The sequence below is a fragment of the Antechinus flavipes genome, chromosome 4, assembly GCF_016432865.1.
Source record: "Antechinus flavipes isolate AdamAnt ecotype Samford, QLD, Australia chromosome 4, AdamAnt_v2, whole genome shotgun sequence".
NCBI classification, from domain to species: domain Eukaryota; kingdom Metazoa; phylum Chordata; class Mammalia; order Dasyuromorphia; family Dasyuridae; genus Antechinus; species Antechinus flavipes.
Window position 1 is genome coordinate 339602489 of NC_067401.1, and position 955800 is coordinate 340558288.

The 955800-nt window shown below is 33.9% G+C and overlaps 7 protein-coding genes and 1 long non-coding RNA gene across 19 annotated transcripts; 6 read left to right on the forward strand and 2 right to left on the reverse strand.

Moving 5' to 3' along the window:
* Window positions 1-3246: 3246 nt before the first annotated feature.
* Window positions 3247-29838, reverse strand: ZBTB2 (zinc finger and BTB domain containing 2). The gene is made up of 3 exons (XM_051997941.1): window positions 29564-29838; window positions 12040-12221; window positions 3247-6124 (listed from the first exon to the last, which is right to left on the reverse strand). Exons 2-3 carry the CDS (start codon window positions 12210-12212, stop codon window positions 4753-4755), a joined length of 1545 nt encoding a protein of 514 aa, XP_051853901.1. The 5' UTR covers window positions 12213-12221; window positions 29564-29838; the 3' UTR covers window positions 3247-4752.
* Window positions 29839-43023: 13185 nt separating this feature from the next.
* Window positions 43024-161909, reverse strand: RMND1 (required for meiotic nuclear division 1 homolog). 8 transcript variants are annotated; one of them, XM_051997945.1, is made up of 13 exons: window positions 161718-161909; window positions 86605-87119; window positions 84976-85017; window positions 71842-71950; window positions 70181-70256; window positions 68971-69010; window positions 67868-67968; window positions 61919-62025; window positions 53031-53095; window positions 52181-52257; window positions 49913-50033; window positions 44438-44554; window positions 43024-43263 (listed from the first exon to the last, which is right to left on the reverse strand). In XM_051997945.1, the coding sequence occupies exons 2-13, from the start codon at window positions 87103-87105 to the stop codon at window positions 43231-43233; spliced, it is 1389 nt and encodes a 462-aa protein (XP_051853905.1). In that variant the 5' UTR covers window positions 87106-87119; window positions 161718-161909; the 3' UTR covers window positions 43024-43230. The 8 variants fall into 8 exon arrangements, with proteins under 8 accessions (XP_051853905.1, XP_051853904.1, XP_051853903.1 ...); XM_051997944.1 differs by lacking the exon at window positions 161718-161909 and adding an exon at window positions 94128-94327; XM_051997943.1 differs by lacking the exon at window positions 161718-161909 and adding an exon at window positions 93973-94327.
* Window positions 94490-113257, forward strand: LOC127562333 (damage-control phosphatase ARMT1-like). Its single transcript, XM_051997953.1, has 5 exons — window positions 94490-94660; window positions 98151-98256; window positions 102097-102341; window positions 105422-105587; window positions 111525-113257. Exons 1-5 carry the CDS (start codon window positions 94620-94622, stop codon window positions 112293-112295), a joined length of 1329 nt encoding a protein of 442 aa, XP_051853913.1. The 5' UTR covers window positions 94490-94619; the 3' UTR covers window positions 112296-113257.
* LOC127562335 (uncharacterized) lies at window positions 113834-184711 on the forward strand. The gene is made up of 2 exons (XR_007953655.1): window positions 113834-114693; window positions 183632-184711. It is a non-coding gene; the product is annotated as an uncharacterized LOC127562335 (long non-coding RNA).
* LOC127562334 (STING ER exit protein) lies at window positions 126858-128014 on the forward strand. Its single transcript, XM_051997954.1, has one exon. It carries the CDS (start codon window positions 126957-126959, stop codon window positions 127623-127625), a length of 669 nt encoding a protein of 222 aa, XP_051853914.1. The 5' UTR covers window positions 126858-126956; the 3' UTR covers window positions 127626-128014.
* Window positions 162032-183404, forward strand: LOC127562332 (damage-control phosphatase ARMT1-like). Of its 2 annotated transcripts, XM_051997951.1 has the most exons (5): window positions 162032-162221; window positions 167564-167669; window positions 172271-172515; window positions 176237-176402; window positions 180754-183404. In XM_051997951.1, the coding sequence occupies exons 1-5, from the start codon at window positions 162136-162138 to the stop codon at window positions 181519-181521; spliced, it is 1371 nt and encodes a 456-aa protein (XP_051853911.1). In that variant the 5' UTR covers window positions 162032-162135; the 3' UTR covers window positions 181522-183404. The 2 variants fall into 2 exon arrangements, with proteins under 2 accessions (XP_051853911.1, XP_051853912.1); XM_051997952.1 differs by lacking the exon at window positions 167564-167669 and having other exon boundaries at window positions 162038-162221.
* A 45353-nt stretch (window positions 184712-230064) lies between the features above and the next one.
* On the forward strand, window positions 230065-351567 carry CCDC170 (coiled-coil domain containing 170). 2 transcript variants are annotated; one of them, XM_051997956.1, is made up of 11 exons: window positions 230065-230291; window positions 252300-252434; window positions 254570-254826; window positions 261578-261722; window positions 263575-263760; window positions 293550-293867; window positions 304004-304204; window positions 311820-311993; window positions 319928-320170; window positions 335373-335609; window positions 347560-351567. In XM_051997956.1, exons 1-11 carry the CDS (start codon window positions 230160-230162, stop codon window positions 347758-347760), a joined length of 2229 nt encoding a protein of 742 aa, XP_051853916.1. In that variant the 5' UTR covers window positions 230065-230159; the 3' UTR covers window positions 347761-351567. The 2 variants fall into 2 exon arrangements, with proteins under 2 accessions (XP_051853916.1, XP_051853915.1); XM_051997955.1 differs by lacking the exons at window positions 335373-335609; window positions 347560-351567 and adding an exon at window positions 322526-322623 and having other exon boundaries at window positions 230068-230291.
* A 68019-nt stretch (window positions 351568-419586) lies between these two features.
* On the forward strand, window positions 419587-952103 carry ESR1 (estrogen receptor 1). 3 transcript variants are annotated; one of them, XM_051997959.1, is made up of 10 exons: window positions 419587-419729; window positions 435047-435127; window positions 575906-576413; window positions 599924-600114; window positions 659700-659816; window positions 707806-708141; window positions 825556-825694; window positions 895455-895588; window positions 940964-941147; window positions 947126-952103. In XM_051997959.1, the coding sequence occupies exons 3-10, from the start codon at window positions 575977-575979 to the stop codon at window positions 947355-947357; spliced, it is 1770 nt and encodes a 589-aa protein (XP_051853919.1). In that variant the 5' UTR covers window positions 419587-419729; window positions 435047-435127; window positions 575906-575976; the 3' UTR covers window positions 947358-952103. The 3 variants fall into 3 exon arrangements, with proteins under 3 accessions (XP_051853919.1, XP_051853918.1, XP_051853917.1); XM_051997958.1 differs by lacking the exons at window positions 419587-419729; window positions 435047-435127 and adding an exon at window positions 573659-573872; XM_051997957.1 differs by lacking the exons at window positions 419587-419729; window positions 435047-435127 and adding an exon at window positions 574341-575762.
* The last annotated feature ends 3697 nt before the right edge of the window (window positions 952104-955800 follow it).

Here is a 955800-nt window from a genome sequence, read left to right on the forward strand (position 1 = left end):
CAGAAATTGTATACCCATATCCACTAAGCCAGACTGTTAACAACTGCAGCAGGTAAAAATGAACATCAGTAGCATGATGTGCAATTTTGATAGAATTTTTAAAGGTGTTCTTAATGTATAAAATAAATCCTGTTTAGATCTCCAGGTCTATCTCCTGGAGATACCTCCATCTGCAGCTAATGTAAATTGTTTGAAGGAGTTGGGGAGCAAGTAAGATATATGTCAGCATTATCATGATATCTTGTACTCTAGAAAGTACAACTGTTGTAAACTGTTTTTGAGGATTATGACAGTATCCTGAGATTATTTTATCAATGGTACAAAATACACATCTGTAATAGATAGTTTCAATATTTTGCTTTGATCTCTGGAACTCCAGATATTCAGCTGAGGGCTGTTGATTTTAACTTGGGTTTAAGCTTTAAGCTTTGTAAATTCCCAAGGCATTGGGTTACAAGATATTTGATGGAGTTTTGTTTTTTAGGGCAAATTTTCATTTATCTAAATAAAATATAATCAAATGCTATATCTAATGGGTTTTCTTATTCACAATTCAACTTTCAATGCTTTTCCTTTCACATAATTACTGATGATATTTAACAATTCCCCCCCCCCCCCCATTTTTTCCCCTCCAATTCAATTTGACTTCAATATTGTCTTCTAAGTATATTTGGTCCATCTGGGGATATTTTGAGAGAAAATAATTGATGGTTCTTAAATCACATAGGAACATTTTATATATAGGAGGAATTTTACTGGTCATTCCCACTCTACAAGTGATGAAACTTAAGGGAGTTTGTCCAAAGTGACATAATTTGTACTTTTAATATTTATGTTCACCAAACTCAAAACATTTTACTGCAGATAACTAGCTTTATGTCTTCTGCTACAGTTGAGAGTTGATGGAAAAGACTTTTAAATGTGATAGCTTTTATGTTCTTATTTCTGAGCACAATGAACCGCAGAACTGAATCACTGATGCATATTTCACAAGATTTGAGAACTTGTAGCTTTATAGCTAGAAGCAACATTAAATATTGTGTCAAATGTGTAAACGCAAAGCCCAACAAGAATGAATTTGCCAGTGTTTAGATTATTGAGTTCATATAGTATAACCCTGCGAAAAACCAGGTTTGAGTCCCAAACCAGTGCTCGTAACACATTGTACTTATTTTAAAAATACTATTTTGCACTTTATAGCACTTTCCCACTCATTCTATAAGAAAGAGCCACCTGGATTAGTTAGGCTAGTTACTTAACCCCCAATTTTAAAAGGAAACCTGCAGAGCAGGATTTATGACACCCAAAAATCATGTAGGAAGAAGATATTGATAGAAGATAGACTTTTATTCCCCCTACCTCACTGCTCTGGCTGTTTGTAAAGTAATAGGTCCTAGTAAAGGTGAAGAAAATTCAAAATTCTGTTTTATATAGATTCCTCTTGTTTTGAAAAATTTAAGCCCAAGTTTGACTTGCATAAAACACTGATGTCCTCAAACTACGGCCTGTGGGCCAGATAGGGCAACTGAGGATGTTTATCCCTCTCACCCAGGGTTATGAAGTTTATTTAAAGGCCCACAAAACAAAAGTTTTTATTTGTACTATAGTCCAGCTCTCCAACAGTCTGAGGGACAGTAAACTGGCCCCCTATTTAAAAAGTTTGAGGACCTCTGCTAAAGGATCAGTCAATACTTGGGACTTAAGTGCATCCAAAGTGGATATTTCTCTAGTGTTTGCTAATATTTTCCATTTCTAAGATTGTTTCTTGAGAGTAAAATAAATATACTGTCCCTGTAACATCAAGTTTAAGATGTCCAAGTATATATTAACTACCTCAGATTTTTGTTCACAAATACTCTGTAGAAATCATTCAAATGTTAGAAATTGAGAGGTCACCCTTTCTAGATGGTGAAGTATGTTGTCAAAGAAGAGCTATATTTGACGTTTAATTGCATGCCAACTTTATCCCACAAGATAAAAGCACATATATAGGTGCACCTCATTTCATCAGTTAGTAGCAAGTTAGATGTGTTTTTTTTTTCCTTTTTAAATGAATCTTGACTTAATTTGAGATATGTCTTATAATTTTTAGTTGCTTTTTAACTGACAAATCCTAAGACCAGGTGAGTTAATTTTTCCCCTAAATGGTAAGGGTAGCAGGGAAAGATTAGTGATCTATAAAGTAAAGTGATCGATAAAGTCTGCCAGAACTGGACAGATCTTTTATAGAGGATGTTTTTATTGAATCCTCTTCAAAAGCAATTTTTTAGGGGATGGCAATTTATCACCAGTGAAGTCAAGCTTCAGTATTTCTACATAAAAAAACTGATTGTGTTTATATTGTACTTTTCTATTTTTCAAAACACTTTTGACAAAACTTGAGTTAGGTCACACATTTTAGGGTTGAAGGGATCTTAGATCATCTTCTGGTACAACTATATTTTACAGATGTAATGAAATTGAGGTTCAAGGAGACTGACAACTGTTTTTACATAAAAATAGCATAGGTGATATCTACCTTAAGGGCCTGGAGAAAATGTTAATAAAATTTATAAGACTCTACCTCAAAAAAATTTGCCAAATTTTTCAGCTTCTTCCTTCCCTTTATTATCTACAGCAGAGGTGTTAAAAAAGTGAAATTGCCCAGAGTACAAAATGGGAATTCTTTCTTTCACAGATAAACTGTTTTCATCACATTCCAAAATTTTAAAACCAGGTAATTGTGCAATGACTTATCTGAGACATTATCAAATACTCAAAACATCTCTCAGATTTTCTCAGGCTAAATGGTTTTTTTTTTTGACCACTCAACTTAAATTTTTTTTAAAAGGTCCAGGGCAAATGTATCTGATTTAGTCAAATTTCACTTAATCTACATGGACGAAGTGGGACTAAATGGAAGGGAACAATAAGGACTTAGACTTTTTTATCCCCACTGAAAGAATTCCATTTGCTATAACAGAGGTACTGGTCTTGGTAACCTGTGAAACTGGTCATTAAAATTACAAGTTAAGTGTACTCCTTTCTGATGTGCTCTCCATTTGCACAGCAGTTTGACACTTAAAGGGCTTTACCGTAATATTTATCTTATTTGGTCCTCACAACAACCCTGTGAGGTAGGCAGAGCAGGTACTGTCTCCACTTTTTACATGAAAAAAAAAAAAAAAAAAAGCTTTAAGCTCTGATGTTCTCATGTTCGGTTTTTTCTCCTATTAAGTGTCTTTAAAGAACTAGCTATACATAACATTTCATTTAATTAAATCTTTATTCAATGAAATGATGTATAAAAACTTACAAATCTGAGAACTCAACTATACATGAAGGATGATGGGATATTCAGTTTTAAACATATACACAGAGCAGAGCTATTAGATGTTATTTCCTTTCCCCCTCGATACTTTACTCCTGTCATTTTTGGTTCCTACTTTTTTCCTTGAGCCATTCCTATTATTGGCCTAAGGAAATGATGAATGTTACTATTTTCAAGCCAATGAGAATTTCAGGCACAAAACAAAAAAACAAAACAAAACAAAAAAACACAACTTGATAATGAACATCAAAGCCAAATGCTTATCCCAAAAAGCAGGTACAGCTATTTACCCATTTTTCTGTATTCCATTTTGATGTTTAAATCTGACATTGATAAGATCTTCACTGTGGAGTAATTGTACTATGGTTATCACATTCTATTTATATCATCTTCAGGAAAGGTGAGTATTACTGAATACAAAGTCTTTTTTTTCCCCTTTTGCGTTTCTAGTACTATAAAGGAATGTTAATAGTACAAATGAATTCAGCATGGGAGCACGGGTAATTGTTGGAACAGCACTGGAACAAGATATGATAACATGACATTTTCTCTACTTCCATATCATTTGCTGTTCAGAAAGATAATAAAATTCTGGGATACTACTTTTAATTTGATTTTTTAAAAACATAACTAATTTATTTTTAAAAAGTACTCTTAGATTTTTATCTCATTGTTTTTTTTTTTTTTTTTTGGCTCAATTTGGAAAGAGTTAGATACAATTTGATAAGGCGTGTGCATTTATTTACCTGTTTATATTAAACATACATACACATCTCTCTCAGAAACACACATACTCACGAACTTTCCACATTTTATCCAATATTTTAAAAAAGATTGCCATCACATTATTATTTTCTCTTTCAATTTTGTTGTTGTTGAAGGAGATGCTGTAAATAATGATTTTCTTGAATGGACATAATCTCACTGATGCAACCTGAAATAAGACACCTTGAGGAAAATTAAGTACTATAAAAAATGTCTTGGGTCTGAAGTTTTCCCACACCACTTAGATTTTAAATAGTACACAGCTGTCTTGGTATGTTTGCAACTGCTATTTTCAAAAAGGAAGCCTTACTACTCGGAGAAAGTCATAATTGTATAATTTTAGCTTACCAAATTGAATTTTTATGTACCCTTCATTAGATCCAAGTATTCTTTTAAAATAATCTAACATTTCTCAAAATCTATTTCTTGAATTTGTAAACACTACTAACCATTATCTGTCCAATTTTTCTTTGTTTTAAAATCGACGTATTCCAGGTTCTAATGCACAAAGCCTTTTTTTCAGAGGGAGCGAGGATTGAGAAAGTGAATGTGAGGAAAAGGAGAAAGGGGAGAGGAACTGTTTCTATCATGCCTTGGTGAACTTTATTTGTAGTTTTGGTTTGGGAAGGGAAAGGATAGTCTTTGTAAAAAAAAATGAAAAACGTGAAGTAACACATTCAGTCTAATAACACTGTTTCTTGCTCTTTTTTGATGGAAGCTAACACTGAGTGATCAGGCTCTGTAACTTCGGAGTCCCCACTGCCCAGGAGGATAGATCTCCCTTCATCAAGGGCAAAAACATCAGAGTTTTGATTTTGGCATGAATGCTTAACCACCTCATTAGGTGTTGAAAAAGTTTTGTCACACAAATTGCATTTATAGGGCTTGTTGGCATGTACTAACATGTTGTCCATCTGACTACCTTCTTCAAAAGTACAGAGTTCCAGAGTTTGTTTGTCCACCATTGTGTAAGTGTCTATGCTCTGGTTCAGGCATACATGCCTGGCGGCCTGATTGGCTCTGCAGAAGCTTTTGTCACAAGTGCTGCATTTGAAAGGCTTGCCAGTATGTATGTACATATGCTCTCTCCAGTGACTTTTCTGAATAAATTTACGCCCACATATTGTGCATTCATATTTCCGTCTTTTTACTTCCCTTTCTTGGTCTGCTTGCTCCAAGTTGTCAATGTCTGCAATGTCTGAGGGTGGTGGAGTTTCTGATTGCTGTTGCCCATCAATGATTGGAGAATCAGAAATATGCTGAAGCTCACTGTCACTTATCATGCCTGCTTCTGGCACTTCCATGGCATCTTTTCCTAGTTCAACTGCATTGCTGCACAGAGAGAGGGAAACATTACTTTCTCCAGGCTGATTTGATGTAAATGGTACCCCTGTATGAATTTGGAGGTGCTCACGTAAGCTATTACGAAGAGTAAACCGACGCCCACATAGATGGCAGGCATAGTATTTTGGAAAGCTTCCATTCCTTTTCATGATGCTTGGTTTGACATGGGCTATTGTAAGGGATGCAGGTTGCTCATCTGAAGAAGATGCTTCCATGTTTGTTTCCTCCCCTGGGGGAGGAGGAGGAACAGGTGTGGAAACAAGTTCTGGAGACAGTGAAGACTGTAGTGGGTCAGAGGGGGTCATGTTTGTCCGACTGACTTGTGTCAGATTTGAATTTAACTGAGAAAGTTGTGATCCCTCGGATATCTGTTCTTGGCTCATTCTGGAAGCCTGTGGTCTTGGTTCCCGCCCAAGTTTGTCAGTTGCTGAGGTAATTTTGTTGGCTTGCCTTACTTGATGATCTGCGATTTGGATCCCATATAATGAAGAAGCTAATGGAAAAACTTGGTCCGGATGTGAAAAGGCTCCTTGGCTTGCAAGGCTGGCCTCTTGAATTAGTGGGTAGGCATGAAGAAACTTTATCCCCTGTTCTAGTCGAACTGGATCAATAAGCTGAGGTGCCATCTTCCCAGTATACATCAAATGCAAAAGATAGCTGAAAATATCAGGTTGTATGTCAGTTGGTTTCAAACGGACACACTCACTGAAAGAGAAAAGTAAAAAATATTTCATTGGACAAGGTGAGATAAATACAGGTGGCCTATAAGTCTTAGTGCAACTTTAAATTATTAAAAAGCTTATAAAACACTAAGACTTCTGGACCAATCTGTGTAAGGAGTCATTTTTATAATTCTATATATTTTAATATTTTCAAAGTCATGTATATAATGTATATACACATACATACTATAATTCTGTGCCTCACAATATTGTGAATTAGGTAGACTAAGAATTACTATTCTCATTTAAGATGAAAATGATATAGTGGAAAGAATATTGGACTCTAGGTTAGGAAATCTGAGTTCTGTTCCCAATTTTGTCACCAACTAAAATATGTAACTCTAAGCTAGCTATCATCTCTCTGGGGTCCACATTTCTACGACTTTAGGTAAGGAAGCTGAGGTCCAGAGAGGTTAAATTACTTGTCCAAAGTTGTTATTACCTAAGTAGGGAGCAGCAGTTGGGCCCATGATAGTTTTCTTCCAGTACGTGGAGGATTAGATTTGTTCTGCTTGACACCAGAGGACAGAACTAGGAGTAAAGGTGGACATTGCTAAGAGGTGGATTTAAGATATTTGAGATAAGAAAAAAAAGCTTCCAAATAAAGAAAGCTACCAAGAATAAAATGGGAAGCTAGATGACCACTTTTGGTAATTGCAGGATCAGAATTTTAACGCTGAAAAGATACTTTGAGATAAGTAGTTCCTACTCAAATATACATAGGAATAGATAACCTCCATCATTCCTTTTAATTCATATTCTGGTCTTTTTTTTTTCTGATGGCTGATCTATATTTACTATATATCAGAAATATACTAAGCTGAAAGCAGTAACTGAGTCCTAAGAACCCATAGCTTTGCTACCTTTAGTTTTTATACCAATTTTATAGGAAAATATGTGTTTTTTAAATAGACAAAGTTATCACACATGTGTATGTACATATGTATATACGTATATCTCAATAGAGAGTATATCCCATATAAATGGGATGTAGAGCATCTTTAACATAAAACATTTTATTTTCAATGAATCAAAATTCTTTTTATTGGATGCCTCTACTTGGAACTTTGTAAGTCTTAAAGTACTCTCTATGTATTACCTGTTATTATTAATTTATATGCACTTTGTAATCACAAAGAATAACATAATAAACACAGATTACAAAGTGCATGTAATCTCTGCTTTTGGAATTTTATTTGTAGAGGGCTCTTAGAAGTCATCTAGTTCAACACTTTTATTTTACAAATGAGAAAAATAATATTTGAAGTGGTGAAATAATTTCCCCAAGGTCACATGGTCAGTTCTTTGAAACTAGAGACCAAGACTCCCAACTTACAATCTAGTATTCTTTCCATTATACTATTCTTTATATTTTTGCTACAGTAATTCCTTCATTTATAGACATTTAAAAACATTATTAATGTTCAAAGATACTAATTTATATGATTATATTTTAAACAATATCATTTGACCAGACCAGAAGATAAAAATGTCGAGTTACGCTAGACATAAGTCTGTGATATGGAATTTATTGAAGTTATCTTAAAATGAAATATGAAGGAAAACATGTGAATGTAAAAAGTTAATCTGACAAGAAAAACAGTAACATTTTAAATAACTTTCTACTAATTTTTCTTTTAAGAGGATAGTATAACTGTAATGTCATAAGATGTTTCTATATTGCTATTTTGTCACTTTAAAAATGAGATGTGATATATATAGACTCATACATTTTAGAGCTGGAAGGGACTTTGGAGGCTCCTAAATCTATCTACCTTTAGAAAGCATGTGAAGTGGATTTGAATTCACTAAAATTAACTCCTTTAACTACTATCATGATGCCCTATATGTTCTTAGAAAAATATATGAAGTAAGACTATTTTAAATGTACCAGAGGAGGCTACTGCTTCAAAGAACTCATATACTGTAAAGGCTATTTTTCAGAATGGAAATTATCAATCTCAAACATATCATTTGTAAATAGAGATTTTATGTTCTTCTCAAAGTTGGGGCAACAGAATTAAGAAACAAAGCCTGTGCCTAATCTTCCTACTACAATATATCTTCATACTCTATACCTTTCATTCCTAATGAAAGTTATTTTAAGTATCTACTATACAGTAGTACAGTATGGCAGATTTTGGTGGCGTACAACTGTATCTTAAGATACTCTCCCTAGAAGAGTCAAAATGCCCAAAGGCAGACTTCGTCTATAGTTTGTTTATAAACGTTATGCTTTGGCTTTGACTTCAGTGTCTCATATGAATCCACTGGCTAGAATAAAAACGAATATAATTTTGAAATTACAGATAAAAATTCTATCATGAAATTTTCAAAATCACTTCTGGTTTTACCTCAGTTCCTTCCTTGATCATTAAAAACAAAGAATGATTTTAAAGAAATATAAAAGTATAACTGCTAAATATTAGATTTTATCAAAAGAGGGTATTTAATACACAGATTCCTTTTCTTCCTGACTTCTTGACAGTCCCCAAATAAAAGTGGCATTCACTGGACCAGTTAACCTTAACATTTACACAGGACCAGAGACATCTAGTGGTAGAATTAAGACATAGGCCTACCAAGTAAATTTGAAACAAGTGCTATTTTCAGTCTCTGTGGTTTTCACAAATGATCAGCTACAATTAGTGGATTATTCCCATTTATCGGGGTAAACTAACTTTTCTGAGGTGTGGTGCTGGTGGTTTGTTTTTAAAGTAGCCTTGGGGCCTTACATTTTTATCACTCTTGATTATCACTGATTTCTAATACAGTTTTAGAGAAATGGGAACGGCATTAGCTACTACTCTTGATGTGTGTTCAAATTAAGTTTTTTGGCTAACTGTGATATATGACCCATGACTACAGAAATAAGCTGATACGATGCTTAGTAATATTTATATAGTACCCTATAGTCTAAATGCTTTACCATCAATCAATCCTTAGGTATTGCTTAGGCTTGTCACTAATTAGAGGCCACTCTTATACTGTTACTAAAAATTCAAAATAAAAATCCATGTTGTTTATAGCAACATCTTAATTTAGTACATTAATTCTTATTAATTAAAATCTTTAAAGCATACAGATAATAGAATAAACATTTTAAATATTTCTAATTAAAATAAACCATATTCAGTGCTATTAATCCTATCATTCATTAATTCACAAAGTGCCAACTATCTGCAAAGTACTATTCTTGGAAACGTGGGTGATGAAAAGAGGTATAAGAAATCACTCCTAATTTCATGGGGCCTAAGGTCTAGTAGAGAACAAAAATTGTATGTGAAGAAATACTAAAAAAAAGTCAAATGTGATTAAGTACCATAAGAATGGTATAAACTATTTTAGGAAATTAGAGTAGGGAGAATATAATTTTTTGTTGAGGTGACAGAAAAAGGTCATTATGGAAAAGATATATTATTTAAGATGGGCTTGGTAGGGCATGCAAAATTTTGCCATGAGATATATTATTTAAGATGGGCTTGGTAGGGCATGCAAAATTTTGCCATGAGATATATGTGGATAGTATAGACAATACAGGTTATGGTAACAGCAGGAATAAAACCAGAGATGAGAAAATGAAGAATTGTTCAGAGATTAGGGAGTACTGAATAGCATGTATATGTCTAATAATAAGGTAGGCTGGTGTTAAATCATGGGGGGCTTTGAATGCTAGGCTAAAGAGTATCAATTTCATTCAGTAAGCAAGTGAAAGCACAGTAGGTTTTGAGAGAACACTGAGCTGATCAAAACACTTTAGAAGATTAATTTGGTAGGGGTATGTAGGATGGCTTGAAGAAAAACATATTAAAGTAAAGAAGATGCAACAAGAAGTCCTTAACAGCAATTCATTTATGACATAATAAGGGTACATGCTTTATGATGTTATTAGGAATGGAAATGATTTTGACAGTATTTGACATGAAATGTAGAATGCTAGGGAGAGACAATTCAGAAGTTCTGAGCCTGCCTAATTAGGAGCATGATAAAACTAACAAAAATATAGAAATTAAAAAGAGAAACTACAGTTTAAGGGGTTAAAATAATGAGTTTAGTTTTAGACATATTGAGTCTTGGTCAGTATTTTTTGAATATAGTTAAGTATTATTTTAAATAATAATATATGGTGGGACTGAGGTATTTGACATGAAGTGGTTTGGTGACAGTGAGATATCCAAATAGAAATGTGTGACAATTGGAACTATAGAATCAGTTTTAAAGAAAGAACGGCATTGGAAAGAGATTTTGAGAATCATCAGCATGGTGGCTTTAGTTATCAGACATAAAGCAACAGAGTAAGATTAACAAGGAATAAAATATAGAGAAGACTAAAGAAGGCTGAGTACAGAATCTTAAGGGATGCTTACATTTTATTCCAGGAATAAAGAAAAGCCATCAAAGGAGACACAAAGAAAACATTTGGAAAGGTAGGACAACCCATGATAGTGCAAAGTCACAAAAAGAAAGACGGGAGGTTCAAGAAAGAGGATTTTATTAGCAATGTCAAATATTTTCAGAAAGGTTTAAGACTGAAAAAAAAAAGCCTCTATTAAGCCTGACAAGGGGATACACCAAGGACTTTGTAGATGAGACCTGATAATCATGTAGGCTGGCTTAAGGAGCTGAAATGATTTGCCCAGGGTTACCACGCTTGACTGGTGGTAAAGAACCAATGTATTCAGTTTTCCTAACTCAATCATCAGGCACTCCTTCTATTATACCAATACAGCTGTAATATTCAAAGAAGCTGTTTCAGCATAGTGGTCAGAACAAAAATTAAATTGTAAGAGAAGGGTGGAGAATTGTCTTCTCTTCTGTCTCCAACTATGACAATGAAAGGAAAGTGAAGACAAAAGAACAAAGAGTTAGAAATGTCAAGGAGAACTTTTAGGACAGGTGAGATCTAAATATGACTTAATATTAGGAGCCAGTAGAATGGTATTAAAGAAAAGAGAAGAGAAAGAAATAACTGCTTAAGCAAGATCCCAGAAGAAACCCTGTAAGTAATTTAAGTAAGAAAAAATATTTCTCTGTCCTAAAAGCTCTTCCAAACTTGCTTTTTTTCTCATCCTCCTCTTCCTTCCCCTAGCACCCCTTATTTTCCCCCAAAATTGGTTGAGGATAAAAGTCCTTCTTCAGGAAAGAGAATAGAGATAGAAACTAAAGTTGCAACATATAACTCAGGTGAAGATTCTTGTCCATCCTGTAGCCTGAAGGATTGTGATACTGATCATTGGAAAGATACCATTGAGGAGAGTGATCAAGGAAGAAAGTGAGTATTGATTATTGTCCTGGAATGTTAACCATAAACATTATTGTCTTTTCCTAGTTTAAGATTTCTATATGTTACCTCAAATCTTGAAGACAGAGACATTTAATGGCTTAAGTGAACTATGCCACTTTCAACATTTCTCTCTCTAAATTAGAAATGCTTGGATATTGAATAATGTTAAATTGAATTAAACTGTATTTAGCAAGATTGCCCCTAAAATATAGAATATGTAAAATTAGCACTCTTTGACAAAAGGCCTAGTAAATGTCCAGTTGAGATAAAATAGCATGAAACTAATAGGATGTTAACAATTAAAGAATTGCTATACATGAAGTTTTTATGTATATAAAAAGTACTCCAGAAGTGCTGTGTAAACTAAGGATGAAAGCAGAGAAAGCATATTCTAGGAGCTATTCAAAAGTGGAAAATGGCACAATGGTCACTACTGAAGATGGTCAAGATGTTGAAGCAGCATAAAGTAATTGTTTCATTGAAATGGCTGACTATAAGATCCAGGATGAATTAGAGACACAAGTTAAGAACGTAACTTATGAACTAGAAGAACAGAGTGGGGTAGTAGATGTTAGAAAGTTATAATCATATTTATTATCAACCATTTTATTTACCTGGTCTGATGGACAAACAACATCTTAAAGTAATTGGAGAATGAAGCAAGGACTGATTTGTGTGCCTTGAAGTAAACATCACCAATAGCAACCGTGCAGTCACACAGGAAACCAAACTCCCGCTGAGCGTTTAATTGTTGCAGCAGAATAAGTCCATGGTTGGCCAAATCCATTTTTTAAATCTGCAAAGCAAATGATTTTCCTTAAGAGAGGCGATTTCCAAATTAGCATGTACCATCAGATTCAGGAATCATTTTGGATTTATAACAGTAACAATATTGTGAATATCTACTTTTCATTTATATATTTTATATGCAAATACTACAACATCCCACCACTGGGACGGTACAACTGACTCTGTGTGTGTGTGTGTGTGTGTGTGTGTGTGTGTGTGTGTGTTGTGCGCAGGTGCATGCAGCACTTCTTAAATGTCTCGCTAATATGTCCATGGCAAAGCAAGGTTTTTTTTCCCCCAAATTCCAGCTCTTGCTTGTTCCCTACTTGTGAACTACTACTACTATTAACACTACTACCACTACCACTACCACCACTAGCACTACTACTACTACTCTACTACTACTACTACTAGAAAGATTTTTCCTCAAAACTTACTCTCATGAATCCCTATCTTTCTTAAATCAGAAATCAAGGGCACATTAACTCCTAATTTTAATCTATTGATAGTTGTTATGCTGCCATTTTTGCTAGTTTCATTTTCTTCTCTTTTCTCTCTTTGCATATAATAGTCCTTTATACATATCAATTCTTACTCAATGGACATGAATCTCCCAGTCAATGTTTTGTTCCAAGTTCACTTTGGCAAATTTAGAAATAAACAATATGACTTACAATTGGGTTAGAAAAGAATGTTTTAAGTGACTGAAAAAGTCACAGGGCACAAAAGAAATAGTAGCTGATGTTTTCTATGAAAATTTTTCCAGAGATTACATCCATCAACATAAGAAACAATACTAGTGGAGGTAAAAGGCAGAGAGGCTTATAGAAACAATCTTAGGGCAGGGAGAAGCAAAAGGAAAATGGGGAATGATTGCAAAGGCTTTGCTAGGAATCATATGCTCTTGATCACAATTTAGGAAAAAAACTGCTTTAATCTTTGCTCAACAATTAGGTAAGAGTTTACTTTTAACAGATATAATCTATAGATTCACAAAGTACTTTATGGTACTAGTTAAATCCTTCCTCTACAAATAATAGACAAGACTGAAAAAGAGGATTTTATGCTTTAATAACTTCAAAACACATAAAGGCACACTTGCAAAACATCTGAAAGTTGAATTACTTCAATTCTTTTATGCTTATTTAGTTTTGTGAATTTTGAATATTTAAAACTTTTTAAATTTAATTTTCTGGATGACACTTTCTCAAACTGGTTTCTTGATTGGCCACTGTGGTCAACTAATGTACTTCCATTAATTTAATTTTTTCTTGTGGAGTCACATTGAAATTGTCATATATGCCTCAAAACCTGGTTCTTTGGATGATCTCAAAGCTAAGATTACAAATGAATACTTTTAGTCATTGAACAGGTGCTGATGAAAAATTTTATAAAGTTCAAATACTGACTAGAATGTTGTATGACAAAAGATGGTGTTTATGTTGAATTTTAATAACCTTAAAAATATTTTACAATTGTAAATAACTGCTATATTTTTAATAGGTTTTACAACATTTATACTTCTGTAATTATTAAAGCTTAAACCTACACTGTTTCCACAACCTGTATTACATATATATTTTCAATAATCCCAGTATTTATTACCTACATGTAGAGCTAACTTTAGCTCCCACAGTATTATCACAAACTAGTCCATTTGCATTAAAGACATCAGGAAGTAATAAAATATGTTCAAATATGTTAAATATATGTTTATCTCTAGATCTGATCTTACAAAACCCACAATTCTAGGTATCATCCTCCCAAAGTAGACTCAAGTAAACAACTATAGTAGAAAAATGAGAATGCAAGAAGGCAATCAAGGATATAGTTATTAATTGCTTTTCTTTAAAAGGGCCAAACAAGTATTTTAAGTGTGAAATCTAAGAGGGCAGGAAATAAAATGGGGGAAAAAATATAAACAGAAATATGGGAAGGCAAGTAACAGAAGTATAAAAGCCAAGTGAGAGGAAGAAATGAAAAACAGGAACAGCAATAAATTCTCATGAGTAACAGCATGGAAAGTAGGAATGAATAATTGATTTTATTTTTTAATAAAGAAAAAGCTTAGTCATTACTTGACTTGCTCAATATAAAGAAAAAAAAATTTATGTGGGCAGAATTGTTATGGCACAACCAAATGGGGGCACTGTCATTTCAATGTTCAAGAACTAGGCTTTATCTAGAGTTGTAAGAAAGCAACATATAGCAATAACTAGTTGATACATCTTTATTAAGGTACATGTATGTATGTTTCCTGTCTTCTAGAGGTATCTTTTCTTTCTTATTCTTCCCTTGATATTCATTGTCATGAGTTTTCTTTTATATTTTTTTATTTTTGAAGGAGAAACAGGTCCTGGTGACTATCTTGGCTTACTCTGATATCTGCACTGACAGCTAAAAAAATGAGTCTAAGGAATAAACTTACTTTACTGAATATATGCAAGGGATGGTTGAAATATCACTGAAGGCAATGGAACTCAGAACAAATTTATTGATAAATGATAGCTGTCTAGATGTCTGATACGGGAACACACTACCTTCTTCTTGATAAAGAGGTGATGGATTACAGGTGCTGAATATTTTCAAAATCAGGGTGCTGTATTAGACAGTTTTGTTTAACAGTTGTTTTTTTTTTTTCTTTTTAAAAGAGGGTTCTATGGAGAGAAGGAGTTAACATTTTGTAAGTAGCAAAATATTTGATAATTATTTATCATAAATATTTGATGAATTAAACCACCTCCTCTCCCCCATTAAATTAGGATTCAAGATATCTGGATTTTATCACTGACCTGGTTATTATTATAATCTGGTTATAGTGAGTGAATCTCTTAATTTGTTATATTTTCTTCACCAAAAAAATGAAAAAAAAATTAAAAATATTTGCTATGCACCCATTATGTGCAAGGCATTGTAGAAGGTAATAGAGCTACAAAGATGAAAAAATGAAACATTTCATTACCATCAAGTTTACAATTCAACAGAGTAATGCAATATACACAAAGAACTTGAAAAATAATTAACTGTCTATAAAAGGTTAGAACGACCAGACAGATTAAGGGAAGTAAGATTATTTATAGATTATTTATTAGTAGTAATAATATTTCCTAATTATAGATAGCTTTACAGTTTTAAAAGCACTTTACATACATGCTCTACCAATTCTAACGGAATTATCAAGGGCTACATGGATGTTGAGAAGGATCTTGAAATAGAAGGATTCTTCTTTTTTCAAAGACATCAATAGGGAGATGGGGAATATGGAGACAGTCCTTCCAAACATAAGGAATGTAAAGACAGGACAAAACTGAGGAAGAATATAATCCAATTTGACTCCCCTGTGAAGTGTGTGAAAGGGAGAACTATGGAACAAACCTATAAAGATTATAAAATATTGTGAACAGTTTCAGGCAGTAAGTTAAGGAAACTTTTATTCACAGGTTGATGAGTATAAAGACTAATAAGATTACTCGGTTTTAAAATTAACATCTTACCAATTCTAGTCTTAATGTTCTAGCCAGTATAAGTTTTTGAGTAAGGAGCAACCTGATCATATTAGGAAAATTATTTTGTCAATGAAGTGAAGATGGATTAGAAGTAAAAAAAATGGAGGCAAGGGAAACTGGTGGAGAAATGATTAAGACCTGACTAAACTGGTAGCAGTAAGGGTAGGAATGAGGAGAAGGAGGGCATAGGATGGAAGAAAATGTCAGAGATACAACTGAAAGGACTTGTAAACTAACTGGAGGTAGGAGGTGAGGAAAATTGGTGAATTCAAAAATGAAGGAGGTATATCTGAGTGACTAAGACAATGATATAGTATCATGTACAAAAGCAGAGAAGTTAGGAAAAATAGATTTTAAAGAAAGAATAATGAATTCAGCTTCTTATATACTGTTTTAGGCATTACTATTACAACTAGTGTTTGGAAATTAGAATTAGAACTCAGAACAAATGAGTTAGCAGGAGTTGGAGTTTTGGGTATTATCTGCATGGTATGATAACTGAAGCAATGGTAATTGATAAGACTGCTAAAGGAGAGAGACCAAGAACAAACCTGGAGGGATGACTATAAATAAGGTATTAGAGGGCAGAGAAAAAATAGGTAAAGAGATTTAAGAGGTTTCAGAGATAGGAAGAGAATTAGGAGAGAGCAGTATTAAGGAAGTAAAGGGAAGGAAGAATCTCAATTAAGAAAAATGTGGTTATAATGGTGCTTTAGATGTTGCAGAGATCAGGGGAGCATGAGGATTGATATGTTGCTACTATACATGTTTTTTTAGAAGATAACTGTTAAGGTTGAAGGGAGCATAATTCTTATTAAGAAGTAGTGACAAAGGCCAGTCTACATTGACACTGGGAGTGAATGAGGGCATGAAAAAAGTGTAAAGGATAGACTTTAAAATCTATAAAGTTCCTTCTTGATCTAATATCCTATGATGATTCTAAAGTACTTTCCTCTCCCCTCCCCACCATAACCTAACCTGGAAAGTCCAAATCACCAAATCTCAATTTTGTTAGGGACCCTAATGGGCTAGTCTTGATCTGAATTTTGGTATGCACCATATCCAAACAGCAGTAATTCAGCTTTTGCTCAAAGATCTGTGGTAGAAAAAATTGGAAACAAAGTAGGTGTTGAACAACTGAGGAACAACTGAGCCCTAAATAAACAGAGGCATCATGGTACAGTGGAAAGGAGTACTGCTGTCAGAACTTGTAGACCTGAGTTTACAATTCCTGCTGCTGTTGAGTGCTACCTGTGTCACCGTGAGCAAGTCACTTAATTTCTCTGAGCCCAGTTTCTTAATCTATAAAATGAAGGAATTGGCCAAGATGATCTCTAAATTCTCTTCTGGCTCTAAATGTAATTAAATACTATTATGCCATAAAAAACAACAAATAGAAATTAAGAGAAATACAGGAAAATTTGTAGGAATCAATGCATGTGGAAATAAAACAAAATGAAGACAACAATATAGACCAGTGGGTTCCACAGTGAAGGAGATGGCCCATGTTCAAGCAATTAAGAGGAATGGGCTATAGCTCTTCTTGAAAATACCCAATCTTTACCATCTCCAACTATTGTCTAACACTGCTACTCTGTCCTCTCCCATCATTGTACAAGATTTCACCTTCTGTAAGTACCAGGTGCTAGTGTTAATCTGAGATTCAGGAATTTATGTTAGTTGCACAAAAGCTCTTGATAAAATCCCATCCCTACTCTCATCCTCCCTCTTTCAACTGCCTCTTGGCTGTAGGCCAGAGAAACAGAGTGTGACCCTTTTGTTTTCTGTTAGACAAAGTTTCCTAGTCAGCAGGCGTGGATTGGGTTGTCAACTGAATTGCAAATCTCTTGTTCAAATCTACCCCTCTTCCAAACTTCTCTTTCTTTGTAGGGTACTATCGTTTCTATCATCAAGGTTTGTAAACTTGGTGTCATTCGCAATTCCTCACTTATGCTATCCCATATGCCTTTAAAACATTTTCTACTTCTATTTCTTTCCCTCTATTAACAAGGCCACTACCTTAGTTCAGACTCTTAGTACTATTTTAGGTTGACCTACACTATTATTAGCCTAATTGCTCTCTCTGCCTCAAGTCTCTTCCTTCTCTGATCTATTCTCCAAATAACCAAAGTGATTTTTTGCCTAAAGCATAGGCCTGATCATGTCACTCCCCTACTTCATAAATTCTACTGGCTTTCAATTATCATTAGGATCAAATATAAACACCTTCAAAGCTCTTCACAACCTGGTTCCAATATACTTTTCCACATTTATAAACCATCATGCTCCTTCTTTTAGTCTACATATAGTTTCAGCCAAATTGGCTTTTCTGTTGTATCTTACAAATAAGATTCTGTCTCCATCTACAAACACATGAAATACAAATTAATGAAACAAGGCAAAGAAAAAGAAATATATATATATATATATATATATATATATATTATATATATATTTCGGGGAAAAATACGAGGAGGTGCTTCTGTAGTCAGATATTGGAAACAATGCTAATATTTTACTATGAAGTGTTTGCAAATGTTACCAAGGCAAGCAAAAAACCTTCAAAAGTCTTTCCCACCAAAATGAATACACATGACATTTTCTCCACTCAGAGGTCTTCTGGATTATTTCCTGTCAAAATATTTAAAAGTTATATGCAACTTAAAAGACATTAAACAGTTTTCCTTTTATAAAAAAGGATCCCAAATTTGCTCACCTTTTCTGTGATAGTAAGTAGTGGTCAGGAGTATGTTACATTAATCTATCAGAGAAGAAATTTGATTTTTTTTTTCTTTTTATGGGGTTTTTACAGGAATTTATTGTAAAATTTGCATTAAATATTTGGGTTTAGATTCTGTCCCATCTACTGGCCTTCGTGTATTATCTGTGGTTTCCATAAAACTCCCAATAAAGTTCCAATTTAATTTCTTATGCCAACCCATGATTTTTATCAAAACTTCAGTAGACAAAGTTGAAACATACACACATAAATAAAACACAATCTTTACTTTCAAGATAAGATGACCTCTTAAAATTTTTATTCACATTTTTTTATGCCAACTTCATTTCCCAAAATTTTCCTCCAATCTCTGCTACCTAGAGGGCTATCCTTTATAACAAAGAATTTAAGAAAGATAGAAAAAAAGCATTTAAGCAAAATTAACTAATGGATCAAGTTCAAAGGTATATACAGTATATATACTCAGTCTCCCAACTTTAGTCATTATATAGAGCATCGTTTTTATTTTGCTGTCATTGCTCTTTCCATTTACTTTGTCAGAATCATTGTGTTAACTGTTTTATTGGTTTTGGTTACATCACTTTGTGTCAGGCTGTATGTTTTCCTATGTTTCCCTGTCCTTTCTAGTCTCTTCTTATCACACACATAGCAATATTCCATTACATTCACATACCATACAATCTGTCTAGCCACTGCACAAATCAAATCTGGTTTTTGTTTTTTTAATAGGTATTTTGGTGAATATTTGAATCCCTTCCTAGTTCATTTTTGACTCTGTTGAGGTATATACTAATGATAACATCTCTGGATCAAAAGATATAATCATTTTAGTCACTGTCTTGGCATAATTCCAAATTGCTTTCTACAATGGTTATACCAATTCCCAAAAGTATGAACTTATCTTTTAACATTCATTCCAACCATCCATGGTTAGGAATCTTTTTTCATCTTTCCCATACTTTGCTGAGCATAAGGTAAAACATATTTTGATTTTATTATTAGTGATTTGGAACATTATTCTATATGTATGTTAATAGATTGCAGTTCTTTGAAAACTATTTATATTCTTTGACCACTAATCAATTAGGGAATAATTTTTGTTTTTATATATTTCTATTTACTCTTCATATACCATGGATTCAGACAAAAGTAATGTTTTAACAAGGAGAAAGTGATTTTTTTTTAAAAGAAACATGTCATCAAGAGAGCATTTTGAAAATAATGATTGGAAATATTTCCATGATTATTTTGCTAAAAATGACATAAGCATGTCACCTGTAAAAACTCTCACCTACACAATTTTAAAAATTGGAAATAGAATTTTAAAGCTTATTTAAATTTTCCAACATAGTTTTGCTGAGTTTGAATTCATGTGTTAAAAATGTAACATATTGAAAATCTTTTAATTTTGAGAACTGAAATTATATTACAGAAGGTGGAAAATTACCAGTCAAATCACAATAAAAAACAATGCATAATTGGGATTGAACAATGGACATCATGACAGTAAAGCCAAAGACATACTTTTTCTTATTTGGAGTTGTATATCTTTGTAAGATATTTTTTTCAGTTATGATAGCCATTAAAACTAAGTATTGAAACAAATTAAATTTTATGCCAAAAAACTTGTTTATGTGTATTATTTATTCTAGAAGATGTATACTGGGAAAGTATGCTCAAAACTTTTTAAAAAACAAAAAATTTTGAAGACCATTCACATGATGACTACAGTAACAAAAATAAAAATAATGCTAGAATTTAGTTTAAGATGGCACTAGTTTTTTGGGGTTATCATTGAGCTGATCTATCTATAGCCTATAGTTTCCTAAAAACCACCAGATCCTTTTCAGCTGAACTGCTTATCTAACTGTACCTATATTATATTTGTGAAGTTGATTTGTAAAACACAAGCGTAAAGTTAATTTTTTTATCTTATTATTTTTAGCCCCAACTTTATCCTGTTAGATTCTTTTGGATCCTGACATCCATTTGTGTTATCTGTAAATATAAAAAATATTTTCCTCCAAACAATTTATTGTTAAAAATGTCAGACAGCATAGGATCAAACAGAGATCCTTAGAATATTCCCCTAGAAATTAAATTCCATGTTGATTAAATTCTACATTTAATGAAGAATTCACTCTTTAAGGTTGGCTATTAAATCACATCTGGAACCACCTAAGTTCTTTTGCATAGTGAAAAACTATTTTTTTTTCATAAGAATAACAACATGAGAGTTTGTCAAATGCTTTGTTAAAATATAAATCACATTTCCACCATTCCTCTAGTTGGAATTATTTAACACCATGATCAAGACAAAATTTCACTGATGCAAATAAAAACCTACCTATAATAGTTCTTAGAAAGTTGTCCAGGGCTCACATGTGATAGTGACTTGCTCATGCCCAAATAACAAATGTCAGAGAAATTAGTGGGACCTAGGCTCATATATGAAGTGATGAAACATGTATTAAACAGAACCAATAAAACAATACAATGACAATATAAATGGAAAGATTAACAAGAAAACAATTGAAATCAAATGCAATGAAATTCTAATGACTACATCTGGCTCCCAAGAACAGATATGTAATGAGATAAATAGTATTCACATATGACGTCCAGCATTTATATGAGATTTTCAAGTTTTAAAAACACTTTTTATGTTACCTTGGCTGATCCCCACCAAAATCTTGAGAAGCAGGTTCTACTATTATGCCCTTTTTACAGAAGAGGAAACTGAGGCTAAGACAAGCTAACTGATTTTGTCCAGGGTCATGAAAATAAGCAAGCTAGGATTTGTATTAGGGTGTCTCCGACAAGTCCAATGCTCTATCCATTTTGCTACTTAGCAGCAGCCTCCCTTCTTTGCTGGACTATGGGTGTGGAACACCACATGTAATGTTAAACCTTTTATAGAACAGATTACTTTTACTGAACTTTCTTTTTAAAAAACTCTTTAAGGGATAGATATCCATGGGAGAAGGTAGGAGAGGAATATTAGAAAATGTAAGTAGAAGATGTAAAAACAAAAAGCATTAATCAACAAAACTTTATTAGCAAATATTTTCTAAAGATAAAGATTACATGATTTAAGTTATCTGTTTTGCATTTTATCACATCATACCACTGTTCTACTTTCACATAAAAGAATAACTGAGGACTGACTACTTTGTTAAATTATTTCTATTTTTATTAGTGTAGCACTTTTTATTATAAATGTAGTAGGCTTGATCCTTAGTAAGTTAGTTACTCATTAGTTGTAGGTATGCTTGAATGAAGTTACATTCTATGTAAATGTAAAAACAAGGGACCCAACTGCTCAGGAAACTTATGGGTCTTGTATTGGAAGCTTTAAAAAATTAGGATTCCCCTCCCCATTATGTATTTGAAGGATACCTTAAATTAAAAATTTTAAGCTCTAGTAAATTTCACTGTTAAAATTTCATACATGAAAAAAAAAATCTCATGGGACATACACAGGATACAGGGAAGCCTATATCTGACCCTCAACACTGCCTAAATATCATTCTTTTTCCATAAAACCACAAATTTAGAAATGAGAAATCCATAATCTAATCCTCATTTTCACAAATGAAAAGGTTAAATGATTTACCCAATGTTATATTTCATGTGGCTGAGGTAACTTTTGAACCCAAGTCTTTCTGACCTTTAAATCTACTGCTTTATAAGCTATACCATGTTGTCTTAGGACTTAAAAGAAATCTGTGCCTTCATTAGTGTGATCATTCCTTCACTAACAAATTCTAGTCATTTCAGCCTTAGCCAGACAGAATTATTGTGGACAAAAATTCATCAACTTTTTGGCCGATTTTGTAGTGATGGGTCTCTATGAATTGAACACTGTTAGTCTTTATATAATAGTCTTAGACACAAATCTGAGGTCTTTCTAGATTGATAAAATCAGTCAGAAGCCTGTGTTCTGTTGGTATAATCTCTGAGAATTCAGAGTTAGATTATTCAATGGGATTAAATATTGCTTTGTCCACTAACAAATCAGTAACTAATAGTTGAATGCTCATGATTTAAAAGAATGGAGATGGCAATTTTAAAATAAAAACATCTTAAAATTCAAACCTTACTTAAATTTGTAACAGCTTTATAGACTTTCCTTAAGATTTTCCTCTTTTTACTTATATTTAATGTAGAGGTGGGGTATTGAGAAAAATAGGTGATTTTTTAAAATGAGCAAAAAAAAAAATCATCTTTTTCTTACCCACATTAATGAATAGAAACAATGATGTAGTCTGATTTGGGAAACAAAATATTAACCTGTTTTGGTAGCAGATTTGTTTTATCCTATTTTAAATGTTTTTTTTTTTTTTAAGACAATACCAGTTAATATTTCTAGACAACAAAATGACATTAACAGTACTTAACTTTCTCAAGGAAAAGACCAAGAGCACAGAAAGCATCTTGACTTATTAACCAAATGGAAAGAGAGAGCGCTTTCAAAGTCAACAGAAGGCAAAAATATAAACTTGCTTATAAAATCTAATGAAGGATAATAGCTGATTATGATAATCATCTCATAATACAAAAAATCAATGGATACTATAACCAGATTAAAGAAAGCTTGGCAAAATATCGAGCTAAATGAAGCCACCTCAGGATATTAAAAGATAAAAATAAAAGAAAGCCCATAAATAGAAGAAAAATAGGAAATATTTGTAATAATCATTTTTTGCCAGTTTTGTCCATGAGGGATACTGAGCACCACATTTGGATCCTCGCATTTCAGATAAGTTACTTCTAGAAGAGATACCAAGACGGGAAAAGAAGCCAGATTTTTTTTTTTTTTTTTTTTTTTTTTGCTGAGGCAATTGGGGTTAAGTGACTTGCCCAGGGTAACGCAGGTAGGACGTGTTAAGTGTCTGAGTCAAATTTGAACTCTTGTCCTTCTGACTTCAGGGCTGGTGCTCTATCCAGTGCACCATCTAGCTGCCCTGGAGCATGTATTTAGAGAACTCTATGATGCAGCTGACACAATTCTAAGGGCATTAAAAGACTGGTATACAAGATATATGAAGAAGAGGAAAACATCAAAGTGAAAAAATCCAAACCTTAAAATACTGAAAAGGATGTTTAAGAGAATATCAAAACTATCAAACTATATCTATCTACTCTCCCATTTATACAAAATCTTTATAATAATCTATAAAGATAAATCAAGAGAATTGTTAACAATTCTCCTCATTAATGAGGAGTATCAGTAGGAAATAAATAGGCTTTTGCAAGCAGTATTCAACAATGGACCATATATTTGCAATTTCACAAGTAACTGAAAGATAAAGTATAAGATCCTGTCAAGTTTAAAGAATACCGATTAAGACAAAGTATTTGATTTAGTAGAACAGAACACTTTATAGGCTTTTTTACAAGGTTTCTTTTCTACAAACATCAAAATCATCTCATACTCACTAGATGACACAATAATTGAAATAACACTAATTGGCAACCTTCTAACAACATGTCAGAGAGGCATAAAATAGAGATATGTATGCTTATCAAAGGTTATTTGATACTGTCATGGAGATCTATCAGAGTCCCTTTTGAAGTGGAAGGCCCTATAGATGATGAAACACTTTAGATGCTCCTGTTTCTGGACACTGTACGGATTATGTCAGGCCTCAGAAACTTTCAAGCTTCCCAGAAGAGTTTTGTAGTTACTGATTTTGGCCTCATGGTGAAGACCAAATGAAAGAATATTTATTGCTCAGATGTTAATATGCCTTTGGATGGACACTTTACAGAACCTACCTATCATTATGTATGGTGAGCCCAAAGTTGGGGTTAAGGGGAAGGTAAGAGATGGCTATATACTGTTTTCAGGAAACAGCAAAATTCCTCTAATTAAAACTCTCCACTCTCCCCTCCAAGTTTTCCAAGAAGCAAAGATGCTATTTTTTCTTATTTAAATTCCAGCATCATCCTATTATTGCATCAAGACACAGAATACAATTGCTCTACTGGTAACTTTCTAAAGCACAGTTGGCTATCTTTTCTGGCAAAATTATGAGAGAATGGGCATATGCTCATGTTGTGCTTATGTTATTGAAAGAAACTTCTAAAATTAGATCATGGATCCATGAGTATTTTAAACATGTCAGGAAAAGCTTGATGTATAAAAGAACCTTGTAAAGACCTTTATAAATGGAAAATTTTGCTTGAATAATTTTTAATTTATTTGAAAAATTATCTTTTATATATTTATACATTTTAAAATTATTTTCTAAAAATTCATTTTTTTGGGTAAATTTTATTTTTTAAAGTAGATTCCAAAGTCAAATATAACATTCATATATTCACAGAAGATTAGAGTTTGAAGGGATTTCAGTGATTATCTAATTTAATCTCTTCAGATGAAGAAATGGAAACTCTGGAGAAGCACATGGTATGAAAACAGCAATGTGGTATAAAATTTTTTTCTTTCTGAAAAAATTTACTGGCTTTGGAATTAAATTGGGTTCCAATCCTGAATCAGTTATCTACAATCCATGGAATCATCAGCAAAACTTTCTCTGAGCTTCAGTTTCTTTATCTGTAAAATGAAAATGTTAAGACTAGATAATCTCTAAATTCCTTTTCTATTTCTAAAATGTGTCTAGGATCCTAATTGCCTTGGTAAAGTGATAAAGCCAAGCCTAGAATTCAGGTCTTCTTCCCACTCTGGGATTATTTCTAAAATCTTCATTAGTAAAAATCATGACATATCTTAACACTAGGAATCAGTAATGTTATATATTAGGTTTTTTTTTTTTTTGTTTTTTTTTTTTTAAAGAGATAATGGTTAGTGATTATATCAGCCTTTCCTTATGGGAGATATAGTGAGACTCTTGTGAGTCTGACAGCAGAAATATGGCAAAGAATGCTGGGAAAAAAATCTCCTGAACCCAGAAATTTTGGGTAAGAACTGTTAGGAAACATAGGGTAGAGGTATTTCATGGGGGTAATAAATTCTTTTCAACCACCTGTCCTATAAGCTGCTATGCCATAAAAAAAATCATTTCTAGTATCATTAGTTATCAACCCTGATATATAAAAGGTTGAATCTTGTGCATTATCTATAAGAATTTTACCCCTTAATATACGTATATACTTGTAAAGATTCTATTAAAAACGTATAGCTAATGGAAGTAGTATAGTCTAATGGGTACATCTAAAGGTTCAAAATTTCAAAGTATCATAGTATTTTCTTGAAGAAGCACCATTACTGATGAAGAAATATGAAATTGTGATACAAGTTTTGACAGCAGAAAACAGGTAGATGATTCTAAGTTAGCACAAAACAGCACTATTTCATGGGAATTCCAATGCCTAACTCTTCCATTTTTTTTTTCCACTTCTATATTTACATCTTCCTTCTCTAGAAGAGAAGTAATCTGGTGAAAGCAACTGGTTGGATCAGCAAATATTTTGGGCTGATTTTGCCAACCAACGTAACTAAGAATAGTGTAAATTTTTTTTAAAAAGTGGAATACTGGGCAGTGAGGAAAACTTTATAACAGTTTTGAAGTACTTCAAAGATAGGATTATGATGTTTGTAGCAACCCTTTTTGTAGCAGCAAGGAACTGGAAACTGAATAGATGACCATTAGTTAGGAAATGGCTGAATAAGTTATCATATATGAATATAATGGAATATTACTGTTTTATAAGAAATGATGAACAAGTAGATTTCCAAAAAACATGGAAAGATACATGAACTGATATGAGTGAAGTGAACAGAACCAAAAGAACACTGAACACAGTAACAAGATTATGCAGTTCATGAACTATGGAGACTGTGAATGGAAGCAGAATATTTTTCACTTTTTTCATGTTGTATGTTTATTTTCTTTCTAGTGGTTTATCCCTTTTTGATTTTTATTGCACAACATGACAAATAAGTTAATAAGTTGAAAAGAACTGCACATATTTAACCTATATCGGATTGCTTGTTGTCTTGGAGAGAGGAGAAGTAGAAAAATTTGGAACACAAAGTTTTACAGAAATGAAAGTTGAAAGCTATCGTTACAAGTACTTGGAAAAAAAATTAAAAATAGGTTTTTAATAAGTGTCTGATTTAATCTATCACCTCCCAGGCCTAATAAGAGTTTTATATAGAATAGGTACTTAATATACGATTGCACTTTTATTTCATGATGATAAAATCATTTGACCAGAGAAAATTAATTTTAGATTAAATCTGACCATGCCACTTCCTCATTCAAGAAGCTTCAGTGGCTAGAAATTTAGATACCTCTGTTTGCAATTTAAAGTCCTTCACTCCCTGGTTCCAACCTACCTTTACAGGCTGATTTCAAATTACTTTCCTTTAAGGACATAGAACTTTCTACATCCATGGTGGGTTTTTTTCTCCAGTAGAATTTAAGCTCCAGAAAGGCATGAATGTTTTTTGTATGGTTTATAGTCTCAAAATCTACCAGAGAAACGTACTCTTTGGTGGTGCGGTAGGAAATCCGGGTTTACACATATATTTAACATATTTTGGTCTACCTGCCCTCTGGAGGAGGGGGTGGGGGAAAGGAGGGGAAAAATTGGAACAAAACGTTTTGCAAGGGTCAATGCTGAAAAATTACCCATGCATATATCTTGTAAATAAAAAGCTATAATAAAAAATAAAATAAAATAAAAATCCGGGTTTACATATGTGATTTCACTAGCGTGGAGAAACCGTTCTACTAATTAAGAACAACTGCCCTGCAACTTGAGTGTGTAAATGTACTAAATTGCTGTTTGGATTCAGTAAAAAGGAACATCACTTTAGTAAATCACTAAAGGGCTACTTTTTTTTACAAAATCATTGTAGACTTAAAATTATATTTTAACAGCCTATTACCACGTTGTAGGAGAATGGGAATTCATCATCAAAAGTAAATTCCACTATTAAAATTCAATTTATGACAAGTAGCAGAAATAAGTATTAGAAACATCTCCATTAATATCCAACTCATTTCAATTAAACCAAATTCATACTTCCCAAACTGAAATTTTAATCACAGGCCACTTGTTCCTAAAGCTCTATGAGGAGCAAAATGATTATTCTAATAGAGAAAAAACAATATTATGGGTAATTTTCCAAAATCTTGTTTTTTACTTTGTCATCATCTACTTTACTGATAAAGCAAAGATTTAATTTTCAACCTAAGCCAAGTTCATTCTTTGATAGATGTGATTTAGCCATCAAAATGATCAACAGCCAAATGGCAGAAGAAAATTGTAATTTACAATAGAATTACTCCTTTATGCTATTACTGAGAACTTAAAATATCATGACTTTAAAGATACAACCAAATAAAATTCTTGGGAAATGATTAGAAGAGACCACTTGTTTCAGAGTCACTTCTAATTAATTACTAGTAGAAAACCCCAATTACACATCACTGTACAGTAATGTTTTGTATCCCTTTTCCCCGATGTCTATTCAATAACATAACACTGGACTCCAAGGGATGTTAAAGGAGAGTTCCCTCGTTCTTGAAAGAGTAACACCACCGTTCCCTCTTCCCCTAGGCTCCCTTAAAGGTAGTGATTTTGCCCCTTGGTACTCCCCCTCTTCCAAGGAGCCTAAAAATGACAATTCCGGTTTAACCCCAGGAGCGAGGCTAAATTATCGCCTCACACCCGGAGGTAAAACTGTCTGAAAACCCGAGCAAGCGCGAGGCGTTCCAATCTTTTATCGGAGGCACAGATCTGGGGTCGGCGGAAGCTCGGGGGCCTCGACCGAGAAACCGCCGCCTGCACGGATCCGGAGGACGCCGAAGCAGCCGGTTAAACGCCCCGCCAGCTGTCGGCGGCGAGCGCCCATCAGACTAGCCAGGCCCCAGGAAGCGTTAACGGTCATTTCCCGAGGGCGGGAGAAAAGCATTTTCTCAAGCATCTCGGTCCGAGACTAGCCCCGAGCCAGGGGCTGGGAGAGGCGGAATAGAGGCGGGGCCGGCGAAGACATCCCTGGGGCTGGGGAGGGGCAAGGGCGGGGGCGGAGGAAAAACATGCGACACTCCCAGCCTGCGCCGCTCGCTCCCGCGCGCGTTCTCTCAAGTCCCGCGGAGTTTAACACAATGCCGACGCCAACGCCACGCGCACCGCCCCAGAAAGCTCGATTAACCCGGCGCATGAGAAAGGGGGAGGGGAGAAACGAGAGAGTGGGGGTAGGGGGGGAAGAATGTGAGCCAGAAGTGGGTAGGCCGGAAGCGCGCGCGAGAGCCGGAGACAGCGCGAGACCCGGGTAGGCCGGAAGCGCGCGTGCGCGCCCCCGCCCGCGAGCTGGGAGGAGGAGGCGGAGCCGCAGCACTAGCGGCAGGAGCTGGAGGAGTCGCTGCAGCTGGGAGAAGCGCCAGAGAGGCCGGGCCTGCTCCGGTCTGACCGGATCCCTCCCCTCCCCCTCCCTTCCAGTTCCCCTCCCCCCAAACCCACTTCCGCAGCTCGCGGCCTTGTCGCTGAAGCAGCAGCAGCAGCAGCAGCCGCCGCAGCGGGAGGAGGCGGAGGCTGCGAAATATCTGAGGGGGTAACGCACCAGACGGGCCCGTCTCTCCAGGCTCCAGCGCGGGACTCTCACCGGCCGCCGCCGATCGTGACAGACCTCGCGGTTGCGGCGGGAGGGGAGTGGAGAGAAGGGGAGGGGCCGGGGAAGGGGAACGGAACGCGGATTGCCCCCCCTCCCCAGCTCCGCCGCCCGCCCTCTCGGCTTCCGTCCCCTCCCCCTCCCGAAAAGCCCCGGATGAGGCCGCCGCCGACTCGCCGCCGCCGCCTGGCTCCGGGGGATGGTTTTGTCAGGCGGCCAGAGTCCCGGCGCCAGGCGCAGCCGCCACCACCCCCACGGGGCGCACCCTTCTCCCGTTTTCCTGAACCGGGCCTCTTGGCTGCCCGGGTTCAACCTCCTGATCATCACCTGGAGCCGGGCAGGGAGTAAAGGGGAGCAGGACACGACTTGTTCGTCGTCTCCTTTGTTAACGCCGCCGGGATCTTTGACGAGCCCCGGCCCCTGCATTCCCCATGCCTCCTCGTTTTTCCGGGGGCTGTGGGACAGGGGTGGCACGTGGAAACCGGGGCCCTGGGACCATGTCGGTACCTGCTTACCTGGTGTTGCCGCCGCCGCTGCTGGGAGGAGGAGTGCTGGGGGGCGCCGCTGTGCAGCCCCAGCCGCTCTCCCGCTGCCGCCACCGCCGCCGCCTTCTCTGGCTCTAGCTGCTGCTGCTGCCGCGGTCGGTGTCTCCGGCGCGGCGGCGGCGGCGGCGGCGGGGCTTTTCCTGTCCGGTTACGTTAAGGTCACATGACCGAGAGCGGAGCGACTTGTGCAAAGAGGCTGAGAGCGGCTCCCGCCGGGGAGGGGGGGGGGGAGAGGCGACGAGAGCTGTGGCGGCAAGAGCCCCCCCCCCTCCCGCCTCCCTCCCCCGCCCGCCTCCGCCTCCGCCTCCTGCTACTCTCTGCCGCCGGCACGGCGGCCGCCACTACCAGCAACTGCAGCAGCAGCAGCAGCAACTACTGGGCTACTCCCACCCTATCCCCCGCTCCAGCCAAACTTCTGCAAGCCATGTGGGGCCAAAGCATGGAAAGTTAGAACATGTGAAGGCGTATGGTTTTAGTGGCAACTCCTTGGTGGTTTATATAAGGTGTTTTGGAGGGGCACATTTCTGATAACTGGGAGTGAGTGTGGAGGGTACCCAGCTTTCAGCCTCTATAGCCATCTGGTTTAATGCGTGTTTTTGCTTTTGACGCCTCTTGACCAGCACCTTTTTATCTTGGCTTGTCAGTTTCTCATACTTTTTTTTTTTTTTTTGAACTAGTAAGGGAATGCGATTTAAAACCACAGAGTACCTAGAAGACTTTCTGGATAGTTCATGTAAGCGATTTAAAAATTCTGAAATTTGTGTTAAAGAAAAAATAGGCTAAATGCTTAGTTAGCATTGTTTGCTTAGGAGGTCAGATTAATGGCTTGTCTCTTCAAATGCCTAAAAATTGTGACATACTAACTCGGTAACTTTGGTCGTAAAAGTATTATGGCTGTGAAGCAATTTGCAATTCAAAATGCATCTGTTTTCCTGTTACAAGATTGGTATTTTAGTTATTCATAGTCTCCAGGTTTATTCTAAGTCTAGAAAGTCAAAAACTTTTTAGACATGGACTGAAACATTGTATCCACAGAAGTTTTAAAAAGTAATTCGATACCTTGATGATTAACATTTATAACCAACTAATCTTTTCCTTAGCTATTTTTTGAAACCATAGTAGTATTCTTTGATGAAAAGTTAAGTTTTAGTAGGGCCTTTTGCCCATTTAAAGAGTAGATTTGGAGTTCTGAGTTTCAGAAACGAAAATTTACCTCATAACTGAGGAAGCAGTTAAGAATCTTCTTGCCAGTATTCACTGTTGACTTCTTTTCACTTTATATTTTGGCAATTTTATACTTGTGCCCAATCCCAAGAGGGAAAAAGCTGATTTCAATCCAGGAAGGTATAAGAGCAGAAATTCTCCTGAAATATAGATTTAGTGTAGTGACTCACTATTTTGTTCCTGTGCTTCCATGAACTGAAAGTAACAATACAGGGAGCTTTAGCAACCTAAAAGTAAATAATATTTCTAGTATATAGACCTGCCCCAAACTTTCTTTTCCTTTGGTAAACTGCTGAAATGACTGTATTGAAGGTCAAATGTGCTGACTTCAAAACAAAATTTAGTTTCAGGTAATGACAATCATCATACTTCAATTTTATCTTGAAACTGATAGAGACATTTTAGATTTTGTTAAGTTTTAATTTCATTCTGACGAATCAAAAGTTCCTAATGAATTGTTTTGTTATTTTATTTTTCTCTTTTAAAAAGTTCACATCATTAGGATCTTTACTTCTCTTAACTTTATGCCCTGCTCTTCAAGTGATAAACACGGGATTTATTTTGAGGTTTGGGTTGGGCTCCTGACTGATGCTTATCAGTCAATTCACTTGAGTCTTATTTCTTCATCTGTAAAATTAGGGAATTGAATCAGATTTTTAGAAAAGGTCCTTTCAGATCTACTTTTTTTGAGCCTAGTTATTCTTAAGGTCTATGAAGATTGTTAAGCATTTTGGAATGCATTGAAGACACAGTAGGGCATAGTGTTTTGGACACTAGACCTCTCGGGAATGTTAAGATTCAAATCTCAATTCAGTGATACCAGGTCACTTAATCTTTTAGCCTCAGTGTTCTCATTTTGCAAATGAGAATCTGGTCTGAATAGATCTCATCTAAGGTGATTTTCAGGTGTAAGATGTATAAGTCTTTAAAGAAGGAAATCTACCTTATAGTACCAAATGAAAAGTAGACTTTCAGGAGTAGCTTTTGAAAACTGAATCCCATGGGGCAAAGAAGGATGAAACTTGTTTCATATAGAGAGGATCATCTCATTCATCCTCAGTAGCCACTTGTACAGAATTAAAGGTTAATGTTCTAGATTTTGAATCCACTCTATAAGCCCCAAGTGACTGGAATGGATTGAAGTGTCGTACTGTGGGGAAAAAAAATGCTTGGAATCAGAAGACCCAGGTTCTGATCCTGACTGATGCTTATTACCTACGGCAAGTCATTTAATCTCCCATGGCTTCAGTTTGCTTATTTGTAAAATGGTACTGGACTAGATGGTGTTTAGAGATTCTTTCCATTTATACTTGTCATCCTATGCCTTTGTGATAATCATCAAAGTGCACTTATTATATTCAGATGTACTATAATTTGTGCTTTACTGAGGGTTATCCTGATAATTAGACCTGCTTCTTAGAGTTTAGAACATTTTAGTGGAAAAACATTAGTTTAGTTAACATTATTTAGTTTAAGTTAGCTGATGACTAGTTGTTGTGGGAATTCCACATGAAGAGAACAACCAAAGAGGATGTTTGTTCTTTGAGTGCTAAGGCTGTGTGAGTATCAGATACTATTTTAAAAGTTGAATATCCTGGTCAGTGTATGTGTGTATCAGTTTTTTGGGAGGAGGAAGATGAATTAATAATTGTAATATATTTTATAGTCAAATAATAACAAAATTTGTATGCCAGTGGAATAAAGTGGACTTCAAATGAAAAGAGGAATAAATGTTAACTGAAGTTTAATGTAAAATTTATATTCAAGCATATTTTGCTGCTCCAATGATCTCATTGATATACTGGTACATATCGACTTTTTATCCTATGTTGTTCTTATATATAGTAATGTGATAATAGCTCTGTTATTATTAACATGGTAGGTCTATAGGAAATCTACCAAATGTGCTAGAAAAGGGAAATACACTGACATGCACGCATACACATGAAGCACCTGAAGCATAACCATGAAGGTATATAACTGATCTGTATTGATGCAATTTTCCAAAAGCATGGAACTCTTAAGAATCAGAGATTAACACTAGTCCTGAAGTCAGGAGGATGCAAGTTCAAATCTTATCTCAGACACTTAACACTGTTAATTTGTGTTAACAGCTGTGTGACTCTAGGCAAGTCACTTAACCCCAATTTTCTCAGCCCCCCCCCCCCAAAAAAAAATCAGATTTAAGTATTTGTAAAAGCTGAATGTATAGCAGTTTCCTTTAAAAATCTTGATTTGATTTTGCTGCTATTTTTTGGTGTAACTTAGGCATTTTCAGTTTGACCCTTGAATTTACTGATGTGGAAAGCACTTGGAAATGGAAATGGTAAAAGTAAAAAATATCTTATATGTATTCAATTGTTTAGGTTAAATTACTGTATTTATTAATAGGTAGTTCTATGGTAATTGCTCTGTTAAGTAGAAGTTACCATTTTACCAACTTAATAAGTTTCATTGTGGGCTTTCTGAGCAGAATCAGCCTATAAATTTCTTTTATAAAAAATCTAGCATTTAATCTGTCAGATATTTAATTTGAAGTCTATACCATTTCTGAAAATGCAGTGACTTGTTGAATCATTAAAATGTTTCAGTTTACATTCACAAAGCCAACTCTGTGACTGTATTTTCCTCCCAAGGAGCCCTTATAGAAGAACACTATTTGAAAACTATTGATCTACACTGTATTTTTCCAGTTTACTGATGTTAAAAATAGAATATTAATAAAAACTAATATTAGATTTATATCCACTGAGTCTTCCAATAACTTATAGGATGCTGGATTAGAATTTTAGAATTTTGAAAAGAAAATAGTTGTTATAGTTTAGCTTCACTGAGATTGAAAGAATTCATCACTTATCTATAATTTTAAGATTCAGGAGTAGAATCCATTCCCATTGACCTGGGAAATTATTTTGAAAGAACTTTTTCATGTTTAGATTCATGATGTAAATTCAAACATTTCCAAAATCACCTCTATGATAAAAAGAAATAACTTGCAACATAGCATCTTATACCTCAGTAGCAAAGTATATACAGTAAAATTAGAAATTAGGTAGATGTATTTTCTAAAGAAATAGACCAGAGACTGTCCCCAAAATTTGTGTTGTCTTAAAATCAGGGTAGCATATAATCAGGTAAGCTGGTTCTTATTAACAGTAACTGACCTTTAATGTTAAAGAAACTTTTATATACATTTTCATTTAATCCTCACAACAACCCTCTGAAATTGGACAACAAAGAAAAACAAAATAAAATTGTTTGTATCCTTCTGTCAGTTATGCACTAAAATCTGGTTATAGGAAAAGGTATTTATTGCACACCACCTAGTTTAACCTAGTGGTAATGTGAGTAGTTAATTCATATTCAATATAACAGATTTATTTTGGTAATCTCTTCTAGTACTTTTTATGAAATTTCTGTTATTTTAAGAGTGAGATTCCACAAAGTTAGTTACATTACATTCGAATGGAATATTGTTTACTTCAGTGTTGAGCTAGTATTCATCTTTTACCATTTTTGTTTATAATTTTTAAAATATTTTTCATTCACTACCTCTTACTCAGCTTAAAATCTGAGAGGTTCATGAAACGTACTATTGTATTCTGAATTGTTCCATTTAATTATGTATTGTCTTTCATTGTTGTTATTCTATTGATGGCTTTATTCCCAAATTGGGTAGTAAGCTCTTTGAGAGCAGCCTCCCCTCTCCCCCCTTCTTTTCTTTTTTTAAAATATTTGTAAAATACTGTGCAGTACTACATTCACAAGAGACTCAAATCACTTAATGAATTGAGAGTAGAACCAATTCTTTGGAATAAACTAGCCAAGAAAATTTTCATAATGCTTGATAACAGCATGTATCTGGCTATGAAATTTAAAGTGCCTGTCACTTTTAATCATCTTTGCCTTCAAGGAGGTTACACTTCATTTTGAGAAACAATGTAGATACAAAGTACTTACTGGACAGAAGAAGTTGGATACTAGCAACTACTGAGACCAGGATAGCATTCCTATAGGTAGAAACACTTGAACTGAGCTTTGAGGAAGTTGAAGGTTCTTGGAGACAAAGTCAGAGAATAGGTACATTTCAAGCATAGGGCATGGAGTTTGCGAAAGCATGACAAGATGGAATGCCCTAAGAGAGGAAATAGCAAATAGGCTAGCCAGTTTGGAACAGGATGTGAAAAGAGAGTAGGTAAAATAAGTCTTTGGTATATTTCATTCTGGAGGCAAGAGAGCCATGAAGCTTTTTGAAGTGGGGAATAATGTGGTCAGATCTATACTTTGAGAATTTTGCAGCTGTATGGAGAATAGATGTGACTTTAGATAGGGATTCAAATTAGAAGATCACTGCCATAGTCCAAGAAGGAGGTAATGGGGGCCTGAATTAGTGATAGCTGTATAAGGGAAGAGAAAGGGGTCAGATGAGAATCTTCTGACTTCATCCTTTAACCATATTCCTCCCTGCAAAATTGATTTTCTTTTTTAAAGTGCTTTTTCAACCTTTCTGCAACATTGGAGATAAAATTGAAAAAGGACCTCAATACTATCTTGTCCAATCTTATCAGTGAAAAGAATCCCTACTATAACATGTTTGACAAGTACTCAATTTCTGCTTAAAAAACTTCAGAGATGGCTATTCTTTTACATAGTAACATACTTCTACTTTTGGACAGTTCTAATTATTGGAAGTTTTTCCAACATTAAACCTCAAATTGTATCTTTGTAACTTCTTCAACTACCTCTTATCTGCTTCTGCTTTCTAGGACCAAATTGAGCACATCAAATCTCTTCTTCCACATAGCAGACCTTCAGATCTCTTGGTTAAGTAACCATAGTCTCTTCATCTAGTTCTCCCATGATAGTGGATTCAAAATCCCTCCCAGCAGTATTATATGGAAATTTCATGAGTATGATTTGTGCCTTTAAATATTAGGCAGTTTTCAAGGATGGAAGAGCATTTAAGTCAAAGGGAAAGGTGGTCTATATTCAGGAGAAGGGGAGAGGGAAAGGTAGAGAGATAAGGGTAGGGAGAAGTGACAAGATAAGTTACCATACCATCCCAAATTCCTTGCCCAGGTGTTCCATAGTATATTTCAATGATGAAAACTTTTCTTAGATTCTTTATTGTATGTTCTAGCTTTCCTCTTCTGATACTTAAATGTATTTTGACTCCCTTTTTCTTTGGAAACATATCTTTCTGGGTTTTCATGACATTACACTCTTGGTTTTCCTCTAACCTGTCTAAGCATCTTCTGTATCCTTTGCTGGAACATTCATGTCAAAATTCCTAAATTTGGGTGAAGAACAAAGTTCTGTCCTGGTTCCCTGTCTTTTTCCTCCCTAGACTTTCCTAGACTGCATTAGTTCCCATGTATTTAATCATCTCTAGTTATGGGATACCAATTCCAAAATTCATATTTACGGAGCCCTAGTCATCAAGGCCTACTGGACATTTTGAAGTGAAGATACTGCAGACATTCCTAATTCATACATGTTTTAAAGACAGAACTCATTTTCTAAAAACCTTTTCCTCTTCCAGACTAATTCTTTTTATGTTTGAGGGCATCACTATTTTTTCCAATCATCCATGAATGCAGCATCATTTTTTTTTTTTAACATGTATTTAGTCATCTGTCAAATTTGGTTTTTACTTAACATTTTCATTCAAAAAGAGAAATTCTATTCAAAATAACTAGAGCATACAAAATATTTGGGAACCTACAAGGCACTACTGGGATCTATTTGAAACAATTTAAAAAAATACCTTTTGCAGACATAATTGGAGAAATAGTAATTGTTCATGGGTAGGGGTAATTAATTTATTTAACAGTATGCTAATCAAACTCAATTTCTCTTTTCTAATCTCTTCCCTTAAATGTAGTCAGCAACTTTTCCAGGTCCTTAATGACCTCTTATGTAGATTAATGCTTCCTAAATTTTTTTCTGCTCTTGATCCCTTTTCCCCCCTGAGAAATTTTTACATGACCCTAGATATATATATATATATATATATATAGTTGTATAAATATACATGTCAAACATTTATTGATAATCATAATTTTGTGACCCTCCATGTTCACGTTATGAGACTGCATATGGGATCGTGACCCACAGTTTAAGAAACTGGGAGCTGGATTATTATAGGCTCCTGAATATCCTTGCCTCAGGTTTTTCCTCATTTTAAATCTGTTACTTAACCTCCAAAATGATTTTCCTTTTGTATAGGTCTAAGCATGTCACCCCATTACTCTATCTCCAATGGTTTCATGTAACTTGATATTTAAAGTGTTTCTCAACGGGGCTCTAGCCTACTTTTCCACATATTTATGTGACTTCATGATTACTCTCTGCTGTTGTCCCACTTTGTTACATTGTATCTATTGTGTGTGTGTGTGGGGGGGGAATTGGTGCAATTTAATGGCAGGAACTTAGTGTGTACCAGTGCTAGAAGTGTATAATTTCTTGTTGATTGATCAACAATAGATTATGGATTGCTCTGATCACTTAGAATCAGAACCGTTGAATGTTCCTCTACCCTTTGGTTTTTTTTAATTGCTATCCAGTCAGTTACTATATACTGTAGATTCTTCCTTCACATCTCTCATCTTTCTCATTCACATAGCCACCATGATAGTTGAGTCCCTTGTTACCTTTCATGTAGATTATTATAGTAGCCTACTATAGTATTTGAGATGTTTTATGATGATGTTTTTAGGGCTTAGACTTTTTCCATTTGTGCCCCCTTTTAGCCTAAGAAACTTACACAACCCTGGATATATGTAAAATAGATTTATAAATCAAATATTTACTAAAAGTAAATCATTATTTTGCCACTCCTCCACATGGGCTCTTGACCCAAAGTTTAAGAAACTTTGCTGTATTTGACATTTTGTATGATCCTAGGTAAGTAACTTTTGAGCTCCAATGAAATGGGGACAATATTCATAGTCATATTAAATATGCTTGTTTTAAAAACAAAATGAAATATTTATATAAGGTTTATGAAGAAATAAACAGTCTTCTACTAGAACTTTCCAACAACCTTGTGAAATGGGTACTATAGATATCTAGATATCATTGCTGTTTTACAAATAGGCTTCAATTAAGTGATTTGTCTAGGGTCACATAGTAATTGTAAGAAGGAAAGTTTGAATATAGATGTTTTGTGCTTAGGTACAGAACTTTGTCCATTATTCCAAGCTACTTCTAAAAGCTGATACTAGTAACAACCTAAGGTTTTCATAAGGCTTTTCTACACTCCCTTCCCCTGCCTCCACTTGCTTTCTCCCCACTAGTTCTTTGAGGGTAGATTAAAGTATTAGTATCCTCATTTTAGAGCTAAGAAAATAGATGTTCATAAAAACTCAATTTTATCAATAAACATTAAGTGATGACTATATGCTAGGCCCTGTGCTAAGTGCTGGGAATAAAAAAAGACACAAAATATTAGTCTTTACTCTAAAGGAACCTAAAATATGAGGGAAAGATAAGTAAACGAATATTTATAAACTATACAAAGTAGGAACTAAAAACAGAAGTGGCACCAGAATTAAGATGATTGGAAAAGCCTTCTTATGGCAAGATCAAGAGGAAGACCATCTGTGTATGACTGAGATAGGAAGTGAGGAACTGAGTGGTTAGGGTGTTTGTGGGAAAGTTAATATATATGTTGAAGCTACTTAATGTGAGGTTAGGAGTTTGGAAAGAAAAATTGTGAGTTTTGCTAAATTCATTGAGGACAGAATAGTAGGAATGTTGGGAACATCTTACCAGGGTTTTGATTGAGTGGTAGTGTTGAATAGTATGAATCTCAAAAGAGGAGAGATTATAGGGAGTGAACTAATAAGTGGCAATGGGGAACAAGGATTATTCCAACATAACCTGGAGCAGTAAGTGGAAATCAATGAAAGTGCAGCCAATATTGGAAAGAGTGGCTAGGGATTTGTATCATCAGTGGGAAATTAGATTTTTGCAATAACTGAAAGATTTAGTAGTGGGAGAGGAAAAGATTTAAGATTAAGGGAAGTTTGTTGCCCATGGAATATGAATTTCAGTTGAAGTGGGAGGGTGTTATTTGGTTGAAACTTGGGGGAGGAAGATTGAGGGGGTAGCAATTGGAGATAGGGTTTAGATGATGATCTACAAGCATTCATAATTACTAGGGTATACAGGATATGTTTAGATGTGAAGCTTTCATTGAATGGAAAGAGTTATTCCTTTTCCTATAGGAGACTGGAGATTGGACTGGAGACAAATTCAGGAGATGGAAGACAGAAGGCATAGGATGTATTTATTTCTCTCCAAAGGCAGTGCATCTGTGAGCACATAACTAAAAAGTGATAGAAGTAGGATTTAGACACTCTGGGCATCCTGATTATAAGATAGTATCCACTGTCATATTGTTTGTGCTAAGAAAAGTGGTAATATTGCTATCATTACTACTTTAGATTAAAAAAAAATCATGCATGTAAAAGATAGCTGAAGTAGGAAAGGATTCTAAGCATTGTATATTCTACTGTAGCTTGGTACATATGTTATTAAATGTCTTCATTTATAAATATGCATTTGAGCTATCATGAGTAAAGTGTAGTAGTATTAAAAAATTTATAAAATTTTAAATTCTTCACAAAGATAGCAATTTCATTTTTGTCATTATTGACAAACACCAACAATTCCGAAGAAAAATAGAGCTTCTGGTTGTCAAGTTTCAAATTAGGAAATCTATAATACAGTTGTGTTTACAGATCTTAATTGCTATTAGGTTGTTTGGAAAAAGAAAAGCTCCAGGGTAACTAGGACCCAAACCACATAGGGCTTCTAGATTAAGATCAACATTTTGAACTCTGAGGACTTCTAACTAGTGTGGGTCAGATCTGACTAGTTTGAGTTGATCTCTTGATTTGGTTTCTTGACCTCCACAAATCTGTACTTCTTGGTTGTGGAAACACCATAGTTTATTGGACTGCAAGATGAAGATAATTGGCTATTTTTGTAATAAAATACAGGATAAATTTCTTAACTTTACTTTAAAGTTGGAAGGATGGATTTTATCTCTGACATTTTGGAAATTTCCTTTCCAGCTGAGTGGATGCCCATCAGCTAGAGAATGGATAAATAAGTTGTGGTATATGAATGTTATGGAATATTTGTTCTTTAAGAAATGATTTTGCAAGACGGTTTTACAGAGGCCTGGAGAGACTTACATGTTGTACTGAAGCTAAGTGAAGTGAGTAGAACCAGGAAAACATTCTTCACAACAGCAAGATTATGTGATAATCAATTCTGATGGATGTGGCTCTTTTCATCAATGAGGTGTGAATCAGGCTAAACCAATGGTCTTGTGATGGAAGGGAGCTATTTGCATTCACAGAGAGGACTCGGGATTGAGGGTGGATCACAACATAGTATTTTCACTTTTTTTAAATTGTTGTTTGCTTTTTGTTTTCTTTCTCATATATTTTTCTTTTTGATTTTTCTTGTGCAGCATAACAATTGTGGAAATATGTATAGAAGACTTGCATATTTAACATATATTGGATTATATGTTGAGAGAAAAGGGATGGGGGGAAGGCAGGGGAAAATTTTGGAACACAAGGTTTTCCAAGGGTGAATGTTGAAAACTTATCTATGCATGTTTTGAAAATAAAAAGCTTTAATAAGTTAATTAAAATTTTCCCTTCTATAGGCTTAAGTCTATTTTGTTTTTTCGCACACAGCTTCAAGCTAATATTCAGGGAAAAACTTGTTTTTATATGTTGATATATACTGTGTGCATTTATATTTCTAGAAAATAGGAGAATCATGTTATTTTTATATTATGTGTATAGCTAGCTTATTGAAAATTTTAAAATACAGAACAACTCTATTCCTTAGCTTATTTTTAACCATGTCCATAATTTGTTTATAATTTGTTTTTCCCCTTAATGTTTTAAATAACCTAGTTAAAGAATAGCAACTTTAAATGTTTACCTACATTTTAAGTTATATTTACTTCAGAAAGGGATTGTGCATATGACATCTAATCCCTATTTAACTATAAAACTGGACTTGAAATACCAAAATTTTAGAATACTGGTTTCCAATCTTCTGAGTATGAACTGAAGCGTCTTTGAATTAATACTTTTGGATGAATCTAAACAGTATCTACTATTATGAAAAACTAATACTTAATGTATGAGACAGATCTAAGTCTATAGAAGTTATATGTCTTTATGGATTCCCAGGTCTCTTCCAATAATTCCTGTTAAGTTTACAGGTTAGAGACTAATGCTTCCGAATATATTCAATTTCTATTAGCTTTTCAAGTTCTGAGAAAATCTTGGATATGTTCATTTGAACGCTAGAATTTGAAGGAGAGTAGCTGTTATTGCCATCTAAATCCTTTAAGTTGAAGGCCACACTTCTGGATCTCAAACACATCAGTAGGAAATAAAACTTTGCTGCAATACCTTTCTTAAATATGTAGTTTTATGGTCTAGCTGGAGCACTTTTAGCAGGAAAGAAATGGAAAAAATGCAAATGTAAAAAACTTGGATCTCACCTTAGAATAGTAATTTGTATCCTCAAAAGATAACTGGAAGGGTTGAAACAAAAAAATTCTCAGTAAAAGTCAGGCTAGGATAGTTGAGATTATTTTTCATTTCTTATGAAGATAATTGACATAAACAACACAGGAGAAGCACATAGTAACTAATCGCATAAGTGGACATAAGTAAGTGAAAATATTGGACAAACCAAAGAATCTTGATGAGGACTTAAAACATGCATTAAAGGATTTGAATGTAAACAGTTGGTTATGTTGATGTTTAAAATACATATGAAATTGTACATTTAATCATCTCAAAGCCTATGAGTTTTATTAGTTGCTACTACCTATGTGTTCAGTATTGTTTAGATCTTTGGTGATGGAAATAAACACTCCATTTTATTTTATGTTTTGTTGTTCAGTTTGTATCTTAACTCTCTGTGACCCCATTTGGGGTTTTCTTGGCAAAAAGAGAATGTAGAAAGTAGAATTGTTTGCCATTTCTTTCTCTAGCTTATTTTACAGTTGAAGAAATTGAGGCAAACAGGATTAAATGACAACCAAGGTCACACAGCTAGTGTCTGAGGACAGATTTGAAGTCAGAAAAACCAAGTCTTCCTGACTGCAGGCCTGGCACTCTATCCACTGAGAAGTGATTTTTGATAACTGGTTGGTTATCTATTTAATAGTGATTGATAAAAATTTTCAGTTTGCTTTTTGAAACTGTAAAACAAAACTTCAAATAGAACTGATAAAGTTTTCTAAAAGAAATATAAAGATTCTCACTATTTAGTTTTCCTCTAGCATCAAGAAAATGAAACTAAAATGTATAACTTTATTTGCCCCATATGGAATTGATAATTTGTAAATTTAAAACACTTTTGAGGAAATTGTTTTTAGAAAATTTTAGAAGAGATTCTTTGTGGAACATTTTAATGAAATTATTTTGATAAGTTAAAAAGTAGAAGATGGGGGGAAAACCCACCAAGTCAGAACTTTATTCTGTGCCATTATTAATAAAACAAGGATCTATAGTAAGAAGTATACTTACAAAAGTATCTCAAGTGATATATTAAGTTAAATTATTTTTAAGAACTGAATATAATTTTTTAATAAAATCTGGAAGAAAATTATTTTTATATATGTCTCTTTTAAGAAGTACTAAACTTAGATTTCCAAAATTATCAGTATCAAGTAGCCATTATTAGAGTCAAGGACTGATTCATTCCTTACCAAAGCAGCTTACTTAAAAAATGTGCCTTAATTTTACTTACACACACACACACACACACACACACACACACAATTTCAGAGGCTTTTAACTGAACAATTACAGAAATTTCTACCAAGGTATTTCCATCTTTGATAGCCATAAAGAAACAAGTTAGACTCCTACCTTAATTAGATATTTAGAAGGATAGAGTGTATACTTTGTAATAGAAGTTAAACTGAAAAATATTAGAAAATACAGAAATTATTGGTTAAAAAATTCATTGAAAAGGACAGGCTAAAATATCTTTTAAGACCTATAGACAGATGAATTATGATGAAAAATCACACAGGACAAAAATAGGTATCTTTTATTATAACTTGTGTGTAGGAAAACCAATACTTGAATTTCTTAGTGATTTTTAAAAGTCAAAGAACTGTGGGCATAGGGACAGACATGCAACTTGAGTATAGTAATAATTTTTATTTGATCAAAAAATATATATATACACATATATATATTTACACACACACACACATACACCAAAGATTTAGAATCATTCTAAAAAATCAGGCAAATTCAGGAGTACTTGCTTTCTATTATTTACATGTTATTGGGACTTTTCAGTATATTTTATATAACAATTTTTCAGTTATCCACATCTTTTTCACATAATTAGAACAATAGTCTGCCAAGTTCAAACATTACCTGTTGAAATAAAGAAAATGATTACAAATTTAAAATCCTGTTCATTGATTACAAAGCTTTATTGCAAATCAAGTTCTAAAAATGAAAAGGATATGATCAATGGAACTTTTTTCTCCAGATGAGCTTAAATTAATAGAAAGCCTCTATAAGATAGGTTCTGAGCTGGAGGCACAGGTATTTTCTGTTTGTTACTTTAGCAAACTTGCACTGTTTTATTAATGTTTTTTAAAATGTTCGGGGCGTTTGATGTTTCTCTAAAAACATATCTATCTGCCTCTATACTCCAAGAATTCTAAGCATTGGAAATCAAGGTAAAAACAGTTCCTAATACAGGAGACAACATGTAAATGACTATACTTGATTTATGGAGGGCAATTTCAGAGGGGAAGGCACTAGCATTTGGAACCTAGGAGTGGCTACAGAAGAAACTTTGGAAAAAAGAAAAAACTAAGATGCCAAGAGACAAGGAAGAAAACAGTACAGGCATGGAGAACAGTCAATGCAAAAGCATGGAGATAGGAGATGAAGTACTATGTATAAGGCACATTCAAAAGGACAGTACTATTGGACTATAGAATGCAAGGGAAAAAAAAATTGCTGGGAAATAGTGGCCAGGTCCTGATGAACTTCAAATGTCAAAAAAGGAGGTTTTATTTGACCCTGGAGGAAGACCTTTTTGAGTAGGCAGTGGCAATATATAGTCAGATTTGGGCTCAACAGCTTAGATAAGAAGTGATGAGGTCCTGAACTAGGGTGGTGTCTCTACAGTAGAAGACATGACAGATACTGTGAAGGGAGAAAGATCTGTCACTGGATTGGATATATGAAGTGAGTGAGCCTGGCTGACTGGGAAAGTGGTAACGTCTTCTACACTAAAAAGGAAATTCAGAAAAGATATTTTGGGGAGTTATGGGGATAAGGTTCTCTAACCAATTTGAAGATGCTTATCAGTTAAACAATTCAAAATGTCCCAAAGACAGCTGTTGATGCAGACTGAAGATAGAGTTCCAGAACTTTTCAAAAAACTGGTAATTTTATGGAAAATATGGATAACACTTGAGAAGATGTCATGGATGAACTATAATATGCATCAACAGAGAAATGTCCAATGAAATTAAAGATCCTTCAGATTAAATTAAGATGGTGAAAAAGGTCATCAAAATTTCCTGTTTACCTCTATGGTGATAAGAATAACAATCATCCATTCTAGGCGGAGTGCCCGCTTTTCATTCAGGTGATTTCGCATTAGGTCTGTTAGTTCCATGCAATGTTGAAGCTTCTCATTCATCACCTACGAAAGGAAAAAAAAATTGGTCTAAAGCTCAGACTTTAAAAAATACAGTAGGTCACATACTGAAGTGCTTATATTTTTGAAATCTTACCAAAGTTAATGTGGAAATATGTTTAGAAGAATTAACACATTTTTAACCTATATTGTTTTACTTACTGTAGGGAAAGGAGGTGGGGGAAGAGAGGAAAAAAATAAAAGAGTTTGAAACGGTGAATATTGAAAACTATGCGGGTGTTATTTTTTGCTGAGGCAATTGTGGCTAAGTGACTTGTCCAGAGTCACACAACTAGGATGTGTTAAATGTTTAAGGCCAGATTTGAACTCGGGTTCTCCTGACTTCAGGACTGATGCTCTATTCACTGTGCCACCTAGCTGCCCCTTTTGTGTGTATTTTAAAAAATAAAAGGCTTTTATTAAAAAAAAATATATATATATATATATATATATATATATATAAAATCAAAGGTCTAAAAATGAGGTTGAAGGGCTTAAAACAGTGATTTGCTAATATAAAGAACTCAAAAGACTAAAAAAAAAATTCCCTGTACCAATGTAGATCAACACTTTGAATGCAGTTTAGTGTGCTGTCTTAAAAGAAGTTAAGTGACCTGCTTTGGATCACACGGCCAATGTAGGTCATTGATAGGACTTAAACCTAGGTTTTCCTAGCTTTGAGGTGAACTCTTACACCTTGCTGTGCCACTCACTAGCCTTCATAATTTATATGTATGCAGTTCTTTATTAGCCATTTTTCTCAACTTTACAAATGAAAAAAACAAGCTCTGACCTGAATTTAAACGCAATTTAGACCACTTTTCAAATATTTTCCCTTTTGATAATTCTGTTGTTCATCAAATACCTTAATAAACATGAAACAAACGTTTCCTCTAGTCATTTCTTCTGTTAAAAAAGGAAATTAAAGAATAAAGGAGGAAATCCTCTGCGCCCTCCCCCCCATCATTGTGAAGTCTGTCTTGAAAATCTGAACTTCTATAAATTCAACACTAAATGACACTACTTAAAAATTCTAAATTAGGAGCCTATTGAGTCCAAAATAGTGGCTTCCAAGAATTAAGGATTTGTGAATAAATTCATAAAGGATGAATATTATAGATTTCTTTAAGTTTTAAGTATTCTAGGAAGGTCATATCTAAATTGTTACTTTTATTCTTCAAGATGTTACATATTACTATAAAATGTCATTTTCTCTTTTTAATTCTTTCAAATCACTGGTGTGGTACATCTTTATTAAGCATGTAAAGATGCAGACAAACCACTCCCCTGAAAAAACTCCTACACCATTTAAAACCAAACAAAAATAGCATATTAAAAATTAAAGCCACATGACTCTATTCATATTTTATTGCATTAATGTTGAGGTTACAGAGATTAGTGACAAACTTGTCCAGAAGGCATGTTTAAGCCTTCCTAAACCCTTTACTCTAGCTGCTTTCACTGCAGGATACCCAAATACATGTAAGGGAATTAACAAAATTTTTCACACCTGCTAAAACCTCATTTCCCCTAATATTAAGCCACCCTGAAAACTGATATGTTGACTTCAGCATTTTTTGGGCAATAATACTATAACATGCAATTCAAACATGAATTTGTAGAGCTCTCTCCCACTTTTAACACTATTACCAGATGTTAAAACCAAAGCAAGGTTAAGTTACTTCTTTAAGATAAAACTGTCTATAAATACCAATTTAGGATTTTAGCACAGGAAGAGAAGAAAAAGCAAAGGACCAACAAACAGCAGAGAAGTGAAGAGGAAAATGTCACAGGGAGTGATCAATGTTTGCTTCGATGCCAATATAAAGCCACAGGTTTTATATATATATAGCTTTAAATAACATGTATGTGTACAACATGTAAATGGTTATTTTTGCCGACTGAAAAAACAAACTAAAAAAAGATGTGTTTACGAGTGTTTAATAAAAATAGTATTAAAAAACAGGCAGGTGGTAAATAAAAATACAGAGAATAGAAAATATTAGAAAAATTCTACAGTAAAAAGAAAAAGTTTGAGGGGATACTGGGTGACAAAACACTATGTAAACCATTGTTTCTTGCAGATTCCATTGATGAGAGTGGGTGAAATAAATTCCAAATGCATATAAAATCAAAATTCACAATTAAGTGGCTATTAGATCTAAGGCATATCTTTAGTCCTCATAGATGAATATCTTTTGCTATGGCCATAAGCCTTATCTGTTATTTTTTCTCTTCTGGTACATGGTTTGCTTTTTTGTTTTGGAAAAAAAAAAATCAACTTTAGATTTAATTTTAAGGGAAAATGGATATCTCTTCTAGTTTATGTTTGAGTCCTTCAAACATTCCCATTTCTTGTTTAGTTGTCCTTCTCAATTCTTATCACAGAAATGAGTGAATACCTGGGAGGATTAATAATTTTATTATTTGTAAATGATAATTTAAATGACTCTTGAGTATGTTAAATAAAAATCAAAATAGATTTTGAAGAACTTAAATATTTCTACTGCTTATATTTCAGGATTGTTGCAAATATAAAATGAGATGTTTGTAAAATTCTTTTCAAACCTTAAAGTGCTATATAAATGCTATTATTGTTACTGTTATATTTATGGATTTTCAACATATACAGTTTGATCAACCTAAATAACTTCTTGTGACAAGACAAATGTTTTTCTTTTTTAAAAAGAGATGAACACTTAGAGTATATAATCTTTTAAAGATATAAAAATATATCTATTAAAATTTGGGAAGTATGATAAACTTTTTGGACTGAATGATCTTTCATTGGGAAATTCCTCTGAATCATGTCTAGAATCTGTCTCTTATCTTTTTAATATGGACTCTTAATTAACTTAGAAATGTTTTACTGAAATAGACACTTAACTGATCTCCTTATGTCTATCCAACACATTATGTAGCATGCTACTGTAAGATTTACAGGTTTAATCATACAGCAAGATGGCACATTGGGTAGATCCACTGGACTTGGAGTTAAAAAGACCTGCATTTGAATCCAGGCTCAGATCCTGAGCAAGTCTATGTTTGCTATGAAATTAACAGCATCTAACCTTATAGGGGCTGTGCTAAGGAAAACATGCGGTATTTGTAAAGCGCTTTGCAAAACTTAAAGCACTATATAAATACTAGCTATTAGTTTATAAAAATCAATATTAAGTGCCTAAAAATCAATAAATATTAAATGTCAGGCACTGGGCTGAGATATGTAGATAGATACAAAAAGAAGCAAAAGACAGTTGCTGCTCTCAAAGAACTTGCACTCTAATGGGGGAGACAAACATACACAAACTATATGACAGTAGTGAAAGAGATAAGGTGAGATCTTTCCAGACAGTTGTGAAAATCGAGTAAGGCTTCATTTATTTCAAAGTTTGAGTAGGCCTGAAGGATTTTAAGTCAAGGGCATACTTAAAAGCTATTCTCCTAAGGGCGTACTTAGTCTCCTCCCAGCCATCCTCTTAAGTACATACATAAAAGCCCCTTCCCTGTTATCCCCCAAGGGCATACTTAAGTCTCCTTCTTGTTATCCTCCCTATTTCAGCCAAATATGGGCAACTGTGTATTTATTGGTCAAGTTCAATTTCTTGGGTAGTTCGAGCGTTTAGAATGTAAGATCCTTAGCCAATAAGGATGAGGGTCAGTGGTGGGAGGGGGAATTCGACCCTGCCCTTCCTCCCTTCAATGGGTTGCTCGATGGGTGGGACACCCGATTCTCGAGAGAACGTACAATAAACTTTGCTTTGCTTCTAGAGATCTATCCAGTTTTTTTTATTAATGGTTTCTGACCCACACAGTAGGAATAAATTAAAAAGAGAAGCCTGTATTATTCAGATGGGTGAAAAAGTCTTCCTCTAGAAGGTGGAATTAAAGTTGTGACTTGAAGGAAACCAAGGATATCAGTAGGCAGAGATGAAGTAGAATTTCAGACAAGGGAATAGCCAAAGAGAATGCTTAAAGATGGAGTGCCTTGCTCATAAAACAGCCATGAGGCCAATCACTGGATCAAAGAGTACATGGTGGGAGTATGGCCTAAGAAGTCTGGAATGCCTGGAATCTGAGCAGTGATGAGAGTGATAAAGTTGGACCTATGCTTTAGGGAAATTGCTTCACTGGCTACATGAAAGAAGAATTCGAATGAAGAGATATTTGTAGGAGACAGGCAACCAGCAAATTACTGCAGTAATTCAGGTGATGAGGACTAGCACCAGAGTGGTGCGGCATTAAAGGAGAGAAGGGTAATATCAGAGATGCTACAAGGATTAACAAGACAGATCGTGGCAAGAGATTAAACATGGGGGTGAGAGATAGTAAGGAGTGGAGAATGATACCTGGGATGGTAATAATGAAAATATGGGAGGAGGCACCATGAGTTTGGTTTTAGGAATGCTGAATTCGAATTACCTACTAGGTGTCCAATTTAAGATGTCTGAAAGGCAGTTGGAGATTTGAGATTGGAAGTCAGTAAGGTTATGGCAGCTTGAAAATCATCTACATAGAAATGGTAATTAAATCTAAGAGAGCTGATAAGATCACCAAATGAATAGAGAGGAGAACAGTACAGAATCCTGTGGTACATCTATGTTTAAAGACATGTTTTTGAAGACTGGGCAAAGGAGAACAAAAAAGAACTATCAGATATGTAGGAGGAAAACCAGGATACTGGTGTAATGAAAAACTAAAGAGAACACAGTATAAGGGAAGAGAAATTGTTCAGTATTGTCCAAAAGCTGTAGAGAAGGAGAATGAGGATTGAGAAAAGGCTAATGGATTATGCAAATAAGAGAGCATTGATAACTCTGATGAGTGTAGTTTCAGTTGAATGATGAAACTGAAAACTAAAATGTAAGATATTAAGAGCAGAGTGAAAGGGAAAAAAAGGAAGGCACCTATTATGGACAAGAATGGAATGATTATTTCTTCTAAACACTGCTCTTTTCATGTCAGTCATATTGCTATTCCATCTTAATTGGTATGTAGAAGTTAATATGGGATAAGGAAGATTAGGCAGAAGCTAAGAAAAACATTTTTTAGACTGAACCCATGACTTCACCGATGTCAGGAACTTCTGGTAAGAAATTTTCTTCTATTAATGCTAACTGGTAATTGTTCTGTGACTTACTGTTGTAAAGAATTGCTTGAGGGAAACAAGGTCAATTGATTTGTCTTGGGTCATAATAACCAATGTATCAAAAATGAGACTAGAATACAAGTCTTTTTGATTCTGAGGCCATCTATCTAATGTATCATACTGTCTTTAAGAAATAACAATAATCATGCCAAATGGAATTGCCTCTTTCATACTGCTATAAGTAATTTTTTTTTGGGAAAGAACAGAAGACCTACCTTAACTCTACGAGTAATGCTAAGGAATTGACATGTTTTGTCATAAAGTGCCTCCAAGTTTTCTCTATCCCAGTAGAAATCAGGGGTCATCAGGAAATCCGAACTCAAATTTATACGGTGTCTGAAAGAAAGCAAAAGTATAAATGTTTTGGCTTAAATTAAGCTTAAAATTTTAACTAGATAATAATTATACCAGGATTTAAGTGTTTTAGTAATTGAATTAAAATCAATGTGTTTAAGCTATATTGGATTGCTTATTGTCATAGGAAGGAACAAGAGGAGGGAGGAAGAAAAATTTGGAACACAAGGTTTTGCAAAGATGAATGTTGAAAATTTGCATGTATTTGGAAAAATAAATTACAACTACTAAGGAAAAAAGAAAACTTATACAATGTAAATATGAATCTGAACTGTAATTATAATATAGACTTGAGCTAATGCTTTATCTATATAAAGTAATACCAGGAAGCAATTGTCTTTTCCTGTCATAGTCTGATAGTCATTCAATCTACTCTGGACTAACCCTAATTCAACAAATAGTTCTCATGATTTGCTATTTTAAAAAAGGTCAATGTAAAGATCTCTCTGCTTGTGCCATTATGCTAATGTATTTTACAACTACATTTTTATTAAAAAAAATTTAATTTGTTTTGGTCTTTTATTTTTAAGTCATTTTCATTTCCATATGCATTTCTTCCATTTTTCCCTATACTAAACCAAAGCAGTTCAGGAAAATGAACATATCAACCAAGCGTGACAGCACGTATAATGTAGGAAGAAGGAATGTTGGAAAGCTTAGTTTTTTTTTTTTGTTTGTTTGTTTTGCTGAGGCAATTGGAGTTAAATGGCTTGCCCAGGGTCACATAGCTAAGCAGTGTTAAGTGTCTGAGGCCACATTTGAACTCAGGTCCTCCTGATTTAAGAGCTGGTGCTCTATACACTGCGCCATCTATCTGCCCCAGAAAGCATAGTTTTAAAACCTAAATTACTTGGTGAATTTTCTGATTTTTTAACACTGGTTTCTTCTGACAATTGACAGTTTCCTCACTCACTGAAATTGTTTTCTTTTGTGTATTTTCAAGAATGAAATGAAGCCCCATACTGGGCTTATTTGTAGAAAGCTGAGTTCATGAGATCCTATCCTCCCTCTGAATGCTTTGAAATTTATTCTCCCAAACTTTCTTCTCTATTACAATTCTAACAGAGGTCACATAATTTCTAACCTATCAATTAACTCCTCTCTTTCAGTGAGAACTAGATCTAGAATAAAATATTCTCCTATTGTTTTCTCCACCTTTTATAGAGTGAAATCACTAAAGTAAACCAAGAAATTATTGGCTGTTCTGCTATTGAAAAAGGTTCAGGTGATATCTAGATAACTTAAGTTCCCCATAAGAATTGTATCATGTCTATGTACTAAATTCATGATGTTTCCTGAATTCATGTATATCATTTGTATGTTCAGGTGGTCTGTAGTATATATTGACAACAAAATTACATTTTTCTCCCTATCCTGTACTGACCTTCACACAAAGATCTCTATCATATTCTAACCTTCCTTCCATCATCCTGCTCATCTCTCTGGTTTCTTGATTGCTTTCATATGAATGCTTACACGCATAAATACACACTTTATCTCTGTATCTCTCTGTCTTTCTCTTCCTTCTTTCTTTCTTTCCTCCCTCCCTCCTTTTCTACCTATCCCTCCCTCTCCATAACATGAAATGCAGATGTCTCCAAGGAATTAAAAGGGGAACAGGGAGGAATACAACAGGACATAGTTTCATATAACACTAATGAGCAATGCTGCTGATGAACAGGTGTAAAATGTATCAATGAAGACCTAGAAGATGGTCTAGTCACATTTTAGGGGTGAAATATGACACTGTGACAGTCAGTGAACTCCATTTGCTGATGTCAGGGGAAAGAGAAGTACTTAGTGAATTGAGTGAATTTCCTGTGGAAAACTTATAGAAACAGATGGACAGTATTTCCAAAGGAAATTTATTAAGTTACAATATGTTTCCTAATCAATGAGATCAGAGATCCATTTGAGAAGTATGTTTTACAAAATTAGATTTCTTCCCCCATAGCATGAAAACTGACTTAACTATCTTGACATATTTCTGTTTCTATGTTTATTTGTAGTTTATTTATAGTTATTATTAAAATAGCTACAATTAACATAAATGTGGCATTAGAAAACCCTTTAATGTATTTTAGGAATTTTTTCAATGTTGAGATGTTTTATTCAATAGAAATCTTTACCTTAATGAGAAAAGTTCTCCCATTTTCTGCATAACCTCTTCATGAGAAAGTTTCACCTTTTTTCCAGATTTTAAAGCCTAGAGAAAAACAGCAATTAGACATATGATTTGGATTGTAATTTTTATTTCTAAATTGAGCCTTACGGGACTATAAAGAAGCTGCAAAGTTCTGATTTACTATCATTGAGATGTTTCATACGTAACTATCTTTAGTTGTGCATTACTATCTCTTAAGGCTTTAAAAACCTTATCATGAAAGCATTTCTATGTTCATCTTTACCAAATCATTTCCTCTGAAACACAAACATTATCTCTTCCTAAATAGACTATGGCTTCTTCATTTATTTCATAAGAATGACTAAAAAATTCTTTTTCAATAGAAATAAGGAAGTCAATAAGTAAAAATGAAGTATTAATGAAATTAAAATATTATTTTGTGAAATTAAAATACATACCTACTATTTAACTTTAATCATAATTTGGTAAAATATTTATATAGTAGCAAAATAATTTCTAGCATTTTCAATTCAAGGCTAGGGATGTGGAGACAAGAAATATTTGGTCAAATTTTGAAATCTTCATTACATGAAAATCTCAATAAAAGTACTTTCATTTTATAGAAAAACTAAAAAAAAACATTATGCTGCCTATTCTCTCTTTTACATCCTGTTGTACCTGAAATGAGAGAGAGAGCAGATTGGAATTTCTGTGTGTATAATTTTCCTGATATTTATCATTATTTTGTTTTACTATTAAATTGAGTGTTCATTTAAAATTTTTTATTATCCACTCAAATAAGATTGATTCTTTTTCACTTTAAAAATATATATAGAGTTGACATAAATTATTACCTCTGGAATTGATTGAATAGACTCGACAAAATCATCCAGTGATGCTTCCCAAATAGCCAGTTTCACTAAGGAAGAAATTTTTTATAAGATTAATTTTTATAACTTTAAAATTCAAATACTACAAACATTTAAGTTGTTATTATTAAGAATACTTCCAACTGCTTAGAAATTTACAGTCTTAATAGTGAGCTCTGGTAGGAAGGAAGAATGAGGTGCAGTTATTGCCTTTGTCCTCATGAAAGTCACAATCATTTAGGAGGACATAATTTTTTTTTTGTATAATAAAAATAATACATAAGTTTATGAGAAGTATAAGAAGGGTACTCTTTTCAGGGAAAACATCATTATGGAAAGATTTCTTGATCTGGCAGAAATTTAACAGAGGGGAAGGACGTCTCAAGCAGAGTACAAAGTGAACTAAATCAGAGACAGAAAAACATTGGACATATATGGAGTTTAATTAATACAGTTTATTTGGAACATATAGCATATGCAAGAGGCTAGCAGGGAGGAAATGATAAGGGGTACCAGGGGTTTGGCTAGTATATACTTTTATAGTATATATACTATATATATAGCATATACATATGCTTTTAAAAATATTTAGATATCTAACTAACTAGATATAGTGTCTAATACTGTCTATTAATATAGGCATTAGAAGATAAATGTTATCAACTTGAAGCTCTAATATTTGGATTCCAAGAAAGACATTCTTTTTTTGGTGAACATCATAAAGAAGCATACTTCTACTTGTTTTGTGTTCCATTTGCTTTTAGTAATCAGTTGATGGAACCACAATATGGAATAGTAATTAGAATGACTGATTTGGAATCAGGAAGAATGTGTTTACATCTTGCTTCTGACACTGTGTAACCATGGGAAAGTTATCTCCTTGAAACTTAATTTGCTGATCTATATATAAAATAGGAATAATACTTGTAGTATGTATCTCAAAGGATTGTTGTGAGGTTTGGTAATATCTGTAAAACACTCTATAAACTTTAAAAACACTACATAAATGCCAGTTATTAGTGCTATCATAAAGTTAGTTTTACAGTCAAAGCTGGAATAGAATTTCGTATTCTGACATCTGTATATGCAATACTTTGTTGGAGAAGAGTCTTTAAAGCTGTCTTGTTCAGCCAGGTCCTACACTTAAAGAAAAAAAAAAAAGACTTCCACAATAGGTTTTTATATTCCTTATATCTTTTAGTCAGCTGAATGATTGCAAAGATATGGTTTGTTGTAGTAAATCACTTGTGAAAGCCTGTCTATTTTATTGCCATATTTTCATCAAGAATAGTCTCAAGTAGAGCATTTTGTTCCAGGGAAGAAGATGGAAATTCAATGAAATAGGTAAATTCCATATATTTCTGATGAAAAACCAGAGCTAAAACAAAAAGTATGATATCCAAACATAAAACTCAAGAGAAGCATAAAAAGATAAAAAAGAACTCTTGAGAAGTATATTTCTGTTACGGATATACATAAAGAGTACATGTATAATTGGGTTTACTGTTATTATATAAAAAAGAATTTAGAGGTGGAAAGGAAATTGTACCAGAAAAAGGGAAAAGTAGAGATAAAAAGAGGGAAACATCTCATGAAGAGGCAAAGGAAATTATATCTGAGGAAAAGAAGGGGGAGGGGGGGATGATCATAGTGTGAATCTTAACTCTCATCAGAATTGGCTCAAAGAGAAATTATTAGACACATTTACAGAGAAATTTCTCTCACCTCATTGGAAAGTGGGAGGGGAAAAGCAAAAAGGGAAGGGGTTGGATAAATAGAAGGGAATACAGAAATTGAAAGGGAAAGGTTTAAGAAAAGGGGAGGGACTCTAAAGGGGAGGAAGGGATACTAAAGAGAGAGGGCTACATGGGGCAAGTGGTGCTCCTAAGTTTAATATTGGGGAATGGGGTAAGGAGAAAAGGAAAGAAAAAAGCATAATCTGGGGTTAACAAAATGGCAGGAAATACAAAATTAGTGATCTTAACCATAAATGTGCATGGGGTAAACTCCCTCATAAAGAGGAGAGATAGCAGACTGGATTAAAAGCCAGAATCTTACAATATGTTGTTTTCAGGAAACACACTTGAAGCAGGGAGATACATACAGAGTTAAGGTAAAAGTTTGGAGCAGAATCTACTATGCTTCAGGTGAAATAAAAAAAGCAGGGGTAGTCATCCTGATCTCAGATCAAGCAAAAGCAAAAATTGATCTAATTAAAAGAAATAAGGGCACTATATCTTGCTAAAGGACAGCATAGATAACGAAGCAATATCAGTACTAAACATATATGCGCCAAGTGATACAGCATCTAAATTCCTAAAGGAGAAATTAAGAGAGCTGCAAGAAGAAATACGTCAAAACTATAATAGTGGGAGATCTCAATCTTGCACTCTCAGAACTACATAAATCAAACCACAAAATAAAGTTAAAGAGGTAAATAGAACACTAGAAAAGTTAGATATGATAGATCTTTGGAGAAAACTAAATGGAGACAGAAAGGAATATACTTTCTTCTCAGCAGTTCATGGAACCTATACAAAAACTGACCATAAAGGGAATTAATGAAAAAAAAAATCAAATGAAGGTGGCCTAGCTGTACCTGATCTAAAATTATATTATAAAGCAGCAGTCACCAAAACCATTTGGTATTGGCTAAGAAATAGATTAGTGGATCAGTGGAAAAGGTTAGGTTCACAAGACAGAATAGTCAATTATAGCAATCTAGTGTTTGACAAACCCAAAGCCCCTAACTTCTGGGAAAAGAATTCATTATTTGATAAAAACTGCTGGGATAATTGGAAATTAGTATGGCAGAAATTAGGCATGGACCCACACTTAACACCATATACCAAGATAAGATCAAAATGGGTCCATGACCTAGGCATAAAGAACGAGATTATAAATAAATTAGAGGAACATAGAATAGTTTATCTCTCAGACTTGTGGTGGAGAAAGAAATTTGTGACCAAAGATGAACTAGAGACCATTACTGATCACAAAATAGAAAATTTTGATTACATCAAATTAAAAAGCCTTTGTACAAACAAAACTAATGCAAACAAGATTAGAAGGGAAGCAACAAACTGGGAAAACATCTTCACAGTTAAAGGTTCTGATAAAGGCCTCATTTCTAAAATATATAGAGAACTGACTCAAATTTATAAGAAATCAAGCCATTCTCCAATTGATAAATGGTCAAAGGATATGAACAGACAATTTTCAGAGGATGAAATTGAAACTATTACCACTCATATGAAAGATTGTTCCAAATCATTACTGATCAGAGAAATGCAAATTAAGACAACTCTGAGATACCACTATACACCTGTCAGATTGGCTAAGATGACAGGAAAAAATAATGATGAATGTTGGAGGGGATGCGGGAAAACTGGGACACTAATGCATTGTTGGTGGAGTTGTGAACGAATCCAACCATTCTGGAGAGCAATCTGGAATTATGCCCAAAAAGTTATCAAACTGTGCATACCCTTTGATCCAGCAGTGTTTCTATTGGGCTTATATAAGAAATACTAAAGAAGGGAAAGGGACCTGTATGTGCCAAAATGTTTGTAGCAGCCCTATTTGTAGTGGCTAGAAACTGGAAAATGAATGGATGCCCATCAATTGGAGAATGGCTGGGTAAATTGTGGTATATGAATGTTATGGAATATTATTGTTCTGTAAGAAATGACCAGCAGGATGAATACAGAGAGGACCGGCGAGACTTACATGAACTGATGCTAAGTGAAATGAGCAGAACCAGGAGATCATTATACACTTCGACAACGATATTGTATGAGGATGTATTCTGATGGAAGTGGATTTCTTTGACAAAGAGACCTAACTGAGTTTCAATTGATAAATGACGGACAAAAGCAGCTACACCCAAAGAAAAAACACTGGGAAACGAATGTGAACTATCTGCACTTTTGTTTTTCTTCCCGGGTTATTTATACCTTCTGAATCCAATTCTCCCTATGCAACAAGAGAACTGTTCGGTTCTGCAAACATAGATTGTATCTAGGATATACTGCAACATATCCAACATATAAAGGACTGCTTGCCATCTAGGGGAGGAGGTGGAGGGAGGGGAAAAAAATCGGAACAGAAACAAGTGCAAGGGATAATGTTGTAAAAAAAATTACCCTGGCATGGATTCTGTCAATATAAAGTAATTATTAAATAAAAATTAAAAAAAAAAACTGACCATATATTAGGACATAAAGATCTCAAATTCAGAGGCAAAAAGGCAGAAATAGTAAATGCATTCTTTTCATATCACAATGCAATAAAAAATTACATTTAATAAAAAGCCAGGGGAAAATAGACTAAAGTAACAGGGAACTAAATCTCATCTTAAAGAATGAATGGGTGAAATAGCAAATTATAGACACAATTTCACCCAAGAGAATGACAATAATGAGATGACATACTAAAATGTGTGGGATGCAGCCAAAGCGGTATTAAGGGGAAATTTAAGGCCTCTCTAGAAGGCTACTTGCATAAAATAGAGAAAGAGAAAATCAATGAATTAGGCTTGCAACTAAAAAAGCTAGAAAAAGAGCAAATTAAAAACTCCCAATCAAAAACTAAACTTGAAATTCTAAAAATAAAAGTAGAGTTTAATAAAATTGAAAGTAAAAAAAAACTACTGAATTAATAAATAAAACAGAGCTGGTTCTATGTAAAAACAAAATAGATAAACTCTTGATAAACTTGATTAGAAAAAAGAAAATCAAATTGTTAGTCTTAAAAATGAAAAGGGAGACGTGCTCACTAATGAAGAGGAAATTAGAGCAATAATTAGGAGTTACTTTGCCCAACTTTATGCCAATAAATTTGATAGCTTAATGAAATGAATACCTTCAAAAAATTTTCCAGATTAACGGAGGAAGAAGTAAATTGGTTAAATAATCCCATTTTATGAAAAGAAATAGAACAATTTATTAATCAACTCCTTAAGAAAAAATCCTCAGGACCAGATGGATTTACATGTGAATTCTACCAAACATTTAAAGAACAATTAATTCTAATGCTATATAAACTATTTGAAAAAATAGGGAATGAAGGAGTCCTACCAAATTCCTTTTATGACACAGACATGGTACTGATACCTAAACCAGATAGGATGAAAACAGAGCAAGAAAATTATAGACCAATCTCTCTAATGAACATTGATGCAAAAATCTTAAAATATTAGTAAAAAGATTACAAAAAATCATCCCCAAGATAATACACCATGACCAAGTACAATTTATACCAGAATTCAGGGCTGGTTCAATATTAGGAAAACTGTTAACATAATTAACTATATCAATAACCAAATTAACAAAAACCATATGATCATCTCAATAGATGTAGAAAGAGCATTTGATAAAATCCAATACCCATTCTTATTAAAAACACTAGAGAGTACAGGAATAAATGGACTTTTCCTTAAAATAGTAGCATCTATTTAAAACCATCAATAAGCATCATAGGTAATGGTGATAAACTAGAACTCCATTAAAGATAATCTGATTATTACATAATTGGTGATGGATTCTTAAAGAAAAAGTTTCTAAGGTTCCTCTTAAAGGACCAACTATCTTTACAGATGTATCCAAACATAACATTTGTGCTGTATACTCTTGTGACTTAACTACAAAGAGAGTAGTCAAAACTTCTTTTCAGTCCACTTAGCAGGATGAATTATATGCAATCATGCTAGCTCTTATTATCCTAGAGATGTAACTATACTATCTGATTCGGCCTATTCAGTAGGTGTGGTACAAAGAATTGCCACAGCCCAAATAAAATTTGTATCTTCTAATGTATATCAGCTCTTTAAGGAACTTTAAAGTTCCTTTTAAAGGATCCAGGGAAGATTTATATCTTGCATATCCACTCACATAGTGTATTTCCAGGTCCTATTTTTGATGGAAAATCAAAGGCAGATAGCCTTCTAACTATGTTAGTAAATACTCCTTTGTTTCAGGCAGCCCAAGAATCTCATTCTAAATATCATCAGGCTGCTCAAGCTTTACATTTACAATTTGGGATAACAAAAGAGGAAGCTAGGAGCATAGTAAAAGCTGTATAGCTTGTCTTTCTTTCCATGCTCCTACACTGCCTCCAGAGAAGAGCCCTCGTGGTTTGAGACCCAATGAAATTTGGCAAAGGGATGTGACCATTATAAATCTTTTGGTCATCTATCTTTTATCCATGTTGTGATAGACACCTTTTCAGGATTTACTTTTGCAATACCAGCAGCAAAAGAGACAGCCCAAGGGGTCACTGAATTCCTTACATAAGCTTTTGCAATGATGGGTGTGCCACAAGCAACAAAAACAGATAATGGATCTGCATACACTTCCAAACATTTTGCACACTTTTGTGCACAGTATCCCATTTTACACACCACTGGTATACCCTTTAATCCTCAAGGACAGGCAATAGTAGAGAGGGGAAACAGACATCAAGATGCTCCTCCAAAAACAAAAGAAAGGGGGAGCCACAGGTAACCCTAGAAAACTTTTAAATTTTGCTCTTTATACAATTCTTGATTTTTGATAAAGATGCACTAGCTCTGGTAGACAGGTTTTATAACCCCAGAAGGGCAGCGTCCAGTGCAAGCAGCTTCACTATCTTTAGATAATCGCCAGATCATGTAGAGAGATCCAGAAAGTGGTGAATGGAAGGGACCAGAGAGGTTAACTGCTTGGGGGAGAGGGTTTGCTTGTATCTCTACAGATGGAAAAGGAATCAGATGGGTGCCAAAGAGCCATATTCACCTTGTCCATCGGAGAGAAATGGAGCAGACCCTTGAAATGAAGGAGAAGACCCTAGAAACATTGGGTGGTTCCATCACTGACTGTGCCCACCACTGAAAAGAGCATGGCAGTTATGACGTTTGACTCATGGACATCAAAAATTGTTAATGAGATTGATGCAGGACTTGAAAAACTTGTAGGAATCATTGGATTCCCTGATACATGATGAAACTATTGCAGGACTTCAAAACTTGCAGGAATCATTGGATTCCCTGACACATGAAGTAATGGACAATAGGCTGGTTTTAGACTACCGGCTGCTGAAGGAGGCATATATGTGATCGTTATTTATACACTCTCCTAGGACTTCTGGAAATCTTTTACAACACCATGTTGATTCATATTGTTTGTTATGTCACTACTTGCATGTACAATTCATGTTTGTTACACCACATTGAGCCTGCACTGGTTGTGGGGAGAGTTATCACTGTTAGCCTGTGCTTGTGTAGTACATCCCATGCTGATGGGTTTGTGCATACCTGTTTCTAGTAAGACCCTTCAGCCCAGAAACCCGCTAACAATATCTGGTTTGATTCCCCACTTCCCTGTGGTGTTTTTCACCTCCCTTCCTGAGAAGTCAAGGAGGGCATGATCACCTCCTTTTTGGTGTTTTCAACCCCTTTCCTGGGAAGTCATGAAGGGTGTGACCATCTGTGTTTTAAAACAAAAGAAAGCAGGAGATGTAGAGGGCTGATAAGATGTATTTGAATCTAAGACAGCAGAGCACTTAAGGCTAATTACCTACTCAAGGTGTGATAATGGTTCTATAAACATATTGTCATGTGATGACTCTCCTCACAACTGGAGCTTGCTGAATGTGTTGTGATGAGGTAATCAGAGGCAAAAATTGGAGTGCTGAGGGAAAGAGTCAGAGCCTCTCTGACACAGCATGCTGAGGAGAGAGAACTTCAGGCTCCAGAGTCCAGGATTCATCTTTGGCAAGCTGTGTAGCAGCTTCTCTGCCTCCTTCACTTCTCCTCCTAAAGAGCAAGGACTTTGACTAATTCTGACTCTGACTGATCCTGAGGCCCTCCAGAGAGACATTATACACCACCTATGTCAGTAAAAGCTGCTTTGCAACTCCTTCAGATGTTATGATTCACAATTATGAAGTTCTCAGAGAATTGACCTGTCCCTTCACCTAGACATGGTCCTTAACAGAAATATACTATTTTTCATTTAATATTTTTTGTGTTTTTTGGGGGGGGATAGAGAGAGGGTGTGTCTGTGTCTTCTTTCACAATATAATTAATCTGGAGATATGTGATGCATGATTGTACATTTATATCAAACTGCTTCTTGCTTTAAGGTGAGGAAAAGATAGAGAAAATATGGAACTCAAAATTTAAAAAAATGAATGCTAAAAAGTGTCTTTCCATGTAATTGGGAAAAAAATATTACTGAAAAATAGGAATATTATTAATTTTTTGGTAAGATAGTAGCCTGGTACAGGCATTTTATAAAGCAATAGTATTAGTCATAAAACTGATCATATTTTTCCAATCAAAGCTTCAAGTCCAGATTTCTACCTTCCTTTCAAAAAATAAAGGAAAATATTACTTAGCTGTATAAAAAGTATTAAAAGTATTCTCTTTGCAATAATAACAAAATATTAGAAAGCCTCCATGTCTAATAATCATAGAAAGTCTGTTAAATGGTATATTAATGCAATGAAATATGATGGTATTGTAAAAAGCAATAAATATGAAATAAAAGACCTATAGGAAATCTAGATTATGAGTTAGAAACATCTACTGATAACAATTAAATTCTAAAACATTTTAAAAACATTTTCTAAAGAATAAAAAAGGTAGTATAATAGATAGATCTAGAAGAGAGTATAGAACAAAAGTCTTTGTTGATTATTAAAATTCATTCTAAATTATAAAAAGCTAAAAGTTTTAGCTAAGATTTTTGTGCCTTATTCAGGAAGTTTACGTATTATTTGTTTTTATAGCTAGGTAAATTAATCTATGAAAATATGTCAAACTTCCATTAATTTACAAACTCTCAATAACTACTAAAAAAGTTGTGAAACTAAATTCTGAAATAACAACTTACCTGAAAGGCATAGGGCATTTGAAAAGGCAAATTTCTCCAGTATGATTTCATCTAGATCCAAATCTGAATTTAACCTGATTTCCCCCCTATGAAGCTTCGACTGACCCCTATGAAAAAGTACATAAAAAGATAAACAGAGCCTATATTAAAAATCACTTTACAAATCTTTATTAAAAACTATTTATATAGAGATGTAAAGTACATAATTCAGTAGCCCTTTAAGGAGGCAACTAATAGCACAACAGAGAGAACCTTGCCATGAATGCAGACATTTTGAACCAGTGTGATTCTGGGTAAGTTAATTAACTTTTGTCAGCTTCAAATTTCTTCATTTGTATAAATGGTATAAGTAACACCTACCAAAGTTGTTGGGAGGATAAAATAAGATAACATTTACTTGTAATATATTTGGTAAATCATAAAGCACTATATAAATGTGTGCTTTTGTTTGACTTCTTAATCCCATTTAGGGCTTTTTTGGGGAGAGGATGGAACAGATACTGTAGTGTTTTGCCATCTCCTTCAGCTCATTTTACAGATGAGAAAATTGAGGCAAAGAGGTTTGTCTAGCCAGTGTCTGAAATAGAATTTGAATTCAGGTCTTCTGACTTCAATTCACTACATCACCTAGCTGCCCTTACAAAAATGTTACTTATTATTATTATTTCAATAAAAAATAATTTACTTATCCAAGTACTAAATAGTGCAATTGTGAATTAAAATATTTAACATGTCTATAGTTTTTGAAATCAACTAGAAAACCTGAAACATAACATTAACTTTAAGAAATCTCTATTAGTTTATTAAATGTCCAATTCTCTTGATTAATATTATTTATATAGTCATTTTTAATTAAATGTACTTTATTAATAACTAAGAACATTCTACCTATTCAAATCATTTTAAAAAGTTGTCAAAGGATATAACAGTTCTCAAAAGAATTGTCAATTGTTAATTATAGGAACAATTGTTCCAAATCACTAGTAAGAAAAAATATAGAAATGAAAATAGCTCTGAGATTTCATGAGCTATCCAGGAAACTGGCAAAAATATCAAAAGATAGGAATAGTCAGTGTTGAAGGGTCTAAAGAAGCACAACAAGTTAAAGCATTATTGATGGAAATGCAGATTAACCATTCTGGATGAAATTTGACATTTAGCTAATAAAGTGGCTAAAATGCCCCAAGGAAGAAAAAAGAAGCAAATAAAAAAACATAGTTCATTTGTTGAAAACAATATGCTTCGATCCACATTCAGTCTCCATAGTTTTCTTTCTGAAGATGGATGGCATTATCTATCCCAAGTCTATTAGAATTTTCTAGCATCACCTCATTGTTGAAAAGAACTAAGTCTCTCACAGTTTATCATATAATCTTGTTACTGTGTACAATGTTCTCTTGGTTCTGTTCACTTCACTCACCATTAGTGCATGTAAATCTTTCCAGGCTCTTCTGAAATCATCCTGCTCATTTCTTATATAACAATAATACTCCATAACATTCATGTACCTTAACTTATTCAGCCATTCCCCAACTGATGGGCATCCACTCAGTTTCCAGTTCCTTGTCACTACAAAAAAGAGCTACTACAAACATTTTTGCACATGTGGGTCCTTTTCTCTCTCTTTTATTTTGTGATCTCTTTGGGATACAGGCCCAGTAGAAACACTGCTGGATCAAAGAGTACATCCGATTTTACAGCCCTTTAGGCATAGGTCCAAATTGCTCTCTAATTAGCTGGATCAGTTCACAACTCAACCAACAATGTATTAGTGTCCCAGTTTTCCCACATCCCTTTCAACACTTATCATTATCTTTTCCTGTCATTTTAGCCAATCTGAAAGATATGAAGTAGTACCTCAGTCTTAATTTGCATTTTTCTAATCAATAGTGATTTTGAACACTTTTTCATGACTAGAAATAGCTTTAATTTCTTCATCTAAAAATTGTTTATATCCTTTGATATAAGGATTTTTAGCAAATGAAATAATCCTATTTTAGGAAAAAAAAAATTGAACAAGCCATCAATAAGTTCCTTGAGAAAAAATCCCTAGGACCAGATAGATTCACAAGTGAATTGTACCAAACATTTAAAACTTCTTAATTCCAACACTATATAAACTATTTGGAAAGCAGGAAAAGGAGTCCTATAAAATTCCTTTTATGACATAGAGCACTAATAACTAAACCAGGAAGAGCAAAACAGAAAAAGAAAACTCCAGGCCACTTGCTCTAATGAATATTGATGCAAAAGTTTTAAATAAAATACTAGCAAGGAGATTACAACAATGTTAAAAAAATCACATAGTATCTTCAGTGAGATTTATACCAGGAATGCAGGGCCAGTTCAATGTTAGGGAACTATAACTGACACCATCATTAACAATAGCAGCAAAAATCATTTGATTATTTTAATAGATACAGAAAAAGCTTTTTAACAAAATACAACATTCATTCCTATTAAAAACACTAGATAATTTTGTTAACATAATTTTTTTTTTGTACAAACAAAATCACTGCTGCCAACATCAGCAGGAAGGGAGAAAAATGGGAAACATTTTTTTACAGCAAGTTTCTCTGATAAAAGTCTTCATTTCTCAAATACCCAGAGAACTGATTAAAATTGCTAAGAATTCTAAGAATAAAGTCATTGATAAATATGGTTAAAAGCTATAAATAGGCAGTTTTCAGACAAATGAAAGCTAACTCCAGTTCATATAGAAAAATGCTCTAAATTACTATTGAAATCACCTTACACCTCTCAGATTGACCACTATGACAGAAAAGGAAAATGACAAATATTGAAGGGGATATGGGAAAATTGATACATTAATGAATTTTTTGTGGAGCTGTGAACTGATATATTCTGGAGAACAATTTGGAACTATGCCTAAAAGGTATAAAATTGTGCATACCCTTTGACCTAGTGTATTCTAAAGAGACAAAAAAATGAAAAGAACATCTATACCTACATCTATCTATCTACAAACAAAAATATTTATAACAGCTCTTTTTTGTGGTGGCAACAAAACAGAAATTGAAGGGATGCTTACCAAATGGGGAATGGTTGAACAAATTATGATTTATTGCTGGGATAGAATACTATTGTGCTATAGAAAATGATGAACAGAATGCTTTCAGAAAAACCTGGAAAGATTTACATGAACTCCTGCAAACTGAAATGAGCAAAACTAGAAAAACATTGTAAACTGTAATGGACTGTGAAAGGGTGTACTTGAATCAAAGAAAGCAGAGTGCTTGTAGTTAAGTACCTACTGGGTGGGAGATGGTGCTTCTCGAAGCACATACTTGAGATAATGTAATGATGTGGTCAATCTAGTTGGTGTATACTTAGGGTAATGTGGAGATATGATGTTCTACCACTGCGCATGCCCAGTGTGGTGTCGTAATATAGTTGTGCTGGGGTATTTTAAGGGAGTCCCAGAGGCAGAGGGCTCTCATGGCCGTGGCGATCTCAGTCACAGAGAAGACTTCAGGCTCCAGACTCCAGAGTCCAGACTGCCATCTTTGACCAGCCACATGTCTGCTCTCCTGCCTCCTTCACTTCACTCCCCGACTAAGCCCAAAGTTGCTGATCCCAGGCCTACTAGAGAGCTAACCCTTTACATTACAATAAACAATATCAGTAATGCTGTATGATGATCAATTGTAAATGACTTAACTATTATCAGCAATTATTGCTATTATTAGCAACACAATGATCCAAGAGAATTATGAAAGACTTATGATAAAAAATGCTTTCCTCTTTCAGAGAAAGAATTAATGGAGTCTGAATGCAGATCAGAGAATGTTTTCCTTATTTTCCTCATTTTTTTTTCCTTTTACCACATTAATATGGTAATGTTTTACATGATGACACATGTAAAATCTATATCAAAGTGCTTTCAGTTTCAGGAAAGGGAAAGGAAGGTGGAAAAGAATTTGAAACTCAAGATTTAAAAAAAATCCAAATATTAAAAATAGTTTTTACTTGTATTTGAAAAAAAAATATTAAAAAGTAAAATGCCCAATCCATTAATTCAGCAATTTCAATGGATTTCAACACATCTGCAATAGAAATTTACAATATAGCTCAAGGAAGTCAAAGACAGAAAACAAAGGTCCAATATAAACCAAAATATTCAGAGTGGTACTTTTTTATGGTGTAAGAAACAAAGAAACAAAGTGGGTACCCATCAATTGGGTACTGAACAAAGTATGATATATTCATGTAATAGAATATTAATTAGGTATAAGAAATGACTGTTATGAAGAATTCAGGGAAACATTGGAAGGCTTTTATAAATTTATGGAGAGTACAGAGTATCAAGAGGACCATATATATAACAACTACAAATGCAAAAATGACTAAAAAAAGGCAAATATTTAGTAACTGAAAAATTAATAAAAGATCTGGAAAATATATAATGAAGTATAGGCTCAGAAAGTTGCAACAAAATGAAATATTTGGGAATCTTCCATTGAGTGGTCTGGTAAATATTTGCAAAAAAGATGACCAAGAAAGTAAAAGTAATTCATGTCCCAACTTCTGCTATAGAAGATGTTAAAAACATTCCATGAAGAATTTGTTAAATTTAAATTAAATCAACAGATATTTTAAAAGTTGGTACACTGGGCAAGATGCTTAACCTCTTGGTGGCTTAGGCAACCCTCTGTAAGTGACAACTTGCATAGGTGGAGCAAGTTTCTCACTAGAGAGGTTCTGATGAAATCACAGGTCTGGTAAAGAAAAAAAATTTACAGTTATCTTTATGTCACATTCATTTTTCAAATATATTCTTCCTTCTGCCCTACCCAGAGATTAATCCATGCAATACAACATAAAAGAAAAAGGGAGCCAGTAGTTCAGCAAAAGAGCCACTTTTCTAGGCTTCTCTATCAAGGTGTTTCCTTTACATATGCCAACATTTTATGTGATTTCTTGAAAAATAGAAGAGAGAATCTTTTTAATGATTCTCTAGATCATTATTATCCTGCAACCCACACAAAACAGGTAAATAAATGCACATTCACCAAAGGGTTTCTCCATTACCATGGAGTGCAAATTAAAGAACATTTCTTTAAAAATGATGAAGTCCTTCAGATGTTCTTTTCTGCAGATGACACTGCACAGATTTTACCAAGTTCTGGAACACAATAAAGCTGCCAAATGAGATTCTCAAGAATTTGGCCCAACTATTCATAAAGAAAAAAACTAGTGGATAAAGAATACTTATCGTTCAGAATTATAGTATACTGTAAAATGGACAATCTAAAGAGCTCATCCATATATATGTTTATGTATAGTCTATTGCAAAACAACATATAACTCAATTCTGAGGGATGTGTATGTAATATTTCCGACAATACAGGACAATTTTTGCAAATGAATTAAGACCCAGAATTGGAGAAGGAATGTTAGGATTGCCTTTGGGAAATAGCAAAGTTCTTTTAATGAGCTCTGACTTCTCCCTAAACAAAGGCCCATATTTTTCATGCCAATGTTATTCCATGTTATTCCAGTGATCTCATACTAATGTGAGTCATGGATTATTGCAGTCTCTCTATAATTCAATTTGAATATAATGTGAAAGTTAATGCAAGGGTGCATGATGAGCATAAATAGGTTGCAATATAACCACAAGTAAGAAATCATATGGGGAAATAGTAAAAAGGATGTCAAAGAAATCTATGATTAAAAAAGATGGACTGGTTTTTTGATGAGAAAAAGGAATATAATCAATGGACAGCCCTTTTCTGCACTACTATTTTTGACATGTCAAAGGTACTCAGGAAGGTCCCATACCATGTATGGTATGGATTCCTTGTGTTGAACTTAGGAAAAAAACAGAAAAGATGGGATGAGCAGGTTTGAATGAGCTGTAATCTGTACTGCTGGAGGAAATGCCCACATGAATGAGATCACAGAGATACTCAACAAATTACTTACTCTACTTTTATGTAGTTAAGTTCTTCATTCTCCCAGTGAACCAGTGCCATTTCATAAGGCTGAACTTCATGTTTTTCTAAAATTTGCATCACATGTTTCATCTAGAGGAAAATAAAAAGATCAATTCCAAATAAGAGATGATTTAAACCACATGAATATTCTATGATGTTAATATCAGTATTTTTCCATAATACTTGTTAACGTTTGGGGGGATTGCTTAAATTTATTTTTAAAGTTAAAGTTCAATTATTATAATAATAAATTAATCCTGGTCTTGATGTTGGCAGGGTATAGTTTGCAATGTTTACATTTAAAAAAAAAATCTTTTGTATACTAAGGTTTAGTTTGGCCCATTCTCAATGAACAAGGCATAAATTATCTAATTTGCAGATTATGCCCTGCAAATATTTAATCATAAGCAGGCTTCTGCTTGTAACCTACTTTCCCATCAATCACTAGAATAACTATATATATTATCTCAATTGAATCTTGAAACAGCTATCTGCGGTAGGAACCATTGATATTTTAATACCCATGCTATACAGGAAATTGAGGCTTAAAGAGTTTGTGACTTAAACCACAAATAAGTTATACAGCTAATTAAATCAGTAATAGATGTCAGAGACACATTAGAACCCAAGGTCTTTTCTAACTTCAAGTCCAGCTCTTTCTACTACAATAAGCTGCTTCATAAAACAAATAAAATCAAAGATTTAAAGCCAGAAGGGACCATTCAAGCCCAATTCCCTCATTTTATAATTAAGGAAACCAAGGCACAGAGAGATAAAATAATTTATGTAGGATCATACAGCCAATAAATGTCTGAAGAAGAATTTTGAACTCATCTTTCTAAATATAGTATTCTCCCTAACATACCATGTTGCTCTGGTTTCATATAAGACAAAAGAAAACATTAGAAAGATAAATATGCTTAGCAAAGTAAGTAATAAAGAACAAATAGAAATACTGCTTAGATTTATCTGCTGCTTTTAGATTATTTGCATCATTGCTTTCATCCATTATGACAATTAAGAGCTATGTACAAACTTTTAAAACACGTTTTTAGAAACTTCCAACTTTTCAAGTTTTTTTTTCATACTTACAGTTTTATTTTCCACATTCCAAAATACAACAGCTCCTTCCCTGTATAAAATAAATGAAAGAATCCATTTAGTTTAAGAGTTACACTTTTATTTAATACAGAAAAACATGTTTCTACATTCTGGAGTATTCCTAAATTTAAGTATTATTAAAGTAAATAAACTTAAAAAAAAAAAAAACTCTTGTGAAACTTTGGTTTCTATATGGACTAGTTAAAATAAAGTGTTTTTTAAATTAAAGTGTTTTTCAACTCTGTCAAGGTAAGATGATGGATGTTTTTGACCAAAATAAACCAAAGGGACAAAATTAAACTAAATTCAAATCAAAATTAAATAACTTTTTATGTTTAAACAAAGGTTTTTTTTTTTTTTCTTCCTAAGCTCACTATTATTTTTGCCCAAGTAATTGCTATTCTTCAAACACTCAGAGTAATTCAGAGGAGCTATAATCAAGTTTTACAATCATCTAGATAGTCCAGAGATATATTTTAGCCTCCTTTTCCAGCACTAATCAAACTTTCTCCAGTTCCTAAGCAACAAGAAAGGAACTCCATGACAATACATGCTAAAAGCATGCATTGCAAAATGACTGACATAAGCAGAGCTTTGGACAGGTAAGGGGATGGATGAGGTTGTGCCACACTGATAAAGAATTGTAACGATGCCTTAAACTATTCAAAGTTCCTTAAGACTGCCAGAATGTAAAACCTATATATAGCCATGGATGAACTTGCCTAATTTGATGCTTATGAAAGGAATCAACTAGTCTAGAAGTTGCTGAATGAAATTTCTTGGATGGAATCCAATTCATCAAGCCTCTAAAGAGCTGGAAAGTAAGAAGTCAAGAGACCAGAGGAAATGGTCCATGAAATTACAAGAGAAATAGTGAGAGTAGGGAAAAGACAATTAGTCAATAACCACTATGGAGAAGCTGGCCTACAATTAGAACTATAATGCTACAGTTAGAACATAAAGCTTTAATAGATGTATCATATTAAATATACCTAATATAGGAAAAATTTAGATCAAAAAAAGGCAAATTGGAGACCAATTATTCACTTCTTGAAAGGAATCTTACAAAAGGATGCTTTTAAATAAGCTTCAGAGCACAAATGAAATAGAATTAATTGTCCCATTTACTATATAAGATTAAGAAATTCATTTTCTAGACTATAGACGGATTATCTTGAATAGATTTTGGTTTGTGTATTACCTGAAGAAAAAGATTGTTCCAGGATCATGTTCTTTTTCAGAATTTTCTACACCAATCACCAAAATATTTGCCGCATCTATAATTCAAAGTAAATGGAAAAGCTTAACATAAAAAGATAATTTCCTTCCTCTCAATCAATTGTTTTGAAAACTAATTTTGAAATTCTTAAGTCTACTACTCCAAAAATGATACAAGTGCCTACCAACATTTACCAAAAAAGTGATATCAGAAATGAGAAAAAAATAAGAAAAAATTTACCATGTTAATAGCAATTCTTGGCACTGTTTAAAATTGTCCAGTTACAACTAATTTTGATTCTACAATTTGCTTCATTTACTAATGACTGAAATTGGACTAGTTGCTATGATTCAGTACTAAAAAAATCTTAAAAGAATACTTTTTTGTTCCTTAATATATTTTGCTAACATAGTTGATGATGATGGCAGCTGCCATTTATATAGCATTTACTGTGCTAAGTACTTTACAATTATTATCTTTTTTTGATCTCATTAACAACCTTGGGATATAGGTACTATTATTATCCCCATTTTCAGGTGAAGAAATTGAGACAGGCAGAGGTTAAGTGACTTGCCCAGATTCATATAGGTAGGGATGTCTGAAGTGACATTTCAACTCAGGTTTTCTCTGACTCTAGGCTCAGCACTCTCCTGTACCACCTAACTATGATGTTTTAAAATATAAGATCTAAAGGGGAAATACATAAAGGTTAGGAAACAAGGATGTTGACAATTTTGGAATGAGTATTACTTTAAAAGTTCTCCATGAGAATAAACATAAACAAAGCAGAACAAGACCTTCTAATTTAAAAAATTCTCCCCTCTAACTTTCCACCAAATTGTCTTGGGAGAAACCAAATCCTAAACTTCCCTTCTTTGTGAACAACAACCTACTTAAAAATCTGTAGAAGTGGGCAACTTAACAGGGGCAAGATGATTTCGATTCAAAGCTCCCCAGAGAATTGAGATAAGAGTTTTGTCTAGATTTCAGGAACTAAAGACATACAATACCTCTAAAACACACTATCAGGCTAATGGTTAGTATTATAGCTTTCAAGTGAAAAGTGTTCTTGATATAGTTTTATCACTCCAGATGAGCTACGTCTGCTTTGGCAATCAAGCAGCAATAGACATTCTCATTCATAAGGTTGTCAAAATACAATAGTGTGGTGCTCGCTATCTTGGGGTTAAGAGATAGCCCAGCACAATTGCTTTGTAAAGTTTCCTCTAATTATAGTCTTCTAGTTCATTATGTTTTTATTCAAATAATGTTATTCATTGAGATGATCCTACCTGGAATCATTCTAAAAATTGTGATTAAAATGTGACCACCACTACCACCACTTCCTCTTTTTTTTAGGAATCTTCCCTCTTATTTTAGACTTTTAAAGGAAATGAATTTTTACTTTCAAAATACTTAATAATATAAAAAATTGCTATTTTTGTCTATTACAACTGACTTGTGCACAAATACATTAGATTTCTCTCATATAAATTTTATTTATGTAAAGTGACTGACTGTGGGTACTAAATGTGGATATGACAATTCTTCAAATAAATAAGATAAAGATAACTGTTTCATTAAAACAAATTCTATTTCTAATACATTTTTAAACATATATGGCTTTCATATTACAAATATACCTCTAGGCAAATTGGTTATTTCTATGTATCCATGAGATCCAAGTTCTTGAGTCAGATTACCAAGATGATATTCATCTGCTGTTGCAAAGGCTGTACAGTGCATCAGGTCCTGTACCAATCAGATCAATACAACATAAGTTACTATGTTCAAGTCCCTTCAATTTATCACTTTATAAATTTGGATTTGCAAAACTAGAATTCTATATATACACAAAATTTAAAAAAAATTAAGTAACAATTGATCTAAAAATAACGCTATTCTTTGAAGGTATTTGATAGTTGTAATTATATTTGTTACAGGATATTTCTACTTTGAAGCAGTAAAAGTCAGCCCAAGATTCCAGTTTGACTAATATGAAATTGACAACTCCTTGGCCTGGAAATTGACATGCTTTTTGTCTTCTTGATCGATTCTTCTTTTAGAAGGTAGGAAGTTTTCTTTCCAGCAACTCTTCAACCTGCTGTTCGAAGTTCTGCCTTCTGGAACCAGGTGGAAGGATCCTCTCTAGATACCTGAAGAGCTCTCCCATATTGCCAGTAAGTCATTTCTTCTCCAATATAAATATCCAAAGTTCCTTCAATCAACCCTTATATGTTATGATCTCAGCACCCTTCACCTTCACTTTTCACCCTTGCTAATGGCATTTTAATGATGACTTATTTAAAAACTCAAAGTATGTCTCACTTTGGCAGAGTATAGCAGGATTATCATTTCTCATAATTTGTATATTACACTTTTCTTAATGCAACACTTAACTAGTTAAATTTAACTAGTGTTAGTAGCTATTATGTTGAGTCATAATGTGTTTATAGTCCATTAAAACCAGCAAATATTTTTAGCAAGATCTGTTGTTTAGTCATGTTCTTCTAATCCTATGAGGTGATTTTAAAACCAAGTGTAAGGTGGATGCCCATCAATTGGAGAATAGTTGGGTAAATTGTGTTATGTGAATGTTATGGAATATTATTGTTCTGTAAGAAATGACCAGCAGGATGAATACAGAGAGGCTTGGAGAGACTTACACGAACTGATGCTAAGTGAAATGAGCAGAACCAAGAGATCATTACATACTTCAACAACAATACTGTATGAGGATGTATTCTGATGGAAGTGGATTTCTTTGACAAAGAGAAGATCTAACTCAGTTTCAAATGATCAATGATGGACAGAAGCAGCTACACCCAAAGAAAGAACACTGGGAAATGAATGTAAACTGTTTGCATTTTTGTTTTTCTTCCCGAGTTATTTTTACCTTCTGAATCCAATTCTTCCTGTGCAACAAGAGAACTGTTCGGTTCTGCACACATATATTGTATCTAGGATATACTGTGACATATTTAACATGTATAGGACTGCTTGCCATCTGGGGGAAGCGGGGGAAAGAGGGAGGGGAAAAATCGGAACAGAGGTAAGTGCAAGGGATAATGTTGTGAAAAATTACCCAGGCATGGGTTCTGTCAATAAAAAGTTATAATTATTAAAAAAAAAAACCAAAACAAGTGTAAGGTTAAGAAAAAAGCATTATTAAATTTCTTTTTAGATTTGGCCTACCATTTTGGTTTGAAAGCCAATGAACTGGGGTAATCCTAGTTAAACTCCTTTTTCACGAATTTAGCCCATTTTATGGTGTGGAGTGTTCCTTAAGATTTTGCCACATTTAATGGCATCCTGTTCTACTCCTTTAATTGGAATTCAGATAGGAAACTTAGTTCTTGTCTGTCTTCTTGTTAAATGCTAAAACATATAGATTTGGCCTGTTTTCATTGTAATAAAATCTTTGTCTCTTGATTTGGAGATGGCCTAAGCCTGCAAATTTTTTTTATGATACCAGCATGTAACTCCAACAAATTTTTGGTAGAAAAACAAAAACACAAGAGTTAAGTGTTCCTACCTTTTCTCCACCATCTGTTCCCCAAGAAGTGGTCTTAGAACTTTTCTAGTCATCCTTTCACAAAACACAACCTAAAATACTAGTTTGCCATTTAAGACCCTCTCCTTTGGCTCTGATCTCATCCTCCAATTTTAATTTACGTTTACTTCCTTCAAGCATTCTAGGTTGCTATTAACTATTCCCCAAAGATGCCAGGCCACTTCATATTTCTGTGACTCATATAGGTTTTCTTTTATTCCTGGGAAGCATTTTCATTTTGTTATTTCAGAATCTTTATCCTTCTTCAGAAGGCTCATCATAAGTGCTAATTCTTTCATGAAGCTCTCTCAATTTCCTAAACTTTCAGTGCTTTTTTCTTCCCCAAATTGCTATTGCAATCATAGCTATTTTAATCAAGGCTTTGAGGTTTACAAAGAATTTTACAAGCATCTCATTTTATCCTCACAACCTTGGGAAGGTGCTTACAGATAATGAGGCAGAGAGAGCTAAGTGACTTGTCCATGGCCACACAGCTAGTGTCTGAGGCCAAATTTGAACTCTGGTCTTCTAGATTCCAATTAGCTTCTTTTTTTTTTTTAACTTTTTTTTCTTTTTTGTGCACAGCAACAACTGTTGCCGTAACAGAGGTTAAGTGATCTGCTTAGGATTATCCAACTAGTAAGAACTAAGTGTCTGAGGCCAAATTTGAACTCAGGCCCCCCTGACTTCAGGGCTGGTGTTCTATCTATTGCGCCATCTAACTGCCCTACCCCCAAAATTAGCTTCTATAAAAACATCATTAGATCTCTGCTTTACTCCTTTCATTTCTTATGCTAACTTATCTAAATCATGCTGTGTTCTCCCAATTAGATACAAACTTCTTGAGAGTCACGCTAATTTTAATTTTTACAATTCTAGCAAATACCTTGAATGTAGTATGCATTTAATAATGGGATCAGAGTAGAAACTCCTAGTTTGAAATATAAGATACATGTGATGAATTCACAATTCTCTTTGCCAAAAAGTATCTTTATTTATGAGAAGAGGTTACACATAAAATGAAGAAGTAAAATAGGCACAAGGAGTGGTAAATAGAAATAGATTTGGGAAAGCAACAGAATTGGCAAGGAAAGGGATTTGGAAGAAGTCATTAAAAAAATATGCTATGAGGTATAAGTATGCATTGACTGGCAGGCTAAATCAACAGAGGAGTCTATCAGATCAACCAGAGTTATCTATATCAGGAGAAAAGATGCCATTAAAGAGAAGAGCCAACAAAGAGGGAGAGAATACCTCATTGTGGGCTTGGTCCAGAAAAGGACTTAGCAAAAATCTTCATCATAAGAACATCTTTTATAGGGGAACTATAACCTGGGAGGGGGAAGGGGGGGAAGTCTCTCAGGGGAAGAGGGGAAGTATCAGGGAAAAGGTGGGGAGATAAAAGATATATATGTTGATATTAAGATGATCTTAAAAATACTCTGGGAAATCTTGGTTCCTATCTGAGCTTAACAAAACAGTCTGGGAAGGTATCTTAAAGGTACCTTAAAGTTGCTAATCAAGGTAGTCTGGGCACACTGTGGTTGCCCTAAACTATGGCAATAAGACAGTTTGGAAAACTAAGTTTCCGGGATGAGCATTTTAGGATTTCCTGACAAAGGGAGAATGTTTTAGAATTCATAACATTTAATATTTGTTGAGCTGAATTAAGGCAAGACAAAAATGTATCAGCAACTTGATTTTTAAAATCACTGTTTTGTTTTTCTGACCAACTATTTCTCTTTAATCCTGTTCCCACCCACCTACCTCCCAATCCCCTAAAACAAAGAGAAATATTTGAGAAAAGACAACTCAACTTGGTTCATTCTGAATTTATAATGCCCATTCTTCATCTGCTGTTCTATTAGGAAGGAAGAGTATTTCCTCGTCAAGTTTCTGAATCAAGATTTGTCATTACAATTAACCAGACTACATTAGCTATACTTATGGTAGACATAGAATCCAAAAGGAAATGTCAATTTTTGAGATCCCTTATCAAGTTATTCAGCCAATAAATATTTAGGTGCCTGACTACTCTGAACTAGGCACTGTGCTAAGAGCTTCACATATATTATCTCATTTGATCCTTGCAACTGTGAGAAATTAACATTTCTCTCTTATATGTAACTAATTATTGTATTAGTACCAAGGTTTTTCCTCTTTTCTATTTCCTCATCCAGAAATCAACCAGTGTGAGAAATCTCTCTTATAGATTTACCCAGGCAGAGAGATCTAATCAGATAGTAAAAGAAATTCTAAGTTTGGGCTAATGGGTGTATTCCTACTCATTGTGTTAGCTCAGACAGGTTCAGAGAAATGTTGATTCTCTTTATTTTCAAGACAGGTGATATGAAATTGATGTGTTTTTGATGAAGATTACCTAAGTCAGATATCCTAACACAATACACTTCCCATTTGATTAATGAATTGAGTAGCCACCCCACCTCCTCTTCAAAGGACATATAAACTATGCCCATTAGGAATATTTGCTCTAAGAGAAAGAGCCAAAGAAAGAGCCAGCCCTGTTAGCCTCATTAGTAAAATGATTAAATTACCCAGAAACTATGTCTCCTGAATCTTTTTAAATGTTATACTACAATTCTGAACAGTTAAGTACTATTATTATCCCCATTTTAAGGTCAAGGAAACTGAGGCAGAAAGCAGTTAAGTGACTTGCTCCAGATCACTCAGCTGGACTTGACCTCAGGTCTTCCTGACCCTAGTCTCGGCACTCAGTTCACTGGGATATAGCTGTCATATCCCAGTCATAAAGCTTAATTTATAAATTCAAGTGTACATGAGGCTTACATTTGCCTCCCTGCGTTAAAGTTACTACCTTCCAGAAAACATATTTCAGGCCCTTTTTAGATATTCTCTAAACCTAATGAAGAAATTGACATGACTTTATATTAAAGTATGGTCCAAAAGTAAAGATACTTCTTTTTATCTAACTGTTCATTTCCTAAATCCAACTATTTTGTGAAGTCCTTACATTTAAATACTAACAGTAATAATAATAAGAATAATCTATATATCTCATCAATTTCTTTTGACAGTATCACCAAGAATAGTGGTTATCAGGTTTAATTAGTCTCAGGGAGCTTTTTGGGGATCATATCCCAAGTGCATAAAATAGGAAAATAACTGAGGCTTCTACGATGTATATCTAGCTGAAATAATTACATTGGTATACCTGAGGCAGAGATTCCCCTTCCTCACTCCCCCCCAACATCTCATTTTGTTCACTGATCCAAATCTTTATGCAGAACTATTATTTAGCATTGGCAGAACTGCAACTTCTAAAGAGTTAAACCATACAAGGTCATAGATATAATACAGGGATGTCCAAAGAACAGACAAATAAAAAGGATGGGGGAGTGAAGTACAAAGGGCTTTACTGAGAGAATGAGGTAAAATTTGTAAAGCACTCAGCATATAGTAGGTTCTTAATAAAGGCTTTATTCCTTCTCCTTTCGGGGTGGACCTGGGAGTGTCCTATATTTACTATCTTTTCCTTGATAATCTTGATGAAAAGAGCAGGCCTGGGTAAGGCTGGGATATCTAGGCTCTCATTTTTGATAGTAAGCAGATTTGAGGAAGGACCCTTTGGGTCCTTGAGTCAATTAATGATGAAGACTTGAAATGATAGGCTTGGTTCAACTTTCCCAATCAAAAGTGATGAGGCCTAGATTTAAACAATATGGTCCATGTTATGGGTAATTCCAACATTTTACAGCTAATAGTGACATAAAGAAATGACATTAAGAAGAACTGGCAGCAATCAGGGCTACAATAAAGAGGATAACACCTGCTCAGTCACTAGGTATGAGTAGAGATGATCTGTTGTCATTAAGGTCTGAAATTCATGAACTTGTTTTGTTTTGTTTTTAATGTTTAGAAAACTGTTTAAGATAATTCTTTTCTTTGTATACCTATATGCTTAATTTTATGCATTTAAAAATATAATATTGAAACTGGGTTCAAGATACATGCAAAAAAGGTTAAGATTAAGAATTCCTGGACTAGAGAATCCTTAATGATAGCAGGAAACACTTCTGAAAAATTCATATTTTCCTATTTTTATAGCTTGCAAAACAATTACCAGATCACTGAACAGTCATTTATCAAATAATTTTGTATGATAGTAGTATATACATGAGATATTCCTAGTTGAGGGAAAGCCTAGAAATTGATACTTTGCTTTTTGAATCAAGTGTTCCCTCCTCCCCTTTTGTGATTGATTAACAAGAATTCAACTTATCAGTATTAGTCACCTTTTTATTCAGTTATATAACTTTAGAGATGTCTTCTGTTGCATAAAACTATTTGTGAATATTGTCTATTCCCTTCTCATATTTTCATTAAATATATCATCGATATGTCTAAAAATCATTCTCCAAGAGATGAGCAAATCACAATTGCTTTATATCACACATTTTTATGGGAAATCATGAAAACCAAAGTTAGTTTCTTTTGCCACTTCCTATTTTGATGGCTTGTTTGAATAGAGCAAGTTGAAGTTATTGAAAGCATTTGCAATTGTCTTATCCTTCCTACTAATTTCAAGTTGATTTTGGCCACTGCTAAAACTAGTTAATGTGCTGACTATACAAACATAGCTCATTCTGGAAGAAGAGCTTAAAAGCAGCAACATTTCTTAAAAGTAGGAAGTAATCCCACAACATTCCAACAAAAGTGTCCAATACAAGTTCTTAACATTTTAACTTATACCTGCTTTTCCAAATGCTTTTAGGCAATATAAAACAATAATTCTCATTCTATATTATGGTTTTTCTATCATGTATTAACAAAGGATAAGTACTGGCAGGGTGGACCACATTGGAAAAGCATAGGAAAGCAGCAAGTACAATATAAGGCATAAGCCTGCTATCTAAGGACCAGCCTAGCTAAGTAAAGAGAAGGAACTAAAAGAAGGCTGACCAACAGATGATGAATTCTTGGATCTTGAAAAACTACAAAACAAAGAAAAATAAAAAGATGATCCAAGTCTTTGCATGGTTTTTTCTCACTACAATAATCAGAGGGATGAGTGCTAAAAAAAAAAAAAATTGACTGACAGAGGATATTAAAATAACCTGTTTTTTAAAAAAAATAATACCAATGAGTCTTTTCCAATCATTAACAAATTCACATGTTACTGAAGTTACTGACCTATAACACTCCTGACATTTTCATTTTAAATATAACCAAAAGACATAAGAAGGCTGCCTATATACGAATGGATAGCTCACAGATTCTCCTTCAAACATCCATAAATTGGTTTTATCAAATGCCCCAAAGTAACACAAAACACTTCACAGGACATTTGGTCATTTCATCTTTCAGTGCTGATGATGAACTTAAACAAAATAAAGTGCCATTAGGGTAATTACAGCCACTGTATTTAAAGGGAAAATGGGTTGTTACAAAAACTCAAAAGTAGGTAACTGCTATGGCTTCTGAAGTACCCTTACCACAGTGGAAAAAGGAAAGAGAACATGTTACAGTCAGTGGGAATGAAAGGGTGAAGGAACATGTATTGAAAGTTAGTCTAACCAGTGGTAAGCAATTTTACTCCTTAAATCTGATTCACTCTCTATCCTGGCAAAAATGGCCTACTTTCTGCTTAAAGAATGGAACACTTTTCTTCTTGTTTTTTTAAATGTTTAAAATCATATGAGTACAGAATGTTAGAGCTAGAAGGAAGCACTTTCTCTTTTGTTTTACTAAAGAATGAGATAGAACACATCCTCTTTATAACATAACCTTTATTTACTACTTTTTAAAGACTGATTTGGATTAATTTGAATTAAATTACTTGGTGAATTCCTTGAGAGCAGTTACTAGTTTTTGTCTTTGTATCTCTAATGTTAAATACAGTACCTGGCACATAGTAGGTACTGAAAAAATGCTTTCCTATTTGATTGAGTGCTCTCAATGAGGAACAAGGTGATTTGATGAGGTATGAGCTGGGGGTGAAACAAGCACATAGCAACAGAGCAGATGTCTAGTCTTTGGTCCTATCTGACAGTTAAGAGAAAGTTATATAAAATGGAGACTAAGGTACTCACTCTAAGTTAGGTCAACTCTACTTCAAGACTTAACTCCAGTGGTAGAGTACTCACCAGATAAGTTTTCACAGATAATTCTTAAATTAGACTTAAAAAGTGTTCTATTACATGAAAAGGCTTTTTTTTTTTTTTTTTTTTTTTTTTTTTTTTGCGGGATGGGGTGTGGAAAAGAATATAGGGGTAGGGTGGGGAAAGGTGAGTATGTAACAGCATATTATAAGAGATTTTTTTCAATATTGGTTAGTTTTCTAACTGTTTTTGTCACTCTTCATTTATTTACTGCAGGCAATTGAGGTCACATGACTTGCTACACAAAAGTGGTGTGTCTGAGACAAGATTGTAACTTGGGCCCTCCCGACTTGAGGACTGGTGCTCTACCCATGCCATCTAGGTGCACCCTTTATAATTACAAAGGTTTCTCTCCGTGAGAAGGAGAGAGAGAGATTGGGAAATATAAGTTTTGCCAATATAATACCTTTATCAATATTAAGTAATTTAAAAATTTCTACTTACAATAAAAAGTAATTTTTAAAAATCTCTAATTTTACTCAGAGTTTTTAATCTTTGAACTTTTTTTACTTTGTGTAGTATTAAATATATGAATCCCCTATAGTTTCACATAAGCTTTTAACTATAAATTTTTATGATGATTGACTTTTATTAAAAATAAAGGCAGAAAATGTTTGTAGCAGCCCTGTTTGTAGTGGCTAGAAACTGGAAAATGAATGGATGCCCATCAATTGGAGAATGGCTGGGTAAATTGTGGTATATGAATGTTATGGAATATTATTGCTCTGTAAGGAATGACCAGCAGGATGAATACAGAGAGGCTTGGAGAGACCTACATGGACTGATGCTAAGTGAGATGAGCAGAACCAGGAGATCATTATACACTTCGACAACGATATTGTATGAGGATGTATTCTGATGGAAGTGGATTTCTCTGACAAAGAGACTTAACTGAGTTTCATTGGATAAATGATGGACAGAAACAGCTACACCCAAAGAAGGAATACTGGGAAATGAATGTGAACTATTTGATTTTTTATTTTCTTCCCGAGTTATTTTTACCTTCTGAATCCAATTCTCCCTGTGCAGCGGGAGAACTATTCGGTTCTGCAAATATGTATTGTATCTAGGATATACTGCAACATATTTAACATATATAGGACTGCTTGCCATCTTGGGGGGGGGGGGAGGAGAGAGGGAGGGGAAAAAAACGAAACATAAGTGATTGCAAGGGATAATGCTGTGTAAAAATTATCCTGGCATGGATTCTGTCAATACAAAGTTATTATTAAATAAAATTAAATTTAAAAAAAATAAATAAATAAAGGCAGGAGTTAGGCATAATAGTAATAGTTAGGACTATTATAGATCACTACCTAGCTGCAAAATAGGCCAAACCCATTAAGGAATGGTGCTGGATAAGTCAAACAAGGTCCATCAGTAATATTTCCTGTAAGACGTATAATCCACATAATATTCTGGCTAAAGAAAACATACTCCAGTAGGTGGTGCAAGATAGCTATGGAAAAAGGAAAGTGTTAGAAATACACTTTTAAGTCCACAGGAATTTTTTTTTTTGGGGGGGTAATAATAGAAGAATTACCCAAATGAAAACACTAAACTCTAAGAAGCAATGTAATATTATTGGGAAAAATAGAGCGGAATGTACTTCATTCCCCCATTACAAACATCACATCAGAATTTTTCCTTTATTTTCTGCAATCTATTACTAAAAAAATTCATGCATTATACTTTGAGGATATTAACTTTATTTAGTATTCTACTACTTACTAAACTCTATTCCCTACCCACCCTACCCCAAAGCTAGTGATTTTAAAAAAAAGATGATAAGACATATCCAGCATAGTACTGTCTCCTTTTTTCTACCCCGTGGTTTTCATGAAGTCTTAGTTAAAATCCCATCTTCAACAGTCTTTCTCAATTCCCCTGAATTCTAATACCTTCCTTCTGTTGATTATGTCCAATGAACCTGAATATAGAATTTATTTGTACATAGTTATTAGTATGTTGTTTCCTTCATTAGATAGTGAGCTCCTCATTATCACAACAACAGGGGCTATCTCTTAATTACTAACGCTAGTACATGACAAATATCAGGCACAATATTTATTGATTGACCACTTTCACAATAATTTCATTAATACAAAATAAACAAAAGCCACCAAAGCACAGCAAAATCTTGTAGCAAGATTGCTTGGTCCATTATCCCTTTTTCACACTTCCTATTTCACTAACTTTTTCCTGTGATATTTCATCTAACACTGGAGTTTTTTCCCTTTACTTTCTTTTCAGACACAAGAAAGCCTGTTTTTCATCCTACATAAAATGCACAATGGTCATAAAGGACTTAAGGGTATTCTATAACAATTGATAGAGGTTCCCTACCCTATTTCTTTTCTGTGAATAAGCTTTCCCTGGGGGATTTACATGGTACTCTGGATTCAGTTCCCCAACAATCCAGTAATACGGCGTTCCAAAGAACTAAATTAATAATGGTAAGTAGGGTGGACCTGCAATTCAATCCACAGGTCCATGAGTGTTTATCATAAATGAGAAGTATGGGTGTCTTTCATACTGCAGACTCATAATGGGCTCATGAACATTAGAAAACCTACATCTTTTTCACATTACCTTTTCTATCATTCCCCCAACCCTGAAGAAATCTTAAACAACAGCTAAACATAAGATTTAAGTAAATCTGACCTAGCAGTGTCAGAGTTGCGATATAAAGAAGCAAAGAGTATGAGAACAGGAATCTGATTTTACATCTCTTTAAAACTCTCTTCCCCCCGCAACTCAAACCTCCCTCAAAGATTATTTCCAATTTATCCAGTACATATCTTGTTTATACAAAATTGTATGCATGTTTTCTCCCTTATTAGATTATGGGTTTATGAGAATGTTTTTTGCCTCTCCATCCTCAGCACTTAATACAATCCCTGGCATATAACAGGTACTTAATAAATGCTTGTTGATGAGATTTCTTTAAATTTTCTATTTCTGTCAATGGCACTAGCACCTTACCCACCAAGTTCAAAACCTCCGTATTTTCTTTGACTTTCCTCCTTTCCTCACTTAGCACCCACATACAATTATTCTATCAAAGTCTTTTAAATTCTACCTTTATAACAATGCTTACAACCGTCCCTTCCTTTCCAAAGACAAAGGCACTGATTCTAATTCAGAACCCTCATCTGCTCTGAACTACTGTAATAATTTTTAAACTGTTTTTCTTGACTTCTTTTTTCAGTATTCTCACTGTCTAGAATTCTCCTCACTGAGTTGGGTCCTGGCCGCCCTACTCATCTCCTTTTATCACTTGGTGATCTTATTAACTCCCATAGATTTAATTACCATTCTTATCCTGTTGATTTTCAAACCTATCTAACCTGCCTTAAATTCTCTGCTGGTTTTCAAACTCCATCTGCCTTTCATACAACTTGAAATAGCCAGCAGACATCTGAAACGCGACATATGCCCAAATCCAAATCCATTGTCTTTCCCCCAAACCCTCTTCCCATTCTGCTTTCTATTACTTTAAAGAACCCCTCGATGCTTTTACTTCATCCGCTCACAAGCTAGGAGTCATTCTCCATTCTACATTATTTCTTACCTTCCCACACCTAATATCTTACCAAGGCCTGTCCGATTCACCATTGCAGTATCTCTTCTCCCTTCCAGCACTGCTATCATTCTGGTCCAGGCCTCATCATCTCATGCTTGGTCTCTTGCAATAACTTGTTGGGGTTTGCCTACTACGAGTCTTTTTCCACTCTGACTCATCCTCCAATCAGCCACCAAAGTAATTTTCCTAAACCATGGGTCCAATCATGTCATTCACCCCTTCTCTGCCTAATGGCTTCTGGTAGGTCTCAACTAAAATTCTATCTTTTTAAAAAAATCATTCCTATTTATTCTGTATGTAGTTAGGTATTACAGTGGGCAAACTGCCAGTTCTGTAGTCAGGCAGACCTGAGTTTAGATCTGATCTCACACTGTAGCTATGTAACTCTGGGCAAGTCACTTAACCCTGTTTGACTCAGTTTCCTCATCTGAAAAATAAGCTGGAGAAGGAAATGGCAAATACTTTTAATTTCTTTGCAATGAAAACCCAAAATCGTCAAACACCATTGAAGTGAGTGAACAACAGGCCTATGAGTATAGGCTTGTTTGTATATGTTTGCTTGTTGTCTTTCCTCTTAGATAGGCTCCTTCTTGAGGACAAGAATGGTCTTTTGCCTCTTTTTATATTCCCACTGCTTGGCACAGAGTAGGTACTTAATAAGTTTTCTGTCTGGATGAATACAGAGAGGTTTGGAGAGACTTACATGAATGCTAAGTGATGCTAAGTGAAATGAGCAGAACCAGGAGATCATTATATACTTCAACAACAACATTGTATGAGGATGTATTCTGATGGAAGTGGCTTTCTTTGACAAAGAGAAGATCTAATTCAGTTCCAGTTGATCAATGATGGACAGAAGCAGCTACACCCAAAGAAAGAACACTGGGAAATGAATGTAAACTGTTTGCATTTTTGTTTTTCTTCCCGGGTTATTTTTACCTTCTGAATCCAATTCTCCCTGTGCAACAAGAGAACTGTTCGGTTCTGCACACATATATTGTATCTAGGATATACTATAACATATTTAACATGTATAAACTGCTTGCCATCTATGGGAGGGGGTGGAGGGAAGGAAGGGAAAAGTCAGAACAGAAGTGAGTGCAAGGGATAATGTAAAAAATTATCCAGGCATATGTTCTGTCAATAAAAAGTTACAATTAAAAAAAAATTTCTGTCTGATTAATGGAGGGCCAAATAGCAGATACTTAATGTTTGATTTAATTTATTGAATAGAGAGCTATTTATTTAAGGTAGATACTTTTAAGAAGATGATAGTGGTCAAAATTTTTCATATCAGCAAAAATATGTGGACTGGAAGCTAAGAAAGGTTATATGTAGAATTCTACACCATTATTGCAAGGTTAAAAAAAAACCCTTTTATTATGGTATTTTGAGGGATGATGTGTAAATCTAAATAAAGTAATTTAGATTTAATTTTAATTTAATTACTTAGCAATCTTGAGTAAGTCACAATCTGTCTGTCATCCTGTTTTCTTACCTTTAAAATGAAGATAAGCCCCATTCCATCGACCTCACAAGTCTATGAAAATCAAATATGTAATCAAAAATGTATGGAACTATGTTCTAAAAGCTGTAAAACACTATGCAATTGTAAATTATTACTATGGAACTCTATGCAATCAATAAGCTTGTATAAATTATATTAAATTATTAAAAACAATTTGACTCTGTGGTGTTTAACTGCCACAAACCTGCAAGAAAATAATTATTTAATAATAATTACCACTAGAATGCAAGCAAAGAAAATGGAATGACTATAGGAATTCCTAAGAAATTAAAATAAAGCTCTTAAAGAAAAATCCAAAAGCAGAGCTGAGAACCCAGAAAAACTTAGCAACATAGATAAGCTGACATAAAATGGAAGCAAAAAAGAATTCAATAACACAATAATATCAAAAGATGCAACAAAATCAAAATACCTGAAATATATTCAATTTTTAAAAAATGACTTGAAAAACAGAGTTTAGAGAGAATCTGAGAATCATTTACTGGCTTCCCAGAAAAACAAAATGGAGCCAAAAAACCTGAATATTATATTTCAAGAAATGAACAGTACAGACCTACCTTATTACTTAGGGTAGTTTGCTCTCACAGGGTACAGAGTACCAAGCCTAAAGCCGAGAAACTTCATCTTTCTGAGTTAAAATTTAATCTCAGAAACTTACCAGTTATGTGACCTGGGCAAGTCTATATCATTAGCATCCTAATCTGAATATGAACTACAAAAGGAAATGATAAATCATTCCAATGTCTGAGCTAAGAAAATCCTAAATGAGGTCACAGAGAGTTGGGCACAACTGAAAAAACAAATGAACATCACCCATTTCTTTCCCAACTTGGATTACTAGATTTTTCACCTACTTTATACAGATAAGGGAGCAATTATGTATAAGCATGTATGAAGATAAAATAAAAAAGATACATTTTGACAGTAAAACTCTAAAGTCAGATAAGTTGTTTTCATAAGCCTCCTGGCAATTTTGTCATACAAATAATATTCTCTTTTAAAAGATACTGTATGATATAGTCTACGGCAGCCATTTCTTGAAACTGTGTTCTATAAAATCCTCATGTTCTACCTGACCAAAAAGGGGTTTCATGTGAATATTTTGAGGTTATTAAATATTTTGCTATCCAAAATATCAAATATGAAGACATATTCAAAAAGCTTACATGTAACAACATATTAGTAAGTAAATGATCTTCATTTCCCATTTTCAGAATTTCTTTGAATTCTGCCTTTAAATCCTGAGGGAACAGAATACACATACACCAGGATCCCAGAGTTAAAGAACTATAGATTAAGAACTGGAAGAAGCCTTCTTCAGGACATCAATTAAGGGTCCTTTCAGGATGTCTGAAGCCCTGAGATGTTCTATGGCTACTATATAAGAAATTATTTATTCATGGTAATTATTGTATTCTTATCTGTATTATTAACAATTAAAACATTAGGAATTGATTTCCTTTAGTCATGTCAAAGGTCTTAATAATGAAAACCAGTTAAGTCACTTTAACTTGCTGATTCTCAAATAGCATTATATTCATAGCTAACTAGCATACATGCTTATCAATAAATAGAATTCAGTAACAATATAAACTTTACCTCATTTACAGATGAGAGTGGAAGGTTAGCTCTGGATGGTTGCTTGGTCCTTGAAGCTTTTAGTGGTCTCTTGATTTGCTGAACTTCTAGTTTTCCAGTTGGTGTAGATGAATAATGTCTCTTCAGTATTTTCATAGGCCAGTTAGTATATAAAACTCTTAGTTTGTGATTTATTTTCCTACAAGTCCCAAAAGATTTCTGGGATAGAACATTCATTTCTTCAACTCTGAAGAACACAGTCTTCAGCTGAGATACTATGTTTGCAGCTGACACTTTCCAAATAATGTGTCCAGGAAATGAACATTTCAAATCATCAACTGCTGTTTCAGAAAAGCATAAACCCAAGTTTCGATTTATTGTCAGGGTTCTGCATGTTGTCTTTTCAAATAACTTTAGTGGTTTTAGTGCTGGACGAAGAACTCTAGGAAGACTTTGGCAGTGGTATAGTTTTGCTAAAATGTAGGGAGATTTGGCCAGATCTTGGAGCAGTTGAACTTGCATCACAGCACTCAAAACTAAATAAAACAAAATTTCAGAGTTTAACATTTAACAGTCAACAAGTACTTATTAATAAATAAAGGCAAATTCCAGCTATATATGAGGTGATTGTCCATCCCTCTGCATTCTGCCCTCCTGGCTTGGCTTCTGAATCTCCCAGACTTTGCCCCCATTGTTTAGCTGCTTTCTGAAGCGTCAAGGCACTCTGAGGAAGAGACATGAAGAAATACATACCAAGTAGGTCAAACTATTGTCATCTTGGCTACCACTAATGTCCCTCTACCCTCAATCTTCCAGCCCTGTTTGCAGCCTAGTATCCTCAGCTCCAATTCTGAGAAGCAGCTCCAGTAGAAGTGCAGCCTGAGAGAACTGAATGATCCTGCAGGAACTATATAGCCACAGCTACTGGAGACCCAGGAAAGAATTTGTTACTCAAGTCCTTTGCATTGTCATAGGGATCAATGGTAGAAATCTATCATCTTCTCAGTGAAAATGACATCAACAAGAGGCTTGACCAAGTGCACTGCTTCTGGGCCCTAAGACCAAGAGTTTTTCTTTGCGACTTGGGGAAACCTTCTGTATGCTTTATCTCCTCCAACCTGAATGAGAACTCCTAGAGATTGAAGCTGTCTGACTTCTTTATTTGGCCCCAGTTTAACACAGAGCTTTGCACATAGTAATTGCTTAATAAATAATTAAATTATTTTTTAAAAAAGGCAAAATACTTTCCCAGTACTAGAGAAATGCATATTCCAGTTGGGGAGACAATTTATCTAGTGACATACAAATTATATACAGTGTAACAAACTCCAATGGAAATGTTCTATTTTTGAGATGTGTAAAATTCTGAAGCTATAACAGAACACTTTAGGAAAATCCAAAAGCTACATCTATGAGCTCAGATTTGTTACTTTAAGTGTTCAAATAAGCAAGCAACAAACATTTATTAAATCAAAACCAATTTTACAACCGAAACTGTGATAGGAACTGCAGATACAAGGACAAAATGAAACAGTTTCTGCACTCAATGAACTTATTCTATTTTCATTTACAATTGTAGGCCAAGCCTCAATTAGGTTCCAGGTTCAAAAAGCAACAAATATTTTTTGAACATAAGACATGATTAAAACAAAATTCAAATTAAAAACATCAATTAAAAAGGACACAAGGAAAAGAGGACATTACTTGACCTTTCTTGAACAATCAATACTGCAAACAAGTCTTGGAAAGCTTTTGTCTAAATGACAAGCAAGTAGAGTAAGGAAGGAAAATGACCTCAATGGACCAAAGATACATCCCAAGAAGAGATAATTCCCATTCTACAATACCAAACAGATACTTCTTATCTCGTCCTTTTCCCTGGTGGTAGGGTCTTTAAAATTTCTTAGGTAAACTAATATTCTTAAAATCACCACAACATAAGCAGTATTGGAGTAGCACAAACCAAAAAATAAGTTTTGTCACAACAGTGGGGAAGTGAAATCTACAAATAAAACATGTGTGATGACCAGAAACATTTAGATCCACAGAACAGATGATCCTTTTGATATAGTCTCTGATACCTAGAATAAGTTTGGATCATCTGAATTAAAATAGCTGAGATCATAGCCTCTTACATGCAACTTCTCCTGGGATCTAAAGTGACACCAGGAGTCACTTTGTATTGCTATACTTGTATTTCAAGATTCCCTGATCCATTAATCAAAAATAGATGATATAACAGGGAAAAGCCAGAAAGAGTCAAGTAGGACCATATCAGTGGTCTTGTTCAGCTAAGTTCTTCTGAAAATAGATCCAAGAAACTGCTAGAATGGAGAGCCTTCCCTGATTTCTTATGAATAGCATTGATTTATTAAAGACAAAGTCTCTGCAAAGTAGCACAGCTAACTTCAATCATCTGAGGTGTTGTGATAAAATGTTGTTTTAGAAGTAATTTGAGTATTTCATGTATCATCCCAGCTGAGTGAAAATGGTATGGAAGATGAGAAACACAGCAAATGTGAAGGCAATGTGCTTGATCCTGACACTGTTCATAGTAAAATGAGTATATCCCGAAACAGAGGTAATGGCAGAAGGAAGCCCCAGGGAGAGAGGGAATAAGTATGTATATGGCCTACTACATGCCAGAGAGTGCTACATCCCATGCAAAATACTTTACAAACATTACTTCCTTTGCTGCTTTGCAAGGTAGATGCTCATTTTACAGCTGAGGAAATTGAGGCTAAGAAACAGAAGTTAAGTGCTTTGCCTAAGAACACACAATCTAGATCAGATCTTCCTATATGTAAGTCCAGAGGTTTATCCAATTTAACACCTAGATGTCATACTGAAGAAGAATGTATTCTTAAAGGGCCTTGATTGGGTCAGGAAGAGACTTACCTAGCATTACAAGTTTATATCTTGAATAAGTATTAACTGTAATCCTGTCCTGCTGTGGGGGAGGAAAACCAGTAAAATAAATGTGTCAATTACAGATACATAGAAAACCAAAGGGATCAGGTCAGAGGGATCTTTAGAGTTATATACTCGAGAACAAGAAACATGTTTCTATCAACTCCTGTTTCTGATGAGTAGTCAGAAGTTACTTGGGTTTTAAAACATTATCATGAGTTTTGTTCACAATGTACTAAAATATTGCTGTGAAAGATGTCTGATGTTATGCAAGATGTACACATTGGGCCTTATCTACAAGCATGAAAACCTCGGGCTTCTTCATTAACCTTTCTAAAATATAGAAACTTAAATGTAACTTTAAAAAGCTATAGAAAGGTAGCAAGACTAAATTTGCCTCTAAGACTTAACATTTCCACATACAGTTCTCAAGGTCACAACCATTCTCTACTAGGGAAGTTTACCACATTATCTGAGCAGCTATTAACTTGTTTAGAAAGTCTGTTCAAGCAACTAGCCAGTTTTCTATTATTTCTCTTCTGACCTGTCTTTTTAGAATATCATAACTCATTCTTCTGTCCATCTTCAGAACTTGCAGTGATTTTGTCACTCATGCAATCACAAACAAAAGTTTGAGAGCCAGAAGGTCCTTAAATAAACTAAAGAATGCCTTATCAAGAATTACAAAACATTCTTGGTTTTATTACAGGTCAGAATGTCTTCAGCAAACAGGAAAATTTAAAAGCACAAACAAAATGATCAAATAACAACTCCAGTCCTAAGGCTCTGTCTTTTATCTCTGCTCCTTTCTTTATACTTTTTTCCTTTAGTGATCTCATTAACATAAGAGTTCAAAAGTCTCTATTTAGATGATTCCCAAGACTATATATATATGTATGTGTGTGTGTATAAATATTTGTATATATGTGTGTGTATACATATACACAAGCATAAACACATGCACATATATATATATAAGATTTCCCAAAAGTCTTAGTGCATTTTTTTTTAAGGAATTAATGTTAAACTGAACTAAAACTTTTTTGGGGGACATCTTATATGTATACTTAACACACACTTCTGTTTTACTTACTCATATGATCTTTTCTCTTGAGGATAATGGTTTCTCAAATTCTGAGATCTTATTTTCTTAATTTTGAAATGCAGTCTTGAATTCCTAACTGTCTGCTGGACATTTTAGAGAATATCCTAGCCCACTGACACATCCAGCTACATAGTAGAGTGGAGAATGTGCTAAAGTTTAGGGACCTGAGTGTGAATCTTGGCTCTCCCATTTAATACCTTAAGAGACCTCTGGAAAGTCATATAAACTCTCTTGGAATGAATTCCACAAATATACAAAGAGGGAAATGGAGTAAATGGCCTTTAAGTCCCTGTTAATTCTAATTCTATATGTCTAAAGTTAAAATCAGTATTTTTTTCTTTAAACTCACATCTCTTCCAAATTTGGTTGTTTCTGTGACGGCAACATTATACTTCCAATCACTCAAGTTTGAAATCTGAATTTATATTTTACTCTTCCTTTTCTCTTAGTCCTTTCCCCACATCTAATTAGTTGGTAAATCTTGATTTCAACTCTATATAACCTTAAATAAGTTCCCTGTGCTTACATACCACTACCCTGAGGTCCTCCCTCATCCTTGATCAAATGGATTACTGCAAATTCTCTTGGCCCTCTCTTTACTCTCCAATCTATTCTCTATAGCTGTCAAATTAATATCCTTAAAATATAGGCCTTATCCTTTCAGTAACTAGAAAACCTCAGTGAAGTTTTCTCTCTCTCATTACAGGGGTCCTCAAATTATGGCCCGAGGGCCAGATGGGGCAGCTGAGGACGTTTATCCCCCTCACTCAGGGCTATGAAGTTTCTTTATTTAAAGGCCCACAAAACGAAGTTTTTGTTTTTATTATAGTCCGGCCCTCCAACAATCTGAGGGACAGTAAACTGGCCCCCTATTTAAAAAGTTTGAGGACCCCTAGGATTAAGAAAAATCCAAACTTTTAGCATGAAAAGTTTGGATTTTTCTTAATCCTAGGGGTCCTCAAACTTTTTAAATTTAAAATTTAAATTTAAAAGTCTTCCACAGGCTAATTCTCATCTCCATTTCCAACTATATTTTCCATTACTCAATTTCATTCAGTCTGTCTTTCAGCCTAATAGTAGAGTTGTTCCCTAGATTTAACATTCTGTGCATTTGCTGTCCCCCTTTGCTGGGAGTGACTCCTTTTTTCTTCACCTCTTAACTCTTAAAATTTTGGCTTCTTTCAATTTTAGCTCTTGTGCCACCTTCAACAGTATTTCTTTTTTGATTCCAGCCTTCCCCCTTGCCTCTCCTCTTCCTTCCCCTCTCCTCCCCCCACCCTTCCTTCTTTCATACCAGAGGGCTCCCCTCCCCCAATCTGGGATTTACTTATCTGTGCCTAAATGATAACATATATCAGTAGAAACACAAATTTCTTAAGGGTGAGGACTATTTGATTTTTTTCTTCCTTCAGGTCCTTTTACATAAATTGAATATTTGACAGCTTAAAATTTAGTGTACTTGCTAAGGGAGAGATTTTAGACTGTTTGCTAAATAAATTTAATTAAAATTCTTTTTCTGAATGTCTGATTTGTTTTCATGATTTTCAATTTTTTTAAAAATTAGAAACATGGGCTTAGGGGCAGCTGGTGAAGCGGAAAGAGTACCATTCCTGAAGTCAGGAGGACTTGAGTTCAAATCTTACCTCCAACTTAAGTCACTTAACCCCAATCCTCAGGAAAAAAAAAAAGAAGAAGAAATTATGGGCTTCAAAAGCTGAGAGTGACTAAAGCTCCAGGCTGCTGCTTTTACTTAGGATATTATAAGCTTTATTCTTTAAGGTGACACCACTTAAGCTCATTGTATTATGTATCTATTTTTATTATACATATTGTATTATGCCTACTCACAGTGAAAAATGATGGATTTGGCAGTATAAAAAGATCATAAAACCTGGAAGACCTTTGAGTTCAAATTTTTGTTACTTGTTTAACCTGTATAATCTTGGGTTAGAATTTAGCACTACTCTTTAGGTTAAAGTTTTCTTGTGTGTAAATATGGAGTTCAAGCTAGATGATCTCTAAGGCAGGGGTCCTTAACAGGTGGTGGGGCCATGGACAGATTTCAAGAGACTTGTGAATCTTGGTTAAAAAAAAAAAAGACATCTATTTTTACTAACATTTAAATGGGGGCTGAGTAATTTCTCCAATTACAAATTGAAAAACAATTAATCTGAGGAGTCTGAAGGCTTCACGGTCCATGCTATAATAACTATAGTATTGTCATGTTATGCTACAGTTCTCTTTTAATTATCCTGACTCAGTTTCCCTAATTATCCTAACTCAGTTTCCCTAAATTGTTCTGCCTCAGTTTATAATTGTTCTGCTCAAGCCTGTAAAACCACCCCTCCCTCTTAAATCAGATCAGAATGCCTCTCACCATCCCAAGCTATTAGAATATCAGATACTGTCTTATCAAGATGCCTCTCCCCAACTACGTGGTTCACCCCTCCCTGTGCAGTTCCCGCACTCCGCCCCTGCCTCGATCTACTCCCAGAGTCTGAGCCACGAGTACATATGTCATTGAAAACTCACATTGTTTGCAGGATTCTTGGAGACTATAAATCTCATTCAGCCTTGGGACCAAACCATGGATCCACTTGGTCCCAATAAATCTCTCCCTTTAAAATAAATTATTAAATACTCTCCAATTCTCTATTTTGTCTCAGTTTCTCCGTCACTACAGTAAGTTTGCAAAGTACTTTACAAATATTTCACTTTGTCCCTACAACAACTTTCAAAGATAGTATTAATCTTTTTACACAGGAGGAAGCTGAAGCAGAGAAAAATTAAATGACTCGCTCGGGACCATTTAAGTATCAGATAAATAATTTTGAACTTTGGGTTCAAGGCTTTACCCACTTCCATACCTAGCTGAATGTGTAACAAACAAGATGCTACTCTACCGTGAGGGGCAGCTAGGTGGCAATGTTGCGGCCCCATGTTAAGAAGACATCTTTCTGATTCAAAATCTGGCTTCAGACACTTCCTGGCTGTGTGACCGCCTGCCTCAGCTTTTTCATCTGTAAGATGAGCTAGAGAAGGAAATGGCAAACTACTTCAAAATATCTCTGTCAAAAAGACCCAAGCCCACCTAAAGGATCACGAAGTGATCTCAGGTCTGAAGATGACGTTCCTATGGCGCGAGTTTGAACCCCAGCTCTTGCATTCTCTGGATGACCCTGGGCAAGTCACTTAACGTCTCCGAACCTTAGTTCGGTGAAGGGTGAAGGTGGATTTGGACGAGATGACCTTCAGGTTCTCCCCCAAACCCTTACTTCTTACCTCCCCAGCAGATCATTCAATTCCGCGGGTAGGGGAAGGGGTTTTATTTATCTTTTTATCTCCGGGGCTTCAGGGACTAAAGAAGCACTCACTTGTCTGCAGAATCTCGGAGTCAGCAGAGAAGGGAAGTCTAAATGACCCAGGAGGCGGGGAGGGGAGGCTAACCTCCCCCACCTGCGGTCAGGGAGAAAAGACTCCTCCCAGCTAGGAGAAGGGCGGGGCCACCCGGGGCTCGGATGTTACAGACCTCCACCGATGGAGAGAAGACCGCTATGCCGGCAGCTAGAAGCTTCCCCTAGTTGTTACGCCAAAATTAACCCGGAACCTCCTACGCCAAAAGCAGTGCCCCGACCCATCATAACTCCATAGCCAGCTGGGTCCTCTGACCTCCATACCCGCGCAGCACGTACAGTGCGTATTGCTCCACGTGACAGCTTTTCCCCTCATCCCAGGTTCCCCCCACTCCCTCCACGGTCGCAGTTGGGGATCGGGAGCCTGCGCCTTGCAGGTGTTTGACTTTCCCATACAGCGAGGTCGAATAAAGTTTGTTTATTCAAAACAAGGCGTGCTGTATCTTTGTATGGACCGTGAGAAGGCGGAGTTTGATGGCACGGCTGTGGTGACGTATTTCCTTGTCACTGACTTTTCCTCCTCCCCTGTTTTCCCCGTGCTCACTTTACTTCCTGTGGCTTCGGGTTAAGTTGGGGCTCTTGAGGCTGTTGGCCTTGTAGGATTCGTGATGGATGAGCTTCCACCTCAGATGTCGGCTCAAGACCACGGGTACATTTCATATTTCCTTTCTCATATTTAGTCCCCCTGCACTCCTCCCCGGGCCCATAAATAGTCTCGGGGCCTTGAACCCAAGCAGCCGTGCCAGTAACGGAGCTAAGGAGAAGGAAGAATGCCTCATCTGGCTCCCAAGCAAAAAGTCAGCTGTGTAAACCGGCTCCTTCACATCACTGGGTTCCTTGTGTGACTTCGGGCAAGTTACTTCTTCTTTGGACCTGAATTTGAAGCGCCTCTTTCGAAAGCTTCTCTTTTTCATTCCCTTTTCCCCTGAGGGTTCTTAGGTGATAGTGTGGTAGAACTCTTGTTATTCTAGGGGACCACTTTTCTGAAGTTATCCATAACCCTTAATGGACCTTTCTAAAGTAAAAGTACAATATGGGGAAAAGAAAATGTAAGGAGACCATCACCCACATTGCTAAGTGACATAGGACAAATCGCAATATCAATTCAATTTTGGATTATTGCAGTAGCCTGCTAATGGGTCTGCTTGTCTCAATTCTTTTCCCTAGTCCAGAGTGACTTTTTAGAATCACTGATCTCAGTCATCTCCCTATTCAACAAAATCTAACTGCTCCCTATGTCTGTGGGAGCAAATATAAAATACTCTGGCATTCAAAGCCCCTCAAAACCTCGTACTCCCGGTTCCCCAGTTTCCAATCTAACTGCAGACATTTTCTTCCAGACATTATCATCTCTCTGGATTGGACATTTTCTCTCTGCTAGAATGGTCTCACTCCTCATTTCTACTGACAAGAGTAAAATCTCTTGCTCTCAGTTTGAAAATGGGGAGATTAGGTTAAATAATTTATGAAGTTCCTTGTTGCTATGCAGTTATATGTTCCTGTAAAAAATAATAATGGTGGGGACAGCCAGATGACCCAGTGGATAGAAAACTCACTCCTAGAATCAGGAGGACTTGGTTCAAATCTGGTCTCACACACTTACTAGCTATTTCATTTGAGCAAGGGACTTAACCCCAATTGCCTTTCCAAAAGAAAAAAAATTTGTGTAGTGGCTTAAGCTTTTGCAAAGAATCTAAAATATATAATTTGATTCTAGTGTCTCTGAAAAGTTGTATCATATGTGTCTATGGTATTCATAACTTTTAGCTTTTAAAAATGTTTTTAAAATTTATTTTCATAGGTAATTTAAACTCAGTTGCCAAAATTAATCTAAAATCATTTTCAAAATCATAGTCATTTACACAGTATTATAGCCTCCCAGTTTTATCCACATTTTCCTTAGGAAATATTTAGTTGAAGGGTATCTCAGGCCGTCTTGTCAGGGAGATCATTATCACCATTTGTTCCAACCAATGATTTATTTTACAGATTAAAGTGAGACACGGCCTCTCCTTGTCTGACTCCTTGTTGGCAGGAAGACGCCCTTTCTCATGAGATTGTAATAAAATTCCTTTCTGCTTTTATCTTGAGAAATCACATTGATTTATTTGAGCCGGAGGTCTTTGTCCCACACATATCTAACTGTCCATTTGGATTTTGATGCAAAAGAAAGAAAGTTGAATTTAGGGAGAAATACATGGGAAACGATGGCACAGAAAGAAGTAACAAAAGAGGTCAAAGATTTGTACATTATTCAGAAGACTCATGATTTTTTGAGGAAACCATTTTAAGGAGCAATCTGGAATTGTGCCTAAAGAGTTTTAAAACTATATAAACTTTTTGATCCAGCATTACTATGCTTAGGTCTGTTTCCCAGAGTACTCAGGGAAAAAGGAAGAGTCCATTTAAAAATATTTATATCAAATGTTTATATAAAATTTGCTCTTTGTGTTGGCAAAGAACTAAAAATTGAGGGGATGACCATTAATTGTGGAATAACTAAGCAAATGATTGTGATGGAATACTATTATGCTATAAGAAATGATGAGCAGGAAGATTTTAATGATGAAGAATGAAATGTGCAGAGCCATGAGAATGTTGATTATAGTAACAACTATATTGTTTAAAGAATAATTGTAAGTGATCTGGATGTTCTAAGTTAACTTGTCTAAGTTAAATAGACAAATAAACCACAAAGAACTAGGAAAGAAGATACTATCCATCTTTAGGGAAAGAAGTGATAAATAGAAGTATGTAGAGTATGGCTTTCCTCTATGTGTGTAAGTATGTATATATTTGTGTCAAATTGTTGTCTTTAGTTAAGGGTGGGGGTAGATAGCTTGGAACTTAAAATGCAATCCCCCAAATTAAATAATAAATGAAGGAAAAAAATTGTAGGTATGGGAAATAAAAGTGGTAGGTGTAGGAAATAGTGGTTAGCAAATAATGCCATCAAGAATGGAATAGGGAAAAAAATTTCATTTGCCCTTTCTTCCTGAGTACTCTTTGTACAGTCCTGTCTTTGATTCATCAGACCTAAATTCAGAATTAGTAAAAAAAAAAAAAAAAAAAAAAAGAGAAAATGATGTGTACAGTTGAAGCAGATCTGAACCTTTTATATGAGTTATTGAAAAAAATGGGAAAGGAAAAAAATAAAAGATTGTAAGTCAAATGCCAGACTCTCAGAGAAAGAGTCTGCAACGCAGGCAGCTAAATGGCACATCAGGGAGGATAGTATAGCCAGAACAAATTTCTACTGAAGAAAGTTTCATAGAATCTTGAATTGTTCAAGACTTGAGTGAGAATTGTAGAATAAAGGTTTAGAACTTGTAATGAAGAGTAAGAAGTTTGACAATTCTACCTGAAGTGAAGGATGGAGATGTGGAAGATGGAGCAGCCAGAATTTGGAGAATACCAGTGATTCAGAATCCTTGGAAAAATCAGGTTTCAGTTAATGCAAAGATTGTAAAAGAAAGAGATTGAACATAAAGGGGAATTTAATAGTGGAATAGATGAACCAAAGGGCATAAAGGAAAGAGCAAGGAGGGAAAAATAGGGATGTGTAGTGTTTTGGAGTAGGGAATTAGGACTAGGTGAATAGAAATGAAAGTCCTAAAAGGAAATTGTTTTTTGGTTAATATCTCAGGATGATAGGGACTGTGTTTGCAAGGTATAAATGTTACCTATAAAGAAAGAGACGTATCAAACAGACAGATCATTGGAGATTTACATCTCCTATATATTTACACAGTTCACCAAAATAGTAGTAAGAGAATGACTAACTTTCCTATTAGATTTTAATACATAAAGCAGAGGCTTTTTTTAATTTAAATTTTTATATCCTCAGTACCTTTTATAGACATTTGCTTGGAATAAATTGAATAGCATATCACTTAGTCTTATCGTTTATCTCAAAATAGTATACATTGACATACTAATAATAACTTAGCAAATATGTGAAAAGTAATTGTGAGGTGTACATATGTTCCAGATCTATTACTATTATTTTATTGATTTTATTATTTTATTATTATTATTATTTATATTTATATATAATATAATATATATTATATATATATATTTATTCCATTTTATTATTATTAAATAACATACTAGTATCTGTTACCTCTCTCTTTTAGATCTTTTGCATATTTTACAATGAAAAACCGAGCACCACAGATCCTAGCAAAGGTTATTGATACATTGGACCAACATAAAGATGAATTCTTTGAGAAGTATGGAGAGGTAAGGGTTATATATTTAATAATTGAACCTGGTAAATGAAGTTCTCATTCATTTGTGGTTTCTTTTAGGAGGTGATTAGTGGATTTTTTTTTTTTCTATTTTTACTTTGCTCTCTTACTCTAATAATTGTGGGCAGTTTGATTTTTTGATTTCTTGATTTCTTGAAATACAATATTCTGGCCCTTTTTTTGTTCGTTCTTGAATTATCTCTCCTTGATACTTTCCACTTTGGTGGTGATAGTGTTTTTTCAAAGATACCTTACATTTTCTTTTATTTTTCAATCCTAACTTTTTAGAATATATTTTGTCTCATGGAGATAATTGACTTCTCTTTGGTCCATTCTAATTTTCAAGGCATCTTTTAATTAGATAAGGTTTTGTAACTTTAATGCTAAGCTATTCTCTCTTCTCCCCCTTCTCTTTCCCCCCCTCTCCCTTGCAATTGGGGTTAAGTGACTTGCCTAGAGTCACACAGCTAGGAAGTATTAAGTGTCTGAGGTCCAATTTGAACCCAGGTCCTCCTGATTTCAGGTTAAACTATTCTTTTTATGAAGCTTTTCCTTTAAAGTTATCATTTTTCTAGTTCTTTCCTTTATCACTCTTAATTTATTTGTCATTTTTAAACCTTTGCTTTATTTCTTCTAAGAATACTAATTGATCTTGTAGTGCTTATAGGGATTTTGTAGATATTTTGGAGTTATTCTCTTCTGAGTTTGGGTCTTGAATATCCATAATACCATAATAGCACTTTATTATGGCAATTTTAACAAATTTATTCATTTTTCATCCTTACTTCCCAGATTGGAACTTTGAGTTAGGACCAAGTTCTGCATACTTCTGACAAGACTGTCATGAACTTGTTTGTCTCTGCCTTGGATTATCTGAGGACCTACCACTTTTCTGGGACTTGAATGCTGTGTTTTTCAGATTTTATAAGAGGTGATTTGATATAGGAACTACCAACTTTCATTGTGTTTTATGCAATCTTGATTTAAAACATGTTTTAATCACATCCTTTCTTGACCCTGATCTTTGGTTTGGTTCTAGGCAATATAGCTACAGAGCTGCCTCTTGGAGTTCTGAGAGGTGGTTCCTCCTCTCTGGCACTGTTCCCTCTTCTTTCTCCATCAATTAACTAGCTAGAAAGGTCTCCAGATTCAGAGCAACCCTACTTACTGTCTGCTCATTATGCTGGGAGCTTGTGATTTTTTTCCAGGTTCTAATCCTGACTTGAACCTGAATCTTCACTCCTATGCAGGAGTTAGAGAATCAAGAATGCCAGTGTAGGCCTTTCCCAGTTTTGATCCTGTATGTACTATGGCACTTTTTCCACTCTGGTCATCTCCTAGTGGGCCTAATTTGTGATCTAGGGTTAGAAGTACAACTTTCTGTGGTTTCACCTCATATTTCCAAGCCACTACTTGCTTTAGTGATCTTAGATCTTTGCTGGAGTAGTTGTTAAGAGGAACTTGGAACTGGTCTGTGCTTCATTCTGCTCCACCATCTTTTCTGATTGATACCTAATTTCAAGAGAAATTTTGCTTCTCCCCCTGTCATTGAGTTTTTCAGATCTACTTCTTTCATGTTGTTTTTCACAAAGTCTTTCTTCTACTTAACTTTAAAAAAAATTTTGGTTGAAAGTCATATTATGAATTGTTCACATTCTTAAAATATGCAAGCATTTAGTTATCTTTTATTCCTTATTTGCATACTATTGTAGTTTACTTATGTTTCAGTTGCTTGGTCACTTTATATATCCAGTGCCCATCAATTGGAGAATGGCTGGGTAAATTGTGGTATATGAATGTTATGGAATATTATTGTTCTGTAAGAAATGACCAGCAGGATGAATACAGAGAGGACTGGCGAGACTTAACATGAACTGATGCTAAGTGAAATGAGCAGAACCAGGAGATCATTATACACTTCAACAACGATATTGTATGAGGACATATTTTGATGGAAGTGGATTTTTGACAAAGAGACCTGAGTTTCAATTGATAAATGACGGACAAAAGCAGCTACATCCAAAGAAAGAACACTGGGAAACGAATGTGAACTATCTGCATTTTTGTTTTTCTTCCCGGGTTATTTATACCTTCTGAATCCAATTCTCCCTATGCAACAAGAGAACTGTTCGGTTCTGCAAACATATATTGTATCTAGGATATACTGCAACATATCCAACATATAAAGGACTGCTTGCCATCTAGGGGAGGGAGTGGAGGGAGGGAGGGAAAAAAAAAATCGGAACAGAAACGAGTGTCAATATAAAGTAATTATTAAATAAAAATTAAAAAAAATTTATATATCCAGTTCTATATTTCTCATTAAGAAAGAATTAAGTTTTTTTCCAGTTCATGGATGAAGCATCTTTTTGATTGATAGACAGTTTGGGGAAACAGAGGCCAATTTTTCTTGTCTTTTTTTTTTTTTTTTTTTTTTTTTAGCATATTGTACTTTAGCTCCTAATTCCTGTCCTTATTGAATAGTTTTTTCACAATTTGAATTGATTTTTACTGATAATGTAAAATTATGTCCTCTAAGCTGCTTATGGATTCTTTCTTTGACATGCTAGCTCTAGAATTTAAGTTCATTTCTAAATTAGTTAAATTAGGATTCTCTTTTCTTTTTGTCCTTTAAAGGCTCTCAATTTGGCTTTATGTTTGTGTTACTTGTGTGTAATTTTCTTGCATGATTTCATGGAATGTGATTATCAGATTCTTTGTTCTCTTTTTTTTTTCCCTTCAAGGAGAACTGTAATCCTTTGTCTTGCTAAGTTTTGCCATCTAATTCTCTTGCTTATAAAGGTCTTTCCTCAATTTTACCATTTAAAAAATTTTTTCTTCATCTGTCTTAGCATTTTAAAATTCTGTTGAATCACTGCTCCTCAGAGAATCTATTACTTCTTTGAGATTTTCCCCTGTCCTTTCAACATTCTCAATTCTTATTTTCATACTTTTTCATTCTTCCTTTAGTAACTTTATTAACATTCTTAAGAGGTACCAGATATTTTTTAATAGGGACAATGCAGCATAGTGGACAACGTTGGCATTTGAGTCAGAAAAACCTGAGTGAAAATTTTGCCCTAGGCAAGTCACTTAATGACTATGAGCTTTGTTTTCCTTATCTGTAGAATGTGGATAATATCTATTATTTCCTGTTCATCAATTTATTTTGGAACCAAAATGAGATAATTTATGTGGAATGTTTATAGACTTCAAAGTCCTATATAAATGTAAGTTAGTGAGATTCCAAATCTCTCTGGAAGTTTCTAACATGTTTCATCCTATGGGGCATTCATTCTAGGGGCATGGTGATATTTTTTTACAGTTATTTCTCTTTGCTTTTAAAAAAAAATTCTATAGTTCTGTTCATTAGATTTGGTTTTCTGCCTTACTTATATTGTCTTTCTCTTAATCTTATAATGATTTATTTCTTTTTTGTTGTTTTCATATCTTATTTGTCACATATGTTATTGTTTGGAACTGAGTTGCCCCAAACACACAATTCACCAACTTGGTTACTACTATTGGATTTTCCTGGAGAGAGAGAGAGAGAGAAGAGAGAGAGAGAGAGAGAGAGAGAGAGAAAATGAATGAATGAATGAATGTGTGTGTGTATATTTATGTTGACACCTACATGGATAGGAAGTGATTTGGAACTTCAGAATTTTGAATTGGAATATGGTTCATTCTAAACAGCTTTTGGCAACTGTAATACCCAGAACTCTCAAAAAAAAAAAAAAAAAGCAATTTTGTTTTTTGAGCTCCAAATATTTAAAAATATGACTTATGATGACTATAGTTTGTGAAAGATATTTTTAATTCTCTTTTCCAGGTAGGCGCTGAAGCAGGAAAGAAAGCTTTCTCTCTTCTTTCTAAGTTACATAATGATCTAAAAACTGATGAGCCATTACTGCCTTTGAGTGATACCTGGGTTGATGCTGATGTATGGAACAAATACCTGGAATATCATCATAGTCTTTTAAATGAAAATGATAAAAAAATAAGTTGGTTTCAGTCTCCTTGGTTATATGTAGAGTGTTATATGTACCGTAGAATTCATGAAGCATTACTTCTAAGGTAAATTAATATCTTGTAGAATTCTATGTTATTTAATGTATTCTAGGACATTGTTTTTTGTCAAAAGGTTAGAGCATATGACATCAGATACTGGACACTTGCTAGCTCTGTGACCCTGGACAAGTCACGTAACTCCAATTGCCTCTCCCCAAACAAAAGCTATCCTGAAAGCCAGGGAGTCCTGGATTCAAATCTTATCTCTTAGCAGTTAACTGTGTGACTATAGATAATTTAACTTCTTTGTATTCTCAGTAAATTTCTAGAGACTTAAGTTGGAAAGAAAGTGTTGACTCCCACTAGTAAAAGAATTTCCTTATCATAACAATGAACTCATAGGTGCACTAGTAAAAGAATTTCCTTATCATAACAATGAACTCATAGATTCAGTCATAAACCTTATCTTTTTAAAACTGCTTAGAGCCAAAAAAGCTAGCTGGCTACTAGTAGAAACATAAGTGAGTTTCAGGAAGTTTACAGATGCATATTTCTTAAAAGTCATGTTATAAATGTGATTAGGCAAGGTTTCACTAAAATACACATACTTCTTTGAGATTGTATCTGCCATTCCATTTTAAAATTCTTTAAAAATTTGATTACTTAGCTTATTTTATATTAAAGGTTTATTTTCTCATGAAGTCCAAATTCATAGTTTTTGGCCAAATGTAAGACTTGAGCGTTTATACTGTATCTGACTTTTGAATAGTCTATTAAAATAATTTATAACTATAAAAGCAAAACCAAGTAAATTTTCTAATGGTAAAAAAATAGGTAACATTTCAGCATTCACTTTATAAAGGAAAACATCAGACCTGTACAACACAGTGCCATGTTCATTGTATTGTTTAAAATCTAGCCAGTCCAAAAAAATGCTGGAAGCCATGACATCTTTCATATTTGTTCATTTTTCCTATTCCCAGCACCCTTTTCAAATATATTTCCTGTTTCCATTATCTCTATCCTTTTAATCCAGGTTTATTCTTTCCCAGAAAAAATATTCTCATGGAGATTCTGCCTAATCACTTTTGCCTTCTGGATAAAATTTTTATGCTTCATATCTTTTCCCAAAATTTCACAACACTTGTTCCTTTTGAGTCTTAGCTGAAAAGACTTTCTTGTACCTTGTACTGTAACCAAAATGGACTCCTTGCGGAGCTCCTTTCTGTGACTTTGCCTCAGGCTGTTGCTGTGCCTTGGAATGTCCATCTTCCTCAATGTTGCCTGCTCTCTGTATTGTAAAGAGCAACTTGTTTTTTGGGGGTTTTTTAAACTTTTTATTTTTCAAACCATATGTTTGGACAATTCTTCAACATTAGCCCTTGCAAAACTTTGTATTCCAGTTTCCCCCCCTTCCCAGATGGCAAGTATTCCAGTATATGTTAAATCCAATATATGCATATATATTTATACAGTTATCATGCTATATAATGTTCTCCTGGTTCTGCTCACTTCATTTGGCATCAGTTCATGTAGGTGTCTCCAGACCTCTTTGAAATCATCCTGCTGGTCATTTCTTACAGAACATTAATATTCCATAACATTCATATACCACAATTTGTTCAGTCATTCTCCAACTGATTGGCATCCACTCTGTTTCCACTTTCTGAGCAACTTGTTTTTGATTTCCTTTATTCTCTATATTTAGACATTGAAAGTTATTTCATAACTACTTTACTTATATAATATCGTTTGTTTTTGCTATGTTGATGTATTGTTTCTATTAGAATACAAGTTAATTGAAAGTTGGAAATGTAAATTATTTATATGGTGAATCTCCTCCATTGGGAAGCATAGTACTCTATACATAGTAGGCCTATAATAAGTAAACGAATACAGCATTTATATGATACTTTATGACTTACAAACTGATTTACATGTTATTTCATTTGCTCATAACAATTCTTTGTGAGATGTGTCAATTTTACAGATGAGAAAACTGAGGCAGAGAGCATTTAAGTGACTTGCCCAGGATAATAAGTGTCTGAAGCAGAATTTGAACTCATGTCTATTATTATACCACCATTAAAAATATCCAAAAGACTGCCATAGGCTCTGAAGACAGTTCCAAAAGAGTAAGCCAAAAATATTTTGAATGATGATAATACCATTGGAATAAGTATATTTTGACTAATACTTTGATTGCTATGAAGGGGAAAATACTCATTTAGATATATAAATTCTGAAAGGTTGTTTTTAAAAATCAGCATACTTCCTTGTCACAACTCATATACCATAAACTTTAAATTTTTTACCTGAATATAAAAGGGGATCCATGGTATGGATAATTTAGAATAGAATATAAACCCCCAATTTTTTGTACTTGTCTTTGCAATAAGTCATCTTTTTTTTTTCCCTTTCAGATTTAAATCCCTTTTTGTTTCCTTTGCTTAACAATCTTATTTCTCTATGCTCTGTTATGAGATGGCCCAGGAAAATAATTGATTGTCAAGCATGGGGATGAGGAGATGGGAGTACCTAATTTGGAATTTTAGATTTTTCAGAGGTAATCTGCACATAGGTAATTAAAATTTGATCATATAATGAAGTTAAGGTAGGTGAGTGGCCAATAGGTAGAGTGTGGGATTTGGACTCAAGGGAATCAGAATTTGAATTTTTGCTGGAAAATTTAGTTTCCTATCTCTGAGCAAATTGATTGTTTTCTGCCTCAGTTTTCTCATTTGGAAAATTGGAATAACAATAGCACCTATTCATAGCATTGTTGTGAGGATAAATTCAAGAACTTTAAAGTGATTTATAAAAATGTTTGTTGTTTTTGTCATCATTTTAAGACTGTAGCTTTTCCTGCTCTCTTATGCTTCCTAATTGTTGAAGTTTTCATCAGAAGAACTTGACAACCAAGAAGAATATGCCAAATTTTTAAATATTGTGTATTGGGAAAGGGCTATGATTTGATAAAATAAGTTTTTATGATTATCTTATAAGATTTCAGTTTTCAAAAAACTTTCTTAGCCTTTACTACAGTATAAGAATTGACTATTGAATTACTAAGATAATATTAACAACTATTTAAAGTATAGCATCATGCTTATTTTTGCATTTTGTTTCTTTTGCCTCCATTTCAGTTCACCAATCAGTGACTTTGATGTGTTTAAAGAATCAAAACAACAGAATTTCTTGGAATCACAGGATGCTATCATAACTTTATGTATTTACCTACAAGAGTTAAGTAGTGGGATTGAAAACCTAAATGAAAATCAACTGAAAAATGAGTTTTTTAAACTCTTGCAGGTAAAATATTATTTTATTCTCTTTCCCTTCCTCTTCTCCTCCCTTTCTTCTCTCATGTGTATGTATAGATGTGTACATATGTATATTTATACACATATGTATGTGTATTTTATTTATAGTTTTATATATATATTAAAATTTGCCAAGTCATTTAAGGTCAGGCAATCATACTTATAATGGATGTTTTTTAAGAAAATGTTATTCAGTAAATAAAATTCATTTTAATACTTGGAAATCGATTTTGAGGTCAACTTAGAATTTTTTTCTTTAGCTAGGATCCTTATTAGTTGCAGAGTAACTTTTTGCCTTAATATTTAAAAATTATTCATATATACACATATACATATATATATATAATATAAAGCTTGAGCAGTCATTTAACTCAGTAGATATTTCTGCTGTGGAACACTGAACTTTTTATAGTTCTTTGTCATCTTTTTTTCCCTTTTCTTATTTAAAACACTCTTTTATGGAAGGAATTTATTTAGCATTTTATTTTTCCCCAGGTACATATAAAAACAATTTTTAACATTCATTTTTAAAAATTTTGAGTTCTAAATTCTCTCCTTTTTTCCCATTCCCTATTGAGAAGACAAACAATTCTATATAGGTTACACCTGTGTAGTCATGTGAAATATTTCTATATTATGTCATGTTATGAAAAATGTGATGACCGCGATAGCACCCCAGACACCCCAGAATCAGCTGGAGTCAGAATAAGCAAAAGTCCTTAGTCTTTATTCTTGGTCTTTAGACACGGGATTGAACAGGATGGAAGAAGAATCTCCACCACTGCCTTCTTCCTCATCTACTGCAAAAAGTGACTCTGGCTCATCTTATTCCACCCTCTGGTTCCTCCTAAAATCCTCTATATACCCCAATCATTGAGCCAGCACAGGATAGTAGGAAGGACCATTTTCCAAGCATATGCCCCTAGAGTATTGTCCAATCAGTAATTAGCTCTAAGTGCTTGAACCAACCTCAGGGCAACGACTCAAGAGTTTCAGCCTTCTACAAAAAGAAACAGACCAAAAGGGGAAAAAATCAAAAAAATTTTTTTAAAAAGTGTGCTTCAATCTTTATTCAAACACCATCGGTCTCTGGGATGGATAACATTCTTCATCATTATACCTTCAGAGTTGTCTTAGATCATTGTATTGCCAAAACTAGCTAAGTCATTCATAGTTTATCATCTTACAATATTGCTGTTACCTTGTGTATGGTATATTTTATTTTGCATCAATTTGTTTAAGTCTTTCTGAGATCATCCTGGTCATTTCTTACAGAACAAAAGTATTCCATCATGATCACAAACCACAATTTGTTCAGCCATTCCCCCATTTATGGGCATCCCCTCAGTTTCTAGTTCTTTGCTAACAGAAAAGAGCTGCTATAAATATTTTTTTTTTCTTTGAGATATAGATTTAATAGTGGCATTGTTAGGTCAAGGAGTATGCATGGTTTAAAGCCCTTAGAGCAAGTGTCCTCAAACTTTTTAAATAGGGGGCCAGTTCACTGTCCCTCAGACTGTTGGAGGGCCGGACTATAGTAAAAACAAAAACTTTGTTTTGTGGGCCTTTAAATAAAGAAACTTTAGCCCTGGGTGAGGGGGATAAACGTCCTCAGCTGCTGTACCCTTGCTAGAGTATAATTCCAAATTGCTCTATTAGAATAGTTGAATTACTTAACAGTACTACCAACAATATGGTAATGTCCCATGTTCCCCACATCCCTTCTGATGCATGTTATTTTTCTTTTCTGCCCTATTGGCTAGCCATTCTAATAGGTATCTCAGAATTGTTTTAATTTGCATTTCTGCTATCAGTAGTGAATTAGAATATTTTTCTATAGATAATTTTGAATACTTCATCTGAAAACCTCATCTTTTGATCTAAGAAATGAGGCCTTTAACAGAAAAACTTGCTTCAAATTTTTTTTATAATTACTATATTGCTGACTATTTCTCTCTGTCCTATTTCTGTTTATTCTAGTTCTCTCTTTTTGCCCTTTCCCTCCCTTCCCTCCTCAAAAAATTTTGCTTCTATCACCTCTTCACATTTACTCTCCTTTGTATCTCATTCCCTTCCCTATCTACTTTCCTATAGGGTAAGATAGATTTCTCTACTCAACTGAGTGTTCATGTTATTCCTTCCCCTCACCTCCCTTCTTCCCCTTCACTGTAAAAGCTTGTTCTTGTCGCTTTTATGTGAGATAATTTACTCCATTCAATCTTTACCTTTTCCCTTTATTTTTTAGATATCCTTTATTTTCATCTCACCTGTGGCCTCTGTTTATATATACTTCTTCTAATTGCCCAAATAATAAGAAAATTTTTATGAGTTATAAGTATTGTCTTCCCATATAGGAATGTGAATACTTTAACCTTATTAAATGATTTTTAATTTCCTTTTCCTGTTTACCTTTTTATGCTTCTCTTGAGTCTTGTATTTGAAAGTCAGACTTTTCAATTCAGCTCTGGTCTTTTCATGTTTGAAAGTCCTTTATTTCCTTGACTGTCTTTTTTTTTTTTCCCCCTGAAGAGTTATACTCAGTTTTACTACGTAGGTGATTCTTGATTTCTCCTGTGAACTCTAGAATAATCTTTTTTTTCCTCTTTTCCTTTCTTTTCCTTCCTTCCTTTGGGAGAGAAAAATCAGAATAAAGGAAAAACAATGGGAGAGGGGGAAAAAAGTAAACATAGCATGTATTGATTTACATTCAGTCTCCATACTTCTTTTTCTGGATGCAGATGACAATTTTCTGTCCAAAGTCTATTGGGATTGCTTTTTAAATCATGGCTTTCAGGGAGTTTCCCTCCTCCCCCAAGGCAATTAGTGTTAAGTGACTTGTCCTGGGTCATACAGCTAGGAAGTATTAAATGTCTGATGTTGGATTTGAATTCAGGTCACTCTATTCACCACTCCCTCTAGCTGCCCCAGTTGTATAATTTTAAAATTATCTATCCTAGCTCTATTTTCCAGGTCATTTGTTAGTTTTTCCAATGAGGTATTTCATTAAAACACTCTTAAATGCTAATATTGTTGTTCAGAATAATTCTTGGAAGTAGACTCATCGATTTGGCTAAAGTGTATTCAGGAGCCAAGAAGCAAAAAAACTGAAAGCATAAAATATTTGTTTTGTTTTTTTTGCTGAGGCAATTGGCGTTAAGTGACTTGCCCAGGGTCACACAGCTAGGAAGTATTAAGTGTCTGAGATCAGATTTGAACTCGGGTCTTCCTGACTTCAGGGCTAGTGCTCTATTCACTGCGCCACCCAGCTGCCCAAGCATAGAATATTTGAAAAAGGAAGCAGAGAACTTTTTTCAAGTCAAAATTTATTGACCATCTTCCTTGTCCAAGGCATTAAAATAAACATTCTAAGAACTGTTGAACTTCTCAATTTTATTCCCATATCACGGAGTTTATAATCTAGTTAGAGATGGGGGAAGGAGGTGGGAAGAATGAAGGAAGACATTTCTTAAAAGAAATAAAATAAAATAAAGAATTAAGTAATATTTCAAGATGCTTATAGGAAAGATTTTGAGGTACTAATATTGATAAATGAATTTTGTAGGTAGTAATTGACTTAAGAATATCAATCTTGGCAGAATGCATTTTACATTTATCCTGGAGTTCATTTTCCATTTTTACTTTCTCAGACTAATAATGTATCTGTATGTACATGTGAATATAATTTTTTACACAAATTCTTTAGTAGATCTTTGGTCTCATCATTGTGAGTACTCTTCGTATCAGTGCAAAATATAATCTGGCTATATATTATTATCACATATCATTATTACTCATATCTTCCAAAAAACCCTCTAGAGCAGGGATCCTCAAACTACGACTCGTGGGCCAGATGTGGCAGCTGAGGACGTTTATCTCCCTTACCCAGGGCTATGAAGTTTCTTTATTTAAAGACCCACAAAACAAAGCTTTTGTTTTTACTGTAGTTCAGCTCTCCAAAAGTCTGAGGGACAGTGAACTGGCCCCCTATTTAAAAAGTTTGACGACCCCTGCCTCCAGAGGATCCTTCTACCCCTTCTCTGATCCTTACTATATTTTATGTATACTAGTACAATATTTGGGTTTGTTCTTCTTTAATCAATCATTTTTGTTACATCATTATTTATATGTTCTAGAAGTTCAGCCTTTTAAATTGCTTGTCCAGTCTTGCTTCCAACAAAAAATGTTTCACCTATGCAGCTTAACCTAGGCAAGTTTTGCTTTGGAGTTAGAAAGTTAAAATTCTACACATTGCAGACCTCTATTTCGAACCATGGCCTATAATTATAGAACTCTCTTCAGCTATTATGTTTTGCATACTACTAAATTCTAAAGAGTATCTATGAAAGCACGATAATCCAGCAGTAATATGGATCATTCTGGTGCTCACTGTGTGAAGCTTCCAATAAGAAATACTGAAAGAATATTTTAGTGGAATCTTCTGACTTTAAAAAACTGATTTCAAACTTTATTTGCCTAGAGTAAAATTCTTTTTTATTTATTCAGTTTAGCTGAATAAAATTAATTAAAAGAGATGTAAGGGAATCATTAAAGTTGGCTATAATACTCCACAGTTTGTATAAAATCATATAACTTATCCCCAATCCCCAGCTGCAGTTTTAAATTAAGTATGGAATTTTAAAACAGAAAAGGTCACCCTTTATGCTTAATCTTTATCTCTACAACTGTCTGCCCAGCTTGATATAATTTCTAAATCAGAAGGGAATATGGGATATATGGTAGAATGCCTTGTATTTTTTGCTTAGTGCTCCCAAACCACCACACTAGTTTCCACACATGGAACTTTTAATTTTTAATGTCTATTATTACCTTGAAAAACTAGTATAATTTGCATTGAATATTGAGAGGCAGGTACATAGTATGTGAATAGAGAACCGGTGGTGGAGCTAGGCGTTCAAATCCTATCTCAAAACTAACTACCTTTGTGACCCTGAGCAAGTCATTTAACCCCAATTACCTCCAAAATCCAAAACAAATAGATAGAATTTTGAAAATTAGCTGGGTCTTTTTTTTAAATAACAAAACAGAAATGAAAAAAAAAACTTCAATTCTAATCAAAATGCTCTATAGTGGTTAAGTATTAATACTATTATGTGTGACTATTTTTGTTGGAGGTAGGGTTAGAAATAGAAATATTTCTAAAATAATATTTTAAAATTATTTGAGTGTTTTAAAAACTTTTAATCAGGGCAGCTAGGTGGTACAGTGAGTGGGTAGAACACCAGCCTTGAAGTCAGAAGTACCTGAGTTCAAATCCTGCCTTAGACACTTAAACACTAGCTGTGTGACCCTGGGCAAGTCAACCCCAATTGCCTCAACAAAAAGAAAAAACAAAAAAATCCTTTTAATCAATTTCATTTATTTCTTAAGAATAAAGTTTTTTTGTTGAAAACATGTTTAATATAAGTTCATTAAAGGTACTAGTTAAAAATGTGTTGCTGAAGTTTAGTTATGCCTTTCAAAAATAAGCTTAAAAACTTTTTAAAAGTCATTAATGTATTAATAAAATATTAGTTTCACTTTTAGACTATAAAAATAGAAAATTCACATTTTTGTATTAAATGTTGAATTAAGTTGTATCATTTGAAGTCTTGTCTTTTAACAAAATCTTACCTACCTTTTATTTCTATTCATTATCTTAACAATTACTCAAACACATAAATGGGGACATTTGCAGTGTATTGACTGATTGAATTTTTCTTTCTTGAGTTTGTTGTTTTTCTAATTAAAAAACATTTAGTTTTAAAGTGAAAAATGCCATCAATCTGCTTTTTCATGTAAAGATTAGTAATATAATCTTTGAAAGTTTTTTGGGGGGCCAACAACTATCATGCCACTAAAGATATAGACAGTGAAATATTTCAGTTGTTTATAGGTAATGAATAATGCTTTTTTTTTTTTCTTCCAGATTTCGTTATGGGGAAATAAGTGTGATCTGTCACTTTCAGGTGGTCAGAGCAGCTCTCAGATAGCTAGTCCATTGGCTGTTTTGGATGAACTGAAGCCTTTCATTTTAGTGAATAATTTGGAAACGCTTTGGTCACTTCTTATAAACAGAAAGAAAACTAGTCAGGAGAAATTTTCTACTACTAGAGTGGACTTTATCCTGGATAATGCAGGATTTGAACTTGTTACAGATTTGATAATGGCAGACTTCCTGTTAACATCTAAGCTGGCTACTGAGATCCATCTTCATGGAAAAAGTATTCCCTGGTATGTTTCAGATACTAATAAAAAAGATCTAAATTGGATGATTGAAGAATTAAAAGCCTCCAATACTAAGTGTTTGTTTGAGTGTGGAGCTAATTGGGAGCATTATCTTAAAAAGCATTCATGGGTTTACCAAGATCATGGGTTTTGGACTCTGCCTTATGAATATTGTGCTATGTCTCATTTTGCTCCTGATTTATATGCTGAACTAGAGAAGTCAAATTTAATTCTTTTCAAAGGCGATTTAAACTATAGGAAATTAGTAGGAGACAGAAAGTGGAAGTTTACAGTTCCATTTCATCGGGCTTTGAATGGCTTCCATCCTGCACCTCTCTGCAGCATAAGAACTATAAAAGCTGAAGTTCAGGTTGGTTTGGCACCTGGGCAAGGAGAAGAGATTACAGATACTGATCCTCAGTGGATGACCACTGGAAAATATGGTGTATTTCAGTTTGATGGGGCCCTTTGATTTGGCTTAAGGGATTTTTAAACCTTTAAAGAGAAGCTCTAACTTAGCATATTTACTTCCCAGAAAAGTAATTTTAAAACTTAATTACTTTGAAGGAATGGGGTTACCTTTTGAAAGCTTAACCTAATTTCAACATCAGTTGCTCTTTTGTACTGATATTGCTGATTAAGGTTCTTTAAGTTCAGCTGCTTTAAGAGTCTTAAAGACATTTCATTTCTTATTTTTCATTGAAGTTTTATGTCTTGTCCAAAATTTCAGGAAGTTACTGAGAAATGTAAAAAGTGTATTTTGCTTTTATAGTTAAATACACTTAGACTTATTTATTTTTACCATTTAAAAGTAAAGTACCTACATGGTATTTAAAATTTGGGGAAATATTAAAATATTTTAACTTAATTTTATACTGCATGGATATTAATTTATCTACCTTTAGGATGAATGTCTTAAAACTAATGTTTGAAATACAGGGAAGTAGAAAATTAATTTGATAGTATTGATAATACAAAGGAATTAAGTAGCTTTGGTACTTAAATTTCTTGATGATAGTAACCTTCATTCATATGCATTCTATGTTCTTGTCCCATTTAATTTTTTAAATAAAATTGTCTGAATTACAAAAAAAAAATGAAAAAAAAAAAAAACAACAGACTGAGAGGAAATATATTGAAGAATGTTACATCTTTTTCATCTTTATTAATTATATCCATGAAATAAAAGATATTTTGATCAAATTGTCTTTAGAAATGGAGATTCCTTTTTTGCTAATTGGTTGTAATAGACTTTGTCCCTGATTGAATAACATGTATTCTCATGTTTTGAATTTGGAAGGATGTCTTTCCACCACAAATCAGTTTTGGACCTGAGTTGTTTTAGAACATATAACCATTTTACCACCTTGGTTTGAAAAAATATAACTGAATATGATTTCTGGGGCTTTGCCAATAAAATACATTAAAATTCCATTTGGTTTTGTTTTTCTTTCCAGAGACTTAAAAAATAGACAATTAAAAGACCAGGTCAATACAGCTACTTAATAATGCATCATAACACAAAAGCTGACTTTATGCAAGGTAATTTGCATATGAGATTGGTTTAACTTCCTTCTTAGTTGGTAAAAAATTCTTTATTGACATTACATATATGAAATTACTGCTAATTTATGTACTTCTCTGTACATTTTCCTTTTTGGATGGTTCTTTTCAAAGATAAGTTGTGCAGCATTATTAAATTTTGTTAGTGAACAAATAGAACAGCAACTATTAAACTATTCGGTTAAATGAAATACAATACTCAGAATGAACTCTGAAATTATTTTACTTTACAAATTTTTCAAGTTCTTTTGAATCTGCCAATTTTTAAACAATATAAATTACTATAATAAAATTTGCATTTGAAAAAAAAATTGTTTTCCAGGTTCTGTTCCTAAATTATGTGGAATGTGAATATGACCTTTGTTCTTTGTTTTTTTATAATTTTATTGATGTTCTTCCTCCTCCTCCCCCCCCCCCCCCCCCCCCCCCCCCCCGCTTTTTTTTTTTAACAACACTGTCTTTTGCCATTCTTCCACTCTATTTCAATTGGTATTCATTTTAGTCAGTGTAGCCTAAGAAAACAAATCAATACTTTGCATTTATTTGAATATGTATGCCTCTGTTCTCCACCTCTATTTTATCAGACAGGCGGCTTGTTACACTATCAGTATGCTGAAGTCATGATTTGATTCTTATTTTTATGAATATTTAAAAAACATAACACCAACAAACAAATTTTTTACCTATAAAAAGAAAAGTTTACATATGAATTGGTGGCTCTATTAATTTTGGGTTGTAGCAACACTGTCTTGCTTGTTTCCTGTTCTGAATTTCTTTGTTTTACTGACAACCTTTTAAATCACCATAGCTATCACTATCCCCATGTTTTCCCTGAAACATTGTCTCCCATACCCCTAAAAATCCATCTCATAACAAATGAGTTTAATGAAGAAAACTTGGCCAGCTCTGAAAATAGATATTTTATTCTATACTTCTAGTGCAGTGAAATGTAAAATATTTGAGCATGTACTCCTGATGGGATTTGTATATTAGTATAATGATTGTGTACATTTAAAAATGGAAATAAAGAGAATTATGTAGAAATTAAGAAAATGAGATGATTAAAAAATAGATTATATTGACATAGGTAGTGGTAAATTTATTGAATAGGGAATGTACTTAAGGAAATTCACTGGCAGCTATGTGGGAAATATATTAGAATGGGAAAAAGTAGGAGACTTGAATAGTCCAGATGAGAAGTTATGAGCTAAACTGGAGTGGTGGCCATGTGAGTGGGGAGTGGCAGATGTGACATGTCACCTGGCTGGTGTGAATGTGAAGGGAAAGTATGAGGTCAAAGATGACAGGTTATGAGAACCTGAGTGCTGGATGGTGGTGATTTCAGCAGCAATGGAGATATTTGGAAGACAGGAAGAATTGGTAACTAGTGGGCAAAGGAATAATGTAATGTTGTTTGTGATCCAATTCACAATCCGTAATGGACAATCATCTTTTATGAGTCACTTTACCTTGAAAATAAAAAGAGTCCAGGTCTCTTATTAATATCTGTCTTGTCTGCAAAAGCAAAACACCTCCCAAGAAGGTGTCTGATGGAGCCAGGAGGTGATCTATGGTGGTGTGATTAGTTAGACTATAACCATCCTGCAGGATCTGACATCCATCTAGAATAAGCAACGTTGGGAGTTTGCACAGCAGAGAAAAAGAACAGGGTAAGGGAATGGTGTGAGACAAGATCAATGTGACTGTTAAAAGACAAAAGCCACAATTGTTGGGAAGGTGGTGATGGTATCTTTTTCTGAAAATCTAATTGATCACATCTCTTGGGATTGGGGAGGGGGGCCCTAGCTTTGGATAGCATTGTTTTAGTTCATCACTTCTCTGCCAAGAAGTGGTAAGCATACTTCATTAGTGCTCTGAAGTTACAACTGATAATTTTACTAAGCAGAATCCTTGTCTTTTAGTTATTTTCCTTTATAATATCGTGGTCATTGTCTAAATTGTTCTAATTATGCTCACTTCATTTTTCATTAATTCATACAAATCTCATGTTTTTCTGAAATCATCCCTATGTGATAATGATTAATTGGAACCCTCTTTTATTCATATCAGTATTTGTAAAGCTTATAAGTGCTGTATAATTTCATTTTCATAAAGCTTATAAGTTCTGTATAATTAGGCTCTGGAACTGTGAACTGCAAATTGTAAGTTGGCTTGCTTACTCATAGGAAACTAGAGGACCTCCACCCTTTGTTTTCTTTTTTGTGGTAACCAAGCCCAGTATAGCAGAGATGATAAAATGACAAAAAGTTTCCCAGTTAATTTTTATGCCCCTCTGTCCGTTGTCACCCCTTTGTTGCCCAATATAGGGAGATGGCATAAGCACCAGATCAACTAGTGAGTTACCTGCCTGTGTATTGGACAGTTGGTCCAGATAGATGTTTTGACATCTATCTTATCAGCCCAGCCAAGTCTTTTCATCAGCTCAGTGTAGCTTCCTAAAAGGTTAAGTTAAGCAAGGTCTGTCAAAGACTGTTCATTGGTTGATTTGTAAAGGGATGGTATTCTGTGTTCTGTGTAAAGTCTTCTGGAGAAACAAGGTCAAGATCTATCAGCCAATGAGGCTCTGTATTTTATGGTGCCACTTCTGTATCTGGGTTTTAAGCACTTTAAAACTAAGGTCCTGGAAGAAGGGGGAATCTCAGATTGTGAGGAAAATCTCAGATCCACTCTATTATAAGGAGTTGTGGACCCTTTAATAAATGCTTTTGGCTCAATGCTGTGCCTCAGTTTCTTTTTTTTGTGAGTCGGACAATTTTGAATCCCACACTTGTCATCATTTTTATAGTATTATAGTGTTAAATTTTATTATACCATAATTTGTAAAACCATTTCCTAATCAATGAGCAATTCCTCTTTGTTTCCTTTTCTTTGTTACTGTGTTTTGTATGTAGATGAATCCTTTTTGTGTTTAATTTCTGACTTAAGTGACTAGTAATGGGATTGATGAGTCAATAGGGAATATTATATTTAGCAGTTTTGGAGTTATATTTCCAAATTGCATTTTGGAATGATTGAATTAATTCATAGTTCTACCAATAGTATATCAGTATGCCTAAATCCCCATAACTACTCCAACAGTTGTCATTTATGTTTTTAAAAATTTATTTTTTTAAAACTTAAATACAAAATAGGAAAAAAGCACCACATGTCTTGGCAAAACATAAAAGGATTCAAAATATAAAACAATAAATTTCCATTTCAGGCAAGTGTACATAATAAATACTACATGTTGTATTCATAACTATCTATCTTTGCTTCCTTGTTCCTTGTTCTCTGCTGTATACTTTTTATTTAATCACTTTTACATTTATATGTGTGTGTGTGTGTGTGTGTGTGTGTGTGTGTGTGTGTGTGTTTTTATTCCCTATTTTATAGGTTTGGCTCCTACTTGACTCATACTTCAATGAAAAAATTGAGAATTTTCACCCAGAGATTCTCCGTTAACTCCTCATTTCACACTACTCAGACATTTTTCTCCATTATTCTTCCCTCTTGTCTTAGATATGGAGTTGGCCTTTTTTTCTTGCCAAGGCAATCCCCTCTATAAACATGTTTGATCCCATTCCTTTCTGACTTCTCCAGCAAATTTCCCTTTCTGGATATCTGTCTTTCCTAGTCTTAAAAAAATCTTTCTGTATCTCCTTTCCTTTATGGTTAACTTGAAAATGCTATCTACACCCAATGCTTCAATACACCTTTTTTTTGTGGACCCTCTTCAGTCTGGTTTCTTATCCTATCATTCAGCTGAATCTGCCCTCTCCAAAGTTTCCAACTCCTGTTCTATAATATCTCACTTGATGATCTCATCAATTCTTATTATCATTTCTATGAAAATGATTCTTAGCTCTCTACATCCAGAATTCTCAAACCAGATGTCTCATAGTGGTCTCAGACTTAATATATCCAAATCAGAGCAGTGGCAGAAATGGCACCAGTAAAAATCCCCACCCAAAGAACAACACTCTTGTCTGGAGTTACATGTCAGCAGTAATCACAAGGGCAAGAACCTCTTGAATTCTTAGTCTAATGGCAACATGGAAAAGATCCTTCTGGGTGTCCACCATTAAGCTGGAAGGAGCAGCTCCCAGAGTTTGTAATGCAACAACCTTTCTCATTCACAGAGATCCCAAGGTAGTAACAGAATTTCTGAAATAGATTCCCAAAGCATGGAAAAAAACAATAGCTCAGTCTGAAGATTATATGGAAAGCAAAAAGCAAATATATCTTGAAGAAAACCTGACTGAATCTGGGACTGCCTGAAAATAGCTTCCCCTTCCCTAAATGAGGTTTTTTTTTATATTAAGCATTCAAAAAGTCCAATTAAACTCCAGAGAAACATGTCATGAAAATAGTAATTTTGCCAAAATTTTTTTTAAAGTCCCCCCCTCATCCTTGCTGCTGTCTATTTCTTCAACAGTGGAGATTTAACTGGAAAATGTTTTACCACCCCCATCATCAACTTCTAGGAAGTAGAACTGAGAATCTCATCAAATAGACTATTGGAGGAAAGTCCTGGATCCCGTGATGTCTCATGTGACATGTATTTGTCTTGTAAATGCTGTGTTCAAGTTCAGCAGAAGTATAGATAACTACATTCATATCCTGGGGATCAGTTTAGAGGGCATGTCAGACCCGTTTACATATTCTCTCTCTAGCTGTTAACTAGCCAGTTTCCTAATAATGTATTTAGCACAGCACTTAGTATGTCTAATATTTGATTGATTTGTTGATTATTGATTGATGACCAATTCATATCACCTTTCTTATTCCAATCATGAGGACTTTAATGAAAATTTCCTCTGAACAGTGGCTTTTATAAGGGAGCCATTGGTTGGTGGTTGTCCTTCATTCTCAAAGAGGACCAAAATGATAAAGCTATGTTAGTCAAGCTGAAATGTATCCAACTTGTGGCTCTCCTCAACAGTGAAGTGATGAAGGCCACTTCCGATGGTCTTGTGATGAAGAGAGAGCCATCTGTATCCAGAGAGAGGATAGTGGAGCTGAGTGTGGATCACAACATAGTATTTTCACTCTTTTTGTTGTTTTTTTGCTTGCATTTTCTTTCTTCGAGTTCTTTTTGGCAAACATATATGGCCAGCCCAATGGAGTTACATTCTCTGCAGTAGAGTTTGAATGGCAGTTTAGTTCAAAAAAGGATTTAAATGTCTGATATTTTATCCTGCCTGATGATCTTCAGAATCTTTCTAATATAATTCAAATGGAATCAATTTAGTTTCCTGTCAACGATGCTGTTTTACCTTGCAGGTTTCAGAGGCATGCAGGGACGAAGTCAGCACAATGGCTCTTTGATTTGGTAGTTAGTCAAATACCTCTTTTCTCCTGCATTTTCTTTCAGAGCTTCCCAAACACTGAATTAGTTTGGCAATGTGTGTCAACCTCATTATCTATGTATACATGCCTGGAAAGTTTACAGCTAACTTATCCACAGCATTCAAAACTTCTCCATCTGTTATAACTGATGGCTCTACATAGGGATGATGTGGTATTGGCTGACGGAGTATCCTTGTTTTCTGAGTGTTAATTCTTAGCCCAAAATTAGCACAAGTAGCAGAGAACTGATCCATACTTTGTTGTATTTCTGCTTCAGACACTGCATTGAGTGCACATTACCTGCGAACAAAAAAATCAACACCAACACTTCCTCCACTTAGTTTTGGATTTTGTAAATAAATCATGACAATATTAAAAGCATGACATTTAGGGACTTGTCAAAAAACAATGAGAACTTGTGGTAACAAATGTCAGAAAATCTCCAGCACTATTGTGTGTTGCTTGAAGTGGCCTATTTGTGAAGACTTCCCTTTAACCCTGTACAAAAAGGTAGCCAGCAAATTATAAATGCAGATTCTCATGGAAATAATCTGCTAAACTTTGATTTTTTTTCTTACGCCATGACAATCTGGCATTTTAAGTCTTCCTCATTTCCTTCAGCACCTCCTAACTCCCTTCCCCTAGTTCTTGGAGGATCAATTTCCTCTTCACAGCCTATGGTCAGTGTGTGCTAAACAGCAGACCTTGCTCACATTGGTCACTTGACTTTGCTTCATGCTAGGCTGATACTGGGTTCCCTTGCTTGAGCTTTCCAAACCAGTTTCACTATGACAAGCCCCATATCTGCTTTATTTTTTTTAAATTTATTTAAAATAAATAGAAAATAGAAAAAGAAAAGAAAAAGCATCATTGTCATATGCATGGTAGAATATGAGAAGATTCAAAATTATGAGACAATAAATTTCCATTTCATGAAAGCCTATGAAAATAAAAAGTATACATTATGTTCAGAACTGTTCATCTTTCCTTCCTATGTGTGATATGGCAAATCCAATTTACAAATACTCAGACATATCTCAAATGAAGAGTAGAAGTGTTTATTTTAGAGTCTTGCAAGAAGTGAACATCTTTCCACTGGAGTTCTACCAGTAGAGAGAGAGGTTAATTTCCACAGAAATTAGAGTTATATAGAATCCATGATACCCTTCCTTTCCCTTATTCCATGGATTCTCACTATCTCACTTAATACTTGGAAGTAACATTAACTTGTTAAATTTTGACTTGAATTTTATAATGGTCAGTTTTACAAGATTTACAACTGTTTGCATGTATGTTTTATGTGGTCAGTTTTGCAACTGCTTACAACTGTTTATTTTAGCCAATATGAGCACCCTATTTCCCAGATTCCCCAGATAAACTGAATCTAAATTATAAATTCAATCTACCTTAGTTAATGATTTTATTAGAAACCATATAATCCTCCACAAAGAGGAAATTTGTTTAGGGGTAAGTAGTCTATAAAACTAGAATAACCAAGGAGACTTAGTTTACCTCAAGCTTTTTCAATCAACAAATAGAGATTAGCCAGTTTACAAATCTCTCAGAATATCTCTAAACTATTAAATAGTTAGATTCTTCTCTAAGCAGTTAAGTAAAGGTCCAGGGGATCACTTCATATATTTCTACTAGAAGAGCAAGCCTTTTGTTCTCCTTCCCAAAGCCTTAATGATTAACAGACCTTTGAAATTAGGTCTAGAATTATCAAGTGACTTATTTTGAGAAGTCCTCAGTTTCCCGTTACACTCACTTGTACATTTTCTTTTGTTTTCTATTGTGCACATTTTACTTTTTTCTTTATTCTCTATTTCCTCCTTCCCACATTCCCAAGATGGTTACAATTAAGCATGGATATATTTATATATTCATATATGTATATACATATGCATGCACACATATATACCCATGCACAGACACAAATAGGCATAGATTCCATACATATATACATATACATTCATGTATACACACACACACACACACACACACACACACACACAGTCTTTGCTTGCCTTCTTTCTCTAAAGGTGGATAGCATCTTTCATATGTCCAAGTCTTTCCATATTTTTCTAAATCCAGTAATTAATCATTTCCTACACCCAGCAATATTCCAACCTTATACTATTGGTTAATTCAAATAGTCTAAAACAATACTGATTAATATAGATGATATGATGTAGTTTCCCATTTCCTTTTTAATTAAATCTATTTTAGTTTTAACTTTGTCTGAGACCAATGATTACTACTCTTTTTTTTCTAAATAAATTTTACTCCTGATCATTTATTACTCCTTGTGTGTATCTTTTATTTCCTATCTCTGCTAACTCTTCTGTATTACTTCTACCTGCTACCTTGCCTTATTATTTCCTGCCTCCAAAGTTTCTTCCCTTATCCTCTCCCCCAACCTTTTCCCTCCCTCTTTATCCCATTTACCTGCACACTCTTATATTTCCACTTTATCCCATTCTTGTCCTCTCATTTCTTTATAAATTTAGAAGACTTTTGTGCATATATATATATTTCCCTTTTTAATACATTCCTGATGTGAGTCAGATTCCAGGAATGTCAGCCTTCTTCCTCCTTCTAATTCCTTTGTGTCAGTTTTTTGTTCTTTATATTTTGTTTTATTATTTTTTGGTCTCATATCTTCTTTGGCTTTCTTTTGCTCAATTCTAGTTTTGAAGCTTCCTTAAGATTCTGGATCTCCTTTTTTCTAGTTGTGTGGAGGTAAAAATCATCCCAAATGACCAAAAGAGAGACTGAGCCAGAGCTCTGAGCCAAAAACTCTTTTTTCAGAAGGATTTGACTTTCCTCTAGTGAAATGGTCCCAGACCTTTCTTTTGATCTGAGGTGTCACTTCCTTCTAGGGTTCTACTTTTATAAGGCTAAATATCTAGATACTCAAGAACAATTATGCCAAATACTGAACAATTTTATTGGTTGCCATATGATACATAAGCTAAAATAAGAAAACCAGAAGGGTAACGAGATTGGTAGCAAGTTGGAATAGGCAGGGAATATTTCTACTGATCTATCATACATTTTGTAAGTGAGTTCATCTTGTTTACAATTAGAATAGTTAATTGTATATATATTTTTACTTTTTTTCCTCTTTTAGTCTTCTCTCCAAAGGAAATAGTGAAAGAGAAGAAAGGAGGTTAACATTAATAACTTATAATTGAAATGACCTTTCTCTGACCTTTCTCAGCTCCCTCAATCATTAGTTCTTATACTTTCATTCTCTCCTTTGGTCCACCTTCCAAAGTTGAAGTTTATTTTGCTTATGGAAGTTATCTTTACAGCTCTTTCCTCTCTCTTTTAAACCACACTTTATTTCTGCCTGTTTCTTTGTTGAGTTTAATATTTCTACACCAAACTTCATGTGTACTACTCTTCCCTATTCAGTTGTGATGAGTAAAGTTTATAAGATACCTGCTCCCACCAGTATTCTTCAATGTTTGCATTTTTCTCACACATCCCAATTATGAAATGTTGAAAGTAACTCCCCTTTCTTACTCATTTCTTCCCTAGTCTATTCCTTTTTGTTTCAATTCTTATTTCTTCTCTTAAACCAACCAAATAGAACAAATTCCACTTGAACCTAGTTTGACTTTTTAATTTCCTTTGTGACTTATGAAGTAGGATCTTGAAAAGAACAGTTGTCTCTTCTTTTCCAGTGTAAGCAATGGAATACTATTTAACTCCTTTCAACAGTTTAAATTAATTTAACCTTCTAGGGTTTTCTGGCCTCCAGTATTTGCCTTTCAAAGGTTCTGCTAGGTTGGTACTTTCATTTGAGATAGTTCAAAATTCTTTATTTTCTTAAAATGTCAACTTTTTTATCCATTAGATTATATTCAGATTTGCCCAACAAGTTATTCTTGGTTGTAAACTTTTATATTTTGCCTTTTGAATTATCATTTACCAAGATTTTCTCTCATTATTTGCAATATAGTCTTGAGTGATCTTGATTCTAGTTTCTTGGCAATTGAATTCTTTCTTTTTGAATGCTTGGAGTATTTCTTTTTTTTTTTTTAAACCTGTCTCTGGTTGCAACATTACTGGGTGTTTTCAATTTGAGATTTCTTTGAGGAGGCAACTTGTGGCTTCTTCCAATTTTGTACTTTGTCTTCCAGTTCTTTTTTCTGGTTCTTTAATTTCTTTTATGATTTCTTGAAATATTTTATTTAGGGTTTCTTTGTTTGACTATGATTTTTCAAAGAATCAGATGATTCTTAAATTATTTTTTCTTGTCCTGTTTTCTTGGTCAATTATTTTTGCTATTAGATATGTTACATATATAGATACTTGTATTTTTTAGAGAGATATTTCTGTTGAAATAGTAGATACCTCTATTTTTTTCAGTGTTTTCACTTCTTACACAAGGTAGGTGGCACAGTGTTTAGAATACTGGATCTGCGTTCAGGAATATTTGAATTTAAATGTGGCTTCAGACAACCTCTTAGTGACCATGGATAAGTTACTTAGTCTCACTTTACTCAGTTGCTAACTAGGGTGATTGTGAGAATAAAATGAGATAATATTTGCAAAGTACTTTATAAACCTAAAAGTATTATACAAATGGTATCTATTATTAGTAATAATTTACCTTCAAGTGGTTGTATTATTAATATTTAGCAATGATACCCAACTGGGAGTTATTTTCTTCCTGCTATGTCCCAAATAGCTTCCAATAAAAATGGTGATTTTGCTTGTGTTAAGCTTCCCCTTACTGCATATGCTCAGCTGTTATGGGCCAGAACTCTGAACTTGAAACAAAGGATTCTTATAAGGTGCTTAGTCAGTGGAATTGATAGAGACAATAGTTATCTACTTTAGCATGGTTCAGTATGATTGATTTAATCTTACAACAAATAATGGTTTCCTAGTGATATAATGATATAAACTAATGATTAATTTATACTCAGTGTAGATCATATAAACTGGGACTCAGAAAGCCCTCAGAGGAGAGGCAGAGAAGACAAAGGACTAGGGTGGGAAGGAGCTTAAGCTCTCAGAAACAAGGGGAGAAAGTCAATTTGATCTTAGATCTTCCTGGTGGCTGGCCTGGCCTCCTGCACTTTCCCCACTAAGACCAAGGTCAGTCTGAAAGGCTCTCCAGAAAACTGCCCAGCATCAGGCAAAGAGATAATAAAGGATTTGGACTTTAACCTCTGACTACTCTTCTGGTAATTACTGAACTGAAATGAAAGTCTGCTCCCAAAGACCCCAAAAAACCGAACAAGAGAACATTACACTCAGTGATTAAAATAGGCCCAGTTTTTTGCTGAGTGCTCTTAGGCTTGTAATACCTGATCCTGTATCTTCCTGCACAATGACCTACAGGGGATCATTCTCTCCCCTGATGTACTCTGTCAGACCAGGGCCAAGATACCACTGACTTCAGGCCACAATTCTCAGAGATCTGCTTAATTTCGCACGTACCTTCTTAAAAGCTGCATCTTCCACATCGTCACCTGTGTCTCAGGCCCTTTGAGATCAGAGGCTTTGGCTCTGTGAGTCCAGGTGGGGTCAGGGCTCCTGACAAATCTCTGCTTTGGGTAGCTGCAGGTTTCCAGCAAGTGGCTGGGGCTCATGTCACCTTTTGCTTCCCCTGCCACCTTTGTTCTCCAAGGCCTCTCAGCCTTCCAGCAATCTTCCTTTGAATTTAGACTAGCTGGAGAAGTTACTGACTGTTTCTCTTTGGTCTTCTTGGTCATGTGTTCATTTTTAGATATTTAATGAAGGACTGGGGGTTCTTTACAACTTCTCACATCACTACCTTAAGCAGAAGTCCCCAATCCTTGGTTTTTTTGGCTATATCTACAGATTATAAATGCTGGCAGATTTTGCTGAGCTGGAAAGATTTTGAATAATAATCTTGATATCTTTTTCAACTCTTCACTTTTGCTCATCCCATGCATCCAATCAGATGCAATCACATCGGGTTGTTTCTGCCTCCCCAGAATCCTTCACACACATTCTCTGCTCTCCACTCACAGTTACCATTCTAGACCTCATCAGTTCTCATCTAGTTGTTTTCAGCAGCTTCGCAATTGGCCTTTCTGCTGCACGTGTCTCTCCACTCTAATCCCTTCTCCACCAACCTGTCAAAGTGATTTTCTTAAAGTGTGAATCTGACAATTTCATTCCCCTTATTTGACAAACTCCAGAGGGTTCCTATTACATCTTTTCATCTCGAATCAAATGTAAATTTTTCTTTTTTAAATGTAAATGTAAAGGTCTTAAAACCTTTAAAAAAAAAGGGGGGGGGGGTTTGAAGACCAGGCTAATTAAAGGCAGAGAGATTGGCCCCAAAGCTTTATTTTGGTTACCCTGCAATTAAATATTTCTGTCTATTAATGTACATCCACAAGGAGTTTCTTGATTTCATTTCTTATAATGGATACTGTTGACAGATTTGGTATCATACATTTTTGTAAGATGGAGTAAAACAATTCTCTGTGCAGAAAGAAAGGGGGAGTGGCTCATAAAATCATAGTTTTAGGGGTAGAAGAGACCTTATGAGTCATGAAATACAGCCTCTTCATTTTACTGATAAGGAAAGCAAGACCCAGGAAAACAACTTATACAAGGTTATCTAGAAAGTAAGTATTTGAGGCCAGATTTGATACCAAGTCTTTGTGATCCCGAGTCCAGCATTCTGTCTACAAAATCATGTTCCCTTTTAAAGACAAAAGGAAGAGATTATGGGAAGATAGATGCTTAGACATGGTGGTAGTGATGTTAACTAGCTCACATTGAAGAAACAGTACTGAATAGATAAGGTTAATTGAATTTCAGTTTTTCCCTAGATTTTTAATCAGTTATTTGTGCCAGATAAAATGACTTTGGAAATATTGATTTCAGCAGCTTTTGTTTTTGCTTTACTTATCATGCCTATTCCCTAACTTCTTCTTCTTCTTTTTTTTATTATTATTCTTCAAATATGCATGTTCTTTGCTTCTTTTTTCCATTTTCATTGAAAGTAGAAAACAAAACTTAAAGGGGTGTCCATATACTAGAGAAATGTTAAATGATGCATTTAGTATTTTTTACATATTTCCATGCGAGTCATGCTTGGAAAGAAAAAATCTGAAGAAAAAGGAAAAATGATGAAAAAGAAAAAACAAAACAAAACAAAGCTGAAAATAATATGTGTTGATCCACAGTCAGTCTTCACAGTTCTTTTTCTGGATGCAGATGGCATTTTCCATTTAAAGTCTACTGGAATTTGTTAGGATTCTTACAAGGTGCTAAGTAAGTGAAATTGAGGAGATTTAGATTTAAATCTAGTTTAGCATTGATTTAATCCTACAACAAATAATGGTTTCCTAGTGATATAATGATTGATGTATACTCAGTGTGGGGCATAGAAGGAGGAGCTTTCGGGGTCAGAGAGGACAAGCCCACAAGTAGCTCTCAGAGCCTCAGCCAGGATTCAGTCGAGGAGATTCACAAGCCAGAGAAGAACCAAAACTACAGAAGGCCTCTAAGAAAAACTAGCCGAGCGCCAAGTGAAGGAGATAAGACTTGGAAAGAGACAATAAAGGATTTGGACTTTAACTCCTGGCTGCATTTGTGGTGATTTCTGGCTGCCTCCAGAAGCCGCCCAAGAAACCTACTCCCAGAGAACATTATATTTAGAGAAGAACATTACAGGAATTGTCTTGGATCATTGTATTTCTGAGAAGAGCTACGTCTATCACAGTTGATCATCTTTCTGTTACTGTGTAGAGTGTTCTCCTGCCTCTGTTCACTTCACTCATCATCAATTCATGTAAGTCTTTACAAGTTTTCCTGAAATCAGCCTATAGAACTCTAGTTCAATAGTATTCCATTATATTCATATACCATAATTTATGCAGCCATTCTGCAATTGATGAACATCTACTCAATTTCCAATTCCTTGTCACTTCAAAAACAGCTGCTACAAACATTTTTGATGCATTGAGTATTAAAGGGAATCATTGTAAAACATAAGAAAGTGACTGATTATATTTGTTAAATTCTATGTTTTATCGTTTATTATTAGAAGAGAATATTAGAAGCTCATTAGAAGAGAAAGTGCTTTAGGCAAAACCTATTTGACAAATACCTAAAGTTAAAATGAGTGCTATATGATGTTAATTATCAGATCATGGTGATAGCTTGAAGGCTAGAAAGTCTTTTAGAAGGATTGAGTAGCGGTATTACCAGAGCAATGCCGAAGGTGGTCTCGCGCTCCGTGGTGTGCTCGGACACCCGAGACCGAGAAGAGTATGACGACGGCGAGAAACCTCTTCATGTCTACTACTGTCTGTGCGGTCAGATGGTGCTGGTCCTAGACTGCCAGTTAGAGAAATTACCCATGAGACCTCGGGACCGAGCCCGGGTAATTGATGCAGCCAAACATGCTCACAAGTTCTGTAACACGGAAGAAGAGGAGAGTGTCCATCTCCGGAGGTCTGAAGGAATAGAACGGCAATTCCGGAAGAAGTGTGCAAAGTGCGGCTTGCGGCTCTTTTACCAGCACCAGCAGAAAAATGCTCCAGTGACCTTTATCGTGGATGGAGCAGTTGTCAAGTTTGGACAAGGCTTTGGGAAAACCAACATATACAGTCAAAAACAAGAGCCTCCTAAGAAGGTAATGATGACTAAGCGTACCAAGGACATGGGCAAATTCAGTTCTGTCACTGTCTCGACCATTGATGAAGAGGAGGAGGAGATTGAGGCTAGAGAAATTGCTGATTCATACGCACAGAACGCCAAAGTGATTGAAAAACAGCTGGAGCGGAAAGGCATGAGCAAGAGACGGCTTCAGGAGCTGGCTGAGCTAGAAGCAAAGAAAGCCAAGATGAAAGGGACCTTGATTGACAACCAATTTAAATGATGGCAGACCTCGCTTGGGGCCAGTCACAAACATCCTGGACGTGGTCCCCACCATGACCCTCCAAAAAAAAAAATGGATCCTGGTCTCTAAAATTTAGAGTTCTCTCTGCCTTTCTGTGCTCTCCTAGGTAATCTAAAGATACTAATCCTATCCTAGAGAAGAACTTTTAACATCTTGTTCTGCTTGTTTTTCTAGACTTTGTTGTTATTGTTGTTGTTGTTGTTATTCAGTGGGTGTTTTACTTACATTTCTCTTCTGGTATTATGGGAATAGAGAACAATATCTGAATTTTTTTTTTCTTTGAACATAATCATTTTTCTTTTCTTCCTTTGAACTTAATTCAAAATAAAAGTCTTTGGAAAAACTAAAAAAAAAAAAAAAAAAAAGAAGGCTTTTAGAGGTCATCTACTTAACTTTCACTTTACAAATAATGAAATTGAGTCCCAGACAATAAATGATTAATGCTACCTACAGAATAGCAGAATAAAATTTGTATGCAAATTCTTTATTTCTCAGTCTAATATTATTTCTACCATGCTGTTGCTGCCTCTCTCAATTGTGGCAGAAGAAAAAACAAAAATTATAACTTTTAGGAGCTCTGGATTATTTTAATTCTAATTTTACAAACTCTTATTCTAGTCATCTAGTCAGTACTTACTGAAACATGTATTTGGCAAAGCAATATGGTTAATACACTTGCATTTTTATTTTTGCTTTTCGTTCTCTTACTAGCTATGTGATCTTAAGTCAATTTTTCTTAATTTTACTGCAAATCAGAAAGTTTTTTTTAAAAATATACTTGAAATATATTTAATCCCTACATTGAAAATGCTTGGGAGAGTGGGTTTATTTCAAAAAAAAATTTAACATTCCAGCATCCCCTAAGGGACACCAGAATATCCTAGTATTTGTCCAAATTGTTTAATGATGGGAAAGTATTGAGCTGCTTGTATATATGTCTGTCTGGGAATGTGGATTTGAACTCAGTAGGTTTAGGGAAATTGTTCTGGTTTGGATCTAATTTGAGTATTTTTCCAGAGAGATGTTCAAAGGAGCCACATGAAATACCCCTTCTTGAAGTCCTGTAATGTATTGATTCAGTCTTTTTGTCTCTTTTTAACTGGGATCTTTGACCAGGTTCTTTGTCCCCATTTTGGAGTGGGACTCCTACATTCCAAATTGTTTTAGCTACTATATTTTCTATAAGTGAACTAGAGCAAGAATTCTTTTTTTTTTAAATATGCAATTGACTTTATTTTTTTTATTATAGCTTTTTATTTACAAATATATGCATAGGTAATTTTTCAGTACTGACAGTTGCAAATCTTTTTGTTCCAACTTTTTCCCTCCTTTCCCTCACCCCTTCCCCCAGAAGGCAGGTTGACCAATACATGTTAAATATGTTAAAGTATAAGTTAAATACATATATGTATACATGCCCAAACAGTAATTTTGCTGTATAAAAAGTCAGACTTTGAAATAGTGTACAATTAGCCTGTGAAGGAAATCAAAAATGCAGGCAGATAAAAATAGAGGGATTGGGAATTCTATATAGTAGTTCATAGTCATCTCCCAGAGTTCTTTCCCTGGGTGTAGCTGGTTCAATTCATTACTACTCTATTGGAATTGATTTGGTTCATCTCATTGTTGAAGTGGGCCATGTCCATCAGAATTGATCATCATATAGTATTGTTGTTGAAGTAAATAGTGATCTTCTGGTCCTGCTCATTTCACTCAGCATCAGTTCATGTAAGTCTCTCAGGCTTTTCTGAAATCATCCTGTTGGTCATTTCTTACTGAACAATAATATTCCATAATATTCATATACCACAATGTATTCAGCCATTCTCCAATCGATGGGCATCCACTCAGTTTCCAGTTTCTGTCCACTATAAAGAGGGCTGCCATGAACATTCTTGCACATACAGGTCCCTTTCCCTTTTTAAAAATCTCTTTGGGATATAAGCCCAGTAGTAACATTTCTGGGTCAAAGGCTATGCAGTTTGATAACTTTTTGAGCATAATTCCAAATTGTAGAGCAGGAATTCTTAAAACTTTTTCCATTTGTAATTCCTTTTTGCCTCCTCTCCCCCAATTTTTATATGACTCTAGGTATGTGAAATAGGCATAATAAATAAAACATTTACTGATAATAAATCATAATTTTGGATTGTGACCCATAGTTTAAGAAACTAGAGTCTAGAAGACTCCAAAGCTACTTGTGATTTGAGGAAAATATAATCTACTGCTACCAATTACCATTGTTACCTAGATAAAATGAAACCATCATTCAGTGCTTTTTTCCATTTGGTTTTTGACCATTTGAGGGAAAATGAAATAGTTTTATCAGGGATTTTTCAACATAATGTTTGTATTCTTCTGGGCTGTGAGAATACTTTTTTGGGTTGATTTAATATGACTTCATTCTATTTTCACCTAGGGAAATAATAATAAAAAAAAAGAACTGGTTGATGTGAGGGAAATATGTGCAGGTTTTTATCCCATTATTTGTAATGTTATTTTTTATTTTATATGTTTAAGACATTATTCGAAGATTTCACAGAATTTCTAGAGAAGAGTATATAGTGAATTAGAGGATGGTGCAAAAATACTGTAAATTTTTTTTATTACTTATATTGAACTTTGTATTTACAGAGCCCTTTACACTTAGAGGTTGCCTGTAAAAGAGAGCAATGCTCTTCAAAATGACCAATCATAAGTCTTGTCTTTAATATACCTTACCTTTACCTATTATTACTAATACTCCTCCCTTCCACACCTCTGATCTTTTCAGATGTAGGCCCTTCAAGGAAGTTATAACCTTACTCTGATCTGGGCATCCTCAGAAGCATTTGCCTCAGAAGGCAAATATGCCCAATTTGCCTCCTTTCCATCCAGATTATCTTGTGGCTTAAGCAGGTTCCCCTTAAAAAGTGAGCTCTATGGTCCAGGAAAGAAATGGTGAGCAAGAATCTTACTTATCCTTTTTCATTTTGGTTGGGACAGAGTGAATCACATAGGTTGAGCAGGTCGATGGATTGTAATCTACACCAGATCATTTAAATCCTCTTTTTTTACCAAACCCACTCCTTTTCCAAACTTCCTCCTTCTTGTTAAGAATGCCATCATCCTTCCAGTCATTCAGTTTTATACTCTCCATATCATTCTAGGCTCCTCACTTTACCTTACCCACAGATCTAAGCTGTTCCCAAATCCCAAGTCATTTTTATCTCCACCAAATTTCTTACTTGCTTCCTATTTTTTCCATACAACCACCACTTTGGTTCAGGCCATTTATCATGTCTTGCCTGGTCTAATGTAGTGATCTCTTAATGACATCTGAAAAGCTATGCTTACTAACTCTCATGACCCAATATTGTTGTATTGTGCTTCAAAAATGCAAGATGTATCTAAAATAAGAAATTTACCTGCTTGGCTAAATATGTTACTCAAATTAATTGAATAATTATAATTTACAAATTCATTTTATCTCTCAGAATCTACAAAAGGATTTTTCTCATATTGGTCTCAGAAGCTAAAAGTTTTTTGTTTCATTCCAAATTAAAAGTTTAAAAATATTGTTCATGAACCAGCCCTGAAGTCAGGAGGACCTGAATTCAAATCTGGTCTCAGATACTTAACACTTGCCAGTTGTGTGACCCTGGGCAAGTCACTTAACCCCAATTGCCTCAGCCCCCCCCCCCCAAAAAAAAATATATATATATACATATATACATATTACATATAATATTACATCAATTACATACTGTTTATAGCTATCTATCTATCTTGAACTAGCTTTCTGGAGGATCTGTGGGTGGGCCTTGGTCTTAGGTGGAGAAGTGATGAAGGCAGGAGACCCACTACAAGAATGGTCAAGGATGGAGTCTAGAGTTTGAGATTGAGCTCGAGCACACTTGCACTTGAGTCTCACTTGAGTCTGCTTATTTCAAGTCCTCTCAGCCCTTATATACCTTAGTACAATTATATCACTACAGCACACTGAGCATGTGCCAATTGTTAAACCATTATATCACCATACTAAACCATCATCTCATCAATTACACTGAGTTAACACCCTGCTGTAAGTATCTTTGCTTCAAATATACTTTTCTCAGAGTTCCCCAGTATCTGTGGTCCTCTACATTGTTCATTTCTTTTTTATCTCATTTTTTGAATTTTTGTGTCTAAAACACAAAAGTAAATAGAGTAGTATATGTTTATACACATGGATATATATACATTCATAATTTATAAATCAATATATACATGTATTGGGGTTAAAACTAGCTTAAATTTTTTTATTGATAAGGTTGATTGATTAAAAAATAATTGGAGCTTAACTAGTAGCATTTTAAATTTGAAATGATGGAAGCAGTGTAAGCAGCTGGGCTGAACTTTTTTTTTAATATATTAATAGCTTTTTATTTTTCAAAATACATGCAAAGATAGTTTTCATCATTCACCCTTGCAAATCCTTGTGTTTCAAATTTTTCTTTCTCCCTTCCCCTAGACAGCAAATAATCTAATACAGGTTAAACATGTGCAATTCTTCTCATCATATTTCCCTAGACAGCAAATAATCCAATACAGGTTAAACATGTGCAATTCTTCTCACCATATTTCCACATTTATCATGCTGCATAAGAAAAATCAGATCAAAAAGGAAAAAATGAGAAAGAAAAAAAACAAGCAAGTAAACAAGAACAACAATAAAGATGAAAATACTGTTATGATGCACATCTAGTCCCCATGGTCCTCTCTCTGTCTATTGGAATTGGCCTGAATCACCTACTTGTTGAAAAGAGTCAAGTCCATCCCAGTTGATCATCACATAATCCTATTGTTGTGTACAATGTTTTCTTAGATTTATTCACTTCACTTAGTGTCAGTTCATGTAAATCTCTCCAGGCCTTTCTGAAATCATCCTGCTCATCATTTCTTACAAAACAATAATATTCCATTATATTCATATAACACAGCTTATTCAGCCATTCCACTTAGTTTCTAGTTCCTTGTCTCTACAAAAAGGGCTGTTATAAACTTTTTTTTTTTTGCTCATGGAAATCACAAATCACATAATACTTGGGTATTATGACATATGTAGAGACCCAAAGACAGTTAAGAAATTCAACTTTTCAAATACTGATGATAATGATAATAAGGAATGGAGACTTTGCTAGCCTAAAGTCTCCTGAATTATCATCTGTGTATTATAGTCATTGATTTTCCAGAGATATGGGCTTAGTTTTCTCAGTAGTATAGGGGAAACAAACTTGTTCTTTTTATTTTTCTCTTTTTCACCTTTCATTCCATTAAAAACAAAACAAAACAAAACGAAATGCAACATTGCTATCCTACTTGGGTTTAATGTTTTGCATTTTGTTGTTTTTTTAGAGTTATGAAGTTATTAGCTGTGATGGGAAAGGGTATAATTATACTTACTGAGTGGGGACAGTAATTAATGCAATGGAGAACTAACTAATAGAATTTTGAAAGTTAGGGAAGAAAAACCAATATGATAAAATTTTCTTGTTTGGCTGCAAAGAAATTTGTGGCTTAAATTGTTATAATGATTCTTCTGGAGTTGGAGCTCTAAAGAACTTCCACAGAGGAATAAATAAGTTTAGTTTGTAAAAAGTCTGCCTAAGTGACACAATGGATAAAACACTAAACTGGAATCAGGAAGATTTGAATCCAAATTTGGTTTTAGATACTACCTGTGTGACTGGTAAGTCACTTACCTTGGTGTGCCTCATTTTCCTCATCTGTAAAAGGGAGCTATAACACTTACCTTATTATAACTTTAGCCCTGGAGCTCCAAAGACAAATGATTTAAAGTTTAGATTTAGATTCAAAGCTAAGATTTCCCTAAAAGAGAGATTAAAAAAAATACTCAAATGTGTAATATGAATCAGATATTTAATTCCTATTGAAAGAAAAAAGGAATGTACTTAAAAAACCCCAAAACCAAATTGAAAAAAATCAAAACCTTAAGTGCTGCTATCAAATGAACAAGAAAGAATTTGTTAGCATTTTATATTTCCCTTTGGCTTGACAACATCCCAACATCTCTTAATAATGTCTCATAGTAAAATGGTCCAAATTTTTGGGTGGTCACCTATATTGAAGAAATTTCCCTTGATATCAGACAGCTTATTCCAATTGACAAAGGAATGTTGGATTTTTTAAACACATAAATTAGACTCCAAAGTGTTCATATTTATCTCTGAATAGATACTTTCCAGCTTGAAATTAGGGAAAAAAATATAAAAAAGCAGAAAAAAGATAGCCAGGAATCCTAGTTGCAAGCTTGCCAAGTTAGTTGGATTAGTCATAATAATGTCACAGTAAAGAAGGGCCAATTCTTCCTTCACTTGAAATCTCAGGGTTATAATACTACTCTGGAATGCTGAAGGAAGAGAGTGATCTTTTTAAATAATACAGTTCTTCCACTATGGGGCAAGAGAGGACCAAGAGATCACTCAGGGTTTGCTATTTGGGACCAAATCAAGGCCTTTTTTGTACTAAATCATTATGTAGCTGGATACATCTAGGGAAAAGTCTATCATCTTTGAAATGCACAAATATGCACGCACCAGGCCCTGGACTCCTTACAAGTTTGCTCAGGAGTTCTATTCATGAATTATCTGGGATAGCCCTTATAAGTTAATTGAGCACCCATACCCCTATCCACAATGAAGAATTTTCTAAAATACTGAGTATATAGGACTAGGCAAAAACTATGACAATGAGGAGCAAATAGGTAGGTTGTCACTGCAGTACAATTATTTTGTGAACAGTGAATTTTAAAAGAAATTTCTTTTGAGGAAAAAAGAGGAAGTGGTTTAGTGAACATATAATTAGTGAACTCCCAAAGGGAAATGTTTCTTCCCTTTGGAAGGGAAGCACTGCTCTGAAGGGAGAAATACTGAATTTTTAAAAAATCTTACTAAAATCCCAAATCTTGTCAGGAAAAAAATTCAAATCATACTCTGGGTATTGATAATATTTCTGTTAATTTACCCTAGAAACCATAAAAATTAGAGCACTGTGTGATATAGATTCTTGTTATATTGGCCTATCAAAGTTGATCCTTTTGTTAATTTAAAAAGATAATTAGATCTTTCATTTGTTTCCTATCCTAATTTGTTCTTACATGGAATGCAAATTGCACTATTTAGATTATTAATTATGTTTGAGGGTTTGTTGTGGCACTTGGCAATAAGTAAGAGTTAGGAGAACAGGGCTCTGCTTCAGTTTGTCATGTTTTTGACAAAGTCGTACACTAGCTTCATTTTCTTTACCTAAAAAACTGAGAAAGTTATTTGAAGTTGCACCTGATACTCTCCAGTCAGGTGCTCTGGAGCAAACCTTCATGTTTCTCTTTCTCTTGTCCCACTACAGAAGAGCCATGTGAGGGTATAGAGGTCCTAGTGATGCAGATATGACTTGTCATCAGGAAAATTTTTATTTTTTGTTGACACTTTCACATTACAGATTTTCTTCTATCGTTTAAAAGAACTCTCACAAAAGGCAGCTATGGCAGAGTCAGAAAAAAGGTAGTTTTCTGAGATGAGGAGAAAAATCCACATATTTTCCCTATCTCTTGAGCAATTGAAATGCTAAGTTTTCTACACAAGTGTGGTTATAAGTAAGCTTCTAGATTTTCTTTATTTTGTTTATTAGAAATTGATATGCTTGCCTGACACCTGCTTCATAAAAACTTTTCACACTGAGCAAAAAATCCTTTACAATTTTTTATTATGGAATCCTTTGGCAATCTGTTGGAGCCTATGAAACCTTTCTAAGAATGCTGTTTTTAAATACAAAGAACAAAATACATAAGATTAAAAAGGAAACCAATTATATTGAAATAGAGTTATCAAAATATTTTGCTATCCAAATTTAGGCACTTTCTGGGATTCAGGAGGAGAGGGAGGTCTGTGGACCCCAAGAAAAGAACTCCTGTAAGCAATTCTTGCTCTAAAATGACAATCTATGACCCTTATTTCTTGCTGTACTGCAAAGAAAAAAAAAAAACAATAACAGTGGCTAGTATTTATATACCACTTTAAGATTTGCCAAGCATGGGGTAGGTAGGGGGTGCAATGGATAGAGCACCACTTAAAAGTCAGGAGGACCTGAGTTCAAATCTGACTTCAGACACTTATTAATGCTTCCTAGCTGTGTGACCCTGGACCCTGTGTGACACTTATCCCCTAATTGTCTTAGGGAAAAAAAAATTTGTTAAGAACTCATATATACATTATCTCATTTGATCCTCACAAATAAGTATTTGAAACTTCTGCCATGAGAAGGCCCAGATACATTGCTCTCACTCTTCACTTTTGACTGACATACTACTCCTCTCTCTCCACTACCTTTCCAGCCCCTCTTTATTTTTTGTCTTTTCTTATTAGCATGAATGCTCTTGAGAGTAAAAAATGTCTTCTTGTTTTTGAATTTTCAACTTATAATACCTTGGGGCATAATAAGGCTTAATGAATGTGATCTATTTATCAATCTATCTATTTATCTGTGATCTAGTATACCTATCATCTATCATATTATCAGTTTGTTGTATTTGTATCACTTATTTCTCTAATCTATTCTATCTATATTCTATTATTTGTCTAAACAATCTATTCATTTATCTATCTATTTAATCTATTCTATCCATACTCTATCCTTTGTCTGATTAATCTATTTATCTATCTAGCTATATATATATATACATCCATTTATCTATGTATTCATCCATCCGTCATCTATCTATCCATCCATCCATCATCTATCCATCCATCTATCATCTATCTATTTATCTATTTATCCATCCATTTATCTATCTATTCATCCATCATCTATCTATCCATTCATTATCTATGTCTGTCTGTCTGTCTGTCTATCTATCTATCTATCTATCTATCTAACCTGTGTTTTTCTAACATAACTCCAGCACTCTGTCCATAATGTTATGGTGCCTATTAAATACAATTCTTTTTCCTTATTTGCAGGAGTAAGCTGATAAATGATAAATGATAAATGATAAATAGATAGATTGATAACTGGTTCTGGAGGAAAATACACATAGGGACATATATAAAGAAGTTTGATCTTCATTATTAGCATTTTCTCCATTTTTAAGTCTTTAAAATCAGTAAAACACTAAATCAAGCCTCAGTCTGTAGTGTTTGCTGATTTCTGAGGTGTAAATGCTCACACGGAGAATTTAACAGCTGGCTCTAGGGAGCCAGTCTGAAATGACTGCAGTGTACTCCCACTCATATTTGAATTTTTTTCAATCCAGAACTCCCAATGGAATACTCTTCCTTCCTCCTCCCCCCCCCCCCATTTCTTACTGTACTAATGGAGGTTGAATATTGCATTTTAATCCAACAGGTTATTTGCCTAGCATGGGTCTTCCCTTTTATTAAAAATATTTATCTTCCTATTAATAGAGAACTTACTGACAATATGGATTTTTGAAAAGTAACAAAAGAAAGGACAATTAAGCATTTGGAAAAAAGTGAATCAATTAACATTATTTATGTTTTCAAAAGGACTTTAAAAAGATTGCACACGTGAAGTTTTTATTTTGTTATTTTTTTAATAGTTCATTTTTGAGATCAAGTAGAGTGCTTTAAAAACATTAGAGACACATTTTATTTTCTTTTTGATCTGATTTTTCTTGTGTAGCAAGATAATTGAATAAATACATAAATACATATATTGGATTTACATATATTTTACCATGTTTAAACATATATTGGATTACTTGCCATCTAAGAGAGGGAGTGAGGGGAAAGGAAGGAAATTAGAACACAAGTTTTTGCAAGGGTCAATGCTGAAAAATTATCCTTGCATATGTTTTGAAAATAAAAAAGCTTCAGTAAAAAAAAAAATTAAAAAAAAGAACAGACAGGAAACAAAGGTAGGAAAAAAATAGGTAATTCTAAAGCCTAAAACATTGGAATCAAGGACAGGTGTTGAGACAATAAGTAATCTAAGTTACATGGTGCAGCATAGAGAGAATGGAGGCAGGAACACTAGTAAGGAGGTTATATCAAGCTAGATATGAAGTGATAATACAGTAATAGAAAGGCAGAACAGCTATGAAAGACATTACAAAATAGCTTAATGATGAAGAAAGTGGAGGAAAGCACATATGCAAAGATAGGGAGATGAGAAAATACAAGACATATTCAGAGAATTGTGAGTAGTTCAATTTGTGTGGAGTAGTGGGAACTAAGATAGGAAGATAAGGTATAGATTACGAAAAAACGTGAATACCAAGTTGGGGGGTTTGTACTTTATTCAGCAGACCCTGAGATACTAATAAGTTTTGAGAAAAGAAGTACTACATTTAAAGAATATCTTGGGTAGTGTAAGATCAAATTGGGGCTCAGGAGAGAGAAACTGGAGGTAAAGAAACTAGGTTATTGCAAGAATTCAGACAAAATTGCTAAGAGTTGGTTACAGTAAAAATAAAAAGGGACAGATATATTGAGATATTAAAGAACCCTGGAACCCACCAAATAAAAAGATGATAAAGCTGAAAATGTGTTTAAATCAAATTGTAAATTCTAGATCATAAATCATTGGTGGAAGCTAAAAATGTTTGAGAGCATATTTCCAAGATTTTGAAATTGTTGTCCACTAATACACTGGACATTGAAATGTGTTTTAAATGTGTTATGGGGGAGGAATGAAAGAGTGAATAAATGAATGAATAAGAACAGTTATGAGCTTCCACATTATGACTTTTGGATCTATTATCAAAAACAGAATATTGGCCTGGATGGACTAAAGATCTGACCTGATACCACAATTTTGTTGTTTCATCCTTGAGGTTCTGACCTTAAAAATTCTATTTAGGATTTACCTCTTTCAAGACATTTTCAAGGACTAATTAAACCCATTTGACTTTAATCACCCTATCCATTCTGGTCATCTTTGATCACATTTTATATATTTTTATTTTGTTGTAACAAAATAGTTCCTATGTTCATTTATATTAATCCAATTTTCTTCCATAGATTGTAAGCCCTTTGAAGATAAAAATAATGTGTATTGCCATCTTTTTTTTAAAAACAGGAATAATTTGAGCAAAAATTCTTCCCAAATTTTCCATGTTCAAAATTGTGTGAACTATAGTTTACTTTGAGTCCATCACTCCTCTGTCAAAAAACAGAGAATATACCTAATCAAAAATGATGATGCTTAGAAGAGACTAGAAGTCATCTAGTCCTTCACCTCCTCACTTGACAATTGGGAACTGAGGCAATAAGAAGTCAAGGACCTATCCAAGGCCACATAAAGTTGGGGCTTTTGATTCTCATGCCAACTTTCTCTTCGTACCTCTTACAGCACTTTACCTAACAAGAATTTAAAATAAATGTAGATAGTTAAAATAACTATAAAACCATTCTACAAAGCTAAATTATTCATATACTATACCATTTCAAAACTTTCAGGAAGAATATCCTGAAACAGTTTTCACCATAGAAACAAGGATAAAGTGAGCTATTTATTGCTCTGCTCTCTGTTTATTTCTTCTTTAAAAAAAAAAAAATAGAAACGGGGAAAAGAGAGAAACTGTCACTGAATTGGTTTTTTTTAGCCATTAATACAGACTTATAAATAGTGTATTTTAGCTGAGGCCAAATTTGTGAATCACCAGAAGATAAAAATCTCTTTCCCAAAAAGACTAATAAAATTAATTTATTTTTATGATGTTGCTAGAAGAATTATATGGGGATCATTCCTTATATAGTAGTGGATGCACCTCAATTTGTAATAAAATCTAACTTGGTCTGAAGTTGAAAAATCATCAAAAATGTTCTAATTTACCCCAAAACCTCAGCAGGATGTTACAATCAACATTGAGAAGCCAGAAGAGTACATAGGAGGAACAAAGACTTTGCCCTCAACTCCGCTTTTAATTTTTTATTAACAAGAATTATTGCTGCCCTTTGAAAGGAAGCTGGCATGCTTTTAAAAGAAGCCCAAGGCATGTCTAAAAGAGGGTCAGGCAAATCCCACACTCCACCCCTCTTCCCTTTGTCTCCCCCGCCCCCAACTTCGAAGGATTAAAAGAACATTTAGAATAAGTATCTGTTCACTCAAATGGAGTTGATTTCCTCCTTATTTTGAAAAAAGAAATTGCTTTTGAACTTGACAGTAAATCATAATTTTCAAGTGAAGATTTTGGCAAATTGTCCTATTTTTTTATTTTTTTGAGAAGTTTTAGCATTGGTCCCTAAAGACCTGGAAAACAATTACTGATGAAATAATCTGAAAGCAGCATTAATTTTTTACAGCTGTTCTTAAAATTAAATTTGTTTTGGGTTGGAATGGCTGAGAAATTGGGCTCTTCAATTCTGTACTTCCTTTTCTTCCTAGTTCTTTCTGAAATTTACTTTTGAATAGTTAAAGAAATAAATGATGTTCTCCTTTTAGTAATTTAAAATTATTTGATGCTTACAATATTTCCAAGTTCAGGGCAAATTAAAGCTAAAAACAAAAATGACATTGGCTTTTCAGTATTTTTTTTAAGAGTGTTGATTGATGCTTTGTATTTGATTTTAAATCAGTTTTAAAATTTATATATAAAGGAAGTACTTGAGTTTTCTTAGAAGGATTTAAATAAATTACTTGACCACAAGGTAGGAAATTCCTCAATCAAAAAAGACCCATATGTACAAAAATATATATAGATCTTGTAGTGGCAAACTAAAAATTAAGGGGATATCAATTAATTGGGGTATAGCTAAACAGATTAAGATGTATATATACATACATGCATATTTATGTATATAGATATATATGAAAAGGAACACTCCATGTTGTAAGAAATAATGAAAGAGATGGTTTCAGAAAATTCTGAAAAGACTTGTATGAAGTAATACATAGTCAAAGAGCCAAAAGAATAATATATATGACAAAATATTATAAAAGACAAACAACTTTGAAAGATTGAAGAACTCTATGTCCAGTCATGATTCCAAAGGATGATGATGAATCAACTGACAATGAAGTGATGATTTCAGATGCAGAATGAGACATACATTTGTGAACATGACAAACGTAGGAATTTGTTTTGATTATGCATATTTGTTACAAGAACATTTTTTTCTTTTAGTCAGGGAGTAGGAAGGGGAAGATAAATATTTATAAATAAAAAATAAAAGGAATAAAAAAAGATAAGAAAAAAAAGTTCCTCATCAACATCAAATTATAGGGCCTTGGCCACTAGATGAATGAAATTAGCTGAAGAACATAGAAAATTTTCAATTATTAACTGAGAATATCAGTCATGCTATTTGTGGCTTACTGAAAATGCAAGTTTAACCCCACTGTAAAGTGAAATTTAAGGAAATAATTAATTCTTCACCTTTTCATTTGTGTCCATTGTAGAGAATAGTTATGAAGGGAAGAAATATCTTTCATTCCCTCTTTCGAAAATAGTATTTTATAGCAGCCTCTAATTAGTCTCCAGAGGGTCCTTCTCATCCAAGTAGCATCTCTGCAGCACAGCTGGGCCTGGTATTCCTGATCAGGTGAGGTTCCCTCTGTCTTCCCAGACTCACACCCCTGACTCATCCCACTATCTGGGGTTGAAAGTTTCTGTGGTTCCTGCTGAGGCTTCAGCCCAACCCAGCTTCCCATTTGGTGTTTCTGTGGAGCTAGCCCTGAGGTGGGTGAACTTCTTCAGTTTTTCTTGGGTTCTACCAGGAAGACCTCTCTTCTGCCCCAACTCTTCTTTTTTCAGTAGTCTATCTTTGCCCTGAGGCCTGAATCAGTCCTGTTTGTAGGGAAAATATGGAGAGTTTGAAATTTACTGACATACTCCACCATCTTCCCAGAATCCTCCTCCAAGAATTATTTTCTTGAGTAAGGATCCATGATGGTGGAGAAAATGCAGGGATTTGCCTGAGTGCTAAAAAGTTACCCTCCAAATAACTTTAAATAATGCCTCAAAAAACTTCTGGAGCCACAAAAAATACCTCTTCAGATACTGTTTTTTCATCATTTCTATCTACTCATTGTGAATGCAGAACTCAGAGCTGGCAGAATCACAACTTCTAAAGAATTAAACACACAAAGTCAGGGGTGTAATACAAGGATGTCCAAAGAACAGACAAATAAAAGAGATGCAGGAGTGAAGTACAAAGGCCTTTCCTGGGAATATGAGGTAATATTTGTAAAGCACTCAGAACTGCAGACTAGTATATAATAGGAGTTTAATGTTTTATCCCCTTCTTTCTTTCCCCCTTCAGTGGTGGACCTGGGAATGTCCTACTTTTATTATCTTTCCCCTTATAACCTTGCAGAAAAGAGAGGGGCTGGGTAAGGCTACGATATGTAGGCTCTAATTTTTTTGTGCTAAATAGATTTGAGGAAGGCGTCCTGTATCTGTTATATGACCAGTGTTTGATTTGTTCTGTACCTATAATGAATCACTGGCCAGAAGGGTCATTTCAGAGCAAGACCTTAACACAGCTGGTCTGTCATCAATGGAAGATAAGGTGATTTCCAAAGTTTAAGTCTTAAGTTCACAGGACAATTAAATTTGAGAAATATTTGCTAAATCATTACTACAGGGTGTTACAACAAAGATCAATATTAAAGTCTCTGCCCTAAAGGAGCTTATATTTGTCTGGGGCAATAGATAACTATTGTACTGGAAAGAGAATGAGGGTGGCAAAAAAGAGATCAGGTTCAGTAGTCATCATTATTAGAACTAAATCAACCATCCAATAATTAAGAAATAGATTTATTTGGATCCAGCAGGCAAAGGATACTCAATCAGAATAGTTAGTAAGGACATCGAGTTGATTCAGCAGAGTGCCTGACATGACCATGGTGGTCTTGCCAATGAATCATCAGGAAGAAGATAAATCTCTTCATGTACCCAGACAATGAAGAAGTAATGTTAACGGCCTGGACATTTGGGCCCTTGAATCAATTACATTTTGAGCATGGTTTCAATATCTTTTAAGAAAAAGAATTAACCCAGCTCCTATAAAAAGGGAATGCTGGTAGGAATATCCTCTTATTACACCCCTTGCTGGCCAGGTCCTAAGTACTTTCTAGTGAATCTTCAGGGCTGCAATTGGACAGTGTTGAACCTTAAGGAAGTGAGAAACCTGACATGAAACACTAGAGGGGAAAAAATAAACCTCAAAGAGAACAAAAACAGAACAAAAAACAACAAGCAAGGTCAAACCCTCCTGAGGGACCAAATGTGGGAGAATGAATTCTTGAAGTAATGGGCTTGTTCAACTCTCCCATTCAGAAGCAATGAAGCCTAGATTTCACCAATATGATCCATGATGGCAATACCCAGTGACATAAAGAAATGACATTAAAAAAAGCAGCAGCAGCTATTAGGGTTACAATGAAGAATACAATACCTGCTCAGTCACTGGTTCTTATGAACCAGGATTTTCTGTCTTCATTGAAGCTTGGAGTTCAGAAACTTTTACTTTTTAAAAAAATTTATGATAACTTTCAATATAATTGTTTTCCTTGTTGTAATCTATATGTTTTATTTTACGCATTTAAAATATCATTCTGAAATTGATTTCATGACACATGTTAAAAAATTTAACATGTATTGGATTGCTTGCTGTTTAGGGGAGGAGGTGGGGGAAGGGAATGAAAAAATTTTTTGCAAGGGTGAATGCTGAAAACTATCTTTTGCATGTATTTTGAAAATAAAAATCTATTATTTTAAAAAGTTTAAGATTATGAATCTCTTCTAGGAAATTTTCAATGATAAGCAGCAAAACTTATGAAAATACAACACATGTTTTCCTATTTTTATACTTTATGTGATTATCATAAGATCACTTTACAGTAATTTATCAGATATCAGTTTCCCATCTAGGGATATAAACAGTTTAACCTTTAAATATATATTTTCCCCTTGTTTACCTTTCTATGCTTCTGTTGAGTCCTGTGTTTGAAGATCAAATTTTAGTTGTTTAGTTTTTTTTTTTTTTTCCCAATAGCCAGGCACTCTGATCCTTTATTGTGAAAGCTGTCAAATACTGGGTAATCCTGACTGTTGCTCCTTGATACTTCAATTGTTTTTGTCTGGTAGCTTGGGGTATTTTTTCCTTGAGATTATAATACTGGAGTTTTGCAACATTGTTTCTTGGGGTTTTCCTTGTAGGATTTCTCTCTGGATGAGAAAAATCTATGGATTCTTTCAATGACTATTTCTCCTTCTGGTCCTAGTATATCAGGGTAGCTTTTCTTGATGATCTCTTGATCAGTCTATCCAGGCTCTTTTTTTTAGTCGTGCCCTTTCAGGTAGATCAATAATTTTAAAATTGTCTTTCCTAGATCTATTTTTCAGGTGGATTGTTTTTCTAATGAGGTATTTTACATTTTCTTCCATTTTTTTTCATTTTTAAAAAAATTTGACTGATTCTCAATGTCTGAGTCATTAGCTTCCATTTGCCCTTTGCTAATTTTTAGTGTGATTTTCTTCAGCTAGTTTTTGCAAATCTTTTTTCCATTTGATTAATTCTACTTCTCAGAGTGTTTTCTTCAATGGAATTTTTTGCATTTGGCCAATTGTATTTTTTAAGGAACTGTTTTCTTCAGTCAGTTTTTTCCCCCTTCCTTTTCCAAGCTGTTGACTCTCTTTTGCATACCTTATTTCTTTTCTCATTTTTTTCTTCTACCTCATTTTTTCTTCTTTGATTTGCCTTTTAAAATATCTTATGAGCACTTCCAAGAAGCCTCTTCAGACTTGAGACCAATTCATATCACTCTTTGAGAGTTCCCCTGTGGACATTTTGTCCTTGTCTGAGTTGATATTTTGGTGTTCCCTGTCACCCTAATAGCTTTCTATGGTTAGGGTTCTTTTTGTTTTTTTGCTTATTTTCTTAACTTCTCTCTCCCCCTTTTGTTCTTTTTATGGTCAAACTCTGCTCCTGGAGGTGCTGTTCCAAGCTTCCCATGAAGTTTTGAGCATGGGGGCTCCTTGTGTTTGGTATCTTGCTCACAATGGGGCATAGTCCTACCTGCTCTCTGCAGGAAACAACTTGGTTTGCTAATCTGGCAATTTGCCTTCTGAACTGAGGCTGCTCCAATGGTCTGTTCTGCTCAAAGACTGAGGATTTCAGTTCTTGATCTGTTGTGATTATGACCCTCTCACTGGCTTTCCCAAATGCCATCTGGGCTGGGTTGCACACCCCTTTCATCCCAGTGAGACGAAATTTCTTGAAGTCCTTCTAATTTATCTTGAGCTGGAGAATAGTTTCATTCATCAGACTCTGTTCAGAGGCTAGATTTCATTGAAGAGTCATTTATCAAGAAATTGTATATGACCTTAATATATACTTGAGACATTCCCTGTCAACAAACAGCTATAAATTGCTTTATTGAGAAAAATGCCTCAGCTTTTTTGATGGCTAATGAACGATAATCCAACACATTAGGGTTAGATATTCATTATGCCTTTCAGTCAGTTATATAACTGTTAGTTAGTTATATAAAGATGTGCCCTATTCCAGAAAACTCTGAACACTCCCTATTCCTTTCTCATATTTTTATCAAATATGCCCTTAATATAATCTACAGAAGATTCATTATATCTTTCAGCTGAAACTGAAATGACAGCTACATCTACATCTTACAAGTGACCTTTAGTCCTACTTAAAATCTCAATAAAAGTGTCCCATCACTTTCTCAACATCTTAATTTAAACCTGTTTTTCCAAATACCTGTAGGCAAGATATAATCTATTTTATGCTATTCTGTTGTACATTAGCAAAGCATAAGGCAGGTTGTACCACATTAATAAAGCAGCAAGTATAGTATTAGGCATAGGCTACTGATGACCAGCTAAGTATAGAGATGCTGAAAGGTTAGCTACCAAATGATATATTCTAGGATCTTGCAAAGCCACAAGAAGAAGAAAAAAATGATCCAAGTCTTTGTGTGGCTTTTTTTCTACTTCTATAACTATAGGGGTAAGTGCTAGAAAAGTAGACAAAGGGTTTTAAAAATCACCTAGTTTTTTAAAGAATTCCTATAAGGATATATTCCTGTAATGATGTATGTTAAGAAATATGCATGTTTCTTTAAAAAAAAAATTTACAAAGTAGTTTAAAGTTTCTTATTCTTAATAATTAAATCCCCCCCCCCAAAAAAAAGAATAATAATTTAAAGGAAGAGATTAAAATTTATTTTCATTAAAATGTACTTTTATAAATAGAATCTTCAAAGAAATAAGTCTAATTGCATTGATCTAATTCCCTTAAAAACATGAAGTGTCTTTTTATTCATGTTGAAATTATATTACTATTTTTGTTTTTTCAATATATTTCCAGATTTTATATATATATTATATATATACATATGTGTGTGTGTGTAATTTAAACATTTTTGTTATTTTTTCATAATACCTTAATATTTATGAAAATGTACTTCCTCAGCAACAAAGAATAAAAAAAGAAAAAGGGCAGTTTAATAAAATTAATCAACATCATGTGAATATAACATTATATATACTATTCCCTATCCCACTGTCTCTTATCTCTGCAAAGAAAAGGGTGAAATGCATTTTGGCCTTTCTTTTCTAGGGCCTATGCTTAGTCATTATAACCACATCGTATTCAGTCTTGAGTTGTTGCTGTCATTATTTTATGTTTTATATTACAATGTTTTATGAGTTCTGCTTATTTCACTGTCTGTCAGTTTACAAATTTTCCCATGCTTCTCTGAATTCTTGTTCATGTCTTCTTCTGGTGTACATTTCTTATATTCATATATCATAATTTATTTAGTTGTTCCCCAATCAATGGAAATCTACTGTGTTTCACGTTCTTTTCTGCCACAAAAAATGTTGCTATGAATATTTACATTGAAAGTAATTATTTTTTCATTGTCTTTGACCTCAATGGAACATATACCAACTAGTGGGATCTCTGGATCAAACAATTACCACAATATTTTTTCCATATTAATAAATGAGAATGCCATAGTGTCACCATTCTTACTAACCCATAGTCATGAAAATTCTTGAAAAATAAAAGTTAAAAAAAAAAAAAGTAAATCATATTAGATCCCAGAAACACAGAATGACACCAATCAGGTCTAAAAAACTGCCACAGACTTAAGGCAGGAATGAGGAAATACAGGGAGTAAAGAAGTCTTTCCAACTTCTCACAATTGACTTTGGGCAGTTAGGTAACACAGAGACCAGAGTGCTGGGCCTGGAGTGAGGAAGAACTGAATTCAAATAAGTCCTGAGACACTAATTAACTGTGTGATCCTGGGCAAATAACTTAATCCTATTTGCTTCAGTTTCCTCATCTGTAAAATGAGCTGGAGAAGGAAATGGTGAAATCCAAAGCAGGGAGATCATGAGCAATTGGATATGACTAAAATGAATGAACAACATAAGAATTAATTTTTCTGTTATTCTCAAATGTGGTATTATCTGGTATTCTCAATGTGAGATTCTTTTCCAACTGCCAAGAAGTTCACATCGGTGGAAGAACTGACCAATGACACTTAATATTCTCAATATAAACAATCAAAAAACATGAGAAAAATATATTTACATGTAAATATAATGCGTATTATAGATAGCTCACAGATTCTTTTTGGTGTGCCAAGTAAAGGAAGTGGTTTTTATCAAATACCCAAAAGTAACAAGAAACATTTCACAGGACATTTGATTATCTTACCTTGCAGGGCTTGTGATCAACAGAAGCAAAAACAACAACAAACCATTAAGTTAACTACACCTGTTGGAGATAAAAGAGAAAATTAGTTATGTTATAAAAACCCAAAGTAGCCTATTACAGAGAGTGTGAATAATTTCGAGTTTTCGAGTTCTGATGTGTTCTTAAGGTAATAATAACTTAGCATCCTTACCATAGTGGAGAAAGGAAAGAGATGCTGGAGATAAAAGGGTAAAGGAATATGTACTGATGGTCACTTTAACCAGTGGCAAATAATGAATTCTACTCCTTAAATTTGACCGTCTGTCTATACTGGCAAGAATGTACTTTTTGCTTAAAGATGGAAAATATTTTTTCTCTTTTCTTTTTAAAATCACATGAATACACAATAAAGCTAGAAGGAAGCATTTCTACTTCTTGTTTGCTAAAGAATGTGATGAACACACCTTTGCAACATAATCTTTTACTTACACTTTTTTTAGATTGCACTTATTTCATTATGTAAATGAAATTAGTCTATGATTTCCTTGAAAAATTACTGGTTTCTGCCTTTCTTGCTATCTCCAGCGTTTAGCACTGTGCCTGGCATATAGCAGGTCCTTAATAAATGCTAGCTCACTTGACTCATGGGCTCCCAATTAGGAACAAGATGATGTTGATTTAATTTTCAATTTCAAAGAAAGAAGACTGAAATACCGGGGGTAGTGGTGAAGTAAGCACACAGACAGATGTCCAGTCCCTGTTATTGCCTGACAATTAAGGGAAAATTACATAAAAATGAAAAATGTTGCTGTACTTACTGCCAGCCAGGCCATCTCTGCCTCATGACTTATTTTAGTGGTAAGAGCATTATCTCACCAAATAAGTACTCCTAAGTTAGGCTTAAACATGTCTTATCTCATGAAAAGTCACTTCCTTCTTTTCTTTTTTTGAGGGGGCATGGAGGTGGGGTGGATATGGATATGGAACACTGCAGATAATAACAGATTTTTTTTTTCTTTCTTTTTTTTTCCTGAGGCACTTGGGGTTAAGTGACTTGCCCAGGGTCACACAGCTAGAAAGTGTTAACTGTCTGAGAACAGATTTGAACTCAGGTCCTCCTGACTTTAGAGCTGGTGCTCTATACACTGTGCCACATAGCTGCCCCCAGATTTTTTCAATATTGGTTAGTATTGCAGCATTTTTTCCTTCTTCTTTTTTTTTTTTAAATTACAAAGGCTATCTTTCTGGAAGAAGAGGGAGAAATAAAATAGAAAATGCAGATGTTGGAAAATATAAATAAAAAGTAATTTGATAAAACAACATGGGGGAGAGCTTGAAGGTACAGAGGGTAGAGCAATGTCCCTGGATGTGAGGAGAGCCTGAGTTCAAATCTAACTTCAACATTCTGTTACTATATGACCCTGGGCAAGTCACTTAATCTCTAAATTGCCTTCAAAAAACAAAACAAAAAAAATCTCTAGTTTTATTTTAGTAGGATATTTATCTTTGAACTGTTTCTTCTATGTGTAGCATTAAATTTATGAATTTCCCGGTTTCATTCAAGGCTTTTACTGGAAATTTTTATGATGATTGATTTTTGTTGAAAATTGATTGCAGATATTGGATATAAGGATGACTATTACTCATCACTATCTTGCTTCAGAATGAATGTGCCAAGCCCATCAAGAAATGGATAAATCAAGATCTATCAGTAATATTTTTTGCAAAAGGCAAATTCTGTATGAATTTCTGGCCAAAAACAACATGTTCCAGAAGGTGGCGCTAGACAGTTATGAAAAAGTAAAGTTACAGTACACTTTAAAGCCACATTAAAAAAAAAAATACATATATATATATATTATATATATATATATATATTATATATATATATATATATATATATAAAAGCATTACCTAAATGAAAACAGAAATCTCGAAGTATCAATGTTCTATCATCAAAGAAAACATGTTCTTCTTTATCCCATTATAAAATATTACCTGAATTTTTCCTCTTTTTTCTACAATATATTATTGAAAATTTATTTCATTTGCAAACTTACGACTTACTAAACTTTATTTTTTCCTCTCATTTTATGGTATTCAGAAAACAGAGAAAGCTAGTGATTTAGGTTAAAAAGGATGATAAGACATATCCAGCATAGCATTGCTTCCTCTTTTCCACCCATGATTTCCATGAAATCCCAGCTAAAATCTCACTTTCAACAGTAAGTCTTTCCCAATTCCCCTAAATTCTAATATCTTTTTTCTGTTGATTATTTCCATTGATCCTGTATATAAAGTTTGTTTGTTCATAGTTATTCGCATGTTGTTTCCCCCATTAGATAGTGAACTCCTCATTACCATAAGGGCAGGGTCTATCTTTTACCTTTAAAAAAAAAAAAATCCCTAGAGCCAGTACATGGCAAATAGCAGGCACAATGTTTACTGACTATTTCCACATTAATCTTGTTAATAGAAAATAAAATTTATTTTAGCACAGCAAAATCTTGTAGAAAAATTGTTTGATCCATTATCATTTCCTGTGGCACTAATGTCTTCCTGTGATATTTCACATGATATTGTGGATTTTTTCCTTTACTTTTTTTTCACATACAAGAAAGTCTGTCTTTTATCCCACATAAAATGGAGAATAATCTTATCGGATTTATTCTATAAACAATTGACAGACCATCCCTCCCCATCTCCCCATCCTACAACCTTTTTTGTGAGTAGTCGTTCTCTCTGGGATATTTATATTCATACTCCCTGCAAAAACAAATCTGTTTCACTGCATTCCAAAGAACCAAATTAACAATGGCAAATAGAGTAAGTCTGCAGATCAGTTCATATGTTCACAAGTGTTTATCAATGAGAAGCATGGGTTCCTGCCATACTACAGATTTATAATGGGCTTGTGAACTATTAGAATGCCTACATCTTTTTCACTTTTCTTTTTATATCTCTGCCTCTTAATAATCAGCAGAACTTAAGCTTTAAGTAAATCTGGCCTGGTAATGACAGAGTTGCAATTAAGGAGGCAGAGTATATGAGAACAGGAATCTGATCTTACATCTCTCCAACTGCCTGCAATTGAAGTTTCACTCTTCCCTCTCTATCCCACTCCAAAACTCCTTCTAAGCCTATGTCCAATTTCTCCAATATACACATGTTGTTTATACCTAATTGTTTGCATGTTGTCTCTCCTATTAGATTATGAATTCATGACAGCAGGGGTATTTTTACCTTTCTTTTTATCCTCAGCAAGTACTTAATATTGAATTCCATTTAATTTATTGAGCAGAAGGTAGTTTTTTTAAGTCAATTACTTTTTAAAATGGATAATAGTAGTCAGAATTTTGCAGAGGAATAATAATGTGCAGATTAGAGGTGGGAAAATTAAAAAAAAACAACATTGATCATGGTATCCTAAGGGATAGGGGCAAATCTAAATTTTTTACTTAGCAGCACTGAATAAGTCATAATGTCTCTAAGTTTGTTTTCTTATAAAATGAAGATAAGCTCTGTCCCACTGGTCTCACAGTCTCTAAGAATCAAATATTAAATGTACGGGACAATGCTATATAAGCTATAAAGCACTATGCAATTGTAAGTTATTAATACAGAATTCCATGTGATTAATAACCTTAAATAATTTTTATCTGACTGCACTTGTCATTTGTTATTAAAACAAGAATAAATAACTTGACTCTATGATAATCTCAGAATAAGACCCAGGAAAAAAGAATAATAATAAATATTTCTTTAACTCTGGAAAAGAAAATGAAATGGCTACAGGAACTTCCAAGGCTTGAAAAGTCTAAGAATTGAAAAAATTAAAAAAATTACAGTAGAGCTTGTAATAAAAAATTCCAAAGGAGAGATGAAAAACCATAGCAAACAATAGATACACTGCAAAAAAAAAAAAAAAAATACAAGGAAAAAAAGCTCAATAATTTAGTGATACAATAAGTACTATTAAAATATACAGAAAATTTCAAATGCCTGAAACCTGTTCAATAAAAAACAACTGACCTGCATAACAGAGTTTGGAGAGAATCTGAGAATCATTTATTGGCCTCCCAAAAATCAAAATGAAAAAAAGCCCTGAATATCGTAATTCAAGAAATGATTGGTATTCCTATTACTTTCCCACTTTATATGGCCAGATCTTGCTCCTGTTTCTAGTATGGATGAATCTAAAATACAAAATATACATTTTGACAGTGAAACTCTAAATTCAGATGAGTTTTTTCCTATAAACCTTTTGGCTGACTGGATTTTGTCATATAAGTAATATTATTGTCTTTTAAAGGATACTGTATAATATAGTGTAAGGCAGCCATTTCCTGAAACTGTCTTCCATAAAATCCTTATGTCCTACCTGACCAAAAAGGTTTTTTTGTGAGAACATTTTGATGTTATTAAATATTTTTCTATCTAAAATATTAATTATGAAATCATTAAGTATAGAAAGATGACATGTAACAATGTATTAGTAGGTAAATGGTCTTCAATTCCCCTGTTTTTTTAGAATTTCTTTGAATTCTGTATTCATATCTCTGGGGATATGGAATACACATACACCAGGGATCACAGACTTAAAGAACTTTAGATTTAGAGCTGGAAGGAGCCTTCTTGAGGCCATCAATTAAGGGTCCTTTCAGAATGTTTCAAGCTCTGAAGTGTTCTATGGCTAATATATAAAATTTTTTTTATCCATGGTACACTTACTTAGATTGCATTCTTACCTGTATTATTAACAGTTAAAACATTAGGAATTGATTTCCTTTAGTCATGTCAAAGGTCTTAAATCATTTTAACTTGCTGATTCTCAAATACCAGGGTAGAGATACAGTATTATATTCACAGCTAACTAGAATGCATGCTTATCATTAAACAAAATTCAGTGACAATATGAACTTTACCTCATTTACAGATGAGAGTAGGTTAACCTTGGATAGTTATTTGGTCCTTGATGCTTTTAGTGATCTCTTGATTTGCTGAACTTCTAATTTTTCAGTTGGTGTAGATGAATAATGCCTCTTCAATATTTTCATAGGCCACTTAGTATACAGTAGTCTTAGTTTGTGATTCATTTCCCTAGAAATACCAGAAGATTTCAGGGATGGAACATTCATTTCTTCAACTCTGAGGAACACAGTTTTCAACTGAGATATGTTTGCAGCTGACACTTTCCAGTTGATGTGTCCAGGAAGTGAACATTTCAAATCACCAGTTGTTGTTTCAGAAAAGCATAAACCCAAGTTTCGATTTATTGTCAGAGTCCTGCATATTGTCTTTTCAAATAACTTTAGTGGTTTAGTGCTGGACGAAGAACTCTAGGGAGACTTTGGCACTAACATATTTTTGCTAAAATGCAGGGAGATTTGCCCAGATCTTGGAGTAGTTTAACTTGAATAACAGCATACAAAACTAAACAAACAAAATTTCAGAGTTTTAACAGTCAACAAGCACTTATTAGTAAGAAAGGCAAAACCATTCTCCCTACACTTGAGAAACTCATATTATAATTGAGGAGACATCTGGTGACATATACAGTATAACAAAAATTGTTCTTTTTTAGAGATGTGTAAAATTCTGAAGGCAGAACAGAGCACTCAAGTGGAATCCAAAAGATTACATATATGAGTTCAAATTTATTACTTTAAGTGTTCAAACAAGGAAACAATATTATTAAATCAAAACTAGTTATATACCAGGAACTGAAAACACATGGACAAAAATAAAAGTTCCTGCCTTCAATAAGCTTAGATTCCATCTTCATTTACAATTATATGCCAAAGTTTAAATAGATTCCAGGTTCAAAATACAACAAATATTTTTTTGAATATAAAACATGATTAAGACTAGCTTTTTATTTTATTTTTAAAAATATTTTTCTTTTTTTAAAATTATTTTAGCTTTTTATTTACAAGATATATGCATAGGTAATTTTTCAGCATTGACAGTTAAAATCCTTTTGTTCCAACTTTTTCCTTCTTTCCCCCCACCCCTTCCCCCAGATGGCAAGTTGACTAATACATGTTAAATATCTTAAAGTATAAGTTAAATACCATATATATATATATATATATGTATATATATATATATATATATATATATGCACACACACACACACACACACACACACATACATATACATGTTCAAACAGTTATTTTGCTGTATAAAAAGAATTGGACTTTGAAATAGAGGAAATCAAAAATGCAGGTGGACAAAAATAGAGGGCTTGGGAATTCTATGTAGTGGTTCATAGTCATCTCCCAGAGTTCTTTCCCTTGGTATAGCTGGTTCAGTTCATTATTGCTCTATTGGAATTGATTTGGTTCATCTCATTGTTGAAGAGGGCCACGTCCATCAGAATTGATCATCATATAGTATTGTTGTTGAAGTAAATAGTGATCTTCTGGTCCTGCTCATTTCACTCAGCATCAATTCATGTAAGTCCCTCCAGGCCTCTCTGAAATCATCCTGCTGTTATTTCTTACAGAACAATAATATTCCATAATATTCATATACCACAATTTATTCAGCCATTCTCCAATTGATGGGCATGCACTCAGTTTCCAAAAACTAGCTTTTTAAAAGTACAAATCAAAAGTAGCAAATAAAAGAGAAGATATTTTTTGACTTTTCTTGAACAATCAAAACTGCAAACAATTCTTGAAAAGCTTTTGTATAAAGGGCAGCTATACAGAAAAGTGAAGCACCTGGCTTTAACTTTTTAATGCAATGGGATTCACATTACAGAGGATGAGAAAGAAAAATCGCCTCAATGAACCAAAGGAACTGCCCAAGAAGAGATGATTCCTATTCCACAATACCAAACAGATACTAATTTTTTATGTTGCCCTTCCTCCGGGTGGTGGGATTTTTAAAATTTCCTGGGGAACTTCCACTACTAAAATATTCTTAAAACTACCCAAGCACTGGAGCAGCACAATCCAAAGTATCAAAGTCTTCTTACAACAGTGGGAGAATGATGTCTTCTATAAAACATTTGTGATGACCAGAAACATCCTGGTCCACAGAACAGATGATCTTCCTAATGCTGTCTCTAAAACCTTTAGTAGGTCTGGATCATCTGAATGAAAATAGCTAAAAGTTCATAGCTCTTACATGCAATTTCACTTGGGATCTAAGGTGACATCATGAATCATCTTGTGCTGCTATACTTGTTTTTCAGGGTTCTTTGATCCATTATTCAAAATAGGAGATACTATAGGGAAGAGTCAGAAAGAGACAAGTAATGTGCATTACAACATGGTATTTTTCACCTTTTTTTGTTGTTTTCCTTTCTCATTTTCCCCCCTTTGATCTGATTGATTCTTATGCATAATAAAAGTGAAAATATATTTAGAAGAATTCCAGATAATATCTATTGGATTACTTGCTGTTTGGAGGAGGGGGAGGTGGGAAGGAAGGAAGGAAGAAAAATTTGGGCACAAAGTTTTGCAAGGATGAATGTTGAAAACTATCTCTGAATGTATTTTGAAAAATAAAAAGCTATAATAAATAAATGAATGAATTAACAAATAAAAAAGAGTCAAGTAGAACCATATGCAACAATGGTTGCATATGGGTAAGATCTCCTGAAAACTAGATCCAAGTGTTGTGCCATAGTTCTCTTTTATTGTCCTGACTCAGTTTCCCTCAATTGTTCTGCCTCAGTTTCCCTAATTGGTCCTGCCAATTGGTCCCTAAATTGTTATACCTAAATCCCCTTAGTTGCAAACCCCTTTCTGGTTCATGAAGACTGATATAAATCAGAGTTATTTGCTCTAAAGTTATAAATTGTAATGTGTAAACTCAAAAAGGGGAAATCTAGACTTTCTGTCTGTAACCAGACACTTTAACTCCCAGTTAGTAAGAATTTATGGTCTTACCCCCCAACCTGTCAGAACCAAATTGATGTTTCCTGTCTGGAGATTCCCACTCACCAGAGTTTGGACTCTACCTCCTTGCCTTTGTTTAGCTATTGTGTATAAATATGTCATTGAGAACTCGAATTGCTGCTGGATGCTGGCTGGATGCTGGCTGGATGCTGGATTCTTGGAAACGACAGTTTCATTCAGCCCTGGGACCAAATCATGGATCCATTTGGTCCCAGTAAATCTCTCCCTTTCAAATCAAATATTAAAAACTCTTTAATCTCTATCTTGCCTTGGTTTTTCCAGCATTACACAAGAAACTTCTGGAATGGAGGGGCTGCTCCTTTTCTTGGGAATAGCACTTTTATTAAAGACAAAAGTCTCTGCAAAGTAGCACAGCCAACTTCAATCATCTGGGATGCTATGATGAAATGCTGTTGTTGTAAAAGTTTCATCCATGATCCCATCTAAGTGGAAATGGTATGGAAGATGAGAAACACAGCACATGTGAAGGCTTAATCCTCTCACTATTCAGAGTAAAATTGGTATCCTGAGCAGAGGCAATGGCAGAAGGGAGCCCATAGGGAGAGAAGGACTAAGTATGTGATGCCTGTTACAAGCCAGGGAGTGTACTAGATGCTTTACAGACATCTCATTTACTACTTTGCTGTTATTTATCCTCATTTTACAGCTGAAAAAATTTGCAGCTGAAACCAAGTTTAAGTGTTTTGCCCCCGGACACAGAGTATCTCAGACTAGCTCTGAATTCAGGTCTTCTTGTATCTCAGTCCAGAGCTCTGTCAAATGCAACACTTGGATATCATATTGAAGAAGGATGTATTCTTAAAGTGCCTTGATTGGTTCCGTAAGAGACTTAACTAGCACTACAAGCTCATATCCCGAGTATTAACTGCAATCCTGTCCTGTTGTAGGGAAGGAAAACCAGTAAAATCAATTTGTCAGTTTTATAGGCATGTAGCTAAGTATACTGATCAGGCCAAAGTGATCCTTCAGAATCATATTGAGTTATTTCTTCTATATGATGGGGGTCATGGGTACAGTTCCCCCCTGATTTGGAAAATCTGCATAAAAATTTTTAGTCCTCTTTGTACCAGAGAAGAACTCTGAATTAATATGGTATTAAAAGATAAAATAACTGACATATAATATTAAACATATATTTTATACATTTCTGAGTTTCTAAACTTTTTTGTGTCATCTGCTAGCTTTTGTATGTCATCTGTGGCTTCCATAAAATTTCTTATGCCAACCTGTGATATATTGAAACTATGATAGGAAAACTTGCGATGTGGAAATGATAGTTGTATTCTGGAACAAGGGGCATATTTCCACTATATATTAATCTGCTGCCTCTCACAACTTCTCTCTCTAGTAACTGGTTGGAAGCTAGTTGAGTTTTAAAATGTTAAGGTGAACTTTGATTGTGATGCACTTAGTTCTGAAAGTGAAAGATATCTTATGTTCTGCAACATTATGCAGGGTATATATATATATATGACCACATATATTACAATTACATGAAATGAATGAAAAACCTGAGAGAGTTTCTGGATAATAATCAATTTATTGATCAGGTTTAAAATTGGTAAATTGGTGGTCAGAGGTTTCTCTCAGTACTCAAGAAATATGAAAGGGAAGGCCTCTGATAGAAGAAATCAATACTAATTCATGAACATTTAATGAGGAAAAGGGCTAGTCTTCAGCTACCCCTCCTGAGAACATGGCTTGATAATGAGATTCAGCCACCTCCAGGAATCTGGACAAATGAATCCATTTCTACCCAAACTTCTCTGGTTGTTTTTTTTTTTTTTTTTTTATGAATTGGGTTACCCTAAATTCTAATGGAAAATTACAAAGTCAGGGTTGTTCTCCTTGAGGGTAAGAACTTGCCTAAACCTGATTCTGTTTCCACTTCCCTGTATCCCATTTGAGCGATGCCTAGTCCAAGATTAAGGATGATGTTCCCAAAGAGTTAGCTGTAATCTCACCATCTTTCATAGACTGATTAACTGACTGACCTTCTACAGAGGCAAGGCCCTAAAAGAAGAAAAAAAAGTTTTGATCTTAATTTAAGAATTGGCCAGTGATGTATGTGCAAAATAATATTTTCTCTCATTCTTTCCCTGCTACACTTTGAGAGATGCACTCTCTTCAATAAATCACTAACTGATATGACAAACATTTCATCAAAGGTTTTTTAATATGGAGCTTATAATGGGAAACAATGAAGGGAGAGAGATTCTGATTGATGCATTGACAAGAGCGATTTAGGGAACTCCTGTTTAGCAGGCAGGCTTTACAGAGGATGATGGCACAATCCCTATCTTAGTAATCTATTTTCACTGTCCATTTCATCAGTTCATCATATTTTAAGGCTCAGATTTCTCTGGTTCAAGTCACTTGCAGAGATTCCCCTTTGTAATGTTCAGGCTAGCTTTCTGGAGATCCTCTGGAAGGACTTTAGTCTCAGTAGGATAAACACCACAAGAATGGACAAAAATGGAGTCCAAAGTCTTTATTGTCTCTTACACATTTTTTGTCTGTCACTGCAACATGCTATCATTGCATTTGCTACCACCAGTCTCTCCTAATTCCCAGGGTGTCAGAGAAATCTCTGGTAAATATTAATATCAATTTTATCTCTTCCTGAGGTCTTCAGAAATCCTCTGGCTGCTATCTCATATGGATGCACTTTGAGCACAACAGAGCATCCGAGAATTCTAGCAGACAAGCTTAGACTTTATTCACGTGGTTTACACCTCACTCTATGACCTCCTGCATTCTCTTAGTATCTCTCCCCAAAGCCCAGCTCCAAATGAAAAAGGGTGAAAAAGAGCTCCTCCTCCACTGAGTTTATATTGGGTCCATGAGGTCACAGGCATAAGCCAATCAGAGATGGAGATAACTTCCCCTTCCTGACTAGATTTCAGAGTATTTAGGATTCCTGCCCTCACTAGAAGTCCCGCCCATGAAGGAAGTCCCCATGTACTCATAACTAGTCACATCCTGGGGCCTCTAGGCCATGAGCCTGTTTTATATCCTAATTGCGTTTGCCTGGCCTCTCTAATGGACCCTTACATGTCACAGTCTGACCCAGTCTCATCTAGCAGTCGGACAATCTGATAGTCTGACAGTCTGACAGTCTCAGCCAGTCTCCCTCTCCTAGTGTAGTAGGCAGGAGAGCTACCACGAGGATGGTCAAAGACAGAATATCCATCTTCCAGTCCTTCTTAGACCTTATATACTTTATTGTAATTACATCATTATAGCATACTGATTATGTGTGAATTAGAGACCATTGCATCACTTTAGTACTAAGTACAAAATATATATGTGAACTAGAGAACCATTATCTCATCAATTCCATTGAGTTAACACCTTGTTTCAAGTATCTCTCTTTCAAGTATACTTCTCCAAAGTTCGGCCCTCTATACGCCTTTCCATTAAAATTCTTGTAAAATAGGTCTTAATACAATTTTAAGTTTGCTTTGTCAATAATCAGATCAAACAGTGAGAGCTAGCTCAATCCTTATAGCTTCTAATAAGAATACCAAATTAAAAACCTTTTAGACCAGCAAATTTACATTTTTAGGTTAACAAATTTTCACATTGATATATTTAATAAATTCAAATAACTAAAAAATTAGAAAATTCTATATCCTAATTTTTATTTTTGGAATGTATAATTATACTTATATTTATTATTTTTAGACAAAATTTTAAACTCTTGCTACTTTATTACATTTATTCTATTTTCTTTTAGCTGTTCACATACAATCTTCTGGCTTCTTTGTGAACCTTTCCATAATATAAAAACTTAAAAATAATTTGAAAAAATCCCTACATTATGGCTTATTTGACAGATGGCAAGACTAAAAATTTGCCACCAGGACTTAATTTTCCACATACAATCCTCAAGGTATATAAGTCACAACCATTCTCTTCTAGGGAAGTCTGCTACATTATCTGAACAGCTACTAACTTGCTCAAGCAACTGGCCTGTTTTCTACAATTCTTCTTTTGGCTTGCTTTTTTAGACTGTCAAGATTCACTCTTCTGAAGATGGACAGAAGATAACTTCTAAAGATGATTTTGTCCCACATGCAGGCACATAGAAAAATTTGAGAGCAAAAAGGCCCTTAAAAGATAATCTAGAGCTATAAAACATACTTGGTTTTATCAAAAGTCAGAATGTCTTCAGTAAAGAGGAAAATTTAAAAGCACAAACAGAAAATGATTAAATAAGAGCAACAACTCTAAGACTGTTTTTAATCTCTGCTCCTCTCATACTTTGTACCCCCCTTTTTTCCCTCATTAACATCAGACTTAAAATGTCTCTCTGATTCCTAACTCTATCAAATGTACAGACACAAAAACACACAAACACACATATAAGATTAATTGCATTAATACTTTTCTGAGATATTTTATATGTACACTTAGATAAATGTACACACACACACACACACACACACACACTCTTAAATGCATACGCACTTATCCCAGCCCTAATCTAGTTTCCTTTCTTGTATGATCTTTTCTTTCTAGGAAGGTTTCCTTTAGCTCTAAATTTTGTGATCCTATTCTTTTGATTTTGAATTCCAGTGTTAAATCTTCAGTAATCTCCTAGACATTTCACAGGATATCCCACTACATCTCCAGCAACATAGTACAGTGAAAAAGGTGCTAAATAAAATTTAAAGACTTGAGTGTGAATCTTGACTCTCCCATTTAATACCCAAGTGACCTCGGGAATGTCATTTAAACTCTTTTGGACTGAATTCCACAACTATACAAAACAGGGAATGGAGTAAACATCCTCTGACATGCCTGTTAGCTCTAAATCTATGGTTATATGTCTAACGCTAAACTTATTATCTTTGTTCTTTAAATCCACATTTCTTCCAAATCTGGCTGTTTCTGAGATGGCAACATTATACTTCCAATCACTCAAGTTTGAAATCTGAATTTATCTTTCATTCTTCCTTTTCTTAGTCCTTTCTACACATTTAATAACCTTTAATAAGTTTCCTGGATTAAGAAAAATCCAAACTTTTCATGCTAATATTTAAAAGCCTTCCACAGTCTAGTTCTCTACCTTTCATGCTATAAAACCTAGGTTTAATTTTTTATATTTTTATATATTTTTATAATTTTATATTACTCAATTTTATTTAGCCTGTCAGCTTAATAGTAGAACTACAGATTCTGTGCATTTTAATAATAGAACTTAATAGAATAGTAGAACTGCACATTCTGTGCATTTGCTAAGGAGTCCCCTTTGCTGGGAGTGACTCTTTTCTTCACCTCTTAGGATCTTGGCTTCTTTCACTTTTGTCACCAACAGTACCTCTTTTCTGATTCCAGTCTCCCCTCAATGCCTCCTACACCCCATAGGGCTCCTCTTCCCCAATCTGGGGTTTACTTATCTGTGCCTAAATTATAATATATCCATCAGTAGAAACACAAATTCCTTAAAGGCAGGAACTTGATTTTTTATCTTCAGGCCCTTTCACATAAACTGAATGTTTGAAGAGCTGAAAATTTAATGCCCTTGTTAAGGGTGAGATCCTAGAATAATGATTGTTAAAATAAATTTAATTAATGTTCTTCTTTTTTTTTTTTGGATGTCTGGTTTGTTTTCATGATTTTTAACTTTTTTATTAGAAATATGGGCTTCAAAAGTTGAAAGTGACTAAAGCACCAGGCTGCTGCTTTTACATAAAGAATATTATAAGCTTTATTCTTCAAGGTGATACCACTTGAGCTCATTGGATTATGTATCTATTTTTATTATGCCTATTTTTTCATAAAACGGAGTGAGGACTTTTGAGTTCAAATCTTTCTGCTCCGTGTTTAATCTGTATAATTTTGGGCTAGCACCTAATACCATTCTTTGAGTCTCAAAATTCCTTGTCTGTAAATGATAGGGTCAGGCTTCAGACACTTTCTAGCTGTGTGACCTGCGTGCCTCAGCTTCCTCATCTGTAAGATGAGCTGGAGAAAGAAGCGGCAAATCATTTCAATACCTCTCAAAAAGACCCAAATCCACCTAAAGGATCACGAAGGTGATCAGGGTCAGGTCTGAAGATGACGTTCCTACGGCGTGAGTTTGAACCCAAGCTCTTCCATTCTCTGGATGACTCTGGGCAAGTCGCTTAACGTCTCCGAACCTTAGTTCGGTGAAGGGTGAAGGTGGGTTTGGACGAGATGACTTTCAGGTTCTCCCCCGAACCCTTACCTGTTACCTCCCCAGCAGATCATTCAATTCCGGGGGCAGGGAAAAGGGTTTTATTTATCTTGGGCTTCAGGGACTCAAGAAGCACTCACTTCTTTACTGAATCCCGGAGGTCAGCAGAGGAGGGGAAATCTAAGTGACCCAGGAGGCGGAGAGAGAAGTCCAACCTCCTCCACCTGCGGTGTAGGAGAAGAGACTCCTCCCAGCCAGGAGAAGGGCGGGGCCGCCCGGGGCTCGGATGTTACAGACCTCCACCGATGGAGAGAAGACCGCTATGGCGGCAACTAGAAGCTTCCCTTCTAGGCAAAGCTAGGGCTCCCCTGCAATTTCCTAAACCTCATTCCCAAAGACCCGACCCATCCCATCTTTCGATTTAGCCCTGCCAATTTTATAAGCCCTCACGCGCGCACTCCCTTATCTAGAGTTCTGCTCACGTGACAGCTTTTCCCCTTACCCCTCATTCCCTCCGCCCTCAGGTTCCGACTCGGAGCCTGCGCCTTGCAGGTGTTTGATTTCCCATAAAGCTGAATAAAGTTTCTTTATTCAAAACAAAGCGTGCTCTATATACGTAGCGAGGAGGAGGCGGAGTTTGATGACACGGTAGTAGTGACGTATTTCCTAGTTATTCCTTCTATCTTCCCTAGTGTTTACATTACTTCCTGTAGCTATGGAAGAAGAGGAAGGAGCTGTGGCTGGTCCTCTAGCAATTGTGACGGATGTGCTTCCTCCTCGGATGACACCCAAAGAAGAAGGGTTTGTTCAGCTTTCCTCTCTCTTTTTAAGCCCCCCATCCCTTCTCGCTCCCCCACAGCAAATAGGGTAGGGGTCTTGGACCCTAAGCAGAGCCGGGTAGTAACTGAGCGAAGGCAGCGCGAAGTGTGCAGTGAGCCCGAGAAGCGGCTTCGTACCGAGGCCTCTCTCCTCTGGGAAAGGGAAGAGAAGGGGAGGGGGCGTCCTCTTCTGGGCCCCAGGGTTTACGGCGTGTGGGATCTTGGATCGGCTGCTCCGTCTCCTGGGAATGAGACCGGGAGTTGTCTCTTCCCAGGGAAGATGCTTGTAAGCTTGACTAGATTTTACTATTGCTCAGCGTTGCCTTTCCCTTCCCCTCTACTCTATTTTCAAGTAATTTTTTTTAACCGCCCTGAAATAATTAAATGGAAATGTACCAATTAAGCAAATTAAGAAACCTTTTTTTTTTAAAAGGCTCTTCTAAAAAAAGTTGTCATTTTCTTTCACATTGTTTCTAAGCCTAATCTCACCACCCACTCAATATGCTGTTATGTTATAGTGCAGATTGCTTGAGAACTCTATTTTATCCTTTTTAAACTTTTATCTTTTTATCCTTTTAACTTGCTTATCAGAAGTTATTCACTCTAGGTGGACTTTTCATAGCTGTAATGAGCTGGTCCTGGAGACCTACGATCCAGTCCTATGTCTGCCACATAAGGAGTGGGCTGATAAATGTTTAACAACCAGCCCAACGAAAGAAAAAAGGACCCAGGACAGGTTTTTTCACTTTAGTTTTCATTGCTAATATTTTTTTCCTTAATCCTAGATAAGAAACAAAACAGTAATCCAAACACTGATCTTGTATCTTTTGCCAGCGAGCTCACCCCGAAAATTTAACAAAATTTGACTTCAACATACCAGCGTCACTTCTTTTGTGACTTTGGGCAAATCACAACGTTTCTGGACTTTAAATTGAAGTGCCTTTTTTGTAAAATTTTATTTTTCTTCCTCTCTTCCTCATAGACTTCTCATGGTGTTTTGGAACTCTTCTATTATTATAGGAGACCACTTTTCTAAAGTTATTCCCCTTAGTTAAAATTTCTAAGATAAAAGTGCTATGTAGGGGGAAGAAAATTAGAGAGAAATTAAGGAGACCTGAGTTTTACCCCTATTCCCCATAGAGCTATGTGACCTATGGCAAGTAACTACCTAACCCAAGCTTGGATTATTGCTATAGCCGGTGATGGGTATGCTTGCCTCACATCTCTTCCCTGCCCCAGTCCATTTTTTGTAGAGCCACCTAAGTGATTTTCTTAAATTACAGATCCACCATGTCATCCCCAATTGCCTCACACTCAAAAACTCCAGGGGGTCCGAATGCCTGTGGGATTGGCCATGAAAACCCTTCATAACCACCTACCTCCCTAGTTTTCAGTCTGACTACAGATCTTTCTCCCAGACATTCCCTTTGCTCTCACTGTCCTTTGCAAGAAAGCTCTCCCCATTCATTCTGCCTAGTTTTCCCTAGTTTCCCAAGTAAGATCTCATCTACAAGAAACTTCTCAGCTCCTCTTAATTCTAGTGCCTTCTCTCTTTTAATTATTTCTATTTACCCTCTATATATCTTGTTTATACATGTTTACTTGTTTTCTTCCTCTTTAGATTTTGAGTTTGATGACAAGGTTGAGTTTTTTGGTTCTTCTATCCCCAGCACAGCATAGTTTGCACTTAGTGAATATTGATTGACTGAAAATCTTTTTGGACCTCCATTTGAAAATGAGGTTAAATAATTTATGGTTCACCTTGTGGGTACACAGTTATGTATCTGTATAAATAATAATGGTGAATGTTTATATAAATGTCTTAAACTTTGCAAAAGATTTAAAATATATGCTTGGATCCTATTTTCTCTTGAAAAGTTAGATCATGATTTCTCTTGTGCAGCAAGAGAATTGTGTAAATATGTTTATACATATTGGATTTAGCATATATTTTAACATGTTTAACATACATTGAATTGCTTGCCATCTAGAGGATGGGGGAAACAAGAGAAAATCTGAAACACAAGGGTATGCAAGGGTCAGTGTTGCCAAATTATCCATACATATGTTTTTGAAAATAAAAAGCTTCATAAAAATAAAATAAAATATTAAAAAAATTAAGAAGTAAAAACTCAACAAAGCTTGAAAAAAATTTAGATCAATTATATGTATTTATTGTATTCATAATGCTTATTTTTAAATTTTTTTTTCAGAACTGTGAAAGGTAAAGATAATTCAATGGGTATTTATTTAAATTTAATGGTCAAAATTATCTGAAATTTATTTTTGAAACGGCAGTTATTTACATAGTACTTTAGTTTCCCTAATTTTAATCACAACAGCCTTATGAGATATTATTGTAGCTTAGAGGTAGAAGGGGCTCTTAGCATGTTGTCAGGGAAGCCATTATCAATATTTGTTTGAAATAGAGACTTATTTTACAGATGAAAAAAGTGAGGCATAGAAAGGTTTGGTGACATGACCAAAGTCTTACAGATAGTTCATGTCTTGTTTTCTTTCTCCAATTAAATAAGTGAAAAGAGGTTAGAGTTAAGTGACTGGGTCTTCAAAGTCCACATCTAGTGTTCTCTTCATTTTACTTAGCTATTCCCTGTTCTCCAGCATGGCCCCAGAGTTAGGCACAAATAAATGTTCTTGAAGAAAGGATCTTTTCCTAGAAATGTGACTCCTTTAGAGAAATTATACTGTTATTGTCAGCATTAATCACACTCAAATCTCAAGAGAACTGTCTATTTTATCATCAAAAATTTCATCAGAGACTGATGTCTTAACACTTGAAATTATTCCATCCTCTCAAAAAACACAAAAGTTTATGATCTAATCTAAATAATAAAACTAATGAAAATTTCTTAATATTTAAGAATAATGATCCACATTTATAGCTCTTTAAGAGGTTGGTAAAGCCTTTTCTTGAGCAAAATCCTGTGAGGTAGTATTTGTAATTATTTCCTTTTTATATAGACTGGGGTGGGGTGTGTGTGTGCAGTTATTAGTCACAAGCTTAATAACTATCAGATCCTAGATTTGAACCCAAATTTTTTGACTGTATTTCAACTTTTTTTTTTTTTTTTTTTGGCTATACCTCACTGTGTCTTGTATGTAGTTTTTACTATACTATACTTATAAGGCATTCAGATCATTAAAGAATCAGAATTTTCCTTAACCAGTACTATTTGAGGACACATTAATTTTTAAAATAATTATATATAAAAATACATTGACTAGATTTTAAAAAAGAATCAGTTGATTCAAATAGTATTAGACTTGATATTTTAGTTGAGGAAAAACTGATTTATTGCCCCTACTTTCCGCCCCAGATTATTTTTTAGTTTTTTTCTTTGTTCTTCTATCAGTTACTTTTTATTGAAAATTTATTTCAGTCAACAGTCAATTTATTAATGGCCTACTATATATTAAAATTGGAGATGCATCATGGTTACAAAGACAAGAATGAAACAATCTCTGCCCATAACTTAAATTTTATCAGCGGAAAAAAGCATTTACACTCTTCTTAAGATCAAACAAATATGAACTTCTCTGTTTGATACTTAACATCCATCACAACTTAGCCCCAACCTAACTTTTACAGCCATATATAACTCTGTGTCCCATGTTTAAGCCAAACTGGCCTTTTTGATGTTCCTTTCATGCCTTTGCATTGCCTTTTTCCACATAGGTCCAATATATATCTTGGTCTTAGAAAACAGTTTTCCTTCAAGAATCGGCTCAAACCTTCTTAATGAAGTCTTGCTTGATTGTCCTCTCTTATTTCCTATTTATTGTCATATAATCCGCTTGAGGATAGTAACTCATTTTTTCTCTATATCCCCACCATTTCACATTGTTTTATCTTTAGTAAATGCTTGTTGATTGATTGAAATAACATATACAAATGAATTAAAATTAATGCAAAGGGAGGAAAGTTAAATTTGGAGAGAAATATATGGGAAAATATGGTTCAGGAAGAAGGAATGGAAAAGGTCAAATATTTGAAATTACTCAGTTGATTCATGCCTCGTATTGTAACTTTATTTTTTATTTTTTTGATGAGGCATTTGGGATTAAGTGACTTGTCCAAGATCACACAGCTAATAAATGTTAGAAGGCCACATTTCAACTCGGGTTTTCCTGACCTTAAGCCTTGTGTTTTCTTCACTATCTAGCTGCCTCTTATAACTGAGAAAAGAAGTGGTAGGGCTAAAAAATGATGATCAGCAAAAACACTATAAAGAATGGAGTAGATTATATGTATCAACAGAAAGAGTAATTGATGTGGGAATTATTCCTGAGTAAGGTTTCTGTATAGTCAGGTTTTTGACTTATCAGACCCAAGTTTAAAATTAGTAAAGAACAGCATGAAAAGATAATGAGATGTATACAATTAAAGCAGTCCTGAACTGTTTAAATGAGTTCTTGGGAAAAAAATGGGAAAGGAACAACTTAAAGGACTGTAAGTCAAGTGCCAGAGTTTTATTGAAAGGGAAGATCATCTCCAAAATGGGTAAATGAATGGCAGATTAGGGAGGATAGTATAGCTAGAATAAATTTCTGCTGAAGAGAATTTCATAGATTCTTGGAATTGTAGAATATCTTGAGTGATGGTCAATGAATAAAGGTTTAGAAATTTTTCAGGGAGGAGTAATTGAAGTTAGGGATGGAGAAAAAGAAGCTGACGCAACTAGTATTGGAGAAGAACATCAAGTTTCAGCCGATGCTAGGAAATGGAAGGAATGTAAAAGGAAGAGAGTAAGCATAAAGAAAAGTTTTATAATGGAATGGGTGAGCCTAATGGGCCTAAAGGAAAAGCAGAGAAAAATAGGGAAGTGTTGTTTTTTGAGGATAGGGCATTAGGGTTAGTTGAATAGAGTGAAAGTACTGGGGACCATTACTTATAAGAATGAATTTGATTTTAGGTCAGTATTTCTAAGTGATAAGAATTAAGTTTGGAAAGTATACATGTTACCCCTAAAGAAATGGAAGTACCAAGCAGTTCATTGGAAATTGATTTCTCCTATGCACTTACACAATTAGATAAAAGATCATCCTTCTAGATTCTAAACCCTTAAAGCAGGGACATTGATAAATGTTTGCTAGAATAAATTGAATAGCATTCCAGTATAGGTCTTATATTTCTCTACTGAATCTCAAAATAGTATACATTGACATGCTAATGTCATAGCAAATATGTGGAAAGTAATTGTGAAAAGATGTATTTTGTAAGTGAAGGGATGCCAAATCTATTACTGTTAATATTTTATTATCACTAAATAACATACTAGTATGTATCACCTCTCTCTTTTTTAGATCTTTACCATATCTTAGAATTAAAGACCAAACACCACTGATCCTAACTAAGGCTATCGATGCATTGCATCGACATAAAAGTGAGTTCTTTGAGAAGCATGGAGAGGTAAGGGTTGTATGTTTAATAATTATCTTTTGATTAGTCATTAAATAGGAACCTGGTAAATGTTACTAATTAAGTCTTTTGACTTCAGTTTTCTATTTTAATAATAGTTGGATATAATGATACTGGTCTGTTTATGAATATCTTACAAATGATGGTTAGTTTCTAAGATTGTGTCACAAAAACTATTTTTCCCATAATTTAATTGGATAATAACTTTTAATATTGACTTGAGTTTTGAGTGATAGGAACATCTCTCTACCTCCTTTTTAATATTCTCTCATTTCCCAGCATCTCTCTTCTCAGGCTCCAACTGCTTTCATGATTCATTTAATATGCTTAAGATCATTGAGTTAGAACTGGAAGGACCTTAGAAGCTTCTAGTTCAACACTCCACTTTTTCAGATGAAGAAATCATCTCCAGGATCATCCAATTAGTAGATGCTTAAGAGATCATCTTCCCATCCCTTCTAATATACTCAATAAAAATCCTAAGTTGGAATTCTGAACATAATATTTTCCATGTAGGAACTACATGTTTTATGTGGTGAGTTATTATATATTGCTTTGGTAATATGTAATATAATATAATATACAATGATTCTGCCCTGTGTTCTCATCTCTCTTTCATGAGTATTTTTGGTAAACTTGTCAACTTCCATGAACTTAATTATCATCTCTATGTGGATGACTCCTAAATTTAAAAATCCAGCCCCTATCTCTTCTCAGGCTCTAGTTTTAGATATGTAATGTCATTTCATATCAGATGTCTTAGAGGCCTCTTTAAACTCAACATATCTAAAACTGAATTAATCTTTTCCAATCCGGCCTCTTCCAAACTTCCTTATTTTTGTTGAACATAGTACCATTCTTCTGGTGTCTCAGACATGTTAACATAGCATTGTCCTGAATTCCTCTCCCCTTATCCACATGCTCACTTAATTTCCAAATTTTCCTATTTTCCCTGTAAGCAATAACTCATATCTCATCTTTCTCTGTACTTATAGCTGTCACCTTAGTTCAGGTTCTAATAATCTCTCAGAATATTTCAACAAACTCCTCATTGGTCTTTCTGCCTCAGGTCTCCCCTCACTCCAATCCATCATACATATATCTTGCTATGAAGTCATTACTCTTTCCCTAAGTGTGATAAGTCATCAAAACATTAGGTACAGCAGTTTTCAAAGGAAGAAAGCCACAATATGAATAATCCTGGCCACTTACTTGATACTTAGACTTATTTGTTTCTGGATGCTTACAATATTTATTTTTTATTTTTTAGTCTTTTAAGCTTTCAGTTTAAGATTTTTTTCAAGAGGTAATTGGTGAAATTTTTTCCATTTTTTACTTTGCTTTATTGTTCTAATAATTTTGGGTGGTTTCCTTTTATGATTTCTTGAACTACAGTATTGTGACTCTTTTTGGTCATGTGTTTCAGGTCATCCAGGGGTTCTTAAATTATCTCTAATATTTTCGAAATGAGTTGTTTTTTAGGAAATAACATATTTTCTTTTAAACTTTTTCAATTTTTAAAAAAGAATTTTGTCTCATGAAGATAACTTATGTTTAACCCATTATAATTTTCAAAGATACTCTTACTTGGGTAAGATCTTGTAACCTTTATGCTAATCTTTTAATTTTCTTTCTGAACTTCTCCTGTAAAGTTATAATTCCTTTTCCAGTTCTTGTTTCTAATACTCTCATTTCATTCATTATATACATTTTAAACTCTTGGTTCATTTCTTCTAAGAATTGCTGTTATTTAGTTGTTTTGGCCATAACTGATTCTTTTCTAACCTCATTTGATTGATCATTATGCAATATTGTTGTATATGTGTTCTCTTGGTTTTTCTCACTTCACTTTACAATAGTTCATGTAAGTCTTTCCAGGTTTTCCTGAAAGCAACCTTCTCATCATTTTTTATAGCATAATAGTATTTCATTACGATCATAAATTCACTTCATTCAACCATACCTCAATTGATGGACATCCCTTCAAATTATTATTCTTTGCCATCACAAAAAGCTACTATAAATATTTTTGTAAACATATGTCCCATTCTTTCTTATTTATTTATTTTTTTTGTAATATAGACTTAATAAATAGTCTTAAAGGGTATGCACAGTTTTATAGTTCTTTGGACATAGGTCCCAATTGCTCTCCACATTGGTTAGATCAGTTCACAACTGCACCAATGGTGCATTAATGTCTCAATTTTCCCACATCCCTTCCAACATTAATCATTTTCCTATTTTGTCATATTATTCAGCCTGATCATCATCAAGGTGAGGTGATATTTCAAAGTTTTAATTTGCTTTTTCCTAATGAATAGTGATTTAGGGAATTTTTTCATATGACTGTAGATAGCTTTGCTTTTTAAAACATTTTTTTTGGGGTCTAAAAACTGCCTCTTCAAATTCTTTGACCATTTGTTGTTTGGGAAATGACTTGTATTCTGAAAATTTGACTGAGTTCTCTATATATTTGAGAAATGAGGCCTTTTAACAAGGAAACTTCCTGTAATTTTTTTTTCCACAAGTGTGATTGCTTTCTATTTTCCTCCATTCTACTTTCCCACATTCTGTCTTTCCTTTCACCCTGTCCCTCTTCAAAAGTGTTTTTCTTTCTGACCACTGCCTCCCCCAGTCTGTTCTCCCTTCTGTCAATCCTACTCTCCACTTCTTTTTTCCCTCCTACTTCTTTATAGGGGAGCAGATTTTTATACTCAACTGAGTGTGTATTATTCCCTCTTTGAGCCAATTAGGATAGAGTTCTCTCCACTGTAAAAGCTTTTTTATGTAAAATAATTTGTCCCTTTCTGCATCCCTCTTTCTTACCCTTTAATTTTTTTTAGATAGCATTTCATCAGAGTCAATCCATATTCATTCCCTCTTTGTATATTCTTTCCAACTACCCTAATATTGATAAAGTTAGGTACAGATACCATCTTCCTGTATGGGATATAGAAATGTAAACAGTTTTATCTTTTTGAATCACTTATTTCCTCTTTACTTTATGCTTCTCCTGAGCCTTGTATTGAAAGTCAAATTTTCTATTCAGCTTTAGTCTTCAGGAATGCTTGAAATTCTTCAGGAATGCTTTATTTCATTAAATATCAATTTTTCTTTGAAGGATTATACTCGGGTTTTCTTGGTAGGTGATTATTGGTTATAATCCTTGTTCTTTTGCCTTCTGGGATTTTTCATATTGTAAGCCTCTATAAAGCTGCCAAATCTTGCTTTTAATCCTAACTGTTGGCTTCACAATAGCTGAATTACTCCTTTTTGGCTTTTTTGCATTATTTTCTCCTTGACTTGAGAGCTCTGGAATTTGGCTATAATATTCCTAGGAATTTTCATCTTTCAGGAGGTGAAAAATAGATTCTTTATATTTTAGCCTCTGGTTCTCTGAGATATCAGAGTAATGGTTTTTTTTTTTTTTTGGATAATTTCTTGAAAGAAGATGTCTAGGCCCCCTTTTTTTTTGATCATGGCTTTTAGATAGTACAGTAATTCTTAATTATCTTTCCTGGATCTGTTTTGAAAGTCAGTTGTTTTTACAATGAGATATTTCACATTTTCTTCTCTATTTTTTTTCTTTTTGACTTGTGTTATTGTTTCTTACTATAGTGTAGAGTCATTAGCTTCCACTTGGCCAAAATTTACCATTTACACTATTAAATTTTTTTATCTGCCTTTTTTTTTTTTTTTTTTTTTTTTTTTTTAAATTCTGTTGGAACCACTTTGCTACTCAGGAAATCAACTACTTCTTAGATATCTTCCACTGTTCTTTCAACATTGTCAATTTTTATTTTCACATTCTTGAAAAGACCTACAAGATCTTTATATCCCTTAGAGACAATATAACATAGTGAACAATGTTGATCTTGGTGTCAGGAGTACCTGGGTTCAAATCCTCTCCCAAGACAAGTCTCTTAATAACTATGTTTTTCTCATCTGTACTTTGTGGATAATACCCGTATTTCCTATTTCAAGTTGTTTCGAAGACAAATGAGATAATTTATGTAAAGTGCTCGGAAGACTTTTAAGATTTTTTATATGTGTGGGTGTAAATTATTATTGTGATTCTAAATCTCTCTGGAAGTTTCTAGTATATTTTGTTCTTGCTTCTAGGGATATAGTTGCTCATAATGTAGTTTTTTTCCCTTTTTCAGTGATTTCTTTTATCACAATATTCATTGAATTTCCTTCTCTTTTCTGCTTATTTGTACAATCTTTCTTTTAATCGTCTAGTGATTTATTTCCTTTTATCATTATCTTATTTGTCACATACATCACTATTTTGAGGTAGAGCCGGAAGGCCGGATTTCATCCCAAACACAATTTACAATTGTTTACTACTATTGTGTATTGGGTTTTTTAGAGTATATATATATATATATGAGACTTGTATGGATTGGAAGGGATTTGGAATTGTGGAATTCTAGATTGGAACGTGATTCATTCTAAACAGCTTTTGGCAGCTGTAATACCCAAGACTTTAAAAGCAATTTTGGGTTTTTTTTCCTTGAACTTCAGATGCCTAAAAATACTATTTATGATGAATGCAATTTGTGAAAGATATTTTTTATTTTCTTTTCCAGGTAGGCACTGAAGCAGAAAAGAAAGCTATCTCTCTTCTTTCTAAATTACGAAATGAACTACAAACTGATAAGCCATTTCTGCCTTTGACTGATAACTGTCTTGATACTGATATATGGAATAAATATCTGGAATATCACCATACTCTTTTAAATGAAAATAATAAAAAAATAAGCTGGTTTCAGTCTCCTTGGTTGTATGTAGAGTGTTATATGTATCGTAGAATTCATGAAGCATTAGTGCTAAGGTAAGTTAATATTTTGTCAGACTGTTACCTAATGTATTTAAAGATGCTCTATGTTTTTTTGTCAAAAAGTATGGCAGAAACTCCTTAGTTCAAATCCTGCTTTTTAATACATCTTGTTGTTATGATCTTGGGCAATTTAATTTTTCTGTATTTTTGGTAAATCTCTAAGACTTATAAATTGCAGAGAAAGTACTGACCTAAACTGGTAGAAGATTTCTTCATCATAACTGTGAAATCACAGGTGTAGTACCAAACCTTATTTCTTTTGCTTTTTGTAACTTCTTAGAGTTGTAAAAGCTAGCTGCCTAGATTGTATTAATGGGAATATAAGTGAGTTTCAGGAAGTTTTCACATTCACGTTTTTTAAAAATTATGTTACCAATATGTTATACTTGTGCTGGATTTCACTGAAGTGCATGTACTTCTTTGAGATAGTGCCTGACATTCCATTTTAAGATTCTTTTTAAAATTGAACACTTTGCTTATTTTATAATAAAGCTTTATTTTCTTATAAAATCTGAATTCATAGCTTTTCGGCAAATCTTTTTGTAAGACTTCACACATAAGACAGATTCACAATCTGACTTTAAAAAAATAAAAAGCAAAATAGAGTACATTTTCTAATGGTAAAAACTAGGTTACATTTTAGCATTTGTTTCATAAACGTAAATATCAGACCAGTATACCACTGTTATGCTATGAAAATGTTATTTTCATTATTCTGTCTAAAATCCAGCAGTCCTCTCTCCAAAATGCTAAAAGTCATGACATTTTTCACATTTGTTCCTTTTTCACATTAGACTCTTTTCCTGATTCCAGTGTCTTAACCCTTATAATCCATCTGTATACTTTTCCAGAAAAATATCTGAAGATTCTGGCTAATTGCTCTTTTGGTCACATGTCTTTAGTGATAGCTGTTGCCTTCTGAATAAAATTCTTTTGCTTATCCCTTACATTTCTTCCTACAACATACCACTCTAGTCAAACTGGACACCTTGCTGAACTGTTCTCTGTGCCTTTGGCTCAGCTTATTGCTATGATTTAGAATGTCCTCCTTTGTCAATGTTGCTTACTTCCCATATCATAAAGAGAACTTTGGTTTTGATGCCTTTAGCCTTTGATTATTTAATTAACTTTACATGTTGTTTCATAACTGTTGTACTTATATCAACTTGTTTATATTAGCAATGTTGATAAATTATCCTACTATACTACTAGAATACGAGTTACTTGAAAGCTGGGAATTAAATTATGTTGTTTCTCCCCCACTGCCAAGCAGTGTGGGTCCATAATATATGTAATTTACTTCTCATAAGAACTAAGGTAATTCATTTTTATAGATGAAGAAACTGAAGAAAGATTTGAACTCTTGATTTTTAGCCCAAAACTATCCACTATATCAGGGCTTCTTAAACTTTCTCCACTTGTAACCCTTTTTTGTTTGAGAATTTTTTACATTACCTCACATATATAGTGTGTGAAATAGGTATACATACAAATCAAACATTTACTGATAATAAATCATAAATTCACAACCCCCACATTCAGTTGTGTGACCCCATAGGCTTGCAACCCATAGTTTTAATAAGCTTGGTATGCCACCGTGTTGATTTCTGAAACTTAAAATTTCCTATAGAAAATTTTCCCCCCACATTTAATCCTACTTCCTGTTTTTGATATTTGAATTTCTTTCTATTGTTGAAATGCTTTTATTCACGGATTTCAAAGAATGTAAATGTTGAATGGAATCTCTAATGGGAGAGAGAGAAAGGAGAGATTCCATTCAACATTTACATTCTTTGAAATCCATGTTATTCATCAAATCTTTCTATAATTAGATCCATGTGTTTATAATTGACATGATTATCTACAATGCTTAACAAACATGTAAAAACATTTTTAAAGGAATTTTTGTCATTGATTTAGAGCTCTTTGAAGGAATGAAACTAAAGGATCTATCTTTGTATTTCAGCATAATGTTTGGACATTATACAGATATTATATTATGGCAATATGACATAGGGTAATTCTCAAAGTTGGGTTCAGACTAAGATATTTTGTAGGAAAGAGCCACAAGGACAGTTATCAGGGAGATTGAATATTAATATGAGATACCCTTTCCTGTTAGGATAGTTACTTAAGTCAGAAGAAAGAATTGAACATGTCTTAGTCATTTGTGACATTTAGTGTAAGAATTATCCTTTTCAGACACTGAAAAGTGAAGTGAAATTCTTTTGACTTAAATAGGCATTATAAAGATTGTTGATTTATTAATTTTTATATAAAAATTTTTAATATGAGGTGTGACTATAAACTAAAGAGGCTGATTTTTAAAGAAATAGAGTGGAAGTTAGACATGTAAATAGATGTTTTTCTTCAAAGTTAAATTGGGAATTAATAAAATTATTCCAATCGTACCGTCATCACAAAAAACACTGGAATTCCTTTTTTGGAATTGCCTTCAAAACCAGGTTATGAGCCATATAGGAAAAGTCTCAGTTTTTTTATGGTTGTACCTAATTTTTGAATCAAGATGGTATTGCCTAGTTCAGTCCAACCCACCTTATTTACCAGACTTGACTCCAAAAGATTTTGTTTCCAAAAATTAAATCTACTTTCAAAAGATGAAAATTTGTCACCATTGAAAACATTCAAAAGATTGTGTCATGGGCTCTGAAGAAAGTATCGAAAGAGGAAGTGCAAAACTATTTTGAGCAATGATCTTATCATTGGAATAAGTATATTTTCTCCTAGTTTGACTCCTTGGAAGGAGAAAATACTCATAAATACTCATTTTGATGTGCAAACTTTGGTAGGTGTGTTTTTAAAAAATTCATCTTATTTTCTTGTCACAATTTACTCTATAAACTTTGAATTTTTTAACCTGAATATAAGATGGGGGTAGGAAATGGATTTGGATAATCTAGAATAGAATATAATCCCCCAGTTTTTTGTACTTAACTTTGAAATATGTCATATTTTTTCTTCAGATCTAGCTTTCTGGTTTTTTTTTTTTTTCTTAGTTAACACTTTTATTTCCCCATATTCCTATTTTTATTTCTCCATATTCTTTTATTACATACTGGCTAAGAAACAAAAGGAGAAATCACAGGAAAATAATTGATGTTAAGTATAAGGGTAAGGAAAAGGGAGAATGAGGTGGGAATTTAAAATTTTTCCAAGATAACTTGCACATAGGTAATCAGAACTTGACTGTATAATGAAGTCAAGGCAGCTGGTGACCAAGTAAATCGAGCTGCATTTGGTCTCAGGAAGACTTGAATTTGAATCTTCCTGGAAGACTTAGTTTTCTGACTCCAGGCAATTCTTTATGCTTCGGTTTCTTTAATTGTAAAATGGTGATAATAATTACACCTAATTTATAGGGTTGTTGTGAGAATAAATATGAAAATATTAAAATGTATATTGTTGTTTTTAAGATGGTAGCTTTTTCTACTCTCTTGTGTTTCTTGACTTGAAATTTCCATCAGAAGAACATGGCAAATAGGAGAAAATGTCACATCAGTTAATATTTTAAAATATTGTATATTGGAAAAGGGCTATGATTTCTCAGTAAGTTTTTACGATTGTAGAAGATTTCAATTTTTAAGAAGCTTTATTCTTTGCCAGTTTGAGATTTGACTAATTGCTAAGATGATATTAACTATAATATAGTATCATGATTATTTTTACACTCCTGTTTCTTTTGTTCTATAATTAGTTCACCAATAAGTTACTTTGATGTATTTAAAGAATCAAAAGAACGGAATTTCTTTGAATCACAGGAAGCTATTAAGACTTTATGCAGCTATCTACAAGACTTAAAAAAAAGGATTGAAAATCTAGATGAAAAGCAACTGAAAGATGAGTTTTTTAAACTCTTTCAGGTAAATATTAAAGTGTTTTCTTTCTCTTCTCTGTGAATCTTTGTGTGTATATAAAATAAATTTAGAAAAAGTTAATTTTTTTTCTTTTTACATATTCTTTATCTGCCAAGTCATTTAAGGCCAATCTTACATATTTGCAGTGGATTTAAAAAAAAAATATATATATATATATAAAATACTGTGGGGCAGCTGGGTGGTGCAGTGGATAGAGTGCCAGCTCTGAAGTCAGGAGGACCTGAGTTCAAATGTGGCCTCAGACACTTAACACTTTCTAGCTGTGTGACCCTGGGCAAGTCATTTAACCCCAATTGTCTCAACAAAAAATTAAAATATATATATATATATATATATATTATATATATATATATATATATATATATATATATATATACACACATATATATTCAAATTATTCAAGAAATAAAATTCGTTTTAATTCTTGGAAATGAGTTTTTAGGTTAACTTAGAATTTTTTCCTTTAACTTAGGTTTTCTTGCTTTTTTTTTTGATTATAGCTTTTTATTTACAAGATATATACATAGGCAATTTTTTAGCATTGACAATTACAAAACCTTCTGTTCCAATTTTTCCCCTCCTCCCCACCCCCCTCCCCCAGATGGCCGATATACTTTAACATCCAATACATGTTAAATATGTTAAAGTATATGTTAAATACAATATATGTATACATGTCCATACAGTTATTTTGCTGCACAAGAAGAATTGGACTTTGAAATAGTGTACAATTAACCTGTGAAGAAAATCAAAAATGCAGGTGGACAAAAATAGAAGGATTGGGAATTCTATATAATGGTTCATAGTCATCTCTCAGAGTTCTTTCGCTGGGTGTAGCTGTTTCAGTTCATTACTGTTCTATTGGAACTGATTTGTTTCATCTCATTCTTGAAGAAGGCCACGTTCATCAGAATTGATCATCATATAGTATTGAAGTATATAATGATCTCCTGGCCCTGCTTATTTCACTCAACATCAGTTCATGTAAGTCTCTCCAGGCCTTTCTGAAATCATCCTGCTGGTCATTTCTTACTGAACAATAATATTTCATAATATTCATATACCACAATTTATTCAGCCATTCTCCAATTGATGGGCATCCACTCAGTTTCCAGTTTCTGGCCACTACAAAGAGATCTGCCACAAACATTTGTGCACATACAGGTCCCTTTCCCTTCTTTAAGATCTCTTTGGGATATAAGCCCAGTAGTAACACTGCTGGATCAAAGCGTATGCACAGTTAGACAACTTTTTGAGCATAGTTCCAAATTACTCTCCAGAATGGCTGGATGTGTTCACGATTCCACAAACAATGTATCAGTGTCCCAGTTTTCCCACATCCCCTCCAACATTCCACATTATCTTTCCCTGTCATTCTAGCCAATCTGACAGGTATGTAGTGGTATCTTAGAGTTGTCTTAATTTGCATTTCTCTAATAATGACTTAGAGCATCTTTTCATATGACTAAAAATAGAAACAATATATTTTTTATATTTCTTTGCTTATCATCCTCTTTTCCCTTTTCTCACTTAAAACATCCTTAAATATTATTAATATTCTTCTGAGAACTTCTTAGAAGTGTGTTCTGGTCCATTTGGATAGAAAATGGGTTCAGGGGTTGAGCCAAAAAATCAAAAGTACAAAATATTTGAAGGAGGAACCAAAAAAACAGCAGGAAAAATATAAAAGAAGTGAATTTGAAGCAGAGGACTTTTTTCAAGTCAAAATTTATTATCTTTCTTGTCCAAGCCATTGAAATAGTTTAAGAACACACAGAACTGTTGGTCTTATCTCGGTCTTCAAACAGTCTAGTTTGAAAGAAAACATTAACATGTGAGAAGTAAAATAAGAGGTTAAAATAATAGTTCAAAATGATAATAAATAATTTGAGTTACTGTCATATTAATAAATGCATTTTATAGATATTAGTTGACATAGGAATATCAGTCTTGCATCAAAAAAAAAGCAAAAAGATCTACTTGTACAAAAATATGTATAGTAGCTCTTTTTGTCAAGGCTAAGAATTGGAAATTGAAGGAATACTCATCAATTGAGAAATGTGTAAACAACTTGTAGTATATGATTATAATGGAATATTAATGTGCTATAAGAAATGATAAGATATTTCAGAAAAACCTGGAAAGACTCACATGAACTGATGCAAAAGGAAGTGAACAGAACCAAGATATGTGCACATTAACAGTAATATTGTTAGATGGAAGAATGATTTAGCAATTCTTAGCAATACAATGATCCAAGACAGTCCCAAGGGACTAATGATGAAGCATATTATCTCAAGAGAAAGAACTCTTGTTTGAATTATTGTTTGAATACAGACTGAAGCATGTTATTTTTTTGCTTAAATTTTTTAAAATTATTCATTTCTTGTACAAAATGACTAGAAATATTTTACATGGTTGCATATGTATAATGTATAACCCATGTCTTATTGCTTACTGTCTCAGGGCAGGGGAAGAGAGGGAAAGGGAAGGAGGGAATAGAATTTGGACTTCAAAACTAAAAAAAAGAATGTTTAAAAATTGTTGTAGCATTAATTGGGGATGAAAATTTTATATATATATATGTCAGTCTTGGCAGAATACATTTTACATTTATCCTGGATCATTTTCCATTTTTACCTTCTCATATTAATGTGCATGAATATGTATATGCAGATACAGTTTCTTCAATAAATCTGTGGTTTCATCAGTGTGGGTATTTTTCTGCAGTGTAGATTATAACTTAGCTAATATTGTTATCACATGTCATTCATACCTTTCTATAAATTCTCTGTAGAAGAGGCTAAAAGCCCTTCTCTTGTAGTATTTTATCCATGCATCTCTTTTATCTTTCACTTTTGTTATATGGCTTTTTTCACTTTTGAGTTATTTATTTTTCCTGTTTCAAAAAAATTGGTTCAAAAGTGAAAAATTCCATTAAATTTAAATATCTATGGACATTTCCTTGATTCAGTGAAACAATACTTTAAAAAAATATTTCTTTGCTTATCTTTTTTCCTTTTCTCATGTAAAATATTCTTAAATATTATTAATATTATTCTTCTGAGAACTTTTGGGAGGTGTGTTCTGGTCCATTTAGATAGAAAATGGGTTCAGGGGCATCTAATTAGTGTAATGGATAGAGCACCAGCCCTGAGTCAGGAGGACCTGAGTTCAGGCCTCAGACACTTAGCACTTCCTAACTATGTGACCATGTAGAAGTCACCTAACCCCAATTGCCTCAGGAAAAAAAAAATGAATTAAAAAGAAAAAAAAAATGTGTTCAGGGGTCAAGGAGTCAAGCAAAATGATTTTTCATGTAAAGTTTATTTAATATCGCCTTTAAATTGTACAGGGAAACAGTTTTATTTTTATTTTATTTTATTTTTTTTCGTTTTACATTTTTATTTTTTTTAATTTTCTTTTTTATAATAACTTTTTATTGACAGAACCCATAGCAGGGTAATTTTTTACAACATAATCCCTTGCACTCACTTTTGTTCTGATTTTCCCCTCCTTCCCTCCCTCCACCCCCTCCCCAGATGGCATGCAGTCCTATATATGTTAAATATGTCCCAGTATTTCCTAGATACAATATTTGTGTGCAGAACCAAACAATTCTCTTGTTGCACAGGAAGAATTAGATTCAGAAGGTATAAATAACCCAGGAAGAAAAACAAAAATGCAAACTGTTTACATTCATTTCCCAGTGTTCTTTCTTTGGGTGTAGCTGCTTCTGTCCCATCATTGATCATTTGGAACTGAGTTAGATCTCTTTGTCAAAGAAATCCACTTCCATCAGAATACATCTTCATACAGTATTGTTGTTGAGGTATATAATGATCTCCTGGTTCTGCTCATTTCACTTAGCATCAGTTCATGTAAGTCTTTCAAAGCCTCTCTGTATTCATCTTGCTGGTCATTTCTTACAGAACAATAATATTCCATAACATTCATATATCACAATTTACCCAACCATTCTCCAATTGATGGGCATCCATTCATTTTCCAGTTTCTAGCCATTACAAACAGGGCTGCCACAAACATTTTGGCACATACAGGTCCCTTTCCCTTCTTTAGTATCTCTTTGGGATATAAGCCCAGTAGTAGCACTGCTGGATCAAAGGGTATGCACAGTTTGATGACTTTTTGGGCATAATTCCAGATTGCTCTCCAGAATGGTTGGATTCGTTCACAACTCCACCAACAATGCATCAGTGAGGGAAACAGTTTTAAATGGAAATTTTATTTGACTTTTGCTACTAGAGATGTAATCTTCAAAGTATTTCACGTGTTTATAGGTACTAAACAATGATTATTTTGTACTTTCTTTCAGATTGTGTTATGGGGAAATAAGTGTGATTTGGCACTTTCACCTAATCAGAGCATCCCTCAGACATCTAGTCCACTAGCTGTTTTGGAAGACTTGAAACCTTTCATTTTAGTGAATAATTTGGACTACCTTTGGTCACTACTTATGAGTAGAAAGAAAATGCGTCAGGAGACATTTTCTGTTACAAGAGTGGATTTTATCATGGATAATGCAGGATTTGAACTTGTTACAGATTTGGTAATGGCAGATTTCCTGTTAGCATCTAAGCTGGCTACTGAGATCCACTTTCATGGAAAAAGTATTCCCTGGTTTGTTTCAGATACTAATAAAAATGACATATATTGGTTGATTGAACAGTTAAAAGCTGCTAATGCCAAGTGCATGTCTAAGTGTGGGATTAATTGGGAATATTATCTTAAACATTCATGGATTTACCAAGATCATATGTTTTGGACTCTGCCTCATGAATATTGTACTATGTCTCAGGTTGCTACTGATTTGTATGCTGAACTAGGGAAGTCAAATTTAATTCTTTTCAAAGGTGATTTAAATTATAGGAAATTAGTAGGAGACAGAAAATGGGACTTTACAGTTCCATTTCATCAGGCTTTGAATGGCTTCCACCCTGCACCTCTCTGCAGCATAAGAACACTAAAAACTGAAGTTCAAGTTGGTCTGGAACCTGGGCAGGGGGAAGAGATTACAGATACTGATCCTCAGTGGATGACCACTGGAAAATATGGTATTTTTCAATTTGATGGGGCACTTTAATTTGGCTTAGGGGCTTCTAAAAACTTCTAAAAAAGAGAAGCTTTAGCATGCACATTTCCTCCCTAAAAAGTAATTCTGAAAATTTAATTATTTTAAGGGTTTTGAGTTACCTTTTTAAAGCTTACTCTTTCAGTATCAGCTGTCTTTGTATTGAGCTGCTTTGGGAATCTTATAGACATTTCATTATTATTTATTGAAATTTTGTGTTTTATCATCCCATCGTTACAAGTGGATCAAAGAGATTACTGAGATAAATGTAAAAAATGTATAATTTTACTTATGTTTCTGTTTAATTTTTGTCATTTTAAGTTATAGTAAGATATATAATATAATATTTTGGGAAATATTAAAATTATTCTAACTTAATTTTATACTGCTGCAACACAAATCTCATGGTGGCATAAATTCTAATATATTTACACTTTGGACAAATTTCTTAAAACTGTGAAGTTTGAACCAGAGGGAAGTAGAAAATTAACTTGATGTTGTTAATAATTCAGAGGAATTGCCTTTTGTATTTGAACTTCTTAATGATAGTAGTTGAATAAATGCATTCCTGTATATACATTTACTTTTTTGAATGGTTTGTTAAATTACAAAAAAACAAACAAAAAAAGCCAGATTGCCAAGTATATGTATTATTGAAGAATATGATATCTTTTTCATACTTATGAATTATGTCCATAGAAAGAAAAAGATATTTTGATCAAATTGTCTTTAGAAATGAACAAATTACTTTTCTGGAATTTGGAAGGTATCTTTCCACCATGGATTGGCTTTGAACCTGAGTTGTTTAGAAAGTATAAGTACTTTGCCATCTTGATTTGGAAAAAATATAATTGCATTTATTTTCTGGATTTTCGCTAATAAAGTAAATTAATATTCCATTTGGTTTTGTTTTCCCTATGAGTTAAAAATAGACAAAAGACCAGCAATACAATTAACTAATGCATTTATAATATAAAAGCAGACCTTAAAAAAAAGCAGTTTACATATGGAATTGTGTTAGTTTCCTTTCTTCCTATTTAGGTGAAAAAAAGGTTGGTAATGACAAGATATATGTAAAATAATAGCATATATTTATGTATGATTTTTAAAGATGTTATTCTGCATATAGAAAGTTGAACTATAAAAGCAAATATGAGATTATTCACAACATAGCGAGATAAAAGCATTTGTATGGACTGCTCAAGCATAGTGCAGGTTCTTATGTAGATACTACTTTTTGATACAGAATAAACAAAACAGTAGGTATTAGCATTTCTGTTAAATAAATACAACACTCATTTATGAACTTGAAACTATGAAGTTATTTTGTACTTCACAAATTTCAAGTTTTTGAAGTTTCCTAATTTTTAAATAATAGTTAAGTTGTATAAAATGTGCATTTGAAAAAAAAAATGAATAGTTTCTTGTTCCTAAATTATGTAGCATGTGACTTTTTTAAAAAAAAGTTTTAAAAATTTGACAAATGTGAATTTTTATATTAAAAAAAGCCCGAAAAAAAGGATTGTATGTGAATTTGTGATTCTGTTAATAGAGTTTTGGGTTGTATCAACACTGATTTTTTTTTTTTTTGAATTTCTTGCTGCTTTGTATGTTTTATTGACATCACTATCACCAATTCCCCATATTCTATCTATAGCATTCTTTTGTCCCTTAAAAAAGGCATCTCATAACAAATGTGATGAAACAAAACAAGTACATATCTTGGCCAGGTGTGAACATAGATATTTTATTTTATATTTCTAGGCCATTGAAATATAAAATTTTGGGGAATATTTTCTTTACATGTCCATATTTGCTTAAAAATTATACATGTACTACTACAATAATTGTGTACATTTAAAAATGAAATAAAGATGAAAAAATTATATCGCTTATATAGTAGCGATAAGTTTATTGAATAGGGATTATATTTTATGAAATTCACTGATAGCTGTGTGGATAGTATATTAGAATGGAGAAGAGTAACAGACTTGTGTAATCTACATGAGAAGTTATGAGCTAAACTGGAGTGGTGGCCATGTGAGTGGGGAGTGGCAGATGTGACATGTCACCTGGCTGGATATGTGAATGTGGAGGGAAAGTATGAAGTCAAAGATGACAGGTTATGAGAACCTGAGTGCTGGATGGTGGTGATTTCAGCAGCAATGGAGAGATTTGGAAGACAGGAAGAATTGGTGACTGGTGGGCAAAGGAATAATGTAATGTTGTTTGTGATCCAATTCACAATCCGTAATGGACAATCATCTTTTATGAGTCACTTTACCATGAAAATAAAAAGAGTACAGGTCTCTTATTAATATCTGTCTTGTCTGCAAAAGCAGAACACCTCCCAACAAGGTGTCTGATGGAGCCAGGAGGTGATCTATGGTGGTGTGATTAGTTAGACTATAACCACCCTGCAGGATCTGACACCCATCTAGGATAAGCAACGTTGGTAATTTGCACAGCAGAGAAAAAGAACAGGGTAGGGGAATGGTGTGAGACAAGATCAGTGTGACTGCTAAAAGACAAAAGCCACAATTGTTGGAAAGGTGGTGATGGTATCTTTTCTGAAAATCTAATTGATCACACCTCTTGGGATTGGGGAGGGGGGCCCTAGCTTTGGATAGCATTGTTTTAGTTCATCACTTCTCTGCCAAGAAGTGGTAAGCATACTTCATTAGTGCTCTGAAGTTACAACTGATAATTTTACTAAGCAGAATCCTTGACTTTTAAAGTTGTTTTCCTCAATTCTGATGAACATGACTTTCTAGCAATGAGATGATTGATGCCAGTTCCGATGATCTTGCAATGAAGAGAGCCATCTATACCCAAAAAAGGAAAGGTAGAAAGTGAATGTGGATCACAACATAACTTTTTGTTATTCGCTTGCATTTTGTTTTCTTACCCATTTACTTTCTTTTTTTGATCTGATTTCTCTTGTGTAGCAAGAGAATTGTATAAATGTTTATACATATTGGATTTAACATTTTAATATGTTTATATTGACTTGCTTGCCATCTAGGGAAGGGGGTGGGGAGAGGGAGGAGAAAATCTGAAACAAGGCTATGCAAGGGTCAGTGTTGTCAATATGTTTTGAAAATAAAAAGCTTTATTATAAAAAAAGAGAGAAAGGTGAATGTTGAAAACTATCCTTGTATGTATTGGAAAAATAAAATACTATTTAAAAAATAATAAAAAATTTGTAGTAAGAAAAAAAAGTTGTTTTCCTTTATGGTATTGTAGTCTATATGGTTCTAATTCTGCTCACTTCACTTTAAATTGGTCCATACAAATCTTCCTTTTTTCTGAATATCCCTATCATTTTTATGGTATATTTCATTGTATTAATATAATCATAATTTGTAAAACCATTTCCCAATCCATGGGATTTTTTTCCCTTTGTCTTTGTTACACAAAATACTGCCTTTTGTATGGCTGGATCATTTCTGTCTTTGATCTCTGGATTTTGTGATTTGTGAAGGGGTTGATGGGTCAATGGGTAATATGTTTAGCAAATTTTGGGGTACATTTCCAAATTAAGTTTTGGAATAGTTAATTCATAGTTCTACCAATTGTACATTAGTATGACTAGCTTTCCATATCCTCTCCAAGAATTGTCATTTATATTTTTTATCATCTTTTCCAATTTGAGAGGTCTGAGGTGGACCTTGACCTCAACTTCACTGAAAAAATTGAGAATATTCCTCTTACAGCCTTCATTTCCCACTACTCAGACATTTTCCTCCTTTATCTTCACTTTTGTCTTAGCATTTCTTGCCAATGCAAATCCCTCTCCCCTCCTGACTTCTCCAAATTTCCCTTTCTTATCAATCACATTAATCATCAATCTCTATTTCCTGGCTCCTTTATTGTCTTCAAGGATGCATGTTTCTTCCCTTTTCTTAAAAAATGGCTTCCTCTATCTCCTCATGTTTATGGTTAAATTTGAAAATGTTACTTACATTCATTACCTCTACTTCCTCTCTGTTGTAAACCTTCTGCAGTCTGGTTTCTTAACCCGTCATTCAACTGAAACAGATTTTGAATGTGATTTGGCTTCTCTTGTGTGACAAAGCTTTGAAGGAGGCGTGGGAGAGAAGAAGATATTAGACTGCTTACCACACTGATGGTCTACAGAGCCATGGTGCTGACCTCATTGTAGTATGTCTGTGAAACTGGGACAGTATACCAGCGCCCTGCTGAGAAATTGAATTGCTTCCATCTGAATTGTCTTGGGAAGATTCTGAAGATTACCTGACAAGATAAGGTACTGAATGCTGAGATCCTTTCTTGAGCGGAATTGCCACGTTTTCAAATACTACGGCAGAGAGTGCAACTCTGATGAACTGTGCCCATTGTTTGAATGACAAAAGTATGTTTATCTAAAAGACTGTTTTACAGAGAACTCATAACAAGCAAGTGCTCATAGAAGAAGTGAGAAAAGGACACTAAATCTTTCTGAAGAATTTTGTAGACAACTTATGAGACAAGGGAGACACTGGCATGGGACTTCCCAGCTTGGGGTGCCTCTTTTGAAAAAGATGCTGTGCTCTATGAATAAAGCAGAAGTTCATAAGAAGTGTGACATACAGATTTAGAGACATCTCCACTTCACACATTCATGCAGACTATTTGTGCCCAACTGGTGGTAAAGCTTTCCCAGATCCTTTTGTTCTCATTAGCCAGAGGTGGATAAAAGGTACTTTGACACCAACATAGTGATGTCATTTCTGTCCCCTTCAAGCTTGAAGGACAGCAATCTCAAAGGATGATAAACAGATTTATGATGTCAGGGCCTTCCTGCACACTGACTCTCCCCTGATGTACTCTGTTAGACCAGGGCCAAGATACCACTAACTTCAGGCCACAGTTCTCAGAGCTCTGCTTAATTTCTACCTCCTGTGGTATGTACCCCCTTAAAAGGTGCATCTTCCTTCCACATCCTCACCTGTGTCTCAGGCCCTCTGAAATCAGAGAGGCTTTGGCTCTGTGAGTCCAGGTGGGGTCAGGGCTCCTTACAAATCTCTGCTTTGGGCAACTGCAGCTTCCAGCAAGTGGCTGGAGCTCATGCCACCTTTTGCTTCCCCTGCCACCTTTGTTCTCCAAGGCCTCTCAGCCTTCCAGCAATCTTCCTTTGAATTTAGACTAGCTGGAAAAGTTTCTGTTTCTCTTTGGTCTTCTTGGTCATGTCATGTTCATTTAGATATTTAGTGAAGGACTGGGGCTCCTTTACAACCTCTCACATCACTATCTTAAGCAGAAGTCCCCAATCCTTGGTTTTTCTGGCTCTACCCACAGATTATAAATGTTGGCAGATTTTGCTGAGCTGGAAAGATTTTGAATAATAGTCTTAATATCTTTTTAAACTTTTCACTTTTGCTCATCCTCATGCATCCATCCAATCAGATGCAATCACATCGGGTTGTTTCTGCCTCCCCAGTATCCTTCACACACATTCTCTGCTCTCCATTCACAGTTACCATTCTAGACCTCATCAGTTCTCATCTAGTGGTTTTCAACAGCTTTGCAATTGGCCTTTCTGCTGCAAATCTCTCCACTCTAATCCCTTCTCCACCAACCTGTCAAAGTGATTTTCTTAAAGTGTGCATCTGACAATTTCATTCCCCCTAATCTTCAAGTGTTCTTTATTACATCTAGCATCAAACCTGTCTTAAATACAAAAATCTTTAAAACCTACAAATGCTGTCTGAGAATTAGGCTAGTTAAAGGACAGAGAGACTGGCTAGAAGGTTTGATTTTGTTTACTCATGCAATTAAAAATCATTATTCCTGCCTATTAATATATATCCACAAGGGGTTTCTTAATTTCATTTCTTATAATGAATATTATTGACAGATTTGGTATTATACATTTTTGTAGAAGGGATTGAAACAATTCTCTATGCAGAAAGAAGGCGGAATAACTTATAGATCATAGATTTAGGAACAGAAGAGACCTTAGTAATCATCAAATCCAACCTCCTCATTTTACAGGTAAGGAAAGCAAGACCCAGACATGGCAAATAACTTACATAAGGTTACCTAAATAATAAGTGCCTGAGGCTGGATTTGATACCAAGTCTTCCTGATCCTAAGTCCACCATTCCGTCTACAAAAACATGTTCTTTTTTAAAGATAAAAAGAAGAGAATATGGGAAGAATAGACATGGTGGCAGTGATGTTAACTAGCTTACATTGAAGAAACAGTACTAAATAAATGAGGTTAATTGAATTTCAATTTTTCCCTAGAGTTTTGAATCACTTATTTGTGCCAGATAAAATGTCTTTGGAAATAATGATTTCAGTAGCCTTTGTTTTGATCTTACATATTATGCCTATTCCTTTACTTTTTAAAAAAACTAACTTTATACTCTCATAATCATTTTCCAAATATTGTCCAAAAATGTACTTTCTTCTGGGAAAGAATTTTTATATCTAGTATTTCTGATAAAGGTCTAATTTTAATAATTATGTATAAAGAGAATTGACTCAAATTTATAAGAATACAAGCCATTCCCCATTTGATAAGTGGTGAAAGGATGTGAATAGATAATTTTCAGATAAAGAAATTAAAACTATTTCTAGTCAAAAGAAAAATGCTATAAATCACTTTTGACTAGAGAAATGCAAATTAAGACAACTCTGAGATACCACTTCACCCCTCTCAGATTGACTAAGATGACAGAAAAAGATAATAATAAATGTTGGAGGGAATATGGGAAAACTGGGAAACTGATGCATTCTTGATGGAGTTGTGAACTGATCCAACCATACTGGAGAGCAATTTGGAACTATACCCAAAGTACTATAAAACAATGTGTACACTTGGATCCAGTAGTATCTTTACTGTGTCTGTATCCCAAGGAGATCATTAAAAAAAAAAAAGTAAAAGACCCACATGTGCAAAAATATTTGTAACAGTCCTTTTTGTGGTGATAGGGAACTGGACACTGAGGGGGGGATGGCCATTTATTAGGCTGACAATAAGTTATGGTATACAAATATAATGTATTATTGTTCTAATAAGAAATGATGAACAGGCTGATTTCAGAAAAGCCTGGAAAGACTTACATGAAATAATGCTGGGTGAAGTGAGGCAGAACCAAGAGAACCCTATATACAGTAACAAGATTATATGATGATCAACTGTGATGGACTTGGCTCTTTTCAACAATGGGATGATCCAAGGCAATTACAATAGATTTGTGATGGAAAGAGCCATCATAGAATTATGGAGCTGAATGTGGATCATAGCATAGTATTTTCACCTTTTTTTTTTTTAATCTCTTGTGTTTTCTTTTTCCCCTTTTGATCTGATTTTTTTTGTGCAGCATGATGAGTATGGAAATGTGTTTAGATGAATTGCACATGTTTAACCTATATTGGATTGCTTGCTGTCTAGGCGAATGGGGGAAGTAGAAGGAAGGAGAAAAATTTGGACACAAGGTTTTGCAAAAGCGAATGTTGAAAACTATTTTCCCACATATTTGGAATGATAAGGTATTATAAAAATATGTATTTTCTTTGCCCTTTTTTGAAAAACTTTTTTTTACTAAAAGAAGAAAACAAAAATTGGGATATTTTATATACTAGAGAAATGATGTATTAAATGATGTGTTCACTACTAAAGGGCATTGTAATAATAAAAAGAATACAATATTATTGTAATAATATAAAGATTATATTTGTTAACATTTAGGCATATGGGAAAAGAAAAAGCTTTAGGAGAAATCTACTTGGTGATTTCCTAAAATTAAAATGAGTGTATATGATGCTAATTATTAAATAACACTATAATAACTTTAGAGCTGGAAAAGATGTTAGAGGCCATCTAGTTACCTTCACTTTACAAATGAAGAAATTGAGACTCAGACCAATTAAATGCCACACAATAGCAACAGAATAAGAGTTGTACCCAAATTCTTTGATTCTATCTAGTATGCTTTCTATCATGTTATACTGTTTCTCTCAATTATAGCGGAAGAATAAACAAAAGAAAAGTTACACCTTGAATTAGGACCTCTGAATTGCTTTTCATTTTCATTTTGTAAATCTTTATTCTAGCCTTCTAGTTAATACCTACTGAAATATATATTTGGATATGATTGGTTTTTGTTGTTGAATCATCTCCAATTCTTTGTGACCCCATTTGGATTTTCTTGATAAAGATATTAAAATAGTCTTCCATACAAATGAGGAGAGTGAATTAGAATTAAGTGTCTTGAGTAGGGTCACACAACTATAAGTATAAGACAATATTGAATTTAAGTCTTCCTGACTTTAGACCTGGTGCTTGATCCCCTGCACCAACCAACTGCCTTGCATGCTTATTTCTGATTCCAATTGTCTTATTAATATATGACTTTAAGTTTCTTTTCCTAATTTAACTGGAAATCAGAAAGTTATTTCTGATATCTTTGAAATATATTTGATCCTTGGTCTTGAAAACCCTTGGGAGTCTGGGTTTGTTCCAAAAAGTGTTTGACATTCCAGCATGCCCTAGGGGCTACCAGAATATCCTAGTATTTGTCCAAATTGTTTAATGATGGGAACATATTAAGCTGTTTATACAAGTCTTTGTAGTATTTGAACTGAGTAAATTTAGGGATCCAAAGAGATATTCAAAGAGCCACATGAGATCCAAAATGAACTATGTGAAACTACTTCTTGAAGTTCTGTTGAGAAAGTAGTCTCAGAAGAACCAACATTATTGATTCAGTCTCTTTTTAGCTCTCTTTTTAACTGGAATCTTTGATCTGGTTCTTTGTTCCCATTTTAAAGTAAGACTTCTAGACCTCAAATTGCTTTATATATATTTCCTAGAAGTAAACCATAGGACTTCAAAGCTATTTATGATTTGAGGGAAATATAATCTACTACTACCAGTTACCATTCCTACCTTCCAGTGAAAGTAGACCATCATCCATTGCATTTTTCATTTGATTTGGCCATTTTTTGGGGAAAACAGAGCAGTTTTATCAGGGGTTTCTCTACATATAACCTGCATTCCTCTGAACTGTTGAGTTTATTCTTTTTGGTTGATTTAATATTGTTTCATCCTATTTTCAGGTACTTGAGGAAGCAGCAAAAAAAAAAAAAAAGTTGATGTGAAGGAAATGTATTCAGGTTTGAATCCCATTATTTGCAATGTTACTTTTTATTTAATATGTTTAAGGCATTCATTATCTGATTTCACAGAATATCTACAGAAGAGTACATAATGAATTAGAGAATGGTGCAAAAATGCTATAAATTTTTTATTATTTATATTGAACTTTGTGTTTATGGAGTCCTTTGCAATTAGCAATTACCCATGAAAGAGATCAATGATTACTATTGGTACTCCGCCCTTTCACACCTCTGATCTTTAGCTTTTTACTCTGAGTGTTGGATACTCAAAGCAATTATACCTCAGCAGCAGTTTATATATATATACACACACACACCCTCAGCAGCAGTTTTATATATGTACCCAATTTGTTCCTTCTCCATCCAGATCTTGTTGTTTAAACAGATTCCTGATTTGCACCCTATCCAGCCAGATCATGTTATTGCTTAAGCAGATTCCTCTTTAAAAAGTGAGCTCTGTGCTCTAGGAAAGTAATAGGGAGTAAGAATCTTACTTATCCCTTTTCAAGAATGCTATCATCCGGTCATCCTGCTTTACACCCTTCTTGACAAAAAATGAGAAGGTTTGGAAAAGAAGTATGTGGGTGGGGGAGAAGATTTAAAATATCTGGTTTAGATTGCAACCTACTGAGACCTGCTCAGCCTATTTGATTCTCTCTGTTCCATCCAAAATGAAAAGGGATAAGTACGATGTTGCATACATTATGAGAAGAAATGAAGGAGCAAATAAATGAGTGAATAAGAATAGTTAGACCCTTCCTCAAAATGACTTTTGGATCTACTGTCAAAGACATAATATTGGCTTGGCTAGGCAGCAGATCTGACCTAATATGGCATTTTTTGTTATTTAATCCTTGAGTTTCTGTCCTTAAAAGTTCTGTTTAGGATGCACCTCCTCCAAGAAATTTTCAGGGAGTAATCTCATTTGACTTTAATCATCCTGTCCATTCTGATAATTTTTTATTAATTTTTGTACATTTTTATCTTATTGTAACTGGTTTTATATATCTTATGTTGTGATTCCTATGTTCGTTTATATTTGTCCAATTTTCCTCCATAAATTGTAAGCCTTTTGAAGAAACAGATCATGTCTTTTGCCAGTCATCTTCCTTTTTTTAAACAAATAAGCATAATTTAAGTAAAAACCTTCCCAAATTTTCCATGTCCAAAAATGTCTTAGTGTACGTCTTTAATCTGTCATTACTCTGTCAAGAGATGAGGGGCATATTTATTCATCAGTTCTCTGAAGTTATGTTTTACCTAATATCCCTTTTACTCAGAGTCATAGAATGGTGGAGTTTAGAAGAGACTTTAGAATCACGTTAGTATTTCACCTCCTCATTTGACATTCAAGGAAATTGAGGGACAGAAAAGTTAAATAACCTGTCCCAGGTCATGTAACAGGCTAGTGAAAAACCTTGTACTTGACCCTTGCTAGCTGTCTTATTGTAACTAATACAAGTTCATAATAAAGTCAGCTAGATAAAATAATTAGTAAATTAATCTACAAAGCTTATTTATTCCTATATTACCCCATTTCAAAATTTTCAGGAAGGATATTTTGAAACTCTGTTTTCACCACAGAGTCAAGGAAAAGAATAAATTGTGCTTGCTCTGCCTTCTATCTATACCCTTCTTTAAAAAAAAAAAATGGTAGAGAGGAGGGAACGAGGGAAACTGTCACTGAAATGGTTTTTGGCCATTAATACAGGCTTATAAACAGTGTATTTGAATTGAAGCCAACTCTGTGAATCACCAGAAGATAAAAATCTTTTTCCCAAAAAGCTAAGATTTATTTATTTTTATGATGTTGCTGGAAAAATTAGATGGGTATCGTTCCATATATAGTGTTGGATGCACCTCAATTTGTAATAAAATCTAGCCTGTTCTGAATTTGAAAAATTGTCAAAAGAATACTCGTGTTTCCTCTCCCCCCCAAACCTCAGCAAGATGTTATAATTAACAGTAAGATGTCAAAAGATTGCATAGGAGGAACAAAGACTTTTCCCTCAACACCTCTTTTAATTTTTATTAACAAGAATTATTGGTCCCATTTGAAAGGAAGTTGGCATGCTTTTAAAAGAAGCTCAAAGTATGTCTAAAAGAGGGTCAAGCATATCCCACACTCCTTACCCATCTTTCCCTGGCCCCCCTTCAACAATGAAGGATTAAAAATAAATTAAGAGAATTGGTATCTGTTCATTCAAATGGAGTGGATTACCTCCCTATTTTAAAAACAGATATTGCTTTTTGAACATGAGAGTAAATTATAATTTTCAAATAAAGGTTTTGGCAAAACTTTTGGTTTTTTTAGAAGTTTTTAACATTGATCTTTCAAGATCTGGAACACAATTACTGATGAAATAATTTGGAAGCAGTATTAATTTCTTACAGCTGTCCTTAAAATTAAACTGCTTTGGTTTGGGATGGCTGAGAAATTGGGCTCTTCCATTCTATACTTTCTTTTCTTGGTTCTTCTTTTTGAAATTTTCTTTTGAATGGTTAAAAAAATGGCCTTCTCTTTTTAGTAATTTAATATTGATTTGAGACCTATAATACTTTAAATTTCAGGGCAATTACAGTTAGCTTTTCTAATACTTTTCTCAAGAATATTGACTAATGCTTTGTTCTCAGTTTTGTTAATATGACTTCTTCATTTTATACATAAAGAATGCATTTAAGAAAACTTGATAATGGATGTAAATAAACAACTTGACCACAACATAAAAAGTTCTTTTATCAAAATGACCTATATATATACAAATATATATGTACATATAGATATACACATTGTAACTCTTATAATGTCAAGGAACTAAAAAATCAAGGGAATGCCCATCAATTGGGGAATGGCTAAACAACTTATGGAATATAAATGTAATGGAATACTACTATGGTGTATGAAATGATGTAAGAGATGGTTTCAGAAAATCCTGGGGAAATTTTTATGAAATGAGACAGAGTCAAGTTAGTGGAGTCAGGAGAACAATTTATCACGTAAAATATTGTAAAGCCATACAACTTTGAAAGCCCAAAATACTATGATTAATATATGTCCATTCATGATTCCAAAGGCATAATGATGAACCTACTTCCTGACAAAGAAGTGATGATTCAAGATATAAACTGAGACATATATTTATGTACATGTTCAGTGTGAGAATTTGCTTTGTCTGATTATACATATTTGTTGCAAAGACATTCCCCCTTCCCCCCCCTTTAAATTAGCAAAGAGAAGGAAGGAGAAAAAAATATTTATAACTGAAAAATAAAAGGAAAGGGGGAAAAGAATGATAAAAAAAACCGAGTTCCTCATCCACATAATGAAATTGTAAGACCTTGGCCACTGGGTCAGTTGAACAACACAGAGAACCTCCTTTGATTAATTGAATGCATCAGTCACAATCTTTGTGGTCTAGTTAATTCATCATAAAGTAAGCTCTAAGGAAATAGTTCATTCTTTATCTTTTCATTTGTGTCTATTGCAAAGTATAATTATGAAGGGAAAGGATTTCCTCTTTTATTCTTCTTCCCCTTATCCCCCCCATTTTGGGGTATTTTAGAGCAGCCACATCTGTTAGCATCTAGTGGTGAATTCAGTTGTGGAGCTAAGTCAGGGTGATTAGAGGAGATAGAGTTCAATGCTCAGAACTAGAATCCTGTTTAATAGATGGTAGTAGACCCTAGAGCAGATATTTTTAAGACTCTTAGGATATAAGCTCTAATTCTTTTCACAATTGTGTAGCACTGCCATTAAGAGAGAATGTCAGCTGAGCCCCGGACTAGAAACAGTGCTGACTAAAGTAATGATTATAAGCAGTGAGGCAGAAACTATCAACTAGTTAAGCAGGATGTGGGAAAGACTTAGAGCCAAATTCAGTAGAAACTATAAAGACTTCAATGTCCACCTATAGGCCTGCAGCATTGGAAGCATATGCTTCCTCTCCTTTTATTTAACTTAGCCATGTGCATTCCCTACATGATTTTTGAACTCTGTGTCTACTCTTCTCACTGATATTTTGTGTATTTATGGAAAAATCTACTTCAAGCTTATCATGGAGATGATTTTTTTAAAAACTTCTTTTGTTTTTGTTTTTTAAATCATGCATAATGTTTCAGTAAATGCCTTTACTTTGAGCTAATTATATCTTCTGGCTGAGTATAGATAGATTAAACATACCATGGGGGTCTATAATTATAATTTTGGGTATTCATCCTTATAGAGTATCATTTAACCTAGACTAATCTTCTCTAAGGTGACATAGCCTGTATATTTTATATTGGAGGGGAGCACCCCAGAAGGAGTTCTATGGATAATGTATAATAGTTTCAAGATGAAGAATGTCATAATATTATATCCAAGATATAATATCCATTTCTCCATCCTGTAGGATTGTAGTTAGTATTGCTGGATAGTCTCTTCTTGACTATCATTCTACCTGTTTTGCTTCCCAGAAGATTGCATTCCAAGTCCTCTACTCCTTTCAAATATTAGCACTAAATCTTGTATAATCCTGACTGGCTCCACAGAACTGAAAAAAATATTCTCTGTTCTCTCTCTACCAGCCTGAAAGCAAGACCTTGTAAACTTTTATGAATAAATCCCCTACAAACTCCGCAAAGTCTTTTGCTATGAGGGACTCTACTTCTTGAGGTGTTCCCTAACATTACATCTGATATTTTCTGCATCTTTCTGTATGCACCCTAGAACATGTGAACTTGTTGGGATCTGCTTCTTTTTGAGAGAATGCCCACATATATGCGTTCATAGCTCCTTTGAAAAATGAGTATTCAATACTCAGAAAATTAAAAAAAAATTAGCATTGCATGAAACAAAATAAGATTATTTATAATCTTTTTGAGACAATCTAAGTGACGGTAGTTAGGTAGGATGAATAGAGCAGGGGACCTGGAGTTAGGAAGATCTAAGTTAAAATGTGGCCTTATCAACTTGCTAGCTATGTGACCCTGGACATATTATTAATCCTGTCTGCCTTAATCCACTGAAGAAGGAGATGGCAAATCACTCCCTTATCTTTGCCAAAAAAAAAAAAATCTCATTGACAAGTATTGCTGTACTATGGTTCACAAGGTCATGAAGAATGGGACACAACTGAAAGAATGAACAACATGAGACATTCCTCAAAAAATAGACAACAGAAGATATCCAGTTGAATATCCCATTGTGTTATATTAGTTGACTTATTAGCCAAATCTTATAAACTTTCCCTTGCCTACCAAAAGATGGTTAAATAAATCAAGTTGTTAGTTCATCAAATCTAATACTATTCTTTTTTTTAAACCAGATTTTCTATCCACCCAGTCACTTCCTGACAGTATAAAATATATTTTCACAGATCACACTTGCAACAAATAGAAACTCAATGACTTGAAAGAATTACATATCATTTCTTTGAGAGTTTGTTGTGATACTTATATGTTATAGTATCTTATATATTGTAGCAAACCTGCTACATTTACATTATAGGTTGGAGAGTTAGACCAAGGTATTACTTTTTTTTTTTTAACCTTCACAGAAAGTAATAGATCAATGTTGAAAGTATCATTATTGTATTTCATCACTTGTAGCTTTACAATATCATACTCTCTCTCCTCCACCTCCCATATCAGGAAGAAAAAGAAAAGTTGGGATCAACAACTTTTTCTCCTCCCCAAAACACTATGTAAAGATAAATAGACCTTTTCTGTATTGTAACCCAAAAGGATGAATGTATAAAGTAACTTACTACATATTCATAATTGCAGGCTGGAACACTGGAGAACATTCTCTTGACTTATTATACTTGATGATGAATGAACATTGACAACTAAGAATGCCATTTTAAAATGGCTCAGAATGTTGGGGTCTAGTTTATTGCTCCAAGAAATTTGGTAGGTTGATTCAATCATTGGACAATGTTGAAGGCATTTTCATGAGGTTTGCTGTCTTGATCATTTAAGTCCCAGAAATGTAATTTCTCCTGTGTATGTAGCTGAGTGACTGAGAAAGTAGAACCTGACTCAATATTCCTTATAGATTTCAACCTTGTAAATACATAATTTAAAAAATGCACATCAAAAAGGACTTTCTTTGACTTAGTCTTCTCTGTTTTCAAGCTTGTTGTTACCACTGTGGTAAGACCCCATGGAAAATTATCTTTTCTTTAATCCTTCCAAATGGGAACATGGGAATATGCAACTCAGACTGCATCTTAGTACCTTGAACCATCTATTTCTTTCTTTTTGTAATTTAATCTTAAAGAGTTGAGGTTAAATGACATGTTGTTCAACACTGTGTTCCATGGGAAGATCTTGAGCCTCATCTTTCTGACTTCAAGAGTAGCTCTCTAACTACCATAAAATGTCATAGGGACAGGAATTCCATTTCTCAATTCCTTATTGTGTGGAGTTCCCAGTGAGGGACCTACATTTTCTGCAACTTTTAATCTTATAGAGTTGACTTTAAGTATTAGGAAAGTAAGTGAATTGCCCAAGATCACCTAGCTAGTATGTGTCAGAGATGGCACTTGAACTCAGGTTGACTAACTCCAAAGCCAATTAATCTATTTTCATATAGAAAGGAAAAGTTAAATCCTGCCTCCAATATAGTGGCTAGATCCTACGTCAGTTCACTACTGTGGTAGGTACTGGGTATTAGATGGGAACAAGAAACACTAATGCCTGATGAATGGATATGATCAAAAAATTGTTTTTCTCTTTAAATCAATACTCTGGTTTACATGTTCATAGGAGAGCTTTAGTGATCAGGGACCAAATTATATTGCTTGAATTTTAAGGAGTAGAAGATATTTCAGCTAGGTAGTGCAGTAGAGTGCCAGGCCTGAAATTAGGAAGACTCATTTTCATGAGTCAAAATCTGGTCTCATACTTTCTAATTGTGTGACCCTAAACCTAGCCTGTCTCAATTTACTCATCTGTAAAATGAGAAGGAAATGGCAAACCACTCTAGTATCTTGGCCAAGAAAACTGTAAATGGGGTTAGGAAGAACTGGGCATGTTTAAAAACAATTGAACAACAACAAAAGAAGATAAAGTCCTTGCTCTTAAGGCAAAGGTCTTGTCTTATCTATATTTAAGTCTTCTAACATCTTTTTCTAGAAAATGTTCTTGCTACATTATCTATTTTTGAAACTTAGCTGATTTGATTTTGGACTGAACAATATAGATAAAAGCAATAAATCTAATACAGCATTCTATGTTTTCAGATGATATAAATAACAGCTGTTTAGTCACTGGGATCCTTTCAAAGCTCAAAACTATTTATATAATGCTAAAGTGTACAGTCATCATATTTATTATTTAAAGCACTGTCACCCATTTTTAATAGTTAAATACTATCTGGACAATAAATTATAAAAAATATCCTAGGAAAGATAATTTTATAGTCATACTGAAAAATTTATATTTTAAGGTTGAAACAATGTCCTTAATCCTCTCTCCAATGAGTGGAAACTAAACCATATGGATGCGAATACAATAGTTTAATGTAAGCTGATAATTTGGATAAAGATTTAGGCCAATATTAATTGGTTTCATAAGTGATATAAGAGAAAAGAAGCCAAAGATAGGATGTGGCTATCACACTGTAATGGAAGGAAGAAGAGGCCCATGGAAGCAGAATGAGTCTTGAGAAGTAGCTACAGATACAGTTTTAGACTCTTTAATAGGCATTTGGAAAATATCCAGTACCTTTGAATGAGTAACTATTGTTATCCATTCAATTCTTTTCACATGATCTTTGTAAACTTCTATAACCCACCTCAAATCAATCATCTCCTAATAACTTTTTCATGAGTCTTACCAGCATACTAGTATAGAGAACTTCACAGTGAGGAAGGTACCAATACAGATGTAACTTGTATGTAATTTATGGTTCTAGAGCAGTGGTTCTCAAAGTGTACGGAGAACTCTGGTGGATCCCCAAGAGACCATTTCAGAAAGCCTTTAAAGACAAAAACTATTTTCCTAATAATACTAAGATGACTCAATTTCTATATATGGCAAAACTGATAGATATAACCAACTGTGTGCTGGTAAATGTTTAACAACCCTTTCTGAAAAAAAATTATACAGGACACACTTTTAAGTTTAATCTACATTATTAACATTTTTCTTCTTCACTTTTTAAAATCAACAAAATGTCAAATCAAACCCTGATTTGTGATTTGCTAATTTCTGAGGTATATTTACAATGAAAATTTAATAGCTGGTTAGTATGTTTGACCTGGCTCCAATATACCCCTGGATATAATCTATATAAGAAAAAGCTCTTTGCAGGGGAGGAGTCCTTAATTTTTTTGAATATAAAGAGTCCTGACACCCAAAAATAATCAAACATTAGATGATGGATAGTTATTCAGTGGATAGACAGTGTATAGGGTCTGGATCCAGGAACGCTTCAGTTTAAATCCAGCCTCAGATATTGTGTAATTCTGGGCAAGTCACCTAATCTACCAGCCTCAATTTCTTCATATGTAAAATGGGGATAATAATAGCATTTACCTTTCAGGACTGTTGTGAGCATCAAATGAGATGATAAGTGTAAATTGCTTAGCATGTGCCTGGCATATAATATGTATTGTATAAATGTTAACTATTATTATTAACCAGAATGTAGCAAAGTCAAAACTTTAACCTCCTGACTGAGGGCTTCTCCCAACCCATCATTCCAAATTGTTTTTTAACTATATCCTTAAGGATAATTGTTTTTTATCTTTAGGCATTTCTAAAATCCATGAAGACAACTATTCAGGCAAGCTCTTCCTCTCATTACCCCTGGTCATCTTCTCTACAGTCTTGCCAGCTACTTTGCTACTACTTGGCTATATCTTCCCTACTCCATTCCCACTCTCTTGTTTTCCAGATCTTGTATCTTCTAACAAATAAATTCTGACATTATTTTTGGAATTAATATGTCAGTCTATTTCTTTATAGCCCCACTCTCTAGTTCCATAACTTTTGAAGCAAAAGTATCCTTTCCTATTGACATTCCTTTATGTGTACTACTTCCCCTATGAGAATGTAAGCTTTTTGAGGGTTAGGACTGTGTTTGATTTTTGCAGTTCTCTCTCAAAAAAGTAACATTTGTTCACTGATTTTAGGTTATGAGGTAGCCTCTTTTCTAGGTAATTTTGTGCCTCCCCCCCATATAAACTTATATTTTCATACTAATGGCATGGCATGCTTTGGATTGAAATTTTAATTTAGTTTAATTTAATTTATTGCTGATCTAATATGATGTAGAACAGTGGCTAAGTGGCACAGTGGATAGTGTGTCAGACCTGGAGTCAAGAAGACCAGAATTCAAATCTTTTTTTTTTTTTAATTTTTAAATCTTTTTTTTCTTTAGTTTTTCACATCATTCATGATGTGAAAGAAAAATCAGAACAAAAGGGAAAAAAACCACACAAAGAAAAAAAAAGTGAGAATAGCGTGTTTCAGTCTGTATTCAAATTCCATAATTCTTTCTCTGGATGTGGATAACATTTCCATCATGAATCTTTTGGAATTGTCTTGAATTACTGGGAAGAACTAAATCTATCAAAGGTGATCATCATATAATGTTGTTGTTACTGTGTATAATGTTTTCATTCTGCTCACTTCACTAAATATCAGTTCATGTAAATCTTTCTAGGTTTTTATGTAATCCTTGTGCTCATCCTTTCTTATAGCACAATGGTATGCCATTATATTCATATATTCCAACTTGTTCAATCATTCTCCAATTGATGGGCATCCCCTCAATTTCTAATTCCTTGTCACCACAAAAAGAGTTGCCATAAATATTTGTCTATAGGTGAGTCCTTTTCCATTTTTAATGATCTTTTTTTGGGATACAGATGGGATACATATCACTGGATCAAAGGGTATTCATAGTTTAAAGCCTTTTGGGCATATTTCCAAATTACTCTTCAAAATGGCTGTTCATAACTACTAATAATGCATTGGTGTCCAATTTTCCCACATCCTCTCCAACATTTATCATTTTCCTTTTATGTCATCTTAGCCGATCTGATAGGTGTGAGGTAATATCTCAAAGTTGTTTTAATTTGCGTTTCTCTAATGAATAGTGACTTAGAGCATTTTTTCATATGACCATACTTAGCTCTAATTTCTTCATCTGAAAACTTCCTGTTTATATCTTTTGGACACTTATCTTTTGGGGAATGACTTATATTTTTACAAAATTGACTCAGTTCTCTGTATAATTTAGAAATGAGGCTTTTATCAGAAACACTGGCTGTAAAAATTATTTTCCAGTTTTCTGCTCCCCTTCTAATCTTGGTTGCATTGGCTATGTTTATGCAAAAACTTTTAAAATTTAATGCTATCAAAATTATCCATTTTGCATTTCATAATGTATTCCATCTACTGTTTGGTCATAAATTCTTCTCTTCTTCATAGATTTGACAGTTAAACTATTTCGTGCTTTCTAAATTTGCTTATGGTATCTCCCTTTATTTTTCAGTCATATATCCATTTTGACTTTATCTAGGTATATACATGATGTGAGATGTTAGTCATATCTAGTTTCTGCCATAACATTTCCTAATTTTCCCAGCAGTTTTTGTCAAATAGTGAGTTCTTATCCTAGAAGATGGAGTCTTTAGTTTATCAAAGTGTGTCTTATGTAACTAACTTTTTTCACTGATTCATCATTCTATTTCTTAGCCAGTACCAAATAGTTTTGATGATTGCTACTTTACAAAATAGTTTTAGATCTGGTATGATTAAGCCACATTCCTTTGCATTCTCCTCCCCACTCCCATGATTTCCTTGATATTCTTGACCTTTTGTTCTTCCAGATGAGTTTTGTTATTATTCTTTCTGGCTTTATAAAATATTTTTGGTAGTTTGGTATGAAAATGTATAAGTAATTTAGATAGAATTGTCATTTTTATTACATTGGCTCAGTCCACCCACGAACACTTGTTATTTTTTACAATTATTTAGATCTGATTTTATTTGTGTGAAGTGTTTTATAATTGTGTTTATATAGTTCCTAGGTTTGTCTTGGTAGGTAGACTCCCAAATACTTTATATTATCTACAGTTATTTTAAATGGAATTTCTCTTTCTATCTCTTGTTCTGGAGCTGAATTAAAATCTTGCCTCAGTTACCTTTTATTTGAGTAACCCTGGGCAACTCACTTAGCCCTATTTGCTTTAATTTCCTCATCTATAAAATGTGCTGAAGAAGAAAATGGAAAACCACTGTAGAATTTTTGCCAAGAAAATCTCAAATAGGGTCACGAAGAAACAATTGAACAATAGCAGAACTTGGATTAGTTTGGCTTGTAAAAACATATTGCCTAGCTTACTATCACTCACTGACTGTTTCAGTTTAGATTTGTGTCACTATTATCTTCACTTACTTTGTCTTTTGTATGTTTGAATTCTAATAGGTAGTTTTTTTTTTTAATCATGAAATGTCCATTTGTTAAGATGGTTGTTGTTCCTCAGCTGAAAAATATTAAACAATATAGGAAAACATTAATATTGACTATAAATATCACTAAAATAATTTTCTAAAAGATTGAAATAATTTTAAAATCATGATTCTCTAACTGCATTAGGTTAATTTAAGTTAGGACTGAGCGATACTGTCTTGGTGTATTTATTGGCATATCCTAACTGTACATTGTAACATTATAAAACACCCATAATAGTTTAAGTCTAGGAACATTGTGATATCACCTAATATATATATGGTTTCCCACCACCTCTCTCCCCATTGTGGTTTTAGGAAGTTTATTTCAGAAGAGAAGTTCTGTAAGTTCAAGTATAATTGTGAAGCCCCCAATTAGGAAAGTTTCTAACATATATATATATATATATATATATATATATATATATATATATATATATATATATATATATATATGCAGAGGTTGCAGAGGTTGGACCATCTGTCTTAATTTATAGTTACATGTTATCCTAGTTAATCCCTGATCTCTTCATGGCTGGAGCAAAATTTAGATTCCTGAGTACATTTGGTTAACAAGATAATAGGAGGGTGAATGGGGGAGTCTTGAAATTTTGTTCTGTTCTTTCTTAGTAGGATTTTCTGTGCTGAGATATCTGTAGAGCTTATGGCCCTTCTTGATCTTTCCCTTCTCTGCAACAACTCAGTCCCACTTTGTCTTTCTCCTTTCATTGGTTATTCTAAATATGCTGTTCTTGGTTCAGTTCTAAATGATACCTCCCATACCTTTCCCCTTATTCCTCTGTGCTTCCAACCCACAGAATCTCTATGTAGTTCCAATATAGCTCCTCCTTTTTTATGTAGTGTTGTACTTTGTCAAAGGCTTTTATTCTGCGTCTTTTGAGATAATCATGTGATTTTGGATGTTTAGGCTTTTAATATGATTAATTGTATTGATTATTTTCTGAAAGTTGGATCATTCTTGTTTTTCTGGCATTAATCTCACTTAGTCATAATGAATGATTTCTTGGATAAATTGTTGTAGTCTTTTTGATACTAGTTTGTTTAAAATTTTTTATATATTTTGCTTAAATATTTTGTTTAAAATTTTAAAAATATTCATTCATGAAATTGGCTTATAAGTTTCCTTCCATGTTTTATCTTCTGATTTAGGTATTAGAACTATATTTATCTCATAAAAGAATTCTAGTAGGTTATTTTGTTTCTCAATTTTTGAGAATAATTTGTGAAGTGTGATCACCAATCATACTCTAAAAGTTTGACAGAATTTTCCCGTGACTATCAGGATCAATGGTGTTTTCCCCCACTTTGATTATTTCTTTATAATTAGATCTATTTCCTTTTCTGAGATTGGGTTATATAAGATCTCTATCTGGTCTTCTGATAAATTGGGTATTTTGTATTTTTGAAGATATTCTTCTTTGAGTTCTCAGATTTATTAGTATATAATTGGGCATAATATGTTCAGATTATTTTTCTTTCTTCTGATTTTGCTGTGATTTCACCTGCTAGAGTCTGTTTGTTTCTCAAACACTCAAGACAACAGAAATGCATGAAGGATGAATAAATGCTACATTGACTCAGATGCTACGGTCAGCAACAGCAACATAACGGTAAGCAGAGAAACCAGTGAAAATTTCTTTTCTAAAATGTAAACAAAGAGACAAGGGTGAAGGAGAAAATCCAGTGAATATAAGAGTGAAGAGGAGCAAGGAAGAAAAGGGAATAAGCAAAACTCCAAAGGCAAAGGAGTAACAAATGGAAATGGCTTGAGGAAAGGGGAAGACAGCTAATGGGAACAGAGCCACCTTTAAAAGTTAAACTAAAATAAAGAAAAGAACATAGTAATGTGTTTGTAGCAGAAAGAATAATAACTTGAAAAATCCCAGCAGAGACAAATGAAGAAAAATATAAACCTCGTTCTCATCACATTGAATGTTAATGAATTAACCAATGCAATAAAACAAGTTACAGATTTGGTAAGAAAATAAATACCCTATAATCTGTTGCTCACAAGAAACATATTTACAAAACCAAGACATACACAAAATTAAACTGTGAGAATGACGGGAAAAAAATTTACTATATATCAAGTGACTCCAAAGAAGCAGAAATTGAAGTTATACTATCTGACAAAGCAACAACAAACATTCAGAAATAAAAAGAGTTAAACAAGGAAACTATCAGGCAGAAAGAAAGCATAGACAACAAACTAACATCAGTAATAAATGTGTTTGCTTCTTAGTATCTAAATTTACAAAGGAAACATTAACTGAGCTATAAGAAAATATAGAGAATAATGATACTAACAAGAAACTTCACTATCTATCTATTTTGGATAAATAATAGAAAGATTTAAAAGAATATGTGGAACTGTACAAATTTTCAGGGTAGGTTACCCTGGGCTGCATCCTGAGCTCCATTGCTTTTCAAAACACATTATTCTATTTCCTTTTGCATTTTCTGGTGAGTGCAGAATAGCCCTATGTTATTTGAATCACATTTTCTTTTTCTTTGAAAGTCTTTCTCTTCATCAATTGTAGAATTTGTTTCTTATATTGAATAGTTTATATATTTACTACATTCTTGGAATTTACAGCTTTGGATTTTTCTCAGGAGGTGATCTATAAATTCATTTAATTGATATTTCATTTTCTATGTCCAAAAGTTCTGGAGTAGAGAAGAGATTTGAGGCAGAAACACCAAATTGGACACTGTCAAAATAAACCAGGATCTGAACTTGATTGTATATTACTAATAGTAAAAATACCATAAGTCAAAACAATTGCAAAGTTTTATTTTGTAAACAGAAAATTGACAAAGATCACAAAATATAGGAATAGTTAATTTTAGAAGGATTATAGAAAGATAGGTACACTAAAGTACTATTGGTAGAGCTATGGATTAGTCTGTGTGGGATGGGGTATTACACCCCCTTCCCTCCTTATCCAAATTGATTACTTGGAGGTATTTCCAGGTACAACAGAAAGCCTTTTATTTGGTTCTTGCAAGAAGAAGGCCAGCACACTCGCTAGGCAGTCGAGAAAGCACAATTCAGAAGCTGTGTTATATAGCTGAAAAGCTATAGGTTCCCCCTTATCCTATTGACTTTAAAATTCATTGAATGGTTTGAATTCTTCAGGAAAGGGCTGTTGACCAACAATACCTCCTGATTTGGCATTGTAATGCTGGAGAAACTGAGGCAAGATAGAGCTTAGGTTTTCAATATTTTAATAGGGAGAATTTGGACTAGTGATCGAACAGGACTCATATCCAAAAGATGTTTGACCCTGAATGGGACTGAATGGGATTCTTGTTTCAAAACATTCATCCTCCGGCAAGTAATTCCAGAGACTTTTATAGAGCTCCAGCTATCAGGGAAACAAAGGCAAGAGGGGCAGAACACTGGGTGAGTGGAAGTTCCAAGAAAGGATCATAACTTAGTCCTGACAGATTAGGGGCCAAGATAAGGAGACTGAGAAGGAGACAGAAGTCTGAGACAGGAGATACCCAAGCATTTGAGATAAGTCATCTGGAGTTTTATGACTCTTTTGAATGTGAGAGTGGCTAGAGCTTTGAAGCCCCAATTCTCCCAGTCAATGGGGCAAGGAAGGGGAGGTGTCTACAACAATTTCACTCAGGGCATAATAATTCAGGGAAACTGAGGCAGGGAAACTGAGGCATTACAGCATGAGTAGTGCTGGTGTGGCAGGGCAGATTTTGCTTCATTAGGGTCACTGTGACTTCCTGAAATCTAGGTCTAATGTCTATTTTACCCTAATAATTTACTGAGAAATTTTCATTTATTCCATTCATAACCATTCTGGAAATCAGTTTGGAATTATACAAAGAAAGTAACAAAACTATCTATACCATTTCACCTAGATATTCACCTGCTAGGATATAACTTAAGGACATCACTAACAAAAAGAAATGCACAATATAAACCAACATATTTATAAGATCACTTTTTGTAGTAGTAAAGACAATGAAAGAAAATAAAATAGATTGCCATCAATGGGTCAATGGCTTATCAAGTTGTGGTTCATGCATATAATGGGATGTTACTGTTTTTGAGAAACAGTGAATATAATGAATAAGAGAAGCATGGAAAGACATATAAGCAAATACACAGTAAAGTAGGAAAAAGAAAACAATATGCACAACGATTATAGCTATGTTAATGGAAAGAATGATAATAAAATTTAATGCTACAAGAACATGATGACAAAACTTGACCCCAAAGAAAAGTTATGAGATGTCAACTCTAGGAGGTAAAACACAATGCCAATGCCAGACCTTTTTTTTGATATATTGATCAGTTTTATTGAACTGCTTTACCCCCTCTTTTTTATTCTTATAAGAGATTGCTCTTGTACCTTGGGAAGTAATAATGACAACTGAGGCACCTAGGTGGCACAGTGGATAGACCACCAGCCCTGAAGTCAGAAGGACCTGAATTCAAATCTGGTCTCAGACACTTAACACTGCTTAGCTGTGAGACCCTGGGCAAGTGACTTAACTCTAATTGCCTTAGCAAAAAAAAAAAAAAAAGAAAGAAAGAAAAGAAAAGAAAAGAAAAGAAAAAAAATAATGACAACAAATATTTACCTAGTATTTTCAGGTTTACAGAGTACTTTACATATTAGCTCATTTATTCATTATAACAACCTTTGAGATAAGTGCCATTATCCTTATCTTACAATTTTATTACTAAATCCAGATGCTAGTGGATTTTATCTATTGATTCTCAGAATTTTGGCTCACAGTTTTCCCACCAAAACATCTGTTCATATAGAGACATTTACTTGGTGCAGTGAATAGAGAGCTGGATTTGATGTCAGAATGATTTGAGGTCAAATCCTGCCTCAGCAAATAATTTAACCTCTGTCAGTTTTCTCCTCTGTAAAATGCATATATTAATAGCATTTACTTTATAGAACTTTTGTGACTATCAATTGGGGTGACATGTTAAATTCTAAATGTTAACATATCATGAGAGATTAAAATATGCATATTATTCTCTCAAATACCCTAACCTCCCAGTTCTTCAGTCTACACAGTTCTTATGGTATACTGATGATGAGGCATTCAATGCTGGGTGTAGTTAGAAGAGGAATTGATAAAAATTGATCCCTTAGGCAAGCATGAAGAAGGCACTGATAGAGATCAATTTAACTTCATAGTCCCACTCTCTGCAGAAGTCATCTAATCTGAAATCCAAGTTATGTCAAATCCCTAACATAAATAAGTCCCTGACCCTCTGTAGGGGTCTTGAGCAAGCTCATCTTGCCATGCCCTGTCAGAAATCCCAGTCCTGTCCCTGATATTTTTCCTATAAAAGAAATAATGACATCATGGTGATTAAGTTTAAAACAATTTTATATTATATTATCTCAATTGGGTTCTCACTGAATTTAGATATTAGAGAGTATTTAATAATTTATTAAATGGGAGAGATTTACTGGAACCAAATGGATCCATGGTTTGGTCCCAGGGCTGAATGAGACTATCGTCTCCAAGAATGTAGTAGTGAATGTCAGATACAAGATTCAGGGAACTGTGGCACAGCTGATTCATCTTTAATCAAGACTTCCAAAGAGACAACTAAGTGATATAATATATAGAGTTCTGGATGTAGTTAGTGACTGCAGAGAGTTGTGGGAATCTCCTTTGGTCACTGCAGGTCTAACGTGAAAGAATTCATGAACCTGAAAAGTCTGAATGGCAAAAGGGAAGTTTATTGTTGGCACTGAGAAGCCAGCTTTGCTAGGAAGACAGCCTTCTTAGTGGCAAGGTCCTGTCAGAGAAATAGAAGTTATCACTGAAAAGAGGGTATCTTCACAGAGAGCAAGAGTCGTGGTAGGCAGCTGTGTCAGGAGAGGTCCCTTGGCAAAGCATAATTCCTACTTCAGACTTCTGCAAAGATTTGAAGTTCAAAATGGTCTTTTTATAGGCAGTCAGAGGGATAGAGTTTCCATTGAATGAAATTCTTTTAATATTGTCACTACCCCCAGGCCTAAATTTCCAGTTGAATGAGACCACTTAAAGTCTGAGCTATTGGGAGTGGTCCTGGGTTAATCTTAATGAAACCATTTAATTGCCCTGAAAAGGGGGTCTCTGTCAGGAAAGTTTCAGAGCTCAGCCCCATGGCTTCCTTCCTAAAAGTCAGGGGGACAGTTTCAGGATTCACCCCCATCAATCTGAATTCAAATCTAGCTTTAGATAGTTACTAATTATTTGACCCTAGGTGAGTCACTTAACTTACATTCACCTCACTTTTTTCAACTGTAAAATGAGAATAATAATAGCACCTATTTCCAGAGTTGTGAGGATCAAGTATGGTAATACTTGTAAAGCACTTAGCACATAACCTGGAACATAGCAGACATTTGATAAATGCTTGTTTTTTAAATTTTCTTTACCCTAGGCTACCATGTATTTAGACCTCTATTTCTGCTTTCCTTATTGTGTTCATTGTTGGGGTTTGGTTTGTTTGTTTGTAGGTTTTTTTTTTTTTATTTGTTTTAGATGAATGAATTTTGAAAAGAAATGGACATGGATATGACTTTTGGAAAAAGTGATTATTAATAACCAATATCTTGGGAAAAATTCAGAGGTCTCCCCTTCTTCTAAATTCCTCTCTTTAAATGCTCTGCATTAAAAAAGTTCAATTTTCTTGAAGGACATTACTGATAATGAGATTTCATTGACTCTCCTCACCTTGATCTTGCCTCCTAGCAAGAAATTTGATCCAATGTGGGGAAGTCCATTGTATTCTATTCAAGCATGGGTGGATACAAAACTTTTTATCTAGGTAGCCCAAGGGAATAGGTAGTCTGAGCAAAAAAATTTCTTGTGATGACTGCTTTAGCACCCAGGGTATTTTAAAATCAGCTGGAGTCAGGATAAGCGAAAGTCCTTGATCTTTATTCTTTGTGGAGGTGAAGGGGAATGGCAATAGGAAGTGAGAGCAATTGAGACATGAATCCGGCCAGCAGTGCCTCTGGCTCTCACACTTTACCCACCAAATCTTCTAGGCAATCTCCTATGCAACACATCAAACTTGCACAGAGAGTGGGTGGGACCATTCTTTCTCCAAGCATATATTAATAAAGTATTGTCCAATTGGTAATTAGCTGTAAGTGCTCAGACCTCAGTGCATCTGCTCAGCTTTAGCCCATTACATCTCCTGCTTTCTTTTGTTTTAGAACACAGGTGATCATGCCATCCCTGACCGATCAGGGAGGTGAGAGCCCCCAAGGGGAGGTGATCACACACCCTCCCTGACTTCTCAGGAAAGGAGGTGAAAGCATCAAAAAGGAGATGATCATGCGCCCCCTGACTTCTCAGGAAGGGAGGTGAAAAACACCAAAAGGAAGTGGGGATTGCTAGTGGGTTTCTGGGCTGAAGGTCTTATTAGAAACAGGTATGCACAAATCCATCAGCATGGGAGGTATTACACAAGCACATAACAATAACGCAGAGGCTATTAGTGATGACTCTCCCCACAGTCAGTGCAGGCTTGATGTGGTGCAACAAACATGAATTGAACATGCAAGTAACGGTATAACAAACAATATAAATCAACATGGTATTGTAAAAGATTTCCAGAAGTCCTAGAAGGAGGGTATGTAAACAACAGTCACACATACGCCTTCTTCAGCAGCCAAGAGATAGTCCAAAACCAATCTATTGTTCATTGCTTCATGTGTCAGGGAATCCAATGATCCCCCCAAGTTTTTGAAGTCCTGCAACAGTCTTTTTATGTGTTAGGGAATCCAATGATTCCAGCAGATTTTGAAGTCCTGCAACAGTCTTATCATTTCTCAGAAAATTCAATGATTCCTGAGGGTTTTCAAGTCCTACAACAATCTTATCATGTCTCAGAGAATCCAGTGATTCCTGAGGGTTTTGAAGTTCAACAATTTTCGATGTCCATGAGTCAAACACCATAACTGCCATGCTCTTTTTTTTTTTTTTTTTTTAAATAACTTTTTATTGCTAGAACGCATGCCAGGGTAATTTTTTACAGCATTATCCCTTGCATTCACTTCTGTTCCGATTTTTCCCCTCCCTCCCTCCACCCCTTCCCCCAGATGGCAAGCAGTCCTTTACATGTTGAATGGGTTGCAGTATATCCTAGATACAATATATGTGTGCAGAACCAAACAGTTTTCTTGTTGCACAGGGAGAATTGAATTCAGAAGGTATAAATAACCCAGGAAGAAAAACAAAAATGCAAGCAGTTTATATTCATTTCCCAGTGTTCTTTCTCTGGGTGTAGCTGCTTCTGTCCATCTTTGATCAATTAAGGCTCTCTTTATCAAAGAGATCCACTTCTATCAGAATACATCCTCAAACAGTATCGTTGTTGAGGTATATAATGATCTCCTGGTTCTGCTCATTTCACTCAGCATCAGTTCATGTAAGTCTCACCAGTCCTCTCTGTATTCATCCTGCTGGTCATTCCTTACAGAACAATAATATTCCATAACATTCATATACCACAATTTACTCAACCATTCTCCAATTGATGGACATCCTTTCATTTTCCAGCTTCTAGCCACTACAAACAGGGCTGCCACAAACATTTTGGCACATACAGGTCCCTTTCCTTTCTTTAGTATCTCTTTGGGGTATAAGCCCAGTAGAAACACTGCTGGATCAAAGGGTATGCACAGTTTGATAACTTTTTGAGCATAGTTCCAAATTGCTCTCCAGAATGGCTGGATGTGTTCACAATTCCACCAACAATGTATCAGTGTCCCTGTTTTCCCATATCCCCTCCAACATTCCCCATTATCTTTCCCTGTCATTTTAGCCAATCTGACAGGTGTGTAGTGTTATCTCAGAGTTGTCTTAATTTGCATTTCTCTGATTAATAATGATTTGGAGCATATTTTCATATGTCTATAAATAGTTTCAATTTCTTCATCTGAGAATTGTCTGTTCATAAACTTTGACCATTTATCAATTGGAGAATGGTTTGATTTCTTATAGATTAGAGTCAATTCTTTATATATTTTGGAAATGAGGCCTTTATCAGAACCTTTGATTGTAAAAATGTTTTCCCAGTTTATTGTTTCCCTTCTAATCTTGTTTGCATTTGTTTTGTTTGTACAAAAACTTTTCAATTTGATATAATCAAAATTTTCTTTTTTGTGGTCAATAGTGATCTCTAGTTCTTCTTTGGTCATAAATTCCTCCCTCTTCCACAGGTCTGAGAGGTAAACTATCCTATGCTCTTCCAATTTATTTATAATCTCATTCTTTATGTCTAGGTCATGAACCCATTTTGACCTTATCTTGGTGTACGGTGTTAAGTGTGGGTCAATGTCTAGTTTCTGCCATACTAATTTCCAATTTTCCCAGCAATTTTTGTCAAATAATGCATTCTTATCCCAGAAACTGGTGTCTTTGGGTTTGTCAAACACTATATTATTAAAGTTATTGGCTGTTTTGTCCTTTGAACCTAACCTATTCCATTGATCAACTAGTCTATTTCTTAGCCAATACCAGATGGTTTTAGTAACTGCTGCTTTATAATATAATTTTAGATCTGGTACAGCTAGGCCACCTTCATTTGATTTTTTTTCCATTAATTCGCTTGAAATTCTTGACCTTTTGTTTTTCCATATGAACTTTGTTGTTATTTTTTCTAATTCATCAAAGTAGTTTTTTGGGAGTCTGATTGGTATAGCGCTAAATAAGTAGATTAATTTAGGTAGTATTGTCATCTTTATTATATTTGCTCACCCAATCCAAGAGCATTTAATATTTTTCCAGTTGGTTAGATCAGACTTAATTTGTGTGGAAAGTGTTTTGTAGTTTTGTTCATAAAGTTTCTGATTTTCCCTTGGCAGATATCTGATTTTCCCGTGGCAGATACTGCCATGCTCTTTCAATGGTGAGCACAATCAACAACAGAAACACCCAATATTTCTTGAGTCTTCTCCTTTGTTTCAAGAGTCTGCTCTGTCTCTCTGTGATGGACAAGGCGAACATGACTCATTGGCACCCATCTGATTCCTTCTCCACTTGTAGAGATACAAGCAAACCCTGTCCCCCAAGCAGTTCACCTGGTTCCTTCCATTCACCACTTTCTGGGTCTTTTCACATCACCTGGCGATTATCTAAAGATAGTGGAGCTGCTTGCACTGGACACTGCCCTTCCTGTGGGTTATAAAACCTGTCTGCTGGAACCAGTGCATATTTGTCAAAAATCAAGAAGTTAATAGTATTAAGGGCTAGATTTAGTAGTTCTCTAGGGTTACCTGTGGCTCCCCCTTTCTTTTGTTTTTGGAGGAGCATCTTAATGTCTCTGTTTCTCTTCTCTACGATCGTCTGTCCTTGAGGATTAAAAAGGTATGCCAGTGGTGTGTAAAATCTTATACTGTGCACAAAAGTGTGCAAAATGTTTACTGTGTTTCCCCAATAATAAGACCTAGCCCGAAAATAAGCCCTCCTCTTACTGTGTAAGATTCCTCTAAAATAAACCCTCCCCCCAAAATAAGCCCTATTGAGATTGCTACTGTAGTGAAGGTGATCCCCTGCACTACACGCTACATTACGGTACCCTCTGCATGCACTGTCTCCACCCTTCCCCCTCCCCCCCCACTCTGGGTGAAACGCACGCTGCACTCCAAGCTGCATCCAATCAGAACTGCAGCAGTGAGCGCGTCATCCTGTTCTTCCCCCAGTGATTTGTTTGCTGGCACCATTGAGAGCAGTGCCGCGGAGGAGAGCTGAGGCAGGACAACATAAAAACCCGGTATGTAAGCGGGAGTAAGGAGGCATGATGGAGGATAAAAGGGGCATGATGGAGGATAAAAGAAGAACTCAGCCAGCACTCACCATGCTAAAGAAATGAAGAACTTCCTTGCAGAAAGAAGAACAGATCAAGTAATGATTCCTGCAGGAATGACTGCCTATCTCCAGACCCTTGATATTGCAATAAACAAGCCATTCAAGGACCATTTGCGCATGGAAGTCAATGACTACATTGAAAATAGAACGGAAAGAAATCAGCGTGGAAACTTTGTGAAGCCCTGTCTGCAAGAAGTCGTGACTTGGGTGAAGAAGTCATGGGACAAAATTACTGACAGCTGTATCGCTAAGGCACTACGAACAGGTTACCTGGTCAAGACATGTTCATTTAAAGAGAGCTATAGTGCTGGACATGACAGATTGGGTCCACTTCTTCTGAAGGAAATAGAGGCGCAAGACATCCAGGATGGAATTCAGGGTATGGACACTTATGACGATGTTGTTGAAGAAGATGACATGATCATTATTGAATAAAGGTACTTTTTTTTGTCCATATTTACCTGTTTATTAAAATTGCTGTCAATGTTCATTAAAATAAGCCCTCCCCTGAAAATAAGCCCTCTGGTGGTTTTCTGTCCCAAAAAAAATATAAGACAGTGTCTTATTATCAGGGAAACACGGTAGAAGTACATGCGGGTCCATTATCTGTTTTTATTGCTTGTGGCACACACCCATAATGGCAAATGCTTGTGTGAGGAATTCAATGATCACTTGGTCTGCCTTTTTTGCTGCTGGTATTGCAAAAGTGAATCTTGAAAAGGTGTCTACCACAAGATGGATAAAAGACAGGTGACCAAAAGATTTATAATTTGCCACATTTCATTGGGTCTCAAACCATGAGGATTCTTGCCTGGAGGCAGTGTAGGAGCATAGAAAGGAAGGCAAGCTGTACAGGCTTTTACCATGCTCCTAGCTTCCTTTCTTGTTATTCCAAATTGTAAATATAAAGCTCAAGCAGCCTGATGATATTTAGAATGAGATTCCTGGGCTCCTTGAAATAAAGAAGCATTGACAAACATAGTTAGAAGGCTATCTGTCTTTAAATTGCCATCAAAAATAGGATCTGGAAATCTACTATGAGAGTGGACATGCAAAATATAAATCTTACCTGGATGCTTTCTCATTTGCTCTTGAAGTTTCTTAAAGAGCTGATATATATTAGAAGCTACAAATTTTATTTAGGCTGTGCAATTCTTTGTACCACACCTACTCAACAGGCCGAATCAGATATTATATTTATATCTCCTGGATAATAAGTAAGAGCTAGAATGATTGCATACAATTCATTCTGCTGAGTAGATTGAAAAGGAGTTCTGACTACTCTCTTTATTAAGTCATGAGAGTATACAGTGCAAATATTATGTTTGGATGCATCTGTAAAGATAGTTGGTCCTTTAAGAGGAACTTTAGAAACCTTTTCTTCAAGAATCCATCGCCAATTATGTAAAAGTCTGGTTATCTTTAATGGAGACCCATATGTAAAATTTGGAGCCATGGCTAATAAAATTTGCCACTCTGGGATGGTCTCACAACACACATTGATTTGTGTATTGGTGTAAAAGGTGTATATCTTATCAGGTCTTGCCCCAGATAATTGTACTGCTTGCTTAATGGCCTTTAACAAAATTCTAGCCACAAGCACTGGGTAAGGAGTAAGGCTTTGTTCTGATTGTGCCAAGAGGTTCACCCACTCTATCACACTGTCTCCCTGATGAAGGACTGCTGTGGGTGCCTCTTGTGTAGGAAAAACTGATATTCCCAAGGGTTTTTGAGTGACTCTTTCAATCACATTGGATAAAGCCAATGCAACTTCTCTCAAAGCCTCTTGAGCTTTTTTTTTGTAAGCTGGTATGGTGAGTTTAAAGCACTGTCTCCCCTCAAAATGTCATATAACAGTTGCAATTGATAGGTAATCAAGCCTAACACTGGTCACATCCATTGGATATCTTCTATCAATTTCTGAAAGTCATTTAAGGTGTTTAGCCTTTCTGTTCTTAAGGACAGGTTTTGTACTGTAAGCACCTTAGGGTATACTTCATATCCTAAATATTGAAAAGGAGCATGTCTTTTGTAATGGGCTGAAGCTCAAATTGATGCACTGAGGTCCCAAGCACATGAGGCTAAATAGTAATTGGATCATACTCTATTAATATATATATGCTTGAGAAAGAATGGCCCCCGCCCACTCTTTGTGCAAGTCCTGATGTGTTGTATAGGAAATGATGATTTTGGTGGGTGGAGGCTGAGGGGCAGGAAGAGAGGCAGAAAGGGACTACTGGATGGCTTCTTGTCGCAGCTGCTCACATTGCTATCGTGATCTCCCTTCACCTCTGCTGGCTGGGTCCTGTTGCAGCTGCTCACATTGCTAAAACCCCTTCACCTCAAAAATAATAAAGATTGAAGATTTTCCTTTAACTTGAATTCCTGACTCCGGCTGATTTTAAAATACGCGGTCATCACGGTCTTTGAATTTTTTTCTGGAGCTATGTACAATTTGTAGTTCCCTAGTGTTTCTATGGTCTTTTGTAGATATGGTTCTAACATTTGTTCCTCAAGTGCCCATTACATCCCATTATATCATCCATATAATGTAATAACATTACTTTTGGAAGTGCTTTTCTTACTGGAGTAAGAGCAGCAGCAACATACATTTGACACATAGTAGGGCTGTTTTTCATTCCCTGTGGCAAAACTGTCCATTCATATCTTTTATAAGGCTCAGCTAAGTTAATGCTGGGCACTGAAAAGGCAAATCTTTTCATATCCTCCTTAGCCAGAGGGATAGAATAGAAACAATCCTTAATGTCTATAACCCAAAGAGGCTACTCTCTAGGCAAGTAAGTAGGAGATGGAAGTCCAGGCTGAAGAGTTCCCATAGTTTCCTGTAATAACCGCATATTAAAAATCAGCCGGAGTCAGGAATTCAGGTTAAGGGAAAAATCTTCAATCTTTATTGAAGTGAAGAGGTGAATAAGGATTGCGATAGCAATATGGGCAGCTGCGACAGGAAGCCAGCGAACAGAGGGAGATCTGAGCTGAAAAAGCCATCGCAATTGCAATGCAAACAGTCTCTCCTTCCCCTTCCTTTTCCACCCCCCTGCCTCCACCCACCAAAATCGTCATTTCCTATACAACACATCAGGACTTGCACAAAGAGTGGGCGGGGGCCATTCTTTCTCCAAGCTTATATATTAATAGAGTATGGTCCAATTACTATTTAGCCTCATGTGCTTGGGACCTCAGTGCATCAACTCAAGCCTCAGCCCATTACAGTTTCCATCTGTTCATTTACCTTTCTTAAATCAGTCAACATCCTCCATTTTCCAGATTTCTTTTTTTACAACGAACACTGGGGAATTCCAAGGACTTAGAGAAGGTTGTAAGTGTCCCTGATCAAGTTGCTCCTGTATTATATTTAATAAGGCCTGAATTTTATCGTTACCTAAGGGCCACTGTTCTATCCACACTGGTGTATCAGTTTTCCATTGTATAGGAACAGGTGAAAGTATTGACAAGCCTTCAACAGCAGCCCTGCCTAAAAAACCAAAGTACTCATTTTTAACCCTAATTGTTGTAAAACATCCCTTCCCCACAGATTGATGGGGATTTTTTCAACTATAAAAGGAGTAAAAACTCTTGTTTTGCCTTCAAAATTCCATCTCATAGGGGCAGCACTAACTTCAGCTGCTATTGATCCTCCTATGCCAGACATGTAGGTGTCTGCTTTAATCTTTGGCCAGTGACTGGGCCAATTGGCATCTCTAATGACTGTACGATCTGCACCTGTGTCTACCAATCCTTCCAATGGTAGGCCATTTATATAGATAGTGAGCATAGGTTGGTCAGCTGTTACAGCTGCTGTCTAGTATATTCCTGGATTCTGTGGTCTGGAGTCAGAACCTGGGTGACTATCACGAGGCTGCTTATTAGGATCCTGTATGAGTAAACCTGATGCTACTACTTCTCCTGGGTGATAATTCACACATTGTCTACCTGTATTAGTGACTGAGATATTATCTACACATTCCTCAGTTTCCCACATCAAGTGTGTGGATGGACACTGTTTTGTACATACAAGGAGGTGAAATGGTCAAGCCTACTGTGCCTGGAGGTAGGGGATCCATAGGATGGAGAGGAACAGATTTCATCTCTCCAGGGGATATCTCGATTGTCCCAGCTGCATACAGCTCTATTCTCCCTAATTGTAATTCCTTTCTCCCATCAGATTGCTTCCTGGATGGTTGACTGTGTAATCCCCTTCTCCCATCATATGGCTTTCTGGCTGATTGGTCATGTCTGGGTACTGGACTTCTAGGCACTCTCTGGGTGCACCATTGGCTGCCATCATGCCCCAAGTATTTTTTTGCCTTGGGCCCCTCATCCATTTACCTGAATCAGTCTACATTCTGAGGCCCAGTGGAAGCCTCTGTTGCATTTTGGACATGTGTATTGGGTCTTGTTCTCCTATCCTGTTTTCCCATTCTGTCTCTATACCAACACTGAGCTTTCAGATGTCCTACTTTACCACATTGAAAGCACTGACAAGTATCTCTGGAAATCCCTTGCCAGAAGGGACCTTGTCTTCCCATGTTGGGATCTTGGGAAGTCTGCATCATAGCCTGGCTATAAAAGGCACCTGTGCCCACTGAGGCACAGTGTCTTATGATCTCTTCTAAAGGAGCATCCTTGCGCAGTCCTAGTATAATTCTTCTACAAACCTCATTAGCATTTTCCTTAGCAAGTTGCCTTATCAAAATGCCTGTTACTGTATTTTCACCATTAGTTCGTATAATAGCTGTCTGCAAATATCCCACAAAATCAGCAAAGGGTTCATTTGGACTTTGTGTTATTTTTGTGAAGGCCTCACTCTTGTCGTTTTTATTGTGGAAAGAAGCCCACACTTTGATTGCAGCACCAGCCATTTGCTCATATGCTGCTATGGAGTACTTAATCTATATTGAGATGTCTGCATAAGGACCTACACCTACATAAGTACACCTAGTTGGTCATAGGTGATTGCAGCATGAACTCCACTTTGACTATTTTGTTGGGCTTGTATCCTACAAAGCTCACTATATTCAGAAAGCCACAACAAGTTTTGAACAGGTTCTAAGCATTACCCTTGCTATAGATTTCCAGTCACTAGGGGTTAAGACTTCATAAGCCAAATTCTGTGGTTAAGACTTCATAAGCCAAATTCTGTAATAACATTTTAACATAAGCTGATGTAACCCCATAAAGAGAGCAGGCCCTTTTCAGGTCTTTGAGGATTTCTATATCAAAAGGAACATATTTTCTACTTTCTTGACCTGAAGTGTGATGATCGTGTTTAGCACCCAGGGTATTTTAAAATCAGCCAGAGTCAGGATAAGCAAAAGTCCTTGATTTTTATTCTTTGTGGAGGTGAAGGGTAATGGCAATACGAAGTGAGAGATCTTCTACACAATCTCCTATATAACACATCAAACTTGCACAAAGAGTGGGTGGGGCCGTTTTTTCTCCAAGTATATATTAATAGAATATTGTCCAATTGGTAATTAGCCTTAAGTGCTTAGACCTCAGTGCATCTGCTCAGCTTCAGCCCATTACAATTTCTCTGTCCTAGGGTGATGTGATGTCACTAGTAGCCCCTCATTGCTTCAAAGAGAATATTAACTGTGAGCCTGCTGCCATGATTGTCTTTAATCAAAGAGAGATGATCATCCTTTTATTAATAGTCTGCTGGCCTTATAAATGATTAAACTATTCAGAAATTATGTTTCTCAAACTTTTTAAATGATGAATGAACTGTGAAAGCTCAGAAGATGGAGACTGTGTTCTAAGTACTGAGTCAAGGTCGAAGATTCAAAGGTCCATTGTGTTCCAGGACCAAGTCTCTTTCTCCAGAGATCAGAATGCATTTTGCAAAGAATGGGACCATATCGCCCTTTTTTTTTGTGAGACTAAGTTGGAGGGCATCTTGGTACTGAAACTCCCATATAAGGTAATTTAACAATCCTAAAGATGTGGTTGGGTTAGAAGTTTCTCCTCATTTATGATTTAGGATGGAAGGTCATTTGTCCTGACTGATCAAAGCAAAGGTCCAGCCTATAGGGAATATTAGCCTAGATAATCCTGGTCTGTTAACTGTGCCCTGCCTTTCTTTGTCTGCCTAATTGTTGGGAGAAGATACCCTTCTCCTGATATTGCAATAAAGTTCTTTTCTGCTTTTACCTTGATTTATTTGAGCTGGTGGTCTTGTCCCACACAATTTATGGGGCTTGTCCAGGATCATGTGACCTGGTGAGTGTGCAGGGTCTCCAGGATTAGCAGGATGGCACTGTGCCTTGCTTTAGGCAGCCGGTAAACTCCCAGGACCTTCCCTGCTTGTGACGTCAAGTTTCCCCAAAAGGAGAGACTCAAGTCAGAATGAAATTCAGTAAATTTGCAGCAAATCTTGAGTGGTTGGGATTGGATAGCAAATAATCAAGTGGCCATTATGCATGGGTTGTCAAAGGGTAAGTGACCTGTGAGACCCTTGGGCTGACCCTGGAGTTGAGGGTTACAGACTCTGAAGGGATGCTCTGGACAGGATAGATCTTTTGGGGTGATTGAGGGCTGGAGGTAACTCCTCCTAATTGGATGTCAGAGACTATAAAAGTCTTGTCAAATATTCAAAATGGGAGGACTCAGTCAAAAAGATAAAAGAGCAAAGAGTAAAATGGTTAAATATTGTTTCTGTATGGGGAAGATGCTCCCAGGACTAATTGGGTATGTCTGACTTAAATCTGTATGTAAAATAGATTTCTGGTCTGTGTGATTTCTGTGTGTGTGTCTGCTTTTCATTCTGTGTTTTGTGTTAAAAGTTAGCAAGCTGAATGAGCTTTAAGGAGCCAGCCTCTGTTGTTGGTTTGGAAAAGATCAGGCTGAATTGGAAAGATAAGATCTTTAACTGGAGTATATAGAAAGGTTAGTGAGGAGGTTTAAGTATGTATGAATGAGAAGAACATAGACTGAAAGGGATTAGAGAGTTTGAGAACTTTTGGGAAAATGGAAAAGCAGTGTGCTACCACTTTTTAAAAAAATGAATGAAATGAAAAATGACATTTTTGTGGACCCAGAACTGGACAATTTGAGTCTGCAGAAATAAGTAAGTTACAGAACTGTTAAAAAACATTTTAGCAGATTCTGGGGTTTTTGAGAATAAGTTTTAAGTTGCTTGGCACTATTAGTTAAATTTAGTTGGTCTGCTGTGTTTTACCAAGCTTTCCAGGTTTGTGGAATCTATCTTGGCTGGGGAGGTGTTCCTGGCTAACCTGAATTTTTTTGGGGTTTGCACTGGTGCCCCAACATCTTTGACATGGGTCCCCTCGCCAGCATTTCTGGCATAGAGAGTGAGACAGCCACTGGGCCACAGATCTATAGCTGGACACCAAGGTCCAAATTTCTGCGCCCTCTTCCCCCAGGATCTTAGAGTCTGTCAGTTTCTTAAAGCCCTGTATTTAGACTTGAAAGGGCAGTTTTCTGCTACCTTAAGTTTTGAAATTGTGTGGGTTTACTTTGGAATTCTGATTCTGAAATTGTAGGGGATAATTACTATTAACTTGAGTGCTAAAATTGTGAACTTGTTTATTCTGGCATAAGAGTTTAGAAATGTGTGCATTGATATTGAAGTATTGTTACTAGAAGTTTATATCTGTATTTGGTTTGATTTTAAGTTAAAAATTTTGGTTCTTTGATAACTTACCTTAAGAGGTCATATGTTTGTATCTCCTGATTAGATGAAATATATTTAAGCTACTATGTTGCTTGCTACATTGTATAATGGATAATTTGTAAAAATTGTATGAGTTGTGCTTTAACATTTTGTCAGTCCACCTGGATATATGGCATACATTTTGTGAAATCTGATCCAAGGCTATTTGGAATATTAATCTTAAAGTTTTGTCTTACTTTCTTCCTTTAATAAAAAAGTAAAAGCAGGAAAATTTGGCAGAACAATTTGTATCTGAAAGGTGTATAATATGTCTAAAGATAAATAAGAGAGAGGGAGCCTGGCTCCAGAATATTTAGGTTAGGTTTTAATGAAATGACACCAGTGGAAAACTGAGATATAGGGAGATGGACGGAAGCTTGATTGTATTGAATCATCTCAAAGTTATACTCATTATTTAAAGGGACTCTGAGAATAATAGTTTTTGCCTTTGTCCCTTTGAACATGTTTCTATTATGGACAATATGCAATTTAGAATTTTTCTGTATATTGAGCATTTTAAAAACAAAATGATTCATGTAATATTTAACTTAAAACCTCTACTTAGATATGAAAGATAAGCTGTGAATTTTCTAGGATGAACCTCTTACTGATATCAATGTAAGGTCATAGTCAATGCCTATTTAGGATATGTAATCCTTGAGAGCTAAATTCATTTGAAGCTTTGATTGATGAGATTTGCTATTGGAGATAAAATCTCTTGGGACTGCAGCTGATATTATTTGGAGTTTTACATTCAGGTATGACTGTCTGATGCATCATCAAGCCAGTGATCCACTATCTGAAAGAAATATTCCACAAGCTACTCAGAAAAATGTAATCCTGAATTGTTAACAGGTGGAAGTTAATATCTGGGCATGAGTTGTAAGGACAATCTTGGCTTCTGCTTAAATTGGGATCCTTGTGACTCACTTTTTCAGTGATGTTTTTTTTGAATAAGAAGCCACCTAATTATTCCTGAGTCTAGCTTAAGGTGGAATTATTACTATCATGTAAGTGGTCTCAGGCCAAGGCCTGAGGGACCTGTCTTGATGCTATTAGAATCATGTCCCTGCTTTTATTTTTCTCTCGTATGGCAAATTTCTATAATCAGATCCTGGGTAAAATAGAAACACACTGGAGAAGGAAATGGCACCTCACTCCTTTGCTAAATAAACCTTATGGACAAAGCCCATGGGATCACATAAAGTCAGACATGACTGAACAACAACAGAACCCTGAGAGAAAGAAGTATCCCTGTTCTGGAGCTTGACTTGTAAATGGAGCTGGGGCTGAAAGATGTGAGCTCAGTGCTTGTAACATACTATATTAGTATACTAGTTACATACTAGTTAGTATACTAGTTACATACTATACTATATTAGTGTTATTGCAATCCAAATGCTTTATGGGGAGGAAGCTGAAATATAAGTAACAAACAAAAGTTTCTAAAAAACAGATTACATTTGCTTCTAGTTTTGGCAAATTGAACTCTCCTCAAGCATAGCCTTTGTACATAAACCATAATCAAATACTTTAAGAAGCTTAACATTTCCCTCGGGAACTATTTGTTAATATCTTGTAGCATCCAGCTACACAATGGTAAGGATAGGATTTATAAGTATTGTACTCTCTCAACTGTTTCATCCTTAGACTCATAGGACATTTCTTATTCAGTGTCCAATCTTCATGATTTTTATCTTTAGCTAGAACATTTTCTCTGACTGGCTATTTTAGATTAAAAAAAAAAAAAGCCCAGGTGGTATTAAAAGATTAAGGGATTATAGTAGATCACTAAGTGGTAAATTTTACATTTCTCAAGTGCAAACAAGCCTTGATAGAAATCAGTATGCAAAACAGGCCCCTTTCTTTGATTAGAAGCAGATGCCACTGGATTTGCTAAACTATTAGATCGGTATCTGTGCAATTCCTGTGTCAGAATCCAGATTGTCTTTTATTTTGTTTTTTTGTAGCTGGAACTACAAAAGTTTCTCTGAGTGATTTTATACTTGTGATCAGAGACGGTGTTTTTTTAGCTTCTCATAATCTAGTGTCCAACAGAGTATCTTTTATATGACAAGAACATAATATGCTTGTGTTAAATTTGATAATGTTTCTGGAGCAACATTAATATAAACAGCTCTAGATTTATACAGTCAGTGGACTAGGGTTCAGATCCTGGGTTTCTACCTATCTTACCTAGGATAAGTCACCTAATATTTCTGGGTCATCTTTCTCATTTATAAAATGAGGGAGCTGGAGGTGACTAGGTGGCGCGGTGGATATTACAACAGCCCTGAAGTCAGTAGGACCTGAGTTCAAATCTGGTCTCAGACACTTAACACTACCTAGCTGTGTGACCCTGGGCAAGTCACTTAACTTAACTTTTCAAGTTCTTTTAGCTTCAAATGTATGAGCAAATGATGTTAGAAAAGATAAATTTTTGATTGAGTCTTAATCCAATTCATATTCAAATCAAGATGTCATCCCATGATATCACCGCCCCCCTTCAAAATATGAAGGATAAAAATAACCGTTATCACCACTATCTTGTAACTTTTAGTTCCTTTTTTGCACTATTTAAAAAAAGAGAGAGCTAAAGTTAGACAGCACAGGTAAAACAACATATTGATATTGATTTGTTATTTTTTTTGACAACTAATGTGATAAAATTGTCTGAAACATTGGCTATTTTCACATTTAGAATTTTGCTAAATTTGTTTTGCTTTTAATCATTCCTGTTACATTCAGGATTTGTAATAAACACAGCAGATTTGCAACTCTTAACATTTATTTGAGCATCCATTTATTGCAAAACATTATGTTGCCATAATCTATACTCTCAAGACACTTAGGCTATATAAAGCCTGAAAAACATTAAAACAAAACAAAACAAAACAAAACCCTTATCATTCAGCTTAGCTCAAGTGTGTCTTGCCATGGCCCTTAGTTAAGAGAAATAAAAAATTGACCTTATGAAATGCAGCAACTTCAGGATTCATGTGAGGATGGCTAAATAAAGTTGAAAAAGGAAGAAGTCATCTAACTCCATTCCCCTCATTTAATAGCTGAGGAAATGGAAGTCCTGAGAAGTTATATACATTTCTTAAAGTTACACAGCTAATAAGTATTAGAGTTGGACTTACCCCAAGCTTTCTGACTTTAAATCCAATAGGTTCATGAGTGTAGTTGAGGCAATCATTGAATTCTTAGTATGAATATTTATACCTGTGAAATTGACAAATGGTATTTATCAGACATTCATTTATTGTTTGATTCTTTAGACTCAAGTAATGGAGAGCATATTAATAAAGTAGATTAAACTTAAAAGAGTATATTGAATACATTTTCCCCAGAGAACCAGCCATTGTTTAACTCTTATTTTGCTTGAATTTTTTGTTTGTTCCATCACTATTTTACACTAGCCTAATATCAAATTTATTTTAAATAGTATTTTATTTGAGCAGCTAGATGGCACAGTAGGTAGTGCACAGTAGATGATGCTGAAGTCAGGGGGACCTCAGTTGAAATCGATCTCAGAACTTTAATATTCACTAGCTGTGTAGCCCTGGACCCAACTGCCTCAACAAAAAAATAGTATTTTATTTTTTCCAATTACATGTTTGTTATGGGCCAGAACTCTGAATTTGAAACAAGGTACTAAGTGGAATTGATGAGACAATGGTGATATAGTTTAGCATGATGTTTAATAGTTCTCTAAGTTCAATATGATTCATTTAATCTTACAACAAATAAATGATTTCCTAGTGATGTAATGATTGGTTTATACTCAGTGTAGAGCATATAAGCTAGGAGTCTCAGCTAGGTTCAGATTCAGAGAGCTAGAGAAGACAAGCGCACTGGAAGCTCTCAGAGCCAAGGAGACAGAAATTCTTTTCCACCTTTGGTCAGGTTCCTGGTAGCAGGCTCTCCTGCATTTCTCAACTGAAAACAAGATTCTGGAAGGCCTCTAAGAAAGCTGCCCAGCCCCAAGCAAGGAGACAATAAAGGATTTGGACTTTAACACCTGGCTGTTCTTGTGATTACTTGACTGAAACAAAGGCTGCTCCCAAGAGACCCCAAGAAAACCGAACCAGAGAACATTACACATGTTAAAACGATCTTTAACATTCTTTCTTAAAATAAAATTTTGAGTTCCAAATTTTCTCCCTCCCTTCTTTCTCCCTTTCCTCCCTAAGACAGTAAGCAATTCGATGTTATCATGTAAATGTGCAATCATGTAAAATCTATTTTCATATTAATCATGTTGTAAAAGAAATTGTTAGCAAAAAAAAAATATTTTGCAGAAGAAATTCCCCCCGCTCCCCCTCACAAAAACGTGAAACTAGTATGCTTCAATCTGTATTAGACTCCATTAGTTTTTTCTCTGGAAAATACCACATTTATGATATTGAGATTCCAGGTCATGGAAAACAAAGAACTAGGGTCCCTACAATCTTTTAAAAAAGTTTTCTCCCCAGAAATCTAGTTGTTAAGCATTTACCACTGTACCCCTGAATATGTTCCCTCTAGCCTATAGTAGCTATGATTATACTATAATTTTAGCACAACCAGTGTTATCCAAAGTAAATGTTAAGAAAGAAAGACATACGTATTTGAGCAGAGAAATAATTAATACTGCTTCTTTTTTTTTTTATAGTAGACTGATTTTCTCAACCTTTGTGAATCATGTTTCCCTTCCCTGAACTCTTACAGAATTTATAGATTATGTCAAGCAAATTTACACTCCCCACCCCCTAATATTTTGTTTTAGTCAGGAGGACCTGAGTTCAAATGTGACCTCAGACACTTACTAGCTGTGTGAACCCTGGGCAAGTCACTTCACTCTGCTTATCTCAGTTTCTTCATCTCTAAAATGAATTGGAGAAGGAAACCACTTCTGTATTTTTGCCAAAAAAAAAAAAAAAAAAAAAAAAAAAACTCAAAAAGGGTGATGAAGAGTTGGACATAACTGAAATGACTCAACAATATATTTGTTTCATCTGTGAAATCCTGTTCACTACAAACTTGTACCATTTTACTTCAATCAGAACTTTGTTAACAGCTCTCTCATAACTTTTATTTTCTGCTGATTCTCTAGAATATTCTGTTGAGCAGATGGGTCGTAACTTTACTCTTAAAATCCTCAACCCTAATTTTGTTACATTTACTACCAAATGATCTCATTTCTTCTTTAATGAGATGATTGAAACCATCCAAATCAGTGTCCCTCATGTACTTTTCATTCTAATTTTTCTATAACTATTCTTTCATCTTTCCAACTTCAGAAAAATATCCCTTCTTTTTTTCTAAAATTAATTGTTTTACCCGTCTCTTTTAAAAAATAATGCTTTTTATTTTTCCAAATTTATGTAAAAAGTTTTCAACATTCACCTTTGCAAAACCTTCCTCCCCTAGACTGCACATAATCCAATATATTAAACATGTGCAGTTCTTCTAAACATATTTCTGTATTTGTTAAGCTGCGCAAGAAAAATCAAATCAAAAGGGAAAAAATTATAAAGAAAAAACAAGCAAACAAACAAGAGGTAAAAATACTATGCTTTGATCCATATTCCGTCTCCATCATTCTCTCTCTCTCTCTCTCTCTCTCTCTCTCTCTCTCTCTCTCTCTCTCTCTCTCTTTTATATATATATTTTATTTTATTTTATAATAACTTTATATTGATGGAATCCATGCCAGGGTAATTTTTTTTTTACAACATTATCCCTTGCACTCACTTCTGTTCTAATTTTTCCCTTCCCTCTCTCCACCCCCTCCCCTAGATGGCAAGCAGTCCTATATATGTAAGATATGTTGCAGTGTATCCTAGATAGAACATATGTTTGCAGAACCGAACAGTTCTCTTGTTGCACAGGGAGAATTGGATTCAGAAGGTAAACATAACCCAGGAAGAAAAACAAAAATGCAAATAGTTCACATTCATTTCCCAGTGTTCTTTCTTTGGATGTAGCTGCTTCTGTCCATCATTTATCAATTGAAACTGAGTTAGGTCTCTTTGTCAAAGAAATCCACTTCCATCAGAATACATCCTCATACAATATCGTTGTTGAAGTGTATAATGATCTCCTGGTTCTGCTCATTTCACTTAGCATCAGTTCATGTAAGTCTCTCCAAGCCTCTCTATATTCATCCTGCTGGTCATTTCTTACAGAATAATAATATACAATAACATTCATATACCACAATTTACCCAGCCATTCTCCAATTGATGGGTATCCATTCAATTTCCAGTTTCTAGCCACTACAAACAGGGCTGCCACAAACATTTTGGCACATACAGGTCCCTTTCCCTTCTTTAGTATTTCTTTGGGATATAAGCCCAGAAGTAACACTGCTGGATCAAAGTGTATGCACAGTTTGATAACTTTTTGGGCATAATTCCAGATTGTTCTCCAGAATGGTTGGATTTGTTCACAACTCCACCAACAATGCATCAGTGTCCCAGTTTTCCCACATCCCCTCCAACATTCACCATTATTTTTTCCTGTCATCTTAGCCAATCTGACAGGTGTGTAGTGGTATCTCAGAGTTGTCTTAATTTGCATTTCTCTGATCAATAGTGATTTGGAACACTCTTTCATATGAGTGGTAATAGTTTCAATTTCATCATCTGAAAATTGTCTGTTCATATCCTTTGACCATTTATCAATTGGAGAATGGCTTGATTTCTTATAAATTTGAGTCTCCATCATTCTCTCTCTGAACATGGATGGCTCTTTTATAACAAGTCTGTTGGAGTTGCCTTGAATCACCCCAATGTTGAAAGGAGCCAAGTCCATCCCAGTTGATCATAATCTTACTGTTGCTGTTTTATTTGTTCTCTAAATCCTATATCCTGCCTCCTTCAGAGCCTTACTCCCCATCAGGTGGGTTTTTCCACCCTCACTACCATCTTTAATCTCTTATTCTTCTTTTGCTCTTTCTCCTTAAACATCAAGGATTCTTCTCTCATATTATGAATAAATTTTCACTGTTTTAGAAGATTTGACTATATAAATGCTAAATATATTTATTTAATCAGAATTCTTCTCTGAATTTGACTTTTTTGTTTGTTTACATGCAATTATTTGTTCCCTGGAATAATTGTCTCTTTTTTTCATCTTCAATGTTTACTACAATTCTGGAAAATTCATGTTTTATTTTTTAAATGAAATAAAGATCTTAAAATATATAGATTTTAAATGAAACTCTGGAATAATATTTCATCTCTACTTTTTCTCTGGTCCAACTTATTACAGACTAGGTTCTCTGTTCTCCCTGTCTCCCTCCCTTCCAGAAGCATTTTTCCATTGGAGTTATCTTTAAGGAGCACATCCACTTTATAGTCTAATTTCCTATCTTGTATGGTCAGTTTTGATGTCTTATGGCAAATGGCCTTGATGCATTAAAACTCTTAGGCATCCATAAGGCTGAAAGTGATGCTCCATAGAACCAGCCATAGAACACACATTTCACTGTGTGTATGTAGGCATTGTCTCCTAGGATAGTTCTCTACTAGTTGTCTTAGCAACTGTTTTTTCCCCAGTTGTGTTGATTCATTAAAAATTCTCCTTTTAATATTATATTTGCAATGAGAAAATAACATAAAAGTTATTTACAATACTATAAAAACTAATGTTTTCAAGAAACCTCCAGAGGATTTTCAGAGATAGGGACCAGTTTTGAAAGATAAAGTGATTAGGGAGATATTATAATTTTGTCTTTTTATGTCACATAAATCCTCCAGATCTAATTTATAAAGTTCTCAAGAAAGTAGTGATTCTACAGAATTTAGAAGGGATCTCTAAAAAAACTCTAAAAAAAATTTTTGGAGGATAATGAACATATGATGAGTATATGTTCAATAGTTTTTTTAATGATACATTTATTAAGCACTTACTCAGGGATCTATGGGGCAAAAGCAGGTTGTCTGGATTGGAAGCCAAAGGACATAGATTGAAGTCCCAGATGTACTACTTGGCAAGTCGTGTTTCCTTATATATGAAATGAGACAGGTGTGCTAGATGGCTTTTTAAGGTTCCTTCTCTGTATGAATTAGAGCTGGAAGGCACCAGAGAGATCAATCTAGTCTTAACTCTTTTACTTCACGGATGAAGATAGAGAACATCAGATATGATAGCCTTTCTAGGGTCATAAGTAAATAGCAAGGTTAAACTTTAAACCTGGCTCCTTTAATTCTAAAAAGCATGGTGCTAAAGAATACTCTATGCAAAAATAAATAAAGATATAGCTTTTAGTCCCAAGCATTTTACAAACCAAGAGGAAAGAGAAGGTAAGGACATAAATAATTACAATACAAATTAGAATTTGAGAAGTACATGGAGGTATAAAGTGCTATGAAACACTGAAGAGTTTATTTCTAACTAGGGTAAAAAAACAGGAAGCTTATGAAATTGTTACTATTGTGTATTAGACTTTTTAGGACAGCAAGGATTTCAAAAGATTAATTTGTGAAATCAGAGGGAAGGCATTCCAATCTAGGAACTAGATCTGTGATTTTCCTTGTATTGGTTATTTCCTGGTGAAAAAACTGCTTATGATAAGGCAGATTTGGGAAAGAGCTGAATGACTTCTGAATCAACAATTCACCTAGGTTAGATTTTAAGAATACTTGTTGGGAGCAGTGAGAAATTACCTTGAAGCCAGTTTGGGAAGGCTTTGAATGCCAGCAAAAGGATTTGTGATGATTAGAAATTTGATGAAGGAAAAAAAAAGGATGTTGACGAACAGAAAGGAGAGGGATGAGTAAATTGAACTGTACTTTAGGAAGATTAATCTGGGGTTTAGGTTAGTTTCTACCAAGAAGACGGATTAAGAGGTGAAAAAAACTTTGCCTAGAATTTGAAGGATAGTTTGATGTGGAAAGGGAGAAGTCAGTCAATGGCTGAGGTGAGAGGGGTTGGGTTCTACTCAAAATTTCATTACACTTTCTAGAAAACATGATTGGAGGATACACGATTACTTTTTAATTACTATGGGTGGCCATACGAAGACATCGAGAGCTCTTCTTCAAAACCGGGAGCAAGAGTCCAATTCCCCTTTTCTAAGTAGTTAGCCTCTTAAGCCTCCCAATCTCCAAGCCAGTCCCCTTGCCACTGTTGTGGTCACTGTCGCTAGACCGCCTTAAGACCCTCTTTGGAGAAATTCAAGGATTTAGCTTTTCTCCCCCGTGGCCATAAATTCAACGCTGTTGGCCTGTAAGATGTTTCCCCGCGAGAATTTCCTCCCGGGGATACAGGAAAGTTCACTTTTCCCGCGAGAATTGACAAGTTCGCACTACTCCACCTCTTCTTCGCATGTTTACTCGTTGCTAAGGGAGACGGCTCTCAGGTGATAGAATCTTTACCCTCAGATTCCCAGGTCAGTGCAGACTTTTTGCTGAGCAACGAACTGAGCAGGAGGTCGAGTTCGGAACAAGGGCCCGGATACCTGTAGAGGCGGCGCGCACTCGCTTCCTGGCCGAGCATGAGCCGAGGTAGCAGTAGTGGCGGCGACAGCAGCGGAGCTAGCTCACCGCCAGCCTCTACTTGCTCTAAGCTCTTTGAGATGACTAGCAACACAGCCCTCTGTGCCTTCTCTCCGGGAGCTGCGGCCGAGGTATCAATGATTTCAATAGGCACTACTGGATGCAGGTGTTGGTGGAAAATTCAGAAGGAGGGAATGGATACATGAATCTCTCTCTCTGTCTCTCTGTCTCTGTCTCTCTCTTTCTCTGTCTCTCTGTCTCTCTCTCTGTCTCTCTTGTCTCTCTCTGTCTCTCTCTGTCCCTCTCTCCCTCCTTCCTCCTCTCTCTCTCTCTCTCTCTCTCTCTCTCTCTCTTTTTCCTTCTCTCTCTCTCTCTCTCTCTCTCTCTCTCTCTCTCTCTCCCCTCCCCCCCATTTCTTCTTCTCTCCCCTCTTATCTTTCCTTTTCTCCCCCCTTCTCTCTTTCTCTTCTCTCTGTTTCTTGTCTTTCTGTCTCTTGGGTGTGTCTTTCTTTCCCCGTTCTCCCTCCAGCCCCCTCTCCCTCCTTCTTTTCTTCGTCACCTCTCCCCCTTCCTTTTTTTTCCTTTTTCAATAAACAACAACATGACAAAAAAATTCTTATTGGGTTGAGAATGGTGCAAGGGGAAATGACTAGAGAGTCCAGAAAATCTTAATTCAAGCTTCCTTTTTAACCTACACTGATTTTGTGACTAACACACTTTACCTCAAAGTGTTCTGTGCAATTCCCTAAATTGCTTAAAAGGATCCCAACCTGCATTTTTTAAAATAACTTTTTATTGATAGAACCCATACCAGGGTAATTTTTTACAGCATTATCCCTTGCATTCACTTCTGTTCTGATTTTTCCCCTCCCTCCCTCTACCCCCTCCCCCAGATAGCAAGCAGTCCTTTACATGTTGAATGGGTTGCAGTATATCCTAGATACAATATATGTGTGCAGAACCAAACAGTTCTCTTGTTGTTGCACAGGGAGAATTGGATTCAGAAGGTATAAATAACCCGGGAAGAAAAACAAAAATGCAGTTAATATTCATTTCCCAGTGTTCTTTCTTTGGGTGTAGCTGCTTCTGTCCATCTTTGATCAATTAAGGCTCTCTTTATTGAAGAGATCCACTTCCATCAGAATACATCCTCAAACAGTATTGTTGTTGAGGTATACAATGATCTCCTGGTTCTGCTCATTTCACTCAGCATCAGATCATGTAAGTCTCACTAGTCCTCTCTGTATTCATCCTGCTGGTCATTCCTTACAGAACAATAATATTCCATAACATTCATATACCACAATTTACTCAATCATTCTCCAATTGATGGGCATCCATTCATTTTCCAGCTTCTAGCCATTACAAACAGGGCTGCCACAAACATTTTGGCACATACAGGTCCCTTACCCTTCTTTAGTATCTCTTTGGGGTATAAGCCCAGTAGAAACACTGCTGGATCAAAGTGTATGCACAGTTTGATAACTTTTTGAGAATAGTTCCAAATTGATCTCCAGAATGGCTGGATGTGTTCACAATTCCACCAACAATGTATCAGTGTCCCTGTTTTCCCACATCCCCTCCAACATTTGACATTATCTTTCCCTGTCCCTGTCTAGCCAATCTGACAGGTGTGTAGTGGTATCTCAGAGTTGTCTTAATTTGCATATCTCTGATTAATAATGATTTGGAGCATATTCTCATATGTCTATAAATAGTTTCAATTTCTTCGTCTGAGAATTATCTGTTCATATCCTTTGACCATTTATCAATTGGAGAATGGTTTGATTTCTTATAAATTAGAGTCAATTCTCTATATATTTTGGACATGAGGCCTTTATCAGAATCTTTGATTGTAAAAATGTTTTCCCAGTTTATTGTTTCCCTTCTAATCTTGTCTGCATTTGTTTTGTTTGTGCAAAAACTTTTCAATTTGATATAATCAAAATTTTCTATTTTGTGGTCAATAGTGATCTCTAGTTCTTCTTTGGTCATAAATTCCTCCCTCTTCCACAGGTCTGAGAGGTAAACTATCCTATGCTCTTCCAATTTATTTATAATCTCATTCTTTATGTCTAGGTCATGAACCCATTTTGACCTTATCTTGGTGTACGGTGTTAAGTGTGGGTCAATGCCTAGTTTCTGCCATACTGATTTCCAATTTTCCCAGCAATTTTTGTCAAATAATGCATTCTTATCCCAGGAACTGTGGGCTTTGGGTTTGTCAAACACTAGATTATTAAAGTTATAGGCTGTTTTGTATTTGAACCTAACTTATTCCATTGATCAACTAGTCTATTTCTTAGCCAATACCAGATGGTTTTAGTAACTGCTGCTTTATAATATAATTTTAGATCTGTTACATCTAGGCCACTTTCATTTGATTTTTTTTCATTAATTCCCTTGAAATTCTTGACTTTTTGTTTTTCCACATGAACTTTGTTGTTATTTTTTCTAGTTCATCAAAGTAGTTTTTTGGGAGTCTGATTGATATAGCGCTAAATAAATAGATTAATTTAGGTAATATTGTCATCTTGATTATATTTGCTCGCCCAATCCAAGAGCATTTAATATTTTTCCAGTTGGTTAGATCAGACTTAATTTGTGTGGAAAGTATTTTGTAGTTTTGTTCATAAAGTTTCTGATTTTTCCTTGGCAGATAGATTCCTAAATATTTTATACAATCAGTAGTTACTTTAAATGGAATTTCTTTTTGTAACTCTAACTGCTGGATTTTGTTAGTGATATATAATAATGCTGATGACTTATATGGGTTCCAATCTGCATTCTTAAAGGAAGTTCCCTCATCAAGAGACTTCCTGATACTAGGAAAATCAAAGATTCAGTCTTTATTCATTTTGGAACTAAAAGGATATTGCTGTCTGTTTCAATTTGAGACTAAAAAGATAGGAAGAAATTCTAAAGAAAATGAGCTATGAGATGGATAAAAGAGTGGGTCCCTCAGTAGTCTGCAAATAATAAATAAATAGATATTGAAATAAAATAAAAAGAAAATAAAAATAAATCAAAAGAAAAAAATGGAGCTTGAAATTTAGCAGAGCTAACTTCAATACTAACCAGCTTTTTTGGTTACAATTGTAGTTTATATCTTCTAGTAGATAATAGTAGGTATTGGAGTAGTTACCATTTCCCTCTCCAGCTCATTTTACAAATGAGAAAACTGAGGCAAACAGGGTTAAGTGACTTGCCCAAGGTCATATGACTGTGCTGAGTGTTTGAGATCAATTTTGCTCTCAGAATTATGACTCTTTCTGACTCTAGGCCTAGCAAGCACTCTATTTATTGTAAGACCTAGCTGCTCAATAGGGTACCTATAAATTAGCTCTAAGATCCCTTCCAGCTCCGAATATATGACCCTGTGATCCTCTGTGAATGCTCCTCAGCTGAGGGGATTCATTTCCACAGTATTCTACTGCAATTATGATAATAACCTGATTTTTTCCCCCAAACTCCTTCCTCCCTTTCCAGAGGGCATATAGGGCAATGTAGGGTTAAGGATTTGAGAACAATATTGTTAAATCCTTAGACCTTAATGAAGGATGCCACAAATTAGAGACAAGAATAGGATGGTGAGGGGAATAACATCCTAGAGAAAAAAAGCTGTGGTCTATTAGGATTGAGGGATTAAGCTGAAATCTAAATTTAGCTCCAATGTTTGAAACACACAGTTCAAAAACACTTGGCAGTATCTATTTAAATATATACATATATATCTATCTATATGTAGAGAGAGAAAGAGAGCATGAGAGAGAGAGAGAGAGAGAGAGAGAGAGAGAGAGAGAGAGATTAAATGAAAGGTAATTTCAGAGGAAATTCACTAGTGTGGGATGAGGTGAAAGAACTGGTCAAGACCTTCTTTAGAAGGTGAGATTTGAGGTTGGTCTTGAAGCAAACTAGGGAAGCTAAGAGGCAGAGATGATGTGATAGAGCATGTAGGCAGGCGGGATAACAATTACAAAGATTAGGATTGGGGAGCCAGATTATCCTTTTTAAGGAATAGCAAATAGGCCAGTGTAAATGGATAGAGGAGCATAAAGTATATTGGAGTAGGACAGGGTCAATTGGTGAAGGGCTTTATATGCCAAAGGAATTTATAATTGATTTTGGAGGTAATAGGGAGCCATGGGAGTTTCTTAATGTATGATGTGTGGTGTGTGGGGTTGTACTGTTTTTGTTTTGCCTATGTTCGCTATTTCTGTCAACATGGGTCTGTCTAGATGTGACTCACAGTTGTTGTTTTCCCCTCCTCCAGTTTTTTTCAAGAGCAACTTTGATTCCTTTTAGGAGGGAAAAAGGAGACTTGGGCCAGAGACTGGCTGTGTTTCTCAGAAAAAATGGGGCTTCTCTGGCTAGAATCATATTTATCTATTCCCTTAGGTGCTATCCTTTTGTTGTTCAGTCATATTTGACTCTTTGTAGGTTCATGGTTTTCATGGCAAAGACATTGGAGTGATTTGCCATTTCCTTCTCTAATGGATTAAGAGAAATTGAGGTTGTGATTAATTCAACATCTAGTGACTATCTGAGGATATATTTGAACTCAGGTCTTCCTGACTCTAGCCCCAGTACTCTCTAGTAAGCCACCTAGCTGCCTTAAATATTGTTAGTCTAGGGTAAATAATTTTTAGGTTCAAGCTGTGCTACTAATTGTTATCCTTTAACAAAGAAGTGTCCCAAATTTCAAATTTTAGGCTTGACCTCTTTCCTACCAGATGGGATTCCATAGTGAATACGCATAACAAATCAACCTATTTACCCAACAGAGAATGAACAGAAATAAAAGAAAGTAAATATATGAGAATATATGCCAGACAAATATACAGAATAAATAAGCTCTCTCATTGGAGTAGCATAGTTTAGCTCAATCAAGAGAATTTCAGATCTCACCAATTAAGAAATTCCCCGGTCTTTATTGTAGTAAGCTGGGAAAAGGGACATGATTGGAGTGCTGGCTCTTCTACATATCATTTTCTCCTCTAAGTGCTTCTTTCCTTTCAGCTTTAAAGGGAGGTTGAAGTTGAATCTTTTCTTTCAAAGATGGAAACCAGAAGCCAAAGAAATTTCTTCCATTTAAAATTAACCCTACTCTATATAGAAAGTTGAATAATTAAATAATCTCTATCCATAGGAAGGTTATGTAAATAGCCTTTGAGATGTAGGGTTACATTGAGTTGGAAATGATATTCTTAGGAAAATATACTTTAGGAAAATTACTTTGGAAGCTGAATGGAGAATGGAGTAGAGTAGGCAGAGAGTTGAATCAGAAGCTTTTCTCTTTCTCCAGGAGAAGTGGGGATTGAATACATAGATATTGTATTACTCTGACTGTGTGATTTTCTTAATAAGTGCTTAGGATGTGCCAGAGATTGTGCTAAGCCCTGAGAATACAAATGCAAGCAAATAAGATAATTTCTGCTCTTAAATGAGTTTATATTCTAATGGGGAAAGACCACAGATTGGTCACAGATTGTTGGCTAATGTTTTGGTTAGGGAAGTTCCTGGGATAGTGATTGGTGTCATGAGACCATTGACTGAGTGTCTCAGAAATGTTTGTGTTGATTTAATTACACTTCTGAGAGCTAGAATTGGAAGGTAGCAGTATAGGGAGGAAGAAATATACTTGAAGGGTAGTATGTCATAAAGGTAACCAGAAAACAACATGGTAAGCTAGGGTGCAGGCTAAATCTAATGAATAGCCAGCAATCAGAAGCCCAAGGTCCTAGAATAAGAGCTTGAATTCTATAAGTGGAGGATGGAGTATAGATTATGACAGTTAGAAGGTGACTGGGCACTAAATGCTTAATGACAGGGAAATAATTTAAAATAGTAATAGTATTACTATTATTATTATTATTACTATAATAATTACTATTATTAATAGTATTAAAATAGTAAAAAAAAAAGGGGGGGGAGATTTAGATAACATGATATAAAATATAGTCAGAATGGAACCAGGAAACATTTTTGTTGATCAATCCTGTCTGATTCTTCCCAACTCCATTTGGGGTTTTCTTGGTTGAGATGTTGGAGTGGTTTATTTCTTTCTCCAGCTCCAGATGAGGAAATTGAGGACTTGATTGGAGACATACAGGTACTAAGTGTCTGAGTCAAATTTGAACTCAGGAAGATAAGTCTTCCTGTCCCCTGGTCAGGTACTCTATTCACTGCACCAGCTAGCTCCCCTGGAAAACAATGTACTCAATGACTATGACATCATAAATAGAAAGAACAACAAATCTACTATTGTTCCTTGCAGAAGTGGATTACCATAGGTGTAGAGAATTGACCATGTTGTCAAACTTAGGTGATGTGTAGTTAGTTTTGCTGAAGTAGGTTCCATCTCTTTTCTTTAAAATTTTTTCTTAAAAAGGATAATTTTATGGGTAGGGGATAGTAGAGGGATATATTTGGAAATGAGAGTAATATAAAAAACAAAATATACCTAAATTTTTTTTTTGGCATGGGAGCAATTATGGTTAAGTGACTTTCCCAGGGTCACACAGATAGTGTCAAGTACTTAAGGATGTGAATACATTTTTAAAGTATTAAAAATGAGGCAGCTAGATGGTATAGTGAATGGAGTACTGGCCCTGAAATCAGAAGGACCTGAGTACAAATCTAGCCTCAGATACTTAAAACTTACTAACTGTGATCTAGATAAATCACTTAACCCTAATTGCTTCATTAAAAAAAGAGTGATTTAATAGGGGAATAATTTGTGAGGTCATAAAGAATTCTCTGTAGCTTGAAGTGTTCACATCCTCCTCTTCTTCCCTCCCACCTTTCACAATAAACTCCAGTGACTCCTTATCATCTTTTGGATCAAATATGAAATCCTGGTTGCTTTTTAAGGTCCTCCACAATCTGTCCTCTTTCCAGTGATATACTAGTAAATGTTTAACAACTGGCTTTTGGAGGGAAAAAAGAGACATGCTTAAGCTTAATCGGCACAATTAATGTCCTTTCTTATGTCTAGACTATCAACAAAACAATAATACAAGCTTTGATTTGTATCATTTGCCAATATCTGGGGTGTAAATGTTCATGCTGAAATTTAATGATTAATTGTCCAATTCAAATTGGCTCTAGCACATCCTTGCCCCTCCCTGCTTTTCTAGCCTTCTTATTCCTTTCCATGTACCCTATGATCCAGTGACAATAGCAGCCTTCTTGCTATCTTTTACAAGATATTCTGTCTCAAGCCTTTTCATTGGCTGGTAACTGGACTGGGAATTTTCTCTGTTATTTCTGTTTCCAAACATCCCTGGCTTCCTTCAAGACTTAGCTCAAATGTCAACTTATGGCAATAATGCCAGATGTTCACTTGTAGGCAAAGGCTAGCATCACCTCACAGGTTGAGATGTTATGAGCATCAAATAAAGTAACATGTATAGATCTTTGTAAATCTTAAAGCACTATATAAATGCTACTAATAGCATATATATTATTATAGATCATCATTATTAGTAATAATAATAACTCATGTATCTTAAAATTAATTGATAAGAAAATAAATAATACATATGATTTGAAAAGGCAAGGGAGTAATACGTTCTATAAGTCTTATATTACTGAAATTTGAAATATTTAAATTTTGAGTCATAGAAAGTTTGTATTTTAGTTAACAATTTAGCCAACAATTTAAAGTATTTATCACTTTCTGGTTAGTTAGGTGCTATTTTCCTGGACACTAAAAGTTCCAATTCAATTCCCTACTTGTTCTCTTTCCTATATTTTTGGCCTTCCAGTTGAGCAGATTTTTCCAGTAGAGGAGAAGAATTATAACTCAGTGCTGTGCTGACCCAGACTGAGATGGCATTTGACATTCTGCCCTCATGTATTGCCTGTGCCTTGTCCAAGGTCAAATGCTAACTCCATCCATTAATCCCAGGAGAGATATTTTGTCAATGATCCCTGGGACCAGGATTCTGGTGTGGAACCTCATTAGTCCTGTAGGTTGTGTGGTCACTGGGGGACACTGTTTCCTCAGTAGAACTAACTAGCTCAGATCAGGGATCTAGGATGAGAACTGACTTTCATACAGAGACAGAGCTAAGTTGAGACATTACTTTTTACAGGAACACAGTGGATGGTAACCATAGCTGACACTTATTCAGGGCCAGTAAATGTCACAGCCGCTTAGAAATTCATGGCATAATTTCAGACAAACCCATAGCAGACAGCTTGAAAATGTGGACAGACTGATGGAGTAGGAGTCCAGAAACCTGGGTTCTTATTCTTGCATTTATTCCTTCTAGTATTTCTGTGATTTTGGGGAATCTCACTTAATCTCACTGGCCCTCAGTTTTTTGATCTCTTAGAGGAGGTTGTTTGAATAGGGCTCATCTAAATCCAGATTTTTTATAGTTCTATCCTTCTGCAAAACATTCATGATGATAATTAAGTTCAAAGATGTGATCCTGGTTTCTGCTTGTTAAATAGCAGCAGTTAGTGTAAACCTTTTCCGCAGATACAGACTTTTTTTTTTTTTTTTTTTTTTGGTAAAAATTGTGCTATAATCTTAATAACTGATAAAACATCCAAGATTTTGTCAGTGAGATTATTTACCACTGAATTAAATGGTGAACTTCCTGTCCTAGATAGGAAAGTTATATTGTTGAAAAACAAACACAACCAAGATATTTTGTTTGAAATTTAATGATACCTTCTTCTTTCTCTTTCTTTTTGCTGTCCAAGGTTGAAGGTCAGGTTTCTTAGTCATTGCTGCAGCTGTTGTTGTTGTTGTTTGTCCCTCATTCTCGAAGAGTACCGTGACATCAGGGAGGTGATGCCATGACATGCAAGTGAATTGGACTTTGGTGAGGGAAGGTTGTGCAAAGTCATCAGCTTCACTTTCTCCTCCAGGGCCATCTAGGTCAAGTGGCCAGATATAGTTCAGGATGACTGGAGATGGTCCTGGATGCTGTGGAGACTCCGGCCTTTTTAAGCTAAGTTCTTTTAACAGGTCTTTTAACAGGCCTGAGGCAATGTCTAATCAGGGATTAAGGCTAGGTAAGAAATGAGTTGGTGCAGTAGATAGAATACCAACCTTGTAGTCAGGAGGACATGAGTTCAAATGTGATCTCAGACTCTTACTAGCTGAGGGAACCTGGACAAGTCACTTAACCTCAATTGCTGTGGCCGTCAAGGATGTTAACAGAAAAAGAACAGTGTGTGGAAAATGAAAACCGCAAAATTTGCTCTGCAATTGTAACCCCATTTGGGGTTTTCTTGGCAAAGATATCAAGTGGTTTGCCATTTCCTTCTTCAGTCATTTTACAGATGAGGAAACTGAGACAAAGTTAAATGACTTGCCTAGGATCACACAGATATTAAGTATCTGAGGCTGGATATTAACTCAGAAAGATGAATCTTCCTGACCATAGGTCTAGCACTCTATATTATATATGTATGTTATTTTGATTCTGGTCTGGGTCTGATGAGACATTGGAACAAAATAAGACACTTGAAGATCATCTAATTGTTAAAAAAAAGAAATTTATTTAGCCAAAGAGGATAAACATCAATAAAGATGAGCATTGAGTATTCCTAGAATTGCTTTAGCTGAGGGATGCTCCCTTGCCTGAACTTCTTGTTTTTCATCAGTCAAGCATCAGAATGAAGTGCTGGAGCTCTTGTGGCATATTTTTTACCTAGGTGATCATAGCCTAAGCCTTTAGTTCCCTGATCCAATCAAGTTTTGAGGATGATTTTAATATACATATACATATATATATATATATATATATATATTTTTTTTTTTTTTTTTTTTTGCTGAGACAATTGGAATTAAGTGACTTGCCCAGGGTCACACAGCTAGGACATGTTAAATGTCTGAGGTCAGATTTGCACTCAGGTCCTCCTGACTTCAGGGCTGGTGCTCTATCCATTGCTACAACTAGCTGCCCCTTTAATGCCTTTTAATGGAAAAACTAGCTTAACTTACATAGGAGAAGAAGTTAGGACATAAGTAGGAAGTATCTAAGGTCGGGTTTGAACTCAGGTCTTCCTGACTTTAGACCCAATGCTCCATCATCTTTGTTCCCTAGTTGCCCTTATAAGATACAAAGAAGATAGATATAAATGGAAAGGTGTGGTGAGCTTTTTCTTCTCAAAAAGGAGCCAGGTGATAAAAGTTCAGATCTTTTATTATCTCCAACATAGCCCGGTTAGCTTAGAGAGCCTATCTCTCTGCTTGGTTCCAAGAGCTCTTGCCGCTTTGTCCTTTGCTTCTGCCTCTGCTTTCTTCAGCCTCCAGAGCCAGCACCACTCTTCATGTCATTCTGCTGAAATCTCGACTTGTAGCTTCTTCACTCTGAAGAACTTCTTTGACTGGCCCATTGAAGCTCTATTTATGCTCCAAAGAGCTTCAAGGGAGGTGTGAACTCATTGAACTCCAATGAGTAAAGGTGTGAACACAAGTGAACACTATTAATTAGTTCTACTTAGTACCTTGTTTCAGGTTCTGGCCAAAATCTTCTTGTAAGATTAGATCAACTCTAATTAGTTAGCAGTTAGTAAGGATTCCAACAGAAAGGACTAGCAACTGAAGGGACCAGAAAAAGCTTCTTGCAGAAGGTAATGCTTGAGCTATTCTAAAAGAAGTCAGAAATTCCAGGTGACCAATATAAGGAAGGAGAACATTATAGGTATGGAGAATAGACAATGTAGTATAATGGCTAGGGTAGTGAACTTGGATTTAGGAAGGACAGTGTTCAAATTTTGCCTTTAGACACTTATTAGATATGGGAATCACTTAACCAGGACAAGTCACTTAATATCTATACTTTATCTGAAAAAAAGATCTGGCTATAGAAATGAGTCTTTTTCAGCTCTAAATCAATGACCTTAAAATCTAAAGCACAGACATGGGAGAAAGAACATGGGAAGTATGGAAAATAAGCTATTATGACCATAATATAGAATGCCTAGAAGGGAGTAAAATGTAAGATGACTGGAAAAGTAGGAAGAGGCCGGATGGTGAATAGCATTAAATGTCAAACAGAAGAGTTTATACATGATCTGAGATATAATAGGGAGGCACTGGAATTTATAGAGTAAGGAGCACTCGAGCATCACCACACTTGTGCTTTTTGAAAATTACTTTGGTTGCTATTTGGAGGATGTATTGAAGTGGGAAAGAGACTTGAGTTTGAGAGGCCAATTAGGAGACCATTTGAACAGTCTGTTAACTCTATAGTATTGACTCTACTGTATAAAGGAGATTAGGGCCTGAACCAGAGTGCTGGCTGTGCAGGTGGAGAGAAGGGGTTATTTATATGACACATTGTAGACATAAAAATGACAAAATTTAGTAACTGATTAGATATGTGGGGGTCACTGAGAGTGAGGAGTCTATTTTAAACAAAATTGTTAGATAAGATAAGCTATAATAAAGTTATTACTTTTTAGAATTATGTTAAGAGATGTAGATCAGAAAAAAAGTAATAGAAACTTAAAAAAAAATCCCAGGAAGAAGTATGATTTCTAAAGATTTCAGCCAACTCTGCGTATGTGTATTTTTCATTTTTCTGATTTCAATTTGGTAAAATTTAGTTCAAAGGGAGTTTATTGTTTGTGAAAGGTTTTATATTTATGCTAAACTGTTAATTCCTTTTCCATTACTTTTTTCCATAGCTCTCATATCTTTTTAAGTTTTTTCCCTTTTGTTCTTTTATTTTATCTGAAAAATATTTTGTTGTTTTTTAGTTGTAGCTGATTCTTCATGAGTCAGATACAACTATCCATATCCTTTTCTTGGCAAAGATACTGGAATGGTTTGCTATTTTCTTCTCCAGTTTTATGAATGTAGGAGTTAAATGATCAGATTTGAACGCTGGTCCTCCAGGACCAGGATTCAATCTACTGCCCTACCTAGCTGCCCCATCAAAGTATTGTACAACTCTTCAAAATATTTTTGTGCTTCATCCCTTTCAGGAATTCTAGTTGGATTTGGATCCACATTTTATTTTTAATCGGAAGGTTTGCTTGTTTTGGAGCCATTCTCTTCTCTTAAATTTGTATCTTGAGCATCCCTATATAGTTACAGTTTTTTATTATGGGAATTTTTTTTTCATACTTTTTTTCATACTTCTGGCCTACTTCCTTATTTTAGACTTTATGTTAGGACTGGGCTTTGTGTGTTTCTGGAGGGATTGTCTTAGAGTGGTCCTGCTGCTATCTTTCATTTATTTATTTTTTTGTTTAGTATTTTACTTTTCCTAATTACATAACAATTTTAAACATTTGTTTTTAAAACTTTGAATTCCAGATTTTCTCTCCTTTCCCCTTCTCACCCCACCCCCACTAGGAATGCAAACAATTTAGTACAGGTTATCTATGTGTAGTGATGCAAGATATTTCCATTATAGTCATGTTGTGAAAGAAAACATAGACCAAAAAACTCAAGAAAAATAGAGTTAAAAAAAAAGTATGCTGCAATCTGTATTCAAACACCATCAGTTCTCTGGGGATGGATAGCATTCTTTTTTTCTCAACAGTATTTCACTTTTCCACATACACACAAAGATGGTTTTCAACATTGACTTCTGTAAAATTCAGTGTTCCAAATTTTTCTCCATCTTTCCTCCCCCTTTAAAAATCAGAACTAATTAATTTGTAAACAGAATTATAGAAGGTCAAACTTAGAAGGGACCTCAAATATGATAGAGTCTAAATAATAAGATGAAAACTAATCCCTTTTATTACATATTTAATGAATAATCAATCCTGAGATCTTCTTATCTGCTCAGATAGTATATTCTCTTTTTGAATAGCTTTAACTATCAGGAAATTTTTCCTTACATCAAGCTTAAATCATCCTTTGGAAATTTCTTCCATTGTTCTTACAATAGTTCTGTCTCCTGAGATCTTTTCAAATATTTAAAAATAGTTTTCATGTCCTCCCTAAATTTTCTTTTCACCATGCTAGTATGTTCCTTTCCTTATCAAGCAAGTCCTCATTATTTCATGATCTTGAGGGATCTTCACCTTTCTGGACATCCTCCTCTGGTTATTTCCTGGTTTATCAATGTCATTGCTAAAGTGTGACACCTTACATTGAATCAATTACTTCACTTGAGTTCTCTCTAGGATAGAGTATATTTCTTCCTAATTTTAGCTACTTTTTGTGTGGCCTAAAATTGTGTTAGCCTTAAAATAATGAAGAATGAGTGAATTCTATAGGTTAAAATTTAGGTTGGAGAAAAACCACACTTGGGACAAGGAAGATATGTAAAAGTTTTAGAATATAATGGGACTATTTAGGTGAGACAAGAAATTTGAATTTGGAGGGGAAAAACAGATTAGAGAGCTGGAGAGAGGGAATCAGAAAGAATTGGTAATTGTAGCAAGACCAGAATTTTGAATAGATCAAAGGAGAAAGGAAAAAAAAAAGAGGGAAATTCCATAAAAAAGGCTGGCTGTACAGTTGAACCCTGAATAATGCCAAAAGAAAAAGAGCTTAGTTATGGGAAAATGGAGATATGAAGTAGAATTTAAGATCTTTTGTATTGAAGAGGCAGACATTCATTTTCTAATTTTCTATTCATGGGATAATAAGACAACTAGATATCATAGAAGCAGAGCTGGTCCAAGGCATTGTGGGCCTGGGGGCATTGTGGGCTCAGGGGCATTGTGCACTCAATTGTGAGCAAGTTTATCTATATTTCTAAGCTTTCAAGCTATCTTTTTCTTATAGAAGGTTTCGACTGAGCCACCCTATGCAGCAATTTCCATAGTATCTATAATCAGCCACAGACTGAAACCTATGTTGCAGTCTTGTAAATTAACATTAGATTGCTTCGAGGTAGCTGTGAAGTTTAGCAAAGATTTGAGTTCTCTCTGGTAGTAAGAAAGGAAACGTGAGTTTTCTGATAAGGCCTTCTGCATGGAGTTAAACTCTTAAAAAAAAAAAAAAACTTAGGATGGCTCCAAATCTCATAAAGGAAAAGTTAGGGAAATTTAGGGGCATTTGCTCCCCACAGATGGACTTAATCAAATCTTGGTACCTGCTCTCACTTGAGGGAAGTCTAAATTCTTAGAGTATGTCATAATTAATACCTGAATGATGTTCTCTTATTGTCCACCCTGGGCTAAATTAATTCTTTAGTTTAAACTAAAAAATTTTTTTTCTCACATTGTCCTTAGTTAATATGCTGCTTAGGAGTATGGATGATTTTAAGTAGTCCCCAAGCTTCTTTAAAGAATGAATTGCAATTTAGCAATCCTCCTCTTACTTTTTTTCCTCCTCCTCTTCCTCCTCCTTCTTTTTCTCCTCCTTTTCCTTCTCTTCTTCCTCTTCCTCTTCTCCCTTCCCTTCTCCTACTCTTTCTCCTCTCTTTTTAAAAAAATATTCGTAAGAAGATCGACAAAAGGTGTCTGGATATTTTTTGTTCTGTCGTACTGCACTGAAACCAAGAATTAAGTCATAAAGGGATATTCTTCAAATGTAATATTTTAGGTCTCCTTTAAAAAATTTGTATTTAAGACTCATTTGATTAGGAACAGATGATCATTGATTTCTACCTAGAAAAATCCATTGTCTTCATTTTACAGATAAGGTAATTGAGCTCTGAAATGATTAAATGACTTTCTCATGGATGCACAAGGAGGAAAATGCAAAGCTGTGATTTAAACTCAGTCTTTGGACCATCACACATCTTTTCCACTCCCCATCACTGCTTTTTACTAAGCTCCAACTAGGAAACAACTTAAGACTTGAAAACAATTTCAAGTATAGATAAGATGAATTATTCTCAGGAAAATGTTAACAGCATTAAATTTTGTTAAAGAATGGAGGCTGAATTTCTTTAAGGTAATTGAGAGCCTTTTCATATTCTGCACCCAGCTGGTTTCTTTTTTGTAAAACTGGCCAAATTGGTTTTATTCTTCTCTACTAAACTACAGGAAGCTGTCCTGTAGGATAACTCTGATCTGTCAGCTTTTCTATTCTAAAAAAAAATCAAGGTGGTCACAAAATACACTTCAATAATTCTTCCACTGATCCAATAACTAATGGATGACATCATCACCGATTAACAATGCTCCTCTTGTTGGCAAAATACAAAGAAGAAATTTTTGAATGGAAATTTCTGTGGTTATTGTATGAGTGCTTTATTCGTGGGCAAAGACCTAGTCTGTTTAACTTATTTTGTGTAGGTTTGATGCCCATGCATCAGACGTATGAGGTCAGTGAATAGTATTTGATGACATATAGTCATTTAATCAAATAATGTTTTAAGATATATTAACTAACAGTGTAATCCATTTCTGCTAGAAAGTTTCTGGAAGAAATTAAATTAAATTCTTCATCTTTTCTACTTTCTCACTTGATGACCTCATCAACTTGTATAGGCTTGATTATTCAGGAAGAGAATAAATATTTATTAAATCCTATGAAGCCAGGCACTGTGCTAAGTACTTTACATAGTATCTCATTTGATCCTTATAATTATCACCTAAATTCAGATGATAACTGGTGAGATGACTCAATAAACCATTTATTAAACACTTATGGGATAGGAATTGGCTGAACTCTGGAATATAAATACAAACAAATGAAAGTTTTTATCTTCAAGAAACTTACATTCTAGTGGGAAAAGAGGAATTAGAAAGGGGATAAGGATAGAAAGGGTAACAACCCCGCTAGCACCCCAGATACTTCAGAATCAGCCGGAGTCAAGATTAGCAAAAGTCCTTAGTCTTTATTCTTGGTCTTAGATGCAGGATTGAACAGGATGGAAGCAGAATCTTCGCAACTGCCTTCTCCCTCGTCTACTGCCAAAGAGTGACTCTGGCTATTCTTACTCCACCTCCTAGTCCACCTACAATCCTCTGTATACACTAATCATTGAGCCAGCATGAATAGTGGAAAGGACAATTTTCTAAGCATATCCCCAGAGAGTATTGTCCAATTGGTAGTTAGCCTCAAGTGCTCGGCAGTCCTGACCTCAGTGCTTCAACTCAATAGTTTCAGCCCTCTACAATAAGGGAAATATGTTTTGGAAATAGGTGGGAGGTGGCTTGGAGACCTACTTCTAAGAAAGATAAGCTCATTTATTAGAGCCCATGGTTCTAGGAGCAGAGTCTTTCCTGTGGAGGAGGAAGAGAGTAGAGATAGCATGTCTGTATATCCCACCTTAGTTTGTCTCCTGAATTCCAGTAATCTATCTCCAGCTGCTAGACATTACAAACTGGGTGTTCCTTAGACTTCTCAAATTCCACATGTCTAAAACAGAACTTATAGTCTTTCTCTCCAAACTTGCCACTTTTACAAACTTGCCTATTTCTATTAAAATTATTGTAATTCTTCTAGTCACTCAAGTTTTCAACCATGACATTTTCCTTGACTGCTTATTCTCAAGCTCCACAGATTTCTAATTAGCCATCAAATCTTGTTTCTAGCTCTATAACATAATATCTCTTATATCTATTCTCTTTTCTCTACTCAGAAGGCCACTACACAATTAGATCATATTATCTCTTGTCTAGACTGTTCCAATAGCCTCTTCATTGATCTGAAACTTGCTTAATTGCAATCCATCCTTAACACAGTTTCAACTTTTCCCAAAGTGTGAATCTAACCAAATTATTCCTACTCAATAAACTCAAACAGCTCCCTGCTCTCTTTAGTTTCAAATATAAAGTAAATTTGGTTTGTTAAGGCTCTTCTCATGACCAAATATAAACTCTCTTTGGCATTTAAAGAAATGTGTCCTTACTCTACCTTTCTCACCTTGTACTCTCCTTATACTCTTGGTCTAACTTGTGACACTTCTTTCTTTCCTCATACATTCTATTTCCCGCTTCTGTGACTAGACAGTGGCTGTCTTCCCAAGCTGGAAGGTACTTTTTTTTTAAATACCTCACTAACTTTTAGATTCCTGTTTCCTTAAAAACTTAAAAAATTCCCAAATAAACTCTGACTTCAGGTCTGGCTCTCTGGACTTTCTGTTTGGCCATTGAAGTCTCCTCACCCTGGAAGTTCACTTTATCCTGGAATTTCTCTCATTGAAAATAATTATCATGCTCTATGTGGCCATTTCCTTTTGTTAGGGAGGTTTTTCTCAGAACTTCCATTTTAAGGAGAGCACCTAGACCAGTCATAGTGACATTTTTATTCCTCACCAGTTTCTACTCCCAGCTCTCAGACTTTCAATTCTGTCATGCCCTCAAGATCCCACGTTTCAATTTCCTTTTATATATTGTTTTCCTCTATTAAAATGTAAGTCCTTTGAAGATAGTGACTATTTTTCCTTTCTGATTGTATTTGTATTCCTAGTGCTCAGTATGATGCTTGGTTACTACAAGTGCTTAATAAATGTTTGATTTGATTTGAAAAAAAATCAGCCCATATGCCAGTTCTCCATGATGCGTTCCCTCCAGGTTTCTAGTGAGAGCTGCCCATACATCTTACATTCATTTTATATGTACTTATATAGGAACAAATTCTACCCATTATTAAAGAGCTTACTTTCTACTCATATGGAAAGAAGGGGTTACTTCTGATTTGTATTGCACAATTTGTACTACTGCTCATTTAGATGCTGAATTAATAACTTTAACTAATGATGATGATGAAATTTAAGATAGTAGGAAAATGGTTACTCTTTTTTATCTCTAAGAAGTTAAGCTTCTAAGGAAATATTTGTGGTCTTAAAGAAAAAAAATTTCCCAATGGATTTTGGGAAAAACAAATTATGCAAAAAATTCCAACAACCTACTGTTTTGAATCACTCACAAGAGATCTGCAAATGTGGGACCCATTTTGGAAAATGTAGCCATAGAAGTTAGGATAGGAATAAAAAAAAATTCCTTTTTGCCATTGAGAGAGATACTGGGAAGGAGGAAGGATGTGATTATTTTGCTGAAGTCGGTTAAATGTTATGTATTTTTTGTGCAAGGTTACATACTTACTGCCCTCTTTGAATGTCTTCTGAATGACAAAGGTAAATAACTACAAAGCTCATTGAAAGATTTGTTTTGGGGGCTTTGTATATTGAAACATAGTGGCCATAACAACTGTCACTGGTAAGTTTGAGGGCTGTCAAGTGACTTTTATTTTAATTACTCCCAGGTAGAAGTTTCAGCAGCTGAATGACCATGCTATTGCAAAGTGGATTTTACTGCTATTTACTCTAAATATTTTGTGGATGATTTAAGAAATCACACCTTATCAGACTACTTTCAGATCCAGAAAAAATAAATTATCTTCTGATGGAGCATCTTTTTTTTTTTTTTTAAATTGGATAGTATTTTATTTTTCCAAATACATGCAAAGATAGTTTTCAACATTCATCTTTTCAAAACTTTGTCTTCCAAACTTTTTTCCTTCCTTCTTCCCTCTCCCTTTCCAAAAGACAGCAAGCAATCTAATATAGGTTAAAAATGTGCAATTCTTCCAAACATATTTCCATATTTGTCATACTGCACAAAACACATCAAAAGGGGGAAAACATGAAAAAAAAAAAAGCAAACAAACAACAGCAGGAAAAGGTAAAAATACTATGCTTTAATCCACATTCAGTCTTTATAGTTCTTTCTCTGAATGTGTATGGTACTTTCCATTGTAAGTCTATTGGAATTGCCTTGAATCACCTCCTTGAAAAGAGCCATATCCTGATAGAACATCTTTCATAAAAGATCCACTATACAGAAAACTTGATGGATATAGTTTTAAGTGCCTAGACAGAGATTCTTGATAAAAGCAAGAGTTAGAGGAGACCTAATCCAGAATGCTTTGTACTTTATAGGGACTTAATAAATACCAATTCAATAGAATAGCAGTGAATAGGTTATATAATAGGATAGTAAAAGATGACAGGTAATTCATTGTTCTTGAGACAACCTTTGATTCTAAGTCAGCCACTTGGTCACTTTGATGATAGGAAAAATATTTTATGCAGTAGTCAGAAAAATGAGTATGTGACTTTTTTTTTAGTTTTTACATTATAAAAATTAAATTTCCTATAACAATACTATAGCTCCTTTGGCTTCCACTTTCCTATTCCCTCCTTTCTTCCCCACTCCAAGCTGTTTTCAGCCTAGGCTGAGATTATATTAAACATTTTAAGTCCAGTGGAGTGAGACTCTTAATGTATTATGCATACCACAAGGTTTTGTGCTATTAATCTTATGGCAATATTCTATACTGAACCTTATTGTTTATGGACAACATTGTTATCCTACAAAGAAGTAGTGTTTTTACATGTATACTTTTTTTTCCTGTCCTATCATTTCATTTTATGTTGAACATAGCATAATTTTAATGATATTAACAATAATATTTTTTGATTAGCAATCATGGTTAAAGTGATGGGTTCAAATACCAATTTTCACATAATACTTACCTGTATGACTTTGGTAAAGTCTCTTAGGTTATCTGGGCCTCAGTTTACTTATCTGGAAAATGGGGAAGTAAGACTAGATGGTTTCTGAGATCCCTTTTAGCTCTGCACTATCAATTCTTAATCTTTTTTCATGTCATCGACCCTTTTGCAGTTTGGTGAAGTCTACAGATACCTTCTTAGAATAATATTTTGAAATATTTGGAGAAAATGCTAATACATTTTTTTTTTTCCCTGATCAAGGTTCACAGATCCTTTGAAATATATCTGTGCGGACACAAGCTTAGAGTTATGATCCTATTATGTAGATAGTGTGGTGAGTTACAAAGGAAGAGTAGGATTGATCCTTGTCTTGTAGTAATTAGTCAAATACTAGAAGCTTCATTTCCTGACTTCTGGCATTTTCACTTGCTACCCACCATGTTTGGAACTCTCTCCCCTGTCATATTCACATACTAACTTTCCTGATATTCTTTGTCTCAAGATAAAATCCTACCTTCTACAAGAAGCCTTTCATTATCCTTCTTAATGCAAGTATCTTCTGTTGATTTTCTCCAATTAACTTGTATATGCATATTATCTTCCTCTTTAGCTCCTTTAAAAAAGGGATGTCTTTCCTTTTCTTGTATCCCTTATGCTTAGCACATTGCCTGACACATAGTATATGCTTAATAAATGCTTGTTCCTTGACTTGTGGGGGAGCTGGACCCTGTGGGAAGAAGTAGTTACTTCCCTTTTCTACCATGAATTGTGATATGGATCAGAAAAGATAATAAAATAACGGCATTATTTGTTAATCAATGAGGAATGAGTTTAGATAAGTTATCAATATCCTTTGAGATTTGGTCTCAGGCCAAATCCTCTTTGAAAAGGGAATTAGGAATGGAAACTAATGGAATGTCACTTCACTTCTTCTATTGCAGTCAAGAGACCTGCTCCATGTGAAATGGCATTTCTCTTTTTATTTTCCCTAACACATTTGGGAAACCTGTCCTAATGAATTGATATTTCTCTGCTTCCCCAGAAGGCATTGGAAGGGAGTAGACCATGCAAGAGAATGTTTTGTAGTTGTATTCATATAGTGCTCAAATGTTGGTCAGTAGGTGAACTCCTGGATATTTTATATATTCTGTTAATTGTTTTGGATGGAATTTCATTTTTCTCTCTCTTAATTCATTTTGTTTAAGACTTGAACATTTCATGTCCCTGTTACCTGTCCTCTTCTTTTTGTAATTTCATGAATTGGACTAGGAAGAAGTCAATTGATTAGAGGGATAAAATTGTACACTTAGGTTAAAAAATTAACTTTGTAAGTACAAGACAGGAGAGGCATAGTTCATGTTTAAAAAATCAGGTATTTTAGTTGGTCAAAAGCTCAACATAAGTTAACAGTGAGATGTGGCAACTAGTGATAATAATTAGCATTCTCTTAGGCTTTATTGAAAGGTAGAGTGAGTGAGTTGATAGATCCATTGTGCTTTATCCTATTCATTTTGATCAGTGTGCATTTCAGGGACTGGACTACCACATTTTAGCAAGGACCTTGAGAAAGCTAGCAAATTTCCAGAAAAGGGTAAATAGGATAGTGAGGAACTAAAAATTATGGCATAGGGGCATTGGTTGATTCAAATGGGGATAATTAGCTTGGAGAAGACTCAGGGGCTACATTCCTGACTTCTGGTATTTGAAAAGTTGTTTCATAAAAGAGGAAATAGACTGTTCTGTTTGATCCAACTGGTTAGACCCATGAATAATAGGCAGAGAGATACTTAGGCTTTTTATAGGGGGGAAAAATATAACAAAGTAACAGAACTCCCAAAATGAAATGCTTTAAGAATGCTTGTTTGGTAGGGATATCATAAATGGGATTCTTCAAGTATAAGTTAAATTGAATCAATTTTTAGGTTCCCTTTTACTCAATAATTCTGCAGCCAACATAAGAGCAGATGACTTTTGGCTGATCTATTCTGGAAATCTTTAGCAATGTTTTAAAGGACATAAGCAGCATGGTTAGGAAGAGTGAAGTCAAGTTTAGGGGAATGATCTATATGAAGCTTATTTATTGGTAGCAGATAAGAATGTGAACAGATTTAATAATAATAATAGTTCACATTTATCTCAAAACAATAAGCATTGATTGCACTATGTGCCATGAATTGTGCTAAAATACAGGAAATTCAAATATAAGCAACTAATTTTGGGAGTAGCATTCCTGTCCTATAGGGGACTCCCTAGTAAGGAATTTAGATTGGCTCCTCTGCAATTGATAATTTTAAAGATCTATTTAGATCACTAAGAGGTTAACTGTCTTGCTCAGGATCATCCTGCCAATATATGTGGAGGTAAGTTTTAAATCCATGTTTTTTTGACTCCAAGACTGACTATCAGTTTTACCATTCTATCTCTCAATGTTTGCTCTTTTTTCGAAGCATTTTACATTCTTTATCTAGTTTTTTGATTTGCTTGACTAATATAAAAAGCATGAGACATAATAATAATGAAATAAGATTTTGTTTGGCAGTGAGGGAATCAAAAAAGGATGTAAGAAATTATGTTGAAACAATGCCCTAAAAGATATAGCTAAACATTTTCATTTGATTTGAAAAGCCATTAAGATCTATTTTAGCTTTTATAAAATGGGAATGACAGAATTTGAACAGCATATGACTTAACATATTTGGGATATAAAGAATATTTGAATTTTTATTTGGCATTGACTTCCTGAGGAGGAAAATATTGTCTGGCACACACTTCTTTGTTTTATTTTTTTAGGCCGAGACTTTGCAGGATCATCTTTTGGATGTCCCTGTTACCCGTGAGCAATTAAACCACTATCGTAAAGCTGCAGAAAATGCCCGCAGTGAACTTGCTGCATCTCTGGTCAAATTCGAATGTGTTCAGTCTGAGGTAAGGTTTCTCTTTTTCATTTTTCATTTAATTGTGCTGACTCAATTCTTGATAATAGCAATTAACTCTACATGCTTTTTTGGAAGTATCCTCTTCTTTCCTCTATTGCAAAAGAGAAATAAAGAATAACAGGACAGTAGGCAGCAGATACTATTATTTATGACTTGGTGAGAGAAAATGCCATAGTGCCATTTCCTACCACATAGCTAAAGCCAGCCTGCCTACCAGCCTGCCTACTCCCAACATTGTGATCGCAATGAAGCATTCTTTAGGAACTAGATGATCTGTGTATCTCAAAGCATAAAACTTTTGCCTAATAACACAAGTCCTGGCTCAACTCTAGAGAGAATTAAGGGTACTATTTGGGCATTAGTTAGTCCTCTCTTCTTATGTCATTGCGAGACAGAGTTCAGAAGATAGAAAAAGAATCCACAGCATTTGCCACATCCAAAATGAGAATAGAAATAATGGCTAATGCTTCGAGAATTTCAGTCTTTCTACAGATATCTTCTTTTGGTCTGAGCTGACCTGTAATCTTAGAAGTTCACTCCTGATTTCTTTTACTTAAGGATTCCAAATCAATTGGGCTCTTGAAAAAATTCTGGAGAGGGACCCTTCTTAAATGCCTAGAATCCATGATTACATGTTGGAATCCACTTATCCCCTGGAAATTCAGGCCTCCTGACTCAAGTTTGAAGTGAGTCATAGCATAGAAATAATGTATCAGAGATTAGGAGCTGGAAGAAATCTTTTGATTCCCTAATTTATTCAGATGAGGAAACAAAGGTCTGAAAAAATTAAAAGTAAATTGTCTAATCTTATATAACTAATGAGGTGGCAGTCCCAGGATTTTAACCCAAATCCCATTTCCAAATCCTGTAGTTTTTCTCTTGTTATCATACTTCACAAATTCTAAAAGAGTTTCAGTTTTTTCTGAAACTATTTCTCTATATAAGCACCAGGAACACTTTCAATACTACTACTACTACTACTACCTAACATTTATATAGTGTTTACCATGTTCTAAGTGTGCTAAATGTTCCACAGTTATTATCTCATTTAATCCTCACAACAACCATGCTATTATTTCCCCCATTTTATAGCTGATATGTTGTTGTTGGATCACTTTCAAACCTTATTTGGGGTTTTCTTAGTAAAGATAATAGAGTAGATAACCATTACTATCACCAGTGACTTGGCCAGGGTCACACAGCTAGTAAGGTTGTGATATCAGATTTGAATTTGATTAACCTCATTTCAGGCCCAATATTCTATCCACAGTATTACCTAGCTAACCTTCCAGTTCATATGAATGATCTCAGGATAATTTATTGTGACTACGAGGTTGCTAGGTGATTAAATTAATGGGAATATGGCTAATGAAGTTGTAGCTCAGGTAGTTGAAAAGAGACAAACTAGAGAGGTTCAAAAAGCCCTTTATATATATGGATGTGTATGTGTGTATGTGTGTGTGTGTGTGTGTGTGTGTGTGTGTGTATGTATAGTGGAATCAAGGCTTCACTAGGACATTGTGTTCAGAATCCTATTGGATTAGATTTTCATAGTATTGTAAAATTTATTCTTAATATACACTTTATAGAGACTTTCCTTTGATTCTGTTTTTTAGAGCCTGTGTTATTTTCTCTTTCTTATTTACACTTTAAAAAAACCCCAGAAGATAAACAAGGAGATGGTATTTACATGGTGAACAGTTGATTGATTGTGTGTATGTGTGTGTAGATATTTATATTTAAGAAATCACTAACAATGTGAATTCTTCATTTCCCATTTCTTTTTAAAAAGCAATATGTAGCAATTTTAACCATGCAACACAGATTTTGAAAATGGATACATAATTGCAAAATATGTCTGTTTTTTGAGAGAGAATAAAATCTAGTCAAAGAAATTGCTTAAATGCTCTTAGGAGTAGCTGAATAAATAACATTGTTTGGATATCATTTTTCCCCTTGGTATTTCATATTCAGATAAAGAAGATGATTTAGTGCAAAAGGGCAATCAGTGATAGGAGAGAATAATGTAAACATGGGTAAAATGATGATACTCCAATACTTGTTTCTTACATTCGGTTGGCTAAGTTCCTCAATTTCTTCTGTTTCACTTTGTTTCTTGGTTAGCTTCTGGATCTCCGGTCTAAGATGTTTTCTAAAGAAGTCTCATGTCAAGAGTTGAAGGCTGAAATGGAGAGTTATAAAGAAAACAATGCAAGACAGTCCTCTCTTCTCATGTCATTGCGAGACAGAGTTCAGGAGATAGAGAAAGAATCCACAGCACTTGCCACGTCCAAAATCAGAACAGAAAAAACGGCTAATGCTGCAACCCAGGAGAACCAGGAACTGAAGAAGAAAATCACAGACTTAGAAACTAAATTAAAGTAAGCAAGTGAAAATAAAATGTCATGTCATTTGATATTGTCACCAGACTATAGGCTAAAGGGACAAAAGCAATTTGATAGACATCTCATCTTTTTTATGATCTTGTAATTCAATTTTCAAAAGTCTTTTGAATTTTAATATTTTTATAATCCTGTAAAAATGTTTACAAATCCTTTCTTTCTACATGCCAACAATAATCTCAATAAATACAATATTCTTCAGTATTCATTCAGAATGAACACTGAATTAAATATCAGATCTACATTTTGGAACTTCTGCTTGGACCAATTATTTAAATTGTTGGGTCAAATATATGGGTAGAAGACAATTCATTTATGAACCCTTTCAGAGAGATGTGTCATGACTCAGGATTCTCTGGTATACTTCTTAAAGCTTCCTGATATCTCAGAGAAAGAAGACTGGATTTAGAGTAAAGAGAATTAGGTTATGGACATATTTTTGTCACTAAAACAATCTTAGTCAAATCAAGTAATTCCCCAAATGCCTTAGTTTCTTTCCCAATAAAACTTGTCTTTTTATTTCTAGTGCCTAACAGTGTGTGGCATAAAGGAGGCAATTAATAAATGTTTGTTGGTTGATATATAGGGATAATAATTCTTGGACTACACACCTTCTAAACATTAAAAGTATAGAATAATTGTCAGTTATAATTACCATTTTCCTTTTTTTTTCTTTCTTTTTTCTTTTCTTTTTTTCCCCCTGAGGCAATTGAGATTAAGTGACTTGCTTAGGGTCATAGAGCTAGAACTACCATTTTTCTAATAATGGGGTGCACTCATAATTTTGAATCTGTTTGAATGAGCAGGTCTCATTCAACCCCATTGAATTCTGGCAAAAGCTAGAAACTGATCTTGAATGGAATTTGTGATTGTCCTGTAAAGCAGGTGAGGTAGCTAAATGAGGATTGAAACATTAAAAAAAAAAACCCCAAACCAAAACATTCTCTCCCCTAAATTGTAATAAAGACTTTTTGAGGTCAGTAGGTGGTAAAGTAGGTAGAGATCTGCACTTGGAGTTAGGAAGACAGGAGTTTAAATTTGGTCTGAGACCCTCCAAATATAACTTTGTGCAAATCACTTAATCTCTGTTTCCTCATTTATAAAATGGGAGTAGTGATAGCACCTGCCTTTAGGGTTGTGAGAATGAAGTAAGATTGGTATGTGTAAAATAGTTTTAAAACCCAAAGTGCTAGCCAGTATTATTTTCAGTAAATTAACAATAGTGTTTGTAAAATCCCTTTTTTGGGAGATGAAAGTAAAACTGAGGTCATAAGATGCCAAGTATAGGGAGGGGATCAAAGCCTGAAAAAGGTTGAGGCTGGCCACTTAGATAATTTCCCATGCAAAAAGTAGAAGGGGAAAGGCAAAGAATTAAATCTTCTAGGAGTAATTACTTGAGAAATGGCTCTCTATCTTAATCAGCTTTGTTTCAGATCCTTCCTTTTATTAAAAATATGCAGATGGCTCAATCCTTTTCTAGGCTCTCATCCTCACCCTGTGTAGTTCTTAGGTACTTTTCTGAGAGTTGAACATAGAGTGTTTTGGGGGGTCTATCTTGAGGCCCAAAGAATGTAGTCCCCCCCGAAAAAAACAAAGTCCAAACAAAAAACCCAATCAAACAAACCAAAACCCCAAAACAGCTGGATGAGTCATAGCAAAACTGATCTTTTATTGTTCTACATTTTTCTAAATAGGAATATGATATGCTTTTGAGGGCATGTAATTATATGCTTTTTTCATATAGAGCATAGTAAAAGAGTTTGTAAGAAAAATAAACACGGTAAGGAGGGAAAGCAATTGTAATGAGTTCATCTTACTATTAAATTCTTCTCAATAACCTTTTTAGAGTATTAGAAATGGCTTTGCTATTTCAGAAAGCTCATCTGAAATTCTGAAATGAAAACTCAATATTGGAATGTAAGTTTATGTGAACTTGAAGGATTTTGTTTGGCTAGCCCATCTTTATGCTTCTTGAATACTAGAAGTCGATTGAAACTGGTCTATGTCCTCCCATTTCCAAGGATTAAACTTGATTGTTCTCTTTGTAACCAGAAGGAAACATTCCTTTCAGTAAGGAAGTGACCCAAGATGACTTTTCTTCTCAAGACATGGGATTATTGAGCTCTTCTTTTCATTGGCCCCATGCCTGGAATGTTCTCCACTCTCATCTCTCCTTCTTCTGTCTTCCTTGAATCAGCTCCAATCCCACTTTCTACAAGAGACCTTTCCTAGCTCCTCACTTTGGCATTTATACTTCCATTTTTTACTGTATGGCTCTTGTGTATATAACTAGTTGTTGCCTGTTGTCACCCTCCCATTGTAATGTGAGCTCCTTGAGGGCCAAGGGACAATATTTTTTTTCCTTTTTCTGTGTCATTGGCAACTAATAGAGTGTCTGGTACATAGTGTTTTGTAAGTACTTATTAATTGATTCAATGATGAAGCATTTATTATGCACTTATTAGGTACCAACTATTCAGCTAAGCATGATACAACCCCAAATACAATCAAGAAACACAGTCTTTGCAGTTAAGGAGCTTGCATTATGATTGGGAAAAATATATAAAGGGTACTGGAAGGGAGAGTAGGTTGGCTCCATGGTATATAGCCAGGCAAAAAAAAGGACAATTATTTGAACTGGGCCCCAGCAAGATTAAAGACTATAGATTTCAGCACCTGAAAATGGTTTTTAAATGAACACAAAATGATTTACAAGTCAAAACATTTCCCCTTTTGGTTGTTGTCTTAAAACCTTGCTTTCCATGTATTTAATGGGAAAGAGGTATGATTTTTCTGTAAAGAAAATTCTTTCTCCTAATGTTGATCTATAACTGTCCTGAAATTTATACTCTTAGAGTCTGTCTCTAGTGTTTTGAATTTAAATGACTTACCTAGATCATATAGCCATAGCTTGTTTAAAATTTTTTTTGATAACTATTTTTTAAATTTTGAACTTAAATTCAAAAAGAAAAAAATAAATCTAGCCATATTTCAATATCACTGGTTTCCTTTTAAATCCTTTGTAGCTTTTTATAATATTGTATCATTTTATTCATTTAAGAATATTATTCTGAGAAGGGGTTCATGGGCCTCCATAGGCCCTAGACTGCCCAAGAAAGTACATGACACAAAAAAGATAAAAGAATCTCTGGGTTAGAACAAAGAGAAGTTCTTAAACTGTGGTTCCTGAACTTCTCATGTAAAAATTTATCAGATGAAAAGAGGTCTCCAGTGAAAAAAGCAGAAGCTCTGCTCTAAGATCTCCCTACTTACTGATGAGTTTTCCATTTCAATTGGGAATGCTGGGCAATAAATCAGGGATTAGTTAGTTGTCCTCAAACTAACAGAGAGCTCAGGAGTTTCCCAGTTTTCAAACTCTACGTCTATAACAGTTTCTTGTGCAGATGAGAGATGGGGAAAGCACAGAGACAATGTCAAGCACAGTAGGTGAGCTAATTTGTAGATCTACTCAGTTCTATTCCTGATGCTTTTATATTTATATTATTCACATGGGAGATATATTCTCCATAGGCTATATCATGCCATTAGTGGGCACACACAAGCACATATATAGAACACAAGTGAATAGATAACATACATTGAGGGCATATATCCAGGGAACATACATGAAGGGATACATGGACGGCACAGACTTATGGAACTGTCTAGGATAACTAACCTATTTGATGCTGCAGAGATGCTGACATCCTCTGGTGATCACACTGTTCTGTTATCTGATGGCTATTAAGTCTCCTTCTGTCAGCTAGACATCTCCTCTAGTCTTATAGTTATTAGTCTTTTTTCTGTTACTATCTGCTGTGCTATTTCTCTGGGCCATTGTGAAGAACAGATTTGTTGTAAAGCTCTCTGATCACCTTAAAGTGCTATATGTTATGATTAGGATTATTATTCAGTTCATCAGTGCCATCTCTTAGGGGTTTGGCACCCATCAAATAAAGAGTAGTGACTAGAAAAGTCTCTCCCTGACAAAAACAAGCTAATACAGATCTTTAGTCCATAATTGAAGTTATGCACTGGTGAATTTAGCTAAGGGCAGCCAAAAAAAAAAAAAAATCGGCCAACAAATTCTTGGTTAAAATAGTGTGTTTAAATTATCTGTGTTTAGGTCTGATTCAAAATCTATAGTCCCAGACAATTATATAATTTAGGGTTAGAAATTTATTGCAACTTCCTTTAAGTCCCTTATTGTGATCCAGTTTTCCACAATCCAGATCAGGGATTATGCTTCCTTGTTTCCCCACATGCAACATTCCATAGGGTTAGATACAGATTGGAGGTACTTGGAAGCCCACTTTGCACTTGTGGTCTTCTTGTATATGAATATAAATGAAGTTGAGCAAGAACAAAAATTAAATGTCTTCCATGCTATAATCTTATACTTTTATCTTTACTATATATTTCTCTTAGCTTGTTTGTTGTTTAGTTGTTTCAGTCAGTTGGGAGAAATAACTCCATTGGACTTGGGAGGAGTGAAGTTAAGTCTTTAATTATACAACTGCAGAGGTAGGTATCCTATTGAATAGGACCCCTTTGAATCAATACTTGTGCTTTTTTTATACTTGAAACGAATGTCCCTTCCTTGATGTTCCATTGGTTGAATACTATCCTATTTGAAGAGTCTAATTCCCCCACATGAGTCATTACATCTGACCCCTTCTCCATCTCTAATTATATCTCAAATAGAATATTTCTTATTCTAAATCGCCACCCTTGATTACATTTTTCTTTTTCAAATTGAAATTCCTCATCCCTGATTACATTTTCCTTTTATTATTCATTTATTTCCTAGTTCCATGTCTTAGTTTTCATTTCTTGGGTTTCAATTTTATTTTTCTAATTTGTTTCTTCCATATTTCTCTAATTCATTTTTCATAACTGTGGAAATTAAACCCCCCTACCCAATTTTCAGTGTCCAACTCTTTGTGATTCATTTGAAGTTTTCTTAGCAAAGGTGTTGGAATGCTTTGCCATTTCTTTTTCCAATTCATTTTACTCCTAAGGAACTGAGGGTAGATTTGCCTCCAGACTTAAGTAACTTCCCTAAGATCATATCACTAAAAAGTGTTTGAGGCTAAATCTAACTCATGAAGATGGGTCTTTCTTACTCCAGGGACTCTATCACTGAGTCACTTTAGTTGCCCTTTATCCTAGTCACAAAGGTCTTAATTTTATATTTTATTCCTATCAGTATAAAATTATCTTCCTATACAAAAAAGCAGCTTCCCTGTTTTCTCCCCAAAATATTTGTTGCTACTTCAACAAAAACAAGAAGTAAAAAAAAAATGAGCATGCAATATTTTAAAATTTTAAATAAATTTAACTCTCTTAAGGGGAGAGGGACCTTACCTTGGTTCTTGTCTTAGTTCTATATAATCATGGACAAGTCACTTTATTTGTTGATATTTTTACTTTCTTATTTGTAGAATGAGGAGGTTGGATTATGATTTCTAAGGTATAAGAATTACTTTTTCAATTTAATAATAAAATAAACATTTCTTAAGTACTTTACTATATGCCAAGGACCATGTTAAGTACTGGAGATGTAATTAAGAAAAAGAAGGAAAGCTCTTCAAGGAGCTTACAATATAATGGGGAAACATTGAACAAAAAAAAAAAGCTGAAGAGGTGGAGGACATGATAATGGTAGAGTGAAGGCAAACAGGACAACTGGTGGAAAATGAAGAGTTGGCTGAATTTCTTGGCTCTCTTTGCTTTATTTATTTTACAGAACAATAAAATATTTCTTTTTTTATAAAGTTTTTTATTTTCAAAACACATGCATAGAGTTTTCGACATTAACTCATGCAAAATCTTGTGTTCCAAATTTTTTTCTTCCTCCTCTCCCTCCTGCCCCCTTAGATGGCAAGTAATCTATGTTAGACATGTGCAGTTCTTCTATATATATTTCCACAATTATCATGCTACACACAAAAAATCAGATCAAAAAGGAAAAAATGAGAAAGAAAACAAAATGCAAACAAACAACAACAACAACAACAAAAAGTGAAAATACTATGTTATGATTCATGCTTGTCTCCACAGTCCTCTCTCTGGATGTAGATGGCTATTTTCATCTACCATTAGATGATTCTTTTAGAATCATTAGATTCTAATCTAATTTAGATTAGATCATTAGAACTGATTCTTGGTCCTCTTTAAAGAGAAACTTTATGAGGAGTTTTATGCTCTTTACCCTTTCAGGCAGGAAAACAGAGGCAAATTCTAGGCTGCTAAAATAAGAAAACATACATTATTTTAGGATCTATGATGTTATAACTGCTCAATAATGGGTATTTTATTTTAAACACATTTTAAATCTATAATACATATCATTGAATTTAAATTTACTACTGATTTTATGCTAGATTATGACTGAAAGGAATTCGTGATTGAGGAAAGTAACTGTGAGAAACATTTTGTAACTAGGCCTAGGGAAGGAGAATTCTTGTCTAGAATTATTTTTGTTCCTCCTGTTTCATTTTGGATTGTAGCTTCTAGTCAAAACATGCAATTTGCTAGCTTAAGGAAAAAAAAGGCTGGCTTCTAACTGTAGCCAACTTATTTTTTTTAAGCAAATAGCATTCTGGTTGAAGCCTCCATGAAAACAATAAACTGGCATATACAGAAATGTTTACAATTCTCAATTATGCTTGTAAAATATTGCATTCCACTATTGTTAATCTTGATATATTGGTTATTTGTTGATTAGAAAGTGTTTAAAAGAAAATGAAGAAAACAAGAACCAAACAGCTAAGAACAGCAAAAACCTTGAGGAATTTCTAATCCAACTTTCTGGCTGCTTAGAAATGGACCTGAAGAATGAAGAGGAATCTCAGGAACATTTAATTTCAAAGGTGTTTATTGCAAATTTGACAAAATTATTTTTTATAGAAATGGCAAGAAAAAATTATGTGGGAAGGAAATTACACTCAAATCAGGAGACCTGTCACTAACCATCTGACTGACTTGATTGAAGTCACTTTATATTTTATGGTCTCATTTTCCTTTTATGTTAAATGATAAGAGTTAGATAACATGACTTTGAAGGCCTTTTCCAATTTCATCTTAATGGAATTATACGATTGCTTTAAGCATAGATTAGTAATTCTAAAAAAAGAGTAAGCACTCTTGATACAAATAAAAATAATAATAGGTTCTTGTCCTCAAGGATTTTACATTCCAGTGCAGATGATAACAAATGAATAGATAGATGTAATATATATACAACATATATATTTACGTGTATATGTTTGTATGTATTTGGCTGACCATGTGTTTTAAAGTAACATGACCTGCCTTTCTAGTTAGAAACAAAACAAAAGGAAAAATTGATCTCAATAACATAACATTTCACTTTGGATCTTTATAAAAACAGGAGTTTAGATAGCTTAAAGTTAGCCATATATATAAATTTATATATACTTAAATCTTAATATTAGGTTGCAGCTGTTAAACAAAATATGGTTATTAAAATTAAAATTATTTGCTTCAAATAAATAAAACACATGGCTCTTTATTTAGAACGTTTAAAATTACCTACTATGTACAAGTATACAACATTCCCTGGTAAAAAACTAATATTCACTGGGTCTTGGAGAAGTGGGGTCTTGTCTCTTTTAAACTTTCTTTGTCCTTGCTGTTTCAGGAATCTAGGCATTCTGTATATCCCAAGTAGAATCTCCCACTTGTCCATTAACCAGCACCAGGCTGTTTCCACATTCTGTAGTCTATTACTTCCACAAAGAAATGACATGCATTTTCTCATTGAGCCAAGCTTAGTAGTTGTAACTTCAATGTCCTGAATCTTAAAAACTCAATGCTTTGAACCATAGTCAAGCAAAACCAATTCCCACATTGGTCGCATTCAAAAGTATGTCTCTATTTCTGTATTTTGAGTCAATCGATTGTCAAGAAATTGGAAGCATTGTTTATCAAATCAGAGATTAGCAGAATTGAATGAAAAAAGGAAAAAAAATCTTCAATTAATAAATAAAATTGTTTGAAAAAAAGATTTTAAAAAAGTATCTCTTGCTGAATTAAGTTAACAAAGTACATTTTATATGAACAGGATTAACATGTTAGCACAGTATACAGAAGTCTGAACTTGGAGTCAGAAAGTGCTTAGTTCAAATCTGACTTCATATGATTCTGAGGAAATAATTTAATTTCTTTGTGCCTCAGTGTTCTCTTGTGTAAAATGCAAATGGAAATAGCTGCTACCTCTCAGGACTGTTTTTAGGATAAAATGAGACAATACTTGTAAAGAATTTTGCAAACTACAAGTGCTATATAAAATTTTAGTGTTGTCTATAACTACTATAACTACTGCTGCTACTGCTATTGCTACTACTGTTATTACCACCATTACATAATGCTTGTCATCTTCTCTTACCTCACTGTGTTAAGAGAAATTCTATACCTGTCATACTGTTGCCAGAGACTACCTATGCTTTATTTTATAATTGGGAAAATGTCACAGTTGACTTGCCACTATTTCCCCAAGACTATTTTTGGATTAATATTAACTTGATTGCGTAGTAGACTCACTCATCTGCAGGATTTAGAAGTTGCCCTTGAAAATGTGATCTTTCAAGCCAATGTAGCATTTGTCATTTTTGCTCTTTGGATCAGTTGGCCCATTGAATTGTGTAGAGATCAGCACTTGCTTATAGAAAGTAGTGTAAGAAGTTGTTCATTTTTATTTAGGTTAGGGAGCTGCTTAAAGAAAACACACATAAGAAAGAACAGATTGTTACTCTTGAAGAGACTATAAATGTCCATGAGATGGAGGCAAAAGCAAGCAGACAGACCATAATGCGACTGGTTTCAGAAGTAAACAAAGAGCAGAAAAAAACTGCCTCCTGTATTGAAGAGAAAGAAAAGATGAACAAGGTATTTTGTGTGTGTGTGTGTGTGTGTGTGTGTGTGTGTGTGTGTGTGTGTGTGCGTGCATGCATGTGCATGCATGTGCATAATAAGCACTTGTGGGGCTCACAATTGTAAAGTTGAATTAGTCAATGGAAGCAGACTCATTGTTCTGACTAACTTCAATGAAAGAAAAAAAAGGGCAAACATTTCCTTAGAAGTAAGTTTGGTGTGCTATAAGGTTCCAAATATACTATTTATTTCTTCCAAATATGTATCATTGAAAAGCAATTTTTTTCTGATAAAATATGCCTTTTTAGTGACATTGTAGAGAAAGAATATTTGTTTTAAATATTATATAGGCAAAATAAATCATCTCAGCTTACCTGTCTTCTATTTTGCCTGATTTATTTGAAAACAAGAATTAAATATGTATGTGGATTATATAGATATGTATATGTAGATATATATATGTAGATATGTAGATATATAGATTATATAGATATGGATTGCATTTTACCTCTTTATTTATCTTCAGCCTTGAATTTTAAAATCCTAAGAATAATAATCTAATAATTATCTATTAATTATTAATCTAATCTATCTAATTATTAATCTAAATTAATAATAATCTAATAATTAATAAAATCTAAAATTTTAAAATCCTGGGATAGCAAATGATTAATTTCTAAAAAACAAGAAATAGACTGAGTTGAACTCTTGAAGCAATGAAACTATGGAAAGAAAATTAAATTGTTGTTAAAGAAGGCCATTTTTAAATATAAAAAATTTTAGAAAATGAGAATGAGAGGCACTTCTACTTTATGAGAGAAGGCATATTTCAAAAAGCATATCTATAGACAAAATGGGCTATACATTAAGGATATTTCCTTTGGTTGTCTTTACTCAGAGACTCAATATTCAGTTGAGAGAGGATGATCATTGGTGACCAGAGATTTAGCTATAATAGTTCATTGAAAGTTGAATAGAAGAAGCATTGATTAAGAGCTCACTATATTCCAGATATTTGTATTAAGTTGAATAGAAATACAAATTATATACTATAGTTTCTGCCATCAAGGAACTTATATTCTAAAAGGGAAGACAAAATCTTAGGGGAACTAGAAGGAGGAAGAGGTAGGTTATTCATCAGTTGGTGTGGTATGAAGCTAGATAGGAAATGACAAGGAAGCTGGGAATCTGGAATGATAAAATAAATGCTTATCTCTCATAGCTGAGGGACCCAGGGGCAAAGCCCAAATTAGCAGGGGTAGTGTGCAGTAGGCCAAAGCACAATAGTTTTACAGCACATTAGCACTCTGGCTGAGAATTGTTGATATACATGATAACCTTTGAATTGATTAGGTATACCTTTTCTATTCCTTGAACTAGTTTCCACAGACTAATGAATGTGTATATCAGCAAATCCCACAAACACAATACTAATTATTTGTACTTATTAATACATTTTTCTGGTTTTAAGTGTGTTTGTGAATTTCAAAAGAATCAGGTTTGAGTGTGACCCCAAAGTCAATGTGAGGATTCCTCTTTCTTACCTCTAATTTTCCCCTTTCAGTTGAAAAGCTTGCTTCATACTTCACTAAAGTATTCGTTATCATTCACCAAAAGTTTACTCTTCTCCATTCCTTTTATACTACACAGATATATTTTCCCCACTACTTCCTCTATCATCCCTGTATTTCCTGCAGAGGTAGCTCTTGTTCTTGCCAAAGTAAATGCCATCCTTGATTCCATACCACATTTCTATCTTTTTCAGAAGATTTTCCTTTTTATCCTTTTTATCACTCTAATTCTAATTTCTTCTCATCTACTGGCTTCTTCCTTGCTGCCTACAAACAAGTCTATGTCCTCCTCAACCTTAAAAAGCCCTCACTTGATCTAATTGTTTCTGTTAGCTCTTGTCCCATCCCTTTTCTCCCTTTCTGAGTTAAGCTTCTTGAGAAAGCCATCTACAATAGTATTTCCTCCTTTTTTCCTTTCACTAGCATCTGAAGCCTCTGTGGTCCTAATTCTTAATTCATCATTTACTTGGAACTGCCTACTCCAAAGTTATCAATGACCAAGTGTAGAGGGCAGAACTTTGGAGAAGTATACTAGAAACAAGGTGTTAACTCAGTGGAATTGATGAGATAATGGTTCTCTAATTCACATACATACTTAGTACTTAATATGGTGATGTAATAGTTCTCACACATAATCAGTATGCTGTAATGATATAATTACAATAAGGTATATAAGGGCTAACAAGGATCGAAAGAGAGACATTCTATCTTTGACCAGCCTCATGGTGGTTCTCCTGCCTCCTGCACTCCTGCACAAAGATCAAGGCTGGTCTGGAGGAGCTAGCCAGGACATTACAACATTACAACTTAATTGCCAAACCTAATAATCTTTCCTCAGACATTGTTTTTGACCTCTTTGTAGCCTACAAATCACCTGGTTACTCTTTTTAACAAAGGTCCTTTTATGCAAGTTATTGTTATTATTACAAATCTTCTGTAGGATTTTTGTTTTTTAGAATAAAAGTGTTGGCATCTATTGAGATGTACATTGTTTTGAATATTTTGATTTTTAATATGATTGATTATGTTGATGGTATTTCTAATATTCAACTATCTTTGAATCTCTGGTATAAATCCTACTTGGTTTTAATGAATAGTTTCTTGGATAAATCATTATAATGTTTGACAATGGATATTGTTTAAAATTTTTGTGTCAATATTCATTAATGATATTGACCTATTGTTTTCTTTCTGTATTTTATTTTCCTCTGATTTAGGTAGTAGGTCTACATTGTCTCATAAAAGAATTCTGGTAGGTTACTTTCTCAATTTTTGAGAATAATTTGTGAAGGAGAGGTAATAACTGTTCTTTATAAGTTTGATAGAATTCTCCTGTAAATCTATCAGGACCAGTAGTTTTCCCCTTTGATAGTTCCTTTATAGCTAGCTGTATTTGATTTTCTGAGATTGTGGTTATTTAAGATCTCTACCTGGTCTTCTGATATTTTGGGTATTTTATATATTGGAAGGCCTTCATTTATTTCTTTTGTGTTTCTAGTTTTGTTAGCATATAATTGTATATAATGTGTTTATTCTTTTTATTTCTTCTAGTTTTGCTGTGATTTTTGCCTTTCTCATTTGCTATTTTATTGATCTGATTTTCTTTTGCCTTCTTTTTTAAGAAGATAAATAAAATCTTTTCAATTTTATTAGTTTTCTAAAAAAACCCAGCTTTTGATTTTATCAATTTCAAGACTTTTTTGTTCTAATTGATCTATTTCCTCTTTATTTTCAAATGTTTTTTCTTTTGTGTTTCATTTAGGTTTGTGTATTTGTTGGTTTTCTAATTTTTAAAAATATGTACTCAATTAATGAATCTTCTCTTTTTGTAGTTTTGTATTTTCTTTAGGTATATTATTAGTAAATGTATAATCCCCCCCCCCCAAGATGTTAACAGTATCCCAGAAATTTTGGTATGTTTCATCCTAATTATTTTCTTTTATATAGTCATTATTTTTATGATTTATTCTCTGGCCCATTCATTATTTATAATTTTTTAAAGTCTCCATTTGGGTCGATGTCTTTTGTTTGTAATCCTGAATCAATTACTATTTTTATTGTTTTATGGTCTGTAAGGGACTATTTCTGACTTTTTACACTTGTTGACAATATATTTGTGCCCCAGTACATGGTCAGTTTTTGTAAAAGTTTCATGTAACACTAAGAAACATTTATATATATGATGTATATTCTTTTGCTATCCCATTTATATGACTCCATAAGTCTTTTAATTGTAGTTTCTTCAGTGATTTGTTCAGTTCCACATTTTTATTTTATTTATCTTTCTATTAGACTTTACCAAAAAGGGATATTGAAGTTTCATCTCACTATTGTGTTGCTGTCTATGTCTTCTTGAAGTTCAGATAATGTTTCTTTAATGAATTTGGAAGCTAAAGCATTTATAGCATGTAAACTTATTCTTGATATTGTTTTATTTTCTATGGTTCCTTTCAGCATAATATGGTTTCCTTATTTAACTCTTTTTATTTTTTAAATGTTTATTTTTGCTTTGTCATATAGTATGATTTCAACTTTTGCTTTTTTGCATCTACTTGATGCATAATAAATATTTTCCCATCCCCTCATCCTTTTTCTCTCTGTATATGTGTATATACAAACATATTTTAAAAACATGTTTCTTATAAACAACAGATTGTAGGATTTTGTTTTCTTATCCAGTCTGTAACTGCTTTTAATTTTATTTGATCCATTCAAATTTAAAATTATGAATATTAGGGGCTTATATTTTCCTTTATCTGTCTCTAATCCATTTTTTTCCCCCTAAAAGCTGTGATTTTTTTTCTTGTTTTCTGCTATAAATATAATATTATGTTCCTTCAGTTACTTTACTTTAATCTTATTAAAACTATGGTTGTTTCCAAACTCTTCTCTCTTCCATTCCCTCTTTTGTTATTCCTTTCCTTTGGGGGTTTTACTTATTGTTCCTTGTCTCCTTCTGCTTTTATTTGGTTATATAAATAGTTTTTCTCTTCCTTTCCTCCTGTTCAACTAATCCTATTTACAATTTTTAGAAAGTTCATTTTTTTACTCCTTTTCAAAAAGAATTCCCTCACTCTTTATATAATCCATCCTTTTTTTCCTATCTACTTTGGAACTACATTCACCGATTTATGGCCTCTATCTGATTTCTCTTTTCTCTGTATTCCTCATATAAACAGAACTTTCAAGATATCCATTCTAGGCTCTCCCTTCTAGGTAGTATGGATGTTTCATGGATTCCCATGTTTCACTGTGCCTTAATCCCAAAGCAATGCCAATTATTCAAGTGTTAGAGAGGACACTGACTCTCAATAGGGTTCCTTTCCCACAAAGTCTCTGATTAGACAGCCGCTCACTGATTTATTCCTTCCTTGGGTTACTTCAGTCTGCCCCTCCCTCTCATTTGCTTCAAACTTTCTTTCTGGAGTTCAGCAGTCACTCCCTCAAGTTCCAGTTGCCCCAGGAAGTCCTAGTAGACTTTTCAAACACAAAATCCCTTAGGCCACACCCAGGACAAGATTCTAATTTTCCTTCACAGATCATCTCTTTTTGACCATAGGAGCATTCATCAATGAAACCTTGCCTTTTCTCCTATCAAAGCATTTTCTTTCCTCCTTCTCCCTGCCTTTAATATCCTTTCTGTCTCTTCTTCACTCATTTATTCTTTCCTTTTTGAAATCATAGTTAAAACTCTCCCCTTATTGCCATTCCTTGATGGAATGAATGGTTTGCCATAATTATATGGTTGCTCATCCTAAACTGCATGCTGAGTTTTGTGCCACAGTTCTCTTTAATTGTCCTGACTCAGTTTCCCTATTGATCTGCCTCAGTTTCTTTAACTGTTCTGCCTCAATCCCCTTAGTTGCAACACCCCCTCCCCCCCCCCCCCCCCCTCCATTTCATTAAGACTGAAGGCTACAGCTCTAAGGTTATAAATTGCTAATGTAAGACTCAAGATAAGGGGGAGTTCAGACTTCTTTCTGTCCTCAAGAATTTATGGCACTACTCCCTCTAAATATTCCAAAAGATAAGACTATCTTGGATACCTCATTGACATCTTTACTTCTGTTTATTCAGACATCCTGACTCTGGCTCCCTAGTTTTCCCACCATCCTGTCAGAACCAGATTGATAATCTATTCTTACTCTCAATGTTCTGACTCCGCCCCTGCCTTGGTCTATCCCTGTTGCTGAGCCAAATTTGTATATATGTCATTGAGAACTCACATTCACCACTGGATACTTTGAGACAAGAGTCCTGTCCAGTCAATTAATTAAACTCTCCAATTAATAAAATATTAAAAAAACTCTCTAATCTGTATCTTGCCTCAGTTTCTCCAGCATTACAGAGTAACATTGCTCTGTAGAATACATTATTCTAATTCCTACTTGCATTTTCTGGTGGGTGCAGAATTTGAATTATTTGAATTTTTTTCCCTTGGTACTTGATGATCTTTCTTCTGATTGCTTATATAACTTGTTTCTGAATTGAATTACTCAATTTAACACTATTTTCTTGGAGTTTACAACCTTGGGTTTTTTTTTTTCCCTTTCTGGAAATGATCTATAATTTTTTTTTCAATTGGTATTTCATTTTCTGTGTCCAGAAGTTCTGAACAATCTTCTTATATTATTTCCTGCGTTATGATATTAAGGTTTTTTGTCCTGTCCTGTTCTTCTAAGAGACCCATGATCCTTCTATTGTCTCCATGCATTCTGTCTTTGAGAAGAGCATATTTTGCTTGCATAGTGAACATAGTTTTTCACATTTTTTTTACGTTTTTCTTTTAGATTGTCCTTTATTTCTGTATATTTTAATTCCCAATTTATTGTTTTTTTCCCTCCTTTGGTGAGACTTGCTATTGCTGATTTCTCTTTTTCTATTCTGCTTATTATTTTGGCTGTGCAGATCATAAATTCTGCTCTCATATTTTCCATTTCTCTTGTGAATCACTTAGTAATAGAGTACTGTGGTCCTGTGTTCTTACATTCCACAGAATTATCTGTCTCATCAAATAGTGGATTGTTTTCCTTTGTTTTGTAACATTTCTTCATAGGTACCTGAATTTACTTACTAAATCTGGAGGGCATATATTCTTCTCTTGTTAATTTTTTTTCTTGATTATTTTTCTTTTAAATGTTCAATTTCTTTTTGAGTTTTCTTCTTGAAATCTTTGATGATTTTAGTCTTTTTTTCTCTTTAGTAATCCATGATTCACTTTATGATTTTGTTTCCTGTAATGGTGGTTTCCCACCTCAGCTGTTCACATTCTGTATAATTCACTGTTCTGCCCCAGGTAATTTTTGGGTGGTTAGAAATGACCTCAGCTAGATATCGTGCCTTTCTCTCAGGTTCAGTGCAGTACTTACTGGCTTACTACTAGAAGTTGAAAGCTTTGTAGCATGGATGATAGAGTTGTTTCCCTTCAACCCTACCTGTCCCAGAAGTTCAGCGCTTTGTGGCACTGGTGCCACAGGGTTGTCTGCTGCGGCACTGGCTTTTTGCCATAGCTTAAGAAAACTTCTCCACCTTGGAAATGGGTTCTGTGTAGCACTAAAAAGAGGAAGGGAAGTACAAGGTAGGGGAATTGATGGATTTTGTTGCAAGCCTGTGGGTGAGGCTTGTCTGCTAATATGGCTTCATTGCTAGTAGTGTGGAAGGTGGAGGAGGAAGGGTGATGAATGAGGGATGGGGGCTAGACCCTTACCCAAACTTACTACTCAGAGGCATCTTCAGATACAAACAGGAAGCATTTATTCGGTTCTTGCAAGGAGAGACCCAAGCACACCTGAGCAGGCCCAGAACCTCTCAGCTCCCATCTCCCAGCATGTGCCTGGCTTTGAGAGCCAGAAATAGTGATTAGTTAAATAGCAAAGACTTGAGTTCATTGGATGGATTGAAAAGGAAGTAATCCTTGACCAATGGTCAGCAATGCTGTCTACTTCCTGTGGGTCATGTAACTTCCTGAAGCACAGACCTACGGGATGACCTTTTCTGTTCTATAGACCCCTGAGAATAGGGATCATGTGACTTCCTGAAGTGCAGGCCTAGGATCTGATCCACTCCATCTCTTAGACTTTTTGAGAAAACTTCACCTGGTCCCATTTAGTCCCTCCTCTTTTTCACACGTTTGAAGATTTCTCACACCATTCCTGATACATTTCTTCCCCCAGGACATCCTTGTTACCCAGGCCTTCAGGCCGGTAGCTCTCTTCAGTATTAACTGTAACCCACCTTCTACCATTTAGAACCAACACCTGCACATCAGTGGAAGCTTTCAGGAGCGATTTTAGCTAAGAAATCCTGAACTAATCTAATGATTAAGCGCATAAGCAAGTGGATGACAAGATATTGCTGCTTAAAGCAATGAGCAGGAATCAGAGACCCCACTTCTCCCAATTCCCACTATCTGTCTTGGAAACCCAGTCATCCCAGACTGACAGATTGTCATCTAGCAGCCAGTTATGGAAGCCTGGGGCCTCAGAGTCATTGGCCCATTGATGTAAACTGTGTCACCCTGATCTTTGGTGGGAAGGTAGACCTGGGTTAGAGAAACCCCAAAATCTCAACTCCTCTAGTCCTTTGGGAGGGTCCCCACCCTGCTGTTCCTAGGGGAAAGTCCCATGGAGATCTCTATCTACAAATTCAATTGGAGATTTTGCCCTGGGGCATAATCACCACCCACCCTTTATTGAATTGAAAATTAGTCCTTAATCTCCCTAGCCTCAAACCTCAAAAGGCTAATAAAAAATGACTGTACCCCAAACCTTTGCTAAAAATCTTTTCAGGATTTGGCCCACTGGAAAGTTGTTTTTCAGTGTAAACCCATCTTTGCTAAAAACCTACCTTTGCTAAATTCCTTTGGAACTAGCCCTCTGGGAAATTGTTTCTCAGTGTAATAAACCTTTTTTTTTTTTTTTTTTTTTTTTTTGCCAAAACCTCACCTGCAGTTCAGGATTGCAAATTCTTTCGCAAAACCCTGGGATACCAGCCCGAGAATCTCTAACCCCTCATTTCTCACACCTCAACACCATCATTCCCACCTCAATCAGTCCAGCCTCAGATTCATTTGGGACAAATGGATGGACCTTTCATCTTCAGGAGCTGCTTCAGACTGACAAGGGTATAAAGCTAGCCCTGTCCAGTGGGTTACAGATTGAGAGGGGAGATGTAACTTGTAGGCAGCATCAGGTGCTGAATGTCAGAATCAGGTGTCAGGTGACTTCAGGTTGACCAAGTAGTTGGAAATTCATGATTTGGAGTCTGGAAGAAGCAACTCTTAAGCAAGTATATTAAAAATACAAGGACCAAATATGAGCAAAAGAATAAACAAAAGTGGAGTTAATATGAAGGTTACTGGGGACAGTAACCAGGAACCCCCCCCCCCCCCCAGAGGAAGACTGGAGGGGAGATGAGGCTATCATGAATGCCTCTCATCCAGACAGTTTTTCCTAGGATAAATACCAAAGAATGTTTCCCCCAAATTCCTGCTTTTCTTTCCTCAAAGACAATGGGTGGAACATTGTGGCCTTAAGTGATTATGATCTTCTTTAGCAAAAAACTCTGGAGCCTTTTCAATCTTATAAGGGAAGGCTTTTACCCAATAAGTACAGGTGTTAACAAAACCAAAAGCAGTTTGAAGCCTCTGCCAGGGGGCATGTATGCAAAATCCATCTGCTAATCCTCTCTAAGTATGTACCCCTCTTCTAGTTAGGCTCCAGGATAGGAGGGTTTAACAGCCCTTTCAGAATTTACTTGCCTGGGAACTATATGAAAGAATGCAGGAGTCAAGAGTTGGGAAATTAAAGGTGCCATGGTCAGGGCAAACAGGCCAACGGCTGGGCAGCTGAATCTGCAAGCCTGTTTCCCTTGGCCTGAAGTGAATCCTCCTTCCTTTACGAAACATAAATGAAACCTCTCTTGTTCCCCTGTGTACTTAATGGTTCCGTGTTTGGCTGTCAAAAATCCCCTTTCTTTTCATATAGCTCCCATGAGTATAAAAAACATAAAATACATATTTGAAGTCAATTTAGATATTCATTCTCATTTCTTTCCCCCATTCTAAAGCTCTGCTATAGGCAAAAATGCTCCAAACCTGGTGGGGCATCAGAATCTCCAATGATTGGCTTAGGATTAATTTAGGGGCTTCCTCAATTAGAAAGGTTGCGGCAGCTGGCTCTAAGGCAGGAGGGTCACCCCAAGACACCAAGTTTCTTTGAGAAGTAAGCAAGGGGTCTAGGATAGGGTTCCAGAGATTGAGTCAAGATCCCTAGGACTGGCCCTGCCTTCTGTCAACGTACAATGTACAAAGTAGGGCTAAGGCAGGAAAGAGGTCAATTTAGCTTTCAAGGTGTTAAAAACCTTGTCCTGATAAGGCATGATAAGACTGTCTGCTTCCTCATCCAGTGAGCAAAAGGGATGTGGGAGGTGGACCAAATACTTGAACAAAGTAGACCTTCAGACAAAGAAATTCTCACTTCAGGAAGCAGAAAGTTAAGGGTTTTATGGCAGTAGCCAGCAAAGCCTCCAGGGCTGGGCTGCAGATCAAGATATCATTTATATACTTGTATTGTGCTCATGTTTTCTATTGACCACTTGCTCTGATTACAGAAATTTGCTATAAGAGGAAAAAACAGGCATACGATATAACATAATCAGTCAAAACTGATTCTTCAGGGCTTCAGGCAGAGAGCACATACGTGACAGGAAAAAATATCCTTAGCTCTGATAACCAATCATGTGGTAACAATTCCACCTTATAGCCGCACTCAGGTGTAATATTCTTCTCTAAAATGTAATGTTCTCTGGGAGCAGGTTTCTTGGGGGTTTCTGGAGGCAGCCTTAGTTTCAGTTCAATAATCACAAGTGCAGCCAGGGATTAAAGTCCAAATCCTTTATTGTCTCCTTCAAGTCTTATCTCCTTCACTTGGGGCTCTGCTAGTTTTTCTGGAGGCCTATCTCTCTCCTAGGTTCTAAGAGTTTCTGCTCCTGTCTACCTTCTCTGGCTTCTGAATGTCCCTGACTGAATTCTGGCTGAGGCTCTGAGAGCTTCTAGTGGGCTTGTCCTTTCTGGCCCTGAGAGCTCCTCCTTATATGTTTCACACTGAATATACACCAATCTATATCACTAGGAAACCATTATTTTTTGTAGGATTAAATCAATGCTAAACTAGATTTAACCACTGTCTCTTCAATTTCACTTAGCATCTTGTAAGAATCCTAACACTCAGGTATAATTAGGAAACAACAACAACAACAACAACAAAACAGAACTGGGAAACTGAGTCAGAAGAATCCCATCTAAGATGGTCCTCTTAGCTCTTGCCCAGATAAGACATTCACCTGTTATAGTTTAGGAAGGCATCCCTCTGAATAATTTATGACATTTCTCTGGAATGGTGGGTACTGATTTAATAATCCATCAGGCAATTACATTTAAATTCAAAATTCTAAACAATATTAGTTACAGTCCCAAGAGATTTCATCTCAATAAATTTCACCAGTCAGGACTTCAGGTCTATATAAAAACAAACAACAAAAAATCTTACAAACCATTGTGCACAACCTATCAAATGTGCATGCAAGACAGTCAAAACTATGTAACCCTTTTATTTATTTATTTATTTTAACATTTTTAGGTTTCAAATTATACTATTAAGCCCAAATAATTTAATTAGTAATTTCACAATTTTTATATCACAAAAATGGATAGGAATCTCATGTAATTTACAGTTGTTTCCAATTTTAACATACACATCAATTAAAAAGTTATTTTAAAAATCAACACTTTACCTTGTGATATTCTAACTAGATGCTCCTTTCAAACTATCAATTGCTTTGCAAATCAGTCTTTCTTCTTCCTTTTTTGTTTTAATCACTTTTTTTTTAAACTTTAAGATTCATAATATAGCTAACATATACATAACTTTGGACAAAATTTCATAACACTTATGTTATGTCCAGCAGACATATTTTAAAGCATAGCTCATAATTTTTACAAATTGCCCAATATGTATTTTAGAAAGCAACATACTTCATCTCATTAGGGGATACAAACATGTGACCCTTAAGGTAAGCTACCACAACTTTGTTTTAATAACCCATTTTTTAAAACTTAAAATCAAATCAAATACAGATTTAAATTTCCAGTAGTAATGTTTCAATATATGCACACAAATTTCTAAGATCTTGTGCTTAAAGTAAACAAACACAATTCTAGCACATACCATGTAATAGTGATTGTGTTATATAATTGTAATAGTAAGAAATTCATCATATAATACTTATAACTCATCTTGATATATGAGAAGGTAGCCTTATGCTCATAATTCCTGATGTAAAAGCTACTTAATAAAGTTTTAGATTGTCAGTAAACTCATTCCTTCATTGGGACTTATGTAACTCAAACAAATTATTTCTCAGGGATGATAACCTTAATTACAAGACAATTTTTAAGAAGCTTAACAAATTTACAATTTACTTTCTTTCTTTGACATCAGCTTTCTTTGTTCTCTTTTATCTTCCCTCATTCAGAATTGTATACTCTCAGGTCTCTAGGCTTTTAAAATGCAAACCTGATCCAGATAAGGTTTTATTCTTTCTCTTTTTTTCCCCAAAGCAAAGAGATTACAATTTATGTAAAACTGCTTTTACTATCATATCTCAAATAACAAATTTCACCAAACTGATTGAGCACATTTTCTTTTTCTCTCTCACTCATCCCTCTACCCATGTGTCCCTTTATCCTATGTACTATCTTCCTTGTGGAGGCGTTAATTTAGTTGAATTTGCTTTTAAATTATTTTATTCATACACAAAATTCATTTATCTCAACATTGGTATTGTATGTTGATCACATATAAACTTTCCAAATATGAAGCAATTGAATCCAATAAAGTAGCTAACACTCATATAGCATTTGTTTTATGCTAAGCACTTTTGCAATCTCGAAATGACCAATCATAGCTCTCATAAATTAGCTAACTTTTTCTGTTGCCCCCAGCTTGGATGGAGCTGAAGTCCCCAAGAAAAAGTCAGTTTTTTTTTTTTTAAACAAAATCTAGCTCACATCACAGACATGACATAAACATTCTGTACAAAGACACAAACACAAACACAGACAAGAATTATGTGGAAGAAGATTGTCCCTTTCCTACACTCAAAATAGCAATATCTCATCAAGTGCACTTTTGCTCCGAAGATTTAGTTTGGACTGCTCCTTCCTCTCTCTCTGGGGAGAGCAGCTCCAATCTCATGGCTTGAGATCCTGTAATATACAGACATGACCTCTTGGCTCGGATCCCCAAGCCTGGAGGGGTCACCCCCTTCTAGCTGTCATCTAGAGCGCCCCTGCTCTATGCTGTTTATCAGGACTTTCCTCTGGCTTACTAGGCAGAACCTTGGATCACCAAGCCTGAGCCTAGGATCTCTTTCTGCCTAATGACAACCCAAGAACACAGGCAGTGCTCTGGGGAGAGCTGCTCCTATCTGGACTACTCCTCCCCCTCTTACCCCTGGATTAGGTTCACATAAGTTATCTGATTGGTCACTTGCCCTCGGGCTTCTTCTTCTTCTTCTTTAGAAACTTGCACTCTTGTTTGTATTTGGACACCTCTCTTTAAGCCCACACTCCACAGACAGGGAGGCTGAGGGTGTGATCTCAAGTATGATCAGAGAAAACCCAGCCATCTCTCTAGGAAGTTACTGATCCCGGGCGAGCCCCTATAAACTGTGTGGGAGGGGTGCTAGAGCGTTTTACCCAAATTAGCTAATTAGAGACATATTCAAGTACATTTTGGGCCTCACAAAGAGAGACCCAAGCACAACTGAACAGACCCAGAGCCTTTCAGCTCTCTTCTCCCAGCATGCACCTGGCCTGGCAAGCCGGAAATAGTGAATTTGGTTAAATAGCAAAAGACTTGGGTTCATTGGATGGACTGAAAAGGAAGTAACGCTTGACCAATAGTTAGCAATATTGTCTACTTCCTGTGGGTCATGTAACTTCCTGAAGTTTAGACTTAAGGTCTGACCTTTCCTGCCCTATAGCCCTCTGAGAATAGGGATCACATGACTTTCTGAAACTTAAACCTAGAGTCTGACCTATTCCATCTCAGACTGTTTGAGAAATCTTCACTTCCCATTCAGAATCAATGAGCACCAGATCATTTTTTTTTAAACTTTCTTTTGGGTTTTGAGTGTCCCAAACCATGAAGACAGCTGAAGTTGCTTTATCTTTGGCATATGATTTATGTTTTAGAGAGACAAGAGGCTGTAGGGATCAGAGAAAATGTCTACTCCTCCATCTTGTTGCTCATGCGACCTAGAATTCCTATGATATATAATTCTTTTAATTGGTCTCAAGTCTCTTCTTACTTCAGTCCATCCTCTACTCAGTTGCTGAAATGATATTCCTGAAGCATAAGTATAACATTATCCTTGTACTTCCTTAGTAAATGCCAGAGCTTCCCTATTACTTTCAGGACCAAATATAAATTTATTATATTTCATGTTTAAAGTCGATCACCATATGTCTCTTTCCCATCTTTCTAGTCTTTTTATATTTTACTCTCTGATCTGGTTATACTGACTTTTCTTCATGTATGATTCTTCATGTTCTGACTGCCTTTTATTGACTGTCCTTCATAATTTAGAACTCTTTCCCTCTTCACCTCTTCTTTTCTGCTTCCCTGGCTTCCTTCAATACTTAACTCAAACTTTACTTTCTGAAGGAGGCTGTTCCTTCCACTCCTTCCTTCCCACCAGGGCCTTTGCTCTGAAATTATCTTCCATCTACTCTGTATATATTTGCACATCCTATTATTCACATTTTATCTTTCCCATTAGAATGTGAACTCCTTAGAGGTAGGAATTATGGTTTTGCCTTTCTTTACTTTGTGCCTGACACATAATAAACAATAAACACTTGTTGACTGATTGTTCTGATAACCACTAAGTATGAAAATACCTAGAGGAAGGGCTCCAGAACAATGGATCTTTGGGAGAACATGAAAGAAATCCCGTAGGATGAGAAGATTTGGATGGGATTTGATCTACATCCATGGAAGGAATACATATGTTGATGAGATCATAGGTCCATTAAATAAAAGAATGAATGAATGTGTGTATTATGAAAAAAACATTAAGTTCTAAGCCCGTTGTTATACACTGAAAATGTGTATTTAAAAATCTGATAGTTCCTGCCCTCAAGGGGTTTACATTCTAATAAAGTAGGACAGCAAATATAAGAGGGTATTGAATGGTGTGGGATAGCAAAAGAAGAGTCTTTGTTTTTGGAAGAAGCTGACACAATCACTGTACAATTTCCCTACAATGATCCAGTTAGTTTTCTTCTTCCCAACTCATCTGGGCCCAACTCATCATCTAATTTCAGTGCCTGTCCAAGATACGTGTATTAATGGACTAGTATGATGAGCTTTTCATCCAGTTACTTATTGTAGTCGATATGTCTCATCCACCTGATTTTTCCTGTGTGGATAGTTAGGGTCAGTTCTTTTGAATGATTATAGATTTCATTTAGGAAGTTCTGAAATGTCAGTAATCACTAGATATTTAATCAACTTTGTATTTGCATAGCCATTAGAGGACAGAAATCTGGTATTGACCTTTAAAAAAAAACCCAAACAACTTGTTCAGTTCAACAAACACAGTAAATAGCCCCCCAGTCAGTAAATACCTTATTTGGTTATTCATTTATTTTTATTTATAAAGTTATTTCCATTGCCCAATTTGGAAATATTCCATACTGCACAACAAGTATGCAATTTTGGAGACTAATCTGCATGAGGTAAGTACTAAAGGTGTTGCAATAACTCACTTTGCAAAAAAAGCAGAACTTTATCCCTCTTCCTTTCAGTACATTACTTATAAATGAGTGATGCAATTTTTCCCAGAGTTTGCAAATACATTTGACGTCAGGATAAGTCCAAGCAGATGAATTTTTCTGCCAAAGTATATATTGAAAAGATTTTTTTTTTAACAAGCAGCTAGAAACTTGCATTTTATAATAAAATACTTATTTTCATTCACAGAATTGAGGTAGTAACAAAAAGTACAACTAAAGAGTTTTGCTGACCTATAAATGTTCATAGGGACAGTGTGCAGAAGTCTTTCTAAATGTTTTTAATATAGAAAAAGTTTCTTTTTTTCTGCTAAGGCAATTGGGGTTAAGTGACTTGCCTAGGGTCACACAGCTAGGAAGTGTTAAGTGTCTGAGGCCACATTTGAACTCAGGTCCTCCTGACTTCAGTGTTGGTGCTCTGTCCACTGCACCACCTAGCTGCCTCTAGAAAAAGTTTCTTTATGAGCCAAGTGTGATTGCAGCAGCAAAAGCAATCATAGAAATCTCAGCACTCTTGTTTTATTATTTTTTAAGCTCATTTCTTTGACATTTCTAATTATTAAATTCGATACTTTATTTGAAATACATTAAAGATGGTGAAAACTGTTCTTTGAAAAAAAGCCTATCTTCATTGAAGATGGAAGAAGAGATTGTGGATGTGAGCTACATACTAAAAGACTAAATAAGGCATATGGAAGAATTTTCTGACAATGTTATTTAGGTTAGGTAATGGGACTGGTTTGCAAAGGAGGCTTAAGAATTTCTTTCTTTGCTGGCAGTATTTCCTGTCACTTCAAAGTTTTCAAGATTATTACTCTAGAAACTATTTCTACATAAGGATTTTGCCTGCTATTAAGATTTACTTGCTTTAGGTAAATAGTACTATCTGCATTATGGTTTTCTATTTAATTATTATTATTATTATTTTTAATGGAACTTAGTAAAACACATAAGCTCTATAGCTTTTTTCACCATCATATGTCCTACCTTTCTGCCTCCCATTCTCCTGGTCCCCCCTTTACCCCCCCCCCCAAAGTGCTCAGGGCTCCATTCTATAGAAGGTGCATTCTCTGCCAGAACTTATCTTTTAACAATTTGCCTACAACATGTTTCTCTCAAGGACCTACAGAGGACATCTAGACCTGCAGATTACCTTGGGAACTTTTGAGTGTACAAACAGTCCTATTTGTTGATCTTAACTATGGGAAATGATGTGGTCAACTGATAGATTAGTTTAGAAAATGTTCCAAAGGCCAAATTCCATCTAACCTTGCTGTATATAGTCATCATATTTTGAAGGTTTAATTTGATTCCGCAGTATATCCAAATGTGTAATATTGATTCGTATTGTATTTCTAGTGATCCATATTGATTTTTAAAATACTTAAAATGTAATGGACTTATAAATGAACTCTTCATTTCAACACTTCCTTTTGATATGAAGATAACCTAGAGCAGTGGACTTAGAAATAGGAGCTGTGACTTTACACTAAGGGTAACATGCTCTGACCCCAAAGAGTGCATAATTTTCGTCATGGTCATCATTTACATAGCACTTTAAGGTTTACAAAGAGAATCACACATTAGTTCATTTGATTTTCACAACAATCCTATGAAATAGGTGCTTATTATTGTATCATTTGTAGAATAGAAAATGCATTTCATATCACTATCCCCATAATATCCACTTGTGGGCTCATCTCTAGCATAACTATCCTACCTTCTTCATCCATTATGATTTAATAGTCTATCTACTGCTGCTGACCTCTCCTGCTAGAGACATAGATCCCTCAGGAGAGTGGTTTTGACCTACTTATGGCCCAGGGCTATATCTTTATTTATATATGTATGTAATACATATTCACATACATAATACATACATACACATGTATGATAGTTTATTAAGTTCCTACTATATGTCAGGTACTGCCAAAGAAGGTAAGATAAGTCTTTCTCTTAAGGAACTTTCATTCTAATTAGGGTAACTTAATAATACTTAAAACTTAAGTAATACTTAAATCATAATGCTGACACTGTCATTTCTCACAGGGAAAAATTGGATGTTGAGGCATAATGAAGAACTTAAAAATGTTAAAAAACAAATTGAGGCTATTTCTTTAATATTCTGAGTCATTTGTATTGTGAAGATCTGGCATGGAGAGGCTAGCTCTTAGTTAACTATTATTTCTTTTCCTATGAGAAAAGAGAGATCCACTGGGAGAGGAAGTGTCATTTGACTGAGTAACTCTGAATTCAGAGTAGTGCTACAAGCTGGAAAGTCTTTAAAGATTTCTTTGGGAAAGAGGGAAGAATTTTTTTTTTATTAAAATTTTTTATCTACAAAGCATATGCATGGATAATTTTTCCAACATTGACCCTTGCATAACCTTTTGTTCCAAATTTTCCCCTTCTTCCCCTCACCTTCTCCCCTACCTAGCAGGTAGTCCAATACATGTTAAATATGTTGAAATACACGTTAGATCCAATATATGTTTACATATTTATACAATTATTTTGTTGCACTAGAAAAATCAGATCAAGAAGGAAGAAAAAGAAAAACTGAGAAAGGAAACAAAATCCAAGCAAATAACAACAGAGAGTGAGAATGCTATGTTGTATTCCATACTCTGTTCCCATGGTTCTCTCTCTGGGTATAGATGGTTCTCTTTATCACTGCATAAGTAGAACTGGTTTTAATCATCTTATTATTGAAGAGAGCCATGTCCATCAGAATTGATTGTTGTATAGTCTTCTTGTTGTCGTGTATAATAATCTCCTGGTTCTGCTCACTTTACTTAGCATCAGTTCATGTAAGTCTTTCCAGGCCTCTCTGAAATCATCCTGCTGGTTGTTTCTTACAGAACAATAATATTCCATAGCATTCATATACCATAATTTATTCAGTAATTCTCCAATTGATGGGCATCCACTCAGTTTCCAATTTCCTGCCACTACGAAAAGGACTGCCACAAACATTTTTTGCACATGTGGGTCCTTTTCCCTTTAAAATCTCTTTGGAATATAAATTCAGTAGAAAAACTGCTGGGTCAAAGGGTATGCACAGTTTGATAACTTTTTGAACATAGCTCCAAACTGTTCTCCAGAATGGTTGGATCTGTTCACAGTTCTATTAACAATGTATTAGTGTCCCAGTTTTCCCACATCCCCTCCAACATTCATTATTATCTTTTCCTGTCATTTTAGTCAATCTGAGAGGTGTGTAGTGGTATCTCAGAGTTGTCTTAATTTGCATTTCTCTGATTCAATAGTGATTTGGAGCACCTTTTCATGTGGTTACAAATACTTTCAATTTCTTCATCTGAAAATTATCTATTCATATCCTTTGACCATTTATCAATTGGAGAATGGCTTGAACTATTATAAATTCGAATCAATTCTCTATGTATTTTAGAAATGAGGCCTTTATCAGATCCTTTGGATGAAAAATGTTTTTCAGTTTATTGCTTTCCTTATAATCTTGTCTGCATTTGTTATGTTTGTACAAAATTTCAAAAACTTAATATATTCAAAATTATCTATTTTATAATCAATAATGATCTCTAGTTCTTCTTTGGTCACAAATTCCTTTCTCTTCCACAAATCTGAAAGATAAACTATCCTATGTTCTTCTAATTTGTTTATAGTATCATTCTTTATGTCTAGATCATGAACCCATTTTGACCTTATCTTCTTGTTATACAGTGTTATCTTCTTGTTATACAGGTGTGGGTCTATGCGTATTTTCTGCCATACTAGTTTCCAATTTTCCTAGCAGTTTTTGTCAAATAATGAATTCTTATCTCAAAAGGTGGGGCCTTTGGTTTTGTCAAATACTAGATTGTTATAGTCATTGGCTATTTTGTTCTGTGAACCTAGCCTATTCCTCTATTTCTTAGCCAGTACTAAATGATTTTGGTGACTGCTGCTTTGTAATATGGTTTTAAATATGGTACAGCTAGGCTACCTTCATTTGCTTTTTTCTTCATTAATTCCTTTGAAATTCTTGACCTTTTGTTCTTCCAGATGAATTTTGTTGTTATTTTTTCTAGGTCAGTAAAATAGTTTCTTGGGAGTTTGATTGGTATAGCACTAAATAAATAGATTAGTTTAGGGAGTATTGTCATTTTTATTATATTCACTTGACCTATCCACAAGCACATGATATTTTTCCGATTACTTAGATCTGACTTTATTTGTTTGGAAAGTGTTTTGTAGTTTTCCTTATATAGTTCCTGACTCTCCCTTGGCAGATAAATCCCCAAATATTTTATATTATCAACAGTTATTTTAAATGGAATTTCTCTTTGTATCTCTTGGTGATGGATTTTGTTAGTGATGTATAAGAATGCTGATGATTTATGTAGATTTATTTTGTATCCTGCAACTTTGCTAAAATTGTGGATTTTTTCTAATAGTTTTTAAGTTGATTCTCTAGGGTTCTCTAAGTATACCATTATATCATCTGCAAAGAGTGATAATTTGGTTTCCTCATTACCTACTCTAATTCCTTTAATCTCTTTTTCTTCTCTTATTGCTAAGGCTAGCATTTCTAATACAATATTAAATAGCAATGATGATAGTGGGCAACCTTGTTTCACCACTGATCTTATTGGAAATGGTTCTAATTTATTCCCATTACATATGATGCTTGCTGATGGTTTTAAATGGATGTACTGACTATTTTAAGAAAAAGTCCATTTATTCCTATACTCTCTAGTGCTTTTAATAGGAATGGGTGTTGGATTTTATCAAATGCCTTTTCTGCATCTATTCAGATAATCATATGATTTTTGTTAATTTGGTTATTAATATAGTCAGTTATGCTAATACTTTTCCTAATATTGAACCAGCCCTACATTCCTGGTATAAATTCTACTTGGTTGTGATGTATTATCCTGGGGATGATTATCTATAATCTCTTTGCTAATATTTTATTTAAGATTTTTGTATCAATATTCATTAGAGAGATTGGTCTATAATTTTCTTGCTCTGTTTTTATTCTACTTGATTTAGGTATCAGTACCATGTCTGTGTCATAAAAGCAATTTGGTAGGAGTCCTTCATTCCCTATTTTTTCAAATAGTTTATATAGTATTTGAGTTAATTGTTCTTTAAATGTTTGGTAGAATTCACATATAAATCCATATGGTCCTGCGGATTTTTTCTTAGGGAGTTGATTAATAGCTTGTTCTATTTCTTTTTTCTAAAATGGAACTATTTAAGTAATTTATTTCCTCTTCTGTTAATCTGGTCAATCTATATTTTTGTAGGTATTCCTCCATTTCACTTAGGTTGTCAAATTTATTGGCATAAAGTTGGGCAAAGTAACTCCTGATAATTGCCCTAGTTTATTCTTCATTGGTGGATAGTTCTCCCTTTTCATTTTTGAGACTAACAATTTGATTTTCCCCTTTCCTTTTTCTAATCAAATTAAAGGTTTATCTATTTTGTTGCTTTTTTCATAAAATCAACTCTTAGTTTTATTTATTAATTCAATAGTTTTTTTAGTTTCAATTTTATTGATCTCTCATTTTATTTTTAGAATTTCAAGTTTGGTATTTGATTGAGAGTTTTTAATTTGTTCTTTTTCTAGCTTTTTTAGTTGCAAGTCCAATTTATTGATCTTCTCTTTCTCTATTTTATGCAAGTAAGCATCTAGAGATATAAAATTTCCCCTTATTACTGCTTTGGCTGCATTCCACAGATTTTAGTATGTTGTTTCATTATTGTCATTCTCTTGAATGAAATTATTGATTGTGTCTATAATTTGCTGTTATTCTTTATGATGAGCTTATTTAGTTTCCAATTTCTTTTTGGTCTATTTTCCCCTGGCCCTTTATTGAATATAATTTTTATTGCATCGTGATCTGAAAAACATGTATTTACTATTTCTGCTTTTTTGCATTTAATTTTGAAGTCTTTATGTCCTAATATAGTCAATTTTTGTATAGGTTCCATGAATTGTACTCCTTTCTGTCTCCATTCAGTTTTCTCCAAAGATTTATCATGTCTAGTTTTTCTAGTATTCTATTTACCTCTTTAACTTCTTTCTTATTTATTTTGTGGTTTGATTTATCTAGTTCTGAGAGAGCAAGGCTGAGATCTCCCACTATTATAATTTTGCTGTCTATTTCTTCTTGCAACTCTCAACTTCTCCTTTAGGAATTTAGATGCTACACCACTTGGTGCATATCGTTTAATATTGATATTGATTCATTATCTATGGTACCCTTTAGCAAGCTATAGTTTCCTTCCTTTTCTCTTTTAATTAGATCAATTTTTGCTTTTGCTTGATCTGAGATCAGGATGGCTACCCCTGCTTTTTTTACTTCACCTGAAGCATAATAGATTCTGCTCCAGCCTTTTACCTTTACTCTGTATGTATCACTCTGCTTTAAATGTGTTTCTTGTAAACAACACATTGTAGCATCCTGGCTTTTAATCAGTCTTCAATCCGCTTATGTTTAGGGGATAGTGTTATGGGCCAGAACTCTGAACTTGAAACAAGGATTCTTACAAAGTACTAAGTGGAATTGATGAGACAATAGTTATCTAGTTAAGCTTGATGATTAATAGTACTCTAAGTTGAGAATGATTGAATAAATCTTACAATAAATAATGGTTTCTTAGTGATATAATGATTGGTTTATACTCAATGTTGAGCACATAAGCAGGAACTGAGAACCACAGAAGACAAGCACACTGGAAGCTCTCTGAGCCAAGGAGACAGATTCATTTCCACCTTCAGTCAGGCTCCTGGTGGCAGGCTCTCCTCCTGCATTTCTCCAATGAGACCAAGGCCAGTCTGAAAGATTCTCCAGAAAGCTGCCTAGCCCCAGGAAGGAGATAATAAAGAATCTGGACTTTAACACCTGGCTGTTCTTGTGGTGATTACTGAATTAAAAAAAGGCTGCTCAGAGACCTCCAAGAAAACCGAACAAGAGAACATTACAGGAGAGTTCACCTCATTCACATTTATAGTTAAAACTCCCAATTCTATACTTCCTGCCATCTTATTAACCCTAAATTATACTTTATTTCCTTTCCCCCTTTCTCTCCTCCCCTATATTTTACTTATGAGCACTACTTGCCTCAAGTAGTCCTTCCTCTTTAGAGACTCTCCCCCTTTCTTATATCTTTCCCCTACTATTTTTCTTTTCCCTTTTGTTTAGCCTACTTCTTCCCTTTTCCCCTTTCCCTTCCCACTTTTCTATAAGATGAGAGATGTTTTTCAGTGAAATCAAATATATCTAATAATCTTTCTTTGGGACAAATCTGATGAGAGTAAGATTCACACAATATTCCTCACCCTCCCTTCTTTCCCTCAATTATAATATGTTTTCTTTGCCTCTTCCTGAGATGTAATTTTCCTCATTTTACCTCCACTTTATCCTTTTTTTTTCTATTACAGTCCCCTTTCCATTTTTAGTTTCCCTTTTATATTATAAAAGTAAAATCAGATTATACAAGTACTCTCAATGTATACTCATAACAGAAATAGAGTTTTCAAGATTTTTTTTTTTCTTTTTACCTTTTTATGCTTCTTTTGAGTTCTATATTTGGAGGTCAGATTTTTTGTTTAGCTCTGGTCTTTTCATCAAAAATAAATGGAATTCACAGTTTCATTGAATGTCCATCTTCTGCTCTGAAAGAAAATGCTAGTTTAGCAGGGTAATTTATTCTTCACTGCATTCCAAGTTACTTCACCTTTTGGAATATCAGATTCCAGGCCCTATGAGCTTTTAAAGTAGAAGCTGCCAGATCCTGAGTAATCCTAATTGTGCCTCCTTGGTATTTGAATTGTTTCTTTCTGGCTGCTTGTAATATTTTTTCCATAGTCTGATAGTTCTCAAATTTAGTCATGATATTCCTTGGGGTTTTAATTTTGGGGTCTCTTTCAAGATGCATTTGATGAATTCTTTCAATGGTCATTTAACCTTCTGTTTCTATAATATCTATGCAATTCTTGTTGATGATTTCCTGAAAGATAGTGTCTAGGCTCTTTTCTTCATCATGTATTTCAGAGACTCCAATAATCTTAGATTGTCTCCCCTAGATCTATTTCTCATGTTGGTTGTTTTCCCAATTAGCTATTTTACATTTTTTGGATTTTGCTTGACTGATTTTTCTTGTCTCATGGAGTCATTCATTTCCATTTGTTCAATTCTGATTTTTAGTGAATTATTTTCTTCATTTAATTTTTTTTTAACTTTTTTGTTTTGTTTTGTATTTGTCCAATTGAAGTTTTAAAGGAGTTGTTTTGTTCTATGGATTTTTTTTTTTATTTCACAAATTCTGTTTTTTAAGGAGTTATTTTCTTTTTCTTTTTCACATATTCTGTTTTTCTGGGATTTGCTTTCTTTTTCCATTTTATCAAATGTATCTTTTAATGAATTTTTCCATTTAACTAAATCTATTTTATAATGAATTTTGTTCAGATAGTTTCTGTGTTGCCTTTTCCAAAGCCTCTTGCAAATTTATCATTTCCTTTCCCCATTTTTCTTCTAGCTCTTTTTAAAGATCCTTTTAAATTTCTTCTAGAGAGCCTTGTGTGAAGGGGACTAAGCTATATCGCCTTTTGGGGCTTATTTGCAGACAATTTGCTTTTAGTCTCCTCAGGGTTTGAAATCGGTTCTTCTCTTTCACCATAAAAGTTGTCAATTGTTAGAGTCCTCTTTACTTTTTTACTCAAATTTTTTTTTTTTTTAAGTTAAGGTCTGCCTTTAGGCCAAGCAATCACTGCTGCACTGGGTTAGTGCTGATTCATTCTGGGTGCTGGGTGGGCGTGGCCAGGTCCCATGAGTGTTTTGGGGCTCACTATTTACTTTTTGTGTTTGTATTGATATTTTATAACTTCTCTGCTGATCTACTGGCTTGCAACCAGGGCAGAGTGGCCAACAGTGCTGTACACTCCGGTAGATTCCTCCCTGTACATTCTCTGCTACAGGAGTCTGCACCACCACACAGAGATTGTACCACCTTGTGACTCTGCTTTGTCTGCACTCGCATTTGTACTCAGCTGCTTGTGCTGGCTGCCTCCCTCCCATTTCCAATTGAAACAGACCTTTTCTAGTGATCTTTGAAATTATCTTCTGCTGATAATTTGTTGCACTCCCAATATTTGTGGGTTCTGCCTGGCCAGGGCTAATTCAGAGGTTGGATTTTGTAATTATTGTGAAGGTTGTAGAGAAGGTAAGAGAGAAATGGGTGTCATCTCTGCCATCTTGGCTCCACCCCTGGAAGTCAGGAGGGAAGAATTTTACACTATCCTAGTGTAGATCTAGTCTGAATGTTTTCTTGCATTGAATAAAATTTGTCCTATACTCATTATAAGTGTTTAATGGAGAACTAAGAGCTATTTTGGTGGGAGCAAAATAATCCAGACAGTGACATTTCCAGAATTAATCTAATTAGGGGCAAGAACTTGAGAAATTTTGTGAATGGGCTTTCAAATTGTATCTGAGTCTACTCTAGAGCCAACTATGGGATGGGTTACAGTAACTCATTTCTCTCTGTCTCTCAGACTCTCTCTTTCTTTCTCTCTCTTTCTCTCTCTCTCTTTCTGTGTGTCTGTTTATTTCTGTCTCTCTGCCTTGATACTAATGGGGGCTAAGTGACTTGTCAAGGTCACACACATAATAAATGTCTGAGTATCTGAGACAGGATTTGAACGTAAACCCTCCTGATTCTTGGGCTAGTCCTTTAACCACTGAGTACCTCGATACTCCAATATTTTGAAATTTACATGGTATTTCTCACAGAAACCTTGTACTTATATCATTGGATTCATATCTTTTCATGTACCAAGCTAAGTGCAGGATTTGATGGAATTACTTAGGTCTTTGTCATTAAGGCAGTCAAATAACAACATACTGTCTCAATTGGGGTTTGAATCTTTTTTCTATGTATATTATTTTATCATTGAAGGTTGTTAGCTGAATGAATTTCTGAGTCTAAAATTTATAACATTAAACTGGACTCACTGAGAATTTTGCAACAGCACAAAGTTATTCTAATGAAAAGCAGTGAGGTATTGAGTGGAAATTTAGAGTCAGAGGACCTAGATTTGAGCTATGTTTTCATCATTTACTAGCTATATGACCTCACACAATTCATTTATCCTGTCTGAACCTCAATTTCCACATTTATAAAATGATGGTATTCCTCGTATTCCCTACCTTATACAATTGTTGTGATTAAATTTCTTTGAAAAATATACAGTACTAACATAGCACGTCTAACATATAGTATATATACTTAGCATATGTTTATTATGCTTATTCAGATATTGAGTGGGTCACTTGACTGACCATACAAACTGCCCCTTTTTGTATCCCAGTTGATTTTTTTTTCTTTTCCTTATAAAAGTCCCTTATTATGTATTCATATTGTATTTGAAATGCTAGGGTGATTGGATGTGAATTTGTTTTCTTAAGCAATCTCATTGGTACTTTCAATATTCTGATCAATTCTCTCCCCACCCCATCCCAATTTTATTTTAGTATAGTTCAGTAAATTTGTTACTGCTGAGGCTGGGGACTATAATTAACCATTCATCATGTTTCTTGATGAAAGTAAGTCTGCAAACTGTTGAAATATTGTAATTGTGAGAAAGTGTCCTTGATTTTTTACTTTACTAACCCATAATTTAATTAGTAGTCACAGTGGGGCTTCTCTAAGAGGACTGTTTTAGAATGGCAAAGGGGAAATGAAGTCAACTATTGCCAGCAACTTGAAAGGTGAAGCATTTTTAGAAATGACTTCTATAATTAGCTCAGTTATTACTCCTGAGATACAGGCACTTTAACTACTCATCCATGTTTTGAATTTCCTTTTATATCGGTACATTGAATTTAGTTGATTTAAAAATCAGTTTGTGTGTTTGAGTATGTTTATGCCTATCTCTGTGTGGTGTTTGTGTGAGAGAAAGACAGAGAGATGGAGAAAGACAGAGACACAGAGGGACAGGAAAGGATAGAGAGAGAATGGAAAAGAGGATGAGAAAGAGAGAGAAATTGATCAATCCAGTAAATTATTTGATTGTCTTCCATAATATTCTGGACAAATTTTTATACTCTCCCTCACTTTGAACTTATTTATTTCACATATAATTTCTACTATGGGCTCTATCAATGTAGTGGAATAATGCTAGATGTGAAGTGAAGACGACTTAGATTTAAAGTGCCTCTGACTTTTGTGGCTGTATGGCTATGAATAGATTCTCTAACCAAAGAAGTATAGATATAACCTGTAGCAGCTACCCCAAAGGGAATATTCTGAGGTACAAAGAAACTAGTATAGGTAGAATACCAGGCAAACTCTAAAATACTATGCAAATATCAGTTGTCATTAAATCTTCCAGTGATAGCCAACTTTCATAATGTAGGAGGGCAAATGATGAAAATTGTAGGCCATCATCTGGAAGGCCTTCATAATCTAATCATGGGTATTATAGGTTTCTATTCATGAAATTCCATTTTGCTTTTTGAACTTGGTTTCCCTAAACCTAATCTATCTAACTGGTAGACTTTTGCATGTTCATTGATCAAGCAATGATTTTTATATACATGTGCTTTTATAAAAAAAAAATGTTTTTCTAAAATATTGCTTTTTAAAAAACATCTTTTGGATCTTTCTTTTATATTCATGTAGCAGGGTAAACAGAAGGACTCAGTTGACTTTTCTCACAATAGATGTTATTTTAATATTAATCTCCTCCCCGCCCTCACCCCCCTTCTCCCCTCCTTGCCCAACCAATAACAAAAAAAGGCCTATTATTTCATTGGCATCCAAACTTTCTGTGCAACTTATAGTCTGGGACCATTTTCTGGGGGCATTGAGAGAAAGGATAAGTGTTTTCCCCAGGGTCATAATCATTATGCATTAGAGGCAGAACCTGAACCCAGGTCTTCTTGAATTCAAGATCGGGTCGCTATTCTAAAAGGCATGCTGCTTCTCATTATACTTATTAAATTCTTTAAATTATTTTTCTGTATATCAATTTTTTAAATTCAATTTCTCTCTCCTTCCTTCCTTCCTTCCTTCCTTCCTTCCTTCCTTCCTTCCTTCCTTCCTTCCTTCCTTCCTTCCTTCCTTCCTTCCTTCCTTCTTTCCTTCCTTCTTCCTTCCTTCCTTCCTTCTTTCTTTCCTTCCTTCCTTCCTTCCTTCCTTCCTTCCTTCCTTCCTTCCTTCCTTCCTTCCTTCCTTCCTTCCTTCCTTCCTTCCTTCCTTCCTTCTTTCCTTCCTTCCTTCTTTTTTTCCTTTCTTCCTTTACCTTCTGTCTACAAAATGGCACAAATTTTAGTCCTATTTCAATCCTTTTACAGAAAAGAAATTGAGATTGGTTTAGTAAACTGCCCAGAATCATGTAGCTAAGTCCTTAGGCTGCATTATGACTCAAGTATTTTTGTCTCTAAGTCCAGTACTATAGGCTAACCTTTGTTCATATAATGCCATCTTTAAAAAAAAAAACAACAGTAAGTTATTTTTTTCCTCTGATAATAATTCATAGATTTTATTTGTTTTGCTTGCTCCTGCTGTGCATTGTTTATATGGTCCTATAAAAAGAAGTCTTCATTGCAGCATCTCAGATATCCTGCTGCGTGTAGATCAGAAAAGAGCAGTACCCAGTGTGGATTGGGGATGGAAAACTAAGACTAGTTTCACCTATACCTGGGAGCCAATAATGATCTGAGTCAAAGGGATGCTGCAGTTATATATGCTCTCAACCCTGTGGTCTGAGAAGAGAGTTCTTGAGCCCTGAATTAGTCATCAGCAATGGTGAGGCCTGGTATAATCTCTTAGTCTAATAAATGGTGACTATGAAGAAGGGAAATATAAAGCCAAGTAGCAGGAGTTTCTGAAGCCTGGGATTTCAGAAGAGTATGGGGAGTATTATAGTATTCAAGGTCATTGAGTTCTTTTCATTCCAAAGATAATTTTTCCTTGGCAAAGATTGTTGAAGTAACATAGCTGATTAATAATTCTATCTTATCTAATACAAGTTAGTTGAGTATGTGTTGTTTAAAGTTCTTTATTTCCTCTTCATGCTATTCCTTTAGAATCACCCTTGGTTCCATTGTTTCTGTCTTCTGTATATGCCTTAAAAAAAAAAATCTAAATACATCTACATTAGTCTCCTTAGATGACTCACTCTTTTCCTACTGATCACTTTGTGTTTTCAAAAATGGTTCTTAACAATTGTGTGTGTGTGTGTGTGTGTGTGTGTGTGTGTGTGTATGCGCCATACAGTCACTTGACAGTCTGTTAAAACTTATGGATCCCTTCTTATAATATTATAAGATACATAAAATATAATGCAAAAGAAAAAATTATATTGAAATACAGCTCTCAAAATATTAAAAACCAAACCAAACCCTGTTTCTGGACTCTAGGTGGAAACCCCTGTTTTAGAGCTTCCAAACATCATGGGTTGACTTTTCCTATAGAATTTTAGGTATTTTACCTCACCCATTCTTTCTCTGAATCATTTGTAATCTGTTCTCTCAAAATCCATCTCTACCTAGTACATTTTGTTTTCTACTTAAATATCTCTGCGGTTTGTAACTGTTGCTGGGTTTCTCCAAGCTACTTTCTTTTCCCATACTTTAGTATTTCTCCTATCTCTCTTCATTGTTTTTTGTTTGTTGGTTCTTCTCTCTTTTTCTAATTCATACAAGCACTGGTATTTTGGTAATGACTGTCTTCCCACTACAAAGCATTTCTTTTGTAAACTCCTTAATTCAATTATCATGTAAAATTGTAGTCTCTTTTATGTGTGGGGATGGGTTATCTTATCTCTTTATGAGGGTAGGGATCATTTTCTATTTAAAACTTTGTTTCTTCCCCATTGCATATCACAGTGCGTAGTACTCTCAGTAGTAATAAATGTTGATTTTGATGTGATTCTGGCATATTATTTTCATCTGGAATTTTAACTGGGGCTTTTGGAAGTAAAGGTAGAATAATTAAGATAAGATAGAAAAGAAAACTCTTACCCTAAATTTTTTAGCATTAGTTATCAAAGTAAATGAATTTGTTTACCCAATACATGCACATTGTACTTGTAATCCCTAGTTGTTTGCAGAAAACCACAAGTTCAGATGAAACAACATTCTAGAGGGCAGTGAGAAATAATGAGGAATCCAGGATAAAGACACTCGAATGAATAATATGTTACATCTCAATTTTTATTTTATATGGGATTAAGATACAATACATTAAGATAGTTAATAAGAATGACATTGTTCAGGGCAGTTTTATGTGGGGACATGCACCTAAAATATTACCTAGTAAAGACTGGCTTTGTTTTTCTGATTCAAAAACACTAGTTTTTACCAGTCCAACCCCATTTTATTTATTTATTTATTTTAAAGGACTTGACTAGTGCTGTAGAAGCAAAACAGAGTTTTGAGAAGGAAATTAAAATCTTACAAGAAAGACTAGCTGTTGGCCAGAGGGCCTGGGATGCCTCTAAGAAGGAGCTGAGCTGTCTGAAGAAAAAATCATATGAAACAGAGAAGAGTTTGAAGAACTGCATGGAGGAAGCAAAGACCTCTCAGAGCCGTTTCTGTTCATTCATGGAGCAACTTGCAGAACTTCTAAGTAGAAACTCAGTGATGGATAAGCCTTCAAAGGAAGATATATTGAACAGAATACAGGAAATGAACAAACAGGAAGAAAACAAGAAGCAAGTAAGTGGGGAGTTGTTTTTATTTAGTACTTTAGTATAATTTAATAAATATTTACTAATTTGCTAACAAAACTTTGCGAATAATAATTGGTATAATTAATAAAACTAATTCAATATGGATTAGAGACAGACTGGGCAAAAACTTGTTCAAATTGGTAAAAGAAAATCTGTTTGAGAGGATATTTAAGTATGTAACTTTGTCTTTTTAAAATACATCTGGTAGCTTTAGCTAGGATAACATTAACTAAAATATTCTTTATCAGGTCCATTTAATACATTGGAGAAGAAAGTTTTATAATGGTCATTTTAATGATATATAAAATGTACCATTTCAAAATGTTTCAAGAAAGCTTAAAGGCATTTGAAAATTATTTTTGCATATTTTCATGGTTTTTTTTTTGCATATTTTAACAATAACCATTTATAAATTTAGGACAAATAGAGATTGATTCTAGGAAAAATAGCACTCAGGGTTCCCTGGGCATATCAGATTTTATTTTGTACCCAGCTTTTGTCTGTGTCTTCAGTTCCTTTGCCAGCATCAAACTAAGAAGACATGACATATAGAACAAGTTTGTCACATCTACAGAATCCAAAGTAAATGCATACCAAAATTCATAATCAAGAAAATTTTTCTTCTGTTAAGTCTTACATTCCCTAAGCATCTAATGTAGTGAATTTAGCCTTAGCAGTACTTTGGGTTTGAAGTTTCTTGCAAGAAATGATTTCTGAAGTATAAATCCTGGTTTTGAAAATTTAACATTTGGTTCTCAACACTCCTGGAAAGTATTTATATTTAAAGTATCAGTAGCACTTAGCCAAGTACTTTGCACATAGTAAGTATTGAATAATTACTTTTTAATTCAATCATTTATTTATTCTCTTCTTTGGATATACTACCTGTCTTAATACCATTTAAGATTGTGTTAGCTTTTTGCAGAGCACTATGTTGTATTGTCTCATATCAAGGTTGAAGTACACTAAAACCCCTAAATCTTTTCAAATGTGCTTTTGTCTATAATACATTACCATCCTATGCTTTTGTAGTTAATTCTTTGAATTCATGTTGTATTTTACAATTATATTTTTGATTAAATTTCATCTAGATTTAGCCCATTGTTTCAGTCTGGGTTATATTTGTATGCAGATTTTGTCATCTAATGTATTAGTCCTCAAACTCTATAGTTTCAAAACTTCTTTGAACTCTTTTTCTTTAAAATAGTATTTTATATTTTCCAATAACACATATAGAAAATTTTAAACATTCATTTTTAATAGGTTTTTATTTTTCCAAATATGTGCAAAGATAGTTTTCAAGCTTTACTTTTGCAAAGCTTTGTGTTCTAAATTTTTCCTATGCCTTCTTCCCATCTCTTCCATATAGCTAATGATTTAACATAGGTTAGATATCCAACATAGGTGCAATTTTTCTAGACATATTTCTATATTTGTCATGCTGCACAAGAAAAATCAAAGATTTGGAATTTTAACTGGGGCTTTTGGAAGTAAAGGTAGAATAATTAAAATAAGATAGAAAAGAAAATTCTTACCCTAAATTTTTTAGCATTAGTAATCAAAGTAAATGAATTTGTTTACCCAATACATGCACATTGTACTTGTGATTAAAAGAAAGATCAAAAGATAAGGAAAAAACACTACAAGAAAAAAGCAAGCAAGCAAGCAAATAAAGATCAATAAAAAGTGAAAATACTATGCTTTCATCTAATTCATTCTTCATACTTCTCTCTCTGGATGTAGATGTCTCTTTTGATCACAAGTCTATTGGAATTCCCTTGAATCTCCTCATTGTTGAAAAGAACCAAATGCATTACATTTGATCATTACATAATGTTGTTGCTGTTTAAAAGAAAACAATGTTTTCTTGGTTCTGCTCACTTCACTTTATAGCAGATCATATAAGTTTTTTCAGATTTTTCTGGAATCCTCCTGCTTGTCATTTCTTGTCACAATAGTATTCCATTACATTTATATATCACAACTTGTTGGCTATTCCCCATTTGATGGTCATCCCCTCCATTTCCAATTCTTTACTACCACAAAAAGAACTGCTATTTTTTTTTGTTTGTATTATGTATTTTTGTATATGTTGGTTATTGTCTCTTTTTATGATCTCTCTGGGATGCAGACCTAATACTGATGTTGCTGGATCAAAAGGTGTGCATGGTTTGGTTGTCCTTTGTCCATAGTTCCAAATTTCTTTCCAAAATGGTTGGATCAGCTCACAGCAGTTATTAGTAAGACTCCTTTAAACTCTTAAAACTTTCCTCTCTCTCAAAGAGCTTTTGTTTATGAGAGTATTTGATGTATTAGAGAGTAAACATCTTAGTATTAGTATGAAAATAGTTTTGACTTTGCTGATCCCATGAAAGGGTCTTGTAGACCCCCCAGGGATCCTTGAATTATACTTTGAGAACTGTTGATCTAATATCTTAACTATTCTTATAAGTTTCATAACATCCACAAATTTTATAAATATATTACCTCTCCCTTCATCCAAGTCCTCAATAAAAAAGTTAAAAAGAATTTGGCCAACAATAGATCCTGGTAGTACTTTATTAGATACTACCCTCCAAATACAACTGAAGAAACATTTGCTAAGCTTCTGTTATATTTAAGGAGATTCTGAGGATTCAAAAACAAAAATATAATAATCTCTATCTTCAAAGAGCTTACATTTAGCTTGGAGGATAGACCACAAAAAAAAAAAGTAGGCAACTGTAAGATAATATGAAGAGGAAGAGAGCTGTAATAATTTGGAAAGGAAATGTGATCAAGGACATAGAGATTTAGCGTTGGAAAAAAGAAGCACCTCTTCTTCCTCAGAGGTTAGGGCCAATGAAGTGAAGATGGATGAAGAACCAGAGGAGTTTTGATTTGTAGAGTAGAGATGGAAACGAGATTGTGATGGCTAAATTCAGTTTTGTCACTAAGAGAAAAGATGAGGTCATTTGCTTAGAGAAAAGGTGAGATCATTTGCTTAGAGAAGAGAAGGATGGCCTAGAAGACTTGAGAATAGACCTGAGCTTCCACAAATTTGTCACTGAGGTCCCACTGAAGGCATTAGAAAGTCCTCCCCACTTTCTCCTGATATCACAAAATTACTGGTGGAGTACTTAAGCTTTTTATCTCTTACTTTTTGCTAGCTGCTGCTTCTTCTTTTTTTTGCCATTATATTTTTTGATGATGTCCTTTACTACTATTCTTTGGAGTTCCTGACTCAGCATACATTGCAGCCTACTTACACCCATGATGTCTCTCCATTTTCTTATGTGGACTATTTCTCCTTAGAAAGGTTTTTGGAAGTAATAGGACTCTCTATCTCATTATTAACAGCAAAATGTTAAGATTAAATGAATGGATTTTTGCTTTCATGATAACATCAGTAAAAGAGTTTTATGATTTTCTGAAGGAAATTTAGCTCATCTTCTTACTTTCAACTTCTGACGCAGGAGCTGGATAAGCCTTATAGGATAGCCATCGAAATGTATGTCAAAATCTGAGCAGTAGACATTTTCGGGATTGTAAGATCATATATTTAGAGGTGGAAGGGATTGGTTGAAGTCATTCCCCTAGTTTTACAGATTAGGAAACTGAATTTCAGGGAAGTTAAATGACTTTTCAGAAGCACACAGCCTGTAAATTTCTGAGAGAGGATTTGAACTGAGGTCTCCGGATTCCAAGTTCAGAATTTTATCTAGTGCATAACCTATTCACATCTTTATCCACTTTGTCTTTCTTATGTGATTGGATAGCTCAAATTCCTTTGAGTAATTACAGATATATTCCTGCAAGCTCTGAAATGTCCTGGAGCTTGCTGCAATCAGTGCAATTCAATTCACAAATAGGAGTGTCTGGAGGACTTCATCAGGAACAGGGAATCCCTTCTTGACTGACACTTCACTGAAGTGTCAAATATCTTTGGCAAGCACATATCCCCCTGTTTTATGTCTTACTTGTCTTTAGCATCAAAATACTATAGCATAGCATTATTCTTTTTATTATACCTTCCAAGATCTTGATATGTAGGAGACAGTGAAGGCAGTATTCTGTTCTGCTGAATCAAATACTTACCTTTCTTTCTTTCTTCTTTCCTTCCTTCCTTCCTTCCTTCCTTCCTTCCTTCCTTCCTTCCTTCCTTCCTTCCTTCCTTCCTTCCTTCCTTCCTTCCTTCCTTCCTTCCTTCCTTCCTTCCTTCCTTCCTTTCTTTCTTTCTTTCTTTCTTTCTTTCTTTCTTTCTTTCTTTCTTTCTTTCTTTCTTCTTTCTTTCTTCCTTCCTTCCTTCCTTCCTTCCTTCCTTCCTTCCTTCCTTCCTTCTTCCTTCCTTCCTTCCTTCCTTCCTTCCTTTCTTTCTTTCTTTCTTTCTTTCTTTCTTTCTTTCTTTCTTTCTTTCTTTCTTTCTTTCTTTCTTTCTTTCTTTCTTTCTTTCTTTTTTCTTTCTGTAATTAACACATAATAAGCACAATAAGACTTCATAGGCCCTGTAATTTTCAACTATCTATAAGATTTAAAAAATGTGATCCATATGGTATATAATTTTCAAAAGCCTATTTATCCTCTTTTAATATTTTCATTGACATTGCTCTTAATTTGTGTGTGACTTTCATAAAAATTTTGTAATAGGTTGGTAATTATTTATATTTTGTCAGTCATCTTTTTTTGGAGGAAAGTTTTAATAAGGTCACCAGTTTTTTTCATGCCTTAGTATTATCTCCTTCAGACACCTTGCATATAGGTTCTCTCAAGGCCCTCATAATTTCCATTATCTCTAATAATGATATCCTTTATATAACTGGTCCAGTTTGGTTGCTTTTTTTTCTATCTTTGTTCTCACTAGTGCCATTTCTATCTTCCATGTAAGTATCTTAGGGTCTAAGGTATTAGGGTTCCAGTACTTGATACTACTAAACTTGATGGAAGAAACATTTTGATAAAATGTTTTTTTGAACATCTTTTTTCCTTTTTCTCTTTTGAGGCTATTCTTTCCATTTTCCTCTTTTGAATACCCTTGTGATGGCTTTGTTTCGCTGGATATTTTGCTAATTGTCTGGACAGTGATTTTACCTGTTATAACTTCTCTTGACTTTATGAAATAATACTACTCATACTTATTGATCATCCTTTCTTATAAGATTTTATACATTAATTTATATTCTAAATTGGTTGTTTTTGGCACCCACTTATTTTTAGCAATTAAGTCTGATGTTTGGTGACTAATATGCTTTCTGGTTCTTTGGAGAAAAAAAAGGAAAAAATCCCAAGTTGTTATTTTGCCTTGCTTACACCTGTTTTTGCTTTTATTTTCTGTGCATAACTTATTAAAATCTGATTTTAATCTGAGATATCACATCACAGGCATCAAATTGGCTGAGATGACATGAAAGGAAAATGATAAATGATGACGAGGCTGAGGGAAAACAGTATATTTTCACAGTGTGAATGTCCAACTTTTTTGGAAACAAATTTGGAAATATAACTTCAAATTTATTAAAGTGTACATACTCACTGACTCGGTGATACCATTTCTAGGTCTATATCCCCAAAGTTCAAAGATGGAGGAAAATGTAGAAAAATATTGATAGCAGCTCTTTTTATGGTAGCAAAGAAATGGAAACTGAGGGAATGCCAATCAATTGGTGAATAGCTGAATAAATTGTGGTATATGAATGCCATGGAATATTGTTGTGTTGTAAGAAATGATGAAGAGGATGATTTGAGAAAAACCTGGGAGACTTGTATGAATTGAGGCAAAATGAAATAAAACATAACCAGGAGATCAATTTATACACTAACAGTAAAGTTGTAAAAATAATCAATTTAAAAAAAATTAGTAATTCTGGTCAATAACAGGAATCAATCACAATTCCAAAAGACTCCTATATACTAGACACTTCTAGCTAGAGAAACTTTGGACTCAAATAGTAGATTGAAGCATATTTTCTTCTCTGTCTTTTATTTCTTCCCTCCTTCCCTCTCTCCTTCCCTTTCTCCCTTCTTCCTTCTCTTCCTCCCTTCCTCCCTCCCTCCCTCCTTTCCTCCTTCCTTCTTTCCTTCTTTCCTTCCTTCCTTCCTTTCTTCCTCTTTCTCTTTTTCTTTTTCTTTCATGATCGAACATCCTATGTCTCTTTAAAAAAAAAAAACAACATAAAAACTCTGAAGAACATAAAACATCAAATTTTCATATAAATGGAAAAGAATAATATACACAAACACATGAAATTTTAATATAGTTTGTTTTTTAAGAGTGCATATTAAATTTAACATGCTACCCACGTTGTTTTGTTTCTCTGAGGTTTCTTCCTTTTGCTCTCTCCTCTACATTTTAAAAATGATACTCTTTTCTTCTTTTTTTGATATCATTTCTCCTTCCTCTAATCTTTCTCCCACCAAAAAAACCTAAAGGGCCCCCTTATAATAAATGGGCATAAAATAGTGCACAATAAAGTCACACATTGATTGCTTGTGAAAATCTAAGTTTCATTGCACTGATTATCTCTAAGAGATTGGGAGAATCTGGGGTTGATTGCTTATTGCCTCAGTCAAAGTTCTTAAATCTTTCAATGTTTTTTCCTTGTACAATGTTGTAGTTATATTAAACTGACAAGTAGTAGGTCAGTACTTCTGATGTGGCAAAATGTTGGGTTACAAAATGTGACATTATATGATACATCACTGAGCTTACAGTATTGTATGCATTTTGGTAATTTGCTTATAGAATGATTTAACATAGTTACTTTGTTGAATAAAGGAACTTACTTCAAGAAAGGTTTATGCTAATAACCTTTATTTTAAAATGTGTCTTTATCAAGAAAAATAATTTAATTCAAGTGGAAGTAGATGACCTTCACTAGCTAATGGCTTGCTCCTACACCCATGTTATTATTTTCCTTCCCCATTTCCATTCAAAATGCTTTGCCTGAAATGGTTTTAATTCTAGCATGTGAAATAACATAAAATTGTCAGCATGATATATTTGTTTATTTTCTAAAGAAAATGATGTAAATTGTTTAAGCTGGTTCCACCCTCTCTACACCCATAAAAGTGATAATGACTCAGTCTTTTTCATGCCTTAATCTGACTTTCCTACCCAGTAATCTTTTTTCAATAGCTCCTTTTCCTTTTTAAAAACCCAAATCAAGCATATAGTTACTGCTGTCTTATATGACTCATGCTCAGGCAGCATTGGAAGAAAATAGGGCTCCCATATTATTTTAAAAGTATTTCTGGAGAATTGATATTTTTTACAACTTGATAAATCTGTTTATGGAAGAGGCAATGTGCTGACTTCTAGCTGATGTGGCAAAACATACTGTAAATAGTTGAGAAATATCAATTTGAAGGCCAAAAAGGCAAAGTCAGACTTGGCTTGGCTTAATCAACTTAGGTGTGCTTCCATTTGCAGAACAGTCATCCTTCTAAAAATCCTACCTTTATAATTCATGATAGAACCTAGGGAAGCCTTACTTTTCCTGTAAATTATTTCTGCACATTCATTATCTTTCTACCATGACAATTTTCTTTTTTTTTCTTTTTTAAAGGTTATTTTATAACGTCACCACTATATTATCATGAATTTGAATTGGGTTCTTAGTGTTTGTTTAACCTTGAAAATTCAGGACACTTGTAGCAGGTGGATTTTGAAATTATGATTTTTTTTGTACAATGAGACATGAGGCATTAAGGTGCAACACCTTCAGAAATAAGTGTAGATTATCTAGAGAAAATATTTTCTTCCTTTTTGGTTGTTTTTTAAATAGTCAATCAACCAGGCTGAAAATGGTTTACACAATTGAGAAGCCACAGATAATGATTTCTCTGTGATTTCTGAAGTTAAAAACAAATCTATAAAACTTGCACTGAATGATGTTTTGATAGAGTTGTTTTCATGAAGTTGCTTTGTTTTTTCCCATCCAATATTGAATAGGTGGTCTGAATTCTAACCCTTATTTTTTCTTCTTTTTCTTTGTTTTTTCTCCTCCTTCCTCCTCCTCCTTCTCTTCTTCTTCCTTCTTTTTCCTTTCCTTCTTCTCCTTTTCTCTTTTCTTTTTCTTTCTTCTCTAAAGTTTTATTCATGCTAATTTCCAAACATATATCTGCCTATCCCTCCTTTAACCACTCACTTGTAATAATGAAAGGAGTTAAGAGTATCATTTTGTTCATCTTCAGCTGGGACTGTGAATGCCCTCTTTTTTTTTTTTTTTTGCCACTCTACTTATGTTCCTCAATGATTGTAAAAGTTCCTTGAGTATTAATTTTGGGGTTACCAATAAAATTTAATGAGGCCAGTTGAAAAATATGGAATCTGTGAATAATGAAAATTGACTATAAGTCTAACAGATGGGAGAAAAGTCAAGGCTAGAAATGTAGATTTGGTAGCTATTAAATAGTAATATTGGCTCTCTAAAAATGTATACACAAAATATTTAAGTTTAATCTTATAGTATAGTATTAACATTTTCATCACTTTATTTTTCACAATTAACAAAGCAATCAATCAAGCCCTGATTTCCTATATTTGCCACTTTGTGGGTAAAAATGCTCACATTGAAAATTTGACAAATGACTCTCTCAACCCAGTTTGAGCTGACTCTAGTACAATTTCTTTAGCCTTCTTTTTAGTTCCTAAATAAGTTATCTCCAAGGCTGCAATAGCTTGGCTAACTAGTAATCATATGGGAAAGTATTTAGACATAGGGACAAAGATTGGATCTATGATTTCATTGTTCTGTAGCAGAGATATCTATTATGTGGTCCCAGGCTATGCATTCCTTGATTAAAATGTAATACAATAGAACACTGATAATGTTTTATTATTTAAAAAAAAAACCACATCATTTATTTATTTATTTATGAAGAATAACCCTTTATTTTCAAAATACATGCAAAAACAGTTCTCACCATTCAATCCCCCCAAAAAACTGTCCCCCGAACTTCTCTCCATACCTTCACCCCACCTCCTTCCCTAGAGAGCAAGCAATCCAATAATATGTTAAATATGGAACACAGATAATGTTAACATGTTTTTCTAAATTAATAGGTGTTTGGCATAGATGTTTATATATAGTCTGATGTCCCCATTTCTTTTTGAATTTGACACTATTATTCTATAGAACTCTTTAATAAAACAAACTCCTTATCAATAAATTCAGTCTGTCACTTTCTGCACAGATTAAAGTCTTGATTTACCTAGAATACTGAGACATTAAGTGATTTACTGAGGTTCTCACAAGTACATATCAGAGGAAGGATCTGGATCCTGGTCTCGTTGGCTTCAAAGTTAGCTAGCTCTCTGTCCCTTTGCTATGCCATGTGAAATTACGTAGAGTACACTGAAAACAAAAAAACAACCCTTGGCATTGATTATTTCATTCTCAACATTTTATTTCCTTAATATTTAAAGACTGAACATTCTTTATTTAAAAGTATTGTCCCCAGAGGGGTCCTGGATTCCTGTTCTGAACTTGTCATTGAATCAAATGAATATGTGTAGAAAAATGGAGCACTATGTTTCTAGTGTGCAAAATAAAGATGGCAATATGGCATTTATTAAATTAATATTCTTTGAGTGACTGCATAAATACAGAGAAACATAAGATATGGTTCATGTGAGAGCTTTCTGCCATGAGACAAAGTATATAGGGTTATCTCCAAAGCAATAATTATCATGTTGGTGCCAGATTAGTATAGACAACCAGTTGATCAACTTTAGCTCTTGTAATTCAGAATTCCTAAACTCAAGTGCTTAAATTCCATCAGTCTCCCTTAGAGGATTATAGGCAAGAGCTACTATATGGGCCTGATTCACTGATTATTAGTTGTGTGACCCTAATGAAGTCATTTAACCAACTCAGTATTTTAGGCAGAATTCAGGCTATATTAGATAATGTAAATAGATTTTGTTAAATAGTGAAAATAGTTTATCTTTGCATTAGAGGTAAATATGATTAGTGTTTTGTTTTAGATTTTATATGAAAAAAAATTTTAATTTAAAGAAATCAACTGATTTGAATCTGTAAGGTGATAATATAAATAGTTTTGCTGGAGCAATTGAGCACTCATTTTTAAATACTTTCTTGCTTTTCAATGAAGCTTAGTCCTATACTGTTTCTTTCTTAACAGATGGTTTCCCAGCTTGAAGCCCAGATAGCTAAACTGACTGAACAATTGGAGAATGAGACTGAACTTCACCAGAAAGCTCTGCAAAGGGCCCAGAATGCAGAAAATCATTTTGAGAGTCTTCAGAGACAATTGACACGCTTGGAGGGGGAGCTGGTATCTGGAGATGTTCTGCTAGACAGTTTGAGCCTTGAAAAACAAAAAGTAATAATCTAGTGGTATTTTACTTAATGGGAACATCTATTATAAGATAAAAAATATCTTAAAAAGTCATCCAGTATATACTGTAATTAGACATTTATTCCTAAATCCTAATTCACCTAAAAAAAAAAAATCTCAAGCAGCAGGTGGCTTTATTGGAGAAGAGGGCAGCCCTGGGTTTTTGGGACTCCTTGGATTATAATAAAGTTGAATATTAATTTCTAGTAAAAATGGAACAAGAAAAAAATTATTATTCCCAACACAAAGTACTAATTTGAACCTTGTCTTGTAGAAATATGAAAATTCCCCTCTAGATGGTTATTTCACTTCTAAAAGGTCAAGTAAATTATTGAAAAAGTGTATTGTTATTGTTGACTAAATGAAAAGGAAACAGCATTTTATTATTTTCTTCTGTATTGCTGGGTTAGGGGTAAAGAAGATTCAGTTAGAAAAGTCAGAACGTAATGGAATGGGGCTGGAGAGGAGATTTCAGAGGACTTTCAGATTTAATTGTATTTTTGTAGTTGGACCAACCATAACATTTTATAGATAGGAAACTGAGAGATTTTAATGGGAAGTAACTTGTTCAATGTCATTCATATTATAAGTAATAAAAGCTGAGATTTGAACCCCTCTGATTCCCAATTCTTTTGATGGTACCAGGTTGTCTTTACAATGATTTTGGAAGAGGCAGAAATGGAAAATTTGCTAGTTTTCTTTTTGAAACTTTCTTTATTAATTAACTACTGAATAATCAGTGCACAGAATGATTTCTGATTCTCTGCACAACTTATATAGCCACTAGGTATAGAATCACTTTACCATACTTTTCTCTCTGGATATCTGAGAGCAGAACAGACATTAATGAGATTGACAGAAACAAGATAGCATTCCAGTTTTGCATCTTTGTTTCAGTCCCCCTATAACTTCTTTCTTTTCTTTTCTTTTTTTTTAGAAAAAAAATCAAGCAGAATTTTATTCTCCTTTTCCTTTGTTTTTTTCATCTCTGTTCTCTTTTAGTATGAAAGAAAAGCAATATCATTGTGATTTTAGTCCTATACCTTGAAAAATAACCTCAAGAGTGGCAAAAATTTAGCTACCTGTAGAATTTCCATTCAGCATCTGAGGAGAGGGGTAGTTAGGTGACACAGTGAACAGACTGCTAGAGTCAAGAAGGCTTGTCATCCTGAGTTCAAATCTGGCCTCAGACTTAGTAGCTGTGTGACTCTGAGCATTTACCTCTATTTTCCACAGTTTTCTCATCTGTACAAATGAGCTGGAGAAGGAAATGATAAAGGACTCCAGTATCTTTGCCAAGAAAACCCCAAATAGGGTCACAAAGAGTTGGACATGAACAACTTCTGAGGAGATATGTTATTTGTGCCATCCTGAAATTATAAAAGAGAAATGAGTTCAGTTCTTAACAGGATAAAGTAATTTAGGAAGACTTAGCATGCAACTTTACTAAAATTATTAGTTATTTCATTTAGTTTTTTTAGTTGATTTTCTATGGTTTTCTAAGTATAAAATCATATCATTTGCAAAAAATAATAATTTTATTTCTTCTTTGATTATTATCCTCGTAATATTTTGGTGGTCTTATTGATATTTTATGCATATATAAATATTAATGTATAACAGTATAATTTTATATATAATAAATATATATATATGTATACATAAATATATGCTTTTCAGTTGTTGTTTAGTCATGTCTGATTCTTCATGATCCCTTTCGGGGTTTCTTGACAGTATTGGAGTGACTTGCTATTTCCTTCTTCAACTCATTTTACAAATGAGAAAAGTGAGATAAATGGTTAAGTGACTTACCAAGGATCACACAGCTACTAAGTGTCTGAGGTCAGATTTGAACTCATGGAGATGAGTTTTCCCTAACTTCTGGCCTGGTATTCTATCCACTGTGCCATCCAGCCGCCCATATAATATATTTATTCATATATAACCATAGAATGTATATATGTATGTATATATATGATATACATACACACACACACACACACACACACACACACACACACACACATATATATATATATATATATATATATATATATATATTGCATTTATAAGACTCTGTCAAATATAAGACTATGTCAAATAGTAGTGGTAATAATAGGCATATTTTACCCCTGATATTACTGGAAAGACCAATAGTTTATCCCTATTACACATAATACTGATTCTTGGTTCTAGATTTATTTATTTATACTGTTTACTATTAACAAGATAAAGTAGGAAAAAAAAGCTTTAAAGACAAGAATTTCATAAAGGCTTGTTTTAATTTTTCATATTGGGTATTGTGATAGAGCAAATTAAAAACCATTTTTAAAAGTTAATACTCTATCCCAGTGGTTCTCAGAAATTATATGTATTCTCAATATATAGTGAGAAGAGTAGTGAAATTGGAGTTACTATACGTGGGTTTAAATCCATATTCAGTTACTTAGTCACATTATATCTGGGTCTCAGTTTCCTCATCAATAAAATGAATAGGTTGGACCAAATGTCTTCTAAAATTCCTTCTAGTTCTAGATCTATAATTCTAGGCTACCTATGAAATCTATGATCTAAAGAGCATAAAAGTACACACGAAAATATGAATAAAAATTATATATTATTTTGGTGCAAAACATTTGTTTTAATGCCTATGATTCCTCTAAAATGTAAATAAACATTTTAGTTAAATTTTAAGCTTAATTTTCTTTCCTTCTCCAAAAAATAACCGATTGGAATTTTCTAGAATTATGCTCCATTCTCTAGTATTGAAGACAGCAATTTATTTTCTTTGGATGCATAAGAAGTCCCCAGATTGTATATCTAAATAGAATTACTGCCAATGAACTATTTTCCAAAAAAAATTGTTGGTCATGTAATGAAATAGCAAAGTTCTGTGGAAAGAATGTCTTACAGTATTAGGGTTCAGTTATCAATTCTGCTGTTTAATGTCTTTGTGATTTTGGATAAATCACTCACTCACTTTGGGCCTCAGTTTCTTTCTTTCTCTCTTTAAAAATTTTTGCAGATATTTTTTCTCTCTATTTTTAAGAATCATTTTTCTTTGAGTTCCAAATTCTATCTCTTCCTTCTTCCTTGAGACAATAAGCTATCAAAAATTGGTTATACAGAGTTATGTAAAACATTACCATATTAGTCATTTTGTACAAGAAAACTCTAATAAGAAAAACAATGGAAGAAAGTGAAAAATAGCATGCTTCAGTCTGTATTAAATCAATATGAGTTCTTTCTCTGGAGACCAGTAGTATGCTTCATCATTAGTCCTTTGGAATTGTCTTGGATCATTATTTGCAGAGAATAGGTAAGTTCTTCACTGAATAATATTGCTGTTACTGTGTACAATCCTCTCCTGGTTCTGTTTACTTCATTATACATCAGTTTATGTAAATCTTTCCAGATTTTTCTGAAATTATTGTGCTTGTGATTTCTTACAGCATAATAGTATTCCATCAAATCATATACCACAGAATGTTTGACTATTTCCCAATTGATGGACATCCCTTTGATTTCCAATTCTTAGTCATCACAAAAAAGAGCTGCTACAAATATTTTTGTACAAATGGATCTTTTCCCCATTTTTTGGATGTCTTTGGGATATAGACCTAAGAGTTGTATTGTATCAAAGTGTATGAACAATTTTATTGCCCTTTGAGCATAGTTCCAAATTACTCTCCAGAATGGTTGGTTTATTTTACAACTCCACCAATAATACATGTGTCCCATATTCTTTTTAACATCTAAAATCCCCCCCCCCACTTTTTTTTATTAGCCTCTCTGATAGGTATGAGGTGATACCTCAGAATTGTTTTAATTTACCTTTGTCTGATCAATAGTGATTTAGAACATTTTTCCTATGACTATAGATAATTTTGATTTCTTTGTCTGAAAACTGCCTACTCATATCCTTTGACCATTTATCAAGTGGGAAATGAATTGTATTTTTATAAAACTGATTCAGCTCTCTGTATATTTGAGAACTGAGGCCTTTATCAGAGATATTTGTTGCAAAAAATTTCCTCAGTTTTCTGCTTTTCTTTTAATTTTGGTCATATTGATTTTGTTTGTGCAAATCCCTTTTAATTTATGTAATCAAAATTATCTATTTTATATTTTTTAATGCTCTCTATTTTCTTTGGTTCTAAATTCTTCCCTTATTCATTAATCTGACAGCTAAACTATTCCAGGTTCTCTTAATTTGCTTATGGTATCACTCTATCCGTTTTGACCTTATCTTGGTATATAGTGTGAGAAGTTGGTCTATATCTAGTTTTTGCCATACTGTTTTCCAGTTTTCTGAGCAGTTTGTGTCAAGTTTAGATCTTTGGATTTATCATGTAGGTTACCATGGTCTTTTCTTATGATGTGTTTTGTACCTAATATATTCCATTGATCCAACACTTTTTCTTAACCATAAGATTTGGTTTTGATTATTTTGATACCAGATTGTTGTGATAATTTCCACTTTATTATACAGTTTGAGATATGGTATGGCTAGATGACCTTCTTTCATGGTTTTTAAAAATATTGATTCCTTTGATATTTTTGAGCTTTTGTTTTTTCCTATGAATTTTGCACTTATTTTTCTAGCTCTATCAAATAATTTTTTGATAGTTTGATTGGTATGGCACTGAGTAAATAGATTGATCAGGTTAAATTGACATTATTTTATTATTGACTCAGCCTATCCACAAGCAATTAATATTTTCTAATTGTTTAGATCTGACATTATTTGTATAAAAAGTTTTTATAGGTATGCTTATATAGTTCCTGGATTTGCCTTGGCAGGTAGACTTGTATATAGTTACTACTATTTGTCTACAGTTTTTTAAATGGAATTTCTTTCTATCTCTTGCTGCTGGACTTTGTTACTAATATATAGAAACGCTAATGTTTTATGTAGAGTTATTTTGTATACTGCAACTTTGCTAAAGTTGTTAATAATTTTAAGCAGTTTTTTTTTAGTTGATTCTCTAGGACTTTCTAAATATGCCATCACCACAGAGAGTGATAGTTTTGTTTTCTCATTGACTATTCTAATTCCCTTAATTTCATTTTTCTTCTGTTATTAGTTTAACTAACATTTCTAGTACAGCATTAAATAAAGGAGGTGATAATGGACATCCTTGCTTCCCACTCTGATTGTATTAAAAAGACTTCTAGCTTATCCCCATTACACATAATATTTGCTGATGGTTTTAGATAAATATTATTTACTTTATCTTATGGTCTCTAGTGTTTATTATAAGAATGAGTGCTATATCTTGTCAAAGGCTTTTTCTGTATTTATTGAGAAGATTATGATTCTGTTGGTTTTGTTATTGATATGATCAATTATGCTAATTGTTTTCCTAATATTGAACCACCCCTGCATTCTTCATATAAATTCTACCTTGTCATAGTGTGTGATTCTTGTCATATGTTGCTGTAATCTCTTTGCTAGCATTTTATTTAACATTTTTGCATCCATATTTATTAGGCAAATAGGTCTATTATTTTCTTTCTCTGTTTTTTCTTTTCCTGGTTTAGATATCAGCACCATATTTTTGTCATAAAAGGAATTTGGTAGGGACTCCACCTATTTTTTCAAATAATTTATACAGTATCAGGATTAATTGCTCTTTAAATGTTTGTGAATCCATCTGGTCCTGGGGATTCTTTTTTAGGAAATTAATTGATGGATTATTCAATTTCTTTTTCTAAGATTGGGTTATTCAAGTATTTTGTTTCTTCTTTTGTTATTCTGGGTAATTTATAGTTTTATAGATATTCATTAAGTTCATTTAGATTGTCAAATTCATTGGCATATAATGGGGCAAAATAACTTTTAACAATTCTCTAAATTTCTTCTTCATTGGTGGTAAGTTCACGCCTTTCATTTTTGATGCTTGTAATTTGCTTTTATTCTTTTCTTTTTAAAATCAAATTAATTAATGGTTAATTTTATTTATTTATTTTTTAAAACTAGCATCCATTTTATTTATTGGCTTAATGGTTTTCTTTTAATTTTATTATTCTCTCCTTTGATTGTCAGGACTTCGAATTTTGTGCTTAATTTGGGAATTAAAATTTGTCGTTTTTCTAGTTTTTTAAAGTTGCATACTCAAGTCATTGATCTGCTTATTCCTCTATTTTATTGATGTAAGCACTATAAATTTTTTCTTTAAGTACTGCTTTGGATGCATCCCATAAATTTCAGAGAGTCCTTCTCATAATAAAAAAATAAAAGAGAGGAAAAGCACCAATTCAGCTAAATTAGCCAACATGTTGAAAAAGTGCAACATTTATCATATTGTTTCATAACCCTACTGCCCCTACTTCTGCAAAGAGGAAAGGAAGTGGCTTCTCCTATCCTTTCTTTGGGGGTGCACTTAGTCATCATAATTTCATACTATTTATTTTTAATTGTTGCTGTTCTTTTCATATATATTGTCATAGTCATTATTTATATTGATAATTTGATGACTGCCAATGTTCTGTCCAAGTGCTATGTCTGTTGATTTTCTGAGCCATATGTTAGATTTTATGATCCAACATGTAAACAAAGTAGTTTATACAGTAATGTACCATTTATTCAGAGGTGAGGTTTCCATCAACAGCAATTTTAGAATAACATGACTTAGAAATAAGTATTAAAGGACACAAATGATTGAAAAAACTATCACAAAATCTCCTTAAGGAGATTCATTTAAGGACTATTGACTCTCTTTTACATATTTATTTATGCATTTGGTTTAGATCTATTATTTCATTAATATAAGGAATTTCTATTTGGAAATTTCCTCGAGACTCTTTAGTTGATACTGATTTGGCTACTGCTTTTTAAAGTCAGAACCTTAGAAACTAGAATTGATGGAGAACAATGAAAGGCTAAACGAGTTATTCTGATTACATGGCAGGTGACTGTATTAAGTCCCAGGTCTCTTTGATTTCAACTTTGCCCCTACTAGCTACTATTTCAGTCACCTGTTTGTTATTCTCTCTTTCTCTATCTTTTTTCCCCCTCCCTCATCCCTCCCTTTCTCCTTCCTTTCTTCTTCATTCCTTTTTTCTTCTTTTTCTTCCTCCCTTTCTCCTCCCTCTCTTCCTCCTTTCTCTTTCCCTTCCTCTCTCTGTCTCTGTCTCTCTGTCCCTCTCTCTCCCTGACTTCTTCTTTCTTTTTCTTTTCTCTCTCTCATTTTCCCTCCTTTCTCTATCCTTTCTTTCTCCCTTCCTCTGTTTATATATATGTGTATTCACACATACATATACATGATATAACACATATATATGTATGCACTATAGACTATTCATATGTTCATGTTTTCCTCCATTCTCATTACAGAGCTGGTATTTGATATTACTAAAAGAAAAATGTAACTATGTACTGTAATTTCTTTTTTAAAACAAAGCTATATATGTTTATTATTTGTTTTCATTCAGTTGGTTCCTTATTGAAAATAATCACATTGCAGTGTTCTGCTTAGTCTATGCTTTGAAAAGTAATCAGTCATTAGTACTCTGCTTTAAAGAAAGAGAAAAATCTGACAAATTCATCTCTTAACTGTGTTTTCTATATCAATTTCATTTTTGTTTTGGGATTTAGTATCTAAAATTTGTGGATCAGCTTTCAGAGAAGATGAAGCTAGACCAGATGGCTGCTGAACTTGGCTTTGACATGCGGCTGGATGCAGTTTTAGCTCGTGCAGAGCAACTAGTTCGACTTGAGAGCAATGCAGTTATTGAAAACAAGACCATGGCCCATAGCTTACAGAGAAAGGTACGAAGGTGGTCTGCTTTAACCTTGTTGGAAAAAAAAAACCCAAAACAATTTCTGGGGGAATCCCAAATATTGTAAGAAATAATGTTAAGTCCATATTAATCAATAATTATTGCTAGTTTGGGCTGAGATATACTTCTTTGATATTTCTATGTATCTATGGTATCATCTATATAAGTACTACCTTCATTGATAGATTGGAAATCCTACATATTTGAGTAAAAGTGGTACATTCTGACTCTTGAAGCTTTAATGGACTTCATTTGTAGTAAAAAGGAATGATTGGAATATAGAAGATGAATGTAAAGTTCACAAATCTCCTATATCTAGCTGGATTAAGGTCATGCTTTATGTCCCATCCATTCATCCATCCATCCATCCATCCATCCATTCACCCATTCATTTATCCAAGTATTCATCTATTCACATCTGGCATTTTACCATCTTCTGATCTACCCCACTACATTGATAGGCCTTTTCTGTTCTACTAATTTTTCTTGGGAGAACAGTATCAAATTCATATTACCATTTTTCTAGAAAAGGTAAAATATTTATGGCTCTACTTACCATTTTTTGTGACCTCCTAGACCAAAATTCCCTTTCTTGTCCACTACTCTTTTAGATGTTTTGTTTTTTCCATTAGAATATAGGCTTGTAGATAATAAGAAATGCCTCACTTTAGCATTTTTATAACCCCAGTACTCTGCACAATGCCTGGCAAATGGGCACTTAAATAAATGTTTTTTCATTCATTCAATTAAATCTGGCTTCATACTTTGATGTAAAATCATTCTTTTACACTTTTATACTTTGTGGCTTGTTAGGCAAAGGTCTGTTGGTCAAGAACCCATCAGTCCTTATTTTCCCTTTGAGAAGCCAGGCTTCCCATACCATGATGAAATATTAGAGTAGAAATTTAGTGGGATTGCTAGTTTTGTTTTAAGAATAATTCTAAAATAAAATTTCTTATTTTAAATTCAGAAAGATGGTGATTATGTAAGTACAGAATGACGAAAATCTGCCCTCTCATTCAGGCATGAAAAGAAGAAATGGAGAAAAAACATGGTAGTTATTTTTTTTTTTTTTTAAGGAAGGAATAGGGAAAGCACCAGCCCTAAACTCAGGAGGCCCTGAATTCAAATTTGATCTCAGTCACTTAACACTTTCTGTCTGTGTGACCCTGGGCAAGTCACTTAACCCCAACTGCCTCAGGAAAAAACAGAAAGGAATAGGGAAATATGAATGAAACTACTATATAGTAGTTCCTTTTCTATACCACAATCACTGTAACTTTAAGGATATTTTATATAACAATATCACTGCCATCAAGAAAGAAAATTTGGATTACATTTCCTTCCCAGGTTCTACCCAGATAATCAATCTTTCTATATACTCAGCAGTCATTCCTTTCTACTTGGATCCTAGTAAAGGAAATGAAGACTATTAACTATAACAACAACAACAATAATAATAAATTTATAATATGTACTACATATAATGTATGATAGTAATAATAATGAAAATATAGAGAACACTTTAAGATTTACAAAGCACTTTCCTTATACTAACTCATTTGATCTTCTTGACAACCCTGTGAAGAAATTAGTCTAGGTTTCGTTAGTCCCATATTTTAAGGGCACAAGATACTTGTATTACTACTTAAATTTGTTGTATAATGGAATGCCAAGTGAAAAAGATCATGCAGACAAATTTAGTTAGGGAAATATTAAAAGGATCCTGATGGTCATCACTTCCTTTTACCATCTAGTAAAATATTAAGATGATCTTGCTATGAATGTTTCCCTTATGAGGCAAGTTCCTGGCATAGATCCTGAATCACAATGAACCCCTCCTCATTGCAAAGTATAATATAAAGTATATTAGCTTCTGTAAGATACTTAGAAGAAATAAGGAAAACAGTTGAAACTCCCATGTTAGTGAATTTGTCATGACTTTGGCTATTTTTAAGAACAACTATAGGAGGATAGAATTATAAAATATGATTGTCTCCAACTGATAATTTTGAATGCCACTATCTTCAGTACATTAGTATTTTTATGTTGAATAGAATAGAGTTGAATGGAGTTAAGCTTGCAGTATCATTTATTATGCAATGTCATATAAACTTTCAGCATAACTATATTTTATAATGATACTAGTTATTAGATTTGAGTAATTTAAAACTGGAATATTTTTTTTTCAATATGTCAATAAACATTTTAAAATTAGTGACATGATGCTAAATGCTGGGAATATAAAGAAAGGCAAAAAACAATTTTTTTGCCCACATTCTGAGGAAATGCAAATAATGAGAAAATTGTACAAAAAACTATATACATACAAGTTATATACAGGGTAAGTTAGAGATAATCTCAAGATGAAGGCAATAATATTAAAGGGAATCTGGAAAGCCTCTTTTTTCTTAATTATTATACTTTCTTTAGAAGTACCCCAAATTTCATTAATTCAAATTAATGAATTAAGAATTCATTAATTTTAATTGCAAATGATGAATATTATCTAATAATTTTTTTAAATGGGAGAAGCAGAGAGCACAGTCTATAGATATTGTAAGCAAAACATACTATATTCCCTTGGACCCCCTTCTAGCTCCTTAAGTAGTGTTCTCATAAACCTTTAAGAATAATGTCAGGAGATAAAATTCAGAATGAATTGAGAATAGTTGGAAAAAAAAAACATGATAGAGAAAATAAAAAGGACTTTTATAGCTATTTTTAGATTGAGAAGAGGAAGAAAAATGTTGGGTGGGGTTGATGTTACAGAAAGAGGAACTAACTAAATGCTATTTTTTTTTTAATTAAGGAGAATGATCTTCAGATTAGAAAGGATAGAAGAAAATAAGTTTTAGAGCCAAAGATAGGTGAGGAAGTAGTAAGTGTTTGATTTTTTGACTCTAAGTAAGTTCTGATTTCTTTACCTGGATGAATTCTGTACATGGAGTACTGAAAAAATTTGGAGGTGTTATTGTCAGTGGTTCCTCACAGAAAGGAAAAGACATACAATGCAAACCACAGACTAGTGAGCTTTATGTTGATCATAGCAAAATCCTTATATAAATTGTTAATTGAGTGGATCATGAGCTTTTAGGAAAGGAAGTGATGACTGGGAGTTATCATTTTTTTATGCCAAATCCACCTTCCTTCCCAACTTCCCCATTCCTATAGTAGGCACCATTATTAATCAAATTCACAAACTCACTGACTCGTCACAGTTAGGTGGAATAAGAGATAGAGCTCCAAGTCAGGAAAAAACCTGAGTTTAAATCTGGTCTCAGACACTTGGTAGCTATGTGACTGGGAAGTCATTTAACCATTGTTTCAGCTTTCTTGTAGGTAAAATGGGAATAACAATAGTATCTATCTCAGGGTGTTGTGAGGATCAATTAAAATAAAAAATTGTCAAGTGCTTAGTACAGTGCTTGGGATATAGTAAGCACTATCTAAATGTCAGCTATTATTAGTTATTTATATACTAAATGATACTCTTACAGATTTTTACCATCATACTATGGAAGTGTATGCATATGTCTCTGTCTTTCTACTCATAGGTCCAATATCCTAATTCAGGACATCATCTCTTGTCTGGACTATTGCATTGGCTTCCTAATTGGGCACCTTGCCTTGTCACTCATTTTACTACTCAACTGTCAAAGTGATTTTTTTTTCTATTTTAAAAATAGTAAATTTTCTCAAATACATGTAAAGATAGTTTATCTTTTATAAAGATTTTTATAAAACTTTTTGTTCCAAATTTTTCTCCCTTCTCCCTCCCCAAAATGGAAAGCAATCTGATATAGATTAATTATGTGCAATTCTTTTAAACATATTTCCATATTTGCCATTTGTACAAGAAAAATCAGATCAAAAGGGAAAAAAAAACAATGAAAAAGGAAAAAAAAACCAAGCAATAACAACATAAAAAAGTGAAAATATTATGTTTTGGTCCACTTTCAGTCTCTCTCTGGATGCTGATGGCATTTTCCATCTCAAGTCTATTGAAATTCTCTTGAATTCCTGCAGTGTTGAAAAGAGCCAAGTCCATCACAATTGTTCTTTACATAATCTTCTTATTACAGTGTTCAATGTTCTTTTGAGTCTACTCATTGCATTCAGCATTAGTTCGTGTAAGTCTTTCCAGGATTTTCTGAAATCAGCCTATTAATCATTTCTTATAGTACAATAATATTATATTATATTCTTGTATCATAACTTATTTAGCCATTCCCGAACTGATGGGACAATTTCCAGTTCCTTGCCACTACAAAAAGGGCTGCTATAAACATTTTTGCACATATGAGTCTTTTTCTATTCTTTTATGATCTCTTTGAAATTCAGATCCAATAGAGACACTGTTGATATCAAAGAGTATGTAGTTTTATAGCCCATTGGATGGATTTCTAACTTGATCTTCAGAATGGTGGGATTATTTCATAACTCCACTCCACCAATAATGTATTAATGTACCATTTTCCCCACATCTCCTCCAACATTTATCATTATCTTTTCCTGCAAGATGTTTTTTCAAAGCATAGCTCTGACTATGTCACTTTCTTGCTCAAAAAGCTTTAATGTCTCTCTATTGCCTCTAGAATAAAATATATAATATTTGACTTTTAAAGTCCTTTGCCACCTGGTTCCTGCCTACATTTCCAGAATTTTTATATGATACTCCCTGTTCATATCTCTAATGGTCCAATCAAACTGATCTTGCTGTTTTTTATATACAGCACTCTATCTTTCATATCTCTGCATTTCCACAGACTGTCCTTATGCCCCAGAAGGTATTCTTTGCTTCCCTTTGGGGACTTCTTTGATATCTCTTGTTATTAGTGCTTTTTCCTCAATACTATCTTATATTTATTTTTAAATGTATTTAGTATATAGATATTTATATATACACAACCCACATGCTCACACATGCATATAGATCCACATGCACATGCATAAAAAACATGTACCAACACAATGCCCAACAAGCACATATATATGGATATACATGTACAATGTATACACAATAAAAACACACAAATACACAATGTACATATATAAAAAATACAACAAAATAGGTATGTACACCTATGGATACATGTGTATTATACATGTTCACAAGAAACACATATAGCCACAGAGATGCACTATATGCATGCATATTTATGTGTATGTATGTGACAGCCACAATGTGGGTATATATGTGTGTGTGTGTGTATGTATGTGTGTGTGTATACACACACACACACACACATCTATATCTATACATACACACACTATTTGTATACACATGTGGTCTCCCTGATAGAGGGAAAGTATTATATAATTTCTGTTTTATTATATAATTTCTGTTTTATTATATAATTTCTGTTTTAATATCTTCTTTCTCTTTCTCCCTTTTTTTTTCTTTCTCTTTTTTTTTGGTGAGACACTCAGAATTAAGTGACATATCCAGGATCACACAGCATTAAGTGTCAAGTGTCTGAGGTCAGATATGAATTCAGATTTTCCTGATTCCAGGACTGGTGCTCTATCCACTGTACCACCTAGCTCCTCCTGTTTCAGTAGTCTTATTCCTTAGTATGGTGTTTGGTATATGGTAGGTATTTAATAAATACTTCCTCATTATTCCATTCTGTTCTCTTGATTTTATTTATACCACAGTCTCTTGGTTCTCTTCTTATGTCTCCAATCATTCCTAAGTGGAATGATTTTTTTGGTTCCTCATCTTCTTCTCTAAACCACAAGTTAGTTGTTACCCAAGATTCTGTCCTTGGCTTTTTATATGACTCTCTTTACTCTTTGTTCTTTTATTTCTGAACACTAAGCAAAGTGCCTTGCTCATAGGAGACAAGCAGTAAATACATGTTGATTGATTGACTTCTGTGAGCAAGCTTATCAATTTTTAAGACTTCAGCTGACATCTCTATTCAGATGATGCTCATATTCTCACCTCTCTCAAATTTCAGGCCCTTTGTTCCACTGTTATTTCAAATTCAACATATCCAAAATTGCGTTATTGTTTTTCCTCTTAAACACTCTGTCTCCCCTTGTGCCCCTTTGACTTGATTTTTTTGGCAGTGGTACTATCATTCATCTGTTTCAAAATTATGAATTTTTTTTGCCTCTTCCATCTTCCTCACCTTCTATATCTAATCAGTCATCAAGTCTTGGCTGATTCCCTCACAAAACTTGTCTAGGATGATTTTCTCCCTTTTATTTACATGACCAACATGACCAACTTTGTGTGGGTCTTCCCCCCTCATTAGGACTATTATAGTAGCTTTCTTTTTAATGAGTTTTCTCATACCTACCTTGCCAATCTTTCTTAATGTATATAGATCTGGCCATATCATTTCCCAAAATTTTTTCTATGGTTCCTTAGAAGTTTAAGTTCAGGCTGTTTTGCCCATTGCTCAATGTCTTTCATAATTTGGCACCACCTTCTATTTCCCGCATTATCTTGATTCTTCATGCATTATATATTATAGACAAACTGGACTACTTCTTAATCTGCTGAACAATCCTTGAACTTTTCAACCTTTGTGCTTTTGTTCACATTATTGCCTATACCTAAAGTGTCCTCCTACCATTCTTGTTGAATTCCATTCATCCTTCAAAGCTCAATTCAAATTTTATTTCCCCTATGAAGTCTTCCTTGATCATTTATTTGTTATAACATTCCCTCTCAGATATTGTTAACATCATAGAATCTCAGTGTTGAAAAAGATGATAATGGCCATCTAGTTCATCTAGTTCCTGACTGAATAAGAGAGCATCCACTCTTCAACATAAAGACTTATTTTGCAGAGTTCTAATTCTTGAGAAATCTTTTTCCTTATAGTAAGGCTAATATATCTCTTTGCAATTCCCATCCATTTCATTTAAGACCACACTGGTCAAATCTCAATCTTTTCCCAAGTGAGAGAATGGTTAGAGATATGAACCTGACCTGTGATTTCATGGAGAGTGTTCTGATTTTCACCTTACAGTTATTGCCATTACAACTTGCTAGATGTTTATCTTAAAGAAGAAAGGATTTAGAGTAAACTGATAACTTTTTCAAACATTTCAAGGCCTGCCTTGGGGGAGAAGGCTTAGAATTATTCTTTATGGCTTCATACAGAGCTAAATCAGGCTAAACAGAAATTAGAAGGAGCCAATTTCAGCTAAACACACACACACACACACACACACACACACACACTCTCTTCCTGATATTTAGACTTGCTTGGAAATGGAATAGGTTGCCTATGAAATTAATGAGTGAGCCTTCTGTTGCTTTTCAAGGAGAAGGAGGATGATCCCTTTGTAGAGGGATTCACCTATCTGGTGGGAGTGGGATTAAATGATTCCTTGGCTTCTTTTCAATTTTTAGGATTGATTCTTTGATTAAATGGGACCCAAGGCTTCTTAAAATAATTTTCCTGGCATTTCAAGTAAGAATAAGGTGATTTTTAAAAAGTAATTTGAAAACATAATAACTCTAATTTTTTTTTTCTAGCCAACTAAACCCAACACTTTGTGATTGAGATTAATCAGTGCAGGGTTGCTGCCATTGGGTTTGTGGAGGATTGAATCTCTCAGTGTCTTGTTATAGTCTGGCCTTGATGAATCCATTTTCGTGGTCTTAAATGCAATTTCACATTTTTATTATGATGCATCTAATGCTAGGGAGAATCAGAGTGGAAAGCCTGCCTTCTCTGCACATTTTCTGTGGTTCTTTTGTCTAGGACTTCGTAGTTCATGAAATTAATTCCTGGAAAAAATGAATAAAAAATGCAATCAGAGAAAAGAAGTCCAATAATCTTTTTGGTTGGTACAAATGAGTCTTATTGAAATATAAAGATCAATGTGATAGCAGTAATTCACTTATATTTCCTGAGTGTTCAGTTATAAAGAAAATTCCCTGTTCTCTTAAACCAGCTAAAGGCTCAGAAAGAAAGGCTGGAGAGCCGAGAGCTACACATGAACCTTCTACGTCAGAAAATAATTCAGCTGGAAGAGGACAGGCAGGTTCGTACAGCTTTGGCTATAGAGAAGGATGAAGCCAATCTTACCATCCGGAAACTGCAGAAGATGGTGGAGAGGTTACAGAAGGATTTGAGAGTGTCCCGACAATCTAACATGGAGCTCAAAGCTAAACTCTCAGATACTAATGAGCTCAAGGCAAGTGCCAGGCTTATGTCTCTTTGTTGATATTTTGCTAAACATGGGAAAAGTGTGTCTGCCCAAAGCTCATAAAGTGGCCAACTGGATAATCATCATCATTCTCATCCTCATCCTCATCATCTTCATCTCAATAACTGTCATTTATATATCACTTTAGAGTTTGAAGAGCTTTACAAATATTGTCTGAATCTCACAACAACCCTGGGAAGTAGGTGTTATTATTATTCTCATTTTATAGATAAGAATACTGAAGAGAAGTTAAATGGCTAATTCTTAGTTACACACCTAAAAAAAATTTGAACTCAGATCTGCCTAACTCCTTAGCTAGCCTTCTGTTCATCATAGCAGTATAATTTATAGTCTTAGAGAGTTGAATAGGCACTTGAGATAATATTTGAGAGGCAGGACTTCCTGGCTTAGAAGCTGATTTTTTATCCACCACTATTCCATCTCTCACGCAACATACATGTAGACAATATACAATAAGGCAAAAGCCGAAGTGCTATAATTTAGAAAAAAATTTGGAGGAAAAAAAGATCACTTCTGATTAGATAAAACAGTGAAGGCAAGTTTGAGAAAATGGACATACTTCTTCACTGAGAAAGGTTACATTTACTGAAATCCCTTTGTGTTTATGGAATTATTCAAGTATACTGCTTCATATCCTCACCATTGTTAATGAGTTCTACTAAAAATGGCATTGGGTGAAACAGTATTACAGAGGGATGATAGTTCAATAGGAATAGAGTTGAGGGAAGTTATATGCTAGTCCTCCAGGTAGGGCTAGCTGTAGGGTGGGAGGTGGGGCTGAGCTGGCCCGATGTCACATGGTTTCCCTAATGATGTCATAGTATGACTTGGAAAATAGAGGGACTCTATTATAAAAATTTAATGATGTTCTTACCTGGAGGATTAGCATATAACTTCCCTCAACTCTATTCCTATTGAACTATCACCCCTCTGTAATACTGTTTCACCCAATGCCATTTTTAATGGAACTAATTAACAATTATGTCTTAATGATGTGTCTATAATGGGCATAGTTAGGAATCTGAAGGGAATGTGTTTACTATATTAAAGGTCCTTACAATGTAAAAGAAAAAAACCCAAAATTTATGTGGACATAACCAAAATATTTAAAATATCATATATATCTGTGCCACTGTGATTGGTATATGTCATAGCATACATATACAACTCAAATATATATATATATGTATGTGTGTATAAATTATATATATATAAAATAATTATATGTAAATAAATATAATAAATATATAAAATATATAACTATGTTTATAAATGTAAATTATATATATAAATGTATTTATATATATTAATCAGCTGTATAAAGCATCAAGTACTTACTATGTGCTAGACAATGTGCTAAGCATTAGAGAGATGAAAAACAAGCAAGACAATCCCTATCTTCAAGAAGCTTACATTTTACTATGGGAAGACTATCATATAAATGGGAACTGGGGAGCTGGAAAGGGGGGAGGTTAGAATTATATATGAAGTAGTATAACTAGTGATGTGTAAGAAATGTTTGTAGTATAGTCCTAGAACCAAGCAAAATGAAGTCAAAGCTAGACTATCAGAGCCCTGATTGGTTTTATGGAAAGATTCTATTTTCAGGTGGGAAAGAAGTGAAGAAATTGCCTCTAGCAGAGTTGAGTGCAATAGATGGAGATGTTCTGATAGTATTATTTACATATAATATAAAATATGCCATAGTTATAAAGAGATCAGTTTTCAGGAACTCTGAACATCTTAGACTACCTATGAACCTGGAAATTTCCCCAAATTAAAAATGATCTTTGACAACAAGATCAAAATAAAAGTAATTAAGCAAATACAATTAAGCAACAAGCAAACAAAAAGAAAACTTCCTGAGGATACAGAAAGATTAAACATAACCAAACCTTAAGACATGATGGTTATAACTACTACATTATGATGGATTGGTAAACCCTTTTAAAGGAAAAGAATATTTTAGTTGTAAGCAGTGTTTTTAATAGGTGGCTTGGTAGAGTGTGGTTCAATGAAATTACCATTAAAAAGTATAGGTATTAGATGTTTTGTGTGTGTGTGTGTATGTGTGTGTGTGTGTGTGTGTGTGTGTGTGTACAAACTAATACATGAAAACTATGTAGCTTATGTTCATTGATTTTACAGTCCAAATGTGGGAGTTATAAACTCTTATCATTGATGAAAATAGATTGTTGTAGAATTTCTTGCAAATCAATAACCTTTTATTCTTGATTTCTTTGTCCTTTCAGTTCCATTTAAACTCCTGATTTGTAAAAGAACTTTTATGTTAAACTAACTCTTTGCTTTTTTATCTCCTAGATGGTAGAGCAGGTGATGAGGAACTGAGAACAACAAGAATAAATATTGGCTGAGGCATTTTAGAATCTTTATTCCCCAATAAATGATGATAATAAAAATTAATGTCTTTGCTGTTATTTTTCATTTCAGAGTTAATAGCTTATTTGAATAGGTGGGATTAGTGTTATCCTATCTTTTATTTGTTGGTCACTTTTAGATTATTTTTTACTCTCCTGCCCATAACTTGTTGCATGTAATATCTCCTTATTTTTATTGTTGTTGAATTGCTTCAGTTGTGTCTGACTCTTTGTGAACCCATTTGGAGTTTTCTTGGCCAAAGATGCTGGAGGGGTTTGCTTTTCCGTCTTCAGTTCATTTGACAGATGAGGGACTGAGGCAAACCGAGTTAAGTGACTTCCTAGGGTCCCATAGCTAGTAAGTGTCTGAGACCAGATATAACCTCAGGAGATTGAGTCTCCTTACTAGCCCTAGCATTTCATCCACTGCATTACCTAGCTGTCTCCATCTTTTCATCTATTTCATTCTAATTTGGTGCTGATTTTTAACTCATGTTTTAATTGATAAATGCTCTGATTGCATAAAGGCAGCCAATTCAGAAAACATTCCCCCACAAAAATCAGTCACTTTTTGTCTATTAATATATAGTCAATTTCCCTTTTTGTGATGCTCATTGCTCATCACATTTAGCTCCTTCTGGTCTGAAGAAAGTATTTACAATATATAGGTCTAGGACTTTTGAATGGTCTACAATCCTTTGGATATATTTTTCAAAAAAAAAATTTTTGATCATGTCCCCTTGTGGACAACTTCTTACTAAAGTTCCTGAATATGCATATGTGTTACTAGGTTTGCATGATTTCATCAAATTCTTTATAGAATTCATCTCTTGTGATAGTTATGTTTAAGCCTTAGTTTTTCATGTTCATCATAAGCATTGCAAGATTAGATGATTAGATGTACATGGAGATGATATTTATATGGTAGCTAAGTGGCTCAGTGGATAGGGTGAGAGATCTGGAGTCAAGAAAAATCTGAATTCAAATCTTCCTTTAGATACTGATTAGTTATATATTCCATGGCAAATCATTTAACTTCCTTCAACTTCAGGTTCCTGATTTGAAAAATGAGAATAATACCACCTAGCTCCCAAAGTTATCAGGAAGATAAAATGAGATAATTTTTGTCAAATAATTTGCAGTCCTTAAAACATTATATACTAGCTATTATGTTTCTTAATGCTTTGTATACATTTTGGAGCTCATTTCATACTTTTTATATTTGTTTTTCTGAAGAGAACCTGTGAGTTGTTTTTTTATTTCGCTACATATGAATAGAGTTAGAGTCAAAGGAGTAAAGGGAAATAGATTTCTCATTTTGCCCACAAAAATAACAAGTGGAAACTTCAAAGAGATGAAAAATGGCTAAAGAACAAAAAGGAAAAAAATAACCCTTTAGTTTCATGGTTTCATTTTTTAATGAGACTATTATTATTGTTACCATTCAATAATAGTAACACTATTTAAACTAAAATTTGTACATTGCCTAAAATGTACATGAACCTTAGCATTCTCTTCATTTCCATTCTGTCCCCATAATTGCAGAAGTAGAAAAGAGCCCTTGAGGATTGAGACCACTTTTATATTGTTCTTTCATTGTTGTCATGGCCATAAAATTGCCTCTGGCTAGGATACCTTTAATAAGTTTCTATATTTGGCTTGCTAGGTTCATCCTCAAGGCCCCAGGCAATGTCAAAAAGACAATATTTGAAATCTTTTCAATGCAGCAGAATCTTACCAGACTGTATACTCTTCTGCCATATTATTCAAGAACCCATGGTGGCCTCCATGCCACAATAAGGCATTGGGATAGTAGTGTGGAGAATACTTGTTTTGTTATTTGATAAAGTAGAAATGTTATTGAAGGAGAAATCTGGAAGAGCAACTGGATCTTTTCAAGAACACATAGAAGAAATCTTGGAACTAACACAGTCTTGAAGGCATTCTAGGATTTATTTTTAAGATATTTCAAAGGAGAAAGATATCCAGAAAAAGGGGAAAAAAACCAACTTGATGAATGGGATTATTAACAAAAGAGGGAAACTGAGAAATCAACACGTGCTAGTTTATATGTCTACCTTCACATTTCAATAAAATATAAAGTGTAGTCCATTTTGCAGGGAGGGGAGGATAATGGGGTGAAGGGAGAGAAGGCAATCAGGGTTAATTGACTTGTCCAGGGCCACACAATTAGTAAATGTTAAGTATTTGATGTCTCCTGCCTCCAGAGTTGGTGCTCTATCTACTCTGCCACCTAACTGCCACTCCACCTGTTTTTTAACGTATGACTGATAAAAATTACATGAAGGGAACAGGTAGTTTTTCAGAGGTGATTCACTGAAAAGAAGTCAATTGTCTAAAAAGTTTAGTGAATCCAAGTTTCCACTTGTTGACTAAATTAAAAAGTCTCACAACTTCTGCAAGAACTTCACTCTGATGATTTATGGTATAGAAGATAGCTAGAAAGTTACAACAGTAATGCATAAGGTCTGATAGTTAATTTCATTCTGATGATTGTGCAATAAACTAAATTATTTTGGGGGAGGGATATAAACTAAGCACACAGAGAAAGGATCAAGAGATTGACTACTAGGTGATGAATTGTTTGGCTATGGCAACACCCTTTTCTACCACCATCACTATAGCCTCTGCTTCTAGTTTTTGCTCATTTATTCTTTTCCATTATTGTTCTTTTTTTTTTTTAAAGTACAATTTTTTTTGCTAATTATTGCTTTATAATGTAGTTTAAGACCTGGTAATGCTAGGTCCTTTTTATTCATACATTCTTTATTATTTCTCTTCATATTCTTAACCTTTTGTTCCATCATATGACTTTTGTTATTATTTTATCTATTTTTATAAAGTATTTCTTTGGTGATTTGATAATTTTAGTGCTAAATATGCAGATTAATTTAGACAGAATAATTTTTATTATTTTGCATGATCTAATTATAAATGTGTAATATCTTTTCAATTATTTAGGTCAATTTTTCTTTAAACATTGTTTTGTAGTTTTGTAGCATTTAATATAAACTCTTATATGTGTCTTGGTAAAATAACTCCAAGATTTTATATAGTTTCTTGTTATATTAAATAGGATTTCTCTTTGCTTTTTGCCTAGGAGTTTGTTAGTATATATAAATGTTGTTGCTTTTTGTGTCCTAATACTTTTCTGAAGTTATAGTCTTAATTATTTTCATTAATTCTCTAAGGTTTTCTAAAGAAATTATCATCATTTCTACAAAGAAGGATAATTTTGCCTACTTTTCACTAATACAATTTTTTTCTCTTCCTTCCTTCCTTCCTTCCTTCTTCCTTCCTTCCTTCCTTCCTTCCTTCCTTCCTTCCTTCCTTCCTTCCTTCCTTCCTTCCTTCCTTCCTTCCTTCCTTCCTTCCTTCCTTCCTTCCTTCCTTCTTCCTTCCTTCTTCCCTCCCCCTTCATCCCTCCCTCTTTCCTTCCTCCCTCACTCCTTCCTCCCTTCCTCCTTTCTCCCTCCCTCCCTCCTTCCCTCACTCCTCTCTCTCTCTCTCTCTCTCCTTCCCCCTGCCCTCTTTCTTTCTTTCTTTCTTTTTTGCTCTTGCTACCAGTTCTAGGACAGGCTAAATAATAGTTTAAACTAGGCCAGTTTTGCTTCTTATTGGACCCCAAAGCCTCCCAGGTTTCTACATTGACAGTAACATTAACTCTTGGTTTTTCATGTTGAGAAAAAGTCCTTTCATTAATACAGTTTTTAAGGATATCTAACATACAAGGATGCTATATTTTTTCAACATTTTTTTCAGCATTTATTGATAAGTGATTTTTGTTCTTTGGTTTATCAGTGTGATTAAGTAGATCAATAATTTCCTTAACACATTTTAATAATGAATCATTTTGGATGTATTGTTGTAGACTCTTGACCAATATTTCATTTAAAATTTCTGTACCAATATTTCTTAGTAATATTGAGATGTAGTTCTTTATTTACCTTTCCACATCAATCTGATAAAAGGAATTTTGATAAAAGTGCTTTTATCTATGTATTTGAGAATCTTATGTAACATAGGGATAAACTGAACTTTAAAGGACCATGCTTAAAGAGAAATGGCAGAATATATGTAGATAGAGAAAGCTCATAGTTTTGGAGTATAGGAGGATATGAACTCAAGGGTACAAGCACAAGGCTTGTCAAACTTGACAAAGAGAAGAGGTATTTCTTGCTTGCTGATTGGTGCAAAGGAAAAAGTGGAGAATGATTTTAAGGATTTTTGAGATGTAGCGTTAAGGGAGAAGAGGATATTTATAAAGGGGAATGCTGCTGTTTTCTTGGTAAAATTAGAAGAAAGGTCCTCTGCTACAAAAGATAGAGGATAGAAGGAAGGAAGGAAAGAAGCAGGTGTTATTGGAAGATGTAGAGGGCAGAAAAGATTTGTGACAGCCACAGTGAGATTAGCTAATATAAATTTGTAGAACAACCTGGAGCTACATGTCACAGTTATGAAATTTCCTCTACTAGCGGGCAATGCCATGTAGCTACAATGGAAAAGGCAGATGGTGGGTATAATCTAATATTGAGGTCTGGCAAAGATAAAAAAGCAAGGAATTACAATCTTATACCTTTCCAGCCTGTACACCAGACCTCTTCTACCCCTAGCTCTTCATCCTGAGCCCTTATTCTAACCCTCTGACTTATTCTAAGTCTCTCCCTTTGGTTGATTGGATGGTTCCTTTTAGAATCTTTACTTGGAAAGGGCATTTAGTTCAGCTATATCTAATTCTTTTGCAGGCTATACTCCAAACTGGTTGAGGACAATGTATAATTAAACTGGTTGACTATAGATAGGATCAAAGTTGTGAAAGGAGGAAAGTGAATCCCAAGTTAGGAAGACTGTAAATAACTAGAAGTCATAGTGAGCATGAAGAATAGATTTGGTAGGAGTTGGGTAGAGTGGGGAGAAGGTTGTAGTCAGATATAATTTTTATTTCTCCCTTAATTTTAAAATTTTCTTCTTTTATTTCTTTTGGGCATTAGTAGTTGATTTTTAAAATAATTTTAAAAATTCTATTCCTAGATTATTAATCTTTTCTTTCTCTTTTGTGAATGTATGTTTTTAGAGAAATACATTTTTTTCTCCTAAGGACAGATGTACCTTTGTACATAAATTTTGGTACTTATATCATGCTTATTCTTTTTTTAGTGCAATTATTTTTCAGTTCTATGATAATTCTGTGAACAATTCTTAATTTAGGGAAGTCTGTCAACCAGTCAGTAAATATTTATCAAATGCCTATATGTGTCAGGCACTTTATTAAGCAATGATGATACAAAGAAAGACAATGACAATCACTCTTTCTAAGAAGCTTAATTTCTAATAGGGAAACAGGTCAGTGCTTTTGCTTGCTTTCTACTCTGAGAATCAACAAGAATGCAGAAGACACCCACAGGTCTTTGTCAAAGTAAAGGGCCATTATTATTGTGTTTCCTGGTACAGTGAAAACTTTGGGGGGAGGCCGACTGGGCTTTCCAAATCCCACACCCTTCCCCCATGGCATCCATTCAAGGCCTGGAGTTACTGTTACAGTTACTACCACTACTGTTACTACTGTTAACTGCAATTAAGAATTGCTACTACCATTATTTATTTTAGTATTTATGTATTTCTTAGTCTTTTAACATGTACAAAATTGGGGATGGAGATTCCTATCTTCTTTTTTTTTTTTTTAGAGTGTTATTGATAAAGTTTTAACTCTATTACCCCTAACTCCACTTTCCCCACAAGCTCTATGGTTTTTATTTTGTGATTTTGCATAGTACAGTTCTTTGAGTGAATAAGGAAGAACACCTTACCAGAAAACCCCAGAATACAAAAAAGCCTAAATTAACAAGTAAAGAAAAACAGACTAATAATATAACCAACCTCAAAAATTGCCTCCCCCCCTCCTCTCCTGCATTCTTGCAGGAAGTCTTCCTACTACTGTCAACTATTAGAGCATTCTCCTCTAAGAAATTTTCTAGACAGGGATTATTTTTGCCTTTTTTAATGAATCACTGAACAAATAATTGTTAAGCACCTCCTAGATCACAGGAACTATGCTAAGTTGGAGATAAAAAGAGAGGCAAAAACCAAAATGATAACCCACTTTTTACTCTCAAGGAGCTCATATTCTATCAGAAAAAATATCTATGCATTTAAATAAAAGCAAAATAGGTGTAAAATTATTTGGTTGATTCAAAAGGAATAATCAAAAACAATGTCTCCCTCATCACAGAGAGGTGGACTAATATTCAGATTAAGAAAAGTATAAACAATGTGGGAATTTGTACTGCTTGATTTTGCCTCTATAAAATAAATGTTCTCTATTCTTATTTTCTTGTCAATATAAGAGAAGGTAGGAGGAACAGAAAAATGTTTATTAATTGAAAAAAAAAGACCATAGAAGAAGTTTGATAGAATATTTTTATTTTTATAAACATTTTATGTAATACTGGAATTGATTGTTCTTTGAATGTTGTAAATCCATCTGGTTCTTTTTTTTTCTTCTTCTTCCTTTTAGAGTTTATTTATGGCTTGTTTGATTTATTTTTCTAATTTATTGTTTTATCAATTTAGGTAATATAGATTTTTAAAATATTTACTTCACCTAAGTTATTTAATTTTGGCATATATTTGGAGAAAAAGTTTTTAATGGTTTCATTTATTTTCAATAGTTAACCTTCCTTTTTCAGTTTTGATACAACTATGTTTTCCTCTCTTTCTTTAAAAGCCACACATTAATACTTTATTCTATTTACTCAAAAATAGCTTTTTAAATTTATCAATTCAATGGGCTTTTTTTGATTTTCAATTTAGTTACTTTTTTTTAAGAATCACTAATTTGGTCTTTAGTTTTAAAAAAATGTACTTAAATTTTTTTTTTAGTTGCACACACAGTTCATTGAGTTTTACTTTCTTTTGTTGATGAAAGTGTTTAGAAATATGCTTTCTACTCCTGGAGAAATTTAACTTTGTTCCACAAGTTTTGGTATGTTGTCTTGTCATATTCTTTGATGAAAACTTTTATTGCTTCTATCTTTTTTTCTTTTGTCCATTGATCACTAGAATTATTATTAATTTTAATTCTTTTTCTCAAAGACCATTTTTTGGTTATAATTTCTTATTATATTGTGGTTCAAAAAAGTTTATTATTTCTTCTTTTCTGCATTTATTTGTGAAATTTTTTTATTCTTTAACATTGAGATGGTTAGTTTTTATACAGCTGCCATATACATTTGAGAAATGCTTCTTTCCATTTCCATCCAACAATTGTCATATATAACTTTTCTAAAATTCTATGCATATCTTTAGGCTTTTTGTTTTTCAGTTAGATTTGTCTTTATTTGAAAGACATATCTTTAATTCTTCCATTATTAAAATTTTACTGTCAATTTTCCCCTGCAATATGGTAAACTTTTCCCTTTAAATACTGAAGTGCTATGCCATTCAATGTTCATGCTTGCAACTTGTATATGGGTGTACTATCTGGCCCCAAACTTTGTGTGTGTATATATGTGTGTGTGTGTGTGTGTGTGTGTGTGTGTGTGTGTGTGTGTGTATTTATGTGTATGCAATTCTTTGATGGCTTTTATTCCTTTTCTAACATTGATCTACTTAAGATACTCAGATAGAAAATTCTCTGTACTAAATAATCCCCGTCTAGAAAATTCCTTAGAGGAGAAGGTTCTAAGAGTTGACAGTAGCAGGAAGACTTCCTGCAAGAATGCAGGGGAGGAGGGGGGAGACAATTTTTGAGGTTGGTTATATTATTAGTCTGTTTTTATTTACTTGTTAATTTAGGTTTTTTTTATATTCTGGGGTTTTCTGGTAAGGTATTCTTCCTTATTCACTTAAAGAATTGCACTATGCAAAATCACAAAATAAAATTGTTATCTACAGTGCTTTTAAACAAGCATAATGTAGTTTTCTTATTTATTTCCTTTGTCTAATTTTTTTTTTTACTGTTATATTGTCTGAGATCAGAATTACTACTCTCGTAGTAGTTTTTAATTTAGATCCTCATTTTAAATCTGTGAATCTGTTTGTTTCAACTATATTTCTTAACAACATTGTTGGGTTCTGATTTCTAGTCCAATTTGCTATCTTCCTCTTTTTTAGATGATTTAATCTCATTCACCTTCCTAGTAATGATTGTTAATTGTATATTTATGTACACTAAATCCTGATGTACCTTAACTTCTTTTTGTCACCCACCCTAATACTTTAATTTACAAAGAAGATGGTGAAAGAGGAGTGTGCTTTAAATAGTGGATGTTTCCAATGAAGGGATTATTGGTTCCAAGTATAATTATTTTTAAAATCTTTATTGCGCACTATAAGATTGTGCTACAGAAAGGTTCTACAAGTTTGTGATTTCAACTGTTATTACTGAATATACTTCTTTTGCCACAATTGTACAAGCACCAAATTTCATTCTTCATTATTTTTGTCAATTTGGTGGATATGAGGTAAAATTGCAATTTGTTTTGTTCAACACAAAATTTCATAAGAGCTATTAGATAATATCCTAAATATTTCTAAATATTCTAAATATTTCTAAAATTCTAAATTTCTCTGTATTAATCTATATGCCATGGAGATTATTTTGTTCTTGGAAAACCTGAGTTTAGATCTTCCTAACTCTGCCTTCAGACATAGCTGTGTGACATTGGATAAGTCACTTAATTTCTGTTACCTCATTTTTCTCATCTCTAAAATGAAGCTAATAATAGCACCAATCTCCAAGCATTGTTGTGGGGATAAAATGAAATAATATTGGTAAAAAGTTCTTAGCACAGTGTTTGGCACATAATAGATGCTAATTATTATGATCATGGCCTTAAATATTATTGTGATGAAACTGGCCCCAAACTTTATGTGTGTATGTGTGTGTGTGTGTGTGTGTGTGTGTGTGTGTGTGTGTGTGTGTGTATGTAATTCTTTGATGGCTTTTATTCCTTTTCTAACATTGATCTATTTAAGATATTCAGATATAAAATTCTCTGACCATAATATAATTGTATGCAATATTCCTTAATAATAAAGATTTTTAATTTCTTTTGTTTTTAATGTGATACCCCTTTTTTCTATTTGTGGCTTTTTAAAAATTTTTCTCTGTCTCTTAAAATGAAATTTGTTAATGTTCCATCAGTTTTATTAGCTTTTTAAAAGAGCCAACTTTTGGTTTTATTTAACAATTGAATTGTCAAACATTATTTTCTTTTATATTTATTTTGGCTTATAGATTAATAATGTCTTTTTCTCCCTTCTAAACTTTCTTTTGGATTCCTGATTTGTTCCATCATGGAATTTTAGAGTTGGAAGGAACTTCAGCATTATCTAACAAGTCCAACTCATATCAAAAATTCATCCCTATCATATTCCCAACAAGTAGTCATCTAGTCTCTGAAAATCATTTCTAGGTTGTTTTATTTTATTTTTTTTTAGGTCTAATCATAATTTATTTATTTTCTCTTTTTTTTCTTTTAATTAATGTAATTGCCAAGTAATATAAATTTGCTTGTAAAAACTGCTTTGGCTATAATATAGAGATGTGGCTATGTGGCATTATTGTTGCCAATGACTTTTAAATAATATATCATTTTCTGATTTCTACTATCCAACCATTATTGCAGAAGCTTTTTAATTATTCATGTAGTTTTATAATTGTTCCTGAGATTATTTAATTCTGTTCATTACATTATGATCTGAAAATAGAATATTGATATATTCTGACCTTTTGAATTTATATAGTATTTCTTTTTTTCCCAAAATTTTAAATTATATTTTTAAATTTATCAAATTGAGCATTTCCATAAAATTATAGAATTTTAAAAAAATAATTGCATATGAAACTGTGAATCTATTAAGTAGAACTTGCTATTCCTTTAAAATATATAATAAATTATCCTGTAAATCATTTTATACATAATTTTATTCATTAGTTCTTTCTCTAGATGCAGAAAGTGCCTTCATTTATATGTCCTTTGTAGTTAATTTAGGTATTTATGATAGTAAAAAAATGACTCAGTTGTTCAAAATTGTTCTTAAAACAATTTAGTTATTATTGTATACAATTATCTTTTTGACCTATATTACATGATAGATTTTTGCAAGCATTCTATGTATACTTGAAAAGACTGTATTTTCTACTTCTCCCATTTAGTTCTCTGTATATGATTGATTCTAATTTATTAAGTAGTTAAATTAGATATTTCTTTATTATGAATTTTTAAATTCATTCTGTCACATTCTGAAATGTTTGGATTTATACTATTATTACATTTTAAAAATTATCGCTTCTTAAAGAGCTAATAGTCTTTTAAAATTTTAACTGTCAAATTGTTTTATAAATGGAAATTGAGAATTTTACATATTTGTATTATTTATCTATGTATTATGATTCTTTCCTTTCACCATTATGTAATGCCTTTTTCTCTTTTAGTTTTTTCTTTTTAATTGCATTCCTCTTTCTCAGGTATCATTATTATCACCCTTATTTTTTGGAATTTGCAATCACTTATTTTATTTTAGGCTAACCTTTTATTTTAATTTAGATACAGTTTTTATTTTATATTGCATTAGCAACTTAATGCTGAGTTTTGTAACCCGATCCATTCTATACTTTTTTTTTTTAATAGGAGAATTTATGCCATTCGCATATCATGTTACAAATAATAAATGTCTTTTGTCACTTTCTTCTTGGCATGGTCTGGAAGTGTGAGATCTATTTTAATCTCATTATTACAACTATAAAGACTAGTAAATAAAACAAATTATATTTGTGGGTTTAAAAATCATGAAAATATATACTTCAGGATGATTAAATATATTTTTAGATCTGTGAGAGCAGAATTAGTTTCCTTAACTTTTTTACTTTGCCATCTCCCAGGAAGTCTCCCAAGAAATCCTTTAGAAAGATAATTCTTCAAGACTGTTCTTAGAGTACTTTAGAATGATGGAGCTGAATAGTATTGATATTCCACTAGGCTGTTCTACATCCTAGTCATGTTAATGAATAACTTCTAGACCTAGAGATGTTCTTTTCATTCCTTAGATATGAGGATCTCTCCAAAATCTAGCCTCTCAGGCTTTCTCAATGATGTTAATAGCTTAGGTTGTAAACCTGGAGTACTGGCTTGGAGAAAAAATCTGAATATCCTTCCAAGAGTGTCTTCATCGCCTTTTAAGATATTTAATAATATCTCAACATTTAAAATCCTGAACAATTTGATTGCTTTCCAGTCTTATTTCATTCTATTTCATTCCACACATATCCTGTTCCAACCAGACTGCTCTTTTAGCTGTCTTTTGTACATGCCATTTTATGTGTCTTTTCAGAAGTGGTTCTCCCTTTCTTGAATTCCCTTCCTTCTCCCTCTCTGCTTTTTAAAACACCTAGTTTTCTTCAAGGCTTAGCCTTAATGCTACCTTCTTCACAAGGCTTGATAACTCCATTTGTTAGTGCTGTCTCCCAAGGTGGCAAATGGATAGAAGGCTGGGCTTGGAGTCAGTTTCCTCATCTGTGAAATGGGGATAATAATATCTACTTTGTAGGATTGTTGTAGGGATCAAATGAGATATAGTAAACTCTATGTAGATATTAACTATTATTGAAATTACTTTGCAAATATTTTATAGTTATTCAGCATTGTGCAGATTATAATTTTCTCAGTAGATTATAAACTCCATTATAAAGGGAGTGTTTCAGTTTTGACTTTGTATTTTCAGTTTCTCTTTTATGATGAAGTCACAAAGGACTAGTCTTCTCAGAGAGTATAAACTCAAAGTTCTCTGAAAGAATGACTCAAAAGTGAAAATAATCACTTGAGAGCCACTATTATATACAACTAAAGAATGTGTCCTCTCAGTTTTTAACATCATTTTGGCTTGTGATCCTATGAGGTCTGGAGAAATGGGTCCAAGAAAAATCATTGACCAAATGGTTAATTTTGAAATTTTGAAAGAGTAGGTAAAGTATAAAACCATATTAAACTCTAACGGCACAATGCACAATATATTATCACATCATTCATCTTAAATTAGCTATTGATGTGTTACTGCTTCTTGCTGAAAGAAAATGATATTGGCAGAGAGTGTGAGACATTTCTAATATAATATAAAAGACAATTTATAATTGTACTTGTCAAGGCACTTATCACTCCTTATTTCACATTTGGTTTTAACCTCAAGTCTGAGACATAAAATGAGTCACTTGTATCATTTTCTTGATCTGTGTAGATTATTTTCTAGTATGCCTCATGAAGTCCAACCACTGGTAAAGGCAACAACAACAACAACACTGTATACATATTTTGTAAAATGAATGTGACTGTTCTTGGTACCATAGGTACCTTGGAAGTTTACAGATGAGGAAGTATGTGTATATTGATTTTTCACTGACATCTAAAATTTTACAGGAAGGCATTGGCAGAATTTTCACTTTGTTACCCAATCTCTGAACCAAGCTGTCTCCTACCTTATCTTATTGAATCTGTAATTAATAATATTCTAACATGCTTTTTAAAAAAATGAGATATCATTGGATATTTACTAAAATGAGGTACTTCAGCAGATATATTTTGCAAATTTTGTATAAGAAAATTTGGGAATTTTATTTTTGTTTCTTATTATTATATGTTTTGGCCTCTTAAAACATTTTACTACATGGACTTTGATGACTCCTACTTTGGATGCAGTTTTGGATGCAGTCCTGTTTATGCAGTTTTAATGACTTAAATGCTCTATTATCCTGACTAAATTCTTTGATTTTGTAGATTAAAACCCTGGAACAGACCAAAACCATAGAAAACCTAAACAAATCCAGGGGTAAACTGGAGAAGATGAAGGAGAAGGTGGAGAAGCAGTTGATATCTGTTAAGTCAGAGCTGGATATAACTGAACATGAAGCAAAAGAGGATAAAGAGAGGGCTAGAAACATGTTAGATGTTGTTACCAGTGAAATGAAGACACTAAAGAGCACCTTGGAAGAAACAACCAAAAGAGAGAAACAGGTATATATGCATTTGTTGGTCATGTGATCCACAGAGAATGCCTTCAAGAAAGCAAAAGCTTCATAATGTTAATTAGCTCTTTAATATGTAGTATTTCTCATTTTCTGTTTTTTTTTTTTTTTTTTGCATTAAAATGTTTACTTTACTAAAATTTTTGAATCAAATTTTCATGAGGTGGGGTTGAAATTTAAAAATTTAAAAATGCATTTCTCTGGCATTTTAAGATTACAAATGCTTGAGACAATTCTATGATATAGGAAATAAAACTTGTACTTAAAACTTTAGGGATAATAAAGTGTTTTCTAAAGGGCAAAGAAAGCCTTGTGAAAGTTAAATAGAGCCTTTGACCAAACTTCAATATTGTCTACAACTATGTCTACCATTTGTGCCATTCTTGAGATGGATTTTAAAAAGTCAACCAATACCCAAGTGGTGGAATTTATCTCTGACGGGAATCTGTTGAAGAAAATTGACCACAAAATCTCAAACAGTGGCACAGAAAATTGATGGAAGACCAAACACATATGTAAACTATAAAAAAAGGATTCATTGACTTGTTAGTCACAAATAGGAGAGTTTATCTGGCAGCTACATCAGAAGGTCAATCTCATAAAGAAACATGTACTGGGCAACCTGACCCCCATCATTTTTGGCTTTCATCTCTCTGTCTTTCTAAAGTTCCAAAGGGCATAAACTGGACAGTGGGCTGAGTGCCGTTTTTCCCTCTTAGCTGGCTCTGCTCGTACTCATGTGTCAGTGTGGGGAGGGATTTTTTGGAGGTGGGGTTGAAGTGGGGTGGTTATGGCTTGTTCAGTTTATTTTTCTGATATCAAGTACTCAGAGTCTCTGTTCTGAGAGGAAAGGAAAGAACAGAAACAGAGCCATATCCTCATTAAGAAGAAAAAATAAGAATCTCAGGGAAGATTTTTTTTTCCTCCTAGAGACTGAGTACTAAGAGAGACACTATATTTCTGAAACTTCAGGTTCAGCACATGAGAAAAAGTTATAGGAAGGATGATATTATTGTATACAAGCTTCCTTACCAAATGAATGTTTAATCTGTTGGATAAAAATTATCCCAGAAAAGTTTGATTATATTGCAAAGTGAAAATAAATGTATCTGAGTTCAGTTCTTGAGCCTTCTGCTACTGAAGACTCCCTTTGACTATTTGGAATTCAGTTATTCCACCTGTAAAATGAATAATTAGGAAAGATAATCTCTTAATTCTAAAGTCTATTATGTAATTTTTTTTCAGAAATTTAGACATAATTGTCACACTGCTGTGTTCTCATGTATTTCTGGCTTCTTTGCTTCTGCCTTGTTTTGTACAAGAGCAGGCCCAGCATAGGCAGAGTAGATGGTAGCATATGTGATATAAATGTTCTTGCTTTTAAAATGTCTCCCTCTCTTAAATTCCCTTAATTGTTATTTTGATGTGGAAAAAAATTGACCATCAAGTTTAATAGAACCAATTCATGTATGCTCTAACAATACAATCCTACATGTGGTTCTTAGAGAGGTGAAAATGGCAATGGAGAAAACATAAGTGGGAAAAGCAGCCCAACAAAACCAAGTTTATAACAAGGAAGTGTAACAAGTTTGAGGTTATTGAGGAAGTAAATTTCAAGATATTTGAAAGAGAAAAAGGTACAAAAATATGAAAAAGAATCTGTTTTTAAATCATAAATTAAGAGAACAATAATTATTAATCCATATGCTTACTTTCCTTCATATGAAAATTTTTTATTAGAAGAATCAATACATGCATTGAGGATATCCTAAGTAATATTTGAAATGAAGAGGCAGGATTTTATAAGTGATATTGATGAGGTCTAGATATGGGGTACCTAAATGAAATTAGGGTTTAATTGAGGTCTACTGTCAGGTTCAGGGTATGGGGAGTTAAATAGAGCTCCCCTGCAACCCTTTTGGATTCAGTGCAAGAGTAGAGAGTTAAATGAGGTCTAGTAACACGTGAGAGTCCCCTGTAAAGGAATTATAGGCCCAAAAAGCTAGATTGATAAAAGAGGCTTATTATGGGGTTTGGAAGTAAGGTTAAAAAGTCTACTTAAGGAAATTGGTGAAGGTAGAGAGAGGAAGGCACTGGAAACAGGGTTCCAGTGGACAGAAGGTCCTTGGGGTGCCAGGCATGGTGCCAGCGTGTTTCGACCCTCTGCAAAGAGAGGGCTCCAGTTTTATTCTTTTATAAGGAGAGATTTAGCTAAAGGGGCCTGTGGGTGTAGTCCCAAGTTGGTTCCTCCCTGGATTTCAGTGGGGGCTTGAGTTCGCTTGGTGGGGATTGGGAAACCTGAGCAGATCATTAGAATGGGGGCTGAGACAGTTCCGGATCTTCTATTGGGATTCAAAGGAGTGCTTTTGACCAGGATTTGTGACTCAAAGGTCCTAGCTTCCTGGATTGATAATGCATCAGCTAGGAGGGGCTGGGAATCAGAAAGAAAGGAATAAATCAATTCTTAAAGGGACCACAACCCACATCAGTATAATACAACAGATACAACTTTACTGTTGTATGAGTCACTGAATACAAGATTCCACTGTGCTTATTGTTTGATCATTAAAAACAACCTGCTATGGTAGAATAAAACATTTTTCAAAGGCTTTTGTCCAACAAGCATGTCCCAAACACATGGCAAATTAACTGGAATTCTTAAAAAAAATAACAGAAAATGGCTTTGTTCTGATTATGAATGTCAAGCAACATAGAAAATGAGGAGATGCATATTTGCTAAAGACTGGAGAAGTTCTAAGAGGATCCAAGTATAGAGATCCTGTATAGTTGTGTTTCTCCAGAAACTCCTACTATGGGGTAACATTGTAATGATTAAATTAAGCCCAGGAAGATTATAGATCCTCTTAAATGAGATCCATAGTCATCTAAAAATCTAACAACTACCCCGACAAACCAAGAGATTGAAGATTGTGTATAATATCGCATTGGATTTTAAGTTTTATTAAAATCTGATAAAAATATTGAGTGCTAAAGCTTTGGGCACCATCACTAGTTATCGCTTTCTTTCCAGATTGCATCTATAAATTAAATTAATTAAAGAAGAATTAATCATTCTTCTTTATAATCCATACAATCAGTTTTGAATATACTTATATGGACTATTGATCATGAAGTCCATATCTCTTCATTGTCTACAAGATATCATGAGAAATTTTGTCAAATGTTTTGGTGAAATTTAGGTATGCTGCATCTATGACATTTTCATCAGCATAATAATCCAGTCAAAAATGGAAATGAAATAAGTCTGGCATGAGCTGTTATTGATGAAAACATATTGGCAATTAGTTATCACGGTTTCTCTTTGAAAATACTCACTAATTATCCCTTCAATAATACCTATTATGTGTTTTTCAAGAGTCAAAACTGAATTCTAATGCTTATGGTTTGAAGTGATCCTTGTTTTCTCCTTTTGGAAAAAAAAAGATCAACATTTTCAATCTTGTGTGCTTCTTTCAGCAATTATTTTAATTGATTCTCTCAGATATAATTTATTTAGATCTGATTATTTGAAGGTAATTAGTTACTGTTTTACATGTCTCTTGACTTATCTGGGCTTTAATTGTTTTTGTTATTCTCCCAGTCTCAGTATTATTTTCTTTTATATAGAAAATAGCAGCAAAATACATGGATAGTTCAGCTTTCTTTCCCTTGTTTGTTATAACATTCTATTTATTTACCTCAGTAATTATTCTAATCATTTCTTCAATTTTCATCTTGAAAATCAAACATAGATATAAAAATTCCCTTTTCTTATTTTCAATATTCTTTTTTTAAATAAAGCTTTTTATTTTCAAAATACATGCATAGATATTTTTCAACATTCACCCTTGCAAAAAACCTTGTGTTTCAAATTTTTTTCTCCTTCCCTTCCCTCCACCCCCCCACATGGCAAACAATCCAATATATATTAAACATATGCAATTCTTCTATACATATTTCCACAGTTATCATGCTGCACAAGAAAAATCAGATCACACAGGGAAAAAATGAGAAAAAAATGCTAGCAAACAACAACCAAAAAAGTGAAAATACTATGTTGTGATCCACACTCAGTCCCCACAATCCTTTCTCTGGGTGCAGATGGCTCTCTCTATCACAAAACCAGTGAACCTGGTCTGAATCACCTCGCTGTTGAAAAAAGTCATGTCCATCGGAATTGATCATCATATAATCTTCTTGTTGCTATGTACTATGTTCTCCTGGTTCTACTCATTTCACTTAGCCTTAGTTCATGTAAGTCTCTCCAGGCTTCTCTGATCATCCTGCTGATCATTTCTTATAGAACAATAATACTCCATAACATTCATATATCATAACTTATTGATCCATTCTCCAACTGATGGGCATCTACTTAGTTTCCAGTTCTTTGCCACTACAGAAAGGTCTTTAACATTCTTCAATAGCCACAAATCATTGTGAGCCTTATTTCCCTTGATGTGATTCTTATGATGCTAGTGTTTTGTGTTTATCCGTAGCTACATGCCCTATTTCTATGTTTTGTATGTATTTTAAAATATATTCTAAATTTGTTGATATATCCCATATATATTCCCATTAATCTCTTTAGGCAAGTTCCTTTTTTGTTCCTCATCAGATTTAGTTGTATCAGCAAATATGTAACTTTCTATATTGTCTGGGACCAAAGCAAACACACTTAATTTCTTTTCTGAATAACAACCCTTAAGGTATTTGAACAGGGAACTATCATGGCTCATACAGATCTTCTATTCTAGCTAAATATCCCCAGTTTCTTTAACCAATTTTTTTCTCAGAGTTTTTGAATCCTTTTATTAGCTTGGTTTTAGCAATGTGGACTTGCTGCATGTTGTTCATCTCTTTAAATGTGGCACTCATAAACAAAAACGATCTTCCAAATGAGGATCGACCAGAATTGGGATACAGTAGAACTATCACCTCTTTTGCTAGAGATACTACAATACTAAGAATGCAATTTAAGATTGTATTCTGTTTGGCTCCTCAGCCTATTGGGGATATGCCTTTTCTGTAGTCACCTGGATTGACCCTTAGACACCAGATACAGATTGTTATAACATCTACAATGGAAACCTTTCCACTTTGGTAGAATCTACTATAGTTTATGTTTCATTCATATAGCTTTTGGGGATCCAGGGTTATCTCCATCCCACAATGAAACATTGGCTTGGAACTTTTTCCTATTAACTGGGATAGGCTTCTCCTTTATTTAGTGTTTCATTTAGAATTTTCAGTGTGGTAAAACCTTAGGTTATTTTTTTTACATGAACTATTTTCTAGCTTTATTTTCCCTACAAAATAGTCTAACAGTTGAATAATGAATCCAATTGCAGAACTTTACATTTTTTCTAATTAAATTTTACTTTCTTAGTTTTGTCATTCTGTTATAACTTGTAACCACCTTTTTGGGTCCTTATTCTGTCATCCTGTGTATCTCTAACAGATTCATCTTATCATCCCTTATTCCAGTTTTAAATTAATGATTATTCTTATATGATTTTTATCATCTATCATTTTGTCCACAATCATGCCCAGATCACCCTATCTTTAAAAACAAACCCCAACTTTTTGCTTATATCATCTCATCAAACTACTGTCATATATCTCTCCTCCCTTTCACAAAAAGTGTTTTTTTTTTTTAGAAAAAAGTTATGTTCATTTCTTCCACTTATAGCCTGACTTTTGACTTCATCATTCCACTAAAACTGTTCTTTCCAAAGCTACTGATATCTCTAAAGCAAAATCCTAAAACCTTAACTCAGTTCTCATTTTTCTTAACTACTCTGCATCATTTGACATTGTTGACCATCCTCTCCTCCTGGATATTTTCTCTCCATGAATTTTTCTTAAATTTCTCTTTCCTGGTTTTCTTGCCTGTTAATCTACTTTGTTTCTTGTACTAGATCAGCATTCTTGCTCCACTCCCTTTGCCTAAGTATACTCCACAGCTCTGCCATGGGTTATCTTCTCATCATGCAACACTCATTTTCTTGGTTATCTCATCAGTTCTCATGGGTGCTACTGTTGTTTCTATATATATGACTCTTAGATGTATAGATCCAGCTCCACTTGCTATCTTGCATCTACTTGTTATCTTGCATCACCAATTGTCCACTGTACAATACTAATTGTATTTCTCTTAGGCATGTCAAACAATATATCCATAAGAGAACTCCTTATATTTCCTTCCCAATTCTCCCAGTTTCTCAACATTCCTATAACTTTTGAGGGCCCCACCATTGTTCTAATCATTCAGATTCTAAACTCATATATGCATACATGCGTTCATTCATGCATGTAGATCTATATGATACAGAGTATGTCCAAATTATTAAGTTAATAAGTAGCTGTAGAAATAACCACTTTTTCTCAGAAACTTGTGTAAGTTGGGTAGTGAGTGTGGGGGAAGGGAGAATTTGCAAAAATTCTCAAAAAAGGCTTTCCTGAAGCCACATCTGGCTCATAGTAATTTTTAGGTAGACAAAGGAAGTCTTCCAACTTGACTTTGGCAGTGCTGCTGGAAGATACTGTGGCAGTTAACAGCAACATGGTGGGAGCAAGTAGAGGGTTGGTTTGTAGACTCTGTAGGTGTGGAAAGTTGGGGAGCTGGAGATGGTGACTGTGTTTGGGATGGTGTTAAACAATAGCAGAAGAGGTTATAGAGATGCTTGGTGATCAAGGGCAAAGACAGTTGTCTGCTCTGAAGGATGGTTGTTCCTGTCCACAGGGGAAAGTTTTTCTCATATCACTTTGTTTTTCATGGCTCTTGGAACAAGAGAGCAGGCTTGTTTTCTTTCTCAATGATTGGCTAAGCCATACATTTTTGGCCATTTTTCTTGGCACTCAGAAGGAATACAGGCAAAGGATTACAAAGGAACAAAGGCATATAATAAGATCTGAATCCCAATCAATAGTACATAACTCTAGGTCTCTGCTATTCTGTCTAGTTATGATTTTTGGATTGATTCTCTGGCACCTAAGAAGGAGGGGGCTTTGGAAAACAGTCAATCAGTAGGAAGCCTGAATTGCAATCCTCCTTTCCCTTATTGATCACAAGGGCATTGTGAAGTAAGACACAACAAATTTTTCATGCGTTGATTAGGTAAAGTTTGCTAAACTGATAACCAAGAGAGCCCAATATTCCTTGTCTGAATGAAGCTGACTAAACTGGTTAATGAGTGGACAAACACAGAGCCTCTTTTATCTGCAAAGATGTAGCAATAGTCCAATTTTCACAGCTAGCTTTAATCTTTATATTATTAAAATATTGATGAACTGTTAAGCTGTGTGTACTAGTGCTTTGGATAGAGGATTGAGAGGATAAATTGGAAAAAAATCCACATAGAAAAGAGATTTAAGACTGTAATATTTTCCATAGTAAGGTTTCTGGAGGAGGCCTCATATTTAAAGAAGGAACGTTATCAACTTATTTGAACAACTTCCCAGAGAAGAGAGAATGGATCCTTTAGGATTTCTTTGAGCATCAGAATGAGCTAATAACAATGTGGGAGTAGTAATTGGATAAGCTGTTACCTCTATGCCTCATGGCTAACTTAAAAAGAAACTGAAAAAGAAAGAATTAAGGAAAGGTTATGAAAGAAATCATACCTTAATAAGGAAGGAAAGTGTCCTGGAGAACCAAATTACATATACAGACATATATACATAATATACATTATAGATACATACATAATATATAAGGGGAAGTTAGATAGGCACAGTGGATAGAGTGCTGTGCCTGGAGTCATAAAGACTCATCTCCTTAAGGTCAAATTTGACTTCAGATACTTACTAGCTATGTGATCCTGGGTAAGTCATTTAACTCTTTTTGCCTTAATTCCTTATTTAAAATGTGCTGAGAAAGAAATAGGAAACTACTCCAGTATCTCTGACAAGAAAACTCCAAATGGGGTCATTACACATGACTAAAAAACAACAATATTCATAACATATACATTATATACGTACTCAATGCACACATTTATAATGTATATATACAATATTCCAATACATAATAGAGAATATCAGATATTTATCCTTTGTTTTTTATAGCATTAACAATTCATGATAATAATCAGAAAATATACATTTTTGAAATGACAGTCAAAAGAAAAGAATAATTACATATAATACAGATTATAGAACTGTGATTTATATTTAAGCAAAGCAGCACGAAAAAGCTGTTTTCCTGTATTCACAATTAGTGAACATGGCATTTTCTGTGTAAAGCAGCAACAACTGAAATATTCTAATCAAGTACCTTACAATAAAAAAAAAGAGGGATATGAGAAATTATATTTCAGACGGATACCATGTTTGGTTGTAAACCTATTTTAAAATCTTTCCCCTTTCCCTATTCATATATATAGATATATTTATAACATGTATATATTTTATTGCCATTATATCTCTGCTGGTTTAACATAATATACTAAATAGTTATCTGCATTTATTTTGGTTTCTAAAAATATATAAAATGCATTAAAACAGCTACCGCAGCTTTCAAGAAATCACTGTATTAGCATTGAAAGCTTCATTCTGAAAACATAAAGCAGTAATACTGAATAAATAGTGATTGTTTTTGTCTTCTCCATACAGCTGATGGCCTTTATCCAAAATGTTAAAATACTGTAGCAAATAGTATAAACATGCAATGTTTTTTTTTTTTTTTTAATGGACATAATATAAAAGTAACACTTCTTTGCTATTTTAATACAATATAGGTTATAACAACTTGGGGAGAGGATATGAAAACCATTTTATTTACATAGGTAATTAAGGCCCAATTATGTAAAGGTAAGGAACACTAGAATTTGCCCATTGTCTCACTTCCTTCTGCACCCTCTGAAATCAAAAGTTTTAGATTCAGATCGATCATAGTTCTAAACCTGGAATGATATACACATCACTTTATCTAAAGACCATTTGTTCCTTTTCACAAAGAAAATTTTTTAAAGCAGGTACCATAGTTAGTTGTGAAATGGTCCCAGTTTTTGCTCCTTCTTAAATACGTTTCTAATTTGATCCTATTTTCCTTTTGTTAGTCTCTTTTCTCTTTAGATTAAACAATGACCTACTGATTCTTAGTACTGATGAACAAGGGATTTGTATATGCAACTTCCATTAATGCTAATTGATGTATAGATATATAATTATGTATAGATACATAAACATATGTATATATATACACAATATTCACAATACAGATATATGCATGTAATTTTTTTTAGGAGAGGGCATTAACAACTGGATAAGTAGAGGAATCAAATGGTTTCATGTTGAAGGTGAGACTCAAAATTAGATTTGACAAAAACAAGGGATTCTGTGAAGAAGAGGGAAGGAAGGAATTTGTTTCAGGCATGGGAGGCAGCCAATATAAAAGCTTAGAAATGGAATATGGAAAGTCATTCATGAAAAATAGCAAGACAATCACGTTAGCTGTGTTGTAGAGTGTGTGAAAGGAAATAATGCATGATAATTGGTCTGAAAGGGCAGGCTGGAGGAGTTTGTACTTGATCTTCTAGGTAATAGAGAGTCATTTTGACTTTATTGTGGAGAGTGCTCTGTGGTTCAACCCATGCTTTAGAAAAGAAAAATGCCACTCTAGTAGCTGAGTAAAAGATGAACTAAAGATGGAAGAAAATTGAAGCAGGAAGTCATATTAGGAAATTAGTCCAAAAGTCCAGATGAGTGATGCTTAGGGTTTGAATGAGAGTGGTGGTAATAGAGTGAAGAGACTGATGCAAGAGATGTGGAAGAAGAATCTACAAGACTTGGTAACTTGGAAGCCTCTTATGATCTCCTTGGTTGTAATAACCTACTCCTAGAAACCCAGAAAAATTAGGGTGTAGGGGAGTTTGAGGAGGACTGGCATCTTTGGCATGTGGGCTTGCCAAGAGCCTTTTTAGGGCTATTTATTCATCTTTGGTGTCTACCTAGCACTTAACTTTCACCTGTGACTACATGGAGATGTAGCATGTGTAGTGGATATACTCTCCTGGTAAACTAAGTAAACCATACTTTACATGCTAAACCTCACTAGTCAGGATAAAGCAGGATGAGGATAACCAATGGAGCATAAACCAGTCAGTGAAGTAGAAGGGTGTCTACTAAGTTCCCTTAGATTATTGGAAGATGGCTAAAGTTCTGTTTAGAGCTTATCAGACATCCACTGCATCCTGTACCATCTCCATTCATCCTGACTTGTACCTTGCCACTGGACTTCAGTGACTTGGGAAAAGAGAGGCTAATGAGGCTTAATGATTGTGTAACCCTGCTTCACTTAAATCCAATTCATGTATGAGTCAAGACATCACCTGTGATTTCATTGGCCCTTTTCATAAAAACAAAACAAAACAAAACAAAAAAACAATTCCTGGAAACCACTTTGTATCTATATTTTACATTTTTTTGGTACATGTTTTTTTTTTTTTAAACATTTTATTTTTTGGTATATGTTTATTTTTTACATTTTTTATTTTTTGGTACATTTTTTTTTAACATTTTATTTTTTGGTACATGTTTTTCCCCCAACAGAATCAAGTTGAAATCAAACATTAAATGCTCAGTAAATGTCAGTCACTGTTTTTGTCTTTGTAGTCCCAGTGTCTATAATGGTAGGCATTTAATAAATGCTTATTGAATAGATAAGTATTGAACAGAATCAAACTGTGATAGAGCTCTAAGGTATTGTGATAGAGATCTTTAAGTTGATATCAATCCATTATTCACTACTTTTTGAATTAGCACAATAACCCTCTTAAGAAAAAGAAAATGAGGTTGGTTTAGCATTACTCGCTCTTAATGAATCTGTCTATGCTTTCTTGTAGCAATTATCTCTGGATTTGAAACTATTTACTTACTATGTAATCTTTGGAAAATCACTTAGCTAATCCATAACCCAACTTCCTCATCTATAAAATAAGGATACTAGAATTTTAAGGTTCCTTCTAGTCCTAATTCCATAACCACTTACCTTTCCAAGAGCTGAGATATTTTTCCTTTAATTTTTTTATTTATAAAAATTTTATTTTGTTTTATTTAGCAATATCTTAACAATCAGTATGATTTAGTCAACAGAGAGTCTCAGTTGAGAATACTTGGGTTCACATTTTACTTATGATCTATACTGGCAATGTGTCCTATCATTTAATCACTCACTGTCTGAGGCAACTAAAACAAAGATGAAGATAGACAGTTTCATCAGAATTGATCCTCATATAGTATAGTTGTTGAAGTGTATAATGGTCTCCTGGTTCTCCTCATTTCACTTAACATCAGTTCATGTAAGTTCCTCCAGGGCTTTCTGAAATCATCCTGCTGATCATTTCTTACAGAACAATAATATTCCATAACATTCATATGTCATACTTTATTCAGCCATTCTCCAATTGATGGGCATCCATTCAGTTTCCAGTTTCTTGTCCCTACAAAAAGGGCTGCCACAAACATTTTTGCGCATGTGGGTCCCTTTCTCTCCTTTAAAATCTCTTTGGGATATAAGCTCAGTAGTAACACAGCTGGATCAAAGGGTTTGATAACTTTTTGAGCATAGTTCCAAATTACTCTCCAGAATGGTTGAATCTGCTCACAGTTCCACCAACAATGTTTCAGTGTCCCAGTTTTGGGGGATTTGTTTTGCTTGACTATGCATCTTTGTTTTTGTTTTTCATTTGGTGCTGTGGTGTGATAGTTGGGAGGGAAAATTGGGCTACTGATGAATTTATAAAAAAAAAGGAAAATAGGTAAAAGGAAAAAAATTCTAAGAACAAATGAATTGATGAATCTTCATCAATTTTTTAAAAGATAAATGTGTGCAATGAATTTATTTTGTTCATTTTGCATGATCCTATAGAGTTTATTATTCTCTTTGGCTGGGGTTCTCTTTTATCACTATGATATTTTGATTCTTTTTGTTATTTCAGCTGGTGGACTTCAGGGAGGTGGTTTCACGGATGTTGGGCCTAAATATTACTAGCCTTGCTGTTCCTGATTATGAAATCATCAAATGCCTTGAAAGACTCATCCATTCTCATCAGCATCATTTTGTTCCCTGTGCTTGCCTTAAAGACCTGACTACTGGACAAGATATATCCTCACAAGAACATTTAAAACTTTTATACTGACCTCTGCCTCATTTGAGGGAAGTAGCACTAAGAGATGAGGGAGGCAGTGCTGAGAGAGAAATTTTCACTTCTTCATTTGTTTGAATAGAATCAGTGTCTGGATCCCTTTGGAAGATCTTACATTGAAATAGGAGATTGAATGGTTTATAGACCAAGATTCAAATTTTAGTTATGGAAACCACCCACTATTATTTTGTACCTTTGTGCCACTATATGGAGATACAGCCAAATGGAGGCAGATCTCTTTCATCCATGTTCCATGGTTTAAATTGTGTAATTTTTCTACCAATGCTGATTTGGATTTAATGAAGGCAGGTTCTTTGATCACATATCATAAACAATGAGATGCAAATACAGTGGTACTTGGGCACTCTTCTTCTTTGAAACTCTGCATTTTGAGAAGAAAAAAAAAAGCTTCAACATTTGACACTTGTTCAGCACTTGGCTGTTGCCTTAGTTGAGCAGGAGGGACTAGAGGTTGACCAGGTAGATTGCTCAGTTTTTGATGTTGCTGATATTTATTACCTTTGGTGATGAGCAGCTCCTCCCCAGCAAGGGCAGCAGCGTGCAGGACTGTTAGAGTGGAGCCCATGATGCTGAGGTTATGTGGTCTGGGGTGAGTTGAGGGGCAGTTCCTGCAGGACAATGTGGCCGCATTGCATAGTCTTCCTGCTTCAAAATCAGTAATACTGGAAGGGGCACAGAGTGGCAGACATGCTCAGTAGAAGGAAAAGCAGCAGGAGCAGGAGCTGCAGAGGTGGGAACCCAGAAGTAGGTGATGGGCATGGAGGACCCAGGACTGCTGAAAGCTCTGAGCCCCAGATGGGTGAGAGCTCAGGGTGAGAGAAGCTTAGCTTCCCGCTTCCACATAAGGCTTCCCCTCCCCAAGAAACCTAGGAGGCATTCGGTGGGGGGAGAGTATAAAGGTCTTGGTTCCTCTCAGAAAGAGAGTTGGGTCAAGAAAGGAGGAACCTGGCTCATCTGGGCTGGCTTGTTTCTTCCCAGCTGGAAGCCCCATTTGCACTTTTGGGGAATTGGGTAGGGAAGGAGAGTTAAGCTGTGATCTGGAGATGTGCTTTTTATGAGAAAAATTTATTAGATACTTGTCATTTTTGCCACTTGTCCTGCCTTCTGGAACCAATTGCTAACAAATATTGAGGTGTTACTGTATTCCTTTCTCTTTAAATTGAATCTATGGAATCTCTTATAAACAAGTGCTTCTACTTGGGAATGAATGAATACAAGACATTTATTAAGTACTTACTATGTGCCAGGCACTGTACAAAGGGAAAAACAGTAAAGGCTCATAGCTAAGGACTTTAAGTTTCATTTCTGATTCCTTTAAAAAGTAATCAAGTCAATTTGCTAAGAAACAAATTTTTCCCCTTTCCCCTCCTTCCTTCATTTGTCTAAGACAAAAATTCATATTTAATTCTAAACACTTTTCATCTTCCTTTTTTCTTGGGTCTTTTCCTGTTTGCTTGCATATTTTTCCAGGGAATCAGCTTTTTATCATTACTGAGAAAAATGTATTGAAATTTTCTTTAACATCAAATTTATCTGCCTATAGATAGAAATTTCTCTAGAGCACCAGCCCTGAAATCAGGAGGACCTCTGTTCAAATCTAGCCTCAGACATTTAACACTTCCTAGCTGTGTGACCCTAGGCAGGCCACTTAATCCCAATTACCTCAGGAAAAAAAAAAGTTTCTCCTAGCTTCCCTGTAATGTTTTGGTGAAGCATCAAAGTACCTTAAGGGAGAAATAGGAAGTGCCCAATGTCAGGCAAGTTAAACCACTACCACTTAGATAGCGACAACCCAGATCTTTCCATCCAGTAGCAGCACTCTGTCTTATACTCCTGGTCCTTCTTCAATTTGGGCCTTTCAGCCATCATTGAGGTGAGCAATTACTATGGAGAAGGGGCCCACTTTTTTCAGTATCACTATATCAAATGCTTACTCTTACCAGCTGTCATAAATTGGCAGGTAAGCTCAAGAGTCTTGGAAGTGACAGCATTTTCTTCACACTTCTGCTATCATCCTGCTCCTGTAGCTACCATTTTCATAAAGCACCCTTTGGGAAGATACAGTTTGGCAATTGCTTCTGTGAATCCTGCAGTCATAACTATTGAAGACCTAGGGAGAAAAGAAAAAAAAATTAAATTTAATTCAGGAGCAGCTAGGTAGCCAGTGGATCGAGCTCCTGAAGTCAGGAGAACCTGATCAAATCTGGCTTCAGACACTTAACACTTCCTAAATGTGTGATCTTAGGCAAGTCACTTAACCCTGATGTCTCAGCAAACCCCCCCCCCCAAAAAAAAAAACCCAAAAATTAATCCCTCAGCTTTGTCAAAGGGACCAACATCTGAAAGTGATAGGATTTTTCAGCAGAAATGACATTAAAAAGGATGCATTATCATCTATTTTGCTATGGTACTCTAAGGATCATGGAACTTTTTTATCAGACTTATAGCTGAAACCTCTTCACTATGGTGCCCTCCATCATTAGAATGTGAGCTCTTTTCAGAGCAGGAGCATATTTTACTTTTCTATTTATATTCACAATTCCCAAATGCACAGATTTCATTGAGGATGTTCCTCAGCATGTGGTGTAATGTGGGATGTGTGTGTATGTATATGGGTGTATATATGTGTGTGTGTGTGGCAAGGAAAGGAGATCTGGTAGCCTTAGCCAATTCTTGTCCCAGGTTCCCAGCTGCAGCCTCTGGATACATCCTCACACTCTTCCTTGTACAATTTTTAGTTGTTTCAAAACCCATGTTATCTGGGGGAGATATGGATGGCAAAGAAGTCCAGGAAACAACTCAGCTTAAATGAGACACCGGAATGGAATTCAATAATTCTTTTTTTGAACACACATTGTTCTTTACTCTCTGCATTCCTCCTAATTCCAATCTTTAACATGGGACATAATGAAATGTTAGCAAATATTTGCTAAATGAAAGAATGAAATTTACAATATCCTCTCAGTTTGAACTTTCTGTCTTCTTTTGAAATTTAGTGAAATGAATTACCTTTGATTTGTCTTAATTATTTTCTAAAAATAACTTTAGCATGGTTTCAATTAATGTTTTCATTTAAAAAAAACAAAAAAAATTAGTTTTTTCTTTTCTGTTTAGAGACTTAAGATAACTAAATATATATTCAAGGTCATGTAAGAGATTGAAATGGACAAATCATAATACCCATTTAAAATATTTCTATTATATCTCAAAATGTATATATCACATATGTGTTATATGTCTGTCTAGATAATGTCTATAAAACATTTTATAAAGACATAGAAAATTTTAAAATAAAAAAAAATTCAAAATTTCTAATAGAAAAGGAATATGAGATAAAATGATCATGTCTACTGCACTTATTTCATCTGACATATACTTCTATCCCACACAATACATACACATGCATCTCTTCCCCCATATACAATCTCATATGGACATTACTTGGTTTTTTAATTTTGCTAATGTAAAATTGGAAATGTTTTAATAAAATTTCTTTTTTGAGTGAAAAATTTCTGATTTGACAATTTGACAATTGAATGCCACAGAGTGTGTTTATAATTAATTTACAATTTTAATAAGGAAATGATTATATTCCACAGTAAAGTTCATTCATATTTTATATTTCATAATAAAATACATTAGATTGCACCAATGTTCTTATCTCTTTCTCTTCTCCTGAACTTCCTGTATTAGATTATAAGTTCCTTGAGAGCATGCATAATTATTCTTTTCTTTTTATTCTGAGTGTTTAGCACTTAATAAATCTTTGTTGAAAATGAATTTGTTGACTCCTATCAATTGTGGTTCTAGAAAAGATATATAGACTGGCTCATTTTCACTTTCAGGAATGTAATTTTTGGTCAGAAAGATCTGCCATTATGGAACTATGGAGGAGTTGTCTTAATCACTTTGGAAACACACACACACATATGAGAGCATGTATGTGCATATGCATATATATTTATACATACGTATCTATTTCTCATATAGGAATACAATATGAATACTAAGACACTAAGATGTATTGTTTTTTTGAATGTATCAGAATTTTCAAATGTATCTAGAATTGAATGGATTTCCAGTGCATAGTAATAAGATGCAGATTCATCTTATTGACTTGATGGGGGGCTTATAAAATTGCATGCCAATTTAAAAATGCCTTCATGTGCATCATTTCAATTTATCAGCAGCTTTGGGGGTGGGTATGTATATTCCTAGCAAATTGATCACAAAAAAGATAATTTGTTTATTATTTATAAAACTAGAAAAGTTTAACAAGGTATCTTGGCTTCTAGTTCAGTGATACTTGCGTTATACTAACTTTTTGTCCATACATAATTTTGTCGTGGACTTATTGAGCAAAGAAGCACTATAAAAGAGAGCATTGTCTATGTGGAAAAGATGGAGGGTTTGAACAACTCAAGTTCAAGTTTTGAACTACTACTCTTAATTTTCCAGGGAAGAGATTGCATCCAGTGGTTTTCTGGTAATAAGAAAAGTTTATACCTTTAGAGAATGAGGATGAAGATGCTTTGTCCTAAAATACTGTTTAACTGAAAGTTTTTTCATTCCATTGGCAGCTGTCAATATCTTGGCAGCAACATTTCTTTTTGGTTGTTGCCAAAAAATCCTGCCTAATTTTTGTGGAAAGTCAGCCAACTATCTGGGTGGTGTTTTTTTTTTTTTTTTTTGGACTGCAGCTTTTCTTAATGGCATAAAATCTCCTTTAAATATTTTAAGTCAGAGATGAAGAGAGATTTTTAATTGATGTCTTTTTCTTTGCGAATCCTTTTAAAATTTGAGCAGAAAAGAGAAATTACCCCTCTCCTCTTAGGAATATTACATAATCCTAATTTGTCATTAATTTATCTATTTCTTCATTCAATGAATATTTATTGAACAAGAAACAGATCAAAGACTGCAAGGAATTCAAAGAAGATATAGGGCAGACTCCTGCCTTCATGGAGCTTACTTCTTTTTTAGTTTATTTATTTTTAATACACATTGAGTTAAATAACACACATGAATTATCTTGGGAGAGAAAAACAGAGGAAAAGGAATAAACCATGGGAGAGAGAAAAAACAGAAAAAGAAGTGAACATAATATGTATTGATATATATTCAGTCTCCTTAGTTCTTTTTCTGGTTGAAGATGGAATTTTCTGTCCAAAGTCTATTGGTATTGCTTTAGATCACTGCCTTTCATAGTTGATCATTGCACATTCTTGCTATTATTGTGTACAATGTATATGGAGCTTACATTGAATAGATTATTATCTGTACAAGGTAAAACATCAAAGGGCAACAAAAGAGGGACAAAGAGCTATGGTGATTCAAAGGAGCTGTGAGATTACTGATATCTGAAAGATGAAGGAAAGTTTTATGGAACATGTGGAAATTGATTTGGGATATCTAGGATCAGTGAACTATTTACTAGGTGCCAAGTCTAACAATAGGTTGAGCTGGGGATGTCCTAGGTAGTCTTTTTCATTAGTCATTTGTCTTATATTTATGGCTGTGCCTCGTCATGGTTCAAGATTCTATTGATGTAGGAAATTCTGTCTATAGAATTGAGGCTGTGATATATCAAATTATTATTATAACTTATTATAGACTGAAGTTTCAAATGCAGTTCCCATTTTGAGAGACTCCTTTCCTAAATCTGATATATTGTATTTCTCCTCCCTTTTTAGTGTCTTAGGAATTAACAGTTTTCTTTGAAAGCCTAGTTACATGTAACACCATAAGTTTGCATACCAAAAGCTGTACAGGTTTTTTCTTTTCTAATTTTTACAAAAAGTTTTGTTTCCCACCCCCATTTCACTCACATATACACAGACTCCATATCTCAGAAAATAGCAGAAGTTTCTATCGTGGTCATTCTCAGGACACTTGTTAGTTGAGAAGATTATATATCCTAGAATAATTACCACTTCCCAAATGTATTCCTTATGTATCATTCTTAGATTAGTGATGAAAACTAGCCTATTGTAGTTTCTCCCTTAGTCAGGAAGTACCTGAAGTTGAAGCTATGGATGATCTTGAAGACCAAATTACCTCAAAGACCAGGCTTGAATGGAGAAAATACTATCCATGAGCATAGGAATGGGTATCCTGACCACTCAGTGATCTGAAAATTTTAAGAACACTTGAAAAGTAGGATATTAATTTAAAAATTAAGTCAGAAACAGAACTTTTTCTTGAGTATGAAGAACAATCTGGCCTCTGATTGCATTGCTGTCAAAACTCTATCCTGAAATGTACACAAAGATACTGGTATACATATTGACACAAAAAAAAGAGGTGGAAAACTGAGATTTCTATAAGATGAGAGGAGAATTCTCTTCATGTGGGAGTACCCATTGGTATCTTGGTGGCTTTCTCACATTCTTATTTTACTATTCATTTGGGTTCAGTCAGCTGTAGCTTATAGCTTATAATAGCACTGCTGGAATATTTATGAATTAAGTTGTCCCATACATAGTGACATTCAATGAACATTTATAACATAAACCATCTCTTTAAAGAAAATTTGCTGCTAAATGATAGGGAATGGGCAGGTGAGGCTGATTAATTTTCCAAGTAGTTCCACAAACATTAGGAGAGAGAATGATACAAAGGAAAAGAAAAGACAATAGCTACAATACACTCCATTGAGTTCTTTCATCTGCCTCACCTTGTGCTAGTTATTATCATAGGTTTAAAATAACTATAATTTTTAGTTTCTGTTTTTTTCCCCCTGAGAATTTTCTGTGAAACTTCTGTACAATACTACTCAGAGCAGGGACTTTATATATAGTAGAAGGAGTTGGAATAAGGACACCTGACACCTGAATTCAAATCTGCCTTTGACATTGTTTTGTTGCATGACTTTGGACTTTATCTCCTTGTCCCTCTTTTTCCTTATCTATAAATTTGAAAGCCTTGGACTGGGTGGATAGTCTTTAATGTGCCTTCAAAGTCTTTGATCCTGTGCCTTTGGGAGAGAGTGAGTAAGTATGTAATGCCTTAGAATTCTTCACAGGAGAATGGTTTAAAGTTGAAAAATAAAATCTGAATATAAATGGTGACTGGGAAAAATGGAACATAAAATACTTTGTTAGTAGCATTGTGAACTGATTCAGCCATTCTATAAGAGCAATTTGGAACTATGTCCAAAGGACTATAAAACCACAAATACCCTTTAACCCAGCAATACCACTAGTAGGTCTGCATCCCAAAAAAGATAAAAAACAAAAACAAAAAGGAAAAGGACTTATACGAACAAAAATATTTATAGCAGCTCTTTTTTGAGGGCAAAGAATTGGAAATTGAGGGAATGTCCATCAATTGGGGAATAGCTGAATAAATTGTGATGGAATACTATTGGGCTATAAGAAATGATGTGCAGAAAAACTTGGAAAGACTTCCATGAACTAATTCAAACAAAACGAAATGTACTATATACAAAGTAACAGCAATATTATAAGATGATCAGCTGCAAATGATATAATTGTTCTCTTGGATACAATGATCCAAGACAACTCTGAAGGACTTATGATGACAAAAGATATTCATACCCAGGAAACTTTGTTTTCCTTGAGTTTTTTTTTTTGGGGGGGAGGGGTCAGTGTTTTCTTTCACAACATGACTATTATGGAAATGTTTTGCATGACTACACATGTATAACCTGTATAGAATTACTTGCACTTTCAATATGAAGGGGAAGGGTTGGGGAGGAAAGAAACTTCTGCTTAAAGCTTTAAAAACAAATGTTAAAAATTAGGAAACTGGGGAAAAACAAAATGCTATATAAAATAAAAAAGTCTGTAATCAGCTCCACAACCTCCCATTTTAGTGACAATTTATCATTTAAAAGTTAAGATTGGCAAGAGAATTAATGCCTTTATGTAAAGCTTTCTGTAGCTGGTTGTATTTTTGGAGTGATGCTTCAGGTGTAGACTATTTGGTTGTATGGATATAGACCTTGAAGAGTACTGGAATACAAGCAAATCCTCCTTTTTAATGCCTTTATAATAAGGTTGACATATTTAACTTAATTTAGAAGGCCTATACATTCATGTTATAGTCATATTTTATATATATACACACATATATAAAATTCTCATTCCCACTTAATGTATATATTACATTTCATTAAAATGCTTCTTATTCACAGTACAAAGAACAATAAAAAACAAAGTAGCTGGTGGTATAGTAGTTAGAGTCATGGGCCTGGAGTCAAGAAGAATTGAGTTTGAATCCAACCTCAGACACTTACTATCTGTGTCATTTAACCACTGTTTGCCTCATTTTCCTCAATTGTAATAGCACTTACATACTGGATTTGTTGTGATGACCAAATGAGATAATATTTATAAGAAGTGCTTGTCACAATACCTGGTACATAGTTGTTTTTGTCTTTTCTTTTTGAGGAGAACCAATAGCATCACAGAATGATATTTTAACTTGTGCATGAATTGGATTTAAGTGAGGCAGAATTGCACAAAATTATGAGTCTCATTCTTTTGAGTTATCAACGTTCAGTGGCAAGATAAAAGTCAGGACAACTGGTGATGGTCTGGGATGCAGTGGATGAACTACTGGTGTCTTTGATGTCTGACCTAGCTCTAAGGTCTCCACAGTATCTGTTTCAGCCACTTTCATGGCCTTTGGAATGAATTATTCTCATCCACCCACTCTGTTGGAGAAAGACTTTATATGCTTGAGGGTAGACATCCCCATACCTCACCAACAGGTCTGAAGCCTGTTGGCTACCTTCAACCTAGTTTAGTCTGTCTGCCAGGATAGTTTACCAGAGTGTGGCAATTGCATATACTATAGCTTCTTAGAGCCATGGGTGAGAGAGAGTTAGGTGAATCAGGTAGACACCAAAGATAGAGGAATCCCTGAAAAGGACTCGGCAAGCTTTCACACTGGAAGCTCTAGCCCTCCTATGCACCCCATAAATTCCATGGGACACAGTGAGTACTATGTAAATACTTAAAAAACTCCAAGGATATTGAATTTTGGACTTTATTATAAAGGGGGTCATATAATTTAGAGTTCTGATCTCTAAATAGCCTCAATTCATGTTCCCTTCTAAGAAAACTGGAATAACTTGTGAGCCAATTCTTTTACTGTTATAGGCTTGCTCACTGTGTCAACAGAATACAATGGTCTGTCAAGGGCAGGCCTTTATTTATACATACTAAGATATTAAATAGTTTTAAAATGTGTAAAGCAGTGCTTTTTTTTTTTAAACAAAAGTTGGCTATTAATATAACATTTATTTTCAACTTTTCCTCATGCAGCTAAAGTAAATAAAAATAAATGAAATATGGAATCAAGAAAACAAAGTTTAGAGTTTCTTTTCCCTACTGTTCTTTGATTTTATTAACCCCATATCAAAGATTGAGCTGATATGCAAACTTTCAGGTAATACAAAATATGACTTTTAGGGTTTTGTTTCAAGAGGGTAGACTGGTTTTTTTATGCTGAGATGATTTAAGTCCTTTGATTTTTGTGATGTGTAGAAAAATCTATACTTTATTCAGCTTGCAGTTCTCAATCAGTGAACCTTCATAAAACAGAAGAGAGACCCTGTATCTCTTCTATCAGAGTTGCTCAGATATAAGTACTAGTTTTCTAAGTGGAGGCTAGGCCTTTCTAAAAAGTGTTTAGTGACTTTATTGTAGCATGGATGCATGGCCTGGAGTTTGTAGAGATTTGTGTACTTGGCTCTCTGATTCTGCAATTGGATTCAGAAAATTAATATCCAAGGTGTGCTTCCATCACTCACTGAGCTGTACAACCTTGAACTTCACTTGGGCCTTGGTTTTTTCTTTTTTTTCAAGCCTTGGCTTCTTTATTTGCACAATGGACAGATTGTATAATTGGATTGTACCTCATATTGTAAGGATTAAATGTGATAATGAGATTAAATGAAAGAATGAGATGAAATGAGACTCTTTCTCTGTTCCTTAGCATCCTCATCTGTAAAATCCCAGGCTTAATTTGGATGCCTTCTAAAGTTCATTTTGGTTCCGGATCCTACAATCCTACAGCATTTATACAAAACTTATGGTAAGTACAATATGAGTGTAAATTGCTATTTTCTCTCTTATTGTTTGGTCCCTTTGCCTCCCCTACTACTTTGGGGAGGTAGTATTACAATTGTTCAAACCACTTTGTTCAGGCTCCTGGGAAGATGAATACAGAGGAAAAGAATCTTCCTCTGCAAAAACTGAGAACTTCTAGGAGCTTGCTTTCTGGTCAATGGATCAGGGCACCAGGCTCATTGAAGTTTAAAGGTAAATGTATTAAAAATATTCTTCCCTTTAGTATATAAAAAAGATGCCCTCCACAAGGTTTTTCCCTACTTCATTACTGCAAATTTTGAATTCTGATCAGGTTCATCAATTGCACAACACTGAAACTAATTCAACAATGAGTCAATTCAATCAAAATATTGTTTTTCTTCTCTTTGCCCAAAGAGATAAATCTTACATTTATGGTATATCTAAAGACTACAATCTTAGATGAAAGTGGTGTTAAAAAAAATAAATGGCTCATTTATTTAGAGCTGAATGAAAACTTTTAGGTCATCTAGTCTAACATCCTCAAGGATTGAACCCAGATCTCTGAATCCAAATCTACAATCATTTCAATCAATGCTCTAATTATGTTGAAAATGAATTCTTGTAAGGAGGCCCAAGAATTTTTTTAAATTTTAGGGATAGTGCTGGACTTTTTTTTTTTTTTTTTAAGATCTCCCTCAGTGATAGAATGGCCAACAACTGGGATATAAGAAGCAGTTGGTCTGTGGAAATATTTTAAAACCCATGGGCATTTTAACTGCCCCACCACAGTCACTGAAGCTTCCATTTTCATTTGACATGAAAACCAATGTTTACAAGCAAAACATGGGAAAATGTATGCTTACTGAAACAAATATTTTATTTGGAAAGTGCTTAGCAATATAATCTAACAGTGCTTTTAAAAAACATGGTTGCTTTGGGCAGAATATGACAATTATTTTAAGAAATCTGGAAGATTCTGACTTAGTAAGATCTAGAGTCATTTCAATGAAAGATATGCTCTTTTTCTGCTGGCAGATGAAATAATATGACTTGGCATACAATATACTTTTTATCGTTTCTCCCCCAAGGACCAATGATTGTATTTTAATAATTTAAGGTCCTTACTTAATTACCAAAAAATATCATTTGTAGTAAATGAATTGCCAAAAACTATCTGAACATTTTTATACTTTGTTACTTGAAAATTACTTTCATTTTCATGCAAACTTTAATGTAGTTTATGCCTGTCCTGTACTCCTTCAGGTCATTCTCCATTCTTTATTAAAGTGTTCTCTAAATGAATCACACCCTTTTTTTCTCACCAAAATTCACTCCCTCATGTGCAGGAGCCTCAACATGTTTATTGATGCCCTCTCAGATCCTAATTACAATTAATTAACTTCCTCAAACCTCATGATCTACTTCAGCCACCCACAGAAATTGTCATACCTTAAAATTCCCCATCACCCACAGCTGTACTAATTCTAAATCCTATATCTGAGATTTCTCCTGCTGCAATTTTTTTTTCTTAGAATGGGAATAAGATACTGAAATTGGAATCAGGAAAAACTCAGTTTAAATCTTGCTTCAGATACTGACTAGCTGTGTGACATTATCTCTTAGATTTAATTTTCTGAAGTATAAAATGGTGTTAATAATAGTATCTATCTTTGATGGTAGTTTTGAGGATCAAGTGAGAGAACAGTTGAGAAAGTACTTAGCACAATGCTTGGCACATTGTGGATGATTAATAAACGATTATTTATTTTTCTTCCTTTCTCATCTGTAAAATGGGAATAATAAATGTGCCCCTTCATAGATTGTTATGATGATGAAGGGAGATAGCATACATAAATCATTTTGCAAATCTTGTAGTGATTTATAAATGCTATCTTTTATTATTCTAACTCATCTTTTGTTATATTTTTCTTAAATCTAATTTTTTTGTTACCCTCATCTGTTCTTTTTTATGCTTGCTTTGGTCTTATTCCATTTAGTTTTGACCTTGAACACTCCTTACAAGGGGGATTCTAAATCTTCTCAAAGTTGCTATGTTACTCTTTCTTGTTCCTCTCTCAGCAGATGACCTTGTCTCTTGTCTTCCTGACTTCAGGACTATCCACTGTGCCTTCTAGTTGGCTTGCTTTGTATCTTGCTAAGAAATTTGAAATTATATTTTGTGTCATTTTCTCTATTACTCTCTTCATCAAAACCCAACATTCCCTCATCATCTCCTTTATTCTATTATTTGAGATATTCCTTTATCTTGACAAAGCTAATTTTTTGATTTATTCCCTTGATGCCATCCCCTCCCATTTCTTATGAGAGCTTTTTTCTTTCACTAATATATCTATCTGTCTGTTTCAGTTTGTTTGTGTCTCTCCTCTGTCTCTTGCTGTGTCCCTGTCTCTGTCTGCCTTGCTCTGTTTCCCTCTGTCTCTATGAAAACACATTTTTTTTTCCTTTTCTTACCGTGTCACCCTATTGACTACTGGGGCTTGCTGTTCACTAAAACATCACTCTTTGAAACTAGTCATTCAACTAGAATTGAATCCAGTTGATGGTAAAGTAGTCCAGCCCACATTTCTATCTTTCCCATAAAAATGTCATGAGATACTTTATCAAATACTTTGCTATAAGCCATTGCTATAGGCTTCTGTTTCCTTACTCCCTACTTGTTTACTAACATTCTTGACCTTTTCTACAATAATTCATGTTCAGCATAGTTAGAACATCGCCATCTGATTTCATACCCCACCACTTGTTTGAAATTAATTTCTCCAAGATTACCAATTATTTCTTAAATACTAAAACTTTCTTCCATTCTCAATCTACTCGGTATCTCTATAGCTTTTGACCCTTGTCCTTCCACTATAATCCCATGGCTTTACACACCATTTCTATGCAGATAATTTTCAATTCTATGAACATAGGCCAATTCTCTCCCTTAAACAGACTTGCAGCACCAATTATTTGTTAAATATCTCTGCCTGTATGGCATTTCAAATGCAATATATTTAAAAAAGAATTCATTATTTTCTTCCCTAAACCTGTCCCTCTTTAAAACTTTCCCATTTCTCTTGAGGTCATCATCAACATTCTAATTGCCCTGATTTACAACCTTGGATTCATCCTTTACTTTTTTTTTATCCTTACCTCACTCCTCAAAATTTGAGCAATAATCAGATTTTGTTGATTTTACATATAAAATATTTTTCTTATCTGTACCCTTCTTCCCACTCAATAATAACAATAGCTGGCATTTATATAGCACTTGGCAAATATTATCTCATTCATTTTCACAATAACTTGGGAAGTAGATACTATTATTATTATCCTATTTAGTTTTTTCACACTAGAAGCTCACTTCACTTTTGAAACCTCATCTTTTGACTGGCTGATTCCTCCTAGAATTTCTAACTTTAAGGGAGAGGCTGGGTTGAGGTTGTCTTTATCTCTTCCCAAGATGCTCTGCTGACTTTTATTTATAGAACTTTTCCTATCAGATTTCCACCTGGTACCTTTTTCTCCACCTCCTTTCCAGCTTCCTTTTATAATTCTGTTTTCCTCCATTAGAGTATAAGCTTTTTGAGGGAAGGGTCTCACTTTCTGTTTCTATTTGTATTCCTAGAGTTTAGTATAGTACCCAGCACATAGTAAGTGCTATATAAATGCTTGTTGACTGACTGACTCCATCCTCCTGACTTCAGGTCCAGGGCTCTATTCACTGTATCACTGGCTGCTTGGGTGCTCAAATGACTGACACTCTAGTTCAGGTCACCATCTCTTGCTTGGATCATTATAATTGCTTCCTACTTCATCCTGCCTGTGTTTCTAATCTGTTCTATTTTGTCTCATTAGAACTTCTAATATAACCTTAAGTAACATATCTTTACCGCATCATTCCCTCATTCAAAAATTTTCAATAGCTCCTTATTTCCTGTAGGATAATTTACAAATTCCTTAGCCTGGCTAATTATAATCTGGATACAACATGCTTTTTTGGATTTATTTCCTATTCTTTCCTTTCACATACTCTTGGTCGGGTCAAGATGGCTTCTTAGGTAATCCATATTTTGATAATACATTTCCTTCTTGCATGATGTAGCCCAGGCTGGTATCCCATGTCTGGAATGCACTACCTCCTTGAATTTGCCTTTTAGAATCCTTAGTTTTCTTCAGGGTTTAGTGAGGTGCTCCCTTCTATATTTAAGCCTTTATTGATCTCCTTAGTTATAGATTTGTATTTTTCCCTTCCTTAAATTAGCTTTATTTACTTATCTGTTTACATGTTGTAGCCTTCTTTCCCCACCAAACTGTAGAAGTTAAGCTCTTTGAAGTCAGCAAGTCATTGGATTTTGATCTATGTATCATCAGTGTCCTAGTGCAGTGCCTTTCAGTCAGTCAATCAATCAATCAATCAATCAATCATTTAATAAGCATTTAAACCCCTTTTAGGTATCAGACTGAGCTAAGTGCAAGGGATGTAAAAACAAAAGTAAAACAATTTCTGCCTCCAAGGAGTTTATATTTTAATAACGAGTCAAATGTACATTCATATACATACATAGATACAAAGGATGTACACACAAATGTATACACATGCATCCATGTTGATACATACATGTATATATACACATATATGAATATACATATTGATTCTTCTATTAGAATATGTATTACAAATATATTATATATGTAATATATTTGTAACACACACACAGATAGACACACACACACAAATGAACACAAGGTACTTTTGGGAAGGAGGGATATAGAAACTGGCATGTGTGTGTACAGGAATAAGAAAGGTCATTTTTGAAGATGGTGTTTGATTGAAGTTTGAAAGAAATTGGAGATGGCAAAGAAGGTGAAGGTGAGGAGGGAGAATATTCTAGGCATGGGGGAAAGCCAAGAAGAAGGAGATAAAATGTCATGCATGAGGAACAGTGTAGCTGGATTATAAAGTGTGAGAAAGGCTAGAAAGGTAAAAAGGAACCATGTTTTATTGGAAAGAGCTATAAATGCCAATTTAATGCTAGAGGTAATAGGAAACATCAAGTAGTTAGCTATTTCATAAATGCTTGTTAAATTGAACTGAATCAAAATGCAATATTAATCTTTACAATGCGAATACCATTAGTATTCTCTGGATTTCCCTTAGAATACAAAATACATATTTAGATATTTATCTAAGTATCAAAAGAACAAATGTTTCTGTTGTACTCTTCATTAAAAATATCCAACTTTCCTTAGCTGATTTTCCCCAGAAGTTATTCCATTAAAAAAAAAATCCTGTACTTTGGCTAGGTCCATAAAATAGTTTCACTAATACTAGATGGAATAGATTGATGGTAATTATAATTGCATCCCAGATGATACATAAAATTATTATTTTTAAATGAATTCTTTATTTTGAGGTCTATTAATATTATACAGTGTACTTTGCATATGCTACTGTATGCACATTCTTCTTTTTTTTTTTAGCTGCCACTAATTTTGCTTATAATAGACTATGATAACTTATAGAAACATCACTCTTATGTGGTCTTTGAATAATAGAATTTCATAGTGGGAAGAGACTGAAGTTCTTTCATTTTCTATAAGAGGAAATTTAGGGACAGGAAGGTGAACTGCCTTTCCTAAGGTCCTCTAGAGTTAGTGTGCGACAAAATCAATATTAGATCCTAGAGCCTACTATACTGCCTTGTATGTAACTTATAGGTCAATTTTGAATCAATAACTTTGCATTCTGGTAAAAAGAAAAGATATTGATGAAATTTAAATCAAGCTTGTTACAGAGTGGAATCCAAATACCAACTGGTTCCCTCCTTCTCCCTTTTTAAAAACACCAATGTCATGGAAGTAAGAAACTTGCTAATAATGATATTCTAATTTCAGAAAAATCATTTAAAATTTTTGCTATTTCTTTAAGAAATTAGATTAATTCTGTGAAAGAGAAGCATCTAACGAAATTTCCTTATGGGTTTCCTTAAAAATATTATTGGTGGTTAGGAAATAGATTAAAAAGTAGGCAATAGGCCTATCAGTAATATCAGCACTGTTAATACAGCTTCATGATGGGCTAATGGGGAAAAACTGTTATAAATTAAAATGGAATTTAGATGAACAAGTTATAAAAGATAACAGGTTCATATGACTTAAATATTTTTAAAATGATTGTGTTAACATATTTTTAAGTGAAGAATTAAAAAAAAAATGCAACCAGGTAGTGTGGGCCCAAATTGCTTTATGCAAGTGATGTGGAAAATGCTCTCTATCTTTCTTTTCACTTTATATGTGTAGAAATATGATATAATTAGCAAAATAGAATGCTGCAATATATGCATCTTGATTGACAAGAAGAAAGATAATAGTCCTGACAATTCCTGTTACATTGAGATCTTTTGGATCCTCATAGAGATGTATAAGGAAAGGATTGAGTGTGTGATCCCAATACAGGTGATATAAACTCAGGCTTTAATCACAGAAAACGAAGTATTACTTTAAAAATACTAAACTAACTGGAGTAAAATTGAGAAATATTAGGTGATTTTCTATTATGATGTGTGAAACCTTTTTTTCCAGATGGAATTAAAAGGCGTAATCTCACTGGATGAGCAAAACTTTGATATGCCTTTTCAGGGTAATAAATAGCTAAACCCTAAAGGGAAGTGCATTTTTTGGGGGCACTTTTAGGAGATGAACCCTAGAATGAGACTGAGAGTGGAAGGAAAAAAAAGATATTTCTCTATCCTCTCTCCTCCTCTCACTCTCACCAGTCCTGGTATCTAATAGAAACTTGCTCAGAGACAGACATCCAATAGTTCAAGTATTGAGGTTGAGGTATAATAGATGGACTGCTCATGAACTTTAGACAGACATAAATACAGAGAGGCAGTCAGTCATTCAAGGAAAAAAGCAACTTTGAGAAGTGAAGTATTGAGAAGAGAACCAAATATGCACTTATCAGAGAGCCCTAGCAATCCACAGATGAACTATAGATAGACCTTAGGGAGCCATCTGAGTAACTCGCTTAGAGGAAATGTTGCTTTGAAGCAGAACCATGTAAAGATTCTATAAATACCAGGAATTGTGAGTTGCCTTTGCTACATGTTACATGTTACACATACATTTTACTGCCACTGTACTCTGAATTCCACTTCTTCCATAGATGCTGTCTGCATTTGTAGGAGAATGAACCCCAAATTTATAGGGAAAGTGTTTTGTAGCTACTCTATTTTAAATGTCACATTAGAGTTGGGGTTTACAATTTACAATACAAGTAAATTGGAGCAAGATAGAGACTAGCAACATAAGAGTTGCAAGGTAGAATGATGTGGTAGGAAGAGTGTTGGATATGAGTCAGGGGACACCTGGGTTCAAACACAGCTTCTAATGCTTATAAACTTTGTGATTTAATCTCTCGACTTTTTTTTTCAAATCTGTAAAATGAGGAAGCAAAGAATTCTAGACAGATCAGAGAGCCAGTAAAAACGTGCAGATTTAGGGGATTGTGTGAGTTCTTGAGGAATGACCTCTTTTTTTTTTCTCACAGTGAAATATGAGGTAGATTCTTTTCTGGAGGGAGAGAGAGGTTTGAGAAAGGATGAAAGGATTTTAAAAAGCTACTATGATGAATGAGATAGTAAGAAAATTAGAGAGGTAATGAAAGATTACCTCTCCCTAGTGAAGAACTAGTTGAGAGGATATAACATAGTTTTGTAGTGGATGTAGTCAGCATAGTTTTATTTTTTTCTTACTTTGTTCAACAATACGCTTTTATTCAGTGATGAGAAAAAGTAAAGATGGCAGATGGTGGGAGTAATCCAAGACTGAACTTCAGTAGTACAAGATCAGCAGTAGAATTAAGGGATAAAGTATTTAAGAGGAGAGAACAGTATAGAGTGCTACATTTTCACAAAACAGTCAAAATGAGAAAAGGAGTAAGTATAGGAATGGAGGTCATGATAAGAATTAACAAGGGTTTATGGGCTTCCAAGCAGTGGGAGAAGATAAATAACAATGATTAGTTATCAGAAAAAGGAATTTCAGAGTTCATAAAAAGGAAATGAGGCATTTATGGATGATCAAGAGTATGGTCATATCTATGTATGGCTGAAGAAGGGAAGAGAAGGTGGTTATGGGAAATGAGTAAGTGAAGTTAAGATATTTGAGGAAATATTCATAGTACAAGGGAAAGAGTTGTGAAAAAAGAAAGACTGTGAGCCAGGCACTAAACTTATTGAAGTAAGAACATGAGCATCCTAGAGATCTGTAGACCACAGTTACCATAATTTTGATAAGGTGACAGATATGGATTGCATGAATCTCAAAGAAATAGAATTTACTGAATGATATTGGTACAAGAAGAATTTGGAAAAGGTAATAGGGATCAAGGAGTATTCCAATGCCTCTAATTTGATCAGAGATAACAAGTGAAATTGCAGCTGATACTAGAAAGGATAGCCAGGGAAGCTGGGTCATATGGAGAGAGTTAGGTCCAAATGATGGAAAGATCAAGGAAAAGATTTAAGATGAAAGTAGCTTTGTCACCAATGGAACAGGCATTTTAGAGAGCACAGTGGAAGGTGTGAGAGGTTGTAGATTGAGACATAAAGCAAAAGGAATAATGGGCCTGGCACTGGGGGGATAGAAAATGAAGTTAGATCAATAATAGTTCAGAGTTCACAATCAGTGAGACAGGAAAAGCATGATAGGATGGGAGTTTGTTAATCATTGAGGAATGACTTTGTTATTAACTTCCCTAAGGGTACAGCCTTAGGGTACAATCCTCTCAGAGTGTTAGGCAACAGTGGATAGTTGGCAATAGAGGGGAAAATGTACCTTTGTGAAGGTAGGTCAGGTCAGGTGACAAATGAGGAAAACTCAAGACTTTTTGTCAGCAGTCAGGCCCAGTTAGGCCTAGGAAGTCAAGCATGGAGGAAGTATTATGAACTCAGATTGGTCTGATCAACCACAATCAGACACACTAACTTTGTAACATAGTGATATTATTTTGGTCTTTTTTGAGAACTAAGAACAATAACCCACCATGATGCAATAGTAATTATTTCCTTTCCAGTTTGGCAGACTGGGCCAGATGGATTTTGGATAGTGATAGAATGATATTTCACCTGGTGGAGAAAGTTTTCTTTGCATATCATAATAGTGAATACATGTCTCAATGCCTTTTTGTCCAATTAAATGCTTAGGCACTTTTGCTGATTCATACTCAGAGAAACTTTGGCAAATATGTTATTTTGTAAAGGGAAATTGTTAAAAAAGAGAGATCAATAACTATTCCTTTTACCAATCACAAATTTCATCTCATTAAATAAAGTAGATGTAAACCTCTTTTCTCTAAAGTAACTCACAATTTACTCAGTTGCATTCAAGCAATAGCACACTTTTAAAAATGGCATTGATAAGTAGTTTTATCACATCTGCTAAAAACATTTTTAAAATAAAAAATATAATTGCCTCATAACTTTCTCTATCCTCCATGCTAAACGCATCCCTTGCCAAAGGGAATCATAGAGAGAAAGAAAGGAAGGAGAGAAAAAAAATAATCAATTTTGGTTCTTGTTCAGAATAAATTTCAGCAGTATAGGATCTACTTCTATTTATTTGACTTGTGTATACTTTGTTAACATTGTCTCAGCTTCAAAGATCCTGCATTTATAGTTCTAACTGATATTGTCATCTCTATCATTTCTAACTCTCCAAATCCAAGTGTGGAGGGGACAGAGGTTATAAATTAAAGTCAATCTTTGTCAATCTTAAGGTCAAGGCAAAATGAGGAGAAAACTGGGAAATATCTTCCTGAAACATTAGAAGGATCTATCTGTTGCATTCTGCTCTTGGTGACTCCGAGTGCTAAAAATATTTAGCACCTTCTATTTCTTAATTCTTTCTTCTTTAGCTTGCATATAGCTTGTTTTTATTTGTTTGTTTACTTGCTATCTCTTTCATTAGATTGTGAGGTCATTGAGGGCAGTAACTCTTTTCCCTCCTTTTGTTTCTCTAGTGCTTAGCACAGTGTCTAGTACATAGTAGCCACTTAATAAATGTCTATTGACTGGCTTATATATTTAAAACAAACAGGTTTTTAAACAAGATGAACCAAAGCAAATTGTTAATTTTTTTTTATAACTACAATGTTAATTCCTCAAATAATTACAAAAAACCCCAAAACATGAATCTTATTTTTTGTGGTTATCATTTTGTCCTTTCCTCTCAAAGATAATCATATCAGGAAGGTGATGCAATGCCATGCAAGTAAATTGAATTTAAGTGAGGAATAGTTGTGCAAAGTTACACTCCTTACTTTTTCTGCTAGAGCCATCTGAATCCAGTGGCCAGATGTATAATAGGAATCTGATGTATCATTAAATAACTTTAAACATTTTATAAAAGAAAAATTTGTTTCCAGAAGAAATTGAATTTTTTAATAATAGGTTATTAGTTATTCATATTTTTATTTACCAAGTGAAGTACCTGAACTCTGTGACTTGTCTATTATCAGTCATATAACTAGTAAGTAAGGCATACTTTTCTTTTGACTTCACACCTACTATATCACTTAAATTTTCTCCCAGTGTCTAGCTTCTCAGGGAAGGGGAAAACCTGCTGATTCAGATAGTATGGCATAAAGGAAAAAATCAGTCCTGATCTTTCACAGTAATTCATCTCTAGATCATATTCTTTAGAGGGAATTTACATTTCCATAGAAATTATCTGAGCAGTAGAATTAATCCCCATGGAGTTCTTGTTCTTCTTTAAAATATAATATGATAATGGTTCTCTCTGGGAGAGAGCAAGTTTCTCGCAGAGGTTTTCTGGAGGCAGTCTTAGTATCAGTTAAAAGTAAATAATCACCCAAAATGCAGCCAGCTGGTAAAAATGCAAACGTTTATTTTCTCCTTCCAAAATAGCCCGGTTAGTTGAGGCCTATCTCTCTGCTTGGTTCTAAGAGCTCCCTCCAAATGTTTCCAGATACAAAGTTTGTCTTTCAGCCTCTTGGCTCCAAGAGCTCCCTCTGAATGTCTCCAAATCCAAAGGTTTGTCCTTCAGTCTTCCAGCCAGCCGAATGGAAAATGGAATGGATCTCTCTTGCCTCTGAGAGAGGGCTTCTGGAATCTCCCAGAGTGCTCTGTGTCTGTCCCAGCGTGTTCCTCTCCAATCTAATTCAGCTGAACTCTCTTGACTGGGTTTATATATGACTATTCTGAGAGAATGGGATTATGGGTTTTCCCCCAGAGTGCTCTCTGGCCCTAAGAGCTTCAAGGGAGGTGTGAATTCACAAAGTTACAAAGTTTAGTTTGTGAATCTCCCATACTTGTGAACTCCAATGAGTACTTAAATACTTCTTCCTTATATGAGCTCTCTAAAGGTGTGAACACAAGTATTGCATCAATTAGTTCTACTTAGTACTTTGTTTCAGGTTCTGGCCCAAAACATCTCCTTGTAAAATCAGATCAATACTCTAATGAGTTAGCAGTTGTAAAGATTCCAACAAACCCCTATCACTCATTATTGTCAGTTAACTAGTACATAAGATAGTACATGGGCTTTTCAATGTCAGGATGCAAATAGAATTCCACTTGCTTGTTTATATATACATACATATATATAGATAGTGTATGTGTGTGTATTACCTTCAATAATTTTATAAATAGATCCTGAGAAGTTCTTGGTAGTCGGGGATAGAGCAAGCAGAAAAAAGAAGACTAAAGCAAAGAGAAATCAATCCAAGGAACATGTCAAAGGTCTGGGCACCAGGAGGTCAAGGAAAAAGTGTGGAAGTATAATTAAGTCTTAGTAGTCAAGGAAAGCAAGATATGTGACAGAGGAGGTTGGGCAGCTCAAGACAACTGTTCCAGAACATGTAATATAGACATGAGTCTGGTTTTGCTGCAAATGTGATTTGCCCTCAGATCACTTTCATATTTTTATATTTCCTGTTGAGTGTGGATGGCTTTGTGATAGGGGTAATTACAGCTGGCTGAAAATGGGAGCATTAAAACTGATTGTGGCTCAGACAGGCAATAGGAGACATGAAACTGTGGTCAGAAACCCTGCATCACTAGCTATAAGTTCTGCTCTTTGCAACATAAGGAACATCCTTACCAAAGAGAGCATAGGCTGGTGATTAGATGAAGACATAGAAGTCAAGATTTTTAGGCAACATATAACTTAATCTGTGGTTTTGTCACCAGAAATCATATTACAAAAGAAATCAAGGAAGAAACCATTGTTGTGACTGGTCAGCTGGTATAACTATTCCTTTTGGTTTCATTTTTGTAAAAGATGCTGAAATACATGCTGGTTTCTACAAAGAATTGCTTATATGACTCAAAGTGTTTGAACTTTTTATTGTAGATATTAAAATCAGATGGCTATTATGTCATGAGTAAATAAATAATGGTATTGCTTAATTATTTTCAGTGATGGCCTCATTCTGGTAAATTATGTGCTTGACAGTAAGAGCATTTGAATGAAAAAAACATTGACATATGGCTTGAATAAAATTCTTTTGTTCTAGATTGTCCCTTTATAATGTTTTACCTTGATATAGATACTATATATAAGTAGTTTATGGGGGTTTTGAGACTGATTTTAAAGGCCACAAGAGCAGGGCCATACATACCACTTAAGAGTGAAAACAGTGGAGACAATTAGTTTGTAGAAGAGGCATGCCAGTTACAAGAAAATTGGGATAGTATGTAGTCATGTCTCACATCCTTCTCTTTCTTGGATCTTTTGAAGTAGAGGAGTTAGCCTACTTGGGTATCACTAAGGGTAACAAGAAGCGATTTCTACAGAAAGGAGAAAAGACATCTCTCTGCAAGCATTTGAAGAACTTTCATATGGAAGAAAAACTTTTTTAAAAAGAACATTTTATTTTTTCCAAATACATGTAAAGACAATTTTGAAGATTCATTTTTAAAATAAAATTTTGAGTTCCAAATTTTCTCCATTCCTTCTTTTCCTCTCTTTATTTCTTCCCTCCTTCCTAAGGAAAATAAAATATATTTTGTCATGTAAAATATATTTCCAAACTAATCACACTGTGAAAGAACAATCAGAATTAAAAAAAAAGGCAACAGAAACATCATCAAATCATTTCTTTTGATCTGCAACCAGTTTCCATCAGTTCTTTTTCTGGATGTGGATAGCATTTGCCATCATAAGCCTCTTGGAATTGTCCTGGATCCTTGTGTTGAGAAGATAGTTGATCATTGTATATTGCTACTGTTACTATATACAATGGCCTCCTGGTTCTGCTCACTTTACATTGTATCAATTCATACAGGTCCTTTTAGGCTTTTTTGAATTCATCCTGCTCATCATTTCTTATAACACAACAATATTCCAGTAAATTTATATATCACAACTTGTTCAGCCATTCTCCAATTGATAACTATTCCCTTAATTTCCAATTCTTTGTCACCACAATAAGAATTGCTATGAATATTTTTGCACATATAGATCCTTTCTCCCCTTTTTAATGATTTCTTTGGTATATAGACTTAGTAGTGGAATCGCTGAATCAAAGGGTATGCACGATTTGATTGCTCTTTGGGCTTAGTTCCAAATTGCTCTCCAGAATGGTTGGATCAGTTCACAACTCTTCAAATAGTGCATTAATGTCCCAATTTCCCCACATCATCTTCAACATTAATCACTTGTTTTTGGTCATATTGGCCACTTTGATAGGTGTAAAATGGTACCTCAGAGTTGTTATAATTTGCATTTCTCTAATCAATAGTGATTTAGAGCATTTTCTTTTTTCATGACTATAGAAAGTTAGTTTTGATTTGGAAGAAAAACTTTCTATCAGAATCATTCCAAAGTAGAATAGTTTGCCTCGGGAAATGAAATAATACATGTTTGCATTACAATTTCAAGATTGTGAAGCATTTTGTACATAGTAGACCTGTGATGCAAGTAATGCAAACATAACTAATAATGCTTTTATAGATGATGAAATGGAGTCCCAGAAAAGTTCAGTGATAAGATCTTACAGCTAGTTTCAGATCACAACATTTAACTAAGGTCATTTTGTCTTCAGGTTAAGTACCCTTTCTACTATATCTTGATGCCTCCCAAGTAGTATAGTCTCTACTTGGGAATTTCAAAAAGAGGCTAAAGTATTTTGTCAAGATTTTTGTAGAAAGGTCCACATTTTTTTTTAATTTTAATTTTATTTTATTTAATAATAACTTTGTATTGACAGAATCCATGCCAGGGTAATTTTTTACAACATTATCCCTTGCACTCGCTTATGTTTCGTTTTTTCCCCTCCCTCTCTCCACCCCCCCCCCCCCCCCCGGCCCAAGATGGCAAGCAGTCCTATATATGTTAAATATGTTGCAATATATCCTAGATACAATACATATTTGCAGAACCGAACAGTTCTCCTGTTGCACAGGGAGAATTGGATTCAGAAGGTAAAAATAACTCGGAAAGAAAATCAAAAATGCAAATAGTTCACATTCGTTTCCCAGTGTTCCTTCTTTGGGTGTAGCTGTTTCTGTCCATCATTTATCCATTGAAACTCAGGCCTCTTTGTCATAGAAATCCACTTCCATCAGAATACATCCTCATACAATATCGTTGTTGAAGTGTATAATGATCTCCTAGTTCTGCTCATCTCACTTAGCATCAGTCCATGTAGGTCTCTCCAAGCCTCTCTGTATTCATCCTGCTGGTCATTCCTTACAGAGCAATAATATTCCATAACATTCATATACCACAATTTACCCAGCCATTCTCCAATTGATGGGCATCCATTCATTTTCCAGTTTCTAGCCACTACAAACAGGGCTGCCACAAACATTTTGGCACATACAGGTCCCTTTCTCTTCTTTTGTATCTCTTTGGTATATAAGCCCAATAGAAACACTGCTGGATCAAAAGGTATGCACAGTTTGATAACTTTTTGGGCATAATTCCAGATTGCTCTCCAGAATGGTTGGATTAGTTCACAACTCCACCAACAATGCATCAGTGTCCCCGTTTCCCCGCATCCCCTCCAACATTCATGAAAGGTCCACATTTAGGTGAAGATTGGGTGTGGCTCTTTCAGAAAGTCTCAGAGAGAAAGTCTTTCCAGTTGAAGTCTCTGGGTTCCATTGAAAGATGCTCCTTTGGTTCTCAGAATTTGGCAAGTGTTCAGTTGATGAAAGTTATCTGAGACCCCAAGAGATGTAAGTCTTTACACCCAACATTCAAAGCAGTCTTTACAAAACTTGACCAGTAGGTGTTAGTGAGTGAGTGTTAGAGAATTAGAGGGAAAAGCATTGAACTTAAAATAGCAAGTATTATAAGAAGCTTCATCCCTTAATTTTCCTCTGCTCACATTTTAATTTCAGATATTCATAAATAAAAATACAATACTCACTCTCTATATACTATTTAATAATCACCTCTTCTGAGTCAGTACAAGAAAAATCCTTGATTTTTAGCATCTTTGCCAAGATCATAGGTTACAGGTGTACAACTGGAAAGTGGGAAAGGAAGGGAACAAATATTTAGTAAGTGCCTACTGTATGCCAGACATTATGATGAGCACTTCACAAATATTATTTGATCTGTGATCATAAGGACATGAGAGATCCTCTGGTCCAATTCATTCATTTTCAAATTAGGAATTTAAGAAGCTTGGGAATTTATGTAACTTGTCCAAAGTCACAAGAATTTGAACTGTCATCTGACTCATATTAATCTGAAAATAATTTGGGAATATGATTGCCAAGACTTCAGCAGTATGAAATTATCTTTTATATGTGTTTTACAAACTTTATTTATTTACAAACATTTGCCATGTTTATTATTCAGTGTATAAAGCCAATGATTCACTTTTCTTGAGTTATATTTCATCAGGGAGAGAATTCTGGGCTAGACAAGCTGATGGACCATCTATAAATGTTCATCACAATTTGGTATGAGCAAGCATGGCTTGAGGACAAGTATACAAATTAGGAGCCAGTAGATCCGAATTCTTATCCTAATCAGTTATGATTTCAGGCAAATCATATATATTTCATGGTTCAACAACACTAGCCTTCTTGCTGTGTTACACAAAACACTCCATTTCTTAACTATTTGACTCTTCACTGGTTGGATGTTTTTTCCCTTTGCCTTTTTTCCTGGTTTCTTTGAGAGACTTTGCCTAATCCCTTCCTCTTCCTATCTATTAGTGCTTTCCCTCTGAAATTACCTCCTGTTCTTAAAGGCACATTCTTAAATTTGAGTGTTGTCTCCTTGACTGGAATGTAAACTTCTTATGGCAAAGGCTATTTTTTTTGCCCTTCTTTTATATACTTATGTGTTTTATATATATATATACTTATATACAAGTAGTAAGTGCTTAGTAAATGGTTGATTAAGCCTCAGTTTTTTCCTATGTCAAATGGAAAAATATTCACACAATAATAATAATTATATAATAATTCACATAGTAATAATAATATTCACACAAAGAGGCAATGTGGCACAATTTGTAAGAGAACCCACCCCTGAGTAAGAAAGACATGTTTAAATCTCATTTATTGGCTGGGCAACTCTTAGCAAAGCATTTCATCTCAGTGCCCATTTAAAACTATAGTTGCTGGTCATTTGCTGATCTTCATTGATAGAGGGAATTTCCCATATTCTTGAAATCATTAGTCTAGATTCCAATTCTCCCTCCTACAAAATCTACTCAACTTACCTTACAAGGTTCTTTTGAAGATTAAGTATGATGGAACACTTGAAATAATTTGACTTAATACATATATTTCTCTATATAGTAGAGAGCTATATCATTTATACACTTATATACACACAGAGGAAAGAAAAGGGTTTTAGATCTGGTACAACTAAGAACAGGCCCCTTTCTATTGCTAGTCTGATTAAAAATGGATAGAGTCATCTTTTCTGAGTTTATTTATTTTCTTTTTTGTGAGCTTAGGGAACTACAATTTGTGCTTCTTCAGCTTGTACATTTGCATTAATAACCCAGAGCTAAGTTTATTTCTGGCAAGTTAATATCATCTCCATTTACTGCCATATAAATGTCACTTCAAACCATCTTATGAAAAAATGCTTTTGGATAGCTTTTGGAAAATGTCCTGTGCTTTCTCTCAACAAACAGTAGCTATCAGAATAAAGAAATGCTTTCTGAAAGCATGCTACCAGTGAACAGTAAACAAAGTACCTAAGTTTTGTCCAGAAAAAATATTTGGTTAATTGATTTTATTGTAGTAGGTTCTAAACCTATGAGATAAATAAAACTGCAACTTATAATAAATACCCTCAAAATTTGATACCTTCCATAGCACATTAGGGATTTCTTTATCTTTTCTTCTGAAGCGGTAAGTTCTATTTTATTTTTTACTATCCTATTTGTCTTTCATTGAACATAATTCTATTTTATAATTAATTTAGCCAGGCTTTACCTTATTAACCAGAGCATCACAAAAGGACAAATGACAAATCAGAGAGGATTCAGTTTAATTTTCAAAGTGATACCAACATGCAAAACATTGAAGAGTGGTGGATAAGACTACTTGATTCTTTCAAAGTTTTGCTATATGAAATATAAACTTTGAATTTCCAAATTTAATTTCACTATCAGTATATTTTTCTGATCAGTATATTTTTCTGATGGGGGAACTTTCAGACAATGACATTATGGTAACAAAAGTTCTTGAATAATTAAGAGCAGAATTGGTGGAGACAATAAATGAGGCCATTCCAATTCTACCTCAGCTGTGTCAAGTGATTTTTCATATTTCAGGCAGAACTGCATGAATCTATTACATTCTACAAAGGATGATGCTGTCCTGTTAGGTTTCTTTGAGCCTAACTAGGCTGCCCTATGTTTCTCTTTTCACAAAACTTTGATTTTTACTCTCATGATGGGAAAGTTCCTAATAATTTAATTCTATCATGGAGATTTAAAATTGGTTTGAAAAAACACCTTTTAACCCATTCATCTATCCATCCATTCATCCATTTAAAAGAGAATTAAAGAAGAACTACTCACCCTGTTCTGAGCTCAGAAGGTCATTGTTTTCAGTGAACACATGAATCATTACTTTAAAGAATCATTGTTCTATTGAAAAGGTGTCATTTACCAAGTCAAACAATTTTAACTACACCTGTTCCTTAAAAAGAAAATGTCAACCCTGCTATTTCACAGCAGATATTTTGAACCCCTGAGGCATATATAAGGAGTAACTGGTAATTATTAAATATATTTGGTTCCAATTCTATTTTATAGATCTATACTCCTATTAATTTTGCAAACATCCTTAGTTTTATCACTTAGCTTTTATATAAAATTAATCTGAACCAGTGAATCTGAAATTTCACTATTAGGTAAATTATTCCATGCAGACTCTTTAAAAATCTCAAACTATACTTGTTTTATTTTATTTTATTTTATTTTTAAATAACTTTTTATTGACAGAACCCATGCCAGGGTAATTTTTTACAACATTATCCCTTGCACTCACTTCTGTTCCAATTTTTCCCCTCCCTCCCTCCACTCCCTCCCCCAGATGGCAAGCAGTCCTATACATGTTAAATAGGTTACAGTATATCCTAGATACAATATATGTGTGCAGAACTGAACAGTTCTCTTGTTGCACAGGGAGAATTGGATTCAGAAGGTATAAATAACCCGGGAAGAAAAACAAAAATGCAAGTAGTTTATATTCATTTCCCAGTGTTCTTTCTTTGGGTGTAGATGCTTCTGTCCATCCTTGATCAATTGAAACTGAATTAGATCTCTTTATTGAAGAGATCCACTTCCATCAGAATATATCCCCATACAGTATCGTTGTTGAGGTATATAATGATCTCCTGGTCCTGCTCATTCCACTTAGCATCACTTCATGTAAGTCTCTCCAGGCTTTTCTGAAATTCTCCTGCTGGTCATTTCTTACAGAACAATAATATTCCATAATGTTCATATACCACAATTTACCCAACCATTCTCCAATTGATGGGCATCCATTCATTTTCTAGGTTCTAGCCACTACAAACAGGGCTGCCACAAACATTTTGGCACATACAGGTCCCTTTCCCTTCTTTAGTATCTCTTTGGGGTATAAGCCCAGTAGAAACACTGCTGGATCAAAGGGTATGCACAGTTTGATAACTTTTTGAGCATAGTTCCAAATTGCTCTCCAGAATGGCTGGATGTGTTCACAATTCCACCAACAATTATACTTGTTTTAAAATAATCAAAACAAGTTAAGTGATATTTTTTCTTCCATTTTTTTTTTTGGTAATGACTTATGAGAAAACTCAATCTACTAATACTGATTAGCAGTTGTTCTTCAATGTAATCTTAGAGAATTAGTTAGCAGTCACTGAGACATTAAATGACTTCTCCAAGGTCATCCAGTCACCATGTGTCAGAGAAGGTACTTGAATATTGATTTTCCTGGCTCACATTATCTCTGGATCTTTATTTAGGATGCTGTGCTGCCTCTCCATTTTTTATTATTCTGATTCAGAATTCTTATAACTGATTCCTGAATGTGAATCAACCAATCAGTATTTATTAAACATCTATCATGTGTATGACTTAGCAGAGAAGGTGCTGATCTACATTGGTTGAAGGAATTTTTTTATCCAGAAATTCTCTGTACCAATGAAATCACAAAGCAATCTCTACTTTTATCCATACATTTCAGTAGCAATACTGGAAACTATTTATCTATGCACCTATCAGTCTATGTATCTGTTCTATTTATTTATCCATCCATCCATCCATCCATCCATCCATCTATCCATCCATCCATTTATCCATCCATGCATTCTTTCTATCCTCTACCTATCTGTCCTGTCACATCATATCATTTAATCTATCATGTCTGTAATATCATAGCAATTTAATCTACCATATCTATCTAATCTAACCTAATGGATATATCTAATTCTCCACAAAGAGCTGAGAAAAACCCAAAAGGATTAATGTACTTTATAGTAGACAGACTACTAGTCTTTATATGGAGGATATGGACATGTTACAGCTATAAAATGTCTCTAGTTAAACAAGTCATTATGGACTTTGCTAAGAGTCTTGTTAAGAATGTTGCCAAAGTCTTCTGAGTATTATTTAACTTATATGGGCTCTTTCCCCAATTAGACTGCTTTCTTTGGGTCAGAGATCATCATATTTTATACTTTGATTTATCTCCCACACTTAACAAGTCCAGTGCTTTATTCACAAATATTTCTTGATGATAATAATACTAAAATTAGTTGACAATTGTTAAAATTCTTTTTTCAGCAAAATAAGATTTTAGGTAAATTATTATTATTATTATTAATCATTATTCATTTGTTCCTTGAAACATCCCTATAAAACAGGTGTTATTGCTATCCCAATTTTGCATTTGAGGAAACTGAGGTTAAGGGATATTAAATGACTCATCTAGAGTCAAGCAACTAGTAAATATTTGAAGCAAGACTCATATGCAAGTCTTCCTGACTTGCAATATTTTATCTATTGTTCCCTGTAACTACTTCCAATTAATTCTGCTCTTCTGGGTAGTTGGCATGTGTTTTAAAGCTCTCATAAATACTTAATCAGAATTAATAACTAATGTCAAAATATTTTTTGGTAAATACATTTTCATAAAAAGTTTTTGATAAGTAGGCTTTCAGATGGCCATTTGTTGCCATTTCTGCTCCCTACCTTGTCCTTTTCTGAATGTCTTTACCTGTCAAATCTTTTTTTAAAGTAGGGAAAGCAGTTGCTGCAAACTTCCATTTGCTGCATTCCACTAAAATGCCTTAATTGCTGCCTATCCCTATTTCTTATATGATGGCTTCTTTTCTCTCCCTTCCTATTTTCATTCTATTCTCTCTACACACCATTATTTTCCCCAGTCTCTACTTTCTTACAGTGAGAAAAGCCTACTTATTAATCTCCAGCTGGTTCCATTTTACATGCAAATCTTTCCCCATGTTTTGAATCCATTCTTTTCTTGCTGAGTTTTTGGTCCTGTCTTCCTTCCTCTCCTTTCTTTATCCATCCCACCCACCTTTGGGTCTATTCTTTTTCAATGCTACTTTCTGCTGTCATATCTCCATACTACTATTCTCCTCTTTCTTTACTTTTATTCTTGCACAGTTCCTGGCATATCTTGAAACAAAATCATGCTTCCCAATCCTCTTTCTTTAATTGTTGTCCCTTATTCCCTTCCCCCTTTAAGCTTCACATTTGCTTTTCTTTCTCTAATATCTCAAGCTTTTCTTTATCTTGGCCCTTTTGCAGGACACTTTAAATGTAACATAAAGAAAATAAAAACAACAAAAAAATGAAAACCTACCCTGCTGTTCCTTTATTTCTCTCTTTAAGATATTGAATCTATTTTTCTTGCTCTGCAGTCCTATCTCATTATTGAAAATTAAAATAGGAAAATCTTGTGTACAACTGAAGAAAACAAAAGAGGAACATTTAATTAATCAAGCAAAAAATTATTAAATACTTCTATGTGCAAAGCACTGTTCTAAGTGTGGAAGATATAGAAACAAGGTTTTCTGTTTCTTGTCTTCAAAGAGCTAGTATTCCACTAGGGTGGAGGATAAAATTATAAAATGTTTACATATACATACATACATACATATATATACACACATATATACAATATACATACAAAAATACACATACTAGGGAGGAAGAACTATCAATTGTAGAGGACAAAAAACTTATTGTAGGTTTTGACACTGGAGTCATAGGTGAAAGGAAAGGTTAAATGAGGAGTGAATTTTTTCCAGACATGAGGATCAGCCTATGGGCACATGGAAATTAGACTCTGGAGTCTGTGACTGAAATATGATATGCATGGAGGTGAATAATAAGAACTAAATCCAGAGAGTTAGGTAGAAGCTTGATAGTAGGAAGAGGGCTCCAAATGGCTGAATGAACAAATTGTATTTTATGCTAGAGATAATAGGAAATCATGGATGATTTTTGAGGAGGGTAGTGATATCTTTGGGCCTACATTTCAGGAATATTTAATTTAGCAGCTGAGTCAATGTATGGATGGATTGGAAAAGAAAGTAGGAGTAAGAAGAGCAATATAATAGTCTTGGTGAGAGTATGAATTAGGAAAGTGGTTATTTAATGGAGAGGAGACAGATACGACAGATTTGGTGGAGGTAGAATCAACAAGATTTGTTAACTGATTGGTTGGGGGGAAAGTGGTAAGGAAGAAAAAGGGTCAAGAATAATTACAGTTTAAATTTATGGATGACTAGGAGTATGGCAGTTTTAAGAGAAATATGGTGAATGATGGGATTATGAGAAAGATAATGTAATTTACTTTGGACATATTGGTTTAAGATGCCAATGGGGCATCCAGGTGAATGGATCCAATAGGCAGTTGATAAAGAATTTGTTGACAAGTTGACAAGCAATGAAATTAGGATTGGGATGTATAGATTTGAAAGTCATGAATTGAGATAATTATTGAAACCATGAGATCTCATGAAATCATTGAGGAAAAAAGTAAAGTGACAACACAAGAGGAGCCAGAAGAGAGCCTTGGATCATACCCCACAGATAGGGCAGGCTATAGAAGATTATCCAAAGGAGATTGATGAGGAATGGTCCTCCTATGGAGGAGGAAAATTGGGAGAGAACAATTACAGAGGAACTAAGAGAGAATAAATTATTTGTAAGAGGCGGGGAGTAGATAATATTGTCAATAATAGGTAGGGTGAGGAGAATGGAGAAAAAAATGGCTTTAGCAGTCAGATGAGAACATTTCCAGGAGAATGTTTGTGACTGAGAGGATAGAAAATAGAGGCAAAGAGTATGGATGACATTTCTAAGAATCTGGCCAAAAAAGAAAAAAAAAAAACCCAAGATATTGTGGGATAGACCTATTTCTTTCAGATTTGGCAGTGGAACTAAATAGTATATTCATGGACCATCTAACAGTTAAAAAATCTCAAGGATGATTTCAATACTTTTAAAGGAAAAATTAGCTGATCCTACATGATAGATATTATTTCTATTGTCTCATAGGATAATCTCTTGATGGGATGGTGGTATCAAATGAAAGCTTTTTTTGAGAATAGAGATAATTTGCCCAGGTTTGCAAGGATCCGGGAAAAAGCCAACAGATAAAAAGATTGAAGATGAGAGAGGGAAAGGAAATGATTGAAGGGGCAATTTCCTGAAAGAAATGGTGGGGGATAGAAATAAAGACTCAAATAGTGGAGATGATTTTGGGAAGAAGGACTACTTGTTCTTCATGTAATGGAGCAAAGAAGGAAACAATAGAAAAATTTTAAGAGCAGTTGTGAGGGGTGGAGTAAAACAGAGGAGGGATTTCATACCAATAATTATTATATTTTCAACAAAATAGAAGGTAAGTTCCTTTGCAGAGAATAATTTGGAGAAGAAGTTATAGGAATCTTAAGAAAAGGTTTGTAATAGTTGTTTCAGAGAGAGTGATAAAGAATCAAGAATGGAAGAACAGAGTGATTGCAAGTGAGGATCCATTTGAAATATGCTATTAGATAGCCCTAGTTTGTTGTAGGCCTAGTAGGATGGTTATGTGATTTTTTTTTTTTTTTGGTGTAAAAACCAGATGGTAAAGTATGAGTGCTGATAGGATAAGGGGACAAGAACTTCAAAAGTTGATAATAGTGTGGAGTTGGAAGTGATCAACTAACAAAGAATGTTTCCTGAAGGTTTTTGCCATTAGGAAATTTTTCTCCTCAGCCATGATGGATGGTTTCTTCTTTAAAAAATTGTCTCACTCAATCATTTAAAGATCATTTCTCATCTCATTTGCATTTATATGTTCAAGCATTAATTCCACATAGATGACTCCAGTTTATATATGGGTAGCCCTAAGAAAAGGTTAAAGCTATTCTGCTAAGAAGGAGCATATTTGTGGGATTTGGAATTCAGAGGAACTGATCTAGGTAGCAAACTCCTTGAGAAAGGTGGGAGAATATCTTTAGAGCTGTCACAAAAATCTAGAATATGTGGTATGGCTACATAGAACAAATCTGAAAAAAAGAAAAATGGCTAAGTGAAAGTCACAAAGGTAAAGGCATGGAAATTGTAGTGAGTCAATCAAGAAGCATTCCTTTTTCTCTTAACTTCATATGTGAGGACATAAGGGGAGAAAAGCCTAGTTGTGGCTAGGATTGTCAGTGATGCAGTTTTTTTTTTCAGAGGGATCCACGATTACAAGAGCATAGGAAGTTGGAAAGAAAGCAAAAAAGGAAGCAGTCTAAGATGAAGAAAAATTAAATAAAGTTAGGGTACCAGGGAAGGGAAGAGGAAGGGAAAACAGGCACTTGAGAGGTATAGCTCTAAGAAGAATGGGAATGAGACATTGGGGAGCGGTAAAGGAAGGTTCTTTTTTGTTTTTTGCCTCAGTAGATGTCTGAATTATAGGTAGTAAGGCAGGAAGAGGTCTGTCAATCATAGTATTTGAGAAGCACTAACTTGTTGGGTGATTTCACACTTCAAGGATACATGGGGATAGATGACAAAATCAGGAGATATACTCTCAGACTCTGAAAAAGAAAGTATTGAACCAGAATGACAATCAGGTTAGGCATCTGGTTCAGGAAATTCATGGTCAAGAATACTATTTTCTATTTAGATCTGGTGACTTAGACCCTAGTTCTGTATATGCTATTGGTGTAAAGAGATTTAGAATCACCTCTGGTATAATTCACACAATTTACTCACTCAAATGCTAATTTATCAGACAGTATTGTTAGCTTAGTTTTAGAAAGGGCCATTTTAAAAGCAGTACATTCATAGATCAGTAAGATTCTAAATCTATATTCAAGTTCATCTTTGAGAAGAACTCTCTCCAAAAATAGATAATAGATTTGGTATTAAGTTACAAGTTCCTACTAAGTTATTGTTTGCTTTATGTGTGTTTAAGAAAGCAACTTCATTTTACAAATAGTGCCTTCTATTTCTTTTGTTTGTTTTCATTGTGTATGCTTCCATTGGGCATGTGTACACTGTGGTTGATCCAGAAGCTTCAAAAGTGTTTGAAAGTGGAACTGTTGATTTTATATTCCATTTTGGCCTTGATAGAATTAACAAATATTTTAAAAATCCAGAAATGGAAAATTTCCACCAAATTGATGGTGAAATTTGGTTGATCTTTCTCTTTCTTATTTCCTTCCCTTACCAGGGAATAAATGCCTTTGTTGGCTACTGAATCAGTGTGAGCTCACTAAGAGAATTGTGGCTAGGCCAAAACTATGCAAACAACCTTAGTAGAATTGCTTTTAGCAAAAGTAATCAATGGTTATGTAAATATTAGATTCAGGCTAAATATTGGGCTTGAGCACAAAGTTAAAAAAATTGCTGACTCCCCTTCCCCCCCAAAATACTCAATTACTACTTAATATTATAGCCTAGCCATGTTCATCTTCTTTTGCAAAAAATAAAAATATCTAAGCCAAATGAACCTACTTAACCTCTTAGTTGGACTAGATAATCTCTAAAATCCTTTCCAGATCTAAAAACAACTAATATGATACCACAGTCTTGTGATTCCAACTTGAATATTATTTCATGATGAAATTGGGCTAGGCTGCTTCCAGAGCATGTTTCCTGAAGTTTTTTTGCCATTAGGAAACTTTTCTCCCCAGCCATAATGGATGGTTTCTTCTTCAAAAATTGTCTCAGTCAGTCATTTAAAGGACATTTCTTATCTCATTTGCTTTTATAGGTTCAAATATCAACTCCACATAGATGACTCTCCAGTTTATATATGGGTGGGCCTAATCTCTTTCTTGAACTTCAGTTCTGTGTTATAAATTGTCTGCTGAACATCTCTTAAATACACCATAGACATTTTGAATTCAGTAGATGCAAAAAACCCCACCTCATTATTTTCCCTCTACAATGTATCTTTTCCCCAAATTTCCTTATTTTTATTGAGGGTATCACCTCCTGAATATGACATTTGAGGCCCTCCACAGTGGCTGCTATGTGGTATTGTGAATAGATAGTATGCAGGATATATTCTAGAGGCAGAAAGACCGGTTCAAATAAAATACATTTACTGACTGTTTCTTGATCTGTAAAATGAGGATAATGAAAACTTCTACAATTCAGGATTGCTGCTAGAATCAAATGAGATTAAATTGATAAGGTATTTAATACAATGCCTGATACACAGTAGATGCTATATAAATATTATCATTATTATTAATTTTAGTTCTTACTTACCTTTCAGTCATTCATACTATTACACACCAGAAATCTGTTGGTCTAGCCAAACAGCACTACTAGGGATTTGCTGAAATCGACATTCTATTTTCTACCTCTGTGAATTTGTACAGATTATTGCTTTGCTCAGATTGTCCTTTCTTCCTTTCTGCCCCTTAGAATCTTCAAGGTTTAGTTCAGGTGTCATCTTCTCTGTGAAGCATTTCTTGATCTCCCTTTCTTATTAATGCAATCTCACTTATTAATGCAATCTCTTTTCTCAATTTACCTCATGCCTAGTTTATTTGTGTATTTATTGTATCCCCTCCAGTAGAATGTAAATTTCTTGAGGACTGGATTTATTTTATATTCATCTATATTCTCATATCCTTGTATATAATATGGCACTAACATGTTTCTTGAATTAAAAATATAAAACCTTTGTTTCTGTCTCTGTGTTGAGAACATGCCCAATAGTGGGATTAGAGGGTTTAAGTTTTGTGATTTCTTTCACATAATTCCAAATCATTTTCTAGGATGATTAACCTATTCAAAGTTCCACCAAAAGTGTATTAGTTTACCTGTTTTTCTACTGTTCTTTCAAAGTTGACTTTTTTTAAGCATCAAATTTTCTAACCTTCCCAATATGGATGCAGTCCTTTTTAGCATCCTTATTTTCTTAGAAAATATTTAGTTTTGTTATTATGATCTGCAGGAGTATGTGTATGTTAATAGAATTGAGTTACCCAAGGAATTTTTGTTTAAAACATATGACTTGATAGCCTTAGGTAGAGATTCCTCTAATGATTTTGACTCATTTTGACTACCATCAGTTTTTTTTAAAATCAATTGATCAATCAATGATTCTTATTGGTTATTGTTCAGTAATATCTGACTCTTTATGACTCCCCCCCACCTTTTTTTTTTTTTTTTTTTTTTTTTTTTTTTGGCAAAGATACTGGAGTGGTTTGCCATTTCCTTCTTCAGCTCATTTGATAGATAGGAAAACTGAGGCAAAGAGAGTTAAGTGACTTTCTCAGTCATATAGCTAGTAAATGTCTGAGATTGGATTTGAACTCAGGAAAATGAGTTTTTCTGACTCAAGGCCTGGCACTTTATCCACACAACCACCTTATTGTAAATAATCAATCATTTAACCCTTGCTTATTAAGAACCTACTGTGTTCTAGGGAAATTATTAGCATAAAAGTAAGACAATGTTTTCCTTAATGGAGCTTGTATTTTAACATACCAGTTTACTTTCTGTTTGTAGAGTTAAATAACATAATATGGATATAAAATATAGTTACATACTCATTTTCAAAATCATTGTGTTGGAGAAGTCCTTTATTTTTAAAAAATCTGAGTATTCATGTATCTATTCTTTGGTTGTGCTCATCATTCTTAATGGTTTTTCCTTTCATTCCTGTGGCTGCAGGGAAGCTTTGCTCACAGTAAAACTTTGCCAGCTTTTGTTGCTGTGTACCACTAACAAGATAATCTGTTTGTCTATCATTCTTATTGTTGCTGTGGCTACACTTTCTGAAGTTATGATTTGGTATATTTTATGTTGCTTAGTTCATATTTTACTTATATTGTACATTAATTTTTCTAAATTTACATGAGTCAGCTGATTAGATATTTATCCTGGTCATGTTCAAACTATATCCTAGAAATATGTAAGATCCTCAAAAGTAGAGATTGTCTGTCACACTTTTGTATTTATATCGTCATAAGTCAGTACACTGTATAGTACACTGTAACACCTTTATTGTTGATTGTTCATTTTCCTCCATCCTGTGTGCCTTTCCCTCCACAGATCCATATTAGCATCCCTCCATGCCTTTGTAGGTAATCTTTGTAAATTGTTGTGACTTAAATTAATCATTACTTGGTGGCATAAATAGTTTTATACTTAACTAGACCATTTTCAGCAGATTTAGTCAGATGTTATTTGAAACCCTTTCATTTTAGTAAAGTCAGCCAATGTTCCCATTCCATTGAAATAATTTCAAGAATCAGGTTTAAGAGAGGAAGCATTAGTGCTGTCTTCATGTATTAAAGAGTGGAAGAGAAATTAGACATGATTTGCTTTGCTCCACAGGGCAGAGTGAGGAATGAATGGCTGAATATCAGAGACAAATTTTGGCTCTCTGCAAGTAAAACTTCCTAACATTGCAAGGAACAATGTGTTACCTGGGAAAATAATGGTTTTTTTTTTTTCATTGGAGCTTTTAAAAGAAGGCATTAGATTACCTTTCATTGTCAATGTTGATCAGGTTCAGACTGGACTAGATTGGTTTTTAAACTTTTTAGTCTTAGGACTCATTTTGAGTCTTAAGAGCTTTTATTTATATGTTTTATATCTATCAATATTTACTATGCTAGAAAATAAAATGTTTTAGTATTCTTTTAAAACAGTTTTGACTTTCCAGGCTCTGGAAAAGGGTTTCAGGGATGCCCAGGGGTTTCCAGTCACAGTGTGAAAATTGCTTGACTAGATGTTCTCAGAGATCTTTTCTAGTTCTGAGATTTTGTGATTCTGTAAGAACTCCAGGTCACCTGTATAATCAAATCAATACTGCTATTGTTTCTGGAAAAGGTGTGTCATTTGGCTCCCCAATGGCTCCATTCATTATTCCAGTGACCTCCCAGACCAAAATGCCCTTTCTTGTCTACAGCTCCATTTCCCATATATGCCTATTAGTATGTAAACTTCTTTAGGGTAGAGACAATCTTACTTTGCTTTTCTATTCCTTGTACATAACTCAGTGCTTAACTAAGAATAAGGTTTGCATAGATATTTTTCATTCATTCATTCATCCAACCATCAGATATCAGAGTAGGACTTTGATGGAATAATATGATATATTTATATTAATTGGTTATCTTTGAAAATTTAACAAATCCCAAATCAATATGTGAGACATACCAGGGCATAGTGGATAGACAGCAGGCTGAAAAGTCAAGTGGATCTAGTTTAGATCTTGTCTCTGATACATATTGGCTGTATTATATTGTTTGGTGACTGTCAAGAAGTCACCAAACCTGTGTCCCAGGTAGTACTCTAAGACTATAAGTTGTAGAGCAGATGCTGATAGGCATTGATAGATGGGTTTTTAAATGGGCAATTCCACTATACCAATGGAATCATAGGTCTGGTTTCCCCCTTCACAAATAATATGCACACAAATTCCTTTTTTTACTTGGATTAATATGTTTTCTTAATAAATAATAAATATTGCATAATAATTTGTGCTCACAGAAATGAGTTAAACTATTATTTAGTGATTTTTGTGTCTGAAATTCTTCATAACACAAACCCTTCTATCCCTTCCCCACTTTCGATTGGGTAGAAGCCAGTATCTAATTCATAAGCCTTATAAATATTTTTTTAAATTATGATTTCATAGTCATATGCATTTCATATATTATATATATACATAAACACAGCCACAGCCACAGCCACATTCACACACACACACACACACACACACACACACACACTTATATATATACACATATATATGCATTACATAAACACACCCACACCCACATATATATACATATATACATACACACATATATATGTATTTCATATATATATACACACATAAACACACCCATACCCACCTCCCCCCATATATACATACACATACTATGCATATGTATTTCAAAAATATATACATGAACACACCCACACCTACACCCATACATTATATACATATACATGCATTTCATATATTTTATATATATATATATATATACACAAACACAACCACACTCACATATATATGCATATATATATACATACATACATATATGTGCATTTCATCTACACACACACACACATATAAACTGGACCTATAATTTCTCTCAATACAATGTGACATCTTTACAACTTATGATCTTAAAGAATTGTCTAGAGGACTGAAAAATTAAGAGACTTTTCCAGTTATAGAACCAGTGATGTTAAAGTTCTTTTTGATCTTAAGACCAGATCTTTTCCCATTAAGACATGTTGCACTTCTTTAGAGAGTAAAACAAAAACAACAAAAATCCACTTCAATCTGTTTAATTTCTAAACAGCATCTCTAAGCTCATATAGTAGGTACCTAATAAATGTTTGTTGAATGAATGGAACTGGGTCCATCTTATAAATGGTAGAAGAAACTGCTGTCCAATGTAGTATGATTTGAAAAACACAGAGATACAGGCAGAGCAAAATATCTTTACTCTCACCACTCACAGTGCCTAAAATGACATCATTCAATAATCTGAATCTTAAAGGTTCTTCTAGATCCCACTGTTAAAATGCAAATAACTCTGAAAGTACAATACCTTAAGCCTCCAATCAGAGAGATTAATTAACTCTTATGTGGATCAATTTACTGATATGGGATGGAGCATATGATACCCTTTTAACCTTCATCTCTTTTCTATGTTCTCCCATAAGCCCTGAACAGGGGGTCTACCTAATGGCTTAGAAGTCTTTAGAAGTCTTTTGTTATATGGATAGTAATGGAGAATGGGAATGTTTGTCAGAAGTCAAATCCTTCTTTGCACAAATGGCTAGCCCACCTTCTCTCATAAGTCTTTTACATTACTTCTCATGTAATTCCTGGTTGGCAAAGTGTTGCTGCTTACTCACTCTGGAATCTCCATGTTCTTTGGGTGATTCTCAGTTTGAATTTTTTTTTTTTTGTGGCATTCCATGATCACATTTTATTAGTCAGTGTATTTGCAGACATTCATCTTTAAAGAATCTGAGGGAAGCAGTCTTCTATCTTTGTGTCTGACTCAGACCCAGCATAGTACATTTTCTCTAGAACTCACTCAATAAATCACACTAGCATAGACTTTTGGACCTTGAAAGGACTTGGATATCATTAATGCAATTCCAGCAACTTCATTTTGCAGTTGAGGTAACTGAAATCCAGAATGGTGACATGATTTGCCCAAGTCTCTATAATTAATTAGTGAAAGATATTGAATTAAATTAAATTGTGAAATAGTACAGTGGGAAAGATGATGGAACAGGAAGGACCAAGCAAACAAAGGCTCCAAAATATGGTGAAAATATTACTGAAAGGATCAAAGGACACCAGAGGTAGAAATACTTAACCAAATTCTGGAGAGCAATTTAGAACTATGCTCAAAAAGTTATCAAACTGTGCATACCCTTTGATTCAGCAGTGTTTTTAGTGGGCTTATATACCAAAGAGATACAAAAGAAGAGAAAGGGACCTGTATGTGCCAAAATGTTTGTGGCAGCCCTGTTTGTAGTGGCTAGAAGCTGGAAAATGAATGGATGCCCATCAATTGGAGAATGGTTGAGTAAATTGTGGTATATGAATGTTATGGAATATTATTGTTCTATAAGGAATGACCAGCAGGATGAATACAGAGAGGACTGGCAAGTTCATGTTGAACTGATGCTAAGTGAAATGAGCAGAACCAGGAGATCATTATATAACTCAGCAATGATACTGTTTGAGGATGTATTCTGATGGAAGTGGATCTCTTCGATAAAGAGAGCTAATTCAGTTTCAATTGATCAAAGATGGACAGAAGCAGCTACACCCAAAGAAAGAACACTGGGAAATGAATATAAACTGCTTGCATTTTTGTTTTTCTTCCCGGGTTATTTATACCTTCTGAATCCAATTCTCCCTGTGCAACAAGAAAACTGTTCGGTTCTGCACACATATATTGTATCTAGGATATACTGTAACCTATTCAACATGTAAAGGACTGCTTGCCATCTGGGGGAGGGGGTGGAGGGAGGGAGGGGAAAAATCGGAACAAAAGTGAGTTCAAGGGATAATGCTGTAAAAAATTAATCTGGCATGGGTTCTGTCAATAAAAAGTTATTTTAAAAAAAGTGCTTATTATGCCAGACATTGGGGACACAAATACAAAGAATGAAATAATCCTTATATTCCAGTGGAGGAGATAATATATGTTTATGTATGTGCATGTGTATCCATATCCACAACTACACCTATTTGTATATTCAGCACAAATATAAGGTTAACAAATACAAATATATAAAAAATTATTAAATATTAGGTAGTTTGAGAGGGACTAGAGTTGGAACATTGTGCTTCAATGAATATTCCCAGTACTTAGGGCTTCTCTGATAACACTGTGAGATATGCTGTGAAAGTATACATAATAGAATGTTATAGTATGTGTGTGTGTGTGTGTGTGTGTGTGAGAGAGAGAGAGAGAGATAGAAACAGACAGACACAGAGAGGGAGTTTGTGTATCTATCTGTCTATCTAAATAAATAAATACACATACACATATAAACACACACATATAAACACACACACATATAAATAAACACCCACACATATATAAATAAATACACCACACATATATAAATACATACATATAGATAAACACATAACATACATAAACACATTTACATATGTAAATAAATACACATACATATAAAAATAAATATGCACATGCACATATAAGCACACACATAAATACGCACACATATATAAATACACACACATACATACACATATAAAAATAAATACATAGACACACATATAGTTACTTCATAATACTCCATAATATAGTTACTCCAAAAAAATAGAGAAGCATAGTTCATATTTCTGGACCTCAATGCCCTGGACTTTTGAGGAGGAAGAGGTGGGAGGTATTTGAAGGCAAGCCCTTACTTTCAGTCTTCTTTAACCACCATTACATAATGCAAGGCAGTTGGCCTCTGAAAGACCAGTGCCTAGCCACAGGAAGTAAGGGCTAATATGGACATTTTCAATTATAAAACACAGCAAGAAGTTGCATGGAGCTGGGAGAGAAGAAGCTGGGAAGCTACTTCCCCCATCTCTAAAGGATATGGGTTCCTTGTAGAGATTTTTAAACTGAGATAACATGGACTGATTCAGGGGATTTGTGAACTTGGATAGGAAAAATAAAATCTTTATTTTCACTGGCCTCTAACTGAAATTTCACATTTCCTTTAAATATGAATTAAAAATATTATTCTATTAATTTTCTAGACTAACTCTAGAATCATTCCATTGTCTTTTAAGGGTTACCCAGAGATATGAGCAATCATTCCTTTCCCAATAGCACTTTTCCTTTTCTAACTTACTGAAGGGACTTCAGAGGTATTGCAATATAGGTGGAAAGAAAGTCAAGTTTGGAGTCAAAGGGCTTGAGTTCGAATCTCAGCTCTGATACTTATTACTTGTGTGCCCTTAATATAATACTTAACCTTTTTGGACTTTAGTTGCCTCATCTATTAAATAAAAGTTCTGACATTTAAATACAGTTCAAAGTCTATGATTTTATATAGACCTGTTCATGTTTCATAAAGAGAAAATAACATGATTGCAATTTTAAACTTAGTCTAACATACTCTTACGGAAGCTTATTGTACTTTCTGTAATTAGATCCAGAACTTTCAGAATTGTAACATCTGACTCCTCTCTTGATCTACTTTCTTAATACCACATTTGAACTATCTTCTCTAGGGTAAGAACAATTGACTGATGATCAGAGAAGGAAAGACCAGTAGCAGCAATAGATGCCATGTGAATAGATGGAAGAAGTTAGCTTCTCCTGTTTGCTATGACTAACTTCAGCTTCCTGGAGAATAGAGGAGTAAAAAAGAGTGTTTGGAATGGGGGGAGGTCTGAGAAGTATTTTTCTCTCTTTTCTTTGAAATGACATAGTACAAATAGATAGGGGTATTAGCTTGAGGAGAATCTCACACTGGTGTGAAAAATGAATCAGAATCAATAATAATTACCATTTTGTTACCCTTTACAATGGAGATTCTTAATCTGGAATCCATGAACAAGATGTTAAAATGGTCTGTGAACTCAGATGGGAAAAATATCTTTATTTTCACTAACCTTTCACAAAATTTCACATTTTCTTTGATTATGAATGAGCCTCCCTCTTTTATTTTTTTCTGAGAAGTGGCCCCCTAGCATCATTTTGCCAAAGGGATCCATGATACACAAAAAAGTTAAGAAGCCCTACTTGAGTCATATCTCTAAGTAACTCAATGGATAGGCTGCAGCTCTATTCTTAAATATTTATTTGCAATTACTTAAGATCTTTAAAAAAATCACATAAAAGAAGCAAGGTATTTATTTATTTTTTGGTGAGGCAATTGAGTTTAAGTGACGTGCTCAGGATCATACAGCTAGGAAATGTTAAATATTGAGGCCAGATTTAAACTCAGATCTTCTTGACTCCACGGCCAATGCTCTATCCTCTTCACCATCTAGTTGCCACAATGTATTTATTTTTCTGAAAAAAGATAACTATAAAAAGGCTTTCTAGATATTATTTTCAAATTTCACAAATGATGACAATTTTCTTTAGAGACTAAATGAGGTACTTATAATTAGAAAATGGGAATCTATTGAAGAAATCATTTTCCTGTTCATTAAGGTCCCAACTTATACTAAATCCTGACATTTCCTCAGTGCAATTGTTCTGAAAAGAAGCAATTTGGAAATTTCTTTTATTTTAAGCATTGCATTTTCTTGGAGTGGTAGGGTTAGGGTTAGCAGTATGAGGGATATAAAATATTAGAATTAAATTCTATAATCTGAAAAACTTTAAAGAAACATTATTTTAATAATTAGACTGTTGACCTACTTGACTGCAAAAATTGAGCAAGCATGTATTAAATACCTTCTGTGTACATAGTGGATATAGCACCTGGGATTTAATTCCTGTGTGAATTTAGGCAAAACTGTGAGCCCTTTTCTCTGTCACTGTCATAACCTCTGGACTGGGTACCTCAGTGGGGAAAAAAAGGAAGTCTTTTCTCTTTGGGAACCTTTCACCTTTGGGGTGGGAGGAGTGATACAAAACGGAACATCAAAAGTGCAAAATAAAAAAAAAGGCAGCTGAGAACATTCTTCCTCACAACCTTGGTCTTCAGCTTAATTACCTTCCCAGCCTCAGAAAGATAAGATGAGTGGCACTCTTCTGGCCAGTTTGTCTTAGGAAAAACAGGAAAATATGAGACGTATGCCCTGGACACACAGATGTCCTAGAAAGTTATGGAGAACTTATGAAGAAAAAATAGAATTATGGAGCTCCATAGATCAATGTGATCTAATTAGTTCCCTACATTGGAGACTTCTTCCAAACCTTTCTTCTGCCCTTACTGCACCTCATGGTCATTACAAAATGTTGTAAATCAGTTTGGTAATATCAGCAACCTTTAGGTGCTTTGGCTTTGGAGTAGCCTCTGGTAGATGACTGACAATTACCTCCCTTTCTCTTATCTTCCAAAGTATACATCTTCTAGAGCAGGTCCATGAGTAACTTGAGGTCCATGAACCTTAAAAAATATTTTTGATGACTATAGTTCAATATAGTTGATTTCATTTGTAATTCTTTGTCTTTTATTTTATGCATTTAAAATTATTATTTTAAGATGTGCTTTATCAGACTGCCAGAGAGGTCCATGACACAAAAAGAATTAAAAACTCCTTGCTCAAAGCCAATATTTGCACCCGATCATTCAGCCATTTAATTATATTCCTTTCAATCACTTGAACTGCTTCACACCCTTTTTATTTCTATCCTTCTTCACTTTTCAGAAGCATTGAATACAGGAAAACACCTTCGTCTATCTTGATACTTTTTCTTCTCTACTCTTCTCTTTCACTGAACTGTCATGATTCTTCCTCTTCCAATCTAAGCCTTCATCAAACTAATTTTTATTAGCCTTCTCCTATTTCTCTCTCTACCTTCTCTCCTTAGTTAATTTCATCAAATCCCATGGATTCATTTATCACATATATTCAGATGGTTTTCAAGTTGATAGCTCCTCCCCCAATATCATTTTTGAACTCTAGCCATATACTTCCAACATGCTAGTGTCCCATTGGCACTTCAAATATAATGTGTCCCAAATTGAACTCATTATATTCTGCTCAAATTTGTCCTTGCCTCTAATTTATCTCTTTCTGCTAATGGTACCTTCAATTTGCAATTCATCTCAGCTTTTCTCCTAGGACTAATTTAATTTTTTCCCTTATTGCTCAATCTCTTACATGCCTGCTTCCCTCTTCTCAATTTCCTATTGAACCACTTTTGTTCAGACCATTATACTATCTTCCTGCCTCTATATATCCTCTTTAACTACCTATCATAAGACAGAGTTTTCTTCCTTATATAATGCTCTGATCTTGCCAATCTTCTACTCAATAAACCTTCAGTGATGTCCCTGAGATTTCTAGATAAAGTATAAATTTAATTCTAATTCTGCTATAGATATTTGCTGTTTGATGGCCTGGACAAGTCACTTAATAAATTTCAGTCTATTTTTTAATCTGTAAATTAAGGACAATAATAATAAAAAATTCATAGAATTGAGAGGATCAAATATAAATCCCTTAACATATACACACATACACACACACACAGAGACATAGAGAGACGCAGAAATACACACACACAGAGACAGAGAGATAGAGAGAAAGCCAGAGAGATGGAGACAGAGAGAGAGAGAGACAAAGCTGCAACCCTTAGATAGAACTCATCATAAATTTGAAGTACAGGGTAAGGAAACATCACCATTTGAAACCAAAGGTAACAATATAAAGTAGATGACAGAAATTACCTAAAGAAGTAATCAGTCTAAGTTAATTTTTTTTATTTTTTAATTAATTTTTTTCTTTTTTGGATGAGGCAATTGGGATTGTGACTTGTCTAGGGTTACACATCTAAGAAGTGTTAAATGTATGAGGCCAGATTTGAACTTAGGTCCTCCTGACTTCAGGGCCAGGCTCTATCCACTGTGCATCTAGCTGCCCCCAAGTTAGAAATTTTGAATATGTGAACGATAAAAATCATGGAATCACAGAACTGCCCATAATGTGCTGAATGAAATATCCCTTAAGACCATTCAACTAACTTTCTTTGTTCAGATTATTTTGCTCAATAAGTAACCTTCTGAGGACACATTCAATTTCTTAGATACTCTGCTATTGCAAAAAGAGCTAGATGTTATAGTGTTTAGAACACTGAGGTTTGGTTCAGGAAGACCTCCATTTGACTTTCAACACAACAGCTATTTGATTTTGGGCAAGTCATATAATGTGTGTGTTTATCTCAATTCCTACTGTAAAAAGGAGATAATAATAGTCCTTACATTCAAGGGTTGTGAATATTAAATGAAATAATAATATCTGTAAAAAATATTTAGCCCAGTGCTTGGCACAAAGTAGATGTTATACTTATTACTCTTTCTTTCTTTCTTTCTTTCTTTCTTTCTTTCTTTCTTTCTTTCTTTCTTTCTTTCTTTCTTTCTTTCTTTCTTTCTTTCTTTCTTTCTTTCTTTTTTCCTCTTTTTCCTTCCTTCGTCTTTCTTTCTTTCATAATGTTATACTCATTGGAAAGGTATAGTCCTTATCATAAATAATAATGTTTTGTTTTACATATCAGTCTTTTGTCATTTTGACTAGTATGAATTAATAGTATCTTAATTTTTCTTGAGTAAACTGACAAATAATTCTTGACATTCATTGATTCATTTAATAAATTCTTAAGTACCTATTATGTTTACTTTATTTTGCTAGCCATAGAGATATATACATAAAAATAAAACATGTTCCTTTCCCTCAAGGGAATCTAATAATAATCTAATAGAGGTGTTAAGACATTATACAGACATGTAAGATACAAATCAAAATATAAATAATTAATAGAATTCAAAATACTTTGAGACCCAGTTAAGAAGATGAAATTTCCTGAGAGAGATTAAATGACTACCTTAGGGTCACACAGATAGTAAGCATTTTGAGGCTGGATTAAAAATTCAGATTTTCCTGACTCCAGGCCTGGCACTGTGCCACCTAGCTACTCCTACCAAGGTATAAACAACTCAAGAAAATCTCCCAGACATAGCCAAGAATCTGAGTTTTTTAACCATCTTAAATATGATCATGATTACTGTTCTTATTACTGGGTATCGTGAGCCAATTAGAAGTAGAAAAAATGGAGAGGTGAGCTAGACTTACCTTGAATTGGCTCTTGATATTTTTCAGTTTACAATGTGAATAGTTATACCTTAGAAATCTGCAAATACTACAAATAATTCAGAGACTGATTTGCTTGATTGTCTAGACTTAAGAAAATAATGGGAGAAATGTTAATAGCATAGATTAAAATTACAAGTGTATTATATATGCACTTTCTGGAAGAAGAGAGCCAATACAATGTTAAACATTTATTAATAGACCCTAGACCATTGTTCCTGCCTTCAAGAAGTTTCAGTCTACATTGCTACATTTTTGGCATAATTTTGGAAAAAGTCACAATGATTCAGAATCCTTTTTCCTCCCCTTTACATGCTTTCTATTCTATTTCCTTTCTTTGCTTCCTCTAAATCTGGAAACACTCAAACCCTAGTGAAAACAAAAGGAAGGGTTTAAACTAAATTATAGTCCCTAGTTTTATTGGTTTGCAGTTTATATAGTGTTTTCATTTCAACAACTCTGTGAGACAGGTAGTCAAAGTATTGCTACCCCGTTTTTGCAGATGAGAATAACCAGACTTAGAGAAATTTGTTTAAGGTCACATACCTAATCTATTAAAGATCCAAATCTTGGACCCTAGTCTTCTGATTCAGAGACCAGGGCCACCTGTCTTCAATGAACACACAAATACAAATAACAAATATACAAATAATGAAATACAATGAATACAAAATAACATCTTTAATAACAATAATGGTTTGTGGGTAGTATTTACAAATTAATAAGTTCTTGGCAGCTATAAATCTTAGCCTTTTTGGTCAAAAAATGGAAACACAAAGAAATAATAGCTATGAGGAGGATTCTAAGAACATGATGAAGTAGGTTTAGAAAGTTGAAGCTTTCCCCCACAAACAAAACAAAATTGTGTCTTGGGATGAACATAGACTGTTGAAAAACAAATATTACTTGGGGCAGAACAGGGTATATCTTAGGACAACCCAAGAATATGTGAAGAAACACCCAAGGACTGAAGCTTAATAGCTGTGTAGTATAAAGATTTCCCATAGTTGGACAGAAGCATCAAGCCAAGAGCCTTAGGGCTTGAAGCCAGAGGTACCATTCCTCTCTGCCTACTACAGGCCTAGAAGTATTTACACTAATAAGTTCTCATTTTAAAAATGAGGTGGCAAAGGAGAAAGAATATAATCATGGAAACTTACTTTTAGGAATAGAGAAGATTGGGGTTCATTTCTGAGGGGGACATTGAAGTAAAAAAAAGTTTCTATGCCAAAGACTATCCCAAAAACTAAAAGTTTCTATCCCTAAATGACTACTTGCTCAGAAAGAATTTATAGAAGAACTCAAAAAAGACTTTAAAAATCAAAGAAGAGAGATTGAAGAAAAACTTAAAAAAGGAACCAAATAAGAAAAATAAGAAGATTGTGAAAAGGAAATCAACTAACTAGAAAAGGAAATCCAGAGTCTTAAGGAAAAAAATATTCTTTGAAAATTAGAATTCAGCAAGGAGAAGCCAGTAAAGATATGGAGCCAAGAAATAATAAAACCAAAATATAAAGAAAGAAAAAATAGAAGAGAATTGTGAACATCTTGTAATTCTGAAATTTGGCTGTGATACTCCTTGGAGTTTTCATTTTCAGATCTCTTTCAGCAGGTGATCAATTAATTCTTTCAATAGCTATTTTACCCTCTGGTTCTAGGACATCTAGGCAGTTTTCCTTAATGAATTCTTTAAAGACCTTGTCTAGGCTCTTTTTTTTTTTTCCATCATGATTTTGAGATAGTCCAATAATTCTTAAATTGTCTCTCCTGGATCTGTTTTCCAGGTCAATTGTTTTTCCAAGGAGATATTTTACATTTTCTTCTATTTTTCATTTCTTTTTGGTTTTGTTTAATTGATACTTGATGTCTTGTTGAGTCATTCACTTCCATTTGTTAAATTCTAATTTTTAGTGAATTATTTTTTTCAGTTAACTTTTTAAATCTCCTTTTACATTTGGCCAATTGAATTTTTAAATGAGTTGTTTTGTTCATTGGATTTTTTTTTCCATTTCACAAATTTTGTTTTTCGAGGAGTTGTTTTCTTTTTCCATTTCATCAAATCTATTTTTTAAGGAGTTATATGTTTTTGTTTTTGTTTTTTTTTTCATTTCATCAGATCTGTTTTGTGAGGAGTTATATGTTTTTACCAATTCTCTAAATCTATTTTTAAAGGCATTTTCTTCAGATAATTTCTGTTTCCTTTTCCAAACTCTCCTGGAAAGTTCTCATCTCTTTTCCCCATTTTTCTTCTAACTCTCTTTAAGATCCTTTTTGATTTTTTCCCAGAGAGCCTTGTGAGATGGAGACCAACTCATATCAGCCTTTGAGGTTTTATCTGGAGATGTTTTGCCTTTGTGACCTCAGGGTTTGAGTTTTGGTCTTCTCTATCTTCATAAAAGCTATCTATGGTCAGAGTTCTTTTTGCTTTTTTTGCTCATTTTTAAAGGCTGAGATCTGTCTTTAGGGCAAAGGGAATATTTTCCCAAGCTTCCTTCATGGGGGACAGCAGCTTCATATTGCCCTGGGATCAGTTCTGCTTGCTTCCTTCTCACACTGACTGGGCATGGCCAGGTTCTGCATTATGCTAGGGTTCAGCATATTTGCCTTCTGTAATTGCATTGGAGGTCTCAGAGCTACTCTGCTGATCCACTGGCTTCTGAACCAGGACAGAGTAGCCAATGCTGCTATATTTTGGCTAAGACCTCCTGGTAGATTCTCCTGGCATGCTGAGGCCACTGTGCTACATCTGCACTGGCCCACCTTTCCCTACCCCACCCAATTGAGACAGATCTTTTCTGAAGTTCTTTCAAAATATCTTCTGCTGGAAATTTGTTGCACTCCAAATATTTATGGATTCTATCACTCCAAAACCAGTTCAGAGGCTTGATCTGGTGCTGATCTGAGGGAGGCCAGGAAAAGCCCAGATAAAAACCTGTTTACTCTCTGCCATCTTAAACATTTTAAAAGAAAAACAACAGATATGGAGAACAGATTGAGAAGAGAAAACATAAGAATAATTGGACTACCTTAAAGCTGTGACTAAAAAAGGAATCTTGACACAATAATACAAGCACTAAATAGAGAACATTGTCCTGAAGTGATAAAACAAGAGAGGAAAGTAGAAATAGAAAAGAAAATCACTGATGACTACTTCAAAGAGAATTTTACAAAAAAAAAAAACCACACAGGAATATTTCTGCTAAATTCCAAAACTGCCAGATCAAAGAGAAAATTTTACAAGAAACAAACAAAAAAGGCAATTCAAATATACTGGAGCTACCATTAGAATTATATAGGATTCATCATCAGCTACAGGAAAAGACCACAGGTCCTGGAATATTATATATCAACAATCAAAAGAACTAGGCTTTCAGCCAAAACTATTATATTCAGCAAAATTAAGTGTAATACTGAATGAAAAAAAGGAACATTCAACAGACTCTTAGATTTTCAGGATTTTGTCTCAAAAAAATCTGAACTCAACAGAAAATTTAACATATAAGAACCAACATAAAGACCAATTTCAAGGAACTAAATAAGGATAAACAGTTTGTGTTCTACATGTAGAAATGTAAACCATATATCTAAGATTGACATCAATAATGAATAGTCCAAAAGAAAAATTGGGCAGAGGTGAGTATGATCTGACTCTAAAAAAGCAATACTATTTAGGAAAAGGTTAAAAAATTAGTAATTATGCTATCTGAATGAGATGCAGAGGAACAATTGCCACAGAGTCATCAGATGGGTGAGGAGGCTTGGTAGTTCTCAAAACTTCTCACATTGGGAATGAATTAAATAGGGAACCATAATATACGTGTGTGTGTGTGTGTGTGTGTGTGTGTGTGTGTGTGGTGTATATTTATATATGTATGTATACAAGTATACACACAGACACACATATATACATAGAACTATACATATACACATACATTTGTTTACATATATACCATGAAGGGTATAACATTCTCCAAAATCTATAAACAAATAAGAAAGGGAGAGAATGATATAAGATGGGTTCTGAAGAGAGCATAGATTAACAGGAGTGGAATAAAGTCTATATAGATTAATGGAAATCGGAGAAAGAATGAGGGAAAGATTGAGGTGGGGAAGATAATGGGGGGAATCCAAGATAAGGGAGGAGAAATTAAGTAATAGCAAAGCTAGTTAAGGAGTAGAACTAAATCAGAAGAATTAGCAGGGATAGGAAATAAGACAAGAGATATACAAACAGAATAACAAAGATCAGGAGTAGAATTTATTAGGAAAAAAAAGTAGGGCTAGTAATTATTGATCACAAAGTCAAACTTGAAGATTCAATGAAGAAAGAAATTTACATTATATATCAGCCATATTAATATTGTTTTAGATGCATGTCTATGTGCATGTACATGCATATGTATATATGTGTGTATACATGTACATATGTATGTGTGTGTTTGAATGTGTATGTACACACATATATATGTATACATAAACAAATCTGTGCTTAACTATAGTCTGCTTAGGGGAGTAGGATGCAGGGAGATGAAAAGGAAAAAAATAAAGTGAAACATGCATAGCAGAGAACAAAAGAATAATGTATAAGGAAGCAAAGATGGACAGTCATGAATATAATTATATATATATATTCTTGAAATGGAATATATTATTACATATTTCAAATACGCTCTGATGTTTTGCTGGGCATTTGACAATTTTATAAATTTTATGTGTGTGTGTGTGTGTGTGTGTGTGTGTATGAGTTTTGGAAAAGGAAGTAAGTTATGGACTGGAAAGTCACCAAGATGGTTAGTGTAACAATAAAATCATCCACTAATAAGGGTCAGTAGATTACTGTTCTCAGAAAAAGAGAAAAAAAGTCAGAAGGGAGTAGAATAGAAAATAGCAGAAGTAATGATGAACACATAAGAACACATTGTTTTAATGGTTATTGTGAATGCTTGTGTATGTATTATATCACCCTAGTGGCACAGTAGATAGAGTCCTGAGCCTGAAGTCAGAAAGACTCAGCTTTTTTGAGTTCAGTCTGACCTCAGATACTGACTAGCTGAATAATCCTGGACAAGTAATTTAACACAATTTATCTCAATTTCCTAATCTGTAAAATGAGCTAGAGAAGAAAATGATAAATCCTTCTAGTACCTTTGCTAAGAAAACCCCAAAGAGTTGTAGATGACTGAAAAACAACTGTACAGTTCCTAGCTCTCTCCTCTCTAGGTTATAATTGCCAAGAAAGCATGGATGTTTTTGCATCTCTCCCAGTTTCAAACATAATCCTTGTACAAAGTAGATGGTAAATAAATGTTTGTTGAATGAGGGAATATTTAAAAAGGGAATTGAGCAGTGTTTACTCAACAGAGTAATCATGAGTTTAGATTTTTTTTTTTTTTTGTCCTCCAAACTATTTATTTAAAACATTTTCCTTCTAATGCAGGAAAGTGAAAATAAGAGATTTTCATCTCATGAAAACCAAAATCTCACTGTTGATTCTAAATACAAGAGAGTCACTGAGCTCTAGCTTTAGTTCTTTCCATAAAGGAGTCTTATTTTAATTTTTATTTACATTTTTTTTGGGGGTAAACTACTAATATGAAGCTGAATGACATGGACAGCGACATTTGGTAAATTTTTGTATCTCTAGGCACTGGTCCAGCACAATGACTTGAACAGAGCTAACCCTTAATAAATATTTGTATAATTGGATGGAATTGAAGAATTAATGACATGAGTATTAGGCTCACTTTAGCATTTGATCAGTTCAAATCAATTAATATTTATTTTATATTAACTATGTTCCTAATTAGAAAACTATGGTATGATGAGTTCATAAAACTAGAAAGATTTGGGTTCAATTTCCACCTGTGACATATATTAGTTGTGTGATTTATGAAGGTAAAGAGGGTGGGGAAGATGACCACATGAGGATACATTGTTTTTTATAGTTATTGTGACTATTGCATGGTTGTGCATATATTGTAACCTGCTAGATGAAATAAAAAGGGGGACAGTTAGTGACAAAGTGAATAGAATGTTGGTGTTAGAAACAGGAAACATGAGTTCAAATCCAGATTCAGACACTTAACTAGCTATGTGACTCTGAGTGAGTCATTTGAGGCCTTTTTGCCTAAAAACCCTCTCCTGGATCATTGTCTTGTGGGGGCAGAGAGAGCTGGTATAACTCAATGAAACTATGAGCTATGTTATTCAAAATGGACAAATAATATTGGAGAGTCTGACCACAAAAAATAAAAAAGGAGATTCATTGGAGAAGAAAATGGCAAACCACCTCAGTATCTTTGCAAAGAAAACCCCTGGAAAAATCGACTTTTGCAGAAAATAGAGAAATTCCATAAAGGATTCTGTTATTTGTACTTTATGTTATAAATTAAAATCTAAAGTGATTTGGATGGTAGGGACCTCTACTATGGATATGGCAGAACAGGAGATCACCAATGTGAATGCTCCAAGTTAAAATATTTTAATTTCAAGAAAAGACTTGATGATGATGTATTCCACTAGCATATTCTTAGAACATGTAGGCATATTTTGGGCATTGGCTCTGCTTTGGGATGAGTAATTTTTCATGTCTGTGTTTTTGCTCAATCATTTCAGTCATTTCTGATCCGTTGAGGCCCCATTTGGGGTTTTGTTGGCCAAGATACTGGAGTGGTTTGCTATTTCTTTCTAATTTTATAGATGAGGAAACTGAGGGAAACAGAGGTAAGTGAATTGCTCAGGTTTACCCAGCTAGTAAGGGTCTGAGTTGAAATTTGAACTCAGGAAGATGAGTCTTTCTGCCTCCAGATCCATTGGTCTATCCACTCTGACATCTGGTCACTTTTCTAAGTCTTAGAGAATTGGTACATATGGGTACATATGAATAAATGGTATTTATGTAGTGTTATTTTCTGCAGTTTGTGTATAATTACTGATTTCTTTGCCTATTGCACCATACTTTTCTTAATTGAGGGAACAATAATAAGAGACAAATTGAGGCAGATTTCTATGATAGAAAGTGCACTGATTCTCTAATAGAAGACATGTTTACATACTTCCTCTGAAGCATGCTAAAAAAAACATGTCTTTGGACAAATCAATTAATCTACTGTAGAACCAGGATGTTGAACTTATTCTATGAGGTCCCTTTCAGCTTTGGATACATGATACTATGATTCTAAGTATAAGCTAAAATCAAAAAGATCGAAATACCAACAGAGAAAGTGAGGAAGCATAGACATACATAGATACTAAGAAATACTTTTTACCAATATGTAGGATCTAATATAAACTTGAGATTCTTTTATTTATTTATTTTTGGATTACTTGGAGAATTCTTGTTACCTTCCTGAAACAGCAAACTTCCTGCAGTTCTTTTTTCAAGTGAATTAAGTATGGGAGATACAGAAACACTGTTGTTAATTGACTTAAATAATAATCTTCTAGTCAGTTCAGTAGTTTAATTAAAAAACAAACACTATGGTGAAATAGCTCTTTAAAATGTATCAAGTTTTGATAAAAATGAAGCCTGAGATAACATGTAAAGATATGCTTTCATTAGGCAGAAAACTCCTGGGCAGAGATTTATCTTTGCAAAGTGACCTGCCAAATCACTTTTACTCAGCCAATCTGATAAAGGTCAACAATTGAATACCCAAATAAGTTCATACATGCAGCACCTTTCTGACTAAAACAGTTAAATTATCTTTTTAATGTAAAACTATAATTTTTTTCTGAAAAAAGAAAAGAAAAAAATTAGCTATTGCATATTTAATGTGTGATCTTTCCTTTCTACCTCCAAGACAAATAAATTCTTTTTTTGGTCATGAAAATCCAGTGAAGATTTGTTTTAAACATTTCTTTTTCACTTTTTTGATTTTACATACTAAACACTTATGACAACTATATCCCATATGAATTTGATGAGGAAAAGGGAAAGAAATACTGTAAGTCATTCTGAAAATAATCTTCGTTCCATAACAAAAGAATAACACTTTTTGCAAAATAACTAAGTAATAATTGCTCCTTCCCTCCATTTCAATGCAATTATTTCTCCCCAATTATACACAAAAATCATTTTAACATTTATTAAAAACAATTGACATTCCAAATTCTTCCCCTTTTTTCTTCCTTCCTTCCTTTTTCCTCCTCCTTGAGATGTTAAGCAATTTAAAATGTTATACAGGTGTTGTCATGTAAAATATACTTCCATAACAAACACAAACAAAAAAGCATGAAAAAAGTAAAAAAAAAAGTATGCTTTAATCTGTTGTTCTTTTTCTCGCTGTACTTTAAAATAAAATAATAAAAAAAAAGCTTTCTCCACAACAATTACTACAAAGTAAAGCAGGTAATAAAAGCATTATTATGTTTGTTTTGTGGATGAGGAAACTGAGGTAGAGAAAACTTTGAACTGAGTTCCTGAAATCTGAAACCTGAAACTTGAAATAGAGTCTACAGGTCTTCTAACTCCAACACTTTCTTGCTTATTCTGTTAGGTCATGTAACTAAACCTAGACCCAAATAATGTACAAATAGAGCCACACTAATCTTCAACTGTGATGGACATAGTTGAGCAGAGATTAGAAAAACTTACCTACTTAAATATCCAGGCTTCTATAAGGATTAGATTTTTTTGGGGAGAATAACAATGTTATATCAATGCTACAGATGGAGGCCATGATTCCAGGTTTTTCTTAGAATCTCAGAAAAGGACCTCAAAAATCATCTAGTATATATTAAAGCAAAAATAATTTTTTATGAAAATTAAAATATTTAGTAGCCTGAATCCTGATTTCATACGAAACCTTTTTCCTTCATTATCTTGGGCCTATGTTAATTTTCCTGGTTTGTATAATTTTCTCCTGTCTTTTCACTCTTCCCATTCCTCCCCTTTCCCCATCTTCACAAGTAAAGAATATGAGGAAATGATTTACTGAAGCAGATAAGAAATAGGACCTGGATCTAGATTTTTCAAGTTTTGTTCAGTGCTTTAGTCATAAAGTTGATTTCAGTTTATTCTTGATTTCAACACTTATTATAATGATTATTTTAGCAAGAGAAGACAGTTGCAAAACTCAGTCCTAGAATTTCAGTGCTGGAAGAAATCCGAGAGAACATCTGGCCTCTTACTTATTCCCATCTTCTAGATGACAAAATTAAGTCCTAGAGAAGTTAATTGAGAAACCCACTGTCACATGACTAGTTAGTTGCCAAAACCAGGAATAAGACTCCAACTCTTAATCAAGTGTTCTCCTGCCAGACTACATGTTAGAGTTCCTCTTCTTCACCTTTCCCTGTGCTTAAATGGTTTCAACTACAAAAATGATTTCTCAATCACTTCAGATTGTTAACTTAAAATGTTTTATCACATTTCTCAAAGTAAAATGATATATTAAGAAATGATTCATTCTTATTCTATATTCTTCTTCAGGCTAGTTGTAGGCATTATCTCAGAATTATTACCCTGAGGCCACAAAAACTAGAAATTTACAGCTTTCTAGTCCTTAAATCATAGTGGTTTCATTTCTTTCTTTCTTTCTTCCTTTTTTTTTAATTAAATCTCTTGGATAGTTATTTTCTTCTAAATTTTTCTCGTATCACTTAAAATTATATTATACTTTTGTAAAGGTCTAAGAAATTAAATTGAATAACCTAGGGATTACAGATAAAATTCTATTACTACAACTACAGTGATCTGAAGAAATCAGCTAATTTCAGCCTTTCAGCTTTTCATGGAAAATTGTTGAAATGTGTATGTTGTAAGTAATTGCAATTCTGAAATTGATGTAAAGTATGGGTAGGGAAGCTACCCCGGAAGAAATAGAATTTCATTTTCAAGTCTCAGGGATTTGAAAAAGAATATTTAAAGTTCACAGAACCTTGGCTATGGAATCTTTCTTTTTTCTTTCATCAGTAAGGAACTAAAAAAATGTGTAGAGCTGGTAGGTGAGGAATGATAATCCTGCCCTTTTATTTTAACCATTATCAACCTCATAACCTTTGAAATTCGATTTTATGTTCACAATGTCAGTCTATGTCAATGGTGATTTTACTGGCCTAGTTATTGCCAACAGTCCCTTAAAGGTTTCAGGTGCATATTGCATGGATGTCCACAAAAGCAGAAGTACCTCCTCTTGTAGCTAGTTGCTCTGACATTTCAGGCAATGACAGGGAAGGGATACTGATGAAGCATACCTTGGTCCTGATGATTCAAAGTTGTTCATAAGTGTAACACCAGCATGACATTTATGACACGAATTTATTTATGAAGAATTCTGCCAGACATGATGTGCAATTGGTTCTAAAAGAACATGAAAGCCATCAGAAAAGAGCTTACAGTCCAAAGTGTGGATGTCCCGGCAGTGGCAATTTAAAATATCTTAGGGGTTGCTTTGTTGGATCATAGATTTAGAACTGGAAAGGCCTTTTGAGATCCTTTAGATCATATAGCTTCTTAAAGTGTGAGTCAAAATCCCATAAGGGGTTATATAATTGAATATGGGAGTCACAAAATTAAGATTTATTATCAGTAAATGTTTGATTTATACATCTATTTTATATTCCTATATATCAGTGATCGCATAAAGATTTCTGGGGTAAAAAGGGGTCATGAATAGAAAAAGTTTAAGAAGCCTTGCTCTAGACTAATCCTTCATGTGACCCTATAACATTACATTGTATATAATAGGTCCTTAATACATTTTGGTTATTGTTGTCAAATGGATCATAGACTTAGAAATAGAAGGGAACTTCAAGGTCATCTGGTTTAAGCTATTCATCTTATATTTGAGGAGCCATGCCCCCAACTTGCTTCATCCAGAGATAGGATTAGAATTTATATATATATATATATATATATATATATATATATATATATATATATATATATATATATATATGTATTTTACTTTAGGCAATTGGGATTGTGACTTGCCCAGGGTCACACAGCTAGAAAGTGTTAAGTGTCTAAGACCAGATTTGAACTCAGGTCCTCCTGACTTCAGGGCTGGTGCTCTATCCACTGCACCAACTAGCTGCCCCTGTAGAATTCATATTTTGTTGGATCAGGATTTATATAACACTGTAATGTTTTCAGAGCAATCTACATATGTTATCTCATTTGATAATAAATTCAAAGAGCTGTTTGGAAGAGGATTAGAGACACTGAGACTCCAACATGAAGTGACTTGTCCATGGTTGCACTGCTAATAAGTGTCATAGTCAAGATTTCCTATGTTAGGAAAAATTCCAAATCCATCAATGATATCACTTATCATTAATAATCATGGGCTCATAGGCAAAACTATATGCAAACTTAATAAACTTCAGATATCAGCTTTCCAACTCCTAAAGAACAACTTCCTTATAATAAATCCCTAAATGCCAAGTGTCTTTTTCAAGAGGATATTGGATAAGCCACAATGCATCATTGCTTTTTATCTTAAATGTGAGTTATTAGTCTTATAAAGTAGCTGAGTCAGCCTGTTCTCCTTATCTCTTGTTTCTTGGTCTAAGTTTAGAGTTTAAATATCTGTAGGGGACAAATGGATACTATAGAGATACTCTTAGGCACATTTAATTCCAATCTAACATTTCCACTCCTTCTTACTTCACTTCAACAGTGTTTCTCTGTGAAGTAATTACTACTATTCAGTTCAAAAGCTCAGATATTGGCTGTTCTAGAAAGAATAAGAATTTCATTTTATATGATTAAAATAGTATAATATTTCTTGAGCTATTAATTCTATTACAATTCATGTCTTTGAGACAAGGCATCTCAATTTTGAGTTTACTTAGTTCAATGTATGACTCAAAACTAATTAGAATGCAATTGGGAAATATTTAACAAAATAAAAAAACATAAATAACATAGATAATATTACATTTAAAAACTAAGCTAATAGTTGCTTGCATAGATTTTAAAGTTTGGATTATTGGTACTTATTTCTATTTGAGTTTGACACCACTGATCTTGATGATCTATAAAAACAAGTTATTCTCCAGGATTTACTTTATTTTTTGATCTCAAAGTGCTTTATGTTGGTATTAGAAATATAACCAAATATCCATACTTTTTAATTGTTCTGAGGCCAATATTTCACTATTTTAGGAAGCATCTTTGATATTCCCTGGTTTTATACCTAACTTGATTCACCTGTGAAGACATGTTGCATAGAACCTATGGACATCATGTCAAAAAAAAAAAAACAAACAACTAAGTGCCAAAATACTAATACTAATAATTAACATTTATATAGCACATATTAAGTGCCAGGCATTGTGCCAAGTGTTTCACAATTAATATTTCGCTCTCCATAACAACTCTGGGAGCGAGGCACTATTATTATCATCATTTTACAGATGGGAAAACAAAGAAAAACAGAGGTCAAGTGACTTCCCCAGTTTGTAAGGGTCTGAGATCTAAATTGAACTTAGGCTTTTCTGACTCCAGGCCTGGTACTCACCTAGCTACCTCTAAATGAAGACAAGACATACTTAATTCAGTTTAACATTAGCTAAAACCAAACCCCATTACATTGAAAAATATTCAAAACAGTTTTTGGAAGTTTATTTCAACAATATGTCCCCCACATAAAGCAATTTAAGGAGGAAGGCAGAAAATAGGAAAGAAAAGAAAATGGGAGGGAGAAATGGGAAGAAAAATGAGGGTTTGACTATTGAGCCATAAATAAATTATTATTGCTGCTGCATTCTTGTGGGAAAACAGAAGAAAAATCTGTCTTTAACGGATTTTCCTTATGACAATTTATCACTGATATTATAAATATTAAAAATTTAACCTAATATAGATACCCTTCAATTGGAAATCTTTGAACTTCTATCTTTGTCCATGACTGTAGAAGTATCACAATGTTGGACCAGTGACTTAATTTCCTTTGTTTCTTTTTTGTCCCCAGTGGAAACTGAGTTTTCCAAGATTTATTTGTAATGCTTTCTTGGGAGTATTTAAGAAAAAAATTTACTGCCATTGCAAAGGTTTTCTAGGCAATAGGGTCATTGTGAATGAAGGCAAATGAGTGAGAACATTTTTGTTAATGAAGTTCAGCATGTTCAGTAGCTGTTTGGGTGAATAAATGGATACCTGATAGATTTGTTCTCTTTTTCATTGTTCTCTTAGACTGCGTGTAAATCTTTTCAGTGATTACGTGGTATTTATTCTTCATTGTTTGAAACCTTCTCTCAAAGGTTTCTTTCCCTGCTGTTTTTTGTTCTTTTCCACTTGGCAAAGATTGATTGATTTTATTTTTTTTTTGAGCTATGATTCTCAGCAACTTGAAATGAACATGACTTTTTTTTTTGGGGGGGGGGATTGTTTACTTGTGTATCCACACTGTCAATAATAGAACTACCTTGTGAGTGGAACTAATTTCTGCTGAACAGTCAGCAAATGGAGGAGGGCTTCTTTGGTGTCTGTATTGTTTTAGCTGAAAAATATTATTTTCTCAGATGCTGAGACTCTCATAGGGACTTTTTTAAATTCACTAAAAAGAAGTCCCTTACAAGCCACGTTAAACAGATCAAAAGCAAATTTGCTGAAAAGAAATGGGAAAGAAAAGGGGGAAAATAAGCAAATGTGTATCAGGTATAAAGTACTTTGCATAAAATGTCATACAAATGTCAATTATCATAATTATGGGACAGCTAGGTAGCATAGTGGATAGAGTGCCAGGTCTGAAGTCAAGAGGATCCCTATTTCTGATTACAAATCTAGCTTCAGACATTTATTAGCTAAATGATCTTGGGCAAATCACTTATCCCTAGTTGTTTCTGTTCTTCCTTTGTAAAATGAGTTGGAGAAGGAAATGGCAAACTAGTGTCTTTGCCAAGAAAACCTCAAATGGAATCACAAAGAGTCAGAAATGAATAAAAATAACTGAACAAATTATGAATATAATTACATAGAATATTATTATATATCATTACTACTATTACTATGATTACTACTACTATTACTACACTTGGGAATATTAATAAAAAAACTCGTATGGCAAATGGACTTTGTTAGTGTCTGGAAGCATGTATTTTATTTGAAAGGTCATGTGTACATATGTAATATACAAATGTGGAGAAATAGGATGGATGGAAGGAATTGGAGAGCTAAGAGTGACTAGTAAAGGGATGCTTAGCAGAATCAAGACTTTACAACTAGACTATAAACTCCTTGAAAGTGTAGACTGTCCTAGTTCATTATACCCCATCAGAACCTAGCACAATATCTTACATGTAGTACATATCAACACGGTCTTTTGAATTGACTTCATTTTCAATAACTATTCTTTTGTACTGACTATTGCTGAATAAGAAATCATGATTTAGGGTTCTAGACTGAGTTATAGTTCTATAATCAGCTGACAGGAGATGCAATCAAAAGACTAAATCAAATAAATGGTGAATTAAAAAGAAAAAAATTAATTTCATAGTTGAAAGAATATGCTGTGTGAAATGTCCCATCAAAATTTTTGTAACCTGGAAGCACGATGTAATGAATAAGAAAAAGCCTCAATCTTAATCTAAACTCTTAGGTTTGAATCTTGGTGTTGATATTTACTAGTTGTATATCCTTGAACAAATAGCTCAACCTCTTCAAGATTCACTATAAAATGGGATAGCGGCCCACTTTGCAGGGTTATTGTGAGAAAGGTACTTTGTAAAAGTCTTAAAGTGTGATTACATGAGCTATTCTTGATAGAAGGATTCAGCTCTGCTTGTTTCTCAGTGAGGTGTTTTTCAGAGCTTTTTCTCCCTTTCCCATCCTTAAACCTTGTGGCATTGGAAATTTCAAGTCAACTGCTCTGTGGTCACTCATCTGTTTAAAAAACATGTTTAACAGCACCACAGATCAAGAGAAAACTGATTTGGCTGCCTAAGTGTGCTACAAAAACAGTAAACAGCTTAACTGAAGAAAAGCAGAGTAAATAAATATACTAATTCTATTTTCCTCCCTAATTCCCTTAATAAGCCAAGCCAATCCATTCAACAAATTCCAGCATTTATGAGGTCTATTGGTCTGAAATCACATATTGTAACTACACAAGCTTTGTCTTTTGCCTTTTGGCATTAATTCTTACAATTAGTGCTATGGAGTGAACACTGAGAATTTTTGTGCATGGTTATCTGAACTTTATCCTTTCCTCAGTTGGCAACAGTATTAAGGGGATGATACAGAGACACAAAGGTATGTCTGGTTGGCATTGATATGACTGTGGAAATTTATGGGTACATTGTTTAACTAGCAAAAACTTTCCCTCCCCCATCCATTTCTTTTCTCTCTCAATATCCTATTTGTTTATTCCCTTAAAGATACCCAGACCAGTAGTAGGTTCAGCTGCTCATATAATATACTTTGAGCAAGTGATTCCTTTACAGTTGTTCTTTTCAGTTTTACCTTTGTTTTTTCTACTCTGGCATCTTCAGCATTGCAGTCACTGGGGTTGAGATATGCATTTAAATTTATAGAAATTCTTTGCTGTAAAGCACAATGTACTTTGTAAACTATAAAATGCTATTTAAAGGTCAGTCATCATTTTGATTGTTACTACTAATGATAAATATTATTATTTTTTCTTGGAGCATCAATATATCAACATGCATTAATTTATTGGAACATTTCTCATGTAGATTCATCTCTTGGTTTTAAACCTTCATTTCTACTCATATGCTCACATCTAAGTCAATAGAATAACAGATTTCCCCAAATTCAGATAAATAGCCTTTGCCTGATTCAATCAAATAATCTCCTCATCACCAGAGTTCTAGTTTTAACACTTTTTAGTCATGGCTAGGTTCAGTCTGGGCAGCTGCCTAGATCAGAAATGAATACTTTTTGTTGAGGATAGAAAGAGTGTTGGAAGGATAAATGTAAAGTTTATTTTGAACAGGTTGTTGAGGATGGTATGGGAAATTTTTTCCATTCTTTTGACTTGTAATTACATTGGTGAATAGAAAAAGAAAAGATCCTTTTCCTGCAGATTTGAGAGCATATGTGATCTCTAGTGACCATTTCTCTTTCTGGTTTCTGTTTTTAAGACTCAAAGGCTTCTGTGTCTGTGAGGGAGTTTTGCACATCAGACCAACCTTGTGAATTATGATTTTTCTGTTGATCTTATGATAAAGAAACCTTTTGGGGAAAGGGAGGCTGGAAGCTGTGCCTGGATCCTTTCACAACAGTTTACTTCTTGGGGGAAAAAGCCTCTCTCTCTTTTTCCTAGTATTATGTAACTGAACATTCTCTCCTGTTGAAAGGAAGGACCTTTTTGTGCCTAAATAAACAGAGAATGCAAACTCCTCAAGGAATAGTCCTCCTTCTGCTTTGGCTCTCCTGATGATTTTAGCCAATTTGGGTGGTTTAATCAGTGGCTACAATTCAAACTGATTCCAGACCTTTATTCATTCTGCAGGCCTTTACAGCAGTTTCTTCTGAGTCTGGGAAATCTATCAATGTTCCAGACAGATTTTTATTTCAAAACAAAGAGCCAAACTGCAGTTTTTGGTTGATAAAGTTTGAAGAAAGAATAGATATGACACTATGGATCCAGAACCAGTCTAAGGTCTTTGCCTCCATCTCACAAAGGGTCAACATGCTGGTCAGTGGCTTGTTTGGAAGTAGCCATTGGAAGATAGCCAAGAGTCAATGATAGATATCCCAGAATCAGCAGTTGGGATGGAAACACCTAGGATGATTTGCTAACACTTTAGAAGGAGCACAGGTCTGGATCTATTTATTTGAATAGTGTTATTGTCCAGACGGATGAAGCAAGAGTGAATATACTGTTTGAACAGATAAAGGACAGATAACATTGGCCCAGGAAGCGAAGGATCAAAAGCCAGACTCAGGGCTTGCTAGGGGCCATTGTCCAAAGGTAAGGTCAGGGTAACCCAGGATGCAGGGGTCAGGGCACAAAGAAGGGAATAGGTGAGCAGTTAGGGCAGATTGCTGTGATAAAATCTGAAGTGATTCTGACTCTTTTTGAAGGGTAGGATTTATTTATTTATTTATTAAAATAGCTTTTTATTTACAATATATATGCATGGGTAATTTTACAACATTGACAATTGCCAAACCTTTTGTTCCAATTTTTCCCCTTCTTCCCCCTAGCCCCTCCCCTAGATGGCAAAATGACAAGTAGATGTTAAATATGTTAAAGTATAAATTAAATATACAATAACAGTTATTTTGCTGTACAAAAAGAATCAGACTCTGAAATATTGTACAATTAGCCTATGAAGGAAATCCAAAATGCCGGCAGGCAAAAATATAGGGATTGGGAATTCAATGTAATGCTTCTTAGTCATTTCCCAGAGTTCTTTTGCTGGGTGTAGCTGGTTCAGTTCATTACTGCTCCATTGAAACTGATTTGGTTCATCTCATTGCTGAAGATGGCCACATCCATCAAAATTGATTGTCATATAGTATTGTTGTTGAAATATATAATGATCTCCTGGCTCTGCTCGTTTTACTCAGCATCAGTTTGTGTAAGTCTCTCCAGGCCTTTCTGAAATCATCCTGCTGGTCATTTCTTATGGAACAATAATATTCCATAATATTCATATACCACAATTTATTCAGCCATTGTCCAATTGATGGGCATCTATTCAGTTTCCAGAAGAGTAGGATTTAAATACCCCTTCTCTAGGTAGAGAAGCCCTGGAAGTCTTCACAGGACTTTTCCTACTATAGAATCCCAAACTTTGAATTGGGCTAGAAAAGGAAACCTCAAATGGCCAATTTTATAGTCCAATCTTATTTTACAGATGAAGACACTGAGACTCAATGAGGGTTTTGCCTAAGTCACAGATAGAAAGAACCACTATCTAAGCATATCAATATCATTCTTATAGAGGTAGCATTGTTTAAAAAATCAATTAAACAAAAACCCATAACAATTAAAAGTTACTTAGAGTTAAAAGATTGCCTGGTGTGTTAACCTATTTTTCATATTTAGGCACATTGCTTCTCTTCTCTTAATCCTATCTCTTTTTTTAACCCTAATTTGAAAAGTGAGTTTTAGATCCATAATCCTATTCTAAACCCCAATAATAGTACATATAATGTAGCGCTGTTTCATTTTCACAAAGATGGAGAATAGCTATCACTTATTCAATCTTTAATGTAAGTGCATTAGTCAGTAAACAAGCATTTTTAAAGCTCCTACTATGTGTCAGATATTGTGCTTAGCTCTGGGGATATAAAGAAAGGTAAAAATTAAGAAGCTTCCCAAGCATGCCTGAAACAACTTGAAGCTTAAAGAGAACTGACAAGCCCACCTCTCTCTTTCTGACAAGGCACCATGGTTCAAGGCCTGCCTTGTAAAGGAATTCAGAGAGAATAAGTTTTTATATGGTACTTTGTGTCAGGCACTATGCCAAACACTTTATTTATGTCATTTCATTTGATTCTTACAACAACCCTGCCAGGTAGGTGCTGTTATTATCCCTATTTTACAGCTGAGGAAACTGAGGCAGACAGTGGTTAAATGACTTGTCCAGAGTCACATAACTAGTGTCTGCAGTCAAATTTGAGTTCAGGTCTTCCTGATTCCAGCTACAGAACTCTATTTAATGTGCCATTAGTTTCCAATAAAGGAACACAGAAAGCTTTTTGTTTTGTTACAAACTTCTGGAACTTTCTGATACATATTGATCATATGACCCTAAGCAAGTCACTTATCCTGAATTTAGTACAATGCTTGGCAATAATTAAGCACAGGGGCTTAATAAATGCTTATTTACTGACTGCTTAAGCTCCCAGTGTTTAAGGCAACTTGATAAGAGAAAGAATTACAGAGAAGCTACCAATTTGCATTGACAGAGGGACTGTGCCAAGAAAATCAAGCATAAATCTGGTCCTGATCTCATAGAAATTCAGGTATAATTTTCATTAGCTTTGTTTCATAACTCTTGATACCTATCCCTTGTACTAAAAATTTTTTCTGACTCTAAATAGGGTAGCAGATTTTATCAAGTGCTGATATCTATGATATAAAAGAAAGATCTGAGGTCCAGGGCAGTAAAATTCAAGATCAAACAGCTTATCAGTGGCAAAGCTACAACTAGAATCCAGATACCCTTTTGCAGCCACTATTCAAATGACCCTATAATTCCCAAATTATCCTCTTTTGTCATATCAAGGCCCAGGGTTTTGGTTTCCCCTTCTCTATGAATTTTTTTTTCTTGAGGATTTTGATGGAATGCTTTTTTTTTTCCCTCTACTTTTCTCAAATATTTTATAGTTTACCCATAATGATTTTCTCAGCTAATTAGAATATAAGCTTGCAAAGTCATTCTAGTTGATCAAGCAAGGACTGTTTTCTGTACTTAGTCTAAAGCCCATGACCAATTGATTTGATAGAGAAGTGTTTTCACTTAAAATATTAGACTCTAGCTTCTTGATACTTTTAAAGGGATCTGTGATTTGATTAACTTTTATTATATGATTTAGAAATAATTTGCAGTTTATATCATCTCCAATTCAACAAGTATTCACTAAAACCTACTATTTATCAGGTTCTATTGTAGACTCTTAGAATACAAAGACCAAATAAAAATAGGCATCATCTTCAAGTCTTGTATTTTACTAGAACAACAAACAAATATTTGGTGATTTATGTATTTCTCTACTGTTAGCAATTTTGTGTCAATACTCCTTAGAAATAGTATAATGTTTATTTGGAGTCTGAAAAGTCACAGCAAAGTATTGAAGAGAAAGTCCCAGATTATTGTGCTTCTCTTTTTTATACTACATTTAGGAAAGCAATTATTCATCTACTGTCTTCATTCATGGCATGTCCAAGCTGCTTCTGAAGCCAAAGTGAAATATTAACACCTTTTCTTCTTTTGAAATTCTTTAATCATTGAAGTATCTTACTTGTTGTTGACAAATCAATCATCCTTAAAGCAAGTTCTTGTTCTATACGATTCTTAAAACAAACAAAAATATACACACACAAACCTTTTTATCTTCAAAATATTTACAATTTTGATTTATTGTCTCCTTTTACATATAGAATGAATGAAAAAGCATTTATTCTATTAAAAAAAGGCTTTATTATGTGCAAACTATGTGTTATTTACCCACTGAGATTTGGCTAGTTTTTAAAAATATATGTGAAATTTTGATTGAATTTGTTCATTTTTCTCCCATAATATTTTCTGAAGACTGGCCTACTGAAGCAAAGCCATACTTTTTTTTTTTTTTTTGAGACTATCTTTAGATGGCTACTCTTCGAGTACCTTAAGTTTTGCATAAATGATACTACATGTAGACTATATTTAATATAATTTAATTTAATATGAATATATTTAATAATCTATATCCAGAGAATAGGCAAAGCTAAAATGCTATTATTTTCTGGGCCTAGATCATATACATGAAAAAGACATTGATCTTAGGAAACTCCTATCGGTCGATTAATGTATATAGTTAGAGAGCAGAACTTTATTTTAAGTTTGCTATTTATTGAGAAAAGATGCTCAGAGTCACTTGGTTACTGTGATCAAGTTGAAACAAAATTTTAAAAGGTACTCATTGGATAGATTTCAATTATTAGAGCTAGGGAGAGATGATCTATGGAATTCAAACTAAATCTAAACCCTATCATTATTTGACCCATTAGGTGAAAAAAAACCCCTGCTTTAGTTTGGGTAAGTCAGATAAAGTAAATTTCTTCTTGAATGATCCAGATAGATTTTTCTGATTTACTTTGCTAATTGAAAGCTGGTCTTTAGTGGGAACTTGTGTTATATAGGGGTTCAAATAATGAATGGCAAGATGCCATAATTTCATTATCTTGAATCCTTACAAGATTTCAGATTATGAGGTATAGCATAATCCTGGATAAACTATATGCTGACCCTGATTGTTTTTATACAATTTCTAGTGTTAGTTTAGTTACAATTAAATACTTGGCTTTATTTGTCAGTTGAATAAGTTATATTAGTGAAATAAATCTATGAATAGTGAGATCCTTATAGTTAGAACTTTTTCATTTTGTCTTTGTATGCCCATGCTTAGCACAGTGCCTTGAACATTGTAGGTACTTAACAAAATTTTGTTGAGTTGAATTACATTGCATATAATTCAATTTATCTTTCAATGGTATTAATTATAAATTTGTCTTATGTTTTGACAGTTTGCTTTAAAATATTTGGTCATTTTCTCATCATTTATTCTTGTTGATGATGATGAATTCCATTTTAACTAGTTACCAACTTTTGACAAAATAAGAGAAAAATTTTTAAAAAATGTTTCATTGATGCCTTTTTGAGTAAAGCTATCATTTCCCAATAATAGAACCTTCTCTTGCAACAAAGTACAGGTAATAAACCAAAGCAATGCATTGATTGTATCTGACAGTATATGCCTTAGTCCTCCCCTGTAGTCTACCACCTCTCTATTGAGAGGAATAAGGAAATCAAAATTTCTCAGTACATTAATCTGAGTTCTAACATCTTTAAGCCCTGTTTCTTTTTTCTTTTCTTTTCTTTCTTTCTTTCTTTCTTTTTTTTTTTTTTTTTTTTGCTGAAGCAGTTGGGGTTAAGTGACTTGCCTAAGGTCACACAGCTAGGAAGTGTTAAGTGTCTGAGGTCAGATTTGAACTCAGATCCTCCTGACTTTAGGACTAGTGCTCTATCCACTGCACCACCTAGCTGCCCCTTTTCTTTCTTTCTTTCTTTCTTTTTTTTAATTATGGGCACTATGGATTTTGTTTTCTTGGCCAGGTACATGAAGAGTTATATATCTTTTTTAGAAACTAATAAGAGAAGAGAAAGGTGATGTGTAATTAGAAAACAGTAATATAGAGAAAAGAATCCTGGGTTGAGCCCCCCAAAAATCTAAGTTTGAATTCTAATGCTATTACTTAGTAGCTGTGTCAAAATAATTTGCCCTCCTTTATCCTTCATGTCATCACATGTAAATTGAGGAAATAATAATTTTGTTATCCACTCCATAGGGTTTTTTACATTCCCAGAGAAGTAAAGTAACAGCTATTATAACTTCATAGTGATTCATAGTACTTTCTATAGATCTCTCAGTTGATAAAGTACTATTGTGCCTTTAGTCATGTACTTATGTTCAGGGAGTCACATATTGAGACATATGATCAAATTAAAAGATTTGGCAGCAAAAGGCAGGTATTACCCATGGCTTGACTCAGTAGTCTTTGCAAATTATATAACTAAGTAATTTGATTAAAACAGGAAAATCTTTTATTATTATTCTTGTTAAACTTCTGTTCAAAGAATTGATTTATTAAATAATTTATCTTTCATTTGTCACTAGTTTTAAAATTACAAAAAGGAGGAACTTCCTTTTGAACACTTCAACCTTCCATCTCTCCTGACTTTTCTCTCCCTCCCTTCCTCCCTTCCTTCCTCCCTCCCTCCCTTCCTTCCTTCCTCCCTTCTTTTCTTCCTTCCTTCCTTCCGACCTTCTTTCCTTTCTTCCTCCCTCCCTCCATTCCTTTCTTCCTTTCTTGCTTCCTTCCTTCCTATGTTCCCCATGTTCTCTCTGTTTTTCTACCTGTCTGTCTCTGTCCATCTGTCTTATTATCTTATTTTAGGTCTGTCTTTCTTTGTCTTTTTTTTTTTTCTATTTGTTTGTCTATCTTTCTTTTTCCTATTCTAAGGAGCCTATCCATTAATAAACTGTGACTTGTTTAGGAAAGTATATATGAAAGATGCCTTTCTTCCTTACTCCTTTCCCTTTCTCAAAACTTAATTTTGTTATTTTAGGCTGAAGTTCATCAAAAAGTTTTTTTTTTTTTTTTTTTTTTTTACAAATTCTTAAATTACAAACAGGTTTCAAAAGCTTTTTAAATTTCAGGTGCTTTTATTAGCTCATTTTCTACTTTAGAATGTTTATCTCCTGGGTCAGAGGGAAACTTAAATCACTGCAAGAAATGCCAGACAGTTTATAAGGAAGATCATATGACAAGAGGAAAGGGCTTAAGAGACATGGAGATGCTAAACTAGTCTAGGTTAACTATAGTCAACTACCCAATTACTCAGTGTCAAGAAGAAAGGAAATGGATTGCAGGAATGGGTGAATGGGATGGCTAGAATCCCTTTCATATGAGTTTTCATGTGGCTTTTAGTAGCAACTAATTTAGGCTCACCAAAATTTATCGGCCGAAGGAATGCTTTTTCCTAGTTAGATTCACCTCTGTCAAGACTTTATGCTTTATTACATACAAAAAACCACATCAGCTGGACTATGTTAGAGTTTTGCTGGCAGGTTAATGATACATACTACACTTTTTGTCAAACCTCTACCCTAGCTGAAGTGCTCCAAAAGTTTAAAAATCTGGCATAGCATGGAGAAAAGGCAGGCCTTCATTTTTCAAAAACAGATTTTCCAGTTCTAGTCAAATGGTGGTGCTAGTTCTTCATTTTTGAGGCATTGCATTTCCTAATTTCTTGGTCATAACAACCTCCTGTGTATTGCCACAGAGCAGATTTCACCAAAACAGAGAATGCAAGGGCACATGCACAGAAGCTGTTTAATGGGCTCGAAAGGTTAATAGTCCTTTCTCCTGCATATTCTATAGTATAAGAAGACAAGACAGACTGAGATTCTTCTGTACAAGTAGGTACTCCTATTTCTTCATTCCCTCTTTCTTTTTCTTTTATCTCCCCCCCCCCTTTTTTTTGAGGAGGGAATCTGTGTGTATATGTATTTGTATATTGCATGTTATTTACAAGCATGTTGTAATTCTAGTGCTTACAGGCATTCACTTTCTTTTTCTATATGGCTTGAGGCATTTTTGCAAAGTCTGTTGGCAAGAGTATTACTATGCTCAAGTGTTAAGTCTGAACTAAGTGCAATGGAAATCCACTTTTGGAATAATAATCAGCTGAGTCAGAGGGCAAGAAGGGTACTCTTTTCTTAGTGCACTAGTGAAGGACTTATTTCTCCCAACAAAATATATTTTTTGGACATAGTTCTCTCCATGAAATCCCCAGAAATATTCCAGAATCATCTAAGTCTCTCTATCTGGCCAACTGTGCACATTGATGAGATCTGTTACAGAATGAACTGAAGTTATCTTGAACATATGGCAGCTACCTGTTACATTATAGTTTAAATACAGTAACTTTTGACAGTTCCCACAAAATACTTTGACCAAGCTGTTTCCTAGAGGAAAGGAAGATTTCCAAAAAACAACCTAGTGATATGAGGCTGGAAAGAAGGACCTTGTCATTGATTTGCTTTGTAATCTGAAGCAAGTTATTTCGACTCCTGACCTCAGTTTTTTTTTTGTGGGTGTGTGTGTGAAGAAGAAAAAAAAAATATTGGTTTGTCTGTTTCAGCAGGCTGGTGTCCTCATTAATGACTGTACCACATATGACAGTATCACATGGTGCTAGTCCAGTAATGATGTGGCAAGCACACAGCAAGGACGATACACTTTCATTTTGGTGAGAGGAAAGCCACAAGTTTCAGGAAATGTTCATGTACTTTGTACATGTACTCATGAACTCTGTTGCAAGAAAGGAACTAGCCCCCCATAGGAGATGATATAATTTTAAAAATAGATATGTATGCATACATTTATATAAGGGTTAGATTGTAACTGGACATTAAATCACGGCATGGACTTTTGTTTCAAGGAACCAGAGTTCACGTGGCTTCATGGGCAAGAGTGAATGGCCTTGAAAATAACTTTGAGAAGGATCTTGCTGGGAAATTGGTTTTATTTGGGGTATAAATTTGTTGTTGTTATTGTTATTTAGTTGTAAACTAACTTAGGTGCAAGATGAAGATGAATATAGACTAATCATTCAAACATTACTGAAGCTTTAAAAAAAGATGTACTATGAACTAAAGCAATTAAAGTAGCTGTCATAAATTGCTTCCTATTTGCTCATAAGTGATTTACTTGATTTCTTTTTATCTCCATTTCTCTGTTTGCTCAATAGAAGCATTGATTGTGATTGTTTAAAGGACTTTTTGTTGTCCTTTCATCTATAATGTTATCAGTGTAGGGAGATTGAAGGTAAAAAAAAAAAAAATTCCTTTATCAATCTGAATCTTCTATTTCCCTGTAATTTATAGTCTTACAAAATTGCCCAGCAGCAGTGATTTACCAAGATCATGTCACCAGTCACTGCCACCGTTGAAACTGGAACCCAATTCTTCTCTATTCTGGGTTATGCTCTCAAATTGATGTTCCATGCAATCTCTTTTTGTTTTGTTTATTTTATTTCAAGGATATCTTAATGGTATCTACTAAGCCTTTGACACATAAAGTATTGCAATAGAAGTTGTCAGGGGGCTTATAAGTGAAAAAAAAGATAAGTAATTATCAATAATTTAGATATGATTAATGCTGACTAGGGAGCAAGAGGCTTAATTTTAAAAGTTATAAATTTATATAGTGTTTTAAGGTAACAGTATTTGGCAATAGAATCGTTTTCTTGCAATGTGGAAATTATCTATATCTAATCTATATTATTTGCAACACGGAGAGGGACAGATCACGTTTCTTGAATTAGCAACAAGTACATAGTTGTAAAATTAATTTCTACTTTAATTAACTCTATTTCCTTAATTTAGCCTCAGCCCTACAACCTGTTATGTTAGGGGTCATAATAGGAAGTGATAGGCAACATGCTTAAACCCCTCAAATATACTTACCTTTAACATCTATATGCTAGAAAAAATTTTTGATGCCTTCTTCATCATTTTTAATGTCATCTGTATGTCCTCTGCATATCTATACATAACCAGTCTGTTCACTGAGTTAAAACACAGTTCTAATAGTGCTAAGAGCATTTGTTTGAGCTCATAATGGACTGCTTAGTTATCATTAAATGGAAAAAATTTCTGTTTTAGAGCCATAGATTGTGTGTTTCTAATCCAGTCTAGCTACTTCACAGTATTCACACCATTGGTTAAAATCAGACAAAAGATGAGGTTTATTTAGCTCAGTGTAGCTTACTGTCATCAAAAGAAGATCAAAACTAAAAGCCCGTATCTGATGGTGGGTGGGTGAGTGATGGCTTCCTCTAGGAAACATGGACACATCTTGTTCTGCATAGGATTTGGCATCATGTTCCATGTAAAATAGGTGCTCTAAAAATTTATTTTTAGTAATATTGAGAGTGGTATGGTGTTGCACCTAGAAATTGTGTCTTCTTGGGAACATCTTTAGGAGGCTTCATACAAGTGGGGAACTAGAACATACTTTGTATTTATTTATTCTAGTACAGATAATTTGGTCAATTGCTCTTCAAGAAGGCTATGATTATACTTTTCCGAGACAGCGTGTATAGTGTACAGAAAACTAGCCTTATTGTCAGAAAGACATGAATTTGAATCCTCTGACATATATTGGATATATGAACCTGGCTAAGTTACTTGGTCTCTCAGTACTATCAAAAGCAATATATCATAACTCTGTGTATGTTAGAGCATTCTGTTAGCATTCTATGATTCTTTATCTCTTTCTCTGAAAATCTGCTATCCTAAAATATTAGGTAAATTAGGCAAAAATAAAAGAATAGTTGTAAATTATAATGGTAAACTTGGAATCAGAAGGATCTAACTTCAAATTTTCCTTCAGTTACTAGCTAGCTGGGTAAGATGTGCCATCTCTCAACCTCAGTTTCTTTATCCATAAAATGGGTACAATAAAAACAATTTCCTCACAAGGGTGTTAAGAGGATGTGATAGTATATGCAAAACACTTTCTACCTCTCAAAGCACTACCTAAATATTATTATTATTTAAAAAAGGATTCATATATCATTATTTCTTCAGTTCAGTATTCCAAATGGAAAGATGGGCTTTGGCACCTACTTTTGCAGCTGCCCAGAAATGCTCTTCACTTATGGGAATGGGGGAACAGAGTCCAGTGGTTTGAGGGTAAAGGAAAAGGAACAGTTTGTCCTTTTTTCTCTTCCTCTCCTGTCTTCTCTTCCAAGAAGGGTGAGGGGTGACAGCAAATAACAAGCAAGGAAATATGGGGGACAGGAAGGCCAAACACAATATGTAATGTTGCCAAAAATCTGAAGTGATGATATTCGACTCATGAGAGAATGTTCCATTTGAGAAAGTCTAAGAATTCTTTTGCCATAGTTGATTGAAAAATTTTAGACATGGAATAGTCATTTTCTCGGAGACAGTATTATCACAGAATTCTATATTATTTTGGTCAGGTTGAAGTTATCCTTCCTTTCTATTTTGGCTTCATCAATTCAGCACTTAGAAATTTAGGTGCTTGCAAAGTTGACTCATGAATAAAACTTAAAAAAAAATCATTGTGATATTTTCTAGGAATAAACCCAGAAAGCAAAACATTTTATGACCATATTCATATTATGAATTATTAACAAATAATCATTAATGAATATTAATGTATCTCACTATTGATTATTGTCAGCAGGCATTTATCAAGCTTCTAATATATGACAGACACGATTCCAAAGCATTACAAAGAAGGAAAACAAAATAAAACAATCCCTATCCTACAGGAGTTTACTGCCTAACAATTCTTTGGTTGTTTTAGAATAGCTGAACCCTTTTCTTTGCTCTCTCCTTCTTCCTTCTATTTGCATTTTGCCACTTTTTATTGGTTCCTTCAGCCCTTCCATTTTAGTTAGATCCCAAGAAGTCAGTGAAGGTCAAACAAATCTGCCAGTTATTTCCTTGTTAGCATTTTTTTTTTAGAGAAAGGTTTTGTGAGGAAAGAGAATGAAACTGTAAAATAGGAAAGAAAGTTGGGGATTATTTTTGACTTAGATTTATTGATGTGATTCTTATCCATTATCACAGATATTTAAGTACTCATTGCCTTAGAGCTTTTCAAAGCTTTCTTCCAGACCTGTTGGTAAAGTGAACTACATCTGAATTCTTTATCTCACTCTAGAGTCCTAAATTTACGGCTAATTTATCAGGCTGTTTCTCAGAGGAGTGGTATTTAGTGTGGTCACAAGAAAACATCTGCAAGGCTTAGACCTTAGTGGCAGATTGCCAGTTAGAACATTTGGTCTATAAAATGTAGATTTCAGAGGAGAAAAATTACTCCAGGGACCCTCAAAGCTCTTGAGAAGACAACCAAGGAAAAATTTCTTGTCACTGACTAAACTGAAATATGGATTTCTGATTAATTAAGAATTCACAGAGTCTGGAATAAATCTGAGGAGTGTCTTGTTATGACACGATTTGGAGTTGATGTCAATCCCTGCATTCAGGATTTGCAACAGATTATTCAGTGGAATATGGACTGCTGGGGAGATCAAAAGAAAGCACTGGTTATATTCATCAATCTTCTTAAGTCAGGCCTTCTCAGCTTTAAGCCAAATGGAGGAGTTGAGCAACTATCTGATGAAGTGGGTGGTGTAGACAGCCAAAACCAGATAATGCATAATGAAAAACTTACTGGAGGGAAAATTTAGGCTTGAAACAGAGGGTGAAATGTCAAGTCAATTTGGATAGTATCCATAACCCAATTTCACTGGATAATTGCCAATTTTCTTTTGCTCTTAAGTTCTTTATTAGAATTGCCTAGGAGCCTGGGAGAAAAGAGAATCCACCCTGCTTGTTTCATATTTGTGCAGAATTGCTTTAACTCTATTAATTTTTTCTGCATGCCTGGTTTTGACTATTTCCAGGAATAAGATTTCACTCTTGTTGAGGTAGTTGCTAAGTATGGATGAGCAAGGCCATCCCACAGTCTGACATGACAGAAACCTGGCACGTAGTAAGAGCTTGTTGACTTCTTGGTAGCTGGATTCGGCTATACTTTAGCTGGGGATTGTGGCTACTTGACCTTGTTTTCATGTCACATATTTAAAGCTTCTTAATTTGAAAGTCTGTTGTTTTCTTAATTGTGTCCTCATAAGGCAGTTTCTTTTTCTTGAGGATTTTAATGGAGTAAAATGGTAAAGTGGTTCAAGTCCAAGAGAATACTTTGTTGTACAACTTTAGACAATAATTACCAAAGGTACTGAATGACTGTGGTGTTTTCTGCTCTCTGTGATATGGGGAACATAAACTACTTCTTCGGAGCAGCTGTTTCCCACTCCTAAAATGTAGCTATCAGTGCATCGCCCCCTGTAAATCTGTCAGTGTGTACCTGCTAATTCCAAAGACTCCTAAATTCCATGTTAAATTTTCCATTTGTTTTTTTTTTTTTTTTATTGGGAAAAGGTTCATAAATTAGATCACTGCTGCCTTAAATTGGAAAAGACACAGACATACTAATGTTTCAAATGGAAGAAACAAAGTTGAGGTTAAAGAGTTCTTTTTTTCCCCTACCCTCAAATGTCTTGTTCATGAAAATTCTTATACATGGAGCACCTGTTTCACCCTACCCACATATAAGCTTCCAGAAAAATTATACAAGGTCTGAAAAATGCCATGTCTTAGAGCAGTACCCATTCTAAACCACTGCACATGAGTTTCTACCAATGAGTTAATTTTTTTGGAAAACATTAGTTCCAAATAAAAAGATAGGCTAATTATATTGCAAACAAATATAATGACAAGAAAAAAATTTTCCTTGCATAATGTGGAGCATACACTAACTCAAGTTATAATACTATCAGTGGAGGAAGATATTCACACAGATGATATATATGATTAGGAGATATGCTTAGAGGGTGTACACATAGGAATACATAGATGCAGGGTTTGCTGATGGCAAGGATAACTCATATCTTTAATGTTACTGAGGTATCAGTATTCTCTGCTGGGTTCTTATCTCTACTCTCCATTGTGTCATAAATGGTAGTATCTTTATTTTGTGTTTATCAAGGTGCTTTCTGCTACTATTTGCTGGTTTCAAGCACTTTTTATATTCAGGGTTATATAGCCTCTTCAAAATTGATTGTTGCCATTTGCTATCATTTATTGGAATGCAGTGGATAGAAATCTTCTCTATGACATGAGCTTTGAGTCACCACATCTAACCAGGAAACTAAGAAAAGTCAGCAGAATATGCTAGACTCAGATTACACCATTATTTTAGCAGTATCTCACTACACACTCAAGTGCCTTGATTCCAGACAACTGTTTGGTTTAGAATTAGAAAACTCTTTTTAACTTCTGTGAAATCCCTAACTATGAATCTATGTCACTAAACCCATCCTGGTGGTTGCACTGACCAATCTCCAGAAAGAAAATTGACAAATGTTCTTTGGAAGATAGAATGAAGAGGATCTCTTTTCTCCTAAGAATTTCCCTGATTGGCCAGCAAAATATACTAGAAACAAGAACAAAAGATCAGGTGAAATTATTAGAGCCATTAACTTCTTCTGTTTCCCATTTTTAACTTCCATTATATATATCTATTAGTCATTTTTGTGTTAAATTTTAACTAAAGTAGGCCTTTACTATTCTTTCCCCATACAATATTAACAGCAAAAGGAAATCTGGAAATTTTTTTTTTTAAATAGCAACAGGATACCTGGAAGTTTTTTAATAGCAAAGAATAGGGAATGTAATGACCAATATACTTAAATCACTTTCATTATTTTTGGAGGAAAATCTGTGCACCAGAGAAAAGCACAAAATGGATCTCCAATTTGTATACTGATTTTTTATAGCAAGCTAAATATAGATGCATTTTATGATATAGGATATATTTATGATATATTCTCTTTATAAGAGAAACAAGTTTAAATTTGGGAAATGAAGGAGCTACCTTATAAGTCATAGAATTTAGAGCTGGGTAAGACCCTACAACTTCTTTAGTTTTACCCTCTAATTTTGTAGAAAAGGAAACTGAGCCTTATAGAGAGTTTTCCTTTGGAGGGATAATTTTTATATTTTATTTTTTCAATTACATGTGAAAATAATTTTTAACATTAATTAAAAGAAGTTATTCCAAATTTCTGTGTCTTTTCTCTCTCTTGAGAAGGCAAGCAATTTCATGTAGATTATACATACGTAGTCATGAAAAATGTATTTCCATATTAACTATGATGCAAAAGATAACACAGACCAAAAAACAAACTCCTAATCAAACAAGAAAATAAAAAAAATTGATTTGCAATCAGACTCTATCCATTGTTTCTGTGCAAATGTCTATTTTATTTTATTATTATTATTTTTTGAATAATTTTTTATTGACAGAACCCACATTAGGGTAATTTTTTACAGCATTATCTCTTGCACTCACTTCTGTTCCAATTTTTCCTTTCCCTCCCTCCACCCCCTTCCCCAGATGGCAAGCAGTCCTTTACATGTTGAATAGGTTACAGTATATCCTAGATACAATATATGTGTGCAGAACCAAACAGTTCTCTTGTTGCACAGGGGGAATTGGATTCAGAAGGTATAAATAATCTGTGAAGAAAAACAAAAATGCAAGCAGTTTATATTCATTTCCCAGTGTTCTTTCTTTGGGTGTAGCTGCTTCTGTCCATCCTTGATCAATTGAAATCTGTGCAAATGTCTGGCATTTTTCATCTTAAGTTCTTTGGAATTGTCTTTGATCATTGTATTTCTGGGAAAAGCTAAATCATTCACAGTTGATCATTATACAGTATTGCTGTTACTGTGTACAATATTCTCTTGATTCTACTCACTTTACATAAGTTATATAAATCTTTCTAGGTTTTTCTCATGGCATCCTGCTCATCACTTTTCTAGCACAATAGTATTCCATTACATTCATATACCCCAAGTTGTTGAGCCATTCCCCAGTTTTCAATTCTTTCCCACTATAAAAAAAGCTACTTAAATTTTTTTGTATATATATGTCCTTTCATCTTTGTTTTGATATTTTTGAGTTATAGATCTAGTAGTGATATTGCTGGGTCAAAGAGTATAGCCCATTTGGCATATCCAAATTACTCTCAGTTCTCGACTCCACTAACTGTATTAGAATCCCCATTTTTCCACATCTTTCCAATATTTGTCATTTCCTTTTTCTGTTTTATTAGCCAATCTGATAGATGTGAAGTGCTATCTCAGAATAGTAATATAGAGCATTTTTTTCATATCAATATAGATAGCTTTGGTTTCTTCTAAAAAGTACCTGTTTATATTCTCTGACCTTTTATCAATTGAGAATGACTCATATTATTACAAATTTGACTTAGTTCTCTATTTGAGAAATGAGGCCTTCATCAGAGAAACGTGCTGTAAAGTCCCTCCTCAAGTCCCTATTTTTCTTCAAATTTTGGGTACATTGGTGTTTTTTGGTACAAAAACCTTTTAATCTAATGGAACCAAAATTATCTATTTTATAGGCTATAAAGCTGTCTACCTCTTGCTTGATCATATATTCCTAATCCACAAATCTGATAGGTAAAAATTTCTTTGCTCACAGAATTTGGCTTTGATTTGATTTGCTTTTATATTAATTATATATACATTTTGATGTTATCTTGGTATATAGCGTGAAATGTTGGTCTATACCTAGTTTTTGCCAAACTACTTTCCAGTTTTTCCAGCAGTTTTTGTCAAATAGTGAGTTTTTGTCCCCCAAACTGGGATCTTTGGGTTTATCAAACATTAGATTATTATGGTCATTACCTACTGTGTATTATGTACCTAATCTTTTTCACTGATTCATCTTTCTATTTCTTAGCCAATACTAGATTATTTTGATGATTACTGCTTTATAAAATAGCTTGAGATCTGGTATTACTACCTTCCTTTAAATTTTTTTTCATTGAATCATTTAATATTCTTGACATTTTGTTCTTCTAGTGAATTTTCTTGCTATTTTTTTTTTTTAGCTCTATAAAATATTTTTGGTGGTTTGGTATGGTACAGAATAAATTAATTTAGATAGAATTTTTAATTTTATTATATTGGCTCAGCCTTCTCATAAGCAATTAATATTTCTTCAGGTGTTCAAATCTTCCATAGAAATTAAATAACTTTCTTTTAAAAAGTTTGTTATTTCTTTTTTACATAGCTGTCATTTTCTAAAATGTCATTTTTCTTCTTGTCCCAAAAAACTAAGAATATAGTCAAGCCAAATTAAAAAAAAAACACATTGACTATGCTTTCTCTACTAAGTGGAGAGAAATATAGTTCATCATTAATATTTTGGAATCATAATTAGACATCATACTGATCTCATTTTTGATGTCTTTTAGTTTTGTTTTCTTTCACATTGTTGTAGTCATTCTTCCTTTTTCTTCTTTTCTTCATCCTCTGCCTTCAACTATGATATGGCTTTTAATCATTAGCATTTCCCAAGGTCCAGTGCAGCGTCATAGAGAATTTGAATACAGAACTTTAAAAAAAATTTATATCTAGAATTCTTTCTTCTATCTATAGTGTACATGTTATGTTAGCATACACGATACACCAGTGTACACAACATTCAAGTAACTTGATATAATCCTGTGTATGAAAGTGAAAGAAATCCTAACAAATTCCACAAATTGATGATTATTATTTCTACACATAATGAATTAAATCTCTTTCATATTTGTTTGATATTTAGATACAATGCTAATGATTCTTTGGCATTGTATATGACAATGAGACTTGCTCCAATATCCCTGATGGGGAAAAAAATGTATTTAACATATTGATTAGGCAGAAATTTTACTTTAAATGGTTTTACCTACCTCTCTATCTTTCTATCTCTCTATAAGGGAAGGGCTATGATGTTACCATTTTTGTTTTTCCATGTACATTATGTGTATCCATATATGTCTTTTTAAATGTGACTCATAGGGAGGCAAGAATAGACATCTCTTAGCATTTCCTTCCTCCATTCTTCTCCAAGGGAGACACTGATTCCTATTGGGAGGCGGAACAGAAGTTTGGGGCGAGAGGTTGACCTAATCTACTCTCCAATTTTGCTCTCTTCAGAGAAAAATATGCCTGGAATTGTATTTATCTTCTCCTTTAAATATTGTTAGTCTAGTGGAAGTAATTTTTACATTCAGATTACACTCCTGATTACTATCCTAGGCCCCAAGCTATCTATGCAAGATTTGCCTCCTTCCTTTCAAATGCTAATTCCACAATGAACACATAAAACAAATAGAAAATGCACCCCTTTATCCAAATGGATAGAAAACAGAAATTGGAGAAACTGTACTTATGTAATTATATGTCAGATAATACAGACTGAAGAAGCTCTTCCTTTGAAAAGACGATAACTCAGCTTAGTAGAGAGAAAGAAAGTCTTAACTCTCTCTCAAGAGGAAATTCCCCAACATCTCTAGTGTAGCAAGCTGGGAATAAAAGGGAATAAAAGGATATGTTAGAAGTTTTCAGCTCCTCAAATGACTTCTTCTTCTTCTTCTTCTTCTTCTTCTTCTTCTTCTTCTTCTTCTTCTTCTTCTTCTTCTTCTTCTTCTTCTTCTTCTTCTTCTTCTTCTTCTTCTTCTTCTTCTTCTTCTTCTTCTTCTAATTAAAGCTTTTTATTTACAAAGTGTATGCTTGGGTAAATTTTCCAACACTGACCCTTGCATAACTTTTTGTTGCAAATTTTCCCCTTCTTTCCCTCACTCCCTCCTCTGGCAGGTAGTCCAATATATTTTAAATATGTTGAAATACATGTTAGATCCAATATGTGTATACATATTTATACAGTTATCTGATTGCCCAAGAAAAATCAGATCAAGAAGGAAGAAAAAGAAAAACAGGAAAAAAAACAAACAAAATGCAAGCAAATAACAACAGAGTGAGAATTCTATGTTGCGTTCCACACTCTATTTCCATGGTTCTCTCTCTGGGTGTAGATGGCTCTCTTCATCACTGAACAAGTGGAACTGGTTTGAATCATCTCCTTGTTGAAGAGAGCCACATCCATCAGAGTTGATCATTATATAGTCTTGTTGTTGCTGTGTGTAATGATCTCTTGGTTCTGCTCATTTCACTTAGCATCAGTTCATGTAGGTCTCTCTAGGCCTCTCTGAATTCATCCTGCTGGTCATTTCTTATAGAACAATAGTATTCCATAGCATTCGTATACCATAACTTATTCAGCCATTCTCCAAATGATGGGCATCCACTCAGTTTCCAGTTTCTGCCACAAGCATTTTTGCACATGTGGGTCTCTCCCTTCTTTAAGATTTCTTTGGGATATAATCCCAGTAGAAATACTGCTGGATCAAAGGGTATGCACAGTTTGATAACTTTTTGAGCATAGTTCCAAACTGCTCTCCAGAATGCTTGGATCCGTTCATAGTTCCATCAACAATGCATCAGTGTCTCAGTTTTCCCACATTCCCTCCAACATTCATCATTATCTTTTCCTGTCATCTTAGCCAATCTAACAGATGTGTAGTGGTATCTCAGAGTTGTTTTAATTTGCATTTCTCTGATCAATAGTGATTTAGAGAACCTTTTCATGTGGCTACAAATAGTTTCAATTTCTTCATCTGAAAATTGTCTGTTCATATCCTTTGACCATTTATCAACTGGAGAATGGCTTAACTATTATAAATTTGAGTCAATTCTCTATATATTTTAGAAATGAGGCCTTTATCAGAACCTTTGGATGTAAAAATGTGTTCCCAGTTTATTGCTTCCCTTCTGATCTTGTCTGCATTAGTTTTGTTTGTACAAAAACTTTTTAATTTAATATAATCAAAATGATCTATTTTGTGATCAATAATCATCTCTAGTTCTTCTTTGCTCACAAATTCCTTTCTCCTCCACAAATCTGAAAGGTAATCTATCCTATGTTCTTCTAATTTGTTTATAGTATCATTCTTTATGTCTAGATCATGAACCCATTTTGACCTTATCTTGGTATACCGTGTTAGGTGTGGGTCCATGCCTATTTTCTGCCATATTGCCCAGTAGTTGTGTTAAATAGTGAATTCTTATCCCAAAAGGTGGGATGGCTATATTGTTCTGTGAACTTAACCTATCCCACTGATCAACTAGTCTATTTCTTAGCCAGTACCAAATGGTTTTGATGACCATTACTTTATAATATAGTTTTAGATCTGGTACAGCTAGGCCACCTTCATTTGCTTTTCCTTAATTCCTTTGAAATTCTTGATCTTTTGTTCTTCTAGATGAATTTTATTATTTTTTCTTTTAGTTCAGTAAAATAGTTTCTTGGGAATTTGATTGGTGTAGCACTAAATAAATAGATTGGTTTAGGTAGCATTGAACATGACCACTTCTTAGAGTGTTTCTTACTTCTTGAATCTGAGGAGAAATTGACATAAGCTGTTTTCCTTTTTAATGCTAGAAACTTGAAGAGCTTGGTTCTTCTCTCTAGCTCTAACTAATTTCACATCCCTCAGGCAGGTGTGGAGCATTGAGTAATTAATCTTTACCAAAGAAGATCACTTGGTAATAATAATAATGATGATAATAATAAATAGAATAAGTCATCACATAGGAGAATAAACTCTATAAAGTACCGGCATTTTCTTGGTGTTGATCCTATTCAGTATTCAAAGAGCTAATGGTATACTTACAATTCTCCATAATAGATACATATAACAGAAAAACAGATAATAAAAAAAATCATTATAGTCATTAGTTTCAATCTTCTTCTAAAAAGAAATTTCATCCTGTCTACTAAAATACAACAGCTTTTTTTTTTTTCTGAATTCATTTTTTTTATTAACTTATTTCCATTGTAAATTGTTTGGAATAAATAAGGAAAATCATATTTAACCCCCATTCTTTCAGTTTTGGGAAATATTGGAATGGAAAAAAAATTCAGGCACTAGTACAAATCTGGAACACAATCTCAGATATTTGTCTGGAACCAGGTACAAAGAGATTCAACAACATGGTTAATATGTGTTTGAAACAGAGCTTTAACTCAGGTCTTCCTGATTCCAGGATCCTTTTTACATCTTTTTACACCATGCCATGTTGACTTTCAGTGCCAAGAAAGGAGATCACTTACAGATTATGGATCTGTCACATATTTTATCATAATCTTTAATTTAGAAAGAATGAAATGGCGCTTATATCCTCCATGACTCTAAAAAGCAATTGTTGCATTTATTTGTTGACTCTTCAAAATACTTAAGGGTATACTTTATCTTAAAAGTCATTTGGACAGACAAAAAGTCATTCTGCTATCTCACAACTATTTGCTGATTATAAAATTGCCATGCTAGTTCCTTCTTTTTCCTCTTTCAAAGACTGTCAAAGAAAACATTGCTGAAAGGCAAAGACCTTTGAAAAAACTCAATTCCAAACCTTTGTCAAAGCCACAATTCAAAGGATAGGGCTTATTGGCATTATTGTCTAGCACTACCTTGAAAGTAATGTTTTGATTTAGTGAGCACTGCATACAGAATCTCTTGTGATGTGTATAACATTCAGGATATTTGAGGGTAACACTAGATCTATATTGAGCTGACAAATGATATGAAACATTTATCATTATTACATAACCTACAGAATCTGCAAGGATGAGTTAGTGTGAGAGAGATAAAGTTGGTGTCAGTCAATCAGCAAGTATTTATTGAATGAATGAGTAAAACATTTATTCAACACTTACATGAAAAGCTTTGTGCTAAGCACTGGAAGTACAAATAGAAAAGCAGAGATAGTATCTGCTCTCAAGGAGATCATATTGTAATGCACATAGGAAATGTCAGCTGCAAATCAGCTACAAAAATGCCTTAGAAAAATCTCTTTGGGTACAGTGGCAGAGCAGATAAATAGGGAGAAGGAAACAACCATTTCCTAAGTTCTTATGTGTTGGCCACTGCTAAGTGCTTTAACATTTTTCATTAATTTGATATTTATAACAACTCTGTGAGGTATTTTTCACATATGCTATTATTACCTCCATTTTAGAGACGAAGTTAAAGATAGAAAGGTTAAGTGATTTGCTCAGTTCTACAGCTAGTAAGTGTCTGAGGCTACACTTGAACTGAGGTCTACTGAACTGCAGATCCAGCCCTCTCTCCATTATGCTTCTTGGTAATGTTGAGTCGTTTCAGTCACATCCAACTCTTTATGACCTCATTTAAGATTTTCTTGGCCAAGATACTGGAGTTATTTACCATTTTAAATTCATCTCATTTTACAGATGAAGAAACTGAGGTAAACAAGATTAAGTAATTTGCCCAGAGTCACACAGCTAATGAGTGTTTGAGGCCAGATTTGAAAAAAAAGATGAGTCTTTCTGACTTCAGACTGGCACTCTATCCATTGGGCCACAGAGAGCTGCTCTCTTTATAGTAATGCATCTTCCTTAATGTCATTTTCGTTGATAAAATCATATTGATTGCTGACATTGAACCATTTGACAGTGTCTAGAACTTTGAGGCAAAAATTTGTTGAGTGAATACACGTGTTAGGATTTGTAGTACAAGCAAATACTTTATTTCAGGAATTGGTATATATCAATGTAAGTAGTAATTTTTTTTTCACAATGGGTTCGTGAAATTCAGATCCAATGGAATTCAACTCAACAATCTTGATTTCATATTAATTTTGCTTTTATTCTATATAAAGCATTTCAATGAAATGAGAATAATAGATGTTCATATAGCACTTCAAGATTTCCAAAGCATTTTGTTTTCATTATTGTCATGAGTCCCTCATGGACCTTGTGAGAGAAATATTGAAAATATCCCTATCCCGATTTTACAGAAGGAAACTAAAGCTAAGAAATCTAGGAGGAGAGAGACTTACCCAGCCAATAAGTATTGATAGCAGGATTTGAATTGTTGGTTTTCTGGATTCCAAGTTCAGTGTTCTAGACATTTTGCAATGCTAATTCTAACACTGCAGGAGATGTCTGGTTGAAGCTAGTCTAATCTTCTATAATAAGGAGAGGAGACTTCTAGGTTGGGAGGAGGGACAGAGAAGGTGAAGTTAATCAGTGGCTGATCAAGATATCCAAAGCAGTTTGCCATAGCAGGCTGCACCCTTGTCTATGTATCTCATGCTTGGTAAGCAGGTCAAGCAAGTCATCCCTGAATGGTAGCTCTTAACTGTTAGTGGGTATGCATAACTGAATTAACTTTCAATCTGTTGCATTGCAGCCTGGAGACTTTGACTGGACTTGAAGGAAGAAAAGTTACAGGCTGTCCTTTCCACTCCCTAGTCTTGCAGATCTTCAAAAGGTATGGTTGTTAATTCTTTTTAATCAGGGTTTTTGAACTATGAACAAAAAGTAAACAATTGTGGAGTTGAACTATGGAAAAAATGACCAGTACTTATTACTTTGGTGCTCAACTTGCTTGAAGTCATTGACAGGACAACAGGTAAATACATGCTATTCCATGGCACTCATTAAGAAGAAAGTCAAAAGAGAAAGGAAACATTTTAAAAGCAATTAGAGTTGAAAATAACAAGAATAAAGAGAAGGGTAAAAGAAGGAAAGGGCCAGGAGATACTGTCATAGCATCGGCAACATGATAGCAATAGTATTGGAGCTATTGGAGTAGTTTCAAATCCATATGTGACTCTCTTGCTAGGTCACTATCCTTGACTCTTTCAATCTCTGAGTTGCCTTTATAATCCTCCATCCTCCCAATTTAATTTAATAAGCATTACTCTATTTATTAAATTCCAGTTATATGTAGAAATTCTAGATGCTGAACATAAAAGATTAACAAAAACCCAAGACAGATTCTACCCTCAAGAAGCTTACAATCTAATGGTAAAAGGAAATAAAATACATATGAATTTAAGTATAAGAATGGAATATATGGTCTTTTCTCTTTTTGCCTTTCTTTCAGTTGATGGATTATAGAAAGTAAGATTCAGATAAGAACATGTTTACTTGTAAAGATCCTTCCAAAGTTAACATTGTATTCCTTTTCAAAGTATGAAATCTGATTTCTTTGATTGAATTGAAAAAGGCAACCAGTAACAGGAAAAGGATCAGCTATGCTCCTAATAATGGTTGAGCTCACCAGCCATGGGCAGATTTCTGGAGTGTGACCCTTGTAACTTGAAATGCAAATCTTAATTCAATCATCCAGATGAGGAAACATGTTGAATTTGAGGTTTCAGAAGAATATCCAGGTCATTTGAATCCAGGTCATTGAAAAGTTACAGGGTTGGTAGCCCAATTGCAAAGAGCTGAGGATTGATAGAATAGTGAAAAAATAAAGGCATCAAATAAGTATTTTCAGAGTTTTCAAGCAAAAATGTCCAGTGGATTTAATTTTTCTTCTAAATTCTAATACTTCATTTCTACCTATCCACTGGACATTTTTGCTTGAAAACTCTGAAAATACTTATTTGATGCCTTTATTTTTTCACTATTCTATCAATCCTCAGCTCTTTGCAATTGGGCTACCAACCCTGTAACTTTTCAAATTAATTTCTCAAAAGGATATTGATGATCTTTTAATCACTAAATATATTGGACTTTTCTCAGTCCTTCTTCTTTTTGATCTTTATGTTACTTTGACCCTGTTAACCATTCCCTTCTCCAGGCTATTCTGTTCTCCCTTGGCTACCTTGACAGAGTTTTCTACTATTCTTCTATTTGTCTTATTGCTCTTTTTTGTCTCCTTTGCTGGTCTATTTCTTTTACCCTTTAAGAATGGATATATTCCAAATGCTTTTCTGTATCCTAATCTCTTCTGTTTTTCCCATAGTTTTTGTCTTAATGATCTTATCTCCTCTCAGGCCCTTCTATATTTATTTTAACTATAATTTTTTTAGATGACTATCAAATATAAGTATCCAATTTTAATTTTTCTTCTAAATTCTAATACTTCATTTCTACCTATCCACTGGACATTTTTGCTTGAAAACTCTGAAAATACTTAAAAAAAATCCTTGATTCCTACCTGTCCTTACTCTTTCTTTTCATATATATCAGTTGTTAAGTCATGTCAGTTCTACTACTAAACATTCTCAAATTCATCCTCTTTTCTCCATTTATCAATCGTAATCCTTCTTTCATGTCCTTATTGCTGTCATCTGGATTATTTTAGTATGCTCTTAATAAATGCTCGTTTTAGCTTCTTGCCTCCATTTTCTTTCCATTTTAAATAAATGCTCAAGTCATTTTATGGGGATTCAGATCTGACAACATCAGTCCTCCACTCAAAAATCTTCAGCAGCTCTAGTGCTCTCTTACTATAAAATACAAATTCCTCAGCCCAGAATTTGAAGTCCTTCGAAGTTTGTCTTCATCCTACCTTTTTAGACTTGTTTCACATTATTGCCCTTCATCTACTCTGTGTTCCAAGGCAAACTAGACTGCTAGCTTTTCCTTTAATTTGACATTCCATCTTCCACCTCTGCATATCTACATAGACCATCCTTGAGTGTCTATAGTTAATTCTCTCCTTATCTTCTTCAGATTCTCTGTGCTCCTTCAAGGCTCAGCTCAGTTGAGCTTTTTATTTCTTCCCCCAATCCCATTAACTAATAGAGTTTTCTATTACCTATAGCACTTTACTGTTTCTCTTTTTACTCTCATGATTTTCAATATTATATTTTAATAGCTTGCATATCTGTATCCCCCTAATAGAAATTGTAAGCTCCTTGAGGGCAGGTACAATTTTTTTGGGGGGGATGCTTTGTAATCTTGTACCTAATGAATTTCTGTTGAAATGAACTTACAATGTCACAGATTGAAGAAAGTTAAAGTGGGAGAACTGTGTAAATGTCCATTGGATTTGTTGAGTTAAGAAATCATTAGAGACCTCTATAGAGAATTCTCAAAGTTCAAAAGATTTTAATATGAGATTGCCTGCTTCATAGAGGTCCTTGACTTTCCTCTTTTTGGGAATGTGGATAAAGCCTGAAACAAATTCTAGTGAGATGGTCCTTAGGATCTCCATAAGTGAGCTGCATCTGAAAGTAGGGGTAGAGCCACAAGATATGGATCTGCCCTATAACAGAGAATTATAAAAGCAGTAAGACATGTCTAGTCACAGAGTCCAGACTTGTTTGTCCCATTTTCCTACTTATGTATGCAGATAAACAACACATACCATTCTTTCAAAGGAGTTTTAGTCTCAGTATTATTATATACTTAACTTAAATCCATTACAGAATTTTTTATGTAATTATCATCTTGGAGTTAACCAATAAAACATTGTAAAATATAAAAAGGCATAATTAGGCTCGTGTCTACTTTTAAGTGCTTTGTGGTTTCAGAGTTAATATTCTCAGTTCTGAAGTTACAATCACAATTCCTGTTTCAAAGAACTCTATCTTCTCTTAGTTTCCATTAAAAAAATCTTCCTTGTCCTCTCTCCTTGATTTAATCAAATTGTCCTCTAGCCCTTACTGTGTGTAAACCTCTGTGTGGAATTGCTGTGAAAAACAGAAAAGAAAGAGAAGACAAGATCCATGACCTGGAAGGTTTCTTCCAACTGAGTCAACAAGCTGTTTTCCAACTTTTAATTCCAGTACTCTTTCCATTATATTTCAGTATGACTGAAAGATGAAGCCTAGCAAATTCAATTTGCCATGTGGTGTGGCAATGACTTTCTTTATATATGTGATGGAAAACCAGATGACCCAACTCTTTCCATTCTTTGTGTGGTTGTATTTCTGCAACACTTCAGCATTCATATGAAAAAGTGAAAATTACAGCTAACCCAGTCATTTGGTTCTCAAAGCCAGATATCCCAACACTCCAAAGTCTAAACCAGCTGTACACATTGAGTCATGGATGATCTGTGACTATCGATACAGTCCCTCAATTACAAACATCTAAAGAAATTCTTGACCTAGGATCTGGGCAGCAGGTGATACAATGGATAGAGTGTTAGACCAAGAGGATTCTTCTTCCTGAGGTCAAATCTGGCCTTAGGTACTTACAAGCTATATCACTTAAACCTATTTGTCTCAGTTCCTTATCTCAGTAAAATGAGCTGGAGAAGGAAATAGCAAGCCTCCCACATTTTTGAAAAAAAAAATTGAAATGGAGTCACAAAGAGTCAGATATAGTTGAAATGACTGAACAACAACAACAACAACAAACTTGGGATCCATAAATTTGTTTGAAAAATATTCTGAAAACTATATTTTAGTATAATTAGTTTATTCTATTATCCTAAATGTTTTACTTTATGCATTTAAAATCACTTTGAGAAAGAATCCATAATTTTTGCCAGTCTGCCAAAGGGGTCCATGATTACCAAAGAATAATTGATCTAATAAGTGTCTGCTATATGCCAGGCACTGAGGCTACCAAGAGTCAACACCAGCCTTTTTCTCAAGTTGTTATACTCTACTAGGGGAAACAACAGGTATTTGTGTAGATAATATACAAAATAAGATTCAAGGGAATGGAGAAACTATGTCCTGCTGACAGCTAGAAAGGATCCAGAAAGGCATGTGGAATGAGATATGTATATTCAACCTTGAAAGATACTAACTACTTATCATAGGAGCACAGGATCATATTTCTAAAGATGAAACATACCTAATTCAAATCCCTTCATTTTATAGGTGAGAAACTGAGGATTAAAGAGGCATAGTACCTCTGTATGCTATTATTTTTAATGTACATTAATTATTAGACATTTTCCCTTCTGACATCGGTGTAAAAAGCATTTTGTCATTTAAAAAAGAAATGAAATAAAATTTCAGAATGTCTGTGTGCCTTCCCTTCCTATCAAGGATACAGGATGAATTTCTTCAGATTACCTTGGCAACGGGAGATTAGCCTACTCTGTATAACTCCACCTATGTGTCCCCCAGCTGTTTTTCTCAACAACACTGGGCCCTGAGGGAAAAAAAAAAGCAGTCTGGAATCTTTGTTTGCTTTCTGACACAGAAGTCCTTCTGAGGATTTGTGATTAAGTGGGAGGGACAGCAGCCTATCTCAGAGGTTTCGATATTTATTTTGGTAGCACATTGGGTCAATTTCATGAAGGCTTCCTGGGAAAAGGACAGATATTGTGGATTGTCCTTGCTGTACCATTAGATTGTATCAAGTCCCTTCACTATAAGGTTATATGCCTTTCTACATAAGCGTCCTTGCCTTGCATATCATCCATAATCCTTTGCATTGGTGAGGAAAGCTGCAGCATAGAACAGGGAATACTTCAGCAGTTCAGACATAAATTCAAAGAATAGAAATCTCTGGTGGTCAAAAATGTAAGTGAACAAATGAAAAAATATGTCCAATGGAGATGACACATGTAGTAAAAACAATGCTTCCTGTCCTTCCCTTCCCCCAGGTTAACTGTAGCATCTTTGAAAAATTGTTTGCTTGAATAAAGTAACCTTGGGCTTGGGAAGGATTTTTTCCCCCTAATCATGCTACCTCACTAATGCTGGACTGGCTGGAAGTTTGTTCATCTGGAAGTCTTTGAACCTTGCTTCTATTTTTATTCTGTATACATGAGGCACATAGTTTGAGTAGCATGTAGTTTTTTATATAATTAGTATTATTTTAAAGACCAAAAGTGAAAGCTGCACTTATGATTGCATAAAATTGCCAGGTTTTTTTGCATGTATGAATGTGCATGAAAGAATATGTGTGATTGAAAGAATTGTTGCTAGGTTAAAAGGATCACAGAATTAAAATAGGAAGGAACTTTAAAGATCATTGGACTCACAGCTTTTTTTTTTTTACAGATAAGGAAACTGAGTCCTACAGAAGTTAAGTGATTTGTCCAGGATTAGTATGTGTCTGAGACAAGAGTCAAACCCAAGTTTCCTAACTTCAAATTCAATACCTTATGCATTATTCTACACTGCCCTCTTTCTTAAGCTATTCTTTATTCTTAAATTTTTTTTCTTTTTTTATTATGAATTTAACAGCTACCAACAAATACAAACCTTTCATTAGTAAAGAACAAAAAATAGGACTGTCTGAGAAAATGAATTCATGTTACATGTATTTCTTTTGGAAAAATATGCATATTAAATTAAATTTAATACAACAGTAGCAACCTTGCTTTTATTGTGTCTCCTGCATTTGTTTTTATGTTTTTTTCTGTGCATTTATTCCCTGGATCCAGGATGCAAGTGGTCAGTGTCAGTGTTTCTTGCACTGTTGTGGACCACAAAACAACCCTCTTTCAGACACTGGGCAATTCTTCTTCAAAGCCTTTCCAATTCACTCAAGATGTGTAGAGTAGTGTCTCTTTTGTTTTCCATAGCATTGTCCCTTTCTGCTCAGGTCTTTGGTTATGATGAAAGGCAGAAGGCAGCACATGGAAAAAACAGCAATAAGTGGTGATGGGAGATGGGATGTTGATATTAGCAATATCTATTTCCTCATGTAGATAACCCCAACCTAGCTGAGTCTTTGGTTGTTGTAGGACCATAGTTTTAGAGCTAGAAGGGGATTTATCGATTGATTAGTACAATCCCTTCATTTTAGATGAGGAAATTGAGACCAAGTCTAGATCTTACAAATGGGGTTTTGACCCTCTAGGTTCTACTCAACTCCCTTTTTCTATTAAATTCTTTCCAATCATAATCACATTTCTATTAAGTGACTTGCCTGAGATCACCTCAAGTAGCCACAGTCACAGCTAATTATTGAAGCTAGGTTCATTCCTAGTACTTTTTTCTACTGCATGTGATGCTACCTTATAAGAGATTTCATCATTTCCATCCTTGTAGACTCTTTCCTTAATGAAATATTTTGAAAATAAATTACACGAAAATGCTCTCAGAAGATTTTTCCTTTCCACAATTTTGGTCACGTCTGGCTACTCTTCCTAACTCCAACGTCTTTTTTTAATTTTTTAATTTTTAAAAATTTTTTTATTTTTTTTATTTTTTAATAACTTTTTATTGATAGAACTCATGCCAGGGTAATTTTTACAGCATTATTCCTTGCATTCACTTCTGTTCCGATTTTTCCCCTCCCTCCCTCCCCCAAGATGGCAAGCAATCCTTTACATGTTGAATAGGTTACACTAACTCCAACTTCTTAAGAGCTTCTTCTGCTTTCTTACATAACTTATTTGGTACTAAAATGTTAGAGTTTAAATAAAGCATTTATTAAGTGCTTGTTGTGTGTAAAAAGTTTAGAGCTATAAATGGAAAAGAATGACAACCCCTGCTCTCAAGAAACTCACATTTTAATGGGGGAGACAATGTATACACACACACACATACACATACACACACACACACACACACACAGAGTTTCAGCTGAAATAACCATTGTCTTTATTGTATAGTAGCAGAGTAGGAGGTTATATTTGTATAATGTTTTCACTGAAAAAGCACAGTGGTTTCTGATGATGAAACATTTGACAGGATGAGGAGAACTTTCTTTTCTGGGTCTTCAGTAAATTGGGCTGTAGCTTTCAAGAAAGAGGAGCTCCCAAACTGCATCTTCATAGGAACTACTCACTTCTAAGGATGATGGCTACAGATACTGAACTCAAAATATAATCCAAAAACTGTTGGGTTGAAAGGCCTGGGCTGTTTCTCTCAGGATCTGAGAGAGACGGTGTTGATGGCTCAACTTTCTTGACACTGTTTCCTGAACCTCTTGGAGAGTGCTTTGCTGTTTCAGCAAGACTGGGCATGTGTGTGTTACGGTTGGCTGTTGGTTGGTAGGTGGTAGGGATAGCTAACTCTTTCTCCACAGGATTTGATGGCTGTGAGTGCTGTGTTGGAAGAATGACCTGTGGTCTGGCAGGGATTCCCATTGTTATGGCTCTTGTAACTACCAAACTGCTGGTGGCAATTGGTCAGCAGCTATTGATGGTTATGATTGAAGAAGAGGGGCTCCTTCCCATCTCCACAATGATTTTTACCCATCTATAGCTGCAGAAATTGGGCTGGAAGAAAGTCGTTGTGTCATTCCTACAACTCAAAATTTAAGACCTGGATTATCTCCATCAGGGTATGAGAGGAGATGGTGGTTAAGGTGATGTTAGCAGTTTGATTCACTTGGCTGATCCTGCTTCCCCTTCAGAGTGACCAGATTCTTCAGCTAGATTGACTTGCCTTCCCTATGAGTGGCAATTTGTACCATAATGAAGTAGCAAAGTAATACTTCTGTGAAATTTGAAGTTACAACCTGAGAAAATGATGAAGAATATTTCAAAGAGAATTTATTCATTCATTCTAAAAAAGCTCAGGAAAATGCACTCTTATTATATACAAAATACATAAGATGCAAAGATGGATTATGAGGTGGGAAGGGGGATGAAGGATAATTAGGGATATAAAACATGGTCTTGGTTTTTACTTTTCAGTACCTTATAAATCCTGGTTAATAAGAAACTAAGACAGGAAATAAGTAATAATGCAAGAATCTATGGGGCTTAGTGACAAAATGAAAGATAGAAAATTATAGTTATAGTTGCTTAAGAAAGGAAAACTAAAACTGTGGGCTGAAGCAATAGGGAAATTTTTTTTCAGGTTGATGTTGGTTTTGAACTGTACCTTGAATAATTAGTAGGGTTGGAATAGGATGGAATGGGTTGGAGGGTGGAGATGGTGAGGGAGAGCATTCCTTACTTCTTCATGGGAAAGAACAGAATAAGCAAAGGTACTGAACATCTGTTCAGGAAGCTGTGTATAGACTAATTTGACTTAAGGGCTGAGTTTGTATATAGGAGTATTGAAAGATAAGATTGAATACGTAGGGCAGGGCCAGATTATTAGAGCTTTAAATGCAGGGGTAAGCATTTGGAATTTATTGTATAGAAAGTCAGAAACACTGGTTATTGGATATTTTAAAGAAGTATTTGTGGTTTGTGTGAGTATATGCTTATGTATATTATGAGACAATGAAAAGAGTGTTTGGAGGATATAAGTCACACTGCAGACTATAGGATAATGAAGGGGAAGAGATTAGGCAGTAAAGAAACCAATCAAGTGGCAGAGGAAATGGAGGGAAGAGAGTGATATAAAAAAAGGAAAAAAAAATTTGTAAGACCTGGTAACTGCATGAAGGAAATGAAGGAAAGGGTAGAGTAAGAAATGGTTCCTAGATTAAGCCTACATGACTAGGGGGGGTGATGTGCCCCAACCAGAAATAAAGTCGGAAGGTGGGAAGAAGATGATGCTTTCAGTTTTGAACACATTGAGTTTGAGATGACAGTAGAACATCTACATGGAAATGTACCATAAAAATCAGGTAAGTGCATATTTTCCATTATAGTAGCAGTTTTGTAGCTAATAGATCCAAATATTTATAAATCCTTCCATGGTGTTGAAATTCCACTGATTTACAGATCACTCCAGTTATTCTTTGAAGCAGTGTCTTTTCATATTAGAGATGTGGAGGAGGCACATATTCATTTATATTTCTGATTTACATATTATATATTTATAGACATAAACACTAAAATGAAACTTGGCTTGAAGAGAAAGGATTATTAAAACAAAAAGTTTGTTAGATATCAGTTTAAATTCAGCCTCAGATAATTCTGAGCTGTTTGATTTTTTTGGCAAATCATTTCATCTTTGTCTGCCTCAGTTTCCTTAAATGTAAAATGTGGATAGCACTCACCTCATTGTTCCAATGATCAAATGGACTAATATGTGAAGCATCCTTAGCACAGTGCTTAAAGCAGAATAGGTGCTATACAAATGTTTGTTCCCTTCCCCTTTGTTAGTGTTACATGTAAAAGAAGATATAAAGCCAAGATATGGATGCTATGGCATCTAGGTGTCTCAATGGTAGGGCCTGGAATCAGGAAGATCAAAGTTCAAATCCAGACTCAGATACTTACTAGTTAGTTGAGTGACCTTGGGCAAGTCAATTCATCATATATACCTCAGTTTCCTCATCTGTAAAATGAACTGAAGAAGGAAATAGCAAGCTACTTGAGTATTTTTGGCAAGAAAGTCCCAAATGCAGTCAGGAAGAGTCAAATACAATTGAAACAGCTGAAAAACAGCACAGATACCATGTTTCAGTACAGTATCTTCTAGTGCTTCTTTAAAACCTTTTCTCTTTTCCTTCAGAGAATACAACCCTATAAACTCATGCAAAAAAGTAACCTTTTCAAAGATTACACCTAATTGTCAGAAATAGTCATTCAATAAGATTTATTAGATATCTACTAGATGGCTAGCCCTGTGCTAGGCCCTGATGATATAAGGACAAAAACCAAATTTTGCCTCACTTTAAGCAATGTTTTATGGGAACAGAGTATCCATACAAGTGAATAGATTTAAAATGCATTCAAAGTAAATATAAGAACACTTGTGAATAGAAGGAGATAATTCTTAAAAGTTATCTGAAAAATATATTTGGATAAAGGTATGTTAATAAATATTTAACAACTGGCACTCCAAAAAAAAGTATTACCAACAATTTATGTTTGATCTGCTTTATTAACATTTTCTCCTTCATTTCCCTGTCTAGATAAATAATATGAATCATCATTAATTTCTGAAGTCAAATTCTGAGAATTTGACAATGAGCTCTAGTTTGAACTGATTCAAGCAGGTTCTAGAATATCTCTGCATTTTGGCTATCAAAATTTCCCCAAAAGAAATTTTCATATCCGGTTGTATGTTTTGTTAAGCTAATTATATTAATTTAGTTAACTAAAATCCTTTTAAATTTAATATTGCAAATGGTAAATTGTTTTTAAAGGGAAATTATTTTTTGATAATTATCTTTAGTAATTGTATATTCTTGCATTAAGATGCTAATCTTGTTCCAAATTCTTTTATGTGTTTAATTTTTTTTATCATACTACTTCTCAAGAACTTTATCAACCAATCAATCAAGCCAAATCAACCCAAACATCAAATGTTTCTCAATGCCTATTTATATGTTCATTGTGAGTTGTGGGGGTGATTTAGAGAAAGGGCAGAAAACTGGCATTGTCTTGGCAGCATCAGTTTCCCTGCCTGGGTCTCTGATCTCCATACTTTTGGGAACTCAGGAAATCAGGTGGCCTAAATCCTGGAATCCATCTTGGAAATCTTGGAAATCAATATCAGTGTGATTCTTTTTGTATTCTGCTTCTCTGTTTCTTTACTTTCTCTTGTCCCAACTGCCATTCTTTTCAGATTCAATCAGAGTTTTAATATAGGTCAATACAGGTTGTCCATCACACTTGGGTGCTGATGGAATTCTTCCACATGCACTTTTCTCCTTAATTCTCATCTTCTAGGAAGTTTAGGGAGGTGTTAAACTGACTTCATCTTTTAAAAGTTGGATTTTTGTTTTTTAAATGTTTATTCTTCTTTATCAATATATGTTAGGGATAATTATTTATAGATGAATATCAATGGAATTCACCATTGAAAGAAATGATTATTTCTCTTTTATATTAATAATCAATTTTTGAATTAAGTTTTTTTCCCTTTTCTATTTCCTCACTGAGGTATCAATGCTTTTAGTTTATTCAGTCAGTCTGTGAAGTACAGAGCTGATAATGGATTAAAATCTTGGGGGAAACTTACCCAACTGAGAAAATTTAGATCTGATCAAAAAGCAAAAAGGTTGTAGTCTAGATGAATTGAAGAATTCTGACTCATTGTGTTTTAGTCAGACAGGTCTGAATGGAAGTGGGTTCTCCCTTTTGTCTAGATTGTTCTAGAAAGAAGTGGTCTGGGTAGAGCTAAGTCTCTGTGCCCCACACTATGAAAGTCAGCCTCCTAGACTCCCATTAGAATAAACTTACTTATCATTATCATATTTATTCTTTCATTACTTGTTAGCCAGTCAGAGTTGATTTTCACCCTGAGGTACACCCCTTTTATAAAAGTTTTATAAGTATTTTCTTTGGTCACAACTAAGCTCATTTTTGTTGATAAGCTCATCATAATTAATAAAATTGTTGATAATTTACCTAGAAGCTATGTCTCTTTTAAAATTTCATTCATCACATCATCATGCTAATTGGTTCCAGTTTGTTAATGCATTAAAAAAAACCCTCTTTTAATTCTCTATTTCATGTTCTTGAATACAGAAACATGTAGCTCTGGTGACACAGAAGAGGAGAAAATCCTTTCCTTTGTCATTCTGTAATTTGGGATCAGGCTAAATGATATTATAAATCTAGAATTAGAGGGGATAAAAGTCCATTTAGTCCAACTCCCACTCTTTACAGAAGAGGAAACTGGGGCCCAGGAAGATTCAAGTTCACATATAAATAGCTTTAGTTCACACATAAATAGCAAGCTTCTGAGGTAAAATTTGAACCCAGGTTCTTTGACACCAGTTTCAGGGTGTTTCTCATCATACCATAAGACCTATTTTTTTCTGCAATGCAATTACTCAGACAGTTTATTAAAATCTCATTGGTGACCCCTTCTTGCAGAATACAAAGATACTTCTGGGTGATCATTTACTGAACCCATAAATCAGTTTCCCAAGACAGTTTGTGTACCATTCATTGTTTCCCTTTTTGAATTTCCTTATTCTTTTGTTTGATGAACAAAATGTATTTTGATTCATGAGTTTTGGGGGTATCAGCGATGGACAGAGTGTTTCTAATTATGACCCTCTTACTATGTAATACTGAGAACAAAGATTTCATTAAAAGAGACTAGACTTATTTTGTTTATTTGTTTTCCAAGAAATCTGAAGGGCTTTGTTTGGTTTGGGATTTGGGGGTTTCTGGACAAAATTTTTAATATATCTAACTTTTTTGAGTAAATTTTTAGAATTGCTAAGATTCAGCTCCCAGGAATATAGCGGGTTGTCTTATTGTAATTAGTGTAAAAAACTGTATAAAAAGTCATAAATTTCTGAGATCTTTTTATTATTGAATATAATTGCTTTTGTAGCTAAATTGTCTTCTTATTCTTATCCAGCAGTGGCACCATCATTTTACTTATCAAATGAACAAAGCAGATCAAATAAAAAATTTAATCATATTTAATTTATTTACTATGTGCAAAGCATTGTGTTTGATTTCATCAGGGATTAAAGGAACTGGTGGATATTGTCCTTGTTTTTAAAGAGCTTCCAATCCTGTTGAGAAAACAAGATGTAAACACAAGAAAATTGAAATGGGAGGGGGAAAGGGAACAAACGTTTATTATTCACTACACTAAGCATTACACACATATTATCTTTTTTTTTTTGACAATCGTGAGAGGTAAGTGCTTTTATTATACTCATTTTACAGTTGAGAAAACTAAGACAGACAGAGATTAAATGACTTGCCTAGTGTAAGTATCTGAGGTCAGTCACAAATTTAGTCTGAACTCAAGTTTTCCTGACTTCAGGCCATATACTCTATCCACTGCACTAGGAGATATTAAGGAGGTTAATTGCTAAGTAAATGAGATGATAACTATAATCTGAGAGGAAGGAAGGGAAAGCACAGAAGAGAATAAGCATTTATTAAATGCCTAATATATGTTAGGCACTGTACTAAGTGCTTTATAAATATTATCTCATTTAATCTTATATAAGAATTCAGAGAAAAGAGATTCTGAGGCAGGTTGTTAAGAAAGATTTGTTTTAAAGAAGAAGCTGAATTTGAGCTAGGTCTTAAAGAAAGGGTGGGATTTGAATAGTTTTGCAGAATGGGGATGATAAATATTTGGAATGGCATGAGCAAAAGCTTGTTGGTAGGAAAGTAAGAGAGATATTTATTGGTTAGTAAGCCATTTGTAAGAAGAAGAACTTAACCCCTCATAAATAATCTGGGATATATGCCCCTTCCACCCCCCAAGTTAACTTTAATGAGTTTGTCTAATTGTTGGCCAAAAGTATTTCTAGCATCCATTTGCATTATATAGAACTTATATGTTTGTCCAAAATCTTGAATACTTCTATAAAATCCAATGACTATATCTGAACCATTTGGGTGTTTCCTACTTACATTTAAGCCAGTCCTTTTCTTCTTTGCTTTTCAGGCTTTTTCCTTTTGTAGGCAGTGTACCTAGGCAGGTCAGACTTTATCTTGTGAGCTTAGCATGTTGCTATGGGCATTTCTTAATTGCCCCCAGATAATCAGTATATCAGGAACTGGTTGGGTAATCTGGTTCTCTTAATCTTCTATCAGTATTTAGATACTCCAAACTAGTTATTCAACAGATAAAACCAGTTGTATGTAAAACTATAACAAAGATAACATGTATTGTTGGCACATGCTCAGTTTCTTCTTTTTCATCCAACACTTCCTTTTAAAAGGCATCTCCAGTATCTTCATATTCCTCTGGGTGCTCTGAGCCTCCTACTATCCCTTATCACTCTCTCTGCATATACCCTGTCTCAACAACTCCCCATTTTTCAGACGTTACTCTTCTACTTTTCCTATCCATTTCCATTTTTATTCTAAGGGCTCTGATCTTTACTACTCAGTCTAATGAAATAATTAATTCAGATAAGCAAATATTCATTAAGCATCTACTATGTGTCAAACACTTTGCTAGGCAATAGGAATGCGAACACAAAAAAGGATACAATCCTTGGATTCAATGAGCTTATCTATAAAGTGTGCGTGTATAAAGTCTTCTGTATTAAGAGAGAGAAAGGTGGTGGGGAGTTAAGGAGGGATAGAGAGAAAGAGAGGGAGAGGAAAATAGAGAGAGAAAGGGGAGAAAGGGAGGAAGAGAGAGAGAAAGAGAGAGAGAGAGAAGGGGGAAGGGGAAGGGAGGGAAGGTAGGGTAGAAGGAGGAAAAGAGAGGAAAAAAGAGAGGGAGAAATAGAGACAGAGATACACACAGGGAAGAGAGACAGACAGACATACAGAGACAGAGGCAAAAACACAGAGAACAAAGGAAGAGAGAGAGAGAGAAAGAGAGAGAAAGAGAGAGAGAGAGCAAGAGAGAGAGAGAGATGAAATGAGATTATAAGTTCACTTTAAACTTCAAGTTCTTTCAGGCCTACAGTCAGGTAGAAAGTTTAAAGAAAAGAAAGATGACAATATCATCTCATCTCAACTCATCTCTCTCTCTCCTTCTTTCCCTTCTTTCTTCCCTCCCTCCTTCCTCCCCCCTCTCTCCCTTCCTCTCTTCCTTTCTCTCTTCCTTTCTCTCTCTCTGTCTCTTTCTGTCTGTTTCTGTTTCTCTCTCTCTCTCTCTGTCTCTGTCTCTCTCTCTCTCTCTCTCTCTCTCTCTCTCTCTCTCTCTCTGTGTGTGTGTCTCTGTCTTTCTGTCTGTCTGTCTCTTTCTCTCCCTCTCCCTTTATCTGTCTTCCTCTATCCATCTGAATATAATGGGTTAATCTTTTCAAAGAACATTTTTTTTTTTTTTAGCATCTTACCCAATAGGAAAAACCACAACTGAGGTTATTTCAGTAAGATAAGAAGCCAGTATAGAGATTTGTTGGTTAGAGAATCGGTTGCCATCCCTCAGATGTTATCAGGGAGTGTTCCCCATACTACTTAATATTGCTATTAGAATGTAGCAGACTACATGCTTAAGCAATGAAAGTCTCTGATAAAAATGGCTTTGAAACTACCACTATGAGAAGCAATTATGGAATACCTAATTCCCCACTGAAGTGGGTCTAATCACCAGGAATCACTTCATAGCTTTTACTCTGGCACTCTCCTCAATTTGTTTCCTTTGGCTTTATAGTTCTCCTTCAATCTCAATACTGCAATTTATTAAAAAATTGCCATTTTTTGCTCCCAAATGTTTGGACGATAGTAGAAACTACCAATTGTGTGATTAAACAGTTAAGTGGTGCTGTGCACTGGGCCTAGTGTCAGAAGACCTGAGTTCAAATCTATCCTCAGACATTTCCTAATTTTGTGATCTTGGGCAAATTATTTAACCTCTATCTATTTCATTTTCCTTAATTATAAAATGGGGATTAGTAATAGTCTCTACCTTCCAGGGTTATTGTGAGAATCAAAGGAGATAATATTTGTAAAGAGCCTAGCCTGGCAGATAGTAGACACTTGATAAATGTTTCCTTTCTTTCTAATCTTCTCAGATCTTTTTAACCTATCCCCTATTAAAGATGACCCTCAGGAAATAATCTTATAGGTTTATTCAGGCCAAAATGTCCAATAGATATCTTTCAGAGATATTTGCCTTTTAATAGAGGAAAAGGATTCATAAGTTAAAAGAATGAAGTTCTAATTGTAGAGTTTCAAATATCATTGACCTTCTAAAGTAGATCTTTTTTTGGGAGTGTAGTGGTAGTAGGGTAGAAGGTCTTCTCAATCAAGTTGCCAGTCAATTAACAAGATTGTAGTAAGTGCTCACTATATTCTGCATATACACAGATACAATTAAAATAGTTCCTACCCTTAGGGTATACACACACACACACACATATGTATGTATGTATGTATGTATATACAGACTGATATATAAGTAGACACACATCTATCAATGTATGCGCGTGTCTAAATAGATGAATATCTATCTAGATTTCTATAGTTAAATACAAGGCATTTTGGCCAGAGGGGCCACTAGAAGCTGGCTGAATTGGAACAGACATCACGCAGTAGATGACATTTGAACTGAGCTTTGCAAAAAAGTATTCTGAGAGAGAAAGAGTGAGACAAACACACACACACACACACACACACACACACACACGCGAGAGAGAGAGAGAGAGAGAGAGACAGAGAGAGACAGAGAGAGAGACAGAGAAACACACACACACACACACACACACACAGAGACAGAGAGAGAAAGAGAGAGAGAGAGAGAGACAGAGACAGAGAAACACACACACACAGAGACAGAAAGAGAGAGAGCGAGAGAGAGAGAGAGAGAGACAGAGAGAGAGACAGAGACAGAGACAGAGACAGAGACATAGAGAGTTAGCTAAAGAAATAGAGCATTCCAGGTAAAAGGGATAATCTGTGGGAAATAAGAAGGACCAGAAATTGAGTTACAGGTGAGGAACATAAGCAGGCTTGTTTGGTTGGGTCATACAGTATATGAAAGGGTGTCATGTAATAAATTTAAATTTTATGCTATTTACCTATGTATTCATTCTTCCTATGATTGCTATATGTCATAGGACTTAGACCTCACACAGAAAGTAAGAAGTTTTATGTCCAAAATTTCATGTTCAATTATTATATTTACATTTTTAAATAATTCAATCCCATAAACATGCTAAAGATGAATCTGAATTCTTTATAATATGAAAATTAAGAATTCATGTTTCTTTTACAGCATAAGGCATTTCTTTAAGATTTTTAGGCTGAGGCAATTCCCAACTTACAAATACATTTTGGTTGAAAAAAAATTAAGTGTAAGCTAATTGTTTTAAACCTGGAACACATTTCCTCCTCATATCCAATTTTAAAAATGGTAGTCAGTTACCCTTGCTAGCCTACAAAAAATACATGTAGGCCATAATGTGTATCCTTTTGTGCTATAGTATCCATCTTAATGGACCTAACTATCATTAGTGACATTTTTCTTTGGAGAAATACACTGAGTTCCAATTTGAGATATTAAGAATGCATGTCACTCCTTAGACACCTTCTCCCCTTACCTGACTGCCAATCTTGTGGAGCAGGACCTCTCTCTTGGTCTGTTTATCTCTGGGTATCTCCTCAACTTGACTTCATATTCCACCTCAATTCCCTCCCCCTCCCCCCCATCCCCCAATTCTCTTTCCCATTGCCTGGGATGGGAATGGGAGCTTAGATTCCACCAGTTTTGAAATTTTAATGGTAGTTCTATGGCCAGAGACAGAGACTTCAGTGCTCTGAATGACTGGAACAGAATGGAGATTCTGCAATAAGGAGAGAGAAGGAAAAATAGAGAAGCTGTGAAGAAGAACAGTTTCCAGAGTTAGAAGCTGGAAGAAGGAGGAATAGAGCCTCTGGCTTATGTAAACTCGTGGGAGCTCTTCTAAATCCTGGGCTGGCTCCATAGACACAATGTACTTCTTTCTTTTTTTCATTGGGCCCCAGGGAATAGCTTGCTTGTTTCCCCCCTCCGCGCCCCCCCCCCACTTCTTTCATGGATTAATTCTGACTAAGATTTTTCTCCTTCTCTGACTTGATGTAAAATAGAATACAGTCTCATAGATCTTATCTGATAAGCTACTCTGAAGTAATCACACAGCCCCTGGCAAATTTTCTATATATTTCAGGGAAATGTATTGCTGTAAGCAATAAACTGTAAGCAAGTAAGAAATTAATCTCACAGTAAAGTGAGATGAACATCACATTGGGAGTCAGAAAATTTAGGAAATTTTCTCTTTTACTTACTAGTTGTGTGTCCTTAAGCAAACCATAGTGTCTGGATATCGTTTTCTTTATCTGTGTTCCAAGATTGCCAACTCAAAGATAATATCATTCCAGTGTGCCTATCTGTTTCTCTTTCATTTAGATGCCCAAGATACTGCTATAGTTACTAATAGGATTTTGTGATACATAAATAATTGAATTAAAACCAATAAATAAATGAATCAAAAAGTGTTTATTAAGTTTTTACTATTTGCTAGACACTGTGCTAAAAAAGAAAGGTTAAAAAAATCCCTATCCTTAAGGAGCTTATATTCTATAATAGGGAAATTAGGGTGCAGAGGTGAGGAAAGAGAATATTTCAGGCATGAAAAATATCCAGAACAAAAAAACAGAGTTAGGAGATGGAATAGAAAAAGACTGAAAAGGGAGAGAGGAGTCAAGTTATGAAAAGAGCTTTAAGTGGCAAATATAAGACTTTATATTGACTTGGAGGTAATAAAGAACCACTAAGAATTAATGGAGTTGTGATGGGGAAGAAGAGAGAGCTGACATGGTCAAGTTTGCTTTGAGAAAATCATTTTGGTAGTTGAGTGGAGGATTTGAAATCAGGGATTAAATTGGAATTACAGGGACTAATTTGAAAGCTATCAAAATAGTTTAAATGAGAGGTGATGAGGGATGAAATAAAATGATGGCTGTTTAAGTGGAGAGATGGGTACATGTAGGAGAGATGTCATGTGGGTAGAAAAATCTGTCAAAAGACTGACTATGTGGGATTAGTGAGAAAGACTGAGGCATTAAATATGACACTGAAGTTTGAATCAGTATTACTATGAGAATGTTCCTAGTAATAGGGAAGTTCAGAAGGGAGGGCTTGAGGGGAAAAGATAATGAATTCTCTTTTAGACATGTTGAATTTGAGATGCTTACAAGGCATCCATTTTGAGATGTTCTAAAAGCAGCTGATGGTGTCAAACTAGCTCAAGAGAAAGTTTAGGATAGGACATATATGAGAGAGTGATCTTTCTGAGTGACAATGTATTAAATATTGTTAAGTCAAGGGTGAAGTTTGAGAAAAGGACATTGTATTTGGCAATTAAGAGATCATTAGTGTGAAACTAGATGGTGTAGTGGATAGAGTACCAGCTCTGAAGTCAGGAGGACCTAAGTTCAAATCTGACCTCAGACACTTAACACTTCCTAGCTGTGTGACCTTGGGCAAGTCACTTAGCCTCAATTGCTTCAGGGAGAAAAAAAAAGATCATTAGTAGTAACTTTAGAAGCCAATTTTAATTGAATAATAAGGTTAGAATCTAGAGTACAGAATGCTTAGGAAATACTGAGCAGGGAGAATGTGGAAGAACCTAATATAGACTGCTATCTTAATGATGTTAGCCAGGAAGAAGAAGAAAGATATGGGGTGTTAGTTAGTGGGAATGATAGAATCTGGTGAGAATTTTATCTTTTTAAAGAGAGTTTTATCCTTTTTAGAGGAGACATTAAGTTTGTAGGTAGCAAGAATGAAGCCAGAAAATAAGAGATTTAAGGTAAAAGAGCAGAAATGATAGTGTAGACAATCTGCTGGGGAACACAGGAGGTGGAATCAAGCATGCATATTGAGGATTTGATTTTGTTAAGAAGAAAAGCCACCTTCATTCAAGCATGGAGTGAAGGAAAAGAATAAGTAGGAAGAAAATAAGGAAAAAAAGGAGGGAGGGAGCAAGAGAGGAAAGAATGAATGAAATAACCTGGAGATTGGCCACTCTATTGGATAAAACTAGTAAATGAGATTAGAAATGAGTGTGAGTCCTTGGACTTTACTCTTTCTTCCTGAACTTCAGCGAACAAGATAAGAAGTAATACTGGAGTACTAGAGTGGAAAATAAGGGACCTGAGAGTAGACCTCATTTGGGGAAAGGGGAAAAAAAGATGGGAGTAAAGTACACGAGGGAGAGAAAATCTCAAGGTAACAGTGGATAAAGAAAGAGTGAAATTTGAAATTTGAAGGAAACAAAATAAAAAAAAAACATCATTAAACCACATGGCATCAGTAGTCTTTAGAGAAATGTTCAAAGCTTAGGTAAAAATCCACTTGAATGCTCAGAGATAAATTCAATCTCAGATATATTACTGAGATCCAGTGACATTGGACCTATGGTTAGAATTTGTATCTAAAAGAATATGCCTTATCCAAAAGGAATAAGTAGAGGGGTTAGGTGGATGGAAGAATAGTATTTTATGTATGTATGTAGCATATCTATATCTATATCTCTCTATATATCTATTTGAGGAAACTGCTAGAGGAGAGCACTTGGGTGAAAATTATTGGAAGGGGAAATGGAAGTGATATCATGAAAATATAGGCTATTTGAATAGAGATAAGAAATAGAAAAAAAAATCAGGAAATAAGTCACATTCCTGGTGTAGAGGCTTATATAGTATCCAGACTTTTTTTCATTTTTCTTTTTATTTATATGCATGGATAATTTTTCAACACTGACCCTTGCATATCCTTGTGTTTCATATTTTCCCCTCCTTACTCCCACCCTCTCCCCTAGATGGCAAGCAATCCAATATATGTTATACATGTAAATTATATGTTAAATCCTATATGTGTAAACATATTTATACAATTCTCTTGTTGCACAAGAAAAATCAGATTAAAAAAAGAAAGGAAATGAGTACGAAAACAAAAGGCAAGCAAACAACATCAAAAAGAGTGAGAATGCTATGGTGTGATCCATATTCAGTTCCTACAGTCCTTTCTCTGGGTGTAGATGACTCTCTTCATCACAAGATCATTGGAACTGGCATCAATCATCTCCTTGTTGGTGTCATGTTCATCAGAATTGATCGTTGTCTAATATTAATCTTGTTGTATTCAATGACCTCCTGGTTCTGCTCATTTAATTTAGCATCAATGTTCATGTACGTCTCTCCAAGTCTCTCTGAATTCATCCTCCTGATTGTTTTTTATGGAACAATCATATTCCATAACATCCATATACCATAATTTACTCAGTCATTCTCCAACTGAGGGGCATCCATTTAGTTTCCACTTTCTTGCCACTACAAAAAGGGTTGCCACAAACATTTTTGCACATGTGGGTCCCTTAAGCCCATTAGAAACACTGCTGGATCAAAGGTTAAGCACAATTTTATAACTTTTTGAGCACAATTCCAAATTACTCTCCAGAATGGTTGGATCTGTTCACAATTCCATCAACAATGTATCACTGTCCCATTTTTCCCACTTCCCTTCCAAAATTTGTCATTATCTTTTCCTTTCATCTTAGCCAATCTCAGAGAAAGAGAAATGGAAAAAAACAATAGAAAGGTAGAAAGGAAGGAAAAGAAAGAAAAAAAAAAGGAGAGAAAGAAGGGAAGGAAGAAAAAAGAAAACAAATAATCAAAGACTAGAAAGCTTGCTGAAAATGACCAGCATTTGACTTGACATTTGTGATAGATTCAGGAAAGCCAATCAGAACACATGCAATCTTTTATTTTGCAGAACAGGTTTCTTTGTAAATAGAATAAGTTGGGATCCCATGGATTAAAATTCTGCAAGGGAAGTCAGTTCCAGAAGGAATAAAAAGAATGAAATTCTGAAGACATTAAGTTAAACAATTCCAATGAGACAGGACAAAGGGAAGTTGTCTAGACTAATAAGGATATACAAGGAACTCTGTGACTAATTTCAATTTAAGAAAGATATGTACCATAAAAGATGTAAGCCAAGGCAGGTAATGGAACAGAGTTATAAAAAGATGACAAGTTCCTATAACAATAATGTCAAGGACACTAAATCTCAGGTACACTAGGGATAAGTAAAAGTTATTTTTATTTTTTAGTTATATTGGAGAAAATAGGAAGAAATAAGGCATAGGGCCAATGCTAATGAAGAGAAAATAGAATTAGCAAATATTTTGTTTTTGTTTTCTGTGTCAAGGAACATAGGATTTGGACTGGAAAGGAGAAAACAAACATGGCTAATAAAGAGTGAAAAGTCAAGATAAATAGGGAAATAATAAGAGTACTTGGTTGCCTTTGATGAATTCAAGTAGCCAGGCTTTGGAGAATTCTACTTCAGAGTAATATTTGGCAGATGTGATTGCTAAGTTTTGAAAGGTTGTGGATAATGGGAGAAGTGCTACAGGACTGGAGAAGGGGAAATGTCTTGTTTTTCAAGAAAGCTCTAGACTTAGGGTACTGCTTGAGAGTACTGTTGATGTATCACAGAATAAGGTTAGAAAGCCTGGCAAAATTCTAAAACACAATATTAAAGGGAATATTAGTGAACATCTAGGAAAGGAAGAGAGGACCAGAAGGAACCATGATGACTTCATCAAAAACAGGTCATACCAGATAGTTATGATAGCTCATTTTTGATATTATTGTTAGGCAGATGAGGAACAAGCTATAGATATGGTTGAATTCAATGTTAGTGAAACATTTGACAGTCTCTCTTAGACAATATGGCAACATGGGCTCAGCAATTGGGGGATAAAGTGGGTTAGTGTCAAGTTTGAAGATCTCTAGTGAAGTGCCTTTGTGATTAATGTTTGAAAATATGTTAATCAAAATTTTAATTCAGATTTGGATAGATATAGATGAGTGTATAAAGATTTATCAGATTTGCTGATGACGCTGAGCTGGGAGGCATAGCTAGTATAGGTATGATCTAAAATGATCTTGACATGTTAGAACACTATGCTGAGTCTATAAAAGGTGATTTATTTTGGACTGCTGTATCTGTGGTTTCATTTGTGTAAAAAATTCTCCATTAAGAAAATTCCTTCAAACAATGTAAATCTCCACATCTGCTTTGCAAATTGCACTCTTATAGAGTTTTCTGGGGAATTGAGAACTTAAGAGATTTGCCCATGGTTACAGAACTAGTATATATCAGAGGCAATACTTAAATCCAGGGTTTCCAGTATCCAAAGTCAACTCTCTAACCAATAGTTTAATCAAGGTGATGTTTAATAATGACAAATGTAAAGTTTCATATTTTTATGGGCTGAAAAGATCAATTATGTAAGTAGAAAATGGAGAGATATGATTAGACAACAGTTTGCCTGAAAGAGATCTTAGTAACTGCAAGGGAATTAGTGGTCTATCTGCATATTATGATTTCTTGAAAGATGTTATCCAGGCTCTTTTTTTTAAATCATGGAAGTTTTCAGGTAGTCTAATAATTCATGGATTATCTCTCCTGGATCTATTTTCTATGTCAGTTGTTTTTCCAATGAAGTATTTTACATTTCTTTCTATTTTTTCACTTTTAAATTTTGTTTCACTAATTCTTGATATTTCATCAGGTCATTCATTTCCATTTGTACAATTTTAATTTTAATAAATCATTTTCGCCTGTTAGTTTTTTTACCTCTTTTTTTCCATTTGGCCAATTGTATTCTTAAAGAGTTGTTTTATTCAATGGTTTTTCCCCCTCCTCCCATTTCAGCAATCTAATTTTTTAAGGAATTGTTTTCTTTGGTATTTTTTTTTTCCATTTTGCCAATTCTATTTTTAAGGAATTATTTTCTTTAGTCAGTTTCTGTGTTTCCTTTTCCAAGCTGTTGGCTTCTCCCTACCCTTTCGTAATTCTCCTGTATAGCTCTCATTTCTTTTCCCCATTTTTCTTCTTTCTCTCCTCTTGATTTTTAAAATCCTTTTCCAGCTTTCCCAAGAGAACCTTTTGAGCTTGGGAGCAGTTCACCTCTCCTTTTCAGGCTTCATATGTAGGCATTTTGCTATTGCTGTCTTCTTCTGGGTTTGTGTTTGGATCTTCCCTGTAGCCATAATAGCTTTTTATGATCAAGGCTCTTTTTTTTTTTTTTTTTTTTTCCTTATTTTTAAAAGTTGAACTCTGTTCCTAGGGAATAGGAAATATTATCCTGAGCTTATTTGGCAGGGGGACGGGGGTTCTCATTATCACTTTGGGCCTGGTAGTGCTACCAGCTAGCCCACTTCCCTGGCTTGGTTTGGTCTAGTCTTGCCTGTTATGCCAGGGTTCAAAGGCTTGCAATTTGCCTTCTGTGCTTGGGCTGGAGTTCTCACAGCTGGTGACCTGCAGGACTACTAGGTCTCTGAGTCAGGAAGAAGGGGCCAATGTACTATACTTTAGCTAAAAAACTCCTGCTAGATTCCTATACTGTTTCTACACTGGGCTGCATTCCTCCCCTTCCCCCCCCCCCCCCCCCCCCACTAAAGTGAGACAGACCTTTCTAGAAGTCCTTCCAAAATATGTTAAACTGAAAAATTTTTTCACTCTGAAAATGGGTTCTGTCACTCTAAAATCCACTCACAGGCTTGATCTAGTGTTGATTCCCAGTAAGACTGGCGAGAGCTTAGGCAGTGAACTGGCTTTTCTCCATCATCTTGACTTCATCCCTATATATACTTACTATAAATGAATAGCTGTTAAACAAAAGCAGGCCAAAAGAGCTATTATTCTTGCTATAATCTTCTATGGTCAGCGCATCTGGAATATGAGGTTCAGTTCTGGGAACCACATTTTAAGACTGATATATTGATAGACATTGAAGTCATGCTTTCAACTATTCTGTGCAAAGATTGGCTATAAGAGCTGGATATGATTAACTTAGAAAAAGAAGACTTTGGACAATATAATAGATGTTTTTAATTAGTTGAAGAATTGTCATGTAGAAAAGGAATATGATTTATTCCAGTGGTCTTTAAAATTCAGTGCTAGGACTAGAGGACAGAAATGTTAAAGAAGCAAATTCATTTGTATGTAAGAAGAAAAACATTTCCTTGCTGTTGATTGTTATTGTTTCATTGTGATTCTTTTTCTCCTCCCATTATTGTTGTTCTTTTCCCCACCTCCTCCTCCTCCTCCTCTTCCTTCTTGTTCTCCTTGTTCTTGTTCTTGTTCTTTTTCCTCTTCTTTCCTCTTCTTCTTTTCTTCCAGTTGATTGAGTGACTTGCTCAGGGTCACATGGTGAGGCCATATTTGAACTCAGCTCCTTTGACTCCAGGGCTGGTGCTATATCAACCTAGCTACTGTCTCCCAAAAGTTCTTAATGTTCAGAACTTTCCAAAATCTGAATTCTGCTCCAAGTGATAGTAGGTTATTTCTTATTAAAGGTATTCATGTAAAAGTTGGATAATCCCTTGACAGTGATGTAGTAGAGAGAATCCTTGTTCAGGTATGGATTTAGATGAGGTGATCTCTGAGATCTTCTCTAATTTTAATTTTGGGGGATTCTTTAAGCCATTACAATAACATTTCCTGGGGCAGGGGGTTAGTTGTTCTGGTGTGGCCATTCAAATGAGAGCCATAGATAAGACAGGCATATGTAAATCAAAAATTATTAGCTGTATTTTTCCTTGATATATTTTATTCAAAGCAGAGCAGCAATATCAAGAATGCATTTTCTAGGACATTACAACCTTAGAAGTTGGCCTGAACCACTTCTGCACAGCAGGCTGGGCAAATTCCCATGAGGTGAAGTCTCTAGGCAAGGCTTCAAGGAATGGTTATGACTACCCTTCTACTTTCTACCTTAGGAAAATGCAAGAAGTTCAGGTTACCCCCTTCCCCCCACATGGCCTTGGAAAATGCTTGATTGCTCTTTAGGGCAGTCCGACCCTGCTTGAAAAGTATAGTAGAAAATGGCAACATAAGTGCTTATTCACTGAGAGGGCCAACTGGATTTTAATGAACAGAGATACTTCAAGTCACATAAACTTTGGACTGAAATACTGAGTGAGTTCCAGAAACAGCAATGATAAAACAATATATGGATATAAAAGCTCTTTTCTGCACTGTCTCCAAACCCCAAAGCAGGTCCTTATTAGGACAGCTGTGGCACATAGATCTATTCATATTTCAATTCAATTCAGTGTACATTTGGTTAGGTATCAGTCCAAGGGCAGAGCACCCTATTGGGAGCTGGGTAAGGGGCAGAATTTAGAAAAGACATGTCCTCATGGGGTTTAGAAAGGAATAATGGCATACATAAATGGCTGCAATAAAAAATAGATGAAAATGCATCAGAATGGAGCAAAAAAAAAAATGCTATGTGATGTATGATGGGAAAGAAGAGAATGATCAATTGGAGACATTAAGGAATGTTTCCCAGAAGATGACTTCAAAGAAATGGACTTTTAAAAATAGGTAGAAATTCAACAAGTGAAGAGGATGATAGGGCAAGGCTATTACAGATATGGGAAATGGTGTGAGCAGAATCATGGAAGCAGATAAGTTTTGGGACATGTATGAACAGTGATAAGAAGTCCAGTTTAGGTGGAGCCTAGACTACATGGAGGAGGTAGTATGAAACAAAACTTAACAAATAATATGAGAACCAGGAATTGGAAGTTCATCTTTACTTGGCAGGTAATAGAGAACCACTGAGGGATTTTCTTCACAGGAGTCACATGACCAGATCTTTGACTAAAGAAGAGAATTTTGATAGTGATATGAAGATTAATTTTGGAAGGGATACAGATAGGAAAGCCTACTGGGTAGCTGTTGAAATAATTCAGAAAAGCAAAAATAAGAGTTTGTCTTAGCAACTACATTGGCAATAGAAATAGAAGAGATATATTTGAGAGATAGGGTGAATAGAGAAGTAATAAGACTTGACAATTGGGTATTGGAGTTAAAGGAGAAAGGGTGGCATTAAAAAGAATATGAAGGTATTTTATGTATTTTTTTTAAACAGGAAATGTTATTTCAATAGTGGAAAGAGCTTCTAGGAAAGAGCTTCATATTCCAATGCAGATTGGTATTTTTTTGCACTTAAGAGTTTCTTTCTTTGTTTTTTTTTTTTTTTCAAATTGTAGTCTTAGATCATAGTCCAGGATCATACAGGCAATAATATGTCTCAGAGGCAAGACTTTAACTCGGGATTTCCTGACTTTGAGGCTGATTCTGTCCAATATAAAAAAAACATGATAGATGGAAATGGGGTTGCCATTGATAGGAATAGAACCATCTGAAATAGGAGCAGGCTTTTTGGGGAAAGCCAATCATATTGGTTTTGACAGCTTAAGTAGAATTATCATATAAATAATTGGAAATGATGAACCTAGGAAAAAGATCAAAATCACAGAAATAGATAGGCTACACTTTCATAGAAGCATAGTTGTTACTGTATGGGAATGAAGCTAATTGCTGAAGAGGAGGGTGTAGATAGAGCAAAGAAGAGGATTGAAAACAGAACTGTGTGGCCTGCTAATCCTTTATTTTTGTTTTGCTTTTTATTTTCAAAATATATGCATAGACAGTTTTCAGCATTCACCCTTGCAAAACCTGGTATTCCAAATTTTTTCTCCCTCTCTTCCCTCCTTAGGCAGTAAGTAATCCAATATAGGTTAAACATGTGTAATTCTTCTATATACATTTCCATAATTATCATGCTGCACAAGAAAAGTCAAAATCAAAAAAATGAGAAAGAAAACAAAAAGCAAGCAAACAAGAACAAAAAGATGAAAATACTATCTTGGGATAAAGATTCAGTCTTTACAGTTCTTTCTCTGGATGCAGATGGCTCTCTCCATAATAAGTCTATTGGAATTGGCCTGAATCATCTCATTGTTGAAAAGAGCCATGTCCATCAAAATTGATTATTGCATAATATTCTTGTTTCTGTGTACAATGTTCTCGTGATTCTACTCACTTCATTTAGCATCTGTTCATGTAAGTCTGTAGGCCTTTCTGTAATCATCCTGCTGATAATTTCTTACAGAACAATAATATTCTGTAGCATTAATATACCATAACTTATTCAGCCATTCTTCAATTGATGGGCATTCACTCAATTTCCTGTTCTTTGCCACTACAAAACGGGCAGCTTGCTGCATACATTTTTGCATATGTAGGGTAGGCTACTCATTTTAAGAGAGGCAAGAATAGAATAAAAGGTTAGTAAAGGAGACAAAGTAGTAAAGGGAGACTAGGAGAATGTGACATCATGAAAACAAGGAAAGAAAGATTTAATAAATACCTATGGTGGACAAAATGTGTTGTAGTAGGTGCTGGAGAGAAGAGAAAGTTTTCATGAAGCATAATTCCCATTAGATATGGGATGTGGTAGAAGCATAGTAATAAAAATCATTAGACAAGTCAGAGGGAGGAAGTCATTACCAAGAAAAGATGTAAGGGATGTTTTGATAGAAGAGATAACTTTTGATTTGGACTTTAAAAGATGGGTAGGAATTCAGTAGGTGAAGAGAAGTTTGGAAGGCATTTTTGAGTTGGGAAGCCATGTGAGCAGAGGTCTGGAAATCAGGAATAAATAAGTGAAAATCATTTATTAAGTGCCTACTCATTTTCAGACACTATACTAAGATCAAGGGATACAAATATTAATAGGAGAGCCTTCTTCATTCAAGAGACTTTTATTCTTTACTAAAAAAAATCCCACACCTTTCTATAAATTTTAAATTCTTTTAAAATATTTGACTTTTATCTTTAATTTTTAAAATTTAATTTAATCAATTAAAAATGTTGAACTTGGAAAAATCAACAAACATAAACATCTCCTTATACAAAGAATAAAAGAGGCACATATATGATAATTTAAGTACAGATGGTCCAATTTTTCTGGAATGTTAGGTTCAAGGATGAGAATAACACAAATTAAAAATAGAAAGGCAGAGTAGTACATGAGAGTGGTGGACTTAAAATGCTAGACTTTAAATTTTAATTGAATTTTACTTTATAACACCTGAAAAGCTGTGAGCAGAAGAATTTCATCACAGGCATAGGAAACCATGTTTTGGAAGTATTAAAGTATTCTTCAATACTTGGAGGTAGCAAAGATTTGAGGTGGGAAGACCTGTTAGTGAGCTATCAAAAGAAGCCAGATAGATGATATTAAAGGTTCTTCATTAAAACTCTGTCAGTGTGGATCCCAGAAATTTTGCCAAAATAAAAGGGGCTGAATTTGGTAACTATGAAAGATAAGAGTGAAGGAAGATTCATAGAACTTAAAAATGATGAAGGTAAAAGGTAGTACCATGGATAGAAACAATATCTGAACAACATATAGTTGGTGCTGTAGATGTAGTCTAATGGATTTGAGTTAAGTTTAAGCATGGGTTTAAATCATGGAACAAAGTCATTGGAATTGAGATTGAGCAATTATGAGGTAGGAGTGTGTGTGTGTGTGTGTGTGTGTGTGTGTGTGTGTGTGTGTGTGTTGTTAACATTAATCCTAATTAAAATTCACAGGACTTTGTAGAGAGGAAGATGGTAAGTCAGGTGCTAAAGTTATTAAAAGAAGTAGGATAATTTTGCAGAGGTCAGTTAATTGAAACATCAGGGAAGAAGGTTGTGATGAGGCAATTACTTATTCTGTCATTCTGTTGGTCTTTTGGTCGTTATTTTGCTATCTTTTTTTTTTTTTTTTTTTTTACTTTTCCTTCATGTAACATTTTTCTCCTCCCTCATTTGTGTGTGTGTGTGTGTGTGTGTGTGTGTGTGTGTATGTGTGTGTGTGTGTGTGCTGAAACAATTGAGATTAAGTGACTTGCCCAGGGTCACACAGCTAGGACGTATTAAGTATTTGAGACCAGATTTGAACTCAGGTACTCCTGATTTCAGGGCTGGTGCTTTATCCACTGCATCACCTAGCTGTTCTCCCCTTTCTGTCTTTAAATTTTCTCTTCTATAGTAGCTTTTTTCATATCTATTTCTTTGATTCCTCAAATCCTTGATTTTTTCTCTTATTTCTTATTGGTCATGTCTCTTTAATTCTTTGTTTCATTAGATATTACCATATATGTGTGTGTGTGTGTGTGTGTGTGTGTGTGTGTGCGTATATATGTGTATATATATATGTGTGTATATATATATATATATATATAAAATCATATTCATTTGTGTATATATTCTATCCCCTAATAGAATGTATGTTTCTTGAGGGTAGGATCTTTTTTTTTTTTTTTTTTTTTTTTTTGGGTCTTTGTATCCTCTTCATTTAAAGTACCTGGATCAGAGTGAGTGTTTTATAAGTATTTGTAAACTGATTGGTCAGTTTACTGCTTTCTTTTTTTCTTTTGGTATGATTTGAGCTTTACTCTATGAGTAACACTAAAACCAAGAAAACTTTGGTCTTAAGATGAATGATTTCTTGTTAGATGTTCACTTTTATGAAGCTTGATTTTTTAAGTAGCAGTGTATCATGATGGCTATGACAAATGACTGAAACGACTCAGGAGTTCTTTTTATGTTTTATAGCATATGAATAAACTGCCAATGTGTTGCTTATGTGACCTACTCAAATGAAGAGACTAGTGAGATGAGGACAAAGTGCCTTTGTTTCTTTCTCCATAAAATTTTTGATCTAATCATGCTCTCTATCTTTGAAATAACTTCCACTCCAGGAAGCTTAAATTCCTTATGAGTAATTAGACTTTTTTATTTGCTCCTCTAGTCAAGCTATTTGAACAATATCATGTGGTTAAAAAATCTTTGCATAAATCCAGTCATAAATTGAAAATATGATATTTTCCTCTCCTCCCAGAAACTATTGCATGGATAGTGACTAAACATGATGGGGAGAGTCTCCTTTATAATCCTTCCTTCCCTCCCTCCCCAACTTTTTTTTTAATCATGTTTTTTGGGACTCCAACTCTTCTCTGTGCTGTTTTCTGAGGAAAAAGAGACAGAAAGAAATGTTTTTCTGGGTATGAAGTAGTGGCTTTTCTCCTTTAGAAGACATGCCCCCCAGGAAACTATATTGTAGGATATGTACCCAAGGCAATTCAGAAAGGGAACAGTCATGTACATTTCTCCTCATACCACAGTGGCTCCTTGTCAGATTTTTTAATAACTGTTTTTTGATTATGATCCCAGTATAACTCTGCTTCTGGGAGTTGTACTCCCAGAGTATATTTAAATTTTAAATTCTTTAAAAATATTTGATTTTTATCTTTAAAAAGGGAAGAGGAATCTACATCTCTGGAGAAGCATGTGTCTCTGTCATGTAACTCCAAACCTGACTTTTGAATTATGGCTTTGCTTTGGAACACTACTCAAGCATTTAGTTGGCTTTTAGATAACAGTAGTCTGTCTGGGTAATCCCAGGGAAATTAATTTATGGATTTTTAAAAATCTTTGATATTCATTATAACATTTTTTTTTTCATTTGCCAATGCTAAGTATTGGGAACACAAAGAAAGGTAAAAACAGTTTCTGTCCTTAAGTAACTTACAGTCTAACTGGAGAGTCAACATTCATGGATATCCATAAAGAGATTACCTACCTTTTCTCTTGCATTTTACAAGTGGAGAAATGGGATAAAGATGAAGTCAGGAGTTCTAACTATATAAAACAAGACAATTTGGATCACAATGAGGAAATGATGCTTTTCATCAGATCTAAAAAAGACATTGCTAAGTCATTGTGCCGTGTTAGGTTTAATGTGAAGTAAGACAAGATGCACAAGGCAGTGCATCAACTTTGGGGCAATAATGGTACATGTGTAGATACTTTAAGATCAAGAAACTTCCTCTCCTATTTGTATATCAAAACATTATTATCTTTGGTGCTGTACTGCAACCCCTGCCTCCTTATGCTCATTTTTTTGAAGTAGCATTTCAAGACCCAAGTAACTTTAGATTACCATTGATTGCTTTTGCTGATGACCTTTAGTGGGGGAGAGGAGTGTTATGAGAAGGGGACAAGTAGTATTCCTTTTCTTTTAGAGAAGCTTTAATATTTCAGTCATAAAACTATCACTATAAATAGCTTGCTTAAATTTACAGGATATTAATCTCATCAGGTAGTTAATTTATATTATAAAAATGGATGAGTTGATAAATCCAGGCCTTCTGACTCACAGTCCAATGTTCCTTTCGCTATGTTCAATTTATAAAAAAAAAATCCTCCCTTCATTTAAAGAATATGATATCTTAATATTTGTTCAAATAATTCAAATTGTGAGGAGGAGAAATTATGGCTTTACATTCTAAGATAAAGAGTTAATTGTATTTTGTGCTGTCAGAACTAATTTAGCACAATGCATGGATCAGAGATATATAGAATATTAGAATTATAAGTTATATTAAAAATGGTTTAGCCTATCTTACTCATTTTACAGATTTGGAAACCAAGGTCAGGACAAGTTCAATGAGTTGACCAAGGTTTATTATGCAATACCAGTACAGTTTAGTCATATCTTCTTTAGGAATTGGGTTCCAAAGTCAAAATGGGGTACAGCCAAAATTGCCTTTTCCCCCCAAATTCCTTAAATTATCTATAAAGTATAGTCTATCTTTCAGGAATTAAGAGAGTTGAGTTTAAATCCATGAATCTGAAATTATTGGTAGTACAATTGCAACATTGAACATATTCTGGAAAAAAAGAGTACATTAAACTGGCTAGTCAATTGGTTTACTTTGGGAAAAGAATTACTTTTAAGGGCTTAGGCTGTCTTGCAGGAGTGCAAGTGTGTTATTGCTACTTTTCTATCTATATTACTTCTCAGTGCCAGGACTGTTAATATCTTTTGATGGGAGCTGTGGCTGTCCAGCGTATGCCTCAGCTACGGAAGGAAACCCCATTCCTTAATGTCTCTTACAACTCTATTCTAACAATATTGCCAGAGCTCACTGTACAAAGGAGAGAATGGTATTATTCTCAATCAAGAAGTATTTATTAAATGACTACACAGTACCAGGCATTGTGCTAGGTGTTTCAAATATATTACATTGATGGCATAATTTCTATTTACAAGAAGCATATCTTCCTATGAGGGAAAAAAATTCATATAAAATATGTCAGCAATAAATATGAAGCTAATCAATAGAAATAAATACAACATGATTAAATTCAAGGTAGCTTGAAAGGAAAGGTATTATCATTTAGGGAGCTCAGAAAAGCTTCCTGTAGAATATGGTGCCCCATGTGTATATTCATAGTAAAGAGGGAGTTTATGAAGTAGAGGTAAGGAGTATCCCCTAAAATTGGGGGATGGCCAGTTTGAAGGAGTGGAAACCAATATAGAGCATTATAGATGAAGAATAGAGAGAAAATCAGTTTGACTGGAGCAGAGAGTGCAAGAGGGGAAAAGAATGACCAGAGAGATATATACTGGAAAAGATATATATTGGAATAGTTGTGTAGGGCTTTAGAAATAGAGATGTTTTTATTTTATTCTTAAGGCAAAAGAAAGCTAATAGAATTAACTAATTAAGGTAATTACAGTGTTAGTTATCCATTTAAGATAAATTACTTTAGCAGCAGTAATTTGAGAAGATACTTGAAACAGGCAGAGAAATTAGAGGGAATATACAGAGAGAAGAGAGGAAACTTGGAGAACATTCTCCAATTTAGGAGGTGTGATGTGGTTAATGAGGCATCAAAGGATGCTGAAAGGGAGTAGTCAGACAGGTGGGAGGCAAACTAGAAAAGAAGACAGAATATTCAGGAGGGGAAAGTCGTCAAGACAATCCATCACAGCATATGTGTTGAGAAGAGTTAGGACTGAGAAAGACCATAAAATAAGATAGGAAGCAAATGGAAGTTTTCTTTTTAATATCACGTCACATTTGATAGGCTTGGATTTTTGGAGGCAGAAGAGAAGAAAAGAAGAAGTATAGTGTGGAGAAAGAGAAAGAGAATCAGAAGGAAGAAGAGAAGGAGGATGATGATGAAAGAAAAGTTGGACAAGAAAAGGAACAAATAAGGCAATGGCTCTAGTTTTCTTTTCTTGTTCAATAAGAAAATAATTAAATATTGTTAAATGTTATATTTATTTATTATATTCACATACATATTTATTATAAATAAAAATAAAAATTAAATTATTAAATGATAAAGGAAAACATGAAAATCATAAGTCTTCTCTCTCCTAAAAGGAACATAGGATAGTTGGGTCAGGAGTCATTTCAAGAGTAGAATGACAGGTGACGAACTTGTTTTTTGTTTTTGTTTTTAATTGGGGAGAGGTGAATAGCATAGATGCTTGGAGTAAACAAAATACAAGCTTCCTTGATAAAAAAACAAAAAACAAAAAAAAAACAAAACTTTCTTGACATAGTCACACAATTACAAATTCATTTAGATTACTTTTCTTTTTAGAAGCAAGTAGCTCTGGTAAGCTTAATCCTAGCAGGTATTTCTAACAATATAACTTACATAGATTGTTAGTATTGGAAGGGACAATAGATATAATCTAGTCCAAGTCCATAATTTTATAAGTGAGGAACCGAGAACTTGGAAGGGTCAAATGATTGGGCTCCTCAAGAATCTTCAGTGGCTTCCTATTTCCTTAGGATATGAAATTTGGTTTGAAATTTAAAATTCTTCCTAATAGTGTCAAATTATTTTTCTAGACAGATTTTGTATTATTCACCTTCAGGAACTCTATGTTATAGCCAATTTAGCCTAATTGCTGTTCTCTGTAAAGGATGTTACATTTGACATTTCTGTGCTTCTGTACAGTTTGTCCTCTATGTCTGGAATGTTATGTCTCCTCACCAAGACCTCTTGGAATTATTAGCTCCCTTCAAAGCTCAGTTCAAGTACCATCTGCTGCGTACATAAGCACTTTCCTGATCACTATAGTTACTGTTTTCCCCTTATCCTTATCAACATTGTTTTGTAAATACTGTTTCTACATTTCATATTTACTTCTCTGTAGACATAGAATTTCTGAATGTAAGCTCCTTGAGGGCAAGGACTGTATCATTGTTGTCATTATGTTCCTGATACATAACACAGGGCTTGGGATACAAGGTTTAACAAAGGTTAATAGTTGAATTGCATTGAATTGCCCAAGATTTGACTTTAATCAGATTGTTTTCCTCAAGTTAGTAGAGAAATGGGACTTTTAATTTTGATTAGGGTAAGAATAAGGGTAATTTTGGAATACTAAATACTTCAGAAGACAGTAGGTAGGATTGAATGGAGTGCTCCCTGAGGAAAAGTCACGTGACCCCCTTCGGTGATTTGGCACATATTAGAGATTATTAGTGATAGCTAGACATGGCAGAGAGCATAGACATGGAAACAAAAGGACTTCAAGGAAAAGTTTACCCAATTTGCAATTCAGTCTATGTCTAGGATAGAGACAACTGTTCAGACTAGCACTAAAAGGCATTTTCTTTTTTGTCATTGGTGTCAGTGCTATAGATTGCCATTAGATGGTTTATGCTCTTTTAAAATAATAACTTTTTTTCAGGAATGGTGGCCAACTTCACTGCTGTTGCTTAGTGGTTCAGACAGGGATTGACAGGGATTCTAGGGAGCGTCTGTTCCCTGTTTGGTTGTCCTGGACTTCATTCAAGGTGGACAACCTTGTAGGCTTATATATAGGATTACCATCATGCAAATTTTCATTGCTTATAATTTGAATAAATCTTTGGGTGATTAATAAGCACCAAAATAACAAAACATTTATAAAACTTTCAGATGATCGAGCACATGACCTTTTCTGTCCCATGTCTTTCTTGGGTAAATATACTATCATCTTTGGGACTGAAGATGCCTGAGAACAATCTAAGATAGATACATTTTTTCCTCCATTATTTTTCTTGGCACAATGCATATTGAACTAGGACTTGTAATTTCTACTATGCCTATTTTATCAGTTTCCTGTTGTTATTGCAAATTTTTGAAGTGTCGGAATCCTAGCAACAGATTTCTTCTCTAAATGATGTGGTTCTAGTCATTAATCTCCAACAGTTTGGTGAAAGTTTTGTTCGCTTTCACATTGCCTTGTGAACATTCCTAGAGCTATTTCTCTGCACACTGTTTTCTCATTATTCCTCCTGGAAAAATAAGATTTGTTTTGGATGGTTGGCATCTGAATGGCATGATCGTTTAAAGAAAGCTTGGTGGCCAACCATGACTTTAGTGTTTATATCTTATTGTGTAAGGACACTCATATTAGAATGAATGTTTTTTCAGTTTCATTAATTTATGGTAAAATATTCTAATAGAATTCTCTCCCTTTTGAATATAGTATTCTTATATCTTACCCATATGTTTAATGCTGTTATTTTATGTCCTCAGTATCACAGATTAGGGCGAAGATAGTCTGTCAACAAGGTTTTCTTAAATACCTGCCGTAGCAGACAAGGCATTGTACTCAATATAATACTAAGAATGCAAAGAAAGGAAAAAAAAGAGTTCTTGTTCTTGAAGAGCTCATAGTTTACTAGTTATATGAAAATTATACGATACAGATTATATGATATGAGAGAGTCACACTACTGAAGGGACTAGAAGATAGTTTTAATTGAATTTTTTATTTTCAAAACATATGCAAGGATAATTTTTCAAGATTGACTCTTGAAAAACCTTGTGTTCCAATTTTTCCTCCCTTCCTCCCACAACCTCCCCTAGTTGGCATGTAATACAATATATGTTAAACATGGTAAAAGTATATGTTAAATCCAATATAGGCATACATATTTATACAATTATCTTGTTGCACAGGAAAAATAAGATCAAAAAGTTGAAAAATGAGAAAGAAAATAAAATCTAAGCAAATCACAACAAAAAGAATGAACTATCCTCAGTTCCCACAGTCTTTTCTCTGGGTGTAGATGGCTCTCTCCATCTGGAGAGATTGGAATCATCTCATTGTTGAAAAGAGTCACATCATCAAAATCAATCATTGTAAAATCTTGTTTTGCCATGTACAATGATCTCCTGGTTCTGCTCATTTTACTTAGCATTAGTTTATGTAAGTTTCTCCAGGACTCTCTAAAATTATCTTGCTGATCATTTCTTACAGAACAATAATATTCCATAATAACTTATTCAATCATTCTCTAATTGATGGGCATCCATTCAGTTTACTGTTTGTAGCCACTACAAAAGAGCTGCCACAAATATTTTTGTACATATGAGTCCCTTTCCCCACTTTAAGATCTCTTTAGGATACAAGCCCAGTAGAAACACTGTTCGATCAAAGGTTATGCACAGTTTGATAACTTTTGGGGCATAGTTCCAAATTGCTTTCCAGAATGATTGGATCCATTCACAATTTCACCAATAATTGAAGAGCTCATAGTTTACTAGTTATATGAAAATTATACAATACAGATTATATGATATGAGATAGTCACACTATTGAAGGGACTAGAAGATAGTTTTAATTGAACTTTTTTATTTTCAAAACATATACAAGGATAAATTTTCAAGATTGACCCTTGAAAAACCTTGTGTTCCAATTTTTCCTCCCTTCCTCCCGCAACCTCCCTAGTTGGCATGTAATCCAATATATGTTAAATATGGTAAAAGTATATGTTAATGTCCCAGTTTTCCCACTCCCCTCCAACATTCATCATTATCTTTTCCTGTCATCTTAGGCGATTTGAGAGTGTGTTTCAATTTCTTCATCTGAAAATTGTCTGTTCATATCCTTTGACCATTGATCAATTGAAAAATGTCACTTGAATTCTTATAAATTTGAGTCAATTCTTTATACATTATAGAAATGAGGCCTTTATCAGAACCATTGAATGTAAAAATGTTTTCCCAGTTTATTGCTTCCAGAAGGTAGACTTTTAATTGGGACTTGAAGGAAGCCAGGGAGACTATGGAGGAGAGATGAGGAGGGATGGAATTTCAAGTACAGAGATAACCAGTAAAAATATGGGCAACCAGGAGTTGAGGTATCTTGTACAAAAAAGAGTAAGGAGTCCACTATCATTGCATTGCAGACTATGTATAGTAGAAGAAGTAGAGTGTAAATCTGAAAAGGTAGGAGAGGGCCAGGTTATGGAGTCTTAAAAGTTAAACATAGGATTTTATTTTGAGCCTGATGATGATAGGGAGTCAATATAGTTCACTGAATAATTGGTCTTATGTTTTGTTTTATTTCTGAATGATTTTATAGGATAGCCACAGATGATGCACTTGTCCATTTATTTAATTGAATTTATTTCCCATAAAATTATAGAAGTAAAGAAATTAGAATTATAAAGAGACTGTCAAAATAATTTCATTCAACTTTTCATAGAGTGCAAAAATGCCAGTCATTTAATCTATCTGGGCCTCAGTTTTCTCACTTGCAAAATGAAGGGGTTGAATCAAATAACATTTTTAATATTTTACCTTTTGCCAATTACATATAAAAACAATTTTTACCATTAATTTTTTAAAATTTTGAGTTCCAAATTCTCTCCCTTCCTTCCTTTTTTGCTCATTGAGAAAACATTATGGTATAGGTTATACCTGTGTAGCCATGGAAAGCATATTTCCACATTAATTATGTTGTGGAAAAAAAACACTAACCAAAAAATTCCCACAAAATAAAGTAAAAACATATGCTTTCATATGCATTCAGATTCCACTAGTTTTTTTTTTCCTGGAGGTGGATAACATTTTTCATCATAAGTTCTTTGAAATTGTTTTAAATCTTTGTACTTTGGAGAATGGATAAGTTATTTATAGTTGATTATCATATAATATTGCTGTACAATGTTCTGATTACTTCACTTTGCATCAGCTCAGGTAAGTCTTTCCGAGTTTTTCTGAAATCTGCTCATCATTTCTTGTAGCACAAAAGCATTCCATTATATTCATATACTATAATTTATTCAGTCATTACCCACTTGATGGGCATTTTCTCAAATTCCTTACTATCATGAAAAAAGAGCTGTTGTAAATATTTTTGTACATTTAGGCCCTTTTCCTTTAAAAAAAAAATCTCTTTTGGGATACAGGGCTGGTAATGTTATTTCTGGGTAAAAAGGGTTTACACAATTTTATAGTCCTATGGGCATAATTCCAAGTTGCTCTTTAGAATGTTTGGGTTAGTTCATAATTTGCATTTCTCTAATCCATTGTGATTTAGAGCATTTTTTTCATGTGACTCTAGATAGCTTTAATTTTTTTACCTGAAAGCTGCTTGTTCATTATCAATTAATGAATGAATATGACTCAGTTCTCGATATATTTGAGAAATAAAGTCTACATCAGAGAAACCTGCTGTAAAATTTATTCTCACTCCCAATTTCCTGCTATCCTTCTAATCTTGGTTGCATTGATTTTGTTTGTACAAAAAAATCTTTTAATTTATTTAACCAAAATTATCTGTTTTACGTTCTGTAATGCTCTCTATCTCTTCCTTGTTCATAAATTCTTTCTTTATCTACAAATGATTCAATACTCTTCTAATTTGCTTTGATGGCATCCTTTATATCTAAACCATATGCCTGTTTTGACCTTATCTTGGTATATGTTGTCAGGTGGTCTACCTAGTTTGTGCCAAAATGCTTTTCAGTTTTCCCAGCAGTTTTTTTTTTTTTTTTTTTTTTTTGGTCAGATATAAGTTTTTGTCCTCAAAGCTGGGATCTTTGAGCTTATCAAACACTAGATTATTATGGTCATTATCTGCTAGGTATTATTGATCTACCATTCTGTTTCTTAGTCAGTACCAGATTGTTGATTACTACTTTTTAATGCAGTTTGAAGTCTGAAACTACTAGACCATATTCCTTCCCATTTCCCCTTGATATACTTGATCTTTTCTTCCTCTAGATGAATTTTGTTATTGTTTTTTCTAGGTCTATAAAATATTTTGTTGGTCCTTTGATTGGTATGGCACTAAACAAATAGATTAATTTAGATATAATTGTCACTTTTATAATATTGGGTTGGCCTACATATAAGCAATTAATATTTTTCCAATTATTCAAATCTGACCTTATATGAAAGGTGTTTTGTAATTGTGCTCATATATTTCCTGAATTTGTTGCAGCAACAGACTTTCAAATATTTTATATTATTTACAGTTATTTTCTTTTTTTTTCAATTTCAATAAGGACTTTATTTATTTAATTTAATTTTTTTTTTTTTGAAAAATCTTGTCAAGATTTTTTTTTCATAATTATAACTTTTTATTGACAGAACCCATGCCTGGATAATTTTTTTTTTTTTTTACAACATTATCCCTTGCATTCACTTCTGTTCCGACTTTTCCCCTCCCTCCCTCACCTCCCCACCCTCAGATGGCAAGCACTCCTATACATGTTAAATATGTCACAATATTTCTTAGATATAATATATGTGTGCAGAACTGAACAGTTCTCTTGTTGCACAGGAAGAATTGTATTCAGAAGGTAAAAATAACCCAGGAAGAAAAACAAAAATGCAAACAGTTTACATTCATTTCCTAGTGTTCTTTCTTTGGATGTAGCTGCTTCTGTCCATCATTAATCGATTGAAACTGAATTAGATCTCTTTGTTGAAGAAATCCACTTCCATCAGAATACACCCTCATAGAGTATCATTGTTGAAGTATATAATGATCTCCTGGTTCTGCTCATTTCACTTAGCATCAGTTCATGTAAGTCTCTCCAAGCCTCTCTGTATTCATCCTGCTGGTCATTTCTTACAGAACAATAATATTCCATAACATTCATATACCACAATTTATCCAACCATTCTCCATTTGATGGGCATCCATTCATTTTTCAGTTTATGGCTACTACAAAGAGGGCTGCCACAAACATTTTGGCATATACAGGTCCCTTTCCCTTCTTTAGGATCTCTTTGGGATATAAGCCCAGTAGTAGCACTGCTGGATAAAAGGGTATGTACAGTTTGATAACTTTTTGAGCATAGTTTCAAATTGCTCTCCAGAATGGCTGGATGTATTCACAATTCTACTAACAATGTATCAGTGTCCCTGTTTTCCCACATCCTCTCCAACATTCTGCATTATCTTTCCCTGTCATTCTAGCCAATCTGACAGGTGTGTAGTGGTATCTCAGAGTTGTCTTAATTTTCATTTCTCTGATTAATAATGACTTGGAGCATCTTTTCATATGGCTAGAAATAGTTTCAATTTCTTTGTTTGAGAATTGTCTGTTTATATCATTTGACCATTTATCAACTGGAGAATGGTTTGATTTCTTATAAATTAGAGTCAATTCTCTATATATTTTGGAAATGAGACCTTTATCAGAACCTTTGACTGTAAAAATGTTTTCCCAGTTTATTGCTTCCCTTCTAATCTTGTCTGCGTTAGTTTTGTTTGTACAAAAACTTTCCAATTTGATATAATCAAAGTTTTCTATTTTGTGATCAATAATGATATCTATTCTTCTTTGGTTATAAATTTCTTTCTCTTCCACAGATCTGAGAGGTAAACTATTCTATGTTCTTCTAATTTATTTATAATCTCATTCTTTATGCCCAGATCATGAACCTATTTTGACCTTATCTTGGTGTACGGTGTTGTGTGGGTCAATGCCTAGTTTCTGCCATACTAATTTCCAATTTTCCCAGCAGTTTTTGTCAAATAGTGAGTTCTTATCCCAAAAGCTGGGGTCTTTGGGTTTGTCAAACACTAGATTATTAAGGTTATTGATTATTTAGTTCTTTGAACCTAACCTATTCCACTGATCAACCAGTCTATTTCTTAGCCAATACCAAATGGTTTGGTAACAACTGCTTTTTAAAAAAATTTTTTTTATTATAGCTTTTTATTTACAAGTTATATGCATGAGTAATTTTACAGCATTGACAATTGCTAAACCTTTTGTTCCACTTTTTCCCCTTCTTCCCCTCATTCCCTCCCTCTGATGGCAGGTTGACCAATAAATGTTAAATACTTTAAAGTAGAAATTAAATACAATATAAGTATACATGTCTTAACAGTTATTTTGCTGTACAGAAAGAATCAGACTTTGAAATAGTGTACTATTAGCCTGTGAAAGAAATCAAAAATGCAGGTGGACAAAAACTATAGGGATTGGAAATTCTATGTAATGGTTCATAGTTATCTCCCAGAGTTCTTTCACTGGGTGTAGCTGATTCAGTACATTACTGCTCTATTGGAACTGATTTGGTTCATCTCATTGTTGAAGAGGGCCGTGTCCATCAGAATTGATCATCATATAGTATTGTTGTTGAAGTATATAATGGTCTCCTGGTCCTGCTCATCAGTTCATGTGAGTCTCTCCAGGCCTTTCTGGTCACTTCTTGCAGAACAATAATATTCCATAATATTCATATACCACAATTTATTCAGCCATTCTCCAATTGATGGGCATCCACTCAGCTTCCAGTTTCTGGCCACTACAAAGAGACCTGCCACAAACATTCGTACATATACAGGTCCTTTTCCCTTCTTTAAGATTTCTTTGGGATAGTCATCTTTATTATATTTGCTCTCCCTATCCAAGAGCATTTAATATTTTTCCAGTTGGTTAGCTCAGACTTAATTTGTGTGGAAAGTGCTTTGTAGTTTTGCTCATATAGTTCCTGATTTTCCCTTGGCAGATAGATTCCTAAATATTTTATACTATTGGTAGTTACTTTAAATAGAATTTCTCTTTGTAACTCTACCTGTTGGATTTTGTTAGTGATACATAAGAATGCTGATGACTTATGTGGTTTATTTTTCTATCCTGCAAATTTGCTTAAGGTATAGATTATTTCTAATAGCTTTTTAGTAGAATCTCTGGAGTTCTTTAAGTATACCATCATATCATCAGCAAAGTAATAATTTGGTTTCCTCATTACCTACTCTAATTCCTTTAATCTCTTTCTCAACTCTTATTGACAAAGCTAGCATTTCTAATACAATATTGAATAGTAATGGTGATAGTGGGCAACCTTGTTTCATTCCTGATCTTATTGGGAATGGTTCTAGTTTATCCCCATTACATATGAGGCTTGCTGATGGTTTTAAATAGATGCTACTGATTATTTTAAGGAAAAGTCCATTTATTCCTATACTCTCAAGTGTTTTTTTTTAAAAATAGGAATGGATGTTGGATTTTATCAAATGCTTTTTCTGCATCTGTTGAGATGATCATTTTTTTTTTGTTAATTTGATTATTGATATGGTCAATTATACTAATAGTTTTCTAATATTGAACCAGCCCTGTATTCCTGGTATAAATCCTACTTGGTCATGTTGTATTATCCTGGGGATAATTTTTTGTACTCTTTTTGCTAATATGTTATTTAAGATTTTAGCATCAATATTCATTAGGGAGATTGGTCTATAATTTTCTTTCTCTGTTTTCAACCTACCTGGTCTAGGTATTAGTACCATGTCTGTGTCATAAAAAGAATTTAATAGGACTCTTTCATTCTCAGTTTTTCAAATAGTTTATATAGCATTGGGGCTAATTATTCTTTAACTGTTTGGTAGAATCCACATGTAAATCCATCTGATCCTGGAGATTTTTTCTTAGGGAGTTGATTAATAGCTTGTTCTATTTCTTTTTCTGAAATGGGACTATTTAAGCAATTTACTTCCTCCTCTGTTAATCTGGGAAGCCTATGTTTTTGGAGGTAGTCATGCATTTCACTTAGGTTGTCAAATTTACTGGCATAAAGTTGGACAAAGTAACTCCTTATTATTGCTCTAATTTCTTCTTCATTGGTGTAAAGTTCTCCCTTTTCATTTTTAAGACTAACAATTGGATTTTCCTCTTTCCTTTTTCTAATCAGATTTACCAAAGGTTTATCTATTTTATTGGTTTTTTCCTAAAACCAACTCTTAGTTTTATTTATTAATTCAATAGTTTTTTTTTTACTTTCAATATTATTAATTTCCCTTTTTAATTTTAGAATTTCAAGTTTAGCATTTGATTGGATTAGATTAGATTTTGATAGTATTAGTTTTTAATTTGGTCTTTTTCTAGCTTTTTAAGTTGCAAGCCCAATTCATTGATCTTCTCTTTCTCTATTTTATTCAAGTAAGCCTCTAAAGATATAAAATTTCCCACATGGTATTTTATTGACTGTAACTTTTATTGTATTATGATCTGAAATTGATGCATTTACTATTTCTGCTTTTATGCATTTGGTTATGTTTTTACACCCTGATTCATGGTTTAGGTCAATTTTTGTTTTAGTACTATGTACTACTGAAAAATAGGTATATATCCCTTTATATTTCCATTCGATTTTCTCCAGAGGTCATTCATATCTAACTTTTCTAAAATACTATTCTTGACTATTAACTTCATGTTACAGTTGCATTCTTTCCTGGGATGGAAGGGGAATTGTCTCAAGCTTCAAGTTTTTTTGTTCTGCTAATTCTAGAGTTCTGTTAAGTTTTCAGTTCTTCCAGGATGGTATGATTTTATAGGTATAGTCACTGCTTTCTTGACCTATGTCTTGTCTGGTCTGTGAGCAATTACAAACACTTTTCTGCTGCTTCAGAATTCATTTTGAGGTGCCCTTTTAAATTTTTTAGAGAAGCTATTACTTCATCATCTTGGTTCTTCCCCCTTAAACAAGTTTTAATAGACCTTTTGGTTCTAAATTTATTATTATTACCAGTATCCCTTGCAGATGGGATTTAGTGGATAGAGCACTTGAGCCTAAAGTTAGGAAGAACTGAGTTCAAATTTGACCTCCAATATTTAGTTTCTGTGACTATGAGCAAGTCACTTACTGTTTGTCTTATTTTCTTCATATGTAAAATGAATTGGATAAGAAAATGAAAAACCAGTTTATCACCTTTGCCAGATACTGACACCAGTATCTGGGAAATGGGGCCATTAAGAGTCAGACAAGATTGAAATGATTGAACAACAACAACAAAAATTGTTCATCCATTCTCTGGTCACTTTCTATTTTCTTTCCTGACATTCAGAAGTGATTAACCACATTGGAAAGTTAGTTTCCTCATCTCTTTAATGACTAGATAGATTAAATAAACTTTGAGATTTCTTCTAGCTGAAATATGCAATGCTTCTGTGATCAAGAGCTGCAGCCAAGGTAGTGTCTACTGGGCAGTCTACTTTACTGTTGGATAGCTCCAGTTACTAGAAAATACTTAAGGTGAACTGAAAAATTGATTCCCTTAAAAGTTCTACTCTGTTTTGCCATTTGAAACAATGTAGAACAAATTGCTCCCTCTTTTAAGTGAATATCTTTCAAATATTTAAGGATAATATTTTTCTGTTGCTTCAGAACTTTTTGAAAGATAATTTCCAAGAACAACATGATCAACATTGTCAGGACTAGATACTACCCTATGATAGGTTGTTGAGGAAAACTCTGTCTTCTGAGTGTGGCTATTACTATTTGACATATAGGTTGTATATGAAACAGCCAGGAGTTTTTTTTTTTTTTTATAATAATCACATATTGGAGTTCAACTTTGGTCCTGGTGATCTTAATTTTGAATTGTTAATTTAGCCTTAATTAAACTTGGAAGTTGGCAGTGTTCTGCCCACATAAACAAGGAAGCCACAGAATGATAATAAAGCCTTTTATAAAAGATAATTGTATTATGTCACTTCGAATGATATTTGTCTTTGTAATGTATTCAATCTATTTACTGAATCTGCCAAGCAGAAAAACCACTCCTTAATAGCACAGAATTACATGTTTCAAAAAATATTTCAAAATTATGTTTTCAAAAAGAAGTTTCAAAAAATCTTGAAAAATCAAAAGAAGTCAATGGTGCACAAAAATTTGATGTAGAAGAAAGCACACTGAATCTAGAATTAGAGAAGACCAGGGTTCAAATCCTAATTCTTATATTTATGAGCAGCATGGCTGTCGGCAAGTCATATTCTAGGTTTGAGCTTCAGTTTTCCCATTATTTAAAATGGAGATAAAACAATTGCCCAGGATTAGATGAAGAAAATAGACTGAGATAGCATGGTCTGAAAAAAATTCAGTCTTAATCTCATCATATATTGCTTACAATTTTAATGGCCTGGGGAACTCACATAAACTTCTAGGGATCTCAGTTTCCTTATCTGTAAAATGAAGGGATTGGAATAGAAAAATTTGAAGGTTCTTTCTATCGCTATAATTTTATGAACTTAACGTGATCTCAAAATGTAGCTTATTCTTTTTTTTTTGTAAGATGATAACTTTATGATATCTTTAATTCCTTGAAGCTGTAAGTGTACCATTTTAACAAAATGAAACGTTCCTAAAAAATTGTTTGTGACATGAATTTCTTTGTGAAGTAAATCATACTTTTCTGTTGATTGAATTTAAAGGTCCGAGAATATTTGGGCACAAACAAAATAAATTTCTTATAAAGATGTTTCACATTCTGTGACAGGAAGCAAAGAGTCCTATAGTTTCATTGTGTGCCAGGGAATGGATACAATCCCAGGAAATTCTTTATCTTAATTCCCTGACACACAATAATTATGTTCTCATAAAAGGGAGTAATAGTGATCATCAATTTACTCTATATAGAATATGACTGGTGCACCTGGGAAAGTATACTTTTCCCCTTACCTCCCAGGAAGGCATCAGACTTATCAAAGAGTAGAACAATTTTGAAAGTAACTCTGGTGTCAATAGGAACAATTTAATAGTCCTGCCATAACATGTGATCTGCTATTAGTCTTTCACATTGTTAAACAGACAATGGGGATCCTAACTCCTTAGATATTGACCACTACTGGTAAGCATCTCCTAAAATGGCTATAGCGTTTTACATCTCTATCAACAAAGTGTTAGAGTGCCTATTATTCCCCAACCCCTCTAACATTGACTCTTGCTATTTTATCTAACCTTTGCCAATTTCTAGAGTGTGAAGTGAAATCTCAAAGTTGTTTTAAATGTTTTTTATTAGTAATTTAGAGAATTCTTTTACATGATTGTGAATACTTTGCAATTATTTTCAGAATTATTTATTTACATTCATTAACCATTTAACTACTGGGGGATTGTTTATATATCTTGCATACCAAACCCATAGGAGAGTAGGCATCATTGCCACACTCATGTATTTATCAGAAAAATTTCTAGTTTGTGGTTTGCTAGCATACGGTGTTGCTTTTCATTATATACAGATCCTTTTTATGATATTAAAAATGCCTCTCTGAACTTACGCTTTATGAGATTTTTAGCATAAATGAGTGTTTCACTTTGTTGAAGAATTTTTTTCCCTGCATGTATTTAGATAATCAGGGACAACTAGGTGGCACAGTGGATAGAATGCTGAGTCTGAAGTTAAAAAGATCTGAGTTCAAATCTGAACTCAGACCTTTATTAGCTGTGTGCCACTAATTTGCCTCAATTTGTTTATATGTAAAATGAATTGGAGAAGAAAAGTTTTAAAGCATATAATTATGCATAATATAATCTTATTCTTTTTATTTCTTCTGGTTTTGTTGTAATTTTACCTTATATATTTACTATTTTATTGATTTAATTTTCTGCCATTTTAAAGTCAGATTATCTCAAGGTTTATCAATTTTGTTAGTTTTTTTCAAAACCCAGGTTTTAGTATTATTATTTCTATGTTTTTGTTTCCAATTTATCTATCTTCTAAATTTTAGTACTTCTTTTATGCTTATTTTGCATTGTGCTTATTATTATTAAGAAGCATTATGCTTCTTAATGTTAAAAAATGCACATTCAAATCATTAACCAATTATCTTTCTCTTTTGTTAATATATGTTAGTGGAGACATATTTTTCTTGCTGAATACTGCATTAGCTGCATCCCAGAAATTTTGGTATGTTGTTTCAACATTATAATTTTCTTTCACAATTATTGTTTCTATGATTTGTTCTTTGACCCACTCATTATATAGGATTTAATTGTTAAATTTTCATGTATTGTGTTTTGTTTATGATTCTGAATCAATCATTTTTATGGGATTATGGATTATTAAGGATTTGTTTATTGTTAATACCTTTTTATATTTGTTTGCAGTATCTCTGTGACTTAATATATGATGTGGAAGCTCCATGTAGAACTAAGAATTATTTTCATTCTTTTGCAATTTCATTCAGAAGACAATATTGATTTTTTATTCTAGTTTCTCTAGAAACTTGTTTGGATCCACATTTTCCCTTTTGTTTATATTTCTATTAGACTTATACAAAATTGATAGAAGAATATTGAAATCTTCTATGTCTTCTTGTGGCTCTGCTAATGTTTCCTTTATGAATTTGTATACTAAGACATTTGAAGTGAATAAGTTTTTTTAGTGACAGTGATTTGTTGTTTGTAGTTCCTTTCAGAGTAAGATAATTTCCTTGTTTATTCCTTTTTAAAGTTAATAAATCAATGAATCTATCAATTAAGTAATTTTAGCTTTATCAGATCTAGTAATTGCAATTTAGTTTTTTCAAATTTCCCTGATGTATTGTAAACTTTTTTTCCCCAACCCATCAATTTTATTTTGTATTTGTTTTTGTTATTTACATATGTTTCTTGTAAGTAACAGGTTGTAGTTTCATTTTCTTGTCTAATTTGTCACTTTTTCTTTCTTTCTTTTTTTTTTTTTTTGGATTGTTTAATCCATTTGCATTTAAAATTATGAAAGTGAAATTTATATTTTCCTTCATTTGTCTTTAATTTTTTTAAAGTTAAAATTTGCTCCCTCTACTTCTGTAAACACAGTATTATGTCTTTTAAGTTACTTTAGCTTAATCTTTTTAAAATGTGATTCTGCTCTATTGGCTCCCTTCCCCTCATTCCCAATGTCCTCATTTCCATTTGTTACCCTTTTTCCTTTGGAGTTCTGCTTATTAATCCTTTCATTTTTTTCTGATTATAATTTTCCCTCTTATTTTCCCTACCAGCTATGCAGATTTGCCCTTTGCTCACCACTCCTTCAACTAGTCCTGTTCACTAACTTTTAAAAATTTCTTTTTTTGTGCCTCTGCTCTGTGAGGATTTTTTTCACTCTCTTCATTATCCATCTTCTCTTTATGTCTACCCTAGAACTTCATTTTCTGCTTCATTACTGGTCTTCTCTATTCTCTGTATTCCCTATAGAATCAAAATTTTCAAGATATTCATTTAGGACTTTTCCCCCTAGGCAGTTTCTTTCACTGCCTTGTAGATCTTGGCTCAAGAGTTCTCTTTTTTCATTGTGCCTCAATTCCAAAACAATACCAATTTCTGCAAGTGACAGAGAAGATTCTGACCTTAGGTTGCCTACCCCGTTCCTCCATGCACATCCCTGACGATGCAGTTTACCATTGATCTATAATCTTCCCCATTGATTATCCCTTTTCTCCATTTATCTCAAAATCTTCTTTCTGGGCCTATGCCCTTTCATTCCTCTGGGTACCAATTGCTCCCAGGAGTTCCAACTATCTCTCCTTGCCCATTTGTCTGAAGGTAGAACTAGTGATTTTTTTTAAGCATCAAATCTTCCACACAACACCTTGCACAAGGTCTCCATCTTCTTTCCCAGAAAATTTCTCTTTATTTATGGGAGCAGTCCTTGGTGGAATCTTCTTCCACCACTAAAGCAAGACTTCTTCCCTCTCATTTAATGTTTTCTTCTTCCTCTTCATCCCTTCTCTTGAAGATTCTTCTTTTTCTTCTCTCTTCATTGCTGCTCTCACTTTGCCCTGGATACCTCATACACTATCCTGTATTCTCCTTTCATGTACCCTTCCATTATGCAGTGCAGTCCCACAAAACCAATGATTCATTTTTTAGGCATTTATGTCTATAATGCCCTGATCTTCCCTTTTCATCTAATGACACTTCATCAATGACACTTTGAATACATTTATAAAGAGGTCTCTTACTGGTCCTTCTGCTCTCATTCTGTTGCTTCTCTTGTCCTTGACTATTGTAGTAATTCAACTCTTCTGAGATTTTGTTGTCTAGGGTTTCAAGAAGCAAAACGTCTCTTTAGGACATGTTCAGAAGTACCTTTTTATAAATGAATGTCCATTGTTTTTCATTTGTGGATAAGCTCAGATTTGTAGTGTAAGACATGTTGAGCTATATCTTTAGCCTCACTACTCCTTGGCAAATACTGTTCTATTCCCTCACGTATTTTTTTTTTTTTTTGTGGGTGCAGAATAGTCTTGTTAAATTTCCCTTCTATACCTGAAGATTTTTCTCCTAGTTATTTGCAAAACTTGTTTTAAATATTAAATTTGGCTATCATTGTCTTAGATTTTACAATCTTGAAATTTTTTTCTGGAAGCAATCTATGAATTATTTTGATGGGTTAAACACCCAATTAAAGCTGTGAGCTTTAAATTAAACATTTTCTGTTTGTAAATTCTGGGAATTCCTCAGAGATCTATGATCTTTAGGTAGCCTCTGTTTTTGAGGTCAGTATATTTTGTTTGCTTAAAGAACATATATTCTTTTTCCCTTCTCTTCTTCTAAATTTTTGGATATTTGTATTCACAATTCATTGTTCTCTCCTTTTTTAAGTGAGATTAGCCATCAAAAATTCAAGTTTTTCTATTTTGCCAATTATTTTTGCTGAGAAGATAATTATTTATGTTGTTACAATTTTCTTTTCCCTTTTGAACTTTTCAGGTACATCATGATGTAGTCCTATGTTATCCACATATTCTACAAAGTCCTCTGCATCTTAAAATACTATATCATTTTCCTTTGCTTTACACTATTTATTCATAGATACTTGAACTCATTTACTAGGTCTGGAAGCTATATTTCTTTCTGTTGTTAATATTTTTCCTGTTGGTTTCTGCTTATGTTCAAGATTTTAAAGTTTTCTTTTTCCTGAAATCTTTGATAATTTCAGCCTCCTCACCTTATTCTTTCATATTGCTTACTTGCTTACTCTTTGCATCTGATGGTGATTTTCTTGGGGGCAGCATCTCAGTGTGCTTCAGCTTCAACTCATACTAGGTTTTTCACAGTTTCCTAGCCTACATCTTTGCTTGAAGTGACTTTGGAGGGGAAAGAAATGGGTCCAGCTGGATGCTGTATTTTCCTCCTCAGGCTTAGTATAGTATCTCACAGCTCTCCAAACATGGTCTCCTGTCTTATTTCCTTTGATCCTTAACTCTGTGACCTAACTGTTGCCTCAATGTTACTGTATATGGGAGTGATTTGTGTTATTTGGAATTGTGATCTTCAAGGTTCTGGGAGGAAAGTGACATGAGATGTGTAGTTCAGTTTTATTTTGAGTCTGGTTGCATATTTTGCTCCATTCCTTTTGTTCCTCAACTCTCTTGTTGAGATCTTTTGCAACCTGGAACATGTTTGGGAAGTCTTGGGATCATCAAGACGTTGGGAAAGTTTTATAGACCCTAGATCTTTTTGGCATGGAAAGTTAGAGAAAGAAAGGATGTGGATTGTGTTTTGTTGCAAACCTATGGGTTATATCCATGATTGGCGATCAGTCAATCAGAGAATATTTATTAAGTACCAGACACAATGATAAATACTAGCTAGTACAGCCTTGCTGTTGTTAACATGGTGAGTAATGGGAGAGGGGATGTGTAATGGGCTGAAGCTGAGCAGATGCCCTGAGTTCCAGCACTTACGGCTAATTAGCACTTGGCCAATACACTATTAATATATACTTGGAGAAAGAATGACCCCACCCACTCTCTGTGCATGTTTGATGTGTTGTATAGGAGATTGTGTAGAAGATTTGGTGGGTGGAGTGTGAGAGCCAGAGGCATGGCTGGCTGGATTCCTGTCGCGATTGCTCTCTGCAAAGAATAAAGATCAAGGATTTCCCCTTATCCTGACTTCAGGACTCTGGCTGATTTTAAAATACCCAGTCATCACAGGGATGCCACATAAGCTCAGAATACATGAGTTCATTAAAAAAAAACAAAAAAAAAACCTTTTGTGTTCTAGGTGTCCAAGACTTTGGAGATAGATGAAGTTGCCATTTCTTTGGTGCATAACTTCTGTTTTGGAGAGGTTTGAGAAATTGAGGGGATCAAAGGAAATGGATAGTTCTCGATCTCATTTGTCACCTGACTTAGAAGTTCAAATAAATTATTCTTGATTGATTGACCTTGTGCTGAACTAAATGAAGAACAAAGATAATACCTGCAAATGGACAAGAACTAATAGGTTGCAATTTGCATCATTAGTGGGAATATTCACATCAATGAGTTTATGATCTATTTGAATATTTGAATTTTGACTGAAGAAGGTCCCTGAATATTCAGAAGATGTTTTGGAAAAATTGAAATATATCATAGATAGAGGTAAAGCATTAAATCTTTTACCTTATTCTCTTAATATATTCTCTGTCACAAATCATCTCTTGAATCTCTGACCTTGCTTATAGATATATTATCTCAGTTTCTATATTTTATGTTAATTATATTTTACTTAAATCTAAGTTAGTTAATTCCTACATCTCTTTTATCATCAGTCAGGAAGATGTGAGTTCATATCTGACCTCAAACACTTGCTGTGAAAAATCTGGACATCACTAAACCCTATCTTAGTCTAAGTGTTCTTATCTATAAAATGGGGATGATAATAATAGCACTTAGATCTTAGGGTTTTTGAAGGGATAAAAAGAGATAATATTTGTAATGTCCTTTGTAGAGCTTAAAGTGCTATATTAAGGGTAGCTATAATTATAATTGTTATTAGAAAGGCAGGGTGATGTAACGGATGATATTGGAGCTGACATTAAAATGGACTGCATTTAAATCTTGGTCATTTATCTATTTCAGAGTTACTTTTTTGTGCCTATTCATAAGGATGAAAAACCATAAAGAGTAGTAATATTGAATTTGAGTTCTGGCTCTCAATCTCATTTCTAATATCTACTATTTGAGTGCTCACAGACAAGCCACTTAAACTCCACCAAAGTTTCCTCAGGTATAATATAAATACAGTGATACTCTGGACCTTGCTTAGAAGGTTTCTGTGATAATTAAACATTAGTTATTATCATTATTATTATTCACCCAAGCAAATTTTTATATTGGTTTGTGGAGAATCCAAATATTGCTTAGCAGGAGTTGTAGAAGGTGAGTATCCCAGCACTTCAAGTGATAAAAAGAATTCAGTAGTGTTGTTTCATTGTTGCGTGGGTTTGAATCAGTATTAGTCAAAGAAGCTCCTTTCTTTTGACACTTTAATTTCATCTCTTGTCACCATTAATCTCTGGTTAATGATCTGCTGACTACCTCACTTGTGGTATCCTTCATCTCCCTTTATGCCTTTAAAAAATTCAGATTTTGAGGTGGCTTATTCTGACACTGGGGATTTTGGCCCTGGCCCAAATTTTCCAACAGGCATTCTCCAGCTTATTTTGAAGTAAACATTCACTGAAGGTCTCTCTACTATCAGTCACCTGTGAGCAAACTATGCAGTAGTCCCATTTTGCCCACTCTTCCTGAATTCAATATCAAAAAAATTACCCAACTTTTGGGTAACTTTTTCCCTTGATGGTAAAAAAACCATGAAGTACAGTCAAACTACTTTTGCACATATTTTGGTCATGATATATTAGGAAAGGAAAACCACAAAGGAAAGGAAAACAAGGAAAATACATACATGCTTTACTGGGAACTCCAAATCTCCATGGTTTCCAATAAATGCATTTAGATCTGGTGGCATAATATGAATTTCAGTTCCGCCTGAGTACCTTCCTCAGGGATACAGTTTTTCCAAGTCAATTGAGCTCATCAAGGTCTCCCAATATTGCTCTTATGTCTGGTCCAATCACTTGCTTCATCTTTCAGCAAACTGTTCTGGTTGCAATGTAGTTTGCTGCCATCTTTCCCATGCTAAGAAGCTCATCTGTAAAATGTGCCCACACATATGCCCTTTTTTCCCCAGGAGCTCTTTTGTTCTGTTTCTTCTCTTTTCTGACATTCTCTCTGTTCTCTATGACATAAACTAGATGGACTTTATGAACATCTAAATAGCTTGTTTATGTCATACCAAGAGAATAAAAAACCCTTAGTGCTATATAAGATTTGATGTGCATTTCAAAAATTGTTTGAGTTTTAATTGGTAGTATCATCTGCTAAAATACTTCTAGTCAAGGTTCAAAGCTTTATTAACAAAACAAACCTATAGTTCAATCTTTGTGTTTGAAGCTTTGTTTTGAAATTTGCATAAGCAGCAGATTTCTGTGACTTAGGACAGATGAAGCTCTAGATTTAATATTGAAATATCTATACTTCATTAGAGTTATTTCATTCTTATATGTTTCAAATACTCAATGATTTATGCATTGTTGTGGTTAAAAAGATTGAGTAACACATGAACAACTTTTTAGTAACAGCTGAGGTTTGCAAAGTACTGTTACAAACATCTCATTTGATCTTCATAGCAACCCAAAGAATTAGGGCCTATTATAGGGCCATTTTTATAGACAAGGAAACTGAGACAGTCAAAAGTAAGTGATTTGTGTAGGAGTACACAGCTTGTAAATTTTGGAAGCTGGAATATGAACTCAGGTTTTCCAGACTCCAGGTGCAGTGTTATATCTACTATACCACCAATTGGCTTAGTTGGACTGGTGCTTTCTTTCCTTAATGTAAGTATGTTTTTATTCATTTTGGTTTTTATTTACCATCACAATGCTTATGGTATGTATTCTACTTTGTTTCAATTTTCTCTTTTTTATTTCTTATGGTAGAATGCTTGAGGTTAAGAAAAGTGGGTCAGATACTTTGGTAGAATAGGATGAATCCAATGTTTATTTTTTGTTGAGTTAATATCTATGTGTATATGGATCTTTATTTTTTGTTGAGTTTATGTTTATGGGTATATGAATTTAAAATATGGTTCAGTTCAAAGCAAAAAGAATTATTCAAATAAATGAAAAATGAGGCCAAATGTAGTAGTCCATTTGTAGCAGCAAATGGAAATGGAAACCAAGTGGGTGGCTGTCATTAGGGAAGTGGCTAACAAATAAATATAATGAAATATTATTGTGGTATAAGAAAATGAGTATGCAAAATTGAGAAAAACATGGGAAGACTCAAAGGTGCTGGTACAAAGTGAAGTATGTAGGACCAGAAAAATACAACATACAAGGATTACAACAATATAATTAGAAAGAAAAAAAAATGAAACAATACAAATGAGGGGATTATAATGACTAAGCTTGGCTCTAGAGAAGAGATAAGAAAATGTGCTTCCTTTCTTTTACAATAAAGAGAATTTTATTGGGAACTGGGAATGTCTATTAAGAACAGTTTGCTTTTCCTTTTAAATATATTATAAATTCAATGTCTGGATTTCAAAGCTATGTAATTTGATTGTTTTTTCTTTTGATCTCTACAATAAAATTCTTTTTTTCCCCTTAATTCTGTAGATCACTTTAATTATTTATTTTATTATAGCTTTTTATTTACAAGATATATGCATTGGTAATTTTTCAGCATTGATTCTTGCAAAACCCTCTTTTTCAACTTTTTCTCTCTTCCCCCATCTCCTCCCCAAGATGGCAGGCAGACCCATATATGGTAAATATGTTAAAGTATACATTAAATACAATACACACACACACACACACACACATACACACACACACACACACATATCCACACAGTTATCTTGCTGCACAAGAAAAATCGGATTTAGACCTAAGGTAAAAATAACCTGAGAAGAAAATCAAAAATGCAAGCAGACAAAAACAAATGCTATGTTGTGGTTAATATTCATTTCCCAGAGTTCTTTCTCTGGGTGTAGCTGGTTCTCTTCATTGTTGAACAACTGGAACTGATTTGATTCATCTCATTGTTGAAGAGAGCCACGTCTATCAGAATTGATCATCATATAGGACTGTTGTTGAAATATATAATGATCTGGTCCTGCTCATTTCACTCAGCATCAGTTCATGTAAGTTTCTCCAGGTCTTTCTGAAATCCTCCTGCTGGTCATTTCTTATAGAACAATAATATTCCATAACATTCATATACCACAACTTATTCAGCCATTCTCCAATTGATGGGCATCCATTCAATTTCCAGTTTCTGGCCACTACAAAAAGGGCTGTTACAAACAAGAAACTTCTTTTGTGAGGATAATTTTATATCTATTCCTCCTCTTTGCCTAGCTCCTAGCTCCCCCATGGCAGTGGGTGAGGGAACCTTTGTAATAAATATGCATAGCAAAGTAAAGCAGGTTTTTTTTCTAGTTGTAAACTCTTTTTCCTCTAGAAATTTTTATGTGATCCTAGGTACATAGGTACATAAAGCAAATCAAACATTATTGATAATAAATCATAATTTTATGATCCCTACGTACAGTTATAAGATTCCATATGGGATCATGAATCTGAGTTTAAGAAGCTTGGCGAGTAAAATATATCTCCATATTTTTCATGTCTGAAAATGCATCCAGCAAAATCCCACAAGATTATCTATAATGTTGAATGAGAAAAAATGGACATTCAATGACTTTCAGGACTTTCTATCAACCAAACCTAACATATAACATATCAAACATCAGTTTTAAGGAAATCAATGTGCACAAATTGTTTAAACATGGACAAATTGTTTATGGTTTTTTTTTTAACATGGGAAATACTACATATTTAAGATTCACATCAACAATAGAGTAGCTCAAAAGAAAGGTTGGCAAAGTTAAGGTAAAATCGTAATTATGCTATACAAAGGAGGTACAGAAGAAAAATAGACACAGAAGCATTGGGGGAGGGGGAGGAGGGCTTATAATTTAAAAAACCTACTCACATCAGGAATGGGTTAAATAAGCTACTCTACATATATACAATGAAGGATATAGTACCCTACAAAATCTATATAGAAATAAGAGGGGGAGGGATGGACAGATGGTGAAGCATAGGGTGAGGGAAAAAGACAAAGGAAGGATGCTTGAGTGGAGGGAGGTTAAGTAATAGCAAGGCAAAATAAACAGAATCAAAGCAAAGAGTCAGCAGGGATATGAAAAGGTGTTTTCATTTTGTACTGTTATTCATCTCTGTCAGTAGGTAAATAACATATTTCTCATAAGCCCTCTGCAATCATGATTGGTCATTGAGTTGAATAGAGTGCTTAATTATTTAAAAAATATATATTGTTATTGTGCAAAAAAAATTTCAAGTTCTGCTCACTTTGCTCTGCATCATTTCATCTAAAACTTACCAGGCTTCTTTGAAATTGCCCATTTCATCAATTTTTAATAGTAAAATTACTCATTACATTCATATATCACAAAGTGTTCAGTCATAATCCAATTAACAGTCGCACTGTTAGTTTCCAGTTCTTTATCTTAACAAAAAGAGCTGCTATAAACATAGTTTTATATTGGGATCCTTACCTGACTCTTTGATGTCCTTGATGTATAGATTTAGTAAAATTATTCCTTGGTCAAGGAGTATGCACAGTTGAGCTACAATTGCTTTTCAGAATCATTACCAATTTACAACTCTGACAATTTATTAAAGTGATTGTTTTCTTATGGTTCCTTTAGCATTGCATTTCTTTCTTTGAGGATTTCATGGCCATGTCCTTTAATAATGCTTCTTTGGAAAATGATTCTTGTTCTTATATGTTCCATATATGTCTTAGATTTGAACTTAATTAGAGAAATTTGCTATTAAAATCTTCCCAGTTAACCACTTTCATTAGAATTTTCTTTTATCTTTTTTTTTAACTTTAATAGTATTTTCCCAATTATATGTAAAGATAGTTTTCACATTCATTTTTGTAAAATTTTGAGTTCCATTTTTTCTCCTTCTGTCTCCTCCCTCCCCAAGATAGCAAGAAATCTGATACAGATTATACATGTACAATCATTTTGAACATATTTCCTTATTAGTGATATAAAAAAAATCATAACAAAAAGGAAAAAAAAAACAATATGAGAAAAAACCAAAACAAAATGGTAAAAATAGGATGCTTTAATCCCACATTCAGGGTCCATAGTTTTTTTTTTTTTTTCTGGATTCAGATGTCATTTTACATCCCAAGTCTATTGGAATTGTTTTGGAATAATATACTGCTGATAAGAGCCAACATTATCATGGTTGATCATTATACCATCTTGCTGTTACTTGTATACTGTGTTCTCTTGGTTCTGCTCATTCCATTCAGCATCAGTTCATATTAGTCTTTCCAGGCTTTTCTGAAATCATCCTAATCATCATTTCTTCTAGAACAATAATATTTCATTATATTCATATACCACATCTTGTCCAGCCATTTCCCTATTGATGGGTATCCACTCAGTTTTCAATTCCTTACTCCCACAAAAAGAACCGCTTCCCTCTTTTATGATCTCTTTGGAATACAGACCCAGGATTGGCACTAGAGCAAACTAGATCAAACGGTATGCACAGTTTGGTAGCACTTTGGGTATAGTTCTAAATTGCTTTCCAGAATGGCTGGATCAGTTCACAACTCTGACAATAGAGCATTAGTGTCCCAGTTTTCTTACATTCCCTCTAGCCAAGGTGTGAGGTGGTACCTTAGAGTTCTTTTACTGTGTATTTCTCTAATCAATAGTGATTTAGAACATTTTTCATATGATTATAGATAGCTTTAATTTCTTCATCTGAAAATTGTCTTCATATCTTGTATTCTTATAACTTTGACTCAGTTCTCCTTATATTTTAGAAATGAGGCTTTTATCAGAAACACTGTAAAAATTGTTTCCCAGCTTTGTTCCCCTTCTAATGCTGGCATTACTGCTTTTCTTTGTACAAAAACATTTAAATTTAATGTAATCAAAATTATCCATTCTGTATTTCATAATATTTCTCTATTTCTTATTTGGTCATAAATTTCTTTCTTCTTCAAAGATCTGATAGGTAAACTATGTCTTGCTTTCCTAATTTGCTTATAGGATCACCCTTTATATTTAAATCATGAAACCCTTTCATTTGGTATGTTTTGTGATATGTTGGTCTGTACCTAATTTCTGCCATGTTATTTTCCATTTTTCCCATCAGTTTTTGTCTCATAGTGAGTTCTTATCCCAGAAGCTGGAGTCTCTGGGTTTGTCAAATACTAAATTACTATAATCATTAACTACAAAATCTTGTCTATCTAACCAATTCCATTGATCCACTACTCTATTTCTTAGTCAGTATCAAATGATTTTGATGACTGCTACTTTATAATATTATATGACATGAATAGGCCACCTTCCTTTGTATTTTTACCCATTGATCACCTTGATATTCTTGATGTTTTGTTCTTCCAAATGAATTTTGTTATTATTTTTCCTAGCTTAATGAAATAATTTTATTGTGGCAATTTGGTGTGGTGTTGAATAGTAGATTAATTTAGGTAGAATTGTCATTTTTATTATATTAATTCATCCTACCTAGAAACAATTGATAATTTTCCAATTATTTATTTCTGTGAAAAGTGTTTTGTAGTAGAGTTCATAAAGTACCTGGGTTTGCCTTGAGAGGTAAATGCCATTATTGTAGATAGAATTTATCTTTCTATTTCTTGTTGCTCAACTTTGTTGGTAATATATAGAAATGCTGATAATTTACTTGAGTTTTTTAATATCCTGAAACTTTGCTAAAGTTGCTAATTGTTTCAAGTAGTTTTTCTAATTGATTCTTTAGGATTCTCTAAGTATACTATCACATCATCTGGAAAAATGATAGTTTTGTTTTCTCATTGCCTATTCTAATTCCTTCAATTTCTTTTTCTTCTCTTATTTGCTAAAGCTAACTTTTCTAGGACAATATTGAATAATTGTTCTGATAATGAGATCTTATTGGGAATAGTTCTAGCTTATCCCCACTACATATAATGCTTGCTGATAGTTTCAGATATATGCTGCTTACCATTTTAAGGAACATTTCATTTATTTCTCTGTTGTCTAGTGTTTTTTTAATAGGAATGGGTGCTATATTTTGTCAAATGCTTTTTCTTAATCTATTGAGATAATCATATGATTTGTTAGTTTTGTTATTGATATGGTAAATTATGCCAATAGTTTTCCTGATATTGAACCATCCCTTCATTCCTGTCATGAATCTCACTTGGTATTATTTTCCTGGTGATAATTGATCATAATCTCTTTGCTAAAATTTTATTTAAAATTATTGAATTATTAAAAAAATCTGCATCAACATTCTTTAGTAAGATTGGTTATAATTTTCTTTCTCGGTTTTGACTCTTCCTGGTTTAGATATCAGCAATGTATCTGTGTCATAAAAAGAATTTGTTGGGGCTCCTTCTTTGCCTATTTTTAGAAGCAGTTCAGATAGTATTGAAATTAATTGTTCTTTAAATGTTTGATAGAATTCACTTATAAACTCATCTGGCCATGGAGATTTTTTAGGGAGTCCATTGATGACTTGTTCGATTTCTTTTTCTAAAATGGGGTAATTTAAATATTTTCTTTCCTCTTCCATTACTCTGGTCAATTTATATTTTTGTGAATATTCATCCATTTTGATTAGATTGTCAGGTTTATTGGCATATAAATGAGCAAAATAGCTTCTAATTATTATTTTTATTTCCTCTTCATTGGTGGCAAATTAATTCTTTTCCTTTTTGACACTGATAATTTGTTTTTTTTTTTCTTTCCTTTTTCTAATCAAATTAACCAAAGACATCTATTTTGTTGGGTTTTCATAAAACCAACTCTTAAGTTTTATTTATTTGTTCAATAGTTTTCTCACTTTCAATTTTATTAATTTCTCCTTTGATTTTCAGAATTTCTAATTTGGTATCTAATTGGGTTTTGCTAGTTTGTTCTTTTTCTAGTTTTTAAAATTGTATGCCTGATTCATTTATCTCCTTTTTCTTCTATTTCATTCATGTAAGCATTTAGAGATATAAAATTTCTCCTAAGAACTGCTTTGGCTGCATCCAATAAATTTTGCTATGTTGTTTCATTGTTGTCATTCTTTTAGATGGAATTATTATTTATTTGTATGATTTGTTGTTTGACCCACTTATCTTTTAGAATTAGTTTTAGTTTCCAATAAATTTCTGATCTATTCCCCCCATTATTACATGTAATTTTTTATTGTGTCATTGTTATTGCATCAGGATCTGAAAAGGATGCATTTAATATTTCTAACTTTGTTTTTTATTCTGAGGTTTTATGCCCTTATATATGGTCAATTTTTGTGTAGGTGTCATGTACCACTCTTACTCTGTCCCTATTCAATTTTCTCTAGAGGTTTATCATATATAACTTTCTAAAATTCTATGCATCTCCTAAACATTTTGTAATTATTTTGTAGTTATATTTATCTAGTTCTGATAGTGAGAGAGGTTGAAATCCTCCACTAGTATAGTTTTGCTGTCTATTTCTTTTTGCAAATCACTTAATTTTTCTAAGGATTTGGATGTTATACCATTTGATACATATATGTTTAGTATTGGTATTACTTCATTGTCTATGGTACCTTTTAACAAGATGTGGTTTCTTTCCTTATCTCTTTTAATTAGGTTTATTTTTGACTTTGCTTTGTCTGAGATCAGGATTGCTACCCCTACTTTTATTTTTTAATATTTGCTGAAGCTCAATATGTTCTGCTCCCCCTTTTTACCTGTACTTTTTGTGTATCTCTCTGCTTCAAATGTGTTTCTTTTAAACAACATGTTGTAGGATTCTGTCTTTTAATACTTTGTACTATCTGCTTCCCTTTTATGGGAGACAATCCTGTCATCATTATGATTATCAGCTATGTATTTCCCTTCATCCTATTTTTTCCCCTGTTCATACCTTTTCTTCTTTTTTCACCTTGTCTCTCCTCACCAGTGTTTTGATTCTGATCATTCATTCCTTCAATCTGTTTTTCTTCTATCATTTCTTCTCTCTTTTCTTACCCCATTTCCTCTACTGTTTTTGTACTCCCTTTTGTCCAGTCCTTCATTTTTCTTTCATCTTTCTTCTCCTATTTCTTTCAAGGGTAAAATAAATTTTTTGGGAAGAAATTGATATCCAATTGAGTATGTATTTTATTCCCACTTTGAATCAAAACTGATGAGATTAAGCTTTACCTCCTCCCTTCTACTGTTATAGGTTTTTTTGCACCTCTTCATGTGATTTAATTTATTCCATTTTACACCCCTTTTCCTCTTCTCCCAGTACAATCTATTTCCCACCACTTAATTTTTTAAAAAATATATCATCAAATCAAAGTCAATTTATGTGCACCCTCTTTGTCTATGTCAGGGATGGGATGTCTATGTCAGAGATGGGAACTTTTTTTTTTTTTTTTTTTTTTTTTTGCCAAAGGCCATTTGGATATTTATAACATCATTTGTGAGCCATACAAAATTATCAACTTATGGAACTCAAGCAATGGGAAGTTGTTGTACCTAGCTTTCCTCTTATCATTGCTGGTAATTGCCTTAGCAAATGGTTATGTGGGTCTTGCAATGCCTGTGGACTGGATGTTTGCTACTCTTAGCCCTTAGCTCCTTCTGACTGCCTAAATAAAGATATCGTTCTCAAAAGTTACAAGTACCATCTTCCCAGTTTGGGATGCAAACAGTTCAATCTTTAAATAACATGCTTTTTTTTTTCTTCTCTGTTTACCTTTTTATACTTCATTTGTATTTAAAAATTGATTTTTCTGTTTAGTCCTGTTCTTTTCATCAAAAAAAGGTTGAAAGTCCCTTCTTTCATTAAAGATCCATTTCTTTTCCTGAAAGATTATACTCATTTTTGTTGGGTAATTGATTAGTGGTTGTAATCCAAATTTTTTGTTCTCCAAAATATTGTATTCCCAAACCTCCAATCCTTTAATGTGGAAGCTTCTAGGTTTTGGGTAATCCTTACTGTGGCTCCTTGGCATTTGAATTGTTTCTTTCTGGACAGCTACAGTATTTTCTTCTTGACCAGATAATTCTGAAATTTAGCTAAAATATTCCTTGGGGTTTTCATTTTGAGATCTTTCAGGAGATAATCAATAGATTCTTTCAATGACTATTTTGCTCTCTGCTTCTAAGACATCATGGAAGTTTTCTTTGATAATTTCTTGAAAGATGCTCTTTTTTTTTTTTGATCATGATTTTCAGGCAGTCCAGTGATTCTTAAATTACCTCTTTTGGATCTATTTATCTGGTAGGTTGTTTTTTCAGTGAGGTATTTTATATTTTCTTCCAATTTTTCATTCTTTTTAGTTTGACTGAATCTCTATGTCCCCTAGTCATTAGCTTCCATTTGCCAAAGTCTAATTTTTAATGTATGATTTTCTCTAGTTAGCTTCTGTACATTCCTTTCTATTTGACTAATACTCCTTTCAAAGGTATTTTATTCAGTGGATTTTTTTTTTTTTTTGCATTTGGTCAATTGTATTCTTTTTAAAAGGAATTGTTTGTTTTCTTCACCAATTTTTTGTTCTTTTTCTAAGTCTCAATTGCTGACCTGTGCTATGACTAAGACTCTCAGCTTGCCCAGATACCATCTTTACCGAGCTGCACTCCCCTTTTACCCAAATGAGAATGGCTTTTCCTAAAATTCTTCCAAGCTATCTTGAGTTGAATTTTTTTTCCAATTTCTACAGAATCTCTGTAGGTTCTGTTGTTTCAGAATCTGTCCAGAGGTTTAGTTTCGAATTGTTTCTGAAGGAAACTGGGGAAAGCTCAGGCAACTCCCTGGCTTCTTCCCTTCATCTTGGCTCTGTCCCTCTCCCCTATCCCAAGACTCCTTTTAGAATTTTAGCTGCATTAGTTTTGTTTGGCAAAAACTGTAAAATTTTATGTTGTTAAACCAGTTCATTATTTTCTGTGATTCTATTACTTGTTTGGGCATGAATTATTCTTCTATCCATGGTAAAGTTACTTCATTTTTTGCTTCTTAATTTGTCTATAATATGACCTTTTATACTTGTCATATATCCATTGAGAGTTGTTTTTTTTTCTTTTTTAAATAGTGTGAGATTTTGTCTAAACCTAATTTCTTCCTTATTGTTTTCTCAGTTTTCTCAACTTTATTTTTATTTTTTTTGGGCAGGGGGAGAATGCTAAATAGTAAGTAATTTTTTCAGAAATTGAGACCTTTGAGTTTATTGAATATTAGGCATCTATGTTTGTATATTTCTATATATTTCAGATCTGATTTGTCACACTGATCAAATTTTCAATAGTTTCCATATAATTTTCATAATCACTCTTTTGTAGTATGTTTTGAGACCTACTGCTGTGATCCCCACTTTTTTTTTATTCTTTTCATCATTCTCCTTGAGGTTATTAACTATTTGTTTTTCTATGTGAATTTTGTTCTATGTGAATGTTATTGTCTTTTTCTCTCAAAGAAGAACAAGACCAGCAGAATGGATCCCTTCATGTGAGAGGGTGATGATGATGATGATGATGATGATGATGATGATGATGATGATGATGATGATGATGATATAAGAAGGCTGAGAGGCTGTTGCTTTGTCTGACTTTTCTCCTCTTCCCTCCACCTCCAATTTATTTCATTCCCAGCATACAAGCAACAGCTGTGTCAGTAAAGGATGCTTTGCAACTCCTTCAGATGTTATGGTTCACAGCTGCAGAGGCTCTCAGAGAATTGACCTGTCCCTTCACCTAGGCATGGTCCTTAACAAGCATTGATCATGCACTAAAGATTGTTTTTTAAAATTCTTTTTGGTTTTGGATTGGGAACATGTATCCTCACTACTCAAGAGGCATTACTGCCATCTATAAAAATTTTGCATGTTTTTTATTTAATGGGTGTGAACATGATTAGATTATTCAAATTATTAAAAATTTTTCTTCCTGATAATTCAATATTCCATAAATAAGAAGTGGAATCTATGGCATTAAATAGGCATTTAGGGTGTTGTATATATCAGATATTCTTAAAACTTGAATTCAAAGGGAATATTAGGAAATACATGAATATATCCACATATATTCTTGGTAAGTGTATGTCTTTAATGAATGAATCATTGACTAGACAGATGGATTGTAGGAGGTAGATTCTTAGTTAAACAAAAAAGACCCATAACATAAAAAACAGAAGATTTTCTTTTACTAGAGAAATATTTCCCAGAGGTTTCATCAAATTCTTCATTCTCCTTTGGACCACATTCTTTACTCCAGTTTTTAATTATATTTTTATAATTACCAATTTTCCTTTTTGGAAAATCACTTGCCCTATAGTGACTATTTTGCATTCCTATAGAATTGTAAGAGAGCTTTCCAGACATCTTTCTATAGACTGTCTATACTAACAGGGAATGGATGTAACAAAGATAAATGGAGTGAATAACCCAAGGACCACATTTTAGCCTGTAATTTCAACCACTCTCAACACAACTTTTATTAGAGACCCATTTCAAGAACTAAATTGGCTGACCCAAATGTCACCTCTTTTACCCTTCTGTTCATCTTCTGTCAGAAGTACTAGTGAACTAGTGAAAATAGTTAAACATGATTAAAAGTCTAAAACATTGCTAATTTATAAGCTGTATAAGTGACTTTGGAAAAATCAAAAGTTGACTAAGTCCATTGATTTGAAGCCTAAAAACAAGAGGCAGTGTGGTATAATGGGCAAAGTTTGAGATTATAGGCAGACAGAGGGTTTAGATCTGATTCCCAATTTTTTTTTTTACCTATTCCAATATATGTCACCTTGAACAAGTTGTTGAACTTCATTAAACTTCTATTTCCTCAATTGAAAATTGAAGATGGTGAAATAGACTGTTTCTTTAGAATAATACTTTTTAAACATTTTTGATTATACATTACTATCAGAAAAAAATGTGAGCATATACTCCCATACATGAATATTTACTTACTGAAAAAATTATATACACGTACTACTCCTGTATCATATGTATCATATGATAGCTACAGGGTACAATGGATAGAGTGGGTTCATGGAGTTATGAAAACTCATGTAAGTTCAAATCTGGCCTCAAATCTGACACTCTAGCTTTGTGGCCCTGGGAAAGTTACATAATACTATTTATCTCAAGTTTCCTCAACTGAAAAATAAGCTAGAGAAGAAAATGGCAAATCAGTCTAATATCTTTGCCATGAAAACCTGTAATAGGATCATGAAGAGTCAGACATGACTGAAAACATCTGAACAAAATATTTATGTGTATTAGAAAATACACAAATAAGTAATGAAAATAGGATGAGATAAAGCTGAAATGATTTTTGATCTTAGAGTCATTAGGAAAACACAGGACTTTACTGAATAGGGGAGTAACCTCATCAGATCTGTTCTTTAGGAAAATCACTTTGGCATTTGTGTGGAGAAGAGGTGAGAGAGGGGGCCCAATTAGGAGACTATTGAAAGGTGATAAGGCCCTGTTCTAAAGTGGTTTTTGCATGAAGGATAGAAGGGAATAGAAATAAGAGGCATTGTAGAGGTAGAAACATGAGATTTGGTAACATTGGCTATATAGGATGAGTTGGATTGAGAAACAGAAGACAACACTGAAATTATGAAGCTGAATAATTAGAAAGAGGTATATAAGTATATAAATAGGAATATTACATAAAATGATTGGTTTGGGGTGAAAGACACCATTTAAGATATAAGATATAGATATGTATATCAGCTTATCCTTTGAGCTTCACTCCTTTTTATACAAAACAAAGAGTGAAATAGTAGTGCTCTTATTCGTAGGACATTGCTCCAGAGCACCCAAAGGATAGCCACTAAGCAATTCAAGGGCTAAGGAGCAGGTATGCTTGATGGTGGCAATATTGAATTTTCCCAATGGCATCTACATAATTACTATGTGCAGTGCTTAGTAGTAGTCAAAATTGCCCTGAAGAGCTGCTGTACTCAGAAGAAGGATTGGTGTACTTGCACAGTGAAGATAGTAGGTGGAATGAGAAATACTGGGGTATAACAAATACAGAATATATATGATTATGTTAGAGTCAAGCTCCCTGGTAGTCTCCCATGGGGAAGATGTGAGGAGATCCATCTTTCTGCTCTCTGATTACTTGATTTCACATTCACTGCAGTCAGGCCTTATCCCCACTTTGGAAGCTACTGATCAGAACAACTTTTAAAATTTCTTCCATCTTCAACATTCTATGATCCTGTGATTATAAGTTAAAAGGAAAACGAAACCTAACCAATATCTTGGTGGTCTGAAAGAGTTAATGTACAAATCTGGTGAGCAGCTTAGTCATTTGAAATGCTATGTATAGCTCAACTTCAATAAAGTATTTTGAGATATGCCAGAGCCAAGACCCTATATAAACACAAATAATGACGCAGAGAGAAAAAAAAATCTTGTGTAAGTTGATTTTCCTTATAAATAAAAACTTGATTTGGAATGTTTTATAAAATCTGAATCAACTAATTGGTATGACAGATGGGATAGCAAGATAAAGAATATGCTAATAAAGTTTCATTGTGAAACATAGCACAAATGTAACAGACCTGGAAACAAGGCCTGCCCATTTATCTTGGATAGTGATTTCATTTGAATACTATGTAAATGAAAATATTTATTTGCACTAAGAAGTCATATTCTGCCCTTCATCATAGAAATGAATTCTCTGAGAGGGCTACTACTTTATGCATTGAGGAAAAAGAAGTTGCCTCCTTATTTTTGATAGGCAAATTTTGCTGAAATATTGCCTTTGCAGAAGAAAAGTAATATGCCAACCCTGTTATATTGGTAAGACAGTTTTACTGCAAAAGCAAGCTTTTAGCAGCTACCAGATTTGCTAAAAGCAATGATGTCCAATTAGCAGTAAGTGCCATGCACCTGCAGTTACTAAGAATTCAACCTTTTTTTTTTTCCTGAGGTTGAATCTTGTTGTAGCTTTAAAAAAGTCTTACACAAAATTTGCTCTAGGGAACAAAGAAAAATTAGTATTGGCAAAAAGTAAGCATTCCTGGGTTTGTTGTTATTGCTTGTTAAGAACATTTGAAAGAATTGCCAAACCAATGGACTTTTTAAAAATCAGCAATAAACCTGTAAGTTCTTCATTCTTACCCACTCCAGCCTTTCCTCCCAAATTGTGAATTTCATTTTGGGGAATATGGATTATAGAAAAACCAAGATTGGCTTCGGTGACTTCCCTGACACATTTTGTTCATGTTTCTCTGTTTGGTTGTGCTAAGCCCTGTCCATGAAAGAAGGTAAAAATAGCAGTAATTGTAGAAATGGAACATTAACTTATCTATCCAACCCCCTCTTTAACATGTTTCACTCATCATAATGAAAACTGACATGCAATCAAAATGTTCTTTTCAAAAATATAGTTCAATGTTTTAAATTGTTTTTGTCAGTGTTTTCCTCAAATATATTGGTTCTCTGGTTTGTTTGTTTTTACAAATAAATTTGTTTGCTTTAAAAAATATGTAGGAGGAGACTGGTTAGGGCATTATTTATTTCTTATATTTTCCTATTTTTCCTCTTCTGAAATAAATTATAGGAACAGGCCATCTGTTGAGTCAACCATTTTGCCAGTTGTTTGGTGTTTTAATGAGACTAATAGACTAATGGCTTGGTCCCTTTCATTGCAATGGAAAAGATTACCACTTGTAGGTTAAAAAAAAAAAAAAACAGGATGTTGTATCTAATTAAGCCCTAAGTGGAAGATAAGGCACTTTTTAATTTATATCTTTACATGTTGAATATGATCATGATAGACAGGATGTGTGACAGGAAGTTCCTTTTCTATTAATTATTTGTTTATACATCAAAATAATTTCTATTTATACTCTCCCACCTCTCCCGCCCCAAATAGAATTGAAATATTGCTTATAGCAAAGACAAATGGAAAAAATAAACAAAAGTCTGATAATGTCTGTTCTCCCAATCCTTCACCACTGTGCTGAGGGGAGGGAGTTATATATTTCATTGTCAGTGCCACAAGACATTATTGTTTTGTCAGTTATTTAGTGGTATTTTCTTTTATATCTTACTTCATTCATTGTGTCTTGTTGCTTATTTCACAGAGCATTAATTCATATAAATCTTCCCATGTTTCTCAGGTTTCCTCATATTTGTAATTTCTTTCTTCACAATAATATTCTATTACATCCATATGCTACAGTTTGTTTATCCACTTCCATTCAATGTACACCACTTTGTTTCCATTTCTTTGCTACATTGAACAATTCTGTTATGAGGTATTAGGCTCTCATCTCGTGTACTATTACAAGAGTCTCGTACTGTCTCCCTGAACCCACTCTCTTCTCCAATTTTATTATCCAATGATATTCTAAAGCCTAGGTCTGACAATATTACTCCTATCCTCAAGAAGCTTCAATAGTTCTGCAAGACCCTTAGGATAAAATACATCTTTTTGACATTTAAAGCCTTTTCCAGTCTAGTTTGAGCTTATCATGTTCCCTCTCCCTCCATTATGTACTCTGTGTTCCAGTGCATGGCATTCTGTCTCTTTTCTCTGTACCTTTGAAGTCTATGTGTCCCTTACCTCCAACCATGTGCTTCCTTAGTAACTGTGGATTTATTTTGCACATATCCTGTATTTACTTATCAGTGAACATATGCCCCCTAGAAGAATGTAAATTCCTTAAAAGGGGGGGGGGTTCTCTTTTCTATTTGTATTTCTATTACTGAAGGCAGTCCCTGACATCTTGTAGATACTTAATAAATGCTTGTTCATTATTTGAAAACATTTTCCATAAGGACTTGAGCCTAGGTATTTTGACAAGTTTGTGAGACGGGAGAGCTAGTGGGAGGAGCACTGGATTTGAAGCTAAAAGACTGGTTTCAAAACCCAAGTCTGATATAATCTGTGGAATATTGGACTAGATATTCAGTTTTTTCATCTGCAAAAACAGGAAATAGGATTCATAATATGTTTTTTATCTTTGATCTCTAATGTGTCTCCTACTTCTCATCCTAAGATGATTCTTGCTAGTTATATTGTTATGTTAACATCATTAAGTGACCAAACATTTAATAAATGCTTCCTCTATGCCAAGCATAGGTGAAAACAAAGCAAAATAAAAACCCTGTAAGCCATTGTTGCTTTGATTTCTGCTGCCAGTTTTGGAGAATTAGAATGTGTCTATGCAGGTAAATGATGTTTTGTTGTTGTTACTATTAGGCATTATGAACTATGTTTGTTGAAGGATTTTCTCTACAATAGCTTATGAGATGGATGGTACAAGGACTATTATTCCCTTTTTATAGATGAATAAAATTAAACTCAAGAAATGAGCTAATGATTTAAAAAACTGTCTGAATGTTTTTATTTTTGAACTAAATTAATTGTATGTTTATATAGGTACAATGTTGGTGTTTATTAGTTAGAAGTGTGGAATTGCATAGGGCAAAGTTTGCTGAGCCATTGTGAATGTTACCATATGAGATATCTCAAGTGGTTTCAATTCTGTATAGGGAAAATAATGGAAAGATTTATTTACCAACTAAAGCCTTACTCCTCTGAACTGATCCTTTTCTCCTTCTGCCTGCCGGTTCTTAGAATTCATTATTTTCTGTCAGTGACATCAGTCTGTTGCTGTGGGAATGGCTAGATTTTTACAATGCCTGAGATCAAAATGGATTATGATATCTCAGTGGGAGGAGGAAGAAAGCTGTAGTGGTGATGGTGAAGTGATGGAGAATGGGGTGGAGGGAAGAAATCTTTGGCATACTTACCTAGACTGAACCTCATCTTTAGAATTAGCAATCAGAAGAGAGAACCTGGAAAACAAAAACATAAATCTGGAGGGTAAACAGGGTTATCCTTTCTGCTTTTCACAAAGGCTTGGGAAGAGGAACAAAAAGTTCATTTTAAACCAATACAACTAAACAACTGGACCTCGCTGGGTCTGTAAAATAGGAAGGTGATTGCTTCCAGGTGAAGCAAAATCTGACTTTGACCCAATATTTTGTTTTTATGCTTTACTTATGTGTTTTGCTTTCATATTACATGCATTTCCAGATTGCCCCCACTAAACATGAAATCTTAATTAGTTTAAGTTTTGTTCCTTCCTCTTGATTCATTGGGAAAAAAGAAAAAAGGCAAATTCCTTTTCAACAAATATAGTCAAACAACCCAAAATCCTGCATTGGCTGTGTATGAAAATACACACAACTCATTCTACATCCTAAATCTGTCACCTCCTTCATTACTAGTCTTTTGAAATCATGGATAATCATTCTGATCATAAGTCTTATAGTTTTCAAAATAATTTATCTTTACAGAATTGTCTAAATTGTTTTTCTGATTCTGCTCATCAAAATTATTTGTTTGTATAATGATATTATGGTATAAATTGTTCTTCTGGTCCTACTTACTACAGTCTGCATCAGTTCATGTAGTGGGAAATGCTGAAATGTAATTTGAATGCTATTTGTGAACAGATAAAACACACCCTCTTTCCTCACCAAAAGACAATTAATGGTTGCAAATATTCAGACATCATAAAATGGATAGAAATCATTGACTTATTTCATTCAGATAAACATCTCAATTATATTAGTATTCAGTATTCATTGACCTAATGGAAAAGACTCTGTCTATTCAGGGAATGGCTTAAGTAGAATTTTCTAATATCCTTAGTTTTGAGTGAAAAAAGAAGAAAGGTAAATGTGATTTGGTTGGTATTTGAACTAGAATTGGAGAGCAGAATTTGTTATTCTTCCAATTCTGTGGATGTGTCATCAGCATCAGAGATTCCGAGTTGTAAGGAACTTTATTTGCTCACCCTCACCTTTCATAGATGAATTAGCAGAGACCCAAAGAAGTTGTGATTCATCCCAGACCATACAGACAACAAGTTAGAAGAACTGAGATTCAAATCCAGGTCTTTTGATTTCAAATCCACCACTTTTTTTTAACTGACCTATGCAGTCTTTTGAGCCAGATTCAACACTTTCTATAATATAGTCACCAAGCAGTACAGATCATGGATTTTTACTAGGGATGAGGGAATTTTAACTTTTTTCTTTTTCCCCCCTTTCATTTAAATGCAAAAAAAGAGGCAGTATTCCTTTAACAGTGACCTTAGGATACTCCTAGTTTTATAACTGTTTAGAAAAAAATGTGGAAAGGTTGAATATGTTTGCTGGCCCCAATCTTTTATTACTCATCTCTATAAAGAGGCTTTTAAGGACATTTAAAAAAGTTTCCATCTCTCTTGTCTCTTGTTCTCCTTCTCATGTCTTCCTTTGCTTCCCAAATGGTGAAAGCAAAGTCCAGGGAATCCTAAAGAGACTTATCATGGTCACAGTCTATGTCATGGTACAGTGTAGCTAGATCCCTTGCTTCTCTGTCATTAAATCTACCCTTCAAATGCATTTCTCTATAAAATAGAGTTCTTCCCACCTCCCCCTCCATAGATCCATTTAGCTGCCATTTTATGTAGAAGTGATCATTTTCCTTTGCTTCCTTTGCTTATCTAGTCATCTTATAGCTATCTCTCTGTGTGGTACACAAAAAGGTATTAGAAAGAAGTGAAAATGATTTTAGCAGTACTGTTCAAATCCCAGCCCTGACACTTACTGTCTGTGCTACTACGGATAAATGACTTTCCATCTCTGAATCTCAGTTTTCTAATCTCTAAAATGTTTTTAAAAATCTAATAATAATATATAATATGTATACATATGATAATAACAAGTAATGGTTTCATTACCCTCCCTACAAAGTTGTCTTGAGGAAAGTGTTTTGTGAATATTAAAACTAGATAAATATGAATTATTATTATTGATAAGCAAGATACATAGCATAGACAGAACCATGTAACATTTTATCTATGTTCAGACTATGAAAATAGGCAGTACTTTATAATAATCAGAACAAGTAATGACTTCAACAATTTCCTGTTAAAAAGGCAATGATATGATCTGTAGGAACCTACCTATTCATATGTACCTCCATATATCTCTTCTATTTCTGGGTAGTGGATGAGGAATGGTGTCTCTTTCTTTAATGTAATCTGGAACGATGTTAAGATTCTTTTTCATGAAACCTTCAATGTCTCTAGAACCTTTAAAATCTTTGTGTTTATACTATATGCTTCTTTTGTAATTTGGCATCTTAGATCAATAGAATACTTTAGGGGAAAGACACTGAACAATATTTGGATGGTTTGGAGAGTAGTTTTTTGTTTTTAGTTTAGTTTTTTAGGATGCATGTGTGTGTGTGTGTGTGTGTGTGTGTGTGTGTGTGTATGTGTGTGTGTTTGACAGAGCAGCCAAAGGCTGGCTAAGTGGCAACATGCTTTTGTTATTATAGAGGTCTCTGGGGGCTCTTTTTGTCAACAAAGCTCCTAATATATTTGTCTCTTCATTTGATTTTATGTATTTGTTTCATGGACCCTTCATATGATTTTAGTTCCCAGACTGCTTGTTCTGTAAAAGAAATAATAAGACCAATCTACTTCCTGAAATAATTCCTGAAACAATTCTTTCTGTGTGTTCTGGTCACAATAGGAAATATTAAGTACAATAAAAGTTGAAATAATTAAACAAACAAACAAACAAAACCCTCAATAATTCCTATGACTTCTCTAGAATCAAAAAGAATAGCAAATGTATTTCTCACAGAATTCTAGGGGAGAAAAGTCATAACCCTGCTAGAATAGAGAAACTTGTGTTTGTAACTGAAATTTTCAGCCATATTTAAAATATTAGAAGAGTATACTCTATGTAAATATTAATAGGAAGCCTGGGGCACATGGAATGTCCTGAAGGGGATTAGTACACCCCCTGGTGGTTGATGTCTAGAATTTGACAAGCCCTGGAAAGGTCTGAAAACTGGACTGAAAACTAGAAGTTGCAAGAAGAATGAACTTTATATATATATATATATATATATATATATATATATATATATCTTTTGCAAACATCAAGATTGTCATTATATGCATTTGTGCTAAAAGAATAGACCCATTAAAAATTAAATCCATTTTTGCCATCTTCTAAAAGTTGTAGGTACTGAACTCTTGTAGCATTTAGTCAATAACATTTATTAAGCACATACTAGGTTGCCAGGCACTGTGTTAAATGAGGGTACAGAAAAGAGGCAAGAGAAAGTCCATGTCCTCACAGAGCTCACAATCTAATGAGCCAGGGTCAAAAAGTACTTTGCATTTGTTCTAAGATAGTTCACTATTTTCTACTAGTGTATGAAACATCGATGACAGGTAAATCCCTGAAAATTTTCTTTTATTCCTGGAATATCAGAATTTTTCTGAAAGGGAAACAATATACTAAAAAATTAGTTTGTTGCTTAACAGTGCTCTTTCTTCAAGGAAAAAAGGAAGTCTCTTGCTATGTTTTTTATCTAGATAAAAAAATGAATAAAAATAAAATCTAGATTTTATTCTATAATTTTTGTCCTTTAAGAAATATTTATAATTTGAAAATGACTCGTTCACTTCATATGCATGTTATGAAGTCTGTTTTTTTTTTTTTTTACATACTATGAAAAAGCAATGGAATTTGCTTAAAGTAATGAATTTTTCCACATGATTTCTAAGTTACAAAGGATGGAATACAGATGTACTGTGGACTGTTTGATAATAGTTTTAGAGTAAATGGTAAGTATTCTTGTGCAGTCATTCATTCATCATTAAGTTACTCTTGTATATAAGTTTTGAAGATACAAAAATTAAGATGAAATACAAATCATGTCCTTATGGAACTTATATTTCAGCGGATAGCTGAGACATATATACAATTAACTTTTCTATATAACACCCTTTGTTAAGTGTATTGAAAAATTTTAAAACAAAAATTCTATTTGAAGTCACTAGGGGAAGGATATTAGCAGTCAATGGGTTGTGGGGATGGCTTAATAGAGGAGATAGTATTTGGTTTTTGGTCTTTAAAGAATAGGTAAGAATTTAACAAGTGAAGATAAAAAATGATGATATTCCAGGAATAGAGATGAGTGAAAAAATAAGTGATTTATGTAACACTATTTGGTTTGAATATCACTTTATATATTTGCATGAATCTCAGAGCAATTTTATATGGCAGGTGCTATAGGTTTTATTATATCTATTGTGCAGATGAGGAAATAGGGTTCCAGGAAGTTTGTGACCTAATCTTACTCATATAACTAGCAAGTATTAGAGGTGAGGTTTGTGACATACAATATGCTACCCATTACATTATACTGCATTTCCTAGCAATGGTACTGAGGTGGGAGAGATAATTGCATGGGTAGAGAGTGTAGGATTATCCAACTTAGCTAGAACATAGAGTCAGCAGTGAAGGGAGTAGCATGAGATAAGTGTGTGTGTTGTCATTTCAGTCATGTCCAGTTCTTTATGACCCCATCTGGTATTTTCTTGGCAAATATATTAGAGTGACTTGCCATTTCTTTCTTCAGCTTATTTGACAGATGAGAAATTGAGGCAAAAAGGATGAAGTGACTTGCTTAGAGTCACAGAGCTAGTAAAAATCAGAGGTTAGATTTGAACTCATGTTCTTGACTCTATCCACTGTGTCATTTAGCTGCCTAGCTCATCATTATTCAAGAGTAAATAGAGAGCCTCTGGGGACTTTTCATCAAGGGACAGGTTAGTCACAATCTGGTCTCAATTCTTTTTTCCAACCTTATCTCCTACTGCTTTTGTTTGTATTTGCCACTTAAAGACTTCTGTTGCTTGTTACTTCACTTGCACATGATGTGTTTACTATTTCTGGGCCCTGGTATATGCTATTCCTCCTTTGAGAGCTCTGCCCCAAGAATGCTAGCATTCTGTTTACAATAAATATAGTATTTATTCAGTTGATTGGTTAAATGATCTCTAGATAGCTGTAGAAGGAGATTAAAGTCTCCTTTTTGATAAAGATTAAGAAAGAATTTTAAAATTATCTTAGTTTTAAGCCTTTAGACTAATTTGAAAAGAAATCTTTCAAAACAGCCTTTTACCACCCTCTTTCCAATTCAGCCTAGGAAAGATTCTTCTTGGAAGTAATTAGAATTAGTGACATGACAAGGGACCCTTGACTAATTCATCTAAAAGCAGTACCTTTGACTAGATTTAGATGATGAGACACCTAAGAGAGGAAAGAAGTCTCTGATTTCATCTGTTCATGAAAGTATATATTGATTCACTCTTGACTAGTTGGAAAAGAGACTCTTTAAAAGCAGTGGTCAAGGAGGAATTGAATGATTGCAGGAAAAACAGTTCTCCCAGGGTGGGCTGAAAATTAAGTGACTATTGTTCTGTTTGATGAAGCAATATTTTAACTGAGCTTTACTCTGAAAACTGAATCTATGTTTTATCTCATGGTAGAATTTTGTGCATTGTCTTGAGAATGCTATAATTGTAACTCTGAAATGGTTTGGGAGAGAAAGCGTTTTTGGAATTCTAGGGTAACTATTCATCTTTGCTTCTTTCTCTAAGCAGAAATGTTTATGTGATAGCAATCTACATTAATAAAAATTATTTCTGGCAGCCTTGTGCCTAAAATTCAGAGTATAAAATTTTCTTCCACATAGGTGAACTTTTAAGACTATCTTTGTTATTCTCTGGAAGATCATGACAGAATATTTTATTTCAAGGAAATAGGTCTTTACATTTCTGTATTGTATAGCTATGTACCTGGTATATTTCATAGTGTGATAGAAAAAGATATTGTGTGCAAGTTGGTATTTATTGGCCATTTCCCTTCTCTGAACATAAAAATTAATCAGTGAAAATGACTTAAAATTTCTTTTTTTATTATGAATTTAATCATTAATAAACATACTCGAATACACAAAGCAGAAAAATTCTGCTATGTGTAGTTTTTAAAAATGTATATTAAATTTGATCAGATAGTAACATAATTGTTATCCAAACTTTTATTTCTTTTCTCTTTATTTTCTAATGTTGTATATATGTTCTTTTCTTTCTTTTTAAAATATTACTTTCATTAAGCCTCCCTTCTAGAAGCAATATTTGTTTTTTCAGGATTTTAATTTTTGACAAACACGAATATATCCATATATAAAAGAAAAGAAAGACAGGAATGCATTCAAAGCAATAGATTTATATTATGGATAACTATTTTAAATATAAAAGGAATTCCAAATGTTACATCTTTTCATATCTTTCTGAACTTTATTCTATTAACTAAAATGTCATTAATATCTCTTCTTTATTTTCTTCTTTTATTTGCATTATTGTCACTACCTTCCTCTTTCACATCCCCCAAAGAAGCTTCCTTTTTTAACAAATAAATATAATCAAGCAAAACAAACACACACATGACCAAGTTTGAAAATACATGTTTCATTCTTCATGCCTATTTCATCACCTCTTTGCCAACAGTGAAAAAGGATGCTTTGTCATCAGCCAAGAATATATTTTCAAAATAGTGTTTATAGGTAAGTCTACTAGTATTTGACTACACATTGTTCTGCATTGTATAGTACAAAGGATATTGGATTTGCAGTTAGAGGAACTGAGTTCAATTAACAACTCTGATAGGTACTATCTTTGTGATCTTGCACAAATTTTTTGATCTCTGAATTCCAGTTTCCTCATTTGTAGAAGGGAAGACATGTGAAAGACTGGACTATGATCTTTAAAGAATTTTCCAATTCTAAATCTATGATCTTAAATATGAGCATTGGTTACATCCAAAAGAAATAAGACTTAAGCTCTTGGACAGATATTCAGAATGTTCCAATATGTAAAAAAAAAAAAAAAAAAAAAAACAAAAATCATGGAAACAAAAGTGTAATTAAAAGTGTAAAATTGTATTTTAAAAGTAGTAAGATGAGATATTCTTGGATCCTCAGTTTCCTCATTTGTAAAATTAGGAAGTTGGTTAAGAGACCCTCAATTTATGTGATACTGCTTCCTACTCTGATTTATATAGGTCGATTTTTCACATACAAAAAGTGACATTTCTTTATAAATGTGTAGACTTGTCACAAAAAGTCCTTGACGCATCCACTAACTTCTTCAATTAGTAAAAAACAAAAACAAAAACCACTTATTAAGTGGACATTAAATTTAAAGATGAAAAGCAATATGGTGCAGTGCATAGAATAATAATACTTAGCAATAATATGACCCTTAAAACTTTGTAAAGTGTTTTATAAGTATTATTTCATTTTATCCTCACATCCTTGGGAAGTAGATTCTATGTTATTATTTATTTGTTTTTTTTTTTTTTTAAACAAAAGAAGGATATTACAAACAACTAGTAAGTTTCTAAGATAAGATTAAAAATCAGGTCTTTCTGAGTCCAGTTTCAACCATCCTATTCACTGCATTCCCTAGCTACCTCTATTGAGATTTAACCTCTTAGTACTTCAGTTAATTTTCTAAGGTAGGAGTTTTTTATGGTACCTTTTTATATCAGTAAGGAGAGTTTCCATACTGGGATTCCACAACAATAGTGAAATTACAGGTCTGGGGAGAAAACTAGACAAAACAAGTGCAAAAATAATTAAGACATGATGACTGTCCATCAATGAGTTTAGTTTATTATTTCAGTGATTATTAGCAGTGAGATGCTGTTTCATCCAGGCTTGATTAGATATAACTTAGTACGGCTGAAAAGTACTTTGGGCTTAGCAGGTTCAGTGATAAATAATTCCAGCTGAAATGTTACTTGATTCATTGATAATGATGTGGGCCAACTTCCCTTGCTTCTCAGAGTTTGGGTGTTACCTGGAATTTCAAACTTTAATAGTATATTATTCTTCTTTTCATTTGTGACTCCACTTGCAAAGCTCTACTTTTACTCAGTCTGATGATATTATGACAATGCACATCCTTCAGCACCAGGATGACAAAACTCATTGCTTCCTGGAGAGCAGGAACCAGGTCTAAGTTCCTTTATATTTTTCTTAGTACCTAGCACAGCATTCGGCACACTGACAGTATTCAGCACACTGCTGGGCACATAATAGGTATTCAATGAATGGTTTTTTGAAATGACATGAAAGATCAACATTTTGAACCACACAGAACTCTGGAGGAAAATACCAGTGCAAGCCAGGAAATGAAATTGAGATGTTATGCTTCAAAGTGGTGTGGTATGACTGCCCAAATTTTAGAGGCTATAGGAATCATAGAGAACATTTTGGGAAGGAGATGCATCTCTTATCACAAGCACAATTCTACTTCAAGTCAGTATTTGTTCTAGCATATACCAAAATTTATACAATGGGTAAGACCAGCCCAAATAGGCCAATGGAAACCAAAGTTTCCCTGACTTCTCCCCTCCAAGACTTTTTTTTTTTTTTTTTTGGCTACTGAGAGACCATCACAACTCTGAGTTGATTAATAGCTCACCCAAGCTCAAGTTTCTATCGCTTGAAGGTCTGAAAGGAGCTTTTTTTTGGCCATCTATCAAGTTAATACTCAAGTTTGATTTCCTCCATTTTACAGTTGACAAAATGGCATTTTGTGAAATTGAAGAGATTTGACAAAAGCATGCAAATGCAGTGTGATGGAACCCAAATTAAAACCCAGCTCTTCATCCTAACCAGATAAATATTCTCTTCTCTTTTCCTCCCTCTTAAGTTAGTGTCAGTAATAGTCTTGAAAGTATATAGGGGATGAATATTTGAGGCAGCATGGCATGTTGAAAAAAGATTGGATTTGATGCCAGAAAACTATAGATTGAATCCTAGTTCTGACTTCAGGTAAGTCAATTATCTTTTCTCAGTGCCAAAGAAAGATAGTTCCTGTCCTCAAAGAGCTTGTTTCACTATAAATGCTGAAAAGATGGAATGGGGAGTTGAATAATGTTAGAGAAATGTAGTTTAATGGGAAATGGAGAGATAGATGTCCTAGATGCCCCCTTTAGGTGGAAGGTCTGGGAGGAACTATCCAGTCAGAGAGAGTATCAGCCAGGGCAGAAGGTACTTCTGAGATGTGAATTCCAAGACTGAAATAAAATGATGGAATTGATTTAGATTGGACTAGATCAATTCTAAGTTACCTTTCCTAATGTTGCTCCTATTATCTATGCTTCAGGTAGAGATTATATTAAATGAAGCTTACGGATTCTTTAACTTCTAAGATTCTATAAAACCACTGCTTCTTACATGCATTTGCACAAGATGGTGATTCTGTTGTCACTGTCACAACTCATAACAAATTACAAGCTGTATCGAATACAGCATACAATATTTTTTATAATTTTTGGTTTATGTCACATCTATTTCTGAATATTCCCATTTTACCTACCTCTATCCACTGGATCTTCATTCATAATAAAGTTATTCAAAAATTTTATTTTATTGTTTTTTCCATTTAAAGTACAGTAGTCATGGCATATATTGTTTTCTTGGTTTTATTTACATTATTCTGTATGAGTTTATGTGAGTGTTCTCATGTTTCTCTGAATTCCTCTTATTTGTAATTTCTTGCAGCATGATGATATATCATTAGCATTATAACAATACTAGTTAAATTTATGATTATACTAATAATAATAACTAAAAGCAACTAAATAAATAGCCAGTGATAGCAACATTTATATAGTACTTACTATGTGTCAGGCAGTGTGTGAAGCATTTTAAAATTATTATCTCATTTGATCTTTACAACAACCATGGGAGAGAGTTATTATTGTCTCCATTTTGCAGATGAGGAAACTGAGGTGAGGTAACTTTTCCAGGGTCACACAGTCGCTAGGTATTTAAGGATTATTTGAAAATCAAGTCTTCCTGATTCCAGGCCTGGCAATCTATCTGCTGTATGACCTAGCTACCCTTTTATTACATTCATAGCCTACCATTTGTTTAGACATTCCCCAATCAATAGACATCTATTTTATTTCTGATTCTCTTCTTTTATAAAAGTGCTTTGTTCAATCTTTACAAATATTTAATTGGTGAATGAAAGTGGCTCATACATTTTGGCTTATATGATACATATTGTGTAGACTGAGCACAATACTGGCATTGAATGATAATAATGATTACTTATCTATACGGCAAGTAGGTGATCTTATGGAAGTGGACTATTAGAATCCTAGTAATTCATTCAATATCACAAGTACCCAACAAGGATTCAGAGCACTGAATTTGAAAAATTGAAGAGGATAATTGAAGATGAGTTGGGGCCAAGTCACTCTCTGATTGGGTAAGTGAGAAGAGAGTTTATCTATCACTGTGAAAGAGAAAATTTACTTCTTAATAAGTGACATCCACTAAACTGGATGAATTGGAGGCAAGAAATTTGATAGTATTCACAGATTTGATTAACCAAAGTTTGAATGACTTATCATTGTTTATAGCTTTGCCAAACTCCAATTCCACATTATGGTTACCATCTGCCTCTATCCCTTTTCATGTTTTATGAAATGGAACTGGAATAAATCATGCAATTATACTTGATCAGATATTATACTAATTTATTATTTAATCTCAACTGGATGCCACTCCTTTGCTCATCTCTAATTGATTCTGTATCCCATTCTCCACAATTGTAAATTTTGTCTTTTTCTCCTTGAGCCTCACAACACCCCAACAGCATTCTTACTCTCTACAATTTAGATCCTTGACTTTTTCTTAACCCGAAAAATCAGTTCCTCCACCATAAGCTCCCACTTTCCCCCTCCTCATTATCTCTCAATTTCTTCTCTGATAGCTCTTTGACACCACCTTCTGCCATTGTCTTTTCTTATTCCCAGCTTCTAATTTACCTTCTTTTTTTCCCCCCTAAGGCTGACTTCTCCATGAGTTTCTTTTTTCCTGTTCTTAGAGTCAATTGGCATCACAAAGGATAGAGCCTAAGACTTAGAGTCAGAAAGACCTGAGTTCAGAAAGTATGAGTTCAAATGTGACTCAGATACTTACTAGCTATAGAACCCTTAGCAAATCACTTATTAAAGACTGGTTTCTTCAATTGTAAAATTGCAATATTGATAGCACCTACTTTATATAGATTGTGAGGACCTACTTTATGTAGGTTGTGAGAATTAAATGAGATAATACTTGTAAAAAACATTTAAAATAATGTCTGGCACTATTCAAATACTCATTTCCATCTTTCCTTCTCTATTTCTTTCCATTTTCTCTTCAAAATTGCTCCCACTATCATACTCCCCAACTCCCTAATTTTCAAAATTTTCCTAGCTACTCATTCTTTCTCAGCTACCTGCAAAAACATTTATCCCATTCTTGAAAATAATCTGCTAGATCTCACCATACCTGATAATTATTGCCTTATTATTCTCCTCCCTATATCAGTCAAGCTTTTAGAAATGCTATCTAAACTCATTGTCTTCACCTCCTCTTTCCTCTTCCTTGCTTCTTAACCTGTACAATTTGGATTCCAACTCTATAATAACTGAAACTGCTTTCTCCAATGCTACCCAATAATTGCTTAATTGTCAAATTTATTTTTTCTCCTCAGTTCTTATCCTTCTTGACCTTCCTATATCACTTGACATTATAGATTATCTTTTCCTACTCTTTCCTTTGTGGGTCTTTGTGATACTGCCCTCCCTTGATTCTCCTGTTTGGCCAGTCTTTCTCAGTCTCCTAATATGATAATTTATATCGTGTTAAGCAAATGTGGGTGCTTCCCAAGGCTTTATTTGGGGCTCACTTTTCTCTCTACACCTCATTACTTGGTAAGTAAACCAGCCTGTGTTGGTTTATTCATTATCTTTATGCAGATTACTCCAAGATCTATTTGCCTAGGGCTGATGTTACAAGCTGCTTATTGACCATTTAAAATTGGATGTTACTTGATATCATAAATTCAATGTATCCAAAACACATATTAATGTTTTAATCCATCCTTCTTCCAAAATTCCATTATTATTAAGATACCACTAGCCTTCCAGTCATCCAGTCTTACAACTATGGTGTCCTTTACTCCTCATTCTCATTCAACTTGAATATCCAAAGCATTGTCAAACTTTTTCAACTCAATCTTTATAGCATTTCTAATATATGTCCTCTTTCTCCATTCACATAATAACACCCTGGTTCTGGTCCTCATTACATTTCACTGAAACTTTAGTAGGATCTTAACTGGTCTTCCTGATTTGTCTATTTTTCACTCTATTCCATCCTTCACATAACTGTCAAAGAACTTTTCATAAAATATAGATCTGACCATGTTACTCTTACTCAGTAAACTGCAATGGTTCCCTGTTCCCTTTAGATTCAAATATAAACTCCTCTATTTGTTATTTAAATCTTTAAAATCTGGCCCCTTTCTAATTTTTTTTTTGGCCTTCTTATATACATTGCTCATCCCAACATACTTTATGATTCATCTATCCTGACATACATCTTCAGTACATAGGATGCCTCATCTATTATTAGTGTGCCTTTGCATTGATTGTCCTTAAAGTCTATAATAATTTCTTCCCTCATGTCTGTCTCTTTTAATACCTGGCTTCCTTCAGAATGAACCTTCAAAATTCCTTGTGTATGTCCTTTATATACTTATATATGTACAGGTTATCTTCCACATTAGAACATAAGTCCTTGGAAGACAGAAAATGTTTTGCTTTTTCTTTTGGTTCTCCAATATTTAGGACAGTTCTTGAAATATTAATTAGCTACTTCTTTTTTAGAAACTGGGTTTCCTTATGTCATGCAGACTGGAAGTGCAGTAATCACTAACAGCTTGATCCCAGTATTAACTGATTCAAGAAGCTTTGACATACTGTTTTCCCAACAGGAGCCAGTTTGTTTCTCCCTGAGGAATCTGGTGGCTCTTTACTCTCAAGGGCTCACCATATTGGTACTGACTCCCAATCAACTTTAGCCTTATAGCAACTTAACACTTCTCAGTTTAAGTAGATGGATAAACTAGCTTCTTTCTCCCTAGCAGCAGAAATTGCAGGAAAGAATGACTACATCTGGCTGAATTATCTTTTAATAAATTTTTTGATTGGCTGACTTGAAGAAGATCAAAAGGGCCAGAAAGTGGTGGAAAATGATGAAGTGGAAGCTGAATACATGTGACATATAAAGCAAAAATGCAGGATTTGGATTAAGAAAATTGGGGCTCATAGTCTAACTGCATTATTATCAGTTTCGTTACTTTAGACAAGTTATTTTACTTGAGTCCTAGTTTTGTCTTGGAAAATGAGACAGTTTGGATTAGAAGACAGTTTTTCTTTACATCTCTTTCAACACTCATTCTGTGATCTCTTGAAATTTTTAAAAAGGTGTATATACTTTTGAACCTATTGCCACATAGTCACTAGTTAAATTAATTTTTTTTTTTTTTGCTAACAACATTGACTTTGGGCCATTCTTCCTTCCCTTAGGATGATTACCAACAAAGATTAGGATATAGTTATTTTTGTTTAAATAATAGCAACAATACTTGCTCATATACATATATTGCCTTCAGATTTCCAAGGGCATTTCCCCAAATCATTCTCTGAGGGACATAGTGCTGGTATTATTATCTCCATTGTACACATCTACAAATGGAGAATCAGATGGATAAATAAATTGTGTAAAGTTACAAGACTAGGAAATACATTTGGGATTTCAATCCTTGGCCTCTGACACCGACTTTCTCCCTTCACAAGAACAGAAAAATAGTGCCACAAATATTATTTCTTCATAAGATAAAAATCTGCTATGTTTTTTACTTTTCATTTTTGGATCTGTCAAGAAAACCAACTTTCTGAAACTAGTCTTCATGCAGAATTACAATAATGGAAAATGGATTGTGTCTTTTTGTAGTATTACAACCATGGAAAAATTTTTTGCTTCCTCTAAATGGAGCAGAGTATTGGGTACAAGAATGGAAAAATGGGTTGATGAAACTTTTACTACTCTTTTGTGATTCCTTTACTAAGATTTTTTTTAAAGTTAACCACATACCTACATCTAATCATGGGCTGTTTATAACTCTAAGGAAGATTAAAACTCAAACCAAAAAGTCTGTTATGATTGACTTGGGAACATAAAATTCACATTCTCTGATTCATAGTATTTTTCAGCAACCCTAACTTCTCATATTGTTCCTGGGTATGCAAAAATCATAATCTTATTCATTAAGATTTGTTACCAGTATTGGCCAGTAGCGTGAGGGTCCTAGGCCATAGCTTTCTCCTTGTCCTTTGTGAAAAACAGATAGGATAATCTTGTATTGGTTTCCATTCTCTTTGATATTTTCCCTATAAAGTAAGCAGATTAGATTAGAAGTCTTATTAGGACCCTTCCAGATCACATTATGTATAGGCTTTCATTTCCTTAGAATTAGACAAATGACTATAGTCATTGGGGCTGTTAATTTCCCATTCCTCCTTTAGGTGGCAGCACTTTCGCAGTGAAATATTAATGGGAGGATGGGGGTAATATGGGGGAGGAAAAGAAGGAATTTGTTTCCCAGATCCCTGAATTTTTCATAGAAAGAAAGGAAGCCAAAAAGAGATGCAGGTCTTTGGAAATTTCCTTGTTGGCAGAGTATTGTTCATTTTTAACCCTTGGCAGACAGCTGCAAACAACTGAATGGCTAAAAGAATGTAACTGAATTAAAACTACCTCAATTTGGACTGCGAGAAAATGAGAGAGAGAGAGAGAGAGAGAAAGAAAGAGAGAGAGAGAGAAAGAGAGAGAGAGAGAAAGAGAGAGAGAGAGAGAGAGATACTGATTCCAGAAAGAAGAAATTAAGCATCAAGCCATATCAAAATCAAGGGGAAAATATTTTTTACAATATGGTCAAGATAAGTCTTGGATTTTCCCTAATTCCCATGAAGGACACAAAATATAAATGGAGATGTCCAGTTGTGCTCTCCAAACTAGACACATCATAGTTATATTAATCTTTTCTTTCATTTCCCATTGGATTTTCTTATTCTGTCTGCTGAAATCTAAAACACACACACATAATAGAATTTGTCAAATATTCAAAGTAAGACATGGTACAGATGGGTACTGGGGCGGCAGGGTTGTTTTACATTCTAATTTTCTGAAAGCCCTCACCCACATCTTCTCAGGGTATTTGTGAGTAAAATAGGGTATATGAGGAGGGTTACAGGAAAGAGAAAAGGGAGGGATTCAGGGGTGGATGCTATGAAGCCCCACTGTAGATCTTTTGTAGCCTGCAGGAGCCCTCTGAGTCTCAATATCACGAAGTACAGTTTGGTTGCTTGGTTTTATTTGATTGACAGCTTTTTAATCATAGGCTCTTATTTCTTTAATTATTACTTAATCTCGTTTCCTTAAATAGACTATCAAATGTTCTTTTTGAATTTTTATCATATTTTTGATTATCTTGGTTTTGCAGTCAGAATGTTCATATTTCAGAAGAAATAGTGTGGAAAATGTGGATTTTCAGATTTCTCTTAACACATTCTTATTTTAAAGAATATTATTTTCCTAGTCTTCTAGACTAGGTCAGATATACATATATTAATGGACCTGAAAAGAGTTGACTGAGGTGAAGAACATGACACCATTAAAGGAGATTTCCATTTAAGGAAAGTAGGAGAGCCCTTTAAAATGACCACATAGTTCTTGAAGGGAGGGACTATGACATTTGCTTCCTTTTAGTTTCCCTCCCATGCCTATGAAAGTGTTTATAAGAAGAATAACTTTCATTGGACAATTAAATATTCCATACAGAGTTTCTGAGTGTAGCTCAAGGCTGAATAGACCTAAGAGGGAAGGAGTCAATTCATACATCAATTGCTACTAGGTTAACCCCATTCATCTCTTTTGCAGACTAATTCCAATTTCCCAAGAGGCATAACTTGATTATTTGTGTCCAAAGTCCAGACCACGTTATTTCTTTTTTGGTAAAGGAATACCCTTTTTCTTTGAGATATTGAACCATATTAGACTACATGTAACTAACTCCTGGAGGATCCTTCTAAGGGCAAAGATCTGTCTACAAAAGCTGCCACGTGGTTTTATAAAGTTTCTCCAGTGTTCCTAATGCCTACTTTCTAAACGCTGCCTGTTTAAATCTTTTTTTATCCCTTCAAAGCTAAGTTCACTTGCCATCACCTCCATGCAACCTTCTCAAATACTTCCAGTTGTTAATGTGTTCTCAATGCACTTCTCAATGACCACTTATTCATTTATTTGTTTATATATTGTATTTTCCCTCTTAATTAATATTCTTTACCCAGTAGACTGTGTTTTTTTAATCCCTAATACCTAGCATAGTGTCTTGCACATAGTAGTACTCAATAAAAGAGGGAAAGGAATAAGCATATATATAGCACCTACTATGTGCCAGGTACTGTGCTAAAAGCTTTATAGATACTATCTCATTTGATGTTCACAACAACTCTGCCAGGTTGTTATTACCTCAAGTCAAGAAAACTAAGGCAAACAGAGGTTGTGACTTTCTTGGAGTCACATAATGAATGTCTGAGTCTGCATTTGAATTCAGGTCTCCTTGACTCCAGACCTAGTAATCTATCCATTATGTTACCTAGTTGCCTAATAAACAATAAACTTTGAAGGATCTCCACCCTAACCTAAAACACATCTCATTATCTTTCTCATAAATTGTACCTCTTTTCCATAACTTCCCTATTTCTGTCAAAGTCATCCAAATTCCCAAACTTGGAATCATTCTTGACTCTTTACCTTTCTTCACTCCGTGTAACTAATCAGCTGTCAGATTTTTAAAATTCTACATCTCAAACATTCCTTACATCCACCCCCTTCTTTCTAGACACATGACTATCACATAATTCAGTCTTTTGCCACCATTGATTGAACTACTATAATAGTCTTAATTGATCTACTTCAAGTTTCTCTCCTCACCAACCCACCCTCCACACTTTTGCCAAGGTAATGTTCTTAAAAAAAAAAAAAGCTTTGTATTTTTCCAAATATATGCAAAGATAGTTTTCAGTATTCACCTTTGCAAAACCGTGTGTTCCAAACAGGAGGCAAACAGGATTAAGTGATTCATCCATGATTATACAACTAGAAAATGTCTGAGATCAGGGAGATGTCTTCTTGACTCCAAGTCTGGCATTCTATCCACTGTGCCACCTAGGGTCATACTATAACTCTGGGTTCATTTTAGATGGTCCTGGAAGAGAAATAGGGGTCCTAGATCAAGCAAAACTCTGAGAAATCCATCACTAGCAAACTAAAAACCCTGGATCTACCATTGAACTGTCCTTTTTACCCCAAATTTCTCAGTCTGATGCTGACTCTGAGCAGATCCAGATTCCTAGGATCCATTCCATAAAATCAACAGGAGAACTTCAGCGTAAATTTAGGCATTAAATTTGAATCACAATTTAATTAAATAAGCTTTTATTAAGTCCCTGCTAGATGTAGAGCAAACCAGTTTCTGGGAGATATATAATGTACACAATAGAAATAGAAACAAAACTATACAAAATACATAAAAGGTAATTTTGCTAGTTGTGGAAGTTTATTCAGCAAGCTTTGACCTCACATGAGGAAAAGAAGAATAAAGATTCAAGAATGACCTTAAGGTTGGTAGACAGTGGGTAGTCTTGTTAGAAAAGAGGAAGTTAGGAAGAATGATATGTATTTTGGGAAAAAGTGAGTTGTGATTTGGACATACTGAATTTGATATGTCTATAGGACATTTAGCTTAAATGTCCATTTGACAGTATTATAGGACTGTAGTTTTCAGAAGAATGACCGAGGTGGGATATATATATATATATATATATATATATATATATATATATATATATATATATATATATAATATATGTCTGGGAGTTATTCCCACATTAACAGTAATTGAATCCGTGAGAACTGATTAGATCACTAAGAATAAAGGAAGAATCCAGAAGAGGACTTTGGAGGATAATCATGAGTTATTTTTAAAAAAGGAGATTGGGGATGGTTATAGAAGGATGAGGCTGAAATCAGTGACTTTGCTTAGTGCTTCTCATCATTGCAGTATTTAAAAAACAATGAGATCAGTGACACTCTCAAATATCAAAGACCCTCATGGTAGTGGGTTTATATACACTTCGAAGACTAGGTGTTCTTGAGGGTGACAATCAAACTCTGTTTGATTATGGATATAACAGTTAGGGGCTGGACTATATTTCAATGATAACCTTGAGGTATATAATTTGGATCACCTAACTCTTGGTCACAGAGACATCAACTTCCATATCACCTATCTAACAAAAAGGAGGATCCACATTTTCCCGCACTTGAGTAAACACAATGATCAGGAACCCTCCCAATAGCCCAAACTCAGAATTCCTTTTATGTTTGATTAGATCTTGGCCTGGTTAAATTTTTGAGAAAGATTTCCCACACTGGTTGATTTCTGGATGAAGAAGTAGGAAAGGGGAAAAACCTTGGTTTTGATTCAATAATCAGTTATTAATATAAGGGAAAATAATCATTTTTCTCATTCTATGGTGGCCCAGTTCACTTAGTTTATTCATTCTAATCTTTTCTAAAAGCCAAAAAAAACTTTCAAAAAACTAAAGAAAGATTATATTCTTATGTGGGCACATGAATTATAAGACTATTATTTTGAGATTTTTAATAGCAAAATTCTGAAAAATGGTTTCTTTTCTAGCACAGTATTAAACATGATATGCATGTTTATATGTATGTGTATGTTAGTAGATGATAAATATTTGCTGATGAATAGCAATGAGGAAGAATTATTTTATTTGCCAAGTTGTATATTCAGAGATAGAATTGGAGCATGTAGAACCAACCAGTCAACCAAACTTTAATTTCTTGCTATGGGCAAAGTACTGAACATGCAAACATGCATATGACATTGTCTCTGTCCTCAAAGAGATAGAATCTATATGGAAGGATAGAATCTACAGATAGAAAGATAATTATCAACTCAAGAATGATAAGTATTTGAGTGAATAGCAGTAAATCAAGAAGCAAGAATTATCTGCCATGTGCCAAGCACTGTGCTTCCCCATTCCTCTTAATTCTAGTGCCTTCCTTTTGCTAATTATTTCCTGTTTTCTTGCATATAACTTGTTTGTGGTGATCTATTAGACTGAGTTTTTGAGGGCAAGGATTGTGTTTTGCTTTTCTTTGTATTACCAGTACTTATTACAGTTCCTGGCATATAGTAGTCACTTGGAGGCAGCGAGGTGGCACAATGGATAGAATTCTGAGCCTGGCATCAGTCTCCTGAGTTCAAATCTGGCCTTAGATATTTACTAGCTGTAAGACCAACCTTTCCTCAGTTTCCTCATCTGTAAAATGAGCTGGAGAAGGAAATGTCAAACCATTCTTGTATCTTTGTCAAGAAAATGGGGTCATGAAGAGTCAGGTCACTTATTTGTTTACTAATTTAGACATTGAACTCAACTGGTAAAAGTTCAGCTCTTTTGAGTTGTACATTATTATTATTATTTTATTTTACTTTAGTCACTTTATTTCTTTGTTTATCTTCACTAGGAGCTAAAATAGAAGGGAGCTGATGAATGTATAACCTATGCCCTAGGCAAGAGAAGCCAGTATTTTTTTTCCTTCTTTTAGCTCCTCATAGGCTCAAATAATAACAGATCAGATTATATACCTCTATAATGCTTCAGAATTTACAGAATGCTTTCCCTACAATAATCTTCTAAGAAATGTAGTCAAATGTTACTATCTCTATTCTTTCAATAAGGAATTTGAAGCATTGAGAGACTAACGATCAGAGACATAGGATAGTACATCCAGGTCTTTTGCCCTCTAAAACCCATATTTTCTCAACTATATCATGGTCTCTCTTTATGGATATTCAATATCCAATACAGACAATCGTCTTGACCTAAAGGACTGCTTGCCCTTTGGAGAGACTGAAGGTCTATACCTAACAACCCAATTCTTGGAAATCCAGGCAAATTTTAGCTTGGAGTTCTCAAGAGAGTAATAAGATCAGACTCAAAGGAACATTAGGAAAACTATTAGAATGGTCTTGCTATTTCCCATGAAGTAATTCTCAGTTCTTTCATTATTTTGTTCATCCTCTTCTGGATGTATTCTAGCTTTCCGGTATCATTCCTAAAATGTGACATATAGAATTAAAGATAATTCCCTCGATTTATTATGATCAGTGCAGAGTACAGTAAGACCATCACTTTTTTTCTGCCTCTATTAATATAGCTTGAGATTGTATTTGTTTGTTCTATCCTGCTGTTTTGTTGACTTACACTGAGTTTATTGTCCACTAAGATTTTCATTTCTTTTTCCTAAGCTCTAGACCACTAAAACTAAAGAAAAATAAAACAAAGCTCAAACAGAATATTCTCTTATTAGATTATAAGTTCCTATAGTAGATTGTAAATTCCTTGAGGAAAGAGACTGTCTTTTGCCTCTTTGTATCTCCAGCACATAGTACAATGCTTGATACCTATTAGGTGCTTAATAAATATCAATTGATATTACATTTCATCCTCTTAGAACTTGTGTTGTTGATTTTATTTTGTACTCTGTGACCCAACATATTAACCAGATTTCTTAGCTTTAATTACTCAAAAATTTGGTAAATATGCTATTTGTGCTATCATGTACAAGTCACTGATAAAAATATAAAATAAAAGAGAGATAAAGACAGATCTTCAGGATATTTCACTAGAGACTTCTATCCAGGTTAATGATGATCTATTAATCATTAGTTTTTAGGTGTAGTCATTGTAGTCATTCAGCCAATTCCAAATTCATCCATCTATATAATAATCTAGGCCATATTTCTCTCTTTAGAGTCTTTGTCAAATGCCTTAAATTATGCTTCAGGTATAGTAGTCTCTTGCTTTACAAGCTAATAATAATTAAGAAAAAAGATGAGGTTAGTCTGGAATGACTTGTTCTTGAGGCAGCTAGGTGTTACTGTGGGTAGAAAACTAGACCTGGAATCAGAAACACCTGAGTTCAAATCTAGCCTCAGACATTTACTAGATTTAGGAACCTGGGAAGTCAGTTAGCTTCTATTTCCCTCAGTTTCCTCAAGTGTAAATATGGATAATTGCACCTACTTCTCAGGGTTATTAGGATAAAATAAGATATTTGTATTTTGCAAACCTTAAGATACATTATATATGCTAGCTATTATTATAGATATTATGATGAATTCCTGCTGTATCTTAGGGAGTTTTACTTCTCTTTCTACATATTCAAAAATCTTTTTCATAGAATTTTATCTCAAATCAAAGTCAATTATTTCTAAATATGTCTGTCTCTTCCTCCCTCTTTTCTTGTTCTTTCTCCCTGCAATGTTTTGCTTCAACATCTCTATATCTTAATGTCCCTCAAGGCCTGGTCTTTGTCACCTTTTCCAAGAAACCTTTCCTGATATACCAAGCTAGAAGTAATCTTTCCTTCCATTCAATTCCAATAACATTTAGTTTCTATCTCCCTTTGAGATAACAAATTCTACCTTTTGAATAGTTACTTGTGTATTCAAGAACAGTCAAGAACAATTTATAAAAGGAGTGCTAGGCTTTGACCAGGAAGAAATGGGTTCAAATCCTGTCTCTGATACCCTAATGACTATTTTCCTCATGCAAGTCATTTTACCTCTTTATATCCCAAGTAACTCTCTAGAATTTATCTACACAAGTATAAATTGGTTACCATTTATATTAGTAAAAAGATCAGATTTAAAACTGGAAAAGACTTTAGAGTCTAATTCAACTATCTTTTTAGATATGAAGAAACTGAGATCCCAGGAGATCAAATGAATTGCCTAGAGTGAAGGGAGTTACCCGCAGTAGGAGCTCCTCACACAGACAGAATCATTGAGGCTTTGTATATTTGCATATTAAAATATATTATAATACATACACATACTTATAATATGTATATAAACATGTATGTGTGTATCCAAATCTTATTTCTCCTACCAGATTACAAATTCAATGAGAGCAGGGACTATGTTTTACTTATATTTATATACTCCAAGTGGAGTACATTGAATTTAATAGGCATTCATTAAGTATTTATTGATTAATGGAATGACTGAATAAATGAAGGAATTTTCATTTCTTCCAGAGGGGCAGCTTGGTGTATATGAGAAGGATATATGTTTCTCTTAGTGCTGGCTCAGTTTCCTGATAAGACCAATTTAGTGTGCTTTAATATATGCGTACCTCTCCTCCAACTATTCATTAAACAATTATTGGTTGAATGGCTATTGTGTATAAAGCACTGTGTTAGGTTCAAGTACACGAAAGTATAATAGCTATTAATTTAAACACAGATCCTTTAGGTGTCTGGAACCAATCTGATAGTTTCTGAACATTCTATTCTTTAAAGCATCCATTAGCAGATATAATTTTAGAGGGTTTGAATGTTGGAATTGGCAATGGCTCTGCCAAGGCATTATGTTTTGGAAATTTGAATTGGGAGACAGTTTCATAGAAACTTAGATTTGGGAGAAATCACCTTATGTAGCCTTTGCACCGTCTTTTCAGGAAAAAAAAAATCTGCCCAAACTCAATTTAGCATTACAATCTTATAATGTTAAATGGCATTTTTTAAAGTAAGAGATGGAGATTTTATCAGATCTTAGTTGCATTAAGTTACTTAACCCTGAATGCTTTATCAATAAACTAACAAACAAATAAATAAAAGCTGCTTTTTATGTCTTTGAATGAGAATTTCTTTATTTTCTTAGTTTATATTCTGAAACCTAAGGCACAATGGCACTTTGCTCATATTGTATTTTGGGAATAAAGATCCCTTTTTCACAGGCATTGAGCATATTGAGATCCCTTTTTCACAGGCATTGAGCATATTGATTGAAAAGGACTTTAATGATCTGTTTTTTGGGGAAGAAAAATTTACTATTTTGTTTTTTGATTCAACAGATTTCTAGACTATCAGATAGTATGCTAGTAAAGCTATTAAAACGCCACATAGGCAAATATCAGTGGCAGCTACCCAAAGACTTAAACTTCAATTCATTTTATAAACAATTTATCTTCTCCAAAATACATTAGATTAAAATAGATCCTCTTAGAAAGTTTAGAACTTAATGACTAGGCCAATATGAAATGTAAATTTGGGGACATTATTGCCTATGAAATGGCTTTTGGGGACAATTATAGAAGCATATGATGCTTTTATATAAATAAACAAGAATATTTATCTTAATTATAGAATGGTTTTATAATGGTCTTTCTATATTTTGTAGACCAGAAGGCTCCCTCTTTAGGCAGTCAGGACATGTTGAATTAGTCATTTAAAATAAAAAAGATCCTAAGAGAAGAACTCATGCTACAAGAATTGTTCAGAGTTTGGGTGGAACCTAATCCTTGCCAAACTTTAGCTTGATATAGCGGGTACGGAGCACAACTTGTAATACAAGAAACCTAGATTCAAACTCCTGTTCTGACATCCCTCCTCTGATATTTATCGGCTATGTTACAGTTGGCAAGTCACTTAATCCCTTAGTGTCCCAGGCAATTCTGTATAACAAACTTCAAGAATAGCTTCTTATCTGCATTGTGGTAGTCCCCCATACTGTGAAATCATAGGTTTGGGCCTTCTTCCTTCTCAGTTCATATATCTCTCAATCTGGGATGTCCCATCTTTGCAAACGACTAATCCTCATCTTCCACAAATTTTCTACTGATTGTTATGTTAGATTTCCTATTAAAACCTAGACTAGTAGTTTTCACTTCAGATTCAGATTCACTAATCTTACTACTGTTCATGTTCTATCCAGTTTTATTTCATTTGAAAAATATTGAAGAATAACAAGGTTATTTGCAGCATCCATTGATCAGTCTTTTGTTCCATAGATAAAAGCCATCAATGGATGAAACCTTACAATTTAAATATAGATCTTAAACGTTAAATGCTTCTTTGGAGTCTTTATGATAATATCACTGCTAAAAACAGAATGAACAGAATAGAACTTTTATTTCTGAAAAATGTCAAATGGGTTGTGTGTCTTATAAGTCCTTATTTTTCTTTTCTTTTTAAATACCTTGGAATAGCTTTTTGGTGATGCACAACTCTTGATAGAAAAATTAGGAATCCTCTTGTTTACCAGTGACATGATTGATCAGAGGAGAGTTTTAAGAAACATATTATTCTATAAAGTAAAAATTAAATAATAAATCCTAAAAAAGAAGCATTTGGACATGGTGGCTAATTATTGGCATTATTGGCTCAATATTCATGACCCTCAAACTAAAGATCATAGCATTTAATAGACATTCACCAGCATTGAAATGAAAAATCCCAAGTAACCATATCCAGCAGGTCAATTTGTCCTATTTAAGGATACTTTGAGGCCTACTCTCCAGAGAAGGATCATCAGAATGCAGTTTTACTTTCAATCAGAAGTTCTATGGACCCCAACGGAAGTTCTTTCAAGGACAAATCAATTAAACAGTAATATCCTCCTGAAAACTTTGCAGGCTAAAATTGTCTATTTTATGCAGCTTGTAGAGAACTGTGGGTCTTAACCAAGTACTTGTATAAGTGCTTGAGAAGATTAAAAGCTTTTCTCTTCCCCACTTCACCCTCCCTCCATTATTGATTCTACTTACAGGCCCTCTGGCTATGCATTGGTTTTCTTAAGTGAGTCAGTCTTCCATCTGGGTTAGAATGTAAAATGGGCTTTAAACCTATTGCCCCAGAATGAAACCTTACTTCTCTCACTTTTACTACAGATAGTAAACATCACTGAGTGATTGATTAGTATCTAAAGCCCTTGCCTCTCATTTTAGCTAATAGTACTTGCACTCCAAGCACTCGTTAGTCACAAATTGATTGTGATAAGACATCCGGGTTTGAAAGAGGCAGTCTGATGGCCCTCTTAACTTTCTACTTTTTCAGGTTATTTAGATTTTGTGTTTGTGCTGCCAGATTGTCTGAAAGCATATTATTTAAACTTTCTTTCTCCTATTTCCTCTCTCCACCAAATTTCTTTGCTAAATTTCAATTTCATGTTATAAATTCTGCTTTTCTTTAGAAAGCATTCATTTGAATAGGTTCCCATGTCTTTTGTAAAAAAAGGTGATTAAGGACATTGCCCACTATATTACCTATTGTCCCTTCTAGAACAAGGACCTACCCAATAATTTCCTCTGGGTGTTTAGTTCCAAGAAAAAGTTTCTGTGTAGACCAATTTGTAAGCTTACCTGCCTCCTCCCTCCCAATAAAGTCATGAAAATTATCATCTATCATATTTCTCTTTTGGCCATAGCTTCCAGGAAACTCTGAGCCATAGTCTACCATAGTAATTAGCTCATTTTAGTTGCCTGCTAACATTTACCCCTTTTATAGAAACTCTGTTCTGTTCTCATGCTTAATTGAGAATTATATTTAATTTTTAAAATTTTGTTCTATTTTTTATCTTTAAGTATTCTATTTGGCACTGTTTATTTTTTTTTTTAAACTGTCTCCAAAGATTTTGATGATTGGTATCCTATAAATCTTTGACAAATAGATTTAACTTTATGGAGTTGGGTGTGGGGAGAATTTCAATAGGGGATTTAGGCAAAGAATTAGAAAGAATATTGCTGAAGGTGGGACCAAATATTTCATATTTAGGGGATAGTGGATACCATTTATCTGGTCTTCTCAAACTATCTAATTAAAACACTGATGATGATCTAGGTCTTTGTGATGAGTGCCTAGCTCTCTATGTTGTATGATTATCTTATCATTATGAAGAGTCTGTATATAACATTATTTTTTTCCATTTATAACATTATTTTCCTATTCTGACCTATACACTTACTTTAATGTAATATAGGTAGGTGTTTTGGCATTACAAAAATGCCACAGAATGTCTATCAGCATAAGCACCAATGCTAAAAATGACTAAAGGGCCCAATGGAATGCTGTGCTGTATGTGTTATTAGAGCAACTGAGAAGAGAAGGTTTCTGAAACTTGGTTGTTTATAGCCAGATGGGCAATACTGATTTAGTACAGCAAATAGGGAGAGAGAGAGAGAGAGAGAGAGAGAGAGAGAGAGAGAGAGAGAGAGAGAGAGAGAGAGAGAGAGAGAGAGAGAAAGAGAGAAAGAGGGAGAGAGAGAGAGATTCATGCATTAATAAATATTGATGCGTATGAGCAGTAGTGCAATTGTATTTTGTGTTGTGGAGAAAGAAGACTCAATTCTGGGAATTGTGTATCCAGACAGGGAAAGTCAAGGGAAATAAATATCTCCTTTCCAGATGGATAATAAAGGCTTTGGGGAAGAGATGAGATTTCAGAAACTTTTTGAGAGATGAAAAGGAGAGATCTTAGTGAAATGGAAGAGAAAAGATGATTCCAGGAAGAGGGTGTGTTATAAGAGAATGTTTGGAGGCAAGAGGGATGAAGGGAGCTAAGATTAAATAAGTCTAGAGTAGGAAAGCTCTAAAGCAGAAGGAGTTGAGTGATATGAGGTGGTGAGTAAAAGAGAAGGTTATGAGCATTGCAAGTTTTCAACTTGTTCAGATGGTTTGGGAGGCTCAGTTTGGCTCTGAATTTTTCTGCAGTTCTGGGAAAATCATATTGACATTCTGTGTCCTCATTTGTCAAAGGAAAATATATCAGTATAAGACAATGGGCAGATTAAAGTATATTTTAAAAATATTCTTTTTGATAAACCTGAGCACAAAACCCACCAAAAACATTACAGAGGAAACTATGTATTGGGATACTGATGAGAGCTTATAGAAATGAATATATCTAATACTCCCTTGCCCCATTTAGTGGGAAAGTCTATTTTAAAAATGAAAAAAAAAATCATAGGTTTCAAATAATTTGAAATTAACTTGCATAAAATTACTTTAGGAACCAAGGAAAACAAGAAAGAAAAGGATTATTTTGTGACATGTGTTATGTGACAGTCAGTCCGGAGAATAATAAGAATCCAAATGAACCTTTAGTGTATAATATAAATGGATTTTTTCATCACCGAACCTGAACTGAATAGTAACTTGTTCCTGGCTCACTGCTGAAAGGACTTGTCTTGGTGGAAGTAAAAAGCTGTCATGGCATCAAAGAGAGAGTGCATATCAAGGTCTTCCCTAATTCACACTCAGTTCTAGCCTAAAGGTAACTGGCAATGTAGAAGTGTGACTTTTGAAGTTTGCTTGTAGACATAAATTATTTGCAATCTAATATCAGCTCATATCACCCTCCTGATCTCCCCCAAAGATTCCAGGATTTTAGGTGAATTGATATTAATTAAAATTTTATTTTCCCCCCAAATAGATTTAATAATTAATTAATAATAGATTTATTAATGATTTAAGATCTCTACTAGTGAATTTGTTATATTTACAATTATTAATCTTGATCTCTTTGATAAAGTTCTTAAAAATATCCACTTTACTCTGTCTGGACTTATTTCCTAATAATTAGTTTTTTCTTATCCTACTTTACTCTTTGCAACCTTGTGGTACTAAACCTTCAGATGCTAAAAAACAATCTTATTTCTCTAAACTCCTGTTGTCTACTGCTTGATTTACCTTTACCTCAATGCTATTCCGTAATGTTTCCTTCTAAACCTATACTCTTCCATTCTGCCCTATGAAATTATAATTGTATTTATATAATTTACTATAATTAACAACTTTTCCTTCATTTTAAACCTTTTCATCTCTTGCTACTTGTATTTCCTGGAACTCATGGAGACCAAGCTTCTCTAGAATGGCATTCTTATCACTGCGCATCCTTTCTATTACCAGTTGCATCTTCATTATAGTCCCTAAATCTCTGATCCTTGTGGGGAATTCTTGAGATATTTTTTGCTATTTCCTCTTTCAGATTTCTGCTCTATAACCTTTCTTTCTTTGAGGTTTACTCTATTTGAATTTACTAATTCTATATCCTATACCAGTAACTGTATATGTATCCCCTTCCACTCCTCCCATCCCCACAGATAGTCTTTACTATCAGCCTTCTTCATCTCTTTTTTCATCCCTTTTTTCAGTTTTCTGAAAACCGAATTTCAGTTTTCTTTCTATATCTTTTCTTATCTTCATTTCTAGAAAAGGTTATCTAACTAACACCTCAATTTCCTCTTCTCCAGCTTTTGAAATTTTTGCATTCTGGTTTCCAACTTCATCATTTAGCAGAAACTGCCATCATAGTGGATAAAGTTCTAGACTCGACAAAGACTTAAATTTGAATTCTGCTTCAGAAACTTACTAGCTTACTTACTAGCTTGTGATACTGTGCAAGTCACATAATTTGTGTCTACTTCTACTTTCTCATTTGTAGAATGGGGATAATAATAATCCTTATATCTCAAGGAAGTTGTAAGGAAAATACTTTGTAATCTTTAAAACATTATATGTGTAAAGTATTCTTATTATTTTCTCTAATTTAATGGCATTTACTAGTCCACATTATTTTTTAAATTCTCTAAAGCATCCCACATTGCTTATCACCTTCTTTTCCTTTTGGATATTGTCTCTTTTATTTTTAAAAAATGCTGATCTGACTTAGTTCTGCTCCTACCTGTCTGACCACTTCTCAATATTTTGCTGCATAATTCATACATGCACACCCACTGTAGGTGTTCCCCAAAGTTCTGTTGTAATACATCTTATCTATTTTGTCTATATATTCTGAGAAGTTTAGTAAGCTCTTATGGGGTTTGACTACCATAGCCATAAAGATAATTTCCAAATCTATATACCTAGCCATAGTTTTCTTCTCAGCTCCAATTCCACATTACCAAATGCCTACTGGCCATTTCAAACTGGATATTTCATAGACTCAAACTCACCAATTTGAAAAACAACTCATATTTCCTCCCCATATCTATCCCTCTTCTGAGCTTCCACCATCCTCCTAATCATTCATTTTTGCAATCTTAGTGTTATTCTTGACTCCTCACTATCACTTACCCCTACCCATATCAAATCAATTTCTAAATCTCTGTATTTGGATTTCCAAAATATCTCTCCTATACATCCTCTCTTATCTACCCACATGGCCACTGATTTAGTTTGTCTTTTTTGAATTATTGCAATTGTCTCCTAATTGGTCTTCTTGTATCAAATCTCTTCATCTTTTCAATATAAACTAGACAGTTGCCAAAATGATTTTTCCTAAAGTGAAGGCTTGACTGTATCACCTTCATTTCCCCCACCCCAATTCAACAAATTCTAGTGGCCTCTTAGACCAAATATAAATTCCATTATTTGTCATTTAAAACATATCACTAACTATCCCTTTTCTAGATAGTTATACATTACTCCCTTCCATATACTCTATATACAATCAAATCATACTGGTTTATTGATGTTCCTTAAACATAAACTACAAAGTGCTATATTCTTGCTGATACCCCCTCTTAACTCACCTTGATGTCCTTCAAGATTTTGCTCAAGTACAACCTCTTTCAGATCTTTTCTACAGATTTTTTAAGTTACTGCCTTCTCCTCTAATAAGGTTTCCTTATAGCTACTTTGCATATATCATGTGTACAACTATATATATATTACCATTTTATTTCCCCTTTAAAATGTAAGTTCCTTGAAGTCAATGATTCAGTTTCCCCTTCTGTCTCCAATACTTGGCACAGTTCTTGAACATAGTAAACGCTTAATAAATTCTTAATTTTGTTGTTGATTGTTAGATTAATTTAATTGAGATAAACTCTCTATAAATATTTGGAGTGGCATAAAAATGTGATTAGCAGTAACAAAACTACAGATACTGTATGAAAACAATATAACTACAAAGACAATACAATGAAATGGAAAACAATAGTGATTAAATCATCTTAATCATGGTAGTACCATGGTGGATAGTGCAATAGGAAAGGAGGAAGTAAGAAAGATCTGAATTCAAGTTTTACATTTGACACATTGTGGCTATATAAGCACAGACAAGTCATGTAAACTCTCAAACAACTCTTTAGGACAGGAGTTATTTCCTTTTTTTGGCAAGTTGGTGAAGACTAAGAATCTCTTTTCAGAATGTTTGTTGTCTCTGTTCATAATTAAAAGAAATGGTAAATTTCAGTTAAAAGTCAGTAAAAATAAAGATACAATATTTTCCTGTCCAAGACAAGGGACCCCCTACAATTGATCCATAAACCCATTGGATTGTTTATGGACTCAAGATTAAGAAAACTTTCTTTAATATGAGAGCAGTTGCCAATCTGTGTTAAAAGAAATCATTCTCTATTGCCAATAAACCTTAGAGGTGATTTATCTTCTTCCCTTTCCTCCCACAAATTATAACATTACTAACATACTTTACAGCCACACATGCAAAATGAAAAACAGAGTCAATAATCTTCATAATTCAGAGCAAAAATATTTTTTCACTTGAATTACCTAGATAACTCATTCAATCTAGTTTTCTATTTCAATTTTCTTTGAATGATCAATATGGATCAATGGCAAACCAAGACTAAGCCAAGGCGTTGTCATAATAGGGAAGGTAAGAGTATTAGACAAGAGAATCTGTCTCAGAGACCTACCTGTGTTTTGAATTGAGATTTGAAGTCTATTCGCTTGAGCATGTCAACTGTTCATGATTATAATGAAAAAAATAATAATAATAACAATTCATTACTAATATTTGTTTTTGAATTTATATAATAAATTATATATTTTATGTTATTATGTGTCATATACTGTGTAATTATACGGTAATATTATATAAACATAGCTAACATTTGTACAGTATTAACTTTAAAGTATTAAGTAACAATTATCTCATTTGATCCTCACAACCACCCTGGGACATAAGGACAATTATTATCCTAGTTTTGCAGATATATAAATTGAGTTTAAGGGAAAGCAAGTGATTTCCCCTGGGCCAAACAGCTAGCAAGTATATCATGCTGCATTGAATTTTGATCTTACTCCAGGCCTGACTATACCCTGTGTCACCTTGAGAGATAGAAAGAATGGAAAAGAAAAGAAAGAGGGAAATAGGAAGAAGGGACAAAAGGAAGAAGAGAGAGAAAACAAGCTAAATCAGACTTGAGCCTCTAGCATCCCATAACATTACATGTTTCAGTAGTACTGTAAGTCACTGATTTATAGCTTACAAGTTATTTGCTTAAAACTTTCCAAGGGTGTGCTTTGGCAGCATTTTACAGATGGAGGCGATCATTCTCCACCTTATTAGGGAGGCAGAGCTGTTTCTTTCTGTCCTGTTCCCTACCCGATGATATACTTTTTATTGCTCAAGAGCTATAGAATTGTGTCTGTCTCTATTGTTGTCAGCCTGATGGGAATTCATGTAATTGAAAGCGTTTATCCTCTCTTAGTAGAAAAATTGGGCACTTGGAAGTAATGAAATCCTCCACCTTTGTCCATGGTACAGACAATACCGTTCACTCAGCTTTGTTCTAAAGTTTCCACTGTTTCTAGTTTAGCCTATACTGAGAATTCAGCCATGAGCAAGAAAGAAAGTAGGGATTTCTTGGGGATGATGCTAGCAACCCATCCCCAAAGAGTTGAATTTTGGTCCATACCTTACAACTTCCTTAGGAAAAACTGTTTTTTCTTGAAGACAACATGAGAGGTAAGAAATTACTTGGAATGGAATTTAGTTTAAATAATTAATTTACCAGGAGTCTGCTCAACTATTATTCTCCTTTGCTAAAATAAAACGCTCCTGCCTCTTTCAAGGGGTTATCTTGAAAAGGTAAAGTGAACATTTCTAATGAAGTAAACAGCTCAACCTTCCCACCTCTGGCTTAAATTCTTCATTTCAGTTTTGTTAGTAATAAATGTTACATGCAGATTTTTAAGGTAGACCAGAGAAGGTGGGTGTTTAACAGGATGGTACCCCCTGCCAGGATGAATTAAAATGAGTTTTTTCACTAATCCATTTGTCAAAGTAGAGCAAGAAAGGAGGATTTAAACAACAGGAAATGGGGTACCATAAGGGCACTGTGACACAGCACCCCAAAATATTATTAAAGACTGGTGTTTTAAACATTGCCCCTTTTCTCCTAAGTTTCTCAACAACCAAAAGCAAGGGGAGGAGGGAAGAAAAAACCCAGCTGTAGTATACAGTCCATAAAGCTTGGCATCATGTAAAGACCTTTACATGGTGGTGGATTGTTTGGGGATAGGAGTATTGATCCTAATTATGACAATTATTAGTGACCTATGGGTAACTTGAGTAATTCAGGTCATTTCTTTGAATTCCAAAATAGGTATCTTGTAAAATTTGCATTTCACAAGGTTAATAAAGGAAAATACATTCTCAGTCTTACAATTGTATTGAAATATGAGAGTGGAAGCATGGCATAATTAATGGAGGACCAGAATTAGAGTCAGGAAGACCTGGGTTGGGGTCTTGTCTCTGACACATGCTTGCTGTGTGACTATAGGCAAGTCACACCATGTTCCAGGCAACTTTCCAGGACTATAATTTATAGGGGAGTTGTCTATCGGCATTGATTCAAGGAGTTTCCTATAATGATGAAATCACTGGTCTAGACCAATTCTCTCTCTTTCTCTCTCTCTCTCTCTCTCTGTCTTTCTGTCTCTTCTCTTCTCTCTCTCTCTTGTTCTCTCTCTCGCATTCTCTCTCTCTCTCTCTTCCTCTCTTTTTTCTCTTTCTCTCTTTCCCCCCCTCTGAATTCTTTTAAAGGATGATAGACTATTTTGTATGTCTAACATAACTAAATGAACATAAAATTTCCAAGTTCTAAATCAATTTTTTTTTTTGCATTCTTGGAAAGGAATTGATTTTCTTTGGGATTTAATTTTGAAAGATAATAAGTAAAAAAATCCCTCCATCACAAACCAAACATATATAGTCTCCTGTTCATAAATGTGGATTTAGATTGATCCCAAACTGGTCCATACTGCAATAACTTGTAAATATAATTTGTAGATATGAATATTGAATTTATTGTCAGCTCTGTGAGGGTGGTGACTGAATGTTTGTCTCTTTATTTCTTCTAACCTCTAGTATAGTGAAATCATATATATTAGACACTTAATGAGTTTGTTTGAATGAAGGATTAAATGTGAAATGGGCTAAGATTTAATATTTTTGAAAGCAAGAAATTGGATTATGGGGAAGGCAGGAGGGAGAAATTGTTGTTGTTCAGTTATTTCAGTTATGTCTAATTCTTCATGACTCCATTTGGGTTTTTTTTGGCACAGATAATGAAATGGCTTGCCATTTTCTTCTGTGGTTCACTTTACAAGTGAAGAAACTAAGGTAAACAGGGTCAAATGACTTGTCCAGGGTCATACAGCTAATAAATGTTTGAGGTAGCATTTTTTTCCCTGACTCCAGGTTTGGTACTTTATCCACTGTGCCCACTAGCTGACCTGTGGGGAGAAATTATAAGGAGGCAAATTTCAGCCCAGGAGAGAGGAAAAAACAAGAGGGAATTTTAACTTCAGGTCATTTTAGGAAGTTAGGACATGGGGGGAAAGAATGGCATCTTAATTTTTATTAACTTCTGACTGAAATTTAGCATTTCTTTCCCAATGGAGTGATTGAACATTATTCTGAGAAGGGGTCCATAGATTTCACTAGTCTTCCAGAGTGGTCTGTGACTCAAAAATGTTAAGAATTCCTATTAGCACCTTCTCAAAGAAATGGGCTACTTTGATAGACAGTGAGACCTCTGCAACTGAAGGAACTCAAATGGTTTGGATGCTTATTTGTCAGAAATGGTATAGTAAAGAGCCTAGGCCATTTCAGACTCCAATTTTTTTATATTTTGACATAGGTAAATGGAAACCATTGTGATAGTGAACTATTTGTTAATAAGTCATACTGACTAGGAAGTCTAGCACAAGAACCTAAACTATTCCCTTAGCTCTCAGACTGCCTCCTTCCCTGTCCTGATTGCTCTTACTATTTATTTCTATTGATGAAGAATAACTATTTCATGTAAACTTAGTATCCTTCTCCCAACTGGGGCTGAAGGTGCCAACCTGAGAGATTTGGCTCCTTTATCAAATCTATCTGGAGAACAAAATAGGCACCTAGGAGGACAGCCAGGTGACTCATAATATGGCTGAGATGTTTCCTGCTCTTTATGCAGCACTCCCTTTAGTACAAGCAAGAACCCCTGGCAACTTCTCTTTTTGAATGATTTATGGTAGAAACATATTTGCTTCTGAGTACAGGAGAATGCTTTCAGGTAGAGCTAAGGCACCTAGGGAAAAAAATTATTTTATGCATGTAAATACCTAGGTTTCAATGGTGCTGATGGTAAGATTGATCCCTGAAGTCTGCTCCTGGCTTCAGTTGCAATATGTACATTATGGTTTAGGTTGTTATCTGTATTATTTTGTATTGCTACCTTACTCAGATGAATTTTACTTAAATCAACCTGTCCAAATCTTAGTGTGATAAGAAAAATTTATAAAAAAAGAAAAATCTGGGCCTTGCTGAAGTATCTCAACGACAATATTGTATTGAGTAGTTAAGTAAATTTTTGCTAACTTGGTGCATGTATTTCAGTTCTTTTTGAAAGGGTTCTTAAGTCTTTTTGAACAGGTGGATGAGTCACCAGGTAGTTGCTAAATTTTCTGTGTAAGCACTTATACCTCAGAAATCAGAAAATACTATAAATCAGAACTTGATTTATCATTTTCTTAATTATTTAGAATAAGAAAGTGATAGAGAAGAAAATAATGCTGATTAAGCAAAAAAAAAATGTGCCATGGGTACAATTTACCCTTAAGAGAACTGGTAGTTAAACATTTACCAGCATATCCCTGATTATATGAGATGAAAAATATCAAGTGCTTTGCAGTTAAATACTATGTAGGCATAATTTGTTTTTGTGTGATACAACATGGAATGAAGGAATGAAAAAACATTTATTGAGGTCTACTTATGTTTCAAACATTGTGCTAAGTAACCTGGACCAGCAGTGCTAGGTTTGATTCACAACTCTATCACTCCCTCCCGCTATGATCCTGAGCAGGTTATTTCCCCTCTCTGAGCCTCATTTTCCTCATCTGCAAAATAGGAATAATAATAATCGATGATGGAAAATAAATTATATTTCTTCCCTAATTACATTCATTCTTAAGTAGTTTATTTCACTGGATAATAACTTACCACAGATGGAAAATGACTCTCAATTACACTCATTAACTTTCTATTTTACTTTCTTTACTATATCTGAATTGTACGTCTCTTTGAGAGAAATATTTGAATAGATTTGTGAGTTAATTAAATTTGGATGATCAATAAAATGTTGTAGGTCATTACCTTTCTATGATTATTTATCCCATATGAAGTTCACAACAGGGTGTCCACTTTCTCTTGATATCATCAAATACCTAGCTTTCACCATGTGATGAGCTTGTCTTTTGTGTTTATACATTTCCTTTTCAAGCCTTTTCAAAGACTTTTATTTTTCACTGTTACAGGCTGTTTAGGTCTACCATATATCATTCCAATGTACTTTGTCATGCTCATTTTTATTTCTTCAGAAACTTCTATAGATCACAGCCCTAAAACAACACTGGTCAGAATGTCAGTAATTAAAGAATAGTTTTTTTTTTTTCTTTCTCAAAGAAGTTTGGGGTTATTAATGGAGCCAAAAAGCATTCTCTTCCTCTTAATTCTGGATCTGATTCATTGTCTGATTGTACTTTCTGTTCTGGATGTGCACATACTAAATGGATAAGATCTTTGAGAAAAGCAAGAATATTCCTTAAAATGAATTCCCACCAAATAGTGGCTATTGCTGGTTGCCATGGGGTCCAAAAAGATATTTCCAGCTCCTTAATACACTTGATACTTCTATTTTATAACACTTGCTTCTAGAATTATGACTTTAATTTGGTCTAGTACTACTAAATGTCATTTCCTAAATGACCATGACTTTCTAGGGAAAACATAGAACTTTCAAATAATATGTACTACTGTAATGATCGCGTATTTAAAATCAGCCGGAGTCAGGAACTCAGGTTAAGGGAAAAACTCTTCAGTCTTTATTCAAGGGAAGAGGTGAAAAAAGATTGCGATAGCAATATGGGCAGCTGCGACAGGAAATCAGCTAACAGAGAGAGATGTGAGCTGAGCCAACTGTGGCAATGGCAATCCCACAAGTCTCTCCTTCCCCTTCCTTTTCCACTCCCCTGCCTCCACCCACCAAAATCGTCATTTCCTATACAACACATCAGGACTTGCACAAAGAGTGGGCAGGGGCTACTATTATCCAGTAGCAGTAACATCTAGTGTTAGGATTGTTGACTAGAATCTCTCTCAGACTTTTATTTTAATAAAGCTTCTTCTCTCCAGCCACTTCTTTCACAGCTTCCCACCTTCTCTATGAGTATTATCTCCCTAATTAGAATGGAGGCTTCTTGAGGGCAAGGACTTTTGAATTTGTATTTTTTTTTTTACTTTTTTATTTTTGAATTTGTATTTCCAGAAATCAATACAGTGTGTCCTACATTTTGTTTTTGTAGTTTAGTTATAGCCAATGCTTTGGACTATATTTGTAGCTTTCATGGAAAATGTATTAGAGTGGTTTGCCAGTTCCTTCTCCAGCTCATTTTACAGATGAGGAAGCCAAGGCAAACAGAGTTGAATGCCCTGGTATCTGAGGTCGAGTTTGAATTCACAAAGATTCCTGACTTCAGGCTTGACATCTTTTCACTGTGCCATCTAGCTGCTCCTTAACATCTCTTTCTTCCTCCCTCTCTTTTCCCCTCCTTTCTTCCTCCCTCCCTTCTTCCCTTCTTACTTCTTTCCTTCCTCCTTCTTTACCTCTTCCCTCCCTCCCTCTCTTATCTCCTTCCCTCCTTCCCTGCCTCCTGTTTCCCTCCCTCCCTCCCTTCCTTCCTTCCTTCCTTCCTTCCTTCCTTCCTTCCTTCCTTCCTTCCTTCCTCCCTCCTTCCCATCTGTCCTTCCTTCCTTCCTTCCTTCCTTCCTTCCTTCCTTCCTTCCTTCCTTCCTTCCTTCCTTCCTTCCTCCTCACAGATAATATTATGTCTTTTCTAACCTTGATTTCTTCTAGACATGTAAAAAGACATATTTATTCTATAAAATAATTTTTATTGGTATATTTTATGTTATATCACTTACACTTTCTATTGAATCCCTTTCCCCACATATCTCAGAGAACTATTACTTAAAATAAAGAAGTAAAAAGAAGGAAGGAAAAAAACCCAAACTAACCAACATCAAAAAGTCTGGTTAATCTGTTGGAATTACTGGAAATAATTCCAGTAGAGATCACAAGTAGAGAGACTCTCTTTTTCCTGAGAGAAAAGTTTCTTATACAAACTCCTCACACACAGTTTTCTCTGGAATTGGATTCTTTTTTTTTCAGTCAGTTCCTTATTTTAAAACAGGTATCTTACATCAAGTCTAGCTATGGATATCTTCTTTTATTTTCTGTGAGGCAAAGCCTAATCATTAAAATATCACATCACTAGCCCTTTGATCCAGCACTGTCATTACTATGTATCCCAAAGAAATCATAAAAGAAGGGAAAAAACCCACATGTACAAAAATGTTTGTAGCAGCTCTTTGTGATGGCAATGAATTGAAAAATGAATAGAAGCCCATCATTGGGGAATGGCTGAATCAGTTATGTGATATGAACATAATGGAATTTTATTGTTCAATAAGAAGTGATGAGCAGACTGATTTCAGAAAAGCCTGGAAAGATTTACTTGAACTGATGCAGAACCAGGAAAACATTGTGAACAGTAACAGCAAGTTTTTATGATCATCAACTATGATAAACTTGGCTCTTCTCAGCAACACATTGATCCAAGATAATTCTAATAGACTTGGAATGGAAAATGCCATCTACATCCAGAGAGAGAATTATGGAAATTGAAAGTGGATTGAAACAACTTATTTTTACCTTTTTTTTTTTTTTTGGTTTGCTTTTTCTTTCTTGTAGTTTTTCCCTCTTTTTGATTTTTTTTTCTCAAAATAACTAATGTGATATGTTAAAAAATGGTTGTAACATATATAACCTATGTCAGATTGCTTGCTGTCTTGTGGAAGCAGAAGATAAGGGAGAAAGGAGGAAAATTGGAACTCAAAATTTTATACAACTAATGTTGAAAACTATCTTTACACATAACTGGAAAAATAAAATACTATTGAATTAAAAACAAACAAAAATAAATCACAGCACTGTTTTGTTCTGTTATTGTTAATTTCATTATATTATTGTAGCCAGTGTATATATTGTTTTCCTAGTTTGGCTTATTTTACTTTGCATTGGTTCAATTAAGTGATTTCATGCTTCTCTATATTTACCACATTCATTATTCCTTAAAGCACAATGATATTCTATTTTATTTATGTACCATAATTTGTTTAGCTAGTCCTTAGTCAATGAGAGTCCACTTGATTTCTAGTTCTTTTCCTGCCTTAAAAGTGCTGCTAGAATATTTTGAGGCTATATGGAGACTTTCTTTTTATTATTGACTTTGTTGGGGTATAGGCTAAGTAATGGAATCTCTGGGTTCAAAGATATGAACATTTTAGTTATTCAATTCACATCATTCCAAATTGCTTTCTGCAGTGTTTGGGGTAAATCACAACTCCACTGAAATACATGTCTACAATCCCTCCAATATTACTTATTCCCATCATATTATGTTTTTCTCTATTCCACCTTAATTTCTTATTATGCCACCTTAGCTAATATACATTTTAAAAAGTTAATTAAATTTTGCAGACTAATATCAATTGATAATCATGGGAGGAAATTTACTGGTGGGGGATCATGACCTACTTCTATTAACTACAATTGCAGGAAACCATATATCTATAGGAATCCTCAAAGTCCGTGGAATCTTAAGAGGAAAGTAACTAGCTGAGATTTAGGGATACTATCTCCCAGCATTAATGGAGTTTGGAAACAATTTTATATATGCATATGCTATATTGATATGAAAATAAAATTGCAAATTTCTTTTAGTATATTGTTATTTTTAATATTGGTACAATTCAGATATGAGTTCTGAATATTTTCTAGCTTTTAAAGTTTCTATTTATTTTTTAAGTAATGTTTTATAATTTTACCTATGTTATCATTAAATATGCTTTGGTAGATTATCTTCCAAATGGTTAATTCATTTTGTAGTTATCTTCAATAGAACTTATTTTTTAAATTATTATTTCTGTGATTCTGTTATTGTTATATAAAAATATTAGTGATTTTTTGGGTTTATTTTGTAATTTGTGATTTTACTGAAGCATAATAACAGTTTCTTAGGATACTCTAAGTAAACTTTCATGTCATCATCAGATAGATATGCATTTGTTTTGATGCATTTATTTCTCTTGTCTTAGCATTAATTTTATTACTAGAATTTCTAGATTAATATTAAAAAAACAACCTAGGAAAAAGGGCAACCTTATTTTATTCCTTTCTTTGTTGAGAAAGTTTCTGGTGTTTTCTATTACACATAATATTGGCTTTTGGTTTTAGATATTTTTTACATATTAAAGAAAGATCTTTTTATGCTTATACTTTGTCAATGTTTAAAAGCATAAATAAGCATTGTATTTTGTCAAAGGCTTTTCCTATATCCATTGATTTAATAGATTTGATTTTTGGATTTTTTAAAAAATGAGATTTCTCATGTCAATTTTATTAATATTGAACCATTCTGTTATCTTATGTATAAAACTTATTTTATCAAAGTGGATAATTTTTTCAATAATTTGTTCTATTTCCCCCCAGACTTTTATTTAAAAAGTTTAATCAATATTCATTTTGATGTTGATTTATAACCTTGTTCCTTTGTTTTATCTTTTCTCTGGTTCAGGTAGAAAAATAGTTTTGTTTATTATCTTTACAATCTTTTTGGTTTCAAATTTGTTTCTCCTTAGCTTTTAAGATTCTTTCCTGTGTGGATATTTTATATCTGTTTATTCATTGGCTTCTTAATTTTGAAATTGTACGTTCAGTTCTTTAATCCACTCCTACCTTACTAGTATGTTTTTAGAATATAATTACTCCCTCACAACTACTTTAGCTTCAACCCAGAAATTTTGTTATTTTGAGTCTCTCCTTTGCATTGTGGTGTTTTTAAAGTGTTTATAATCTCTTTGACAATTTAGTACTCATCCTTCTTTCTAGTTTTAGGAATCTCTTCATTTATTTATATGCTTGCATTCTGAGTTTTTGTAGAATTTCTTGCAATCTTTAATATTTCAGCCTTTATTTTGTTCCTTCATTACTCATTTTGTTGATGGGTATACTCCTGATACTTGCCTATAAAACTGCCTTAATTTCTATCATGTTAGAGAATTTATTTCACCACATTTAGTCCCTACATTTAGTAGATCTTGGGGGAACAAGATTGCTCCCACTAAGATGTCTAGTTAGCACTTGGCCTTGGTTATGAACTAATTTATCCTGTTTGTCATTGAATGTACAGACTGTTTTGTATTAAAGATGTTTCTGAAACCACTCCAATGAACCAGCACTGAAATCTCAGATCAACAAATATGCTGAACATGACCACTTTGGGAAGTATTCCATCTTGGAAAGACTAATCAAGTGGAAGAGCATGCTTCTGGGGTGTGGTAGAAGGTATCTGGGTATGGGGAAAGGTCATTGAAGAGAACAGAGATACTTGAAAATAATAAATAATTTTGACTTTGATGTCAAGTTATGTCATTTGAACTTTTCTGTCCCTGAATAAGGCAACATCTGTCAAGAGAATAACAGTTTTTGGATCACCAGGGAACAATTAGTTACAGAACATAGAGGAAACTGACTTGTGGTCTTCCTGCACCATCTAAAAGCTTAAGCAGCCCGTAAAAGGTGCTGGCCTTGTTCCAGCTTGGTTACTTGGCACCAGGTTAGAGTGAGTTTTTTTGATTGTCTCTCATCCACAGAAGCCTAAAACACGTGTTCTTTTTTCATGATGATTGACAGTGGTTAGAGATGCCTCAATTAGATAATTCTTTGCTAAAGAAGGATGTCCTCAATCAACAGTCAGAAATTTGTAGGTGAAATCGAAGGAACAGGAAACCCCAGATCATCTAGAATCACATCTGTATAGTTCAGCAATAAAATTAGACAGTTGATAAAGTAAAGAAAACCCTTAACTAATTTAAATCACCATTAACTTTTAAATAATTATACTGTCATTCTAATGGCTTTTCTCTTGATTTGTCACTGATTTCATGTTAATTTCAAGTGTAGTCGACTTATTCAAAGCAATTCCACATTTATACAACAGTCTTATGGGGCAGGAAGTAGTACAAATATTCTCAAATCTATTTTATTAGAAGAGAAATCCAAAGCATAGAGAAGATAAATAGTCTACCAAAATCCTCTAGCTAGTAATGACAGATTCTGGATTTGAATTTAGGCCTTCTCCCTGTGGAGTACAGTGCCCATTTTTTTTTTAACCAAACCCTATACCTTCCAAATTTTGTTAGTCATGGAATTATAGGCTTGTAGCCCAGGAAAAGATTTGTAAGGTCATATAGTCATAAATTATCCATCTGATTGTGGGCAGATCCAGGCTCTCCATGGAGCCATTAGTCCCTGGACAAATGCTGAAGCAAGGAGAGATATGAGTTAGTAGAAGAAGTGGGAAGAAAAAGCAAGAAATAAAATGGTAAAAGAATATTTCACAATGAACAAAAATACACAAAACACTCAAAAACAATGTTTGCAGAGTAATTGGTCTTCTCCCTTGGAGATAGTCAGACCTTATCACTCAATTCTCATCTGTAATTCCAAGAAGCCATGGCTTGTTCAGTGGCCACACCCTAGTAAAACTGTCTCAGCAGGCAGGGTAAACTGCCATAGGTAAATTCGGAGGATGTCTACCCCATCATGTGATAATTGGCAGAAGTACATGATACTTATTTTAATATGTACAATGGAGAATTAAATAGTCCATCATTTACATTTATTAAACATTTACTATGTGTCAGGCATTGTACTAAATACTGGAGAAATAGAATGAAATAATCCCTTCTCACAAGTAGCTTGTATTCTAAGGGGGAAACAACAGATACACATATAAATATACAGAATAAATAAAGGTAATCCCAAAAGACCAAGTGTTTTGAGTCACCTTGTGTAAATATAATAAATACAAATAAACACAGGGTGCTTAAATAGTTGTTAGAAAGGGAGGAAAGTAGCAGATAAGGGAATCAGGAAAGGTTTCATATAAAAGGTGATGCTTGAATTGTGTTTTGAAGGAAGAGAGGAGTTCTAAGAGGTGTCCATTCTAGACATGGGAAACAGATAAGGCTAAGAGATAAAGGGTGAACTGCCATATGTGAAGAATATGCCAGTGAGTGTGGGAAGGGGAATTTGCAGTGAGGTTAGAAAGATGTATTGGGGCCAGGTTGTGAAGGATTTTGAAAGGAAAAATGGAGAAGTTAATAGTTCATCATAGATGCAATAGTGAGCCACGGATGTTGACTGAGAAAGGGAGTAATTTTAAAAATCACCATCACCACCAGAAGAAGAGATTCAATTTTGTTGCTCTTACAAAATTCTGAGACAAAGTAAATAGTATTTAAGTGATTACCTCTAAATGCTTGCTTTCCAGAATTCAGTGAATTTTGGTACAAATCAAGGTTGTTTCCTCCAGTATTAAAAAAGAAAAATCACTGAGCGCAATGACCACAAAGGTATAGAACAGCAGTACCAGGACTAAGGCATTTAAAACTAAGAACAAATTGTTTGAGTCTATTGTGCTTTTGAAGTTGAACCATTAGACGTTTGTTGCCATTGTTGTTGCTGTTGTTTTTTCCAATTCTGCAGTGTTTTTAAAACTACTACAAACTACCCTCTGCTGCTCCCATTGAGACATTGTGTGCCACGAGTAAATATCCATCATCAGGTTTTCAACTTCAATAAATGAGACAGATTGTTGACATAATCATTGTTTTTCAGGCATGAATGAAACTTAAGCGTTTGCAAAAATAAAACAAAATGCTTTGAAACAGTCTGTCAACCATTAACTAATGAGCTACTTCAAGGAAGAGCTAAAATGCACTGGGACTCAGTGTGAAATATGCTATGAATACCATGAAGCAACAGTTCACAGAACAGAATCAGCTAGGAAACAGAAAAACCTCCAATCTCTTAAAGTTTCCTTTCCTATATTTCTAGTTGTCAGCAAGAAAGCACCGTTGTAAACAGATGAGCACTGGATTTTGGATATGTAAATCCCATTGATCTGGGACTTCTTTACACTAAGACAGAAAAGGGATCTTTCATATTTATATTTGATTTGAGTTCAGTTCAACAAACTTTTTAAAAGCCTCTATCCTGAGGGTGATACAATGGATAGAATGCTGGGCCTAAGATCACAAACATTAAATACCCACTTTTGGCAAGGCCCATTTTTCATTTTTGGGGTTACAAAGATGAAAATTATACAAACAGGTACTTTGTGGTAATAGATATGTTATGAATGCAAATTAGTATGATGCCAATAAAACATGGTTTGGAATCAAAGTTATCTAACATTTATTAAGCATTTGTAAGTTACTTTGCTAAGCTTTGGGAATATAAGTAAGAAAAATTAAAAAAAAGCTTCTGCTTTTAGGAAGCTTTCAATCTAATGGGGAAAGACAGCATATAAAGAAATTGAAGTGTGTGTTTGCATGTGTGTGTTGTATGTGTAGGGGGTGGAGGAGTGTGAGGAAAAAAAGGCCTCTGATACAGAGGCATAAGGAAATCCTACAGTTGGAGTAGGAAATCATTTGAGGAAGTAAGAATTTCAGAATTAATTTCATCTTGCAGATGAGTTTCTGAAGATCATCAAGTTCAGGAAAGTAATCAGGTGAGAAATGATAAAGTGAATTTCCTGTGGGAGGAGAGATTAGTCAGGCAAAGTGCTCTCTCCAACTAGAAGGAGCTGAGGAGTCTTGGAGCAGAGTGTTGATGTTGTGTGAGTTTCAGAGCTTATTTCATCATGAGAAATGATGAATTTATGAAGACCATTTATTCCGGGAAAGTAGCCAAGTGGGAAATGATGAGGTGAAGTCTTTTGGTGGAAGATCTAGGAGGAGAGGAAAGATAGTAAATGGCGATGTAAAATGTTTGAGGAGGAGACATCTTTTCACATCTGGGGAAGATCATTGTGTGTATGTGTGGGTTAGGGATTGGGTAGGTGGTTAAGGGAAATCTTCAAATAGAGGAGGCATCTGAGATAAGTCTAGAGGAAAGTTAATATTTCAGTATTAAAGACAAGCGCTCAATGGTGGTAGCTCAGATAAATGTTCCTGCCCATAAAAGCTTTAAACTTAATTGGAGGTAAACTTGGCAATTGGCAGAGATAACAATGAGAACCAGTATGGTCTCATGGTTAGAGAGCTGGCCTCAAAGGCAGGAAGGCCTGGATTTTTGAATTGCCTCTGAAACATTCTGGCTGTGTGACCTTGATTGTTACTTAACCTCTTAGTGCCCCAGGCAATTCTTTTTGAGACATTAATAATTTAATGTAATTAGAGAAGGTATTAACCTGCATTGGTAGAAGGTATTTTTTCCCTTGGGTATTCCCTTTTTCAATTTACCTTTATCTATTTCTAATTGTATATATATCTATATATATATATCTATATGCATAGCCCTTTACTTGTTTCTAATGACTGATATATATATATATATATATATATAGTCATTCTGAAAGGAAGGCTATCATAATTCAAGATATTTGGTTTCCTTTTTTGTCTTTGAATTTCTAGCATAATACCAAAAATGTAGTAGGTGCTTAATAAATGCTTGTTGTTGATTGAGTTCCATAGAATGATCCTGAAAAATCAGTATGACTCTTGACTAAAGCTTCTTGATCACTTTCCATGGAAAATTAGGTGCCTTTGGTGTGTTACGCTTGGCTTGGCTTATAGTCCTTTATAGTCTTTTGAATATCAGAATCAGTTCCAGATCACCAAATATAGTTTCTAGATAATGCTTTCATTCAAACCATTCAAAGAGGTGGTACATGCAGTAGGGCCAAGAGAATGCAATAGCCACCTTTACCACAACAATATGAATTAATCATAAAAGATGTTCTTTATGGGCAGTTAACTCATATTGATGGGCTGTGAACAGCTTAACCTTCTCAGGCAATTTTTTTGCTGGCTTCCCCCTTTACAACTGGTTTAAAACATGGGCAAATCTGTGATAACTATATAATTCAATGTGACTGTCTTAAAAAGGATTGATCAAGGACCACTGGAGATAGTATGACATAATGTGGGATAAGAAATGTCAAACAGCTCAGGAGACCAGCATTTAATACTACTCTTCCAGATTTTTGGACAGCAATATAGTCAATAAACAAATGAGTAAAAGACTAGCACTGCAGAGGTGGTAGTATAATTAAAGTGTAGGCTTATCCTTAGAAAAAAAGTAACACAAGAAGTTGGTGATCATGCCAAATTGTAAAAGCACAATCACAAAGGTAATTATCAAACTTCTTGACTCCCACAACACCAGTCAGGGTTTTGTCAATTTGTGCTCAGTTTTGATTTGCAAATGACATTGTTTTTTCTTAATAAGTAATTGGGGCCTAAGTGCCTTTGGCATTTTGTTATACATCCAACCCCATAACACAAAATGTCAAAGCAGTGACTTATGTGCCTTATAATTTATTAGCACATAGTCTGAAGTCAATAACTGCTTGACATTCCAGAAAATGTCCTCATGCTGATAAGTCCAATTCTGGGGAATAACTCAATAATGGTGTGCTTATATGGTTGCACTTGAGTGGCCCTGCGGGAACTTGAAACTCTTTGATTTTTGGAGAAGGTACATCTTTAATGAATTTATACTTTATATTAGGTCGAATGAAGAACTTAAGTGGTGGGCCAAGAAGGTGGAATAGGAAATTTTGACTTAACATTTCTTTTGTTCTCACATGGATATCAAATACATCAGTCACAACACTTTACCCTCTGCCATTCTGATGATCTAGACATTAGAAGCTATTTGGTATTTACTTCATTCTATAAATGCTTATTAAATATCTACTATATACGAAACAACGACCTAGGTTCTGAGACTACAAAGATATATGAGGTCCATTGCTATAACAAAATGAAGTTGTGACTGAGGCAAATTTAGTTGAGTTAAGGAGTGGTAGTGGTTACACTAGCTGGACTAGGAGGGGATACTTAATTCCTGAGATTATCCTGTGAGTTTCCTCCATAGGACTGTAAGAGGTGATATATAAGAGAAAGATTGTTGAGAAAAGGGAACATTAAACTGTATCCCCCAAGAAGGAATCATGTGATAGCTTCCCTGCATGGTAACATCCTTGGACAAAGCTCCATTTGTCCCCAGACCAGTATACGTCTCAGTTTGTTCTTGGTGATCTCGTAGGTACCGCAGGATGAAAACTGCTTAAAGCAACATTGTCCAAATAAAGCATAAAACTTGAAATATTGATAATGATTGTTTGGGTTTTTATTTGGTATTATTGACTATTAGGTCTTGATTAGCTTTACAAAGACCTTCTCTCCCCCTTTCCCTCCTCGAAAAACATCAAGGATGTGATTGAATTTAGACACTAGCTGAAGGTAATGCATATGTGTCTGGTTAACCATATACTTTCAGTCTACATAAAATGTCACCTTACTTTAGAACTAGAAGAAATCATGGATATATCTTCCTGACTATATGTAAGTGGTTTGTGGGCTGTTTGTTTGATTAGTTCCTTAATCCCTTCCTCAATTTTTTCTTTAGCGTAAGTAATATACTTTGAATTCTCAAGAAAATGTATTTAATGGCTGTAACCAGATATGATAGAGCTGCTTCACTCTTACAGAGTTGAGTTTATATTCTAGAAAATTTTACCAACTGAATCAGAGAATCTGGGTTTAAAAGAGACCCAAGATGCCTAAAATACAGCCTATTCCAGAAAAAACCCTACTCTATACCTTTATGTTACAAATAAACATATAGCCTTTAACCCAATTACAATTTCTGTCCATCTCTTCTTTTTCTAACCTCTGCACTTAAGCAGAATGAGGCTAATCCTTCTAAATGCTTAAAGATGTTGATAAAATTCCCTTCGAGGCTTCTCTTTCCCCAGTGAAATATCCTCAGTTTTTTCAACTGAACATAATTCTTTTGAATATCAGAATCAGTTCAATTAATACCCTTCAACCAATTAGATTCTGATCCTCACTGAACTTGGACCAAAGAGTCTATTCCTTCATTCATATTTGAAGCATTTCTGCACTAATAGTACCTAAAAGAAATTTTACTTTTCCAACAAGCTCACTTCTCTTTATGATGAACTGAATTAGAACTTCATTGGAAGCACTAAAAGAATATCATGATTTAAACAAAAATTTTGTTTTTGTATATAGCACATTACAGTTTTCCAAATGTAATTCAGCCCCTTCTACTCTAGTTCTAAATTCAACTCACTTTCCAATTACAACAACCACTTTATGTGATCTGAAAGACTAACTCAATGGTCTGCTATCTGAATGTATATAATAATCTAGGTAATATGGATTCTTCTTAAAATTTTTTCTAATTATCAATGTTTCTTTAATAACCATGGATCTCATTTGGAGACTAGGGTTTTATGCAATCAACCAACACAGCAAGTATATGTGAAGACATCCTCCAAAGAGAATCCTCCATGATACTGCTAAAAATCTTTGGTAAATACCTAATATATAATTTTGCTTGAGCAAATTTATATCTGGAAACATAGATTTTAATGGATGCATGATAGGTGCCTTGTCTTTGTATAGCCTTCAAAGCTATAGTCTATTTATTCTGGTGGAATAGTTATTTGAAATCATCAAGCAATAGGCATGTTGGATCTTATGCTTTCTATGTCTCAATTAATTGTGATAGTATTATTTGCTGAAGAAAATTGTTCACAAAAATTAGCTTCTTAACTTAACATCATGGATATTAACAATATCTGTGTAGCTCACTATCATAAAAACTTTAAAGAGATGAGGAAGTAAACTTCTGGGTTGGTAGATGCCAATGTTAATAATCTCTCAACCTACGCCTTCTTTATTATATTTGGCAAAAGCTCTTGTGCTACATACCAGATCGCCCATGAGTGCCTTATCTCTATTTGGCAAAAATACCAAATGTTTCCTCAGTGAGGCAACTTCAGGGATCCTTGAGCCTCTTCATTGTGCCAAATGTTTTACACAAGCAAATTTCTCTGAAAATGATAGTCATTAGAATCAATGCTTAGGCTTTAGTCTGTTTTCCCATTTTGCATAAACAATATTTTATTTAAACAATCTACTCAGAACTCTTGTGATAGCATTTCCTACCATGTTTTCACCTTTATTTTCTCATTTAGTCTTGATTTTCCTCTTACTTCTAACTAGTTGAGTCATACAGACAGCTAATTCTAAAATGACTACTACAGTATGGCAAATATTTCATTCAAAAGCAATCTCCTAGATTGACCACTCTGTGCAAAAAACTCAGAATATTAAGACTTTTTAGTGACAAAAATATTAGCATAAAGTAGCTTTCATTATTTTGGGAGAGTGAGAGGAAGAATATGACATGGACAAATATAAATATTTACAGAATAGTATATAATATAGGGATAAAAGACAAATCTAGACAAAGTGCTTTAGTGAAATTTGGGGGAGAAAAAGGCATTATTCCATTCTATCAAGAAACTATAAATTTCATTTATTATGTTTACTGTACACAATAATCTATAAGTCTCTTAAAAAGAAAACATTTATAATATGAAAGTATGAAATTATCCATGGAACACAAATTTTTGAACATTCAAATATGAATGAAGGAAGGGACTCTTTGGATTCAAGTTCAGTGAGGATCAGAATCTAATTGGTTAAAGAGTATTAATTCTTGGGCTACAACTTTTATCTTTTAGAGGTAATTGGAGTTAAGTGACTTGCCCAGGGTCATTAGCTAATAAGTGTTTGAGTCCAGATTTCTTCTGTGCCATCCAGTTATCCCTACAATAACTCCTGAATTCTATCATATCTAAATTCTATCTATCATATCTATCATTCAATATATCTATATATTAGAGACTTTTTGATTTATGTTTTTGGAGAGAGCACTTACCAAGAAAAAGTTGATCCTATCAGTGATTCTGTTATGATCTTGAATCATGTAATAATACCAAGATATCCAAAGAATTAAAATTGGAGGTGTTCCAAAGTATAAAAGAAAGTTTATAGGGTTGGAGAAAATTATATTACACATTACCAACAAGCATTTACATGAAACAAGGGTGATAAAAGATATTACAAAGGATGTGCTCGACCAGAAAAGGAGGGGGACTAATCATCTAGCAAGAGGACATAAAGGGACAGCTTGAGTCCTTCACAAGCAGAAATGAAATAGTTCATGCATCATAACTGATGAAAAGAATAAGACAAGAATTACAAGGGAGGAGATTGTGATTAGTAACTGTATGAAGCACCTATTTGAATGATATAATAGCAATGAAATGGAACTAAATTCAGAATGTATCTTTTTCTTTACTGTTCTCTATCAGATAGAAGCTGTTAGCTGTTAAAAATATTTTTAGAAAAGAAGCAACTGTTTTGTTACCAAATTCATTCTAGTTATTTAGATTTTATGCTATCCCTAATGTTCTTTCTAATTCTTTAGAGAGGCTGTTGAATCTTGAGAAGATTTTTACCTTTAGTAATGAAGTAGTTTCTTTGATGTCAACATGATCGCACAATGAAAATTATCTTTGCCCATCTCTAAAACTGGACTTGCCATCTAGTTTGAAATAGATCAGATTTTTTGCTTTTTTATTCCATCTTAATATGATTTGGATCATTAATCTGATCATTAAGTTTTATTTACAAATATGTATAATGTAATAATTAAATGGAATAACAAAGTTTTTAACACTCCCTAAAAAACTTTGATACTCCAAAGTAGTTATGTTTAATAACTCATGAAACCAATTACTAAGACTTGGAGGGGTTGTAATTTTCATTATTGGATGATTATACACACTGTTGAAGTTCTGAATACTTGGAAGTATTTAACATTCTAAATATGTAAAAATAAACAAGGCCTCTTTTGGATAGTGATATGGCAGTACAATATGTATATTATTAGGTCTTTCTGAATAAATATTTTCTAGTAGCTTCTCAATAATTATAAACATATCTTCTTATCTCTCACATAGTGTTGAAGTTTCCTCAGATTTTTCCAAATCCCTTAACCCAATGACCAAGTAGTATAACAAAGAAAATGATTGCAGAAGCTGAAGAGACTGCAAAAGAAACTGGAGGACAGAGATGAATACACATGTCTTGGCATAAAAACAAATGCATTTTGATTGTCAAATTTAGTGTGACAAATTCAGATCACTTTTTCCCTTGCTTAAACCATTGCATGCCAAATACTAAAAGCTTTCAGCTTGACTTACAGATCTTACTTCATATTGGTTTCCTCTTATATTTCATGATTCCTGTTTTTGTTCCCAGTTCTTCTTTGGACACCTCTCATTCCCTCTCCCCCAAACCTCTTTCCATCACTATACCCACAAAACTAGCCCATGCCCTAGCCTTTGACTTTTTATGTTCCATGATGGAATATCACAGAATCATTAAATCAGAGAGTTGGAAGATGACATTTAATCCAACTCATGCATGAAAGAAATCCCCAGTATAACATATTAGCAAGAGGTCAATCAGCCTTTGCCTGAACACCTCTAGGGAGTTTTTAGTTAGCTTCTATCACCAAGATCATACTAAAAATCTTTCCAACTTGGTCAAAATGGCCAGAACTGGCAATGCATTGGAATAGGCTTTAAGAAATTATAGTCATCTCCATGCCACAATGAGACAGTAGAAAGGAATTTTAGAGCAGGATTAATAACTAGGTAAGAATTAATTTATTAGTTACTTATGATACAAAAGTACCCCTGGATAATAAGAAATAGGATAGATAATTTTTGGTGGGATTGGAGGGAGGCATGAAAGGTTTGAGGAATGGGCCACTGCTAAGGAGGTTAGACCAAGGTGTGGTGCAAATAGGAAATAGTGTGAGATCCTGAGCTTTAGACTTTGATGAATTTGGCCAGCTTCCAAAGCACCCAGGTCCTTTGGGACTGGTCCAGGAGACCTTTGCTTTTAGCCCTTAGGGCTTTTTCTATTTTCTGAGGCTTTCTTGATCACTGAACCTCAAGGCATCAAGTACCTTGATCTTTCTCAGTCCCTAAGCAAGCTTAGCTCCTTGCTTTCAGATATTTTTTGCAATGTACTCTATATTTCATTTTGTAAAATGTTTAATTTTTTGTTATTCTAAACTTTAAAAACATAACATTTTTATATGCAAAAAGAAACGCAAGTCATAAAAAGAAAATTGCATATGAATCAGCAAATTTCATTATATTTCAGCTTGCTTTGTTTTGTTTTGTTTCTTAGAGAATATACTCATTTTAGCATGTTGGTTCCAAAACTGTCTTGCTTGTCTGTGTCACTCTAAATTTCCTTCTGCTCTCTTGTGCATTTTCTTTAAATGTTTCATCAATGCTTTTTTTTCTTCCTTTTTTCAGTACATTGTTATTATTATCATCTCTATATTTTTCTCCTTATTCCTCCCTTCTTTCCCCACTCTTCCTAAATGAGCTCCCCCTTTAACAGGTTCTCATAGTCAAGCAAAACAAACCCATACCTTGTCTATTCACATTTCTACAAATGTATGTCTCATTTGCACTTCTACTCCATTGCCTTTGTTTTAAGAGATGGGAAGCATGATTCCTCATCAGTGTTATGGAGTTATGGTTAGCCACTAAATCATTTAGATTTCTACTACTTTCAAGGTTTTTTATTTTTTAATGTTGTAGTCATTGTTAAAATTGTCCAGCTTCTGCTGTTTTCAATATATCCTTTCATACACATTTTCTAAGTTTTCTTTGAATTCATCTCCTTCATCATTTCTAAGGGTCAAGAATATTTCATTACATTGATAAACTAAACTTTGTTTAGCCACTGTTTTCCATTTAAAAAAAGTCCCAAAAGTGTTGCTTTGAATATTTTTGTATATTCTCTTCTTTTTTAATCTTTTTGGGATCTATGGCTAGTAGTCTTATTTCTGGGTCTCAAGGAATGCACAATTAGGAAATATTATGCATATAATTACTGGAAATTGTTTTCCCTAATGGATGGATTAATCAAGAGTTCACCCAACAATTCATTATATCTGTCTTTTGAAATTTTGAGGGTCATCTTTGTCAAACTGATTGGTAAAGTAGAACCTCAGATTTGTTTTAATTTGCAGTTCTATTATTATTAGTGATTTGGAGCATTTAAAAATATGATTGTTCATGACTTTTTAAAAGAATTGCTTTTTCATATTTTGGACTATTTAACTATTGCAAAATGACTTTTGAGTTTACATATATATATATATATGTGTGTATATATGTCATAAATATTTCTTTCTTTCTATTTCCACTCAGTAATCATCAGAAATTTGTCATATCTAATGGGTAAAGTTCTATGTATTTCTTTTTTTTTTAAATTTTTTTTAATTTTGAAAAAAAATTTCTTTACAACATTATCCCTGGCACTCACTTATGTTCCGATTTTTCCCTCCCTTCCTCCACTCCTTCCCCCAGATGGCAAGCAGTCCTATACATGTTAAATATGTCACAGTATATCCTAGATACAATATATGTGTGCAGAACTGAACAGTTCTCTTATTGCACAGGAAGAATTGGATTCAGAAGGTAAAAATAACCCGGGAAGAAAAACAAAAATGCAAACAGTTTACATTCATTTCCCAGTGTTCTTTCTTTGGGTGTAGCTGCTTCTATCCATCATTGATCAATTGAAACTGAGTGAGATCTTCTCTTTGTCGAAGAAATCCACTTCTGTCAGAATACATCCTCATACAGTATCGTTGTTGAAGTATATAATGATCTCCTGGTTCTGCTCATTTCACTTAGTATCAATTCATATAAGTCTCTCCAAGCCTCTCTGTATTCATCCTGCTGGTCATTTCTTACAGAACAATAATATTCCATAACATTCACATACCACAATTTACCCAACCATTCTCCAATTGATGGGCATCCATTCATTTTCCAGTTTCTAGCCACTACAAACAGGGCTGCCACAAACATTTTGGCACATCCAGGTCTCTTTCCCATCTTTAGTATCTCTTTGGAGTATAAGCCCAGTAGTAGCACTGCTGGATCAAAGGGTAAGCACAGTTTGATAACTTTTGGGGTACAATTCCAGATTGTTCTCCAGAATGGTTGGATTCATTCATAATTCCACCAACAATGCATCAGTGTCCCAGTTTTCCTTGCATCCCCTCCAGCATTCATCATTATTTTTTCCTGTCATCTTAGCCAATCTGACAGGTGTGTAGTGGTATCTCAGAGTTGTCTTAATTTGCATTTCTCTGATTAATAGTGATTTGGAACACTCTTTCATATAGTGGAAATAGTTTCAATTTCATCATCTGAAAATTGTTTGTTCATATCCTTTGACCATTTATCAATTGGAGAATGGCTTGATTTCTTATAAAATTTGAGTCAATTCTCTATATATTTTGGAAATGAAGCCTTTATCAGAACCTTTAACTGTGAAAATGTTTTCCCAGTTTGTTGCTTCCCTTCTAATCTTGTTTGCATTAATTTAGCTTGTACAAAGGCTTTTTAATTTGATATAATCAAAATTTTCTATTTTGTGATCAATAATGATCTCTAGTTCATCTTTGATCACAAATTTCTTCCTCCTCCACAAGTCTGAGAGGTAAACTATCCTATGTTCCTCTAATTTATTTATAATCTCGTTCTTTATTCCTAAATCATGGACCCATTTTGATTTTATCTTGGTATAAAGTGTTAAGTGTGGGTCTATGACTAATTTCTGCTATACTAATTTCCAGTTTTTCCAGCAGTTTTTGTCAAATAATGAATTCTTATCCCAAAAGTTAGGATCTTTGGATTTGTCAAACACTAGATTGCTATAGTTGACTATTTTGTCTTGTGAACCTAACCTACTCCATTGATCAACTAATCTATTTCTTAGCCAATACCAAATAGTTTTGGTGACTGCTGCTTTATAGTATAGTTTTAGATCAGGTACAGCTAGGCCACCTTCATTTGATTTTTTTTTTCATTAATTCCCTTGAGATTCTCTACCTTTTGTTCTTCCATATGAATTTTGTTGTTATTTTTTCTAGATCATTTATGTATTTCTTTCTCATGTTTTTTCTTTTCTTAACTTTCTTTTTTAAAAAAATCAATGTAGTTCTAATTAAGATATATTAAAATCCCCAAATCTTAAAGTTTTGCTATTTCTTTTTAATTTTACTTAATTTACCATAAAGTACTTAAATATTATGCTATTCGGTAAGTATATAGTGTGCATTAATATAATTTAATTTTACATGCTGACTTGGAGCATAATGTATTTTACCCATTATCTCTCTTCAACATGTCTATTGTTCCTATTATTTTATTTTAGATTATTACTATTACTTCTATTTTTCAAATTTGTCTGAAACTAATCAATTTTCCCCTCATATTAACTCTGTATACATTTTTACTATTCAAATCTGTTTCTTGTAAGCAGCATATTATTAGATTTTGCTTTCTAATCAATCCAGTTATGTTAATCTGTCTTATGTGTATGTTCATTCCATTCACATTCATATTTATAATTGTTAATTTTGAATTTCACTTTGTTATATCCTCTTTGACTTTTCTTTTCTTTTCCTGGGTCTTAATCTTTATAAAGAAGACAATATTGCAAGATGAGCAATGTGGTCAACAGCAGTGATTTGAAACAGGTTTCACTCTTTCCATTTTCCTCTCTTTCCATCACTCAGTCCCCAATTGCTGTTTCCTTTTAATAGCCCCTTTCCAATCCACCCTCCAAATTTTTTTTTGCCTGTGACTATTCCTTCTCTAACCCATCTTCCCTTTCCTTATTTCTATTTTTGTTGAGTTTGATGTAATCCTACATTACGTTAAACCAAAGTGTGTGGTGTGTGTGTGTGTATGTGTGTGGTTCAGATAAGGGTGAGATTTCATGTGACTGAGGTTTCATAAGAGTGAGGTTCCTTTTCTTCTATATTATCTTCTTCTTGCCCACAGCAATCCTGATATGTAGTAAATTCTATTTTCATCTTCATTTCTCCCCTAATAAATTCTTTTCCAACTTCCTTTTCCTTCTATAAAGACCATCAAAGTAGAACAAAACTACTTTCATTACATCTGTTTGTCTTATATCATTCTTTTTATGACACTTGAAGACAATAAGATTTTGAATGATCATCCCCCGCCTTTTCCATACTGGAATGTAACTACTTTGTTCTTGTTTAACTCCTTCTTAGTTTTGTGATGGCAATTTATGGTTTCTATTAAATTCTTGTCTATCAGGAATGTTTCAAAGTCACCTGTCATTAAAGGAATAGTAGCAGTGTTATACTTGGTCTTGCAGGTGTAGATTGATCTTACCTTTATCTTACCCCATCTCATGATAGTATTTTATTTTTCCAACTACATGTAAAGATAGTATTCAACATTCTTCTTTTTTTTTTGGTAAGATTTTGAGTTCCATTTTTTTCCCTCCCTCCGTTAACTCTGCTTTCTCCTAGACAGCAGGTAATCTGATAAAGACTACACAAGTATAATCTTTTTTTGATATATTTCTATATTTATCATGTTGTATAGGAAAAATCAGACCAAAAGGGGAAAATCAAGCAAACAGATAAAAAGGAGAAAATAGTATGCTTCAATCTGTATTCAGTCTCCATAGTTCTCTTACTGGATGCAGATGTCATTTTCTATTCCAAGTCTATTGGAATTATCTTGGATCAATGTATTGCTGAGAAAAGTCAAATTGTTCATAGTTGATCAACACACAATTTTGCTATTATTATGTACAATGTTATCCTGATTCTGTTCATTCACTCAGCATCAGTTCATGTAAGTCTTTCCAGGCTTTTCTGAAATCAGTCTGCTCATCATTCCTTATAGAACAATAAAATTCCATCACATTCATATACCATATCTTATTAAAATATTCCCCAATCCACAAATTTTTCAATTTATTGCCATCACAAAAAACTAGTACAAACATTTTTGCACATGTGGGTTCTTGGCCTTCTTTTATGATTTTTTTTTTTTTTTTTTTTTTTTTTTTTTGTGGATACAGACTCTGCACTGACACTGCTGGATCAAAGGGCATACATAGTTTTATAGTTCTTTGAGCATAATTCCAAATTGCTTTCCAGAATAGTTAGATCATCTCACAACTCCACCAATAATGCTTTAGTGTCCCAGTTTTGCCACATCCTCTCCAACATTTATCATTATCTTTTCCTGTCATCCTCGTCAAGCTGATAGGTGTAAGGGGGTATCTCAGAGTTGGCATTAACTAATGTATCTTTTGTATCTTACCACGGATCCACTATTCTATTTCTTAATTAGTAACAAATGATTTTGATAAATGTCATTGTATAATATAGTTTTAAGTCTGGTACAGTTAGGTCATCTTCCTTTGCATTCCCCCCTTAATTCTCTTGATATTCGTTATCTTTTGTTCTTTCAGATGAATTTTATTTTTATTTTTTCTAGCTTCATAATTTTTTGGCAGATTGATTAGTATGGCATTGAATAAGTGGATTAATATATGTAGAATTGTCATTTTCATTATATTAACTCAGTTAATCAGGAACAATCGATATTTTCCCACTTGTTTAGAAATTACTATTTCTGTGAAGTGTTTTATAATTATATTCATATAGTTCCTTGGTTTGTCATGCAGGTAGACTCCCAGATATTATATATTGTCTATAGATATTTTAAATGGGATTTCTCTTTCTAACTCTTGCTGCAAGACTTTGCTGGTAATAGAGAAATGCTGATGATTTCTGTGGGTTTATTTTATATCCTGCAATTTTGTTAAAGTTGCTAATTGTTTCAAATAGGTTTTCAGTTAATTCTCTAGGATTTTCTAAATATACCATTATATCATTTGCAAAGAGTATTAGTTTTGTTTCCTCATTGCCTACTTAATTCTTTCAATTTTTTTCTTTTATCACTAAAGCTAACATTTCTAGTATAATAATGAATAATAGTGTTGATAATGGGCATCCTTGTTTCATCCTTGATCTTACTAGGAATGATAGCTTATCCCCATTATATATAATGGCTGCAAAGGTTTTAGATAGATGCTACTTATCATTTTAAAGAAAACTCCATTTATTCCTATGTTCTCTAGTGTTTTTTTAAAATTAGGAATGGGTGTTGTATTTTATTTAATGCTTTACCTGTACTTATTGAGAAAATCATATGATTTTTGTCGGTTTTGTTATTGATATGGTCAATTATGCCAATAGTTTCCCAGATAGTGAACTATCCCTGCATTCCTGATATAAATCTCACTTTGCCATAGAGAATTATCCTGGTGATAAGTTGCTATAATCTTTTTGCTAATATTTTATTTAAGATTTTTGCATCAATATTCATTAAGGAAATCAATTTATAATTTTCTTTCTCTATTTTGGCTCTTTTTGGTTTTGGTGTCAGCACTTTATCTGTATCATAAAAAAAAAAATTGGTAGGACTCCTTCTTTGTCTGCTTTCCCAAATAGTTTATACAGTATTGGAATTAATTGTTTTTTACATGTTTGGTAGAATTCACATGTAAATTCATCTGGCCCTGGAGGCCTTTTCTTAGGGAGTTCATTGATGGCTTCTTCAATTTCTTTTTCTAAAATTGGGTTGTTTAAGAAATTTATTTTCTCTTCTGTTAATCTGGGCAGTCTATATTTTTGGAAATATTCATCCATTTCAATTAGATGATCAAATTTATTAACATGTAGTTGGGCAAAATAGCTCCTAATTATTGATTTTATTTTCTCTTCCTTGGTGGTAAGTTCAACATATTCATTTTTAATACTGGTAATTTGTTTTTCTTTTTTTCCATTTTCTAATCAAATTAATCAAAGGTTTATTAATTTTTTTCATAAAATAAGCTCAGTTTTATTAGGTCAGTGGTTTTCTTTCAATTTTATTAAATCTTCTTCGACTTTTAGAATTTCTAATTTTATATTTAATTAGGATTTTAAATTTGTTCTTTTCCTAGCTTTTTTTAGTTGCATGACCAATTAATTGATCTTCTCTTTTTCTATTTTTTTTTCATGTAAGCATATAGAAATATAAAGTTTCCCCTAAGAACTGTTTTGGCTGCATCCCATATGTTCTAGCTTCATTTAATTTTCTCCAGGTATCTATCATACTTAACTTTTCTAAAATTCTATTCTTTAACTTCTTTTTTGTTTATTTTGGGGTGAGATTTATCAAGTTCTGAGAGAGGGAGGTTGCAGTCCCTCACTAGTATAGTTTTGCTGTCTATTTCTTCTTGCAATTCACTTAACTTCTTTAAGAACTTGGTATCACCTTGGTGCATATGTTAGGATTGATATTACTACATTATCTATGCTCTCTTTTAGAAAGATGTCAATTCCTTCCTTATCTCTTTTAATTATATCTATTTTTGCTTTTGCTTTGTTTGAGATCAGGATCACTATCCCTGCTTTTTTTTTTTTTTTCTTTACTTCGGCTGAAGCATAATTATTCTGTTCCAGCTTTTTACTTTTATTCTTTGTGTATCTCTCTGCTTCAAATATGTTTCATATAAACAATGTATTGTAGGGTTCTGACTCTTAATTCACTCTGTTAATTTTGGGAGAGTTCATACCATTCACATTCATAGTTATGATTACTAACTCTATTTCCCCCCTCTTATTTGTCCCCATTTATACTTTTTTCTCTCCTTTCACCCTTTCTCTCCTCACCAGTATTTTGCTTCTGATACCAACCTCACTCAATTTGTCCTCTTTTCAATCAGCTATTCTCTTTTCTTATCCCTTTGCTCTTCTTCTTCTGTCTTCCCTTTTATTAGACCTCCCCCTTTCTTTTTTCTTTCTCCTCCTACTTCCATATAGGATGAAATTTCTATGTTAAAGTATGTATGTTATTACCTCCTTGAGCCAAATTCAATGAGATTAAAATTTTAAAAATACTGATCTCTTCTTTCCCTCTACTGTAAAAGATCTTTTGTACTTCTTCATGTGATATAATTTACACCATTTTACCTGCCCTTTTCTCTTCCCCTAATATAATCCTTTCCCTACCTCTTACTGTCTTTTTTTCATCATCATATCAAAGTCAATTTATACCCATGGCATATCTGTGTGTGTGTGTGTGTGTGTGTGTGTGTGTGTGTGTGTGTACACACCCCTTTTAATTGCTCTACAAAGATACAATTCTCAAGAGTTACAAGTATCATATTTCCATATAAGGATATAAACAGTTTAACCTTTAAATATAATTTTTTCTTTCCTCTTTATCTTTTAATGCTTCTCTTGTGTTTTATATTTGAAGATCAAATTTTCAGTTCACTTCTGATTGAAAATCCTCTATTTCATTGAATGTTCACCATTTCCCCTGAAAGATAGTTCTTAATTTTTCTTGATAGTTGATCCTTAGTCTTAGTCCAAGCTCCTTTGCCTTCAAGAATATCATATTCCAGACTCTCTTTTCCTTTAATATGGAAGCTGTTAGGTCCTGGGTAATTCTGACTGTGACTTCTTGATATTTGAATTGTTTCTTCCTGGCTGCTTGCAGTATTTTTTCTTTGACCTGATAATTCTGAAATTTAGCTATAATATTCTTTAGAATTTTCATCTTGGAGTCTCTTTCCAGAAGTGACCAGAGAATTCATTCAATGACTATTTCATCTTCTGTTTCTAGGACATCAGGACAATTTTCTCTAATGATTTCTTGAAAGATATTGTTCAAGTTATTATTTTTTTGATCATGGCTTTTAGATAGTTCAAAAATTCTTAAATTCTCCTGGATCTATTTTTCAGGTTACTTCTTTGAGGTATTTTACGTTTTCTTCTATTTTTTTTCGTTTTCCTTTTGATTTTGTTTGACTGATTCCTGATATCTCATTGATTCATTAGTTTCTGTTTGTCTAGTTGTAATATTTAATGAATTATTTTCTTCAATTAGCTTTTTCTTACCCTTTTTTCCATTTGACCAATTCTACTTTTAAAGGAATTATTTTCTTCACTATTATTTTTTCTATTTTGCCAAAGGTATTTTTTTAAGGAGTTGTTTTCTTCAGTCAATTTATATGCTTCCTTTCCCACATTGTTGACTTTTTCATCAGAATTCTCCTCTATAGCTCTAATTTCTTTTCTCAATTTTCTTCTACCTCTCTTATTTGATTTTTAAGATTATTTTTTGAATTCTTCTAAGAGAACCTTTTGAACTTGAGACCAATTCATATTCTTCTCTGAGGCTTCACATATAAGCATTTATCCTGTTCTGTCCTCTTTTGGGTTTATATTCTGATCTTCTTTGTCACCACGGTAGCTTTCTGTGATCAGAACTCTATTTTTTTTCTCATTTAAAAAAAATTGCGTTCCACTTCTAGGGTACAGGGGAGACAGTCTCAATCTTTTTTGGGATGGAGACAGAGGCCTTTCACTGACTTGCTACATTGAGGCTGGAGGTATTTTCAGTTTTCTCACTGTGCTGAGTTAGCCTGACCTAGTCCTGTCAGGGGGCTCACAATTTTCTTTCTGTACTTCATTTGGAGTTCTTTCAGCTGATCTGTTAAGCCACTGGTCCACTAAGTCAGGGTAGAGAGGCTTCAGCTGCTGATCTGTACTTTGGCTAAGAGGCTCCTGCTAGATTCCCTGAACTGCTGGGCCAGGCTCCTCCAGAGGGGAACAGATCTTTTCTGAAGTCTTTTCAAGATATCTTAAGGTCGAAAATGATTTCACTATGAATTTTGTGGGTTCTGTCACTCAAGAATACATTCAGAGGTTTGATTTAGTATTGTTTCTAAGGGAAACTGGTTAGAGCTCAGACAACTTCCTGGTTTCTTTTTACCTTCTTGATTCTGCCCTTTTACCTTTATCTTCATAGTAGTTGTGATCAAGTCTTATGTGATCCTGTATGATACTTGAATTATTATTAGCTACTTTCAGTAATTATTCTTTTACTTAGAAGCTTTTAATTTGACTATGACATTCTTTGAGCATTTTATTTTGTGGATTTCTTTCAGGAAATGAATGGGAGATTATATTTTCACTTGCTCCTTAGGCTCTTCATATAGGGAAACACAGAGACACAATAAAGATATTCTGAATCTCCTTATGGCAGCATTATGTTTATGCTGGCACTTTAACATTTGATTATCTTTCTGAGTAATCATGAGCTATATATAGCTTATCAAAGCTTCTCTTTATATTTCTTTGCCTTTTTAAAGGTCATTACTGAAGTATATCTGAGAAATCTGGACTCTTTTATGATTTTTCATACAACCATATTAACTGCAAGTTTCTTAATTACCTTTCCATTTTATTCTATTGTCACTGTCATATTTTGCAGCTCAATTCTACTTTATAATATTCATTTAAAAATTTCTCTGAATTCCAAATTCTCTTCCTCCACCTAGTTTCTTCTCCATCCATGAAGAAGTCAAGCAATATGATATTATTATACATGTGAAGTCATGTAGAACACATTTTTATATCATGCAAAACATATTTCTATAAGTCCAATACGATCACCTATTTTCTTTTTACATTAATTTTATCCAATTCTAATTGTAGCCTTACAACAACAAAGTAATTTTTTTATTCTTCCCTATCTCACTTTCCACAGAAATGACTAAACTTCCTCTTGTCTTCTCAAGCTTCCCATACTACCCTACTCCCACCTTTTAAATTTCAATAGACTTTACCCTTCCTTTAAACTCTAACAGTATAATCTCTCCTATCATTCTCTGTCAGACTCCTGAAGAAAGCAGTCTGCATTTCTTGCCCCTACATTTTTTAGTCTTATCTACTCCTTACCCTTTGTCATTTCCTTCATCATGAACTGCCTTGGAGACATTCAGAGTGGATATCTTAAGAGATATCACAAAGTTAGCAAGTTCAAAACAGAACTCATATTATGGTAGAATATTATGCTATAAATAATAATGAGCAGGTTGATTTCAGAAACACCTGGAAAGACTTATGTGATCTGATATAAAGTGAAATGAGAAGAACCATGAGAACATTGTACATTGTAACTAAAATATTGCAGATGAAAAGCTATGAATGATTTAACTCTTGCTAGCAATATAATAATGCAAGATACAATTCTGAAGGACTCACGATGAAACATGCTATCCATATCTAGAGAAAGAACTGATATTGTTTGAATACAGTGAAGCATACTATCTTTTTCTTCATCCCTCCCCTTTTCCTTTTCTCCTTCCTTCTTTCCTTCCTTCTCTCCCTCCCTCCTTTCTTCCCTCCTTCCCTCCTTTTCTCTTTCCTTCCTCCTTTCCTCCTTCCTCCCTCCTTCCTTCCTTATTTTCTTCCTTCCTTCCTTCCTTTTTCTCTTAAATTTTTTTGTAAGAGTGTTCTTGTGCAAAATGACTAATATGAAAATACATGATTTCAAATGTATAACCTATATCAGATTGCTTACCATCTCAGGAAGAGGAGAGGGAGGGATGGAATTTGGAATTTAAAACTTTAAAAAGTGTTAAAAATTGTTTTAACATATAATTGGAAAAAATAATTTTTTAAAAAGACAACTCATTATTCCCTCAATCCTATTTTCCAACCTTTCTTTTGTTGTTGTTGCTGAAAGCAACATCATTCTTCTAGCCTTCCAGGCTTGTAATATTGGCATTCTCTTCAATTCCTCTGCTTTAGCCCAAATGATTACTCAATTGCCAAAACTTGTTCTTTTCTACCTCTGCAAATCTCTCACATCTAAACTAGACCCTTTTCTTTACTTATGCAGCCATCAATTAATTCAAGTACTCAACACCTATAGCCTAATATTGCAATAGCCTTTTGTTGAGTTTTTTTTTTTTTTTTTTTTTTTTTTTTGCTGAGGCAATTGGGGTTAAGTGACTTTCCCAGGGTCACATAGCTAAGAAATGTCTGACAGCAGATTTGAACTCAGATTCTCCTGACTTCAGGAGTGGTGCCCTACATACTGGGCAACCTAACTGCCCTTGCAATAGTCTTTTAAATGGTCTTTCTGCCTCAATCCTTTCTGCACTCCCAGTTCATCCGAAACACAGCTGTCAAAGTGATTTTTCTTAAGTGGAGATGTGGTCTTTAAGTGAAAATATTCAATGACTTCTGGTGATTCCATATTGCTTGTAGGATAAAATAGAAATTCTTCTCTCTAGATTTTAAAGCTCTCCTAATCTGTTCCTCAATCTATCTTTACATTTTTTCTATAACATTCTTTTCCATTCACTCCATGAGCCAGCCTAATTTGCTTTCTTTTTGTTCTTCACATATACACAATACTCTGTCTCATCTCCACATCTTTGTACTGTCTATCCCTTTTGACCAGAATGAACTCTCTTATATAATTCTTCTCTTTTCCTTCAAGATTCAGCTCAAGCTCTATTTTCCACATGAATGATGCCATGAACTATTAATGCCTATCCTCCCTAACTCTTGTATTTAGCATCCTTATATTTATGTTGTACCCTTCTGGGCTTTTTTTTTTTAAAGCAACTTGTCATTTCATTACAGAACTGGATTTCCAGAAATCGATTATTACTTGCACATATTCTAGAGGGCACACTCCTACTCATAACTTTATGACTTATAAGTCTCCACCAGTATACTTATTAAATTGTTATCTAGTACATGAAATTATCTATTAGTGAAGGCATTTATTAATATGGAAATGTAAAAACAGTTGTCACTAAATATTTTCCTTATAAATCTGGGGCACACTTTCACAAATATCCACAGTGTCCATGGGAAGAATGGAAAAACTCTAACAGTAGTGAGATACACCATTAGGGAAGAAGTATGATTGAGACAACTTACTTCTGTTGTATTTTGTATGCCTTGATAGTCTTTCATTATTTTGAAAACTCCTCTTTATAGAATAGTTCTTGTTTGCCAGGTCTAGCTCTCTGTTGATTGTGTAATCGGCTCATACTACCTCTTTGTATTTGTGTTTGTCTAGATATATTCAATATTTTATACTGGTTGAGAATCTCCACATTAAAGTGATCATTTTTGAAATGTGTGAGACAATTTCCCCCCTCTATTTCTTGCTTCAACTCATTAACTAACTGATGAAATCTTGATCTACTGTATGGAAGATTTCCCTCTTTATAAGTTTTTGCTAAATTCTTTGGCCATCAGAGGAGCAGAAAGAATATTTTCCCACCCCTTTTTAGAAGTCTCCTTGACAAAGTGCTTCTTAAACCTTTTGAACTCCTTATGACTTGAATATTTAAATACTTCTGGGATATTTCTAATTGTTGGTTCAATCAAGTTGTTCCCCTCTAACTAAAATAGAATAGTGTGCTTACTTTATAGAGGGGTCTATGTGTGGCCCCAATTTTATACTTAATCTAATACCTTGTTACATAAAAATCTCATCATCTGTGACTAATTTCTGTGACCACATCAATGTAGTGTGTGTATGCTTTGGACTGGGGGAAGGGAATCACATCTCTTCTTTTACTTTTATCTGTATTCACTTTCCTTATATTTATTTTGTATTCTTATACAAATATTGTATATTACTTTCATTCTATATTCTTTTCTCTATCACTAGATATGAACTCCTTGGGAATAGGAACATAAAATTTATTGTTTATTGAGTAATTGATGGATGAAGCAGAGAGGTTTAGGAGTAAGAGTACTGTTTTGAGACTCGGGAGACCAACACATTTCTACTTAAATGCTTTCTTGTTCAAATTACGGGATATTTTAGGGTCTTAAGGTCTAATTAATTTTGATCCTAACCTGTGCAATCTCTGAGGTCTTTCAATCCTATAAATCTGTGAATGTATGGTATCACCTCAAAAAGTGAGTTCATAAAAGAAAATCCAATTTCCTTACAGAGCAATTAATACCTTGAGAATAGGAAGTTTCATTTTTGTCTTTGTATCCCAAGAACCTGGCTGAGTGATTGCACATAGTAAATGCTTAATAAATACCTATTAGCTAATGAATGGTTAGCAGCATAAATGACTGCTGTTCACTTATAGCTGACTTCATGACCCCATTTGGGGTTTTCTTGGCAAAGACATTGTAGTGGTCTGATATTTCCTTCTCCAACTCATTTTATAAATTAAGAACTGAGACAAGCAGGGTAAATGACTTGCCTAGGGTCACTCAACTAGTAAGTATGAATTTGAACTAGATTTGAACTCATGAAGATGAATTGTCCTTTGTCCAAACTGGTCATTCTTTCTATGAAACTATGTAGCTGACCCAGAGAAAATATAGATAAATCATTTCAAATATTTTCTGTCTAAGATGTTCCAAAAAAAAAATCATACAATTTTCTCAAACAATTAGGAAAACAGGATAGAATTGAAAAGTAACATAAGCTAACAAATATGAATCTCTTTTCTTTCAGGGCTCTAGAACGATTAATTAAAATAATTAAAAATTCTTATAATACTGGCAGAGGTGCTAGTTCATAAATGGTATTGTATTATGGGTGACATATCTAAATAATGAGATATGTGAAGGTCTGGATTCAAGAACTGTGTCTGAAACTTACTGTGTGACTCTTAGTCGTTTTATGTTCTGATGCTCAGTTTCCTCATCTATAAAAAAGGGGAAAGGGAAATAATATCTATCAACTTTGATTCAATTCAACAAACATATGAAGCATCTGCCATGTTCCAAGCATCATGCTAAGCCTTGAGAATACAAGAACAATAACAAAAGAAACAGGCGCTGTTCTTAAGTAGCTTACATTCTAATTTTCAGAGTTCTTGTGAGAAAAGCATTTTGGCAACTGCAAATTACTGTAAAAAGTGAGTAAAACAAAAGGAAACAATATTTCTAATGAATTAATAAAAATAATTAAATCCCATGCACATTATGGTTAGAATGCTAATCCTGTGAAGATTCATAATTGAGAGTGGTAAGAGGAATTACTTTACTGCCTGCTAACACAGATTTAAGTCGACAGTTCCTACGATGAGAAGTCAGAAAGTCATTTCTGTATATCAAGATGTCTATCAAGAAGTACTAAAAAAGTAACAATAGGACTTAAGATCAATCAATTTGTTTTATGTTTATATGCATATCTTCTTGAGATGCAGAAAAATTGCTTATAAGTAGACTTAAATATAATGAATTCTTTTGATTTAGCACGCATCTGAATCCTTGAAAACGTAGCAATTTCATTAAAATCTTTTGAGCTTGTGAATGTATGATCACACCAAACTAGGTGGGGCTGACTCAAATATGGCTCTGTGCCCCTTTTGATGTTGATCCTGGTGTGCCTACACCCCCTTGCACCTGCCTAGTTATGTCACTGGTTAAAAATATAGCTAGTCTGTTCAAGGTTGAAAATGATTCATTTCACATTCTGAGAAAATTAAAAATCTTAGCCCAGGGCAAAAGTCTAGGAGCTATAGTAAAACCACTAAAAATAGAGGCCATGACATATTTAGGAAATAGTACAAAGACCACAAAATTGGGCAAAAAAGCTTTATTATTCTTCCATTTTAGAATAAAATTGGTGATGTCAAAAACATTCAAGAACCAGTTTAAGAATAAAGCATTTATATGCAATACCATAATCAACCTGAACAATGCCAAACCACCATGTGTGAGAGGGAAAGAACCAGTTATAATAGCTTTAGGAGCTCTTTTGAAGACATTACAAACTCATTTAGTTCTGTCTTCTTGTAGAGGGGTAATGCTTTGTATTATTAAGAAGCTTCTAATGGAGCTGGAAAAGATACTCTGCTTGAACCATGGTATTACCTGGCAATAAAGGAAAAAATCCAGAGTTTCACACACAAACCATGGTGTTGAAAACTGCAAGCCTAATTCCCAAGTCTTTTATGAACTTGAACTTGAATCTGTGGATACAGTCAGTATAAACATACCAAGATAAACTTAGAAAAGTTACAGAGAAGAGGAAAATGTATCTCTTGTTTGGTAATTCATTTTTAGAGATGGACATTAAGATAAACAGTTTTTTTTTTGGGGGGGTAGATAGGTCTTTATATTCTATTCTTACAAATGAAGATTATATAGTATTCAGTAAGAGAAATAGTTCCCCCTCTTGTCTCCAAGAATTCTAAGGAGGAGAAAACTATCTTCTGAAGAATTTGGAATGGAGGAGATTTTAGAAGAAAAGCAAGGTGTATAATGGTGGAAAGATATGGGAAATGGCCTATATTACACATCTTATATTGACTTTGTTTTATTTAAAAGACACAGAGACTGTGATGAAATAGTTCATAATCTCCAATAAAAGCTTGATTTGAAAGTATTTTTCCTTTGGCTTTTTTCTTTTCTGAGAGGTCCCCTTTTGGATAGACTTTGTGTTAGAGTGACCAACCTGAGCAAAAATGAGGGCCATAATATACCAATGTCATGTACAAAGGACTGCAGACATTTTTTTTCCCATTAAAAAAATTGCTGGTTAGTTAAAGCGCCCTCATGTGTCTCCACATGGCAATATTTTAGGGTTTTCCCCAAGAGCATATTACCTATAATCCTAAGATTGTTACAATTCTCAATAATATTTTCTGCTTTCTCCTCTCCCTCTCATACTTTCAAAGACACCCACAAAGCTCTAAGTAGGTGCTTAAAACTCTAGGGTCAAAAATTAAGCAGGGTTGGTTTAGTAGGTCTTGATAGATGTCTTATAGTCCAGAATGGTAGTCAAATATGGGACCAGCAGGAGCTCTATTTATAGTTTTCCAATGTCAAGGCCAAGTGAAATGTCAACCAGTAGAATGATTACTGAGGAGATATTCAGCAAAGAAAGAGGCACCTTTAATAGGACAAAACACCAACATTTTTTGCAGGCACAAAAACCATTTCCAACAGAAGTGTTCACCTTGTTTAGTTTTCTTACCCTGTAAAATTGATAACAGCTCTGTATGTTGATAGAACACTGTTGGAGGTTTATAAGTCTGGTCAGGGAAGGGGAAGAGTTAAATTTCAGTTGGAAATGTCTATGTGATGCTCAAACATTTATAAAAAACTTTGGTTGTTTGTTACAATTGAAGTATAGCAAGAGAGTTTCTGCTCTGAGATTTGAGGAAGGGGTATCTAGTCTAAGAGAATATCATAAAACTTTTGACATTAAATTATATTCTTTTGGAAAACCCACCCTGTTTAAATTTCCCAAACTTGATATCTTTTTTTCTTTTGAACTGACATTCTATTTAATCAGTAAGCCTATGACTTATGGTATGTCTGTTTTTGCTCTTGTTTGGGATAGCTTTGGAAAGCACTGTCCTCTTTCAGGTTCTGAGGGCATGGAGCAGGACCAGGAGTACTCTCAGAGGCCTGAGAGCTCTTTCTCTCACAGGAGCAGATTTCCAATAACAGCCCCATGTTGCTCTCTGTTAGCAGTAAAGGAACCTTAAACTCCCAACTGCCATTCATTTGGTTTTATGCAGCAGCAGAGCTGCTGTGACTTACATACAGGAAGCTGCCAAGTGCCCTGCCTACTGGCTGCTTCATGAACCCCTGCAATTTCGCACACGCACACAGAGCCACATGCACATACACGCACATTCTTTCCTTCATTCTCACTCTCTCAGCTCTTGAGTTCTGCATATCCATGGAACATTTCAGGAAAGCACTCTCTATCCTGTAGGGTAAGATTGTTTTTGGTTTCTTTCTCTTATTTGTAGTCCTAGCTTGGTTTAAATGCATGCACCTTACTGTTTTGGTCAGTGTCTGCAGCTAGAAACGAGAAGAGAATTTGCTGCTTGTGGTTTAACATGTGTGTTTTGTGCTCTCAGGATTTCTTTATGTCATTGTCTTAAATGTTGCAAATCTAGATTCTGAAGAAACAAGTATTTTTGCTTATACTCTGAAGTGCAGTTTAAAACAATGGAATTAGAATTCATTGGAGCTAAATAAATTATTTGTAGAAAAGTTATTTTGCTAATTAGTTGGAGTTAGGCTTATGGAGAAGCACCTGATTAACTTTACAGGTTTTTTTTTTTTTTTTTAACCCTTCCTTTGCCAACAGTCTATATTTGCTAAATTCATTTTGTGTTAATGAAAAATTAATAAGACACCATTTCATCCATAATAATTTATTGAAGTTTGATTTTGAAAGCATGAATTGTAGTCTATACAAATGTGTTAAAAAACACACATCTCTTTTGATGTTAAAAGAAACACAATTAAATATAGTATCTACATATACTTGTATACCTTTTTTTAAGAGATGGGAAAGGTAAGAGAGGAACATTAATGAGCCAATTGCAAGGTTTTAGCCTACTAGAAAATAAAAGAAAAATTTAGAAGTAAAGAAATATCAGAAAAATGTTGGCAAATGCTACAACATACTCACCATACCTTTGTTTCAATTATGGTTTCATTTTCTGAGTTTATACTCCAGCTTACAAGCTTTTTCTATTTTTTCTGTTTGACTCAAATAGTTGTTTTATTATTTTTTAAATTTTTTTTAACAATCAGGACATTTGATTCTAACAAGTACTGATAATTAGTTGAATGTCCTAGCCAAGGTGCACTGAGAAGAATTATTTGGAGAATCAGAGAAAAGTACTACTGTATTTTAAAATTATATTTGTTTAATCATCTATTCAGCACAACACATTTTCTTCTACTAAGGGCCTGAGATTTACTTTTATGTAGAAATGCTATATTTTACATGAAGTTTTTTCACATTTTCATAGCAGAGTCTGAAGAAGTACAAACTTGCAAGAAAATATATGTGAATATTTGTGAGTTGTCACTCATAAGAAAATCAATTTAGGTTATGGTGGTAAGTACTACACTCTGATAGCAGATAAGATTAGAACTGGAAGAGACCTTAATGATTAAGTAGTCCAACTTCATTCGATGAATAAGGAAACTGAGTTCAAGTCTCAGGCAGCACCAATATTTCCTAATAAAAGTGACAATTAAGTATTCTCTATATATGTATATACACATACACACACACACACACACATATATAAAATGTTCCTCTCTCTTTTCTTTCCTACTAAGATGCCTCCTATCCTCTCCTTCAGGGGCTAAATATAGTCTTGCCGTCTGTGGCTGGCTGCATAAGCAACCACACATCCTATTCTATCTGCCATATCTTGGTTACAGAATAAATCTTACCCAGGGTCATTTTCTGTACACACTACATATTTCTAGAAAACATGAAAAGTGATTCAAACGAAGGGAGAGATAAACAGAGATAGATTTGGAGCCTAGTAGGGGGCAGAAGGCAATAAATGAGAAAAAGCTGACCATTACATTTGTCTTCCCACTTTGATACCAAGTTCTGTTTTTCTTTAGCTACCTTTGGGGGAGTATTAGCGGCTGTACTCTCCCCTCCCCTTATAAAATTCAGACTCAATTAAACAACTAATACTAGTAAAGTAAAGTTCAGGGAAGCAATTCTTTGGGTTCTCTCCAAAGTGAGTTGTGCCTGGAGTGATGTTTAAGCCAATGTCAGAGCAAGGCAACAGCTTCTGGCCAGTTTCCAGTACCTTTGTAATGCATATTAGCTCAGATGAGGAGTAAGTACTTAAAGTTAGAAACTGAGAGTTTTCTGAGTGCTGCCACCGTGCATTTTTACTCCTGCTCAAGTAAAATACTTGGGGAGAACCCAAGAAGACATGCTCTGCTCTGGGACTCACTGCGTCTTGTCCTCTTTCTACAGGTGGCCCACCGGCTGCTGAGCCCACCGCTGCTCCGGGAACCAGTTATGCGCTTTGCTTGCTGCTACTGATCATGACCATGACCCTTCACACCAAATCATCTGGAGTGGCTCTGCTCCATCAAATCCAAGGTAATGAGCTGGAGCCCCTGAATCGCCAGCAGCTGAAGATCCCCCTGGAACGGCCCCTGGGCGAAATGTACGTGGACAGCAACAAGACAGGGGTCTATAACTATCCGGAGGGGGCTGCCTACGACTTCAACAACGCTGCAGCGCCGGTCTATGGCTCGTCCAATCTCACCTACGCCCCCAGCTCTGAGACCTTCAGCTCCAACGGCCTGGGGGGATTCCACTCTCTGAATAACGTGTCTCCGAGCCCGCTAGTCCTCTTACACCCACCGCCCCAGCTCTCGCCTTTCCTGCATCACCACAGCCAGCAGGTGCCCTATTACCTGGAAAATGAGCAGAGTGGCTATGCCATGAGAGAGGCAGCCCCCCAGGCTTTCTACAGGTACTATAGCCCAGACATTGCAGGGGATGCGGCGGGGGGAGGGGTACTCGCCTTCCCTCTCTCAGTATGAGAAAGAGTGCGTGTGTGCGTGCCTGAGAGTGTGTATGTGTATGCGTGTCTCTCTCTCTCTCTGTGTTTGTGTGTGTATATATGTGCTCGTGCGCGCCTCTGTACTTGAGGGGAAGTATGCTTTCTCCAGGCCGGGATCTAGAGTGGAAAGGGACCAGGAGTTGCGGGGCAGAAGAGGGCGTTAAGCGGCCTAAGGGTGAAGGCGGCTTACACCCGGAGCTCTGCCGAGAACTTAGCAGTTGTTCTGGGTCAGAGGTGCCCCTCTGAGCGAGTTTGGGCTCTAGCTAGACTACTCCTTCGCCCCATCCCGTCCCTACCTCCACCTACCTGGGCAGGTGAGGGTGAAACTTGCCCAGGCTCTTGGCTGGAGGAAGGAGAGGGAGAAGGAGGGAAATCCTGAAGGAGGGAAAGAAGGCTGTCACAGCCGCCGCCCGGAAGGTAGACAGGCAGCAGAATGCGCTTGGGCTGAGGCGAAAAGAGGGAGGAGATAGAAACCTAGACAGAGAGATAAGAGAGAGACGGACTGAATCAGAGAGACAAAGACAGGTACAGACAGAACCAGAGACAAGTGAGAGAGAAACTGGAAGAAAGACGGAGACAGAGAGGCAGAAACAAAGAGAAAGAGTCATATAGATACAGAGAGCAAGATAGAAAAAAATAACGAACACTTAAGAAAGGCAGAGACAGAAACGGAGAACAGAGACAATAAACACACACACATATACAAATACAGACACACACAGACACACACACACATACGAAGAAACAAGTTGGATGGGTTGGGGGTAGTGGAAGAAGCAAGAAACGAGCGGTTTATTTTCTATTCCCGTTTTCTAAAGTCAGTTTCTCTTCCTTGGCTATATTTTGAAAATCATATTCCCACCCCCTTTCCCCGCCTCCCCGTCTCAATCCTTCTCCGTGAGAAACAGGTCAGGAACCCCGTGTGCTTTCTAACCAAACAAACCCTTTAAAAACTGTATATACAAAGCACCAGTTATCTGGGGAGCGGGGGTGGTGGCGGCGGCAAGTGGTGTGGGGAGAAGAACAAAACCCAAATAAACATCGGGAACTGGGAGTTACTACTAAATGTTCAGCGCAGGTATTTGGGGTTGGAGGTGTTTGAGGTTAGTGACAGCGTAGATTGTGTCAGGGTACAAAACTGAGCGATTCCTAACTTTCCCCCTCCGCAGTTTTTCCCGCTTCATTACTACACTGCCCTCATCCCACCCGGCCACAACTCAGTATTTTCGTGACAGTGTTCCCCTGATGGGAAAAACAAAACAAAACGGAAAAATGGAAAGAAGTTATACAGGTCTCAACAATTTGCTAGCTGCGAAGGTGTCTGAGCCAAGGTTGGAGCAGATGATGCCATGTGACATTTGACTGCAGGGAATTTATAGGGAGCTTGTAACCAGAAAAACACGACCCACCGAGCTGTTCCTGATTTTTGTGCTCTTTGCTATCAGATAAGTAAGTTAGATTTTTGGGAACTGCGCACCTTCAGCTTGCCTGCTAGAGAGTAGGGGAAAAAAACCCAAACTCGAGAAAATGGCCCACGTGCAACTTGGCGCTATGTAGTCTAGGCATTTGCTGTTCAGTCTAAATCTGAGGAAGATTTTTTTTTTTTTTTTTTTAACATTTTGGTGGCAAGAATTTTTTTTCATTCCTTTTCTTTGGGAGATTTTTCTAACTATACTTTTTCTAAATTCTTCTCCGTCCCCCAACCCATTTCATTTATTGTTGCTTTGCCCTATTTCTACTATTGCCCAGATGTATTTCAGGTGAATGGATTTGTTTGAGAGTAGTCTGGGTCAGAATAACCCGTAAACATTGCACTTTCAAGGAAGAAGTATCCAATGTCCTCACTTAACTGTCAACTCCTCCGCCCTCAATTCCTTCCCCTTTTCCCCCCTACCCTCCAACAAACAAGACTAATGATGGAGTGGTTCTCTGTGCATCTGGACAATTAGGCACTGAATTTGGATTCCTCTTGTATTGGGTTTCAGGACTAACCTCCTTTACCAGTGCTTGGCCCAATTATTATCCTGAATTTTAGCTCTTTGGTTCAGTATTCTATTCCCAGAGATATTTATGACTGAGGAAAGAAGGTTAAAGGACAAATGTTTCCCAATGGAAAAGCCAAGTTTTGGTATTTGGGGTGGTAGGTCTTTGAGATAATTGGGCCCATTTAGCTAAAGCCAAATTCAAAGGGATTTAATGTTCTAGGTCCAATGAGAACCTGATAACTTAAAGACAGAATTTATGGCATTATCTTCTTTTCTCTTTTAATGATATGTAGGTTACAGTTTGCTCTCAATATTTTAAGACAGGGTTAAAATGGAAGAGCTATCGACTATTCTCCTCCCCATCCCCTTCCAAAAAAGAGAGCAAAATATATATTGTGTAATTCTAAAGACATTTCTCTTCCTTCACTAGTTGGACATTGGTGTGAGTCCACATAGTGGACTTCTGAAACTTTTGTCACTTATCTTTTAGGTCTTTTATTGCATATTAAATGTCCTTGAATTTCAATGATCCTGATGAGACTGTACTTTGGTAGATGATGTTTTTGTCTTGCTAATAATTGGAAACTACACCTATTCGATTTTAGAGTTCATCTTTTACTTAAAATATTTACAGTTTTCATTATCTCAGTAGCAAATACCAATTCTATATCTTTCTCAGAACTATTCCCCATCTCTAAAGAACTTTGTGTTAAATCAGAAGTTCTGAAGCTGGTTTCCATAAAGTTAAAAAAAAAAGATTTGATGACTGAATTTCAATATAATTGATTTTCTTTATAATTCTATGTATTGAATTTGATGTATTCAAAAATATTATTCTGAGAAGCTGTCCAAAAGCTTCACTGGACTGCCAAAGGGGTCCACGACACAAAAAAGATTAAGAACCTCTGTTATAAATTCAGTCTAAGAAGCAAAATTGATAATTAAATTTAAAGAACATTAAAAAAGTCATATATATTTGACAATATATGGAACCTCAGAATTTATTAGTCAAGAAATGAGTACTATATATATATGTATGTATTGATATAAATGGATAGGTATTATTTACATTATGTTTTCTTTAAAATATTTTTCTTCTGAAAGCTTTCCCATTTTAAATTTTCATTGGTTAAAGTAATGGAATTGAGTTCAAACTCTTATGTTTTTGTAAGTAATAATGATAATTTCATAATGTGTAGGGAATTACCATAGATGCCAATTGAAAACAAAAAATTCAGTCAATTGACTTGTGATTTTACTTATGTAAATCACACAGCTGTTTTGATTCATCCTAGTCTGTGCTAATAGATTTGACTTTTTATCCACCATTTAGGCAAAGCCTGGTGATTTTATCACCAGTCTAAAAACTGTTTTTCTCAAATGTTGAAAACAAAGGATTTTATGTTAAAGTATTGTTGTGTTAGTTCATTTTATTTTATCATACAGTTACGAAATAGACAAAAATTACAAGATTTATAATCTACTCTGATTTCTAACTTCTATACTGAAAATTTATAATCTATTCTTTAGCCATAGTAATGACAACAAGAACAGTACTCATACTTATATAACACTTTGCAGATTACATATAATTTGCCTCACAGCAGTTCTATGGCAAGCAGTGAAATATTATTATTATTTCCATTTTACAGGTGAAGAATCCGAAGACCAGAGTTGTGACTTGCTAGGATTTCATAGCTAGCAATGAATCTAGATCTAAATGAAATGTTCTGATCTAAGTTCAATAATGAGAGCTAGCCTTATGTATCACAAATATTAGAAGACTGAATTAGTTAATAGGAAAATTGTGAATTTGTATTCTAAGGCTGCCATTTTATCTAAATAATTAATTAAGTTAAAATGATTAATAGGATTACTGTGAATCACATAGCATTTTTAAAAATGAAAATGAGAGAACTTTTATTCTTTGAAATTAAAAAAAAAGTTCCAAAAAATGCTGAAGTTGAAATTAACAGAGTAATTAAAACAGTTCATTAGCCTTAACTACTTAACTATATGTCATTTGTGGAGGTTTTTTTTTTAAAATATATTTTTTAATAATTTTGTATTTCTTAAGGACTAAACTTTTCTTCTTTTTATCAAACTCTTAAAAATCTGTAAATCAATTAAAATATATTTGCTGATCTAGGAATTTATATCCTTGTTTTATGAATCTTAAGAATAGATTATATTTAAAGCAAAAACAAAATAAAACAAAACCATAAAATTTTCAAGTCCCCTCCACAAAAACAATAACAAACCATATCAAACTCTTCTCTTTGTGTTAATTTTGAAATTGTATAAACTATCTATTCATGTTAAAAGGAAGGAAAAAATTTTGGAAATGCCTTCAAGATAGCCTTCCCTTTCTTTTGTGAAAGAAAATAAGATTTCATTCTCTGTCATACCTTATTATTTATAAATTCAAAAATGTATCTGTGTTTAGGGTTTGAGTTTTCTGAGACCTGAAATTTGCAAACAGCTGAAAATTTTTTTCAACAACTGATTGGTATAATTTACTTATGGAAAGCTTGAGGATTAGAATAATTTATTTGAATACCTTGCATTAATCCTTTTAGTGATGAGTTGATACTTTACCTGACCTTTCCCTCCTCTATTCACTTAAAGAGACCTTCTCAGTCTTTTTGCTCACTTAATTTTTAAAAATTATCTCATGCATCGCGTTGGTTTTTTAAAATTCAAACAATTCACATAAAACGTGTATATTTTAAGAGAAAAGCTGTTAACAGATCATATCATCTTTTTTATTCTTGATTTCATCTTCACCTGCTACATATTACTTGCAGGCCTATATAGTCACAAGACTCTCATGCGTAATTATTACTTTCTCTTGCTTTCCTTTTCCCACTACTTTATTAATTCTAAATTTTAAATGCCTTCTATTTGCTTTTGTGAATATATGTAGAATATGAAATTCATGATTTGAAACAATTCAGAATTAGTTTCCTAGATTAAGATAAACAAGTAAAGTAGAGACCCAAGCAAGAAACTGAGTATAAAAGACATAAAAATCTATCTACTAAAGGCAGATGGACACTTCTTATTATGTTAACTTCAGGATTGGACCTCTAACTCTCTACTCATATTTGTTGCTTAAATGAGTTCAGGGGTATGGGGACATGGAAATCAGATACAGAATGATTAAGTACTCAGATGACTCATAGTAAAGAATTTGGAGAAAATGAATAGAATAGAGAAAATGTGAAATCATTTTAAATGGAAGCAAAATTAAAGTTATTAAAAAATTCCACTAAGATAAACAATGTGTGGCTACTGTTTGAGTGTGCTCATCCATGCATTTCTACTAGTGTGAGTGTACTTTATGTTAAATCTGTGATTGTATGAATGAAAATTTAAAGAATTTGTGAATTTTTGTTACAGATAGCACAAAATGTCATGCAATACTTTCTACTATGCTATTATAATTTTAAATTTCATTTCTAAAAGAAACTTGTTGAGCGTATCCAGAGTAAAAAACCTTCAGCTCTATTCTTAGGATCCATTGAAAGGATTATCATTTTACAGTATTTGACTTGTTACCAATTCTGTGCCTTAATTTTCCCAACCATAAAAGGAAAAAATATAATTTCTAACTAACTGCTTTAATTAATTAGAACTACTTTCCAAAATGAAAGTGTTTCAAAAGATCCACTCTATATAAATATAAAGCATATGGTTACTTTAAAAGAAACCAACCCAAACAGAAAGTGCACAGTACAGGATAGGGTGTTGGCTTACAGGCTAGTCCATCACAGACACTAAGTAGTTTCATTTTATGCTGCAAGTTCTCTTAAAGCATTAACACAAAATATTCATAACTTCTTTTGATTTTGATATATATGTGTCCTGCAACATTCTCCCTCACACAAAATGCCCACAGAATCAAGGCTTACTCTACATCCCTTTGGGATAGTCTGGAATGGACAAAGATTAGATAAGAATGTCTGCTCTATATAATTATTCTTCTTTTGAAATGTTAAAAGACGAAATAGGGTAAATATTTTGATTCTCTGCTAAAAAGATTCTCTATTAAGAATTTGATACTTAACAAAATGTAGTTGGATTGGACATATCTTTATTTTAGTACTCATATTTCAGTTTGTGATCTAGAACATTACCTAGAATAAATGCATTTGCACCTATAAAACAGTAAAGTGTATGTATGTTTCTATTTGATTAACTAATCTAATTAACCATGCAAATTAGCATGTTACTAACTTGCTTTGATTACATATTTTGTGGAACAAATGTATTTGTGTATGTCTCTTTAGGAAATAATTTCAACATCTATTTTGACAAATTAGTGCTCTCTTGCTATTCAATTTACCTTTTGTGTTGCAATTGTAAAACAGAATACATGGTCTAGATCCTACCAACATGAATGGAGTAAATGGTGCCCTGCATTTACATTAGCTCTTTTAGGTGATGAGGAAGTCATTTAGTTGGCTGGAAAAGGTAAAGTACCTAGGAATCAAATATAGTAAATTATTTTGTTCTTGCAGTTAGAATCACCAAATGTATTTATTAAGTTATATAGATTATAAACAAGGTTTGATTTATGATTTTTCTGAGTGGTTGCTTTTGTAGGATAAATGTATGTGTTTAAACAATTTATTTAGAGAGGCTTTGTTATTAGTAGTTAATACAGCAAGCTACACATCAGGACGCTGAAAATCAATCCATAGAGCTGCTATGGAAATTATTTTCAGTTTAGGCAAGTTGCTTATTCTTTCTGCCCCTTAATTCAGTTTTCAAGCATTAAGAATGCTTCTATAGTTTTCAGAAGGTAAATATACCCATAATTAATTTTAATAACTAAGGTCCCTTTAAAAATGTTTATTGTGCCTCTTTTAATATCCACAGAGTATGGCTACTAATGTTATTGTTGTTATGGCTACCTCTTGAAACACGGACTCTTGATCGTTAAACCTTGTAGGGTTTAACTACATCAGGAATGATCAAAACAAACCAGAAAATAAGAATGGCTTGCTGCTGCAATTGGGAGAGTGACTATAAAAAAAATCCAATAACAAAGTACAGCAAGAAGTTGTAGTTAGAAAACATTGTAAAGATGAATTTAATCTTCTTTGTATCTCTTTAAGGAGAAAGAAATAACTTGATATGCATTAATACATGAAAAGGATACTATCAATATTGAATACTACTAAGGGCAAAGTAAGGAAGAATGATGGATGATGACTAAGGAAGGTAAATAATTAAGGCTGAGACTGGAATTTAGGGACAAGTAGCATTTTGACATTGTGGAGATGACTTTTCAAGGTATATAATAGAAGGTCTCCATGATTTAGAAGAAAGGAATGTATTGGAAAGTTTTTAAATGAATACAATTCAACCAGAGTAATGAAGTGAAAAATACACATGGCAGAAGCTTTTGGTATTGATTACAGAGGAAAAAGAAGGAAGACTGGTGATAGCAAAATCACATGCAAAAGGCTGGAAGATATAAGGATCAAGCTGGGGAATAATGTGGCAAGGCTACTAGATGTTGTAGTAGATCATCATGGCAAGACCACTGAATATAGAAACAAAGATTAGAGTACCAAGTCTAAATGATTTGGCATGATTTCTAGAACACTTATTCTATATTAATTGGGAGCAAAAGAAATATGAATTTTGATTATAAAGATGATCTGGACAATTAAGGATTCTTCAAATTAATTTTTAATATTTGTGAGAATTTTCTTTGCCTTTAATTTTTTAGGTAATTGAAGTTTGGAAAGATTTTTTTCCTTTTGAATTGTACTGATAGTCTACTCAAACCCTTATTTTCTGTATTTGCATAGGTACAGCCTATACATATAGAACTCTAAAATTCAATAGACAATCAAAATATTTCCCAATGTTCTATACATTTCTACATTATTAAAAAAAAATCAGGACAATTAAATTTTTTGTAAACATTCTGTTTGGCATTATTTTGATATGTATTTGTTTTGTTTCATTTTTAATTAGAAGGGCTAACCCACAATAGTCGTTAGCATCATTGGATTACAGATTTAGTGCTGAATAGAATCTTAAAAATTATTTAGTCCTTTCCTTTTATTTTACAGATAAGAAAACAGGCCAAGAAGGTTAAGTGACTTATCATACAAGCAGTGAGTAGCAGAGCCAGCATTTGAGCCAAGGTCTTCTCACTTCAGATTGAGCACTCTTTTATTAATAATAATAATAGCTAACATTTATGTTGTGCTTTAAGGTATAAAAAATTTTTATATGTTAACTCACTTTATCATCACAATAACCCTTTGAGATAGATGCTATTGTCATCTCTATTTTACAGATGAGGAAACTGAGATACATAGTGGTTAAGTAACTTGCCCAGGAATATGTAGCTAGTAAACGTTGAGGTGAGATTACCTGTTGTCTGTACCATTTGCCTCCTTAAGTAATTTCTATTATAAAGTATTTACATGCTACTGTCCAGCAAACTCTATCCAAGCTATGATTTTAATTTTGTCCTGTACAAAATGTATATTTTCAAAACTCATTGTATTACTAATAATTAGATCTGAAGCACAAAAAGTTTGTGTGATGTTTGAAGATTATCAAATTATATACTCTATGCATGTAGTATATAAATGAAGTTTTTGTTCTTCTGAGGTTGTATGGATAGTAGATAAATATTCTGCCCTCAGAATCCAGACCACATACTTATTTTGTGATGTTAGGGAAGTCAATTAACCTTTCTATGTCTAGGCAATTCTCTGAAACTATGTGTTGTAGAAAATTTACTGATCAATATTGGTAGAACAATTTTCCTTTTGGGGTCCTAATGGGGGAGCAGGAAGATTTCCTTAAATTGATGAAATTACAGATATCCACAATTTTTTTTTTGAAAAAAGACAAATTAGAAATAGATGGCTTGACTTTAAAAATCTCAAAAATAATTATGAGTCAATGTAGCTCATTGAGTTGGAAGTCCATATTTGTTTCTTCTGGTGGTTTGGCTACTTGAATAACAGGTTCCAGGAATAAAATAAACAATGAAGGATTATAAAGTTACTAGCCAAGGGCTATATTGATTTCTTTGTTCTTTGTTTTTGATCTTCAATAAATAGAATTTATAATGAAAACTGATCAAACCAAGGTTACTTTTCTTTAACAATTTCAATCTTCTTAGACAAGAATGACAGGTCTGAGATAGTGAAATAACATAAAATTATCATGTAGTATGTAGAGATATTCTTTCCTTAAAGATTTGAGGAAAATCACATATTGAATTCTGGTGCAATGTTTGGTTTAAAGAACTAATTTTGTTCATTACCAATCTCGAATGTTGTTTGTGTTCAAGGATATCCTGAGAAGATAAACTGGGAGGGAAAATGTGAAATAGAGAAAGATCCAGAATCTTAGAGAAAAGTTGTAGAAAATTGGCCAGGCTTTTTCCTTTCACTCAGGAATATAACTAGCATGTAGTGATGTACTATGATAGTTACAGATCTTTAGAGAGTTAATTAGATTCATAGTTTTTATCCTTAATGACTTTGCACCTGTTGGATTTACAAAGAATAATTGCTTTTAAGAAACATATTTAAGCTGCTTTCCAATAAATTAAACCTGCTTTTAAGCCATTATTGCCTATTAATGGAGCCTCAAGTTAGGGGCAGTTAAACCAAATCAAAGTACCAATTTGATCTTAAGTGTGGTCTTACAGTCTTTGTAGGTATAATTTATTGGTTAATGGCTCCATTTCCATTTTATCAACTGATATGAACATGTAGGCACTGTCTTTGTCTAGTTTATAGTTGTCTTAAGGATTAAATGGCAAAGTAGAAAGCACAATGGACTTAGAATTTAAAAAACAATTTGGATTCTAGTCTTGTTCTTGTGTTGTGATCTTGGACAAGTGACTGTGGCCCATTTTGTGACTTTGGGCAACTCATCTGACCATACAGAGTCTTAGTTCCCCCCTCTGTGAGTTGGCTACTACTGGTATCATTATTTCTATTTTATAGATAAGTAGATTGAGGTTCACGGAGTTTAAGCATGCATGATTATTTAGCTACTGTCAGAGATGGAAGATAATATTCATAATAATAACTGTACTGAATTTTATGAGAAATGAATGAGATTAAGTATGCAAAGAACTTTGCAATCATTAAATACTATATAAATGGCAATTATATTATTAGCCTTACTATTAACCTGTGTTTTCCTATCACGTTTAAGTTGTTGATGATGATTTTTTTCCTCTGTGGTCAGAGGCAATATTTGTAGAACTAAAATTTTTTTTTCCTATTGACTTGCTAAGGGTATTAATCTTTTTTTTCCCCTTAGTAAATGTAGGTTATTATTGTAGAAATTTACCAATTTTTTTAAACTTGTCACTACTACTTGTAAATTTCAACTACAAATAAGTGCAAATTTTCATCTATAATGTTAGTGTATAAATGAAGCATGCATTAATTAATTATAATTATTTTATGAGATTACAAAAGTTTGGAAAGATTTTGATTTTCAAAGTTGGGTACAAATGAAATCAGACCTATTGAGGTATATTTGTGAGTTTCTGTGCATGTATACACATATACACACATACATACATATTCACATAAGTGGGGGGAAGTATTCTTGCACTACTAGTCCAAAGAAGTTTCAGTTTTTCTATACTTCAAGGATTTTAATTCTTTCTGTAAGGATATTTTCATCAACAATATCAGTTCCAAACTCTCTATGATTTAGTATATGGTATTCAAAAGTTTTTGTTGCTATAATAAGCACCGTCCTGGGGGCAAATTAAAGATGAGTCACACTAAACAGTCTATCACTGGATCTATACTTGGTAGGACATGTCAGAGTAGGGGCTCCAAAATATCCAATAATGTCTGCATGCCACAATGAGGCATCAAAGGAAGAGTTTTATGGAGGTGAAACACACTGAAGTAAAACTTTAGTTGCCTGGTCCCTCATTTTAAAGAAATACCTACTTCTTTAATTTGGCTTCCTGAACTCAATAGTATTGAAATATTTTGGTGGCTGCTGTTTATTTCCCTTATATTTTAATAACTCTGTCAGGAAATGAATGCAAACTTAGAAATGACGATTGAGGCAAGCATATCTTTTAAGTTCAATTGGATTCTGTGACTAAGGAGACTATATGTTTAAGATGATTGCTGAGTTATACCAGAACCTCTGACTTATTTCATAGCAGTCTCTAAATTTTAGGATAATAGTAACTAAGATACAATTTTTAAAAATTTCCATGTACTTAAAAAGAAGCAATCAAGTAAAAAAGAATGAAGTGAAAATATCATTATAAGAACAAATGGAACTCCTGACATTTAAAGCAATATTCTGCTTCATTTCTGTTTCATTATGTGCAAAGAACAGAGGATTGAAGATAAACTTAATATGTTTTAATAACATTTTAGTGTATTTTGAGGCAGCTAGTTGACACAGTGGATAAAATGTTGGGCCTGGAGTCAGGAAGACCTGAGTTGAAATCTGGCCTCAGGTACTTATTACTTGTCTGATCCTAAGTAAATCACTTAACCCTGTTTCCTGGTTTTCTCATCTGTAAAACCAACTAACAGAAATGGCAAACCACTTTAGTATCTCTGTCAAGAAAATTCAAAATGGGGTCATGAAGAGTTGGCCATAACTGAAAAATGATTAAACTATCACCACCACCACTACTACCACCACATTATATTTTATGTGTGGAAAAATAATTTAAAGGGGGAAGAGTGAATGAAATCAGTCTGTCACTATGTTTAAGGGAAACATAGTGAACCAAAAAGAATTTATGTCTCTTGTATGTATCCTAAGCTTTCACCTAAAAGAATAAATCTGGCCCCTTGAAGCCTTAAAAATGAAACTAAGAAAGCTATATTTTCAGTTACTTTTGCCTAATACTCTGAATTCAGGATATTCCTTGGAGATAGTAAAAAATATCACATGATCTGTTCTAACAACAATAATAATATGTGGAAGGCATATTGGGTGCTTGACATAAAGAGACAATTTTTTAAAAAAGGTAAAAATCATAGAGGCTCTGCTCTCATAAAGTATGCAGTCCATTAAAGGCATACAACATAGTGGATAGAGATGGCAACAACATAGGGCTACAGAAATAACATAGTTGGAAAGTGCACTTAGGTGGCACAATGGATAGAGTGCTGGAAGGAAGTACTTATTAGGAAGACTAATAAGTAAGACTTATCTTTCTATTTGCCTCAGTTTCCTTAACTGCAAAATGAACTGGAGAAGAAAATGGCAAACCATTCCAGTGTGTTTGCCAAGAAAACTCCAAATGGTGTCATGAAGAGGTGGATATACTGAAATGATTGAATGATAAAAATTTTGAAGAGTACATTTATTATTCCAGGGATCAGCAAAGATCAGGAAAGGCACCTGATCTAGTATAATAATTAGTGGTTATTAATTAATTTATTAGAGTATATTAATTTATATATTGGAGGTGAGGAAGAAGGGTCTTTCTAAGTCTGCCTGAGTGAAAAAAAAGAGGCAGGATGTAATTATGTATCAATTTGATAGCAACATATAAAGTACAAAAAATAAAGAGGGAAGGAAACAAGTTTTTATTAAGTGCCTACTATGTTCCAGACACTGTGACAAGCAATTTAAGGGAAGAAGATAAGCATTTATATAGTACCTACTGTGTGCCAAAGAGTATTTAAAATACTCTTTTGATCCTTCTAATCAATTGTGAAATAGGTGATTTTATTATCCCCATTTTACAGTGGAGGAAACTAAGGCAAACAGAGTTTAAGTGACTTGTTTAGGGTCTCAGGACTAAATGAAGGTCCGAGGCCAGATTTAAGCTCAAGTTTTCCTGACTTCAGGGTCAGTATCCCTTGGGCCACCAGATGTCTTTACAAAATATTCACTTATTTGATGCTCACAAAACACTGGGAGGTAAATGTTATTATTATTCCCACAAACCACCAAGTTAAACAACAAAAACTATTATTTTGTATTCACATTGCCCAGTAATAGTAAAGTAGTGTCTTCTAAAATAAGCATTAAATAAATGTTTAATTGAATTATTGGATTAGTTCCAAATGGACACCAGAGGACAGGTCAGGGCTCAGGCTGGAGACAAGATAGGGAATAAGAACCCTTTCTGAAGCAAGCAAAAGAAGCAGATGGAAAGGAGTTTAGCGAGAAATAGACTAAGAGACAGGTGATGTTATAGGAATAATAAAGAGAGGGTTAAGGCTTAGACTGAAAGAAACAACCACATCTCTTCTAAGCAATCCAGGATCTCTTTGTGAATTATTGCTTTTTAACTTGTGGTTTTAGGTAAAGTGTAACCAGTCCTATATTTTGAGGAGGAAGATTATCTTTGCTTTGAAGTGTGATCTGGAGTCTTTTACAATAAGTTACTGACTCTCTTGTCCCAGAGATACTCTGAACCATAATGAAAATGGCATTACATCCTAAAAGCTCATAGATTTACCACATCCTTCTGGTGTAACTTTGGGCAGGTTAGATTTAGAGTTGTAGATAACTTTAAATATAAATTTAAAGATAAATTTATTTTATTTGAAGTGGAGTCCAGAGAAAAAGTCATTTAGTTAAGGTAACATAGAGATTAAATGAGAGCTAAAACTACAACCCACATCTTCTGATTTCTAATTGAATGCCTTTTTTACCTTGAATTTTTGACCTCATTAATCTCTCCAGGTCTCAGTTTTTTTCATCTGTAAAATCAGGGATTTAAACTACTTAAAATCTCTATGGTTCCCTCCATGTAGATGATCCTATGCTCATTTGACCTAGTATTCAAGGTTATTGGAGTGCAATTCCTTTTCTTAGTTTAGAATGGGAGAAACCATAATGTTATACTTTCTCAGGGTCTTTAATAATACATACATAATAATACCTAACAAAATATAGGTTATAAAAACTTCAAGAAGACATAGTACTTACTTGCATTATGGAGTCATTCTACATTTCCTTTGAGGTAAGCAAACTTTTTCTCATGGCAGCAATCACAAATTTGGAGGTCAGTCCCAATCAGGCTTATGTTTGGATGGATAACAGAATGTGGGAGGACTCATGCGTAGTATTATTTCCATGATAAGGAGAGTATATGGGACTACAGGGACTCCTGCTAGTATAAACTCAGGAATATTTGAAGTTGGATTCCAGTTTACTCTATTCTTTTTTATTGCCCCAGGAACTGATTCGTCTTTTCACTTTCAGTTTTCAGTACCATAACTCTTTATTTTTTGACCCTGTGCAGAAGTAGAAGTTTCTTATCAAGAATATTAGATTTGAAGTTAGAGGGTTTGGGCTTAAATGTCAAATCTTCCATTAAGAATCTTAGGTTTAGAACCTCAAGAAACCTTAGAGTTGATGTAATTGCAGCTCATTAATTTGGTAGCTAGTGAAATTGTGTACTTGAGAGGTTAATGACCATACAAGTAGATAATTTATAAGCATTTACTATATGCCAGATTCCATAGGTTAACAGAAATGGAGCTCAAACACAGGTCTGGTGACACTAAGTCCTTATAATTTTTTCCATTATACCAAACTATCTTTTATTATACCATACTTCCTGGATCACCTTTTTGATCATGTAAAAGTTAATTCATCTCTCTGGATCTACTGTAGTTTTCTCATCTGTAAAATGAGTGTTGGATTAGAAGATTTGAAAGTTCCCATAAAACATTCTTATAGTCTATGATTCTATGTAGAATTTTATGATTAAATAATCTATGGCCCACATCTGAAGCTTTGAGATCACTTGAACTGAGAACAATCTTGAAAATTCCTCACAACTATTCCTTGGGTCATATCCTCATCCAGAGTTTCCCCTGAGAACATCAGAATTTAAAATATGTATAAAAGGGGCCATCAGCTCTCATCAAACCCACTATTTATAATACTAGCTTTGGTGATTTCCTCCACCATACTCTTATCTCTTTTATAAAAGAATTTATTCTTAGAGAGTCCTGCAACTTTTTTTTTCTGGTTAGTTTCACCTTACTTACACAGTATCTATGACTCACATTATGAGCAAAAGGCATAGGTTCATTTATCCTCCTCCAAATTTTGGTTAACTGCTATGTCCATTTATTTTCCTCTTTGAGCCTTTATGTAGTAATGGTTCTTTTTGTCACTGAATCACTGTCAGTTTATCTGTATATTTAACATTTCTTCCTTTTCTTATGAAAAAAAAAAGAAAGCTCTGGACTTGTGGGCTTGTGGATGCCCAATTCTCTCTACAGGGACTTCACTTAGTCCATATATTTTTATAGTTCTTCTTTGATTTTCTCTGTCCAATTTCCTTTATAATTTGAGTCATTGTGAGTACAAGGAATTTATGGCTGGGGGGCAATTGAAAACTTAAGAAAAGAAGAATATTCACATTTTGTCTAGGGAATTCACAGCTGAGGAGACAGGGAAGTGGCTTCCCTGTTTCTCTCTAGGTCATCCTTGAACATATTTTTGATGATTTCTAGGTACTTTATATATAAATATCATTTATTTGATTTTCACACCAACAATGTACATAGCGATACTAAGTGTCACTATCCAGTTTTATACATGAAAGAATGTGACTTGCCCAAGATCACTCAGCCATTACTTGATCTTCTGCTTCCAAATGCATTGCTTTTTCTATGAAAAATACTTCCTCAATCTACTTTCCAATTTTCTAAAGGAAAAGAATGTGGGATTGTAGGGTAAAAATAACAAGGGAATTTGTTAATTATAAAATCCTATTGTAATAATTTAGTGAATCTCAGAGTTGGAAAGACCTTATCCAGTTCAAATTTTATAGAAGCAAGAGTCTAAGTTGGAATAATAATACATTTCTTCTTTTCTCACAGAGTTATTATAAGTGTTCAAATAAAAAATTTTCCACTAAAACAATAAAACACAATATAAATTATTATTATCATATTTTATATTCTTGACTTTTTGCATATTGTTTTCTGCAAAAAAGACCTCTGCTCATCTTAAGTCACAGCCAAAAAACTTTTAAATCAGCTGAGTTTTTTGGTTCTAGAATTGTTCATTTGTTTTGGATTTTTCTGGCCTATGTGCAGGACTGGGCATTGACACAGCAGATGAGGGAGGGTTATTTGGTCTGCATTGTTCCAGCAGTTGTTTCTTATGATCCAGTTTTCACCTTCATCATTCTTGAATGAGCTCAGTGAGCTTGAAATATGTCAAATATGCATAACCAGTTTTTCCTCTTTGTGTTACCTCTTCCTTTTTCTGGCTTCCTTCAACTTTAGCTATTCCTCTTTTCTCATACACTTCCTATTGGAGGAACAATATGTGGGAAAATTATATTGCTCATTAGAAGCACAATGGATAAAACATTGGTGGACTCATTGTAGTAAGAATAGTACAGAAAGTCTCCCTCCTTTCTCTCTCCTTTCCTTTTTCCAATCATTCCTTCCCTTCCTCCCTCTCTTCTTTTCCCCTTCTCTTCCATTTCTCCTTCCTTGTCTTTTCTCTCTTTCTTTCTCATTTCTTTTCTTTCTGTTTTCCTCTTCTATTTCTTTTCTCTCTCTTTCCTTTTTTCTTCCTTATTTTCCTTTCTTCCTTCTCTCTCTCTCCTTTCCTTTATTCAGTTTCTTTGTTGTAAGTATTTGGAATCCTTCATGAATACTACACTTAAAATAGATTAGAGGCTAGCATTTAGAAATGATTTTCTTTTGTGCATTCAATCTTATTTAAAGTGTCTAGAATTTAAAAAAACTCACTTACATCACAGTTATCTCTCACTCCATATTGAGTTGTCCTTGAGACATAGAAAAATAGTTATGTAAAAATATATGATAGAGAAATCTTGCTGAACTGGTCTTCATTGTTAGTGGTCTTTCACCTCTCTGCTGCTATTGTTTCAGTTAGTTTTTCTGTCAAGTCCAACTCTTTGCGATATCATTTGTGATTTTCTTGGCAAAAATACTGGAATGGCTTGCTTTTCCTTTTCATGCACATTTTACAGATAAGAAAACTGAGGCAAATAGGGTTAAGTGACTTACCCAAGATCACATAGCTGATAAATATCTGAGACCAGATTTGAACTTAGGACGACGAGTCTTTCTGACTTCAGGCATAGTACTCTATCCATTCTACCACCTAGGAGTTATGTTTAATTATCTCTCTTCTAGCACTTTCACTATTTTCTGTTATTCAGAATTCAAATTTTGGTAATCTTTTTCACTTAAATAGTTATTGTCATTGTGCATATTGGTATTTTGCTATACTTATTAATTGCATATCAATTTATACATTTCTTTCCAAATGTCTATTAATTTCTCATGATTTTTTTTAACTTAAAGATAATCTTTCATTATGTTCATGTAATACTGTTTTTCAACCATTCCCAATTGATGGACATTAAATTTATTTGTTTGGAATCATTTAGAAGTCTTGTTCATAAGTTCTTTTCTCATAGGTATATATTTTCAGAGTATTCTCTGAATATCATATAACATTTTGTCACCTCCACTTAATAATTTTGCACTTATGCACATTTATTATTCTTTAGTTCAATGTCACATTTCCTGTCATAATTAAGGATTTAAATCTGTTTTCTAGTCAAACCTCTTTCCAAACAGATGTGGTGTCAGAAATTATAAGTGTCTCCTCATTGGCTTCTTATTGTCACTACACTTTTTTTTCTTTCCACCTCTTGGTTTCCCTGCTCATTAGCCTATCCAGTATGTAGGAAATAAAAGAAGAAGAAAAGAGTGGACCATCAACTATGTTGCTGATTAGGAGCTCAGAAACAAATTTAAAATTATTTGCTGAAAGAGGTTTCTTTTTAGGCTATTCCATGTCCCATTATTCTTGCTCCCCATTAGCTCAGAAAATCAACACTTGGCTGTGTCTTTTGGTGGAGACTTTTTTTTTAAGGGAGCAGAAATTTCTAAACATTTAATGAAAACATTAATCTCTGACTGATGTTGTCATGTTCAGAGGACTTCTGGCAGGGCGCTTGGAGCCAAACATGAATAACACATCTCTTTCTATTAGCCTTTTAGTTGATGAATTAGTCAAATTTGACATTCATTTGTCATGATTTTTTAAAAAAGATGACTTTCATTCAGTCATCTTTGTGTGTGACTGACAGAAATGGTTTCTTTTGCTCATTATGGTTTGGTGAAACCATATAGTGCTCAATTTTTATACTAAAAAGGCATAGTACTAGTATTTCCTTTCAAAATTGAGGGAAAACTTATATGGATATTATAATGAAGAATTATAGATTTCTGAAGTGAATTCAGAGCTGCCAATTTTGTTCATTATCTGAAGATTCAAAGGTGTTTCCTTTGATCAATAAAACATTTTCAGTTTTGAAATTCTGAGGGTAGTTTTCCAGAGGTCGTTCTCTTCACAGAGTGACTTTATACTTCAATACCAGCTCTCAATTTGCAAGGGTTTCCCTTAATGAATATTAATTAAAAAGGCCAATTTTAAACAAAATTTCATAGATTTTCTCCACCCTTCTTTGTTTCCCTTTCCTCCTCTTTACCATCCAGCCCTGGCTTTAGGTTTGCTAGACTGGAGAGGAATAAAAATTTTATTCAGTGGCTTATCTGATTGGGTTTTGGGGAGGTAAATAATCTATACTTCTGGCAGAACATGAAAGACAGAAGCAGCAATAACCTGCCACCCCTTAGAAATTGTTTATTATGAATATTATGGAAATTTGTAACATCTGGTTTTTGGAGTTTGTCTCATCGTAACACAGGATCCCCATTTACTCAGACCCATAGAGCAAGTCATTCTTTCACCAAGTAGATTGAGATTGAATTTCTTTTTATATCTTAGTTTCCATAAGATATGTTTCCATACCTTTGAGACTAGGTTCTGATCTTTTCCTCTTTAGGCCCTTCTATCTTATATGAGAAAAGATCATTGATTTGTGGAGAAATGGCAACTTACTCTCTATTGATGAACCACAAAGCTCTGTAGTTAGCCTTGCCTTAGTCAGCAGAGGAAAGAATCAAGTAAATAGGATGTTAGACCTTAGAGTGATTTTAGAAATGATATGTGTTTTTTGAATTTAAAAATAAAAGCTAGATTGAGAGAAATGAAGTTATGTGTTTGATAATTAGTTGTAAAACTAGGAATGGCAGCTAGGCAAATTGATTCCTAGATCTAAGTTTTTTCTACACATCATATATTTTAATCAACGATTTCCATGAATAATTAGATGCATGCTTATAGTTGGTGGTGCAGTGCATAGAACACTGGACTGGAGTCAAGAAATCCTGAGTTGAAATCTGGCTTCAGATACTTCCTAGCTATGTGACACAAGACAAATCAGTAAACCTCTGTTTGCCTCAATTTCTTCAAGTGTAAAATGGGGACAATAATAGCAGCTATCTTTCAGACTCAAATGAGATAATATTTATAATAACAACAATAGCAACAGTAATGAAAACAATCTAAAAACTAAACTAGTACTTGGTAAGGTATCTGGCACATCATAGCTAAATAAATATTTATTCCCATAAAAGGCTTAAATGATGAGCTAAAACTATCAATAAGAGCTGAAACCATAGGGATCAATGTAAAGTCCTTCACTTAAATCCAAAAATATTAACTATGCAAATGTGCTGGGAAGAAGAAGGCTTCAAAACAGTTGAACTGAAAACAATGCTTAAGAGATTTTGTTGACTGTAAGTTTAATGTGAATCATAAAGTAATTTATAAGAAAACTAATGCTTCATTAAGAGAGTCAGAGTGTCCAGAACAAGGGAGAGACTAGCCTTACTGTACTATGCTCTGGTCATACCACATATAGATAGAACATTGTATTTACTTCTGGTCATCTCATTTAAATGAATAATCTGGAACTTTTCCAGAGAAGGGAAATCAAAGTGGTGAAGGGTCTCCATTATGTCATTTGAGGAATGCTTTGATTTATTTTTGATGTTTAGTCAGGAGAAGGAAAGACTCGAAAAACATGATAGCTACTTTCAGGTATTAAAAGGACTGTCATGTGAAAGAGAGATTAAATTATTATGCAACTTTTATAATTGAGACACTGTGTTAGGTGCTAAGAAAGGGACAAAGATAAATAAGATATAATCTTTGTACTTAAAGAACTTATAACACAACTAGGGTACACTAAAGTTTACACAGAAGTAATCATTTAATAAAATATAGACTGTGATAAGAATCATAAGAAAACTACAAAGTGTTCAGAATAAGGAGAGATCATTCTTAGGCAGGAAATCAGGGAGAATTTCATGTAAAAGATCACATTTCAACTATGATTGAAAATATAGATAGATAGATAATCAGGGTCTTATTCTGATCTTGCCTCATTTGTAATATCTCAGAAAAGTGTTCAATTCCACACTTTCTGGAACACAGCAACCTCTATAGACTCCAAAAACATTAAGCCCATGTATTTAAATAGTCACAGCAACTTTCTACTAGTATGAATTATGCTAGGAAATAAACCTTAAAAATGGTTTAAAATGGAGAGTTTGGGAGATAGTACCGAGCTGAGAAAAGGGAAGGTGGTAGATAGCAGAGAATGTATAAGAATATGGACTTAAAAACCAGCAGTCTCACTGGAACACTGAAAAAAAATGTAAAGAAACCATATTTGAGGGTGCCAACTTGAAAGCATAAATTATTCATGATGGATTAAATAGAAAATGCCAGATTTACCTGCAGGAAGGAAAGTAAGGAAGAAAGTTTCCAAGGAGTCAAGATTTTATGAATTTTATCTGAATGGCAAATGTAATCTACAGCTATGAAGAAAATGTTTTTAGCAACATTTTTGGGTACTGTTTTGGAAAATTAAGACTGAAAAGAAATGCTAGATTTGAGAATGGGTATATTAGTGAAGGATTGTTAGGGCTTTGGACTGAGAACACAAGGGAGGGATATGGCAAAATCCCCAAAGGAATAGAGGGAAAGGCAAAGTATTTACAAATGAGAGAGTAATTCTTTTTATTTTAGGATGATATTATTTACAAAATTATAATATAGGGTTATAGATTATTAGGAAATAACCAATATTGCCCTAAGAGATGATAATCAGTGTTTTAGTTTCTGCCTCAGGTTTAAAAAGGTGACAATGAGGAAAAAAGTGTCAAATTTCTATTTGAGAAATCCAAAAGAGATTTGAAATAATTATACTGGGCTTGTCTTGGTACATTATCAATTAGTTGAAAAATTAAGGAGGGATTTTTTTTTAAAGGAAAACATCCAGGGTTACCATAGCAAGGAGAACCCATGTCCAGGCCTAGGATTTGGGGTTATCCTATGAATAGATTAGTTTTAAATTTCTTTTTATATCTTATTTTCCATACCTATGGAATGAAATTAAAATGCTAACTCCTTCTGATCAAAGAACTAAGAGGAGAATGGTTTTTTGAAATACAAGATTGTAAACCATGAGTTGAATGGTTAGAATAGTTGAATGAATAGACAATGGATGTGGCAATCCTAAGAATGCTTTTTTGGTGCCAGTCAAAGCTCAATAAGTTGATGTTCCTCTTGTGACCCTAAGAGATAATATCCATTTCAATTTGATAAATATGAATGAACTTAGATTAAATATATTTGTATTCAGAAAGGGAATGGTAGTGTATGTATCAATCAATGTGTGTATGGCTTCATTCTGTCAATATATTTTTGACACTTTTTGAGCAAAACACTCTCCTGCAATTAAAAAGCCTTCAAACTCTCTACAAAATATAAACATTTAATAAATAGTGAAAAGAATCATTGAGTACTGAAAATATTGTTCTTGAATTAATAATTTAATGGAGTTTCTTGGTAACATTATGTTCCAAAAACAAATTGCTACCTAGAAAATGAGAAGATCCTCTCATAATTGAGGACCACCTTTGATTATTGTATTAGAAACCTATAAAATAGAATAAAGAAATCTTGAAATGTAATTAGAAACCAAGAGCATATATAAATATGGCAGCCATGGTAATATGAAAATTCTGAATTTCTTGGATCAAATTTAAAGTATAAAAAAGTAAGTCTGTTAATTTGAATTGATAAATTTTAATCAGGAATGTGGTTTTTTCTTTTCCCTTCTTTGGGAAAATAGAACAATATTACTGAAATAAATATAGAAATCTTTGACAGATGTATAATTATATGTATGCATATATTAGTATTTATGTATATTTAACTCATCTTTTTATTTAAATATAATATTATAGTCTATATGTTTGAATAAAAATTGTCTAATCCACAATCTTTTGTATATGCTTACTACTTTTTTTTTTTTGTGTGCACTACTTTTGAGAGTTAGTCCGTGTTGGTACCAGCACAGAAAGGGTGACTTTTTAATTAGCCACATGTCAGGACTTTTTCTGATTACAAGGATTTCTCATAGACTTTTGAAAGAGTAAAAAGTACCAACTTTTTTAAAAATTACAATTTTATAAGCTAAATCTTTTAAATAATTTGATTAGTATTATCTATATTTGAATATTATCACAGGATCACAGATTTGGAGCTGGAAGAGATTTTAGAAATTATCTAATCTAATCCCTTCATTTAACATTTGAGGAACAGAAACTCCAAAAAGTTAATTGGGCTATTCAAAATCACAGAGGTAGATAAATAGAATTTGAACTAGAATTTCTGAATTTAAATCCAGTATGGCCACTGTAATCTTTCCTTAAGTAGCAACTTTAATTCAGAGACAGAAAAAGTAGCTTAACATTTATTATTGTCTGACCATAATGTACCTTACTGTGATAGTATGACCACAGTATCAACTTTGTATAATGTTTGAACAATGATGTTGCTAGCAACTATGTATACAGGATAGCTTTAGTTGATTAGAACCACAAAACTAATAGAAATTTAGAGCCGGAAGCCCACTAGAGGTAATCCCTGAAACTTTTTCATTTGATAGATGAAAAATCAGATTAAGTTTTTTGATATTCAATAGTACTCTGATTTCACACTAATTCAACTTCTCCAAATTCCAGATGTTTAAACTGTTTCCTGTTATGCTTTGGCCCTACCTAAAGGCCTGGTGTGGACTAGAATTAGAATTTGTTTCTAATTATTCTGAATTAATTGTGAATTTCTGTGAAAAATCTAAAAGTCTATTAGAAGCTGGTTTCTTTCTTTCTTTTCTTTTCTTTTTCTTTTTCTTTTTTTTTTTTACCATGAGTGAAGATCCATTTAATATAAAATATAATCTGGTGCAGAGAATCAGCTTTCCTAGCAGGTTCCTAATAAACAATTTTCCCTCAAGGTTAATATAATAGGCAAACACTTTTTGCTGCAGCAGAAGGTAAGAGCTAATGAAAGATTAGCTTACATTATGATTCATTATTTCAAAATGTCATAATAAGGTGGATTTGTCATGGGCTTTTTTTTCTTCTTTCCATTCTTTAGAGAATGAAGATTTTGCTTTCATAATGTCAGTTGATTCACACAGTGCTTGTTTTTCAGGCCAAGTTCAGACAACCGGCGCCAGGGTGGTAGAGAAAGATTGACCAATGCTGGTGACAAGGGAACCCTGGCTATGGAATCCACCAAGGAGACTCGCTACTGTGCAGTGTGCAATGATTATGCTTCAGGTTACCATTATGGTGTCTGGTCCTGCGAGGGCTGTAAGGCCTTCTTCAAAAGAAGCATTCAAGGTAATAGTGTGTTGAAAACAATTAATCAACATGTTTATTCCCCAGAGAAAAATGTTTGTAATATAAAATGAGTTCATTTAACATATGCATTCATAGTTTGTGGGATCAACTTGAATTTTTTTTTAAGATGAAGTATACTGCAAGTTGTATCTCTGTCCTCAGAATTTGATGCATGTTTGCTGAATTGAACTAAAAGTGAATATTGGGGAAAGACAAGGCTCATAGCATCATAGATTTAAAGCTAGGACCAACTTTATGGGTCACATAATCCAAGTGCTTTTTAATTAGCTTATATTGCTCCTCAAAGAACAAGGAAAAAAAGGACTAGTTGATATTAGGATAGGTTTTACTGAGTCCTTTAGCATGTATTATGAATTTTGAAGTCTCTAAGGTGATCACATATTATTTTAAATATGTAGGAAGAAAGAGAAGATGAAAGAAGGCGGGAGAGAGACAACTATTCCTTCTCTAATACAGATTAAGAGAAAGAAAGGAAGAGGGAAATACCTTGCTGATGTGCAAAATTTGGGGGATAATAGTATAAGACATTTCATATCTTTAAAAATTTTTTATTGATGCCTTTTGTTTTTGTATTATAATCATATCCAAATCTATCCTTCCATTCCTTGCTCTGAGCCCACTGAGCCTTCTCTTATAATAACCAAGAAAACTCTCTTAAGAACAGAATCCAATTAGCCCAATGAATTTATCTAATGGCATACATAGCATTTCTTCTCTGCAGTCCTATTACAATTTAAAAATTTATGATTTAGTTCATTTTAGAAAACTACCAGTTCATGACTAGTGCCTTCAATAGTGAGGGAGCTATCATTAGCGTTAAATAACAGTTGATAAGTGTTCCCTGGTAAAATTTATCTTCTCTTCCTGCTCATTTCTTTCTCCAAGTACTATTCTCTTAAGTCAGTTGGCTTTTGTTTATATCCAATAAGGATGATTACCCTCTCTGTTTTGGACGTTGGGAGATTGCTTTGGGAGTTTATTTACATTTTATTTCTCAAAAGTCAATGATTGCATTAAAAATAATTTTTTGAGAGAGATCCTAAGAAGTTCTTGGCTAACTAAGTCCATTGGTTCAGAATTTTTGAAGTCCTCCTTGCCTAAGTTTTTGAGACAATATCCCTTCATTTAACTATTCCCTGTCTTTTGGGGACCTTAGGCTTGATAAAACTCATGGAGAGCCAACACCTATTAAATTATTTGGAGATGCTAATGGAGCTGGTCTTTACTGGTTGGATGTTAACGCTTTTCATTGCTTGAAATAACTTGGAAGTTGGGAGATAGTACCCATGTTCCATTTTCTCTTGCATTGTTAGCATTGTGATTTTGTACAACTAATAATATTTTTCATAGAGTTATTAGAAAATTCGGTCTGGTCCAGTTTTAAAAGCATTTTGTATAACACTTATGCTTTCAAACATTCTTTATAACATGCTATAATTATGTGACTTCTAATTGGCTTTTTTGCAGTGGTATTTCTGTAAAACTGATGACATTCTAAAAATTCTGATCTCTATTTTTAAAATGTTTGCAAGCAGAGACTGGTCTCCAGCAGTTAATGGTGACAGATCTTATTTCAAAAAAAAAAATAATATTAACATATGGGGGTTGTACCTGCTTATCTTATCTTTTTCTAGGTAATGGCTTCTGTCTGTTTTTCTTTGTGATTTCATTTTATTTCTAATCTGATCAAATCTTAATTATCAGTGTTTCAGGAATAGTGGAATGAATTGTGATGCCTACAAAGTTGGAAGATCCAGGTTCTAGGCCAAGCTCTTTCTCTTTCCATTAAGTAATTCCAAAATCTTTGATAACTTGCTTAACTTCCTGAACCTTTTTTCCCCTTCCCCCCTAAATTTAGGCTATTATCTAGATGAACTCAAAAGCTTTCTTAGATGCAAAGTTATAAGATTCTAAATATTTAGAATGCCTACTTATGTGCTAGGCTAAATTTTTCTGAAGAGTCAAAAAAACTGGATCTGTGCTGCAGAGAAATTCATCTAAGTACAGTGACAAAAATACCTTTTTATGGTATAATTATACAAACACAATGAAAAATTAAGTGCCAATTCTCATGAAAACTAACAACTATACCAGAGAAACTCAAAAGGAAAAGGTGGACAATTAGATTTTTAACAAAAATTAGAATACTGTGTATATGTTAGATGTTTATTGGAGTAACAATTAAAAATATTCTCTTATATTGTCCCTTTCTTATTTTAATAGATAGTATTTAGGTTTCACACAATATACATTCCTATTGAATCTGATGCTTTCTAAAATATGCATTTAGTTTACAACAGAGAAAGCCAAAACACATTCCATGGTGAAACAGTAGAGGAAAAATGAACCTGTCTTGTCTATTTGTTTTTTATCTATAGAATTTATTGCTAGTATGATTTACAGTTCAATTCTAGATGCTACCTAGTATATCTCCCTTATTTTATGCTGGTTGATTATTCTGGAGATTTGGGCAGGATTTTGCTGGATAACTACATATAAATGCAGTGTTTATAGAACCACTGAAGTCTCAGATACTTTTTGTAAAGCTAATTAGACTTGTAAATTAGGGGAAATATAATTCCTAGAAATAATTGTTTTTATAATCCTTATAAATGATTGTTGGGATTTGGATATTAAAATAGCTTTTGACTACTTGTGCTCTGATTTATTGCAGCTCATCTAAGGGATGACAGAGAATGATTTATATTATTTTTATTTTTAATTCTATTAACATTATTATATATTATACTTGTAAAGTTTGCAAAGTACTTTCATCACAATGATATATTGAAAACAAAGAATGAATTGATCAATAGTCTGGAAGGGACACATAGAATTATAGAAGGAAGAAAATAAAATTTAAAGATCAATTATTCTAAAAGCCTTAATTTATAGATTTGTTGAGTAAAATAAAGATATATATATGTTACATATATATATATATATGATGTACTTTACAAACTATAAAACACTATAAAATGGTAATTATTATTTTAAATGAATCTGCTACATATCTAGGTAGAAAGTGAAAATATGGAGTAATCTCTGAATTAAATATTGTCTGACTTAGAACAATGTGCAACATTGATGTCTCTCCCCCTCCTCCCCCATCTTAATTATATTTTGGGGGTTTAGATGGATATGTTTATGAATCTGAAGGGGGACTCTAGGTTAAGTCATAAAGGTTTTGCTTCTCACATTGTTATCATAAACTTGATAATTTGTCATTGAAAAACTTTATGGGAAAAAGAAAAAGCCTTTGCCTCTTTGTCAGTTATGCTGCCTCCCCTCCTCCTCTCAACAAGGCAGAGGAAAAAGTGAAAAATCTGAGATGCAGGTGGAGAATGTTGAAGACACTATGGGTATTGTAATTTTACCCATTGCTTGTTAAGAGAAAATTTCTGTCTCCTTATTATAATGCAGTGAATCTTTTAACTGAAGGGAGAGTGCACTTGATGGGAAAACATCCATATTTGAATCTACTTTTGCTTCTTAGAAATAAATATCAAACGTGTGCAAATCTATTTACTCAAGAACTTCTGGAACAGATTTCAATTGAGCATATCTTGTTTTAAAAATAAACTTAGATTGCCATGTATAGAAAGAGATGGCTTCGACACATTAGAAGTCACAAATATTAAGGACCTAGACTCTGTAAAGATGTATGTTTGCAAGTAGATTCTGGAATAATTTAAAGATCAGGCTTTGATATAATGGAGTTTGCTTTTATCCCTCTAGTAATTATGAGTGATGGTGTCTGGGATAAGTGGAAAGACAGTGTTCTTGGCTAACAAATTTATTTGACTTCTTCATATTTATGATAAAAATGTTTCTCCCTAGTCCAATATGTATACAATATATTGTCTATTTCCATATAACTAGAAAAACCTATATATAAATGTATATATAGGTATCACACACACACACACACACACACACACACACACAATCTTTTTCATTCATGACTTCAGTATTCTCCACATCTAGCCTGGTGCCCTTTTACCCTCACCTGTTATACCTCTTGTTGCTGTATGTCGATTATGCAAAGCCTAGGGCACACCCTTTTGTTAAACGGTAGATTGGTAGATATTAAAGAGTACAAGCACTTGTCAGGCTTTCTTTCTGTGTAACAAAAATAATTAAAAGAGCATTAAAACTGGTAGAACTTTGGATAGAAAGTAGAAAATAGCTATGGGTGGTTGTTATTCAGTTGTTCAGTTATCTGATTCTTCTTGACTGCATAATCCAAGTGTCCATGGGATTTTCTCTGTAAAGATACTGGAGTAGTTTCCATTTCCTTCTCCAGTGGATCACTTTTTGTCAGAATTCTCCATCACGAACTTGCTCTCTTAGATATCCTTGCATGGCATAGTTCATGGTTTCATTGAGTTATATACGCTCATGATTTAGCAGGGATGGTGGTATATACTTGGAATTCTTTCTGTGGAAGAAGATTGAGACTGTGGATCTACTTAAGCTCTGGAGTTCTAAGCTGCAATCTGGTTTAAGCTGACTGGGTGTTCACTTTATCATATTAATACAGTACTGAAGTCTGGGAATGGAGGGTTACTTGTTTGCTTAAGATGAGGTGAGCTGATCCAGGTTGGAAAACAGAGCAATTCAAAGTTTTCTCTGGCAATCAGTATTAGGATCAGATATATGAGTAACTTGGACACTTCCAGTCTGGGTAAGATAAGGACCAAGACAAAGTCTTAAAAGAAGTGATAAATTGTCTGAAATATTTTGGGTTCATAACAAGTATTTGCCTAAAGGAAGTCATACTAGTACTTGAAGAGTTCTTAGATATTATGACAATCAATCTCATTTTATGAATCAGGAAACTAAGGCATAGAGATTTGCTCATTTGGAAATAACAGAGTTGAGATTTGAATCAAAGCCTTTCTATTTTTATATATACCAATCTTTCTTCTATACTGTGCTGAGGAGAGTAGCCTTATATAGTATATGTTTTTTATATACTTATCTGCCCAAGATTATCACTCTTTTTCTTTTTTTTTTTTTTAGTTAAAGCTTTTTATTTACAAAACATTTATATGAGTAATTTTTTAACATTGACTCTTTGCAAAACCTTCTGTTCCAGATTTTCTCCTCCTTCCCTCACCCTCTCCCCTAGATGGCAGATAGTCCAATACATGTTAAATATGTTACAATATATGTTAAATTCAATATATATATATATATGCATATTTATACAATTATCTTGCTGCACAAGGAAAATCGGATCAAGAAGGAAAAAAACAAACCCTGAGAAAAAAAGCACAATGCAAGCAAACAACAACAGAAAGAGTGAAAATGCTATGTTGTCATTCACACTCAGTTCCCACAGTCCTTTCTCTGGGTGTAGATGACTCTCTTCATCACTGAACAATTGGAACTGGTTTGAATTATCTCATCGTTGAAGAGAGTCACATCCATCAGAATTGATCATTGTATAGTCTTGTTGTTGCTGTATCACTCTTATTTCAATGAATTTCTTACTTTGAGTTTCATTCCCCAAATGATTAATTCATCAGAGAGAAAAGTTATGGAGCAAAATCTGTGCTGCCCCAATTCACTGCACTTTTTATATCAAGAAGATTGCAGTGATTTTTGCAGTGACTAGTGCTAAAAAATACACTAAATTCAACAGGATATTGAATATTCTATATTCAATAGGATAAATATTTTATAGAGATATTTACACCTAGAATCTCTGAATTTTTCATGTGAACAGACAAATAGTCTAGTAAGATGTTCATTGAGATATGTAAAGAATTTGTCAAATATGAAAACATGTTATTGCCCATACTAATTCTTATAATCATTATTGATATATCCCTACAATTCTGACATTTTCAAAGTCCTTTGGAGATAGTCAGCAATTCTGATCATTGTAGAATTCCTTTAAGATACTTGGATGATCAACCTCACTCCTAGGGAAATATAAGATTAGAGAAAATTATGCTGTAATTTCCCCTAATAGTTTTAAATGGGAAGAGGGAAGACTTAAAGGAGAAAAGCAGTCACAATTGGAAACAGGCAGTCCTAGAAATTTGTGTGTGTATGTGCACTTTGACCATGTTGAAAAACTTTAATGAACTAATTATATGTATTGTATTTGACCCAATCAAATGCCACTTTTCTGTTTAAGTAAGAGTGACCTGAGATAAACTATAGTCAATGATGCATCAAATGTGCATAGTTTTTTTTTTCTTGACAAACTTAAACCATATAACCATATTTTATCTTTCATTGGAGGATTGTGAATATTAAATTCACCTAATTAAATATCTTTCAAGTATGCACCATGCATGTGGTACTTGGTAGAATAAAAAATAAATATGGAAGAAATTTAGTCTTATTGAAGCAGATAATATATATGTTGATAACCTGATTGGGGACCTTGAGAGATGGTAGAGGTAGGCAATGTATATTGGAATTGAACTAGGTGCCCAAGTTGGGGAAGTAGCTGATTAGGAGTTAGTTTAAGATAGGCATTATAAGGCTTGGGGCTGATGGATGATTCGAAAGTAGTTAAAGTTAGGAGAATAGAACTGAAGAAAAGAAGAGAAACTCAAGTACTCTGGATAGCTCCTGGGAAAATTATGAAAAATTTTAGTGCAGAGAACTTTGCTAATTGTTGGGTGAAATATACAGATTAACTAAAACATATTACCTTTCCTCATGTCCAGTTAAGAAATTAGACAACATGATCAATGCATTAAAGTCCTCACAAATTAAATGTTCTGCAATGTCCCAGAAGAGTGAGCTTTTGGGGAAGATAAGTACAGATTTCATGGAGGGAGTTTGAGCTGGACTACAAAGAATAGGTTGAATTCAAAGAATTCTACAAAAAATAAATGAATGTGGCAGAAATCAGGGTGGGGGAAATAAGAAAATTTTGGTAAATGGAACAGTGTGAACAAAGGCATGAAGAATGAACATGTTAGGCAGGATGCCAAGGATGGTGATTTCTATATTTTAATTGGATGTGTACATTGCATATGCAATAAAACAGGGTGATTTAAGACTGGATAGATAAGATAATGCCATATCATGGAAGCATCTTAAATGGGATACTAAGAAATTTGAACTTTATTCAGTGCATAATAAGGAGCAATGAAAGAGTTGTGAGAATAGTCATTAATAAGATCATATAAGGAAGACCATTTGTTGTTCATTTCAATAAATCAATAGACAATAATAAGAGTTAGTAGAGGGACAATGGAAAATGAGAGAGGATAGGATAGATACAAAAGTTAATGCTAAATTAGAATTAAGAAGACATGGTAAATTGTTGGATATGTGATATAAGTGAGAGAGAAAAATGAGAGATAATCTCTTAGTTTCAATCAGAAAGAGCTGAGTTAATTATAGCATAGCTAAGAGAAAAGGCAAAATCCAAATAGAAACAATTTTTTTTCTTTGAAAGAAAGGAGAAAATGAATTTTACTTTAGACATGCAGTGTTTGAGATGATGGCAGGATATCTAGATGGAGATTTTCTATAGGCAGTTTGAGAAATGGGTCTAAAGTTCAAGAATGGTAGATTAGGTAGAACTGTGAAGTTAAGAATAGAAATATAGTTTTTACCACTATCTATATAGACAAAGACAAATGCCAATTTGTACAGAAGTTTTAGCAAAGCCCTCCAGGAATATACTCTTGATCATTTACTGCTTAAATTTTAATAAATGACTTGTATGAATCATAACTGGCAAGCTTATTAAATTCACAGATGACATAAATATGGAAAGTATGATAGTCAAGATCCCAAACCAATAAGGGGGAATTTGATAGGGATAAATGTCAAATCTTATACTTCAGTTAAAAACTTTAGTTTTATAAATAAATAACTGGATAGCAGTTTGAATAGCACTGGTGTCTTAGCACAGTTCCTGGTATGTGGTAGGTGCTTAATAAACATTTATTGAATTATATTGAAAAAGAAAGATATGTCAACTGTGTCTCAAATACAGGCAATGACATTGACATAAAAAGGCCAATCCATCAGAGAGGGAAAAGAACATTGGCTATGGAGTCAGAGGTCCTGGAGTCAAATCTGACTTCTGATATTTACTACATACTGTCTTTGGTCATCAACTTACTTTTCACAGGCTTTGATTTCCTCATCTGTAAAATGTTAGTAGTGGACTAAATGACTTCTTAATTTTCTTCAGTACAACATTTATGATTCTGTGATCTCCAGTTGCATCAACAGAGCCATAGAGAATTATAGTTTTGCTACTGGACCTGATCAGACCACATATGAAGTGTTGCATTAATTTTGGATGACTTGTTTTAGAAAGTTGCAGAGATTCAGAGGAAAGCAATCATGATGCTGAAAAGCCTCACGACTACACTAGGCAATAATCTATTGAAGAGATTAAGATTGTTTATTTTAGAAAAGTGAAGCCTTAAGGGAGTATAACAATTAGCAATAAATGGTCATCTAGAGGAGTGATTAAACTAATTTTGCTTAACTATTGAGAATTGTACTAGAAGTAATAAGTAGAAGTTTCAAAGAAGTAAACTTCATCTTCATATAAGGAAAAATTCTTGGCAGAGATATGCAAAACTAGAATGTGTTGCTTGGGAGGTACTAAGTTTTCCTCTTTGGATATTTTTTTTAGCAAAATCTTATGATTATTCCTTGGGCATGGCAGAGATTGCAAGGATCTCTAAGGCTCCTTCCAGGCAATAGTAAATAAACATTTATAAAGCCCTTACTATGTATCAAGCACTGTGCTAAATTCTGGGAATACAAATGCAAGCATAAAGAAAGCCAATCCCTGAATTTAAAAGAAATTTATATACTAATGGGGCAAGATAACTTATAAAAGGGAACTGAAAAGATGGGGGAGGGTTAGCAGCAGAGGGTACCTACTTGCAGGCATGATAGAAAATGTCCTATAAAGATGAGTCAATAGAGCAACCTAGAGAGGAATGAAGGCATGATTGGTCTGGGCCTTCTTCTCAATGGAGATTCTGGGAAGAACTAATTGATGAGCAGGTAAGGCCTTAGGGGAAGAGAATATTTTTTAATGAGAAGTAGTCTAAAGGTGGATTGGATTAAGCTTTGGAATTGAAGAGTTTTCTATAGCAGTTAGACAAAATCCCATGGAGATTTTTCCAATTCTGAGATTTAGTAGAATAATGGATCACCCAAGGGCATTTCGGATAATGAATGAAGTCAGAAAAATTAAGAACCAAGAGAATTATGTCTTGGAAGCCAGTGGAGGGCAGAGTATTCAGAACAATCAACTTCTCAACTGTATCAAAAGTTCCAGGTAGTTTAAGAAGATTGGAGACTGAAATGAAAAGTCTATCACATATTTCAGTAAGGAGGGCTTTGAAGACTTTTGAAAGAGCAATTTTTGTAAAGTGTTGTGGGCAATATCCAGATTGCATGTGGCTAAGGAGTAAATGAATCATGAGAATGTTGAGGATTCTTGAGTTCATTCAGGGTTCTTTTTATTGTCAGAGCACCAAACTATTCATCTGACCTAAATCTTTCTCTGATTTTTCTGTTTCTGTGGAGATGGAAAAGCATACTTATCCTAAGAACTTCTAGCTTCTGCATCAGACAGAAGGATCATATTTTTTGGATGGATTGGGCTCCCATCAAAGAGTTTTAACTTTCTCCAGTATATGAATGACTCCAATCTAGACTCTGGTACTGTCCTTTTTTCCATACCCTAGTCCTCTATCTTTAACAACTTGCTAGATGCTTCTAGCTGGCAATCAGGCATTGAGCATCTTGAACTCAACAAATATAAAAGGAAGCTCACAGTCTTCCCTAGAAAATTTATTATTCCTTCTGTCTTTTAAAATAATATCATCATGTCACCAGTAACTGAAAATCTAAAGAATTGGAATCACTCTTGATTCCTTCCTTTACCTCATTTCTTCACATATGTTCAGTCACCAAGTCATGTCTATACTACCTTAGAAATTCCTCTAACATAAATAGCTGAGACCCTCATTATCTCTTTCCTGGATTATTATAATAGTCTTCTAGTAAACCTCCATACTAGCAGGTTCACCTCACTCCTCTCATTTTTGTCTCATCCAGTTTGGATCTCATAGAGAACAAATATGGAACTAGGTTTCATGAAGGCAGAGACTATGTCTTATTCTTTCTATCCCTCTTAGAGTTCACTTGGGGTATATTACATAAAGCAGATATTTACTGTTTTTTTTTTTTTTTAAAACGAATGACTGGGACTTCCGGTTAAGATGGCGGAGAGGAGGCTCACAGTTGCATAAGCTCCGCGCTTTCTCTCACTATCCACTTCATTACAAGCCTCTGAATCAATGCTTGACTGAAAAAAACCCACAAATAGTTACCAAGAGAAGCCATCCTTCAGATCCGCCAAGAAAGGTCTGTCTTTACTGGAGGGCTGGGGCGGTTTTAGATCGGGCGCAGGCTGAGGGCAGCGGCAGTGAGAGCACGGGAGCAGACTGGAGAGGGGGTGGGGAGTGATCGCAGCTGTCTCCGCGGGGAGAGCTTCGCTACAGGTTTGGAACCTGCAGCAAGTCAACAGCCCAGCAGAGAAGCTAAAAACACCGGGGCTGAAGAACACAACCGCAAACAGCTGGAGTCTCTCAGGACCTGGCCGCCCCCCCCTTCCCCCCCCTCAGTGACTCAGCACGCTTTGGGATCTCAGAGCGCAGGCGCAGCACAGTCCTGCTAGTGCCTCACTGCTGCCATCTGCAGTCTGTAGAGGAAGCTCGATAACACACCCAGCCCCCCCCCCAAAGAAAGACTCCAGTTTTTTCTGTTTTTCTTTGGTAGTTTGTCTCTGATTAATAGACAGAATGAGCAAGAAGCTGAAGAGGACTTTAACCCTAGACAGCTTCTACACAGATAGAGAGCAGACTCTAAATCCTGAGGAGACTAAAAACAGGCAGTCCCCAGGTGATTCCCCAAAGGAGGAGATCGTCTGTTCCTCAGCACAGATGAACCTCATAGAAATGATTAAAAAGGCTCTCACAAGGGAGCTAGAAGAAAAATGGGGAAAGCAGAGTGAGGCTTGGCAAAAGGAGAAGGAAGCTTGGGAAAAGGAGAGGGAGGCTTGGCAAAAGAGCCTGGAGAAGTCAGTTAAAGAGAGAGTGGATAAAGAAGTAAAATCCTTGAAAAATAGGATTAGTGAACTGGAAAACAAAATTGGCGAAATGGAAAAAAATTCCACAGAACAAAAGAACTCAATTGGACAATTAGAGAAAGATTTTAAAAAAGTGAGTGAAGAGAATACTTCACTGAAAATCAGAATTGAACAAGTGGAATTGAATGACTCGAGGAGACAAGAAGAATCAGTCAAGCAAATCCAAAAAAATCAAACAATGGAGAAAAATGTGAAATACCTTCTGGGGAAGACAACAGACCTGGAAAACAGATCCAGGAGAGACAATCTGAGAATCATTGGACTCCCAGAAAAACATGATGAAAAAAAGAGCCTGGACACTGTCTTCCAGGAAATTATCAAAGAGAACTGCCCAGAAGTCATAGGAACAGAGGAAAAAATAAACATTGAAAGGATTCATCGATCACCCACTGAAAGGGATCCTAAAATCAAAACACCAAGGAATATAGTGGCCAAATGCCAGAACCCTCAGATGAAAGAAAAAATATTGCAAGCGGCTAGAAAAACCCAATTCAAGTATCAAGGAGCCACAATAAGGATCACCCAGGATCTGGCAGCATCCACATTAAAAGATCGAAGGGCCTGGAATATGATATTCCGAAAGGCTAAGGAACTTGGTATGCAACCAAAAATAACTTACCCAGCGAGAATGAGCATCTTTTTCCAGGGAAGAAGATGGACATTCAACGAAGTAAGCGAATTTCATCTATTTCTGATGAAAAAACCAGAACTTAACAAAAAGTTTGATCTACAAATATAGAACTCAAGAGAAATCTAAAAAGGTAAAGATTAATCTTGGGAACTATATTTTGACTATATAGATGCATAAAGAATACATGTATACCTTGTTCTAGAAATTGATGTGGAAAGGACATTGTACCAGAAAAAGGGTAAAGTGGGGGTAGTACATCTCATGAAGAGGCATAGGAAACCTATTATATCTGAGAGAAAGAATGGAGGGGGATGAATATAGTGGGTATCTTACTGCCTTCAGAATTGGCTTTAAGTGAAAAATCTTAAGACATATTCAATCTATGGTGAAACTTCTCCCATCTCATTGAAAAGTGAGAAGGGAAAAGTGGAAAGGGAAGGAATAAGCTAAGCGGAAGGGAATACGGGAACTGGGAGGGAAAGGGGTAAGATAGGGGGAGGAACTCTAAGGCGGGGGGAGGGACACTAAAAAGGGAGGGCTGTGAGAAACAAGGGGTGCTCACAAGCTTAATACTTGGAAGGGGGGGAAAGGGGAAAGAAGGGAGGAAAGCATAAACCGGGGTTAACAAGATGGCAAGTAATACAGAATTGGTCATTCTAACCATAAATGTGAACGGGGTAAACTCCCCCATAAAGAGGAAGCGGTTAGCAGAATGGATTAAAAGCCAGAATCCTACAATATGTTGTTTACAGGAAACACACCTGAAGCGGGGAGATACATGCAGGTTAAAGGTAAAAGGTTGGAGCAAAATCTACTATGCTTCAGGTGAAGTCAAAAAAGCAGGGGTAGCCATCCTGATCTCAGATCAAGCTAAAGCAAAAATTGACCTAATTAAAAGAGATAAGGAAGGACACTATATCTTGCTAAAGGGTAGCATGGATAATGAAGCACTATCTATATTAAACATATATGCACCAAGTGGGGTAGCATCTAAATTCTTAAAAGAGAAACTAAGAGAGCTGCAAGAAGAAATAGACAGTAAAACTATAATAGTGGGAGATCTTAACCTTGCACTCTCAGAATTAGATAAATCAAACCAGAAAATAAATAAGAAAGAAGTCAAAGAGGTAAACAGAATACTAGAAAAGCTAGATATGATAGATCTCTGGAGAAAATGTAATGGAGACAGAAAGGAATACACTTTCTTTTCAGCAGTTCATGGAACCTATACAAAAATTGACCATATATTAGGACATAAAAACCTCAAACTCAAATGTAGTAAGGCAGAAATAGTAAATGCATCCTTTTCAGACCACGATGCAATGAAAATTACATTCAACAAAAAAGCAGGGGGAAGTAGACCAAAAAATAATTGGAAACTAAATAATCTCATACTAAAGAATGATTGGGTAAAACAGCAAATCATAGACATAATTAATAACTTCACCCAAGAAAACGATAATAATGAGACATCATACCAAAATGTATGGGATGCAGCCAAAGCGGTAATAAGGGGAAATTTCATATCTCTAGAGGCCTATTTGTATAAAATAGAGAAAGAGAAGGTCAATGAATTGGGTTTGCAATTAAAAATGCTAGAAAAGGAACAAATTAAAAACCCCCAGTCAAACACTAAACTTGAAATTCTAAAAGTAAAAGGTGAGATCAATAAAATTGAAAGTAAAAAAACTATTGAATTGATTAATAAAACTAAGAGTTGGTTCTATGAAAAAACCAACAAAATAGACAAACCCTTAGTAAATCTGATTAAAAAAAGGAAAGAGGAAAATCAAATTGTTAGTCTTAAAAATGAAAAGGGAGAACTCACCACTAACGAAGAGGAAATTAGAGCAATAATTAGGAGTTACTTTGCCCAACTTTATGCCAATAAATTCGACAACTTAAATGAAATAGAAAAATACCTCCAAAAATACAGCTTGCCCAAACTAACAGAGGAAGAAGTAAATATCCTAAACAGTCCCATCTCAGAAAAAGAAATAGAACAAACTATCAATCAACTCCCTAAGAAAAAATCCCCAGGACCAGATGGATTTACAAGTGAATTCTACCAAACATTTAAAGAACAATTAACTCCAATGTTATATAAACTATTTGAAAAAATAGGGATTGAAGGAGTCCTACCAAACTCCTTTTATGACACAGATATGGTACTGATACCTAAACCAGGTAGGCTGAAAACAGAGAAAGAAAATTATAGACCAATCTCCCTAATGAATATTGATGTTAAAATCTTAAATAAAATATTAGCAAAAAGATTACAGAAAATTGTCACCAGGATAATACACTATGACCAAGTAGGATTTATACCAGGAATGCAGGGCTGGTTCAATATTAGGAAAACTATTAGCATAATTGACTATATCAATAACCAAACAAACAAAAACCACATGATCATCTCAATAGATGCAGAAAAAGCATTTGATAAAATCCAACATCCATTCCTAATAAAAACACTTGAGAGCATAGGAATAAATGGACTTTTCCTTAAAATAGTCAGGAGCATATATTTAAAACCATCAGTAAGCATCATATGCAATGGGGAAAAACTGGAACCTTTCCCAGTAAGATCTGGAGTGAAGCAAGGTTGCCCACTATCACCATTATTATTTAATATCGTATTAGAAACACTAGCCTCGGCAATAAGAGTCGAGAAAGATATAAAAGGAATTAGAGTAGGCAATGAGGAAACCAAACTATCACTCTTTGCAGATGATATGATGGTATACCTAGAGAACCCCAGAGATTCTACCAAAAAGCTATTGGAAATAATTCATAATTTTAGCAAAGTAGCTGGCTACAAAATAAATCCCCATAAATCCTCAGCATTTTTATACATCACCAACAAAACCCAACAGCAAGAGATACAAAGAGAAATTCCATTCAGAATAACTGTTGATACCATAAAATATTTGGGAATCTATCTACCAAAGGAAAGTCAGGAATTATATGAGCAAAATTATAAAAAAGTCTCCACACAAATAAAGTCAGACTTAAATAATTGGAAAAATATTAAGTGCTCTTGGATTGGCCGAGCGAACATAATAAAGATGACAATACTCCCTAAACTAATCTATTTATTTAGTGCTATACCAATCAGACTTCCAAGAAAATATTTTATTGATCTAGAAAAAATAACAACAAAATTCATATGGAACAATAAAAAGTCGAGAATCTCAAGGGAACTAATGAAAAAAAAATCAAATGAAGGTGGCCTAGCTGTACCTGATCTAAAATTATATTATAAAGCAGCAGTCACCAAAACCATTTGGTATTGGCTAAGAAATAGATTAGTGGATCAGTGGAAAAGGCTAGGCTCACAAGACAGAATAGTCAATTATAGCAATCTAGTGTTTGACAAGCCCAAAGCCCCTAACTTCTGGGAAAAGAATTCAATATTTGATAAAAACTGCTGGGATAATTGGAAATTAGTATGGCAGAAATTAGGCATGGACTCACACTTAACACCATATACCAAGATAAGATCAAAATGGGTCTATGACCTAGGCATAAAGAACGAGACTATAAATAAATTAGAAGAACATAGAATAGTTTATCTCTCAGACTTGTGGAGGAGAAAGAAATTTGTGACCAAAGATGAACTAGAGACCATTACTGATCACAGAATAGAAAATTTCGATTACATCAAATTAAAAAGCCTTTGTACAAATAAAACTAATGCAAACAAGATTAGAAGGGAAGCAACAAACTGGGAAAACATTTTCACAGTTAAAGGTTCTGATAAAGGCCTCATTTCCAAAATATATAGAGAACTGACTCAAATTTATAAGAAATCAAGCCATTCTCCAATTGATAAATGGTCAAAGGATATGAACAGACAATTTTCAGAGGATGAGATTGAAACTATTACCACTCATATGAAAGAGTGTTCCAAATCATTATTGATCAGAGAAATGCAAATTAAGACAACTCTGAGATACCACTACACACCTGTCAGATTGGCTAAGATGACAGGAAAAAATAATGATGAATGTTGGAGGGGATGCGGGAAAACTGGGACACTAATGCATTGTTGGTGGAGTTGTGAACGAATCCAACCATTCTGGAGAGCAATCTGGAATTATGCCCAAAAAATTATCAAAATGTGCATATCCTTTGATCCAGCAGTGTTTCTATTGGGCTTATATCCCAAAGAAATACTAAAGAAGGGAAAGGGACCTGTATGTGCCAAAATGTTTGTAGCAGCCCTGTTTGTAGTGGCTAGAAACTGGAAAATGAATGGATGCCCATCAATTGGAGAATGGCTGGGTAAATTGTGGTATATGAATGTTATGGAATATTATTGTTCTGTAAGAAATGACCAGCAGGATGAATACAGAGAGGCTTGGAGAGACCTTCATGAACTGATGCTAAGTGAAATGAGCAGAACCAGGAGATCATTATACACTTCGACAACGATATTGTATGAGGACATATTTTGATGGAAGTGGATTTCTTTGACAAAGAGACCTGAGTTTCAATTGATAAATGACGGACAAAAGCAGCTACACCCAAAGAAAGAACACTGGGAAACGAATGTGAACTATCTGCATTTTTGTTTTTCTTCCCGGATTATTTATACCTTCTGAATCCAATTCTCCCTACGCAACAAGAGAACTGTTCGGTTCTGCAAACATATATTGTATCTAGGATATACTGCAACATATCCAACATATAAAGGACTGCTTGCCATCTAGGGGAGGGGGTGGAGGGAGGGAGGGGAAAAAAATCGGAACAGAAATGAGTGTCAATATAATGTAATTATTAAATAAAAAATTTAAAAAAAAAAAAAAAACAAAAAAAAAAAAAAAAAAAAAACGAATGACTGAATGGCCAGCTGAGGCCAGACTGTAAAGGCCCTTGAATGCTAGTCTAAGGATTTTGGACTTTTTCCAGCAGACAATAGGAAGCCATTAAATGTTTTTTTAGTTAGAGAGTGACATAATGAAAATGTTTGAAGAAAATTGGTCTGGCGAATTTCTTGTTCAGAGTGTCTAAAGAGATTGTTGGCTTCAGGTATTCTATATGACTTCTAATTCTGAGATTCTGTTATCTTTATTGCATAAGTTTGAAGGGCCAAGATTAGGGCATAAAAAATTTCAAGTCTCAGTGACATGAAAAATAATGGCATTAAAAGGAAAAACTCTGGTTTGGGGAGTTCAAGAATTTAATTTCAGGACAATTTCCATTTGAAGTGGTGACCAGATATTTAGAAATGTTCATTATTCACTTGAAGATTTGGAATTAATACCTTGGGTATCACATCTTCCAGTTGATTGTAAAGAAAACTTGAAAAGAGACCTTAGAAGACTTGCTAACTATTTACTAATAATGAAACAGTGGCTGTAATACATCCTCCTGCATTAACATTCTTCTTCTTCTTTTTTTTTTTTTAAATCTGGCTCAAATGATAACTCTTCTATGAAATTTAGGCGTCTGAATGGAGAACTTCAACAAATACAAATAGTTGGTGATATATTTCAGGTAAATGGTATAAACAAAGGCACAAAGATGGAAGAGAACAGGATTAAACTAAGGAACAAAGAAATCCAGTTTGGTTGGAATGTAGAACAAATAATTTAATTTAACCAGCAGTTAATATACACTTTTCATAGACAAGACAACAAGTACTCAGTACTTTAGTTACAAAGACTAAAAGAAAAACTGTCCTTGTTCTTTTACTTTAGGGATACTGATCTGTACCTATAAAGCTAAATATAAGATAATTTAATGAGAAAACTCTACTAGCTAGGCTGAATAGGAAAGGCTTTCTATAGTAGATGGTATCTGAATTGAGCCATGATGAAAGCCAAAGATTTTAACATGTGGGATTGAATTCCAGGAATAGGAGGCAACCTGTGCAAAGACATGGAGGCAGGAATAAATTGATAAAGAGAAAGTAGGTCATCATGGCTAGGATGCAAATTGCCTGAAGATCAGTGAGAAATAAATCTGGACAGAAAGACTAGCACCAGGATTTAAAGGGTTTTAAATGAAAAAAAAATAGAGTAATCAGAATTTCATCTGGGAAATTACAGAGTCTATCAAAAATTATCAAGCTCAGCAGAAGCATGGCCATATTTGTATGTTAGGAAAACCATTTTGGCAGTTGTGTCGTTAGATTGGAGTGGACCATCTGTAAGCAGGGAAAATAATTAGAAAGTTATTAAAATGGGCCAGGCAAGAAGTGATAAAGACCAAAATTTACATGGTAGATATATGAGTAATAAACAGTCTGATGAAGGCAAAATACATAAGACTGTCCACTGAATGCTTAAGGATGGTGAGGATGAGTAAAGAATTTCATATGTCTGAGTTGTTGAATTTAGGTGATTTAAAGGTTTGTGATACCTGCAAAAATAAGCTTTTATTTTTTATTTGAGGAATAATCAATTCCATCTTGGACATGGAAAGCTGCAAATAATAAATGCTTGTTGACTGATTAACTTTTATTTCAGATAAAACTGGGCATGTGAGTCATGTTTGTTGATGTACTTGAATGCAATATTAGGAATTTGTATTTTATTATTAGCTAGTGAGGAAGTATGGAAAGTTTTTGAATAGAGGAACAAGCAGGTTATCAGGAAAATAGTTTAAGCAATAGTATGATAATTGATTTGAAAAATTACAATTTAAAAAAAAGATAACCATTATAGGTGTACTACAATGATCTAAGAAGAGATTGGGCCTCTTCAAATTTTCTTAGGATATTGCCTGAATTCACTCCCTTCTCCTTTCAGAAATAAAATGTTTCCACTAAAGAACAAAGGTGCATAGAATGTCCATTCATGAACTGAACCTGGAATAATTAGGGTCTAAATCTCCCATAAACAATGAGCTAACTATTCATTTCTCACATATATCATAGAAGGAATTCATGTTTCAAATAAAATAGGCTGGTTAAGCTCTTGTTGGGTTTTATAGGAGTAAAAGATTTTACAAATCATTGATTCCAACCCTTCCATTTTATAGATAAGTTGCTGCAACACAAACAGGTGGAAAAACTTGCTTAAGTCCATGAAAATAGGATATAGCAAAGCTGCTATTTTGAATTGAATTGGAATTAGACTGTATTGGGATCCCACTATTAATATTTTTCTGCAGCATCATGGTAAAATTATTTCCTTAAGTAAATAAAACTAGTTTCATCAAAAGTTTTCTTCATTTCTTGTCCATCTGCCTGACAGAGTTCATGGCATACACAAATTTCATCAATCATACTTGACCTAATATCTAAAAGTTTATCACAGAGGAATCATAGTTCAGCCCTTCCATTTGAAAGAAATTCTGCTCGATGATTCTATAAGTCTAACTTAGTGACCTCTGTGCCCTATTGACCCTTACTCTCCAGTGCTCCACTGAACTAGCCCATTCTAATTTTCTATTTCTCTAATGATTAGGAAGTTTTCCCTTTAAACTGAAATTGGCTGATGCCAACATCTAGTGAATAGTAAGCACTTAGTAGATATTTGTTTTTGACTTGCATCCATTTTTCCTAATTCTTTTCTCAAGAATTAAGAACAAATATCCTGTCTTCCATGTGACAAACCTTCAAATACTTGAAGATGACTATTGTGGTCTCCTTCTAAGGTTTCCCCTCTCTAGAGTAAATCTTAGTTTGGAATACTTGTCTTCTTACTACCTGTTTGCCTTTCTCTGGACACATTCAAACCAGCAAAGATCTTAAGATTTAAGAGAAATAACAAGGAGAATAAGGACAGAATAATTTAAGAAACTAAATTGAACTACAACTGTAGATTTAGTTCTGGAGAATAGTGAATAGTGTGGGAACCCCATAAATTCTTTTTGTTGCATTTTTTCCTCTCTTTTGAGTCTTTTGCCTTTCAACTTAAAGAATCATGAATCTTACGCAATAGAAAAAGAAGGTTGACAAGCCCAGAACATTTCCAGAGGACCCACTTGGAGATTATCATGTGATAATCAAATATAAGACCCAGAAAAAAAGTTTAGAATAGGCTCAAAAACTTTTCATCTATGTGACTTCCAGATATTTGGGTGCTGTTAATTGATGAGAAAAAGAAACTATGCAATTTTTAATAGAAAACCTCACTCTTTATAAAAATACCAAATCCCACTAACACTTTTATTATGATAATTGCTCTTAAATATAGCCAAATGGAAGGAAAAAATGTGTGTGTATGTACATGTGTGTGCAAGCATGCACATGTACATTTGTGCAAGTAAATTCGTGGTTAAGAATATGTGTATTAGCACAAGAGTATATGTTTATTTCATATTATAAAATGGCTTTATTTCTATTGGTGTGATGATAATGGGATATTTTGCAAGGATGGGGAAATGGAATAAATAGGTCTTACCTGAGAGATAACCCCAAAATGTATTTGACAAATAAATTCATTATAGATACAACCCTCATTTCTTGGAGTCTCTCATGGTCACAGCTGAAGTTTTTAGAGTTCTTTAAAAACCATGGCAACAAATATCTTTGAAGGATAGGGGAAGGTTCCAAATGTTTTAATCCAACATGTTTTCATGTTACCTCTTCATACATTCTTTTTTTTGCTTCATCAAAATTAAAATTTCAATTTCCCCAATAAGTGATTTTCTCTTGGCAATAGCTCAGAGGTTTGTGTTAAAATGGCAGATTATGTGGTTAAACTCGGATAGTGGTTAAACTCATCAACAATTCCATTAAGAAATGCATGTCTATAAGTGGTCATAATTTAGTGCAAAAATTTCAGACAGGCTTTAATGGGTACATTTCCTAAGGTCATCAAATTGCTCTCAAAATTATGTGCCAACATTTGTTGTTTAAAGTCTGATAATAGTGAACTAGTGTTCCAATTCACACTTTTCTATTTTCATACATATATCCCATTTTCCACATATGAAAAACTTCTTTTGATCTCTATAAAGTGCTGCATCATTTATAAGGGAGGTCCTTTCATATATACTCCAGTGTTCCTTTAGGGAAAAATATACTGTGAGAGGCAGAAAGTCTATTCCCAAACCATATGAACCATAACTCAAATACTTGTCTTTTACACCTGAACAAATCTGTGTAAAAATTACTTTAACTAAACTAGCAGCCACTTTTGACAGTTGGTTCTTTGTTGCTATGTAAAGCCTTAGTATGCTTCTGAGTTTCAGAGGATGTTGAGTTTTTGTTTTTACCAAAGCTAAGAAATTCTTGATTCAAGAAGATTGTAGTGGAAAAAGTCTCCTGTCCTTCTTTCCCATTTTCCTATACTCTAAAAGCTTAAAATATTAGTTTTTGTTTGAAGTGTGACAAAGCAAAAGAAGACATGGTTCAATTATTTGTTAGAAAATCTCTTCATAAATGGTATTCATTTTCTTGGGTTTCTCTAAAATCAATAATTGATTTTAAATTTGATTCAAATCAATTGTATCTGGATCTGAACTAATTGAGTAGGTTGAAGTTAAATTTTTTGGGGTGTACTAAATAGAGCTCAGCTGTATATATGTCAGTATTTTACTCATCGATCTGATTGGCCATATTGAAAAAAATTTATAAATATATGATATAATGGAATTAGTGGTTGAATCATACAATAATTAAAAAAATTATTACATTCTTGATTAAATAATAATCTTAATATACAAATATTGATATATTGTAAATACATTATCATAAAAATATATTAAAATATAAAATTCATATTCTTAACAGATGAATATTAAACCTCAATAGAGATTTCTACACACTTTCACTTCATATCTTAAATTACATGAAAGATATATTATGTCCTCAACAATGACAAAATTTTATTATTGTTGTCTGTGGCACTTCAGAGTTATTAATATTGAAATTAGTTATTAAAACAGCTAAGAGTCATATTTTGCCATTGATATTTCAGGAGATTCTTTTATTAGTTAATTATGTCTTTGTGGGGATATTTTCTTTTCTTTTTTTTTTTTTTGTCTTCTAGTAAATGCCATAAAATTCCTTTTGCATCCAATGTCCAATGTGCTGCACAACTATTTCATCAATGTTTTAGGCAAGGTAAGTTCAGAAGTAAATACTATATTGCTAGAATATTGCCCATGTTCTAGATTAATTAAAGGCATGGAGCAGACACCATGAGAGTTAAAAAAACTCAGTTACAACTCCATCCGATTCTTCATTGTAAGATTTATATAACAGGATATAAAAGCATAAGAACAGGACAGAATAATGATGAGATTTTAGGCAACATATATTCCTGTTCTGTTCATGTTACCCTGCTTAGCAGCCAGTGTCCTATGAATTTGCAATAAATATCCAGAATACCAGCCTTTAGCCAAGGAATGAAGAGAAAATTGGGGGAAGAATATAGACTTTCTACCACAAATTATGTAAATTTACCAACAAAACCCAGACAAACCATTTCTTTCCTTCCCTAAATTCTGCATCAGAACATCAAACTGGCCAAGCAAATTGAAATCTAATTGTACCACACTCTGGGATTATTGTTTCCTCTAATAGATTCACATTATAATATAGTTTATATGAATTCCTTAAAAACACAAGTCATTAACAAGTCATTCATAGCCCTCTATGAAGATTTTAAAGGACTAGAAATAACAAATCAAGTCAAAACAGTGAAAGATAGTAAATTCAGTAAAGTTGACCTTGCTTAAGAAATTCCAGTTGAGATCAATTTATTTTTGTACAATGAATACATACATAATAAGAAATATCAACTATCACCAACCATCTAATCTAGAATCATAGCACTAATTACTGAGCAACATGCCAGAGAATTACTACCACTCTTATAATTTCCAATAAATTAGCAATCCATAGTGCAAATGTCTACATCTTTCATTCTGGAAATAAGTATAAGGATCTTTAATTTTTAAGTATGCTGAAGCTGCTTTTTAAAAAAGAATTAGTCTTCTTTCCTTTTGCAAGAATTATTTACATCTCTTTTGTTGGGGAGAGTTTAGACTATTCTAAAACCTCCTGTCTAAAGTTCTAAAGTACTTAAAATACTGAATTAGCCCAGGTATCCTACTGATAAGCATATATTGCACATCTGCCCAGAAATTAGGTTCTATCTACAGTGATGATAAAGGTAGGGGAAAGAGAGAAAGATAACACTCTAGTGGAAGGGCAACCTTCTCTGAGTACTCCAGATCATTACTATCTCAGACTTACCCTGGACTCATAGTATTTATTATTTGTATCATTCATTTGACTCCATGCTGCTTTGTGGCCTCTCTTATTGTATTCCATCTAGTGGTAACTCCTCTATTATTATTTCAATTAAAAATATGTCTTTTTACATACTTAAAGACAGATTAGTCTGAGAGACTGAGAGAACAGAACAGCTTCAAATTCTTTTTTCTTAATTTTATTTTCCTCCAATATTTAAAATTTGTTTTCTAATCTTTGAGTTCCAAATTATCTCTCTTCCCACATACCCAAATGCCTAATTGAAAATGCAAGCTATTTGTTATAGGTTAAACATGTGTAGTCATGCAAAACTTTTCTATAATAGTCATGTTGTAAAAGAAAATAGACAAAAAAACTCCAGGAAAAATCAAGAAAGTGGGAAAAGTATGTTGCCATCTGTATTCAGACACTATCAGTTTTTTCCCTGAGGATGGATAGCATTTTACATGATAAATCTTTTAAAGTTGTCTTGGATTCTTTTATTTATGAGAACAGCTACGTTATTCACAGCTGATATCTTACAATATTGCTGTTACTTTGTACACAATATATTTCACTTTGCATTAGCTCATGGAAGTCTGCCCCTGTTTTTCTGAGAGCATCTTTCTCATCATTTCTTTCAGCACAACAGTATTCCATCATAATTACATACCTTAATCTGTTCAGCTCTTCAACAATTGAGCATCTCCTCAATTTCCAATTCTTTGCAACAAGAAAAGAGCTGTTATAGATATCTTTGTATATATAGATATATTTTCTTTTTTCTTTTCTTCTTTTTTTTGCAGTACAGACCTAATAATGGTATTGATTATGTCAAAAGCTATACATTGATTTATAGTCCTTTGGGCATGATTCCAAATTGCTCTACAGAATGATTGAGTCAATTCACAATTTCACCAGCAGTATATTAATGTCTCATTTTTCATACATTCTCTCTGGCCTTTGTCATTTTCCTTTTCATTCTTATTAGCTATTCTAATAGGTGTGAGGTAGTATCTCAGAATTGTTTTAATTTGCATATCTACAATAAATAGGGAGTTAAAGCATTTTTTCATATAGCTATTGTACTAGTTTTAATTATTTCATCTGAAAACTGTCTATATCTTTTGATCTTTTATCAATTGTGGAATGGCTCTTTTATGTTTAACTCAGTTCTCCATATGTTTGAAAAAACGTGGCCTTTATAAGAGAAAATTGTTTCATATTTTTTTCCAGTTATTTTTGCTAACTTTATTTCCCTCCATTCTATTCCCAACATTTATTCTATTTTTAATCTCCTTTCATCCATCCCTTTTCAAAAGTATTTTGTTTCTGACTACTCCTTCCTCCAGTCTGCCCTTCCTTTTATCACCTCTCCCTTCTCTTATACCCATCTTCTACTTTTCTGTAGAGCAAGGTTTATTTATATGCCTATTTGAATGTGTATATTACTCCGTCTTTGAGACAATTTTGATGAGACTTGAATTCATTCATTTCTTTTCCCTTCCTCCTCTTTATCTTCACTGAAAAAGCTTTTTCTTGCCTCTTTTTACACAATTAGAATTTACACAATTCTATCACTCCCTTTTATTTTCTTCTATTATATTCCTCTCATTCCTTAAATTTTACTTTTTTTTTAGATAGCATCCCTTCATATTCCAATCATACTTGTGCTTTCTGTCTATATATATTCCTTCTAACTGCCCTAATAATGATAAAGTTCTTATGAATGACAAATATCTTCCCCTGTAGGAATATAAACAGTTCAATATTATTAAGTCCCTTATGATCCATTTCCTTTTTATCTTTTATTTTCCTCTTGAGTCTTATATTTGAATATCAAATTTTCTATTCAACACTGTTTTTTTTTTTTAAATCAAGAATGCCTGGAATTCCTCTATTTCATTGAATATCCATTTTCCCCCTGAAGAATTATACTGTTTTGTTGTAGAGGTGATCCTAAGTTGGAATCCTAGATCCTTTAATGGAGAAGCTGTTAAATCTTGAGTTATCCTGACTGTGGCTTTACAATATTTGAATTGTTTCTTTTTGGCTGCTTGAAATGTTTTCTCTTTGACCTGGGAGAGCTGAAATTTGGCTAAAATATTTCTGGGAGTTTTCATTTTGAGATCTCTTTCAGTAAGTGATTATTGGAGTCTTTCAATTTCTATTTTACACTCTGATTCTAGAATACCAGGGCAGTTTTTCTTGATAATTTCTTGAAAGATTATGTCTAGGGTCTTTTTTTGATCATGACTTTCAAAATTATCCTGCTGATTAGTTACTATAGAACAATGATACACACACACATACTATGACTTATTTAGCCATGCCCCAACTTTTGGGCATCTACTCAGTTTCCAATTCCTTGCTGCTCAAAAAGGGCTGTTACAAACATTTTTGCACACATAGATCCTTTTCCCTTTTTAATGATCTTTTTGGGATATAGCCCCAATAGAGACACTGCTGGATCAAAGCTATACACGGTTTGATAGCCTTTTGAGCATATTTCCAAATTGCTCTCCAGAATGATTGAATCAGTTCACAACTTCATCAACAGTGTATGAATACCCCAATTTTCCCACATCCCCTTCACATTTATAATTATCTTTTCCTCACATCTTACCCAATCTGAGAGGTGTGTTGTGTTATCTCAGAGTTGTCTTAATTTGCATTTCTCTAATTAATAGTAATTTAGAGTATTTTTTCATATGACAAGAAATGGTTTTAATTTCATCTGAAAATTGGCTTTTGACTATTTATCAATTGGACAATGGTTTGTATTCTTATAAATTTGAGTCAATTCTCTATATATTTTAGAAATGAAGTCTTTATCATAACCTTTGGATGTAAAATTCCCCCCCGCCCAGTTTTCTGCTTCCATTCTAATCTTGTACACAACTTTAAAATTTAATTTTGCACTTCATAATGTAATTCTCCTTTGGCCATAAATTCCTTTCTTATCCACAGATCTGAGAGATAGACTATCCTTTGTTCTCTTAATCTGCTTATAGTATCACTCTTTATGTCTAAATCATGAACCCATTTCAACCTTACCTTGGGATAGAGTGTTAGGTGTTGGTCAGTGCCTAGGTTCTGTCATATTATTTTCCAATTTTCCCAGCAATTTTTGTTAAATAGTGGGTTCTTATCCCAAAAGCTGGGGTCTTTGGGTTTATCAAACACCAGACTACTAATCATTGGTTTACTTTTTAAGGAGTACTTTTCTTTAGTGAATATTGTGTTACTCTTTTCTTTTGGCCAATTCTGCTTCTTAAGGCATTCTTCATTGACTTTTTGTGCTTTCTTTACATTTGGTCTAGGCTGATTTTAAGGTATTATTTTCTTCAGTATTTTTATATAACACCTTTATCAAGTTGTTGACTCATTTTTCATTATTTTCTTGGATCTCTCTTATTTTTCTTCCCTATTTTTCCTTTACTTCTCTTATTTGATTTTCAAAATCCTTTTTGAGGTCTTCCATGGCCTGAGACCAATTCATATTTTTCTTAGAGGCTTTGAATTTAGGGACTTTGACTTTATGATCACTTTCTGAGTGTGTTTTGATCTTCCTTATCATCAAAATAACTTTCTACATTCAGATTTTTTCTTTTGTTTGCTCATATTCTCAGCTTATTATTTGACTTTTACCTCTTTATTAAAGTAGGGCTCTGCTTCCACCATGAAGGATGCATTGCCCCAAATTTCATGGTTTTTGTTCTGCTGTTTTCAGCGTTATTTCTAGAGACCTGTAAGTTTTCGATTTTTCTAAGGTAGCATGATTCAAGAAGAGGTGTTTACTATTCCCCTGGCCTATGTTCTGATCTGTAAGTGATCACAAGTATTCTTTTTTGCCCTTCAAAAACTGTAAGAAGAATCCCCACTCTACTGTGACTGCAAACTGTGATGTGCTTCTCCTTGCCCTGGGATTGCCACCCAGGAATGTGACGCAGATTCAAAAATGATCAAAGCAACTAAGTCCTGCTATCAGTACTACCAAAGAGATCCTCATAATCTCCTTTTGACCAGTTGTTCAACTCCATTACCTTTTTGTGGGTTGAGAGCTCTGGAAGTAGCTATTGCCACCGTCAATTCAGTGGCTGCCAAAGCCTGCTTCTGCTTTACTGGGACTGGTCGTGTGCTGCACTGAGCTTTACTCTCAACTTTAGATCTTTTCTGCTGACTGTTTATGTTGTCTTGGCTTGAAAAATTGCTTCACCCAGTCTTTTGTGGATTCTCCCACTCCAGAATTTGTTTAAAGTCATTATTTAAAGGTATTAGAAACCAATTAGGTTTGGGGGAGAGTTCAGATGAGTCTCTACCTTTACTTTATCATCTTGATTCTGCCTCTCCACATATATACCCCCATACATATAAATTTAGTATGACTCTCAATTAATATATGTTAAATGTAAGAAAAAAAAGTGACTGTCAACTTAATGAACTTAAGTTCATTAAGTCAATTTAATTAACTTAAAATCTATTATGGAGTTTCTTAAGAACATTAACAGTGAACATCAGTGTAGAAACTAAGCACAATATGCTAAGGGAGGCTGCACGATTTGTGCAGTGGAAAGCACACAGATTTTCTGGAATCAAAGGATGTGAATTTATTTCCTCACTCTGATATTTACTGCTTGTGTGACTTTAATCAAATTACTTCATTTTCTTGGACCTCAGTTTCTTTTTCTGTAAAATTTGAAAGTTTGCCTAAATGGATTCTGAAATACTTTCTGACTGATTCTATGGTAATATATCTTTCTTATTGTCTAGACAACTCCTGAGATCTCTTTCAGGTCCAGACTTATTGTTCAATTAACAATTAACCTCTGTGCTTCCTTTAAGCTTTAATGCTATGGAACTATAGACTAGTTGATTTCTGAAGTCTCTTTAAATTTTAGATCTATGTTCCTGTGGGCTCGATGAGCTCTGATATCCCTTCAGCCACTAAAGCTATGGTCCAAAGAGACTAGTTGAGTTCTGAGGTCCCTTCTAGCTCTATATTCATGGTTCTAATATTCTATAGGTCTATGATCATATGAACCAGATGAGAAATAAATTTTTTTTTTGGCTTCCAAGTTTAGGAAAGAGATTAAAGCTTTGTTGGAGAGCATTAATTAGGTAAAAACCCTAGAGGAAATAGTATTTGAGATAGATTTGAAGATAAAAAGTTTGGGGATATGGATTGAGGTAGAGATTAGAAAGTCATCCCAATTACTGAGGATAGTATGTGTAAGGGAGAAGAAAAGAACAAGTCCTTTGGGGAATGGGGCAATGTCATTAAATAAATTGGCTTGCCTACAGCAGAGGGATTGAGCTGGAAACAATGCATTATGAAAATGCAGAGTGAGAATGAGGAAAGATTCATTCAAGAACCTTGAGGAACTAGGATTATATAATCCTTACCATATGGTAAGAAGAAAATATTATATGATGGGAAAATAAATAAATATATTAGATATTGTAGTTGGAGCACATTTTGTGTAATTTAACAGAAGAAAAAAGTTCAAAAGGAAAATGAAAACCTTTATGAAGTACAAAGAGTTTATCACTAAAATATTACTGATAGTGAAAACATGTCTTTAAGCCACTTAAAATGAATATTATAGACAACAAGGACATTTTGGCAATTTTGTCTAGCATTTCATTTCATTTCATTCATGCAACCTAATATCTAGTGAAAATATCTTCAAATCTGGTAAATATTTCATAGAACAATTTTAAAGTCACTGCTTCATCAGATCATGTAATTATTTATACATTTTAAAATATAAACACCCACCCTCTGTTGATAAACTTTTCTTCTGAATTCCATCAATTCTTGAATGTGGAATCTAAACTTTTTCTACTTTTATTTTTAAAATGGTTAAGGTAATAGAAGACAGAATTCTGGAGCGGCAAAATTTTTACAACAGGACAGGACTTTTGGTGTTCTAGTGTAGTTGCTCATTACTCATTAGCATTCCAGTTGTCTTCTCTGAGACCTGAAATATTGTCATAACATTAATTTTACTTGCATCACATCCAAACTTTTTGTATTTGATTTTTTTCCTTTCTATAGTTGCACAGTAACTAATTTTCTTTTATTGGCTATGAGGCAGAGACTGTAAAGTCATATCAATAAGAAGCTAGGTAGCTAAGACTAGAACTTTTATTTCACTGCAAATCTTATACTCTTAAAAAAAAACAACCTTCCTGTTACATGAGTTTTTCTTTATAACAATAGTCAAAGACCGACTTTTATAATAGTTGGTTGGAATAACAAATATGAGATATATTTATGCAGTTGAAAAAGGATTGTTTGTAATAGCTAAAAACTATAGAAAAAGATATAGTGATCAGGAATTATTTTCTCATTTGTTAACTTTATTTCTATGATACTAGGCCTATAATACCATTAAAGTGAACACTTTTGTTTTCATGAAACTTAATTTACAAATTAAGAAGTTTTAAAATTTGTTTTATATTTTGGTCCCATTTCTGAAAAGTCCTCCCACTTTCTATTCACCAAGGACATTTGTTATATATCAAAAAGGAGCTTAAAAACCCAATCACTCAAGGAAATCAGTTTTAACAAAGTAATATTATTCATTAAACTTGAATATAACAGAATAATGGAGATTCTGGTACCTCAAAATAGAAATGTCTTTTTTTGGCTTCATACTTTGACTTTCCATAAGATAAATTAGAAGATTATATTATATAATATTAATATATGGTTTTCTAAGACAATATGCTTCAACAAGGATGCTTATGCATGATTATTGGTACACATTTCTATTTTAATTTGACACTACTGATCTAAATGACAATGGCTAAATTGAAATTCAAAGAATAATCATTAATATTTCAAATTGAGCTTGAAATGATAACTCCACTGGAGTGTTTAGAATCTGTGTTTAATCTAACTCTATACATTTTAATCAGTAAACTGATTATTCAGTTATCATACTTATATGTGATGTTCTTGTTTGGTTTTCTGGAGGTCTTGGAGCAGCCTTCCTTTCAGCACATGAATTACCATAAGAATAGCTAGGTGTTAAAGTCCAAATACTTTGCTATCTCTTTCACAGTCTTGTTTCCTTGCCTGGGGCCCAGGCTAGCTTTCCTGAGAGCCTTTCAGATAGTCCTTGGTTTCAGTGGAGAAGCTGAGGAGGAGAGCGCTGCCACCAAGGTAGTGTGAGATGGGATGAATGAATCTGGCTCTTCTTGGCTCCAAGAGCTTGAGCTCCTGCCTCCAGTCCTCTTGTTTTCTCTGGTTCTGAGTCCCAATTTATATGCTCTATACTGAGTATAAACCAATCATTATATCACTAGGAAACCATTATTTGTTGTAAGATTAAATCAATCATACTGAATCTAGAGAACACCATGCTAAACTAGATAACAATTGTCTCATCAATTTTACTAAATTAACACCTTGTAAGAATCCTTGTTTCAAAGTTCTGGCCCATAACATTCATAGATGACTCAAAGTTTGGAGACATAGCTAAAAGTTGAATGACAGGTCAAAACAAAAAAAAAAGTGATAGATAAAACACAGGACTAAATCTAATAAGATGAAATTTAATGGGGATGAATAAAAAGTTTTGCACATGAGATGAAAAAAATTAATTTCACAAGTATAAACTAGGGAAAGGATGGATAGATAGCAATTTGAGAAAGATATAAAGGATTTAATAAGTGTAAGTTCAATATAAATCAACAGTTAGGCAAAAATAAAAAAAAAATAAACAAAAACTACTAATGTGCTCTGGGGCTTTCTTAAGGTAGAAGACAAAGTTTCTAAAAAATAGAGGTTCATTTATATTTTGCCCAGAGCAACTCAAATCTAGAGTATTGTGTCCAAGTGCAACAGTTTCAGAAGGATTTTGATCATCAGGAAAGTATGCAGAGAAGAACAATAAGAATCTTGAATTCATGATATTTGAAGATTAGTTGAAGGAAATGTGAATGTTTAATCTGTAGAAGAGAAAACAGGATTGACATGATAGCAATTTTGAAATATTTGAAGGAATGTAACCTGGGAGAGAAATTAAATATCTTATTGACACCATAAGAAGAACAAGGATCCTTCTGTGGAAGTTGCCATTTGATGTTAGGAAAAACTTCTGAACAAACAGAGTAGTCCCAAAGTGGAATAGTCTACTTGGGTTAGTGGTGGTTTTTTTGTCTCATTGGATATCTTTAAGCAAAGGCTGAACAACAACATGTCATGAAATTCTTTTTCATTCATATGTAGAACTTTGTGGCCTCTGAAGTCATTACCAGTTCTGAAATTCTGTAATTCTGCACCTACATAGTCCATACCTTCCTATACCAAGGTTATATGCCAAGTCATAGTTTACGTGCGCCTTTCTCAATTATGAGGTTACCTTGTAAATGATGAATTTAATTTTCTCTACTTTGTACCTAAGAATAGATACCCTAAACTTTTGGGTAAGGAGGGGATATGTATTGTTGTGAATTCTTTTTTGTGATATTCTCTTCTCTATCTACAACCAGATCTTCAAGGAGATGAGAATGCTAACCAACTATTAAAGTCTCTAATTTCACAACACAATTCTTATGAATAGAGTGTAAATGGCATTTTTAAATAAAAAAACAGAGGATAGTGAGAGCCTATAACTATTGTGAAAGATCTTATGATGAGAAATCACTATGGCCTAGACTCAGCTCTGAGGTGATATAAACATGAAAGCATATTACCTATACATGGAGGAAGAGCAAGTCTCTGGTCTTCATTTGGATGTCTTTATGAGCTTTTTTCTTGTCCAAGAATAGAATCAGATACTTCATCTGGTTGTAGCAAATATATCTGCTAAATCCTGAGAGTATCCACATGTAGGAAACAAGATTTCCCCCGTTGATTGTCAAAACATTGGCACTATTTGCTCAAATTAATTTTAATTTGTCCCAGTTATTCCTCAACATACTGGTTTTCATTAGGAAGTGTTGTTGCATTTTTATATTAGTTTGGACCATTAGTATGCTGCATGCTCTTAATTCTTAGATTATATAGTTGGCTTCTGGAAAGGTTATGTAATGCCGAACAGTAATTCTTCTATAGACTTGAAAAAATAAGAGGACCTTTCAAACATCTTCCATAGAAGCACAGGCTTGCAAAGGACCTTGAGAGATTACTTGGTTCACACCTCTATTTCTTGGGATCATTCTTTTCTGCTATCTGGATAGCATGCATTCCCCCAGTAATCTGATATTATGTCTATGAACTCTAGCCCCTTTGTTAATTTTCTTAGAGAGTTTAATCTTCTGTTGAAAAAGAATGGCTCTTTTTGTTTTTCTTCCTGGGTTATTTATACCTTCTGAATCCAATTCTCTCTGTGGAACAAGAGAACTGTTCGGTTCTGCAAACATATATTGTATCTAGGATATATTGTAACCTATTTAACATGTATAGGACTGCTTGCCATCTGGGAGAGGGGGTGGAAGGAGGGAGGGGAAAAATCGGAACAGAAGTGAGTGCAAGGGATAATGTTGTAAAAAATTACCCTGGCATGGGTTCTGTCAAAAAAAAGTTATTTAAAAAAACCCAATAAATAGCATTTACATAGCAAGAAAAAAAAAAGAAAAGAAAAAGAAAAGAAAAAGAAAAAAGAATTGCTCAACATTATACCTAGACTGGCTGTAACCTAGGCTCATCTTCTTTCTGAAAACTATAATTGTAATAGAGACTAAAGTATTGTGGTATGTGTAATGTGAAGTTGTAAAGTACATGATAATAGGCAAAATGAAATGAATAGGTATAGACGACTGAATCATTAAGAAGAACCACCAGTTCAGATTACTTTATCTCTATGAGGTGATAGGAAGCCTACTCCTTGTTTCTGTTATCAAAAGCTGTTTTGTTTCAATGGCCAGTTAAGTGAGATGAGGTTACAATTGTATTCTTCAGTATGAAAAATCTTCGCATTGGTCAACTATAACACCAATATGCATTTTCTATATGTAGATATGACAACAGATATAAAGTGGCCAGAACACACATTTTATTTTTTAAATAAGCAGGAATACACCATTGAATTCTGTCTTTCATTTATGGCTATCTTCAACCTTTTACAGATTGATTCCCATGGTAAATTTCTCTATTCTCCATTTCCTATTTTTTTCATTATTGGCACAAAATTTCCATTTGTATCTGTAGCATACTTGTTCTAGGAGGCCTTTTGATTGGTTGAAGCTAAAGGGTAGCAAGAAATTTAGCTATTATTTTTGCTCTCAAACTCACTATTTTCTATTCTTTTAATTTCTTGTCAGAAACAGCATTATTTTTCTTATGTTTCCAGCAAGCATTATTATCGCTATTCCATTTTCTTTTATTGCTACAATTTTTACTGAAATAAAATCCGAATTCTTGAAAATTTCTCTTTAGCCATTTTGCTACAGAAGATAGTTTTTCTTTAGATAAACAAAAACATTAAATTCTTTGAAAAGAATGTGCCATATATACCTTTACATCTCTTGTAATTTCTAGATTAGAGCATGATATTATGAAAATACTTATTAGGTATCTAGTAAATATTTATTGAGTAAATGAATAAATATATCAATTTCTTTTGTAATCATTCCTTTAATAATTTTCAAGTTTTCCTGTTTATCTGTCCTTAACAGCTTAAAATTTGGATTTAGAGTATGTAGAAGATTTCCATATTAAAGTAAGACCAAAATTTATGTAAAATATTAGAATGGAATTGGGATAGAAGAGTTTCCCCCGCAAAGGAACTCTATAACTGTGTTATTGATGAAATTAATTAACAAATTCTGTGGTTCTCAGTTTCTGATTTTGTAAATGTTAAGAATACCATAGATTAAAACTACAAAAACTCAGAGATAGAAAGAACCATAGAAATCATTTAGACTAACTCATACCTGAATAACTGTCCCTTCTACAATATCTTTGACAAATATTTATCCCAGCTTTGACTTGAATACCTCTAACATGGCATTACCTTCTAAAGTAGCCCCATTCCAATTTTGCACATCTCTGACTATTAGGAAGTTTTCCCCTTACATCAAGCCTTAATTTATCTCTTTGCAACTTCCACCCATTACTTTTTGTCCTGTTTTCTGACCAAAAAGAAAATATTAATGCTTCTTATGCATAATAGGTCTTTAAGTATTTAAAAAGAGTTCTCATCCCTTTTCCCACATAGGTCTTGAGTCTTCTCTTTTTCAGACTAAACATCCTGTCTTGGTCACTCTCCTCCTGATGTTATCCAGATCCTATAATGAATTTCCTAAAATTCAGCACCATACTTTGAATATCCCAAATAAAAGCTAATTTGGGTTTAACGTACAAGTCTGTCATTTCTCCAGCCCTGTAATCTACATGCTATCTTCTCTCAATGTGGTTGATGACCAAATTGGTGATAATATTCATATTGTTTAGAGTATACTGATATACCCAGATTTCAGATGAATTTGTCACTTCCTTTACTTTGTACTTGATGTTTTGAACTTAAGTATACTCTATATTTATTTCTTTAAAAATTTTTATCTTTAGATTTAGTCCAGTTTGTCAAAAACTTTTTGTGTCCTGAATGCCATTTACCTTGCTAGCTAATTTTCATGTCTTTGAGTTATCTGCAAATATAATAAGCATGTTTATCTCTATCTTCAAATAATTGATAAAAATGTTAGCTAGCATTGGGACAGGTTCTGGGACATTCCAATAAAGTCCTCTTTTCACATTAATGATTTATTACTCTTGATATATTGGTGAGAAGGATAATCATTTCATAGTCCAGATGCTCCTTGGAAGACTTTTGATGAAAAGAGAAATCAAGAAGGATCAACCTCTGCTTTGTCACTCCCCCTCTCTCCATTTTGGCTTGGCCTGCTATGGTAAATTTGTGAAGGAATGAACAAGAATTGCACAGAATGAGCAGACATTGATAAGCTTCAATCTGCATTAATGGAGGGAGAATACCTATATTTATAAGATCGTAGACCATAGATACAAATATACCTAATTGTACAAATATCTAGAGTATCTTTTAAAATCTTATTGCCAAGAATAGCATACTGTGGTTTTTCAATGCTTTACAGTAATCTAGTTAGACTATATAATTTTTTCAATTTATGAGTCTAGTTCCCATATCCTTTTAAAAAAGAAAAATAAATTAATCTGGTATGACCCGTTTTTGATAAAAGCATATTGGCTCTTTGTAATCACAACTTCCTTTTCTAGGTGTACACAATTGTTGCATTTGTAATGTATTCTGATTGTGGCCAAGAATCAAAATGAAATCTACTGGATAAAAGTTTGCAGATATGTTTGCTACATATACAAGCACATTATAGAGATAATAGGAAACATGGCCTTTATGCTTTTGTCCCTAATGTATCCCTAAAGAAAGGAGATTTAAACTTTCTAAATAGTTCCTGAGTTCTCCTCTTATGGTCAGTCTATAATCTTATGATCTTTAGGATTTTAATTATTAATAAACTGACCTATTTCCTTTATTTAGGGAGCTCCTGGTGAGGAACTTCTACCAGTACAGATCAGTGCCTTCACAAGAATTTATTATCTTAGAGAACTGTCTGTGACACAAAGATATTAAATAACTTGCTCATGGTCACACAGCTAATATGTGTCAGAAATGGGACCTGAACTCAGATGTATCTGACTTCAAGACCTTCTCTATATCCATTATGAGACAGCACTTCTTGATTTTCCTCTAAAACTGCTTTTCTTTTTTTAAGGACAGATAATGATTACTTCAAATAAGCTTTCAGAATCACAACTAATTAAACCAGAGAAAGAAAACTGTCATTGAAAATTCAACTATACTTAATATAATTCTTTGTCAAGATTTTTCTATATCATTCAGATATGTTTCTTGTCCTCTTAGATCATAGGGAAATTAATCCCATTTTCAAGTATCTTAGAAAGGAATTTGTCTTCTTCATAATAGTTTAATTAAGGAATTTTTAATCTTTTGTGTGCCATGTATCCCATTTGACAATCTGATGAAGCCTGTGAACCCTTTCTCAGAATACTGTTTTTAAATGTATTAAAACATTATATAAATACACATATGCATATGCATGTGTATTCAAATATATGTAACATACATATAATAAATATATAAAATAAAATATAAAAATCAATTATATTGAAATTTGATTATGAATTTTTAAAAATTCATGGACTCCAACATAAGAATCCCTGAATTAATTTTTTTTGAAGTATTATAGTCAAATGCAATCCTTTTTCTCGGTAGTAGAATCAATCAAATGATTCTGAAAGCCCAGAAATGAATTTTTGGTCTGGCAAAGGGATGTTTTGGCTTTCCACATTCCTGGACTTTACCCTTGTCACATTCCTGTTTCTTATTGCTAAAGTTGGTGGGCAAACAATATAAAAGTATAATAAGTTAGGATTGCTATTATATTTCTTGACTTTCCAAATTTTAGAATACCGCTCCAGCTCAGTCAGCAAACCTTATGTTAAGAAGAAGGAAGATGAGATGAAAGAAGGGTGTAGTTTGAATCTTAATTTATTTATTCTTAGCTTGGTATAAGTCTAAACTATCAAGTTATACATGTTGAGAATTACTTAATCAGCAAGTGGTAATTATTTAAATATTGTAAAACTGAAAGATTAGAATAGATTCATCTATATCATTGTTGAAGTTCTGACCTTATAAAATCACAAATAACACTTTTTCATTTCTGATTATCATGTTTGTGTAATACTTAGAAAATCTAAATGTTATTGCATAGTTCTTATGGAATATTTAAATTCTGATCCAAATACCAAATACCAAATATCTTATACTTATTACTGGTTTCTCAAAAAGGTATCCAAGAAAACATTGGTAGGAAAGTACTAGAAAAAGTACTGAGCAGAAATGGCAATCAGCCAACACAGAATAAAGAGTCAGGAAAAAAAAATTAGAATGGGATCAGGAGAGAGAAGCCTCAGAAATAAAGGATGATAGAAGGTGGGATAAAGTTGTATCCTGCTAAAGAAACCCATCAAAGAGATAATCTAAATTATTAACCCCTCTCTGGACTAGAGTATTGTTAGATTAAAAAAAATTAAAAATAGATTTTTTTTTCCTTTGGCCCCCATTGAATAAAAAAAATCAAAATGGGGTAGGAACTTTGATAGGAATTAAGTTATTGACCTATTGAGACCCTGAAAAAAGGAAATGGGAACTGAAGGAGACAGGGAGAAAATTTAAATACAGGAAGTTAGCTCTAGAAATTTTAGAGCTAATTTATATATAAGATCATAAGATTTCAAACTAGAATAGACTTGGATTTGAGATCAGAGGATAAAAGTTTGAATCCCAGGTAAACTACTTACCAACTACATGACATTTGACATTTGAGGATTTGAATGATTAAGTGGTTTATTTAAGGGCATATAATTATTTAGTGATAGAGCAAGATTTGACTCCACTTCTTCTATTTTTAAAGCCAATTCCCAAAGATATGGCTTTTTGTAAGCTTTCAGTCTAGTAGGGCAGATTAAACATATATACAAAATAATTACAATATATCTAGAAAAATAAGAGCCATGAGAAAGGTATATGTATATATAATTAAACATATATGCATATACACACATATATTTATGTATATGCATACACATAGATAAATATATGTTCACATATATAAAAATACATATATGTAGATATACATCTACATATATACACACTCTGAGTGTACAGAAGATGCTATTTCTTCATGGTAGAATCAGAGAAATTCACAAGAAATTCACAAGATGAGTAGATGAGTAGAACTTGGACAAGTAGAGATGGAAGGAAGGGTACTTGTGGCAAAGGGGACATTGTGATCAAGGACACTGGGTTGGGAAAACATGAAGAATACTAGCAGGGTGAGTAGTAATTAGGTTTGGCTGGAGCATTGAATGTGTGAAGCAGAGGAGCAGAAGAGAATTATTTTAAGAGTTTGGATTTTGAAGATGATAAGTAATGACTGATAATGAGAAAATGAACATCAGAACAATGATTTATAAAATTACTCTAGCAGCAATGTTTAAGACACATTTAATAGGGAATATATGTTGGGGGCTGAGAGGGAGCCTGTTAGGATAATATTTCAAAGGTCCATTTGAGAGGTAGTATGGGTCATAATAGAATGGTGGAAGTGGGAATGAAAAGGTGATTGATATGAAAGAAATCAGATACTCAGAAATAGCAATTGCTGGGCATCTAGTGTGAGGGAAGTCATAGATAATTGAGATTTCAAACATGGGTGACTGGAAATATTGTTTTATCACTTATCATCTATCATAAGTCAAGGAGGATTAGTAGTTTAATGGAGGAAATTAATTAAAATTATTTTGTTAAACATTTCTCAATTACATGTGAAATTAATATTCAATTAAATTTTTTTGAATTCCAGATTTTCTCTTACCTTCCCCTTCCCCTTGAGAAGGCAAGCAATATGAAATTGATTGTACATATGAAATATACTTCCATGTTACCAAAGAAAAAACACATATACACATACAGAAAACCAAGAAAAATAAAGTTTTAAAAAAGTATATTTCAATCTCCCTCCTGGTTCATCAGTTTTCTCTTTGGAGATTGTTAGCATTTTTCATTATTCAGTCTTTGGAATTGTCTTTATCAGAATAGCTAAGTCTTTACAATATTGCTATTACTGTGTACAATGTTCTCTGGGTTCCATTCACTTCACTTTTCACCAGTTCAAATAATTCATTCTAGTTTTTTTTTTCCTGAAACCATGCTGCTTGTCATTTCTTATAGCACAATAATATGCTATCACAAACATATACTAGACTTGTCTAACCATTCCCCAATTAATGGACATTGCCTCAATCTCCAGTTCTTTGCCATTACAAAAAATTGATATATTTTTGTCCAAATAGGTATTTTCCCCTTTTCTTTGATTTCTTTGGGATACAGACCTAGTAGTGGTATTGTTGGGTCAAAGGGTATGGAGAATTTTGCAGTCCTTTGAGCATAATTCCAAATTGTTCTCCAAAATGGTTGAATTAATATGGAAAATGATTCAACAAATTCAAATTTAAGACATTTATTAAATATCTACTGTGAGCAGTGTAATATCAGGCATTGGGAAGTTACAAAGTTTAGATAAGACATGGCTTTTTGCTTTCATAGCTTACAATTTACTTGCTAATGAGTTTGGTTTGGGGTCTATTAAGTTTGAGTTGTTCGAAGATTATCATTGAAAGTTATACATATATATATATATATATATATATATATATATATATATATGTATGTATGTATATATCAGAACTTTTAAAATATTGGTCTGAAGCTTGGAAAAATGGAGTTATATAAAGGTTTAGGGATTATTTACATAGGGATGATAGTTGATGTTGATGAGATTGCCAAGAGTAAAAAGTTGAGTATAGAATGTAAAGTGAGATAGGAAAAGAACAAAAATAGAATCTGGGAGGGATATTCACATTAAGATGGTAGGAGGATGAAGAGAATGTAATGAAGAATTATCCTTATCCCTTTCCCCTCCCACAACTTCCCTGTTACCATTTACTATTCTCCCAGTTACTTAGGCTTGTAACTTAAATATTATCTTCAACTATTCATGTTCTCTCATGCTGCATATATAATCAGTTTCCAAGCATAGTAATTTCTACCTTCACAACATCTTATATAAATATCTCCTCTCTCTTTTGATGTTGCCACCTATTTAGTACAGATTCTTATGACTTATGCTTAGACTACTACAATAACATGTTAGTTGTTCTTCTTGTCTTAAGTATCTCTTCACTTTGATCCATCCTTCACCCAACTGTCAAATTGGCATTCTTAAAAAAAATATGCTCAAACCTCTATTTGAACATCTTTACTTAGGTTTTTTTCCCCATCAAAGTGATATTCTTAAAGTATAGGTCTGATCATATCACACTCCTATGCAATTAGCTCCATTGACTTGCTGTTACCCCACGATCAAATATAAAATTCACCATTTATGTTCTGAAGCCCGTCATAATCTAAAACCTTCTCTTCTCCCCAATTTTTTTATATCTTATTCCTTGTTCTTTATGATACAGTGACACTGGTTTCCTTCCTATTGCTTGTACTTGATACTCCATGTCTTAGCTCTAAACATTTGCATTGGTTATCTCAAATGCTTGGAATTCATGGTATCAAAAGAAAGTCAAAAGACTTTCTTTTCTTGCTTTAAGTATTAGCTAAAGTCCCACTTTCTGCAAGAAACCTTTTCCAGTTTACCTTAAAGTTATTGCCTTCCTCCATGTTATCTTGTACATATCTTGTTTGTACATAGTTGATTTCATGTTGTCTCCCCCAATAGATTGTGAATTCCTGGTGAATGGAATCTGCGTTTTTTCCTCTTTATTGGCTTTCTTTGTGTGCTCAGCACTTAGCATGGTGCCTGGAATATAAGCACTTAGTAAATGCTAGCTGATTGTCTGATGGAAACTGAGAAGAATTAAGCAGAAAGATAAAAGGAAAATTAATAGAGTTCTATATTATGGAAGTCACAGGAAAAAGAAGGAAGTAGTTCATATTAAGTATTCCCTGAATTTATGGAGGATGAAGACTGAGGAATGGTCATTAGATTTGGCAAATGAAGAAGTCCTACTTGAGATCTGGAGACAAAAATTAGATTGCAGAAATGAACAGTAATAAGGAAATGGATCCAAATAATGTATACTGGCTCTATTTTTGACTACTCATTCATTCAAAAATCATTTATTAATTATTTGATATGTGCATGTGACTTCAGCTAAGCTACAAATTATATGAAACTAAAAAGAAAACCTCTGTACATAGCAAAGTTGGGCTCTTTGTATAAATTTGCAATTTATATACTTTATTCACCTGGTTACAAAAAATTTGTCAGCTTCTCCTAGGTTTCCATAAACAAACAAAAAATTCAATCCCCCAACAAAGGTTTTCCTCTTCCAAAAATAAAAAGGATGAAATCAATGATTGTTAGACATATTATTATTTTATTACTATTAACCTCAATAGACTATGTGTTTATACTCCCTCCATTTCCCCCCACTCTCCCTCCCCCCCCCCCCACCAAGCATGAGTACAAGCGTACCCATGACTTCATGCAAATTGTCATTCTTGTGAAAGCAGATTAGTACTGATTTCCAAGGCTAACTTCAACTATCTGTTCAAGCAAATATAAAACAAGAACCTATTATATACAAGACTTTGTCCCAAACTCTAGCCTCATTGTATTTCTCTTTCCTTATTTTTTCAAATAAACATAACAGAGTATACTTATTTTTAGAACTAAATTCAGAAATGAATAAGAATCATTTCAAAGTTTAAGTGTTTTGTATGTAAGATGTATGTAAGCCGCTGATTCAGCTTCCATTCAAAGTTCAGTTCAGTTTATACCTCTTAAAGGAAATTTCCCCTGATACCTTAGTTGCTAATTTTCTCTCTGTTCTCTGAATATATTGCATCTATTTTTTGTATATGGTGTATCTACGTAGAATGAAGTAGAACAGGACCATCTTAAGTTCTAATAGCTTAAAACATGTAATGCTTTTAGGTATCTCCAGAATAACCAGAGTGCCATGATGTATATGCCTGTGTATGTATGTGTATATATACATATATGTACACATATAAATATGTGTATTTATTATGCAGAGTACAGCAAATTGATAAACATTAAATTTGGATTAGATCTCCAGAGAATAGTTGGGAGATTACAGAGTGGCCATTTGATATATTGACCTATATTCAAGGTCCACAGTAGTCTTGGGTACCATTAGAAGGATAGAGACAATTCATCTAGGGATCTACACATAATAAAAAAAGTTCTTATTTTATTTTTTGGTTGCATAATCTTGCCAAGATAATTAGATCATTTTCCTCCCTTACTACTCGTTAGGACAAGAACAGTTTGAAATTTTTTTTCCACTGGCTTTGACCATTAATGCTTGGATTTTCAATGGGATTAGGTGGAAAGATAGTTTTTAGAACTCTCATAACAATTGAACAGTTGGAAGGAGCCTTACCTGGATGTTGGGCTAACAGGTTGACTGAGAATTGAGCTAATCATATAAGTTGTCACACCTGTCTTCTCTTTGTTTGATGACTATCTTATATTATAGAAGGTGTAATTTCAGAAAGTCCTCTACTCTGGTGTGGAACAGCACTTGCTTATTTGTTGATCCACAAGAAACATTATTGAAAATGGTTCATTGTCTAGAGACAATGAGATGGTGGTTACTGATTTCATTATGTTTTCCTTTGTTAAAGTTGTTGGTTTGATCATATGCCAGATGCTGAAAACAATTGTGGTTATTTTGCTGAAGGGAAATGGGGTGGGATTTTTAACCAGTCAGATTTCTTAATAAGATTTTCAATTGCCACAGCCAAAGTGTATTGACAATTTTCTTTCTAAGACTTTATTTTCATTTGCAAAAAAAGAATCCTTGCTAACTGAATCTTAGCTCTAAAAATGAATAGATTTCCATTTTAGAAAAAGATGGAATATAGAGATAATATATATCTCACACATTCTCTGAACTGAAAGTGAAATATTGATTGAAGTTTGGCAGTCACTGCTAAAGTATTCTAAAGGTACTAGCTGTAAAAAAGGTAGTAATGTTTCTCTAGGCAGTGTTTTATCCCTTGTATTGCATTCCATTCTACATAAATGGGATTGTGAAGCAGCTAGATCACAGCACATTTATTGTTCTCATGAGATTTTGAGGAATGTTGAAGTTCACTGGGACAGGAACTCCACTTTGCTTAAGTTGGTCCTTTGTAATGGTTTTAAGTCAGAAAGCACTCTCCTTAACATCTTGGCTGAATTGTTCTCCCAAGTGTAATACCCTAGTTGTTTTTGTCCTTTATATTTTTCTTAATGTTTTCCTAAATGATTTTTATTTTTTTCTCTTATAATTATTCTGATTACATGCTGGATGTCTTAGGGGGACAAATTTAACATTGAAGTCTAATAATGGATCTTTGAAACAGGACCAAGTTTCATAATTTTTAAGTATAACCCTATTAAAATTACAGAGTCCATTGGTACATAGAATAATAATTCATACCATTAAAACATTAATATGTTTTATTACAAGGGGTAGATTTTACTTATGGACTTTCCAGGAATACAGTATAGCAATTATATAACATTACTAGTGGGGATAAAAATTGGACTTGTGATTTCAATGTTATAGAGAGTGTCTGTTGAGAAACTTCCACCTATGCAGTTTGACACTTTTTCTTCCATTTGTAGTCTTATAAGTGATATGGCTTGTAGTTTAAAAAATAATAATCTTTCCAACTAGATACTAAGCTTCTTGGAATCTAGGTTCATGTTTTATTTATTTTTTTAGGGACTGCCCATCCACATTTGATGTCTACCCATCACTAGCTCTTACTTCTGACTCTAAGAAGGTGTAGCATGTGCAATGGCACTCAGTAAACTTTTTTTTTTTTAACTCAGTAAAACCACAGGTGACTCACAAGCCATCCATAGATGTTTGTGGGGTGTGAGGTAAAAATGGGAAGATGAGAACAATTTTTTCAATAGCCATGAAAGTGGCAAAAGTAGGTTCTTTGGAGCACTTAGATCTTCATCAGATATCAAAGATGCCAAAGTCATCCATTGCATCTCAGGGCGTCACTACTTATGCTAACTTTTTTCCTGCAATTGAACTTCAATGATTCAGGAAAAGAGGATTTGACTAATGACTTTGTGCAACTGCGCTTACTGAAAGCCAGTTCACACAAGTCAAAACATAATTCATCATCCATCTATTATCCATTATTTTACTCCAACATCATGATGTCATTGGTCATCTTTAAAAACAAATGCCACATGCCTACTCATTCTTCTGTGTGCCAGTCATAGTCTTCTTCCTTGTTCTCTGAAGTCTCACTTCTATAAAGCTTTCTTTAAATGGAAATGATTTTCACTTTTGCTGTTGAAAAAACTAACTCAGGGTTCTAATTCTTTCCAATCTAACTTAACCCAGAGTTCAGCATATTGTAGTTAGAAGACTTAGATTTGAATTTTAACTTTGCCATTAACTTGCATATAAAAATATACAAGTTAATTGAATTTTCTGGACCTCAGATCTATAAAGAATGGGGTTTGTATTTATTTTGTATATAATTCTGTCTTGGTGGGTTCCTTCTGATGGAATGATTTCTCCTAGAACTTCCATTTAAGAAGGGCACCTAAGTCAGCCATATCTCATTCTCCTTCAGGTTCCCTTCAGGTCTAGACTTCTTCTACTATGCCTTCTTGCCAGTTCTTTGTATCCTCCTATCTTCTCCTTTTCATCTTCTTTTTATGGATAGTCTTTTCTCATTAGAATGTAAACAGGAAACAGGAAACAGGAATGTGTACTAAATTTCTTGAGTTTAGGGCCTATGTTTTGTATATCATATTTTCCACCAAGTGCCTAATAAAGTATATTGCATATAGTTGCTACAGTGTATGTGTATTATACATTTATTAGTATAAAGGATATATATATTATACATATACATATATATAAATATTCACATATATACATACATATATGCAATACATATATAGATATATTTTATTTGCACATAGTTAACATAGACATAGTAAGTGCTTAACAAATACTTTTTGACTTACTGATTATTACTAGAATGTAAATTCTTTAGGGGCAAAGATTGTTTAATTTTCTTCTTTATATTCTCAAGACTTTCACAGGCTCCTACAAATAGAAGGCAGTTGATGGGTCATTGTTGCTTTGAATTGAATAGTCAAACTATCTCAGTTGTAAAATTCTATAAAGATAGCCCCTAACTTTTGAATACCTTCTAGTGACGGTGAGTCAAGAGTCTCATTGGACCTCCTGCCTTGATCAACTAACTTCTTTGGCCTTTGAAGTTTTTAGGAAATATATCGAGTTTAGTATTACTTCATTGATATTCCATCATGAACATTCTCTCCAAAGGGTGAAATCTACTTATACCTGCTTGTCAATATCATCCCATAAATCCTCCACAGGTTGCCCATTGAACATTGGGATTTCTCTTGTGCAGCAATAAAACAAATGGGCTGTCCATCTTTACTTTCCCTCACTCTTGTTTCACAACTAACCCACCTTGCTTTTCTGATGGTATATTGCCAATGCTATCTTTATGTAGTTTCTTGTGTACAGTTATTTCTTGATAACATGTTATAAGTTGATCTTATTACCTTGCATCTTTTCATTGATCTTAGGGAATCACATGATTCTAAATGTATCTTCCTATCATTTCTCACTTCTTAGTTAATGGTTATATTTTCCTATTAGTATTCCAATTCAAGAAAACCTGTCTCTAGATTCTAAGTCTTCAAATTTGGGTAGCTTAAGAATTTTCAAAACATTATCATTTCTTTTAAGAACTGACAAATGATGTCCTAAATAACTTCTGCCTGATATTTCCAGAACTCATCATTTGGCTTCATTCCCCAGCATCTGATGAGTAAGAAATCTCATAAAAATTGCCTTTTTTTGTAATTCTCTCAAGTGGAGAAATTTACCCTCCAAAGTGGAAGAACACAGTGAGCAGTGCCCAGAATAGGAAATTTCCTTATTCCCATATAGCAATAAAAATTTCAGTAACAATGGTAGGATTCTGTGTAACTGGCAGCCATGGACTTTTGGCTGTAGAAAAGTTTGGTTATAATTTAAAATGGAGGCAGTGCCATTGTCTTCCATTGAATAAACCCACTGATCAGCAAGATAAATTCTAAGACCAAGTCAATATTTACTTTCTAGCGCAATAAATCTCAGTTTTCATGAGCCCAACTTTCCCCCAAATGATTAGCAGCAGCATAAATAGACATAGCCCTTGAACATACAAGGTGGGAAATGTTTGCTTGGTCTGTTTCCAACTCCCACCTGTACCCTTGGCTCAGAGCTGTTTCCTGGCAATTCTTATTCCCATGTATCATTTGAATGTATCATAGGATCATAGGATTAGTATAAGAATTCTTTGAGTCCTTGGACACTATTTAATTCAGGAGTTATTAACAGGTTGTCTATAAAATTGTTTTTTAAAATATATTTTGAAATATAATTAGTTTCTTTTGAAGCATATGGATTTAATTTTACACATTTAAAAACAAGTTAATAGATTTCAAATGTTAAAGAAGTTTATTATACAAAAATGATTTAAAGAGCCTCTAATCTAGTGTAATCAACTCATTTTATAGGTAAAGATGCCAAACTCCAGAGAGCTGTATTGAGTAGTCTAGGGTCACATAAGTAGTAGCCAGTAGAGCCAGAATTGGAATCTAGGTCTTCTGATGCCAAATTCAGTGTCATACCATTGTCCTGCTATAGGAAATATTATGGGGAGGAGCAATATGCATCCAGTGGGACTTCAAACATAGCTATTTTCTTCAAAAACACAAATGGCTCTCATTTTGTTTGTGACTGCTTAGATGTTGGAAAACAAATTTATCTTTGCATGTCAAACATCACTAGATATGATCTGCCTGATAAACACTAATAACTGATTCATCACAAATTTTAATAGATCTATTTTTTTGGTGATGTATAGTCTTTACCTAATTTTATTTTTTACCTATTCTTTGAAAAATATATTTTCCATTAATGTATTTTTAAAGTTTGTATCTCATTAGTCAGCTCATTTATGATAATTATGATAAAGGGTTGATGTTATGTTTATTATGATCTATTAGTTATTATATAATATTATAGTCTAATAGTTTATTATAGAATTCTGCTTTCTTAGGTGCTCTGTAATCTTGTGAGATTCTTTGAAGTTAATTGATAAATTGTATAGAAAGAAATGGATAGACATACAGATTTCAAATATATTGTTCAACTCATTAAGAGTTCATTAATATTTTTATTCATTTAGCAAACTTTTATTAAGTACATGCCATTGATAAAACACCATGATAATTATTGAAGGAAAATAGAAAGATAAATAATAATCTCTTCCCTTAAGGAGTTCATGTTTTAGTAGGGGGAGATAAGACAAGTTCATAGATACATATAATAAAAATAGAATCTAAGTGCAGGAAGAGGGTATATTAGCTGCTATAGTATAAGTTAAGAACAATGGCAACAACAAGGAATGATCATAAGATGATTGATGTAGAGTTGGAAGTGACTTTGAGAGGCAATTGAATCCAACTCTGCCATAGGAAGAATTATATGTGATTTGCAATACAGGGGGACATCAAAACTTTGGCTTGATAAGTACATTATTTAAGTAAAGCATTTTCATTAGTACTTCAAGCAATAAATCTGTGGTGGAGCACTGTGTATCTTAGCTTCTCTTCCCATAAAAATGTAAAAGTCTCATTAAATGGTTAAGATTTTCTATTGTAAATGAAACAACTTTGACTAGGATGTGTCATCTCTTTTACTAAGTGCTTTGTTCTTGTTAATAACACCTTTGTTAAAGTTTTTATTTTGAGATGAAAACAATGAAACAGAACAGCCACACCATGGTGAAATCTATAGATTTTTTGTAGCAGTGGTGAATTGGTAAAATTTTTAGGCCTTTGTTTAGCCATCCCTTGGAAGTATAAATATGTTTGAATTAAAATGTCTCAAGGAATACTGAAATGATAGTAGTAGAATCAATCCCATCAAACTACATAGTTAACCACCTAAAGAAATAGTATTTCTCAAAATTGAAAAACATTTCTAGGCATAGTAAATAGATTTGAAAAAAAATTGACGATGCTAATCTTAATTTGTATCAATCACAGAAGTTATTCCCATTAGAACAATAACAAATCATCAAAACAAAATGTGATTCAGGATGTTAACAAGGATTGAATGATAACTATTTAGCATTTACTAAACACTTAATGTTTGTACCACACCTAACATTTCCAAGGGCTTTACAGAAAATTTACAAGTGATAACATATAGGCTCATAAATATTAGCCTTGCAAATGATTTTTGAAAATTATTAGGCTCATAAAAATAGTTTTGGCCTACAAATACACCCAAATGCAGTCTAGTCTTTTGGTCCTACCTAAATGGCTAGATTAGGTTTAAGATGAAGATTATCCATCTTTCTTGGCATGGACCCATTAAAGAATGTTGAAAAAAGAGGCATCTAATTCTTTTTTTTTTTAATATTTTATTTTATTTAATAATAACTTTGTATTGACAGAATCCATGCCAGGGTAATTTTTTACAACATTATGCCTTGCACTTGCTTATGTTTCGTTTTTTCCCCTCCCTCCTTTCACCCCCCCCCCCAAGATGGCAAGCAATCCTATATATGTTAAATATGTTGCAGTATATCCTAGATATAATACCTATTTGCAGAACCAAACAGTTCTCCTGTTGCACAGGGAGAATTGGATTCAGAAGGTAAAAATAACTCGGGAAAAAAATCAAAGATGCAAATAGTTTACATTCATTTCCCAGTGTTCCTTCTTTGGGTGTAGCTGTTTCTGTCCATCATTTATCCATTGAAACTCAGTTAGGTCTCTTTGTCATAGAAATCCACTTCCATCAGAATACATCCTCATACAGTATCGTTGTCAAAGTGTATAATGATCTCCTGGTTCTGCTCATCTCACTTAGCATCAGTCCATGTAGGTCTCTCCAAGCCTCTCTGTATTCATCCCGTTGGTCATTTCTTACAGAACAATAACATTCCATAACATTCATATACCACAATTTACCCAGCCATTCTCCAATTGATGGGCATCCATTCATTTTCCAGTTTCTAGCCACTACAAACAGGGCTGCTACAAACATTTTGGCACATACAGGTCCCTTTCCCTTCTTTAGTATTTCTTTGGGATATAAGCCCAATAGAAACTCTGCTGGATCAAAGGGTATGCACAGTTTGATAACTTTTTGGGCATAATTCCAGATTGCTCTCCAGAATGGTTGGATTCGTTCACAACTCCACCAACAATGCATCAGTGTCCCCGTTTTCCCGCATCCCCTCCAACATTCATCATTATTTTTTCCTGTCATCTTAGCCAATCTGACAGGTGTGTAGTGATATCTCAGAGTTGTCTTAATTTGCATTTCTCTGATCAATAGTGATTTGGAACACTCTTTCATGTGAGTGGTAATAGTTTCAATTTCATCAATTGAAAATTGTCTTTTCATATCCTTTGACCATTTATCAATTGGAGAATGGCTTGATTTTTTATAAATTTGAGTCAGTTCTCTATATATTTTGGAAATGAGGCCTTTATCAGAAGCTTTAATTGTAAAGATGTTTTCCCAGTTTGTTGCTTCCCTACTAATCTTGTTTGCATTCGTTCTGTTTGTACAAAGGCTTTTTAATTTGATATAATCAAAATTTTCTATTTTGTGATCAGTAATGGTCTCTAGTTCATCTTTGGTCACAAATTTCTTTTTCCTCCACAAGTCTGAGAGATAAACTATCCTATATTCCTCTAATTTATTTATAATCTCGTTCTTTATGCCTAGATCATGGACCCATTTTGATCTTATCTTGGTATATGGTGTTAAGTGTGGGTCCTGAGGCATCTAATTCTTACCTAATTCTTCTTGTACCTCTCTTGATTTCATGAATTATTGATTTACTACTGGAAGTAATCCTAAAGAACTTCTAGGCTAACCCAGTCATTTAAGGAAATTGGGATCTAGAGAATTTAGGTGGTTTGCCCAGAGTCACACAGAAAGCAGTTTGGAGTCATATACAAAAAGTTCCTAGACAGTGTATGCCATTTGACTGACCACTGCTAGCCGTATATTCAAAAGAGATCAAAGAAATAAGAAAAGATCCCATATATAGAAAAAAATTTATAACAGTACTTTTTGTGATTACAACTTTCTCTCACTCTTGACAAAAATTGGAAACTAAAGTTATGCCAATCAACTGAGGAATGGCTAAACATGTTTCAGCTTATGAATATGATAAAGTACTGTTGTGTTGTAAGAAATTAGAAAACAGGAGATTTCAAACAGGCATGGACAGAACTGATACAAACTGAAGTAAGCAGAACCAGAATGATTCATATTCTTAATAGCAGTAAAACAAAATAGGAATAAAAATCTGAAGGTTTTTAATGGACTGATGAAATTTGAAATGAGTAGAATTAGGAGGACAAGTTATACAATATCAATAATGTAAAGACAAACAACTTTGAGAGCTATGATCAGTTTTTGATTCCAGATGATTGATGATGAAACATGCTTTCTGTTTCTTGATAGAGAAGTGATATATTTAGAGTGCAGAATAAGACCTAGATATTGTTTGTAGGACCATCTAGGTGGTGCACTAAATAGAGTGCTGGACTTGAAGTCAGGAAGAGTCATCTTTATGAGTTCAAATCTGTCTGAGACACTTACTAGTTATGTAATCCTGGGCAAGTCACTTAACCCTGTTTGTTTCTGTTCCCCATTTATAAAATGAGCTGGAGAAAGATGTGGCAAACAACTCCAATATCTGCCAAAGAAACCCCAAAAGGGAGTCATTATGAGTCAAACATGACTGAACAAGATTTTTATGCATCCAATGAGGGAATTAACTTTTTTTGCTTTGACTTTGCTTAATTATACATATTTGCTGCAAGGAATTTTCTTTTATTTTCTCTTTTAAAATTTTCAATTAGATAGGGAGAAAATATAGATTTCTTTGGATTAAATTTTTAAAAAAGAGAGAGAGAAGATAGACTTTACTTCTCAGAGCTGAGATGTAATTAGTAAGTTGTAATGAGTAGTAATTAGTTAGTAAATTAGTATATTAATGTAATTCTCCAATCACGTGTGTGTGTGTGTGTGTGTGTGTGTGTGTGTGTGTGTGCATAGAGTCTGAGAGTGGAGGCATAAATTGAATTTTAGGCAATGACATAAAATATTTAAGGAGTGAGAAAAAAGGAGTACACTGGTTAGAAAGAAAGGAGAAATAGATATAATGGAGTAAATTATTTCACATCAAGTGATGCAAAAGACCTATTAGGAGTACAGGAGAAGATGGCAAGGTGGGTGATTAGTATCACTTGAACTTTATTCTTATCTGTATTGGCTCAAAGAGGGAATAATATGCACAATTTGCTAACTATATCTATCTTACTTGACAAGCAAATAGGAGGGGAGGAGATTAAGTAAAAGGGAGAGAAATGATAGAAAGAAATCGCAGATATATAAAATGGTGTTTAGAGTGGTGGTATATTGAATGGTAAACTAGTGGAATAGAGCTGATATACAAAACATAATAGTTAATGAGCACAGTATAACCTAGTGTTTGTCAAACTTTTGGTCACAGCTTTTGGAATAAGAACTCACTATATGATTAAAAACTGGTGGAAAACTAGAAAATGTGAGAAACTAGATATAGATCAGCATCTTATGTTGTTTTCCAAATTAAGGCCAAAATGGGTACATGATTTAGATTTAACAAGTGACAACATAAGCAAATAAGAAGAGAAAGTAATAATCTATCTGCTAGATCTATGGGGAAGGGAAAAATTCATAACTAAATAAGAGATAAAGAACATTAAAAATGTAAAATACATAATTTTGATTATATGAAAATAAAAAGCTTTTACAAAGAAAACCAGTGCAACCCAAAACAGAAGAAAATCAATTAGAAGGAAAACCAAAAGTTGGGAAACAATCTATAATTATTATCTCTAATAAAGGCCTCATTTCTCAAATATGTAGAGAACTGAATCAAATTTATAAGAATACAAGTCATTTTCCAATTAATAAATGGTCAAAATATTTGAAAATGTAGTTTTTAGATAAAGAAATAAGAGATTTATAGATACATGAAGATGTGCCCTAAATCACTTTTGATTAGAAAAATGCAAATTAAAACATCTTTCTGGTAACAATGTCAGATTACTAATATGACAAAAAGGAAAAAGGACAAATATTGGAGAGGATGTAAGAAATTTGGAACACTAATGCATTGTTGTTAGAGTTGTGAACTGATTCCAGAGAACAATTTGAAACTATGCCCAAAGAGCAACCAAGCTGTGCAAACCCTTTGATCCAGAAATATGATTGCTCAATCCATATTCCAAAGAGATCATAAAAATGAGAAAAGGACCTACATGTAATATATATATATATATATATATATCAGTAATTTTCATGGTGGCAGAATATTGGAAATTGATGTATGTCCATCACTTGGGGAATGATTGAATAAGCTATGACATATGAATGTAATGGATACTATTTTGTAATAAGAAATGATGAACAGATTTCAAAAATATCTGAAAAGACTTATATGAACTGATGCTGAATAAAGTGATCAGGAGCAGGAAAACATTATATACAATATCACCAACATTGTGTGATGGTAACTCTGAATGACTCAGCTACTCTCAGCAACACAATGATCCAAGACAAGTACAAAAGATTCCTGAAAGTGCTATAGACATCCAGATAAAGAGCTTATGGATTCTGAATACAGATTGAAGCATTTTTTTCATTTACTTTATTCTTTTTTTCCTTTTTATCTATTTCATCTTTCACAATTGTGACTAATATGGAATCTTGTTTACATGATAGAATATATATATATATATATCAATCAAATAACAACAAAAAAGTAAATAGAAGATTTCAAGTCAAGTTTTCCAGTTCCAGGATTAATTTAAAGTCGTTGCTTTCCACTGTATCTTATTGTCTCTTTTAGGTCCTTTAGTGTTCTTGTTATTGAAAAATATCTTCCCTGGGTAAGAAGAGGGAAAATGTAAGATTTCAGAGTACTTATTAAAACATACTGTACTTACTTACTGGCTCTTTCTTGTATTTTATTGCAAGAAACAAATAGTTGTTAATGGGGTATGGAGTTTAAAGCGTTTGTCTTAATGGTATGACTCAATTATTTGATGTTAATGAATTTTTTCCTTGATGGTTTATCAATTCTCCATTTTCAGAGATGTTAAAAGAAAAATCATACACAGCTTTATGACAAAAGCATTGTATTATCCTGCTATGGGTTGGACTTTTGTTAACTTTAGAAAATTAATTCAATTGCACCGAACCCAATCATTGTCCATGTTAAACAAGATCATTCAGGAATTTCACTTTAGCCCTATAAAGATATATATCTAAAATGGGTTGGCTGTTTTTATGGCCAACTTAAACAAGAGGCTTAGCCAATATTCCTCTTGCCTAATTCAGGGCTCCCTCTTTTAGCTTGCAAATTGCAGGCCATTTGGGAAGAAAGTCCAAAGTAGTTTTCTTCCTGTCTCCCCCATATAAGTTACAGCTAAGCATTTTAAAATATGACTATATAGTTATTACATCTCACTAGGACCTAACTGTTCTTTTTCTAAATTGTAGCCTTTATTTAAAAAAAGTGCAGTATTTGGGATTTGATGCGTAATGAAATGCACTGTGTAATAGCTAATTGTCTGAACACAAAAATAGTGTATTTTAGGTGTGGATAGAATAATTACACAACTCTTTTTTGCTCACTCAGAATTGGAATTTGGCCAAATAGAATTAGTTTCTGGTTCTATTACTTCCTTAATATGTCCCCATTAATAAGGACAATTCTAAAAATAATCCTGTTGCCTGTATGTTTGAGGCAGTGTGTGGTCTATCACCACGGTTACACATTTATAATTCAGCTGACTCTTTGATTGGTTCCTATTCTGCGACAAAAGAATGCAGATGTTAATTTGATCTGAAGCCTGTTTATACACTGTATTTTATAATGTATATCTAAGGACAGAGGACTGAATTTTATGAGACTAGGATTTCTGTCAAGTTCCCACTCCACCCTGCTCTAATTGGGTCTGACCCCAGAGTTGAATAAAGAACAAAGAGTTCTGCAACTAAAGTATTTTGTGGCATGTCATATCTTGCTCTCAGTAAATTGGAAAATTTATAACTTTATCTAGTAAGTTTGTGTTTGATAGTGCAACTCATCTCCTAAATTCTTCATAAATGGAAAATACATTAAAAAAACCCCTGATCACAAATCCAAAACACTTTCCCAAGAATTTAGTTTTAACCCAAACTAATTTCTCTTTAGTATACAGATGAGGCCATGTTCATCACTGATCTTTAATGCCTACTCTTTAGCAGGTCTAAGTAAGCCTCTTTTGCCTAAAGAAAGACAAAAAGTAGCCTATAATATTAAAGTAATTTGTTCAAGATTAAAAAGGGAGTTAGTAATATTACTGGGATTAGCATGCACAGTCACTAATTCCTTAATTTTTCATTTGGCATTGTATTTGGTAGCTATCCAGATTTGTGACTGGATCCTTTATTTTTTTTTTTATTAGTATTTTATTTTTCCAAATACATGTAAAGATAGCTTTCAACATTAACCTTTGCAGAACCTTGTGTTCCAAATTTTTCTCCCTTCCTCTCTCATCCCCCTTCCCCAAGATAGCAAACAATCTGATATAGGTTAAACATGTGCAATTCTTCTTCTTTTTTAAGTTATAGCTTTTTATTGACAGAACATATACATGTGTAATTTTTCAACATTGTCCCTTGCACTCACTTCTGTTCCAACTTTTCCCTTACCTCTCTCCACCCCTTCCCCTAGATGGCAGGCAGTCTCATACATGTTAAACATATTAAAGCATATCTTAGATACAATAGGTGTGTGCAGATGCATATAGTTCTCTTGTTGTACAAGAACAATTGGATTCAGAAGGTAAAAATAACCTGGGAAAAAAACCAAAAATGCAAGAAGTCCACATTCATTTCCCAGTGTTCCTTCTTTGGATGTGACTGATTCTATCCATCATTGATCAATTGGAACTGAATTGGATCTTCTCTTTGTCAAAAATATCCACTTCAATCAGAATACATCCTCATACAATATTGTTGTTGAAGTATATAATGATCTCCTGGTTCTGCTCATTTCACTCAGCATCAGTTCATGTAAGTCTCTCCAAGCCTCTCAGTATTCATCCTGCTGGTCATTTCTTACAGAAAAATAACATTCCAAAACATTCATATACCACAATTTCCCTAACCATTCTCCAATTGATGGGCATCCGTTCAATTTCCAGTTTCTAGCCACTACAAAAAGGGCTGCCACAAACATTTTGGCACATACAGGATCCTTTCCCTTCTTTAATATCTCTTTGGGATATAAGCCCAGTAGTAACACTGCTGGATAAAAGGGTATGCACAGTTTGATAACTTTTTGAAAATAGTTCCAAATTGCTCTCTAGAATGGCTGGATATATTCAGAAATCCACCAACAATATATCTGTGTCCCTGTTTTCCCACATTCCTTCCAACATTTGTCATCTTTTCCTGTCATCTTAGCCAATCTGACAGGTATGTAATGGTATCTCAGAGTTGTCTTAATTTGCACCTCTCTGATCAGTAGTGATTTGGAACACCCTTTCATATGAGTAGAAATAGTCTCAATTTCATCATCTGAAAATTGTCTGTTCATATCCTTTGACCATTCATCAATTGAAGAATGGCTTAATTTCTTATAAATTAGAGTCAAGTCTTCATATATTTTGGAAATAAGGCCTTTATCAGAACCTTTAACTGTAAAAATGTTTTTCCAGTTTATTGCTTCCCTTCTAATCTTGTTTGCATTAGTTTTGTTAGTACAAAAGCCTTTTAACTTGATATAATCAAAATTTTCTCTTTTGTGATCAATAATGATCTCTGGTTCTTCTTTGGTCACAAATTCTTTCCTTCTCCACAAGTCTGAGAGATAAACTATCTTATTTTGCTCTAATTTATTTATAATCTTGTTCTTTATGTCTAAATCATGAACTCATTTTGATCTTATCTTGGTGTACGCTGTTAAGTATGGGTCCATGCCTAGTTTCTGTCATACTAATTTCCAATTTTCCCAGCAGTTTTTGTAAAATAGGGAATTCTTATCCCAAAAGTTGGGATCTTTGGGTTTGTCAAACTCTAGATTGCTATAGTTATTGACTATTTTGTTCTGTGAACCTAACCTATTCCACTGATCAACTAGTCTATTTCTTAGCCAATACCAAATGGTTTTGGTGACCACTGCTTTATAAGATAGTTTTGGATCAGGTATAGCTAGGCCATCTTCATTTGATTTTTTTTTTTTTTTCATTAGTTCCCTTGAAATTCTTGACCTTTTGTTTTTCCATATGAATTTTGTTGTTATTTTTTCTAGGTCATTAAAATAGTTTCTTGGAAGTCTGATTGGTATAGTACTAAATAAATAAATTAGTTTAGGTAGTATTGTCATCTTTATTATATCTGCTCACCCTATCCAGGAGCATTTGATATTTTTCCAATTGTTTAGATCTGACTTTATCTGTGTGGAAAGTGTTTTGTAGTTTTGCTCATATAGTTCCTGGTTATCCCTTGGCAGATAGATTCCCAAATATTTTATGCTATCAGCAGTTACTTTAAATGGAATTTCTCTTTGTAATACTAACTTTTAGATTTTGTTAGTGATATATAAGAATGCTGATGACTTATTGGGCTTATTTTTTATCCTGCAACTTTGCTAAAGGTGTGTATTGTTTCTACTAGCTTTTTAGTAGAATCTCTGGGGTTCTTTAAGTATACCATCATATCATCAGCAAAGAGTGAATAATTTGGTTCCCTCATTACCTACTCTAATTCCTTTAATCTCTTTTTCAACTCTTATTGCTGAAGCTAGAATTTCTAATACATTATTGAATAGTAATGGTGATAGTGGGCAACCTTGTTTCACTACTGATCTTATTGGGAATGGTTCCAGTTTATCCCCGTTACATATGCTGCTTCTTGATGGTTTTAAATAGATGCTACTGATTATTTTAAGGAAAAGTCCATTTATTCCTATACTCTCAAGTGTTTTTAATAGGAATAGATGTTGGATTTTATCAAATGTTTTTTCTGCATCTATTGGGATGATCATATGATTTTTGTTAATTTGGTTATTGATATGGTCAATTATACTAATAATTTTCTTTATACTGAACCAGCCCTGCATTACTGGTATAAATCCTACTTGGTCATGGTGTATTATCCTGGGGATGATTTTATATAGTATTTTTGCTAATATTTTATTTAAGATTTTAGTATCAATATTCATTAGGGAAATTGATCTATAATTTTCTTTCTCTGTTTTCAACCTACCTGGTTTAGGTATTAGTACCATGTCTGTGTCATAAAAGGAATTTGCTAGGACTCCTTCATTCTCTATCTTTTCAAATGGTTTATATAGCATTGGGGTTAATTTTCTTTAAATATTTGGTAGAAATCACATGTAAATCCATCTGGTCTGGGGATTTTTTTTAGGGAGTTGATTAATAGCTTGTTCTATTTCTTTTTTCTGAAATGGGAATATTTAAGCAATTTACTTCCTCCTATGTTAATCTGGGAAGTCTATATTTTTGAAGGTAGTCATCTATTTCACTTAGGTTATCAAATTTATTGGCATAAAGTTGAGCAAAGTAACTCCTTATTATTGCTCTAATTTCCTCTTCATTGGTGTAAAGTTCTCCCTTTTCATTTTTAAGACTAACAATTTGATTTTCTTCTTTCCCTTTTCTAATTTACCAAAGATTTGTCTATTTTATTGGTTTTCTCATAAAACCAACGTTTAGTTTTATTTATTAATTCAATAATTTTTCACTTTCAATATTATTAATTTCTCCTTTAAATTTTAGAATTTCAAGTTTAGTATTTGATTGCAGGGTTTTAATTTGGCTTTTTTCTAGCTTTTTAAGTTGCAAGCCCAATTCATTGATTGTCTTTTTCTCTATTTTATTCAAGTAAGCTTCTAAAGATATAAAATTTCCCTTTATTATTGCTTTGGCTGCATTCCACAAATTTTGGCATGATGTCTTATTGTTGTCATTTTATTGGGTGAAATGACTAATTGTGTCTATAATTTGCTGTTTCACCCAATCATTCTTTACGATGAGGTTATTTAGTTTCCAAATGACATTTTGGTCTATTTACCCCTAGCTTTTTGTTGAATGTAGTTTTTATTGCATCGTGATTCGAAAAGAATGCATTTACTATTTCTGCCCTGCATTTAATTTTGAGGTCTTTATGTCTTAATACATGGTCACTTTTTGTATAGGTTCCATGAACTATATAAAAAGTATGCTCCTTTCTGTCTCCATTCAGTTTTCTCCAAAGATCTATCATACTTAATTTTTCTAATATTCTATTTACCTCTTTAATTTCTTTCTTATTTGTTTTGTGATTTGATTTATCTAATTCTGAAAGTGCAAGGTTGAGATCTCCTACTATTATAGTTTTGCTGTCTATTTCTTCTTGCAACTCTCTTAACTTCTCCTTTAGGAAGTTAGATGTTATACCATTTGGTGCATATATATTTAGTATTGATATTGCTTTATTGTCTATGCTATCTTTTAGCAAGATATAGTTTCCTTCCTTATCTCTTTTAATTAGATTAACTTTTGCTTTTGCTTGATCTGAGATAATGATGGCTACCCCTGCTTTTTTGACTTCACCTGAACCATGTTAGATTCTGTTCCAGGCTTTTACCTTTACTCTGTATATATTTTCTTGCTTTAAATGCATTTCCTGTAAACAACATATTGTAGGGTTTTGGCTTTTGATCCAGTCTGCTATCTGCCTCCACTTTATGGGAGAGTTCATCACATTCACATTTATGGTTAAAAACTACTGATTCTACATCCAGCCATTCTGGAGAGCAATTTGGAACTATGCTCAAAAAGCTATCAAACTGTGCATATCCTTTGACCCAGCAGTGTTACTAGTAGGCTTATATCCCAAAGAGATTTTAAAGAAGGGAAAGGGACCTGTATGTGCACGAATGTTTGTGGCAGCCCTCTTTGTACTGGCCAGAAACTGGAAACTGAGTGGATGCCCATCAATTGGAGAATGGCTGAATAAATTGTGGGATATGAATATTATAGAATATTATTGTTCTGTAAGAAATGACCAGCAGGATGATTTCAGAAAGACCTGGAGAGACTTACATGAACTGATGCTGAGTGAAATGAGCAGGACCAGAAGATCATTATATAACTCAACAACAATACTGTATGATGATCAGTTCTGATGGACGTGGCCCTTCAACAATGAAATGAACCAAATCAGTTCCAATAGAGCAATAATTAAGTGAACCAGCTACACCCAGGGAAAGAACTCTGGGAGATGACTATGAACCACTACATAGAATTCCCAATCCCTCTATTTTTGTCTGCCTGCGTTTTTGATTTCCCTCACAGGCTAACTGTACACTATTTCAAAGTCTGACTATTTTTATAGCAAAATAACTGTTTGGATATGTATACATATATTGTATTTAACTTATACTTTAACATATTTAACATGTATTGGTCAACCTGATATCTGGGGGAAGGGGTAGGGGGAAGGAGGGAAAAAGTTGGAACAAAAGGATTTGCACCTGTCAATGCTGAAAAATTACCTATGCATATATCATGTAAATAAAAAGCTATAATAAAAAACTGTAAAAAACCCTACTGATTTTGTATTTCCTGCCATCTTATTATTCCCAGATTATGCTTTTCTTTTTCTTACTCCCACCCCATTTCCCCCTTCCCTAATATTAAATTTATGGGCATCACTTGCCTCATGCAGCTTTCTATCTTTAGAATCCTTCCCAACCCCATTTAAATTGGTTTAAATTGTTTAAATTGAACTGATTCAGTTCTTAGAAATCATATTCTTTGTCTTCTCTTGCTTTGAACAGGGCATAATGACTATATGTGTCCTGCGACCAACCAGTGCACCATTGACAAGAACAGAAGAAAGAGTTGCCAAGCTTGTCGTCTGCGAAAGTGCTATGAAGTGGGCATGATGAAAGGTGGTAGGTACCACCTGGAGAGGACCATATAATAAATATTTTATTACCATATCATTTTATGCTTGTGTCAGAGATGAATTTTAGCTATCATTCTTTTGATTCAGTTTTCAGCGAGAGCTTTATTATTAAAAAGTACTGGGGCATCTAGGTGGCGCAGTGGATAGATCATTAGCCCTGAAGTCAGAAGGACCTGAGTTCAAATCTGGTCTCAGATATTTTAACATTGCTTAGCTATGTGACCCCTGGGCAAGTCATTTAACCCCAATTGCCTCAGCAAAAAAACCAACACAATATATCCCTCAATAGATATAGATATATGTACATATGTACACACATACATATATATGAAAGTGTATCTGATATTCTTTACATGATTATTTCATATCCCCTCAATGTGCTTTAAGATAAAAAAATACGTGGAAAACACATTGCAAAAGGAAAAGACCATTTAAAAAATAATCTTTCTGTTACTATCTACTATTGTTTGAAGCTAGGAAACTATTCCTAAAATGCCTTGTAATTCTCAAAATCAAATCTTGCAAGTGTGAAAATAAGATACTTATATCTTAGGAGAATATGGATGTTTACTGAAATGACTGGAAATCATTCTGTCAATCAGACCAAGTTTATTCTCACAATTCCTAAACTAGTACAAGGCATAAAATACCCATTAAAATAGAATATTCTCAAGTTACCTAGGAATCTAAATATATTCTTCAAATCTGCTATTACACTATCTTCTAATTCTTTGTAACTTCCCTACAAAGTCTAGGCAAATGCTCAGCTCACAGTAGGCATTGAACAATTATTGTGTGATTAAGTGCACACAGTTAGTGAAGGATGAAGTTGGAGCTAGCAGAAGTCACAGTATAGCTGTGAGGACAAATATACAATTAACATTAATATATACAGATGCAGAGGAAGCTCAGTGAAGTGAGCCTCAGAACCATGCAGATTTGGGTTCAGGTCCTACTACTGACATACTGTTCTTAAAGCAAATCATTGAATTTCTCAGTGATATAAACAATTCTCCAAGACTATTAATTGCAGAATCTGCACTAGAAATGAGAGTTCCCTATGACAATAAAATCACAGGAATAATCCCTAGTGCTAGATACAGCTAGATACAACATTTATAGAACATTCAGAACAGGAATAGGAATTTGTTGTAATAGGGAAAAGGGTCCTAATGGAAGTATGAAATTGTGGTTTTAAAAAAGAGTAATGTGCAAAACATGCTTGAGCTTCTAATTTGACAAATAAGAGGTAGCTGGCTGCTTAAAACATTCAGAGTACTTGAACAAAGGAAGAAGGAGGGGGGAAAAAGAATCAACTGTGGGAATCAGAGAAAAGATAAAGCTGGCTAGGACTGAAGATGTGGATTGATGTAGTAACAGTGAGAAAATCTTCTACTTGTGGTCAACACTGGGGCCCTATAGCTAGTTACTAAATGCAATATTTGAAGTAAATTTTCCATGATGCATAGATGGATTGTTTGATTTACACATTGGGTGAACTATGATTAAATGTCGAGTGTATAAAAAAGCAGTTTAATTCAAAGAGTAATTAATTCCAAGAATTTTACTGCTGTATTCAGAAAATGACACTTTGAGTCATAAACAGATTAAATATTTAAGGAATTCATCTCTCTCTGAGCTGTTAGAGAATTAGTAAGACTTAATTAAACTCACAAAAAGCTACTTAAGGTAACTTGATATGTGACAAGAATTTAACAGTGAAAGAGATGAAATTTGAAACAGTAAAAGTCAAAGTCAAATTGCTTTGCTTTCTGAGATCCTAGTTTCAAAATGGCTGTTTAAATTCCCCAGATTCCCTCACAAAGCTAAAAGTGTCCACTTGTTGAGTCTGAAATAAGTTTTTTTTTTCTATGAAGAGGCCCAAATAAGAGTGATGTTCTCATATATAATCCCTCCTTCACAAAAAAGACTTTTGCTTTCCTGAAATAGTCTCTCTCTCTCTCTCTCTCTCTCTCTCTCTCTCTGTCTCTCTCTCTCTCTCTCTCTCTCTCTGTCTCTGTCTCTCTCTGTCTGTCTCTCTTTCTCTCTCTGTGTCTGTCTCTGTCTCTCTCTCTTTCTTTCTCTTTCTCTCTGTATTATCTTGTTTCAATTGAACATATCTTCTAAATCTAAGTAGAATAAAAACCATCACCACATTTAAAAAAGTAAAAATACATATATACAGCTTAAATGATTGTTTCCTTCCACACATCTATATTAAATGATATCCTCAAAGATTTAATACACTCTACACTGTAATAACTTAGATTTTGGAGATACCCTATATATATGTACATCAATATGACAGCTAAATGACATATTGTATAGAGAGATGGTCCTTGGTATCAGGAACATAAGTTCAAATATAATCTCAGATATTTACTAATTGTGTGATCCTGGGTGAATCATTTAACATATATAGTCCAGTTTCTTCATCTATGAAATGGAGTAATAATAGCACTTACCTTCCAGAGTTGTTGAGAGGATCAAACGAAATAATATTTGTAGAGGTCTTTGAAAAGCTTAAAGCACTATATGAATACTAAACATTTATTAAATTTAATTTTCATTTATTAGTATATTCTATCTTCCTTCTCCTCTTCTGATATCTCTTAAAATAAGGAAAAAATAAAAAAGTTAATAAAACAACTCATTAAAACTAAAATATCAGCCTACTCCAAAGTTACATGTACTTACTATTCCATACCAATAATTGCCCACCTCTTCAAAAGAAATAGGGGAACAGACTGAGAAAGAATATATTCTCTCCTATCTTTTAGTTGAAGTCAAGCTTACTCAGTATAATTTTATACCAATCATTTTTAATTTTAGGTCTTGTTGTTCTTTCTATATATATTGTTATCATCATTGCATGCATACACATACACACACACATGCACATTCTCTTTTCCCTGTCTTTCTCTCCCTTGCCATTTACTTTTCATCAAATCTTATAGTACTAATTGTATTTATTGTTTCTTATAGTCATGCCTATGATGGTACATATTTGACAACTAGCTCTCCAAAAAAAGTACATCACACACTTTTAAATTTAATCTACATTATTAGCATTTTCTCTGACACTTTTAAATCTAGACAATTTCATAAACAATAATTCAGGTCCTCATCTGTGGAGTTTTCAGCTTCCAGTGTTAAATGTTCATTATATGTTCAACATTTGGTTCTTCTGAGCTAATATTTAGAGCTGACTCCATTACTCCTTTGTCACAGTGCAATAAAATTCAATTGCATTCATGTGCCATAGTTTGTTTAACCATCTCTCAATTGCTAGATTAAAAAAAAATTCTTTCTTAATGCTTTGTTCTGAGTTTTTTGTTAATACAAAGAGTGTTGCTATATATATTTGGTAACATGTATATTTAGATGACTCAAAATGCATGATGCACCTCAAAATTAGTTGTGAAATAGAATTATGGTAGAATGGATTTTAATGACAATTTAAAGTAAATTAGCTAGGCTTCTCATAAATCACTTTCCCCCTTTTTGGTTAAAAATTATTAAAGGGTTCTTACTGTGGTAGCATAACACTAAACTAAATCATAGGACCCTAAATCAAATCCCACTTCTACTACTGACTGTCTGTAAGACTTTGGACTAGTGACACTATCATTTTATTTGACAAACATTACCTTTTATACTATCAGAGAAGCTTCCTATTTCTTGTAATGACCAGGTGATCAAGCAGCAAAGATGTGAGAGCCAGAGCCTTGATATTTATAAACCTGCTTTGCCTGGTCCTCCCTGAGCAGAAAAAGCACCTGAGACACTAATATTCTGTTTTCATTTTTGTGTTTAGCATCTCATAATTTATAGTTTTAAGATAAGAAGTAATACTTAAATATATGAACAAAGCCAGATAATATTGAATTCATTTAGCCTATATTTCATGAGTTCAATATTTCCTTATATCACTACTTTGGAAGCTGACAATGCTTAATCTGAATCTTATCTGCTAGTATATTGCTGACAGATGTAAAATGTGTCTATTTTACCTTTCCAAACTGCATTATACTTATGTAGCCATAGAAATGATGTGACAGGTCATAGGGAAATAGGAACTGAGATAGAAAGAGCTAGATTGTAAGTCAAAGAACAGTTTAATTGAGAATAAAAAAGCTTGGGTTGTTTGATTGGATGCCATTGGATTCTCTGGAGTTTCCTGTCTATTTATTCCTAGTTCTGAGGATAATTGGAAAAATATTATTAATCCATTTTTTGAGATACTAATGAGAGGTCTATCGAAGATACTATAATATTTAAGTGAGCTTATGATTCTTTGATGTGGGTTCTAATGTAGATTGTACCCCATCCATAACTGATACCTGCCTATCTTGTGCAACTTGCTTATGTCCTCTTAAAAACACTCTGGGGCTGCTCAGTGTATTGGAGTTGAGAGCTCTTCACATTTTAGTATTACATTGATATCAATGGAGCATATTGGCTGTCCACTATTTTATTCCATTGTTGCCACCTGACCATCTCATATTCTTTTTTAGTCATACCTTATTCTGATGACATATTTAATACCATTTCTCTTACTTAATTACTCATTTGTGATATGTTTCAGCTCATCTCATTCCCACTTCCCTTCCACTTTGCTTTTCTAATGACTTTTGTCTGATCTTCAGCAAGTCTTCAGACATTATAGCATTCCATGACTCAACCTTCTAACTTCACTAGAAGAAAGACTATCAGTGTGAAAAAGAAAGCTTTTGTTTCAGGGAGATTGAGAAGAGCTATCTGCTTTCTCAAAGGTAACCCAGCTTGCTTTCATGTTTCTGTTCAATTCTGGGCCTCCTGCTTATTCTTTTCTTGGAGTGTTTGTCTAAGAGATATGAATTGATGGATGAGTTCTATAGGATTTCATCTTACATTTCATAGATTAGACAGTACAATAATTAATCAAAAGAATTATCAATGAGGTCTATCCATTGATACATTGAACATGTACATTGTTCTCATTAAAACAGTTATTTGTCAAGGGTAATATTAGAATTGGATAGTGATACTTAGCTTACAAATAGTGTAATACCTTCTGAGAGTAGTCTGGACTATTTTTCATAGTCTAGGCAGTAAGATATGCTTTGGTGTACTCCCGTCTTCAACATAATGTCTACTAATTCTTTTTTATTTACCTGGTTTCTCTTATTTATTCACTTTAACCAACTTTATCCTGTACATTTCAAACAGTTTTTTTTTTTAACTTTTGTAGTAACTCGCTTTTCCTCAAATTCATTTCTCCATTTGGGTCCTCTGGATTTGTTAGTCAGGATTCCCATGTGGCTTTCAGACTTCTGGGTGGTTGAAATAAGAAAGTTGCTGGAAAAACTGGAAGGCAGATTGGTGCTGGACTAGAAGTAGGTTTGAAGAAGCCAAGAGGGATTGGGCCAGGTGCCCAGCAGACCAGGAAACATTTGTCCAAATGCTCATGAGATTATTCCAACTCAGTGTATAACTCAGTCTTCCTGACTCTCCTGTATTGATATGACTATGAATACATTACCTAAATGTTCATATAGTGTTTGCATCTATTTTCTACCTCTAAGATATCTTGTCATGTCTGAAATTTCCAATATTTTTTTAACCAGTAAGTGAAATGACATAATATTCATTACTCACACTGGGTGTCAAAGCCTTTTTTTTTTTTTTTTTTTTTTTTTTTTAGTAATGAAACCAAAGGGTACACTCTCTCCTTCCTCTCCTCTCTTCTCTCTTTTCCTCTCCTCTTTTCTCTTGTTTTGTCCTCTCTTTTTCTGTCCTCTCCTATCCTTCCCTCTCTTTTTCTCTTTCTCTTTTCTTTATTTCTTTGTCTTTTCCTCTCTTCCTCCCTCCCTCCCTCCCTTCCTTCCTCTTTTTTTCCTCCCTCCCTCCCTTCCTTCCTTCTTTCCTTCCTTCCTTCCTTCCTTTTTCTCTCCCTCCTTCCCTCCATTTTTCCCTTCCTTTCTTCCGTCCTTTATTTATATTTTTTATTCCCAGTGCTTAGTATAGTTCCTAATAAATAGTAGGTACTATGTAAATGTTGATTGAACTGTATTTTCATGTAATATCCATGAAACCTAGATATTGAAGAATCATAAGTGAGGTATAGTATTATTTATTTTATTGTATATTTCTTGATTTTAACATAAGTTTATTTTAAAAACTCTCTTCATGTGTTTTATCTACCAGGAAACTGTAGAGTTTCCTCATGCTATTTAAAGAACATCTCTGATGAAATAGCTATTATTGGCTAATCATTTACCTTCAGTGAATGTAGTGACAATCATATAGCTTTTATTTATTTTTACTAGTATTACAAAATAAGAAATTATAAGAATTGTAATGTATTATATTGAGCCTCTAAAATAATGAGCCTCATTAATTAAAATAGTTTCCTCATAATGTAGGAAGGCTAAGGAGTCTCTATGGCCAGAAAGTTCAAAAGAAAGTACCATGTGAAATCTTATTAAGTTGCCAAATTAGACTTCATTACCAGAAATTTCTCCCCTTTGTCATTTCAGCTAAATGAGTTCCCATCCCAGTCATCTCCACTACTTTGATATCTTTTAAAATTGTTATCTGGTTATCTACATAAGATTACTAATAGATCATTAATAGTAATAATTGCAAAGTCCAACAAATCTCTAAAGAGGGTAGAAGTGAATTATTGAGTTGGTATGACTCATATATGGGGGTGGATGCTTCAGGAGGGATGGTTAAGAATGAATATTAAGGATTTGATTTTAGAGTTAGAGAAAAAGTAAAATCAATTAACTAATAAAAAGTTTAAAAATGTCTGTCATGTGACAGGCACTGTGCTATGCATTGGAGATATAAAGACAAAAAGTTAAACATACCCTGTTATCAAGGAGCTTATATTTTATTGGAGGAACTTTTTTTTTTTTTTTTTTACCCCGGAGTAACCTATAACTGACTGTTATGCCACTTTGTAATATTAAATATTGAAACTGACCAAGACCTATTCTTATATTTTTTAAAATATAAAGTTTTGAAACAAAGACTATTCTACTTAGAATCCTTCTCTTCCTTCAAGATTTAGTTCAAGTGCTACCTTTCATGTAAAATAAAAACATCCTTACATTGAGCTGTTTTTTCTAAATTGATTTAGCAATTATTGAAACAATTCTTTATCCCATTGGTAAAAAAATACCCATAACTAAAGATAATTGTATAAGCTGTAATATCTATAGAAATATTTTACTTTTGAGTTGAATATTCATTATGTGTTTATATATACATATATACACATATCATATGATAATTTTAAATGAACAAAGAAAAGCAGAAATTCAGGACATCTACTAAAAAAGTTTCTCAGAAATAGAAGCAAGACAATATTTAATGCAACAGATGGATTTTTTCCAGACATAAGAGATTCATGTTATTATCTCCTGATGCAAGTTATTTAGTAATATTTTTGGTGGTAGTAATGGAAATTAGAATTTGCTATGAATAGACCAAAAAACACATCAAGTAAATGAAAGGATATTTCTATGTCTGCTTGAAATACATTACTAGATTTTCTAAGCAAAATGTATGATATTTATATTATGCTTATAGATTAAGATATAGGTGAAAGAAAGTAACAGATATTATGTATTTCTTATATGGGTAAAATATGGTCAATTTTTGGGAGGGGAATTTTAATCTATTCCAAGGAATTTTATAATACTAGAAGAAATTTTGGTGGTGACATGAGTTTGTTTTAGCCTATTAAAAACAATCAGAAACAATATCCTTTGCCTGTGATCTTTGCTAACTAGAAAATAAATGAATATTTATGGATGAATTTATGGAACCCTTTGCAATGTAAGAGTATAAGCATAGCACTGATTCCTATAAAATTTGGTTATAATGTCACATTCCTAATTGCATATTTTATAAACCTCAAAAACTTAATAATCCTCAAGCTCATTCCACGTTTTTGAGGCATATGATTAGAGAAGATAGACATTAAATGACACCAGAGAATAAAACAGTGGAGAGCATGAGACCATTGCAATGTAAGAGTATAAGGACTTGGCTCCAGGAGGACCTGCGTTCAAATCTAATTTCTGACACTTAAAAGCCATGTGACCCAGGACAAATTATTTAACTTCTGTAGGCTTTATCCTTATCTCATATGTGATATGGTGATAGTAATATCTATTTCACAAGATTGTTGTGAGGATCAAATGAGTATGCAAAGTATTTTGCAAATTTTAAAATCCTATGTTAATGTTAATTGTTATGTGGTATCATCATAAAAGGTGTCATAGTACTGAAGTGAAATCATAATGTCAGTTGGGCCAAATAATGATGAAGCAATAAGGAAGTTTTCTTCCAGCACTCTATATCCACAATAATTACATATTTAGTATGAATAATTGCTTTTAACAGGATTGTTCTACAAATCAGTCAAGTGTATTTGAAGTCATTTTCCTTTAAGGAAGTCCATCAAAGTACTTATAGGAAGATTATTCCTATTTATATATATTTTTTAGAATTAATTTCTCAAGAATAAAATTGAAAATGAATATCTCGCTCAAATTTTTACTACTCTCATGAAATCACTTTAAATCTTTGTTCCAAAACTACATTATATCTTGCATTTTAAAGCATTCTGGGATAAGAGAGAGGCAGTGTGTATAGCGAATAGAATAATAGAAGGGGTGTTCAGAGGTCTGAATTCTAGTAATGGCTTTCCTATCAACTAGTTGGTAAACTGGAATAAGTCATGTAACTTCACTGGACTTTTCATCTATGAAAACTGATAGTCTTAAAATTAGAGCTATCAAAGATTTCTTTCAGCTCTAAAATTCTTTGATCTGTGATCTGAACTCAAGTATAGTTAACATTTTAGAATTTTGAATGAATCAAAAGGCATTTTGTAAATATTTTTGGTTGCTAAAAGCAATCAGCTGGATCAAAATTACTTTTGTAATAAAAATTCAATTGACATCTAGTAAAGGAGATAGCAGGTTGAAATATCTGTTGAGAGGTAGGAAGATTTCTCTTTAAGTAGAAGGGATGTCATTCTCTTATGATTGGGAAAAGAATTTTTTTGTTTGTTAGCAAGATGAGAACATAGCAACACAAATATAATAACTTTCTTAATTGTTCAGCTACGGGAATGGAAACAGATAAGAACTCTTTGTATTAAAGCAAATGTAATTTGCAAAAAAACAAACATACTTAATACTCTAATGACCAAGAGTCAGCAAAATTTGGCAGTTGCCTCTCCATTTTGGGTGAAAAACTGAGATATTAGAAATATAATAATAATATTTATAATGACTATTCACATTTATATGAGAGTTTTCTCAAAATAAGCCCATGTGTCCAAAAAACAGGCTATCAAACTTGTTAACAGATGAGATAGCTGAGATTCTGAAAATATAAGTGACTTGCCCATGATTACATAGATAGTAAACATAGATCTGGAACACATTCTAATGTTCCTGCCTCCTCAAAGTGCTGTTAGTATGAAGTACTTAAAAACTTGAGTATGAAATCCAAGAGTAGCTAGGTGACTCAGTGGATAAAGTGCCAGGGTTTAAGTCAGAGAAACTCATCTTCTTGAGTTCAAACTGGCTTCAGATACTTACTGTGGGCCTGGATAAATCACTTAATGCAGTTTTCCTCTGTTTCCCCATGTGTAAAATGATCTGGAGAAGGAAATGGTAAACTACTTCAGTATCTTTGCAAAGAAAACCCCAAATGAGATTACAAAGATTCAGATACAACTGAAATGACTGAACAACAAAAATGAAATCCTAAATCAGAAAAGTCTTACTAGGGAATTTATACCTAATAGTTGAGAAATTGCACATTTTATGACATCCTAGTTCTAAGACTGAAAACTGTGTTCCAGTCTCAGGACAGATCAATTACAAGTAATGTAGCCAAAATGGGTATGAGGAAAGGATTAGGCATTAATTATGTATGATTCTTTAAGACCACCTATTTTATTTTTTGACCACTTTGTTATTCATTATATGTGTCATATATTTTAATTGCATTTCTGATTTTGAAAATCTGAGACAAAATCTAACATATTTAATCTAATGAAGGTAGCATCATCATCAATGACATTTATTGAACATGCTATATTTGTTGAATGTTTATGATACAAAGAAGTGTAAGAGAATGTCCCTGACTATGACTATGAGCTCATATTAAGTATAAAGATGATCAAATTCATTCATGAGTTTATTTGATCAAGTATCCATCAAATCTTTATCAAACATCTACTATGAGCAAGGTGTTCTAATATGGGATAAAAACTTAAAATAGGATTTCCTTACCCCAAGAAGGACATTCAAACCTTTCCGTAGTCTAGTCTTAGTGATGCCTATTTCCCTACATAAAGCATTCATTCCAATCAAAACTGGTCTTTCATCAAACACACCTTCCTTCCTGCTTTAATGCACCTGCATTAAGTGTAAGTGTAAGTGTAAGTGTATCCCCTATAATCCCCAACTTCCTTCTTTTCTGCTATTGAAAACCCATCTGTCTTTCAAAGTTCAGTTCAATTTGAACCTCCTCCATGAAACTTTCTTTGAACTCTCTTTTCTTTTAATTTGTACTGTTCTCATTGCCCAGACTGTTCATGGAATAATTGTCATAGGCTGCATTTTATTTTATGCTGTTTGGGATTTATTTTTTTTTCTATGTAAGCATGTTTTTTTCCTCCTCAACTAGATTTTAAGCTCTTGTAGACCAAGATTTATTTTTATGTGCTTAGTATTTTGTACTCTTTAATGTCCACTACTTGGATATATATGTGTATATGGCTATATAATGTGAGTACACAAACTTTGTATGTATAGATGTATACATAACTACATATAGTTATGTTCTAGTTACTATGGGGCTATGGTGCTCTCTCTCTCTCACTCTTTGTCCTTTCCTTTATCTCTGAACACAAATATGCATATATTAGATGTTCAACAAATATTATAATGTTGGTGATTTGTAAATAGAAAAGCACTATAAAATGCTACGATAGTGAATTTCTTAGTTCAGTCTCAGAAGAAGGAGAAAAAGTCACACATTCCTATATCAAAAACTGGTTCCAATCACATAGTTATAGTGATATAGATTCAGCAAGGACTGTGGAATATTATGAAGACAGAATCTGCAAATCTGAAATATCTAAAAAAATGCTTTTCTTTTTCATTTCTACCTCTTAAAATATCTAGTTTTTTTCCTTCAAAGCTTAATTGAACTTCACTTCCTATATGAAGTCTTTATTATCCTAGAACTTGTTTTTATCTCTCCTCTCTTACCCTCATGCCCAACCACAATTACTTTGTATTTTATATTTGTATTTTATATTCTACATAGACTTACTGAATATAACATCTCCCTCTTTGGAATGAAAACCTTGTGAGAACAGAGGTTGTTTCATTTTTTTCTTGAAACTCAGTGGCACATTGTAGATATTTAATAAATGTTTGTTGATTGATAAATAAATCAATAAATAAATTTTATTTTTAATTTAATTTGATTTATTTTATTTTATTTAACTAATTTATTTTTATGCCAACAAATATATCGATTACCCTCACATTTTATTATATATATTTATGCCTCTGACATTTCCTTTACTATAATATAAAACTCTCCCTGGAAGTCTTATTCTTTTTCTTTCTACAGTGCCTAGCACAATGTTTTGTAACTTGTAGGTATTATTGTTTGTTGAATATATATATGTATGTATATATGAAGCATGGTATAATTATATAGGAAGCATGATATAATCTTATTGGTTATAAGGAAAACACACACACACACATATATATGTGTGTGTGTATACATATATGTGTTCAGGGGTGTGTGAGTTTGTGTGTGATATCTAGTCTGAATTCCATCAAAATTTATCCAATTCCTAATTGTAGCTGGCTTCATTAGGAAGAAAGGGGAGGTATGTCTAGTAAGATCATTGAAGACTATCACATAAGATTGCTTAGTTGACTAAACTTATGTCTTTAATTCCCTACTTTGGATGTCTTCTTGTTATTATTTTCCATCTAGATTATGACTTAGCTCTTCTTAGATATTGTTTGCCAATAGGTCAAATTTTATGATAAAATTAATGGACAAAGCTTCAGGTTTCCCTTTTCCACCCTGTGAATTTTGGGTTGACTTCTGTTTACTTTGGTCTTTGGATCTAAATAATGACAAATCTCAGCTATTTCTTTTGGGTATTTTTGGCAGGCTCTCATTCTCCAGTCTTCTCAGTTCTCTTTGAGATCTCCACTGCTCATTCTGTGCATCCATAAAAAGGAGCTGGTGTGGGCTAAGTGAGGTGAGGGGCAAAAGAGGCGTGGGAAAAGAATTGTTGGGAAAACAGTAGGAAACTTTTAGAATTACAGTGATAACACTGCAAGCCAATCTGACAGCCTCTACAACACATACTTTAAAGTAAGGTCCAATAACATAAATAAAGACCAAAAGTCACATAAGTTTTATATATGACAAATAAGAACAGATACATTTCAGTATTCTGTGTGTTAACTTTGTGTTTTTCAAACTTCTTTTTGACTTCATAGTAAGTCCACAGCTCATTGACCTGGAGTTGGGAGGGAATTCAGGGATAATTTGAGTAACTCATTTTACAAATGAGGAAACTGAAGTCAGATAGTTGAAATGACTAGTCCAAAGTCATATGCCAATAGTAAGGGGTAGAGCTGGGATTCACATCCAGGCTCTTTTGATTCTAAATTCATTTTTCTTTCATTGATTTATTACAAGCCATTAGTAAATGAAAATATTTTGAATTTCATAACAAGCATTTGGAATTTCACAATTGTGCAACTTATATCAAGATATTAAAATAATTCAACAGTTTTAGTTGCTGATATTTCTCATCAACACTTACTGTCCAAGTTTCAGGCCTCACAAGCACAGCTGAGGTAGGAATACAGTAGGTGTCTTTATTTCTTTTTTTTTTTTTTTTTGATATATCAACCTAAAACTTTGTTTTATTTTAAAAATATATTATTTAAATGACAGAGTTCTGAAAATTTTAAGGGAATCTAAAATTACATATATCATTGTAGAATGTGATCATATAAATGCATAGTACATTCTATATTTACATAATATAGTGGAAATGTAATAATATGATTATGATGACATTTATATAATACTTTAAGTTCAGCAAAACACTTTTATCCTTTATCTCATTTGATTCTTACAACAATCCTGTGAGATTGGTGCAGTATCATTCCCATTTGGCAAATGAAGAAACTGAGGCTGAGATGACTATAAGACTGGCTCAGTGTCACATACCTCAGCAGGATTTCTTTTTTAAAAAATTAATCTTATCGTAATAAATACTTAATAAAATTTGAATTTTCTTATATAAAATTGAAAGGAAAAAAAAGATTATCCACAAAATTAAAAATCTCTTGTATATTTTCCTGTCTTTTCTTTTAACACTATAATACAAAAAACATGTGACTTTAAAAGTTGTCTTTCACGTTAGATCTGGAAATTAAGAAATTTTTGGTAATTTTGGAGAGAACAATTTAAATTGAATAGTGACATCAGAATTCAGACTACAAATATTAAGAAGAGAATGAGAAGGAAAAAGTGGAGATATTAATTGTAGATGAACTTCTCAAGTCATTTAGCCACAGAAGGGAGGAGAGCTATGGAATGATAATTGGTAGCTAGCAGGAATGGGCACATCATTGGATATGAATTGGGTGGAGAATGTCACTATTAATGGTCAAAGATTTGGGGAGATCAAATCATTTAGACAGATAGTTGCCAATCCAACTTGTAATTGATTCTTCATCCTGTACTAATCTTCCCAACCTGAACTCTTAGCTCCCTAAACTTGCTACTCCTCATGCCTTAGTTGAATTTCAGCCTTTTGGAGAAATTGAACTTCAGGACCTAGTATTAATTCTTCTATGATTGCAAGCAAGTCCCTTAACTTCCACAGGTCTTGTTTCCTCACTTATTAAGTGAAGGTATTACATTGCTTCAAGCTCTCTGAGCCCTAAATCTGTGATTTTAGAATCCCAGTTCAGACTACTTGGTAATAGCCCTAATTAGCGACATAAATCAGACAGTTGTGAGTATACAACATATATTACCTAAATAGAAAACATACAAAAACAGAAAGAAGGAAGAAAAAACTTAATTGGCATAAACAATGGCTAAGGCTCTAGGTCAGTGGTCCTTAAACTTATTTTGCACATTGCACAGTACTTTTTTTCTTGTTTAGAATAAGGCACCCTATGCAAAAGTCAACTGATTCCCACATGTGATTGCAAATGTAACTTGCACACAATTTCCAGCATACTTGGGCAAATACCTACTATGCTGCAGTGTTGTTGTTCATTTTTGAAAATCATTACTCTAAATGGGGTCTTCAAGGAGAACTGAACTCTCTGAAATAGTTCAGACCTCTAAAAATGTACCTATGTCACCTGAAGGAAGTGAACTCCTGAATTAAACAGGATTGGAAGATGTTGCCTTGTTGTCTTGTAGAACAGATTGTCCTTCTATCATCTCCTCTCTCATTGATCTCCTTTCCTTTTCTTCTCAGCTAAAAACATTGCCTTATATTTCACGGACTCATTTAGACCATTCTACATCATTTTTCTCTTTTCCTTTCCATCTTACCTCATATCTCTCAGATGTTTTCTGCTTTTGTCTCTTTCTTGTTTCATGTGAAGAGGTGGCTCTACTCCTTGCCAAGGAAAATTCCTTTATATGTGCAATTGATCCTATCCAATTGAGTTCTCCCAAAGATTTCTCCCTTTATCATTTATACTCTTATTACTAATCTTCTATCTTTCCTTGTCTCCTGGTTGTTTCTTTACTGCCTACAAACATGTCTATGTCTTTCTCATCCTAAATAAACCCTTATTTGATGCACTATTCCTGCTCACCAGCAATTATTATTCCATAGTTCATTTCTCTTTTGTGGCTAAATGACTTGAGAAGTTCAATCTACAATTGATAGCTCCATTTTTTCCTTCTCATTCTCTTCTTAACATTCTGTCATCTGGATTCTGATGTCACTATTGAATTAAAACTGCTCTCTCCAAATTACCAATAATTTCTTAATTTCTAGATCTAACATTCTCTTTGTCAATCATTGTCTTCTAGGATCTCTTTGCAGCATTGACCCAATTGATCATCTTCTCCTTTATACTCTTTTCTTTCTAGGTTTTTGGGAAACTGCTCATTTTCTCCTAGTTTTCCTTCTACTGATTTGATCAATCTTTAGGTTTCTTTGTTGGATCTTTACCCAGGTCATAATTCCTTATCATGTGTCTGTCCTGAGTCTTAATCTTTCTTCTTTCTCTCTTCTTTCATTTGGCACTATAATTAACTCCTATGGATTTAATTATCATCTCTAGAAAGAAAGCATGCTAGCCATGATTATTAAATCATCTAATCTTGAATCTAACCCCAACTTAGCTAAAGAAAATCTAATTATTGTAATTGAACATATAAACTTGTAATTTCTATGATTTGAATTCCTCTCAGAGCTCACAAGAAAGAATCTTTAATTAAGAATAGATAGTAAGTTTCTTGAAGGGAGGTATCGAACCTTAACCTTCAAATCCCTCTAGTTCCTCATAGAGATCTATGCACATTTGAATTGAGTAAGAGTATCCTATTAAGGATAAGTCTAGGCTAGTAAATTATTCCTTGATAATAAACATTTTATTCTTGCCCCAGGACAGCGGGTTGCTATTTATTCAACTGTGTCTTCCAAGTCCTTAAAATCAGTGAAAAATTAATTGACATCACAAGTTGAAATATTTTACTCACAAAAAACAGGGCTTGTTTTCTGCCCACAATAGTGGTAATAACCTAAAAGAATGTTTATATCTGTCTTAAATGAGAATGTCCCCTTCTGACCTATTTATGATTTTTTAAATATTATACATAACCACCAGGATCAAAGCCAAAAAACTTTCATTCTCTTTTGGTCTATAAGGCTAGCTAATAGCTAATGCTAGTTGTTATGAACTTCTAGCATCATACTATATCATAAATCTCTTCTTTTTTCCTTCTTAATAAATGAATACATGAAACATCTATGATTTGACCAGCATGGGAAATTCCTTGGACTGAGGCAAATAACACCCTATTTATGATTTAGGATTATAGGATTATGGAACTAGAGCTGGAACAGGCCTTAGAGGCAGAACAGTATAGGTAAAATAGTGGATAAAATGCTGGACCTGAAATTAAGAAGATTTGAGTTCAAATATGGCTTCAGAAGTTTACTAAATCATATGATCCTGGAGAAAACCCTTAACTCCTATCTACTTCAGTTCTCTCAATTGTAAAACAGAGATAAAAACAGCACCTACCTCCCAGGGTTATTTTGAGGATCAAATGAGATAATATTTGTCAAGTACTTAGCACAGTTCCTGGCATGTTTTAGGTGTTTAATAAATGCTAGTTCTCTTTTAGCCTCTCCCCTATTCCATCCCATCCAAACCAAATGAGGAAACTATAACTAAAATAGGTTAAGTGACTTGTTCAAAGTCTCATAGGCAGTGATGATTTGAATTAAATCCAGATTGATTTATTCTATCTCATGGCAATCAACTCACTCAAAATTATAGTTTGTAAGTGACAAAGACAAAATTTGATTCCAATCTTAATTCTCACTTACTAACATTCAATCAATCAATAAACAAAGATTATTTGTAAGTGAATTCTTTATGCCAGTAACTGGGCTAGGCCACCTCTATAAACCCAGTATTTGGACTTTTTATATCAGTGAAATGAAATTAATCCCTTTCCGTCGCAGAAACATGCTACACTGATTGCTAAGCCCTGGCAGGACATGGAGATATTACAACAGCCACATTAATCCACATTTTATGAAAATAAATAGCTGGGGAGCAGCTTATACATGCACTTTTTGAGAAAATATTCAGTATGGTAATAGTCTAGCTGAAAAAAGAATCTGAGACATTGGTGTCAAATTTTATTTCTCTACATACCTTCTGTAGTTTCTTGATTTTCAGAAGCAGGTCAAGAGAAAAAAGTGATATGGATAAATTAGTGGGAAAGTCATATGGGACTATCGTCCAATCCAACTATCTAGCAATCTAGCATTGATTGTGTTCCATAGTGTGAAATTTCCTCCTTCTGGTGGAAAATGGCTCCTGGACAGCCTGTAGTGAGTTTATAATGCAGATCAGATTTGCATACCAACAATTCAGAGTTAACTGTATAACCACTGAAATGAATGATCTTAGTCTTGAAAATTTACTTCTTACTGAGAAACAATTTATATTTATCTTCCTTATTGATGGAAAACTGGCCCTACTAAAAGTTCCCACCCCACTTTAATGATTTTTACCTGAGTTTCAGTGTTGAAAATAACCAGTTTCCTTTTTATAAATGTACACCGATTTTATTTTATATTTGGCAGGTGAATTTTCTACTTGAATAATTTTATTCCCCTCGAGATAGTTTTTTTTCTAACACTTAACAACTATCCCTTCGTTCAGAAGCAGTATTAACTGCTGTGGAGTGCTTTCTTGAGTATTATTAAATCTGTAGGATGTATTTGGGGACACTGGAGTAGTTACCACTGAAGAGAGAAGGAGAAAAAAAAGTTGCATCTTCAGCCCTCTCCAGCGAGGACTTACTTACTGAATCCCAAGGAAATAAAGTCATTTTTCAGCTATTTTATCAAATTTTTTATTTTTTTAGCATATACTTTGAATTCAAGTACAACATAAAATAACAAAAAATAAGTTTGATTGTTTCCAAAACTTTCTAACTTCAGTTGAGAAAAAAAAGATCAATGCTGAGCTTTTTTAAACAATTCATTTTCTTGGCTAAAAGCTAAAAGACTTTACGTTTAAAATAAATTTTCTCAGAATGTCTACCTTCTTTCTTTAAGTTTCTATTGGAAAGAATGCTGTAATTTCATGCTAGATATGGCATGTAACATTTGGATTGCCCTCTTTATATGTGTTGGGAGTATATGCTGTTCTTTAAACCTCAACAATTAATTATTTTTATTTAACAAACTTCAGCAATCACAGCAATATATTTTATATTCAGATAATACAACTGAAAAAAAGGGCAAATTACTCACTCCGACCTTGAACTTTTTTCTTTACTTCTGAAACATTTAATTTAGTTGGCACAGTTGATTAAAACCTGTTATAAATGAAGCCAACTGTGTTCATGGTCTTCATTCTCCATATAGGGAATGTTATAGGTGTACAGGTCATTTTTAGGTCATATATGTAATGACTGCGTATTTAAAATCAGCCGGAGGCAGGAATTCAGGTTAAGGGGAAAATCTTCAATCTTTATTGAAGTGAAGAGATGAATAAGGATTGCGATAGCAATATGGGCAAGAAAGATTGCGATAGCAATATGGGCAGCTGCGACAGGAAGCCAGCTAACAGAGGGAGATCTGAGCTGAAAAAACCGTTGCAATCCCAATGCAAGCAGTCTCTCCTTCCCCTTCCTTTTCCACTCCCCTGCCTCCACCCACCAAAATCGTCATTTCCTACACATCAGGACTTACACAAAGAGTGGGTGGGGGCCATTCTTTCTCCAAGCTTATATATTAATAGAGTATGGTCCAATTACTATTTAGCCTCACATGCTTGGGACCTTAGTGCACCAACTCAAGCCTCAGCCCATTACATCTATAGAAGAAAAAAATTGTTCTGTTGCCATACATTAACCATCACTCATCTTGGTAAAGGAATATATCCATACTGTGCGTGATGTGTTGCTTTAATTTGTAATGGGCTGAGGCGCCAGTTGATGCATTCATCTCCCTTCCTGAGATGTCAGGGAGGGTGTGATTATATCCTTTTTAGTGTTTTCAACTCCCTTCCTGAGAAGTCAGGGGGGTTGTGATCACCTCCTTTTTGGTGCTTTCACTTCCTTTCCTGAGAAGTCAAGGAGGGTGTGATCACCTTCCCTTGGGGACTCTGACCTCCCTGAGGAGTCAGGGATGGCATAACCACCTGTGTTCTAAAACAAAAGAAAGCAGGAGATGTAGTTGAGGATCGAGTTGATGCACTTGAGGTCCCAAGCACGTGAGGCTAAATAGTAATTGGACCATACTCTATTAATATATAAGCTTGAAGAAAGAATGGCCCCCGCCCACTCTTTGTGCAAGTCCTGATGTGTTGTATAGGAAATGACGATTTTGGTGGGTGGAGGCAGGGGAGTGCAAAGGGAAGCGGAAAGAGAGACTGCTGGCTGGTTTCTTGACACAGCTGCTTGCATTGCTATTGCAACCCCTCTTCACCTCTGATCCCCCTTCACCTGCAATCCCCCTTCACCTCTGCTGGCTGGCTTCCTGTCACAGGTGGTCATATTGCTATCACAATCCCCCTTCACCTCAAAAAGAATAAAGATTGAAGATTTTTCCCTTAACCTGAATTCCTGACTCTGGCTGATTTTAAATACCCGGTCATCACATTAATTTATCCAAATGATTACTATCCTTTCTTTACTTCTTTTCTAGCATTACTATTGTATCAGATTTTTGATCCCTATTACTTTAAAAAATTCTCTCCCTGCTTTTATATGTTTTTCCCCTTCTCCATCTCCCAGATCAAAGGTGCTAGTTTATAAGTATAATGTAAAGTTTGATGATAAAATTACACTATGGCCTGGTTGACATATCATTCCTGCCATCTAGGAGCAGGATGGAAAATTACAGTGTCAATGAACAAGATTTTTTTTTTTTTTTAAATATATAATTAATGTCTTCGCTACTCCCTTTGTAGAATAGGCACACAACAATTTACTTTAAAGTCAATTTCTGTTCAGGTGAGTTCCATTTTCCAATTGATTTTGATTATAAAATCAGTAGCATTTTGTTATAAAATAAGTCTGGGTGTGATAAGTACATTTCAAAATTTAACAAACATCTAAAAGCATAGTTTATTTTATATTTATTTAAATCATATTTAATAGTGTTACTCAGAGTATTAATAAAAATACTTTATACTCAGGTCACAAAATAAAAATCTAATGCGATAAGAGAAATCCTGAATATAATTAATTTTCTTCCTTTGCTCCATATATTGTTCCCATGTTCATAGCTTCTGCAATTGTGTTAAGTTTTGTTAGTCTTGGGTCATATTAACTTTAAACTTTATATTCAAGATGATATCTTATTTTCTCTTATTCTCTTTTCTCTTCTTTTTTTTCTCTCCCTCCCTCCCTCTTTCCCTTCTTTCCTTCCTTCCTTCTTCCCTTCCTTCCTTCTCTCCCTTCTTCCCTCCCTTCCTTCTTTCCTTTCTTCCCTTCCTCTCTCCCTTCCTCCCTCCTTTCCTCCCTCCTTCTCTCCTTCAGTTAAGACCTGGATTCAAATTTTACTTCTAATACTTATTGGTTGTTGAATCATATGCAAATCACTTTATCTCTCTGAGTTTTGGTATCTTCATATGTAAAATTGAAATAATAATAATAATTATGATAATTACCTTACAGGGCTATTAATGAGGATCAAATAAAGTAATGTATATAATGTACTTTGAAACTGTAGTGAAATGTTATCATTTTCTATAATTCTTATCAAAAAACAAATGAGCATAATGAGTTTCTTAATGGATGAATGTGCTCTGTTTACATAGAAGGAAGGGCTTAATAAAAGTATGCTAAAATAGGTTCAGGTTATAATTACAAATAACTATGTATTATAGTTAATATATAAATGTCAATTATTACTACTATTATTCTCTTTATAATATATAGTTTTTATAGTCTTTGTGCAGGAGAAAAGCTGAGGATTGAAATGATTAAACTTTATTCAATAATAGTCACTGAATTGTCTACTGAGACATGTAGCTATCCTATAACTTGACCTCTGTCTAATGAGGAGTTCAATTAAGTTTAATTCAATGAGTATTTATTACATGTCTGCTATATACCATACATTGTGCTAAGGATACTTGGAGAAAAAAAGAAAAGAAAAATTAAAAAGTCTTTGCTCAAAAGGAATTTTCATTCCACTGAAGTTATGTTAGATTTTGACTATTGACCATTATGTTGTTGAACTAATGGTTTACTTATTTAATAATAATTTGGTAGATAATATTTCTTGAGCCATAGGGTATTAGTCTAAACAGGTACTACTGAGGAAAAACAAATCCTTGAAGAGAGGAAGGGTTATATCAGGGATAATTCTTTGTGTTTTGTAGGTGCTACAACTTAGAATGAATTTATATTCCAAAATTAATTGAGAAATGATTGTTTTTTTTAATTTTAACTAGTATTTGTCTTATTTCTGCCTTGCTCTTTCAATATTGTTTTATAGTAACATTTTCTTAATAGTTTTAAAATTATTTTTAGATGAATGTGCCAGTAATTTTTCTTTTTCTTTTACAAAATCCTTCTTAGTCATATTGGTGATCTCCAGAATGTATATTGTTTAGTTTAAATAGGTGAACAGCTGGCAAAAATTGTCCCAAGATTTTTAATCCTACTAATGGAAAATATGGTTCTAGGGGTTGGGGAACTACTAAGTACCATGACATTTGTGAAATCTAAAGTGGTAATGAGAATAAAGCACTGATAATATATTAATATCATCATCTTTCTAAAATGGTATTGGAAAGATAAGAGTACAGAAATCATAACTATGATACCATTTAATTGGCCAAAAAGTTTAAAATGACAATTGTAAGTTCTTTTAACTACTGAATATTTGTTGTCTACTGGTTGATAAACAGTTTCTTAGACAACCTGTATGCTGTCTCCATAATATGGTCCACACACACTGCATTTTTCTTATCCATACCTTGCACTTAGGTGCTCTCTTGGTATTTAGGACACTTTTATTAAATCCATTTCTCACATGTAAACAGAGCACATTAGTGCATTAAGGGAACTCATTATGCTCATTTGTCTTTGCTAAGAAGTATTGAAAATGATCACAAATGACTATGTAATTATAATTAAGATTTTTAGATGCATACAATTTATTTTTTTTAACAAGTTCATTCTGTTAAGTTTCACCCTGTTTAGAGGATGGATATTCACTGGCACAAAGCAGAATTATTAAAATGACAGGTTAACTCATATCTTTGGAAGGCATGCCAGTTATTGTATTTAATCACTGGAATTATTAGGTCCTAATATGTGGATATTAACTGTAAGAGATTTGGTCTATCATTGGCACATGTATGAAAAGAGAGTGGACCAATTTAACTAATGGGTTTGATTTGATAGCACCTGTTTACTATAGAGAAATTTTCATTTCAGCCCAAATCTCTTCAATTTTAATTTCATCCTGAAATAATACTAAGTCTTGCAGAGGATAGTCAGCTTTTACCCATTGTAATGTTATTAAGAGGAATAACAGCCAACCAGCCTCCATCCTAGACTTCAAATGAGAAGCATCACAAAAGGACTGGGAAATCCTCATTGTAAGAATCAATTTCTTAGCTGAGAAATGATTACATTTTAAGAGTTTCTGGTAATCTGGTAATTTTAGGAGTAGCATCTATAGAAACTTTTCCATTATTCTTCTTGTTTCCATTCAGGACCTTTCATCAAAACTTAAATTTGTCTTATCGTTACTCTACTTGGTCTTTATATGCTCTCTACTTGAGAAATAAGATCTTTAGTTTCAGAAGCTCTGTGTCCTGTTCCTTTACTTTAAAGACATGGGAAAAATAACTGTCATTTCCTTATCCCTATCTCCACTTCCCTCTTATCATTTTCAGGGGGGCAATTTTCTCCTTTCTCTCCTGTATACTGTGAGGAACTTTTTACTTTGTACTGTTCTCTGCAATTCAAGGCTCACAATTTCTTAGAGCTTCTCAGATTATCTTTTGTACTTGCTTCTACTTTTTGATTAAAAAAAACTGCTTCAATTTTCTTTCTCCTCTATTATCTGTATATGGCACATATTTAAAAACTATATCTGCTTATTTATTGAACCAAACTTTCTATTCCCATATAACATTGCAGGATTCTTTAAAATATATAATTTTAGGATAAATTAAATTTATCCTAATTTTTTCATCAGCTTTATAACACTAAATAGAATACATTATAAATTTATGTGAATGTTTATACTGAAAAACAATGGTAAAAATTTGGGTATAGAATTAAATTCTGGTCAACAGCCCATTAAACAAACTGACTTACTGATCAGAAGTATGAAAAATATTAACCTGAGAAGTATGAAAATTGATAGTTACTGTCCCAAGGACTCCAAGCATATGGTTCAAGCATTTTTGAATCCTATTCATTGATAATGGGACATTGTTATTCTGGAATGCAGTGAAAAGAAAGATAAATTGCTTTGGACTTTCTATTGGCAGCATGGCATAATGGATTTGGTTTTTGCACCTACCATTTACTAGCTATATAGCCTTGCATAAATCACCTAATCCTTCTGAATCAGTTTTCTTATCTGCAAAATGGCTACAATAATGCTTCTGTTATCTAACTTGTAAAATTGTATCAATATATACTGTATAATATTTTCCAATATCATCAATAAAGCAATTCATATAGCCCATATTATATTCTCTATCAATAATGTAATTAATATTGAAAATACATTAGTAATTTATAGCCAATTGAGAAATTCTTCTGAGCATAATTCTTGTAGTACCTTAAAATTAGCCAGCTTCAGAACCTCATTTGAGTCTGTTCTGTAGCTCCAGGTATTTTTTCTTCTTTCCTCTCTCAACACTAAGTAAAGACTGTTAATTCTTGCTCCCTGCAAATGGCATTATTTTTTATTCCTACTAGTAAACAGAAATATGTAAAATCTTCCACAGAAAGAAATTGTACAGGCGACAGGTCCAAAGATAATTCAAGAAATTCACAAGGAAGGTTAAAAATGATATCTTAAGCACTTATACGAAAAGTTTCCCTTAGGTTGGACTATTTACATAATTCTATCAGTAAGTAGCAATCATAACAAAGATACATAGTGTTATTAATCTTTCACCTTGTGGTTTCCATCAGTTAATCAGTTAAGAATTTATTAAGTACCTATTGTGATCATACATTGCATTAAGCACTGAGAATGTGAAACAAAAACATACAAACAACAACAAAAAACTGGACTCTATTCAGAAGAACCCCACATTCCAATGGGAGAGACAACTTGGAAAATCAGTATGTACAAATAAGATATATACAGGATAAAATGGAGATAATCTTAGAGATAAATCACTAAGATTAAGGACTAGAAAAGGTTTATTGCAGAAGATAAAACTTTTGCTGTAAATATAAAGGGGAAAAAACATATTCTTCATTTTCACAATTAAGAAAACTGAAGTAAGCAAGGTTAGGTAACTTGCCAAGGATCACACAGCTAGTAAATGTCTGAGGCCAGATTTGAACTTGGGAACATGAGTCTTCCTGACTCCAGGACTAGCACTCTATACATTGATCCACCTAACTGTATAGGAATGGTTATGTTGAGAGGATCTAGTTCTAAACTCCCCTATCCCATTGAGTTCTTGTATGTTGAATGATTATACTTTCTCCACTGCTGAAAATTGTATATTCTGTCTCTAATTTCTTCTTTCTTCTTTCTCTTCCTCCTCCTCCCCCTCCTCCTTCTTCTTCCATTCTTAGAAAGGAGTCATCTTAGAATCATCATCTGAATTTTGATCTTAAAGTAAAAATTGGAGAAGGGAATCAGAGCTAGAAAGAGTCTTAGTTATTTAGTTCACTGTTTTACAAAGTGAACACCTGTACCCTGACTGCAAGGTACTTGGAATCAATTATTAATTGAGTGGGAAGATGGGGTACTTTCTACCCTCCCATAAATAATGAAACTTGTCTGACAATGCAGTCAAACCTACTCTATCTTCTAATACTTCTCCATATACTCCTTCAGTCTCCTGCTCAAATATCCTATCCTTCCATCACAGGTCACATTGTAGCTTTGATAGCTTGTTGACAGCATGGGCTTGTAAAAAGAATTACTATCCCATTTTCATTTTTGCAGGGAAGGGTGAAGTGAGTCTTATACTACAAGCAAGCATGGATAAGTTGAGACTATCCTCTGCTTTAATTCCATTATCTTCCTTTCAAAATGACTATTCTAATGAACTTCTCTATTTCTGTTGTGGTATCATAATCCTTTCAGATACCCCATTTCACTGCTTCTTTGTCTGCTTGTCTCTTTTATTTACATATCCAATAAATTACCTAATCTTGCCTTTTCTCCATATCTATCTCATCCATCTTCCTCTCCCTACTCAAAAAGCATTCATTTTTAGACTATATAATTGTGTTGTTGTTGTTGTTGTTACTGTTGTTCAGTTGTCTCACTCATGTTTGATTCTTTGTGATCCCACTTGGGGTTTTCTTGGTAAAAATACTGGAATGATTTTCCTTGTCCTTTTCCAGTTCATTTTATAGATGAAAAAATTGAGACAAACAAGGTTAAGTGGCAAATACTAGCTAGATGATTTTTGGTCTTTCTAGTACACATTTTGACTACTTTGAAATATAGTTTTAATTTATAATATCATTGCTATGAAAATTAACTGTCCCTTGCAACATCCTTTCAGCTAATTGTGTGTTTTCATGAAGTAAACAAGAGAGGTAGGAGAGAGATCAGTCAAATGCTTGTTTACCCATATAATAAGCCAATTCAGAATTTTAGTTCTGATCTCCCAGACAGACAGAAAAATTCATTTATAACAACAAATAAAATGTTTTCTTGCTAAAGTTTTATTGTTTTGTATTTAATAAAATATTATATTTTATGTCCCAATGACTATATTGCTTTTGCTTGGGTCATGACTAAAGATTGAGAGGCTTTACTCTGATATTAGAGACAAAGCTATATTTTCTTTTTCATCCCAAGATACCTTCTTTTTCATTTTGATTCCCAATTTTTCAGTACAAGTATTTCTGATTTTTTGACCAAAATAAACAACCAGAATTGGTTTTAAGCGTTTGTATATGTGAACTGATATCTCCCATATATTATCTTCACAAACTATTTCAATCTCAAAGAACTAGAGATATTGGAATGGACCTAGCACTGTAGACTTTCTTTAGGATAGAACTAGCATCCATGATTCATGGTTAGCTAAGCTGTTTCTTTATCAGCCTCATTACATAATGTTGATGTAAAGCTTTAATTAATTTGCTTGGTCATTAGATTAGTGTATGGAAGTTGAAAATGATTTTTTTTTTTTTGCCCAGGAATAAGACTATTATTCTGCTTATTTTATTTTGGTGTTTCTGTTGCCACCATGAAGTTATTATAGAATAGGCAGCTAGATGGTACAGTGGAGAGAGTGTGGGACTGGAGTTAGAAAGGCCTGCTTTTATATTCAGCCTTGGGCATTTACTTTCTGTGTTACCCTGAGCAAACTATTCAATCTCTCTATGTCCCAATATCCTCATCTGTAAAATTGGGATGACAATAACACCTAACTCTCAGGATTGTTGTTAGGATCAAATGAGTTAATATGCATGAAGTTTTTTGCAAACCTAAAAGCATCATATTATTGCTATTATTGTTATTTATTTTTAATAACAATAATTACTATTACTATTATGCGACATCTGAAATTAACTTTGAATTTTGGCTGAAAACTTACTTTTCTATTCCTCCTCCCCCACTAGCAGTAAAGTTTATATTTAATAGGAAAGTAGTAGTTATGTTAGGTTGCTAAGTATCTACCCACTGAAGGACAAGTATTTTGTAGTGGCATATATTTAGCATTTGACATTTGATAAATAAGTTTGTTTAAGACATTCTCAATACAGTCTCTGCTTGATAGTTGCAAGTATGGATGTTTGCAAGTTTGAAATAAATTGATATGTACATATTGCTTGCATCCAGATTCACTTTTTTTTTTTTTTGTGGAGGGAGAGGAAGACAAATGGATTAGAACTTTTGAGAATACCTAATGGAATTTATATTATCTAGATACTTAGAAATAAAATGTGGTCTAATAAATGAGCATCTTTGTTTGAATAAATAGGAATAAACTAGTGCTAAATCATGATAAGAACAACTAGGTGACACAGTGGATAAAATTCTTAGCCTGGAGACAAGAAGAAACAGTTTCTTGAGTTCAACTATGGATTCTGACACCAATCGTTATCTGACTCCCTAGGCATTCTGGGTGGCACAGTGGATAGAACATTGGGCTTAGAAAGACTCATTTTCATGAGTTCAAATCTGGCCTCAGATACTTACTAACCTTGTGATCCTGGACAAATCAGTTAACCCTGTTGGCCTCAGTTCCTCATCTGCAAAATAAGCTGAAGGAAAAAAAAATGGCAAATCAGTCTAGCATTTTTGCCTTTTTGAGAAAATCTCAGATGGGTTCAAAAAGACTTAGACATGTCTGAACTAACAACAAAAACAAATTGTGATAGGAAGAAGAGAATGAAGAATTTTTAGATGAGAATTTGTTCATTTATTGTTCCCTGTGTCCCCCAATTTGGAGATGTGCACTGTTTGTTCCTCTCTCTACCTGGGAAGTCCAACCAAAGGTTCTGAGCCACCTCAGTCAACTATACACAAACAACTATTTGATTCATTTCTCTTTTTTCTCTTTGTTCCTCCCAGAAAACATAATGCATTGTTGATGGAGAAAAGCATAGTGAGGAAAAAGACTTGATCTGATACTTCTTTCACTTATTTAGCCCAGTGTGAATGGAAAGGACCCTTGAAAATGGAGAGAGTGATAATGGTGGCTATAACAAGAGATGTATAGAGTGATTAGAACAGAAGTCCCTGTACTATCAGTAATATGGACAACAAAGAGATAATATATGATCTTATGACTTTCTGCTATAATGCCCTTAATGCCCATGATTTTAGAGAGAAAAGATTTTATATTAACCTGGTTCATATGAATCAGTAGCCTTTTAATGATGAAAAATAAAAGGATAATTTCTTTCTCCCTATTCCTCAGCACCCCATCTCCTTACCCCCACAAAATATACCAATGAAACAAGTGCCCTTAGAGAGTTTTCTATGTCAAGCATAGATTGAAGCATAGTGAGGACATAAATGGATTTTATCTTTGGCCTCAATGAATTCTGGAATTTCCTGAAATGATAGTATTATGAATGAATGAATGAATAAGTGAATAAATCATTTATTAAGTACTTACTATGTGCAAAGCCCTGTGCTAATCCCTGGGAACACACATAGAAAAGATAGTCCATGCTTTCAGGGACCTTGAATTCTCATGAAGAAAACAACATCTATGGGTGGCTTAAAATCACATTTGTTTCTGATGTTGAACTGTTTGACATTGCCAGGGATACTTCATTGGCAAGAACTTTATTTTCAGTGTCTTCAGTTGCTATTAAACCACCTCTTGAAAAAATGTATGAGAACATCTCTTTAAGAAAAAAAAAGAAAACTTTTTGAATCTCAGAAAAGCATGATAAGTACTCCCTGATGATATTAATTCAGAGTGTGATAAGTAGGCAGCTGGAGCAAAGTTGATTTAGTAGGATTATTGTAGAATGACTATTGGACTAGTAGGCACACCATAACCAAGAAGCACAAAAATTTAATTAAGCCTTGGTGACTGAAGCAAAGTGTACAGTGTTCAACCTTCACTGACTTAATATTAATCAGTACGAGCCAAAGTAGGGTACTATCATGATCTGGAAAGACATAACATGTGTGCATTTCAGACTTGGAGAGAGAGACACACACACAGAGAGTCAGAGAAAGAGACACAGAAACAGAGTCAGACACACACACACACAGATAGAGACACACAGAGAAAGACAGACACACAGAGAGAGAAAGTTGAAGGAAGGAAGAGGAAGGGAAGAAAGAGCAATACAGAGAAAGACAAAATGAGACAGACAAAGATAGACAAGGATAAACTGAGACAGAGACAGAGAGAGACAGGCAGAGAGACACAGACAGAAACAGACATACAGAGAGACAGAGACACAGAGTAGAGATATAGTGAGAAAGACAGAGACATGTACACAGAGACAGAGATGGAGGGAGGAGGAGAGAGAGCAACAGAGAGAAAGATACAGTGAGACACAGTGAGACAGACAGACTCACACAGAGATAGAGAGCAAGAGACAGAGAGGTAGAGACAGAGACAGACAGAGATAGAGACAGAGACACAGAGACACAGAGATAGAGACAGGCAGAGAGACACAGAAAGAGTGGGGGAGGGAGGGAGGCAAAAGGGAGGAAAAGAGGGAAGGGAGAAGAGGGAAAGGGAAAAGGAGAAGGAAAAGAAAGGGAGAGAGAGAGATCTTCATAGGCTGAATTCTGGCATCTTATTTATTTCTTTTGGCTACAGAATGACTGCCAGCAGGAGACTCATCACTAAGATATTACAGGGAAAGGAAGCTAGACAAAGAAAATATGTATTGCCTTTCTCCTCACCTCATAAATTTGTTATTAATAAATCAAATTTTTATAGAATAATGTGCTACAGCTATCTTGTAAAGAAAAGTTTTATTATCAGCCTTTCTATTAAAATGCACAGTAGTTTGAAGAAGCAAACATATTTCTAACTAAAAAAATCACAGTATTCAGGACTATGAGGTAGCATGTTTTTGGCTGATCTGACTCTTGTCTCATAGATCATATGTCATTTGGAGAAGACTTACAAGGTTTGACATCTCATAAAATGTATGACAGTTTTCTCTTTCATGATGATTGCTGCCTAGTTTATGGAAAAGTTCTCCTGAAAATTTTTTAACAGTTATGTTCTTATACTAGGCATATGTTTATCATTCACTTCAGATTGTCAGGGGCAGCCTTCAGGGAAGTACAAGCTATGGAATAAAGTGTAGGATAATATGTTAAATGGAAGTTAAAACCAATTTTGTGAAACTAAATTAAAGTTTCCAGTTGTAATATGTCAAGGGAGTGTCCTTTTGCACTAGAGAAGACATGATTCTTATGGAGAATCTTCTTTTTTTCAATCTGTATGTAAAGTAAGAAGATTGATTGGATTATTTTAGTTGTATTAACATATACCCTCCAATGTTGTGTCATCAGCTCATTTGTTTATTCTCTTCCTCTTTCTGATATTAATGCTTTACTTTATCACTCCAGTATGGCAGCTTTCCTGTTACCCAAAAATCTAATTGAAGGGGAGAATCTAGGAATGGGCAAGAGAAAATTTTGTTAAACCAGGAAAGCACATTCCTTGTTCCTTTTAAAACTTAAGAGAGAATTTATATACATTTAATAAGCATTTAGCGACTGCATAATCTGTGTAAGATACTGGGATATGAGGGATCTGCCCTCAGGAAGATTACCATCTACTTAATAAGACAAATAAATATAATAAAAGAGCTTGATGGAGGAAAAAAAAAGATCCAAAAAAAAAAGTCTAGGATAATTTGAAGATAAAGAAAAACTTTCACCTAGAGAAAAGATGAAGGAAAACTTCATGAAGACAGTCATATTCTGATTACCCTTGAAGGAAGGGAAGAATTTTGAAAGGGACAGGATATGAAGAAGTATGTTCTAGTTATGGTAGATGCCAATCTTGAAGACACAAAGGCAGGATATGGATGACAAGTTGAGATTAGTGAATGACTAGTTGTTAAATTAGATTGAAAATAGAGTGTGTGAAGGAATATAATGTGAGATAAAACTGGAATGGGCAGGTTAGTTCAATACTGAAGATAGAATTAGACTCATTCCTAATTATTTTCTACCATCAAGAATGTTCGTGTTCATAGTTTTAATGTTGTGATAACATTCTCAATCAATAAACATTGATTTATTCTGTTTGTCAGACACTATTCTAAGTACTGAAGATACAAATACAAAAGTAAATATGTATTGCCTTTCTCCTCACCTCATAAATTTGTTATTTTTATGCCCTAAAGGCTCTTCTGTTCAAATGGAGGCAATGAATGGCATAGTAAGTATATATGTAGCATGCACAAAATAATTATTAGGGAGTTTAGTTTGGAGGAGGAAGGAAAATAGTTCCTGGTTAAGTTCCTGAAGATGGGATTAGTCAGTCTCCCAAATCATGGGATCATAAAAGACTACTAATAATAACAATAATGATGGCAAAGCCCTTCACAAATTGTGTAGCTTACTAATGGAATTTATTGACCTCCAACGGATCTGAAAACTGATGTGGCACAGAGAATTAGATTGATACTGAGGGAAAAATACTTGTGGAAAGGATAGAGGATCTGTCACTAGGATGCTGTCACTCAAAAAATGGAGAGGAATCCCTTATCACTAAGGAAGCATGTGGTATATAAGCCCCATTCAAATTCTGATAATTCCTTTACTTTTTCTCCTCTTGTATATCTGTTTCTGACCATACTTGACAGACTTGTTACATAATTATTTTGACTGTAATTCTTTTTGACTGATTCAGTTGTGGTCTTTGCATGAAGTGACATACTTGTCAGATGCCAGCTATTCCCAACACTGAATTAAAAGTAAGACATTTCTATTTTTTATGGTTTAGCATTTTCACTTCCTTTGGGTGTTGCCACCATTTTAATTCTGCCTTACAATGATACTGTAAGACAGATGCCATTGATGGTCCCCAGCTTTTTTTTCCCTCCCTAATATGTCTTTGAAAATTGCTCTACTGTTTAAGGATTGGAAGTGATACCTTTAACTGAAAGATAGTTAGAATTGTCCAGTAAAGATTCAATGAGTATGTGTATGTGTATCATGCATTTATGTGTGTGTAGAAATAAATGTTGTCTTCTCATCTTTTAATTACATTTTTAGGATTAAAAAAGGACTAAAGATGGAAAAATCAAAGAAGAATAATATTGTTTGAACAATGTACAAACATTGTGCAATGTTTGTGTGGGGCAAGATGGCAGTTAGTATTACTAATGAGCCTAATGAGAGCAGCAAATTCCCTCCCTCCCTCCTTAGTATTTAAAAATAAGTAAAGGAACAACCCTGAAGTCAGGACAACCTGAGTTAAAATCTGGATCAGACACTTAATACTTTCTAGCTGTGTGACCCTGGGCAAGTCACTTAACCACAATTGTCTCAAAAAAAAAAAGTAGAGGCCTCTTGACTAGAGATTAGATTGGACCATTTGCAGAGTTGTCTATTTGAGAAGAAAAAAGGATCAAATTAGCCTTTTCCATGACATAGCAATTTGGTTTTGCAGATCTGGTATCCTTTTTTTCTGATGCTGCCATTATGGGTTAGTCAGGAGGAACTTGAATCCATATCTTCTTGGCTCCATCCATCGTCAGCTCTCTCTACTGAATTATACAATGCTACTTCTCTGTTTTCTAAAATTTTTTTTAACAAATAAATAATAGGTATTGATTTGTTAAATTGAAAAAAATTTGTCCTTGTTGCACTTAGGAAAAAAAAATCTATAGTATTTCTTTGGAAATGTATGTATGATTAGGACACTAATATAGTCTCTCTCTATATATATACTATAGTTTGCTCATTCTTACTTCTATTCTTTGAATGAGACAATTTTAGTTTCTGATTGCAGACATTGAGTATTTAGTAGACTTTAGTTATGTTCATTGAAAAATTGATGACCTGATGAATGAATAAAGCAAAAAGTTGTCTATTTAATAAAAATCATGTCATCTTAGATGTAAAAAAGACCTTAGCAATCATATATTCCAGTCCTTTTATCTTATGGAATTAGAAAAAAACTAAAAATAGTTCTTACTTGCCCATTGTGGAAAGAATAAACCTGTTAGTAGGAGGATACTTTAAGAGTATCAGGCTAGAGAGGATGTGCCCAGTATAAATACCTGGTTATGGTCGCTGCATGGCCGGAGTGCAGTGGAGGGGTAGGGGAAGGGAGAAGAAGGATTGGGGTGGAGTCCTGGTGCTGGGGATTGAGGGAGCATGGGGAAAGGGTGTGTTAAACTTCTTATTATCTACTTATAATCCTGCCTAGACAGGACCTTCATCTATGAATTGGTCATCAAAACTTAATAATGAATTAATTGGAAGCCTGAAACAGGACTCTATAAAAGTTATCTACTCAAAGAGGGTGAACACTAGATTTGAGTGGAAGTATTTGATGCAGAAGGAGGAAGAAATCATTATTATCAACAATAATAGATAATACATGAATTCTTTTATTTACATGCTGGATTATCTGAGAACAATTGCACATTTTTATTATTTGTCTGCTTTAGGCTTAGCTCTACAACTTTTGGGTGTTAGTAATATTTTTAGCATATTAATGTTAGTGATTGGGATTTATCTTTACTTATTTCATCTTCCAGATTTAAATAATCTAAAATTACAGTGAACGGTTTAATATATTTCCTTGAGCATTTAAATCCCATATCTATCTATCTATCTATCTATCTATCTATCTATCTATCTATCTCACACATATAGGAATTCCTTGTGTATGTGTATGTATGTGTATGTGTGTGTGTGTGTGTGTATGTGTGTGTGTATGAAATTAATACTATTTTACTTTTGCAAAGTTCAGATATAGGAGTTATTACTGTAGAATTTAAATGGATTCATTTCAATGGACAATTTTTTTAAAAATGGTTTATGAAACACCTATGATATTCAAGGTACTATACCATGTTCTTGGTGGAAATACCATGCAAGTGAGAAGTCAATTTTTCCCTTCTAAAACTTATTTTCTTCATACATAAAATGAAGGGGTTGAATCAAATGCTTTCAGGGGCACCTTACATTTCTAAAATTGTAATCTTTGCCATAATGAAACCACAGTAGAGAAAACTCATATAGTTTTGAAGCTAAAGCTGGAAAGATTGGTTGGAAACATATCTGGGAGGACTTTGAATATCAGATTGAGCTTTAATTCCCATAATCTTTATGGCTAGATTTTATTAGAGTCCCACATTTAGAGTTGATATTCCACTTATTTCTGTGGATGATTTAAAAAAAAATCAATGACTACAAAAGATATTGTGTTCAAAGTGTTTTGCAAATGTTAAAATGCTATGTAAATGTTAGTCATTATTAATATATACATACTGTCTCCAATAATGCAGATTATAATTTACCTATGACCCTCTGTTATACCTTCCACTAGTTTAAGTCTTCCCATTTGTTTGTCCTAGGTGATATGCCCAAGGTGCCAGAAATCTTTCTCATCTTCTCTTGATATCAGGAGGTTATATGAGAAGTTATCAATCTTGATAATCTCAGATCATTTTTTCAGTCATACATTTCCACAAAGTCATATTTTATACCACTTCTGAATAGTTGATGAATTCATAAACATTTATTAAGCCTTTACCCTATGCCAGATATTGATAACTATTGAGAATTTGAAGAAAGTTAAAAAACCCTATCCCTCTCTTCAAGTATTTCACACCCTTAATCCTAATGATGGACCTCAATTATATTGTGTTGCTGCCAATAGGATATTAACTCCTTAAGGGCAGGGTACTTTTCTTTGATCTTGATATTTTCAATGCCTAGCATGATGTCTGACATGTTTCTTTTTAACATTCCAGGTGTTTTATAAATAGTGAATTAATGAATACAGTCTATTCTATTGTCCTTTGGGTGATCCACTGCTTCATTTCTTTGGCAACAATAGTATCCCATAACTCAGATCCACACAACACAATCAAAATATTGTTATTAAATTATGAGTCTTTGTTTTAGGGAGAAACTTGAAGTTATTAATGAAAAAAACACTTTGTAATTTCCCTAAAATAATCAACCTTGCTCTCTTCCTCCCATTGTCTGTGCATAGTATATATGTCCAAAATGCTATATTATGATATAAACTCTATTGGTTATTTATTAATCTGGATTTTGCCATCTAGGTTAATAGCATTGTTCATTTTCACTTGTTTTTCTTTTCTATGAATAGTAAAGCCAAGCACTTCTTTATAATTTTTTTATTAAAGCTTTTTATTTTTCAAAACATATGTGTGGACAATTCTTCAACATTAGCTCTGGTAAAACCTTGTGTTCCAATTTTCCCCCTCTTCCTCCACACCCTTCCCCAGATGGCCCTAGATGGCCAATATATGTTAAACATGGTAGAAATATATGTTAAATCCAATATATGTGCATGAATATTTATACAGTTATCATGCTGCACAAGAAAAATCAAATCAAACCAGTAAAAAAAAGAGAAGCAAAATAAAATCCAATCAAACAACAATAAAAAAGTGAAAATGCTATGTTGTGAACCACACAGTTCTCACAGTCCTCTCGCTGGGTGTAGATGGCTCTTTTCGTCACTGAATAATTGGAACTGGTTTGAATCATCTCATTGTTGAAGAGAGTCACATCCATCAGAATTGATCATCATATAATCTTCTTCTTGCCATGTATAATAATCCCCTGATTCTGCTCATTTCACTTACCACCAGTTCCTGTAAGTCTTTCCAGGCCTCTCTGAAATCATCCTGCTGGTAGTATTCCAGTAATATTCCATAACATCCATATACCATAATTTATTCAGCCATTGTCTAATTGTTGAACATCCATTCAATTTCCAGTTTCTTGCCACTACAAAAAGATCTGCCACAAATATTTTTGCACACGTGGGTCCCTTTCTCTCCTTTAAGATCTCTTTGGGATATAAGCCCAGTAGAAATATTGCTGAATGAAAGTATGCACAGTTTGATAACTTTTTTTACCGGAGGCTATTGAGATTAAGTTACTTGCCTAGGATCACACAGCTAGGAAGTATTAAGTGGCTGATCTGGATCTGAACTCAGGTCCTCCGGACTTCAGGGCCAGCACTCTATCCATTGCTCCATCTAACTGCCTCAGTTTGATAACTTTTTGAACAGAGTTCCAAATAGCTCTCCAGAATGGTTGGATCGGTTCACAGTTCCAGCAACAATGTTTTAATGCCCCACTTTTCCCACATCCCCTCCAACATTTGTCATTATTTTTTCCTGTCATGTTAACTAATCTGAGAAGTGTGTAGTGATATCTCAGAGTTGTTTTAATTTGCATTTCTCTGATCAATAGTTAGTTAGAGCACCTTCTCATATGATTAGAAATAGTTTCAATATATTTGAAAATTGTTCATATTCTTTGACAATGAATTGAAGAATGGCTTGAATTTTCATAAATTTGAGTCAGTTCTCTATGTATCTTAGAAATGAGAAGGCCAAGCACTTTTGAGTGCTCATGGATATAAATTGAGAAGTTCTACAACATTTAGGACCATGTTGCAAGCAGCACAATGTCACTATCCAGTAGGAACTTCTGGGAACATTACTATCTATTAAGATATCACTCTTCAACATGAAATCTCCGACATGAAATCTTCCATGACAGTGGGAAACAATTTTTGGCAATCATATGTTTTTTCTTTTTAAATGCTTTATTAGATATTAATGGCTAGAGGGTTAATAAAGTTATTTCTGCAAGTTTTTTTTTAAAACAATGGATAGTTTTCCCCTAACACAAAGATTCATATTTCCAAAACATTCTGATGATGTTGTATGGCTATGAATTACTGAATAATGTTATCATTAAATAAGTGAAACAGAAGATCATCAAAAGTTCAATGGAGAAGATATATGCATAGAAATGTTTTGTTGGAGGAGAGCTGTAATGCAGCATTTTGTTCTAATCAGAAACATGATTTTCATAGTCAACAAAATAAATATACTGGAATCTTATAATCTTTATATTTCAACTAATTGTATTCTAATATGAAATATTATTTCATAAAACTCATCTGTTCCCTCTTAATATTTTCATCAAGAATGCTCTTGTTGCATATATAATTCACTCTCATAAAATTTGATATTCAGATGGTAAAAGTATAAATAAGGTACTATCATTGTCAGTGTTTTCTCACTTGGAAGGAAATAAGAATTTATTATCTATTATTTGCTTTACAGAAATCATCTCATTTTTTCCTTAGCATCTTGGTATGTAGGTGCTTACTATTACCCCATTTTATAGTTCAGGAATTGAGGCAGACAGTAGTTAAATCACTTGTCAAAGATCACACACCTAGCAAGTGTCTGAGGACAGATTTGAACTTAGGTCTCCTTGATTCAGTGCTCTATTCACTATGCCACCCATCTTGATTGCTTTTGATAATTGTAGTTAGGAATAAAGTCCAAGATTTTTCCTTATGCTTTTAGTATCTCCTTATTTAGATACTTAAGAATCAATTCATAAACCTCTCCAAAGTGTTATCTCCATGAGAAATTCTCTGTTTATTTACATGGTCTACTTTAGGTGGTTTTCCACATCTTGTTTATTTCAATGCTGCCACTTCTTCAAGTAGCATATCCAGAATGATGATGATACAATCCAAAAGTGGTAGATATACCATACTTTTTGAAAAGATTTTATAATAAAATCTTCACAGATATTTTCCATCTCTTGTCTACTTGCTGTTTTCCTTCCATTTTCATTTAAATGACCTTGGGCTGACTTTGTTTAGTTGAGCTCCTTGCCATGGTTTCTTTAAACTTGTTTATTCTTCCACTGCTTCTCACTGTTTTATGAGGAGATATTGCTCACAATCTTCCACCATCCTTCTCTGTAAGATTTTACAAACAAGTTTATATTTTAAACCAGTATTGCCCTTGGCTGCTTCATCTCTGCACTTGGCAAGAAGATAAAGTGTTTTCTTACTGAGGTGATTTTTTTGGCTCTTTTCATCTCCTGTGATCCTCATTATGGCGATTGGTTTACATTGGTTAAATTTCTATGAAACTTACAATCCATGTTAATGTCCTTTCCTCCATCTGCTTTCCATTTTTTGCCATCAATACCTTGTTTAAATAGATAAGATGGACTTGTTCTGTTTACATGACAACTTTTTATCATAATTCTTTCTTCTAGTTTTGTAATGATTTTAGTTTTTACTGTAATGTGTTAATATGGCATTCTAATTCTTCTGTGTTAGTAGGTGAACTTTCCCTCCTTGACCTGAGATTTCAGAAAGAAAAGAAAATAGTCAAACAATCTTTGAATAAGATCATTTAGCCAAACATAGTTTATGCTTAACTTTTTATGGTAATTTGAGAGTATATTTATTCTAGGATGTTAATATTAGAGATGAACATTTCTTTTTACTTATTCTTTTAGGTTATATTATATGTTTATTTTTGAGGAAGACAATATTTTATATGCAAATTTTTTGGAGAAGAGCTTTGTAAACTGAAGTTTGTAAAAATGAGATATGTTTCTGAATTAGTTTAAACTTTGCTATGACTCAAAAACCAAAAATTTCATTGCTATTTAACATGTTATCAGAACATATCATATAGGGAGAAACTATGTTTTTTCCATCTCTGCAACTCAATATCAACTATTTTCTTATCTTGCACATAAGTAACCACTAAATATTAAATGAATGAACAGTTGTATCCTATGGATAATGGAGAACTAACAAAAGATTAGGATTATTGTTGAAGTTATTTGTTTTAGGAGGAAACACTGGTCAGAAGTATTGCAGAATAAATTGGAGAAGGGATGACAGAGAAAAAATTCAGAGTCTAATGCAATAATTTCAGTATTAATAGATAAAGGACTGAGATAAAATAGTGGCAGTAGGAATAAGAAGGAGAAGTGAGAAAATACAGAGGAAAGATTGATCGGATTTGATATCTTATCTGAGGGATGATATCTGAGGGAGAGAGACAAAGAGAGGAGAAAAAAGGGAAAAGGGACAGAAACAGAAAAAGACAGAGAGAAAAGATACTCTTAGAGGTGGAAACACAGAGACAGACACACCCAAAGAGATATAGAGGAGAGAGAGAAAGAGACAGAGACAGAGACACAGAGACAGAGAGAGACAGAAAGAGAGAGAAGGGAAGAAGTTTTACAGACCTTTATAATATTAGGACTTTATTATTTATCTTAAACATGACCTGTAATTACATTGGTATAGGGAACTCCTTGTGAGCCTATTTGTTTTTCAATTAATATTGGAACCATCTCTGTAATTTAGAATCTTGGAATATTACCTGGGATCCTTGAGAGTTTGTAACTTGCCTAAGGTCTTATAGCCATTCTGTGTCAGAGAATGGGACTTGACCCCATATCTTTGTAATTCTAAGTCTGGGTGTCTATCCATTAATGTGCTTTTCTATTAAATATAGTCGGGAATAGTATTTGTATAACTGGATAAAAGATTAATAAAAAGAGCAACATTAAAACCATTTGCTTCTTGGGTTCATTAGAGTAAAAATTGCATTAGTCAACATTTTGCCAGCCGAAAAGTTGAAAAAAATGGCACTTCAAATGCTTTAAATACAAGCTTTTTATTTAGTAAAACAAATAATGCCAAAGCTAACCAGTATCAATGTTAAAATAGACCCACATCTAATATGATATATGACAATGAGATATTATTGATATTATGATCTTGTAAACTTGATAATTTGTAAAGAGCTTTCACTTGAAAAAATTCATTTCATGACAATAACTTGAATTTATATGACACATTCAAGCTTCTAAAGCATTTTCCTGGCCAGTTTTGTTATCTATGTCCCATGAGAGGCAATAAGGTATAGCAGAGAGAGGGCTGGGAGATCAGGAAGTGCTGAGTTTTGTTTCTACCTCAGACACTAACTAGATAAGTTTGGACAAACTACTCTTGGCTTTAGTTTCTGCATTTGAAAATGAAGGGTCTTACTTTACCTCCAAATTCCTTTCCAACTCTAAATCTATGATGCTGACATAACCTTTATAATTTTAGTGCTATGATATTCATTTAAAACAGAAGAAACTAAGGCTGAGAGGGATTTTTGACTTGCACATGTTCATAGAGATCATAAATATCTGAGACAGAGTTTGAACTTAGGTCTTTTGATTTTAGGTCTAGGATTCTTTCTACCCTCCTATGTCATATTGCTTCCCGTCACAACAATTCTGTGAGCTAATAATGGCAGAGATTATTATGCATTTTGTTTTTTGGCACTTCTAAAATACCCTGGCCATGTTGGTCCTGTACCATTTATAAAAGACCAATTTAGACCCAAGAATGGATTTTAAATGGTATTGAGTCCAACTCCTTCATTTAATATATGAAAAAGCTAATGAAACAAAGAGATTAAGAGAATTGTCTAGAGTCACAGTAAGTGTCTAAAATAGAATTCAAACTCAGATCTTTCCCAGTATTACCTAGCTGCCATTATAGCTGTTGAATTTGGGTAAACAAAGACTGAGTGGTCTTTCAAGAGCACCAATGTGTTTGTTTTCAATGTTCATATTTTAATTTTGGAATGAAATTTTATTTTTCATCCATTTGGTTTGGATGGATGTTTTAATAGTTTTAGCTTGGGCAACTTAATGTTGGCACATGTAATAGATTTTGTTGGGCTGCCAGGTCATCTTCTATCTTGGAGAATTCCTGGCTCACTATCTTCACACTAATAACCTCTTTTCATTGCCATTTAGAGAGATTTCTGGAGTTTAGGATTTTTTAAGCTGTGGACTGGAAGTTGTTATAGGCTAGGTGTTTGGAGGAAATAATAAAAATCAATTCAGAAGGACATAGACATTATTTAGCACTCCAAACTTTCATAAAATTTTTTTTTAAAAAAAAAACCCTTTTACATTTCTTTGTCTTTTGAATTAAAGTGAGCAATGTGGCCTTACTGAAAAATAGGAGGGGAAGTTATCATGTTTTATATATTTGATTTAAATATTTGACATATTTGATACTATTTCAAAGTAGTCTTAAGATAGTTGTGAGATTAACCTTAGCTATAAGATTTCACTGGTGGCATACAATGTTAAGCAAAAGAAAAGATCATTTAAAAAGTCATTAAAAAGTCAGACCCCAAATTAAAGTGGAATAATAAATTGAATTCCTTCATTAAGAAACATTGTTAGCTCTCTAGCTTTTGTTGAGATACAAATACCAAGCTAAGGAATTCAAAGAATGAAAAATGAGCAGTTAATGACAACTTTGTATAATTAGAAATAGGCTTTCAAAATTGCTCACTTGACCTAGGAGGTTCTTGGAACAAATCTCTCACTTAATAACGTTATGGGCAGGACTGTACTTTAAAGTAGTTTATCTTTTCTGATTTTCTATTTTCCCATCTTCTATCTCCCTTTCCCCTTTCAGCCTCTCCACTTCATATCTCACCTATCTACTCTTGCACTGGCAAATACTTTTAGGGTGCTCCTGGCCTTCCAGTATCTTTTGGTGGAAGCATCTTCTTCTTGTGAAGCCTTTCATTTGAAATCTTTTTTCCTTCTTAGGAGAGATCCATAACCTTGGACAAATGAGGGCAAGTGCAACAGTGTAGTAATTGTGGAACTTTTTCATAATGTTATTGAAACATTTTTCTTTATTATCCTCATTCATTTTGAGTGCTATCAATTTTAAATTAGATGACAACAAATCTTGTTTGTATGCTATTAAAATTGTGCACAATGTTTGCAAACATACTAAGTACTACATGTTATACAGACAATTTTGATTGTCATATCTAATTGTTTTTGAGTAATTCAAACTAAATGTTTATCATTCTCATTTTTGCTGCCTGGCATATTGATCGTTTGGCTATTTTACTAGTGTGGATTTTTTTTTTGGCTATTCAGAAATAGTCCTTAAAGTTTCTTTGTTAAAGAGAAGATAATACATTTAAAAAAATTATCTGTGAATTTCAATGTTCTATGCTATTCCTATTTTCCACAATCCACAATAATGGAGAATTAACTATAAATTAGGCCCAGTCTATATTGTGCATAATTCTGCAGTGATAATAAAAATAGTTCATATTTGTAGAACACAAATTTTTTTTTAGGCAATTGGGGTCAAGTAACTAGCTTTAGGTCACATAGCTAGGAAGTATTAAGTGTTTGAGGGCAGATTTGAACTCAAATCCTCCTGACTCCCAGGGCTGAAGCTCTATCCAACACTTTTAAATTTGAAAAGTGCTTAATTCAAAACAACTTCCCCATTAAACTGTGAGAACCTTGAGTCAGGGACTATCTTTCACCTTTTTTTTTGGTAGCCCCAGTGTTTAATACAGTACCTGGAGCATTGTAGACGCTTAATAAAAGCTTTTGGACTGACTAATTGACACCATGATAAGGTATAAAGTACAAACAGTTTACAAATTAGGAAAGTGATTCTGAGAAGTTCAATGATTTGCTTATGATTCATGCAACTAATAACTTTTTGAAGTGGAATTTGAACCCAGATATTTTGCTTCTAATTCTAGCACTCAAGCCACTAAATTATGTTGCTTCTGTAGACTTCATTTTAAGCCAGATCGATTTACAAATGGAGTTTAGAATTCCATGTTTGCCCATTCAATCCCCATTAAAATTAGGATAATTTTAGAATTTTTGTGCCATATTGTTATTTGTATATTCTTAGTGCAGATATGTATACTTCCTAGAGTAGTATCATAGGATTCCATCACATGTGTATGGCATCATAGAATCTTAGAAATGGAAGGAATCTTAAGGAATATCTAATCCAAATCCAATTTAAAGAATTTATTCCTTGCCCATTAAATAGCCATCTATTTCTTCATGAAATCCTCTAGTGATGGGGTGGGGATGGGCTCCCCAAACTGCTTTTTCCATTAAGATAGCAGCAGTAGCAGCAGCAGCAGCAACAACAACAACAATAACAGATCTAATTTGTAGGAAGTTCTCCCTTATTCGGAGTATAAACATTTATTTCACTTTAATTTTTTACATTTAGTATTACATCTGTCTTATGGGTCCAAGTAGAATAAGTCTCATCTCTTTTCCACACAATAGCCCATAAAATACTGCAAGATAGCACTTATGTATCTTTTCCCACATGAGAAAATTCATACAACCTTTTCCCCCTAAACCTAAGCATTTGTGTAGTTCCTTCAATTTTTGTTCTTATGACATAATTTTGCATCCCCTCACCAGCTATACATTTTTCACATGATATACCTTATGCCATCTCTTATTCAAAAAGCATAGGTCATCATCAGACATGTATTATAGCCTGTTTATATCCATAATTTACCTTTTTGTTGGTTTCTGGCTCATCTGCATTTTTTATTTTTTAAAGATTGTGGTGTTCCAACAAACTTACTCATATAATATCATTGAGAAGATATTTGGGATAAAAGATGTAATGTATCAAGGAACAGCTTGAGATCATTAGAAGCACTCTGAATTTTTCTCAATGTAATCTAGTCTACTTTGTACTTCTTATGCAATTCTGTTCCCAGCTCAATGTCCATCTGTAATGGCTCAATAGACTGGCTATCCATTTGTATACTATTTGTGTTTTTTAAACTTATCTGTTTTTCTCCCTGAGTGAATTGTTAGATCATTTATTTAGAATAATTATGGATGTCATTGGAAGAACTTATACTTTGCTGCATGAACCAAGCACAATGCCATCTACAAATTACCATCTAAATACTATGGTACCTTATAATCTATATGAAATCTCTACTGCATTTAGACATTCTCCATAAGAAGAGCAAATTCCTTTGGCAAACATTAATCTTTGTTTTATGACTTGCTGTTGCAGATGGGTTATTGGTTAGAGTTATCTGTACCATTGTGTTTATCATGTTTTTCTGTTTTAGAATTTTTCAAATGATATCTTTTTTTTTTTGATATGACTCTTAATTTCAGAATATATCCCTGCCCATCCTATTTCAGTAAGTCATTCTTCTCTTGTAAAAAAATAAAGAAAAAAACCCAACATCAATGAAATCTTAAAGTATATGAAATATTCTACTCATATACTCCCGCATGTCTCCTAAGTAGGAAAAGAGATAAATTTTCTTGACTTTTATTCAGTGTTAATTGTGCTCATTATGATTATGTAGTTTTCAGTTTTTTCACCTTTTCCTTTATCACCATCACCACCACTACCACCATCATCTTTTTTCTTCTTTGGTAACTCACTTGTTATAATAATTATGTGTATTGTGTTCTTGATTCTTTTTACTTCTTTCTATCAATTTTTGTTTTAATATATATTTCAATAAATTATATCCACTACCTTTACAGCACAGTTACAACATATTAGTAAACCAATATATAATAATTTGATTGTCATTCTTTCAATTGATAGATATCCACTTTATTTCTACTTCCTTGATTTTTTAAAGTACTGGTATATAAATATTTCAGGGTATTCAACACCTTAAGGATCCCTAGGGTATCTTTAAGCAAGAGTTTCTCTGGATCAAAGGGTATAGACATTTTAACACTTTAAAAAAAAAAACAAAAGCAAAACATAAAATTGCTTTCCAGAACCATATGAAAGATCCATCAATCTGTTTACTGTATTTGTCTTTTCATCATTCCACTTTACTATTTCTAACTTTTATTATCTTTGCCAATTTGCTGGATATGAGGTGAAAGTTAAGAATTGTTTAAATTTGTATTTTTTTTCATTGCCAATGATTTACAAATTTGCTTGTTTTTCTTCTCAAACTACATTTCAACTTTTAGAAAGCTGATGAGATAGAAATAAACTGAGTTTTAATATTGATTGATTCTACTCATCATTTTTATTTTTGTATCTGGTAAGAATTTTATAAATATTAGACTGCCTGCTTTTCTACTTCCCAGCTAACTTCAATTCACTTTGGTTTAGAAATTACCATGTGAATCATACTTCCATTAGACTTATAAGGGAGGTGAGTCAATTCCAGGGTTTCACAGTACTCTCAAAAACCATCATTCATATGAATAACTACACTAATTTCAAATACTTCCAAGGAACAAGAGATCATAGCCTATCTTTATAAGTATGCTAACATTTGACAATCATCAGTATCAGTCCTTGGATTTAATCTAAATCTCTTATTCTTTACTTGAAATCAATTAACTTTTCCTTTCACTTTAGTGAAGCCAATGACATTCCTCAGCCTTCTCTTCTATAATTGAATCACTTCTTCATTCCTCATAGGCCCTATTTTCTTCATTTTAATTACCTTACTCTTTGCAGTTGTAGACTCTAGGCCTAAATAATATTTCAGAAAGAAGCCTAATAACACTGAGAAAATAATTCATCCCCATCAACTGAAGTGAAATTGTAATTGAATCTTATCTTCTACTATAAGATCCAAGCATGTAATTATGAATTGTTCTTAAAAATATCAGTTTTCAATACCCTTTAAAGAACTTTTGTTCTGAAGCCTTATCATATTCTTACACTGTCTACTGCTCTTGTCCAAGATATTTGACAGTGAAGTAATTTAACTTCAAATATCAAAATAATCGACTAACAAAAAATCATTTCTTAATTTCCCCTTTCTGTTTCTCTGTCTCTTTCTCTGTATTGGATATAAGATAAAGGTTGCAGGAAGGAGGTATAATAATGAATAATTATAATTGCTAACGTTAAATTTTTATTTATATTTATTTATATAATTTCATTTGAACCTCATGACAACCCTCTAAGGTAAGTGTTATCATTATCTCCATTTAACAATGAGGAAATTGAGAATGAAAGAAGTTAAATGACTTGCCCAGGGTGATATAACGAGTAAACTCCGAGGGCAGGATTTGAAGATCTTCCAGATTCCAAGTCTAATACCCTATGTCCTGCATTACTTAACTGTACTAATAACTTAGGGAAACTGTATTTATATAAATGATGAGGCTTTTGCTAAATAATGAAAAAATTAAGGATTCCAGGAGGCAGAGATGAGGAGAGATTATGGCCAGGCAGAGGAATCAGCCAGTGTGTCAAGATATAGATAGTTAATAGAATGTTATATATGAAGAATTGCAAAAATGTCATTTTGGTTGGACTGCACTGTGTTTGGAGGGAAGTAAAGTATAATCAGACAAGAAAAGCTGAGTTTTAAGGAACTTTAAATGTCAAATAGAGGAGTTGAAATTTGTTTCTACTGGCAATAAGGAGCAACAGATATTTGCTGAGTAGAGGAGTGATTTAGGAAATTTACTCAAATAGCTCTTTGGAAAGTGGATGAGAGTAGGGAAAGATTTGAGAAAGGAAGATTAGGAGATTGCTGTGATGGTTCAGATGAAGGGATGAAAGCTGGCTTGGTTTTGACACAAATACTATTATCAGTCTTCTCAATTTATTTTTACAACTAAAAGTTTCTCCAAGGACGTCAACTTTCTACATTATGTGATGGCCAAAGTTTAAAACTACAAATTGAAGATTATCTTGTTAGTTTGAATATTAAGTAGAGGTTTTACTGATTATAATCTTATAGAAGTATAAATATTAAGTCATAATAATAACAATAATAAAAACAATAGTAATAATAATAGCTAGCATGTCTTTAGCGCTTTAAGGTTTGCAAAGTAGTGGGACATATAGGACCTCATTTGATTCTTATAACAACTCTGGGGTGGTGGTACTGTTATTATCTGCATTTTATGGATGAGGAAATTGACAATAATGATCCTCAAATGACTAGCCTAAGGTCATCCTGAGGCAGGATTGTAACCCAGTTCTGTCTCTAAATTCAGTACTTTGTATTCTTTGACACCTCTCAACTACCTAATTGAAAGAGATTAAGTTGTCTTCTCATCCACACTCTTCATTTTCCAGATGAAGAATCTGAGCAGAGTGATTTGCTCAAGGTCTCACAAGTAGTAAACATCAGAGAAAGGAGAGAAAACCAGGTCCTCTAACTATAAAATCTGTGTTCTTTCTAGAAAATGTACAGAGAGTTGTTATAGCACAGTAGAGACCTTGCTGGATCAGGATCAAGTACGATTCACTTTCAAATCTTACCTTTGGCACTGACTATGAACAAGTTATTTTACTGTGCCTCAATTTTCTCACTTGTAAAATGTAGGTAACACTGCCTATAGTGCCTACCTCTCAGGCTAGTTGTGAGGCTTAAATGATGGCATGCGTATATACACACACATATTTCATCACCATTTAGATGCTAATTATGATTGGAAACGAAATGAGAGAATATGTACTAGATAACATGCTAGACTTGGAGTCAGAAAGACCCTAATTTCAATTCCCAATGAGTCATTCAACCTTTCTGTCCTTAGGTCCCAGCTGTAAAATGGAGAACAGTAATCTAATCTAATATTCCCCAAAGAAAACATTTTTCTAGGTTCCTTGACATTTTGAAGAAAGAGTCTGACCAATTCCATATCTTTATTCTGGGTTTGGTGTCTTTTATTCTCATACCATTTTTGCTTCCAAGTTTTAGTGCAGTTTTAAGTTTCAATATTTTAAAGGTTTTTAGGACTCCCTTATTCTCTACTGAGAGAGACATCCTTATACCAAAGAATAAGAAAGAAAAAAAAAGTTTTAACATTAACACGTTATGTCTGACAGTATATTCAGTAAAGCCATATTTTCTGAACAGTAAATTTCCTTGTGTGTTCTCTTGAATTAAAAAAAATTGGTTGCAATAACTTTTTTCACTAATGTAAACATTCTTGTTAGCCAAGCTTTAATAAAACTTGCAATTTGGCTAGATATGGTGAAGTTAAAGACTTTTAGTGGCCATAAGAATTTTTATTTTTCATTTGTTTAATTGCAAACCTACTCTTTGTTTAGTAGTGCTGCCTTTTGTGGACTAATATAATTAAACAAGGCAGTTTGAAAGAAATGGAATATGTCCCCATAATTTTGTTAGCAAGAACCACTGAGTATATGTTTAGCCAAAAAATAATAATAAACTGGAAATTTTTATGATGGGGGAAAAAGAAAAACATTTGTGAAAAGCAAGAGCTCGGCAAAATTCTGGAACCTGAATGATAGCTATTCTTTCAGCAGAGAAAACATCCCAAATGATGAATTGTCAGTTTTGTGGTAATGAAAACTTGATCAAACCTCCTGTGTCTTATAAGTTAGCTGTCACCTTAGATAAATTATTGTAATCAGTTGTCTCTATCAAGTAGTTAGTTTGAAAGTATGGAGGATTGAATGCTTTTGTCCAATAACAAGGTTATCTCTATTTTAAAAATATTGATATTCTGTAATTTAGTCAATTCCTAATAATTGGTTATTAGTCATTTAATATTTTTATTATTTTTCTAGTGTTCATAACAGAAAATAATTGAAAAGAAATTTAAAATATGGTGATTTCAATGTAAAAGTGTAAAGTTAAAGCAGAAGCAACTAACTAGTTTCTTTTTGCAACCTTAGGAATCCGGAAGGATCGCCGAGGTGGGCGCATGTTGAAGCATAAACGCCAAAGAGATGATCAGGATGGGAGAAATGAAGCAGGTCCCTCCACTGACATGAGAGCATCTACTCTTTGGCCAAGCCCTCTCTTGATAAAACATACCAAGAAGAACAGTCCCGCCTTGTCCCTGACAGCTGAACAAATGGTCAGTGCCTTGCTGGAAGCTGAGCCGCCAATACTCTATTCTGAATATGATCCGAACAGACCTTTCAGTGAAGCTTCAATGATGAGTTTATTGACCAACCTGGCAGACAGGGAGCTTGTTCACATGATCAACTGGGCAAAGAGGGTGCCAGGTAAGGATGCTGAGTCTGAGCTTTTGTGGTCACAATATAAAACTATTTGCAATTTGTTGGGAGAATCAATGAAAACAACTCTTCATCTACTTAATTTTCAGATAACTTCTAAAATAATCAATATTAATTGATAGATAATTTTCCTAAAGTTTCAGATTAAAGTGTCAGAAATCCCTTGAAAATTAGGCAGAGATTTTAAAGTGCTGTTGAAAAAATAAAATTCTTACAAATTCGTTGTACAATAATAAATTAGGATAATGATAAACATTAAAAAAAAGATGTACTTTGAAACCTTTCATGTTCAAGGTTATCAAAACAATTCAATTATTATTAAATGCCTCTGCTAAAAAAACTCCTCATGTTGCTGGTCAGTAGATTAAGTTATTAATAGGAGATTATAAATCAAGATTTACTTACTGAATTTTTTTTCCTAGTGCTGACTAAGGTTGTGGTGGATCGTTGTATGTAGGACAAATAAAAAGCAGGATCTTTGTTGTTGAAGGAGTTTCCAGGAAGACATTAAAAAAAAAAGGTCTAGATTGTACTCTTTGGTCCTATAGTTTTGTCAAAATCGTTGTGCTGATCTTAAGAAACAAACTTAATTATAATTTTTTGTGCCACCCCTTTTCCCACCTTTATATCTACATTCATGATCTAATGCAAATTAAGACAAAATGATATGAAACTTTTGCTTTCTAAGGTTACATAGCAAATCCCTGGTGGGATTGAATAGAGATGCTGTATTTTTTTGCTTCTTTTTATTAGATACGTTTTTTTTAAAGGAATTTTTATGTAGTAGAAATTTATAACTATTTGTAGTTCTATACTTGACCTAAAGTCACATTTTTTCCTTGAAATATAATTCTACTATTTTTGGAAAATAGCATATATATTATTCATAACTTGACAAGTAAAGACATTTGTCCTTAGAATATGAAGACAATGTGGTTATGATCCACATCCAATAGATCATATACTTAGAGGTTTCTTTTATTATATTTTAATTATTGAATTTGTACTGATTTATCCAGACACTTTCCATTAGTTCCTCTTGTCTTACTTCCCTACTTTCAAATTGGTATCAATATGACCAGCAGAATTCATTTATCAGATGAGCAGGATTAAGTGTAGTCTGTAGCTATTGAATAGAAAAAGTCTAACAAGCTCATTTCAGAATCAAATTCATGAATTTGTTCTGATTAGCATCATGCTCTAATTAGTTGAACTAGTAAATATAGAAGAATATTTATATAAGGGAAACACAATTAGCAAATATCTGAATGATGGTCTTATTTACATTTTTGGTATTAAATGCTAACTTTTTGTTTGAGCTTCAAAGTCCTTGTTTGTTAGCTATGTGTATCACTGATTAATAAAGTGTTTAAAATTCACCAAATATGTTTGAATTTCACATATCTTTTTTGGCTGTAAGCAAGCTTCAGCCAATATGTTTTCACACTGACAAAGAATAAGGTCTTAGGCTAGATGTGTAGTTTTTTACATTACTTCTATGAATAACGCTCCCTTTTATTAATTGGCTAATTGCTTTCTCCTGTGGCAGACATCATTTTGGAACATTCAATTGTCCCTCCTCCATCATATCCAATCAGTCGTCATATCTTATTATTTATGCCTTTGAAACATTTCTCATATATTACAACTTCTCTGACACTGCCCCTTTGCACAGGGTTTGTCACATTGTACCTAGACTTTTGCAATAGCCTGAAAAATTTTCTTTTTGTCTTAAGCCCCTTTCCATTTTGATCAATTTTCTACTCATCTGTGAAATCGATCTTTCTGATACAATGATATGGCCATAACATTGCTTTATTAAATAAATCCCAATGGCTCCCTATTGCCTCCAGGATCAAGTATAAAATCCTCTGTTTGCCTTTTAAAACCCTTCAAAACTTGGCCCTTTCCTACCTTCCCAATCTTCTTATTCTTCACCACATCCTTGTTGCTCCTTGAGCACACTATTCCATCTCCTGACTCAGTATTTTCACTGGCTATCCCCCTCTTACTGGAATTCTCTCTGTCCTCATCTTAGCTTTTTGTTTTTCCTACCTTTCTTTAAGCTTCAGCTAAAGAACCACCTTTTACAAGAAGCCTTTCCTAATCTTAGTGCCTTCCCTCTGATGCTATCCTCAATTTATTCTGTATATATCTTGTTTGTAATCTTGTATTTTGTCTCTTTCATGTGAACTGTCTGCAATCAGGGACTGGGATTTTGATTTTTTTATTCCTTTATTTGTGTCTCTATTGCCTAGAGCAATGCTTGGCAAACTGTAGGCATTGTATAAATGCTAGTTGATTGACAAAAGCTAATGGATTTTAGAGTATTTATAAATAGAAATCATTACCTCAACAACACTATGATGTTTAGCACAAAATATTGAGGAAAGTCTTTTGAATTAAAGAACTTCAAATTATATAATAGAATTATAGCTTTTGAAATATTCTTGAGAAGTCATCACTAACTAATCCAAACCTCACTTCTAGTTGTAGATCCATTTAAACTTTCCCATAAATAATATACTTGTGTGTAATTCTTGAAATTCTTACAGTACCACTTGAAAGCATTAGTCAAAGAGACTGGTTCTCACATGTTTAATACAGCTGAGGACAGAGTGAAAATTGAAGATCTTTTGGTTTTTAGCTTTACACTCTACACTCAGTGTCTTTTCTTTCTTTTTTTTTTTTTACATTCCCAATAATTTATATATAGAAAGAAGTAAACAGAGCAAGCTTGCTTCTCTCACTAGCATACACATCTTTTTAAAATTTTTTTAATTTTATGTCAACAACCAGTTGTAAAGACATGAAGGGAGGTAATTTTAGAAGTATCTTTCTTAGATAGCTGCCATATCTCTGCAAAAGGGATTTAGATTATTCAGATTCTGGCTCCTATGATAGGCCTCCTAGGAGTGGGTACTTTATTTTGTTTCTCTGCACATCTTGTGATCTCTGTCATCCCATGGATATAATAGACTAGACAAAAGAAACATAAGATGTAATGATTGATTTTGTTTCCCTTTATTTAGAAAGCTCCTGCTTTCCTCAATTTGAAAGATAAAAAAAGTTAATGTTAATATTACTGACTGTTCCATTTCCTCCATGTGTAAACTTAAAGACATTGTCCTTTGATCCATTAATATATTTCCCCTCTATCTAGGGAATTCTGGATTAATTTAGAATGTTCAATACAATAATTTCTCTTATAATTTTCAATTAATCAGTATCATCAGATTTTCTTGATAGAAAAAAGGAAAACTTGAAAGGCATCTAAAAGAGCAAATTAAATCTTAGCTCATTGATAATCATAGATGAGTCATATATAGACATTACAGCGCAGAAATAGAAAATGTATTAAATGGAGTTGAAAAACATCATATTCTTTCTTAGCTGTTTTACCCACAACTACACAAGTTTATACTGTTGGAATATCTCGGGTCTTAGGTCTATGACCTGATTACCATTTTTGAAAGGGTCAAACAATTCTTTATATCTTAGACTAAAATATATCTTGTTACGTGAATTTTAAAACAAACAGACACAAATGAAGTGTATTTTTATGAAAATCCATGCCCACAGCTGTTAAAAATCAGAAGTATGCTTGTCTGACCATGCAGAAAATAAAAATAGCTATGGACCTTTAAAAAGGAAAAGAAATGAAGCTTTCTGAGGCAGGAAAAATATTTAAAGTTGGTTTACAAGTTTTTGAGAAAGATTTACAAAGGCAAAATTCTGAAAACATCTTTTTTCCAGAATGCTATTTGTTTCTATTTAAAATAACAGCTCCATCCCATTCCAGTATAATAAAATTATAATTTTCTGTGCTAATAAAAGGGACTATTGGCTCAAATAATCAAATAATAGATAATACTCCAATCTAGCAGTAAGATAAACTTGGGGAGTCTATGTCTTCGAGTGTGGTGGGATGTATAGCTCTTAACTGGACAAATGATAGTGAAATCATACAGGAACATATAGATAATTCTCAACAAGTATGTTTCAAGCACATGCTTGAAATGAATAATCCCATGATTAATAAACTTCCCTATTAATTCTAGAATCAAAAACAAACTCCTGTCCTTGGCATTTAAGGATTTTCAAAATCTGGCTTCAACCCACCTTTCAAATGTTATTACATATTATTCCTCTTTACTCTATTGTTGGTTCAAAAATGTTAGCCTTCTTTGACATTTCACTTGAGGTTTTTTGCCTTCTATCTCTGTGACTTTGTACAAGCTACCTCTGATACATAGAATACTTCTTGCTTTTGCCTTTTAGATTCCTTATTTTTTTTCAAAAATCATTCCAAATGGTGCACCTTACAAGAGGCCTTTCTTGACCAGCCTCTTTTTCTTCGAGTTCCTCCCTTTCAATATTATTTTATATTTATTTTATACATCTGTATGGGTACATGTACATATAGAAAATTCTTGAAGGAGAATCAGGAAGTTTTTTGAAGATAGAAACTAATTTTTGACTTTGTAACCCTGTTGCTTAATATATAGTACTTGAAAAGTTTTGATAAATTTCTTGGTTGATTAATGGGAAAAATATATTGCATGCCTATTTTAGAAGACTTATTCTATTAAAATCAGAAGACTGATATATTCCTGAATGATTTTGCTGTTATCTTGATCTCTTGAATGTTTAGAAGAGGCAAATTTGATTTTAATATGCATTTTAATGAGTCAGGATGCCTATGTGGATTTGAATCTTTGCTATCATGAGCAGTGTTTCTAAGTCTTGCATTTTAGAGGGATATGAAGAAAGGCAGTTGGAGGATGTTTTTAAAATCAAAAGAGGATTTTGGGGGGGGGTCAACCAGTACAAACTTAGCTAATAATTTACTCCTTAATAGTTTTCTTTTCTGAAAATAATACACTAGGCTACTTGCTTTGAAGTTTTTAGATCATTCACAATGTGTAGAACTTTAACAGTTTCATGAAACTAGAAGGTAAATATTTTGTACAAACTTCTTTTAAGTACCAAAAGTATTTTCTTCAGGCTGTTTTCTCTAGTTGACCTTCCAAACTTAGCTGCTTAAGAACACTTTGTGAAAGGTTATGAAACCCATCATTCCATGGGTCTTCTTCCTGACCCTGAAACCAGAAATGAAAAATGAAATATTATTTACTTGAAAGCTTGTCTTTGTTTTTATTATCTTTAGTTTTCTTTATAAATTATGAAGCATATAGAATGGCTTCTACTGCGTAGTAACATATAGTGTTTATTTGTCACAATTTTTTGGCAAATTGTAAAAATTAAAAGAAAGATCATGGCATTTGATATACTATAAATATGATCAAGTTAATTGGATATCATTGGGGTACAGCCTCACACACCAAATGAATGCTAGTTTTAATGTGGCCAAAGAACTATTGAGTCTTATAAGGCTTATCTTTCCTCCTGTTCTATAGTTTCAGATAGCTCTAATATGTTGGTCATTGGCCTTGAACAATTCTTCTACACCAGGGATTCTTAACCAAGGAGCTTTACACATATATATGTTTCATATATATATGTTTTATATATAATACAGAGGTACACACATATATATATGTAAGCATACATATATACATATGTTTCTCTCTATCCATATGTATATATGTAGGGGGAAGAAGAGAAAGAGAGATAGAAAGAGATAGAGGAGGAGGAGGAGGAGGAAAAAGAGAGAGATAGAGATAGAGACAGATAGAGATAATTTTTATATTACTGGTTTCCTTTATAATCCTAGGCATTTAAAATATTATTCTAAGAAGTGATTCATAGGCTTAACTCAAAGGAATAGGTGAATTCTTGAAGAGTTAAAACACTTTAATATGATATAGTTATATAAAGTATTACTTCTGCATTACTGAGTTCCTTCCATTGTCTCTCTTTCCTTTATTTCTTCAGGCACAAATACTCAACTTAAGTTTTGTCTTCTATTTTCAAATTCTAGAAGAACATCATTGCTTGACATTGCTTGATATTGACAATATCAATATATTTAAAATATCTCCACTCCCCTAAAGCAGCCTCTTCAGTTAAATTTGCATATGCTGTCAATACCTTCATGTTTTTGTTTTGTTTTTTTTTTTTTGTTCCCCTTTGAATACTGGAGTTTTGAATACTGAAGTCAGACTCTTAGCCTTTCCCTCCTAGATTTATTTGTTTATTTAGACTTTTTTTTGGCTAGGTGAAAGAGGCCATTCTTTGCCTCAATTACTGTTTAGCCTTAATCACTGACTGAAGGAATGTGACTGCAGTCAAACTGAGACCTGTTGAAGATATTAGCTTAAAAAGGCTAAGGTTTCCCATTGCGTCTAGAGTCATCTTTACTCATCCTGATCTGTAACTCACCACTGGACCTTTTTCCTTGGTTCTATGGATTTGATTTAGCACGGTTAATTTTATGTAATATTCTTATTATATAGTATTAACTTGCCATTGGACCATCCTTTTCTATTCCTAATAACATTTATTTTGCTTCCACATAATAGAAACATGTTAGGTAGAATTTGTATGTTTTGTATAGCACTTGGTCATCAGAAAAGTCTCTAGCAATAGATATTCCTTGTGTTAGACAACATGTATATTTTAAAAGTTATATAAATGAAAAAATTGTAAAATAGATAAAATATTCCTATTTAAAGAAATCTGTGACAAATGGTTCTTAAATAAGAATTTGGTTAAAATGAATAATTTGTACTTTCATTCTTTTTAAAAATATTTAAATTTTCTTCCATTATATTGACTTAGTATGATTTATTCAAGCAATAGGAAATCTCAACAGAATTTCTTCTTATTAAGACTATTCTACCTCAGCGATCTAGAATTAGCTGGCTCAAACTTAGATTTCTATTCTGTCCTAGGATATTATGCTATTTGTATAAGTAGTGGAAGAGTTAACATTTTTATGGGGTGAGGTGCAAAGAGAAGAAATCACTAAAAGTTAATGAGATCAAAGAAAGAGAAGCATTGGGAGCATTTAGGAATGGTGAGCTCTTGGTGAGAACTTTATTATTTGAAAAATAAAAAGGAAATACTATGACTTAAATTGAATTAGAAAATAGGGAAAAATCTGCCCTCCTTTCTTTCCCTGCTCGGAGCATACGCCATATAATTGATGATGGATAGATAGATAAAGATAGAACTGATATATTCTTGTAGAAAAACTATAAAATAATTAAAATTTAGTTTATACCAGGACTGTGGTAGGTTACCTTTTTCTCTCAAGGACAGGAGGATTTGAACCAAAGAACTCCATTAGTTAATTAAATGGGTTCATGTGATAGGATCAGCTTCAGATCGTCCTTAATCCCTCTATAAAAATTGTTCCGTATTTGTCATTGCTGTCAAAAGCTCTTGAAGGACAATTCATGACACTGACACAATTGCCAAAATTCCATTTTTCACATATCTTTCTAGGCAATGTGAAAATGTAGCAACTACTATTTCAAATGAGCATCACATGCTGCATCTGGTTAATTCTTGAAGAAAAAACAATGGAAAAGAACATTATAGCATAGCTCATAGGATTTAGCATTGAAAAGGACTTTATAAATACAGACTCCTCTTTTTATATCTGAGGCAATTGAGGTCTAGAAAGAGGAAGAGTCTTTGCAAAGATCAAAGCAGCTGTTACCAAGGTGATACAATTAGGGTTCTGCCCTACAGTATTACATTTAGAGGGTATCAGCAGCTCTTGTAGTGTTCAACATAGAAACAGGAAAGCTTCGTACATGGTTAGCAAGCATAATCAGTTAAAACATAAAACTTTTAGATACTGGCATTGGTATGAATCTTGGGTCTCCATGGCAGATCATGTTCTGAAATAGCTGTTACCATACTATTGTGTGGTCGTCCCCTTTAGCTAAAGGTACAATACCTTCTGTTCAGAGTTCTTGGTGCTTGCCTGAAATGCATCATTTTCTGGTTATGGCTATGCCCAATATATTCCAATGGGAATATTATTTCCTTCTCCCAAATCAAATGTTTTGTTTGAGTAGAATCAAGAATGTGGTTATTACTTTAAGGCCATTCATGGCTGGAAAGAAAAGGTATAGTAGGTAGCTATACCACTGTGCCTAATAGAAGAAATGGCATAGATGAGACACAAAGATAAAACTTCACTATGATTTTATAATAGTCTCATGAAGGAATTGTAGTCTTAGGTTTACAGTTAGGGTGTTTTTTTTTTTTTTTAAATCTCACCTGTGTTCACAGCCCACTGCCTAGTGTTCTGTTCCTAGGCTTCAGGATGAGAGACTGAATTAAGTATTTCTGGTTAGGAACCCTTGATTCCAGGGAATCCAAATGTTTCAGTTCTGTTGCCTAGGTTACTAAGCTCTTCCCTGCAGTTTGGTGAACTTTTAATGGGGGCTTCTCTTTGGAACTATCTTTCCTTATGAGCAACCTGTTTGACATGCTAAAATTCAAAAAAGGCATTTAAAAATACTTGAGGCAAATAATGCCTGATTGAATCAGGACAAATGAAATTCATTGTGATCTAATTTTAAAAAAGGAGGGGGGGATGTTCTTTCATATAAGAATATATTACTTTCCCAGATATCTAGCAGAGTGCCCAGGTAGGATTCAGTGAGCACTCAAAAAATGTTGCTGATGATGACTGATGAAAATCAATTTTTTTCCTATAACAATGTAAAACTGAAATGGCTAATGATGATATTTAGAATTATCTCTGAGAGTTGAAATTTTGCTGTTTGACAATGTGTGTGCATGTGCATGTGTTTTTGTGACACACACACACACAAAAAAAAGAGAGAGAGAGAGAGAGAGAGAGAGAGAGAGAGAGAGAGAGAGAGAGGGAGAAAGCGAAAGCAGAGAGAGAGAAGAGAGAGAGAGACAGAGACAGAGAGACCTAGTGAAATTCTGCAATGCTAATATTTAAATTATTTGAGGTTTACTTTAGTGATTTACATTTAAAAATTGTATCATTAACATTGCATCATTTTGAAAATAATGTAAACTTAGAGGTATAGAATGATAACAGTTTTCAAAAATCGTCTATTTATCAAGTTCCTTCACTGATTCTTTTCTTGGAGAAGGAAGTAATAGAGGGGTGATATGAATGGAATAATTGGTGTCACTTTTCCCAGAAAAACAGATAAGATAAAATGTCTATAGACTTGTAGAAGTAGAATATTATTCTCAGGAAGAGGAATAACAAATATTTGATAATCTGTTAAGTGCAACGAATGTATTTACAAATAATATGAAAAATGATGGCCTATATCATCTCCAAAAGGAATTAAAACTATGTGAGTTACATGAACTTAAAATTCATTTCTTGGTTGAAATGCTTGCTTCAAATTTTTTCTGGGTTTTTGAAATGCATGTTTTTAATCTAGGAGGTAAGTGCTATGAATTCTAATATGTCCCTACCATGAGATCTTGAGCTACCGATAGGAAATTTTCTGAAGCATGCACTCCACATGTTGGGTCTTTTTTTTTTTTTTTTTTCTTGTACCAGGTAAGGCAGAAAGTGAGAGACAATCATATAGTATTTTTCTCAGATGCTGATTCCAGACTTTTTAAATATATTTTCAGAGGCATGACATGAAATATAGACCAAGTACTACAAAGAAAGCCCTCCAATTAGTGATCTTGAGTTTAATTCTGAGTTTGTGTACTAGAAAACTCTATTAAAAATTAGTAAAAATGGTTTCAAATTAAAAATTAAGATATGTGTAGTTCAAATAATTTTTAATCAAATTGGCTTTTAGCAATGATAGCTTAATGGTTAAGCATGAGTGTCCTGGCAAAGAAATTAGCCACTTCTGTTTCAGACCTTTAATTTTCTTGCCTACTAAATAACAGGTCATTTCTTCAGATTCTATAATAGCCAATACATATTGTATATTGGAAATGGTTATTATATTCTCAGACAACTAACTTTGAATGTAGAATATATGTGGCTACTTTAATAAGTGATTTGAATGTTTATAGATGTGGTTTGAAAAGTTATACTAATAAGTAATGGATAGAAAAAAAGTAGTTAAGATACAAGAAAGAAACATGAGTTATTATTCGAGGACCAATTTAAATAGATGAAAAATGGCACAATACTTTGAAAGAACAGTAAGCCATAGTCTATAAGATTCTGTAATTGATAGTGAAAATGTAAACAGTAGTGATAACAACCCCTTCTATTTAGATAGAGCCTTTTAGAGAACATTTTCAAAGATACTAATCCATTTACCTTCTTGTTATATCATGCTTGTTTTATAAATGAAGAAATCAAAGGATAAAAAGTTTAAGTGATATATCTCTAAATACTTATGACAAAGTGCTAGTAAATAAATAAGTTAATTTCCCTATATGAACTTCAGGGGGAAAAAACACTTTAGGGGAGCAAATAGGAACATTTGAGACTTCTTTCAGGTCCTTAGCTAATATCTCACCTACAATAAGCTTTTCCTTAAACCTCTTAATTCTAATGACTTGATTATCCCCAGTTTATCCTGTATATGGCTTGTTTGTACAGTTAATGGAATGTTGTCTCCCTCATTAGATGGTAAACTGCTAGAAGATAAAGACTGTTTTTGTCTTTGCCCAGTGTTAACAGAGTTCCACCACATAGTATGTGCTTTATAAATACTTTCTAACTGACATATTGAATCTTTACTCTATATTAGTTTTATTTTTTAACCTCCTTGTCCTATCAGAAGACAAATAAACAAGGAACATTAATCTACTATGCTCAAGCACTGGGCTTGTCTAGAGTACTCTCTACTTTAAAGGAATTTACATGCCAACTTACATACACAAAGATACAAATGTACTGTATTTCTATAATCTATATCATCCTGTCTATCTAAGTTATATAGTTCTCCAATTAAAAATGCATAAACTATATTCAAATGTTTATTATTATTATTTTTCTGAGGCAATTGGGATTAAATGACTTGCCCAGTATCACATAGCTAGGAAGTGTTAAGTGTCTGAGGTCTGATTTGAATTCAGGTCCTCCTGACTTCAGGGCTCATGCTCTATCCACTGCGCCATCTAACTGCCCTGCAAATGTTTATTTTTTAAAAAGTTTTTATTGAATTTCAATATCTTAAAAAATCTTGAGAATGATCCAGATTTTCCATGAAATCTGGTAAAGTTAACTCTTGGGAGGCTAATCTTTTTTATGGGGAAGATTGCATTTAATGAATCAACAAATAATCATTAAACACCTACTTTGTTTCTAAGAGAACATGATTGTATGAATAACTGATATTTTTATGTTTCATTTTCTCTCATATGCAAAATTTCTATTTTCCTATCTTTGTCTTTTGATTATATGCTACATTTGTTTTCCTTTTGTTATTACTACAACAACAATAAACAAAATTGGAGGTTTATTAATTCTTGCCAATTTTCTGGGTTGGCATTAAACCTAGATTTTGGCTGCAATGGAATATATAAAATATTTTGGTGTGTCTAAAATATTTGAAATCATAAAGTTTCATTGAAATAAGTAAAAAGTAGAGATAAAAGCCAACATGGAGGGTATAGAAAATCATTATTCTACCTAAGACACTAAAATCTCGTCTATCTATCTAAATTATTTGGGAAATATAATGTTTTGAATTGAATATTCTAATAAGTTATGAGTGCTTGTACCATAAATAACTCACTAATTTTTCTTCAGATTTATAATTTTCTATCTTTAGTAGATTCTTAGTATAAAAAAGTCTTTAACATAGGAAAGGAGTTTTCAATTTATGATCTCAGATGCTGAGGACAATAAGAGGCTAAATGACTTGTTCTTGGATACATAGATTTAACCCCAGATCATCTTGACTTCAAGGCTCACTCACTATACTATTTTGAATTGCTTTTGTATTGATTTCTTTTTTCAAAAAATTGAATTAATTTCATTTCAATTCAATTGTCAGTGTAGTATAGTTGGTAGAAAATTGGTTCCAGCATTAGAAAGATCTGGGTATAATCTATTTTTTTTTCATTTTTCTATACAAAAAAATTCCTGACATTTTTTGTTTTTCAGATTCTGAATCTTTTAAAACCCTTTTTTATTTATAAATTTATAAATACACTGAAAATAACCCTTTGACAATAGTTAAGAGAATTTCTTCTAAGGATAGGAGAGTAGAACTATATGTCAGTGGTACACTGACAATAGATAGAAATCATCCAAAGGTGCTATTGTCTGAGATTCAGAGTCTATCATTTTGGTGATCTCAGTGAGTCATTTGCTTTGAAGCTGCTTAGTGGTTGGCACCTATCTCCCACTCCTTGGGCTTCAGGAACAGTGAATTTGAAGGAGATGAATCTTCTCCATATAGCACAAAAGGTAGACCAATATTCTGAGGTAGTAGGCTTTATTCACCAAAATAGTTTACTAATAGTTATTTGAACTGTTGTGGCAAATTCTAATCAGTATATGAACTATTTCTTCAGGGATGAAATTCCTTGACCAAAGGGGCAACTTCATAGCTTCTATGTTGAGAGTAACTGCATGTGTTATACCAATTTTATCATTGCTCATTTTATCATTGTTTTAATAATTTCATTAATCAGCCTTAGAAAAAGAGCATCTAGTCTTTTTCAAAGTATGCAAACTATTCATTGTTAAGAACTACTGACTGGTACAGTCCACATTCTCCTACAGATGAACACATTTAAATTATGTTTTTCTGTTTTTTCTTCATTTATTAAGTTTTTCTTTGCTCTTTATTCACATCTTACTCTACCTTACATTCACTTTAGAGCAACTTAATGCTGAGATCTTACAGGGGCTCTGCTGAGCAGCATTCACACTTTAGGACCCTACCAGAATGACTGAGTCATAATCGTACTCCTTACCCTATCTATGCCTTTGTGTGCTTGTGTGTAGGAGTGTAAGAGTGGAGTCCACGAATATCAAATGTTAGATTTTTCCAATGTGTTGAATTGACTTTAGTCTTTTTTTTTTCTTTAAAAACAAGTCTCTATTAAAAAGATAACTTTCTGGGGCAGCTAGGTGGTGCAGTGGTTAGAGCACCAGTCCTGAAGGCATGAAGACCTGAGTTCAAATCTGGCCTTAGACACTTAATACTTATTAGCTGCATGACCCTGGGCATGTCACTGAACCCCGATTGCCTCAAAAAAAAGATAACTTTTAGTTTGAGATAAGTTCAGAGGTATGGGATAAAAGAATCTAGATGTAAATATAAAAGATTTCAAAAAATATATATTTTTAAAAAAAAAGAATTGTAGTTGAATAATTTTAAAATTGAAAAGGATTTTAGAGATCACATAATGCTGCTTCTTTATCTTATACATGGATTAAATAAGAGCCATAGAAATGATTTGTTCAGGATTGCATTGACAATTTAGTAGCAGAACTGAAACTCAAAAATGGTTTTCTTGATTTCCAATCTAGGGATTTTTCTGCTCTGCCATATTAAAATCTTATAGAAGGTTCAGTTTGGGTGGATGGGAACTTAACATTTGGAAAAAACCTCTATGATGATAAGGCTAAAGTGTCTGTTTTTCACCCATTTTGGTAGAAGCCTCCCCCAACCTGGGAGTCTTCAGAGGACTGAAGTGCTAAAAGAGGCCAGTAATATTCACTCCCTTTCTTATCTTCTATGCCAGTACTCCATGGCATTTAGTATGTACCCAAAATCATTAGATCTCTCCTGATATACCCCAATATGGTAATACTTCTTCAGTTGTTCTGTGCAAATAGCACTGATAATGGAAGGTGAATTTTGTAATTTTAAAAAATGAAGTTTTTATATACTTCTAGGAGCCCCTGAAGTGCTCTGAAAGAAATTGAGGGTCCTCCATTTTGTGAAGAGGAGCACTTAAATTTTCTTGCAAATAAAGATCCCACTGCTTACAGAATTCAGGCTGTTATGAATGTTAAATTATTGTCTCCTTAAATCAGTACTCATTCTATGCAGGAGACTACTTCAGATCACAAGGACCTGTTATTACAGAGCATAAGAAGTGATGTCAAATTGACTAATGTAAATGAAGTAACATGCTGTTTTTGTGGAGAAGAAATGGAGAGATGGGAATGCCCTTTAGAGATTTACTTTTACCTATTAACAAGAATAAAAGTGTGTACAGATCACTTTGTTTTCTACTTTCTTGTGGTAAGATAGGCCACTAGAATGTAGTGTGAATAGAAGTGATTTATGTTACTGCAAGAAAACAATGGTCTTCAGGTTAGAGAACTCACTCTCTGAACTGGGTATAAACCTTTGGGTACAGGACTAACTGCATGATTTCCTTAATTCCTTGGGAGTAGAAGAGCACAATTCAGTTAAAATATTCAGTGGTATTAAATGTGGCAACAGTGAAATAATTCACTGGTATTTTCTGCTTTTGTCTATGGTTTATTCTGGTTTAATAAAATAAGTAATAAAATTTGCTCATTTGAGAATATAATTGTATAAAATTACTAATATGGAATTTTTTTACATGCTTGCACATGCATAACCTATATCAGATTGCATACAGTCTTACAGAGAAGGGAGGGGAGAGAGGAATAGAATTTGAAACCTAAAACTTTAAAAATGTTAAAAATTGTTTTAACTTGGAATTGGGGAAAAGCTAAAACATCTAAAGAGAAAACAGAATGTAGTTATAGAAATAATACTAAAGGGATCACAAAGGGATCATGTGATACTAAGGTGAGTCTAATAAGTCAAGGTACAGGAAAATTTTCTTTTAAACAATCTTATATTCTGTTATATTATATATAATATATAATATATAATATAAAATATTATATATTTTTAACTTATATTTTAAAAGTCAAATTTAAGTATGATGTTCTAGTTATATTTTTTTTGGTAAGCAGTCTGTGTCAAAAGGTTACAAGAATTGCAAGGCATATGCAGCATTGCTGAAAGATGTCCTCAGTCACCGATGTAAATTTTAAGCACATATCTGACAAAAGTGGAGGGGAGGTAGGCACAAGTTAGCCAAAATGGTCAAAAAACCTTTGTGATTAGGAAAAAATAGTTCCCTTCTCAAAGGTAGCTAAAGATATGTCATATATTGTAATCTCTTTTTCCTGACATTTGATAAAGGCCAGATTTGAACTCAGGTCCTCCTGACTTCAGGGCTGGTGCCCTATCTACTGTGTCAATGGGACACGCTGTCCCACTGTACCTATATTTTTTTTATCACTATAGAAATTTATAAGTATGCTTTCTTTTAAAAGTGATTGATCTTGTTTAGATGCATACATAGCTATTTTTAATAGGTATATTTCATGGGGAAAAAGTAAAATTATGTAGAAAATCATGCTTTTTTTTAGTTTTTCTGTTGGAAACCAAAAAGTTTTGACCATGATGCTAGCCATCACTTTCCAACTGGTGACTGCATATATTAATTTCAAGCAAAATTTCTGGGAAAACATAGCTACTAAGTGCTATATTTGCAAACTCAGAACTGATAGGTGTCCATTAATTCTACAAGTATAAATGGCATACTGAAGCATCCATTCAAAAGAGTTAGCCCTTTGCTTAATTGTCAGACAAAGGGAAATTTGCTTTAATGAAATTTGAAGAAAGAGATTACTTTCCACTGGTGGGATCTGGGAGGCTTTATGGAAGAGATAATATCAAGGTTGTATCTGAAGGAAGAGAAAAACTATAACACACACAAAAAAAATGGAAGGAGTTCTAGGCATTGAATTGGGGGTGGCAGGGAGTCATACTTTGCATGAATACAAAGAAATGAACAAATGTAGGGAAATTTGAATGACTAGTAAGCAGTACAGTTTGCTTGGTGTAGAGTAGAGTAAAATAGACTGTAGGCAAATTGTGGAAACAAATGCTTGGGACAATAGTTTATATTCTGTCCCATATGCAATAAAGATCCATTGAAGTCTTTTGTATAATTATAGCAAGAACCATTCATTATGACAAATACTTTATTATATCTCTTAAAAAGTCCCCCTAAATCTCATGAAGTAAGTGGGGGAGGAATTGTTAGCCTCTTTTTACAGATGAGTAAATTGAGGGCCAAATAAATTCTGATCACAAATCTACTTAGCAGAATAAGTAATACATTCTAAGTGCCCTGATTTCTGCTCCAGTGTATTGTTCAACAGATCACACCCCCTCAGAATTGAAAATTGCTGAGTCTCAATGCCGTGATATATTAAACAAATAACATGTCTATTATCATTGCATATCCAAGAAGATTTTGTTGAAAAATTCTGAGTCAGTACTTGGTGGCTCCAGTGCTCAGGAAAATAGAATTTCACTGTATTAACTACATAGCAAAGGAGTATAATATCTAAGTTGTTCACTAAGAAGCATTCTAGTAAGAAGCATTACTAGACCAGTGACTTTATTCATTTCTTTCTAGCTCAAGGATGGGAGAGCCTTCCCAAAAGAGAGGCATATTGCCTATCCACTAGAGAGCACTCAGCCTACAAATACCTTGATAAGGTTCCCAAAGTCATGCTCATGCTTTGGGGGTAGGATAAAATAATTTGGATTAAACCTCACTGACCAAGTCCAACATTAATCTAGGAAGTTAAATGGAATATTACTCAACATACTTAACTATAAAATTTATGGTTGGAACATAGTTCATGAATGCTAACCCTAAACTCACTTCTGGCAATTCAAGATCCCTTGAATATAAAGATTCAAAGACAGCATGGTTCCTGTGTATCTTTTGATCATGTAGTTTATTGTATGTTGCCTACAATGGAAAAGCAATAGATGAGACTGCTTATATGGTAGTATTTTCTTAATCATCTCTTAGACCCCCTCCCAATTATTTTCTAAGATCTCTATATTTGGTTAAGGAAACTCTCAAACAAATGATAATAGAACTCATGGAAAACCAGTATGATGTTTAGAGTATTTTACAAAAAACAAGGTAACACAAGGAATATGATGAGGAAAACTAGTCTTCTCCATACTAGGTCACCAGTCACAATATTCATAATATTTGGTAGTTTCAGCAAATGTGAATCTTCTCTGTTCATGTCTCCAAGTCTCATTTCTGTTCCCGTATAAAGATCCCTTTCAACATTTTGGCTCCTAGTTATCTAACTCTCCACAAGTTATATCTTCAGGTTAGCACTCATCATAGTCTCTGCACCTCTCCATGTTGCACCAGTCAGTGATTTTTTGCTTTTACTAGATTCATGACAATTTTACTACAAGAACAGAAGTCATTCCTGAACTCCATAAAATACAGATTACAGCCTCATTTCTATTGAAGAGTTTCTGCTTAAGAGTTCATTAAAGTCATTGCTTTTCCTTTGTCTTCTTTCTGGCCTCCAAAAATTTGGGGTAATGTTGTTTCCTGTGAAGTTTCTTGAAAATTCTGTTCAATCTTTCTCCCTCTGTGTTATTTCCTGAGCTTTTGGGTTTCCACAGAGATGAAAAGTAATACTACAGTATTATTGTCCACAATGATCAATTTTACTATTCCATCAAAAGCATTGTAACAACCAAAGAGTTAATGCATAGAAAGGAATTTGCATTCTTTTTGAGAAAAGAATTTTATAAGAACAAAGCATTTTAATTATTCACTTCATAATTATCTTTAGAAAATCAGAGAGGGTTTTAGAATCATTGTAATTGTTATTTCTACATCCATTTTCTTGTTGTAAAGAAAGACATATGAGTAAGACTTGCACTAGATTAAGGAGGAGTAAAAGTTCTCATTCAATTTTAATATTTCTTCTTTTAATTTCAAATTGTGTTCCTTTAAAAAAGACTTTTATTCACTTACTTTGAGACTTTGATGGATCTATGATTTCTATATGAGCATTTGTACTAGATTAAGGAGGAGTAAAAGTTCTCATTCAATTTTAATATTTCTTCTTTTAATTTCAAATTGTGTTCCTTTAAAAAAAAACTTTTATTCACTTACTTTGAGACTTTGATGGATCTATGATTTCCCCCTAACATTACATTCCCCCTAACAGTACAAATCTGTACAATTAATCCATATTTTTAAGGTTATGTTATTCTTTTCCATGTCTTCCCATACATTCCTTCCCAGAATGTCTACTTAATATTATGGGAGTCTTCTTCTAATCTTTTGACCTTGAGTAAATACAATTGGAATTAATGAGCTCTTTATATGTTATACCTTACTTGTCCTAAATGGCTGAGTCCCATCATAGATCTCTTTAATGATATTTCATTACACTTTTAGTGTACAATTCTTTGTTGGCAATACACTGATGAATCCACTGTGCACATCTTTGCTGCTCTTGGGTGAGCCAAAACTTTAATTCTTAAGAGATCTTGATATTCCATGATTTGCAGGCATCAGCATTACTGAAAAAATTGACATTAAATATGAACCTTTGTTTCTTTTTTTTTTTAATAATTTTTTATTGATAGAATGCATGCCAGGGTAATTTTTACAGCATTATCCCTTGCATTCATTTCTGTTCTGATTTTACCCCTCCCTCCCTCCACCCCTTCCCCGAGATGGCAAGAGTCCTTTACATGTTGAATGGGTTGCAGTATATCCTAGATACAATATATGTGTGCAGAACCAAACAGTTTTCTTGTTGCACAGGGAGAATTGGATTCAGAAGGTATAAATAACCCGGGAGGAAAAACATAAATGCAAGCAGTTTATATTCATTTCCAGTGTTCTTTCTCTGGGTGTAGCTGCTTCTGTCCATCTTTGATCAATTAAGGCTCTCTTTATCGAAGAGGTCCACTTCCATCAGAATACATCCTCAAACAGTATCGTTGTTGAGGTATATAATGATCTCCTGTGAACCTTTGTTTCAAGGAGGTGCTTGAGGTCATGAAAACAAGATAAACTTTTTATTGTTATTTGCTTGTTTTTTTTTTGTTTTCTTTCTCATTTTCCCCTATCTGATCTGATTTTTTCTTATGCACTATAATTGTCAAAATATGTATAGAAGAATTGCACATGTTGAACATATATTGGATTACTTGCTTTTAGGATAGGGGATGGGGGAAAAGGGAGGGAGAAAAAATTTGGAACACAAGGTTTTGCAAGGATCAGTGTTGAAAACTATCTTTGCATATATTTTGACAATTAAAAAAAACCCTATTATTTAAAAAAAGAAAAGCAAGGGAAATTTCTCAAAGATTATATACTCTACTTTCTTCTTTCTATTCTGGATTACTTCAAAATCTGCCATGTCTAACCAACTTTCTTGAGCCAGCAGTAAATTTTGTTAATTATTTAGCCAGCTATCAACATTGAACAACAGATTTTCTTGGTTTTTCCTGTGAATAGTTATTTTGAATAATGATAGATCTAACTTAGGAGGCTCTGCAATGTGCTAAGGAAAATGATGCTATCAATATGACATTATCTGCAAACAAGATCATCTGGAGGACTTACTGTTCAGAGAAACTTCCCTCTTCAATTTGGAATCTAAGTTTGGCCTCCTAAATGACAGCAACAAATACTTTTTGACAAGCATATATCTCTATATATTGTACTTTGGTTGAAATTAACAACCAGAACATTTTCAAACATTTGTTTCTGTAGTGTAGTATTCAAAATCTGCTGGAATCATTGGATTCCCTAAGATGTAAAAAGACTTTTGCTGGACTTCAAAAACTTGGGGGGATCATTGGATTCCCTGATATGTGAAGCAATGGACAGTAGATTGGTTTTGGACTATCTCTTGGCTGTTGAAGAAGGTGTATGTGTGACTGCTGTTTACATACTCTCCTTCTAAGACTTCTGGCAATCTTTTACAACACAATGTAGATTTATATTGTTTGTTATACCGTTACTTGGGTGTATAATTCATGTTTGTTACACAATTTTAACATATATATGAGAGATATTTTGTTACACCAATCTTTGAATGTGTTTTGTTCTTTCTAGTTTTTTTTAAAATTAAAGTGATAAATGATAATTGACTATTATTTAGGCATGGTTTTTGGAATCACTTACTACTTATGCCTGCTATTTATTACCTTTTATAATTTCACTATCAATTCACCTTTATCTTGGGGAAATAATAATAACTAACATTTATGTACTGCATATATAGTATTTTAAAGCACTTTATATATGGTATCATTTTTGCTCTTAAAATTCCCTTCCAGACTGCATATGTGGTTATTATTTATCACCATTTTGTTTATAAGAAAATTGAGGTCCAAAAAATTAAGTAACTTGCCTAAATTCACACAAGAAAATGGCCAAGGCAACACTTAAGCCCATGTGAATCCATTCTCACACCAGCAGTTGAGCCAGGAGAGAGAACACAGAAGCTTTGGATGTGGCCCTATTAATATACTTAGTGAAGAAAGGAAACAATGAACACATATTGTTGGAATCAAAGACTAAAACAATAGGCAGAAGGATTGAATGCAACAGATACTCTTAATTTGCTAATACCTCCTGTACTTTATCTACCAATTCACTCTTTACCTTCCCAGTCCTAATGTCTCATCCTGCAATAACATTCTATCTTCCATCTTAATCCCTTGGATTATGAGGCTTTGAAGAACTCTGGTAACAATGTAGAATAGATATTTGGCTTATGCTAACTTTGATCCTGATTCAGAGCCACACAATTCCCAAATTCTGGTGCTTGCCCTAATCATATTCATGTTTGATTGACTGAAGTAGGTAATAGGAGCTTGTTAGCTTTGAGGGTATTAGTAGGTGACAAGTGAAAAATAATGTTAATAGTCTTAAAGAGGAATTATTTCAGGGTAAGAGTAAGAAGCAAGAGAAAATGCACATTTTTAACATGAAATCCAGTGATTGAGCCAGTACAATGCTGCCTCTCTAATGAAGAAATTAAATGAAATAAGTGTCTTGATTTATCCATCAATTAATATTAAATGCTTACTAACTAGATACTAAGTTAGGCACTAGGGATACAAATACAAGAACTGAAACAATATCTACTTTCAATGAACATAATGGAAAGAAAAAATCCCTAAGGAGATAGGGATAGAGGCTCAACCATGAATTTCACTGATACTAGGAATTCCTTGATGCAGAAATTTTAGTTCCCAATGTAGTTCTATATCTCCTTCGTAATGTGTAGTCTTAGACAATCAAATTTTGGAATACCTTTTGAAATAGATTCAAATACAAATGAATAGAAAGATTGTCATGCTCTAGTAAGAACCTAAGTATAGTTGGATTACACCCAGTCAGCACAGTTGTATGGTTTCTTCCAGTTACATTCAACAACGTGTAAGTAGGAACGGAGGAGTATCCAAGGCTGTGGTCTGTCAAGAGATGCATAGAGATGGGATAGAGAGCAAGGAATTTGCTAGTTGGTAGTAGTATGGAGTTGAATTCATTAACTATAGGTTTAAGGTTGGGAAAGGAGGAAAGTGAAGTCATAGCAGAGGTGATGACCTAAGAAGATGGTGAGAAGGAGACATTTTGAAGATTGCAAAGAGAGTAAAGAATAAGTTTAGGACTGGTGAGGCAAAAGAAGAGATGACATGAAAATATATAGTCAGATATATGAACGTCAGTTTTTGGAAAAGGACATGGAACATGTGCATAATTTTGAAATTCAGAATATGACTATCTATTTGTGTGCTTGACGTAGCATGAAAGAATAGGTAATGGGATTTAAAGACCTTGAAGAATTTAGAAGTTATGAAATTTCAAGGATAAATAGAAATGTTGAAGTTTCCTAGCCCAAGGACAGAAATTGGAGTACAGAGAATAACAATGAATCTGGTTTTAAAAGGGAGAATGGCCTGAAGACCAGTAGGCAATAGCCACCATGGTTTGAAAAAAGGTATATGATTTTGATATTGTGAACTTCAGAGGAGGAGAGTTTGCAAATCAAAGGTAACAAAGGAAGAATCTGGGGGTGGCAGTGGGGAGCAAGGAATGTTCCAACTTACTCTCCAGGACCCCAGTATCAAGAGTATATGTGAAAATGCATCCAATTCTGCAGAGAATTTCTAGAAACACAATATCATCAGGGGAAACCAGATTTTTTTTTCCCCAAAGGAATATAAAAGGAAGTAAAATTTGTTAAGTATAAAATGAGAATTCCAAAGAGTTCAGTGGAAGAGTTGAAAGGGGTAGTGCTTCAGCATATCCCTAGGAAAACAGTCAACCTCCAGTGGCCAGACTACCATGTGCTTCAGAGTAGCCTTAGGGAAACACAGAAAGACCTCCATCACCCTCAGCACATGCCAGTCACCTCATACCTCCTTAGCATAGCACACCAAACTGGAGATTCCCCCTTGGACTTCAGGGAATATCAGTCAATACTAGGTAAATAGTCAAGACTTGTAGTCCCTAGCAAAAGAAGCTTGAGACATTATCCCTTCCACTCCTGGGGGCAGAGTTCAAATTTAAAAGAAAAGGAAAAGTAAAAAAAAAAGATGAGCAAAAAACAACAATAAAAAGAATCTGAGCATTGAAAATTATTATAGTAAAGGGCAACAATGACAAAATATCTCTGAGCAAAACCCCCAAGAAAAATAGGAAATGGTCTCAGTTTCAGAAAGAATCCATGGAAAGGCTCAAAAAGGAGCTTAAAAATCATATAAGAAAGGTAGAAGAAAAATTGGGAAAAGAAATGAGTGATACAAAAGAATTATTTTTAAAACAGCAATAGCTTGGAAAAAGAAAAAAAACTGCTTAAAAAGTACAATTAGATAAATAGAAAAAGAAGTACAAAAGCTGAGAAAAAACAACTCTAAAAGTAAGAATTAGGCAAGAAGAAGCTAATGACTCCATGAGGCATCAAGAATGATTCAAAACAAATTCAAAAGAATAGGGAAAAAAAGAAATTTGGAAAAAAAATTAAACTGAAAAATAGATCTGATAGAGACAATGTAAAAAATATTGGACTATCTGAAAGACATAATCAAAAAGAGAACATGGACAGCATTTTTCAAGAAATTATCAAGGAAACCAAATTATCCTGGAACCAAAAGGCAAAGTAGACATTTCTACTAATCACCTTAGGAAAAATATCTCAAAATAAAAGCTCCAAGGAAGATTATAGCTAAATTTTGGAACTATCAAATCAAGGAAAAAATACTGCAAATAACTAGAATGAAACAAATCAAATATTGGGGAGCTGCAGTAAGGATACACAGAATTTAGCAGCTGAAACATAAAAGGATTGGAGAGCACAGAATATGATATTCTGGAAAGCAAAGGAGCTAGGACTAACTACAATCAGAAATCATCTACCCAGTGAAATTAAGCATAATCCTTCAAAGAAAAAAAATGATCATTCAATGAAATAGAAGAATTTCAAGATTGCATAAGGAGAAGACAAAAACTGAGCAAAAACTTGATCTCCAATATCAAGACCCAAGAGAAGCCTAAAAAGATAAAAAGGAAAAAGAAAACATAAGGGAATCAATGGAGCTAAAGTATTTACATCTTTATATGGTAAGATGATAATTGTAATTCTTGAAAATCTTATCACTAGTAGTACATTTAGAAGGAATATACATAAACAGAGAGTATGAATATAAGGTGAACTTGGGGAAATGACATAAAAATTATTAAATGATGAGAAAGAGAAATACACTGGGTACAGAAGAAAGGGAGAGATAGAATGGGGTAAATTATCTATAAGAGGCACAAAAGTTTTATTAAAATAGAGGATAAGTTAGGAGGGGGTGTGAGTATTTTTTGAATCTTGCTCTTTTCAATATTGGCTCAAAGAGAGAAAATATACACAAACAGTTGAATACAGAAATCTATGTTACTCAACAGAGAAATAGGGGGAAGTTAAACCAAGGGGGAGAAGGACTGACAGAAAGGAGAGCAGATTGGGGGAGGTGATAGACAGAAGCAAAACACTGGTGTGGAGGGAAAAGGTGAGAAGAGAGAAAGGAGAAATAGGAAGAAAAATAGGATGGAGGGAAATATGCAGTAGGCAATTATAACTACGAAGGTGAATGGGATGATTTCTCCTATAAAAGGAAGCAAATAGTAGAGTGGATCAAAAACCAGAACCTTAGATTATGTTGTTTATACTGAAATACACTGAAGCAGAGATATACACACACAGAATAAAGGCAAGGGGCTGGAGCAGAATCTACTATATTTTAGCTGAAGTTAAAAAAGGAGCAGTAGAAATCCTGATCTCAGCCAAAGAAAAAACAAAAATAGACCTAATTAAAAGGGATAAGGAATGAAATTACATTTTGATAAAAGGGACCATAGATAATGAAGTAATATCAACACTAACATATATGCATCAAATGGTATAGCATCCAAACTCTTAAATGAGAAGTTAACTGAGTTTGTTACAGATTCATGACCAAATAAGAGATAAAGAGCATTATAGAATGTAAAATAGATAATTTTAATTATATTAAATTAAAAAGTTTTTGCATAAACAAAATCAATATAACCAAGATTAGAAGGAAAGTAGAAAGCTGGGAAACTGTCTTTACAGTAACAGTCTGATAAATACCTCATTTTTCAAATATAGAGAGAACTAAGTCAAATTTATAATAATAAATCATTCCTCAATTGATAAATGGTCAAAAGCTATGAACAGACAGTTTTCAGATGAAGAAATCAAAACTATATTTAGGAATATGAAGAAGTACTTTAAATAACTTTTGATTAGAGAAATATAAATTAAAATAACTCTAGTACTACTTCACACTTTTCAGATTATTTGTTATGACAAAAAAGGGAAATGATAAATGTTTAAGAGAATGTGGGGAAATTGGAACACTAATGTATTATGTTAGAGTTGTGAACACATCTAACCATTTTGCCCAAAGGGCATATACTTTGATCTAGCAATACTATTACTAGTTCTGTATCCAAAAGAGATAAAACAGGGAAAAGAACCCATTTGTTAGAAAAAAAAATTGTACCAGGCCCTTTCATTCAAAATATTGGAAATTGATGGGATGCCTATGTTGGGGCATAATGAAACATGCTGTGGTATCGGAATATAATGAAATACGTGCAATAAGGAAAGACAAACAGGCAGGTTTGAGAAAATACCTGGCAAGACTTGTATGAACTGATGTAAAGTGAAATGAGAACTAAGAAAACATTGCACATATCAGCAATATTGTGTGAAGATCAATTATGAATTTCTCAGCTCTTGAAAAGAGATTGAAAAGAGCAGTAATGCAATGATCCAAGACAAATACAAAGGATTTATAAAGGAAAGTGCTATCAATAACTAGATAAAGAACTATTGGTCTCTAAAAGCAACTCAAAGCATATTTTTTTCACTTCATTCTTTTATTGTGTTCCCCCCCTTTTTGATTTTTCTATTACAACTGTGACTAATATGGAAATATGTTGCACATGATAGCAGATGCATAAACTATGTCAAATTGCCTACCATTTTAGGAAGAAGGAAGGGAGGGAGAAAATTTGTGAAACTAAATATATTGTAAAAATTATTGCTAAAAAACAAGAGAACTGTTCAGTTCTGCAAACATATATTGTATCTAGGATATACTGCAACATATCTAACATATATAGGACTGCTTGCCATCTAGGGGAGGGGGTGGAGGGAGGGAGGGGAAAAATTGGAACAGAAACGAGTGCAAGGGATAATGTTGTAAAAAATTACCCTGGCATGGATTCTGTCAATATAAAATTATTATTAAATAAAATAAAATATTAATAAATAAATAAATAAATAAATAAATTATGGGTCATGACCCCATATAGGGTTGCAAAATATCTATATATGAATAGACTCTGAAAATGTTGAAGATTTTCTATATCCTGTAACATCAAAAAAAATTATTGCTAAAAGCAAACAATTATAGCTCATTCTTATATAGATACATTTGTTTATGATTGTAGATATCTATATATGTGCATGTATATGTTTGTGTGTTAATATGTATTATATATTATATATATTTGTCAAGGGAAGGGGAAGAAGGGGAAAAATAAAATAAAAAGTTCACAGTCAAGAACAAATGAAAACCTACAAAGAAGCAAAGAAAGCATGGATAGCTTTGAAAACAAAATGTAGTTTTTATTATATAGTCTTTCTTTTATTATTATTATTTTTTAATTTAAATTTTATTTTATTTAATAATAACTTTGTATTGACAGAATCCATGCCAGGATAATTTTTTTACAACATTATCCCTTGCACTCGCTTATGTTTCGTTTTTTCCCCTCCCTCCCTCTACCCCCCCCAAGATGGCAAGCAGTCCTATATATGTTAAATATGTTGCAGTATATCCTAGATACAATACATATTTGCAGAACCGAACAGTTCTCCTGTTGCACAGGGAGAATTGGATTCAGAAGGTAAAAATAACTCGGAAAGAAAATCAAAAATGCAAATAGTTACACATTTATTTCCCAGTGTTCCTTCTTTGGGTGTAGCTGTTTCTGTCCATCATTTATCCATTGAAACTCAGTTAGGTCTCTTTGTCATAGAAATCCACTTCCATCAGAATACATCCTCATACAATATCGTTGTCGAAGTGTATAATGATCTCCTGGTTCTGCTCATCTCACTTAGCATCAGTCCATGTAGGTCTCTCCAAGCCTCTCTGTATTCATCCTGCTGGTCATTCCTTACAGAGCAATAATATTCCATAACATTCATATACCACAATTTACCCAGCCATTCTCCAATTGATGGGCATCCATTCAATTTCCAGTTTCTAGCCACTACAAACAGGGCTGCTACAAACATTTTGGCACATACAGGTCCCTTTCTCTTTTTTAATATCTCTTTGGGGTATAAGCCCAATAGAAACACTGCTGGATCAAAGGGTATGCACAGTTTGATAACTTTTTGGGCATAATTCCAGATTGCTCTCCAGAATGGCTGGATTTCTTCACAACTCCACCAACAATGCATCAGTGTCCCCGTTTTCCCGCATCCCCTCCAACATTCATCATTATTTTTTCCTGTCATCTTAGCCAATCTGACAGGTGGGTAGTGATATCTCAGAGTTGTCTTAATTTGCATTTCTCTGATCAATAGTGATTTGGAACACTCTTTCATGTGAGTGGTAATAGTTTCAATTTCTTCATCTGAAAATTGTCTGTTCATATCCTTTGACCATTTATCAATTGGAGAATGGCTTGATTTTTTATAAATTTGAGTCAGTTCTCTATATATTTTGGAAATGAGGCCTTTATCAGAAGCTTTAATTGTAAAGATGTTTTCCCAGTTTGTTGCTTCCCTACTAATCTTGTTTGCATTCGTTCTGTTTGTACAAAGGCTTTTTAATTTGATATAATCAAAATTTTCTATTTTGCGATCGGTAATGGTCTCTAGTTCATCTTTGGTCACAAATTTCTTTCTCCTCCACAAGTCTGAGAGATAAACTATCCTATGTTCCTCTAATTTATTTATAATCTCGTTCTTTATGCCTAGGTCATGGACCCATTTTGATCTTATCTTGGTATATGGTATTAAGTGTGGGTCCTTGCCTAATTTCTGCCATACTAATTTCCAGTTATCCCAGCAGTTTTTATCAAATAATGAAATCATATCCGAAAAGTTAGAATCTTTGGGTTTGTCAAACACTAGATTGCTATAGTTGACTATTCTGTCTTGTGAACCTAACCTTTTCCACTGATCCACTAATCTATTTCTTAGCCAATACCAAATGGTTTTGGTGACTGCTGCTTTATAATATAATTTTAGATCAGGTACAGCTAGACCACCTTCATTTGATTTTTTTTTTCATTAATTCTCTTGAGATTCTCGACTTTTTATTGTTCCATATGAATTTTGTTGTTATTTTTTCTAAATCATTAAAATATTTTCTTGGAAGTCTGATTGGTATAGCACTAAATAAATAGATTAGGGAGTATTGTCATCTTTATTATATTTGCTCGGCCTATCCAAGAGCACTTAATATTTTTCCAATTATTTAAATCTGACTTTATTTGTGTGGAAATATAGTCTTTCTTGAAAGGGAAATTTATTGCATTATATTTTGAATCCTCTTTTATGTTCTGCTGGGTACATGGTTACTTTTTCTTTTCCTATTTTATATTTAAACTTAAAATAAATTTATTAATTAAAAGAAAATGAGTATTGAAATTGTTGATATGTTTTTGGAAAAAGTAAAATACTATTACATTAAAAAAAAAGTTTGGTTATTAGCTGCCCATTGACCACAGGAATTCATGAAGGCCACAAAATGTGGAGAGGTCACATTTGGTGTCTAAGGAAATCAAGGATTGTTTTCAGCATTATACTGTAATTTTTGTTAGCAGCTCTTAGAAGATTTGTAGGGCAAGTTTTTGGATTGAATCTGTTTAAAAAACCTTATTTGTTAATATAGACTTGGCCTCTTAATTGTATGAAGCAATTTTTCATCATACATTGCTTCCTTTGCTTTCCCAGAGGGCAACAAATAACTTTTATTATAATTTTGGTGGATTTTTAGCCCTCTGCTTTTAGATTTTCTGTCCTCACACTTCAGGGGATACTATATCTCATTTTCCTGTAACACTGCAAACAAATAGAATTTTTAAATTCTAATTTATAAGTCAGAGTTAGTATTTGACCCTGTTTCACGATACACTACTTTTAGAATTGAAATTAACACAGAAGAAGAGAATTCCAAAAATTCAATGAATGCTATTATTTTTTTAAAATAATTATAACTTTTTATTGACAGAACCCATACATGGGTAATTTTTTTTTTTTTACAACATTATCCCTTGCACTCACTTCTGTTCTGACTTTTCTCCTCCCTCCCTCTACCTCCTTCCCCAGATGGCAAGCAGTCCTATACATGTTAAATATAACACAATATTTCCGAGATACAATATATGTGTGCAGAACCAAACAGTTCTCTTGTTGTACAGAAAGAGTTAGATTCAGAAGGTAAAAATAACCTGGGAAGAAAAACAAAAATACAAGAAGTCCACATTTATTTCCCAGTGTTCTTTCTCTGGGTGTAGTTGATTCTATCTATCATTGATCAATTGGAACCAAATTAGATCTTCTCTTTGTCAAAGATATCCACTTCCATCAAAATACATACTCATCCAGAACTGTACAATGATCTCCTGGTTCTGCTCATCTCACTCAGCATCAGTTCATGTATGTCTCTCCAAGCCTCTCTGCATTCATCCTGCTAGTCATTTCTCACAGAACAATAATATTCCATAACATTCATATAGTACAACCTCCCCAACCATTCTCCAATTGATGGGTACCCACTCACTTTCCAGTTTCTAGCCAATACAAAAAGGGCTGCCATAATTGTTTTGGCACATACAGGATCCTTTCCTTTCTTTAATATCTCTTTGGGATATAAGCTCAGTAGTAACACTGCTGGATCAAAGGGCATGCACAGTTTGATAACTTTTTGAGCATAATTACAAATTGCTCTCCAGAATGGCTGGGTCTGTTCACAACTCCACCAACAATGCATCAGTGTCCCAGTTTTCCCGCATCCCCTTCAACATTTCTCACTATCTTTTCCTGTCATCTTAGCCAATCTGACAAGTGTGTAATGGTATCTCAGAGTTGTCTTAATTTGCACCTCTCTGATCAGTAGTGATTTGGAGCACCCTTTCATATGAGTAGAAATAGTTTCAATTTCATCATCTGAAAATTGTCTGTTCATATCTTTTGACCATTTATCAGTTGAAGAATGGCTTAATTTCTTATAGAGTCAATTCTCTATATATTTTGGAAATGAGGCCTTTATCAGAACCTCTAACTGTAAAAATGTTTTCCCAATTTGTTGCTTCTCTTCTAATCTTATTTCATTAATTTTGTTTGTATAAAGGATTTTTAATTTGATATAATCAAAATTTTCTCTTTTGTGATCAATAATGATCTCTAGTTCATCTTTGGTCACAAATTCCTTCGTCCTCCACAAGTCTGAGAGATAAACTATCATATATTACTCTAATTTATTTACAATCTCATTCTTTATGCCTAAATCATGGACCCATTTTGATCTTATCTTGGTATATGGTATTAAGTGTGGGTCCATGCCTAATTTCTGCCATACTAATTTCCAGTTTTCTCAGCAATTTTTGTCAAATAATGAATTCTTATCCCAAAAGTTAGTATCTTTGGGTATGTCAAACACTAGATTACTATAGTTATTGTCTATTTTGTCTTGTGAACCTAACCTATTCCACTAATCAATCTAATCTATTTCTTAGCCAATACCAAATGGTTTTGGTGACTGATGCTTTATAATATAGTTTTAGATCAGGTGCAGCTAGGCCACCTTCATTTGATTTTTTTTCATCAATTCCCTTGAGATTCTCAACCTTTTGTTCTTCCATATGAATTTTGTTGTTATTTTTTCTAGATCATTAAAATAGTTTCTTGGGAGTCTGATGGTATAGCACTAAATAAATAGATTAGTTTAGGGAGTATTGTCATCTTTATTATAGTCGCTTGGGCTATCCAAGAGCACTTAATATTTTTCCAATTATTTAAACCTGACTTTATTTGTGTGGAAAGTGTTTCGTAATTTTGCTCATATAATTCCTGACTTTCCTTTGGTAGATCGATTCCCAAATATTTTATGCTATTGATCATTCTTTTGAATGGGATTTCTCTTTGTATCTCTTGCTGTTGGATTTTGTTGGTGATGTGTAAAAATGCTGAGGATTTATGGGGATTTATTTTGTATCCTGTATTTTGCTAAAGTTATCAATTATTTCTAATAACTTTTTAGTAGAATCTCTGGGGTTCTCTAAGTATACCATCATATCATCTGCAAAGAGTGATAGTTTGCTTTCCTCATTACCTACTCTAATTCCTTTAATCTCTTTCTTGACTCTTATTGCTGAGGCTAGTGTTTCTAATACAATATTGAATAGTAATGGTGATAGTGGGCAACCTTGTTCCACTCCTGATCTTATTGAGAATGGTTACAGTTTTCCCCGATTGCATATGATGCTTACTGATGGTTTTAAATATATGCTCCTGACTATTTTAAGGAAAAGTCCATTTATTCTTGTCCTCTCAAGTGTTTTTATTAGGAATGGATGTTGGATTTTATCAAATGCTTTTTCTGCATCTATTGAGATAACCATATGGCTTTTGTTAATTTGGTTATTGATATAGTCAATTATGCTAATAGTTTTCCTAATATTGAACCAGCCCTGCATTCCTGATATAAAACCTACTTGGTCATAGTATATTATCCTGGGGATGATTTTCTTTAGTCTTTTTACTAATATTTTATTTAAGATTTTAGCATCGATATTCATTAGGGAGATTGGTCTATAATTTTCTTTCTCTGTTTTCACCTACCTGGTTTAGGTATCAGTACCATGTCTGTGTCATAAAAGGAATTTGGTAGGACTCCTTCAATCCCTATTTTTTCAAATAGTTTATATAGCATTGGAGTGAATTGTTCTTTAAATGTTTGGTAGAATTCACTTGTAAATCCATCTGGTCCTGGGGATTTTTTCTTAAGGAGGTGGTTAATAGCTTGTTCTATTTCTTTTTCTAAAATGGGACTGTTTAGTCTATTTACTTCTTCCTCTCTTAATCTGGAAAGCTATGTTTTTGAAGGTATTCTTCCATTTCATTTAAGTTATCGAATTTATTGGTATAAAGTCGGGCAAAGTAACTCCTAATTATTGCTCTAATTACCTCTTCATTTGTGGCAAATTCTCCCATTTCATTTTTTCAGACTAACAATTTTATTTTCCTCTTTCCTTTTTTAAATAAGATTTACTAAAGGTTTATCTATTTGGTTGTTTTTTTTTTTCACAGAACCAACTCTTAGTTTTATTAATTAATTCAATAGTTTTTTTACTTTCAATTTTATTGATCTGTCCTTTTATTTTCAGAATTTCAAATTTAGTGTTTGACTGGGGTTTTTTAATTTGTTCCTTTTCTAGCATTTTTAGTTGCAAGCCCAATTCATTGACCTTCTCTTTCTCTATTTTATGCAAGTAGGCCTCTAAAGATATGAAATTTCCCCTTATTACTGCTTTGGCTGCATCCCACAAATTTTGGTATGATGTCTCATTGTTGTCATTTTTTTGGGTGAAGTTATTAATTATGTCTATGATTTGCTGTTTCACCCAATCATTCTTTAGTATGAGATGATTTAGTTTCCAATTATTTTTTGGTCTATTTTCTCCTGGCTTTTTATTGAATGTAATTTTTATTGCATCATGATCTGAAAAGAAAGCATTTACTATTTCTGCCTTACTGCATTTGAGTTTGAAGATTTTTATGTCTTAATATATGGTCAATTTTTGTATAGGTTCCATGAACTGCTGAGAAGAAAGTTTATTCCTTTCTGTCTCCATTTAGTTTTCTCCAGAGATCTATCATATCTAACTTTTCTTGTATTCTATTTACCTCTTTGACGTCTTTCTTATTTATTTTGTGGTTTGATTTATCTAATTTTGAGAGTGCAAGTTTGAGATCTCCCACTATTATAGTTTTGCTGTCTATTTCTTCTTGCAGCTCTCTTAATTTCTCTTTTAAGAACTTAGATGCTATACCACTTGGTGCATATGTGTTTCATATTGATATTGCTTCATTATCTATGCTACCCTTTAGCAAGATATAGTGCCCTTCCTTATCTCTTTTAATTAGATCAATTTTTGCTTTTGCTTGATCTGAGAGCAGGATGGCTATCCCTGGTTTTTTGACTTCACCTGAAGCATAGTAGATTCTGCTCCAACCTTTTACCTTTATTCTGTATGTATGTCCCTGCTTCAGATGTGTTTCCTATAAACAACATGTTTTAGGATTCTGGTTTTTAATCCATTCTGCTAACCGCTTCCTCTTTAGGGGGAGTTTACCCCATTCACATTTATGGTTAAAATTACCAGTTCTGTATTACTTGCCATCTTGTTAATCCCTGTTTATACTTTTCTCTTTTCCTTCCCCATTACCCCCTTCCCCAGTATTAAACTTGTGAGTCCCACTTGCTTCTCACAGCCCTCCCTTTTTAGTATCCCTCCCCCCAGCTTAGAGTTCCTCCCCCATCTTACTCCTTTTCCTCACAGTTTCTGTATTCCCTTCTACTTAGCTTATTCCTTCCCTTTTCTCTTTTCCCCTCCCACTTTTCAATGAGGTGGGAGAAGTTTCACCATAAATTGAAATTCTGATGGCAGTAAGATACACACTATGTTCATCCCCCTCCAATCTTTCTCTCAGATATAATAGGTTTCCTTTGCCTTTTTGTGAGATGTAGTACCCTCATTTTACCCTTTTCCAGGTACAATTTCCTTTCCACCTCTAGTTTCTAGAACAAAGTATACATGTGTTCTTTATATATCTTTATAGTAGAAATACAGTTCCCAAGATTTCTTTTTACCTTTTTAGGTTTCTCTTGAGTTCTATATTTGTAGATCAAACTTTTTGTTTAGTTCTGTTTTTTTCATCAAAAATAGGTGAAATTCATTTATTTCATTGAATGTCCATCTTCTTCCCTGGAAAAAGATGCTCATTTTGGCTGGGGAAGTTATTTTTGGTTGCATACCGAGTTCCTTAGCCTTTCAGAATATCATATTTCAGGCCCTTTGATACTTTAATGTGGACACTGTTAGGTCTTGAGCAATCCCTATTGTGGCTTCTCTATATGTGAGTTAGTTTTTTCTAGCTGCTTGCAGTAGTTTTTCCTTCATCTGAGGGTTCTGGCATTTGGTCACTATATTTCTTGGTGTTTTGATTTTAGGGTCCCTTTCAGTAGGTGATTGATGAATTCTTTCAATTGCTATTTTACCCTCTGTTTCTATAACTTCTGGATTCTCTTTGATAATTTCCTGGAAAATAGTGTCCAGGCTCTTTTTTCCATCATATTTTTCAGGGAGTCCAATAATTCTCAGATTGTTTCTCCTAAATTTATTTTCCCGGTCTGTTGTTTTCCCAAGAACGTATTCAACATTTTTTCCATTGTTTCATTTTTTTGGTTTTGCTTGACTGATTCTTGGTGTCTCATTGAGTCATTCAATTCCATTTGTTTGATTATGATTTTCAATGAAGTATTTTCTTCACTCATTTTTTAAATATCTTTTTCTAATTGTCCAAGTGAGTTTTTAAGTGAGTTGTTTTGTTTTATGGAATTTTTTTCCATTTCGCCAATTTTATTTTTTAGAGAGCTATTTTCTTTTTCCCGTTCACTAATTCTGTTTTTCAGAAATTTGATTTCTTTATCCACTCTGTCTTTAAATGAATGGGATGACTTATTCAGACTCTCTTGTCAAGCTTCCCTTTCCTTTTCCCACTTTTCTTCTCACTCTCTTGTGAGAGCCTTTTAAATTTCTTCTATGAGAGTCATGTTGTATTGAGGATCAGATCATACTCCCCTTTGGGGATTCATCTGGAGACAGTCTGTTTTTAGTCTCCTCAGGGTTTAAAGTCTGCTCTCTTTCCATATAGAAGCTATCAATGGTTAGGGTCCATTTAGATTTTTTGCTCATTTTGTCCAAGAAGAGTTAAAGAAAACAAACTAACAAGAAAAACAAATGGTCTGCTTTTTTGGGTGGGGAGTGAGGGGGACTGGATGGTATTGCCGAGCTTCCTCTACAGACTGCAGGGAGCAGCAGTGAGGCACTAGCAAGACAGCAAGGGCTATGCTGCACCTGTGCTCTGAGACTCCAAGATTGTGCTGAGACACTGTGGGTGGGTGTGGCCAGATCCTGAGAGACCTTAGCTTTTCAGGGGTTATAATCTTCACCCCCTATGTTTTTAGCTTCTTTGCTTATCTACTGGCTTGCTGCCAGGGTAAAGCATCCAATAGTGTAGTAAAGCTGTCCTCGCAGAGATGGCTGAGATCACACTCCACTCCTCTCCAGTGTGCTCAGCTGTGAGCTGCCTGCCGTGTTCTCACTGCCGATGCCTGCCCTCAGCCTATCCTTGATCTAAAACCTTCCCTGCTCTCGAGTAAAAACAGACCTTTTCTGGTGAATTTCAAGGATGTCTTCTCTTGGTAATTATTTGTGGGTTTTTTTTTTTTTCAGTCAATCACTGATCCCAAGGCTTATCATGAAATAAATTCTGAGAGAAAATGAGGAGCTTAAGTAGATGTGTGCATCCTCTCTTCCATCTTGGCAGGAAGTCCTAGTCTTAATGTTGATAGATGTTGATTCACCAGATGGTGGTTGCTGAAGATTGGAATAGCTATGGCAATTTCCTAAAATAAGACAATCATGAAGTTTGCACATTGTTTTACTTTTCCTTTCACTTGAACATTTAGAAGGTAGTGCAGGATGATTAATCTAATTTTAATATTATTTGTGCCTTAAGGAATAGGGATGCCCGAAGAGAAGTAGAAAGATAAGGGAGAGTAGGCCAATAGATTAGTCAGTACACAACATTTATTGATTAAGTTCATCCTCTTATATGGATCTGGCTCAGAGAGCCCCCAAATAATTATAATTTATGTTCATAAATCACCATAGAAGATATAATAATAATAATAATGAAAATATTTGCAACATTGTGAGAATTACCAAAATGTGACATTGGAGATATGATATGAACACATGCTGTTGGGAAAATGGCACCAGTAGACATACTTGACAAAGGGCTGCCACAAATCTTTAATCTGTTTAAAAAAAAGAATATTTGCAAAGTTCAATAAAATGAAGCACAATGAAGCAAAGCACAATTAAGTGAGGCATGTTTATATTTGAATGTGGTATAGGGAAATAAAAACAATGGACATGAGGAAAGCAATGACGTTAGCAGAAGAAAAATACAAAACATCTTTAGAAATGTCTTTCAAAGTAAGACATTTCTCAACACAGAGATGAAGGGAGGGGCATTAGTTAAATAAATGAGATAGGGCTTCAATGACTTTCCTTTTCATAACATAATCTGAGCTGCTGGATTCTCACAGACATTCATACTTTGAAGGCAGCCACTTTCAGAAAATAGGTGTAATAAGAATATATTATATCACTACATCCCTGTATTCATCCTTCAAACAGTAACAGAATTAACAGTAGTGGCAGAATATAGACAAAAACTAGCCATATCAGTCTCCTTCTGTTTGAATCTGCAAAGTCCCTATTTGATTTTACCATTGTAGTTAGAACAGCTGATACAGGTGGGTAGATCTTGGTCCCACTTGCCTGTATTATCTGGGAATAACTGTATTTTTAGTGTAAGGTTCTCAATTTTCAAAAGAAACTTTTAAAGAAAATACAATAAAACAATTATATTAAAAAAAATTGAAAGGAGTACTCATTTCTTGCTCTGTACAGAGTACAAATTCATGATGCTTGCTTTAACTAATATCAGTCAAGAATTGACTTCTGATCTCTTTTCCTGACTTTTCTCACATAGCTAGTTATTTGGTACCTTTCCTAAGTAAAGCAATGTCTATTACCTTTAAGGAAAGAAAAGAAGGGAATAAGCCAGTGGATATTTCCCTGTTGAGCAATTTTCTTACATTATTATATTTAGTAATTTATACTTTTTTTCTAAGCTCATATCATTTTCCCCAATTAAATGGGGAATTAAATCTATATGAAGAATTTTTACACATAGACAATATCTAGAAATTTGAATTGGAAAAAAAAACAAATCTAATTTTAAAATTGCAATAAACAAATCAAGTAGTTTCTTTTAGCTTAGTAGTATGTCAAGTAGCATTGCTAATTTCTTGGCAGTGCTAACAATTCACATATAAACATGAGGAATTTCCTGCAGTTTGCTTCCAGGCATATAATGCTGAACTGATAAATTGGAAATTAACAGCAAATGTCAAAAATACATAAAACTGAAGATATTTTTTGATAGGAAGGTCAAAGTCATGAAGAAATTTTCCTTTTGGTTTAAATTTCTGCTATTTTTTTTTTATCAAATCACATTTTTAAAAATCTAAAATAATTTGATATATTGGATTTTTGTTATTTCTTCAACCTAATCTTTGGCCCAGAGATGCTGTTCTTATATTTGATTTTGTCCAATTGACTGAAAAGTGTCAATTTGTAAATTCTCTCCTTTTTTTCCCTAAAATTATTTATTTATTTAATGTTTCTCCCCAGTTCCATTTAAAGCAATTTTTTTTTTTACATTTTAAAAAGATTTTTGAATTCTAGGTTCTTTCCCTTATCCCTTCCCACAATTAAGAAACCACATGTCAAGTTACACAAAAAAATTCCATAAAAATCAAGTTGTGAAAGAAAACAAACCTCCTACCCTAATGAAAACAAAAACCTCAAGAAAAATTAAGTTAAAAATAAAGAGAAATAGAGAATGCTTTGATTTGTATTCAGACACAACCAGTTCCTTCTTTGGGCATGGACAGAATTTTTTTTTTTAATAAGTCCTTCAGAGTAGTTGTGGATGATTGTGCTAATGAGAATACAAAGTTATTTATTTACAAAAGAACATTGCTATTACTTGATATACAGTATATTTCACTGGGTTCATGGAGGACTTTCCAGTGTTTCTCCCCCCCCCCCAAAAGCATCCTCTTCATCATTTCCCAGAAAGCAATAATATCCCATCAAAGAAAATTGCTTCAGAAATTTTGTTTACAATTATTATTGCTAATTGTATTATCCCCCATTTATTCTCTCTCTCTTTTTACCCTGTCCCTCCTCAAACGTGTTTTGCTACTGACCACTCTCTCCCAATATGCTTTCTTTTCATCACCCTCTCCCCTTCCCATATCCCATTTCCTTTCCATTTTTCCTGAAAGATAGATTTCTATACCTTTATTAAGTATGTGTGTTATTTCCTATTTCAGTCAATTCTGATGAGAGTAAGTTCACTCACTCTCCCTTTCTTCCCCCTCTTCCTTTCCACTATAAAAACTTTTTCTTCCTTATTTTTTATGGAAGATAATTTTCATCATTCCATGTCTCCCTTTCTTTTTCTCCCAGTACATTACTCTCTCATCCCTTAATACCATCATTAAAAAAAAAAGATATTATCCCTTCATATTCAACTCATATTCATGCTCTCTGTCTATATATACTCCTTCTGTCACAATAAGGAGAATGTTCTAATGAATTATAAGTAGCATCCTCGCATGTAGGAATAGATAAATAAATAAATAAATAAAATAGATAAAACTTTATTAAGTCTCTGTGATAGCACTTTCTTGATTATCTCTTTGTGCTTCTCCAGAGTCCTGTATTTGAAAATCAAAATTTCCATTCAATTTTTTTCATCATGAATGCTTGGAAATCCTGTTTCATTGAATGACCACCTTTTCCTCTAAAGGATTATAATCAGTTTTGCTGGGTAGGTGATTCTTGGTTGCAAACCTAGCTCCATTGCTCTCCAGGATATCATATTCCAAGCCCTCTGATACTTTAATTTAGAAGCTGCTAAATTTTGGGTTATCTAGACTGTAATCTCCTCTTTTCACCTCTCAATTGCTCTGACCATCTCCTATATACTTATCATAAGCTTCATTATATTTGTAAAATGTTAGGGTTCCACTGCATCTGTTTGTTAGGTGTTTCCAGAGCTTTATCACTGACATTCATCAAACATATATTGTTTACTATGTGCAAGAGGATTTACTTGGCCATGGGAACATAGAGAAAAAAATTAACATATAGTTCCTGCCCCCAAAGAACTTGCATTCTACCAGAGGAGGAGAAGGATGTACAACATATTGACAAATAACTAAATATAAGTAAATTTGAGGAGGGAAAGAGAATTAACAACTGATAGGATCTGGAAGTAGCATCAGAGTTGAACCTTAAATAAATAGAAGGATTCTGAAAAGCATCAATGGGAAAGGAGAGCATTTAAGACATAAGATATAACGTGCAAAAATATAGAGGTTGAGATAAAATATTAAGTTTGGAGAATAGCTAATTGAACAGTTTGCCTGGGACAGAATTAATGGAGGGAAATACTAGAAAATAAAGCTGGAAAAATAGATTGGACTTATATTGTTGGAAACCTTAAATATCATATAGAAAAATTGGAAATTTATTTTGGAGGCAATAGAGAGCTTTTACAAGTGACATTATCAAGACATTATCAAGAAAGTGACATTATCAGACCTGTGACTTAGGAAGATTGCTTTGTTAGTAATGTATTGGTAAGTCAAGAGATTGGAAAAAAAGAAAATTAATTAGAAGGCTGTTAAAATGTCCAGACCAATGGTCCACCTTCAATCAGCATAGGGAAAAGGGAACAGATGTTAGAGATGTTACGGTAGTGAATTTGGCAAGATTTGATAACAAGTTTAATATAGGGGGAGTAGTGGGAGTAAACCAGAGGAAAAAGTTAAGGATGACTGTGAGTTTGTCTTCTTGGCTGACAGGAACAATGGTAAAATCAATAATAGAACTAGAAAGTTTGGAGAAACAGAATCTTTGAGGGGGAAATAGGAATTCCACTTTAGATTTATATATGAGATGCCAAAAGAATATCTTGGTGGAGCTATTCATCTGATAGTTAACATTGTGAAAGTGCAGTTCAGAAGAGAGATTAGGCTTGTCTATATAGATTTGATAGTCATTTGTATAGAGAGAGTAATTAAACCTATGCTTGAGGTCATGACAAGAATTATGATGAAATGACTAAGGGAGAGGGTGTAAAGGAAAAAAAAAATGGCCAGAAATAAAGTATGCAACAGACATGCAAAACAGGTGAGAAGTAGATGGCAAATTAACAAAGGATATGACATATGAGGCTTTGAATAATTTTGTATATGGCATCATAACAAAGGTACACATAGAGGGGTTATCCTTGACCAAAGGAAGCACTACCTTGCTCAGAGATTGGAGCAAAGAAATAGAGTTAAGACAAATAGGTAAAGAACATTTTTTGAGGTGGAATAGAAAAGGTGGGGGAGGATTTAGTTCAGAAGATTTTTGTAATGTGAAACCTCAGAGCTAGATGAGACCTCAGAAGTTATCTAGTTCACACTGCTGTTAAGTAGGTTTCTTTTCTAAAACATTCCTGCTTAATCTTCCTGGTATTCTCTGTGACTTATCTTTTAGAGACCATCTCTTAAGACTTCCATATATAACACACATAGCTTGGGGGAAATACTTCCAGAGAAACATAGAAAAAGACATACAGGGACAACAGGAGGTAGGTTCTTTAGTCTCATTTTAAGGAAATGGGGCAAACAGAGGTTAAATGATTTGGCCGGAGTTACACAGCTAGTATCCCTAGAATTTCTCTTTTCCCTCCTAAACTACTTTGTTTTAGCTATTTTGTATATGTTTTTAATTATTGATTATGTACTTATTCTGTATATATTTTATAAGTATCTGTTGTCTTCTCCTTTAAAATATAAACTCATTGAGAAGTAGGGATTATTCTTTGTAGTTATGTCTTTGGTGCCTGACACACTGGGGATGCTTAATAAATACTTGTTGATTGATTGATAATCTATCCCTTTTACATGGTTGAAGTCTTTACATTTCTTCTTCAGAGTGTGTTTATGCTTTTTCTATCTGTTTATAAGAAGACTGAAAATCTTAGCCCTGGGCTTAGCACAAAACTTCTCTGTTTTATTTCCTCAAAGTCTCAATAAGCTCCTGAAGCCTGTATATCTCCAATAGGAGCTTCTTAACCTTAAGTACCAAACTCACTAGAAAAAATCAGGCCCTCCCAGCTAACTATTTCTCTTAGGTTTAGTCATTTTATAAGTCTAAGAAGTTAGAGTTATCTAGCTTAAGGTGAAAATACCACATTTTCCCCATTTTCAATCTCTGAAGGCTAGGTTATAAATTAAACAATGTCTTATTAACTACCAAACTGTTTTGGAGATTGGGATTCCTCATTTATTTTAACCTTAATCCATTTCCTGTGGAAAATGTAGATGGATGGTTGGAGAAAAGCACAATGATCAAAACCCAAAGGTGAAACTGGTTGTTTCTACTATTGGCTTAACTATATTTTTGGCACTTTCATAATGTAAATAAGGCTCTAAAAGAATTTTTGTCATACACTCTTACATTTAAAAATGTCATTACAGTAAAATATCATTTTAAAAAACAGAATAAGTTGGGATCAAAGTAATTTCAGGAAATATAATCTTGAAATTTACCATAAAGACTATATAGAAAAATGTGAATAAAACACAATATTGAGAGATAAAAAGATCATTTTTAATTCAATTTAATTTAAGACACAAATTTTAATATAAAAGATAAAAACCAAATGAGTGCACAAAGAGTACATTTCAATCTTTTGGAGTGAACTCCAATCTTTTTCTGTGATTTTCATTTTGTAAAACTGACATTTCTGCTCAAGTAAAATCCTATTAAATTGCATTTCATTGCACTTTACAGTATATTCCACAATTTTATACAAATAGACTATGAGACTATAAATTATTCCTTTTGATGGACATATAAGAATGAACATATAAATAATTACCATAAGAATAATTAATAATTTAAATTATAACAATGTTTTGGGAATAAAGTAAACACTACTTTCCCCTGCAATTTTGTTTACATTATTGATTTTCTTAGTATATTCCTTTGCCATAAGTAATGAAAAAGTGAAACTGTCCAAACACTCTTTGATTTATTCAGTTATCTATACAATTTCAAACCAGAGTCTTGCCTATAAAAGGAGCCTAACAAACTTTGTTGAATTGAATTGAATGGCATAATGGTTACATCTGATCTAAATGTCTTAATTACATTCTAATAATTGATATTTGGTAGAATAGATAGAGAATTACTTCAATGCATGCATAATGGAATTGATATGTCTATTATATAGGACAATCAGAAAGAAGATTGTCCTCTTATCATACCATAGGTTGCCTGTAGGCACACAGTTACTCTATCTTGAATTCATTTTATTAAATATTTGTTTGTCTGAAGTTGGCAAAACATTGACAAAGAATGTATAGCTAAAGATCTTACATTTTAGAACAAACCAATGCTGGAAAACCAAAAATTCTCTAATTTATTACAAGATGGGTTTTTCTTGGAACATACTGCTTGTTAATAAACAAGAAAATAAATTCAAATGGTCAGCTACATTCCAATTTATGATAATATTACTAAAAGCCACCTCTTTGCTGTTCTGGATTCTAACACTCCTCCACAACAGCTAAAGCACTCATGTCATTATAGTACTCACAGGAAATTGTAGCAATTAATTTTGCTGTCTGTTCTTTCTTTGATGTGTCATATGAGGCCTCGAATAATTTTGCATCTGGCATTTTTTCAAGGGTAGCTGTGTGTTCAGGGATGGGGGGAGGGAAATGAGCTAAGAAAAAAGAATAATTAAATTTAAAAAAAATTTTTGCTGAATAGGTAAATTAAAGATATCTAATGTACATCTAAATCTCAGTTATATAAAATCAAGGTATTTCCTGTATTTGGTGATAGGACACACACTTTTAAGGCAAGAATTTGACATGGCAATACTTCCTATCCAAGATGTCTAGGTTATCTTGTCCAAAAGAAATTTAGGAGAGCTTTCCAAATTTAAGCCAGCTGAAGATTTAACATGGCTGCAGGTGTCTTGGTAGGAGACTAATTTTATTTTCTAATGACTATAAAGAATGACCAGCCCATGAACTCTAGAGTTATACTTCATTTCTCATGGACAGCACGGTATGTTCTGAGCAGTTTCTATTTGTAGTAGTGATGTAGTTGTAAGTTTCATGCTCATTCTATGTGATTTTTTTCCAAGTCCAGATTATTTCTTTTCCAATCATTCACTATAAGCATGATTCAGTCCCTGTTATATTGACATTCTTGAAGGAAAGATTTATTTTCAGAGATAAGTAAGAAAGATGCTTCAAAATTTTATATATGCAAGGATTTTCCCCATTTTGGACCTGACATGCAAAATAACATTTTTTTTAAACAAGGGAAAGATCATAGGTAAACTTTTCTGCCTTTTCCTCTTGATGGATTAGTTGCTTTTTCTTCCTCTTCTTCCAGTGTGTGTGTGAGAAAAACATATTTAAAGATCAAGGAATGGCTAGGGGAAATTGTCACAAGGGCAAACTTCAAGGAGATGAATTGTATAAAGAGTTTAGAATGTTTGGGTTTTTAGCATATGCAAATACATGAACATATAATTTGTAGAGAAAATGGCTATTCTTAATGTTGAGCTCTTATAGTGATATAGGTATTGCATAAAACACACATATACATACTCACATACACAAATTGGATATAAAGGCAATCTGCATGTTATATTTGATTCTCCATTGATCACCAGGATTCATTCACAAAGAAGTATAAAAATCTTCTCTCCTTGTGTCATGTATATCTTTCCTGAAGCCTTTCATTGTTCTAAAATAAAAGAACAGGCTTCCTCAAGAAAAGAATGACTCTAATGGCTTTTTGGTTAATGACTATAAATAAATTGCATACATGATAAATTGGAAGCAAATAAGAGATGGGAGGCACTAGAATTAAGAGAGGTTGAAATAAGTTTCCTATAGAAGTTGGGATTTTAGTTGAAATTTCAAGGAAACCAAGGAGATGAGTAATCAGAGTGAAGGAGGGAGAGTGTTTTAGTCATGTGAGACAACTAAAGAAAAAAAAAATATATATATATAATTTATAGACACTTATACCCAATTTTTCATTAATTAATGGAGTTGTTCATCCTTATGCCATTCTTCTGGACAATTGATCTTACTTGTGATACAAGTTAAAAATTGTTTAGATTTTGAAATCCCATCAGCTAAATCCAAATTTATGAACCAAATCCTTTATGGTGCAGCATAAGCTTGTTTACTCTTTCCATGCAAATGCAAATCCATGGAAATGCAACCCCCCCCCAAAAAAAAAAAAAAAAAAAACAACTCAACCCTGTTCTAAGTTTCCCTTTTTATCTACCTAGAAGGAAGAGAAGACAGAACCACAAATAACGTACATATCTAGAAAGTCTAAAAATCTAGTAAAGTTATTAGTAGAAAAATAACAATTATCAAAAGGATCCACCTTAAAAACAAAACAAAACAAAAAAAAGTACTCATACGTTCTTCAATCAATTCCATGGAATTACTGTTGTTCATACTATTGTTCCAATACAGAAAATGCTGTTACCTTCTTTGCAATTCCTCTCCCTCCCCCCCCCCCCCCCCCCCCCCCCCCCCCCCCCGGCCATCTTTGATCTCTCAGATATCTGTTGTGTTTCTTTAAGCTATGGCCAACAAACATAAATATTTTCAGCTATTACTACTCTGACTTTTATGATGTTGATAGGTTAATAAAATTGTTCCTTCACTTACTGTTGCTGAATAATTCATTATGGTCAGCCTTTTTATGTGTGTAAAAATTAATCATTCCTCTGCTATTATTAACCAATTTAAAATCTCAGACTTCCTACTACGATTTAACGTAGTCATGGGTGCTTCTCATAGTCAGTTTATTGTGTTTCAGGGAATTCCAGCTAATATTAATTTCCATTGGCAAATCCAATGGTATTTTCTCAATCTTCATCCTTGACTTCTTGAGTCTTTGCCTTTGCTGACCACTCACTTCTCTTTGATACTCTCTTCTTTCTAGGTGTTCATAAGAGTACTCCTTTTTACATAACCAGTACTTCTTTGTCTCCTTTGCTGAATCATTGTCCAGGTTTTGGCCATTAACTGTGGATCTCCTCCAAAGTTCTGTCTTGGGTGCTCTTCTTTTCTTCCTTTATATTATTTCAATTGGTGATTTCACCAGCTTTGGTGGATTTAAATTTCTCTGTTTCTGTCTCTCTGTCTCTCTGTCTCTCTTCACACACTTTTGTATATATACAAATATGTGTGTATATGGCTCTATTCATACACATATATATCTCTAACATCCCTTCTGACTTCCATAATTATACAATACAAAGTGTCTCTTGGATAGCTTAAATTGGATGTCTAATCAAACATAGCTAAAATATTATTTTACTCAAAACCTTTACATTTTCTAACTTTCTATTATTATTGAGAGCACTGGCGTCCTCCCAGTTATTCAGGCTCTCAACCTTGATGCATTTTTGATTACTCTCTATATGCCTAGTATATATTATACTCTTTATAATATCTCTCGTATATTCCATTCTTTCTACTCTCATACACACCATCCTAGTCTAGGCTTTCATCACTTCATAGTAATAGTGTAGCATTAGTCTTATATTATCTCTGCCTAAAATCTTTCTTGACTCCTGTCTATCCTCTGCTCTGCACATTAAAGTGATGTCACTAAATCACAAATTTGTTACCCCTCCTCTATAGACTTAAAACTCTTTAATAGTTCTCTATTATCTTTAGGATCAAATATGAAGTCCTTTAAAACCTGGCTCATTCCTCCCCATTTCCATCCTCTTTTTATTCTGGATATATTTTAAATGAACACGGTTTCTTACATATCATCACTTCTTTTATAATATGAGCTCCTTAAGGGCAGGATCCATATTTTTGCTTTTTTTTAAATCCCTAGGACTTTAGCATAATCCTTGGCACAAAATAAACACAGTAAATACTTGTTAACATATTCAAATGCTTGATTGATTGACTCATGGGGGTGGGGTAATAGTGAGAAAAGGCAAAATGCACAGTTCATATAGAATATGGAAAACAGTTCAGTTTGGCTAAAATATATTGTACGTAGAGGGGCTTATTAAATAAAGCTGGAAATATAAGCTAGAACTGCAATAAGCAGTAGAGAGCCATTATAAGATTTTTGAAGTGTCTTTCTGAGCTGATTGGGCAGCAGTATGCATTATGGATTGGAGAAAAAGAGGGAAAAGTGTTTAAATCCATAACTTAAAAATCAAAGAAATAGAAGAAAGTAATCATTCAAGTAGGTATTAATGAAGGCTTGAACTAGTGTGTTATAAAAAGTAACCAAAAAGGTACAGATTTGAGAGAGATAGATGATGAAGAAATTTTAAAAAATGACAACCAGTAATTGTGGGTATGAAGTAAAAATATTAATTAAAACATTTTCTTCAGGAAAAAAAAAAGATATTTTGACCAAAAAAAAAAAATACTATCAGTGTTAATGTCTACAGAAGTAGGTATCCAAAACCCTCCTAGAGAACATTAAACTCTCTAAATTCTCTACTGTGGATGGCTCCATCCTCTACATACACAATACATTGGTATGTATAAAACAGAGATTATAGGTGAGACATTAGATAGGAGTGGGATATAGGAAGGAGAAGGAAAATGAATCAGTTTAAAAATTGACTAAATTTTAAAGCAGAATCTCTGTTAGTAAAACTTTTATGGATGAGTAAAAAATTGCCACAGATTAGTGTAGATCTGAAGGTTAGAATTCAGCAAATACTAGACTCAATCTGTAGAAAGAATCTAAAATAGGATTAAAATGTACATATCATTTTTTGAACATGAATATACTGCACCATCACAATTTACTTCCAAGTGGTGTTGGTACTTCTAAACACTGTAACAATATTTTAGTCTAGCCACAGGCAAGCAAGACATACTGGGGCAGGAATAAGAAGGGAGGGAAGACATATAACTTACTTGTCACTTTATTTCTTGCCTGCCTTCCTATGATGGGCAGGGTACCAACAGAACATACTGCCACGCCCAGAAAAAGATATTCCGAAAGATCACAAAACCTATTTCTTTCACTGTCACACTTTAAGTACTATCAACTGTATCTTTGCAGAATGGTAAGGGTCTACAAATATCAGCAGTATGTACTTAGCTAATATGTATTGACTGAATGCAACATTCATTTGGGACTGTTGGTCACAGATAATACTTTGCTTTTCCTTTTGCTCAGATGTACATTCCTTTTCATTAATGTAAATGCAAATGTATTTAAAATATACTTAAATTTGTTGCTAGGTGGTATAGTACATAGAGTGTAAGATTTGAAGTCTGGAAGATATGAGTTCAAATTCTTCCTCAGACTCAACTGTGTGACTCTGGGCAGGTCCTTTTTACCTCTCTTGGTTTAAGTTTCCTCTTCTGTAAAATAGGGATAAGAATAGCACCTGCCTTATTGGGCTGTTGTAAAGATCAAATGAGATTACAGATATATACATGTATGTATACCTATACACACATACATATACATATATACGTACACACATATACACATACATTATATATATGCACACATATACATACATACATACATATATGTACACACACATTCACATATGGTACTTTGCCAATTTTGAAGTGCTATATAAATGTTAGCTAGAACATCTGTTGTGTATATATACATTTATACATATACACACATATATGAAATAAACAGGTTGTCCACAAAGTCAATTTAAAGCTGAATTAATAATTTTGGGAACCCCCTAAATTAGTATAATATCTAGCTATATATATACATACATATATACATATAAGCACTCATGCATCTGCTTTTGGGGTCACTATTGATATTGTTGTTCAGTTTCTACAACTGGTTAGTGGTAGAGCTGAGATTAGAACCTGTTATACTTTTTAATGATCAGATATACTATGTCCCAAAAGAAAATAAATGTCTTCCCTAATATTCTATTGTGCATACTTTTCTGGATTTTTAGAATAAAGACATGATAATGTTTTATTTATTTATTTTAATTTTCCTTTTTTGCCTTAGTTCTATTTTGTTTTTCCTTATTTTGTGTTTAATTCCATAAATTAAAAAAAAAGAAAAGAAAAATAATCAATCTGGGAGGGGAAAACCTTCAGGATTCTGCCCAAAACAGAAACAATTATTATTTACATTCATTCTTAGCCAATCAGGGTTTCAATCAAAGTGAAATCTGTTAAAGACAGCATCTTCAGTTGTCCTGATATATATATATATCTTTGCAGAATGGTAAGGCTTTGTAGTAGATGTGATTTTTTGTAGTAGAAAATGGCTTTGTAGTAGAAAGTGAGGCTGATAACCTTGCATAGCCTTCCCTCACTTAAATCTAATTTGCTTGCAGGTCATGGCATCACTTCCCTGATGTCCTGGTAGGCTGTCAGTAGGAGCTGCCCCACTGAGGACTGGACATACAGCCCTGCCTCCTCCCCCATCTCTCTCTCTCTCTCTCTCTCTCTCCTCTCTCTCTCTCTCTCTCTCTCTCTCTCTCTCTCTCTCTCTCTCCCTTTGTCTCTCTCTGCCTCTTTTTCTGTCTCTTTTTCTCTCTTACTTTCCATCCCTTCTTTATTCCTTCTCTCTCTCTCTCTCCCCTTCTTCCTCACAGGCTAGATTTCTCTTTTAAAGACCATATCTTAAAACCAAATCCCTTTGGCTCTCATTGGTTGGCCAATAAAAGGTCCCAGGCCAAGCCAACTTGAAAAATTATAATTGTAATGCTAATACTGTGCCTGGCATTTTAGATTCTTGTGCAACTAAAAAAAAATTAATTCACAATTCTTTTAAAATCATTATATTTACCTCATTATAAAGATGAGGAAATAGAGATTCTTGGAGAAGTATGACCTTTCAAGTTTAATTCTTTCATTTTTTTGCTTTGGATCTCATCTCTGGAGGAAATTTGCTCTTATCATCTTACCCATAGGTATTTTTTACTTCACATTTTCCCTTGATTATTTCATCCATTATCATCAGTTCAAAGATTACCTGTAACCTGTATATCTAGTCCCAATTTCTTCTCTGACTTTTAATCTCAATTTTCCACAGTTTTTTGCTTATTCTTACCTTGATGACTTTAATTCAATACTGAATCATCTTCTCCCTCTCACATTTGGCCTCTTCTCAATTTCTCTATTTTTGTTAATATTATCTTTCACTACATTAGCTTTAATAATTTAGTTATCTTCAACTTTTTTCTCTATCTCTCTTCCCATCTCACAATATCAAAATGATGATGAAGGCATTTTAGATCATTTTTGATAATATTCCTTACATCCACTGTCTCCTCCTCATTCATGCTGCCTTGTCCATCTTTCAAATGGACCTTTGTTATAACTTCTTAATTAGCCTTCTGGCCTCTCCTCTCCGAAATAGCTTTTACATAGTTGTCAAAATAATATTTATAGTAAACTGGTTTTATCTTGTTATTCCTTTGTTAGAGGAACTTATAATAGTATGATATTTAAAAAGGTTATTAGACTGGTAAGTCAAGAGAATGATGAAGGGCATATATTCTGTACTTTGATTTTTACAAGGCATTTGACAGTTATTTATGATATACTTGAGGATAAGTTGAATTTCTTTGGAATATAGAATTTATTAATGGGGAATGGGGAATTAATGATGAATTAATGGAAAAGTAGGTTATAAAGCCTTTAAATTCTGTGTGTAAGTAATGGGGAGCCATTGAAAGTTTTTTTTTTTGGTGTGTGCAGTCCTATGCATTAGGAAGATGAATTTGAAAGCTGTCAAAAGGCTAGATTGTAGAAGGAGAGGTGAGGTGCAAGTTTGGAGGCCCCAATAATCCAGGCAAAAAGCAATGAGTTCTTGAACTATACTTCTGGCAATGGAAGAGAAAGGAAGATATAATAGCTATCTCAGAGGTGAAATTGACATGGTAAGGAAATAGATTTTTATCCTTTTTCTTTATCAGATATAAAGTATTTTACTCTGCTATCAGACAGCCTATTAAAGTACAACCTCATTAACAAATACTCTTCACAACATAATACTTCAAAAGATACTGATAAAAAAACTTAGTTAAGTGAATTCATCTTTCTCTTTAGTTGGGTTACTTACATGTGTGAATTTGTAAGTGGAAAGATTAATTGATTCATATTTTAGTATAGGTCTTCTACTTTCATGTAAAATTTATCTTTACTTTTTTTTTTTTTAACATGTCAAACGTTTCTTTCTTTTTGAGATTTCATAAAATATCCTAGGAGGTAGGATTTATAATCACAAGTCCTTCTTTTTTTCAAAATGGTGATAGTAACTAAAAAAGCTAATTCCTTCTATATAGATCAAGGGCTCTTAACCCAGGATATGTGAATGTCTTTTTAAAAATACATGGACAGCCATATTTCAATATAATTAGAATCTTTGTATTCCTTATGTCTTTAATTTTATGGATTCTAAAACATTATTCTGTGAATAGTTGACTAGAATGCTTATGGATACATGACACAAAGAACAGGATAAACCCCAAAACATAGGGGAAAAGACTGTCCAACATTTTCAGAACTTATAGGAGCTATTTGGATTCAAAATATAGTTTTATTGAATAAGGTTCTATTATTTTCATTCTATTGAGTATAATGAATCTAGATTAATCTAGATACATTATGAAACAAGGATATTTTGACTACTTCATGAATGGAATAATATTTATTCTGGTATATTCTTCTCTTAATCCATGTAGGTAGGAAGGACTGCAGAAGCCATTTGCTATCAAAAATTCTTATAATTCTAAATTTATATTTTCCTAAAAAAATCTTTAAAATTTATATACTTCCTTTCATATGACATTTATCCATAAAGCATACTGATTATTTTCAAAAGTATGCCTATTTTTCTAGTTATAGCATGATGAAAGAATAATTGTTAGCATTTTTTACATTATTATCATTTTTAGCACCAAGAACTTGTAACTTTATTCCTGGATTACTTATTATAAGTATCTCCTGTCTAGTCTTCTCACCCTTAGTTTATACCCTTCCCCAACACAATGTCATTCTATACACTGCTGCCACATTATTTCTCTAAATCATTAACTTTTATCAAGTCAAGTTTTTGCTTAATAGCCTCTAATGGTTGAGAATCTGGCATTCCAAACCCTATGCAATCTAACCCCACCCTATCCACCAATCAGTCAATTAGCAAGTATTTATTAAACAACTTCTTGTGCTAATACTAGGAGGTCCAAAGACAAAATAAGATAGTTTCTACTCCCTAAGAATTTACATATTAATCACTATGAGATCATGACCAAAAATTTGTAATAATCAATATAAATGTACTATATAAAACAAATTTATGTTTTTTTTTTTTTACATATCATAAGTAAAAATTTCAACCTAGTTAGTCCTCATTGTACCAGGAATATAGTATATTTTCTCCATCCCTTGTAATGCCCTTACTATCCTCTTCCATGTATCAAAAGTCTAGCCTTTGTTCAGAACCTAGTGGAAGTTCATCTTCTTTAATGGAACTTTCTCTGATGACCTCAGATCACATTAATTTCTCTATTCTGAGTTTTCATATCACTTAATAAATCTCAACTACCCCTTTGAACAAATTACACACACACACACACACACACACACACACACACACACACACACGTTGGATTGCTGTTTATATGTTTTTGTTTTACTTTCTCTCTTGTAGGTGAAATAATTTCTTGGATTGTTTTTTTTTGTATGCTCTTAAACAGTGCTTAATTTACCAGACTCAAGACCTACTTCTTGTAGAGTTAATGAATTAGTGACTGTGTGTGTCTATGTGTATTCAGTTTAAGATCTTATAAGAAAGCACTATTATTGATGAGAAGTATTCTGGGAAATGACAGTTGTTGATAAAATCTGGGGAAGTTAAAAAACTTATGTTATCTTTCAAGAGATTATCTTTCTATTTTATCCATTCGTTTCACTGATTATGCTTACAGGGAGACAAAAATGAACGTAAATTTATTTTAGTGCTGAAGAATTGGAATTGCATATCCATTTTTTGTGGTGGTGGTGATGATGATGGGGAATCTAAACCTACAATTTCATTGATATGGTGAATTCTCATTATGTACAGACTTTACATTGATATACACTAGCAAATAGTTTGCAGTTTAAAGTCTTGGAGAGATTCCTGGGGCAATAAGAAGTTATGACTTGCCATAGGACATATATCCAAATCTCTTAAATTCCAAGGTCTGCACTCTTATCTTCCAGTTTAATGATATGTGTATCATATATATATATAATATATATATATATATATATATATATATATATATATATATGATATATAAATATATCATATATATGAAATGTACATATATTTATATATCCATACATAAATATGAGTATATTATGTATACATGTATGCAGTCATGTATGTGTGGATAAGCACACATATATGTACAAAACATTCTGCTTGGTATACAAATGAAAGGGCAAGACCATCCCTGCACTTAAGGAATTCATAGCCTTATAAAGACAACACACATGGGAAATTCCTGCTGCAAGTCATATGAAAAGACTTTAGAGCTTAGTAGTAAAGCAAGTGATAATGCAACTTTAAGATAATTTCTACATATAAAGCCATATATATTTCTGCTATTGAATATATTTGATGAATATATATAGAACTTTCTTTTCCAGATCTCTAAGTGCCTGGCAGCTAAAATGATGAGAACTCTAGCTCCTGAAGAGGTAGTTGACAGATGACATCTCTATAAAGATTGCTTTCATGAATGATAGGGGTCAGAATGGAAGAAGGGTTTATAGTCTGTGGAGGATGCTTTTGCTATAACCAGAGCTCTTGGACATTACCCGCCTGTCAGTACCACTTAATCTGTGGTTGGTGGTAGTAGTGGCAGAGATTGCCAGTCTTTTGGTTACTATATTTCAGGTGAATGCCAATACTGATTGTAATACTTCCTATGATAGTATCTTAGATGTAGAGCTGGAAGGAATTATAAAGGTCATATAATACAACCCTTCATTTTACAGGTAAGAAAAAAACAACTTAGAGATGTTTAGTATCTTGAGCCAATTTGTGTGATCAATCAAGCATTCACTTGGCATTTATGTATCAAAGACTGTCCTAAGCACTGTGATCTGAAATCAGGTCTTCTAACTCCAGACAAATAGCTTTCTAGTCTACCAAGCTGTCTTCCAAATAGTACAAATCAGAATCCTTTGCACAGAGATTTTCTCTTTGTTTTCCATGTATAGAATGGAATGATGCTTGAGGTATCCATCTCAACCATAGTTACCTTGTTCAACCATAGTCTAGGTTTATTAAGCATACCCCAATTTGTTGCATGAAGATAAATATCCTGATTTGAATGCTACCTGAGGATAACACTAGAAGATATGTAATCTCCATGTGAGTGTTTTTTGGATCTTTCTGAAACACATATGTGCCATATACCATATGTGCATATGTGTCATTCCTAAAATTAAATAATCTTTTGCAAGGGATTTTATGAAACACATTTTAATAGTTCTACTGAAGTCAAAAAAGAGAAAGAAAAAGAACAAAAAAGAATGATTCCCTCTACTTTGTGACAAAATGAGGTCTGGAAATATTACATCAAGTATGTGTTCCAGATAACATAGTTGCAGGAGCTTCAAATGGACAAGTATAGTCAATTTCCAGCAGGCAGTTGTTAATAGTGATACAGCAAGGAAAATTCCATTCTGAGAAGCATCGTGTAGAATAGCTTTGATTGCTGAAAGCCAGGGAGGTCTAAAGACCTATGCTATCTTTCAACAAACTGCCTTTCCATTTTCTCCAGCTTTCTTGGCATTGCCTATGCTTTCAAGATGGGCCAAAATGAATGAAAATGTCCCTTTGGGCTAGAGTTTCAAATCATATTCAGCGCCCTTAGAGCTGATGGGACATTATAAAAGAGGAGTAGAACAGAAGAATGATAGAAGGATAAATGAAAAGAAAACTAGAAGGCTAATAGAGATGCTATATTACAAAAAAAAGCGTGCTCCCAAAATTGAGGGAAGAGTCACTAAGACATTCCTTACTGCTACTTCTTGCTATTTATGTGACCTTGGACAAAGTACTTAAACTCTTTGAACATAGTTTTGTCATATGTACAATAAAAATAAATATATTTTCATCATTTATCTCAGAATTGTTGTCAGGGTTAAATGAAGTTTGTAAGGATCTTTTTGAAAACTTAATGTGTTGTATACATTTCAGTTATTATCATTAATTTGGAAACAATTCAGGTAGATGTTTGTCCTCAGTCTGTCACTGACTGAAATGCTACAATGATGATAATAATAATAAAATAAAGTAATAATAGTAGTAGCCACAGCAATAGGTATAATAATAATAGAATAATAAAAATAATGATAAAATCTTCTGGGATTGATCAAAAGATAAAGACTAGTTCTAATTGTATTTCTATGAATTTTAGCAATCAAATTCTTTTTTAAAAGCATTTTATTTTCAAAATATATGTATAGTTTTCAATATTCACCCTTGCAAAACCTTGTGTTCCATTTTTTCTCTTTCCCTTCCCCTGAACCCCTCCCTTAGATGGCAAGTAATCCAATATATGTTAAACATGTTCAATTCTATATATATATTTCCACAATTATCATGCTGCACAAGAAAAATCAGAACAAAAAGAAAAAATGAGAAAGAAAACAAAAATCAAGCAAACAACAACAAAAAGTTAAAATACTATGTTGTGATCCATATTCAGTCCTCACAGTCCCCTAAGCTCAGTTGGCTCTCGGTATAACAAGTCTATTGAAACTGGCCTGAAACTCCTCACTGTTGAAAAAAGCCATATCCATCAGAATTTATCATTGTATAATTTTGAAGCTGCTGAGTACAATGTTCTGTTGTTCTACTCACTTCATTTAGCATCAGTTCATGTTTCTGCAGGTCTTTCTGAAATCATCATGCTGATTTTTTTAATAGAATAATAATATTCCATAATATTCATATACCATAACTTATTCAGCCATTCTCCAAAGATGGGCATATACACAGTTTGCATTTCCTTGCCACTATGAAAAAGGCTACTATACACATTTCTACACATGTACCAACCTAATTCTTAATCTAGTTTTGGTATTATTTTACATCTTTTATTAGTGTTGTTTCCCCTTATTGTATATTGTGTGCTCAATTTAGCATTGTCTCATAGTTTCCATATTCTTTTCTTCAAACTAAATACCCTTCTTGGCTTTGTAGCCAGTGAAATTTACTCTGTATATTAAATTCAGTGCAGGTTGTTTGGGGTAATACATTTTTATGGTGATAATCAGGACTCTAACCAGTTCTTAATATTGTATTTATAGATCATGCACAAGCCACAAATGCAATAGCAAAAAGCACTTAATTTAGACATATGAGTATTATAAATACCAAGAATGCATCATGTAGTAGAAAGACTCTCTTCCTCCATCAAGGATAAGATGCATCTTCTGGGTTCCAAGTCATTTATAAACACATTGCTTCTAGATTTCTAATAGTGTCCCAGGTTGTTCATATGGGACATAGTTATCTCTAACATTATGACTAACTGGTTAAAAAATCAGGTTTTCATGCTTAGTGCCCCATGGATTTCTGCTGAAATCTTTTGAAGCAGGTCAGGAAGTGCTTCATACATTTTCAGCTTAATTCTGAGGTTATCAGAATCCTGTTGGCACTCCTGAGTTTTAAGGTTACCACAATACAATACTATTCTTCAATCTTTGCAATCTGACCACTCAGCATTGCTTTCCTTACCTGTCCCTGTTCATAATCCTGTCAGCCCTGATTTTTAAGCCAGAAAATTCCCTACCAACCAGAATTTTTCCTAATAATGCTACACCTCAAAATAAACATTCCTCGACTTTTTTCAGCTAGAAGTTTTATTATCTGATCCTATTGAAACCTCAGCTCAGTAGATCCAGTGGTGAGGCCAGTTTTAAAGATTATATTATAGAAGTCTAAAGAAGATTTAATGGAAGGAGTGAACCCTTCCAAGATTTAAAGGAAGAGAGCCACATATTTTCTGAGGCTTTACATGTACATTTTACATGTTACTCTTCTCTGAATTTGTTGAATTGGCAAACTAGTGAAAAAAAATCATCTTTGTTCTTTTTTCTTCTACCGTATTTCCTTTTCCTTCATGTCTTCCATCCAATCTAACTTAAATCTATGGTGATTTTTTTCATTTCTTTTTTTTTAAATAGCTTTTTATTTACAAGTTATATGTATGTGTAATTTTATAGCACTGACAATTGCCAAACCTTTTGTTCTAATTTTTCCCTTTCTTCCCCTCCCCCCCCATCCCCTAGATGACAAAATGACCAGTAGATGTTAAATATATTAAAGTATAAATTACATACATAATAAGTATACATGACCAAATCCTTATGTTGCTGCACAAAAAGAATTGGACTCCAAAATATTGTACAATTAGCTTGTGAAGAAAATCCAAAGTTCAGGCAGGCACGAATATAGGGATTGGGAATTCAATGTAATGGTTCTTAGTCATCTCCCAGAGTTCTTTCGCTGGGTGTAGCTGGTTCAGTTCATTACTGCTCCATTGGAACTAATTTGATTCATCTCATTGCTGAAGATGGCCAGGTCCATCAGAATTGATCATCATATAGTATTATTGTTGAAGTATATAATGATCTCCTTTCCCTGCTTGTTTCACTCAGCATCAGTTCATGTAAGTCTCTCCAGGCCTTGCTGAAATCATCCTGTTGGACATTTCTTACTGAACAATAATATTCCTTAATATTCACATACCACTTGCAGATGATATGATGGTATACCTACAGAACCCCAGAGATTCTACCAAAAAGCTGTTAAAAATAATTCATAATTTTAGCAAAGTAGCTGGCTACAAAATAAATCCCCATAAATCCTCAGCATTTTTATACATCACCAACAAAACCCAACAGCAAGAGATACAAAGAGAAATTCCATTCAGAATAACTGTTGATACCATAAAATATTTGGGAATCTATCTACCAAAGGAAAGTCAGGAATTATATGAGCAAAATTATAAAAAAAGTCTCCACACAAATAAAGTCAGACTTAAATAATTGGAAAAATATTAAGTGCTCTCGGATCGGCCGAGCGAACATAATAAAGATGACAATACTCCCTAAACTAATCTATTTATTTAGTGCTATACCAATCAGACTTCCAAGAAAATATTTTAATGATCTAGAAAAAATAACAACAAAATTCATATGGAACAATAAAAAGTCGAGAATCTCAAGGGAATTAATGAAAAAAAATCAAATGAAGGTGGCCTAGCTGTACCTGATCTAAAATTATATTATAAAGCAGCAGTCACCAAAACCATTTGGTATTGGCTAAGAAATAGATTAGTGGATCAGTGGAAAAGGTTAGGTTCACAAGACAGAATAGTCAACTATAGCAATCTAGTGTTTGGCAAACCCAAAGATCCTAACTTCTGGGATAAGAATTCATTATTTGATAAAAACTGCTGGGATAATTGGAAATTAGTATGGCAGAAATTAGGCATGGACCCACACTTAACACCATATACCAAGATAAGATCAAAATGGGTCCATGACCTAGGCATAAAGAATGAGATTATAAATAAATCAGAGGAACATAGGATAGTTTATCTCTCAGACTTGTGAAGGAGAAAGAAATTTGTGACCAAAGATTAACTAGAGACCATTACTGATCACAAAATAGAAAATTTTGATTACATCAAATTAAAAAGCCTTTGTACAAATAAAACTAATGCAAACAAGATTAGAAGGGAAGCAACAAACTGGGAAAACATTTTCACAGTTAAAGGTTCTGATAAAGGCCTCATTTCCAAAATATATAGAGAACTGACTCAAATTTATAAGAAATCAAGCCATTCTCCAATTGACAAATGATCAAAGGATATGAACAGACAATTTTCAGAGGATGAAATTGAAACTATTACCACTCATATGAAAGAGTGTTCCAAATCATTATTGATCAGAGAAATGCAAATTAAGACAACTCTGAGATACCACTACACACCTGTCAGGTTGGCTAAGATGACAGGAAAAAATAATAATGAATGTTGGAGGGGATGCGGGAAAACTGGGACACTAATGCATTGTTGGTGGAGTTGTGAACGAATCCAACCATTCTGGAGAGCAATCTAGAATTATGCCCCAAGAGTTATCAAATTGTGCATACCCTTTGATCCAGCAGTGTTTCTATTGGGCTTATACCCCAAAGAGATATTAAAAAAGGGAAAGGGACCTGTATGTGCCAAAATGTTTGTAGCAGCCCTGTTTGTAGTGGCTAGAAACTGGAAAATGAATGGATGCCCATCAATTGGAGAATGGCTGGGTAAATTGTGGGATATGAATGTTATGGAATATTATTGTTCTGTAAGAAATGACCAGCAGGAGGAATACAGAGAGGACTGGCGAGACTTACATGAACTGATGCTAAGTGAAATGAGCAGAACCAGGAGATCATTATACACTTCGACAACGATATTGTATGAGGACATATTTTGATGGAAGTGGATTTCTTTGACAAAGAGACCTAACTGAGTTTCAAGTGATAAATGACGGACAGAAGCAGCTACACCCAAAGAAAGAACACTGGGAAACGAATGTGAACTATCTGCATTTTTGTTTTTCTTCCCGGGTTATTTATACCTTCTGAATCCAATTCTCCCTGTGCAACAAGAGAACTGCTCGGTTCTGCAAACATATATTGTATCTAGGATATACTGCAACATATCTAACATATATAAAACTGCTTGCCATCTAGGGGAGGGGGTGGAGGGAGGGAGGGGAAAAATTGGAACAGAAATGAGTGCAAGGGATAATGTTGCAAAAAAATTACCCTGGCATGGATTCTGTCAATATAAAGTAATTATTAAATAAAAAATTAAAAAAAATAAAAAAAATATTCACATACCACAATTTACTCAGCCATTCTCCAATTGATGGGCATCTACTCAGTTTCCAGTTTCTGGCCACTACAAAGAGGGCTGCCACAAACATTTGTGCAATACAGATCCCTTTCCCTTTTTTATGATCTCTTTGGAATATAAGCCCAGTAGTAACACTGCTGCATCAAAGGGTATGCACAATTTGATAACTTTTTGAGCATAGTTCCAGATTGCTCTCCAGAATGTTTGGCTGTATTCACAATTCCACCAACAATGTATCAGTGTCCCAGTTTTCCTACATCCCCTCCAACATTCTGCATTATCTTTCCCTGTCATTCTAGCCAGTCTGATAGGTGTGTAGTGGTATCTCAGTGTTGTCTTAATTTGCATTTCTCTGATTAATAATGACTTGGAGCATCTTTTCATATGGCTAGAAATAATTTCAATTTCTTCATCTGAGAATTGTCTGTTCATATCCTTTGACCATTTGTCAATTGGAGAATGGCTTGATTTCTTATAAATTAGAGTCAATTCCCTATATGTTTTGGAAATGAGGCCTATATCAGAACCTTTGAGTGTAAAAATATTTTCCTAATTTATTGCTTCCCTTCTAACCTTGTCTGCATTAGTTTTGTTTGTAAAAAAACTTTTCAATTTGATATAATCAAAATTTTCTATTTTGTGATCAGTAATGATCTCTAGTTCTTCTTTGGTCATAAATTCTTTCCTCTTCCACAGGTCTGACAGGTAAATTATCCTGTGTTCCTCTAATTTATTTGTAATCTCATTCTTTATGTTTAGATCATGAACCCATTTTGACCTTATCTTGTTGTACAGTGTTAAGTGAGGGTCAATGCCTAGTTTCTGCCATACTAGTTTCCAATTTTCCCAGCAATTTTTGTCAAACAGTAAATTCTTATCCCAAAAGCTGGGGTCTCTGGGTTTGTCAAATACTAGATTGCTATAGTTATTGACTGTTTTGTCCTTTGAACCTAACCTATTCCACTGATCAACTAATCTATTCCTTTTGCCAATACCAAATGATTTTGGTAACTGCTGCTTTATAATATAATTTATAGCTGGTACAGCTAGGCCATCTTCATTTGATTTTTTTTCATTAATTCCCTTGAAATTCTTGACTTTTTGTTTTTCTATATGAACTTTGTTGTTATTTTTTCTAGGTCATTAAAATAGTTTTTTGGGAGTTTAATTGGTATAGTGCTAAACAAATAGATTAATTTAGATGGTATTGTCATTTTTATTATATTTGCTCACCCTATCCAAGAGCATTTAATTTTTTCCAATTGGTTAGATCAGACTTAATTTGTGTGAAAAGTGTTTTGTAGTTTTGCTCATAAAGTTTCTGATTTTCCTTTGGCAGATAGATTCCTAAGTATTTTATACTATCAGTAGTTACTTTAAATGGAATTTCTCTTTGTAACTCTGACTGTTGGATTTTGTTAGTGATATATAAGAATGCTGATGTGGGTTTATTTTGTATCCTGCAACTTTGCTAAAGTTGTGGATTATTTCTAATAACTTTTTAGTAGAATGTCTGGGGTTCTGTAAGTATACCATCATATCATCAGCAAAGAGTGATAATTTGGTTTCCTCATTGCCTACTCTAATTCCTTTAATCTCTTTCTCAACTCTTATTGCCAAAGATAGCATTTCTAATACAATATTGAATAGTAACAGTGATAGCGGGCAACCTTGTTTCACTCCTGATCTTATTGGGAATGGTTGCAGTTTTTCCCCATTATATATGATGCTTAGTCATGGTTTTAAATAGATGCTGCTGATTATTTTAAGGCAAAGTTCATTTATTCTTATACTCTCAAGTGTTTTTAATAGGAATGGATGTTGGATTTTATCAAATGCTTTTTCTGCATCTATTGAGATGATCATAGGGTTTTTGTTAATTTGGTGATTAATATGGCCAATTATACTGATAGTTTCCAATATTGAACCAGCCCTGCATTCCTGGTATGAATCCTACTTGATCATAGTGTATTATCCTGGGCATGATTTTCTGTAGTCTTTTTACTAATATCTTATTTAAGATTTTAGCATCAATATTCATTAGAGAGATTTGTCTATAATTTTCTTTGTTTTCAACCTACCTGGTTTAGGTATCAGTACCATGTCTGTGTCATAAAAGGAATTTGGTAGGACTCCATTCCCTATTTTATCAAATAATTTATATAGCTTTGGGGCCAATTTTTCTTTAAATGTTTGGTAGAATTCATATGTAAATCCATCTGGTCCTGGGGATTTTTTCTTAGGGAGATGATTAATAGCTTGTTCTATTTCTTTTTCTGAAATGGGACTATTCAAGCAATTTCCTTCCTCCTCTGTTAATCTGGGAAGCCTATATTTTTGGAGGCAGTCATCCATTTCACTTAGGTTATCTAATTTATTAGCATAAAGTTGGGCAAAATAACTCATTATAATTTTTCTAATTTCCTCTTCATTGTTGGAAAGTTCTCCCTTTTCATTTTTAAGACTACTAATTTGATTTTCTTCCCTCCTTTTTCTAGTCAGATTTACCAAAGGCTTATCTATTTTATTGCTTTTTTTCATAGAACCAACTCTTAGTTTTATTAATTAGTTTAATAATTTTTTTACTTTCAATATTATTAATTTCTCCTTTTAATTTTAGAATTTCAAATTTAGTATTTGATTGAGGGTTTTTAATTTGGTCTTTTTCTAACTTTTTTAGTTGCAAGCCCAATTCATTGATCTTTTCTTTCTCTATTTTATTCAAGTAAGCCTCTAAGGATATAAAATTTCCTCTTATTACCGCTTTTGCTGCATCCACAAAATTTTGGTATGATGTCTCATCGTTGTCATTATCTTGAGTGAAATTATTAATTGTGTCTATTATTTGCTGTTTCACCCAATCATTCTTTAAGATGAGATTGTTTAGTTTTCAATTACTTTTTGGTCTATTTGCCCCTAACTTTTTGTTGAATGTAGTTTTTATTGCATTGTGATCTGAAAAGAAAGCATTTAGTATTTCTGACTTCTTGCATTTAATTTTGAGGTCTTTATGTCCTAATATATGGTCAATTTTTGAATAGGTTCCATGAACTGCTGAGAAGAAAGTATATTCCTTTCTTTCTCCATTCACTTTTCTCCAAAAATCTATCATACCTAATTTTTCAAGTATTCTATTTATCTCATTAATTTCTTTCTTATTTATTTTGTGGTTTGATTCTGAGAGTGCAAGTTGAGATCTCCCACTATTACTATTTTGCTGTCTATTTCTTCTTGCAACTCTCTAAACTTCTCCTTTAGGAAGTTAGATGCTATACCACTTGGTGCATATATATTTAGTATTGATATTGCTTCATTGTCTATGCTACCCTTTAGCAAGATATAGTTTCCTTCCTTATCTCTTTTAATTAAATCAATTTTTGCTTTTGCTTGATCTGAGATAAGAATGGCTACCCCTGCTTTTTTGATTTCACCTGAAGCATAATAGATCCTGCTCCAGCCTTTTACCTTTACTCTGTAAGTAGCTCCCTGCTTTAAATGTGTTTCCTGTAAACAACATATTGTAGGGTTCTCACTTTTGATCCAGTCTGCTGTCTGCCTCCACTTTGTGGGAGAGTTCATCCCATTCACATTTATGGTTAAAATGACTAATTCTGCATTTCCTGCCATCTTGTTACCCCCAGATTATGTTTTTCTTTTACTTGCCCTCCCTAACCCTCTTTCCCAGTTTTAAACTTATGTACCCCACTTGTATCACACTGCTCACCTTCTTTAGGATCCCTCCGTCCCCTCCTATGAATCTCTTCCCCTTTCTTGTACCCTTCCCTTATTACTCTTTTTCTTTTCCCCTTTCCTCTCCCCCTTTTTAATGAGGTGAGAGAGGATTTTCTGTAAAACAAGTATGCCAATTATTTTCTCTTTGAGCCAACTCTGATGAGAGTAAGATTCACACGATGTCCTTCCCCTCTCCCCCCCACCCCCCTGCTTCCTCCCAAGTTACCTCAGATATGATAAGTTTCCTTTTCCTCTTCGTGGGATGTAGTTTCCCTCTTTCTATCCCCCCTTTCACCCTTTTCTGACATTATCCCTTTTTCATTTCTACTTCCCTTTTTTATGTTATATCAGTAAAATCAAATTATACATGTAGTCTTTTTGTATATCCACAACAGAAATACAATTTTCAAGAGTTCCTTTTACCTTTTCTGCTTCTCTTGACTCCTATGGTTGGAGATCAATTTTTTGTTTAGTTCTGGTTTTTTCCTTAGAAACAAATGGAATTCATCTGTTTCATTAAATGTTCATCTTCTTCCCTGGAAGAAAATGCTCAGCTTAGCTGGGTAGTTTATTCTTGGCTGCATTCCAAGTTCTTTTGCCTTTTGGAATATCAGATTCCAGGCCCTTCGATCCTTTTGTGTGGAGGCAGCCAGATCTTGGGTGATCTTAATGGTGGTACCTCAGTATTTAAATTGTTTTTTTTTCTGGCTGCTTGTAATATTTTTTCCTTAATCTGATAGTTCTGAAATTTGGCCACAATATTCCTTGGAGTTTTTATTTTAGGGTCTTTTTCAGAAGGTGTTTGATGAATTCTTTCGATGCCTATTTTACCTTCTGATTCTATTACTTCTGGACAGTCCTCTTTGATGATTTCTTATAAAATAGTGTCTAGGCTCTTTTTTTCATCATAATTTTCAGAAAGTCCAATAATCCTCAGATTACCTCTCCTAGATCTATTTTCCAGGTCTGTCATTTTTCTAAGTAGATATTTCATGGTTTTTTTCCAATTTATCATTTTTTTGGTTTTGCTTGAGTGATTCTTGCTGTCTCAATGAATCATTAGTTTCTATTCATTCAGTTCTGATTTTTAATGAATTATTTTCTTCATTAGCTTTTTTAACTTCTTTTTGTATATGTCCAATTGAGTTTTTAAATGAATTGTTTTGCTCTATAGAATTTTTTTCCATTTCACTAATTTTTTTTTAGTGAATTATTTTCTTTTTCCATTTCACTTATATTTCTTTCTTGCGAGTTCTTTGTCTTTTCCAATTCACAAATCTTACTTTCTTGTTCACAAATCTTACTTTCCAGAGATTTTTTTACTTTTTCCAATTCACAAATTCTGTTTCCCTGCACTTCCTGGGAATTTTTTATCTTTTCCAATTCATATTTCAAAGCTTCTCTTTCCTTTCTCCATTTTTCTTCTAACTCTCTTTTGAGATTTTTAATGGTCTCTTCTATGAGAGTGTTATGTAAAAGGGGACAGGTAACATTCCCTTTTGGGGTATTGTCTGGTGACTGTTTGCTATTAGTCTCTTCAGGATTGCAGAACTGCTCTTTTTTTCTGTATAGAAGCTATCAATAGTCTTTTTAATTATTTTACTCATTTTTTAAAAAGCCTTTAGGATATGCCTTCAGGGCAAGGGTGTTGCCATCTTCCTCTGCAAAGCAGGGAGAGATGTAAACTGGCTTCAGGCAGCGATGTGGGAGTGCTCTGAATGAAGGTTTCCCCCTCCCCCAACTGGAGGTGATTCAGCCCAGCCCAGCTATGGAAGTGCCAGGTGGAGAACCCCACCCATGTGGTTTAGCGACTGCCCTAAGGCTAGAGACTAAGCAGTGAAAGTGTAACTGCCCCAGGCCAGAGCCTCTTGAGGGGCTGTGGGTATTAGCAGCTGACCAGAGAATAGCTGAATAGCCCAGCTCTGACCAGAAGTCTTTGGGCAAATCACCCTGCGAAAGTTCTATTGCCCCAGACCAAGCCCCACACTGTGCAGATTAGAAGCTGCCCTGGGCTGTGCCCCATTCTGTGCAGATTTGCAACTGCCCCAAGGAAAAGCCCCATACTTCGGTTTGGGGCTGAGAGCTTGTGCTGTGATTTGTGCTCTCACTTCTGATTTGGGGTTCCACTCCGTCTGCCTCTGGTTCTCTACCTGCCTGTGCTGATCTTCTCTCCGGCCCTGAGGACAAACCTTTTCTGGCGAAATTCTAGATTACCTTTGGCTGGTGAGTTGTTGTACTTTTAATCTTTGAGTTGTAACAATCAGGCGCTATTTTTGAGGCTGAATATAATATTGTTAGTAAGGGTATGAGAGGAGCTTAGAAAGTCATGTGTGCCTTCTCTGCCATCTTGGCTCCGCCCTCCCCCATCCCCATTTTTTTCAAAATGATGATGAAGATCATTACTCATATTTATAATATTTGTTTTAAAATTTACTAAGTACATTCCATCCATTGTTGAAATGAGCATGTTAGCCATTTCCTAAATTCTTCTGCAGTTATTTAGATCATTGCTTTATATATGAAGCATTCTCAATTATCAATGAAGCCCCTTTTGTTCTTCAGCAATTTGATGAAGGAATTTCAAGCAAAATTGAGTTATCGCTCTTTGTTGTCACCATGTTTATAATGTGTCTCTTAAGTTTTTTTAGGCTTCTGATATGAATCAAGATAAAATATTTAGGTTACCAGACTACTCAGTGATCAGAATATTTTTCACAACTTCCTGACAAGAACATCTTATCTTCATCACACAATTTGCCAGCAACTTTTCATCACTTTAGGAAGACATTGACATCTCTATTTCCTCAAAGCATATTCTGCCTATCAAATATAGCTTGTTAGACTTAATGGTGGACAGGGAACTGAATATACCTATAGCTCTTTCTCTTGTTACAGAAGGGAAAGCAAGTCAGGAATCTGCCTAATTTTAGGTGGACAAGTTGTTAAAGACACAAGAGCTCCTCAATTTAAAGTAAGAAACTGAGAAAGTGAAAAAGTGTCTTATTCAAAATCATAGAATTAGTAAACTAGACAAGAAAGATAGTGAAATTTGATAATATTAAATTTAATATGCATACTTGTAAGATCTTACAAATTCAGAAACACAATCTTTATAAGTTGTTCGTGTGAAAGAAAGAAGAGTTATTTTACTTCATATTCACAACCTTTATAATTTCTTACTAAGTCTGCTATACCCTAAATATTTTGAGGATCATAAATCTTAGGATCTTTGAGGCATTGATCAATATAAGAACCCAGAGAGCTGCTCATAAAATAAAGACACTATATTAAGAAAAGGGAGGAAGAAAGAATGTAGTTAAGAGGGAAGTCATTTGATGAAAACTATTGGGCATTTTGACTATTGGTGACACAGCATAAACATGCAGATCTATCACAAATGTTCATTCAAGCCTGTTATATTTTCTAGAAGGTAGAATCTATTGGTACTATACTTCTCTTTAGTGTAAGAAATCCTGAGTTCACTGTTTTCCAATTGCCAGGATGCTTCATTAACTTCATCATGAAGAGATAGTGGATAAAAATGCATTCTCTGATTTAGAGGAAGCGTCAAAGAGCCCCTTCCCCATTCCTTTTGGCACATTCTATGTCCTTATAGTTGGAAGTCCATTATTACTGTTTCCAAGTATCAGGACAGCCTTTGGGAAAGTGATATAGGGAGATTTAGGCCAGTAATCCCCTCTTGGAAAAATTATTAGGGACAGCCATGATTGCAAAATGGCCCTAATAAAAAACAATCCACTTCTTGGTAGGGGAGACAAATATTTTGTTGGCCTTCTCCCTTATCATCTTTTCTGCATACATTCCAAGAGAGCTTTCAGCTGTGGGGGTTTATGGCAGCTGGGCTAGTGTTCCCAGAGTTAAAGATCTGTCTGTCTGACAGTCAACTGTTTAAGAGCTAGATCTAATTTTAATGTACTATGAAGAAACACAACCATTCTCTGGAACACTCAAACTTCAAAATATTTCTGTTTTGAAAAAAATAGAGCTCTAAGTATTTAAAATGGATAAAGTAAATTTTTTGTTTCATTTTCCTCAAATTTGGTTCCAGCCTGGCACCTTGTTTGCCAAGCTTTGTAAGAAGAACATTTTCCATCCATCTCTGCCCACTGCTCTAAGGGAGGGAGCTACTGGAAATCTCCCAAGGCCCACGCACAGGTGGAGAGGCTCAGCCTGCTTTGTCCTCAAAGTGGGGAGGAGGGCATAGATCAAGGTGTGTTGAGGGAATTCTTTGTGGAGACTGCTGATTTACTACCTGACAGGGCTTTTGGTTCTCTCACCCTGGTGGGAGTAACAGAGCCGCGTGCAGCTGTGTTAGGCTTTTGGCAGCTAGGCTCTTTCCCTCCCTCAAAGTCCTTCCTGAATGCTGAGAGGAAGAACTGAGCTGATTGTGTTATATTAATCCTCCAAATCAAGAAAAAGTAGAAGTGATGCAAACCTGAACCAGTGACTTTTTGTTATTTGTTTTTTAACCAGAGATACATTTTAATTTCTGTTATTGAACAAATTATTTTTATTGAAAATATCTTTGTTAAAGAATATTAATCACTAAATAAACATCTATCATGTCCCAAAAACTGTGTTAAGCTTTAGGGATACAAAGAACATAATTAATTGTCTCTGCCCTCAAGAAGTTTACATTCTCTTAGAAGAAGCAATATGTACATACACCAGTAACTACATATAGTGTATATATATATATATATATATATATGTATATATATATTGTGTTCATGAATAGATACATGTCTATTTACAATATATGTCATTGATGTTTATGAGTATTATATGTCTACAACATGTATATATATTACTAAGTATGTATAGCTATTCTTTATAATTGTTACTAACATATGTACATATTATACATTTATCAAATATAGTACCTATACATATATAGTTATAGATATAACATATCACTATACACATTATAATACACATATGGCATACATAACTGTATAGTTATTGATGTTTAAATATATAGTATACATATAAATGTGTACATGTAGTATGTCCTATATACAGTTACTGATATTGTACATATTGCTTCTCTAAATACACAGTATATATGTACATATATATTGCACATATATAATATACATATATATTGCACAATACTATGGGGTAAGGGATGCCACAGAATCAAAAGAGAAAGTCTGTGTACAAGGTACAAGGTATATAAAGAATATTATATTAGTGTGGTCTGAATTTAGAAATCAAAGTTCAGTATGAAAGGAAGACTTTTATATATACACATATATTTATATATTCATATATTTTATATATAGCTTACGTTCATACTTCCACTCATATATATGTGTATATAAATGCATACATGCATATACATGCAAGTATGTGTGCAATGAGCTTGAAAAAGATTGAATGGCTCCAATTGTTAAGGACTCTTAAACTCATAGAGTAGATTGCATACTAGAGTAACTAGGAAACCCTTAGTGTTTTTTGAGCAAATTAATAATATAGAGCCATGTTTCAGAAATATCATTTTGCTAAGTGTGGAGGACTGATGTGAAAGGACCAGACTAGAGGCCAGTTAGGAGGCTTTTGCAATAATCTGGTCAAGAGACCTCAAGGGCCCACTAGTGAGTATAAAGAGTGGCATAGATGCAAATTATGTTGTGGAGATAGAATAACTTTTAGTAACTATTTGTTATGGTGGGTAGAGAGTAAAGGTTTGAAAATGACACCAGGATGGCAAACCTGAATGATTTGAAAGATAGCTGTAGAGGGCCAGAATTCTGGAAAGGTATACTCGAGACAAGGACAGCAGGGTGCTTATAGTTAAGCACCTACTCAGTGTGAGATAATAGTTCTCTAGTTTACATATACTTAATGTGATATGGTGATGTAATGACTACACTTGGCACATGCTCATTTGCTGTAGTGATGTAATTGTACTGAGGTATTTAAGAGCTGAGAGGACTGGGAACTGAGAGTCTCTCAGCCACAGACACAGAGAATAATACTTCACACTCCAGACTTTAGATTCCAGATTCCATCTTTGACCAGCCTCATGGTAGCTCTCCTGTCTTCATCACTTCCCCTTCTAAAGACCAAGGCCCATCTAGAGAACCTCCAGAAAGCTAGCCTGAACATTACAGATAGTAGTATTCTCAACAAAAGAGTCAAATAAATAAGATAAATATGTATAAGCACAAAAATAATGAATTCTGTTTTGTTTATATTGAATTTGAGTTCCTATGGAATAGTTGGTGATGTGAGAATAGAGTTTAAATGGCTATATAGATAGATCTGAGAATGATATGATTACAAATAATAGTTGAACTCAAAGGAGATAAAAAGTTTGCTGAGTTAGAGCCTTGATATACACCTTTGCATAGGTAGTGGAACATGGATGGTGATCTAACAAAAGAGGTAGACACAGAGTAACCAGACAGATCAGAGGAAAACTAAGAAAGAACAAGGTCATGAAAACCCAGAGAAGAAATAGTTTCCTGGAAGAAAGAGTGATCAACAGTGTCATATGATGCAAAGGTCAAGAAGGATAAGGATTGTAAAAAGGTCATTGGATTTGACGACTAAGAGATCATTGTTAAGTAAGAGATGCTAATCTTTTTTCTTTTCTTTTATGTCTGTTTAATGTGGGAACTAATGAGTACAGAGAATTTTTTTTTATCTTTTAGTATAGTTTCAAGTTGTATATAGTTTATCTTAGAATTTTCTATTGAAAAAGTGTTTATTTTTACTTATTACTCTAATTTCTGAAAAGTATTTGCAATTTTTATACAGAGCCTCTTTTCATTGTCAATATCATAACAAAAATGAATGAAAATAGTAAATATAGCATTTAGCTTGCTCATGTTATCATCAGTCCCTGAGCTAAACCCCAAAGAGAAATCCAGAAGATACTAAAGCAAAATGGGTTTGAGACCATCTAGTAACATTTAATTGCTATTGTTCTTATTTTTGTAGCAAATTAATTAATATTCTCTAATTTTAATGAGAACTAAAAGTAGTTCCCTAAACATATATTTATTATTTTTGATTTATAAGAAAAGTATGCTCATAGATTTTCTACTCATCATTCTTCACCAATCCAGCTCCCTTTTCATTTCCTTATTTTCCTTAATGATGCTATCACTCTCCCAAGCTTTGCTTTCCATATTTAGATGCTAGCCTGAAAGGCAGGGCATTGAGGGAAGAGACTGTTTTAAAATCTTCTTCATACCCCAGTTACCTAGCTTAAATTCTTACAATAGTAGGCACTTAATACATAATTTTTAAAAATTAAATGGGAACTCATATAAGATTTTCCTTGTATCTTTTATCCATTGATAAGGGAGACACAGTTGGTCTCCTAATCTAATCCACTAATTTTATAAACAAGGAAACAAATCCAGAGAGGTTACTGAAATTACATAATTAGCAAATTACAGACTTGGGATTTTAACCCAGAACTTTATATCCAGCACTCTTTTTATTGCAGCACTATTTCTATTCATATAGTTGGTTTTATAGTTATTTGTGTATGTATTAGTTGTTTCATATATTTTCTCCCTCCAATAGACTATTAGTTCTATGAGAACAGGACCACATCTTTAAAAAATTCTCTTTTTTCTCTTACACATGATAACCATTAAAAAAAAAAGTGTTTGTTAAGTTGAATAGAGGAGAATTAGTTTAGGGTTACATACATAGATCTATGGTTATTATAGCTTTATGAAGCTGATGTGTTCATGCTTGTGTCTAGGTTCTTTAACATATTCATTAAATATGTTAATTTAACATATTAATTATCTTTGCCACCTGTTGTAATCTTTTTCTTCTCAAAATGCAGCCAGGTGATAAAAGTTCAGATCTTTTAATATCTCCAATATAGCCCGGTTAGCTTAGAGGCCTATCTCTCTGCTTGGTTCCAAGAGCTCTCTCCAAATGTCTTTAAATCCAAAGGTCTGGTCCTTCAGCCTCTGCCTCTGCTTTCTTCAGCCTCCAGCCAGCTCCAGTCTTCATGTCATTCCAGTGAAATCTCGACTTGTAGCGTCTTCCTCTCTCCAGGACTCTCTGACTGGCCCATTGGCCTATTTATGCTCCTTCCAGAGAGAGGGATTATGGGTAGTTCTACTTAGTACCTTGTTTCAGGTTCTGCCCAAAACATCTTTTTGTAAGATTAGATCAACTCTAACTACTTAGCAGTTAGTAAGGATTCCAACATCTCCCCCTTTCTTTTGTTTTAAAACATAGGGGGTTCCTGAGGGGGTACACATAAATCCATCAATATGGGCCAGAACTTTGTAACAGATATACATGGTATACATAAATCCATCAATATGGGAGGCATTATACATAATAATGTATGATAGCAGCTGAAGTTACACCCAGAGAGACTTTAGAAATTCAGAACTCTGATGTCATCAACCAACAGAAAAGCAATCAGGATTACAGTTGGGAAGAATACAGGCCTTTTAAGACAACAAGACAATATCCAATGCAAACAGCTCCAATGTAATTACCAGATGATGAGGAGAAATCCCAAATTTGGTAAATAGAAGGGAATTAGATTAACTGCTTGGGGAAGAGGATCTGCTTATATTTCCACTGAAATCCACTGAGGGGTCTGTTTGCCCCACGTTGGGCGCCAAAATGTTGTAATCTTTTTCTTCTCAAAATGCAGCCAGGTGATAAAAGTTCAGATCTTTTAATATCTCCAATATAGCCCGGTTAGCTTAGAGGCCTATCTCTCTGCTTGGTTCCAAGAGCTCTCTCCAAATGTCTTTAAATCCAAAGGTCTGGTCCTTCAGCCTCTGCCTCTGCTTTCTTCAGCCTCCAGCCAGCTCCAGTCTTCATGTCATTCCAGTGAAATCTCGACTTGTAGCGTCTTCCTCTCTCCAGGACTCTCCGACTGGCCCATTGGCCTATTTATGCTCCTTCCAGAGAGAGGGATTATGGGTAGTTCTACTTAGTACCTTGTTTCAGGTTCTGCCCAAAACATCTTTTTGTAAGATTAGATCAACTCTAACTACTTAGCAGTTAGTAAGGATTCCAACAGCCACCATCATTAGATATCTAAGAGGAAGCTGAAAATTTTCCTTTTTGGGATATAATATTTTGTATAAAGGCCTCACTCCCAAATTCAGTAATTCATTGGTTCTGATTATATTTTGCAGATAGAGCTTGATAGAGATGGACTTCCCCCTTCACTGATTCCAAATAAAGCCTAATATATTAATTTAAATTATTAAATTAAAAAATATATATTAAATAATATGAAAAATATCTGTGTTCCTCTATTTTCATGGCAATTTTTGCGACTTTATTCTCTCCAACAAATGCTGAGAATAGAGATTATCCCCATTGCTACTAGTCCATGTTTCCTACCAATTCCTTAGCTCAGGATTTGCCGATTCAGTTACATGACAAATGTCACCCAGTCCTCCTGCTTTTTCTCTATAGCTCAGTATAACACAAAGTAAACTTTATTTTTTCTAATTACTGATAGGGAACTTCGGCAGCAAGTCAGTTATTAGTAATTGCTTTTTTCATTTTCAAACTTATAATGAGATAATATTTTTTAAAAGTCATGAATAAAAATAGCACTTCTTTCCAATGGGTGCATTTGTGGTGTGTGTGTGTGTGTGTGTGAGAGAGAGAGAGAGAGAGAGAAAGAGAGAGAGAGAGAGAAAGACAGAGACAGAGACAGACAGAGACACAGAGAGAGAGACAGACAGAGACAAAGAGAGAGGGAGAGAGAGAGAGAGAGAAAAAGAGAGAGAGAGAGAAAGAAAAAGAAAGAGAAAGAGAGAGAGAGTGTGAGAGAGAGAAACACGCAGCACTGTAGGAGGGAATTAGTGAACAGAAACTACACATAGACATGTTAAACTTGAGTGTGACATCCTGAGGTTAGTTTTTTCCTCCTCACTAGAACGTCTTTCTAAAATTATAAAAGAAGCAAGGAATATGCTATTTTAGCATAACACAGAACTTTTAAGATATATTTCTAGTCTATAAAATGAGATGAAGCTCAGGTTGATTCTTTCTACCATGTCTAGGTTGCTGCAGCTCTTGCATGTATCCCAACATTCAATGTAAAGAAACTGCATCTCAGACTAAAGCATGAACCCTTACTGAGCTAATAACAGAAGAGTTTTTTTTTTTTTAAATAAAAAAATATACTCCTGATACCAAAGAGCCTAATTTCAGTCTTTACTTATAATTAAATCCATCATTCGTGTTATAATTCACTTAACTCTGTTGGACAAAACACATTCCTCCCGTGCCCCTCCCCCCATTTTGAGATAGTTTTGTTCTTTTCATTCAAATTAAGCTATTAGAATAAGCTACATGACAGATATATAAGTCTCTTTGCCTCTTCTTTTTTTTCTCAAATCCCATTTTCAGTCAATTCTAAATTATTGTCAATAGTATCTCTAAAGTCTCTTGTATCTATATAATTAGCTCCCAACTCAAACTTTTACTTGTGAGTTGGCTCCACCGAATTGTAATTGCACAATTGGGTTCAAAGGTGCTCTCTGTATATACGTTCCTAAAATTGTAGCAAATGTGTTAATGCTCACATCTTTATTTTCATAAACATCCAGTAGAAATAGGGCAACTAGGTGGTATAATGTTTTGAGTACCAAACCTTGAGCAGTCAGGTGCAATATGTCATGCAACCTCAATTGGGTCCTCAATATTGTTTCTATTTTTATTTTTAAATTAATCATTATCTCTTGCATTCTGGTGGTAACGAAGTGGTTCAGTGGTTAGAACATCTACTCTGCAGTCAAATAGATCTGAGTTCAAATATGGCCTTTGATACTTACTAACTGTATATCCTTAGGTAAGTCACTTAACTCATATTTGCCTGAGTTCCTCATCTGGAAAATCAGAAGGAAATGGAAAACTACTCCATTATCTTTGTCAAGAAAAATCCATGGTCAAAGACATAAAATCATGTAGAATCAGAAACAACTGAGCAACTAAACAATTGTATTTCCATACCAACTGTTTGACTTCTTTATTTTTCTTCCTCTTATAGCAGAAACTTTATATATCTTTCTGTTCCATTGAGGAGACTGATACTTATAAAGAGTTCCCTTCTCTTATCAAAACTCATCAACAGCAGCCATTTCCCCTTCCCCCTCCTTCCTCTGAGGAAGATTTAGTCTGACCTGTGATGTTTACCTTTTTATGATTTTATCCACTTACTCCCAGTCTTCCTCTCCCATAGTCTTCCTCTTTAAGGAATTTTTAATCTTTCCTTTCCACTGAATTTATATTGTTTGACTACAAAAATACTCAGACTTCCTTAGATTTAGAAAAACTTTCCTTTGATCATCTTAAACTCTGTCTCTTTGCTTTTATAATCAAACTTCTTTTAAAAGTTGTTTCTTCTACAAAGTAATCATCACTGTGAAAAAATATAAAGAAGGTTCTCCAATAAAGGCCCATTTTCTCAAATATATAGACCAACTGAGCAAAATTTGTAAGAATATAAACGTAAGAATACAAATCATTCCTTAATTGTTAAATGGTCAAAGGCTATGAATATGTAGTTTTCATATGAAGAAATCAAAGCTATCTACAGTCATAAAAATATTCTAAAGTACTACTGATTAGAAAAATGCAAATTAAAACAATTTGGGTATACTACTTTATACCTATCAGATTGGATAATATGACAGAAAAGGAAAATGATAGATATGAGAGGGACTGTAGGAAAATTGGGACTTTTGGTGGAGTTGTAAACTGATTCAACCATTCTAGAGAGCAATTAGGAACAATATTCAAAGGACAATCAAAATATGCATAATTTTTGATCCAGCAATAGTGTTACTATTTCAAATAGATTTTTACTTTTTTATTAAAGATTTTTTATTTTCAAAACATATGCATGGATAATTTTTCAATACTAACCCTTACAAAACCTTGTATTCCAAATTTCCCCTCCTTCCAACCCCTCTCATAGATGGCAAGTAATCTAATATATGTTAAACATGTTAAAATATATATTGAATACTATATATATACATATTTATACATATATATACATACATACATACATATATATATATATATATATATATATATATATATATATACACATATTTATACAATAATCTTGCTGCACAGGAAAAGTCAGATCAAAAAGGAAAAAAAATGATGAAGAAAACAAAATGCAAGTTGTTGTGATACACACTCAGTTCCCACATTCCTCTCTCTGGGTGTAGTTGGCTCGCTTCATCACAAGCTCTTTGCAACTGGCCTCAATCATTTAATTGTTGGAAAGAAATACGTCCATCAGACTTGATCATCATATAATCTTGTTGTTACCATGTATAATGATCTCCTGGTTTTGTTTATTTCACTTAGTATCAGTTAATATAAGTCTCTCCAGGCCCCGCTGAAATCATCCTGCTAGTCCTTTCTTACAGAACAATAATATTCCATAAATTCATATACCATAATTTATTCAACCATTCTTCAACTGATGGGAATCTACTCAGTTTCCAGTTTCTTGCCACTACAAAGAGGGCTGCCACAAACATTTTTACACATGTGGGTCCCTTTCCCTTCTTTATGATCTCTTTGGGATATAAGCCCAGGAGAAACACTGCTGGATCAAAGGGTATGCACAGTATGATAACTTTTTGAGCACAGTTACAAATTGCTCTCCAGAATGGCTAGATCCATTCACAATTGCACCAACAATGTATTAGTGCCCCAATTTTCCCATATCTCCTCCAACATTTGTCATTATTCAAAGAGATTTTTAAAAAGGCAAAAGCATCTATCTCTACAGAAACATACCAGCTTTCTCTGTGTATGTCTCAGTTTCTTTATCTCTTTTTATCTCTGTCTTTCTGTCTTACTTTCTCTGTCTCTGTCACTCTGTGGTGCAAAGAATTGCAAATCAAAGAAATGTCATCAATTGGGAAATGGCCGAACAAATTGAAGTAAATGATTGTGATGGACACTATTGTGCTATATAATAAATGATAAGCTGGATGCATTTAGGAAAATCTGGAAAAATATATATGAATTGATGCAAAGCAAAGTGAACAGAATCAGAAGAACCTCATACATAGTAATAGCAAAACTGTATGATGATCAGCTGAATGACTTGGCCATTCTGATCAATACAAAGATCCAAGACACAATTCTGAGTTCTGAATGAAAAATGCTATCCATCTCCACAGAGAAAACTGATAGAATGCTTATTGTACCATATTTTTTAAAACCTTCTATATTTTTCTTGTTTTTTTACTCTGTGTTTTCTTTCACAACATGACTTATATAGAAATATGTTTTACACGACTACATGCGTAACCTACATCAAATTGCTTGCCCTCTCAATGAGAGGGAATGAGAGGGAAGGAGAGAATGCGGAACTCAGAATTTTAAAAATGTATGTTAAAATGATTTACATATAATTGAAAAAATAAAATATTTAAAGTAGTTTATATATCTATATCAATAGTTATTTCTACTCCCTGCCTCCATTTCTTAACCCTTTGCTATAAGGATTCTTCTCCTACAACTCTGCTAACATACCTATCTTTCAGATCACCCTGGATATGTCATAGGTACCTATTTTTTAGATCCTTTTCTTGAACTTCCTATAACATTTTATCTTCTTGTCTACCCCTTTCTTCTGGGTACATTTTTTTTCCATTTAGAAGGTACCCAAGAGCCTCATGATTTCTGAGGGATTCTTATGCTTATAACAGAATCATTGGCTCGGGGAACTCAATTGGAAGGGACCATGGCATGGTGGACAGAATGATGAACTTGGAGCCAAAAAGATATGAATTCAAATCCTGTCCCAGACACATTAATTGCATGACCCTGAGCAAAATACATAACCTTTCTCAGATTCCTATTTCCATATTTGTAATTTGGACATAATAAAAGCACCTCATATAGGAGGATGGGGATCAGATGAGATAATCAAGTAAAGCCTTTTTTATAAATCTTAAACCATTATATGGTTTATTATGTAAATGTGATTGTTATTATTATTTTCATTGTTATAGTTGTACTGAGATCCAGAGAGTTTGTAATATGCTTAAAATCTCCCACATTGTGTCAAAACTGTGATCTGAACCTATGCCCTTGGCCTTTAGAATCAGTGCTCTCCACTTTAGCATAAAAATTGATGTAAATTGGGAGGTAAGGGTGGAATCAAATTGCAAAGCAATTCTTGAGATCTCTTGCATGAAGTGCTCTCTCCAATGCTAAAATTAGTATTGGAGAACAAAGTGAATGATGGTATGGGAGACAGACAGGAAGACAGAACACTAGGGAAAACAACATAATCTACATCATCTAAATCCCTGATGTGCCCCAGCCTGCATGGAAAGAAACTTATAGGTCAGCCAACCTCAGTCTCCCTCCTGTCCGCCACCACAAAGCAGGGCAAGTTGTTCTCTCAACTCCCTGCATGAGTTTTGTTATCTGATTTAGCCCTGAGCATTTTGGTTGCTTCAGTGACACCTTTTGGTCCACTCTTGCCTTATGTTTTTTTTTTAAACTCACACAACTTCAACATTTTTATGTTTAAGGAAGACAATGGCAGAGCAAGATCTTCCCCCCCCCTCTCATTTTCTTGACATACACAGCTAGTTTTTCTCCACACTACTAACAGATATCCTTCTAGAATAAACCTATCCTTTAAAATAAGATGTTTCCTCTGGATACTAAAAGAGGACACTTGAAAACTAGAAGACAATTAGTCAGTTTGTCATTTTGCCCAGAAAATCTTTGTAGGGGCAATGAGGAAGGTGGGAGGAATTTCCATTCATTAGGTTTGTCAATTGTATTCTTCACAAATTTTGTGTGAACAGATGTCCCTAGGATGTATAGGCAGCACAGGGTATCAGGAAATATCTGCTGACAGTACTAAGTGAACCTTGTGAGTGTGTGTATATGTGTCCATGTGTGTGTCTCTAGGAGTGTAGGAAGGCATAAATGCTGTTCCAAGGTACAAGTGCTTGTTGACTTTTAGAATACTAGCAGTCTGTGCCCTTTGTCAGAAAGCTCAGAATTGCTCTGGGGTTACAAGCCCTTTCTGTCCATTTGACAAACACTTTAAAAGGACAGTTATAAGTATGTTTTTATAGTTTATTAATTTCCCCCCTCTCTTTTGGCTTGTAACCTACTCTGAGAAGATGGGGAATCATTTCTTTTTCTTTTGTCCCTTCCCATTTAGTCAACATTGATTTCTCCTTCGGGCATGTAAAAGAAAGTTACATTGCAGTTATTAGACTGGTTTTGTGGACTTCAAAATAAAGACTAGTTCACCTTCATTGGAACTGCTTGCAGCTAATGGATTCTCTGCCCTGCTTAGATGAATTTTGCTTTCTGAAATGATGAAATACTCTGCCCTTAGGGGTACAGTGCGATTTTTGTATTGTTTGGGAGCAGGAAATACAGCAGGAGAGGAGACACTCCTGTATCCATCAGCTTCTCTTCCCCCCCTAACTCTTCTCAAATGCTTATTGTCATGACAACCATCTCTTCATAAACCAAGGCTCAGAGTATAATCCAGACGGGGCTGGTAATGAGGTAGCATTGCCATCTGTTTAATTTTAGCTGAGGGATATGTTTTCCTGATCCTTAAGTCTGGTCTTTGGGGCTACAAGGTCTTCATCTTGTTTTCTTCTCCACATCTGATCTGGCTTACCATTTCCTAGGAGAGGTGACAAGCTGCTTCAGGGTTTCTGATCCTGGTACCTTGCTTGTTGATTTGTGAGATGTATACTCTGGTTATCTAAAGCCAGTGTATGCTAGGATCAGAGCTAAGGATGTTCTCAGCTTCTAAAAAAGAAGAGAATGGAGAGCTAGAAGCTGGTATGTAGCCAACTAATAAAAAATAACCTAAAACATAAGGATCCTATTTTTCTCAAATCAAAGAGGATGATTCCTCTTCATATTCTTTTAGCTACACCGTGGTTTATAATTCTAAATCTTATCAGACACTGTTCTAGGCAAATAAGAGATCTAAGGTAACCTTGAGAGACAATAAGGATGGGATAATATCCAAGACTGGGGGGAAAGGGAGGTCATCAAAGCATCAACCAATTATAAATCCTAGCAGGTATTATTATTTTACACATGAGGAAACCAAGGTCTACAAAGTTACATGACTTTCTCAAGATCATGTGTGTAGCCAGTAGTATAGCTGTGATTTAGGTTTATGTGCCTTGATTCCAAATTCAGAGCTCTTTCCATTATATGATATGGCTTTTTTAATGGTTATTCCCATTTTAGCCTTACCTTCAAATAGACCATATCTGAAGTATTGTGTTTAGTTTAGGGCATCATCATTAAAAATACATTGAAAGCTGGAGGACACCTAAAGAAAGATAATCTAGATGGTGACGGAAAACCTACATGAAGTCATACAAGGATCCTTTGAAGAGATTAGAAATGCTTAGACTAGAGAAAGAAGTTATAAAGGAATATGAGTTAGTTTTATTTAAGAGGGATTAGATTTGTTCTGCTTGGTTCCCAAGGGCAAAATTGGGAGCAGTGGTTACAATTGATAAAGTACATATAGGTTAGACAGAAAGAAAAAAAATCTTAATAATTGTAGCTATCTAAAACTGAAATTAACTATCATGGAAAGTAGTGGAATCTATAACTTTGGAAGTCTTTAAGTAAAGATGAGGACTTTTAAAAGGTATTAAACAGAGTGAATGATTTTCAGGGAAGATTTGGATTAGATGATTTCTGTAGTTCCTGTCAACTTGAAGATTCTGTCATTTTATGATTTTATAATTATAAAGATAACTGTAGCTATATCTACAAATATATATATATATACATAGATATTATTTTCAATTTCAAATATATAGCAATTTTGAGATGCTTTCAAATACCTGCTATGCTTTATAGAGAAAATTTCATTTTTTTGGCCTATATTTGTAGTGCCATATAGCTGTCTGTGTGTAAACATAGTTTAATACTACCGGATGTATTAGTTATAAGTGCAACACATTGTACAGATATATATATATATATATATATATATATATATATATATATATATACATATATATATATAGTAGCTAAAACTGAATATACACTAATGTCTACAGAAGGAAAGATTAACAGATTAATTAATCTAGATGTCACATATTTCTGTTGTTAACTCCATTGTTCTCTGGAAAGTGAAAGGAAAAACTTTAATTGAAGACATTTGTGATGATCATTTACAGAAGGGAATGAGGCCCAGGCAATATCTTCCACAATTTAATACTTACAAACTAGGTTTAAGGTCTTATTTAAGCTTAAAATGGTTTTGACAGTGAGTAATGAATTTATGAGTTGAAGATCCACCTCTGACCCATACTAGTAATTGTATAGCCCTGAGATAAATCATTTAACACAATCTGCTTTGGTAGGTGTCAATGAAGCTATAAGTTCTATCTTCAAAACAAAACAAAACAAAACAAAAAAAACAGATAAATTCTAAAACCCAAATAGCTATTTTTTGCATTATAAATACAAAGAGAACCTTAGTCTAGCAACTTTCTTTGACCTGCATAAATGTAAACATTAGCTGCCAATATTCAATATCTACCACACACAAAAAATAGCAAATTATTGATAGTTTGGAAATTTATGACTCCAAAATGTTTATTTTGCAACCAACTTAATTTTGAGTCACTGCATTTTTCTAGGTTGGTTCTCTGGTGCCACATAAAATAGTTGGTCTCTGAGCCCATCCTTGAAACTTTTATGATTTAGTGAAACTTTCTAAACCTTTGAGAAGTCAAAGTCACATTCATGTGATGATGAAAGGATTGGAATAAAACTTGGATAGAGGGAATTAATATAGATGCACAAAATACATATTACATATATAAGTATTGAATACATACATAAATATATTTACACAAGTAATTGCCCACATGTATATAAAATATAAACAAGTATATGTGTGTATACAACACAATTGCAACATAGAGAAATCATATCCAGAATTGTATGTCATAGGCTGATCAGACCATCTTTAACAGTAATATTTGGAGGGCTTGACAATAAAACATAAATAATGTTAACACATGGTTTTCTAAGTAAATGTGATGCATAGATGTACATATGATTTGTTGTCTCCTAATTTTATATATTTGACATTGCTATTCCATATAGTTTGAATAAAAACGTGAAAATCCAAGTTCTAGCTATGATCTGTATCCAAGGTGAGATCTAACTAGTGTTAATTCTCATAAATTAATAATTATATCACTGAAATTTTTTAAAGTCCAGTCAATAAACAAATCTCAATTCTTTGCAAGTTTAACATTACCTGGATTTGTCCTGCCTGTGTTCTGATGTTAATATTATCTAGAATTTGGGAATTATATTGTAGGGTTCATGGGAAAGGGGGTCTGGAGGTATGATTCAGTTAGTGTGAGGAACTCCTAAAATGGAGATTTTGTCCACTGATATAAACTTATTACTTGTCTATAATTTAGTGTTTATCATGGTAATTGATAGGTTAAGTGACCTGATTATGGTGACAAAACTAATATATTACAAGGGCAGGACTTAAACCCAATTCCTCCTGTCTCTAAGATTGGCCTCACGATTTGTTATACTGCTTCTTTTGAAATAACTTCATACTTTAAAAATTTTAGGAATACATATGAATTAGATAGGGACTAAATAAAGATCTTTTATTGTTCAGTCATTTTCAATTGTGTCCCGCTCTTTACAACCCCATTTTTTTTTTGTACTAGAATGGCATGTTATTTCCTTCTTCAGATCATTTTACAGATGAAGAAACTGAGGCAAACAGGATTAAGTGATTAACTCAGGATCATATAGCTACTAAATAAGTGTCTGAGACTAGATTTTTAACTTAGGAAAAAGAGTATTCCTGACTCCAGACCCGACATTCTTTTCACTGTGTCACCTAGTTGTCCAATGATAAACTATTTTGAACTTAGCCTATGAAGTTTTATATGGACAGATGAAAGGGCTATTCTTGGAGCCTTTCCAGACTGGTAGACCTTCTCAGAACTGGTATTCCATTGACATAGCTTTTGAGAACCAAGAATGTTTCCTGTGAACAAAAAATTTTTAGATGGTGAAATGATCTCATATGTGATATTAATTTGATAGCTTGTGAAGTAATATGATGTAAAACTGTCAGGACTGCCAAGCCAGTACAAATTTGAGCCATTGTAGCAGGGTCATGTAGTCTGGCACTCTTAACATCTTCAACAGGGAAATGTTTCAAGAGATTGTCAGCTCGTTCATGACCCAGCACTTGGGATTACCAGGGTTATCAGTTTAGTATTTGGCTATTTTAGGCGCATACTGGAGGGTGGGGATCACATGGAGCTGACATATGTTTTATATTTTCTAGATAGGATTCTCCAATTTTTTTTCAAATTAAATTGTTTAGCCACTCCACAGATGATTAATTACAAATATATTTATTTATCTAATTCATTATGTGTGATTGCCAGTTTATCATTGCCTTGCAAACTTAAACAACTGCTTCGAGACCACCGCTTCATTTTCCAGTTCAAGAACATATCAGAGGTTAACAATTTTTATCTTTTGCACTCCAGTGTGAATTTAGAATGAATAAACTCCGAGGGAAACATGGGTGAGCACAATAGCAGAGCACTGATCGTTTATTTGAGGGATGGATGAGCACAGCTGCATTCGGGATTTGTTAAACATCTTGAAATGCTTCAGGGGCAATAAAACTCAAAATGTGCTTTCTTGACCACTTTTCTAAGATTTTTTTCATACATGTGTATTTTAAGGGAAATATAATCCACATGTTCTTGTTCCCTCACTTACTAAATCATGAAAATGTTGTTTTGTAAGAGCTGTTTGATGTCCAGGAAGTCTTTTATCTCTTTTTATTAATATTTGTATATTTAAAAAAGGAAAAAATAAACAGAAAAAGACAACATGACATCATGGTTTGCTTCAAGCAAAAATGCAGAAATATAAAGTATTGAATTTTGGAACTCTAAGCCCAAAATGTGAAAGCTTGAACTCATCCCTTTGTGAATTTACTTTTCTTTTCTCAGGGCAGAATATAGGAGCCTATTAGAAAGTGTGTGCTCATTTAGTTGATAAAAGCAAGTTAGACAGGAATACATCATCTAAGTAGGAAGACTGAAATAATGGATTGAGAGCTAGAAGAGTTCATAGAGGTCATTTAGTCTAGCCCTCTCACTTTAGAGAGGAAAAGTTCTCCCTCAATATCTCATCCAGGGTAATACAAGTAAGAAGCAGCAAAGAAGGTATTCCTACCCAAACTTTTGGTTGTGAGGCAATGTGGAATAGTGAGCATGGTGCTGGATTTGGTATTAGGAAAAACACTGTCTCATTGAGACAGATCCTAAGTGACTCTGAGCAAGCCATTCCTTTGGTTACTTTGTCTATAAAATGGAAATGATATGCAGCACCTACCTCGCAGAATTGTTTGAGAAACAAATAATATTATAAATAAATATATGTTAGGAACAACAATAGTAATAATAGTATTTATTTGATACTTTAGGGTTTGCAGAATGTTTTACAAATATATCATTTTTATTGAGTTCTAAATCCTCTCTCTCCTATCTATCCCCTGCTTTTTTTTTTTTTTTTTTTTTTTTTTTTTTTTTTTTGGCTGAGGCAATTGGGATTAAGTAACTTGCCCAGGGTTGTTAAGTATCCGAGGCTATATTTGAACTCAGGTCCTCCTAAAATGGAGATTTTGTCCACTGATATAAACTTATTACTTGTCTATAATTTAGTGTTTATCATGGTAATTGATAGGTTAAGTGACCTGATTATGGTGACAAAACTAATATATTACAAGGGCAGGACTTAAACCCAATTCCTCCTGTCTCTAAGATTGGCCTCACGATTTGTTATACTGCTTCTTTTGAAATAACTTCATACTTTAAAAATTTTAGGAATACATATGAATTAGATAGGGACTAAATAAAGATCTTTTATTGTTCAGTCATTTTCAATTGTGTCCCGCTCTTTACAACCCCATTTTTTTTTTGTACTAGAATGGCATGTTATTTCCTTCTTCAGATCATTTTACAGATGAAGAAACTGAGGCAAACAGGATTAAGTGATTAACTCAGGATCATATAGCTACTAAATAAGTGTCTGAGACTAGATTTTTAACTTAGGAAAAAGAGTATTCCTGACTCCAGACCCGACATTCTTTTCACTGTGTCACCTAGTTGTCCAATGATAAACTATTTTGAACTTAGCCTATGAAGTTTTATATGGACAGATGAAAGGGCTATTCTTGGAGCCTTTCCAGACTGGTAGACCTTCTCAGAACTGGTATTCCATTGACATAGCTTTTGAGAACCAAGAATGTTTCCTGTGAACAAAAAATTTTTAGATGGTGAAATGATCTCATATGTGATATTAATTTGATAGCTTGTGAAGTAATATGATGTAAAACTGTCAGGACTGCCAAGCCAGTACAAATTTGAGCCATTGTAGCAGGGTCATGTAGTCTGGCACTCTTAACATCTTCAACAGGGAAATGTTTCAAGAGATTGTCAGCTCGTTCATGACCCAGCACTTGGGATTACCAGGGTTATCAGTTTAGTATTTGGCTATTTTAGGCGCATACTGGAGGGTGGGGATCACATGGAGCTGACATATGTTTTATATTTTCTAGATAGGATTCTCCAATTTTTTTTCAAATTAAATTGTTTAGCCACTCCACAGATGATTAATTACAAATATATTTATTTATCTAATTCATTATGTGTGATTGCCAGTTTATCATTGCCTTGCAAACTTAAACAACTGCTTCGAGACCACCGCTTCATTTTCCAGTTCAAGAACATATCAGAGGTTAACAATTTTTATCTTTTGCACTCCAGTGTGAATTTAGAATGAATAAACTCCGAGGGAAACATGGGTGAGCACAATAGCAGAGCACTGATCGTTTATTTGAGGGATGGATGAGCACAGCTGCATTCGGGATTTGTTAAACATCTTGAAATGCTTCAGGGGCAATAAAACTCAAAATGTGCTTTCTTGACCACTTTTCTAAGATTTTTTTCATACATGTGTATTTTAAGGGAAATATAATCCACATGTTCTTGTTCCCTCACTTACTAAATCATGAAAATGTTGTTTTGTAAGAGCTGTTTGATGTCCAGGAAGTCTTTTATCTCTTTTTATTAATATTTGTATATTTAAAAAAGGAAAAAATAAACAGAAAAAGACAACATGACATCATGGTTTGCTTCAAGCAAAAATGCAGAAATATAAAGTATTGAATTTTGGAACTCTAAGCCCAAAATGTGAAAGCTTGAACTCATCCCTTTGTGAATTTACTTTTCTTTTCTCAGGGCAGAATATAGGAGCCTATTAGAAAGTGTGTGCTCATTTAGTTGATAAAAGCAAGTTAGACAGGAATACATCATCTAAGTAGGAAGACTGAAATAATGGATTGAGAGCTAGAAGAGTTCATAGAGGTCATTTAGTCTAGCCCTCTCACTTTAGAGAGGAAAAGTTCTCCCTCAATATCTCATCCAGGGTAATACAAGTAAGAAGCAGCAAAGAAGGTATTCCTACCCAAACTTTTGGTTGTGAGGCAATGTGGAATAGTGAGCATGGTGCTGGATTTGGTATTAGGAAAAACACTGTCTCATTGAGACAGATCCTAAGTGACTCTGAGCAAGCCATTCCTTTGGTTACTTTGTCTATAAAATGGAAATGATATGCAGCACCTACCTCGCAGAATTGTTTGAGAAACAAATAATATTATAAATAAATATATGTTAGGAACAACAATAGTAATAATAGTATTTATTTGATACTTTAGGGTTTGCAGAATGTTTTACAAATATATCATTTTTATTGAGTTCTAAATCCTCTCTCTCCTATCTATCCCCTGCTTTTTTTTTTTTTTTTTTTTTTTTTTTTTTTTTTTTTGGCTGAGGCAATTGGGATTAAGTAACTTGCCCAGGGTTGTTAAGTATCCGAGGCTATATTTGAACTCAGGTCCTCCTAAGTTAAGGGCTGGTGCTTTATCCACTACACCAACTAGCTCCCTCTATCCCCTACTTCTTGAAAAGACAAGTGATATGATATCAAGTATACATGTGAAGCAATGAAAAACATTTTATATTAGCAATGTTGCAAAAAGAAAACACACATATGCACAAGAAAATGCAAGAAAAATAAAGAAAATGAAAAAAAGTATAAAAAAAAGCAAAAACCAAATATCTCATTTTATTGTCCCAATAATTCTGAGGGTTGTCCTATTTTTACTGCCTTTAGAAGATGGAGAAACTTAGGCAAAAATTAAGTAACTTATCCAGAGTCACAATACAGATGAGTCTGAGTGGATTTGAATACAGTTTTTCTCAGTATCCAAGTAACTCTTTCTGTACCATTTAACTGTACCATTTAACTCTTTCTATGGAAATGATAATGAAGGATATGTGATACTCTTGCTTTGCTGCTGTACTTTAAAAATCACTGTTTGATTTAGAACAATATGTTTTATCTCTTATTAGTATGTGAATTCCTTAAAATTAGGAATTCTTTTTCTTCTCTTTGTATCTTCAGTGCTTAGATGCCTGTGTGTGAAAGATAGCTAGCTAGATAGAGAGACAGAGACAGAGAGAGACAGAGAGACAAGGACAAAGAAAGATAGAGAGTGACAGGGGAGACACAGATACACACAGAGAGAGAGACAGAGACAAAGAGAGAGAAAACAGAAACAAAGAGAGACAGACAGACACACAGAAACAGACAGAAACAGAGACAAAAACAAAGAGAGACAAAGACAGACACAGAGAGACAGAGACAGAGACAAAGAGGCATACACAAACATACACACAGAATACCTTTTCTTTTATATATATATGTGTGTGTACTCATAGAGCACTTTGCAAACCTTAAAGCATTATATAAATCTTAGCCATTAATATTATTAGATGTGAATGATGTAGTCTGATGAAAAACTGTCTTTGTAGGTATTTAAATGCACATATACACATATGTATTTGCATAGAAAGAGGCAGAGCAGAGCATATAGGGCATTTACCAATCAAGCTGATCCAGCCCTAAAAGTTCTGGATGAAAAGTTTAACCATGAAAAAAAGACCATAATGAACTTCATTAAGATTCACAGAAATAGTCTTCTGAAAGTCTCCTGCATCTTTGTAAAAAAAAAAAAAAGTAAACCAAATCCACCAAAAAATTGGACAGTTAAATTTTTGAGACAATCTAAGGCAAAATTAAATTTAATTAAATTGGTTATGGAAAGTACCTTTGGCAATAAAGAGTGGTAATATAAGGTAACAACACCTGAGACATTAGTAAGAGATAACATTCATATAATGCTTTAAGGAGTATATCTATAAACACATATATGCACATATGCAAGTATATAGATATGTACATTTACACATCTATATACATATTTACATATAATACCTATTTCATATCACATTAAAAGTATATTACAAACCTATATATATATAAAACTGATTATTTTTCTGCTTTTTAGTGCCCTCAAATTATTGCCTCACAGTATCTATTTTCCTTGCCCAAACTAGCCAATGAATCTCATTTTACATCAAATTGTCTCAAAAAGTTCAACTTCACTTTTGCTTTCCTAAAGAAGACAGAGACCTTCAGAAGAATTATTTTACATGGATTTTTTCCAATGTTCACCAGAACTTTGATTTTGGTGATTATTTTCATACAAAAATCCTGGATTGGACCCAGTTTGATTAGAAACCAATACTCTCTACTTCCCTGTATTGATTTACAAGGCAGTTCACCAGAAGTGCCTTAGCCTGTTTTGACCAAATATGATTAGTATGGAGGATCTTAGAAACAATTTGATGTAGAGACTGGGATCATTATGGAGGACCTAATCTGACCTCTCAACATTATTTATTATGGAGCTTTGGATTTGGAGTCAGAATTTAGGTTCAAATTCTGATTTTTCTGTTTATTAGATAAGCAAGTCATTTCAATTCTCTGGATCTTAGTCTATTTTTGAAAGATAAGGGGTTTAGTACTTCAGCATTTTCATCTAATAATAGCAATAGCTAGCGTTTAAAAATTGCAAAATGTCTTATTTACTTTATTTTATTTTTACAACAATCTTGAGAGGTAAGTGCTATTATTATTCCCATTTTACAGATGTGAAAGCTGAGGCAAATGGAGGTGAAGTGATTTGCCCAGATTCCTGCAAGTATTAAATCTGAGGGTAGATTGGAAGTCAGGTCTTCCTGACTCCAGTTGCAGTGTTCTACCTACTATGCCATCTAGCTGCCTTTATGTTTTTATGAATTGATCTACTTATGGCCCATATAAAACTTGGAGATTCAATAATTATGGCTCACATCTCTATAGCACTTTATACTATATACTATGTTTACCTTAGTGATGTGAGATAGAAAGGGTGTGCAGATATTATCATTCTCCTTTTACATGAGTACATAAAAGCCCAGAGGAATTAAATGATTGTCCAAGCTCCCACAATTAGAGAGTATTAGAGCCAACATGCCACCCAGTTCTTATGACTCCAACTCCAAGTTCTGTTTTATTATACCATGCTTTCAAGTTGATATATCCTTAGGAATTGTGTGTTATCTCCTGCTATTCTCTGATGGTTCTGAAATATCCTGGAGGACAGAATTCAGGAATTCAAATAAAACTGAAACTTTTTTTTAGATATTCCAGAAAAGAACTTATTTTATAGTTAGCACTTCTTTAAAAAGAGTTTTATTAACTGCATTAAACTGTAGGTAGGAGAATGTCTAGGAAGGTCAAAAAGTAGCCTGAAGATTCCTTTTTTTTTTTTTTTATTTTATCAAGGAAGAACTAATTGGGCTTTCATTTCAGTCTGGAATTGACTTTTATCAGAGGTGATAATTATTGTAATGTATAAAGGATATTCATCATGGGTGCAGAAAGTGGAAGTCTCCTTGAAGCCATATAGTAAACATATAGAGAGGACCTGGACACGCTTGAAGTCTCTGTTCCCCTTTATCAATGATCCTTAATTATCATTGTCATGACAGTTCTATTCTCTTCCAAGTGTGCTGCATGCTATTGAGGTATATAGTTTGATAATTTAATTAAATGAATTAAACCAAATTTTCCTTTGGAAATTTTGTGACTTCATTTGAGATAATTAGAACACCTAGAGCTGAGAGGAAGACAGGATTAAGGGGAAATGTTTTGGATGACCAAGGTTGAAATACTTTATCAATATTGAAAGGCAGTTGCAGGTTGTACAAAAAGCTTTCATATTTAGAATCAGATTTGCTAAACTGGAGTTCTAGTTCAAATTGAGAAGTTGTGTGATCCTGGATAAGTTCCTCGACCTATCTGAGGCTCAATTTCCTCATCTATGAAATGTCAACAATTTCCCCTTTACTACATACCTTGAATATTATGGAAAATGCCTTTAAATCTTAAAGTTCTACATTATTGTAACATATTATTGCTAGTGCATCTTGGTAAATTGTCTCTTTGTTGAGCTGACATAATCAATTGGGAGGATATAATTCGTGAGTTTTATAAAAATTAAAATATTATTTTTGGGGAGATAACAGAGTACCCGTATTGCAAAATCTCAGAATCTTCTAAGGATTCTTTACCAAAAATACTCTCTACAACATTCCTCTCAAATGATCACTCAGCCTTTAATCAATCAATCACCAAACATTTATTAGGCTCTGATTGTGTACTTGGGCAAAGTTCTGGGGATAAGAGACAAGACAAAAATAGCCCCTGATTTCAAGAAGCTCTCTTCCTTTTTTTTTCCTTTAAAGTCATTTACTTTTTATTGATGTGGCCACATGCAAATATGTAGGCACATGCAAAATAGATAAAAGGTTTTTGGGAGGGGGAAAGGTTCTAACATCTGGGTAGTTAAGGAAAGTATTCATATAGAAGGTAATTCCTGAGCTGGGTTTTGAAAGAAAATAAATAATTTTTGAAAGGGTTTGGAAGTGAAGCTTATTCCAGGTGTTAGGGATAACCAATGTGAAAGCACAGAGTCAGAAGAGGAGGTACTTATAAGCATAAGAAACTAGTTTGGCTAAATTTTAACATGCTATAATGCTGGAAAGGTGGGTTCAAGCTAGATTATGAAGATCACTAAATTTCAAACAGAAGAGTTCATAGTTTATCTTTCTTATTGTTACTTTTATGTAACACTTTATTGTCTTCCTTTACATCCCCTGGATGTCTGTCACCCATGCTTGGAATAGATTTTCTTCTTACTTATATTTTTCAGAATCCCTTTTTTTCCTTCAAGGCTCAGCTGCTATCTTCTACATTCAGTCATTCCTGATTCTCCCAGTTGGCAGAGCCTTCTCCCCAAAGCATTTTGTATATATTTTATGTATATCTATCCATATATTTACATGTTGTCTCTCCTGATGTGCAACATCCTTAAAGACAGACATTGTTTCATTTCTGTTTTTATAGTCTTAGTATCTAGAAGTGTCTCACACATAGTAGACACATAATAAATGTTTGTTGTTAAACCAATTTATCCTAGACATGAAAACTAATATTTAATGAATAATAAAATAAAATGACCAGATCGATGTCTTGGAAAAATAAATTTATTGCTATATGAAGGATGGATTGGAGTAGGTAAAAATACCAGGAGTCTATTATTATTACTCTGAGTGAGATACAAGAAGGACTCCATCTATTGAAAAAAAAAAGGGTGGATGTGAGAAATTTTGGAGGTAGAAATGAGCAGAGTTGGAAACTGATTTAACATGTGGGATGAACAGAGAAACAAAGATGATGCCCAAGTTAAGTACATGGGGAATTGGGAGAATATTAACACTCTCATCAGAAAATGACAAGTTTAGAAGAAAAATATGGTTATGTGGAAGAAAGATATTATATTTTCTTTTGGAAAAGAGGAATCCACTACTTGTTGAGAGTCAACCTATTCTTTTTTTGGATGATTTTTATAGAATTGATGTCTTTCTGTTGGGCCTATATATATATTTTCTGAAAGATCTAATTTTTCTCCTAGTTTTTCCTCCCTCAGAAGTAGTCTAATTTGTTATCTGTTTGATAAGGAAAAGGACCAGATCTATGAGTCCACTGATATGAGTACTTTCTGGATTAAGGAATTCCCTATATCAATCCAGGTCCTCTCTGCAACTTATAGTCTTAGAGGTTTGCACAGAAGACTGAGAGTCAGAGTTAAATGACTCGTCCATGGTTATATCAGAGCTGAAATTAGAACCCAGATCTTCCCTGGTTCCAAGGCCAGCTCTCTATGTACTGGATAATACCGTCTCCCACTTGAATGTCCTTCAAATATTTGGCAATAATTAAAATGTCACCATAAAATTTATCTTTTCAAAACTAAGCATTCCCATTTCTTTATTAGTTCATGTTTGATTTGGTCTGAAGTCAAGGTCCTCACCATTTTAGTTATTCTAGTCTGGATGGCCTCTAACTTGTCAATGTTATTGCTAAAATATTTCAAGTGAGATCTGATTAGTGCAGAGAACAGTAGCATCCCTCACTCTTAATGAAATCTTAAGATTTGTTTAGCTTTATTTTTAATGGCTTATACATGACATGGACTCACATTGGGTTTGTAGTCCACCAAAATCCCCAGATCTTTTCTATATGAATTGTTATTTAGTTATGCTTCCTTTTTTATATTTGTATATTTTTTGAATTTTTGAAGCTAAGTATAGTTTTTAATTCCTATGAAATGTCAATTTATTAGATGACCGTCTCAAAATCATATATGGAAATAAATGAAATAGGTATACATTGGATTTGAGCCAAGAAGAGGACAATTCTTGAGTAATAACCAGAACACTGCTGCACAAGTTAGTAATCAGCCTCTATTTTGCCACTAACTTGCTATGTAAGTGTTGATAAATTGCTTTATGTCTCTGGGCCACAATTTCTCTTCTATAAAATGAGAATGCTGAGCTAGATGATCTTTGAGATCTCTTAAAGCTCTAGCATTCTCTGTCTCTGTATTTAGGTTTTTCTGAAGGTAATGGTATTGCTGCCCGTTTCCTCTTGGGAAAGTCTAAATTCATAATCTTGCCATCTTTCACTTACTATTTCTCCCACTCCTCCACCTTATTCTGCTTTTCTCTGGGTCTTTGGCATTGAAGGGGAAATAAATGAGTTATTCAAATCTTTACCCATTGAGTAATAAGGCAGAATTGAAAAAAAATGCAAGCAGCAATTTCATAACTGACATTTTGGAGTACATCAGGGTCATCACAGTAAGTACATGATTAATTTTTTCCCTGAAGGTCAAAGAACCAATATTTTCTCAGTTGATTTATTTAGAGACCCAACCACCTGGTTTCTGGCTTTATACCCATAGATCCCCAGAGAATAGTTAACTTTTATTTTCCAACAGATTCTTTTCCATTGATTTGATTGACTACAGATTTATGCCTCATGAAAATAAGTAATATGCTTAATTTTGCATATCATTTTTTTAGCTTGAATTGTAATTTATCCCATTTGGTATTTTAAGATAAACTTTTTATAAAAGCTAATATTATACCACTTTATTTATCTAAGGATCTCAGAGTGTTTTTTTAAAATAACATATTTGATTACAAGTTTCTCCATCATAACTAAGGAAGGGAGAGGGCAAACAAGTCAAGTCTTATTTTACTTGAAGTGAAACCGAGTATAGGCAAGTTAAGCTAATATTATCTTAGGAGGTAAATTAGGAAAAATGCCTTGAATCCCTGAGTTTTACTCCTTGGGAAAGCACTGAATCTCTATTGTAGTCTTTACATTCTTCTAGATGCTGCCTGAAATCTGTGATACAAGGAAAGGCTTGAAAGATTCTTGGAAAGAAGACTAACAAATATTGCCAGAGAGGTCCTATTTTCAAGTTGGTGATAACTTTCTCAAGGTTTCCCCAAATGAATGCAAATCTGCTGTGTTAAATTACTCTAAGGAGGTTATTTTGGAATATTTGCAAATGTACTTTGGCTCATTCTTGATGCCTTGGGGATGAAATTGCACTTATGGAGATAAGGTATCTGAGAAGAGTTGCTACCTGAAATGTACAGATATTTTGTGACATATGTTGAGTATTTGGTAAGTGAACATATACTAGAAGTCTTCAGGCAATGGATGCATGACAATCTATTGAGTGGGTTGTGAGGATTCTTTGGATGATATGGGTTGGGTGAGAATGCCTTCTAACTCAGGGAGGGGGAAATAAAGTATAAAACAGCTATTGAGCGGTGATGAGATCTACATTACTATATTAGCTAATAGTGATCAAAATGTTCACACTAAATCTGTGTCTTAAAAGAGGAATCATTTGATCCATTAGTTTTCACACCTAGCAGTTTAGTTCCCATTCTCTCCTCCACCCCCATCAAACTTGCTGAAAATGCTATACAAAATAGACAGATTAGTTCTTTTCTACAGGCCATGTTCACAGCTGCAAAAGATAATTAAATAGGTCATTTCATTTTTGAAAAACTGACAGCATTTCCACACAAAGACCTAGCAAATCTACTGGACTTCAAATGAAAACCATTACAAACAGACATTCTTCAGACAGACATGTTTCGTAATCATCCTGCCTATTTAGTACAAATTGTTATGATGATCTTTTTTGGCTCTCCAAAGACCTTTAAAACTGTCAGTCTTTAGCAATGCTGTACTTATGATGTGAAAATTAAAAAATGTTATTATTTCAAATACATAGAATTACCTTTTAAAACTACTCCTTATGTTCTTTAAAATTGAGACATTATCTGTTTAACAGAAAATCAGTGATGTCTAAACCACAGTGGTTCCTACAGGTCCATTGAAATCTCATTCCATATAGTTTTTAGAGGTTTTTAGAAGGAGGAGATAATCTAGTACAGGTTATATAGTAAGTGACTTAATATCATGTGATTGCACATTTCACAAATAGCGAATATTAGGAGGGAAGAGTAAAAGCTTCCTTTCAAATGTTAACCTTTATGAAAGTGAATGTTATTTATGAGGAATTTTATGATAATGTTTTAAATTTTTTTAAAAAAGAATTAAAGTTAAGTCTTAAGGGTTTAAATTTTATTTTTGATCTTTCACTTTAAACAATATGTTTTGGATTTGATTTTTTCACAAAGTGATTTGTATATATATATATATATATATATATATACAGACATGCATAAATATGACTGGTGCTTAATAAATGACCGCCACATTGCATTGCATGTTAATAGGAGAGAAACTTCCTTCAGACCTTAGGGCATATTTTCTTTACAAACCAGGTTGTTCTGCTTATATCTCCCATTTGACCCATGTATCTATCAACAGTACAATAAAGATCAGTACACTACTTTTTGAGATTTAATTCAATTCTATTAAGTTATGATCAAGTGTCCAGTGTAAATTAGACTCCCCAGTGTGGCATGGAAATGATCTTGGAGTTTTGAAGGCTACTCTGATAGAGCACAAGCTCTGACAGGTTCTACCATGTTGTAAAATCTCAGGTATGGGCCAATCCCAGATTTAGGATGATTTCCAAAGACCAACATCCATAAGTACAGAAAGGCTCATTACTTGAATACTGGTTGCCTAGTAATGTATGGTATAAAAGGAGTGAAAGAGGGCTAACAATCACACAATTTAGAGTTTCCCACTGATTTTAGTTTGGCTACTAGTACTCTAAATGTGAGTTCTTTTTCCAGTGGTCATTTGGAACAAGTAAATTGTATTAGTATTGACATTCTCAATATAAATAAAACTGGAAGAAGGACATTGTGACTCATGCATGAGAAGGATGGTTCATAGATTTTCTTTAAATAGGTAAATTAAAGAATTGATGGAAATATTTTATTGTAGCCAAAGGCAATAAAAATATCATTTCAGCTAACATTTGGTCATCATATATTTCCATGCTTGTGATAAATTCTTGTTTATGAATGAATGCTTGTTATAGATGATGATGATGGAGTAGAAAAATTATATAAAGAACTGAACAAGACCTTCCAAATAAAATAAATATAACAGAGAGTATGATTACAATTTCATTTGCAAGTGTAAGTAATAAATCTATTGACATGACAAGAAGAGCAAAAGAGAATCTTAGACTACAATCATTTAACTTATTTGCTAAATAGAGAACTATGGCAGCCAAAGACAACACTGGTTTAATGTTAGTTAATTCATTTAAAAATTTTATGGAAAAGGATGGTGCTCAGTTATGAGCAGTATTATCTCATAACGCATAGAGAAGCAATAGAGAATAAAACCAATTTAAAGAAGCTTGGTGAGAGGCCAAATTAGACAAAGTCTTCCCAAAGGCTTTTAGGAATGAAAATGGAAATTGGGCAACAAATAAGAGAAATTTTTTAAAAATCTGTAAAGATTTTTATTATAATCTTTTCTTTTTCAACATCAGATATAATATAGCAACTGCACTTGAATTCTAATTATTTCACACTTCTGGATGAGGTAGAAATAGGACAAAAATATGGGAAAATTAGCTGTATTAAACCAAAGATACATAGAGAAGAGCAGTACTGGAGGTAACTTAAATACTATTCTATTAATTGTTGATTCAGAATATGAATGTTATGGAATATTATTGTTCTGTGAGAAATGACCAGCAGGATGAATACTGAGAGGCTTGGAGAGACTTATATGAACTGATACTGAGTGAAATGAGCAATCATGAATCATGGCAAGACACAAAAGGCATGGGAAACTCTCAGATCTTAATAGTACCAGAAAAAGACAACTGATAGAGCATTTGTAACTACTAATTTCTATGTCTACTTCCTCATCTATATAAATCTTTTATAAGTACATTAGTAGATGAACTCACAAGAAATATGCCAAAGTAGATTACGTCTTTACCATCCCATAATAGAAAAAGTGACATAGAAACTACAAATATTAAAAATCATTTGACTCAGCAGAACAAAATACCTTTTAAAAAGATTCTCTTTTTTAATTATAGCTTTTCATATAGAAAATATGGATTTTCATTTCACTACATATGCATGGGTAATTTTTACATTGTCCCTTGCATTCACCTCTGTTCCAACTTTTCCCTTCCCTCCCTTTACGCCCTTCCCTACATGGCAGGCAGTCTTATACATGTTAAACATATTAAAGTATATTCTAGATACAATATGTGTGCAGATTTGTACAGTTCTCTTGTTGCACAAGAAAAATGGGATTCAGAACGTAAAAATAACCTGGGAAGAAAAACAAAAATCCAAGTAGTCCACATTCATTTCCCAGTGTTCCTTCTCTGGATGTAACTGATTCTGTCTATCATTGATCAATTGGAACCAAATTAGATCTTCTCTTTGTCCAAGATACCTACTTCCATGAGAATATATCCTCATACAGTATTGTTGAAGTGTACAATGATCTCCGGGTTCTGCTCATTTCACTCAGTATCAGTTCATATTAAGTCTCTCCAAACCTCTCAGTATTCATCCTGCTGGTCATTTCTCACAGAACAATAATATTCCATAAGATTCATATACCACAACCTACCCAACCATTCTCCCGTTGATGGGCTTCCATTCAATTTCCAGTTTCTAGCTACCACAAAAAGGGCTGCCACAAACATTTTGGCACATACAGGTCCCTTTCCCTTCTATAATATCTCCTTGGGGTATAAGCTCAGTAGTAACACTGCTGGATCAAAGGGCATGCACAGTTTGATGACTTTTTTTAGCATAATTCCAAACTGATCTCCAGAATGGCTGGATCTGTTCACAACTCCACCAACAATGCATCAGTGTCCCAGTTTTCCTGCACTCCATCCAACATTCATCATTATCTTTTCCTGTCATCTTAGCCAATCTGACAAGTGTGTAATGGTATCTCATTTGCACCTCTCTGATCAGTAGTGATTTGGAGCATCCTTTCATATGAGTAGAAATAGTTTCAATTTCATCATCTGAAAATTGTCTGTTCATATCCTGTGACCATTTATCAATTGAAGAATGGCTTAATTTCTTATAAATTAGAGTCAATTCTCTATATATTTTAGAAATGAGGCCTTTATCAGAACCTTTAACTGTAAAAATGTTTTCCCAGTTTATTGCTTCCCTTCTAATCTTGTTTGCATTAGTTTTGTTTGTACAAAAGCTTTTTAATTTGATATAATCAAAATTTTCTCTTTTGTGATCAATAATGATCTCTAGTTCTTCTTTGGTCACAAATTCCTTCCTTCTCCACAAGTGTGAGAAATAAACTATCTTATATTGCTCTAATTTATTTATAATCTTGTTCTTTATGTCTAAATCATGAACCCATTTTGATCTTATCTTGGTGTACAATGTTAAGTATGGGTCCATGCCTAGTTTCCGTCATACTGATTTTCAGTTTTCCCAGCAGTTTTTGTAAAATAGTGAATTCTTATGGCAAAAGTTAGGATCTTTGGGTTTGTCAAACACTAGATTGCTATAGTTATTGACTATATTGTTCTGTGAACCTAACCTATTCCACTGATCAACTAGTCTATTTCTTAGCCAATACCAAATGGTTTTGGTGACCACTAGTTTATAATATAGTTTTAGGTCAGGTACAGCTAGGCCACCTTCATTTGCTTTTCTCTTCATTAATTCATTTTAAATTCTTGACTTTTTGTACTTTAAGATGCATTTTGTTATTTTTCTAGGTCATTAAAATAGTTTCTTGGAAGTCTGATTAGTATAGCACTAAATAAATAGATTAGTTTAGGTAGTATTGTCATCTTTATTATATTCACTCAGCCTATCCAAGAGCACTTAATATTTGTACCATCAACAATTATTTTTAATGGAATTTCTCTTTGTATCTTTTGCTGTAGGATTTTGTTAGTGATGTATAAAAATACTAAAGATTTATGTGGATTTATTTTGTATCTTGCAACTTTAATAAACTTGTGGATTGTTTCTAATAATTTTTCATTAGAATCTTTGGGGTTCTCTAAATATACCATCATATCATTTGCAATGAGTGGTAATTTGGTTTCCTCATAATCTATTCCAATTCCTTTAATCTCTTTTTCATCTTTCATTGCCGAAGCTAGAATTTCTAACACAATATTGAATAATAATGGTGATAGTGGGCAACCTTGTTTCATTCCTGATTTTATTGGAAATGGTTCTAATTTATCCCCATTACATATGATGCTTACTGACAGTTTTAAATAGATGATCCTGACTATTTTAAGGAAAAGTCCATTAATTCCTCTACTCTCAAGTGTTTTTATTAGGAATGGATGTTATATTTTATCAAATGCTTTTTCTGCATCCTATTGAGATATGGTTTTTGTTAATTTGGTTATTGATATAGTCAATTATGCTAATAGTTTTTCTAATATTGAACCAGCCCTGCATTCCTGATATAAAACCTACTTGATCACAGTATATTATCCTGGGGATGATTTTCTGTAATCTTTTTGCTAATATTTTATTTAAGGTTTTTGTATCAGTATTCATTAGGGAGATTGGGCTATAATTTTCTTTCTCTGTTTTTATCCTACCTGGTTTAGGTATCAGTACCATGTCTATGTCATAAAAGGAATTTGATAGGACTTCTTCAGTCCCTATTTTTTCAAATAGTTTATATAGAATTGGAGTGAATTGTTCTTTAAATGTTTGGTAGAATTCACATGTAAATCCATCTGGTCCTAGAGATTTCTTCTTAGGGAATTGATTAATATATTGTTCTATTTCTTTTTCTAAAATAGGATTGTTTAACCAATTTACTTCTTCCTCTGTTAATCTGGGCAAGCTATATTTTTGAAGGTATTCATCCATGTCAATTAAGTTATCTAATTTATTGGCATAAAGTTGGGCAAAGTAATTCCTAATTATTGCTGTAATTTCCTCCTTATTAGTGGCAAGTTCTCCCTTTTCATTTTTAAAGCTAACAATTTGATTTTCCTCTTACCTTTTTAAAATCAGATTTACTAAGGGTTTATCTATTTTGTTGGTTTTTTCATAAAACCAACTCTTAGTTTTATTTATTAATTCAATAGTTTTTTTGACATTCAATTTTATTAATCTCTACTTTTATTTTTAAAATTTCAAGTTTAGTGTTTGACTGTGGGTTTTTAATTTGTTCCTTTTCTAGCATTTTTAGTTGTAAGCCCAAATTCATTGACCTTCTTTTTCTCTTTTTTATGCAAGTAGGTCAGTAGAGATATAAAATTTCCCCTTATTACTGCTTTGGCTGCATCCCACATATTTTGGTATGATGTCTCATTATTATCGTTTTCTTAGGTGAAGTTATTAATTATGTCTATGATTTGCTGTTTCACCCAATCATTCTTTAGTATGAGATGATTTAGTTTCCAATTATTTTTTTGGTCTACTTTCCCCTGGCTTTTTGTTGAATGTAATTTTCATTGCATTGTGGTCTGAAAAGGATGCATTTACTATTTCTGCCTTTCTGCATTTGAATTTGGGGTTTTTATGTCCCAATATATGGTCAATTTTTGTATAGGTTCCAAAAACTCCTGAGAAGAAGGTGTATTCCTTTCTGTCTCCATTTAGTTTTCGCTAAAGATCTATCATACCTAACTTTTCTAGTATTCTATTTACCTCTTTGATTTCTTTCTTATTTATTTTGTGGTTTGATTTATCTAATTCTAAGAGTACAAGGTTGAGATCTCCCACTATTATAGTTTTGCTATTTCTTTTTGCAGCTCTCAATTGCTCTTTTAAGAATTTAGATGCTACACTAATTGGTACATATATGTTTCATATTGATATTGCTTCATTATCTATGGTAACCTTTAGCAAGATATAGTGCCCTTCCTTATCTCTTTTAATTAGATCAATTTTTGCTTTTGCTTGACCTGAGATCATGATGGCTACCCCTGTTTTTTATACTTCACCTGAAGCATAGTCAATTCTGCTCCAGCCTTTTACCTTTACTCTGTGTGTATCACCCTGTTTCAAGTATGTTTCATGTAAACAACACATTGTAGAATTCTGGCTTTTAATCCAGTCTGACATCCACTTCCTATTTATGGGGGAGTTTACCCCATTCACATTTGTGGTTAAAATTACTAATTCTGTTTTACTTGCCATCTTGTTAACCCCTACTTAAGCTTTTCTCCTTTCCTTCCTCCTTACCCCGCTCCCCAGTATTAAACTTGTGAGCACCACTTGCCTTTCATAGCCTTTTTTAGTATCCCTCCCTCCCCTTTTCTTACCCCCTTTCCTCATAATTTCTGTATTCCCTTCTGCTTAGCTTAATCTTTCTCTTTTCACTTTTCCTCTCCCACTTTTCAGTGAGGTGGGAGAAGTTTCTTTGTAAACTGAATATGTCTAATATTTTTCTTTTTAAGCCAATTCTAATGAGAGTTATGTTCATCCCCTTCCCTTCTTTCCCTCACATATAATAGGTTTCCTTTGCCTCTTCATGAGATGTAGTATCCCCATTTTACCTTTTTCTGGTACAATTTCCTTTCTACCTCTAGTTTCTTTTTTATATTATAACTGTAAAATCCAATCATACATGTGTTCTTTATGTATATTTATAACAGAAATATACTTCCCAAGATTTCTTTTTAAAACATAAACATGTTTTTGTCTCCATTTAATTTTCTGCAAAGATCTATAATACCTAACTTTTCTAGTATTCTTTTTAACCTCTTTGACATCTTTCTTATTTATTTTATTGTTTGATTTGTCTAAAGAAACATGAACATATTATGGGACAAAAACAGAAACATAAAAAGGTTTCTCTTGAGTCCAGTATTTGGAGATCAAACTTTTTTTTTTAGTTACTGTTTTTTTTTTATCAGAAATAGATGAAATTCACCTATTTCATTGAATGTCCATCTTCTTCCCTGGAAAAATTGCTCATTTTGTCTGGGTAAGTTATTCTTGGCTACATACCAAATTCCTCAGCCTTTTGGAATATCAGATTCCAGGCCCTTTGATCCTTTAATGTGGATGCTTCTAGATCCTGAGTAATCCTTATTGTGGCTCCTCTATATTTGAATTGTTTTTTTCTAGATGCTTGTAGTATTTTTTCCTTGGTCTGATAGTTCTGGAATTTAGCCACAATATTTCTTGAGTTTTGATTTTGGGATCTCTTTCAGTAGGTGATTGATGAATTCTTTCAATGTCTTTTTTACCCTCTGTTTCTATAAATCTGGGCAGTTCTCTTTGATAATTTCCTGGAAAATAGTGTCTAGGCTCTTTTTTTCATCATAATTTTCAGGAAGTCCAAATTCTCAGATTCTCTCTCCTAGAGCTATTTTCCAGGTCTCTTGTTTTCCCAAGTAGGTATTTGATATTTTTTCCATTATTTCATTTTTTTTTGGTTTTGCTTGACTGATTCTTGGTGTCTCCTTGAGTTATTCATTTCCATTTGTTCAATTCTGATTTTTAATGAATTGTCTTCTTCATTTACTTTTTAAATTTCTTTTTGTAGTTGTCCAATTGAGCTTTTAAGTGAGTTGTTTTGTTCTATGGAATTTTTTCCCATTCCACCAATTTTATTTTTTAAAGAGCTATTTTCTTTTTCCAATTCACTAATTCTCTTTTCCTTGGAATTGTTTATCCTTGGACTTCCGGCCAAGATGGCAGAGAGGAGGCACAGAGCTGTGTAAGCTCCATGTTTTCTCTCACTATCCATTTCATTACAAGCCTCTGAATTAATGCCTGACTGAAAAAAGCCCACAAATAGTTACAAAGAGAAGCCATCCTTGAGATTCGCCAGAAAAGGTCTGTTTTTGCTTGAGGGTGGGAATGGTTTTAGATCGGGCGCAGGCTGAGGGCAGTAGCAGTGAGAGCACGGGAGCAGACTGGAGAGGGGGTGGGGTGTGATCGTGGCTGTCTCTGCGGGGAGAGCTTTGCTATGGGATTGTATACTTTGCCCTGGCAGCAAGTCAGCAGCCCAGCAGAGAAGCTAAAAACACGGGGGGGGGGGGTGAAGAATACAACCCCAAACAGCTGGAGTCTCTCAGAACCTGGCCACCCCTCCCCCACAATGACTCAGCACGCTCTTGGAGTCTCAGAGTGCAGGCGCAGTACAGTCCTGCTAGTGCCTCGCTGCTGCCCCCACAATCTGTAGAGGAAGCTTGGTAACACCACCCAGCCTCTCCCCAATAAGCGGTCTCCATTTAGGGTTTTTTCTTTTTTTCTTTGCTAGTTTGTCTTTGATTCTTTGACAAAATGAGCAAAAAATTGAAGAGGACTTTAACCCTTGACAGCTTCTATACAGATAGAGAGCAGACTCCAAACCCTGAGGAGACTAAAAACAGATTGTCTCCAGGTGAATCCCCAAAGGAGGAGATCATCTGTTCCTCAGCACAGATGAATCTCATGGAGGAACTTAAAAAGGCTCTCACAAGAGAGCTAAAAGAAAAATGGGAAAAGGAGAGGGAGGCTTGGCAAAAGAGCCTGGAGAAGTCATCCCACTCATTTAAAAAGAGACTGGATAAAGAAATAAAATCCTTGAAAAATAGGATTAGTGAACTGGAAACAGAAAACAGCTGTCTAAAAAACAAAATTGGCGAAATGGAAAAAAATTCCACAGAACAAAAGAACTCAATTGGACAATTAGAAAAAGATTTTAAAAAAGTGAGTGAAGAAAATACTTCATTGAAATCAGAATTGAACAATTGGAATTGAATGACTCGAGGAGACAAGAAGAATCAGTCAAGCAAATCCAAAAAAATCAAATAATGGAAAAGAATGTGAAATACCTTCTGGGGAAGACAACAGACCTGGAAAACAGATCCAGGAGAGACAATCTGAGAATCATTGGATTCCTAGAAAAGCATGATGAAAAAAAGAGCCTGGACACTATTTTCCAGGAAATTATCAAAGAGAACTGCCCAGAAGTCATAGAAACAGAGGGTAAAATAGACATTGAAAGAATTTGTCGATCACCTACTGAAAGGGATCCTAAAATCAAAACACCAAGGAATATAGTGGCCAAATGCCAAAACCCTCAGATGAAGGAAAAAATACTGCAAGCAGCTAGAAAAACCCAATTCAAGTATCAAGGCGCCACAATAAGGATCACCCAGGATCTAGCAGCATCCACATTAAAGGATCGAAGGGCCTGGAATATGATATTCCAAAAGGCTAAGGAACTTGGTATGCAACCAAAAATAACTTACCCAGCTAGAATGAGCATCTTTTTCCAGGGAAGAAAATGGACATTCAACAAAGTAAGCGAATTTCACCTATTTTTGATGAAAAAGCCAGAAGTTAACAAAAAGTTTGATCTACAAATATAGAACTCAAGAGAAATCTAAAAAGGTAAAGATTAATCTTGGGAACTATATTTCGCCTATAAAGATGTATAAAGAATACATGTATACTTTGTTCTAGAAACTGATGTGGAAAGGACATTGTACTAGAAAAGGGGTAAAGTGGGGGTACTACATCTCATGAAGAGGCAAAGGAATTATTATATCTGAGAGAAAGAATGGAGGGGGATGAATATAGTGGATATCTTAATGCCTTTAGAATTGGCTTTAAGAGAAAAATTTTAGACATATTCAATCTATGGTGAAACTTCTCCCACCTCATTGAAAAGTGAGAAGGGAAAAGTGAAAAGGGAAGGAATAAGCTAAGTGTAAGGGAATACGGAAACTGGGAGGGAAAGGGGTAAGATAGGGGGAGGAACTCTAAGGCGGGGGGAGGGATACTAAAAAAGGAGGGCTGTGAGAAGCAAGTAGGGATCACAAGCTTAATACTGGGAAGGGGGGCAAGGGGAAAGAAGGGAGAAAAGCATTAACCAGTCTCAACAAGATGGCAAGTAATACAGAATTGGTCATTTTAACCATAAATGTGAATGGGGTAAACTCCCCCTAAAGAGGAAGCGGTTAGCCGAATGGATTAAAAACCAGAATCCTACAATATGTTGTTAATAGGAAACACACCTGAAGCGGGGAGATACATGCAGGTTAAAGGTAAAAGGTTGGAGCAAAATCTACTATGCTTCAGGTGAAGTCAAAAAAGCAGGGGTAGCCATCCTGATCTCAGATCAAGCTAAAGCAAAAATTGATCTAATTAAAAGAGATAAGGAAGGGCTCTATATCTTGCTAAAAGATAGCATGGATAATGAAGCACTATCTATATTAAACATATATGCACCAAGTAGTGTAGCATCTAAATTCTTAAAAGAGAAATTAAGAGAGCTGCAAGAAGAAATAGACAGCAAAACTATAATAGTGAGAGATCTTAACCTTGCACTCTCAGAATTAGATAAATCAGACCACAAAATAAATAAGAAAGAAGTCAAAGAGGTAAATAGAATACTAGAAAAGTTAGATATGATAGATCTCTGAAGAAAATGTAATGGAGACAGAAAGGAGCACACTTTCTTTTCAGCAGTTCATGGAACTATACAAAAATTGACCATATATTAGGACATAAAAACCTCAAACTCAAATGCAGTAAGGCAGAAATAGTAAATGCATCCTTTTCAGACCACGATGCAATGAAAATTACATTCAACAAAAAGCCAGGGGAAAGTAGACCAAAAAATAATTGGAAACTAAATAATCTCATACTAAAGAATGATTGGGTGAAACAGCAAATCATAGACATAATTAATAACTTCACCCAAGAAAACGATAATAATGAGACATCATACCAAAATGTATGGGATGCAGCCAAAGAGGTAATAAGGGGAAACTTCATATCTGTAGAGGCCTATTTGTACAAAATAGAGAAAGAGAAGGTCATTGAATTGGGCTTGCAACTAAAAATGCTAGAAAAGGAACAAATTAAAAGCCCCCAGTCAAACACTAAATTTGAAATTCTAAAAATAAAAGGAGAGATCAATAAAATTGAAAGTAAAAAGACTATTGAATTAATTAATAAAACTAAGAGTTGGTTCTATGAAAAACCCAACAAAATAGACAAACCCTTAGTAAATCTGATTAAAAAAAGGAAAGAGGAAAATCAAATTGTTAGTCTGAAAAAATGAAAAGGGAGAACTCGCCACTAATGAAGAGGAAATTAGAGCAATAATTAGGAGTTACTTTGCCCAACTTTATGCCAATAAATTCGACAACTTAAATGAAATAGAAGAATACCTCCAAAAATATAGCTTGCCCAAACTAACAGAGGAAGAAGTAAATATCCTAAACAGTGCCATCTCAGAAAAAGAAATAGAACAAACTATCAATCAACTCCCTAAGAAAAAATCCCCAAGACTAGATGGATTTACATGTGAATTCTATCAAACATTTAAAGAACAATTAACTCCAATGCTAAATAAACTATTTGAAAAAATAGGGATTGAAGGAGTCCTACCAAACTCCTTTTACGCCACAGACATGGTACTGATACCTAAACCAGGTAGGCTGAAAACAGAGAAAGAAAATTATAGACCAATCTCCCTAATGAACATTGATGCTAAAATCTTAAATAAAATATTAGAAAAAGATTACAGAAAATCATCCCCAGGATAATACACTATGACCAAGTAGGATTTATACCACGAATGCAGGACTGGTTCAGTATTAGGAAAACTATTAGCATAATTGACTATATCAATAACCAAACTAACAAAAACCATATGATCATCTCAATAGATGCAGAAAAAGCATTTGATAAAATCCAAAATCCATTCCTAATAAAAACACTTGAGAGCATACGAATAAATGGACTTTTCCTCAGGAGCATATATTTGAAACCATCAGTAAGCATCATATGCAATGGGGAAAAACTGAAACCTTTTCCAGTAAGATCTGGAGTGAAGCAAGGTTGACCAGTATCACCATTATTATGTAATATCGTATTAGAAACACTAACCTCTGCAATAAGAGTCGAGAAAGATATTAAAGGAATTATAGTAGGCAATGAGGAAACCAAACTATCACTCTTTGCAGATGATATGATGGTATACCTAGAGAACCCCAGAGATTCTACTAAAAAGCTATTAGAAATAATTCATAATTTTAGCAAAGTAGCTGGATACAAAATAAATCCCCATAAATCCTCAGCATTTTTATACATCACCAACAAAACCCAACAGCAAGAGATACAAAGAGAAATTCCATTCAGAATAACTGTTGATAGCATAAAATATTTGGGAATCTATCTACCAAAGGAAAGTCAGGAATTATATGAGCAAAATTACAAAAAAGTCTCCACACAAATAAAGTCATACTTAAATAATTGGAAAAATATTAAGTGCTCTTGGATAGGCCGAGTGAATGTAATAAAGATGACAATACTCCCTAAACTAATCCATTTATTTAGTGCTATACCAATCAGAGTTCCAAGAAAATATTTTAATGATCTAGAAAAAATAACAACAAAATTCATATGGAACAATAAAAAGTCGAGAATCTCAAGGGAATTAATGAAAAAAAAATCAAATGAAGGTGGCCTAGCTGTACCTGATCTAAAATTATATTATAAAGTAGCAGTCACCAAAACCATTTGGTATTGGCTAAGAAATAGATTAGTTGATCAGTGGAAAAGGTTAGATTCACAAGACAGAATAGTCAACTATAGCAATCTAGTGTTTGACAAACCCAAAGATCCTAACTTTTGGGATAAGAATTCATCATTTGATAAAAACTGCTGGGATAATTGGAAATTAGTATGGCAGAAATTAGGCATGGACCCACACTTAACACCATATACCAAGATAAGATCGAAATGGGTCCATGACCTAGGCATAAAGAACAAGATTATAAATAAATTAGAGGAACATAGGATAGTTTATCTCTCAGACTTGTGGAGGAGAAAAAATTTGTGACCAAAGATGAATTAGAGACCATTACTGATCACAAAATAGAAAATTTTTGATTACATCAAATTAAAAAGCCTTTGTACAAACAAAACTAATGCAAACAAGATTAGAAGGGAAGCAACAAACTGGGAAAACATTTTCACAGTTAAAGGTTCTGATAAAGGCCTCATTTCCAAAATATATAGAGAACTGACTCAAATTTATAAGAAATCAAGCCATTCCCCAATTGATAAATGGTCAAAGGATATGAACAGACAATTTTCAGAGGATGAAATTGAAAGTATTACCACTCATATGAAAGATTATTCCAAATCATTATTGATCAGAGAAATGCAAATTAAGACAACTCTGAGATACCACTACACACCTGTCAGATTGGCTAAGATGACAGGAAAAAATAATGATGATTGTTGGAGGGCATGCGGGAAAACTGGGACACTGATGCATTGTTGGTGCAGTTGTGAACGAAGCCAACCATTCTGGAGAGCAATCTGGAATTATGCCCCAAAAGTTATCAAATTGTGCATACCCTTTGATCCAGCAATGTTTCTATTGGGCTTATATCCCAAAGAAATACTAAAGAAGGGAAAGGGATCTGTATGTGCCAAAATGTTTGTGGCAGCCCTTTTTGTAGTGGCTAGAAACTGGAAAATGAATGGATGCCCATCAATTGGAGAATGGCTGGGTAAATTGTGGTATATGAATGTTATGGAATATTATTATTCTGTAAGAAATGACCAGCAGGATGAATACAGAGAGGACTGGCGAGACTTACATGAACTGATGCTAAGTGAAATGAGCAGAACCAGGAGATCATTCTATACTTCGACAACAATATTGTATGGGGATGTATTTTGATGGAAGTGGATTTCTTTGACAAAGAGACCTAACTCAGTTTCAATTGATAGATGATGGACAGAAGCAGCTACACCCAAAGGAAGAACACTGGGAAACAAATGTGAACTATCTGCAATTTTGTTTTTCTTCCCAGGTTATTTTTGCCTTCTGAGTCCAGTTCTCCCTGTGCAACAAGAGAACTGTTCAGTTCTGCAAACATATATTGTATCTAGGATGTACTGTAACATATCTAACATGTATAGGACTGCTTGCCATCTAGGGGAGGGAGTGGAGGGAGGGAGGGGAAAAACCAGAACAGAAATGAGTGCAAGGGATAATGTTGTAAAAAAATTACTCTGGCATGGATTCGGTCAATATAAAGTTATTATAAAATAAAATAAAATAAAAAAATAAAATTTAAAAAAATACATCACAGTGTATCCTGGATACAATATATGTGTGCAGAATTGAATTCTCTTGTTGCACAGGAAGAGTTGGATTCAGAGGGTAGAAATGACCCGGGAAGAAAAGCAAAAATGCAAATGGTTTACATTCATTTCCCAGTGTTCTTTCTTTGGGTGTAGCTGCTTCTGTCCATCATTGATCAATTGGAACTGAGTTAGATCTCCTCTTTGTCGAAGAGATCCACTTCCATCAGAATACATCCTCATACAGAATTGTTGTTGAAGTGTATAATGATCTCCTGGTTCTGCTCATATGAGGAAAGGTTTCTTAAGGTTTCTTTCCTCATTGATGTTATACCAACAGTGAAACATGTTTTAAATACTTCATGCATGCTAAATATTAAAAAAAATACTTAAATATGAGATATCATTGATGTGGACATCCCAAGCAGCAATATAGATAAAACTTTTCAAATATCCTGCACAACTTGTATCCATATCTTCCCATCAGTTAATCACAGATAATCAAACACCATGCTGAGAACCTTCCTCATTCGTTTATGTTTTGAGAATTCCAGCTGAACACATGTGGTTTCTGTTGCTTATCTTGTGCCCTCACCAAATTACTTTCCTGGGTTTTGTGCCATCAGAACACAAAGGTTCAAGATGAGTGGTATGAGAACAAAATAGTATTTTTTTCCTGAAGACTAAGCATGGAGAGGCTTGTTGCTGACATTGCCTATAGCCTGGACACACAATGATAATTCCTTTAGTCATGGCAATCAACATACACACACACACATACACTCTCAGACTCACATCTAAAAATTTATGTGTGAATACATGTGTGTGAATAGATAGATAAATAATTTGCTCAAGTGAGTTCAAATGAGAAATAAAACTTTAGGAACTGGCACATACATTGCATTTGTCATGTAATAAAAAATCTCAACCTAGAAATCTTCACTTTATATAATGCTAAGATGAATGTCCTCAAAACTGAGGAATTTCAAAGTTATTAGTTGGAACAAATAACCATGTAAATAAAAAATAATGAACAGCATTCTAATTACCATTCTCTTGGTTGAACATAAGCCTATGTTCACTGCTGATACTTTTTGGTTCCAGTGCTGATCAGCCTCCTCCCAAAACTTGATATCTACTGATAAGTTTTCAATCAAAACTGCCAACCAGCACGTTTTCTAAAATTGATGGAAAAATATATGCCATCTTTAGAACCCTTCTATGTCTAGTTGCCATCATGGGTGATTTTGATGATGGGATTACAGGAATCATTTTCATCTGGATAAAAAATAAAATACAATTTGCTTTTCAGGAATAAATTGAACTCATTTATGAGAAAACCTATAAAAATTAAAAGTATTGAGGCTTCAAATACTTATGGCAATAAAACTATTTATAATTATTTCTCCAACTGAAAATAAAATTATTTTCTCTATTTAAAAAAAGGAATTGTTTATCCTTTCCAATTCACTAATTCTGTTTTTCAGGGATTTGATTTCTTTATCCACTCTATCTTTAAATGAGTGGGACGAATTATCCAGACCCTCTTGCCAAGCTTCCCTTTCCTTTCCCCATTTTTCTTCTAGCTCTCCTGTGAGAGCTTTTAAAATTTCTTCTATGAGAGTCTGTGTGGTGGGAATCAGATCATATCCCTCTTTGGGGATTCATCTGGAGACAGTCTATTTTTAGTCTCCTCAGGGTTTGAAGTCTGCTCTCTATCCATATAGAAACTATCTATAGTTAGAGTGCGCTTTAATTTTTTGCTCATTTTGTCAAAGAAGAATCAAAGAAAACAAACAAACAAACAAAAAAGCAAATGTGGTCTGCTTTTTTGGACCCTTTGTTATTACCAAGCTTCCTCTACAGACTGCAGGAGGTAGCAATGAAGCAGCAGTGAAACAGCAATGGCTGTACTGCCTGCACAGCATTTGAGCTCTGAGACTCTGAGAGTGTGCTGAGTCTCTCTGGGTATTGGGTGGATGTGGTCAGGTCCTGAGAGACCCTAGGGTTTCAGAATTATAGCCTTTATCCCCTGTGTTTATAGCTTCTTTACTGGTCTACTGGCTTGCTGCCAGGACAAAGTAGCCACACTGTGGTAAAGTTCTCCCCACAGATGATTTTCTGCTGGCTGAGATCACACCCCACTCTGGTCTGCACAGTGTGAGCTGCTTTCCTTGCTCTCACTGCCTGCCTGCAGTCTGCACCTGGTCTAACAATCCCCATCCTATAAGCAAAAACAAACCTTTTTTGGCAAATTTCGAGGATTTCTTCTGTTGGTAATGTACTTATGCGTTTTTTCAGTCAAGCACTAATTCTGAGGCTTTGTCATGAAAAAAATATTCTGAGGGCAAGAAAGAGCTTAGATAGATGTGTGTGTTCTCTCTGCCATCTTGGCCGGAAGTCCCCAAAAATGTTCTCCTTTAAACAAGATGTAAACAATCCACTCATCCATCAGAATTAGTCAAGATTCCTTAAGAAATATAGTAAAAGATAATTATGTTTGACTAACTGCTGATTAGGTGATGCATATCATTTCCAAGTTGTTTTTGTTGTTTTTTTTTTTTTAAACAAAAATAGACATGAAAATGGACAAATTAGGTCTAGAGTTATATAGGAATAGGAGAGTAGGCTAGGCTGCCCTCAGGAAAGTACAAAACTCTTTAAATGAATCACAGAATTTCTTTCAGAAACAAAGGTCCATATTTTAAAGAACAATATGCTAGTGACATTTTTACAAGACTGTGAATCATGGAACTCCTGTCTCCAAGGATTAAAAATGAGTATTATACAGAAGGCAAATAGAATAACTGTGTATGCTGGGTGTGAGTGGGCTACAATATATAACAAATGATTTCCAAGAAGAACTGAAATTAAGGATGTTGTTGGGGCAATGTATAATTCAAAAAAGAAGATGGACTGGTTATAAGTCAAGAGCAAGGGCTAACAGATGGAAGGATCAAGTGCTCAAGTGATATTCTCCAGATGTCAAAAGAAAGTAAAGAAAACTTATGTCACATTGAGTGGACCTTAACATGGGATGACATAGACAAGAGTTCCACATACTAGCTCTATAATCTTCAGCAAGTCACTTCATTATCCTGAATCTTTTAGGCACTTAATAAATGCTTACTGATTGATTGAAATTCATTTTCTTTATTTGTAAAATCAGGGGATTAGAATAGTCTCTAAGGTCCTCATTTATCTCTACAATTAAGATTTTAGTGTTGCCTGATTTATTTAAGGCACCGGTCCCTCAAATACATCTTAGCTATTTTCTTCTTTGTGTCACTTTTTTGAAGGGAAAATTTTCCTGAGGAAACAACAATCAGTAAATAGAGATATTTTATGAATATGAAATATGAAATATAAAAACTATTATCCCTCATATTTTATATAGGGTGTACCCAAAACCTTAGTATGGTTTTAAGTTTCATTATCTTCAAATTACATTTAGACTTTTGGGATGCCCTGTATCTATACTATATCATAAATTTTAACATCATGAAGTCTTGAGAGAACAGTTCTGTGAGTAAGCAGAAGCTTAGCTTAGTTACTAGAGCTTAAATTCTCTTTGTCCCTCTGTATCTTCTAAACTTAAAGAAAAATTTTGAACTTTTCTGTGCCTTATAGTTTTCCTTTTGTAAAAAGGGATTAGTGCAGAGTTCAACAAATCTGTTTTGCATGTATGAACCAGTTCAAGATTTTAAGAGACAAAGGAAATATTTTAAATTAATCACATTCCAGAGTGCTTTCAAATGCCCAATCACATTTTGATCCATTTTTTGTTTTTGTTTTTAACCATTCATTCCTATGCTTAAGGGAGTAAGAAAATTGTATATCAGCCTGACCAACAACTGAATCTCACAAAAGACTGGTCTTTTCCTTATATTGATGAGTAACATTTTCTCTCTTTACCAATTAAAGAGACTTGAAGGACTCCAAGACAAGAAGGGACAGGAGCCAAGGAGCTCTTCTATCTTTTTCTTAAGTGACTTGGATATTGAAATTAGTAGTAGAATAGGATGTGGGAAAACAGGGACACTAATCCATTATTGGTGGAATTGTGAATACAGCCAGCCATTCTGGAAAACAATTTGGAATTATGCTCAAAAAGTTATCAAACTGTGCATACCCTTTGATCCAGCAGTATTACTACTGAACTTATAGCCCAAAAAGATCTTAAAGAATGGAAAGGAACCTGTATGTGCAAGAATGTTTGTGGCAGCCCTTTTCATAGTGGCTAGAAACTGGAAACTGAGTGGATACCCATCAATTGGAGAATGAATGAATAAGTTATGGTATGTGGATATTATGGAATATTATTGTTGGGTAAGAAATGACCATCAGGAGGATTTCAGAGAGATCTGGAGAGACTTACATGAACTGATGCTGAGTGAAATGAGCAGGACCAGGAGATCATTATATACATCAACAACAATACTATATGATGATCAATTCTGATGGATCTGGCCATCTTCAGCAATGAGATGAACTAAATCAGTTCCAGTGGAGCAGGAATGAATTGAACCAGCTACACCCAGCGAAAGAACTCTGGGAGTTGACTAAGAACCATTACATAGAATTCCCAATCCCTCTATTTTTGTCCATCTGCATTTTTTATTTCCTTCACAGGCTAATTCTACACTATTTTAGAGTCCGATTCTTTTTGTATAGCAAAATAACTGTTTGGACATGTATACTTATTTGTATTTAATTTATACTTTAATATATTTAACATGTATTGGTCAACCTGTCATCTGGGGGAGAGAGTGGAGGAAAGAAGGAGAAAAATTGGAACAAAAGCTTTGGCAGTTGTCAATGCTATAAAATTACCCATGCATATAACTTCTAAATAAAAAGCTATAATTAAAAAAAAGAAATTAGTAGTGAACAGAGGGAAATGGGCATTCTTCATCTTATACCAGAAATAATGCTGAGCCTTCAGAGTAATATGTTTTGGAATCAAGGAAGCAGGATTTGAGGGATTGAATTAGGGTTGGGAAAAGCTGGAGTTTGTAGAAGGTCCAAGGATGAGATGCTGTTTGTAACAGGCCTCAGCAAAATCATGACATGGCAGAAACTACATTCCTTCCTCTTCCTTTCTTTGTTCTCTACCCAGGATTTACTCTATCTATGACTTATTACAATCTTCAAACCTCCTGTTTACTTTCTTAGGGGGAGATAATTACTTTTCTGTGTATATATTGTTCTCACATTTGAGAACTATAGAATACTATTTCCTTGAGAAAAGCTATTCATTTGGTCTGTCCATATCACTAGAAAGAGGAGATTCTTTGCCTCAACTACTACCTGACCTTAATTGCTGAACGGGTGCAGCCTCAGTCAAAGTGAGACCTGTTGAAGATCTTAGCTTAAAAAGGCCAAGATCTTCTATTTCATCCAAGGCCATCTCCAATCAAATTGATCTATATTTTGCCATTGGACCCAAATGGCTCTGGAGGGCAAAGTGAGGCAGGTGACCTTGCATAGCCCTCCCTCACTTAAATTCAATTCACTTATATGTTATGATATCACCTCCCTGATGTCCTGGTCTTCTTCAAGAATGAAGGGCAAACAGCAACAACAAATTTCTTCTCCCTTTTGCAGCTAAACTCCTTGAGAAGGCCATCAATAATTGATACTTCTACTTCCTTTCCTCTTATTCTTTTTCTAACTCTTTGTATTCTGGCTTCTAACCTCATCATTCAATAAAAACTGTTCCCCCCCAAAAAAAAATAATATAAGTGATCTCTTAATGGTCAGAGTGAACAACTATTTTTGTTTGTTTGTTTGTTTTAAGTCCTTATCCTTCTTGAGCTCTCTTCTCTCTTCCTTTTCTCAAGGAAAAAGTGACACACTTTTCTCTCCAAGTTTTTGACTTTAATCTCTAATGTTTTTCTTTCTGACTATTACTCAAACTTCTTTGCTTGGATCTTCAAGTTTGAACTCATCCTTCATGGAGGAGCTCTAAGGTTCTGTCCTGTACCTTTTTCTTTTCTCCCTCTCTACTATTTAGTTTGTTGATATTATGAGTCAGTGAATGCAATTATTGTCTCAATGCAGATAATTCTTAAATCTACTTATCAAGCCCTAACTTCTCTCCTGACTTCCAGTTTCCCATTTTCACATGTCACTGTCACATAGAATCTTAAATAGATTCTTAAACATGTCCAAAATTTGAACTCATTATCTTATTCCATCATCCCTACTCTTTTCCTAAATTTACTGTTACAATCAAGGGAACCCTATCTTCCCAAATACCCAGTCACTGAGTTATTATTCTCAACTCCTCATTCTCACTCTCATGTCCAATTTCTTGCCAAGATCAATCACAGCATCTCTAATATGTGCCCCCCCAACACACATACACACCACACACACACACACACACACACACACACACACACGTAGAGAGAGAGAGAGAGAGAGAGAGAGAGAGAGAGAGAGAGAGAGAGAGAGAGAGAGAGAGAGGAACTCCTCTGACATATCTTCCATCCTGGTGTAGGCCCTTACCACCTCAGGCCTGGATTACTGCAATAGTTTTCTTATGGTCTCCCTGCCCTAAGTTTCTCCCTTCTCCAATTGATCTATATAGTATCATCTTTTGAAAGCACAAATTTGATTATGATACCCCTCATCCAATAAACTCCAGTGATATCTTATTGCCCCAGAGATAAAATATAAAATTTCAATTTGGCTTTTGGCAGCTTCCCTACTTTTTAGACTTTTCACTCCTCTGTATTTCAATGACGTTGATCTTCTTGTTATTATTTACACATGACAATGAGTATCTTTACTGCTTTCTCCTTAAGCCTGGAATGCTCTCCCTTTTCAACTCCTCCGTGTTTCCCTAGCTTCCTTGAAATATGACTGGAAATCTTTCTTAGTCTCTCCTAATGTTAGCGCCTTCTCTCTAAGATGATCTCCAACAGATACTATACATATCTTGTTTATACATAATTGTTTTTGTATGCCATTTTCATTATTAGAATGTGAGCTTTTTGAGAGCAAGGACTATTTTTGTCTTTATTTGTATCTCTAGCACTAACACAGTGCCTAATATACAGAAAGTACCTAAATATTTAATGACTTGTATTTATATCAAACTCTAACTGATCTCCAAGTCTGTGCATCTTTAATATTTTAGAACACGTTCCTCAATTTATGAGCTTAAAATATTTTTGATAACTATTTTTAAAAAATATTTATTAATGTAAAATTAAATGCAAAATAAGAAAAAATAGAAAAAGAAAAACAATACAAAACAAAAGGCAGAAAAGGAAAATTAAAAAAAAAATTGTTGTGTCCAGCAGAACATCAGGTAGAGGTTATGTCAATTTATGCCTGTCCATATTTTCTTTGCATCCTTATAAGTTATTCTTTTGTTCTCTGCTGTATACTTTGTACTTTATTCTTACTTCCCCTTCTCCTCTCCTGAACCTTCTCCCGACTAACAGTTAAACATGAGTTTATGTATGTGTGTGTGTATATATACACACACATATACATATACACACATTTATGCATTTGCACATAAGTAGACATGCATCTAAATCAATATTAATATGGCTAATATATAATATAGATTTCTCTCTTGATTGAGTCTTAAATTTTGACATTGAGATAAATTATTACTATCCCTACTTTTTTCTGATAAATTCTACTCTAGATCATTGTGTTTGTGGCTATTTCCTATTTCCTGTTCCTGCTAACTCTTCTATTTTAGTTCTACTCCTTAACTTGCATTGCTATTATCTAATCTCCCTTCACCCCTGAATGTCTCCCTTATCTTTCCTTTCCACCCTTTCCCTTCCTTTTTTTCCTCATTCCCATTAATCTACACACTCATCTCACTCCTGTATATCTACACACACTTCTATATCCCATCTTAACATATTCCTTCTCTCCCTATTTCTTTATAGATTTTGGAGGGTGCTGTATCCTTCATAGAATACAATCCTCACCCCCCATCCCTATATATAATATATCACACACACACACACACACATACATACACATACACACACATGTACCCACAGAGTATTCTATTTAACCATTCTCAATGTGAGCAGGTTTTCAGAACTACCAGACCTCCTCTGCCTTCTAATGTCACTATGTTGGTTCTTCCTGCATACCTCATTCATATATCATAGGTACTATTTTTGTCTTTTTTATAGACTCCCTTGCATACTAGAGTCTGCCCCAATTTTTTTGAACTACTTAATTATTAGTTACCCAATTAGGTCAATCTTAAACCTATGGATTACATTGCCATGTAAAAAACATAAACAATTTGTCCTTGTTAAGTGCCTTGAAATTAATCTTTGATGTTGACTCTTAGATTCTAAATTTTCTTGAGTTCAGGTTTAGTTGAGACAAAGTTCTGAAAATCTGTGCATTAATTGAATGTCCATTTTTTTCATTCAATATTACAGTTAGTTCTGCTGGATGGGATATTTTTGGCCTAATTCTTTATAAATTATTCCAAGATCTGTGGGTTTTTTTAAATTGTAGCTACTGGTAAATCCTGTTAGATTTGTAGCTTTAGCATATTTGAAATTTTTATGTTTCTTATAGAATTTTCTTTTGATCTGGGGCTACAAAATTTAGCAATCACATTCCTATGTATTTTCCTTGTAGGATTTTTTTTTAGGGGATGATCTATGGATTAAAAAATATATATTTCTATTATCTCCTCAAGTTCTATCACTCCAGAATAATTTTCTTTGATTATTTCTTGCTTCATTGTGACAAGATTATTTTTTTGGTCACAGCTTTCAGGAAATCCAATTATTCTTACGTTTTCTCTTCTTGATCTGTTCTTCAGTCTGTTCTTTTTCTTATGCTTCATACTGTAATATTCTTCATTATTTACATTTTATTTTGTTATTTCTTGGTCTCTTATACCTTCACTGATTTCCCTTTGCCGAATTCTACTTTTCAAAGAATTATTTTCTTCTTTAAAACTCTATCTCCTTTTCTAGTTGGTTTTTTTTTTTCCAAAATCTTATTTTTGGGTTTGCTCCCACCCCCAAATCTCTCTCATTTCATTTTTAAAGTCAAGTTCTTCTGTAAGTTCCCTCTGGGTAGAGAGCCATTTAATGTTTCTCTTTGAGGTGAAAGCTTTTTAATTTGTGTTCTCCTCTTAAGATTAATTCTAGTCTTCCCTGTTCACATAGTAAGTTTCTGTGGCTGGTTCTTTCTTCTTTGCTGGTTCATCTTTTCTTTTTACTGAGAAGCATTAGTGTAATGACATTTAATCCTGGGCTGGGGGAGATGGTACCTTTAGCTTCACTTCAGTTCTTTTCTGCCATGGAACCCCCAAAGTAAAAGCTCCCAGCTTCTATAAGTGCCAGCAGCCAGAAGCATTCTCACCACAATACCTCTGCACTCACTGGTGTGCTGGCTTCTTCTCCCCAAGGGCTATGGTTCTGCAACATAGCTGGGTCTGCTGTTCCTAACCAACTGAGGTTCCCCTCAGTCTTCCTGGACTCAGACTCCAGATTCCACAATCAGTCTGGGAGGTGAAAATCTCTATGGTTCCTTCTGAGATTCCAGCCATACCCAGTTTCTCACTTGATGTTTGTGCAGAGCTAACCCAGAGGTGTTTGCAATTCACCCCAGTTAAACTTCAGTCCTGCAGGCTTTCTTCAAGTCTTCTGTGCTTATCTTATATTTCAATAAAATTAGTTTCCTTTATATTCCTATGTATTTTTATTTTATGCATTTGAAAACATTATTCTCAGAAGTTATCCATAGGCTTCATCAGACTACCCAAGTGGTCCATGACATAAAAAAGATTAAGAACTTCTGCCTTACGTTTTTCTCATCACTAAAAAACGATTAGTATCAGATTCGACAAATGCATTTTCCTCCTTCCTTCCTTCCTTTGTTTTATCTTTATATCTATTGTGCTTTGCCTAATCTGGTATACTGGCTTAACTAATACTTAATACATTCTTACCAAATTAAATTGAGATCTGAAAATGAAGGAAGAAGAGAATAGTGAGAGAAAATGAAGGAGAAGTGGGAGAAGGGAAGTTAGAAAGTTTCTTTGTAGATGATAAGACTTTGAAACTTGAGGAAAGCTAGAGAATGTAGGAGATGGAGATGAGGAAGGAGAACATTTCAGTCATGTGAGACAACTAGTGAAAATGCCCAGAAGAACATTAAGGATGCTGATGTTACTGATTATAGAGTATATGTGTGTATTCCCTCCAATACATGGAGTATGAAGACTAGAAAATTAGGGGAAAGTTGTAGAGAGATTTAAAAGATTTATTATTTTTCTACTATGTGCTAGTGTACTAGGTGCTAAGAATATGAATTTAAAAAGTGAGGCGATCTCATCCAGTCCATTGGGAGCTTGTATTCTACCCTAATGGCATGATTGGAGCACTAAATTTATTCTTGACTCTTATTTTATTTTAGGTTTTGTGGATTTGACACTGCATGATCAGGTCCATCTTCTAGAATGTGCCTGGTTAGAGATCCTTATGATTGGCCTTGTCTGGAGATCAATGGAACATCCAGGAAAACTTCTGTTTGCTCCTAACCTATTGCTGGATAGGTGAGTACACTGGCTGCTTTGCACTGGTTCCTTCTCATCATCAGATTTTGCTCACGAATACTGCAAGCAAGCCAAAAAAACTTTACTAAGTTGTTTTGTTCCTTTTATAAACGGGCAAACTGATACGCTATTTGGCTTGTTCAAGTTTATACAAGAAGCTAATAACCAAAGACAGACTTTTAAGAAAAGCTATCAGATTTCTAAATCATACTGATCACTAAGCCAGCATATTTTTGTGAGGTTTTCTGCCTCCATAGCCATGTTGTCTCTTATTCAGATGATAAATCACCTTCTGCTTAATTCAAATAAGTTTTAGCTTTTCATAGGTCCAAACCACTAAAATCTCTGTTTTCTCTTTCTTGTTTCCTGGAGGGTTGGACTCTGAGGTTCCTTGAAGCTCTAAGATTCTGTGAATCCCTCTCTTTCTTTTAGAACATTCAGGATTATATTTGTATAGAGTCTCAATGTAAACTCCCAAATCAGAAACAGGGTCCCTGTGAACTGGCAATGCACGACAGGTGAGAAGTGATAGCCTTTCTGACTCTTTCTGACTCCTTAGAAATGAATGTCCTTCTGCCTTAGCTTATCCCTGAGACCCAAGTATTGCCCTAATCCCTGTATAGGGGAAGAGAGAAAATAGAAAGGAATGACTATCAGCTGAAGCCAATCTATGCTCTGAGCCTTACTATATTGTTAGAATTGAGGAAAATTCTGTTGTAGGCTTCCATAAATAAGTATCTTCACTTTATCCACTGACAGAAAACCACAAAAGAGATCACAAAAAAGCAGACACAACTGAAAAATATCTAAACAGCAACAATTATTTCTCTGCCCTCTTTGTGCTTTTCTTGGCAAAGATACTAGAGTGGTTTGCCATTTCCTTTTCTAACTCATTTTCAAACAGGGAAACTAAGGCAAGCAGTGTTAAGTGATTTGCCCAGGATCACATAGCTAGCAAGGATCTGAAGCTCAATCAAATTTCCCTGACTCCAGGCCCAGGATTCTATCCATTATCCACTAATATCTTTTGTATATTATTTTTTTTGCATGTTTTGCTTCATATAGGCTGACCAACACAGAATTACAGAGTTTAAAAGGATCTCAGAAGGATCTATTAAATGAGTGCTCATTTAGCCCTTACTTAAGGTCCTATAGGGAGGAAGAGCTTGTTATCAGGAAGCCTTTCCATAAATAAAGTTTGAATCTTGATTCATTGCTATTCTTTTACCCTATGGGACCAAGATTAAACAAATTTCATCCCTTTTCTATGTCACTGCCCTCCAAAAATTTGGAGATAATAAACCCACTATGTTTTTGAACTTGAAGTTCACTAAAAGTCACAACTCTTTTTTCCCCAAAATTGTTACCTACCCATATCTCTTCCATTTTGTTCTTATAAAGCTGTTTTTTTAAAAAAAAATCTAAATGAAAAAACCTTTTTTTTACACCCATGAGTTCATATTAGATCTTATATTTGTCCTTTTAAATTCCATTGTATTAGATTTGACACAATGTTCTGGTGTATTGAGATTTTGGAGTCCTGATGATCATTTAAGGTATATTATTCTTCCTAACTTTTTTGTCATCTACAAATGTGACAAACATCCCATTCATACCTTTATTCAAATCATTCAGAAAAAATGTTCTACATCATAGGGCTAAGCATATGTCCTCAGGTATGTCAAGGACTGACTCCTCCTTCCAAGTTGATATGCTATCAGCCATTTAAACAGTTTTGTGTCCACTTAATTTTTTTTTTATTGTTTGTTTAATCCATATCTTTCCATCTTTTCCACATAGTTTGCTAACATTTGAATTAATTATATAGGATTATCTGATTGGCCATCATAGTGATTCCCCCAAAAAAGGGCTCAGTTCAATCCCAGAAGACATATTCTTAATTAAGTCATGCTGGTTCTTTGTGATCGTTGATTTATATTTCTAGCACATTAACAACACATTTTAGAATCTTCATGGGAAAAAAGGCAAACTCACTAGCATATGATTTTCAGTCTCTATGCTCTCCCTTTTTGAAGATGGTTTCATTTATTTTTTGCTAATTCTACAGGAACATTCTTTTCTTTGTGATCATTTTCATATCACCAACTTAGCAAATATATCTAACAGTTCATTTAGTACCATAGGCTGTATTTCATCTGGTCTAGGTCACTTCAACTGAATAAGGATAGCTAAGTTCTCCCTTCCTGTTTTCTTACTTAACTTGAATATCAGTTCAGTATTGACAATTTTTGTCTAATCCTTTCTAGTTTTAAGGTCATTTAAAGTCATTAAGGTCTAAGGTCTAGAATTTAAGGTCATTTAAGGACATTCTATGTCTTGGACATAGAAAACAAAAACTAAATGAGAAATGAGCAACTCAGTCTTCCCTCCATTATCAGTTGTTTTTATCCTATACAATCAGTGGCTCTCTCCTTATTTTCATTCTTCTTCCCCCCTAAACATTGCTAAACAAAAGAAAACAAAAAAGAAGACTTTTTTTTTCCATTTTCCTTAGTTTCCCATGCAACCCCAGCTCATTTTTAGGTTAAGTGGTCTTTATGTTATTCTTGTAATTCCATACCACTGGTTTGTATACACATTCCACTACATAAGCTTGCTTCTGTTTTCTGTATGTCTTTTTTATTTTAAAATTCATTTTATTAATGTCTTTTGTTTTTATATCAGTGTTTCCTTCCCAGATTAAACTCATTCACGTATGAAAGAAAAACTATTGACCAAACTTATCTGACTCAGAAACATCTGACAACTTCTATAATATCATGTTTTAGTAGTCCCCTACTTCCCTTCCATAAAGAAGCAATTGTATTTCATTATCTCTTCACAAAACCTTCACTGTTTTTGTTAATTACTTAAATCTCAACTTGCTTTAAAAAATACTTTCCTTTATACTATTCTGGTCATTTTACTTCTAACTTTCTTAGTTCTGCTTTCTATCATTTCATACAAATCTGACATTTTCTTAATTCATCAAATTCATTATCTCTGCATAAATAAGGAAGAAAGGAGTACAGAATAAGACATATATATATATATATATATATATATATATGCTGAAAGCATATAAAATAGATGCAAAACAAGGGCTATTGTGTGGATATATATTTCAATCCTAACTTGTCTGACTCATACTATTTGTTGTTGTTGTTGAGTCATTTGAGTCATGTCTAATCCTTTGTGTCTCCATCTGAGATAGTCTTGGCAAAGACACTGAACTACTTGGTGTTTTCCTCCCCAGCTCATTTCGCCAGTGAGGAATCTGAGGCAATCAAGGTTATGTGACTTGTCCAGGGTCACACAGCTAATAAATGTCTGAGGTTAGATTTGAACTCAGGAAGCTGAATCTTGCCAGGAATCTGACAGGAAATATGCCATAATGGATAGGGACCTATAGTTTGAATCAGGAAGACCTGCATTCAAAATGGCTGTATGAGACTAAGCAACTCTTTCCAATCTGCATTAGTAGAAAAAGTTTATTTGTGGTACTTGATAACAATGAAATCACAGGTCTGAGCATAAGTAGAACCTATTTTCTATAGAATGATGCTGAGTTAGACCTATTTGTTCTCTATCTTTTTTTATTCTGAGTATCTGGTTTGATAAGGAGATCATGTCCTTTCTACCATATTAGGGTTAAAGGCTTCAGTTTTACTCAGGCTGAAGTATATTAGTGAACTAGAAATTGGATATTATGCTCAGTTTTCTGCCTTTCCTCCAAAAATATTTGTAAACTTAGTTGCTTTGAAATCCCATGGTATTCCCTTGCTTCTTTATTTTAAGGGAAATGCTATGCAGATGTCCTGCTTTGAAACTCCCACCATGTTTGTTATGAAACCAAGGATTTTTCAACTGTTCTAGGCTGGGATGCCGCTTTGAACACTGAAGCTGAATACAGATATCACTTCCTTTTATTAGGAAGCCTTACAATTGTTTAGGAATGAAGAAATGTGGGAGGCAGATGGAAACTTTGGTACTCTTAACCAGGTTTGCATTCCTTATAGAAACTGCTATCTCAAAGAATTTGATTCCCTTGAAGACAAAAAAATAGTTTATTATTTTGTTCTTGTATCCACTGTAACAAGCATGGTGTCTTGCATATATAATTGCATATCAAATTCCTGTTGGACTGAATTGAAGTAAAATGTTTTTCTTCAGAAGCAAATAGAATTTCCTTTGGAGTTGTTTGCTGTTTCGACTTCCTTTTAATTTCCTATTACATACAGTATCAGTTGCTTATTAAAAAGCCAAGGGAGGAAAGAGTTTACTCTCTCATATCAGCTTGGAATCACTGAAATGAGAACATTGACTAATGAGTTTTAATGATATAGACAATATAGCATCAGAGATATATACAGCACATATAAATATAGTATTAAATTCAAGTTTCTTGAGGACAAGGCTTATGAAGTACCTAGCCTGGCACCAAGCACATAGTAATCATAAATATTTGTTGTATGATCAATAGATTTGTAGGTAATTAACATTTTTTTTCTTTTTTTGTGCTCATTAAAGTTCTTATCTGATATAGTCTATAATGCCTACTTATAGGATTATAGATTTGGTTCAAGAAGGGACTTTGGAGGCCAACTAGTCCAATCTCTCCATTTTAATGAACTTTAAGCTCAAAATGAAGGTAGTAGGGACATGAATAACCTTCAAATTTTGGAAGGGTAATGACATGGAAGAGGGATGAAATTTGTCCTATCTCAGTTCTGTAGAATCTTTTCATTTTGTAGATGAAATGAGACCAAGAAAGATAAAATAACAATCAAGGCATTACATATAATCTTGACAGAGGCAAGATTCAAACCTGGGATCTTCAATTCCAAAATCATTAGGCATTCAATTGAACTACACTAACTTTCTTGGTGAATATTCTATAGTATAATTGCATACAATGGGTTTCCCTGTTTTTGTTTTTGGTTATGCATGGTTTCTTCATAATTCTTAGGCCTTCCTTACATCCTATAACAATAAACATTTAGCATATCCATATATTCTTTGAAAACCAAGGAATGGGTGTATGTGTGTGTGTGTGTGTGTATGTGTGTGTGTGTATGTGCATGTAATGCAGAACTATAAATTAAGGACCACATTCATTTTTATGTATGTATTTGTAGTTGTATGTAAGAGTAAAATTGAAACCATCCTATTTTGTTCTGGTGTTTTGGCTAGATTAAAAGACTTTTTAATTGTTTTAAATAATCAGACTTGAATATGAATGGGGCCTATATACCTCCTTGAATCATCAAAAAGTTTTGACATCCAGTCAATTACAGTTAAATATAATGGTTTCTACTCTATATGTAGACGTGTTAATATGAAGAAAGTACAAGAGAAAAAGAATCCATGTAAAATTAATCAGGAAAAGGAGAAAAATAATTTTGAGTCAGTAAAATCCCTATTCACCCTACCTCTTAATACTATCCCTTAATCATGTGGTGTACTTTGGCACCAGAAAACACAAAATATTTTTTTCTGCATAGTGTAGGAATGCGTCTCCTCACTCCAACTTGCCTGAATGCTCATGATGGAAAAATATAGGAAGAAACAGAAGCAAAAGTGTTCATGATGTCTCTTTTCTTGTGGGATCTCATAGCTGCTGCAGAAATAAAATTTATGGAGGCTGGAAGGCAAATGCCATTTTTGAGGAAACCATCTAAATTGCCTGTTCAGTAAGAACATCCAGTTTCCAAGGGACTGTCTCATTTTGCATTGCTGGCACCATTGATACTAACAAATTGTGAGAAATATTTGTGGATTGCCCAATAGAGATGAAGCCTCTCTCTAGCCTTCCCTTTACTCTCAGAGGAAACACTGTTCCTCCAATCAAAAAGCAGAGCCCCACTTGACAAGCAGAATGTTCTCTCCACCACAGTCCCTGGCCAGAATGTTGTTAATGTAGCTCTTTCCACAGCCCTCTCTCCATCATGAGGCAAGTTCCTGGGCTTTGTCTGCAGGAAATAATCTTGGACAACAGAGACCTCTTTTACTCATAAGAATGGAACAGTAATAAGTTTCTGCCATAGGAGAAAAACAGGTTGTTGTAGCCAAGAGAGCATTTCTTCTGCCCTTCCAAATAATATTCTTTTTTCTGATAACAAATTCATTTTTAACTGGAAAATGATATGCTTTTTCTAGAAATATGAGCAGTTTTATTTAAAGTTTGCCTTTTTCAGAGGAATGTTTCCTGAGGCATTAAAAAGAAAAATATTCAAATGATAGAATTCTTCAGTAACACCTCATTTCATTAAATTTTCAATCCCTGATATGATTAACATTCTTTTCGTAAAATGTAAAAGAAACACAGGTAGATTATTTTTCAGGTTTACAGCAGAAGAGTCAAAGGATATATATATATCCTTTATTATTAAGCTTTTAATAAGCATTTATTAAGCTTTTACTATGTGCTAGGCCCTAGCCTAGCTGGCTAGGCAGCTGGCAAAATAATGACAAAAGTACAATATTCCTGGTCTTTGTTAGTATAGAAGCAAGGTGATGAGAATCTGCACTAGGGTTGTAATCCTAGTGTAGGAACATGCTACAAAGGTAGAAACAACAGGATTTGGTAATAGATTAGATATGTAAAGTGAGAGTAAGTAAGGAATTCAGAATGACAGCTAGATACGTGCTATAAATATCTATCTATCATCTATCTGTGCATTTATGTAAGTATATGCACATATATATACACATACACATAGATACATACATAAATATGAATAATTGAGAATAGAGCTAAGGAATGAAGGGAAGTTGAGGAAACAGTTCCTGTAAAAGCTGGTTGGAACTGGAACTTTAAGGAAACAACAAATTTTTGAAAGTTGGAGTGAGAAAGATGTGAATTTCAGACATAATGAAGAGCCAAGGCAAAGGTCCAGACATAAGTAATAGAATGAATATCCTCTTTTAGAAACAAACAAACAAACAAAAACACCCCCCTAAACCAAAAAATAGCTAATAAGCAAAGTAAGAGAAATCATGTTTTTAAACATCTCAAAAGAGAGCTTGGGGACAGGTTATAAATGTTCTTTAATAGCAAACCAATGTTTATATGTGATTTTATAGGCAGTAGGGAAAAGGACCTCACAAGTTCTAATGGTTTACACTCTCAGCAGGATTATATTTTTGCTTTCTTCACAATACTGTCCTGGAAACATATTTGATAATTGATTGAATTATCATTTCAATTGGATTTATTGTCTGGCCATATGATTTAGGACAAGGTATGATCCTAGTAAGTTTTGAAACAATGTCTCTTTGTGTGTGCAAATTAAACCTTTTTGTGTAATATCATGCAATGGGATGTAAATCCTGTCTCAAAGTCTCTTAGTATATGACTCTTCCCTTATTGATATAAATGAGGAGACAGGTTTTTCCACTTCCATCAAGTCCACACTGCCTCTCAAGCAGAGAAGGGCATTCTTCTTCAGGAATAAGAAGAGTCACATTTTAGGAGGGGGGTACAGGAGGTTCACACTTTCACTTTAATGCCTGAATAGTACAAATAGTGCAAAACAAATATCTACATGCTATGACATTTTCTAAAATTGAAAGTATGTGCAATTGAAGAAAGTTTATTGCAAATGTCCTTTAAATGTACTCCTGTTTCCCACAGTATCTTGTGTGTCTTTTCCTCCATTCTATTTTGCCTGCTCTGTTCAGTAAATAGGAAACAAGCTTGTAAAGGAACAAGATAATGGTAGAAATAGGCACAATTGAAGTCATCGATGAGTTAATCATGACATAAATTACTATAGGACTTTCAGGAAAAGTAAATTTGAATAAGAATCAAATGAGTCTCCTGTTTGATGCCAAATAGATATTTGGAAAAGGATAATTCATTTTTTTAAAGTCAAGAGTTTTCTTGAAAAAAATTCTAAATTTCAAACCATTGCACACTTGACACAAAGCTCATAAAGAATAAAAGTCATTATTCCAACTGAAGAATCAATTTTGTATAGGATATTAATTTGACTTTTCTTATATTTTAATATATTATATTATTTCTACATTCATCATTTCCTGTATATCAATGAAACATTAATTAAATTGATCTAGCTAAAATATAGACTAAATAAAAAAGCAAATTCTGAAGAACAACTTAATGTATATGAATTAGCACACTACCCAAAGACAACTAAATCCCCCTCTCCCACCAAACCATCTCTATTTTACCTGTTTTGAATAGCCATCTCCCCACTAGGTAATATTAGTACAGTCATTTATTTTATATCTAACAATCAAGAAAAGTGGGCATTCCTTCTATATAAATTGAACCAATATAATTCTTCCTTGACCATTGTTTTTCAAAATATGGTCTTTAAAACATTATAACTCTACTAGAACATTTCATATTCCTCACTGTAACTTCAAAGGAAGAGACACTCAATCCAGTTCTCTTTGTTCCCATCTCCAGTCCCAGCTTCCCTGCCCTCTAAATCCAGTTCAGCCTTGACGGCCTTCTCAGTGCTTACCCTTGAGTTACTCTGCTGAATTCAGTTTAATGCCTTCTGCCTTTCCAGCTGGTTTCCTTCAACTCTGTTCTATTGGACTTTCCTGTAGTGTTATTTTGTCTAATATCATGTTTTCCTGAAAACAATGAGCGAAGTTAGTTGGGATGCATCTACATTTCACTTCATGAATTTTTCAAGGTGATATTCACTCTATGCTGATTTAGATAAGCATCTGTTCCTTTTGGATACTGTTATATGATGATTTATCAAATTTATTCTGCATTGTCCATTTTTATTTTATCTTTTTCTCTTATTTTCTGGCAAGAGAGAGAAGTTCTGTTTGAAGACTTTGACCTGCTTCATACTCAGCATTTATATATTGGAAATGACCTTTGCCCCTAAAGTATTGCTTTTAATTTGTCTCTTAAAAAGTTTCTAAAATATGTAATTATAAAAGAAAGAACATTTGGTTCACCAGTACCACAGGGAAATCATCAGAAAACTTAGCATGCACACTGGATTAGCAAAAAGAAGATTCTACACTTTAAAACACTGGTTATATTAAGAGCTCTTCTTGAATAGCCATTTCCCCATTACCACAATTCCTTATTTTTATGAGGGGATGGAAGGTTGGTTTGAATGAAATGAAGGGGATATGTTTATTTGCTTTGCCTGCTACAAGTTAAAATTGTCTTTTAGCATCATGGTTGTGTGGTCCTGTGGTCTGGAATGGAATCCTCACTCCTACTCTGGTATTACTGATTTGTTTCCTCTTAGACTCTGCATAAATAGAAAGGACAATATTAATCTTGTAAAGCTTTAATGAATTAATTATATCAATTCTTTTCTCCACTGCAGAAGAAATAATAGGCAGTTCAAAAATATCTACAATTGCTTTAATTATCTTTATGTTATGAGCGACAACATCTTCCTCTTCTTAGATTAAATGCTGACTTTTTCTTAGTAGGATCATTGCAGAGTGGGGAGCTGCAGTAGCTAGATCCCTGGCAGCAACTTGAAAGAAAAACTCAGAAATCTCACTTCTGATTACATCTTTCCAAGAGGTCAAAAACAAAAAAAAAAGTCCTGTGTGCTTCAAAATACATATAATGATAGTTTTTGCTGTAGCAAAATTCAAGATACAAAGTATGCTTTATGAATATATAATGGCTAAAACCATCAATCATGTAATAAGAATTTAATTGGCATTGCAATGGACTAGTCACTGTGCTAACATGAATATAATGGGATACTCTTCAGTCATAAGAAATGCTGAATATAAGAAATTCAGAGAAACATGGAAAGAATTTCTAAACTGATGCAGAACCAGCAAAACAATATACATGGTTACAATGATATAAACACAAATCAACACTAAAATGAATTCTTTATAATTATAATAACCAATATTGCTTCTGGACAAGAAATGAAAAAAACATTCCTTTTATTGGAGAAACAAGAGATTCTAGGTGGAGAATATTGCCCAAACTATCAGATGTATTTTCTGGGGTCAGTTAGTTTGACTTAACTTCTTTTCTTTTCTTCTTTTTTATACAGAAAGTTTCATTGAGTATTGGTAAGTCATGGGTACAGGGAGTTTTTCTGCAAAAATTATGGTGTTTAAAAAAGACACTAATAAAATTTAAAAATAAATTTAGTAGATACATCTTGGCAAATTAAAACCATAGAATTCTGAAAGGGTGTTCCAAAGGAAAGTGCTCATTTAATATTGTTTAAATCCATGCTCATGGGGAATTGTTCCTTTCTATTGAATGTAGCATATGTTTTTCCAATGAGGAAATCATCTCATTGTCTGGTTGCTACTAAACTTCCCTGATATAGGGTTCAGAGTTCCCTAAGCAAGAGAACTTTGATCCTCCTCCCAATCAAAGGGCAAGATTGATAACAAAGAAAGAGTCATGTATCATGATTATCAAAGTCTTTTAATAATGATATAGGTTACATACATAGGAGGATATCTGGGGTAGCTGCCAGATGATTCAATGGATCTCTGATTCCTGCCATAGGACTATTCAGTAGAATCCCAGAAAGCAACCCCTCCCAAAGTCCCATGGTCATTACAGAAATCAAAGGGAGGAGGAGCTATAGAGCATGATGCATACATTAGTGTGGTTTAATGTTTTGATTTCTTGCTTGGGAACTGACTTGATTCTCAGGACTTGGGTTCAAGGCCAATGGCAGTGGTTAGATGTTCAGACACTCGAGGCTGTGTGCTAGTTGGTTTGAGTAAGTTCCCAGACACACACCAAAGTTAATTGCTGGACACGGTGTCTTTGTAATGTCTTTCATACCCTGCTTATGTCTTTCACTAATCAAGACCCCATACCCCTGAAATCCAAATTATAACTTTTACCAATTGGGACCCCATACCTGAGATATTTGAAGGGGATATGGAATGAGTTTTTTTTTTAATCCATTTCTATGAAAAATTCAAAAGAATCTATTTATGGAAATTTAAGGTGGAAAATGCCAAGGATTATTCTGTTAATTTAGTTATATAATAATACCTCCCTATAAAATTATTTACTTGACAGTTGAATTTTTTATGAGGCAAGTTTATCTTGAATTTCATCCAAAGGTAGTTTCTGAAGTACAAAAGGACTCATTATAAAGTGGAAACATGGCATGGAGTGGACTAGGGATGGCCAAGTAGAAAACAAAAATTTTTAAATGTATTTAATTTAAAACTTAAATACAAAATAGAAAAAGAAAAAATACTGTAGTTTGCAGAGCAGAACATAATAGAGGATTCAAAATATGTAACAATAAATTTTAATTTCAAGAAAGCATATAAATAAATACTACACATTATATTCAGAAGTGTACATCTTTCTTTGCTTCCTTGCAAGTTTTCTTCTCCCCCCTTTCCCTTCACCTCCTCCAAGCAACTTATAGTTACATTGATATGTAAATGTATATACACATTTGTATGTATATATATATATATATATACATATATACACATATATCCACATACATATATATATGGATAGCTATAATTATACACATAGATATAATATACATACACATATGTATGTATATATGTATATATTTACACACATAAACATCCATATACATCTATATAAGGATGTATTTGTATACTTTTTTTGAAGGTAGATTAACACTATCTTTTTGAGGTCCAAATCTTTTCATATTTTTCTGAACCCCCCAATTCATTAATTCCTATACCACAGCAATATTTGAACCTTAAACCATATTATTATTTCAAATAATCTAAAAACATTGATTAATATGATTAACATATAATTTAATTTCAGAATGATCAGTTCTTCTCCCCCATTTAATCCCCCTGTGTTGATTCTTGCTCTCACACCTCATTTTTATAACCTAATTACTCTTTTATCTTTCCCTATATGGTTTTGCTTTTTAGAATCACATTATCTTTCTGTCAAGTTACCCACTTACTAAAGATAATCTAGACATGTAGTCTACATTTCCATGTATAAAGCAGAAACAGTTTGTCCTTACTGAGTACCTTGAAATTAATTTTTGATGTTTGCCCAATATTTTTCTTGGGTTTTATATGTCAAGTTTTCTGCTAAGTTCAAGTCTTTTTTACAACAAAATCCTGAAAGTCTGACAATTCATTGAATGTTCTTTTTTTCACTCAGTATTATGCTTAATTTTTTGGGATATGATATTTTCAGCTGCAACTCTAGTTCTTTTGCTTTTTAATATATAGTGTTTTGAGACCTGCAATCTTTTAATATAGCTGTTGCAAGATCTTGTGTGGCTCTGTTGTATTTGAATTTTCCCCCTATTGCTCATGATGTGATTTCCTTGGTCTGGGTATTTGGGAATTTAGCTATGATGTTCCTGTAGGATTTCCTTGTAGAAGCTCATTCAAGTAGTAGTCAATAGATTTTTTTCTATTTCTGATTTTCTCTCTTGTTCTAACACTTTAGGAAATCTTTCTTTAAATATTTCTTGTATTATTATATTAAGATTCTTCTTCTTTTGATCATAACTTTCAGCTAGTACAATTATTATATTTTCTCTTTTACATATGTTCTCTAGAGCTGTTATTTTTATTATGAGACATCTCACAATCTTTTCTGCTTTTTCATTCTTTATATTGTGTTTTATTATTTCTCGGTCTCATAACTTCACTGGCTTCCCTTTGCTTAATTCTATTTTTTAAGGAGTCATTTTATTCCTTAAGGTTCTGGCTTTCCTTTTCTAGTTGGTTGACTTTCTTTATATGATCTTGTTTCTCTAGGATTGTTCTTATTTATTTATTGTTACTTTTTAATTTTTCTTCAATCTTACTCATTTGATTTTTAAAGTCTAAAGTTCTTCTCTGAATTCTTTTTGAGTAAGTAAAATTTGATATTATTCTTTTTTTTTAAAATTTAATAATTACTTTATATTGACAGAATCCATGCCAGGGTAATTTTTTTTTACAACATTATCCCTTTCATTCGTTTCTGTTCCGATTTTTTTTCCCCTCCCTCCCTCCACCCCCCCCCCCAGATGGCAAGCAGTCCTTTATATGTCGGATATGTTGCAGTATATCCTAGATACAATATATGTTTGCAGAACTGAACAGTTCTCTTGTTGCATAGGGAGAATTGGATTCAGAAGGTATAAATAACCCGGGAAGAAAAACAAAAATGCAGATAGTTCACATTCGTTTCCCAGTGTTCTTTCTTTGGGTGTAGCTGCTTTTGTCCGTCATTTGTCAATTGAAACTCAGTTAGGTCTCTTTGTCAAAGAAATCCACTTCCATCAAAATATGTCCTCATATAATATCGTTGTCGAAGTGTATAATGATCTCCTGGTTCTGCTCATTTCACTTAGCATCAGTTCATGTAAGTCTCACCAGTCCTCTCTGTATTCATCCTGCTGGTCATTTCTTACAGAACAATAATATTCCATAACATTCATATACCACAATTTACCCGGCCATTCTCCAATTGATGGGCATCCATTCATTTTTCAGTTTCTAGCCACTACAAATAGGGCTGCTACAAACATTTTGGCACATACAGGTCCCTTTCCTTTCTTTAGTATTTCTTTGGGATATGATATTATTCTTTAGGGTAGAAGAGATTTTTGTTTTAAATTTCAGTATCCTCATCTGAAGATGAATTCTAGTCTTTCCTATTCCCAAAGTAACTTTCTATGGTTGGGTTCATTCTCCTCTGCCTGCTCATCTTGTAACAGATTATTAGTGTAATCATTTCTAGTTCTATGGTAAAAGGAATGGTTCCTCTAGCCTCTGATCCTCTTTTAATTCTCCTCTCTGGTTTGGAACCTGAAAACAATATCTCTACCTTCCTGTAAGTGTTCCCAGCCAGCAGCATCCTTGCCCCATTGCTTCTGCACTCACTGGGTCTGGTGTTCCTTATCAATAGAGCTGTTCCCTTAATCTTCCCCACATAGAACCCAACTATCCAAACTATTTGGGAGGTGAAAATTCCTGTGGCTGGGGCAAGGTCCACTTCTTAACTAACCTATTCCAAGGGCTTGATACTTTCTGCTTCAGAGAAACTAGCTTGTAGGTATAAATTTCATCCCTGCTATTTTTCTTTGGATCTTCTTTAATTATCCCAGAAGGACCACAGTTCTGCCCCAACTTGTTTGTTTCAATTATATGGCATGAAATCACCAATGTTATCAACTGCTGCTTAAAAATCAAAGAGACACTGAACTGGACAGCATTTCAATTTGATGGCAATAAAAATAGTTTATTATGCAATGACACCAGATCTGTGCTAAAAGATATATGTCAACATTACCAGGCTAAGCACTCATCACAATTTTCCCAACTCACAAGAAAACAATTGTCAGAAAAATTAGAAAATTAAAAATAGAATGTCTCATCACAGAAGAATTTCTTGATAAAAATATTAATTGAAAAAAGACTGAAATCAAAGTAAGTTTCCAAGTGGTTTATTTGTTAGCCAAGTAGGGAAAACCTTACCAAAGATGAATTAATTAAATCGTGTTTGATTGCAGCAGCTGAAGAAATGTTACAGAGAAAATAAACTTGTTTAAAACTATTAGCCTTTTGGTGCAATTAAAATTATCTGCTTATAGATTTATATCCATATTAGGTAGTACTTACTCTGTGAAAAGACATTCTCAAACATAAACAAATACATAACAAAATACTTAAAATTTAATTTATATACCATCATTAACAAAATGAGTATTTAAAATTGATTTTGAAATTAGGGAATAATAATTTTGAACTCTAATTTAGCAAAGTGATATTCCTTCCAAAAAATTCAATTCTCCTCATTTGTAGATTTGTATTACCAAAAATATACTTGATTTTATTAAATATTTTCAACTTCTTCAATAAAAATATGGTGGAAACTTTTTTTATCTCTTGTTATGTAAATGCCTACATATTATCCTTGATTTTTGCCTCAACTTGAAAAGTTAAAAATTTTTACTTTGTGGCCTTTCATATCAAAACTTTGCCAATCTTTGTCTTAGACAGCTGCTCAGAGCCCAGAAAAATTTAATGCCCATATCCAGTATGTGTCAGATGTGGAATTTTCTTACTCCAAACAAGAATTTTTATCTGTTGTACTTTCATGCTTCTCAAGTTAATGATATCTTATTTGATGAGTATTAGCATTTTGATAAATACTTTCAGAATTAGAAAACAATTTGCTGTGTCCATAGACAAACTTTTAGAACTAGTGGTATGAAGAGCAATGTATGTTTTCAAAATTCAACTTAACTTTACTATCTTTTAAGTTAATATGGATTTTTGAGTTTAGTTTTTCTTTCTTTTTAATTTTTTTGGAGATTTATTTATTTTTAATCTCAATATTTTATTTTCCCAATTATATGTAAAGATAGGTTTCAACATTCATTTTTTATTTATTTATGTTTATTAAAGTTTTATTTACAAAGATTTTGCATGGGTAATTTTTACAACATTGACCTTTGCAGAATTTTTTCTTCCAAATTTTCTCCTTCTTCCACCCACATCCTCCCCTACCTGACAAGTAGTCCAAAACATGTTAAATATGTTGAAATATACATTAGATCTAATATATGTATACATATTTATAAATTTATTTTGTTGCACAAGAAAAATCAGATGAAGAAGGAAGAAAAAGAAAAACTGAGAAAGAAAACAAAATGCAAGCAATTAATAACAGAGAGAATGAGAATGCTATGTTGTGATCCACACACTATTCTCATAGTTCTCTCTCTGGATGTAGAATGCTTTCTTCATCACTGCACAAGGGGAACTGGTTTGAATCATCTCAAAGCTGAAGAGAGCCACATTCATCAGAAATTGATCATCATATAGTCTTGTTTTTGCCATGTATAATGATCTACTGGTTCTGTTCATTTCATTTAGCATCAGTTCATGTAGGTCTCTTCAAGCCTCTCTGACATCACCCTGCTGGTCATTTCTTACAGAACAATAGTATTCCATAGCATTTGTATACCATAATTTATTCAGCCATGCTCCAATTGATGGGTATCCACTCAGTTTCCAGTTTCTTGCCACTACAAAGAGGGCTACCACAAACATTTTTGCACGTGTGGGTCCCTTTCCCTCCTTTAGTATCTTTTTGGGATATAATACCAGTAGGAACACTGCTGGATCAAAGTTTATGCACAGTTTGATAACTTTTTGAACATAGTTCCAAATTGCTCTCCAGAATGGTTGGATCCATTCACAGTCCCAACAACAATGTGTCAGTGTCCCAATTTTTCCATATCCCCTCCAACATTTACCATTATCTTTTCCTGTCATCTTAGCCAATCTGATAAGTGTGTAATGATATCTCAGAGTTGTCTTAATTTGCATTTCTCTGATCAATAGTAATTTGGAGCACCTTTTCATGTGGCTATAAATAGTTTCAATTTCTTCATCTTAAAATTGTCTTTTCATATCCTTTGACCATTTATCAATTGGAGAATAACTTGAACTATTATAAATTTGAGTCAATTCTCTATATATTTTGGAAATAAGGTCTTTATCAGATCCTTTGGATGTAAAAGTGTTTCCCCAGTTTATTGCTTCCCTTCTAATCTTGCCTGCATTCCTTTTGTTTGAACAAAATTTGTTTGTACAAAAAACACATAATTTTGATTCTGTTAAGTTAAAAAGTTTTTATTTCTACAATTTTTTTAAAACTTAATATAATCAAAATTATGTTATGATCAATAATGATCTCTAGTTCTTCTTTGATCACAAATGCTTTCCTCCTCTACAAATCTGAGAGGTAAACTATCCTATGTTCTTCTAGTTTGTTTGTAGTATTATTCTTTATGTCTAGATCATGAACCCATTTTGACCTTATCTTGGTATATAGTGTTAGGTGTGGATCTATGACCACTTTCTGCCCTACTAGATTCCAATTTTTCCTAGCAGTTTTTGTTAAGTAGTGAATTCTTATCCCAAAAGGTAGGACCTTTGGGTTTGTCAAATACTAGATTGTTATAATCATAGGCTATTTTGTTCTGTGAACCTAATCTATTCCAATGATCAATTTCTTTATTTCTTAGCCAGTACCAAATGGTTTTGATGATCAGTGCTTTATAATATAGGTTTAGATCTGGTACATCTAGTCACCTTCATTTGCTTTGCTTTTCATTAATTCTTTTGAAATTCTTGATCTTTTGTTTTTCCAGGTGAATTTTGTTGTTATTTTCCTAGGTCAAAATAGCTTTTGGGGAGTTTGATTGGTATAGTACTAAATGAATAGATTAGTTTAGAGAGTATTGTCATATTTATTATATTCACTTGACCTATCCACGAGCACTTGATAGTTTCCCAATTGCTTTGATCTGTCTTTATTTGTGTGGAAAGTGTTTTGTAGTTTTGCTTATATAGTTCCTGACTTTCCCTTGGCAGATAAATTCCCAAATATTTTATATCATCAACAATTATTTTAAATGGAATTTCTCTTTGAATCTCTAGCTGTTGGATTTTGTTAGTGATATATAAGAATGCTGATGATTTATGTGGATTTATTTTGTATCCTGCAACTTTGCTAAAGTTGTGAATTATTTCTAATAGCTTTTTAATTGATTCTTTGGACTTCTCTAAATATACCATCATATCATCTGCAAAAGTGATAATTTGTTGTTCTCATTACCTACTCTAATTCCTTTAATCTCCTTTTCTTCTCTTCTTGCTGAAGCTAATGTTGCTAATGCAATATTGAATAGCAATGTTGATAGTGTACAACAATTCCTGATCTTATTGGGAATGGTTCTAGTTTATTCTCATTACATATGATGCTTGCTGATGGTTTTAAATAGATGCTACTGACTATGTTAAAGAAAAGTCCATTTATTCCTATACTCTCTAGTGCTTTTAATAAGAATGGGTAATGGTTTTTATCAAATGCTTTTTCTGCATTTATTGAGATGATCATATGATTTTTGTTAATTTAGTTATTGTTATAGTAAATTATGTTGATAGTTTTCCTAATATTGAACCAGCTCTGCATTCCTGGTATAAATCCTACTTGGTCATAGTGCATTATCCTGGGGATGATTATCTGTAATCTCATTGCTTATATTTTATTTAAGGTTTTTGCATCAATATTCATTAGGGAGATCAGTCTGTAATTTTCTTTCTCTGTTTTTGTCCTACCTAGTTTAGGTATCAGTACCATGTCTGTGTCAGAAAAGAAATTTGGTAGGACTTCTTCATTCCCTATTTTTTCAAACAGTTTATATAGAATTGAAGATAATTCTTCTTTAAATGTTTGGTAGAATTCACATGTAAATCCATCTGGTACTGGGGATTTTTTCTTAGGGAGTTGATTAATAGCTTGTTCTATTTCTTTTTCTGAAATGGAACTATTTAAGCAATTTACTTCTTCCTATGTTAATCTGGGCTATCTATATTTTTGTAGGTATTCCTCCATTTCATTTAGGTTGTCAAATTTATTGGCATAAAGTTGGGCAAAGTAACTCCTGATAATTGCTGATAATTAATTTGATTAGAAAAAGGAAAGAGGAAAATCAAATTGTTAGTCTTAAAAATGAAAAGGGAGAACTATCCACCAATTGGTGGATAGTTCTCCCTTTTCATTTTTAAGACTAACAATTTGATTTTCCTCTTTCCTTTTTCTAATCAAATTAATTAAAGCTTTATGTATTTTGTTTTTTGTTTTTTTCATAAAACCAACTTTTAGTTTTATTTATTAATTCAATAGGTTTTTTTAGTTTCAGTTTTATTGATCTCTCTTTTTATTTTTAGAATTTCAAGTTTGGTATTTGATTTGGGGTTTTTAGTTTGTTCTTTTTCTAGCCTTTTTAGTTTCAAGCCCAATTCATTGACCTTCTCTTTCTCTATTTTATGCAAGTAGGTCTGTAGAGATATATAATTTCCCTTTATTACCACTTTGGCTGCATCCCACACATTTTGGTATGACATCTCATTATTGTCATTTTCTTGGGTGAAGTTGTTAATTACGTCTATGATTTGCTGTTTCACCCAATCATTTTTTAGTGTGAGATTATTCAGTTTCCAATTATTTTTGGTCTATTTTCCCCTCACTTTTTATTGAATGTAATTTTTATTGCATCATGATCTGAAAAAATGCATTTACTATTTCTGCCTTTCTGCTTTTGATTTTGAGGTTTTTATGTCCTAATAAATGGTCAAGTTTTGTATAGGTTCCATGAACTGTTGAGGAGAAAGTGTACTCCTTTCTGTCTCTACTTAATTTTCTCCAAAGATTGATCATATCTAGTTTTTCTATTATTCTATTTACCCCTTTAACTTCTTTCTTATTTATTTTGTAGTTTGATTTATCTAGTTCTGAGAGAGCAAGTTTGAGATCTCCCACTATTATAGTTTTGCTGTCTATTTCTTCTTGTAATTCTGTTAACTTCCTTTATGAATTTAGATGCTATACCACTTGATGTATATATGTTTAATAGTGATATTGCTTTATTATCTATGGTACCCTTTAGCAAGATATAGTTTCCTTCCTTATCTCTTTTAATTAGATCAATTTTTGCTTTTGCTTGATCTGAGATCAGGATGGCTACCCCTGCTTTTTTTTACTTCACTTGAAGCATAATAGATTGTGCTCCAGCCTTCTAGCTTTACTCTGAATATATTGCTCTTCTTTAAATGTGTTTCTTGTAAACAACATATTGTAGGATTTTAGCTTTTAATCCAGTCTGCTATCCATGTATGTTTTATGGGAAAGTTCACCCCATTCATATTTACAGTTAAAACTATTAATTCTGTCTTTCCTGCCATCTTATTAATCCCAAATTATACTTTTCATTTTCCTTTTTCTTTTCCCTCTTCCCCAGTATTTTACTTATGAGTTCTACTTGCCTTAAGCAGCCCCACTCCCTTTACAGACCCTCCCCCTTTCTTATACCTTTCCCTTCCTCTTTCTGTTTTCCCTTCCACTTAGCCTACCTCTTCCCTTTTCCCCTATCCCCTCCTAGTTTTCTATAAGATGAGAGATGTTTCTTGGTGAAACCAAACATATCTAATATTCTTTCTTTGGTCCAAATCTGATGAGAGTAAGATTCACATTATATTCATCACTCTTCCTTCTATCCCTCAATTATAATATGTTTTCTTTGCTTCTTTCTGAGATGTTATTTTTCTCCTTTTACCTCCATTTTCCCCTTTTTTTTCTGTTACAATCCCCTTTTCATCTCTAGTTCTTTTTTATATTATAACAGTAAAATCAGATTATACATATACTCTCAATGTATACCCATACATACCCATATAGTTCTTCAGAGTTTTTTTTTCTTTTTACCTTTTTATGTTTTTCTTGAGATCTATATTTGGAGGTTAATTTTTTTTTTGTTTAGCTTTAGTCTTTTCATCAAAAATAAATGGAATTCACCAGTTTCATTGAATGTCCATCTATTTTCCTAAAAAAAATGCTCAGTTTAGCAGAGTAATTTATTCTTGGCTGCATTCCAAATTCCTTCACTTTCTGGAATATCAGATTCTAGGCCCTTTGATCCTTTAAAGTGAAAGATATTAGGTCCTGAGTAATCCTTATTGTGGCTCCTTGGTATTTGAATTGTTTCTTTCTGGCTGTTTGTAATATTTTTTTCCTTGGTCTAACAGTTCTAAAATTTAGCCATGATATTCCTTGGGGTTTTAATTTTGAGATCTCTTTCAAGAGGCATTCAGTGAATTCTTTCAATAGTCATCTTACCTTCTGATTTTTTGATATCTGGGCAGTTCTTTTTGATGATGTCCTGAAAGATAATATCTAAGCTCTTTTGTCATCATGCATTTCAGGGAGTCCAGTAATCCTTAGACTGTCTCTCCTAGGTCTATTTTCCAGATCAGTTGTTTTCCCCATTAGGTATTTTCTATTTTTTTCTATTTTTTGGTGGGTTTTATTTGACTGATCCTTGTTGTCTAATTAAGTCATTCATTTTCATTTGTTCAATTCTGAATTTTAATGAATTATTTTCTTCATTTACTTTTTTTAAACTTTTTTTTTTTTTTGTATTTGTCCAATTGAATTTTTAAATGAGTTGTTTTGTTCTCTGGATTTTTTTTTCCATATCACAAATTCTGTTTTTTAAGGAGTTATTTTATTTTCCTGTTTCACAAATTCTGTTTTTTTTTTTTTTTGGGGGGGGGAGGAGTTGCTTTCTTTTTCCATTTTATCAAATCTATTTTTAATGAGTTACATGCTTTTTTCATTTCACTAAATATATATTGTAGTTAATTTTCTTCAGATAATTTCTGTATTGCCTTTTCCAAATCCTCTTGCAAATTTTTCATTTCTATTCCCTATTTTTCTTCTAACTCTCTTTTAAAATCCTTTTTAATTTCTTCTAGGAGAGCTTTGTATGATGGAGACCAAGTTATATCACCTTTGTGGGCTTCATCTGGAGACAATCTACCTTTAGTCTCCTCATGGTTTGAAACCTGTTCTCCTCTTTTGCCATACAAGCTATGTATTGTCAGAGTCCTCTTTACATTTTTATTCACTTTTTTTTTTTTAAGTTAAGGTCTGCCTTTAGGGCAGGGGTGGGTGGTGGTGATTTTCCAAGTGGCCACAGCTGATTCACTCCTGGTGCTGGGTAAGCTTGGCCAAGTCCCATGAGATTCTGGTGTTTTGGGGTTCACTATCGATCTTTTTATGTTTGTGTTGGATATTTTATAACTTCTCTGCTGATCTACTGGCTTGCAACCAGGGCAGAGTGGCCAAGATTGCTGTAGAGGAATCTACACAGATTCTCTGTCACGTGGATTCTGCACCACCACATGGAGACTGCACTTCCCCGGGACTCTGTGCTATCTGTACTGGCATTTGTACTCAGCTGGTTGGTCTGGCTGCCTTCCTTCCATTTCCAATTGAAACAGTTCTTTTATGATGATCTTCAAAATTATCTTCCACTGATAATTTATTGCACTCCTAATATTTGTGGGTTCTGCCAGTCCAGAGCTAATTTGGAGGCTGGATTTCATAATTAGTGTGAGGGTTATAGAGAAGGTCAAAGAGAAATATATATATTGTCTCTGCCATCTTGGCTCCTCAACATTCATTTTTGTAAGATTTTAGGTTTTGAAATTTTTCTGCCCCCCTCTCTTAATTGCCTTATCTTTAAGACAGCAAGCAGTCTGGTATAGTTTATACATAAATGATAATTTCAAATACATTTTAATATTAGTCATGTTGTAAATGAAAAATCAGAAAAAAAGGAAGCAAAAAAAGTGAAGAAACAAAAGAAAAGTAAAAATAATATGCTTCAATCCATATTCAGTCTCCATAGTTCTCTCTCTGGTTGTGGATGGCAATTTCTATTCCTAGTTTATCAAATTGTCTTAGATTACTGTATTAAGAAGAGTTCTTCTATGATAGTTGATTATTATATAATATTACTGTTAGTATGTACAATGTTCTTCTAATTCTGCTCACTTCACTCAGTATCAGTTCATGTAAGTCTTTCTAGGCTTTTCTAAAATCAACTTTTCATTATTTCTTATAGAACAATAATATTCCATTACATTCATATATCATAGATTATTTAGCCATTCTCCACTTGATGGGTATACATTCATTTTCCAATCCCTACCACCACAAAAGAAGATGCTACAATCGTTTTTGCACATGTGGGTCCTTTCCCCTCTTTTATGATCTCTTTGGAATATTGACCCAGTAGTGATCAAAGGGTATGCAGTTTTATATCCTTTGTACAAAGTTCCAAACTGCTCTCCTGAATGGCTGGATTAGTTCATATTGAATTTAGTTTTTCAAATTTCTTCTGTCTCTAAATACTTATAAAAGTCAATTTTTAATGTCTTATGATCCATGATTCTATCTTGTATTTAAATCATTTGCTTCATCTTATCTCCTCTTTTAGAATGAAAGTGTAATTGTAGAGGTAATATAGGTGCCAGAAATGGTAATATGAAATAGATTCAGGAGAGTAATAGATTGTAAAAGAATATAAAAAATATATAATAGAGATTCAGTTACAGTTCAATTGACTTGAAGAAATCAAGTCAGGTATTCATCCCAGGTTACAAAGTTTTGCTATATATTTTATGTGAAAATGGCTTCATGAGTGCAAGCAGATTCAACATAGAAGGCAGTCATACTGAATGAGCAACTTGGTTTGGGAAAATATAGCCTTTTATAGCTCAGGGGAGTAGAGGAGTATGTGGGGAGGTGCTGGATCTATGGAGTAAGGGGAGGAATCAGGAAGTCAAATGGAATCTACGTGACTGACCAGATCCCAGAATTGTCTGAAGATATCTTCATCAAGATCTCAGAGTACACAATTCAACCACAATCCCAAACCAATGAACTTTAACCTTTTTATGTATTTTCTCAATTGATCCTAAAAACAACTTTGTGTAATAGGTACTATTATTCTCCTTTTAACAACTGAGAAAACTGAGTTTTATAGGGGTTAAGGGACTTGCTCACAGATATTTAGTGTCTGAATTAGGATTTGAACTCAGAACTTACAAATTTCAATTTTAATACTATCCACTCTGCTACATACCTACCCTCAAAATAATTGGCTATGTCATATTCATCTCTGTTTGTACCACAAAACCTAATACAAAGTCCTATTGAGTTCCCTAAGTGATGACTACAATAATTAAGTAATAATGAAAATCAGTACAAGTAGTCACATTAGAGAAACAAATTAATGAAAGATACCAATTTTGGAGACCATACTACACAGTTGGAGGCCCAACTCCCAAAGTTGGTACTTTAGTACATACATCTCAGATAAGCACAGATGATGGACAATGAACTAGGCTTAGAATTAATTAAGAAGAATAGTTAACTGTTCTATTGCATTTAAGAAATGGCACAGTGCTTTTAATAATCCTAAGTTTCTTCCTGAAAAAACAGACCAAAAAAAAAACCTGTCAGCTTTTTTTTAAAGCATTAGTAATCTTCCAGTAATGGTATATTGCTATCAAATGACAAATTTTACAATCTCTGAAAAACCAAAATTATAGATCCTCTGAATCATGATTTAGAGAAACATTCAAATCACCAAATCTGTGATCTCAAGTCAGAAGTTCCTTACAAAAATCCAGATCTTGACCTATTATTGTCATTCTATTCTGTGAAACTTTATTCTCCTTTATCTTCACTCACTGGTCTGGAGATCTTCTATGCTTTCTCTTGACATTCAAGGCTATTAATGTCTACGTCACCTGCCATCCCTCCCCCTTATTATGTAAACAATTCATTTCTTATCATACTGTTTCTTAATTATATCTTTTACTCCTGTTTTTCACCACTGATTTTATGTTACAATGATTTTATGCTATGTTATGTTACTGCCTCTCCATTCACTTCTAAGTGAGATCCATCTGTATTTCTTAAGCAACTATTATATCCCTTATCTTTCTGCCATATAGGAAGAACATTAGAATAGAAGACAAGCTTTGTTTACATGCAAAACTTGAGGTGATAGAATATATATAAAATTTCTCAAAGGTATTCCAGCCTACTCTCCTTAGCCTATTTAATTCTGGTCCTTTATACAATTTTAATTAAAAATTTTTACAATTAACTGAAAGATACTGGAATAGTCTGTCAAGTTTATTGATAACCACTGTTTCTCCAACATAAGGAAACTGATAAGAAAAATAAGTCTTCCACTCTATAATTTAGAAATAAGAGGAATTTTAAGTATTTCTATTGCATTTTAGACAATTATCTTAAGATATTACCTGCAAGAATTCATTTAAAGTTATTATTTGAATATGGGATAACTTGTAAACAAAGCTACTTTGAAAGTACAAAGTATTATTAACTATCCTAGTTACAGAGTAATAAAAATAAAACTATCCAAATGTAGACAAGAAACTAAGTTTCTGTTGTTGTATCAAAAAAAATAAACTCAGAGTCTCTTTATAAACAAGCATCAGATAATAACACTACCCCCTTGCCCATTACCAACTAAGCTGGTAGCCTGCATTGCTTTACGTTTTCTCAATTGTGAAATGGAGATACTTGTTGAGGGTAAGGGCACTCATTGCTGCATTTAGAGATTGTATGTTTAAGTAAACAGAATCAAAATCTTTCAGTAAGAGTCATGGTCCCAATCCTTGAAATGAATGTTTTTCAAGTTTTTTTTTTTTTTTTTTTTTTTTTTATGGAATGTAATTGCAATGCAGTATTAAAACTCAAAAACATTTCAATAAAGTAACAGGCCCAAGAGAAACTTGGCATTTCAAGAGCTTCATTAGTTCTTTGCAGACTGATGTACTCCAGGAAGTTAAAGTAGGGTCCTTGTTTACCTTGTTTCAGAATTACTTCTGAAGTTTGCGGGTTTTACTGAGTGCAACATGGCACCCTCAGGAATAGACCAAAGAGAAGTTGAGAGAAAGAGAGAAATATTTTTCTAAAAGCCTACCATTGGGTTCAATTTGTACTCATGGGCTTGTTTCCCTGGCAATAAATATGAAGTACCAATAACTGATGAAATAGTAGGATTCCATTTGACTCTCCTTTATTTTTGCTTTTTAAATAAGCCATAGGCAAATTAACACAATTACTTCATTTTATGCTATACTTTTTGCCACATTAGACTTTTAATCTATTATCAGAGTATCTAGAAATGGTATGAATTGAAACTTTGGAACTATTTAATAAATACAAAGAAAGAAAAACACCAAAAAAGATTGCTACTTAAAGTTAGGACAGTCAAAGAGCTCTATTTTCCAGAGGAAAAGATAGCTGAAATATCTTTTATTTTCTCCTTTGATATAAAGGCTAATATATGAAACAAAAAAGACTAAAATATTCCAAGGTCAGGCAACAGTAAATTCACAGTATTTACAGTAAACATAAACAGTAAATAAACAACCCATCAAGCATTGAAAGTCACTTAGATACCACCGAAACTCTATATAAATAAATCTATTATAAATAATAATCTATAATTTATAAATTTTTATTATAATAAATATATAAGATAATAAATAATTTATTTGCTTCATTTATTTTTTAATCTTTATTTTCTAACAAATATTTATAAGATCCTTATATTCTCTAGGGTTGGAAAATAAGAATAAAAGACAAAATAAAGAGCTTAAAAAAAACTGTTTAAAAAATATACATCATTGCAAAAATTACATTGTATGCCTTTTGCAAGGCATTGTGACAGGTGCTGAATCTCAAAAAAGGTATAAGATGTGATCTCTGCTTTCAAAGATAAGATAAGGAGCTCCTTTCACAGGAGAAATAGGATATATGTATAAAAAAGTAACAAGGCAGCATATTAATAGTAGATACTATTGCTATTGGAACTCAGAAGGAGAGATGACTATGCTTAACTCAAGATGACTGACTTTTATGTTATCTACGAATAAATGAATTTTATGGCAGTATAGTGGAAGGGGCACTGATAGATGGCTCAGTGGATATAGCTCAGAGCTTGGAGTCAGGAAGAATTGAATTCAAATCAGACTTCAAATATTTACTAGCTATATGACCTTGAGCAAGTCATATAACCATTGCCTTAATCTACTAGTGAAGAAAATGAAAAACAACTCCAATATCTTTACAAGAAAACTCCATGGACACTATTGATATGCTATGGCCCATAGAGTCACAAAGAGTCAGGCATAACTAAACAACAGTGAACAACTTTAGAGTTCAGAGGACATATTTAAATCTTGGCTCAATGTGACCTCAGGAAGGTATTTACTTTCTCTGTACCTTAGTTTGCTCAGGAAAGGGTCTAGATGACTTCTACAATCCCTGACAACTCTAACTAGTTATTCTCTATCAAGGCTACACACAACCAGTATGATGCCTTTGCTTTGTTAAGTTCTTCTGGAGAGAACTCCAAGGAAAATTAGCAAACAGCTATAATTTAATTTTATGGCTTGTCTCTTAAAGTACTGCCCCAGGTCACATCACTGCTGATCTATTCCATCTCCAGAATTTCTTCCTTTTTACTTTTCTCCTCTATCTTCCAGAGCCCATCCCTGTACTCATTATCTCCTAGGCTTTGTCCCTGCAATATTTCTCTCCATTGAATTTCACTTTAAATACAATTTGCTTTTCTTAAACACCTACAAACCATGTTTCTTTATACATAGGGCCTGACACATAGTAAAAGATTTAATGTATGCTTATTGATTGATTGAGTAATGTACAAAACAATTCATCAATCTACCATGTACCATATCATTTGTGTATTACTTTCTCTCTTTCCCATCCACCACTTTATGCTTCGTTGTGGCATGGGATTTATACTAGAATTATATCAAGTTTATGCCCCTAGAAGACAAGTTCTGGGAAATCCTGTCATATTGGGAAATTTTTGAGCTAAATTATTCTCTTTTGAACTCCAACATTGTCCAAGCTACCCAATGCTGAAAACTATAATCAAGTCAATAGTAGCATTGCTTCTAGAAAGTGTCTTCAGTGTCCTATCCTACTGTTCCACTTGGTGAGTTCAGGTGAATATAACTTTCTCAGTCAATAAACTCCAGTGGTTCCCTGTTACCACTAGGTAATTTAAAGTTCTTTTTAAGTTGTTCCCAACTTACTTTTTCAATCTCCTAATATTTCACTCTTCCATGCACTCTTTGGTGTAGCTAAGTTGACTTACATGAAATTCTTTGAATGTAATACTCCATCTTCTAACTCTATATTTTTGTACTAGCTGTCCTTAGGTCTCCTAACTTCTAATTTATAACTTCCCTGGCTTAAATAAAGACTCTTCTCACAATCTGTCTTCAGTAGGTCTTTCTGAGACTCATTCCTCCCTTACTCCTCCAAGTGCCTCTATCCCAAAATTGTATTTTATAGATACTATATATAGCAATTAGCACAGTGCCTGGTATGTGGTAGCAGATTAATATATGTTTATTGGATTACTATATTATTGAGTTGTCTCTTACATGTTGCTCTTCCACTAGAAAATGAGCTTGTTGAGAATATAGGCAATGCTTTTGTTTTTTGTTTTGTTTTCCTTTTCTAGTTGGTTCTTTTAGTTCTTGGCACATGATAAGCTCTTATTAAATTTTTTGATGGACTGATTTACCATTTTGTTTCTCAAAGAAATAAAAAAAAAACAAATAAAAATTAAACAAGCCCCTTTTAAAGCTTTTATTCTTTATCATTTCTTTTGTACCTTAAAAATCTAGACCTTCTGAATTCTCTGCTTTTTGTCATTTTGACAGATGTTTCTAAATGATTTAGTGGACTTTGTGCTCAGGATTTGTAGTTGAAAGGCAGAAATCCTGGCTCTGCCTCATGCTGCCTCTATAACACCAAGCAGGTCCCTTGGCCTCTCTGGGTCTGTTTCCTCATATATACTATGAGTTAGCTGAGTATTAATAAACTTTGAGAATCCTTATATATTTGATTTCCAAATAACCTCCCATATATACAACACAGTAAAGTCCAGATATGTAGTATCACAGTTAACCCATGATTTTTCTTTTTTTTTATTAAAGCTTTTTTATTTGCAGAACATATATATGGATAATTTTTCAACATTGACTCTTACAAATCCTTGTGTTTCAAAATTTCCCCTTCTTCCTCCCACTGTCTCCCTTAGATGGCAAGTAATCCAAATTATGTTAAACATTTAAAATATATGTTAAATTCAACATATGTATACATATTTATACAATGATCTTGTTGCACAAGAAAAATCAGATCAAAAAGGGGAAAAAAAAACAAGAAAGCAAACAAAATGCAAGCAAACAACAAAAGGAGTGAAAATTCTATATTGTGGTCCATACTCAGTTCCCATAATCCTCTCTCTGGATATAAATGTCTCTCTTCATCACAAGATCACTGGAACTGGCCTCAGTCATCTCTTTGTTGTAAAGAGTCATGTCTGTCAGAATTGATCATCGTAAAATCTTGTTGCCATGTACAATGATCTCCTGGTTTAACTCATTTCACTTAGCCTTAGTTCATGTAAGTCTCTCCAAGTCTTTCTGAAATTATCCTGCTGATCATTTCTTATAGAACAATAACATTCCATTACATTCATATACCAGAACTTAGTCAGCCATTCTCCAACTGATGGGAATCCATTCACTTTCCAGTTTCTTATGACTACACAAGGGGCTGCCACAAACATTTTTGCACATGTAGGTCCCTTTCCCTCCTTTAGGATCTCTTTGTAACCCATGATTTATTATCTGTGCTAGAGATTTAGATGAACATTTTCATTTTCATCTTTAATTTCAGATTTTTTTAAGGTGGCATTTCCCCCCCCCTTTTTTCTTAGTTTTTATTCATTTATTTTATTATTCATTTATTTTTTTCATTTATTCATTTATTTTATTATAGCTTTTTATTGACAAAACATATGCATGTATAATTTTTCAACATTGACCCTTGCAAAAACTTCTGTTTCAACTTTCCCCTTCTTTCTCCCCACCCCCTCCCTTAGATGGCAGATAGTCCCATACATATTAAATATGTTATAGTATATGTTAAATACAATATATGTATACATTTTTATGAAGTTGTCTTACTACACAAGAAAAATCGGATTTAGAAAGAAGGTAAAAATAACCTGAGAAGAAAAACAAAAATGCAAATAAACAATAACAGAACGAATGTAAATGCTATGTTGTGGTCCACACTCATTTCCCAGTGTTCTTTTGCTGAGTATAGCTGGTTCTGTTCATTACTGATCAATTGGAACTGATTTGGATACTCTCATTGTTGAAAAGAACAACTTCCATCAGAATTGATCCTCATATAGTATCATTGTTGAAGAGTATAATGATCCCATGTTTCTGCTCATTTCACTTAGCATCAGTTCATGCAAGTTTCTGCAAGCCTCTCTGTATTCATCCTGCTGGTCATTTCTCACAGAACAATAATATTCCATAACATCCATCTACCACAATTTACCTAGCTATTCTCCAATTGATGGGCATCCATTCAATTTCCAGTTTCTAGTCACTACAAAAAGGCCTGCCACAAACATTTTGGCCCATACAAGTCCCTTTCCCTTCTTTAAGATCTCTTTGGGATATAAGCCCAATAGAAACACTGCTGGATCAAAGAGTATGCACAGTTTGACAACATTTTGAGCATCGTTCCAAATTGCTCTCCGGAATGGTTGGATGCATTCACAACTCTACCAACAATGCATCAATTTCCCAGTTTTCCCACATTCCTTACAACATTTGTTATTATCTTTTCCTGTCATCTTAGCCAATCTGACAGGTATGTACTGGTCTATGGTATCTCAGAGTTGTCTTAATTTGCATTTCTCTGATCAATAATGATTTGGAACACCTTTCCATATTGGTAGAAATAGTCTCATTTTCATTGTCTGTTCATATCCTTTGACCATTTATTAATTGGAAAATGGCTTGATATCTTATAAATTTGAGTCAGTTCTCTATATATTTTAGAAATGAGGCCTTTATCAGAATCTTTAACTATAAAGATTGCTTCCCTTCTAATCTTGTCTGCATCAGTTTTGTTTGTACAAAAGCTTTTTAACTTGATATAATCAAAATTTTCTATTTTGTGATCAATATTGATCTCTAGTTCTTCTTTGGTAATAAATTCCTTTTTCCTCCAGAGGTGTGAGAGGTAAACTATCTTATGCACTTCTAATTTACTTATAGTCTTATTCTTTATACCTAGATCACAAACCCATTTTGAGCTTATCTTGGTGTATGGTGTTAAGTGTGAGTCAATGCCTCGTTTCTGCCATACTGATTTCCAATTTTCCCAGCAGTTTTTGTCAAAAAGTGCATTCTTATTCCAAAATTTGGATTCTTTGGGTTTGTCAAACACTAGATTGATACAGTTAATGACTCTTTTGTCCTGTGAACCTAACCTATTCCACTGATCGACTAGTCTATTTATTATCCAATACCAAATGGTTTTGGTAACTGCTGCTTTATAATATAGTTTTAGATCAGGTACAGCTAGGCCACCTTCATTAGATTTCTTTTTTCATTAGTTCCCTTGAAATTCTTGACCTTTTGTTTTTCCAGATGAATTTTGTTGTTGTGTTTTCTAGGTCATTAAACTAGTTTCTTGGGAGTCTTATTGGTATAGCACTAAATAAATAGATTAGTTTAGGGAATATTGTCATCTTTATTATATTCACTCAACCTATCCAAGAGCACTTAATATTTTTCCCGTTGTTTAGATCTGACTTTATTTCTGTGGAAAGTGTTTTGTAGTTTTGCTCATATGGTTCCTGACTTTCCCTTGGTAGATAGATTCCCAAATATTTTATACTATCGACAGTTATTCTCTTTGTATCTCTTGCTGTTGGATTTTGTTAGTGATGTATAAAAATACTGATGATTTACATGGATTTGTTTTGTATTCTGCAACTTTTTAAAGTTGTTAATTATTTCTAATAGCTTTTTAGTAGAATCTCTGGGGTTCTCTAAGTATAACATCATATCATCTGCAAAGAGTGATAATTTGGTTTCCTCATTACCTATTCTAATTCCTTTAATCACTTTTGCATCTCATTGCCGAAGCTAGAATTTCTAACATAACATTGAATAGTAATAGTGATAGTGGGCAACCTTGTTTAACTCCTGATCTTATTGGGAATGGTTACAGTTTTCCCCCATTGCATATGATGCTTACTGACAGTTTTAAATATATGCTCCTGACTATTTTAAGGAAAAGTCCATTTATTCTTGTCCTCTCAAGTGTTTTTATTAGGAATGGGTGTTGGATTTTATCAGATGCTTTTTCTGCATCTACTGAGATGATCATATGTTTTTTGTTAATTTAGTTATTAATATAGTCAATTATGTTAACAGTTTTCTTAATATTGAACTAGCCCTGCATTCCTGGTATAAATCCTACTTGGTCATGGTGTATTATCCTGGAGATGATTTTCTGTAATCTTTTTGCTAGTATTTTATTTAAGATTTTTACCTCAATGTTCATTAGGGAGATTCGTCTATAATTTTCTTTCTCTCTTTTCAACCTACCTGGTTTAGATATTAGTGTCATAAAAGGAATTTGGTAGGACTCCTTCATTCCCTATTTTTTCAAATAGTTTATATAATATTGGAGTTAATTGTTCTTTAAATGTTTGGTAGAATTCACATGTAAATCCATCTGGTCCTGGGGATTTTTTCTTAGGGAGTTGATTAATAGCTTGTTATATTCCTTTGTCAAAAATGGGACTATTTAACCAATTTACTTCTTCTGTTAATCTGGGCAACCTATATTTTTGAAGGTATTCATCCATTTCATTTAAGTTATCAATTTTTTTGGCATAAAGTTGGGGAAATTAACTCCTACTTATTGCTCTAATTTCCTCTTCATTAGTGGCAAGTTATCCCTTTTCCTTTTTAAGATTAACAATATGATTTTACTCTTTCCTTTTTAAAATGAAATTTACCAAGGGTTTATCTATTTTGTTGGCTTTTTTTAATAGAACAAACCCTTAGTTTTATTTATTAAATCAATAGTTTTTTTTAAACGTCAATTATTTAAATCTCTCCTTTTATTTTTAGAACTTCAAGTGTAGTTTTTGATTGAGGGTTTTTAATTTGCTCTTTTTCTAGCTTTTTAAATTGTAAGCCTAATTCATTAACTTTCTCTTTATTTTATGCAAATGGGCTTCTAGAGATATAAAAGTTCCCCTTATTACTGCTTTGGCTACATCCCACACCTTTTAGCATGTCATCTCATTATTGTCATTCTCTTCGGTGAAATTATTAATTCTGTCTATGATTTGCTGTTTCACCCATTTATTCTTTAGGATGAGATTATTTAGTTTCCAATTACTTTCTAGTCTATTTTCCCATGGCTTTTTATTGAATGTAATTTTTATTGCATCATGATCTGAAAAGGATACATTTACAATTTTTGCCTTTCTTCATTTGAATTTGAGGTCTTTATGTCCTAATATATGGTCAATTTTTGTAGAGGTTCCATGGACTGCTGAGAAGAAAGTGTATTCCTTTCTATTTCCATTTAGTTTTCTCCAAAGAGCTATCATACCTAACTTTTTTTTTAAGTGTTCTCTTTATCTCTCTAACTTCTTACTTATTTATTTTGTAGTTTGATTTATTTAGTTCTGAGAGTACAAGGTTGTGATCTCCCAGTATTATAGTTTTGCTGTCTATTTCTTCTTGCAACTCTCTTAACTTCTTTAGAAATTTAGATGCTATACTACTTGGTGCATACATGTTTAATGTTTATATTGCTTCATTATCTATGCTGCCCTTTAACAAGATGTAGTGTCCTTCCTTATCTCTTTTAATTAGATCAATTTTTGCTTTTGCTTGATCTGAGATCAGGATGGCTACCTCTGCTTTTTTTGACTTCACCTGAAGCATAGTAGATTCTGCTCAGCCTTTTACCTTTACTGTATGTATGGCCCTGCTTCAAGTGTTTCTTGTAAACAACATATTGTAGGATTCTGGCTTTTAATCCAATCTGCTATCCATTTCTGTTTTATGGAGGAGTTTACCCCATTCACATTTATGGTTAAAATGACTAATTCTGAATTTCATGTCATCTTGTTAACTCCAGATTATGCTTTTCTCTTTCCTTTTTCCCTTACCCCTCTCCCCAGTATTAAACTTATGAACACCACTTGCCTCATGCAACCCTCCCTCTCTAGGACCCTCCTTCTCCTTAGAGTCCCCCCCACCTTTTCTTAAACCTTTCCCTTTCAATTTCTGTATTCCCTTCTATTTATCCTACCCCTTTCCTTTTTGCTTTTCCCCTCCCACTTTACAATGAGATGGGAGAAGTTTCTCTGTAAACCGAATATGTCTAATAATTTTTCTTGAGCCAATTCTCAAGAGAATAAGATTCACATTATGCTCACCCTCCCTTTCTTTCCTTTAAATATAATGTTTCCTTTACCTTTTTGTGAGATGTAGTTTCCCTCTTTTATCTCCACTTTTCCCTTTTTCTGGTATGCTTACTTTCCCACCTCTAGATCCTTTTTTATATTTAACAGTAAACCAAATTATACATGTAATCTTTATGCATACCCATAACAGAAATACAGTTTTCAGGAGTTCTTTTTACCTTTTTATCCTTCTCTTGAGTTCTATATTTGGAGGTCAAACTTTTTATTTAACTCTGTTTTTTTTTTTTTTTTCATCAGAAATATATGGAATTCACCTATTTCTTGAATGTCCATCTTCTACTCTGGAAGAAAATGCTCAGTTTAGCAGGGTAGTTTATTCTTGGTTGCATATCAAGTTCCTTTGCCTTCCAGAATATCAGATTCCAGGCACTTAGATCCTTTAATGTGGAAGCTGCTAGATCCTGAGTGATCCTTATTTTGATTCTTTAGTAATTGGATTGTTTTTTTTTTTTTTTTTTTTTTTTTCTGGCTGCTTGTAGTAGTTTTTCTTTGGTCTGATAGTTCTGGAATTTAGCCACAATATTTCTTGGAGTTTTAATTTTGGGATCTCTTTTTGTAGGTGATTGATGAATTCTTTTAATTTCTATTTTACCTTTTGTTTCTATGACATCTGGGCAGTTCTCTTTGATGATTTCCTGAAAAATAGTGTCTAGACTCTTTTTTTCATCATGTATTTCAGGGAATCCAATAATCCCTTGATTGTCTCTCCTAAATCTATTTTCCAGGTTGGTTGTTTTTCCCCATTAGATATTTTATATTTTTTCTATTTTTTTTTTTTTTTTTTGGTTTTGCTTGACTGATTCTTGTTGCCTTATTGAGTCATTTGTTTCCATTTGTTCAATTCTGAATTTTAGTGTATTTCTTCATTTACTTTTTTTAAACCTCTTTTTGTATTTGTCCAATTTTGAATGAGTTGTTTTGTTCTATGGAATTTTTTTCCCATTTCACAAATTTTGTTTTTTAGGAGTAATTTTCTTTTTCTATTTCACAAATTTTGTTTTTTAAGTAGTTATTTTCTTTTTCTGTTTCACAAATTTTGTTTTTTTGGGAGTTGTTTTCTTTTTCCAGTTTATCAAGTCTGTCTTATAATGAGTTATATGTTTTTTCCATATCACTATGTCTATTTTCTGCTGCCTTTTCCAGACTCTCTTGCAAGGCTTTCGTTTCTTTTCCCCATTTTCCCTCTAGTTCTCCTTTAAGATCCTTTCTAAGTTCTTCTAGGAAAGCTTTGTGTGATGGGGACTAGGTTATTTCACTCCTTGGAGCTTCATCTGGAGACAATCTGTCTTTTGTCTCCTCTAGGTTTGAAATCTGTTCTCTTTTGCTATTAAAACTGTCAATTGCTAAGAGTCTCTTTACTTTTTTACTCATTTTTTAAAAGTTAAGTTAAGGTTTGCCTTTTAGGTGGGAAAGGTTTCCCAAGCAATGACAGCTGTGCTGGGTCAGTACTGATTCACTGCTGGTGCTGGCTCTGCCATGTGGAGTCGTTAGCAATGCCCCTGGGCTCTGTGCTGTCTGGTGTTTGTGGTCAGAGTCTGCTCAGGTGCCCTGAGACTGCACTGCTCCCCAATTCTGAACTTCCTGAGCTGGCATTTGTGGTCAGCTGCTCTGGCCTCACTGTCTCTCTCTCTTGCTTCCAATTGAAACAGACCTTCTCTGGTCCACTTTCTCCCACAAACTCTGCACCACCACCACACTGAAACTGTTCTGAACTAGGGCCCTGCTATGTCTGCCCTGGTGTTTGTGGTCAGCTGCTTGAGCTGGCTGCCTCCCTCACGTTTCCAAATGAAACAGACCTTTTTTTTTGGCAATCTTAGAAATTATCTTCTGCTGATAATTTGTTACACTCCCGATATTTGTGGGTTCTGTCCATCCAGAGCTAATTCAGAGGCTGAATTTTGTTATTATTGTGAGGGTTGTAAAGAAGGTCAGAGAAAAATGTGTGTCATCTCTGCTATCTTGACTCCCAATTCCAGATGTTTTGAAGAAAAATATCCATATTATCCCTCTGACTTCAATTGGTAAGCCCTACATATTCCCAATGTTATCACAACCAACTTCTTTCTACTAGTTCTGGACTAATAAAAGGTAAGAGAGAAGAGTGATGTAAAATAGGCATATGAGTGAAATCTATCCTCATAGGAGAACTAAGGGAAATGAGTGTGAGATATCTTCAAAAAGCCTTTTGGCAAACATAATACCAGAGTCCAAGATGAGTTTTGTCACTGATTTCAACAATCAATAGGAATTCCCTATCTCAAACAATATGATTATTCCTGGGGGATTAGACATAAATTAACTTCTTTTAAGAATACTGGGAAGCCTTATTCAACCCTTTATGACCTCTCCCAATGCACAAAAACAGATAAATGTTTTTATGGCAGATAATGACAATAGTGAGTGCCCCTTCATGAATATCATCATGGATATATTGGATATTTTACCTAGGGATTTCTGTGCAAAATATCAGTTTCATATAATAACTTCTTAATGTCTATTCCTAAGTTGAGATCTCAGAATTCTCTCCTTATTCCCTGTCTGACTTTCCATCACAACCTTATAAGAAATTCTGTTTTGAGGGAAAGGAGTCTGAAAAGAAGCCTGTAACTTTGATTTAAACAATATGCTTGATTTATATCTCACTATTTCTCTAGAATTCATAATGTTCATTGCCAGAATTCAGCATTGTTGTCAATACTGTTAGTATCTTACTCAGCTAAGGAAATACCAAACATCATGTTTCACAAGCATTTTACAGACAAGAATCAAAGGCAAGGAACAACAAATGTTTCTTCATGCCCTAAATGATACAAAATCAACAATGAAAATGAATTCAATTCTTCAGACATTATTGTGCAATTACTATTTCTAAAGCACAGTGCTAGGTGCTGAAGATAGAGAAGATTCATCCCAGTTTTTAAGGAGTTTACAAGGAATGATATAAATGCAAATATAGCAACTTTGCTATAGGGGAGAGTGTCATGAATACACAAGGAAGGTTAAGGCATTGTCTTTATAGACATTTGAGGAGGGAGAGATCTGGTAACTTGGTATTATAAAGAATTCACTGACTCTGGAGTCAGGGGAATGGGCTTTAAAACCTGCTTCTGATGCTTATTATTTATATAATTTTTGATAAATCACAACTTCTTTGAACTGCAATAATCTCTGAAGTTCCTTAGACCTCTAAATAAATAAATGAATATTCATTAAGGAGGGATGGTCAGCAGGGAAGATTTCATGGAGGAAGCTATATCTGATTTGGGTCTTAAAGGAATGGAAGAGGAACTTTAATAGAGAGGAAATAAGAGAGAGTACTGTAGACATGAAGGGTAACATGAGGAAAATTTTAGCACAAAAGGTAGAATGAAAATGGAGGAAGAATAGTTCACTTTGGTAGTAACATAGAGAATGTGAAGGCAACTTGTAAATCAGATATAAAGGCAAAGTAAATTCTGATTGTGGAAGTTTTTGAAAACCAAAGTCAGGAACATATATTTTAATTAGCAAAGAAATAAATAATAAAGTGGAGAATAAAGTGGAAAATATGACTTTTCAATATTATAGTGACATGAACTCAGAAGTCCATTAACAAGATTATTTTACAATAGGGAAAATGGTTGCTTTTCTAGAATGATCAATCAAAAATATCAACTGGATGGAAATTCAGTAGCTTAGAAAAGAGGAAATGAGGATCCAAACTCATGTAGTTATAATGGGAATAGGAAAGATGAAATGGATAGGATGGATTATAAAAATACTGTGGAAGTAAAATCAACAGGGCTTTGAAAATTATTGAGATCATAGGGTAAGGAAGAATCAAATATGAGTTGTAGATTTCAAGCCTTTATGATTAGAAAGCTGGAAAATACTCCATAAACCCTTATTTTATCTTTCCCTGTTCCATACTGTCCCATCCCCACCCTGGGAAGTTATATTAAATATTCTAATATTCAAATTTTCCTGAAGAACCTTGTCTAAAGATCTCTGTTCCCCTGATATACTCTATATTGTAATTTATTTTTATTTTAGTAAAATATTTGTTGAATTGAATTGAATTGGTAACATCAATAGAAATAGAGAAATTTGGGTGTAAGGGGGAGAATTTTCTTGAAGGAAGACAAGATATTTGGTTTTGGCATCTTCAATTTGAGCTGTTGGCTGGAAATTTAGTTAGAATTATTTATTATATATATATGTATATTAAATATAATACATATATTATATATAATACACACACACATATATATGTATATACCTAGAAATACAGAAATGAAATTATGAAAATATTGGATTGATTTGCATAGCAGTGATAGTGGAAGCCATAAAATTGAGTAAGACCAAGTAAGACCACCAAGAGACAGGGAACTAAGAGGGCTAAATATAGAACCTTGGAAGAACAATTAGAAGATAAGATGTCAATAAAAGAGGAAGGAGCAGTCTAAGAGGGAGGAAGAAAGCAGGCTCAAAGGTGACTTTTTATAGTGATAAAGAAATGGAAATTGAGTGGATGCCCATCAGTTAAGGAATGTCTAAATAAGTTGTGGTATATAGATGTAATGGAATAGTATTGTTCTAATAAAAAAAAAAAAAACAAAAAACTAAGAGACTGATTTCAGAAAAGCCTGGAAAGACTTACATGAACTTATACTGAGTGAAGCGCACAGATCTAGGAGAAAATTATACACAGTGACAAGATTATGTAATAATTAACTGTGATGGACTTGGTTCTTTTCAACAATGTCATTATACAAGGCAATTTCAGTAGACTCAAGATGGAAGATGCCATCCATCTCCAGAGAGAGAATTATGGAGACAATGTAGATTGAAGCATAGTATTTTCACCTTTTTTGTTTGTTTGTTTGTATTCTTTCTTCTTTGGTCTGATTTTTCTTGCACAACATGATAAATATGGAAATATGTTTAAACAAATTGCACATATTTAATCTGGATTGCTTGCTGTTTTGGGGAGAGGAAGGGTAATGTGGGAGAAAATTTGAAACACAAAGTCATATAAAAATAAATGTTGAAAACGATCTTTACATGTATTTGAAAAAATAAAATACTGCTAAACAACAACAAAAACTGTCTTTGTGGACTATATATATATATATATATATATATATATATATATATATATATACATATATATTTTCATGTTTATTATGTTGTGCAAAAAAAAAATCAGACCAAAAGGGAAAAATCATTAGAAAGAAAAAACATACAAAGTAACCAGGTATAGTATTTTTACCTTTACTTTGATCCACATTTAGTCTCCATAATTATCTCTCTGAATATGGAGGGCATTTTCTATCCCAAGTCTATTGGAATTACTTGAATCATTTCATTGCTGAGAAGAGCCAAGTTCATCACAGTTGACTATCACATAATCTTTCTGTTATTCTGTACCATGTTCTTCTGGTTCTGCTCATTTTACTCAGTATTGGTTCATGTAGGTCTTTCAAGGCTTTTCTGGAAAGCTTGTTCATCATTTTTTTGTAGAACAAAAATATTCTATTAGATTTATGTATCATAACTTATTCAGCATTCCCCAATTGATGAATATCCACTCAATTTTCAATTTCTTGCCATAAGTCTGCTACAAACATCTCTGTGCACATGACTCCTTTTCCTTCTTTTATGATCTCTTTGGGATACAGACCCAATTCACTGACATTTTTTGATCTTCTATTACCTGCCTATCAGTGTGTTACTAGGGACTTTTAGAGGTTACAAAAAAAGAGGAAGACATGCTCACTTCCTTCAAAAAGCTTTTGATCTAGTTGTAGTGACAAGCCATAAAAAATAATTAAAGAACAATAGAAAACAGTATGTGATTAAATCTAATTTGAATTGTATAGTATAAACTAGATTGCTTTAGGAATTTAGAGTATAGAGAGATATTTCTGGCTTGGAAAAGTTAGAAGACAGTTGGGTGTATAGAGTACCTGACTTGGACTCAGGAAGACCTGAGTTCAAATTCAGTCACAGGCATTTATTAGCTGCCTAAATCTGGGCAAGCCATGTAATCCTTTTTGCTTCAGTTTGCTTATCTGTAAAATAAGTCAGAGATGAAAATAGCAAACCACTCTGATAATTTTCCCAAGAAATCCCCCAATGAGGTCATGAATAAAACCACTCTGCAACAGCAACAACAACAACATTGAAGAAAATTTCATTGAAACAAAATGAATTAGGGGTGTGTGTGTGTGTGTGTGTGTGTGTGTATGTGTGTGTGTGTAGTACAGAGAAAATAGAAAAAACAAAAGGCAGAAAGCAATGATGTAGCATCATGATGCAATTCATTAAAGAATAGTAATCAGTGGATACAGAGATCCTTAGGAAGGTGATTTTCTGTAGAAAAGGAATGTAAATCAAGATAATCATGGAAATACATGTATGAAGTATATAACAACAGTGAAAAAAATCATAGCTAAAACAACTATATAAAGAATGAGTATAACAATGTAATTATATAAAACTCCAAGAATCAAGAAAACCAAGGAGAAATGTTGGTATCATTTTGTCAAAGTACTTATTTTTTCAGTTTATAACTGGCAAATTACTTTAAAAAAAATGAATGTGTACTATCTGTCTCATTCATACTCTTGAGAGGAAGGAAGACAGGTAGTATGGTGTGTGAGGATAATGGTATTAGTTTCAGGAAGATTTGAATTCAAATCCTTCCTTAGTCACTTCTACTATATCACTCTGGGTAAGTCACTCACTACCTTAGTTTTAGGGAAGTAACTATAAAATGGGAATAATAATAGCACCTACTTCACAGGGTTGTTGCAAGGAACAATTTGCAATTGTAGATAACATAGTTTGCAAATCTTAAAAGTTAGCCATTATTTCCCTTAACTATTGAGGGGTGGAAATAATTTGCAAGATATATTGTTTGGATGTTTGTTGGAAAACATCTGTTGTGCCTAAACCTGTCAGATTTTTGTATAGATTGTTAGACCCATAGAATAGACACCACATACACACATATTCATGCATACATATATGTGAATCTATCTATCTATTATTTATCTATCAAAAGGAATCACCAGATTTAAGGCTGAAAAAGCTTAGAGACTCTTCCAACTTTTTCATTTAAAAAATGAAGTAACTGAAAACTAAAAAGGGTAAGAAACTAATCAAAGGTCTTACAGATGGTAAAGATTACAGTTAAATCTGGTTCCTTTTGATTACCAATTAATTGTTCCTTTAAGTTAGGGGAAAATATTCTGCAAATGAAGATACTAGAGAGTCAGGGTCAACACAAATATCTTTTTAAGGAGCTGAGTCAGTGAGAAGGATGGTCAATATAGAATAAGTAAAAATCTGTCAAGACTTTTACCCAGGAAACCTAGGAAATAACATTTTCTTGCAAGACAGAGAAACTGAGAGATAGATCCATTTATTATCAATTTTCATCACTTGAGAGCTATTATTTATTAAGCTATGTAGTCATACTTAGGCCATGGAGATCATAAAAAGCAGGGATGTTGACTATCTTTGGCTGTACATGGCATATCCCTAACACATTAGTACATCATAGTGTGGGTTAAAATTGGAGATGTGGACAATAAAAACAACTCCTAATTAATGCCTTATGATTTCCAGATATTTTTCATACAACATCATTATCATCTCTATTCCTTAGGTGAAAAAAAGGAGCCTCAAATTGTTCATAGTAAATTGTGTGTAATGACACATCTTTTAAGGGTGGGGGAGTGGCTACAACATGACTCTAGACCACCCTATTATGAGCCAACTAACTACCTTTTCCTCTAAGCCAGATTATTTAGAATCCCTACTACACTGCAGACCTTGCTGTTCATTCAGTATACTACTTGAGTTCCTTATTGGGGGGGGGGGAGAGGGATAACAGCACATTTTATTAGTTTTTAACTTGTGATTCAGAAAATAAACTAACAAACAACAATATACCTTCCCATACAAGGGATGATAATAAAAAGAAATTGCAACTTTGTGGCACTTTAAATAATTTTTGCTTTGTCTAGGGTGATTTAAAAGATAGAAATAGCTTACAAAAACATCCTAATAATTTCTTCATATTTAAAATGAAAGGATGTTTTGAGTTTTCTTCTATCTCTAGAACTCCATGATTTTACAATTCAGATACCTTCCTGAAATAAATATTCTTTTATGTTTGACATCTTTGTGATATCCATTATTGAAGTCCTATTAGTAAAAAAAAAAAAGATTGATTTGGCATAACTTATTGTCACTGTACCTTTACTAGATCCTAATGATTATTTCCTTTTTCTCATTTTTCAAATCACTGATTTCATAATACATAAAATTTTGATGGGGGTCATTGTCGAACTCACTATTATACTGCTTCTGAAATCTACTTTTTTCCTTCCAGCCCCTTTAAAAAAATCATGACATTTTACTTATCTCCAATCTTCTGTTTTTTCTATTCTTTGGTGGCATCTCAAAGGTTAAAAGCAAAGTTTCTGGCATCATGTCTGCAAATTTTTCCAACACCCTAGTTTGCCATAGACATAACCCTTGAGACTTGAACCACTTTAAAGCAACCCAGTGCTTTCTTACTATCCCCTCATCTATCTGCAATGTCAGTTTCTTCTTAATAAACAATATTCTAATCTTTAGAATGGAAAAAATCATTATCCTTGAGAGAATATGGGAGCCATACAAAAGAGAAGTTGCTTTTCTTCCTTTCTACAGTTGGTATGTAGAAATATCAGTGGAAAGGAAATCCAAAGATTTGAGTCATGCTCCTAGCTCTGCTCCAGTTGTGGGGATATGGGAAAGTCATATTGCCTTTCCAATACTTTATTTCTTGTCTTATAAGTAAAGAACATTGGATAAAATCATTCCTAACACCCCTTACCACATTATCAAATCAATGTCAAATCAAAACTCTAAGATGTCATCAGTTCAAAGCCAATTGATTCTTCATCCCTTCCTTTTTAAACTGCTTTCTTTCTCCTTCCCAGCAAAAGAACAACCTCCCTGAAATTGAGTTCTGCATGCAAAGTCAATTAAATATATATTACATTAAATTTTATTAGAAACAAATATTAAAAATATTCTCATTTTGAAACCAACTAAACCAGTCAAACCAGGTATAGATAATAGGAGTTAGGGAATATTATTCCAAGCATACATTTTAAATAGTCCTTTGTATTATCCTCAGAATTCTTTGCAGATCTCAACTTATTGTGATCTTTGGTTTTCCCCATTTGTTTGTATCATTCTTAGTTATATTTTTATTTTATTTTTATTTTTTCTATATACCCTTTAAATATATAGACTTACTAGAGAGTTTTCTTTGGAAGCACATTGATAGCTTTTGTCTTTGGAATTATTTATGATTTTATATCATAATTGGATGTATACTTCTTGATTTGTCTTTCCTTTTAAAGTCTCTAATCACCAATTCTGATGGATGTGGCTCTCTTCAACAATGAGATGATTCAAACCAGTTTTAATTGTTCAGTGATGAAGAGAGCCATTTACATTCAGAGAGAGAAATGTGGGAACTGAATGTGGTTCACAATATAGCATTTTCACTCTTTTTGTTATTGCTTACTTGCATTTTGTTCTGCTTTTTTTACTGGTTTGATTTGATTTTTCTTGTGCAGCACAATAATTGTATAAATATGTATGTATATATTGGATTTAACATATATTTCTACTTTGTTTAAGTATGCCATCCAGGAGAGGGCATGGGGGAAAGGAGGGAAAATTGGAACACAAGGTTTTGCAAGGGCTAATGTTAAAGAGTTGTTCATGCATAAGTTTTGAAAAATAAAATTCTTTAATAAAAAATAAAGTTTCTTTTCATGGGAATATCATCATCACATCATATTTAGTTTTTTTCTCAAATTCTACCATTTCTCATTTCTGTCATTTTCTTTTCTGTTTCATAATTAAATTACTCCATGATATCATAAGATTGAGTCCTTCCAATGGTATAGATCATATCTTAGTAATTTCTTTTCATCTATGTTTTTCCATAAATCTTTGATAGAAGATCTACCCAAGATATTGTAATCTTTATTCTGTTTTTTAAACATATTTTTTATGATAATAATGAATATGGAAGCTATCCTTTTGTTATCCCTCATACTATTTATATGGCTGGCTTAATTCCCTTTCTGGCCATACCCATTTTGAATATCTTTTAGACCACTTTTGGCACATACTTTTATCTATCTTTCATTTTTCTATTGCTCAGGAAGCTCACCCACAATTCATAGTCTTATGAGGCAAGGGTACTCTATGACTGGAGTACCTGGAGAAACTGGTTTAAAAAAGATGAGATTTTTTTTTTGTAGTGAACCCACAGAATATTTAAAAGTATTGTACAATTCACCTAATGTTGTATAGTAATATTCCATTCAAGCTTAGTTCTAGTAAGAACTCATTGTCTACTTTTACTGGTAGAGTACTGATAACTAACTCAACGGGCTGCTTATCCTACCATATGTGATAATCTGGACAAAGAGACTGAATGTTTGTTGGCTGAGGAAGTTTCCAGATTTCCATGGTCTTCTTATTGTAGTAATTGTTTAATTTTGTGATGATTAAACTTCTAAATAAATGCCAACAATCAAAGTCAATGTCTTTTGTTTTATGCATTTCCCATTTAAACTGCTTGTTTAAACAGGTCAATGCAAACTGTCTTCTAATGTTTGCCTTTCTTCTAAGTTGATGTTCATTTTGCCCTTTGTTCTAACTCCTTTGAAGATCTAAATACACAGAGATAGGTGATTTTTAAATGACTCTAAAGTCAGTAAACAGTATATTAATATATAATCAATTTCTTTTTATTGTGGTTTTGCTTTGTATACTGTTTTCTGAATGTCTTCTTGAAGAAAATATTCATGAGCATCATGAGTCATTTATAGCCCTATGACCTCTTTCTTTTCCTAACCTTGAGTAATTTTCTACCATTTCCCTGTATTTACTTTTAAATTGAAATTTTCTGAATATAAAGTATCTGGTGACTAGGTTGGAAGCTTTCATTGAGTTTTTTTTTAATTATCTATTCCATTATTCCATGTAACCAAAATTACTGCATAAATTGAATGTGTCTTCTTTATGAGACAATGCAAGGCAGAATGAATCAATCTCTCTTGATAGTATTTATTGTTATCTATGGGTAAACAATGTATTCAATTAATCTAAGTCTTTTATTTCCTCTCCATTATAGTAAGAATGTCAATCTGAATATGATTTGATTTTTTTCCCGAAGTTTATTATTGTATTGGTCATTGGATGAGAAGGTCCAATACTGATAATCATTTGGAATATGCATATTTTAAATTTTAAATTATTTCTTTTAGATGGTCTAGAAGTTGTTTATTTCTTAGCACCTTCTGTTTCCTTTATTTACTACTTAGTCATCATCACTTCAGAAATACGAGACTATATAAAACTGCATTTTAAATTTTCATGATTGCCTTGAAAAGACCCATTATTCATAATGAATGAATTCTCCATTAAATTGGAAATTGAATCAATTGATCTCCTCATTCATTGTTTTTGAAAAAAAAGATTTTTCAATCTTTTATGAGATATTGATAAAAAAGCAAGAAAATCTGTTAATCATCTATTTTTTCACTTAATAATATTTTATTTTGTTCCAATTACAGGTAAAAAAGTTATCAACATTCATTTTTATGAGATTTTGAATTCCAAAGTTTTCTTCTTCTCTTCCTTCTCTCCCCATTTCCCAAGACAGCAAGCAATCTGACATAGGCTATACATGTACAATCATGTTAAACATATTTCCTTATTAGTCATGTTGGAAAGAAGAATCAGAACAAAAAGGGGAAAAAAAAACAAGAAAGGAAAAAATAAAAAAAATTTTAAAATTGAGAATAATATAATTCAACCACAATTCTTTCTCTGGATGAGAATGGCATTTTCCATCTCAAATTTTTTTGGAATTGTCTAGATGACTGTATTGCTGAGAAACTTTAAGTTTATTATAATTGATAATCACACAATGCTGCTGTTATTATGTACAATATTTTTTCTGGTCCTGTTCATTTCACTCACTATCAGTTCATGCAAGTCTTCTTAGGTTTCTCTAAAATTTTCTTACTTATCATTTCTTAAAAAATAGTGGTATTCTATTATATTCATGTACCATAACTTGTTAAGTCATTCCCCAATTGGTGGTCATTTCATCAATTTCCAATTCTTTGCCACTACTAAAAGTACTGCTATACATATTTTTGTATATGTCGGTCCTCCTCCCACTTTTTAATCTCTTTGGGATACAAACCTAGTAGTAGCAATGCTGCATTATAGCACTTTGAGGATATTTCCAAATTGGTCTTCAAAATTGTTGGATCAGTTTACAAGTCTACCAATTCATTAGTGTCACTGTTTTCCCATGTCCCCTCCAACATTACTCATTTCCTTTTCCTGTCATATTAGTTCATCTAATAGGGGTGAGGTAACATCATAAGAGTTTTTTAATGTGAATTTCTCTAATCAAAATTATTTAGAGCATTTTTATATGACTCTAGATAAATTTTAATTCTTTTATCAGAAAACTGCCTGTTAACATCTTTTGACTATTTATCAATTTGGCAAAGACTTATAGTCTTATAAATTTGACTCAGTTCTTTATATATTTTAGAAATAAGGCCTTTATTAGAAACACTAGCTGTAAAAATTGTTTTCTAACTTTCTTCTTTCCTTCTAATCTTGGTTGTATTGGTTTTGTTTGTGTAAAAACTGTTTAATTTAATGTAATAAAGATTATCCATTTTGTATTTCATAATGTTCTCTATCCTTGATTGATCATAAATCCTCCCTTCTCCAAAAATCAGATAGGTAAAGTATTCTTTGCTTTACTAATTTGCTAATAATATCAACATTATGTACCCATTTTAATTTTATGTTGATATAGGGTATGAGAACTTTATCTATATCTAATTTCTATTTTCTAGTTTTCATAGCAATTTTTGTCAAATTGAGAGAAACTAGAGTCTTTGGGTTTATCAATTAATAAATTATCAAGTGGTTTTGATGATTGATACTTTATAATATAATTTTAGTTCTAGTACATCTCTGGCTTCTTTGTTTTCATTTTTCCCTCAATCCTCTTCTTATTCTTGAACTTTTCTTCTTTCACATGAATTGTTATTATTTTTTCTAGCTTATTTAGATAATTTTGGTAGTTTGATAAGCATGGCACTGAATAGATAGATTAATTTAGGTAGAATTGTCATTTTTTATATTAGCTTGGCCTATCAGCAAGCAATTGATACTTTTTAACCATTTAGATCTTACTTCATTTGTGTGAAAAATTGTTTTATGAATGTATTCATATTGTTTTGGGGTTTGTCTTAGTATGTAGATTCCCACATATTTTATATTGTCTACAGTTATTTTAATTGTAATTTCTGTTTCTCTTATTGCTGAACTTTGCTGGTCACTTTTTTTTTAAATTATAGCTTTTTATTGACAGAACATATGCATGGGTAATTTTTCAACATTGTCTTTTGCACTCACTTCTGTTCCAATTTTTCCCTTCCCTCCCCCTACTCCCTCCCTTAGATTGCAGGCAGTCGCATACATGTTAAGCATGTTAAAATATATCTTAGATACAATATATGTGTGCAGATCCATACAGTTCTCTTGTTGCACAAGAACAATTGGATTTAGAAGGTAAAAATAACCCGGAAAAAATAAAAACAAAAATGCAGATAGTCCACATTCATTTCCCAGTGTTCCTTCTCTGAGTGTAGCTGATTCTGTTCATCACTGATCAATTGGAACTGAATTGGATCTTCTCTTGTTGAAGACATCCACTTCCATCAGAATATATCCTCATACAGTATTGTTGTTGAAGTATATAATGATCTCCTGGTTCTGCTCATTTCACTTAGCATCAGTTCATGTAAGTCTCTCCAAGCCTCTCTGTATTCATCCTGCTGGTCATTTCTCACAGACCAATAATATTCCATAGCATCCATCTACCACAATTTACCTAGCTATTCTCCAATTGATGGGTACCCATTCAGTTTCCAGTTTCTAGCCAAAAAGGGCTGCCACAAACATTTTGGCACATACAGGTCCCTTTCTCTTCATTAGTATCTCTTTGGGATATAAGCCAAGTAGTAACACTGCTGGATCAAAGGATATGCACAGTTTGATAACTTTTTGAGCATAATTCCAAATTACTCTCTAGAATGGCTGGATCCGTTCACAACTCCACCAACAACACATCAGTTTTCTTTGGATCTCCTCCAACATTCGTCAGTATTTTTTTCTGTCATCTTAGCCAATCTGACAGGTGTGTAGTGGTATCTCAGAATTGTCTTAATTTGCATTTCTCTGATCAGTTGTAATTTGAAACATCCTTTCATATGAGTAGAAATAGTTTCAATTTCATCATCTGAAAATTGTTCATATCCTTTGACCATTTATCAATTAGAGAAAGGCTTGATTTCTTTCTTTTTATTTATTTTTATTTTTTTATTTTTTTTTAAATTTTTATTTAATAATTACTTTATATTGACACTCGTTTCTGTTCCGATTTTTTTTCCCTCCCTCCCTCCACCCCCTCCCCTAGATGGCAAGCAGTCCTTTATATGTTGGATATGTTGCAGTATATCCTAGGTACAATATATGTTTGCAGAACCGAACAGTTCTCTTGTTGCATAGGGAGAATTGGATTCAGAAGGTATAAATAACCCGGGAAGAAAAAAATGCAGATAGTTCACATTCATTTCCCAGTGTTCTTTCTTTGGGTGTAGCTACTTTTGTCCATCGTTTATCAATTGAAACTCAGGTCTCTTTGTCAAAGAAATCCACTTCCATCAAAATATGTCCTCATACAATATCGTTGTCGAAGTGTATAATGATCTCCTGGTTCTGCTCATTTCACTTAGCATCAGTTCATGTAAGTCTCGCCAGTCCTCTCTGTATTCATCCTGCTGGTCATTTCTTACAGAACAATAATATTCCATAACATTCATATACCACAATTTACCCAGCCATTCTCCAATTGATGGGCATCCATTCATTTTCCAGTTTCTAGCCACTACAAACAGGGCTGCTACAAACATTTTGGCACATACAGGTCCCTTTCCCTTCTTTAGTATTTCTTTGGGATATAAGGGGCTTGATTTCTTATAAATTAGAGTCAATTCTCTATATATTTTGGAAATGAGGCCTTTATCAGAACCTTTAACTGTAAAAATGTTTTCCCAGTTTATTGCTTTCCTTCTAATCATGTTTGCATTAGTTTTGTTTGTACAAAAGCTTTTTAACTTGCTATAATCAAAATTTTCTATTTTGTGATCAATAATGATCTCTAGCTCTTCTTTGATCACAACTTCCTTCCTCCTCCACAAGTCTGAGAGGTAAATTATCCTATGTTCCTTTAATTTATTTATAATCTTATTCTTTATGCCTTAATCATGAACATATTTTGAACTTATCTTGGTGTACAGTGTTAAGTGTGGGTCAATGTGGTATTCTCTTCTTTAATATAATAATGGTTCTCTCAGGAGCAGGTTTCTTGGGGAGGTTAAAATCCTTACAGGTCAATGCCTAGTTTCTGTTGTACTAATTTCCAATTTTCCCAGCAGTTTTTGTCAAATAGTGAATTCTTATCCCAAAAGTTGGGATCTCCTAGGTTTGTCAAACATCAGATTGCTGTAGTTATTGACTGTTTTGTCCTGTGAACCTAACCTATTCCACTGATCAACTAGTTTGTTTCTTAGCCAATACCAAATGGTTTTGGTGACTGCTGTTTTATAATACAGTTTTAAATCAGGTACAGCTAGGCCATCTTCATTTCACTTTTTTTTCCCCTTAGTTCCCTTGAAATTCTTGACCTTTTGTTCTTCCATATGAATTTTGTTGTTATTTTTCCTAGGTCATGTTGATGAGTTTTGTGGGTTTATTTTATATCCTGGAACTTTGCTAAAGTTTTTAATTGTTTCAAGTGGTTTTTAGTTGATTCTTTAAATATATCATCGTATAATCTGCAAAGAGTGATGATTTTGTTTCCTCATTGCCTATTCTAATTCCTTCAACTTCTTTTTCTTCTCTTATTGCTAAAGTTACAATTTGTAGTAAAATATCGAATAAGGGTGCTGATAATGTTCAACCTTGTTTCACCCCTAATCTTATTGGGAATGTTTCTAGCTTAACCGAATTATAGATAATGGTTGAAAATAATCTTAGGTAGATACTATTTATCATTGTAAGGAAATTTCCATTGATTCCTATTCTCTCTAGTGTTTTGTAATAGAAATGAGTGCTATATTTTATGAAAAAAAATTTGCGTTTCTATTGACAAAATTATATTATGCCTGTGTTATGTTATTGATATGGTCAATTATTCTGATAATTTTCCTGATTTTAAACAAACCTTGCCTTCCTGGTATAATTCATACCTGACAATACCATATTATCTTCATCATACATTGTTGTAATCTCTTTTCTAATATTTTATTTTAAAAATTTGCATCAATATTAATTAGGGAAATTGGTCTACAATTATCTTTCTCCATTATGGTTCTTTCTGGTTTAGTTATCAGCATCATATTTGTACCAAAAATGAATTTGGCCAAATTATTTCTTTACCTTTTCCCCAAAATATTTTATATAGTATCGAAATCAATGTTTGGCACAATCCAGCCTTCAAATTTTTTTCTTAGGGAGTTCTCTGATAGCTTGTTCAATTTCTTTTTCTAAAATGGGATTTTATATATATAGGATTACTTGCCATTTAGGGCAGAGTGTAGGAGAAAGGGGGGGCGGAAATTGGAACATTAAAGTTTGCAAGAGTTGAATGCTGATAAATTATCCATACACATGTTTTGAAAATAAAAAAGCTTTCATAAAAAATAAACAAAGTGGAGTTATTTGAGTATTTTAAAGTATCTATTATTCTGGGCAATTTCTATTTTCACAAATATTCATGTATTTCATTTAAATTGTCAGTTTTATTGGCAGACAGTTGGGCAAAGGAATTCTTCATTATTGCTTTAATTTCATCTTCCTTGGTGGTGAATTCACTCTTCATTTTTTATTCTGATAATTTGTTTTCTTCTTTTTAAAAATAAAATTAATGAAAGATTTATTGATTTTATTGGTTTTCTCATAAAATTAACTTAGTTTATTTATTAGTTCAATGAATTTCTAATTCATATTTAAGAATTTTTAATTTGTTCTTTTTCTAGCTTTTAAAGTTGCTTGTCCGATTCAATGATCCCCTCTTTCTCTTTTATTCATGTAAGCATTTAGAAATGCAAAATTTCCCCTAATAACTGCTTTGGCTGCCTCCTATAAGTGTTGGTATGTTGTTTCATTATTTTCATTCTTGGTGATGAAGTTATAAAATGTTTCTATGATTTGCTGTTTGATCCACTCATTCTTTTACCTTTGATTATTTAGTTTCCAATAAATTTTAATTGATTTTTCTGTGGCCCTTTATTATACATAATAATATTGCATCCTGATCTGAAAAAGGATGCATTTAATATTTCTGCTTTTGATTTTGAGGTTTTTGTGCCCTAATACAAGGTCAGTTTTTTTTTTTTTGATGGGTGCCATGTAATGCTGAGAGAAAAAATATTGCTTTCTAGCTTTATTCAATTTTCTCCAGAGGATTGTTATATCTAATATTTTTGAAATTCTATTTACTTCATTTATTTATTTTTTATTATGTGGTTTTATTTATCTAGTTCTGATAGAGGGAGGTTGAGTTGCCTCCACTAATATAGTTTTGCTATCTCTTTCTTCCTACAACTCATTTCTTTAAAAATTTGCATGCTATACCACTTGGTGCACATATGTTTAGTATTCATTTTCTATAATATCTTTTAACAAGATGTAGTTTCTCTCCTTATTTCTTTTGCCTAATTTTTGCTTTTGCTTTGCCTAAAATCAGAGTTTCTCCTCCTGCTTTTTTCTTACTTCAGCTGAAGTAAGCTGTAGTTTCTGCCTTTTACCTCTACTCTGTATGTATCTCTGCTTCAAATATGTTTCTGGTAAACAACATATTGTAGGATTCTGGTTTTTACTCCACTACTTTCATTTTATGGGAAAGTTCATCACATTCCATTCATAGTTAGGATTTCTAACTGTTCATTTCCATCTATCACATCCCTCCCCATTTAAATTTTTATGGCTCTTTTTATCCTGTCTCCTCTCACTAGTGTTTTGTTTCTGACTCCACCTCCCTCAATCTGCTTTTCTTTCCTTTTTCTATTCTATTTTTCTCTAGGGTAAGATAATTTCTATACCTAATTGCATGTGTATGTTATTATTATTATTATTTTTGGACCAATCACTCTCTCTTTTCCCCCTCAACTGTAGGGGTGGGGAATGTCTGGCTCACAGGCCATATTTGACCCATGAAATCATTTTCTAAGACAACCACACACAATGCTGAGCTGAAAGCTTTTTATAACAGTCTCCCAGCACATGCGTATGGCCCATGAACTATGTTATAAATATCCAAATGGTCCTTGTCAGAAAAAAAAATGTTCCCTACCCCTGTTTTACTGTAATGGGACTTTTGAGTCTCTTCATGTGATATATTTTACCCTATTCTGCCTACTCTTTTTTTCTTCTACCAGGACAAATCTTTTTTCATCCTTTAATTCTTTTTTCATATCATAACATCAATGTCAACTTGTATCCACACTCTCTGTCTACACATACTCCTTAAAATTATCCCAAAATTACTCTCAAGAGTCATAAATGTCATCTTTCTGTGCAGGGATATGAACAGTTTAATGTTATTGAATAACGTGTTTTTTTTTTCCCTTTCCTATTTATCTTTTTATGCTTCTCTTGAATCTTGTATTTTAAAATTGAATTTTTTGTTCAGCTCTGGTCTTTTTATCATCAGGTAAGTTTGAAAATCTTCTATTTCATTGAATGTTCATTTTTTTTTTCCGAAAAATTATGTTTAATTTTGCTGGTTAGTTGATTCTTGGTTGTGATCTAACTTTTTTGTCTTCTAGAATATTATATTCTGAGCCCCCCTAATTCTTTAATGTAGAAAGTTCTGTGTAATCCTAACTGTGTTTTGTTGGAATTTGAATTGTTTCTTTCTGTCTGCCAGCAGTAGCTTTCCCTTGCCTTGACAATTCTGGAATTTCACTACAATCTTCCTTGGAGTTTTCATTTTGAAATCTCTTTCAGGAAGTGGTTAGCATATTCTTTCAATGACTATTTTACTTTCCAATTCTAAGATATCAGGGCAGTTTTTCTTGATAATTCCTTGAAAGTTGTTTGTGAGGCTCTTTTTGTGATCATGGCTTTCAGATAGTTCAAAAATTCTTATATTCTCTCACTTGGATTGATTTTTAGGGCAAGTTGTTTTTTCAATGAAATACTTTACATTTTCTTCTAATTTTTAATTCTTTCAATTTTGTTTAACTAATTCTTGAAGTCTTATAGAGCCATTACTTTCATTTACCTAATTCTATTTTTTAAGGAATTATTTTCTTCAATTAGCTCTTGTAGCTCTTTTTCCATTTGATTAATCCTACTTTAAAGAATTGTTTTCTAAAGTAGATTTTCCCCCCATTTAGCCTATTCTTATTTTTTAAGAAGCTGCTTTTTTCATTTAGTTTTTGTACTTCCTTTTCCCTTTGACTCTTTTCATAAGTCTTCTATATAAAGCTCTTCAAAAAGTCTTTTTAGGGTTGGGATCAATTTGTACTCTTGTGTTTTTGAGGTTTCCCATGTAGACATTTTGCTATTGCTATCCTCTATTGAGTTTTTGTTCTGATCTTCCTTGTTAAAATACTATCTTTCTATGTTCAGGGCTCCTTTTTCGTGTGCTAATTCAATTCTGTTTTGTTCAACATAGAACCTTCTCTGATGAGGGCATGCCATGCTGGGCAGTGTTTCCCATGTCGTGCAATAAATTCTTAAGTTCTTAAGAGTGTTCTTGAGAGTGTCCTTGTTGCTTTTTTCTGACAAACTTGTGAGTGCTTACCCTGTATGAGTTCTCCATAAAATAATCTTTTTGACAATGAGGAACTAAGCAGTTAGCATCTTAGGGGAAGGGGAGTGTTTACATATACATTGAGATCCTCTAGAAAGGAAGGAAAAGTTGTGGAGCAAAGAAAGATTGTGAGTCAAGTACTGAATTTTTTGAGGAAAAGAATGTAGCCTGGAACTCTGCAGACACAACTACCAAAATTTTGATTGAGTGGAAGATATGGATTGTATAGATCTTAAAGGAAGGAGGGGTTACTGAGTAATAATTACGGTAGGAAGATTACCTGAAAGTGGCAGAAAGATTCTCCTGGTTTATAGGTATGACTGTCTCATTCTCCAGCTTCAAAACCATCAATGATTCCCTATTATCCTTAGGGTACAATGTCATCTCCTCAGTATGGCATTTTAAGGCCATCACCAATACAATTTCAACCTACCTTTATCTAAACCTTATTATTACATGATACTATTTTTCTATGCATTGGATTGTAACCTCCTTGAGGACATAGATTATTTTATGTTTCCTTTTGTATCTTTAGGATATAGCAATGTGCCTGACAAATAGTAGGCACTTAAATGTTTGTTGATTGATTTTTTTTACCTTTTTAGAGTCATTCATAAGCTTTAAAGTGTTCAGATAATATGCTATCTCCTGCTAAAGTTTTTCTTGATTCCCTTCCCTACCTGAGTTTTGTGTACTTTCTTCTACTCCAAGTTTTCCTTGTTTGATTTCTCCACTCCCGCTTTCAGTCCATTGTATGGATTTTACCCAATTCTGCACTTTTTAGAAAAAATCCTTCAGTAGAACATGAAGTCCTGGAGAATAGGGAGTCTTTCTTTGATATCTTTTCATAGAACAGGCTCTTAAAAATACTTTCCTAATGGGATTGAATTCAGTTACAGTATGAAATGCTGTATTAAAAAGTAAAAACCAAGAAAGAATTTTTTTTTTCTAGAAAAGAGAAGAAAGATTTTAATGTAAGAGTCATGGAAACAGTGATGGAAAGGATAGAGAAAGATGACAAATTTAGAAAGGGAAAAAATACTAGATTGCCCCATAATTCAAGCTAAGAATTGTAGTTATATTTGGTTGAACCATTTCTCATGGAATAGCTTAAGAACTGACTACAGTATGAAAAATGGCTTGTATATTGGATCTTATTCCAGCCTGAAATAAAGCAAAATACTCCTGGTATACAGGAGAAAAGTTGTGCCCATGCTATTTCCATTTCTACTTTGTTATCTTGAGTTATTTGGGTGGTTTGGCACAGGGCTTGTGTCAGCTGGTATTCCCTATTGGGTTTCAAAGCCTTAGAAGCTTTTTCAAGCACTGTAATCAATCATCCCAATAGTAAGCAACTAATATATTTATTACCTAGAAGAAAAATATTTTTACAACTCCTTTAATAATAATAAAAAAGATTAGATGTTTCCAATTGCCTCATGGATAACTGGAATTCCTCTGGGGGAATAAAAAGAAAACACAAAGATTTCTAGTTTTGCTAATATTCACATGTTGTAATGTAAGAGATGAAAATAGCATACATTGGTCCTACCCTTAGAGAATCCTGAATATTATTAATTTAAAGGGAAGAAGTAAAATTTATTATTTCTCTTCATGCATTTCTAAAGCAATTGTTTCATTTTAAGAGTAAGCATATTCTCACTTTTTATCTCCTCCCATTTCTTTCTCATTCCTTCTCCCCTTTCTAATTGTCTCCCTCTCCTTTTCCACTTTCCTCTTTTTTCTTTTTTTGCTCCTCTCTCCTCTCCAGCTTTTTCCCATTATTTTTCCTCTCCCACCTCTTCTTATCATGTTTCTCTTATTTCATTCTGCTCCCACCTTTTCATATATTTTGCATGTTGTCTCTGTCTCTATGCTGTCTCTCTGTTTCTCTCTCAGTATGATTTTGTATATAAAATGAATTTTGGTATCTAGAATTATTAAGAAATAAATATAAGACTTTTGTTTCTTTCCTTTTCATTTCAACTGAGGATCTATGTAAGAATCACTCTTGATAATAACTAATACTGTTTTCTCCTGAAGGCTTAATTAACTTTCATTATTAGATGGCTTATGAAAGATGGATATAAGAACTCCATAGAGAATTAATGTCTTTTTTTTGTTTTCTTTGTTTATATAGAATAGTTCTCTTTTAAAATTTACCTTATTTTCAATAGAGGAAGAATTCATTTATGCTTTCAATGAAAGAAAGACTAAGATAGAGCTAAGTCTTTGATTTGCACAGTGAGAAGAAAAGTAAGATTCAAGTATGTCATCCAGTCAAGAATCAGGATACTTAGAAACATCTGGATGATTTTTTTTTCCACTATGCATTTTGATGGTTTAGCATTCTGTAATAATTTCCCACTCAGCATTAGTCCATTTTTTTTCTCCCAGGGAATTATAGAAAGGTGGAGTCTACTCTGAAATTTTAGTCATATAAATCAAAAAAAAAAAAAAAAGATGTGGATTCCTTGTGGCAAAGCAGAATTTACTCTCTCTTTGGTAAGGGATTCTAACTCAAGAAAAGTTTGTGTTTTGCACATTGTGAGAGAAGCTGCTGTGTCATTGAACTGTAACCTATTCTCGATACTTTAGCTGAGAAAAGTACAGGAAATAAACATGGGTTAAGATAGACTCCCTCTATTTGAAAACATTCCTGGCTAGCCAGATCTTTTGACCATTTCTCTCCTGATGTGAGAAAAAAGAAGCACCAAAAATTCCCTAGATTGTGGCTCCTCTTTTCCAAATGGTTTGCAATGTGATCTATAGCCTAATAAAGGCAATCTAACAGCATGTAACCCTGTATTTGGAGTCAAAACCCAGAAGTTCTTTCAGACAAGGTCAAAGCAATGTTCCCTGTGTAATTCTTGCTACAATCATCTGTAGTAGTGAAAACAAATAAGGCAAAAAATGCTCCCAGAGTTGGTAATAGATTTATCCCTGAATCCTTCTTTGTAACTCATATGCTAGAAGGAAAGCTCATGGTAACCCCTGAGGGGCAGAGGGCTATGTCATGGCTGCTGCTATTTGCAGTTGAGTAACAGAGGCATAAAAAGAAGGTGTCTTTGAAATGAGTGATGTGTCCCTATAGAGAATGAATACATGTGCTAGAATGGAAATTGAGTGGAAATAGACATGAAAATTCCCTGGAAATCAATGTTCACCAGACTCAACACATTTTTAGGCTGAGGAGGTTCTTGAAGCAAAGAGATTTTTCTCTTAGTGCTAACAATATATTCGAATTGAAAATTACTCCCCATTTATGAAACCTATCACCTCATTTGTTCCTCAGAACATTAGAATTATTTCAAATGCAACATCTCATTTGAGCCCTCCTACCCAGAGAAGTAAATGGAGCTGATACTACCTATATTTTATAGATGAGGTAATAGGTGCAGAAAGTTTAAGTCAAGTCAAAAAATATGTGTCAGTTCTGATAAAGCAAAGAAAAAGGGAAAAAACCAAAACAACAGCCAGTTCCTGCTTTCAAGAAACTCATAGCCAAATTGGGGAGACAAACAACATTGAATGTGTGCACGTACATGTGCCTATATCTATATTTATATGTGTGCATGAATATATGCATAAACATGTATAGATTATATATTATCAGAAAATATATGCATATATTTGTATACATGTGCATATATATGTATATATATAGACACATATACATGTCTAAGTACATGTACCCATATACCATATCTAGAGACATATATGCACACATATGCATTACACATTCATATATATATATAATATATTCTTATATGCATTCATGTACATGCATATGTGTATAATACAGATACTCACATTATGTATACATACACATTTGTGCACACATATGCCCACTGAAGTACTAGTATTATGATAGATCAGAAAAGGCTTTTTGTAGAAAGTGAGCTTTTGGTAGACACTTGAAGAAAACTAGAGAAGTCGGGGACAGAGGGATGAGAAGAGAATGTATTTTTGACTTGGAAGGAACAGCTGGAAAGCAGTGTGGTACAGTGCAAAGAGACAAATTGCCTATTGACATATTGGCTAGGTGACCATGGCGATGGTACCTATTTTCCTGCTCTGGGCCTCAAACTCTTTATCTGAAGAGGTTAAACCTAGATCACTTGTAAAATCTCATCTAATTTTAAATTCTATAATCCAATTATGTGTCCAGGGTCTTACAGATATTCTCAATGTGAGGAATTGCTCATAGGAATGTTTCTTTTCTCACTGCTCAGGAAACATACATTCTTTCATTTCAAGAAGATCCTCAAGCTGGACATCATTCACATTATTACTTATATAAATAATCCATTTAAAGGGAGACTTCATCCCTTAATACATCTCTTAATACATGTTGCTAAACCAAGATAGGAAGGAAACATTTATTCTCATAAGCGTACTCTACCCAGCTCTTCAATAAGGTCTTCTTGACTTGGAATATTCCTTTTGGGAACTTTACATTTCTAAAATACTGTCTAAATTGCTCAGTACATTTACTCCCCAAACTCTTAGTACAGATAGAGATGGTTTCATTAACACTGCCAATCTCCTCTCAGTGATGGACCAAAAGTCATTTCTACTTGACTGCATCTCCTCCTTTTACATGAATCTTACAACTTGATTTTTTAATCCTTTTTTTTCAGAATAAGTATTCTCAGAATATATTATACATGGTACTTCTGGCATTTCTTAAAGCTTTTGATCTGGGGGTAATTTCTTCCATCTTGACCTCTCCTTCCCTATCTCAATACTGCTAATAGGCTTATTGAACTGAGCAAGCAATGTTACTGGTTACATTGTTTTCTTTAGACTCCTTACTTGTATTATGCTGACTATTATGTTCTCCTAATATGAAAAAGTGAGAGTTATACAAACCTGTTTTTCACTAGAGCTTTTTTGCAGTTAGGCAAGACCCAGCAGTATGGGAGAGGGCTGGAAATGCAAGGAAAATATTTAGCTTCTGTTGCTGGACTACATCCTTCTGGACAATCTTCTAACCTCAAGTTCATGGTTGTTACATCTACCAATACCTCTCTCATACTTCAAAATATTAGAGAATCATTCAGAATAATGTTTCTGGAGGAAAGGACTTTTAAAATTAAGTTTGGGAAGAAAGAACCCAATATATCCAATTCCATTTATTTATCTAAGCAACTGACTTAGTTATTAACTCTGCATTGCACTTGATCACAATCTATGTTACTCTAGATGAAATCACATCAGGGCAGAGAATGATTTCTGTTGCAAGAATGATCACTTCTTTCGTTCTTGACATCATACCTTTTCCAATTCAGTTTACTCATATTAGCTTCATCAACTACCAGATTACATTGTTGAATAAGACTGAAAAACTTAGTTTTTCTTTTAAAATAAATGTCTCCCAGTACTTACCTCTATATTGTACTTGTGAAAGGATGGCAGTATGGACCAATAGAAAGGGCAGCAGCTTTAGAGTTAGAGGAATTGGCTTTGTGTCCAAGTTCTTCTACTTATTATATAATATTGGACAAGTCACTTAACCTCCCTTGTGCTTCAGTTTCCTCATCAGTAAAATGAGGGAATTGTACTCAATGATCATTAAAAAGCTTTAAATCTTTGAGCCTGAGTTGTTGTTGTTGTTGTTGTTGTTGTTGTTGTTGTTGTGGTTGTTGTTGTTTTAACCCAAATAAGTATAAGACTTTATGTTTCTTCCTACTATATTTCACTTTATTCCATTTGGACCTGTGGTTTAGCCTGTCCTTCAGTATCTTGGCTTTTGCCACCCAGTATATTGGCTATTTCTTTCAACTTTGTGTCATTGGCAAATTTTGTAAGTTTATCATCTCTGGATTGATTAAAATCACTGATTAAAAAATATTTCATAGCAAAAGTTTTCAGCTACAATGTTTGCTTAGCTACACTGAGGATCGTGAAGTGATCAAGGGGACAGAAACCCCATATCACTTCCTCAAACCATCCCTCCCTATAGCCATGAGGATCATGTTAAGAAGAAAAAAGCCATATAAATAGCTCATATCAGTTGGCTTCTCTAGTGTAGTCCTTCACCAATGGCTCCTCGTTTATAAGTAACCTTGGATACTCTATGGCTATGTCAGAAGAGGCCAAACTGGTGGCTCTCACCATTTTGGGAAGACCTGAGATATGGGATAATCATTTGTCTGCCACCTGAGATGGGCTTGCCTAAATTTTGAGATACTTGTCAACAAAAGACTGGCTTCAAAGGATCCTTTAAAAAAACAAATCAAATCAATAAGCATTTATTAAGCACTTATTGTGTGCTTATCACTTAACTACTAAAAGGTCGAAGCAAGGTTGCCCACTATCACCATTATTATTCAATATCGTATTAGAAACACTAGCCTCTGCAATGAGTCGAGCAAGATATTAAAGGAATTAGAGTAGGCAATGAGGAAACCAAACTATCACTCTTTGCAGATGATATGATGGTATACCTAGAGAACCCCAGAGATTCTACTAAAAAGCTATTAGAAATAATTCACAATTTTAGCAAAGTAGCTGGATGCAAAATAAATCCCCATAAATCCTCAGCATTTTTATACATCACCAACAAAATCCAATAGCAAGAGATACAAAGAGAAATTCCATTCAGAATTAACTGTTGATAGCATAAAATATTTGGGAATCTATCTACCAAAAGAAAGTCAGGAATTATATGAACAAAATTACAAAAAAGTTTCCACACAAATAGTCAGACTTAAATAATTGGAAAAATATTAAGTGCTCTTGGATAGGCCGAGCGAATATAATAAAGATGACAATACTTCCTAAACTAATCTATTTATTTAGTGCTATACCAATCAGAGTTCCAAGAAAATATTTTAATGATCTAGAAAAAATAACAACAAAATTCATATGGAACAATAAAAAGTCGAGAATCTCAAGGGAATTAATGAAAAAAAAATCAAATGAAGGTGGCCTAGCTGTACCTGATCTAAAATTATATTATAAAGCAGCAGTCACCAAAACCATTTGGTATTGGCTAAGAAATAGATTAGTTGATCAGTGGAAAAGGTTAGGTTCACAAGACAGAATAGTCAACTATAGCTATCTAGTGTTTGACAAACCCAAAGATCCTAACTTTTGGGATAAGAATTCATTATTCGATAAAAACTGCTGGGATAAGTAGAAATTAGTATGGCAGAAATTAGGCATGGACCCACACTTAACACCATATACCAAGATAAGATCGAAATGGGTCCATGACCTAGGCATAAAGAACGAGATTATAAATAAATTGGAGGAACATAGGATAGTTTATCTCTCAGACTTGTGGAGGAGAAAGAAATTTGTGACCAAAGATGAACTAGAGACTATTACCGATCACAAAATAGAAAATTTTGATTACATCAAATTAAAAAGCCTTTGTACAAACAAAACTAATGCAAACAAGATTAGAAGGGAAGCAACAAACTGGGAAAACATCTTCACAGTTAAAGGTTCTGATAAAGGCCTCATTTCCAAAATATATAGAGAACTAACTCAAATTTATAAGAAATCAAGCCATTCTCCAATTGACAAATGGTCAAAGGATATGAACAGACAATTTTCAGAGGATGAAATTGAAACTATTACCACTCATATGAAAGAGTGTTCCAAATCATTATTGATCAGATAAATGCAAATTAAGACAACTCTGAGATACCACTACACACCTGTCAGATTGGCTAAGATGACAGGAAAAAATAATGATGAATGTTGGAGGGGATGCGGGAAAACGGGGACACTGATGCATTGTTGGTGGAACTGTGAACGAATCCAACCATTCTGGAGAGCAATCTGGAATTATGCCCCAAAAGTTATCAAATTGTGCATACCCTTTGATCCAGCAGTGTTTTTATTGGGCTTATATCCCAAAGAAATACTAAAGAAGGGAAAGGGACTTGTATGTGCTAAAATGTTTGTGGCAGCCCTGTTTGTAGTGGCTAGAAACTGGAAATTGAATGGATGCCCATCAATTAGAGAATGGCTGGGTAAATTGTGGTATATGAATGTTATGAAATATTATTGTTCTGTAAGAAATGACCAGCGGGATGAATACAGAGAGGCTTGGAGAGACTTACATGAACTGATGCTAAGTGAAATGAGCAGAACCAGGAGATCACTTTACACTTCGACAACGATATTGTATGAGGATGTATTCTGATGGAAGTGGATTTCTTTGACAAAGACTCAGTTTCAATTGATAAATGATGGATAGAAGCAGCTACACCCAAAGAAAGAACACTGGGAAACGAATGTGAATTATTTGCATTTTTGTTTTTCTTTCCTAGTTGATTTTACCTTCTGAATCCAATTCTCCCTACGCAACAAGAGAACTGCTCGATTCTGCACACATATATTGTATCTAGGATATACTGCAACATATTTAACATATATAGGACTGCTTGCCATCTAGGGGAGGGGGTGGGGGGAGGGAAGGGAAAAATCGGAACAGAAGCAAGTGCAAGGGATAATGTTGTAAAATAATTACCCTGGCATGGATTCTGTCAATATAAAGTTATTATAAAATAAAATAAAATAAAATATTAAAAAAAACTACTTTGAACGTCTGAAATTGTTTACAAAGGGGTAGAGGAGTTATGATGAAAGTACTACTCAAACTGAAAAAATTGAGACTAGCATTAAGCCACAGATATTTAAACTTGGTAACCTGTAATAATACATCATATTATAGAATTATTCTCATTGTAATTAAACTACAGAGAATTATAAATAGAAAGTATAGAAAATAGGGGGCTAGACTTATAGTCAGGAAGAGCTGGATTGAGACTCTACTTCAGTTATGTGACTGGCCTTAACTCTTTGTGTCTCAGTTTCCTCATCTGTCAAAGAACAAAGTAAGCTTTGATGACCAGTATTTTTGTCTGTATATGATATATGCATATATGTGTATATATTTGTATGTAGGTATATGTGTATATATACCTATATAAGTATATATATATATATGCATATATATATATATATTTGACCCTATGATTTATTTTGTCATGCTTTCTTTTTTCCCTTGCTTCTTTCACTAAATAGAAGCAAAAGAAACTAGAACAAGATCTGAACATAGCAATGATCTCATCCCTAACCCTCATTTTGGAGATAGAGAAACTGAAGATTAGAGAGATTAAGTAACTTGCTCAAATTTACATAACTAATATCATAATTAAATAAGCTACATATGTAATTATTTTAATCATGCAACCATTTATGATTCCAACATACATTAATGTTAGTAATTGGTAGAATAAAAATGGGGAAAGGGATAAAAAGGGTTTATTAAGAGCTGGTGCCCCTCAACATGTATAGTTTTTATATAGCACCATAGCTACAAATTTTTGCAACATTTTTTTCTATCCAGATTATATAAAGGTATACATACTCCTTTTGTTAGCCTCTTGGTTTTTCTCATTCTGTTTACTAAATTCCTTTTATACAAAGAACTGATCTCTCATGTCCTTATTTATCTTTTTGTAAGATGCATTTTCCAAGAGTCATCTACAACCCCTTTCTGGAACTCTTGATATCCCATACAGATACAGAATAGGTACCTGAGTGCTTCTGAAAAAACAGACAAACTGGCTTGCTTTCTGTAAAAGAGAAACTTTTAGTATGTACCAATAATGAATGCTCCTTCAAATTCTGTTCTTTGGGTGTTCTACCTTCACTTAAGAACAAATTAACTACATTTGAGAGGATAAGTAGTAGAACAAGATTCCCCCACAAGGGGATTTGGAGAATCTCTGAAAACCAGACTGATAAAATACTTGGACGAGTTAATCATTCCAGACTGTCACGTCTCACAGTAGGAGCTAGAGGCTGGGGCTGCTTGGTAAACCTCTGTTCTTCTGATCTATGACTGAAACTGTGTTTTCTTTAAAAATAAATCCTGTTTTTCTGATCTCCATGTGTTTCACAGCCTCAAAAGTACCTCCTAAGTTGAGACAGAACTAGTCTTATTATAGTACTATCTCAAGTTCCTCAGTAATTGCCTCCTTTCCAAAGTTCTTGATTAAATCATTTGATCTAATACCCTATTAAAGACTTTATTCCTATTTGAATTTTGGGATGGAGGTTGGATACTAAATCAGTGAATTTTCAGACACAAACAAGGAAGTTCTGACTGTTATAACTTTTTTCCTGTGTACCTCAGGAGAGGTAGGTGATTTTACTATGTCAAACAGATAAGTATTTATTAAGTCTTCCAAAGGTATATGGCATGCTACAAGACTTAAGTTAGTATATTAACTACTCACCACCTCAGATATCAATTTTATTGATCTTCAGGGATCCTTAGGGATGATGAAGAAGATATGCAGGCATTATGCAGTGGAACCCCTTGACTCAGCCATGGTTGAACACTGATATTACTTGGATCTTTAGATTGAATTCTTTTTAGAAGGAAAGAATCTTGGAGAGAAGAGAAGGATTTGATTGGTTGGATCTTTAGACTGACTTTGAACTTTGCCTAGTGATAGAGTGGGTATAATTTTAAGAAGTAGAGAGAGAATGATTTGTCTATTATCACTAATAACATCTAACATATAGCACTTATGTGCCATGCACTATGTTAAATCATCTCATTTGATCCTCATAACAACCCTACAAGATAGATGCTATTATTATCTCCATTTTAGAGTTAAAGAAACTGAGGCAAACAGAAGTTAAGTGACTTGCCATGATTCACACAGCTAGTAAATATTTGAGGTCACATTTGAACTTAAGTCTTCTAGACTATGGGTATAGAACTCTATCTGTTATACCACATAGCTGCTTTCAAACTATATTGACAACTTAGCAAATTATCGCTCCAAAGCACCACTAGAATTCTCAAGACCTACCAGTTTTCTATATCCATGGACAGATTTCTTTTCCCTTGATCATGGTGTCAGGTATACTAATTTTGTTTTAATTTTTAATTCATTTTAAACAAGTACAAAACTAGACAAGGAAAAACAGGTCCATGTGCAGAGCAGAACATAAAAAAGTTCTTCATACTTTAGTTACTTAACATATACCACATCTTCTTAGAAATAGAGCCTATGAAAAACAAAAAGGAAGAAGACATGAGAAAACCAGCTTATTAGAAAAAAATGAAAGAAACAGTAAATTTGAATTTAGAACTGTTTACTATTTTCTTCGAAAATCTATATAATAAATACTACACACTATCTTCAAAGATATCCAGCTTTTCTCTGCTTCCTTCTAAGTTTTCTTTTGTTCTTTGCTGTGTAATTTAAAATTTTTCTCCCCCCCCACCCTGTCCTAGAGAAGGCTACCATTAAACATAAACACATAGACATATTTGTATATGTGTACACATTTATCTTCCATATATATAATATATGTGAATATATATAGTGTAAGACCATACTATACATATTTCTATATGTCAGCTCTTTTTCTGGAGGTGGATTGCATCTTCCTTATCAAATATAATATATAATGAACAAGATTAGACCGAAAGGATCAGAGGACCCCTTGGGTTCAAGTCCTGGTTCTACTGGTATTGACTTACATGACTTTTGGCAAGTCAATCTCTGAGTCTAATTTTCTCATCTATAAACTGAGAGGGTTGGAATATATGGCGTTTAAGTTCCATTCCAGTCTGATGACCCCACCAAATAGAAGTGACTCCATTCTCTCCATATCTCATTCTTCTTTTTTGATATCGCTACACACTTGTCAATTCTAATTCGAAATCTCAAAATCTAAGAACATACCCTCCCCTACCATTTCATTAGATTGTAAGATCTCTGAAGAAAAGGATTGTTGCTTTTTTATTTTGTTTCCCAAGCCTCTACCACAGATAGAGAACAGATGGCAGGTATTTAAGAAGTAGTTTTCAAGTTCATTGAAATACATGAGGACAATAGAACGAGGGATGAGGCCAGAGTCCAGAATACAGAGATTATAGTGTGAAAACAGCCTCCAGGACACACACTACTTGCCTTTTGATCTATTTCAAAAGCTTTCTTCATACTTTAGTTACTTAATATATACCACATCTTCTTAGAAATAGAGCCTATGAAAAACAAAAAGGAAGAAGACATGAGAAAACCAGCTTATTAGAAGAAAATGAAAGAAATGACTTCTCATGAGAAAAATGGCAGAATATCCAAAAGGGATCAGAAGAAAGGATGGTTATTAAGATACTACTTTCTCAGTTTCTAAACTGAACTTTTGCTCACAGCAGGTGAATGATGGTTTCCTCCCACACTTAAACTTCCTCCCCTGCCGGTGTACAGTCTGTTAAGTAAACAGAGACTTTATACTGAGAAAGGAACATTTCTCTATTTTGGCTATGAGTTGTTATTTTTAAAGCTTTATTCTCCAAACATTTTCTCCATCCTTGTTTATTTTTTTCACTAGAAAGAAAAATTGTTACTTAAAAAATCAAATTTATTGTGTGCTCTTTCAACACAAAAGACCATCTCACTACTCAAAATGACCATCTTTATTAAGTGACCAACTATTGGATATTTGCTCACACTGCTCAGTTTATATGTTCCTCAGAGACTCCCTTTCTCTTTAATGCATGCATTCATTATAGGCAAGGCAAAATGCAGTTAACAAAATTTTCAAGCAATTTCAGGCAAGAAACTGTTTGAATTGAATTACCTGAAAAAATTAGTACTTAAAAAAATCTAAATTTTAAAAATTAGAAGATGAGATCACTGATTTAAGACATCTAGACATAGGCTATGAGAAATAAACCAGATCTCATTACAATTCTGTTTTCTTAAACTGTAGACATTTTTGATCAGCTGTGGTTTAAAAAGTCAATATCCTGTTTTTTGTATGACTCTTAGTTTTGCATGTTTCTCTATTTTGGGGGAGCCAAATCAGTAATTTCATTGCTTATAGGGGAACTCTCAAGGTTGAATTTTTTTTTTCCAAAGCAGATCAGCAATTTATAATCTCAGGTGGCTGGGGAAACTGAGGCAATCTTTTTCTACCTCCCTAATTAATTATTCCATTCTCCACAGATATCTTAATAAACTTTTACATCTATTCTCAAACCTTCTATGGCTTTCTCTACTCTGCCTCTACCCATTTCATATTTTACTGAAAAAAATCCATTTGCTGAGAGCTCCCTCTTCTCCTTTCACACATTTCTCAGATATTTTCTGCTTCTATTTCATCTTTTATGCCTGTCTTATATGAGAAAGGCCATCCTCTTTGTCAATGCAAACTCTTTTACATGCAGAAATGATCCCATTTTGTCTTTTATTCTTCTGAAGATTACCCATTCCATCATCTCTATTTTCTCAACTGTCTTCAACCTTTTTCTACTAGTTGTTCCACTATTTCCTAAAAACATGTGTATGTCTCCCTCATCCTCAAAAAGCCCTCACTTTATCTGTTTTTCTTTAGTTAAAATCCATGCCTCTTCTCCATTTTGTGGCAAAACTCCTTGAGGAAGGCATCTACAATTAGTGCCTTTGTATCTTAAATTTTATTCTCTTAAATCTCTAGTCTTTTGATATTATTATTCAATTGAAAATCCTCTCTCCAAAATTATCAATAATCTCCTAATCTCCACATCTAAAGACCTCTTGTCAATCATTATCCTTCATGATCTCTCTGTTGCTTTTAACATTATTTATCACCCTCTTTTTGATACACTCTTATTTCTAGATTTTCATGACACTGCACTCTCTCCTGTTTGAGTGCTTCTTCACATTCTCTTTAGCTTGATCTTCATCTTGGCCACACCTCCTGTCTCTCTAGAGTCAGTTGTAGATCTTCTTCAATTTTCTTTCTATTCTATACTATTTTACCTGCTTCCATTACTTATCATCTCTATGCTAACGATTCCCATATCCACTTATCCATTCCTAATCTCTTACCTAACTTCTAGTCTTGCATCTTCATCACCTATTGGTGATGAACAAACTATGTGTTTTACAAATATCTTAAAATCAGCATGAACAAAACTGAACTCACTCTCTTTCCCCTCAAGCCATTATCTCTTTCCAACTTCCCTATTGCTATTGAGGGTACTAAATTCTGCTAGTCACACAGGCTTGTAACCTCCTTGTCATCTTCCATTCCTTACTCTTTTTCACAGTCCTTTCCTTACACTCCAGTCTGTTGCCAAGTACTGTCAATTCTATCTTCATGATATGCTTTGTATATTTCTTGCCTCCCTTCTCTGATATTGCCAAGACCTAGCTGACAAGCCTTGTCACTCACTCATACATTCTGCTTAGCCTCCCTGCCTTAATTTTCATCTTTCTGTCCTCCATCTTCTACTCAGGTCATATAAATTTTGCTAAATCACAAATTTGTCATCCCCCAATGTCCATCCCAGAAAACTTCAGTGGCTTCCTATTACTTCTAGGATGAAATATAAAATTTTCTATTTGGCTTTCAAATTCTTTCTTACTGTGTCCTCTTCCAACCTTCCCAGTCTTCTTATACTTCATTATCTTTCATGCTCTCTATGATCTAATGATACTATCCTGCTTGCTGTGTCTTATATAAGATATACTTCATTCTCCCCATTCTTGCCTATTTCACTGACTATCCCTCATTCCATTCTCTTCCTTTATCTCCATCTCCTGGATTCTCTGCCTTCTTTTAGGTTCCAGCTAAAATCTCCTCTCCTGTATGAAAACTTTCCTTATCCCCCTTAACGCTCATGCCATATCTCTAAATTTTTCTTCAATTAATTCTCTTTATGTCTGTTTTTGCACTTAGACTTTTTTTTGTTATTTCCCCCATTCAACTTATGTTTTTTGAGAAGACAGACTGTCTTTGAATCCACCATACTTAGTACAATGCTTGGCATGTGGCAGGCACTTAATAAATATTTGTTGACTTGACTTTTCTTACTCATGATAACACAACTTGCTTGTTCTCACAACTTATTATCTATGTCTTGAACAAGATATTTACTAGTTATATAATGCTGGATAAATCACTTACTATCTCTTCCAGTTTACTTTTCTATAAAATGAAAGGCCTCTTACATTCTGATGTAAGAAAAAAAAGTCCTCATTTCCACCTGTAAGATTGTGTGTGAGTGCATGGCTCCTATGGTATTGGTGCTAAGACACAAAAGGGTACTGCTAATGCATAGAGAAATCTCTTCTTCCTCTTGTACATTGAGAGTAGCATGAAGAAAATAGAGAGGAGCAAGTCTTTCAAAATGTCGTATATATACTCACAGCTGACTGACACAAAGTAGAACCAATATGTTATTTTATCTAGGCCACAAATAGTAGAGCTGATTTTTAGTTACTTGTATCCAGTGGTCAGTGGCTTCTTTATTTTCAAATTGTATACATTCTTACCAGGTTGTTCTGTATAATTAATTCCAGTGTGTATAATTTCCTCTTGTGCTGTTTAGGTAAGGTCCCCAATTCAAATAAGGTGTGACGATTGCGCTAGCACCCCAGATACCTCAGAATCAGCCAGAGTCAGGATAAGCAAAAGTCCTTGCTCTTTATTCTTGGTTTTTAGGGATAGAAGTGAAAGGGGATGGAAGAGAATCTCCGAGACTGCCTTCTCCCTCATCTAATACCAAGAGTGACTCTGGCTAGTCTTACCCCACTTCCTAGTCCCTCCTATAATCCTCTGTATACACCAATCATTGAGCCAGCACAGATAGGAGAAAGGACCATTTTCTAAGCATATGCCTATAGAGTATTGTCCAATCAGTAGTTAGCCTCAAGTGCTCGGCAGTCCTGACCTCAGTGCATTGCCTCAGTAGTTTCAGCCCTTTACAATAAGGATTGCTGTAATTTATCTCTTTTATACTCTCTCTTACATTACTGTTTTTCTAAGATTTGAAAATAATTTTTTTATGATGAGAAGTCTTCATCCTTTATCATCCTATACTCAAATGATCTTTCACTTAAACTAAGAGAAAAAATGGATCACAGATTCCTATCACAGATTTGAATTGTGAGTAGGAACCCACCTTTTAACTCTATTTTTCTTTTCACAGGAACCAGGGGAAATGTGTGGAAGGTATGGTGGAGATCTTTGACATGTTGCTGGCTACATCTTCTCGCTTTCGAATGATGAATCTCCAGGGTGAAGAGTTTGTGTGCCTCAAGTCCATCATCTTGCTTAATTCTGGTGAGTTGGTGACATAGGAAATAGAAAATGTTAAGTTTCAGAATGACAACTGTCTTTGTTACATTTTTCATCCAGACATGGATGGGAGAAGTGGTATAAATTGAAAGAAGCAGTCAACTACTTCTTATCTGGATTGATTCAAAGAAATTGAAGTTGTACTGGTTATATTCAAGGAGTCAAATAGGTATTAAAATAGCAAAGAAAACAGATTCCTTTTTGTCAGAAATATTACTTCTTTTTTCAACCATCAACAAATGTTTTTATGGCTACACGTCACATATACTTTTGCAAAGTTGATGATCCCATTAGAAATGACAGATCATTGCAAGCTCTCAGTCATAAAGAAGGTAACATATTTGAGAGTGACAATACTCTTCTCAAAAATGACAGGATGAGAAGCATACCTGGATTAGAAATAGGGCATTAAAAGGAACCAGAGTCTAAAACACTGGAATGTAGTAAATTGGTCCAGCTAAAAGGAATGTTTTTCATTTTGTCTATGGATTCTAATTCCATGGCCCCTCCTATTTATTCATTTTAGAAAGCTTAGCTAAGAGCTACATCTGTTTTTTTTTCTTTTTTTTTAATGCTGGGCCTGGTTGATATATAAAGAGTCATTCTAGGTCACACAGATGGAATCTACAGCTCAGCCCAAATTAATGTCCAGGCTCCTCCCAAATCCTGATCTTTGAATGTAAGCACTAAAAAGAATGACAGCCTCTAGAACGTGAAAATTAACCACTAGTCATAAAATGTAATTAAAAAAAAACACCAACCCCCACTGGTTATGCATGCATCCCATCCCCATATTGAATACCTCAATAATATTTTGCTTTGGATTCCCTCAGTCCTGAATCAATTAATTTTTGCCCTATTTATCAAAGCTTATGTATTTAGTATGGGTTCCATTCAAAAAGCCATAGAGAATGTACTTCTAGCTCTCTCCAATTTGACATCTATTTTAACATTTTATATTTTTCTGATCAATAACAATCCATCCCCATCTTTCCTGAGAATGGAAGCAAATAATTTTCCATTTTTCCTCACTGCCAATGCTAGTAGCCTACATCATTCAATAGTTATCATGGCAATCACATTCACTTATCAACTGATAAATGGAAATCTGTATTATTACCTTAGCTGAAGCAGGAAATACTGGATCAAAGTTACATGGGTAAAAAAAAAAAGCTAGTCTATACTAAGGAAGTGATTATCACTTGATTCAAGTTTCTGGTTCCACTCACATATATTGTGCTTTTCATTTTGATCGCTTGTCCTGCATAGTGAAGGGTCCAGAACCCACAATTGCTTTTTAGTGGGATGAGAGTTCTGGGAGCAGTGCCATTCGGCTAGACAGTGCCAGGTCTTGAACCTGCTCCTTCTTAGATGGAGAGCTTGGCAAATACTGATAGATTCTGAGTGGGCAATCTGACTAACTTCAGTGAAAGCAGGTTTTTTTTTTTAAGTGTTGGGTTTTCCCTCCCATTCCTCCCCCTTGTCCAGGAAATAATACTCAGATAGGAAGTGAAATTAGCCAGGACTGGATAATCAATGCTAGATTATGTTCTGGTCTTGGGGAATTAAAAAGAATAGATCAACATTAATTTAGTCTTTTTGCCTGCACCAATGTTTTGTTTGTATAAAAGGTTTTCATTTAATTTTATTTTAATGCTGCATAAGAAAGTAAGTCATTTGTAATCAACAGATCAAATTGTCTTGGTTTTGGAACTGCATAAAAATTAGATTTTTAAAAAAAACAATCCTTTACATTTTCTTTATTTAAAAAAAACCACCAATGTCAAAGAAAAGCCTCTAGTAAACTCAGAATCATTACCCACAACTAGATTTGGAATTAGTCCTGCTATCTTCTTATACCAGTTAAGGCCTTCTTCATTGTTGTCAGAGCTTCACTCAGTTTTGCATTGATGCCACTCAGAGTAAAAGTGGAGCTACTATTAGCTTCCCTTGCAGTCCTTCAGAGGAATTGGAAGCCTGCTTTTGAGATACATTGACAAGATTAAAATAATAATAATAAATCCCTGAGATACCAAGGCGACAGCTTGTCTCTCCTATCAAGGACAATGCTGCTGTTTCACTGGCTCAATAACAAAACAGTATCTGTCCTTCCAGCTTTGTAGAAAATGAAGTAAACCTTACCAATACAAAAATTGAGTTGTGACTTCAAAGGACAGATTTTTTTACCCAGAACTGCTGAGTGCCTTACACTACTTCTTGAAAACCAAGGTCAAGGAATATAAGTATCTGCATCATACAGGCAATTGCATAGTGTGGGACCCCTATGCAAAGGAGAAAAAGCCAGTCAGTGAAAAGCTGGGATAATCATGTCAATGTTGATTTTCTTTTACCTTCAGAAATGGAAAATTACTAAAACAAACAATCAAAACAGGGAAGGCAATGAGGTCTGATCCAGGAACACTAAAGAATGGGAACCTGAGATGCATTTTAGGAGTAGTCAGTGACTCTTATAGTCTTACCTAGAAGAAACCATAAGGTAAAGGAAACAGGAAACTAGGACCTAAAGATGCTGTTCAACTGCTCAAGCCTTCAAAATAAAACCACTCAGATTTCTCCATGAGTTGTTGTGGCCACTGTCTGAGAATTTGATTTTGCTTTATTTACATTGCCTCTAATTTTGGGTCAGAGGAGAAGAGATTTGCTAGAATAACTTCCCAGAAAGCAAGAAGATCCCTCAGATCCCATTAAATTGGGATTAAGTTTAACAGTTAAGGGAAGGGCCCATGATATTCATCATAACTTGAATGCACTTTAGAGAAAATAATTTAATTCATTAACCCCACCCCCCAACTTTCCCACTTTATTTCAAAAGGCAAAGTTTTTTTCTTAATTGGGCTTGGGATATATTTACTGCTTTCTAGTAAGTAGAAAATCAACAATTTCTAAAATTGCCTATGATATTTTAGATAGCTGAACTTGTTAAAAAATTGATGTCAATTAATTAACAAGCATTTATTAAAGTCCTACAGTATATGAGGTGCTATATGCAAAGACTAAAGTGAAATAGGCCCTGCCATCAAGGTACTTACATTCTATCAAGAAAGATAACATATATTTTCACAAGTGTATATGAGATGTGTGAATTTTTAAAGCGTAATTTGGTTGGGAGGAAGGCACTAGCTGCTGGGAAGATCAGGAAAGACATTTTGTAAAAGTGGTATATAAGCTGAACTTTAAAGAAAACTATAGGTTTAGGAGGTTTAGGAACTAGAAACTATAAAAGGCACAGAGTTATAGAGTGTTACATCTGAGAAACAGCAAACATTTGTTAGTCTGTACAATAAGGTATGAATAAGAGAGACATAAAAGGAGGTGAAAGAAAATTGGAGTCAAGTTAAGAAGGGATTTAAATATCAAATAAATGAGTTTGTATATAAAATAGGGAACCTCTGAGGTCTATTCTGATAGCAACCCTAAATTACTCCCTTTATATCTTCTGCATATTATTCCAAATTATTCATTATATTCTTAGGTGACATGATTTTGAGCCCCTTAATTATTCTTATCATAACCCTTCTAGATAATCTCCAGTTTATCAGTGCTCCTCCTAAAATGAGTATCCAGAAGTTAGTCCAGTATTCCAGCAGTGGTCTGTTCAAGTCAGAGGCCAATGGGTCTCTCATTGCCCTACTCCTGAGTATCACTGCCAGAAATAAACTAAGCTTACATTACCATTTTTTTGTTTTTTGTACATGACTGTACATCACACTGTTGAGCTATATTGATTATATATTCCCCTACAATCCTTACATCTTTTTCAGAAAAAAAACTGCTATCAAGCCAAGTCCCTTCTATTTTGTCCTGGTGATAGTGATTTTTTGAATCTGAGAATGATTTTACTTTTCTTTCTTATATGGCTTACTATGACTATGGTCAAAAAATCTCAGTACTAGGTAGCCAATTTATTGATAGTTCTACCTTCTAGTGATTAGTCCTTCTATACTGTAAGATGGCCCTTGGAAAACAGACTTAACCAGGCATGATTGGGTTGTGAGGTGTACTGTTAAATGGAATTTCCAAATTGGTGGATCACTGATCCATTTTAGGTTAAAATCTGTTTCTAGATCTATATGGAAGCACTGAATCTACAAGTTGGAAAAGACCTCAGAGGTTTTTCAGTTTAACATGCACCTGAATAGAATTTCTTTGTACAACTTACTTGATGAGGATCTTTCAGCCTTTTTAAAGCAGTTTTTTTTTTCAAGGCAGCCCAAATACATTTTGGAATTGCTCTACTTGCTAAAAAATTTCCCCTGATCTTGTCTCAATTTTCATTTTTTCCAGTTCTACTACTTGCTCCTGGTTCTGGCCACAAAGGTCATGTAGAACAAAACAATTCCTATTCCATATTTTCATCCTTTACATTTGAAGAGAGCTGTCCTGCCTCTCTCCCTTAAGTCTTTTTCTCTAAGCTAATCCTCTCTGATTCTTTCAAAAATCTTAATGTGGTATGCTTTCAAGATCCTTTATCATCTGGATACTCTCTACTTTATCAATATGTTCTTATTAAAAGATAGTGCCTAGAAACTAATATAACATTTTAGAAGTTATCTGACCGGCATAGAATATAGTGAAACTCTCACTTTCCTAGTTCTGGATATTCTCATTTCCTTTAGGTAATTTAAATCCACCAATTCTTAACACAGGGACTGGCAAATAATAGATGCATAATGAATGTTAGTTGACTGATAGTAGCTTTAAAGGCTATTCCATCGCAGTTAACTTAATCTGAACATGATGCTTTTCATATTTGCCAGAAACATTATATCCTTCTTTCTTTAATCTCTATTTTCCATTTATTCTTCTCTCATTGCATAAACTTGAAAATTATTCTGGTGATTTTAAATTCAAATCATTTAGAACTCCTTGGTTTTATTAAGATCAGGTCATGCAAGACTAATTTTATTTTTAAAGTAGGGGTGCTAGAATATTAGATCATATTAAATCTAGAAATCTAAATTTTACCAAGGCACTTTTTATAGTTTCTCTTTCTTTGTGAACAAAATGATGTGGAACAAAATGGACTGGATGATAATGCAGAATGTGTGTATGCTTGTGCATATATATGGCATGCATGAGAAGGCTATTATTCCCTATCAACTGAAAATCTGGATGGCCATATTTCAGAGAAATTCCATGATTCTGCTTAATCAATCTCTCTCTCTCTCTCTCTCTCTCTCTCTCTCTCTCTCTCTCTCTGTGTGTGTGTGTGTGTGTCTGTATGTGTCTATCCATCTCTCTCTCACTCTTTCTCTCTCACATATACACATATTCTCATATCTATCTCACTTATCTCTCTCCTCTTTTTGTCTGATTGTCTCTATCTCTGTCTTTCTCTCACCTCTTCCTATGCCTTGCTGTCTCTCTTTCTGTCACTCTATTCTTCTCTTCCTCCCTTTCTTGTCATCTTTGTGTCTCTCTGTAACTGTTTCTGCTGTATCTGTCTATGTCTTTCTCCATCTCTGTCTCTTCTCTTTGTTTCTCGTCTCTGTGTTTCTATGTGTCTCTCTCTCTATATATAACGATAAGATAGAAATTAGAAAAAAATTATAGGCATATTTCCATGTCTGGAAAATGAGGACATTCCTTAGTATGGCATCTTACAAATAGACACAACAGATGGCTACTAGCCAATCTCTAAGGCTGAGGAAAGGACCACACCTTCCTGGAGCTGAGCAGCCATGGTCTGAGCTGGAAAGAGAAAATATAAACTGAAAAGCCAGTTCAGGTCTCTATCAGCATGCCAAGACTGAAAAAACTGAAATGGGCAAGAAGCCTAGATTCTGGGCAAAGAGTCAGAGCTGAAGGAGTTTGGATAATATTAGGAAACTGGTGAGTTGACCATGAATCCATACAATATAATTTCCCCAAACTTTGGTCTTTTTATTATAGCAGCTTGTTTTGCTTTGTGTAGAACTGCAAAGTCATTCTTTCACTCACCCACCTCCATTAAGTCATTGTCATGGCATCATTCCCCATTCTATGGCACCTCCCTGTACCTTGGGTCCATGGATTTTCAGAATGATTTGCCAATTCTGCATAAATAGTATGCTTATGTCCATTCCTAAATTCCAAATCATAATAATTCCACAAAATTTTAACATTACTCTTATCATCTCTGTTAATCAGAGGTAGCCTGAAAAAAATAAAATATTTTGTTTTTCTTTGATTATAGATAGAGGTTTTGGTTTTGAGTTTGTTGCAGGGAACACTAATAGAATATGAAATAAATAATAAATAAGGAGGAGAGGCCCAAATGATCAGATGGGGACTGTGCCTATTGCCTTATCTACCCATTCTAGGAATGTTTTTTGGCAGGAAGGCAAAAGGAGGATAGTTGAACTTGTCCCCAGTTGGCAAAGGTTTCTTGAAGAGAAAATGATATTAAGACACCATATTTGTGTTATATTCTTGTGACTTGTAAAGTGAGATACAAGTTAATTTCTTGTTCTCCTAATTTTTCAATGATTACCTGGGAACTAAAATACATAAGGTGATTGAAGGAAACATCTGTTTGGAATCCATTGTTCATATAGAAAAATGAATTCCAGGTAATGGAGGCAGCCTAATCAGCTTAATAGCAGGTGGTATAACCCAGAAATAATATTCTTGGATTCAATTTGTATATTCTTTGTGATTATGTCCTGAGCCATCTTCTCATCTCCACTTATATTACTTAATTTAGTGATCTCATTAGCTCCCATGGATTTAAATACCATCTCCATGTTGACAAGCTTTCCAGTTTTCTTATACTTTATTCCTCTATACATATTCTTGGATCTAGACTGTCCCCTTGTGTAATAGGTAGGGGATCTAGACTGTCCCCTACCTATTACACAAGCAAGATACTCTATCTCTTATTTCCACACATGTTTTTTCTGTTTTGCCCCAAACTCAAATGTGGAACTGTCCCTCCTCCACTGTGACTACAGTTCTTCCTGGCTTCTTTAAGCCCCAACTTATATTCCACCTTCTACAAGAAGCCTTCCCAAATCCCTCTTAATTCCAGTGCTTTATATCTTTTTATCATTTCCTATTTATCCCTATTTATAGCTTGCTTTGCACATATTTGTTTGCATATTGTATTTCTCATTAGACCCTTTAAGGACAGGAATTGTCTTTTGCCTCTTTTTGTATCCTCATTGAATAAAGCATTAATTGATGGAAAACTGTATCTTTATTTTAAAGGTCATATATAGTATAATCAAGAACTGTGAAATATATTGAATAGCTGAATCAGTAGTGAGAAGATAGTGAAACCATGAAGATCCTTCAGCAATAGATGAGTAATTACTTGGAGAACACATCACATGACTGGACATATTTGTGGTGGACTCAGAAAGTCATGCTTGACTCTTTGGAAGAACTTGAGCAAGTTCCTGTTAATCAGTGCTGTACTGTTTTGGTGCATATAGAAAACTGTCTATCAGAATTCCTTAAGAGGAATAGACTGCATGAGAGTGTAGGAATTTATTGGAGGTCAACACTCTCTTGAGTGCAAGTATCTTAAACATTTAAAAAACATGGGGGTGGAGCCAAGATAATGGAGAGGATACACATTTCTTCCTGACCTTCTCTCACAACCAATAGACTAATTCACAAATCAAGCCTCTGAATTAGTTTTGGACAGCAGAATCCACAAATATTGGGAGTGCAACAAATTACCAGCAGAGGATAATTTCCAAGATTGCTAGAAAAGGTCTATTTAATCAGGCAGGGAGAAAGGTAAGCCAAGTGCAAGCAGGCCGAACATAGATGTCAGTGTGACATTGCAAAACAGGGGCAGTGGGAGCAGGGAAGAATCTACAGCAGTGTTGACTACTCCACCTTGCTGCAAGCCATTCCATAAGCAGAGAAGTTACTAAACATCCAACACAAATGCAAAAGATAAATAATAAACCCAGAAACTTCAGAATGTCATGGGACCTGGCCACACCCACCCAGTACTAGGAGAGAATCATCATGGACTTGGTGCAGCTGGGAAGGGGTGGTGGTGCTTGTAGAGAAAGCCTGAAAAATCTCCCCTCCCCTAAAAGTAGACCTTAACTTAAAAAAAATGAGTAAAAAAGCAAAGAGAATTCAGATCATAGTCAGTTTTTATGAGGAAAGAGAACAGATTTCAAACTCCGAGGAGACTAAAAGCAGATCATCCCCAGATGAAGCCCCAAAGGGTGATATAAATTGCTCCTCATAGACTCTCCTAGAACTCTCCTAGAAGAAACTTCAAAAAGGACCTTAAAAGAGAGCTGGAAGAAAAATGGGGAAAGGAAGTGAAAACTTTGCAAGAGCGTATGGAAAAGGCATACAATTCATTAAAAGACAGATTTAATAAAATGGAAAAAGGAAACAGCTCCTTAAAAAACAGAATTTGTGAAATGGAAAAAGAAAACAACTCCCTGAAAAACAGAATTTGTGAAATGGGAAAAAAATCCATAGAACAGAACAAATCATTTAAAAACTCAATTGAACAAATATAAAAAGAAGTTTAAAAAGTCAACAAAGAAAATAACACACTAAAAATCAGAACAGAAATGGGAAAGAATGATTCAATGACCATCAAGAATCAATCAAGCTGGGACAGCTAGGTGACACAGAGGATAGAGTATCATCCCTGAAGTCAGGAAGACCTGAGTTAAAATGTGGCCTTGGACACTTAACACTTCCTAGCTCTGTGTGACCCTGAGCAAGTTACTAAACTCCAAATGCCCTAACAAAAGAGTAAAAATAAAAAAAATCAGTCAAGCAAAACCAAAAATGAAAAAATAGAAAAAAAAAAAACCATAACATACCTAATTGGGAAAACAACTGATCTGGAAAATCAATATAGGAAAAACAATCTAAAGATTATTGGACTTCCAGAAAACCACTATTTTTCAGGAAATTATCAAAGAGAACTACTGCAGATGTCATAGAATCAGAAAATAAAATAGTCATTGAAAGAATTCATTGAACACATCCTAAAGGAGACCCCCAAATTAAAACTTCAATGAATATCGTGGCTAAATTTCAGAACTATTAGACCAAGAAAAAAATATTACAAGCAGCCAAGAAAAAAAAAAAAACAATTCAAATACCAAAGAGCCACAATAAGGATTACCCAGGACCTAGCAGCTTCCACCTTAAAAGATCTAAGGGTCTGGAATATGATATTCTGAAGGGCAAAAGAACTTGGAATGCAGCCAAGAATAAATTATTTGGCCAAAACTGAACATTTTCTTTCAAGAAAAAAGATGGATATTTAATGAAATAAGTGAATTCCATTTATTTCTGATGAAAATACCAGAGCTGAACAGAAAATTTGACCTCCAAATATAGAACTCAAGAGAAGGATAAAAAGGTTAAAAAGAAAAGAACTCTTTGGAACTGTATCTCTTACAGGTATACATAGAGAGTGCAAGTATAATTTGATTTTACTATTATAATATAAAAAAGAAACTAGAGGTGGAAAAGAGATTGTACTAGAAAATGGAGGTAAAATGAGGTTAATCACATCTGAGGAAGAGGCAAAAAAAACATATCATGATTGATGGGGAAAAAAAGAGGGGGGATGAACATTGTGTGAATCTTACTCTCATCAGTTTGGCTCAAGAGAACATATTAGACATATTTGGTATCACTGAGAAACTTTTCTTTCTTTCTTTTTTTTTTAGCTTCTTATTCTCTCTCTCTCTCTTTTTTTTAAATAACTTTTTATTGATAGAACTCATGCAAGGGTAATTTTTTACAGCATTATGCCTTGCATTCACTTCTGTTCCGATTTTTCCCCTCCCTCCCTCCACCCCCTCCCCCAGATGGCAAGCAATCCTTTACATGTTGAATAGGTTACAGTATATCTTGGATACAATATATGTGTGCAGAACTGAACAGTTTTCTTGTTGCACAGGGAGAATTGAATTCAGAAGGTATAAATAATCTGGGAGGAAAAACAAAAATGCAAGCAGTTTATATTCATCTCCCAGTGTTCTTTCTTTGGGTGTAGCTGCTTCTGCCCATCTTTGATCAATTGAAACTGAATTAGCTCTCTTTATCGAAGAGATCCACTTCCATCAGAATACATCCTCAAACAGTATCATTGTTGAAGTATATAATGATCTCCTGGTTCTGCTCATTTCACTTAGCATCAGTTCATATAAGTCTCGCCAGTCCTCTCTGTATTCATCCTGCTGGTCATTTCTTACAGAAAAATAATATTCCATAACATTCATATACCACAATTTGCCCAGCCATTCTCCAATTGATGGGCATCCATTCATTTTCCAGCTTCTAGCCACTACAAACAGGGCTGCCACAAACATTTTGGCATATACAGGTCCCTTTCCCTTCTTTAGTATCTCTTTGAGGTATAAGCCCAGTAGAGACACTGCTGGATCAAAGGGTATGCACAGTTTGATAATTTTTTGAGCATAGTTCCAAATTGCTCTCCAGAATGTCTGGATGTGTTCACAATTCCACCAACAATATATCAGTGTCCCTGTTTTTCCACATCCCCTCCAACATTCCACATTATCTTTCCCTGTCACTCTAGCCAATCTGACAGGTATGTAGTGGTATCTCAGAGTTGTCTTAATTTGCATTTCTCTGATTAATAATGATTTGGAGCATATTTTCATATGGCTATAAATAGTTTCAATTTCTTCGTCTGAGAATTGTTCATATCGTTTGACCATTTATCAATTGGAGAATGGTTTGGTTTCTTATAAATTAGAGTCAATTCTCTATATATTTTGGAAATGAGGCCTTTATCAGAACCTTTGATTGTAAAAATGTTTTCCCAGTTTATTGTTTCCCTTCTAATCTTGTCTGCATTTGTTTTGTTTGTACAAAAACTTTTCAATTTGATATAATCAAAATTTTCTATTTTGTGGTCAATAGTGATCTCTAGTTCTTCTTTGGTCATAAATTCCTCCCTCTTCCACAGGTCTGAGAGGTAAACTATCCTATGCTCTTCCAATTTATTTATAATCTCATTCTTTATGCCTAGGTCATAAACCCATTTTGACCTTATCTTGGTGTACAGTGTTAAGTGTGGGTCAATGCCTAGTTTCTGCCATACTAATTTCCAATTTTCCCAGCAATTTTTGTCAAATAGTGCATTCTTATCCCAGAAACTGGGGTCTTTGGTTTTGTCAAACACTATATTATTAAAGTTATTGGCTGTTTTGTCCTTTGAACCTAACCTATTCCATTGATCAACTAGTCTATTTCTTAGCCAATACCATTTGGTTTTAGTAACTGCTGCTTTATAATATAATTTTACATCTGGTACAGCTAGGCCACCTTCATTTGATTTTTTTTTTCATTAATTCCCTTGAAATTCTTGACCTTTTGTTTTTCCATATGAACTTTGTTGTTATTTTTTCTAGTTCATCAAAGTAGTTTTTTGGGAGTCTGATTGGTATAGCGCTAAATAAATAAATTAGTTTAGGTAGTATTGTCATTTTTCTTTTATTTGCTCGCCTTATCCAAAAGCATTTAATATTTTTCCAATTGGTTAGATCTGATTTTATTTATATGGAAAGTGTTTTGTAGTTTTGCTCATATAGTTCCTGATTTCCCCTTGGCAGATAGATTCCCAAATATTTTATAATATCGGTAGTTACTTTAAATGGAATTTCTCTTTGTAACTCTAACTGTTGGGTTTTGTTAGTGATATATAAGAATGCTGATGATTTATGTGGGTTTATTTTATACCCTGCAACTTTGCTGAAGGTGTGGATTGTTTCTAATAACTTTTTAGTAGAGTCTCTGGGGTTCTCTAAGTATACCATCATATCATCAGCAAAGAGTGATAATTTGGTTTCCTCATTGCCTATTCTTATTCCTTTAATCTCTTTCTCAACTCTTATTGCCAAAGCTAGCATTTCTAATACAATATTAAATAGTAACGGTGATAGTGAGCAACCTTGTTTCACTGCTGATCTTATTGGGAATAGTTGAAGTTTGTCCCCGTTACATATGAAACTTACTGTTAGTTTTAAATAGATGCTACTGATTATTTTAAGGAAAAGTCCATTTATTCCTATACTCTCAAGAGTTTTTAATAGGAATGGATGTTGGATTTTATCAAATGATTTTTCTGCATCTATTGAGATGATCATATGGTTTTTGTTAATTTGATTATTAATATGGCCAATTATACTGATAGTTTTCCTAATATTGAATCAGCCCTGCATTCCTGGTATAAATCCTACTTGATCATGGTGTATTATCCTGGGGATGATTTTCTGTAGTCTTTTTGCTAATATCTTATTTAAGATTTTAGCATCAATATTCATTAGGGAGATTGGTCTATAATTTTCTTTCTCTGTTTTCAACCTACCTGGTTTAGGTATCAGTACCATGTCTGTGTCATAAAAGCAATTTGGTAGGACTCCTTCATTCCCTATTTTTTCAAATAGTTTATAAAGCATTGGGGCTAATTGTTCTTTGAATGTTTGGTAGAATTGACATGCAAATCCATCTGGTCCCGGGGATTTTTTTTTAGGGAGTTGATTAATAGCTTGTTCTATTTCTTTTTCTGAAATGGGACTATTTAAGCAATTTACTTCCTCCTCTGATAATCTGGGAGCCTATATTTTTGGAGGTAGTCATCCATTTCACTTAGGTTATCAAATTTATTGGCATAAAGTTGGGCAAAGTAACCCATTATTATTTCTTTAATTTCCTCTTCATCAGTGGATCTTCTCCTTTTTCATTTTTAAGACTGCTAATTTGATTTCCCTCTCTCCTTTTTCTAATCAGATTTACCAAAAGTTTATCAATTTTATTGTTTTTTTCATAAAACCAACTCTTAGTTTTATTTATTAGTTCAATAGTATTTTTACTTTCTATATTATTAATTTCTCCTTTTAATTTTAGAATTTCAAGTTTAGTAATTGATTGGGGGTTTTTAATTTGGTCTTTTTCTAACTTTTTAAGTTGCCCAATTCATTGATCTTCTCTTTTTCTATTTTATTCAAGTAAGCCTCTAAGGATATAAAATTTCCCCTTATTACTGCTTTGGCTGCATCCCATAAATTTTGATATGATGTCTCATCATTGTCATTATCTTGAGTGAAATTATTAATTGTGTCTATAATTTGCTGTTTCACCCAATCATTCTTTAAGATGAGATTATTTAGTTTCCAATTACTGTTTGGTCTATTTACACCTAATTTTTTGTTGAATGTAGTTTTTATTGCATTGTGATCTGAAAAGAAAGCATTTACTATTTCTGCCTTCCTGCATTTAATTTTGAGGTCTTTATGTCCTAATATATGGTCAATTTTTGTGTAGGTTCCATGAACTGCTGAGAAGAAAGTATACTCCTTTCTGTTACCATTCAGTTTTCTCCAGAGATCTATCATACCTAATTTTTCTAATATTCTATTTACCTCTTTAATTTCTTATTTGTTTTGTGATTTGATTTATCTAAATCTGAGAGTGCAAGGTTGAGATCTCCCCCTATTATACTTTTGCTATCTATTTCTTCTCACAACTCTTTTAACTTCTCTTTAAGGAAGTTATACCACTTGGTGCATATATGTTTAATACTGATATTGCTTCATTGTCTATAGTACCCTTAAGCAAGATATAGTTTCCTTCCTTATCTCTTTTAATTAGATCAATCTTTGCTTTTGCTTGATCTGAGATAAGGATGGCTACCCTGCTTTTTTGACTTCACCTGAAGCATAACAGATTCTATTCCAGCCTTTTACTTTACTCTGTATGTATCTCCCTGTTTTAAATGTGTTTCCTATAAACAACAGATTGTAGGGTTCTGACTTTTGATCCAGTCTGCTATCCGCCTCCTCTTTATTGGAGAGTTCATCCCATTCACATTTATGGTTAAAATAACCAATTCTGTATTTCCTGCCATCCTAATATCCCCAGATTATACTTTTCTTTTTCTTGCCCTCCTTCCCTTCTTCCCTAGTATCAAACTTATTGGTCCCACTAACGTCACGCAGCTCTCCCTCTTTAGTATCTCTCCCTCCTCCCTTTGAATCCCTTCCCCTTTCTTGTACCCTTCCCTTATTACTCTTTTTCCTTCTCCCTTTTCCTCTCCCACTTTTTAATGAAGTGAGAGAAGAATCTCTGTAAAACAAAATGTAAATTGTTTTCTCTTTGAGCCAACTCTGATGAGAGTAGGATTCACACAATGTTCCTCCCCCTCTCTAAGTTCCCTCATATACGATAGGTTTCCTTTGCCTCACTGTCACATGTAGTTTCCCTTTTTTTTAATCTCCCCTCTTCCCTTTTTATGTCACTATCCCCTTTCCATTTCTACTTCCCTTTTTATGTTATATTGGTAAAATCAAATTATACTTATGGTTTTTATGTATATCCACAACAGAAATACAGTTCTTAAGAGTTCCCTTTACCTTTTTCTACTTCTCTTGATTCCTGTTGTTGGAGATCAAACTTTTTGTTTAAGTCTGGTTTTTTTCCTTAGAAACAAATGGAATTCCTCTATTTCATTAAATGTCCATCTTCTTCCATGGAAAAAAATACTCAGCTTAGCTGGGTAGTTTCTTCTTGGCTGCATTCCAAGTTCTTTTGCCTTTCGGAATATCGGATTCCAGGCCCTTCGATCCTTTAATGTTGAGGCAGCCAGATCTTGCGTGACCCTTATTGTGGCATCTCGGTATTTGAACTGTTTTTTCCTGGCTGCTTGTAAAATTTTTTCTTTAGTCTGAAAATTCTGTAGTTTGGCCACAATATTCCTCAGAGTCTTAATTTTAGGGTCTTTTTCAGAGGGTGTTCAATGAATTCTTTCAACGCCTATTATCCCTTCCAGTTCTATTACTTCTGGGCAGTTCTCTTTGATGATTTCCTGTAAAATAGTATCTAGGCTCTTCGTTTCATCATAATTTTCTGGTAGTCCGATGATCCTCAGGTTATCTCTCCTAGATCTATTTTCCAGGTCTGTTGTTTTTCCAAGTAAATATTTGACATTTTTTTCCAATCTTTCATTTTTTTGGTTTTGCTTGACTGATTCTTGATGTCTCAATGAATCAGTCATTTCTATTTGTTCAGTTCTGATTTTTAGTGAGTTATTTTCTTCATTAGCTTTTTTTACTTCTTTTTGTATATGTCCAATTGAGTTGTTTGGCTCTATGGAATTTTTTTCCATTTCACTATTTTTTTTTTTTTTTAGTGAGTTATTTTCTTTTTCCAATTCACAAACTCTGTTTTCCTGCACTTCTTGGGAGTTTTTTTTTTTACCTTTTCCAATTCACATTTCAGGAAGTTGTTTTCTTTTTCCACTTTATCAAATTTTTCTTTTAGTGAATTATGTGCCTTTCCCCATTTCTCTTCTAGCTCTCTTTTAAGGTTTTTAATGGTCTCTTCTTGGAGAGCCTTTTCTATTGGAGACCAACAATCATCTGGAGACTGTCTGCAATTAGTCTCTTCAGGGTTGAAAAGCTGTTCTCTTTCTGTGTAGAAACTATCAATCGTTCTTATGATTTTTTTACTCATTTTGTTAAAGCCTGTAAGGTCTGCCTTCAGAGCCAGGAGGTTACCAGCTTCCTCTGCAGAGCAGTGAAAGGTATATGGATGGGTAGCTCTCCTGCCAACCAGCTACAAAAAGCAGCGAGGTATTGGAGTGCTCTGGAAAAGAGTTCCCCACCCGAAAGTGACTCAGGCCTGCAGGGCCAGCCTGGGAAAGTACCCTTCAAAGAACCCCCCTGCTGTGTGAGATAACGACTGCCCTGGGGCTAGATGCTGAGCAGTGAGAGTTTCACTTCCCAAGCCAAATCCTGCCTTGGGGCTGTGGGTGTTAGCAGTTGAGCAGTGAATGGATTTGCAGGGACTGGAGTTGTCTCCTGGAGAAGTGCAGTCATCTGGGGAGGTTCTATAGCCCCAAGCCGAGCCCCCCCCCCTGCAGATCAGAGGCTGCCCAGGCTGTGCCCCCCTGTAGTGCAGATTAGTAACTGCCCCCGCAAAAGCCCCAAACTGTCGGATGTGGCCACAGGGCTGTGGTAAAGTCTGCCGGAGTTACTTCCGGGTTTGAGGGGTTACAGCCAGATCTTGTTAGGTTCGGGTATTTTTTAGAGGACCCTCTGTTTTAGGCTTTAATTTCTCTGGCAGTTTACTGCTTTGTAATCAAGGCAGAGCAGTTAGCCTATAGCAGAGTCATCTCTATAACTTCTCTAGCCACAGAGATCACCCCCGCCCCTGGTCTGCTCAGGATGCTAGCCTCTTGCTGCCTGTGCTAGTCTGTTGCTGGCCCCTCAGGACAAACCTTTCCTGGCAATTTTCTGGATCAGCTGGTAAGTTGCAGTGCTTCTAATCTTCATGAATTTAAGTAGTGAAGAGTTATTTTTGAGGCTGCATTAAATAGTTGGTTATGAGGAGAATGAGAGGAGCTTAGAGAATCGTGTGTGCCTGCTCTGCCATCTTGGCTCCACCGCCGCCCCCCCCCCCCCTTCCAAAACTTTTCTCACTTTATAGAAAAGTAGGAGGGGAAAGGGGAAAAGGGAAGGGGTAGGCTAAATAGAAAGGGAAACAAAAATAGGGGAAAGGTATAAAAATGGGGGAGGGACCTTAAAGGGGGAGGACTGCTTGAGGCAAGTACTGCTTATAAGTAAAATACTGGGGAGGAGGGAAAGGAGAAAAGAAAAGAGTGAAGTATAATTTGGGGTTAATAAGATGGCAGGAAATACAGAATTAGTAATTTTAACTATAAATGTGAAGGGGGTGAACTCTCTCTTAAAGTAAAGTGGATAGCAGACTGGACTAAAAGCCAGAATCCTACAATATGTTGTTTACAAGAAACACATTTAAAGCAGAATGATTCATACAGAAGAAAGGTAAAAGGCTGGAGCAGAATCTATTAAGCTTCAGGTGAAGTAAAAAAAAAGAACAAAAAAACAGGAGTAGCCATCCTGATCTCATATCAAGAAAAGCAAAAATTGATCTGATTAAAAGAGATAAAGAAGGAAACTATATCTTTCTAAAAAGTACCATAGATAATGAAGCAATATCAACACTAAACCTATATGCACCAAATAGCATGGCATCTAAATTCCTAAAGGAGAAGTTAAGAGAGCTGCAAGAAGAAATAGACAGCAAAACTGTACTAGTGGGGGAATCTCAACCTTGCTCTCTCAGAACTAGATAAATCAAACCACAAAATAAATAAGAAAGACATTAAAGGGGTAAGTAGACTACTAGAAAAATTAGGTATGATAGATGTTTGGAAAAAGTTGAATGGAGATAGAAAAGAGTACACTTTCTTCTCAGCAGTTCATAGAACCTAGACAAAACCTGACCATATATTAGGACATAAAGATCTCAAGATCAAAAGCAGAAAGGCAGAAATAGTAAATGCATTTTTTTCAGATAATGATGCAATAAAAATTTAATTCAATAAAAAGCCAAAGGAAAAAGATTAAAAAGTAATTGGAAACTAACTAATCTCATCCTAAAGAATGAATGGGCAAAACAAAAAATCATAGACACAATTAATAATTTCACCCAAGAGAATGACAATAATGAGATGACATACCAAAATGTGTAGGATGCAACCAAAGTGGTAATAAGGAGAAATTTTATATCTCTAAAGACCTACTTGCATAAAAGAGAGAAAGAGAAAATTAATGAATTAGATTTGCAACTAAAAAAGCTAGAAAAAAAGCAAGTTAAAAACCCAAATCAAACACTAAATTTGAAATTCTAAAAATAAAAGGAGAGATCAATAAAATTGAAAGTAAAAAAAAAAAAACTATTGAATTAATAAATAAAACTAAGAGCTGGTTTTATGAAAAAAACAACAAAATAGATAAACCCTTAGTAAATTTGATTTAAAAAAGGGAAGAGGAAAATCAAATTGTTAGTCTTAAAAATGAAAAGGGATAACTCACCACTAATGAAGAGGAAATTAGAGCAATAATTAGGAGTTACTTTGCCAACTTTATGCCAATAAATTCAATATCTTAAATGAAATGGAAGAATACCTTCAAAAATATAACTTGCCAATATTAACAGAGGAAGAAGTAAATTGGTGAAACAGTCCCATTTTAGAAAAAGAAATAGAACAAGCTATTAATCAGCTCCCTAAGAAAAAATCCCCAGAACCAGATGGATTTACATGTGAATTCTACCAAACATTTAAAGAACAATTCACTCCAATGCTATATAAACTATTTGAAAAAATAGGGTTTGAAGGATTCCTACCAAATTCCTTTTATGACACAGAAATGATACCTAAACGAGGTAGGTTGAAATCAGAGAAAGAAAATTATAGCACTCTCCCTAATGAATATTGATGCTAAAATCTTAAATAAAATATTAGCAAAAAGATTACAGAAAATCATCCCCAGGATAACACACTATGACCAAGTAGGATTTATATCAGGAATGTAGGGCTGGTTCAATATTAGGAAAACTATTAGCGTAATTAACTATATCAATAACCAAATTAACAAAAATCATATGATCATCTCAATAGATGCAGAACAAGCATTTGATAAAATCCAACACCCATTCCTAATAAAAACACTTGAGAGGACAAGAATAAATGGACTTTTCCTTAAAATAGTCAGGAGCTTATATTTAAAATTGTCAGTAAGCATCATATGTAATGGGGATGAATTGGAACCATTCCCAGTAAGATCAAGAGTGAAACAAGGTTGCCCACTATCACCATTACTATTCACAATTGTATTAGAAATGCTAGCTTTGCCAATAAGAGTTGAGAAAGAGATTAAAGGAATTAGAATAGATAATGAGCAAACCAAATTATCCTTCTTTGCAGATGATATGATGGTATACTTAGAGAACCCCAGAGATTCTACTAAAAAGCTATTAGAAATAATTCACAACTTTAGCAAAGTTGCAGGATAAAAAACAAAACCATATAAATCCTCAGCATTTTTATAGATCACTAACAAATTCCAACAGCAAGAGATACAAAGAGAAATTCCATTCAAAATAACTGTCGATAGCATAAAATATTTGGAGATCTATCTACCAAAGGAAAGTCAGGAATTATATGAGCAAAATTACAAAAAACTTTCCACACAAAGTCAGATTTAAACAATTGGAAAAATATTAAGTGTTCTTGGATAGGTCGAGAGAATATAATAAAGATGACAATACTGCCTAAACTAACCTATTTATTTAGTGGTATACCAATCAGATTCCCAAGAAATGATTTTAATGACCTAGAAAAATAACAGAATTCATCTTAAAGAACAAAAGGTCAAGAATTTAAAATGAATTAATGAAGAGAAAAGCAAATGAAGGTGGCCTAGCTGTACCTGACCTAAAACTCTATTATAAAGCAGTGGTCATCAAAACCATGTGGTATTGGCTAAAAAACAGACTAATTGATCAGTGGAATAGGTTAGGTTCACAGAACAAAATAGTCAATAACTATAGCAATCAAATGTTTGACAAACCCAAAGATTCCAACTTTTGGGATAAAAATTCACTATTTGACAAAAACTGCTGGGAAAAGTGGAAATTAGTAAGGCAGAAACTAGGCATGGACCCACACGTAACACCATACACCAAGAAAAGATCAAAGTGGGTTCATGATTTAGGCATAAAGAACAAGATTATAAATAAATTAGAGGAACATAGGATAGTTTACCTCTCAGACTTGTGGAGGAGAAAGGAATTCATGACCAAAGAAGAACTAGAGATCATTATTGATCACAGAAAATTTTGATTATATCAAATTAAAAAGCCTTTGTACAAACAAAACTAATGCAAATAAGATAAGAAGGGAAGCAACAAACTGGGGAAACATTTTCACAGTTAAATGTTCTGATAAAGGCCTCATTTCCAAAATATGTAGAGAATTGACTCTAATTTATAAGGAAATCAAGCCATTCTCCCAGAGAAGGAACACTGAGAAATGAATGTGGACTACTTGCATTTTTGTTTTTCTTCCCAGGTTATTTTTACCTTCAAAATCCAATTTTTCTTGTGCAAAAAGAGAACTGTGCAGATTTGCACACATATATTGTAACTAAAATATATTTTAACATATTTAACATGTATAAGACATATTTAACATGTATAACATGTATAAGACTGCCATCTAGGGGAGGGGGTGGAGGGAAGGAAGGGAAAAGTTGGAACAGAAGTGAGTGCAAGGGACAATGTTGTAAAAATTATCCATGCATGTGTTCTGTCAATAAAACACTATAATTTAAAAAAAAAAAAAAACATCAGCAAGCATCATATTTAATGGGGATAAACTGGAACCATGCTCAATAAGATCAGAAGTTAAGCAAGGTTGCCCACTATCACCATTACTATTCAATATTGTATTAGAAATTCTAGTTTTCGTAACAAGAGAAGAAAAAGTGATTAAAAGAATTAGAGTAGGTAATGAGAAAACCAAACTATCACTCTTGCAGATGATATAATGATATACTTAGAGAACCCTAGACAGTCAACTTAAAAAAAAATACTATTAGAAGTTATCCACAAATTTAGCAAAATTGCAGAATACAAAATAAATCCACATAAATCATCAGCATTTTTATATATCACTACCAAAATCCAACAGCAAGAGATACAAAGAGAAATTCTATTTAAAATAACTGTTGATAGGATAAAATAGTTGGGAATCTATCTGCCAAGGGAAAGTCAGGAACTATATAAGCAAAACTACAAAACACTTTGCACAGAAATAAAGTCAGATCTAAGCAACTAGAAAAATATCAAGTGCTCATGGATAGGTCAAGTGAATATAATGAAGATGACAATACTACCTAAACTAATCTATTTATTTATTGCTATGCCAATGAAACTCCAAGAAACTATTTTACTAACTTAGAAAAAATAACAACAAAATGTCGAGTTTCAAGGGAACTAATGAAAAAAATCAAATGAAGGTGGCCTAGCTGTATCTGGTCTAAAACTATATTATAGTTTTATCAAAACCATTTGGTACTGGCTAAGAAATAGAGAAGTTGATCAGTAGAATAGGTTAGATTCACAGAACAAAATATTTGATGACTATAGCAATCTAGTGTTTGACAAACCCAAAGACCCCAGCTTTTGGGATAAAAATTCACTATTTGACAAAAATTGCTGGAAAAAATTGGAAACTAGCATGGGAGAAAGTAGGCATTGGTCCACACTTAACCTCATATACCAAGATAAGGTCAAAATGAGTTCATGATCTAGACATAAAAAATGACACTATAAACAAATTAGAAGAAGATAGGATAGTTTACTTCTCAGATCTGTGGAGGAGGAAGGAATTTGTGACCAAAGAACTAGAGATTATTATTGATCGCAAAATAGATAATTTTGATTATATTAAATTAAAAAGTTTTTGTACAAACAAAACTAATGCAGGCAGGATTAGAAGGGAAGAAATAAACTGGGAAAACATTTTTACATCCAAAAGTTCTGATAAAGCCCTCATTTCTAAAATATATAGAGAATTGATTCAAATTTATAATAGTTCAAGCCATTCTCCAACTGATAAATGGTCAAAGGATATGAACAGATAATTTTCAGATGAAGAAATTGAAACTATTTGTAGTCATATGAAAAGGTGCTCCAAATCTTATTCATCAGAGAAATGCAAATTAAGACAACTTTGAAATATTATTATACAACTGTCAGATTGGCTAAAATGATAGGAAAAGATAATGAAGAATGTTGAAGGGGATGCGGGAAAACTGGAACACTCATCCATTGTTGGTGGAACTGTGAATGTATCCAACCATTCTGGAGAACATTTCAAAACAATGCTCAAAAAGTTACCAAACTGCATACCCTTTGATCCAGCAGTGTTTCTATTGGGCTTATATTCCAAAGAGATCCTAAAGGAGGGAAAGGGACCCACATATGCAAAAATGTTTGTGGCAGCCCTTTCAGTAGTGGCTAGAAACCAGAAACTGAATGAATGCCCATCATTGGAGAATGCTTAAATAAATTATGGTATATGAATGTTATGGAATATTATTGTTCTGTAAGAAACGACCAGCAGGATGATTTCTGAAAGGCCTGGAGAGACTTACTTGAACTGATGCTAAGTGAAATGAGCAGAATCAGGAGATCATTATACACGACAACAAGAAGACTATACAATGATCAATTCTGATGGATATGACTCTCTTCAACAATGAGATGATTCAACCCAGTTCCACTTGTTCATCAATGAAGAGAGCCATCAACATCCAGAGAGAGGATCATGGGAACTGAGTGTGGAGCACAACATAGCATTCTTATTCTTTTGTTTGTTTATTGTTGTTTGCTTGCATTTTGTTTTCTTTTTAAGTTTTTTTCTTCCTTCTTGATCAGATTTTTTTGTGCAGCAAGATATTTTTTGAAGTAGTGCATCTGTTCCCAGGTTATTTTGTCCAGGAGCATAGAGAGTGGGCAGTGGAAAGAGATATGGCTTTGGAATCATAGGGTCTAGATTAAAATCCTAGCTTTGTCACTTGTATCTGTGTCACCTTGGACAAATCAATCTCTATGGAGCTCAGCTTTCTTATTCATTAAATGAAAGAATTGGACTAGATGAGCTCCAAGTTTCCTTCTAGTTTTAGATGTATAATCCTTTAATACTATAAGTAATAACAGAATTGAATATCATCAGAAATGCTGTTCAGTTGTCTGGTGTTGATTGAAGTGTCAAATTCTTTCAGAGTCTAAATTCTTAGAATCAGAATGGATAATGATAGAATACAACTAGGCAATCAGGTAGTAGTTAGAGTGCTAATTTTAGTGTCAGGAAATCTTGAGTTTGAATATTATCTCAGTTGTTTAGTAGCTGGATGACCCTGGCCAAGTCACTCAATTCCTCATTTTCTTCAACTGTAAAATGGGAACAACAATACTGTGACAACCACGCTAGCACCCAGGATACCCCAGAATCAGCTGAAGTCAGGATAAGCAAAAGTCCTTAATCTTTATTCTTTGTCTTTAGATGCAGGATTGAATAGGATGGAAGCAGAATCTCTGCAACCTCCTTCTTCCTCATCTACCACCAAAGTGACTTTGGCTTATTTTACTCCACCCCCTAGTCCCTCCTACAATCCTTTGTACACCAATCATTGAGCCAGCACAGGATAGTGGGAAGGGCTATTTTCCAAGCATATGCCCATAGAGTATTGTCTAATCGGAAATTAGCCCTAAGTATTTGAACTGACCTCAGTGCAACAACTCAAGATTTTCAGCCCTCTACATTTCTTGCTTTCTTTTGTTTTAGAACACAGGTGGTCACGCCATCCCTGACTTCTCAAGGAGGTGAGAACCCCCAAAAGGAGATGATCACACCTTCCCTGACTTCTCAGGAAAGGAGGTGAAAACACTGAAATGGAGGTGATCATGCCCCTTCTTCTCTCCCTGTTCCCGACTTCTCAGGAAGGGAGGTGAAAGCGCTAAAAAGGAGATGATCACGCCTTTCCTGACATCTCAGAAAGGGAGATGAAAAGCACCAAAGGGGAAGTGGGGATTGCTAGTGGGTTTCTGGGCTGAAGGGTTTTATTAGAAACAGGTATGCACAAACCCATCAGCATGGGAGGTATTACATGAGCACATAGAAATAACACACGCTATTAGTGATGACTCTCCCGACAACCAGTGCAGGCTCAATGTGGTGCAACAAACATAAATTGTACAGGCAAGTAGTGATTTAACAAACACTATGAATCTATATGGTATTGTAAGAGATTTCCAGAAGTCCTAAAAGGAGGGTATGTAAACAATAGTCATACATACGCCTTCTTCAGCAGCCAAGAAAAAGTCCCAAACCAATTTATTGTCCATTGTTTCACATGTCAAGGAATCCAATGATCCCCACAAGTTTTTGAAGTCCTGCAACAGTCTTTTTATGTGTTAGGGAATCCAATGATTCCAGCATATTTTGAAGTCCTGCAACAGTCTTATCATTTCTCAGAAAATCCAATGATTCCTGAGGGTTTTCAAGTTCTGCAACAGTCTTATCATATCTCAAAGAATCCAATGATTCCTGAGGGTTTAGAAGTCCTACAACAATCTTATCATGTCTCAGAGAATCTAATGATTCCTGAGGGTTTTGAAGTCCAATAATTTTATACTGTGCACAAAAGTGTGCAAAATGTTTAGAAGTATATGCAAGTCCATTGTCTGTTTTTATGGCTTGTGGTACACCCATAATTGCAAATGCTTGTATAAGGAATTCAATGACCACTTGGGCTGTCTCTTTTGCTGCTGGTATAGCAAAGATGAATCCTGAAAAGGTGTCTATCACAATGTGGATAAAAGATAGGCGATCAAAAGATGTATAATGGGTCACATCCATTTGCATGGAAAGGAAGGCAAGCTGGCCAGGCTTTTATTAGGCTCCTAGCTTCCTCTTTTGTTGCCCTATGTTAGGTTGCAAACATAAAGCTTGAGCAGCCTGATGATATTTAGAATGAAATTCTTGGGCTGCCTGAAATAAAGAAGTATTGGTCAACATGGTTAGAAGGCTATCTGCCTTTGAATTCCCATCAAAATAGGACCTGGAAGTCCACTATGAGAGTGGACATGCAAGATAGAAATTTTATCTGGATGCTTTCTCATTTGCTGTTGAAATTCCTTAAAGAGATGATATATATATATATATATACATACATACATATATATATATTTAACATATAAATAATATAATTTATATATTATAATAAAATAATAATTTTATATTAGATATAAAATCTGTAAAATGCAGATTTTATTTGAGCTGTGGCAATTCTTTGTACCACACCTACTGAATAGGCCGAATCAGATATTATATTTATATTTTCTGGATAATAAGTAAGAGCTAGAATATTTGCATACAATCCACTCTGCTGAGTGGATGAAAAGGAGTTCTGACTACTCTCTTTATAGTTAAGTCATGAGAGTATACAGCGCAAGTATTATGTTTGGATGCATCTGTAAAGATAGTTGGTCCTTTAAAAGGAACTTTAGAAACCTTCTCTTCAAGAATCCATTGCCAAATATGTAATAGTCTGGTTATCTTTAATGGAGACCCGTGTGTAAAATTTGGAGCCATGGCTAATAAAATTTGCCACTCTGGGATGGTTTTACAGTATACATTTATTTGTGCATTAGTATAAAAAGTGTATATCTTGTCAGGTCTTATTCCAGATAATTGTATTGCTTGTTTAATGGCCTTTAATAAAATTCTAGCCACAAGCACTGGATAGGGAGTAAGGTTTTATTCTGGTTGTGCTAGGAAGTTCATCCACTCTATCACACTGTCTCCTTGATGAAGTACTGCTGTGGGTGCCTCTTTTGTAGCAAAAAACTGATATTTCCAAGAGTTTTTGAATGACTCTTTCAACCACATTGGATAAAGCCAGTTCAACTTCTCTCAAAGCCTCTTGAGCTTCTTTTGTAAACTGGCGTGATGAGTTTAAAGCACTGTCTCCCCTTAAAATGTCATATAATGATTGTAATTTATAAGTAGTCAAGCCTAACACTGGACACATCCCATTGAATATCTCTTATCAATTTCTGAAAGTCATTTAAAGTGTTTCGCTTCTCTGTTCTTAAGGAAAGTTTTTGTACTGTGAGCACCTTCATATCCTAAATATTGAAAAGGAGCATGTCTTTGAATTTTTCTGGAGCTATGTGCAATTTGTAATATCTTAGTGTTTCCATGCTTCTAACATTTGTTCCTCAGGTGCACATCCCAATATATCATCCATGTAATGTAATAACATAACTTTTGGAAATGCTTTTTTTACTGGAGTAAGAGCAGCAGCAACATACATTTGACACATAGTAGGGCTGTTTTTCATTCCCTGTGGCAAAACTGTCCATTCATATCTTTTATAAGGCTCAGCTAAGTTAATGCTGGGCACTGAAAAGGCAAATCTTTTCATATCCTCCTTAGCCAGAAGGATAGAATAGAAACAATCCTTAATGTCTATAACCAATGAGGCCATTCTCTAAGGCCAGGGGTCCTCAAACTTTTTAAATAGGAGGCCAGTTCACTGTCCCTCAGACTGTTGGAGGGCCAGACTATAATAAAACAAAAACTTTGTTTTGTGGGCCTTTAAATAAAGAAACTTCGTAACCCTGGGTGAGGGGGATAAACATCCTCAGCTGCTGAATCTGGCCATGGGCCGTATTTTGAGGACCCCTGTCTAGGCAATTGAGTAGAAGATGGAAGCCCAGGCTGAAGAGTTCCCATAGTTTCCATCTGTTCATTTACCTTTCTTAAATCAGTCAACATCCTCCATTTTCCAGATTTCTTTCTTACTGGGGTGTTCCAAGGACTTAGAGAAGGTTGTAAGTGTCCTTGATCAAGTTGCTCCTGTACTATATCTAATAAGGCCTGAATTTTATTCCTACCTAAGGGCCACTGTTCTATCCATGCTGATGTATCAGTTTTCCATTGGATAGGAACAGGTGAAAGTGTTGGTAGGCCTTCAACAGTACCCTGCCTAAAAAACCGAGGTACTCATTTTTAATCCTAATTGTTGTAAAATGTCTCTTTCCCACAGATTGATGGGGATTTTTTTCAACTATAAAAGGAGTAAAAACTCCTGTTTCACCTTTAAAAGTCCATCTCAAAAAGGTATCACTAACTTTAGCTAATATTGATCCTCCTACCCCAGGCATGTAGGTGTCTGCCTTAATCTTTGGCCAGTGACTGGGCTAGTTGGCCCCTCATTAGAGGCACCTCTAATGACTGTATGATCTTCACCAGTGACTCCCAATCCTTCTAATGGTATCCCATTTATATAGCTAGTGAGCATAGGTTGATCAGCTGTCACAACTGCTGTCTAGTATATTCCTGGATTTTGTTGCTTGGAGACAGAATCTGGGCGACTATCACCAGATTGCTTATTAGGAGTCTGTATCAGTAAACCTGATGCTACTACTTCTCTTGGGTGATAAGTCACACATTGTCTACCTGTATAAGTGACTGGGATATTATCTACACATTCCCCAGTTTCCCACATCAGTGTATGGATGGACAGTGTTTTGTAAGTATACTCAGAAGGTGAAATGGTCAAGCCTACTGTGCCTGAAGGTAAGGGATCCATAGGCTGGAGAGGAATAGATTTTACCTCTCCAGGGGGTATCTCAGTTGTCCCAGCTGCATACAATTTTATTCTCCCCAATTGTAATCCCTTTCTCCTATCAGGTTGCTTTCTGGCTGATTGATTGTGTAATCCCCTTCTCCCATCATATGGCTTCCTGGCTGATTGGTCATGTCTGGGTACTGGACTTCTAGGCATTCTCTGGGTGTAGCATTTGCTGCCATCATGCCCCAAGTATTTTTTTGTCTTGCACCTTGGGGCCGGGCTCCTCATCCTGTTTCCCTAAATCAGTCTACATTCTGATGCCCAATGGAAGCCTCTGTTGCATTTTGGACATGGGGTATTGGGTCTTGTTCTCCCACCCTATTTTCTCATACTGTCTCTATGCCAACTCTATGCAGGGTACTGTTGAAGGCCTGCCAACACTTTTACCTGTTCCTATCCAATGGAAAACTGATACACCAGTGTGGATAGAACAGTGGCCCTTAGGCAGCAATAAAATTCAGGCCTTATTAGATATAGTACAGGAGCAACTTGATCAAATCCTGTCTCAAATGCCTTACTTTACCACATTGAAAGCATTGACGAGTCTCTCTGGAAGTCCCTTGCCAAAAGGGACCCTGTCTTCCCATGTTTGGATCTTGGGAAGCCTGCATCATAACCTGGCTATAAAAGACATTTGTGCCCACTGTGGCACAGCGTCTTATGATCTCCTCTAAAGGAGCATCCTTGCATAATCCTAGTATAATTCTACAAACCTCATTAGCATTTTCTTTAGCAAGTTGCCTTATCATAATGTCTGTTACTGCATTTTCACCTTTAGTTCGTACGACAGCTGTTTGCACATGTCCCACAAAATCAGCAAAGGGTTCATTTGGTGCTTGTATTATTTTTGTGAAGGCTTCACCCTTATTGTTTTTATTGGGGAGAAAAGTTCATGCTTTGATAGCAGCAGAAGCAATTTGCCCATATGCTGCTGATGGGTAAGTAATCTGTACTGAAATTTCTGTTAGTTGGTCACAGGTGACAGGGGATTGGAGGATTAACTCCACTATGATTATTTTGTTGGGCTTATATCCTACAGAGCTCACTATATTCAGAAAGCTCACTATATTCAGAAAGCCACAACAAGTTTTGTCCAGGTTCTAAGCATGTCCTTGCTATAGATTTCCAGTCCTTAGGGGTTAAGACTTCATAAGCCAAATTCTGTAATAACTTCTTAACATAAGTTGATGTAGCCCCATAAAGAGTGCAAGCCTTTTTGAGGTCTTTGAGGATTTCTATATCAAAAGGAGCGTATCTTCTACTTTCTTGACCTGAAGAGTCAAACTGTTGAATCACAGGATACATTTTCAGTTGCAGGTCATCTAAATTCTGGTCTTCTTCCATGGCTTTAAGTACTGCTTTTTGCAATCTAGTCATAGGAGGGAGTGATTTTTTTGGGGGAAGGAGCTGGTGGTGTCACTGCCCCTCCCACTACTCCTCCCCCTCCATCCCAGAAGGTAAAGTTGATGGGAGTGTGTCAAGAACCAGTTCCAGTTTAGGTGGGGCTGAAGCTGCTTTGTGAGAGTGAGAATCACCACACCCTTCACCATGCCCTTCATCCTCACTTAACTCCTCATGCCCTCCAGTGATATTGCTTTTAATCCCTCCTTTGTCCTCCTCATTTGGCCATTATTAGACTTTTTCTTTTTTCTATAACTTGCAGGATTCTTTAAGGCCAATTGTATTATGTTGTATGTATAGAATGTTTCCTTGGAATTTGAACGAGGACCTTTATCATTGTAGTATTTGCATAATTGTTGCCCTACTAGCTTTCACTTATCTAGCCCTATCTCCTCTTCCTTTAAGAACCAAGAGGACAAAAGTGTTCTAATGTAACCAAGAGTCTAGCAATCTGCAACCAAGTTACAATTAAGCCTTGTCAGGTTAAGTATGCTTTCTATAGTGCCCCCTTGGGGTGTGGGTGGGCGTGGGGCTGGGGCTGGAGGAGAATCTTTTCCCAATATCTGCCCCATTTCAGCTACAAAAGGTTACTAGTTTAACCCTTAACAAAGTAAGTTCCCTGTTTGTCTATTAAAATACTCACCCAATTTCCTGGTCACCAGAGACTTCTTAAATGAAGTTAGGGTCCTCGGGCCCCACACTTGGGCACCAAATGTGATGACCATGCTTGTACCCAGGACACCCCAGAATCAGCCAGAGTCAGGATAAGCAAAAGTCTTTAGTGTTTATTCTTGGTCTTTAGATGCAGGATTAAACAGGATGGAAGAAGAATCTCTGCAACCTCCTTCTTCTTCATCTACCACCAAAGTGACTCTGGCTCGTCTTACTCCACCCCCTAGTTCCTCCTACAATCCTCTGTACATCAATCATTGAGCCAGCACAGGATAATGGGAAGGGCCATTTTCCAAGCATATGCCCATAGAGTATTGTCCAATTGGTAATTAGCCCTAAGTGCTTGAACCTCCCTCAGTACAACAGCTCAAGAGTTTCAGCCCTTTACACAATACCATTGCCTTTATAGCCCTTAGATGACAAAAAAAGGGGGAGTTGAAAATTTAGATTGAGGTGGCTGTTGAATGCTGAGACTCAAGGGTTGGAATAAGTAGGAACAATGGGTTCTAAATAACAGATTCTAAATTGGGAGAGATTCAGAAGTTGAATCACAGGTACTGAAGGGGATAATGTTTTCATTAAAATATAATAACAACAATTATTTTTACAGTACTTTTTGGTTTGAAAAATGATTTACAAACATTTTAACATCTGCTTAAGAATAACTTAGGTTCATTTAAAATACTTCACATTGTATCTTTACTATGGGTATTACCTACTTTCCTTCTCCAGTTCAGTTCTCATCTAGCTCTCTGCCCATATTAATTATGACTTTAAAAGATATATGTCCTGATGAATGAATTCAATGGCATAATTCCATCGAACAACATGTTATGGGCAATAAATATTCTTCATCACTTTGTTTTTTCCTCTATGAATATCTGATCTTTTTTGAATTAATTTGGATCATAGTGATGGAGCCCTTTTTCTGGGCCTCAATGCAATCAGCACAATGTTAACTACAGATGGAGCATCTTTAGAACTCTCTTCTACTTTGATTTGGGGCCAAATATTTTTTACAACAATAAAAAAACAAAACACAACAAAACCTTCTTTGGCAAGTAAGAGTCTTCCTGTTTCATATCTTCCTTGATGTGATAAGCAATCACTCAATGAACACACTTATCTCCATGATTACTTGTATCATGGAGTCTTGATTTATCTTAACATTTATATAGAGACAACTTGTTTCAGAAGAACATTTAAAGAGAAAATCAAAGGGTTCCATTGTGATTTTTTATGACAATACATCACCATAAAACAACAGATGGTTTGCTCCTTTTCACATCTTTGTTGATCTTCTCTTAGTTTCATGGCTTTGCCTAATTTTCAAACTCCAAGACTGGGGCCATGATTTGTTTTACATAGGATATAAAGCTCCCAATGAATGAAGTGGCAGTTTTCAGACTTGTGCATTTTTCCATTTCCCTTTATTAAGAGAGCCAATCATATAATCTTGCTACCTGGCTGAAAACAAGATATTGAGCTGATAAAATCTATTTTCGGATTTTAGTCATGTTTATGACTGGCCAGATTCTGGCAAGAAGCAACATTTGCTTAATGTTTCATTATAACCAGCTTTCAACACAAAGAATATTTCCTCTCTCCAGAGCTGAACTCTTTGCCCTCCCTCTATATTATTAGACCAAGTACCTAGAGCATTTATATTTTTAAGTTTTCATAATAAGGCAGTGATTCTGAAAGTCCCTATATTTAGACCAAATAATATTTTTAAAAGCACACTGACTATAAACATAGTTCAGTTATGGCTCATCATCACTTAAGGAAATGGCTAATTCTCATCAGTTAAAGGTTTCCAAAAGGAGCAGGGTTTACTTACAACTTGCAAGTGAGCACATTGTCAGGTAGGACTGCTATTGTCATAATTAAGAAATTTTTTTATTAGTATTATATTATCTCTTAAATTTGTTGTCTTACCAAGTTTCCTCTCCAAAGACTCTACTTGCTATCATCATTTTCTGCTTAAATGACACTTCATATTTATTAAATGCTTCACAATCATTTTATTCTTTCTCGATGGCATGGACCTATAAAAATTAAACTAGACACTGAACTCTTTGCTTTATGAATTTTTTCTGTGATCTTAATCAAATTATTGCCTTCCATTATCAGCCTAATCTCCTTTGCTTAGTTTCTTTCTCTAAAAATTCGCTATGACAAACCCACTCTAATTTAAAATTAAGGTTAAAATAAAGGTTTGAATGAGGCTTCCTATTCACTGTTGTGACTCGATGAGGTTGCTGATGAAGTACCTTGCAACTCTGAAGTTCTGTTTTTCTGAAATTTTGTAGTACTGGCAATATAACAGATATATATGTGAATTTATGAGATAATCCCAAGCCCCATACCTTCTCTATGAACTTCTTTAGTGTTGCTAAAGAGCATGGAAAACCTTGGATATGGCCTCAGATGCCCTGGGTCATATTAGGCAGCTATTGTTTCTTGGAAGAGTATTTGGGAGAAGGGGACTAAAGCAAGAAGCTCATTGCTTCTGAAATGTTAGGGAATCTCTTTCACCTTGCTCAAATGAAAAGAAACTCTATACTCTGAGAATAATAATTGATTTCTTCTTCATCATAGAGAACATTAATTAAGGTCTTGGCTCTTTAATTATATAGAAGACAGTATTGGATTTTGTGAATACAAAAGTAAATAAGACAACCCTTGTCCCCCAGAAGTTTACAGTCTAATGAGGAATTTATAATTTGAGATAGAAAATAAGCTCCTTGAGAATATTCATTGTTTTGTGCTTTATATGTATAGCCCTACTGCTTAGTGTAATGCCTGGCCTATAGTAAGTTTTTAATAAGTGCTTGTTGATTAATCAATGAGTCAAATATGTTTCTGGGAGCAGAGTTACTGAAACCATACTGAAGAGTTAACAATAGTATCTGTGTTCTGGTTGTCTTCCATATGTCTATTAAAGGACCACTTGACTAATTTCGTGCTAGACCATTCTCATATAAATAGATTAATATTAGCTCTATTTTCAAATTTAGAAGGAAGGATAAGTAACCTAAGGTTTTATTCTACTTTATGAGTCAAAATACAGAATAGTCATAAAATTCATTATATTATTTCTTAAACCAATTTGAAACTGTCACCAGCAGGCAATAGAAAAGAGAAGAAGCAATGAACATGACTTTCCTGCCTTGTTTCTTCCCTCCCTCTACAGAAGCTCCATCACACACACAACTCAACTTTTTTAGCTTATTCCAGTTTCTTTCCTCAGAGAGCTAGTGACTAATCTTTGGTTGATTATTTTTCAAACTACCTTAAGTCACAATTTCTCTCAGCTTCTGCTTCATGTCTGTATTTTAGATGATGTTTTCCCTAGTTGCTTAGCTTATTAGATGATGTCCCGATGTATCATGTGATTTAACCAAAAGGATATTCTTCCATTCATCCCTAGACTTTGCTCTAAATACTAGAGCAAAATAAAATTTCTTTTTAGTGAAGATTATATTGGTTGTTGTATTGTTTTCTCAGTGAGTTTTCAGAGGCAGAAGCATGAAAAAAATATTTATAAAGTTATTATGCTGCCAAAACATACATGAAATCACCTTTACACAAATCATGTAGGCTCTACTGTTAGTTATTCCTAAGTCACCCTGTTAGAGGGGCTATTTGATTTCCACTAATGGTTTATGAATATTTAAGATTTTATGAGTGCCATAGTGATCATAGTCTAGTGTCTGCATTTGAGTCATAAGCAGTGTTCTCAGGAATCATGTTTTATTACCCTGGCGCCAGTTGTTCTCTTGATATGACTTTTATAAAGACTTTTTTTTTTTTACAAAAGGAAAGAAAAAGAAACTCATAGGAAAAATAACCAAAAATTGCGTTATATATTGTAGGATAGCTTGGATCTTCGGGTTGTCCTTGGAGTTTGGATGTTACTATTTCAGTAATTATGCTTTTAAAATAATTTCTAAATTTTTAAAAACTAATTTTAATCCTTTTTTTTTTTTAAATTGAGTTCTCATCAGTAACGACCTAAGAAGAAACTTTACAGGGCCTCAATAAACATCAAGAAATGTTCATTTCTGGCTCCAAATACAATGGTTATAGATATAATATTTGATTAATTTTCCTATAACAGCACAAAACACCCCCCAAAAAAATCCTCCCTGATGGGAGGAAGATCAAAATAGAATTTCACTGGTACATAACTGGGGGCCAAAGATACACTTCTAAGTTTTGAAAACAATGCTTTTTCTAAAATAAGAGATTGGCTATAACATTTTGTAGGTTTTTTCTTAACCTGACACTAACAATTTCAGAAAAGCAAAAGTGAGGGACTCAAAAACTTGGAAAGCAAAATTGGGCTGCCTCTTCACAGTAGAAACCTTATGACCTATTATTTAGCTTTGGAAATGTGTGACTCTAATGGAATGTCACATGGGTCTTCCCATGGCCCTTGCATTGGCTAACATTTCTCTCAATTTCTTGAATGAAATTGCCCTGAAATCTTGAGTCCCTTAGGTCCTTTATATCCTTTAATGGTAATATTTTGTGTATTGCCCAAACATCGATATAATATATGTATATATATATATGTGTGTGTGTGTGTGTGTGTGTGTGTGTATATTTTATATATATATATATATATATATATATATATATATATATATATATATAAAAACATTCTACAACACTACAATAATTACCTTCATTACTCAGTCCTTTTTTCTAAATTTCACTTATTTACCTTTCTTGAGATTCTGTTTAGGGATATTTTTAAGTCAAATAGTCTGCTCATCTCTTTTTCCTCCAATAATATCTCAAATGCCTCTTTCTTTTTAAGGTTTAGTTTTTTTCCCCTAATTATTAGACTCAAGTTTGTAAGATTTATCATTTTGGTTGTAGCTTGAGTCCATTTTTTGTATATATTATTTCTTTCCTCTCTCTGATTGAATGTGGAATAATTTATACTATTTTTTCTTCACTTTTGAAGGTCTTTTTCCTGGTCTAATGCAAAATCTGCTACTTGCCATGAAAACTGTTAAATTTAGGCACTACATATCTTAGTATTTAGTATTTACAGATTTTAGCCATGTGTTTGAATAGAAGAACCAATAAGCTAAGACTTATTGATGGTTATTATTAGTAGGTTGCTGCTACTCAAAGATGGTAGTAGTGGTGATGATGAAGAAGGGATGAGATATTTAGGTATCTATTCAAGATAATCAATTCACATTATAGCATATGAGATCAATAATGTGAATTCTGACTCAATTAAAGTAAAAAATATTATTTGGAATTTAGAACACTCAGTCACTTTCATGAAAAATTATCCCAAAATTATAAATATAATTGAATCAGAAACATATGGTTTTGCTAGCAATCTGTGCAAGGAAGATTTCTGGGGCTAAGTATTGGTGCCAGGCTGAATAGGAAGATCATGTCCTAATGTTATATTGTAATAATAGTACTGATCTCTGATTTAAATCTCTATAGCTTCAAGGCCACTTAAAAAGGAGCACAGACATTCATGAACAAAACAACAAGACAACAATATTTGATTTGCTAGGCTCAGGGCTAGGTTCAAAGATAGCTGCTTCACATTTCAAGTGAAAAGCTACTGGGAAACTTGATATTTGTAGTCTTCTCCCCTCCCCCCTCCCCACCCCAGTCACCTCTTTCTTTGCTCATCCACCAACTCATTGAAAGGATGAAGCAATTCCTGAATGATAGGGGGCAATTTCTTTGAATCATTTAGAAATATTTGGATATGTGCCTTTGAATAACAAAACCAAACCACCCAGATGGCTCTGGTCTTGTCTTCTTGTCATTTAAACTCATGGTTTACTTCTGAGTTAGCTAGTATACTAAAATGAAGAATTAGTAAGTGAAGAGATGACAATGTAGTCTCTAGTTCATGGTTGCTATGAGAGAAATCTAATATTGTTAAATTTTGAGAAGGGGAAAACATTTCAAAATTAAATTACATAAAGCACCTTAGAACATTCCAAGTGGGGAGGGGGAAAAGTGATACTATGAATAGAGAATTGAACCTGAATTTAGGAATACTCATCTTCCTGAGTTCAAATGTGGCCTTAGACATATACTAGTTATGTGACACTGGGCAAGTCACTTAACCTTGAATAAAGAAACCCTGAGTTTCCTTATTCACAAAATGGATTGGGAGAAGACGATGGCAAACCACTCCAATAGCTTTGCCACGAAAACCTCTCTGGATTGGATATGATTGAACATGACTGTGCAAAAATAAAGATATTTGGTAGAAGTAGACAATAGATTTTAAAATGTCCCCCTCTCTTTCTCACTTCTGTCAGCTAGGTGTAGAGTGGCTAATATGTTGGGTCTGGAGTCAGGAAGACCTGAGTTCAAGTCTAGCTTCAGACACTTATTAGCTGAGTTACCTTGGGAAAATCAATTATCTTCCATTTTACTCAGTTTCTTCATCTGTAAAACAATAGTACTTATCTCCCAGGGTTATTGTGAGAATGGCATAAAATTATAATTATAAAGCACTTAGCACACTGCCTTGCATAAAGTATGTATTATATAAATGTTAGTTTTTATGATGATAATGATGATGATAATAATTACACAGGGGGAAAATGTAGACCAAAATTTTTTATCAGATAAGATGATAACATGTCAAGAAAGGGGGTGATAGGGTTATTTTAGTAGTAGGTGAAGTTTTTTAAGAGGTGCACATATGGAAAGTCTTTTTCAACTTAACATTGGAGTCATAAATTATTTGGATTCAATAAGGAAGAGATATGACTCCATCTATTTTTCTCTCCAGCTAGCCTTTAGTGCTTATTCTATTTTTTTTTTTTTTTAGCTTTCATCAAACTACTTATCTCCATTACTTCTTCCTGACTCTGCTCTTTTGATGAAGTGTCAATATTTTCTTAGAAGGAGACTATCTGAACCATATGCCTCAGGGCTAGTTAGACAACATATTTTTAGCTCTTTCTTAAATTTACTTGAGGGCTTCTGCCTACCAGATGAGGAAAAAAAAATCCCTTTAAAGAAGTGATCAGACTGCTTCGTCATCTTTCCAAATTGGAGATTTCCAGATATCATTACTAATATAGTTTTGGATGTGTGTGTGTGTGTATATATATATATATATATATATATATATATATATATATATATATATAATATCTTATTTCAAAACTTTTATGGTTGTCCTCCCATAACCAGTAAGGGATTCTTGGAATGAAATTTTTTTTTTTAAGAATGAAGTAAAAAAGCATTTCAGCAATACTCAACCAGCTGAGACATATATCTATATATCTGACATGTATATGTAATATATATATACACATATATATTCCATATGGTGTGTATGTCTATATATGTGTGTGTTTATATATATATATATATGAGATATATATGGGTGTATATATAGACATATATAAATATATATGTAAACACCTCAAAGCTGAGAAAAGTCTGAGGGATGATAGTTCTTGTTTTATAATATCACCCCCCCCCCATTTTTGGATCTATTTTCCTCTTGTCTCTTCTTACTAATTTCTGCTTATGTTTTTTTTTTAATGATGATGTGTTTAATATTATGCCATCTTTCACCATAGCATTTTACAAATAGTTTGTATTCTAAATTAATACTGTCACTGACTGCTTCTAAACTTGGCAAGAACTATTGCTTGCTGGCTGAGGGTTTTTCTGTATTTTTTCATGCACTTACTTTCTTGGCTGCTTTACACAATAACACATTTCCATAGAGTTATAAAGTTAGCAAATATATCTCACAACCAACAAAATAGGGAATGCAAGTAATATTATATCCATTTTAAAGATGGAAGAATTAAAATTCTGAGAGGATGAACAACTTTCTCAAGTTATAAAAATAATGAGTATCTGAGGTAGAATTTGAATTCTGATTTCATGATACCAGCTAGGGGCTAGATTGATGAGTGAATAGAGTATATGGCTTGGAATTAGGAAGACTCATCTTTCTAAGTTCAAATCCAGCTTTAGATGCTTACTAGCTGTGTAACCCCTGGGCAATTCACTTGACGCAGTTTGCCTCCACAAACAGTTTTCGTATCTGTAAAATGATCTGAGAGAAGAAAATGCAAACCAGTCTAGTACCTTTGCTATGAAAACCCCAAATGAGGTCATGAAGAGTTGGACACAACTGAAAACAACTGAATGACAACAATTAGTGACACATCTCACATATGGCATATTTCACATATTTCTTCCATGAAAAATAGTGCTAATCAGGATTGTTTTTCAGGATGTCCCAAAAGTCTTAGTACAGTTTATATTTTTATAAATTCATAAGGATGAATGTTCCAGATTTGCAAAAATAATTTTGAAAGGTAATTTATGTAATATTAAAATATTGACATTTCTTATTAAAATTAAGCATAAATATATCTTATCTTATTTTATCCTCTTTTCTAGTCAATCTTGAACTTTGTAAAATTTTTCATCAGCTGCTACTCAGTGACTGAAAAGATTACATTTGTGAATCCTAGCCTTCAGATCATCCCTCAAATGTGATTCTGATATATCCACAACAATGTTGACAAAGATCTAATAAGAAATAGCCTAATGGAGATAAAACAGGTGATTGAGGTAGTTAAGCAAGAGGAACTCCTCTACCAATTCAGTGACCTGAGAAAGTGTCATCTAGAAACTGTTATACCCATACAATGAATAATGCTAGTGTGCCTGTCTTATTATAATTAAACATAGGTTCCTCAAAATTCATAAAAATAAATAAATATAAACAAAATTTAAAACTTAAAACTACACCAAGAATTTTGAGTCATCAGATATAACTATATATTCTCTATTTACCTTTTCTCACCATCAGTGGCTTTTAAAGAAATGTCAGGTTGATGCTGTCACCACTATATGTAGTGTGTCTTAGTTCATTTTTTCATTTTTCTTCACACTGATTTTTACTTTTCTACATTATCATTGATAGTATAATTGTACATGGTAACTAATTCTGATAGGAATCCCACATCAGGAATCAATTGCTTCCTAATTGTTAAAGAAGGGTCAATTTCATGTGTGTGGATATGTGAGTAGTTTTGGGGATTGGTGGATTGGTGAGGGTGATGTGATTTGGTGCTTGTCATGCCCAGGGCTTCCCAACTATTTCTGAAAAAAAAGCATTTAAAAAAATATTTAGTGCAGAAGCTTTGGTATAGTCTATAATAAACTAGTCTATAATGAACACTTTGCTAGTCACTATTCTAGGTATGGAGGATTTAAAAGAAAAAAAAAGAAATAAAAAGACAATCCCTGCATGTAAGGATTATGCATTATTTCAGAACACACATACATATACACAAATATACCCACATATATAATAATTCAAAATTTATTTAAAAGAAAATCAATGCAATTTTGCTGGAATACACTATCCATGAAAGGATCAGAACAGGCTATTGAGTGAGGTAACACTGGACCTGAGCTCTAGCAGTCACTAGAAATTCTAAGAGGAATCAGAAAAGAGGAAGTAGATTATCAAATTGGGGGACAGTTGTGTACAAAGCTAAGAAATGGAATGTGGAATGTTGTATAGGAGGTATAACAATATGGCACCATTGAGATTATACCATATTATTAAATAAGCTAAATTTGATTGGAACATAGTATTAATAGAAATAATATTGAATAAGCCTGGAAAGGAAGGCTGACCCAGATTGTTAAGGGCTTTACCACTTTCATTTCTAATACCTAAACCATACTGTCCAACACACTTTCTGCCACTCTTCTCTGTGCCCACTTTAGAATTTTAGAATCACTGTGTATCAGTTTTGAATTAGGTAATTTCATCAAGTTATTCATAGAAGTGTTTTATCCTTTCATCTTGTGTAACTCATGTTGACAGAAGCTGCAACATTTGTCCTTTTTATTTATGCTCATCAAGAACATTCATAGGATCATAGTTCTATGAAATACTGCAACATGTTGACCTGATGTGCATCATAAAACAAGTACTATTAGCTTCTTTGTATAATGTCTTAGTGAAGAATCTATTAATTATGCGTCTATTTGCTGAAACTTAATTTTTGTTTCTTGGTTTCATTTATCACTTTATTTATTATGTGGTTCAATTGTTTCACAGATATTTCACTTTTTATCATTGGAAACAGTGTTACAATGGATGTAACAACTATGAAATTACTATTCATTGAACTGTATACAGTCTCTTAGTGCCTACTGACTCTTTTCCCATGATTCCACTACTGGCTCTGAGTTATGACAGACAAATCTTATTTCTTTGTGACAGATCACTTTTAGACTATTATTTTTAGAGAAATGGAGATATTTGCTTAGATGGCTATCATACTATTTTTTATAAGAGTGAGAAGTGGACTAAGTAATGGTATAGTTAATTGGATTCAAAACTAGCTGAATGGCTTGGCCCAATGAAAAAATCACTGGTGGTTCAGTGTTATTTTGAAAAAAGATCTAATTCTGGACTAGTTACTATTTTTACTAGTGATTTAGATAAAGAGACTGGTGACATGCCTATCAGATTTCTAGGTGACACAAAACTTAGAAAAATAATTATATCATTAAATGACGAAATCACAATTTTAAAAATTCTTAATGATTTTGATGTTGGGCCAATCTGACTTTTGAGCAACCCCTTTGATCTCTGTGAGTCTCATTTTTTAAAATTTGTAAGATAAGGAAGTTGGGCTAGATGATCTTGGAGATGTCTTCCAGATCTTAGTCTATGATTCCAAAATGAATTTGACTATGAGTAAATGTAAGGAATTACATCTGGGTTCAACAAATCAACTTACAAGAATGATATCGAGAAACAGTGCTACATAGTTCATCTGATAAAGATCTGATGGTATGAGTGGACTGCAAAATAAGTAAAGAAAGTAATAACAAAAATAAGTTTGTATAATTTTAAACTGAATTAAAAGATATATAAAATATAGATTGGGAAAGGAATAATTCTATTGTGTTCTGTTGTATATCAGCCCATGTCTGAAGCATTATGTACATTCTGGTAACCATATATTAGAAAGAACACTGAAAAGCTGATGAGTTTTAAAGAAAGATAACTAGGATGATGAAGAACCTCGAGTTTACACTATACATATCTTATACAGTAATTGTTTCAAGGCCTAAGGATGTTTGAATGAGGAAAAAGAACACTTAATGAGTTGATATATGGAAAAGGGATTGGATTTGCACTCCTTGCGTCTAGAGGATAATACCAAGAATAAAGGGTGGGAGTTGCAGAGTGGTAGAATTAGATTTGATGTAAGGAAAATCTTCTTCCTCATACTTATGATGACAGAAAAATAGAACTGATGACCTTGGATATTCATAAGTAGTTTCTTAGAGCTAGAAGTCTTCCAAACTCTAGACAGGCACTTATTAGGTGTTTTATAGAAGGGAGATAGTGAAGGACCATGCCTAAGTGAAGGGGCAGGTCAATTCTCTGAGAGCATTCACAGATGTTCCTTGTGGATTGGGAATGAAAAAAAAATTGGATGCTAGAGGGAAGAGGAGAGAGGTCAGTGAACAGCAACTGCCTCTCATTTTCCTTGCATCATCATCATCATCATCATCATCATCATCATCATCATCATTGTCATTATCATCATCCTCTCACATGAAGAGATCCATTCTACAGGTCTGAGTTAGACCTCTAGCAGTCACTGGCAGGTGGCTCCCAAATCCCAACAGGAGACTTATTTAGGTATTGCTTAGACCAGATGATCTCTGAGATCACTTACCCATTCTGAGATTCTGTATCTCTGTGAAGTAGAAGGGATCATTTAAAGACCTTTTTTCATCATTTAATGCAGGGATGAAAATCTTTTTTTTTTCTGTGAAGGGTCATTTGGATACAAAATTATCAACTTACAGAATTCAAGTAAAGGGAGGTATTGTACCTAACTTTTATTGTACCTAACTTTCAGCTCATCATCTCTTGCTTTTGCCTTAGTAAATGATTTCACCAGCCTTATTCTGCCCATGGATATTCCCTACCCTGGTTTAACAAATTACTAGTAAAAAAAGAATAAGGACCTAATTTCCAATCTATGTATTAATGATTCTCTCCATATTTAGCTTGGTTGGGCTTCATGCTCAAATTTCATACTTCAGACTCAATATGAGTCTAGAATCATGAGTTTGTAGCTTAGAAGACTTAACTAGAGCTTATCCTACTGTAACCTCTGAAAATCTAATTAGGGTTACTTCCACATCAATGATAGGAAATCAGAGTAGATTTTATGGAGAGTAGTTAAGTACCTTATCAGTGGCATAACCATCTCACTCTCCAAGTATAATATATGTTTTCCTCCCACTAACTCTCATGTGCTTTAGACTTTGAGTAACAACAACTGTCTTTAAAAGTTCAGAAAAAGGAGAGAAAGCAAGAGACTGGGATCATTTCCATTTGGGAGATCCATGTGGTTTCACTCTATGTTAATGTCCACCACTGGACTTTCTCCTCTGGAATTATGAATTGTTTCTAAATCTCTCATCTTTGGCTGTGACATTCAAGATATGTCAAAGCTCAGGCATGTCAGCAATACTTCAGAAATGGATAATGACGTGCCAATTTTTTCTCTTGTTTTAGAACTTGAGCAGCCTTCTAAGTTGCTAAAACTGGTTTGGTTGCATGAATATTTCTTGAGGCATTCATTATTTAATGGCTGGCATCAGTGCTGGAAGGAATAATGGTATAGGAATCCAGGATGGGTAAAACAATTGAAGCATGAAAATTGCCAGAAGCCTGTTTTGCTCTTATTCATTACCATCAGCAGACAGACTACCTGTAGCATTCTGGAAATTTGAATATTTTGATTGTTTCTCTGAAATGGCTTCATGGGATTGAGGGTGGCACAGGGGCACAACTGCTTAGATTTTTTTTTTTACCAGACAAAAATGTGATAGCTGCTTTCAACAGGAAAGAAGAAGGTAGGTTTTGGTTTAAGTGTATTTATGAGGCATGGAAATATTTTCTGATAAGAACAAGTTAATAATAATAATTTTGACTAACATTTCTTTAGCATTTAAGCTTGTAAAGCACTTTACATTGTAATCTTTTGATTCTTGTAATGACATTGTGAGTTTGAGAAGCTTACTTGTTCCAGATTGGAACAATAACAATAGTCTTTTTTCCTGAGAATGTCTGAATTGAATGAGTCAGTAAAGGAAAGTGATTTTTCCAAAATGCAAAGGTTATTCCTTAAACACTGTAACTTCAAAATAAATGTGAAAATTCAAAAGAATATGAAAGTAGTAAACATTTTATTGACATACTTCTCTGTGGTCAGGGAAGAACAAGGCCCATATTCACAAGATAATGTACAAGTGTCAGAAATAATGGTGCCAAGAATTATGCTTCTATTGGAAGAAGCTTATATGAAATATTAGCATTAAGGATGTTCAAGTCAATACCATGTTCTACAGACACTCAGATTAAAGGTAAATACGTAGAAGGAACCACTTTCCACAAATAATTTCATGTGAATAGAACTGTACTAGACTGGGTTTGAATTCTATCTTTTCCACTATCTGGCTATCACTTGTCAAACCACTTTTAACTCTTTGAGCCTTAATTTTCTCATCTGTAAAAATTACTTCAACAAAGTTTCTATTAAATCACTAACTCTGAGCAAAGTGTGATGAAACAATAGCTCAGATGTCAGATACAAGATGAAAAAAATTATAGTTCCTGACTTCAAAAAACTTAGAATATAGTGTTTAGTTTATCATGTACAAACAAATAAACAAATAAATAAGACTCCTTCTAGGGTATGATAAGAGCAGAGAAAATCAGTGTGGTATTTTGGATAGAATGCTGGTATTAGAGTAAAGAAGATATGAATTTAATTCTTATCTTAGACATTGCGATTTGTGTGACCATGGACATAATATCTTAGAGCCTTAGTTTTCTCATCCATAATATGGATATAATAACCAGCAAAAAATATATCTACCCTCATTAGCTCCTACCATTCTCTCAAATTATCACCTCAGTTTTCTTCTCCCTTTCATATCCAAACTCCTAAAAAATGTTGCTTATACACATTATTTCTAATTTCTTTGCTCCTATTCACTTTTCAGCTTTTTGCAATCTGGTGTCTGACCACATATCATTAATCAACTGAAATTATTTTCTCCAGATTTACCAGAAATTTTTTACTTGCCAAATCAGCCTTCTTGATTATGCTATTAACCTCCATCTTCTCATGAATAATGTCTCATTTTTGGATTTTCATGATGACACTCTTCTCATTTAATTTTTGGCTGATGATTCCTCAGTCTCCTGTCTAGTTCATCATCCTTATCATATTCCATTGGTAAAAGTATGCCAAAGTCCTAGCCTTAGTCCTTTTCTCTTATCTCCCTCTATTTTCTCTTATTCACCTTATTGGCTCCATGACCTTAATTATAACTTCTATACAAATGATTCCCAAATCTAAATATCCAGTCATAAATTCTCTTTTGTACTCCAGTCATGCATCATCAGTTGCCTGCTGGTGACATTACTGGATATTTCAAAATGGATGTCCTGTAGATCTCTCGATCTCACTGTTTCTGAAACAGAACATATCATCTTTCTCAAAAACCTATCTCTGTTCCAAATTTCTCTATTTCTGTTGACGGTACTGTCATCCTTCCAACCAGGTACTCATCTTTAAAATTAATCTCAATTCCTCACCCTCTCTCACTCCAAACCAATTGCTGTAACTCCGCAGCATCATTTCATATTCTTTATTCATATGTCCATCAACTTGGTTAAGGTTCTTATTACCTCTTAGTTTTTTTTATTCAGTTTTGATTATTGAAATAGTCTTCTAATTGCTTTCCACACCTCAAATTTCTCTCCATTTCTCTCCATCTCCTAGAAAGCGAACTCAACAGTCCCAAAAGCTCCAAACAGGCTAAAAAAGATACAAACTACAAAAAAGCTATGAAATTTAACAATGAGATCTTTGATGCTCTTGGAGAAAGCAGTTTCACCTGAGTGGTGAGGTTGGAAGCCAGACTGCAAATGATAAAATGAGAGGAGAAGAAATGGAAGGAATAGGTGTACATGACTTTTTCTAACAATTTAACTATGAACAACAGCAGTTATAGGAATATAGAGTTCTATTTTAATCAATTATTTTTATTAATTAGCTATTACTTAGACCAAGTATGTCTGAGTCATGTCCCTTTCTAACACTCTTTTTCTTCTCATCTGTCTAACCCTTCCCATCAACACTATTAGAATTCCAAGAAGACCTTTGTCATACTGATATTGAATGGGACCTGGTCTCAAACTGGAAATGGGACCTAAGGGCTAGTACCCTGCACTATGATGGGAAAATGGCAGGGATATACTTAGAGAATACACCCAAATAAGATATATCTAAGTGTGACCATTCCCGTATTGGAAAGAGGAAAAAAAGATCTCGACAGAATGCAACTCTGGTCTATATTCCTTCTTCTATCTCATATTTGTAAGCTTTAGACACAAAAGTTTCCTCTCCCTAACTTCCATGTAATAAAACAGTGCAATGGAAAAGGTTTACAACTAAGTTGGGCATCATAGAAAGGGGTGAGAGTTTATTATGGTGGTTGTCCCTAAAGTCAACACAGTAAACAGTAGTGCTGCTGATTCTAGCACTATTCCTAGAAAATCCTCTTGAAATTTCTCTTATTTCTGGAGAAGTAAGACTGACAGACATACAACAGTCTACTAATACCTTCATTCTGTTGTTTGGAAGTGAAACAATGCCAAATTACTCATTCTCCCTATGTTATTAAGGTCACTTCTACTTCTAGATCTAATATATGAGGAGTGGTTTTGTCCACATCAATGAAATCATGAAGGCATAAAATATTGAGGGAACAATCACTACTAGGATGTAAATGGAAAAACAGAAACAACAAAATGAAACTCATCCCTATGTAATAGTAATGACTAAAAGAGAGCCTTCCTTCCTTTTCTATAGAATTGCAGGTCTATAGTATGGAACATATCAAACATTGTTGATATGTTGATTAGTTTTGCTAATAAGCTAAAAAGTATTAATTCTCTTTTTTTAAGTGATGGCTTACAGGGAGTAAGGAAGGGAGGAGGGACACATCTGGAAATCAAGCTTATATGAAAGCAAAAGAAGACAATACAATTTTTATATAAAGATTTGGTATAAGTACTTTTAACCAAACCTAGAGTGCACATTAAGTTGGATTTTTGTTTCTTTTATTATAGGAGTGTACACATTTCTCTCTAGCACTTTGAAATCTTTGGAAGAAAAAGACCACATTCACCGAGTCCTGGATAAGATCACAGATACTTTGATTCACCTGATGGCCAAAGCTGGTCTTTCTTTGCAACAACAGCACCGGCGGCTGGCTCAGCTCCTTCTGATCCTTTCCCACATCAGGCACATGAGGTGAGTCACCTCAATGGATTGTAGTTTTCTGCATTGGCATTTATCACAGAACTAAGATCTTGCCTTCACTTTTTCCCTTATGACAAAAGGCCATTAACTTGTCACCATTGTTTGTCTTTGCTGATCCCATAAATGTACTGCATGTAGTTGGATTGTAGACAGTTAATTGAGCTGACAATTACTCTATATTTGCTGTCTTTCACAAAGTCTTAGAATGGTTATTCACTCCACTGACATCATTATTGATAGAAGGAAACCCTATGTCATCAGAATAAAAGCAGAAAGTGGCCATGATGTGTTCCAAGTCCTATGTCCAAAAAGTTTTCTTCTTAGAATTCGAGGGATTGAATTACATACAACTGTGATGAGTGAAGATTGCAACTGATTAGAAATAAGGAGGACATTCTAGTTCTTCATTGTAGATGCTAGAGAATTTCAGCAGTAATGGAAATATAAGAGAGATAAACCCATTTGGGTGGAATATTTTAGTATTATTTGATCATTATGAGAAGAATATCCTAGAATCTTAGCTTCTTTCCCCCTTTCCAGAAATTCCATAGAAAGGAAGAAAAGAGTTGACTGTTTGATTGTACTGGAAAAGAATAAAAAAATATTTAGGCCTCACCTCTCGGTATCCCTAATGCCAATTAGATTGTTGCAAACATCTTTGTAAACTCCATAGTGCCTAACATAGTGCTTTGCATATACTACAGCTTAAATAATTGATTTTAAATAAATAACAGTTCACTTGAATCCTGAGATCCTTTCCTGAGCCATGACTTAAGGAAAAAAAAATACAATTTGCTACCAATACTTTCTATTGTAAAGAGCCTCTATTGATTCTTAAAGAATTATTGAGAGAAGGAAGAGAGTCAGCTCAAATCTAAGAGTTGAAAATAATCAAACATAATAAATTCACACTTATAAAACACATATATAAATGCTTTCTTCAGAGCAATCATGTATGAAAGCTACTGCAAGCATTATTATGCTCATTTGCCTGATTAAACAGAGGTTTAAAAAGGTGACCTACCTATTGTTTAGTTCTAGTAATCACATTTTGAGAAGATCATTGACAAGCTGGAATACATCCAAAGGAGGGTAACAAAGATAGGAGATTAGGGCCAATGTTACTTAAAGATTAGTTGAAAGAAATGGAGATAATTAGCCTAAAGAAGACAAAATAAAATAGCTGTTTTCAAATATTGAAACATGCCATGCTGCCATTGCACATGAAAAAGAACTTATTCTCCTTGACCTCAGGGAGCAAGATTAGTTACAGTGGGTAGAAATTGCAAAGGCAGGTTTCAGATTGATGTAATAATTTCTAACAAGAAGAAATATTGAAAAGTGGAATCAGAAGGCAGTGGGTTCCCCTCATTGAAGTTTTCAAATTAGCTACTTATTAGGGTTAATGCAGTGGTGGTCGCTATTGATACTAACCCTCTGAGCATGGGGAGTCCCTTATAACATCAAAAATATTCATAATCCTCTAATATAATAAAAGTTGCATTAATAGTATTTTTCACTGAGAAAATGTCTGATAGCCAAAAGCCACTATAAATTTAGTAAGATTTTCAAATGAATTAGCACTTTATTTTTAATCATAAAAGCATCTACATCGATTTGAGTAAAAGTCATATATATATATATATATTTGCTAGACATATTTGCTTTTAATGTATTCATCATATGAATTGATGTGACTTTTATTGCATTGGCCTAGTTATTTAATATCCTTAGGTCTCAGCTACTTTAACTGTAAAACAAGGGGTTGAACTAGATGACTTTTGAAGTCTCTTCCATGAAGTCTATGAAGCTGTGATTTGTAGTCTACAATTCCAAAGTCTGCATTCAGTAGTGTGGAGAGTATTGGACTAAACGACTTCTGAGATTCCTATTAATTCTGAAGGAATACTTATGGTTCAGAAGGTAGGAAAGGGAAAGGCTGTTTTGCTTAGCACAGATTTCTAACTGGTAAATTCCACTTAGTTTGCTTCTGTTGATAAGGAATACCAGAAAAGGATGGAGTAGATGGGAGAAGGAGGATTATAACTAAGTGTTCTTTTCTAAAATATGCCTTTTGGGTTTTGTATTGTCAATGCTGAAAAATTACTCATGTATATATCTTGTAAATAAAAAAAAACTATAATAAAATTTTTAAAATATGCCTTTTGAGACACTGACCTCAGTCTTGAAGGAAGTACATTTTTTCTTCATTCTACTAGAATGAAAATATGGTAGAAACCATGCATATATTTCCTGTTTGTTTTCAGAAAGGACGGTTTCAATATTGTTAATACTTCTCTGAAACTTTTAGAATTAGAAATCAAACTTGTGTTTTCATTGGTATTGATAACAAATAAAAGAAGAAACTTCTTTTGCCAGTAGAGATTAGCATCTTTCTTCAATTACTAGTTTTAGAGAGTTGCCTAGGATTCAGAATTAAGTGATTTGCTCAGATTCACATAGTCAGAACGTGTCAGAGGTAGGACGAAAATCCATCTTCATGGATTTGGAGCCATGCTGCTTCTCTGACCTTTTGTGGTCAGTCATTTTAGTCATGTCCAGATCTTTGTGACCATTTGGAGTTTTCTTGGTAAAGATCTTGAAGTGATTGGCTATTTCCTTTTCCAAATCATTTTACAGAAGAAGAAACTGAGACACATACGTGTTCAGTGACTTGACCAGAGTCACACACACTGTTGAGGACAGATTTGAACTCATGAAGAAGAGTCTTTCTTACTCTAGGTCTGGCACTCTATCTATGTACCATCTAGCTACCCATTCTAGTCTTTTTAAAAGATGCCTGATTAGTTAGTTATCAAAGATATAGATTTGTATTCTAAATACAACTTTTGTTCATTCCTAATACAGTTTATAAGCAAGGGGATTACAGAACTGGGAAACATGGGTTTATGAATCTTTGCCAGAATTCTATGAAAAGCCACAAACAGGAAATGTTTAAAGTTTTAAATGTTATGATATGACAGAAAATGAAGTAGTATTCTGATGACCATTTATTCTACAAACTATATTGGGCTGCAACTTGACCCCTATCATGTGCTTTTTCTCAAGAAACTTATACTAAATTTAAACTGTGAATGGGATTTATTTGCTTCTACCATGAAGAAAATTGAAAGACCCAGAAAGCATTTGACAATACTTTAATTAAAATAACAAAAAAATTAGGAAATTGAATTTCAGCTGCTGCGATGATGATACTTTGGTTCTACTTTTCAAATGCTCTTCTCTAGTTTCTTGTCAGATTTTTGAGAACTAATGAAGTGTATACTTTCTGCTCTATTTTATTGTTGTTCAGTCATTTCAGTCTAGACCAACTCTTTATAACCCTATTTGGCATTTTCTTTGAGGTGGGAGTGATTTTTCTTTTCTTTCTCTAGCTCATTTTTATAGATGAGGAAACTGAGGCAATAAGAGTTAAATAACTTGTCCAGGGTCACACAGCTAGTAAATATCTAAGATCAGAAGATTCAGGTCTTCTTAATTCTAGGCCTGGTGCTCTATTCACTCCACACCTTAGTGACTCTATTATCCTTTTGCTATTTACCACAGGGAGCTCTAAAGATTAGCTAAATAAGTTTTTTTGGTTGGACATCTTTTGTGAAGAAAGAGCTAGAGTTGGGGAGCTGAAAAGGGTGGCAATTTATTGATTATCCAACATTCTTTAGTTATCTTTCACAGAAACTTAAGGATACAATGGCAGAAGGTTAAAAGATTGTTATGCTGTTATTATGGACAAGTACTCTGTTAGGGGCTAGGGATATATAAAAAAAATAGTTACTGCTCTCAAAGAGCTTGCATTCTAATTCTGGGAGACTACATATATTGGAAGAGATGGAAAACCATTCCATTATCTTTGCCAAGAAAACTTCAAATGGTCACAAAGGATTGGACATGACTGACACTACTAAACAAATAAACAAAAAGCATATATGGATGATGGAAGGACTTCATTTGTAATGACTTGGTTATCAGAATAAACTCAGGTTCCACATTGAGGTGAGTTATTAGTTACAGCAGGTGCAGACTTCATTATGGGCTTTGGGCTTCTTTAAACAACAATAACAAAGCAGAAGAGTGGTTAAATCTGATTCTTGACTACATTGATGGGTCCTACAACTCTTTCTTTTGGACCTTCAGGGACTATGAGTTGAAAAAGAAGAAATAGTACACTTAAGCCAAAGGCTAAAAATCTTGGGATATCTGGATGACTTTACTCACTCTGTGTAGTAGAGAAAATAAACATGATCTGACAGAGAGGGGGGGAGGAAAGGAGAGAAAGAGGGAGGAAGTGAAGGCTGGAGGAAGAGAAAGAGAAAAACAGAGACAGAAACAGAGACAGACATACAGAGAGATAGAAACACAGAGAAAGAATAAAGCACATATTGAATATTTACTGAGGTAGGTTCTATGCTAAATTTAGGGAATAAAAATCCCCTTTACTCAAGCATTTTAAACTCTTTTTTAAAAAATAGTACCTTTTTATTTTCAAAATACATGCAAAGGTATTTTCAGCATTCACCCTTGAAAAACCTTGTATTCCAAATTTTTCTCCCTCCCTTTCTTCAACCCTTTCCCTAGACAGCAAGTAATCCAATATATATTAAACATGTATAATTCTTCTAAACATATTTCCACATTTATCATGCTGCACAAGAAAAATCAGATCAAAAAGGGGAAAATAAGATAAAAAACAAAAAAAAGGAAACATCAACAAAAAAGGTGAAAAAATATCTTATGATCCACATTCAGTCCCAACAGTCCTTTTTCTGGATGCAGATGGCTTTATTCATCACAAGTCTATTGGAATTGGCCTGAATCACCTCATTGTTGAAAAGAACAACATCCATCACAATTGGTCATCACATAATCTTGTTGCTGTGTAAAATATTCTCTTGGTTTTACTCACTTCACTCAGCATCCGTTCTCTGAATTATTCTGTTGATTGTTTCTTATAGAACAATAATATTCCATAACATTAACATACCTTAACTTATTCAGCTATTCCCTAGCTGATAGGCATCTTCTCAGTTTCCAGTTCCTTGTCACTACAAAAAACACTGCTATAAACATCTGTGCATATTGCCCTTTTTATGAGGACCTTAAATTCTAATGAGCAATGATAACATTTAAAAGGGATTTGAAAAGCTGGGAGGTAGGGGAATCAAAAGTGATGGTATCTAGAAGGTAAAGGAGAAAAGGTCTAAAGAGTTTAAGGGCTGGGCCTGGTTTGAAGACAGACCAGTAGAGAGGTAACTTCGGTTTTCCTTTTTCTACCTTTGGTTAACTGGTCTATAATAGATACTAAATAAATGCTTCACTACACATGCAGACTTATATAGAATTATTTGATTTCTCAATTGAGAGGACATGAGGAGAGAAAAAGGGAGAGAATTTGAAACTCAAAGTTTTAAAAGCAAATGTTAAAACATTGTTTTATGTGTAACTATGGAAAAATACAAAATAAATTCTAAAAAATGGATGGAAATGAATAGATATACTGAAAATAAACCAAAAATGGTAGAGAATTAGTCTCTGTTGCCACTACAAATAAATAAAATACAGCTGTTCAAGTAAGTTGATCTATTTCTCCTCTATTTTAGTATGTGGTCTTTTTAACTGATTGACTAATACCTACAACTTGAGAGTTTTAAAAATGTAAATATAATACAAACTCTGCCTGGATCAAGATTTTCTAAAAGAAATTGGTGGTTATACAAATACTCTAGACCGATTTGAATAGAATATGGGTTAAATTTATGTAAATAGAACATGTCCATGTTAAATGTGGTCTACCTATGAAATGCTGTTGTTAATTAGCTATATAATAATAAATATAAATTTTGATGCTTGAAATGAAAATAAATAAATGTTTATTGATTCATTGATTGACTTATCTGGACAGTTACTGAGCTAAACTCATAACCATTAATATGTTTTCTTTGAAACCACAGCAACAAAGGAATGGAGCACCTGTACAGCATGAAGTGCAAGAATGTGGTCCCACTCTATGATCTGCTCCTGGAGATGCTGGATGCTCACCGCTTACATGCACCAGGGAACAGAGGGGGTGCCCCCATGGAGGAAGACAACCAGAACCAGCTAGCAACTGCATCAACTTCATCACATTCCTTGCAAACCTATTATATCACAAGGGATGAGGAGAGTTTCCCTACCACAATCTAAGAGCTCCTGAGGCTCAAATCCCAGGAGGTTCTGAGAATCCCAGCAGCATAATATCAACTTCATGCATCACGTAAGCTAAATAATATCACATAAACACACTCCAGTATGCATCCATCACCAGTGATTTTGAATATGAGTGGCCATTCATTTGCTTGCTACCATTCTCAACAGCAAACATTCAGTTGTTGCAAATAACCAACAGGGATTCCAGGGCCAAGTTACTTGTAATTTTTTTGCAATGGCTCTTTCCGCCCCCCCCCCCCCTTTGCTGCATTAATTAGCTTAAGGATTCCTGTAGCTCTTTAAAACTGAGCTCAGCCTAAGAGTTGGGTCTCAATTGGCCCTTTGCTTTAAAGCCATGTTGAAGCCCTGACCTAGGAAGTAGGCAGGAAACAGTTCTTTAAGCACATGCCTTTTGCTGGTTGGCTCTAAGAATGAGCCGCTCACACAAATTTAAACTCGCTTCTTTAACTGCTGGCTTAGGAAAGGATAGGTCATGGGTTAATTATAGCCTACTCTTGTATTCCTATAGAAATGTATCATTTTTATTACATTCATATTCTACAGCTTTTGCTCTATTTGCATGGTGATAGTAAAATGGTCCTGTGATTATTTCTTTCCATTTAACAATACAAGATGCATCCAGTCTTATATGTTGATCCTCATTGCCAAAGCTCTGTGGGCTTAATGCATCAGATACTAGGGCTTGCGGAGAATTGCATCACTGAAGACAGTGTTCTAGAGGATGCATGCATTGCATTTGAGGCAGTGATCTCTGGTTAATTCATGCTTGCCATTGTTAATAGTTATAGGCAAGTTTGTCCCTGTTGAACTTCCCATGCACATACTAAACTCCTCCTTCCCACTGTTTAATCTAGTCAGCTCTTCTTAATGATTTTTAAAGAAACTGGTAGGAGATTGGTTTCTGGACCTGTCTTGGCATGGACCTTTGTTTATTGGTCAAAGAGCTCCATGTGAACAATTTGGATTTTTATGAGTAACAAAAGTATCTTCTCATGTAGATTATCTCCTGGCTGCATGTGAGACTCCACAGAAAGTACAATGACTCATTAGGCCAGTGACATCTGGTTAACTATTCACAAAACACTACGTTCAGATATGTATAAGACTCCAGGAGAAACAGAGTGAGAAACAGACAAAAAGGAAAGGGATCAGTCTGAGTAAATGTACCTGCATGGCAATCCTCAACCTCATATGGAATTGTTTTCTGAGTTCAAACCCAGCTCTAGGTTCACCCAGTCACCAACAAACAAGTTCATTGTCTCTTATATTTCTCCAATATTTTCCTTAAGCAAGTTTAGCTTGGGTCTTAGTGATCTTGTCTTGTTAATAAAAGCAGTGTTGACATTGTTGTGTCTCCAGAACACTTACCTTGTGCGAACTGTTTACTAAGTTAGTGCTTCTGGTGTGGGTAGAGAGTGCTCTTGTAGTCAAGCTGCTGCTTCGATGTTTTAGACTAGTTCATTTGAAAAAGAATGGGAGGACTGACAAAACTTTTATCAAATTGTATTTCTTTGTTTTTTTCCCCCAAAGTTCAGCCTAGAAAAAGTTTCTCCATGGCCCACTTTGTTTCACAAGCCAAGAAAGGAAAATTAGCCCAGGGCCACAGGAATCCTTCTAATTAAATTAAAAAAGAAATGGTCTCACAACCTAAGGGCAGCCCTTCCAAGAACTCTTCCCTGGTCAAACTGCAGCATGAGGGATTTTCATTTTACAACAAATAGGACACATATGGGCCCAGGGCACTAAGAAAAACATTTGTTGTTAGGTATCTTCCTCCCTAGGAGGCCCACAATCTAAAATTCAAAACAAGACTGAGAGATTATTTGGCAAATCACAACTAGGATCAGCTGCTTGGGATTCTCATCGTATATGTAGTATGGAAAGCAAATTAAAATGTGTTCATTTCCAGGCACCCAGTGTGAGCCGTGATGGAAGTGTTGGGAAATGGGAAGGGATAAAACAATGTTGATTTCCAGTATATGTATGTGCATTTAACTTTCTGGGCAATTTTACTTATCTACATCACTAATTTGTTCAGAAAATATATATATATATATATTTTTCTTTTTTGTCATTTTTGTGGGGAAAAAAGCACCTTATATAGTGTAATATATTTTTTAAAATTGCATCATTTGCTTATCAGACGATTGAATGTAGCAATTGTGTTCTAGATTTTGGTTGACTGGGTTACCATGCAAAAAACCAACCAACAAAATGTTTAGCTCTTAGATACTCTTCAAGCTACCTTACTGTGTATGTCATCATTTAAAGCCTGGTGATTGTTCATTTACATGAAAATCACATTTCATATCAACTTTTATATCCATAGTACACAAAAGCAGCATGAATCTCGGTGCCTATTGCTGGATATGGGAAGATGGTTAATCTCATGTAGCAGAGCCTAGACCTGAGAAGGAAGACTATTCAGGGCAGCTAATTTTGCTTTTACCAAAATAATAGTAATGATATATGTGAACAGTTGCCATTGGGATGGTGGATTCTTTTTAATGTTTATACTTGGATTTTCTTTTTAAAAAAAAAAACAACAAAAAACCCCCCACAAAAACAAATAAAAAAAAACACCCTAGGACTATACATGACTTAATTCTAGCTGAAACCAAACAGAAACAGAATGGAGGATTTTATTTAGCTCATCCAAAGAGTTTGTAATTATGTCAAGATCCCACTAAGTTTGACAGGGAGAAAAAAAAATCAGATGGACTAAGTATTCGTCTGCTATATCTGAGTCTTGAACAATTTTAGAAATTTCTTCCTGGCCTTAACTAAAATGACAACTAGTGAGTGATTGACAATTGTTAGCTTAGGCTGCTCTTCCTTATTCAGGCATATTTTGGAGATCCATTGTTTGTAGTTTTCTTTCTGGAAAATTTTATAGGTAGAAAGGTAAGGATTTACTTCTTCCTTTTTCTTTTGGGGGACAATATAACGATTGTCAATTGTCTAATGCTTTCTAATACAGGTTAGGATAATGTATATTAATGATTTGCCATCAAAACTCTGTCCGCAAACTACTTGCAGATAACTTGCTCTAATGGATGATCACTTAAAAATGTCATTTTAGGGCTTTTAGAAATAGGGAAGGAAGAATAGGACTTGCTTCAGGCTCAGACAGGTGAGACATTTTCTGGAGAAATAAAATTAAAATAAAAGATGGACCACATTTCTTCTTAACCACAATCTAGCTATGGATTTAATAGAGTGATAGTTTAATTCTATAGAGTAACAAGAGGATGTAAATAAACCAAATTCAATACTCAACATTCATTGCTAAAGCCAGCCCCTGAGGAAAAGCAGTCTTTGATTTGATTTGTCTCATCCATGTTTAAACAAAGCTATGGATTATACCTTTTCTAGAGAGAGAAAACACCCACATGCACACATGCACACACACACACACACATGCACATTTATAATTCAGCTTTAAATACACCAATATGATATTTATTTTCCCTCTTTACATTGTTTGGGAAGAGTTGGTTTGTGGGAAGGACAATTCATACTGAAACTACCATCATTAGAATGGCTATGTTGTAAATGATTGGTCTAAAATACTACATGAAATTTATTTATTTAGGACTTATACTATGCTCACTTCCAAAAAGGATTTGAGGCAGCATCATTTGAGGAAAAAAAACAAAACAAAACAATTAAAACCACTTTCCATTTATGACTTTTTCCAACTCTGAATTGTCTTTTTCCAGGACCTGCTCATTCTCAAAAAAACAAGATTAGATGACTGTGGATGTTGTGATCAATGTCTTATCTATCCACTGGAAAATTTTCAAAGGGAAACTAGCCCCCTCACCCCCTTTTATGAAAAAATCAATCTGGTCATGATATGTCTTGACTCATTGATCATTGTTCTATTTTGAGCAGGTCCTGAGAGTTGAATGCATACTTACTGCATGCTTTTCTTTGTCAGTGTCCCAGAAATTTAATATATTGTCAGTTAGAGTCAGTTGAATTAAATTGTGAGTACCAAATATCCATCTTTCCATTATTGCAATTTTCTTCTGTTTTCTAGCTGTATTTCTGTCAATTAAAAATGTGGGCTATTTTTAAGTCATTGAAGATTATTTTCTAAGTGATTGCTGCCTTTATTAAGCATTTCAATTTTGCACTCTTTCAGAGATTAAAGGAAAAAAAAAAGAGTTTCTATTATCTTTTTTGCATCCAAATGTGCCTGAAATTTTAAAATATGTAAATGCTGCCATGTTCCAAGTCCATCCTCAGCGTGTATGTGCTATACAGCAGGGCACCTGAAAAATCAACATACAATCCCTACAAGAAACCAGGTGCCACCAACAACTGACCCCTCTGTGAAAGAAGAGAGGTCCTTGGTCACAGTGACTTGAATTAACAAGTGACTTATGCCAGTCTTTGTACTCTCACAGCTTCAGATACTGATGCTTTTTTTAAAAAAAAATTTGGTGTACTCTACACAGTCTTTCTATGTAGAGTATTTGTTTTATGGGAGGAGGCTCAGCTGCCATGATGTGTTAGCTGGATTATTTTGCTCTTTTGCTGATGCATACTGTTTTTTGATGTAATTTTGTTTTGTTGCCGCCTTGCTTTGTTAAATGAAACACACATGTAAACCTCTTTTGCACCTTTAAAAAGTAAAGAATTTGATGGGATACCCAAAAACCTGTAGACAATTTTCTCAATCTCTTTGATGTTCAAATAAACAATTAAACAGAAGCAGCTCAGTTTGCTTTACACTTGTTTTTTTCTTGCTAATTTTTCTCCTTTCCTGCTAGCAATATATTTACACAAACATACCCAGACTTAACTCTAGTTTCTAATGACTGAAAACTAACAATTTTCCTAGTCCTGACCTTGGTGTGATGGGATTTATGAAGAGGTCTCTGGATTATCACAATAGAAATTCAGTCCATAAACTTCTCCATCATAATTTTTCTTCCATAACCTCTCTTCCATATATATATTTACCAATCTTCAGGTTGCCTTTTGTGACTTCTTTTCTTCTTCAGAATTCACTTTGATAACCATTTTATTGACAATTTGAACTGATTAATTAAATTTTTATGTTGTCCCAGATAATAACAATAATAATATTAAAATAGTTAATTTTATATAGCACTTTAGATTAACAAAATGCTTTCCACATATTATTTCATTGGAGCCTTACATCAAGCATGTGAGGTAGCTACTATTATTATCTTCACTTTGCAGGTGAGGAAATCGAAGCTGAGAGAGCTGAATTGACTTGCCCAGGGAGGGTGACAAAGCTGATAAATATCTGAGACTGGTTCCAACCTCAAATCTCTTCTCTTCCTGCCTCTACAGCCCAATGTCCAAGGAATAATGCTGGGGTTGCAATTCCCTAGGGACAGACTTACACTCATACACATGGCTTTGCTGCTACTTAGGGTTTTTGGATCTTTTTGAGTCTTGATGGAAATCTTCCAGAAAAATAGTTTTTCAGTTTGAAAGGATGAGTAGCATGAACATCACTGTTGTAATATATGTGCTTTTAGTTCTCCAGAACCATATACACTACTTTCTGGTGAAATTCAGGAATTGTCTCAGGAATATGACACATCTGAATTTGATAATGAATAGATTTAATTCAGAATTGATGAAATTTCCTTATTTGCAGCCCATTTTCACCATTATGGTTTGAGTAAGATAATCTTACAAAATCAACACCTCATTGTTTTAACTTAAAGTATTATGCACATCTTAGTATGCACATCCTTGATGCTCAGAACTATCTATAACTATATGCTCTTTGCCTGTCTCTCGGGTATACAGGACAGCAATCCAATGGATGCTTGCCTTATGTAATTGAGGGAAGTATCTGAAAATTAGGGTTCAAAGGACTCAAACAGTTTTAGTATTGTAGCAAAGGGGAAAGGGAATCGTGACTCAGACTCTTTGTAATATTAATTATCTCCTGTAGGATCTAGGTTCCTAAACTATAAAATGAGCTTAGATTAGATAATTTATAAGATCCTCTTTAGCACTAGACCAGCTAAAAAAAGCTCATGTGATTTTAGGCTGTATTAAATTGTACCTTTTAGGAAATGACAAGCATGGATATATTCCATCCTGGACAGACCACATTTAGAGTATTGGGCCAATTCATGTTAGCAAAAACAATGATACATTATTTAAATTTTTAAAAATGATAAATAATAACAACCATGATGGTGAAGGTCCTTGAGTGTATGTCATATAAGAACTTACTTTTTAAACTAGGAATGTTCATTTGAAGAAAAAAAGACTAGAGGTGATAGGTGAAGGGAGCAAGTGAGATGGGAGAATGATAGCTGTCTTTAGGCAAAGTGAATGCTGTATTAAAAGTCAGAACTGGGTTTGAAAGCTGACTCTGATATCATGTGTGAATTGGGTGAGTTAGCTTAATCTGTCTCAGTTTTGTTAGCTGCAAAATGAAGGATTATTCTAGATCAAAGGTTTCAAATATGTTGTCTGTGGGCCATTACATGTGACCAACAAGGGTCCTTAGTGTAATCCAAACCAGATTAAAGTATAATTTGGAAATATTTTGCAAAAAAATTACAATAAGTCATAGTGTGGTTTTCCATATCAACAGAGTGTATGCAGGGTTCCTTATATATAGTTTACTGGTCCCCATTTCTATTTTATTTTGATACTACTCTTCTAGATAACTACTAAGGTTCCTTTTCACCTCTAAATCTTTGAACATAAAACTGATGCTGAGCAAAACAAGAGGAACCAGGAATACCTTTTATACAATAACAGCAAGAATGTGTAAAGATCAACTACGAAAGGCTTGGTTCTTCTCAGTGTTTTAGTGATCCAAGACAGTCCCAATAGATTGGATAGAAAATACCCTCTGCATCTAGATAAAGAAGTACAAAGACTGATTGGAAATCAACACATGCTATGTTTACTTCTTTTTTTCTGTTTTTGTTTTTAATCTCTCCCATGATTTTTCCTTTTGCTTTGATTTTTCTCTCCTAACATGATTCATAAGCAATGTATATTAAAATAAATAAATTTACTAGGAAAAAATTTAAAATTCTAAATAATTTAAGAGTTATAAAACATAAGAAGGTTTCATGGCTATTTTTAAATGCTAAGCTGTAGAGGGTTGAAACTCAATCAGACAAGAGAGCACTTAAGGCTACTTATTCCATGTGACACGATGGCTCTATTAGCATATATTTAGATGATGGCTTTCCTCACAATTGGTGCTTGCTGAATGTTTAGTAGTAAGATATTTGTAGTCAAGGATTGGAAGGTGAAGGGAGAGAAGTGAGAAGCACTTGGCTGTAGGACAAGGAGGAGAGATGGCAGAGATTCTGGACTCCAGAATCCAGGATACAACTTTGGCAAGCCACGCCTACCTTCTCCACTTCTCCCCCTAAAGACCTAGGACTTTATTTTATCCTGACTCTGGCTGATCTTGAGGCCTTCCAGGGAGCTAGTCTGGACATTACAGTTGGTGCCCCAATGTAGACAAACAACCCTAATTTCAGTGGAGAAGTCCCTGTAATCAGGAAATAGGATGAGTATTAAAATAGACAAACAGGGAACTTACTTTGTTAAGGACTAAACTAGTAACTTTCCTTTTCTAGCTGAAATGGGGCAGATATTAGGAAAAGATTCTTGGACTTCCAGCCAAGATAGCGGAGAGGAGGCACACAGCTGTGTAAGTTCCGCATTTTCTCTCAGAATCCATTTCATTATAAGCCTCCGAATTAATGCTTGACTGAAAAAAAACCCACAAATAGTTACCAAGAGAAGCCATTCTTGAAATTCGCCAGGAAAGGTCTGTTTTTGCTTGAGGGTGGGGACGGTTTTAGATTGGGCACAGGCTGAGGGCAGGCAGCAGCAGCGAGAGCATGGGAGGCAGCTCACAGCCAAGCACACGGGAGAGGGGGTGGGGTGTGATCTCAGCCATCTCTGTGGGGAGAACTTTGCTACCGGATTAGATACTTTTCCCTGGCAACAAGTCAGTATTCCAGCAGAGAAACTAAAAACACTGGGGGTGAAGAATATAACCCCAAACAGCTGGAGTCTCTTGGGACCTGGCCACCCCTCCCCCCACAGTGTCTCAGCACGCTCTTGGAGTCTCAGAGCGCAGGCGCAGCACAGTCCTGCTAATGCCTCGCTGCTGCCCCTGCAGTCTGTAGAGGAAGCTCGGTAACAGCACCCAGCCCCTCCCTCCAAAAAAGCAGACTCCATTTAGGGCTTTTTTCTTTTTTTTCCTTTGCTAGTTTGTCTTTGATTCTTCTCTGACAAAATGAGCAAAAAATTGAAAAGGACCTTAACACTTGACAGCTTCTATACGGATAGAGAGCAGACCCTAAACCCTGAGGAGACTAAAAACAGACTATCTCCAGGTGAATCCCCAAATGAGGAGATCATCTGTTCCTCAGCACAG

Coding starts and splice junctions, on each gene's coding strand:
- ZBTB2 (XM_051997941.1), bottom strand. CDS start 12,212: ATGGATTTGGCCAACCATGGACTTATTCTGCTGCAACAATTAAACGCT. Junction 6,125..12,039: donor TTGTTTGTCCATCAGACCAG/GTAAATAAAATG, acceptor TTTCTCTTTCAG/TGAGTGTGTCCGTTTGAAAC.
- RMND1 (XM_051997942.1), bottom strand. Junction 53,096..61,918: donor AAATGCCCTATGCCTTTCAG/GTAAGTTGTTAT, acceptor TTTCTTCCTTAG/TGAAACTGGCTATTTGGGAA. Junction 52,258..53,030: donor CTATTCAATCAATTCCAGAG/GTAATAATTTAT, acceptor GTTTTTCTCTAG/GCTTTAAAATCTGGAAAAAA.
- LOC127562333 (XM_051997953.1), top strand. CDS start 94,620: ATGGATGAGCTTCCACCTCAGATGTCGGCTCAAGACCACGG. Junction 98,257..102,096: donor TCTTTGAGAAGTATGGAGAG/GTAAGGGTTATA, acceptor TCTCTTTTCCAG/GTAGGCGCTGAAGCAGGAAA. Junction 105,588..111,524: donor AGTTTTTTAAACTCTTGCAG/GTAAAATATTAT, acceptor TTTTTCTTCCAG/ATTTCGTTATGGGGAAATAA.
- LOC127562334 (XM_051997954.1), top strand. CDS start 126,957: ATGCCGAAGGTGGTCTCGCGCTCCGTGGTGTGCTCGGACACCCGAGAC.
- LOC127562332 (XM_051997951.1), top strand. CDS start 162,136: ATGGAAGAAGAGGAAGGAGCTGTGGCTGGTCCTCTAGCAATTGTGACG. Junction 162,222..167,563: donor ATGACACCCAAAGAAGAAGG/GTTTGTTCAGCT, acceptor TCTCTTTTTTAG/ATCTTTACCATATCTTAGAA. Junction 176,403..180,753: donor AGTTTTTTAAACTCTTTCAG/GTAAATATTAAA, acceptor ACTTTCTTTCAG/ATTGTGTTATGGGGAAATAA.
- CCDC170 (XM_051997956.1), top strand. CDS start 230,160: ATGAGCCGAGGTAGCAGTAGTGGCGGCGACAGCAGCGGAGCTAGCTCA. Junction 230,292..252,299: donor CTCCGGGAGCTGCGGCCGAG/GTATCAATGATT, acceptor TTATTTTTTTAG/GCCGAGACTTTGCAGGATCA. Junction 254,827..261,577: donor GACTTAGAAACTAAATTAAA/GTAAGCAAGTGA, acceptor TTTGTTGATTAG/AAAGTGTTTAAAAGAAAATG.
- ESR1 (XM_051997957.1), top strand. Junction 600,115..659,699: donor CTTCAAAAGAAGCATTCAAG/GTAATAGTGTGT, acceptor TGCTTTGAACAG/GGCATAATGACTATATGTGT. Junction 895,589..940,963: donor CATCATCTTGCTTAATTCTG/GTGAGTTGGTGA, acceptor CTTTTATTATAG/GAGTGTACACATTTCTCTCT.